General features: G+C 40.7%; 4 protein-coding genes across 9 annotated transcripts; 2 read left to right on the top strand and 2 right to left on the bottom strand.

The window, feature by feature from the left end:
* The first annotated feature begins 179,421 nt into the window (after positions 1-179,421).
* On the top strand, positions 179,422-703,085 carry NFIA (nuclear factor I A). Of its 5 annotated transcripts, none has more exons than XM_063138134.1 (11): positions 179,422-179,736; positions 346,965-347,496; positions 550,920-550,985; positions 580,219-580,293; positions 597,451-597,568; positions 603,046-603,173; positions 630,755-630,883; positions 653,271-653,449; positions 660,261-660,426; positions 667,119-667,210; positions 701,021-703,085. In XM_063138134.1, the coding sequence occupies exons 1-11, from the start codon at positions 179,641-179,643 to the stop codon at positions 701,036-701,038; spliced, it is 1,599 nt and encodes a 532-aa protein (XP_062994204.1). In that variant the 5' UTR covers positions 179,422-179,640; the 3' UTR covers positions 701,039-703,085. The 5 variants fall into 5 exon arrangements, with proteins under 5 accessions (XP_062994204.1, XP_062994221.1, XP_062994214.1 ...); XM_063138144.1 differs by lacking the exon at positions 179,422-179,736 and adding an exon at positions 340,733-341,361; XM_063138151.1 differs by lacking the exon at positions 630,755-630,883.
* A 71,492-nt stretch (positions 703,086-774,577) lies between these two features.
* TM2D1 (TM2 domain containing 1) lies at positions 774,578-797,418 on the bottom strand. The gene is made up of 7 exons (XM_063138111.1): positions 797,238-797,418; positions 795,626-795,699; positions 794,449-794,557; positions 790,895-790,986; positions 785,649-785,722; positions 782,444-782,562; positions 774,578-777,479 (listed from the first exon to the last, which is right to left on the bottom strand). The coding sequence occupies exons 1-6, from the start codon at positions 797,396-797,398 to the stop codon at positions 782,452-782,454; spliced, it is 621 nt and encodes a 206-aa protein (XP_062994181.1). The 5' UTR covers positions 797,399-797,418; the 3' UTR covers positions 774,578-777,479; positions 782,444-782,451.
* A 3,289-nt stretch (positions 797,419-800,707) lies between these two features.
* On the top strand, positions 800,708-987,769 carry PATJ (PATJ crumbs cell polarity complex component). The gene is made up of 44 exons (XM_063138122.1): positions 800,708-800,778; positions 804,259-804,311; positions 804,398-804,564; positions 807,799-807,993; positions 810,655-810,794; positions 812,296-812,491; positions 814,240-814,368; positions 816,950-817,171; positions 820,966-821,056; positions 824,614-824,705; positions 826,220-826,361; positions 828,252-828,386; positions 834,622-834,698; positions 835,147-835,203; positions 836,843-836,977; positions 837,658-837,825; positions 845,520-845,648; positions 865,954-866,163; positions 867,979-868,098; positions 870,680-871,027; positions 871,398-871,476; positions 872,793-872,925; positions 874,375-874,446; positions 877,826-878,003; positions 880,737-880,847; positions 881,896-881,967; positions 891,479-891,620; positions 924,214-924,410; positions 929,214-929,305; positions 936,490-936,562; positions 941,577-941,648; positions 942,091-942,205; positions 944,959-945,089; positions 953,745-953,828; positions 956,610-956,803; positions 957,879-958,026; positions 960,120-960,206; positions 961,854-961,962; positions 963,324-963,364; positions 963,874-963,996; positions 966,905-967,009; positions 979,011-979,114; positions 983,693-983,816; positions 986,280-987,769. The coding sequence occupies exons 2-44, from the start codon at positions 804,290-804,292 to the stop codon at positions 986,424-986,426; spliced, it is 5,508 nt and encodes a 1,835-aa protein (XP_062994192.1). The 5' UTR covers positions 800,708-800,778; positions 804,259-804,289; the 3' UTR covers positions 986,427-987,769.
* A 23,636-nt stretch (positions 987,770-1,011,405) lies between these two features.
* Positions 1,011,406-1,044,544, bottom strand: KANK4 (KN motif and ankyrin repeat domains 4). Of its 2 annotated transcripts, none has more exons than XM_063138091.1 (10): positions 1,044,454-1,044,544; positions 1,039,294-1,039,380; positions 1,034,239-1,036,245; positions 1,028,754-1,028,865; positions 1,024,942-1,025,172; positions 1,023,091-1,023,178; positions 1,021,955-1,022,174; positions 1,017,607-1,017,749; positions 1,016,012-1,016,212; positions 1,011,406-1,012,258 (listed from the first exon to the last, which is right to left on the bottom strand). In XM_063138091.1, the coding sequence occupies exons 2-10, from the start codon at positions 1,039,307-1,039,309 to the stop codon at positions 1,012,157-1,012,159; spliced, it is 3,120 nt and encodes a 1,039-aa protein (XP_062994161.1). In that variant the 5' UTR covers positions 1,039,310-1,039,380; positions 1,044,454-1,044,544; the 3' UTR covers positions 1,011,406-1,012,156. The 2 variants fall into 2 exon arrangements, with proteins under 2 accessions (XP_062994161.1, XP_062994169.1); XM_063138099.1 differs by having other exon boundaries at positions 1,034,239-1,036,242.
* Positions 1,044,545-1,105,359: the final 60,815 nt, after the last annotated feature.

Here is a 1,105,359-nt window from a genome sequence, read left to right as displayed (position 1 = left end):
ACAAATGCAAAAGTAGCTTATAACATTAAAAATCATTTTTTAAATATTTCGGCTGCATAGAACATAACATATATTATGAGAGGAAGTTACTGTGAACAGTATTATACTTGAAAGAAGAGATAAAAACTTAAAACTTGCAAAACCACTCCATAGCCAAAGCTCTTTGGGCGGTTTACAAAACTTTCTGGGTGGTTTACATATGACAAACCATGTGACAAAACTATTTTGACAACACTATTTTAAAACATTAGATGAATGTTCAGGTGCACTGTATATGTGGGGTGCTCAGACTCAAAAAGATGGGAAATTGTTCTCTGGGAGACTCATATAGCGTCTGTGCAGTCTATCCAGAACTTGCAGTTTGATTGCTGGGAAAATGCAATTTCCCCTTTCGATTAAAGAACAAACTAGGGAAAAGATATTTAGAATACAAGTTCATTCATCTGAAGAATGTGACCTGTGTGCAACATAACCACTGCACTTGCACAGTATGTTCCTGAACCAGTCTTGCCAAACTGGTACCCTCTCAATGTTTGGGACTACAACTCCCAGTATTCCTAACCTTTGGCCATGTTGGCTGGGGCTGGTAGGAGTTGAAGTCCAAAACAACTGGAGGGTTCAAGGATAGGAAAGTCTGCCCTAAATCTATCTTGAAAGAGGCTACAACAGAGCCTTAAGCAACTTGGGGCCAGTTATCTGAAGGATGGTTTCCTCCCACATGTACCTGCCTGCATCTTTAGATCATATTCAGGGATACTCCTCTGGAAGCCTCTGCCAAAAAAAGGGAGGCGGATGCCTACCAGGAAGAGAGCCCTTTCTGCTGTGACACCTTTCTGTGACACCTTTCTGCTGTGACACCATGGCTGTGGAATGAGCACACAAGAGGTTTGCTTGATGCCTACGTTGAACTCCTTTTGGTGCCAGGTGAAGACCTTTTTATTTTCTCAGCAATGTTTGCATTTCAGTGCTCTAGTTTTTTAACTCTGTTATTTTAAATTTCTGCATTACTGCTAGGTTTCATTCTGGTTCTACTTTTATATTGTAGTTTTAAGCATTTATATTTTATATTGTTTCATACTGTACTTTGAGGTTTTAATTTTTGTGAACTGCTGCTATGGGGTGGTATAGAAATGTAATAAATAAACAAATAAACTACAGGTAGCTCCTCCCCTTTCAATGTGTGGCTAATTTGTGATGGAACAGAACAGGCACAATATGAATGTCATTACATTCTCATTAAATGAGTTTTAACACTTGCTGATAAGTTGAAACAGCAGCAGCAGTTGAATACCTTTCAAAAATAAGTTCACATTTATTATGACTGACAATTTGAAATCTGCAAGTGCTTTGCTTTGAGTTTGGGACCAAACTCAACTAATTGTGCTTTTTAATTTTTCTTTCTTGTATGGTTTTTTAATTAAGTTTTTGGTTGAATCTTGGCCTTACTTTCCTCCCATTTTCTGGGAGGAAAGGCAAGATGCTGATGCTGCCACCACCACCATCACCACCACAGTTCTTCCCTCTCAACTTCTGCTGGACATACTGCCACTCCCTGCAGGACCAGGACCACAAGTACTGAGCCTATCGGAACTCCATCCCCCTCTGCAGGCTCCCTGTCCATATGACTACTGGTCTGAAGTGTTTGCACCTTGTTGGGCCAATGAGACAGATTATGGATTCTGTTGGTGTACCACCCACCCCGCTGCTCAACAGACTCCCTAGGTGAGCTGACAGAGGTGGTCTTGGGTGCACTGCTGAGTTCCCCCAGACTATTGGTTCTGCAGGATGTCAACATCCACGCCAAGGGCACCTTATTTGGGGTGGTTTCAATGACAACCATAGGACTGTCCAAACATGCTACTGGCCCAACACATGTAGCAGAGCATACTCTAGACCTGTTTTTTTCAACTGGACATGGAGATGGTGATCTGAAAGTGGGGGGCTTTACATCTACCCCTTTGTCATGGTCAGATCATCACCTGCTGAGGTTTAGACTTACAGCAGTCGTTCCCCTCTACAAGGGTGGGGGACCCATTATGATGGCCCATCCCCAGAGACTAATAGATCTGGATGGTTTTCAGAGGGCTCTGGGGAGTTTTCCAGCTGATAGAGCTGGTACTCCTGTCGAAACCTGGTTGATCTGTGGAATGTAGAAATGACCTGGGCAGTTGACACAATTGCTAAGGAGTGCCCTCTGCTGTGTAGAGCTTGTGGGGCTCTGTGGTACACCCGAGCTGAGAGTGATGAAACAAAATAGGAGACGGCTTGCGTGCAGATGGAGACAAACTCCTAGTGGATGCAATCAAACACTGGTAAGGGCCTATGGTAAGCTGTATTCAGGGGCAGTAAGGGCAGCAAAAAAAAAAAATACTCTGCTGGCACTATCAAATCATCCATCTGCTGCCCAGCAGAGCTTTTCAAAGTTGTCTGGGGGCTTTTACAAGTTGGCCCCAAGGACATGGCAGAACCATCTGAGGCCCACTGTAATGTATTTGCTAGGCACTTCCAGAATAAAATCATTGGCATCCGCCAGGACTTAGACTCCAGTGTTATAGCAGGTGAATCAAGTGAGGTATCCAGGGCACATCCTTGTCTTGTTTTCTTGGCCTGGTTTTGGCACGGAAACAGCCTTGGTCACCCTGCATGATGACCGATGTCAGGAAAAAGACTGGGGAAGTGTGTATCAAGTGTATACTGTGTATATTCTTCTTGATCTCTCAGCAGCTTTCGATACCATCAACCATGGTATCCTTCTGGGATGACTGTCTGAATTGGGAGTGGGAGGCACTGCATTGCAGTGGTTCCACTCCTACTTCGCAGGTCTGTTCCAGAAGGTGGTGCTTGGGGTACATTGCTCAGCTCTGTGGATTCTCCAGTACAGGGTTCCACAGGGGTCAGTCTTGTCCCCCATGCTGTTTAATATTTACATGAAACCGTTGGGTGCGGTCATCCGGAGTTTTCGAGTGCGTTGTCATGAGTATGCTGATGGCACTCAGCTCTCCTTCTCCTTCTCCTTCTCATCTTCATCAGATCAGGCTATGGATTTGCTGGACCAGTGCTTGACTGCAACAATGGACTGGATGAGAGCTAATAAAATGAAACTTTCCTTTTCTCCCAGGCATTTAACAGCATATGTTGAGTTTTAATTGACTCCAAAACAAGCTTTTGCCTGGCTGAGTGTTTAAAAATTGTTTTAAATATTAGCTATTCTTATGCTTTTGTTTTTAAATTTTGTATATTGATTTTTAATGTTCAGTCTTTTTAATCTAATCTTTTTAATCTTTGTAGACCACCCAGAGAGCTTCGGCTATGGGGCGGTATATAATAATAATAATAATAATAATAATAATAATAATAATAATAATAATAATAATATACCCATGTACTTCAGAGTAAGCTCCATTGAGTCAAATGGGACTTCTGAACAGACATGTATAGGATTGCAGTGTCAAGGAGCCTTAACCACTTCGAATGGAAGTGAATTCCATGTAACAAAATAGGACTTCAAAATAAGTATGCATAGGATTGGGTTGGGTTGGAATGGCGATTTGACACATTCCAATAAATGCTGAAACGTGAAACTCTTCCTGTTTCTTCTATAATGTTTTCTTTTATTTTCTTTCTAAATAGAGCTCTGTATCTTCCCCATGGATGTGGTACGTTCATGTCCACATGGAGCAGAACTCCCAAGTTTCCTTTTTGATTTTTACAGAATAATCACAAAAAACAGGAAGTACAACTCTTACATTTTGAATTGCAGTACAAATGGGATCAGATAATCCTTGTTCGATTATATTCATTAAGACCTCCTGTTGATAGTTATAATTCCTAACTGCTGTAAACTCTTGCTGCTAGACAAGAACATAACAAATTATCCATCTTTATCTTAATGTTACTTTCATTCATTGTCATACATAGCAAACTCATTCAGCTTTCAGTTCTCATTTTGCAACCTCCAATATATATATATATATATATATATATATATATATATATATATATGTTACATTTCTTTCACAAATTTGGATAACAAAATCTTTCTCTTACTCAAAATATCCATTTCCTGCAGCACTACAAAACGCGGAGCTTTCTTGTAACCCTTCCTTTGTTACTAGCTACAGTGCTCACTTCCCCCCCCCCACTGAAAAACATGATGGCAGTACGAATATAATCAGTCCTTTCATTGTACACAGTTCTCCGTTCCAGCAGCAGCTTCTTTTACTAGACAATTTGCTGACAGACTTCATTAAAAAAAATCTAACACACACACACACACACAGAGTTACTCTCAACTACAGGTTGGGCGAGGTATACAGACTGGAAACATTCTAAAGCTTCACTCTCCTGTAAAAGCAGAATGAAAATGCACCTGCATCTTTTAAGTTTAAAATTAATAAGCCAAGTTATTGGTTCCCCAATGTTAATTAGCAGAATCCCATTGGATTCCCCCTTTCCCCTCATGCTAATTAGTTTGAGCGAGGGGAATTCACAGGCAAGTATGGATGAAAAGACAAAGTATCCACAGGACTCCTTTGATAAGCAACTCACTTGAGGAGGGGTGGGGGGAAGGCTGAGCAGAACAGCCCATCTGTGAGTTTAACACCTGATTGCCTGAAGCGTGCAGGTGTGTAAGAAACATCTATTTAAATGGTGGGAGCCTAAACAAAACCAAACAAAAAAATATCCACCACTGCAATTCACATGAAAATCCAGAGTCCTAGTTAGTGGCATGAATAATTTATCAACAGCCATCGAGAATGGGAGAGTGACACTTTTGTTGTCAGCGGAACCAGCAACGAGGAGATCCCTTGCCTTAACAAACAGGAAAAGTTTTCAGAATACAGAAGCTGCAGTTCCAATAGCATAAACACAACCTTCTTTAACCTGCACAGATGCAATTCTTTAATATACCAAAAAAAGAAGTTATCTTACCACAGGACATTCCCACAGCACAGAGAGAAGGCTGCTCAGTGCATTAGGAGTGTTACTAAATAATACTTCCCCTTCCATGTACACTTGGTAAACACCATGTACCACATAAACTTTCAAAATACGGTTACTTCAAACCTATTTTCTGGTGGGCATTTTATATAAACATGCCTGTTTATTCTGAGCATGAAGCTGTAGCACCATTGCTCTCTGTTCTAGTCTAACATAAAAGGTGGTGGTGGTGGTTGTTTTAAAAAAGGCCTGTTCTTTAGGCACCCAGTAATGTTTTTGAAAGGGAATGGAAACTAGCAAGCCTGCCAAGAAAGGAAAATCAAAGCCATACCTGCAAGCTGCAATACAGCTTTAGGAATCCCTCTCAAACTTTTCTTTTCATGTGTTTTGAAAATGGAACTTTTCAAAACGATGGTAATGTTCCTTAAAGTCACTTTAAAATCCTTCAAGCCAAGCTACCTAAGGAAAGGGGGGAAAAAATAAGAGGCATTAAATGTAATTGTCCCAGAGCAATCTCCTCAGAGGAAAGAATAAGAGCCTTAAAATGCAGGAAATCTGCCTAACTCAAGCTAGCCCTGTACTCACAGATGTTACTGATTCAAGTGAGATAGCAATTCCAAGCTCCAAAACAGATTCCAAGTGAGAAAATAGGAAAAGTCATTGGTTGCTATTAGATACGCATTCTGAAGTTTAAAAAAAAGGAAGACGGACAGACAGAGAATGGGCAGTGAGGAATTTGTGGTCTGGATTAGAGGTTCCATGGTAATTAAGGAAGAGTGACAAATAGGAATTGAATTGACCTCTCTTGCAGAAAAGATGCAAGAAGTTAGAGTTGAAATCCAGACCATGTTTATTGGTGAGGAAGCCCAATTAAACTCAGTGGGACTTCCTTCTTAGTAAACATGGTTAGGACTACACTGCACAAATTCTGCTTTAGTACTAAAATATGGGGAACTGATGTCAGAAAGTTTTGAAGACTGAATAGGCATTGAGCCATTAACAAAACAAAACCATCAAGCGGACTGGGGAGAAATGTACGATATTATTAAACTATCTTTTTGTTCCTCTTCCGCCACAATAGACTGGTGTAGCAGAGCTTGAATTTAAGAGTTAAGCTTGCAGTTTATTAAGGACATAATTTAAAGTGTCTTTCTGTAAATACACAAATGTAGCTCCCAGTCTAAAAATACTTACGGATTCCTTCCCCGCTTCTGGTAGCAGGAACTTTAACTACCTTGGAGGCCAATTCTTAGGTTCCTTTTGGAGGCAACTTGTCAGGCAGTAAGAACAGAGCCGCTTTTAGAAGACATGAGGTCACAAGGGATCAGAGCCTAATTCTGCAAGAGTCTGTAACCCTGAGCCCACCCATTTTTTAAAAGCTTTTGACCACCACTCAAAGATTAAGAATTGCCTAACCGCCCTACAGAGGGCTTGAATGGGATGAACCAGACCCTGTCATCCTCTTCATCAGGCTCCTTCTCCCTTGATTGCCTCTCAGAAGTGATCAGAACTACTTATACAAAACAGCCATTAAAAAAACTATTCCTGTCTCCTCACTTAGGGTGCATGTCCACACATAAACATTCTCAGTTTCATGACTCAGCCAGAAGCATAGGAAAAGACATAGGAAAAGACAGGAGGGATTTCACTGCACACTGAAACAACTCTTTTCTATGGAAAATAGGGTACCAGTGGACCTTAAAGCCTCTTTGCATAGACTATGGAAGAGAGGGATGGGTGGATCTGTCAACTTAGGTACCACTGTCAATTTCTCACTATTTCAATCTTAAATTTAGATCATCCCTAACTTTAAGGGGAAAAGTTTGCATAAACATTTGTACAGATTTTTGCGCACAATTCTACAAACGCATGCACTTTTGTATTCAACTTTGCTTAATATACAGATTTTTTTGCAAGCCATTTTTAACCTAATCATTTGCGAATGTTAGTTTCATAAAATATGTGCATTTTTGTGTGCATTTCCTCCTAATATACCATTTTCGTGTGCATTGTTTGATTGGAGAACTCCATTGCAAAATTCAAAGAGTGCAAATTTTGAAGGTCAGCTGAGTTTTGTTTCACATATTGGTTCAAAAGTGCAAAATTAGGTAAATTTGCATTAAATGTGAACTGAATGATTGTTTTCCCTCTACCCCTAATTGCATTCTGATGTACACTGATATTATGAGGTCAAATAGAAATGGAGCTTAAACCAAATCCAGAACACACTGGAACCTTTTTTTCCCCCTTGAACTGGAAGTTAACCTGAACCATTACCTAAAAGACTCTGTTGAAACAGAACCAAGAAAAAGTGAAGTTCCCAGTTCAGAAGAACAACAAAACACACCTCATGTAGTACATTCACTGGCTCACTGGATCCACCAAAACTAGAATCAGAATCACTACATAAAATATAACCAATATCCAGGAGGATTTATATGTTTGGGGTTTGTACAAGCTTCTATACTTTTCCTTCTTCAAGGGCTGGGCCTGGGAAGCATTAGATAGGGACTGGACTGGAGGCCTGCCTCTCTGTTGTGACATAGGCTTGGGCCATTGCTAGACCAGGCGTTAGCGCGGTGTGAGGCCCGGTTTCCCTCCTGTGCATCCAGATGACACACAGGGGATTCTGGGGTCAGGCCGTGCTAAAACCTGCCTTAAACTGGGATCAGTGGATTCGCTTATGGCCCGTTTTTTCCGCAGTCCCGGCCTGAGGCCGGGGCTGCGGAACGTCTAGCAGGGTCCGTGGCTTTTTCCGGCTGCTCGCTTACTCACGAGTAGCCGGGATAATCCATGGACTGGGCACAGCGCTCATAGGAGTGCTGTGCCCATCTGGCCAGGGGGAGATAGGGGCCGCGGGGGAAGGCCTGACCCGGCAGGAGAGAGGGGGGGAGAAGAGCGGGCATTGGGAATGGCAGACGGGGGCGAGGGAAGAACAGCGGGCATCGGGAATGGCAAGGGGAAGAACAGCAAGCATCGGGAATGGCAAGGGGGGAAGAACAGCGGGCATCGGGGATGGCAAGGGGGAAGAACAGCGGGCATCGGGGATAGCAAGGGGGAAGAACAGTGGGCATCGGGGATAGCAAGGGGGAAGAACAGCGGGCATCAGGGATGGCAAGGGGGGAAGAACAGCAGGCATCGGGGATGGCAAGGGGGGAAGAACAGCGGGCATCGGGATGGCAAGGGGGCGGGCGGGGGAAGAAGGACGGGGGACAAGGCATCAGGCATGGGGTGAGGACGGGCGAGCGAGCAGGCAGGGGGGCATCAGGAATTGTGGGGAGATCAGGGGCAGGGGGAGCGGGGGCGGCCTTTATTTTTTTAAAAAAAACCCACTTACCTTTTCCGGCGGTGCTCCAGCACACATGGCGCCTTTAAGCTCCCAACCAAAATGGCCAATGCGACGGGGCTTCCCCTTGCCCCGTCACGTGTTACGTCTGGAAGAGGGCGACAGCATGCGCTAGCTGTAGCGTGCCGTCGCCCCGACTCCCAGACGGATTATAAGGTAGGTCTAGCAAGGCCCTTGGTCTCCATTTGCATCACTGCAGTGTAAATGATCACTATAAATTCTGTGCCTTGTTTTTGAACGTTATCATGTGAACTGAAATTAAACCGGTTGTTTAGGTGTACCAAACCAGTTGCTGAACCTTTACTGGTCTGAGCCAGAACCAAACTAGAACCATTTCAGTTGCAGCTGAATCTGACCCCCAAAATGTAATGGTTAGACTCCCTGATTGATATGTATATCTCCAGTCCCTTTTCAACACATATGTGAATGTTCCCTAGGGTCATTTATTTCTAGCACTTTATTTCTAATAAAAATAATAGAGAGTCACCTCCCTGCTACATAGCTTTCTGTGGGGAAAGGTGCTTAAAGACCAACAATTTATTGTTATTCTACCATTAAAGACAGATCCTTGAATTAATGGGAAGAGTTGTAGCTTAGTGGCAGAGCAACTACTTTGCATGTAGAAGTTCCTAGGTTTAATCACCAACGTCTTCAGGTAGGGAAGGAAAAAACCTGCCTGAAACTTGGGAGAGCTATTGCCAGTAAGTGAAAACAATACTGGGATAAGATGAACCAATGGTGTGACACAGAATACGGCAGCTACCTAAGTTCTTAATCATCAATTCCTAGCAAAACCCATAAAAGCAAGATGGTGGAACTTTAGAATTCTGAGTGATCCATGTGACTGAACTATGCCCCTATAACATGCGCTATAGGATCAGGGCTAAATAAAACACACAGTATGCATGATACATTCATGAAACTAATCATAATACTTACATAGAGTGACTTACTTGCAGATAATGAAATGAACAGTCTTCTAGACGACTGTACTGGAAGCTACTCTCCAGAAGGCACCAGATAAGCAACCAATTTATACACTTCTCTGACTGTTGTGTGCTGAACTGGAGTGTCAGCATGTCACGACTCATAATAAAAAACTTCAGTAATGCTGACACTCCCCCTACTACAGAGAATTCCTGTGACAGATAAAGAATTAACTTTGCCAGAGGAAACAAGCAAGGCAGATGAGGAGGGAGACCAGCTGGATCACAGATAGGTAGCTAAACTACCTGAAGAATTAGAGTAAGCTAGTTCTAACCACACTTAACACAATAATGAATGAATAACTGTTTACATTGTTAGGCTTGTTGTTTTATGGCAAAGCTCTCTAATTCCATTTCCTTTTCATACAGAGAAATAAAACTAATTTCTTGATTCATAGAAGATGTGGTTTCATGCAGCAGATATAGTAACTGTGCACCATCCCTCTCCCTAGGTTTCCAGTTCTGGATTTCATCCGATATTCAGACATGAACATAAATATTTGAAATATTGGGAAATGTTAAGTAAGAAACTCTTGCAAGAACATGAGCAATTTCTATTGAGTTTTGGGAAAAATAACTATATTTTTTTACCATCCGTGCATCTTCCTGGCAGGAAAAGACTATGTGGCACCCATGTTTAAGGGCCATGCCAGCTGATCTTCACTGAAAATATTCCACCAGGAAGTATCTTGCAATATTCCACAGTCTTTGTCTCTTTTAAATTTAGAATTTATTGAATGTTACAGTTAACAATAAATCCAAATCTACCAATACCTTTTCCTTACTCTTCCTCATTACCCCCATCTGCCTTCCTTCGAAAGATATGAAGGCCTAGGGAAAAAAATCCATAAAAATCAGTAAAAAAATACTTTTTTCTGATTTTTTCCTGAAGACATTTTATCATTTTTTTCAAGGAATTTTGGGGAATACTAGAAAAATACTATGAAATATTTTATCTTTTGAAACAAGTAATACATTTCTAAAACAAGGTTTTACTTACTCAAAATATAATACTGGCTTACAAAAATTAGTAATATGACTGCCCTCATACTTATTAGTTCAAAGACTCAACACAAAAGGAAGAGGGATTGGGAAGGAGGAAGGGGGGGAGCAAAACTCAGGCACCAGGAGCAGGGACCCTGCTTTTGGTACGATTCCCAGTCGTATGCACACTTTATCTGTTCACAAAGCATACGGAATGAGCATAAGTTGGAAGCAGACCCTGCTGCCACAATGCCTTCACCTAACCATGGATATGTATTCAAAACTGAGACCCATTGAGTTGAGTGGTTTTACTCCCAAGTAAGCATGCATGGAATTGCAGCCTTCATGCAGTATAAAGCTTGTATTCATACCTTATTATGAGTAGAGTACTCAGGGCTTTGCTAGACCTGCCGGGATAAGCTGGCAGGGAGGCGGGGCGACGGCGCACGCTGCCTGGGCTTCCAGATGCGGGACGCGCAGGGACGTCGGGATCCCTGCAGCGTCCGCCATTTTTTTTAAGTTTAAAGGGGCCACGTGCGGCCCGAAGACTGCGGAGAAGGTAAGTCCGTTTTTTTTAAAAAAAAAACGAAGCCCCCCCTCCCTGTCCCCGGCCTTGCCTTGGCAGCGCCGCTCGCCTGCTTGCTCGGGTGGCGGCGCTTGCCCTGGCGATGCCCCCCCATGTCAGGCCTTGCCCTGGCAGCGCCGCTCACCTGCTTGTTCGGGCGGCGGCACCCGGCGCTTGCCCGGGCAAAGCCCCCCCATGCCAGGCCTTGCCCTGGCAGCGCCGCTCGTCTGCTTGCTCGGGCGGTGGTGCCCGGTGCTTGCCCGGGCAAAGCCCCCCCCATGCCAGGCCTTGCCCTGGCAATGCCGCTCGCCTGCTTGCTCAGTCGGCGGTGCCCGGCACTCACTTGCTCCCCTGCCCTCCCCCCCTTGCCATCCCCGATGCCTGCTCTCCCCCTCCCATCCTGCCGGGTCCGGCCTTCCCCCTGCCCCTCTCTTCCCCCCCCCCCCCAGCCGATGGGCACAGCGCTCGTATGAGCGCTATGCCAGGTCCGTGGCTTTTCGCGGCTACTCGCAAGTAAGCGAGTAGCCGCAAAAAGCCACGGACCTTCCTAGACGTTTCGCAGCCCCGGCCTGAGGCCAGGGCTGCGAAAAAGTCATGCCATAAGCCACTTCGCTAATGGCGCATTAGAGGAGGCCTCAGTGCAGCCTGGGCCCGGATTCCCCTGTGCGTCATCTGGACGCACAGCAGGGAAACCGGGTCTCAAAGGCCTCGTCTAGGAAGGCCCTCAGTCTCAAAGAAACCAATACTCGTAACAGATACAGGACACATCACAGCAAAAATGAAACTGTTTTTGAGCCAAAGAGAAGCATCCACTCAACTTTTCCATTCAAACAATGGTGCATAAAGTGTTTAACTTTGGCTGGATCCTGCACATAACCCATAATAAGTAATCCTCAATCCTTCTTTTAATTCTAATTTAAAAAATAATTAAAAGGAAACACATTTAAGTTTTAAGTTGTATACCCAGAGGCCGGAATATACACTTGAAGGAAATGCTATGCTGAGGAAAATGTCATTTCCTTAAAACATCTCTTAGAACAGAGAGCACTGTACCGTTATTTTTTCAGGTGGTTTCTTGTCGTTGCCCTCTGACAAAGATAGTCACCTTTGGTTCCTTGAACTCCGAGGCAATGGCTTTCTTGTGAGAGCTGAATCACTACTTTCATCTGTTGATGCAATGGAGTGGATCCATGTCTGAAGGATTAAAAACAGTCTCTCTCTGAAAGAGCTACACAAAGGAGGGAGTCTGATTTCTGGGTAAGTAACAGCTGCCAAAATAATTGGTGTGAATCTTATTAATTAAGAAGAATTCAGAAGTCAGACTGAGGTAAGCCAAGCTGGACAGCACACAGCCAATGTCTATTTGTTGAAGTAGGATTTGAACCCACATCTTTCTGTTCCAACTCTAACATCCTATCCACTACAGCACACTGGATAATCAGGTAAATGTCATGAATGACAGTTTTGCTAGCACTGTTTTTGAGAGAAAGATGCCTATTTCCTCCTTTGAAAGTGGCAACAGCATAGCCTTCAAAGGGTGGACTTATGCTGCGTCACAAGCAGGTAGCCTTTCAAAATTGATAAAGACACATAAATGCATTTGTGTACATATGTCCTCCTTCTTGATTTTTAGAGTACCACCCAGAGAGCTCCAGCTATTGGGCGGTATAGAAATGTAATAAATAAATAAATAAATAAATAAATAAATAGAGTATTTCAAAAAATATTTTTTAAAAAACAGTTACAAAACTGACCTGGGAGCAGGAAAAAAACAGCACCAGTGATGTCACTATTTGCCTTGGGTTGGACTCTAAACAAAAAAAAGTGTAGCAGCCTTACCACTTAGTGAAAATGTGGCAGAAGTTGAGTTTGATATGTGTGAGCAGGGTGGTGATGACTGAATGATGAATGACTAATACAATCTGAGGTGATGTGTTGTACAATTCCACTGGACTAGCTGGTTCTTATATCAGTGGGTTCAAGGATTTTATTTGTTTATTACATTTTATCCTGTCTTTCTTTCAAGGAAATTCAAAGTGAAAATCAATATGGTTCTCCCTCTCCCTCATTTTATCTTCACAACAGCCCTGTGAGGTAGGTAAGACTGGGAGACTTAAGGTCAGCCACTGAGTTTCATGGTTGAATGGGGATCTGAATTTGAGTCTCTCAGTCCTCATCCAGCACTCTAACCACTACACCACAGCTGTCAATTCCACCTGTTTATTAATTATGCAACTCTATTATGTAAGAGTATGAAATTGATTGAACTGAAGTTGCTTTTTTTCCTTCCTTCCTTCACATCCCTCTTTCCTTTTGGAACCCTGAATGTTAAATGATAAACAATCCTTTTAAACTGTGAGTTCCTGGCAGCAAGATGACATTCAAATGTAGAATCATAGAGTTGGATGAGGCCTGTAAGTACTCTAGTCCAAACCGCTGCTCAATACCAGCAAATCCTGGGCTAGAGCATCCCCAGTGGATGGCTTGAAGCCCATCAGTCCTCTAGGGCACTGTGGTGGGGAACAAAAGGAAGCACAAAATACATAAAATACTAATTAAAAACATGATATGCACTGTTTAAAAAAAATCCTAAAAGTATCATAAAAACATATTAAAAGTATCCTAAAATTCTACTGGATAGGCCTGACGGAAGAGATCAGTCTTGACGGCTTTCTTGAATGCTGCAGACGTAGCTTTGCAGCCGCTGTGGTACTTTCCCACAAAGCTTCGGAATGAAATAGTCGGGGATTTTCCCTGATTTTTTCAATTGGAGCAACGTCAGTATGGCTCTTCTGCCATCTTACATCACTCCAGGGCCAATCCGGACCCATCCGAGGGGGTTCCTGGTGGAAAGTGATTGACCAGGAAGAGGCCAGGGGGCGGCTCCAGTAACTGGATAGCTGCAGGAACCCTCACAGTCCCTCCGTGACATCAGAATTAACCTATGCCACCTCGGGAGAGGGAAACTGTGGGGTTTCGGAGGGAGGCAGCACCAACGTGGTGCTGTGAAGGCAGCCCCCAGGTAATTGGTTCTATTGTTGAACTGCTCTTACCATCAAGAGGCTTTTTCTAGTGTTCAAGCAAATCTATCCTTCTGTAAGTTAAGTCTATTAGATCTAGTCCTACCCTCTAGAATTTTGCATACTGCATCTTTGTTACCCGATTCTCAACCTATTTCAATTTGTCTACATGCTTCTTAAAATGAAGCATTGAGAACTACGATTCTGCTAATGCAACCTAAAGTCACATTAGCCTTTTTTGAGGGGGAGCTCCATCACACTGCTGACACATGTTCAGCTTGTTTGTTTTTTAAAATTATATTTATTTTGAATTTTATAACACATACAATAATCACACTACATCAACTCAATATACCACAATAATGAAATTAGAAAACTTATTAAAATAATATAATAATATCTCATGCACGCACACACACACAGGACCCTTATTCTCCTTTCCAAAATGGTAATGTATCCTGCGACGGTTTACTCCCTTTCCCTAGTACAAATTTAACATGTTCAGCTTGTGTTCACCTATAAAACTGAGATCCATAGTTTCACAAGAACTATGCCAAGCTGTCTTCTACAGTGTTAGCTGTCCTTTCCAGTTTTGTGTGATCTGCAAATTTTATAAGGATTCCCTCCATTCCTTCATCTAAGTCATTGATAAAAAATGTTGAAGAGTACAACATGCAGGAAAAATACCTCCATTCAAAACCTCCCTCCATCTTCACCAATGAGCAGTCTACGTTTTGCCAGTTTGCTAACAAAATATTGTGGGTGATTTTAGGATAAACTACAGCTACAGCATTCGGACAATCTATTAAACTAGCAACCTGATCAATACGTGATAAGATTAATCTGGGAGGATTTATTCTTGACACATCCATTCAGGCCACAACTAACCACAACATTGTAATCAAGTGGCTTACAAATCAACTTCCTTAACATCTGTCCTAGTATCTTCCACAATGCAATAGAGCCAAGCTACATGTTAGGCTAATCATGCATTGTGTAGCTGAGGTGTATCCTTTTATTTAAGTGTGCATGAACCCAATTCAGTTTGGGACTGCTGTGCTCTGAGAGAGGAAGATTAAACCTTCCATGATTTACTTTGCCAAATCCTCCCATGGAGGATAGGGTTAAACAAAAGAAAATGTCTCTATTGACATCAATGGAGGGTATTTTTTCTTCTCTTTTGTTACTCTCCACCACCTTGAAGGTTAACTAGGGTGACCATATGAAAAGGAGGACAGGGCTCCTGTATCTTTAACAGTAGCATAGAAAAGGGAAGTTCAGCAGGTGTCATTTGTATATATGGAGAACCTGATAAAATTTCCTCTTCATCACAACAGTTAAAGCTGCAGATGCCCTGCCCTCTTTTAAATCTGGCCACTCTAGTATAGCTCCTGCAGCTTTAACTGTTGTGATGAAGAGGGAATTTCACCAGGATCTCCAAATATACAAATGACACCTGCTGAAACTCCATTTTCTATGCAACTGTTAAAGATACAGGAGCCCTGTCCTCCTTTTCATATGGTCACCCTAGTTAAACCTATTGTGGTGGTGGTGGGATATTTCAAGAAGCAAAGAGCAAGATTTAATCTTCCTCTCCTGCAGTAGAGCGAGCTGAATACAATTTAGGGCCACAGCAGTTACAGTAGAGTAAATAAAATATATGCTTCAGCTACACACAATGCAATCAGTAAAACGTGTAGTTTTGATCTTACCGTATACTTAATCTGATAGTCAAGTCTGATGGCTGAAAAACTAACAGCACATTTATTTTAATCTAACATGCTAGATCAGAAGAAAGTCCCAGTGATATGTTCAGTTGTATGAGACTTAGGGCTTCTCTACATTGAAGCAAAAATCTTGCACCCTTACCGGAGGTACTTCTTCCAGAGTCTTTGCAGGATTAACATCACCACAATACACGCACTTTCCCCCATTTTTGGTGGCTTGCATGTTGGGCAAGTTCCATATGCTGTGATATTATGTAATTCTGGAGATATTGCTGCTGTTTCAGTGAGTTAAAAAAAATGGCGGAATAAAGCTTAAAAATGCAGTGAAGGTCCCAGAAGTTGATGACGTTGTGAAAAGGACCCACAAACTTCTTTGCGTGACCAACCATGACTCATGTGAAGAGGGCCTTGTTCCCAAGTAAATGTGTATAGGAATGCAGACTTGAGTTGTAACCCACTCCAAATAGGTTTACTTAGAAGTCCAACTGAGTTCACTGGAAGAACTTCCAAGTAAGTGCACATAGAATTATGGCCTTGGTAAATGTTGGTATTTTTATGGCATGAGAACATTTTGGAAGCCCTGTAATCATCAATGGGGAAACTAAGATGGTTTCAGTTCTCCCCAAAAGATAGAATACCATATGGAAAGGATCCAAGTAATCAGTTTTATCTAGAAATACCCAGAGTTGGGCTATCACAATATGCTCAAATGTCTTACCTAAGTATGGTAAACTGGATACAGGTCGAACGTTATTTAGTAGGATCAACTGTAGGTATCTCACCAAGAAAAATGTACTGTAGACATAAAAAACACAAGTCTTATTAAGCACCTCATTCTGTCCACACATACCTATTTATTATAATGCTTAGCTATTAGCTGATTTCAAGGCAGTGACAAGTCATCTCAGAAATATTTAAACATTCCATGATTAATAGCCTCTTAGAATAACAAAATAATTGTTTGTACTCCTCAAAATTTCTGTGTGCATGATTCTGCTATCTGGTGTAATCTTTACTGCTGAGCTTCAGGTTTTGTATACCGTATGATCTTAGGGGGGAAATGCCATGTTCTCCATTTCTGCCTCATTCTTAATGCAACGGGCAGCAGCGCAGAAAGGGGAGGGGCTGCTCTTACTAATATTATTACTGAAGGTTGATCACATTTCAAGCCTGACCAAAAAAGAAAAAAGAAACATCCAGTGGTTCGCTTGGTGATTTATGACTACCCCTTCTGAACAATAACTATTTATGCATTCATTTATTGTGTCACTTAGTGTCATATTTTTGGCAAAGTCACCCAATGCTGTGTAGTGCGTCCCATTACTTCTTCCGTCAGAAGTTGTTTAGCAGAACTGCCTTTTAATAATGATTCTGCCTTTTAATTTGCTTGAATAAGACTACCGCTTGTACCACTTTACTCAGCTTTTCTTTTGATTAATGGGAATGCATTTCTGTACATGGTGAGAAAGGCTATAAGCAAGCTTTCGGGATTGTGAGAATTCCAGTATAAGGTTTCAAAGGTAAGAATCCAAAGGGCTTAGAATGTATTGTTTGGAGGGTAATCCTTAATGAATTGAAGGATAAAAATATGGTGGAAAAGACTCCTTGAAAAGTTTCTTTAAGAAATGGTGCTGGCAATGCAAACTGACTTCCTCTTTTCTGAAGTTCTTCCTAACAGTTAAATTCATTTATTAATAATGATAACAAATTACCTTGTTCCCATTATAAACAAAAAGTATAGGCAGTTACATGTCCTGTTTCAATAAGAATTTCAAAAACTAATAAATTTGGTAAAACTGGAAGGGATGAGGAGGCTGGAAATCTGATCTACTAATCTTTAATATCAAAAATGTGTTTTAGAGACAGTGCTCCTGAATTCTAAATACCCCATGTAATAAAAGACAAGCACGTAGATAGAAAGCTAGCATACAATTCTAACATAATTTATCAGATCAGTCTTACAGTGATGCAGGCAATACAAACGTTAGCTTCCATGGAGTGTGCAGGCACTTATCAAAATAGATGTCACAGCAGGATGGAAGCCATGCAAGATAATTTGGGGCTTTTCCAAATTATTTGTCTCAAAAATTATTTGCCTTAAGATACAATGATAACATACATTCCCCTCCAATTCAACCATGGAGACAGCTCAAGATGTGTCACAATTACTCTTTAAAACTTTATTTCTAAACATTCTAACCATTTGCTCTCTCTTTCCCTGGCTGGAATGAAAACTTGAGGAAACTCAAAATTAGGGTGACCATGTGAAAAGGAGGACAGGGCTCCTGTATCTTTAACAGTTGTATTGAAAAGGGAATTTCAGCAGGTGTCATTTGTATATATGGAGAACCTGGTGAAATTACCTCTTCATCACAACAGCTAAAGCTGCAGGTGCCCTGCCCTCTTTTAAATCTGGTCACTCTAGTATAGCTCCTGCAGCTTTAACTGTTGTAATGAAGAGGAGCGCAAGTGCGGAGTTGCCGCCTCTTTGCACCGGGAAGTGGGGAGGAAGACAGAGAGGCAAACAAGCTCTCCTCCCTCTGACCTCCCTCTTGTTGCCCTGTTCCTCCCCTGCCACCCCCTTTTTTATCTATAGATTAAAAAAAAAGGTGTGTGGATTGAATGGGGCAGCAAGAGGGAGGTGAGCCAGTTCACCTCCCTGTCTTCCTTCCCCTTTTGCTGCCCCATTCCTCTCCCCACTTTTTATCTATAGAGGTGATCCTTTTAAGGATCACCTCTATAGATAAGAAATTTTAAAAACAGGGGTGGGAGAAGAATGGGGCAACAAGAGAGGAAGTCAGAGAGAGGGTCCCTCTCTTCCTCCCCCTCTGGCTGTCCTGTTTCTCTCCCCCCCCTTATTTATTTTATCTATAGATGAGAAGGATCGCATCTATAGATAACAAAAATTAAAAGGGAAGGAATGGGGCAGCCAGAGGGGGAGGAAGAAAGGGACGCACTGTGCCTGAACCTGCCCTCCTCCAGCCAATGGCGACCAATCAGCAGTCACCATCAGCTGTGGCACGCCTCCTTGTCCAAAAAAGTCAGGGTAAGTGCCCACTTTTTTGGAGTGGAGTTTAGGAGCTTTGCCCCTAGATGGCTTCGGGATGGCTGCTTCATCATATAGACGACCTGCCGCCACTCCAAATCCACCCCTTGACGAGGGGTTCCACTCTGAACCCCTCATCAAGATGGGTCCAATGAGTCTTGTCTTATTTGATTGCCTATGTTTGTTGTATTTTGATTTTATGACTAGCTTGAGTTTCCTTTTGGAAAGAAAGACAAGATAGAAACCCTAGAACAAAACTGAAAAAACTAAAAGTGGTAACTGCTTTTCTCCAGTAGTCCCCATGCTTATTAGTGTATGAACCACTATGATTAATGATTCTATTTAGAAAACATTGATTTCCTTTGCTTTTTGCTGAATGAGTTTGCTAGACTAATCACCACATATTTAACCAACTCATAGTTTGCTGCAGAGAGCAAAACTGCACTGAATAGTTTCCTAAACTCTAAAGTGGTGTCTCAGATGTACTTGGTTCTCATTCTTGCAAGACATGATGGCTTGAGTATCTTCACTGATTATCCCCCTAACTACAACCTTAGAATATTTCTACTTTTAAAAAAGGCTACAGTTGAATCCTAAAGCCTCTTTCAAAACCAATGAAAGTTTTCCCAGAGAATCAAGTCTTTAATCCAGAATGGAGCTTTTCACTTCTGTCCCATATAATGTAACTCTAATATCAGCAAAACCTTATTGCCACAACTTGGATTTTTCATGTACTTCCACTGGGGCCCACAATAAGCTGATTGCCAAATAACAATGAACTCATCTCAAATGCAAATGCAGCCTGAGCCAGGTGAATAAATTGTCTATTATTAGGCTTTTTCATGCAGTAAATGCTTTTGTTTCCTGCTCCTCTGTCTTAACACCTGCTGTTGCAATGGATACCAACTTTCAGAGCATCACTCCCCATTAACAACAGAATATAAACTAGTATGGAATTGCTTGTACAGAATGTGATTAACTTTTGTAAAGGGAGCTTTGTTGAAGCAATAAGGCACACAGGAGTAGAACTGGGGCAACGTTGAATATAAATCATCAATCTCCACCGAGTCAATGCAACGAAGGAAAGGCATTCAAATGCATAGGATGCAATGAGAGCTATTAAAGAAAACACTAGGTGGGTTTCAGGAATGAATTTTTTATGAGTAGTAGTAATTGAGAGTATTTTTATTTTATTTTTTAAGCGTTCCCTCCAATGAGTTTCGCACTAACAGAGATTGTATGGGCCAGGAATATGGAATTGTGAGGACCAGGAATATGGAAAAGGTGTACCCAAAATTAAGCTGCATTAAAAATGCATCTATTTAAAAAAAGGGGGGAGAAGTATTAAAGTGAGGCAGAAGGACATTCAAATCTATTGACCAATGCTATGGCTGAGATAAAATGGCTGCTGCTATGTTAGGGCTTAAAGCTGTGAAAGACGGGGGAAATTCAATGCTTCCCTTGGAAAAAATATCAGCCAAAAATGCTTAAACCAAAGTGTAAGCAGGATGAAATCAGCACCACAGTATCCCCAACAATGATACAGGCAAAGCAATGGCAAAAAACAACAACAAAAAAACAACAACAACACCCATGGCAATTGGAGTAAAATGGCAGCCTTTCAGATTAGTAGTGTCTGGAGTGGCATTGGTTGTGTCGTCCTGTGTTATCCCGCTACAATGGGTAGAACAACACTCTGCAACTTTATGCAGAAAGGTAAGAGGAGAGCCAAAGATTGACCAAAAGAGTCTGAGGAAGCAGCAACATGAGGAAAGCAACATTTCTGGGGGGATATCAGGTAATTAATTGGGGGGAGGAAAAATAAATTCTGATAGGTGCAATATTGAGAAAAGAGGAATTAATTGATTTGGAATTGGTAAGAAATGACAAATAATTCTAGGGAGTGGGGAAAGGAGTAATCTTTTTGGGAAGGGTAGAGGTAAAAAGAAGAAGCAATGAATTTGGAGCATTTCTGTATGTTATGAAGAGCAAAGGAACAATGAATTTCAAAGCAAGGAATTGGGAAAAGAAGCAATGCCTCTCCCCCTCCACATTTTCCACCATGAGAATGTAAATCTCTCTCTCTCTCTCTCTCTCTCTCTCTCTCTCTCTCTATCTATCTATCTCTTTCTCTCTCGTGTGTCTGAATATAGTTCATCACCAGACTCAACATGAGGAATTCCATCTGCAGCCTAATATTGTATGTGTTTAGCTGAAATAAATCATACTGTGTTCAGTGGGGCATTTTCCCAGGTAAGTATGTACAGTCTTAATCATTATGAAGCATTTTTCTTCTTTGGAATAAATTGATAAACGGGAGTAGGGGAAACCCAAGTCTCAAACTCATTTAAATGAAGTGACAGGGATTACAAGCAAGGAATTGCCATTTTGAATTTGCCATTAATGGTTGTTTTTATTGTTGTTGCTTGTTTTCTTCATGATTAATTTCTAAAAAGAGAGGTGAGAAGGCTAGTCTGCCTGGGGGTTATGCCATCTCTCTGGAAAAACAACAACAACTCTCATCCCCTTAATATGAAGAACAGGAACAGGAAGGTGTTGCTTAGCTGAATGGGAAAGGCCTCTGCATAACCTATGGGGCACTGTTATTTTTCTCCACAGAATCTGAAACTCAGCTTTAGTCTGTTTTTCCCTTTATTTTTGTTACTTTCTCCTGCATGGGAGCAGGTATTTGGCTTGAGTTTCGTAAAGTATATTACTCATCCATAGGCAAGGGTACCCGAAGTTTGACTGCTTTTGAAGGCTGAACTGTGATGTCAGATTTCCTTCTCATCCATAATCATTTAGTGCATTGTAACTCAGTAGTATGAGATACGTTTTTCTTATCAATTTTGTTTTATTCTGAAATCAACATACAAGCAATGAAAAAGAAATGTACATAACAATATAACATTCACTAAAGGAATAAAGAAACTCAATAATTACTGTCCTTGCATCTGTACTTGTTTGGAATGTGATCAGAGGCTTGAAGGGCTTCCACATAAGAAATAAATTAAAACTGTGTTGCCATTTTTATTGTTTTTTTTAAAAAGGACTCCTTGCTTGCTGCACTTATCTGAGTAAGTTTGTACATACTCACAGTCTCCCACATGTCATCAATCCTCCGCTGTTTAGATCTTTTCTTGACTGTCCATATTTTGTATGATCTGACTGGGGTTGGGTGGGTTTACTTCGGAAATGTAGATTTGCTCACAGCCTGGGAGGCAAGAATAGGCATATGGAAGAGATTTGGAAGGCATAGATAGGTGGGCAGAGCTGGAAGTAGGGCTTTGTTTACCAAAACTACATTTTGTGAGGCACCAACCGGCAAAGAGAAAGAAATGCCTGTCAAGAGACAGAGAGGGGGAAAGAAAGAGATCATGCATAGGAAAGAGACATGGAGGTACCATGTGAAACTGACAGGAAAGAGAGAAGTTGGGAAAGGAAATGCAATTTTCAGTGTCAGCCATGCATGGAAAGAGAAGACAGAGAGAAAGATTCTCCCACCATCCACTTAGTAGGTAGTTGGGGGATGGTGAAGTTTGGGTGCTTTGGGAAATATCCAATGGGTCGCTTACCTTCTTGCCGATTCTCCTGCACCCACCAATTCTGGTCTGTAACCACCAGCCACTATTTGTGGAACAGAGATTTAGTGCTTCCAGGGTCACCTGGAAACAAGCAAAAACACAGAAAGGAGCTCTGCTGACCTGTCCTAAGCAAGAAACAAGCATTTCTCCTCATCTCTGGGCTTCCACTAAGGCCATAGCTAGATGGGGCTTTATCCCAGGGCGATCCCCGGGATCGTCCCTGTGCATTCACATGATGCACAGGGGATCCTGGGATCAGGGAGGGATGATCCCTCCCTTGCCCCGGGATCTCACCCTACACTTTAGGCCTGCTTTTTCCATGGTGTCGTGATGATCCTGAGACTGCGGAAAGTGTGGCCCACCATCACGGTTTGTCCCGGCTCCTTGTGGTTACTCGCGAAGAGCCAGGACCCGCGCACGGGGTGCATAGCTCCTCAGAAACTCTGTGCCCATTGGGGGGGGGAGTGGGAAAATTGGAAAAAAAAACATTTACCTTTTGCGCACGAGCACTCATGTGCTCCTTCCACTTTAAAAAAAAATGGTGGATGCAACGTCCTCTCCCTCTGAGGCCATCGTGCGCCACGTGTAAAAATGTTGTGAGATCTTCACACCTCTGTCACGCTAGACCTGTAGGTCTAGCTGAGGCCTAAATCTCTGTTGCACAAGCCATGGGTCCCACTTGAGCAACAGAATTGGTGGGACCCACGGCTTGTGCAAGAGAATCAGATCCGTTCGATATTGCCCATAGGAATTGACTGGCCAAAATGCTCGTTGCAATATACCCTCATATACTGATCCCTCGTTTTAAGAGATTAACACCTGACTCCGCTGTTCTCCAATACCAGCACATGACCTCTACACAGAGGGGTCAGGGGGCTTGTGAATCTGCCTGAGCCACCAAGGATAAACAAACCTGGAATTCATTAGTCTCGGGGCAGCAGCATTTTGGCACATGCTAGAAAAAGAGTTTTCAAGATTGAATTCAGAAAGGTTGATGTATGTCTTTCCATCTCCAAATGTCTGTTAAACTGCCAACAGACTTCACATGGTCCCAGAGAGGTCTGAATTTTCTGTTCTCCTGCATTGTTTAAACTGTCAAACGGTGATGTGTTCCTGGCTAATTTATTACAGTGATATGACAAGTTATGAGTAAATGGACTTTTGTTTATGGCTGCTAATAACTGGGTTTGCATTCATTAAGAGCATTCCAAAGATTGGTCTTTTCATTTTGCAGACTTGAAAAAAATAAGACCAACATTCTTTAAGTAGTTAAATGAAATTCTGTATGGTTAACTAATTTACGTTAGTTGCTACAGTGACTTCCATTCCAAGTCAACAACTGCTCTGCCAATTCATAGCATCAACAAAGATCAGAGTGAATCATAATGAAGAAGATACTCATAACTGGATTCATATTTGAAATGTAATAGTCTTATACAATAGATAAATATGTGCAGTGACAGACAACCCATTATTTTGTGTGAACATTTTGGTTTGTGCATGACTATGAATTAAATATCCTTAAAACTCACAATGATCTGTTAAGCTAAAGTCCCAAATGTCCATACCTTAGGAAAGGGATCTCACCTTTTTTCAGTTGTGTATACTTTGTTAGATGGACATAAGTAAATTTTAAAGCAGATGAACTACATTAATATTAAACTAAAAACAAAGCATATGCCAAAACCCAGTCTCAGGGACACCATTTCAGTGGGCGACCGTAAATAGATTTGGGGATAGGGAAAGAAATTTAAAGGAAGGTCTGCTGTGGCCCAATCTAAATCAGGCCAAACAGATGCTTTTAAATTAAAAATGGTAACTACTGGAGATCCTGTTCACTGTAGCATAGAATCAAAGAATAGTAGAGCTGGAAGGGGTTGTTAAAGCCATCTAGTCCAACCCCCTGCTCAATGCAGGAATCCGCCCTAAAGCATCCCTGACAGATGGTTGTCCAGCTGCCTCTTGAAGGCCTCTAGTGTGGGAGAGTCCACAACCTCCGTAGGTAACTAATTCCACCGTCGCACTGCTCTAACAGTCAGGAAGTTTTTCCTGATGTCCAGCTGGAATCTGGCTTCCTTTAACTTGAGCCCGTTATTCCGTGTCCTGCACTCTGGGAGGATTGAGAAGAGATCCTGGCCCTCCTCTGTGTGACAACCTTTTAAGTATTTGAAGAATGCTATCATGTCTCCCCTCAATCTTCTCTTCTCCAGGCTAAACATGCCCAGTTCTTTCAGTCTCTCTTCATAGGGCTTTGTTTCTAGACCTCTGATCATCCTGGTTGCCCTCTTCTGAACACGCTCCAGCTTGTCTGCATCCTTCTTGAATTGTGGAGCCCAGAACTGGACACAATACTCTAGATGAGGCCTAACCAGGGCCGAATAGAGAGGAACCAGTACCTCACATGATTTGGAAGCTATACTTCTATTAATGCAGCCCAAAATAGCGTTGGCCTTTCTTGCAGCCATATCGCACTGTTGGCTGATGTTCAGCTTGCAATCTACAACAATTCCAAGATCTTTCTCGTTTGTAGTATTGCTGAGCCAAGTGTCCCCCATCTTGTAACTGTGCATTTGGTTTCTATTCCCTAAATGTAGAACTTGGCATTTATCCCTACTAAATTTCATTCTGTTGTTTTCAGCCCAGCACTCCAGCCTATCAAGATCACTTTGAAGTTTGTTTCTGTCTTCCAGGGTATTAGCTATCCCACCCAATTTTGTGTCATCTGCAAATTTGATCAGCGTTCCCTGCACCTCCTCATCCAAATCATTAATAAAAATGTTGAAGAGCACTGGGCCCAGGACTGAGCCCTGCGGCACCCCACTCATTGCCTCTCCCCAGTTTGAGAAGGTTCCATTGATAAGTACTCTTTGAGTCCGATTCTGTAGCCAGCTGTGGATCCACCTAATAGTTGTTCCATCTAGCCCACTTTTAGCTAGTTTGTTAATCAGAATGTCATGTGGTACTTTGTCAAAAGCTTTGCTGAAGTCAAGATATATGACATCCACAGCATTCCCACAGTCCACAAGGGAGGTTATCCTATCAAAAAATGAGATCAAATTAGTCTGACAGGATTTGTTCCTGACAAATCCATGTTGGCTTCTAGTAATCACTGCATTGATTTCAAGGTGTTTACAGATTGACTTCTTTATAATCTGCTCCAGAATTTTCCCAGGGATGGATGTCAGACTGACTGGTCTGTAGTTCCCAGGTTCCTCCTTTTTGCCCTTTTTGAAGATAGGGACAACGTTAGCCCTCCTCCAGTCGTCCGGCACCTCACCCGTCATCCATGATTTTGCAAAGATAATAGACAAAGGTTCTGAGAGTTCTTCCGCTAGCTCCTTCATTACTCTTGGATGCAGTTCATCGGGCCCTGGAGATTTGAACTCATTCAAGGAAATTAGGTGTTCTTTGACCATTTGTTTATCAATCTCAAACTGCAATCCTGCCCCCTCAACTTCTGCTTCACTTTTTCCAGGGGGGTAATAGACCCGCTTTTGGGAGAAGACCAAGGCAAAGTAGGAATTGAGCACTTCAGCCTTTTCTTTGTCGTCTGTTATCAATTTGCCATCCTCGTTAAGCAGTTGAACCACCATTTCTTTCCTCTGTCTTTCCTCTGTCACATCTAGTAGCAAATTTAGGAGTACAGCGCTGGGAGAAGATAACTATTTCCCACTACACCACTTTGTCATATGGGAGATGCGTACAGGTACCATATTCTGTTCACCGATTCCACAAATTATGTCTAGTTTGGATCTTAGTAACATAGCTCAGTGAGTCATCTTTCTTTTTAAGCAAATTCAACTTTGCTCTTGGCATGAATTGCTCTTGGCATAAATTTGCTCTTGGCATAAATTGGCTCTTGGCCAATTTATTGTGTATAAACGTAGTCACAATCAGTGTGAAGAATTTGTGAACTGTCTGGAAATATAGGTGTATTGATATTGTCACTAGATTGCAGTGGACTTTAGTCATATCTATGTGGGGGTGGTGCACATGGAGGGTTCAGGAGTTTCCCATTGCTGTTCTCTCTGTCGTCTTTAGGACAAGAAATAAAATAATGTTCTTGCCTAGTTTCCATGTGTTCTCTAGCTTTCCATGACATGGTGTCATAAGGCAAGTTTTAAACCCCACCCCCAAAATTCCTAACAAGACAAAGTTAATGGCATACTTTCCTGCACAGACACCTTCAGCTTTAGTAATCTCACAGCATGGCCAGAAAGGAAAACAAAAAGACTTGCTTGCTTTTGCCTGGACACAAAATTCCACAAAGAAGAAGGAATTGTGCAAAAAAGTTCTTTTATGCTATTGGAAAATAGCCAGCAAAGTTTTAAAATCCTTTACCTTTGCTGAAGAGGATCATAAACACAACAATGAGACTGTTCTGGCCATGTTTGATACCAATTTCATCCCCAAGAGTAAATTTGAGAGTAACTTGAAGGAGGTAACCTCCATTCCACAAATCATTAAAAGCAGCCATTTTGAAAAGGGCAAACTCACTAATTATGTAAAAGCAGCAGCAACAACAGCAAACAAGAACAGCCAGAAAAGGAAGTTCACCTTAATTGAAGGCCCTGGCAAGATGCAGGTAATTGTAATGAACAAGTTCCATGAATTCAGATGCAAGCAAACAAGAAGAAATGTAGTTTTTGCCAGAGTAAAATAGTGTTCTTGGAACAAGCTAGCACACAACATGGAAGAAACCCATGGCCAGAAAAAGCTGAAAGCACCAAGTAACACTACAGAAATGAGACTCTCTCTGCGAATCTTGCCATGGCAAGACCTAGTAGTGTAGCCTGATGGAGGGGGAAGGATTTGACAATCTGTGAAACACAAATGGAACAGATTTTTCAAAAATGTATTTCCCTATTATATTTTATTGTTATATTTATTTGTATCCCACCTTTTCCCCAATATTGCATACTGGGCTCCTTGCAAAATGTATTTATTTTAGTGCTGGGCTGAAAATTTCAACTATTCCCTTTTTGGCATTTTGTGAGGGGGGGGATGAAAACTTGGGCAAAATAGGCTGGGAAAGGTGAGAATTTCGGAGAATTTTCTCCTTGGGGAAGGGACAGGGTTTCCACATGTAGCCAGCTGTTGAGGGGTCTTCTTTCTTTGTTTTTATTTTTTCAAAACACCCCTGGCATTTTCAGGAGCCCAGGAGCTCTTTCTGAATGCTAATTAGAGAGGGCAAGGTCACATGGTCTCCAATAGGCATTCACTAAGAACTGCTGGGCTTTTCCAAATGCTGAAGGAAGAGGGGTTGTTGTTGTTTTTCGAAAAACTGAAAAAAAAGAAGCCCCCTCAGCAACCAGATACATATAAAAAAGATATGTGGAAACTGTTTCCCCATCCCTAAGAAGAAAATATTCCCAGTTTCCCCCATTCTCTGTAAGAGGCAGGGGAAAAACACCTCTTTCACAGGGAGAGAGAAAGTTCCTGAAAATAGGGGTCAGGATTTGGCCCAGCACTAATTTATTTATTCTATCTGTATCCCACTTTTGTACCAAAAATGGCACCCAAGGCTTACAAAATCAATTAAAATTGATTAAAACAATAAAATAAAATAATTAAAATTCAATAAAAACAACAATTACCGGGGAAAATTGACACTCAACCTATCAGACCCGCTTCCAGGCTAAAGTCCTTCTTAAATAAAGCAGTCCTTGCTTGCCAGTGGAAGGACAGCAGAGAGGGAACAAACCTAGACTCCCTTGGGAGGGAGTTCCATAGTCTAGGAGTGGCTATGAAGAGGACCTCTCTTGGACCACCACCGAGAATGCAGCAATCTCGAATGATGAGCCTGTTCAAAAGATCTTAGGAATAAGTCAGGCTCATATCAGAGTAGGTGGTCTTTCAGTTACCCTAGTCACAAGCCATATAGGGCTTTATACGTCATAACTAGCATTTTGAATTCTGCCTGGAAACAGACCAGTAACCAGTGATGCTCTTGTAACAAAGGAGTTGCATACTCCCTTTAACCATTCCTGAAGCATTCAGGATCAGCTGAAGTTTCTGAACAGATTTCAAAAGCAGCCCAATGTAGAGCACATTAGTCAAAATGAAATACAATTCAAGCATATGCGACTATAACCAGATCAGACGTCTCTAGGGACAGGCGCAGTTGGCATACTAGCTCAGCTGTGTCAATGCATTCCTGGTTCATGCCTTAGTCCAAGAGTGCACCCAAACTGCAAGCCTGAGCCTTCGGGGGGGAATGAACCCATCCAGCACAGCTTGAATCCATATTCTCTGATCTACCTTTCAACTGACCCAATACACTTCTGTCTTGTCTGGATTAAGGTCTCAGCTAGACCTACCTGGTCTAGCGTGACGGAGGGGTGAGGATTTTGCGATATTTTTATCGCGAGATCTCCCCCTCTGTTTACACACAGCATGCAATGACCTTGGAGGGAAATGCCCGCCATTTTATTTTAAAAACAACAACAACAGAAGAAGAAGAAGCACACAAGCGCTCATGCGCTCAAATGTAGGGTTTTTATTTTTTAAAAAAATCCCAGCTACCCCACCCCACCCCCGATGGGCGCAGAGCTCCTGAGGAGCTCTGCAGCCTGTGTGCAGTTCCTGGCTCCTTGTGAGTAACCGCGAGGAGCCGGGACAAACCGTGATGCCCGGCCAGATGTTCCGCAGTCTCGGGATCAGGCCAGGACTGTGGAAAAGCCAGGCTGCAAGGGTAGGACAAAATTCCAGGGAAATTCCAGGGATCATCCCTCCCTGCTTTTGGGATCCCGTGTGTCATGTGGGTGCATAGGGATGATCCCAGGGCAATCCCCAGGATAATTAGAATGTAAGCCTATGCGGCAGGGTCTTGCTATTTACTGTTTTACTCTGTACAGCACCATGTACATTGATGGTGCTATATAAATAAATAATAATAATAATAATAATAATAATAATAATAATAATAATAATAAAGCCCTTGTCTAGCTATGGCCTAAGCTTCCATTTGTTTGCCCTCATCCAGCCCATTACCAACACCAGTCACTGATTTAGAACCAGAAGAGCTTCTTTGAATTTATTATTATTATTTATTTATATAGCACCATCAATGTACATGGTGCTGTACAGATAACACAGTACATAGCAAGACCCTGCCGCGTAGGCTTACAATCTAATAAGTTGTAGTAAACAATAAAGAGGGAAGGAGAATGCAAACAGGCAGGAGAGAGAGAAAGAGAGATTCCATGAATGAGGCAGGGCAATTGCACAATGAAAGCCTCATCTGGATGCACCCCAAGAGCAATCATGTTTAGTAGTGGCACTAGTTTAGATTGCCCATGCATTAGCCATTTCTCCTTTTCTTGGCTCTTACAAACCTATATCATTTATATACATGAATGAATGAGTCTCTGGATTACACATTTAGAATCCAGACATACCTTATCTGCCCTGAACTGTACTATTCTTCTCTGAATAACGTTCTGTATATCATTATTCTGGTCTCTCTATTAAATTTCACTATGCCAAATTACTACTGATTCCAAAATCATGATAATCTTTCTATCTACTTCTCCCAATCCATTTCTTCATGAATCCCTGTTATTTATTTTCACTTGGGCCTCTTGATATTATGATTATGATTCAATTATGTATGTCTCCAAAAGCGTATTTTCTGAGAACAATTCCTTCCCGACCCCCTCCCCATGCTGCATAAAAATCCTTTAACATATACTTGCTTAATTTTCAAGGCTATGATGCATGTGCAACATAGAAGTGCATTGTTTCAGCAGGGGTTGATTCTGCCCATCCTGACGGAGTGCCACTTTAGCACGTTGTCAATCTCAATTAAGACATCAGCATGTCAAACTAACAGGTACGGCAGGCAGTGCCGTCTATTGTTGAACTGTGTGTCAGGTGAAACAAGTACTAATTATACACTTAGCCAAATACGTCTGTTCAGAATTGCTTCAAAACTAAGGTCGGCGCTGAGTTATTATGAAATGGTAGTTTACCCTATTTTGGCTTCTGCCAAGTGGCAGGTGGCCTTACAAATATGCAACTCAGCATGTTTTGTTTGGTCCCCACAGCTGTTCTGCCAATCAGTTAAGGATGGCTCTGACTAAATGCTAATTAGCTTCTGTTGATCTGCATACTCAAGCCGCTTCCCTGGATTCCTACTTTGATATGTAAGATTGCCAGTTGGATGCATGATTGAATTAAGAACCGGGAGAGATTTCCTTTTCAGCGCTGGGAAAAGTGAGGTCGAAAAATCCTTAGGAAGGGCTTTTACCGCTCTTGATTTCTGCTTGACAGTTGCTGTCACCAGAGTGGTAGCAAAGTCTCAGTGCTAGAGGGTGCTGCCTCCTTTCTTTTGGGAACAAGCGAGCCTCCTCCTAGCCCTATTAAAACCAGGCATTTTTACCATCTGGTCTGTGAACTGACACTGGCAAATACATTGACAATCATTCTGCAAGTCTGTTGCCTCACTTAGGACCCAGATGATGCCTGCACGGTGGTTGAAACGGGGGGTTGAAAATAAAGTATGACCAGTTTTGTTTTGCTTTGTTTTGAAAATTATATGGGACAGGAAGATTTCTATATTTTTGCAGGGGGTGGTGGTTCTCTCTCTTCTTCTTGCAATAGTTGGATGACTGAGTTTCCTATTGCTGCAGAGTCTGCTGTGAGGGGAAATGGTGGGAAAATAGTACCACTGGGACCACTGTGTTTAGTCTTTGCACCTGTATTTCATCAGGACCAAAAAAAATGATCTCACTGAGTAAACATTACAAAAACAATTTTCAGAAATTTTCCTTGGCTTTAGTATTAACAAGTTCAAGGCCATGATGAAACAATATTTCTTGGAGAGCACTTGGAGCATCTAATAGCAAAACAGAATTTCTCCTATCTTTTTTTTTGGGGGGGGGATACTTTTTTATGTTATATGACCTGATCAGATGTTGCTGGACAAATGATTATCTACATATAGTGCCAGGTCTCTATAAGCATTTACCAGATTGTTTCTGATTTTTTATTTTTTATTTTAAAAAAAAAAGCATAAATCAACCAAAGTTGGCTTCATCCTGATGGAACAATGTATGATGCTTTGGTAAAGGTGGGGAGTGTTTCCTCCTTAGGGAGTCAGCATTGTGTGTGTGTGTGTGTGTGAGAGAGAGAGAGAGAGAGAGAGAGATTTTAAATGATGCCATTCTCCCACTCATAAACTTCTCTGTTCAAAGTGAGAACTAAGTAATTTACCATTAGCTCTGTTTATAGAGTTCATAGAGGAAATTAATATGTGACTTTATTTTACTTTCAGTAGTACATTTAATAGACATGATGTAGTAACAAATACTATTTTAAAGGGCACCTGGAGGAGGACTTTCTGTACTCCCCCATTCTATTCCTTTTGTAGTTGAAAGCCACTGAAAACTTCACCTAGTTTTCAAAGGAAATTAAATAGCACTCAAGACACACTACCCTATTATGTAATAAAATATTTGTCCTGCTGACAATAAAATAAGGCATAATGGACTCTATTCATGGACCCTTAATGAATAATACAATCATGTCAAGTGTGCAGTTAAACTAAAAGATGTCTGCTCATGAATCACAACTCCAAATGAGATGTGGGAACTGTGCTTTTCTCAGACATTTTTTTTTTTAAAAAAAAAGACATGAAACCTTAGGGTCAATTCATTTCAACACAAGCTAACATATTATTGGGATGGGGCAAGGATAGAGAGAAACCATACCAGGATCATTTCTTAGCATAGAAGATATTTAATGAAAATAAATAACTTAATTTCATAGTGCCAAAAAATGAAATTGTTAGACAACTTGAGAGACGATACCAATACATTAAGCCCAAGATTGGGAGAAGTCCAAAAATTTTACAAACCAACATTTATTAGAAAATCCCAAAATTCCTCATGTGTATCAAGCTTGAATCTCTTCCTTGGTTGAGTCACTTTTGAAAACAAATCTACATCCATAGTGAGAGCGCTCTCAAGTAGCACTTTGGAGATTTTTCAATAAATACTTGTTCGTGCCATTGTAGGTACTTCCATTTTTCTCTTGTGCTCAAATATAAAGTTTTAAAAAGGAAATCTTGGGAGATGTGTAACAACCTTTAGCTCTTCAGCACTGGCGAGAGAAATTCTTTCAGCAAACGACCGGCTGGCCAAATTCGGTGTCCGGGTAAGAAGAGTCTTTAAAACTACTCTACAAACGCCACTGATTAGGCAGGTGCTCAGAAGGAAACTTTCCATACAACCATCCACAATTCAAACTAGTCATTGCAAAGTTTCAGACCGATCTAACTCAGAGATGCTCATTGACTTAACGTCTCAGGTTTTGGATTATCCATCCACCAACATAGGAGGTGCTGAGCAGGCTTCATCGGGAGCAGTGCTCAAGCCTCTTGCCCCTTACAGCCTCTCACTCAAAGGTAATGATATTCTGGATCCCATAACCTCTTTAGGCACTACCAAGACCTTTCCTAACGATAAAAATGTCCAACAGATACCACAAAGTAATCAGAAAATAGTAGTAGCCGAAATCAATATTCCAGCGATTCTAGTGTCAGAATTCCAACATAAGGCAAACCCGCCACAAAAAGTTCACCTTTCTTCAAATGGCTCTGTACAAATGGACCCCTTGATAGAGCGGATAACACCTGATTACCCCTCCTGACAAAATAAAGTTGGCCGAACCCCAATAAATTGTGTCTCATGGAATATCTCAGGATGGGCCAACAAAAAAACCGATCCCACCTTCAGCAACTACCTCAGATCCTTTGATATAATACTCCTACAAGAGACTTGGTGTGTTGGGGATATTTGCCTGAGCAATTATAAAACTTATGCAATTCCTGCAACTCCTGGTAAAGTCACATGGCGACCATGGGGGGGGGGTCTAGCCTGTTGTATTTCATCAGTTCTGAACTGTGAAAGTTACCTTATCAATAAGTTACAATCTCTGGCATTGGCCATATTTTTAAAAATTAACTCTACATCATATATTATGGTAAATGTTTATATCCCCTCCTGGAAATCGGCCCACTATAGCGAGGACACTTGGGAGAATCTCCCTGAGTATTTACTGTCCCTGCAAATTCAGTTTCCTGAAGCTCTTCTGATTTTAGCAGGTGACTTCAATACTCGGATAGGTACGGACTGGTCTGCAATAAAACAACTATTCTACTTTATACCGGACGACCTTCCATTTATAGAGGATAGACATTCTAAGGACTCAACAATAAATATACAAGGGCAGAGGTTTGTTCAAATGATTCTTCAAACTGGACTTATTGTCCTTAATGGCTCCTGCCCCGAGGACAGGAAAGGCGAGTTCACGTTCATTAACCACCTAGGCGCCAGTGTTATTGACTACGTTGCAGCCTCGCCAGCAGCATTAGGAGAGATAATGTCCTTTAAGGTTGACACCTACCCATGTAATGACCATCAGCCTTTGATCGTACAGTTGGGATACGTAAAAAAAGCTTTGGAAAACAATGGAGATAAAACTGCAATCCGAAGTTCAGGCAGCTATGTATGCCGTCGAAGATGGGCAAACGTGGACTTAAGAGCCTTGGAAGACCTATGGCACTCTGCGAATCTTCAGGTTCTGAGAAACATGCTGCTCAGTTCTAATGACCTAGAGATAGTAATAGATTCCTACGCCCAGATCACAGTGGCAACTGAGCCACTGCTACTACGGAAAGTCTACCCAAAAAAACAGAGGCTAAAGGCGGGTAACCCATGGTTTGACGGGGCCTGCAGACAACTCAAAAGGGAAATTAACAAACAACATAAACTTCTAAGAGATATGGATATAGTCCCGCTACCCCTTCCTACCTGGCACTGCGTAAGAACTACAAAATGCTAATCAGAGATAAGAAGCGGGAATATATTAGTACAAAATGGGCAGAACTGTCTTCAGCACTTGAGAGCAACGACAGCTCCAGATTCTGGCACCTTATCTCAACTATAAGACATTCTGAGACCCCCACTATTACCACTCAGGAATGGGAACTCCACTTCCGATCGCTCCTTTATGACGAGTCTGCCCGCTTACCCCCTCTGCAGGAGGAAGATCTGCTGTCGAATAGCTGGGCCCCCGTCACCTGTGAAGAAGTAGCCGCCCTGATAAGAAAGCTAAAGAGGGGTAAGGCCCCGGGGAGGAACAGTATCCCACCAGACTTCCTGTTGGACTACCCTCACTGGTGGATACCAGTGTTGGCAGCCCTATTTACTACAATCGACAGATCTGGCAAATTTCCCAAAGATTGGTCAGTGGCAATAGTGGTGCCCATTTATAAAAAAGGGAGCAGGTCAGAGCCTAAAAATTATCGCCCCATTAGCCTGCTGGATATTTCCAGCAAACTATACGCAAGACATCTTCTTGATAAGTTGGAATTGTGGGTGGCAGATGAAAACCTCCTGGCCGAAGAACAAGCAGGTTTTCAAAGTGGCAGATCTACAATAGACCACTGCTTCTTACTAAAACATCTAGTTGGGAAATATACAGCCCCTCCTTATCACTCACTTTTCGCAGCATTTGTAGATTTCAAAGTGGCTTTTGACTCTATACACCGTCCCCGCCTTTGGCAGAGGCTATCACTCTTAAACATTGACCAGAGGCTACTCAGGAGAATACAGGGGCTGCACCAAAACTCTAGCTTATGCATGAGATCCTCCGCGGACGGTGATCTATCAGACCCCATCCCTACCAATAAAGGAGTTCGCCAGGGATGCCTGCTAGCTCCCCTTTTATTCAATCTATATTTAAATAATATTGTCCCTACCCTAACTAGTCATAACTTATTCCCACCCCGCCTAAAGGATAGGAACATTTCAGTGCTATTGTATGCAGACGACGCTGTTCTCCTATCACATACGCAAGTGGGGATGCGCAGGATGTTGAGAGCGCTAAGCGTATATTGTAAGAATGAAGCCCTTCAGGTTAATCATGATAAAACCAAAATTTTAGTTTTTGGGAAAAGGAGGAAAGTATATCATTGGCAGTTAGACAGTCACCCTCTTGATCAGGTGAATAAATATAAATACTTAGGTGTAACTTTTCAAAGCTCCGGATCCTGGTCTGAGCATTTGGGTGCAGCAGCCTCAGCGGCCAATGTAACAGCTAATGCCGTTTTTCGCTTCGCAGCTGGAGCAGGAGGACAGTGGATAGCACCACTGTTACAACTGCTTAAAAGCAAACTACTCCCTCAGATTCTGTATGGAGCTCCCATTTGGGCCCATGGAGATATCACACCATTAGCAGTAGTACAGCACAAATTTCTATCCAGGACCCTTGGAGTTCCTAGATCTACATCTAAGGATATTGTCCGACTGGAAACTGCATGTCTCTCAATCTATACATTGATTCTAAAAGCAGCTATATCCTTCTGGTTAAAGATAGTGTTTCACCTGGCCCCTCCATTGGTGCTGTCCACATATGACGATATGGGGAAGGATTCATGGGCAGACAGGATGAGACACTCCATCTCCAAATTGGGTTTCTCACAAGCATTCCTCCTTATGAGGGGGTTTGACGGGGCCAAGGATGAGATTGCTAGAAGGCTGTATGACTGTGATATTCAGTCATCTATGGCAGCGGTCGAAGTGAGCCGCTCAAATGGGCTCTATAAGAGTATCATTACTGCTCCGGGAAAGGCTCCCCTATATTTAACTTCTGGAATGCCACAAGAGCTGAGATGGCTATTTACTCGGTGCAGGCTAAATTCCCTCCTGCTGATGGAGGTGAAGGCACGCTTTAAAAGCACCCTAGCACCAATGTAGATTGCCCAGCAGGTTGCCCTAAAGCCGAGGATATAATTCATTTCCTAGCTGAGTGCCCAAGGTATGCGGAGCTGAGGAAATAATACCTTGAGCCTTTAATTCCCAGGTTTAATTTCATGACTTCTAAAGGTGTAGTCCTTACTCTTTTGGCTGGTACAGACTATTATATATCTTTTAGGACTGCGAAATTTGTACACCGGGCGATGGAGGCCCGGGAACCACTGATTGTCTCAAACGATTAATTTTAATATCCAATATTATATGTTGGTTAACATTGTAAATATAACCTGGACGATTGTTATCCTAGTTACTCTTATTTGTAGCACTTCCGCTGGCTTGTGGCAAGCTCGCGGTGGGTATGTAATTGTTTTACCTGTTTGCAAATGGCCCAGGTGGCTAATATGCAATAAAGTTATATATATATAAAAAGGAAAGTTAAAGAAATTGCATTGTTCCATAAAGTAGGTGGTTGAGATAGAAAACTGGCAGATTCAGTAAGGTAAAATTGTTCTGGTGGAAATATTGTTATTGATTAACAATAAATATTCATATTTTTTGGCATAATTGTTCGCTGTTGTGGTAGATACAACTTTAGCACTCTTCCTTCGTCCCTTGCCAGTGGCTGCTTGTTTTTCTTTTTTGGATTAATTGCATGGGTGATTCCAGGCAATCAGAACTCACCATGGACTTAGCTAGACCTACCTTTTATCACACGACGGAGGAGGGAAGATCTCACGTTGTGTTTAACGCAATATCCCTCCTCTGTTTACACGTGAGGTGCAACAACCTCAGGAGGAGAGGCATCATGCCCGCCTTTTTTTTTTTTAAAAAAAAAAAGCAACAGGAGCGCATGAGTGCTCGGGCGCCGAAAAGTAAGTGTTTTTTTTTAAATAATTTAATTTCCCTACTCCCCCCACCCAACCCGCGATGGGCGCAGCTCCCAGCTCCGCAGCAACGGGCCACATGTTCTGCGGCCTTGAGCTCAGCCCGAGACTGCAGAAAAACCAGGCTCAAAGTGTAGGACTCTATCCCAGGGCAAGGGAGGGATGATCCTTCCCTGATCCCAGGATCCCCTGTGCATCATGTGGACACAAAGAGATGATCCCGGGGTTCACCCCGGGATAAAGCCCCATCTACCTAAGGCCCATGTCACTGAAGGAAATGTAGATGAATAAGCAAACATTTTCACAAGGAATGAAAAACAATAATGGAAAGAGAAAGAACTGCCAACATATTTAAGAAAACCTGTGAGTAGCTTCAGCTCAGCTTTGATTTAAAACATTTTTATTTTATTCCTTTTAAAATAACTTGAGTCAATGGAATTCAAAATAATGTGTGACGTTGCTTTAAACACCAATTAAATTATTGTTAAAAATCCTTGAAGCTTTCTTGCACATGTCCATTAGTGTGTAATTCACCATGTTTGTGAATAATTATGTTCTTATTTACATGTGGGTTCAGGAGTCATACATTCTCATGTTGCTCAGCTTCCAGAAAGTAAGGGCTCATCTACACCAAGCAGGATAGTCCACTATGAAAGCTGTATATAAAAGGCAGGAGCCACACTAAGCAGGATATCGTGGTATGAAAGTGGCACATGGTATGTGCCAATCGGCCCCAGCAGTTGTCACTGCACTTCAATACCACTATAAAGCAGTAGTGTGGCTCCAGCCTTTTATATTTCGCTTTCATACCACTTTCATAGTGGAATATCCTGCATGGTGTAGATGAGCCCTAAGAGCCAGGAATCGACAAAAAGGCTTAACAAAACAGAAACCTTTATTCTAACTACAACATGGCTGACAGTGATGGGGGTGCTGAGGAAGCTGACTTCTTAAACATGCACTCCCATATACCATGTGGATATTTGAACCTATTAAGACACTTTGCTATATATATATTCACATAGCATCCATAGTTTATCCTCCTAATATTCTTCTATTTCCCCTCAGCCCCAATTCCAAGGGTATCTATAGACCAAGAATAAGAATTGGATTTTTTTTATCTCTAATGAAAAGTGGCTTTAAAATTCCATAAGTAAACAAATAAGAAGGATCATCCCAAGTATAGAAATATTCTCCTCGCATACGAAGAGTAGGGAAATGTTTATCATGAAACATATTTCCCCTTACTGTATTGCAGAATGCAAACAAGTTCCCAGGACATATGGGGCCATGTGTTTCCTTAAAGAGGTGTTATATATGTCAGAAGCAGCATATGTACCGTGTGATGCAGCTTTCACTGTGGTAAGCATTTGTTATTGCCTAGAGAACAGGTGCACAAAACCCCATGCAAATAGAACTCTTTGAAGGACTGGGATTCTCTACCTTATGTATCTTCCATTAGGAACATGAGCCTGTGCTTTGTTGTGCATGTGAAAGAGACTTTTTCATCCCAGAATTGAAAATGTATTTCATATTTATATCAACTTGCAACTTTATCTATTAGATTTACACATCATTTGATTGCATAACAGGTGTTAACAGGGAAAGCCGTATCAAGCATGTCAGCTGGCTGAACCAATTCTCAGTTGTATAAGGAGCTGAGAGACTGTGATCGTGAGATTTCTATAAATCCCTGTAGAGCTTGCTATATTTATGAGGCTTGGGAACTGAGAAGCAAAGCAATACAATGCAGGGAAAAACCTTTAAAACTGAAATACAATATAAGTCCACAATTAAATGGTTTTAAAATCCCTCCTTCTAAAACTACAAACAAAACACAAAATGTTTTGTGGTACCCTAATAGCTGCAGTTTATTACCATTTTATTCCCATTTTCTAAACTCCTTTAGGAGTTTCTAAGCTCAGCCCTGGTCACTAGGCTTCCCATGATGCTCAGGGAGAAAAGGAGGGAAACAAGGGGAATTATAAGTTTTGTGTAGGGTGTTTCAGGTGAGAATATGGAGTTCTAAGCTGGCATCCCACATGTCCAGGCTCTAAATATACCTATATTGGCTTCCTTGGCCTACTTTTAATAATGATATTTAATCAGGAGAAGAAACACACACACACACACACACACACACACACACTGTTCTGAGCCAAGGTTGTAGCTTGCTTTGCTGATGTTACATTTTGTTGCTTCTGTCATGTACATATTATTATTATTATTATTATTATTATTATTATTATTATTATTATTATTATTATTATTATTATCTTTCTTCTCCTCCTGCCAGAAGAGGAAGTACATTTTCCTCAGCCTATTAAATTTTTAATGTATTTTCATTTCAGATCCCTTCACCATGTGGATAATGCATCTATGCTCTTCTCCTTCACCCTTCCAAACCTATCACTGGAACTTGCTTTCCCTGTACTCCTCCATTTCAGGTTTAACCTAGGAAACATATCATGAGAACTTACTTCGTTCTATTGGTCCAAACTAAAAATAAACGGCATTGTACAAATCGGACTGGAGTAGGCATTCACTAGGTGTCATATGGTGTGGAAAAAAATGGTAGGAGTCTAAATTGCTTGCATTCTGACATCTTTCAAGTCTAATGGAAGTCTTTCATTTGGCTTCCCAAGGCTTTTGATTTAAAAAACAAAAACAAAAAAACTCTTCCTGGTCCATTGTACACCAGGTCATTTGAGATTATTTCAGGGCCTTTGAAAAGCGATAATCATTGACACCTACCTTGCTAGCAGTTACCATGTTCCTCCCCATAATGTAGCTCCTCAGGATGTGTTCCCAATAAGAATAACCATTTTGACTCTCCTTTCCTACTTCTACTGAACTAGGGGCATGGCTAGACAAGGAGGGTGGAGGGCGATGATCTTGTGGTTTTATGATCGTGAGATGTCGCCCTCATCTACACGCAGGGCATGACATCGTAGCCACCTTTTTGGAATTGTATTTTAAAGGAAAAGGAGCCCATGAGCACTTCAATGCCAGGTAAGTTTTTTTTAAAAAAACACAAAACCTTGCCCTCCCCCACCCCACTCCTGATGGGCACAGAACTCCTGAGGAGCTCCATGCCCCGTGCCCGGTTACTCGCGAGGAGCCAGGACATACCAGCGATGATGGGCTACACATTCTGCAGTCTCGGGATCATCCCGAGACCATGGAAAAATAGGAATTAATCTGTAGGGCGATATCCCGAGCCAAGGGAGGGATCTTTCCTCCCTGCGCCCAGGATACCCTCTGCACTATGTGGATGCACAGGGATGATCCCGGAGCAATAACTGGGATATTGTCCCATCTAGCCATGCCCTAGATAACATGGCTTAGTTCTACATAGCTGTAGTGGCAAGCAAAAGGAATCCTTTCCAATACTCTCAAGAGGTCTAACTGACAACATCATACTGAGAAGGAATGCTTGAAAGAATTGATATTTGCAAATTCCTATATGAAATGACAAGACTAATGTGCAGATGAGAACTTAGATGAGAAATTTCATCCTTCTCTGAATATTGCAATGCAGTTGTCAGCAGTTTAAACATATGCATTTGGAGAGAGAAAATATACACAAATACAACTGGTAACTTTTTTCTATTGAACTCAGTTTTTATAAATTGTATTAAAAATGTTTTACATATCCACTTTAGGTGGTTTTTATCTTGTATGCTTCCTTGAAAGGATTCCACCCTTAAGGGTAGCCTAAATCAAAATACACATTTCTCAGTACAATCCTAACCCCTGATGTTGAAAACAAATGTGAAGGAAAATGTTAAAAACAACAACAACAACAACGAAACCTCCATCAGAGGAAAAAAGAAGAACTCTCTCTCTCTCTCTCTCTCACACACACACACACACACACACACGCACACACATACACACTAACCAACACCACCAACACCTTCTGCTCTGGCCAGTGCAAGCTGTGTACAAAGTGGCATTTCAACTTTACCACTCGTCCTTCTCCCCCATTTAGCATTATTCTGACCTACAAAAGGGTCACTGACTGGAAACTGACATTTCCCATTCTGAGACTTCTCCCTAATTGCATGGCACATATCCAGGCCAATTCAGAAGACTTGTAAAGAGCGGCTGTAAGGCTGACTTACCGGACCCAACTGGGAATGGTATAACAAGAATAAAAGGGAAATTAGGCCTAGAAATTTCCAGACAGCTCAACAGGCTTTAAGGGGAGAGTGCCCCTTAGATATGGTAAAGGCCAATCTTTTTTGCTGGTGCTTAAAAAGTCTCTCCTAACACATTTGGAGACTGCAGAAGCCGAGCAGTTGGGGCAGAAAGGAAAAACTCCAGCCCTGCAGTGTCAATGTGGAGGAGATAGCGACCTCCGGACAATCTGCTAATGATTTGTCCACTCAGAACTGAGGCAGAGGGAATAAAAATGTTTGAATTCTGAAGAATATCCCTAATTTTTCAATGGGAAGCGGTATATAAATATTCTAAATAAATAAATAATTCTTTTATTTGAAATAAAATGTTGCATTATTTGTCTGATTTAATTTAATCCTCCGTTAATCTAAGGAGGAACTCAGCATCTATACCTTGATCTTCATTCTTACCCTCTATCCCAGTTTAGTATTCCTAAAGATTACTAGGATTACAGTGAGTATCCAAGTAATTTGATGTGTAGTCTAATGCATGTTTGCTCAGATAGAAGTCCCATTGTATTGTAGGGCTCTTACTCCCAGGTAAGTGATCACAGGATTGCAACCCGCCATCCCCTGCTTGGCAATTAAGCTTAGAATGCGTAAAATATCTTCACAATGTTTTGCACCATTCTCAGTTTGTAGTGTTAAAGAACTAATCCCCGTACTTCCTTACCTGGGAGTAAATCCCATTGAACTAAATGAAGCTTATTTTTAATTTGCACAGTTAGGATACCAATGATGGTGTAAGCAGCTTAGTCACCAATACTTCGGTGGATGAGAATGGACTAGGACAGCATTAAAACCGCTTTCCAATACCCAAATCCTATAACATTCACATTTTCCATGGACATCTCTTATGCAGGTCCTGATCTAACTCAACAATATGTGAATTAAGATCAGCAGACATCTCAGCATACAGTGAATGATATGGCTTTAGGCCATAACAGAATCAGTTGAGTGTCCTGGGACCACAAACATGGTTTCTTTGCTCCATATTTTTTAGTTCATTTCTAAACATGCTAACCATTGGTGCAGCAAAGGAAAAACACAGTTCCCTGAGTTCAAGTGATATTTAAACCTCAATTATTTAAATACTACAGCACCTCTCTGAAACATCCATTTCTGAATGGCTACATTTTAAAAAAAAACCGCTACCTACACATACATACTAGGGATGGAGGGGAAAATCATTTGGTTCACATTGTAATGCAAACTCATTGCTCACTTTTGAACCAATATACATACTGAAATTCACACTTCTCCAAATTTTGCATCTGCTGTTCCTCCATTGTTTGGACTCTTCACCTGCTGAATTGCTCCCTATGATAAGTTTTGAAAACTCCTGATCTACAAAAAAAAAAAAAAAAAAAAGTGGGGGGAATCTATTCTCTTTACCATCTAATCACCAATTTTTAAGTATCCTTATTTGTGAAGAGCATTTTGCCCTTTCCATTTTAGGATTTAGCACCTCCTGTGGTAGGTATGAGCACAAATCAAAGACATTTGTACTCTGTGTTCCGATTTCCCATCCCTTGCTAAATTTTAATAAAGCATTGTTTTTCTGACTGAAGTGCCTTTCCAAAATCAATTAATTATATACCCATGATTTGCAGCATCAAAGTACATACTCATAATGCACCACATCTTCAGATGGCATAAACTAGCAAGGTTCTATTAACATCAGTTTGCTAGACTAATTTACATTGGAATGCCTAGCCCTATAACTCCAACTCAGCATTTTATTTTACTAGAGTGATTGCTAGCATTGTGCGATAATTAGGCTCAATTCATTTTTGATAGTTGATTTACAGAGCATTGTGATGAGGTGCTACAATTTGCTACTTAGCAAATTGACATAAAAGGAGAAAAAAATGGATAAACCAGGAGGAAGAAATACACCGGACTTAGCAGAGAAGCGGCTTTATTCTTATCTCTACACTTCATTGCTTAGGGCTAGCTCAACTATTAGATTTCTTAGATGTCTTGTTTGCTTCCATCAGATGGAAGTAATATAAAATTATGTAAATCAACTTTACATGAAGTAAAGAATCATGGACCAGTCAATAATGTTTATGCATTAAGAAAGGGCATCTCCTCCTGGAAGAAATAACACAGGGAGCTGATCATAAGCAAACATTTCTAAACAGACAAAGGGCTGGTCCCTGCAGCACAATATATTATCATATTTCCACATAATTAGTTTGTTTTCCACTTGAAATCAGAAAACGATTCGACATTGCAGCCTGTGCCTCAGGATGGTACATACAGTAGAATCCTCGCGTGCAGGTTCATATGTTGAATAATTAGCAAGAATTAATCTGTTGAAATTAAAGTTTGGAATATTATGGAACTCATGAATAGTGTATGGGACAATCAAGTAAATTAAACCAGAAACAGAATTTAAGAAGCCAGACAATAGCAGATGACTGCTGGCAATCTGTTTTTTAATCAGTGAGTTTACAAGCCAGAGGGTTTAAATATGGTTATTGGCTTTGGAAAAAAATATTATATAGAACTCTTTGCAGGCACAATAAAGGGAGACTGTGCAAGGTAAGCATCATTTCCTTTTAATTTTTGGAAAGAGATTCAAGAAAATATTCCTTCAGTGGGGAGCTTTCACCTTTTTCCCAGCTCATAGTAAGCAGAAAAGCACAGTTTTGAAAATGAATTTGTTCCAACTGAACTGCAATATGGATTGATGGCAATTCAACTCTTCCATTTAAAATTACAGTTATTTTCCTAAAGCCACATGTGCAATGTATATATTCGGTTATTTGCATAAACCTTTCCAATCCCCCCCCAACCCAAAACCAGACTGATTTCACATGACAAGCAACTAATCAACATAAAGATCTAGTATTTATGTCTTGTATTTATTGAACAGAATGTTTCAAAAAGCAAACCAAATATCTCTGTGTTCATAAATCCTTCAGCTAATGATATATTGGATGGAAAAATAATATTTCGCTTTGGAAGAAATGGCTTTGAGTCGGAACGCACATTTGACTTCCAGTAATCTGAATGATGCTGTTAAATTTGAAGTAGTTTCCAAATTTTTTTTTTTTAAAATGGCCATTGCAGTTAACTGAAACCTCACTCTTGAAAATTAATGAATGGAGCTGGTCCAGTACATTGGCTGTAGACCAGTCTTTAAAATAGAGCAGAACAATGAACACCCGAATTCACAGCCAGCTGGTATCATGCTTGGGCAGCGAAGGTGTCAAAATATTAGTGACTTTTTTCATTTGTCAAACTCATTGCCAATATGGGAAAAGCATGGGCAGCTTGCAAATGTGAATTTTACACTGATGTCATTTGGAAATCTTGCTTTTAGAAAGTGCGTTCAGTGTCTTTATTTTACACCGCACCCTAAGTCAGGGAACAGGGGAGGCAACATAAAATATCTTTTACTTAGAAGATAAAAGTGGTTATTGATTTATTGTCAAACATCAAGAGTTAATTTATTATAGTGGTTCTGTTTGCCCTGCAGTAAAAATGGATCCATCAGCATTCTTGTTCTTAATTTTCTGGGGTCTAGTAAGTCAACCGTTCAATCCATCCTAGAACTTAGTGTGCGAGGTCACAGGGTGTGAGTAAATATATCTATATAAAATGTAGATGGAGGAGAGGGAGCAGAGCGCGTACAGAAATGTTTGCCTATCTTTTCAGTTACAAGAGGGGAAATAAACATATGTTAGTGGTGTCTGACGCTCTTTCTGCTCCAATAATTTTTCAAAAAATGTATGCTTTTTTCTTTAAACAAAAAATGTCGTTGGCATTTGGAGCATGTTGCAGGATTTTTTTCTCTCTCCTAGTTTCAAAATAAAAAGGCCAATGACTATTATTTCACCATGATAAAGTTAGGATTTGAAAACATTAATAAGATCAGACATTATATTATCTGATTAATAGATTAATCCCTGCTTCAAATTTGTCATTTGATTTGATTCATCCGCTATGAATGCACTGTTTTGGTACTGGTATGGGTCAATGTGTATCTACTACAATTCAGAGTGTTTCAAGAATTCAGATCATTTTCAAAATAATCAATAATTTGCCTCTGATCCCCCTCTATGGGCATCATATCGAAGAGTTTGTTTCCTCCACCACTACACACTTTGGTGTAAGAGTGTTTTGGGAAGGAAAGTTGACACAAACTTCTCAATGGACAGACAAGGACATTGTAGAACTCTCTGAGGACCGCTGTAATGAATTTGCCAGGCACTTCCAGGACAAAATCTTTGACATCCATCAGGACATAGACTCCAGTGTTATAGCAGTTGAATCTAGTGAGGTATCCAAAGTGCAGGCTTGTCCTGTTTTCTTGGATGAGTTTCAGTTGGTACAGCTCGAGGATGTTGACAAGGTGCTTGGACAGGTCCACGCAACCACCTCTGTACTGGATCCTTGCCCCTCTTGGCTAATAAAAGCTAGTAGGGATGGAACAGCTGGCTGGGCCAAGGAAGTGATTCTGTGAGAGGGAGTGGTCCCAGACCATCTGAAAGAGGCGGTAGTGAGACCACTCCTGAAGAAAACTTCCTTGGACCCGGAAAATCTTAGTAATTACAGGCTGGTAGCAAATGTTATATTCCTGGGCAAGGTCCTTGAGCGGGTGGTGGCAGGATAGCCCCAGACACTCTTGGATGAGACTGATTATCTGGATCCATTTCAGTCAGGCTTCAAGCCTGGTTTTGGCATGGAAACAGCCTTGGTCGCCCTGTATGATGACCTATGTTGGGAGAAAGACAGGAGAGGGAGTGTGACTCTGTTGATTCTCCTCCACCTCTCAGCGGCTTTCGATACCATTGACCATGGTATCCTTCTGGGACGACTTGCTGAGCTGGGAGTGGGAGGTACTGCTTTGCAGTGGTTCCGCTCCTATTTGGTGGGTTGGATACAGAAGATGGTGCTTGGAGAACATTACTCGGCCCCATGGACTCTCAAGTATGGGGTCCCACAGGGGTCGGTTTTGTCTTCCATGTTGTTTAACATTTACATGAAGCCGCTGGGCGTGGTCAGCTCTATTTATCCTTTTCATCTTCAGCTGGAGAGGCTGTGGATGTGTTGAACTGGTGCCTGGCTGCGACAATGGACTGGATGAGGGCTAATAAACTGAAACTCAATCCAGGTAAGACTGAGATGCTGTTAGTAGGTGATTCTGCTGACAGGATGGAGGGATGTTCTACCAGTTCTGGATGGGATTGCACTCTCCCTGAAGGAGCAGGTTCGTAGCTTGGGGGTTCTTTTAGATCCATCATTGTCACTTGAGGCTCAGGTGACCTCAGTGGCACGGAGTGCCTTTTACAAACTCTGGTTGGTGGCCCAGCTATGCTCCTATCTGGACAGGGATATGTAGTCACCCTATGCAAGCCAAACAGAGGTGGGATCTACACTACTGCTTTTAAAGCACTTTAAAGCACTTTGAAAACATTTTGAAAACTGTATATGCAGTGTGTCCTGGCCCCAAATAGTTCTCAAAATTGTTACTGGAGCAATGGGGTAGCTTTGTTTTAGATCATACCTTTATAACTTATTTATTTATTTATTACACTTATATATCGCCCTCATAGCCAGGGCTCTCTGGGCGGTTTACAGAAATTCTAAAATTAAAATAAAAACAAGTATACAAAATTTAAAATTCTAAAACACAGAACATACACACATAAAGCATTAAAAGCTGTTAAAAAACTAAACATATGGGTAATTAAGATGTGCCACTTTATAACAAAACTGTTATAAAGTACTTTAAAGCAGTAGTGTAGATCCCCCCAGTGATTGCACTACTTCCCTTATTGATACCTATTAGTACAAAGAATATACCACTAGGAGGAGGACATAACAGGATCAGGGTGACACAGTATAAACAACAACCACAACCCTGTTTTAGTTTTTGTGATATCCTCTTCCTTCCCTAGCCTGATTCTTATTTCCAGTTTATTACACTGGCAGTGATTTAGCTGAGGGGTTAGCTGCCATATAGAACAACTCTGAAGGGATGTACTACATAAATTAAATATACTTATTTATTTAAGGTAGTGGGCTCTATGTTTAGGCAATGATTTGAACCTGGATCATCCACATCCAAGCTGAATAAAGAAAGAGGTTGAAATACAGTTTCTCAATGAAACAAAAATATCATGCAAAATGCAATAGAGGCAAGCATAACAATTAAAAACAAAAGTCTTAGCTAAAACAAGATCTACTGGCAAGTCTTCACTAACCCATGGGAGATGGCTGCAAGGGCAATACACATCACACAGCTATGCAAAGGAGGAGGAATGGAGAGTCTTGATTTGGGATGATAAAGCCATACATTATATTAAAACTGCTGTACCTTTTCCAAATATGCCTTACTTAAAGAAAAGAGGGATGTGTGTGGAGAAATCAAATGCTCTTGGGCACAAAATGTATACAAAGAGGGTAAGCTATGTACTGGCTAAACATGTTTCCCTTACTAAACAGGTAGTACCCATATCCCACACGTAGGTAGTACCAATATCCCACACATAGATAAGTAACCCTATTGGTCACAACCTGTCATGTGCAGTTGAGCTAATGCATGTAATGGGAAACACGGGATCAAGCTACACATTATGTTAATTGTGTAGCTGAGCCTATTCATTTATTTTAAAATTGAGAGTAAATGGGCATAGCCCCAATTTGGATCAGGACCCACACACACCATGAGTGATAATTAAACCTTCCCCTCCCCATTTGCTCCCCCCAAATCTCCCACACACTCACACATATGAAGATTAAAAATGAAAAAGAAGCATCCATGAGTCACTTAATGCGTGAAGAGGTACGGACAAGGTAGAACAATGTCATCATGTTGTTTCAGCCATCACTGTGTGCTGATTGGTGTCTTCTCTTCATGGCTAATATGGGAGTGTTGCAATGCCATGATTGGTGAGTGTGGGGTGAGTGTCTAGAGATCACATGGGAGTGGCTGTTCGCTTTTGTACCTACAACTATCGTTCTACTATTGAACTTGCTATCTGCAGTTCATGAGATTGTGACTACATTATACCAATCTTTGACCTGGCATAATGTGACCATAGGATTCCTGTGAATATTCAACTGGGATGTAATATTTCCCTGCTTTTTTGCGAACACTTTCAAAATTGCAATGCTCAACAATGACCCTTTTGAGACAACACGCTAAGCCACAGTGGTTAGCCATTTTGAGCTAAGCGGTATGACTTAGTATGTGATGAGAACCATGACTTAGCATGTTGCGTGAACCATTCCTAACCATGGTGGCTAAGATAAGCAGTTTAAACATGCTCACTAACTATTTGCTACACAAGGGTTAGCAGCCTAACCATGGTTTAGCGTGTTGTCTGAGCAGGCCCAATGTTCCTTTTCCCAGTTTCATTTCCCCATACCCAGAACCATATTTCCTGCTCCATGAAAGGAGATCTTCTCTTCCTAAGCCATATAGTTTCATTCCTAACATTGTTTTCAAAAATGCCTTTCATTTCATATCTTGCCTGATGGAAAAGGAAGAGTATGCCAAGTGCCACTGACCTTAACTTTCCTGAATCAAAAATATCTGATGTGATATATAGAAATCTTTGATGTGTAGATATGCTAATCAGTTAAGAAATGTCAAATTTGCATATATTTCAAGTGACCCAACAATATTTACCTTAGAGCAAAGTTTCATATTTTTCTGACAATTGCAACATTGAATGAGTGACTCATTTAGCATATTTAAGTAACATGATGTCGCAGGGATTTACCAAAGAGTTGTTTGAAAGCATCAAAAAGATGAACATCACTGTCTAAAATTAATAACAAGCCTAATTTGATTTGACAAATGATGTTGATTTCAATAGGGTCACTAACTATTGAAGAGGCTGAGGACAAATAGTGCCTCGAAGCCCTGATAAAACTGAATATTTAAACAGTACATTATGCAAATTTGCCCTCTACCTGTCAGAAGTGACTAAACTATAGGGTTAGAATGCTGGATAAGCATGGAGTAGTATACTGATACCTGGTAGTGATGGGTATTTTTTAAGTTACATCATTTTTTATTATATTAGACTGTGTTTTCCCCAACAATGCCAATGATAAAATAAGTATAATAGGACTTGATTCTTTCCTATAGCTAAAGTACAGAAAATATAACATTATCAAGCCAATAAGCTGGTACCTATAGTGGGCTATAGAGGAACATCTACAACCTGTACTTACAATATATATATATATATATATATATATATATATATATATATATATGTCTGAGAATTGAACTTGGATGGCTTCCATTGAGTTATATGCATAGTGAAGTAAAACTCTGCACTTGTACAAATACCTGAGCTAGACCTCACATAAAAGAGGTCTATGTGGTTTTTGATAAAGTATAGGTGTTTGACAAAAAGTAATGTGAAGCAGCAGCATACCAACAAAAGTACCACAGGAAAGAAGATGTGGATGAGGTAGATACTCTATCCTTCAGTAAGTCCTTTGTTATTTTATCAAAGGTTGTCTTTATATCAACAAGTATACCTGGGCCTTAGCTAGATGGGCTGAAATACTGGGGCGATCCCTGGGATCGTCCCTGTGCGTTCACATGATGCACAGGGGATCCCAGGATCAGGGAGGGATGATCCCTCCCTTGCCCCAGGAACTCGCCCTATCCTTCGAGCCCAGTTTTTACGCAGTCCCGGACTGAGCCCGAGACCATGGAATGTGTAGCGGGGTGTTGCGGTTACTCACGAGGAGCTGGGAGCCGCGCAGAGCTCCTCAGGAGCACTGCGCCCATTGGGAGTGGGGGGAGCAGGGATTTTTTTTAAAAAAAAAAAGCTTAACTTTTGCGCACAATCATTTGTGTGCAAAACTAAAAACAAAATGGCTGTGTGATGCCTCCCTCTCTGAGGTTGTCACGCGCCGCTTGTGAACAGAGGGGGAGATCTCACGATAAAAATATCACAAGATCTTCACCTCTCTGTTCTGCTAGACCAGTAGGTCTAACTAAGGCCCTGGAGAGCATCTGGACTGGGATGCATTATACCACCACTGCAGGTTCTTTATTCAGGATGTGACTCAAACTGCTGTTTCCAATCTTAAATACCTTGTTTCCTGCATACCCAAGAATTCACCTGCATTCCCTCAAAATCTCTAAATTGATTGATCCCTTTTCTTGAAATGTGAACTTTTTGGTTCAGGTCCTACCCTCTAAAGCTACAGAACACGAATTTGTTCCATTATACATGTGACAACCCTTCAAACATTTGAAGATGGCTATTACTTCATCTCTTAATTGTCCCTTTACCTTGCTAAGCATATCTCCAACCTTTCCTCATGGTCTCCAGCCTCATTGCCATCTTTGTTGCTCTCCTCTGGAAGATAACCTTCTTAAACTTTTAAAACTTGATTTTGATCTGACTTTTATACTATTAGTTTTACTCTACCCTGTGCCTGTTTGGTGCATTCTCTTCCCCTTCTTATTGTTTTATTATGATTTTATTAGAATGTAAGCCTATGCGGCAGGGTTTTGCTATTTTATTGTTTTACTCTGTACAGCACCATGTACACTGATGGTGCTATAAATAATAATAATAATAATAATAATAATAATAATAATAATAATCTGCCCAGAAGTGGACACAGTACTGGGTTAGGTCTGATCATGAAGAATAGTGTGGCATCATTGCTTAGTGACCTGGACACTATACTTCTGTTGATGCAGCCCAGAATTGCATTGGCCTTTTTAACCCCCACACTGAAGCACTGGCTCTTGTTTAGCTTGTGGTCTACTATAGCCCCTACATGCACTGCTATCAAGCCAGAAGTCACCCTTCCCATACTTGTGCCTAATTCTCCATCCTGTCAAGATGATCCTGTTTCTGTCTTCTGATCATGTCTTCTGTTCATTCAGCTGCAGGACACCTACCCACCTGGCAAGAAGAGGGTTAAAGAGAGAACTGTGGTTCATTATGATGCCATAGTTAGATATGGATAGATGAATGTCAGGACATCACTTACATTCTGTTTCTGCATTAATCTTTTTTCAAAATATTTGCATGCGAATTTATGTTGAAATATATATTTTCTCTTAAAATACAAATTTCTAGGCATACTTCCTCTCAAAATAAGCATTTATAGAGTCATGCCAATACTTTTTTGAACAATGTCCAAAGGGCAAAAACTGATGCATAACTAAAGGTTCTGATCCACATATTAGATTGGATTTCGTTTCAGAATTCATAAACATTCTGATGGAAAAATTAAAAGAACCTTATTAACAGTTGTATAGCCTCAAGTGAAAGCAGTCTGTAAAGTGTATGTTTATGAAAGTGTACCCTTTCTATCCTCTGAATAAAACTTTGGCATCCACACTGTTATGAAGGTTCTGAATTAGGAATTAATATATGTACAAAGAGAAATTATGCCTCGGTTGAGATGGCTGAAGCCGCCTGCCTCCCATTGATTTCAGTGGGGCTGAAGGATGATTTAAGGCACAATCCTATAGGACAGTTATCAGCCTCCAAAATGGGGGGCTGCCAACTATCCTATTCAGGGTGGCTGGAGCACAGTTAGGGATCTTCTCCTCCATGTTCCAGCTGCCCTGCGTTTTGCCAAGACAGGCAATTTCACCTGTCTAGTCACAGCTTCGGGGAGAGAAGGTGCCTGGAGACCCTATAGGAAGCTGCATAAAGCAGCTTCTGTGGTCTCCTCCACTCCCCAACCCCAGGACTGCCCCCTTTCTGTCTTCCATTTCCAAGCGCAGAGATATAGCTGGTGCAGAAAGAATGGCACTGGGTACGAGGGGTGGGGCAGGGGATAGGGAGAGCAGTTTTTGGGCTCTGAGGTTGGACCCCTGGTTCTGACTTGGATTCCCAGAAACTAGAGAAACCAGGGTGGATGGGTGAGTGTCCCCTGACAGTGTTTAGGGGACATAGGATTGCTCTCTATATCTCAATTTTGATGATGAAGAAGAACTGAGGACTCTTGGATAAACACGAGAACCACCAGTACTGATTGTTATTTAAAAAAATATGCATTAAATGAATATCATTTTAGGGGCTGGATGACAGCCAGTGCTTTTTATTTGGAGTTTTTAAAAATGCATAGACTGTGAGAACTCCCCCCTCCCCCCTCTGGAATATGTTGGAACAAAACCTAGATGTGATTAGTGTTTGACACGGGCATTTATCATGTCCCAAACTGAATTGGCTATTAATTTTGAAAGCGTATCAAAAACAGAATGAGCTGAGTGTTTAACAAAATTGCAAATATTATTCAATTATGACAAAATATTAGATTGGCAGCCCTCAAAAACCTGATGTAACACTGTATCACATGTAACCCTGAAACAGAAGGGGAATGTCTGAGTGAAGTAGATTCTAAGGACAGTGACCTGACTGAAGGCCAAACCACATGTGATGCAGGAGAGCTATTATTATTATTATTATTATTATTATTATTATTATTATTTATATAGCACCATCAATGTACATGGTGCTGTACAGAGTAAAACAGTAAATAGCAAGACCCTGCCGCATAGGCTTACATTCAATATATAAAGAAATAGTTGCAGCTTGAAATATAATTACTTAACTAAAGCATGTTTTATTTTACCTTTAGCATAAGGGATTCCGGCGCTTCCAGTGGAGTGGTTGCATCTGGCGAACCCACAAGTTCCGCCCCATGTACAACTATCTTTTGGCCTACCATCAGCCTCTGTCTATTCAACAGCGATTGAAGACGAGGGTCCAAGACAGCCCTAATCCCATACCAACCATCTGTAACTTCAACCACTGCCACATCTTTTTTGCTTTCCCCAGCAGTGCTTTTATTACCACAGATTTGAGACATATTTGCACTTAATTATATGATTTTAGAGATGCACAATATGATTGTTTTAGCAGCAACATCATCTCTCTCTGTTATTCTTTTGATGGCTGATCAATGACTTTTGTCAACCTCCAAATCATACCTGTACTTTAGATGTCTTGGTGTGTGCATGTGTGGATTTCACAGAGAAAGAGAGAGAGAGAGAGAGAGAGAGAGAGAGAGAGATGGAATAGAGGGTGTCAGCTTGGGCCCTTATTTCTAAGCCTTAGGTGGGTCCTGGGAGTCCCCTGGCTCTGGCTGAGCTGTAGCTAGGGTGACCATATGCAAAGGAAGACAGGTCTCCTGTATCATTAACAGTTGCATAGAAAAAGGAATTTCAGCAGGTGTCATTTGTATATATGGAGAACCTGATGAAATTCCTTCTTCATCAAAACAGTTAAAGGTGCAGGAGCTATACTAGAGTGACCAGATTTAAAAGAGGGCAGGGCACCTGCAGCTTTAACTGGTGTGTTGAAGAGGAAATTTCACCAAGTTCTCCATATATACAAATGACACCTGCTGAACTTCCCTTTTCTATGCTACTGTAAAAGATACAGGAGCCCTGTCCTCCTTTTCATATGGTCACCCTAGTGTAGCAGTCTGCCTGGGTAATTCTTTGCCCCCTACGTGCACTGCAGGGAGTTTGAGTAGCCCCCCCTCCCTTCACTAGCACCAACTTGCATTGTTTTACAGTGGTCTTTTCTTTATCCACATTAGGATAGATATTCCTTGAATCGAGATTAAATAAAATTCCTGCCCTCTCCAAAGCCATGGTGGAGTCAAACCATACTCTGTTTTCAGTCATCAGGGCCATCAGTACATTTAAAAAGTGCTTTTGTTTATTCAAACCCTTGGTTATCTGAATGTTGAAATACACTCCACTGCAGCTTTGCCTAAGGAGGAGGTTGTGCTTGATCCTTTGATGTGATGTATTTCAAGAACTCCACTCTTGGATTCAATCAGACTTCGTAAGATTATATTGTCTCAACTTTCTGAAATTCTGAGCATTTTCCAAACCAGGTCTTGGAAAACAAAGCACAAGGATGATACAGGGCATAACTACCAGTTGGTCCTGGCTGACCCCATCAAACTTGCTGAAACCTGAGATAGGAAAGCATTGCTATCTAACTCTTCATATTTGTCTCTTTGTGGTATATAGCCTGAAAAATATACACACTTGGGTCCAGGATCTATATGTGGCCATGAATTCACAATTCAGTGGAATTTGCTAAATATGCCTTATGAATGTGTCATGCCCAGACTGCTGCTTTTCCTATCCAAGGTCATTTTCTAATGAATTTAGGACATTTGAAGCATTCGCAAAACATGCCAATATCATGTGGGGGAATATGCATTCATGTTGACTTCACAATGCTAAAATGTAGCAAAGCTACATATGTCTAAAGTTGTGAAGTATGGGCTGGCTTTAAAAGGATGTGTGTGGATAAATTCCTGAAGGAGAAGGCTATCTACGGCAACTAATCCTGATGGCTAAGTGCAGCCTCCAGTATCAGAGGCAATAAGCCTGTATACAATAGTTGCTGGGGAACATGGATGGGAGGGTGCTGTTGCACCGTGTCCTGCTTGTGGGTGCCTGGTCGACAGCTGGTTGGCCACTGTGTGAACAGAGTGTTGGACTAGCTGGACTTTGATCTGATCCAGCATGTGTCTCCTTATGTTCTTATGATCTTAGAAAAGAGAATTCTGCATATAAGTGATATGAAGTAGAAGCACTTTTGTCTGAGTACACAGAGAACACAGAAGGCTTAAAATGCACACTTCCGCTTATACTAGGCATATCATCTCAAAGAAGCAGAGAGCTATAACTTGGCTTTCTGTCTATAGCTGTTGTGGACGTCTTTTCATATATTGTCTTGTTACATTTCAAATACCAGTGAACACCTCTGTCCATGAACAATTCTGAAGTATGGAATCCACCTTTGTGCCTTAGCAGTGAGATAGATTAACATAAAAAGCAGGGAGCATGTGCAATGCTATTGCTTACATCCAGTTTCTCAGATTCACACTGCAAAACAAAAACAAAAATTCTTCCAGTGGTTTTGAAGTTGGTCAAGCATGACCTAAATCTACAGGCAAAGCTCCACTGAGTGTTTACTGCAGCAGAAGCAATGCCAGTTGCTTTTCCTCTTTGTCTGACATTGGAAAGCAGATCAGCCAAGACAACATTGGCCTGCCAATACGTTGAATATGCCACTGGTGGTGTCTCTGGTGTTTGGCCTCCCTCACATAAACACAGACCTTAGGTGACTTTCTCAAGAATTGTCATGGTCATCCACACTTTGGAAGTCCTTTAAAAAAAATCTTACCCTCCTGCCTAATAATGTCTATTGATTCTTATATATATAAAAAAAAGCCCTAAACTTTGATATTCAATGCAACAATCTCCAATATTTTACTATAAAACCCCATCGAAGAGGTTTTCATTCAAGGCCTGCACATTAGTTCAAACCGCAATAGCCAGAAGTTGCACATTTTCATATGTGGCTTTATTTTTTAACCTGCCTCATAGGGTTGACTTCCTACATAGCTTGCAAGTCAGTGTCCTGCATGCAAGACTCCCAACAATGGTCCCTATTTGGGAATTCATAGACCATAGATTACTGCCTGCGAAGTTGCATATACACGTAGGAGATAACGTGGTGAATCAATTCCTATAGTACCTTATATTTTGGTTCATTTAATGGAGATTCACATTGGGATCATGATATTATAAGTTTAAGAATTAGTAAGTACCTATTGCTTAACATCAGGAGTACACAACCTCTTTCAGTCAGAGAGGGAAGTTCCGTTTCAACGCTCGGGGGGTGCATTCCAGTGGGTGCAGCCAAAAACAAATACTAGCATATTTTAACTTAAAGTTATTACTGTCAGAAACTAAGCCTTAGAAGACGCATTCCAAAATTTCAGAATGGGGGAAAACTGCACAAAACCAGGGAAATCACAAAATGATAAGTGGGTTGGGGGTAATGGTGGCAAGGCCTTCTGGAGAATCTCAGAAGGCCAGTTTTGTCCTCCAGCCCTGATGATTTGCACTCCTACTTTAGATGTATACTTGTTGTTCTTCAACCTCAAAATGATAGGCTGTCTCCAAATTTGTTGTGAATTTCCCAGTTCCAGCCACTGCTGATATAGATGTCTATTGTTTCCTCCTTGTGGAAAGCATGAAACAAGCATGAAATTGTTGTATTGTTTTCTTTAAAAAGTCTGTTGAAAGCAATGTGTTTCAGTTGCGAAAAGCTTGCATTTGGACAGGAGAGATCTGGATTCAAGTCACACCTCTGCAGTAAACTCACAGTCAGTTTGGGCTTCTCATTATCTCTCAGTTTTAGTGCTCATCTATAAGATGGGAATCATAGCAACCTACCTCATACGTTTATTGCAAGGATATTGTAAAGCAAATTAAAGAATGGTATATAAAATTTATAAACTATAAAATAATTAAACTGGACGATTTTGGAGTGGTTAAATTTGAGAAATGTTGGGTGCCTATCCTTACCCTTTGTTTGCATACCATTGGAGAAAATGTTGATAATGTTAGACACAGATCTTACTGACAGGCTATACTGGCAGACGTGAGTGTTGTCTCCAAAGAAGATGCACATCAATAGACAAAAAATCTACAAGTTGTCACTGTGCCCAGACTTATTACTTGTCATAGTAAGGAAATTATTTTGACTTCATTTCTCAAGGTCAGTGCCAAGGTTACTTTATTTGTTTTTGTGCCATCAGTCGTGGGTGGACAATTGCTGGAAGAGTTGCCTTCTTCGCCAAATATCTTGTGTATGGTGCCATCTTTTATATCCTATTCTTTAATTGGTGGCCTCTGGGCTACAGTAGGCCTGTCAGACGTTTCTAACTAGCTAGTTAAGTCTAACTCTTCCCCTTCTCAGTGCCACCCTCTCCCTCTCTGTGTTTTGTCAGTGGCCACTTATGTCCCAGTCCCAAAAACTGTGTTCCTGTATAATATAATGCATGCACAAAGTAAAAACTTCTGCCACACATAATCAAATATGGCCGATGGAGGGAAGATGGTAATTCTAGTCCAACTGTTGAGAAGGTAGAACTGGCTCTGATCAATCATAAAACTGCTTTATCACAAACTAGTCTCGATTCTACACTTACGTAGACATCTTCTCTACAGGACACTAAAGTGGTTGAAAAGGTTATCACACAGGTCACTTTTCATTTTGATTATTTTCAGTATTATTTGTTTTGTTTTTGAATACTGTGAATGGGCAATATCACAGGACAACTAATTGGTAGCCATGGACTGGACAAAAAATGTTTCATGACTGGAACTTCCCTGGTTTTGGAGAGTGACACCTTTTTCTCTAGCAGGGGAGACCAGGGCCAGATCTACACCAAGCAGGATATGACACTTTGAAAACGTTTTGAAAACTGTATATGTAGTGTGTCTTGGGCCTAAACAGTTGTCTCTACTGTTATAAACCATTTAAAGCAGTTGTGCAGAAAGAGTTTAAATCTGGACACAAATTGAGACAGAGTTTAATGTTTTTAGCTGGAGTTGGCTAAAACTGAAGTATCTTCAGATGAAGTTCCTCTTTGGGAAACTCATGAGGGATTAAGATTTCTGAGACCTGTTTTTAGGAATTTCATTGGTTCCAATATGCTTCTTGATTATTTGTAAATAAATAGATATTACAAATACACTAAGGGTGCAATCCATTGCATTTTTAGAAGTCCAACAACTCCCAGCATGTTCCAGCCAGCAACTCCTAGCATGCTTTCTTTCTCTCCTACAAAGGAAGCTTGATATTGTAGCTCTGCTCTGGACTGCTTAGGAAAATGGGACTGTGAAAAATATATAAGGTTATATTTGCTACAAGTTAACTCACACCTAAATGTGGCATTTAGAGGAGATAAGCATAGGAGCTAAAGATACAACCTAGACTCAAATACATGGTATAGCATCTTCTTTTTCTGTTTTCCAAGACGCCATTAAACATGAGGCTTAAATACAAAGGTTAGAATCTATCAAGGCCCAAGTGCAATGAGAATGAACAAGACCTTTTCTAATATCTGTTGACTGTGCCTGATAAAGTTCTCCCACGAAGTATGTATTCACACCAGGTTTCTCTCCATTCCCAGTTCACTATTTTAAGACCAGACCTGAAGGATGACAAGCTCACAACTTCCTCATATTATTTATGATATGGCGTGGTAGCATACTATGACATCATCACACTTTGGATTGTAGGGAAAATACATACCATGATGCTTGGTCTACCTTTGTCATGCAGGATGGAGGACCAATATCAACTTAATTTAGAAAGGAAGGCTTCCAGGAGTTGATGCATTGACTGAGCTTTTCAAGACCAACCTTCCAACTACACAAAGAATTAACTTTCCATTCATTATTCTGCAATCATTGCTTTAATCAAATGCTGCCCAAAGAAAGAAAGAAATGATCCAGGTATATATTGTAATGAAGAGTAACTTGATTCGGTAGGCCTAGGGAGCAGGTTTTGTGCAAATGTAGTACAATGGAGTCTTCAACCAGGAGAACTCTGGATTTCTAGCACTGGATTACTTCATGCTATTGTTAATGTTAAACCATCGTAGCATATAACGGGGGACCTCAATGTTAAATAAATCTATCAGCCTTACAGCCTTATAGAAAAGGTTGTTATTACAACATGATTGTATAACCGTATACAGCAGCAAAAGCATGTGTATTTCACATGCCTCGCTATAATTGCATTCCCATTATAATTTTGCAGTTAGTTGCTATGAGCTCTGGTCATGAAAACATGCCAATTTTTATACAGGATTGAAGCCTGTCTAATTTTAGCAAATTGAGAGCTGTACAAAAGAAAAGAGATAACTGCTATGTTGTTATTTTTCATTAGAGAATTGCTATATTAAGAGGATGTGATCCAGCTGTGTTTGTTTAAATAAAAGTGTGATTTGAATACCTCCTACAGCTATGCTCCTGCCAATGAATAAAAGATAAAATGCAGTTCTCCTTGGATACTAGGCTCCCAAGTTCTAGCTGACTCAGAGATTTATTGTTTAACATAAGGAAGTGAAAAGCATGTCGAGTAGACCACACACAGGGCTCTTTTGTGTATTGTTTCAAGCCATACCGCTAATAGATTTGTTCCACTAAGGCTCACAGCAATTCAGCTGTGCTAAAATGCTCCACTTAACTGTGAAAAAAATAAAAATAAAATAAGTAATTATCTCTAAATAGTAAATGTAGCTTAGATCAAGGCCATGAGTAAGATCAACAGGAAGCAATGCAGTTCAAAGCTGAATATAATCATACTTATGATAATGAAATCAAGCTTTTATTTCCTCAAAGCAAACCCTTTAACTTGGTACTGAGAGCCTGGGACTTCCACAGCTACCATGATACAATCTATAGCATTGTTTGAATTGCATCCTGTTTATGAGCCATAGCTTCCATTAGGCAGTGAAAGAACCATGTTGACTATAGGACTGGTACAGATGAAACCTTCCTGATTACTTAATCATAGGCAAGCACCTGGGACTGAGTACTGCCTCCCCCATCACTCACCTTCTACAGCCTTCCATTGGCTCTAACTGTGATTAATCATTATGCACTGGATCCAGACAAAGTTAATTGAACTCAGGACACATTGATTTCAATGCTGTCTGTAACATTAACCACAATTTGCACTAACAGTCCAGGCCAGAGGAATGGGAGCAAGAATGGTGTTATTTTGTGGCACGTTCCCAATTGTTTAACCACAGTTAACCTAAGGAAATATGTTGTATAAATTTGAGATTTACATAGACCTGGATGGGATTTCTTCTAGATTATTAAGGATTAGTGGCCTACCCAGTTGAATTTTAAGATGCCTTTTTAATAATGTGCTGCTTTTAATAATGTGTTAGTTTTAAATGTTTTAATTAGTTATATGTATTTTATGGTGTTTGTATTTGTGTTGTACCCTGCCTCGATCCAGAGGGAGAGGCAGGTAACAAATAAATAAATAAATATAGGGTGACCATATGAAAAGGAGGACAGGGCTCCTGTATCTTTAACAGTTGCATAGAAAAGGAAATTTCAGCAGGTGTTATTTGTATATATGGAAAACCTGGTGAAATCCCCTCTTCATCACCACAGTTAAATAAATAAAGATTTAAAAAGAGGGCAGGGCACCTGCAGCTTTAACTATTGTGTTGAAGAGGAAATTTCACCAGGTTCCCCATATATACAAATGGCACCTGCTGAAATTTCCTTTTCAATACAACTGTTAAAGATACAGGAGCCCTGTCATCCTTTTCATATGGTCACCATCATTATTATTATTATTATTGTAAGTGAGAGAAAGGTTGGCAACTCAAGAATATCATCATATAGTTAGTAACCAGAGTGTCTTCATGGTAGCACAACATTCAGCTACGAGGAGCTGAATACATGTAGTTCTGTGTCCAAATGCAAAAGTGAATGGCAGCAAGCCAGCAAACATTTACTGTCAAGGGGCCTGGAATGTAAATGGACTGACTTGGACTCATTGAGTTCATCTAAATAACACAAATTTGCCAGTGAGTTAAAACAAATCTTTTTAAACAGTAACCTTTTTCTGCTGTAATTAAAACAATATGGATTCCTAATTTGTTGTTGTGGGGATCCATTCAATACTGTGCTGTAGCAGACTAGTAAATCAAACATCCCATGGTCTAAGATGGAGCAAACAAGAAGAAAAATCTTTCCTGAATTTATAGATACATGGCAGATTACATCACTCTCATGAGTGGAAATGAATCTACATGGCCCATTTTATGGGTCTCAGATGTGCATCCAATATATTAAACCTAGTCCACATATTCAGCATATGCTGATTCTGCATTTGCACCTGTCTAAAGATGGAACCAGATAACTCCATTAGTCTTCACAACCAATGAAGAGGTTCAATGTGTGGGTTTCTCTAACAAGTCTTGCCTACTTTGAGATGAAGGGTTAGTTTCCCACATTTGAAGGACCATTACCGGATAAAAATGCAGCATATCTTTGGCTACAGCAAAAACACCTTGAAAAACACCTTGAATTTAAATTAAACATTCCCCAGCCTCCCCCTGTCCTCATCCTGGCCTCCAGCAACCAATCAGAGGTCGCATTCTGCCAGGGAATGCCTCTGCAGCAAAGCTGGAGTGAGGTTAGACAGCAGAAGGGCCGTATTTGCCTCGCTCCAACCCCAAAAAGTTGGGGTTAAGTTCCTTTTATTCGCAGCTTGGCAGGAAAGCCCTGTGGTGGCTGCTGCATTGTATAACCACCGCAGTGCCACTTCAGGGCTTCAGACCCCTGGACTTTATAGCATTCCATAACATAACCTGCACTGCCCATTTCCTTTGCACTAGGGGCACCTGAATGGTCTTCCTTAAGGTATACTCAGACAGGGTAATTCTTCCCCTCCACCTCTCCCAGATTTAGAACAGCTGCCTATTCAAGGTTTTAAGAATTGATCTCTGTTTTAGGACATCTGATTTGTCTTGCCCAAGAGGTGGATGAATGTCAGTGGCAGCTCCTCTAACAGCCTAAAATTGAATAAATGTGTACCATGTAAATTAAAGAGTTTATGAGTGTTTTAGAGTATTTACCGTATAGTTTTCATCAAGGTCATGTGCCTAAATGGTTCTGCTTTCCCAGATAAGCCAGGCTCTCTCAGATTCCAAAGCAACAAAAACAGGTTCAAGAAGGAGCCTGGCTGGGTATATGGATATCGGATAGGGCTTTATTATGCCTGACTTCAGCAGAATATCCAAGGCAACGAGGGCGGGAGCAGGGGGAGGAAATGTGAAACCATTGAAGGTACTGGCTGAATTATAGTGCCAGAGAGAGGGGGGGATAGAGAGAGGGAGGGAGCAGACTACAGAGGAGAGAAAAATGCTTGAAATGTCTGCAAAATGTAACTCAATTATCGGAGATCAGCCATAACAAGGGAAAAAATCACATAAGACTGTAAGAGCTATAAGTATCAAATAGTTACATTTACTGCATTTATAAACAGATATCTTTTGGCAGGAGTATCAAAGAGGCCTCCACAAGGCATGAGATTCTGGGCTCGAATCCATTCACTCTGTGAATTAATTGACTTGGTTTGAACTCTGCTGTTTTCAGTTGGAGAATTCACTGTGAACATGTTGTACGTATCTCAGATATCAAATAGCAAATGTTCTGAAGCCAGACACTGAAAGGAAGCCAGAAAATTTTTCATTAATCGGGACTGTAGGCTTTCTGAGAAAAGGAAATGGGACAACACCAAACATAATAAGGAAAACAACCCTCCTATTTCTGTTTCCACTACTTTTCCAATGACTGTTATTAGTACATGTTTGTATGCTGTAGCAGATTTTTTTTAAACACTAACAGCTCAACTGTGACTGGAATGTCTTTGTGGAAACCAAAGCAATGGGTATTTCATGTCTATATTTAAAATCACACTGGGATTAGAAGTGATAATGGGGGAAGGGAACATTGTACAACCAAAAGCAACTTTTGCAAATTCATGCTAATTTTGATGAACGCTGCTTGACTTAACACTTCTACTAACAGCACCTTTCCTAAGCAAGTTTACTCAGAAGAAATTTCCCTTGAATTCAATGGGACATATTCTCCAGTAGTTCATCCCAAAGCTATGCAGAAGTAAACAAGGCAGTGGTTTTTGGAACAGAAGCAAAGTCTTGGTTGGTTCATATGATGAAAGGGGGTTGGATAAGTTCCTGGAAGAGAAGGCTATCAATGGCTACTAGCCCTGATGGTTGTGTGCTATCTCCAGTATTTGAGGCAGTAAGCCTGTGTGCACCACTTGCTGGGGATCATGGGTGGGAGGGTGCTGTTGCATCATGTCCTGCTTGTTCATCCCTGGCAAATGGCTGTTTAGCCACTGTGTGAGCAGAGTGCTGGACTAGATGGACCCTTGGTCTGATCCAGCATCAGGGCACTTCTTAGGTTCTTATGATAGTACAATGGGAGAGCACCTGCTTTCCACACAGAAGATCCCAGTTTCAGTCTTCGGCATATCCAGGTGGGGCCAAGAAAGAATCCTGCTGGAAACCCTGGAGAGCTGTTTCCAGTCAGTGTTGATAATACTGGGCTAGATAGGGCAGTGTCCTATGTTCCTAAGCGCAGTAAACAGTGAATTAGGTAGTCACGTAGCTCCAGGTGAGATAAATATTGGGACTCAGTGCATTTACTAAGCGACTTGCTGGCTCTATCAAATCTCAATAAAATTGTGGTGAAAAAATGGTCATTGTTTCACTTACAGGGAAAAGAAGAATACTGTTCCCAAAAGCTGTGAGAAGTAGTGATGTGCTCCACTTTAATGCTATATTCATTTCCCTGTTTCATATGTAACTTCCTGACGATGTTGGAGTCCATGTAAATATCTAGTTTGGTGAAGATTGATTAGTATTTGGTACCAACATGTAATTTTTTTTCTAGAGCCTGACCATCAGTGAGAGATTTGAGCTGTATGGAAAAATAAACTTCTAGCCCTCAGAACGCTTTCTGGAGGACAGAATACGCCAAGCCCTGAAAATGCAAAGATGACCATCTGTTCCCAGTGGAAATCTGTATTCCTTTGATCAGGTTCATGTCAGCATCTGGTTCTAAGAAAGGATCAGTTCTATAGCTTATGTTCAAGGACTTTAGAACATCTCACAGAATAAGATCTTGTCCTTCATTCGCCCTTAGAATGAACAAAATTTAATTGCTGTATTAGGTAGGGGAGTGGGGAACTCTAGGAACCCATGCCTTAAGACTGCAACTAGCCCAGTGAGTTACTGTAAGCTGCATGCACACATGCCTCAGACATGGTAGATGCACCTTAGGACAGACATGGTACATGCAGCTTCAGGCATAAAAGCATTCCACAGGGAAGATAACCAAGAACTATTTGCTATTGCCACAGAAATTAGTACCCAAAATAATGTGTATAAGCTACAGCTACCTAGATTTCAATTAAAGCGAAGAAAAAACTTCCTGACAGTAAGAGCTGTACAACAATGGACCAGTCTACCTATGGAGGGTGTGGGTTCTCCATCTCTGGAGATTTTTAGAAGAGGCTGGACAGCACCATTCATGGATAGTTTAATTCATTTTCTTACATTCTGCAGAAGGTTGGATTGCATTATCCTCATGGTCCCTTCCAACTCCACAGTTCTATGATTCTATGAATCAGGGTATGCAACATCGACCCTTGTGATTGGCATTTCTGTATTGGTCAGGCTTGGTACAGATTATTTATTTTTAAAAATGCCTCAATCAATTCCAGTTATGCTTACAATTAAAACAATAAAATACAGTAACTGGAATATGTCAAACAACACTAAAACAATATTAAAGGAGCAGAGTGCAGGATTCACAAAGTATTTTAAAACTATGGAAGATACTAGAAACTGCTAAAATTCCTGGAAGAATCAAATAGGAAGTATTTGCTTAATTACAAAGTAGGTGCCAGGCAACCTTCCTTAGGGAAGGATTTCCATAAACACCACAGCCATGAACACCCTCTCCCTGAGTAGGAGTAGGTGTCTGGGCATAGGCGTGTGCAAGGGGTGTGCTGGGTGTGCCCAGGCAATCCCTAATGTCTCAAGCAATAAGCACTGAATTGAGGGGGCCATTGAGGGTGGATCCAGACACAGTAAGCGCTTTGCTGGGAACCTCTTTGCCTGAAGCTGCACTTCAAAGAGACCAGGAGGAGGGTCCCCAAAGGGTAATATCGCCTCAAAAGCCCTTCCTCTGGCCAATGTCACCGCAAAGTTCCACCAATTCTGGAGCTTGAGAAATGTCTCCTCATTCCACTCCCCTCACCTGCAACAGCCCTCTCGTGGTCAGGCAACCTGAATACGGAGTAGGGCAACAGTATCTACAGTGTTTAATAAATAAATTTGTAAAAATATCCTTTATGACTGAGTATTCAAATAAATGTTCACCTTTGAAAAAAATACAAAAACCTCTGGGTGCACACCCTAACAAAATGTGCTATACATGCCTATATGTCTTGGTAGGTATCCTTTAGGTATCTGGGGCCCAATTCATAAAGAAATAATAAAAGTGTGCCCTTCTGACTTTTCCCCCTCAACAGAGCAATGGCTGCTCTTCGATGCACCGTGGCTTCTAGCTGAAGTCAGTAGTCCTAATCTGTGAAAAGTGTGAAAAAAAGCTGCTCAACCTGGCCCTGACATGTTGCTTTGCAGGTAGAAATCTTCTAATGACAAAGCAATACATAAATATCTTTCATATAAGTTACTGGTATACTATAAGTTCAGACATTCTTGATAACAACCATCAGTTGTGAATGGATCCAACAGCATCCACATACCCGGTAGTGAATCCACTTCCACTATTTCATATTTAATACTGTAGTTAAACCCGTTGTTTAGAAAATGTGAGCACAGTCTGCATGATTTTCTTTTAATCTTGAGTCATATCAAGGGCCCTCTAGAAATCTATGGTGACATTTAGGCTTCATCCTCTACTGAGTGTTTGAGTGGCTTATTTGCAATACAAATTTACACATAAAAAAAATCTTATACAGCTGCCAAAGGTAAGTATGTACACACATACACAAAGGGGTGTGTGGGTGTGGGTGTATATATGTGTGTGTGTATGTGTGTGGGTGTATATATATATATATATATATATATATATATATATATATAAAGAGAAGGAGCTGCAGAAGGAAACACAATCTAGCAAATGAAAAAGGAAAAGGGGGGGGGAAACAAATCAGAGGAAACCAAGATAAATTTATGGCTGCAATTTAAGTGGCTCACATATACATTTCCTCTGGTGAAAATGCATGAGAAGGAAATTAGTGGTCTTGGGCCCTGAATTTAATGATTATGCGAGCAACAAAATGCCCAACTCCTAATGAAAGAAACTAAATGCTATATTTGTACATTATTGCATTTTAACTCACTTTGAATAGGCTCTTGAAAAGTGACAATGTCTTCATAAAACAAGTTTGGAACAATTCAAGAACTGTGTCAACTGTTTATCCCACAGACGAATTTACATGCAATGTAGATTCAAAAATCCCATTCTTGGATGTTCTCCTCACCATGGGGATATCTATACGGCTCCTTTACCCTGACCTAAATGCACAGATTCACATTTCAGGACACATGACGCAGCTGCCCATTCGCCACAGTGCGGTTTTTTTAATCCAATAATGTGCATATTCGTAGTTGCGATTTACAGCGGCTTTTGGATCAACCTTCGAGTTTGCACTGCATTATAGTTATGAGTCCTTGGGGGAGTTAAATCACATTTTGAAATGTGGGCGTAACTTTGAGGGCAGGACAAAATGATTGGCCGATTTCCCGCCTTCCCACCTATCGTGTCCTCTGGCGGCCTCATTCCTTCCCGCCATTTTCATGTTGAATATATGAATCTGTAGAAGTCCATAGAGAGAGCTTTTAAAATTAAAACAAAGAAGGCAGCGAGAAGGAGGAGATGTGTTCAGTCCCCCACTTGCATTCTCATCTGCTGCCTCATTCCTTTCCCCACTCAGTTTTCCTCTTATATGAATCTGCAGAGCTCCACAGATAAAGCTTTAGTGTTCCATAGCCTCGTATGTGCATATGTGCACATTAATAACTGCTGCAGTGTGACGCTCTTTGCATAGTTTTGAATCTACGAAAATTCAGGTTTATATTCAATGAGGAGCAATTCCATTGTCATATAGATGGGGGCCATCAAGCAAAGCAAGATAATCATGGATCAGTACAATAAACGCATTCATGCTCACTTTTTCTTAAAGTGGAATTCCATGTCATCTATAGGAGAATCAACTTTAACTTCAACAACTAGGGAAAATATTTCAAAAGGACCTACAAAGGTAAAGAATACATATAACGTTTCCCCCATATCATTAAATTATCCCATTCTGAGAATTCCCTGTCCACAAAGATGGGGAAGTTACTAACAAGGAACACTGTGTCCTTTTGTGACAGACATTTATCAATCACCTGTTTGATAACCTTGAAGTTAAGTCCAGCTACCCCTTAGTAGTCAATTCACAATGCCTTGAGAAAAGCTATCAGGAAGTTTCTTTTCATTGTTTTCCACCAGCCTCCTAGCCTAGACAAATTATCTCATCATGATAAATCCAATAATTGTATCACTTGTACTTATCTGAGGGAAATTCAGCTTCAAAAGCAGAATGGCGAACAAAATAGCACTTGCAAGTTTAGTAATGTAAGATATGTTTCTGAATCCAAATGTCCTGAATGCCACATCCAGCATATTGGGAAAACCACTACAGATCTTTGTATCTAGGGTTTTATAAGCTAGGCCAGCAACCACCCTGCGAATGTGCGTGGTCCTTCCCAAAGAGCCGGGCCGCACAAGCATCTGCTGAGTGCTTACAAGCCCCTGTGAGCCCTTGACAACCCTCTTTCCCCCCTCTGCACTAATGGTGGTAACTGCTCACTTTTGCAAAAGAGTGTGAATCCCCAGGCAAAATTCATATATCCACCCCAAATGTGCATGTTCATGTTTAGGTCTTCACTGCCATGCCCAGCTTGCCTGGGCATGGGGAGGAAATTGTGAGGGAGGGGAATGGGATGCGTGGTGATTTTTTTATTGGCCCCTTGGCTGTGGCACGACCACTTCTGGGAGGGGCATGTACACCTATTTAGGGCATGCCCTCCCCCTATTCTTCACCACTTACGGTTTTGCAGCTCCCTCCCTTCCTGTAAACAGTGTGGGTTTGCCAGTTGCCCTAGGGGACCAATTAGGAATTTTTTACTCTCAAATCATTTAATTTTTGGAGTGTTTTCACCTACTTCACACTGTAAGACAGCAGGGGAGTATTAACTAAGTTAATTTGGTTCTATTTGGTCACATTTTGAAAGGGCAGGTGTGCAGGCATCAGGAACAAGAACAAGGTTGGTGAGCATTCATAAGGCACCGTTGAGGTGATTGGAAACACCCGAGGCCCTCTTCTGGGAGTCCTGTGGCACCAGTTGATTGGATAAAGTTTACCTCTTGGACCAACCTTACTCACTCACTCAGAGTTTTGCAACCTGAGGGGGATGACATCGTAAGGCCTTCCTACCCCAAAAGGGGAATCCTGACGGGTGGCGATAAACACACATCACCTGTCAGGATATGAATGGATCACCCAAACCCAATTATGGCCAAGACAGGATGGCCAAGTAGGTGTTTTCACCTACTTCACACTGTAAGACAGCAGGGAGTATTAACTCGGTTAATTTGGTTCTATTTGGCATAGGTCTCCATCTTTCCTTGCAGGAAATTCATAAATAAATGTGGCCCTGTTAAACCCTATTTACTTGTCTCGTCTCGTTATTTCACCTTCCCTTCACAATAGCTTATGGGGGAAATCCGTATTTTTGTGGGTGTTTTTTTTTTAAAAAAAAATATCTATGACTAAATTTGTGTAAAATTCTGGAAAGTTTTTTAGAAATGGTCTTCAAGTCTGTGGAATCTGTGTGACTCAGGAAAAGCTGGTCTGCTTCAGAACGCGTGAGTCGGATTGACAGAAATCAGAACTCATTGGTGGATTTCTCCAACATCCCTAAGCTTTAAGGCTATAAATTAAAGACTGTTGGTCTAAATAAAGCCAAAATGTTTATTATTATTATTAATGTCATAATCTGTTAAAATCCTATATTTGGCATGAGGAGAATGCCAGCTGTTGAATCTAAGGTTGTTTAATTTATACTAGAAAACTACTGCTTCATTAAAATGAAATCTGAATGTTTTTAAATTACTCAATGTGTAAAATTTGTATTAGCTATGAAAAGAGTTGCAGTAATTTATTTATTTATTTATTACATTTTATACCACCCAATAGCTGAAGCTCTCTGGGTGGTTCACAAAAATTAAAATCATGAAAAGCATAAAAACAATCAAAAAATTAAAAACATGAAAATACAATATAAAAAGCACAACCAGGATTAAAACCACAGAGCAAAAATTGATATAGATTAAAATATAGAATTAAAACAGCAAAGTTTAAATTTAAGTTAAATTAAGTGTTAAAATGCTGAGAAAATAAAAAGGTCTTTAGCTGGTGACGAAAGGAGTACACTGTAGGCGCCAAGCGAACATCTCTAGGGAGCTCATTCCACAGCCGGGGTGCCACAGCAGAGAAAGCCCTTCTCCTAGTAGTCACCTTGAAATCAACGATGACAGCAATGCAGGTTTTTACTATTAAAACATATCCAATATATTTTGTTTACAGGCTTTGCATACTATTTGAAGGTGTCTTCATCATGGCGCCACGTTGCTACTCCTTCCTGGTAAAACCCGTGGTATGACAGCTGCAGGGTGGGGACAGGAAATCCCCATGGCAGGAAGGAGCATGGGCTTTCCAACAACCATCTGGCTTGTCAAGCCCATCCCCTACCCTTTGCCCGGCATCCCCGGACTTCCAGCAATGAATCAGTGGTCACAATCCACCCCCTGGCATAAACCCAAAGCAAGGTCACATGGAAGAAGGATGGTGGTAACCTCATAACGAATGGAAAAGTTGCAGTAAGTCTGCAACTTTTTTAAACTACAGCTTCGGGGAAATGCCCCATGATGGGTGCAAGTTTGCAGCTGTGATGTATAATCAACACAGCGCAACTGCGCAGCCACCATGGGGTAGATAGGGTGCATAGACAAGCCTTTGGTTGTACACTGAACATCTCCACAACATATGAACACTGTGAAATATATCAACAAACTATGTGTCAGGGTGTTAGGATTGCACCTTTATTATTATTATTATTATTATTATTATTATTATTATTATTATTATTATTTATTTATTTATATAGCACCATCGATGTACATGGTGCTGTACAGATAACACAGTAAATAGCAAGACCCTGCCGCATAGGCTTACAATCTAATAAAGTTGTAGTAAACAATAAGGAGGGAAAGAGAATGCAAACAGGCACAGGGAAGTGTAAACAGGCACCGGGAAGGGTGAAGCTAACAGTATAGAGTCAGAACAAACTCAAAGTTTAAAAGCTATAGGGAAAAGAAAAGTTTTTAGCTGTGTTTTAAAAGCTGTGATTGAGTTGGTAGTTCTCAGGTGTTCTGGAAGAGCATTCCAGGCATGAGGGGCAGCAGAGGAAAATGGGCGAAGCCGAGCAAGGGAAGTAGAGACCCTTGGGCAGGCAAGAAGCATGGCATCAGAGGAGCGAAGAGCACGAGCGGGGCAATAGTGTGAGATGAGAGAGGAGAGATAGGCAGGAGCTAGACCGTGAAAAGCTTTGAAGGTCAACAGGAGAAGTTTATATTGGATTCTGGAATGAATTGGGAGCCAATGAAGAGATTTCAGAAGCGGAGTGACATGGTCAGAGCGGCGGGCCAGGAAGATGATCTTAGCGGCAGAGTGGTGGACAGAGACCAGCGGACTGATGTGAGATGAGGGGAGGCCAGAGAGGAGGAGGTTGCAGTAGTCCAACCGAGAGATAACCAGTGCGTGAACGAGAGTCTTGGCAGAAGAGACAGACAAAAATGGTCGAATCCTGGCAATATTATACAGGAAGAAACGACAAGATTTAGCTACTGCCTCGATATGAGGAATAAAGGAGAGCGAGGAGTCAAATATAAAGCCAAGGCTACGAGTTTCCTTGACCGGAGTAAGCATAACATCGTTGACAGTAAGAGAGAATGAGAGATGAGGAGAAGGTTTAGGAGGAAAAACAAGCAGTTCAGTTTTTGCCATATTGAGTTTCAAACGGCGATGAAGCAGCCAGGCTGAGATATCTGAAAGACATGCTGAGATACGATCGTGAACATCAGGAGAAAGTTCCGGAGATGAGAGGTATAGTTGTGTGTCATCGGCATACAGGTGATATTGGAGGCCATGAGATTGAATAAGTTTACCCAAGGGCAGCATGTATAGAGAAAACAGCAGCGGGCCAAGCACCGAGCCTTGCGGAACCCCTACTGAAAGGGGAAAGGAGGAGGACGAGCTGCCGTTAGCCGACACGCTGAAAGAGCGACCCTCTAGATAGGAGGCGAACCAGTTATAGACAGAGCCACAGAGTCCAAGGTCATGGAGGGAATCTAAGAGAAGATCGTGATCAACCGTGTCGAAGGCTGCAGTTAGATCAAGGAGAATAAGGACGGAATAATGGCCCTTAGACTTGGCAGTGAGAAGATCATTGGTGATCTTGGTAAGGGCTGTTTCAGTGGAATGCAAAGGACGGAATCCAGATTGAAGCCTCCTCAGATGAGGAGGAGGCAAACTTACAAGAAGTAGAGGCTGTTTCCTCCCCCACAGCCGGACCAGAGACCAGTGCGCAGTTGGTAGGGAATCATTCCATGGAGGAGAATGCAGGTCCCGTGGAGGAGCCACGGGCCAGTCAGTTGCTTCCTCTGCCTGTCGCTCCTGAGGCTGAGTCAGAGACGGAGGTGGTTCGACTGCCCAGCCCCCGTGAAAGGAGACGAAGGAGAAGGGCAGAACAAATGCAGGTGGTGAGGCGAAGTATGCGCCTGCAGAACAGGCAGGGAAAAGACGCTGAACTGTAGGAGGGGTTTGGGTCAAAAGGTGGAGGAATGAGGCACAGCTGGGATCTGGGTGGGGTCATGCTGGCAGGGTTTGAAAAGGGAGAATCTGACCGCTGGTCTGGTGTAGCAAACACCTTTCGTTCTTCCGGTTGCTACTGTGCCCCGACGCCTTGCCTTGTGACTGTGACTCTGGATTGCTGACCTGGACCAGCTTGATTGACTCCTCTTGAACGTGTATCCCTGGGACTCTTGACGACTGACTCGGCTATTGGTTTAGGACTGGACTGGACCTTCGCTTACTCCTGGCTCCTTGAAGCCCACACCCTCTGTTTTGGTGCTTCGACCCGGACCGGTAGGCTTACGCTGCAGAACGTGCCTCTGGCTAAGAACTCTTGGACTCCATTTAAAAGACTGGGCTGTTCTTAAAACAGCAGCAGCTCCCTCCTGCATTCTTGGCCAGAGATTTATGGCCGAGTAATTGACCATAAAACCCTAAAGCAATAAAACCATTTAGAGGAACGCTTGACTCGCGGCTGGTCACTGAAACAGGGATGAGGAATGTGTGGCCCTCCAGGTGTTGTTGGACTGAAACTCCCATCCAAGGCTGGCATTGTCAGGTACTTGCCGAGGGCCCCCAACCCAGCAGAGGGCCCACTGACAAGGTACCCCTGGGGTTGCATATCATCTTCACTATTGCAACCTGCTTGTTCAACTGCCTCTCACTCTGGCCCAGACAACAGTGATGGTGAGGAGGAGGAGGAGGAATAGATGTTGCTTCCTACGTGCTCACAAGTTTACCTGTCTGTCAAGCAAGCAAGTGGTAGCAAAGATAAGAAAATAAGGAGCAATAGCAACAGGTGACAATGGTGGTGAGATGGACGACCCATTGACGGAAGGAGCCCATTGAGGGTGTTTTGCCCAAGTGCCCTCCAAAACCTGGAGCTGGCACTGCTCCTATCATTCCTCACCATTGGCTGTGCTGGCTATGCTGCACCACTGCTATTTGTCATAGACTCCCTCTTTCTTTCTTCCTCCATAGTTTGACCATCAGAATGCTGAGAGTATTATGCAGCTAATATTTTTCAAGCCTTCCTTCTTTTCCATAATTTGACTGAAAAGCCTTCCCTGTTGTATCAATAATCTCCACAAGCTAAGCACTGGTTGTGTGATAGAGGAAATATCTTACGTGACGTCTTCTATGAGCATATCCCACACTTCCATTTGTCCACTGCAGTGCTCATCAAGTATGGGCAGCTGCAATAATACATGCCTATAGAAGCAATTAGCCAATTAGAGCATAGCTGTAGGTTTTATATCCCTTGACTATATAATAAAGGAAAAAGGACCCTCTTGTAAATTTTGTCAGTGCATCAGCGACATCTTTTCTGATATACTCTGAACCTACATTCAAGGAAAATAAACACATTTTTATTGTTTATTTTAATAATACTTAAATACTGCTTAACATATGACATGTCTAAGCAATTTACATATAAACATTAAAAATCACATTCAAAACGCACTGTTAAAAACAGTTAAAAACATACTACTAAGCATGGACTACTGGAGTATTAGAGTATCTATGGCTATGTATTACCTCCAACATTACAGGTCTCTCAATGCCAGTTGCTGGGGAATACGATCAGGGAGATACTATTGGACCCATATTCTACTTATGGGCTTCCCATAGGCATCTTGTTGGCCACTGTGGCAACACAGTACTGGACTAGGCCTTTAGTCTGTTATTCAGCATACATCTTATTTTCTTAGTAAATTCATCGGAATAAATCACGTTCCTTTATTTTAGGCCTACTTTGACATATTTTCATCCCAGTTCATGATTGCCATGGTCAAAATATACCAAATTAAAAGGTGTCCTGTTAAGTTACACTTCTTCAATTACTATATATTCATGCAACAAATAAAATCTGTTGGAAGCAGGACCTTTACAACCCTGGCCAAGATACTTTAGAACAACCTTCATCTAGCAGGGAGGGTACCCCCAGTAATGGAACAGCCTTCCCAAAGAATCTCTCCTGGTGCCATCTTTATGGACTTTCTGTTGCTAGATGAAGTCCTTTTTATTTAGCCAGCCTAGTGACATTTAGAATCATGTAGCAGATATTTGATTTAATGGCTAATAGCTCTCTTTCTCATTTGTGTTCAATATTTCATTTGTCAATAATATGTAAGACAGATAAATGGATTTTATGTGTCTGTGCAGTTTTATTCATAACAATTGCATCAAAGAAGTATTTTTCACCTATGATACCAACATAATGGAATAATGGAATGCTAGATCAATAGCTTATTTTTCAGCTTAATTACACTCCCTTGCATTTCTTTTTCTTAATGAATTACAGTAAGTCGTTGTGTAGAAACAGCAAAAAGAAAAGGATGAAACTTTGCAGAACGAACTTGCTCATCATTGTGAGCTAATTCATGTATAATGTCAATCACTTTTTATTTTATGAAAGGCATTCATTTTTCTTTAACAAAACTATCATATTATGGATGGGGAACAAGAAGTTTCATCTAAATAGTGTCCACATAGAAAACAAATAAGTTCCATAATCAATTTTACTAGCCTGTTACTCCTTGACAGCATTAAGTAGTGACAGGCTACATGACAAAAAGAGAACCAGAAATGGTTTTTCAATATATTTTTCCAAGAATAGGATCATCATTCTCAAGGGTGAATATTCTTATACCTGTGTCTAAACTGTAAAAATGGCTTCAGTGAAATTGAATCCTAAATATTTTCTATCATTCTTCCATAACTTTCCAAAGAATTCCAGTCTTCTTGTTCCAAAGTCCACCATCTGTTTCTATGTTCTTTTCCTCAAATATCTCTTAGGGCAGATGCAGCCAGTATTTTTTTTTCTGTTACAGAATCAGCAACCTACAGACAGACAGTTGTATCAGGTACAACAGGCAAGCAGGCAAGCAGACAGCTGTCTCTGCACTGCTGTTGGGCACAAAATGACTGTCAGGAGATGGCAAACTAGTGAGACTACAAGACAAGAAATGTGCCCCAAACCCTGAGTACAAGGCAGAGGTGGGGTCTGAGCCTTTGAACCCATTTTATAATCCACAGGTTCCTTTTTGAACCAGGGACATGTCTGGGAATTTGAGAAACTGCTATAGACACCACCACAGTTGATATGGTTAGTCACATCATGGCTGCCTTGGGTGTTGCTCGAGACTGAGTGGAGAGAGAGAGAGAGAGAGAGCAAAGGAGAAAGGTCTGTATGGGCAGAAGAAGACAGGGCCAGCAGATCTTCCTTTATCTCCCTGCCTGTCAATAGCTGATTTGCAGTGGGTGCATGAATAGGAAGAATCTAATATTTTTCAAGATTTTTATTAATAGTAATTTTGAAGGGGGCAAGGATTAATGGGCCCCATTGGAGGTCCCAGCAAGCACTGCATTGCGCCCCACCCCATTATAATCCTATGGAGCACCTATTTTATAGAAGGAGTTCTCTCTCCTTCGAAATGCACACACACAGGCCCAGACCAGGAAGGAGAGAAAAACACAAACACACACATACACACACACAGAGAGAGAGAGAGAGACAGAGAGAATGAGAATGGGGGAGAACCCCAGAGACTCAGGCCTTAGTTAGACAGGGTGATATCCCGGGGATTGTCCTGTGATTGTTCCTGTGCATCCACATGACGCACAGGTCTGGGCAGGTACATATGGGAGGAGGCGTTCCTTCAAATAACCTGGCCTCAAACCGTTTAGGGCTTTAAATGTCAATACCAGCACTTTGAATTGGGCCCGGACCTGGACTGGCAGCCAATGAAGCTGGAAAAGGACTGGCGTAATGTGATCTCGCCGGCCAGTCCCTGTTAGTAAACGGGCTGCCCTATTTTGTACCAGCTGAAGCTTCCGGACCGTTTTCAAAGGCAGCCCCACGTATAACACATTGCAGTAATCCAAGCGAGAGGTTATCAGAGCATGGATAACTGTGGCTAGGCTATCTCTGTCCAGATAAGGGCGTAGTTGGTATATCAACCTAAGCTGATAAAAGGTGCTCTTTGCCACTGAGTTCACCTGTGCCTCAAGTGACAGTTCTGGATGCAAGAGCACCCCCAAACTATGGACCCAATCCTTCAGGGGGAGTGCAACCCCGTCCGGGACAGGGCAAACATCACCTCGCCAGACAGATGAACCACCCACTAACAGTACCTCCGTCTTGTCTGGATTGAGTCTTTTAACCTTTTCATGTTAATGAGGGCCCTTATCCGAATTCTGAGCTGACTAGTGAATGCTGCGGACAAAGAGTGACTGGTTGGCTTTTAGATAAATAGATAGATAGGTAGAATGTGATGTTTGTTTGTTGCGGAATGTGGAGTGTGGAAATAATGAGGCAACACAAAATAGCTGGGCTCGCGGACCCCTAGAAGCAAGGCGAAGAGAAGCGCCCATTTTCGGAGTGATCCTCTTTCCGCGGACCGATCCGATCGCCATTTTGAAACATTTCGCCCATAGGATTGCATTGCGGAAAAGAAAAGGGGATAACTGTGTTGTTTTTGAAGCTATCTTTCTGAAACTTCTTGTGCTTAGAGAGTCATGGCTGGGGGTCATTTTGAGCCTACTCTCAGCTCTCTGCGTGGTGCGGTTCGCTTGCTAGAATTTTTTAAAAAGTAGGGTAAAAGCGGGAAAAAGATTACCTTTTCGATTGCTGAGGGGCAGAGTCAACTCCCGGTCATGATCACATGATCCCAAAGTTGGAGGAGGGGATAGGCAAAATGGGTAACTTGGGATTCTGGGAACTTCTCTTTCTTAGTCTGAACGGAGTTTTCCCAGTGTTTTTTTTAAAACAGTAGCTCCACCAAATGCACAAACACAACCTGAAATCATACTAACAGATAGGAAACACACAGCAGTGCTACCCACCCTAACTTTGGGGAACAACTGAATACATGTGGTGCAAGGGGATGAGCTCCCCTAGGGCATGTGGACATGCCCTCACTCTCCTGTACTTGGAGGGCCATCAGAGCCCTCCAAAGAGTAACCCAGTGAAGCAATGCCTATCATGAGTTGAAGTGAGTGTTTGCTCCTTAAAGACTTGTACCTAGACAGGACCAGTCAAATTGGCAGATGCTTCCCCCTTTGGGCATGTCCACCCACCCACCCTTACTGGTAAAAGACAGATATAGCTTTTCTAAAAAAGTTCTTCTTGTTGTTTATTCAGCAACACTGCTGCTTTTAATTCCACCCCTCCTTTGTTTATTTGTTTATTTTTTTATTCCATTTTATATGCATTACTGGCTTATCCTTGGCTCACTTCCTTATGCCCCCAGAAATGTCTGCTGCCTGCCTGCCTTCCCTCCCTCCTCCCCTGCCCGCCTTGTAGGGATGGTTTGTGTCTGGCTTTGACTCAGGGGAGAAGTCCCTCCTGTGCTCAATTAGACTTTTGGAAGTTCCAAATCCATTTTTCAAGTGTGGAAGAAGATTCATATTTAGGTTGATCTCTACCCACCAATTCATGGCATCTTGGGATTTCCTTTGAAATGGCCCCATTGAGCTGTCTGCAGGTTTAAGCTCCGCCAAAAATCAGGGGATGATGGGATTGCCTTGTACCTTGGCATGATTGTGGGTCTAGATGGCATCTGTGAGTGTGCCCACTTCCCTTTTTTTATCTGTCCAAATGTCAGAGAACAGTCCACGTCTGCAAATGGGGTGCCCGATTTTCATAAACTCCCCAAAAATCAGGGGATGATGGGACTGCCTTGAGTCTTGGCGTGCATGTGTATCCCTGGATAAGCTATCATGGTGGTGAGTTTGAGGTTTCTAACGTGCAAATTGACGGAGCTATCGAAAGGGGTATGAATGGGGTGCCCGATTTTCATAAATTCCCCAAAAATCAGGGGATGATGGGATTGCCTTGAGTCTTGGCATGCGTGTGTATACATCCATGAGGTGTCATGGTGCCAAACTTGAGGTTTCTAACTTTAACAGAAAAAAGTTGTATACTTTTTTAGCTTAATGCAAGCCTATGGGGGGGGGGAACGGAGCTCCGATCCGGATCCGGAGCTCCGCAGCATAGCGGAGCGGACATAGGCGGAGCGGAGGTGGAGCGAAGCGGCCCGATCTGCAAATCGTGGATCTGGAAGAAAAGCGGAGCAGGGGGGTCCGTGCACACCCCTAATATATTAGGGGTGTGCACGGACCCCCTGCTCCGCTTCACTTGCAGATCCGCCATTTTCCGGATCGGGCCGCTCCGCCCCGCCCCCGCTCCGCCCACTTCCGCTCCGCTCCGCTCGGAGCTCCGGATCCGGATCCGGAGCTCCGTTTCCCCCCCCATAGGCTTGCATTGAAAGCTAAAAAATTATACAACTTTTTTTCTGTTCAAGTTAGAAACCTCACGTTTGGCACCATGACACCTCATGGGGGTATACACACGCACGCCAAGTTTCAAAGCAATCCCATCATCCCCTGATTTTTGGGGAATTTATGAAAATCGGGCACCCCATTCACACCCCTTTCCATAGCTCCGTCAATTTGCACGTTAGAAACCTCAAACACGCCACCATGAAAGCTTATCAAGGGATACATACGCACGCCGAGACTCAAGGCAGTCCCATCATCCCCTGTTTTTTGGCGGGGCTTAAACCTGCAAAATTTTGAACTTCCAAAACTCCAAGTGAGCGCAGGAAGGACTTCTCCCCTGAATCAAAGCCACACACACACAACATCCCTGCGAGGTGGGCAGGGGAGGAGGGAGGGAAGGCAGGCAGGCATGCAGCTGGCATTTCTGGGGGCATAAGGAAGTGAGCCAAGGATAAGCCAGTAATGCATATAAAATGGAATAAATAAATAAATAAACAAAGGAGGGGTGGAATTGAAAGCAGCAGTGTTGCTCAATAAACAGCAAGAAGAATTTTTTTAAAAAGGCTATATCTGTCTTTTACCAGCAATAGGGGGACGTGCCCGGGGGAGGGGGAAGTAGCTGCCAGTTCAACTCAAGACAGCCATTGCTTCACCACGAGAGCTCTAAGAAGCAAACGCTCACTTCAACTCATAACAGGCATCGCTCCACCACTAAGAAATGAACGCTCACTTCGACTCATGATAGGCATTGCTCCACCGTTTTACTCTCTTTGGAAGGCTCTAATGGCCTTCCAGTGCAGGAGAGAGTGGGGGCACGTCCACGATGAGATGCCCTAGGGGAGCTCATCCCCTTGCACCACATCTTTTCAGTTGTTCCCCAAAGTTAGGGTGGGTAGCAGTGCTGTGTTTCTATCTCTTATTCTTGGCTTAGTATATGATTTCAGGTTGTGTTTGTGCATTTGGTGGGGCTACTGTTTTAAAAAACACTGGGAAAAGCCCGTTCAGATGAAGAAAGAGAAGTTTCCCAGAATCCCAAGTTACCTGTTTTGCCTATGCCCTCCTCTAACTTTGAGATCATCATGACCGGGAGCTGACTCTGCCCCTCAGCCCTTTGAAAAAGGTATTTTTCCCGCCGATTTTTTAAAAACTTCTAGCGCGCGACCCGCACGACGCAGAAAGTTGAGAGTAGTCACAAAATGACCCCCATCCACGACTCTCTGTGCACAAGAATTTTCGGAATGATAGCTTAAAAACCAACCCAGTTATGCCCGAGTCTTTCCCTCAATGCAATCCTATGGGCGAAAAGCCGAAAACGCCGTTTGAGCCGCGCGGTTGACCCGATTTTCAAACAAATATAGCACGCGACCCGCACGACGCAGAGAGGTGAGAGTGGTCTCAAAATGACCCCCATCCACGACTCTCTGTGCACAAGAATTTCCAGAACGATAGCTTCAAAAACAACGTAGTTATGCGCGATTATTTGCCGCAATGCAATCCTATGGCGAAATGTTTTCAAGATGGCGACCGGAGCGCTCCGCCTGAACTAGGAGCTCCGAAAAATGGTCGCTTCTCTTCGCCTTGCTTCTAGGGGTCCGCGGTCCGCTCCTACTCCGCCTCTGGGTAAGGCGGAGCAGGCCAATCCGCTACTGCTTCTACGCTCCTAATCGGAGCGGATCACACCCCTAATATATATGCAGAGGGATGAACCTAAGCGGACATCAGAACATCAGCGGCCAACAGCCGCTAACAGCTAGGGCGAGCTATTCCTGGCCTTAGGGTGGCGGCAGTCATGTTGCCACCCCCTAGCTCCCCCTTTTGGGGTGGGAGACCTTTCCGGTGTCACTCCTCCCTGTGACGCTAGCCTCCGGGTGAGTGAGAAAGGTCGGCCTCAAAGGTAACCCTTATCTCGCCAGCTGGGCTGCTAGGTTTGCAGCTGGTGATCCTCAGGTGTTTACCCCTCACCGTTAGGTGCCTTGGAATGCTCACCAATCCTCGTGATGTGAAGATGTCTGCTTCCCTGCCCACAAATGTGACCGAATTAGATAATTAAATTGAAATAACCAATCAACTTATTTAATACTGCCCGCCTGTCTTGCAGTGTGAAGTAGGCGAAAAAACTCACTACCTTAACAGTAGGCTTTGAGTAAAAAATTCCTACTTGGTCTCCTAAGGACGACCAGATAACCCACACTGCCTACAGGGAAGGGAGGGGGGGAACCACTTTTCGAAGAAGGTCGAGGGAGGGGGTGAGCGCTCTTATATAGGCTCCCCCTCTTCTCACCCCAGTGGCACCACACGAGTCCCACCAATTGGCGGCCTCCACACCTCTCTACCACCCCCACCTGCAACAGCCCTACCACGCCCAAGCTTTGCTGGGCGTTGGTTTAAGGCACTTTGCAGAAATGGGCCTTGAAAGTCCAAACACAAAAGGAAACAATTCAGAAATTATTATTATTATTATTATTATTATTATTATTATTATTATTATTTCTTACCCGCCTCTCCCTTTGGATTGAGGCAGGGAACAACATTAGTACAACAATACAATATAAATCAAATGCATAAAATTAATTAAAAGAGCATATAAAACCAAAGGTGTAGAAGAATACTTACATGGAATTTATACCTACTTTTGCAGTGCCATTAAGGCACCATGTACAAGATGCTTTCTAATATACTTAAACGAGCCCAACCATATCCAACTGAATGGTTGGATATACATTTGATCTACTCAGCAACATACAGAAGAAAATCTTTACAGTAGATATATGCATTCTTCTGTACTTTATCACTACCAGATGACATGGCCATTTACTTTGGTTTGACTTTGTCCTTTTAGAAATGATTTATGGGTGCAATCACGTACTGATTCAATAACAATTAATGCAGGGAAATCTCTCAGTAAAGTAAATTTGTGCATGTAAGCACTGTACAGCATTTCAGTAAATTGGTCCTGAATTACTTAAGAGTTTGGTTGTCTAAAAATGTAAAAGGGGAAAAAAACACCTAACTTAAACTGTGTAATGTTAATTAATCAGAAAAAGTCATTATCATGTAACATTAAGCAAATAACTTTATTAATTTAAAGAAAACTGTGTTTACTATTGCTGTTGATATTTAAGGGAATTGACTTTTTAGCATTCCATCATTATAAAAGCTGAACATTGCATTCAACAGAAAATCACACAACATGTCATTTGGCATCTGAGGAAGAGCATGAAAAAAGACTGAGGTATAGCTGTTCAAAGCATTTTGTATTGAAGGGTGGATATCCCATGTTTGTGCCCACCCAAAAATTAAAGAATATTGCAAGACTTTGGTGTAATAACTGGTTTGATGAAAATCCAGTAAATATACCTAATGTTGTAAGATTTTAATGTCCCCATTTTAAATCAATCATTTACCCAACAGCAAGTAACGCAACTCCTATCTGTTTGGGCATATACAAGCTTCACTCTGGAACTTGCTTCCAAAAGAAAAATAGCTGTCACAAAAATTAGAAAGATAAAGCAAATTATTATTATTATTATTATTATTATTATTATTATTATTATTATTATTATTTTCTGCCTTTTTCCCAGTACTGGGACTCAAGGTGGTTTACAAGATTAAAACATGTACAATTAAAACATACAAATATAAATTACAAAAGTTAAAATAGAATTAAACCTACAGTAAAATTAAAAACAAGTTAAAAAAATTAAAAACTGTAACAGGTTAAAAGGAAGGGGATTCAACACAGTCCAGTATAGTTCCAAAAGCCTGCTGAAACAAAAAAGTTTTTGCCTGCCTGTGAAACTGTAGCACAGAGGGAGCCAGCCTGGGAAGGACGTTCCACAGCCTTGGAGCAGCCACCGAGAAGGCCCTCTCCCGCATACCCATCAGGTGTGCCTGGGATGTTGGTGGGACTGAGAGAAAGGAAAATTTGTATTTGTAAGAGTTGCATCTTTATCTATTTTTGTATGGTTGTGTGATGTGCTGCCATCTTTTTTTCATATATCATGTTGCTTTATGACATGAATACTATAGGGTTGATAATAAAAATAGCTTCAGCTATTGGGCGGTATAAAAAAATGTAATAAATAAATAAATAAAATAAATAAAATGGCCTCTCTAAGGGGGTTGGTGAAAAGATTACTTAGGTATGTACCTCAATATCGTAAAAAGCAATGTGATGTGAGTGTAAAATCCAGTGTGAGTGGACTTTGGATTGTGTGTATTTATACCTGATGTGCTGCTCTAAATCTCTTTTAATATCTTTGCTATATTCACTTGATATGCCGTTTGTGATAGCAACAATGGACTAAATTGGAAGCCATTCTGGAAGCTACTCTGTCTCAGGTATAGCCCCTACCCACAACCTATAGAACAATGGACTACACTGAACACCTACTGCACTTTTTGACTATAGACAATAAAGATAATAATAAAAACATGAATACTATAGGGTTAATAATAAAATGGCCTCTCTAAGGGGGTTAGTGAAAAGATTACTTTGATAATATGTATCCTTAATATTTTAAAGAGCAATGTGAGTGTGAAATCCAGTGTCATGTGATTGGAGTTCTGCGTGTGCAATGAGACTATCCCTCTTCTCTCTACCCCCTCCAGTTGTGCTCTGGACAGGCCCCCAACCCACCCAAGCAGATTTGAGGGCATGCAGGTAACTGCAGGGAGTGGAAAGGGAATTGTCCTCCTCCCTATTCTGCTGACAGAAGACATTATTTGTGGGAAGGGTTAATTAGATCCCAACCTCAGTGCTAAATATTATAGAATTAAATATCTTTGTTAAGGGGCCCCATTGTAACTTAGTGAGAGGGCTCATTGGAATTCATGTAATCCTCCATCTATCAACTGTGTCCCTGTCCTCTCATATAAACTTTGTCACTAATGCAGGTCATTCTCCCTAATCAAAGTGAAAGCATATAGGTCACTGTGCCCATAGTGTTCTAAGCTTTAGCCTTTCCTCGATTTGCAGTGTGGGGAGGGGGAGGGGAGGGGGAATACTGAAAGATCAAGTGAAAAGTGTGGAGACTAGAATATGTTTACTGTTCACATGGCATCCTAGACAGGATCTACACTACTGGTTTAAAACAGTTTCTAACAGTAGTGACAACTGTTGAGGTCCAGGACACGCTCCATATACAGTTTTCAAATGGTTTTCAAAGTGTCTTATCCTGCTTGGTGTAGATCTGGCCCAATTTCGTTTCATTTTGTTGCATGAATGAACTTGTAAGCACCATAATTCTTCCCTTAAAATGACAGGTTTTGTTTTGTTTTAAAGTTGGAATATTTCTCTTCTTCTCAGCATCACTGTATACCCATAGGCCAACTGGCTGACCGGCCGGATCTACACTATTGCTTTAAAGCGCTTTATAAAAGTTTTATAGCGCTTTAAAGCAGTTAAAGCGCTTTATAACTGTTATAAAGCACTTTAAAGCAGTAGTGTAGATCCGGTGCAGTTCACTGAGTTGGGAACTATGGAGCAGGAGGTGAGACTCCAACATGGGTGAGCATGTCATAGGGAATTTGAGTAGCTAAGAAAGATGCACCTAAGTTTCAGGGTGGAGGTCTAGAAGAGAAGGACAGAATTTTCAAATGATAAACATGTGCAAGCCTATAAGCAATTGCTGGTGACAGGTTCACAAGAGCTGAGAGGAAAAGCTAGGTACTGCTGAGTGGAAGAGCAAACAGAGGGCAACAGCTGAGATGGTAGGGATAGAGGCTGAAAGTCTGTCAACATTATGTTCTTCTCTACTCTACAGCATGGTGCTACCTATCAGAAGCTGACAGATTTTTCTTCCTTCCTTCCAGAATTTTGAAACTTCTATCCTACTCAGCTTCTATGTTCCCCACACCAGAAAACCTAACTGTTCCCCACACACCACACAAAAAATCAAGTTATACATCTTTTCTGACTGCTCCTGCATCCAGTGACACCCTAGCTCTCCTCAGCTCCTCTGAAGTTTTCTGCTCTCCTTTCTACTATGAGTTGTCATTTAGATGCGTTCACTAGCTCCTTCAGTTTTGTTTGTTGAGCACAGTGCATGACAGAGGTGAGTGCCAGGAAACCTTAAAACGCCAGCACTGCACAAAATCAAGTTATTCTGGTGAAGATGGGAATAAGAGGGTAAAATACAACAGCTCACCACTGTCTTTTAGGCCCCCTTCCCTGAATAGCTGCTGCTAGTCAATGTAGACAATACTGGGCTAAGTGGACCAATGGTGTGATTACATGTTTCTGCTTAACTGAAGAAAATGATTGTCACTAAGAGTTGCCGGCTGTTGTCCTTTAAGACAGAAGCATCAAAACTCTTCCAGCCCAAGGGCCAAATTAAATTGTGGAGAAGTTCTCAGGGGCTACATTTTAGCTGTGGTAGCAAAGCTAAGGTAAAGGGGGACAGGGCAAAAGGTGCCAGACCAAAACAGCAGCATATTTTAGCTTACAGCTCTTACTGCCAGTAAATTAAAACCAAACTACATGTTATCCCAATCACTTAGTCAATGCTAAGATGGCCCATTAAGCAGGGCCTGTATCCACTTATGGGAGGAGAGATCAAATCTTGAACAGTTACAAACCCTCCCTTATGAGACAATTTGCAATTATTCCTTCTTTGGGCTGCAAGCCGTACATGCTTACCCGGAGGTATATCCCATTAAACTCAGTGATGCTTACTTCTGAGTAGCAATGTATAAGATTGGTAGTCACAAAGACAGCTAGTATTTAATGGAAGCTTTCACAACCATTTTAAATGTTTATCATTAACAAAACCACCACATGTGAGAATCTGATGGCAATGAATTCTCCTTTCCTTCCTCAGCTCATGTATATGACTTTACATTTGATGGTTGTGTGTGGATTTTTAAGTCCTTACTGTAGTTTTCCTCTTATAATACTGGGGGGGGGGGGGGTGTCGTCACATCAGAGAAGGCAGCAAAGCTTATCTACTCAAGCTTGTTTAAATCAAATCTTAGCCAACTCAATCATAGACAATTTTAGCCTGTCTATTGTAAAGGTACCTTTTGAAAAACTGTAATTTCTTATTGACTTTAAAGAGGAGTGTTGTTGTTGTTTAAGGAAAAACACTTTTTAAAAGTTATAATACAGACAAATAATAATAATACTAGCTTCTGTTGTTTGTTTACAGATTTTTATCTCTTTTCCTTCTTTGGGGGTTTCTTCCCTCCCCCCCTTAACCCTCCAATTTTCACTGCCAAAAATCAAATGTTCCACCCAGCAGCAAAATAAACACAAGACGTTGGTCTTGGCTTTGAATCAGGACCGCTTCCTTTCCCCAGCAGGGGTCACTCTTGGGCAACCCATTCCAAGCTCATTTGGGCCTTTTCACTCGCATTGCTCGCCTCTGGCTATTCTGAAGAATTTATAACCTCTCAGAGCTCAACTCCAGTACCATTTTTGCGGGATAATACGCATGTGCCCTCAAGATCATCCACTAAAGAAGGTGAACATTGCTGTTGCAGCCTCCTGTAGCTAAATGTATGCGAGGGGATTGCTGTCAGAGCTACAACCACTGAAGAACTCCTTTCAAAGCTTCGTTGCAAGGCTTGCATTAGAGCAAAGTGCTTCTCTAAGCTAGCCTGGTGATGTGCACATTCCTAAATTATGGGGCAGCATGAGATCCAAGTGTGAGGGAACAGGTTGATAGTGACAGCAATGCCAAAAAGGTCACTTATGAATTGTTCTCCAGATGAAACTGAAACAGAAGGTTGCTGTTGCTGCCTTCTCATTGTAGGTTCAGACGTTACACATCCCTTAGTACCTGAAGGAGGCTCCACAGCTGAACACATATAACGGATTAGGTTCTTGCCTTAAGGCCATGAGGTTCATGGTTCAGTCCCTTCAGTCCTTGACATCACTATAGGTGCCATCCAATGCAGGGGGGATCCTACAACTCCTAGTATGTCCCAGTTGGCTGGCTGAGGCATGCTGAGAGTTGTGGCATGTTTTTCTGTCTAAACATGCTTAAGTTTGTGCCCTAAACTTTAAGGATCAAAGCCAGAGTGCTTCTGGATTCCAGTTACTGGAGAACTACAGCGGGAGAGGGCTATTCCCCTTCCATCCTGCTTGCGGCTTTTTCATAGGCATCTGAGGCCATAGCTAGACCTAAGGTTTATCCCTGGATCGTCCAGGGGTAAAACCTGTTCATCTAGGTGACACACAGGGGATCCAGTGCTCAGGCAGGGGTGAACCCTGGATGATCCCAGGATAAACCTTAGGTCAAGCTGTGGCCTGATTGGCTACTATGTGAAACAAGATGCTGGAGCAGATAAGTCCAAGGTCTGATCCAGCAGGGTTGTTGTCGTTGTTGTTAATTATTATTATTTGTATTACAGCTTTGGCCCAATTCTTCTTATGTTCTTAAACCTGCAACCCTAAACACGTATTGAACACTCACGTTTGAGTAAAAGTGCCTAGGATTCGATGGCAAAAGGAGGGATTTTGTGGTCTTTCAGCAATATGGTGTGAAGCACATTGGCATTCCCCATAGCAGACCCATAGCCACAGCATGCATATTGAGTGTTATGGCTAGTGTTACGATGTGCAGAGAATGGCTACCCATCTAACACTCAACATTATTTCCCAAGACCTAAGAAATTCAGTTAACTATGTTATCAATGGAAGGGGTTCGTAATATGTACAAATTTCCCTAAAAAAAAAAAAAAAAAAAAAAAAAACTATAAATATATGCCAGGCAAACATGCTCCAATGCCATGTGGCTGTTTTCACAAGGATCCTACAGAGCACGGCTTGTGTTTTGAATAATATTTTTCTTACGTTCTTTTTTTCTCATTCCCATTCCAGAGCCTCAAGATTTACAACAGAGATTGTTTTTAAAGGGTTGTCCTATGGCTGCTACATTAAACAGGCACTTCAGTTGTTTTTTAAAGTAGTCAGTAAATCACTCAGAGCTCTGCCTATCAATCCCCTCTGGGTTACCGCAGGGTTTTTTTTTTAAAGCTGGGCTTTAAAACAGAAAATGGTCTGACATGGAGTAATTATGGTCCCTATTCATGGGGACTGGGATGGTTCATACATAAGGAGGAGTTATTTCCCCTTAAGGGATCGGGTTTGTAGTTTGGGGGTGTCCTTCAATCCACCACTATCATTGGAGGCACGGTTGGCCTTGGTGGCAAGGAGCACCTTTTATCAGTTTAGACTGATATACGATTGATTGCATTTATATCCCACCTTTTTTCCTCCAACAAACCCAAGGCAGCATACATAATCTTCATCCTCCTCTCCATTTTATCCTCATAACAACCCTGTGAAGTACGTGAGACTGTGACTGGCCCAAAGTCACCCAGTGAGCTTCCATGGCTGGGCGGAGACTAGAACCCAGATCTCATGACTCCCATCTAAGGCCAGATCTACACCAAGCAGGACACTTTGAAAACTGTATATTCTTGCTTGCTCTTATGAAATTCGGACCTGGTAAACTAGAAATATGACACTTGCTGTCTGACACGAAGATCGCTTTAAATGGAATATAGCCTTATGCATTTGTGACCATTTTAGTAGTTGTTTATGTTGTGATGTAGTTTGTATAGTTTGTATTGTTCTTTTACCTTTCCTTATGTGTTCTGTTTATGTTGAAAATTAATAAAAGTATTAATGGGGAAAACTGTATATGGAGTGTGTTCTGGGCCCCAACAGTTGTCACTACTGTTATAGTGTAGGTCCTGCCCAACAGTCTAGCCACTACACCACACTGGCTCACTCTAGACCGAGATAGCTTTGGTAAGCTGTCATTTGGATTTCTGTAATATGTTATATGTGAGGATGCCTTTGGAAATGCCCTGTGAATTTCTGCTGGTCCCAAATAGGGCAGCAAGGTTATTTGATCATATAATGCCACTGGCTTCCAGTCCATTTCCAAGCCCAGTTCAAACTGCTTGTATTCACTTTTAAAGCATTCAGCTCTTGGGATCAACTTACCCAAAGGATCATTTCCTCCCATATTTACCTACCCAGACCCTAAGATCATCTTCAGAGGCCGTCCTCTGGATGCCCCTGCCATATGAAGTGAAGAGGAACCTCTTTACATGCTGCAGTTGTAGAATACACAGCAAGGTTCACTACATTGTGGTCATTTTGGCACCAGGTAAAACACTTTTTTTATATTCTCAGTCTTTTGAGCTCTTGTGTTTTTAGCCCTTTCCCTGTCGTTGGTTTTTACTCTTCTTTATTTTATTTATTTATTATTTATATCCCACCTTTTCCCCAATACTGGGACTCAAGGCAGCTTTACAAATTAAAATATGTACAGTAAAGACAGATAGAGATATACAAAAAATTAAAAATTATTAAACATACTACAATATTAAAACATTTTAAAAACATTTAAAATACAAATAACAATTAAAAAATCCAACGCATAAATAACATATAAGCAGAGGTCCAGATTACTCCCCAAAAGCCAGCTGGAACAAGAAAGTTTTAGCCTGCCTCTAGAAACACACCAGGGAGGGAACCAGTCTAGCTTTCCTGAGAAGGGAGTTGCAGAGCCCCTGGGCAGCCACTGAAATGGCCCTCTCCTGCATTCCCATCAGGTGTGCCTGTGATGGTGGTGGGATCAAGAGAAGGGCTTCTCCAGAAGATCTCAAAGCACGGGCAGGCTCATAAGGGAGAATGTGGTCTTTCAGATAACCTGGACCCAAACCATATAGGGCTTTATAGGTCATAACCAGCACTTTGAATTGTGCCCGGAAACAGACTGGAAGCCAGTGAAGCTGTTTTAACAGGGGAGTTCCATGCTCCCTGTAGTCAGTCCCGGTCAACAATTTGGCTGCAGCTCTTTGAATCAGTTGAAGTTTCTGAACACTCTTCAAAGGCAGACCCACTTAGAGCGCATTACAGTAATCCAAACGGGATGTAACTAAGGCATGTGTCACTTTGATCATGTCAGGCATCTCTAGAAACGGGTGCAGCTGGCGCACTAGCTTTTAACTGTGCAAATGCACTCCTGTCCACCACTGAAACCTAGGCATCCAGACTCAGGTCTGATTCCAGGAGTATGCCCAAGCTGCGAACCTGTGTCTTCAGGGGGAGTGTGACCGCATCCAGCACATCCCTATTCCCTGATCTGTCTTCCGACTGACCAGGAGTACCTCTGACTTGTCTGGATTAAACTTTTTATTCTGTTTTAAATTTTTAAAGTTTCTAGATTATGTTTTATCATGTTCTGTTTTACAGTTTTAATTTTTGTGAACCACTCAGAGAGCTTTGCCTATTGGGTGGTATAGAAATATAATTAACGACAGCAACAATAACAACAACAACAACAACAACAACAACAACATTCATTCAAGGGATCATCCTTGAATGAACAAACATGTGGAATGTAAGTACATTCAAGTACATTTACAATCAATTGCTATGATTTGCTGTGATCATGGTAACTCTGAAAAGACATTTCATGAATAAACAAAAGATGTATTCAACAGTGCCCCAGCACTCACACTAATGTCATTGCTAGTTCAACGAGGGAGTTGGAAGTAGTGATTTGCTGCCAAAATTTGGAAGTGCAACATCAAAAAAAACCCCACTGCTTTATGCTGCTGCACTGCTGATTTTGGCGGCAAATTGCCACTTTTCCTTGTTGCACTAGCAAGCACTGGTTACACGGCACAAGTGTTGGTTTAAAGTTAGCACAGTGTCATCAGCACTAGGGCCAGATCTCCACCAAACAGGATATCACACTTTGAAAGGTTTTTGAAAATAGTATATGGAGTGTGTTCTGGGCCCCAACAGTTGTCAATACCATTATAAATGGTTACAAAGCAGTAGTGTAGATCCTGCCTAGAACACTGTTGGATGCTACCTAATTAAAAGGGGTTTTTAGTTGGCAGCAATAAAAGTGATCATAGGAAAGTTCCTGTACATGAATTTGAGTAAGCATGAGCCTCTTGATGTTTCTGTATGAAACATTTTTATTTGGGGTGGGGGAGCATGTCTATATGTGTGCACTTGCCCAGGAACTAATGGCAAATCTCTTGGAGTTGTGTCTATTCTAGAGTCCTGGAGGGGATCTACACTAGTATATGAAACATTGTTTTTACAGTCATTGAACGTTTTGTTTTTGAACGATTTAAAACACAGCGGTTTTTAAAACGTTTACTTGCGTTTTCTCTTTCCGTGGGAATGCATTCTTTTTGGCCACACTAAGAAAATAAATCCATTTGTTCTATTTCCCCATCTGCCCATTTCCCCTCTCACTTCCTCTTCTTTCTGCTTCAGTTACCCCTCCACCTACAAACAATCCACCAAGAAGCCTCCCAAAAGTGAAACTGGAAGTGGCTGCAAAAAAGAGGCTTGAAAGAAAAAAAAACAGCTCCAACTTTGGGCGCGGAAATTACATAAACATGCCCCCCCCCAGGAATGTGATTGGCTAAAGAAATACAGGAAACCCATTTAATACGATGAAATCGGCCACATCATACCAAATAGAAAAACTTATTTCAGAGATGTTCAAAATAAAAACCAGAGAACAGACAACAATAAAATGTCACAAACTATACATCATGTGGCGTAATACTATGAAATGCACACTTAAAAACGGTAAGACACGTTCTAACTTGACTAATGTAGATCTCCAGATCAACACAATCAATGAATGTAGAAAGCGCTAGAAGGAAACATTTGGATCACACAGAAGTCTCCTTCAGATCAGATTTTTCTTTTAAAAAAAACATATGATGCTATATATCTACCCAGCTATTGTCCCAGCAAAGTGGTATGCTTTTTAGAATCAAGGTAGGTTTAAGCAGAGACCATGTACATTAGTTTATGAAGCATCTGGTTTTGCTGGATAGATCAGGTTTTACACTACACATACACACAGCCTTAGACAAGGTAGCAAAAACTTCCAACAAGACATTGCAGCTAAGAAATATAAAGTGGATTGCCAACATAGAAAGTACATTGCCAAGTTGTCTGTGCAAGTAAATTGAAACAGTACAATCTAATTTCTTTTCAATCCATTTTCTTAGGCTGTGTCTGTATTCAAAGCCTCTGTACCCAAATAGGGCTAGAGATGTATCTCCAGAAAGATCACTTAATGTGCGTTCGAAGTTCAGAAATGTAATGGCTGCTAGAGCAGTCACTAGGTAGCACATGCGCTGGGGTTTCTGAGGTACAGTACAGGTCAGTTATGTCATCTGCTCTTGTCACCATACAAAATCCAGAGGCCTCTGCATATGCAAGGAAGTTTCCATCCTGTTTGTCACTTCCATATTTATTTATTTATTTATTTATTGTGATAACGTGCAGTACACAGTGCTGTATTTTGAGATCCACCTATATATGGAGAGGGAAATATTTGATCAAATGGCTCTGGGCCATATATAAAACATCTCTACAAATGCTATCCACAATTGCCCAGGCACATGATCCTAGACAGGCGCATAATCCTAGACAGATGTGTGGGTAGTGGGAAGAAGTGCTTGTGCAGCCAGAGGTGTTTGAAATATGTTTTATTGCAGCCAAACATCTCATGGAATGAGCAAGTCACTTTATTTGCTTATAATTCGCTTGGTAGGTGATTGGATGCTGTTAAAAAAAACAACCCTCCAAAAAACTTCCAATATGTCTCAAGATATGAGCACACTTCTTGCTGTCCATGCTTTGGCTATCTAGAATTGTGGCCGAGGTCTATATAGTTTGATTGTTGTCAATCTTTTCGATGCAGAGTCTTTTACGTGGAAGAAATATTTAATGCTCTGTCTTGACATGCAGCTACGAAGATTTTCTGCGATTTCCAAGAGCGACCATACTGTAGCTACAACCTCTGCAATGTTTCCCCCCCTGTTAGACTACTTAGCTATAGCAGCATAAATTCCCTTTCCTCCCCTCACTCCCCACCCCCTCTACTTTAAGCTAGCACGCTTTTGGAGTGTGATTTTAATTTCTTACTTGGAAAGGAGATGGCAACTGGTTCTTAATGGTTACAGAACAGTGACTCACAGCACTGTCCCAGATGCTGTCATTGTCGCTACCAGAGCAGATTCGCAACATCTTGTCATAGGCACACATCAATGGCTGTGCCTCCTGCCTTCTTCCCAGAGGACAGCCTAACACCTGCTACTGGCAGCGTGCCGGGCCTTCAGGGAACAAATGTTCTATTGCTGCTGGGTGATAGGATGGGACAGACTCTAAATTTCAAGTGAACTGGCTAAAGGCACCCTAGGGCTCATTGCACCCAGGCCTGCACCCATATGGTTCCAAGTTCTGGGGGTGGGGGAGGAAAGAAAGCAGGAGTAGTGTACATTCTACAGCATCTTACAAGAATTTGAGGATAGAAATCAAATAAAACCAGGCATTAAATTTTAAGCATTAGTTCCATGGAGAAAAAAGGTTTTTGTGGCCACCCTGACATTGCTGAGGGAAGGGGAAGGCGTTGTTCCTCCTTGGTGCTTCTTTTGGCTTGATAAGCTTATGGTGGTATCTTTTTATTTTTTATATATTTTAATATTTTTTCGACAACTGAAGCATAAACACAGTGACAGTTATTGCAGGATATAATGTGCATCTCATGCGCTGAACACCCTTGCCCTTGACAGTTTATAGCACTAGAGAAGATAAACAGTTTCTTTGGGGGGTTGCTTGGCCCCCAACCCTTATCCTTGTAATATTAAATAAGCTATTAAGGTATTATGGATAAAGACAGGTAAGGAACAAATAAAAGGAAGGTAAATATATTTAGAAGGTATGTCCTTGCTATAAAACGGATAAACGTGTGTTGAACACTATAACTGTATTTATAAAGCATTAAAGTCCCACAGAACTTTGGTAAAGTGGTTTTTAAAAAATCTGTGCGCACACAGCAGAGAGAAAGCGTCCCCCTACTTTAGCTGGTCCCCGTTCATCTTTCTGTAATTGTATATAATTAAGGCTGTGACGGTATTCCTTCTGATACAGGTATCTGCCTATTTCCTGTCTCCACAAATGCTACCTCCACCCCTGCTGGCAACCCACCTTAGAATCATGTGATTTGCCCTCAGGAAGTGTAGTGCTGTGCCGTCAGAGGGAGTCGTGTTGCTCGTTGAAGCCTTTCTCAAGTCCAGACACAGTCAGGGCTGGGCAGAGGGGGGGACAGTGGGGGCAGTTGGCATGGGCCTACAATTTTGTGGGGGCCTACTCTGAGTCCCCCTGGTAGAGGCAAAGGGGGACCCTTTGGTAAAGATGTGTTACAAAATAGCTCTACTGTGAGTGAGCAGTACTGACTCCATTTTGATGTGAATTTCAAACTCAATGCTGTTTCACCGAAGGAAATTTATGGTCAAATATTGAACTTCAGATTGGGCAATATTTTCCCAAATGTCCTCATCGTGTTGCACATTTTTCTGTCATTGCCAGTAACAGTGGCCTCTAATGAGAGGTGGTTCAGTGTCCTAAAATGAATCAAGTCATACTTTCAGTCCGCAATGGTGCAAGAACGTTTGAATGGATTCGCAGTTTTGAACATTAACATTGACAAGGCAAAGTTGCTTGATTTTTCTGTTGTTGATGATGAATTTGCCCAAAGAAAAGCATGTAAAGCATTTCTGAATAAAAAGTGGTGTCTTATATACGTCTTGAATAAAAGTGCTTGCCATTACCTTTTTTTATAAATTGTTCTAGTTCATATGTATTTAGAACTGATTAAAAAATACTTAATGAGCAGTTTGAAATGGGGCCTACAATTCCCATCTGGCCTGGGCCTATTACCAGCTTTGCCCAGCCCTGGTCACAGTTATCACAAGACAAGCGCAGCAGGAAGTACCACGAGGGCCTTAAACGCAGCCGTATTATGAGGCTTGAGGCGAGACTTGGAGTGAACCTTCAAAAAGCCTCACTCCTCCCAGCATCCTTTGGCAGCCAGCAAGTCACAGGTGACATAGGAAGCTGCCTTATACTGAGTCAGTATAGATGGCCCTTGGTCCATCTAGCCCAGTATTGTAGACACTGGCAGCAACTCTCCAGGGTTTCAGGCAAGTGTTTTCCTAGCCCTACCTGGAGAAGCGAGGAACTGAACCTGTGACATTCTGCATCCAAAGCATGTGCTCTACCTCTGAGCTACATCCATTGCTATGTTTGCTGATCATTCTTCTCAGGGCCTGAGAAGGATGTTTTCATGCCATCCCAATTGCAGTGGAGAGACATGTTTTTGCCTTTTTTTGGGGGGGGGGATAATCTCTAGATCGTTAACCAGATTTTTCATAGCATACTTTGTTGTAATTTCTGACACAACCATGTAGGTGGGACAGAAAATGGGGTAGTAAGTCCCAGAAGTGGGATGCATGCTCCTGTCCCACAGCATTTCTACAGGAGGCTGTTAATCTGCTGTTAATCCATTGTATCTACTTTCATTTTTGTTACAGAATTGAGATCTGAGTGCTATACAAGGAGCTTTTCCTTTCTGCTTTTCTGCTACATAACCTCTAGGTGGCACTGCAGTATAGCAGAATAGTACAAATGCACAGGAGGAAAATGTGTTTTCTTTAACTTCCACAATTAAATGTCACATTTTCCCTGCTCTAAAAAAAATAGCTGAAAGTTAGACAGTGAAAATTAAGGGTCATGATGTGGGCCAAAGATCCCCTAAAAAATAATGAGTAGGGAATGATGAGGGCATGATAAATGCCTAATGTAGAAAAGCCCTTAATTACACAGGAACATCTGAGGCTCCCCTAGGAATGGGATGATGAGGTACCTGTACTTCGCTACAGCATGAAACAGCAGAATGGGGGAGAAGATACCTGCTCACAGCTTAACCATCACACAATGCTTGAGGCTTTAGTACAGGCAGTGAGCTTCAAACATAGGGTAACTCTATACTAGAGTGACCAGATACAAAAGAGGGCAGGGCTCCTGCAGCTTTAACTGTTGTGATGAAGAGGGGATTTCACCAGGTACTGCATGCATATAAATGACATCTGCTGAAACCCTGTTTTTGCTAAGGTTGCAAGGTATGAAACTCAGAAAGAAGAACCAAGTTCAACCATAAGAGTTACGCTGCTGTATTTGGCAGGAAAATGTGCTCTAGATCTTTTGGTTACAGCCATGTTGGAAAAGCATGTCAGAGCCAAGATATATTACCTCAGGTAAAGACAACAAACAATGTTACAATTTTTTAATTACATTTTTAAATGGCAAATGTACTAAAAATAGGGAAAAAATAAACCTATGCTTTTCTCTCTCTATTGAAAATAAGTTATCTATAAAGTAACTTTTTGTAAAATATTTGGACTTTGGAACTTTCTTTAAGGAAACAAATTATATTTGGTTATAAAAATAATCAAGATCTCAACTACCATGTTCTGGGTTACCATTACCAGATGTCCAATTTTAAGTTGACATGGGAAATCGAAGGGAAAAGAAGGCAGGCATCTGCATTTTCTAGGTGTTTATTTTTAAATATTAGCTCAGTACCTCTGACCTATATAATCTACAAAATTAATAGGAAGAAATGAGACTCTTGAAAGCTTAAAGCACATGAGAGTCTTTTTATTATTAGTCTCTAAATATTATTTGCATTCATAATGCTATTAATAAAAATTTCAAGAGGCCCAGACAGTTGACGGGTTGATTGTGAGATAAAAGGGCTCCTCGTTCTAGATCCCTGGTTTAAATTTATCTCAGGAAGATAATCACTGAGCGATGTTCACATCTGATGATTATTTGCGGTCCTGTATGACATCAGCTTGTTATTCTGACAGCCCACTCACTTGAAACGTTCCCCCCACCTTCCCTGTAAATGGGTTTAACTATATAATCACCATCATTATGTAAAGATGGCAGCCTTAAAACCCTAATTGCTGAGGGCCAAACTACACATTATGCAGAGGGATAAATGATTGATACCCTGCTGTTTGGAGGCTGTTCGTTTGTTTTATTAAATGAAGCCATTTAGTAAAACACATAATTTCTTCACAGAGCCTGAAATAAAGTGTAACACTTACTTTCTTTACCTGGGGTACTAAAGTCTGGTGCCAAGCAGCAGGTTTTAGGGAAACTGGCATGGGCAGAATGGGTTTAAAGTGCCCCTTATATATTCATGTCACTACCTTGATCAAGTTAGCAGCCTCCCAAAATTCAGCATGGATCACCCAGCGTAACGGACCCACCATAAATTATGTCACAATTTGAAAGGCTTTTAAACTCCTGTTCTCCTTGTTTCATGCTGCCTCGTTTTTACTAGTGCTGTGCCAAAAATGTCTCCCATGAAAATTTTGACCATTCTCATTCGACTTGTTAGAAAAGAAATTGCTTTGGAAAAGAAATTCAAAGGAGAAGTAATTTCAGAGAAATTCTCCTAGCTTTGGTTCAGCGCTCTTGTGCTTACCTTACTTATGAGATAGCTGAGGAGCATGTGTGTGTGTCCTGTCTTTCATTGTGCAGTCATCTCTCTGACAGCCTATAGCCCCCTTGGTTTCCCACACTTCCTGCCCAGGGGAAGACAGCATGAATTTATTCCTTCCACAGGGCCTTTTCAGATCAGAAAGTACAGGCAGACTGGGAAGACTGCAGAGCAATGGTGAGATTTGTAATAGAAGAAAAATATAGACGGTACCTTCAGCTACCTCACAGTGATTAGTTAAGGTCAAAAACACCACCCACACAAAATGCCCTGAGAATGAGGCAGAAAAATAGAAGTCCCTTTCGTGGGGAAAGAAAACTTTCAAGAAATTCCTGAGGTTTTTCTTGTCCTGGCCCCTAGAAATAAAAGGAGACTTTTCAGAATTTTCTCCACATTTTCTTCACCATTATTTTTTGTGGTGGCTACATTTCATCCCCTCAATGCCCTGGAGTGATGCTAGGTATATGGGGTACCATGCCAATGGTGATACCTACCTGTGAGAAATTGTTGGATAATTTGTCCTCCTCTTGGAGAAATTTGGTGAAATTTTCCTCCCAATTTCTCTATCCACAAAAACGGTGGAGAATTTTGAGAGGCCACTTGTGCACAGCTCTAGTTTTTACCAATGACCACTCCATCCTTTATTACATCTTTGTTGTTCTTCCTCTCATCTATCCATAAACTTCATGGGCAAGCTACTATACAAACTTTGTCCTGAATAGGCCAGGGATCCTCTTTTACTGAGGATAGTCCTCTATTTGAATGGATGTCCTGTTCTATTCTGCTTTAAAGAAGAAGAAAAAGTCATAAGAACTGTTGTCCATCAATATTTAGTAACTGAACAACAGACTGAACAGGAAGGCCCACAACTCACCTGGTCACACTCTTCCATGTGATGATGAAGTGCACTGTAGTTCTTTTTAAACTTCTAGTTTGCATCTATACATAAAAATTAGCATGAGCAAAGATTATGCAGATTGCTGTCCTCTTGGTGATGTATCTACGCTTTGATTCATAAGGAGCCAGAAGGATGGTCAACAAATTATATTTTTAATCTCTCTCTTTTTAAAATATCTTAAACATTTTGATTGCTATTGCATTTTTATTCTCCACTACTCTTTACTATGTTGTATTTTGAATGGTTTTTTTTCTTCAATTTTAATCTTTTTTAAAAAATATTATTGTTAAATTTATAATTTCTGTTGTGAGCTGCCTTGAGCTTCCAGAAAGAAAGGTTGGGTATAAAATGTTTTAAAATACATAAAAAATAATCATTTTGGTTGGTATAGTTGCACTTTTCCTTACTATTTCCAGACACTTCAGTACTATGGACTCACAATACTTACTTATTTAGGATATTTATAAATCAGTTTTGAAACTGCTAAAAGAAATTCAAGTTTGCGTTCAAGAAATATAACCCTTCTCAACAGTAAAATAATTAACAAAATAAATAACAAAAGCAAGAACAAACAAGAATAAACTACTATAGCAGTGAAATAATATCATTATTCCATAACAGCTAAAACAGAACCAAAACAATAACATAAAACCCTAAACCTGCACTCATAAGGCCAAAACAGACATTACTTTAAATCTGTGTCTAGCAGAATCGTGTTTTCTTTTTCCATTTTTATTCTAGAGTAGGCATAAGGGGCCCAATTCCGATTTAAAAGCACCACCACCACCCAAATTTGGATCCTGATCCAGACTAGGGGCCTTGCTAGACCTACCTGAAAATCTGGCTGGGAGTCGGGGCGACGGCATGCTAGAGGTAGTGCAAGCCGTCGCCAGTTTCTACACGCACGACGCGAGGGGGCAATGGGAAGCCCCGTAGCGTCGGCCATTTTTTTAAAAAAGAGCCATGTGCGCCGGAGCCCTGCCAGAGAAGGTAAGGAGTTTTTTTTTCAAAAATAAAGCCCCCCCCCGCTCTCCCTGCCCCTGATTCTCCCCCTGTCTGCTCACTCGTCCTCCCCCCATCCCCGATCCCGTCCCCGATCTTCCCCCCCATGACAGGCCCGATCCCCGTCTTCCCCCCCCTTGCCAGGGCCGATCCCCGTCTTTCCCCCCCTTGCCATCGCCGATGTCCAGCTCCCCCCCCTCTCCTGGCGGGTCCGGCCTTCCCCCTGCCCCTCTCTCCCCCCCGGGATCCCCCCCCAGCCTGATGGGCACAGCGCTTGTATGAGCGCTGTGCCTAGTCCGTGGCTTTTCCCAGCTACTCGTGAGTAAGCGAGTAGCCGCAAAAAGCCACAGACCCTGCTAGACGCTCTGCAGCCCCGGGGCTGCGGAAAAGCACGGCCATAAGTGACTTCGCTTATGCCGGCTTAAGGCGGGCTTCAGCGCGGCCTGACCCCGGATTCCCCTGTGCATCATCTGGATGCACAGGAGGGAAACCGGGCCTCACACCGCACTAACGCCTGGTCTAGCAAGGCCCTAGGCCTACTCTTGATTAAAATGGGTGGGGAGATGTAGCTACTAGACACAGATTTAACGTAATGTCTGTTTTGTCCCTCAGTTAAAATCAGACTGACACAAAAATGTTTTCAGAACCCCTCTAAAAGTTTGGTGCATTCCCTTCCCTTTCTTATTGATTTATTATGATTTTATTAGAATGTAAGCCTATGCAGCAGGGTTTTGCTATTTTTTTGTTTTACTCTGTACAGCACCATGTACACCGATGGTGCTATTAATAATAATAATAATAATAATAATAATAATAATGATGATGATGATGATGATGAGAGGGCTAAATGTAGTTTCCAAGGGAGGGAGTTCCATAACTTTGGTGGCCATTGTCATGAAGACCCCATCTCTGGTGAGCACTTGAGCAAAGTCTCCATACTCAACTAATCTTAATATAGTTACTCTGACTATAGCTTGTGTGGCATCTCAACACATGGGAAGGTTTGTGAGGGTGCAGGAAGGGGGGAATGATAATGTCTTGGCCTGTGGACAGGGATGGGTGGCTGCTGGAGGCTTTAGTCCTATGCACACTTAAATGGAAGCAAGTCCCAATGAAAAAGCTGGGTCTTATTTCTGCATAAACATGCCTAGGACTGGACTGTGTGCCTGGCTGGGGAATTCTGGAAGTTGTAGGATTATTATATCTTACTTTCTAAACATGCATGGGATTGCACCCTCACTGCAGAAGCACCATTACAAACACCCACGATATTTATCATGTTTAATATCATGATATTGATGATATTGAATATCATGACAGCCACTGTCCATATAAAACATAATACTGTATGATGCTTGTATATTTGTATAACTTTGAAGGGGAACTATTTCTTTGCTTCTGAAATTCGTAACCAAGGACTGAAATAAGATTCTTTCATTCACTCTGACAGTATGGGGGCTATGTGTTGATCCTTTTGTTAAAGAAATGCGCACAACACATCCCATTTTGCCTTGACTTCTTAGAGAAAGTGATTTCAGACAAATTAATTAAGCAATAAGACATGACAGTGTGTGAATCACCCTGTAATGATTTACGCTTTATTGTGGTGTTAGGCACAAGGCCAAAGGGCCGAACGCTGTCAAAGCATCTAGGTGTAAATTATTTGATTATCCGAGCCCTAGAGTGTCTTCCAGTAATTAGAAATGCTTCACTATAAAACTTTGCTTTAAGAATTCAGTGGAACACACTTCATAGTTGTTTATCAAATTTCAAGACAGGCTGTGTTACTTTCAACTTTGGCCCAAACAGAGTTTGAACGAACAGCATTATTTTTCCCAAGTGGTTCTACATTTTCTGAGCTCTGTCCGTGATTGAACTCCTTGGAGTATGTTCTGTTTTGTGCCTCCTGTTCCTTTTTTGACATTATATCCTGTATTTTTTATCCTGATGGTAGGCCTAATAAAGGTATTGTCCTAATATGGAGGTGGGGTGGAAATTAGGGTTCCTTATGGCCAACACTGCTACCTTTTGCTTTTTGTGTGACTTGAAAATAGCTAATTTAGCTGTTCAACTGCAGGATCCTATACTGGGAGATGAGGATTTATACTACTTGAAGATGGGATTTTATACCCCTCCAACTACTACATCAAGCTACACCAATTTAGCCTCTATTGACTTTTTGTACCTAGTATACCATCGAAAATTATCTCCAGGGCAGGATCTACACTACTGCTTTAAAGTGGTTTATAAGAGTAGTGACAACTGTTGGGGCCCAGCACACACTCCAGATACAGTTTTCAAACCGTTTTCAAAGTATCATATCCTGCTTGGTGTAGGTCTGGCCCAGCACACATTCCATATACCATTTTCAAACCGCTTTCAAAGTGTTATATCATGCTTGGTGTAGATGTGGCCCAGCTTTCCTAACATAAAAACTGTTCTGCTTCTCCCTACTTCTGTTTTCCAGCTACCAAGTAACCTGTGTGTTTATCCTTAGGATAGCAACAGATTCACTGAACACCTAGATTTTTTTTCTTTTAAAAAATGGGGAATCAACCATTGGTTGCTTCTTCATCCCAGACATCTTGGGTTCAATCTGGAACCTATAGAGCCCAGTTTGAATAATGCTACTTCCCACTGCATTCTATCTTAAGACTGTGACTAAGACCCAAAGCACACATTACTTGTACAACAGGTTGCATGAAAATAAATTTCCTAGCTCTGCTTCCAAGTTCTTGAGCTTCTTTAAATGGGTGTTTTATAGCATGCTCGTTACTGGCCACTCATGGATGTTCGCGGGACATTCTGACAATGCTGTCGGTGTCCTGTGCATCTCCCACTCCATGTTCCTATTCTAAAAATAAAACCTCAGAAAAAAATGACTCTTCTGGGATTAATCAATATTTGTCAGGTTTTCCTGCTGTGTGCAGGCAAGGTTGCGCTATAAAATGCCCACTAGAGGGTGCTGTCCCATTCAACTGCATTGAGGTTGTACAAGCCATGTGGTCGTTGTAATCGTCATGTTCTTTTCCTCATGTAATTACAGCTCATTGCAGAAATGGAAGAGATGCAGGAAGCAGAGCCACAGTAAGGGAATGTGATCCCCCCCATCTGAAGGAGCTCCTTGGTTTGTTGGATTTTCAGCCAGCATTGTTGATTTCCAGTAGGAGGGTCAAAGCAGAGTGCTCTTAGTGCTCTAAGGGCCTACAAAGACACCAGAAAGGCCAGCATGGTCTGACCTAGATCTAAGGCATACCAAATCATACAGTATGCTATAATATTCTAATTAGAGAGTTGATGCCAATTCTTGCAACAGACGAACATCCTCTTACGAAGAAAATTCAGATAAAGAAAAATTGACACACCATCACAAAAACATAAGCACAGCTTGTGGTCGAAATTGTGAATATATGAAAGAAAAAAAGTGGGGAAAGCAACTAGTTAAACCTATTCTAACATAATCCTGTCAAGGAAACATAGAATTTATTTTTCATTCTTGCTTTGGTTGTGTTGCTGGCACATGACATGTTTTTGTTCTTTTTCTATCCAGTGTTTTTCTCATCATTTCAGGCTGTCAGAAAAGATACAACATGTCCCACAGTGCATCCTACTCAGTCAAAAAAGAGATGATTCTACAATCAGCCCATCATGTTCTTAGATAGTTTTGGAGAACATGACAAAGGAACAGGTGTCGGAATTATTTTATGTAGGATGGGTGTTACAACAGAGCACAGATATCAGGATATTGGTCTGGTCTTTTTTTATTTTTAAAAAGGTTTAAGCAGGTGGGAGAGAAAGCGAAAGAAAAGTAAGAGATGTAAAGAAGGGATAATTAATATTTTTGTCTGTGTCCATAAAAATTGACACACCATCACAACACCATCATAAAAATTACGCTGTTAATGGGAATAATTATAATACTGTTAACTATTCTCAAATGTCATATCTTCCAAGCCTGACAAATATTGATGTATATTAGTGGTTGGCAACTGGCAGCTCTCAGGTCAGATTTGGCTCACCGAACTGGAGGGCAAGAACCAAAATAAGAGGTGAATAGTCTTCACTGCTTTGTTCCAGAAATCAGCGAGTTAGAGAGTAGCTTTTCATTTTATGACAAAGCTGTGAAAGAGGTGGCAAGCGAATTACTCCTCCTTTGAACTTTTAAGAGAACTTGTGTAACTCTACCTACCATCATCTGCCCCCACCACTTTGGTGAAAAATGTGAAAAGAGATCTCAACATCCAAAGAGCATCCAAAAGTTTCACTACAAGGAAAAACATGAAGTCTACCTGCACAAAGAAATGGAGGAAGATCACACCTTGTTTCTGCCTTTTCTTTCAGTGCTTCTTTGTCACAGAGCTGCCCTTGTGTTTTTGTATTCATGTGCTAACTTCCTTTCAGGCTTGTGAGCATTTGGATTGGGCCCCATCCTTTTGGAAGACTCATACTTAAATAATGTATAGGGTAGGTCTAGGTATTGCTTTGTTATAAAGTGCTTTAAAGCAGTAGTGTAGATCTGGCAAAGATAGGTTCAAGAATAAATCCAGAGTAATCCCACACATGCAGAGATTTTGATGGCCAGAGCTTTAACTTTGGTATCTGTACACTAGATTAGTCCAAATTGATAGCAAACAAGAATTCAAGATCTATGAAAAAAACAGCAATACTTCTAATGACAGGTTCTTAACAATACAAAGCTCGAACAGACAATAGTCCCAATTGGATGGAGGGTCGATATGAATAGTGCCTCAAGAGGCTTAGATAGTAATAAATCCAAAGAGAGAGGGTTTGAGTCAATAAAGATGAGAATGTTCCTAGCAAAGGCTCCAAGCTTGGGCATCTGCTTAAAAGCGAAGGGGCACCTGTGATAGCCCTTCTCCTGAATAACTAACTGACAAGGGATTTTAGCCTATCAACAAAGCTCCTGCCCAAACAGGGCATCTCCATTCTGCCCTTTTGAAGTGTGACACCTTTGAAGAGGTGTCACACTTCAACCTGTGTGACACCTCTGAAAACCCTCCTCTCTTCTGTTAGGTTCTCACAGAAAGGTTGCCAATTTCCTTCCCGGTCAAGGCAAAGCTAACAGCTGGTAGGGAGTAAATTAACTCCCTATTAACTCTCATGCCAATTAACATTGACAGAGATAAGTTCTACTGATTCTGACATTCCACAGGCTGAATAGGCCCAAATCCTTCCAGACCATCTCAGAAGAGATTCTGGCTATAAACTATAAGGTATACTGTGGTGCTGAAGCTTGGACACAACAACCATGAAGGGAATAGTTGGCCTGGCCCTAACTTTAGGCAATCTGATCAGTCCCCTCATGCAGTGAAGTGGGGCATTAAGAAGGAGATGGGATTTCATTTATATATGACTTTCCTTGATTTCAATGGGGGTGTTTTAACTTAGGCAGGAACAGGACCAACCTCTGACAAGCATAGCATGCCAATTAAACATTGTCTGCTGTCCCAAACCAGCTCCCCACATTTTTGCCTCTTCTATTTGTGGTTTCTGCCAGCAGCATAGTGGTTATGCCAATATTGCATGCTACCAGCACAATAGTAATGTTGTCCCAGAGTAAACTCACTATGCTGGTGCAATATTGTGTTCCACCAATACAACCAAATTTAGTCATGGATTTGGTTGAATCTAGTTGCGCAATCAGGTTTATGATTGTCCAGTGGGACTTCCCTTTGCTCTCCTCCTCCCTGCAGCCCCCACATGTTCCCCAAATCTGTTCCAGGGAGTCCCCAAACCTTCCAGATCAGATCTGGGAGGCACAGAGAGGGCTGCAAGGCAAGGGGGCATCTGTTCTGCCAGCAGTTTCTGTTCCACTGATGGACAGTCAGTATTGGATCCAACTCTCTATTCCCACTCAATGGTCTTAATTCAAGGACTGGGTAAACCATAAGGCTAAACTACTAAGCACTAAAGAAGAGTATGTTGTTCCATGGAAGTTAGTAGGATGTAGTTATGTGTGGACATATTCTGTACTGTATTGCAGAATGGATCTGCCTATAGGGAAATCTAAAAAAAAAAACCACACACACAAAATAACACCCCCACCTGAAATAAAAATAAAAGATGCAACAAAGCAAGGCAAACTTCCACCCTTGCAAATATTACAAGAATATTGATCATTAATAGTAATAAAGTAATACATTTTAATGGTAAAAAGTGTGGTCCAACCTTCCAGATTTATATTGTTACCAGTGGATTAGATCTTTACAGATGCCTCCTGATAATCCAATAGACCATAAAAACTACGAATATATTACATCAATAGGCAGTGGGCACACATTTGAATTTAGACGACTCTTTTCTTTAATTATAACACACAGCTTGGAATTACATAGGGTAGCCTGCAGATATTAATAAGGAATTCCTCCATTTGATTTATTGCCTGGCCATTGGTTCCAGCCAGGGTTTCAAAGGCAATCGGTAAAGTATAACACATTAGACTTCTCTTAAGAAGTGCAAAGGCTAACGTTTGTGTTCTGCACAGTAGCATATATCCCTCAGTTTAAAAAATATATATGAAATAGCACTATCTAAAAATGAGTTAATTTATATTAGTTCCCCCCATTTATTCTTTTACAAATCTAAATGCAAGTATTAGCAGTCCCCAGGTAGAATGCTGATGGCAGCATCTCATTTTGTCAAGGAAGTCCTGAGTGTTTAAATGAGATTCTCTAACTTCTTCCAAACTGGATTATAAGAAGAAAAATCTAGCACCTTGTAAATGATATATGTATAGTTTTGGATTTTTATATTTTAATTTTTGGAAATGTTTGTATCAGCAGTCCATACGATGCAGACTAATATTCTGCATGGAGTATAACTTTATGACCTTTGGGAAAAACTACCAAAAGGTACTTGCCAATGTGTGCTGCCATCTTGCACTATCATGTTAACATGAGACCTGTAATCCTAACTGTGCAACTTACATTCCCAGGTTAAACCAAGCTTGTTTCACAAGTTGTTTTATAGGCCGTATGGCTATGGTTGGTTACAAAACATCACAGGGAGCAACTTAACCTACTGTATCCAGACACTATGCAATGCAACTAGAGCATTTCAACAGAGCTCAGCATTTCCCTTGGGTGTTCTGTGGTGAATATAACAACTATTAACAACTTTTCCTCGAAGCCATGACTGCCTCAGTTACTCAAAATATTTTGCAAGCATTTAGGAGACTTCAGATGGTGAGGTTTCTACAAACTTGCCATTTATTTTTTTAAAAAGGCAACCCTTTTTCTTAATTTACGCTGAGAGAAAAACAAATATGAAGCATGGGTCACTTTTTCCTTTGCACTGTTCCTTAATAAAACAGAGGAGAGCAGCATCTCCCAGTGGAAGGATAATGTGAAGATGACCTACAAACGTAAGGTGCAGTGGGAATGAGGGTCCCTATATGTGTAATAGGTCTTTGGTATGTATAGTGCTTGTATAGTGATTGTGAGCAGAGTGTAATGAGGAATGGAAGCCCTAATGCATAATTTTGAAATGGGATAGTTTTATGAATGATGGCTATCCTACTCGGTGTGTAATTTTATTGTTTGTTTGTTTAATAATAATAATAGTGCGCATTAACAAATTCTCTGGGCAGTTTATGGAGAATTGCTTCATGAGTGAAGATCATGAGGTGGACCCAAGGGATTACTGCTGAGAGAATTTTGATAGCATAGTTATTGTGCTCAGTTGAACCAACTATGCTTGGCTCTTCCATAAGAGCTCTGTTTCTTACTAAGGTCATATAGGAAGTCTTTTACTTCACTTGCTTCCTCTATGCTGCAGAGGATTGTCCTGGGATTTCAGTCAGCCTCTGAGGCCCTTCTTGGGATCCTGCAACTGACAAATGTTCTGTTGGTAGTAAGAAGAGAGGTTGACTTTTTAATTGTGGTACCCAGATTATGGAACAAACTTTCCAGAGTGGTGGATTTGGATCCCCATTTTCCCACTTTTTAGTGGGAGCTTGAGAAGGTGCTGTATTTGTGAGGTTTTATTTCTAGTGAACGCCTATCAGGATTGGTTATTTCATTGCAAATGTACTCTGATTTTATTTTATACTTCTTATTGTTATGATATTTTGTTTTGCTGTTGTAAACCATCAGGTGTCTGCTTTGCACAAAAAGGTAGTGTACACAATGTATTATTAAACAAATGCTTTATTTGTGGTGACATTACAACTATGAAACATCCGTCTCACACCTGCACATCTTGCTCAGTCTTTAGGAATGCAGGAAGCTGCCTAATACAGACGCTGACCATTGGTCCATTTTGCTCAGTATAAAGTGACTGGCAACAGTTCCCAAGGACTTAAGAGAGGAGTCTTTCTCAACTCTACCTGGAGAGGAGGGTCTTGAACCTGGGAGCTTCTGTATGCAAAGCATGTGTTCATGCACTGAATTAATCCCTTTCTTTAGGGACCTTCTTGATACTTCTGAAGACTTTGACTCACCAGGCATTTAGGCAGAGCAGAAGGGGTAGAATGTTGAAGATCACCCTTGATCTTCAAGACATAGAAAATACTTGTTCAGCATTCCGACCGAGTTTAGCTAGACTCCAGTTTAATAAAGGGCTGTCATTGTTTCAACAAGGATTGTGCAATGAACAGAAAACACAGAGTAGGAATAAATGGGAAATTCTCATCCTGAGAGAATGTAAACAGTGGGGTACCTCAAAAATCAGTGTTTTTTAACTTGACCACTAATGATCTGGAGTTAGTGTGAGCAATGAGGTGGCCCAAGTCTTTGGATGACACTAAATTATTTAAGGAGATTAGAGCAAAAACAAAAGGAATGTGAAGAGCTCCAAAAGATTATCTCCAAACTGAGGAAATGAACATTAAAATGCCAGATGTGATACAATGTAAGCAAGTGTAAAATGATGAACATTGTGGGAGGAGTGTAACTTCACAGCTCTGCATGCATGGACCTCTCTTCTACAGATATTGATGCCATACACACAAATGCTGTGGCAAGGCCTACATAATTTGTGCAATATATGGCTAGGCGATTTGGCATGGCCTCTTCCCCATTTGCATGTTTAGGCAAGAAAAAAATCCATGCACAAGTAGGGCAATTTTAGAAGGTCCAGGGGGCTCCTGTCAGACACACACACATCTGGAATTGAGTTGTTTGCCTGTTCTGGATGAGGTTGCACTCCCTCTGAAGGAGCTGTACAGCACTATGTACATTGATGGTGCTATATAAAATAATAATAATAATAATAATAATAATAATAATAATAATAATAATAATAATAATAGTTTGGAGGTCCACTGGAGGCCCAGGTGACCTTGGTGGCATGGAGCGACCATTATCAACTTCGGTTGGTACACCAACTATGCCCATTCCTGGATGGGGATAGCCTACCAATGGTCATTCATGCACTGGCAACCTCATGATTAGACTACTGGAATGTGCTCCATGTGTGCATGGTTCAGAAGCTGCAGCTAGTGAAGAATACAGCAGCTAGAGTGCTCAGCTAGCTATGCTCAGATAAAACCTATTCTAAACAAACCGCACTGGCTTCCTGTTAGCTACCAAGCCACATACAAGATTATATAAAGCCCTAAACAACTTGGGACCAGGATACTTAGCAGACCGACTTCCCTTATATACACCCAGATGACAGTTACAATCTTCAGAGGAGGTCTTGCTGGTAATTCTGAAATGAACTGAATATCATCATGAAGACCTTCAACAGTGGGCCTTCTCAGCAGCAGCACCCACAATTTGAAAAACCCTCCCTCGTGCAGTTTGGGAGGCGTAAAATTTCACATCCTTTAAACGCCTCCTAAAAACATATTTTCACACAGGCTTTCCCTGGGCTGTAACTTATTTTGGTTTTATATGGCATTTTTAACTTTTAAAGTTTTACATTTATTCTGAGTTGTTGCATTTTATGGAGAGCCTTGGCTATTGGCAATAAAGAAATAAAGAAATGCCAAAAATGGAGGGGGGAATAGTTTCTGTAGTTGCTACGGAGGGTCAAAATCAGTTTGCAATATGCTAATTTGACCCTTTAAGTATTCTGCAGCAGTTATGGGTGCCGTTTTGCCCTCCAAAGAAAAGGCCGCCTCCAAATTTCAGTGGGGAGCAAGTTCCTCATTGGAGGGCTGTGGGGGCTGCATGCAGCACACGAGCCGCGTGTTGCTCACTTTCTGCCCTAAATCCTGGAATGCTGGCCATTGGTTTTAATTCCATGACACGGGTTATTCTACTGCCAGAGTGTGCATTCATCCATCCTCTCTCCTCCCATCACAAAGCTGCTATTGTTCTACTTTGGATTCACTTTGGAATCTGTGATTTCAATCACAAATATAATCCCTGTTCATCAGGACAAGAGATTTTTAATCTCACGAGTGTTTAATTACTTTCAATGATAAGTCATCAAATTTTCTCTGATTTTGTATTGGTGCTGTTCATGGTTTCTTTTAGTGATTTTGGATTATTGTCTAATGGCATAATAAAAAATCAAACCATAATACAAATTGAGCCACTTCATTTTTCCTTATGCTGCATCTGTGGTTTATGCTCTACTCTCTGGCTCTCATCTGCCATCTGACTCATCCACAAAATCACAACGTCATAAGGTTTGACTACCAGTGTGGAAGTTTCAACAATACAATTTTGAATCTGATTGTTCTCGACTAACATGCTGCTTGGATGCATTTCAGTACTTCCATAAACTGCTCCATTTTGTTCTGTCCATCTGCCAGAACTCCAGGACATGCGCCTGTTCTTTCAGACACTTTGTTGCCTCTCTTCACTTTCCAGTGCCATTTCCCAAAGCATGTACTCTTGCAAGATAACATGAGTACATGTTTTAGCTTCTGCCATAGTAAATATATTTGTCTTTGATTTGTTGTTGGTTTTGCCGCAACAGACTAATACAGTCACCACTCAGAAAATGATGTTATTCCTGCATGGATTTGATCTGTATGAAGGGTTGTGAGTATCTTGATTTAGTAAATTATTTTATACCTTTATGCTTAATAGAATAAACATAAACATAAAATAAGCTAAACGTAAAATAATGAAGCCAAACTTTGCTCCTCCATAGTCCAGCACAATGAGAATAACACTGAATAGCCCAAGATCTGTTGGAAATGAAATCAGTGTCAAAATAATGTACACTTAGAATGAAAGTTTAGGTTACTTATATAGTATAGTCATAGTGTCTACTGTCCAGTATACTTGTATTGTTCCAAAATCTTTTCTACAACAAATAAAATAAAATAAACATTGTTATCAGTATCTAGACAGAATATCAAACTCAATAGCTGTCAAGAACTTCATTTTGTGTGTGTGCTCTAACTGTTTGGTAACTCCATGTGACCAAGTTGACATGGACCCTGTCAACAGACCACCTGTGGGTCTGTTATCTCAAGATAGTTCTAGCCTTCAAAGCCAGAGTAAGTCCCAGTTAATTGGGATCGAATTATCTCAGTTGTATTTCTGTGGGAAATTCTACCCATGCCCACCCCCGCCCCTTACAGGGTTAGGGAATGCTGCTGTAGTCAACCTGTGATCGGCTCAATGAAATCTTATTTGAGTTGTCAGGGGTGTGAGCATAAAAGGGGGAGGCTTGGAGCTGCCCTTGTGTTTTTGTTTTCATGTGCTGGCTTCTTTTAGGGCTTGTGAGCATTTGGATTGGTATCTAGGTATTGCTTTGCTATTTTTGCTTGGAGCATTGTTCCAAAGGTTGCTCTGATTTCCCTTTCCCCCCATGTAAGTAAACTCAATTTCTGTCTCTTCCAGATAAACCTCCATACTAATTCCAGGGCCTTTATCTTGGTTACCTGTTGCTATTTAATTGTGTCAGGCTCAAGGTTTGGGAATAGAGTGGGGTGCAGGTACACTATATTCCCTAACCCTCAAGAGTGCCCTGTAAGGTCTGAGAGACCCTCAGCTGAGATGGGCGTACGGGGCAATGGCAGTCTACCCTTTGTAATGGAGTGTCCCTGACTATACTCTGGGGGGGGGTTGCCCCCCTCCCTTCACTATAGTTAAGGTTGCTACTTGACCCCACAACTAATAGGAGTCAGGCTGTAGCTCAGTAGTAGAACACATGCTTTGCTTGCAAAGGGTACCAGTTTCATTCCCTGGCAACTCCAGGATGCAGTGGGAAAGTCCCATTTAAAATATCAAAGGGCTGCCAGTCAGTGTAGATAGTATTGAACTAAATCAGGGATTGGCAACCTTTCAGGGCATGGACACATTAGGCAATTTAAGAAAATGTCCTGGGCACCACCACAAAATGGCTTCCATGAGAGGGATGGCAAAGGACAAGTAACCTGCCCAAAAGACTGAGATCAAACACACTAACAACTTTTTTGAACGTATGTTTTTCAGCACCAACAAAAACCTATTTCACACAACTGCCCCACAATTATTGGGGGGGGTTAAAAAAAGTGGGAGGGGTAGGGAACCTTGGTGGGTAACAAGTTGCCTACACCTGAGTTAAATGGACCGATAGTTTGACTGAGTATAATGTACTTATCTTCATAACTGTGTGTTTACAGTAATTTTGCCCCATGGAATCCACCCAAACAAAATTCCTGAGAACTATTCTCGTCTTTTTTTACCTGCAATCTACTTGACTATTTTAACAATCCCAAAATATAGGAAAGCATTTACACTAGCCAAGTTTAATGTGTAACCTTCTGCACTTCTGGAAGGAAGATACAACAGTACCTCATATTGTGAGTGCCTACGTCCCTGTGAAGCTGGTGTGGTGGAGACTGTGGGCCATGTACTGCTGTACTGTTCCTTCTATCATGATTTTTGGTATATTTTTATTACTCCTATTTTACAAGGAATACCTGGGGATCTAATGTGTTTTATATAGATTATCTCTTGTCTGACCAGAATCCACAGGTAACTACCAAGATGACTAGATTCTGTGCTGCTGCAGTTTATTTTGCTCGTCTTGTGACTAATAAACTACTTAGACTTGGACTATCTTCGTAACTAAGCTGAGATGAAGTATTATGTTGAAACAATATTTGAAAAATCATACTTTTGATGAGAGGCATTTCCATTTTATTTCCTACTCTTCTCCTTTCAGATTGTAAATTTGCAGGTAAAGACTTCTCCTTTTTTTCTCTTTTGATTTTATTTTGTACAGAGCAGAGATGTATGAGATATACAAATGACAATTAAGATTATGCCTAACCCTATAAAACTTATGCATGCTAAGAAAGAAGTGCATTGGAATGTGTAGCTGGCCTTATTGCGTGGGGTTTGTGTGATGGATTTGTAGATGGCCCTATTGTGTGGGTTTCTTTTTTAAAGCAATATATAACTTTAAACAAAATATGGTAGAGTTCTGGGTGATAAAATATTTCAATTCTAAGAAAATAACATTTAAAAACATCTTTTTATTCTGCAAAAACAGGGTTATGCTGGCAACACATGTCAAAACTAAGCAACTCTCGCCTAATTTAAATGCATTGTCGTTTTATGCAACATATGTTCATTTTTTAAATACTTGCCTTGCCAGAAGCTAAGGAACCAGCCATAAAAATAAATTAAACCAGACATTGTCTGGTAAAGTTTAGAGGGAGAAGGAACAGCTCTACAATGTATTGCATTGCTGTAGTCACCTCGACTATATCCTATAAAGTGATATAGTTGTATTGAGATGATTAGGTTACTGCTGGATACATGGCTTGATAGAAATTAATAAGTGAACTGCAAATGACTTTTGATTGTATTAGAAGACAACACTGGAAGGCATTTGTTTAATATCTCCACATTTGGAGAGGGAATGTCTGGAATGGATTCATTAGCATCTAATGGGGTAAATAGATTCCTCACTTTGCTTTAGTTTCTGAAAAGGGAAATACCAGAACTCAATAATTGCTGGAAAACATATATTTCATGTTGAAAACTCTTCTCTCTAGACCAATTATTTCTGTTAAATATCTAGGGAACAATCTGCTCCTCACCTCATTCGGGTTTAAAACAAGCTTCCTTCATCCAAAGACTCCTCTGTGACATGGATGACCAAAAATATTATAATGAAATAAAGAGCACATGAGGTCTGTGGGTAGAAACATGCTGTTGATAAGAGGGCATGGCCATGCTATGATCTTGCGTTCTTACCATATTCTTGATCAGAAATTTGTAAACTTTTCAAAGGTATTTTGCATCGGCAAGGGATGTAGGTTTAACAGGAGGTAGAAAAGGATGCAGTTTAAGCAATATGAAGCAATAAGAAAAGAGTGTCAGTGAACCTATGCAGAATGCCTTTTCAAAATGTTCCTGGAGTTAGTAAAATGGGCTTCCAGGCCAGATTGTGTGACTTCTTAAACATGTACAAGAAATTAGTATAGAGGGACTATGGATAGTCTATAGTAGGCTATTGTTAAATACATGCATTGCAAAGATCAAAAGAATTCATCCAAAAGAAAGAAAGATGTTTTCACTAAAGTACTTTGCTGCTTCTTTTTCAAACAGGATTCCATTGCACCTCTAAACCATGATACACAGGGGTCTTGTCTAATAGTAGCAGGCTCATAAAAATAATAAGACCAAATCATCAACCGTCGCCTGACCCATCGATATGCTTAAAGTAGAAGCATTTTTAATATAGATAGCTGCATCCTCTAGATCCCCAGACCTTTCTTTGAACTCTTGGCTGCAGTATAATTGGCATGCAGAATTACAGTAGAAATAAAGACCTGGAACTGAACTTCTTCAAGAGACCTCGCTAAATTTGTAAAGCTCACAGAATTATAGAAGAAGCTTCTATGAACATAATAGAAGGATGCCATCCTGGCACAGATTAACAGAATCTGCAATTATATTTAAATGCCATAATTTGAACATGATGTTCAGTTCCTACTGTTGGACTCAGATTCCCCTTAAGGCGACTAAGCCATTTCTTCCCTTTCTCTATAAATTTAATGCCACATTCTCCATGCTGGTATTTTGTTGAAGATGCTTTGTTTATTTCAATTAGCCATAAAACATTTGGGAAGAGCAGTAGCTACTATGTGAAACCACTGAGCAAAGAAATGTTTGTCACATTTGTACCCCAGGTTTTCAAATGTTGCTCAAGGTGGCTAACAGTGATAACACAAATAATAATAATAATAATTCATATCCTGCCTTTTCCTCAAAACTGGGATACAAGGTGGCTTTACAAATTAAATCATGTACAGTTAAAACAGAGATACACAAAAATTAAAACAATAATTAAACAAGCTACAATATTAAAATATTTAAAAATATTTAAAATATGAATAATTTTTTAAAAATCCAATATATAAACAGTGCAAAAACAGACGTACAGACTACTCCCCAAAGGTTAGCCAGAACAAAAAAGTTTTAGCCTGCCTCTGGAAATGCACCAGGGAGGGAGCCAGTCTAGCTTCCCTGGGAAGGGGGTTCCAGAGCCCCAGGGGCAGCCACCAAAAAGGCCCTCTCCCATGTTCCCACCAGGCATGCCTCAGATGGTAGTGGGACCGAGAGAAGGGCCTCCCCTGAAGGTCTCAGAGGATGGGCAGGCTCGTAAGGGAGAATACAATAAAAATAATAACAAAATGTGATGAAACAGAAGTAAAATATGAAGTTTCTTTTTAAAAAAACTCATAAAAACAAGGTAAGTTAAAAAAGAATAATAAAAATAATCACATCTTTACAAGTCACCTTATGGGCCAAATAAGCATACTATAAAACATCAATAAAATACAAAGTAAAAAATCATTAAAACAAGGCAGGCAAAATGTCGATAAAAATGACCACTTATATCCAATAACAACTTATTTACAAGTCCAAGTCCTCTCTAAATAAAAATGTTTTTTTCATGCCATCAGGAGCTCATCCGGGATGGAACTAGATGGGCCTTCCTTCTTAAGGAGTTCCAGACCCTGGGGGCAGCCACTAAGAAGGCCTTTTCTCAAGTTCCGACCAAATGTTCCTCAGGTGTTGGTGAGACAAACAAAAAGACTTTCCCTGAGGATCTTAAAACCCAGGCAGACTTGTATCGTAGAAAGCGAAAATATGCTCATTCAGATAACCTAGTCCCACATTGTGGAGTCTTTTGTAGATCATAACCAGTAATTTGAATTATGCTTCATGTACATGGTGTTGCAATTGAAAAACTGATTTCATGTCAAAGTTAACCTTCGAAAATGATGAGAGTAGGATCGATGGTCTTTCACAGATCTCTCATTATGTCTGCGATCCCACGCTAGATTTAGCTATGCATCAATTCTCCTAATTTTCACATCATCCCAGCTATGTGTCTCAATGAGGGCAACCATTAAGCAATTAATAGGAATTATTTTATCAATGAATGCATGAACCCATAGGTTAAACATGAAGAAAACCAGCTGTCTTTGCATGGTGTATTAATAAGCAATGGTTTACTCTGAGGGATTTCTGATTTTCAAATTAGTAATACTGAAATAGGCACATTTTCAGGTCTAATGAAGACCTTTTAATTAGAGGTGTGCTCCGCTCCAATTAGAATCAGAGAATCAGAAGCGAATTGGCCTGCTCCGCCTTGCCCAGAGGCGGAGTAGAAGCGGACCGCGGACCCTTAGAAGCACAGCGAAGAGAAGCGCCCATAGGCAGAGCGCTTCTCTTTTCGCGGAGCGCTCTGATCACCATTTTGGAAAATTTCGCCCATTGGATTGCATTGCAGAAAAGAATAGGGGATAACTGTATTGTTTTTTAAGCTATCTTTCTGAAACTTCTTGTGCTTAGAGAGTCGTGGCTGGGGGTCATTTTGAGCCTACTCTCAGCTCTCTGTGTGGTACGGTTTGCTTGCTATAATTTTTGGAAAAATCGGGTAAAAAACCCGGGAGAGGTACCTTTTCGAAGTGCTGAGAGGCAGAGTCATGATCACATGATCCCAAAGTTGGAGGAGGGGATAGGCAAAACAGGATACTAGTAACTTGAGATACTGGGAAACTTCTCTTTCTTAGTCTGAACGGACTTTTCCCAGTGTTTTTTAAAACAGTAGCCCCACCAAATGCACAAACACAACCTGAAATCATATACTAAGCAAATAAATAACAGATAGGAAACACAGCACTGCTACCCATCCTAACCTTGGTGAACAACTGAATAGATGTGGTGCAAGGGGATGAGGTCCCCTAGGGCATGTGGACATGCCCAGTGCACACACTCTCCCACCCTGGAGGGTCATCAGAGCCCTCCAAAGAGTAATCCAGTGGAGAGAGACTAATGCCTATCATGAGTTGAAGTGTTAGTTTGCTTCTTAAAGACTGGTCCCCAGACAGGGCCAGTCAAAATTGGCATAATTCCCCCTCCCCCTGGGCACGTCCACTTCCCTCTTACTGGTAAAAGACAGATATAGCCTTTAAAAAAAATTCTTCCTGTTGTTTATTCAGCAACACTGCTGCTTTTAATTCTACCCCTCCTTTGTTTATTTATTTATTTATTTATTTATTCCATTTTATATTTACACCCCATAGCCCAAGCTCTCCTGGCTTTTCCTCTTCAGTGAAGTCAGGCAGGCTTTCATTGTGGTTCAACTCCTTATTGTTGTTGTTGTTGTTGTTATTGTTGCTATTAATATTAATTAGTACTGCTATTAACATTATTGTTGTTTAGTAATGGCTGTGATCACAGTGCAGTCAATCAACTCTGAAGCAAGGATCACAAAGCTTTACTCTTATCCTCCTAGCCTCCTAGTTATGGGATGCAAAAGAAAAGGCATCTCTCTGTGCTGCTCCCACCTCACAGGGATGGTTTGCATTACTGGCTTTGAAACTATCCTTGGCTCACTTCCTTATGCCCCCAGAAATGTCTGCTGCCTGCCTGCCTGCCTTCCCTCCCTCCTCCCCTGCCCGCCTCGCAGGGATGGTTTGTGTGTGTCTTGCTTTGACTCAGGGGATAAGTCCTTCCTGCGCTCACTTAGACTTTTGGAAGTTCCAAATCAATTTTTCAAGTGTGGAAGAAGATTCATATAGGTTTATCTCTACTCCCCAATTCATGGCATGTTGGGATTTCCTTTGAAATGGCCCCATTGAGCTGTCTGCAGCTTTAAATCCTTGAGATACTGGGGTGTCCGATTTTCAAAAATTCCCCAAAAATCGGGATGCTTGGATTGGCTTGAGTCTTGGCATGTGTGTGTATACATCCATGAGGTGTCATGGTGCCGAACTTGAGGTTTCTAACACAAAAATTGATGTAGTTCTAGCATGGGACTTGATTTGGGGTGAGTTAAAAGGTTAAAGCCCCACCAAAAATCAGGGGATGATGGGATTTGCTTGAGGCTTAGCATGCATGTGTATACAAGAATAAACTATCATGGTGCCGAGTTTGAGGTTTCTAACGTGAAAATCGACGGAGATATCGAAAGGGGTGTGAATTGGGGTTATGGCTGGTGCATTAGAGGTTAAAGCCCCACCAAAAATCAGGGGATGATGGGATTTGCTTGAAACTTGGCATGATTGTGGATCTAGATGGCATCTGTGAGGGTGCCCACTTCAATTTTTTTTATCTGTCAAAATGTCGGAGAACAGTCCATGACTGAAAATGGGGTGTCCGATTTTCATAAATTCCCAAAAAATCAGGGGATGATGGGATTTGCTTGAGGCTTGGCATGCATGTGTATCCATGGATAAGCTATCATGGTGCCAAGTTTGAGGTTTCTAACTTGAAAATTGACATAGTTCTAGCATGGGACTTGATTTGGGTGAGTTAAAAGGTTAAAACCCCGCCAAAAATCAGGGGATGATGGGATTTGCTTGAAACTTGGCATGAATGTGGATCTAGATGGCATCTGTGAGGGTGCCCACTTCAAAAAAAAATATCTGTCAAAATGTCGGAGAACAGTCCATGTCTAAAAATGGGGTGTCCGATTTTCAAAAATTCCCCAAAAATCAGGGGACGCTTGGATTGGCTTGAGGCTTGGCATGCATGTGTATATGTCCATGAGGTGTCATGGTGCCAAACTTGAGGTTTCTAACTTTAACAAAAAAAAGTTGTAGACTTTTTTGGATTTCAATGCAAGCCTATGGGGGGGAAAGCGGAGCTCCGATACGGATCCGGAGCTCTGCAGCGGAGCAGAGCGGACTATAGGCGGAGCGGAGTGGAGCGAAGTGGCCCGATCCGCAAATTGTGGATCCTGAAGAGAAGCGGATCGGGGGGTCCGTGCACACCCCTACTTTTAATCGATGAAAGCCCAGTGAACGGGTGGGACACGGGTGGGATTTTTGTTCCATGCCTTAGTATATAAGATATTGGTGCCAATGGGAGCTTCAGTATCCAATGCTTTCCTTCTGCAAACTCAAATAGCATAGCATAGCATAGCATAGCATAGCTCCCTCCAAAACTTTCCACTGCACAAGCAGTTGGACAACAGGTTGTGTAAGCATACTGTGCAACCAGTTGCACAGCCAATTGCACAGACATACTTACGCAAACTTAACTTTAGCTGGATTCTTCTCTTGCACATTGTTCAGAACCGAGTTTCCACCAGCACAACATCATTTACACCAGAGGTGTGGTACCGTTGGATACTGCCATTCTTTACTAGGGCTCCTATCCATGCTATGTGGAACAGTTTCTATTCCAGTCATGGCTGGGGAGGGAGGGAATCAATTTTGCAAATCTCCCATGAATTCTGAGAACCTGCACCTAGTTTTAGCTGTGATGTAGATAATGTTGCAATATCAATAAGACTGCAATCTGGGCAACAATTGTGCCTGCATTTCTAATTAATTAAAGAAAAACAAAAGACATGACTGCAGGCTACTCATTAAGAGTAATGTGTAGTTTGACCCTCAAATTGCTCACCACTATGCATAAATGTGTAGGCTTCCTCCGTGCCCATATCCACACTCAACATGTGGTTGTCAGAGGTGTGGCTGGTGAAGCTGAGCTATCTGTGACTGGAAATGGAAATCCCCTGTGTGCCCTTTGCCCTCTATAAATCAGAGAGAACAAGGGTTTCCTAGCCTCATCTCCTGACACGGCTCACCTCCAGGCCAGAAGTGGAGTTTAATGAGAGGGCACAGGAGCTTGGTGAGGTGAAGGAGCCAGGTGGGCCCATGGAGGCAAAACGGGCAATTTCCACAGACCAGATTAGCCCCACTGGCTGGAGGTTGCCCTCCCTTATGCTGAAGACTTATTTTTGGGTGTCCCTGTTTCACTTCCAAACAGACAGGCCCTCCACTCATCTGAGTTTGCTATTAGAGGGAAAGATACTTACATTTTCATTCATGCGGTTGAAAGAGGAGTCTGCTTTGTCTGTTATAAATGCCTGCATTTCTCAAAACAATTCCATTTTCTATTTCACATAAACATGTAATCCTCTGGGAATGGGCACCACCAGCAAACCTGAGAAGGCCCATAGCATTTTAGTGATATCATATCTTAAATAGCATATTTGTTACAATGTGTGGAGAATTCCAGACCTTCTGTGGAAATCATCGTAGCACTAAATCATGAATTCAACACTTCCTGAAGAGCAAGAGCCTCAGGAACACCAATATGGCTGTGGCAAGATGGAGTTTTTAAGCATGACTGTTTCATGAGATGCCCAACAGGGACAACTCAATTTATAAGTCCACGTTTCTAACAAAGCATAAGTTTCTATTTAGAGAGCCCATATGCAGCCATGTTTGCTTGTGTCACCATTCTTTAACCTCACCCTGCATATCTTAACCATCTGGATTTCCTCAGTAGCAATGTATTTGTTAAAAACAACAACAACCTTGGTTCTATATAATTTAAATTAGAAAATTATATAATACTTGGTCAAACATTAAAAAGCCCTTCTTTTATATTAGCTGAGGACAAGGGCAATACCAGCTCTCTTGCTGCCTTAAGCAAGAGTAAATGCCGGTGCCGCATTGCACCATCCCATGCCCCCTTACCCATGTCACCACACCAGCTCTATGGAGAGCCATGTGGCAGGAAGCAGCAGCCTCCCAGGTCTTGCGGGATGGGAGTTCTCGGCTGAGTTCTCCAAGCTCTGGGGCTTCAGAGAGCCTTGGCAAATGACATGATGGGAGAGCAGCTGGTGGGCCTCTCTAGAGCACCCACTAGAGGCAGTAGGGAAGCAGCATTGACAGGTCTTCCTGGCTGGGACAGGGAAAGGGAAAGGTACAATTCACCACTCTTCCAGCTCTACCACCTCATGTGGGTGCCTCACCCTGGTTAATGGGTGGGTTGGCCCTGAACTAGGAACTAATAGAAAAATTGTGTGCTTGTATGATTTTAGTTTTGGATACTTATAAGACTAGTTTGAGAGGATACTGTTTTGGGGGTTACTGGTTTGAGATGATGCTGTTCCAGTGCAGTGTTGAACAGTGGACCTTTTTTTTTAATCATTGGGGCTTTATTACATCTAAACCCCTCAGATGGGGAGAAGATCCTCAGAGGCTCTCTGCGACCACTTTGACAAAGTATTTCGTTGACAAAGTCAGTCTTATCTGATCCAACTCTACATTTAGAGTAGGATCAGTTGTTGTGCCATGGCATCTGCTTGTCTCATTTTGATGGATACATTCCAGTTTATTCAGCCTCAGGATGTGGACAAGTTGCTTGGAAGCTTGAGACCAACCACATGTCTGCACAACCCTTGCTTACCTTGATTGGTGAAAACTGCTAGAGGAAGCTTGTCTGATTGTGGTAGGGATTGTCTGCACAGAGATGTGATACCATCTAGTCTAAAGGAAGCAGTACTGAGACTTCTGTTACAGAAGTCTTCATTGGTCTCTGCCATCCTAGATAATTATTAGCTGGTCTCTAATAAGCCATTTCTCAGCACACACACACAAAATCAAATGGATTGTTGCATCTGAAATCCAAGCTTTCAGTTGAATGAGTTTGGTTGGAATCTATCTAATCTTAATTCTGGCCTGGCTTTGGAACAGACTGGTTTGGTCACCTTGATGTAAATGGACAGAGGGAGATCTGCATCCCTGTTGGTGCTGCTGGACTCTCAGAAGCTTTCTATACTATCACCCATGGTATTCTTCTGGGATGTCTTTCTGGGTTGGGAATTGGGGGCATTGCCTTGCAATAGTTCTGGTCCCACCTGACTTACAGATCCCTTATCTGAGGGCTGAAGATTCCTGTTTTATCCCTTGACCACTGGCCTATGGGATCCCTCTAGGTTCGATTCTGCCCCCTATTCTATTTCATATCTACATGAAACTGCTAGGAGAAGACATCGGGAGATTTGGGGCTGGGTGACATAATATGCAGATGAAAGCCAACTCTCTCTTCCTCTCTTTTTAATCTGATGCTGAGGAAGCACTGGAAGTTTTAAACCATTGCTTGAGTGCAGTAATGGATTGGATACGGGCAAATAAGTTGAAGGTTATTTCAAAGAAGACAGAGGTGTTGGTGTCGGTCAGTATGTGAGCTGAAGTGGGAGTGGGAATATGGCCTGTTCGGAATGGGGTTATTCTCCCCTTGAAAGATAGATTACATAGCCTGCTTCTGCATCCAGACCTGACCTTGGTCGTGAAAGCTCAAATAACAGTTGTGGCCTGGAGAACTTTTGCACAGCTTCAGCTGGTACACCATCTATATCCTTTCCTACATAAAGCTAAGCTAACCCATGCCTTAGTCACATCCAGATTGGATTACTGTAATACACTCTATGTGGAAATGCCTCTGAAAAGCATTCCAAAACTTCAGCTGGTGAAAAATGCAGTAGCCAGATTGTTTTCCAGAGCTTGCATTACAAATCAAATTGTTCCATTTTTGCTCCGTCTCATTCCAGTTCATTTCTAGGTGCAATTCAAAGTAGGGATGGGGGGGAATTTGTTCAGTTTGCATTTTAATGTGAATCTAATTTTGCACTTTTGAACCACCACAAGCACTGAAACTCAGTAATCACCACGCACACCAAACTTCGGGAATTTTCAATTTGAGATGAACCAAATTTAAGATTGGAAAAATGAGAGAAATTGAAATTGACAGATTTATCCATCCCTATTTTAAAGTGCTGAATCTTTCCTAAAAAAGCCCAAAATGGTTTTGCACCAGGATATCTGAAGGGCAGCCTCCTCAGATTTATTTGTTTGCTTGCTTTATATTTATTAAAATACTTCTATAACATTTAATATATTAAAATCCCTAAGAGGTTCATACTAAAATACAACATAACAATATAACACCACAGATAAAATAATAAATAATTGCAACACTAAAAGCATTTCAGTATTATAACAATAATAAAAGGGCAATAACAAAGTCCCTCCTCATAGGTCAGGGAAAGCTTGTGTATTCTCAAATTAAATTTTATTTATTTATTTATTGCATTTTTATACCACCCAATAGCCATTTCTACTTCTCAAGCCACGCATGGGACAGGGTTCCAATGGTGGGTGCCATCACTGAGAAGGACCACCTGGTGACATTCCGTTGGCCATGGAACAACTAGTAAGGCCTCCTCAGAAGATCTCTGGAGTCAACTATGTATATATAAGGGAAGTTGGTTGGCTAGATATCTGGTCCCGAGTTGCTTAGAGCTTTGATGTCAACAAGAAAACCTTAACCATGACTCAGTAACTAATAGGCAGCCAATGCAGTTCTTTTAATACAGGTGTAATATGTGTATAGCTAGGTGCTCCACTGACCCTCTAGTGACAATGATGGATCCAAGAGCACCCACAGACTATGGAACTATTCCTTCAAAGGGAGTGAAACCCCATCCAGAACAGATAAACAACCCAGTTCATGGATCTGGGTACCAACCACCTGTTCTGTCCAGATAAACCAGGCTATATCCCAGGGCGAACCCCGGGATCATCCCTGTGCACAGGGGATCCCGGGATCAGGGAGGGATCATCCCTCCCTTGCCCTGGGATAGAGCCCTCCCCTTTGGGCCCTCTTTTTCCGCGGTCTGTGGCCTGTTTCCGCAGCTTGACCCCACTCCATGAGATTACTCACGTGGAGCTGTGAGCTGTGCACAGGGCACAGCGATCCTAAGGAGTGCTGCACCCATTGGGGGTAGGGTGGAAGGAGCAGGGAAATAAATTTAAATTTAAAAAAACACTTACCTTTACACACAACCACTCATGTGCTGCCGTTGCTTTAAGAAAAATTTTTAAATGGCAGGCGCGACGGCTCTCTTCCTGAGGTCGTTGCGCCTTATGTGTAAACAGAGGAGAGATCTCGCGTTAATCCCAATGCAAGGTTTCCCCTCCTCTCTCCGGGAACAAAAGGTAGGTCTAGCTAAGGCCTCTGTTTTGTCAGGATTCAGCTCTAATTCACCCCTCATCCAGCCCATAACTACATCCAGACACCAATTCAGAAAGTGCACAGCCTCTCACAATTCAGATTTTAAAATCCAGGTGTCACTTTGCCCCAAATTTCTTAATGACTGCTTCCAATGGCTTCATATAAGCACCTGAAATTTAATGAAACATATATGCTACAGGATGTGAAAAATGGCGGAGGAGATATACACATTGCACAACTGAAGTCTGCATTTTCACAAACATAGTAATTGTTATATAATATTATGAAACCAAAGAACTGAGTGGATGAAAGAAAACTGGGTTACCAGCCAAGTCAGGTAAAATGTGATTTTATGCATGATAGTGATCATATCACCACTGCACCACCACACATTCTTTATCTGAGTAAACAAGGGCCAAAGGAATCAAATTGTTCCAGCATTAAAGAAAGAAGCCTTCTTTTCACCGGACTGATCAAATTAATTATGCTAAATAGCTGAAAATGGAGAGAAATGAAACTGAATTAGCCCTTCAAATAATGCTTGAGGCAAAGCCAGAAATGAGAGTACTTCAGAGTGATCCAGTGATATTTACAAATCGGAACCCTGTGTCGTGTTCCCTCTGGCTCCTGCTGACACTGATTTCCATTATCATTATGGACTTGTGTAGAAGAATCGCAGCATATGGGAACACAGGGTGCAAATGTAGAACTCTGGGATAGTGTTGTCACTGGAAATGGATTTCTTTCAAAAGAGTTTTAGCAATTATTACTGCGGATTTTTTGATCCAGCAGTTTGATGTCATTTTAAATGTTATTTACATAATATGATTTTTTTTTCTCATACAGGGTGTTTGGGGAGAAGTCTGTTTTTGAGATCTCAGCTCAGCATGTGATAGATATGTATGGACAGATTTCATCATTTTTAATGCAAATGAAGTCAGTATGGTTTTCAACAGGTAAAAATAATGAAAGAGCTTTGATCCTGGTTGATTTATGTTGTGTTTAATCAGGAAATCAGTATATTCTGTCGCTTGAGTGAGCCTTTCATGCTACTCTAGAGAGTCCCCGTGAAATCCCTCTACATCAGCTTTTCAGGAGGCGCAGGGTCTGGACTGGGAAGGATATCGCAAAGATTAACTCCCCACCTTCTTTCTCCAGCATAGGTGGAACTCCACTAAGTGCTACTCTAGATCCAACCCAATACAGAAATGCCTGGCATATGGTCCTGAATTTAATAGCAAAAATCCCTTTCGTTTTCGTTATGATTCTTCTTGCAGCATACCAAAGGGATTAGAGCAGGCTGAGCCATTTCATATGAGAAACTGAATTATAAGTAAGTACAGTTGAGATAATATTGCTGCCAAGCAAAGCTATGAATGTGGACTCAGAAGTACGTCTTACTGTTTTTATTGGAGCTTTCTCCCAGGTAAGTCTGTACAGGATTATAACCTTAGTGCAGATGTGGTAAAGTTACAGATAAACTATAAAGCATTTAGTAGCTTGGGTCCAGGATATGTAAAGGTTCAATTCCTCCCATACCATCCTGCCTGCACCCTAAGATCTCGGCTTCGTCCTTTTTCTTCTGCTGCCCCTTACGCCTGGAACGCTCTTCCAGAACACTTGAGAACTACCAACTCAATCACAGCTTTTAAAACTCAGCTAAAAACTTTTCTTTTCCCTATAGCTTTTAAATATTGAGTTTGTTCTGACTCTATACTGTTGCTTCACCCTACCCGGTGCCTGTTTACACTTCCCTGTGCCTGTTTGCATTCTCTTTCCCTCCTTATTGTTTACTACAACTTTATTAGATTGTAAGCCTATGCGGCAGGGTCTTGCTATTTACTGTGTAATCTGTACAGCACCATGTACATTGATGGTGCTATATAAATAAATAAATAAATAAATAAATAAATAAAAATAATAATAATAATAATAATAATAATAATAATAATAATGGAAAGGCCTTTGCTACATTCTGACATGGGTCAGGAAAAGGCCTTTTCTTTTGCTGCCCTCCAGTTATGGGAGGTTCATTTGGGAGGTACATTTTGAGAAGTTTGTTTGGGTAAGTTCATTTTCTGAGGCTCATTTGGCCCCTTCTCTTTATCACTTCCATTGCCAGGTGAAGACAATTTTGTACAAATTGACTTTTAAAACTAGTTCTGATGTTTTAAATTTTCTGCCGTGATGTTTCTGATTATTACTATTTTAAAAAGTTTTAACTATTGATGACATTTTTCTTTGAATGCATTTTTAGATACTGTATTTTCCGGCGTATAAGACGACTGGGCGTATAAGACGACCCCCAACTTTTCCAGTTAAAATATAGAGTTTGGGATATACTCACCGTATAAGACTACCCCTCTTCCAACGCACACCAAATAAACATTAAAAAGACATCAGATTTGATTTCAATCCTATTACCTCCTTCTCTGCCTCTCAGATCTCACACACACACGCACGCGCACGCACACACAGAACACAGACCTCCGTCAGGAGTTGCTCGCCCCCCTCGCTCTCCTCCTTCCTTCCCTCCCTCACGCTCTCTCGCTCACTCGCTTTCTCTCTCTCTCTCTCACACACACACACACACATACGCACACACCCACACCCACACAGAACTCAGGAGCTCGCGCTCCCTTTGCCTGCCTCAACCCCGACACCCTCAGAACCCAAACAGTAAGTTTGGAAGTTACAGCACCCGCCCTAGACACCTGGCGTATAAGACGACCCCCGACTTTTGAGAAGATTTTCCTGGGTTAAAAAGTCGTCTTATACGCCGGAAAATACAGTACCTCAAGCACTACTCTAATAAGTGGAAATGGTAGATATAAATTATGATACATATGTCATCAGACATCTAGATAAACAGAAGTAGAAACTATATAGGTAATAGATACATGGAGCAACATGAAGGAACACAGTGGATTCAGATAAACTATAGCTATGGAGTCGGTTCACACATAGCCCAAGAATGTACATCCTACACACTCACTGTTTGTCCCGAACATGAGTAGGTCCTGCCATTCCAACCTGTCATAGCAGGTTGTGGTGTACTTCAGGTTTTGAGTTCATATTAAACAACTACACTCAAGAGAATAGCATGCAAGCCTATGGCAGTATGTGAACCAGGTGTCCTATGATAAAGAGTCAAATAAAAGTGTTCCCACAGAAAAATAAACAAGACATGGCTTTATTTCACCCCTCCCCCTCAGTTTATTCCCAATTTATCATTCTCAGTCACATAGTATATTCTAAAAAGAGTAAGCATGCTATCTGGACATAAGCCAATAGGCTAATAAAAAAGGGAAAGACACACTAATTAAACCCAAGAGTAGGAAGAAGGTGTGAAAAATACTGAACATAAGTTTCATGACACATTAAAATGTGTAACTGAAAAGGAAACAAGAATGAACACAAAGAAAGATTCAATGGTGGATGGGATATTGCATTAGTAGAATTCAGAAAAGGTAAGCCACATGAAACTGTTTTAAAACATTTCTTTTACTGTTTCTATAAACTCTTGTCCTCTATTGCAACAATGGGGGTGCTCAGTCACATGTGAATGCAAACTCACATCTCTCCATGTGTACTTGACAGAAATATCAGCATCTTGGATAGAGGTGTGGCATGCACACAGTGGATTATGCATTACGTTAGCTCACAGTGGGAAGGATAGCTCAAGAATCTTAACAAAGATTAAGTTTGAAACATGTAATATTTCTTTTACCACAAATGTTTGCTATTTTATTGTTTTACTCAGTACAGCACCATGTACACTAATGGTGCTAAATAAATAAATAAATAATGTTTAAAGAAAGAAAGCTTTATTCACATAGTAGAAGACTATGGGCCTTGCTAGACCTACCTGGTAATCCAGCCTTCAGGCGCGGCGAGCCCGTGCTACAATTAGCACAGGCCATTGCGCCTATCCAGACGTCAGAAGCGATGGGGAAAGGAAAGCTCCATTGCGTCCTGCATTTTTTTTTGTATAAGTTAAAGGGGCCATGTGCGCAGGAGAGCACCAACAAAAAGGTAGGTGTTTTTTTTAAAGGGTTCCCCACTCCCCCTTGTACCCGATTTCGCCCCCACAATGTCTGATGTCCCCCGCTTGCCCCCTGCTCGCTCACCCGCTCACCTCCTCGCTCGCTCACTTGCCCTCTCGCTCGCTCGCCCATCCACTCCCCCCCGCTCGCCATGTCCACCCCCCACTCGCCTGTCCACCCCCCTGCTCGTTCGCCTGCTTGCCATGTCCGATGCCCCCTCAGCCCCACCATCTGTGATCTCCCCATCCTGGCTCCGCTCTTCCCCCCATCTCTCCCGCTGGGTCCGCTCTTTACCCCACGGCCCCCATCTCCCCCCCCATGATTCCCCCCCAGCCCGATGGGCACAGCACTCCATAGGAGCGCTGTGCCCAGTGTGCGGCTTCTCCCAGCTACTCACGAGTAAGCGAGCAGCCGGGAAAAGCCACGGAACTAGCTAGACCTTCTGCAGCCCCAGGCTCAGCCCAGGGCTGTGGAAAAACCAGGCCACAAGCAGATCCGGTTATCCTGGGTCAAGGGAGGGTTTAGCCCGGCCTGACCCCGGGATCCCCTGTGCGTCATCTGCATGCACAGCAGGGAGCCCAGGCCTCGCACCGGGCTAAACCCTTGTCTAGGAAGGCCCTATTTCTAACAAGAGGGATAGAAAGAGAAAAGACAGGGTTGCCAAATAAGGCACAATGGCTGTGCTACGGAAATGGTGAGGTGATACTTAAGCCCATTGGGGAAAAGCTGGGTTTCATTGCTCCCCAGAGAAATGAAAGGCTGAGTTTTTGAGTGCTCCCTGGAGAAATAAAAAGAGAAATAATCAGAATGGGGTGATTTACGTAATTCAGAGGGCTTCATCAGGTGTGTGGGGGGGGGGGGGGAATCACAGTTCCCTACTGTCACTTCTCTGTCCCCGCTTCTGTTGCACAATACTTCTTCATGGAGAAGAAAGAGGAAGTAAACAAAGACCATGTGGCCCATTCAGTGGGTGTTTCTATTGTGCCACTTTTCCTGCACACATCAGGAGATCATGGCAAGTTTCACTTCTAAAAATGAGTTTGTAATGGGAAGAAAGCCAGAAGGAGTAGGAGATGAATGGGAGGTGGATGTCGTCATCAAAAGGACCCCCAAAAAACTGTGAGTGGGCAGTAACGATCATGCAATAAGATGCTTTTCTGATGATGCTCAGAGGAAGAATAACACAGAGGGCTTCACTTCCTGGTTAGTCACATCCAGTTGGATTCAGATTAGCCATTCCATGAATGAAAGAGCTCTTTCCATTTATAGAAGGGTCCTTCTGTTCACAGCAGGCATGGGGATTCAGCAGAGGTTCCCGACTGGAGGAAGGGATTGAGGAGACCATCTTTGTGATTTCCTCTTCTCCCTTCAGCCCCTTATATTGCCTATGATGCTACTATGGATGGTTCTCCAGCTTTCCAGAGCAAGTTTTCAGGAGACACAGGAAATTGCAAGGGGAGGAAGGAAACACAAAGATCAACTTCCTGCCCCCTTCCTCTAGCATGAGTGGAACTCTGGTAAGTGCTGCTCTGGATCCAATCCACTGCCTTTTTCATTTCCCAACAGTGATCATAGTCAGATCTTTGATGACTTGCATGACTTTGATGACTTTTGTCTTTTATTCACCCCTAGTCTCATGCTCAGGGATAGAATCACGTGATCCTAGGAACAAACTTTTTTTTGTTTCCCATAGAAGAATTTTAGTCAGCAGAGCTGGAGAAACCCTCTCCCGGAGACACTGGAAAATCACTGCTGGATGGCATAGACAAAACTGGGATAACTAATTGGCCCTACAGCCCAGCCTTCCCCAACCTGGCACCCTCCAGATAGATTACAACTCCCAGCATCCCCCAGCCAGCATGGAAAAAGCCACTATAGTTTAATTTAGGGAATGGCAGCTTGAAAGAATAAAAGAATAAAAACACATGACCAGGATCATCTGAATATCTCATAATGCTCTCCTCTGGTCCAGAAGGCACTTTGCTCTCCTTCATGGTGCTACCTGTGATCAAATCACATCATTTTGTTATTTAATGAAGAATGAGCATCATCATTCATGTTGTCTGTAGCTCATAGACCTTTGCCAACCTTGACTATGTATGATTCAGCTGTTTCTGTAGTTATATCCAAATTCCACACGGGGCACAAGAAGATTATAAATGAGCTGGGCTAAATTAAGGACTGGTTTGACTCTTTGCCAAGGTTGCCATTTACAATCATTCAAACATAATGATCTGAATCCTTCAGAAATGGCTGAAAATTAATGAATGAGAGTTGCGCCATCCATTATAAAAAGTGGTAGAAAGCAGATGTACAAATGACATGCACTACCAGGTTGAGTGTAAAGGCAGAACTTGTGTGTGTGTCTCCCATGGCAAGATGTATAAGCTCCAAATGGATATGAGAGGAGATGCAAAAGCTCCCCACATCATACATTTTCCCATTATTGTGGAAGGAAGTCTGAAAGAAATGATCAAGATGTAAGAGCACTGGGTGGTCTTCAGAGTTACATACATACACACACACAATCTGCAGCAAAATACTGCAGTCTGCAGAGCACGCCTGTATGCCAGCCAGCCACCTAGTCAGCCATTGCCTTTTCCAATATATTTCATTTCCCCACTTTCCCAACACCCATTTCCCATTCCAAACAATCAGCCAGCTTCTATGGCCACTGAACATGCTCAGTCCTTACCTTGTTTCTCCCCCTAAACCTGTCTTCTACTTTCCCCACGCATGCTGATACCTCTGCCTTATTTCTCAAGATTCTCATTTTGGCTACATAGCCATGGTAACTCAGTACCTGAGTTCTCTGTTACTATCTATGTTTGATTATTATCCACTTATGAATTGGAACGACTGAACAGAGGGAGTGAATAAATGACATATACTAACCTGTTACACCTGCGCATGCATCATCCATACTCTTTAAAACCACCCAACAACCAATGCTCTCTAGCCTAATGTGCAATATTGCACATTAAGAGAAGTCTTAATGTGTAAGAGAAGTCCTGCTGGATCAAATCAAAGGTCTCTATAGTTTTCAAGGGTGGCTGACAGACATCTTCAAGAAACCCCAAATCAAGCCATGAAGCCAACAGTGTTCTGCTGTTGTTCATCCCCAGAATCTGGTATTTTAGAGTATGTAATAGGTCCCCTTAGTTTTAGAGAGAGAAGCATTTCAGCAGTTATGTTTTCAAGTTCTTCGCTCACAATGGAAATCATGGACTAGAAAAGTTTTAATCATGGGTTACAGGAATTACATCTCCATGATTAGGAAAAACGTCAGTATGAAATTTGGAATGCATGCATAATGTCAGCGCCCAGTATTTCAGCCAAAGCTTAAGCAGCAATTAGAGCAGCCTCCCTCAACCTGTTGCACTCCAGATGTGTTGGACTACAACTCCCAGCATTCCTTGTGGTCTAACACATCTGGGAGACACTGGGTTGGGGGAGGCTGAGATAGAGAAATATCAGTAACCCTATTCAGGTATGCAAATTACTCAAGCGATGAGGGAAAGCAGGAATGAGTATGTTAGCTCCCCCATCACCATCCTCATCACCTTTCATGACTTGGAGGTGAGCATCCTGTGGCAGAGCAAATTCTCTATTTGAAGAGGTTCCCCACATCATTCAGTGCCCAAAAAGTGAGCTTGTCCATGTAAATGCCAAGCTATGCATTTGGGGGAGGGGGGTCTCTAGGGCAGGGGGTTCACTCAAACCCTGTCCCATCTTGAAAGATCACATGAAGGGACTGTGAAGTCACACTGGCTCCGTTCTCCACTGGCTGCATTTGGCAGGCACGTGATGGGGCTGAATGTGTGTACAGATGGGTCTGCTTACAGCTCTTTGCTTACAGCAAAGAAGGATCCTGGGCTATCCGGATCTTTGCCCCGTTCCCCTGCCCACCCCTGGCCTTACCACATGATCCTATGTCTTGCATGCAGAACCTCTTTATTAGTGCAACCTGCCACTACCATCCTCATGACATGCTGTGCTACATGTTACAGCCTTTGTAGAGAGGTGTGTGCTCTTTGCAGCAGCTTTCGCATGGGCAGCTTATCAGATCAAACAGCTCGAAGTGTAACCGTGCATCCTAGGAAAGTACTTTTGTTGTTTTAATCTGATAAATTTAGCTTATGATCAAGCTCAGATGGTGCCAGTGGAGCACTTTGAGGCATGGTTTGTTAATCATTTATGACCCTCTTGTACAATATGCCAGTAATTGTTGAGTACAGAACAATAATAATTTAAGTTCTTTGAAAAAAATGTCCCTTTGTGTATAAATTTGGTGAGGTTGTTTGTTTGTTTGTTTTTCAAGGGTGGGCTCTCCACCCCCACACTATTACGAAAACAGTTTTGCAAAGTGAGTCTGGGATTCTGATTGTTGCTCCATTGATAGCTTTCCATTAAGATTTCAAGCAGACAGGTGTTGGCTTGCTTAGCCAGTGGAAAATCCTTTAGTGTGTTATGTATGGTTCTCCTCACCTATTTAGTGTGGTGCCATTGGACATATTAATCAGGCCTGCTAAGGATGCTTCCCTGCACACCGCTTGATAAATAATATCCACTTCAGAGCTGAGTATGTACGAGCAAAGGTTAATGGTCTGGCTGATGCATTGTTTCATTTACACTGGCTGCGATTCAGTTTGCTGGCACTGAAATGGGACAAGAGACCATATGCTGTATGACACATGTTATAGAGTATTGGCGGCCAAGAGTTTTAACTTTGCTCCCCAAAGAACTGTACAAGAGCATAAAGAGAAACACAGTCTCTCGTCCTGCAAGGAAGTATAGTTTCTGTTAACTGCTGGCCAAGTACACATCACTCCCTAAACGTTCTTTCTTTCTTTCCTGTCAAGTCTTTCAGAGAAATGGTGCCTCTCTCTTCCCGTTCAGCTAATGTGAGCTTTGGAGGACAGCAGAAATTTAAATGAATCAATCAGTGAGGAAATTAACAGAAGTAGCAGCCACTAAGCCACTGAATTTAAGAAGAATTAAACTCAAATTAATATATGGTTATGGTTAGTGTAGTGATATCAGTGACAGAACCTAGAATTTCTCAAAGGCTTGGGGTAATAGTTTAGCTTTTACTATTATTAGTATTAATTAATACTAGTATTGGGAGTATTTACTATTATTTGAAGTGAATCCATTGAACATGCTATAACAACTTTGCTATCTTTTACAGGGGCAATGGAGTAAAACAGGGTCATTAAACTTAATGCCCTCCAGATGTTTTGGCCTATAACTCCCATAATCCCTCAGCACTAGTATGTTGGGTAGAGATGATGGGAGTTGTGGCCCTCCAAATGTTTTGGGCTACAATTTACCCCTACCTAGTGTAAAGGAACAACAGATGGGCCTGTTTCGGGTGTGGTTGCCACTTCTGAGTCAAGTCAAAGTGAGAACCCTAGGTTAGGTGTGCACAAATCCATGCTCTGCTGTTTTTCATTCTGGAAAATGCACCATGATTTACTTGTCTGCTTGCTGCTGTAAGTCAGCACAACATATATACTGATCTTAAAAGGAGCACTTGCACGGATTTGTTTTCCATTATCTAGATTTGCCAGATCTAAACTAAATTTTATAGTAATTTCTGGTCCTCTGATTTAGCAAAATTGACTGGCTCATGTGAATGAATTGATTGGCTCTAATGAAAACAACCCCCTGAAGCAACATCAGCGGAGGAGGATTTTTGCTGAATATTACCAGGAGGTGAATTCACCAATAGTTCGAAAAAGAAAAATTCTCAAATAATTTATCAGAAAGTTGTCTTCTGAGAAATGTCTGCTGAGTTAATACTGAATGTTGGTTCACGTCCTGGTGGGTGAAGGAAGCTATGAGCAGAGGCACAAAGGAGGCACCTGATTCATCTGACCCTCGGAAGAGCCACTCCTCCAAGTGCCAGCTGACTTCCTTCCCTTGGCGCCTTGCTAGACCTGCCGGATAAGCCGGCAGGGAGGAGGGGCAATGCCGTGCGAGAGTTAGCGCGCGCCGTCGCCGGCTTCTAGATGCACAACGCGACGGGGCAACGGGAAGCCCCGTAGCGTCGGCCATTTTTTTTTTTTTTAAAGGAGCCATGTGTGTCGGAGAGCCGCCGGAGAAGGTAAGTGGGTTTTTTTAAAAAAAATTAAGCCCCCCCCCGCTCTCCCTGCCCCTGATCCCCCCACAATTCCTGATGCCCTGCCCACTCCTCCCCCCATCCCCGATGATAATGTTAGCCTCCTGTGTATCTCCTGTTCCTTTTCTCAGTTTTAGAGTTACACAATAAACCTCAGAAAACTTGACTCTTCTGAGATACATCAGGTTTGTCATGATTTCCTGCCATGTGCAGGGCAGGTTGCAGTACAAAATGCCCACTAGAAGGCCCTGTCCATTGAAATGTACAGGTCACATGGTCACTGCTCTCCTGTACATGTAATTCTTCTCATTTCAAATATGGAAAAGAACCAGGAAGAGAGCCATAGTAAGGAAATGTGATCCATCCCATCTGAAAGTCCTTGACATCTCTCTCACACACACATACGCACACGACTGTGTATGTGTTTTGAAACTCTGAGGATAACTTTGTTTATGGAAAATCAGCCTTGGAAAATGATGGTTTAGAGCAATGGTGTGTGTGTGTGTGTGTGTGTGTGTGTGAGAGAGAGAGAGAGAGAGAGAGAGAGAGAGAGAGAGAGAGAGAGAGAGCTTTTGCCTGTATTTTACCTTTATCAGCAGTTTCTCTACTCTAAATCACCCCCCAAAGCCACTCCACCCTTCCACCACCACCACCACCACACACAGTGTTCCAGACATATGCCTGCAGTTGTGTGTGTGCATGTGTGTTTTAATACTTTTACATGTAAGTCCTAGATTGACTCTAATGATATTTTCCAATATCGTACAACAAAAAACGGGTGTAAACTTTGCAGTGAAATCTGGAACACAATTCCCACATATTGTGTATGAGCTTGTGCTTGCAACATTTTTTTTCTCGTGTACAGGCATCTGCCACACCAATTGGAAGGAAAAGGAGAAGCAGTGGAACTGTTGGATTTCAGCAACCTAGTTCAAAATGTGCAAAAGGTACCCTTTAAAAATTACACATAAAGAGCAAACAAATATTAAGGTCATGGATATTTACAAAGCAGGTAGGATTTAGTTTAGACATGGTGGCCTTCATCTGTCACTACAATCTCGATTCCAACTTGATGCTCAAAATGGTGGGGTTTTCAAATAGTGAGGACAGCTCTTTAAATTAGGTTAAAAGACAGCCTATTATGGTGCCAACAAAGTGAAGATAATCACACATGCCAATCTGAAACTATGCATCCTTCTATATTGAATCACTGTCAGTTTCAGGCATACTCTGAAAATCTCCAACACCGCACATGTCACTCACTAGCCCATGGGCCCAACTTTGTCAAAGTCATTTTGTCCTTCAGTTCAGAGTGCTAATTGCTCAGACGTTTCTCTGGACAAATTATACAGAAGTAGAATGGTAGCCCTCTCTGTTTAGTTTTGTCCTCTGCAAAAGTATAAAGTCATAAAAGTACCTCATAGAGATTGCCTATTTCTGTACTGCGGATGTGGAGAAGCTGCGACTCCCCTTTCTATCTAAGCCATAATGGATGGCCCTCATAACTTACATATTCTTTGAGGTGAGCATTACAAGCCTCCCACAGCTCGTATCTCTGATTACAACACCTGGAAAGCTTTCCTGACACCTCTAATTCTTATCTTAACTAACATTTTTACCTCACAGATGCTAGAGCTCTGATAAAATATCTTCATGGTAATTTATCCCCATCTGGTGGCCTATGATGTTCTGTAGCAATCAAAGCCTCTGAAAAATCTTCAAGGGCAGTGCCATGTTGAATGTTTTGTAGCAGTCAAATCTTAAATAAATTAAGTATGAATCTGAAATAAAGCATCATAGGCTTATTCAACATATGCAAGTTAAATATGGAGATTTGTTTGCCATTTCAGTAAAAATATTAAATGTTTATAGAACAAATGTGGGTTTTTGTCCTCGGGGAAAGATTTTTGAAGAACAAGTACCTTCTTGTCCATTAATCTTAGAGAAGAATTTAGACCACTGAATACTTCCAATAATCTCACTCATTATAAACATAGTATAATATGCTATGAGATTGTGGAAAATTACACATCAAAGCAACTGTGTCATCTTACTCTGAGAATCAACTGTGTAAAACAGTGTTCATATTCAGGGGCAATCTTACAGGTGATTTAGCCAAGCAAATGCACCATTAACAGTCTTTCACTTAGATCTAAACAATGGGACTATTCTAATACAAAAATGTTCCTTATTAGCTTAACTTATTAGAAGGACATCTTCCAGTGTACCAATTTAGTCTTTCTTTTAATGAAAGTGTTCTAATCACACACAAGAAAAAGTGAAATATTTTCATGATCATAGAAGGACTTCAGAAAATCAATTTGGGAATATTTTTCAACATGTCAATGTTGTTCTTTCTGTTCCATTTGAGAGAATGAAAATAATTTAGTTATGGTGATATTTATTGTGGACAGTAATTCACAAGCTATTCAATATTAAATACTCGTTATGATGTAAGTGGTGTAGGTATTGCAACCATTGATTCTTTGATGATTTCCTTCTAGTGTTTAGAAATGCAGAGGTGAGCAGTTAGCTGGGCATTATCCAAATATTAGCTAAATCTACTGAAGTATACATTTGTGAAAATGACTACAGTTGTGCTTTCTACATAGTCTTTAAGACATTTATTTATTAAATTTATATCCTGCCTATATGCAAAATGCTCTGGGTAGCATTTATAGCATTTTTAGTCTGGCCAAGGCCTCAAAACACCCTTTCCATGAAGTCCATTCACATAGAAGGGATTCATAGGTGGCGAAGGTAACATCCATTTAGTAATCTTTACACCACAATTTTGGGCTATACTGAGCTCTAGATTCTGGCTGGACATTAAGAAAAACTTTGTGACTGTTAGAGCTGTATGACAATGGAACCAATTACCTAGGGAGGTCGTGGGCTGTCCCACACAGGAGGCATTCAAGAGACAGCTGGACAGCCATCTGTCAGGTATGCTTTAAGGTAGATTCCTGCAATGAGCAGGGGGTTGAACTCAGTGGCCTAATAGGCCCCTTCCAGCTCTACTATTCTATGATTCTATGTTTATAATCAACAACAACAATGGCAAGAATTCCAATTCAATGGGAAGAAATGGAAATCCCAATGTATGTGCATATGGGTCCTTATAGTGTCAGGGGCCCCATTATCATCTACCCATGCATGACAAAAAAACCCTCTGGGCAGCAATGCTTCTAAGGGAGAATCCTATGGACCCTAGATTGCCTTCAAGAGGGATAGGATGCTTGAGATTCCTGGTTGGAAACAAAGCTGCAACCTCATTCCCAGGAATCCCCCCTCCCCCATGTAGCTGGCATGGAAAGAATCTGAGGTTGCAAAAGCGACCTCAGAAAGGAAATAAAGGGGGTGTTCTAGTGGGCAGGGAGGGAGGAGACTGGAGAGGCCCAAGGCCTCTCTGCCCTCCTTCCCTCCCCATCTGAGAAGCCTTAGCAAGTTCAGCAAAAAAAGCCTGTCTATCTGAAATGTAGAGCAGGAAGCATTGCAGACGTGAGGATTACCTCCGCTGCGCTTCCCACTCTGTATTGGATACTCGTAAGCCTCCAAGTTCAGGGGCTTATGAACATCAAAGGCACAATCAATAGGATTGTGCCCTAAGTAAACATACATAGGATTGCACTGTACATTTATTACATCATCATCATCATTATCATCATCATCATCATCATAATAATAATAATAATAGAAAATGTGTGTCTGTCTGCCCATCTGTTAGCACAGTAGTGCTAAGGTTGTGAAACTAGAAACCCAAAACTTGGCATGCATACTAGAGGGACCCTAACAGTGTGCACCTTGGGGTTGTTTTGTTTTTAAACATTACTAAATAATTTTAATTGGCTTAAATGTGTCCATGTAATTGAATCCTGAAGTAACACCTTCAGCCACTAGGGACAGACTTATAGAATCATAGAATCATAGAATAGCAGAGTTGGAAAGGGCCTACAAGGCCATCGAGTCCAACCCCCTGCTCAATGCAGGAATCCACCCTAAAGCATCCCTGACAGATGGTAGTCCAGCTGCCTCTTGAATGCTTCTAGTGTGGGAAAGCCCACAACCTCCCTAGGTAACTGATTCCATTGTCGTACTGCTCTAACAGTCAGGAAGTTTTTCCTGATGTCCAGCTGGAATCTGGCTTCCTTTAACTTGAGCCCGTTATTCCGTCTCCTGCACTCTGGGAGGATCGAGAAGAGATCCTGGCCCTCCTCTGTGTGACAACCTTTTAAGTATTTGAAGAGTGCTATCATGTCTCCCCTCAATCTTCTCTTCTCCAGGCTAAACGTGCCCAGTTCTTTCAGTCTCTCTTCATAGGGCTTTGTTTCCAGACCCCTGATCATCCTGATTATTTCCGTAACCAGTCTATACAGTTTGAAGCCAGAAGAGTTTAGTAGATCAAGGGTCAGAATTAAATGCCTGCCCGCTCCTCTCCCTATCTGCTGTGAGGCAACCCCCTCAGGGAAATGGATTGAACAGAACTCTCCCTCAGGGGGCTATGGGGGTACATCATGGCAGGGGGGCAAACCTATGGGTGCCAGCAGTCATAGTGGGCATAATGTGTCCAACTCTGACAGCTGTGTAAGGTTGCTTGAAGGCTTCCATGTTTCAGTGTAAAGGCTATTCCAACCTGTGCAAAGCTGGGTGTGTTTGCTGGTGCTGGGATACCGTTAGAAGGTTAGCAACTGAAAGAATGTTGTAGACATTGGTTTTTATTTAATACATTCTGGAAAGACGAGTTTCAAGATACATCTGAAAATGACTTTGAGGGCAGGACAAAGTGATAGGAAGCACTCCAGAAGTCATCCCAATCTGCTCTTGAAAACAAAAAAACAAGTATAGATAAGAGGCCCCTCATGCTACATCCATAGTCAAGGGGGCTAATGAAGTAGTTTTCTTTGAGCATTCTCACCCATGATCACTTGTTGCATATTCCGCAAAAGGATACAATTTCAATGGGTACTGCAAAGAATCACTGAGGCCTTAACACGTGTAGTTGTTTAGTAGAATCATAGAATAGTAGAGCTGGAAGGGGCCTACAAGGCCATCAAGTCCAAGCCCCTGCCCATTGCAGGAATCTACCTTAAAGCATACCTGACAGATGGTTGTCCAGCTACCTCTTTGAATGCCTCTAGTGTGGGAGAGCCCACAACCTCCCTAGGTAATTAATTCCATTGTCATGCTGCTCTAACAGTCAGGAAGTTTTTCCTGATATCCGGCTGGAATCTGGCTTCCTGTAACTTGAGCCCGTTATTTATTTATTTATTTATTTATTTAGAATATTTATATACTGCTCCTCATTGAAAAAAATTCGGAGCGGTGTACAAGGTAAAATGAAAATAAAAACAGAATAAAACAGTTAAAACAAAATTTAAAAAGAAGCAAAAAAACCAACAACACAGAAATCCAAGGCTGCATGTTAAAGAAAGGCTTCTTGGAATAAAGATGTTTTCAGGAGGCGCTGAAAAGAGTACAAGGTTGGCGCCTGTCTGACCTCCAGAGGCAGGGAATTCCACAGGAGGGGCGCCACCACGCTGAAGGCTCTTCCCCTGGTGGATTCCAATCGGAGGATGGATCTAGGTGGAACCACCAGGAGCAGGCCCTCGGGAACCACTCACCCACAGGGCTTCCGTCTTCCCAGGATTTAGTCTCAGTTTATTGGCCCTCATCCAGCCCATTACTGAGTCTAGGCACTGGTCCAGGACCTGCACAGCCTCACCTGATTCAGTTGTCACAGGGAGATAGAGCTGCGAGTCATCAGCGTATTGATGGCATTTAGCTCCAAATCCCCTAATGACCGCTCCCAACGGCTTCATATAGATATTAAATAACATTGGGGACAAGATGGTGCCCTGCGGCACTCCATAGCTCAATTGCCAGGAGGCCGAGGACTGGTCACCCAATGCTACTCTCTGAAAAAGACCCCGTAGGTAGGACCGGAACCACTGTAAAACAGTGCCTCTGATGCCCATCCCACAGAGTCGATCTAGGAGGATACTATGGTCAATGGTATCAAAAGCCGCCGAGAGATCGAGCAGGATTAACAGGGTTGCATTCCCCCTGTCCCTCTCTCGATAAAGGTTATTCCATGTCCTGCACTCTGGGACGTCGAGAAGAGATCCTGGCCCTCTTCAGTGTGACAACCTTTTAATAATAATAATAATAACAACAATTTATTTCTTACCCACCTCTCTGATTGTATTTTAAATACTTAAAATACTTCTAAGTATTTGAAGAGTGCTATCATGTCTCACCTCAATCTTCTCTTCTCCAGACTAAACATGCCCAGTTCTTTCAGTAATGATGCACTTAGGCCTTGATCTTTCAAGATGTTTCTGGATGATTTTATACACTATATTGTGAAAAGCTCTGCTTGCAAGAGTCAACGAAAGAATCCATATAAAGCTTTGAAAAATTGTGGCCACAAGACGCAAGGAGGTTGTGCGGGGTTTTATGCACTGCAAGCTAACTAACTCGTGTTTTTAGCGAGGGGAGGGGGGCGATTGCCAACTTTCAGCCACAAGTGAATTTCTATCACCAAGTTAATCTATTATGCCTGGAAATAAGAGCTCACAGCAGAAATGCTGACACAATCTTCGCAATGGCAGCAGAACTGTTTGCGCTGTTGCAGCACAGATTCGATTGTGCTTCAGCCAAGAACACCTTGACAATCTTGTTTGGGTCTTGTGATTAGTTTTTTGCTCCTGTATGCTGGAGCTCAATAGAACTAATAGAACAGGGTTTTTTTTTTGCAAAGGTTTGGTGATTACACTGCACTGTGGAATGCTTCTGAAGCAGAATCAGCCTGGGTGCAAATAACAAATGAATTGTCAGTGCTGCTCCGTGAAGTCAGTACAATGTTGTTCATACAGATGCTTATTTATATTCAGGCAGCTCCTTCTTCCTTGCTCCCTTTGTTAACATTATTGAAGAAAACTGACTCCAGCTGCCAACGCTATAGAAGTCAGTGCCAACAATTTAAAGGCACAGTATAGTGGAACAGAAGATAAACATATAGTCGCCAGCCTAAGAGGAAGAAACATGTGCACCGCTGCTAGTGTTTTGCAATTCTATTTCTGGCCATGTGAAATTAATGAGGCACTTCTTAGAGAAAGATTAATTAACACCTGGGAAATAGAAAGATTTATGGGGCCAAATTCTGCTCGACAGGATCCCAGAACAAATCCATTTGTAGCTATTTCAAAAGAAAGCGTTCTTTTTTATTTTTCAAAAAAAGAAAGAAAAGAAAACATGATGCCATTGAGACTAAAGTTGTGTTCATACCATCATTACTGATTCATTTTTCCAATCAAACCGGGCAGTGTTAATACAGAAGGAAATTACTATAAGGTAGGGTGACCATATGAAAAGGAGGACAGGGCTCCTGTATCTTTAACAGTTGCGTAGAAAATGGAGTTTCAGCAGATGTCATTTGTATATTTGGAGAACCTGGTGAAATTCCCTCTTTATCACAACAGTTAAAAGTGCAGGAGCTATACTAGAGTGATCAGATTTAAAAGAGGCAAGGGCACCTGCAGCTTTAACTGTTGTGATAAAGAGGGAATCTCACTATGTTCTCCATATATACAAATGACACCTGCTGAACTTCCCTTTTCTATGCAACTGTTAAAGATACAGGAGCCCTGTCCTCCTTTTCATATGGTCACCCTATAAAAGGGGCTGTTACTGGCATTTTTAGTATTGAAGAATCCAAGTTCAGGCATGGGATTTAACTTGGTAGAGAAGACCACGCAGAGACCCTGACCACGGGCCCATGGAGGTGGTACCTTTATTCCAATGACTTGGGACAGGAGGAGATATGGCAGGAGGAGGGGGTCGCGATATCAGATTAGAATGGGATACAGATCTTCATACACTATTTCTCTTCTACCTCCCTCCCCTAGCTCTCACGTAACTTGTAGTTCATCCGCTGAGCCCTCCTATCTTGCTGTGCTGCTATTTAACGCCAGATCGGTCCGCATAAGATCACACTCATTGATGATTTAATCATGAATGAAAAGGCCGCTGTATTGCTGAGGCTTGGGTGAGGCTAAACTGACTCAGCTCTGAGCACCTGGGTACTTGGTGCAGCATCAACATAGCCTGCAGGGCTGGGGAGGGGGAGTCACCATTGGTTACAAAACTTCCATCTTTCCCACCAAAAAAAAATCCACTTTAGAGGGGCCTTGAGGGGTTGGGCCATAGAGACAGATCTGGATGCTCTTGGTGTAGTGCCTACCCTGCTGCCCAGTAACCTCCCTGACAGAGCTGGTTTCAAGTGTTGTGTTGTAGGAACCCAGGATGGTGGTATTGAGTGACTTTAATATCCATTTTGATACTGCTTCTGGAGCTCAGGCTTGGGACTTCATGGCCTCCATGATAATTATGAAGTGATCTCAGTTTGTCATTAGCCCAACACATACCCTTGATTTGGTTTTTGCTCCAAGCTGAGATGAATAGTCTGAAAATGGGGTGGGGGTAGAAATTAATCCCATTGTCATGATCAGACCATTACCTGGTGAGATTTGAACTCACAATGTTACTTACTTCCTGCAGGATTGGGACCCTGTATAGTTCGCCTCGGTAGACTGATATAATCCAATAGATTTATGCAAGGCCATAGACTCACTCTCTTTATTCTTTATGCTTTTTATCTTTATTGTTCACTGCTCCTGAATCAATTTAGATGTGGAGCAGTATATAAATACTGTAAATAAATAAGTAAAATAAGAACACCAAGTGAGAATAATTGCTCCGTAGAAATTAGAAAGGAGCAGGCCTGGCCCTACCATTAGACAGAAGTGCTTGCCTCAGCAGATGCTGAGGGGCCAAGAATGGTGTTGACATATTGGAGGACAGAGCTACGTGTGCTACTCAGCATGTCCTGAGTCCCCTAAGCTAGCTTGCTTCCTTCAGATGCAATGAAAGATGCTGTCCCATTGCCAGTCCTGAAGTAAGATTCAACTGACAGTCCAGTCAGCCTCAGTACATGGAATGGGAGGAACCATCTTGTCCTTCACCTCAAACAGCAAAACATCTTGGGCCGACACAAAGGGAGCATGAATGCTAGTTCTTCTACCTCTATTTTGTCTTGGTCTTGCCTCTTTTTTTCAACTTCCTTAGTTTCCTTCCCCGTTGTGCATTGGACCCAGAGATATGATATTGGCTCTACTCTGGTGTCATCATTCAACACTAACACAAGCCCTATTCAGATGTTATTAAATTGAACCTGTGGTAAGGGAGTGGGGTCATGCACACCACTTCTGCCCACACACACACACACACACACACACACACAATGTTCCACCACCCAATCTCCCCATGTCAAGCAGGAAAATCAGACCTTCCCAGAGGTCCACCCTTCCCCCTCACCCCAATTTATTGTTTTATGATGTCTATTTTATAACTTGTTTTAATGTCATTCTCAGCCTTTGCCAAAAACAGAATTTAGAATTCCCAGGAGCAAAATCCACACAGATGTTGGGCCTACCTTATATATATAATTGTATATAATATCTACATAACATTTACCATGCACGTATTTATATTTGTAGTAGTTTATAGTAAACTATAAACTATGTACCTGCCCGGACCTTAAGATCATCTACAGGGGTCCTTCTCCATGAGCCCCTGCCAAAGGAAGTGAGGCAGGTGGCTACTAGGAGGAGGGCTTTCTCTGCTGTGGCACCCCGGTTGTGGAATGAGCTCCCCAGAGAGGTCCGCCTGGCGCCTACACTGTACTGCTTTCGTCGCCAGCTGAAGACCTTTTTATTCTCTCAGTATTTTAACACTTAATTTTAACTTAAATTTAAATTTTACTGTTCTAACTCTGTATTTTAATCTTATATCAATTTTGCTGCATGGTTTTATCCTGGTTGTGCTTTTTATACTGTATTTTGTATTTGTGCTTTTAACCTGTTGGTTGTTTTATTATGGTTTTAATTTCTGTGAACCGCCCAGAGAGCTTCGGCTATTGGGCGGTATAAAAATCTAATAAATAAATAAATACTAAATAGAGAGCAATAAATGCACTTTGAAAATTGAGAGGACTGAGGAGCACATTTTAAATATTCATTTATTTAAAATATTTATAAGCCATCTTTTAGGGCAAATGCTCTCCCAAGGTGGCTTCCCTAAAAGAGTTAAATACAATTGCATACAAAAAAAATATTATACCTGTGTTATAAAGCAGGATACAAACATAGAAATGATCCAGAGAGCTTTGGATATTGAGTGGTATAGAAATGTGATGATTACGATGATAATGATGACAAAGACGATGCCATAAAAACAGCAATATTAACCAGCATAAAATCATTTGAAACAGGGGTGTTGAACCTCTTTCAGCCCAAGGGCTTGAGTTTGTTGAGGTTCTCCAAGTTTCACCTTGGAGCTTGGTCTACCTCATTTTTGTTCCCAGATGCACATTTTTGAATTATTATTATTATTATTATTTTATTATATTTACATTACACCTTTTCCCCAAAACTGGGACTCAAGGCGGCTTTACAAATTAAAACAAGTACAATTAAAACAAATAGAGATATACAAAAATTAAAACAATAATTAAACAAGCAACAATATTAAAACATTTAAAAATATTTAATATATGAATAATTAAAACAAAAATCCAATATATAAACAGTGAATTAACAGAGGTCCAGACTACTCCCCAAAGGCCAGCTGGAAGAAGAAAGTTTTAGCCTGCCTCCAGAAACATACTGGGGAGGGGGCCAGTCTAGCTTCCCTGGGAAGGGAGTTCCAGAGCCCTGGGGCAGCCACCAAGGAGGCCCTCTCCTGCATTCTCAGCAGGTGTGCCAGTGGTGGTGGTAGGACCGAAAAAAAGACTCCCCTGAAGATCTCAGAGGACAGGCAGGCTTGTAAGGGAGAATACAGTCTTTCATATAATTGCACATGCTTAAACAGGAAAAGTGTTGTGTCCCCCCCCCCTGCATAAATGTACCAAAATCTTCAAAACCATTTGAATTCCATATGCTTATTTGTTTGTTGCTCCATCTTAACTTTACAGAGATGTCTTCTGCATATTTCATGTCACGAGGCCAGAATTGAGGACTGAATTTGGCTACTAGGACAGAGAGATAGCAGTATCTCTACATTTATTGAGCTGGAACTAGACTTAGTCATCCTTAGAGTAGTAGACCCATTGGACTTAAGTTAGGCATGACTAACATATTTCAACGGGTGTACTCTAAAGATGACTTAATTATTTAGTCTGACACATGCTTTTGACTGTGGAGTTAGAATTATAAAACTAAGAATCTTGATGACAATTTGTCACTGAAAGCAAATGTTAGTAAATAGTGAACTACGTTGAATGTTTTTCTGCTTCATACTCTTTATTTTGAACTGGAGATTATGAAGGAAAGTTGGGGCCCATCCAACTTCCCTGCAAGGTAGGCTCTGGACCAATCGTCCAATTACCCAGGCTTCCACCTCCCTAATCCCGTACCAAGATGATATTAGCTAGCCTCTCAGAGAGTAATCACACACAACAAGCTAGGGATTGAAGCAGTTTATTACGAAACACTAAACCTAACACGTAAGGCTTCAATCAGTCACACTTAGCATGCAGACAAGGGAATACATGGGGAAGAAAAGGGGGGTTAAGGAAAGAAGCTTGAGGTAGTTTAGCAGCAATTAAAACATTAGCCCACCATAAATCATGCCTCAAAGGCGGCTGGTCATCCCTGGAGTGTCCAGGCACTAAAACACAAAAAACCTCTCTAAAACTGAGCAGTGACCTGGCTTGCCAGGGATCTCCCGCTCCACATGCTTGTAGTTCCAGGGAAGACGGCTGGCCCTTGGTTTCCCACTCCTTTATCCCTTTTCGGACCTGTCGGTACCATGACCCATCCTAGCCCATCCCAAGCGGCCTTGGGCCTCCAGCTGCCCCTCCCTTTCAGACAGGGTGCCTTCCCACCAGGCTGTTTTTCCCACAGCTGAAACAAGTCAACACCCAGTTAGCAAGCCCTTGGGCTAGGCTGATAACTCCCCAGGTGTTGTTTTCGGGGAAGAGTGCTAAGCTCAGCTCAGCAAACTTGAGAGCTGTTCTCATGAACAAAACCACAGCCATATTGTCTGGTCTTCTGTCAGGATCAGGTACTAGGGATGAGTACTTTCAGGATCAAGGCCCAAGCTCAAAGGGCTGCTCTGCTGTAGAGTGCTGGCAGAACTCAGGCCCTGGCCAGTAGCAGTTCATGACAGTGTAATTTGGTGCAGCTGGGAGCAGCTAGAGTCAGGGCTATTTAAGACCCACATTGTGACTCCAGCATTTGCCACAGCAACATCATTCCTGTGGTGCTTGGCTCCTGTTTTCCTGATACCTTGTTTGTGCCTGACCTTGGACTATGCTCTTGCCACTGCCATGCCTTGTTCATTCCTGACCTTGGGCTGCTCTTTGGACTATGCTATTGTCTCCACCATGCCTTGTCTGTTCCTGACCTTGGACTGTTCTTTGGATTACACCACTTTGTGGTTATACCAGTAAACTGCTCTATCCTAAACAGCTTTTGTGTGGGTTAGTCTTTGTACACCTTCGCTCTCCCGGGACCCGGCACTCAGTCTGTGCTCCCAGCTGCCCATGTCCCAGACTATTACATCTTCACAGAGATTACAAGGAAAAACCTCTTCTATTGAATTAGTCATCAATAACATAGGGATAAGACTGTTGTGGTAGTAGTATCCTGCCTTTTTCCCAATACTGGGCCTCAAGTTTCCCAATATTTGTGAAAGTTATGGCAGCTAACTCCATGTTGATACACACACACACACACTTGCCTGAGGTCATATCAAACAGCTGCCTGCCTGCATCATATTCAACGCCAAATGAATATTATTATTTATTTATATAGCACCATCAATGTACATGGTGCTGATATGTGATCCATTAGCTAGGTTGAGGAAGTCAAGGTTATTCAGGTGGCCATATCATACCTTAACTTGTGCAAGTTGAATGAGATAAGTAAAATATGTACAAATTAGTCTACACTGAATGTTCTTTGTTACCACATTAGTCTCTCCTATAATCTCACTCAAAAGCTGATAAAACACAATTATGCTTTTCTTCTAGTAGTCACTACCGCAGTTTCCAACATTTAATTTCTAAGTCTGTGTAAACACAGTTTTCCTGTGTGCCCAGCATTAGTTATGTCAGCATACCACATCCACTCATTGTGGTTTGCAATTTCTGACACCATAAGCAGACTCTCATTTTCCTTTCTAAACTCTGATTGCTACATAAAGCAAACCATATAAAGTGTGCACTGCTTCCTTTAAAGAAAAATCTCTAGAACACTATTAACCACATTATAAGACTCCAAGTACAAATAAAACCCCAATAAGCATATGAACATTATACTTTATTATACTTTATATTATACTTTATTTATTAACTGTTTAGCATTTCATGTGGCTTATCTACCAAAAGCACCACACAAATGGTGAACAACAAACAAGAATGATTTTAAAAAATCACAACAGGACAATTAAAAACTCCAAAATATGAGATCCCAAATCCAATTTATCTCAGGTCAATTGAAGGATTGATGGTCAATTGAACCAAAAGCCACTGAAGGGTCCAGAAGAAAGTTACACTGTGATATTCAGCTGCCTTAACATGCATTAAAAGTAAATATTAGGGATGTGCTCCGCTCCGATTAGGAGCGTAGAAGCAGTAGCGGATTGGCCTGCTCCGCCTTACCCAGAGGCGGAGTAGGAGCGGACCGCGGACCCCCTAGAAGCAAGGCGAAGAGAAGCGCCCATTTTTCGGAGCTCCGAGTTCAGGCGGAGCGCTCCGGTCGCCATCTTGAAAACATTTCGCCATAGGATTGCATTGCGGCAAATAATCGCGCATAACTACGTTGTTTTTGAAGCTATCATTCTGAAAATTCTTGTGCACAGAGAGTCGTGGATGGGGGTCATTTTGAGACCACTCTCACCTCTCTGCATTGTCTGGGTCGCGTGCTATATTTTTGTGAAAATCGGGTCAACCGTGCGGCTCAAACTGCGTTTTCGGCTTTTCGCCCATAGGATTGCATTGAGGGAAAGAATCGGGGATAACTGGGGGGGGTTTAAGGTATCATTCTGAAAATTCTTGTGCACAGAGAGTCGTGGATGGGGGTCATTTTGAGACCACTCTCACCTCTCTGCGTTGTCTGGGTCGCGTGCTATATTTTTGTGAAAATCGGGTCAACCGCGCGGCTCAAACTGCGTTTTCGGCTTTTCGCCCATAGGATTGCATTGAGGGAAAGAATCGGGGATAACTGGGGGGGGGGTTAAGCTATCATTCTGAAAATTCTTGTGCACAGAGAGTCGTGGATGGGGGTCATTTTGAGACCACTCTCAACTTTCTGCATCGTACGGGTCGCGGGCTAGAAGTTTTTTAAAAATCGGCGGGAAAAATACCTTTTTCAAAGGGCTGAGGGGCAGAGTCAGCTCCCGGTCATGATGATCCCAAAGTTGGAGGAGGGCATAGGCAAAACAGGTAACTTGGGATTCTGGGAAACTTCTCTTTCTTCATCTGAACGGGCTTTTCCCCGTGTTTTTTAACACAGTAGCCCCACCAAATGCACAAACACAACCTGAAATCATATACTAAGCCAAGAATAAGAGATAGAAACACAGCACTGCTCCCCACCCTAACCTTGGTGAACAACTGAATCGATGTGGTGCAAGGGGATGAGCTCCCCTAGGGCATCTCATCGTGGATGTGCCCCCACTCTCTCCTGCACTGGAAGGCCATTAGAGCCTTCCAAAGAGAGTAAAACGGTGGAGCAATGCCTATCATGAGTTGAAGTGAATGGTCACTTTTCAGTGGTGGAGCAATGCCTGTTATGAGTCGAAGTGAGCGTTTTACTTCTTCTCAGAGCTGTTGGTGGCTGTCAGTGTCTTGAACTGGCAGCTACTTCCCCCTCCCCCGGGCACGTCCCCCTATTGCTGGTAAAAGACAGATATAGCCTTTTAAAAAAAGTTCTTCTTGTTGTTTATTGAGCAACACTGCTGCTTTTAATTCCACCCCTCCTTTGTTTATTGATTGATTTATTCCATTTTATATGCATTACTGGCTTATCCTTGGCTCACTTCCTTATGCCCCCAGAAATGCCAGCTGCATGCCTTCCTGCCTTCCCTCCCTCCTCCCCTGCCCACCTCGCAGGGATGTTGTGTGTGGGGTGCCCGATTTTCAAAAATTCGCCAAAAATCAGGGGATGATGGGATTGCTTTGAAACTTGGCGTGCGTGTGTATATCCCCATGAGGTGTCATGGTGCAAAACATGAGGTTTCTAACTTGAACAGAAAAAAAGTTGTATAATTTTTTAGCTTTCAATGCAAGCCTATGGGGGGGGAAACGGAGATCCGGATCCGGATCCGGATCCGGAGCTCCGGGCGGAGCGGAACGGAAGTGGGCGGAGCGGGGGCGGATCGGCCCAATCCGGAAAATGGCGGATCTGCAAGTGAAGCGGAGCGGGGGGTCCGTGCACACCCCTAGTAAATATATGCAAAGTTAATGGTTTATATTATGCATAAAGTTCCAGGAAGTAAGTAGGCCTCAATGTACTTAAAATTTCTATGCACAGTTTGGGTTCATAAGGGGGCGGGGGGGATTGAATGCCTGAGTGCTGATTGGATAGTGGGGGGAGTGCTTGGATTGGCTGTGTGAGAGTGGGAGGAATGTAGCTTTATATACAGACAGTTAAGTAAAGGGAGGAGAAGAGAGTGGGAGTTATGATTCTGTGAAGTGAAGGATAGAAGTGATTGATTATAAGAGAGTTAAAGTGTATGATTCTGGGGGAGGCAGATACTGAATAAAAAGGTTTGGTGTGGGTTATTGTGCTTTAGAATAGATGGTAGTATTCTATAGTGGAACTTGTAAGAGAAGGAACTGACAGAAACCAAAATGCTTAGAACTTTGTAACTGTATTTATTTATTTATTTATTTTTATTTATTTATTACATTTTTATACCGCCCAATAGCCGAAGCTCTCTGGGCGGTTCACAAAAATTAAAACCATCATAAAACAACCAACAAGTTAAAAATACAAATACAAAATACAATATAAAAAGCACAACCAGGATAAAATCACGCAGCAAAATTGATATAAGGTTAAAATACAGAGTTAAAACAGTATAATTTAAATTTAAGTTAAAATTAAGTGTTAAAATACTGAGTGAATAAAAAGGTCTTCAGCTGGCGACGAAAGGAGTACAGTGTAGGCGCCAGGCGGACCTCTCTGGGGAGCTCATTCCACAACCGGGGTGCCACAGCGGAGAAAGCCCTCCTCCTAGTAGCCACCTGCCTCACTTCCTTTGGCAGGGGCTCACGGAGAAGGGCCCCTGTAGATGATCTTAAGGTCCGGGTAGGTACATATGGGAGGAGGCGTTCCTTCAAATAACCTGGCCCCAAACCGTTTAGGGCTTTAAATGTCAATACCAGCACTTTGAATCGGGCCCGGACCTGGACTGGCAGCCAATGAAGTTGTAAAAGGACTGGCGTAATGTGATCTCGCCAGCCAGTCCCTGTTAGTAAACGGGCTGCCCTGTTTTGTACCAGCTGAAGCTTCCGGACCGTTTTCAAAGGCAGCCCCACGTATAACGCATTGCAGTAATCCAAACGAGAGGTTATCAGAGCATGGATAACTGTAGCTAGGCTATCACTGTCCAGATAAGGGCGCAGTTGGTATATCAGCCTAAGCTGATAAAAGGTGCTCTTTGCCACTGAGTTCACCTGTGCCTCAAGTGACAGTTCTGGATCGAAGAGCACCCCCAAACTACGGACCCGATCCTTTAGGGAGAGTGCAACCCTGTCCAGGACAGGGCAAACATCACCTCGCCGGACAAATGAACCACCCGCTAACAGTACCTCCGTCTTGTCTGGATTGAGTCTCAGTTTGTTAGCCCTCATCCAGTCCATTACCGTGCCCAGGCACTGGTTCAGAACAGTCACTGCCTCACCTGGGTTTGATGAAAAGGAAAGGTAGAGCTGGGTGTCATCCGCATATTGATGACACCTCAGTCCACATCTCCGGATAACCTCCCCCAGCGGCTTCATGTATATGTTAAACCGCATAGGGGATAAAATAGAGCCCTGCGGAACCCCATGGCTTAGGAGCCACGGCACAGAGCAATAATCCCCCAGCACCACCTTCTGGAATCGGCCATCCAAGTAGGAGCGGAACCACTGCAACGCAGTACCTCCAACTCCCAGTTCAGACAACCTATCCAGAAGGATACCATGGTCGATGGTATCGAAGGCCACTGAGAGGTCCAGGAGAACCAACAGGGTCGCACTCCCCCTGTCTCTCTCCCGACAGAGGTCATCCCACAGGGCGACCAAGGCAGTTTCCGTTCCAAAACCAGGCCTGAAACCCGATTGAAATGGATCTAGATAATCCGTTTCATTCAAGAGTGCCTGGAGTTGTCCTGCAACCACCCGCTCAAGCACCTTGCCCAGGAAAGGGATATTTGCCACCGGCCTGTAGTTGTTAACATCTTCCGGGTCCAGATTAGGCTTCTTCAGGAGTGGTCTAATTACCGCCTCTTTTAAAGAGGCCGGCACCACTCCCTCTCTCAAGGAGGCATTTACAACCTCCTGGACCCAGCCGGCGATCCCCTCCTTATTTAATGTAATGAGCCACGAGGGGCAAGGGTCAAGCACACAGGTGGTCGACCGGACTTGGCCAAGCACCTTGTCCACATCCTCGGGCCTCAATAACTGAAACTCATCCAATAAAACTGAACCGGACGGCGCTCTGAACGCCTCTACTAGTGGTGCTGCATTAAGTGTGGTGTCCAATTCCTGACGAATCTGAGCGACTTTATCTTCAAAGTGCCGTGCAAACTCGTCACAGCGTGCTACCGAGGGTTCAACTATCGCATGCCCTGGCCCAGAGTGTAACAGGCCACGAACCACTCGGAAAAGCTCCGCCGGACGACACCGAGAAGACGCAATGCTGGTGGAAAAGAACTGCCTCTTTGCCACCCTCACCGCCACAGAGTAGGCTCGATAGTGAGCTCTAGCCCGTGTTCGATCAGACCCAGCACGAGTTTTCCTCCACCTGCGTTCTAGCCGTCTCCCCTCTTGCTTCATCGCCCTCAGCTCAGATGTATACCAAGGAGCTGACCGGGCTCTGCTCAGAGGGAGAGGACGCTTGGGCGTGATCGTGTCAACCGCCCGAGTCATCTCTGCATTCCACAGAGCGACCTGGGCTTCGACAGGAGAACCGGCCATATCAGCAGGAAAATCCCCCAGAGCCCTCTGGAATCCATCGGAGTCTATTAGCCTCCGGGGGCGGACCATTTTAATAGGCCCCCCACCCTTGCAGAGGGGAAAGGCTGCCGAGAGTCTAAACCTCAGTAGGAAGTGATCCGACCATGACAAGGGGGTAGATGTTAGTTCCCCCACTTCCAGATCACCATCCTCCTGTCCAGTTGAGAAAACCAGATCAAGCGTGTGTCCCTTTGCATGTGTTGGGCCGATGACATGTTGAGACAGCCCCATGGTTGTCATGGCAGCCATGAAGTCCTGAGCCGCTCCGGATACAGCAGCCTCGGCATGGAAGTTGAGATCCCCCAGAACCACCATCCTGGGGGTCCTCAACACCAGGTCCGAGACAACCTCCGTCAGCTCAGGCAGGGAGACTGTTGGGCAGCGGGGTGGACGGTACACCAGCAGAATCCCTAATCTGTCTCGAGTACCCAACACACAGTACAAACACTCCAGACCAGCACTCGACTGAACAGGAAGCCTAGAGAGGGAGATTGTATTCCTATAGACCACGGCAACCCCCCCTCCCCGGCCCTCGAGTCTGTGCTGGTGCTGCACCGAGTACCCAGGAGGGCAGAGCTGGGTGAGAGCAACCCCACCCAGTTCACCCACCCAGGTCTCAGTGATGCATACCAGGTCAGCCCCCTCATCCACAATCAAATCATGGATAAGGGAGATTTTATTCTGGACTGACCTGGCATTCAGCAGCAGCAGCACCAGACCCGAGAGCAAGCTGATATGGCCACCAGGAACTATCCGGTTGGGGTAGGAACCAGAAGAGGGAATAGCTGTAAGGAATCTATCCCCTCTTCTCCTCATCTGGCCTGTTCCTCCCTTAGCACCATACCTCCCCCTACCTGTGACCACAGTTATGTGGGCATCCCCGTATCCCCCAGAGCTCCCCAGGCACATATTAAAAAGTAATTAAAATGTATTTTACATTTTGCTGCTGGTTGGCTGGTTGGAGATCTTGCAGGTACAGTAGTATGGTATCTCCTATGTGCGACGCAAAGTGCGACGCACTCTGCGCGTCGCCGAGGCGCGCGCCGAGGCGCAGCCTCTGGCAGGCTGCAGATGTACCTGTTAGGGAGAGGTGGAGCACTCAGTCAGCTGACGCCCAGCAGGTGAGGGGAGAGACTGCAGAGGGAAGCCCCAGCAGTCCCTGTTCTTCTTTCCCCCCCACCAGCCAAACACACCCCACCTTCCCAGCCTCTGGCAGGCTGCAGATGTACCTGTTAGGGAGAGGTGGAGCACTCAGTCAGCTGACGCCCAGCAGGTGAGGGGAGAGACTGCAGAGGGAAGCCCCAGCAGTCCCTGTTCTTCTTTCCCCCCCACCAGCCAAACACACCCCCATCCAAACACACCCACTGTATCCATTTCAACTGAGGAAATCAATAAGCTTATGTACATGCACTTACTTATGTTAATAAATACTAATTACTTTTAAACAACTGGTGTGGTCTGTGGAGGAGTGACAGAGGAGAGAACAACTAATGGTGGTAGTGGAATAGGAAACTCAGGGCTGGGTTGCTGGGCTGTGAAGCTGTGTGGCCTAAAGAATAAAGGTGAAACGGGGCAGCAGCAGTAAGCCAAAACCCTCACACATGTCATCAGCACAGAGGAGATTGAAGTGGTCCTGGGTGCTAGTGACGTGGATAGTCCTGTCAGGTAGCTCATGGGCATCTCAGGAGAAGCCAAAATGACACAGGTGAGCAGGACATCACACACTCCCCCACCTCTCTCTCCACCTCTAGATTCAGATTGTCAATCAGCACAACCAGAGCAGTCCTTTTCGAAAGCCTGTTCTGAAACCAGATGGCCATAGGTCCAGAAAATCCAAAGATGTCTGGAGTTTTTCCACCACTTCCTGATTTCTCCTGGCAAACTAGAGCTCCATTTCCCATTCTAATCTGGACTGGGACCTCATTTCCTCCTTCAATGAAGTGATAACCATATTAGCATGAAGCAGGAAAAGTGAAACTAAGTTATGCAGAAATGCAGGGAAGAACTATTCCTATGGAATCTTAACATATCTGCTGGCAAATACAGACACTACATAGTCAATATTTTCTGCAGCTTTGGGTTATGTGAAGTGACTCTCAGCAAATGAGTCAACTTTTAACAATTAATACAGTAAATCAGTAAATCTTCGTCTTTGAGGTAGGGATGTCATAAAAATCCATTTGAGGGATGACTTTTGACATGTTTTCCTAAGTTTGCCCCTCCTCCCCGAGACTTAATTCTATGAATCGGTGCCAGGTCATGGATTTTCCAGGCATTTTTATTATTTGTATTATTTATTTACAATATTTATATACTGCTCCCCATTCAGAATGTTGGAGTGGTGGACAAAATAAAATAGAATAAAAACAGATTAAAATAATTAAAAGTACATTTAAAAGAAACAAGGTGCAATAAAACCACGGCTGGTCATTAAGGGAAGGCTTCCTGGAACAATGACGTTTTCAGGAGGTGCTGGACGGAATACAAAGTTGGCGCCTGCCTGACCTCCAAAGTCAGGGAATTCCATAGGAATGACCACCACACTTTTTCCACAGGTTCTTTAATTTGCCCAAATTTCTGAGCAATTTGAGCAGATTTTGGCTGAATCTCCACAAATTTGGGCATAATTTGTACAAATTGCTCAGAAAATTGCACAAATTGTGGAACCTACAAAACACACCCAAAATGTTCCAGAGTTTGGGGGAAAGCCTGCAGCACATCGGAACGCCCTCAAGTCAAAAAAGAACTGGACTTCCCAGCGACGGACAACCTTTTTTGAGATTGGTGTTGTCTGTCCAGATGGGCAGTGATGCAGCTAGAGATGGGCCTTGGACCCAAAGTCCAGGGTCCTGCAGCCCAGAAAGCTCCTAAATGACCACTCAGAAAGCCAAAAGGTATGGTGGCAACAGCAAACAGGCCCAGCAACATCCCACTGGAGCTGATATTGCTCATCGCTACACCCTTCCTTCCTTGTTATTTTTTAAAAACATTTTATAGTCATGGTGGCCAATCAGGCATGCACATGGTTACAGATGCTCCGTTTCTTATAGATTTTTTTCAAAAAATATATTATTCTTTCCCACAACAAAATGGTACACATTCCTAAGAACATGTTCAGCTGCATTTTATTCTTGCACTCGTGATGGTGTTGTGATTTAAATGACTTTTAAAATGCAAAGCTGTAGGTGCTCAGAGTTTCTTTTTTCTCTCTTGTAAAGCATGGAATGGCAGAGGGTGGAAGTATCAAGAAGAAAAACATTTGCGATGTGCTTCACAAGTGGAATAATACACATGAGCCATCTAAAGGTTGCCCCCATAATACCAATAAGTCCTGGGCTTAAAATTACCTACTTTCACCAATGCAGATGTGGAGAAATCGTGGTATGTTAAAGATGTGCTTACAGCTCTAATAGCTCCAGTTGCATAGATCTTAAGCTTTAACTAAACATACATCCATTCAATGTAAGTGAACAGAAGAGCTACATTAATTGAGGGGAAACCTGGTTTCTCTTCCAATTTAGGGCAACTTCCCAACTGGTTTTTCTAATCTTGCTTTAAAATGATACCAAAGCAAGGTGTGTGCTCTTTGGGAAAGGGTGGTTGTGTTCACTTCCCTGCTGGAGAGCAAAGGACAAAATTGATTGAGAAAGGAATTTTATTTTTCAGGCTCCAGAGGGCAAGGGCATTGCAAACAATGGAGATGAGAAAAGAAAATGAAACTATAAAGAAGTACCTGACAGTGTGTTTTCAGTACCAATCATAAGATGCTGTACAAGCAAAAAAAAAAGTGTGAAAGAGAAAGAGAGGAGGTAATCTTTGCCCTACTGTTTCCTTTTAATATGATCATATTTCTGCCTTTCTGCTGAATAAATGCTACATGTCTCGTGCAGAAGCACACCTCATTATCTGTGGCTAAATGTTGACCTCCCAGATAGCTTGCATTAGAAGTATCTATAACTGTATAGATACAGTTAAAAACCCAAATTTATCTAAATCAATACCAGCCCAATCTGCTAATCTATTAGCAGAATAGTCTTGTTTTCAGCTATAAATATAAATATTTTGTTACTCAAAAAAGCTTGGGATGCATTTCTACAAATAATTTTGCTATTATTGCAGGGTGTATCCTCCTTCCCCCACCCCATCCACCCCACAGCTCTGATATGGTAATTTCTTGGGTAGAAAAGACCAGTGCATTTTTAAAAGTTTTCTTCATGTGGGAAGATGCTAATTTAAAAACTGTTTAGCCTAAGATAGAGGAGGGGAGGAAAAAAGCAGTTTTCATTTTCTGAGCTTGCTTTCAGGAACTTTAAAGAAAAAAGGAGTGGGGGGGGGAGGCTGAAACCAGGTTCACTGCATCATTCCGGAGGCTCCAAACAAAATAATTCTTTGTTCTTCAGTGAAACATATCTGCAGAGAAGCTGAGTGGCTTCCTGTGAAATACAGCCCCACAGATGTGCATTGCTAGGAGTCACCCTGTTTTTGCTTCCTTTGGTCAAGTCATTAAGAATAGGCACTTTGTGCTCCAGTGAAAATGAAGCTGGTGGACTCTCCTGATCACTGCTGAGATTACGCTGTTCTTGCAAACAGGCCCAACTTCCTGGTGAAGTTTCTCTAGTGGTGCTTTTTGTTTAAATTTGCAGTGTAAGATGGAATGACTCTAACAAAAATTAAAATGAGACATTCTCCGTCACATACGAACTTTCCGATCTAGGATTAAAAAAATGTGAAGAGTTGACCAATGGAAGACTGTCGCTGTATGAATTTTCAACAGAATAATAATTAGTGTTTTGAACTAAATAAGCCAGATTTGGGGAAACAATAGACAAGTGGTAAAGTTTCAGTCTTTCACACCTGGGACCAGTTTCCACTCAATTGGTTTGTATTTTCTGCATTTGCCTGTACTCTACATTTAAATCCATATCTCCATCAATTTTCTAATTTAGGGCAAGTTCACATTTGCCTGTTCATCACTCATTGACATCATGAACCACCATAGATAGAACTTCCTTGGTCTTGTCTATACGGCTTCTTTACCCCGACCTAAATCCGCATATTCGCGTGTTAGGTAACATGACGCAGCCATCTATTTGCCTCAGTGCTGGGTTTTAACTGCAATAATGTGCATATTTGCATTTATGATTTACCGTGACTTTTAGATCGGGTCCAAGTTTGCACCGCATTATGGCTGTGTGTCTTTGGGGGAGTTATGTTGGATTTTGACATGTGGGCGGAGCTTTGAGGGTAGGATAATGTGATTGGCCCATTTCCCAATTTTACACCAATCCACTGCCTCCTTCATTTGTGCCAATTTTAGTTTGAAGTCTGTCTCCGGAGCTCCGCAGAGAAAGTTTCTTAATACAAATTCACTCATATATATCATTTTTGTCCACCCCCATGCCCCCTGCAGACTAAGACCCACAGTTTGTAATTTGGGACATTTAAGGCACACTCCTATGCAAGTTTTGATGGGAAGAAAAGTACTACATCTCTCAGCCAGCATGGCTGGCTGCAGAATGCTGACAATTTGAAGACTTTTCCCATCTAAACATGCATAGGAGTGCACTCTGATTGGCTGAGAGAGCAATCTGCATGTGGAACTTGTAAAGGTATCCCGAAGGGAGCTGGCAGCCTGCCCCTTCGCCGCCGCCACCTTCCCAGAGGCTCCCTGACACCCAGAATCTCTGGGGAAGGACACCAGGAATCTAGCCCAATATCTCTGGATTTACTGCTGACCCAAGTTGCAAGAAACTAGCACAAATTATAATTTATTGATAAGTAAGGGTAGGGGCAAATGGGAAGAACTACAAGTAAAACACCCATACAAACATGCATAGCATTAAAACCCAGTAACCTTAAAAATAATAAAACCTAGCTGAACTACTTACTCCCACATAGGACCCTGCCACCACTACAAACACCTCCACACACACCATGAGGAGTGGCAAGACACAGACCGGGGGAGAAGCCCTTACTTTATACCCTCCAACTCCCCATTCCATCTCAGGCTCCCTCCTCCCCTTGGCACAGCCCAAATGCCTGGTTTCACACCTTCCCAGCTGCAAAATCCTCCTTCCTGCCAGCTGTGCTGGTTTATGGTTTTGAGACACTTCTTCCTGGTGCCAAGGACTTTCTATCTCATCCGCCTCCCTTCCCCAGGTGTCCTGTTGTAAATCTGCAAGCTAGTGCCCTTCTTGGCTTAAAAGAACATGCATTAAAAGTATCATGCTAAAACTACCCCAACTACTTAACCCATAACACATCACTACCCAGTGCAGTCTATCTGATCTCCTTCACACTATTCACTTTGACGTGCGCTGTTGTGTATATTAAGAACAAAGATTGTCCTAATGAACCCTTTAATTAGAAAGCCCGTCTTCTAATTTATCTGCTCAGATTGAAAGTGAGGATAGGTACTTAAAATATGTCTTTACAATGTCATGCTAAAATAATACAGGACTTTTTAAAAGAAAAAGAAAAAAAAGAAAGAAAGATTGTCAACTGCTGCTACTCAGCTTACATTTTCTGTTGTGGCATCAAAGCAGCCTGCTGGTAACCTAGATATATACATTCCAGCCATTCCTACAATACAAGCTTCAAAGCCCATCGGGAATGATTTCAGGACCATTTTCAGCACAGAGAACATCTAATCCCAGCCACGGAGGCCAGTTCAGTTTACATGATTGGTCTGCCGAGAAGATAAAAGGGTAGGCCCTAGATTCTCTCTAGGGGTCACCAAACAGACACTGTTTAAAAGACCGCTGAGCAGCTGAGTGCAAAGGGAGCCATTGCTGCCTTCGAACTGCAGGGAGCCTGCAAAATCACAGGGCAGTTGAAAGAGGATTCAGCACTGGGCAAAGTGGAAGCCGTGGTCGGAGTGACTGGCGAGAGCCCAGGCCAAGCAGTTCCTGCTGGCAGAGGTCCTGTGGAACTCGGGGGCAGATTAAGAATGCTCTCATCCCAGGCAGCCACCCAAAGGTTTGAGTGGCAACATAAATTCCAATTGCTCTCCCTGACGCGGTGGATCCCTCAGGTAATTAGAGGGTCCAACTGGCACCAGCTTGTGTAATTTAAACCTTCTTCTGCCAGGCTCTTTGAAGCTAGCCCAATCAAAACCGACTATGAAGAAGCCTATCCATTGCAATTGCAGCATTTCTTGTGTTCGTATTAAGGCAGAATTGTAGAGAAGAAATGGAGCGTTCAGTATGCAAGAAATGCGGCGCTGCTGTTGAATGCATATCCTTAACTCTGTCCCTTGAGGGTTTTTGGGGGGGGGAGGAGAGGGGGGAAATAAAGAGACGAAACAAGTATATATGGTATAAAATTTGGGCCACTTTTATTGATGATCTGCAAAGGGAGAGTGGGCGGGCCCTATACTACGCCAGCTACTAAGCTAGGCATTCAATTGGGCGAAAACATTATATGTCTGATGAGTGGCATCTTCTGATCGCCAGCCCCAGGCCATACCCCTTTTGGGGAGGATAGACTTCCTCTTGTCACTCCCACCCCCCGGGCTGCCCAGCACCGGGTAGAGTGAGTTCAGTTGGCCTCACAGGTAAGCCCTATTCACCCACTGGGGCCGCATGGCCCTTAGTGGAAGGCCTCAGGCATCACCTGTCACCTGAGCAGTGCCACAGAATGTTCACCATCCCTTTTATCTAATCGTGCCCATTTCTTGTAATGTTTAGAAGTTCACTCCATGTTTTTTAGTCATTCTCACATAACAGAATCTGGAGACTTTAGTCTCAGACTAGGCTAAAGGAAATGGATCTTATATAAGTAAGTGAGCTTACTTCTTTCTTAGCTATTTGAGAGCACTGAAGCTTTTTACTAAAAGACAAAATGAGTTCCCTTACTCAGAATTGTGATGGAATCACTCCGTTTGACTCAGTGATTCCCCAGCCAGAGAAGGGGGGTCTGACTCAGCCAGCCCAGACACACACCCCTTCACTGCCGCTTGTTAACCCTTTGTAGTCTAGGTTCTCAAGGAAACACGCCACACTCCAGAAATAGGGACCAAACACTTTTATTCTTCAAACTACACACTTTCATAAGGGTCCACACATTAAGGTAAACACTTAAGAGGTTTGGGGGGGAACACGGACAAAGGAATGACACACTTAGGACAGCAGAGACTAATACCTTATTCTCCCCCTTTACATGCTCAAGCCTAATAGAATTCACACTCACTCCCCATTTTTACCACCCACCAACCGTAACTCTGGCAAGGTCCCTTGCCCAATTGTACCCAAACCTGGACTTAAAACAAAACAAACATATAACTCTGCGATTCAACCTCTTGTTGCTCACTCCAACTTGACTTTACATCACTTGAATTAAGACTCCTTCCTTCAGTGGCCGCATGGAGCCTCCACTAGCCAGCCAGCCCGGCCTGGATGCTCTGACTCACCACACACACGCTGGACTCCTGACACCCACAGGAAAGAGACTGGACCCTTAGGTACCTAAGCCTTTTATCCCTTTCTGGGACCCCCTTGTCACCAGACCTACCCTGACCAATAAAAACCCCATATCAACCCACACCTTTCCTGAAGGGAGGGGGAATGCTCCCAGACATTGCACAGCTGCAACTTGTTACTCTCCCTGGGAGAGGCATTATCAGATGCCAGGCGCTGATAACGGGGAGGCGTTATCAGATGCCAGGTGCTTCTCGTCCAGCGCGACCTTGGCATTTCACTTGCTACTCCCTTTTCAGACACAAAGAAACCCCACTCCCTCTCCCTAGGATGAAGCAAAAGATGTTCTCTTAAAGGAACCATGGGCTCAGCCCATGACAAGAATCTCCTACAGGTTGTTCTCCCTGTGAAATTTAGGTATGATGGCAGTAACAAAAAGTCTCCAAGTAGCCTTCCATCTAAGTTTAATGGCATCTAAGGACTGGGACACAACTATTGCTGGAGGAGCTATGTAGTTGATGGCGCTATGCAATAATGTTACCATTTCTGCATGTATCATTTTTACAACGCTGTTGTTGTATGTTCATGTTGCTGCTGAATGAGTGGGTACTGCCTTGCTTAGGGTGGTGCAACCAGCACCTGCCATCTTGTCAGGACCGTAGAATCAGGTTGCATATGTGTTCTGCCTGCTTTCCATTGTTAAAATGATTGATTGGTTGATTGATTTAAATAGAAACACCAGTGCACATAGCACTTTACAGAGGATTGGTCCTGGCCCCAAAGAGCTTACAATGTAATATACATGGGGAAAAACACAGAGGAAAGAGAAGATAATTATAAGCACGGATAAACAGGGAAGCAATATGCAGTTGTTCCAGTTGTATGGGCTTTGTTACAGGCTGAATTACAGTAGGTTGTGTTACTATGTCTGGAAAGCGTCATGATGACAGTTGCCATTTTGCAGCACTGGGCCATGTAGTAGGATACATTTACTGATTATCGTGTGTGGTCTTGGCATAAAAGGACAGTGAATCTTTGTGGATTCAAAGAGTTATTGGATCAATGATCATTTTAAAAAAGATCCCATTTCTATAACGTGTGACCCAGACTTATTAGCTCAAAGGAAAGCCATTTGCTGAATGTTTGATATCCTAAACATTATTTTTCACAAAGGTTAGTCAATTTTTTTAAAAAAAAATCATTTACAATGGTGCAGTTGTTTATGACATTGGCCCAATGCTTTAATGCCCACATAATGTTATCTTTATAATATTGTGTTGAGGCAGAGGTGGCTCTAAGGTAGAGATGGACAACTGCAAGTGGACCAGGGGATATTTTTGCACATGGAAATTCTCCCCATATGGATAGCACTAGGGTAAAAAAATGTTTTCAAATTATTTTAAAATAAATTGTCAGTTTGCCACTGAAATTCAGTGGCAAATTACTCCATATTGCTCCATAATACTAAAATGGTTAAATTTAGCTTGTTTGCAAGTTACATTTGACCCTTTTAGCGCTCCACGGGGCACTTGAATTGACCAAGTTAGCTTGCAAACAAGTTAAATCTGACCCTCTTAGCGCTCCATAGCTGCTACAGAGCAGCAATTTATTTGTTACTATTTTTTTTTCTTTCAGGGGCAGTGGGGGGCTGCATGCGGTACATGAGCTGTATGTTTCTTACCCTTGCTCTAGGGAGTGTTGTGCCACAATATCACGTCTTGACAGCTAGCCGTTAATATCTCAGCCAATCACAAGCTAGTTTTTGCTGATATGTATAATGCTGCAAAATTAAATAAAAATGTGAATAAGCTAATTCCTAATTGGCTGACCCACAATACAAGGCTATTCCTGTGGTTGCCAGTTTGCCCAACAACAACAAAAAAAAAAGCTGTCCAATAATAGTAAAGAGAGCAACTGTTCCACAATTTTGCCAGTGTTTATCTAACACAATGACAGTTACCACATCATTAATCAGACAGTACATTGGAAGTAAAGTCACAGGAATGGAATGGTATCAAAGGATACATGTTTTTAAATGAGAAAACACATTTTTTGTTAGTTAAACATGCCATTTTTATTTCTCTTAAATGTTATTGCTCTTAAAAATATATATTTTACCAAGCACATATATCAGAAAATTGATATCATAAAATAAGGGGGGCTCCTTTTCTGTTCCTTTAAATCCATAACTACTCAGAGATTTAAATCGAACCCATAAATAAACAGCATGTAATTAATGTTCATTTATTTTAAGACATACCTATGCATTTTGTCACGCTTTTTGAGCCATGTAATGTACAGCAGCTCCATCCTCTGTTCATCATTTCCTTTTAAAAAAATTAATCGCAAACACAATTCAAAACTTCCTTGGACTGGGTTATTCAACACCTACCTTTCTTGCCTCAAAGGTTATTGTGCTTAGTAAAACATATATTTTACATTATAAACCCCATGAAGGTTGTAATTAAATGTGCAAGCAAGCTGCCTTTCCCTTCAACTTTAACAAAAGAGATCTGAATCTTTTAAGTCTCTTTCCATAAGGATTATGGCTCCCCTGCTGTTTGGAAAAGATAATTTCACTTGTAACCCTAATAACTTGAGCATGGCAAAGGCAGGCTTTGCAAATGGCATGCACTTCACTGCACATCTTGGCTCGGTTAGAAATCGGAAACAGATGGTCCTCGCGGCTGCCTTCCCACTCAGGTCCACTCCGTGCCAGCCCACGGTTGCTGGCTGGTTGCTGCTGGCACTGTGTGACTTGAACATAGTAGGACAGTGGCAAAAGAAATAAAATCTTTTTCATTGAGCAGCACACCCTAATGCAGTTTGACAGATCTGACATTCTATACCCAACATCTAGTTAGAATATATTAACCTTTTAGTTTTCTTAAGCGCCTCTCGTACGATTTATGAAGCCACACGGATTAAGAGTTCTGCCGACGAGGGGGCAAAAAGCTCCCGTGGCAAAAGAGATCCCATCCGGGTGCCCCCTGAAGTTGTAAGAAAAAAAAATATTGTGGTCAGAAAAATGGAACCCCTGCACTTACATTGGCCAAACCTATGCTGGCAGTGTCAGCATCTCCCATATTTCAATGCAGGAGGAAACGGAGCCACAAGCGGTAACAACTGCAAACGCTTCTCTACATGTACAGTGTGATCCTATACATGACTACTCAGAATTAAGCACCATCGACTTGAATGGGACTTACTCCCAGCTAAGTGGGTATAGTTGAATGGGACTTACTCCCATTTGATCATTTCCTTAATCAACTGTACTACAAATAGGATTCTTTTTTTTAATTGACTTAAGGGCATGTTCCTGTGCTTGCTCTACCTAGGCTTCCGGATTATAAATTTGCTTGCTTTTATTGGCAAGTTGTCTCAACTTGGCCAGTCTTTCTGGAACAGAGCCTTGGCCAGTGATGAAGCCCTGATCCCATGCCCAGTTCATACACTATCAGAGTGGCATAGTTGCTGTTTTCCTGTAGCTGGATCCAATGGCACTTTTGCAATGTCCAAATAATGGGATCCATGCCACGTGCATCAGTACCCCCAGAGTAGAGAGAATGAAGTGATCATGCATGTAATACTAGCTTCATGACTGTGGCATCCAAATGTTACCTGAATGGCATGAAATGCCATTACTGGGAGAAAACCACAGCCAAGATCTGCTCCCATGAGGTTCTGCTCCTGAAAAGCCTTCTGCCTCCTCTTGCATACCTTCTGGGATGAAACATTGTGAGAAGCCTGGAGCATAACAGAAGCATGAAAAGTTCATTTGTGTAGACATGTACTCTCCACACCAATTCTGTGGTTATTTGAGTCTGCTGTTTGTGCCCAGTAGGGATCTACCCGGGGATTAGCAAAAGCTCTTGAAGTATGCCTCGCAGAGATAAGATACACTGAGAATAGGGTGGCTGGATGCAAAATTGGATAGGGATCCTTTCATAAGTTTTGTCGAAGAGGGACTTGTCATGCAATTCCCTCTTTTATACAACTATTAAATGTGCAGGAGCTCTCTATTGCACCCTAACTGAGAACTCTCCCATGCAGTCATACACTAATAATAAATCTGCACTGCAGGATGTCCTGGGGGCTGTCTTCATGGTGCCAAGTTGGAGCCACTCGGCACCAAACCCCATGTTATTGCTGGTGCAGGGTGGCAGGACATAGTCTTGATGCAGGAAGGCGGTGCAGGCTTTCTGGCAGCCATTAGGCTCACCGTGCCCGCCTGCTGCCCTCTGCCCGGGTGGACCGTGACCAATCATGGGTCGCCATCAGCCCCACCACGCCTCCACTGTGACTCTAGAGGAGGCTAGGCAGCGCAGATGGCGTATTAGCCTCGCTCCAGAGAAAAAAGTCAGGTTAAGTCCAGAAAGCCCCTGGGTGGGTGCGCAGTATCTGCTGTGTCATATAATCAACGCAGTGCCACTGCACACCCTCCCAGGGCCTTTCTGTGCAATTAGAACGTCCCCTGGTTATATTTCACGCTGCTTGGATTCACTTTGTACATGTATATGTAGTACATTTATCTTTTCCGCATCCCTGGGTCTTGCACTTCTTTTTTCTTTCCTTTTTCTTCTTATAGGTGCAATGTTTGTTTGTTTTCTGACATATTCAGATATGACCAGTTCCACTGTCAAATGTAAAAAATGTTTACATTTTTTAGCAAAAACAAATTCTGATAAAATATAAGCCTGTTGATCTTAATAGTTTTTTTTAAAGCAGCAACAACAGGGATAAAGTAAGCAAGGTATGCACTAGAGACATAAATGTACAACAGGACATTCATTGAACATTTCTGTACCTTTAATAGATAAAAGGCAGGCAGAAATTCAACAGGTGAAGACTTTTGCATCACAGCATTAGCATCCTGAGAAGGATACACCTGTTGAATATGCCTGACATACATACTGGCCAATTGAAAAGGATAGACCTGTTGAATGTGCATTTGTTAGCGAAACAAAACCTCTAGGAACAAGCCTAAATTTTAGGCTTCAATCTCTTTTAATTATACCTCAATCCAACATTTATGTAGAGGTTGATTCTACGAGCACATTCCATGTAGTTGATTTAATACCACTAAGTATTCAAACCAATGAAAGGAGAGCTACTCACATTCTGCCTGAAAAAGATTGGGCCCTAAGGCATTAGAAGTAGCACTTTGCTTGTAATTGTGTTGGCTGTCACTTAGGGTTTTGGTTACTTAGAGCCCTTCTTAAAACACCATTGTAATCAAGCATTTGCTTAGAGGTAATTGCATATGTGCTCTGTTGAATTGGGACCTTGCTGAGATGTGGGGCGGGGGGTGAGAAGAGAGAGAAGAAGTAGAATGCTAAAGAACTGGTCATTTAATTATAGAGCCATCTAAAGATGTAATTAAATTCCCTTTTAATTTAAAAGAGAGCTTTGGCTATCTGGCGGTATATAAATAAAATAAATAAATAAATATATAAATAAATTTTACAGTAAGGTGAACTCTACTATACCGGTGCAAGCAAGCAAGTCTTGAGCCTCCTATAGCCAGGTCAATCTAGTAAGCCTTTGAGCCTCCAAAGAAAGCATTTTAAGCATGAACTCAAGTGGCATAGAAAAAAATAGCTCTTGTAGTAGCTTGCAGACAGAATTAGCATGTGTGTGTGTAGGCAATACTCCTGCACCTTTAAATGCAACCTGACACATAGAAATTAAGCAGATGGAACCTTTCCTATCACTTTGGGGTCATGCCAGGAAAAAAATGCAAGTGAGATTTCAGTTAAAAATTATAAGCTCAGTACCCTACTTGCATGGTAATTACTACTAGGACTGGGCCCAAATAGTTGCTGCCCTTTTGGATTCCCCCCAAGCACAACCAGTTTTTATGTTTGTTTGCTCATTAGAGAACTGTGGTGATTTCTTCTTCTCTCATGTTAGATTCCTGCATCTTTTTTTAAAAGACTCTTTAGCCAGCCTGTGTGCTGATGCAGGGCCATTAAGCTAGGGTGACCATATGAAAAGGAGGACAGGGCTCTTGTATCTTTAACAGTTGTATTGAAAAGGGAATTTCAGCAGGTGCCATTTGTACATATGGAGAACCTGGTGGAATTCCCTCTTCATCACAACAGTTAAAGTGCAGGAGCTATACTAGAGTGACCAGATTTAAAAGAAGTCAGGGCACCTGCAGCTTTAACTGGTGTGATGAAGAGGAAATTTCACCAGGTTCTCCATATGTACAAATGGCACCTGCTGAAATTCTTTTCAATACAACTGTTAAGATACAGGAGCCCTGTCCTCCTTTTCATATGGTCACCCTAATTAAGATGGACTCCCAATCTCCAATACCTTGTTATCAGGGCTACCAACGCCCTTTTTCTTCAGCAAAGTTGCTTTTCTTTTAACGACTGCATGAGAAGCAGAAACCAACAGGTGACATTTCTTCACCACAATATCTGCATGCTGGGGGAAAGCTTTACTTGTTGAATTTCAGCTTGCTATGCAACTATTAAAGGCCAAGCATTCCTGCTGTGCATTAAATGGATGCAGTGATCTACATTTCACTAATCCTCCTTCCATACTTTAATAGGACCCTGATACAAGAGAGCCAGGAAGTGATGCATATCCTGGCAGAGAAATAAAGTGAATGGGAATGTTTTAGCTTCTTAATTTTTGTGTGCCAGGATGCTATTAAAGGCAGGGAGGGACAGGACAAATTTTAAAAGGTGGCAATCCTACGTGCAAGTACAACATGTTCATTTTTCTTTGTCTCCTTCCAGCTTCATCTTAGCTCTGTCAGAATCCCCTCATACCCCACTCTTTGGCAATCCTCTGCTGGACAAGGAAATTCCCCCAAACTCATGTGTGCTGCTTCACTTACAGTGGTGTTTCCACACTGAGATTTGGGAAACTTCTTTCTGCTGAGGAGCACTTCCCATGCAAGCCCAGTAGGTGGCAGTAGCTATACTATGTGCCATAGAGAAAGATGCAAGTGAAAACAAAGGGCTCACTAGGGCTATTGACCCTGTGTGGAAAATCCTACTTTTAGTATAGAGACTTAGAAAAATCCAATTAAAAAAATCACCCTTAGTGCTAACACCGGCAGGATCTACACTATTCCTTTATAATGGTTTATAGCGGTATTGACAACTGTTGGGGCCCATGACACACTCCACATACAATTTTCAAACCGCTTTCAAAGTGTTACATCCTGCTGGGTGTAGATCTGGCCACCATAAAATTTGGTACTTTATACAAAAGGGATCCTGAGAAGCTCAAATACGTTAGCATTGCTAAGACGTTCAAAATGGCAGCCAGTTTTGTAGCTGTTTGGGGGGATGATTATAAATAATGTGAGATAACCACTGCACAACTAGTTACAAAAACAAAACAAAACAAAAAGCGGGAGAGCCGTTGTGTACAAATAAGTTCACAACATGCAAGATTTTCAGTTAGGAAAAAGGCTAGAAAGCTTGTTTTCTAAGATCCAATGCAGATTGTTACTGTAGCCAGCTAAACCTAACATGGGGCATGTCTACACCAGGCCTATATCCCAGGATCGTCCCTGTGCATGCAAAAGACACACAGGGGATCCTGGGAGCACTCAGGGATGATCTCTCCATTTTCCTGAAATAACCCTTAGGTGTAGAAAGGGCCATGGAGGATTGTGGTTCATTCACAGAATGTAATCTTGAGAGGCTATAGTTTAAAAAACAAAACAAAAAACAGGAGGAGGGCTTTCTCCGCAGTGGCACCCCGGTTGTGGAATGAGCTCCCCAGAGAGGTCCGCCTGGCGCCTACACTGTACTCCTTTCGTCGCCAGCTGAAGACCTTTTTATTCACTCAGTATTTTAACACTTAATTTTAACTTAAATTTAAATTATACTGTTTTAACTCTGTATTTTAACCTTATATCAATTTTGCTGCGTGGTTTTATCCTGGTTGTGCTTTTTATATTGTATTTTGTATTTGTGTTTTTAACCTGTTGGTTGTTTTATGATGGTTTTAATTTTTGTGAACCGCCCAGAGAGCTTCGGCTATTGGGCGGTATAAAAATGTAACAAATAAATAAACAAATAAATAAATCCCAAACTTCTCCTCTCTACCACATTGCTCCTTTCTCTACCCAACACTTATCATCAGCACGTTCTCTGCATGGCTGATAGAAAGTAGGATGTGCACAGTCCCTCTGCTTGCTTCATGTGAAATACCTTTCCTCCATTCCCTATTCACATTTTTAGTTGCAAGTAGGAAAACTAATGGCAGAAGCAGTTTTAGTACACTTCCACCTGTCTGCTTTTCCCGGTGATGATTGTAGCACTTATGAGCAATTCATTTTGCTGCAAAGAGCAAGCCAGTAGTTAAAAGTCCTCTCAGGGAACAGGCCAATTCATAGATGTCAGCAACCCAAGTGAACGGGAAGAAAACTAATCAAAGTGGCAGAAGCTGCTTGTTAAGAAAGGGTTAAGGAATAAAATAAAAGGTGCTTTAAATCAATCATGTTTATCCAGGGAACTCAAGATAGTCTCTTATTGCAAGTGCATTTCAGTTTTTAAAAATCACCCGAAACAAGATCTGGAGAAATAAAGATGGAGGGGAGCAACATGCAAACACTGAAACTAGGGTAACCATATGAAAAGGAGGACAGGGCTCCTTTATCTTTAACAGTTGCATTGAAAAGGGAATTTCTGCAGGTGTCATTTGTATATATGGAAAACCTGGTGAAATTTCCTCTTCATCTCAACAGTTAAAGCTGCAGGTGCCCTGCCCTCTTTTAAATCTGGTCAGTCTAGTATAGCTCCTGCACCTTTAACTGTGGTGATGAAGAGGGAATTTCACCAGGTTCTCCTTATATACAAATAGCATCTGCTGAAATTCCATTTTCTATGCAACTGTTAAAGATACAGGAGCCCTGTCCTCCTTTTCATATGGTCACCCTACTGGAATGCAATGTCATCTGGGTTCCCAGTAAAATAAATTCTGTCTGTTTCAGACTAAATGGCTAGTGTGGATGCAACCCCTGTTTAAACCCTTACTTGTTGTTCCACTATCACCCAAAGAATTGCATTCTTTAGGAATCTTGATTACTGAGAGGTCAAGTTTGGAGCAGCCATTGCTTTATTTCAATTATTTCTTAGTAAAAAAATGCAGGGGTTAATAAAGGGGTTGTAAATGCAGGGGTTGTATATTGGTTAATAAAGAAAGTAGTTGGTTGCTACTGGTTTAAGCTGCTTTCTTATGCTGTTATATCAGAAGATAATATTTTCCAATTTCTCCCAATTAGTTTACTCCCCCCATCCTGGAAACCCACTTCTAAAGGATACGTTGCACAGTATGCCATTGTGCAGAGGCGGATAATTCCCAAATTGAGAACCCCAGGGGAGGAAAAGAGAGATGCCCAAGTTGAAGCGGGGATCCTCTGACGTGAACCAAACTGCGAGCTTTATCACACCAGCGTTATACTTTGCAATCACTGTGAATTGCGTGCAAAGGACTCTGAAGTTTTCCACCTTATGATCTGCTTTTATTGTGAAGTACTCTGAAATAATCTGCTTTGACTGTGAATTACTCCCATGCATCCTGCTTTAATTGTGCTATAAAGGCAAAAGACCCACCCTATTTTGCTACTAGCGTATCATTTGTTGTTTTCCGAGCGGCCACTGGGGCGCAGGAGCAAGATTTGAAGAAAAATTAAACAAATGCTTACATCTGCATAAGCTTTAAAATAAAGACATCAAAATTAGCACAGTAATAGATATTAAGGAGAGCTTTGAGCATACCAAATTTGAATCAGATTGGGTCATCCGTTGATTCTTTATGATTTTTTTACATTTCCTCCCTTAAACCCTTTGCAAAGAATCTTAGGAGCGCTGCCGCACGGGGTGTAATTTAGCAACAACAACGCCAACAGCTTAGCGCTGTAGGGGATAATTCGAAGGAAACAGGTACGTGGGATGAAGCTCTGAATCTGGGCCTTCCTAACATTTTTTTAGTGATTCAGAAGTAAACAGAAAAGCAGACTGTACGTCTGTGACAACTGAAACATTTGTCCGCAAGACAATGCCAGGGTGAGGGAATGAGGGGGCATAATTTGTGTCCAGCAGGTCTAGCTTCCATCCAGGGAATAACTCTACCTGGGCTCCCTTTTTCTACTAACACAGTACTTTTGGAAGGATGTAAAAGGAACCTATCAGCAGTAGCTCCTGTATTTTTACTGCATTTTGTGACTCTGGGCATGTCTAGTTGGTGCAATATCCCGGGGATTGTCCCAGGATCATCCCTGTGCATCCACATGATGCACATGGGATTCCGGGAGCAGGGAGGGATGATCCCTCCTTTCCCCAAGATATTGCCCTACCCTTTAATCCCAACTTTTCACATGGCATTGGGATGATCCCGAGACTGTGGGATGTGTGCCCGGCTGACCCAGTTTCGTTCTGGCTCCTCACGAGTAAATGTGAGGAGTTGGGAACCAGGCACGGGGTGCGGAGATCCTCAGGAGCTCTGTGTCCATCGGGGGGGGGGGGAGTTTGGTTTTTTTCTAAAGTCACTTTTTCATAGGAGTGCTCCTGTTCTCTTTTTCACTTAAAAACAAAAACAAATGGCGGGCGTGACGTCCTCTTCCTCCCAGGACATCGTGTGCCACATGTAGACTGAGGGGGAGGATCTTGCGATCATCATATCGTAAGATCATCCCCCTCCACCCCCCTTATCTAGCCATGCCCTCTATCTCTAAGGCAGGGATGTAGCCCAATGGCCAAATTCTGTTTTAGAGTAGTTCTCAGGACCGGCATCCCAGTGGTGGGTGGGGCCAAAATACAGTCATACTTTAACTTGAATCTCTCACTGCCACTAACTAAGGCCAGATCAACACCTTGTGTCAAACCATTACAATCCCATCATGGTAATGCTATATCCCTCTTGCACGTTTATACCTTGTAGTACACACAATGACATTTGTTGCAGTATTTGGGATAATGTGGAATAAAAAGCAGGAAATAACACTATGAAAGTGGTATATGGAATCCATGATGTGCCCCAACAGTTATCAGTGCATTTCAATACCACTATAAAGCAGTAGGATAGGTCAGAATCTACACTACTGCTTCAAAATGGTTTATAACAGTAGTGACAACTGTTGGGGACTAGGACACACTCCATATACCAGTTTTCAAAACGTTTTCAAAGTGTCATATCCTGCTTGGTGTAGATCTGGCCTAAGCTTTAAGGCATGAGGCATTTCAAACTTTGAAATTGGGAAACTGCACAAAGTCCAGGAAACCAACAAACAGCTGGAAGCTGAAGGAAAGTGAGGTTGCCAGGGGAAGGGCATGGCCTTCTGGGAAACCATGGGAGGGGCAGAGAGGGACCTCCAGAAGGATGGATTTGACCTTCAGGCCTGAGCTGCTGAACCCTTCATCTAAGGCCACAGAGGCAGTTACAGCGCTCAGGGCTTCTAGGAATTGCCTTTATTAAGAGCCAGCACTAACTGGTACCTGTTCAATAGGAGGCTGCTTTGCTGCCAGGAACTCCTCAACCTGATAGGGTGACCATTTACACCAGAAAAGTCCAGAGTCCTCAGGGAAAACTTAATGTTCGGGCATGCCCAGGCATAGCCCTGTCCAGTTGACGAAGGCGACTGTAAGCTGGCTGCTTGGTGGGAGATGATGGTGGTGGTGGTGATGATGATAATGGATGATGATGATGATGATGATGATAAATAATGATTGATAATAGATGATGATAATAATGATGATATTAACGATTGTGATAATGGGTGATGATGGTGATAAGGGATGATGATGATTGATAATGGATGATAATGGTCATAATAATAATGGATAATGATAATGATGATATTGCTAATGGTGTTAATGGTAATGGATGATGATGATTGATAATGGATGGGGAGACTGTATCACACAGATTATAGCAAAAGCTTCAAAGTACAGCAAAAACTACAAAAGTAGGAGTGAGTGAAGTTAATTTCAGATACATTGAATGTCTCACTTCTTTATTCCAGTGATTTTAACATTAAGATGTTATGTGGAACAGGTTTGTCTTAATTGTGTGCTGTGAAATCAGACATGTGACCAAGGCCATGTTTGGGTGGCCATGCCCCCTTGGGGGCTGGACATGTGTGTGGGCCCGCCCCCTTGGAGGTGGCCATGTTGTCCTCCTTTTCGGTTTCCAAAATATGGTTACACTACTCAACCAAGTTTGTGAAATGTGTGGCTTATGAGGTACATAGGAAGCTGCCCTATACTGAGTCAGACCCTTAGTCCATTTAGCCCAGTATTGGTGACACTGACTGGCAGCTATGGGGTTTCAGGCAGGATTCCTTCCTAGCAGAACCTGGAGATGCTGGGGATTGAACCTGGGACCTTCTCCATGCGAAGCATGTGTTCCACCACTGAGCCATGGCACTGACTATCCTCTCTGAGACACTTATTTTGCCCTGGGCTCCAGCTGACGAACCTCTGGGTTTTAATAAAAAACAACATAGATCCCATAAGTTTCAAGTTTATCCATGCTGGAATTCATCAATTTATAATTGCATATGTGTACTTTGTGTATGTGTGTGTGGAGGGGGGAGTTACAGGCCTATGACACCTGCTGAAATTCCCTTTTCAATACAACTGTTAGATACAGGAGCCCTGCCCTCCTTTTCATATGGTCACCCTACTAAAGTAAATAAAAAGTTAACCCTGGGCTATAGGTTTAGGGTGACCATATGAAAAAGAGGACAGGGCTCAGTTGTATTGGAAAGGGAATTTCAACAGCTGTCGTCATCTGTATATATGGAGAACCTGGTGAAATTTCCTATTCATCACACCAGTTAAAGCTGCAGGTGCCCTGCCCTCTTTTATATCTGATCACTCTAGTATAGCTCCTACAGATTTAACTGTTGTGGTGAAGAGGGAATTTCACCTGGTTCTCCATGTATACAAATGACACCTGCTGAAATTCCCTTTTCTATGCAACTGTTAAAGATAGAGGAGCCCTGTCTTCTTTTTCATATGGTCATCCTATATAGGTTATGCAATTATTACAACATCTTATGTTTAGCTCTCAGCTTCTAAGATGTATGGGATATTGATGTGTCAGTTGCGAAGAGGAAAAAAGAAAAGAAAACAGGAGTGGAGTCAAGAGAAGAAAATTGAATTAGCCTACTCAGGCTCTTAAGAACTTACAGTAAGTGCCAGGCCGGGCGGGTGACAGGGTGGGGTTGAGGCTGTGGGAATGTGTGCTTTGAGCCTAGTTACAGTTATCCATACTCTGGCAACCTCTCATGTGGATTACTGCAATGCATTATACGTGGGTCTGCCTTTGAAAACAGCCCCGAAAATTCAGTGGTCCAATATAGGACGGTAAGATTGTTAACAGAGACTGGCCAACATGATCATATTATGCCATTTCTGGGCCAAATTCACAGTGCTAGTATTAACTTACAAAGCCCTAAATGGCTTGCGGCTTACTTACCTAGTTACCTGAAGGATTATCTCCTACCCACCCAGACTCTAAGATCATCATCTTCTACCCTTCTCCAGGTGCCCCTGGAGAATGAGGTGAGGTGGATGGCTACTAAGGCAAAGACTTTTTCAGTGGTGGCAACCCAGATGTGGAATGGCCTTCTCAGAGAGGCTCGCCTGGAGCCTACATTTGTGTCCTTTGGGCACCAGGTGAAGATGTTTTTATTCTCCCAGGCCTTTTAGCCTGTCATTTTAGAAAAGTGCTGCTGGCTTTTATCATGGTTACTTCTTTGGTTTCATTCTGTTTTAAACATACGGTTTTATAATTATATTTTTCTATGTTATTGTATTTTATGTTTTTAAGCCTTGTCTTGTGAACTGCCCAGAGAACTTTGGCTAATGGGTGATATGCAATAAATGAATAAAATATGCTGGGATGACCTGCATATACAAGTACTAATCTGCATCTGACTTACTACAGTACAAAAATATAAAAAGCCTAATTCAGCCTTCCCAGCTTCATGGCCTCCAGATGTTTTGGACTTCACCTCCCATCAGCCCCAGCCAGCATGGCCAATGGTCAGGAATGCTGGGAGTTATGGTCCAAAACATCTGGAGGACACCAGGTTGAGGAAGGCTGACCTAAGTGTTCAAAGGAGGGGGGCGGGAGTTATCTATACGGCCTATTTGTCCACTGCGCCAGTTATATGATGCAGCTGCCATCCCTCAGCCACTGCAAGGCCAATTGTCGAAGTTGTTCTGTAAAAACATCGGGAACTTATCCCAATTTTTCCCTTTGGAGTGAGATCACCCTTCCGCCATGTGACCTCACCACACGGTCTCCAGGTGCCTGGAAAACCCCACACTCCATACTGGCATTGGGATTTCCCGTCTCTACCCCCGCAGTAGCAAAACCGCAGGGTTTAGAGGGAAGGAGCAGCAAAATGGTGCCGTGAAGACGGGCCCATTGTTAAACAATTGTGAATTAGAAACCTCTGCTAATCTATGATGAATCGTCCAGAGATCCTGCAAATACACCGCAGTCTACCGTCTGCCTGCCTTGTCCTACTCCTCTGATAGGTTGCATTGCATTCATTTACTCAATAAATGCTTTTCATCCACCAATGTAAAAGCCATAGGGAGGTTTGTTCTTTTGGTTCAAGATGTGCTAGAAAAAGAGAATTATCTTAGCATACTTATTAACAGCTTGGGTGTAAAATGGCAGGCTGTGCATGGCATAGCTCAGGGGTGGGAACTGCTTTCAGCTTAGGGGACAAATTCAATTTTAGGGCTGCTGTCAGGTCATCTCGTTGCAGGGGTTGGTGGGGCTGAAGAGAAAGTCAGCAGGGCCAAAGGCAAAGGGGGTAAGGGCAATTATAAAAAAAACCCAGCAGCATATTGCAGCTTAAAGCCCTTACTGCCAGTAACTAAGCCTTTGGAGAGGCATTTCTTTGTTTTAGGATAGGGGAAAACTGCAGAAAAGCCTGAAAACCAGCAAAGGATTGTGGGTTAGATGAAAGTGGTGAGGTAAGGGAAAGGGGAGGGGCCAGGGAGAGAGCAAGACCATGTCAGGAATACCAGAGAACTGGATTGGGACCGCAGGCTTGGGATAGGGATCCTGGTTTGTGATAGGGAAATTGGATGTTTTTGAGCTACCAAAAGTCCCAGAGTGCAGGACATGGAATAATGGTCTCAAGTTACAGGAAGCCAGATTCCAGCTGGATATCAGGAAAAACTTCCTGACTGTTAGAGCAGTACAACAATGGAACCAATTAGCTAGGGAGGTTGTGGGCTCTCCCACACTAGAGGCATTTAAGAGGCAGCTGGACAACCATCTGTCAGGGATGCTTTAGGGTGGATTCCTGCATTGAGCAGGGGGTTGGACTCGATGGCCTTGTAGGCCCCTTCCAACTCTGCTATTCTATGATTCTATGAGTCTATAAGTCTGCCCCTAGTGGCTGAAGGTGTTACTTCAGGATTCAATTACATGGACACATTTAAGCCAATTAAAATTATTTAGTAATGTTTAAAAACAAAACAACCCCAAGGTGCACACCGTTAGGGTCCCTCTAGTATGCATTCCTGCATTGAGCAAGGGGTTGGATTCGATGGCCTCATGGACCCCATCTAACTCTACTATTCTGTGATTCTATAAGTCTCTATTTTGGCTTGCTCCTATTTTCATTTTCATCCAGCTTTTTGGCTTACTCAAACTGTAAACGTGTGCATTTTGAATGTGAAAAGCACACATTTCTATGCATAGTTTTCAAAGTGTGCACTTTCCCCACCGTTGACCAAAGTGAGTGTGCGTGTTTTAAAATGCACATTTCAGAGTGCACATTTTTCAAACGTGATTGCAAATTTACAAATTTGCGTACGTTTCTTCAAAGAAAAAGCACTTCTGCTCGCATTCGTGTTTGAGATTGAAAATGAAACATTCCACATAATTTGCGAACGGATAAAATTCTCATACAACCATGCGCCTGGCATAGATCCGTGTTGTTCATCTGCATGCATTGATACTGGAGATTATACATCCACTACCTACTCCAAGTTTTTATTTATAGAGTATCAAGGGAGGGACCTAAATCCTGAAGTACAACGCTAGGAACTCACACTAAAAAATGTAACAAATCATCCCCAAAGGCCAAAATAGGGATCATAATTTATTAAAAATAGATAGTAAACAATAGGGACTCTCCCTGATAAATATGGACAGTTTGAGTGACTCTCCTCTGCTCATTCATGAAGGATAATCCACAAATAGTAGTTGTGAGGTCTATATGCTACCTTCACATTCAGAGGCCCTAAATACCAGTTGATCAAAAGCAACAAAGAGAGAAGTCTATTGCCCATGTCTGGCTTCTGTGCTGCCCAAGAAGAATTTGGTTGGCCACTTTGGGAAAACAGGATGCTACACTAGGTCCAGCATGGATCTTCTTATATGCTTAATGGGACTGCTTACATTTCTTTTGGTTCTAGATGTTTCTATGTTGTCACTGTTACTGGAACCCAATGTTAGGGCAATTTCTCAATGCATATTCCATAATTCTGTTAATGTCTCTAGGGTGCTTAATTCTTACCAGTACTATACTTCTACTACTATATGCCAAGTACATGTTTACTTGAATGTAAGCTCATTGAGTTCAATGGTCTTACTGCCATGTAAGTGGTAGGATTACAGCCTAAGTTTAATTTAAAACATGTAAGTGACACACTCTCTGGACATACAGCTTACAACTGAAATAAGCCCATAGATCAGGGCTTGGTAGAAAAGTAACAGAAAAGGGCCTGGGAAAACCCTTTACAGCAAAGTGTAAACGTAAGAAAGCCAATTTTATTATTGATAGGCTTTGCAGATGTTGTCTTTTGGCTTTACCATTAGAAGTTGGTAAACGAAATACCATAGTAATTCTCTTCATTTCTTCGGTATTGGACACATTGTGCCCTATAAAGGAAGAAGTCCACATACATAATAACCACTGTAGTAAATACGTTCTGATTTTCATCCGGCAAGTATCTGAGTAAACGTGCATGGTACAATTATCATACATTTATAATCCTGCACTAATCAGAAAGACAAAAAGGGACCAAAGGCAGCTACCTTTTAAAAACAATTTTGGAATTGCTGATTGTGGCTTACAGCAACTCAGTCCTAAGTACTTTTTCCTACCTTAAACAAAAAGCAAGAAAATGAGGAAATATGTTTTGTGGTTTATTAGATTTCTAATGGTATTATTTTTCATGGATGCCATACGCATGTCATGTTTTGCAGAACAGTGATTGACAAGAGTTAAATTCAAAACATGTAGTCATTTTCTAGTGTGTGGGGCTTATTATTTCCTTTTTCCCCTTTTCTGTGATTGAAGGAAAACTGTTTAGATGTTTGTTTCCAAAACGGCATCTGTCAGCAATCAAAGGGGAAAAAATTGCATAAAACAAATGCAATTGTTTAGAGTAGCATTTCCTGGATCATGTTAAATGCTTGATTTGCTCCCCATTATGTTCACTAAATAATTTTGTTTTCCACAATAATTGTAATATTTAACATGTTGCATTTAATCTTCTTTCAAGGCTATTAGTAACAGCTCACTTAGAAAAGGAGCCGTTGCTCGACAAGAAAAGATCCGCTGCCACCCACATCATAAAGAAAAATGGTAAAGTTAACTGCACCCTAATTGTTCTGGATCGAAAACATAGTTATTTAAAAGCATTGATTCTTTACTTTGCATCGGACTACTGTACTATATCAAGAATAAAGAGATTTCATGCTCCTTCCACTGGTAAGCTGAAATCTATATTCTTCTCTAGTCATCACTGTGGCTGTTTGGTATGTTTTTCATGGCTAATTTAAAGACAGGTCTAATAGTATGAACCTTGAATCCAAAAGCCCATGAGCTACCAAAACAGTAGAATACAAAGGCATACCTGAAGAAGTTGCGGGTTGATATATAAACATATGAGACCATATCAACTTAGAGACATAGTGGGAGGGGGTGGGGCAGAGTTGAGCCTTTATTTGCCTACATTTTTAATAAGAGGCAGAAAGCAGCGTGGCTCAATGCTATTCAATTAATAATCACAAGTGCTGGCTAGTTGTTTCCTGTGAAAGACAGAGAAGCAAGAAAGGATGAAATCTGATCTCATGTTGGATAGATGCTGATTGTTGCTTAATCGTCTTACTGTATATTTTCTATGATGGGTAGTCTTTAAGATCACCAAGCAGCCTATAGAAGAAAGAACAGATACCTTTAATGAAGCTGAAGTGAACACATGTGGTGATTTTGGGCTTCCTGTCACAAGGGCCACTGCTGACAATGACCGTTTTCTTCCTGAACTTTTTTTTTTTTAATATTCTCTATGCTAGCAAGAGTTAGTCCTCTAAATGGAGTTGATACTAAATCTACAATGCCCAATGAGATTTCAAACACCTGCACCATTAACATGCTGTTTTCATGATATATACATGTATATACATCTACATTTATGACATACATAGACATATTCCTGTGTATGCATGCCTCATACAGAAAGAATTTTTAAAATCTCACTCAGAATTGAATATACACATATATTGTTTTATTCTGTCCGCACATAATCATAAGAATCACATAAGAAGAAATAAGATTATGGTTTGCACTTGCTTTTTAGAAATAACTTCTGAATTTGAAAGCAAAATAAAACAAAAACCCTCAGTATTGTCAACGTAGAGTCAAAATTACTTCTAACCCATAATGAATGACTGCTGTATTTTGTAAAGAAGTATATTTTGAGGAAGCTAAAATGTGAAATTCTTACTAATAGGCTGAATATTTCTATGTCACTTCAAAATCACAGTTTTGCAGTTATGAAGTGCATTTTCAGGAAGCTAACATGTGAAAGACTTATTATTCCATAAAATATCTTATTATTACTCCAAAATCTCACATTTGTGGTGTATTCCTCCTTTTAGGGGGAGGGGCAAAGGGAAGAAATTAAAATCCTCTAAAACGTGATCACCAAATTTCTTGAAATGAAATATTTGCATGAAGTCCTACTGCTGATAAGCCTACAAAATAGAGCGCTCACTGTTTTTGTTGGTTCGTATGTTCATACAAATGACATTGAAAAAATACCTTCGTTTACCTATTCTATTGTGTCTGTTCTACAAGAGTATGGCTAACAACACAACAGTATACATGTCTACTCAGAAGTAAGTTCAATTGATTTCGGCAAGGTTTACTCCCAGGTAAGTGGACATATTATATTAACATGACATCATTCAGCTGAAATCCTATGATAATTTACCAGGGAGTACATCCCAGTAAACATGGATTGCTACTCAAATAAAAATATAAAAGACGCACATTATATGGCTGGGTTTTTTTTGGGGGGGGGTTACATTCCATAGAAGGTGTCACTTGGTGCCTATGTGTGTTATGGTATGCATTTGTAGCACACGAGATGCACATCAGTGGAATGTATTGCAAATATAAGTTAAAAACATTTGTCAACTGCAATAGACATGGCAAAAAAAATTAAAATAATGAAGTTGTGATCTCCTTTATAGGGATAGCTGGGAAAAAAGAGTATTCGACACATTGTAAAATTGGGTCAAAGGCATGCCATTTTTATGTGGCGTAGCCTGGTGTACAAATATGTGGAGGGCATGTGGTGAATCTGGATAACCTAGTGCTTTGGATTGTCAAGATTCGGAAGCAAGGCTCTCCTAGATTATATTCAAAACCATACAGGAGGGGGAAAACTAATTCAGAACTGAATTGCTATTTGAAGGCCAACAGATTTTTTTTTTTTAAAAAAAAAAACATGCTCTACTCTCTAGTAAATAAATAAATAAATCAGCATGATGGAGTCAAATTTTACAGTTTCGTTTTACATGAGAGTATTTCTGAAATTTTATGAAAGATAAAACTCTTTCAATTACTAAGGAGAAACAAAACCCTTAAGCTATTGAGACTTGCATTTTGCTTTTATTTCCTAAAATGATTATGTACAAACTTGTACATATGTGATGCAAAAAAAAAAGAAAAAAAATGAAATTGAAACCTTCATTCCAGTGTGTGTGTTTTTCCCTTGGTCACATTCATGGGAAAACTAGCAGTGATAAACAGATACTGAATCAGACTGGAAATTCTTTTTTGGGGGGGTGGGGAAACCCAAAACATTGCATGATAGTCTCTAAGCAGTTCCATCTGTCAAGCAGAAATTTTAGGCTAATAGCCTGTGGCGATCTCCCTCCGCAGTCCACTACCTGCCTTTGTCCTACTAAGTCTCTATTCATTTTTTTTATCTGGTGGGGGGGGGGGGGAGAAAAGGAAAGGGGAAAACCTTGCAGACCAGAATCATCTGAGTGATGAAGCCCTAATTTTATCCGCCTCTCTTTGATGTTAAGCGGTGGGTTCTTACTTTAAAAAAAGAGGGGGAGAGGGAGAGAGAGAGGGAGAGAGAGAGAGAGGAGAAGACAGTGCTAGGAGCAGATGACTTTTCATCCCCACTTCACCTTGCCACTGGGTCTGTGAGAGATTGGTTCACTGTCAAGGAGATTTTTTTTACCCATGATTCCATATGGTATGGACCGGGCTACATGTTGCCCAACATGCCAGTGCAAATGTTTTCTCAATTAGGTGTCTTATCTCCCGTGAGTTAGCATCAGATGAAGCTTGCTGACAGCATAATGGCAGGGAAAACCTCCGACGGATCCATCAAATGGCAGCTCTGCTATGACATCTCGGCCAGAACTTGGTGGATGGTGAGTTGGCAGCACGGCTGCTTTTTTTTTTCCCCTTCCCATTTCTACTTTCCCTCCCTCTTTGACAAAACGTCCCAGACCTCACATTTATCAAATTAACATTTGAATTTTTTTTTCACACTCTTCACTGGAGCAGCCTTGCACTTGTGCTACTTGTGTGTTTTTCCTCTGTAATAAGAGACTGTTCATGTGCCCTACAGTAAAGACAGTGGCAGCTCTCTCTGTCCCCCCCCCCCCCGGTTTCTTTTCAGTTCTCTTTATAAATGTATGTAGATACGTAGTTTGAAAAGCTTTCTTTGCAAAGAATAACTTTTTCTTCAACTCCTTTGGGTGCTTACTTGTATTTTACTTTGTTTCATATGGTGGCATTGCAGATTCGTGTTGTGTGTGTCTCTGTGGGCATGTGGTTGCATGTGTAGGGTTATTAAAGGTGCCGATTATATAATATTTGCCAGGCAATATTAACCACTCACAAGGAAAAGAAGTTCCAGCTATTTCAGGGTATATCAATTCTACTAAAACTCTCTGATGTTTTGTTTTGCTGTTTTCTTTGTGGCACTCTATCAATTCATGACATGTATGTGCCTCATCAGAGGACCTGGTCTAACTTTTGCCTTCATTTGTTTTTGTTAAAAAAAGATCCCTGTCCTGCAATGATCCAAAGCTGGGTGTTATAGATCCCACTTGAATGTCTTTTGGGTTCAATTAAAAGTTTTAATAAAGTTCCAACAGGCACTCTCAGAATGAGTTAACTCGCATGTCATGGTCACTCGGGCCAGACAACCTTTGACATCTTGAATCTATCAGAGGTACAGTGAGTTAGGAGGATGCACAATAGCCCATTGTGGCAGAAGATGCAAACCCCGTTGTGTCGAAGAGAGCCCTCAAATCATTACTGACCTCGTTAGCGTGCTGTCCGTTAGGGATTAATTTGTTAGCAGGGCTTCTTCTTTTCATTTCTTTTCTTTTCTTAGTTTTCTGTAATTATAATTCTTGTGGCAGGGCGTGATTTTTATTTTTATTTTTTTTTAAGGGAGAGAAATTTTGCTGCCAGGACAAGACATGTGTTATTTGCTTCTAACTGGACCGTGAACCTCTCCATTCTTTTACATAGATATCGCGGTTTGTTTTTGTTTTTGTTTTTAAAAAGAACTGGTGAGCGGAATTACAATGAAACTGATCATTGACATTGTTTTGTATGATGTGCTGGAAAAAAGTAAGTGGGAGCGAGACGCTTACAACACACACACGCACGCACGCACAAGCAAACACAGACACTCAGGAAGCATCTCCCACATCAATTCTGATGACTTTCAGAGAAGTTTAGGACGCCTGTGGACTTGGAAGACATGGAAATGTGAAATATGGAAGGATTTCATTCTCCAGCTTGGCGGTATTGGTTGTTTGCATCCAAAGGTGTTTGAGCTGTTAGATTTGTTTGAACTTTTATTCATTAGAAAAGTTTAACTGGTGGTTGCCAGCTAAATGTTACATGCCGATTTTGGTTAATTAGGAGAGAGGAAGTCTAACCGCTTTATTCGTACTACTTATTTTCCAATTAGAATTTCTGCCAGCAGAAAATGTAGAAAGGATGGTCTTGATGCCATGGAACTGTCTGACTATTCATTTGACTTGTTAAATACTGAAATGTGGCTATTGATTCAAAGCTGTTTGCAGGAGAAAGCCCTAAACTGCACTTCTTCAGTACATATATTTGATGCAACACAGTGATTTAAAACCCTTATAATATTCCTATTTTATTGTCTTGTTCCTATGATATGGTGAAACACTGTTTATAATTTCCTCAGTCATCTTAAATTATTGTCTCTCTTTTTAAAGTATATGAAAAGATTGCATCTTTTAAAAATATATCTATATCCCATTTTCTTTGCAGATGTCTTACCATTGTGAATATAACATGTATTTAAAAAATGCTGGAAACATTTAGCAATTCACTTGACAAGAAAATAAACAAGCTTCAATACCAGACAGGCTGTTGTTTAGATGAAACCTTACAGAAAGTTCTTCTTAAACTTTTAACATGCCACATAACTTATTTCCTAAAAGTACAGACTCAAAAATTACATTGCTAAAAGTTTGTACACTAAAAGAGGAAGAGATTTTTTAAAAAAAAAAATCCCTGAAATGAACCATGCAAGGATTTGTATAATAGACATGTCCATTTTCAAACAAGGATTCAATTATTGATACAAAAGTAAGCAGTTTTGATGCAAACTCTGTAATACAAAGCATATTTTACCCCCAAACCTCATCACATCTGTTAAGTTCTTTTAATCAAAACTCAGCTACACAATGCATTTTAACATACAAAGACAAAAAGGAAGCTTTGAAAGTTACCTCATGCAACGTCTGTCTGCACAAAAAAATCTCGGCTACTGCCTACTGCTAAACTTCGATTTGGTACTGCCAGCATACAAAGAGATGAGTGAATGCCCCCTTTCCACCCGCATGGACTCAGCTGCCAACAGTGTGATGTGCAATTTTGCTTTTTAATGAGTCGTAAACAATTTATGTGTGTCAATGGAGCGAGTTTGTTTTATTTCGGGGAGCAGGTTGGGATCGGTTTGAAGTGGCTGCTGTCTACTGTATAGGAGTATGCTGTCCAAATTTAAAGGTTCTGCGTCATTTTGATGAAAAGACCCATTATAGTGAAAGAAATAGCTGTATGAAAGAGTGGGCACAGTAATCTCTTAGGCTTGGACTCTCTCTCTCTCTCTGGCATGATTTCACTCTAGTCTACGGTGTGTTTGTAGCTAGATAGTTGCTTGGTTGGATGTCTAGTAAAACTGAAAAGGTTCTTTTACCTTGGGGCTAAACAGTGTGTGTGTATGTGTGTGTACTTGCGTGTGTGTTTAAAAAGAAAGATTTGGCAGAGAGGCGGATTGCATAATACAGACTTCTCATCTTTATCTCCATTCTTCTAAATGGTCCTTCCTACATACATCTGATCCAGAATTTATATATTTGGTCTGTACTGGAGTGAAAAACTTAAAAAATTAAACTTAAAAACAAACAAAATGAAGGCAGTTTTATTATTTTGGTGGGTCCTACTACCAAGTAATATGTTAAGTATCAGCAGACACTTCATAGTACTGTAAGCAAGACTCAGTACATGTGTACATTTTAACAATAATTACATTTGTTGTAATGACTTGCAAGAAATCTTTTGAAATCTAAACCACTCTCCCTCATGCTTTAATCATGCCATTCTTGAAACAGATATTAATTTAGGCTAACACTCATATGACATCTTTGCTTTAAAACTTCTGGACATGCAGCAAATGTAGGTGAAATTAATTTGTACCTCAAAGGTTAATAAACTGTAAAATTGATCACTGTTTTAAATACATTTTGGTTTTTTAGAAAATAAAATGTAATATCCAATTGGTAACATATTGGAAAAAAAAGTATTCAGAAGTTATGTACCGATGCATATGTGCCATTTCTGATGGGCTTATCAACATTTGCTTCTGTTATCTCACCTTTGCATTTCTTATATGTTTGATACCTTATAAAAGGCTTGTTATATTGGTAGAAGTGATAAAGATTAGGATACAATACCTCACTGATTTTAGACAACATAACTGAGATGAGAGAGTGCTATAAAGATGGAGCTGCTGACAGAAGTGAATAGAGTGAATCTTAATCATAGCTGGTTACACCTGAGATCAGAAAAAAATTGTTGGATCCAGGTTTTTTACTTAGAGTAGACACTTTGCAGTCAATCCAGATTTAATCATACTTAGAGTAGGCCCATACGTAAGTCCCATTGCAATCAATGGGACTTAAGTTAATTATCACTAATTTAGATCCCATTGATTTCAATGGGTCTACTCTTGTGGATCCAACCCCATATTTCTTACCAATTGTTTATGCAAGTGTCCTGATAATAACTTTTCATCTTCAATAATAAAAGAAACCTTTAACGGAAGCTCCTCATTTGCAAGCATAAGCATACTCACAGGTGTTTATGAGTTAAAATAAATTTGTCAGGGTATCAAATGTTGTAACAGATACACCTTTTTAATGTATTCCTACAAAGTACTCAGATTTTCAATTATCTGGCTTTACAACAGTTATTTGGGGACCAAATCTGCCAATTGGATTGCACCAAAGTAAACACTCACTATATACCATCATTATGCTGCATAATCCATATTTCAGTGTGGTACGCTTTTTCCTATAACTACTAAGTTAAACCCTGGAAGCAGTTTCTATAAAAAATACATATAACATTAAGCACGTCAAGTTATTCCATCATGTAATTCCTGAACGATTTTTTTGTTGAGTTCATTCTTTGCTGTCAATTGTGGGGGGGGGGGATTAAAATCGTCCAGGCAATCCCTAAAGCACCTAAAAGCAGGGGGGGGAAGGTGAAAATTGTTTACTTTTGTCTTAAGAATGCAAAAATCCTCAAAGAAAAGTACTACCAACAAAGGGGAAATCTGAATAATAACATGTTTCATGCGTACTGCATTTTGCAACTTAGTCTGAAAAGATCCCATTAAGTACCATAAGTTTTTGTTTGATGTACCACTGTCTGAAAAGATTGGCAAGTTGTACTTCTATACAATTTTTATTTCTGAAGGAAATACGCTAACCACCATAAGATTTTTTTATGGCATACCTTTGGGAATATACTAAACATATACAAATATAAATAAATATAAAATATAAATAAATAATACACTAAAGAGATTTTATTACACAATCATAGCAAAATAATTGTCAGTATACTTCCAAAACTGTACAGCATCCATGAAAGCAATTTCTGAATCTTCTTTAAGGAATATTGTTTTTCACCAATTGATTGGCAACCCTTTGTTTATGCAATACTATATCTGCTAACTTGTATACAGTGCCTACTTTCTGTCCCACTAAGGCCGCAAATCCTATACCCACTTTTCTGAGAGTGAGGCCCGTTGAACTGAATGGCACTTCTGAGGTATAGGATTGCACTGTAAATATCTTGTTCTTTCTGTGTTATTTTTCCCTCCATGTATATGCTCTATCTCCATTTTATTTCTGTCCTGTTCCTTCACCTGTCCTGAATATTGTTAGGAATGTTTCTAATTTAAAGACGAAAGAGCCAGTGGCTGATTAGAAGACAGGAAATTGGAGGATTAAACTGTCTGGTTGAACTTCCTTTACTTATCAGCACTCGGTAACTTACACTGGATTATAAACTCAACAACAGTTACAATGTTATTTTCCCTGTTGTGCTTAATTTTTCTTCCTTTCGAAAATCTGAACATTAGGCAGTTGATGACTCTGAGCCAAGATTGCTTGTTTCCAGCATTTGGTAAAAGAGCCTTGAATAATTATGGACATTATAAAGATCTCTTCATCTTTACATTTCAGGATTTCTCTCTCTCTCTCTCTCTCTCTCTCTCTCTCTCTCTCTCTCTCTCTCTCTGTGTGTGTGTGTGTGTGTGTGTGTGTGTGTCTGTCTGTCTCTCTCTGTGTGTGTATGATATGTATATGTAATATGAACATATAAACAATTGACATTGAACCAAGCATCAGATAATGTAATACTTTCTAAGGGAAATTACATTATTTGATAAGGGGAAAATGCATCACGATAATCCTTATTAAAACCTTTTTCCCTCAGAAAAACGTCACAGTACAACTGTGAAATATGCTAGGGAAGGAATTCCAAGTGTACCTGACTGAGACATCACTAGCCTAGTTGCAGGTCATAGCCTGGTAGCAGAAGGAGTTGGCTTTTTCCCAGTTGCCCAACTGGAAAAATATTAATGAAATATTAGGAAGCACTTACTAGAGTTACTCACCCTCCACCCCTACCAAAGAATTTACCCTCTTCCAGTTATAATATCTTATTTACATGTGCTAGCTTCTAATGGTGAGAAGTAAGATGGTAGCAGAAGGTGGGATGCTGCTTTAGTTATTAATGAGTTATTCTATCTGGTATTATTTCTATAGTACTTCTACTTTTTGGTTTTCCAGAAATATTTAATTGTCTTCTGAATTCCAGGGAAAAGACAAGATACAAATATAGCTAAGTAAATAATGAGCAGCCAAGAGGATGCCACATTTCCCTGGGGTTTGATACATGGAAACCAGAGAGAAAGTGTTCTTGATACAGGTGTCCCAAATGTGGAACTCTATTCCCCCTCATATATGGTGGCTGCCAAGTCTTACAAGCTTTCAGCACCAACTAAAGACCTAAACTAAAGACCATGCTTTTGAGGGAAACTATCTTGCTGCATCTTGTAAACTTATTTATCTGTGTTTCTGTTCTCCCCTGTTTTACTGTTTATCAGTTGATGTCCTGTGATTTGATTGTGTTTCTTTGGTTTTATGCCATGCTTTGGGATTATTTTATCATAAAAAGTAGATAATAACTTCTATACATAAATCTATAAATGAATAACATGGGCTTTGCTTTGAAGCTGCCAACAGTATATCTACTGAATATCTAGAACTTTTACTGGAAACTATAGAAAACCTAAGATCCTGTTCTCCTAATAGAACTTAGTTACAGTAGTTATTAACAGGCAATATTATCCCATCAGCAGTTACTGCATAAAACATATTGGTCAGGAGATCCATACCATACCATATCCACATCAAAGAAAGTGGATAGGGAGACATTTTTCTCCTTCTCTCATAATGCTAGAACCCAGAGTCACCCCATGAAGCTGGTTTGATAGGAGATTCTGGATACATAGTAAAAGGAAGTATTTGTTTACATAGCTCATAGTTAAGTTCTGTAATTTGCTACCACAAGATGGAGTGATAACCACCAATTTGGATGGCTTTAAAAGGGGGTTGGACAAATTCATGGAAGAGGAGGCTATTAATGACTGCTAGTCCTGATGGCTATATGCTACCTCTAGTATCAGAGGCAGTATGCCAATGTACATTAGTTTCTGGGGAACATGACCAGAAGGGTGCTATTGCACTCATGTCCTAATGATGGGTTTCCCACAGGTAGCTGGTTGGCCTCTGTGTGAACAGAATGCTGGACTAGATAAACCTTTGGTCTGATCCAGCATGGTTCTTCCTATGTTCTTATGTCATTGAACATCTGGAAGCTTAACATTGACAATGGGGAATTCATCATTGTAGCAGTGCATTCTGTTCTCCTATATTTGTAAACCATCAGTATTTGTCACAGCCTGATGTCAGAAGAATGCCGCATAGAAAGGACCATTGAAAGACCCCATTCAGACTGTTAGTATTATTTGAAAGGTGATCTGACAACTGTGTACTTAAGCACAGACCTACCTTTGCCATTTCAGACCTAACACCTTGATACTGGCTGTGATTGGCAAATGCAGCTGCACAAGTGCTCAGGATGATCCTTTCCTCTTTCATAGCTAGCGGTGGAAAGGCACAAGACATTTAATTGTGTTTTAGATGGCTTCTCTGGTAAGATTGTAAGAATAATTCAATATGCAGGGAAATTATGAATATGACTAAGCATGTTGGGCGGAGCAGGTGGAAACAGAAGTGGGAAACTTCTTTAATGGCTTCTGATAAATTGCAGTGATAGTATATTGTTTTGAAATAGAAACAGAAATATATTCTGTTGCATATGTGCAGAATGCAGCAGCTCAGCTGTTGTCAGGAGCTGCCCCTTTTCAGCATGTAACTCCTTGGCTGCGGGAACTGTATTGGCTACCTACTGGCTACCAGGCCAGGTTAAGGCTTTGGTACTAGTGTACAAAGCCCTAAACAACTTGAGAGAGTGCCTTCTCCCTTACTAACCTGCTTGGTCACTGAGGTCGTTAGAGGATATGCTCCTGGAGATTCCTCATGGACTTATGGCCCGCTTGGAGTCCACTAGGCGAAGAGCCTTTAGTGTGGTGGCCCCTTCGCTTTGGAACTCCCTGCCCCCGGAGGTCAGGCAGGTGCCAACACTGCACTGCTTCCAGCGCCTCCTGAAAATAGCTCTTTTCCAGGAAGCATTCCTCAATTCACCAGCCACCATTTTTATTGGTATTCTGTTTCGAATTGAACAATTTTAATATGCTGTTTTAATGTTTTTTATCTTTTTACTGTTTTATTTCTATGTTCACCACTCCAGAATCCCTTTTCGATATGGAGTGGTATATAAATATTGAAAATAAATAAATATGTGTATAATGTACATGCCAACCCAATGGAATTTCATTGCTTTGAATAGACATATTAAAGAAAAGGGGGTCAGCCTCTAGTAAAAAGTGTTTATTATTAACGATTAAAATCCACATCAAGACTGTGCTTAAGGACCAACCAGGCAGAGGGGCAAGGAGTGTTAACATATTGCAAATAATTGTGCCTGTCCCAAAGAGCCTTGAATTTATGGCCACTATAATAAAAGCTCTGGACTATTTCCCATATACCAGATTGCTGAGACATGGTTATGGGTAATCTATGCATTCCTTGAAGAGACGAAACAGATATATTAACTAATGGAGCTGAATTCAAACCATTTGCTGCATGTAAACATAGATTTTCCAAGGGACTGTTGAGTATAAACTTCACCACCATCCAACTGCAGGCATGTCATAGAGTGGTATAATGCAGACACCACAGGCTTCATAGACTTTTACTTCCAAATATTGCAGTGCCCTTGCTTTCAAAGGACCACGTGCCATCCTCAGTCTGTCTGAATCACACAGATTAATTTCAGCATTCCGTTGGAATTCTGCAAAATGGGACCAAATAGCTATTCTGAAGTGATAATGAGATCAATATAACTACATAAAATATACACAAGTAGTGCCAGACAATAGAAATACAGTCAGATGGATTGTAAAAAATCTTGTAGAACTCATGTAAGAAGGCTTTATGTTTTCTACCGATTTAAAATTTTGTCCAATTAAATGCGCCATTTTTGTTTTGTTGCCATAGACACAATATCTCATGACAACCAGACTTGATCACTCTGGCAGGACCTCAAAGGAGTTGAAACCACTACGGAGCAGTTTCTTTTCTGAAATTCAAACATCCAACTATTTTAGAGGGCAGTGGTGTAAGGTGTATCCAGATGGCACTGTTGTGTTGGGATGGTGCCAAATTGACTTTGGAACTCCTACAACCAACCTGCATCATGGCTTTGAGCCCCTAATGCAATAGGGTAGTCAGATGGCAAACCAACACACACTATGAGTTGCTACCTTCACAGAGACACAATGGTGTTGGTGTGGGGAGTCCTAATCACATCTTTCCTTTAACTATGGTACCTCCTGTCTTACTTCTCTATTTGTTTTTCTGCATAATAAAGCAGTAGACCTGAAGGGTTACAGCTTATTCTTGATATGTTTGGCAGAACTTTGTTGAGTTTATTTGCTTCAGATTTATAGTCTGCTTCACCCGCAGTGCTCAGGTGCATTCAATAATAAGGGATCATGTATGTTTTTAGAAAACCAGCAGGCTTTAAAAATATATATTAGAAAGTTCTAGGAACTGTAGTGATGACATATACTTTAAAGGAGTAGAGGTGTGCTGCTCTTCATAGGGCAATTTCACACATGTCTCATCATATGTCTGTGAGACTCCCTTGTGCTATTTGGGCACTGGTGTGTGCAAATGTTATTAATGCAGGATAAAAGCACAAGAGAGCTATCTTGAACTCAAATGTACATTTCACCTAATTCTACATTCAAATCACAGGCAAACATACAAAATAGGACTGGATCCAAAATTCTGTGAATAGAGTTCCTCTCACAGAACTGCCGGTGTTGTGTTGGTATTGCAGGGGAAAGAGTTATCAGCAAAAATAAACTCTCTCTCACACACAAACACTTCCAATTGCAGAAGAGGTTCTTTGTTGAATGGAAAGACTCCTTCCACCCATGGGGCCAAACCCTACTCTTTCTATGACTGCTTCTCTGCATAAACGGTCTTGTAGTTAGGTGAGCAGTTCCAGTCAATGCAATTGATTGAGCATACTTGGGTGTGGAACCAGTTATTACATTGATCAGCTGTGCAGCAGGAAGTAGAAGAGTTAAGCCCCTGTACTCCCATCTCCCAATAACTGATAGGTGTGCTTACTGTGTTTTGAAGTGAATCAAGTGAGCTCCAGAAGTTGGGTCTGTGCATACAGTTTCACATCTAGCTGGGAAACATTCAAAGATGCCCTCTTTTGTGGTTTTATGGTTTGTAACTGAATTAGAGTTGAAGAGGCCCTGACAGCACTCTCTTTCCCCTAGGGTGACTATATGGAAAGGAGGACAGGGCTCCTACATCTTTAACAGTTATGTAGGAAAGGGAATTTCAGCAGGTGTCATTTGTATGCATGCAGCACCTGGTGAAATTCCCTCTTTATCACAACAGATAAATTTCCATGTGGTTACCCTACCCTACCTCCACTCCCCATCTCCAGCCTGGACTTACTAGAGGTGGTACCAATAGGAGCCACCACTTTAATTATCCACACTTCCCTTGTGTGGTGCTATTGATGGAAATTAAAATGGCAACTCACTGACTGGGTCTGCTAGTGATGACACTGAATTTTGTAATTCGATGGCTAATTGGTTGAAACTCATCCAATCATAATCCTCACCTTTGTAGCAAGCCTACAATGCATTACGAATTCACTTTTAAGTTTGGAATTGATTATGTGCTTCAGAGCACGCCCAGTAAAATACACAGATTTCCACTGTACCCCCACATTTTCAGTTGTTCTATCACCTAGATCAGAACAGTCCTTGAACCAGTCTTGTTAGCTTCTTCTCTTGCCTCTGCCCCTACCACAGTTCTGGTTCCAAGGAGGAGAAGGATGATTCTGCAGATCCATCTTCATACGAACAATTGGTGACAGTGAATAAACATTGCATGACACCATCATGCAGGCAGGTCATCTAAAAACAACCAATTGAAAGAGGCATATAACATGGAGATGCAAGATTCCAAACAACAGCTCCCAAGATGCACTTTAATACTGCACATGTGCAAGAAACTGAGATTTCATATTAAAAGAGAGCTGTCATCCAAGCTCTAGTGGTAGAATTGGTTACTTTCTGAGTAATTCCTCTCTCCTCTCATCTCTTCTTGATCATCCCAGAGTGCAGGACATAGAATAATGGGCTCAAGTTACAGGAAGCCTGATTCTGGCTAGACATCAGGAAAAACTTCCTGACTGTTAGAGCAGTACGACAATGGAACGAGTTACCTATGGAGGTTGTGGGCTTTCCCACACTGGAGGTCTTCAAGAGGCAGCTGGACAACCATCTGTCAGGGATGCTTTCAGGTGGATTCCTGCATTGAGCAGGGGGTTGGACTCGATGGCCTTGTAGGCCCCTTCCTGCTCTGCTATTCTCTGATTCTAATTCATGAATTCACTTGGTGTAAGTTCACCCATCGCTAGTTCTGACCAGAGCATGAAGCACTAGGGGAAATTGTTTAAAGGATGGGCCAGAACAGGCATTGCTGGTAGGCCTTGTCAGTCAGCTAGGGCCCTGACAGCTGCCCAGGAATGCTGTGTGCCACTTGTTTTGGTCTTGAGCTCTTTTGCCCTGCTCTTCAGTTGAAAAGAGCTCCCAGAGTGGTTTATAATGATCAATAACGTGACAGTTAGGGCCTTCAGGCTTCTAATCTAAAGACAGTGTGAAAAGGTAAAGGACTGGGAGTGTAGGAGGAAAAAACAAACTTGGGTACCAGTTCTTAGTGACAAAATTCTTCTACGTCTTCTTATTGGCAGGGAGGAGGGAAGTCAGGTCCCTGCCACTGCTTCTTCCCTGGCTGATGGATGTGGGAAGGCTGGTCTCCCCCCTGCCACGATATTCTTCCTGGGAGGCAGCAGGGACCAGCCTCACAGTGTCTTTTGATCCCATGGCCAATGGCAGAGGCCTGCGTGTGCATTTGGCTGGGCAACCAAGGGCCTCTGGAGGCTGCTCCCCACTGCCTCCTAGGAAGACCATCATGGCCCAGGGCCAAAAAATCTTTACATGAAATCCATATCTGGCAACTATGTCTTCTTCTTCTTTTTTAATTACTCTAGAGTAGATGCAGGAGACCTGAATCAGATCAGGACTCTAGCATGGGGGTAGGAGGGCTTTTTGGTTCTTTGACTTTAAACCAAACTTGGACAGGACAGTCCATCAAATGGAGGACATTTTCAGATAGAAGACTGTCCTCTGTAAAGTTGGGCACCTGGGCACCCTACATAATGTACTATCATGGGCAGGAGAAAGATGGCTCATAACATAGGGTGACCATATGGAAAGGAGGACAGGGCTCCTGTATCTTTAACAGTTGTATAGAAAAGGGAATTTCAGCAGGTGCCATTTGTATATATGGAGAACCTGGTGAAATTCCCTTTTCATCACAGCAGTTAAAGCTGCAGGCGCTATACTAGAGTGACCAGATTTAAAAGAGGGCAGGGCACCTGCAGCTTTAACTGTTGTGATGAAGAGGAAATTTCACCAGGTTCCCCATATATACAAATGACACCTGCTGAAATTCCCTTTTCAACACAACTGTTAAAGATACAGGAACCCTGTTCTCCTTTTCATATGGTCACCCTATAATAACAACAATTAGGTTTGAAAGGGTATATTCCTCAGTCACTTAATATTTCCCCTCTCTGTTTCACTTTTCTGTGTCATGCCATTATTTTCACATTTAACTTTTAAGAAAGGTATGTTGAGTTGAGAGATACTTTACCCAGGTTTCTTGAATGAGCCTTATAGGTGAGTGCAGATTAGAACATGGGTTTACTAGGGTGACCATATTTGGGAAACCAAAAAAGAGGACACCTAGTGTGTGGGGGGGAAGCAGCTTTCTGAGTCCTGCAGAAAGTATGTTATTCCCCCGCCACCTTAAAGAACCCGATTGGGAAAGGATTTCATTCTGCACCACCACCATCCACTCCAATTGGGGCCTTTTCTATAATGTCCATGAATGACCCACTTTCCCCTTTAAGACCTCAATTGGAGCTCGGGGTGGGGGAATGATGTGCCTCAAGAAAGCATGTCATTCCCTCCTGCCATGCTTAAAGGGGAAGGTGTGTCATTCCAGGACATTATTGAAAATTATAGAAAATCCCCCCTGACACCATGGGAAGAACAAAAACCAGGACAAATCCGGGGAAATCCTGACAGTTGGTCACCCTAGGTTTACCATATCCAAACCTAAAGTTGCATTCACTAATAGGATGGTGGTGGGAAGCTAAAGAGGATGGTAAAGAACATCCATCAAATCCAGAGCTGAATTTTTATTTGAGTCATTGGAGCTCTGTTGAGTTCCAGTTTAGAACAACATCATTGACACTGGCACATGAGCATATTCCGTGACCATCATGACCCATTAACATTCATGTCAATGACACAAGCAATATTAAATGAATAAGAAGTTGAAGTATAAGGAGTTAAATGGATTTATACAGAGAAAGAGATGGGAGTAGAAAACCAAGTGACTTTAGAACTTGGAATTAATGTTTCATATGTTTATTGAGGAGAACTGAAAGTTTCTAATCTCAGTGAACGCTGGTGGCTACGATGTCAGTGGGGTCATGAAGCCACTCCGGGTTTCAGTCAGAACCAGTCAGAACTCTAAAAAAAAAAAAAAAAGGCTATCAAAGGTGAGGAAGCACAACCTTCTTGAGAACAGGCAAACCTCCCAATTCTTGTATCAGGAAATCACCCAGCCATAGAGTTCTGATTCAGTCTCAGTTTGTTGGCCCTCAACCAGTCCATCCCTGCATTGGATCAGAACATGCACAGCCTCTCCTGAGTCAGATCTTACAGAGAAATAGTAGTGTTGTGCTGAATCCTGCCCCCTATTTTTAGGAGCATTTTTTTTCTCCCTACGAAAGAGGCATTGTTTTTTCTACCTCTTTTGCAGGGAGGGAGAGAATTTTGGAGAAATTCTTGGGGAGAGGGACAGCATTTCCACATACCTTTTAAAAGTGTAGCCAGTTGTTGAGGGGTCTTCTTTCTGTTATTATTATTATTATTATTATTATTATTATTATTATTATTATTATTCACCCCTGGCACTTGGAGGAGCTTGGCAGTTCTTCATGAATACCTATTGGAGACCATGTGACCTTGCCTGCTCCAGTAGGCATTCAAGAAGAACTTCTGGGCTTTGCAAGTGCTGGTTCTTTAAAATAAAAAATAAAAATGAAAAAAATGAAAAGAAGACCCTTCAAAACATTTTAAAAAGTATGTGGAAACCCTGTTCCGCTCCCCAAGGAGAAAATTCTCCAAAATCCTCACCTCTCCCAGCCTCTTTCACCAGAGTTTTCAATTTTCCCCCATGAAATGCTGAAAATGAAATAATCAATTTTTTTTGACACAGCACTAAGAAATTGCCCCCAAACTCCTAACAACTACCCCAGCGACTTCATATAGATGTTAAATAGCATGGGGGACAAGATGGTACCCTGCAGCAATTCACAGATAACTGTTAGGGAGTCGAGGCACAGACCCCCAAGAGTACCTTCTGGAACCATTCCCATAGAACCACTGTAGTGCAGTGCCTCCAATTCCCAAATCACGGAGACGATGGCTCCTCCTTTGCCACAAGTGGAGAGCAAGTGCAATGTAAGATGTTGGTACAGCAATAGCTGCAGATGATTCAAACCAGTCAATTGAACTACATACAAGAAGAGAAGTTTGTAAGCAGAATTACTAGTGTATCCTGCATTTCACTGCAGAGTTTGTACAGTTTATATTTTTATATTTATGTTGTAATTGTACATGTTTTAATTTTGTAAACCACCTTGAGTCCCAGTACTGGGAGAAAGGCGGGATATAAATAAATATAATAATAATAATAATAATAATAATAATAATAATAATAATAATAATAATAATAATATAATTGTGTGTGTGTGTGTGTGTGTGTGTGTGTGTGTACATGCACACACATGCAAAAAGTCACAACTTTTTCTGGTGTTAATGAAGAATATTTACTTGTAAGTGAATCACTCAGCCAGTTAGTTCCCATCATTGATTTCAATGGGATGTGGATTGGAGAGGCCGTTGGGGCTTTAGAAGTTGAATGCCATAGCTTTTTCCAGTTGTCAATATGCCACATTTAGAAATAGTACAATCAAGTGTATATAAAGTAGGAAATGTTATAACCAAATGCAGTTGCAGAACAAGAAATCTGTTTCCCTGCTATATTTTGTCATGTCATTGGCTTCAATCCAACACAGATTTAGATATGCTTAAACCCATTGGTTTCAATGGGCTTAAGTGTGTCTAACTCTGTGTTAAACTGAGGCCATTATTTCCTCTAAGGCTTCTTCATTCTCCAGCATTCATATTGTTGACTCCCATTATGCATCTATGACATTTAGATCTATCTTGGATTTTTACCTTTGCACCATTGTACTTGTTGCTGTCTTACTCAGTTAAGAAATACAAGTTGTGGTGGCATTGCCAGCTGCAATCCCGGCCTGGATCATTATTCAAGATCTGAGGTTAATCAACTGCAAATTCCATTAGCTTCATATGGAGTGAAAATCAAGAACAGACGGTCTCACATGCAAGCCAGAAGTCAGGTGCAGTACAATGAAGCTAGCCTTCAGGTATAAGGCTTTTTTTCATTCCTCAAAGGAACATTCTTTATGATAAGAGAGGAAACATCAAATGGACATCCGGGGTTGTGGGTGGAGGGAGAAAGAAGGCAAGGGGGCAGGATTTTCAGAGAAACATCTGTAGAAATTTTACTAAAACAACTCTCCACTTCCAATAAGAAATACATCTCAATTCTTCCTCAAACATTTTTTCCATATGCATGTATACACATTTTTCTTTATGCTGAGATAGATTTCAGATATGTTCCCAGTTTTCTGATATTTTTTATTTGAGCGCAAATTAGGAGAAATGCAGCTGTTTCAGATTTCACAGACAGGTTCTTTTTTTCACTGTTACTCACAAGCATCCCCAGTCGAACAAAGACACATTTTATAAATGCTTTCAGAATCAATAGCTGAATCCATAGTTTAATCCATTAGTTTGAATTGTTTGTGTACTATTTCCTAATAACTTTTGTGTTCTCTCTCACTACACATGTATATAAATACACACACACACTAGATGTCCCAAGAGCAGTTTCACTGTAAGATTAATCTGTTCCAATTTGTATTAACACTGCTTCCTTATTAATACATGTAAGTAAAATCATCCATGTCAAAAATTAACAAATGAAAAATTAAAGTTGTAGTTAAAAGCAATGCATATGACATCAGCTACTAAAATAAATGTTTTCCTATTAAAAACCACATAATGCAAGAAGGTTCTAATAGTTCACACTTAAAACTGATTTATTTCTTGGATACAGATACTATAGCTATAGTTTTTTCCTCTCCCACAATCAGCAATTCACATGAAAAGGGCTAATTGGGGATCATGTTTTAAGAATATGATTTTGATTTATCTCTATCTTGTAATAAATGTATTTAGAAATAATAATAATAACAATAATAAAAACATAATTTCGAATAATAATTTGCTAAGTGATTGTTTGGATCCTGTAAATAAGGAATCAATGGAAATAAGCAAAAGGCTAAATAATCCAGATTCTGGGAACTGTAAACTAACAATTGCCAACACAAATGGTCCCTTTCTGATCATAGTTTGTGGAGGAATGAAAGATGCAATTGTCTGGAAGTGATGAATATGGGATCCATGCTGGTGGAAGGGTCAAAGGTCACTTTATGCAAAGGTCGTTTTCTCTCTGGCACTGCTTCTTTTGTATAGCATAGTTTGGCAGCTATCTTCTTGCACTTCGGCTACCTGCCAATGCAGCTGGTACTGTGCAACTATCTGGTACAGACTACAAAGCATCACTCAGCAACCAGCAGCTTCACATGGGGCCCCATTTGCAGGATGACAAAGAAAGATGGGCTATACATTCTACCATCGATGCCCATTAAAAGGACTCTTAAATTGCATTACTGCGAGTTATTGTTAATTATGTAGAAGTTATTGGATCTGTATGATCTGTTGTGAGGGCAAGGATAATCTTTGCTGTGTGTGTAAAGGGTAGAAACAATTAATGGGGAATCAGTGGACAATTTTTTGTTTTGCTGTGTATGCCTGAGTGTGTGTGTGTATGAGAGAGAGAGAGAGAGAGAGAGAGAGAGAGAGAGAGAGAGAGAGAGAGAGAGAGAACGTTAAATCATTCAAGTATTCCCAAGAGTGAAATAATGCCTTTTTTCAGATGATCTTCACTAGTGAACACTAGCACAATCAACAGTAATATAAAAGGAAGCTCAACCTAGCAGATAATTTCTGAGCTTGCACCCATAAAGTCACACCTATCACACTACATTTAAGTGTGTCAAGTATCTTTAAAACTTTGTTTCTTCATTTCACCAGGAACAAACAACGCAGAAGGTAACTTGCCCAGTTATCATCAAAACTTTATTTTAAGATGAAAAAGAAAAATCAAGAGAAATTTCAAGGCTGTTTTTGCTCTCCTATTCAACAGCCCCCTTCTCTTACTTCTTCAGATCTGTTGTGATTTATTGTGCAAATGAAAGGAGTATCTCGGCTATAGCGACCCCCAGTAGTAGAGTTGCAATTGCTGTTCATAGATAGTTAATTCCCTGAAACCAAAAGCAATCATTCATTTGTTTTAAAACGAGTTGCACAAGAGTTACAATGTTATTTTTAAAGAGTTCTGATTGTGGTTCTTGTGCAATAAAAATGACATTGATTTACTCTCTTTCTGTTGGCCATTTTAACTTGATTCAGCTATGGATTTTATATATCTAATTTTCATTTCTGTATCAATTTTCTGCAATGCATAACTGTATTAAAGATATTGGGGCAAATCTGCATCAGTCATAGTTTGGGAATATTTCCACAACCTTTAGTGGATCATATCAAAGTGGCATACCTTACACTGAATCCAGTTTCTATCTACCTTAACTTTCAATCATTTGGGATGGCGGCAATTGGGGAAAAAAATGAAAAAGCATAGGTATTAGAACTCTACATAGATTTTGCTTTTAAATTTGCATGACAACCACTGTGTCTATTTCACTGCCCTCCTTATGTAGCAGGCCAGGTTCTTTAAATATTATGCACCCACTTTTAAGTGGAAATAGGCAATGGCAATTTATTACAGGGCTGCCATTGAAGAACCACTTCAGTTTCTTCTTTTCTTTTCTTTTTTCTTTTTACAAATTGCTATAAAATCTTACAGAGACAAGACGCAGTAAGCGAGGTGAAAAACCCGAGTCTTTGGTTTCTGTCTTTTTCCACTTGTCCCTGATATTCCGTTTCTCTGCTTGTTCCGATATCAGCTACTTGAAATTGTTATATATAATTTAACATTATACAGAAGCATTGTCATATCAAACATAGTGAAATGGAGTCCAAAAACACCATCTGGTATTTGGGAATGCACTGTGAGTTGGGAACGTGAGAAGAGATATTCTTTGCCACTTTGCTTGGGACCCAGCCATTAGCAGTGTAATTGCCAAGGAAAGGTGACAGGCTTCAGGCAAGTGGGTATTTTTCCTTCCCCAGCCTATTAACTCTATCAGGCCTAAACCGAGCACAAGAGACATTCTCAGGACATCATTTTTATTTTTATTTTTTATTTTATTTTTTTAAAAAAACAGCAAACCCTCCCAAATTAAAAAAGGGAAAAAAGACATTGAACTTTTGAGCTTCTTTAAGTCAAAGAGAGAGAGAAAAATGAAAGAATCAGCTTGTTGGGATAAGAGATAAAATTGAGACACGTCTGCTTTTAAAGCTGCAGTGCGCATAATGGGATAGTCCACGTAAGAAGTGGATTTGCAATGATTAGATTTTTACAAGCTTTATCCATTTACAAGCCGTCATTGGTTTCTTTTAATCCACCCCAAATTGCAAAGTCCATATTGTGAAGGTCATCTGCGACCATTCCAAACTGCATTTATTTGATGCAGTCTGTGGCCAAAATCCAAAGCACTGTGGAGGCTGCGGGGGGGGGGGGGGGCAGGGTCTGCCTCAAACAGCACTCCCTCCCAGCCCATGCCTCATGGCAAACTGCTTTTAAAACCGAACGAACATGCAAAAGGAGTTTGTGATATTGCATAGGAGTCAGCTATTCAAAGGAAAATGAAGTTACACATTCTGTACTGGCCCAGTACAAACCTATATGAGCCCAAGTAGTTCTTTGGATCCTGTCTTGTATTCTCAGTCTCTTCCTTCTTTTCTGCCCATTCTGTATTTAGGAACCAATCACTGAAAATCACTTCTGAGATTATATGTATCTTCATCATGGGTTAGAATGAATCCTAAGTCCACTGTACTGTTTTTATGATTTTGACTTCACTTTGATATTACACTCTAGGGTGACCATGTGGAAAGGAGGACAGGGCTTCTTTAACAGTTACATAGAAAAGGGAATTTCAGCAGGTGTTATTTGTATGCATGCAGCACCTGGTGACATTCCCTCTTCATCACAACAGTTAAAACTGCAGGAGTCCTGCCCTGTCCTCCTTTCCATATGGTCACCCTATTCTAGAATCTCCTGTAGTGGGGAGAAAGTGCAACTGAGGCCAAATCTTCACCAAGCAGGATATGACACTTTGAAAATGGTTTGAAAACTGTATATGGCTCCAACAGTTGTCACTACTGTTATAAACCATTTTAAAGCACTAGTGTAGATCCTGCCCAAGAATCTAAGATTGTAAGAGAGCACTGTAACAGAATGAGATCAGTTTATGATCAATTGCAATCTAAGTCACTGACTTGCATATAGCTGTGCAGATCTGAGTCATGATTTACCTAAAATTAACACCTGGGTTCAGCATTTTAAAATAAACACTACATGGTTTGGATCTGTCTGTCTTGGAAATCATCCCTTCTCCTCTTCCTCCTCTTCTATCACAGCATCTAGTCTGGGAGGAGCAACTTTTTGATTGGGCCTTCCATGCATCACGTATGAATGAGGAAGTTTCATAGGGACCCATTTTCAGAGGACCCATTCTTAAAGAGAACTCGCTTCAGAATTAGATTCACCAAAGCCTGAACCTGACTGAGATTGTTCGGGAAGAACACTTGCCATATTAACATTTTTGTATGTTTTGTTTTTTTCTAGAATATAACACTTTAAAAAAAATCTGTTATCCTAATTCTTGCAGATAATGCCAAAAGAACTGAAATGTACAACAGAAATAAGCCCTTCAGAAATAAACCTTTATGTATAAAATGCATGCAGGTTGCATCAAATATGAAATGTGCGTGCTGTGCTCATTGCAGCTGCTGCTATGCACTTGGAAAGACAAAACTGTGCATAACGAATGTATGTGCTATGGGAAATGTACCATGGAGTTCAGGGTGGCACTTCACAGGGAGATGAAACGAAAGGCTTTGATTTGCATCGCACAGCTGTATACATTGTCCCAGAAACCTATCTAGGTAGTGATGACCTTTTCTGTGGTGCTGGGCCATGTCTTGATGGTGGCGCATCAGTGGCGCAAGCCCTGGATCCCCCACATTTGCATTCCTTCCCTCTATCCGCATGGCGAGGAGTGCAAGTGTAGGGTTTGCTGGAAGGAGCCGCCACTGCTGCCGCACTCATGCACCCGCACACCTCTGCGCATCATTGCAGGGTGTCAGGGCACATCCACACACCACTTTTTAAAGTGCACCCTGTTCCTCCCTGCATTTTCACCTCCTCCTGCTCCCTGCAGTGGTGGAGGGGGAGAATCAGGGAGCCCGGATGGCCCTGGCATTGTCCCCTCCCCGCACTCTGCTTTGCCTGTCAGGGGGAAGCAGCCTTGCCCATCCCTCCCTCCCTCCCTTGCCCTGTTGTGCCTCTGAAGGCACATGGTGTGCAGTGCTGGAGCAGCCCCTCGTTGCCACCTCCCCCACCCCAGGATGTTTCCCCTGTCCTGGACTCAGCTGCCTGACCAACATCAGTCTCGGAGGGTGGAGAAACTCATCTGCTCTGTCCTATTTGTATTTTTTATGTTTAACCATAGTTGCATGGTTCTGCTGGGCCGTGGGAGCTCCCCTATATGTGTTATATAAAGCAAAAGGGCTCAGATTCAGTCTAGTTGCCAACATCAAGCCAGAATATTCATTTATGTTATGTTTATTGCTTTATTTTTTTGCTGTTTCTTTAATTCCACTGTCCAGCGGAGGCGGTCCACTGGCCTTTCAGGTTGCTATACTGCCCTCCCTTTGTCTGGCTGGGCGACCAATCAGGGTTAGGCATTGGCCAGGACATGCCTCTGGCACTAAGCTGGAGGATGGCACCAGTCGGCAAATGCAAGTCTGTGCCTTGCTGATAGGAAAAAATCATGGTAAGTGCCCAACTTTTTTAAAGCAGAGCTTCAGGAGTTTGCCCCTGGATGGTTTCATGATGGCAGCTGCATCATATAAATGACCTGCCGCTACTGTGGATCCATCCCAGGGCAAACCACTCATCAAGACAAGCCCCTGGAGAATAGTGCTTCAGACAAAACAGAAGGGATGGAGGGAAGGAGGAATAATAACTAAAATGCTGTAGGGTAGTTCCATCACTCCATGCCTGAGAAAGTGCACCCACACAGAGTCTCAGGCAGGCAGGGAGAGCCTTGGAGTTCAGTTCCCTCTACCAACCTGGTTAAGGACTGTCTTGGTTGCTTCCAAAAAGCTGCAATGGTGAGAGAGCCACCAGATCTGTGCTGTTTGTTGCCAGCAAGCATCCACTTTCCCCTGTTCTTCTCTGCTTCCTACCTTTGCCTCCAACAGGATTCAAGTTTTATTCTTCAAGGTGAAGGCCCACCACCGCCTCTCCCAGCCTGTTTGATGAGTCACCATCAGATGCTCCACATTGTTTCTTACTTGCAGTGCAGGTTCAGACACCACTGGAGAAGCTTATTCAGGGACAGCGAGGACTTAAACACAACCACATCTTCCTTCAACCAGGGAGGAATGAGCAGTGTGTGTGTGTGTGTGTGTGTGTGTGTGTGAGAGAGAGAGAGAGAGAGAGAGAGAGAGAGAGAGAGAGAGAGAGAGAGAGAGATGCTACTGGTCAGCTACAATATGGCACTCACATTTAAAGATGTTGGAGAAATCCATTTTGTCAGGTGGATGTTGAAAGGTTTTCCTTGGTTCACACACATGGGTTTTGTTCCAATTCCTGCTGCCACACCCAGCTCAGTCTGCAGCAACTCAGGCCAGTTTGTGGATTTTCCGGGCATTTTGCACATTTTTTTTCCATGGGTTCCACAGTTTTGCTCCGAAATCTGCAGAAATTGCTCAGAAATGTGCACAAATTGGTCAGAAATGTGTGCAAATTGAGGAACATGCAGGGGGGAAATGCACCAAAAAAGTTCCCAGAGTTCAGGGGAAAGTCTGCAACTCAGCTCGCAAATGCAAATTGAGTCATACATGATGCAGAACTCCATCAAGTCAATAAAGAACAGGATTTCCCAGCAACAGACATCCCTGCTCACCATTGAGATGATCCATGTGTATTTTACATTGTGAGCATAGGAATGTGGACCCAAGTACAAGAAATAGCACAGGAGGTGTCTCTAAGTGTCTGTTCATATACTTACTGAACTCAACATGTGCACTTCCACGTTTGAATTTGTCTTCTTGGATCAAATACCACAGGCAGAACTTTCCTGTCCATTTTTAATTACATACAACAATGCTTTTCCATGAAGTCAGTTCACACATTAATAAATTCCTTTTCTATTCATTCCTGTTCCCTTCCCATGGTAGAGGTGCAGGTGTGCTCTCTTCCTGTCCAGCATGCTAGCCATACATGTAATGCCAAGATTGGTCTGGATATTATGCATATCAGCCCATGAACGTGAAGCTGTTATGTCAAATTAGTGGTGTGCTCTATTTGGGGATAGAAGAGCCCATAGACAAGTAGACATGCAGGAAGTCCAATCACAAATCTGGGGTGCCAGGGAGAACCATGATCAGACATAAGAAAAGCAATGTTGAATCAGACCTAGGTCCATCTAGTCCAGCTTTCTGTTAAAAGTTGCCAACCAGCTGTCTCTGGAATCCACAAGAGTGCACTAGCACTCTCTTGGTGGCCTTCCCAAGCAACTTGGGAATGCCAGTTGTACATAAGGAAAATGCCTCATACTTCAGGAAGCATATAGCTATCAGGATCAGCTTTCTGCATTGAGCAGGGGATTGGACTCATTGACTATATAGGCCCCTTCCAATTCTACGTTTCTATGATTGCATTCATTGATGGCCTTATCCTCCATGACTGAGGAGGCAGACAGTCCAGCACAGTGAGCATGACCCTGGAGGACAAGGTTACATGGAGGTTGCAGAGAGACAGGGAAACCAAGGCAGGCCCAGAGTTCGGTAAAGGAGGGTGGGTGGACACAAGTTTGCAGGACCATGGACAGATCACTGGGAGCTTATTCTATATCAGCCTTCCACAACCTGTTGACACTCAGGTAGTTAGGACTAAAACTCCAAGCACACCTGACCATTGGCCATGCTGCCAAAGGCTGATGGGAGTTGAAGTCCAAAACATTTGGAAGGCACCAGGTTGGGGAAGGCTCCCTATAAAATCCTAGCTCCAGGGTCCCTTCAGTTCCAGATTCCAGACCCTCTTCTTGAGAACTGGAAATCCTTAAAGGCAGTCTTGAGGCCTGGAGCCAAACACACCATTGCTTCTCCCTTACTTCCAACATGATGCAGGTGGCTGAAGAACAGGAGGTGCTTCGTATGGTGGGCACAATCCCTCTGGGCAAGCCCAAGAGGAGCTGCTTCTGGGATTTCTGGTTTGGAAGTTTTGGCTTCCAGGGATTAGGTATCAGAGACTGGGTCTTGCTCCTCTGCTGGTGATACAAGCAACCCAGCTTAGACTGGCTCCTCCCTCTCTGTGCCTAAATCCTCGTGTGAGGCTGAGCTAGATGGACCATTGGTCTTATTCAGCATGGCTTCCCTTATCTTCTTGTGTTCTTAAGATTTCTGTGTTTAGTGCACCTCTATGTGATCCATACAGCGTTTTCTAGGGGACACCAAATGCCTAGACAGTCATGGGAATAAGCCCCGTGTCCTCTCCCTTCCTCAATATTCACCATAGAGTGCTTTGAACTGAAAATTAAAAAATCAGTAATCATCTCCCTGCTCTTCATACCCCAATTCCTGTTCTTCGTTTTGATGGCAGTCAGACCGTGCAGATACTCAGCTGTGGAAGATATTTTTAAAATAGCAGCATCTGGCTGCTTGGCAGAGACTCAACAGGCAGTTGGTTTGGTTGCTTTGGAGTTGCTTCTGGATCTGTCACGTGTTTTGGCTCTGGGGAGGGGGAAGCATCTGGGCAGCCTTGCTTCTTTGGACATATTTCTTCTTTGACTCACCTTTTGGTTCTGAATTGTGTATTTCCGTTCTTTTGCCAAAGAACGATGACTTCAGCAGATCCCTGGCTTTGTTTATAGGGAGGAGGGGACATTCTTGTGCCCTCTATTTTTTCTCCACAATGATTCATGTGCAGATCCCTGCTCACATTACAGCTGCCCAAACCTTGCCAACAGAGGTGGACTAGATTGTGAAGAGAGCGTTGGCAGAGCCTGTGAATCTTACCTCCCTCTGAGAAGTAAATTATTATCTTCAGAGAAGCCAAGCATTCCTACAGGTCTCTTTCTCCCTCCCGCTCCCTGAATCAAACTAACACATCCAATGCCCCCAAAACACTTTTCTTGAGTGTCAGTGGCTTATTTCAGTTTTGCGTTTTCATGGCAAACTAGCTGGCTGGATATTTTCACACATTTGCAGATCCAAACAACTCTTACATACGCACAGGGCTTCCACAGCACGAATAGGAGTGCAGCAGTAGTTCCACACTGAAACCAAGGTTTCAATCGGCAATTTCTCTTCATATTTACCCTGCAGTTCGTCAGCCTTTCAGGGTGATGGGTCACACATGTGTGTGAAATATATTGTGATTCCAGCCATTACTGGGACAAATCTGTCAGTTAGGAAAGGAGAAAGCCTTTTTCAGAGCATCAGTTATGAGCAAGGCCACCATCAAATGTAGGCATGGTTGGGCACTTCTGAGTGCCCACACCCCAGCAGGGTCCTGGTGACTAGATGCCCCTGGAGTTACAGCTTCTGTTCACCACTGCCATCTCCTTATTCAGCAACCTCTCACCCTGGTCCAGACAATGGTGGTGGTGGTGGTAGTGGTGGTGAGAGCAGTCATTGTCACTGGGTACTTCTTCACCTGCTCTCTGCCTATTCAAAAAGGCAAGTGGTAATTAGGAGGAGGAGAAGGAGCAATAGCTGTGGGTGACAATGCATAGACTCAGCCAGAGGATAGACTCAGTGAGGCAGGGAGCCCATGGGAGGTATCTTGCCAAGGGCCCTCCAACCCTTGAGGCTGGCACTGGCCATGAGCCACTCAATAGTTTATGCGGCAATAAATTATTATTATTATTATTATTATTATTATTATTATTATTATTACTATTTATATAACACACCATAGACAAAGCTCTCTGGGTGGTTTACAAAGATTAAAACACTAAACATTAAAAACCAATATACAAAATTTAAACCATTAAAATTAGTCAATCACTTTATTTATTTATTAAATGTATATCCTGCCTTACCCACAAAAGTAGTGCAAAAAGTCTGTTTGACTTCCTTTCAGCAACACAGTCATTCTGTAGCATTCACATCACATAGGAGGGATGAGGGGGGAGGGAATTCCAGACTATACTCCTTTGGACTGCAGTCAGGGTTGTCTTTCTCATTTAAAAAAAAATCTGTTGCAATCTTCATTTAAAAACTTCTCAGAGTAGCTAACATGATAAAAGCTCAAAAGTAACAATATTCATGTGGGATCTGCAACAAAATATTGCAGCGTAGAGAGCTACTGCTCCGTGTTCCAACCAGCCAGACATGCTCTCTCTTGGGATGCTCTGTTCTGTTTTTCCTCTACTCCGCTCCAGTTTTCCAGTCTTCCTATTCCCAACAGCCACTCAGCCTTCTACTCAGTTACTAGTGGGTTGTGTTTTTGTTGGTTTTGTCCCCCTTTGGCATTTTTCTTTTTAATTTGTTTGCATTTCTGCAAAATGTGGCTTGCTGATAACTTTCCTTAGTTTCTCAGTGACCCCATTTTTGGCTACAGTCCTGTTAACACATCACTACATAAGTTTGCTATTATAAAGAGAGATAAATATATAGTGTAAAGCAGAAGTATCTAAAAAGAACAATACGGCAGAATGCTCCCCTGTGTAAAAAGTGCCTAGCATGTACAGTAGTAGAACAGCGAGATGGGCTATGTTAAATCTTTTTCTCTAAAGTACTTGTTCACTAAATGATGCCTGATGTGCTAGCTTACTACATGCAGGGAGCGATGTTTTAACATAAGGGATATTCAGTCCTATAAACATGAGAAAGTTCAGCAGTAGCAAGCAACCAGCTTGCAAGAAAATGGCCATGTTCAGAAGATACCTTAAACCACAGCTTTAACCATAGTGAATAAGGCTTTTTGCTTTATTCACCATGGTTCAAGCCGTGGTTTAAGGTGTCTTCTGAATGGGGCCAATCTGAGAATCCACCAAAACAAATCAGGAGGCATAACAAGAGCTTTTATTTTTGTACACAACCTTGAGAAGGTTCTACCCTTAAACGCGACATAAAAATCATTTCATTTAATTTCTAAATGAATTAATTCATGTATGTTTTCAGTGCCAAGCACTTTGCAGTGAAGTGAACATGACATTAGAAACATCAGGAATTTCAACTATAGACTGATATAGCCACCTTTGAGTTTATTCTTTGTAAAACATGGGTTGTTAATCTAGAAACTCAGATATAGGGTAACGGCTACATATTTGGCATGACTTCTATTGCTTCCAATATCTGCTACAATAACACCAATTATGAAATTTAAAATATGGGTTTTAAAGCTGTCTATGGATTCACTTAGCAAGTGTTAGCTTCACAAGCATTTATCCCTTTGACCTGCTCTAGCAAGCCAAGATAACGTAGAATTTTTACAACTACTAAGGCACTAAAGCTGACAGAAACAGGTGGATTCACAGCAGGGAACAGAAACAAATTCTTCAGCCTAAGTTCTGCTTTTGTTTCTAAAAGGCATAGGATGCAATTCTATACACACTTACCTGGGAGTAAGCCTCACTGAGTTTAAAGAGACTTACGTCTGAGTAGGCATGCATAGGATTGCACTGTAAACTTAGTATAATTCAACCGAGGCAAAACTGAAGTACTTTGGCCACATAATGAGAAGACAGGGCACCATGGAGAAGAGGCTGATGCTAGGAAAAGTGGAAGGCAAAAGGAAGAGGGGCCGACCAAGGGCAAGATGGATGGATGATATTCTGGAGGTGACAGACTTGACCTTGGGGGAGCTAGGGGTGGCGACAGCCGACAGAAAGCTCTGGCATGGGCTGGTCCATGAAGTCACGAAGAGTCGGAAGCGACTGAACGAATAAACAACAAGCAACAAGCTTAATTTAACATGCATTGTGCAGGGTTTCTGTATTAATCATTTCGCCTCTATTTTTCTTATTGATTTCACTTCTTTGCTCTGCTCTTCAAAGCAGATTAATTTATCATCAGGATGTAGAGAGCAATCCTATCTTTGTTTATGAGTTCTAATAAAGCTTCCTTTACAGTCCTTTGGAGGTACCTTACTTTACCTCTACATATTTGAAAAGTGTTCAGTAGTGGCATGTTTAAAATAGACACAACCTTTGTTTTATTTTTAAATAGCCTAAATAAACCCAAAATGTTATTTCACATCTAACAGCTACTTACATCTGTCTGCCCAAAGGCAGGGAACATCCTACACCAATGGCAAACTTCCTGTTGGGCCACTGGTACTCCTGAGCAGGTGGATTTGGGCAGTAAGATGGCTTGTAGATGTTTCTGCTTCCATGTGAAGCCCTCCTATGAGAAAGAGAGTTTTACTGGCACTCCAAAGGTGGTGTGGCAATGCTGAACCAGCCCAGCTAATCTTCTCAAAGAGGAGAAGGGTTTCTGTCACCTCTCATCCATTAGCCTCCAGACAATGCAGAGACTTTTTTTTGTATTCACCACATTGTATTTTGGCTGAAATTTATAGACTGAATATGAGGTTGAGGTGAACTTTACTAAACGAAGGGAATATATTCACACAAAAAATGCTTCCCTCAGGCCTGGGCAGGATCTATACTACTGCTTATAACGGTTTATAATGGTTTTGACAACTTTTCAGGCCCAGGACACATTACTTATACCGTTTTCAAACCATTTTCAAAGTGTTGTATCCTGCTTGGTGTAGATCTGGCCCAGGTCCAAAGGTGCTAGCTAAACAGCGACGACCATCTAATAAACTAACATATTTATCAATACAGTTGACATCAATAAAGTTTGGCATACAAAGATAAGTGTCATGGACCATCTGGCTACCATTGGTTTACCTGCTCTGTTGTCACAAAGGGAGCGGGCAGCCTCGGGCAAGGCAGCGAAATACTGTTCTATTTTTATGTGTTATATGTCGCTTTGTGCACTACCTATAGAAAAAGGGCTACAAATAATGATGATAGTGGTGGTGATGATGATAAAGGGGATGTGAGAGTCCTAAACATTGAGATTCTGTTGTAAAGTAGTATCATCTGTTATATAACAAGACAAACCGTGAACTTTCAAATGAAAAATTGGAACAAGTAAACTGCCTAGTTTAGGAACCCTTTAATAGCAAATCATTGGATACAGACAGACAGACAGACGTTGCTTATGGTATGGGATGACATAATTTCCTGTTTTTACTCAGATACTTGGTCATACTATGTTGCATGGCAATATCAGGGGACTAGCATACAATCTCATTCTTTCACTTTTCCCTTCATAAAATCCCAGCCGAAGTGTCACAAGCTGGAAACAAGTGCAAATCACACGGCACTTTAAAGCTTTTCTTTTCACATGAGGGCTACCTAGATTTAGTTTGCTGACTTACTCCAATGAAAGACAGTGGAGGGTGCTGGCAGAGCAAACTGACAGAGAGATGCATGTCTCATTGCCAGAGATGAAAAAAATATATAAAAGAATTTCTCTTTTGCCAAGCACTAAGACTCAAATTGAGACTCATCCAAAACTGACTGAAATCCTGAGGCCGGGCTTCCTTTTGGCACAGTTAGTTAACTGAACTGAAGCCAAAACATCAGTCAACTTTACTAATTTCAACTCTGGTCTGTGGTCCCAGCTTGGTGAGTTTACATTTAATCTATGCCTAATTATGGATTTGGTCTGTGGTTTAGCATATGTGTCCAAAGTGTAGAGTTCAGACTTCTATTACAGTTTCTCCTACAAGCTTTCACATACCAATTTCTAGCTGGATGAGAGACCATGCACTCAAGCAGGTGCAGCATGATGGTTCTGCCCCAGAGATACCTGTGAGGGCTGCATAAGTGTAGGCCTATTAGAATACGACTGGCAGTGTCAATAAGCTTTTTAAGGAGGAGCATGGAGGAGGTGGAATCTATCTGCTTGGCAGATTGCTAAACAATATAATTTTGGGGAATATGACATATCTAAAGTTTAACATAATGTCTAATATCTAATATTTTGGTTGTTTGATATATCACGTTGGATTTGGGCCTCAGTCTGTAGTATAGATAGGGGAGAGAAGCATGGAAATTTAAAATGTGTGTTTGTTATTAAAAAAAAAAAAAAAAAACCAAAGCCATCCCAAATTTCCCTGACTTCTGGAATTTAAAGGATTCAGGCATCTGAAGGAAAAGAAGGCATTAAGAAGGATGCAGACCACCAATATACACATTGCTTTTCAAGATAGTGTTCAAAGTCCTTCAGATGTTCTGCGCTACAAGAAGATACAGCCAGATTATCAATGCAGTAGCCACTTGAACATGCAAACTGATGTTTTTTTTATTCATAGATGAGAGAGCTTTACAGCACTAACAGCCCTGAATGACAAGATGTGGGCAGGATAGTGCTTTGATAGGAACAGTCCAGTGATTGGATAAGCATGACAGGATTGATAACCCCTGAAAGAGATAAAGAAGTTATGTGCTGCAATGGCATGATGGTAGTTGTTTTCCTTTTTATAACCGTTTAACCAATTAGCAAAATGATTACATGGGCACGGTCCAGCAAGACCAACTATTTAAGCCACCTTATTGAGGTAGGATATTTCTGGCTTGTTTTTGTTTAATGGCATGGGAATTAAGGTCACATTTAGCCTCACCTCAAGCGGCAAGATGCTGTCAGTGCTGCAGATACCGGTGGCTGCTGCTAAAATTGGCTATGACCTTTCTGCTTATGTCAGTAGGTTATTCTGGAGTGAGACCCTGAAAGCATTTTCGAGCATGAGCATATGCCAGCATATTACTAAGTGGCAAGTCATCCTGTTGCTTCTAAGGCCCTTTCTACACCTGCCTTTTTCCCAGGACCGTCCCTGTGCATCCAAGTGACCCACACGGAATCCTGGGGGCAGGCAGAGACGATCCCTCCATTGCCCCGGGATATCCCTTAGGTGTAGAAAGGGCCTGAGTCTCTACTAGTTCGCTTTAATTCAGAGGCCTGACATGGCAGCATCAGACACCAAGCAGTGACTATTGTTAGGAGTTGCACAGTCAAAATACAATTAATCTAATATAAGAAGCTAGGGTGACCATATGAAAAGGAGGACAGGGCTCCTGTATCTTTAACAGTTGCATAGAAAAGGGAATTTCAGCAGGTGTCATTTGTGTATATGGAGAACCTAGTGAAATTCCCTCTGCATCACCACAGTTAAAGCTGCAGGAGCTATACTAGAGTGGCCAGATTTAAAAGAGGGCAGGGCTCCCAGATGTTATTTTAATGTTATATTGTTTTTATATGCTCTTTTAACTAATTTGATGTATTGTATTGTATTTAGTGTTGTTGCCTGCCTTGATCCAGAGGGAGAGGCGGGTAATACATTATTATTATTATTATTATTGTTGTTGTTGTTGTTGTTGTTATTATTATTATTATTTTATTGAATTTGGCTGGTGCAGAATTTCATTCAGTTCATTTTTTGATAACAGTTTACCAAAATTCACATTCTTCATAAAAAGGACCCAAAAATGATTTAAAAACAAAACAAAACCTGAATACATGTTTTATCTATCCCAAGAGTTATGCAATTTATCTGACAAGTAGATGGTTCTTTGCAATCGGAGGATGTTACTTCCAATTGTACTGTGATTTCATGGACTTGCAGCCAATTGGAGAGAAGCAAAGAAGGAGCAATGATGAGCACTGATGGAGATAAAAGGTCACCGGATATTGTCTTCCACAAGACTGGACTACCTCTTAATTCCCTTGGAAATGGGGTGGGATAGTTTGCCCTCATGTCAAAAATGTCAGTTACTACAGAAAACTTTCATTTGGTGTGCTCTGTAGAAAGTTCTAACCTAGCATTCTTCCTGGTATGGCTGCTTTTCGCAGGTAGGATGGTTTTGACATCGGTGTGCTACCTTTCAGAAACACTTCCTTGCATACATTCTGAAATGAAACAATCCTCTCAAAGGACTGTAGCACTCCAGGGCAAAAGTATGTTTGAATTGGCCCTGAAACACAGTTTCTGACTTATATTGGCACACAAGCCACACTTTTCCAAGTTCTCTCTCTGTGCAACTTTCAGAGCTACAGGCTCACATCATCATCATCAGGGCCAGTGCCAGACCAAATTGCGCCCTAGGCAGGTGCGTTCTGAAGCCGTCCCCCCACCCACCCGCTCGCTCACTCACTGCTCCCCCCGCCCGCTCGCCCGCCCACTCTCTCCTGCTCCCGGCTTTGAAGCCAGGACACTGGGGTTGGGGGGCCGGAGCGCGTCGTGGGCAAGAGCCAGGCCGGGGCAAGGTGAGGCGTGGCGATGATGACGACGCAGGGTGGGGCCGCCGCTGCTGTGGGCCGGTCCACTGACCCCCTCACAGCCGCCGCCACCGCCTCCGGGACGTGAGGAGCCGCCGCCACCGCTGCTGAGGGGCCGCCGAGGCCGCCCCCCGCCCGGCTGCCCCTGCTGCTGCTGCCCAAAGCATATCACCTCGACCAGGTCTCCGTTCTTGAGGGCCCACATGAACTCCTTGTCGAACATAGCAGCTGCCGCCCTGACGGGGGACACGGCGAGAGGGCCCGCCAGCGCTCACGCAAGGAAAGGCGGCGGCAGGAGCAGCAGCGGCGGCGAGGAGGTGGTGGGTGGGGCTCGGCTGCATCGGAAAGGGGTGCGGTGGCGGTTAGGCTGCTGCCTCTCGTGGCGGGAAAGGGTGGCAGTTACGGCGGTTACCGCTCCAACAGCCATCAGCGCACGCCCGAAGCAGGAAGAGAACCAAGAACCCAGCGCCAATGTTGGCCGGTCAGCTCCAACCCCAGCATCCTGGCTTCAAAGGAACCAGGACGCTGGGGTTGGGTGGAGGCTGGGGCAGCGGCTTTAGAACAGCACACCCGGAAGCCGCTCTAGGAGAGAAGCTTCCAGGTATGCTGTTCGGCGCCCCCGTTTGGTTGGCGCTCTAGGCGGCCGCCTGAGTTGCCTCTATGGCAGCACCGGGCCTGATCATCATCATCATCATCATCATCATCATCATCATCATCATCATGGCATATCAGAGATGGAGAAAGGAAGGAGCTAAGCTGATGGCAACTCTGGATGTTTTCTCAGCAAGTTCAGCCCTGGCCTCAGTAATGGAGGAAAACAAAAGAGAATATGGTCATATCCATCCAGAAGTCAGAAGGCATGATCTAAGATTTTTTGAGCTTATTCTTTGAAATTAATGAGCTTGAATATACTTTAGCACTGGAACACAGGAAGCTGTCTTATATTGAGTCAGACCATTGATTCATCTAGCCCAGTATTGTTGACACTGACTGGCAGTGGTTCTCCGGGGTTTCGGGAAGGATTCTTTCCTAGTCCTACCTGGAGATGTTGGGGATTGAACCTGCGACCTTCTGCATGCAATGCAGGTGCCATGTCACTGAGCTACTGCCCCTGGATTGTGGTCAGACATGTCGTGATGCCTCATGCTTTCTATGCATTAGGAACAGTGCTTGAATTACAGAGGGTGAGAAGGGGGCCTGGGATATGATGCTTTTGGGACAGCCCCGTGAGGTACTGGTTTAAGAAGGCTATGGAGTAGCGGGCATGATTTCGCTAAAGCCAAAGGATCCAACAGTGGGACTTGTAGATTTCATTAAGGACCTCCTACACTTTTCCATATAATTTGAGCACTGCCAAAGAGACTGTAGAGCGTGCCACAGATTCAATAAGACTATAGGAAAGAGAAAATCTTGTATTATTTGGTCCTTTAAGAACTTTAAGGGGAGCACCCTATGCCGCCCACATACCAGCAGGACTACCACTAGCGCAACAGGGAGATAGGGTTTCTTGAAACAACTGGAAACCAGTGGAAATGGCCCTTTCTGGAATGGGTAGCTTCCAGTGGAGCATGCAGAAAGGAGCTCTGTTGACCTGGCCAAATCTAGAAATAAGCTGTTCTTTCGACTATTTTTTACAAATCTCCCCATACTGACTATCTTTGTGGCTGCTCGTGGCTCTCATATGCTGAGCTGACAGGAACTGGTTAAAACCACTTAGATGTAGTTTAGATTAAACTCTTATGTCTGAACAGAATGTGTTTTTTATGGACAGTTTAAGTGTTAATTCTGAATTTCCTATCTTTTGGTGGTTAAAAACAGACTCCTGACATCATTATGTTTCTTGTTTTCACTTGGACTGCTGTCTGTTTTTGTTAGCCAAAGGGGGAAATATTTAATGTGGAAATATTTTTTTTCATGGAAGTGTTGACATGACAGGAGTTTTGTGTGTGTGTGTGTGTACATACTTAAAACACACACACACACACATATATGAAAATGTCAAATCCACAGACACTTCTTAAAATCTGATTTTTTAAAATGTCTTTGGCTACATTAAAATTAATAGTTCCAAATACTATTTTCAGCTAACAAGTAGGGAGTTTGCCAGCAGATCGGTGCATGCCTTTGAGTGCCATTTTTGGTAGAAAGGCAGGGTATAAGTCAAATAAATAAATAATAGGCACTCTTATGTGTTAATATACTTAACACCACTTTAATACAGAATAGGAATTGAAACTTGGTCTGTGTACATTGGATGTATAAGCTGCTGGAACTGGAATTAAATCTGTATACATTATAACAAAATTATTAATTATAATTTGTAAGGATATGTCTTTCAGAATGATACTACAGCATTCATAATTACATCAGACTATGTATAAATAAATGCATGGAAAATGTCCAACTCTATTTGCTTATCAAGGCAGCCTAGAACAGTATCACATTTAGTAGAGAGCTGGCTAACTTAGGCTATTGTTCTGACATCCCCTGTATCTAATATGTGGGAAATATCCTTAGACAAGAAATTCAGTACAAGGGGAAATGTAAAGGTGCTTAGGATTTGTTTGTTTGTTTTTAATAAAGATCCAACTAAAGATTGGCTAAGTTGCTTCAATGGATAATAAGAGCCTTCCCACACTAATGGAAAGATTTAGGGTTGATGAAAAACACTATTATTATTATTATTATTATTATTATTATTATTATTATTATTATTATTATTTAAAGTAGATGTTGTTGCCTCCAAAGAAAAGTAATGAAGGGAACAATCCTATGCATGTTTAGACAGAAAAAAGTTCAATTCCCAGCATTCCCCAGCCAGCCATGCTGGTAGGTGTGGGACATTTTTCTGCCTAATCTTCCAAAGGAAGATCTCAAGTTAGCAATAACTCTCCAGAGCAGATATGAGCAGAGACTGGGAGGCGAAGAGAACTTCCATTGTGTGAGTGGAAGTCTGCTTGCGCAATATTGGATGTAAACCATAACTAACTATCACTATGGAATTATGCAGAATTAGGAAGATGAGGGTATTTATTTATTTATTGCATTTCTATGCCACCCAAGACCCGAAGCTCCCTGGGCAGTTCACAAAAGTTAAAACCATTCAAAGTATAAAACAACAGTATAAAACCATGATATAGTGAACCACCCAGAGAGCTTCAGCTCTTGGGCGGTATAAAAATGTAATAAATAAATAAATAAATAAAAATACCATATAAAAAGCACAACCAGGATAAAATCAGCAGCAGTGCAGAAATACAAATTTAAAATACAAAGTTAAAACAGCCAAGTTAAAATTAATTTATAGACTGTTAAAATGCTGAGAGGATAAAAAGGTCTTCACCTGGCGTCTGAAAGAATATAGTGCAGGTGCCAGGCGAACCTCCCTAGGGAGCTCATTCCACAGCCGGGGTGCCACAGCAGAGAAGGCCCTTCTCCTGTTAGCTACCTGTCTCACTTCCTTTTGCAGGGGCTCACGGAGAAAGACCCCTGAGGATGACCTTAGGGTCTGGGCAGGTACATATGGGAGGAGGCATTCCTTCAGATAGCCTGGCCCCAAGCCATTTAGGGCTTTAAATGTTAATACCAGCACTTTGAATTGGGCCCGGACCTGGACTGGCAACCAATGAAGCTGGAAGATTTCAGATATTTGCTACTGTGAATAAACAATTTGCTACAACCAGCCTGCTTTTACATTAATGAGATCATTTTGAAGTTATTGATTTTACAGGTTTCCCGTGCCTTGCTTTAAACTGTGGTTTTATTATATTGTGTGGGTGGAGTGGTTCACAGGAGCAAGAAAATCATTCTCAGATCATTGCAGGGTACTGCTAACTACTGATTCTGTTAAGGCTGAGTTTCAAATTAGTTATTTACCGTGTATCTGTAAAAAGTTTTACAAATCATTTTCTCTAAAATTGTGTATTGTAATTTAGTACTGGAGGTGATAATAATAACTATAATCCTTAAATAAAAGCCTCTGGCAATTGCGTCAGATCTTTGAGAGAAGCAGTGCTTTTCTGTAATGCTCCTGAAGTACAGTCACTAACTTTATGGGATATCTCGTAAATCAGGGTGAGGAAGATTATCATAAAATTACTTGTATTATTACCAGTTTGAATAGCTGTCCAAATAACCACACCAAGAACCCACACTCTCTGGGTTCAGATAACATGACAACCCATGGTCATGCCTTGAATATTCAAAATGGCTGCCCACACCCACTGCAACCCATCATGGCTTAAATAAGCCGCAGTGAGCTGCTTCATCATGCAGACCAGCCCATAGAGATAAAGAGAGCAGTGGGAAATGGTGTCCTGTCTTGAATGTCCTCTACAAACCGCTACATGCACATCACTTCATGGTATGGCCGAACCTGGAACTCCCTTCATTTCTTAGCATCCCACACTTTAATGTACCCACTTTTCTTTTTTCACATGGTTTCCTGTTAGTGCGCTTAACTAGGAAACATTCAAACATTCTTGACATATTTATGTACTAAGTCAAAATCTTGTCTTGCATCTTTCAAGCTCTCATCTCTACGGTAACTGTCCCTCCCCTGTGGAAATGACACTATTAATAAAGCTGCTCTTAGTAAAGACTCTCCCTGCCCAAGGAACTGTTTTTCCATGAGTGATGACACTTAGAGTTTTGAAACTATCACTTGCTTAATAACTTTCCATCCATTATTTTTGGATCAAATCCATGGAAACAGAATGTGAGAAATGAAATCTAACGAGTGTCTTGGAGAAAGGATAGAGAGCTTCTGTTATTTCATTTCAGTCCTAGGAGTTTCAACTTCTGGCACTTCCATCACATTTCCAAAGGGTAACAAAAGGTTTGTGCAGAGTTTTTTTTCCCCTTCTTCAATTTTGTCATACTGTATAGCACATTTCATCAATTAAAACACAACTTCGGCCTAATGATTACAACAGGGGCATGGATAAAGGCTGTTGCCGTGAAATTTCTCCTTGATAAATGGTATTTGGTTGTTTGGAATTAGGATTTATTCAATAGCACATGAATAGCAACAGCCTTGCAAATTACCACTTACACAATGCAACTTGGGTACATCATATAACAACTTTGCAGTCATGCGACCATAGGTTTTAGCAAGTGGCATTGAAGATTAATGATACATTCCTCCAGTCACGTACTCTGGTGCTGCCTTAGTGAAGTAAACGAAACATGAACAGATTGAAATAAGACTTCAGCATGCCGTCTTAAGAGTGTGACTCTTAATTTGTATAAATGAGGGCCAAACTGGACATGATGGCAACATAGAGTAGGGTGACCAACTGTCAGGATTTCCCCGGATTTGTCCTGGTTTTTGTCCTTTCCATAGTGTCAGGGGGGATTTTCAATAATTTTCAATAATGTCCTGGAATGACACACTTTCCCCTTTAAGGCTGCTATTAGCATGGCAGGAGGGAATGACATGCTTTCTTGAGGCACATCATTCTCCCACCCCGAGCTCCAATTGAGGTCTTAAAGGGGAAAGTGGGTCATTCGTGGACATTATAGAAAAGGCCCCAATTGGAGTGGATGGTGGTGGTGCAGAACGAAATCCTTTCCCCTCCTCCACTCCAATCGGGTTCTTTAAGGTGGCGGGGGAATAACGTACTTTCTGCAGGACTCAGAAAGCTGCTTCCCCACACACACACTAGGTGTCCTCTTTTTTGGTTTCCCAAATATGGTCACCCTAACATAGAGCTTCAGCTGTAGTGCAGTATAGAAATGTAATAAATAAATAAACAGAACCATCCCTTTAAATATAATTCAGGACTTTAATATACTGCCAATGGGCGTCCCTCCTGATGCCTGCCAAGCTCCCTGCGCCTCCTGATTTTTATTTTATTTATGATTTTTGAAAATTAAAACTGGGATGTTGGTATGCGTCAAAGCAAAATGCTGCCTTTCAGAGCCAATTTTTTTATTTTGATTCAAAAGTGTTGTTCTTGTTGTTTTGGAGCTCCAACTTCACCGCTGCCTTTTTCCTTTTTTTTAGTTTTACCAGTTTACATTCTGAGAAATGAGTGTTCTGTGTCCAGCCATTTTATGAATGTGCATCCCACATGGTAGTCATTTTGTGAGAGCATCCATTAGTATTATTTATTTATATAGCGCCATCAACTTTCATGGTGCTGTACAGAACATTGACATTCTCTCAAAATTCCAAATGTGCCCACTGACCCAAGAGGTTTGAGGGCCCTGACATGGGGGAAGTCCAATTTTAAAAGCAGAAGGAGCAGGCAGGTGAGGGATGATGAACTCTACCCTAAACACACACACACACACACACACCTATCTTCCTGCAGGCAGTTCATCCAGACACCAGCTGCGCTCAGTTCCAGTATGAGAGGCAAGTTGAGAGAACAGCAACACTGGTGAACAGGATGTGGAGAGGTACGTCTGGAGTTCAGCATTCCTCCACCTACCCCATCCACATTTTAGATATGATTGGGGGTGGGGACTGATTTTTTTTAAGAAATAGCATCCAGAACATCTATAGAGTGCCCAAAAGGCCTAAATTTGCATTGTCTGCAAACTATTTTTGGCCAATTTAGTGCTTAATAGCAGCTACAGTAAAAGGGTCAAAATTAACTTGCAAACAGGCTAATTTTGACTCCTTGAGCATTGCATAACTGCTTTTGATGCCTTTTCCCCAAATTGTCGGGGGGATGGGACATGTGGCCCAGAGGCTATGTGCCGCCCAAACCTGGTATATAGGACTGCAGCCTTACTTCATTTTATTAATGATAAAGAAGTATAGCTAAGGCAAACAAAATCAACAAACCAAATAAACAAAACATGGGGTTGTCTTCACAGCGTTGGGCTGGTACCGCTTCCCTCCTCAACCTCACACTTTCCCTCTCCCAGAGAGGCATCAGGTAATCCTGACACCAAGGAGGGATCATGGGGTTTCTGGGTGGCCCTCTGAGAGCCCACAACAACCAATGGTGCTGCTTCAGCTGGTCAGAGCACTTTCAAGGCTTCCTAGACTGGCACTGCAAGCATACAGAGTCCCCGCCCCTTCATTTCATGACTACATATAGGCCAACTTTTACCACTTGCATCACTATGAGTGGTCCAAAGGCATGGTCTGAAGGCACATGAGGCAGCCACCTTATTTATTTATTTATTTATTGCATTTATATACCGCCCCATAGCCGAAGCTCTCTGGGCGGTTTACCTTGCTGAAGCTAAGCAGGCCTAGGCCTGGTCAGTGCTTGGAAGGGAGACCACCTGAGAACCACATGTAGCTGCCTTGAGTTCCACAATGGAAGCAAGGTGGGATATAAATGTAGTAAATAAATAACATGATATCCTTGCTCCCAAATATGCCAGAAGTTAACAGGGCTTGGCTACATGCATAACCGCTAAGAGGGAGGAAAGTTGGGGGCAACAGTGATTGCTTCAGCAAAGTTGCGGCAATTCAGGGAGAAGGGTGGTTGTAGAAATGACAAATTAAAAGGCCAGGTGCGTGCCCTTAGCCTCCATACACACAGCCTTGGAGATCATAGATAATAAGCTCAATTTCGTATTGTTTCTGAAACATCCGTTTTCCATCACTGAATGGAAATGCTTTATGCAATATTGTAGTGCTTTGTTTTTTGTTGTTTTTTGTTTATGAGTTTAGCTGTTGTAAATAGAGCTGTATGCCACTTTACTTACTTGTGATTTCTCCGTCTCCTGTAGACAAGGCCAAGATTGCAAAGGAATGGCATATTGGCAAGCAACTCAGTGAAATTTGAACAAAATGCAAATAATATACAATTAGTTCATTTATCTGAATGCCCTGGTTCTTTTAGTACTCAGACATTTTAGTGAAGAGTGTGCTATTCATACATGATTTCTTTAAGATTAGGGTGACCATATGAAAAGGAGGACAGGGCTCCTGTATCTTTAACAGTTGCATAGAAAAGGGAATTTCAGCAGGTGCCATTTGTATATATGGAGAACCTGGTGGAATTCCCTCTTCATCACAGCAGTTAAAGCTGCAGGAGCTATACTAGAGTGACCAGATTTAAAAGAGGGCAGGGCACCTGCAGCTTTAACTGTTGTGATGAAGAGGAAATTTCACCAGGTTCCCCATATATACAAATGACACCTGCTGAAATTTCCTTTTCAATACAACTGTTAAAGATACAGGAGCCCTGTCCTCCTTTTCATATGGTCACCCTATTTAAGATAGGCCTACATGGGAGGGACACTTCAAAATGGGTTTTGAAATGAAGGCTGAACCCCATTTTGGGGTTTAACTTCTGTTTGCCACACAATATTAGATAATGGATTGTTAGAAGTATGCATGTGTTATCAAAACTATGCCAAATCATCTATAAGTACTTCTTTCTAATTAAATGTCTTAATCTGTCCTTTATGGAATTCTGACTTTGACCCATCCACAAAACCAGTGAGTTTTCACAAGGCACAAAAGTACGCAGCAAATTCTAGCCATTCTTGTACACATACAAAATATGAGTTGCTCTTTGTTCCAGAATAGGAATGGCTTTCCAAAGTTAATTTGAATGAAGCTATAAAGCTAAAACGTAGCTGAAGACCCACCCATGACATTCAGAATTTTGAATACACCTCAAGGATCTTTCAAAAATAAAAGAAATTATATTTAAACATGGTGAAGCCTGGCTCATTCTCTTTTATAAATCAGGCAACGAAGCATCATCTTAATGGTATTGACTGCAAAGTGGATCAATAGAAAAGCTGGGCAGCAGCCAGTTAAAAAGCCAGCCACCTATTTTGCTGACCTGAAGAAGGTTTCTCCTAGAATACCTCACTGTTACTATGGGTCTCCTCCCTAGTCTTGCCTAGAGGTATCACCATTCACCATAACTTAGGGCTTGTCTACACAGGTGCTTTTCCCTACGGTAGCTTCGGAGTAGCAGCAGGTGACCTACGTGATGCAGCCACCACTCCGAAGTAATCCGGGGCAAAGCCCAAAAGCTCCGCACTAAAATTCAGGTACTTACCCCAACTTTTTTAGTTTGGACCAAGGCTCCGCACCTCTACGGAGCCTTGTTAAGAAAAAAAATATTAAAACTCGTGTTTGGAAATCCCACCAGGGAGGGAGCACCCCATTCCTTCCCCCTTGCCCCCCCCCATTTAGCTGTAAATGTGATCCTTTGCATTTACAGCTTAAAAAACAAAACACAAGTCAGTCCAATTATTTTTTTTAAAAAAACACTAACCCTAGAAGAGGGGACGTGGATGCTCCCAGGTGCCCCGGACCTGCCGCGTGAGTGTTCGGATGGGTGGGCGCAGTGGTGACAGTGGCAGTGCCAGCACCCGAAAAGCATGCAACTGCACTCCTTCTGATGTAGATGGCTGGAAGGAGTGCCAATGCAGCATGCAGCATTCCCAACATCGTCAAGACAAGGGCTTAGAAAGATTTGGAAAGGGTAAGAGGTTATTGTGTTCCGACAACTTCTTGTCCCCTATCTAGAAGGATCACCTTGAAGCAAGGCTTCTTTGCCAACTTAATTTGTAGGCATGAATTCATAGCATTTTGTACAAAACATATATTTTTATTTTAGAAATACACATTTACATTATGATTCTTACCATCCATTTAAGTTAGAGACTATTATAACTGAAAAATAAACAAAATATTATATATAAATGAAATATTAAACATATTAAAATACAGTGGATCTCTCTCTCTCTCTCGCATTGAAAAATTACAAACAGGTCTCCAAAAATATAAAATAGTCTCCCTTTTTAAAATTCAGTAAGCTTAAACCAGTAATCTTACTTTTCCCTAACATTGCAGGTACCGAGGTCTCAGCTAACAGTCCTAACAATAACCACTCATCTTCTTCTGAAAAAAAAGGAGGGGACCTCCTCTGCCTTCTTATCCATTCTCTGTAGCAAGCAAGGTTACACAATACTTTTCCATGTCAACTCAAATGTTTATCTCACTGGGAGCAAGGAATATGAATGTGTTCCTGTCCTTGGAGAACTGGAGAATGCTCAGCATCCTGTCTGTACACAGGGTCTGTGAACTTCCACCCTTCAGGCCTGACAGGAGGTGTGGAAGATTCAGGGCCGGTGCCAGACTATTTTGCGCCCTAGGCAAGACGAGCTATTTGCACACACCCCTCAAATTGCATGGAAGTCCGAAAATGTGCGCAGAGTGGAGAGCTGGGACTGGCTTGTCACATCGCGGCATGTTTGAGGGGAGAGGCAAGGTGACCCGGTGCCCTTTCCTCGGGAGTAAGGCAGAGGCTGGCTTGGGCCATGGTCGGGCTCGCCACGTGCTTTTTCTTCTTCTTCTGGCGGCGGCCTCCCAGCAGCTAGAGCGGCTCTGGGAATGCAGCTTCTGGGTGGAACTCTGAATGTGGCGCCACCCTCCCACCCCAGCGTCCCTGGCTTTGCTTCAGCTGGTTGGGCGCAGGGCGCCATCTCGCCCGCCCAGGCCCAGCTGAATCCTCGGGCCAGGCCGGCCCAGCTCACAGCCAACAATGCGCATGAGTGCTGTGCTGCACAGCGCCCAGCGCCCCTCTTAGCTTGGCTAGGGTGACCATATGAAAAGGAGGACAGGGCTCCTGTATCTTTAACAGTTGCATAGAAAAGGGAATTTCAGCAGGTGTCATTTGTATATATGGGGAACCTGGTGAAATTATCTCTTCATCACAACAGTTAAAGCTGCAGGAGCTATACTAGAGTGACCAGATTTAAAAGAGGGCAGGGCACCTGCAGCTTTAACTGTTGTGATATAGAGGAAATTTCACCAGGTTCTCCATATATATAAATGATACCTGCTGAAATTCCCTTTTCTATGCAACTGTTAAAGATGCAGGAGCCCTGTCCTCCTTTTCATATGGTCACCCTAAGCTTGGCGCTCTAGGTGGCCGCCTGAGTGACCTCTATGGTAGCGCTGGCTCTGGGAAGATTCAAAGCTGCCAACACTACAGTAAATGAAATAAAGGCTCAAAGAACATCCTGGAGCACAAATGAAAGTCAGGCCAACACTGTTTCCCACTCTCATTCCAATCAAAAGTCAAGAGAATTATGAAAGGGACTCAGCCCTTGCAGACCTTATCACTTCCTAAATCACCAGCCCATTATCAGTTGTCCTCCTCTGACAATCCTTTGACTATTGTCCTCTCCCCTGTATAGAAAATGTCCACTCACATGGGGCTCAACTAATCTAGACTTAGTCATTGGGCCACACCCTGCCTTTCTTTTTAAATGAGGCCATTTAATGATTGCAGCAGCAGCTGGGGCAAGCTAGCTAGAGTTATACAAGGATGCAGATATCCAAGGGAGCCAGGCTCCAAGCACTAGAGATGAAGTGTATCAGCCTAATGACAAAGCATCAGCTGAAAAATCCTTTGTTAGACTGTGTAATTGACCAGTTTTAAGCATCCTTTTAAAAAGCAAGCTTTTTAAGGGTGTGGCTGAGGATCAACTCCAGGTTTTCTTGGATGAAACTGATTATCTGGCTATATTTCAATCTAGCAACCAACTTGGTTTTGGCATTGAGACTGCCATAGTTACCCTGGTTGATAATCTACAACCAGAAACTAGACTGGGGGAAGTGAGTTTCTTCAGCTTTCTGGACCCCCATCCTGGCACACTGATGTGCTGGTTCTGGTCCTACATGAAAAGCAGATTCCAAAAGGTGATGCTGGGAAGCTATGGTTCTTTTCTTTAGCGACTGTCTCATTGTGCTGTCTTGACACCCATGTTGTTTTCAAACTATGAAAAACCGCTGTGAGAAATCTTTCAGAGATTTCAAGTGTGGTGTCACCAATATGTAGTTGACTCTACCTCTGTTTCCTACCTGATTTCAGGGAGGCGTTGGAGGTTCTGAAGCAGTGTTTGGAGTCAGCAATGGGCTGGATGTGGGCTAACCAACTAATCCAGACAAGATTTATCCAAATTTAATCCAGAGAAGATGGAAGCACTGTGGGCCACTAGGATTAGAGAATGTAGCTTGTTTCAAATTATATAACACTTCCTCTGAAGAACAAGGTTCATAGTCTGGAGGTGCTTCTGGAAATAGCATTGTGACAGCATGGTGAGGTGATGGCTGTGGCTAGGAGCTCTTCCACGGGCAGTGAATTCCTTACCCTAGGTGTTGTTCCTGAGAAGGGCCAATCCTGCATGCCTACTTTCTGCAGCTCTGGAACATAAAACATAGAAAGCTGTCTTATACTGAGCCAGACAATTGGTTCATCTTGCCTAGTATTATCAACACTGACTGACAACTGCTCTCCAGGGTTTCAGGCAAGATTCTTTCCTATCCCTACCTGGAGATGCTGGGGATCGAACCTGGGACTTTCTGCATGCAAAGCATGTGCTCTATGGCACTGAGCTATGGCCCCTCCCACTGAAGGCAGTGGAACACACAGCAGGACTTTCTGAAAAGAACACAGGGTGCAGGTAGGTCCATGTGGAAGGAGACAGTCCTTCAGCTAACATGGTCTCAGACCATTTGTTTACTTCCAATTGCATTTGGAAGCAAATTGGAAGCCATTGTAGTTAATATAAAACTGGTGCAAATATGATCAAAAGACTGAACTCCTTTCAAGCAGAGTTGCTGCTGCATTCTATTCCAACTGAAACTTCCAAGCACCTTAACATTATTTACGGAAGGCATTATATGTAAATCAGTTTCAGAGTAATATAAAGCTGTAGTGTGGGGTTGGACTCGATGGCTTTATAGGCCCCTTCCAACTCAACTATTCTATGACCACCAGGTCACTGTGAATTTACTGTGAAGTAAACACAGTGACCAATTCTTCATAATACTTATTGTACCAGTTATCTGTAGCTAATAGAAGTGAGAGGGATAGGGCCAGCAATTACCTGCAGTGCATGTCTTAAATTAATTACACAATTAATTATACTTGAAATTACACATTTGTGAGTTAAGTGGCTGATATGTCAATGTAACTGATTTATTTTGTGTAAACAAGGCCTTCACAATTACATCTGACACATCTTATGTCCATGAGGTGGAAGCCTCTTTCAATTGTTCTATTTCACTACAGTTGCCACCATGTGAATGATGTGATCTTCTCCATACCACTACAAACGGTCCCAAAAATATCTCAACACAACTTGCCACATGGAGGATCCTGTGGAAATTTTCCATGCCAGCCAAATGTGTTTGAAATAACTTCTGATATTAGCATGGACAGTTCCTCCATAATCAAAGGATCCGTATAGCGAGCATCATTTAAAATAACAGGGAACTAATGACATTGAAGTTTCCAGCCACAGGGATAAAACATTATGTAGACCAGCCTTGTATTGTCATAAGCAGCCAAAATGAGTTTAGGAAGGTGCATAAGACAGGTGTTTCTAGAATTGTTCCTACCATATTCTGACTCCACGCATTTCCATGCTACCTAACCCTTCTCAGGCAGGATCTACACTACTGTTTTAAAATGGTTTATAACAGTAGTGACAACTGTCGAGGACCAGGACACTCTCCATATACAGTTTTCAAAACATTTTCAAAGTGGTATATCCTGCTTTGTGTAGATCACTTTCCAGTGACCTTTCTGGTGGTGAGAGCAGTTCAAAGTATGGTAACACCAACCAATGCAACCTGCTGTACTAGCACAACACCCCATTAGGAGTTCCTAGCTATTGAGGAGTTAAAAATGGCATCTGTGTCCAGAACAATGTCAAAGTTCTATTAACAGGCTCCTTTAATTTAATATTTAAAAGACATGAGAACCACTGAACAAGATTATCTTGTCTATACGTGAACTTTAAAACTTGTTATCTTTGGCTGAAAATTTGATTTTAGGCTTTAAAAACAGTTTGGTATTATGTTCCATTCATTTGTTGTGGTGGTTGTCTCAGTATAAACTGAATGCAAATGCAGATGGATGTAACCAGAATAGGAAATATGAGCAAAGTGGTTACATCCTTTTGCAATCAACTGTTAGAAAACCTGGCCATCATCTGTTCAATTAGATGGCTTTCCCAGTTTCCACTGAACGGAGTTTTTAATTTACTTAATTGCAACCATCTCGGCCTGGCAATTAAAATAGAATGTTACCTGTGGGATGGGATCAATTAAAGGTTTGAAAATTCAATTTAGGATCATGATTAGCCCGCTTTACATGGGTTGAGTTTTTCCTAAATCATATAATTGTATAATTCAACTATGTTTGATACATAATGTAAATGCACCCTTTATTTCATTTTTTAACTGAAAACAGATTTTAGAGTCCTACTGGTAAGGGATGGCGGGGGGGAGGGGCTGAGAGACAACCATCAGGGAAGGTTTCCTATTTTGATTAGAAATATCCAAAGCCCTAATACATAAAGAAAATGGTAGATTTTGTGTTTGGTAGCTGCATACGTTCCAATCACAAATCATTACCTTGTTGAGTTCGTCATATATTTTATATATCTTTTAACTTACAGGCTGAAAGAAAACAGGCTGTAGCATTATATATTTCATGCCATGTCCCTGGAACTAGCTTCTGAAAATAGACAAAGGAACTTCATGTTCTGAAGTGGAAAATTGATAGCAGCACAAAGCTATTACTGGGGTTTTGTGCTTCTTCCAAATTTGTGCTGACTCAAGTACTTTTGTGGCTGGGGGAAGAAAAAGTTGGTCTGGTGGGGGCTGGTACTTGAAATAAATGCAGCATGGAGGGGGCATAGTCCCCTGAATAGGATTCTGCAAATTTATGTGGGGGTTGCTAAATATCAAATAATGGCTTTAGTGCTTTCCTCCAAAACATGAATGGTAGGGGAAATATGCAAAGTGACATATACATTCCATTTTGGGGGACGACGAGACACAAAAAGAATAAACCTGTAAAAAGAAGCATTCAAAAGTGCTTCCCTCATATTGACCCACCCTAGTTTGGACTTATTGCCAGGTTTGTATATGCCACAGTCTATTCATGTATTATTGAGAGATGGGAACCCAAGATGCTGTTGGAATGCAAATTAAGCATGTGCTCGCTTTCCCAAAGCCTTTTGTAAACACAAGTGTAGCCATGAAGGCCTCCCCCCACCCCCGTGTGCTGTTCCTTTGTGGTTATAAAACTAACCAAGAGTGTCCCTACCCATTCCACTGTCAGAAAAGATAGAGCTATTTTGAAATGAGTGCACCAGTTAGAATAATCTCAGTAAGCTCCTATTGCAATGCACTGTAAGTGGGGCTGCCTTCCTGGGTGGTTTGGAAACTGCACATGGTCCAGAATAGGGCCACAAGGTTGTTAACAGAGACTGGGCAATTTCATGGCAGTACACCTATGCAGTGTCAGCTGCACTCTCTCTCAATCCACTTCTGGGCTCAGTTTAAAGTGCTGGTTTTAACCTTTAAAGCACCAATATTTGCCTGGTATGTACCTAGGGTGACCATATGGAAAGGAGGGCAGGGCTCCTATATCTTTAACAGTTGCTTAGAAAAGGGAATTTCAGCAGGTATCATTTGTATGCATGCAGTACCTGGTGAAATTATCTTTTCATCACAACAACTGCTCCTGCAGCTTTCACTGTTGTGATGAAGAGGGAATTTCACCAGGTGCTGCATGCATACAAATGACACCTGCTGATATTTCCCTATTCTACACAACTGTTAAAGATACAGGAGCCCTGTCCTCCTTTCTATACGGACACCGTATATGTACCAATATGTACTTATATAGGTATCTCTCGTATGTACCTACATGAACCTTAAGATCACCTTCAGAGGCCCTGCTCTGAATAGCCCTGACAAATGAAGAGCAGAGTAGAACCAGCAGGGAGAGGGCCTTTTCAGAAGCCGAACCATAATTACAGAACAGCCTTTGTGGTTTTTCTGGCATCAGGTGAAGACTGTTTGTTCACCCAGGCCTTTTCAAGTCATGCTTTATGGTCTGCTCCCCTTCTTTTAAACCTGAGTTTTAATTCTGCTGTTAGCTCTGAATCGGTTTTTTATCATTATATATTTTAATTGTTGCATATGGTTTGTGACCTGCCCAGAAACAATATTTATTTATTTCTAATTTTATATAGCAAATGTGTTATGAGTCAGCAAGCCAGCCATACAAAGAGGTCAGTAAATCAATAAATAAAAATGTAGGATCTGCTGGTATGCCTAGGGCAGAAGGTTTCATGGTTTATGGTTTGGTTTGTTGCAGTTGGTGGAACGTTTTGATACACTGATGTCTGCAGGGTAGGCAGGTGTGCAAGCTAACAGCTTAATAATGCTTGGCATAGTACTAATAATACTAACAATATTTCATTTGTGTGCCCTCTTGTCCCTAATTATTCAAGGTGCTTCCCATACCTTACCTCAGTAATGCTTACCACAATCTGTAAGGTAAGCCAGTGTTGACATCCTTGTGTTACAGATAGTGGGTGGCAACGGAGACTTGCTTAAGGGCATCCTTTTAGTTTGGGAATGAAGTTAGATTTTAAATGAAAGGTTCCAGCTTAAACAATGTGCTCTTAACTGCTGTGCCCACAGACACCTCTCTTGGCAGCTGCCAGTCTCCCTGCCCGTCCTGATTTTTATTTTATTAAAGTTTTTTTTAATTTAAAAAATTTACAGGGAGGCTGGCATACTGCAAAACAAAGTTCTGCCCTCCAACACCATCTTTGAGTTTACAAAACTGGTTTTGTGCTTAGGAGCTCAGACCCAGGTTCTGCCTGGTATTTAGGTTCTTCGGCAAATTACTTTTCTTTTAGTCTCACCAGTTTTTTGTTCTGGGAAATATGTGTTTTGTGACTGGCCATGCCCATGACAGCGGCCATTTTATAAATGGGCAAAAAACCAACCATGGCAGCCATTTTTTGAGAAGGCCCATGATACTCCCTCATAGGTCTAAAAGACCCTTTCCTATTAATTTGTCTGTGGGATTAATTTAACTGCCAATCTTTCCACCTTCAGAAGCCAAAGACAATGGAGCAGAAGCCATAATACCAAAAATACCAGCATTAATCCTTAAGTGAGGGAATTCCACCTTTTAGAAAGGGGGGGATGGGAAAGCTGTGAAACCATCAAATGATGGTTGGTTGAGGAGAAAGGGGTAGAACCAAGGGAAGGGGGCATAGTTATCTGGGGAAACCCCGAGGGCTGGACTGGGACTCCAGATGAGCTAGATTTGGCCCATAAGCTTGAGGTTTAACACCCCAGGCCTAAATGAACCATGATTTTGCTTTGACGAGGAACTGCCCTAATGCCTCACCCTTATATTATTATTTTATTATGTGATAGCCAGCATTCCAAGAATAGTCTTCATGTTCTCTTTGAGAAACCCACACTGCAGCAAATGTACCCATTCATGTATAAGGATCCTTCAGTGGGGACAGTTTGGACTTTACTGTTCTCAAACATACAAGCTCCAGTGTCTTGCTCACATACTTATAAAAATGCAATAAATAAATAAACTGCCCTTTAGTGGGGGTGGGGGCACCTGGTTAAACCTGTGCCTGATACTTTTTTTTCCCCACTGTGAAGGAATATGTATATCACTTTTTTCTTTGGGTGCTTTTTCTTCATTTGTAAAATGTACCAAAACGTTGAAATAAAAATAAGGATACAACGGTGACAGTCCGAGAACCCTTACCTCCAGCAAGAGCATAAATCACAAATCCCAGCCAAACCTTTGGTGGTCATTTCTAGCTTGGTTGCTCCACTGTCAGCAATAAAGACAAACAGCTGCATTCGCTCCAAGCCACGTTCTCTTTCCCCCTTTCACTCTACTTGGCTGCAGTTCCAGCACATTTCCTCTAGCCAGAGGCTAATGAAGCAGTTTCCTCCTCAGCTGATAGCCTGCTGTCTCTGCGCCAGCCTTAGGTGCTAATACCTAAGACAACCCGTCCTGCTTCCCTGTATTTCCTCTCTTTTTTACTTTTAAGTAACCTGGTTTCTATTATTTTAAGCTTTATCTAGCACAGCATCTATTTCTTCTCCTATCAATCACCACTCATTACCGTGTTGAGTTTTCATGTATGCTTGCACTAACTCTGTTTTGGAAAATCCTGAGGTCCCTTGGAAGTTTACCAGATGTTTCTCGATGAGAAGCTCGGTAACAGCAGACAATCTTCCTGGAAAGTCGAGATGTCTGCAATTACTAATCTTCTCTTGCAATGGGCAGCTCTAGGGGAGTTCGGGATGTGTTCTAGGTTGCATTTTCATTTCAGGAAATGCAACCATGAGTTCCTACAGGCCTGATTAGTGCTCCATATGAACTGAGGGTGTGCTGTAAAACAGAGGTCAATAATAAACAGAGCCAGAAGGCCCTCAACTGCATACACATAATAACAACAACAGGTAACCTTAAGATGTCTATGTGTACTCCTACCCATTTAAATCATTATACCAACCAGAGGTTTTTGAACATAAGACAAGAGAATTTTTAAGGCAAAATAGCCAGTTATATTGACAAGATTATATATCATGAAAGTTACAAGACTTGACAAGAATTACAACAAAATACATAACAAATATGTTTTTATACAACAAAATGATAAGAAATTAGTTATGTTCTTATAACAGGAATCAGGTAATTCATCCCATTTCATCTTACAGGACTTCCACAGATAAGCAGTCTTATTATCTGTGGAGCGAATACACAAGTACTTAAATGAAATAGCATACAGGGTGATATAAAACATTCAGAGGTCAGCAGAAGGAAGATCCCAGATGTTTTGGGAATTCCCAGAATTCCCTGCCAGCATGGCCAATCATCAGGAATGCTGGGAGTTGACATCCAAAACATCTGGAGATTTATTTTCTGCCCACCCCTGCTGTAGAACAACTTGCAGAAAGTTCTGCAACATGCCAGAGTTCCGTGACAAATGTATCCATGAAGAAACAGTTCCCAACAGGCAGAAGGTTTGAAAACTCCTGTTCTATGTTATCAAACCCAGAGGTTCAGTCCTGGGGTGGGGATGGGGGAATAGGAGCCATTTTGCTGTGCCAAAAGCATGAATCCTAATGGAGAGTCACTAGTGCATGTGAATTGTGGGAATCAGGTGTACACATTTGAACTTGCTGCCATGCCTGTCTGCAGTGCAGTTCATGCACTTAAGCTGTCCATCAGAGCACATCTGATATGCATATCCAATCCATGTATTTGGTGTACAGTAGATACAGTCTACATGCAAAAAGAGTAGCAATAGCAGAGATAAGCCCAAAAATTAGGACCAAAGTTCCCTGTTGTGGCACTTATTGTGGCACATCTACAACAGGAAGGGTAGTGAGCTGGGATCATGTCATGGGTATACACGTGGGAAAGCATGGTCCAGTTCCAAATGTTTTCTCTATATTTGTAAAAACACTTCAGGTATCAATCATGCAAACTTGTGAATTAGAAAACAGTGCCCCCTCTATCTTGGACAACATTATTACAGATCAAAAATGTGGCTCACTGGAAGAATGTGATACAAAACGGACATGGCAATTAATCAAATATTTCCCTCCCCCAAGTATAGAAAACTAGAATCATGTAGCTCTGATTGACATCAGCCAAGGGTCTTCATGTCCAGTTGTTCACTTGGTGGAAATTTTGCCTCTTTCCTGATCTGAGCAGTGAAACCATCTAAATCTTTTGCATGGAAATGTAGTTTAAGTTGCATCTTTGCTGGCAGAAATCCACATCATCCATAGCACATTGACTCTGCATAGATGCACAACTGACCAATGTGATCTGCAGTGTGATTGGCAGGTTCACCAGAAAGCCATGCCCCTTTTTCCCTGGATCGCCCATTTCCCCTGACTGTCGATAGTTTAATGGCTTTTCCACAGTTCTTTTGTTTTCCATTTTTAAAATTATTATTATTATTATTTATTTATTTATATAGCACCATCTATGTACATGGTGCTGTACAGAGTAAAACAGTAAATAGCAAGACCCTGCCGCATAGGCTTACATTCTATTAAAATCATAGTAAAGCGATAAGGAGGGGAAGAGAATGCAAACAGGCACTGGGTAGGGTAAACAGGCACAGGGTAGGGTAAAACTAACAGTATAAAGTCCAAACAGCATCAAGTTTTAAAAGCTTTAGGAAAAAGAAAAGTTTTTAGCTGAGCTTTAAAAGCTGTGATTGAACTTGTGGATCTCAGATGTTCTGGAAGAGCGTTCCAGGCGTAAGGGGCAGCAGAAGAAAATGGACGAAGCCGAGCAAGGGAAGTAGAGACCCTTGGGCAGGCGAGAAACATGGCATCAGAGGAGCGAAGAGCACGAGCGGGGCAATAGTGTGAGATGAGAGAGGAGAGATAGGAAGGAGCTAGACCGTGAAAAGCTTTGAAGGTCAACAGGAGAAGTTTATATTGGATTCTGAAGTGAATTGGAAGCCAGTGAAGAGATTTCAGAAGTGGAGTAACATGGTCAGAGCGGCGAGCCAAGAAGATGATCTTAGCGGCAGAGTGGTGGACAGAAACCAACGGACTGATGTGAGAAGAAGGAAGGCCAGAGAGAAGAAGGTTGCAGTAGTCCAACCGAGAAATAACCAGTGCATGAACAAGCATCTTGGCAGAAGAGACAGACAAAAATGATCGAATCCTGGCAATATTATACAGGAAAAAACAACAGGATTTAGCTACTGCCTTAATATGAGGAATAAAGGAGAGCGAGGAATCAAATATAAAGCCAAGACTACGAGCTTCCTTGACCGGAGTAAGCGTAACATCATTGACAGTAAGAGAGAATGAGAGATGAGGAGAAGGTTTAGGAGGAAAAACAAGCAGTTCAGTCTTTGCCATATTAAGTTTCAAACGACGATGAAGCAGCCAAGCTGAGATATCTGAAAGACATGCCGAGATACAATCGTGAACATCAGGAGAAAGTTCCGGAGATGAGAGATATAATTGTGTATCATCGGCATACAGATGGTATTGGAGGCCATGAGATTGAATAAACTTACCCAAGGGCAACATGTATAAAGAAAACAACAACGGGCCAAGCACCGAGCCTTGCGGAACCCCTACTGAAAGGGGAAAGGAGGAAGACGAGCTGCCATTAGCCAACACGCTGAAAGAGCGACCCACTAGATAGGAGGCAAACCAGTTAGAGCCACAAAGTCCAAGGTCATGAAGGGAATCTAAGAGAAGATCATGATCAACCGTGTCAAAGGCTGCAGTTAGATCAAGGCTTAGCAGTAAGAGCTTTAAGCAAAAATAAACTGGTAACTAGGCCCTACTGCATTTTGCCTTTGCCCTGCCTACTACTGGAGTGTAGTGCTTCCCCCCCACCCCGAAACGCTCCAAAATTGAATTTGCCCCTCAGGCTGAAATAGGTTCAACGCCCTTCTTCTAAATTAACATCACCACATGCTGATAGGGTGGGTGTGGGGTATAAAACTTCCTCTCCAGCAATTTGTTTTCTGAAATTTGCTCCCCTCCCTCCCACATACATGGGAGGGGGGGTTAAAAGGGGGTAAATTCTTTATTTGCTACATTCTTTCAATCTGTCTAGTTGATTTTATATTTTGCTTGTCAGTTGATGAAATATATTTTGTCATATATCTTTTAGTAGTAGTAGTAATAAAGCTTTATTGTTTCAACCAATGGTTACAACAAGCGTAATAAAATCAATGCTAAAACAAATCATACATGCAAGGTCAGAAATTTTGCTCTATACATTTGGGCTGTAAGAGCGAAGTTGGCCAATGCCAATATGACAGTCTTGTTATTTCATGTAAACAAAAAGTATATTCTTTCTGAACCAGACCAACCGGACTTATTCACAAAAAAAGACCTAAATATTTAGAACAAATCTGAGAATAAATTTTAAATAGTGGTATTTAATTTTCACCTATATTAATTGATCCTGTTCAGATTTCATGCTAAGCCACAGTGGTTAAGCATTTTGAGCTAAACATTATGGCTTAGCATGTCATGTGAACCATGCCTTAGCATGTCACTTGAACCATTCCTAACCATGATGGCTACATAACTACAGTTTAAACACGATCATTAACCATTTGCTGCAAAAAGCGTAATAAAAGGTCAAGACTTTTCTCTTCTCCCAGGCATTTTAACAGCATTTTAACAGCATTTAACAATGTTAAGTTTGTTTTTAATGGACCCCAGAATTGTTGTTTTTAAATGGATACTGTTGTTTTTATACTGTTTTTTATGTTTTTGATGGTTTTTAAATTTTGTATACTTTTAATGTTTACTATTTTTAATTGTTGTAAAGTGCCCAGAGAGCTTCGGCTGTGGGGTGATATATAAATGTAATAAAATAAATAAATAAATAAATAAATAAATAAATAAATAAATAGGATTAGCAGTTTAACCATGGCTTAGCATGTTATCTGAGCAGGTCCATTGTCAGTTGTGCTTCATATGTGTTATATTTCAAGGAGGACTGTTCCTTGAAATATTCAGGGCACTGATAATATTTAAGAAGCCCATTTCCAGGGCACTTGATAATCAAATAGTTTTTTTCAAAAATACTTTCCTGTACAGCTGGTTGCTTCTATTTCTTGCTATTATTTCACCTTAGTGCTTCTCTGCTGACTTTTATTGGAGTATCCCACAAGGAGACAGCCTGTTCTGAGGACACGGCTTAGCATCCAGTTGAACTGAACAATGCTGAAATAGGAGCATGGTCACGTGCCATGATGATGTCCATTTGTGGTTTTGGGTGAAAATAATTTTAATGCGCTTTCTATTTTCCAACACACACACAGGTAACAGAAAAGATTCTTGGAGAATCAATCAAATTTTTTTTAAAAAACCTCCATCTCCAAATTTGACACCTCCTGGGCTCTCTTGTCCCTTTTGGGTTGAAGAAGGTGATGAACGGTTCTGATAAGCTAACAAGTTCTGATAAGTTAACCAGAAGCCTGTTAACTTCTTTCAATGTTCATCTTCTCTACCCTCTGGCAGACTGGGCAAAGAAATGCCTTTCCTTTAAAACAGGGTTTGACTAATTAATTTATTCCATCTGTTCTTTCCACCACCAGTGCAACCATGACATAGAAATTTCCGAAACAGATTTGGTTCTTATATTGATAACCAGGTCATAGAAGACCAAAAGGGTATGGAGAGGGAGAGGGGGAGGGGGGAGAGGGAGAGTCTGAAGAGGGAAGAAGTGGATAATTATTTTCATTCTGAGTGCCTTTAATCCAGAATGCTGATATGCACAGTATGGTGAATGCATTAGATCAGTCAGTATGCCTGATATCATTCATATAAAATAAAGAAGTAGAGAAACTTAGTATGCCCTAGAAAGGGGTCTGAAATATATAGTACTATTTAAAATAATTAGAGTTTTGTTTTGCATATGCCATAAGATTTGTGCTTTTGCGTTAAAATTAAGAGCTAACACTCAGCAAGGCTCAAACATGAATTCGGACATCATTGTTTATCTCATAGAGATGACAGTCAATCACAGAATACATGTCATATTTGCATCTCTTTGGCTACTACTATGTATATTCTAACATCAACTGTACATTAATCTTTCTTGAGAGCCAGTGTGGTGTAGTGTTGGATTGGTACTCAGCAACTCCAGTTTCTAGTCCCCACTTGGCTATGAAGCTCACTAGGTGACTTTGGGTCAATCACTGGGCCCGTTCAGACAACACGCTAAACTATGCTGCTTAACCACAAAATGATTAATAGAATGCATTGCATTCTATTAACTATTTTGTGGTTAAGCAGCATAGTTAATGTGTTGTCTGAATGGGGCCACTGACTCTTAGCTTAACCTACCTCACAGGGTTGTTGTGGGGATGAAGTGGAGAGGAGGAAGACCATGTAGCCACCCTGGGTTCCTTGCAAGAGGAAAAAGGTGGGATATAAATGTAATAAATGATGGTGTTGATAAGAATTCCCATAATAATGGAATGCCCTTAATAATGGGAATTGGATCTGGAGTAGGGAGATCTGGAATGAAATTCCCACGCAAACATATAGCTCACTCTACTACCTAGTCGAAGTCACAACCTATCAGCCTAGCCAACCTATCCAAACAAATTAGGATACTAGCCTCATCTGCTGCCATCCCCTGCCATCCTTGGAGGAAAGGTGCTGTACAGATAAGGGAAATTGATTAATTGTTTCCATCACCGTATTTATACTATGGTATTCCAGTGATTTGATCTATTTACTCACATAAATTATCCAGACATTAGATATAACAGAAGTAACATCATGATCTGTAATCTTGAGCACAGTACCACATTAACACCTTAAAGATATTACTAAGTATGGACAGTGGTATATAAATCTATTACATAAATAAATAAACAAATAAATATCCCATTGAACTATGGGGTTTAACTAATGCCTCAGAATACAGATAGACAAAATCTGATCCAGTCTATTTTTGGTCCATGTCACTTTCACTCATAAATCCATTCTGTCCATTTCCATGTTAATCTGTAGATTTCTTAACCTGCTTGAAATTTTGCATTTAGATATGCATGTTATTTTCTCAAAAAATGCATTTCTAAGCATATTTTCAGTCAAAATATGGAGGGGGTTTTTTTTAAGTACATTTTGTTGAAATTGAGTTTTGAATTACATTGGGACATTTGGGAAGTGCAAAATTGGTAGTTTACTAAATTCTGTTTACTAAATAATCTGTGCAGGTGTCACTTAGTATTGAAACTCAAGAAGACTGATGTGTTGTGTGGTTCCACCAAAACCAGTGATTGGGGGAAACTCTGATATATATTTTTATATGTCTATAGAATGGACATCTGTTTCATGATCACTAGAGAAGCCAATTTAAAACAGAAATGAAACAACAACAACAAAACCACTGTATGCACACAGTGTTCCAGTCCACATGACCACAGTGGCATATTCCACCCCTGTGGACATACGTGTGCACATGCCAATCACATTCTGGAAAGATTTGCATAATTACCCTCAGCAGCACGACTTATTATGGCATGCTGAACCATGGGTTCTGGCAACAAGCCACCCTGGCCAGGTTTGCACAACACAAAAAGCCCTCCTGTTGAGGATAATCCCCTTGGGATTTGTGGAAATGGAATAAGCCAGGGTTGGAATAAGCCATCATGGCTTATTTTCCCTACCATAATCATACAAACCCGGTCATTAACGGTTTACCATTACGTAGAAGAGCAAAGAATCAGAGATATTTGGAGGTGTATATAATACTCAGTAAAATGAGAACAGATATAAGCTTTAACCTAGTGTGGCTGCCAAAACTACATCATAAATGTGTTATCCAAGGACTAATACATACTGCTGTCCTACTCTTTGTTGTGTTTCATTTCTGTGGTGGCCATGGGAAATTTCTCTTGTTGACCCAGTGGGTCATCTTACATGCTCATTAACCAAAGCTACCCTTTTGGGAACCACTGTAATCCTCCACATTGGCGGAGTAGCAGCATGCAAAATGGCCTGTGACAAACAAGTCAGATGTTCTTGTTCATTACCAATAAGGCAGCCCTGTCCATTGGCCCTGAAATCACTCTTGAATATCTGCCTTCATTGCATTATACTCTTAACTGACATGAATTGGACTCAGTTTCTGCAATGCTCATAGGAAGCAAAGTGCAGTTACAGCCCACCTGTCTCCAAGCTGTGCATGAAATGCAACCAGAGAGATTGTGTACATTGTGCTGTAGGCCAGGTCAGTCTTACACTAACTGCAGCTAAACTGATCGGATAGACCCAAAAGACATGGCAATAACAAAAGGTTTTTGATACCTGTGATTTTGGAACAATGAACTTAGCCAAAACAAAATATTTTGGCAGGTATAATTCACAACAGGTATACCTCACAGACTCAGAAGTATGCCCTCAAGATCCTATGCAGTGTCACAGAGAATCCCAAAGTACAAATTTTGGATTTTACACAGCTGCACATCATCTAAAACTTGTGTCCCAGCATTCCCTACAACATCACAAGGTATCCTAACGTGCACTTCTTCTTTTTTCTTCTTTTTTCTTCTTTTAAACATCACCAACACAGGCATCATATATAATACATATGAACAAAGGTATACATAATACAACTACACTTGCAGTAAAAACATTTAAGGGTAAGGTTAAAGTACATTTTTTTGGCCCTCTTCATGCCAGAAATGCTAACTAATTTCTTAATTACCATTTATATGTCAATCAAATTCAGTTCTTTCTTATGACATCTGAATCTCATACATTGGATTCACAGAATCATACTTCATTTCTCTCTAATTCTTTAATTACAATTAATACTTCCATCACGTTTATTTCTTCTCTTTCTCTCCTCTTTTCCCATCTTAATACTAAAATCCACAAACAAATACATCATTTTTCTCTATCTCTTTCAGATGTTCTATCAAAGGTTTCCATTCCAGCATAAACATAGTTGTTGACCCTTCTCTCATTATCGCTGTGAGTTTTGCCATCTCTGCAAGTTCCAACATCTTCAACATCCATTCATCCATTGTTGGTATTGCTTCACTCTTCCAGTTTTGTGCGTATAACAATCTTGCTGCCGCTATCAAATACAAAAATAAATTCCCCCTTCTCTTTTAGTTGTTTGTCCATTACTCCAAGTAAGAAAGCTTCCGGTTTCATTTCTATATTTGTCAACATGCAGTTCTTGGGTGCATGATACCTTATTCCTTACTCATTGTTTCATTGTCCCACCTAAAAATATTGCTACTCTAAGTAACCACTTGTGTTTACTTGTGTAGTTTGATTGGCCCTGATGAGGGAGTTGTTCCTGTGTTTCACAGAACTAACCAGCATGAATTTGATGCTGAAAAATGTTGTCAGTTTACGTTTAGGTTCCGTTCATCGGAACTGACAGCAGGTAACTGATCAAATATTACTGAGTTTGCCTTTAGATTTGAGAGGAGGGGATTTTTCAGTGTATATCGTGTGATGCTGTGTGGCTGAACCAAGCAGTATGGCAGAGCATAATGCAACATGACAGATAAAATTCCACTTGCCTTAAAACAATTAACCACCTTGCAGCTACAGCAGAGCAATACCGTCCAGTTCTTAAGGAACCTTTGAAACTAAACTAGGCAGTCACTACAGCAAAAATCTAAACTTTAATGTCATTTATGAAAACAGGTCTGTTATTGGTACAGTCTCTGTACACAATCCCACTAAAGTTAGTAAAAACAATCTGCATTTGGAATGATTTGAACGATACACGTGAGCACAGATTGATCAAATTCTCAAGTAGCGTGAAAAATTCATCAATTTTTCATGGTGTGAGGGGGAGAAACAGTAGTTGCGGTGCGGAGGAGGGGAATGAAGGCTTCACGTGTTGTGCACATCAGCCATGTGAGGCAGGGGTGGGGCCAAGCCTTTAAAGGCTGGTCCTGCCTCTTACTCGGCCTCTCTGTCTTTTTGGCTCCCACCTTCTTCTAGTATGGGACTAAGCCAGTCACTTCCTTTGGGGGGAGGGCTGAGTAGGAATTTTTCCTTTCCACAAGTTGTGTGAAGGTTTTTGCCTACTCCATACTTGAGGTTTTACATGGAGGATGGATAAATAGGTTGACTTGTCAGCGGGATGTGTGGGAATTTGCTATGCCAGAATAGGAACAGTGACCACTCTGGCACCTTTCAGGTGATTGGCATAGCCAGAGCTCCTGTTCCTCGTGAGTTTCATGGCTCACATGCCTGGATATGGTATGCCTTTGGAGATCCTCCTGCCTCATCTACTCAGGGTTTTACAGCTCTGCGTGGGGAAGATGTGGGGCAGTCTCCCCACACTCTCAAAGTGTCGAATAAGAAAGGGGATGGGTTACCCGACTCCCGGCTTAGGAGAGTGGCTCGCCCTTAAACCAGGCAAGTAGCCTGAGATGAGTACATATTGATTCCCATACTTTTCACATGCAGTTTCAGGGAGAGGTTGAATCTCCCTTGTTGTTAAATAAATAGGACCTAGTTAATCCCAAGCTCTGGTGTCTATGTCTTTATTCCATGCTTCCTTATCCACTTGCAATGGTTAAACCTAGAAACCAATGTAGTTTTTATTTTCTGCTGATAGCCTTTGCTATCAGTTTAATATTGATAGATTTTTTAATATTGTGATTGCAGAACTGCTTTTATAATTGTGATTAAAGTGATTGGTTTCTTATGTGGTGTTCTACATCAGATACCACATTAGTGGCAGGCAGTGTGATACAGAAATGTTGAAAGAAAGAAATACATTTGTCTGCAAAAAGCATCCATTACTCTTGGAGCTCCATCAAACCTACTTTTTTCCCCCTGGTATGCATCTGCGATTTCCACCTCTGTTACGTTAGCGCGTCAAGCACTGGTCACTTCCATGTGCCTGCATTCTTGTGCCATTTCGCTTTGTTTGCCTTTTCACCTGCGATGGCTCACGCTTCCTGGTATCATCCCTGCACTTGCCCCACCCCGCTCCTTTTCCCTCCCCCTCCAGTTCATTGTTTCTTGTGGTTGATGGACATTGTAATGGATGTGGGCACCTTCCCACCTCACTCTGGTTCTGTTGTCTACTGTTTTAATGATTTAGCATTTGATAGTTTTGGTGCCATTACTGCCTTTTGAGAGAGAGCAATAGCAATGAGAGAGCAATGCAACTGGGGTTGGAGCAGTGGAAGTACGTTCAAGTGACTCAGCACAAGCCCGGTCATTCAAACAACTCAGCACACCCTCCTCTTTCGTCAGCAAAACTGCCCTTCAACGCAGGCGCCCCCAAGAAGGGAGGTTCTGCGAGATAGCATGAGGATGGCAATACATGGGGACAGAAGGGCAGTTCTATCCTGCATGGATAAAAAATGCCACTTTCCCTGCGTGGATAAAAAATGCCACTTTCCCTACCCTAGAAAAACACAGAAAATGGAGGGCAAGAGGTGAGGTGACTTCAGGACAGGGACGATGGTGTGTGAGTGTCGAGGGGCAAAATATAAACAAGGCAGGATGACAGTGTGATAAAACACTGGTGTGATGGAGCTCGTAGTCTCAAATTACGTCATCTGCCATTATTAATGTCACCATGTAACCAATTTGGTTTGGTTATGTAGCATTGTGATGCCATCAGGATAACTATGTGGTCCCAGGCTGGCTAGGATTACCAACTTTTCCAGGAAGCACTGTAGTCACTCTCAGTTTCCATCAGTTACATAATTCAGATCTGAATGGCTATATAGTATCGTGATGGCATTGCATTTATTACATGATTGGCTGGGATCATCCCTGTGAGTATCACAGAAAGGAACTGTGTGACAGTCTCAAAAAGAAGAAGCAGTCAAGGAAACAGTGGCAACGAACAAGAGTGAAAAAAAGGGAATAATTGCATGATCAAACTGTTCTTTGGGAAACATTTCTACCCTTTCAAAACCACTATTTTTAAAGTCAACATTTAAGAATGTTCGGCACAGTCCTAGTTAAGCCATGGTTTATTTTCCTCCTTGATGCACAGCAGTTTATATCTCAGCCTGTCAGTTCTGTGATACATATTTTCTCCTTGTAGAAAAGCATGGCTCTTCACACACGTATGACAAGGATCAAGCCTGCAACTACAGCCAGATACTAAAAAAAACCCAACCCCTGAACCAGGGATCAAATCATGACTGGCCTTGCTGGAAAATGTGGCACCAATATGTTGCAGCCTCTTGTGTGATTTTCCCATCAACTGCTGAATTCCGCTTACAGTATCAAATCACTCTATTCTCTGCTGGCTTCTATGCTATTGATTCTAACAAGCAGCAAAAGGGATGGAAGGTAGATAATAGCAGAACAGCTCTAGCTGAATTTAAGGAAGGCCATAAATTGAGGTGGGGTTTTGTTTTGGACTTTTTTTCCTTGTGGTTCTCCATCCCACACTCTCATCCCATGCAAAATGTATTTCTGAAGTTTATAGAATCTGGAAAACCTAATACAGATCTAATAAATGTTCTTGTGTGGATCACAGTATACATGAAGAAGAGATCCCTTACAATTTGCAGATTAGACTGAGCCATCATTTTAAAGTGAAGATGAGCTAGCTTGCAAAAACAAAACAAAAAAATCTTCCAAATCTAATGCAAGTGCCAAGATTTCCAGGTGTTCCATTGTGTTATCATAGAGAACTAACTTTTTTTTTTCTCCCCTTCATTTCTGAAGAGATGGTCCAAAATGTTTCAACTACATTTTGTTGCAACATGTCAGGCTGGGAATTTATTATCTCAGCCCCAATAGGTCTTAATAAGCCTTACACAACTGTTTAGGCGTTTATTCTATTAACGGCTGTTCATTCCAGTCGCTACACCTGAATATTCATGATCTTACTATTCCCAGTGCTTCGGTGTAGCAGCTGTTTGAAATCCACAGCAAATGTTCAAGAGAGTTCCACAAATATAAACACCCTCACAGCTAAATGTTTGGGGCCCGCACGTCACCAAGAAGAGCCATGAAACATTTATGTGGAATGATTTTTAAAAAATAAAAAATAGAGGACAGCATCTATAAAGCTTAAATAGTGCTTGCCCTTTGGGGAGCACTTCAACGTGATTTGAGAACACTTTGCCATGGAGGAGAAAGAGTCTGGGAAAGCTGACATCTCACTAAGATGTTCCTCATTCATCTAAACTATAATTCAGTGTAATAATGGAAGAATTCAGGTTTAATTACATATTGAATTGGTGGTATCCATTGCTAGAGGTTATTTCAGAGTTAATTGAAGTGGGCTGATGGAGGGAAAGGGCTGAAATATGTGAGCTTACCCAAGAGAAATGTTCTTATTTCTTTAAAGTGGATTTTCCTTATCCCATTGAGCATATACTTAATTTGGACGTGATTAGGGCAGCCCCACACTTAACATAGCCATGTGGTTGCTACATATTCCTCAATGTTGCATGTATATTGCCAGCATGTCACACAAAACAAGGACAACATGTCTGATGACTCAGGTTTCCTGTGCACATGTCTTGGGACAGAGTCTCTAACCTGTAGAGGAGAGGGGCTGTGGCTCAGTGGTAGAGCACTTGCTTCCCATGCAGAAGGTCCCAAGTTTAATCCCCAGCATCTCCAGGTAGGGCTAGGGAAAAAATCCCTCCTGAAACCCTGGAGAACCGCTGCCAGTCAGTGTTGACAATATCAGGCTAGATGGACAAATGGTTTGACTCCGTATAGGGCAGACACGAGTAAGTACTAGCTCTGGACTTTTTCCAATTTTGTTCTGACAGTCCACTCAAACCCCAAACAATATACTGGGTTAATATATGTTGAATATGTTTTGAAATTTTTTACTTCAAGGCTGAAGGAAATAGTTTAAAGGGTAGTTGTTTTTCCTCTCACCTTAGGCTGTTTTTTCTTCCATCAACATACAGTGAGTCCCACCAGTGCAAACCATGCTTTTTTTATTACATTATTTTTGCTGCAGCAGTCTAATATAACTACCCCTCTAAAAGTACTGAGTCCCAGTATTGGGGAAAAGGCGGGATGATTAATAATAATAATAATAATAATAATAATAATAATAATAATAATAATAATAATCCCATGTTCAAAATGCCTTTCAAACCAGTCTTATTTACTTGATGTTGGCCCATGATCATAATATACCCTGGATTAGACAGAGATCAACTTCAGCACAAGACTATTCTTTTTCCAGTCCTAGAATGTGTTGTCCGATAGGTTTCTCTTTAAATTGAATTTTCTGTTTCTTCATAGGATGCAGATTACTTCTCGCCTGTCCCCATGCAGCCTTACCAGCTCCCAGCTGTGTAACTGTGTTTACTTTCTGACAATTCCTCCCATCCCCACTTCTTCTTTTCTTTGGGCTTAGAATCTGATTCTTGATTGGGGGCTCTATGTTCATTCCACTTGAAATCATAGAATCATAGAATAGTAGAGTTGGAAGGGACCTATAAGGCCATCAAGTTCAACCCCCGGCTCAATGCAGGAATCCACCCTAAAGCACACCTGACAGACAGTTGTCCAGCTGCTTCTTGAATGCCTCTAGTGTGGGAGAGCCCACAACCTCCCTAGGTAACTGGTTCCATTGTCGTACTGATCTAACACTCAGGAACAGTCAACTATCACCACTACAACTTAGGTTGCTATCTCTGCCATTTCCTCCACACAAGTGAATTTTTATACAACTTTTCAGAGCCTTCCAAACTATTGGGTGGGAGGGGGGATTCTTTTTTTTAACAATCTACATAGGTGAAAAATTCCTATCACTGCCACATCCACCCCTATCATCAATTTCCTTTCTTCTCCCCACCCCTCCCACCAGATGTGTAATAATGTCAGACACATGAAGATGGGTCCTTTAAACTTTGGAATGTTCAGACTTCCAGAAATCTACAAAGTAGCCATTTCTATATTCCTGGTCATTCAAACTGAGGGATTTTTGTTAGTGCAAAGAGCCATTTGGAAAAGTTTGCTGCCATACTGATCTCCCAATAGCAAGATTTCAGTGTTTGGAGCAAAGCTTATAGAAACCCTGGGATTTTTAGTAATACACCAGGGAAGGAATTGTTCATACACAGACCTGATCTCTGTGAACAGTAACGGTTCCAGGCTAATAATGAAATAATCCATTTTTACCAGATGAAAGAAGGGGGATCAGAAATGTAACTTGAGCTGGTGCTCATAATGGTGCCAAAAGCTTATAATGGAAAATATCTAAAGAATCCGAGACTCTCTTTGTTGGATATGAATGATTTCTTTTTTCTTGTGAAAAGTGTATGAAGAACTTGAGAAGAAGGGCCTGAGTGGATTTTATGAGAAAAACCTCTGTTTGGGAAAGAACGGCTGGTGTCAGGTTGCAGGCCTAAGTAAACACATCTCACTGTTACGTAACTAGAGGCACAGATGAAAGATGTTCAAAGAATGATGCCCTGCGAGTTTGAACTTTTTCATCTTTTGTCTCTTTTATGGCCAAAAAAAGAGAGGGGAGTTAGAAAATTGGATCATTCAACATTCAATAAGAAGTGCTCATCAAATCTAAGTTTTCCTCTGAAGACAGCAGAATGTAGTCGCTCATAATACAATTTTCCACAGAATACATGACTTCAGCATCTGGGCTTAAGCCTGCAATTCTCACTCATGTGAGTCATTCGTATTCTAGCATGTGTCTCACTGAAATTATTGAAACTACTCACTTTCAGTTTATGAAGTGTTGCAGTCGTAGTTCATATGGTTGCTTCATTTTGTTCATTTTCCCAGAATATTTCTCATAATATGAACAAGAAACAGGATGAAGACAAGGAGGCAAAATATTTCTCTTTCAATCTTTAGCTATCTTTTGTTGCCAGCATCAGTAATGGATAGAGATGTTGGAGAAGCACACAACGGATTCAGATCAGTTTGGATTTCTACAATTCCAACCTGCGGGTTCTGCAGTGGCTTCTTCTGAGTCACAGATTCCATGGACTTGCAGACTGGTTTTTCATGGTGGGGTGTGTGGAATTTGTGCTAATTCACATTAATTAATGCTCATTTTCACAAGTGCACTTGTACAAGAAGGATGCAGACAAGCTGGGGGTGTTCAGAGGAGGGCAACGAGGATGTTCAGGGGTCTGGAAACAAAGCCCTGTGAGAAGAGACTGAAAGAACTGGGCATGTTTAGCCTTGAGAAGAGAAGATTGAGGGGAGACATGATAGCACTCTTCAAATACTTGAAAGATTGTCACACAGAGGAGGGCCAGGATCTCTTCTCAATCATCCCAGAGTGCAGGACACAGAATAATGGGCTGAAGTTACAGGAAACCAGAATCTGTCTGAACATCAGGAAAAATTTCCTGACTGTTAGAGAGGTACGACAATAAAACCAATTACCTAGGGAGATCACATAGAATCATAGAATCATAGAATCATAGAATAGCAGAGTTGGAAGGGGCCTACAAGGCCATCGAGTCCAACCCCCTGCTCAATGCAGGAATCCACCCTAAAGCATCCCTGACAGATGGTTGTCCAGCTGCCTCTTGAAGGCCTCTAGTGTGGGAGAGCCCACAACCTCCCAAAGTAGCTGGGCTCTCCCGCACCAGAGGGCTCTCCCACACCAGAGGCATTCAAGAGGCAGCTGCACAGCCATCTGTGAGGGATGCTTTAAGGTGGATTCCTGCATTCAGCAGGGGGTTGGACTCAATGGCCCTAGCGACCTCTTCCAACTCTACTATTCTATGATTCTATGAAATGCACCAGTGCAAATTAGTGCAAATAGAACAAAATTCTGGTTAATGAGGGATTGATTGATTGATTGATTGATTGAACGACCCCTGACCATCCATGAAACAGAGACAGAGCAGAATAAACAAATTCTGTACATCTCTAGCAGTGGGTAGTCAAGGATCCAGCATTGCCTTTCCACCAACATTGCCTTACCCACCCCCCAACAGCAAGGAGATAGAGGGGTGTGTGTCTATTTGGAAGTAATTTCTCCATTTCACGTTATAAGCATGCAAGAAAGGGGCTGTTGATTCAAAAATTCACAACTACAAAGGAGCACAGCTGAGAGAAGGTGGGTGCCTGTAGATTTAGAGTCGCATAAGTGTAGGCTGACCATATAAAAAGGAGGACCGGGCTCCTGTATCTTTAACAGTTGTATAGAAAAGGGAATTTCAGCAGGTGTCATTTGTATGCTTGCAGCCCCTGGTGAAATTCCCTCTTCATCACAACAGTTAAAGCTGCAGCAGCCCTGCCCTCTTTTGGGCTCCTGTGGCTTTAACTGTTGTGATGAAGAGGAAATTTCACCAGGTGCTGCATACATAGAAATGACACTTGCCGAAATTCCCTTTTTCTATACAACTGTTAAAGATACAGGAGCCCTGTCCTCCTTTTCATATGGCCACTCTACAAAAATGTTCAGGGGCATCCTGTCACTGTTATGAAGATGAGCAGAAGAAAAATTATTTTCAAAGCTCCATCATTAGTCGCACATTACGGCTGTGTAACTGATCCTGCAAAGTTTCGGGACAAGATATTCCACATTGGCCGTGTTCAGAAGACACCTTAAGCTACAGCTTTAACCACAATGAATAAGGCAAAAAGCTTTATTCACTGTGGTTTAAGGTGTCTTCTGAACAGGGCTATTTAATCCTCCCCATGTATCGTGGTGGTGGTTGCTTTGCAACTGTGATGCTGTGGGCTGGAAAGAAGGATCAGCAGTGAATGCAGCACCACGTAGATGGCCCCAAAGAGAACATTTCACATTTCACCTCTGAGATCTCTTGAGTGTATTACAACTTTTAGCTAATCTTTACACACAGACAAATCTGTATCCGTATATTTGCTTGTGCACACACATTTGTGAGTACAAATCTGCACAATTTATATGTACACAGAGGCAGATAAATCTTTTTATTTCAGTGACTACTGCAGAGAGAATGAAATAAGAAATAGCCTGTTGATTAGTAAGGTGATTAAAAGGATCATCTTATTGATTCCCAACCAGCTAGGCCCAGACCTCAATAATGAACACTGACTGGTTTAATAAGAAGGAAGGCAAGATTTACTAGACACATGTGCTTTTCATTAGAGAGAGCAGAAAGGAAATAAAAAATGCTGACCTATCCAGTCATGGGCCACTGTGCCTCTTATTCCACTAAGGAGCTGGCGGATGAGTACTGGAAAGAAGGCCTTAGCAGCAAAGGAGTGTTGTTTGTTGGAAATCATTGAAGTAAAGTAGCTTTAAACAGTGTTGTTTTGCTTCCAATTTTTTCTCTTGTATTTTACATTATTCTTTCCACACTTCATGCTTGACAATCACATGCCTGTTAGGAAGGACAAGTATGCAGCTATATGAGAACATATTTATCCCCCTTCACAATTTTTGTGATTCACTGTGAAGAACCATATTCAGGTTTTCACTTAAGAAGTAATAGGAAAAGGTCTTCGGATGAGCAGAGCAGAAAACTATTGGAAGGAGAAGATACTGCGTTGTGGCTTCGCTTAGATCAATTGTCAGCAGGTCTAGGGAACGTATAGAAGGATTTTCCATGTTATCTTTCCTTTCTCAAAACACGCATAGTAAGATAATTTATTCATTTATTTTAATTTATTTATGAATTGTTTATAGTACAGAAAAGCCTAATCAATGTACCAAAGACAAGATTCCTGGGGATGCCTATTGGAAAAGGCATGTTTCCAGTAGGTGCTGAAAACCCAGAAGGGCACCTGCCTAACTTCTACTGGTAGGGAGTTCTAAGAGTGAATGCCATGGCATTAAAGACCTTATTCTGACTCCTGGTAGACCAAGCTTCTGAAAAGTTGGGTAACACCAGGAGTTGAGTAACACAACAACTGAGCAGGCCAGGAAGGGATCAAGGATCTGTTATGTATCCTGGTAGTGAGTTACTTAGGGCTTTGTAAACCAGTACCAAAACTTCAAACCAGGCATGGCAGCATATAAACAGCCAATACAGTCCCCTCAGCATACGTGTACTATGCTAGTGATAAGCCGCTCACATCATGAAGCTGTCAGTGATATTCTGCACCAACTGCAGCTTCCTGACCAACATTAAGGCAGCCCCACATAAAGTACATTGCACCAATCTAATTTTGAGGTTATCAGTGTATGGACCACAGTGGTCAATTTATGCTACAAGTTAGCAGATAGATCTATAATCTTCAAGCTTTTCAGATGCAGGACATAATTTAGGGCATCTTTACATTAAGGGAAATCGTGTTGCCTAGCCAGGGCTTCCTGCTTTTTGGTGTGATTGTCATGGGCTAAATTATACGGATGGAGAGGGGTGACCACGTGGTTTGAATTGAATACTTCCCCTCTAAGTGTGCTCTGTTAACTTCCATTGTGACAGCACCATCTAGTGGCAGAAGATCCTACTTTTTTCTGATATTACCACCTTAAAAGTGGTTATTTTCATGATCGAATTTTCAACAGATGCCACAGGAGACATCCTGGTTGTTCACAATGTCATTTAAAAGACCCACAAACTTTTGTGAGTGGCCAATCACGAGCATGCAATGAATCACTCATTTAGAGGAGCCCTTAATCCTAACATGCATTTGTAGGAACACATCTTCACTTCTCTAACACTGAGCATATAATCTGTACAATCAGTTCTTATTCTACTGCTGCATCATTATCATCTCAATTCAGTTTTGCAACTGTACTCTTTTGGCTTCTTCAATCATTGTACTTGTATAAACTAGATTTTATATACTAGTATCCTTTCAGTTTGTTCAGTACCAAGGAGGATTTTGTTCCAATTCCTTAGAATCTTTCCAAATAGATTCCTGAAAGAATGGGATGACTGAATGTATAGGACAGGTACTAATGACTTAATATTTGAGCCATTTTCTTTGTATTTCTTAGTGGGTTCAGCTTTGCATTTTTCATGTTATTATATGAGCATCATGCCAGTAGGTGTCATTATAAAGCTGGTGAACTCTGATTAAAGTTGCAAAATATGCTGATGCTTCTCTCTGAAAAAATAAACGGAGTATTCTATGATTGTGAAAGCTGTTTGATGCATCTCTTAGCAAATGCCATCTTATCCATCACATGGTATTTTTAAATCTTGCAGAAGTTTGATTAACAACAAAAGCACTAGAGAAAAAAATATGTAATACCATTTAACTGTACTATATGATATTGCACTGTGTACTGCTGGACTTTAAAGTGGCTTGGTTTTAATTATCAACTAATTTCCTAAATGATTGTACTAATAGATCAAACCATTAAAATTTTGAAATTGTGTGTTTGTTTGTTTTTAAGAACTCAGCCTATCCTAGAAGTCATCTGCTAAACTTGAATAGTTAAACCAGCTTAAGTCTAACATTAGTCCATATCCAAGAATTCAAGTTAGCTAGATTGTAGATAAGACTGAATTGAAAAGGGTGTGGGGAGGATTACCTTTTCACCAAAGCTGTCTGTGGCTGCACAGTGTTCTCCTTTCAGTGACATTTCAAAGCAACAATGAACAGGAGAAAAATAAAAGTATGGGAGCATTGCCTCCATCATTCAATGGGCTTCGTGATGTTAAGTCAGATTGGCAAAATGATGAAACCATGGTATTGTGACATCATCATGGTGGCTACATAATCTCTGATGAGCTGAGATCTTATAACCGGAAAGAAGAGGCCAGGTTTAAAGAAGAAAAAACTAATGCAGAAGGAGCTGTGAATTGGGGCAGTTAACAGCTCTTGAACAATACCTTTAAAAGGTGGGTTTAAGGTTCCTTCATCACCAAAAGTGAACATGCATTTTTTTAAAAAATACATGTGAACATTCAGGCCAGTTATAATTTCTTAAAGAAAATTGGATTTTGGTTATGTCTTTCCACTTGCCTTAACAAGAAAGCTGCAATGAATACAGCATCATTATTTTATCTTTTGAGATGATGAGCGTCTCTGCATTAAGGGAATTCACATTGTTTACTCAGAACTTTTGTCATTCCTGGTTTTTTTGGTGTGATTGTTATGGCCTGCATTACATGGGAGGAGAGGGGCAACAAGGTATTTGAATTGAATCCTTCCCCTCTGCCAGGTTCCATTGGCAATGGTTCTTCTTATCTTGAGATTTCTAGAGGATTCTGTGGGCCACGGCTAGACCAGGCCTATATGCCAGGATCATCCCGGGATTATCCCTGTACATCCAAATGACACACAAGGGATCCCGGGAGCAGGCAGGGACAATCCCTCCATTTTCCTGGGATAATCCTTAGGTCTAGCTAAGGCCTAAGAGATGTCCTGGTTGTTGACAACATCATGAGGTCAACCTCAAAACGTCCACAAGTGGCCAATCATGAGTGTGCAATAAATTGCCCATGTAGGGATCAAAGGTTCTTCAATCAAAGTAAAAGTCTCTGTGGTATCTCTCAACTGTGTGTGAGAAAGAAAGAAGTTGAGGTGGAACAGAGTTGAAAGGGAGTGCCAAATCCTTTGTCAGCTGCAAAAAGTGATGCCTTTCAGTGATTTCATGGGGGGCTGCAAACCCTGTCAAAACTGTTCATCCAGAAAACGTTGCCCTCACTCCAAATTGGCTTGTGACATCTCCATCAGCCACATCTATAGCTCCCAGCAGTTGTCTCTCTCCACACAATTGAAATCATGTACACAGAGCTCGAGAATGGTCCTGCTCACCAATCCCATCCCACCATTGTAAAGCCTGCCAGCCCTGGCCCCCCATCCACATGTTAGGGCTTAAGGTCAGAAGCAGGGACCCTGGTTCTATGCGCATAAGCTCCCCACATGATTTAGAACTCTGATTGAGCTAACAGCAGCTTAAAATTGGTATAATGTAGTCAGGATCTACTCTCAGAAACAAAGTAGATAGAATATTAAATAAAACACAACAAAGCAACACTGAGATACACAGCCCCACCCACCCCCTCAGTTTCCATGTCAACACCACTGCCGCCCGACAATCGTGACATTGTGCTTAGTGGTGTCATGAAAAGTTGAATACATGGCGCTCACATAGGCAAACTTCGCACATCAATTTCTGTGAGATGAATCAGGACAGGCAGCACAACCTACTCCAGTGCACCACCCACCACTACTCTGCTTGTCCATGCACAACCGCCAGTCTGCCCCTCCAAGGAGAAAGGTTTGCCTGTCCTTGGGTGCCAAGCAGGTGGCAGAGGTTCCGGGAGACTGGTGGCTACCAGTTGGGAGAGCTAGCATGGCTTCTCCCTCCTTTCTCCATGTGCTTATTAGACCGTCCGTACTGATACAGTGCTTAGTTTTTTTGTTTTGTTTTGGAGGACACATTTGGTTATAAATGATAGTTTTCCTGCTATTTCTGCAAGGGGAACGCTTCTTCCTTAAACACAAAATAGCAGCAAAATGTTTCCCACTTTAACACAAACCTCAACCTAGATTTGCCTTTTGGGGTTTGGGTGGGGTGGACAAATGCATGGTTTGCCTAAGGTGCCAGTTGCCACCCCTGCCTGAGGAATTCCCTACAATTTTCACCTATTGCTTCTAGTCCTGCCTCTGAGGTAACAGAGAACATTCTGTTCCCTCTTCCATATATTTGCAGACCACAATATTTATTATTTATTTATTTTATTGCATTTATATCCCGCCTTTTTTCCTCTAAGGAACCCATAATCATCCTCCTCTCCATTTTATCCTCACAATAACAACCCTGTGAGGTGGGTTGGGCTGAGAGTCTGTGACTGGCCCAAAGTCACCCAGTGGGTTTCCATGGCTGAGTGGGGACTAGAACCCGTGTCTCCTGACTCCCAGTCCAACACTTTAACCATTACACCACACTGGCTCAAAAATATCTTCCCTTAATTTCCCTACTCCCTACCCAGCTCTTTCAACCACTCCTCATAGGACTGAGTTTCCAGACCACTCACCATCCTGGTTGCTCTTCTCTGGATGTGCTCCAATTTGTCAATGACCTCATTAAAATGTGGTGCCCACAACTGGACACGGTACTCCAGAGGCGACTTGATTAATGCAGGATAAGAGTATAATCATAGCGCTATTCAGGCATTCACCTGAATACGTGAGGGTTTAAAGTGAGTAAAGTGTGCACTGGGCCTTCCCCTTATGTCTCCAGGCATGCAAGCCCTGCCCACCTCAGTTCAGACCTTTCCATGCTGAATCATCAAAGTCTGAAAGAGTATCCTACTTGCATTCCCTTGGCCAGCCACAGGCCCTGCTTATGGGCCCCCCAATAAGAGCTGTCAGGTTGGTGTGCACAACGGACAGGGCTTTTTATGTGGTGGCCCCACTATAGTAGAATAGCCTTTTGTAAGAGCTGGGCTTGGCTTCCTCCCTGACTATTTTTAAATGCCCTCTAAAGACCTGGATGATATTTCAGTCTGCTTTTAATTGATATTGGTTTATATTCTATATTTTTACATTTGTGGTTTTAAATGTTGGAGATACTTTATTTTTATTTTGTATTGCTGCTTTTAATTATTCTGTAAACCACCTAAGAAAATTTGTTGTGTACTTTTACTAGTGCTTTAAAAAAATGTTACATTTAACATTTTTAGTTACTAATTATTGGGAATAACAATGATAACAGTAATCCCAATTGCTTGTCTCTGATATGCCTCAGAATGCCTTTCATTTTGCCCATCCTTCTTCACTCCATCCAACCGTGTTGATTGTCAGTGGATGCTGGCTTTTGGCCCTCCAGGGCTGCACCAGCAGCAGCACCTTGGCCCCTCTCCCCCACCTGCCTGCCCTGCTTCCCCACTATGCCACTGCTGCTTTGCCACCGCATGGCTGGAGGAAAAGTCTGCTTAGAGCAAGCAGTATGGAGCAGAGAGGTGGCTGCGAGGGGAGAGGGAGGGGAGCAGAGCTGGCATGCTGCCTACTTTAACTTTGTGGTCCTTCCCGGCTCTTTGGCTCTATCGTTCTATTGGAAGTGTTCCACACAAGCACATTAAAGCCACCTTGCAGCACATGGGTTGGCCTGGCAAATGGGGACTCCAAGTGATCCCATGCCAGCACAGCTGTCTTCATAGGCTCACAGTTTCTCTGTGGGGTTTTTTTTCTCCTCTTCCCACTTACCCAATGGTTTCTTTTTCTTTAATTTTGAAAAAAACATGTTTACAGGACAGACAGACAGACAGATAGGCGGATTGCAAAGCAGCAGCCAAGGCACAGAGGCATTCTTGGGAAATGAGCATGGCGGGTGGCTGAAGCCTCGGACAGTGGTGATGTGTTGCAGTGTTCCAGCTGGCCACTCTGTAAAATTGTTTTAAGGAAGGAAGGAAGGAAGTCTGGCCCTCATGCTGGTGTATCCAACATGGTGCCCATGAGCACCAATGTGGTTGTAGACAGCTCTCTTGACACCCACCAGGCCCCCTGTCCTTCATTATTATAATTACATTTTATTAAAGATGATGATGATGATGATGATGATGATGATGATGATGATGATGATGATTAGAGGCTCTTATGCTGCAAAGCAAAGTCCTGGAATCCAAGACTATCTTTATTTCCAAGAATGTCTCTAGACCTTTCAGAAGCATTCTTAGAAAAGAAAAATGGTGGGTGGCTGCAGTCCAGCAGGCCCAGTTACCCAGGAAAAGAAAAGGGAAAGTGAAAGCTCGTGATGGGAAGAAGAGTCCTGGGAGGGTTGAAGGTGTGGAGAGTGAAGGGAGTGTTTTCCAGGTGTTCTGCGTGAATTTTGCCTTTGGGTGTGCATTACCAAGTTTGTTTGGTGTGGGGGTGTTTTGCCTGGTTTTTATGTGGTGTGTATATAACATAGAATCATAGAATAGTAGAGTTGGAAGGGGCCTATAAGGCCATCGAGTCCAACCCCCTGCTCAATGCAGGAATCCACCCTAAAGCATCCCTGACAGATGCTTGTCCAGCTGCCTCTTGAATGCCTCTAGTGTGGGAGAACCCACAACCTCCCTAGGTCATTGGTTCCATTGTCGTACTGCTCAGGAGGTTTTTCCTGATGTCCAGATGGAATCTGGCTTCCTGTAACTTGAGCTCGTTTTTCCGTGTCTTGCACTCTGGGATGATTGAGAAGAGATCCTGGCCCTCCTCTATGTGACAACCTTTTAAGTATTTGAAGAGTGCTATCAAGGCACCACAGTACAGAGAACAGCTCCAATAGTGCCCCAAAATAGTGTCCGCAACAATGTAGGAACAAAGCCAGACTATAAAATGCATGGTCTTCGATGTCTATATACTAATGCCCATAGCATGGGAAACAAACAGAACGAACTTGAACTCTTATTACATGAAGGCAAATACGACTTGATAGGTATAACTGAAACTTGGTGGGATGACTCCCATGACTGGAATATAGCAATTGAAGGATATAACTTGTTCAAAAAGAACAGAAGAAATAGAAAGGGAGGTGGAGTTGCACTATATGTTAAAAATACCTATCCCTGCACAGAAATACAGGCGGATCAGACTGGGAGCCCCGTCGAGAACGTCTGGATTAAAATAAATGGGGCAAGGAATAAAAAGAACATGATAATCGGAGTCTACTACCAACCACCCAATCAAGGAGAAGACGAGGACGAAACTTTTGAGAAACAAATTGCTAGTGTTTCAAGGAAGTGTGATGTAGTAGTGATGGGGGACTTCAATTACCCTGATATCTGTTGGGAGACCAATACTGCCGAAAGCGGCCCTTCCAAGAAATTCCTGACATGTGTGGGTGATAACTTTCTCCTACAGAAAGTGGAGGAAGGAACTAGAGGATCGGCAATCCTTGACTTGATATTGACCAACAGGGATGACTTAGTGGATAAAGTGGCAGTTACGGGAACTCTGGAGGAAAGTGACCACGTCATACTTGAATTCTTGATTATGCAGGAGACAAAAGTTGAGTGTAAGCATACACGTACTCTGGATTTTAGGAAAGCTGATTTTAATAAACTCAGAACTATGATAAGTAAGGTCCCATGGCAAATGAGCCTAATGAGAAAAGGAGTGCAGGATGGGTGGGAGTATTTAAAAAAGGAAATTTTAAAGGCACAGTTACAAACAATTCCAACAAGGAGAAAAGATAGAAGACAACAGAGGAAACCAATGTGACTCCACAAAAAGCTTATTGATGACCTGAAAACAAAAAGGGATACATATAGGAAGTGGAAGGAAGGCCAGGCTACAAAAGAAGAGTACAGACAAGTGGCGCAGAAGTGCCAAAATGGGGTCAGGAAGGCTAAAGCTCAGAATGAGCTGAGATTAGCGAGGGATGCTAAAAGCAATAAAAAGGCTTTCTTCAGATATGTGAGTAGTAAAAGACAGAGGAAAGAAATGGTGGTTCAACTGCTTAATGAGGATGGCAAATTGATAACAGATGACAAAGAAAAGGCTGAAGTGCTCAATTCCTACTTTGCCTCAGTCTTCTCCCAAAAGCGGGTCTATGACCCCCCTGGAAAAAGTGAAGCAGAAGTTGAGGGGGCAGGATTACAGTTTGAGATTGATAAACAAATGATCAAAATCATGGAAGACGGGTGAGGTGCCGGACGACTGGAGGAGGGCTAACGTTGTCCCTAGCTTCAAAAAGGGCAAAAAGGAGGAACCTGGGAACTACAGACCAGTCAGTCTGACATCCATCCCTGGGGAAATTCTGCAGCAGATTATAAAGAAGTCAATCTGTAAACACCTTGAAATCAATGTGGTGATCACTAGAAGCCAACATGGATTTGTCAAGAACAAGTCCTGTCAGACAAATTTGATTTCATTTTTTGATAAGGTAACCTCCCTTGTGGACCGTGGGAACGCTGCGGACGTCATATATCTTGACTTCAGCAAAGCTTTTGACAAAGTGCCCCATGATATTCTGATTAACAAACTAGCTAAAAGTGAGCTAGATGGAACAACTATTAGGTGGATTCACAGTTGGCTACAGAATCGGACTCAAAGAGTACTTATCAATGGAACCTTCTCAAACTGGGGAGAGGCAACGAGTGGGGTACCGCAGGGCTCAGTCCTGGGCCCAGTGCTCTTCAACATTTTTATTAATGATTTGGATGAGGAGGTGCAGGGAACGCTGATCAAATTTGCAGATGACACAAAATTGGGTGGGATAGCTAATACCCTGGAAGACAGAAACAAACTTCAAAGTGATCTTGATAGGCTGGAGTGCTGGGCTGAAAACAACAGAATGAAATTTAATAGGGATAAATGCCAAGTTCTACATTTAGGAAATAGAAACCAAACGCACAGTTACAAGGTGGGGGATACTTGGCTCAGCAATACTACAAACGAGAAGGATCTTGGAATTGTTGTAGACTGCAAGCTGAATATGAGCCAACAGTGCGATATGGCTGCAAGAAAGGCAAATGCTATTTTGGGCTGCATTAATAGAAGTATAGTTTCCAAATCACGTGAGGTATTGATTCCTCTCTATTAGGCCCTGGTTAGGCCTCATCTAGAGTATTGCGTCCAGTTTTGGGCTCCACAATTCAAGAAGGACGCAGACAAGCTGGAGCGGGTTCAGAGGAGGGCAACCAGGATGATCAGGGGTCTGGAAACAAAGCCATATGAAGAGAGACTGAAAGAACTGGGCATGTTTAGCCTGGAGAAGAGAAGGTTGAGGGGAGACATGATAGCACTCTTCAAATACTTAAAAGGTTGTCACACAGAGGAGGGCCAGGATCTCTTCTCGATCCTCCCAGAGTGCAGGACACGGAATAACGGGCTCAAGTTAAAGGAAGCCAGATTCCAGCTGGACATCAGGAAAAACTTCCTGACTGTTAGAGCAGTACAACAATGGAATTAGTTACCTAGGGAGGTTGTGGGCTCTCCCACACTAGAGGCCTTCAAGAGGCAGCTGGACAAGCATCTGTCAGGGATGCTTTAGGGTGGATTCCTGCATTGAGCAGGGGGTTGGACTCGATGGCCTTGTAGGCCCCTTCCAACTCTGCTATTCTATGATTCTATGTCTCCCCTCAGTCTTCTCTTCTCCAGGCTAAACATGCCCAGGTGTTTCAGTCTCTCTTCATAGGGCTTGGATTTGTTTGCTTTTTAGTGGGACTGGGTGTTTTGCATCTGGGTGTATGTGTTTCTCAGAGCATCACCAGATTGTCTTCAGTGGAATGACTGTTAAAGCAGAAAACTATGGGTTCAAAAGAGTGGTTTTGTGCATTAGAATTCAGAACCCCCCACTGCCTTCAACTTGTACTTGGGAACCCTTGCTCTAATGGCACCACTATGGGAAGTTTCCCTATTTACCGGCTTAACCCTCATTACTACAGAAATACAGCTGAGGGCTTTTCTATCAGAATCATTTATCATGCACTCATCACCCTCCGATTTCACTTCTGTTTCTAACGAGCTAATTTTTGGCTAATTTTTTTAGATTGTAAGTGTGAAAAAACTACTGTTTCAACTTATGTATTTGTACTATTCTGCTATAACACAGTGCCACCTAGAGGTTGTGTAGTGGAAAAGCATGAAAGGAAACACTCTTCATGTAATGCTTGCATCTCTGTGACAAAACCAAAAGTAGATACAGTAAATTAATAGCTGATTAACAGCCTTGGGTAGAAAAGCTCTTAAAGTCAACCTTTTATTCAACAACATCAATTATAGAGTCTTTAAGGCAGTACAGATTAATAGGATTGCTAATGTTCTTTTTCTAGCTGGGTCCCTGTAACTTTGAAAGATCATTAAAAGTATTTTGACTAGCAGGGCTCCTTGAATTCTGTTTTGGTAGTTGTGCCATCTTGGAACTTGAAATGTGTAGTTTTAACTATTTTTGCTGGTGCCTATGATTCCCCACCCCCACCCACCCCATTTCCTGAGATGTGCCTTGCCTAACAGTACAGCAGGGGAAGATGTCTCCTTGGGTTTTAGGAAGTCCATCTCTCACACCAGACATCCAGCTCAGCAGAGCCTGGATCTGGAGCAGAGGTGCACAACTTTTTTCAGCCTAAGGGCTGGATTCTCAGGGGCCACATTCCAGTGGTGAGTGGGGCCAAAGCAAAGGCAAAAGGGAGTGGAGCCAAAACACCACATATACCAGCATAGTTTAGCTTAAGGCTCTTGATACCAGGAACTTAGTATCATTGATGGTACATTGATGTATCAATTGATGTACATTGATGGTGCTATATAAAATAATAATAATAATAATAATAATAATAATAATAATAATAATAATAATAATAGCTTTTAGGGAGGCATTTTATCCTTTTAGAAAGTGGAGGCGGGACCCAAGCAAAAGCAGGGAAAACACAAAATGATGGACAGGGCAGGGGGGATATGAGAAACCACCTAATGAGGTGGGGAAGGAGCCACAGTCATCTGAGGAAGCCCTGGGGTTAGATTTGGCCTTAAGGCAAGCTGGATTTGATCCCTGGCCCTGAGGTTCAACACACATGACCTAGAGTGATTGTTCCTGGTGGTGGACGTGTGTGAGAGAATTGGAATTCCGTTGATGTATTGTTCGCCCATCAGTCCAATCATCTGCCCACATAAGCTGGTGGAGAATTTTGGAGGAGGAAAAAAACCATGCTTTTGGTCCTGGGGGACTTCAGCATTGAATAGCTGAGGCTGCCTTGTCAGGACTGGCTTAAGATTTCATGGCTGCCGTGACAACCAGTACGTCATCAGCTCAACCTATGTGGCAGGTCACACTTTGGATGTGGTTTTAGTGCCAAACAGCTGGATGGTGGTCTGTGGATAGACAAATTCACTATGCTCCCTTTGTCCTGCCCTTTCTGGTGAGGTGTCGAGAACTGACAAAGGACTGAATATGAGAAACAAGAAACCTAGGTGTCAAAGAGAAATCCAAGACTTCCTGCCTAGTTAACAATGGATAAGAGGGATGAACAAGGATTCTTACTCAGCCCTCTATCACCCACTATCTCAAGGAGGGAATTATTGTTAAACTTCTTTTAAAAATACAGTATAAATATGCCCTGAGTAGTGTACAGATTGCAGTTTAAGCATTACATAAGAATATAAGAACGTAAGAAGTGCCCTGATGCTGGATCAGACCAAGGGTCCATCTAGTCCAGCACTCTGTTCACACAGTGGCCAAACAGCCATCAGCCAGGGATGAACAAGCAGGACATGGTGCAACAGCACCCTCCCACCCATGTTCCCCAGCAACTGGTGCACACAGGCTTACTGCCTCGAATACTGGCAGCTTTCTCCCTATCAACTGGTGCTAGTTTATACATTCCGAAGTTACCATCGTAACCCTGCTTCCTAAGGAGTATGCTCTGCTGAGCACCATAAATTTACAGCTCGTACCATTCTGTCTCCCATTCTAAATGGTGGCCAGCAGGACTGGAATCTGCAACCGGCTGGCCTAGCTATTGTTAAACCACTCTGGAAACGTTGAATTGAAGAATGGTAAAGAAATGTTTTATGAAGAAATAAAGAAAGATCTCTGCTACGCCAAACTGGTGGAGGAAGCACCTGCAAAACTTCCAGATGGCAGGCAGGCAGGATGGAGGAACCAACTCTTTTTCGGCTGTCATACAAGCTTATAGATCATTACTGGCATGTATGCGGAGGTGGTGAACAAATAGACAAGAGGCCACTTACCATTTTTCTTGCAATACCTTTCAAATCTTTACACCAATCATCCAAGGCAGGAGGCCACATTTGTCTGAAATGCAGTGAGAAGTGTGACAGGAAAGGGTTATTTTGTGACACATTCCAGTGAGGAGAAAACAGCCATAGGTTTGCTATTGTCTGCAGGTTTGTCTCCGCGAGAACAGAAGGTTGAGCCCAAGGTGAACTGTCAGGAGGAAAAATTGAGGGAATCATAGAGAAGATGGGCCTTGTACATAATTGATCTGACAAGAGTGCTGCCCACTCTATCATCATGGCTGAAGTATGGCTGGCCCCCTGTGCAATAATGCATGTGCATTTGACAGCACAAGACTCCGCGTATTAGGGACTTTGTTTAATCAGGAAGGCGACTCCGCCTGTCAGTCCCACAGCGTAGTTGCAAACACCGGAAAACTGGCTTCAGACCAGCAGGAAAAGCTCTGACACCTTAAAAGAAAAGGCAAACTGAAGCAGAGGAAAGCATGTCTCTTCCAGAGGAGTTGCCATTTTATTCCTTCTTATTTGCCATATTGCTTTTCCTGGCTTATTTCTTCTTTATACTGGGGATGGAAGTGTAATTGCATTAGAACGTATTTTAATAACCTTAGCAATGTGGAACTCAGAGTATTAAGGTCCTTTTGAGCCAGTTGTGGTTTCCTAATGGAAACAGAACTGGCATAACTATTACTTGAAATAACCTCACTGTTACTGTGGTGGAAGGGTGGTATAAAATCTCTATAATAAATTGTTGAATATTCATAATTTAATCACACAACATCACTAATGGGTGAGGAGATTAAAGAAGTAAGAATGAATTAGAGTGGGGGTTTTAAGGACCTGACCTCATGCTTTACTCAGTTCAGATGATTATTGATTACCTAACTGTAGAAGCATTCACATTAACAGCAAGTTGACATGCTACCCCAAGGTAAATTATCAGATTAGCATCTGTGGAGATGACGCACACATGTTTTCAGCAATTTCCAGAGCTAATCCAACTGTGTACAGAGAATCGAGTAAGTCACTAGAACAGGGAAGTTAAGGAAAGAAGGTTTATTATTATTACTATTATTATTTATTCTAAACATCACAAACACAAAATCTTTACAGCACATATAATACATATGAACAAAGGTATACACAAAACAAGTACACTTCTAGAAAAATACAATAAAAAACGTTTAAGGATAAGGTTAAAGTATATTTTTGGCCCTCTTTATGCAAGGAAGGAAGGTCTCAGTGCTAAATCAAGCCACTCCAGGACTTTTATTGTCTACTCTAAAGTACGTCTATTCAGGGTGTGTGGTGAGTTGTTCAAATTAAGGACAAGAACTTAAGAGTAGAAGAACTTACATAGAAGGTAGTTATTTGTGCATAGAAAGTAGCCAATAGTGTCCTGTTTTATTCTAGACCCTGAATGGGCCAGACTGACAGTGCAATTCTATTTGTGTCTATTCAGAAATAGAATCATAGAATCATAGAATCATAGAATAGCAGAGTTGGAAGGGGCCTACAAGGCCATCGAGTCCAACCCCCTGCTCAATGCAGGAATCCACCCTAAAGCATCCCTGACAGATGCTTGTCCAGCTGCCTCTTGAAGGCCTCTAGTGTGGGAGAGCCCACAACCTCCCTAGGTAACTGATTCCACCGTCGCACTGCTCTAACAGTCAGGAAATTTTTCCTGATGTCCAGCTGGAATCTGGCTTCCTTTAACTTGAGCCCATTATTCCGTGTCCTGCACTCTGGGAGGATCGAGAAGAGATCCTGGCCCTCCTCTGTGTGACAACCTTTTAAGTATTTGAAGAGTGCTATCATGTCTCCCCTCAATCTTCTCTTCTCCAGGCTAAACATGCCCAGTTCTTTCAGTCTCTCTTCATAGGGCTTTGTTTCTAGACCCCTGATCATCCTGGTTGCCCTCTTCTGAACACGCTCCAGCTTGTCTACATCCTTCTTGAATTGTGGAGCCCAGAACTGGACACAATACTCTAGATGAGGCCTAACCAGGGCCGAATAGAGAGGAACCAGTACCTCACGTGATTTGGAAGCTATACTTCTATTAATGCAGCCCAAAATAGCATTTGCCTTTCTTGCAGCCATATCGCACTGTTGGCTCATATTCAGCTTGCGATCTACAACAATTCCAAGATCCTTCTCGTTTGTAGTATTGCTGAGCCAAGTATCCCCCATCTTGTAACTGTGCCTTTGGTTTCTATTTCCTAAATGTAGAACTTGGGATTTATCCCTATTAAATTTCATTCTGTTGTTTTCAGCCCAGCACTCTAGCCTATCAAGATCACTTTGAAGTTTGTTTCTGTCTTCCAGGGTATTAGCTATCCCACCCAACTTTGTGTCATCTGCAGTTCAATGGGGCTTATTTCTGAATGGACACGGTCTGCTGATTCAGTAATATAGCAACACAGTTCCAGAGAATGGTATCTCTCCAAGGTCCAGAGTTAAAGATGTATGGCAAACCCACTTCCATGACTAGGTCTGGATCATAGGCATGCACAAGGGATGTGCTGGGTGTGCCCATGCAAACCCTAATGTCTCAAGCAATAAGCCAAATTAAGGGGACCATTGTGTATGAATCCAGAGGAGGATCCAGACGCAGCGGAAATGTCCCTCTGGCTGTCCTATGGCTGCTCCCCACCATGCTGAAGAACCGCTAGCTCCAAGAGAGCACCACTGTTCCCAGCAGCAGGAGCAAAAAAGAAGTGCTCTGCTGGGAGCCTCTCTGCTGAGAACCACACTTCAAAAAGGCCAAGAGGAGGGGCCCTGAAGGCTAATATCACCTTGTCAGCCCCTCCTCTGGCCAGTATCACCACAAAGCCCCACCAATGCTGGGGCTTGAGCATCTCCCCATTCCCCCTCCCACCTGCAACAGCCCTCCCATGATCTGGCAAGCCATATATTCAGTAAATGTTTGCCTGTTAAAAAGAAAGAAATCCCTAGGTGCACACGCTAATGAAATGTGCTGCGCACGCCTATGGTCTCGATGTTCTACCTTCGGTGCATATCCATGCATGATTATGGCAATGGTTGAACATCAGCAGAAGATAAATGCTGAGCTAACTCATTGACAAAGGCAACACTGGATGAATGAGAAATGCATTCTATACACATTTGCTGCATCTGAAGACATCCTAACAATTTCTACTATTCTTTAGAGTATCTGGCTTCTTCCACTTAGAACACATCTACGTTACAGAAGTACATTAATTTAATAATTATTCCTTGACCCCAGAAAACTATGGAAATTATCAAGGTGTGAAGGTGGCTAATGATCTCTAACAGAGAAATCTTTGCAAGATTATCAAACTACAATTCCCAGGATTCCCTGTGGTAATAAAACTGGCTTGTAGTGTAGTTAGGTTTATAGTATAGATCGTCTCTCTATAGCTAACTATAAACAAATAGTTATAATAATGTTCCTTGATGTTTAACATGAGATATCTAAAAGAACCAGGTTTACATGGGTAGTCATTTCCCTTTAAAATTAAGACTTGTTTGAGATACCTGAATTGCTCAAAACTTATTTTTAAAAATTACACACACTGATCTTCCACTAATATTTACAAGCTTCAGGTGTTACAAGTCTCAAGCCCTGATCCACCCTCAAATAACCCATGATGCTTGGGTTCATACCACATGACAAGTCACAGCTTGCATATTCAAAATGGCAGCTGGCATATGTTTCAGAGCCCTACAGGTGAATTAACCCATGATGGCTTATCATGACATGTGAACTGGCTCATTGTTTGAGCCTTCCATAGACTGGCCTTTCATGGACAAGAAATATTAGAAGAACATTACCCAGTCATACAGAGCAATGTATATATTTTGCCATGGCAAACCTACTTTCTGGTGAAATGAGAGAATATTTTGAACTAACCACTTTCATTCCCAAACTTATTTTTGATGGTAAAGATCAATTGCATCAGTATTATAGTGCTGATTATCAGTATTAATTCATTAAAGTGTATGCGCAAATCTATTTACCCCACAGAGTAAAATGCTATTAAAGTACAAACAAAATAATGTGTATGAAATTGCATTAATGTCTTCCCATGCACTGGATAAGACCAGACAAATAACAGAGCAAATCAATTAATGGCTTTTTTAATTTAATTGGTTAAGATATGGTTGATGCATTAACATTTTCTTCCATCCCAAGATAAACTGGATGACTTTCATTCATGATCTAGTGGAGCTTGTCAGAGGGGCAGAGGAAGCTGTGATCACAGATTATCATATTTATAAAGGTTCGTTTCTCTGTATTAGCAAGTAAACATTGGACCTGAATGAAAATTGTGGAGAAAAAGCTATTAAATGCAATGTGCTTTCAAGCAGGAGGGTGGATTTATAATTTTACACAACATCCCATCTTTCATTAGATTAAAGTTAGAGATGAGCAAACACTTCTCCATCTTGATTCAGAATGGGCCAATCATTCTGAGCTTTTCCAGGGAACTTTTTGAAAGTGTGATCTTTTCCTGAAAATTCTCTGAACACTCAGAAAGACAAGGCCTATTCAAGAATTCACCACCAGCCCTCTATCATATCCAACTTCGCATGCTGTCAGTTCCTCTACCCCCCACCCCTATTTTCTAAAACTTATCTTGCAGGAGCAGGGGGGAGACCAATGGCAGGGAAGTCTTGGGACAGAGAAGGTTGAATTTTGAATTTCCTGTTCTCAGCTAAACAACGGAGTCTTCCAAATATGTCCAGAAGCTGTCGTTTCTGCTAGAAATATTATGATTTGTAGTTTTAATTCCTCCTGGCTCAATCTGTGCAATCAGGAGAAATTAAAACTACGAGCTTCAACACACTACCGTTATAGCCTGCTATCATGGTGCAATCCATGCAAAGTGGTTGTTGTTGTTGTTGTTGTCAACGAGCTCCATCACACGAGCCTCTGCACCTCCATCCTGCTCCGGTGCGTGCCCCGGGAGGGCTGGGCCAGGCTCCGCGGTACTTGCTTAGGGCTGGTGAGGGAGATGGTCAGGTGGCCCTGCCCCTCATCTTGCTGCTTTGTGCATGCCCCGGGAGGGCTGGGCCTGCTCCAGGCTCCACAGCGCTCATTTGGGGACTGGCAAAGGTGCCGGCCGAGCAGCTCTGCACCTTGTCATTCTTCTGCACCCTCAGTGGCCGCTCAAGAAGAATCGCACTTAATGAGCTTCAAAATACTTCACTACAAGGGGAGGAAGAACTACAATCAGGGCAGGACATAGTCGACATCATCCGAATCCTTCGCCATAATAGCAAACAATAACGTGAGTGTCATGGGAGTCCTTTGCATGGATTGTGCCATGATAGCAGGCTATAACGGCAGTGTGATGAAGCCCTATGGATCCCAGAGTTCCCTGTAGCAATGGAGGCTTCTGAGAATTCAAGTTAAAGATGGACTCAACGATCTCTCCAGCTTTCCCTGCTGCCACTTTCCCTGCTCACAAGTTAACGGCCAAATGAGCTGTGATGTTATTGATGCAATTGATAGTTACATGGATTTTAAAAAATAAATAGAAGCCACAGGAACAGGATCCAGATTGAGAACATGGCATGGGGGAGGGAGCTTTAATGCTTGACTCCTCTGGCCACAGCTATTTGTAGTCAGTGGGACCCCTCCCCTTCCAATGAAAACAGCAGCCTTGCTCGCTCCCAATCAGGAGCAGGATCACTGCAGGGGGGAAAGGATATAGCCCCACTACCCTCATGCCACTACTCAATCCAGATCAGTGGTCCATTCCAGTTGCTATTTACTTTTATGAAAATATTCATACAGTTTCTAATTGCACAAATAATGCAACATTTAATTTGGCCCTAATTTGGGGGGATTTAAAATACAAGATATAAATCATTGGTTGTGATGTGAAAATTTTCAACTTTAGTTTATTCTGTGTTATCCAAAAGACAGCAACAGATGTCATTGTATACACCATGAAGTATAAATGTGCAAGGGTCATGTCGATACTGACACAAGGTGTACATGTGGCCCTAATTTCCTTACGTTCAATAACAAAGTTAATTTTTTCACTTGTTTTGAATGTGTACCTCAATATTGAATTTCAAGATGAAAACACAACTGAATTTCATATCGTGCAGTCTTTTAATCTACGCTGCAATTCTATACACAATTTCCTGGAGGGAGGTCCTATAAAACTCAATGGAAGTAACTTCTGAGTAACTGTGTAAAGGATTGCACTGTTAATTGCATTCCAGTCAATGTTGTTTTACTGGAAAAAAGCAAATAACTTTTATCAGGAAGCAAAAAAAAAAAATCTCAACAAGTAGTGAAGAAAATTGTGAGTGAAACCGATACATCAAGAATAACAAGAGGGATTTTTCCTGTATCTTTACATCCTTTGATTATCATGCTATCTATCAACTAAGAATTATTCTTAATGTAAATAGTTGCCTGTTCGTTCTACAGCAGTCTAGAAATTATCCCAAAGCATTTGCTATAAAGGGGTTAACAATCTCGGTCTCCCCTCTTTATGCAGACATGAATAAATTAGCATCCTGAGTGTAGAACATTCACTTTTACAGTAGGTGGTGTTCTTGTTACATTTTCATACATGCCAGGCTAATTAACTATCTTAAAGAGAACATCATTAAATTATTTTCCCTGCCCCTGCTTAAAATATTTCAGCATTTAATGTACCCCAGCAATTCAATTATATTTGTAATGAATGGCTTAACCACAGCTTTCTTCCATAATGGCGTTCTGAATAGATTTTATATTTTACTATGGATGAAATTTGAGAACAAAAAGGAAAGGTTCCATTCCATTCATGATATTTAAACTTACATATTTCTAAGGAAACTCACAGATTGGTCTTTTGCCTGACCTAAAGTGTTTTATTATTTGCAAAAATGTTATTTCACATTTATGTGGGTTTTTTATTTAATTAGAAAGGTATTTGGAGTTACATGTCTGTGTTTTCCCTTTCTGAAGGTGTAATTGCAAGCATTCTGAGTGAATGCTTTGAGAAGAATAAACGCACAAAGGCTCCTTGTTTCCTGCCTAGTCCCAAAGTTAAAGAATCAGAGAGACTTAAGCAACTAGGACATTATAGCTTGTCTATATTACAACATGGTTTTCATTTTAATTATGCATCTGAAACAAAAAGGAAATACTTGCTCTATCTCTCACTCTTACTCTGTCTCATACACCCAGAACAAGAACTGAGAAGCTGCTAACAAAATTAATCGGGGGGAAAGTCTGAAACAAGTTAAGCTGATGTGTATTCATTTACCTGTGGAACTCATTGCCAATGCATGCCATAAAAGGCTACATAACTACTTTCAAAGCCAGGCTATCCAATAGGAGCTTTTACATGTCCACAAAAACTTGTGCCAATCCCCCTAGAAGAAAAGCAGAAGCGGCTGATTTTTAAACATGTGTCTTTGCTAATTTGGTATTGGTGATGGTATATCAGCTGTGTGATTGACTTCAAAATTCTGGAGAAGGTCATCAGTAGCCTTGTGTTTATATATACATGTTTTAAATAATTTTTTATTTTCTACAATACTTAAACATACACATTACATTCACATAAAAAAAACAGCAACAACAACATACTACATAATGTTCAATTTTGAATACAAAATATCTTATCTTAATAACATAATCAAATAAAACCTACAAGTGCACCCCCCACCCGGGATCTCATTCCTGATTCCAGAATCTCATACTTTCTTCTGCTGGTGGTTTCCCACTTCCCTTAGAAAACACAAACACTAGGAACTGTTTCCAAATTCCTTCAAAATCATTTGATTTAGCTATACCTCTTCTCCATTTAATATTACTTGTTAATTTATCATTAATAGCTATATCCCATACTTCTTTATACCATTCTTCAATAAAATATTCCCCTTGAATCTTCCAGTTCCTAGCTACAATTAATCTTGCTGCAATCAACAAATTCGTTATCAGTTCCTTAATTTCCTTTTTACATTTAAAATCTTCTTCAAATAGTGATAGCAATGCAACTTTTGGTGTTCTTTCTATCTTCATTTCCACAATTTCTTCAATCTCCAAAAACACCATCTTCCACAATTTCTGAACATAATTACATTCCCACCACATATGCAAATACGTTCCTTTAACTCCACAACCTCTCCAACAATTTTCTGATTGCTGATTGTTTATCTTATTCAATCTAACCGGAGTTAGGTACCACCTCCATACAATTTTATAATAATTCTCTTTTATTCTTACTGACATATTTCTCAACGCTCTTTGTTTCCATAATCCCTCCCAACCCTGTTGTCCTATTTGTACCTTCAAATCTGTCTCCCAAACCATTTTACCCGAATTATCCACCGTCTCTTCCTCCACCAATATTCTATATATTTCACTCATCAACCCTTTTAACACTGTTCTTTTCTCCCTTTCCTTATCTTTTTTAACTATTAATTCTTCAAACTTTGTTAATTCTCTACACTCTCCATTATCTCTAACCCACTTTTTAGTCCATTGTTCTAATTGCCTATAATTTAACCAAGTTAACTTTTTATCCTTCAGAACCTCTTCCATATCCTCTCTTGTACTCATTCCCCTAAACCAATCCCTTAATTTCATTTTATTTTTTTCTATTAAAACTTTACTTAATCTACTCTTTAGTTCCTCCGGGAAATTCTTCAACAATATTACCGGTGACAAAGGAGAGCTGCTGTGTTTATATATACATACAATGAAAGCCGATCTAAGCAGCTATGCATTGCACAAGTCTGAGACCACTTCCAAAACATTGATACTTCTTTTTTTTTTTAAAAAAAAAAAAAAGATGGCTGTACCGATTTACTTGTGAAATTGATATGGGAGTAAAAGAAAACCCTACTATCGAGATCTTGCACATTTACTGAAAGCATCTGGTCCTTCATATACATTCATGTGTGTCCTTGTACAATAAAGCTATGCTCCAAATGTTTCCATAAGTAAGGAAAGAGTCTCTCCTAAGTCTCTCCTAAGGTAGGATTTGCCACCTTTCTTCTAGGCACAAGCGTTGTGCCTTTAAGAGCTGTAGGTCTTGCAATAATTCAACAGTAGCTGTTTTTCCTGCCATGGAAATGCAGTAATGGGATGTTGCACCTGTTGAATTTCTGACTGTCACACAGCTGGTAAAGCACAGCACTCTGTCAGGAAAAAAGATGTAACTTCTAACAGTAAGTCAAAAACACATTGTCTTTGTTAAGATTGTAGATTCCATATGTTAAATATGATCAGACATATAGGTCAGAACAAGAGTGGCAACTGTAGGACAAACACACAAACCATTTCTGATGTCTTAAACATTAATTACAGAATATGAGTGTCCCTACACCAGGGAAATCCTGTAACTTTACCACAGCTTTCTGCTTCCATTTTAATCCCATGAGCACAACAGGCTCCCCATGTGCTTCCCTTCCCTCTCCCTTCTTTTTCCCCTTTATCCATGAGTTCTGTATGTTTCATTCATACAGCCACAGGATGGCGCTGTGGTCTGCCTCATCTTATAGCGGGATTTTGTTACTGGTTTATTTCCGTTTGCAATTAAGGCATGGAAATCTTTGGGAAGTACGAGAGAGGCGCTGGAGGTTGGCGGCATTATGGAAAGGACTTGCAAACTTTCATGAGAGGCCAATCACAAGTGTGCAATAAGTCATTTATGTAGAGACACTCTGCATTTCAGCCGTGTGTACAATTCTATCGTACTCTTTTCCACAGAGGTGCTTGTTATTTCCTGCACATCTGTCTTCTACGCCTGTTGTTAGAACCAAAATATCTGTGACAGTTTGACAAAGTAGGATGTACACGATATCAGGCCAATCAAAACTGCACATGATAAACACTGCATTGGCAACACCACATGGAACCTATATAACGATAGCATGCTATGTATGTCATTATCCAAGCAGTTTTCAGGACCAAGGTGAGTGTCAGAACGTTTTCTTCATCCTAGGATTATACAAGGATCCAGAACAAAATATGTTGTACATGTTGAGATCTGAGAAGCAAAACAAATTAAACAGAAAAATAAATGAAACATGCCTTCTGGTTCCTAAAAAACATATTCTTCTCCCCTTTGAAATTATCATTCCTGCAATCAGCATAGTGCCAAAGAAGAGGTTACTTATTTAAGTGGCAGCACATGGATGTCCAAACGGCAAATTTATTTTCTTTGCCAGTGCATCAACTTTCTTAAGAAATTGTGCATCTGCATACTTAGATAACATAGAATCAGCTAGACGAAGGTACACACCAGGACGTGAAGTGATAATTAATGACAACAGTATTAAAAATTGCATATGAACAAATTCATGAAGGATGGGAATCTCTAACCACGAGAGTCTGTATTGAACACTGTGTATTTACATATCAATTCAGTTTTTAAATTGATTTTTTTAACATCATTGGATGTTAAAAACTGTACTGGTTCTGTACAACTTTATTGACTCACTTGAATAGGCTTGGCAGATGCATAGGGCATGGATCAGATCCCGTAATCGGCCAGCCCACCTGCTGACCGTTTTCGCTTCCTGGCCTTCATGCCAGGGGCACTGGTGTTGGATGGTAGGGCCAGGGACATACCATGGCATGGACCGTTACTGTGAACTCCTTTCTTCCGCCCCGGGGCACATCACAGCATGGACCGCTAATGTGAACTCCTTTCCACCTTCCCAGAGGTGGCCAGCTCACAACCCCCATGTTGGTCTGGTCTTGGCGCCACGTCCCTGAGATCCCTTATGGGAATCCTCACCACAAGGGAAGACTGATTTTGGAGCCTCTGGCTGAACTGGAGGCTGAACAAAGGAGAGATCTCACTCTGCCGGGTCTGCTTCTTTGACCCCACCCCATCATTGTGATGATTGGCTCAGTAGTCCCCTCCTGGGAAGGAGAAGCTGCGGTGCCTGTACCACTGCACCTCTCTCCACCAGCCTTTCTCCCTTCGCTGCCAGCCAGCACGCCTCACAATTCACTGCTCCCCATTAAGAGGGGAGCTCGACTTATCATGCAAGAAGAAATACCATCAACCATTTAAAATCGAAGAAACAGAAACTTCCTTCTACAGGAAATCCCTTATTTCTTTTTCTCTCCTTAACACTGGGAAGAACCAAAACCAAGAACATTCCACAGAGATAGGGAAAGGCTAGAATGGCAATCCAATTACTTGGAATTTCCTGGTTCCTTTTGAGGATTGTCAAGTAGCTATAATTTTCCCTCACAAAACAAAAGGTAGCAGCTAAGGCAGGAGTTCAGGATCAGGAACTTATGCTCAGTAGCTAAGACAGGAGTGTATGTTCTTACTCAGATACATCATGTGGGGAAAATGTGTTGTTCTTTTTAATTCTGAAACATTTATAAAATTGCCCTGCCAATTCCATGGCTAATGCAGTCCATTAGTTCCATATCACAGTTTGGAAGAGGGGGAAGCTGAGAGTGGCTTGTGAAAGACCTGTAATATATAGCTTCATCCCATGCACCAGTTTCCCCTACAGCACTGAGCTGTCATTGTTGTTGTTGTTGCTAGCTAAATCACACCCTGGGTGGCAGCGCTCCTAAGATCCTTTGCATACCAGGAAATGGGTTTAAGGGGGGAAATGTAAAAAAATCATTAAAAAAATCAACGGATGACCCAATCTGATTCAAATTTGGTATGCTTAAAGCTCTCCTTAATATCTATTACTGTGCCAATTTTGATGGCTTTATCTTTAAAATTTATGCAGATGTAAGCATTTGTTTAATTTGAAGCTTAAGAGTATCAGATCCTGCTCCTGCGCCCCCAGTGGCTGCTCAGAAAACAACAAATGATTCGCTCCAAAACTAGTAGCAAAATAGGTCGGGTCTTTTGGCTTTATAGCACAATTAAAGCAGGATGCATGGGAGTACTTCACAGTCAAAGCAGATTATAAACTGGAAAAATTCAGAGTACTTCACAATAAAAGCAGATTATAAGCTGGAAAACTTCGGAGTCCTTTGCACGCAATTCACAGTGATTGCACAGTATAACGCTGGTGTGATAAAGGTCATAGTCGACTATTAACATTGGAGGTCAAAGGTGTGGCCAGTAGAGGGTGGTGGCTCCGATGTTAGTGGGGCAGTAAATCCGCTCCAGGTTTCAGTCAAAACCAGTCAGAACTCTGTGCACCTTGGATAACTCTTTTAGAGTTCTAACTGGAACCTGGAGTGGATTCACCACCCCACTGACACTGGAGCCACCAGCCTCCACTGGGTGAGGCTAAGCATGATTTGGATTTCCAGACAAATATCTCTTACGCAGAGCACTCACTCAGATTGCAGAAAAGGTCAATCTACTTAAATTTCTCCCTTAGACCTCCTCCCAACCCACATCCGCTGTTCAATTGCATGTAAAAGCCTTCTGATTTGTTCAGGGCTAGTGCCAGGTTTGACAGAAACCTGGGCCCTGGTGGACCCCTCAATGCCTCCTGGTAGGCCATTCCCCAATGCTTGTTAAGGATGGATGGGGACCAGCAGCATTAAGAAGAAAGCAGAGCTCAAATGACCCAGTACACCCCCAACCCAGTCGTGGACAGAAGGGGGTACAAGCACACCTAGCTTCCTCACCTCATGTCTCTATGACTACAGTAGTCTCACCTTTGAAAAATCTTTAAAACAGACTGCTAAAGGAAACTGCCTTAGACTATAAGAGCTCATCAACATGCACAAATATTGCATAATCATCTTAAGTGTGGGTGTACAGAAGCTGTACGGAGTGTGCAGAATTTAATAACAAATGATACCAGAGCCCAGTGGTAAAGGGGCAGAGATGAGACAAAACACGTACTAATCCAGTGTGTACAGCTGGAACTTGAAGTCTCCTGTCATTAAGCTGTATGCACAATGTATCAGGCAAACACAGATTGTGACTGACAGATACACAAAGGAAGAACCTCTGGCTATTTACAAAATGAATACACTTTTTTATTGAAATAGATGGGCTCAGCTGAAATACAATCAGAGATGTCTATAGAGAGGTCTGAGAACCCATGCAAGGCAGATGACTCAGAGAAGGTAGCCAAGCCACAAATCAAATAACTTTCTTTCTCCTCTCTCTCTTTCCTTCTCTCACATATATATATAATAATCATGTGCAGTGTGATTTAAGGCCCATGTTCATCCTAGATATTGGTTTATTTCAGTTCCAGTTTCAATATGTGTGGCATAGTTGATGAAAATTACTATGGGTTGAATCCAGACCTGTTGTTCCACCAACAGCAGGGCTCCTTCCATTCACAAAAGGAACCTGGATCCAGTGGAAGCTCCCACTGGAGGAAGGGAGGGATGTAAGTATCTCCTTCTCCCTGTTGCCCCCAACATCATCCCACCTCCCATGCTGTTCCAGAAAGTCCCTCAACCACACAGAGAAGGTTTTCTGAGAAGTGCACATGGGAGAGAGAATTGGTGACATTCACTTCTTCCTCTTTTTAACTGAAGGAGTATCCAGTTAATGGAGTTCTGCTTTGGGCAAAACTGAATGTTACCATGAGCGTGTGTCGAGGCTGTTAATTGGCTGTTAGTCCATGGTATCTACTTTCCACAAGGACAGATTCCTTTCCTGCTTTTCCACAACATAACCCTAGGTGGCACTGTGCTATAGGAGAGTATTTGAGAGTATTCAAATCCTGTGTATTTGAGAGTAGCACAAATACACAAGAGGAAATTGTGCTTTCTTTCACTTTCACCCCTAAATAACCGTGAGTAGGGAATGATGAGCGCACGATAAATCCCTCACAGAAAAGTTTTGTGTTACATCATTATTCTTGGTTTACCTTGGGCAAAAATAAAAAGGACATAAAACTGTATAATAAATGCAATCTGGTCAAATTAGCAGTGACTAATACTTCTAAATTAAGGCTACTAACTAATTGAAAAATCAAAGTCCAGATACCACAGTAAATAGGCCCTGAAAGAAATGTAGCCAGACTGACAGCAAGTCCTGTACTTCTTGAGTTTCCTTTTCTGTACATAAGGTTAATTAATAACATATAAAAGTTTATAGTTTATGCAAGTTAATCTCGTAAACATTTATTAGCATGCTAATAGAGAGCTTCTATCATAAAATTAAACTGTAGGCTGCAGTGACAGGATAGGACAACTTCTCAGGATAGCGAAGTTAACATTTATCCACTGACAGGCAGATTTTGTAAAGTATACACATTTGCATTTCTAGTTCTTGAAGTTGCCTGAAAAAAATGCCCTGTTTCTATACCTACCCATTATTATCTTTCAGTTTCACCCAGGGCCAGTGCTACCATAGAGGCCACTCAGGCGGCCGCCTAGAGCGCTAAGCTAAGAGGGGCGCCGGGCGCAGCAGCACTCACGCGCGTTGTTGGCTATGAGCCGGCCCGGCCCGGCCCGAGGATTCAGCTGGGCCTAAGTGGACAAGATGGCGCCCCGTGCCCGCCCAGCCAAAGCAAAGCCAGGGACGCAGGGGTGGGGGGACAACTCCACATTCGAACTTCCACCCAGAAGCCGCCCTTCCAGAGCTGGGAGGCCGCCACCACCAGAAGAAGAAAAAGCACGTGGCGAGCTCGACCATAGCCCAAGCCAGCCTCTCCCTTACTCCCAAGGAAAAGACACCGGGTCGCCTCACCTCTCTCCTCAAACAGGCTGCGATTGTCCAGGCAGGTGGGCAAGCGGGACTCCCTCTCCCTTCCCCCAGGAAAGCTAGGGACTTGTGGACTCCTCACAAGGCAAACTCTCCTGCTTCCCGATCCTGTGTGCGTGGATCAACGGGACTTGCATCCAAGAAAGTGTTGCACCGCGAGGCACCAGTGCAGCCCGATCCGCCTATGCCTCCTTACTCTGAAGCCTTATTCCCCCGAGTAAACGTGTGGAGGGGATCGGGACGCCAGGCTGCATAGCAGGTTGCGTTCGCACGGAAGTAAGTCCCGGTGAATTCCAGATGGCTCGGTCCCAAATCGAAGTGAGCCAGTCCCAGCTCTCCACTCGGCACACATGTTCGGATTTCCGCACAATTGGGGAGGGGGGTGCAAGTAGCTCGCCTTGCCTAGGGCACAAAATAGTCTGGCACCGGCCCTGGTTTCACCTCATTCAGCCACAGGACAGCAATCCTTTGCAGTGGCAACAAACGGAAAATTTGAGTTGTGTGTGTGTGTGTGTACTCATACTTCAGAGCCCACATTCATTCATATTCATGCATGTTTCAGAAACAGCAGTGGAAGACAGGGTGCTTCTATTTGATGCTTTTATTTTACTGGAGTCCCTTCCATGTTTTCCTACTGTTTCATCTGTCTTTTTTCCCCTTACCAGAAAAAAAACAAATTAAGGAGACGGAAACAGAATAGTAGCACAATGCCTTTGATTGGCAGCACCAAGAGCCCCTTGTTTGCAAGCATCCAATATGAGAGGGCTTGATGACATAGGGCAATAATGAAGGGTTAGGCAAAAGGGGAGAGGTCTGGAGGATGGGATGGAGACAGATAACATAAGAAAGCCAGTGTGATGTAGTGGTGAGAGTGTTGGACTGGGGCTCCAGAGATCTGGGTTCTATTCCCCACTTGGCCATGAAGGTCACTGGGTGACTTTGGGCCAGTCACAGACTCTCAGCCTAACCCACCTCACAGGGTTGTTGTGAGAATAAAATGGAAAAGACGAAGTCCATTTATTTATTTATTTACATTTATATACCGCCCCACAGCCGAAGCTCTCTGGGCGGTTTACAACAATTAAAAATGTCCTTGGCTTCCTTGCAAGAGGCAAAAAGGTGGGATATAAATGTGATAAAAACATGGAATCCCTGCTGGATCAGACTCTAGTGAATCCTTTAAAGAGCCCCTGGGGTGTGTGGTTTACGAGCTACAATTAGCTGAACAGTGCAGCGAATCCCTAAAGTCCTAGAAAATAACCATCATCACCCTACAAACTGGGAGAGCCCTAGAGGGTTTTTTAATTCTTTAGCCTCAATTTAGGAATGCAAGATTTAAAAATCAAAATGATATTTGAGAGCAGCTTCGCACCTTATTTGACAAGAGTGACAACACTTCTGGTAACATTATCCCGAAACTTAGAAAGGGTGTGTGCGTCCCATGTGTATGTTTTGAATAGTAAGACATGATGTGTGACTTCTGAGACAAGTTTGAGCCCCCAAATCTTCTTGTTGTTTTTAATTTAGTATTCATAACATTCAGGCCCCACCCAAATTTGCATCATGTCCTATGACTACTCCCCTCCTTCAATGGCTGGGTGAGAGAAGACAAAAGCTAGTTTCCCTGGCTCTGCATGATTCTCTATTTAGTGTGTGCATGCATAGGTGTCTGTGCATGCATGGAGTGAGGCAGGAAAAAATGAAAAGTGGCCTGCCACACCAGCCATTCTATGACTCACCAGACATTGCCATTGCTGGATGCCATGACTGGCCAATAGGCTATTACCACCAGAATTAGTTTTGTTTGTATATATTGCTTGGTGGCATGGGAAAACTGGGACCCTTGGAACAAGTTAATTCAGCTAACGTGCCTCATGCAAGGTTACTCTGCTATACTGGGTTACTCTGCTATACTAAGAAAGAACAGTGCTAGTCTGCTAGTTACTTGTTAGACCTGAGCTGGAATAAAATATGGAAGTTTTAGTATGATCAAACGTTTATATTTATGCTTGTGGGCATCAGAATTTCCAAGGCATAAAACTGGGGTGGTTTCTCAAGAGGTATTTATAGTAAAATGAACTTTGTAATTCTTTCTATTCAATATTTCACTTAAGGATCATTGAAAATATCTAAAGATGCACACTAATTATCTCAGACTCTGGTACAGTTCTTTAGTGGTCTTTTTTTCCATAATGTGCTCTTTTGTTACTGAGATGTGAGCCTTTGCTTTATTATCAGTTTTGTAGGGTTGCATTACACCCTTTGGGTATGTCAAGTTCACACATTTTCCTCTTACTGTAATCCCCAGAGGTCACAGTTAAGGTCAGGTTAGAACATAAATGAAACGTTGTGGTTTAACATTCATACAATTATCAACTCATAAATCCTAGCCATTCTGTAATGAGAGAGTAAGAGATAAGAGAATGGGGGAAATGCTGAAAAGATAAGCAAGCAATTAATGTTCTTGTTAAATGTACAGCAAGTTGGGGAAAACATTCTTATTTTTCCATGTGTTAGTCCCTCATCTTGAATGAATATTAATATGAGCATATTAATTTTATTTATTTATTTATTTATTTATTTATTTATTTATTGCACTTATATACCGCTCCCATACTTGAAACATTTAATTTGTTTTGAAAATAGCATTTTAAGAATGGTTTACTGTGAACAAGCACGCAATGAGCCCTATCTGACCATTATGCATAAAGTTCTCCATTAAAATAGATGTATTGCTGGATAGAATGAAATGGAAACAACCATCTTGCAGGAGAATTTTCAGGGAAACCTGTGTAAAATGACATTTAAACATACAAACATCAAAATGTGTATTTTATTTGAAGTGTCCACACTATCTTCTCTCCAAACAATACCTCATTTTAACAGATTGAGTTTATCTCAAATGTTTGCTCACCTCATCTTTAAGATCGTTAGAATTAGCCCCATAACATAGTAAGGGTACATATCCTCAGGTACCACGCGACGCCATGTCCTTGAAAGTCAACCTGTTTTCAACCTTGAGCATATTTTTTTCATCTTTTTATTTGCGCTAAACCAGAGTCAGCCAGTAGAGTGTGGTAAATTTTAAACAGTTTTGTGTTTTTCACTGCTTTAATAGATTTTAATTGCAATTTAAAAGGACACTTACGTTCACATTTATCTAGCATTACCTGCCTAAGTTTAATTCATCTATGTTTTATATTATAGGAAAGACAAGTTCTCATTTGTGTACTTCACTTTATGAAGCCATAGTATATTCATATATATGTAAACATATAGTACAGTCTAAAAATGGATTGTAGGAAAATATTTGCCATATGTTTTTACCATTAAGAAATGTGATAGACTAACAAGAACTATAGAGAAGGGATGGAGAAACTCCAGCCCACAGGCTGAATCCAACTGATGGTGTTCCCCATCTGGCCTGCAAGCTTCTTCCATATGCCCTGCCTCTTCTCCCTCCAGCCCTGTTCAGGATACCCCACTCTTATTTTCTATCACTGGTAAGAGATAGGAGCTGGATTTTCCTGCTGAGCACAGTTCATGGAAACCCCTACCACAGTGCAAGGAAATTCCCTCTTATCTCTGAACAGTAATCAGAGATAAGAGGGGATTGAATGGTAGGGCATTTAAATGCCCTACTCTTTAAATACCTTTACAGTTTAAAGTTATTAAAAAGTTAAAGGTAGTTAAACCAGTTCTATAAGGAGAAGATGTGGAAACCAGAGGCTTATGTTTTAAAAGTCCATTTCTGTGGCTTACATGTGAGTTGAGATGCATAGAAGTGAGCTGTGCTTTGTATCCCTGAACTGTGTTGTATCCCTGAAAGTTATTGCACTGGTGCTTACTCCTGAGTAAGTATAGCATCTATAATGCCACTCTGATCTCCTTGGAAGAAAAGTGTAATACATATATGATAGACAGATAAGCAAATTCTTTTCATCTATAAAGGAGTGTTTGTTGTCTATGGCTCTGACCAATCAACTTATGTGCAGGTAATTATTAGCCATGTAAAAACAGAAGAAGTTAGCATGTTTTACCACAATACAGGTATTCATAAAATACTTTAGGAACAGATTTACTAACAGATGTTCAAAAGTCTATCCAAACTGTTTTTCTCCTTTTTCTCCTTATTTACACTTGGCTTAGGGCACAGTAAATAAAAACACCAGTCATAAAGAAAGTGTCTTGAATATTCTAGAATTCAAAGCAATCAGAACGAAAAGAGGGGGGAAAAACACCTGTTGGGGTGGAAGGAAAACCTCCTAATTGTTTGATTCTTGGAAAGTGAACATATGAACCTGGCACTATAGTTTCACAGAGAGATCTTATGAGATATGGTAGTTGTAACACAACATGAAACATTATCATTTTACCCTTCCTCTCTGAATTGTCCCAGAAGATTTGCCAATAGCCTTTATATGACTTCTTTAACTTGCTGTACTTTGTGTGGGTGAAAACTACTGTTTTTTAGCAGAAACATAGCTGAATTAAAGCCATAGAAAAAGTAATCTGAAACAATTCCCACCCTACTTAGAGAATCCTGTATAGTGTATTGTGAAGAGACTATTGTTACTGACACCTTTTAGTGGGTAATGACATCTCACACTTTTTTTTCACTAGGCATAAACAGACTCTGAGGTGATTTAATGAACAATTGTTACAGCTTCTACAACTGCTGTGAAGCTTGTTCTCTCCCCAACCCCATTTCCTCCAACATTCTTTGAGTAATCCACATACCAAATGTATGTTTATGCTTGTGCCATAGGCAGACGCTACTTTTTCACTATGACCCCTAGTGTAAAATGCAATATGTCTGGTCTCAGTTATGTTATTCTGTCAACATGTTTCAGTTGGGTCTAAGCTTGAAGCCGCTCTCTGTACAGCTGTCTCAGGAAAAGTGGACATCTGTGCAGCTGGTCCAGTAAACTGAAAGAAATTCAATGGAATATTGTTCTAGTCCTGGGGAATGAAAAGAATTTCTTGCTTTGCAAAGCACAACAAATGCTGGCATTTCTTTTTCACATATCTCCAGAAATACTAGGTTGTAAGTAAATCAGCACCACAGTAAGGTGAAAGGGAGTTTAATATGGCTTTCATTCCAAATGTAAACATGCTCCGTCATATGCCAAATAATGGGGATTAATTTAAAGAGTTAAGGTAATTTATCTTGCATTAGTGATCATTTATACTTCGTTGTGTGATTTTCTCCCCCTTTAAAATACACTGCCATCTGTTTAACAATAATAACAATAATAACAACAACAACAACAACAACAACTCAGCCAAGGAAGTTTAATATGTATTTATCTCTCCCTTAATATCGCAAAGTGATAGCAAACCCATAGTGATAATCCTACCTGCAATAGCAAAAGGTAGATTACATATTTTGCCAGAACTCCTATATATGTCCGATCTCCATGCAGGAAACGGGAAATATTTACTTTTCTCAGTGGGGGGATTCACCTTTCTGTCATAACACAGGTACCTTTCTTGATTTACCTTAGAATCATAGATGTAGCTATAGAAGGCTAGTCATAACCAAAACCTGTAATTATTTTGTCCATACTTTGAAACTAGGCTGTTCATAGCTCCTGTATGTAGAATGAGCCCTGACTATCATAGGCTGGATCTGTAAGGAAATGTCAGTGGATGGTGGAGAAGGAGAGTAAGAGAAGAAAAAACTCCACCCTTTTCTGTCCTGAGCCAAAACTGTAATAGGTTCATAATTAAAAATGAAATTTACTACTCATTAATTTCTTTCTTTCTCTTTTCTGCACCTGTGCAATCTGCAGGGTTGGCATGACTAAGCAGCCAAAGTCTGCCAGGCTGCCTGGGTCTGCCTGGGTCTCCTAAATGATGGGGACTAGGAGGAGCTGCAGTGTGCTGAGTCCTCTGACGAACAGGCCACTACTTTGGCTGATGGCTCTTTCACAGCTGCCTCCACCACCTGTGTCTCCAAGTCAATATACTCAGTTTGTAAACCAAAGACAGGCAATAATGTCCAAACGAAGAATGATGTGCTTCGGGATGCATGGCATCACATATAGGGATAGGAAAAAGAATGTCACACTAAGTTGCCATGTTCCCAAGATGCACTTCAGTGATGTGCATGTGCTAAATTTCTGTAATATTTAAAAACCTTGGAATATATGAGACTTCTGTCCCTAAAACAGCTGCCGAATTCCTAATTGCAATGGAGTCAGTTTGTCCATCACTAGTCATGACAAATCCAGCTACCAATCCTATAGAATCCGCATCCTTTGGGTGCATCTAATATCATATGATCTAAAGCCGTTTTATGTACACAACAACCAGGTTTATTATCAGGTTTATTATCAAGCGGTTTATTTGCATTATAAAGATTAAATATGACAAAAAGATGGGTGGTAGAAACTGCTTCCTTACTTGCAGAGGGAATGGTCCATCTAGGTAACCTTCAGGTTCCTTTCTATCATCAGGGACAATCTATAAATTCAAAATAAGCACATTGTATAAATTTTGTGACATTGACCACTACAGAATGCAAATGAGAAATTACATGTTTGAATGCTTTTCCAGGCAAAAGCCATGGCTTTAAGCTACTAGCTTTCTCCAGACATGCTGGCTTTCTATGCAGAGTGGACACAGACACACAGACACACAGACACACACACACACACACACACACACACACACACACACACAGAGAGAGAGAGAGAGAGAGAGAGAGAGAGAGAGAGAGAGAGAGAGATGTCATAGTATCTTGTTTATCAGATATTATAGCTCAGTCTTTCTCAACTTGGTGCCCTGTGGATCCCATCAGCAGAAGCCAGCATGACAAAAGATGAGTGCCAGGTTGGGGAAGGCTGTGGTTACACATGCTTTGAATTTAGTACTAAAACAAAACCTCTAACTTTGAGGGCTTCTGGTGGGTAAAAGGCTAAAAGGCAGGCTTCAAATGCATAAATAATCAGTGCATCAAACCCAGCAACATGGAAAAGCCCTGAACAAATGATTGCTAAGAAAGCAACCCCGTGATAGTTGCTCACATGCACCAGCTTCCTCTGTCAGTTCTGGGTTGTTGTTTTTCTTTAAGTGCAATAATGTAAAGACTGGGAGAGTTTTAATAAGTGAAAATTGCAAAGTTCTCTTCTAGGAGTGAGGTTAGATTCATGCTGAAGTTGAGAGCTTCAGGCATTTCTCTGAAAAGCCTCAGGTGAGCTTAGCTCACACAACAAAACTGCACCAACTGCCCCTAACTATCCCTGGTATATGCCCTGGTAAATCAGTATCCCCATTTTGCTTTTGCATGGATAGCTTTTACATTTCTTTTGTTAGTGTGCACATGTGCACTACAGCCTCCATTGCTGAGGTCTAAGCACTCCCCCTCTTCAGTCAAATCTCTAAGAAGAGGATGGATGCATCTTGGCTGTAGTGCACATATGCATGTAATTACATGTGCATGAGCACTAAAGATGCAATTCTAAGCATACTTCCCAAGGAATATGTTTCCTTGCCCTCCATTGGACTTGCTTCTGACTGAACCCTACTAAACATGCTTGGGTTGCACAGTAAGACACCATCTCTTCCAGAACTTGCCATTTCACACATAAGCAAGAGTGGCCCTATTATCATCATCATCATCATCTGTGAAACATGGAAGACATGAAACTATGAGATCTATTCCAACTGAAGCAACAGCTGAGGATTGTTGTTTTTCCGGGGGGGGGGGGGACATTATATGTCAATGTTTGATTGAATTACAGTTCCTAAAAAGATGCCATTCTAAATGTCAGGTATGATAATATTGGCAGGATAATAAATAAGATATCTTCAGCTGTACATTCCAGAGCTTCTGTAGTCTTTAACAGATGGCTATGAACAATTTAGGTAGCTATGCCACATAATTCAATGCAAAATATTCTGTGTTCTGCATCAAAGATTGCCATTATCCTTGTTTTCCTCCTTTTTCATTACAGTATTTATACAGCAAAGCTATTAGAACCAATTTATTTTCCATGTTGACAGAAGTTGGTGCATATCTTCTTAATCCTTTCAAGTTCTCCATTTACGAAATTCAGTGGAGACTGTTTCAATTAGGGTCATCTGGTCACGTATCTCTTGATCCTTTGATCACTACCACAGCAATACTGTGTCAGTAATCTGTAGGCCACCATTTGGGTTAATGAATCGGCTTGGCTTTAATTCTTGCCCAGATGTAATCTTTTATAGTTTTAATGATTTGGTCTAACATGAGCCCCAATTGACTGTAAACAGCTTCTTGGGTATATGTGAAAAAGTTCTCTTTTTAACATTTTGTCTCTGTTTCTAATTAATTGTAGAGCAATTAAATCGAACCCTGATCTGTTGGGATCAAGATTAAATCATAGAATGGGCTATGCTGCTTATATCTTTGGTGAGATCATTATTGTCAAGACTAATAGTAATCAGGAAAAGAGGAAGGAACCAATGTAGCTGCAGGGGGGGGGGAACCATTCAATCCTATTTTATTCTGAATATTCTCGTCTCATTAGACATCTGGTTGGCTTAATACACAATCATAGTTTCTCTTATATAACAGCTTTAAAAAGAGATCTCAAAGCATGTATCTGCCAAAATAAATGTGAACTAGGTTACAGATACTTCCAATATAGAGACAATCACAGAAATACAAAGTATATTAAACATTTTATATTACCTTATTCTTAAGCCTTACCTTATTCTGTTGCCACCTTAGAACTTTATTTCCCTTGCTTTGCTCTTTCTTCTTGTGCAGTCCTTTACACAAATTATTATTATTATTATTATTATTATTATTATTATTATTATTCACTTATATACTGCCCCATAGCTGAAGCTCTCTGGGCGGTTTACAAAAGTTAAAAACAGTGAACATTAAAAAGAAATATACAAAATTTAAAACCATAAAAAGCATAAAATACAAACAAAAACAGACAATATCCATTTATGTACATGCTTGCTTTCTGTAATCTTATCAACACTTATCTGGAAACAAATCCCACTGAATTCAATGTGATTGATGTCTAAACAGACCTATATAGGTTCCCACTATTAAAAAAAACTTAAAACTTTTGATAAATGCTCCTGGCTAAACTTAGTAGTCATGGAATAATAGCACTCCTGTAAAGGGTTAAAGAACAGGAAGGAGAGGGGAGAAATAATTGTCAGTTCTTACAATAGAGGGATATAAGAGGTTGAGTCCCCAACCATCTGAATTGGGAGGAGTGCTTTTTAACTTGTTCATAAATTATCTGGAGTTAGGAAGCTGCCTTATACTAAGTCAGAACATTGACCATCTAGCGCAGTGTTGTCAACCCTGATTGGCAACAGCTCTCCAGGGTTTCAGGCAGGAGTTTTGGAGATGCCAAAGATCGAACCTGGGAGTTCCTAAATGCAAACCAAGTGCACTACCACTGAATTGTGGCCCCTTCAGGTGGATGAAACCAAAGAGTGCTAAAAACAATCATGTATGGTAAAAAGTTCCCCAAAAACCCAGTTTGGAGAGATCCTTCTGGAACTCTTTGCAATCCATATTTATGTTCACCACCATTTGGTATCTTAGTCACCTCACTGCTCCCAAGTTAAAAAGCAGATTGTATGCAGGTGCATGCATCCAGAAACTGCATCCTAGCATCTTCTGCATCACTATAAGGGATCTTGACATAGCTCTCATGTTACATGGAGAGGCAAAATCTTTAGGGCTGGTCTTGCTGCTACCTATTAGGGCTAGGAACCTGGGCACCAGCACGGGATGATGGAACCAGTTACCTAGGGAGGTAGTGGGCTCTCCCACACTAGAGGCATTCAAGAGGCAGCTGGACAACCATCTGTCAGGAATGCTTGCATTGGATTCCTGCATTGAGCAGGGGGTTGGACTTGATGGCCTTATAGGCCCCTTCCAAATCATAGAATCATACTATTCTATGATTCTATAATCAAGGTTGTAAGTGTGGAAAGGCAGCACAAAAGCATCTCTGCCTGTGTAACAAGCTGTTCAGAGTAAGAAGTCCAAGTCAGAGTGAGAGGCTTTATAGGCTTACCTTCTCCCACGTGAACTTGCCTGAATACTAAGATTGTCCCTAAAGGTGATCAGTGGTATGATGGGTGATGATCAGTGATAGGGCTTTTTATTATGGTTCGGCCCATCCTTGGACCTCCCTCCCCAGAAAGGCTCACCTAGTACTGAGTTTATTTTCCTTTTTGTGCCAGACAAATTATTTGTCCAGGCCTTTTATATCCACTTGATTTATTCAATTTAACACTGGGATTTTTATCTGCTTTGCTGCTTATTGTCTTACATTACTGTTGCGGGGGGGGTGTTATTGTGTATTTATTGTGTTGTTGTATTTGAAATATTTTTAAGTAAGCCACTCTGGCAGCCTTGCTGGCTAGACAGCAAGGGAACAAGTATGTAAAATAAAATAAATAGGTGGAATCCTATTGGCTTCTTGTGTCAACTGATCCCACTTGACCTGGCAGCTACAGTAACCATTTTTTGATTACATGAACCTCTGAGTTCCATGGCCAGAATCCCTGGTTTGACCCCTCCGGTACCTCACAGGCCTCATCTTTGGAAGGTGGAACTATTCCAAAACTGATCCATTCAAAGCAGCAGAACCAATTAACATAATCTCTTCCCATTCTACAGCCAATTAACTCCAGGCAAGCAGGAAATGTCAAATCCAGGTGGGACATCTGGATGTTTTGGGGATGCCAGAAATACTGCAGCAGAAATTAAGCTTGATTCCGAATAAAGAAAAATTATTTAAGCTCTACAGTGTCATTTTATACTTCAGCTCCCCATTAGCTTGCAAGGGGAAATAAAACTGTGCCATCTCCAATCGAATATTATGCTAGAAAAGGTGGCAAATTAATTAGAATTATGTCATTTTTGTGCCAAGTGATAATTTACTGCAATTAATTATTATTATTATTTTAAATATCTATTTCTATCAATTATAGTACTTGCTCTTTGATAGGAAGGAGCTATATCAGTCTCGCTGAAATTGTGTTAACAGAGTTCCTCTATTTTACCTCTTAAGGTTTTCAATTACACTGTTATAATTTGCTTTTCTTCTGCCAAACACAATAAAGACTTATTAGGCACTAACAATGTTAGTGTAACCTTTTCTTCTTCTTCTTCTTTTTAAGATCTGAACAAATTCTAATCACAATCCAGGCTTCAAATGAATCAACACCCCTATTGTTACACCTGCAAATTGTACATAGAGAGAAGCATACTTCAGAATTAATGAGCACAGCTGCAGTCTCTTACATTCAACACTTGTAAAATAGACCTCTTTAAAGTGCCATTATCACAATATTGATAGAGTTATTTATAGTACTGCAAACGTTCCCAGTCATAACAGAGTCCTTGTTATTCCACACACACCCAAATCTCCCCCATAGCAGTACATGCCGTTGCCATCTTCTGGCATCTTTCCAGAGCCCACGATAAGGCAGCAGGTGGACGATCCTTCACAGATGAGCTCAAAAAGACATTGGGGGGGGGGGGTAACTTGTCAGCAGCAAATTTTATAGGGGGAACAGGCCAAAGTGTCAGGCTCCTGCCTGCAGTGGACCTGCTATGTGTATTTCCAGTATATCTTTCCTCACATTTCCAGGATGGGATGTGGAAGGCAATAAGAGAAGCTGTTTCCGGCTTAGAAGCGACCCAGCCAATTTTGTCCAAGTAAGAGAGAGCTTCCATTTTTTGCAGGGCCTGAACTTGTTTTACCATCACTCAATAAAGCAGATGCAAGTTCAAACTTTCAGCAGTGGTTGTTGCAACAAACATCTCAGGTGCCAGCTTCTGTTGCGATGAGAATAAAAGAAGTGTTTGTGCTATATTAGATGACTGCAGAGCTAAATGTTGCATGAGGTAGCACCATTGTTGTCACTAACGTTCCTTGGCTTTTAGGAATGTGTGAGAACAAAATAAATCCAGCTACTAAACTTAGTAGATGCTTTACCTAATGCTTTAGAAATCACAGTGTAGAAACTACTTGTGGAACCAGCACAACTGAGATAGTGAAATGGATCTGGATGGAGCCACTCTGGTAGAGATTGTGTTTTTAGGATGCTGTCATATGTGGCCTTAGCTGAACACACATCAATATATACATACTCTTGTGGGTTACTGGGGTGGGGGGGTGAACGATATTGAAATCAGGGCCCTTTCATGAACTATGTCAGTTTTAAAGGCCTTTCTACAATCACCACCACCATCAGTGGGCCAATTCGTCCCCAATTTAGCTCATAACCAATCTATACTTTATCATTTCTTTTTAACCCATCCTGATATGTGACATATTTTATGACAGACCCTCAATAGTCTTGTACTCTGAACATTATGTAAATAATAATATGCACCTGTTTTCTTGCTAAAGATCTGTTAGCAAGGCAGTGTTGACAAATGTTTCTAAATTATAGTCAATAGTTGGTTTATTGATTTATATTCTTTATTAGGTCACAACAATTCACCTGGAAATTTTCCTTTGCAAGCTCCATTGAAATGAGTATGAGTTGTGCAGGAACAATGAAAGGCTTGGGATAGGTAGCAAAATAGAGAAGTCACACGTCTTTAAAAAAAACTCTAGCAGGGCTTCATTCAGCTCCTGGCAGGGTTCTAAACACAGGCCTTCAGCAGAATTTTTCCTATTCTAAAATGGGGAGAGAGTCAGGAAGCTAGGCTTTATATAAAGAACATAAAAATATAAGGAGAGCCATGCTGGATCAGACCAAGCGTCCATGTATTCCAGCATTCTGTTCACTTGGTGCCCAACCAGCTGCCCATGGGAAACCCACAAGCAAGGCATGAGTGCAACCCTGCTGCCCATGTTCCCCAGCAACTGGTATACATAAGCATACTGCCTCTGATACTGGTAGCCATTGATATCTTTATCTGCCATGAACAGTGCACAGTTAATTCAACAAACAACATACTAGCTATGTTCAGAGAGGCTGTATGAACCAGCCCTCAGTCAAAGTTAAAGGACCTGCATAGGGAAATTAGAATTCACACACTGTCTATTCTTTGGGGGAAATCAGTTTCTCTTTTTCTGTTTTGTTTCATCAGTTTCACTCTAGTACAGTTAAGCCCAGCAGTACCACCGCTGATACTAACTGGGCTACCCAGCATGCTCTTAAACAAGTGGGGGTCCATGAAATTAATAGGGTGAGATGAAATGCGTTCAAGATGGGATGAATCCTCTGAGCCCAATTTCCCCTAGTGCCATAATCCTTTCAACAGGGTTTCCACCCCTCCTGCTGCTGAAAGGATATTAAGGGAGAGTAATTGGAGTCAGAGTGCATTTCCACTGAAGTCAGTTCTCCCTCCCAAGTTCTTATGGTGGCAAAGGAACCACTCTCCCATTGCTTCCTCAAGTGCAATTCTTCCTCCCCTACCAATCCTTTCAGCAGAGAAATAGCAGTGCTGGTGAAAGAAGGACTCCTATCACCCAGCAGCTCCACATAACTCGCATACAAGAGGATCCTTCTTCACACAGCACATAGTTAAACTATGGAATTCGCTACCGCAAGGTATAGTGAAGGCCACCAATTTGGATGGCTGTAAAAGGGGTTTAGACAAATTCCTGGGTGAGAAGGCTATCAATGGCCACTGGTCCTGTGTACACCAGTTGCTGGGGAACATGAGCGGGAGGGTGTCCTGCTTGTGGGTTCATGGTCAACAGCTGTTTGGCCACTGTATATACAGAATGCTGGACTAGACGGACCCTTGGTATGATCCAGTATGGCTCTTATGTTCTTAACCAGCACAGTATAGTGGGAGAGCTGACCCACCTAACAATTCCCTTTGTTGTGGGATGGAACAAGCATCCATTAATTTAAGGGTCTGTGTGCTACTTTCTAGTCCCAGTAACATTCCCCAAGAGCATAACAGAAGTGAGGGAAATGTGCATTTGGAGGAGGCTCTGGGGAAAGAGGGGATTGTTTTGAGCCAACTACTATATTTATGCAAGGCCAGCAGGTCACTAACTGTGGATACCCTGCAGAAAGCTAAATGTTTATTCCTCATACTGACACTTAGAGCATTATCAGATGAGTGCTTTATCACATTCTCGTTACTGGCCACTCACGGTTTTTCACAGGTCCTTTTGACGATGACATCCGCCTTCCACGCATCTTCCACTCCTTCTGGTCTTCTTTCCATCATAGAATAAGGCAGAAAAACCCTGAATTTGGACTATAGCAAAACTTGTTGCCATTTCCTGCTGTGTGCAGGAGAAGGAGCGCGATAAAAACGTCCATTAAATGGGCCACATGGTCATTGCTTGCTTCCTCTTTCTTCCCCATGTGAAGAAAGAGGAAGCTGTTTGTCACTATTGTGGGACATCAGCAGGAAGCAAAGTGACGCTCTTTGGCTTAACAATATATATGGAGGGAGATAGATTGTAAATTAGCTGCATAAGCATTCTTATTACCCTATTTATCTACTGTATTTATTATTAACATTTATGTACTGCCTTATCTTCTTTAAAAAAACATCAAGGTGCTGTACAATGATTTAAAACAACAAATCTCTTTCAACAATAAAAACAGGATAAACATTAAAACATTAAAAACTACATATTTTAAAAGGCTAAATTGAAAGGATGTATCTTCACACCCTTTCTAAAGGCCAAGAGAGTGGGGACCAATCACAGTTCTTGGGAGAGTGTATTCCATAGTTTGGGGGCAACACAAGTCAAAGTCCTTCCGTGCATGCCTAACAAATGGGCCTCTGATGCCCTCAAAAGGGCAGCTTCATAGTGGGACCCCTTAGATATCTTGTAAAATCAAGTGTGTTGTGCATTGCAGTATTGCCAGTGAAGCTTAAAAGGTTTTCCTTGGTTTACAGAGGTTTGAGGCTTTCTGACTGATCAAATTCTTGGTTTTCCATACCACCTGTGTGGAGAACGAATAAATCCTGAGGAGAAAGTTAGTTTAAATGTTTTTAAAAAACAAACAAGTAATGCATATTTTAATAGTTAAACAGCTAAATAAGTTAACGTATAAAGAAGTTTTAAAGTTCACTTCAACTTTTACATAAATCTCCTTGGCTGTTCATCCTATGCCTATGGCCTAAACCCTACTACTGATTGTGTATTCAAGGGAATAAGGGCTAAGAATTGTGGCAGCAGAAATTCATGACTTAGTATTATTTGTGGAATCGTCCATAGGCGGTGAAGTAGATCTTCCACATTTGGCGGTCCAGCAGAGTCATAAAGGGAATATTTCCACAACTTCATTTTTGCCAGTGGTGGAAACAGAAGGATTTCACATAAATCCTCATTAGTTTCATATGTATGTATCCTGCCCTTCCTCCACAGTGCTAGGAGTGATGTACCTCAACAGTCTGCCATTCATATACCCTATTTCTTCGATTCTAAGACACACTTTTTTCCCCGTATAAACATCTCTAAAAATGGGGTGCGTCTTAGAATCGCAGGTGTGTCTTAGGGGTTTTTTTCTGTTGGTGGTACTGAAATTAGTGTGCGTCTTATAATCGATTGCATCTTACAATCGAAGAAATATGGTAGTAGCTGCTCCAGGCCTTCTTACCTTCAAAACTGCAATGTGTGAGTGCTTCACAGTTGTTCTAATCCTATCAAAATATTACTTTCAAATAGCACATAGCTTTCTGCATATGCGTTGCAAAATTAATACACTTAAAATCAGAGTGGGAGTCCTCATAATTCATTTGGAGCTGTTTTTAAATTTTGGACATTGGTCAAGGACAACTTATTGATTGAATTTAACTGCATATATTTTCCTGCCCATTTTATTGAAGCCTATTTTTCACGTCACTTGAGAAGGCTGCTAACGTTTCAGTAAGGGAATATGCCAAAGCACTGCTTTAATTCATTATCTTTTGGAGACACAGTAGTTGTGGCTTGGCCTGAATTAAACCCTATGGAGAATGTGATAGTGTAATTACTTACAGGTATCCAAAACTGCTTTTAATTGAATTCTCTGGGAGATTATTCTTATGATTTGTTCTGTACTCATATCAGAGGTAAAGTCTGGTATTTCAATTATATATAAATATTTCAGCAACTAAGGAGAGGTTTCTCTTGGTACCTCATGAATCTGAAAGGTCAACGATTTGGTGAAACCACACTCAATTAAACATGACTAATTACAAAAATAAAATGGCCACTGATGAGCTTGGCCCCCTCTGTCTCAATGTATAACCATGTTGATTTCTGAGGGAACAATCTGTGATTTGTTTGTCTCTTTTCTCTCAGCCGTTCTAAATCCCTTGCGATTTTTGTAGACAAAACTGCGCATTAGCTAGATTGCCTCAATAAAGTAAAGCCTCAAGCACATCCAAAAGTTTATGTCATCCTGCTACAAACTGTAGTTAAGATCTAGATGTTCCCAGATTAGAATGAGCTATGGACTGTAAAGAAAAGTGAGGTAATGTTGACAATTACTGTGAGTGTGTAATGGAGCAACCTCTGAAAACTTACAGTCCCAATCAAGAGCTACTTGTAAAATATTCCACATTACATGGAACAATGGTACCCACTGAATCAGCTTTCCACTTCAAATGTGGGGGGAAGATCCACAACAGGATTTGAAGGCACTTTTTAAAGAACCTTTCTAATGTACCTGCAGCAGGGCCTATGTGTAGGGTGACCATATGAAAAGGAAGACAGGGCTCCTGCATCTTTAGCAGTTGTATTGAAAAGGGAATTTCAGCAGGTGTCATTTGTATATATGGAGAACCTGGTGAAATTTCCTCTTCATCACCACAGTTAAAGCTGCAGGTGCCCTGCCCTCTTTTAAATCTGGTCACTCTAGTATAGCTGCTGCACTAACTGTTGTGATGAAGAAGGAATTTCACCAGGTTCTCCATACATACAAATGACACCTGCTGAAATTCCCTTTTCTATGCAACTGTTAAAAATACAGGAGCCCTGTCCTCCTTTTAATATGGTCACCCTAGCTAAGTGTTTGCATATATGTGAGTTTCATTGTGGCTATGTAACCAAAGTTTTTACCGCAGGCCTTCTACTAAGTAAGTCCTAAGACTTATCTACAGTAGACATACATGGTCCAGCTATCCAAGCCACCTCAAATATGTATATTTGGTAAGATGTACTATTATTATTATTATTATTATTATTATTATTATTATTATTATTATTATTTGTATTAATATAAATGTGCAGCACATTGCAGTGTACTTCTGTATGGTGGCTTCAGCACCCTGCTGGTGACAGAAGCAATTGGGGGGGGGGGAGTACTACTGAGGCTTAAGATCACCACACTAGAAGATTTCCTTGCTTATAAGCCTTATGTTCTCACTTGACTGCTATGCAGCAAAGAGCCTCAGAATGGAGCCATTTGCTACACTGGCATCTCTGTCCGAGGCTAATTGAAGCCTTAATTAATCAGCCTTCCTAACCCAATTCAGCTATATGAAAAGTTGTAGTTCTGTGGTTTAGTCATTAAATGGCACTGTCATGAGATGTTAAGGCTTGGACTGAGCTGGAGTTTCTTCTTATTCCATGAGCGTCTCTACATTAAGGGAAATTGTGTTTGCTTACCGTAGCTTTGCTTCTTCCGCCTTTGAAATGCGCTGAATTACATGGGAGGAGAACAGTGACCTCATGGTCTGTAATTTAAAACTTCACAGCTCATATAGTTGAATGGGACAGCACCCTCTAGTGGGTGTTTTCTAGTGCAATTTTGACTGTAGTACAACTTTGAATGCACATGGTAGGAAGAATTGGGATATTTTAGAAGAACCGGGTTTTCCAAGGTTTATTTTAAAGCGGAATAACTGAAGGAATGAGCAAGAGACATGCAGGAGGATCACGATATCATCAAAATGACTCACAAACTTCTGTGAAATATGGGGCTTCTTTAAATTGCTCATTTAAAGAAGCCCCATATTTCCTCTTTTTATCAATGTGCCCTTAAACGTTCTCCAAGCCACATAAAACTGTTTCTCTGTGAGCAGGACTAACACACCTTTGGTCTTTAAATGTGTCTCAAACAACTTTGTCTTTTTTTCATTTTTACTCAAGAGTAGGTGCAAGGGGGGCAATCTGTATTGAGGTCATAGCAAGGGGGATGGGGGTTTAAGATCCAGATAACCCTCCTGCACCTACTCTAAAGTAAAAATGGAAAAAAGATGTAGTTGCTAAATAGATTTAAAGTAATATCTGTTTTAGCCCTACATGATTTACCACATGGGCAGGGCGAAACACATAGATCTATCCCCCCCCCAAACTAACACCCTGAAATTCAGTTCTGTGGAAAAGATTTACACCATTGTCTTTGTAATAATAATAATAAATTTATTTCTTGCCCACCTCTCCATTTTGATCGAGGCGGGGAACAACATTAAATGATAAAATAAATACTACTCAATTAAAACACACGTGGTTTGATAATTTAGAATCTAAATTATTTTAGCTACAGACCCCCATGGGTGTGAGATCTGCTTGTGAATAAATAGCTATCATGCAGCCGGGAGAATATTTAAAGGGCACCAAAGGCAACAAAGAACATGGCTGACATTCATACTGGTAGTTGCTAATTCCAGCTTTCACAAAATAATGACCTCTTATCAAACTTTACAAAAGAGAATGAGTCCCCATGCAAATTATTATTATTATTATTATTATTATTATTATTAATAATAATAATAATAATAATAATATAGCACCATCTATGTACATGGTGCTGTACAGAGTAAAACAGTAAATAGCAAGACCCTGCCACATAGGCTTACATTCTATTAAAATCATAGTAAAGCGATGAGGAGGGGAAGAGAATGCAAACAGGCACTGGGTAGGGTAAACAAGCACAGGGTAGGGTAAAACTAACAATATAAAGTCCAAACAGCATCAGGTTTTAAAAGCTTTAGGAAAAAGAAAAGTTTTAGCTGAGCTTTAAAAGCTGCGATTGAACTTGTGGATCTCAGATGTTCTGGAAGAGCGTTCCAGGCGTAAGGGGCAGCAGAAGAAAATGGACGAAGCCGAGCAAGGGAAGTAGAGACCCTTGGGCAGGTGAGAAACATGGCATCAGAGGAGCGAAGAGCACGAGCGGGGCAATAGTGTGAGATGAGAGAGGAGAGATAGGAAGGAGCTAGACCGTGAAAAGCTTTGAAAGTCAACAGGAGAAGTTTATATTGGATTCTGAAGTGAACTGGAAGCCAATGAAGAGATTTCAGAAGTGGAGTAACATGGTCAGAGCGGCGAGCCAAGAAGATGATCTTAGAGGCAGAGTGGTGGACAGAAACCAACGGACTGATGTGAGAAGAAGGAAGGCCAGAGAGAAGAAGGTTGCAGTAGTCCAACCGAGAAATAACCAGTGCATGAACAAGCATCTTGGCAGAAGAGACAGACAAAAATGATCGAATCCTGGCAATATTATACAGGAAAAAACAACAGGATTTAGCTACTGCCTCAATATGAGGAATAAAGGAGAGCGAGGAATCAAATATAAAGCCAAGACTACGAGCTTCCTTGACCGGAGTAAGCGTAACATCATTGACAGTAAGAGAGAATGAGAGATGAGGAGAAGGTTTAGGAGGAAAAACAAGCAGTTCAGTCTTTGCCATATTAAGTTTCAAACGACGATGAAGCAGCCAAGCTGAGATATCTGAAAGACATGCCAAGATACGATCGTGAACATCAGGAGAAAGTTCCGGAGATGAGAGATATAATTGTGTATCATCGGCATACAGATGGTATTGGAGGCCATGAGATTGAATAAGCTTACCCAAGGGCAACATGTATAAAGAAAACAACAACGGGCCAAGCACCGAGCCTTGCGGAACCCCTACTGAAAGGGGAAAGGAGGAAGACGAGCTGCCATTAGCCAACACGCTGAAAGAGTGACCCGCAAGATAGGAGGCAAACCAGTTATAGACAGAGCCACAAAGTCCAAGGTCATGAAGGGAATCTAAGAGAAGATCATGATCAACCGTGTCAAAGGCTGCAGTTAGATCAAGGAGAATAAGAACGAAATAAAGGCCTTTAGACTTGGCAGTAAGGAGATCATTGGTGATCTTAGTAAGGGCTGTTTCAGTGGAATTAAATGTGCTTGGCCCACAGAGATGTAGAGATAGACGCGCAGCCATGTTTCAGTCCATAAATAGTCACAGCAAATGATAGTTATCCATGCAGTAATGATAATGTAGGTCAGCTGACCAGAGGCTTCTCTAAGTCAGCTACCCACATAACCGTATCACAGGGGATGAGGGGCAGGGTGTATTTTGCTTCAGATTGCTGATATCTGTACTGATTCTTTGGGTAGCAGAAGTTTCATGAATTTAAATCAGGCGTGGAAAGTTATAAATATAATCCTACATATAAAAAAATACATCACCCATAATGGACAATTTCTTTACATTTGCATAAAAAATATAGCTGTTTTCTCTGGAATACAACTATTAAGCCTGGTGCTCATTATTAGTCTCTTAAGTGTGCAAAATGTTTTGCACTGTGACACATTACAGGAGGAATGTATAGAGACTACACCAGGCATCCTTGGTTATAAAGTGTTCTGACCACCTTGTTGTTATGCAAGCCACCTGTATTATATTAAGGGCCAAGTAGATATAAGGGACTATGTCAGACAGCCCCTGTTAATTCTCTGGTTTCTAACGATAAGTGATCTGGATCCATATTATAGCCATTTAGTAAAGAGCACAGCAAGGGGCCTATTCTCCTGTCTGTACTCATGCGTTAACTCTTATTGACAGGCATTAATGGGAGTCACTTGCACATATGGAGAAGTGAATAGTCCCTATGGGAGTTGCATAAACTAGCCTGTGCCTATAGAGAGGCTGCTTCAATGGCCAGGATTAATACAAGTGTTAAGGAATGTTGTGGTGAAACAGAGACCTTTCTGCTTTTAGGGATCAGGTGCAAAAGGAAAAAGCAATGTCGGAATTTGTTATTCACTCACTCTTCCCCTTCCCTTAAGAATTCTAGTTTCTCAAAAAAACAAAATAAAAAAGACAAGCAAATGTCAGATAAGATTTCTGAAAGTAATTAGTGATTTGAGGTCAATGTTACCATACCATGGTCTGGGAAATAAAAATTACCTCAAGAAATTTGCTGTGGCTGACGGAAGTGCTCCATAAGCATGCTTAAATCCCAGTTTACTTATTTCATTGCAGGTGTCGCTGCTAAGGCAATCCAAACCATATTAGCTCTTCTCTGCTTGGATAGCCGTTTGTATGCGCAGGTACTTGGTTTCACCCACAAATTTTGGACTGATTATAACCATGCCTTCTCACCCCTTCGCTTTTGAAGATTTTCCCAGGCATGGTGAAACTCAGCATGAATCATTTGGGCGTCTTTTCATATAAGCAGCTAATCATGCAGAGAAATGTGGGATTGTGGTAGCAGCCAGACCACTAACATAACATGTAATTTGGGCCTAAGTCCCATTGAAATCAAAGGGATTTAAATACATGGAACTGGGCACATCTACAGCCTTAATTCCATATGTCTGCCACAAACTATATTACCATGGCCTGGGTAACAAAAATCAGTTCAGGAGACTTACTCACACCTTGAGCCAGCAGCATTCACATTTTAGTCACATGGGCTCCTGCCTCTTATATGCTGAACACTGCAATTTCCCATAAAATGAATGGGGGAGCTGTTATGACTAGGGGATCAGAACATCTGTATCCAGCAAATAATTAAAGGGTTGTGAGGTGGATCTTTTTGAAAATCACAAGTATTGTACAAGCCTCTCTTTTTCCCCCTTTCAACCTGTTTAAACCAAGTGTAGGAAACAAAGCTAAGCATGGGAAGTTGGACTAGAACTCCCAATATGCCTGACCATTGGCTGTGATTCCAATGGACTCCAGGGAAGGCATCTAAACAAGAGTGGCAAGCTAACTTGCATGCCAATTACTGGTGTGCAATCTGCAATTCTATTATCACACTGTGCACATTCATTTGACATTCTGAGAATCTCTTTAAAAAAGCAAACAGGGAAAAAAGCAATCTGCTAGTCCTTATGGCTCTAAATTTTCTAAACCTCAAAATGGGTGAATGGCACTTGTTTATTTATTTATTGCATTTATATCCTGCCTTTTTTCCTCCAAGGAATCCAAAGTGGTGTACGTAATCCTCCTCCTCTCTATTTTATCCTCACAACAACAACCCTGTGAGGTAGGTTGGGCTGAGAGTTTGTGACTGGCCCAAAGTCACCCAGTGGGTTTCCATGGCCGAGTGAGGACTAGAACCTGGATCTCCCGACTCCCAGTCCAACACCTTAGCCACTACACCACACTGGCTCTCATAAGTCCGTTGGGCTGTGCAAGAGCTCCAGAGTTCAGGGGCCAGGACTTCCCTGCTCTGCCCTGGTCCTTGTCATTCCCTATGACTACCAGAAGCACAATAAATTACGTAAAATAAGCAAATATGTGCATACTTGATTGATTTGCATCATTTATATAGGTTGCATAATTCATCTTTTTTCTAACCACAAAATTTGGATTACTAGGGCGTAGAACTATAATTTCTTTTTAGAAAATATTATCTTTTTAGCACAGATTATACATAGCCTTGACTGTGTACAGGGTCAGTAGCAGGTGATATATAAGGTTCTCTCAGGAACTAATTAGAAGCCTGATTCCACAAAGACACATAAAGTTTTCATGAATGCTGTTGGTGTTATTGATTCAAACCGGTGAGGTGCTTGCTCTCTGCAGGGTTTCATTCCCTTCTCACACCTGTGGTTCTACAGTGTTAGTTTTATGTATACTATATACCCTCTCAATGCACCTAGTGTTAAGGCAACACCAACACTGAGGCCTTTTCCCTACACTATCACTTATGTGCCCCAGTGCATTGTGGTTGTTTTCAGCTTTCACCACTCCAGATAGCTATTTTTCACTCGCTGTTTCACCAATGAAGTTGACTCCTTGTGGGTCTGTTGCTGTCACAGGCAGCATGTTATCATGCCATCCAACTTAGCGCCTATGTGTTCCCCAAGGGCAGGAAAGGGCTACACTCAGCACAAATTGTGGTGCCAAGATTGTACAAAATGCCTTGTGAAAAAGCTCGATGGCAGTGCATGATGTGATGCAAGTCTGGTATGCAGTAAAAAAAAGAACCTCGCCGCTCACTACCACAGACTGTTCTATTAACTCTGATAGTGTTTCTGGAATATAATACATGCAAAATGATGCTGGTGTTCCTTTGGCAGGTTTCCCAGACTGACCTGGAGATGACAGAGGTTGAACCTGGGGCCTTTTCCATGCAGATTTGTGCTCTACCAAAGCTTGGGAAGAAAGGCATGATATAAATGTAATTAATTAATAAAAAATGATAATTATCTCAGGTAACCAGCAAGAGAACGGTGGTGTACCTCAGTCAGCCACTATTCTCATGTGGGAGAACCCACTGTTCACAATCCAGCAACAAACGTTTGTGGGTTTTTCATGGTTAACAAACCATGGTTTGTTAGCACAACTGGGTTCACACAATACAACAACCCACAATCAACAATAACCCATAATTCAATGCCAAACCATACTCAGGCTAGACCCAACCCATACTCAGGGTTGTTGTGTTGTGTAAATGACTTCAAAGTCTAATAAAGCAGCAAGGCTAGTAAAAGCTTCTTGGGACCAGTATGCTATTTTCATGAAGTTTGTAGGTCCAGAATATGATTCAGCCCAAAGCCTCCACTGTACTTCAATCCAATCCTGTGTATTCTTTTGAACAACATCATAGACTCAAACTATTTTTCAAAAGAGAAGATGACAAAACATTGGCCACCATGTCTGCATTTCTGAAAAGTGAGTCTGCCGAGTCATAATTGAAGGTTTGAAAGGCAAATTATTTGAGTGCTAGTTTTAATTACCGCTTGGTGAACTTTAGCGTATGAGGATTGTCACAACTTTCCTTGAGGATTAATTTCAAGCCAGGCATTACAGTGGGAAATTATTAACTTGTACTTTGGTTCAGCAATTATCTGCATTACAAGGTTTATGCAATTAGCTGTTTAAGATGTCATTATATTTTGCCATCTGGTACACAGGAGTTTATGCATATGAACAGGCACGTGTTGAAGTGATTCTGACTATATGACTCTTGTTCTCACCCAAATCATCACTATAATGAATTGGAGACACTGTGTACAATACATTAATGGCAGGTGCATACCATCAAGCTTAATTTTAATAGAAGATGTTCTTTCTCTCCCCTCTCCGCCGCCAGTTTTAAAGTATGCTGAACGAGTGCTGGAAAATTAATTGCTAATTTGCAATTTAGCAAAAAGGCTGAGGACAAAATGTTAAAGGAACATCCGTTTTCAAACAGAGTTCTGCAGGATTTAACGTTTGCTCCTTTCTACTCTAGCGTAGGCCCATATTCTGCTTCTGGAGAGCAGCAGGCGTGATCCATGGAAAGTGATGGGTGCCAGGAGCTCCGTGATTTATATGAGCAATATTCAAAAGAGTAGCGGAGAGTAAATATCTGGAAACTTGACTTTAAGATTAAACCACTCAGCCGGGTCATTCCGTGTTAGCTCGTGTTGCATTTGTACAAGCATAATAAAACATTTTGCATTCTAAACATGGTTGCGTCTTCTTCTTTTCTGGCATCCCCAATTCCTGTAGTAGCTGCATGAAATAAAGTCAACATCTGAAGCTTTTTCCATTACATCGGCTCCATTTGCAATGATATGGGACAAGTAGGTCCTTGCAGCAAAGCATTGTGGTGTATCCCTTTGCGCTTGCATTACCTGAGCCTGCAACTGAGGGGGATTGGGAAAACAAAACAAAAGGCAGCAGCAAAGAGACATCCATGCTTTACTTGCATGCAAACATTATTTAGTTAGTTTTTGAACATTTAACATTGCAACCTGTCTGCCTGCAAGTCAATGGAGCATTAGCAATTCTAAATGCTACTGAGTGCTTGATTTCGCCTAGGAGGAGATCTGAGGCGAAAATGTAAGTAGATTGATTTTTGCTGCAACCTGAGCGGTGTAGAGAGGTGGGAGTTTTGACTGGCAATCCAAACCAGCCTCAGCCGCCGCTTCTGACCAGTAATGTTAACAATGAACTACTTTGAAGGGCTGCTTTAGCATCTCTCTATCAGCACAATCCTCCAACTTGCAGTAGGGATATAACACTGAACTACACTGCAGGGTTGTTTTCTACTGCTCTCTCTCAGACCAACCACCAATGTGGGGATAAAAGCAATGGATAACAGTTTCAGCTCAATACCCAGCCTGCAATAAGGGATCTTATACTACTAGACAACACAACAGGGTTGTTGGAAATCACTCAGAGCCTGACCTGCAGTATTCTGTATGAAGGTTCAGTGTAGGATTGTCATAAGCCGCGCTCTCCTAGTCACAGACCCTTCCAACCTGCAATATGGAGAATAAACTGCATTTGTTTGGGAATGTGCACTTACAGGATTTTAGAAACATGTTCCACAGTAAATAAGAACTGAGTTAGAAAGAGCTTTTTTCTGATGCGTTTGTGTGCATGTGTTGGACAAACTGCTGCCCAATTCCTGCTACATAAAAATCTTGGATTTTTGCATTGATTTCCATGGATAGCCAAGAGATTTTAAAATAGCTTCTCAAGGTGAATGCATCAATAACCTATCCAGACAAAAAGACTGTTATCTGCACCCATTATATATCCATGTGTCCCCTCCTCCCACCTCCCTCTCCAGCTCTCCATTCCATTCCACCCAGGTGACAGTTCCCTCCCCACCCCTGCTGTCTCTCAACATTCAGTTTTATTGGGGATGTTCAGACGATCAGCAAGGGAAACAATGCAGCCTTGGTTGTTTCCCCTGCCTCGTGCATGCCGGTCACAACACTGGTGATCTGAACCTGGTGCAGCTGTAGTGACCTTTTGCCCACCTTGCAACCACTACTGCAAGCCATGGTTTTGGGTGGGTGAAAAGTCACTATGCCCGTGCCATGCACTGGGTGCCAATGACAGGGCAACCTGCATAATTATGGTAATCACAGTTGTGTGACCAGCATTCACGGGGGGGGGGGGGGGACAACCAATGCTGTTTTGTTTTGCACACTGGTCATCCAAACCCATACATTAAGTCTTTATGGAACTGTTTTGGGATTTCACCCCGATTCGGGTTTTTCTCCTAAATATTCTTTTGTACTTCTGCAAACCTCAGAAGTTGCTCCAAGTCCACTGATCTCTCCTCCTTGCGCAAGTGTGCTGCTACATTATGGCACTTTCCCCTGAAGTTCAGAAATAGAATAGAAAATGGTTAATTAAATATTGCTAACCTAAACCATTATGACAGCGTGAGATATAAATCCTAAATCTATAAAACATTTTGTCTGTCAGGGAGCTGTTAGAGGCATAGGAGACCAGCCAGAAAAAAATTAGCAACCCTTATTCTAAAGTGTTTATACTTTTCTTTTGAAGTCAGAAAAATCAATGTACATTTTTTAACCTAAAATGAAATCTAGAATGATTTGTTCTGAAACAACCTCTGTTTTTATTTGAGAGCCAGTGTAGTGTAATGGTTTGAGTGTTGGACTGGGATTCTGGAGATCCAGGTTAAATAATAATAATAATAATAATAATAATAATAATAATAACACAGCCGTGAAGTACACCGGATGATTCTGGGCCAGTCACTGACTCTCTGCCTGACCTGCCTCACAGGGCTGTTGTGGGGATAATATGAAGGAGAGAAGGATATATAAGCTGCCTTGGATTCCTTGCAAGAGGAAGAATGATGAGATATAAACGTAGTAGTAATAATAATAATACAACCTTTACAAGTTCAGGATGAAACTTATTTTGATACCTCAAACAATAGGCTCTCGGTTTAATATAGTTGAACCAGTTGCTGGGGGACATGGACAGGAGAGTGCTGTTGTATCGATGTCATGTGTGTGGATTCCTGGTAGATAGCTGGTTGGCCACTGTGTAAACACAGTGCTGGACTAGATGGACCCTTGGTCTGATCCAGCAGGGCTCTTCTTAGGTTCTAATGCATTTCATCTATATTTCACTCCAGTGGTGTTCTAGGTGCTAAACGACAGCTCTGTGTTAAGCCATTATGTTTACATGATTTAGGATGCATAAGTCAACAATTATTATCTCTTAAAGTGGACACTTCTTGAAGAAGTAATTATTGTAGTTGTATATACCCAAATTCCTTAGTCCAGTCTTCTCCAACATGCTACCCACTAGATGTTTTCGACTACAACTCCTGTAATTCAAATCCAGTTCTAACTCTAGTTTACTATTTTGGTTCTAGGCAAACATAAATTGAATGTGCAATTCAGAAGTAATAACAAATGACAGTTACTGCAAACCTGGAATTAGAGAGGGCACTGGAGTATGTAAGGAGAAAGGGGAGGCAGCATGTGAGCACAAGGCATGGTCCTGATGGCCATCAATGAATGGGGGCAGTTTGTGACTCCAATAGAGTCAATGAAAGTCATCTAAACTAGAGTGGCAGGTGAACTGGCACACCAATAACTAGTGTGCAATCTGCAATTCTATTATCACATTGTGCACGCTCATAATTCTCTGCTGGATAAAGAATTTGACGTTTTGAGAATCTCAGTTTTCATAAAGAAAAAAGAAAAGAAAAAACCAACCACTAGCACTTGCAGTATAGATGAACTTGAAAATGTCTGGATAATGCTTAATGAAATCGCAAATGTCTGTTCGGTTTCTAAAGTAGACGTAATCTTGACAAGATGAAAGTAAACAACCTGTACTGTTTCCCATGTTAGGTGCACATCTTCAAGTGTACTTTAATACATTACTGAACTCAAATCTCTATAGATCCATTGCTGACATATCTTCAGCTATCTGCTGGAAAATGCCATTTGCCAAATATTAGATGAGGAGTGAGGAAATATTCCGTTCAGGATGCCAGAGCAGAGGTTATTCACAGCGGGAGGTGTCCCTGGGCTTCCCTCTGACTACTACAAATCAATCGCAGTTACGCGTCCCTCATCCAGTAACACTTTTATATAAATGGCCTGCCTTCCATCATTCTACATATCCCAGAATTTGAAATATACTGCTCAAATATTTAACACGTCCCCCTAATATACATTTGTTAGGTACACAGCTACTTTTAATACATTCCTTTCATTTTAGGGCCCATAGTACAATACTCTCAGTTGCTTAGAGCAATGAATTATACTTTAGATCCTGTGAGGGGTTGTGGAAAAGGCATCCCAGCAAGGTGTGTTTCCAATTAGAATCCTTGATAGCCGCAGCAGGAGAATAACATTCTGTGTATCTGTGTCCAAACATGAGTCTGGAACTTTACTACTGAATTACATTAAAAGGGCGCCCTCTACTGTCACATTATATTAAGTGAGTAAAGGGAGAGAAACTGTCCAGTTCGAGTAAGTGGTTATTTATAATCGGCATTCCCAGCCCCCATGAGCTGTACAGTTCCATCAATATAATATTCCTATGGAATATGTTTAAAGCCTTTTGTTAGATTAGACCATTAGAAGCAAAGCCCCTTTTTTCTCCTAAGACTGAGGGATATACTCTCTAGGGAATCAGGGAAATATTACATAAAATCTTTAAAGAGACAAGCTTATGCACCTTATCTCTTCTGAAAAGCTCTATGGGATTTATTTTTCAGGATATATGGATAGATCGGTGTACGTGTGTGTGTGTGTGTGTGTGTGTGTGTGTGTAATGTTTCCTACAATCATGCATTAACTAAGCCTCAGTAAATATATGCTATTTTTCACACATAGGCCAAACACACATGCACACAGATGCTAGGAAAGAAACTCAGGCCTTAGCTAGACCTAAGGTTTATCCCAGGATCGTCCCGGGGTCATCCCTGTTCATGTAAATGACACACAAGGGATCCCGGGAGCAGGCAGGGACGACCCCAGGACGATCCCGGGATAAACCATAGGTCTAGCTTAGGCCGCACTTTAATGGTGCAAACTGCATGGATAAAGATTGGCCCTATGAGTAAGGAGCATCTAGTTCAGCCTTAAATTTCCAAGGCAACACAATAGCAGTTAGGCTACTACTACAAATAGAGCTGCTTGGACACAGTTGCAACTATTGTTGAAGCGAAGCAGGAATTGGTCTGATGGGTTCCTGAATTGGAGACTGGGAGCTTCATATAAACTTCTAAGTGTTTTCTAAAGTAAGAGTATGATACAGTTTAATAAAAAGGACAGGGTTTCTCACATCTGCTTTCCCATGTTAGATCAAAACCGCTGCCTGTTTTGTTAACCTTTTTACTTTTCTCTTGTTCATGCCATAAAATTTACTCCTTTTCTTTATCTGAAAAAAACGTTTAATATTAGTTGAATTTGCTACTTCTTATCATTATATATCCATCCCAAACTAAGCAGCTAATAAAATGTGATATTGATAAATGAACAGTGGGGAACTTCCTTGGAAAGGTTGGGTGCTAATTGCCAGTATTTTATTTTATTTAAAGAAAAAAGTCTCTCTTTCTCTCACACATTCTTTTCTTTCTTTACTTCTTTCTATTCTTTTCTTGTTTTCTTTCTATTTTCCCCGTTGGAGAATATTGCTTCCCTGGCTTTCCCCCCACTCTTCTTTTGACAAATGTATATTTTTAAAAGTTAGGCTAGAGAAAGCAAAGTGAGATATAACTTAATATAATGCTGGGGGGAAATCCTCTAATTGAAGGTATGCCTGAGTTGAAAGGCACAGTAGCCCTGGCACAAAACATTATTTTTAAAGCATGTTTATATGTCCAAAAGAACTGATAATCAACAGGATTTGGGACATAGCACTTGGTGCTATGTCAAATAACACCACTTGGTGCTATTCTGACTAAGCACTTGGTGTTTAGTCAGAATTCGCACATGCCACTTAGGAGCTGGTTTACATTTATTTCTGTTGATTCCTCCACATGGCCACTATTGTGCATCCTATATACTAATAGTGAACTCATTCTGAGTATGAATCCTCATGTTTCTAAAACAGGGCCACCCAAACACAACGGGGGTATCAGCAGGCTTGAGGCACCCCAAGGTTTTCAGAAATACCCCCCCAAAACAAAACTTTAGTAAAAGTGCTGGGGGGTCCTTTAAGGGAACATAGGAAGCTGCCAGTATTGTCAACCCTGACTGGCAGCAGCTCTCCAGGGATTCAGGCAGGTGCTTTTCCATCCCTATCTGGAGATGCCAGGGATCAAACCTGCAGCCTTCCACGTGCAAAGCAAGTGCTCTACCACTGTGCAATGGTCCTTCCCTTTGGCCCGTAGACAACACTTGAGGGGCGATAGAATATTTCAGATTCCCTGATCTGAGGTCAGAGACTGCTCTATCCTCCGAGGGGGGAATCTGAACTCCGACCCCCCCCCCCCCCACAGCTAGTGCTGAAAGAACAACACTGGCTGCTCTCCAAGGTTGGGAACCCGACCTCCGAGAAGGGGGCATTTTGGTGAGACTGGAGAGGCCAGATTACGAGTTATCTTGAGGCCTCTCCAGCCCCTTTCCTCACCCCTCTGAAGCACCCCAGCTAGATGGGCAAAAAAGTCCATCTATCAACAAATGCAGGATGGGAAGTTGGGGAGCTGAAGATCACTTCCACTCCTCCTCCTGCCCTGCAGTTTGGAGGCTCATGAACATCAATGGCACAGCCCATGATATGGTGTCCTACAGGGGTGACCCCAAATGAAGACTAAGGGCTTCTCCACTTTTAGCAAAAACATCTCACAGCCTTACTGGGGCTTTGACTTCCAAAGTCTTCATGGGTTTAAGGATTGGCACAATATCCCTCTCTCTCCGTCCCCCTTGATTTGTTGGTTCCTTCGCATATGTTTCGATTTTACTTCCAGCAGATGGCACTGTTTTATAGCACATTTTTCATTTATTATTGCATTTTCAGGGTTTTATAAAATGATGGATTCCCACTTGAAAACAGCAGGAGAGGCTTCAGATGTTGACAATGTCATGAAAAGGACCCGCAAGCTTCCATGAATGAACAATCATGAGTGTGTAATAAATCACTCATGTGGAGAAGCTCCAAGCAGGCTCAGTGACTGTGAAATACTGACACACTGTAAAAAAAACAATTTAAGGGAAATTAGGTACAGGGGATGTAATAGAGTATCCTAGAAGAGGGTGTGTCTTTGCTGGCTGGAATTCTGAACAAGAGCTCTCACACTGCAGCATTAAGTTGCAGGTACTACTTATCATCATTGTGTGATACAAGCCATTCTCATAGGAACTTAGGGTGGTATACATGGTTCTTCCTCAACAAACTTTAGCCTCATAACAAATCTGTGTAGGAGCTTCTCTTGAGAGACAGTGGCCATGGCTAGACCAGGCCTATATCCTAGGATTGTCCCGGGATCATCCCTGTGCATCTAAATGACACACAAAGGATCCCGGGAGCAGGTAGGGACGACCCCTCCATTTGCCTGGGATAATCCTTAGGTCTAGCTAAGGCCAGTGACTGTCATGTATCTGCCTGCTGTTATACAGAGAAAGTACAGTGTGTATGTTTGCCATTGAACCTTGACTACGGAATTCAGGCTCCACATAGATGTTGGTAACTGAGTTGCTTTCCATACAGACCTATCCCAAGGAAAGACTGGGAGAGAGAAGCCTAAAAGCTGGCCTTGTCCTTAAGAGGACAGTGCAGAGTTACATTATGGTAATTCAACACCGTGTAAGCTAACACACACAGATGTGCACACAGATGCGTGCACTCCTGCAATGAGTTCACTGATTTCTTTCTTTATTTATTGCATTTATATCCCACCTTTTTTCCCTCCAAGGAACCCAAAGCGGCATACATAATCCTCCTCCTGTACATTTTATCCTCACAACAACCACCCTGTAAGGTAGGCTGGGCTGAGAGTCTGTGACTGGCCCAAAGTCACCCAGTGGGTTTCCATGGCCAAGTGGGGACTAGAACCCGGATCTCCCGACTCCCAGTCTGACATTCTAACCAGTACACCACACTGATGATGGCAAGGCACTGTCACATGACAATGGGAACATACAGAGAAGACACAGCCAGAAGTGACTGTGTGAACCATAGGGTCTTGTGCAGCATTAGCACACCCACACACACAGCCAGATCCACAAGCTCTAGGCCTGCTATTCTGGAAATCACTACCCAGAACTGGTAGGTACAAACTCCAAAATTCTTCTCCAGGAACTTTCATTTCAGTCGCTTAGCTTTTGTGTGCTCTTTCCCTGTTACTATGCAAAAAAGGGAAGGGTGGAACTTGCTCATATGCTCTAGCCAAAATACACATCTATTCAGCTAAGTAGCAGTTGACGTTACATGGACATTCTGTCCTCTGGACCTGCCCTTTCCCTCAGTTATGTTTATATAAATTAAACAGAAGGCAGCCTGATATCTCTGACTCCACAGGACCACATATATTTCCGCATTGCTTTTGTATGTGCAGGTGGACATTTTTAAGATTACACTGGGGTGGAGAAGCCGGGTAGGGTGGAAAGGGATGGTTCTTCATAAATGAGGAATAAAGAGTTTCTTGGACAGAGTTTGCATTTTATTACTTGTATGTTTATTTTTAAAAAAAGTAAGCCTGGGAATGGTTATTTTAATAATATATGCACCAATCAAGTCTGTCTCTGCTGACACTGCAGTAAGTTTTAATATTCACTTTTGAAATCAGTTTGCCTTTTTCATTTAAAATGCTTTTAGTATTACTGATTCATATTTTAAGATGTGCTGCTGTTTTTATTTTGATTCGGTTTTCAATGGATGAGGCTGCGAATTTAATACATTTGCTTAGAGCTGTTCCCATGTACTGTTTTAGGGAAATTATGCTGCAGCCTTTGAAGAGATGCTACCTTGGGTTCACCTCTAGGTGGCGCGCTAATCGTCTCACTCAAATTTTCAAATGATAGATAACTCAAAGCATTCCTTTGACTGTCCTGCAAACAAGACTCCAGAAATGCTTAGCTGTTTCCCTTAGCTTCCACTATTGATTTTTGTTGTTTTTGTTGTTTAAATATATAGATACATCCCAGCCCTTTGGGCCTAGAGCTGCTCTTGATGAAGAAGAATGTTTTCACTTCAAAACACATTTATTTCTAAAGTGGAGTGACACCCTGACTGCTAAAAGCCACATTAATATGCAAGCAAGCTAGCTTCTGCATACCATTCACCATCCCAGACAGATTTCCTGCTTAGAGCTAGAAGGGGGGGAGAGGGGGGGGAGAGATTGCCCAAAATCAAATGAACAAGATCTCGTGCTTTAGAAGTCAACTTTATATGAGATAGTAGGGGCAAAAAGATTAATTAATAACTCTCAACAATGTTTGAACATCTCAAAATTGTACATATTCTCTTCTTGTCTATATAATTGCATTGAGTATACTGAGATTGCTGTTTATAGTAGTAGCATAGAATCACTGTCTGTAGTGCTTACGCTGAAACATTTGTAGAGTTATACCATTTACTACAACTACTACTACTACATTTGGGTGTTCTAGTTGCCTTTCACTTTCTTTCTCTCCTTCCTTTTCTTTTTATCACAGAATCTCTCAAACACATTATTTTTGGATAGACTACCTTACTTAACAGATACATACACCCCTCCCCGTTCCATACAGGGTTGAGACGGCATTTCATAAGCCTTAAGAAACCTCACATGAACACACACAATATCAACTTTAAAACAAACACACCAAAACCAAGAGTCCGAATTCATACCTATACAGAGACATGCCTTATTTCACTTTATGGAGAGCAGAGAAAGTTTTTTGGCACAAGTCAAACTTAACACAGAGAGACATAAGCACACATGCTTCTTTTCAATCTTTGGAACATAGAATTTTATCCCTAACAGTTTAGTGATATTCATCATCCAGAGGCAAGCAGAGATAATTCGAACTGGTCTTTCTTTAAAACTGTGAGCTATATTACCTCTAGTTCATGTAGGCTGCTAAACAGGTACTCCTCCTTGCTTTTCTGTTAGTTGACTAATTATTACAGGCATTTATGTGAAGCAATCAGTCAGATGGGGAACTAGCCGTATAAAGGAGGTAATGAGTGTTTCTTGCTGGAAATCTAACTTCAGAATTGCTTTTCCAGCTTTAGTGTGTGTACCTGTTCATGACTCTATTCTGTGTATTTTTGGTGGTGATGGTTATATTTATTTCCAAATTAATTTCACAAGCCCAACTAATGGACACTCCCAATGGATTTGCCATTCATTTTTTGTATTACATATAAAACACTTCAATAAATAATAGAATGGGGAGCTTATTTTCCAGTGCTGTGCTCTGAATATGTAACCTTCTCTTTTTTAAGATCATCATTGGCATAAGTTTCAGTTTATATTACACTGTTTTTGTACATGCAAGCAGTCCCCACCATAACTGATGTGCACACTCAAGTATATTGTTATAATGTGTAAATTGGACGTTCACTGATACAATCACCAGCAATTCCTGTTGGTATGTAGATAAAGCTCTTCACTTTTTCCTTCTTTCTTACAAATATGATTGAGACAGCAACTAATTCACACTTACTAGAGAGTAAGCCCCATTGAACATAGGAGTGCACTACACAGCAATGGAAGTTGTTTTTGCCTAATTCATAAAGACCGTTCTTAGAGTATTAAAAAATATAGCAATTACATGTTTCCATCTGTTAAACAGTGTGTTAAAAATATCCTTTTGTACAATATATTTAATGCCTTAAATTAGAGATGAATTTCTGAACTGTGCTCTTTAGACTATGCCATTGTCAATCCTAATTTACCTCAACAATGTTAGATGTATTTTTACACAAGTGTCTGAAATGATGACTTTAAAATAGTAGCATAAAGGTTTACTATTTTTAGAACAGATGAAAGACTAGCTGAAAAAAGATTCCCTAGTTTAAAATATTTATATTATAGTATATAAAGTTGTTAAACTGCTTGAAAAATATTTTATCTCAAATTTGCAGACTCCAAATTACTTTTTTTTAAAAAAACTTCAGTATTTAATAATTAAGTTCTTTACTTCATTGTTTTGGTACTATTAATTAAATTATATTAATTCAGAATTAATTTTTGAATTTTAAAGGATGATATAATCTAAACATTAGAGTACATTATATTTTGTGCAATATAGCATTTTGTACAATCTATTTCTCAACACTTTCACTTCTGATACAGACATTTGTGTGCATTCAGATTTGCTCATATAGATTGTGTCTGCGTATTTCTGATTGATTTTCACTGAAATTAGTAAGGAAGTCATTCTTGGACGATGACTTCTGAATGGTCATGAAGTTCCTGTGCCCAGAACATACTTCAGTTCAGGACACTTAAGTCAAACAAATCCAAATTATTCTCACTTCCTTATAGGACTTTTCAGTTACTGTTCCTCTCAAAAAGAAAACTGATAGTATTGGAATATTCCCTGCAATGATCTCCATGTGAAGCAGTCTTCTGCTGCTCATACCAAAGAAGAGAGAGAGAGGAATATCCTAACCCTAAACATACTTGCACAGAAATCCCATTGGACATTAGACAGATCCTTTTTGGTTGTGGCACTGAGGTTGTGGAACTCCCTTCCCATAGAAACCTGGTTAGCCCCCTCTCTGGTAAAGTTTAGGTAAACTATTAATAAGAACTTCTTTTTTACTTTGCTAAGCCCTTGATCTAATCTACTTTGCTCTCTGTTGGTTGATGATGATTTTGTTTTTAGTGTTCTCTATCTTTATTGATTGGGGATTTCTTTGTGTGTATGTGTATTTAATGATTGCAAGACTCCTTAGGGACCCTTTGAAGGGACAAAAGGTAGGATAGAAATGGTTTAATGAGTTAATCAATAGTTTTCAGTCCAAGTTTGTGTCAGAACATTGTGGTTCGGCTTCCAATGGCACATTGCACTGAAGTTTACTACACTTCCTATCTCATACTTTAGAGCAAGAGAGATGGGGTGGGAAGTAGTACTATTAAGTTAGAACCTTAGGATGCTGCCTTATGCTGACTCAAACCATTGGTCCATCTAGCCCGGCATTGTACTGTCAGCTGCTCTCCAAGGTTTCAGGCAGGGGTTTTCTCGCCCTACCTGGAGCTGCTGTCTATCCAACCTGGGACTTTCTGCATGTGCTGTATCACTGAGCTACAGCCTGTGGAAATAGGAGCATCATCTGACCTGTGATTTCTCCAATCTGCCATAAAGACCAATCGACAATCAATGTAACTTATATGCCATCCTGTTTCGCTTCTGGATACTAGGATCACTGAAGAAATGCAAGTAAACCGAAATAACAAACAAATATGCAGACACATCCCTAGGCTTTAAAATTTCCTTTTGGCAACGTATATCAAGAACAGTAACAGAAGACAATGGTAGGAGGCCATCGGCAGTGATACACAGATATAGATATATACAGTCTCACAGTGATGGGTTAATGCAAGCAGCCAATAAAACCAAAGAACATTCCAATTATTTTTTAGGCGCAATGAATGATCAGGAACTAACAATGGAGACAATGGACTGAACACTTTATTTATACCTTTCAATAATCCTTTGGACAAAACCCAAATGCTAATTAGAATTAACTGTGGCTAGCTTTTTTCTTTCTTTCTTTCTTTCTTACCAGTCTGCTTTGGAAGTCATTCGGGGCTTCCTATGTTTTGAAATGAGGGGCGATTGTATGGGCCTTGGGGGAACTTTAAGATTACTACCCTTTACAAAAGTGTGGTTTTGTGAACACTTCAGAAAAATGATGCACCTCTAACAGGCAAGATGCATGTAATGTGTGCATGTAATGTGTGCATGTGCATGAGAAAATACATATTATATGTACACTCAAGTTTTCTATTCTGAATAGGCAGTGTGTGTGTGTGTGTCCACTTTTCTGCTTAAACAAAAACTTCCTACCAGCCATTAAGATAAATAAAAGGCCCACAGTCCTAGAAGCAATGAAATAATAATTGCGGATGCAAACATTTTTAAATGAAAAAAATCCCCCCTAATGCATCACAATAAATGTGGTCTGTGGACACAACTGAATTCAGGATTGATATAAATGACCAAAATAAACCATTAAAAAAGCATACTACTATTTTTCAGCCGTTATGCACAAGGTAATTGGCATGACATTAAGAGTTGTTTGGGCTTATGAACAGAAAAATAAATCCAGGATCCAGCACTGTACTTCCCCAATAATACTTTCTTCCTCTGTGTGCACTAACATAGACATCATGCATGTTTGTAAAAGTTACATACCTTAGGTCTACTGTGCTCTTAGAGAATTTGCCCTCCATATTTGGGTGGAAGTAGAGAATCTTTCTTTCAGTATAAACTGATTATTAGAGTGAGTAGCATATCTTCATACTTTTAGGCTGCAATCCAATCATGTTTATTCAGAAATAAGTCCCACTGTGTTCAATGGGACTTCTCCCTTGGTAGGTAGATACAGGTTTGCAGCATAAAGGTAATTTTTTCCCTAAGATGAATTAAGTTATATCACACCCTAAGGGTGAATTTCCCCCTAAGGCATATTCATATCTGTCAGGGTAGAATATGGGTAGAATGATATGTATGTATGGTGGGTGTGGGTGTGGGGGGGTGGGAGAGAGAGAAAGAGAAAGAGAGAGAGAGAGAGAGAGAGAGAGAGAGAGAGAGAGAGAGAGGGTATATATATATATATATATATATATATATATATACACACACACACACACACACACACACACACACACATATTCTGCTTGCTCCCCAGTGTCTATGTTCCTTCTGCCTCTGCTCTTTTTTTTTTTTAGTCCGCTAAGGCATTTTTAATTGCATCCACACAGTGTTCCAATCTTGACTTGTGCGTTGAGTTTGGCAAGCATAACCGAAGCCAGTTGAGAGACTGGAATGAAGCCTTCACATATGTTCTAGCTGAAGGCTCCATGATAATGCTCAACATACACATAATGTTGAGAAGCCAGCTGGAAGCTCCCCATCGTCAATGAGTTTGAGCAGGGTTCTTTATTCCCGTCTTTTTGAAATGATTTCCATCTGCCCTGCGTTCTCTGAATCTTGTGATAGTTTGTAATAGCAGAATCTTTGGTTTAGGCCCAGATTTTCACGCTGTGCTGTCTGTCTATAGAGTGCTGTGGAGATGTGAAATTTCCATGAGACTTGGGGGCTCACTTTTCAGCATGCTTTTTAAATGATGATCCTTAAGCTAGCAGTTCAATATAAAGCTGGGAATCCCTTGCCACGTCCACAGACTCACTGGGTGATGTTAGGAAAGAGATCTCAGCCCCAGCCCTCTGAACTGCATTACAGGGGCAATAACTTTTCCTAACCTTAGAGGGCTACTTTAAGGATTACTGAGAAAACATGTGTGAAGTACTTTGAATATTCCAAAATGCTACATATATGCCAAGCAGTTTTAAATTCCTCCTGGTAGAGTAGCAACTGCGCAGTCAAAAGTGCTGTAGAGAGGTGGAGTTGTAACGCAACCTTCTCTGACCTGGTGCCCTCCATATGTGTTGGACTACAAGGCCTATCTTCCCTAACCATGCTGGCTTGGGATGTTGGGAGTTGTAGTCCAGTACATTTGGAGGGCACCAGGTTGGAGAGGATTCTGCTGTAACACAATGGCTTGGATTTAGTAAAGGTCTTCCACAAAGCAGCGAGTTTCACCAACTTCCACACCAATCCTGAGGCTCCTTCAACTATCTGGAGCAGCTTTTTGGTGTGGAGAACAATGGGTTCAATAGAGAAGGGGGGCAAGAACCACTTTCCCTAACCTGGTCCCCCAGATGTGTTGGGCAGCAACATCAGATTCCAGAAACTCCACTCATGGGACTTCAGATTCAATCAAACCAGATTCAGATTCGATCAAACCAGAAGTATGCAGAGGTTAGCCATGATGATCCTGGAGGGGAGATGGAGTGGGAATTTGCAGCATGGGTGCTATACTATGCAAGCACCCTTCCTTTAATTGATGCAAGCAGAATCAAGCCAGACCCAGTCTACCTTGACAAAGCTTCCTGCCTTGATTATGCTCAAAAACCCAGGATGGGGCAGCCTATCAAAGCAGCCCTTGTGTAAAGTACAAACTAAAGAATATGATGTAGTGAAGGGCTCCTTGTGAGATAACTGCTGATAGGGGTGGGTAGTGAAAGCCCACCCCACACAGGGTACCTTTAGAGCGAGAGTGTCCCCTGTGAGGGGATAGGCCTCACATTAGCAATTTCCCCCAAAGATTGGGGTTTTGTAGCCTTCTTTGTAATCCTTGATATTTTGCAAGTTCCTGAAGGGAATGCTCATGAAAATCCAAGCGTTCCTGAGACCAACAGGAGGATGGCCACCCGTCCCCTAACTAGAGGTCCTATTTTGCCATTAAAGGCTTTCGATGCCGATTTCAGAAATGCAAATTGGAATACCATAAAGCAACATGAAACAGCCTTCATAGGAAAGCAGATTCTAGAGGGGGCATCGTTTTCCTGCCTCTAATTCTTATATGGATGTATCTTTCTAAAAATTAGCTCCAGATGAGTGGTGGGCTAGGGGAGAAAAATGTGAACATTCTCCAATAGCTGGGTAATGCTGTATTCCTACTACATATGTCTTTAATTGCCCATTAAAAACCCTGTATTATTTTCTGGAACCACATTTGGATTCATTATATAAGAACATAAGAAGTGCCCTGATGCTGAATCAGACCGAGAGTCCATCTAGTCCAGCACTCTGTTCACACAGTGGCCAACCAGTAGTCGACCAGGGACCAACAAAGCAGGACATGGTGCAACAACACCCTCCCACACATGTTCCCCAGCAACTGACACACACAGGCTTACTGCCTCAGATATTGGAGGTAGCACATAACCTTCAGGGCTAGTTGCCATTGATAGCCTTCTCCTCCAGGAATTTATCCAACCCCCTTTTAAAGCCATCCAAATTGGTGGCATCACTTATATCTTCTGGTAGTAAATTTCATAATTTAACTATAACATAGAAGTTATGTGCTGCTCATGGGTCATACATATTACATGACCCTTCCATATATGTTATCAGCATCTTTAACGCTTTGGGACACTATCAATCATTACCCATTTCTCATTAATTTTAATAGAGCTTGTGCAGGAAAAGAGCCCAGCTGATTATCTCATTCATGTATGGCTGAAATTAAACTCGGGTCCATTTGATCCATGTACAATGTTGCTTCATCATTGGGGATGAAGAGAAAATGGTCTTTATAGCATATCCATCACTATGTATAAAGACTTTCTGCTGGCTTCCATTACTTGAATGTTATGTTTCTCTGGAATTATTCCCTCTTCTGAAGAAAGCTTGTCATTAAAAATGGTAATGATGTATTTAATGCTGATGATGATCCAGGTTAACAGAGTTTTGAAACTTCCCTACGCCAGTTTTATATTAGTACTTATAATTCTTAAGTGTAAGTAGTAAGAACTGTGCACCTGTTTGCAATCAATGCAGAATGGCAGTTTTTAGCTGCAGGTTCCACTTGTGGCCATTCATTGCCATTAAAAACTAGTAGGGCCCTTAGTTATCCCTTTAAAAAAGCCCACAGCACTTTAACATAGCCAAGATATAGTAAAAGCACATATGCGTATGTAAATAATACTCTCAAGACTGTATCTGGAAATCAATGGCTGGATTCTCTAGGGCTAAAATAATGGTGCAAGTCAAGAACTGATAGTGCATGGTTTATATGGGGTGGGATTTGGAAGACATTTGGTGGCTCAGAAGGTCAACCTGTATTGATTACTATTTTGTCCACAGCTAAGAGTGCAATCCTATGCATGTTTAGGAGGAGGCGGGGGAGTCTTTAAAAGCCTATGCACACTTAGGGTGCTTAGGATTGCATCCTAAGTGCTTAATATCTAAATCCTATGTATGCCTTTTCTGAAGTAAGTCCCACTTCATTGAATGAGGCTTGCCTTCAAGTAAGTGTGCATGGAAGAACAGCCATATAGAATATGTAAGTACTGCTTGAGTTCAGTCTAGAATTGCATCTGATGTGCTAACTTTCGACATATAGGAGTTTCCAAAGTGGGGAAATAGCCCAACATCTCTGACTTATCCATCTACCTTATCTGTATGTCACCTTTGCCCCCAAGTTTGGAAAGCTTTTTTGTGGGGGGTTGAGAGATCATGCTAGGTTAAGAGATCATGATTTGATCAAGGCCATCCAGTTTGCTTAATAGCGTTGGCTATTGGGCGGTATAGAAATGCAATAAATAAATAAATAAATAATAAAAATAAATAACTGGTTAAGAAGGAAATGCTCATCTAGACTTATAATGAATTGGCCACTTACCTACTTCTCCAGGATGAGTAACAATTACTCCCAGGCAAGCAGCTGTGCACAGGTTCCTCCAGTGAACTTCTTTGCAAGGCTCTACCCATGAAACTGATGGCCCTGTTCAGACAACACGCTAAGCCATAATGATTAAGTGTTTTAAGCTAAACATTATGGCTTAGCGTGTCATGTGAACAATTCCCAACCGCGGTGGTTACATAACCACAGTTTAAACATGCTCACTAACCACTTGCTGCAAAAGGGTTATGGTTTAGTGTGTTGTCTGAACTGGCCCACGGTAACTAATAACAGATTTCGCAAGATATTCAGGGATTTAGGAATCCTGTAAAGACATTATGTGCAATATTTTAAAGTATTACAAAGGGCACTTAATGGCACATATTTTAATCCCTTTCATTACCTCTGTTCCCTTTCCTGTGAATGGCCTGTCCCTTGTCCAGAACAGAAGGTCAATCGCTTACTGATTGGACTGCCTCTTAGCTTGTGTGGTGAAGCCAGAAATACATTTTAAAGTGTGATGGATGTGATTTCAACACGCGTTCTATTTTCAGGGCAGAGAATGTGTGTGAAAACCACTTCCACCACCCTGATTGTGCAGTACCAGGCCCCAATGCAATTGATAGTGGTGGTGATGATGGTGGTGGTGAAGATAGGTTTGACCCAGCCAAAGTTAATCCCATTAAAGACTCCTGTATTTCCATAAGAGTTATGCCTCTTTGGAACATCCTCTGCCATTGAAACCAATAGATCTTCAAAAGTACTTAATTTGGGCCAGAGGATGCCTGTTACTTAAGAGTAATAAAGTAATTTTACCGAACAAGTCTTTGTATATATGGCTCAGATACACAGTATGCCTGTCAGTAACGTGCTTATCCTTTTCATGCCTGGTGTGGGCTCTTTTTCTCTGTGTGCTCGTCTGATTGAAAGCACACACGCATGCTCCCTTTTCGTGCCTGCCTCCATCGTCTCTACTTTCGTGTGCCCGTGTCTGCGTCCGGAGCCCTCTCATCCCAAGGCATTTGGATCACAGTCCGGTTGTTGCTGCTTTGTTTTTGAGATAGATAGATAGATAGATAGATAGATAGATAGATAGATAGATAGATAGATAGATTTCTTGTTCTCGTCGTTTTAAACCCGGGGAAAGGGTCTAGCGCTTGCCTCCGAGTCAGAGCAGGAGGAAGCTGGGCGAAGCGTGACTTGTAGATCCCCCCGCTGCCAGAGATTTTTCCACCAGCGTTCAGCGGCTGCTTACCTTTTCCAAACCGCGTAGATCGCAGGTTCTGAGATTTCTTTTGCCACTGGTGTGTGTATGTGTGTGTGTGAGGGGGGGGGGAGAGGGAGGCTGGAGCTAAATCGTGTTTTGCCTGCAACTGACCAGATTCCGATAGTTAACGTCCCCTTCGCCCTCCTACGTGCTTGTCTCTCTGTCTAGACGTGTGTGTGCGCGCCCCACCTCTTGTTCCCCAACCTGCATTCCAAGGCGCTTTCCCACAGTAAGGAAAAGGTCTCTTCCCTTGTTTTTCTCCCTACGGTTAAGCTACCTGGATTCCTTTTCTGGACCATTTCCCCAGAGGAAGAACGCGGGTGGGGGTGGGGGTGGGTGGGTCGGGGTGAAGACATAACTTGTTCTACCCCCCCCCCCCACAGCCGCCACCCCACCCCCTGCCAACTCCACCGTCCTATATCTTGCCTCTTCTATATGTGCGCTTTTTAAAGTGACCAAGCGTGGAGCTACGACTGGAGCGGTGCGTGACTCGCTGCTATAAATCACCTTGGGCTACTCTCCTCCGTGTTTAAACTTCCATTATTCAGCTGAATGTTTGTGGGTGGGTTTCCTTTTTTTTTTTTTTCCTTTCCTTTTTATAATATACGATGGACTGCGGCAAAAAAAGGGGGGGCACTTGATCGAGCCGCTACACCCGAGCAGCAGGAGCGGCTGGCCACGCAGGGGGAAGCAGCCCGGACTGGATTCTTCTTGCTGGGTTTCCCTCGGCTCTGACTGCAGAACAACCGCTGGATGTACACGAGGATTCGGTTCTGTACCTGAAGCTCCGTTTATGTGTTTTGCAATTGGTGTACGTGGGTGCGTGTCTGTGTGTTGCTTCTTGCCTTTTGATTTCATTTCTGTGTTCTCTGTCTCGCCTTCTCAAAACATTTTGGGGAGGCAAACGTTTCAGATCGTGCAAATTACATGTAAACTTGGTTTCTCTCTCCCCCCTCCCCTTCTCTGGGGAGTGGGTTGGAGGAGGAGGGGGGTGTCCGCGTTACACCTGGGACTATGTGGCGTGCGCAATTGTTGAGGGATTGGTGGGCTGTAAGGCATATTTCGGGGGGGGGAGGGCGTACCCTACCCACTTCCATCCTAAAGGCACACCCCCCACACACTTGGAAGGAAACGCCATCTGAAACGGTGTGTGTTAAGGATCGAGGTCTTTCGTTATTCATTTTTTATTTTGCTGGGACTGCATCGCGATCGATTCGAAATGCCCTTGCTGCAAATGCAGTGACCGGGTCATAAAATGAAATCATGATCATAAAAATACCGTGACCTCTGGCACTCCCTTGTCAATATCCCTCTGGTGCTGAGCATACTAGGCAGAAGCACAAAGATTCAGGCCGAGAATGCTGACCCGGCGATAACGCTGACGCCCCGCCACCACCACCGCCCCTCCTCTGCTGGGGCACTAAAGAACGGGTCATTTGGGAACCCACTTTCTTCATATGGCCTGTATGGGTGGGTGTGGAAAGAAAAGGGGTGTTGGAAATGATCACACCCCATTCTGTAGAGCTGCTTTAAAGTGACAGGTCAACCCAGTCTGGCCGATAGCTTTCGATGGGTGGAAAGAAACCAATAGAACGTCTTCCATTCACAGAACTGCCAGCTTCAAGAGCTAATTGGGGTGTCAGTAAAACCTAATAACACACTGGCATATATAATTTTAAACCCCACCTCGTTGTTTACTTCTATACCCACTTCCGATATATAGTTTTATTGTAAGGCAAATTGGAAAGGAATATCTGCCAATTCCATCCATCTGGAGGCTCGGAGGCTTGTAGAGTTGGTTCCTTGAGCAGCAATCCAAACCGAGAAGGATTATAATTAAAGGCGATGGAGGCAGGGAAAGAGTCCTGCGGAATATTTTTCTTCCTGTTGGAAATCCAAAATCTGTACTTGTTGCACTTTCTTTCTTCATAAGATCCTCCCCCCACCCCCAAAAAAGTTGTATTCAAAAGTTGGAGAATGCCTTTTCAAAGTTAATAAAAAAATAATAATTACAGAACCGAAAATATTAATTTTGTTTTATTTTTTAAATTGTCAGTTTCATCATTTATAAGGTACTGCACAGCATTCTTGGGGTGCATGTGGGTATCAGTATGTCAAATTCAAACAACATGTACAAATTGAGTAAATTTATCCCAGTTTCAGGATAAATTCCCAGTTTCCCAATCCTAAAATTTGCTGCATCAGAGGTTCAGTGTATAGGATTGGCATTGTGCCAGTGACGCAAGGATGTTACACAAGTATGGCCAGAATTAGCAGTGATATAAAGTTTAGGATCAGGATGCCTACTATTTTGCGTATTTGTTTGGTTGTTGGTTGTTGTTGGTTGTTGTTATTGTTGTTGTTATATAATGCTTAAACTGGAATGATCCATTTTGAAATGAAAGCTAACCCCTAATTAAGGCTAGTGTTGTTATTTTAAAATAGAATTTCTGTCCGTTTCTAGACATCAGTACATAGATTAACAAAAAATAGCTTTGCAATTGGCTAAAACTATTTTCCATTACTTAATATTCTGCCACAACGGCTGCTTTTAGATGATTTTTTTTATTATGCCATCATCTTCCCTCATTCCACAGAATTTTATGGGGGATCCAGACGATAACATCTTCCATTTGTAACCCTGCCATGTTTTCCCATTGTTTCTTCTGCCTTTTTTATTTTCTTATCAAAGAAAATATTTCAAGGAAAGATGGAATAGCTGCATATTGTCTTTTAATTGGAGCCGTCCATCTGGAAAACCCAAAATGCAACACTGCATATAACACAATGGTTCCATTTGTAGGCCAACCAAGTTTATGCCAGTCATTTAAACGCAGCACTTCAAAGTAATGTGCGGCTTGATCCTATGCATGTTGCTCTGGAAGTAAATTCTGAGGAATTTAATGGGGTTGACTCCAAAGCAGGTGTGCAGACTAAGACAAACATCTCATACTCAGAATATGGCATGCATTGGTTTAGGAAGCAAATCCAACAGATTTTGAAGGAAGTTACTTCTAAGTTACTGTTCTCGGGATCATGACCTTAAATAATTTATTTATACTTTTTATTAACTACCTTTAAAAAAACCCACAGAAGACATATCTATTTAAAATAAAATATCTTTAAAATATAAAAATACAAAATATACGGTAACATTTATTTAGAAATTTTGCAAAGGCTCTAACCAGATCAAGAGATGGTAGAAGCATTTGTTCCTGAGCTGATGAGAATATTATTTTAAAATACATTTAAAATGTGGACATTTCTTAGTCTCTGCCTGACTCAGTCTCTTTAGTTAAAGTTTAGAATTTTTAATTCTACAGAAGACTATACGTACCATTATTGTGCGTTCACAACATTTAGTACCTTTCAAGTCTTATAACCCTGGGTTCGAAAATCTTTTTCCTTCCCATGCAGTGAAATCTGTAGTGGCGGTTTATATTCATGTTTTTTTTTAATTTCTGGGTTCAGGAATATATGTTGTGTATCATAGAAAAATATGACCATAAAAAATAAGACAGTTCCCCATTTCTGTAATTTTGTTTAAAAATGGCTCTTATGTACACCATGTACTTTCACACTTCATTCATGTTGAACGTTACAATATATTTTAAGAAGGCATTGTGATACTCACCCAGTAGTAATTAAATGGCTGCTGAAACTATTAATAATCCCTAGACCTTTCCGGAATATACAGTTACATTGGGCAGGAGCTGAAAAGTTTTGCCCTATGCAGTTATGAAACATACATTGCATACAATGTGTTTTTAATGAAGTTGAACATAGGAGAAGAAAATAATTATCATTGGGAAAAATACTTTGTCATTTTCCAGATTTGAAATTTTTAGAGTGCAGTCTTGTACAGGATCTGGCAGTAAGTCCTATTGAACTCAGTGGGGCTTATTCCTGAATAATCATGTGTAGGATTCAGGTTTTGAAAATGTAGTAAAGGGATAGGACAGCATGCTGGATTTGTCATTGCTTTGTTATTGGCCAGGCATATCATAATTAGTGTTGTAAGTTAGCTTTCTAGATATTTCCTGGTTTTTACATAACTATATTGCTCTCTCATTTTGTTCTCGTGCATGAAATTATCTTGCTCAATTCAATTATCTTATTACAAACCACATTTTCACCTCAATTACTGAATTTCAGCTTCCACAGAATATAAAGTAGCAAGTGAATACAAAAGGCAGACAAAACTATTCAGTTCACTCTTCTGACGCTGTAGCCTAATAATCACATAAATCACTCAATTAACTATCAGAGTAGGAAATAAACTATATAGCCATTATTCCTTCTTGCAAACTTTGACAACAAACTGTATTTTTATTTTATTTTTTGTACCCATATTTGACTAAAGTTTTCCTGTTTGTTTGTGCTCAGGATGGCAGTGAATTCATGCAGGACTAGGCCTCATGTTATCTGACATATTATTTATAAGTTCGTCAACCAATTTGAATTGTAACTTGCTTTTGACTAATTAATGGATAAATGTAACATTTACAATAAAGACATTTATAATAAATTCCATGATATTTAGACACAATTTTGTCAAGAGGCTGTAATGTCTCTTGGTGTACTAATGCAGATGAATTCTATGCTTGCACAATATTCAAATCCATTGGCAGAGTCAAGAGATTTATAACCATGCTATCAGCATCGATCTCCTTTTAACGGGGACAGCCCTGATTAAATACCCACATTTTTAAATGTGCAATGAAAGGTTTCATTGATTATTTGTACCAATAATTGATAAATGCTCTTAGTATAGTAATAATTAGCTTTTAGTGCTAATTATTTATAACTTGACACAATATAAAATTATTGATTTGGAAAGCAAGGCCTATTGGTAGTACTAAAATATGAGGATACAAATTTCTAAGTGCAGATAAATAATAAATTGTAATCATTGACATGGTAGATGTTTTGTTTTGTCTTTTGTGAGGTAGTGTGTAGTCTTTGGCTGGCTGGCTGGTTCACTAATACACAGCAGCTTGGATCCAGACTTAGTCATGTTTAGATGAGACCCAATGAAATCAGTGAGACTTAATTTAGTGAGGACTAACTTGAGTCTCATTGATTTCAGTGGGCCTAGTCTAAGAATGACTATATCTGGACTGATTATGATTATGACTATTAAAGTCTTTCCAAAGAAAGATGGCTTCAGTGTTATTTATTGATGGCGTGGTTTAATGAAGAATCCTTATATGCACCATACATTACAGTTTTGTTCAATCTTTAATTGCACTGGTTTTTTTCCTTCTGGCTATACATTTCAATTTATAGTCTTCAAGCTGGATACTAATTTCAAAATACAACCTTAGGGGCTGCAAACTGAGGTCAGACTCTGGGTCCATGTAGCCCAGTATTGTTGACACTGGGTCTGTTCAGACAACACGCTAAGCCATAGTTAGGCCACTAACCCTTTTGCAGCAAATGGTTAGTGGCCATGAACTACATAACCATAAGCTATGGTTATGTAGCCACCATGGCACGCTAAGCCATAATGTTTAGTTCAAAATGCTTAACCACTGTGGCTTAGTGTGTCATCTGAACAGGGTCAATGACTTGCAGCTATGGCTCCCCAGGATTTCAGGCAGGAATATTTCTGCTCTACCCAGAGATGTTGAGGATTAAACCTGGGACCTTCTATATGCAAAGCAGATGCTCTACCTCCCGCTTACTTTCCCCCTGAAATTCTTCTGCTCAGCTGCTTTTAACTTTGTACCATTTCAGACCTATGCTTTTGTAAAACACAGATTTGGAGTCCCACAAGCTTAACAGGAGTTGGAGGGAGAAGAGAGTTTCAATGGAATGGTTAGCTAGCCACTTTTATCTCGTAACCCGCTATTCTCTGATGCAAATCAGCCCTTGCTGGCAAAGCTTTGTAACAGAGAAGCAACAGTCAGGGCTTACTTACATAAAGTTGCAGTGTAACATGTAGTTTGCCCTTCAACAATGCAACAATTCTTCTAGGGCAGCTGCTTCAAAGATTTGCTGCCTAAGTAATCAATGTTGCCTTGATTTGTCTTCTAAGAAAAGCTTTCCACTTGCTCTCTATTTTTGGTGTGGATAAGGTTGATCAGCTGCGGATGACAGATTTTGATCAGGACCTGATATGGCCAATTTTCTTTATAAGACTTTAGTGAAGTTATGAATGAGATAGTTCCCCTCCTATTACTACTAAGACATAGTGGCTCCCTTCTCATTCCTTGCCCAACTTGGTTATTTAAGGCTAGAGATCAATGGGACCTTTATTGACTGAAATAGTTCATTTGGCAAGGAACGGTGCCAGTTGTTTAGACCCAGCTACCAATCCCACACTCAGTCAGGCCTTGAAAAACCTGCTGGAAGATGGTTAGGCTAAAGCTTTGGAGCATCTCCAGAAGGTAGAGTCTGAAAACTTTGCAGATGTATTTTTATTCTGTGTGTGTGTTACTGTCAAAAGGGACTCTCAACCCAAGAAGGGACAGTCAGAGTTTCCTTACATGTAGCTGCAGTGTAACATGTAGTTTCCCCTTGAACAATGGAGAAAGAGAAAGAATGCCACTCGTTAAGTATATAGGGCTCAAGTCACATGAGGGTGTGGGCAAATGCCCATTCCTTTAATTGCGCAGAGAGTTAAATTCTGGTGTAATCTAAGTCCAGAGAAGCATCCAGAACGATATTCACAGGCAGCATCAGGAAAGCATGAATGATTCCCAGAATGAAGAATCTGAACTAATAAGATGCAGCAGACTGAGTGATAAAACAGGTTCCTAGGCACAATTTCAGGGTGCATCGAATAATCAGGGCTGACCCTTTAATTATTTATTTATTTATTTTATTTGTTGCATTTAGATCCCACCTTTTTTCCTCCAAATAACCCAAGGTGGCGTACATAATCCTCCTCCTCTCCATATTATCCTCATAACAACAACCCTGTGAGGTAGGTTGGGCTGAGAGTCTGTGACTGGCCCAAAGTCACCCAGTGGGTTTCCATGGCCAAGTGGGGACTAGAACCTGGATCTCCTGACTCCCAGTCCAACATTTTAGCCACTACACCACACTGGCGGAGTGAGGCAGCCACCTCATACAGCTGATGCTGGGGCAGGGAATGACAGTAAGGTATTAAAGGACAGAACTGTGTGTACCATATGCCCTGCACCACCTAAACTAGTCTTTGGCCTAATCTACACCAAGCAGGATATTGCACTATGAAAGCAGTACATAAAAAGCAGGTGCCACACTGCTGCTTTATAGTGGTATTGAAGTGCACTGACACCTGTTGGGGCTTATTGACACATACCATATACCACTTTCATACCGCTATATCCTGCTTGGTGTGGCTCCTGCCTTTTATATACCACTTTCATAATGCTTTCATAGTGCAATATCCTGCTTGGTGTAGATTAGGCCTTCTGCTTCAGATGTGGAAGAATATGCATCCCCATGCCATTTTGAAGATTCAACTGCCAATCTAGTCAGTTTCTGTACATGGACTGGGAGGGGTGGGTATGTTGCCCTTTCCTCTCAGGCAGCAAAATGTCTTGAGCTGGCCCTGGGTGCATTTCTTTATGTATCTCTCCTGCCCTGTGAATGCTGCAAGCTTGTTATATGCCCTATATGTACTACCAAACAGTTGGATGTGTCAGTATGGAGCAGTAGTGAGATGCAAATGAGGGAGTCTTGGGTTCAAATACCAGCATAGCATGATGCTCACGGGGAGATCTTGGGAGAGGCACGGTTGCTCAGCTTAACATACCTACCTCACAGGGTTGTTGTGAGGATAGAAAAATGGGATAATATCCACATAACCTTCATGAACTCTTAAAGGAAAGGTGGAATACAACTTTAAACTAAGGTGCAAAACTTGGAAATAAAAATATTGTTTGAGTAGGGAGGGATGGTTGTTATGAAGTGCTCTTTTCTCTTTAACATGGAATTTTATTTTGAAATAAACTTGAAAATACAGGTAACCAAAAGGAAGAACACCACATAACAATTCAAGAAGATAAGTAACATACGGTGCAATGCTATACATGTCTAGTCAGAAGTAGGTCCCACTGAAGTCAATGGGACTTACTCCAAGGTAAATGGTCATAGGGTTGCAGCCTAAGAGAAAAAGGGGGCGCGAAATCACACTATTTCTTAGTAAATCATGGGTGGTCTTATGGGACAGTTAGAGTAAAACAGCCCTTTCTTTCTTTCCTGCCTTTCTTGTTCTTTCCACTTTACTGAGGGAGTTCATTTGGAGGTAGCGCCCAGCATGCTCTAAAACCCTTAACTTAAAACAATTAAGTTAAAAGTACATTTATATTTGGGTTGGGTAAAGCCCATGTAGTTTGGTTTCAATCAAGTCTTTTCCCCCCTATGAAATACCACATATAAAATGTGATTGCAACTGTTCTTTTTCAACTTTGCAACTTGCATTAGCTACATCCTTATTTTATCCAATAGGCACTGTGCCATAGCAGACCATGCCTTTATGACTACGATACTTTTTATTCTTTTCAGCATGGAGACAAGGTAGTGCTTTCCATTGTCTGCAATTTGTACAGAACGCAGCAGCATGACTGCTTATTAGCCTGAGAGGTAGCGGCCATATTAGTCCTGCTTTGCACTCTTTCCATTGGCTCCCTAAAGAGTGGCAGATTGAATTTACAATGGCATAGTTGATAATAATAAAGGCTGTGAATGGTTTGGGCCCTGGCCATATCTGAGATTTGCTTTTAAGCCTCTCTGTGCTGAATATATGTGCCACCCAATGTTAGAGATATTCAGCATCACATCTGATGCCAGTTAAGTCTTTGTGACAGCAGGCTCCACAAAATAAAACACTGATGTCTGACTCTGTCACCCTTCTATCTCCCACAAATATTTTTAAATGCAATTCATATTTTTAGTTTGTTAATTAAAACCTTCCTTGTTAGAATTATAAATACATGAGCAGTCTGAGATGTGAATCTGTGTTATTCTCTTTACTTACTGTTAGTAATGTTCACTATGGACACACAATGAAGAACACTGCACTGATTTGGGGGTTCCACGGTTTCACTTGATAGTGTGCTGCTGGGATCAACCTTGAAATACTACAAAACCAGCTTGTCTAGAGAACATCCTTGGATAGAAAAAGATCAGTAAGTTTACAAAAGATCAGTAAGTTTACAAGTTTACAACAGTAAGTTTACTTATAACACTTCAATTTTCTGAAAATACATACTTCCTGTGCAACCATAAATGGGAGCAATACTTCAGTTTCATTAGGGCAGAAAGTACAATATAAAAGGAAGTTGTGGGTGGGTGTTTTTACAATGGTTGCTGACCCTGTTGGTTTCATCAATTCAGTTGTTAGTGCCTCCATTTTGTGCCCATTGAATAACAGATGTAATATTATCTAACACATTTTATTAGAACAACTTAGGTTAGTCTAAGAGTGTGCAAGCTTTGGAATGTTACAGAGCTCTTCAATTGGAAAATGAAAAAATAAGAGAATCCCAGGAATATATAGTGATCAATGCATATTATCAGTTTTGTAAACAGACCATTATCAACAATAGATATTTTTTCAGTCATGGAAAAATTTTTTTGTTTATATATCTGAGATCTTGATACCATTCTATTCATGTTGCATCAACCTAAATTAGTTCAATACAATGAATCCACTTTGTATCTTCTAATTTGATCAGAAGTATCAAGAGGTTTTTTTAAAAAAAAACAACCTCAAAGTGTTCATACATGAAAAACTATTTCTTTCAGGATGAAAAAATGTCCTGGATTTGTTTTCTTAGGGCTCATCTACACCAAGCAGGATATTCCACTATGAAAGCAGTATGAAAGCAGTATATAAAAGGCAAGAGCCACACTACTGCTTTATAGTGATATTGAAGTGCACTGACAACTGTTGGGACCCATGACACATCTACACCAAGCAGGATATAACACTATGAAAGTGGTATATGGTTTGTGTCATGGATCCCAACAGTCGTCGGTGCACTTCAGTACCACTATAAAGCAGTAATGTGGCTCCTGCCTTTTATATTCTGCTTTCATACCACTTTCGTAGTGCAATATCTGCTTGGTGTAGATGAGCCCTTAGAGAAGGTGAAAATTACAATGACTTTTTATCTCAGGCTACAGCAGCTGAAACAGACTACTACAGCCCATGGATCTGGAAAATATTCCACATCTGCTCTTCAGCTATTTCTGAATCTTTCGATGCCACTTTCCTTGAGTTGTTTTAGCATTACCATATCCTGACTCGCCACCCACATACGCATGCCATCCTCATGTTCCTGCTCAGCAGTAGATGCCGTTGTCTGATTGTGGGGAGAGAGACTTAACAGGAGCCCAGCACGCTCCTCGGTCAAGCCTTAGCAAAATGCATGTCTGGACAAAGTTGAAACAATTGCTTTGCTAAGAATCAGTATTGGAGAAGAATAACTACTGAAATCTCTTCAGAGCCAGTACTCAGGATTAATATTATATATGTCCAATGGAAACATACAACCTCTGGACTGTAGATGGTGCATTCTTTATTGTTCATGAATCTGTTGTTCTCCAGAGTCGGATGGTATAGATGGTTTCTAATCTTTCTGGGAAATTAGATTACAAAATAAAAAGTAATTTTGATTTGTTTGAGACAATACATTTATGAATCACATATTTTGCCTACCAAACACTCTTGGACAATATACAATAAAACTACCATAAAAATTAAGCAAAATTGCTTATATTAAAAACATTCAATACAATAAAGTTAGAAAGTGACAGTAAATAGCAACATCAAACATTCAACTCCATTATTAAAAACTTGATGGAACAAGATAGTCTTCATTGCCCACCTAAATCATAATAGAGAAGGAGCCAAACTAACTCTCTAGGCAGGAATTTCCATAATTGGGGTGGTGCTGTCTTCAATATCCACACCAACCTACCTTCTGTAAGTGGTGGCATATATAACAGGGCCTCTGATGAAGTTCACAAATTATGGGCAGGTTCATATGGGAGAAGGAAAATCCTTCAGATATCCCGAACTGTTTAGGACTTTGTAGCTCAAAACCAGCACCCTGAATTATGCCCAGAAATAAAGAGGAAACCAATAAAGTTGGTCCAGACCACGAATATATGGTCTATAAAGCACATTACTGACAAAGGTCTGGCCACCACATTTTGCACTAGCTGTTTCAAACACGTTTCCAGGGCAGCCCTACATATAATGTGTTATAATAATCTAAACATGAGGTATGGATCACTATATTCAGATTCTCCTTCGAAAAGAAGGGCATTGCTGGCACATCAGACTAAGATGGGCAAAGACACGCCTTCCCACTGCCATCACCTGACTTTCCAGGAGCAGCAATGAATCCAAGAGCACCCCAAGCTTTCAAAATGAGTGCTACCCCATTGAAACAGGTTGTACCTCTCATCTCCTGTAAAACAGTGTCCCCCAAGTCCCATATTAGCCAAATGTCCCAGAAAGATAGCATGGTTGATGGTTTTGAATGCCACTGAGAGATCCAGCAGAATCAACATGGATGCATTCCCCCAGTCCAGTTCCTGGTCTGGTCATCTGTCAATGTGACACTACCACCCACTCCAGGATCTTAATCAAGAAAGGTAATTTGAAACCAGCTTGTAATTATCTAGGGTGGTGGGAGCTAGTGATGACAAATTTAACAAAGGTTTTACTACACCTCTTGTAAAGGAACTGGAACATATTCCTCTTTCAAGGAAACAGATCACCTACTTGGTCCATCACCTACTTGGCCAGCTCTGCTCTAGTGGCTTTTATAAACTAAGCTAGACACAGATCCAAGGAACAAGTGATCGGGATCACCTGCTCTACTGGCCATAAAATGCCCCATAGCATTGAGGAATTCTTTAAGATCCATCAGTCTTGAAGATGAATCATTTTCATAGGTTCCCCACCACTGCAAAGGTGAAAAATCTAAACCCTATTAGGTAGCGATACGCCCATGACAACAGAAACGAGTTCTTTTGTATGCCCCCCATTCACAGATCACATTCATCCTATACTAGTAAATACAAAGTCAAGTGTGTGCCCTGCCACACAGGCCCACTGTTGTCATGGAGATATGAAAGCCGGAGCTGTTTCAAATGAGGATTTCAAAAAAAAAAAAAAAGTTTTGGGGGAAAGCAACACCACCTCTGAGACAACTTCTAACTGCTCAGGCAGGCAGATGGTTTTGTGAACCGCCCAGAGAGCTCTGGCTATTGGGCGGTATAGAAATGTAATAAATAAATAAATAAATAAATAAATAAATAAATAAATAAATGGTTTTGCAGTGGGGTGGGTGGTACACCAACAGAATCCCATTTTGTTTCACAGCAGTATCACCATATACACTCACTTGAATCTTGAGGCCTGCCAGACAGGGTAGCTCAACCGGAAGATGGATTCACAATAGATCACTACGACTACACATTGGATCTTGCCTGCTGCAGCACTCAAAAGGCTGGTGGACATAGTTGAGTTAAACTGACCAGCTCTCCATCTTTTCCCAACCAGGTTTCAGTTATATATGCTTGGTCATCAAATCTTGGATGCTCTTTCCCTTCACTGACCTGGCCTTCAGCAGCCACATTGTATAACCCACTAGTTCTCCACAAATGCATCTAATATGTGGATTGGATGGTGAACCAGAAGGAAAACCAGTCACAAGGTGACTTCTCTCCCATCTCCTCCACTGGCCTGTTCCACCTTCACTGCCATACCTCCCCACTGATTCTCTGGCTATTATTTTGGATGCCTCTACTAGAGCTATGAATTAAATAATTTTTAAAAATGAGAGTCAGGATGCAAGGAAGGGATGTGAGAACGCAAGGCCTGCCAGCAAATGTTCTGTCTGAGTAGGTAGGGGAAATGTGAGCATGGAATCTTAAAAGCGGGAGTTGGGACTGTCAGTTGGGGAAAACGGACTGAATTGGTGAGGAAGAGAAGAGAAGAGAGTCTGGCTGAAGCGATCAGGCAAGTGCTTCCATTGGCAGGAACAGAGGAAAGAGCTGTTGGGTTCCAGTGGCCTGGTCAATTCCTTTGCTTTGAGGATTTATCGTTTATGGATTTGTATGTGTGACTTTTCATTTATTTTTCATCTACACATATTTTAATACTGGTCATTTAATTGACTGATTATAAAATGATTCCAAAGTTCATGTTGTGTTGTGTCAGTTTAAGTGGGAGTGTAAAATCTGGCCCAATATTGATATGAAACTGCGAGCAACACATCAAGTGGGTTACAAGAATATAAGACGAGCTTCACTGGATCAGACCAAAGGTCCATCTAGTCCAGCATCCTTGTTTGATATTGGCCAATCAGATGAAGGAAATTGTCTTCCCATACTGTTTCACTCAGAAAATGTTTTTGGTGGCATTCTGCCCCTGAATCTGGAGATGAATTACTCTAATACCCATTTAAAGCCATCTAAGGCAGTGGACATCACATACTGTGGCAGCAAAGTTCATAAACGTACATATTGTGCAAAGAAGTACTTTCTTTTGTCTGTTCTGAATCTGAATTTGTCATTCAAATTTACTGGCTGGCCTAGAGTTCTACTATTATTATGAGAGGAGGAGAAAAACTTTGATATACTTTTTCTCCGCACCATGCATAATTCCTGATTAGTCACCACCAGTTCAAATCCCATCTATATATAAGTGAAGTTAGAATTTTTAGCCCCAATGCGTTTCACCTTACACTTCCATGTTCCACTTGAATCTCATATTGTTACCACCCATTCACCCAATTTAGCAAAGATCCTTTTGGAGCCCTTTGCAGTCTGTGTGGACTAAATAATTTGGTGTCATCTGCAAACGTGGTCACTTCACTGCTCATCCCTAACTCCCGAACATTTATGAACAAGTTAAATAGAACCAGTGCTAATACAGATCCTTCAGGGTAATATATACCTATTCTGTGTCCTGTTCCTTAACCAGTTGGCAGTCCGTGTTATACCCCTGCTGAAGGAATTTTCTGAGGAGCTGGAGCTAGAGCTCCCAGAGACAGACAATGCCAAGGAACCACCCATGTCAGAAGATCTGAGGGAGAAGCCTGTGCTATCAGACGAGATTACCTCCAGTCCATCCCTGCAGGAGGAGGAGAGTTCCATCTCTGAAGCAGAGGCTGAACCACCACCTAGCCCCAGAGAGTGCTGCTGACTCAAAAGACAAGTCAATAGGGCTCCTCTAAGGATTGCTTGATTACAAAGGACAATTCCTCAGGAGCAAGGTCTTCCTCCTTAGTAGTACTTTTGCAAGTGGGCCTGTAACATACCCAGCTGAGCCCCGGATGGGGCTCAGAAAGCTCTGGCTATATAAGCCTTTAGTTTTAACCTTGCCAATGCTGGAACAACATTGTTCATTAGCTCATGTGTCTTGTACCTTACTTTCTGGACACTGCCTTGTGATGGATCTTCTACTCCTGCTTGACTCTGCTTCTGGACTGTGTCTAGTAACTTACTGCTTAATTGTGCTTTGACCTTTGCTTGTATCTGGACAACTCCTGCCTTTGCCTGATCCCATACTGGACTGGAACTTTTATGAATGACCATTTGCCTGCTTTGTTGCCTTGCCTATTGGATTGCCCCATAATTTGCTCTTAATACTGAGTCTGATTCAGTCATAGTAGGACAGCCTGTAAGAGAGCCTGTTCTTTTATCCCATGCCTGCAAAACAATAGCCTAGAATGAAACCAATTACCTAAGGGAATGGTGGACTCTCCCTCACTGAAGGTCTTCAAGCAGAAGCTAAACAGCCATCTGTTGAGGATGCTCTAACTCTTCATTTCCTGCCTTGAGCAGGAGGTTGGACTAGATAGCTGGGAGAGTCCCTCCAATTTTATTATTCCAAATTAACTCAAGAGCCTTTGGCATAAGACTTTATTAAAATATTCCTAAAAGTCCAAATACACAATGTGTACTGGATCACCCTTATCTGCAGGCTTATTGACACTCAAAGAACCTAAAAAGGATGGTGAGACAGGACTTTGCCAATTCTTTCTCTTGTTTTTCTATATACTTAATAATTTTGTTTTTAATAAAGTTTTAACAATGTTGTCCACCAATTTATCTAGAATAGACATTAAGCTACCTGCTTTGTAATTAACTTGTCCACTGATCCACCCCAAACCCTTTTCAAAAATCAGCATTACATTGTCTTCTTTCAAATAGAGATCCATTTCAGGAATAAGCTGGATAATTTTTTTAGAAGATCATCAATTTCACAGGCATGTGGGCAAGAGAACTGCATCCATAGCTACTTTTAAAAATTCATGATGGATTATCTCTTAAGTGATGGGAACCCCTGCAACAAAATCAAAAAGCGAAACTCTGGCTGTGGAATTATGTCCTCCATTTTGGATTGTGGTCTGTATTAAGCTGTTCACCAGTACTTGCCACTGATCCTAGTATCTAGTGACTGACAACTGTCTTAGGCTGCAGTCCTATGAACATTTATTTGCCAGATTCACTGAACACAGTGAAACTTAAATTCTGAGTAAACATGCATGGAATTGGGCTGTACGAGTTCAACCACCTTTCACCAAGAAGTCCTAAATTAGCCAAATGAAAATATATTAGCTCTTCATTTGAGAGGTTAAGAGTTCCGTAGCCTTTTTGGGTCGGTGGAATTTGGAATTTGTGTTATGGGTGCTGTCACAAAATGGCTACCATGGGGTGCTTACCCATTCACAAAATAGCTGCTGTGATCAGTATCGCCAGTCACAAAACATGTGTTTCCCAGAAGGAAAACTGGTGAGGCTGTAAGAAAAGTAACTTGCCCAAGAACCTAAATAAAGGCAGAGGGGGAGTCTGGGCTCCAAAACAAACAACAACAACACTCTTTTGAACTCACAGTTTTGCTCCCATTTCACAGAAGGCAAATTGATGAGGCTCAAAGACAACTAACTCGGACAAGAAACTGAGTACAAGGTAGAAGTGGGATCAAATGTGAAATCACATATTGACTCCACAAAACACACAAAAAAAATACCCATTTCTCAAAAGGCAAAGTAAAACTAGTGATGTTGAGAGAAACACACACACACACACACACACACACACACAAAGCAACCTCCCATCCTATACACAGAACAGCCCAAATACCCCCCTCACTCCCCACCATGCTGTCTAGAACACTGCCTACCACCCTTTTCTCTTTTCTGGGAAGCCGGGAAACTTCAAAACGAAGGGCTGGGCTGCAGCCACCCACCATTTTTATTTTCTAAGGATGTTGCTGGGGCTGTGGGGCCTAAAGGTGTTCTTGGAAATAAAGGTGGAACCAGTGTTTCATTTTGCAGCATGCCATTTCCCAGGTTTTAAATAAATAAATAAACAAATAAACAAATAAATAAATAAATATCAGCAGGTCAGAGAGTCTGATGGGTACCAAGTCAGGTGTCGGTGGGCAGAATGGTGCCCATGGACCAAGGTGGAGACCCCAAATTAAGCATAGCTTAACATATTTATGTAAACCAAAACCGTCAGCCAGCCTTCTGCGGCCATTGAGCATGCTCAGTCCTCATTGGGCTGTTTTTTGGGAGAGGCGGGTTGGCGATTTCTTCTTTGGGGTTTTCTAAAGCTTTGGGGTTCAGCCAAGCCTGCTGATATCTCCCCCTTTTGCATGCATGGCGCTGACTTGGCTACTGAAGGATCCAAACAGAGAATACGTTAACTATCATTATAAAAGATCAATATGTTTAGGCTTTTATACCTGTTTTCTGGAAAACGCCATAAGCATGTGTATAGTGCTGAGATACAAGACACTGCATATGCTTTTTAAAGTCTAATCTTGATCATAACAGTGATTCCCCATCTCTGATCTAACACATTAAGGGCACAACCCTATGGCTGGCTGGGGCATGCTGGGAGTTGTAGGACTTTCCCCCCCTCTCTAAACATCCATAGGATTGCACCCTAAGCATCCCTAGTGTTAAATGAAAACACACACAAAACAAACATATATAGATTAGGAAGCGGGTAAATTCTCTCCCTCTCCTACATTAATCCTTCATAATGTATACATAACAAGTCCAAACAATGCCTTAATTGCATTGTTTCTCATAAGAAGCTGCCTAATACCAGGAAGACAATTTATCCATCAAGCCCAGCATTATCTTCTCTGGCAGCAGTCATTCCCAATGAACTGTTTCAGGAATGAAGAACCTGTGGCCACCCAGATGTTGTTGGATGACAATTCCCATCATCCTTGACTGTTGGCCATGCTGGCTAGAGCTGATGGAACTTGTAGTCCAAAGCATCTGATAGGCACCAGGATGGGGAAGGCTAATCTGAACGGACACAAGTTCCCTACCCCAAAGCTACCTAATTCATTTAATTGGAGATGTCGGGGGGGGGGGGGGCTAAATCTGGCTGGCACCTTCTACATGCAAGGCATGTGCTCTACCACTAAGATCCCCTACTGACAGAAGCATAAGATTTGGCCAGGACTAAAAAGGTAAAAGAGAGGAAAAAGAGAGGGAAAATGCTAATCTAGAAACAAAAGGGAGGGCCCAGAATCATTTGCAAATGAGTATTTGGAGAGACAAGAGTATAGTGTTTCACAGTTCCCTTTAAGCAATTTGGCCAAATATAATGCCCCCCCCCCATTAAATTGCTTCATTTTGCTGCAGAAATTCCTCCTGTTCAAGAGACAAGCTGTGGCACATTTTTAAAAGCATCTATATTTGCATCTTCTCCCCCACGTGCTTACTTCACGCCTTAAATATGGGTGATTGGTCAGTCCTGGGAATAAACAAAACATCTCCAACAAGGAAGTTGCCTTCCTGACCAGAACAGGCCAGAATGGCAGTATCACAGAAGTTATTCCACGAGCAATATTATGAATTTTTAAAAAGAAATTCATAATTACTTTGCACAGACCGAATCCTTCATTGGCCCGATTTTACCATTACCGTAGATGCTGGGCAGTTTGCTATTATTTCTGTGGCTGAGTAACTTTGTTAAAGACCTCCCAAAGTAATTACACTAGGGAAACACATGGGTCTTTTCATGGAACAAAGACCCATTGGCTTTAACGGTACTTACTCTCAAGTAAGTATGCATTAAATGTAAACATTAACTGTATTCTCCACAGTTATACGCCAATACTAATCCCGTTTACTTGGAAGTAAATCCATTTATTTATTTATTTTAAAAATGTACTCCAAGAAACTGGATGAGAGATGGGACGAGGGACCTGGTAGTTTACACCTGCAGAATGGTACCCTGCGGTTGCGTCTATATGCAAGAGGGGTCGCAAGGCTATGCACATTTACCTGGGAGTAAGCCCCACTGAATTCAGCGGGAGTTCCGAGTAAATGTGCCCAGGATTGCAATTGCACAACGACTCCTTAGCTAAGGAAATTGGTGACAAACGGATACGTTTCGGGAAACCCCGTCCCGTGGCATGCAGCAGATCCGTACTCGCCCATTTGCTTCTCGCCGCTCCCTCCCTCCCCTTTCATTCATCGCAATGTCCGCCTGCAGAAGGGACTCGCACTGCGCATAGAGAGAAATTCTCCTTTTCTCCTTCCTTCCTGCTGCCGCTGCGGTGCTTGGAACGGGGCCTAGTCTATTGGCAACGTTGTCCGGGCCGGAGCGCGCGCTGAAAGGAATTCCTGATGCTGCGATTGGCCCGGCGCTGGCCTCTGCGAGAATGGACCTCCTCCTCCTCCCTGTGTGTGGTTCCTATGCAAATTGCAGCGATTGCGGAAACCAACGGGCTGGGAAGGGGGGGAAGGGAGTCTGTCGAATCGATTGCAACTTCTGCAAAGTCTAACACAATCCAAAGCACACAAGGCAAAGCCGGGGGGGGGGGGGGGAGCCTGAGAAGCCAGCCAGCCAGCCCTGCTTGGTTCACTTTCAAAGAACAGAGAGGCTAGAAAGAGTGCATCAGTAATCGTTTTGATTTGGGAGGTGTTATTTTTAAAATTTTAAATCCTTACCCAGCAGCTTGTTAATCAGTTTTAAAAACAACACCTCTTCTTTCCAAGTTTTGTTTTAATTTTTTTTAAAAAAATAGAAACACGTGACAACTAACGAAGCCAATCTTCTCGACATCTTAAAGTTTCTCACGTAGTCTTTTATATACATTGCAATGCTACGTGATGCATCTTCAGTTTTCTCTTTCCATAATTTTTAAAAGAAAGGGAGAATATGCATGACGCAAGGTTTTAATGTCTATTGTATTGCAGATGTTTGCTTTGTAACCTGTTTTAATTGCTGCAAAATAATGTTTACGGTGTGTTAGCCTGTACGTGCACTATGCAGAAGATAGCAGCACGGTGGGTGGGTTTGTGTGTGCAGTAGAGTTTCCTTCTTTTTTCCCCCCAGCGATTTGAGAAAACCGCTGAGCTTGACAGATTTTTCTTCTTCTTCACAGCGCTTGCTCGGTTCCAAAAAAAAAAAAATAATGTACGTGCTCAGCTCTGTAAAAAAGACGTCTGGAATCGGCAGCCAGCCCAGCACAAAAGGAAGTGTCTAGACTCGGGATGTAATTGACAAGCCTATTCTCTAATCAATGTAGAGGAACTCTATGATGGACAAGAGCGCCATCCAATAAGGGAACAGGCTGGATGTTGTAATGTTCGAAGTATCCCAAGTGGGAGGAGGGGAAAAGAAGAGTAAGTTGTATTTATCCCGCCCTCCTCGCTAAAGTTGTCTGTGAGCTCAGCGCTCGGAGCGAGAGTTGGAAAGTGTCAAATCCGTATATTCAAATATTTGGATATTTAAGAAAGGAGAACAACAAAAGGGGAGGGAGGGTTCTTCGTCGTAGCGAAATGTTTAGCTCGGTCAGCCTTGTTTAACATTGCGTTCGTATTTGTACTTTTATACTTCAAACACTGGGAGCGTTATTGCAGGAGCCTTGTCCCATGTTTATACTCTGTTGTCAGTATGTCCTATGAGGGTGGGAGGAGACATCATCGGCCCTCGCTGCAACGTTTCACCGGTTTATTCTCTTATTCTGGGATGTTTCGTCTGTATCTGTGTGCGCTTCTTTTGTTTCTAATGATGGGGGCGTCCCAAGATTTAGACGTGCCTTTGGAGGAACCGAGCACGCAATCTTATTTGCCTCTTCCACCACCCCATCTGCACGTTGACGCGGAAGGATGTCCCGCTGATTTCAGTGGGACTTACTTCCAAATCAACACGATTAGGATCGCAGCCTTAAAAGTGTTTTGGAGGAAATGCCTTGCTCAAGTCTTCATAATTTCGGCTAGGAACGTTTTCTTTGCTGAACTAGATTATTAGTTATTTGCTAGTATGTATGTATCCGGAAAACATGTTTCGAGTTTCCCAACCACGCCTTTTTAAATTTACTCACTAGGGGCATGAGCTAGCTAAAGTTTGACGCTTTTAAGCCCTGTTAATTTCAACGGTGGTATTAAACTCATAGTTGAATGTGTCCCATTTAAATCAATGGGACTGGAAAGTGTTTAATTTTGGCTGTATCATACCCATGGGATGATATCTCCGTCCGCAGGGGAAGGAAAGTTGGGAGACTGCGTGTAAAGGATGGTGAGGAAAGAGAGACATGAGGGATTTGAAGTTGTGTGTGTGGTGTGCGCGCGTTTATGTATGCTATATCCCTTCTTCTTTTTCCTCCTTCCTGTACGGAACTTGAGAAAATGTAAGAAGATCTGTAACTCTCTGGTTGAAAGTCTGGCCCACATTTCTCTGGATCGGAGCGCCCAGTAGAAACCAAGTCCAACTCCAGCGCTTGCTCTGCAGGCAGCATCTGTCTGGCAGCCCTTAACGGTGCTGTAAACCTTCACCTTCACCCTTGTCGGAGGTCCTTTAGTCTGTTTTGGAAGATAACTGGCCAGTGGCAATGGTGTGGGCTTTCCCAAACGCTTCGGAAGGACTTTGCCGCCAAGTCCTTCTGCTCGCTTGTTTGGACCAGAGATTTGGAAGTCTTCGTGCTGGGTATTGCATGTAAACAGTGTCTTGAGTCAGCCTGTAACCCAAATTCACCTTAGAGACACGATAGCGAAGCTCCTACTCCGCAAGAAACTGGAAAGAAAATATTGTACTGGGAGGGGGGGGTTGGAAAAGAAACAAGTTACTTTCAAGTTAAAGTAGTGACTGGTGCTGAGAAGGGGAGAAGGAGGGCGAATTAATGATTAGTTCCGACTTCGTTTGCCCACCGCCCGAGCGATCCCCCAAAGCGATTCTACTCTGGAGTAGCCTCATTTTCGACCGACGGAACGAATCCAGAGGAAGTGGTTTAAAGAGCCCAGCCTAAAAAGTTTTTAAATCATATTAATGCGATTTCCCGTTAAAGTCTCTTCCTAATATATATTCAAGATGGTCCGTATAAATGAACCCTTCGCGACGTAATTTATATATCTAAGAGGATTTCACTGAGGCTGGCGAGGTAAAAGTTTCTGCAAATAAAACATTGCAAATGCAATGCCGGGCAGCGTGCCAGGTAGAATATGGATAGGAGGGATCATGGCAGAAAGTCTTTTCACAGAGACATATACTATTTCACGGTAGCAGCCTATAGCACTTTTCGAAGTTCCCATTTTCAATAGACATGTTGGCTTGAGTCAGATCTTTGTCTGCTGTGTTTTTAATGAAGCGATCTCCTTTAGGTGTATTTTACCCTTCCGGGCTTTTTATAATCTCCTTCTCCCTACACACACACACACACACACACACCCCGACCAATGTACTTAGGAGACTTCCCCCTCCACTTCATCACTCTCTGTGGTGGAATCTTCCCGGAGAAACATTTCCATGAACTCGAAGCAAGATTTGTGCCTCCTTTTACGGGGGACTGGTGTGTGTGTTAAAGTTTTGTTTATTATGTTCATGCCTTCTCCCCCTCCGAATTTCCTCTAGCTAGTGTGTGTGTGAGGGGGGGGGCGCGCCTGTGAGAACATTTTTGTGTGTTGGTTTTGCGGGAGGGGGAGGGGAAGCCGAGGAGTGAGCGGATGTGAAAGGCTCGGTGCTGAACTTGGACGCAACGTCTGCCTAGAGGGCGCAAACAATCATCCCACGTCCAAAAGTCTTACGAAGGGCGCCAAAAGTTACTTAAGATAATATTGCTAACCACAAAGAGCTGGAAATCGTAGAGCAAAGCTGTCTGCCAACAAGGAGAACGAAGCCAAGGGCCCAATCCTGCTTCACTGGCAAATCCTTCCTCCCTCTATCCTTTTCCTCTATTAAGGGAAATCAGAAAATAATCTCCCTAGTCTCGTGTGTGTGTGTGTGTGTGTGTGTGTATGAATGAAAGAGTTTACAAAATGGGCATCCACCATGGAAAAAATTAGTGTTAACGTGTTTTATTTAAAATGTATTAAAACAAATAAACAAAAAACCATGTCATTTTTGTTGCTAAAATATATTCCACCAAGGTATTGGCCTTATAAAATGCCATTCCTATTTAACTTGTCTGCCTATTCACACAACCACTAGAGCACTAAGGGGAAAGCTCTTGAAAAACATACCAATCTGTCAGTCTGTGGCTAACCAGTTGTGTGCATTCACTGCCATGTGCAGTATTCCTCTTTCTGTTCGCCACCACAAACACCACTCTTCGAGTATTTGTGGCAGCAGTACCAAAGATGCCAAGTTCTGCCTATGGTGGCAAATGCAGTGACAGTCTGGACTGAGAGCAAGCACATGCTATGCACTGAATTGGTTGTGGGACTATGCCTATATATACAATAAGCAGGTAAAGGGATATCATTCCATGAGTGACCAGCAGCTACTGTTGGGGTTGAGTAAAAGGAAAACACAACTTGCTTGGGAACAAATGGAAAATCATAAATAATGATGATTTTAAAAACTTGGTCAGTTGGTTTTCCTCAGTGTTTCAGCTCTTTGTGAGACTGTCAGCCAGAAAATTCTGTCCAGGAAACTTGGAAAGCTGAGGGATCCCAGCAAATGTTTAGTTGGGTGTATTTCCATGTCATTATGTCACTGACAGGTACTGGGCCATTCTTTTTACACTTATTTTTTAAAATGTTCTGAATGAAAACTTAGGCTAATTTTGCACTTGAATGAGACATCTGCAATCCACAAATGATAATAATTTTAGTGAAGCACTCAATTTAGGAAAAGGAAGGGCCTCCAGAGTACAAAGATAAAAGTAACATAGCAAGTTAGGCCTCCTCCCTGAATAGCCATGGGCAACCTATTTTCTTCTAAAAGTCCTTAAAAGTCTTTTAAAAGGGCTCATAAGATTCTTAACTTTGAAACACCTAAATCTCTGTTCCACAAAAGAAGATTTGCATGAAGTATGTGGTATGTCTTGTGGTCTCCTCTTCCTCTTTGGGGGTTTTTTGGGGGGGGTTAATGGTTTTTGATATACAGTATACGTGTCTGAAGGTTGCAGCTTGTTGGGAAATAGAAGGAAGATCAGAAAGGACTCCACTTAGGAGATTTAGAAAGACTGGAGAGAAAATATAAGACTCAATACAAGAAAAAGTTGGCTGACTGGCAACTTTCCAAACCCCAAAAACCAAAGCTTTTCTTGTGCCAAAACAATGCATTATAAGATAAATAAAGGACAGAAGGCTCCGTTCTAAGTCAAAGCACTTTTAAGTAGTAACTACTTTATTGCTTGAGGGTTGCAATGCAGTCATGAAGCTGTGTGTTATTAGTAAAATAAGCATCCTTGGCTATAAAGAATCCTAAGATCAGGATGATGATAATAATAACAACAACAACATTCATATGCCAAGTGTTCAAGATAGCTGGAATGTTCTGAACAAATGTATTTGGCTCTGCCCTCAGTTACGAATCCTGTAAAGCCATCCATATAAATATATACATTAATAGGAGTTGTAGATTAATGCATTATTAGTCTTAGTATTTAAATAAAATACCATAGGAAGCCCCTCCCCATAGATTTTTACTTGGATGTAATTCCTGGCTTGTGGGGGGGGGGATAAATTTAACAATTTCGCGTTTACAGTACATAAAGACGTCTCTTAGAAGTCCTTAGAAGAGTGTGTTCAGGGCAATCTCTCTGTATAAAGAATATAAACTTTTTCTACGTATAGGTGAGCTGAATCGATATGCATTATATGGCTACTGCTACTGTCATACTTTGGAAAGCTTTTGGTCGAGATTAGATCTTCCTGCAAGAGATGAATGATGGAAGTTTAGTCAGAAGTCCTTAAGGCGAACTCGTTGAAGGTCTTTTGAAGAAGGAGGGGGGAAAGAAAGGTGGGGAGACGCGCGCGCGCGCGCGCGCGTGTGTGTGGTGGAGTTCGTGGGGGAGGGGAAAGCGGGAGAGATAGAAATGTGGAAAAGTAGTTTTGTTTGCTTAAGCACATCCTGTATAGCCTATAGCCGGCCGGGAACCCTGCATGCAAACGGCTCCTGACTGCGTTACCCAGTAATGCACTGAGAGAGCGAGTGAGAGAGCGAGCGAGAGCAGGGATCGGGGATAGGGAGGGCTGGCCGAGCAGTAGCACTGCAGCCCCCCTCCCCCGGGCAAGGCAGCGAGCGAGCTGCTGCTGCTGCTGCTGCTGCTTCTGGCGGAGCGGTGCAGAGCAGAGCAGAAGCAGGCTGGAAGCACTCTGGCAGGTTCCCGGAGAAGCTCGAGCCCGGGGCTTTCTGCCGCTGTAGCTGGAAGCGCAGGGGGTGGGGGGGGTGGAAGTGTGCACTATGCCTTTAACGCCCGGGTACAGTAGATATGTATAGTGTGTAGTGTAGGGAAACTCTAGGCGGGGTTAAAGTTCAGCTCATGGAGCTGATCAGCGCTGGCTGCAGTTTAGCAGAGTTGGAAATGTGAAAGCAAGAAGCAGACTCGATTCTCCCCCCTCTTTCTCTTCTCTCTCTCTCTCTCTCTTTCTCTCTCCTCTCTCCCTCCCTCCCTCCCTTTCTCTCTCTCCCTCTCACTCACACACCTCCAAGCCACAAAACCCCCCACAGCAATCATGTATTCTCCTCTCTGTCTTACTCAGGTAAGAAGCTCTTTGGATTCATTTTGGGGGAGGGGAAGGGGGGTTGTGTGTGCGTTGCGCTGGTGGGAGGGGGGCGCGCTGGAGGGTGGGAGGGTGAAATCCAGCTTGCGGAAAGTAACTTTCTTTCCTATTAGGTTACATTCCTGCTCTTGCACGGCCATTTGTATAGACACATGGCTAATGGCGTCTAGTTATTAAGGATTTAATTAATATTGGGGTGTGGGAGAGTTTGTGTTGGAGAAACGGGGTGTCTGGCGTTAGGGGGGGATTCGTGCCGAAATGCAGTGTGCGTGTGTGTGTTTTAGGACGATCTGCACGTGTTTAGCAGTCTTGCAACCCATTACATGCTTGGTCATCTGAAATCAATACTCACTGTTTGTGCTTCCGAGGCGATGAATGCAATGGAAATTGAAGAACACAACACAGATACAGTCAGATGCTTTGTGTTTTGTTTTTAAAGTATAGCATTAAGTAACTGCGCGCTGCATGCATCTCCCCCACCACCACCACGCGCCGCCCCGATTGCTAGGGCTGCATTGCTTTACCTCCCTAAACTCCTCGCACACTTTTTTGTTCAGCAGCGTTGGGTTTGTGTGGCTTCAGCTTTTGCCTGTGAGCGGCTCGCTCTCTGTGTTTTAGTCCCAGGCGGAGACGTATAGCTATAGAGATGCATTGCACCTCTGCCTAGATCTTGCCCTTCTATACATTTCACCGGGCTTTGACGAATAGCTAGAGCTTTAAGTAATCCACATTACGCTCTTGGCTGGAGCCCCGGGCTGCTCTTGCTGTTGCAGCAGCTCCTGCATTACCGTCCTTTCCGTTACTCTCGAGCACAACACGGTTCGGGATCCTTGGAGTGCACTGCAGCCACCGCACCTCCTGCCCAGCTCCTGGAGGTGGCTCAGAAGGGCAATCCCAACCCAGATCTGCCTTCCTGGCTGCCTTTAACGCGCCTTGTCACTTGCTCGGGTGTCACATTCGCCTGGGGTTGTTTCCTTTGGGAAGTTGGGTTTGCAACGTCCTGCCTGGGAAAGAGGAGGCGGGAGAGGGAGTTGCTTTTTGCAGAAAGTTGCTCGATCCCTTTTGTTTGCACCACAGCCAAGTTCCCCCGTGGTTGAAAATAATTTCAAATGTGATCCTAACCCCCCAGCCCCAACCTCGCGCCTCCCCAGATCGCCTTCTGATTGCTGTACTCTGAATCTGAAGAGTTATGTGCCGGACGCCTGTACTGCACATGCCGGGAAACTGCGATTTAAGAGTTAGAGCAACTTTTCTTTGTAACTTCGAACTCAACCCCCCGCCCCCGCCAAAGAAAACTCTTCTTCAGCACCAGATCTTCAGATAACATTCCCACCCCGCTCTTTCTCAAAATATATTTCCACCATTTAAAAGCCTAACGCTTACCTTGAGATGTATTCTTCTTACTTATTTATCTTAAGAACTGCATCCATTTCCGCCCTCTTTCTATAATTCAGTAACTTCTGTGTTGCCTCCCAATCTTAACTATGAAGACAAAAGTTTCTAGTGAATTCGAATAAAGTTCTTCCCTTACCATCTACATCCTTGGGACTGGCACGGAGTGCAGTTAGGCACCTTCTCTTAGGATGTGATGATGGTTTGGAGATGAAACTCTTTGAGGTTTTAATTGTATCTGAATGTCTTTTAAAAGAGAGAAAGGGGATTAACAGTACATTTTCCAGGTGACTGAGGAGAAGCTTAGGTATGGATAACTTTTAGAAGTTGTGTTCAGTAATTGACAAAGCTTCACCACCCTTAACCTATAATCAATGAACTTGTTATTGCAACCAAAATTGCTACACAATGCAGCTTAACTGTGTTAACAATCACAAAGTTGATAATAGGTAGAAGATACCTCTAGGGTATACTTTGGAATGTGTTTGGAGCTTCTGTAAAATGTCTTTCAAGGACTAGCTATAGTGAAAAGTTTTGTCTTGCTTTTGGAGAGCTCAAGCCATTTTCTGTTGATCTACTTATCTGGAATAGCAAGTCTTTTTCTTTCTTTTTTTAAAGCTCACCCCACTCTCACCCAATTATCTGCTCTCCCCCCCCCTCCCGGCACACTGCATGTGGATACTCTGGTTTTTAGCAGGCCCAGCTGTACATTATGAAGATTTCTGCTATATTTCCTTTTTTATATCTGCTATAACTAACGTAAGAGTCATTCTGCTGCAAAGCGCTTTGCATTATCATTGCACATTTGGAAATTGTATTTAGGCATTCAAAAGCATCTTTATAGAACGTACAAAGAGAGTTGCATATGCGAAGCCACCATACATAGGAATCATAGATTTCACCGTTAAGAAAACCATGTTGAGTAGTTGTATGAACATTTCAAAACTCATGTCTTCTTTAAATTTGTCCAGTGTGATTTAAAACTTGATCATGAAACATATGTACTCAGCTAATGGAACTGGATGACCAGGACAAAGTACCTGTTAAGGGTTATCTACTCCCTGCCACCGTCCACCATAGGTGATTTACCTACTTGCTGTTTATCAAATATTGCCTTAACTTTGTATTAAGAGCTCATCATAGATGTACAGCAAAGTATAAATAGGCTTATGGTTTGTAGAAATATTAAAGCTGTGCGAGTTTATAAAGCTGGCTAACTTTCAAGCAGAGCAGCATAAATGTATTGTTTCCGAAGATTGTTAGAACATTGTATGCTTTTATTTAAAGTTGTGGAACCTTTGATTCACCCCCCTTTTTTTTGGTAGCTTTTTCTCATTTACAAATAAACATTAACAAGTTTTTTTTGTTTTTTTAGTTCTGTGATCCAAAATTTAGCTGCATGGCTATGGCAAGGTGCTGTTTGGAGCACAATACTCATGAACTGCGGGAAGGATTGTAAACTGGTATTATTTTACCCTCCCGCAAATGCTGGAAGACACATATGTGAAGGCTGTGATATTGAATGCATTTTTTTCATTGTTCAAAAGGATATTAATTAAACTTTTGGAGAACTTTTGGTTCTAATCCTAAATTAGGAAAAGGAAACCATGCCTCCTTTCCGTAGTGATGGCTACGAAAAGTACATACCTGAATGTACTTTAATTCACCAGGAAAACCTTGGTAATTGAAAAACTTTGATACAAATAACATAGTTAATTCAAAATATAAAACAGAATTTGACTCAATTGTGAGAATATATTGTTTTGTAATAAAGTCATAGTGAAATTTTGGAGCCTTGGCTTTTAAGAGAATGTATTTGAAAGTCATTTGAGAGTTTGTTCTTTTTGAGCAATTAACCCTTATATACCATTTTTAGAAATCTATTTGAATAGCAGTCCTTTCATTAAGCATGATGAACCTCTCAACTATATCATCACTGGAAGGCCATTCAATGGTTTTGGAAGCTTTTGGATAGATGTTTTTGCTACCTACCCCTTTTTCAAGCATGTCCCAGACAAGATAGATGTGCTTTTCAAGTTTTGTCTTTGTAAGAGTGTAAAAGAAGTATAGTTTGGAAAGAATTGAGGTTAGATCTAAAAAGGTTGTGAGTGAATGCAGCATTAGTTAATAAATTGTAAAAATTATAGGATAAAAGCAGTATGTATTTAAGAAAGCATAAAGATTTAAAGTGATCATATATTTATTTATTTTTTGGAATGAATAATTTTAGCAACTGTTTCTTCTTCCATAGGAGATAAGCATTCCGAAAGGTCCCCTTGTTGGTGCTATTGGCTATTCTAAAGTGTGTCTCCTTGTGCATGTGGAAAAGGCCTCAAAATGTGTTGTGTCATGCATAAGAGTTTAGTTTGCCCTTGGCGACAGCCTGTATTAGTGATCGGTTTGGGGATTTTTAGTTCATTTTTGAAAATGCAAACACGTGTGATTATTTCTGCCTTTTCTCATTCCCCTGCCCATTTGGTCGACTTATTGAAACCATTATTATCGTAATATTTCTTTTGTACTTCTGTGAAATATAAATAAGTGATTGTAGGGAATGGACAGAAATGGTCATTTTGTTAAATGTTTGTTTTATATGTTAACGTTATCTAAACATTCATAGGGATACCCATTCTTCAAGTGACTAGCAATATATTTATCCAGCTTTCTGTTCTACATTTTTTTCTATACAAATATATAATGTAACCTCATTTGTCCATCATATTTTAGATACAATATATAGCAATTAACCATTTGTGAGACAGAGAAGAAGATAAGATGAGGTCCAAATTGTGTCAGTTTTTCACATACTGTAGTTTGGGATTCCAACCCACCCCTTTCACATCAGTATTTGCCTGAGCAGATAAGTCAATTTAGAGACCTAGTAAAGCATTACGTGCGGATGTTCATTTAAAAGATATCTGAAATTATTTTGATAATTATACATCAAAATGAATCCAGAAATTTACTTAAACTAGAACATGTTTTCTTTCAATATGCCCAAATGTATGCAGACAGTGATAGCACCTCTCACAAAGACAAGCCAGTTTCATCAAGAAAAATAGTAATGTTTCACAGCCGTATGTTTGCAGGATTAGACATTTAAATTCCACTACCTTTTTCTGTAGGTAGTTTCATAAGTAATTGGATGCATAAATAATAGGCACACCCACTATAATACATTTCCAGTGACCCGTGTGGCTTTTTCAGCATTTGCAATGTATATGTCTTTATTTAAAAGTTTACTCTATGGCCTTTCTTCAGTATGTTTACTTACATAGTGAAACTTTCAAATGTCTTTTTCTATTTTTATAAAAGACCAAATTAATGTAATATGTGCTTGAAATAACAATGATTTATTTTCCCACCGTAAAACTTTTTGAATAATTGTAGCAAACTTAGTTTTTTCTTTTTAAAAAGTTTTTTCCTGCATACAAACATTCTAGCCTTCCAAGTTCTTTTATTCATTTTTTTACTTAAATGAAAAATAATGGTAAGTCATAGTATATTCAAGCCACATTATACTTTATAGTAATTTCATACATATCATCAAAGAACCTCTGCAAAAATCCATATTTCTAATTTATTTTACTGCATAAGTTTGAAAAATGTGGCAAATTATATTTTTCTTTGTCATTACAATGATCCCATATTAGATTGCATTTACTGTATGTAGTGACTTTTAATTGAAATTGTATTACTTTACAGACTGATACTTACAAATATGTCTTAGGAAAAGTTTTTACTATACACCAATCTTTCACTTACCAATACTGATTGGCATCCAAATTGGTGGGCATAGGTATATTCATAGAAGGGTCAAGAAAAGAGCAAAGAAATATATCTGTTCTTTGGAACTGGATTAACATCACACCAATCTTATTTGAGACCTCAAATCACTGATTCTGGAGTCACCCTGTTGTGTTTCATCCATTTTGTTTTATTTATTTATTTATTTTAAGTACAAGGCCTATTGACTGCAGAAAATTGGGTGCCTGGATATGTTTTAGAGATTTTCTACCTTTTGCATCAAAGATGCATCAATGCTTATGTTTCTATATAGTGTAGGCACTACTATGATTTGGTCCTCCCTCTGTTTTAATAACATTTTGTTGTCTGCTTGTGTCATATTAAGGAAACGAACATGGTGCCAGTTATTCTTTCTTGTAATTCTTCATTTTAATTCTTTCCAGGATGAATTTCATCCCTTCATTGAAGCACTTCTTCCCCACGTCCGAGCATTTGCGTACACATGGTTCAACCTACAAGCTCGAAAGCGAAAATACTTTAAAAAACATGAGAAACGCATGTCAAAAGAAGAAGAGAGAGCTGTGAAGGATGAATTGCTAAGCGAAAAACCTGAGGTCAAACAAAAATGGGCATCCAGACTTCTGGCAAAGCTACGGAAAGACATCAGGCCTGAATACCGGGAGGATTTTGTTCTAACTGTCACAGGGAAAAAACCTCCATGTTGTGTTCTTTCCAATCCAGACCAGAAGGGCAAGATGAGAAGAATTGACTGCTTACGCCAGGCAGATAAGGTCTGGAGGTTGGACCTTGTTATGGTGATTTTATTTAAAGGTATTCCGCTTGAAAGTACTGATGGCGAACGCCTTGTAAAGTCCCCACAGTGCTCAAACCCAGGGCTGTGCGTACAGCCGCATCATATAGGGGTTTCTGTTAAGGAACTCGATTTATATTTGGCATACTTTGTGCACGCAGCAGGTAAGTGCCTTTATACTAAGTTGTCCAACTTTGAATAACTTTCAAGTTTGTGAACCAAATAACCTCATGGTTATGCCAATGAGTCTGTCTTTGCACTTGAGCAAGTAGCACATACACATTGCATGCTGGTTGGCAGCATGGCTGTGATGGTGATTGAGTGTAACTGGTAGTGAAAAGGATGTAGAGATACAGTGTAGTATTGCAACATTGTTCATAAAAGGTGATTTGTGAAAGAATGGTGTCTTTACATTGTAACCTAATGTTCTACATATGTGAAGCGTTTTCAAAAGAGCGTATTTCGAAATATTTGGAAGCCTGGTACCATACTGGGAATCAAGATGTGATGTATTTCATAGAAATTATTTTTCTAGACATGTTCATGCTTGGCCATTTAGGGAAGAAATTAATGAACAATATTTCTGCTATAAGGCCAGTCCTTAAAAGGATTGAGTGCCAAAACTTAGCCATAGTGAAAAGAACTAGACAAGAATTGATGACTTATCACAGATACATTGTTGATTTTGATAGCCATGAATAAAGGAAACACCTGCTTATTTAAAGAGGAAAAATCAAAAGACAGTTCCTCATAATAGCTGCCTGCAAATAGAATATGATGGATTTAAAATGTTTGGTTGCTAATTTACCAATGTGGCATTCAGGAAAACAAAGATGCATTACTGAAACTCCTCATACAAAATAATTCATTCTGTGAATATCAGGATAGCTGTGGCTAGTAACAGAGAAGCACTGCTACTGAACATAATATAATTTACAGTGTGCATTTTTCTGTAATATTTTATTTTAAGCAAAGTTGTAGTTTCTGAGTTATTAGCACTGGCTAACAGCGCAACCACTTGATCTTTCAGAGCGGAAACTGGTCTTTTAGTAATTCGGCCATAACAAGTTTTCCATTTGGGGTAGAATTGTAGAAAAAACTAAGCTTAATAATTTCCATTTTCTTAAAATCATGTGACTGTATTTGTGATCTAGCATTTTTAAGTGCTAGGTATGTTGGTGAGCCGATGGTCTTACGCAAAAACTGGGCATCAGTTTTTGTTGTGTTATGCCTTCTTGCGTAGTAATGTTGTTGGATTATTGGCACTTATGATTATTAAGAGAAGCATCACTTTTTGCGCTGTTGTACTAGAAACGATGGTGTGGTTTGACTTTGCAATTGGATATGATGTTATTATTTGCATTGTGTACTTCTAGTGAATGAAACATCCAAAATATTGGTGAAGATATGATCTTTTTCTGAAATACTATGATCTGAAGGTGTTCATATCTATATATCTCGTGCTATCTTTCATTAGTTAAGTGCAAATATCTTCAATAGATAGTAGTCCCCAATAGATAGTAGTCCCCAATTTCATTGTTGGGTTTTCTGTGAGACCTCATAGGTGTATATACTGTGCTGGACTAAAAGTATAGAAAATGGATGAATCAATGAAAAGGTGTTTCGCTGTTCCTTCTAAAATGTTTGGTTCTAATGGTATGTTGCACACTATCTTTGTACACCTGTTGACTCCGAATGTGCATTTTAAATATCCATGATATTGAATTGAAAGTAATTTTATATTCATGATAGTCACTCAAAGTATCATCCTTAAAAAGTTACTCTTACAGAATTTTTTTGCAGTTACATCAAAGCAGCCAATTGGTTATAAAACCTTTACTAAAATTATACCTGTAATATAATATAGTTAGGGGGAAAGCAATAAGATTCAAAGCAGAAAAATATATTAATTGATGCAAGAAGGGCTAATGTAATCAATTGCTTCCATTACAGAAATCCTATGTTACATGTATTTTAAAATCAGCAATATTTTAATCAAGGCTCTTCTGCCTTGGTAACAGTGGAGACTATTAATTCTAGTAATGAGCACCTTTTAAGTTTTGAGTTGTTTTTTAAAGTAAGCTTATATTATTATTATTATTATTATTATTATTATTATTATTATTATTATTATTATTGTATAGAGGTACAATGTTTTTAGCAGGTATTTACTTTTGTATCTCTCTTCAAAATGTAGAATATTTATCTTCTAACTCTTCTCCCTACCACCCCATGTACATAATGTATGATACTGTTTCAGTTATCTGTGTTGTAGAAAATATTTCAATAGTACTATGTATAGAATAAGATAGCTACTGTTTGTGTGTACAAATATCAGTGATCAGGCAACCTTCATTGATTGCGTATAGAGTAGAATGGCTGTCATTTCTTTCTGTTTTGTTCTGATGTATCCCAAAATCCTTTGTTACACCTGAACCTTGGCCAAATTGATAGTGATTGGTTCTTGCAGAGCCGCAGTAATGGCAACTTATACTGTATGCGCAACAAAAGCATTATAAAACAAAGTCTTTGGGGCCCTTTGACTTTAGATATTCTCGATTTGCTTTAAGATACCTGTTAGTTACTTGCCAGTATAAATGTATAAATAATAGGTAAATTGGTCAACTTTAGCTGAGTTGGAGAGCATATGCTATAACCCCAAATGTCTGTAAACAGAAAGGCACATTTTTATCTACTTAAAAGTTTTGAGAAGTTGCCATTATTGGCAGAAGGTTCAGACTCTAAAACGTGCTTTCAGTTATGTGCCAAAACCATTGTGGCCTTTTCACCCAGAGTGCTATTATTTCGCACTGTTCCAAGATGCTTTCATTCTCAATGATTTCTGCACTAAGATGTCCCTTTTCTTCTTAAATACATATTCATATGTATTGCTTAAGAGACACCCCCTTTTTTTGGTAATCTGTTCATGGTAATCTGCAAGTTACTAAATAATGCTGCTGCTTCTGAAGCTGGCTGAGCTGCAGAAACAATTCTTCTAAGGAAATTGTATAAAAGTGGGGATCTAAAATTTGGTGATTATGTGAGTTAGCATGCATAATGAAGGAAAACTAGGAATATCAGCACTTGAGGAGCAAGGAGGCGTCTAAAGAGTAGTGAAATTCAAACTGAAAGCAATTTTTAAAGTTTTAACTTAAATATATATATATATCAAGCTGAGCAGTGGTACCCTTAACTTTGGGGTTGCGTTTTCCCTCTCAGTTCTCTAGCCCATGTATCAAATGACAAATTGGAAACTATTGTGGCAAACATCATTCTTTGTGGGAGTATAACACTGAAGTAAATTTATGACCAGTCCTTTACCAGATGATCTGTATCAGAATCTGCAATATACTAGGCACGTGGCAGGGTCACCATTTAAGTTGTTAGGGTCATAACCTTCGCCACCAGGCATTTGACCTTTGAGATAAAGTTAACCTTTGTTCATTAGTAGGCACTCAAGCGAGAACTTCCTTGTTTTTTACTGCAGCGCACCAACTTCAGCTAACATGATCACATTGTAAAAAGGGATTCTCAGCTCAAGTGGTGGGTTCTGTGAGAGGTTAAAGACTTTTCTGTTGTTGTTTTTTCCTTTTTCTTGAGGCCTTCTCTGTCAGACAAAGCTAGCTTGTGTTTTGTGGGCCACACCATAGCTGATGTTTTTGACCGTTATATGTTTTAGGTATGACTTTAACAGTGCAAGCCTATCCATATTTACTCAGAAGTCAAGCTCATTGTTTTTAGTGTGGTTTACTCCTTAGAAAGTGTGTTTAGGATTGCAGCTGAAGTTTAGGAAATGCTTGGAACCAAATTTCTCTAAACAAAAAAAACAAAAAAAAAAAAAAAACCTGCAGAAGGATTTTTAAAACGTTGAATTATTTTTTTAAAAAAAGCCTGACCTTGATATATTATTTGAATTAGGCTGCTTCCTACAGATCTTAATGCTATTAAGAACTGAGGCCAGAATAGTGATAAGGCCAATTTAATTTGGGTTAACTGTGAAAATGTATTTAGTTCTGGGCATAAGTGACTGTGTAATAGAAAATACACCTTGTCTTCAACCTGAAATAAGCCAACACTGTGTATTATTTTGGAATAGGGTGATATTTCCCCCCTAGGCTAATAAAGACACACTTTATGAAATAGATCAAATATTCACAGTAATAAAGCGTAGTTGGATACCTTTGAAATATCTATGTCTGTTTTCTTTTGTTCTGAATCAGAAAAATACCTATAGTTTCACACTGTATATTTCTAGTACAATATATCATTATTGCAATCATCTGTAATAATTGCAGACCATTTGGTATTTAGCAGTTATGTGAAAGCTGTTGTAACAATACTGTGCACTTTAAGTAGAGCTGTCACCGCATTTTCCAATCAGTGTCTGTCTGTAAAAAGTGTATCATTTTACCGTATAAAGTATTATTTCTGTAATTTTGTGGCAGCGCCTTTTTTCCTAGTAATTTAACCTTTTAAAATTGTTTTTAATGCATTGTTTATTATTTAGTTTAAATCAAAGGAAAACAAATGCCCTTTCTTAGGTATGATGCATTTTCATTAAATTGTGACCACTGTTGCCATTCTATCATATGGTAGTACAGTTAACCATGATTTGCTGATTGACCAGATGGCTATGATAACAGATTGAAAACCTGCTCCCTATTGCTTAAAAGCAGGTGTAAGGTCACTAAGGTTTTTAGTTTCTCCTGAATGAGTTAGAAATTCCTTTTAGGAATGTATCTGTTGGATAAAACAAAACCCATTATAAAGATATTCAAATTGATCTAAATTTAATCTATAGCATTAATTATGCTGTATTCTCAATATTCGAACCATATCCCACATTAAATGTAACCTAAAGCATTAAGTACATTAAGGTTGTAATCCTATATCCACTTCCCTGAGAGTAAGCCCCATTGAACTCAGTGGGACTTACTTTTGCATAGACATGTGTGGGATTGCACTGTAAAGCTGTAACCCTATACCCACTTACCTGGGAGCATTCCCCAATGAACTCAGCATCAAGTTGATCATTAGTCAATGGTGTGCTTGATTGACACATCCCCCATCCTCTCTACCCCCTCAGTTCTCATGCTAGGATCCCATCAGCCATTGTTGCCGAAAAACTATCCTGCTGGCTGGACTAGAGCGGCAGCTGCCACTTTGGCTGCTCTTGCCAGGGAAGTTCTATAATCACTAAAAATAACCAACAGTGTGTAACCAAATAGTCAGTGGTGCCTGTCGCATAACACGATAACCAACGGTGGTTCAAATAGTCAACTCTGCACAGCATTGGTGATTTATGTTGGGTATTTTGGCAAAATAACCAACTGTGGTGTGAAAAACTCCCAACAGATGACACAAAACCCTACCGTTGACTATTTAACCCACCATTCCTTATTTAAACCATTGTTGGTCATTGTGTCATCTGAACCCAGTCAGAAAAGCAGACCTTGTTGATGTGTGCCACACTGAGGCCCTGCATGTGTGCTAGAAGTATTGGATCAGGGTATATGGGAGCCGTACAGAAACAGCTAGTTGTGCTTAAGCCTCATTTGATTTTAATAGGATTGCAGTGGACCCAGTTATCTCTGGTTTATTCCAGACTTGTATGTATGTTCTACAGCATAGGTATGTGTGTGTGTTCTAATATGTGGATGTATATCCCGTTTATAAAGCTTTTCCAACTTACAAACGTTTGACTTTCCCAGACTCCTTGCCTGCTTTGAGAGGTATAATTTCAGCTTCATATTGTTGTTGATGGGGAAGTGGAAGGAAATTCGGACTTCAGTAGCAGAGCAGTTCAGGAAAGTAGAGAGTAAGAGATACATTGACTGTTTGATACTGGAGGGTTTTCCCTCCACAGAGATTCTATCTTATCCCTTCCTAAATTGATATCTGCCAACCTGAGATCTGGAAACAGCTGTAGGGGCAAGATTGTAGAAGAATTGTCCAGTGTACTAATATTTTGATCACTCTTGATTATTATACTTATCTCTCCTCCCAAGTTCTTTATGCTGTATCCTCTGTTTTTCAGCTGGGATGTGTGTGCCAAACTCTCTCTGGTTGTACTATTGAGGCTCATGCTGGGCCCCATTTGGGACCCTTTTTGGGAATTGCTATTTTATGATTCTCTGTAGCAAAGGATCCCTATTTGAACCTTTCTCCCATTTCTAATACATTCAGAACCCACTTGCCAGGCCAGCTTTCAAGTAACCTATTAGATGTGCAATGCTTTATGTCTTAACAGAAAAAAAGTTTTTAGATCCCAGCACTGCATCTGAAAACCACAACTTTACTGTATATTGTAGAAAGAGCTCTGTAGTCATCAGTATTTTCTGTTGTGAAAAGTAGAAGAGCCCGTTTCTGCTGCTAGCTGTAGCAGACTGCAGTTGACAGAAGCAGGATTTAGATGGGGACAACTGCATTCCCCCTGCTGCTGTAATTGAGATGGTAAGCATCCATGCTAATTTGAACCCTAACGGTAGTGGAACTTATGAGTGTTTGCTATATCATGAACTGCTGGCACCAGTTCAGTCATGTGGCTAAGCTTTCTCCAAAACAGAAACAAATAAAGCTTGAGAAGTATGTAGGCTTTTAATATTTCTTAGAATACTTCCAGGTGTTTTCAGGAAAGAAGTATTGCATGATTTAAATGCTGTTTCCTGTGTCCTGAAATAGCAGATGTACCCAATCAGGAAGAAAAGAGAGCTCCCTAGTGTAAATGTTGAGAGAAACCTTTGAGTGGAGTCCATTGCATTTATAGTCATGAGGCTAGCTCAATAGTATGAAAATTGCCCAATGCTGCTAGCCAGGCCTGGCTTGTCTTAAGTTACTGTACTTTTTATATTTCCCTTTTTTCCACCCAGTGATGAATAGCATTAATTTAAATCTATTTAAGGCAAATGTGGGAGAAACCACAATCTTTGTTGTGGTCAGTGGTGTACACAGCAGGGCTGGATGTTTCACTTGATTGAGGCCTAAAAGCTGCCTCTAGAAGATCTAAAACACCCTGTCAGCTTTCTCCCCACCCCCACCCTGGAGTCTTGCAAAAGAAGCAGTGTAAACTCTAATACTTTGTGATGTCGATACTCATTATTGTGACGGCTGCTTTTTTGTTCCCCCGATTTAACTGTAAAAAATGGCGACGACAACAACAAAAAACAGCCCATGCAAGTTTCTGTGAAAACAACCACCCCACAGCTTACTAGAGCCCACAGTGTCACCAAATTAAATTAATGAAACCAGTCAGTAATTTGAAGCAGCAATATACCACCAATTTACACATGATTTCCCCTTCCTTCAGGGCCTACGAGTGATGTGCTTCTTGTAGCATGTTGTAATGATGAACTGATTTTAGTTGTTCTGACCAAAGTTTAGGACTAGGTCTGTCTTGGAAGTATGCCTTGCTGATGAGATTTCTACTGTACACATGGGGTTGTAGAGAAGAATGGGCTACAATGGAGGGTCCATTGGATTATTAAATATGGATTTGTGAACTGGAGTAGGAGAGTAATAGCCTGATCTCATAAAGCTGTTTCAAATACTGTGGTACAAACAGATGGATGTGTGGCATGGAGCCATCCAGGCTTCTCTAAAAGTGTTTTACAGCTCAATTAAGGAGGCTCAAGTCTGTGCCTATGTTCTGGTTCCTGTTCTTGCAAATAGGTTTTCAGATACTACGAATGAAGTCTGCATTGTCTTTACACCATTGTACTCCAAGCAGTGCAATACAACCTTCAGCCATCACTGCAGCAAGAGGGAATGTAATGCCAGTTGCTGCTCATCTGGTATTGCTGAAGCCTTTTAAGTTTGATCCCAGTGCTGCTGTGCTCAGCCAGTGGTTCAGGCTGCCATCTTTAAATCACCCTCTCAAAGCATTTTCATTAGCAGTGCTCTAGTGACACAATGGGTTTTGGTAGACCAAAACAACACAAGCTTTCTAGTTGCCATTACTTGGAGCAACTGAATGAAGATGGAGCTAGGAGACAAAAAGCAAGTTTTCTTAAATTAAAGTCCATCACTATTATCTACCATTAAATTTGAATACACATAGGGCTCATCTACACCAAGCAGGATATTCCACTATGAAAGCGGTATATAAAAGGCAGGAGCCACAGTACTGCTTTATAGCAGTATTGAGGGCTCTGACAACTCTTGGGGCCCATTGAGACATACCATATACTGCTTTCATAGTGTTATATCCTGCTTGGGGTAGATGTTTCATGGGCCCCAACAGTTGTCAGTGCACTTCAGCACCACTATAAAGCAGTCGTGTAGATCCTGCAGTGCACTTCAGTAACGCTATAAAGCAGTAGTGTGGCTCTTGCCTTTTATATACTGCTTTCATAGTGGAATATCCTGCCTGGTGTAGATGAGCCCATAGTATGTAGGCCCTACATGATACGTGTATTCAATTGTGCTTGTCTGGTGCAAATTATTTGAGTGGTTTTAGATGGATCACCTTTGGCCACAGGCATACAGCATTTGTTGCTTATAGTATGCAATTGATCAGAAGCCTAGACACTGGCCTTAGCTAAACCTAAGGTTTATCCTGGGATCGTCCCAGGGTCATCCCTGTGCATCTAAATGACACACAGGGGATCCCGGGAGTAGGCAGGGATGACCCCGTGATGATCCCGTGATAAACCTTAGGTCTAGCTATGGCCTATTATCTGTGCGGTATGTAGATTCACCACATTTTTTAAAAAAGAATGGATTAAGTGTCAGGGAACACTCTGTAGTATCACCACCTCCTAACTTAATTCTTGTTGTTCTCAGTTATGATTGTCTTAAGTTGTAGTTTTGCACATTCAGGAGATCAAGATGTAACTGCATTCATGATATGAATTATCTAATGTGTCAACTTGCACTGAATCGCAGAGGAAAGCTTGAACTGTATGGAAAAGCTGCTATGGATAACGAATTAGAAGTAAATTAAAAGAGGACTTCTGTAACCCACAAGCTTTCTTGTCCTTTATCAAAGTCCTCCCCACTTTTGCTATTTTAATGAAATATTATGTCAAATAATAATGTGACCATCCCATATAGTTGGATTATTTAATTATTCTAGTGGAATTAGGATATTAGCTCTAGTGCTCCATAACTAGTCAGTGTCAGATGGTGGTGACCAGGGATTTTTTATCTGGTGGTTGGGAACTTGCTTGTGCGGTTCTATAGTTTTCTATTTCCTCACTTAATAAAGGCATTTTCTGACTGTGGGTTTTAGATTTGGATTGTGATGTCAACAGTATATCAGTTACACATCTACCTCCATATTTCACTTTTCATCTAATCTGTTGAACAATGTTCTTTTGTCTTGAGCTAGAGGGTGGTGGGGGTAGCCAAGGAGATTAGGAATCGGTGTACTCTAATGGGATTTTGTGTCACCAATAAAGCACGTTATAGTTTAAGAATACGCTTGGATCTAACTTTGATCCTGAAGGCACGGGTGGCAGTCTTGGTCAGGAAAGCATTTGAGAAGAAACTAAATTTAATCCTTTTAGAGCTGTAGAGTGCTAAGGAGCATTTTGCCACTGAATTTGGCAGGGATTTTTTCTGAGTGCCTCATAGATTGTGTGGCACTCCATGGAATGCAGCCCATGGTGGGGCTGGGAGGAAATGGCCCCTTGACCTCCTGAAATTGCCCATCTTTGCTGTAGAGAATGTAGCTGTACAAGCCCTTCTATCTGGACCTGTAGAACAGATTACTTACTTCCATTCACTTATGGATAGGAAAGTGATTGATAATAATAGTACCGGTATTTATAATAGTTTTTCTCAATTGTTTGCCATTATTAAAAACACACACCACCTTTTAAACTATTTATGGAATAAATATCACCTTTTCATAGTCGAGAAAAGTCTTCACAGAACATAGTTTCCAGCTGATGCTAACTGCTTATTTGGAAGTCAGGTGCCATCAAATTCCTATCAGGGATAGATTATGTTTCTGTGGAGATGGATGCATGGAGGACTTAGCCCATGATTTATTGTTTTGTACATAACATGACTCTACCAGAACAAAATTTCTATCTTATTATGTGTCTCAGGTATTGGTAGTTAATAAATGAGATAGATTATTGCAATGGTGCTCTACGTGGAGCGCCTTTGAAGATTATTGGGAAACTGCAGTTTATACAAAAATGCAGCAGTCACGTTCTGAGTGGTGATCATAAGGTCTGTGCATATAACACCAGTTCTGGCCTGCTTCTGTACACTTCTGAGCCCAATTCAAGATGTTGATTTAACATACATTTTTGTATGTTTTAATCTCTGTTGTACAACAGGCATCTATAACTTTACATTATCATCATCATCATAATCAAATAATGATGATGGTGTGATTCATTTTAGATATATATGAATATATAGAATATGAAGTTGCATTATTTGCAATAATAGTTAGAAATCCCTTGAAGAAAGTCGGTGGATTGCAAAGGTGATTCTCCAAGTAAGCGAAGTAAAAAAAAATACAGAAAGTTTTTATGAAGGATTTGTTTTAGTTATGTTTTAATGTTAAGTTAGAATTGAGAAAGCCCAGTTACTCTTTTTCTAATGTCCTTTATGTCCACTGCTAGCATGTTAAGAACACATGGACTCCATAGAACGATTATATTTTTCTTTCCCCAGTAGAGTATGGATATATTAACTAACTTGGGACAATATGGATTTATTTTACCCAAAGCATTCCTAAGTTCTGTCATCACTACTGACTTGGTGCTACCATGATCCTTCCTGCTTTCTTCTTCCACCATATGCTGTAATATCGTTGTTCATAGGATATATTTATCCCATATTGCATGGCATTCTAAAGGAAATAGAGCCTACCCTTCAGTCACTTAATAAACTACACTCAAGCATGGTTGACCAATTGTGTTCTGAGGTAGGTTTAAAAGGACCAGCCACTGCAATCCAATGATAGTTTGCCTAATGGCTGCCAGATGGGGGCATTTAAAAATAGTGCTGCATCATCTGATTTGCCCAACAAATTCCCTTTCCTTCCTCAACCCCTGCACCGAAAAAGCCATTTGTTCCATGCAACTGATATCTTGCCTATTTTTTGTTTAATGCATAACAATGGTAAATTGAAAACTTTGGGTGGACTTAATTTTGATCATTTTGAGTTGAAAAAAGGTTGCTTATGATATTTAAAAGTATGCACAGGAGTGTGTAAGTTTTACTTTGAAAATAATTAGCATATCTGATAAGAATATTGTGTGGCCCACAGTCCTTTATAATATAGTCATGATAACTTAATCATGTTTGGAGAAAGCAGATTTGAGGATATAGTACAAAATACATTATCTATTACCCCAATATGCTAATCTTATTAACCTTGCTTTCTGTTTATTAATGTTATTGTACGTTCTGTATAGCTCTTATAGCATAAACAATTATGTGCAGAATACATTATTTCAGAGGTCTGCTATGAAATTTATATTTGAAGTGGGGAGACTGAAAACTTGTGACTTATATAACTGCAAGTGAGGGATCAATTTATCCAAGGGATGGAGATTAGAGAAGGGAAGATATAAACATTAACACTTTTTTCTTTACAGATATGTTAAGAGAAAGTTAGTGTTTAAGAAACTACTTAAATTGCATTCTTCATATTCACTTTTTTATTACTTTAAAATGCTTTAAAACTGGATTTAAAACTTGTTGGATACATCTGTTGAGTGGAAAAGACTATACCTGGAGAGGAAAGAACAGAAGAAAAATGTTATTGTAATTGCAAAGTGCCTTGATGGCTTGTAATGTCACATAGAATAGTATGAAATGTTAGTCCTAGGTAGAGTAGACCCATTTATGTCAATGTGAATTAAGTTAGTCATGCCCAATCTATATACCATTCATTTCAATCTATATACTCTAGGTAGGACTAATATTGGATACTACTCATTTTTATGCAGGACTGTGCAGTACTTGATAACTGCAGCATCAAGTGATCAGTTATAAATTTGAACAAGCTGACGTAGATCAAACAATATATAAAGAACGATATGTTATACTGGTAGCATGGGGAGCACTGCAACATTTTGCATTTCTGTGCTTCTGGGGTAACTTGAGAAGACCTGGGCCTTGAAAGAAGACCTCACATTGTATCTCCTTCCAGTGTTGGCACTTCTCCGGGTGTTTTTTTTTTGGAGCAGTGCCAACATTGAGCTGTGAATCAACAAGGGATATATTTAAAGATGTGCATGTATGTGTTAATTTTCTAGAATTACTCTTTCTAGAGCAGGAGTAGGGAACCTTTTAAAGCCAGAGGGCTGAATTCTAATCCAAGAAAGTCTTGGAGGCTGTATTCTGTCTATGGGTGGGACCAAAGGAAAAGTGGGTGTGGTAAAAGACAGAGTAGGCAAGGCCGAAGTGTTACTGCTACCAATTTTAATCCTACATACAAGTAAGAAGGATAAGCCTCTGTACATCTACTCATAATTAAGCAGGACTGAATAATTCAACAGCACTTTCAAATAGCATCCAAATACTAAGCTTCTGCATGTCTAGTCAGAAGTAAGCATGAGCAGTATGTCTACTCACAAGTAAGCAGGACAAGCCTCTACATGTCTGCTCACAAGTAACCAGGACAAGTCTCTGCAGAACAAATTTCAGAAGTAAGTACGGCTAATTAATCAGCAGCTTCCTTTTCCAAGCCTCCATCTACCCTGCAGGGATTTTTATTATTATTTCTGACCATTCGCTGATAAGAGCTTTTTTCCTTCCAAGAGAGGGCACAGGGCTTGAGGAAGAAGCTGGAGGGCCAATGGGAACCACCACCACCCATCCCTTTTCTAGAAAGGCATACCTTCCTGCAGAGTTTCACATGTCATGGTGCTGTGCCAAGATACAGTAGTAGTCAACTTTTTCAGACCCAGGACCCAGCTTTAACTTCTAATTTTTTAACCATACACTGTATTTGTATGGTGCTGCTGTTGTTGTGACCCACCTCAGAACATCCTGCAGCACATTAGAATATCCAGCAACATAAATACCATTGGAAGATCAGTGCTTAGTGTGCAACTAGAAAAATGGGAATACTAGCAATAAAAAGGTACCATGGAGTTTTGTTTATTTTTCTACCATGGCAACTCTACTGGGAAATGTAGATGTTATTTTATGAATTGTTGAGAGAGAGAGAGCTTTGGTTACTGGGTGGTATAGAGATGATGATGATGATGATGATGATGATGATGATGATAATAATAATAATAATAATAATAATAATAATAATAATAATACCTCATTGACATAGCAATACCTGATGACAAAAATGTTGTCGAAGAGGAAGAGGAAAACATAGAGAAATATAGACTACTGGCTATGGAAGTTAAAGAACTATGGAAACAGGAAAAGGTCACAATTATTCTGTTAGTCACATCAATCACTGGTAACATCAAAAAACTATACAGAAAACCTTCAGAAACGTGGCCTATCAAAATACATCCACACCAACATCCAGAAAGCTGTCATACTTAAAACATGCTCAATTGTCAGGAAATTCCTGAATCCATAAAAGACAGCATGACTTGGCAAAGCCCGTCCATTTAGAAAAAACACCATGAGTGAGAAAAGAGATGATGAATCATAGAATCATAGAATAGTAGAGTTGGAAGGGGCCTGTAAGATGATGATGATGATGATGATGATGATGATGATAAAGTATGGCATAAACACAATCCTGTATGTGTATGTCCATCCTTTCCTTAGCAAGAGCTGAAGTCTCTTCTTCAAAATAACCTTTTAGGTTTCTGGGCCTGCATCCTAAGAGTTCCATGTGTTAGTCTGCTTTGGATCTTAGCGCTGCTATTTCCCAGTGTCTAGTTACAGATCTGTCTGTAATACTTATCTGTTCCTTTATTGTCTGTGTTGCTTAGCTCCCCTTAATCTCTGTCAGAATGCAAAAAATCTGTGTGTCCGGTTTCAGTGTCGCTCACAGGACTTTTAATAACTTGATGTTCCCTTTGATTTCAGTTAGCAGAAACTGCACGGCTGGGTTTTCCTGTATCATACTCAGTGGCAGGCCCATAATGGATTGTCCCCACAAAGAGATGGTGCAGTAGCTGAATTTGTCTCCTTCTTCAATGCCACTTCTTCCTAAAGATTCTTTTCATATATTTTCTTGTTCTGTTTTTGGGTCTTACTGCTTCAGGAGATAAATTTCTTTCTCTCGCATATAGTTGGGACATGGCTTTTTTGGTAGCTAAAAATCTAAATTCCTTTACTAGGAAAGCAGAATTATGCAAATTAACGATATGCAGGATAAATAAATCTTAAAAGTTATACAAAGATTATTGGATTCTTCAATTGTGAATGCAAATCAGCAGATATGGAACTTATTTGAGAGCTTGTTCAACACATTAGGTTATCCTGATGTGTGTGGTTTTTTTTAAACCCCATCAGCAAAATATAGAGCAAAGAAAGGATATTGGTTGGCTGTAGGTAAAGATCTATAGGCACTAGTAGGCCATGCTTTCCCTCATGGTTGTAGGATCCCATATCAAGAAACCTTCTGTTCCAAAAATTGTAAGCAGATTTTGCCTTCAGTATTTAAAACTTTTCTCTGAAACATTTTTTAAGTCAAAGCCAGAGTTTTTAGGAATCTGAAAAACAACACCTGATTCTCTGCTGGAAGTTTGCAGCAATACAATAAACCATTGTCTTTGAACATAACAGTGGCCTGTTGGTTTAGTGTTGAGGTCTCGAGAGCCCATGGAATTCAAGTTTGAATCAAGTAGTTTCCCTATTTTTAACATATTATGCACGTGCCTCATCCCTGATTGGCATCGCTACACAAAAAGGCCATTTGTAGTTGTTTGCATGAGCATATTTAAAACTAGTACTGTGGCATTTTTTTGCAAGTGTAAACACTAGGCCTGCTGCATTGGATCCAGATTCAAATACATTTGTTTCACAGGGTACTGTACACTAGGGAAGCAGTCCATGGTGTACAGCTGCTGATGGGCTGCATTCCAGATGTTTATAGTCTTCTTTTTATGTGTTTTCCTTACACTAGAGTTTGTCTAGCATGTTTGGTTTTCTGCATTGACAGACACTGTGGCCTCCATCCCAAAGCCATATATTCTGGAACAGTTGTGGATGATAACATAAACTTTAAAGGAGATTATTCCAGAGTACAACATTTGTGGATTATGGTATATATCTCTGTAATATTTAATAGAAAGATTCAATTTAGTTCAGTTGTTATAACAAGTAGCTGAAGTTTGTTGGTTTTGGATGATGGAGTGCATTCTTGTTTGCTTCTTCTTAAAACAGGTATGGCAGTAACTTGCAGTTGTTGATTGATTAATTCACTTGGTCACATTCCTTAATGCTGTGGGTTTGAGTTTTGAAAGTTTCTCCACATAGGTCTTACCTTGAGATTATGCATCTGTTATTGAATTAATTGGTTTCAGGAACTTTGATATGTTTGGCTATGGTTACATAGAACTTTCTTATACATAGAAATTTTTACTAGAAAAAAATATGTTCTGTAATATGAGAACACAAGAAGAACCATGTGGGAACCTTTTCACATAGTTGCCCAAGCAGGTTATAAATGGAACAGCACCCTCCCACCCTTGCTCTCCAGGACTGGTGTACATAGCATACTGCCTCTGATACTGGAGGTAGCATATAGCCACCAGAACTAGTAGCCACCTGACCTTCCATACATTTTTCCAGTCCCCTTTTAAAACCATCCAAATTGGTGTCCATCACTACGTCTTCTGGAAGTGAATCCCATAGTTTAACTATGTGCTGTGTTAGCTATGCTGCTAAGGTATCAGGATACATGTCTTCTGAAAATGTAATTGCACTTTGCAAAGAAAATTCTGAGAGAAATACAAAGTAGTATAATGCAACTTTAAAAAATCTGAATCAAGTTACCTGATGCAACTAGTTGCTCAAATGCACTGTGTGTCATCTCTGTATATAGCTCCTTTTAGCCCCATTTCAATGTAACAAATTATAGCTCTCATTTAGCAGAGTATATGTAAGAAACTTTCATATACCACATTGGACCAAAAGTCCATTGTGAAAGAAGCCATTCTATCTACCCTTCATTGTGGGCCATGCTGGAATGTGCTCCTTTTACTTACTTTCTCCCAGTTATCTATTGGCCATTGGGCAGATCATAGAATCATAGAATAGTAGAGTTGGAAGGGGCCTATAAGGCCATCGAGTCCAACCCCCTGCTTCATAATTAAAGGGTCCAGCTTCACTCTCTGGTTGTCCAGGGGGGCAAAGGGTGAACATTTTCTGGAGTTGGTTTATCGTAATTGTTCAAGAAGGTACGGTTTGTCCAGTCCTTCTCTGGCCTCTGTGCTGCTCCCTGCTGACCTCCGTGCTGCTCCAAGTTTCACAGGTTTCATCCCTCTCTTGATCTAGTTTGTGAGGGAGGAAATGTCACAGTCCCACACCCTCTTGCTTCTTTGTTCATGTTTGCTCCTTCGAAGGGTGCTAATTCTATTCTTAACAACATCATTTCCTCTTCATGCTGTCTCTGTCTTTCATGGTCTTCATACACAGCTCTCTCTCTTTCTGAGAGAGTGTCCGTTGCTGCTTGTCTGCTTCATATCATTGTGCTTTGCTCACTTAATACTTCATGTGACACAGAGGGTTTGTATGTCCTCTCAAAAATAAAAACATGTATCACTTTATATTGCCACTTTCAATACAACTGGGAAGGGGAGGTAACTTACGCAGCTCAAATGAACTTTCCAAAATCTGATCCCAATGTTGTCAAATCATGTGAAGCAAGCTCGATCACAACTTGGCTTGAATTATGGGTGGCTGCCATCACTCACTTAAACTTGAATCTGGGGTAAATTGGTTTATTTACTTGAGAGGATGGCAAGAAGTCTTAGGCCGTAGCTAGACCTAAGGTTTATCCCAGGATTGTCTTGGGGTCAAACCTGTTCATCTAAGTGCCACACAGGGCATCCAGCGCTCAGGCAGGGACGAACCCAGGATGATCCTGGGATAAACCTTAGGTATAGCTACGGCCTTAGTAATGTCTTGTGGTCTGTGCCTAGCAGAGCCCAATGTATTCTTCCCATGCCATTCCCAAGCCTGTAATCTGGCATGCAGGTGAGATAGATTTGTGGTCTATATAAAATCTAGTAAACTCCTGGTTCCAGATTTTATTAAATCTTAAGATGAGGAAGTGAGAGAAATAAAAAGTAGTATTTTAAAAAGAAATAAACTATTCTAAATAGCCCTGTCTTAGACAGATGTACAATATTTCCCTCCTGTTATTGATAAACAAAACCCATGAGGCAAGTCTTATACTGTGAATTTAGGGAATGGTGGGATTTCCATGACACAACTGCTTCCTTGCTATGGAGTAGTTAGTTTCTGAAGAAAGATAGGAGATTCTTAAAGGGACAGGTGTTTTATGATCAGCCTCTCTTCATATCTATCTTAGGCTAGTTAGGGTTACATTTACTGGCAGCTGCTCTTCATCATCCCAGGCAAAGATTTCCCCCAATTCTGCTTCTGATTCTTTAGCTAGGATGTTAGGAATTGAGTTGAAGGCACTACACATGCAGCTACTGAACATCCAAGCCTATGAATATCGAAAAGCATTTGGTTGCTTAATAGAGTACTTCAAAGAGAATGTATTAATGTTTTGAGGCATTCTCCAAATGCATGGAAAAAATCAGCCTAGTAATCTTGCTTCTCCAGTGGGAGAAGCAACAACCATAGATGGATTGCATTTTATGCCTTGACAGTGTGAATGGAGGGATGGTGGTGATGAAGATGACATTGCCTGTAGGATTGAGCTGATCCTATTCTAGAGCTTCATCATATCTGATAGGTACTTCCAGGGTCTCTGTTTCTGACTTCTGACCAAGGGCCCAGGATTTGGGTGCTACAACAATAAGAACTTAAGAACTATCATTAATCTCCCCTGAGATCACACTCCTCCGTTCCCTTTTCCCAGTAGCAGAGCTATGTTATTGATACAACTTCTATAAGGATTACACAGGTGGGTCTGGCTCTCTACTTCTTTCCTCCATTCTTGGTAACGGTCTGGGCCTCTAACCAGATGTATATTAGAGTATCCCTAAAAGAGCAGTGTGATAGCAATGTGGAGGACAAACTGATTCTGGGGAGGGCATCTGAGCAGTCAGCTAGAAGTAGTATTAGATAATTTTAGTAACCGTTCTTTACAAAAGTCAAGGAGAGCAAAGTAGTGACTTTGGCATTGTTTTACTGACTTTTCTCGAAGTATCCAATTCTTTGTGAAATTGTTTTCTTAACTCTTTGTTTTCTAGACTAGCCACTGGAGTCTAAGATATTTGGAGTCTTTGGAAAGATCAATACTGTAATGTTCTTATTGCTCGCTCGCTCTTTGATAAAAAAAGCTTTTTGCTGTGATAACCTGTTTGTTGGGATAATATCTTTTCATATTTGTGAAGAAGACAAAGGAAGTACAGTGCTAAGCACAGAACAGTTATTAAAAACAGTTGGAAAGCATATAAAAGGTTCCGTGTGTGTGAAAAACAGGACAGCTGTGATGGTCTATTGGGAAAGTATGTACAGATGGTGGTAGGGAGGAGAATGATGACTGCATGGCTGATAAATGAAATACCAAAAGAGAGAGAGAGAGAGAGAATGCATTATGTTGGTGATCATTGTAAATAATATATTTTTGGGGTACATCATTAGAATTCCTAGTTGGTAGTTATTCAGTCAGGAAGTGCAACTATCAGTGCATATTTTCAGGTCTGATTTTGTTTACAAAATTAAGGAAATGTTTAATAAATTATATGTCATGTAATTATTAGAGGAGATAATTAAACATATGGTTTTCTTCACATTTAGAATGTCATGAGATTGTCATAATGGTGTCCTTAATACCCCAAATAAAATCGCGCCTGAATTAGTCACAGTTAACATGTGGGATTTTTGTAAAACAGATTTGTTTTGTGTTGTAAGTTATGGAAAAGATGCAATAACCCTGGATTTGGATAATAGTGGTGTCAGAATTTTATAAAAGTAAAAAGGAAATTACTTAAAATTGCATTTTAAATACCTGGAATATCCAAACCTAATTTATTTTAAAGTATTTATTTCCTAGCTTTCTACCAAATGTACACAGCCATATATTAAAAAAATAACTACATAAGAAATGTATTCATTTGCTACTATTTAAAGTTACGGTTGGCATTTTAAATGAGATGCAATCTCTAGAACTGAGTGAGGATGAAAGGGAAGTTGGCCTGGGTTCAAATGCCTTATATTTTTTTACAAATACAGCATCTGATATTCAGCATATTCCTTCATTATTTCTTTTTATGTAAAGAAGAACCATAATTCCTTCCCTTGTTGAGCTGTTGAGAGGAATGTATCATTCGGGTGCTTAGTAAATACGATTAAATTGATGCAAAGTGATGTTTCAGGTACAGGGAGGTATAGAAACTAAGGCCTAATCTACACCAAGCAGGATATTGCACTATGAAAGCAGTATATAAAAGGCAGGAACCACACCAAGCAGGAGATAGCGGTATGGGCCCCCAACAGTTGTCAGTGCACTTCAATACTACTATAAAGGCTCCTGCCTTTTATATACCACTTTCATAGTGCAATATCCTGCTTGGTGTAGATTAGAGCTAAGAGTGTTGTTACAGCAAGCACTGAACAGGAAGGGTGAAAGAGTTCCCTGTGTTCACACTTTTGTAACATTTCAAATGTTACATCTCCTGAAAAGAGAATACTTACTCGTGTAACTCACTCATGTATATTGTGCTTCATGTTTTAGTAGTTGATAGTTATAGCATGCAAAAGGGTTCTCGGGCTGTGTAGAGGCATACCTTGAAATCAGAGCTCACTGTTCTTTTTTCTTTTACAGTTCAAGCCAAACTTTCCCTCTGGCTTGGCAACCCATTTGACAGATGTACCAATCAGTGGATAGAACGCTGATTCAGTAGTCTGAGTTGCCCTTCACCCCCTGCTTCAGAGAGCCTTTCCTTAAACACACACACACACACACCCACACACACCAAACTTTTAAAAGCATAGCATTCCCCTGAATATTTGTCTCATGTGTTATTTGTAAACCCCCCTCAAATACAACAATTTTTTTTTAAAAAAAGTGTTGTTTTAAGAAACTGCTTTAAGGGGAGTAATCTTTCATGCATACAGTGCCAGAGATGCTCTCATCATTTATTTACTGACTGCCCTCTTTTAATGGAAATAATTCAGAGAATCCCAGGAAGAGGGTGGCCATTTTAAATAAAATCAGGGTTTCCATTTGCAATGTCCTGTTGGAATCAATCCAGCATAAAATTTCCCCAACTTTTTTGTATTTTTGTCAAAGTAAATTGTAAACTACTGGCAGCTATCTATTGTATAATACCTAGTATAATTTTACACACATTATGAAATAGGAATAAGTGCAAATAGCCATTTTTCAGAAATGAAAAATGCCCCATACCTTATTTGTAAACACACACATACTCACCTCTGAAATACAACCAACTTTTAAAAGGTGTTTCCATTAAAAAAAAAGGGGGGGACGGAGAACTGCTTTAAGGGGAGTAATTTGTCATGCATACAGTGCCAGACTCTCTCTCAACTTGCCAATAGACATTAGAGAATCAAGCAGGTTGAGAAAGGGAAAACGCTGCCCCTTGACTTCAATGGAAACTTTTTTCATTTTTTAAATCCTTCTTCCTAGGGAGTGGAATTTGGGGATGAAAACAGGTAGGCGGAAGATTTAACTACCCCCTTCCTGGAGTGCTGCAGTCCTGATTCAAATCTGGCTGTCCATGTGTACACTGGGGTAAAGAAACCTATCATGAATAGCTTCACTGTACGTGATTAGAAGAATATTTAATTTGGAGACTGGGGCTTCAACTAGACCTACGGGTCTAGCACGATGGAGGGGTGAGGATCTTGAGATGTTGTTATCGCAAGATCTCCCCCTCTGTTTACATGTGGCGCACGACGGCCTCGGAGGAACAGAACATTGTGCCCGCCTTTTTGTTTTCTATTTTCTTAAAGGAGAAGAGTGCTCGTGCGCAAAAGGTTAGGTTTTAAAATATATATATATTTAAAACTATTTTTTCCGCTCCCCCCACCCCACCGCGATGTGTGCAGTTCCTGGCTCCTCGCGAGTAACTATGAGAAGCCAGGACAAACTGCAACGCCCACCCACATGTTCTGCGGTCTCGGGATCAACCTGAGACAGTGGAAAAAGCAGGCTACAACTGTAGGGCAAGATCCCGGGGAAAAGGGAGGGATCATCCCTCCCTGCTCCCAGGATCCCCATGTAGACACGCTGGGACGATCCCCGGGATATTGCCCCGTCTAGCCATGGCCTATGAGGGATTTCCTCTCCCCAGTACTATTACTACTATGGGGAAACTGCTCCTTCACTGGGCAGTCCCACCTGTGGGGCTTCTTATTTATAGCAAATGCTTATATTTCAAGGCATATGGAACTCCCCTCCCTCTATAACTCAGGATTCTCTGATTTACTGCCTGCTTGTTTAACCTCTTTCTGGCAAGATCTTAGGACACTTGCCTGGCATAACTCAGCCCCCTGCTCCCTACTCCTGTTCTTCACCAGCCACGTAGGGTTATCTCACAGAGAAGGAATAGCTTAATATTCAGGCCTTAGCTATTCACTTTCTCCTCAGCATTCTCTTAACCCTTCTGTAACACAACACACCAAACCAACAGACCTTTTCCTTCACAAACTACAGACAGACTAACTTTCTCAAATGCCAATTGTAATTTAAAATGGTTGTTTAAAATGGATATTGTTTTATACTGTTGTTTTTATTTTTTTGTTGGTTTTAAATTTTGTATACTTTTTTCATGTTCACTGTTTTTAACTTTTGTAAACGGCCCAGAGAGCTTTGGCTATGGGGCAGTATATAAATTTAATAAATAAAATAAATAAATATCCCAACCACTCTTTTCCATCTAGCTAGAATCCCAATCAGAATTCAGTTTACCTGATCCAGGTCCCATCTGACAGTATTCAAAGTGATTCTCTCCCCCTCTTCAAAATGTCATTAAGCAACTACTGCACAGGCTTTTGACAGTAAAAAAGCAAGACCTCAGGGCTAGTCAGACACATTGTTGCCTCAAAGAAGCCACACAAAGTAAATACATAATAACAACAACAACAACAACAACAACAACAGTTATATACAGGACATTTTTTCACAGAGACACAATAGGAGTGTTCTTGTGGTCCTCTTCACATGGTCAGTCAATATATGAAAGGAGACTGGGACCCTAGACCCTCCCCAACATTTAAGCACTTTGGCCACACTGATACAGATGCTTACACAAATAGCATTAATTGGAAAGGGTCCAATACGTTTGTACAACTATATATGTGTCGGTTGCCCAATTGTGAGGAAGAGCCTGATGCACATACAGTTGTACACACAATGGGCCTTGTTGAATGTGCAGCTGTTGGGTGGTGAGGGGCATGGCTAGCAAGCGCACCATGGCTAGTGGGTGTGGTACAACTTTGCCCCAGGAGTTCAGTCTATGCATTAGAAGAATATCTGTGCATCCCAAATATGATTAGACTTTTTTGAATCAGACCCATAAGTTATATAACACTGTGTGTGTGTGTGTGTGTGTGAGAGAGAGAGAGAGAGAGAGAGAAGGAGAGAGAGAGGTTTTTGCTTCTTCTTTTTTACAATAGATTGATAGATACCAGATTTAACAATCTCAATGTTATGTATCATTTATTTAATTAATTAAAGGATTTTTATTACACACTTTAGCCCGAGAGGCTTCCAGAGTGCCTTTCAAATCAATACGTATAGTCCCTGACCTTAGCACAAAAGGGAAAAAATGTTGGGGAGGGAAGAGAAAAAACAAGAAAACTCAGACACCAATTCTTAATGTTATCATGACCAGCTGTAATGGCAGCTGGACATTCTTGGTCTTCTTATCATGAGGAGCAGGAATGGAAACCCTTCAAAAAGAGAAGGAGCCAGAAATTGTTGATCTCTCTGCTTAGCCAATGGAGTGGCCCTGACCTCATCTATAGCATCATGGAATGGCTGCTGGTGGACATTTGGAGAGAGGCAAAACCTCCTGAAGCTGGCTTTTTAGAAGGGCTTGTGGTGGTCCTGCTTTCGTTCTCTGCCTCTGCTGTAGCCTGATGGAATAACTTCAGGATGACTTATTTCAGTTGTCTCAATGATCTATGGGTGACCAACCTGTGACAAAAGTGTCACAGGCAACTGTAGTTTGTGGATACCTGGACAAGAGCAGAGGGCCTAGGTATTGCGAAGACTCTTACATGCCTCTTCCAAACTGCATTGTTGCTTTCTTTCTGACTCATTAGAACTGATATCTATCTATCTATCTATCTATCTATCTATCTATCTATCTATCTATCTCAAAACAAGGCTGCACATATTATCCTATTCATTTTGCTGGATATAACTTGTGGCATGCTTGCCAAAAAGAATGACCACCATCACCACAGTAACTTTTACTCATGCTCTAGTGGGTTTAAGATTGGGTCCCAATGGTTTCTTGCTTTTGTCTTAGATGGATTCTGACGATACTCTTGCTTTTCTAGCCTGTGGTATTTACAGTGCAATCCTATGCATATCTACCTAGAAGTCTTCAATGATTTCAGCTGGCCTTACTTCCAAGTAATTGTGAATAGGATTTCAGCCTTTGTGTTTGGTGAATGAATTCATGGTCAATCCTATCTTTATCCTAATGTATTTTGAATTAGACAGGCAGAACAGATTTTTTCTAATACTTTTCAAATAAAATCACTGCAGACTGCCTTTCTTCAGTTCTCCCTGTTGATCCATTACTTGGTGCCTCTGTGCACAGTTTCAGATACGATCAGTAGATGAAAGCATTTTCCTTAATAATAAATAGGCTCTAGTAATGCTGCACCTTTCTACAAACAAACATGCTGTCCAGCCGCATTATGAGCCGTAGTGATGTCATCTTCTTCGTCTCCTGTTTCCTCTCTGTGTTTTGCTTCAGAGTGAGTTGCTCCACAATAGCATATTTCCAGCCCCCTGCCTTACACCTGGAAATTGATTGCTTTTGTTTTAGATTGGAATCTATCCAGAATTGCACAGTCTTGCCTGCCAACATGGCAGTTCAATATACTAATGCATCAGCTTTAGTGCTTTGACTTTCTGATCTCTGGTACTCTGAGTTCAAATCAGAAATAAGAATTAAATGGGTGAGTTTGGAGCAAGATGCTGAGTTTCAATTACGGATGGCTCAAGTTTTCTTGTTAACTGTGTAGTTCGTATGTTCATAATTTGAACACAGGATGGAAGTTGGGTCTTTGGCAAATGGAAGTTAGGTTTTAAAATGCCAGTCTGGTAGGCAGGATAAAAATGGGATAGACAAAGCAAATGGCCTACATGTCATGTAACAGTTCTGGTCATTTTTTGTCAGGAAGTCAATACTAGTTGCATCAATGAAAAATAGGAAAGTCTTAAACAATAATTTGTCCATAGGAGTTTCCATTACCATAATTGACCTTAAGCATAAAAGAACATAAACACTTACATGATTTCCAGTAATGTTGTCCTGATAAACAGTACACTGAACACAGGCTCCATGAGGCCCTCATTGAAACGAGGTTGCATGATAGTAGTGCATGATCCTTTGGTTATTTATAAATTAAGATTCCTCATTAATCTTGTATACATTTAATGGGAAATTCAAATGTGTCTTTTCATACAGCTGGAAAAAAATTGCCACTTTATTTGTAATCATTGTTGTCCTGAAGGAAATTTAATTTTGCGTGGCAGACATAAAATGCTTTGGAACATGTAATGATAATAGGAGTATTTTGTTACTAGTTCAAATTAGTTTCTGGCCCTATACTATATTGCTAGTAGCCATCATTTCAAAATGTTGCTAATTAGCAGTGCAATCATAACTCCCAGATTCGCTGGCTGAAGGAGGGTAGGATGCCACAGAGATCCCCCAATGCTAGCAGACAAGAGATCTACCATTGGACAAGGGCCCATCTTTCCTAAGGCTCTGCAGAAAGCTTCAAGTGTGTAAGGCTACTCCCAGGAGGGGAGTAATTTTTCAGGATTAAAAGACCCTCTATTCCCCAATGTGGTGCCAGAATGGTGCCCCAACCTATGGCAGCCTGGCTGGAATAGATATTTTACCTTCCATTCTAATCAGTGGGAGGGACACCATGACCACTTCTGTTCAACCAGGGCTATTGATGCAGCGGTAACTCCACAGCAAATCTCTCTGTCAGTCCACTTCAGGATTGCTCTGTAAATCTGAGCTACTATGCAATAGAAATCAGTTGATGGTATCATTACATGCAGCATGGATTCTTCTATTTCAGACTACAGGTGTAAGATACTATGGTTGAATGCTCTCACACCTCATTATGCTTGTATATCGGTAATGTGAATTCTTTGCAGTTAGAATATTGGCATAGTAATGACTGGACCAGGACAGAATATTTCTCCTTGAGATGCTAGCTATTTTCTTGCCAGCAATTATGAACACAGAGAAATAATAAAAAAATCCATCCTTCAACTGTGTACTTTACCAGCTAAGGATTTTCTGCTGAATGGGTAGGCCAGGCTTTTTAACCATACACATGCAGAACAAATAATAGGTTGATGTAAGTTTCTTTTGTAACAGAAAGCCAAGACTCACTGTATTAGCTTAGCCTACATCTTGACCTTCAAATTGTTTCAGATTAAGAACATACTGTATACCCGTCTCTTCATAGGTATGAAGCTATGACTATGAACAATTATGCATAGAAGAAATTTGGGTGTGAAAAAAAGATGTAGTTCCCAAGTACTTGTTTAGTTCCTTAGAGCAGTTTCTGCCAATTCCCTGAAGGGATGATAGCTATCTAATACCTTTTATGAGGCAGCTGGACAACCATCTGTCAGGGATGCTTTAAGGTGGATTCCTGCATTGAGCAGAGGGTTGGCCCCTTTCAACTCTACTATTCCATGATTCTATGACTGGCTAGTGATGGTTGTATAGTTGTAAGTTCTATACGCCTGGTCTGAATCCTGTTTGTTCTGGATCTATATCACAATGAGCAGTCAAGGGGCTAGTTATAGTGGTGGTAGTTGGGATGGCCTGCACAATTACTGAGTTTAATTTTCTCTTAGAAAGGATTTGATATGATTGACTTCAAGCAGGATCCAAAGAACTGCAAAACTTATTCTAAAAGCTTGAGGGGCTTTAGACTTTTTTTTCTTAAATAGCAGCCCCGCTTTTCCCAGTGCCACAGTTGCAGAGAGTTTTGAAAACCGCTTATAATATGCCATGGAGGTCAGCTGTGCAAAGACAAAAATGTTTTAGCATAAGCCAATTACATGACCCTTTGAGCAATTGTCATCCAAGCCAGGATTTCTCAATTGGTCAACATTTTGGAAAATAGGATCTTTCTAGCCATATCCTAACATTATTTACTCAAAAATTCCCTTGTTTTCAATCGGATTCCAAGTAATATGCTTAGAATTGCTGATGATCTTTCTTTTTTTTCTTGCACTTTAATGTGAACTAAGTTGCATTTTTCTCTTTCATCTCTACATATGGCAAATGGTAGGTCCTGGTGCCATGGGCCCAAATTCAAAGACTTCCTTCCAGAGGAGGAATATTGGGGGGGGGGTATTTTTGCTGATTCCACCTTCCCCCTGCAGTTCTTTATGCCCCCCCAATCTGTTTTGGAGGTTTGGGGGACTCTCTGGAACATGATGGAAGGTGGTGCAGAGACTGTAGAGGCATGTGCGGAATCAGTGAAGATTAACTTCTCATTGGTGGGAATGTCTGTTAACGAAGTGCTCCTGCTGGTAGGGAAAAGCTGGACCCAACCCATAGTTTGGAGGGAGAAAAGGTTATGCTTCAGAATCAAAGATGAAAAGATTCTGCAATAATTAATAATAGAGACTTATGCCTAGACAATCAAAAACTGTACCTAGGAATAAAGTTTCTATACATCTATTTGAAAAATCTATAATTTTTCACACTATTTAACAATAGTCATGTTCAGTCATAATTTTGTTTTGTTTTTTAAATTAAGTAAAGCTAAGCCGAGTGTGTATAATTTGTGCTCTTGTATTCTGAAGGTTTTTTGTTTTTACTGATCATGGTGGGAAATTCCATTTACTGTTGACTGAGGTCTTGCCTTCCTAGGATCTTGACAATGGAATGGGGTGCTTTTGCTATTCTATATATTTGGATAGTCAGAAGTTTATGCAAACCTGAAGTTTTCTTTGTGAAGACACATAGTGGGAAATCCGTTGTGAATTCAAATAATGTAAGAATTGGGGCAAACACATTTCTGATGGCAGATGCCTTTACTACAGTTAAATAGCTTGTGCAGGGAAGGGGAAATCATGTGGATGTTACATGGCTGCAGTCTCTGAACAACATTTCTTCATCCTGTCTGCCAAGGATAAAAGCAAGCAATGGTTGTAAATCAAAGAAAAGCTATACTTAGGCCTTAGCTAGACCTAGCGGGATGGAGGGGTGAAGATCTTGTGATTTTTTTATCACGAGATCTCCCCCTCTGTTCACACACGGCGCACAATGACCTCAGAGGAAGAGGTGTCGTGCCTGCCATTTTTATTTTTAAAGAGACCAGAGCGCACGAGTGCTCGTGCACAGAAAGTAAGTATTTTTTTAAAAAATATATATTTTCCCCACTTCCCCCACCCCCGATGGGTGCAGAGCTCCTGAGGAACTCTGTGCCCTGTGCGCGGGTCCTGGGGAGCCGGGACAATCTGCCCAAGACCGTGGAAAAACCGGGCCTAAAGGGTAGGGCGAGATCCCGAGGCAAGAGAGGGATCATCCCTTCCTGATCGTGGGATCCCCTGTGCGTCATGTGGACACACAGGGACGATCCTGGGGATTGCCCCGGGATTTTGCACTGTCTAGCTAAGGCCTTAGTTTTAAAATTAAGAGGACCTTCCTAAATATTCTAGCAATTGAATAAGCTGCTGCTGAAGGAAATCCTTAATTTGAACCTCATTTGAGGCTGTCAAAGAAAAAAAAGGGCATTCAACTCTCAGTGGAACAGGTATCCTGCAAGAGTTGGATGACTCCATTGGGGTCTTTACAGCCTCACAAAATAGGAAATTACTTCACAATTACTTGATGATGTAATTCTGCTTTACCTGTAGGTGCTCAGCAAGCCTGAAAAAGTGGGCTTCTTGAACTCATGATGCAAGGATGCTCAGTTCTTGTAAGATCCAAGCATGATACATTATGGTGATTGCAAAAATCTCATGGTGACAGGAAAAATATTGTATGAATGTATTTGTTCAAGTACAATGCAAATTAAACATCATTGCACACACATAAGACATACACAGCATTTTTGAGAGAACTATATGAAGACAATTTATTAAGGCTCATTTCCTTTCAGGATGAAGCATGGAACTATATTTTAGGTATTGATCCACAAAAAGGATTTTCATTTTATTCACACTATAAAACTGTTTCTAATGGAGCCAATGTATTAATTGAATATAAACTTTTTAAAACCTAAAGTTTTTAGATTCAAAACTACATTTAGCAATCAAAGTATTTTTTTAAAAATATTTTGTTATGTGATACAATAAATTAAAATCTCTTGAAAATAAGATGAAACATTATGTCTTTAAGCATAATATATATAGCATTTAATATTCTAACAGTGGAATGCAGTTTAAGGACATTCTTTAGTTGAACAAAGAGAGAGAGAGAGAGAGGAAGATTTCATTACATTCAGCACAGTATGAGACTAAGTCAAAGTAGTTTTGCTAATTAAATTCAATTGCCATCCATTAGACCAATGGAATGAGATGAATCTACTATACAGCTGACACAGCACAGGTATGCAATTTGGCTAAATGGCTATTTCTAAACTGCAGCACACATTTCTCTGCTTGTTCCCTTTTTTGAGAGTTAGAATTTCTGCACGCACTCTGCCCCTGATTAAAAAAAAAAAGTGGGGGGGGAAGAGCCCGTTGAAGGGCAAAGATATCAGTTTAAATAATCAGCCCCTAAGGACTATATGATAGTGGTGAATCAGCCTGAAAGTGTGTACAAATTTAAGGTTAAAAGGTATGGAGTCAGTGAAAGAGAGACCTAGAGTTTTTTGTCCCATTGTCTTGTTTCCCTTTTGATCATTAATTGATATATGATTTATTTATCCAAGGGTCTGAAAGAACATTTGAATCTGCTGGGACTAAGTTCTGTTTCATTTAATAACCCAACATCAATAGCTGGGTGTCTGCATAATCATACGAGAAATAAATTTAAATTTAGATAGTAGACTGAAGTTTTTGGCTTAACTTGCTTTCATGATGCATGCCAAGACGAGAAGTTTCTTACCCTGTTGAAATGACAGGGATACCACTCAGGCACTGGCCAAGTCAAAATTTTGACAGCCAATGAGCCTATAATGTTTCTGAGTGCACAGATTTACACATCGTCCTGCCAAGATGAAAATTGGCTAAAACTAAAAAGGATATTGGGGATTGACACTTTAGAAAAAAAATAACGCAGCAGTATTTTGCATTGGTTGAAGAAATGTGATGATCCCTTAAACTGTTTTACTTCCTGGAATCCATGGTTCTATTGTGAATGCTAACTACTGCAACATAGTGTAGTGGAGAGAAAGTCAACATAGTACTTTCATGAAACAATTAGCTGTCCCAAGCTGGAAACTATGAAGCCCAAATGTGTATGCATGGGCATGGCCCTAACTCTTCTGGGCATTTGCTGGAATGTACAATTGCTCTACAAAATATGAATGTAATTTAAAGTTATATTAGATTTTTGTGTTAGGTATTTTTTGAAGTCAGCAAAAGTAACACTATACAGCTGAAAAAGAGAAGGGACGAACTGAAAATTATTCGTTGAAGGGTGCCATTATTTTACACTTCTTTTTCTTGGATATTTTTCATTGACACAATTTATTGTGCTGATTTCCCCTACCCCAATCATTGAGTTTTACATTGGTTGTTTGTGTCACATAACTTGTAGGAATGCTTCATATGAACAAGAAACGCTTGCAAAAGATGCAATGAATAAAAAGCTCCTTATACTTCGTTGCTTACTGTAGCCACCCAGCCCCCTCCTCCCTTTCTGAACATTTGTAAAAGTTCAAATAAAAACAAGCAACAGTGTTAGGCATGAAAGACTGCAATACAAGAGGGTGAAATTCTTTGGCTTTATGGCCATCAGAAAGGAGATTTCGCGTTCTATTAAATACTGCTACTATGATTAATTTAAAGAGCTACATTTTACCAAACACTGGTGTAGGTGGTGGTTGTTAACCCATATTCACTGGTAGTTAAGAGTGTGTACAGCATTTATCAAAACTTTCTCTAGCCTCTTTCATCTCATTAGCATCTCAATCTCTATTCAGTAGCTAATGTCCGTTACAGCAAGAGTGCTCAGTTCTTGTTTTCAATAAGCCAGTTGTAAAATGTCAGACTGTCACTTGTAATATAAAAAAGCAAAAATGATGGTATTTGAAAAAATGTTACACCTCATAAAAACAAACTGTAAAGACATGAAAGTGATCTTGGTATGTTTTACTTTTCAGGACAGTTAGTACAGCTGTTTTAAATACCAGTTGCCTAGTTTCCCACACTTTCCTACCAATGGAGAGATTTACACAAGCATAATTTAAGTTACAATTACCCTAATTAACATCTTATTTGCATAAATACTTGAAAGCAAAGCAACAAAGAATTGCCTAAGATGTTGAATCCCAGTACAGAAATGTGTTTTTTCAATATATTTTGGGAAATATGGGCATATAGTTTAACGTTTTAGGTATAATTCTAGAAAACCTGAATTGATATTGTTAATATTTTTATTACAATTTGGACATGCCTCCTTTTACTGAGCTCTTAAATTTAGTGTGTGTGTGTGGGATATTTTCCTGAAATTAAGGACATATAAAATTTGAACTTTTCTCCCCAGAACCCATTATTCAGAGATGATAGAAGCCATCATGTTGGTAAAAAAATAATGGGCTTCAGTTTTCTTTTTCTGAGTGAACTAAATTAAACTAAACTAAACTAAATGTCTTGTTGCCAGTCTAATTTCAATCAGATAAAATGTCTGGACTATGAGAATCATGTTTGAAATCTCTTCCTTCTATAAAACATTCATAGGAACTGAAGTTTAGCATTTTAAATTATAGTACAATGGAGTTATTTTCTCCTTTCCCAACACTCATTCAAACTGACATGTTTACAGTATTGTGGACTAGAGCCCACTTTTGATTCTCCAAGTATTTTCAGATTTCCCGAGGTTGTTGCAAATATTGAATCCCACCTATCATATATCCTTACTCAGAAAAATCTTTTCCAAAAACAAAGCATCACAGGGTTTGGGTTGTAGAAATGAAACAGTTTGCTGCCTCTGGGGCCAAAAAGATTAACTTATAGATGACTGTTTAAACTTACTAAATTGAAATATGATATTCTTGAGGGGTACAATTAGAAGTGGATACAGATGAAAAATGTTAAATATTTTGATATTTAATGGAACTTAGATCTCTCTTTTGTCCCTACATTTATTGTTTGTGATAGTAGGACCTGAAATATTTTGTTTCAGAGCTTCAGCATGATAGAAATACTATTCTGATCATTAATACAAACTGATCATAGGATTTGGGAAGAAAAGCTGGGTACAACATACATTACCAGGATGAAATGACAGTTTGACCAAAAGCTACTAAAATCATGCATAGTGTTTCCTGCACATTTTTATTTAATTTTAAACCAGGACTTCAATAACTTTTATCAGAAAAAAGTCTTCCTCAAAAGAAGAAGGGGCTGTGCACAACCTAGTGTGAGCCTTCCTATACGTAACAGGCAACTTTGCCCTGTAGAGATAAAGCAACTTGTGCTTCCACATCTAATGCAACATTCTAACAGGCAGGCTAGGAGATTAGCACTCCATTGCAATGACTCATCGGATTAAGCCTAAACAAAGGCCCAATTCACACATGCAGACATCTGTTTGAATGGCTGCTTGTGGCATGCCTCCACATGGGTATGCCACTTGTATGAAGTGGTTCCCCATACCACTCAGGACTTGCATTGGGTGGCATGATTCAAACTGCCAGAACCATGTGGAGAGCAGCTTCACACAAATGGCATACTACGTTTTGATGGCTGCTTTTGTGAACTGGGTAAAAGCCCACCCCATCCACACCAAAACACAATGCAGTTGGCAGAGTTTAGTCTTGTCCTCCAATCATGGGACAAAATAAGAAAGAGCCCAGGGAAGTTAACAAATCTTCATCACCATCATTCTCATTCTATTACCCCTAAGCATACACAAAAATGTGGTTGGGCATAGAGCAACCTGCACTTTCCCAAGCATGTATTAGCACTTCTTTACAGTGGCCCACTTAATATTTGCTGATTCTAAAAGGTATTTTTTGATGAGATCTGTTGAAGAGCTCATGAAATGCTGGAACATTTTTTTAAAAAATTGAATATCAAGGTTCAATTGTTTTTATCTTCTCAAGAGTGATAAAATGGTTTTACTGGATAGATAGGACAATTGCCTTCTCTCTATTTTCCTCCCTCCCCCTGGATCGCTCTCTCTCTCTCTCACACACACACACACACATATATGTTAATGAAGTATTGATTATTTCGCTAACTGATTATAGCATCTATGCAATCATTGACCTGGTTAGACTGGTTTTTCAAAACTCTTCTTGCCAAGTGAACTGTCCTAAATAATCCAATCACATATATTTGTGTGATTAATTCTTTTCAAGATACTACTAAAAATGGATGGATTAAGAATTGGAGCCTTAGTATATTAAAATCAAAACCTATTCACAGGGCTTGTTTTTTTTTAATGTTTAGTTCTAAAGCATAGTTTGTGTTGTATCAGCAGTTAATGTTGATTCCTTATGTAGAAAATGTTTTTTTGGAAGGTTATCTGTTCATGATGGCATGCATTTTTTATAAGCTGCTTCTTAGCAGTGTTATAGTTACACTGGACTATAATAGTACTAAATGTTTAAGTCCTGTATTACCTAGCTAGAACGTAATTATTTAATTTGAAATGAATTTATAGTTTACCCGGAGAACATTGTTTTGCACTGGGATAATTTAACACCCCTCTAGACATTGGTTCGTAGTGAAAATTACAAACTACTGTCTCTGCGTGCACCTGGACAATTAGTTCTTAAGAGACAATGACTTAGTGCAACCAGTCATGTACTGCCCTCCATTTTTTACTCTTTTGATCATAATTTTGGATAAGCTTAGTAAAGTTTATAGTGAATTCATAATTATGAAACCTTTAAACTCAGTTGAGTTGTAGTCTTGTTACTATTATTTTTGATTTAAAACTCATAATTGATCTTACATGCTAATGTATGCAGTGTGTTAATTTAGAATATTCTCTTGTTTACATGGCAGTAGTATGCTGGTCATATTATCCATCCTGCCACTGAGGCATATCACATTGGATTAAATCTTCATTTCCATAGTCATAGTGGTTGGACATAGAATTACAGTACAATTTTAAAAGAGAGAAATCTTTAATAGAATAATATTCATTCAAACTATTTCCCCATCTTTTTGAAGGACTGGATGAAAAATTACCATATATGTCAAGCTACTGTTAATACTAATGGGAGCAGTGTATATAAATTCCAGGTACTTTGAAGACCAAATGCTTGTAGTAGATAAATCCAAAGTATGAATCCAATGGTCACCAAAGCATCTATTTCAGAAATTTTCCATTTTATATTTAGAATGAGTCTACAACCAATTATGTCCCTAAAAGAAGAAAACAATTGCCGAGGTTGTTACCTAAAACAAGCAAAGACAGGAAATAATTTGATTGGTTTTTCTATTATATTCTGTGTAGGAAGACGATTCACAAGCTCTCTGCACCTCTAGTTCTTACACAACATTATCATGTCTCAAATACAGACTTCGTGCACCAATCTGTCCATATTTCAGGAGTTTGCACATCTTCCAGGTAGGGAGATGTGAATTTTGGATGTGACATTGTTACAGATGAAGAGGAAACATGGGAAATGTCTGCATCCTGTCTTGCATAGCAAGGTAATACCCAAAGCAGCTCTTGGCCTTGAGATAAAACATATCAAAGGGAAAATGAAGAAGACCAGGCATATTGGAAGCTGAATCAGTTGAAAACATCTGGAGGTGTACCTTCTGCCCACCTCTCATCTACATCAGCCTTCTCTCACCTGGTGCACTCAAGAAGTGTTAGACAGTAGCTACCATAATTCCCACCAAGCATGGGAATTGCAGGAGTTGCAGTCCAACACATCTGGAGGACACCTAGCTGAAGAAGGCTGATCTCTGCAGCCTCTTTATTCAGTGCTTTCAGGACCTTCTTGTTTCTGATATTGCTAGGTGCACATGCATGTGGGTTGTGGGTACCATCATATTTGTTTATACAGGCCCATGGTTTTAGAAAACAGACTTATAAGTCAGAGTTGGTCTGTCTAGCTCAGAATTGTCAACGTTGACTGGCAGCAGCTCTCCAGGGTTTCAGACAAGAATTTTTCCAGCCCTTTGTGGAAATGCTGGGAATCACACAATTCTGTGAAACCTTTTACTGGTCTCAGCAACACGCTAGGTGTAACAGAAGTCCCAGAGAGCTCCTGGAGGAAAGGAAAGGCAGGAAGCAATATTGTGGAGGTAGTTCAAAACCAATTCAAATACATCCAGTCTTAACTAAAGGTGCATGCCTAGGTCTACTGAAAGTAGTTTGCATAAACTCAGGAAAATGTATTTATTTATCTTATTTATTTATCTCATTTGTGTCCCACCCGTCTTGCAAAGCCCTAAGGGCAGCATAACTGGTATTTATCATCGCAAGTTTATCATCACAACAACCCATTTAAATAGTTTTAGGCTGGGTGACATGTCCAAGGCAGTCCAGCCAGCCTCATGGCTGATGTGAAATGTGAATCCAGATCTCTGTTATAACACCCTGTGTGCTCTATTACAGTGGCACACTGTAAAGTGTATGTTATGGCTTAATGATTTGAGCAATCCAAAAAGTGTGTCTGTGGTGTGTTCCATAGGTATGCACAGCATGTTTCATTAGGGGATGCACCCAGGGATATTTTTTTAAAGGCGAACATTTATTGAATACTCAGTCATAAAGGACCTTATTTTTATTCATTCATTTATCAAACACTGTAGACATTGATGTTCTACTCCACGTTTGGGTTGCCTGATCGCAGGAGGGCCGTTGCAGGTGAGGGGTGGAATTAGGAGATGCTCCTCAACCTTTGTGGTGACAATGGCTAGAGGAGGGGCTTACAATGTGATATTAGCCTTCAGGGGCCCCCTCCTGGCTACTTTGAAGCATGGCTCCCACCAGAAAGGCTCCCAGCAGAGCGATTCCTTTTCGCTCCTGCTACCAGGCCAATGGTTCTCTCCTGGAGGCAGCAGTTCTGCGGTGTGGCAAAAGAGAGCTGGAGGGTCATTGCCACTGTGTTTGGATCCCCCTCTGGATCCCTACTTAATGCAACCTCAAGTTTACTGCTTGAGACATTAGGGTGTGCCTGGGCATACCTGGCACACACCCTTGTGCATGCCTATGATGTGTTCTTACAAGTTTGTTCTCCAAATTCTTCAAATTCTATATGAAAAGATAATGTTTATTCTGACTTGTTCTCTGTGAGTAGTCCTAATTATTCATATTGGTTCTTCTGCATTGCAGTGCAAAGCACTGTCATGCTGCCATTAGGGTTGGTAATTAAGTACTGGTTAATAGAAGTGGGTATCATTGATCAGCAAAATGAATTATAGACACTACAAGGAAGGCACTAGAAAGTTAAGTGAAGTGTTTAGGTGGGAAACATTTCAGTTTATTCTTTATTAGGAACAACTGTAAAAGAATGCAACTTATGATCATATTAATCAAAGAAGTTGTCATTACAGTGCATTTCTTACTTTTATTTGGCATGAGTAGTATGACATTTGTTAATTTAAGTAATTAATATACCTGAAATAGCGCTCTTTGATATTTAATTAATAGCATGTCTTTTTAAAAAAAGAAAACATTCACTCAAAATTATAACGTCAAGGACCAAACTTCAATATTCTGACTCACAGTGCTTTATCAGAAACGTTGCCAGTTTTTTACTTTAGATTTGATTATGCATAAAAATATCTCTACGCAGGAACATTTTTATTACCTCATTTGGTTTTAGAGAGCTCTGCTTGCAAGCATTAATAGTTGTGCATGATAACTGGAGTTACAAATAGCACAAAAATGGAGGTTAGCTTTAAATTGGACATACCTAGTATTACCAGAATACTCTAGATCCTTGATACCCACATATAATCTCTACCAGCTCCTAATATTTATTGACCAACTTGCTAAACCACAAAGAACCTATTTATTACAGCCCCCAATAATCAATTTCTGTTGTCAGTTGCTTCCCACCATTCTCCTGGTAGCGGTTCTGGGCTGACAGACTGAAGAAGGCCTGCTCATATTCTCCCTCAAAGTAGGTTTGTACATTTTCCCAAGTTCAGCTCCTGGATCCACAAGTTCCTGCAGTGCTGGCCTAAGACATTTTGCTGTCTGAGGCAAAGACCAAATGCCTCCTCCCTCCACCCCCGTCAGTAAGCACCTTAAAATCCAATTCTTGCGTTCATTTGTCCCTTTCCCACTAGAGCTGTGTTTCAGATTCAGCCAATCCTGAACAAAATAAGGCTAATTTAGAAGAAATCTGGAGATGTGTGAATTGAAATGGGGCTCTTCTGAAGTGGACTGAATCCAAATCTGAACCCTCCCAAAATTGTGTTAGTGAGGGACATGGAGACCCAGACAGTGTGTTGGCGTAAGTTGATACATTTCTCCCCAAGCTGCCCATATAGAGAAAATACTAATGTGAGGAAAGGAAGCAGATAGAGGAGAGAATGTGGTTTTGTGACTGACAGATCTAGCTTCTAATCACAGGGGATAGTTTTATCAGGGCTGCTAATCCCAGAGCTTTAGGGCAGGGATGTTGAACTGTCATATCACAGAACTGTTTAAGTGCTCTTTGCTAGTTCTCCTTCCCAGGAGCAGGCATGTTTAAAGAGCCTGTATGACTTGCGGGATGTAGCATTGGTTGCTTGTTTGAAAAATGCTGGCTGTTCAAGTCTTTCTGTCTCTGTCACTGTGTGCCCCATACCCATCATCCACCCCTGCCCTATTGCACTTTCTGTGGCTTTGGTGCCAAGTGAGTGAAAAACAAAAAAGGCCTTGAACTGTTTTTCATTCATCATAACTCCCTATCCCCTGCACCTATCCTTCTGAAATTGCACTGTTTTCCTTCATACAAATTGACCGATAAAACACAGAAGGCAAAAGCGAAAACAATTCTCTCTCCCCTTCCCCTCCCCCTCAATTTGAAGACTCACTTCCATCAAAAAAATATATATCAATGCTTCTGAAATTTTTCAAGTTTTTTTAGGTAGGGCCATCTCTTTGCTGTATGCCATTTTTATAACAATTACCCACAAAGAATATTGGTGAAGATGCACATCCTGTTTTGGAAACTCCCAAACTGCAAAGCAAAAGAGGGAAAGCACTTTTGTTCCAGGGGCTGGATTACCCCCCTCAGACCAAGCTAATGAGCTGGATTATGTCAAAGGGGTGGAGCCTCACCACCCTAAGCCCTGCCCTCCTGCATGACATATGCCCCAACCACTCCCCCCCCCAAATGTTTATACAGAGAGAGACATGGAACTCTGTGCCTCTCTCTGCATGGAGAAAGGGACATCTCCACCCAAGAGGCTACAATGCCTGTGAATTTAAAAAAGCTATAATAATTAATTGATATTCAGCAATAGTCAGTGGGAGGCACAAAGCTTTGGATTTCCAAATCTAGATTCAGATAGAGCCCTAAGTCAAATTGGCCAGCCTCCAAATCAATCTTAGGTGAATCTGGCTGTTTTCTGAATTATGAAATAAGATTCCAAACTGAAACTCATGGTCAATGCACACCTCTCTGCCTCTCTAAGGCCGCAGTCCTAAGCATATTACCCTAGGAGTAAATCCCATTGAACTTGCTTATATTGGGATTACTTTTCAGCAACCCTGCACAGGATTGTACTGCTTCCTCCAGTTCTCTCCCTTTCTAACCTGGATAGGCCTGCTGTGGTGGTGGGCAGGGGAAGCTAAGGGCATGGCTAGATGAGGTGATATCCCGGTGATCACCCCGGGATCATCCCTGTGCATCCACATGACACAGGGCATCCTGGGAGCAGGGAGGGACAATCCCTCCCTTGGCCCGGGATATTGCCCTGCAGTTTAGTTCTGATTTTTCCGTGTTCTTGGGATGATCCCGAGACCATGGAAAGTGTGGCCCACCATCGAGGTGGGGCGAGCAGGAGGGATGTGTTTTTTTTTTTAAAAAAAGAAACCCACTTACCTTTTGCGTAGCAGCACTCCTGCGCTCTTTTCTGATTTAAAAATAATGGCTGGTGCGATATCCTCTTCCTCCTGGGTCGTTGCAGGCTGCGTGTAGACGAGGGTGATGATCTTGCAAGCATAAAATTGCGAGATCATTGCCCTCCACCCCCCTCATCTAGCCATGCCCTAAGAGTTGGTGCTGTGAAGAAAAATGAAGAAGAAAAATACCAGAAGTAAGAGAGGGGGGAAAGAGAAGAAGAAGAAAAAAAGTGTGTGTGTGTGTGTGTGTGTGTGTGCATGCAAACGGTGGGGGAGGAGAAAGCCTAATGGAAGAGAAAGTGGAAGAGAGAGAAAACAAAAGCCAGAAGCAGAAGGAAAATAAAGAGATAAATAGAAAGTAAAAGAAAGGGAAAGAACCGAGGAAATCCCCAGCTGAAAGAGTGGACAGACCTGAAAATGGGCAGGGAAACCACATGAAACAAAGGCTTTCTGCTGCACAGATGAACAGCTGCTAAGCCTCCATTCAAATGAAAGGGTTTTTCCCAGGCACTGAGAAGCATCTCAAGGGGCTGGCCTTCTCATGGAGGAAAGTTCATGAAGAAGGAAGAAGAACTGTGTCTCATCATCTTCTCCTGACAGCTGTACTATTTTCCAGGGTGTTGCAACAAGCTGGAGCACAAGTAGGAAGGAATAGGGTGGCATAAGGAGGGCAAAGGTGTTGTTGCCACTACCATCCTGTGTTGCATGAGCAAACTGGCTCAGACCCAAACTACACATTGGGCCTGTTCAGAGATGACACTTCAGGCTCCGTGGTTAGCGAAACTGTGGTTCTCTAGAGTTAGCACTAACCACAAGCCGTGCTGTTGTACACAACACTTTAAGCCATGGCTAGAGCTGCTAACTCTGCTGCAGGTGGTCCGACTGTGGTTAGTGAGTGAGCAGGGTTTAGCAAAATGCATTGCAGGGTTTAAGGTGTTTCCTGAACAGGGCTATTAGCTCTGATACATAGCATTCAGCTATTTCTCCTCCCCACCACCCTTAATAAAAGTAAGCATGGATCTGGTTCAGGCCATAGTGTTGAGAAATAAGAGCACCACTATGGCCCTGATCCAGATCTGGAGCTCTATGGCTGTGATTTGCGTAAGAAGAAAGTGTCCTTTGGTAAAATGAATGTGTGTTTTCCCCTCCTATTCAAATTGCAGATGTGGGCCTGCAAATCTGGATCAGGACCACAATAGAGAGCAAGCGATTAAAGCCTTCCTATGTCCCAACCTATGGGTCCCAGTTTGAGTAAAGAAAAAGCAGTGACATAGCTGCATGCTATGTATGAAAGATAACATTTAACTTTACCGTCACTTTCCCCTGCTAAAAGGCCCAGCAAAACTTACTTTGGGGCAAGGGGCAGCCAGAGGTGGCTTTGGGCACTCCTCAGCCCTGGTGAGCTTATTTTATTGCCAGGAGCTAGACAGGACTACTTGCTGAGGAACCACACACACACACACGGATTGTGTGGCAGGGACATGGACATGGCATGTACAGTGTGGTTTTCCTGCTCTGGGTCCTGGGACTACAAGCTCTAGGCCCAAGCTCAGGCTGCCTCCACTGCCATGTCAGCTACCTTGAGTCCCCAATATTGGGGAAAAGGCAGGATACAAATAAATATAATAAATAAGATACTTTTCTAGTAGAGTTTAGGGCAGGGGAAAAGAGGAAGTGGTCATGGAGGTAGGCCCTTTACAAACATCTGCTTGAAATGTTCACAAATGTTTCTGGATGTTTGCTTGGCTCGACCACTTTCAGGTTGAGCAGAAGATGTAATGAATCCTGTTCAGTAGATGACATTTCGGTTTTGGAGAGTATGTATAGCAGATACCCTATGGAATATCAGACTTGGCCAAATATAATGCAAAAAATACATAAATAATTGGTGTGAAAGGAAAAAAGGCAATTCTACTGCTCTCTCATCTCATGGAAAGAAAGTGGTAATAGTGCTGCTTTGTGTCCTATGTCTTGATTTCATTTCCTCAGTTCATACTGTTTGAGTGAGAAAAAATATTGTGTGGAAAACGTGATGTTTGCAGACACCATGTATTCATGGACCTTTTTGTTTATGTGTAGTATCTTTGTACAGAATGCTGTCAAGGATGGGTCCCCCCCCCCACTCTTCATTAGTAAATGGGAACATTCTGTTCCATAGCTTATTCTTTTGTTGTTGGTCTATTCATATACTTTCCTGTTCTACTTCTATATAGCCACATGTGCAAAAAAATACTCAAGTTACAGAAAAAAATGTCAACCATATGTAACATACAAGAAGATTAGTGGCAATAAGACTGAATTAATTGTGGTTTTGGCAGTCAAGACACCACAAGGGCCATATTTTAGATTTTTAGACAAATCCACATGTTTCTCAGAGTTTGCTATAGATATACAGTACATGTGGCTAATTAAATGCACAGCCTGCTTGGTAGTCTGGTCTGTCATACAAAATGGATGGAAGCAAACTGGCATCCCAGAAGTGTTGGTAGCACTGCAGATTTTAATATTGATTCCAGTCATTGTATATTATGAACTTTTTCTACTGGTTGAGGTATGTCTTAAAAGATGAAAAATCCTAATTTCAAACATTCTTCATTTTCATAATGAAATTCCAAGGTGCATTCCACAGCAGATCTGACATTTGTATCTTAAATATGTGCTCTTAAAAATGTGTTTGTGTGTTTGTGTGTGTGTGTCCGGGGTCAACTTCAAAGATGGGTTCCGCAGCTGAGTGGTAAGAAAGAGAACATCCTTTGCATGCAGAAGGTCCCAGGTTTGATCTCCAGGTAGGCCCAGGAAAGAATCCTGCTTGAATCCCTGTAGGCATCCTTATGTTGTATAATTTCAGAAGTAAGGACTATGCCCATACCCAAGAACTGGATGTTTCCTGTCCTTGTCTGTTGGGAAGGAAAACTTTGCTCTTATATGAAGTATATGGGGAGACTTTCCTTTTGCATAGGTAAACCTTTGGGGATTATGGTCTGATATCCTGCTAACTTCTTTTAAACTGTAAGTGCTAAAGAGCTAGTAGTTTCACACTTATATTTTGTTATTATAGATAAAGATTGTGTCCTTTCATTTCAAGAATTAACCTTTTTTTCCCTTTCAAACATGACCAATCAAACCAATGCAGTTCTTCCTTCTCCAGGGTAAATAAATGGTTGCTTCTAAATCCTTGCAGATAGATAGGTCAGATGATAGAGAGCTGAGAGCTAGTATCAAATATGCAGTCTAAAGAAAAGAAATCTTAGATATCCGTTGGAAATTTAAATCGAAGAACCAAATTCTTGCTTGAACTTGTCTGAGTTCAAATGAGGCAACTTTCAATGCTTCACCAAACACTTAAATATAGGTGACGGAAATGCTACTTTGCTAATTTGAGCGGAATGTTTAAAACAAAGTGTTACTGTTTAATCTGGGCACATGACGTGCGAATGAATGTTTGAATGAAATGACATAATTGTTGGTTAGTCTGTATAATTTAGAGAGGGAGCCTGGTTCAGCACAAGCTTCAGTTCACGAGTGCTGGGAAAGATTCTCATTTCAGAGTAAGAACATGAAGTACAGCTTTCTTCCTTTCTCCTAATTGTCAACTTTTTTTTTTTAAATACATTTCTCAGATTTGCTCACCCATGCTTTATAGCTATAGAGCATTTTTCTTAACCGATTTCCTCACATTGCATGTGATATTTAGGTTACCATCCTTATTCTCACTTACCTAGGAGTAAGCCTTATTGAATTCATTGGGATTTACTTTTGAGTAGATATGTATAGGAGTGTACAGTTAATCCCTCATCTTTGTTTTAAACAATAATACACAAGCTGTTGCTGGCAGAAGCATAAAGCTGATGGTCCATCTGGAAAGCAAGAACACAGACCAGGAAAATAAGAGAATTTAAAACTGTTTTGGGGGCGTATTTCGGGGGTGTATTTGTATGAATAAAAAAATAAAATGATAGCATCATATTTAATAGTTTTTAAGAGGCAGTTTGCTAATGAGGGAGAAATTGTTTTGTCTTCTTGCTGAGAGGAACTCGTAACAAGAAGTCTAATAACAATAGATACTTCTACCTGCCAACCCACGTTTACACAAATATGATTTTTTTAAAAAAAGGAATAGTGTAAACAGTAAATTAAACAGGTTTTGCAATGATACCAGTGGAATGGCTAACATAAAACAGAGTTGTTTTTCCGTTGCCCATTATTCTTGGAGAAGTATATAAAAAAATAGCCAGAAAAAGAACATTGCTTAAAAACCACTGTCAAGAGAGTTATCTTAGCTCATATAATACACACAGTCAAGGACTCTGTACAACATGGTGCCATTTGAATGGTTTTTCATGTTTCCTAAGAAATAGTGGACACATGTTCCATCAACCAGATTTGATTCTAAAGGTTATAATAGGTGCTTACAAGGTTTTTCTTTAAATAAATAAATAAATAAATACCAGCAGTAACATGTCAAATGCCATACTGAATAGTATTTTTAACAAAACAAGAAGTTGAGTACCACTCTTTAAACAATGAAGAGACTTTTCTTCACCATCCATAGTGACCCTGTTCAGATGACACACTAAGCCACGGTGATTAAACATTTTGAGCTAAACATTGACTTAGCATGTAGTGTGAACCATTCCTAACCGTGGTGACTACATAACTATGGTTTAAACATGCTCACTAACCATTTGCTGCACAAGGGTTAGCAGCCTGACCATGGCTTAGCATGTTGTCTGAACAAGCCCAATGATTCTTAATCCTACCTATGCAGTGTTCATCAGGAGTACATCCAACTTTTGAATTAAATTTTATGTCAGATTAATGTTGGAACGAATTCAGCCAAGTGTAAGCATTTCTACGTCCCATGAGTTTTAGTTGTTATAAATTAGTCTGAATAATTCTGAAACCAATGGAAGTTAAAAAGTTTAATTTAGGCTAGTTCATGACTCATGCTTTTGAGGTTGTTAGCTAATAAAGAGTCAGTGTTCCCATTTTCAGGAAGGACATTTTTCACTAGATTTCAAGTTTCTGGTTCAGTGCATTTTCTGAGAAGTGTTTAGACAATCACATTGTTCATTTTAAGAGCATGTAGACACCAGCATTTTGTCAGTAAAAGGTTCGTTGATTTTTTTTTGTAGAGGATATATTGAGCATGTATTTGTGAAACCCAATTTCCCCCCCCCCAAATAAAATCTATAATCACCATTTAAGGAAAGTACATATTTGACTTATGAAGACAGCAAAAAGGAAGTAAAATGATTTACAGTGCAATCTTATAAATTATCATTGATTTCATTGAAACGTACTCCCAGGTAAGTTTATTTGGGATTCCAGGCTTAGTTAAGGAAGTTTTAAAAAATAGTGGAACTCACAAAACATATATAAAGTTTGTATTCAGGTGTTTGTGTGTGTCCATGTATGTATAAAATACACACACATACCCCCCTACACACAGCACTCTATGTTTGGTCACTAAAGCAAAAAGTGTGTGTGTATGCTATATTTTGCTTTAATGACCATATGTAGAGTACTGTTGAGATAGTGGAAAATTTTACACTGAGTTTTGCTAGAGGAATGGCAGTAACTCAAGTTACCTGTAGGGTTCATACGGAAACACTTAAGGAGCAGTGGAAAACTTTTTGAAATATACTGAAATGAACTAAGAGTATTATTCAAAACAAGAAAGAATATGGATTGCACAAGTTCCAGTAAGACAAAGATGTATTTCCTTTGTATACCCTTTGAGGCGTATACCCTGTATACCTTTAAGACATATAATGATTTCCCTCCAATTTTTCGTTCATATTTTACAGGCAGCAAGACGTTTTGATATGTATGGCTTTTGTGCTGATGGGGCACTAGAAGATTAGTATATACAATATAATATAATAAAAATTCATTTATTTAACTCCTAAATGTTTATGGTGCTGGCTGCCAGAGCATCTGGCCTCTTCACAATAATTAAAACTGACTTATCCATAAACAATAAATAACAGGCTACCCACTCAGGCAGCCAGAAACTCACTGGCTGTACCCATCTGCCAAATAAAATCCTCCTCACTGCCTTCTATTGTCAAAAAAGGCCTGGCTAAATAAGCATGCCCTGGGCTGACAATGGTGTTTTCAGCATTTCAGCAGGTTATTCTTCAAAAATGGAACCTTGGTTATCTGAGGGCTACCACGAGCCTCTCTGCTTGCCAGCCATCTGCAGGCCCCAAAGTATAAAATCTAAATTTTGTTTCATCATGATAAAACAATTTGACTTCTTTTCTTTTCTTTTGACCAACTACCCCCTTTTGAAACACAGGAGGGGGAACCTACCTCTTGCACCCTAGGGAAGAAGCGAGTTAATGACTAGAAAATAAAAGAGAATTTACTTGGGAAAACTGTGGAATTAAAGTTCCAGATGAAACATGCACCAATGATGCATAACATTTTTGTTAATTGGGTCTTAACAGGTTTCTGACTCAAGCTGCAATCATTTTAGAAATGGGTCACACTAGGCAGCGCCGGCAGGGTATCCCTGCAGCTTACAGAACATTTGCCTTGCAGTAAAACAACATCTAAATTTGGGCTTATCTGATTGCGTGGTGAATATGCCTGACTTCAGGGGAGCTGCACCAATTTGTACCCATTTGATGAGCTTGTTGTCTCTTTATAGCTGGAAAACCCAATCCTCGGTGTGCTTGGCTTTAAAAGTCCCATTATTGTGTGTGGAGTTGGCATCTGTGCAAAGCGGCTGGTGAGGTTTTTTGTTTTTGTTTTTAAATGGCAATGCCTTTAGAAACAGTACAGTCTGGGTACATCCAAACCATTTGGATAATAAGACTGGATAAATGAGAATCCTGAATACATGGCTAGGAGCTATCCTCAAGAGTAAAAAACAGAAAGCGTAGCTCCTGCTCCAGTCTTAAGTGGTCTAAACTACAAGCGGGAAGGCTTGGAATTCTGCATCGCATTAGACAAATTCAGGTATTCGTAATGTGTTTAATGTTTACCTATGGGGAGGGAAAGTGGCGACAATAGCGGTAGCACCATCCTCTCCATTCTCCTCCTCCTCCATGTTTAGAGGATAACCATCTGCAGCCAGGAACCTTCTCTGTCCATACAATTTAGGACCCTAGAAAGTCAGGGCCTTAACTCTCAGAGAGAGCCTCCTTGTATAGAAAAGCTTTCTGCCGCAGATGGCTGCTATCTACAGGCAGAGGGTGGTGAGGATGGCGATGGAAGGGTGGAGCTGGCACTCTAGTTTCCACTCTTCCTCCTCATGTGTAGAGGTTGCATGCATGCATTAAGAAACACCTGAATAGGGCTAATGTCTCAATTCCACATATCAAAGTGAATTCAGATGCGCAGGCAGGCATGTAGAACAATCCTTGGTCCAAACATGCCACCTCATTATGCATGTGGGAGATAGGTTTGCTTGTCCACAAAATAATTTCACTCTGTTGGAAAACAAGTATGCCAGAGAGAACTCTTTGCATGTGCAGGAAGGCATTGGTGTGAAGATATGTTTTAAAACTCCCCTTAGACATTCTGAGATGCTAGAGTTCCACAGGGGACTGTAGTACTTGCATGCTTGAACATCTGAATCGGCTCACTTGCTACAGCCAGTATGAAACAGGGCAGGAAATGCCATTCCCGCAGTAGGCATCTTATTTTATTATCCCAGTCTTTTTCCCTTGTGTGCTCTGAGTTTCTAGGGTAAACTCCAAATTTGTACTCACAGGGGTTCAGATGTTTCTGGCTTCTGCAACCACTGGGTTATTTCTTATTTAGAATGTTACACTTGGTACAATAATTCACTTTTTTGCATGGTTAAAATGCCAACTCCACATCTCTTTTATTTCTACAACCAGCCAACTCCTGCTTTAAATAAACCAAAGGAAAAAATGGGATGATCCCAGTTATATTAGGGACATATATTGAAGTTAGATAATTGAAGTCTAATAGTCTCATCTGTGCTAGCATGTACTCTGCCATAGAAGAAAATGGTATTCTAGTCACTCAGTAGGTGACATCAGTGAGAACTATTTCTCACTGGCTGGCTTTACTGGTTAGATCTAGTTCTTACTAACATGATAAACTTGTGTCTGAAGTACACCAATTCAAACTGCAGAGGTGCCATATGCTTCTTCTGTAAACGCACACATTGAAAAACAGATTTCATGGAGAAGCATTCTAAGCTAGCTTTCTTCTTGACATTCAGTTTTCTGTGTGCAGGGAATGTTACTTTTGATTGAGGAACTTTCAGTGATGCTGAAAGTTGATGTGAACCGCACAGAGAGCTTCGGCTATTGGGCGGTATAGAAATGAAATAAATAAATAAATAAATAAATGATGCGAGAACCCACCTGCAATCTGAAGTGGTATAGCCCTGACACAGGTTTACCATATCACAGCTAGGCCTTAATCCCATTGATTTCAGTGGAGTTGCACTGTTTTAAGTGACTAGTGAATTTTTCTCTGTTGGGAATGAAAATTTGGTAGAGAAAATGGTACCACTTGCAGGGTGGTGGAAGATTGTGATGGCCTGGAGGCCAAGTCTTTGGGTGGTTCAGTGTTAGAACCAACCATCACATGTTTTAGATTGAAAAGCAAGTAGGAGAGATATAAGCTCCTTTCCTATTCTCAGTGGAGCCATTTGGGCACAGTTGGTTGAAGGTAGGCAGTGTGGAGACTGGTCAGGACTTTAGGGAATCAGCAGGATTTTTTGAGCATGCCCATTTTCTTGCTTCTTTGCCAGATCCTTGGTCAGTCAGGCTTCTCTGTGTCCTCAGGTAAATGTAGTTTTGGATGGGAAGTTGTAATATTTTTGGAGGATCCTGATGGGGCTGGAGTGTTAGTTTTGGCTTTTGGGGACAGTGTTTGGGGCATGTGTTTGGTGAGTCTTCAGTGCAAGGACTCAACTGGAAGATATGTGTAACATACTGTGTTTGGTTTCAAGGGTATGCATGGGATGCCCTGTCTGCCCTGTCTCATTGAACTCTCCAGTATGGAGGTTCCCCCTCTGCAGGTGATGGTTCTTCACCTGAGGACAAATGGCCTTTTAAAGATCCCAGTGCTGAAGTTTGTTAGCAAAGTGATTGAGTGATCTGGAGAACAATGAGGAGTTCATTGTTTCCTCTTCTTTCCTTATCCCTACTTTGTATTGTTTTATATAATGGTGTATCTTCTTGTTTTATATTGGTCTGTTGACTGTAAATAAAGAAATAAATGGAAAAAAATGAGGAGTTTATTCTGCAGGTTCAGGAAGCCTGGCTGGAAATGCTGCCTTGGAGGGTATGGGCAGCATCCAGAGACCCTTCGGCAATTGAGCAGGCTCGCAAAAACAAACAATCTGCAATATGGAATTTGTCTGATGATGAGACATTATGGTTACTTGGCAGCCAATGTGAGGTGTCACTCAGGTCTACTGGAGTGACAGAATGCATCTTTCTCTGGAGGGATATTTATTTAAGGGCACTGAAATGTTTTTTCTGATGTTGTGGAAGAAGAATGGGCCTTCTTATTGCAAGAGGGCCAATAGAAGGAAGAGGTTCTCCTTAGCTGAGGAAGCAGGAAAATGGGGCCTAAAATTGGCATCCAATGAGGGTAGTACAGGATTCCAGGATTTCTGCAGTGATCTCCTAATAGGATGGGTTGTGCTGGACACCAGTCCTCACACCAGAGCTGCTAGTAGGAAAAACTCCATGTATCTCTATAATGTAGGGCAGGATTCCTAATAAGGACTCAGGACTGAGCCAGAGGCCTTGGGGATGATTGCAGCAGGGGAGCCATGTCTGATCCATGGCCATGGTATTAGGACGGTTTAAGCAGGCCCCATCCACACTCATCCTGCTTATGTTACACTAGTAATGCTTGAAAGGTAAATAAAGTTGTGGCCTATTTTATCCAAGTTATGATGTCTGTCTGCAAGTCATCATGGGTGATGCAATTTTTCCTTTAAGGCAGCAGTGTGGATGCAATGAATTAGAACCATGCAGGATGAGATCTTAAAAATCATCTAGTCCCACTACATGAGAAAAGTATAAAACCTTGCAGTTTAACCATATTCCCGGGCTTGCTGGTCTAGCCCTTGCTTAGATGTAGCGGCATCTTCAGAAACTCTTTCTTACCATTTTAAAAAGAGAACAAATTCTCAAAAGATGCGGGCATCATTATCTTATTTTTGTTTGCTTGTCCCCAGGCTTGCAATGCCAATGAACTCCAGGTAACATCAGCCCCAAACCCAGTAACATATTAGAGATAACCTGCCACATCACTACAATAGGATTAGAGCATTAATTGAAGTATTAAAAATCACTCAACTGTGGTAATTCTTTTCTTTTTAAAGGGAAGCAATCTGTATTTCACTAACTGCCCCTCTATTTTTTCAGAAGTATCTGCACATAGAAGCAACATCGTTCTAATGCTCCTAAAGTAACCATGATGTTATCTTGCTAATTAGCAGTGTGTGGGGGAAAAGATCAATTAATGTTGTAATTAAAAACAGTGTGTTTAGATCTGTTGTTTGTGGCAAATAAATGTGACAACTACTTTGGTGGTGATGTGTTGTGCTTCCCTGACAAACTATGCAGGTCTTCATTCTCATTAGTTTCTTTAAAAAAACTTACTCACAGCTGAGACTGCAGTTTTCTATTGGTGTTGAAAACTATGGGTTCAATGGAATTGTTCAGCACCTTGGCGCTCAGAGCCCACCTCAGTCTTTTGGGAAGGTTACATGTTCTTTGCCATGCCTTCCATGGCAGCCATTTTCTGTTGATCTCAAATTGCCAAATATATATGCTCATAAGCCAAAAAGGTTGCTTACCCCTGCTTTAAACCAGTTCTGAGACCAAAACCTTCCAAAGATTGGATAGACATCCAGCAATCCATAAAGCCCCCCCAAAGGAAAGCAATTTCCTATACATACGGTTAATAACTTGGCCTCCTCAGCTCAAGACAATTCAAAATTCTTCAGTATTTCAGCATTTACCACTAATACTGTGAGGATATCTATGGGAGAGGAGAATCTGCCGAGGCAGTTAATAAATTCCATAAGCCCCACCCATTACTCTAACCTACTTTTAGCCAAATCATGGCTTCCATAGCCTTCTAAAAGCAATAGCTAAGGGGACTGACAGAAAGGGCAAAGGGGCTGGCTTCCATCTAGCCCCTGCCATGAAGTGAGGACTGCCTGGGGATGTTCAGTATTCCGTCATTTCTCATTTTGTGTGTGCATTCCCTTTGAGTTCACCAGCAGCCACCCCACGGAAAGCTTGGAATCACCAGCCAGTCCTTTGGAAGACCACGGCTTTCTTAAACTTCAACTACCTCAAGTTACCACACGATTCTCAGAGGTTTCCCCAGTGAATGTAGAGCAAGATAATAGGGGGCAAGGTTAATTTGAATCAATAAGTCTGTGTTTTTACTACATCTAAACTATGGCCCTGGCCAAAATGTTGTCAAGCCAACTAGCTCCTATTGAAAGGAAATAGGAGCTTCCTTTCAGAAGTTTTTTTAAAGACCCATATCCCATGCAGTGAATACCAGTTGTCCATGGGAAAACGTATTTATGGAGCAAGGTAGCTTGTCTTAAAGAAATTTTACTTTTGCTCAAGTCCTTAGTGTGTATTTGAAGCAGGATCATACATCTCTGTTTATTGCTACAAAGAGCAAATGGGAGCTACACATTTGCAGAAGCTGGAACAAGGGGTTCCTCAGACCTGTTCCAGAATATTTTACTGCATTAGACACTTTTAACTGGGACATAATTATACCTCAGCAGTGTGTATGCTGCAACCATAGCACCACAATGTCAGTATTTTGAATCTAATTTGGAAAATGCTTCTTAATTCATAGTTGTCCCATTGACTTCAGTGGTGTTTCTTTGAGGTAATTTACTGCAGGATAGCAGTTATCTTTAATTAATTTATGCTTTCAGAATTTTTCATGGTGTATGGTTGTTGAACCTATGCCATTTTATGTGAGAGTGATGCTTATTGTAGTGAAAGAGAATAGTATGTATTTTTGCAATGCTGTTTGTCTCTTTACAGGAATAGAGCAAGCCGTTCTTCATATACCCTAGCCTGGGAAAGCTCTGTTACAGTTAAAAGTGCAACAGTATCTCCATAGGAGCTGTTGCCAAGCAGATACATGGTTTGGAATGTTCCCTGCAAACTTCCACAGCTAATAGTTTAGCAACTAACTCTCTTTTCTTCGCCTTACAACTTCTTAAACAGCCAAATGATAGAATTTTGCATTGGGCTATAACCCTAAATCTCCCCTCAATAACTATAATTCATGGAGGATGCTCTATATTCATTCCACTGTGATAACCACAATTAATTATATATGTATATATATATATTTAAAAGCTGAAAAAAGAACTGTCCTTTTTGTGAGAAATGGTTTTCCTTGCAAATCTAATAGCACAATTCTGTGAGTCACTGCACTGAAACATTAGGATACTAGCTGCTGTGTGCTGGCATTGTGAACCAATCTATACCAAGCTCTGGTAGCAGCCATTAGCACTACCTCATAATAAGTGCAAGCCCTGCCTAGCTCAATAGTGCTCCCCTGGATGGAGGCAATAGATATCCCATACACAGGTTAGAAAAGAGCTGTTGAACCACTTCTGGGTCTGCATTGTGGTGGTCCCAGCACATCAACGATTTGCTGTTAGTAGGACATTTTCAGTGACAAATTGGACCGACCTCCAGGTCTCTGCCCTTCTCTAGTTTCAGTAGCACAAATACTGCAGCATCTGAAGGAGACATGTAAGATCAAGCTTTCACTGGATTTTGCTTTAGATTAACTAGGTTTATCTAAAGAAGGGTTTTTTTTACTTATTGATTTATTAATTTCATTTTTATACTTCCCAACAGCCAAAGCTCTCTGGATGGTTCACCATAAAATTAAAATAATAAAGTACAGCACAATAAATTCCAATACAAAAGTTTAAAAGTTTAAAACAGCGACTTAAATGTAGCTGCAGTGCAAAGTTTTAAAATACAGTAATAGATTTGAAACAACAGAAACTGAAATACTAAAATGCCTGGGGAAACAAGGTGAGCTTCACCTGGTGCCAAAAATGCCACAATTTACCAGACGAGCTTCTCTGGGAAACTCATTCCACAATCGGGATGCCACAAGAGGAAAAGCTGTCATCTTAGTAGCCACCCATCTCACTTCCTTTGGTGGGGGCTTCCAGAGAAAGACTGCTGAAGATGATCCTTTCAGGGAGGAGACAACTGTTCAGGTAACATAGCCCTAAGCATATTGGACATTGAATGTTGAATCAGTTCCAGAAATGGACTGGCATCCAGTGTAGGCGGAAAAGGATAGCCAGTCCTGTCCATAATCTTGCTGCCCTGTTTTGGACAAGCTGAAATTTCTGAACTGTTTTCAAAGGCAATCCCAAATATAATGCATTGCAGTAATCCAGATGAGAAGTTACCAGAGCGTGGATAACTTTAGCTAGGCTATCTCTGTTCAGATAAGGATGTAGTTGGAATATCAGCACAAGCTGATAAAAGGTGCTCTGTGCCACCAGATTCATCTGTGCCTCTAGTGATGATGCTGGATCCAAGAGCACCCCAAAACTATGAACCTGTTCCTTTATGGGCAGTGCAGCCCCCTCCAGAACAGGTTGAACATTACTTAGCCAGGCACCCACTAACCATCCTCCATCTTGTCTGGATTGAGTCTCAGTTTATTGGCCCTCATCCAGTCAATTACTGTGCCAAGGCACTGATGCCATACAGATTCACTTCACAATGGCCAAACGTGGCAATTGGGTAGTAGACAATGTAGGCAATGATACAGCATGAATTTAGAGCAAATGCCCATTACAACCACCATGCAGAGGCATATTTGCCTCATTGTCAGAGTTGGGTGACACAATGACCTGTTGTTCTTGTTGTTGCTGCTGCTGTTTTATTTTATTTTATTTTATTTTATTTATTACATTTCTATACCCCCCAATAGCCGGAGCTCTCTGGGTGGTTTTGGAATATATTGATCAAGGCCACAGTCCAGAGCACGTTTAAATGACTGGGGAATGCTGAGAGTTGTAGGATTTTTTTCTGTCTAAGCATGCATAGGATTGCACCCTAATTGAACTAGTGTACAGGTGATAACATTCCTCTGATGCACTACCACATTCATGCATTATAGGACTCTGTCAGTGATAGTGAATCTCTCATAGCCATTTCACACAATCAGGCTGTCATGTAATAGGTGTGATTCTCCTGCAATATTATATAGCCACAGTAAAACATGCAAGGTATTGATGTTTATTGTTATTTTTTATTATTGTCATTATGCTTTTGGCCACCATGGAGAATCTTTATTAAAGTTGGATAGAAATAATATAGACTGGAATCCCAAACATATTTACTAGGGAATAAGCCTCATTGAACACAATAGACTTATTTCTGAATAAACATGTATAGGATTGTCCAGAGAAATAATAAAGAAAGCATTGGCCCTTGACTGTTTGGTTCAGTGAAGAGTCTATTTTATATGTCAAAAAGCACTGGTATGCTCCTGTCAATTGATCACCATCGAAGTCCCATACAGATTACTTACAGTGCAATCCTCTATGTGTTTGCTCAAAAGTAAGTACCATTGAGTTCAGTGGGGCTTACTCCCAGGTAAGTGGATAGAGCATGTAGTTTTAACCTTGTATAGGATTAACCTTGTATTTGAAGGATGTAGCATGTATATTGTCCAAGTAAGACAATAATATAGTTTTAGTGGTGAGGGAGGGGGTGACGATGGCACATAATACAAGAACCTATGGGTGGAAAAGCTGAAAGTGCATTTTGCCTTTGATGATCTTGAAAACAGAACTCTCAAGTACTGACTTATTTATGTATTTATTTATTTATTATAGCACAATTTAGCCAAAAAAAAAAAAAAAAAAAGGCTCTCAGGGTGGCTTACAAAAATATTATTTAAGACAGTCCCTGCTCAGAGCCTTACAATATAAAAAAAAATCAAACCTTGAAACAAAAGGAAAAGGGATTGGGAGGGAGGAGGAAAAGAAGCAGCAGCAAATTAAGGCATTAGATTCTTAGGCCTTAGCTAGACAGGGCTTTATTCCCGGGTGAACTCCGGGATTGTCCCACATGAGGCACAGGGGATTCCGGGATCAGGGAGGGATGATCCCTCCCTTGCCCCGGGATAGAGCCCTACACTTTGGCCCAGTTTTCCTGCGGTCTCGGGTTGAGCCCGAAACTGCGGAATGTGTGCCCTTTGCTGTGGAGCTGTGAGCTGTGCACAGGGTGCAGCACTCCTCAGGAGAGCTGCGCCCATCGGGGGTGGGGTGGGGGGAGCGGGGAAATTAAATTATTTTTTTAAAAAACTTACCTTTTGGCGCTTGAGCACTCTTGTTACTTAAAAAAAAATGGCGGGCCCAACACCTCTCCTCTTGAGGTCATTGTGCCTCACGTGTAAACGGAGGAGGGATCTCGCGATAATCACATCGCAGGATCTTCCCTCCTCCATTGTGGAATAAAAGGTAGGTCTAGCTAAGGCCTTAGTTGCAAAGTTCAGCAGCTGCTTCCTTTCCCTCTCCCTCTAATAGCCTCATTTAGATGGAAGGATCTATATGAAAGGATGCTTGACTGCCACTTCCTTTCTCTCTGACGGCTTCAGTAGTGACAGTTGGTAGTAGGAGGGAGGGGATTTTCAGCTGGAGCTGGATCCAGGCATGGTGGAGATGGGCCTGACTGCTGTTTTACGCTCATATTTATTATTGGAACACATTTTTAAATGTATCTAGCACTACATAATTCAGGGCACTAGATGCCACTTGTATGCATTCTTGTGAAACCAAAGGACACTGAATGTACATCAAAACTCAGATGCCTTTTTGATTATTCTAAATATCTTGTGAGCCACCTTGAGTATTATTTTTAAGATGAAAAGGTTGGATGTAAATACTTGTAATACATTTTTTCTTCTTTACCAGTGTTTATTAAGAAGAGATAAGTAAAAGCGGAGCACTAAGTGTAGAAATACCTAATGAAGACAAAAAGATTACAGGAGCTTTAGGATATAGCTAAAGGTATGGATGTGAAGCCTCTCTCCACAATAGAGGTTTTTTGTTTTTGTTTTTTTTATTTCAGAGCGTTCTCTTGGCAAAAGTTTCTACACTACTGTTGTTAATTTCCTATTTTTCATGGGATACAGACCTAGAACAAGGAAGCAATTTTTTATTTTTATTTTTATTTGTTTAGGCTCTGTTTTTATTTACACACACACACACACACACACACACACACACACACACACACACATTTTTCAAGCCCAGTCCCTAGCAGGATATCCTTGTATATGCCTCAAGTTCCGGGACTTTTTTCTTTTCTTTTTTAGAAAGTTAACCTTAAAAAGCCTCACCCATAATGGATTCATTTATTTTTGACGTCCATTTTCTATTCATAAATGCATGCAAATGATCCTATTAGTTTTCTTGTTTAAAAGCAACCATAGCATAGGAATTTGATTTAGACTGACTCTTCTGTGACATGCACATAGTAATTAAGAATGTCATAAGAATTGCAACCACACTCTGTTTCCATTGGAAAAAGATTTATATAGTAAAACAAAAAAGGAAGATGCTCAAACCTTAGAAATTGCTAGCAATCCTTCCCCCCACCCACCCACCCATTCCTGATGAATCTTTTTAGATCTGTATAAGGTTTGAATGGACAGCTAGAATTAACAAGTATATCTAGCCCTTCACTGGGATATAAACCCAACAAGGGAGGTGCATTATTACAATATACAGCTCTACTTATTTTTCTCCCCTTTTTTATGCACTTGTAAAAAAAATTCAGCTCTCGAGATTCAGTACAGTAGTTTGATATGCTGGATGCAGGGGGAAGATGTTCATATCTTCACAGGGCCTCTAATGCAATTCCACCATAGATCTCAGAATCACCAGGCATAATGATGTGCATGTAAATGTTATGTTGTTTTATTGGCTAGTCTTGTTTATAAAATTGTAGCTGAAAATTACATTGAATTTTGTAAGCTGCATTGTAGCCCTGATGGTGGAAACGCAAAATATACATCTAAAACAAATAAAACCAATCCCTGTTCAACATGTAAACCTTTGTTTTTGTAAAGTATTGTTTTCAACAAGCTGTTGTTCAACATTAACTCTGTTATGAGGGATTTTTTTCTTGTTAATTATGCCTATTTCATTGTGTTCTCAAATGTGTATCTCAGTGTATTGTGTATGCTGATGGAATTTTAGCCAGAGTCACTGATTTTTATTTATCTTTATAGAATGTAAATGCTGCAGTTTTAAACACCACCCTTTCCCAACCTGGTGTCTTCTCAATATGTTGAATTGCAACTCCCATAATTCCCAGCCAGTATGGCCAATGCCCATGCAGGCTGGGAACTATGGGAGCTGGAGTCCAATACATCTGGAGGGCATCAGGTTGGGGAAGGGTTCTATACAGACTGACCTTGGATCCCATTGAACCCACTTCTAGGGCATACTTCTGTGTAGACATGTATAGGATTGCACTATGAGCCACAATTGCTTTGTCAGTAATTAGTAGATTCACTCCTCCTGGAAGTTCATAAGGCCACACATTATGGTCCTCCCAAGCTACCAAGGCTGTTCATTTTTCCTGGAGGTTTGGGCCCCTGGTTCTTTATTCTTGGTTTTTAATGTGGAACTATATTTACTATTTTGGTGTGCTGTGTTTCGTAGTTTTTTTATTTATGATGTTTCTCCCTGCCCCCATTCTTTTAAGAGCTTCAGATGGAAAAGTGGCCATATATAGCCTCCAATATAAGGAAGTGATGTGACCAGCAGTGGCTTTCTTTCACACCTTTATACATTGACATTCTGTTTACAACTTGTTGAGCTGGAGCTGGCTATCGGGTGTGAGCAACGGTGCAAAAATCTAGGCAGCTAGTAGATAATGATGTTGTTGTTTTTTAAAAAGGGTGGCAAGTTGCTACAGCAAGTTGCTGCCCCTTATGCCTGGAACGCTCTTCCAGAACATTTGAGAACTACAAGTTCAACCTCAGCTTTTAAAGCTCAGCTAAAAACTTTTCTTTTTCCTAAAGCTTTTAAAACCTGATTTTGTTCTGACTTTATACTATTAGTTTTACCCTACCCAGTGCCTGTTTACCCTACCCTGTGCCTGTTTGCATTCTCTTCCCCCCCTTATTGTTTTATTATGATTTTATTAGAATGTAAGCCTATGCGGCAGGGTCTTGCTATTTACTGTTTTACTCTGTACAGCACCATGTACATTGATGGTGCTATATAAATAAATAATAATAATAATATAATAATAATAATACAGAGGTCAGGAAGGAGGTTTCTCATCCTATCTGGCTCCTCGAATATTTCACTGGCTCCTCCAATTTTTATCCTTGTGTATGACTGCAACCCTACTTAGTAGAATGTAAACATCTCACTGGAATCAGTTGGTTAAATAAATATCCTTAGATTGGACTAAAATTCAGTTCTAATCAACACCTTTTACAAATGTAATGGAATAGTTTTGCCATCTTGACTGCTCAGTCTCAACTACTGGAATTTAAGGGTAAGCTGAAGTGGTTTCCCATGCAAGATCAGACTGTAAACAACAAAAATATTGAACCTACTATTCCTGGCTTTCATCTGGTTTAATGTTTTCTCTCTAACTTAAATGAGTTCTTCAAACATTGCAAATGGATTTTAAAATAGGCACATCCTTGGTACATTGTTAGACTACTTTTATATTAGTTTAGTAGCTGTACTTTTCTGGTGACTACAAAGCCCATAATCAGTATTTTCCTTGTGTGTAAATGTGTTAAAACGCAGAAATAGAACACTGGGATTTTTCATTTCTACAACTTACCCATATAGATATCTCTTTCACAGCAGTGCTGGTATGCAACTTGTACCCATAATTGAAACACTAGCTAATAATGAAGGATAGCTGAATAATTATGTCCTGCTCATCGAAAGGTTCCTCTGGTTTTGGAACCTTGCTTTGTTAATCCAGAATCACCTTTCAAAAATTGTGTGGGGAAAAAGATCTCCAAAGGGCACAGTAAAATGGTGTGAATACCACTTGCTTGACATTAAATCAGACAGGAATGTGATATTCACAGTAATCCGTTTTTATTTAGATTTTAAAACCCCTTCAGATTAACAAGTCAGTGATATGTGCATGCTGTGAGGCTGATTACCACTTGCATACTTCCAGATACCAGGCATATCGATGGGTTCCCTGTGAATTGATTAGCCTGGCCTGGAGAAACAGAATATGCCACAGTACCTTCTTTGGTTGTAAAAAACCAATCAGACAGGGAGGCATCGGTTTGGTCAGGTATATAAAAGAGTTGTTTGAGACAAAGTGAAACATTACAACAAGCAAAAAAAATTATACACAAGTTAGTCAAGATCATATTCCTGTCCCCCTTTCCCAGATAGATGAGGCCGAGGCCTTTGCTAGATCTACCGGTAAATGTGTGACGGAGGAGGGGAGAGCCCGCGATGCAACTATCGCAAGGTGTCGCGCTAGTCTATACGTCAGGCGTGACGAGGCCAAGAACAGACCCGTCACACCTGGCATTTTGTTTTTTCCCCTTAAAGGGCTGGCTGAGCACGAGCCCATGAGCAAAAAGGTAAGTTTATTTTAAAAAAACAAAAACAGATACCCCTGCTCCCCCCACCCTGCCCCTGATGGGCGCAGCGCTCCTGGGGAGTGCTGTACCCCATGCGTGGGTCCCAGCTATGCGCAAGTAATTGCGCAGAGCCAGGAAAAGCCACAAAAACGGGCTCTGTGGGAAAAACCGGGTTTGAAGGGTTAGGCTTTATCCCGGTGCCAGGGAGTGTTGATCCCTGCCTGAGCCCGGGATCCCCTGTGTGTCATCTGGACGCAAAGGGGTGATCCCGGGTATCAGCCTGGGATAACCCCTGGTCTAGCAAAGGCCTAAGTTATTTTAAACATGTTGCACTACCACTTGATTTGCTATTCTTTTCTTTCTTGATTAGCCTTAAATGCTCAGAGTTCCATGACCTTAATACAGCTATTTTTCTTGACAAGTAAAAAAAACCTGCCTTAACAAGCAAAGCTCATCTGGGCTGAAATTAAAGCAAAGTTAAGTTGGTATTTTTTAAGTCCTCATTAAAGTCCACAGCATGAAGCCCAAGGTGTGTGCATGTGTTTCTGAGATCAACTGGTGCACCACAAAACATCTTGTCTTTACATTTAATTAGACAAATTATATGCAACCCACTAGATGCCATGGGAATGTAATCAACATTAGGGTTAATAAGGAGACTGCAGTAGAAGAAAACACACACTCCATAACCCTTCACTGAGAAGGAAATTAACACCAAGAACCAGACATAAAAGCTAACGTGAATCTCAATATTGATTTGGCATAATAATCATATTGCATTCCTACAGAGAAGAAAAGAATTACTGTGACCTCCCTCCACTCTGTTTGAGGTTTGCATTACCCACAAAGTGATTACCCTGAAATATGTTGTAAAGGAAAGTTGTAGAGATTGCGTTTTATTCTCTGTTCAGTCCTTGCCTTCAGTTAATGCTGACTCATGCAGGTTCAGTGAAATACTGACTGCTTTGGACAAGCAAATGGAGAGGGGGAAACGATGAAGGAAAGGCCCTCAGAGTAAACGTTACCACTGGTTTGGCAACGTGCTAGGAAATGCAGACAAAATGCGGACAAACAGTCTCCCATTTGGAAGATGTCCCTCATGTTCATTAGCATTGTGACTCTTACCAGCCTTATCAACTAAACAGCCAACAGATATAATCTGTGGTTTATAATTTTTTCTAGTTCTTTTTTTTTCCTAGGGGGCTGCTGATAGGACATAATCCACTGTTTTTTTATTGCATCGCCTCTGGATGTGTTCTAGCTCAAACCAACAGATAATTCAGGGATTCGAAGCTTCTTCCCTGTAGGGCTGGAGTGGTGGGGTTCGGCTGCCTTCTCAAAAACTCCAAGGCTGTTTAAAGTAAACAAATGATTTGTTCATGTTGGAAGCATCTTATTAACTAGCCAGACATAGGAACTGCGACAGAGTAAAATTTGATCTCAAGTTATGATGAATACCCCTTATAAGCAGTTGATCAGTAAATTATAATTAATTATATTTTCTTTGTGTGTTTTTTTAATTAATTTATATAAGATGTTCTTTTGTGTGTATTCATGTGTGTTAATGTAAGGTTGCTAATCACACTTCTTTCTTTATGCCTAGAATAGAATCACAACTTTTTTTGTTGTGTTGTTGTCAGAGTAACTGTACCCTTTTATACAACTGTATAAAAGGATAAAATTCAACAGATGAAGCATTTCCTGGCATAGATTTTCACCTACTGAATTTCTGCCTGTCATATAGCTGCTAGTGGGAACGGTACCCAAAAAGTTGGCAATCCTAACCTGGAGACTTTGGATTCTGGACGCAGATAGATAGAAATCAAAGACTCATGTTAGGTAGTGGTTATGAAGAACCTAGTTATTTTTCTGAGTACACAGAGCAGCATCCCATTTGGTCACTTTTGATTTGGCTAGCACAGTGGATAGGATCCTAGTCAACTGATTTGGTAACTGAAGCCATAGTTAGATGAGGGCTTATCCCGGGGATCGCCCCGGGACCATCCCTGTGCGTCCACATGACGCGCAGGGGATCCCGGGAGCAGGGAGGAATGATCCCTCCATTTCCCCTGGATTTTGCCCTACCCTTGCAGCTCGTTTTTTCTGTGGTCCCGGGCTGATCCTGAGACCATGGAACGTGTGGCCAGGCGTCGTGGTTTGTCCGGGCTCCTCGCAGTTACTCTTGAGGAACCAGGAACCATGCATGGACTGCAGAGCTCCTCAGGAGCTCTGCACCCATCAAGGGTGGGGTGGGGGGAGTGGGGAAATTATTATTATTATTATTATTTTTAAAAAGCCTGCCTTTGAGCACATGAGCACTTGTGCGATTCTTCTGTTTTTTAAAAAAAACCAAAATGGTGGGCGCAACGTCCTCTCCCTCCGAGGTTGTCGTGTGCTACACGTAAACAAAAATATTGCGAGATGAAGGTCTATCTGAGGCCTGAAAGTGCCCCTGCTGGGTGAAAATAAGTAAGATCTTCAGATAAGCTTTAGTACCTGAGTATGCATCACCTAGAACTGTTTCACATGCAACAATTTCCCACATGTATATTCTTTTGTGTTGGAAAACTGCATCTAGACTCATAATGTGCAATCAGTTCATATTGAAGTGGTATGTGTGTGCATCTTGAAAAACAAGCACATGTGCATTTGTTGAAGTGATGGCATGCATATAATCTAAATTTGATTTTCCTACAGAAATGATATCTATGTAGAAAATCATTATATGGGCAGAAACTCTGAGATACTATTGTTACCCTAAAAGCTCCTCCCACCAGAGTTCACTGTGCTACATATTGTATGATCACAGGATAGCTTTAGTTGAGCTTCTTCTGTAAATAAAACTATAATCCGTGAAAGTTATGAGCTTGTTCCAGGAAAATTAGTGAAAACAGGATTAATCTGTACTAAAAAAAATCAATCACATCTATTGTTGTATCTTAGGATCCAGTTATACATTTCCTTTATCATATCAAAGGTAGCTGCTATGTGTGAGACAAGACTAGCATTCAAACTAGAGATGTTCCTTATACTGTTGTTGATAGACAGTCAAGAGGAGCTATTTTATTCCTGCAGAACTTTTCAATATGTGCTCCATACTGGAAAGTTGCTTCTATTTCTACAATTACAGAATGGCTGAGCAAGGCCCTGGAAATAGCAGACTTGTACAAATTGACTGTTATGCTGCGTCAAAGAAATGGACTGTGCGTTGAAGTTAGTATAGTTGGAAAAAGGCATTGGCCATTTGTTAGCTATTGGAATAATCATTGTGAACACAAATGGTTGGAAATTTATTTTTTGTCTATTCTGATTTATTTTATTCAATAAAAACAGGGGAAAGGGGGCAGATGTGGGAGTAGTAAGTGTAAGCCAAGTCTCTTGTAAACTAGGCCCTGACAAGGGGTGAAGATGAAGCTGTCTAGGGACAGGCAGAGACTGCTGGAACATCTACGGCAGACAGAGAGTGGGAAACTGGATTTGCTGCCTTTTCCCACTCCTTGTTTACTTCTGCTTATCTCCCCTTTAGTGGCTAATTCCTCTGCTCCTCCCCCTCACAGACTCTAGGGGCAATCAGCTACTACAAGATGGATAAGATAAGCAGTGATAAACAAGGGATAGAGAAAGGTGGTCAACAGCTCCAGTTTTGTTTGCTTATGTTCCTTTCCAGCTTTCTCTGCAGCATTTATCAACAGAGCCTAGCTCACATACGGATACTTCTTAAGTGAAAACTGGAGCTAGGCTCTTCCTTTCCCGAATCGGATGCAAGTGAATTCCTCCATGTGGAGCAGCTGGGCTATTTCTGGCAACATAGCCACATAGAAGAAGTAATGGCCTCCCCATCATGGCTTCCTGAAGTAATTTCTGTGGATGCACCAGCACATATTTCAAACATCAGATTCCCACATTTTCACATGCAGATCCAGGGAAGGGTGAATCTACGTTATTGTTAAATAAAGAGGCCCTAGTTTATTCCCAAGCTCTGGTGTCTGTGTCTTTATTCTATGCTTCCTTCTCCACTCGCAACATCAGGGTCAGAAATTGCCACTAAAAAGACATTGCCACTCTATCACGAGCCACCTATTTGTTATATCTCTTTGTGACTGCACCCCAAATGACACATTCCAAACTGATGACTAACTTATATTCAGACAACTAGCTATTTTAAGAACATGTGTTGTCATTTGCAATGGTCATGCATTCATTCAGAGCTGAGGGGAAGTACTTTTTTTTTTTTTTTTGCCTGAAGGGCCCAGTGAGTGTTGGCAGTGCTTGTTGGTTTTGTCTAGGAAATGTTAGTTGTGGAGCACATCATTTTTTTGGACTTCATCAGACAAAGCGGTTCCACTTGAGGCCCAACATAATGACACTTGCATAACTTAAGACATGGCAGGAGGAAAACGCATGTCTGTCTGAGGCGGAACGTCAGTCACCCATCCCACTTTGGATGATTTTTCCTGGGAAATGGAATGCAGCTTCTGCCGCTTGCAACTTGTGGCTTATTTCTTGTGGTCTCAGATCAGAGAGAGAGAGACGGAGGTCTAGCTGTTGAAGGAGAACTGGCTTTGTGCTCCCTTGAGCAGAATGAGTTTTGGAGCTTCCACCCCCACAAAGCGGGAGTGTGCCTTCAAGGCACAACTGAGGCCCTTAATTTGTCAACATTCATGTTCTTTTTATGATTGTTCTCACAGCACCAAAACCAAACATACGCTTGCTTACAGTCTTTCATTATGCTTCTGTGCTGTCAGGGTCAGAAATGATGTAATTTATTTAACAGGAGGCCTTCCCACTAGCAGCAAGCTCAGAAATGCCAATTTTAATTAAAAACTTTTATTTTTCCAGCACACGGTTTTTATTCCGTCTTACCTTTTGAACTTTAGGACGTCTGAGCTGAACAGGAATGGGGGGGGGGGCAGGAAGAGAGTGTTGTTTTTCCCTTTCAACAAATGCCTGCCACTACTTCATCTTAAACAAGGGCTCCTCCCCTCCCTTCGCCCTACAAGAGGAACAAAGCAATTATGCAACACAATGAAAAAAAATCAAGCTGGTAAACTAGGTGTTGGTTTTTGTTTGGTTTTTAAATCAAGCAGCTAAAAAAAACAACCTTTGAATTGTTTAGGAATTTGCTATCTTTTGCTATGGAAGTAATTTACATGTCACGATCATGTGTCATTATAAAGTTAGCCACTATCTTAGCTATTCCGTTTTTTTATTGGTTCAAGTATGACTAAGCGGGATTCGTGCATCAGAACCTTATGAAAAATAGAAGTAATAAAAGCAGTTTAACATTCAGTACATTAGCGTTGTGGTTTTGCTGTGTGTAACATTATTGCCTGGCAATAGAATGGCCAATTGAAGATGTTTTGCAATGGAGGATTCTTGAGTTCTTAGAAGGGAAAATGACTACAGATCATAGAAAGTAAAAGTATATTTAAGGTTACACAATGAAAAGTAGCAGCTATGTTGTCTGTCTCTTGTGTGGGATACGTGTGTGTGTGCACAGGGAATAGAAATGGGAGATCAAAACTATTATAGAAGGTTTGTTCCCACTTTGAACTTGTGGTCATCCACAGTAAAGTTTATGGCTTAAAGTTCTTACAGTGAAACTGTTTGCGGTTTTAGTCATTGAAAAAGCCATCCTGTATCCAGCTGCATGGAGTTCAGTCTCAAAGATTTCAGTGTGCATACTTGAGTATAAGATTATACATTCTTAATGAAGGAGGTCATGGTCTTGTGTAAACTGTAGACATTTTAGGGAGGTGATTAGAACCATGGCTTGGAGGTGCCCTTCCTGTTCTCCTCTCATGTTAGTTTCTTCTCCCTCCATTGTTTGTGATAACCATTGTTTGGACATTCAAATTGACAAACTCTAGTTAGTGTTATGTGAATGACGACATGCATCTGTAGGAATTTACCCAGGCCTTAAGATTGGCATCAGAGGCCCTGCTCTCTGGCCTATAGCTAGTGAAGATTAGCTTGGTGCGTACCAGGGACAGGACCTTTTTAGTGTTGGCCCCCACCTCATGAAATTCTCTTCCCTGAAAGCTTTGTCAGTTTTTAGATGTGGTATTACTTTTTCTTTTATTCCTCAGAGCACTTATTACATTCTAATAAGTTTCAAGTCATATGTATTTTTAATTTAATTTTTAATGATACCCTGGAAGAATGTTTATTGTTGAGGTGAAACACAGGGAAGCAAACAAATCAGGAGTTTCCTCCACATCATGATTTGAAACGATGGTTTGAAGTTGGGTTGCAAACCTTGGTTTGGACATGGGAGGCAGTCCTTGATAGCATTAGCCATAGTTTGCCTAATTTGGACCTCATGTCAAAAGGTGGTTATTGGAAACCTTGAAAGAGAGGAGAAATCCATGCATGAGAAAAGAGGAAGGGGAGAAGCATGTGTTTAGTTTTTGTGGTGACTGAGTTGTCAATGTTAACGTCATAAATCAGTGTTAACTTCAATTTCATCTGCTGGTTTTGGATGTAGTAACAGTTGAAAATCCTGTTATTCATTTCCAGCAGTAGCAGTGAAGGTTTGTTCCATACTAAACTTTTCTTTAAAATGTCTTTACTACTATTTTTTAAAAATGTTCTGAGTGTGAAAACCGTATTATCATTTCTTAAATGTAACTAAAATATTGTTGCTGTGTTACAAATGTATTTAAGTCTATCCATATATCACTTTCTATGGTGGCTAATAGGATTGATGGAATGACTCTTAATACTTAGGAGTCTCCAGTGACCACTTTAAGTGACATTTTCTGCCTCTGCTCCTGAGTGCCCTAGCAACTTGGGAATGCATCATTCAGTTTTTAGAGGTAAAGCTCTTAAGCAGTGATCTGTGTTAGACGATTGCTTTCATGTCTATTGATTTCAACAGAATGCAAGCATCTAGGTAAAGTCAACCATGTATTTAAGCACCGGAATGGTTCAGTCTTATGGCCACTAAAATCAAAGACTCCTAGAAGTGCGCATTTGGACTTCTGCTAAGCTGGTCTCTGAATGGAGGATTATGTATGCCGCCTTGGGTTCCTTGCAGGAAAAAAGGCGGGATATAAATGCAAAACTTTTTTACTCCAATGACAGATCATCTATTTATGTGTAGTTTTAGGGACTGGTACCAATCCCCTCCCTTTGTTTTCTCAAGTGGCAGTAGTAATGCCACACATTTTCACGCAACCACCAACTCGTAGGTTAAAGTGACATTTGCTGCTGGAGAAAGGAGAGCTTCTTTCAGTAGCACAGCCAGACCACTTGCCACAGGTTAATTGGGAGTAGTTGGCAGTCCCTGTCCCGTAGACTAGTGTTTAAAATTTACTGACCTCTTACTTATAATCCTCATTTGCTTGGTTTTGCTGAACATAATGCCTATTAGCATACCTACTGCTCTATATAATCCTTTTATTCAGTTGGACTCAATGGCTGAGCATTTAACTGAGTCCCATTCCTTTAAATTAGACTCTGTACAGATCTAACTACTTGCAGACATCTTGATCTATTCCATTTTGCACAGTGAAGTGTTTTCATTAGCACAGCATTCATGCATGTGTGATAGTCGCTAACTGATGTAATTAACCAGCATGTCAAAGGCTATTTATTTCTTGCACATGCAACCATCTTTCTGTGGTAAGGAAACGTTTCTGCTGACACTGTGTGTATGTAAACATGCTAAAACTACAAGCCATTGCCCTTACAATCTGCACTGTACTTTCACATTACACACACTGATTCCACTTAGAACAAGGTTAAAATAGTGAGTTTTGCCTTAAATTTTCCAGGACATTTTTAAACTATAGATGCAAAGGCTGATGCAAAGAGAAAAGTGCAAAATAAAGGGATCCAAAGGATGCCATGGGTAAAGGATATGGAGAACAAATCACAGGTCAACCGAGTGCAGAAAATGTATTGTACTTCTCTGCCCCATGTGCCTTCTTGCCTGTTGCTTTTTAATCTTAATTCTTTGAGTTTGTCCTCTGCTGAAGCCTGAGGGACTTCTCACATAACTAAAGTTATGCATATGTGTCAATACTTGCAGGATCAAGATTGCTGATTGCAAATACCCCGGGAACAAAAGTTTCTGTGCCAAAGTGCTAGAACACTTTGGCACTAATAACTTTTGGAATCAAGGGATCAAGCTCCCATATAAATAAAGTACTTAGAGAAATACCCAAACCCAAAAATGAATTTGCTGTTGGAGGTGGTGTTTCAGGCAGATTTTGCATAGTAAAGTATGTTATGTAAATTATTCCTGCAGGGAGGGAAAAGGAACCACCTGGAATCAGACATTACATCAACAGAAGCCCCACATAGCAGGATGCTTTCAGGATTTTTTTTATTTTTAAGAAAATCCAAACCTCTGGTTGTTTTTTTGGGGTGGGTGGGTTATATGGTTGTCTCAACAACTGCATGGCTCTGATCAGTGTGTGAACAGTGAGGTGTTATTATCTAGCTGAGAATAAAGTTCCACATTTTGTACAACATGTCTGTGTCTTAAGAACTTCAGTTGAGACTCTTCTCCAAGTGCCCCTCCAGGGGGAAAACGTATTGAGAAGGGAGAGGGCCTTTTCTGAGGTTGCACCCTGACTTTGCCATCGCCACAGAGGTGAGACTAGCTTGGTGCTATGTTTGCCTTGGCACTTTAAACTGATTGCGTTGTTTAGTCTGCTCTATTGTTTTAGCTGCCTCGTAATTGTTTATTTGTTATGAAGGTTCTTTTAAAAATTGTTTTAAGTTATTTTTATTTGGTGCTATTCGTTTTATTCATGCCAATACTAGGAAGGCTTAGAAATATTTTAAATAACTAAATAAATAACATTATAAATTATACATTCTAAATAAGATAGTTCAATTACATTGCCAAAATAACCCCAAAACTTTTATTTTGTTAATAGTTGAGGATAAAAATGAATACTTTGTTTACATTGGGCTCCAAATTTCACCCATGCTGTTTTGTAGATATGCCATACTTGACAGAAATATGCAAATTTCCAGAATGAACATACTAGATGTGTTCATGCTCAGGCTCTAATTTTACACTTTACAAATTGAAATAGCTTCCTTTAACTTGACACATATTGTCAGTCAGTGATGCAAAGTGGACTTGAAACACAGTGCAGTATTCAATAAACATGTGCAAGTTCTTTACATCTTGACAAAATGTAGGGAAGATTGGTTATCAAGGTTTTCTTTTCTCCTCTAGAAGAGATTGTGCCCTGACAACAGCTGCTGGCATATTGATCATGGAAAGCTGTATCCCAAGCATTGTTTCCCACACAACATACGCGCGCGCACACACACACACACTTCATTCTCCAGTAGAGCTTCCAGATAAGGCCATTGGCACTGCTCTAGCCTCAACCAGCCACACAATTTGTCTTAATTTTGCGGTACTGTCTAAGCAAGGCTTAGTTTACAGGAGGCCACCGCACAGGGTCTCATGAAGCCCGGCGAGCTTCTTCATGTGGTCTGCCTGGCAATAAGATGATTTAATAATCTGTGTGCCCATTCTAAAGAGGTTTGGCTGCTTACCATGCAGCCTGCCCTCAGGCGTGATTTACTTAACCATATGCTGCCATAGAAGCAGCTGCATTTGATTGCATCCACCAAACTCTGAGGTTTATCCTCCACACAGCTGAAGCCTTTCTCCTTTATCTGCCACTTTGCTTGGCTGCATGCCCCTGAAATCATTTGTGCCTAAAAGGAGGACAGAGAAAACTTTTAGCATGTAGTTGGGTGTTGACAATCTGAAATGATGAATTGATCCTCTGAGGATCTATAGGCAATTTGCTGAAGCATCAGTAATAAAAAATCTTGACATTACCCACTGCTTACTTGCTGATACTGTCTGTTGGAGAATCTGCACTGCATGTGCTATAATCAACACTGAAAATTCAACCCGCCTCAGTGACTCTCAAGTTGCAATTGATTTGGCTATTGTTGTAGGCAGGTTGCCAATTGCTTTTCATTCATTCAGGCTGCAATCCTATACACAGTTACATGAGAGTAAGTGTTGTTGAACTCAGTGGGACTTAAGTCTGAGTTGACATGCATAGGTTTGTGATGTTAGTAATTTGCATTGCGCTTTAATCTGTCCCAACATAGACTGGGTAACAATGCCTTCTCTAAAGCAGAAGGTTAATTTAATCAGCCTTCCCTAGCCCTCTCTCCCCCCCCCACACACATGCCCTCTGTTCCCTCTCCCCTCTGCCAACCTACTTTTGCCTGATGAAGAGATATGGAGGTTGTGAAAGTTTGCCCATTTTTTGTGAACTTTGATTTGGCCTAAACAAGGCATTACACTATATGGATTTTCCAGTTTTTCATATGGCCAATATGAAACAAAATTCGTATTGAAGAAGTATAAAATAAATGAGCTTCAACATAGTGACTACATTTGGACAACACGATAATTAACGGTGGGGTAATAATCAACTCGACAGTTGTTTACCTTGGGGGTACTCCCCACTCGTCACGGTAATAATCAACCATGGTGTAGATTAGGATCAGAGTTGAGCTGACAGTTAGTCCATGCTGACTCACTCTCTCCCCTTCAGTCCTTCTGCTAGTATCCCATCAGCCATTGCTGATCAATCCTGCTGGCTGGACTAGAGCGGCAGCCACCACTTTGACCGCTTTTGCCTTGCGACTCTCTGGCTGATGAAATAACCAACAGTCATGAGGAAATAACCAACGGTGCCCTCCACACAACACGATAACCAACAGTGGTTCAAATAGCCAACTCTGCACAATGTTGGTTATTTGCATTGGTTATTTCAGCCAAATAACCAACCGTTGGTTAGAAATAATCCACCACACAACGCGATAACCCACAGTGGGTTAAATAACCAACTGTCAACTATTTAAACCATGATTGGTTATTGTGTTGTCTGAACCCCGTCAGTGTAAGATTCAACATGCTGAGTCAGACCAATGGCTTATCTAGCTACTGTTGCCTACTAGACAGCTACCATTGTCTAATGTCTATAGAGCAGGGTTTCTTAACCTGGGGTCCATGGACCCCCAAAAGGTCCATGGATGGGCTTCAGGGGGTCCGTGAAAGTCAAATAAATTTATTCATACTTTGTGTATGTCATACACTGTATGAGGCAATCAATTTTCAATAAAATAAAGTATATTCATTGCATGCAAAGTTGTGTTTATGTGCTTATTTGCATTTTTCTAGGGAGGGGATCCATAGCTTTCACCAGATTTTCAAAGGGGTCCGTGACTCAAACAAGGTTAAGAACCACTGCTATAGAGTAATAGCTCTATAGGGTTTTAAGCAAAGAAGTTTCTAGCTAAATTTATTTAGCCACCCATGCCAAGGAATGAACCAGGGATCTTACATATTCAATGGATGTTCTCTGCCACTTTCCCCAATTTACTTAGTATAACAGTGTTTATGTTTAATATTAATACCAATGTTACCCCATTAAATAAATGGTTAATGTTAATACTAATATTAATAGATCTAATCGTCTTGTATGAATCTGGCAGGATTTTCCCATTACTATAGTAATTGTAATTTTATAGGCCATGCACCTATGATTTGGGTGGGTGGAGAGAGAGAGAGAACTGTTTTATATATTGTTCATCAGCAATAGTGATAGAGAAGTTGAACTGATGCTTGCTACAGTCTAGATTTGTGACCTTTTGCCCTCCTGATCTCTTCTTATCCTGTCCAGATGGAATTTCTAGATGTCAACTGGCCTATTTTTGGATGTGAGATTGGCACACTTCTTCCTCTTTCTCCTTTGCCATTCAGCACCTTTAAAGACACAAAGATGTATGATGATTTTTATAGTTAATTAGTCTAACCTAGACTCTAGCCATTCAGGTGGACTTGCTATATTATAACACCCATGTGACCCAAAGTGTGTGTGTGTGTGAGAGAGAGAGAGAATCTGTACAGTCCTACAAATGGCATAGTGAACATCCAGAGCTTTGGCTAAACTTTTGTAAACCGCCCAGAGAGCTTTGGCTATGGGGTGGTATATAAAGGTAACGAATAAATAAATAAAGAAGGATGCTATTTTTATAAGCTTGTGATAAAATAGACAATTCTGGGGACATACACTATATATCAATAACATGAGAATTTTAGATAGCTATAACCTAGATAATAGGGGGTCCTATTATACTTAATCATTTAAAATAATGCATCAAGATCATAATAGTCAGCTCATGAGTTAATGACAAAATATACTCTAGGTAAGGAAACAACTGTAGCACAGTTGCATGAATTTCATACAGTCATAAAATTTGGAAGGGACTTCAAAGCTATCCAATTTCAACTTCCTGGCAGTATGATACCTAAAGCATCCTTGACCTATGTTGTTCTGACAATTTTGAGTGCTTTTGAGGAACAAAATCCCATAGTTCTTGGGAGTTGGTAACTATTGGCCATTCTAGCTGGGGCTTGTGGGATTTGTAGTCCAAACTATCTAGAGGGCACTTGGTTGGCTGCTCCTGCCATAGTTGTTGTAAGCAGGGCTCTTTTCCTCCACCATTGACTATATTTAAGATTTAGGAAGACCTTTAAACTTATGTTCATAAAATTTAAAGCTATTGCTTCTTGCCCTTTTGCTGACACTGAACATCATCTTCCAAATTATGTCTTACCAGTGTTCAGTGCAATAATGTTAGAATTTCCTGTAATTCATACTAAAATGGCACAAGAAGCAGCTGGTATATCACAGTCTCTTATCCCCTTTTCTTACCTTTCCATAATTCCTGTTACAAGCGCAGGCAGTGTACACTAGATAACTGTTTGGGAAACTTGCTGTTCAAAACAATATAGAAATTGATCCTAAAAGGGAACACATAGTCTCATTAACCTTAATGAGAGCTGAAAATGTTTATATCTTGTTTAGAAGCACTTAGACCTTGATGGATCAGGGTTCATCCCCTGCTGATTTTTAATTTATTTTATTTCCTTCACCTGCAGCTGAAAACACTGACCTGTAAGCCATGATGTTAAAGGATACGCAGTATTAATCCAGTCATGAATGCTTGGAACGCCTAACTGGCCCGTTAAAAATGTCTACTAGCCCACACCTAATCAAGTATCATGGAAGACAGCAGTGTGGGGAAAATACCCTGCTAGTGTAAAGTAACAAGGTTTTCTTAATTGTTGTGAGGAGAGGTGGAAATAAATTTTCAAAAGTGTCAGTAGCATTGCCCTTTTGGTGGGATGAATTGCACCAAATGTGAACAGGGCTATATCACCTGAAGTCATGTTGCTTAGTGCTATTTCAGGGATGACCCCCCACTTCTCTCAAGCCTGGAATTCAGATGAAGAACAAGGACTTGTTCCTGACCTTGCACAAAACATCAGAGGTACTCAGAGCAGAGGAAAGCCTAGGTACTTCCAAGTGCCTCTAAAGTTTAGTGGAACATCAGAGAACCTGCATGAGTCATGAAAGGGTCAGTAGTAACCACAAACATTTGCTGGCTATCAAAGCCTGCCATCATTTGTGGAGCCCTTTCTTTTTGCGTGGTGTCTGTTGGTAGTAACAGAGTGCCATTCTGACAGCCAATGATGATTCCCTAGGGACATCTATGGAGCTCATGATATTGCATTGTGATAGATCTTTTACCTTTTATTAAACAGGCCATCAGGATATGGATTGGGAAGAAATACATTTCAGTTCTTGATAAAAGGACCTTTTGCACTTGGGTTGAGTGTTGGGGTTGTGCATTTAGCATTTAGGGGGGTCTTCAAAGTGCATTTCCTTCACCTACAGGAGGAGAAGGAGATGAGGCATGTTCTCTGCTGCTTCTGGTCTATTGTGATTCTACCATGATGTGACATAATGATATCAATTAAATGAAAGTGTTATATTTTATATGAGCTGTACATATGTTACACAGCTGCCCTTCTTATTTTTCATTTATTCTGGATGTTGTGCTTCATCTGGAACACTTGAATTGACAGCCCTTCTTATGGTAAAGAGCGGGTGTTTCTTTGGATGAGAGGTGGGAGGTCTTAATTTCGCAAAGTGCTCCCTTCTTGGACCAACACAAAGCTGAGTTTGCAGGCATTCATGGCTCTCTGCGAGGACTATCTAGCCCTGTGTTTGCCCCTGGCTTCTCTGAGGGGGTGAACAGAGTATTGAGGGAGGTCTTGGTTTTAGAAGGTTGGAAGGTTTATTAGTGTTGACAGTGTGTGAACTTGACATCTTTGTAATAATGAGGTTTTAAAATCTGAATTATTCATGCTTTGCTTTGAATACAGGCTTATTGTGTTAGTTGGAGCTGGAAGAGAGGAAAGATATTAATTAAATAAACGTCACTGTTCTAGAAGTTCATGTGAGGGATTTTTTTTCATGCCTTCAGTATAATCGCAGGGAACTAGATGTACTACATATTTTACTCACAAATACATTTCTCATCAGCTGAGAAGACAAGTCAGCTGAAGCTTTATTCAAATAAACCTTATGCATTTTCTCTGTTAATACTGGATGAATTTTGACCACCTATATGTAGTGAAAACTCAGAGGTGTGCAACTGAAATGGTACAAATTTAACCGAGGGCATGTCTACACCAGCTCTATATCCTGGGATCATCTCGGGGTCATTCCTGTGCATCTAAATGCCACATAGGGGATCCCGGGAGCAGGCAGGGACGTTCCCTCCATTTTCCTGGGATAACTTTTAGGTGTAGAAAGGGCCTGAGTTAACATATGCAATATCAATCTCTTAAGACTGTGTTCCCATTTACGAGTCAGGCTAAATATGGTTTAGTGTGATGTGAACGAGCAAGAATGAGCTACAGTGAGCATTGGGTTTCCTGTTCTCTGTCTTCCTACATGGTCAAGAGGATGAGTTTGGAAAGTTTCACTTCCTCTTTCAGTTAACCACAGCTTCCCACATTATCTGAAATGCGAATCATAGTGTGGAGATCTGCCAGAGGTTGTTGTTTCATTGATACTCTCTGTGGCTGGGGCCTGGGCTGGCTGTGAACACCGGCACAGAGGAAGGATGCTACCGGTCGGCGCTTCTCACTCACTGGCTTCTCTGAAGCCTGGCTGGAGCCACAGGTGCAGATTTCTTACAGTGGAAGAACACATGTGTGTGGGCAGGGGTGGAAGTGATGCCATCAGGAGAGAGAACTGAAGGATGAGGAACAAAGGCATCGGGCAGGAGGGAGAGGGAGGGCAGGTGACAAGGTGTGGGAAAACCCATATGGAAGGAATAGGGAGAGACAAAGAAAGCAGTTTGGAGGAGGCAGAGAAAGTGGGTTGGAGAAATCATTAAAGAAGGAACCCAAGACTGGAGAGCCAAATGAGGGAGAGCAACCTATTGGGATGAAGAAAGTGGTGAGGATAGAAGGATGTTAGAGAAAAAGCCCTAATCATGAAACTAGCTGGCCTCTAGAAAGTAAAATGAGTATAAGGAAGCTTCAGGAATAGCAAGTCAAACTTTCTCTATTTACATCCTGAAGTAAAACTCTTCCCTGAACCTCCAGAAAAATACAAAAGAGAGTTGGCAGAGAAGGTGTTATGACCTAGGCTGCTGATCCAAGAAAGGAATTCCGTTCTGAACCTTGTCAGTGCAGACAGAGATCTGCTCCCTAGATGAGCCTGTGAATTAACATGTAACCTACCTTAGCCTCTGGTATTATATGGATAACAGTTTTTTTGGATGTGCCCTTCTCTATGGAGGCAGCGGTCCCCACAGCACATAGTTAACAGTACTTCTTCACAAAGCACATAGTTAAAGTATGGAATTCACTACCACAAGATGTAGTGATGGCCACCAATTTGGATTGCTTTAAAAGATGCCTTTAAGATGTTTTTAAAATGTTTTTAGGATGTGTTTTAGGATGTTTTAAACAATGTATATTATGTTTTAATTGAGTATTATGTATTTTATTGTTTATTTTTGTTCCCCGCGTCGATCAAAATGGAGAGATGGGCAAGAAATATATTATTATTATTATTATTATTATTATTATTATTATTATTATTATTATGGGTTGGTTAAATTCCTGGAGGAGAAAGCTATCAATGGCTACTAGCCCTGATGGCTATGTGTTACCTCCAGTATCAGAGGTAGTAAGCCTATATACACCAGTTGCTGGGGAACATGGGTGGGAGGGTGCTATTGCACTGTGTCCTGCTTTGTTGGTCCCTGGCCAACAGCTGGTTGGCCACTGTGTGAACAGAGTGCTGGTCTAGATGGTCCCTCGGTCTGATCCAGCATGGCCCTTCTTATGTTCTTACATTCTTATGTTCTTAACATTATCTATGGTTAGTTTAAACAAGCCAGCTTCAGAAATCACGATTTAGGTATGGAATTAAATTTTAGAATGCTACTTGGATGTTGAATTGTTGATTATAAAGAGGAAATTTATGTTGCTGCTTGTTTAGTTATTGTTTAGTTACTGAAACCCATGCCATGTATCTGGGAGTTTACAATAGAAATAGCTGAACAAATGTTAAGGTAGCCAAGAACATAATCAAAATATATTTAATTTAATGTTTATGGAGGAATAGCTATTTTGCAGCTCAGCTCAGCTGAGTCACATATATGGAATGCTTCGAATAAGTATTTGGAGAGGAGACATCTGAGGGCAAGTCATTTTCTACAGGAAAAAAATGATGGTTTTTTTCTAGCTGGTGTCTTTCTCTGCTTTAGCATCAAATCAGATGTTCTGCCACATCGCTGATGGTGTGTTAGGATAAAAGATCTTGACCACTTGCTTATTGAAATCTTACTAAGCAATTTTTGCAAGAAGTTACATTAGAAAGAAACATCCAAGAGGATAGCTTCCCACCTGCCTCTTCAAATGTCCCCTGGACAATTCCACTAAATGTCATGGAAGTTTTTGTTTCCTATTTAGCACTGCTTTGTCCTTCCCCCAAAGCAGTCGCCTTACAGATTTGCTTGAAGTGACTCTTGTCTGAGTGTGCACAAAGTTAATGCCATTTGTCTAGCTTTGACACACCGTTTACTGTGACTTGTATCAGAGATGGAATTAACACCATTACCAGGGAGGTCTGTGCTACAAAGGTCACTGAGAGGGCAGTGCAGAGAGTTCTGTACTAAAAATATACAGCACAAAATATTGTTCTTGTTATTTCCAAAGCTCATGATAAGGCCATTAAGGAGAAGGCATCAAAGATGGCTATGCAGTTAAGGCATCCGGCTGCATTCCTAAAGCTTATGGGTTTGAACTGTAGTATGTATATTTATATCAGATGGTTTCTTCCATTCTACACATGCACACGCACACACATGCACTCACAAGAACACACACATACACACACACACACACACACACACAGAGGTTGGATCACTGAAAAGTAGCTGATATTCTGCTGATTGTATGGTGCTCTCCTCTATAGGTAATGGTGTACTGCAACCACATAAAATGTATCTTGTAATACATTGTGAGTCATCTTGGGAGGGATAACCCAGTAAATAAATATAATAAACTAAACTAAATTAAGACCTTTGGTTTTAGGGCTTTGTCTCATACAGGAAATAAATGTGAGTTGATCCTGATTTTGACCTGGTTGTGCTTTTATATTGTATTTAAACACAAACGAAATTGTGTTTTTAACCTGTTGGGTTTTATTGTGGTTTTAATTTTTGTGAACCGCCCAGAGAGCTTCGGCTATTGGGCGGTATAAAAATGTAATAAATTAAATAAATAAATAAATATTTTCCATCATGTTTTTATACTGTTTGTTTTATACTTTGAATTGTTTTAATTTTTGTGAACCACCCAGGGAGCTTCGGCTGTTGGGCGGTATAAAAATGCAATAAATAAATAAATATGACGTTCATGTGCTGGGCTAGCCGTAACTCATCTTACATTTCAGCATGTGTACATAGAGTGATAGTCACACATGAGTGATATTCACACTCCTCTAGGAGTCACGATACCTTGTAGTGTATAAACTTGAAAAGGCGGTAAAAGTAGATTTTTGGCTCTTGTACTATTGGATTGAGGAAACTGCATTGATTTTGTCTTGCATAGTGCTACCTGCTGTGCCAGCTGATGCTTCCCTTCTATTCCTTCTCAGCCTGTAAGGATGCTTCCGGATGTGGCTTTTATCGCAACATCACTTGGCCTCATTCAAAGAATTTTTACTGGATAGTCTAGATATCATCATCATCCACTTGTAACCCTCCCATCACTTCTTCCACCTTTGAATGGAAAATACATGAAGTGAGAAAACACAGGATAGCTGCACAATTCCTTTGGATTGTTACCACCAGAGCTCTTCTGTCTGGAAGCACCTAAGTGTTGTATGAAATTGGGGCATTCATGGGAGGGCTGTAATGTTAAGTTCCATTTAGAACAGCCTCTCCCTACTGAATCTGGTACCCTCCAGATCTGTGGGACTGTAACCCCCTTTATTCCCTTGCTCTTGCTGGCTGGGGATGATGGAAGTTGTACTCCACTACATCTATTGGGAAAGACTGCATTAGAGGATAGCCTGTATTCAGTGGACCTTTTTATTTTGCTCTTTGAAATATAAGATCTCCAAACTATGTTACAAAATGCTTTTAAATACCCCAAGCATTGGAGTAGTTTATCCTATTGCACATCGGTGAGCTACTGCTCAAGAAATTCAAGTCCAAAGTCCTGTTGGCAGTGTGAAACTATTCACATGGTTTCCTAGGCTGTGTCCTGTGTCTCTTTAAAGCAAGAAATGTGGAGAAGTAATAAGCCAAATTGCAGAGCAAAAGAAACAGAGCATTTTGCCTGCAGAAGTATCAAAATAAAGATTTATCAGGTGTTGAACATCTGTTATTGAACAGATTAAAATATAATACACTTTGTTCTGTATGGCTTCTGAAGTGGGGAGCTTGCTGCAGTCGTGACAAGTCCTCTGCAGTTACCCCAGTTATGCAGGATTCTAAATCGCACAGGCACCTCAAGTGCAGGAGGTGCTTCACTTCTGAAATTATGCAGAACACGGCAGCGGCTGAGGTGGAAGGAGCGGTACAACTTTGCAGGTGGGAATGGGGGGTCAATGTGCGGCCCCTACTGCCTCTTTCATCAGTAACATCATACAGATGAGGTGACTTGCGTAGTGTTGCCAGCTCCTGCCTCTGAGATGCCTTTGGTACTGTTAAGAGAATTTCACAGTACAGAGGGTTTCACTAGCTTGTGGCTTTTTCTACTACAGTACTGCAGTTGTGGGAATAGCCACACCTGACAGAGTGTTTCTTTCTATACAGCTTTTTAAAAGTAGCTGCATCAGCCCTCTTAAGTGTCCAAACCTGGCAATGCCCCCAATGTGGTTAGTGGGTGGTGGGCATGTGGTGAAATTCATTCAGCAAAAAGGTGAAATGTATTTCCTACAGAAAGTCGCCATCTCTTTCAGCACATTGACTGAGGGCCTTGCTAGACCAGGCGTTAGCGCGGTGTGAGGCCCGGTTTCCCTCCTGTGCATCCAGATGACACACAGGGGAATCCGGGGTTAGGCTGCGCTGAAGCCTGCCTTAAGCTGGCATAAGCGAAGTTGCTTATGGCCTGGCTTTTCCGCAGACCTGGCCTGAGGCCGGGTCTGTGGAACATCTAGCAGGGTCCGTGGCTTTTTGCGGCTACTCGCTTAGTAGCCGGGAAAAGCCACAGACTGGGCACAGCGCTCATAGGAGCGCTGTGCCCATCGGGCCGGGGGGGGATCCAGGGGGGAAGAGGGGCAGGGGGAAGGCCAGACATTGGCGATGGCAAGGGGGGGGGAAGACGGGGATCGGCCTGGCAAGGGGGGGGGGGAGACGGGGATCGGCCTGGCAAGGGGGGGAAGACAGGGATCAGCCTGGCAAGGGGGGGGGAAGATGGGGATCGGGCCTGGCAAGGGGGGAAGATGGGGATCGGCCTGGCAAGGGGGGGAAGACAGGGATCGGCCTGGCAAGGGGGGGAGAAGATCGGGGACGGGATTGGGGATGGCAGATGGGGGGAGGACGAGCGAGCAGGCAGGGGGGGAATCAGGGGCAGGGAGAGCGGGGGGGGCTTTATTTTTGCAAAAAAAACCCACTTACCTTCTCCGGCAGGGCTCCGGCGCACATGGTCCTTTAACAAAAAAAAAAAAAAAATGGCCGTCGCTACGGGGCTTCCCGTTGCCACGTCGTGTCGGGAGTGTAGAAGCCGGCGACGGCGCGCGCTAACTCTAGAGCGCCGTCACCCCTCCTCCCTGCTGGCTTATCCGGCAGGCCTAGCAAGGCCCTGAATGTAGGCAACAAAATAAATAAATAAATAAATAAATAGGCCACAAGGAAGCCAACTTGGGTCTAACTTTCTCACTGTACATTTCCCTTGACTTATGAAAGAGGTGCATTTATGTATTTCCTATGCCAAAGGATAGCAAGGTCTAGAAGTAGTTAACTGGACAGTTGGAGCAAGTAGTGTCTTCCACAGACCTAGAGCTGCAATGTTCACGAATGGGTTTTTGAATCTCACTGTAATAAACGACCCCCCTTTTTATTGTTGTTGTTGCTTCGATTTGATCGTTGACAGAGTTTGTTGATATGTTGCTTTTGTGCTGCTTGGAGGGGATATGAAGCCCCTTTCATTCTTTTATGTTTTAGACAGCTAGTAGACAAAGAATGCATTTACTGTAAACCTGGTTTGAATTTTATTCAGGCCATTCTTGTTTAATCAAAGGGAGGAATAGGAGGGAAAGGAAAGCCTTAGAAAAGAAGCCTACTGATCAGGTGTCAGGAGAGGGGTGAAGGACTGAGATTTATACCCAACTGAAATCAAGCTTTTATTCAAAACATCCAGGCTTTATTTTTGGAGTTTGTGGTACCCTTAGAAACAGCAGCAGACTTCCTGGTAATATAAAGAAGAAACTGAACAGTTCATCTAATTCCATCTAATGGTTTGCCTGCTGGAGAATAGCTGGAGAAAAACAACAACCAGAATAGTGAATGCCTTAAGGTTAAAGTGGCAATCCTAAATACACTTATTATGGATTAAACACTATTAAACATAGTGGAATTTACTTTTGAATAGGCATGCATAGGATTCTACTCTAAAGTGATTTCCCTTTGTATTCCATTCCTAAACAAGTATTTGTGCTGATCTGTTGAAATGAATGGATCTTATTTCATGGAAACCATGAGTGGTATAGCTTGGAACATTTTCACAACCTGATGAGCTACGCAAGGTTACTTAAATTATTGAAATTATAATGTAAAGCTTGATTGATGCTGGTGTTTAATACAATATTTACTGCTCCCTAAATCTTTTCCAGATGTTTGTATTTTTATATAGGTCTAATTAGGGGAAGTACAGAAACCTGTGAAAACTTTCTTTGCAATGATGAAGGAGTCAGCATCCCATCAGTAATTACATATTTTTGAAAATGTATGTATCTCCTGTCTGTCCTATATGGGCTCCTTAGGCAACATGACCTTATGTGACCATTATCTGACCTCTCTTATTCTCGGATTGCAGGGCATGAAGTAAATTTATAGCTGTTTATTCTCTCCTCCTATCAGCTATTAATGCCTAATCATATGGTCTATTGATCATGTGATTAATCACCTGCCTAAAGAGGTAGCAGATCTTGTGGAATTCTGCACTGTACCGCACTGAACTTCAACCTTTTATACAAACTTGAAGAGTAAAAGCATTAGTCAGTGCCCAAAACTCTGGTTTGTATGCTGCTAGAACACCAGGAGGTAAATCTTTTTGGTTAACAAAACACACTAGGCTATCAATTTTTCCTTTAAAACTGTTTAACCCTCCCATACCTGATTTGCAGATGCATATATTTGCCTAGAAGTTGACTATACACTATAAATACTGATCAAGGAGAAAATACTTAGGCTCTGTTATACTGTCCAGTATTTTACCATAAAGCTCTGATGCCATTTCAGTTGCAATCCCATATTTTAAAGGGTTTATAATGCCCATAACATTTTGCTGGTATAAATAAATACTAGTCCCATACTCTTGATATAGGACTATTTCTCCCCCTCCCATTTTTTTTTATAAATTGGTTAGCCGTACATAAGTTGCAACAGCACACATGTTCATTTGTGCTACAAAATAGTGTGTTTGTGTGTGTTTAACTCTTGCTCTTAAAACAAGCAGACCACTATTTAAAATTAAGTATAAAATAAAACCAGGACTTTTAAATAGAAAAAGAAAGAAATTAACCTGCAGAGTATGTGGAAACTGTTTCCCACATAGACCTGTTAAATGTTATTGTCATGATGGAAATGCAATACAGACTTGATCAGAGGCTTTCTTTCTGACTTTTAAAGATGCAGGAACAAGATTTCCGTGTTAATCCAGCCCTTTCCTAACCTGGGGTCACCAGATGCTGGACTGCAATCCCAACATCCCCAGCCAAGCAGGTTCTATGGTCAGGGATGATGGGTGTTGTGGCCTAACAACATTTGAAAACCGTACTTTTACACCTTCTCAACCACCTCTGAGAAAGTAATATGTGAACTGGGACTCGTAAGATCCAGGTTCTAGTCCCCACTCGACCATGGAAGCTCACCGGGTGCCTTTGGGCCAGTCACAGACTCTCAGCCCAACCTACCTCACAGGGTTGTTGTGAGGATAAAGTGGAGAGGAGGAGGGTTGTGTATGCTGCCTTGGGCTTCTTACAGGGAAAAAGCTGAAATAGAAATGTGATAAAATAAATAAACAAACTGGGCTGTACTCTAGTATTTAATGCCACCAGCCCTGGAGACAGTCCTTAGATTGAAAGGAGAGATGTATTTGCAAGATCAGGAATATCCTGAATTCAAATAAATGAAGGGTAGCCCAATTTACTTGTTACCTTCTGGCAAGAGGGCAGGAGTGGGAGCCTGAGACATAGAAATCCTTAATGGACTGAAGTTTCTGTCTGGAAAATTACAAGTGACCAGGGTCCCAACTGCATACCAAGGCTTCACATCTCCCACTAATCACATTGCAAGAATCTTTAAGCAATGGACATTGCAAAGAGGATTTGTTTTCAGCGTATGGGGACATCTCTGAGTCATGTTGCTCACTGTGCAGGCGTTGGATTACAGTCCATTTCATTACTATGCTCCAAAAGGATCCAGGATTCAATCTGTATGGATATTCATCATGTGCCATACATTGTATATGGGTGGATGGCGGAGGGGTGGGGAGGACAGTCAGCACACGAAGAAGATTTCTCTCAAACACAATGTGCTGTGCACTCCACATGCCTTTTCTGATCTGTTTGGTGTTTGTTTAAATATGTAAGCAATTTCTCCCCACAAAAATGGAAAGGACCTAGAGTTTTAAATGGTTCTGGATAAATAATAATAATAATAATAATAATAATAATAATTTATTTATTTATTTATTTATTTATTTCTTACCTGCCTCTTCCTTTGGATCGAGGCGAGGAACAATATTAAGTACAACAATACAATATAAATCAAATGCATAAAACTGATTATTTATGATAATATATGATAGGGATGGACACTGCTTGTTGTATTGTTTGGAGAGCTGCCAACTCTTTCTTCGGAACAGTTTGTTGGATACTGCCCCATTTTGTTTGGATTTCTCCAATATTTTTGTTGGGAGGCAGGCAACTTTCCCATAGATAAGCCCCACAGTGACCCATAGGGTACATATGCAGTAAGCAACACTTTAGCTTCTTTACTCCCTGCTTTCTACTTGGTGAGTAAGGGTTAGTAATGATAACTGGCAAGGTTTCTTCCAAAGGTTTCTTCAACAAATTGGAATGGGGTGCTCTCTCTGAGAAGGTCAAGCCTTCCTCCCTCAGTGCCATATTTGTTAGGTCTTGATATTTTAGCAGTCCTTTTGTCTAAAACTTCAAATTCACATCAGACTGTTGGTTTCCAGTCCTAGGGGGAGGCAGAGTATTTCCTATTATTGCTATTAAGCAGCAGTGTCCTTTGTCAATGTATTCTAAAAGATTTTGAAATGCGAGAAACCAGCTAGAGCAAAAATTCCCACTCATTTGACCAAAGTGTTTTATTCTCTCTCCTATCTTAGACCACGAACAACCTCTAATAGTGTTTGCATAGACTCTGTTTTATTATGCAAGGGGATAGATCCCAAAGGTGGCCTAAAAATGCCAGCTGACATGGCATACTACTAAAGTGATCTTGATGAGGCCCATCAAGATTTATCCTAGCCATTGGAGAAACCTATAGTTAATTGCATTTTTGTCAGGGCGTTTGTTCTCTGGACAAGGGAGTTATTGGGAGAGGTTTCCCTTGTGCATACACACCTATGAGAAACTCAATAATTTTACCAAAGAAGCTGAATTTATGACTTCAGTGATCTAGATTCAGAATTCAGTAGTACTTCAGCATCTATGATTAAATTACAATATGTAGACCATATTGAAGTTTTTGTAAAATTGTGGATTTTCTATTCAGAAATGGTGGTTGTGCATATGAATCCATCCTATGTTCCTAAAGTAAACTCTTTGGTGTTGCATAGGAACTTCTAAACCCTCTCACTCTAGGGAACTCCTAAGCCCTGTCACATCAGGACTAAGACTGCTCACTCTAAGAAAAGTAGGGTGACCATATGAAAAGGGGGACAGGGCTCCTGTATCTTTAACAGTAATATAGAAAAGGAAATTTCAGCAGGTGTCAATTGAAGAAGGTGAAATTCTCTCTTCATCACAATAGTTAAAGCTGCAGAAGCCCTGCCCTCTTTTGTCTCTGGCCACTCTACTATAGCTAGTGTAGCTTTAACTGTTGTGATGAAGAGGGAAGTTCACCCACTTCAATTGACACCTGCTGCAATTCCCTTTTCTACATTACTGTTAAAGATACAGGAGCCCTGTCCTCCTTTTCATATGGTTACCCTAAAGAAAAGTGGCCCATGTTTAAAATCTGTAGAGCCTTCAGGTTACATAAACAGAATAGTGTTTGTTAGACTATTAGACTGTCAGTTCATTTATTGTGTAATGTAATGGACTCTAATTTAACTAAGGTCACTATAACGTGTTGGATTAGTCTTGCTTGTTGACCCAAGAATTCTGCAGTTCCAGAGCACATTATAGTACATTTACTGCACAGGCTTACCTTGAAGACATCGGTAGGGCAGCCACATGGGTCTCTTTTACACCTATGCAGAAATAAAGTGCTCAACCTTTCTTCACCACCACCACCACCACCACCACCACCAAGCAATGACCATTGGAGACGTGATTTCCTTTGCAGTTCACACACATGCACTTCACAGGGTTCCCCACATTAGTCTGTAGTTAATTATAACAAGTGTAGAGTCAAACTATGGAATTCACTACATTTGGATGGCTTTAAAAGAGGGTTCGATAAATTTCTGGAGGAGAAGGCTATCAATGGCTACTAGTCCTGATGGCTATGTGCTTCCTCCAGTATCCGAGGCAATAAGCCTATGTACACCAGCTGCTGGGAACATGGGTGGTAGGGTGCTGCTGCACTTGTGCCCTGCTTTATTGGTCCCTGGCCAACAGCTGGTTGGCCACTGTGTGAACAGAGTGCTGGACTAGATGGACCCTCGGTCTGATCCAGCAAGGCTCTTCCTATGTTCTTAAAATGAGATGTCACATTTTGGTATGCCACTTTTACTTCTCACTTCAGGTGCAAAGAGGTCTCATGCTGGAACACCTGACCAGCTCTGTTGTACGCCTAATCTTAAGTTAGTGAGTGCTAACTTCTACTTACCTTAGGGCAAACATGCATCTCAAGGCAGATCTACACCAAGCAGGATGTAGCACTATGGGAGCGGTATGAAAGCAGTATATAAAAGGCAGGAGCCACACTACTGTTTTATGGCGGTATTGAAGTGCACTGAAAACTTCTGGGGCCCATTGACACATCCTATATACCGCTTTCATACCACTTTCATAGTGCTATACCCTGCTTGGTGTAAATCTGGCCTCAGACATCCTATCCATTTTTCTAAATGTAGTTATATTTAATGACAATTATTGGTCTTCTGACAAAAACAGGCCTAAGTTTCTTGGTTTTTATAGTACATCATACTCTCCTCTTAAAAGAAGATGTATGGAAATTTAATATGTTGCAGTATATAAAAAAGCATGCCCAGAAAAAACAATATGTACAATTCACAAACACTACTATTTATAGAAATGGGACAGTGTGGGAGAAGTGTTCATTGCACCCAGTCTCAGAATCCTACACCAATATATGTCCTTGAAGTCTTAGCAAAGGACATTAAGTTGGCTCAGAAAGAAATGCAGCCACTTAAAAGCATTAATTCTCTTGGAACACACAGAAAAACAAAAATAAATTTAATGTACCACCTTTAATTTTTTGGCTTTGTTAAAACATTATGAGAACTACCTGTTAGACAAATTATGATAAATGACATCAACTGAGACATGGTAACTTGTTTGAAATTCTTTTGGGTGCAGTCATAAGATGCAGGTTTTAGACTACTACCAAATCTAACTTGTCTGTATCTTACTATTTTAAAAGTCATTGTTAAACAGTAGTAATTATGGTAACCTGTATTCCAACCCCAGTTGATATGAAGTAGAAAATACCTCCTGGAAACTTATTGAAAAGACTCAAAGTTTTAACACACTCTTGTAAAGTCTGACCTTAAAATGACATTGGGCCTAAATGTTTCGATAAAATGCATACTAAGATTACCATGTCTACTAGGCTAATATGGGCAACCTGAATTGCCATTTTTATATAATGAAACCCACTGGTGTCAAACTAATGGTTCTGCTGGCATGAGAGACTTTTCATCCTGTGGGACAGCTTCTTGAGTTTAGAAGAATGGAGTTATTCCTGGAAACTTTTGTCTCCTGTAACAAAATGAAGATCCAGACCATTCAGTGAAATGGTTTTGGTTTCTTGTTCAAAATAAATGGTGATTGTGATGGTACACTGTAGGACTTTGGAGAGCCTTGTTGGTGAAGGCAATCTATGATGATGATGATGATGATGATGATGATGATGATGATGATGATGATGATATGGATTTTAGAATGAGAAGAACCTTTGCTGGGTACCAGTGTAAAGGAATGTAAAGAGCTCAGTTGGGGATAGAACTTTCAGAGTTACAAACAACTTTCTTTCCCACAGTGTAAAACACTTGTTATAATTCACTAAAGAATTTTGTGAAGACTCTATGGTCATGGGCTGGTGGTGGTGATGAAGAGAGGTTGAATACTATCTTTCTCTCCAAAGTGACAAGAGGAAGGGAAACAGCTTTAGGTTCACATCCCCTCCCCCCACCCCCACCCACATTGCTGTAGGAGATAAGGAAGGCTCAGACTCACATCACAGCTGAGACAACCAGTTGGGGAGAGATTTTCAGCTCCTCGTGTTGGCTGAAAGAAATGACTTAAATCTGCTTATGTCAACGAAAACAATCCCTGCCGCTTCAACCACCCCAGATATTTCCCAGTAACAGAGAAAACTGGAGACAATTTGGGGGAGGCAGGGTGTCAGCTTCTCCTACTCTGCTTTCCTTTAATATTTCCCCCCATATATTCATATGTGGTGGACCCAGTTTATAGATAGATGGGAAGGCCTGGTGGCAAAATTTTCATCTGGCCACCAGCATAGTCCCTGGTCTCAAAGACCCACTCATCCAACACAGTCTTATGTACCACAAGCCATTTTTTCTAAGCTGAGGCACAGATAAAGGAATGCTTTCACTTGATGTGTGTATTCCAGCTGTTTATTGCCATGTGCAAGTCAAGCCACAGGCAAATGAAAGTAACCTAATAAGGTAGCTAAAGGAGGGTCTCTGTAAAAGTCCTTTGTGTTATTCCCACTGGGAGAAAAGGGGGTTAAAGAGCCTCTTGGCTTCTGTAGGCCAATGGGCGAAACAATTTTGGTGGCCCTCCAACTAGTTCAAAATATGGCTTCTGTTAAAAAATATAGTTAGCAAGTTCTGTTTGTTAAATAAAATATTTATCCTTGCCCCCTTCCCCACAATACCAAGAGACCGCATAATCTTTGGTGAGGGTTAGAACATTTTTTTTATCATTATTATTGAATCAAAATAGTTGATTAGCACACTAATTTATTCACTGGCTGGAGGCCAAAGAGCTGCTTAGCTTCATGAAGAAGGCTTCTTCTCTAGCCCACTGGAATTCTTGGCTCTTTTTCGGGTGGTGAACAGCTGATTCCCATAACATTTCATAAACCACTTTTACAGCATTCTTCAGTTTCCAAAGGAGTTTACTAGATGTCAGGGAGAAAGGTTCTAACCTATCCTTCTTCTAGACACGCTAATTTTCTATGTACCGGGATTTGTTTATTTTTGGGGAAACCCCACCTGCCGTCTGAAGTGGTAGATCCTTGACACAGGTTCACCCCTTCAGTGAGAACTAGGACCCTAGTTTCACAGTTCTTTGGATACTGGCCATTGCATTTTGTTTGGCTATCAGTGGAAACGGAATCTGTCAGTTTTGAAGAGCACAGATTAGGAAGGAATGTGCAGTTTGGAAACGTGGCAGCTCACAGTGTTTTGCATGGTTTAAATTAAACCTCTTTTTTTTCTTGAAAGCAGAATAGCTGCAGGCCACATTTTGAGGGAGAGAAACAGCAGAACAGGCTGGCTGTGGTTTTTCTTTCGCTGTGTAACAGACCAACTTTCTCTGGTTTTAACACAGAGTGGGGGGGGGGAAGACTGGACTCCTTCAGATCAACCACACAGCTTCTCAACTGACCACAAAAAGGAAGCTAGGCATGGCAAGGCTAGGATTAATACCCACTGTCTCTTAAGCCAACAGGGTGTGAGAACTTTTTATATGGATTTTTTTCCTCCCTGACTTTTGCCAGATTGACAGTGTGGTCAGAGTTTAGACATCTTGAAACAAGCACAAGTTTGCATTACATTGTGTTCCAGGCTTTTCTAAATTGCATCTTAAATTCGTTTACGCCCACTGCTGAGCTTTTAGCAGGGCAAACCACTAATAGCTTTGTGCTACTTGCTGGAGGGATAGGAAACATTAAAAATATGCCTTGAACACTCTAGGCAATTGGCAGATCCTGACTGGCTGATAGACTACGGCTATGTTTAATGAAACAGGCCAAACCTGCTCTTAATAGATCAGACTCTTTATCCTCTGCAAATAATGATTATGATTATTGGACTCAATTATTGAATTGAATTATTGGATCTACTAGTCATTTGACCAACTTTTCTTATTCATTTTCTCTTTTAAAAAAATCTACTATGCACATGGTTTTATATTTAAGCGTGATGTCACATATTTTCACACTGCAAGATAACTTGATTTGATATAGATAAAGGTCTGTTTGGATTTTGTTTGTTTGTTTACGATGTTTATACACCACCTTAGAACAAAATTTCTTTAGGGTGGCTTGTACAATAAAACAGGTTAAACAGCTAGCTATTTCAATGTGTTAACTAATAACTTGATTATCTTGAGCCCTATTCAGACATTTTCTTACTGTATTTAGCTAAGACACGAGGAAAGGGAGCACTGATTTTCCAGAGTTCTGGCTCATGTAGACAGCCACCATGGATAGAGGACTAGACAGTCACCCTCCCTGAGTAGAGGATGACAGATGCGATGAAGGAGAGGGGTGGGGTTGAAGCACCCCCTTTCCTCGCATCTCAGTTAAACCTAGTAAGACAATGCCTGAAAAGGGCTTGGTTCTCGATTTCCAGCTTTCTCATTGGTCCCCCATCTTGCCCAGATTCATACAACTGCCATTGACTGTTATGCATGGACCTTCCAATTTCTGTGATGTAGTAATGGGAGAAAATATCGGTATTAACTTATGCTACAAAGGTTGATCACTGGTACACCTGGGGGTGACCACATTACACCAGTCTTAAAATCTCTTCACTGGCTGCCAATTAGTTTCCGGGCAAAGTATAAAGTGTTAGTTATCACCTTTAAAGCCCTACATGGTTTGGAGGAGGCTACCTGCGGGATCACCTTCTCCTGTACAATCCGCCCCTCACACTCAGGTCCTCTGGGAAGAATTTACTCTAGCCAACAAAAACAAGGCTGACAACTATTACCCAGAGGACCTTTTCTTCTGCTGCTCCCAGTTTGTGTAATGGCTTGCCGGGAGAGATTCGTCAACTTAACAGTCCTCCAGAATTTAAGAAAGCCATAAAGACTGATCTCTTCTGGCAGGCCTATCCAGTTGAATTTTAAGATGCCTTTTTTAATGGTGTGTTGCTTTTAATGATGCACTGGTTTTAAATGTTTGAATTAGTTGTATGTATTTTATGGTGTTTTTATTTGTGTTGTACCCAACCTTGATCCGGAGGGAGAGGCGGTTAACAAATAAATTATTATTATTATTATTATTATTATTATTATTATTATTATTATCCCGAATCCAAGGATAGTGTTCATATTATTGCTTAATACAGATTAGTTCACCGTGTGAAGCAGAGAAACCTTGGGCTGGGGAGCTTTTTACCATGCACAGAGAGGCTCGAGGGTGTATGTGAGGGGTGGGTGTGGGTGTGTCTGCATGGGGTGTGTGAAAGAGAGGGGAGCGGCTCTGCTGATGTTGGTGCTGTGCAACCCTCCGGAGAGGCGTGCCACAAAGCCGTTCGAGTTTTGGGCTAAAAAATGTTTCCCACTTCTGATGAAAAGATATATTTAGATCTTTAAGCCCCATACAATTACTGTCATGTGAGGGGGACGCTGGAGCCCTGCTTGCTGTCCTGCCCCCTCTGTTGTGTTGACAACCTGGCCCCTCCGTGCATTGAAGGAGAAGGCTTGGAGCGAGGAGCCCACTATATGTGTATGGACTCCCTACACAATTTAGAAGCCTGATCATGCAGGCTTCTGAATCATGTGTGGAGGGCAGTGAGACTGGGGCACTAGGGATTTGTTTGTTTTTGTTATGTGACAAAAGAGGCGAGGTCAGTTGATGCAGACCTGCTGCCCCTGTCACATGACTGGAATCATGTGGAATTGAACACTCAAATAGGGCTTAAGATATTCTGGCTTATGAGGCCTTATCCTTTTGGGCAATAAAAGCCATAAAAGCAGAGTGGTAAAATTATGACAAATGGTTAATAAAGTGTGATAAACTTCTCACATTTTTTTCTGAAAGGCACATGAACAATAGAAGAGTGATACTCATTGAAATGGGTAGAAGGAGAACACAACACAGGGCTGTCATTTTCTGCGACAGTCGGGTGTTTATAATAACATGCCATTCCACCCTGCAAATGTGTTAAGAGTACAGAAGTAAGTCATGCTCTTTTGAATAAACCCTTCTTAAGTCCTAGTGGCACAATCCTATGTATGTTTAGATAGAAAAAAGACCTACACCAGGGCTGGCTGGGGCATGCTGGGAGTTATAGTCCTCTTTTTCTGTCTAAACATGCATAGGATTACGCCTTAAGACTGTTTTCTTATGTCCACATGAACACAGGCTTAATTCCCTTGCTGTGCAAAATTTTAGATTTTTCTTGCACAGGTGGGCTTAACTAAATGTATTTTACATATACTTCTGTTTTATCATTCTGTGAAGAACTTATGGATTTCGAACAGCTGAACATTAACTTTTTTTTATCCAAGAATCACAGGGCAGTATCCAATTTGGTACTAGCATTGATGTAAATTATGTTGTGCCGGCATAAGTGACTTCTAGAAACCCCCAACATACACTATTTGCATTTCACTAGAGGTCACTTATGTTAGAATAATGTCATTTACTTTAGCCCTAGAACCGAATTGGATACTGCCTATAGTACCCTATTTCTTCAATTCTAAGACGCACTTTTTCCCATATAAACATCTCTAAAAACGGGGTGCGTCTTAGAATCGCGGGTGTGTCTTAGGGTTTTTTTTTCTGTTGGTGGTACTGAAATTAGTGTGTGTCTTACAATCGATGGCGACTTTCAATCGAAGAAATACGGTATGTACTTGAGTGTCACATGATCTTTGTAATCATGGGGTTACATGAATAACCACTTCAGATATCTAGCTATTTTATTATCTGATGTTGTAAACTGCCCAGAGAGCTTTGCCTATTGGCCGGTATAGAGATAAATAAATAAATAAATAAATAATCAAAACACACATTCTAAAAACATTGCAATAGAGTAATGAATGTTTATAAATTGAAACCAGTTGTCTATTTGATAGAGATAGTGAAGTTAATTCCTGCTTGGACATGACATGTGAAGGGTTTTTATGTTGTTTTCATAAAAAAATTCTAAAGATATAATGCTTAAAGTGATACAGGAATATTATTTTTCTAGTTAATTAAGGAATATTTAAATGTCTCCACTTGTTGAACAGATTTTTTTTGATATGGTGAATTTCCAAGATAATCATTTTTGTATATAATTTGATATTAGCACAGGAAGTAGAAAAAAAGGGGGAAAGCTTTATGTTCATTTATTTTTGCTGCACTGGAAGACCTCCATTGCATCTTGATGTTTTTTCACTGTTGAAGTATTATACCATAACAAATTGAAGCCATTGATCACTGTCGTCTTTAAATCTTCTCTGAGGTTTCAGTTATAGGGTTCTGTAAAGTCCAGTAGACTTTGATAGAATTACCAAGAGCAATAAGCAAGGCAATTAAGGCCAGGCCAAATTATTTATTTTATGTGTGTAAGGAGGAAAATATAAAGGAATTCTCTCATATCCAGTAATAAAACACCTGTGAAAATGTTGGTGTTTTTATGAAAGGACTATTGTTGCAAACTGCCCAGAAAGCTTTGGCTATTGGGCGGTATAGAAATGAAATAAATAATAAGAATAAGAATACTATTAGATGCTATGATATACAATCTTTGCTTTAGATTCTCTAGCAGGCTGGCCTTAAATGTGTTTGGACTGATTTAGATGACCGTTTTTGAGGCGGAAGAGTTATTGTAAGGTGACTTTTGCTCTCAAGATCCCCATGATTAGGAGTCTCCTAAACTGTGAAATGTCAAGTTATCCTGTCCTGAAAGATACCAGAGAATCAGCTTTTCTTCAGTGTGCAGTAACTTGTGAACTTACCACCTGGGGGTGCTTTCACAGAACTATATCAGAAAGCATTTGGGGAGACAAATGGGAAAGTATAACACACACACCTTGCTGCTGCTGTGCAGGCTTTGTTGTACAGCTCAGGCTGTTCTCAAAACTGTAAAGAGGCAAGAAGTCACTTAGCAGGAACAGATGTATTGTCTTTAGTAAACTCTTTCAGGCTATTATTTCCCAGCCATTAAAATCTGCCATCTTGATACTTGGTTATTCACTATATACCATCAAATATTTATTAAGGTCATAGAACTGTAGTGCAGTATGTGGGGGGGAAACACATGTGGAGCAATATGCGTGCTGCACTTTTGGATAAGAACATTTCTGCTGGGTTGCATCACTGTCTGTAAATTTTATTGATTATAATTAAGTCCGTCTGTATCATCTCTGAGAATGTACATAGGTTTAAAAATCAATATTTCTTATATTCATTAGGAAAACCAGCTTGGAAAGGATTTTAGTGGAAATAAGCAGCAAAACTATAGCTCTCTGATTACATTTATAAAGCATTAGAGACTCACAATTTCTCTTGTTCTTTATGAGGGAGTTGGAATCTTATTTTGTAAATTTCTTTCCATATTTAGCTGCTTTACCCATTATCCTTATCCTTTATATCAAGCTTCCATTAAGAGCAGCAATGTACTAGTTTACTGCAGGTCAGCTGTGATTTGAGATATTTGTAACGTCCATCTGACCGGTTTCACCTGCACTAATTTCCATGATGACATGTCCTACATCTGTATAGCACCTGCTTTGGCAACATATGGAACCATTATAGATATAGAACAACATACTGTCAGCTTACTAAAATTTGTGCTGAGTTAAACCAGGGTGATAGCCCACTGCAGTAGTATACAAAGGAATATAATCTACCCAAGGTACTCCCTCCAGTTCAATAAGTGATAATTGCAGTGTGTGTGTGTGTGTGTTTAAAAAAATTGCTTTATTTATGCATAGTGTAGTAACTTGAGTTTGATCTCATTATTCTCTGTGCAGAAGCAGGTTCCATGAATGCACAATGACTCCATTTTCCACATTTATTTACGTACCTCTTCCTTCAAAGTGGTGGACAAAGCACCAAAAGTACCAAAAAGTCCAAGCTCTCAAAAAGCTAAAATTCAAACGATTTCAAGAAAACACATAGTACATCCAAAAGCGGCAACTATAAAACTTTAACAAGATTTGAAATCACACACTGAATGTCTGTTGAAACAGAAACAACATTTAAACATGAAAATGAGGCAGCTCATCCTTGACAAGCAGGACCTCTGAACTTGTTCTTAATTGTCATACAGATTCAAATCTGATCAGATGAACATTGCAGGTACCACAAATCAGAGTTAACCAGCACAAGCAATTGTGCAACTCTCTGTCTCTCAGCCTGGTGAGGATGTGTCCTCAGTGCAGTTAGGACAAAGCAGGTCTGGCAGTGGTCCAGACTGGGTAGCACAAGCAGGAAACCAATAGGCAGGAACTGTGTAGTACTTGAATCAGAAGGTAGTATTGGAATCAGAAGTAAGGCTGGTGAGACACTGGTTGCAGGGGAGAGATTAGTGCTAGGTCCTATCTGAGACCTTATATCAAGAGTGGGTCCCTCTAGAATTTTTGGACTCCTCCCATTAGTACCAGCCAGCAATGCCAATGGTCAGAGATGATGGAGCCCAACATTTGGAGGGCCACAGGTTCAAAACCCCAATTTTATGTAGTTCCTGAGCCTGACTTGTCAAGCCTTGACCCTTGCTGGGGAATGGGCATCCTTAACAGGGCAGCTCCTGGACTGGGGCTTGGCACTCCAGTGCCTATCCATCACCTCTCCCCAGCATGCTGCCTGGGGTGGTGAGTGCTGGTTAACTCCATTCACTAGAATGGAGAAGATGGTCTACCAAGCCAAATGTAGTTAGGAACAAACCAAAGTGAGTTAATTAACAGTGCTGATATATCTTTAGGAAAGAAAGGAAAGGAACTTCTCGTGCAAGCACTGAGCATTACTGACTCTTGGAGGGACGCCAGCTTTCGTTGACGTTTTCTTGGCAGGCCTTATAGCGGGGTGGTTTGCCGTTGCCTTCCCTGGCTGTTATTACCTTTCCCCCAGCTAACTAGGTACTCATTTTACCGACCTCGGGAGGATAGAAGGCTGAGTCGACCCGAGGCAGACTTTTATAAGTTGTAATGAAGATGGTGAATGATTTTGTAGTGATGGATCATATAGGGTGCTGTTTTTCTTTGTGCTTGACTTAACATACAAAGACCAGTGTAATTATAATTCATTCATCTAGGACATTATTTATCAGCATGGTATATTGCAGCTAGGTCTCTTTTTGACAATATCCATACCATGCATTATTACCCATTGTGAATTTTTGCTAGTTATTGATCCAGCCTTTTGTATCAGTTATTTAGGTATTGCAATCTCTGAAATAAAACACTTAAGGAATGCTTATAGTCCATCAGCAAATCCTGCATGAATAATTAATGAAAACAAACTTGCTATTTGGTAATGCAATGTTTAGTGTCAGTTGGAAAGAACCAAATGCCAGATAGGTCCAGATGGGCCTCAGATACTGCTTGGGCCAACTTCTGGAAGAATTTTACATAACGTTGGTCAACTGAATCTCACAAGGACTTCAGGGCTCAAGGTGGCCTTTCTCTTTGTCATGAAAATTGTGAGGTAGTCAAGTGGAGAATAAGTGAAACTTGGTATTTTGAGATGTAAATCTAAACACCCATCACTGGCTCTCGGCATTACTTTATTGAAAAAGAAGCCTATGAAATGGGGCTGCTCCGAATATAATTGTTCACAAAAAATAAGAGTGGTTTTGTTATCACTAGGGTGCTCCTTCACTCACACACTGACCTGGTTCATATATCATAACAACCCTCAATTTTTTAAAAGTGTGGGTTATCATGAATGAGACACCCTGCTGGTGCACACTGTTTGATTTCTCCCCATGCAAGAAGTTTGTTCTTGGGTTATTTCTCTAGTTTTTCAGGGGAGAGACAAGCTGGAACACTTGGTTTGGACATAGTACTAAGCAGGCCATGGGCAGAAGGCCTGTGTTTGTTTAGCTGCTCCTGCTTTTAATGGGAGAGTTTGGGCATCTGCCTCATTCACGATAACCATTTTTTTTTAAGTGTCTAATTGTGATGTGTGAACTCAACCAGTTTCTCACTCATATATATCATAAATACATGAAAGTACAAAAGGAACAACTATATCATAACGTCTAATAGAGTCTGTGTAAACCATGCTAAGTATTCAAATTTAGTCCATATTCATTTATTGGAGTTAGGCTTCTGCACAGAGATAACCAGCAATGGAAAAACCTGCAGGTTAGGTTTTGCTAAGAGAACAGAGAGAAAGAAACAGCATCACCAACAGCAACAAATACTGGAAGGGACATCATTCTTGCTAGTTTTCTTTGGAGGCAGTCTGTTAAATAGTAGTCATTGCCCAGGAGCATGGAAACCTCAGGCATACTGTATTTCCTAGATAGATTAGAAGAGGCCTGGTTTACCAGTTTAACTCTAGGCAACAATATACCAGAAGGCCTGGTGGCATCTGCCACAGCAACATCTCCTTTGTGTGTGCATTTTCGGTTCATTAAAAGAGATGTTAATTGTGGCCGGTAGTGGAGAATCTTTCTTGTAAAGTCACTTATCAGCGGTTTCCTTTTGCATGGCTGGCTGGCTTGCTGATGGGGAGCTGTCTGTTTATTTAAAAAAACAATGCCTCAGTTATCATATTCTTTAGTGTGGGGCAAGGAAATGAAGCATTCAAATGTGAACATATAACCAAAGCAGGAGAAACAGCAGCAGCGAAAACAATTTTTTCCAGGTCAGATTTTACAATGTGAATAAATCAGTTTAATGAAAGGGGTTCCATTGCCTCACTCAGACTGAGGGGCCTTGGCCCTTCATTCTTATCTAGCACATCTGTTTGTTAAGTGTTTTTAATTACATGTTTAGAATTTTATTCAAAAGCAAATTTTATTAATTTGCTGCTCATCTATGAACCCATGTCAATAAAGCACTGACTCCGTTGTTAGTATGTAGAAGCAAGGATTGTGGGAAAGTAATATATCTTCTCTTAAGGATACTCTTAGTACATAAAAGGCACGGGAGGTACAGTCTTAGATCTTTCTGCTGTACACCATTTACAATACATTCTATAAATCCAATAAACTATGACTGTTCTGTCATATAACATCTCCCAAACCATCCCAAATTTGTCCATTAAAATACATCAGTTTAACCTGCATGAGAGTGTTTCTGTTAAAATAATACTTTTCTTTCCTACAAAACTTGTGGTTCCTTTTTTCAACTTTTATTTTTTCCTACTTCTCAAATGTATTCTGAGTGATATATAGCAAGCTATTGTTTTGGATGCAGGAAGATGGTCTATATTATTCTAGACACTTTTGAACTGTTTTCCTATTTTTAGTGCATATTTGGAAATGTAAATCAAAATTCATCACATGCTTGTTCTAGAGTTCACAGGCAAATTCCATGTCCAGTGTAATTCTATAGCTCCAAGGTAATATGCATGCTTTTCAGGTAGTAAATCCCAGGTTCATTCCTTTAGAACTGGTAAGGATGAACAAGAAGTAGCAGGCTTGGGAAATACCTTGGCTTGACACACTGAAGAATGGGCTGGGTTGACAATACTGGCATTGATGAACCAATAGGGTAATGCCATCTTCTTTATAGCCTTTACAGTTTGCTTGTATTCTACATTCTGTTTCATCTTAATAGCATCATCTCCAGGACTCCACATGCACATGATTTCCCCATGTTGCCTAGGAGAAGGGACATTTTAGTTTGTCCTGAAAGATGCCTCTGCATGAATGAAATGTAACTTCTTGGGCAGGAGATTGGAAAACTATGAGCCAGTGGCTCATTTTTTATTGTTTTAATCTTCATTTTCTTCCTGTCTGTTTCTCTGTTTTGTGACAGCATGGAAAGCAGTGTTTTCCAATTGGTTAAGTATGTTCCAGGCATTATTTACAATGTTCCCATAAAGTATCGAAAACCAGACAAAGCATAAATGGAATGCATTAAATTGCTTATTAATCCTTTCAAAAGGTTACAACGTTTTGAGTGCCGTAATTAATTTATCTGAAAAGATCATTAAGGAACTGGGAAAATAGATATGTATATGTCTTTAAATAAATTTACTTCTGTATAATAAGCCTTGGCTTAATTGAGGTTTTGTTTTAATGCTTAATCAGAAATATGCAAAGGAACTTGAATTAAGAAGAACCTTTGTGTTACTTGTGATCTGAAGCAAATAAGCCATGACACTGAAAAGGGGTTAGCATTGATTCTTCCTATTCTTTTAGAAATTGTTTTCCATAGCAATTCATTGCAGATCTACTCTGTATGCTCTGTGAGTGTTGATTTTCTACTAGTGTGTGACAAGATTCTGGCCTGTGATTCTAGTTGCTCAACCATATTTAAGACCATTGAAAAATATAGTTCAAGCATCACATAAAACAGGACTATATTATTTGCAGCCCTCCCCCTAGTCCTAGGCTCAGTGAATGAATTTGAAGAGCAGTGATTATGTCAACAGAACTATGCTATCAAACCACAGTGGAATCAGGGTGAGGTGCAAAATTTAGCCCATGTACTTTGTTTGCAAGTAGTGATGTTCTATGTGGTGTTTTTGAGTAACTCTCCTATCCTGATGCCAAAAATGTTTTTGGTTTCAGTCCTGAAAGAAAACCTCCAGGTGTGAAAGAGAAAATGTTACTGAACCAAACGCGTTTCGAACTGTGTTCTTCCTCAGGGGCACTCTTAAACAGTACCGGTCTTTTCACATTGTTGCAAAATAATTCTGCTTGCATTGTGTAAAAGAGAGGAGTGATAAATAAGTAAAAAGTGATGGAGCCGCTGAGCATCAGGAGCTTCGTCTTGAATAAGAGAATGAAACAAATTTATCAATGTCTAGATATCGCAGTGGAATTTTTTATTTTTTAATGAAAAGTTTAGCTTTCCGAAGTCAAACAAAGCAGTTCAATTATCAGCGTCATAAATATTCTTATGAACAAAAAGGCAATGTGTCGGAAATGGCTTTTTTTGTTCTTAGAAATTTTATTTAGAAGTTATATTAGAAACAACATTCTGCCATTCTTTAATCTTGTTAAAGAGAAGCATGTTTTTAGATTTGTCAGGTACAAGATGTTAGTGATTGGTTTTAAGATTAATATATTTTAAAAATCCATTATTTAAGTATGCAGTATTTAGAACCTTTCTTATACTGTTTTTGGAAGGAAGAAAAATTACTGAAGTATGCTTTGCTGTAAATAGCTTCCATATAGTATGGAGCAAAGATGCATCTTCAGATTTTGTCTATGAACAGGTTAGTTGTTGGGAGGTGCCATAGCTTACTTGTAGAGCACAGGTTTTACATCCAAAAAAATCCCATGTCTAATCCCTGGTAGCTTCAGACAGGGCTGGCAACGATGCCTGTCGAAAACCTTGAGCGCACTGCTACTAAGAGAGGACAATATTGAGCTATAATGACAAAACAATGGTCTAACTTTGTATAAGGCTGCTTCCTATGTTCCTAGTAAAATGTCACTGCTACATTTAACTTGCCTAACTTTAACCAGGCCTATACAAATTGGGACTGAGCTAAATGCATCCCACCATCCTACTAGCACTTCAAATACTTTTATTTAAACAATAATCCCAGCAGTTTACAAATAACAATAAAACAACAGTAAAATAGCAATTCAATCATCTGAAACATAAATTGCCACAGTTTCGAAGTAGCAGAAGTCCTTATGAAGAACAATATTCTGAAAAAGCTCTCTGAAATAGACCTGGCTTTGCTGCTTGGCTAAAGGCATCTAGGGGCCATGTGTCCCTCTCTTGGGAGGTTATTCCATGTCTTCAGCACTGCAACACAAACGGCCCTATCTCTCTCTCAACACACCATACCTCCAAGGGTGAAGGTTCTCAGAAGATTTTCAGTGGTAGAAGTAGTTCGCACTTGAATTGAGTCCAGGAACTAGTATAGCTGGTTGAAGTTTATGATATGATCCATTCCTCTGGCTCTGGTCAAAATCCTGGCAGCTGCATTTGCTTCTGCACTGTGCCATATTAGAGTAATCTAACCTGAAGGTTACCAGGCCAGGGCATGAATGACAGAGGCCAGATCTGTTTTTTCAGGGAAAGGGTGCCACTAGCATATCAAATGAAGCATTCCTAACCATTGTTGCCATCTGGACATCCAAAACAAGGTCAGTTCCGAGACTAACCCCAATGTTTGAATTGTTGTTTCAAGGGAAGTGCAACCCCACCATTACTTGTTGGATATGTACTCTAATATTACCAGAATCCACAACCAAAAGTACCTTGTCTGGATTAAGCTTTAGTTTGTTATCCTTCATCCAATCCCCAAACGGATGCCAGACATCACTTCAGAACTTCCACTGCCTTCCCAGGATCATAGTATTGAAATGAAAGATAGAACCAGGGGGTCATCCACATACTAGTGATACCCAAGCCCAAATCTCCAGATTAGCTCCCCAGCACAGAACCCCATATGGCAAAGGCTACAGAGTAGAGTAGAAGTTTCCCACCACTAACATCTGGACCTATTTATGAGACAGACTGGAGCCATCTCAAAATGATACCTTCCAGCTACATCTAAGAAAAATACCATGATTGATGATCCAACAGAATCAACAGGATCATACTTTCTCCATCCATTCTTGGCGCAGATCATCCACCTGGAGGCCCAGGGCAGTTCCAATCCAAAACCAGGTGAAAAACAAGACTGAAGATGATCCAGTTAATCTGGTTTATCCAAGAAAAGCCTAAAACTGGATCACCGCCATGAGCTAAAGCTCAAAGACGATTGGTGGGTACGAAAACCAAGGTGACATAAAGTTGCTGGGCCTTAATAGGACTTCTGTCCTTTTAAGACAGGGATGTCTTGTAAATATATCCTTCCAGATGTTGTTGAACTATGATTTGCATCATCTCTGACCATTAACCATCCTGGCTGGTGCTGATGGATAGTGGAGTCCAATGACATCTGGAGGCACAGCCCATCTCTGCTTTAAGAGATACATTAAAGAGGAATTCTGTCGATTTTGGCTTCTGTTAACATTGCAGAATTGTGACCTGGCAAATCTGATGGTGGGGTTGGGAACCAAGAGCCAAGATGTATTGGTCAACTTGACATTCCAATATTAGACAAATCTGAAAATGGGAGATTAGTATACTTCAGTATGAAGCGTTCCATGTGTACTGTAATGGTTACTGTAATTCCAAGCCACCACTAAAACTGAAATTTGCATGCATGTAGCCCAAAACATACTGAGTACTTGAAAGGTCTGAAAGTTAAACATTTGTTTGTCGCTCACTAAAGCTGCAGAGATATCCCAAACTGTTTAAGGTACTTGTAGTCATCAAAAAGTTGAGGTTTGGTACACACATAGCCCCAGGAAAGTTTGAAAATGGAACATTGTTGCACCTAACAGTCAAAATGTGGAATATGTGGTGGACCTCATATTAAAAGCCTGTACACAGCAAACACAAGGATGGAATATCGGGGCATAGAAGTTCTGTTGATTATTTTAACCTGGAAAATGGGGAATGGAATTCTTCCAATTGCAGCCAAAAACATAGATTATATCTTTAGAACTCTGTATTTCAAGATGATTCATCAAAATTGTTACTGTTTTTTAATCCTCTGTAAACTGGAACTTTATTATTCCTTCATTGGAAATTTAAAGTATAGTTCCACATTTTCAGAATCACAAGACACTTCCAAGAATTCCCAGAGCATGAGTTGTTGGGTTCTGATCTCTCATTGTAATAGGTTTGAGGTGTAAGATGCACTGGGCCTGGAAAACTGTATTTCAAAATATGTGTATTAGATTTTTGTCCCATTTTGAGTCCAACTACACATGCCAGATCCCCGTCGTCGTCCTACCCATCGCCACCCATTTCATAAAGTTGTATTCAACTGGTGAATCTTCAGATACTTTGGAATAAGTAAGAGCAGGGTTGTTTCTTTAAATAAATAAAATATGGAACACCTGAGTTCTTTAAAGTTGTCCTCCACCCTCTTGTTTTTGTTATGCAGATGTCCTTAGAAATTTCAGTGAATAAGAGAGGAGGGGGGGAAATGGAAGAAATTTCTCTAGATAGAATTATTTCTATAAATAGAATGAATCTTCAGAATGTTTCAGAATGGAAAAGTGGGTATTTAGAAACCTTACACAATGTATAAGAGAATCCTAAAGCTGCTCACAGCATATTGCAGTCATGCATAAAGTATAGTTAAAAATTCAGTATGCATCCCGATTCCATTAACACACTTTAGTGTGAAGCAGATGTACAATATACTTTACCTCTGATTTGGGGGGTTGTTTAGGTCACCCTTCTCCAACTGGGTGCTCTCCAGATGTGTGAGACTGCAACCCCCATAATTCCCAGCTACATGGCTGAGGATAATGGGATCTATAGTCCAACACGTCTGGAGAGTACCAGATTGGGGAAGACTGATTTCGGCTATCAATAAAATTTGCTTTATTTCCAAACTGTGAAAGTATACAATGCAGTATTCTTCTTTTTCTGGAAAAGTAGAATCTGGTTTTGGTAGCCTATAGATTCGTCACCATTTAGGCTGCAATCCTATGCCCAGTTATCAATGGCAAAACCTACGGAGGTTATGGTTGAATTGAACACACAAAAACTAGTAAACTTTTTCAATCATAACACCAGCCCCCTTGAAACCCGCAACACATCTTGGGCAAAGGGACCAGCAGATATGTGGCTAGTGACAAGGGACATGAGCCCATTTGGATGCACACATGACTTTTGAACCACAGGGCTCTGGAACCTATCTGTCAACATCCTGAGCAGTTGGACCTGTGAGATATTATGCATGCCAAGTCAGAGTTTCCCCCTCATTTTATGTTGAATAAGCATCTCTGGGTGTCTGCTTCTGTAGCCTTTTCTGTATCTGTAAATACCATTGAAGTCAGTGGAGTTTACATCTGAGCAGACATATAAAGGATTGTGCTGTCTGCAAAATGAATGGTGTGATCTTGAAGAATGCGGCAAACTAAGTAGTAGAAATAAGTACAAAAAAGCATTGAGCCCATGCTGTATCTGCCCAAGTAGCTTTGTTAAATATTCCCTCTTAATCTCAGTTTGCAGGTGACCTCAGTTTGAGATGTTCTATTCTTTGACAAGGGTTCACTTGTCAGTTCTTTTGGATTTCTTAAAGTCCTTTATATAAGACAACATAAGAGGCTGATTTAATTATTCTTATACACTTAACTAACAATCCTCCCTGCCTCTGTTCAGTAGCTGTAGAATTCACCCCCCTTTCTTAAGAGGACTGGTTAGAGAGTTGAGAAGGTTACTTGAGGTATTGAAACAGGTCATGGAGGTAAAAGTCGCTGATCTTATGTAGTGTTAACATAGATTACACTGAAGAAATTAGTTTTTCCTCTTGTTTTTTATTTTCCTAGATAGACACTTTTATTTTAAAACAATCATGTCCTGGCATGTCAAGTATTTCTATTCGACAATAGTCAAGAATGAGCAAATGTGAACATTTGAATGTCTTCATAAATAAAAGGTAATGCTCAGCAATGAACAACTGGAAGTAAAATTAATATGCATTACTGTGGTCTTTATTCAGGGAAAACGTAAAATACAATGATGAACCTGAAACTTCACAAGAATTTTTTGGCTTTCTGAAATTTTTTGCTTTGTTGTTGTTTTAAAATCGAAAATACAAGTTTCTAGCTCTCATGGTTGTAGAATCATCCAAAATTTGTGAAATCTTGGTGAATCTTTACTCAGATTGCAATTCATTCTTGTTTCTTTTTGCCCAAGTATCCTTGTGTCCCAAAAATATTATAGATGCTAAAGGTAATACGCACAGTATTGATTTTGCAAGCTGAATAATGTAGGCAGACTGGGATAGCTTCTGAGTGTAGAATAGGTTTCATTGGCAAAGAGTTTAGGCTTTTATTTAGTTTGGAGAAAATGATTTTTTTTTTAATGCAGAAAGAGCCCATTCCTCTCTCTATTTCAATTTCTGTATCTGAAGAAAGTAAAAGTGGTGAATGCCCAACTAGCCATTGCTCTAGTGGGAGGTAAAGAAAATCAAACATAGAATTATGCTTCCGATCCACATTTTTGCTTTGCTGGCTGAAGAAAGGCCAGGTGGGTTACTGCCACTGGAACTCACAGAAGCTAATAGGGGCAGTGGTCTCCTACTCAAAGAATGCCACAGCTGTTAATTTGATAGAATGCCTCTTCCACACGAAGCATCCATTCTAGGGCAGCTGATCTTTTGTTCTGTAGAGCAAAGTGCACTTTCCAGTGGGGATTCACAGAAGCATCCGCATCACGGGACGCTGAGGGAGAACGCCTGCACTTTCTCTCAATGGCCACCAGAACAAGACTGAACTGTACTTTCAAACTCACCCTTAATTAATGAGCACACACATGCATTCAAGGCATGTTATCCGGGAAGATGGCAAAATGTTGACCTGCAGCCACCCCTAGTAGAAAAAACTATTTAAACCCATTTGTTTCTAAAGCCTGCCTTTAATTGATAATGGAAAAGATCTTAATTGATTAATTTGCTGCCAGTTTCCTTTTCATATTGTATTCTACAGTACAGTGCTTATGCTGCACATTGAATGTATTAAGTGGACTATGTGAAAGTTCTTTAATATCCTCATATAGCCATGGAAATTAGAGACAGAGAAGACCTAACAGGTCATTGTGTCCTGCTATTATGTGATTGCTCCCTAAAGTACATTTACTTTATGTATTGACTGTCCAGCTTTGTTTTCAGCCACTTCCCTTGGGAGATTCTTCTACAGGCCAGTCTATCTTGTTGCAAGGACAATTTTCTTAATCTCCATAATAATTTTTCCTTTCTTAATTTAATCACTTTGTTCTTAGTTTTATCATCCTGTATTACTCTTCTTGATGTTTATAGTATTAAATATTTAGAGCCTTCTCTGATGTTATTGCATAATCAAGCTGTAAATGTTTCACTCTCTGAAGTGTTCATCATTTAATCCATTTCTTTAGTCCCATAATTAGTTTGGTGATTGTTCTTTGATACTTTGCATAGTGGGCTACAACAGTGAGCCTTAACTGAAGGATTAGGAATTTTCAGCAGGTCATCATGGATGGGTTGATTCATTGATAGTGGAAGTTGGGGAAGAAAGCATCACATAAGCTAAATATCTTCCATGAAGTAGACATGTGTATTTTAAGCACCTGATGAATCTCCTTAGATGGTGTACACCACCCACATGCTTATGTCTGAATAGATCCATAGAACTCACTCTTAAGTTACTTTTCTCCTGAAATTTATACTGGGAGGGATAAGGAGTGGGCTTCATGCTTGCACTTTGCTCCTTTGCCCCTAACTAAAACATGGGCTTTATCTCCCAGGTTCAAATAAATGTAGGGTCATTCTCTTCTGCCCAAGAGGAGGAGAGTAAGAGTGGAGTACAAGAAGGAGCTGATGAGCATGAGGACTACTTCCAAGTACAATTGTTTAGGGACATTAATGTCAGATTAGCTTGAAGAAAAATGTTTTAGAAAACAGTCTAGATTAAATGTTGATCTTTCTGTTCCATTTTTGCATGGCTGAAATTTCATTGGCTTTTGACACTGTATTGCATTATAAGCCTATATCATATTTTTTCAGTGGTATTACATAGAAAAGAAGTTTGTTTGGGCCGTGTTGTTTTCTTGGTTTTCCATCTTATCCTAAATTTGCTTTTCAAGTGTTCCCTCACCTTATTTAAAAATAACATGCATTTTTGATACATTTATTCACATTTCTCTTGCCTGGCATATATGCATTTTTCTCTGTACCTGTTGCTCATTTAATGCCCAGTTTAATGTTGCCCAGTTTAATGCCATGACAGAGTTTCCATTCTTGTGTCACATAAGTAATGAGGAGGAGGAAGAAGAAGAAAAAGAAGAAAGGTCTTCACCACATTCTTCTTTGTCATTCAACATTAGTTGTGCCTGTCCAACTCATTATACTGCTATTTACCATTTGGTAAATAATGTGCTACCAGATGCAATCTGCTGGATCCTGTACAGCAGGGGTGGGGGACCTCCTTCGGCCTGAGGATGGAATTCAGTTTCAGAGAAGCTCTCAGGACGGGAAGAACATTCCAGTTATGGGTGGGGCTGAAGATAAAAGGAATGGAGCCAAAAATTCACACACTTCCAACATATTGTATCTTAAAGCTCTTACTGCCAGTGTCTAAGGCTTAAGAGAGGTATTTCAACCTTTCAGAATAGGGGGAAACTGCAGACAAGCCAGGAAAGCATCACACAATTGGTAGTAGGGGAGAAGGGGGCAGGGCTAGGGTGTACTTGCAACATCTTCAAAGTTATTTGAATTATGAGTGAAACCTTATCTATTCAGAAGTAAGCCCCACTGAGTTCAATGGGGCTTACTCCTAGGAAAGTGTGTTTAGGATTGCAGCCTTATGCTTGCACTGGCAGAGCACTTTCTAGCCAAGAGCTACAGCTGTTGCAATGTTTGTTCTAGTGGATGGATGTGATACAGTCTCTGACGTTACACCATCTATTGTACTGGTAAGAGTAAACAAGATTTCAAGGTTTGTAGAAGTCTCAGTCAAACATAAATGATAGATCTAAAGCAGACCTAGAATTGATCAAGTTGAAGGTACCTAGAAGCTATGCATTGTGGTCCACAAGGACCTCAATAAATTTTCTCTGCCTACCTGGAACTGTGGATTGTCAAGCACCTGACAAGCCCACAATACATTGTTGGAGGTTTATGTTCAGCATGGTAGGTCTCACATTACATGGAATACTTTTCAAATAGGTCTTTGTTACATGGAAATACTTTTCAAATAGGAAGGACATATTGCGCGTGAAGGAGGCAAGAAAATAAAGAGATAACACAACTGTATGGATTGAAAATCAGGCCACATGTATTGAATTAGATCTGCAAAGGGGGAACTCTGGGCATCTACTCCCCTATGCTGGCACAAACCAGTCAATGTAATCAGACAAAACATTCTTTGCCTGCTGGATGTCGCTTATAGAATTGGCATCCCTCAGGATTTCCCTATTCGGGGAAAGCGAGGACAACCCTGTCACATCTCCCCAGGCCACAGAACACCAGGAGTGTTAGTGGTAATCCCCACAGGTAATCCTTTCTGCCCCCCACCGGGGCCACAAAACCTTCAGTGGGAGGCCTCAGGCATCACCTGTCACCACCACCGATGCTTCAGAATGATTACCATCCCTCTCCATACAAACATAGGCTACCCAAACCAGCCTACCTAGGGGAATGTGAACAACTGAACCAAAAGAAAACCCACCAATCAACCTAAGATGCTCCCATCCCACTTACAGTGGGAAGCAGGCTAATCAGGCTGTTTACCAAAAATTCCTGCTTGGCTCTCAAATGAGCAGCCAGTTAAGTACTTGGTACAGGGAGCTTCACTTCACTTCGAAGTGGCCAGGAGGAGGGCCCTGTAAGCCCTTCCCCCAGCAACTCCGAGCCCCATCAATGCTGGGGCTTGCCTGCTTGTCCCTTGGTTCCCACCCTCACTCACAGTGCACACACACACCATGGTCAGGCAAGCCAAACGCATGTGTGGCGCATATGCATGATGTGGCTCTAATGGGGGATTTATTGTGCCATGGTTCATAATGCTAGACGTTTTGTTATTGACTTCTGTAGGCCTCTCCTATTGAATGGTGGTGTTAATTAAGACTGGTAACAATGTTTGGAAAATTTAACCCATCCTCCCCCACCCACCCCAACCACTGCAGTTCTGATGAAAATCTCTCCTCCTGAAATTCTATTTGCCACAGGAGGAAACCTTCCATTAGTGCCTAAGGAAGCTCCCCTCTGGAGTAAACAGCAGCTTCAGAGGACAATTTTCATTGGGATTATAATGGGGGGGGGAGAAAGGGAGTAAACCCCCTCCATGCCACCAATTATGATCAAACCCTGATTCCCCCATCCCCCACAACCTGGATGCTATTTACATTTAAAAAATCAACTAGTTTGCTCCTCAAAGTGACTTAAGTGCAAGCATGCTTAGGATCTGGCTGCTATTTTCAAAGTTTTGTGTTGGCAAAGGCCCATTAAAATGAATGGAACTTGCCGATATGAAATAAAAACAATGAAGAGTCTTGTGCGACCTTAAAGATTATCAGGTTTATTGTGGTGTAAGCTTTTCCAGGCGAGAGTCCACTTTACCAGATGTATCTGCTGAGGTGGACTCCAGTCCATAAAAGCTTAAGCCACAATAAATCTGTTAAGTGTTTAAGGTGCCACAGGACTGTGTTGTTTTTGCTGCCATAGATTATCGTGACAGACTTTCTGAAAGGTATTAAATAGTTTGAGAAATAGGAAGATGTGGCTTTGTTTCCTTGCCCTTTTTCATGTGATGCCACCTTGGTGTCGTTTAACCTTTGTGCTGTTTCCTCATCCATAAAGACGAGCCGCCCGCGACGAGTTTGTATCTCCAAAGGGCTTTTTTGCAAGGTTTTGTTCATTGTTGTTTGTAAAGTGCTTTGGGGAATGTGCTGAGAGACATGCAAGGAATCATTATAGTTAATAATCCATTATTTAAAATATTTGGGGCCATTGAGAAAAATAATGGCATGTATGTAGTGAAGTGGTTAATGCGATTGCATCTCTTACAGGTTTCACCAGATACACTCACTGTACAATGGATAATTGTTAGCTCTTGTTGCGCAGATGCTGTTGCAGATGGAGCCCTGTACCTGCATGCATAGCAAATGAATTAGACTGGCAATCCCCTTTATAAAGCATAAATATGTAATTTGTTCAGCTGTTGTAATTAAATATGTATGTGTGAAACAGCCACCATTCAGGTCATTAATGATGCGCTATGCCAAATTAGAGCTTACAGACAGTAATGTACATTGTTGTGCAGTGAGGGAATTGCAAATAACATAGCTAAGCCTTTTCCTAGTAAAATGATGGATTCAGTGGCATTAAAGGGAATATTTATATTTCTGGCATTTTTATTACTTCAGTCTATATTTACACTAATGTACAATGAAGAAAAACACAATTGGATGGAATATTGATGTTGTTAGTTTTATTTGATTATTGTTTGAACACTTTCGAGTACCCTTTAGGTGCATATGTTGTAGGTTTTTATGGAGTATAGCATTTTGTATCAATTTGGTACATATGCTGATTCAGTAATTAACTAAATATAAAAGCCCAAATCCATAGAATTCATGTACGTGCAGAAACCCAGATGCACACAAGGGATTCCTGAACATACAAAGGCTTTGCCATGTACAGCAAATGCTACCATCACCCCTGTGTGTGTATGATGCTGTCACATCACTTTGTCCCTAACATCACAATGAATGGGAAAGTCCTTGCTATTCTACATGTACCTTGAAATATACTGAAGCATGTCTTAAGCTTTGGATTGATAGACTGGTAGGGTTCAGTCCACTAATTGCTGCTGAGCAACTTTCTACCTCCCCACCCACCCCATCCATACACTTATTTGTTTTATTTATTTGAAGATTTTTATTAAATGATCTTTAGGTTGGCTTACAACAGACTGCAGCAAAGAGCAAGCTGAGAGGAGTGAGTCTTTCTTTTAAGTCTTCTTAGTCCCCTCCCAGTCTCGTGGCACAGATGTGCCCAGCCAATGGCAAGCGGGCACGTCTCATCCTTTCCCACATCCACAAAGGCCTCCCCATGCCCAGGCTATGCCAGGCATGGCAGAATGGCACTACTGTACACACAACCCTTTGTTCTCTTGCTGATGATTTGGCCCGCAGAGTGTTTCCCTTCGGGACTGCAGTCCCAGGGCAATTGGCAGCTGGAGTGGAGAGTTCTTTCTGGAGTGATTGGAAAAGCAAGCTCCTTGCAGCTGGTCTGGTCTTCTCCTTGCTCTGATATTCTTCATGGGAGGCAGGAGATGCAACATCCCAATAATCTGCTGGAGGCCAGAGTTGGCTTCCCTTCTGTTTTGCAGTCCCAGAACTTCCCAGGAACTTTCCATTATTTTTTCTAATCCAGATGTGCTTGGTGGATTGACTGTAGAAAGGGGGGGGGAATCCCACGTATCTGTTTATTTTGGAACCTAATGGATGCTGGCACTTAAGAATTTAAAATGTGTGGGTTTTGTTTTTGTTTTTTGAGATCTGATCACAAATTTCCAGTTAAGATTTATGAAACACTTCACTGGTTATTTTTCAATATCTTCTCTACCAATGCTTTGAAAAGTTTTTATTTGGTGTGCTTTTAAACTATATACTTATTTGTTATGCAAATTCTATCATTCTAAGACTAATTTTAAGCAAACGTACTAGGGAGTAACTCATTTTTAAAAACCTGATGGGGCTTACTTCCCAGTACATATGCTTAGTATTTCAATGCCCATGATATTGCAGATTAAAATAAGAAATGGGCTCAGATTCTCCTTTTATTAAAATGAACTACAACAAAATTGGGATGCGCAAAATTGGGATGCTTAACACAAAATATGCACAAGATGATGATGATGATGATGATGATGATGATTTGTTTGAAATTATGAGAGTTTAACATCTTTTTGATCTTATAGGCCATCTATTAAATAAAAGACTTTTCATTTTAAGGCCACATAACTTAGGTTACCTTTCTCAGTGCTCATCCCAGGTCTGTTTAAAATAGATTAGGGTTTTACATATATTTTGTTTTGATGTCTGGTACTGAGTATACAAGAGCTAATCATCTTGACCTTTCTGACAAACAGAGCAACAGAAGGAAGCATCTCTCAGAGTTAATTCTGTCTTGTTCTCAGTGGGAACAGAACATTCCTCTGTGATCCTCTTTCATATGATTCACTCAGGCCTCCTGCAAGCCAGTCTTGATACTATTAGTGCTGGGATACTTAGGTCTAAAGTAGATCGACAGTAGTGACATCACAGACCATTTGTGGTTTAGAGACAGATTGGACCAGGCAAGTGGAGTTGTTAAGACTCATATTAAGGAAACAGAGTAGAAAATGAGATTAGATAGCAGAGCATTTGTGCACTTTTACAGTGAATTTGAATTTGCAGCTATTTAAGACCAGATTTAAGAAAGGAACAAGGATGTTAGAAGTAACAACTTGATTTAAGTATCCTAATAGTAGAAATTCTGTATTGGCCTGAATCTGGTACAAGTTAATTAATGTTAGCGTATAAAAGAACTATCATTGTAACAGTATATACAGATTTTATTTAAACCATTTCATCATACATTTGAGGGGCTACATTTATTTATAAAACATTCTGCCTTTTTTCCAATATGAGAAAACTTGGAAGTTTTTTGTTTTTTAAAAAGTTAAATTAGTTGAATCTATTTTAGTTAGAATGTGAACATACTTGGAAGTGTAGACTGTTTCATTGTGATGGAGCAAATGCATGTTTAAGTATCCAAACTGGAAACTAGGAAATACAAAGAAATTGCTGAGACTCCATAGGATTTGGCTGCATTTAGCTGGAAAGACTCTACAATTTACACTCATCCTGCCTATAAGTATGTGTTTCATTCCTGCTTTGATCCACTGCTGTACTCCAAAAGTTTAATAAAAACACTTTAATTTATTTTCTTGCTTTTTCTTAAGCCTCACAATTAGTTATCTTAATGACAATGAAGCAGGAAAAGCCGTCTCTGATTTGTTTAAGGTGCATTGGGTAATGAAGAGCTCTTGCCTTTCCCGTGGTTCATCTTGGAGTACCTAGCCTCATCAGCAGTACCACAATTATGATCATGTCAGTGCAATGATCAGGTTTGGTTTTGTTTTAAAATAAATTGCTGCATGCACATATTGGCCCAAGAGTGGCCTAAATTGTGAACAAGGGAGTGTAGACAAAAGGGAGGTGAAAGATCTCCCCTGATACCAGCTCTAAATCAATAACTTCCATTATATCTCTCTGATAATTTTACACTTGTGTGCCTGCCTGAGGTACGTAGTAACTGCCTGTAGGCAGCACCCTGTCCTTTCTTTTCTGTCCTCCCTATCTTCTCTATGGCTTATTACTGTTGATGCTACTTCCTGTTCCTCTTCTAGCTGTGACACCCATCTTCCTTTTTCTTTGGATGCAACTGCTACCTCTGTTGCTATTTCTGGTCAGAGAAATGGAACACTGTGCTACCGAATAATTTGATTGATTAATTATTTAATAGATCAATCAAATCGATTAATTAATCAAATGAATCAATTAATTAATCAATCATATCTGTAGACCACCTCTCAGCCATAACAGCTTTAAAGGCAATTGACAATAAAAACAAATTAAAACAATACACTGTCTAAAAGTAAATCTTAGAAACCAAAAGGCAAAAAGCTAAAACCAAGATTTGTAACCGTAGGACAATCAATATGGAATATTGAAACATGTTGGCACCCTGAAAGAGTTTTCATTACTACATGAGAGGACTAGAACTTGGTGACACCATCCTTCTAAGATGCCCTATCATAGGATGTGTGTACGGCTCTTCTGACAGTTTTTTTTAAAAATGGGTCTTAAAAACCTGGGTATTCTAGTTCACTTCTAAATGAATGGATGCCCTTTTTTATTTTATACATTTTACTGTTGCTGTTATTTTTATTGTCTTATGCTAGTATTTTATTTAGTTGTATTTTATATTTTATTATTTAAAATGTTTCCTTGTAAACTGCTTTGAAGAGGCTTTTTCTCTAAAGGCAGTATAAAAATATTTTAAATAAATAAATATCTATTACTGTTGATGTTGACGTCAAGAGAGGATTCCAAAAAACAAAAACAAACAAAACTCAGGGGCCACGACATAAAAAGCCCTGTTACTTATTGAGGAAAACCTAGCATCCACAATGAATGGCACAGGGCTTTGCTTGTTTGCCTCAGTGTGCAAGTGGTACATGCTCTCACTCCAGGCTTTAAAGAGGTGTTGGTCCTTAAATTTCTATAATTAAATTCTATAGTGAGAGAGAAAGCAAGGGGGCATAAATACTGTAGCACTATGTAGTAATGACAAGGGGAAGTGAAACAGGTGCTTGGGCAGCAGGGAGGGGAGCAGAGGAGAGCCTGGATAACCAAAGCAGAGAATATGTCAATGTAAAATGTTATTTCCATCATTGTCTTAGAATAATACTGATGGCTAAGAGAGATTGAAAAGGAAAACAAGTGCTGCATTATTTATTCAACTATTATGTTACTAGTGAGTAGAGGATGTGCTAAAAAAATACAGTGGAAAATACATAGCAACCACTGACCGAGCCTTGGTTGTGTGAAACATCTAGGTACTCACCAGTGTATAACTTCCTCACAGCTCCAGACAACTGCAACAATATGTACAAAGTGCTTCAACCGAACCAGGTATTTGATTAGCCAAACATTTTACATGTTCGGATATGCAAAGTTGTACTGTATGGATATTGAACAAATTCTTCTGAGGCTTGAGCCATGCTTGCCCTCTGAGTGGTTCTGGAGTTAGAGGAGGCAGAATCTATTAGGATTTCTCTATGCAATAGACACAATCTAGAGAAATCTAAGCATGCTAAGTCTAGACTTTTAAATAGACTCTTGCCTTCAGGCAACCATGCAAGGAAACAGCACATCAAGCTTTTCTTCTTCTTTTAAGTCACAAATTGTAGACGGGGTGGGGGGTGGGGGGAGCTGACAAATGACATTTTTGCAAGGCTGCTTAAATCCTATTTGAACTCAATGTATTCTGGGAGAAGAGCTAAATGTAGCTGGTCCTGTTCCCCCATCCCACCTTATGGAATGTCTATTGCTAGATGACAGAGGGAAGAGCCAAATGGAGCTGGTCTCTCAGTTGAGGCAATGAGGTGGTCCTGCTTCTTCTCATAATTAGCCTCCTTGAATTGGCTCATAATTAGTTTACTTTATGTGATTAGTTGAGTTCTTAAGTAATATTGGGTTGGATCCATTTACAACAGTGAAAGCTCCTCGTGCAAGAAAAGAGAATTGAAATCCACTGGCATGTTGCCATTAACATGTTTCAGGCTCTGTGGTTGCACTAACTATGTGTCATGAGAAGTCTTCTGCTATCTCTTACAGAACATCTCCAGAGACATAATTTCTAACTCTTTTGCATCTCTGGAAAAAAACCCATTGATTTCAATGGGACTTAAACACACTTAGCAAATATATTGAAAAGGTTAATTTGGAACTGGTACCAATGATCATCTTTTTAAAAAAGAAATCTAGCAGAAGGTTTTAGCCATTATGGTTTCTGCCTGCTAATATATTTTCTATTTATAATTTATTTTATATTTGTGGTTTGTAATTTTGGGACAGTATAGAAATGAATTAAATACATAAATATATAATAAAATAATCTGTATACTACTAATCAGGTATCAGACACTCCTAAACATAAGAAGGAATGAGAAATGTATCAGTGTTTCAGAGATCCTTTTAGTCCTCTTAGCTTCTTTCTCAAATTTAGATTACCAATTAATCAGGTAAGCAAATGCAAGGGTCAAGCAAGTTAAAGTGATTATCTTGATACAAGTAATGTCACCAGGGCAACGTGTTATCATTCTATGTATTGCTAGTACTGTTAGTCTTCTATTAATATGATGATATCTATTTGCTGAAGCATTATTTGTGGCTGAATTGAAATGCATAAGCAAAGGGTTAAGTTCAAAAAGTGTACCGAAGGTGAGGAGGAAGGACAGATGTTTAATGTGACTCACCGTACCTTCCAGAACTGACAAGATTTGTAAATGGATTGGCATGAGTTATAAACATATTAACTGTGGCAACACCGTGTTAGATAAATCAACCATTAATAAAAGGGGTGGGAGTCCAGAAGTGGCAGTTGGCCAGGTACTTTATGATAAGCGCTTCCAGGACTGGGCCAATCAGACTTGATTGTTTGCTGGCAGTGACTTCTTTGGCCAACGCTGCAGTAAACACTTTCCCTTGGAAGTTGGTTTTCTGTTGTGTCTGGCAGCCACACTGGACTGCTTGAACTTTAGCCAGAGGCAAATATTTATACATCAGAGCATGCAGTGTTCAACTGGTCAGGCCTGCGAGAATGAGGGAGAGAACTGTGGGCTTTTTAACCAAAGAGGATGTGTGTCCTTTTTAATTGCATTCATGACACGGCAAAGTGGAACCACATTTGAGTCGATTTCAGTGTTAACTGTATATTCTGTAGCATAAACTTTACACATTTGTGTAAACGTTAGGCATTAAAAGGGGACATCCTGATGTGAGCTCTGTTCCTTTAATTCCTGTTGGAAAGTTTACAGTTAATATTTTCCCTGGAACGCTGTCAGGCTTTTGACAGAGCCTGAGTGTATGCTGAACTGTGAAACTGAGAAGCAGAGCAAGTTGTGAGAAATCTGTTTCTACTCAAATCTGTAAGGTTTATAAAAACTTCAGCAGAGAGGCAGAAAGAGGGGGAGAAAAATCTGAGACTGGCTCTCGTTTTGCTTCTCATGGAGCGCAGTGAGTCCGCCATTTTAAGAATTCAGTAAAGGGCGAAGCTTTCAGACTCCTTACATGGCGGCTGTATTTACTTCAATTCCGGCCAATCGAACAGTCTGTGCCAAATCATGTGACATGCCACGAATGCACTTACAGTCATTTCCTTGTTTCTAAAAACTTTGTTACCTCTACAGATTACTTTACCTTGTTTTTGATGCCAAATGTTCTTCGCCGAACGTGTCTAGCAGGCTGGCGTTTGTCCACAAAGTTATTTTAGTAGGTAAAAAGTCTCCGAGCACTTGAATGCTGTGTGCATTCTTTATGTAAAATGGATTTCCCCTCCTGGCCTCAATCCAAGAGCACAGAACACTCGCTGGGTGAGAAGAGAGCTTCTCTGCAGAGGAACTGGTGGACTGACACACTCTAATTTTTTGGCTCTTGACCAGACAAGTGAGATAGATGCCAGAATTCAACAAAATAACACATTATTGTGTAATAGGAACAGTACTCAAAGTGAGCAAAAGCTCACAGGAACTGAACGCCAGTGCGTCTTTTCTTTTTCTTTTTTATAACAGAAGCTTGAACAGGCACTTTTAAAATGTTATTTCAGAGGAACAAGGGATGAAATATAACTGTGATGTACAGAATGAATAAAATCATACAGTTTAGAACATAAAGCAGGAAGAAAGGGGAGAGGGAGGGAGGAAGGAAGAGTGGAGCTGAAATTACTTTTTTTTTTCAACCTTGCTCTGTGCTGTTCAACATTAACCCCATGCATTCTGATTCAGAGTTCTGAATTTGTACTGAAGCATTTCAAATTGAGCATTTATTCCACATTTAATTCAACATTAAGAGCTAAATATTAAGCTTGTATTCTTTTAAATCGGAGCTGCATCAGTGAAAAAAAGTTAGAATGGCTAACCAGAACAGACATGTTGTGATATCTTTGCACACATTGACTCACAGCACAATCTTATCCTGAAGTTAGATATGAAGATAGAAGCCAAGTTGCACACAGTGGTGAATCATAAAGAGATGCCACTGTAGATTACCAACACTGACATTGCACTGTGGTTATACTGTAACAATTGTGAAAAATTTATGGTACAAAGTTTTAACATCAATGGGGGTTTGCTCAGAGGTCAGCATTGCCTTAGGCCTTAGCTAGACAAGAGGTTATCCCGGGCTGATACCCGGGATCGCCCCTGTGCGTCCAGATGATGCACAGGGGATCACGGGCTCAGGCAGGGATCAACCCTCCCTGGCTCTGGGATAATGGGCACCACTTTGGGCCCAGTTTTTCCCGCGGTCTCAGGCTGAGCCCAAGACCGCGAGCGTGTGGCCTGATGAAGCTACTTCTCCCCGGCTTCATACGATTACTCGCTCGTAGCCGGGAGCCACACATGGGATGCAGCACTCCCCAGGAGCACTGCGCCCATCGAGGGCAGGGTGGGGGGAGCGGGGAAAGTATTTTTTTTTTAAAAAAAAGAACACCTCACCCTTCAGTTGCTGGAGTGCTCCTTTAAAAATTTAAAGAAAAATGGCGGGTGCGACGGCTCTCCTCCAGAGCTCGTCGCGCCTCATGTGTAAACGAGGGCAAGATCCCGCGATAGTTGTATCGTGGGCTCTCCCCTCGTCCATCCCGGAACAACAGGTAGGTCTAGCAAAGGCCTTAGTGATAGTATAAATTTATGCCTTCCAAACAGGGGGTGCAAGTTAAAACATTGGCACTGAAGTCAATGGAGAGTCCCAGACAATACACTTCTCTTTCTGCATCCCCCACCCCCAGCCACAATTGAGGATAGGTTTTGACTAATCCTGAAACCATTCATGGCACACCAGCAGCAATTTTTTTTTAAAAAAAGCTGTAGCCAGAAAACACATGTCTCACACATCAAAGTGCACTGAACAATACTAGATTGCTCTGCCCATGTTTCTAGAGAATGCAGAGAGCACACAAGTGGGGACTTTGGTTATAAGAGCAGTGGTGAAAGATCAAACAGCCAAAACTAACAGCAAACTAGAGAGGCCATAATGTTGACACTTGGTTTCTCAGAACGCTTAGAGGTGCTCCACTTCAGGATGACAGATGCAACCACTGAACTGGAACTTCAACTGTAAACCTGCAACTGTACTGTAACAATAAAGTACCCAACACGGTAAGTCAGTGAGGGGGGAACATCAAGAAAAGTGAGACTATGCTTCAGAGCAAGACTCCTGCATATTCCACCCACAGCAGATGTCTTTCACACCATACAATATGGGGAACTGTACTAGCTAAACAACCCTTGCTCATCATTTAGTATCCCACACAGGAGAAAGTGCCCTGTGCAGAAGGTGGAGGCTTCTTGGCCACCAAGCTCCAAATGAAGTAACCTTCACCATCCAATGGTGAAGGCAATCTGGAGCAGAGGCACCTTTATGGGTGAACATCAGCCACTCAGCTTCAGCTATTGCTGCTGTTGGCCACACATGAGTTCTTTTCCTTTTCAGAATCAGAAGTTTGGCACATGGAGCAGAACAAGCAGCAATTGCAGTCACAGTTACACTGCAACATCCTACATGAGATGGGTGAGTATTGCCTCAGTTACTCCATTATCTGCCACCAATAGATGAACCACCAAATGTGGATAACAGGGGGACTGGGGCTGATTCATAAGATCTGGAAGCATAGCACTGCCTCTGAATCACTTGCCCACCCACTTCTAATGAGCATCTAGACACAAGAACTATCGACTTCTGACCATTACTCAATCCTCTTCCTGTGCACCTCCTTTTTCTACAGGCCATTGGGAGCAATCCAACAAGTGCAGAGGCAAGGCACAGAGCGAAACATGAAGCCGCAGCCAATGGAATCTCTCTGTTTACCTTTGAAGTCACCACTTGTTATATCCTCCCAGGGATCCTTGCCCGGATGACTAGACTGCAATGCAAGAGGGGCATCTTTACCCAGCATGGCGATACTTGTCATACAGGTTTCAAAACTACAGGTTGTCAGCCCCACTTCTTTGTAAGGCTGTCAGGATGTCCTCTCCAATTGGTGCTGTTCAATAAAACTTATAACTACTCCAACTATATCTCTGTTGTCATGATTGTTAGTAGATGTCTTCCTTCCAGCTATTTATCTCATCAGTTTTGAGGACGGTTTCTATAGACTGCATACTGCACCTGGGCTGAGGGCCTGCAGATTGCTATAGAAAGCACCTAAAGAGCTCAATATATTTTCCCATCACTCTGTTTACGGTTGACCAAGCATGTGTGCGCAGGGCGGGGGGAGGGTAAGGGATAGTGAGCAAGATCAGCTCAGAAAGTAAGTGGCGGGCACTGGCAGTGAACTCCCTTTTTGAACTATGACATCTCTGAGAATAGCTAAATAGGCTCAAGACTGCTGTGGCTGCATTAATGAAAGGCAACAGCAGCAGGAAGATCTGTGGCATGAGACGGAGAGAACTAAGGGAGGACGGTATAAAAGCAGTGCTTCTGTGTGGCCACCGCCAGCCTGAGAAACCTGTTGTCACCAATATAAGGAACTGGATAGGATTTGAGTCAAAGGTCTCTCCCTGTTTGAACTGACCTCTTTAGGAGGGGCTATATAGGTCCAGGCTTGCCATGGGCAGTAAAGAGACATGGCCAAAGGGAGATGCTCATGCAAAGTATAGTAAATGGATCTTAATTGCCAATTCAAGATCAAGCCCACCCCCACAGGAAACAATATATCATTGCTGGGAAAATTCATTTTCCCCCAAACCTCCGTGAGAATTGCAGCTAAACTCAGAGGGAACCTGGAATTCTTAGGGTGGTGGGGTGGCAGATGGCATTAGTCTCCCTGCTAATATAAACGTGCCAGTGCTGCGTCCCGGTGAGCCCTGGTCCCACTACATCACTGTACCTAGCCTTCCAGTAGATAGGAAGCCAAGCTACCATTCTGAGAGAATGCAGAAATATGGGAATTCCCCCTTTACGCACTTCAGTAATAACTGGATTAGGGTACATTTACAGTGGCATCCAGGGACTTACTACTTGTGGCAAAATGTCGTTGTATGAGTGTTTCTGCTTCAAAATCTTGAACTATCATTTTTCATGATTTAAGATTTCCAGGATTGAAGTTTTTCAAATCCAGGAATGTATGTGTATTAAAATCACTTTGACAGATAACATTGCTGTCTTTGCTTATCACACAATGCTTGCATCTTGCCTTGAAGGCACAGTTACTAATGATCTAATGATGCTTTTGGTATTATTTTGTCCTAATACACCCCATCCTCCCAATTTAAAGAGAATAGAGTTGTGACAGTTTGCAGCTGTCATGGGAGCATAGTCATGTGAAGCAATATATTAATTATGGCTTGACTTTTCACAGTATTTCTCATTTCCCCCCTTATTACAAGTTCTTCATTATTCTGGAATCAGAATACTTGAGGGATTTCTAGTCTCATTGACTGTGCACATCCCCCACTCCTGTGCACATTAAGGTTAATCTTAATGCCAATTTCATAAAACCAGAAAGAGATTTTGACACCATGTTTAAATATAAAATATGGCAGACAGAACAGGGCCAGCTAGAGTAAAAGCATTTGGAATATAGCTATATGGTTCTAAAGTGTATAATCTTAGCATTACTGTTTATAGTACCCTAGAAATATTTTCAGATCTATCAAGCTGTCCATATTCAATATAGAAATTTAAGCTGGAAATATATGATATCAACAGGCAATTAGAACAATACAGAGTCATAGATGAACTGCCATGGTGCAACCTCAGCTGTTGCTGCTTCCAACCTTCCCTTTTCATATTTTTCAAAGTTCAAACAGTGAACCAAAAAGCAAAAAACTGAACACCTTTCTGTTCTTGAGTAGTAAGATGGAGATTTCCTTTAACTTTATTAATTCTGCCGTGCTTTTCTGGTAGAATCTGGTCCTACAGGCACTTTGGTGACCAGAACGCAAAGGCAGGTAGAACTCTTTTACTTTTTGTGTGAAAGAGAGAACTTCGTGCCTTTCAGTCTGGAAATTGGACAGATGGGACTGTGAGGCCAGGGTTCAGAATTGTTCTATGTATGGTTAGGATTGGGGGAAGCATGCTCTTCTTTTTACCTCTTTGGCTTTCTCGCATAAAATGCATGTCTGAATTGGCCCAGAAAATGATAGCATAGTGACGAAGTCTATTAATAATGTTTAGCAATGTATTTCCTTCTACTGCGTGCCAACCTGTAACAGCGTTTTCATTTTTGTTTTTGGATACAGTTAAGTAGATGATTCACAGTTTGTTCTTTAAAACAGCTTCTCTTCGAAAACACTGGAATTTCAGTAACAACCTCAAAAGGGCTAGCTGTGTTAGGGTCCTATGGCACCTAAAGATTGACAGATTTATTATGGCATACACTTTTGCAGCTCACAATCCAGGAACACTCTAAAAAATCTGTTTGTCTTCAGGTACCGTAAGACTCTGGTGTAGAATGTCAGTGGGATAGGTTCATTATTTGAATCATATTTTAGCCACCATTGGCCTTAATGACTTCCTGCAATGCTAGGACTTGCCATTCCCCAACCCTATAAACTAGGATTCTCACTTCCATACATCGTCTTATCATATAACCTCCACTGACTGACTGAAGAATACTGGTCAGCATCTCTCACTCATTAAGGGTTTTACAGCAGCAGCATGTTTGGGAATTATACATTCTCTTTGGGTAGAGACTTTTCAGTTTACACCTCTACTGATTGAGAATAAAAGAATCCATCAGAAATAACTCCAAGAATAATGATAGTATTTTCTATTAGTCAGGGAAAGGAAGTAGGTTTGTATGTGCCTATGTATTATTACCCTGTAGCTCACACTGGTGTGATAGAAGGATGAGAGTAGACCTTTTATTATTCCTCTTTTATATGTATATGTTAATGTGCCTTGGTAATTTTGTTTTATTTTAAGGATTGAAAATGAGACCAGGTGCAGTTAAGAATAGCTGATACCAAACAAACAGTAATTCACGTTTAACATACGGGAAGGATAAAGAAATGTCATGTACATAAGCAAAAGACAACTGACATTAACGCAGCAGGCAAGGTGATTACATAGCAATCTAGTAACTATATGTGATCATTATTGCTGGTTGGTGGGTTGCTTAAATGAGTACCTGAAGGTTAAGTAATAGCTGTAGGAGGGAGGAGAGAGGAACAGGGGGAGAGGGAAAGAAAAGGAGGTGATAGAAAGGTAGACAGAAGGTTAGGAAAGAGCAGTGGATAAGAAGCAGTGTGAATAACTGGGGAGAGAGGTGATTTGTCTGTGTTTTAGTAAGTGATACTTATGGGCTTTGATTGTATTTGTTGGAAGCTCCTGGGGAATAATAATAGGTTTTTGAGAGGATTCTTTTATTTCTGTAAACCACCTACTATGAGATAAATGTTTTCATAAAATATCAGCAGCTCTGAGCTGCTTCCAGCCCAGTGGGTCAATGTGGTTAAAGCACCAAGTTTCCTTGGCCTGGTATGATAAATAGTGGAGTAATGCGGCTCACAAGGCTTTGATTTGTCCAACATAGTGGTTCAGAGTCTCATTTTATGATGAGCAACATGGGGAGAGCCATCCAGGGATAACAACAGGTGAGGATAAACACTTGTAGTTTTCCAGAATGTATTCAAGTGGTTTGGGGTGCCATGTACCATTTCAAAGATGCATCCTGCATTTTAATCTGGAGGTTTTAATCTGGTAACCACAATCCACAAGACAGAAAAACAGAGTTCTTAAAGTTATGGGTAGGATCCGCACTACAGCCACTACTGAGCTGGTAGTTTTTTGAAAGACAATTGGTGCTCTGGGTGCACACATGAAAGAATACATTGCAGTATTAGTCAGGTTTATCACACGTTCAAGTGCCACACATCAATGCATAGTGTTGCAATTGCAGGAGAAGTTCAAGCAATTTGAAATGTGTCTTATTCTTTGTGTTTATAGTGCTTGCACGTACCACAGAATAATGCTAAAGTTATGGGAGAAATGGAAGGGTATGCTGCTGTTTCAGTTCGTTTTTTTGGTTTTGGTTTTGTTTGTGCACCTTTGCAGATGAGTAGGAATGCAAGAAAGCAGATGTGCAGGTTTCAGAATTAATTGTGCAGTTTTCACAACTGTGGAGCTGTATAGGTACATAGTGAAAAATAGCCTAGTATTTATTTATTTATTTTTACAAATGTCATGTCCACAAATCACATTGAAATCGTTGTGAGAAAAAGAGCAGGGACAGGAGAACAAGGAGGTGTAGAAAGAAGGGGGCAGGTGAAGAAGGGAGATCATGATGTCATTTATGTTTTGTTTTGTTTTTAAAGTTTGTAAAGTTTTTACAGCTGTGTGAAAATGAGTTAAAAATAAATCAGAGTGGTGTGCAGAAAAAATAAATAAAAAATAGCTGCACATACAAATAAATCACAAATTTCTTGCCCACAGATCCCCCATCATAATCAGTGTGAGAAAAGCTCAGGAAAGAAAAGGAGGAGGAGAGAGATGTGGGAGGGGAGAAGAAGGTGTGCAAAAATATTTCAAAACAGGCTCTGCAGCTTTAAAGCCTCTCCAACAGATAAGACTTATACCTGTGATCCAGCTAGATTGCAACACATGTGACTTTGTAGTACACAGAAACTGCAATCACCAAAGAGTCATCGACCATGTTCAGAAGATACCTTAAACCATGGCTTTAACCATGGTGGTTAAACCAGAACACTAGGCTGTGTTCAGAAGACACCTTAAACCATGGCTTCAGCCATGGTGAATAAAGCAAAAAAGCCTTATTCACCATGGTTAAAGCCATGGTTTAAGGTGCCTTCTGAACATGGCCTGGCTTTCTGGCTTAACCACCATGGTTAAAGCCATAGTTTAAGGTGTCTTCTGAATGGGCCCATTGTTCTGATGCTATTTCTCATATAGGCCCATGGGCCCATATGAGAAATAGCATCAGGACAATGGCTTGGGGAGTGTGATATGTGCACTACTCATGAACCAGAACTTACAGTACCAGCATGAAAAACTAGTGTACATTGTCCCATTATCCCAGTTATTGAAACATGTATTTACTATGACTGGGATCTGAATAATTCTGAAATAAGGGAATCAATTTACTCTATGGTGCTGTGATATTCTAAAGCAGGGGTGCTGAATCTCCAGCCCATGGGCCTAATCTGGCCCAAAGGGCACCCCAATCACATACAGCTTCATGGGATTCCTCAGGGGAGTGGCTAAGTCTACGAGCTATGATCTATGGAGGAAACAGCCTGGAGGGCGTCCCCACTGCTATCTCTGATTGGAGATTGGAGATAACAGCAGGGATTCCCCTGCTGGCACATGGTAGCAAGGGAATCTCTGCTGTTAACTCCGATCAGAGGTAACAGTGGGGATCGCATGTGTGCAGGGCCAAGTAGCCACTATTCCCCCCCCCCTTCCCCGGGCGAGTTTCTATCACGGATCCCTGCTGCTATCTCTGATCTCAGAGGTAGCAGCAGGTACAAGAGGCAGTGGGGGTTGGGATTCGGCCACTCATCCTATCACATGGACAAGTCCCAACTAGAGTTGCCCATTTTGGGGAAGTCCAGCCCTTTTTGAGCCCAATGGATCCCGCGACAGGCCTGACTTGGTTTGCAGTGGCGAGCCGAGCTGCAGGACAGTTCCTGAAATCCGGTTACTTTACCTTCTGTATGTTTTTGTGTGCAAATCACAGACCAATTTGCACAAAATAACAGCCATAAATAGCGGGCTGCACAGGGCCAACCCGCGCGTGATCGAGCCGGAGTCCAGGGGGCCGAGCTGGTGAAAATGCTCTGAGGTCCACCCCACAATTATTATTATTATTATTATTATTATTATTATTATTATTATTAATTTATTTATTTATATAGCACCATCAATGTACATGGTGCTGTACAGAGTAAAACAGTAAATAGCAAGGCCCTGCCGCATAGGCTTACAATCTAATAAAATCATAGTAAAACAATAAGGAGGGGAAGAGAATGCCAACAGGCACAGGGAAGGGTAAGCAGGCACAGGGTAGGGTAAAACTAACAGTATAAAGTCCGCACAACATCAAGTTTTAAAAGCTTTAGGAAAAAGAAAAGTTTTTAGTTGAGCTTTAAAAGCTGCGATTGAACTTGTAGTTCTCAAATGTTCTGGAAGAGCGTTCCAGGTGTAAGGGGCAGCAGAAGAAAATGGACGAAGCCGAGCAAGAGAAGTAGAGGCCCTTGGGCAGGCGAGAAACATGGCATCAGAGGAGCGAAGAGCACGAGCGGGGCAATAGTGTGAGATGAGAGAGGAGAGATAGGAAGGAGCTAGACCGTGAAAAGCTTTGAAGGTTAACAGGAGAAGTTTATATTGGATTCTGAAGTGAATTGGAAGCCAATGAAGAGATTTCAGAAGCGGAGTAACATGGTCAGAGCGGCGAGCCAAGAAGATGATCTTTGCGGCAGAGTGGTGAACAGAAACCAACGGACTGATGTGAGAAGAAGGAAGGCCAGAGAGAAGAAGGTTGCAGTAGTCCAACCGTGAAATAACCAGTGCATGAACAAGTGTCTTGGCAGAAGAGACAGACAAAAATGATCGAATCCTGGCAATATTATACAGGAGAAAACGACAAGATTTAGCTACTGCCTCAATATGAGGAATAAAGGAGAGCGAGGAGTCAAATATAAAGCCAAGGCTACGAGCTTCCTTGACCGGAGTAAGCGTAACATCATTGACAGTAAGAGAGAATGAGAGATGAGGAGAAGGTTTAGGAGGAAAAACAAGCAATTCAGTCTTTGCCATATTAAGTTTCAAACGACGATGAAGCAGCCAAGCTGAGATATCTGAAAGACATGCCGAGATACGATCAGGAGAAAGTTCCGGAGATGACAGATATAGTTGTGCATCATCGGCGTACAGATGATATTGGAGGCCATGAGATTGAATAAGCTTACCCAAGGGCAACATGTATAAGGAAAACAACAACGGGCCAAGCACTGAGCCTTGCGGAACCCCTACTGAAAGGGGAAAGGAGGACGAGCTGTCTTCCACAAGTGGATTCCTCCAACATCCCTAGTCCCAACCCCCTATGCCAACAAAGAAAAAAGAGGGTGACATCAGGATGCGGGGTCCTGACCCCCACAGAGTCCACCTCACCCCGAAACAGTTCTGCACATCTAAAGCATAAAACAATACTTTGAAATAAGAGATAGAAGAATATCCTTTTGTAGCTTGGCAGTGATACCCATGTGGTGCTGTTGTCACTTATTTAGGTGACAAATATATGTGGTTGTCCTATTAATATAGAAACGATTAATGTAATCACTAATAGTATGTGCCAGGAACATGGATTCTACTTCATATTGTGTTGCATTAAGATAACAAATAAATGTTTCTTTTTTCTTGGATAAGTGTGTGTTGCTGTGATGGAAATGCTGATTTACTATCTAATTGTCTTAGCAATAGTGTTCACTAACTTATTTATATTAATGTCTAATAGAGATGCACTTGAGATTTTATATAGGCATACTTATAACGGATGGTTCATTCAGGAAGTGTTTGCTGCAAATAAGTGTTTGCTATCCACCAAGCTAATGGCTTTGCAACTGTTGAACATAAAACTCTAATATCTATATTTCCCAGCTTGCAGCAGTGGTTTCTGAAGTCTGGGATAACTGATGCTAATCTCCAGTTTGTTTTGTGGCTTTCCAAAAATTAACTTGAAGCAAAATAAAATGTGATGTAAATCCATTCATTTTTATATGTGTAATAGAAAGCAATAGGCTGAATCTACTCTATATAATAAGCTGTTCAATGCAACTTAAAAAGCTGAGCAAGATCCTGGGTATGAAAGAAGATGGAACATTCAAATATATCAGCTGTTAATTGCATTCTTGGTCTCAGAGTTTCCCACTTTGGTGTTTCTTGTAACTTCAGCTTATCCTCTTGAACTGACTGTAGAGTATATGAAAAACATTCGAAATAGGACTGCAAGCTTTAATCAATGCGATTAATCAACTGAAGCTTTAACAGCAGATTAAAATTTGGCATCTGATTAATTGGTAGGATTGACAATAAGCAAAGACTCTGGAAGTTAGATCCTTTAAAGGACCCGTCACTGTGTAAGGCATATAAATCTACTGTCTTCCCTTTCCTCTGCACCAGATACTGATGAAACAGAAATTCTGGCCTTAGCTAGAGGGGGCTTTATCCTGCGGCGAACCCCAGGATCGTCCCTGTACGTCCACATGTCGCACAGGGGATCCCGGGATCAGGGAGGGATGATCCCTCCCTTGCCCCAGGAAATCGCCCTCCGCTTTGGCCCCTGTGTTTCCACGGTCCTGGGCTGAACCCGAGACCACGGAAAATGGGGCCCGTTGCCGCGGGTTGACCGGGCTCTGTGCGATTCCTCACGCGGAGCCAGGAGCCGCTGCGCCCATTGTGGGTAGGGTGGGGAGAGCAGGAATTTAAAAAATTTTTTTTTAAAAAAATGCTTACCTTTAGCGCACGAGCGTTTGTGCGCTCCTTCTTTAAAAAAATTTTTTTAAAAAAATGGCTGATGCAATGCCTCTCCTGCTGAAGTCGTCGCGTGACATGTGTAGACAGAGGAGGGATCTCACAACACATCATGGGATCTTCCCTCCATCATGGGATAAAAGGTAGGTCTAGCTAAGGCCATAAACAGGGCGTTTCTTCCAATTCCTTTCCAAAGTTAGCAGCAACATATATAAGGAGAGGACACCAGCATGCACCTTTTGCAAGATTTAGAAATGGAACAGCTATTTCAGACTTTTGTAAAATTTTAGGCAAAGTTTATAAGACAAAAATATTGCCTGAAAAATGGAATTTGACGCATTAGTACATACAAAATTTGGTTGCTTAGCATTGTCTGTCTCCTCTAGATGAATATTATAGGTGGTCAAGAAATGGAATATTTTGCTTTTGTAAAAGAAAAAAAGTGTTTCTTCTCTACTTTTTGCCTTGTTTCATTTGGGGGAAACAGTTTGGCTTTCTTCCCCACTGCTTGTGAGCTGGAATGTTCACAGTACCCTCCCTTCCTGCCCGATCTGCTCCATAACAAGTAAAGATGAGGGAGTCAGGAATATGCATTCTGACCCCTGCAGCCTCCCAGTACGGGAGGGAAGTCATAAATGGTTCCTTGCTGTCTCTCAAAACTTCAATGTTCAATGTAAATCTGAATTCAACTGTATGGTTCTAGGAGTACAAGTACAAATTAGCTCAGATGATCTTTCATAAGATAAGTATATTGTGATATTTTCATTGCCCAGATATGTGGCAGTTCGCAGTGATTTGTGTATTCGTCTGCTGAAAGATGATTTCTCTTAGGGTTTCTTCACAGAAGCAAAATAAAGCATGCCCATAACTGGCCACTTAAAAGGAAGTTTGCGGCTCCTTTTGATGATGTTGGCAACAGCCAGGACATCTCCCGTGGTCCCCCCAACCATTATTCTAAAATAGATCAGAGATGGGCTGGAATAAACTCTAATGTTGTGAAATCAGCCGTGTGTAAAGCTGGCATTGTGCTATGATCTTGCTGAGGAAGGACTTTCCATGTCTGCGATCAAGAGAGAAGAGGATAAAATGCCTCCTTGCAACAAAAGGGTGCAGATTTGACCCACCCCACCCCCAACAAGAGCATTCCTTTTAAGTACAATGGGGCTTACTCCCAAGTAAGTGTGCCAAGGGTCACAAACTTACAGTGCAATCTAATATCTAATTAGAAGTAAGTCCCATTGTGTTCATTAGGGCTTACTCCCCAGTAAGTGTGCCTAGTTGCAGATTTATAGCAATCTTACATTTACTCAGAAGTAAGTCTTGGCTTTCCAGGGGTCTGCGAGGAAACAGTACAGCACAAGTTAACCTATGTAAACAAGATTTCCCCATGCCAGGGAGGAAGGGAGGTGCTGCCTTGATTCAAACTTTTAGGGGAGCCCCGTGGAAACAGCAGGATCTTCTGCCTTGTCACCCCTCTCCTCTGGTGTAATCAGCTTATATCAATTGCGCCAAATAACCAGGAAGCACAACAGCCCTGGGTAAACAACTCGGCTTCTCTTAATGTAGAGATGCTCTTAGAGAAACAGTACCTTATGCATTTAAATTACAGTGGCAGTGAAGTTGTTAAACACCTAGATGCAGATGCTTTGGATGTTAGCATCTACTTTTGAAAAGCGCCCTCACCAATCACTTTTGCTGAACAGACCAAGGTAGCCAACGAAAGATATATAAAATTCAAATTGATCAAAGCAGGCCAGTAGAAAGTACCTTGTTTTCCAGCTCTGTCAAGGTAACTGGAGGCCTAGAGAGGAGGGGCCAAGTAATAGGTAGACTGATCAATGGAAGGAAAGGCTGCTGGTTTTCCTCCATCTCCTGCTGTACAAGGTGTTGCTTTCTGTAACTTATTGAGTGTATATTTGTAAAGACAAGTCTGGAAGATAATTGGTTGTTTCAGCTTAACGGTGTTTTGATTTTGTTCTACGCCGTTCCCTTTGTCTTGCACAGGCCTTCACCTTGGAGGGCAGGCGGGCAGCCTGCTTTAATGAAGGCAGCCATGCATCTAGGGGAATTTTTTGTGTGTGTGTTTTTGTTTTGGCAGAACCCTGCCCAGCCAGGCTGACCTAGCACCTAGCAATGTTCTTGGCTTTGGCCAGCAACAGCTTGGGAACCCAGGTCTGCCTGTGAATCCAGATGGCAGAGCGTTGCCATATGTCAACAACATATGCTGTCTTATTTTTAAAAAAAATATAAAAAAAATAACCACATCCATTGTGCCATCCACACAAATGGATCTTAACCCGTTGTTCAGCAAGAAACCTCTTCATTGCTAATACTGTTCCTTCTTTACAGACATGTTGAAGCAATATAACTGAGAGTGCAATTATTGACATTGTAGCAAAGTTTTTAGCAAGCTTTCCATTTCAAAACTATTGTCAGGCTTCTGTTGGCCTTGATCTTGCTGAAAGAAAGGAAAGTTTCATTTTCATCATTAACAAATTTGACAATGTGGTCGTAATTTTGAGTACTTGATGAGGAGAGGAATAAAGGCTTTCATTTCCTCCTGGAATCTGTTTGCTTGCATAATCAGCTGAACTGCGTCTCTTGTATGTAAGTGAACCTTTTCAGATGTACTGCTGTAGGAATTGCTTTTTTATCCTCTTCTTTATTAATTGCTTTAGCCAATTGGCCACAGCAGCATTGCCCATGACAAACACAAATAGAATAATAAAATAAATACAACTCTTCTACATAAATCAATATTTCCATAGTGGGTATTCTAACTACAATAATCAAAACCAGTTTCCATGAATATGGGTACAATTTCATGGTTAAATTGCAAGATCCTTTGCAAACAGGGAATCTAATTTTGGATTAAGCAAAGGCAAAGAAGCTACTATAAGATGTGTTATTCCTACCACTGTCCAAAAATTCAGGTTTTTTGAATTGCAACAGGATAGTCCTGTCCAATATAGAGTGCAACATATTCTAGACTCGTATGTTATTTTACCATTTCATTTGCAATTTATTTTATCATTTTATTTGCATGTGAGAGAATTTGGAGAACATGGAGAGATCCATATGTAACTGGAGCCCTATTCAAGCATTGTTATAAGTGGGCAAACTTACTTTGCGAGCTGGAACAAGTACCAAGGATGGAACCTGTTGGAACCAAGTACCCCTACCCCGCAATGTTACATTGCAATGTCGCACTGCCCATAGACATCCAAGTAGACAGTGTAAACGCCTGCAGCAGGGATACTCTCTCTCATACAGCGGCATTACCTGGGTTCCGAATTGCATGTAAGCCTACACACATACAGGTGCACATGCTAAGGCTTTTCTGCTGCAGGTGTCACCGCTGTATGCATGGATGCCTGTGGGCAGAGTTATGTTGTGATGTGAAATCAGGGACATGGTTACTTGACATGGCCACATCCCTGCTTGCATGGTGAGTTTCCCCAGTTATTCACAATTGCTGAATAGGGTCAAGCACAATCCTTAGAAGCAATCTGATGTCTGATGGGGCATGTCTACACCTGCCCGATATTCCGGGGTCATCTCTAGGTCATCCCTGTGCATCCATATGACACACAGGGATCTCGCGGACAACCAGGGACTTTCCCTGGGATATGTGGGACTGCAGATTTCCTGATATTTCTGGGGTCCTGGGACCATCCCGAGGAGTGCAGGCGGTGTGGCCACTGCTTCCAGGTCATCCCTTCCCTGAGAATAGTGGGGCCAGGCATGGAGCTGTGCAGGGAGGCTCCATGCCCATGGGGGTGGGGCAGCAATTTCACCATTCCTGGGATGGTGGGAGGCGTTGGGCATGGGGTGTTTTTTTTTACTTATCTTTTTCCATGCAACCGGCTCCCCTTCTCAAAAAAAAAAAAAAAAAAAAGTGGCTGCGATGTCCCTCTGCCCTTCCAGGATATTGCATGGCCATCAAGATGCTGGGGGAGGATTGTGGAAGTAGATAAGTCTGTGACCTCCCCCTTCCCTCCCTCTACACCCTCAGGTGTAGACATGCCCATGGATTCTAGCACACTTCTGCTAAGATCGATTTTTTTAAAAAAATAATAATAGTCTGGTTCTTTTGCGGGCCTACTGCATAGTGAAAGCAAAAATAACCATGAAATCAAGAAAAAGAGTAGTCACTTTAAATCTACCTCTTTGTTGTTTAATAGGACGTTCTGTGGCAGCAGGGAATGTAGGTGGTGAAAGAGTGTTTTCAGATCCTGTTGGTTGATGGTTCTGGCCTTCGTGACAAACCATTAACTTGTGATATTTGACCCTTATCTATGCCTGTATATCTTTTTTATTTACTAAGGGCAGCCTTTGTCAACCTGCTGATTTCCAGATATTTTGGACTTCAACTCTCATCAGCCCCAGACACCATGGTTAAAGGTTAAGAATATTGGGACTTGTCCTCCAAAACATCTGGAGGGTACTAGGTTGGGAAAGGTTGACCTAGGACATCAATTTAGCCCTTGTTAAACTGAAACACTTTGGCCTAATCTACACCAGTCGTTTATTCCAGAATAATATCGAGGTCGTCCCTACTGGGCCACATGACATTCACCAACTCCCACGGTGATCTAGGGATGACTCCTCAGTTATTCAGGAATATCGCAGACTGTTTTTGCCACATTTTTTCGGCTCTCCCGCTATGATCCCGAAGTCCACGGCTGGTGTGCCCCCCCCTTTCCCGAAGCTATTGCTGTTCAGGGTGAGCTTCTGGCGCACCGAACAGCCAACACACTGTCAGGGGCATGTTCAGTGGTTTCAGATGTGGGCAGGAGTGGGCGGCTTCCATCTTTAGCACATTTTTGATTGGTCACTGGCATGGTTTGGCCCCAACTGTGGGTTGTTGTTGTTTTAACACAACCATATCAATGTGCAGGAGCACATCTTTGACACAGTACCTATCCCCCCTATGTTTCTGTGTATTTGCACTGGTGTGCATCTTGGAGGAGGTATTAAAAAAAAATTCTGCACCCGTCTCTCCAGTCCTGCCCACTTCTCCTGATACACATCCAAAAGTGCCATCATGGAGCGCACGTCCTCCCACAATGGCTCTCCTTTACTCCCAGGAAACTTTCCTCATGTGTGCGCCGTGAGGGATGATCGCGGAACTGGAAACCCCACGATCATCCCTTCCCCTCTCAAAAGGGCTCTAGGTGTAGATGATCCCTTAGATGCCTTTGGTAACAAAATTGGAATCAAAAATAGGTTGGTGCTGTGACCTTTTAATTTCTCATTTTGGGAAGAAGTGTAGCCCTATTCAGGCATTTTCCACCCCTAAAGAGATAACCATTGCATGAGGGGCAGAGCGGGGTGAGCCTCCTGGCTCTACCCCTTCTTGCATGTCTCAGTCACTGTTCCTGCAGTGTCTCACATGTTGAGGGCTGAATTCGGCTGTGGGGAGCTTACTCTACTTGTATAGGCTCTGAACACGATATAGACCCTTGGAAGATCAAGGTTCTAACTGGTGGCAGGAAGCTACTATAATATATAATAATATAATACATTTATTTGTTACCCGCCTCATCCCTGCTATCCTACTCACACAACAGTAATACTCCTGGGATGTAATGCCTAAATAGGGATAAGCCCCCTGCTTTTATTGCAAGGATAGGAGTGAATTGGTATTATAACATTAGTCAGTTGGCCTAATATAAAGTTAGACTAAAATCCTATAGTGCAGCTGTATTAAAGATTTATATACATAATCCAATACAGAATAACCCTTCTCTTAACCTGCACTTTTAGAGAGCTCCATTGGGTCTCTGTGGCTGGAATTCTGGCTCCACTGAAATCAATGGCTGTGCTGCCATTGACTTCAGTAGAGGCAATATTTCATTCTTTAGCACATAGGTGTGAAAGAAAAATTGCAGACGACTCAAAACAAATAACAGAGTGAATCGGAAAACAAAAGATCTCCCTTATCCACTCTACACAAATATGCACACAACAAAAGAAACATTTAGATTAATTTTGTTGTCAGTTTTGAAGTATCTTCAAGCCTATACTAAAATGGCAGGCTTGTAAATTTGACTCTCAGAGACCGATAATCTTTGGACGATGCTGCCAAAGTGATTCCATTTTTTTTTTAATAAAAAAATGATAATACCACTTACTTTTATTTGTATTAATTGTGGAACCAAAGTTTGGCTGTCCAAAGTGGACATTGCCTCATTGAGTTCCCTGAGAAATCAAGCCTGACACAACATTGTTTTATTTGCATTGGTATTGATTTGTCCTGCAATATTAAAAACCTTGTCACAGATGACCAATGATATCCAATGTACTGCCTTCTTATTTGTAGTACATCTATTAATTACAAAGTGGTAATAGAAGAAATAAATGTATAATACCTAGTGTGAACCTTATTAGATTGATGTTTAGAAAGTCTACTTTGATTTGGCGGTTCTACTATTAAAAAAAAAGATGTTTGTTGGTTTGGTTTTAAATGAATGAGAACAAGAAACTGACAATTCTTTTGATTGCTTAAGTTCTTGTTTTCCCTCCACTATAGCTTTTTTCTAAGTAACCGATTGAAGACTGATGTGACAAAAGTGGTTGTAATGGGTTCTTTTAATTGTTGATTCAGGTCCGAGTTTAGTGCACCAATGCAATCAATAACTGGAATCCAAAGAGCAACTTCAGGCATGGCCAGGTGTTTGGCATTCCCATTTCCTTCCTTTGATCACTAGACCTACATGCATATCACAAACTAGTTTTAGGAGTTCCCTCAGTTTCAAAAGAGGCTTTCCATATGGCATGGTGGATGAAAGGGCCAATGCCCTTAAGAAACATGGAATGAGTTTCATGTTTCTTTGGACCCCAACCAAAGACTTTGACACCTGTGTATTCAATACATGATTATCAAAAAACGCACTGCTGATGGAAAATTAAAGTCAAGGAGTAGTGACCAAAGTCCAATATTATGGGTAGAATTTTCAACTCAATAACGTTTTCTTGGGTTTGTTTGCATGACTGCTTGTATATTGCAACTATTGCTATTGCTGTTAGATCCCCATTTTTCCTATTAATAAGGAATAAATATTGAAACAAAGGTTGCACTGCATTTACAAGAAGTGCCTTACCACCACGCCTGGCTTGCCTGGGCATGGGGAGGCTGTTGCCTGTGGGGGTGGAATGGCAGGATGCGTGGGCTCACCATTGGTGGGCTGGCATATGGTGCCATGAAGCTGGGAGGGGACTCACTCACATAAAAGCTGTCTTTGCCCCTTCCAGCCTCCTCTTTACTGCGCCCCTCCCTCCCTCCCTGTAGGCAGTGTGAGTTTGCTGGTTGCCATTAGGAAGCCGAGTAGGAGGTTTTTTTTTTGCTTATGATCTAATTTGGTCATGAGTTTTTTTCGCTCCACACTGTAAGACAGGGTCGAAGTGTTAATTAGGTTAATCCAGTTCACGTTCAATAATTTGGTCACATTTGTGTTAGGCTGGTAGGTGCAGGCATCCAGAGCAGGGATTTGGGTTGGTGAGCATTCATGGGCACTATTGCGGTGATTGGTAATACCTGAAGCTCCCAGCTCTGAGCCTTATGGCCTAGCTGGCGAGATAAGGTTTACCTTTGAGGTCAACCCTCCTCACCTACTTGGAGCCCTGCAGCTCAAGGGGGGTGACACCGGAAGGTCTCCCTACCCCAAAAGGGGCAAGCCCATGGAATAGTGAAATGCCAGGCTGTGAATGGCTTGCCTGATTCAGACATTGGCCTGGAAGGATGCCCACTAGGCCTTCACCCCCTTTGTAGATCTTAAATAAATGTGGCCCTATTTAATCCCAGTCTTGTGTCTCGCCTTGTTATTTCTCACCCTCCACTTCCCACAAAAGAACGTGGGGATATATTCTATCTTGGTAAAGCTTACATTACCAACATAACATTAAAGGTTGTACAATATATCTACAGGGTGCATCTGAATTACAGCACTTCCTAATGAGGTTAGGGATTAAAGCTATAAACCTATACCTCATTGAAGTCAGTAGGCTTTAATTTTTGAGTAGACATGTGTAGGATTGTACTGTCACTTGCATAATACACTTTGCTATCATGCATTGATATGAGGCTTAGGGAAAACAGTTGTCCATTTCATAGCTGGCTTGATTACTGTTGACCTTCCAAAACATGTACAATACAATTTATGTGCATATTTGCACATGCACCTTTGATCTTTTTTTCTTTCTGTTGTGGTGTGGAACTAATATCTTGGGGAGCCCTCCCTGCTTAACTTTCCACATTTTGTTGTGATGAAGCAATTTTTAGTTCTATATTTTTGGCCTGGGATCTGTAAAATTCTCCCGTATTAACTGGTTTGGTTTTCCCATTCCAATATTTTCCTTTTTCTGTCTAGTAATATAAACACCTACAGTTTCTATGATTAAATGCCTGAGTCATAGGAGTGCTATAAAGTTATATTCATATTTTTTCCTGCCCTGAAATTATTGCTGTTGAAGTACTTGTGTATTAATACAGTGTTTCCCTGCCAAAGAAAAAATACAAGACTTCTCTCGGAAGTTTTAGCCCACAGTTGTTAGTGTTGGACTATCTCTGGTGAGGGTGCAGAGAAAGAGTCCCTGTTCTGCTTTCTTGCAACTCAGTTTTGGAGGATCCTCTTCATATTGAGATAACGTTCAGGCCTGATGGAAACTAATGTTCCCCCATGACGGGGACACAAGGCTAATGCAGCAATCCACACATATCCAGTATATAACCTGAAAGGGTTAAATTCTAAATGCCAGCTAGGGAACAGATACCCTATTATTTGCTTAACAAAGTTTTTTGTGTGTGCATATTTCTTTCACAGTGTGTTCTGAGTTCACTGCAAATAATTCTTTCAGCTGCTTCCTAGACATCCTGTCACGCAAATGGATAAAACAATATGGCTAGCTCAGTGGAAAAAAAACACCCTTCCAATAAATTATACAGTAAAGTTATATATGCTGTACTTTGGGCATATGACCTGGTGCAGCATTGTGCTAATCCCAGTGTAACTCCTATAGGCTTGAAAAAGTAGAAGATGGGTGAATGCAGTAGAATCCTATACTAAAGTGCATTTGGACATCTTATAGTAATTGATAATTAGACTTCTCTAACCATAATAGCTTTAAAAAGAAATAAGTCTTCACATATTCTTAAATGGGCACATTTTCTCTAGACTCGGGGTGGGTGGGTGGGTGGATAAACCTAAATGAAAAATGTAAGGTTGGAGAACATGTTGAAAATTGAGAAGATATATAAACACCTTATTTCTCTGCAAGCAACCATATTCGATTTAATTATAGCCTTGGACTCTGTATGTAAAGAAAAGCATCCTACATTTCAGGCAAAGGGCAAATATGGTTATAAATGGTTCTAATAGAAAAGTGGGCTTGCAGTTTGGGTTATTTACCTATTAACTTTAGAAAAATGTGGGATGGGTAAATGGGGATGGAACTGCCATTTCCTGTAAAGACATAATGTTCTTGTGAATTCTTTCCTTTTCCTTTTCCAAATGCAAGCATATTGTCACATATGGAAGTTGGAAGATACAATGGATGTAATGCCATGTAATCAAATGCTCACAGAATACAAAAATATTGTGAAGGGACTTATAGTAAAGAGAAGGAACATATGGAAAATATTTAGACTAAGCATCTTCTAAAGCCCGATTAATGTGTTACACATATATAAAACCTCACATTGAAGTAAGATTGGGGCATACTACTGATCCCACTCCAACACTGAGCACATTGAGCATTGATTGTACCACGACATGGTACACTCATGTCATGTGAGTGTACTACTTTTTTTATGCATTGCAAGGCTCTCTAGTAGTAATAAATAACTAATTATACCCAAAGTCTGCTTGGGTAGTATCACAGACACTGCTTCCTGTTTGCCATATTTCCAACTAGGTCAAGTTCATCCTTGATCTTCATAAATCTGGACATGGTAGGCAAGGTCAAGGACAAGACATTGTTTGGGAGGTCTGCAAGGAGGGATTCCTTAAAAGTTCAAAATGGGGTCTATTTATTTATAGGCAAAAAAGTGAGTTGGAAAAAAAGGATCTTGAAACAAACTTGCCCACACTAGCTTTAACTACGGGTCATTTAAAGGACAGTACAACTACATATGTGTGGGACTCCAGCCCTCTTCAGGTGTTCTTCTTACCATGTTGAAAGAACATGTGAGGAGAGGAGCACTCCAGCTCCACCTCTCTTTGGCATTGCAATGGTTGCCCTGAATGCCTGGAAGTCCAGATAAAGGAGAGTCTCCTGTATCTGTGGAGGCTCTCCACTCAATTAAGAAGCCTGAATAAAGGGAGCTCTTATGTTCAAACCATCACCCTGACATAGATGTGAAGTGCTTTAGATAGCTCCTCCTTCAGCGATCTGACTGGTTCTGACTGAAACCCCGGGGGGATTCAACACCCCACTGACATCAGAGCCACCAGTTTCCACTGCATTTGAAGATTATCCTACCTGTAGGGTGACCATATGAAAAGGAGTAGAGGGCTCCTGTATCTTTAAGAGTAGTATTGAAAAGGAAATTTCAGCAGGTGTCATTTGTATATATGGGGAACCTGGTGAAATTTCCTCTTCATCACAACAGTTAAAGCTGCAGGTGCCCTGCCCTCTTTTAAATCTGGTCACTCTTGTATAGCTCCTGCACTTTAACTGTTGTGATGAAAAGGGAATTTCACCAGGTTCTCCATATATACAAATGACACCTGCTGAAATTCCCTTTTCTATGCAACTTGTTAAAGATACAGGAGCCCTGTCCTCCTTTTCATATGGTCACCCTACCTACCTGTGTGACTAAACTTATGTCATCCAGGGTCTACTCTAATACCTCTGTTTACTGCCCAGTGGTAGCACAGTACCTGATTTCTCTAGAAACTCTTGCTTCCTGTTCCATTCAGGTTATATACATGGGCAACAGATCAGCCTTGCGCACCCTCACAGCAGTCCAGGTACAACAACAAAAATGGATGCCTGGAAGTACACACATTTCCTCGTCTTCAGATATAACAAACTGACATAGCTATCTATCTTTAGCTATTAGATAGGAATCGTTAGGGTTAACGATACAAGGTTAAACTGGAAGAATAAAACCTGACCTTATATGAACTGTCCGTCTGTACTGTATAAACAGCAATATTACTGTATGTGGTTTTGGTTTGGGAAGTGTTCACATGCCAACAGCAACTTATATCTGTTCACATAATGGCTTTTTCTGCCCTTTGTCCTCAGTACATCTGTGACTCTTCCAAGACAATTGGCAAAGTGTTGTGAAGAACAGATGTTAAGGAATTGTTCATCTGTTATCTGTAAAGCCCCCACTAGTCAGTGACTTGTAATTGCATAATGCTTTCAGGAGTGTTTCATCTAGAGGTTTGAACTATTTGCTGGGAACAGAGATGCACATAATTTAAAACAATGAGCCTTCTTTGATTGATTATGAAATACGCTTTAAAAATTAGACATGGCAAGGAGTCGGGCACACAGTCATTTCTACAACATTCCTGAAAACAAATCGTATGTTTGCGGAGGGGAGAGATAGAAGGAAAAGATAAATAAGTGGTAGAACTTGTTGGGTGCTTATTGGGAACAGAGGAGCAGCATTAGAGAAACTCTACTTTGTGGCTATTAGCCATAAGAAGATTTTGGTATGCTTTTCCTAGAATTAAAAATCTTACCCATCATTAATCACTAATTTTACACTACTGCAGAACATAATGCAAGATATCATATATTCTGAGGAAATGTGGCTTGTATAAGAGTGTTAAGCGTATCTAGCAATAAGTTACCACAAATCACTTTATCCTTTTAATGTGGTGTTTTTCTCCACCTTTTTTTTCCTGTTGAAAATGTATTTGGTTACACTTTATTGTCACTGAATAAATTCATATTCCATCCAATCCTAATATTCCATTTTGGCTCATGCCTGGTATTGGGCCTGACAATGTAAACGTTGGAGTGATCCATTCCCAGTCTTGCATACCCATCTTCCAGAAAAAACTGAATTGTGTTGCTTTAACAGTTTGGTTAGTAGTCAATTCTTCTCTTCCATAATAAATCCTATAGTTCTCACAGCATCCTACAGTATTTATGGTGTGTATGTCGGGGTGGGTGCCATTCATATGATTTCATAAGCAGCTCCATAGTTCTTTTATTTTGAGAAGGGGGGAGCAATTTGTTCACTGCTTGCTATGCCAAAAGCTTCAATACGCACTTTCAGTACTGTCAGCCTCGCAGTGGCTGACCTAATATTCTCTGCCTGCCAGTAGCCTCAAGGGACTGTTCTATCAGCCCAGGAATGCCAGGGCAGTGGGATCTTCCTCCTGGCCTAGACGCCTTGTGCTCTCTAGCCAGAGAGACAGTGGCTGCGTGCCACAGGGATTTCCCTTTTACTTGGAACTGCAAAGTAGGGAAGCTGCAGCAGGTCGTAAAAGAACTGAAATTCAACTGATAAGCCGCAGCTACTCTTATGGCAATGGAGACAATCCAATAGAAGGCAAGGCATTACCAATAGACTACTGATATTGTACTAGTGGAACCATTTAAAGGATTTATTATTCTAATTCTCACTGGAGGAAACTAGCATCATTTCATTATAGAAATTCAAATCACTTTGTTGCATATCATTTGGTACACACGCACACACACACACACACACACACACAATCTGCACACTACTTTATATTTCTTATCTTACTCATCCCCAGAGCAACCCAGTATGCTCATCATTATGCATCCCATTTTACAGATGAGACGCTGGAATCAAGAGTCAAACACTCAAATGTGAAGATAGTTGGAATTCAAGTTGTTGTTGTTGATGGTGTTGGTGGTGAGAATTTGGAGAATGAAAGGAGTATGGGTGGGGAAAGAACCTGTCTCATACTGCTTTTCCATTATAAATTCCGCACTCTGGAAGAGGTTCTACTTTAAAAATAATAATTTGTTTTTCACATGTTAGTATATAACTTTCACTTAGCTCCACATTAGTGCTGGAACCAAAACCAGCCAATGAGTTCTTGAACAGAGGTGAGCAAAAGAACAAAAAACAACCCCTCACATATGGCAAACATAAACTGGGTTTTGTTTTTTGTTGTTTTTTGGCCGTTTCCCCCCATTTTTGTTAATTTATTTGCAGCTATGAACAAGCCTAGAATAGGGTGACCATATGAAAAGGAGGACAGGGCTCCTCTATCTTTAACAGTTGTATAGAAAAGGGAATTTCAGCAGGTATCATTTGTATGCATGCAGCACCTGGTGAAATTCCCTCTTCACAACAGTTAAAGCTGCAGGAGCCCTGCCCTCTTGACCAGATACAAAAGTAGGCAGGGCTCCTGCAGCTTTAACTGTTGTGAAGAAGAGGGAATTTCATCAGATGGTGCATGAATACAAATGACACCTCCTGAAATTCCCTTTTCTATACAACTGTTAAAGATACAAGAGCCCTGTCCTCCTTTTCATATGGTCACCCGACTAGAACATGCATAAGCAGAAACGAGCACTATATGCTCCCCCTCCCTTCCCTCCTCCCACATAGCCAGAAACAGAAATAAACCAGTATACGGATTTTGCCCAATTCCTGACTTGTTATATGCGAACCAGGTATTATGCTCTAGAATAAACTCTACTCAATTGCTAACCAAACCAACTTGAAAGCATGAGATTATGAAGCTGGCTTATTAACAAAAAGTGTTTGTTTTAGTCCGTGATTTCTGGCTCCAACATTGGCTAAAGCAAAACAAATCCTGGTTTATTCCTCCTGCTGACTGCACACAGGAAGGAAAGGAGAGGGGAGGGAAACACACAAGTCCAGTTAGTCCTTCATGTGGATTCCTTTATGCTCAACTATGTAGTGCTAAACTATGATTTAGCATTACATGTGAACCCAGTCCATATATACTTGAGGATGAAACCAAAATCGTATGCAGACAGAAGCCTGCTAATTATTGACTACAGGATATTATTGAGATTACAGCTATTACAATGCATAATCTCTTCAAAGTTCTGTCTGGCTGCACAGAAAAACTAAAATGCTAAACACCATACTAAAAGTCAACTTTTTTGTTGCCAAAGTGTAGCTTATTCAGGAGAAAGAAAAACAATAAATATGCAATCAATTTACTCAAGTTAAGGTTCCCCAGTGGGGCCCATTCACAGAAGCATTTAATACACAGTATTAACAAACTTTAAATGGGTTTTTGAACACACAATCTGAATAAAGACTATGCCACCACCACCACCACTACCTCACACACACACACACACACACACTTCTAGAGCATGTTAATGTGAACAGTAATTACTGGAAATTTGCAGATTCCTTTCCAGAGCAAATAACATTTTTATGTAGCAGGAGATTTTTATCTTGCCTGCAGGACAGGAGAAAGGGTTAAATTTTACACACTACTACCAAACCCTGATTGGGCCCTCTAGGTCTATTATTTTTTAAAGTGAAAACAGGACACTTTAAATGCACACTCATATTTAATGTATCATCTATTTTCTGTGAGTACAGATTAAGGTGATGGTTAACCCCAATGTGTAAATCCAGAAAGACAGCACTTGATGTACTGATGTCTTGATTTTGGAGCCAATTTGACCATGGTATGCTGTAACACTATGAACCTGGATTAACATCTGTGGGTGTGGCAGACATCGACTGTAAGGCAGAAAGGCCTAAATTAGTAGGCAATAGGGGAAGGAAGGTTCTACCCTTTCCATTTTGTTTTACTGTCTTACTATAGTTACTTCTTATGTTCACCAGTCCAGAATCTCTTTCAGATATGTAGTGGTATACAAATTTTGTAAATGAATAAATAAATAAATATTATATGCAAGTGTAATCACGCCAGTCCTTTTCCACCTTCATTGGCTGCCAGTCCAGGTCCGGGCCCGATTCAAAGTTCTGGTATTAACATTTAAAGCCCTAAACGGCTTGGGGCCAGGCTATCTGAAGGAACGCCTCCTCCTATATGTACCCGCCTGGATCCTAAGGTCATCCTCAGGGTTCCTTCTCCACGAGCCCCTGCCAAAGGAAGTGAGGCAGGTGGCTACCAGGAGGAGGGCCTTCTCTGCTGTGGCACCCCGGCTGTGGAATGAGCTCCCTAAGGAGGTTCGCTTGGCACCTACATTATATGCTTTTTGACGCCACGTGAAGACCTTTTTATTCTCCCAGCATTTTAACAGTCTATAAATAAATTTTAACTTGGTGTTTTAAATTTGTAAGTTTGCATTGCTGCTGTTTTTATCTGGTTGAGCTTTTATATTGTATTTTATATTATGGTTTTATACTGTTGTTTTATACTTTGAATGTTTTTAATTTTTGTGAACCGCCCAGCTATTGGCGGTATAGAAATGTAATAAATAAATAAACAAATAAAGTGTGTGTGAAAAGGGGAGTGTGCTGTAAGATTTTACAATATTTCTCTATATAGTCCTTTTCTGGTTTGCCATGACAACAAATTTTACTCTCAGTCTAAATTCTGATCATCTGTATAGGGGGAAAAATTACTTCCTCCACCTGGAAGAAGAATTATCATCGCCAAGGGGGCACTGTTGTGCTACTTCTTATTTTAGGGGCCAGTTGCTGTAATTCAGCACAGTTCCATTGGGCCTGTTCATACGTCACGTTAACCCATGGTGGCCTATAAGCTATGAAGCTGTGTTCTCTATCCTGCTCACTTAATTTCAGGATTCCCCTGCTTTTCTCTGTAAATGCAAATTGTCAGATTATACTGTTTAGTACTTCAAACCCTAAAACTACAGTACCCACAGATAATTATGGAGCTTCTTGTGGCCACATGGTGTCAGGCATCTTGCCAACGTCAGCTAAGAGCCTGTGCATTTTCCTTTAAACAAATTCCACAGGAGCCATCTACTGTGTACAGGGATTGGGATTGATACCACCAACAGTACATCTGAAAAAGTATTTCCCAATTTGGTGTCCTTCAGATATGTTAGACTACATCTCCCAACTTCCCCAGCTAACAGCTGGGAGTTGTCATACAATACATCTTGAAGGCACCAGGTTGAAGAAAGCTGATTTAAAACATGTTCTTTTGAGGTTTGATTAAAAAGCCCAAACGATATCTTAGTTTTAATTTCTACATCTGAAGCTAACTATATTTTTGTTCTTAACACTTTCACTAAGACTGAAGTGTTATGCACACTTACGTGGGAGTAAGCCCCATTGATCACAATGGGACTTAATTTTGGAGTAATCATGAATAAGATTATACGCCATGAGTCCTACACAGAGAAGTGAATTTGTCCATTCAAACACAGATTCTAAGTCCTATTTTGCTGATTTCCCCCTCTTTCATTTGGCCATTCTGTCTCAGATCAGGAACCAGAAGGGCAGGAATTATTTTTGCTGTGCTCATGAATGATGTAATGTACATTTAACATAATCTTTATAATTCTAATCTTATTGATGTTAGTTATGGACAGGACTTATCACATGAACACTGATATGATGGAAAGCTCCCTCCCCCAGTATTTAGTGATTTCATGCCTCGAATCTCTTGGGCTTAAGAGAGAGAAAGAATGATCAATAAGCTATCTTTATTGCCATATAGCTTGCCTTAGAGAATTTATGATCGGTAGAATATTCATTGGAGGTACATATTCAATATTTTGTATGCACGGCTTCTTGTCACAGACACCATATGCTTATCGACAAACATGGCAACTCTGTAAACTGCTATCTTATTAAATCCCAGTGGAATTAGAACATTTCTGACTTGCGCTTTGAAAAAAGTTTTCAAACAGCAGTATTGCCTACTTCTTCAATGTAGATGAGAAAATATCCTCCAAGAGGCACCATTAAATAAAAACAAGTAGCAGAAGGTGGTTTGTCAAGAAACACATTTTCTAATCAGCATAGGATGTATTTTGATTCTCAATTCCACCGCTTAAAAATATACTTACAGCACAATGCTATGCATGTTTAGATAGAAAAGAAGTCCTCAACCACCCAGTATTCCCCAGCCAGCCTGGCTGGAGAATGTTGGGACTTATATGCCTTTTTGGTCTAAACATGCCTAGGATTGTGCCCTTAAAGGTTATAAATAGAAAGCAGTATTTAGAGTGGTCATCCATCAGGTAACTTTATAAGACATTGGAATTTGGACTATGGAAGGTTTATCTCTACTTGAATCCTTCATAAGGCCTGTTCAGATGACAAGCTAAGCCACAGTTAGGCCACTAACCCTTTTGCAGCAAAGTGTTAGTGGGTGTATTTAAATCTTGGTTATGTAACGACATGGTTAGAAATGGTTCACATGACACGCTAAGCCATAATGTTTAGCTCAAAATGTTTAACCACCGTGGCTTAGAAATTTCTTCAAAAAGATTTTTAGACTGCTGATCAGTTTCCCCTAACAGTTTGGGACTAGAGTAATTAAAGGACCATCTCTTCTTATATGATCCTGTCTATCTTTTAAGTTAAACCAAAAATCCTGTTTGGGTACTGATTCTATCAAATGTATGTTTGGTAAAATAATCTTTCCCATTGAGGGGTGGGATCACATAAAAAGATTTTCCCATTGTGGTGCCAAGTACAGAGCTCCGGGTTGTAGCTGTTTACTCTGGTCTCATTTAAGTCATTTCTTCACCTCACTAAGGTAGTTTTATTCTGACAGGCATTTTGATTATCTCTGGCTTTCCTTTACATTATATTTTTATCTGCCACCCTACTTGTTTTTAATTTATTTATTTATTTATTTATTACATTTCTATACCGCCCAATAGCCAAAGCTCTCTGGGCGGTTCACAAAAATTAAAACCATCATAAAACAACCAACAAGTTAAAAAACACAAATACAAAATACAATATAAAAAGCACAACCAGGATAAAACCACGCAGCAAAATTGATATAAGGTTAAAATACAGAGTTAAAACAGTATAATTTAAGTTAAAATTAAGTGTTAAAATACTGAGTGAATAAAAAGGTCTTCAGCTGACGACGAAAGGAGTACAGTGTAGGCACCAGGCGGACCTCTCTGGGGAGCTCATTCCACAACCGGGGTGCCACAGCGGAGAAAGCCCTCCTCCTAGTAGCCACCTGCCTCACTTCCTTTGGCAGGGGCTCACGGAGAAGGGCCCCTGTAGATGATCTTAAGGTCCGGGTAGGTACATATGGGAGGAGGCGTTCCTTCAAATAACCTGGCCCCAAACCGTTTAGGGCTTTAAATGTCAATACCAGCACTTTGAATCGGGCCCGGACCTGGACTGGCAGCCAATGAAGCTGTAAAAGGACTGGCGTAATGTGATCTCGCCAGCCAGTCCCTGTTAGTAAATGGGCTGCCCTGTTTTGTACCAGCTGAAGCTTCCGGACCGTTTTCAAAGGCAGCCCCACATATAACGCATTGCAGTAATCCAAACGAGAGGTTATCAGAGCATGGATAACTGTAGCTAGGCTATCACTGTCCAGATAAGGGCGCAGTTGGTATATCAGCCTAAGCTGATAAAAGGTGCTCTTTTAGGGAGAGTGCAACCCCGTCCAGGACAGGGCAAACATCACCTCGCCGGACAAATGAACCACCCACTAACAGTACCTCCGTCTTGTCTGGATTGAGTCTCAGTTTGTTAGCCCTCATCCAGTCCATTACCGTGCCCAGGCACTGGTTCAGAACAGTCACTGCCTCACCTGGGTTTGATGAAAAGGAAAGGTAGAGCTGGGTATCATCCGCATATTGATGACACCTCAGTCCACATCTCCGGATAACCTCCCCCAGCGGCTTCATGTATATGTTAAACAGCATAGGGGATAAAATAGAGCCCTGCGGAACCCCATGGCTTAGGAGCCACGGCACAGAGCAATAATCCCCCAGCACCACCTTCTGGAATCGGCCATCCAAGTAGGAGCGGAACCACTGCAACGCAGTACCTCCAACTCCCAGCTCAGACAACCTATCCAGAAGGATACCGTGGTCGATGGTATCGAAGGCCGCTGAGAGGTCTAGGAGAACCAACAGGGTCGCACTCCCCCTGTCTCTCTCCCGACAGAGGTCATCCCACAGGGTGACCAAGGCAGTTTCCGTTCCAAAACCAGGCCTGAAACCCGATTGAAATGGATCTAGATAATCCGTTTCATTCAAGAGTGCCTGGAGTTGTCCTGCAACCACCCGCTCAAGCACCTTGCCCAGGAATTTAAATTTAAATTTAAATTTAAAAAAATTTAAATTCATTTTTTTTTAAGATTTGCATTTAATGCTTTTTAATTTGAAATGCTACATTAAAAGAATGCATAATTTCTAATTTAATATGGGCCTCCAATACAATTCTTAATACTTGACATATTTTTGTGTTTACATAACTGTGCTTGTATATCAGGAATTGGCAGACTTCAGACTTGCAGGATCTACTTGGTTTTGTGGTTGAACTTGAGATTCATCAGCTGGAGCTTGGTGCAAAAGGCATATAGAGAATTAAAGAATTCTGAACCCATTAATTGTGCTGAGTACTAGAACTGAATGGTGCTCACAGTCTTTCCAGACACAAATCCATTTCTGGTTACCTCCCTTTCCCCAACTTTCTCCATTTCTTGTTGCTGTCATTAAGCAGTTCAGAATCAGGAATACTTGCTGATCTATTGCAAATATACCTTTGTAATCCTTGTCAATCTACCTTCCTTTCATCCTTACAGTACGATAGGTATAAAATAATGCTGCCACATTATATGAGTACTCATAAGAAAAGCTAGTGCTTACTATGCATTTGGAATCATCAATTGTTTTCTTCTAGCCTCATATGATACCTGTTTTTAAGCTATCTTTGTAAGCAATAGTGTAGCAAACTTTAAAATCACACAGAGTTCTTCAAGCAAGGAAAATATACAGTTGCATCTACACATTTGTGAAAATTTGCAGCAATGAAAAACAGTGAACCAACAAGGCTGTTAATTGGCTGTTAATCCACTATATCTGCTTTCAGTTTCCTTGCAGAATTGAGACCCAAGAACTTCACAAGGAGTGTTTCCTTTCCTGCTTTTCCACTACATAACTTCTAGATGGTGCTGTGGCATAGCAGAATAACACAAATACCAAAGAGGAAGTTGTACTTTATTTCGCTTTCATAATTAAATGTAATTATTTAAATTACATTTTCTGTAATTTTTTTTAAAAAAAAACTTAGCCAGATGTGTTGGTTAGACACAGAAGCAGAACTGGGGAGTCACAATATTGTCTAAAGAACATGTAAACAACCATGAGTAGGGAATGACGAACACACGATAAATGTCTCATGTACAAAAGCCCCTAATCACATTGTCATAATTTTAACTTATCTGAAGATGTTTGTAGTCCTCTTGGGCTAGATCTACACTATCACTTTATAATGGTATTGAAGTGCACTGATAATTGTTGGGGCACATTACACATTCCATATACCGCTTTCATACTGTTAGTTCCTGCTTTTTATTCCACATGAACCAAAATACCACAACAAATGTCATTGTGTGTTCTACGAGGTTGAAATGTGCAAGATGGATATAGTGTTACTATGATGGGATCATATTGATTTGACACAAGGTGTAGAACCGTCCTTCATTACCCAGAATGAATACATACTCATATTTTTCACAGTACATACTGAATAGTAACTAACACTTATATCATGGTTATTTAAGCTTAACAGGAATGCTAATAATGCTAGATTATTAACCAATTTATTGTGGCAGCATGGTATTTATACCACCGATTAAGTGAAGTCTGCCAGTACATTTAAAAGAAATTAGGGACACCACCATTGTTAAATCACTTTACCATTCAAAGACAAACTGTAAACATATGCATTCATTTAATTATAGTAGTGCCAATTATAAAAGAAAATGTAACACTGAGAACAGTGGCTTTTATGTCATCATCATAATGGCAAGTATTTATCTTGGTTTGGCAAGTTAGGCCTCTGTTTAATAGTTGGCTTTGCCTAAATAGAATGTGGTTTGCTAAAACCCACAATAACCTCTGCCCCCTCCTCTTTGTTATTGCTGAGCAATAATCATGTGGTATAAATGATTAATGTAGGCATGAGTTAGCAAGTATCTTTGAGGTTTAAAGAATGCTTTTATTTTCATTCTTTTTTTAGCCAAAGCACGTATTGCGCTTAAATAGTAACCTTTGGATATCCTGAAGAAATTTCAGTAAAAGTCACTGACACTTATGGCCTGACCCTAATCTCCTGAAATCAAATGTGGTTCCCCCATCCCATGCCTCAGAACCAGTGCCTTCATTTGTATGCTTTGAAAACATGCTGATGGTGTTTTTTATTTATGTGTATCAACCAAATTACACAATCAGTGCTGCAGCTAGGTAATTTTAGACTCTGGACTTAATGGTCTTACAGGGCCATATGTATTCCTTAAGTTGTGAACCACACAACTAACATTTATCCCCCCACTTCACCACATCCCACCACCACTCTATGCTGTACAAGTGCTTCTACATTCTTGATATGTTTGATGGGGATGGATGGATTTACCTGCGTCTGCCTCTGTCAGGGGCCCACTAAGCTGCCGCTGCCGCCATCTAAACCCACTCACAGTACTACACAAGCTTCTTTGAGGCTTGGCGTGCCCCCAACAGAGCTGTGAGGCTGCCCCCTCTCATCCAGAGCTTCCACTGTTGTGCACAGTAGAGGCTCCGGAAATTGCGTATTTCCTACGTTGCATAAATGGCGCCTTTAATATTGCATAAATGGGGCCTTTACAACTGCTATTTACACAATGTAGGAAATACACAGTTTCTGGAGCCTCCATTGTGCACGTCAATGAAGGCTGCAGATGAAGGCAGGTGGCTGCTGGTTGAAAAAACAGACCCAGACTGGCCCCCGCAACATCCTTAATGTTAGAGCAAAACAAAACAAAACAAAACAAAGCTATATTCCCAAAGAAATACTCTGAGCATGTGCAATTTCACCTTTTAAGCTCACTTAAATCATACCACCATCAGGACTACAGGAATAAAAATGGAGTTTATATACTGTATGTTTCCCTGATGGTAAACACATTATCTTAGGAATAAGCATAAAAGGATAATATATTTTAAAAGTTAAAATAATCAAATGAGTCCTTCTCCGCATCCCACCAATGCAACACATGCGCTATGATGAGACATGGGAGAGGGCTTTCTCTGTTGTGGCACCCAGACTGTGGAATGCCCTCCCCTTGGAGGCCCGACTGATGCCAACACTGATTTCATTTCGATGCCAAGTAAAAACATGGCTTTTTAACAAAACCTTTGATGGTTAAATTCACTAAGATGGCACATTGTTTTAACTACTTTTACTGCTTTTAAATTATATATTGTTTTAACTTGGTTCATGGTTTAATTTGTTTTTAACTGTGCATATTTATTGTTTTATACTGTATGCTTTTATCTGCATGCCATCCTGAGATCTTAATGATATTATAGGGCGGGATACAAATGTTTTAAATAAATAAATAAATAAATAAATTGTAGGCCAGTCTCAATTGTGTTTGGTATCTCAAGATGCTAAGTATTTCAGAAGTCCCTTTTGTAGATTTTCTTAGCTTTAATTCACAGGGCTATCCCCCAATTTGTAAGTCAGCATTGTTGCTCAACATATTAGCCCTGCAATAATAAAATAGTTATGACAAATACAAAAACAATTCTCCTTCCCTTTGAATTTCTACTGTACACAAATATCAGTTCACTTTACCTTACACAAGGTGATAAGAGCCTTGTATAAGGTAAAGTGTTTCTTCTTTTTGCCCTCCCTCTGAGTATTGTTTACATGTCCCAAGGGACTAAAAATCTAGTCTATAGGGGTTACATGTGCATGCATTGTGGGGGATGAATCTTTGTGTTTCAGAGCTGATGTATTGAAACTTAGGCCCTCAGCTTAGAACAAAACTACATGAGAGACTGTGACACGTAGACAGGCAAGTTCCAGTGCTACTATGGTAAATATTAGCAAGTTTCAGACTTCGAAAGAGTTAAATGCATTACTTGGAACTTGATATAGAAATTATGGCTAAAGCAGGATATGGGCTGGGGCATTTGATTATTCTTTTATCGATAAATACGAGTGGCATACAGTTAATTTCAGCACTGTAATTGAGCAATGCATTATGGGAAGCTGAAAAGCACTGTAAGATGAGGAAATGTTTTAGAGACTAATCATGAGAAGAAAGAAGTCTTTCATAGCCCATATGATGCTGTTGTCAGAGCTAAAGGCAGATAATGATTCCATAATAATGGCACATTGTGAATATTTAAGCTGGAAAGACCAGGACAAAATGAGTCGACATTGCTGGTTTGAAAACCTGAACAGTTGGTCTTTGGGTTTCAGGAACTTGCAAAACTTAGACAAAAACATTTTGCTCTCCAACGTTTAAGTATCAAGATGGCAGGCAATATTTCTCTGAAACTGACATATAAAGTTTGGACATGGACTCTTTGATTGTATTTTTCCATGCTGCTTATGATAGTTGTGATTTTTAAACATTGCACACTGAACTGGCAAATTGCAATATTCCCCATACTGTGTATTTGTTTTCCATTTAGGAGCTTGAAGAAATAGTCTAAAAACCAGTGTTAGTCATGATCTAAAATGTTGAATATAAAATGTAGAATGTCATATTTCAAATAAGTTGGATGTGTTTCCATGTTCCCCAAGGACATAATGAGTCCTATCAAGAGCCTACAGCTGGAGTTTAATTGTTTTTGTTTTTTATTAGTATGGTTTAGCTTTCTTCCTTTAAACATCTCTTAAATAGAGTTATCAAGAATCTAGAGCCTGGGCCCTTCAGCATGTCTTGATTTCACAACCAGCAGTGAAAAGTTGGGGGATATAGGCCCTTTTCCCTGAAAAAAATGGTAATAACCTTAGTTTCAATTAGCATTGAATTTGCCAAGATCCAATCCAGGTTCACAGATACCACAACATGAATTGTCTCAGATAATTTGTTCTAGTTTAGAAATCAGGTAAAAGCACAACCTGAACATGTGAGTCAACCATTCCTGTTACCTATTCCCAGTTAATTTAATGTTGCTAATTGTGTAGCAATAATTGGCTCCCTGGGTACAATACATTTATCTTTGCTCAAACATATTTAAATTTATCTTCGTTTGTCCAATACTATAAACCATTTAAGATCTTATTTTTCTTTTATAGGTACATTTATTGGGGGGGATGCTTCTGTGCTTTTGTAATTTGTTCATAACAAATAGGTCCAGAATATAACTAGTTTTTGTTTTGTTTTTAAAGAAAGGGCTTTCCCTCATTTTGAATGTGTTTTCTTGTTTTAAAGTGCCAAATTAGTTTATGGTAACATTCCTTTGGGTGCACATGGTTTTGAGGTCTATGTTCCTTGAACTCGATCTCATAGATTGTTACTGTTTTTATATTAATAATCAAAGAATCATAGAATAGTAGAGTTGGAAGGGTCCCATAAGGCCATCGAGTCCAACCCCCTGCTCAATGCAGATATCCACCTTAAAGCATACCTGACAGATGGCTGTCCAGCTGTATCTTGGATGCCTCTAGTGTGGGAGAACCCACAACCTCCCTAGGTAATTGGTTCCACTGTCGTCCTGCTCTAACTGGCAGGAAGATTTTCCTGGCGTCCAGCTGGCTTCCTGTAACTTGAGCCCATTAACAGAATAAATACATTAATATAAACTTTTAAAAATTCATTGCATTTAGTTAATCAGCTGGTATAAATATGGCATAAGATTTACTGAAATAGCTTCTCCAGGAGCACATAAAGCAGGAAGCCTCACTCTGGTCATGTTAAACCTCTTGAACTAATGTATCTAATGGTTGGAACTTCACCAAGTGCAATTAAAGAAGAGGAAAAGACCGTTCAACTTTCTCTGGCTCCAGGCATGAGCTGGGCTAGGTCTGCACAATTTATGACTCACCAGGCAAATGCAGCTTATTGAGCAGATACACCAGTCAATGAGGCTCTCTGTAGAGCTCCAGTTTTTGACACCTGCCTGGGATTACAACAATGGGCAGGTGACGAAGCACCTAGCAGGCCAGCATACATGGCTTAGTGGGTCACAAGTACTGCAGTTTTGGACTAGGCAGCTCATTGGGGAAGAGAAGGGAGCATAACTTGATTTAAAAAGAGTGTATAGGTAGCAACTATTACCTCTTGAAAATGATTTGTTCTTCTGAACATGACATAAGGGAAGGCACTGTGCTCCATAACATAATTCACTGATGATAAAATGGGGAGCAGAGGGCAGATCTGCTTCTATTCAATTCTTTCAATTTGAGAAAGAAACATTTTATAAAATGTATAGCTAGTTTTAACAATTATTATTAAGATCAGCAGGAAGAGGCCCTTCTGAAGACACCCTTACTTGCAGAGGCCTGTTTATTGGGCAAGCGGAAAGGGGCTTTCTCCTTTGTTGCAACTGCCTTCTCCAAGCCGATGCCTACCAGACGTGTTAGACTACAACTCAGCGTGTTGGCTGGGGGTGCTGGAAGTTGTTTTTCTACCACAGGTGGAGGGCCCCAGTCAGGAAAGGCTGCCCTGTGGAACTGCAGCTCTCTCTGTATTCAGGAAGGGGGGCAGGACATGTCTTTTAAACATGGTTTTTAAAATCGTTGTTCTGGTTTTTAAAGTTTTCTTTATTGTTTTGTCTTTTGGTAAACCGCCTAGCTTGGTCTCACAAAATGCAAATAATAATAATAATAGTAATAATAATAATGCACAAAATGAGAGAGCAGGGGATAGTGAGTCAGAATGGAGCTTTCTTCTCCTTAGCAACCATATATACCTCAGTACACAAGCAGCCCATTCGAACTAGTCTCAGTTGTGCCCACACCATGGAGAATGTGTGCAGAGCACCACTCAGCAGGTGAGGTGGTCAGGCCTTGAACAAAATTCATCAATCCTGACTACCGCCCTCTTCCACCCCATGCATGGTATTGATTTTTCAGTTTCCTAAATATGCTGCCAATTATCTGGGCTGCTGGATGTCACTGAAGATTTATAATTCAGAGATTTTATCAGATCAAAGCTGCAGTTTTATGTATATTTACTAGGAACTATATACCAATGGAATTTACTTCTGAGTAAATATATTTACGATTGGGGTGGTAAAATTTCACAGAGCTTCTTTAAATGTGTTATTTGACAGAAACAGGCCCACTATTTTCTGAGTGCACATTAATTTTAAGCCATAGCAATTCAAGCCTGTCCAAAGGAAATTAATTTTATAGGTTTAGCTTAGATCAGGATGTTCAGATATTCCAGCGCTCTGCTTTTGGCACAAATACCATCTTTTCTTTAATTGAAAAGGCTGTGCAAGCGCTGATCAGGAAAAATAAATCCATTGAGGAATATTTCCCAGGATATGGCTGGGGAGGCATCGAGTCCAAAAAGCAACAGCGCTGCAGTGCCCCTTTAGAACACACACACATACACACACTTCAGCAGTGCAGTTCACTAGAACAGAAGCTGCCTTGCTGTTGTATCCTGTGGTAGGTGGGAGTCCTCCTGACCAGTTGATTTACCAGCCCCACCTGTCATGCGATTGAGGCACCTTCTCACACATAATTCCCGTGTTTTCTTGCAAACCCAGAAACAACATACTGGCCTGGTTCAGACAACACACTCAACCATGCTGCTTAACCACAAAATGGTTAATGGAATGCATTAAGGTCAATGCATTCTGTTAACCATTTTGTGATTAAGCAGCATGGTTTAGCATGTTGTCTGAACCAGGCCATTGCGATAAAGAAGGATTGAACAGAGAAGAGGAAGAAAAACATCCTGTGGGCAATGCTTGAAGGCTTCAATCAGTTCATGCCACAATATTCCTTTCTTACTCCTGTCTATACTAGTTGGTGAAAAAGAGCTGAGAAAAGTTGGTGGGGTTTTTGGTTGCCTGTCATTATCTCATGTTTGACTTAAAAGCTTTATACCATTTAGTTTAAAAGAGCCAATTTTTAAAGACAACTATTAAAGAAGACCTTCCTGGATCTTCATGAAATGGGTGTGTAGCCAGTCCTGCTTTCCTTGCCAAAGTGGCCAAGTAGGCTTTGTTTGAGCAACTCCAGATATTCCTGGACAGTATATTATCTAGACCAATTTCAATCTAGCTTCCAAATGGAGTTCTGGATAGAGACAGTGATGATAGCCCTGGCTGATGACGTTCACCAGGAAAGAAAAAAGGAAGTGTGATGCTGTTGATCCCCTGGATCTCTCAGCTGCTTTCAATAGAATCACTAATGGCATTCTTCTGGATTGAATGAGTGTCTCCTCATACCGAAATTTTCTGCTTCAATCTCATTGGAAGATTTAGAAGGTGGAGCTGTGGAATTATTGTTTCGCTTCTTGGAAGTGCCCTTATGTAATTCTGTAGGGTTAATCCTCCCTCCCCACCCAAGCCTTTTAATATCTACATGAAACCACTAAAAGATAATTTTGTAATAAGTTGTCCTTATGCGGATAACACCCAATTCCGTTTGTCTTTCCCATTGGAACAGGTGTGAGTTTGAATGACTGTCAGAGTTAAATAATGGCCTAGATAAGGGTGAATAAAATGAAACTCAAATCCAGAAAAAGTTGCCCATTGTGGGTGTTCCTAAACATGGAAAAGTGATAGAAATGCCCATTTTGTATAATTTCACATTCCACATGAAAGAGTAGGTTTGCAGTTTGATAGTGCTTTTGGAACTATGCCTTTTCCTCAATTCATAAGTGGAGATTGTGGCCAGGAGTGTGTTTTACCTGCTTCGTTTGAATGGCCAGTTGCTGTTTATGAATACCTTGACTTGACTACTGAAATGTCCTTCACATGAGAATGCATTTGGAAGCTCCAGAAATTAGCAGCCAGATTTGTGTCTGGATTAAGCTGTAATTTGTTCACCATCATCCAATCTATTATGATATTAGACACTGATTTAGAACTGGAACAGCTTCCTTGGTACCAGATGGAAAGGAGAAATAAGTTCTATTCAGATGTTCGGTACCTGAACAGAGCATTTGTGTGAGGAGAAGCACTCCAGCCCCATCCCTCTCCATCATTGTATTCGTCGCCCTCTGTTTGAGGAAGGCAACTGTCTGAAGAGCAAAGCTTCTTGTATTATCTCTTCATGCAAACCAGAACACTAATTTTCCACTTTGAGTGAGCAAAATCTTCTCTCAAAAAGCATTTCACACATTATAAAGGAAAATATATTCATATGACTTTCATTCAGTTACCCCCAAATTACAGTGTTTTCCATTGGAAAAATTGGGGAAAAGGCCTTAGAAAAAACTCCGCCCCTTACTTCTTCTTGGGCTATCATATATCTAGCCTTGAGATACTTCTTAATTGGCTGATGTCGTATTGTATTGTTCTATTCTAGTCTATTGTTTTTATCTGCCAGTTTATTGTATGTAGTGATTTGTACTAGGTTTTTTAATACTATGTTTTTATGTTGTTGCGAGCAACCATCAGTTGGAAAGGTGACATACAAATTTAAGACTCAATAAACATTTTAAAGCCACATTCAAGATACTGATTCTTACCTTTTAAAGGTAAGAGCAGTGCGACGGTGGAATCAGCTACCTAGGGAGGTTGTGGGCTCTCCCACACTAGAGGCATTCAAGAGGCAGCTGGACAACCATCTGTCAGGGATGCTTTAGGGTGGATTCCTGCATTGAGCAGGGGGTTGGTATCGATGGCCTTGTAGGCCCCTTCCAACTCTGCTATTCTATGATTCTATGATTCTATGAAAGCTGGCTGTCCCAACCTGGATCCCTCTAGACATTTTGGACTATAACTCCCATCAGTCCTAGTCAACCTAGTCAATGGTGAGGTATGATGAGTTGATGAATGGTGGAAGTTGTAGGCTAAAACATGTGGAAGGCCACACATCACTCACACATGCTGAAAAGCCTTATGCAGGGTTTGTCTGTGTTACTCAAGTGAATACGTTTTACCACTTCTGTTTCATGTGGCGAGGTCCTGGAATGAGATTCTGTTGCAAGTGGCTCCACGGTCCGGAGGCAAAGTTGTGTCATTGGTTAGTAGAGCTTTATTGACTCTGACCCCATGCCTCTGGAATCTCCTTGCCCCAGAGATTCCCTGAATCCAAAAGTTTTCCTCTATTCAGGTGTGCCATCCAGACTTTCTTTTTTAGTGAGGATTTAAATCTTTGAATATGCTTTGTCGTTTGTAGTGTCATATATCAAATGTTCCCACTGGACAATTGTTGTTTTATTGATAAGTTGTTCTTGCTTTTGTTTTATTGTTTTCTACTTTTAGAATTTTAAATTAAATGTGGGTTATAAATCCTCCAAACAAACAAATAATAAAAAGTGCTTGTGTTGGTGTGGACGCAGCCTAAGTATCTTCAGCAGTGGGGAGCAGTTGTTTTGCTTTTAGCTTTAAAGTAAAACTCCAGTTTCGAAGCTTAAGGTGTTGAATACTAATAAAGTGAGCGTACTCAAGGGAGGGTGGTCGCCTAGAGAGGAAAGCTGTGATCAAAATAAAATAAAAAAATAAAAAATCGGGCACATATTTTAACCTTTCTTATTGTGGAAAAATAAAAGACCGGAGCCCTGCATATTTTAGGGGGAAAGTTCCTTTTAAAACCTGTATGCCTATTGCTCTGAATTAAATGGCTGCTCAAGAGTCTAGGAAAGCTTCCTGGGAAGAGCAAAACAATCCAAGCCATATGTATCGGGCAGTTTGCCAATATGCCTAAGCCACCTGGCTATATACGCAGCCAAGTATGCCATTCTGAGTAGCCAGCTTTAACCTTCAGGCAGCTTCTCTTTTTTTTAAAGCTCTTAGAAAGCTCTAAAGACCTTCACACGGCATCCCACGTCTCCTCTGCCAGTAGTTTGTGCACATTCAGACAGACTCTGTAGTTTGTGTGGGCCAGACAGCTCTCAGCACCCATTCTGAATGTGTTTCTTTTGTCTGGAGAGCAGTTCAGTCGTGTTGAACCAGGGCCATAACATGAGTCTGGAGATGGCAGACTGAAACCTTTACCCATATGCTGCAGTTAGACACATTGACTGACAAGCCACTGTTTTATTCCCAGGGCTGTAGAGATACTATTTTGCAACTAAATTCTACCAAAGATCTTTTTTGTTTGTCACTTTCATTACAGAATATTTGCATTCCTATTATGCAAGTACCAAACCGCCTAAATGTAACTTAGGCATTTATGCCATATGGATTCCTTATTGATGTTAACTTATTAACATTTTCCAATTTAATGTTGACTTACACCGTGGGTTGCTTTTAAGGACAAAGCCAGGAATTGGGATGAAAATCCAGTTCAGCAAGTATTTGATAAAATACTGCAGTGATAAATGCTGAAACAAGTGGGAATAATAGTTCATCACTTTATACAAGGTTATATGCTGTAACACTGCAAAATGCTTTGTAGACCTTATCTTTTTCATCCTAACAGCAATGCTTTGAAATAAGATCACTGTTTCCCTCATTTTATTGATAGGAAATGGAGGGTGAACATTGATAAGCGTAGTTATATATACTCAAGTAGTAAGTTTTTACCTCAGGTGGAATTTTGCCCCATATCTTGAGTCATATCCGTTCTTTACCGAGCAAGAAACAAACCTTGGATGGATTTCTCTTTCTAGAGTATTCTATGAGGCTTTATTGTGGGACAAGCAGAAATCCAGTCCATGAAATTTCCCCAATAGCAGTAAGCATTGTACACACCTACCTATTTAAGTGTGGTGCAAGCTGTCACCGGTTGTGCTTCCTTTGGCTAGCTACAATTGCTTTTGCTATGTACTGAAGTTTAAGATGAACAAATGACCACAAAAAGCAGGCCTGACCTGTTCTTGTGCCTTTAACAGCAGCTTGATATGCAGAAATCATGAGGTGAAGCTTTTCACCTCACGGGGATAAATATTATTACCTGCTATTGATAATGCATGGATGAATCTGTTGTTAAAGGAACAACTTCAGAGGGTGGTTGAAAAGTTAGCAAGCTTGCTGAAATGTTTGGTTTTAAGATGAAAGCACCCGTTGCTTTTTCTGTAGCACAAAAGAGATCTGTAAGCCCATTACCCTCCTATGCCTTGCCTCGCTCCAGCACCCCCACAATCATACTGAAGTAATATGTTCTTTTTGCTCTCTTCTCTGTCCTTGTAAGAACTTCAACTTTTTTAAAGGCCCAAGCCTCTTAAAAGTTTTACATATGTGCATAGATGGAAGTAAAGTCTGCACCTTTTTAATGGGCAGCAGCTCGGTGCCTTGTAATGTCAGGCAGAATGCAACAGAATGCAACATTTCCTTCGTCACTGGCTTGCTGGTGTGGAAAAAACCCTCCATTGGTTGATTTCTGCCTCTTACGCAGCTATTCAAGGAGCCTCTCCCCATAAAAAAGTTACAACCCACAGTGTATTTTCAAGCCCTTCCTCAGGATTAATAAAATATTTTGTAAGTGGATCCTACCAAGGATTTTTGTTTTGGCTCTTTCATTTCATAATATTTGCATACAGGTGTGATAGACCGATCACCTTAACATCTTTCCTCACAAATAAAAGCAAATCATATTTTATACGTTAATGTATGGTGGTACTAGCATATGCTAATATATACTGATGTTTTCCTTGTTAAAATTAAAATTACTGTATATTTTGTTATTAGCCTTTTATAACTTTCAGTATTTTGTTCACTGAAGGGAACATTTTCCAGTCAACGCCTGTTTCACTCTAGACAGTGAACAGTGCACTGAGAATATATTTCATGCAGAGTGCCACCAACTGAGTCCCTCTGTTAAAGTGATCAATAATGTCTCTCTCTCTTGAGCGTAAACAGGAACAAGGGATGATCCTTGCCTTTTTCAGAATCCTAACAATTGGGTCAAATAGCAGAAGGTGCTATAGCAGTGTGTGTGTAAGTATAAGCAGGTGTGATATTCAGGTTGTTAACATCAGGAAATTTCTGAAAGTGAAGCTGGGTAGCTGTGTTCCAGACATATGGTAGTATATCTCTTGACATAAAACAGACTAAGAAAGAATCTAATTCTGATCTTAGTTTGGGTGTAAATTCACCAGCAAGTATTAAGTAATGCAGTTGAAAATAATTTGTTCTGCTTTAACCCCAGGATGACTTATTTGTATGTTATTGTGTAATAAAGTATATTGTATATTTAAAATATACTTGATTGAGATGGTAAGTTAAAGTTGTGCCTCTTTTGTGGTTCTAACTGCATTAGGTTCTGGTTTCAGGAATGCTTTCATCTGTACTGTGGATTATTTAGATCCCACTTTTACATATATCTCAAGCTGTAGATCAGTATTGGTTTTAGGTCTTAATAACAGATTTGCAGATTCGCAAACTAGATAAACGCTAATCAAGACATTTAAGTTTGCTTCAGTTCACTTTGAAGCAGTTCAGAAAGTTGGTAATTTGAACTGTTAGGGTCTAACAAAGGTTACACGTAGGCACATATCATTAAACTCTGATGGAAGTTCTATGGAAGAAAAAGCAGCTTCAGAAAGGGGGAAATTTAGAACACAGAAGTGGAAGAGAAAAGGTTGGTTAACCCTTCTGATAGTCACCATTCATTCCAAATCTGCCTCTGACCTTGCTTTTTCCTTCTACAGGTTTGAAATGTGCATTTTCTAAAGATGTGATTGTGGTACTAGTAGAGACAGAAAAATCTGTCAGTTACGATTTCTCCCATATTCTGTTTGTGTTTTTTTTGAAACTCATTATTTCTTTCTGTCTCAGATATGAAGACCTTTATGAATTTTGGGGAATTCTTTCCCCAAAATGAACTGAAATGAAATTATCACCCATCTTAAACAGCCAAATTCAATAGGTATAGCTATTCCCAGATGTCCTGCTTTCCAGATAACTGTTAAAGGTGAGAAGCCTGTAAGGAAAAAAAAGGGTGAGAATCCTTATGAAGAGCTAACTTGGTTGAATGTATAAGGATTCAAACTCAAACTTCTAAGAGCAAATCACTCAAAGCCCTGAGTTTCTCCCACATTTGCATTTTTTTTAAAAAAATATATATATCTAAGGTTTCTTTCCCCAGATATGGACAACTTTGCAAATTTTGATGAATTTTTGTCAATCCAAACTGAAACTAGATTGTCACTCATCCTTGGTTTCTACATTTTGGCTTGGATAAAAATACTTCATGAGTGAAGAGCTAAGGATGTCCTGGGAAGCCAGGCAGAGCTAATCACCCCTGTATTGCTTCTCATACTTCAACAGCACTCTTCAGCAACTGCCGATATGATCACAAACTTCTATGCATGCCATTTTATATATTTTATCACTTATTGTTGTTCCCCACCTCAATCAAAATGGAGAGGCGGGTAAGAAATAAATTATTATTATTATTATTATTATTATTATTATTATTATTATTATTAAAAAGTACCAATGACTGAGGTACTAGGGCCATTCTAGAAAATTTGCATCTGCCTGATACATAGAACACAGATATACATGGCTCTGAAAATAAACTTCCACCCCTGAAAAGTAGTAGCATAAAGCTAGAGGATTAAAACGTAGAACAGGACAGATCTGAAAGATGAAAGATATATGACACATTGTAGCTGTTGAAAGAGATTTAAGCATAAGGGAGAACAAAGTAAGATTCAAAAACAACATTAATGGTTCCAGAACTAATGCTTCAACCTACTTTTGTCATAGTTTAAAAAAAAAAAAAAGATTGGATTTGTTAAAGGTTACCTACTGAAGTTTCCTTCAAGTACTGTGCTTACACTGTGCAAAATATGCAAAGGGATTTACACCCTTACCATACCTTGTAGAAGTGAGGAAATATTGTTTTTCTAGTGGTGGAACACGGAATTCTCAGTCTTTCCTGGTTTGTGAACGTTGGCTATTTCAGAATTGGATATCAAAAGATAATGATAGAAATGTATTTGCGTTTCTTGTTAAATTGTGAAGAAAATGAAGATCAGTAGTATTTTCTTTCTCAGTATCTCTCTGATCTTTGTATGGAAAGAGCTCTTACTTAAGCTTTAATAAATATTTGTATATAATTATTAGCCCCATCTGCCTCATTTTCCATTAAAAACCTATTCAGAGCCATTTGCTGTTATAAAGAAGAGGCAGGGACAACAGCTATAGCAATGAAATGTACCTTTGTAGGGATTACTGGATATGCTTCCACCCCACCATATCCAAGCCTACCATGTGGTAATTATTGTGTGTCAGTGTTGGAGCTGGGCCATTCCCAGAACTATAGGCCTGAGCTGTCCTTTCGTGTAGGGGCTGTTAGTCTACCATTCAATTCCATAATTAGAGCTCGTCTGACTTTGAGTCACTCGTACAATGGCACTATTGCATAAGTTCATCACACACACCTCCCTCCTAAAATATGTCAACAATTTGATATAAGCAAATCATTAAACCCTTCTTGAAGACTTGGGTTAGCATTTGCTTAGTAGAAATAGCTTGATTCATTCAAAGACACCAGGAACAAAATAAGTTTATGAGCACATCCATCTTTTATTGTAAAGAGGATTCTTTTGTAGACTCGACAGCCACAGTGGAATTCAATGGCAAATCAGCCCTCACTACAGAATATCTAGATTCAGCTTGTATTATCTTGTGCAGACATCCTGGCTAGCTGCAGTGCAAACTTCTGATGGCTTCAACCTGAGAAGACCCAAGTTTGGGAGCCAGTAAGTTAGAGACAAGGGTGGGGGGAAGAAACCCTATCTTTTCTGGGGCCTTTTCCTTCTAAGTTTCCCTTGTAAAAATCAATATATATGATCGATGGTTGGTTTTGAGTTGTTCGCTACATGCTGAAGTTTTTCAGATGTAAACCGTGAGTGTCTGGGTTTCAGACATTATAATGTGTCAAATGAGGTTTGATAGCAGCTACAGTCATCCCAAGTTACATTTTATTTCCAGTGACAGACCTTGTAAGATGAGAAGAGAAGAAATGCAACATTTCTAAGTACAGATCAATCTGACACTATTGCAGTAGCTGAGGAGCAGAATTTTTGAGAGACCAATTCTGTTTAAAGAGTTGAACATTAATTCAAAGATGATATAACTGCTTCTCAAACATCGTGTGTAAATTTAGGGCCAAATCTGCATCAAGCAGTATGTCTTTTTTCTTTTTACTCTAGAGTAGGTGCAGGCCCCCCCGATCCAGTTCTTAAAAGCCCCATTCCCTGTCCCCATACTAGTGGCCTGACCCTGTACAGTAAGAATGAAAACAATATATAGCTGCTAGATACAGAAATGGAGGAGAGAAGAAGGTATATTCATTTTGAAGGGGTCCTGAACTCCGTGATCCATGGCTTGGGAAGTTTCCACTGTTGTCTGTTTGGTCCTTTGAAATTGTAGAGCAGAAGCAGCTGAGATAATGGATCCACTGTGGGTCTGGTAAGTGGAAAGTTGTTCTGCCCTGGCAAATGCTTCTTCCCATGTTCCTTGTGTAAAAGCAGCCATGCACAGCTGTTACGTTTCTTGGGGGTGGGTGGGTTTGAGGGCTTTGCCCCCTTCAGCAAACTCTGCTTCCTCTATACCAATACCTCCCTCTTGTTTCTCAGTGGACATGTTTTGGTTCCAGTCCTGTCAGCACAGGGGCACTGATTTTAGTTTTAGAAGACGAACGAATATAATTCCTGACTTCTTTGTGAAAGTTACTCAGAATATGGTTTTGCGCTCCGTAGAATAAATACCACAACTCAGAAACTACTTATAATCGTTCTGTATCTTTATTAACCTAGTTTATTCATGGCAGACTCTTTTTCATTAAAATGATCGAATGACAAAACAGGAGAAAGTTAGTAATACACATATATGGGAGTTATTGCCTATAGTGTTCCCCATTTAGAAGAAACATGGGAATAGTTAGGTTAAGGCATACATATTAATAACCAGGATTCTAGCAGATTAATTAAAAATTAATCATCATTCTTTGAGCTCTACCAGCAGCATACACACTTTTCCTATTTACATCTATTGTGCACTTATTCCAATTGGTGCAAATTCTAAGTGGTATTAAAAAACTCTTACCCCCCTCTTGGAAGATCTGGCTGGGTATGACTATCAACAGTGAGGATTTTCCCAAGCATATCTGAAATTTCTGCCATTTTCCAAGTTTTCTTTTTCACATACATTATACTATTCTGAACAGACAACTGGTTTGGAAATCAAAGTTTTGTGCATTTTTTCAGTATTACAGTTCTCAATTATTTATTTATTTATTTATTTATATAGCACCATCAGTGTACATGGTGCTGTACACAGTAAAACAGTAAAATAGCAAAACCCTGCCACATAGGCTTACATTATAATAAAATCATAATAAAACAATAAGAAAGGGAAGGGAATGCACCAAACAGGCACAGGGGAGAATAAAACTAACAGTATAAAAGTAAGGTCAAAATCAAGTTCTAAAAGCTTTAGAAAAAAGAAAAGTTTTCAGCTGAGCTTTAAAAACTGTGATTGAACATGAAATCCCCATCATTACCACCCATGGGTTATGACTGGGATGGTGCTGCTGAGAAGCTGTGCTTTTGCTTTCTCTCTCTCTCTCTCTCTCACTCACACACACACACACACACACACACATACACACACTAAAAACAAGATTATACCCATTATGTTACGTTGGCAAAGCACTGGTCAAGCAAGTACAGAGGACTGGATCTAGATTTAGCCATGCTTAGAATAGATCTGCTGAAATCAATGAGATTCAATGTAGTAATAACTCACTTAAGTCTCATTGATTTCAGAGGGTCTCTTCTAAGAATGACAAAGCCTGGATCCCCAGTGCATTGTGAATCCAGATGTTCAGGTTTTCCAGGTAAACAGGTGTATTTAATTTTTAAAATGTGAGCCTCATAATCAGATATTTCTGGTTGTGTGCACAAAATTACAACATATTACCAAAACTCCAAATTAGGCTGACTTCATTTTTTGGTGGGCAACCTTGTTTTATTTATTTTTTACTACAATTCCTGTGGACCATCATTGTATTCAAGAGTTCATACCAAACTTCTCATAACAGTTAAGGCATAGCTAATCTCTGGTAAATTTTGTAATTCCAGAAGCCAATAAACACTAGGTGGTCCACTACTGGACTGCAGATAACTTTCTGCCTTTCACAGAAGAAATTGAACATGTATAACATATTTATCAAGGCACTACATATTATTGATGGTAATGGTACTATTTCCCAAGTGGCCAAAAACCATAGTAGAATGATAGTCTCAAATGCATGAGCTTCCCATGGTATGCCTAAATATGCAAACAACATTCTGACAATAATTGTAAAAGCAAGTTTTGGATATAAGCTGAAAGAGAGACTGGGGAATCGTCACAGTGTCGCTTTTCTTTTTTTAAATGAACATTGCATATCAGCAAGTGATTTAGTTGCTGAATAAGCTTCAAGTGTGCACACTTAAAGCAAGTATCTTAACTCACTACACTTTCAGATATCAATCATTTTGTATTAATTGAAAGGATTTGGTCTAATCTCATAAAGAAACAGGCAAACTCTTGGCTTTCCTCTAAAGTAAGAATATATCACTCATGCCATCCATTACTGTGCTATAATTATGGTAAGTGAAGCAGAACAGAATCGATGGAGCAATTCATCAATGCATTCCAAACTTGTATAGCACAGTTGACGTCATGCAATTGCAGATACTGTCCATCAGTCTATAAATATCCAGCAGCCCGGATGTTATTCCTATCTATTTCACTTTAATATTTTCATATGTAATGTAATGTAATTATTCTCCAGTATTACATTGTACTTAATTAGCTGGTTTATTTTCAAATTTCTAAAGTTTCTTTTTAATATAAAGAAGAAGCTTAAAATGCCAAAGCATTCATGCTTCCAAGTTAAAGAACACACAATACCAGTAGCTTATGTTTTGTATCTTAATCTAATGCAGCCATTGGAAATTTTGTTGTCAACATCAATTGCAGTCTAACATTTTATGAAGCCTCAAAGGTTGCTTCTTTGATATTTCTTTGTCACTGTAAAATATTTGAAAATAAAATATGTCAAGGGGAGTAGTCTATGGTAGATATCCTTTCTGTTCCAGTTCAGTTTCAATCCTATCATACCATTACATGTAAATGACAGGTGACCCTTTGGTTTGTTTTTGTTTTAGGATTGAAATATTGTGATTTGTTGTTGTTGTTTTTAAGCCAAGATAGGATCATCTGAACCAGGCCATAATATGCCTTCTAGCAAAATTAGATGTCAGCCACAAGAACCGGCTCATGCAATGCACCATAACATGCTGCCTATCTCAGAAATCTTCTGTTTCCATATTTAAGTACAGTCTGCATATTTGCTTTATGCTTACTGATTAGACTAGATAAAATCTAGCCTTATGGCTTGGTCATCCACTGCTAAATAAGTTATGTTACAATAGTAAGGGTGCAGTATTATCAGACTGATGTCTACTAGATGGAAACCCTCCAAGTATCTAATGTCCCATTGGGCTTTTGGCATCGGGGCAAGATGTCCTGGGCAAGCTTCTCCATCCTCCTTTTCTGTATGTTCTGCTAGATGAGCCTCCTGTCTAGCTGATTGACAGATAGGGGCTGAATTGTTTGTGAATTCAAAAGATCCATGGCTTCTCCCCTCTTTGTACACCCCCATTTCTCCCTTCTCAAATTTGTGACATTGACCTCAGAAGAGGAAGCAGCTCCAGAGTTTTCAGAGACAGCTGGAAGGGGATAGGGTGTGGCAGGGAAATCCCAGCTCAAATTTCTCTCTGCTCTGAAATTGTAGCATTGTCTTTAGGTATGGGAGGGGGGAAATCCCCCATATGCCTGCTTCCTGAAGATCCTTTAGACATCAGGCTTATGGTACCTGGCTGAGGCACTGAGGTCCCACTGAGGCCATGAGTGAGGTATATGCCCATTTGCACTTTGGCCCTGTATCACCCTATGGGGGAAGGGACATGGTTTGCTATTTATCACTGGATGGGGCTGCTTTTTATCTGGTACCAGTTAGGTGGTAGCCGAGAAGCCCCTTCAGACAGCAGGCCTATGGAATTATTCAGTTGGACACCCATTCAGAATTGGGCCGCTGCTGCAGCAGCAGGGCTTGGAGACGCCATGATCAGGCCATAGAGAAATGCGGTCTTGGGCATACATAAGAGTACATTCAAAAAGGAAAATGGGTACAGTTACTGTTGATACAATGTTGATAATTCTGTTCCATTGACAGACTGGTGGAGGAGACCACAGCCTGTGAGGGTAATCTGCAGACATGACATGGCATCTGGGCTAGCCATAAGGTGATGTGGGCAACTGTTGGCACACAGTTGGGGCTCAGTCATTTGGCCTCCATCCGGTGGGGTGGCAGGTGAAGCATGCTGTGGTGCCATCTCCTCCATAAATGATCCAGTCTGGTTTATTTTTCCTGCCACAGGTATGGTGCCCATCTGGGGGGGAATGAGTTTCCTAGAGCAGAAGTCTCCAACTTTACAGGCTAGGGCAGACCTGGAGGATATCTGGATTGTCAGATATTGTACTGCATGATCAAACTTGTTCCCTCAGCGCTATAAGGCATGAGGGTGGGGGAATCCATAGCTTAAATAGGGCAATGACGAAAAGTCAATAGGTAAATTCGTATGTCTCCAAGGATTGGCAGGCATGTGTGATCCACCATCCAATTTTTTTTTCCACCACAGGGGAACCTTATAGGGCAGATGGGTTCATCTGTCCAATGCAGGCAATGATATTTTCCTGCAGGATCTGCATGTGGGCCTGCGGGATTTTCCCTGGGCTGGTGGGGGTAGGCACCGAAGAAGAGACTTGGCATCTTCCTGTGGCGGGGTTTGCATGATATTACAACAGGGATGGTGAGCACTCGGGAGCTGTGCAGCTCTTGTGTCAGAATATGGTTTGCCTTTGGGGACCTTCCTGCCTCACCTGTTCGGAGCTGTGCAGCACTGGGTGGGGGTGATGCAGGGCTGTCTCACCACACTTTCAAAATGTCTCATAAGAGAGAGGCTGGAGGGGAATCCGCACGTCGTTCCCAGGGCACTTCTAAGCGACCACAGTGCGGCCCCAAAGCGATAATGTAACTTACCTGGAGAAGAGCCGAGGAAGAGACGTCCTTGCCGCCGCCACCCAACTCCCTCCACGCCGGCCGGCGAGGAGAGCTCGGGGGAAGAAGGCGGAGTGGAGAGGTTTACCTGACTCCTGGCTTTGGAGACTGGCTCGCCCATAATGGCAGCCTAGTTGCCTGAAAATAATGGCATATATTTGCATGTCATTATTTCAGCAAACCGAGTATTTGGTTTGGATGTATAATTTTCAGCTCAAGATTCAGCATTGGGCAAACAGCTGTTTCTCAGCCTAACCTATCTTCCAAATCTGTGATGATAACTGTGAATAGTGAATAGCTCTATGAAGAAGCTTAATCGATATATATGCCCTGAGGGCCTAGAAAACCTGTGAACCTTTAGCACCTATGAAATTTTGATGGCACAGTAATAAGAAAATGTTTGAGTAATTCATTCAATTATTTCAAAAGGAAACTTTTTGGTTCACACTGAATGCTAAATAAAGAAATTCCTGTCTTTACTGCTGCAATATACTTCAGGTGTGGACCACATGTTGCTGCTCAATCATAGCTCCACTGATGTTCTAGATTTCTCAGTTGTTTTCTATGGGCAATTCTCATTTCTTTTCTTGGCAGCTGGTTGCATGGGTGAGAAGGAAGGGGTTACAAGAATCAGAAGCCATGCAGTCTGAGTGACTATAGAAATTGAGTCTGAGCTTGAGGTAGATGCTCAGTTTCCAGTTTCTTTCTATTATTTTTCTTCTTTTGTCTTTCTACTAGAACAAAACTAATATGCTAAATTGGGGGAAAAGAAGAACAAAAGAAATGCAATTAATAGAGTAATTTCATGTGCTCCCACCCCTGCTGGGGGCAAAAGCTGACTAAATTAGGGGCAATTCAGCATTAGAACATACCTTTGCTGAATGAAATTTTCTTCTGTCTATACATTATATACCACTGATGATTAATATTGCAATATGATGTGATCTATGCAAGCTAATTCCACTTGGGGGAAAAGCAATGCCTAGAGTAGTGGTAAATGGGGCCAGTGTGGAAACAACACACTATGACCTGGTTCACATGTCACATTGACATTCGCCAACAAATCATGGGCTAACTATCCCACAACTTGTGGGTATGATTTGTTGTTAGGTGAACTTTGGCTTGTTTAGCCCACAAACAGCCCAAAGTGTCTGGGTTTGGATGTCATGCTAGCAACCTGCAAATGAGTTGTGCATACATTGTTAAAGCAAACTGGAAGCAGCTCATGCAGGGCGCACATCCCAGAAAACACTTATCTCTTTCTCTGTGATGAGCCATACAATACTTTTCATTTATGAATTAAAAAAGGAAATGGGAGGGTCTTATTTATGACTGACAAGAACATTTGAGGCTTAATAAAACATAGTGATTTAAAATAATTAACTGATGGAAATATTTTCCTTTCAGTGTTTCTGTAGAAATGTCTGAAATAGCTCATTAAAAACCAGAAGCAATTTACTCTTTGAAGGAAGTGCATTTTATATAATAGTTAACTTTTACTTGCTCACTCCCTATAACCCAGTTAAAATCTTCCTTGATATAACCCAGTTAAAATCTTCCCCTCTCTCCATACAAACTTTCCTTTACCAAATGAAGAAAGATCCTGTACTTTGACTCCAGCTAGAGTTTCAGTGTCCTCATTAAACATTAACAAAAGGGAAAGTGCGTTCTGTATTTTTTAGTTCTTGATCTGTCACTTTTAAATTGTGCATCCATAATAGCTACATTACATAGTGTAGGTATAATAGTTCTTGGACACTATGGCTTGATTTGTGTAGCTTATATGAGAGTGTGGCCAGCCAGTGCCATTTTTATTTTCTTTGGGTTAAGGATCGTGCAGCTCGAACTTCCTTAATAAAATGTGTGCCCTTCTAGGAAATTGGAATGACCGCTGTTATTTTAAAATATCTATAAGCTGTTTGTTGAATGTCTTTGTGAAGAAGCATTTTACCTGATATCACATTATATTGTTTAATTTGGAATATATTTAACCGCCATTCTGTTTAAACAGTGTCAGCCACTTCTGAGTGCATGCCAGACAAATTCTCAAAATGGTTGCCAAGCTATAAGATGGCTGCCAGGGTCTGAATATACAAAACAAGTCCAAAATGGTGACCAACTTTACAAAATTTTGCTGGCAATTTCCCCCTACTCAAAGCAAGGAAGATGCTGAACTTGGCGTCAGTATCTTGGCACTACAATTTATAGAGTCATCCAGAGATCCGAGGAGTAACTGTGTTCTTGTTTCACAGTACTTGGCAGAAAGCTCTTTAAAGGATGACGTGAGGTGAACTAGCTAGTGTAAAATAATGCTAAGAGTTTTCTTTCCTTGGCTACGGTATACCAAACATGAACTGGAAGGATATATTATTTTCAAAAAACTCTGAAGTAAGCAGCTGTCAACAATATTTCAGACTATTTTCTTTTGTTACATGCATCTAAACAAATGCAAACTTTATATATTCTGCAAGCTTCAACTGTATTTTAGTTTCTGCGTTTGTTTACTTACATTTATAGCAAGTTGCATTCTGGCAGTAGAGCTACTTAGCAGATTGAAATAAAATCATAAGGTTGAATTAAAACACACTGCTGTTAGTGCTGATTAGAATTTTAGCTTAGTGTAAATACCGGATGTCGTGTCCAACTTTTCAGGGACTTGGCAAAGACTCAACAGGGATCTCTGGGCTATAGAGAAGACAGTGTGCACTTGAATGCTTTTTAAATACTTGGAGAGGTAGAACCTAGCTTCTTCTGCTTAGTGTGCTGGTTAATTATGTAGTTGAATAATTTGCTATATGGTTCCAAGGTAGCTGTAAAAAAAGGAAGAAAAGGAATAAGATAATGCAAAATGTTGCTCCCTAAGAACACTGAAAAGCTGGAATGTATTTAAATGCTAAGCATTGTTGGCTAAATGCTTGTTTGAAAAGACAAGCTTTAAATACACCGTTGGGTAGAATATTTGAAGTATATTTAGTAAAGTGCAGAATTCCTTCTAAAGAAATGCCTATTTTATGAGAGCAATGCTAGTCTGGCTTTGTTCAGTGATCCCACTGGCAACCTACAGGCTTTACATTTTCTTCCTAGAGTTTTCTCTCAAGTAGCTTTGTTGAATATATCTGCACCCACACAAAAGCCCCTGAAAACCAAAAAAATATTCAGAGGAAAGTATTGCATCAACAAAGACAAAGATTGTAAGCATTACCCCTGATTCCATATATCTTGGGCTAGCAGTTACCTTAGGGACAATAGGCCATCTAGTTTCTACTGTACATATTGTAAAATACCTGATACGCTGTTTGCCCTCTGGCTGATCCAGTTGAATAAAAGGTCTGGCATAGTTGCAGATGTGGTTTTCGGCTGCTATTTTTTAAGCCAAAGCAGGTTCCTTATCGTTCCCTCTTTCAGACCCATAAACATTTATGTTTCCAAGGCAGTTGCTAAATATTATCCATCTCTCTATATCTACATCTATGCCTTTATCTACACACAAGGGACCAGAACTTAGAATACAGATGATACTTAAAGGCACAATCCTATGCATGTTTAGACAGAAGTAAATCCCTCAACTCCTAGCATTTCCGAGCTAGTTGTGCTGGCTAGTTGTAGGATTTATTTCTGTCTAAAGATTGCACCCTTAGTGGAATAGAACTTGTGGGGGAAGTGTTGGCCATAACACTTTTAACTTTTCCTAAGTTCCTTCATACTTAAACCAAGTTGAAGAACATCCAGATCAACTAAATAGCATTCCTAACCTCTGAATCTTCCCAATTGCCTTTCTCCTACTTTGCCACTCTACAAAGGGATTTCCCAGTTTCCTTGCTCACTTACTACTTTCAATGAAAGCAGTCCCCTATTTCATTTAGCCTTGCATTATGCTGGCTGTTTCACTCTTGGGATTTTTTGTCATCTCTGCTCCTGCCCTGAGTTTAGCTGTCTGGCCATCATTCTCCAGCTTTGCGTGGACTGGATTTGCAATTAACTTGCTTATGCTTGCTAAGTTACTGCCATGTCTCTTTGATTAATACAATTGGGCTTGGCTTTCTGGCTCCTAGCCCACTGGCTATGATGTTGTCAGCCCTTACCACATCTTTTAGTGACCAGAAGTGACCAAATGCAATGGAGAACAGGGCTCCTCTACCTCTGATAGTTGTGTAGGATAAGGAATTTTAATAGGGACACCTTGTAATTTAGGTCTATGAAAAATTCATTCTCCTACACAACTATTTTATTATTTATTTATTTGTTATTGCATTTATATCCTGCCTTTTTTCCTGCAAGGAACCCAAGGTGGCGTACATAATCCTCCTCCTCTCCATTTTATCCTCACAACAAAAACCCTGTGAGGTGTGTTGGGCTGAGAGTCTGTGACTGGCCCAAAGTCACCCAGTGGGTTTCCACCGAGTGGGGACTAGAACCCGGATCTTCTGACTTCCAGTCCAACACTTAGCCATTTGAGGTGAAGGAGGCCTATTCTCCTTTCCATTACCCCAGCCTGTAGTCACTTCAAAATCTAGCCTGTAAGAACAGACTTGCCAGTTTGTCTTTGTAAGTAAACTATTTATAAACTGTAGCAGCAGTTAACACTATGCTTTCAAGAGTTCTCCTTTTCTGTTTTAAACTAGTTTGATGTTTGCATGTATGCATTTATTGCATCTACATACATGTATGGTCATGTCACATGACTCTCTAGAGTGAGTTTCAGTGCAGGGTAACCCAAACAGCTGTTATTCCTTTTTATAGCTTCTTTAATCTATGTGCCAGCAAGTCAGTTTACAAAAATCTGTTTTGTTGATGTCTGCTGCGATAATAATTGTGGTGTTTTGTGGCTTGGCAAAAGCCGAGGGTCTCCTCCAAGGACTCTTGCCAAAACCTTTGAAGGGGTTGAGGTGGATTCCCTGCCAGAATGAGTCACCGCTCTCTATTTTATTTAGTGTCCTTCTGCCAAGGCCTTAGACACTTTCTGTTTTCATTCTTTTGCAGGCTTTCCTTCCCACATTGTGGTTTTCTTCACAGCCAGCGCTATGTGTTAGCCAGCATAGGTGAGAGAGTGTGACGAACTCCCCAAATGCCAAAGCTAGACCGAGCTTCAATCCTAGTGATTTTTAACCATTGTGCTTGCTCAAATGATTTTTTTAAAATCCAGATTGTTTAAAACTTTTAAAGACAGATTCAAACAGTGCAGAGCAGTTTCTCAAAGTTATGTGAAACAATTTCAAAGGCCCGAAGATAGCAGTGTTTGTCTACTGCTGCAAAACCAACCAAGATTCTTGTGGCACAATACTGTTTTGTGTTAGTGTTTAAGGTGCCACAAGACCCTTTGTTGTTTGTAATTTCAAAGGCATCACCCATCACCACATTATCTTTTCAGTAACAGTACATGTTTATGTTTAGTACATTAATACCTTACTGTGTATTATGACAAATGTGTTGGGAACTCTGAAATAGAGAGGAGGTCACAGGTTAAAGATTTTTTTAATACAATTAGCACCTAGTGGAAGATCTTACTTAAGATCTCGCTTTACATACATCGCAGTATTTGATTAACTTCTTACTGGGGGATGGATTGCACCAGGTTTCTGAAAAGGTGGCCCAGTTTGTCTTCAGAGCAGCAATTTTAAGGAGAGAAATTTGCGATAAGCTGATCTGTATTGATGAATAAGCCATTACAGTTGGGTTTTAACATTATTTTAAACTGATGTGTATTTTACTTTTGTTTCCTTGTGTCCTGTTTTTTTTTTTTTTTTTGTAATGGCTTTTGCTACACAAAATATCACTATTTTTTTTTTAATGTTCACTGTTTTTAACTTTTGTAAACTGCCCAGAGAGCTTTGGCATATAAATTTAATAAATAAATACAGCATATAAATTTAATAAATAAATAAATATAAGAGGCATCATTTTAAAAACAAATTAAAACCAAGTGTGTGTGTGTGTGTGTGTGTGTGTGTGTGTGTGTGTGTGATCTGGATTGGGACTGAAGTGTACAGGAAAGTGGGTGTCATGGCAGGATGTGAGGCATTCCAAACGTTTATTGCTCAATCCACAGATCATTGCAACACATACAAACTTAAAAATTCACGATATTGTTATACAATATCAAAAGTTACACATAAGGTTAAAACAACAGAACTATGAAATACATAACAATTCTTAGCTGAAATGATGGTAAGGTAGGTGAACGACAAACATACGTAAACCTTTAATAACCTGTCAGTCAAATTGTATTGATACCTGTGAATCTTTATAACACTTCACACCAATAGTATCCAAGAACTTTGTTCTATATCTAGTAGCTTTCACTGAAAATAGTGCAACCCTCTGTATCACGTATGGGTTGGTTGTGGTTGAATGTAATAAATATCTCAGTATCTCCTTAACACCCCTATATTTCACTTTCTTTAAAAGAGGCTCTAAATAACTTTTTCTTATATCTGTATATAATGGACAGTCAAATACGTAATGTGCCATGTCCTCTACAACTGGATCGCCACAAATACACAACCTGTCTTCTCCTGGTATGCCATGAAATCTCCAGGAAGGGAAGGTTTAACCATTTTCTCTTCCACTGTGGCTCTGTATAAAGTTTCCCTTCCCCTTGTGCATCAAATAGTAATAATTAAAAAAAGAAGAAGTTTAATATTGCTACTTTCTGTGGGGGATTTTTTCCCAAGATTGTGCTGGGGGAGGGAAGGGTTAAACCTCCCCTTCCTCCATACCAGATCACAGCTGTCCCCCAAGCTTCATTTGGAAATTTGGTATCCTTAGTTTTGTGCTTCAGAATCCACCTACTAATCTGTTTTATTTTTTATGCATAACATTATCCTTTAGCATTAGGCTTCCTGGAAACTTGTAGATGATTTAAATTACAGACACTTCAATGGCTCACACATTCTGTTTCTATTCAATCTTCTTTATGGTCTCTGTGCAGCCACACATGGGAACTGCACCAGCTCAGTATTCTATTAATTTAGTTTAGTTTTAGGAATATTTGTCTTAAGGCACGGTTGTATGCATGTTTAGACAGAACAAAGCCCTACAACTCCCAGCATTCTCCAGCTGCTGGGGGATGCTGGGAGTTGTAGGTCTTTGTTCTAATTATGCTAGGATAGCAGCCTTAATCTTTGCATCCTTCATCTTTTATCAACTTGTTTTTTGGCCCCATTCTATGCAGGACAACTCTCTCTCTCTCTCTTTCTCTAATGAACAAGTCAGCTGATATCTTAGTGTTGACCATTTTGACCGTTCTGCTGGTGATTACTGTTGCTGTTGCTTTTCTTTTTTGCAACACAGAGATAGGGCGAAAAGGCAAACGCCACTAGTGTGTTATAAACTATGTTATAAAGTCTGTTAGTTTATTCTTCAGTGTTTCCCACCAAACCAATGTAAACATAGGCCTTAGCTAGACCTACAGGTTAGCCCACAATGGAGGAGGGAAGATCTCGTGATGTGTTTATTGCGAGATCCCTTCTCTGTTTACATGTGATGCGCAACGACCTCAGAAGGAGAGGCATCGCACCTGCCATTTTTTTTAACTTAAAGGGACAGCAGTGCATGAATGCTCGTGCACAAATAGTAAGTAATTTTTTAAATTACTTTCCCTCCTCCCCCCACCCTACCCCCAATGGGCGAAGCTCCTGGCTCCTCACGAGGAATTGCACGAAGCCAGGTCAACCCACGGCGCCCGACCACATGTTCTGCGGTCTCGGGCTCAGCCTGGAATCGCGGAAAAACCAGGCCAAAGTGGAGGGCGAGATCCTGGGGAAAGGGAGGGATCATCCCTCCCTGGTCCCAGGATCCCCTGTGCATCATGTGGATGCACAGGGACAATCTGGGGGATCACCCCGGGATAAAGCCCTGTCTAGCTATGGCCATAGAGTAGCTTTAAAAGAAGCTGGATAATGTTACGTTCATCATTTTATTCAATTATTCAATTAAAAGGAGCACTTACAATATTTCAGTGAAGGAGTTCAAAACCTTGAAGAATTTTATTGGATGCCACATTCTATAAAAGCTCTCCTTTATAAAAGGGTTGAATTTCTTGGAAGTTACTCTCATTCATTTGATGTGAGATAAATACAGTAGAGCTACCTTTTTTTAAAAAAACCCAACACCCAACACTATTGAAAATAGAAACACTGAAAGAAAAAATAGAGGGTTTTCCCCTTATGTGCCAAGCCATAGAATATAAAAGAGTACAACAGGCTCAGTGAATGGCTGTTCAGAAAGTTTCTTTCTGTTCGCCAGAAGGCTGATTATCCAGATAATAGAGCCATTCACAAATATATTTTTCCACCATAACAAATAATAAAATAATTGTACAATGAAATCCTCATATAAACGCATAGTGGATAAAGGAATTAACTTAAGAAATGGAAAGGAAAGGAAATTTCATCAAGATCATGCATCTGATTAATTAGAACATATTTGTAAAATCTCTTCCTTTGTCTGTAAATCATGGCCCATTAAAGCCTGTTCAAGTTCACAGGATACATTTTTTGATCCCACTGTGCTCTTAAAGAAGCTGCTTTCTTCACTTAGAAACCTTGTGGATTTCATATCTACTTTTCTAGTATTCTCTCCAGTGGCTTATCACTAAGTGGAATACCACTAAAGCCTTCAATACCCTGTTTCTGGAGAAGAGAGAGAGAATAAAATGTTTATGATTTAGGCTGCAATCCTATACACTTCTACTTGGGAGAAAGTCCATTGCACAGTGTGCATTAACATTCACAAACTGAAAGCTCAATTGAACTACTCCGGCATAATACAAATATTCTGATTTGAACACTGAAGGCTAATTTTGTCCAATTCCAGCATAAAGCTGTGCACCAACAATGCGGCTCTAGGGATTATTCTTGTTGCCGTAGAAATGATAAAATGTTTAAATGTCTAGATTGATCATGCTGTTTGGTGGTTGATAATTGCATGGATTACAACAGTTCAGGAAATGTAACGATAGCTGATGGGAATGTCTTTGGCAACAAGGTAGAGGGCCTTATCAGTTGTGGCCCCCCAACTCCCTACTGAAGTTTGCCTCTCACCTACATTGGCATCCTTTCAGCACCAGGTTAAGACTTCCCTTTACTTCCAAGCATTTGGTAGTGTGTGATAAGGTTCCTAACCAGTCTCGGGGTGGTTATTGTTGAGTGTTTTAAATTGTTTTGTATATAAATGGTTTATATTTTATTTTTAAGGTTTTGAACTTTTGTAAACTGTTTAGAGACCTTTGGCTATTGTGAATAATAATAATATAATTTGAGCATGTTGTGTGGATGAGCTTTGGGATGAAGTTGTGGATTACCTTGAATGAGGCAGCGTGCTGGTACATGCTGTCCAATTGCTCCAAAAGCAAGCAGAAAAGACTAAACAAACCACAGACTTTCTGCCCATAGTTTGCTTAGTGTCAGGCCATCCCAAGGCAGGTTGCCGCCTAAAACAGGGACCTGCAACCACCGCTGCCCTCCCGAACTTCCTGTCTGCCTGCTCACCAGACAGCTGGCTTACTGTTGTTTACACCCGTGTGCTGCAAATAAAGTGTTTCCGCCTTCAAGAGCCACACGGCACCTGTGCATCAGGCAAAGTATTGTGAGAGATGCTAGAACTCAGGACCTTCCAATACTTTGCCTGACCTCGTACAGGTGCCGTGCAGCTCCTAAAGATGGAAACACCATGTGGGCAGCATGCTGGGGAGGCACACACACATCCACTCACAAAGAACAGTAAGTCGGCTGACTGGCCAGCAGCCAAGTGGTCGGGGCCAATGAGTGGAGTGGAGGTGCGGTGCCCAAGGAAATGAGCAGCTGCTTCGTGATCCTGTTAGCTGCCTGCATGGCCGGCTGGCTAGCCTGCTATGCAGGTGGCAGGCAGTTTGGTGGGGGAGAGCGCCATTATCCCCATACTCCGCCATGTGCTGCACCAGCTTCCTGTCGTTTCATGGTAGGGCCAGCCCCAGTTAGTGTTATGTGCAAACCAGGACTTCGGGTTATGTCTTTCTACTGTTGGGATAGAGCTAAACTAAACAACAAATCTGGGTTATTTCTCTGGCTTGTCCAGGAAGAGACGAGGCAGAGTTCCTGGTTCACATTTAACTCTAACAAAATCATGAGAGGAAGGTCTGTAGTTTGTTTAGCTGGCAATGGTAGTGATTGGTTAGTGTGTACCAGCATGACTTGTTCGCAATGACCCAGAATTGTTAAAAAAATGCAGATTCTTGTAATGTGTGAACCCAGTCATTATGTTTTAGAGGGAAGGTATAGGTCACTAGGTGGTGGTGGTTCTTCTTCTTCTTCTTCTTCTTCTTCTTCTTCTTCTTCTTCTTCTTCTTCTTCTTCTTCGGAAGAACTCTGCACATTAGCGATTTTTTTTCTTTGTATCTATTCCTATATTGGTAGATTCTGGACAAGATTCTGAATAAGAAGCATGTTTTAAAATATTGAAGGGAAACTCTTATCAAAATGTAAAATTCATAGAAAAGAAATGAAATGGTTGTATGGATATATTCCCCTTTCTTCTTTCATTTTCTCCTCCCTCCTTTACTTTGTTGGACTGAAATAAATGTGCAGCCCATCCATTGCAGATTTTATTATTGCTCTGTTGAATGGTTTTTTAAAAAATGCATGAAAACAGAATGGTACAAGGCTTCCTAAAGCTTTACTTGTCATGGCCATATACAACTAATTGTGTATCATCCACCAGGACTGATAAATTTGGTAGACACATTTCTAAATTTATTGAAGAAGGAGTCTGGGATGTTGATATGGAGAACTTGAAAAAGGTATTTGGGATCTGGATAAAATATTCATAGATATAAGAATTTCTAGTACCAAGAAAGGGCTGCTGGGTGCCATGATGACTGTGCCTCTGATTTCCTAATTCCTGTTTTCCCCTGCTTTCTCAGCTCTGTGTTTAAATAAACTCTTCTGGTTATGCCTTTCACACATCACTGCTTTTGGCTTCAAAGACTCCTTTTAATAACTTATTCTTTGGTTTCATTTCCTTTTGAACATGAAATGGTTCTAACCAAACACGCTGTGTACTGTACACCCCCATTAACACTGACAGAGAGTGGGAGAGAGAGTTTATATGTAACAGTGAGTTTGTGTTCTTTTTGCTTATACAGCCTGCTGTCATTAAGTTTTCAAAATAGTTTCTTTTTAATTATCACTATGTCAGAATATTCCCAGAAATATTATATCTGTGCCATGGTAATCACTGCTTTACTGGCAATCTAAGAGCCAAAAGATACATGATGCCGGCCTCAGTTAAAGCGCCTACCTCTGTAACTGTTTCATGCAGGCCCAATACATTTAAACATATTTAGCATGAGCACTGGCCCACTTGCGCGACCCGTTAGCATGCTCGTGATTCGTGGCCTAAGCAGGTTTGCCATCGATACAGTAACACTATTAAGTATTTGTAAATGAGATGGGTCCCAGACGGAATGTTTGCATGGATAAAGTGCTTTACTGTTCCCTTCATTACTGTCTGTTTTGGACCTTAGGCCTTGAAAGTTTGAGTAGATAATTTATTCTCATGAAAACTTAAGGATCATATGAAAGATTTACAGTTTTATAGTGTTCTTGAGTTTCAAGTGTAAATATGTTTGTGCGCATATACAAATCTAGAGGACTGCGGGAACAGGAGAAGCCTGTGTGAATGTTGTTGTGCAAGCACACAGGATACTAAATGAGCTGAAACATGCAGTGAATAGCACATTGTGGATTTAAGGCCAGTTCCTAACTGACAACAGCCCCCATCCAACTGTCTCAGGAGCGTTCATGGCCACCAGCTGGCCTGTGACCTGTGTGGACAATGATGTCATCAGCCTCTGGCCTTGCTGAGAGGAGAACTATTAGATAGGATGGACCCCCATGATTGGCCCTACCCCTGTTGTTGTGGGCTTCTAAAGTTCAGAACGTAAACAAATATGGTTATGTTCGTAGACTTCTAAATATTACTATGGAAAAAGCTTTGTGGAAGTGGATCCTGCACTTCTTTGATAATGCATAAAGGGGACCTCAGTCCTGTGACAGGGTTACCAAGACTTAAAGAAGGTTTTTTTTTTAAGGCCTCTCTTTCCCAATGGAAGCAGAAATAAAAGCTTCCACAAAGAGTTCCCTTCATTCACTTCACCTGTTCATCGCCAAGAACAGGTATATGAGAGGGGCTAGCTGAGAGCTACAAGGGCAGAGCTGTAGTTGTTTATACAGGGGTGGGGAAGTGTTATAGAGTCCTTCCCCTGAACTTGGCTTGTAAGAGAGGCAGCCGCTCAAATGCCTGTTTAGATCACAGGTTGCTTATATCTACTTTTAGCTTGTGTGGTTGAAAGAAAAAGAAAAGAAAGGCACCAAGCTATATTCTTAGTCCTACATACAAGCCATTTTGTAGCCTTGCTAAAGTCTGTTGCCTTGAGTACTTTGATGAATTATGCTGTAGCTCATATGCTTCATTCTATAACAATACCATGTCTTGAATACGTAAGAAGTGCAATGCTGGACCAGACGAAGGGTCCATCCAGTCCAGCACTCTGTTCACACAGTGGCCAACCTTCTGTCAACCAGGGACCAACAAAGCAAGACATCATGCAACAGCACCCACCCACCCATGTTCCCCAGCAGCCTTAGATATTGGAGGTAGCACATAACCATCAGGGCTAGTAACCATTTATAGACTTCTCCTCCAGGAATTTATCCAACCCCCTTTTAAAGCCATCCAAATTATGGTAGTGAATTCCATAATTTAACTATGTGCTGTGTGAGGTAAACTTTCATGAATTACTCATGCAAAATTAAGGCAAAGGTTAAATTAAATAATTATCCTTAGGTTATTTATGCCACTTTATTTATGCCTGAGGTTATTTAACCACAGTTATGAGAGAAACATATTTTTAACACAGCATGCAATTTCATTCTGCTACAAGTTAACACATATTTTTCTCCGGTACCAACATATGGGAATTTAAGTTTTACCACACTAGCTGACTAGATACTCTGGTTTTATAGATAGCGGATGCAATGGAAGTTTTCCTTCCTGTCCTCCTCTCCACTCTTCATCCAAAAATTGGTCTGGATGGTCCCCCAACACTTCTGGAGCAGATTTCAGGGGGCAGAGGGATCCTCCATCCCTAGGTTGGTCTGCGTTTGGGTTTCACGATAGCTTGTCTTTCCCCAGCAAGCCAGAGTTGGAACTCAGGGCTTATTCTTGGGAAGAGCTAAACAGGATTGTTTGAGCTGCATGAACTGGCATGCTGGCTTATTCATGATAACCCAGGATTTAAAAATCACCTGGTTTATCATTGCATGCAATGTGAACTGGGCCAATATTAATAGTAAGAATATATCTATATTATGAAGACGTTTACTTCATATTAACTTCTTCTGTTCTTGCTCGCACATCTTATTTCCCCCCTCTTTGATTTCAAGGGTTGGTTTCTTTTGGAATAACTAGCCAGTGCCTAGGCTTTGTCCAAAGACAAAAATGGGAAGAGTGAAAAATGGGTTCTCCTGGGTTTGCAGTTCTCATTTTGTCCTAAATGAGGAGCAGGTGTTCAAGTTACCAGGATACAATGAGATACAAATGTGATAGCAGTTGGCTAGGGATAATGTAAGGTACCTGCTTACAATGTTTTGTTGTGATTAAAATGGAAGAAGTATAATTTGGCTACATTTCAATGTAGGATTGCCTTTACTGCAATAATTCAGAAGTTGTACTGATCCTCATCTGTGTCTGCACTCAGTAAGATGCATATTAAATGTACAGGGAATGTACAATGTGGACAACGCTTAAATAATTCCAGTGGAAGCAGCTTTCCCGGGTCCATCAGCCAGGTTGCAACAAAATAGAGTGGACTTGGGCCAGCTGCTGTGTGTAAACTCCTAAGCAAGTGGTTTGAGATTTAGCTGCACAGGGAGTGCGCAGGGACTTGGGACTAAATACTGATGTCACTTGAGCCCCAGCTGCATGTATACCTGCAGCTGACTGCAACTGTGATATCAGAAAGAAGCTCTTCTGAAAGGTGAGAAGAGGTCAACATCAAGGAACTATAGTATGGAGACACTGACGGCACTAACAAATATGTTAGAACGTTTATTTTCAGGCATACTTAATAATTCGTTGTCCAGTTTGTTACATACTCAGCTGAGAAATGCAATTAAATAGTGATCCCCCCAAATTAAATTGGAATAGTGTTAATCAGTATCAGCCATAATAGCAACAGTAGCATTAAAGGCTGCCTTTATGACAGTTATTCATAGAAACAGTGTTCACAAATGTTACCTCAGTGACCACAGTTGACCTGGCACAAGAGGATACGCAAACATTTACTTCCCCCTCCCCCCTGAGATCAGCGTTCCACTACCATGTGGTTTTGCCATATCCCACCATGCCTTATACTCAGCTCATGCAACAAGCTCTCAATAGGACATTTTTGAGGCTACTTAGATGTTCCAGTGCTCCACCATTTGGTTTTCCATGTCACTGTGATATGTGCTGAATGGTAATACTGGAACAGGAATTCATAGAACAATGTGGATGAGGAAAAGAATCGTTGCTCTTAGGTGTGTTGAATTCTGGGAGTAAATGCTTGACTTCTGGCTGTAATAGGAACACCTCCACAATAGTTTTGTATGCTGAAGGATGAAACGGTGGGATTTAGGTTGAAGCTGAGCTAACTGAAACTGAGGAAACAGCTCAGTATAGCCTGATAGAGTTTGGTAGCTTCTGAGGTTTTTTTCAAAATAGTGAACTCAGGTTTTTCTTCTTCTTTCTAATTGGCTTTAAATTTCCCCTTCTATGTTTGTTTTCAAAATGCATTTACTATGCCTGTCTTGGTGTCCCCATTTTACTGTAGTAGAATTCAAATCCCACCTCCACCCTTGCTCCTGTCAACCCATTCAATTAATATGTCAGGGGATCACAGGGCTGTACAGGCTAGCCCCCTCTCCCACAGCAAGGCATAGTGGTTTTAGGCAGTATGGTTGTTGGATATGAGCTCATTTCTCCATGCTACAATTGAGGGATGTCTGTCTAACATGCCGTGTGTCCGAGTCAAAAAGAGACAAGTATTGAGACTGTTGGAAGAACATGCCAGGGGAGAGAAAGCTTGGGACGAGCCCATTTGATGGAAAATAATAAGCCTGCCTTGCTTCTGACTCCTTATTCCTTCCTTCCACTCCGGGCTTGAGGAGGGCGCTAATATCCTTAAAATCCAAGTTAAGCCCATTAAGGTACTACCCTTAAAGGCAACCTAAAAATCATTTAAAATAAAAGAGAACCCTAGTGGGGCATTAGCTTCCAGCAGACATTGAATGGATTCTAGCTAGAAGGGTGGATGCTGAGTAGAACCCCCCTTCTTGGCCACCAGAGATCTGAAGGTGCTATATCTACTTTGTGATAGACTAGGAGGCAAGTGTGGGAAGAAGGAGCCAGAGAAGCTGAACAGGAGAGTGAACCACCATTTCCTACATGACAATGTGCGCATTACACTTACAACCAAGGAAAGCTGCCCTATCTTGCAACTTATTCCAACAGTTTCTAACTGTTTGGTAGCCATGAGCACACAAACATGCAGTAAACACAGAGCGACCTTTGTTTCGAATTGAGAAGAGGACTTGAGAAGTTTTCTTGTGAGAGTCACTCATCATAGCATCCACCCAATAAAAACTCTCCATTCATTTGGTGTTGTCAAAAGGGTTATGAGGGCTTGAGATTCTGATCTAGTTCAGATTCTGTATTATTACAGACAACGCCGTTGCAATTGTACAATTTAGATATTGCTTATTCTTCCACAGGAGTCCACATATCTAAATGCATTTCGCTTGCAGTCCTATGTCCACTTACGTAAGAGCAAGTCTGTTTGAACTCAGGGGTCTTTCTTATGAGTAGACATGGATAGGATTGCGCTGTTATTCGAGTTAGCGAGACATGCAGCCCATTTGTGAGCTAACAGTAGTAGAGGCTAGTTGTTGTTTTGTTTTGTTTTTTAAAAAACAACAGTTGGCCTTAAAAAAAACAGATTGCCGAGTTTGTATACTGTGAATTGTAATTAAAGTAAAAGGGGTGCTTATTATATCAACAACTGGCATGAGAACCTCTGAGCAGCAGGTGACCCCAAACATGTGATGTCCCTAACAGCTAGGATCCTTCTTTCACTGGTTTAGCAATCTGAAAGACCAAATTGAAAGAAGCCCAGAGGCTGTATATTTCATTGGGTCCCAGGGGAAGTGTGGAATACAGCTTCCTTCTGCTTTGCTGGGATATAGCCAAAAACTTTCTAGAGGCTCTGTTTCTGACAGAGGCTTGTTGAAGGAGGGAAAAACAACCTCCTACCCATCACCCATAGGACCATAAATCTGACATTTCCCACAGTTTCTTTGAGTCAGTGATGTTGCTGTGTCAGCAATATGTCCTGAATGTTTTGCTTTGTATTGTTTGCAAAGGAGCAGTCAAACTTTCAAGGGACCTTGAATGCTTTTCTTCACTGTTCAGAAGATCCTGTGGTACAGAGCTCCAGAGGGTTATGAAATAAACAGGATTTAGCCAGATCCAGAATCTGTACATGCATGTACAATGTAATATGTACATTTTTTTTTACTTTGGGAGAAGGAAAATTGAATGTGCCATTTCCCCTAATAAAGCAGGCTGATACTATAGTGTGTGTGTGTGTGTGTGAGAGAGAGAGAGAGAGAGAGAGAGAAAGAACGAGGAGAAATATAATACAACATTATTTCTCCAAACAAAGCACACCAAATTAAAAACAGATTGATGTGTATTTGTGTGTGTGTGTGTAAAGTCTAGAAAATTCTAAGACTGACAGATTTTTTGTTTTAGGCATATTGATAGAAGGCATAATTAAGAAAATGCTAAAACTCACATTAATGCTTTTGTTAGGCAAACTCAAGGGTCACCAAACTTCTGTGAAAGCTTTTGAGTTGTTCAGAACTCGTTATCAGGAAACCTGGAAAATAAAGCAAAATGGTGGGTGGGTGGGTATTTGGGTGAAAAACAGGTTAGCTTAGAACATTTCTGCCAAATCAGCAGTACTTCTTTCACTACCCCAGTGAGCTGTATCCCTTGACTTCATCACATATCTTCCTCCATCAGAGGAGTGCCTCACAATCCTTATTATGGTGGGTCGCTGTTTCCACTGAATGTACCTGATTAAACCTGGTCCTGCCCCCTGCTGTGAGGATCTCTCTGACGGAGGATGGTGTCAGCTTCCTGGCTATCATGCCTGACCCAGGCCACAATGACTGATCAAATGTTGATTTGAAAAATGCAGATTCCAACAATCCTGTGCATCATCCTGACACTGGCACTCTTAGCACTTCCAGGGAAGCTACACCATGTCCTCCACTTCTGGTGGACGTTGATGAACCCCTGGACGAGGCCACTGAGAGACATATACTCCCACAGAATCTGAGAAAGACAAGCATCTGCTTAGCCCTAGAACATACCGCAACCAGAAGATAGAGGCAAAGGCCGCTACCTGGAGGAGAAACACATGCCTCAAGAACCACAGCAACTGGACTCCTCATAAATAGGACCTTTCTAATGAGGAAAACTGTTTTACACAAGTCTGGTGGGGCTCTGGAAGCTCTGGTTTGGAACATGAGAGCTGTTGGAAAGAACACCTTACGTCAGCTTCTGGTATTTTTGTTTCCTTGACCCAGCCTTGTTATTGGACCTCCATGTTACTGACTTCTGGATTCTTGTTTGACTCTGCTTTTGGGGCTACATTTCTATTGGACTGCTCTCCTGTTTTAAATTTGGCCGCAACCGTCTTCTGGAAACCACCTACTTGCCTGATTAAAACTATACCCTTGACTTTTGCTTGTTTATTGACCTGCCTTTGGATTTGCCCCTCAATTACCTTAATGCTGAGTCTGACCCAGCCTAAACAGGACAAGCACCAAGTCCGTAGTTTGTGTGTGGGGGGGGGAGCATTCTAGATTTGTTGCCAATGGTAGACAGAAAGGTGATGACAGTAGCCAGAATGCCTTATGTCATCTACCACCCATCTAGACAAAGAGGACTTGATATCAGTTATGCATGCCCTAATTACATCCACAGTAGACATCTGCAATGTGTTCTATGTAGGACTGCCTTATGATTCATAAACTTCAGCTGCTTGCATCCTTGTTTGGGCTAGACGATCTGAACCTATTACATCAATGTCTACCTGCTGCACTAGTATCTCCAGGCCCAAATCAAAAGTGCTTTAAACCAGCCTTTCCCAACCTGGTGCCCTCAGACATTTTGGTCTTCAAGACCTACTAGCCCCACCCAACATAGCCAATGGTCTACAGGGTGCCATGGCGGGAAGTCTGCCTTAAATGGTTTGGTTCCATGTTATTTGAAGGACTGTCTACACCAGTATGAACATGCCTGCTTTAAGAACATCTTCAGAGGCCCTGCTTAGTTGCCCATGATTAAGATTGGTGGACAGTGACAGGGCCTTCTCAGTGATGCAATTCCCTCCCAAGGGAGATACAGCTGGCTCTTTCTGTGGCTGCTTTCAAGAAGCCTTTAAAAATATACCTGTTCTCTCTGTCTTTTGACTAAAAGCAGCTAGGCATAATATCTAGAAATGCAGCCATTGGATTCAGTGGAAGTATTTCTCAGCTCTGTTATGTGGGGTCTAATGCAATTTATTTATTTATTTATTTATTTATTTATTTATTTATTTCATTTCATTTCATTTCATTTCTATACTGCCCAATAGCCAAAGCTCTCTGGGCAGTTTACAAAAATTAAAACCATGAAGAGCATAATAAAACAACCAACAATTTAAAAACACAAATACAATATAAAAAGCACGACCAGGATAAAACCACACAGCAAAAATTGATATAGGTTAAAATATGAGATTAAAACAGCAGAGTTTAAATTTAAGTTAAATTAGGTGTTAAAATACTGAGAAAATAAAAAAGGTCTTCAGCTGGCGATGAAAGGAAAACAATGTAGGCACCAAGCGAACCTCTCTGGGGAGCTCTTTCCACAGCCGGGGTGCCACAGCAGAGAAATCCCTCCTCCTAGTAGCCACCTGCCTCACTTCCTTTGGCAATATAGGTTTCACTGTCTTGCATGTGATTTCCCATAGGCATCCACATAGCTGCAGATAAAGACAAAATACTGACTTCGGTGGATCATAATTCTGACATTTTATTTATTTATTTATTGCATTTCTATACTGCCCAATAGCCGATGCTCTCTGGGTGGTTCACAAAAGTTAAAAGTATCAAATACAATTCAAAGTTAAAATCAAACAACAGTATAAAAACACAATACAAAAGTACCATATAAAAGCACAACCAGGATAAAACCAAACAGTAATGCAGATATTTATACAGATTTAAAATACAGATTTAAAATACAGATTTAAAACAGCGAAGTTAAAAGACTAAGCCAATAAACTGTTAAAATACTGGGAAAATATAAAGGCATCTAAATGAGTATAGTGTTGTTGCCAGGTGAACCTCTTTAGGGAACTTATTCCACAGCTGGGGTGCCACAGCAGAGAAGGCCCTCCTCCTGGTAGCCACCTACCTCTGTTGGTGGTACTGAAATTAGTATGCGTCTTACAATCAATGGCGTCTTACAATCGAAGAAATACGGTAGTTCTTCGGGTGCTCTGCTGAGGTGAATATCTCTTTCGCTGCGGCAAATGTTGATGCAAGTAATTAAGTTTGATCACTTTCCTTCTTTTAATGCACAGACAGTGGGAATTGTTGGTAGTACAGTAATAGTTGGATGTAGTTAAAATTTGCTCTGCTATTAGAAAATAAAACGTACAAAACTGTTATCATGTTTAAGATCAAGAAAGCATGTCACTAATTTTTAAACTATGTGGTATTTTGAAAGACATTTTGGAAATAAATACGTTTATTAATGCATCATTGTTAAGTGCATAGACCTTTTGCCATCACATCACACATAATTTTGAAAATTGGACATTTATCACCCAGTCAGCAATCTGCCTACAATAATTCTTAGACTCCTTCAGATAAAATAAGAATAGTTATATCTGCACAACATATGGCTATAGAAGCGTTGGGAAAAAAATCCCCTAAAATACCTGAAGCTTATGTAAAATACTAATAATGAAAGTATTTCACTTATGATTACTGTATTTTGATTACTGTGTGCTCATTAGCACATTTGTTTGAGCAATAAATATTAAATCTAAAGGTTACTTCGTAATAAAGCAAACCTGAATTTGATGTAGGGGGTAGCAATAGTATGTACGTATACAATATCTTTTCGAAGATATTTAAACCTGAATTTACTTAGTTTATCCACCTGTGTAAATTGATACTAAAAAGCACATTTTTCAGGAGGGCAGGAAAAGGATTGTCCACAATGTTTCTTTATAGGCTTTCATTGACCTTCGTTTTTGACATAAATCATGTTAGTCTTCTTTTCCATAGGCACAATATCCAGAATTAGTTTTAGGCATATAACTAATAACTAGAGTTGCATTCTTTATCATTCTTTTACATTCATTAGTTGCTCTGTAATGTGTTTTAACACATTAAACACTCATAGAATTCAAAGGAATACAGAGTTTAGCCAAAACGCCTTCAACATTATCTTCCTTCCTTTGGGTTTTTCAGTGATTTCTAACACTTAATTTGTGATCTTTTTTCTCCCTCTCTTTAGTCTCAGCATGACATAGGATTTGCAGATTTTGAATGCATTAAAGATATGGAATTGAAGGGGAACAATATAAGGACAACTTAACCTCCTATGAAAATGTTTATCAGGAGTGTTATAAAATAATAAAACCAGACATACAAGTTGGCTATTTGCCTTCAGTGGAAGAGTAATATTTAAATAACAAAAATCAATAACAAAAATCAACACAACTAATTTGTGCCTTTTCTAATATTAGCATGTAGTTCTGTTATGAAAGTTTCCTACAGTGGTTGGAAAGTGGACAATTGGATGGAGGTTTCCTTTTGCAATTCTGCTCATTTTTCAAGCCTACAGAAGCATTTGGTAGTTGCAGCTTTTGATGCTACTTGATCTTTAATCCTGAAATAGAAAGTGATGCCCACTGCCAGTATCAGGACCCGTCTTCAAGCTAGTTGCATAAAGCTTTGCAATCATCTTTAATTTCCCTCCCAGATTGCAATTGCCAAGTGCTATGTCAAGTTAAAAAGAAGAAGCTTCTATTTAATATTTTGAGTGCAACATTTTAAAGCTATTTTTTAAATTCCATATGCTTTAAATTAAAAAGAAAGTAAGATAGCTTTCTCTAACACACACACATTAGTAAGCATCTGCTGCCCTTCCAATGAGGTTATTTTTAAAATGGTGAATTTCTTCACATATAACCTAGTACTTTGAGCTTTGGCACAAACTACCACGACATATTGGATCTGCGGGATACTGTTTTCTTTCCAAGTTTTAACTCCATCTTCTTCATGAGCAACTTACCGGCAGGCTCTAAAAAAAGAAGACCCCCTGACACACACACCTCTCAGGGCAGACTGAAGCTGTCTTATAAATGCCAATATGATTCAATACCAAAAAAAAAGTAGCAATTGGGTTTTCTTCTTAAGTTCATTTTAATTTTCTTGTAAGCAACCTCTGAAATAAGGATCTGTGTGTTCTGTGGAAATGTAATGTTTTACCTACATGACTGTAGAAGGTGTAGAGGGTGGGAATGTATACCTGCATGAACACTGTACAGACATGACATAAATGTCTATTTTATTCTATACCAAGTTTCTGGAACCTGCAGCAGCCCTAGGAAGGGGGGAAAAACTGATGAAAAATGTTGGCTTGAGTACAACATTATAGAAATTAGACACGTATAAACTTTAGAAAACTGGCAGAATTTTGAGCTCAGAAATAGTGCACAAATTTGTTTTTATTGCTTAATAGTTTCTTCATATAGTTAGTTCAACAAAAAAATTTTTTTAAAGAACCTTGAAACTGATTCCCCCCCCCTCCCCACACCGCTTGCTGCTCATACAAAGAAGAAGGAATGGTGGCTTACCAGGAAAAAGAAAAGGCTGTCGGCTACGAAAACAAATACAAATTTAACAGAGTTGAGGTAAAAGCTGTATCAAAAAGTGTCATGTATATGCTCAGGCAAATATAAAGTAATTCAGTCACCACATGAATCTATAATTTATTTTTTGCTAGAGTCTAATTTTTTCTATTGCTGTCAAATTGATTAAATACTGGCAAAAATACCAAAAATATAGCCATGTATTTTTCATTGATATCTGGCATATTAGATTGTAAGCCTATGCGGCAGAGTCTTGCTATTTACTGTTTTACTCTGTACAGCACCATGTACATTGATGGTGCTATATAAATAAATAAATAATAATAATAATAATAATAATAATAATAATAATAATAATTGATAGGGTTTTAAAATACGTTGTGGTTGTGGTTGTTGTTAAAACTGGAGTTTTAAATCTATAATTAACCATACTCACTGCAGATACTTGATTGGAAGTAACTTTGGTCCATTTTAAGAATCTGATGTGATTATTTCCTCTAAGGTTGTACTGCTATAGCCACATACAAGTAAGTAGGCTCTATTGAACCTCAATGGGACACTGGATAAAAATGTGTAGAATTACACCATAAGAGGCATTGTAATTTTGTTGATTTTTTAATGAGATAGTGAAGAAGCACATGTATTATTCATTTTTCCATACACAGTTACATAGCTATTCTATGATTGTAGAACAAATGGCATAAGCAATCTTTGTTTTTCATCTGATAAACCTTTTTATATTTATTGTATTTTAGGTTTTCCATTGTCTTTATTAAATATTTTATTTATTATATATTAGTTACTTTAAGATACCATGCTTTGTCAGCAAATTCATGTTTAATCCTACTGATTTCATGGCTTCTAAGAACTGCAGCATATAAACTAAATCTGTGTTCTCAGAAATGGCTACATATAAGTGATTTTCAGAGTTCTAATGTCTGACTGGGTACTAGCCCAGTACAGTACAGTCCAATATTAAAAATAATTCTGATAACAGGTCTGTGATCAGTTCTGTTACTCTGTTGTGGCAAGGATCTGGGGAGGCTTGGGTTACAGGTTTCCACTATGGATCTGGTTTTTATCAAGATTTTGTGAAGTCAGGTTTCCCAAGGAAGTAGCACCATGGGGCTGGAAGCCAGACAAGCTTGTCTGCTCCAACAAGCAGCAGATGGTGACTGAGCCTTAAATAGAGTTTTGACTTCCTTTAGATTGATTAGCTCCATCTCCACATTGATTAAGGACTTTTCTCTTAAAGGAGCTTAGTCTGTTTTAGCTTGGTCTGTTTTAGGTGTGGTTGTTGTGTGCTGGTATCTTCTTGGCTGGAGTCCTCTGAGTTTGAGGATAACAATGCATTTTTTTCTAAATTCAGGGGTTTGGGTTCATGGGGCCTTCCTGAAGAAATGGGTCCAGAGAAGGTGGAAGTCTGTACCCAGTTCTGTGATACCTCCTGTAACCAATTTTCTCCCAGAACCATTATCTCAGGAGCCTCGTCTTCTGAGGATGAGGGGTCAAGTTTCTCTGAAGACAAGGGGTCAGGGTCCTGCTCCAGGACCTCTTATGAAGGGATGCTACAGTTGCTAACCAAGAATTAAGTGGCAACACTAATGAAATGATGGCCTTGTCTTTAATCATTCACCTTACTCTCACCTGCAAAGTGGCCCTTCAACAAAGCTTGTTGCCAATAAGGATCTGGTAAAAGAAAGACTAAAGAGGCTATTGTAAAAATTAATGATGTACAAATCAACTATGGTATACTTGGCATATAGCATAGTATATAGCATAACTGTCATGGCTGAGTGTAACAATTTCATGATAGAGATTAGTGTGCTTGCCATCATCTCAGTATAAAGTAATTTCATTGATTTCAATGAACTTGAGTTCTAAGTAATTATATGTAGGAGCATAACCAAAAAGAATCTTTAAATTATCTCCATGCCCAGAGCTCAAAATAGAGCAGTCTAGTACCATAGGAGAAAGATGATGCCTGAAAGAGCTCTGCATCTTCCTGCAAGTAAGCCTATATACACCAGTTGCTGGGAAACATGGGCAGAAGGGTGCTGTTGCAACCATGTCCTGCTTGTGGATTCCTGGTTGACAGCTGGATGGCCACCATATGAAGGGCGTGCTAGACTAGATGAACGCTTGGTCTGATCCAGCATGGATCAGCTTATGCATTGACCACGTTGTCTTCTAGCTGAACAATATGACTGAGAACTGTTTTTTCAGCAAATGTTTTATCTTCCTCTTCAAGACCCCATGGGACCTTTTTTTACAAAATTAGACAACCAGCCCATGTATGTCCAGACAAATCAAGAGGCTGCTGCACACAGAGAACTATCCCTTGAAAGTCTTGGACCTTTGGAGTAGTATTTTACAGATTTTTATGACTGACATTTGTCTTCACCCATGACACACACTTCCCCTACTCCATTTATACTAGTGTGCCAGTGGCCCAATCTATGGTCAGGACAGAGTGAGTGATAGAAAGATAAGAGAAAATGTGCAAGCACAAATGCCTACAAGATATGGCTTGCCTGATCTGGGGGAAAACTCACAGGTCAGAGCAAGAAATTCTTGGCTGATTTACTTGTGAATAAGAGCAGATCTGGTTTCCATTTCAATAGTTCTGATGTCTCTTCAACTGCATGGGGACACAAGAGCCAGGGGTACGGGTCAAACACGCTTCCAGTCCATCACATTCTCCTTCAGTAAGAGATTGTCATAAGTGTAAAACCCTGCTCAGAAAGGAGGATGGAAGGTTATCTAGTTCAGTCCACCCTGTGTAGCTGAAGAGCTTCAAGTAGGATTTTGTTCTGGATGGGCATTGCTCAGTCATTCACATCAGGAATCTTCTAAACTCTTAAGCATGGATAGGATACTGTCTCTGGAAAAGGCAGAGTTTGATGAGGCAACAACTGTATATTCCCTCAAGCAAGTTGAGTTATCCCACCATTCTACTGCTCACCCATAATTTTTGCATAATTTCTCTGTACTGTGAACAAAGCTGAACACTCTCATCTGCAAAGGCTGTGTTTGGTCAAAGGGTACTTCAAGTTATCCTGTACTAACTTGTCAGTTCTTAACACATCCATAAGTATGGAGTGACAGCAGAGACAACCAACTGGCTTCTTACCTTTGAGTTGTCCTTTTTAACTCTGCTGTCACTCTAGTTCAGCCATCTGAAATGGAGAATTCTGGGTGTGTTTTTAATGCTGAAGTGTATGCTGCCTTGAGAAAACCTGGTACCTTGGAGGGAAATGACTCTGCCTTCTCCATATTGGTTGACAATGCAGCTTTGGTTTATCACTTTGAGATCTTTGAAATTATCTTAGGGCTTTGCTAGACCTGCCGGGATAAGCCGGCAGGGAGGCGGGGTGACGGCGCGCTGATGTTAGCGCGCGCTGCCCGGGCTTCCAGACGTGGGACACGCAGGGACGTTGGGATCCCTGCAGCGTCCGGCATTTTTTTAAAAAAAAGTTTAAAGGGGCCACGTGCGGCCCAAAGACTGCGGAGAAGGTAAGGGTTTTTTTTTAGTTAACCCCCCATCCGCTCCTGATCTCTTCCTGATCTTTCTCTCCCTCCATGTCCCGTGTGTTGTCTCTCCTCCTTCTCCCTCCGTGTGTGTGTGTGTGTTCTGTGTTGTCTGTGCTCCCTTCTCTCCCCCCCCCCAGGATCTCCCCCCCCCAGCCGATGGGCAAAGCGCTCAGCTTACTCGCGAGTAGCCGCAAAAAGCCACGGAAGTCTCTAGACATTCCGCAGCTCCGGCCTGAGACCGGAGCTGTGGAAAAGGCACGCCATAAGCGACTTCGCTTATGGCGCGTTAGAGGAGGCTTCAATGCGGCCTGGAGCCGGATTCCCCTGTGCGTCATGTGGAAGCACAGCAGGGAAACCGGCTCTCAAGGCGCGCTAAGGCCTCGTCTAGGAACGCCCTTAGTGATGCTTTTTTCTTCCTGTTTGGGAAATTATCAACTGTGAAACTACAACAAGGAGTGAGGCAGTCCTTGAAGCAGTATGTTTTTTGCTACTAGTCTGCTTCCTCTTCTGAGCTGTGGAGCATAACCTATACTCATGAAGTAGCAGCAAAGATTGTACAAGGACAACTCACAGGTAATAATCATGCGGGCCCTTTTTCTCACATTGGCCAACTATTTTAAGGTTTTTTTAATCTCTTTTAGGTTAATGATTTTTAACTGTGGTTATTTTGCAGCTACTTTTTAGGTTGTATAAAGACGATAAGTTTAACGAAAAGGTCTGGAGAATATATAATCATTCTTACATTCTGGATACAATAGCTAACCATAAGCCCACCGTGACTGTCTACTTGTTGGCATAAATCATTACAGGTCCAATCAGCATTTTAAACTGCTCTATGGTGCACATATGCAGCAGAACTTTGATGGCTTCTAAATAGAGCAGTTCAGATATTTCAAAGCACTTGAGATTAGTACAGTGTGAAGTAATTTAAAATTATTGTACTGCAATTAATTTTAAATAACTGAGCTCTGCATATGTCTAGAAAGCCATATAGATCCAATTGGAAGCTCTCTAAAATTTTAAATGACCCAATAAATTTAAATCACGTTAGAATTCATGGAAGTGAATAATGTAAATCAGTTGTGAGGGCAGGTTAGGAAATGGGTAAGAGGACAGAAACTCTAATTTGAATATACTGTATACAATGTGGAGTTTATAGTGATGAAATGCAAGCTTATGGTAAGAGGCAGCAATTGTTGATCCATATGGTTTGCCCTGGCAATTAAGTATCATTATTATTATTTTATTTTCCATATTTTTAATACTTCAGAATACAAGTTTCTATTAATAATATATTTTTATTTTATGAAGTCCCCGACCCCCTTCCCAGCATAATACATATGGTATGGCTGGGGAAATAATGGCTTTTGACTGACTGTGAAACATATTTCACCACAGAGAAGAAGCAGTCTAGAAATTTTGCATTTTGGTGGTAATTTGCTACAGTTGATAAAGAATACCAAGATTATTGGAAACCAAATAAAAAAATAAACCAGATCAATTATTATGATCCAGGAAAGAAGAAATGCAATACTACTACTGAATGTTTTGTTACTGCCTAATGATGGTTCAATGGCCTACAAGAAATGTGGTTAATTCCAGCTCTTTTGACATAAAATGCAAATTTTCCCAAAAAGGGGGGTGGACTGACTCTCAAGTTTCAGCAGGAATTCATCCTCTTACCTGTGTTACAACCAAAACTTTGTTCTGAGGGAATTTGCTTCCTCTTTTACCGTCCTTTTTTATATCACCAGCCACTGAATCGTATACTGTTGGAGACATTGTCTTTGCAAACACTTAGAAAGTGACTCCAAGTCCAGGAGTTAGGCGATAAATAAAAAGGGGTCTATGGCAATATTAAATGCTTTAAGGTGCAGGATTAACACTGGTTGCTTGTGAGCGGGTTTTTTTAAAAATATTTTCCCCCATCTTGACCCACTTCTTGTAAACAAATCAAGAGTGGTGGAACTGCAGGAGGCTGTAGAGATGTGTGGGGCAGGGTGGGGGTGCTCAAGAGCTCCTTCCTTGAAGCTGTACCTTTCTTTTAGACAGTTGTCATTATCTTTGTCTAAAGGTCATGGCTAAATTGAATAAAAGGAAAGCTGTGTGTTCCTGTCGATGCACAAAGGCAGTATTGACTTTCCTAATCCAGTTTGCTGAGGGGTGAGAGAATTAAATTAGATATCTAAGCACAGAAATTGAGAGCCTTTGAAAACAAAGATAAGGAGACAGGCTGTATTCCCCCCCTCTTTTTTTTTTTTCCCTGGGAGCTGTAGGCTCACAATTTTGCAGGTGTGTCATCTGATCCATGGCTTGCATCGATCAAAACTGTGCCAATGCATATTTAATTAGCAAGGGGACCCTGGATGCATTATGGCCATCAGCCGTATATTGAATGGACTGTCAGACTTTTTGAATGCTTCCCAACCCCCGTTTCTTTGTCGTTTGGGGAGCTTCTGCATTTTGTCTGAGCAGCTAAAAGTTTCTTTGTTTTTAGTTGCTGATGCATACAACACCACTGAGGAGAATACAAACAAGTAAAGTCCTAAAGTGTTTATTTTGTCTAATAGGGAGGGGAAGCCTGAAAATTTGGGTTTTAATTCCTTTGGGTAGCAGATTTTCCCTCCTTTGGATATTTTTTTTTAAAAAAAAAACCCATAGATGAATACTGTTTAAACATATTTTCTTAAAGAAGAAGCCTTTCATGATAGTTTCAATTAAGTCAAAAATTAATGTATGCTGCTACAAAAGAAATGTGGTTTAGTGATGAAAAAAAGGGAACAAACTTTTTTTTTTAAAAAAAAAAAGCAAACATTTAAAAGTGTATTAAAAGCTGGTAACAAATCTCTCCCCCGAAAAGTTGTCGCCTATCAGTCAGAACCAGTACATTGCTCATGTAAAAAATGTTGAATAAGTTAAGTGAAGCTCAATTTTATACAGATTTGGGGGTCCTGTTAATTATCATAATCATATTCTCTGTAGTTTCATATGTTATGGCTTGTAATAAGGAACCTTTTGTGCCTAAAAGTTACCTTGGAGTTTCTGGGAACTCCTATTTACAAAGCCTGGCAACTCAGACAAAGTATTGCTTGCTAAACAGATGTAATACACAAAGTCTGCTTAGAATAAAAGGCAGCAGACTGTGCGCATGTTTTGGTTTCATTCATGCTCATCAGCATAGTCTAGCTGGTTGTTTTTGCCCATTTACTTATGGGCTGGCTTAGTACAATTTTACTGGTAAAGTAACAAGGAGTGGGTGATTGGGGGGGATTGGCCACAAAAGTTTGCTGCAAGGGCTCCTGGGAAATATATTTGCATACATCTTCTCACAAAGGCTGACTGCTTCCTGGCTTAGACAGAGTGTTGCCTGATAAACAGACTTAACGCACAAATGTCTGTCTGGAATAAACAACAGCAAGCTTTGATTTACATTTCCATTATCAAAGATAATCTCTTTCCCAGTGTATGGGAATTAAAAGTCCTCTCACAAAAATGAGGCTGTGATTGCTGTGATTTTACCACTGGGTAGAACTTTTTGTCAGGAGCTCATGGAATACAATTTAGTTGCTAAAATAAGAACAGACTTAGAAGTTAAGAGTTAGTATAGTGTAATAAAGAATATTGGAGCAAATAGCTGAATATACCTGTATCTGTACTACTGAGAGAAAAAATTGAACCTAGCCAGAAGCAAGGGAAGCCCTCATTCACTCAACAGTTTTCAAATGCTGTATTTCTAAAGTTTTCCCAAGAAAGCACGGACTCATCCCATATATTATTTCTGGTTGCCACAACTTTACATGAACATAAAACTAGCAGTATTTGTGTCCATCTCCTGGCTTATTTCCCTTCCAAATCCCTGGATTATATAATTAGCCAGGGATCACCCCTACGTTCTGGAAAATGTTCAAGCTTTGTCCAAACAGCAGGAACATAAGAACATAAAAAGTGCCATGCTGGATCAGACTGAGGGTCCAGCACTCTGTTCACACAGTGGCCAACCAGCTGAAAGGCATCCTGTTAAACTTGGACTTCTCAGCCTTCCCCGTCCTAGTACTGACCAAATATTTTGGACTGCAACTTCCAGGATTCCTGACCATTTGCCATGTAGACTGGAACTGATGGATATTGAAGTCCAAAACATCTAGAGGACACCAAGTTGAGGAAGGCTATTGCACTTTTATTTTCTGTATTATATGTCTTTGATTTCTTTAATATAAAACTTCTCAGGGTGACTCATACCCAGAGGAGTGGGTGATAGTGGTGGCATCCCAGATGAGAGTCTCTGACTATCATGTCAGTACACAGGCAAGCTGATATGTTCCTTCAGCTACACTAATCCAAAACCATGTAGAGCTTTAAAGGTAATCACCAGCATTTTGAATAGTGCTTAGAAATGGACCAATAACCAGTGGGGATGTTTCAGAAGCTGTGAGGTACATTCTTGCCAACTGTTTCCACTCCTTGCAGCCATATTTTTCATTAGTTGAAGTTTCCAAACAGTTTTCCAAGGCAGTCCCATTTCATTAGTTTAATGTAGATGTTACCAGTGCATGGATAACCAAAGCTAGGGTATAACTGTCTAGGTGATCACCATTGCATGTTCTGTTAGTCATATCGACTCCCAAATGACACCACCACTGAATACTCTACAAACTATACTTACTGGATTGTAGATGTCATGAGGCATGAGCCTTTCCCTATAGCATCAGTCTTTGGCCTAATCTACACCAAGCAGGATGAAAGTGGTATACGACATCTAGGCCTTAGCAAGACCTACCGGTAAGTCCGCAATGGAGTAGGGGAGATTCCGCGATGTGAGTATCGTGGGATGTCACCCTCGTTTACATGTCAGGCACGGCGACCTCTGGAGGAGAGGCGTTGTGCCCGCCATTTTTTAATTTTTTAAAGGAACAGAGCACACGAACGATAGTGCGCAAAGGTAAGGTTTTCTTTTTTAAAAATTAACTTCATTTTCCCTCTCCCCCACGCTAGCCCCGATGGGTGCAGCTCTCGGCTCCATGTGAGTAATCGCATGGAGCCGGAAAAAGCTGCGGAAACAGGCCACATGCTCGCGGTCTCAGGCTCAGACTGAGACCGCTGGAAAAAGCGGGCCCAAAGTGTAGGGCTTTATCCTGGGGCCAGGGAGGGATGATCCCTCCCTGAGCCCGAGATCCCCTGTGCATCATCTGGATGCACAGGGGCGATCCCAAGTATCAGCCCAGGATAACTGCTGGTCTAGCAAAGGCCCTACATGATATCATGTATGAAAGCGGTATAAAAAAAGCAGGAGCCACACCAAGCAGGATATAGTACTATGAAAGCGGTATATGGTATGTGTCAATGGGCCCCAACAGTTGTCGGAGCACTTCAATACCTCTATGAAGCAGGAGTGTGGCTCCTGCCATTTATATACTGCTTTCATACTGCAATATCTTGCTTGATGTAGATTAGGCCTTTGTCTCCACGAGAAGAAAAAATGCCTACATCTCAGTCCCAAGCATGTTTCCTTATACCCCTCTGGGTTCACTGAGGGATTTTTTCAAAGTATGTTCAAGATTGTACCTTCATGGCCAGTATTCAAGAAGGCATTTATGCCCCCACAGATTCTCCTGCGCAAGCAATCCCCACAGCCCCCTCAATGGCGATTTAGCACTTCCAGGGGCACCCTGAAACAAGCCAAAACAAGCATAAGCAGTGGGTCCCACTTACTGAAGAGAATCGGTGGGGTGCAGGACAATTGTTGGGGGCATAAATGTCCCATTGGATACTGCCCCATGACCACCACATCAAATGACAATTTCCATGTATGAAAGAGTAATCACTTATCAAATGTTTAATATTAACCACAACCCAAATAATTTCAATGGATGTATTTCACATATCTTGCTCAGTGATAAAATACTCTACATCCATGGGTGTATTGTTATGTTTCAGTCTTCAAGCCATAGTCCACTATAAATATTTCATTGTTAATTTCATTCTTATTACCTTACAATGAGTGAATTTTCTTGCGGGGAACCACCATGACTCTGTTTCACAATTCCAAGTGTGAACAGATTTATAGGCTTATATGCACAGATCTCCAAGTCATGAGTGGAAAAATAGAGAGTAGAACTATTTGAATAAAAAAGGTCAAGAGGTTTCCATGTTAGCAAAACGGCTGCAGCTTTCTGTGGTTTTTAGAGACTGATAAAGTTTCAGGATCAGAGTTAGGAATTTGATATAATATTACTGTGCTGGTGAAAGTCAAGAAAACCTTTCTAAAGGCTAAAAAGACTCAGAAATCCTGAGCACGAAATCAGATGCTTCATCAAAAGGAGGATGTTTGGCTTGTCTGTCAGACTTTCTCTCTCACCAGAAACAGTTTATTAATCAAGTAGAGATTTTTTTTTAGCAATTATGTATTGCCAGTAACCCCACCAGTGATCCCACAATACAGTCCATCGGGAGAATTGTCATATAATTGTAGCCGATTTGTGCCCTAAAAGCCCCACTCTTCACCTTTTCAGCCTTCTGAAAAAGTCTGACATTTAAAATTTCTTGGAATCTACCAGCAAAAGTTTGCTAAAACTAGATTCCTGGATAAAAATATGTCCGTGACGGTCATAATTTTTCTTCATTATAATGCCTCTAGCTCCATCTGTAGTAAATTAGACTCTCATTTTAATAGTGGGTACAATCCACTTTTAAATACCATTGATTTTAGTGCCAGAGTTATGTATCTGCTTAACGTTCTCCAATTGAAATTAATCAGATTTATACATTATTATGTTTGGTTGGATTGTGCCTCGACCCTGTTTTTGTAATAATTTTGTAATAATTTATCTTCTTGTCTGCTCTTGCTGCAATAAAACCTGGTATATGGAAGACTTCAAATTAGTATGTGTACGATTATGTATTTCTGCAGTTTGCTTAACTTTTTTAGTTGGTAAAATATGATTTCCCCACCTCCTCTTTGTCTTCATGAATGTATGTGTATAGAGAGGGAAGAAAATTAAATGAATAGCTAACCTGAAAAGTGATAATTTAATTCATATGCAGATGAAAGTTTCTTTCCTTTATATCAATTAAATGTTATCTGCTCACTACATTGATTTAGCTGGATATGTTTTGTGTACAGCACAATGGCAAATGTGTAATACATGGGTAAACTGGATCTTGAGCTGTCTTTTTAGGGATGCAAAAGAATGGAAGTTACAGTCAACTTACTATTGAACAGGACTGTGGTGTGTGAAATGAAATATATCATCTGCTGTGAAGTGTTTTAGGAACTTTGCATTTTTAGACCCATTATGCCATTTTCCTTCTTAATAACTGGGTGTTGAAGTACTTGGACCCATCATATTATCTTCAGCATCTGAATAAAATCAAGAAAACAAAATTTTGTTTTGAAACATCTTGGTAGTCTGCGTTCTTCAGAGCCATGGTTTCCACATCTTAACCATAGGATTTGCTATAATTAAAATTCCATGTAGATATTATTTGGTTCATATTGGCAGTAGCCTCAGTTATCTTTTTTTTTAAATCTTGTAAAACAAGTTATCATAGATTCTTTTAATATTTAGAGGATAGAGGATTTAGAGGCTGTCTAACAAACTTCAATGGGAGGCGTCTTTTTTCCTAAGCAAAAAATCTCCTTGATCCAGATTGGGACTACAGTGGGGGTTAAACATTTTTTTTTAAAAAAAAAAACCATATCCTATGATAGGGTCCCCATCTTGATCAGCCCCCCCCCCCCAGTTTACATTTAAGTAACAAAACAGCACTGACATAGCTTCATATATTAAAGGTAATATGTAGGGCATGGCTAGACGACGGGGGTGGAGGGGGATGATCTCACGATATGATGATCACGAGAGCCTCCCCCTCAGTCTACATGCAGTGTGCAATGTCCCAGGAGGAAAAGGACGTTGCACCCACCATTTTTTAAATCGAAAAAGAGCACAGGAGCACTCCTGAAGAGCTCTGTGCCCCATGCCCAATTCCTGGCTCCTCGTGGTTACCCGTGAGGAGCTGGGACAAAAACTGGACACCTGGCCACATGTCCCGTGGTCTCGGGATGAGCCCAAGATCGCGGGAAAAGTCAGGATTAAAGGGTATGCCAATATCCTGGGGAAAGGGAGGGATCATCCCTCCCAGGATCCCCTGTGCGTCATGTGGACGCACAGGGATGATCCCAGGGCAATCCCCAGGATATCGGCAGGTTTATACATGTCCTCAGTTTGGATTTTGAGTTTTATCTGGGTGGAGTCGGGAATTTCGTATTGCTATCCTGTTATTGACTAAGAGTGATAATGAAGTTCTTGTGTAACTTCCTCACTGATGTGTACTGGTGTTAGAAGTCAAGTTTTAAACCCAACATTCCCAACAAGACAAAAAAGCCTTTCATTTTTAATAATCCTGCAGCTTTTGTCTAGCCATAAAACTTCAGAATTAGGAAGGAATTGTGTAAGTAGGTTATGCTATGGGGAGAGTAGCCAGAAATGTTTAAACACCCTTTACTTTTACTAAAGAGGGCCATAAATACAACAGCAGGATTGCTCTGGCCATGTTTGATGCCCATTTCATCCCCAGGAATGTGGTTTATGAGAAGGTCTATTTCTATAAAGCCTGGAGAAACAGTTGAATCACTTGTTAGGGCCTTGTATGAACATCCTTCACACTGTGAATTTCCCGGTTAGTTTTTGTTTGTTTGTTTGTTTGTTTGCTTGTATTTTTGAAGAGGAGTACCTAAGAGCAGATATGGTGCTTGGAATTTTAGACAAAGGTCTTTCTGAAAGAATGCAGCTAAGGGAGGACTTAACTGTTCGCAAAATCATAGTCACAAAGCTAGGGCAATCAGAGTTTATCAACACCCAGAACAGGGAGCAAAGATATCTTAGGGGTTGACTTAGAGGAGGTTATCTCTATAGAAACAGCAGCTGACACCATTTTGAAAAGGGCAAATTCATTCTCATGTTTGCAAAAGCAGCACAAAATAATGTCTAAGGGAGTGGGAAACATGTTGCACCCATTTTAAAAGCATTCTGCAGCAAAAATGTCCACTCTCTTCAGATAGCATTCACAAGAGTTGGAAAAGTTCAAACATGATAGGATTGTACCAGCTACTGAAGCACAGTGCAATCCATAGGGTTGTCATTATCATGAATTATACCAAAAGATGTAAGACATTATCCCAGCAGTGGATAGCCATTTTCCTTAGGCTTCATATTTTGTAAAGAAGTATCAATCAGATGTTTTGGACTTCTACTTCTATCAGCCCCAGCCAGTATTGGTAATGGTCAGAAATTCTGGAGTTGTAGTCCAAAACATCTGTAGGGCACCAAGTTGGGAAAGGTGATTGTAAAGACAAAGACACTCCCTGGAGAATAAATGTAACTATTTGTGGGAAACCATTAGTTTCAACATAGATTCAGGAGCTGATGTCACAGTTACTTCAGAAAAGACATATGCAGCACTCCAGAATCCCATTCCCCCAGGTCTGCATACATTTTACACAACCCAAGGGGTATCCTATACTTTCTTGAATTCTTTACCACACAAACTACAAAGAGGAGAAATTTGTGTTCACTACATATCTGATGCAAGGTTGTAACCTAAATAATTTCCTCAGTAGTTGCCAAAATGGGACTACTGAAAACAGTTGAAGAAAATGAAGGAGTGTTTGGGGACAAATGGCCTACTAAAAGGAGATCTGTGGACATTTTTTTAAGACCAGATGACAAAACATATAGTGTGCAACACCTCTCAGTATCCTCATTGCCTTATGCCACAAGGTGGAAACAAAGCTCTCAAGGATTAACTAAGGCTATTCAAGGAAATTTCTGAGCCTCCCTTGTAGTGTTCACCAGTGGCCCTAGTCATCAAGAAAATGGAAAAATATGCATCTATGTAAATATTTAAATGCTTAATAAAGCTGTAGTCAAAGAAAAATATGTTCTACTAACATAGAAGGATCTTATCCCAAAACCGACAGAAGCCAAAGTATTTTCCATATTGGATGACTCATGCAGTTTTTGACAAATACCTTTGACAAACCAGACTGCTAAACTGACAACATTTATCACACCCTTTGGGAGATTTTGTTTTCAATGCTTGCTATTTGGAATCATAGGAGCTTCAGAGATTTTTCAAAGGAAGTTGACATAACTCTTTATAGAAATAGAAGGGGCCATTGTCTTTATGGATGATATCCTAATACATGGCACATCAGTTGAAGACCATGAAAAAATGCTGGCCTTCGTCTTAATAGGATCCATGAATCCAGACTCAAGCTAAATAAGCAAAAGTGCACTTTTTGTCAAGATGAAATAGAATTTGGGGACAAGTAATCGAACAGCATGGGACAAACCCCTGCTCGGAGTAGTTAAATGCCATCAGAGACATGGACGCAATGACTAATACTTCAGAACTGAGATACTTTCTAGGAATTGTGGGCTATCTTCTTTGATATTTGCAGGAAATCTCCACAGAGGCATAACCACTAAATCTATTGCTGAAATACACTACGTTCTGGTTTTGGTATCAAATTTGGAGGCTTTCTTTGCAATCATATTCTTTATATGGTTTGTAATCCATCAATCTTAAAAGTTTGATGATACCAACAACTCCACAATATCCTAGAACCTATCCACCAAGGAAATCAACATCTAATTAAATGCCACAAGTAAGCTAAGCAAACAGTGTGATGGCCTGGTACTGGAAATTACTTAAAGAACTGAATCCTGTGACTACTGTAGAAAAAAATAGATCAACACATTGAAAAGATCATTAAATCACTATACCCTTTACTAAATAGACCTTAGAAAAGACTAGTAGCAAACCTGTGTGAGTTGGGAGGTTGACAGTATTTGGTTGTTGTGGACTACTATACAAAGCGTATGAAGATACTGCTCTTGCCTGACATTTCCTGCTACAGCATTGTTGCAGAGATGAAGAATACATTGTGTTCCTTTTGGTATTTCAGATAAACTGATGACCAACCATGCATAAGATCTTACAATATTACTATATTACTACACTATTCTTAAACAAACAGGAGAGACAAGTGAAGAGAGTGGTACAGACTGCAAAGAAAATCTTGTAATAGAAGATCTACATATTATTGCTTTTTTAAACTACAGGTCAACACCACCAATCACAACTGGACATAGGCTACTAGAATTGTGAATGGAAAGATAAATAAGAACACCCGCTCTAACCCTAGAGAAGAATTTAATTGCAAAGTGTCTACCCTTGAAGGAGTTGCTTCTTCAGTTTACCAAGCTAAGCAAAGTTATGAGCATTGCTATAACTGTTGGAATTCAGTGCACAAGAGCGACAAAATTTAGAGATAAGAGAATTTATATTGAACGTGATGAAGAAAAGACATAGCAGACTCCATGTAAAAGGAACTGTACTATACATGGAAAAATAAAATACTTGGATCATATTTTGTTGAAAAGTACCAAATGTTTTAACAGTGCCGATTATGTAATAATTGTTTCTTAAAACAAAAGGGAGATGTGTAGACAGTGTCAATATATGGTATAGTCACTAGAGGGCACTGGACTTAGTTGTAAGGAGTTCCATGTTGCTAATCTGTTCTTGTTAACTAATAACCAAGTTAGTGGGTATGTTCAGACGACACACTAAGCTATAGTTAGGCTGCTAACCCTTTTGCAGCAAATGGTTAGTGAGTGTGTTTAAACCTTGATGTTGTAGCCACCATGGTTAGGAATGGTTCACATGACATGCTAAGTCATAATGTTTAGCTTTGTCTGAACAAAGTCAATAACGCAGAACGTGCAGATTCTTCCGTCTTGTTTCTGCTCCTGCTTTGGTTCCAATCCTCTTGGCATTTGCAACCTGAGTTCACTATTAGAGAGAGTGAGGGGCAATTTTCTCGAGCATTCTGAACCCTTGCCCCCATGCCTGCAATTTATACTGTGAAATAGTGATCTATTTGCTTTTACTGATCACTATTTTGAGAAATAAATTGTATGTGTGTGGGCCCAATCATGGACTAGGGCACATTTTGAACTGTTGGTCAGGCTGTGTATACATTAGTACATTGGTCCTATGCATTTTTGCTTGGAAGTAAGTCTCATATTCTTCAATGAGACCTTACTACCAGGTAAATCTGGATAGGATCGCAACCTGAGGTTTTCATTTTACTCTGAATTTATATTGTGCTCATATGGATGTGTTGATCGCAAAAGCTTTTTGTATTGTTTTATTACTTTTATACTGCCAGTTAGAAGATATTTAGTAGAGACAACTATTGTTGTAGCTATCTTAGACATACTAGAACAGCCCGACCTGGTACCTGCCAGATATTTTTGCCTACAATATCTATCAGCAACAGCCAGTGTGGCCAATCGCCATGGATGATGGGAGTTGTTGTCTAAAATATTGTGAGGGCACCAGTCGGAGGCAGGGCAGCATGGAGAATGAGACTACTCATGCAGGAAAGAATTGGCTTCTTGGAGTGGGAAAGAAGTGCTAATTATCAATCCCCATAGCTCTTTGTTCCAGATGAAATTCATTCAGAAGGTTCTGTGAATTAAATTAGATTAATAAATCTGTGCTTTCATACAGACAAAGGTAGTTAATAATACAAACATGAAAAGGTTAATGTCTCAACAGCAAGCGGTTAGCATACTGAAAAATGATGACGATGTTACAATATTAGGGAATCTTACATGCTCTAACACAATAGTGGACTACAAAGCCAACATCTTTGGCTGAGGGCGTAGTTCTTGAAACCTCACACAATTATGAAATTTGATTTTGGATTTTATAGTATTTGTTACTCAACAAAGTGAGAAATCAGAAACGATATAATGACTAGAATCTGAGAATTCCACAAAAATTCTAATATGAAAAGATATTACCTGATCTAATTTCTGTTGTTTGGTTTAAAGAAAATACAGGTGTTAATCTAATTCATTTGAAGTCTCAAATTTGAAAATCTGTCACCTTTCCACAGTTGATTTCTATAATTTTTGGCCATCTTTCTGCTTTTTAGATTCAAGTCAGTCTGAAAGTCCAAGCCAGCCAAGCGAAGCTGATATTAAGGACCAGCCGGAAAATGGTGAGTCTGTATCTGTTGCTGTCTTTGACTCCATATTTGTTTGGTGTTTCCCTGTTAAACCACAAATCCCAGGCCGAATTAAATATATGTAGTCTCCTAAAGGCAAGTGCCCATGTTGGGCTGCATTGGCCTTGTCATTTGCAGCCACAGACCAGAAGGGCTTGCAGATATCCACATTTCTCCAGCTACAAATGGCACACATGCTCTTCCATACCTGTTACTCACACTTCCCCAAATTAATGTATTTTTCCCCCTGGGGAAGAACTGGCGGGGTGGGTGGGGTGGAGGAGACAGGGAGAAACTGGGCTGCTTGAGTGTTCACTACAATAAGGTTTTTCAGATGTTTGACTTAAGCCATGAGTGTGGCCCCCAGTGTCACTGTGCCAGTGGTAGCAAAAAGAAAGGGGGAATTATCCCCCAAACATTGTGCTTTTAGTTCTACAGATTACAAAAAGGAACAAATTTAGTTTGTCCTGAAGCTAAATTTGACCATTTGACCATTTTCATGCTCCATTGCCACTATAGAACAAGGACAAGCTAAATTTAACCCTCTGAGCACTGCTGAGTACTATGGAGTATTTCCTCCCTCCACATTGTTTTTCAAGGCACCCAGGGCCAGGTGTCGCTCTCTCTCTCTCTCTCTCTCTCTCTCTCTCTCTCTCTCTGTGTGTGTGTGTGTGTGTGTGTGTGTGTGTATGTGTAAATGGTCCTCAGACCTCCTGCAGTTTTCCATCTTGACTTAAAGTTGATTTTGAGGCTGGTCTACTGGGTGGTCAAATATTCTTATTTTCTGCACTGATTTCAAGACCAGATCTGGTGGCTACAAGTGGATGTTATGGTGGGAACAGAACTTCAGGCTTCCATGTGGAACATAGACCTTCCCAAGCAGCAGATCTGCTTCAACACTTCATTGACAGTAGATTCAGCATTCCTCACATTGTCTGTTCAAACATTATGTAGAAGAGAGCATCTCCTGAAACTCAAAGCAGTGGAGTACTCATTATTGATGCCATGTAAGATATGGCCCAAGCTGCATCAGGTGTTCCTAGGACAATACCTTGGGGGTATAAAGGCAGTAGGGACACACCTTAATATTTGCAGAGTTAGACACCATTTCATGTTGGAGGAACTCAAATAATTTTTTAAAATGCTTAGAATTCTGATTTCCTCTAATGTTTAGATTAAAAAGCATAAGCAGACCAAAGTAGAAATTATTTTGATAAGGAATTCATTAACACATACTCAGTCTAGTAAGTCAACCTACTCTTTCTTTCTTTCTTTCTTTCTTTCTTTCTTTCTTGTGAATTTATGCCATTGCATCCGTTACCTAAACACTTTGTTTACACTGTCTAATTGCATTTATCAGAAGTTAAACTTGGCTATTCATAAAACACCCCCCCCCAATCTCTATCCCATTGATTTCCCCAGCAAACTGCATCAAATTTATTGGAATGTGTATGGGGACATTATGTGATTTTTCAAATGGAGCATTTTATAAAGAAAAAATAATAATCCCAAAACTGTATTTATAGAACTGTGTATACTGGGGAAGTGAGAGACGAAAGTTAAATTACATGTAACAAGAATTCAAGTCCAGCAACACTCTTAATCATTATGTGTTATTGTAATTTGACCAGCAGAAGTTGATAGTCCATGAGTTTTAATTGTAAATTTACAAACAGGACAGTATTCATTACTGCAATTGTTTATTTTTTAGAAAGTAGAGATTTTAGGGGGTGGTTAAAAAAGAAAAGCATCCATTTCAAACATTTTTGTAATTCCAATGCATTCTTTGTGCTTTGAGCTGCAACACCTTAACTGTACCTCCAAAAAGGAAAGGTACCTTGTTTTTCCTAACAGTAAAAAATACCACACAATGACATGCAGCTACTCACAGAACTAGTTTGCCAACCTTTATGGTAATTACACTAGCTTGTAAACGTAATCTAAGAATCCATTCATTCGTTCTCTTATTTATATATATATTTGGATAGGGCTGGGCATGTGTTACTTTCATGATTCAAGGCATGTTTGGGGGGAAAAACCCCAAAAGCAAATTTAAATCAATGGGATGGAATTTATTTCAATGGAATTTAAGCATGGACTTTAATCTCTCCCACTGAAAACATTTTAACTTAACTCTGGCTGAATGAGGCGCAAAAAAGATCCATATGGATGTAAAATAAATTGTACTTGGAGGTAATTTTGTGATCATAGTGGAAGACGCAAAGAGACTGCACCCCACCCCTAAGAAGTTCAAGACGGAGATTATGATCGATGGACAAGATTTCTCAGAAATGTGAAGCCTGTTGCACCTCATGAACAAGTTCTTTCTCGCACACTTTGTTTTTTACCTTGTAAAATGATTACATATTGCTCTGTAGGGGTGTGCAAAGTGGGTCTTCTCTGCCTAGAAATCTGATCTGGAGCTCCATAGAGGTGATTCTTTGCCTTGATTTCAGGGTCCCTCCCCTCTCTCCACCTCGTCGAATTACCCTCGAAGAACCGTTCAATGTTCGGGTAACTGGTATTAACAGAAATGCTTACACCTCCTTCACTTTTAAAGATTTAAAAAATGTGGGAGGTGTAAGCATTTCTGTTAATACCAGTTACCTGAATATTGAAAGGTTCTTTGAGGGTAATTCGAAAGATAAAGAGATCAAGATTTGGTGGGGCTAAAGAGTGCTTTAGCCCCACCAAATTTGGATCACATCGGTTCATGCTTTGATTTTTTAGGAATTTTTAAATGGAAATTAACAAAATGCTTACATCTGTGTAATTTTTATAGATAAAGAGATAAAACATGGAGAAGTGATAGCTCTTAAGGAGGGCTTTAGCTCTACCAAATTTGAATTAGATTGGTATATGCCTTGATTATTTAGGGTTTTTTTAATTCCCCACTCCAGCGTTCTATAACCTGGTACCTTCCAGATCTATTGGGCAGACCCCCCCTTACACCCAACCACTGAAATAAAGAGCCTGCCTGTGCCTTACGCAGGTGTAGAAGCTTTCTCACTCAAGATGCCAGCCATCCCAGCAGCACTTTCACACTTTGAGTCCGAGCAGAAACGGGCTCCCTCTCAGCAGCCACCAGTTAGTGTTTCCTACTTCCCTGAACACTGTGATTGGAGGAGAATACCACTGGGGCTATTCCTGTTGGTTAGCCACAGGAGTCAATATGAAAGCTACCCCTCACCCCACTCAGCATCTTCCAAATATGGAGATACACACACACACACACACACACACACACACACCAGGTTAATTCTGGAGACTTCAGAAGCTCCAATTGGGCACATCTCCGCTCTGAGAGTATTCGATGGGTTTGGAAGCGGCCAATCTCTGCTCTGGAAGATCAAATGCTCTGCGGATTTTCGGGGTTGTCAGATAATTCCAGGGTGGAGTGCGCACCCCTATTGCTGTGTATTTATAACAGTATTCTATTTTGTCATAGCAGTCCATGACTTTTACATGTTACACAGGACGAAACAGAACAGGACTGGTTTTCAGTTGGTTGATTATCTTTTCATTGTATCATCTTTAAGTGTCATCTGTGATCATGTTTGAAGAGCTCAACTATTTGCATAATGGTTATGGAAATGTTTTTGTGGTTGCCCTGCCTCTTCTAACACTTGTTAAAATATTCTCTTTTTCTAACTATGACTATGCCAAATTACATGTCACTTAATATGCTGTTATATGTAACTTTGTCCCAACATCTTTTAAAAAGTGAAAAGCAGCTACTAGTAAGAGGCTAGTAAGAGGCTACTAGTGCTGAATGGAAAACAAGTTGGTGGGAAACAGGTGCTTAAGCCTTTACCCTTAAATATTTCCCCCCTTCTAAAAATCATCCCCAACCTTCTTTTCCCCCTGTTCAGCAATACATTGGGGAGGGCATTTTGAGCAGAAAAAATAGCTCAAGCAGGAAGGAAGTACCTCTTTCCCTAACCTCAATTCCCATTTTAGCTTTCCAGTCTTAAAGGAAAAAATGGGACACAGTTACATCCAACTGCACATCACGTGTAAATTGGCCTTAATCTTAGAATAATGTCATTGGTATGCATGGCTGTCTTTTTTTCAAACATAGATCAATATCAGAAAGAGACTTTGATGAAATCAGAAAGTGACTCTTCTGCCATTTGCATGTTGAACCCAGTCTCATACTGCATTGCTGTAATTCAATTGAATGCATGTTGAAATGATTACTAATGTAGTTAAAAAGTATTTCATGTCATCTTGCTAACATTCTTAAAGAGTTTTATCTGAGTATCCATGCTTGGAAAATGCAGAGAGAGTTTCTGCCAGCAGTTACCATATTTATCATAAGACAGTTAGATATGTAGTATCATTTAAATTACAATTCCAAGAGTACCAATAACGGCGTTTCTCTTGCTTTGGATGGAAGTAACAGAAGAAGTTCATACTTTAAAGTTAGGGAGGTTGGCAGGTAGGCAGAAAGGCCCAATTCACCTGATTCAGAAGGAGGGTTGAAATATGGATTGAGAGACCGGCCCAGTTCTGATGCAGCAGCAAACTATGGCTTCCCTATACAAGAATGTGACGCTCTAGGCCTTGAACTCATTTGCTCTCTTTTCCTCTCCTCTACACACTAGGAGAGGTCAAATGCTTTGGGCTTTGCATAAACCACATTTCTTGTTATACAATAATGAAACTTTCCAAAACTCAGTAAACTGTGGTTTATTCCAAATGTAGCGAGTCTCTACCTATAAAGCGGAAAGTATGTGTGTGTCACGTATGTCTGGAAATGTTTACCCACTTCCACATATGGCACTGCCTTAATACTGTTCACCCAGACAGATCTTCATGTATATGGATCAGAAAAAAACTAAAAACATGAATTTTGGGGGTTTAAGGATTTTTAAAAGAATTTAATGAAAACTTAGGTTTACACCTACAACTCCCAGCATGCCTTGGGTGGGAAGCCAGACCTACTGGACTTTGGCAGCCATTGTGGTTCCTAAGGTCAGTCTCGAGCAGTCAACCCAATTCCACATAAAAGAAAACAATCCACATAAATGGGTTGCATCTATTGGCGGTGCCTCTTCTAAACAAGCCCAACCAACCTAAAGATGAATAAGTTGCAGAGAAAATTATTATTTATCAAATAAATGTTATCAACATTATTCATGGACCCAAGCAACGCGGGTTATAACAGCTGGTTCAAAATAAACCAGGTTCAAATCAGGAGGGAAGGGAGAGCACGTCAGCCTGAGGCTTCCCTGGCACATCCCTGTAACAAGAAATCGGGGATTCCTGTATGAATCATAGAATCATAGAATAGCAGAGTTGGAAGGGGCCTACAAGGCCATCGAGTCCAACCCCCTGCTCAACGCAGGAATCCACCCTAAAGCATCCCTGACTGATGCTTTAGGGTGGATTATGCATGAAAAGGCCCACTGTGGGTGAATTTCTATGGCATGAGGAAGTGCTCCTGATTATGCACCTCAATGTTTTCATAGTGTGACAATATTTTACACTAGCAAATGTACCCTGCTTAGCATGGGTTGAAATAGCCTTTTGTTTGATATAGCAAAGACTTCAAGCAAAGTAACACAGATCTCAGAGTTGGACACTTTGTGCCCGCCTTGTCTGAGTGAAGCCACAGCTGCTAGCACCCCTAGGCATGCCCCCCCCCCTGAGGGAAGGGTTTGCTCATTCCATTCCCCCTGAGTGGGGGCTGCCCAACACCAGGGGGAGAAAGCTCTGTCCCTCAGACTACTCCCCACTGGCATCAACTATAAAACTAAGTGCCAGTTAGGGAACTCTGCCCCCTGTTGACTGAAGATAGTACTGTTTATTTATTTATTACATTTATATACCGCCCCATAGCCGAAGCTCTCTGGGCGGTTTATATTAAATTAATAAATAAATAAATAAATATAAATAAGATAGTACTGTGGGCTTCAAACACAAGGAAACATTTAAATGAATTAAATGAATCCATGTGCTTTAAGAAAAAAAATAACCCTGAGATGCACACCTCTAGGGTCCTCTTAGGCCATGTCTAGACCTGCCAATATCCCGGGGATTGCCCAGGGATCATCCCTGTATGTTCACATGACGCACAGGGATCATGGGATCAGGGAGGGATGATCCCTCCCTTGCCCCGGGATATCGGCATATCCTTTTACCCCGCTTTTTTCGCTGTCTTGGGATGATCCCGAGACCATGGAACGTATGGGTGAGTGTTGCACTTTGTCCCAGCTCCTCATGAGTAACCATGAGGAGCTGGGCACGGGGCACAGAGCTCCTCAGGAGCTCTGTGCCCATCAGGGGTGGGGTGGGGTGGGGTGGGGTGAGTGGGGGAATTTATTTATTTTTTAAAAAAATTACCCTTTTCCACACGAGCACTCGTGCGCTCCGTCTCCTTTAAAAAACAAAACAAAATGGCAAGCATGACGTCCTGTTCCTCCTAGGACGTCGCATGCCGCATATAGACAGAGGGGAGATCTCGCGATAACCACATCACAAGATCCTCACCCCTTCATCACGCTAGACCAGGGAGGTCTAGCCATGGCCATAGTATACATGCCAAGGTTCCAGTGTCTAGGTTTGGAGCTGTGTTGCTACCAGAAAGACACATATTCTAGTTTATTATTATTATAGATTGTACACCATTGCCTCCAGTGTAATAACTTGTGTGTGCCTACTGGTACAACACACAGGAGTGGTTGTGTAACACCAGTCATACACACAGAGAGAAAGAAAAAGAACTTTGTGTGCCTTGGCTTTTTTGCACTTTTGTATGATTGAGGCTTTGATGAGTCATCGCAGGCTTTGATTGAGGCTTTGATGAGTCATCGATGAGTCATCATTGAGGCTTTGATGAGTCATCGCAGTATTGTGTGGAGAAGCAACCTACACATATTTTTCCAAATGGAATGAGCAGTCACCCAACCATCTCCTTGGTCCAAGCTACTTAATGTGTAACCTGCAGCGACAGCTTCATTTTCCCTTTAATTACAGGTACAGGTGAGTAACCCTTACCGGGAAACAATGCACAGGGCACGATGCCCTTCCCTCCCTTCTCATCAGAATGCGAATCCATCACTTCCCACCACCACCTTCTCCAACATGGCTAGAACACTTAGAGAAAACGTTCCTATTGTTTTCACAAAGACTCCTAGCACATGTGGGATAGGTGTGTGACTTTCGTTCCAGTCATGCTGGCGAAGAAACATCTAGTTGCCCCTAAATATCAACAGTTGCAACTCTAAACTTGATTATATTATTCATGCCTTACAACTCTGGAAATGATTGTGCAATTCATCTCTAAAAGTGCCCTTAGTTGGATTTCTGACTTTCCTATGCTGAAGTTTCAAGTGGCTTTTCATGATTAAATTAAAAAAAACCTGAGCATATATGAAATGCTGAGAAAAGTGCATTGTTGAGATAAATCTGCTAGGTAGCGATCATTTCTAACATTAATCATAAAATCATCTCTGTGAAAAGACCACATTCCCCATAGATTTACATCTTCTATAAACCCCAACCAATTCAAGTTTGGGCATTGGTCATTAATGTACACTGCCACGAGCTGGTTACCTATGGCAGCATTCAACATGAAGACAGCGAACATTCCATTTTATTACATAATACAGTGATTTCGTGCCTTTATTTCATCCAATCCCAAGCTCTGAAGTAGGCTGTCCAGGTGAAAAGGAGGGCAGGGCTCCTGCACCTTTAATAGTGGTGTTGAAGAGAGAATTTCAGCAGGTATGTCTTTCATGACATGATACAGTTGCTGAAATTCCCTCTTCTACACAACTGTTAAAAAAGCAGAAGCCCTGTCCTGTCTTCATGAGGCCACCCTACTCTGAAAGACATCCTATTTCTAAAATTTTAAGGAACAGATAGAGACATGAGATGGCTACACAGAAAGCTGTTGAAAAACTATTGAGCAGCTTTTCTTTCCTGCTCCAAAAATAATATTTTGTATATATTAGCTATTTTTGAAAATTACCATATGGGCTTGCTTGTATTGCTTCAATGAATTTTCTTATTAAGTTGAAAAGTATGTGGTCTTATTTGCAACAGATACAGCTTACTTTCAGGCTTATGGAGATACTCTTCCTAATCACAATTTACAGCAAATCCGATGCAGGTTTATTCAGAATGAATAAACCTGTGTTCCGGCTGTCCTGCATTTTTTTCTAGATGGGCTTCAGGGAGGGGCAGAGAAGAGGCCTGGAGACCTAATAAGAAGCTGTGTAAAGCAGCTTCTGTGGTCTCCTCCCCTGGGACCACCCCTTTTTGCCTTCTCCATGCTCCTTTTCCAAGCGCAGTAGTTTTAGATTTTATCAGAAGATGTATACCTCTCAGCAACAATTCCAAGGACGAGTATGTAGTGCATAAGAAGATGGATGTAGTATGTTTACTGTGCTTGTATTTAGAAATGATTGTGCAAAGCCAAGAGACAGTTTCGAAGCTGCAAGTTGCACTCTTTCATAGTCCTGTATTTAATTCTGCAACAACAGAAGCCAGTTAGGCCCAAAATTTTGTTCCTGGATTAGTATATTTTTTTGCTAACCTGGCCAGCCCTTGTCACCAATTTGCATACCCTAGCTTCCACTGTTGAACTCTCTCACTTAACAGGCCCAATGAAATATCTGTGGCTTACAGTGAAATATGATAATTAGCTGTTGAATTCCTGTTTCGTGTTATTAATTGAAAGAGCTTGCATTGTAGATAAAAGTGCACTCTAAAAATCAGCACTTTAACAGAAGCGTTCTTAACTTGATCGCAATTTAGGAAGAGTTCTGAAACAAAGCTGTATGTACATTTTTTTATAGGCTTCTTCCTTCCTCATCCATTTATATACTTCCTCTTTTAAAAAGCCTAGCCATTGACTTCAGAAGTGCTGTACAGTGATTGTCCCATGAGCAAGCTTGTCAACTTGTGAGCAATTTTACATTAGCCATTATATATCATTCTTTTGATATATAAACTGGAGAAAGAAACAGAAGGAAAGGGAAAAGCAGGTGGCCTGAGGTAAAATTTCTGTTCAGATTTAGAGTCGATTTAGGGCCTGCTCACACGCCTATTTTAGCAAATCACAGGAAAACTCTGATGCTACTTCAGCCTGTGCCAGGTAGTTGGGTTAGGTCAGGGGGTGTTGGCATTCCTCCACAAATTACCATAGATGTGGGTTAGTGGTAGCATGCCAGAAGTGAATTGGAAGCATGGCAGAGATACAACCTGGTCAGCCCATACTGAAATATCTGGAAATTAGCACTTCCTAGGCTTTTCCCAAGGTAAATGGTCCAGTGAATAGGTCTTTAAACAACCCTAAAAGTGAACTGAAATGTGAATGAGAGCTCAATTAGGGGATACAGTGAGGATAGTGATTAGTAGATTTGCTCTGCTCCAAATTGCCTCATTTAAAACCAGACATTTTTCTTTCCAGTTCCCACCACTCCTAATATGGATTCTGGAATTCATTGCAACTTCTAAAATAGATCCTATCATGCAGGGGGTAGAGAACCAGTTTGGCTATAAGGGCTGGATTGCTGCCTCGAGACAGATGAGGTCAGGAAGTAAGGCCATGTCTGTGAATTCAGAGGCAGAGCCCTACTCCCTGATGACATTGTTCCCCAGCTAAACTGAGGGTGAGGGACAAGTACAATGCATTGGACTAGTGCTGCCTGAGGCTCCTGAAAGCCCAGCTGAGTGTGCCACCAGCCTCGCTCATATGCCCTCTTCCCTGCTCGGGGTGAGTGAAAGATGTGTGGAATGCACTGGGAGTGGGGCGGCATGCAGGAAATGCCCTTGTGATCTCCAATTACAGAGTGGAGATAACAAAGGAATTCCCCTACCTGTCTCCTCCTCAGACCCCTGGTGGGTAACGTTAGACCAGAGGTTTCCTATCCTTGCTATCATGGCTGCTAGACCTCCAAGACATGTGCAGCAGGCTTCTACACTCATTATGCCATATCAGTGCAGATGCTTTCCAAGGTGGAAGCTGAGTCCATGCCCAAATGACCCAGAAATAATTCCTCTCCAACTAGAATGCAGATATCACAGTTGACATCCCTACATAGAGTTTTACAAAACCTCCTCCATATATTGAAAAATATATATGCATGTGGAGTATACTGGCTAGCCCTGCCCACTACCAGAACATGCAATGGCTCCCCTTCCCCTAAAAATTGTCAAGAGAGCTTTGGCGATTGGGCAGTATAGAAATGCAATAAATAAATAAATAAAGACATTCGTGAGAATGAGTTTTCCTCACATTCCACATGTTTTCCGATGTATTCTTTGAGAGTTCCTACATTCAATGAGGCTCTCTGCCCAATCAGGGTGTCTCCTTGAGCGTAGGACCTCTGTGTGTACAGTACACCTAAAGAATTCATTCTCACAAGCATCACTGGTCAGGGGAGCTGGCATGCAGTTTCTGCGTTCAGTGGGACTGGCCTGCATAGCTTTGAGAACAGTCCTGCAATTTCATTAACTTTGCAAAGGAGTTCATGTGACTCCTCCCCCCCCCCGCCCTTATGTGAGAATTTATGGGATGGCTTCACTACAGTATATGCCTTGCTGTTTTACCATACAACCCAATGTTTTCTGAGAGTTAGTTACTAATAGCATCGCAAAATGTCAGCCTCTATTGAAATGGAAGAATTTAGATATCGATGAATATCTAAATTCATCGATTTAGATATCGCACAATCCCTTTACCATGTACCCAACCTCAGCTCATTTTCACTCCACCCACATTTAGTCAGATCCCAGGGTCACTTGGAGCAGTTTTTTTTACAGAAGGTGTTTGTGATCACTCAAACTCCTTAGTGCAGTAAAAGGCCTCTTGGAGTGGGCCATGGGGCCCTTACTGATGGCACCGATTAATGTTGAGCATATTGGTACACAAGGGGCTATGGATGATAGTAACTTCTTAGGGCAGCCTTTCTCAACCTGGTGCCCCCCAGATGTTTTGGACTACAGCTCCCAGCATTCCTGACTGTTGGTCATGCCAGTTAGGGGCTGATGGGAGTTGAAGTCCAAAACATTTGGAGAGCACCACATTGGGGGTGGCTGTTTTAAGGTAAACCTTGAGTCAGTTATCCTAAAGAGGTAGTGAATGTAGTTACAGACCTTTTTCTCATTCTCCTTTTTAACTCTCAGAAACCTGTCATTGCATTTTCTTGTGAAACTGTAGCTTGATTTGAAGTTTCTGATTCACTGTTTTATTAGTCCTTTATTTCCCTACTACCTGATAATGGCAGATGTGCACAGGAAGCCCCTCCTGCTCCTGATTTGTGTTTTGTAACATGCGAAGCAGAACTGGTAGAAAAATATGGTATATTGTAGTACAGGGTCATAGGGATATCAAAAAGTCCTGCTGGATCAAAGCAAAAGTCTTTCTAGTCCATCACTCTATTTTTCATAGAGGTCAATCAGATGCTCCATGAAAAGCCCACAAGCAGGACATGAGTGCAAAAGCCCCCTTCTGCTATTTCCCCCCAGCAACTGCTATTCATAGGCATAATGGCCATGATTCTGGAGCTGGCATGTAATCATCATGCCTAGTAGCCCTTGATAGACTTATCCACCATTAATTTGTTGGCTCCTCTTTTAAAGTAATCTAAGCTAGTGGCCATCACCACATTTTGTGACAGCAAATTCCATAAATTAATTATGTGGTTTATGAAGGAGAACTTCCTTTTGTCTGTCCTTAATCTTCTGCCCATTCGTTTCACAGACTTTTAATCTATGCTTTTGAGTGGCTAAAGAAACCACTTTGGATAAAACCTATGGAATGCCTGCCAGAATTGAATTTTTGACAGTAGCCAGACTCCCCTTTGCATGATCTGGAAATATTTACTGACAAACAGTACAGCCACAAAGGATCACAACAGAAGTAGTCTGAGATCTGTCTTCCATATGACTGGTTTCAAATATACATGGAGGAATACATGTGAAAAATACATTGGGTTGGATCTATGCTAAATCATAGTTAGAGTAGACCCACTGAAATCAGTGAGATTTGATTTAGTCATGGCTAAATTAAGTCTTGTTGATTGAGTGAATATACTCTAATCATGACTGTTATGCATGAGTCTACTCTGAGCATGACCAACCCATCTTATATAAGAATACAATAGTGTAATGTTTATTATTTGAAATCTACCAGACCGATTTTGCTCATTTTTGTTTTAAACTAAAGTTTGAGCAGTGTAGATGCGCAGAAAATTTTGAAAGTTTTAAAAAGTTCAAATCTTGGGCTTTAATAGCAATTAATTTCCTCTGTGCCAAACAGGCAGGGAGTCCTTCCGCCAAGCGAGATGACAGACAGCTCTACTTGGCATGAAGGTGGTTTCTAGGCGCAGCTGCGTAGTAAGGCCATCGCTGCTAGTGGGGAGGGGGAAGGAGGTGGCCAATCATTTGTGTGAGGGAGGGAAGGGGTGGCACTGCATGCAAATTTCAGAGAGGGATTCACAATGCAGAAGCCACATTAGTATTATTCATCAACCCCTCTGTGGGCAAAAAAGTGGGAGAACAGCAGGACTATTAGCGACAACGGCTCATGGGCTTTACTCTAGTTAGGTCAGAATGCAAAACATGAATTTTGCCCCCTGAATAATTGGCAAACAGCAGCAATACAGGAATTTAGGAGACTACTTACAGACTATTGCTGTAAAATACAGGTAGACCTACCTTCCTAGATGATTCCGGATACTGTTATGATGTATGAACCTAAGTGGCCTGACTTTAGGAATGGACTAATCTGTCAATTTTGTCTTCTCATTTTTTTTAAATCTTAAATTTGTTTTGGCCAGTTTCTACATCAGTATGCAGTGTTTTAAAATGTCCACATGAATATTTGTGCAGCTTTTTTGTGTATTTCTCCTAACATACACATTTTTGTACACAATTTTGTCTAATATACACATTTTTTGTGAGCAATTTCCCCTAATATAGAGCATTTACCAACGTCAGTTTTATTTATGATTCCAATTCCAAAAGGTAGCTCCTTTTGGTCATGTAGTGATTCAGGTGATAATGCCCTATTACGATTAATATGTATGTGTTAAGGGACTGCCAGTTGGGCATAATACAAATATTATTAGTAGTAGTATTAGGCCTTGTTAGCTGCCCTTCAACTGTAATAATGACTGGAATCAGAATTGACGTACAATACAATCCTATACATCCCTTCTCAGAAATCCCATTGAATTTAATGTGGCTGACCTGGACTAAGCCACACTGAAAATAATGTGGCTTACTTCTGAGTGGATATGTATAGAACTGTCTTGTAAGACTTTTTAAATGAATATTTCAGTTGGGTTTTTATAACCAAAGATAAGCTAGTCCACGGCTTTTGTTATATTCCGGGCTTTATATTTGTAACGTATTGTTACCTATCTTGAGACTTTGGAATAGGGCAAGCGACAAATCAGATCTGCAGATAATTAGCTGGATCCAAAAGTTCCCTTCCTCCAGTGCATCATATTAAGAAAGTGTTACATCAGAATTGGATCTCTGAAGATTCTTTTCTTCAAGCCAGCAGCTTGAATCACCAATCTATTCCCACCTCACTTCATTCAATTTGCAGCCTTTTTGACCCAGGCTCATAAAGAAAATCTAGGGGAAATGTGGTCTGTTGGTCACTTGGTCCTGAGAGCAGAACAGCATCTCCTCCTGGTGTGTCATGATGCTGATTGATGAATCCGCAGTGGAATTGCGAACAAGCTAGGAGCAGAAATGTAGAGCATGCCTTGAACCACATAAATGTAAATTGTTGTTATTAGTACTATTCTGCCAACGATAGACTGCTCCCTTGAGAACAGAATATGCAGCATCATGCTGAAAGAAATCCTTGCTGTGAATGGGCAGCAGAAGTAGCACACTATTCTCTCCTGGGTAATGAATTTACCTAGTTGACAGGTCATTAGCCCTTTCCGTGTCTGAACAGGATGATGGACAGGAACACAAGGGTAGCATGGCAGTACAGTACATGACTTTTACAACCTTTTATGTCTTAGGTTAAAACTGTGCCAGGAATAAAGGTAAGAATTCAAATGAGCACTTAAGGGACGATAAAGACAGCAAGCTTTAATAGGAAAGGACAAATTTTCCTTCTTTGTCCAGAGGGAACTGGTGCTCACTAAGGTGGGGCTATTTGAGAAGCAATCATGAACACTAACATTGGGTTTTAAGGCTTCTGCCCTTAAAACACTGAGTTCAAACTAAATGTGGAGTGCCATTTAGGGAGGGCAAAGCGGGCTCTCACTCCACCCCACCCCACCCCAGTTTCAGTCCATGTGTGAATATTTTGAAGAGCAGCCATACCTACTGTACCTACTGGTAGAAATAATAACAGGCATGCTAAAGGCATAAATTCCTGTGCTTCCCCCCCCAAAAAGTGGAGAGACTTGACTTTTTTGTTCCAGGTTGATAATCCTGTTTTTATAAGGTATATTTTTTAAAATATGAGTGAATAAAGTGCTCTTTAAATATTTAGCAGCAGTAGCATTGTTTTGGTTGAATGTCCCTAACTAAGTGAAAGGAATATGGAAGAGTGAGAGGAGGCAATGTAGGAAGGAAAGGTGAACCCTGTCAACTACAGCCATGAGTTTGTTGTCAATTAATGGCAAAGTATTCAAAGCATTAATTTATAGAATTGTACAAAATGGAGGTATTTATGCCAATTACAAAAATTATATATTGTGACTTGTTAAAATAAAACAACAATGCAATATTTGGTCAGTGGGCAATCCTGACTCTCTCTCTCCCTCTCTCTCTCTCTCTGTCTCATACTTGCATACCACTTAATATAATAAAATCTCTATTTTGCCCCTGAGCACAGAGTAGGTCATTAAGCCCCTAACAGAACTGAATGTGTAATTAAGGGCAGAATGGGGGATGTGTGAACTAATTGTGTCCTTCTCTGGACTTTTGAAGTAGGCCAAATTGAAATGTCCTTTTCACTTTGTAAAAGCTATGACAACAGGTTGAATCCAAGAAACTTCTTCCTTCAAACACTTAACATTTTTGAACTAGCTGCACCACAGGAAATTATGCATTCTAGGCCCAGTGATCTTCATGGATGAGTAGGCATTTGAACCCGTGTCTCTCATGTCCAGGTCTTACACGTTAACCACTAAACCCCACTGATTCTCTTATTTCTTTGGTTATTCTGTGAAAGTAATTAATAAATGCTGAAAGGACTTCTCTGGAATAAAAGATTTTACTGCTCCCCTACTGACTTCCTAAAAGTTGCCAGCAGATATTCCTGAATAGATCAGATTAAAAGGGTAGCTGTGTGTTGCTCAACACAGCCTCTTGGGCCTGGTGGATGAAGCAATTCTTGTTATGTGTGAAATCTTTATTCGAATAATATATAGATGTTATTTTTTAAATATTATTTCTCTTTATCCTGGGAGCCAGTGTGGTGTAGTGGTTAGAGTGTTGGACTGGGACAACAGGAGATCAGAGTTCTAGTCCCCACTCGGCCATGAAGCTCACTGGGTGACTTTGGGCCTGTCACAGTCTTTCAGCCTAAACTACCTCACGGGGTTGTTGTGTGGATAAAATAGAGAGAAGGAGGGTCATGTATGCCCCTTGGGTTCCTTGGAGGAAAAAAGGTGGAAAATAAATGTAATAATAAAATATCCTGTAGAGGAGGCCCTAATGCTGAAAAGAGGTGATGTTGTGAGACTGTGGATTCTATGCCCACACACTCACACTGTCCTCAGCTTTTAATATTCTTGGCCCACTATTTCCCCCCCCCCTTTTTTAGAACGGCTACGACTTACCAATTTTTAAATTCTCTTTCTTGTCCACAAAAATATGGAAGTCCATTTCTACACACACACACACACACACACACACACACACACACACACACCTTCAAGCCCAAGTGTCACTATTAAAACAAAATGTAAATGGGTCTTCCGATTGCTGGCGTGGGGTTTTCTGTACAGCATGCATGTCACAAATCATGTCATTTTTTGGTAACTGGGCTGCTGCCAGTGGGAGGCTCAGAAACGTTCATGTTAATCAAAAATTTTTAATTTCAAATCAAAGTGACAGTTTGCACATGGTGAGGAATGCTGCTCACCATGTGGTCTCCCCCCTCCCTTCAAGAGTGTGCTACAGTGGGCAACATGGCTGCCACTTACTGTTCAGAATGCTCACTGCAGCACTTGCAAATTTATAGGTCTCCTTGTATTGGGCATGGGAAGCAGCTGATGCAAGGAAGCCCCTTAGAGAATAGGAAACAGAAGGGGTTTCAGTAAGACTGGCACTGGTAAGCTGCTCTTGGCACAAGCTGCTGGAGAAATGACAGGTATTCCATAAACATCGATATGGCTAAGAGGAGGATTTAAAGGAGGGAGGGGCCAGGCAGCCATAAACAAGGCGCTGAAACAAATGTGATTATTTCAGTTCTTGATTGGTTTGAATACATAAATAGTGCAAAATATAACACGGCTTTAAATTTATTTTTATGTGAACCAAATGAGAAATGAGCAAACCACCTCTTCTCACAGATTTATATAGAAGTAGGAACTATCTACAAATATTGAGCAGACTAACATTAGTCCTGAAGGGAGATGTTACATTTACAGCAGTGAAGTTTTTAAAAATTGTTGCTGATTGTTGACACATACACTGCCTTATCATCAGTAGGGTAGTTTCTGGGTGCAGCATTACTGCTGATTGAGAGAAATCTAAAAATTCACCGTTGACAAGCAAGACTGACAACTAGTAATGATGGAACACTGAAATGGATACATGTTGGCTACATCTAGCCAAGTTGAAAAAATATTAGAATCTTCTGAGCAACTGAAATGTATTGATTTGCAAGGCCATTTTGGTTGGTTGGTTTTTACGTTGAGTTGTTTTAAAGTATACACCAAAAATGCAGTATGTGAATGAGACAACGTGTATTTGAGGACATGTGTATCATACAGATATACTCCGGAGAGAAACAAGATCTCTTTTTGATCATCCCAGAGTGCAGGACACAGAATAATGGGCTCAAGTTACAGGAAGCCAGATTCTGGCAGGACATCAGGAAAAACTTCCTGACCATTAGAGCAGTATGACAGTGGAACCAATTACCTAGGGAGGTAGTGGGCTCTCCCACACTAGCGGCATTCAAGATGCAGCTAGACAGCCATCTGTCAGGTGGATTCCTGCATTGAGCAGGGGGTTGGATTTGATGGCCTTATAGGCCCCTTTCAGCTCTACTATTATATGATGCTTTAAGATTAGCTGTAACTCCTGGTTAAGCCTCCACTCAGTTGCAAACCCATGTTTGAGTGATCTCATTCAGACATAATGCTAAACTGTCTTTCAGCATTATGTGAATGAACCTGGATGAGCTTTAGGCTTATGTGCTTCCCCTTCCCCCTCCTCCAATACAGCCATGAGGGGGAGATCAGAAGCTTTTAATTCAGTTTTCAATTAACCACCGTTTAGCATTACATCCAAACCTTAAACTGTGGTTATTCTTAACTATGGTTTCCTGAAACAAGCCAGCTTCATAAAACAAGATTGAAACCATACTTGAGACTAATCACAGTCTGTCCAAGTTTGAACATAACACTAGATTGTAGTTAGTTAAAAATGGAAGAAAAGGTTCCGAATTTCCTAGTGGCTGCTGCACCGGAAGGGGAGGGAGGAGTACTCAACCCCTAGATTTGCTCAGGCTTGTTCCTGTAATGATAAATCATTGTTTCTCATTATGTCTAAACCAGCTGCACTACTAAGAAGTCACTATCCTCCTCAGTGTGCCTAGAGTTATCTCACTGTTCATTTATTTATTGACCTGATCACAGAACTGGTGTGAAGTCTCTAAAGCTAAATTTAAAAAGTTACAACAGCAATTCCGGAGATTACAGTGAAGTGATTTTTGTTGCAATAAGCCAATGAAATTATGGCAGCTGTGATACGAAAAAGAAGATAAATAACTCCCTTTTATTATTTTCTTCGGGTGGATTTTCTTTTTATTACTATCTTTTCAGAGGCCATAAATACTCCAAAATGATTAACCTTCTGTAGATTTCATCTCATTTATTTTGGAAAGGGTTTTGAAGAATGTGTTCTAATCTAATCTGCCAAATGAATATGACTATTTATAATGATGTTTCTTCTTTTAACACTTCCTTTTGGATTAGAAATGTGAAAAAGTTAAAAGTGCTAACTTAAGACATCTGTTGTTTTCAGAGATGCGGATCCCTAAACTATGTCTATGCTGTTGATTTTTTTTCTAATGAAAAGGTGATTAATTTTTACTTCACCAAAAATACTGCAATGGAAGCTTACTTAATCTATTTGTCTTTGTATGAACCTTTTAATTAAGCTGAAAGCCTGGCGCAGAATCCAACAGGATACTTGTGCCCCAACAATTCCTTCTGCCCCATTGATTCCCTTCCACAAGCGGTGGGTCCCACCAATTCTGACGGGCAAGCAGGACCCATTGCTTTTGCAAGGGAGATTTAGCACTTTCTAAGGGAAGCCCTGAAATGAGCAGAAATTGTCATTTCTGGAAGAAGATAGGTTGGTTGAGCTTCTCTGAACAAGCCCCATCAACCTGCTCCCTTCCGGAAATGACCATTTCCACGCATTTCGGTTTGTCGCAGAAGCACTAAATCACCATTGCACAAGCAGTGGGGGCCACCTGCACAACAGAATTCTTTATTTATTTTATTTACAATATTTATTTACTGCTCCCCATTCAAAAGTTTGGAGCAGTGAACAAGATAAAATAGAATAAAAACAGAATTGGCAGGATGGAAGAGAATTGGTGGGGGTGTAAACACCCCACTGGATTCTGCCCATGATTTGCAGTGTTAGCCTTCCATGTGCAAAGTATTGGCTTCATCCAAAATATCAGATTCTTCCTCCCATTTATTTGTTATCATTGTAGGTATTATTTGTCCATCTGTTTCCCAAAGCATTCCTCCCTGTGGCCCTTCTGTCCTGGCTGATTGGCACATTGGTTGCATCTCAAGAAGCACTTCTTGGCCTGCTTCAAAGTAGGCATGTGCTCCGCTCCTATTAGAAGCGCAGAAGCAGGAGCGAATTGGCCTGCTCCGCCTTGCCCAGAGGCGGAGTAGAAGCGGACCGCGGACCCCTAGAAGCAAGGCGAAGAGAAGCGACCATTTTCGGAGCGCTTCTCTTTCCGCGGAGCGCTCCGATCGCCATCTTGAAACATTTCGCCCATAGATAACTGGGTTGTTTTTGAAGCTATCGTTCTGAAAATTCTTGTGCTTAGACAGTCGTGGATGGGGGTCATTTTGAGACTACTCTCACCTCTCTGCGTCGTGCGGGTCGCGTGCTATATTTTTTAAAAAATCAGGTCAACAAACGGACAGCGCGGGTCAAACGGCGGTTTTTGCCCATAGGATTGCATTGCGGAAAAGAATCGGGGATAACTGGGTTGTTTTTTAAGCTATCGTTCTGAAAATTCTTGTGCTTAGACAGTCGTGGATGGGGGTCATTTTGAGACTACTCTCACCTCTCTGCGTGGTGCGGGTGGCGCACTAGAATTTTTTAAAAAGTAGGGTAAAGGCGGGAAAAAGATTACCTTTTCGATTGCTGAGGGGCAGAGTCAACTCCCGGTCATGATCACATGATCCCAAAGTTGGAGGAGGGGATAGGCAAAACGGGTAACTTGGGATTCTGGGAAACTTCTCTTTCTTAGTCTGAACGGACTTTTCCCAGTGTTTTTTAAAACAGTAGCCCCACCAAATGTACAAACACAACCTGTGAAATCATATACTAAGCCAATAATAAGAGATAGAAACACAGCACTGCTACCCACCCTAACTTTGGGGAACAACTGAAAAGATGTGGTGCAAGGGGATGAACTCCCCTAGGGCATCTCATTGTGGATGTGCCCCCACTCTCTCCTGTACTTGGAAGGCCATCAGAGCCTTCCAAAGAGAGTAACCCGGTGGAGCAATGCCTATCATGAGTTGAAGTGAGCAGTCTACTTCTCTTAGTGGTGGAGCGATGCCTATCATGAGTTGAAGTGACAGTTCTACTTCTTAGCGGTGGAGCAATGGCTTTCATGAGTTGAACTGACAGCCTTGCTTCTTAAAAGACTGGTTGACCACCAGTCAAATTGGCAGCTGCTGCTTCCCCCTCCCCTGGGCACGTCCCCCTATTGCTGGTAAAAGACAGATATAGCCTTTTTAAAAAAGTTCTTCTTGCTGTTTATTCAGCAACACTGCTGCTTTTAATTCCACCCCTCCTTCGTTTATTTATTTATTTATTCCATTTTATATGCATTACTGGCTTATCCTTGGCTCACTTCCTTATGCCCCCAGAAATGTCTGCTGCCTGCCTGCCTGCCTTCCCTCTCTCCTCCCCTGCCCGCCTTGCAGGGATGTTGTTTGTGTCTGGCTTTGACTCAGGGGAGAAGTCCTTCCTGCGCTCACTTGGAGTTTTGGAAGTTCCAAATCCATTTTTCAAGTGTGGAAGAAGATTCATATAGGTTGATCTCTACTCCCCAATTCATGGCATGTTGGGATTTCCTTTGAAATGGCCCCATTGAGAGGTCTGCAGGTTTAAGCCCCGCCAAAAAACAGGGGATGATGGAACTGCCTTGAGTCTCGGCGTGTGGCGTATGTATCCCTGGATAAGCTGTCATGGTGGTGAGTTTGAGGTTTTTTTTTAACGTGCAAATTGACGGAGCTATTGGAAAGGGGTGTGAATGGGTGTTGGATTTTCATAAATTCCCCAAAAATCAGGGGATGATGGGACTGCCTTGAGTCTCAGCATGCATATGTATCCCTGGATAAGCTTTCATGGTGGCGAGTTTGAGGTTTCTAACGTGCAAATTGACGGAGCTATGGAAAGGGGTGTGAATGGGGTGCCCGATTTTCAAAAATTCCCCAAAAATCAGGGGATGATGGGATTGCCTTGAAACTTGGCGTCCGTGTGGACACATGGATAAGCTATTATGGTGCTGAGTTTGAGGTTTCTAACATGCAAATTGACGGAGCTATCGAAAGGGGTGTGACTTAGGGTTATGGGTGGTGCGTTAGGGGTTAGAGCCCCGCTAAAAATCAGGGGATGATGGGACTGCCTTGAGTCTGGGCGTCCATGTGGACACATGGATAAGCTGTCATGGTGGCAAGTTTGAGGTTTCTAACGTGCAAATTGACGGAGCTATCCCAAGGGGTCTGAATGGGGTGCCCGATTTTCATAAATTCCCCAAAAATCAGGGGATGATGGGATTGCCTTGAAACTTGGCGTGCATGTGTATACGTCCATGAGGTGTCATGGTGCCAAATGTGAGGTTTCTAACTTGAACCGAAAAAAAGTTGTTTACTTTTTTAGCTTTCAATGCAACCCTATGGGGGGGAAAAACAGCTCCGATCTGGATCCGGAGCTCCGAGCGGAGCGGAGCGGAAATGGGCGGAGCGGGGGCGGGGCGAAGCGGCCCGATCCAAAAATCGCAGATCTGCAAGTGAAGCGGAGCGGGGGGTCCATGCACACCCCTACTTCAAAGCACTTCAAAGCTCAGTGGTAGAAGGCATCTTTGCATACAGAAAATCTCCAATTCAGTCCCTGACATCGCTAGTTAAAGCAGTGGTGGGGAAACCTATGGCCCTCCAGATGTTGTTGGACTTCAATGCGCATCATCCCTGATTATTGATTATGCAAGCTGCCTGCCACCAAGGGTGATTAGGCAGATATCCACAAAGTGGAGAACCTTTTCAGTGGTAGTCCTGCACCAATGGAATCAGCTTCCATCAAGGGATTCTTTGCAGGTGTTCTGGAAGGCTCTGAAGACCACCTGTTTTTGCTAGATTTCCAGTAATCTGTGAGCTGCAGGTTGTATTTTTTTATATAGTTTTATGGTATTTTATTGTATATTTATTACTTGTTCGTATATTTTTTGTCTGGTTTTCATTCTGTAGGCTGCCTTGAAGAAGTTTTACCATTAAGGGTGCCCTAAAAATAATGTTAAATAAAATAGAGAACCAACATCTGTAAGGACAGATGTTTCCTATCCCTGAGTTAAATAATCTCAGGTGGCTGGGTAGGAGAGACCTGTGCCATAAATGTTGGACAGAGCCCTCTTCAAGCATTTTTCTCTCCATGCAAGTAACATAATGTGGAGACATAGGCCTTAGCTAGACCTAAGGTTTATCCTGGGATCGTCCCGGGGTCATCCCTGTTCATGTAAATGACACACAGGAGATCCCGGGAGCAGGCAGGGACAACCCGGGACGATCCCGGGATAAACCTTAGGTCTAGCTAAGGCCATAGTTAGGATGGCCACTTACGTATTGCCAAAAAAGAGGAAATGCATCACCAAAAAGAGAGGACCAAAGAGGACACTGGTTTGCATAAAATTTGCATATGTTCATTGACACGTATATATGCAAATGTAGAAATAGTTACTATAATTTAAATAGAAATATAGTTTCATAGCAGGGAAGATTGGACCATATGGCTGACAGTCCGCTCTTCTGTCCAGGTGCTACTTGTTCATAGGCAAATTCAAAGTCCCTGGGCCCTCCCTTCTTATGGTTCTTTATCTTTAAACTGGTCATAGACAGAACAGCCCTTCAAATAGAGGAAACCTTCAAATAGAGGGCAATCCCCTGTAAAAGGAGACACATGGCCACTCTAGAGATAGTGGGGCCATGCGCACTAGCCCCAGAAGGCTGCAACTCATGGGGGCAGCCCTACAAAGGCTTCTCCCCCTCCCCTTCAGACCTTCCTAGCACATGGACAGTGTTGAGGTTGGACCAGCAAAGGAAGTGATGGTGGGACTAGTGTGTTACCTCTCCAAACGATGTTACTTGTGCAGAAAGAAAATTGCCTGAATATGGTTTGGTACTGGGCTGGATGATCTGAGTGAGCACTGATTCCTCACATTGGACTCCTCCTTCACCTTTTTATCTCACATTTATAAACTAGTTCTCACAGAGGCCGTAGCTAGACCTAAGGTTTATCCCAGGATTGTCCTGGGGTCAGACTTGTTCATCTAAGTGCCACACAGGGCATCCAGCGCTCAGGCAGGGACGAACCTGGGATGATCCTGGGATAAACCTTATCTACAGACTAAGATGTCAACCCTTTTCCTGGGCTATGCCATTTCAGACTATGATGAACTCATTCTCCATACAAAATAGAATCCCTGCAAATAGAAAAGGAGCATGTTATGGAGAAGGCTGGGTAGAATATTTTCCCTTGATGTCTAGTTTTCTACACAGAGGGATTTATTTTATTTTGGTTTTTGTATGGAAGATCATACAAAGACCTCTGCCTGCAATCACAAGTGGTAGCCCAGCTTTATTCCTGTGAGAACTAAGCTATGTCATTACAAAGCCCTGTTGCTACCACTTCCCTTCTTCTTGGTCCCCTATGTCTTATTTCCCCAAAACTATTGCAATATTTTGGCTACCAATATTAACTAGTCTCCCATGATCGACTTATGAATCTTAAGCCTATAATATCACAAAATAAATCAGTACCCAAGAAATATGGTTCAGGTTTTGAATTGCTATTATCTCATGTTATGTATTGAAAAAACAAAGTAGAGAAATAGGAATATTCCCAGTTTTTTCATTTTCGCATATTTATATTTATTCCATATGTAGAATTTGACTTTGTCTTCACTCCTATACCCACTCTCCCTGAAGTAAGTCCCACTCAATGGGACATATTTCTAAGTAGTCATGTATAGATAGAGTAGACCTGCTCCATTACTGCGCTTTGAAGCCAAGATATATTTTGCAGTGTTGTCACTGTTGTTGTAAACTTGAAGTCTAAGCATACTTATAAATCCCATTAAATTCATTGGGTCATAAATATGTTTAGAATCAGGCTGTTGGTCTGACTAAACCATGCACATAGTTACATACTATTCTGTAGAAGAGTTGCCATATTTGCCATTGTTCTGAAAATAACTTCATTAGGGGATGGATTTGTGAAATTTATAAACAGACTACAAAGAACAAGTTCCTTCATATTTTGGATGCTGTGAAGAGTTAACAAAACTTTCATTATTACACTCTATTAAGCTGGGACCAGGAAACAATTTCTAATCAATGCTCTGATCTGAGCAGGCTTTTGTATTAGGCCTAAGATCTTGTGTTCTCTATTCACACATGCTCACTTCCAGCTGTTGTCATTGAAATCCCACATAATCTCTCCAGGTCAAAGGGCAGTCATCCATGACTGCTGCAGTTAAAAGGTTATGCTGATTTGTGTTGTCAAATATTGGCTCTTTTCTCTCTCAGCCACTTGTATTCTGCCTTTTTCAACAAGAAAGATCCAGCCTAGGGTTGTATTACATGACTTTAAAGTCTTTAAGGGTGTCCCTCCATTGTACTAACATAATTTACCCCATATAGTCTAATTCTTTCTGTTATATTCCTCAAAGAATTTCCTGGTTGTTCTTAAAACCTGTTCTAAAGCTGCGTGTGCAAGCAAACCTCAGATTATATGGGCACGCAGACTTAGTGTGGTCTAGTGGTTATGTGAAAGGGAATACTTCATTTGAATGGCTGATAAAGTGGCCATAGTTAACTACTGATGTGATGCTGAACTGAAATGAAAAGTAACTGGTAGTGAAGGATGGTAGCAACAACAATAAGAGGAAAAGAACGTGAAGCCCTGTACTTCAATTAAAGTGATTGTTAATTGTGGAAAAGAAATAGGCCAGTTATTTTAAAATCTTAATTCCAACCCAACTTTAAACAAATTTTGATATATGGTTCATAAGTCAGTCCTATACATGTCTACTCAAAAGTAAGTCCAGCTGAGTTCAGTGGGGCTTATTCCACAGTAATTGGGTATACAATTACAGCCTAAAAGCCTTGGTAAACACCATGTGGAACTTCCTAATATGTTGTCATGGCCCAAATAGAGTATAATCCACAGGATGCTGATTGTCACCTTCATATAAGAGTATATGAATGAGTAGCAGGAATTCCATGTGGGAGATGCAGTTTTCACAGCTGTCACTTTTTATTAAGTGATGGTTGAAATCTTTTCTACCTTGCCCCAAATTAAATTTAAGTACAGTGAATCACATGGCTAGGGGCTTCTGGAACATGTGGCAGTACTGTTTTGAGTGTAGGTAGTGGTTGATTTGTATCTTGCTTCCCAGATTTGATGGCAATTGTCATGCAAGCTTAAAATCTGAGGAGGTAGTCTGAAGCACAAGATGCTGGTTGGGGTTTTGTCCATGTCTGGCTGGAAGACTGCCTGGAACCTCTATGTACACCACCTTGACCATCCCAAGAGGAAGCAGGATGTGTCATAGAGGCGAGCAAAAGTGCCCCTCTCAAATTCACCAACCAGTGATTTTGGTAATTTCAGAGTGTGGCCAAACTTTATCCCAAGGTGTACAGGGCTACTTAGCAGTTTCTTTATTTCTGGTGATGTTTTTGTACCACAGTGGCCAAACTTTATCCTGACGTTCAGGGTGGCAGCAGTTTCTTTCTTTCTGATTATTTTTATAGTTAGTTCAAATTTTCATTCATTTAGAGAGCAGCCCTATAGTCCCTGGGAGGGCATCCCATGGACCATAGGATGGTGCAGGTTTCCTTCCCCAAGGTCGTAGACACAGCTACAACATCAGGGAGGGAAATCCAAATATGGACTTTGCCCCAGTGGCCCTTGGTGTGGCTAAAGAAAGCTCTACAGTGGCTTCTCTTCCGAAGACTGGAGAGTCCAGGGTGGCACAACAGCAACGTTAGAAGAGAGTCCGGGAGGGAGAAGAGTGGGATAGTGAGCGGGGAGGGGAGGAGGAACGGAAGCATTGCTGAATCCATGACCCTCTCCATTCTCCTTTCTGCCCACCAAGTAGTAGGTCATCTAGATGGAGTGAGAAATTTGCCTAGCTAAAAATGTCTTGAAAAACAGGAATGGGATGCAAAAACGGCTCCATCATTCCACCTGCCCTGCCTCTGTGAGCCTTCCATGTACAGAGTGTCAATCTGTTAGGATTGCGCACTTAGCCTCATGTTTAGATGCACTTGTAATAAAAATCCTAATGGTCTCATCCATATCACATGACTGATGTAGCAATTTATATCTGTATCATAATTGAGTGATACACCGAACCAAGAAAACCTATCCAATAAATAGCAAGCATCCTGCATACATATAGCAGAGAGCCAAACATTGAAATAAGATATATGACCATTGAAGATTTTGTAAGATTTCAAACGCCAAAGTACATGATCCAAATTAAATTCATGAGTGCAGTGTGCCCAGCGCATTTCAGATCTATTCCAGATTCATTGCCACATCAAAGCTTATAACTGATACTTGACCTGCTAGGCATACTGCTAGGTAGATCAGAAACATTTTCCCAAGATGTAACCAGTGTCATAGACACTTATTTTGTAAGTATTATTAGAAGTTACTTGCTTGACATAGTTTGTGAAACAGAGGATTATCTAGGTAGGGGATAAAACTAAGAGGAATCACATTGCCGTTCGAGTAGGGAAGGCTTTTCCTTCTAATCAGGCATTTGGTTAAGATAATAGGCTTGAGGTTCTAATTGATCATTACTATTTTAAGGTTTTAAGATGTCTCCGTCTAGTGAGATACTTTTATATGGCAAAAGTGCTGGCATTACCTTGCGATACGGGAAAGCAGTCGTTCAATAATAATAATAATAATAATAATAATAATAATAATAATAATAATAATAATAATTTATTTATATAGCACCATCAATGTACATGGTGCTGTACAGAGTAAAACAGTAAATAGCAAGACCCTGCCGCATAGGCTTACATTCTAATAAAACCATAATAATAAGGAGGGGAAGAGAATGCAAACAGGCACAGGGTAGGGTAAACAGGCACTGGGTAGGGTAAAACTAACAGTATAAAGTCAGAACAAAATCAAGTTTTAAAAGCTTTAGGAAAAAGAAAAGTTTTTAGCTGAGCTTTAAAAGCTGCGGTTGAACTTGTAGTTCTCAAATGTTCTGGAAGAGCGTTCCAGGCATAAGGGGCAGCAGAAGAAAATGGACGAAGCCGGGCAAGGGAAGTAGAGACCCTTGGGCAGGCGAGAAACATGGCATCAGAGGAGCGAAGAGCACGAGCGGGGCAATAGTGCAATACATGTTAAAAGTATCACTTTATAATAATGACTATAAAGTCATTTATTTATTCATAAATATTGTGTGTGTTTGTGTGTGTAAACAGTATAAAAATGTACATAACTAAAAAAATATGTGCATGTTCCCTTGCTTTTGTAATGATGTTTCTAGTCCAGAGCTTCTGTTATTGTTATATATTTACTTGTTTTTAATGGCTAGATTATCGTTATCCTGTTTTCTAAGTTTTGTTAGCTGTTTTGAGCATTTCCATTGGATAGGGAAAGCACACTATAAATTATAGTTTTTACTCATAAATAAATGAACAAACTGTAGAGAATGTGCAGAATGATGAATGTGCATATTTTCTGGTTGTTCTGCATATTTTCCACAGTATTTCTATATCATCTTCAATTATGCTCATTGACCAGAATATATCAAAGGCTTACATTCAATAATGCCTGGGGAAGTAATCCTTTCTCAAGATTGTGAGCACACACATGACTTGCACTGAGGTAATTTATGATTTGATGATGCAGTTCACAATAATAAAGCCTCCAATGATTTCCGAGGATAAGTATTATATACTAAATTTATTCAAGAGCTTGATATGCTGACCTTCAGGTTACCTGGGTATCTATCTAGGGGAAGCATTAGCTAATAGGCTGGCTGGGCCCAAGCCTTTCACGTGGCTTTTAGTGTTTGCTGCAAACTCTGCAACCCTGGGTGGTAGAAATCAAAACAATGCTGGCAGATTCTGGATCCTAACTGGTGCCTGTGGGTTGCAGAAATGTGCTTTCAGCATTACATTATTTATTGGGAAATCAGCTTGAATGTGTTGGCTGAATGAAGAAGGAATGTAGGCTGCTTCCAATAATGCTATTGATACTGAAATCCTTTCACAGTAATGGACCTGCAATTTTAATTTTTGATAAATCAAATCATTCCTAAATCTTTACAGGCCACCAGATACATATAAAGTGGTGTGCATAGTGTGTGTGTGTGTGTGTGTGTGTGTGTGTATTATGCAAGAACTTAAGTAAGCAGTTGAAACATTTTCTGCAGTTTGGAAATAAATACAATGACGTCGAGCTGAATCTTAACAATTTACAATATCTGGACATATGGAACTGTTATTATACTGCATTCAGTAATATATGTAGGTGTGTTAGAATGGGTAACCTTAATTAGAACCACTTTAAAAGATATGCTACTTATCCTACGGACAAGAATGACTTTACCATTCTTTTAATAATCCCTTTATCCTCAGATTTCTGTGACCCTGATTTCAAAAGCAATAGGTCATGCTGGCCTATCAGCTACAAACGTCTAATTGAAGTCCTAATATGTAGTGTGTGAGCTATAGAATCTGGTTCAACAGAATCCCTTGTACCCAGTTTGCAGTGTGGAGGCTTCTTGTTTTGTAACTGATTATACCCAGAAAATTAAATTAACATTTGGTGATAGACATGTTTTCTTAGAAAAAGGGAAATACTGTTATGGGAAGTGTAATAACATTTTGATATAAAATATCCTTTACACAAATGAAACCGGCAAGCAACCATACGCCTTGTCTCTTAAAGAAATTCAGAGGATTAGAGTTAAAGCTTTCTTATGCAAAGATTTGGTTTCCCTTTTGAAAAGCTCATTTTAAAGAGATTTTTTCCCTTTCCTTTTTGAAAAGCATTCATTTTCAAGATTTTTTTTAAACAGCTGCTATTTTCAGATTTCTCTAATGTAACCTCAGAAAATGAAGAGTACATCTTTAAATCTTGTTTTGTTTGAATGAACGAGTGGATAATCCTGATCAGATGTTTCTTTAGAGAATAATGTTTAAAACGATTATAGAACTTAGCTGTCCCGTCTGATTCCTAGGTACAGTATTTTAATTTCAGTTGGTAAGTCGCTAGGGTCATCAGAGGTAACTGTTTATTAAAACAAGCTTCTTTTGTTTCAGATTTCCAGCTGTGATGCTTTAATACATACAATTCTCCCTGTTAATGTGTCATGTTAACTTCTCTAAACTCTAACCATATATCTGCCTACCTAAACAGCAATTAGTGATAATTGGAAAATTAAATATTCAATTTCTTTCACATTAAACAGATACCGAAGTATTTGAGAATACTGTCATTAAGTGCTTAAACCTAATCACGTCTATAATTTTCTTGTGTTTTGTAGGACATTTGGGCTTCCAAGACAGTTTTGTCACATCAGGCGTCTTCAGTGTGACTGAGCTAGTAAGGGTCTCACAAAGTAAGTATAATTTCTTGTTGTATTCAAATATTTTAACTTGACGTACTTCTTTCTTTGAGTTTTCCACCCCACACAATTACTATGCAAGACGTTTTCTGAATCTTTTTCCACTTTGCCAATCCTTGCATGAGTAAATGTTGTTGTATTTCTCATTAGGTAGAGAAAATAGACATTAATTAGCATGAACCATGTTAAAGTGTTAAGGTCCTGATTATACAAAACTGGGGGGGGGGCAGCATCTTGCTGTGCCTCCACTTGTTCTCCTGTGGAACCAGAACCAACTGACTGCACAACAGGAATAGTGGTTCTGAAAACAACCCTGGAAACAGGCAGCAATGTTTGTTTATGGAAGAGAGCAGGTTGGTGGAACTCCTTTCTGCAAGGTCCACTGATCTACGACCTTTAGGGAACAAGCACTTCCACGCATTTCAGATTGCTTTGGGAATCACTGGTTCCCATTGCACTAAAGGTAAGTCTTGCTAGTGCACGGGCAGTGTCGGACACACTTACCTGGGGCTACCTTCCATTGAACTCAATGGGATTTACTTCTAAGTAGTCACGTACAGGATTGCACTGTAACTTCTACGCTCTGCTGTCCTACAATTTGTTACACTGGAAAAGCAAAGCGTGCATTGAGGCGTTAGCCTCTGCCATAAAGATACAATTTGTGATATTGCACTGGTGGTAGCAGTACATCAAGGACTGGATTCTGACAGAGAGCAGTGGCCATCAGCACTATTGCTCCAGCAAGTCCTATAGTGGCAGCTTTGATGCTCTGACCAACATGGGTTGAAACAGGTTGGAATTGGATCACCCACTAGCCAACTGTGAAGAATCCTGAGGGCTGGAAAGAAAGCTGGCATAACTTTGCATTTGGTTTTCTCTGCAAAAAGTGTTTGGGGGATGGTAAGAAGACTTAAATGGTTTGCTCTTAGCCATTTGCCCCAGATTTAAAGTACCTCATCGTGTAACACACCCATACAACACAAACCACCTGTGGGTAGGAACACACAGTTTAAGAAACATTGTTCTATAGGATTGGGCTTCCATCATGACTAGTATATACTTTCTGAAACAATTTCTGTGGTTTCAAAATTAAAACACTGATTTTCACAAGACCTATAAAAAATAATTTTATGTGCAAAGGCACATGTTTTGCCATTTTTGCCACATATGTACATGTATTTTGCAGCATCTACAGTATATAGTGTAGCACTGATTATTTATACAGATACACATGTTTTGAACCTACAAGTATTGGTTCATACACAAGTACAAGATCTCTCACAATTTTTATATACTCCATAGATATACCTTCAGTATTCCAAGGTCTGAATGGAATTCTGCCTTTTTTAAGGTCTTTGCTTTTGACCTTTAAAGAATGCTAATATCCTTAGTCTGAATGACATGCTGCAGTGTGATCATTACCAGTTTGTCAATATTCACTAACAACAGTGAATTAGGAGTACCTGTCACCACCCTGTTCCATTGATCAAAGGCTCCTTGATTGTATTTTACTATGACATAATCCAGACAGTCCAAGGAGATGTGGACACCATTGTCTCACTGCTGTGCGTCTCCTTTGATGACAGCTAACCTGGAGCCCAAGTTAGTGCTATGATGATTTTCATGTCTAGTGAAAAAACAAGTCGAAATTCTAATGTAGCTCCAGTAAGTAATGTTACTACGTTGCCATAAAATGTAATTGATGTCTGGTGTGTGTGCGTGTTTGTGTGTGTGTGTGTGTGTGTGTGTGTGTGTGTGTGTGTGTGTGATGGGGAGGGGGGAGACTTAACAACCTTCCTTTGATCCAACACACATTCAGAGCAACTTTCCCATTAATTTCAGTGTTGATCTACATTGAATTGAACAGGGATCTTTGTGTGCATAAGAGATCCATATGCCCCTCTAATCACACTTAGATTTCAAGATCAGTGCAATATTTTTACAGTAATGACAGAGCAATCCTCTCCCCTCCCTCTATAGATATTAAATCTATAGTCAACATTTTACTTTATAAATCAGGTCCATTAAAATAGTAAAACCAAAATCAGTGGGGGTGATACCATTTTATGGCATCTTGAAAATCCAGAAATGGGTGGATCTTGTAGTAGTGCTGCCTTGGATTGCACTAACTGCATGTGCTGTCTGTGGTTAGAAGCTTCAGCTAAAACAAACAATAGGAATCTGCTGTCCTTACAGCACAAACAGTTGTAGTGTATATAAAGTACCTGGCCATCATAAACTAGAATGAAATGTAAGAAGACTTAGATTGGCATAAGGTGGCACCCTAGTGTTTGAAATTTGCAATAATTCTCCTGCTGTACAGCATGAATCATTGTGGCTTTAAAGCAATAAAGAAGGTAGTGATCTCTCATGTACAGCATGACTCCCCACAATCACCTTGGGAGGTTAACCCTCCTCCTTTATGACCTTCTGACATGGAGATGTTTGTAAGACTAGGGCGAGACAGCAGTTTCTCTCATGGCTGATTTAGAGCTGTAGCACTAAAGCAGAAGGTACAGTGGGAAGGAAAAAGTACCAACAAGGAGAGTATGGTGGTTTACCAAGCTATCATTGCTGCTTTCAGCTAGGGTGACCAAATGGAAAGGAAGACAGGGCTCCTGTATCTTTAATAGTTGTATTGAAAAGGGGATTTCAGCAGGTGTCATTTGAATGCATGCCGCACCTGGCCAAATTCACTCTTCATCACAACAGTTAAAGCTGAAGGAGCCCTGCCCTCTTTTGTATCTGTATCCTGCAGCTTTAACTGTTGTGATGAACAGAGAATTTCACCAGGTGCTGCCGGCATACAAATGACACCTGCTGAAATTCCCTTTTCAATACAACTGTTAAAGATACAGGAGCCCTGTCCTCCTTTTCATATGGTCTTCCTATTTCAGCTGGCATTAATGCTTCTCCTGATGCTACTAGATCCCAGCTTGCCTTTTGGTCTTAAAATGGTCAGAACGGAAATTGGCATGGTCTTTATTTGGCTTGGGAATATTTGGCTTGGGAAACTTTTCAAATACTTAAAAGGTTGTCACACAGAGGAAGGCCAGGATCTCTTCTTGATCCTCCCAGAGTGCAGGACACGGAATAATGGGCTCAAGTTAAAGGAAGCCAGATTCCATCTGGACATCAGGAAAAACTTCCTGACTGTTAGAGCAGTACGACAATGGAATCAGTTACCTAGGGAGGTTGTGGGCCCTCCCACACTAGAGGCATTCAAAAGGCAGCTGGACAACCATCTGTCAGGGATGCTTTGAGGTGGATTCCTGCATTGAGCAAGGGGTTGGACTCGATGGCCTTGTAGGCCCCTTCCAACTCTGCTATTCTATGATTCTATGTACATATTGAATCAAGATGTCTGATGGTCCTAAAAGCTGCAACTCTGGTTTGAAGCACCTAAGCCCACTGATTAGAATATAATTCTGATAGGGAATCAGCCTAGATAAAGATTTTAACTCAATAATTTCTATAGCATCTCTCTGATCTAAGCAGGCAGTAGGGCACAATTTAGTCTTCTGTTGCCATAATGCACTCTGTATACATCTCGGGATCCTGCAGTCATTTGCAAGATCCCTCTGTACATGACAGTTTTCTCAATAGCTATCATTTGAAGATGCAGTTTGAATTTTTCTCAGTAGCTAAAGTTTGAAGCGTTCCAGAGCAGCTTTAAGTAGAAATAGCAAGCAGAATGTTATCTCAGCCATGACTGTCTAGGTTTAGGTCTGAAACCTGTTTCAGTGTTTAGAACAGGGGTGGGGAAACGCTTTCAGCCAAATTCCATTTCAGAGAAGTTCTTGGGGGTCACATTCCAGTGGTAGGTGAGGCTGAAGGCAAAGGCAGTGGAGCCAAAAATACAAAACAAAACAAAACCCAGCAAATTGTAGGTTAAAGCTCTTACTGCCAGTTATTAATAATAAACGCTAACTTTGTTTTTTAACGGACCCCAGAACTGTTGTTTTTAAATGGATACTGTTGTTTTTATGTTTCTGATGGTTTTTAAATTTTGTATAGTTTTTTAATGTTACTGTTTTTAACTTTTGTAAACCGCCCAGAGAGCTTCAGCTATGGGGCGGTATATAAATGTAATAAGTAAATAAATAAATAAATAAATAAATAAATATTAGGGCTTAGGAGAGACAGTTCAATGTTTTAGAAGGTGCAGGAACTGGCACAAAAGGCAGGAAACCACCAGAGCATAGATAGTTTGGGAAAAAGGGGCAGGGCCAGGGGAAAGGGGACATGGCCCTCTGGAGAAATTGGATGGCCAGATTGGAGCCCCAGAAGAGCAGGATTTGGCCCCTGGGCCTGAGATTCCCCATCCCTGGTTTAGAATATATGAAATGATGAGAGTGTGCATGTGGGTATGTGGAGATTATGTAATTGCAACTTACCTTCACACTTTGAAGGTTAAGCATCCGGGCTTTCAAGGTAAGGGCCAAGTCTTCCAAACAGGCTTGAGACATGGCTGCATGTCTTCCCCCCTCACTTTATTTTTAATTAGTTAAACATGGGCAGAAAGGTTCCACTATTAATTATATTCAAGATTCTTGCTGCAATCATACACACAGCCTACTCAACTGTGATTGGCTCTAGTTCAATTTAAGCAGCCTGCATGCAGGATTGTTCATCCAAATGCAATCTCAGCCAGGAACTGTTTTTGTACAAGAAGGTGCATTGAATGAGAGATGACTGACCAGCTAATATATTTGCAGGGGTTGTATGTCTTACGTTCTGCTGCAATATAACTACACTCTTTCTCTATGTACACGCCTGCGAGCTTTCTGCTGTACTAATCAATATTGTAGGAGAGGTGGTTAGAAATCAGCAGCGTGAAAAATAAACACGGAAGAAGCTAACTTCATGTTCTGTAGCAGAGCCTGGTTGTCCAAAGCTTGCAATTTGAGTCAGGGTATGAAAGGACAGGATGGAGGGGGTACAGAGAGGGGGGTATAGAAGAAGAATTATAATACAAAATAGACTTGTGGGCTTAGAATGAACTGTTGCAGTGACCTTGCCTTTTGTATGCCATCACACAATTCAATGGCAGCCCACTCAAACCTTGCTTTCAATCAATATCCTATTAAAGCAGCACAAAAAGTCTCCATAAACTTAGTGGTTAGCTATGTTTATAAATGGAATTCAGCATAATTAGATGGTCAATAACATGCTGTACTAGTAATGTTAAAATGAATACCACACATTTCATATCTGTGATATTCTACAAAGCTTTCGTACAAAAGCAAACACAACAGCCTGTAGGAGACAAAGGCCTAGCCACAAATTTCAGCCACATTTTCCACATCTCTCTCTCTCTCTCTCTCTCTCTCTCTCCTGCTTATTAACCATTTAATGAAAAGGCTTGCTGGTTAAAAGGCATTCTTTTTTTTTTTTTTTTTAATAATTTTTATTCATTTTCAACACTATATAAACATAAATGAACATTTCCAAAATATAATTGAAACAAACACAATAAGAAAAAGAAATACATCAAATATCTGCTTCATACATATTGAATAATTGTTGAGTACAAATATCAAAAACTATTACATATGCCTTATCACACTACAACATTTTCATTCTTAACATAAAAGTGCACCCCCCACCTCGGGATCATTCTTGAGTCCAAAATCTAATCGTTTCTTCTGATGGTGGTTTCCCATTTCCCTTAGTAAACACGAACACTAGGAACTGTTTCCAAATTCCTTCAAACTCATTTATTTTAGTTACGCCTTTTCTCCACTTAATATTACATGTCAGTTTATCATTAATGGCTATATCCCATACTACTTTATACCACTCCTCAATAGAATATTCCCCTTGGATCTTCCAGTTCCTAGCTATCATCAATCGTGCTGCAACCAACAAACTCGATATCAGCTCTATAGTTCCTTTTCCACACTTTATATCTTCAAATAGTGACAGCAATGCTATTTTTGGTGTTTGTTCTATTTTCATTCCCACTATTTCTTCAATTTCTGAGAACACCATCTTCCATAATCTTTGTACATATTTGCATTGCCACCACATATGTAAATACGTTCCTTTTTCCCCACATCCTCTCCAACAATTTGCTGAATGTTGATCACTTATCTTGTTCAATCTAACCGGGGTTAGGTACCACCTCCATAAAATTTTAAAATAATTCTCCTTTATTCTTACTGATAAACTTCTCAACACTCTTTGTTTCCATAGTCCCTCCCAGCTCTGTCGCCCTATTTGTATCTTCAAATCTGATTCCCAAATCACTTTCTCTGTATTCTCTCTAAACTCCTTCTCTAACAATATTTTATATATTTCACTCATTAATCCTTTTGAAACTATACTACCTCCTTTTCCTTTCTCCTTACTTACTACTAATTCTTCAAACCTCGTCATCTTTCTGCACATTCTATTATCTTTAATCCACTTTTTATTCCATTGTTCTAATTGACCATATTCTAGCCAAGATAGCTTCCTCTCCTTTAACAAATTTTCCATATCTTCTCTTGTTTTAATATCTCTTACCCAATCCTTTAATTTTATTTTATTTTTCTCTTTTAATATTTTACATAATCTACCCTTTAGATCCTCTGGGAAATTCTTTAACATTATTATCGGTGCTAAGGGAGAGTTGCTCGGAAGCAGCTTCCCTTTAAATTTGCTCCAAATTTCCCATTGAGTCCTCAGGAGTGGATTATCTATACTTCCAACCCATTTTCTTCCTCCATCTTTAAAAAAAACATTCTCCAGATTCATCTCTACCTTACTTATGATTTTTTCTTCCATCCAGTATAAATCTCCCACTCCCATAATTGCTTCTACAACATGTCTTAATCTATTTGCTACGTAGTATAATTTTATGTTTGGGAGACCCATTCCCCCCTTTTTTTGGCTTAGGTACCAATTATTTTTATTCACTCTTGCTCTCTTTTCTCCATTACAATATTTATTAATAATATTTTGCCAACTTTTTATCTCGGTTTCTGATATTTTTATAGGTAGCATCCTAAATACGAAATTAATTTTAGCTAGTATCTTCATTTTTATCAAAGCTATTCTCCCAAACCAAGATAAATTTAATCTTTTATATTTCTCCAATTTCTCTAATACCTCCTTCTTTAACCTCGTTAAATTTTCCCTTTCTAAATTCTCTAGATTTTTTGTAATTTTAATTCCCAAGTATTTAATCTCATTCTTAACTTTCAATTCCATCCCCTTAAATTCCCAATCCTTTTCTTCCTTCTTAGTATAGTTAAACAACATCATCTCTGATTTAGACCAATTTATTTTTAACCCTGTAATTTCCTCAAATTCCCTCAACTGATATTTAATTCTTTCTAATTTTCTTAATGGATTCTTAATGGTCAATAAAGTATCATCCGCAAACATGTTTAGTTTTATCTCCCTTACCTCTCCAATTCCTTCTAATTCTTTATCCTCCCTTAGTGCCTTCGCCAAAACTTCCATAACCATTACAAAAAGGACCGGCGAGAGCGGACATCCTTGTCTTGTTCCTCTGGCTAGTCGTATCTTTTCAGTAAGTCCGTCATTTACCACCACTACCGCCGTATTTTGGGAATATAACTGTTCTATTACATTTTTAAATTTATTTCCAAATCCCAATTTATCTATAATACTCTTTAGTGCCTGCCAGCTCACACAATCAAAAGCTTTAAAAATATCTAATGCCATAATACCTGCCTTAATATTTGCTTTTTTTATTACATTTATTACATTTAAAACTCTACCCACTAAATTATGCATATGTCTTCCTACCACAAACCCACATTGATCTGCTCCTATATATTCTGCCAAAAATTTATTTAATCGTTTGGCCATAATAGATGTAAAAATTTTAGCATCCTGATTTATTAAAGAAATAGGTCTATAAGAATCAGGATTAGTCAAATCTTTATCTGGTTTTGGGATCAGAATTATCACTGAATGTTCCCATGATTCAGGTATCTTCTCTCCTGATAATATCCTATTATAAAGTTCCATTAATTTTGGAACTAAACAATCTTTGAAGACCTTATAATATTCTGGACCCAAACCATCTGCTCCTGGTGATTTACCCACTTTTAACTTATCAATAACTTCTTCAACTTCTCTTTGAGTTATTACTGACTCCATTAACTCCTTATATTCTGATTTTATTTCCTTCTTTATAAACCTTCCAATATACTCCTCCACCTTTTCTTGTTGAATTTCTTTACCCTTGTACAATTCCTGATAAAATTCCTGAAAAATTTTTATTTTAGCTTTCATTGCATGACAATAATTCCCTCGACTATCTTTCAACGTTTCTATCCCATTCCTCCCTTTTTCTTTTTGTGTGAGCTTGGCAAGCAACCTCGAGTTCTTATCACTGTTTTCAAAATATTCCCTTTTCATATACATTAAATTCTTTTGAATCTCTTCTATATTTAAGTTTTCTAATTGTTTCTTCTTAGCTTGTATTTCCACTAATTTATATTTATCTTTACTTCGCCAATATCTTTCCTCCAAGTTTTTAATTTCTATCTCTAACTTTTCCTGTTCTGCACGTTGTTGTCTTTTTAAACTACATGTTTCTCTAATACAGATTCCTCTTGCTACAGCCTTCATGGTGTCCCAAATGACTGACCCAGCTGTTCCTCCTTTTTCATTAATTTCCCATGCCTCCGACAGTTCCTTCCAAATTTTATCTACTATTTTATTGTATTTCAATATCTTTGTGTTCATCTTCCATCTATATGCCTCTTTATAATCTTTCTTAACTGTAAATTCTAAACTTAACAAGGCATGATCGGTTACTTTTATTACCCCCATTTCCATTTTACAAATCCTCGTTGCAAAGTCTTTTGAAACAAATATATAATCTATCCTGGAGTATGTATGATGAACTGGGGAAAAGTATGAAAATCCAGGCCTATTCCCGTAAAGTAAGCGCCACGAATCTAAATAATCATTTTCTTTTACTAATTTATTCAATATAGTCATATTGTTCCTCTTTTCAGCATTAGTGGGATTTGACCTGTCCCTTTTATTATCCATAACCATATTAAAATCCCCAGCTAATAATGCACACCCCTCCTTAAATTCTTCTATTTCTTTGAACAGCTTTATAAAAAATTCTCTATGCCTCTCATTTGGGGCATAAACATTAATCAAAGTATAAACCTTTCCCTCAATTTTACCTTTTAACATAAGATATCTACCCTTATCATCCTTTCTTGGATTCTTGTTCATGGGGTTTACCCCCATTTAACCCTGGATACGCCATCATATTGCTGCTGGAGCAATAAAAGTATCTATATATCTATTTGTGAAGTCAAAGCCAGCTTTGGATAATCTTCTAGGGTTTTATTATAGTTGTAAAGAGATTAACCAAGTACCTAAATAAAGCACAAAGTGTGTCGATTTGCAGAAAAATAGATTGGCCAATTTGCCACAATAAAATCAGATAAATGCAACAAAAGGGGGGAAAGTGATGTAAATGCAGCCTGCTTTTACTATCTGCAAGAACTCTGGCTTCAGTTGATTCAAATGAGCCCTCCCAAGCCATTGGCTCAGCTGCCAAAGTCTTAAAGAATGTTTATGAACATTTGAATTAGTCAAATGCTATCCCATGAAGGCTAGGGAAATATAAGGCTGGCTGCTATTTGTGAGAATGATTCAGCAGAAGTGTGTATGTGACTATTGAAACTTTGGTCAACAATTAGAGAGTAGTGTGAGACATGTGAATATTGTTTGTGAATAATGCAAGTGCAGTTGTATGTGAATCGGAAAGTGAGTGAATAGGAAAAGATAATGAGAAAATCCCAAAGTGCAGGACACGGAATAATGGGCTCAAGTTACAGGAAGCCAGATTTCGGCTGGACATCAGGAAAAACTTCCTGACTATTAGAGCAGTACAACAATGGAACCAATTACCTAGGGAGGTTGTGGGCTCTCCCACACTTGAGGCATTCAAGAGGCAGCTGGACAGCCATCTGTCAGGTATTCTTTAATGTAGATTCCTGCAATGAGCAGGAGGTTGGACTCGATGGCCTTGTAGGTCCCTTCCAACTCTACTATTCTATGATTCTAAATCTTACACACACATAAACACATCAGTTAAAAAATGTCAATTATAAGAAAATCACCTGTAAGAGTCGCTACTCCAATATTAACCTGCTTGTGGAGGCCTGTCTCCATGTGCCTCCTCCACTGGAGGTACATTATTCACTAGAAGGGAAGGAACTTTTTCAGCAGTTAATAAAGAGGTTCAACACTCCGTTTTGCGTTTAGGCAAAAGCAGTTTTATACCCAGACATTTTAACTTCTTAAAACCTCTGTCTTTTCAAAGGATTTTTGCTTCCATTTTTATTGTATCGGTTTTACCTTGCAACACTCAGAAATCCAAACTGGATGAAAGGCAGTATATAAATGTTTTAATAAATAATTATGTTCTCGTTAGTATCCAAATGCTAATTATATAACAGAGATGTGGATTTAGAATAGGAAATGAGGGCAGAGTGAACAGGAGCCAGACACAGATTATTAGCATTCCAAAGCCAATGTGACACTCCAAGGAAGATAAATAACCACATGGCTGAATATTTTTAAATTGATTACATTTGTATTGCACCTTTCGTCTAAGAAGCTCAATGTGGTATACATAGCTCTCCTCACACATATCACTTTCATCCTCACAACATCCCTCTGTGGTAGGTTAGGCTATGCTAGGCTATGAAATAAGCCTAGCCTACCGTAGAGAGCCGAATGGCTGAGTGGGCATTTTGAACCTGGTCCTCCCTGGTCCTAGTCCAACACTCTAGTACTCTGTCTTTCCCAGCTTGGGACTGTCCAGATTGCAATGCCCATCAGACTGGGAATGATTGGCATTGAAATCCATATTGTCCTTTCTGGATGAGAATGATGGGAGTTGCAGTCCAACACATCTGGAGGGCACCAAGTTGGGAAAGGGTGCTCTAACTGCACAACAACAAAAATACAAATTCTCACATTATATAAAATCCCAGCAGTTTTGTTAATTTTATCATTATTTGTTTCTAGGGATACCTGGGTGTTTTTGAAATTAATACACATGCAAAGATAGAAGTGGACTAGTACTGGAATACTTTCTATTACTGTTAGTATGGCAACTTTGAACTGGGGTGACTCTCTCAGGCCAATTCATTGAAATGTATCCCATGTGTACGCAAGGGTTTGTGACCAGACCACCCAGTCAGCTGAAACAGGATCCCAAAGCAGCATTAGTTCAATTTGACAAGCTTCACATACATCAATCAGAGGAGAGGTTGAAGGATAAGCTAGTTCTTCATCTAGTAAAGCCCAGATATCTATTTCAAATGGGATCTTTATGCAGGTGGAATTGATGCACAGAGTTGGAATTGATGCAAAACACATACCACCCCAGATTTCAGTTTTTCATATGAATCACAATGCTTTCTTTGAGTCATGATTACTTTTTTGAATCATGATGCCTTATGTACTGATATGATGTTTGTGTGTAATTTCCCATGTATTTACTACTTTTTAGTAAAAAGGGTAGATTTTAATAATAGAATTGAACAGTTTTCTTTCCTTATAATGAGAGCATCACTAAAGCTCCTTCAATGGCTATATCATCAGGCAAGCAGTAGGTTCATTGACCCAAGTGAGTCCTTGCAGCCATGAGGATAGTGCAGGTAATAATTATACATGTCACAGAAGGTTCATCCCTCTGCTGGAGTTTTTTGTAGACTCTGGTTTCATGCTTTAAAACATAGAAAACAACAACTTCTTCTTCTTCTTCTTCTTCTTCTTCTTCTTCTTCTTCTTCTTCTTCTTCTTCTTCTTCTTCTTCTTCTTCTGTGAAACATTGATGCTTAGCTATGAAATACTGTTGCCAATTTCTATGCTGGCTACAAAATTCCACATGTGTGGAATTACTGAAGACTATAATCCCTGCCTATTCAATAGATATTTTCAGTTCATCTTTCCATCTGTTTCCAATATTCAGGCATACATACCATTGCTTATGTAGCCAACACAGCAGCACCTATGTACAAATGGAAATATCAGCAGGTTTGAGTAAACCCCAAAGTTTGCAGATGTTGAAGAAAAAAAACCCTAACAGGGAAAAACCCAAAAAGAGTCCAGTGAAGACTAAACTGTGATCCATGGCCTTGGGATGCTGAATAACTGGTGGGAAGAAAAAAATAGAAAACTGAGTGGGATGGAATATGGAATGGAGTATCCTGGAGGAGGACACGGAAGAGAAACACTCAGCGTTACAACATTTTGTTGCAAGGTCCCACTTGTCATATACCTATTTGTACTCACCACACCAAACATGTGGATAGCTTTCTCGTGCTTGTCTTCTGTCTGGCCACTGTGGTCAAACAATGCTGATCTAGATAGGCCTCTGGTCTGATTCAGCAGGGCTCTTCTTCTGCTGCTCTTCATGTAGAGCAGAGGTCGGTAATTATTGCTTGGCTTCATTGGCCAAGCCAAAATGTTACCATCCCCCTCTGGCATTTCCTGAGAAGGGCCGGGGGGGACAGGACACACACAGAGTATGCTGTTGGGAACCACTGCCCAGGGCTTCCCCTCTCAAGGGAAAGACTAGGCAGTACAGAGATTCTGAGCTGTTGTGGGCGGCTGCTGTATGGTGCAAAGAGCGCTTTCAGGCAGCGGCAGCCTCTGCCCCCCCCACCTGCATTTCTTGCTCCAGAGCGAAAAAGGCATGTCAATTTGGCCCTGTAATGGCCAAGGCTGTTAGGTGCCTTGGCCACACAGCTGCAAAGCAATCTGCCACCTTCTCAACTTTGGAGTTGATGAAGTGGTAGAGATCGCAGCTCAGATGATCTTGCCCACCTCCACAAGTTCAAAGTTGGAAGAAAGGCTGGTTGCTTGTCTCACAAGTGAGGTGATCATATTTGTTGAAGCTTGGACTGGGGCCAGGTTGTTGCCTTCTGAACATTCATCACCACAGGCAACTCCTATAGACTCCGTAGACCAACTGAACCTAGCATGAAACATCACTTGCTCTTGCTGTAGCTACTACCACCATTTCCTCCTCCTCCTCCTCCTCCTCCTCCTCCTCCTTTTTCTCCTCTGATATAAAGTGGTTAAGTTCCAAATTATGCTGCCTATCTAAAAAAGATGGATTGCTATTTCCTGTCATGTCCTTCTTCTCACTTTATACTTAGCTTGAATTGTCTATTCGCAGAATATTTCACATAGTCCTACCCCCTCTCACACCGATAATATCTGCACATATCAAAAGGTAATTGCTTAATAACATAGAATTAAATTTCAAGAGTGCAGTCCAATGCATGTTTAGATCAAGAAAAGTCCTACAATTCATAGCATGCTAGGAGTTATAGGACTTTCTCTCTCTGAACATACATAGGATTGTACCCTAAAAGATTTAAGCTTACTAAAATGAGAACACAGTATTGGAGTAAATTAAAAAAAACACCTAGTCATCCTGTATATAATTATCTGGGAGTAAGTCTTGTCAAACTAGTGGGGCTTATATCTGAAGAGACATGCCTATGATAGTGCTGGAAATCTGTAGCCGTATGTCCTCTTGCCTGAAAATGAGTCCCATTGAAAATAGTATGACTTACCTCTGAGTATACATGCATAGATTTGGGCTGCATATCAGTTATTTCACTTTCAGGTCTTCACTTTCTCTCTCAAATAAACCTGTTTAATAAACATTATAATAGCTGGGACATGAAATTGCTATGTTCTTCCTTGGGAGACACTTTATTAACCTTTCAAGCTAGGTCTTCCACTGTTCTTCTGTGAAAAGCAAAGGCTTTTTAAAGCACAAATGTGTTTGGCCAAGAAGTTGCTAAAACTGTAGAGTGGATGCTGCAGAGTGTACCTTTATGATTGATTTCCATTCAAGTCAGACTGACTGCAGTGTGGTCATTTTTCTAACCCATAACTGCTCACACTGCAGCAGTTTGCTAACCGCAGGGTGTCTGAGTTATAGCAGTCTATGTCCGTGTTACCTTTTACACAAATTACTTACACTGGTTTCTTTTTCCATGCAAATTCATCAGTTTTACAGCCCCTTGTCTCTGCTGTCAGGAAACTCTAGCAGACAGCACAAATTGATAAAATGAGTTAATTTTACAATGCCCCCCCTTTTTTTTAGTTTCATTCACCCATTGCACAGGAAGCATATTGTAGTTAAAGTAAGATAGCAAATGAGTTTAGAGTGTTATTGTAAATTATTTCCCAAGTTAATTCCTTTTAAAGATCATTACAGGCTGGCTCCTGTTTTAATATTGTTATGTTCTTTCCATCCTGTGCTTTTAAAAATGCATTGCTATCAATGCATATCAATTCACTGGCTGTCCTTAAACCACTGCTTGGAGTACTCCATAGATTACATGAGACTACTGTATGAGCATTTTGTTCTTCCTATCACCCATTATTTTCAGACTTCAGCTGCAGTCTGTTAACCACTTAGTATATTGTAGCTCCTCAGCTAAGAACTGCAGTTTAGCAGCCTGACCTTAATGGGCTCAGTGATAGAGTATGCAGCATATTCGCTCCATGGCATCTCTGGTGAACAGGACCTCAGGTACTAAATGCTAGGAAAAACTGCCTGAGAGCTGCTGTCAGCCAGAATAGACAAAACAGAGTCAGATGGACCCATGCTCTGAGTTGCTAGAAGGCAGAGTTATATGTTTTATATATTGCCACTTCAGTTGTCACATTGCAGCAAGAAATTTGTGCCCATACAGTTAAAGTGGCACTGCATGAAAGGAAAATTGGACAGGAGGCTTTTCCGGCTTTTCCCACTCCACAGAGAAGCCCTTGATGGCACTTGCTGTCACAAAACACACACACACACACACACACACACACACTGTAATTGTACTGTACTGTAATGTATTGTGCTGTAATGGCACTTGGAAACCATCTAAAGGAAGTTTTGGTGGCCTAGTCTTCACTAAGGCCACAGCTAGACCTAAGGTTTATCTTGGGATCATCCAGGGTTCACCCTGGCCTGAGCACTGGATCCACTGTGTGTCACCTAGTTGAACAGGTTTGACCCCTGGATGATCCAGGGATAAACCTTAGGTCTAGCTATGGCCCATGCCTCTTCTATACCACAGCAGTGGTACAGCTGCACTCCATGTGGTTGCCCTTCACATAACCTGACAACCTAACCTCCTGCTGCACCAGGATTGGCCAATGGAATGCAAAATTAAACTTTTTTCATGTATCTTTTCTGACTAGTCTATGCTGAATTATAAGATCTTTCCAGAAAATAAAACTAGGAGTTGCCTTGCTACTGACTATTTGTTTCATCTTAAAGGATTTCAGGAATGCTCCCCTTATTGAGTAGAACAATACCATTGTTCTCAGCCACTAAAATCATGGTGTTAATGATGATAATGATTATGTTAGTGAAGGTCACAAAAGGCATATGCATAAGGGAAGGAGTTGTGCCACTTGTTAGCAATGATGTCATGATCACAATAGTACCTAAGCACTGATTCACATTTATACATAATCTGGTTGCTCAGTTGATTACTCTCTTTTGAATATATGAAATGGTTCCACTGGGTGTTCTGAACATGGTGTTTAATCTGTAAAACCTCATTCACACACGCAAGTCATAAGTTTTGCTAGTTCATATGTAACACCGAAGCATGGTTTGGCTGCCACTGGGTATTGCATGCTTCCTCTTCCCACCTTCCCTCATGTACTCTGACTCCCACCCTTCCTTGTTTGGCAAACCATACTTCATCATTAAATCCAAATTTGCAAACTATTGTTCAAGGATGAAGTGCACGATCCCATGGGTGAGACCCAATGTCCAAACCATGGTTTTGCTTAGGGATGGGTGAATGAGTAACATTCAAGATTGCTAGGATTCTCCAGACATCATCCCACTGCTCGTCTCGTGCCCAATTCCCTTTCACATTTGCAATCGCTACCTGCTTTGCGTAAATGGGAGATTTACACAAATCAAGCAGCAATCAAATGGGAGATTTGTGCAAACCTCCCCGAATTTGCACAGATTTCCTCAGTAGACTGAAATGGGTCTCCATGAAGTAAAACGAGGAAATATGCACAGCCTGAACTGGGAATCGGGATGAGGTGAGCATGTGTTTAAAAATTTGTGAATATTTTTAGTGGACACGTATTCACGCTTGGATCTGGATTTGGGGCTTCAAATGGATCATGCTCATATATTTTGTGAGCAAAAATGAAATTCTCATACATCCCTAGTTTGCGTAGTTTGGCTATTATATCCAAACCACTAAGTCATGAACATGCAAATATATATGATTAGTTGCACCTGGATATATGACTTAACTTGTTTCCACTGAAGTGGAGTAGCAGTATCTCTCTCTGTACTGTTTAATCTGTGATCTACAGTCATAGGATGATAAATCTGCATGTGTGAATAATTCCTACTATGTGCCTATGACATTTGAACAAACACAATTCACACAATATTCACTGTTGCAATAGGTGGTCATATACTCCCAGCATCCAAATATTGTGGCTTAAATGCTGAAAAAGTACAGAGAGAGAGAGAGAGAGGGGGGGGGGGCCTTTGGATCTCAAGCAACAGCTGAATAACAGCTACACATTTATTCTGTAATAAAATGTTTATCTGGAAAGGCCTTTAGTGGCTTCTTATGTGGATGGTGGCAGATCCATATTATTGATGGCAGGAGATTCATGACCTTCAATCTTTACACTGTGGAGAAAGGCGTTAGTAATATCTTTGTGAAAAGCTAGTTCATTACACACATTTGTAACAGTCAAGAGAAAATGTAACGAAGGGAGACCTTACCATACACACAGGACAGCAAATGGTGAGAACTGGTTGAGAGAACATTGCTAACTTATCCAATAACAGTGGTTATGGGAAAACAATCAAAGAAGAAACAATATTCCTACATTTCTAAGAGTGAAGCCATTGACATATACTTCTACAAAATAAGACTTTGCCATCAGGAAAAGACCTTCAAAGAAGACCTTAATCATAAAGTTGCATAATGATCTTTTAATCTTGCTGATTACAGTGCCAATTAACTCATACCTTTCTACCTACATGCTGGGTAAAGTCATTAAGGTGAAAGTGAATATTTGAAATGTAATTATTCCTTTTCCACATGGCTTACTGACTTTCTTTTCTTTGTTTTCTAGCGCCAATAGCTGCAGGAACAGGTCCTAATTTCTCACTCTCAGATTTGGAAAGTTCCTCATACTATAGCATGAGCCCAGGAGCAATGAGGAGATCTTTACCAAGCACCTCCTCTACCAGGTAATTTGATCTGTGCATGATATTGGGTTATGGCTGAATCCCCCTGGCTATGTGGACATTTCAAAATGAGCAATACTGTCATTTAGTGCTCATGTTGCTTGACATATTCTGTTTGAGACCTGAACATTTTTAAGAATAGAGTGAAGCACCCACTTTAAACTGTCTTATAGCTCTTTATTTATAATTTGGACTTTTGCAAAGCTACAAAATAGGGTTCCCCCCTCCCTTCTCTTCCTTAATGTTGATATAAATGAGTCATTTCATCTAGGTCAGTGGAATAAAATTTATAAAAAGGACAGATTTAGGATTATGGATTGAAGCAGCCATCACACTGCTATTTACAGATCTAAATTAAACTGGAATACTCAGTATACTCAGTATCCAGGAATACGAACAACTACTTAGGTGGTCAGTTAAGTGCAAACATGTCTGGGGAACTGATCAGGTCACACAGATGAACAGCAGGCAGCCATTCAACACTAAAGATTTTGGAAGGATCTGTTAGGTCCTTTATCAATGCTAGATAAAGAAGAACCAAACAGAGTAGCCAAACAGAAGGTTATTCCAATTCATGCAAACAGTTTGCCTTTGCAGTATCCCTTTGGCCATGCAATAACATCATGTGATATATCACTCTACTGCCTGCCCCCTTAGGGACACTTGTAAGTAATAACCCAGTATAGTGTTAATTTTGTGTTTAGTCCTCTGAAGGTCACAGTACCATGATGCCATTGCAGCAAGAGGGCTCTGTCCAAGTACACTTGTTGAAGATTAGTTAACCTTCAGGTTAGGACCATAGCTCAGTGGTAGGTCACATGCTTTCATGTGGAGGATTTGAGGGTTCAGTCCCTGGCCTGTCCAGTTGAAAGGCTCAAGTAGCCAAGAACTTTACCTGAGACTGTGGAAAGATGCTGCCAGTCAGAGTAGCCAATACTGGGATAAATAGACAAACACTAACCTAAGAAGTAGGCCACATCTCTAACCCAGTTAAGATGTAACAGGAAATAAGTGGTTTCTTACTATGACATAGTGGCCAGGTTTGCACTGTCACTGGGGGAAAGTACACAGTATGGTTATTTCCCCCTTCCATGAGTGTATGGGTAGTTCCTCCCCTCATAATTACCCATGCCGCAGGTTGCCATGTCATCTGAACCCAGTACATGTTGCAGTGGGGTTGGCTTCTTACCCACCCTACAACCTATGGCTTGTAGTAGGGATTCTGGAGTGTGTGAGAAACCATTCCCCCCCCCACTCCACACATCGAGTTTGAATGAGATGATAGCCCATGACATGGGTAATTAGGGAAATGCCAGTGGCACAAATAGCATATAAAGGGGCAAGGGAAACTACCCATACTGCACACTTTCCCTTGGTCATTATGCAAATGTGTCTAGGTACAATGAGAATAGGTCTCGATAAGCATCAGGCTTGTGTGCTCCTGCCCTTTAGAAATCAATATATACATACAGCTTTACAAATTCAGGGTGCAATCCTATGCATGTATAGTCAAAATAAGCCCTACAATTCCCATGTTACCCAGCCAGCATAGAATTGAAGGACATTTCTGTATCAAATATCCATAGGATTGTGCCCTTAATGACTTACAGCACAATTCTATGCATGTCTACTCAGTAAGTCCCATTGAGATCAGGGGAGCTTACTCGCTGAGAAGTGAGTATAGGCTTGCAGGTTTAACCAAGTAGGGAAAAATTTTATTCTGGACACCTATGAATGTTGGTTTTATGCTTTAGATGATAATTTGAAGACAAGGATGTTTTAATATCCATGCAGTTGGACTTACAAGTGAGCCCAAAGTCTGTTGTCTTCTTCAATGACCCAAATTAATCCCCCACCCTTCCAGTTAAAATGGATCAGTTATTTAACCAGCATGACAAGTAATGCTAATTTCAGCATGTAGTTCTTACTACTTTTGGTCTTAAGGGGGCTTCACACACTGCATATTCCCTACAGAGGTATCACTTAACTGGAGGATAAATTGTGTCTAGCATGTGCAAAACTATTAAGTTTGATGAATACAGACATGCATATGTAGCTGTATTAACAGAGGTCCTCATATTCAGATTAGGTGCACTCAGCAAAATAAATACATGTGAGATGTTTACAAATGGCAGAGTACACATGTATCCCTACATGAAAGTTATATATATCAGTAACATATGAAGAAGCCCTGGTTCTGCACAGCTAAATACATTGAAGCCTATAGGTGATACAAATGTTTCATTCTTACATTCTACAAATGCACGAGGACAGTCTCTGTTTGGCTAATAGATTGTGATGACTGAGAGAATATCCAATTCATTTATACTCAGTCAACATTCTGAACTTTGACAAATAAACTAATCATTATGTGTGGCCCTAATCAGTATACTCATTTGCACTGTTTGGCTTTATTGTGAGCACACTGAATCCTGGATGGCCAATTCTCATTCACTGTGAGTTAGGCTGTGTTTGTTTCCATTTCAGGACTGGTAGAATAGACAGATTATTAATGGTACTTAAAAGTAAAGCTCAGCTGTCACTCTTGTATGCTTCTACAAACACCTGACACAGATAAGAAGCTAATTATAAACAGCATCAGTAGTTAATAACTGCACAATATGTTTGTTTTTTCCTGTGCATTACATTATTCCTTGTTCAACAAAAAAGTTCTTAAATTACAGGGTTATAGCTCACCCCTAAACATGTTTACTTGGAAATATGTTCCTATTGATTTCCATAACATTTACTCCAAACACATCTTAGCATTGTAGCCTATCAAGGCAGTATTTGCAAGCCAAGAAGGTAGGAGGGTGGAGGACTGAGATGCTCATTTGCTCGTCCTACTAAAGAGTAATTTAATGATCACGCAGATTCTCTGAACATTACTTTGGCTCATTTCATTTCCTGCGTTGCACTCTCCCCCCCCCTTTTTTTTTTGAATGGGAAAAGTGTACATTTCGAAAAGTAAAAATGCATATATATATATATATATATATATATATATATATATATGCAGCAATATGTGCACTCCCCCCATAGAGTAAAGTATGATAATGTACATTTTTTGAAACTACTGCAGGTTTGGGAATTTACGAACATTTTTGGAGAATTTGCTCTCCTGCTTGCATTCCGAGTTGTGAATGGGACATGTTGACACGATTTGTAAACATAAATTAAATTCTTGTACCTCCCTACCTTTTAGCATTCTTGGGCTATGGCATGAATGCCAAGAATCTCAGTTGTAGTTATTTGAAAAGTAAGTGCCTAGCCCTTATGAGCGCAAATGAAAATTTAGGAATAAAACACAGTGAGATCAAAGGCTAAGAATGCCACATTTATGTGCACATAGCAGTGTATTCTCAGAATAGCATACTGTATTCACTTTCCCCCATAAATTTGAATTACTTCCATTAATTTAAGTACATTAGGGGGAAAGGGCCAAAAACAGGGGGCACTGTGGAGAAGGCAATTTTTCCCCCTGTTCCCAGACACTAGTGATTAGTTGTATTTTCCAATACTGCAAACAATGTCAACAAACAAAACCTTTACTATGGCAAAGTTTCACAAAGAGCCAGTGTAAATGATCTCTGTATAAAGACTTAAATATGATGGGAATTATGGCAGCTAATTGCTATTTCTTTTACCCCCACCCCCACCTCCATGCAATAGATCTCTGATATAGAAAACTGTCTCACTCAATAGGATATTTAGCCAGGTAGATTGCCCTTGGGAGCTTCTGCTTCCTTTGTACATCGAAATGTGCAATGGACTCCATAACGCTGACCGTAGATGTAATATTTGCTGAACCTTGTATTGGAAAGTGAATTCAATAGGACACTGCCCACCCCCGCCAGTGCAGTCAGTTCCTCTTACTATAGCTCAAGAAACAGAGGGCTTCTAGCTCTGCAATTCCCCACAATACACTGTCAGAGTCGGAGTCGATTGACCTTGGGAGCTCACCACAAGGGTTATCTTTCTTTTCAGGCTTTGCCGAAACGTTACAGGAGGGAGGAATGTATGCGGCAAGTGATGAGTAACAGTCTTTCTAAGATTCATCTCACAATTGCACAAGTTAAAATGTTTTTAGTTTTCAGGAGTGAATTTAGGATTAGTGCTTTAAAAAATATCTTCTAAGGATAGCTCTCTTTGGCTAGCTACACTGGTTAGTATTATTTTCACAGCACTTCTGTGCCTCCTTATGTCAGATTTGTTCTTTCAGACTTTTTCCTTGCCTTGCTTATCTAGATCTATTCTACAATGGCTTGTTAAACTGAAAGTATTATATGTAAAAGACATTCCCACATTAAAATGGAATGGAAAATCTTACCTGTAACTATTTCTGCTATTATCCTGCACTAATAGCAAACTCATGCTCCAAGTGTGAGTCCTTGTGCAGCCAAAACTTTGCCAACAATGTACAAAAGGGAGGTATTGGTAGGGTAGGGAAAACCCTAAGGTTTGCAGAACAACCCCCCCCCCTCCAAAATTTAGGGAGGAAAAAAAAGCTTAGGGGGTGAAACCTACCTTAACCCCAAACCACTCAATGAGGATTGAGCGGCCATCAAAAGCTTTTGCCAGGATGAAGAAATGGAAAATGGAGATGGGTGAAAGTAATGAAATGGGCATGACTGCCTGGCTGGAACCCTGAACAGAAGCTGGTGTTATTGTTGTTTGTGCTTTTAATGTAGACCATGTACACAGCATTTCACAGAATAGCTATAAAAACATAGTTAATCTGCCTCAGCAAATAAATGTTAGAATAAGCTGTTGTGAATACAAATCCTCCTCATTCCATGCCATTGAATGCTTGGTTAAAACAAAAACAAAAAACCTCAAAACAAACGAACAAAAACCAAATGGACACATAGTGCAACCAGCTAATTCTTCTTTGTGGTCTCTGTGCATCACACATATGGACCCTGCACCTGCGCGGAGCATCGAATCAGAAAACTTCTATAGGTAAATGCGTTTGGGCGGGAACCCTCCCCCACCGTCTCACTGAGCATGCTCCGAGGGTTCCCGCCCATTCCCTCAGTATCTAAGGTTAACTTCTTGGGAAGTATGGAAATGGTCAGACTATGGAAACAATTCAAAGCTGCTTTACCTCAGTGGTCAGAAGTGGCATAAGGAGTGGGACTGCTAGTTGTCACCTCAGAGGTGCTCCATAGCAATAAAAAAGCAAAGCAAAAGCAAAAACAAAGAATCTGCAAACATCATACGTTCCAACCTATTGCATTACAGGCCTCTTTATTCATCGTCCTCTCTGACATGCTGTAGAAAGTAGGACTTGCCTCGCAGAAGGTGGGTAGAGGTCACAGTCAAAGGAGCCAGAAGAGTAACAGAGTCAAGGAGGCACCGTGGATGCATCGCCTTTGCTTTAGCACAAGCAGGTTTTCCAGGATTGCAGCCATAAGTGGTGGCCTGACATTTCATCTCACTTTAGTTTATTCAATAATGTGTGTATTCTTCAATTCCAGTTCTACAAAGCGCCTCAAATCTGTAGAGGATGAAATGGACAGTCCTGGTGAAGAGCCATTTTATACAAGCCAAGGGCGGTCTCCAGGAAGTGGCAGTCAGTCAAGTGGATGGCATGAAGTGGAGCCAGGTAAATATGGTCACTCAAGTGGCTTTTTAGGAGTCCTAGTTGATGCTCAGTGTGTTGACTTTTAAGTTTGAGAAACAGCTTTAACATATGAATTAGTATGTGAAAGGCTATAGACGCTGAATGCTTCTGCAGCTGTAAATGTTTTGGATATTCATTTCTGTATTTTAGGCAAGCATTTGCAGTGTTGGATAATGGTTTCCATGGTTGTCAAGGTTTCCTTATCCCAAAATATTACTATGAATTAGTTTGGCTTGCCCCCAAAAGGATTGCATAGTGCAATTATATGGTAAAATGACAGTACTTTAGATCACTCTAAAAGAAAAAAGAAAAAACCTCTCAAACGATTGTTAACTTGAATTGATTTTATTCTGCAGTGGACTTTTAATGGCACTGTAGGAAGGTTGTTTTGTAATTTTAAAATGTTGGAATGTTTGAAATATTTCAATGTACCATTGATACTGTTGTGTCTCTGCTGGATTAGTGACTTCATTTTCAAGTCTCTCTCTTTTGGTTTAACTTTTCTTATGTTATTCCTTATGTATGATATGTGCATAAGTATCTTACCATTGTCATACTGTCCCAGAAGGTAGTGCTGAATAATGTCTGTTCTACCTTATGGCCTTTGGTTTCAGTCTTATCTTCCATGCTCTTCAATGTTTATATGAAGCCACTGGGCAAAGTCATCCAGAGGTTGGGCTGTTTTGACAGCTTTGTCTTTTCCCCCCACCTACAAATCCCAGGAAAGCTGTGGGACTCTTGAACAGGTGTGTAGATGCAGTATTGGGATGATAAATGAGAACAAACTGAAACTTAATCCAGATAAGACAGACATTTTGTGGATGTTGGCCATTCTGGGTGGACGCATGAAAAACCAGTCATGGATAAGATTGCACTCCCTTTGAAGGGACAGGAGCACAACTTGCGGGATGCTCCTGGATTCATAGCTGTCTAGAGAGGGACTGGTAATGGCAATGCCCAGGAGTTCCTTCTCCCAGCTCAGATTTGGACACCAGTTGTGTCCCTCTCTAAAACAGCTGGGCATGACCTTGATTAACCATGCAATACCTAGTAGTTGGTTACTGCAATATGTTTTACTTTGGGCTGCCTTTGAAGATGGTTCAGAAACTTATGTTTATGCAAAGTGTAGCCTCCCAGATGCTGGTGCAGGACCAAAAGTTCAAAAACATTACACTGTTTTTGTGCCAGTTACATTGCTTACCAGTACATTTCTGGCCCCAATTTAAAGTGCTGGTATTAACCTTTAAAGTCGTAAATGGCTTGGAAGTTATTTTAAACACTACCTTTACCAGTATGATCGTTTTCTTCAGAGGATTTGCTTGTGAGCCTTCTGGTAAGATGAGTTAGTTTGGTGAGCATGAGATACAGGGCCTTCTTGGTGGTGGCCCCACAGATGTGGAACTCTCTTCTTTTCAATTCTTTGAAGGAATGAAAGAATAGATAACACCTTTTGAATTTCCCCTTGTGAGCAAACATGCTAAAAGGTATTTAATGTATAAGCATAACTTATTTAAGCAGGCTAGGGCATGGCTGGCCAGGAAATGCTGGGAGTTGTATGACTTTTTTCTGACTAAACATACATAGGATTGTGCCCTTATCGTATGAAATAATAAATAGGTATCAGTCCTAGTGCAACTACACTTTGGCCTCAGCTAGACGAGGGGGTGAAAGGGTGACAGTCTCGCAATTTTATGATTGCGAGATCGTCGTCCTTGTTTACACACGGCGTGTGACATCATGGCCACCATTTTGTTTTAATTTTTAAAGAAGAAGGAGCGCACAAGCGCTCGTCTGCAAAACAGTAAGTTTTTTTAAAAAAAGAATTTCCCCACTCCACCCACCCCTCCCCTGATGGACACAAAGCTCCTCCTGAGGAGCTCTGTGCTCTGTGCCCGGCTCCTTGCAGTTACTTGCGAGGAGCTGGGACAAACCGCGATGCCCGGCCACATGTTCCGTGGTCTCAGGATCAGCCTGGAACTGTGGAAAAACTGGGCTAGAAGGGTAGGGCAAAATCCTGGGGAAATGGAGGGATCATCCCTCCCTGCCTCCGGGATCCCCTGTGTGTCATCTGGATGCACAGGGATGATCCCAGGGCGATCCCCAGGATAAGCCCTCGTCTAGCCATGGCCTTTGTTTCTGTATTGTCACAAAGCAAGTATAATCTTCTCAGACAAACAGAAGAATGAAAGGTCTAAGAATGTGCCATATGTTTAAGAGTAGAAGGTAGGGGGAGGTATAGAAGAGTGGTTGAGGCTAAGAAAGAATGCTGGTAAATTTCCAGATATGCCAATGTAGAAGAATGGGTGAAATGAAGTCTTTAGTATTTTGCTCATACTGCAATAGGAAAAGGAAAGAATCGTCTGAAATAGGCAAAGAAAGTAATTTGGCAGATTTCTAGTCATGAAAGGGAAGAAGTATAGGGGGAAAGGGGGAAAAGAGGGGAGGAGTAAGGGGGCAAAAGAGACAACAGAAAGGAGGAGTAACAGGAGTTCCAGGATGTAGTCAAGTTAGGATAAGTTAAAGAAGAGTGCTGAAATCTAGACTATTGATTCATCACCCAGTTTGGCAGGGTGACTTGGCAATTTCAACCCCATCTCCACCTTGGCCAATGTGACAGTTATGTGCAGCTGTTTTGGAGCCACAAGGTACAAAAAAGGGGATACTTACTTTTACAGAACCATACTGAACATCAGATAAGCTAATCTTCTTTTTCCAGTTTCTCTTATAAAGGAAGCTACAAATCCCATTCATTCTCAGATAGCTTATGATTTTACACTGAAATATTATAGCTCTTAAATTCATTTTACTTTAAAATTCTAAAACATCATATCTTTACTCTCTCTTAATTTTACTTTTTTCCATTATTTCTGTACACAAAATATATTTTGATTTGAACCTCCCAGGTTTTAAAAATGCTTCTTTAACTTGTAATGCAAGCAGCCATTAGATTTTGTCAGAATTGACCATATCAGAGAATTACATTTTCATAATAACATACCATGTTGCATTTAGAAAGCGATATTAGGATTTTGTATCAAACAGATGCTTTATTGTTATAGGTATAGGAAAAAACATTTGGGAATATAATTTCCTAGAGAATACGGTCCACAGAGAAGGATACTCTTTCAGTTGGAAATGTTACTTTTCACATTTCTAAGGGGATATATAGAACACTGCCTTATTTGTCCATCTCTAAGCCCTTAAATCTTATTCAATCCCAAAACTGCATTTAATGTAAAAAGTGTTTTTAATGCAATTTGAAATAAAATCCAAATTATATAAGACATACAACAATATTTCCCATCGATCTATTCAAGCACAAACACAGCTGATATCTAAGGTCTCTCAGATTGATCCCAAGATGTGCTAGTGGAAGAAATTCTGGCAGTGGCACTATTCCATGAACTGTTGTACAAGACCTATCAGAAGACATTGTGTGAGGTTGTGCAAGACCTTACACAAGAACGTGTGCAAGAGATTGCACAAACAGAAGCACAACGATGGATTTCAGTTTTCTCACACAAAGATCCTTCTGCATACAGAGGAAGGGCCTTCTGGATCCAACCCTCTATTTATTTATTTCTATTGTGTTAGATTATGCTTAATTTGATATGGAACCTTTGTATTAGCAGAAAAGTGATTTGTGGAGATTGTCATGCTATAGGGCAAAAAAAAAAAAAAAACGAAATGAAATGTGACTTTCATATACTTCTCCTGAGGTTTATTTTTTCCCTTTGTGGCCAGCATTAACTTCATAAAGAAGCAAGCCTATGGGGGCTCCTTTGCCTCCCAGGGTATGGATTGACCCTTGCGTAAACCATCTTATTTCTTGCTGTATAGGAGAAGGTAATGCTCCCATTGCCTTGTTTGACAACACTGGAATAAAAGCATTTTTTTCTAGCTTCAGGAGTAAATATCCCCATACATCTATAGATGATAAACTCATGAGACAGATCATTTACCTGTAGCCTGCAGCAAAGAAATGCATTATATTGGGGAGCTGGGCACCATAGATATAGATGGCACCGTCTTCAAAGATCATTGTGACCACCAACCATGCCTGTTCCATAGTTAAAAATCCCCCTAGTTTGCCATATTGCTCTCTAAAGCAAAGTCTGACACTTGAATCAGTATGCTGTTTCTGTAAAATTCCAGACAGATGTCCATAGGGAAGGATTTCATTTTATGGCTATCACTACATCTGGAGTAAGTCTTGCACACACACAAAAATGCTTACTATAGTTGTAAAATTCTTGCAGTGAGCAGGAGGTTGGACTAGATGACCTCTGGTCCCTTCCAACTCTAGAATTCTATGTGCCTGTGATTTGTAGTTCAAGCATGATGTACCAAGCAAAACATAGCATTAAATCCTTCCTCTGAATACTGTACTCATGGAGATTCACATCCATTTACCTGCACTCCAGTGTGCTTGGGGAGCTCTCAGGCCTAAAAAGGCTGGAGTCTGCCAGAAAAGATGAATTTCCTTTCACCACAGGAAGACTTGGGGAAGTAAAACAAAGCAGACAAGTAGTAAATTATTCCTGCTTTTCAAATACCTCTTGTGGTATCCTCCTTACCATTACTTTATCTCAACGCTTTCATCGCATAACTCTTGCTAAAGGGGAACGCAAGCAAGAGGAGATAATGAGGATACTTGGTAAGAAAATCAAGCGGTGTCAGACTTGAGTTTGCACTCTGGTGCAATTCTGCATTGGCTCCATTTTTAAACTAGTATAAACTGTTATACAGCCATAAATACACCTAAAAGCTCTTGGCTTCAGGATTTTGTTTTATTTCAATCTTCCATGATCAAATGCACTCCATGAAGTGGAAAGATATAAAATGTTTCCATTTCCTTTTTTCTTCTCCTCTCTCCCTTTTTTAATGGCATTCTTTAATCCAGCACAGATGTAATGTCCTCTTTAACTTATGTGGTCCTTTTGAAGACAGACATATAGTTTAAGGTACTGGCCTCTCTTGCAGATTTCCTAGGTTTGATAGCTAGATGGATCAACCTGACTGATATATATATATATATATATATATATATATCAATCTTAAAATTATCTATTTCCTCTCACTCTTTTCCACTGCACATTAATACCCTTGTGTGCCTTTATGGCCACAAAACAGTGAGCTGACAATGCTGATCAAAATTCTTTTTAAAATCTGAGACTTCACAATATATCTATAAGCTCATCTAGCTTCAGAACAAAGATGCTTCCCTGCTGGTATGGCCAAGATTCCTGCAATTCCTATCTTTGGCCAGTCTTGAGTGGTGGCTCACAGGCTGACTTCTAGCCTTACATCCTCTAGCTTGCCCACTGGAGATGTGAATACTAAAGTGACAACCCAAGCTTATATCAGTGAAGTTTAGTGGCTTTAATGTCACTCTTCAAATACTTGAAAGGTTGTCACACAGAGGAGGGCCAGTATTTCTTCTTGATCATCCTAGAGTGCAGGACACGGAATAATGGGCTCAAGTGACAGGAAGCCAGATTCCGGCTGGTCATCAGGAAAAACTTCCTCACTGTTAGAGCAGTACGATAATGGAACCAGTTACCTAGGGAGGTTGTGGGCTCTCCCACACTAGAGGCCTTCAAGAGGCAGCAGGACAACCACCTGTCCGGTATGCTTCAAGGTGGATTCCTGCATTGAGCAGGGGGTTGGACTCGATGGCCTTATAGGCCCCTTCCAACTCTACTATTCTATGATTCTATGAACCTTAGATAGCTCTCTTAGAGTTCTGACTGAAATCTGCAGTGGATTCACCACCCTACTGATATCAGAACCTTCACTGGCTTCTATAAAAACATTAACTCCTTTAAAAGGCAGGCCCTCATCCAGTGTAACATCAAGGCTTAAAATATTTGCTAGGCCTTCCTCGGGGGTTGTAGGAAGTAGTCTGCAGAGTTCTTCCTAACAACAAAATGTATGTCACTGATTTATTAGTGGTGACTCATTGGAATACATTTTGTTGTTAGCAAGAACTCTGCAGACTACTTCCTACAACCTCCTGAGGAAGGCCTAGCAAAAATACAGGCTGAAACACATTAGGCTTCTCAACCTCATATATATATATATCAGTGGTTCCCAATTAGCTAAGTACTGCGGACCCCTCATTTTTCAAATGCCAAGCCATGGACCCCCTACTTTTTGAAAAATTTGTTATCTCTATGGTAGTTACCTGTGTGAAGCAATTTTTCGGAGAAAAAAAGGGGTAGCCCCTCATAAGCAAAGGATTTTAGGTATACTAAAAAACAGACAATAAAATTTGTGACATCACCATGCAAAAATGACAATGATTTAGTTAGGAATATAACGACGAATTTAATTTTACTAAAGTCTCATTTACAATTGAACAAATTATGACATGTCTAGCAGCAACTAAACCTAAATGTGATGGGAGAAATCATGCCTCTTTTTGTCCCAAACAATCTCTTCCACATCCGGTTCAATATTTCCTACTTTTAATCTCAAATCTGGATCAACATTGGGCTGATTTCTATGCTTGTTCTTCATATAACAAAATGTCGAAAACGTTTGTTCACAAAGATATGTGGAACAAAAGGTGACTAGATGTTTCAAAGCTTTTTCACCTAACTTCTTATAATCAGGAAAAACCCTCACCCACAGTTGGTCCAGTCTATATTCTTTGAAAAATGATTTCAGTGAACTATCACAAGTCATGTCAACAAGTGCATCTTGCTCTTCCGCAGATAGATTTGTTAGTTATACGTCACCACATTCAAAAGGATTCCTTATCCATGAGTTTTCAGGATTAGGTGCAGGGAAGTAATCTCTGAAGCTAGTCGCTAAATCACTCAGGTGCTCAATGATGTTATATATGGGACAATGATGTCCCACTTCTGGTAGGAATTCGTCGTCAGTGGACTCCAGAAATGAATAGTGAATACATGAATGGTACTGCGGACTCCCTGGGTGGGTTACGCGGACCACCAATTGGGAACCACTGATAAAGTTTAGCATCTTGAGAACTCGTTTCTCCCCTTTTTGCACCTTTCTTGGATACTTCTCTCATCCCGCTTTTGCTTAAAATATTTGCACCTGAATAAAATACCCAGTTTATATAATTATGGTTTTTGTCATTATGACAAAAAACCCATAACAAAACTACACCACTGTGATTCCCCAATCAAATTTCCTTTCAAAGTCATTTCTTGTCCAATATATATTGTTAGGTGTTTGTCTACTTCCCCAGTCAGTGCAAAGGGCCAGGGGGCAATGTGACAATGCTTAGTTTCCTTTAGATGAAGGCAGACTCAACAGAGCCTTTGTAATATTTGCTTTATTTACAAATATACGTTCAGAACACTAATGGAACCTACTACAGATCTCAAAGACTTAATTGTGCTGTTCTTCCAAGACTATTCTGGTTGCACCTAATGCTGGCTAGAAATTTTCATCCGTCTCTTCCTCTCATGGGCTTCCATCCAAAAGCTGTTTCTATCATGCCCACATGGCCAGCAGAGCTCTGATCTGTGATCCCACCCCTGCAGGTAAAATGCCTGTTCAGAGGATCATCTACCCACAGGGATGGTCAACCTCTGGCCCTCCAGGTGTTTTGGCCTGCAGCTAGCCAATGCTGAGGGAGGAAGGGATTCATAGGCCAAAACATCTGGAGAGTCACAAGTTACGCTAGGGTGACCATATGAAAAGGAGGACAGGGCTCCTGTGTCTTTAACAGTAATGTAGAAAAGGGAATTTCAGCAGGTGTCAATTGAAGTGGGTGAAATTCCCTCTTCATCACAACAGTTAAAGCTGCAGAAGCCTTGCCCTCTTTTGTATCTGGCCACTCTACTATAGCTAGTGTAGTTTTAACTGTTGCGATGAAGAGGGAATTTCACCCACTTCAATTGACACCTGCTGAAATTCCCTTTCCTACATTACTGTTAAAGATACAGGAGCCCTGTCCTCCTTTTCATATGGTCACCCTAAAGTTACCCAACTCTTGATCTGGAGTTATTAAATAGTTTGAACATTCTTTTGTCAGGCCTAGATACACAGCAAGCCATCCCAATCCACAACAACACTAGACTTTATCTAAATAAAGGCTACCAACTGAAAATGCTTTTGTTGGCTTACAGTACAATGTGAATAGTATTTATCATCATCGTCATCATCAACAACAACAACATACACGTGTTCTACTTGGCTCATTGGTATTGGCAATCTTGCTATTTTTGCCACTAAATATCTAGTGCATTTTCAGGAGCAAGCACACCAGGACCTTGGGATCACAATGCATTAGTCTCAGCTGTTGCCATATGAAAGAGGATAGCTGTGTTAGCACATTACAGATCTCTTTCTCACACCCTGAGTTATTGACTTCTTATCTACACTTGCAGTTCAAATGCTGCACTGCTATTGGATTTGTCATCAACACAGCACAAACTTCTTTGTTTTGCTTTTAATTGCAAGAACTAGGAAGCAAGCAATGATAAAAGTACCCAGCATGTCGAAAAACAACCCACAGAGGTTACATTTGTTCTGGGGAACTCATCGCCATAAGATCTTTCATTCTTGCAATTAAAATAAGTGGGTTTTGAAAACATCTAGAATAATTTGTAGAAGATGTCTACATCAATCACTGTATAGAAAAGTAGTTAGGAAAAGTATTCTTAGTGTCAGGATACTCCCAAATCTTAACTCATATGCAGAAGATCAGATGCTTGTAAATGGTCATTAATCTGCAGCTAGAAAAACTACCTCCACAAGACCCTTGTTCATTAAAGTATATTAAATTCACCACTTCTAAATTACAGGTGGGGAATGTGTTGCATGGAAGATTGGGTGCAAAACTTATACAAATCTGATATTGTCAAGTCATATGAGACAAGAACTGCATGGCAGAAAGGAATTGTAATTGCTCTAGTGGCAGCTGTTTTGCTTTCACCAGCTACTCTGTTTTCACAAATTAATGTGCAATGTTGATGCTAGATTCCGCCATCTCAAATTATACTTTAGAACTTCAGGGAATTTCCAAGCCTTTAGCAGGGCAAGTGAAATGCCTCTGCAGAAGCATCCTTAATCTATAACTAGTATCCCTATAGTCTGATGGAGCTGCTTGCACTTTGGATATGCACTGATGTGCAACAATCTCTGGATATCTTTTCTCACCAACTATTGGATCTGCATTGTCATGGGAGGAGCTACAGAGTTCTCATGCCCCACATATTCTTGATTAAAATAGGCCAGTCCGTCCTGCAGTAGTTTCTTCTGTTTCTGTCTGTCCTACAGTTATTGGAAGCACCTCTTAAACTGGCTTTTGTCAGATACATTATAAAGAGCTTAATGAATCATTGTTGAGAAGCCTCATAACTGTAGGTCCTTTTGTATTTTGTCACGTTTTACATAGTCTTATTTCTGTTATGTCCATCTGACTGTAGCCAACAAAGATCTATTAATGAATATGATAGTACAAAAAAAGAAAAGAAAAAAGGAGCAGGTCAATAGTGGTACTTTGGAGCACAATCATGAGTTTTCCGTTGTAGCCATTAAGTAAAATAATTAAATACCCTTCATTTGCTCTAATAGACATAGACACGATGACAGAAAGTTACTGTTGGATCAATATGTCTCTCTTTCTTCTGCAATTTATGGAACATCTGGTGACCATTATCTGTGACAATAATCTGTCTCATTGACATTATTGCCTTAGAACCATAGAAGTTACAGAAAGACTGCCAGAAAATTGCATCTTTTCCCCCTTGGGCAATATAGTATATTTCTTAGGCATTCCTCAGTCTATGGGTCTCTTCCAATGTTACCGTATCAGTGCTGTACTTGTGTCATTCCCACACCATCCCAGGCCTTGTGGGAGGATTCTATACAGAGGCTCCTTCCTACGCCAGCATTGTCCAAGCTCCCAGGAGAGGGGTGAGAAATAGCCTTTATCAGAGTGGTGCTGCAGCAACTTGCTTTCCATCATGGCAATGATGGAAAGGTTTCTGAGTTTATTTGTAAGAATCCATAAGTACATGCAGGACCAATTGTGAATTATGTATATGTGACCAAGGAGTCCATAGAACAGAGAAATAATGAGCACATTAACAAACCCGGGAGACGGGATTCAGGCCAGATCTACACCAAGCAGGATATTCCACTATGAAAGCGGTATGAAAGCAGTATATAAAAGGCAGGAGCCACACTACTGCTTTATAGCAGTATTGAAGTGCACTGAAAAGTGTTGGGGCCAATTGACTCATACTATATACCTCTTCCATACTGCTTTCATAGTGCTATATCCTGCTTGTTGTGGCTCCTGCCTTTTATATACCTCTTTCATAATACTATATCCTGCTTGGTGCAGATCTGGCCTTATTATTCCAAAATAATTCTTTGGATTAGTACTTAACTATTTTAACCAGAGGAAATTAATATGAGTGTGCCGAGAATCTGAAACCGGGTTGGAAAAGAAGCAGATGGGTTTGGGCAGTCTTTGTCCTTGCCTAGATCTCCTCTTCTGTTCCTTTATTCACCCCCCTGCAGGGTGAGTGGTCAAGCTCATCAGCTCTGCTTGGCAGCCATGGGAAGAAGAGAGACACAGATAGCTATGTAAGGAAGGAGGCTGTTGGTTAAGGCAGTGTTTCCCCATCCTTTACCCCCACTACTTCCACTGTATGTTGGTCCACCAGGCCTAATTGCTCATGCTTTCTCATGTGGATTCTGGGGCTTGTGGACAGAGAGAAACAGATGAAACATTTAGGGCACAGTCCTATGAATGTACAGTCCTACAATTCCCAGCATGCTCCAGCCAGCCATGCTGGGAATTGTGGGGCCTTTTTCTGTCTAAACATGCAGAAGATTGCACCTGTATCTATTTACATGTACTTATTAAATTTATATCCCACCTTTCCATGACAAATAGTGCTCAAGACAGCTAACAGCAATCAAATACAATCTATCTATCTATCTATCTATCTATCTATCTATCTATAGAGAGAGAATTAAAACATAAAAGCAATTAAATTGAAAACATACCAGTAAAAGAGTAACAAACAACACCAACCAATTAAAACCTTAACAAATAAGTCGGCTGAAAATCCAAAGGCCTGTATGAATAAAAACATCATTGCCTGCTGGCAGAAGTATAACAAGCAGGGCTGGGAGCCACCACCGAGAAGGCCTCTCTGGCATTACTACCAGATGTGCTTCCGATGGTGGCAAGTTGAAGAGAAAGGTATCTCCTGATGATCTGGCAGGCTGCTATGGGAGAATATGGTCTTTAAATAGCCTGGTCCCAAGTCGCAAATGACATTTTCAGTCATAACCAGTACCTTGGATTAGTCCCGGAAACATCCTGGTAGCCAGTGAAGCTGTTGTAACAAGAGAGTTAAAAGCATCATATGACTCGCCCTGGTCAGTAGTCTGGCTGTAACATTCAAAAGGCAGCCCCATGTAGAGCACATTACAGTAGTCTAAACCGGAAGCCACTAAGGCAGGGGTGTCAAAGCTCTTTCAGCCAAAAGGCCAAATTCAGTTTTGTTGAAGCTTTTGTCAGCTGCATTTCAGTGGTGGGCAGAGGACCTAAAATACCAGCACATTTTAGCTTAGGGCTCTTACTGCCAGTCACTAAGTTTTAGGGAAAGCATCCTACCTTTTAGAAGAGGGAAAACTGGTGTAAAAGCTGAGAAACCAGCAAATGGCCAGTGCTCCTAGAGAAGAGGGATTTGGCTGCGGGACTGAAGTTCAATACCCTTCAACCAAAGCATGTGTGACTGTAGCTGGATATGACATCGTCACTCTGAGCTCTGGATGAGTCAAGTGACCGAGGCAGAAGACATTGGAGCAGAAGGGGAAACACTGCCAAGACTAATTCGCTCCCTTTGATGTGGAGATCGCTGGAGGAAGCTACCATTTGAGAAAGGTGGAACTGATGCTACATTAAGCCTTTGCAAAGTTTTACAGTATGTAAAGTAAATGCCGGCAATAACTGTATGCAGGAAATTCTCTCTTTGGCCCTGCTTGACGCAGTCGCTCATTCCAGAGCTCATGCTCATACTTCCCACCTGCTGTTGATCTGCATGACTCCTCCACTCAGGTAGGTGGAGGATGACATTTCCCATGTAAGATAGTCCCTTTCCTTTCCCTCAAATTCCACCACATCCTCACTCCTTAATCACTATCATTGGCACTTTCACACTCTCTACAGAGTGGGGTGGGGGATGCACTTTGCGTTTGCTCATCATTTTTTAATTGCCCTGATCTAGTTTTAGTAAAATGGTATTTACACATGAATAGTTGCAGCAGAATCTGGATTCATGTTGAAATGTCCATGCTACTAATAGCAATGCAGTTGAGATAGACAGCACACTACCATCCACACTCAGATACACATTTAATGAAATTTATTCTCATCCAGTTTCAGACCTGGTTTTGGAGCAGAAACAGCCTTGGTCACTCTGGTGGTTGATTTGTGTTGGGGAATTAATGTGGAAGAGTCCAATCTTGTTGGTTCTCCTGGATCTCTTGGTACCTGTCTATACCACCACCCATGATATCCTCCTGGGCTGTCTTTCCAGGCTGGCCTTGAGTGACATGATGTTATGGTGGTTTAAGTCCTTACTTGGAGGATCAGTCTCACAAGGTGGTGCTGGGGGAGTATTGCTATACCCCGTGGCCTTTGGTTTATGCAGACTTCCCCAGCCAGCAGGTTGGGAAAAGATGGGCTTATGGCAGGGATATGCAACTTAGTGCCTTTCAGAGGTTTGGACTACAGCTTCAATAAGCCCCAGTCAGCATGAGCAATCATCAGGGATTGTGAGATATGTAGATTGCATGCTGCAGGGTTCTATCATATTTCCTATGCTTTTCAACATTTATATGCAATATGGAGGGAAGTTATCTGGAAGTTTGGGCTGAGGTGTCATCAATGTTCAGACAACACTCAGGTCTACTTTTTATTTCTATCAACTCAGCCCAGGACAGTTTTGGAATTCTTGAAACCATGTCTGGAGACATTTTGGGTATGATAAGGATGAACAAGCTGAAATTTAGGCCTGACAAGAGGTACTATGGGTAGGGAAGCTGAGTACTCTGGATGGAGTTTTGCAATGCCTCCTAGATGGGGTTGTATCCCCCCTAAGATACCAAGTACTCAGTTTGGGAGTTCTCTGGAAACAGCACAAACTGAGGCAATGTCCAGGAATGCTTTTACCAGGATAGGCTGATATGCCAACTGTGACCGTATGTGGAGAGGATGGACCTTCTTTCAGTTATGGAACCAATTACCTAGGGAGGTTATGGGATCTCCCACAGTAGAGGCATACAAGAGGCATCTGGACAACCAACTGTGAGGTATGCTTTAAGGTGGATTCCTGCATTGAGCAGGGGTTTGGATTCAATGGCCGTATAGGTCCCTTCCAACTATACTATTCTATGATTCTATGATCCATGCTCTAGTGACATCCAGGCTGTAATATGTTGTATGTGAAGCTGCCTTTTAAAATGGTTTGGAAACTCAAACTGGTATAAAATGCAGCCACTCAAATACTGGTAGTGCTAGATGATTGGATCATTTGACACTGGTTACCAATTTAAAGGGCTGGTATAGGCCTTTAAAACAGTTTGGGTCCACGTTACTTGAAGGCCTCCTTCACCCATACCAATCTGCTTGCACAGTGGATTTATCATCAGAGATCTTACTTGTGTGCCAACCTGTAAGAGCAATTAGTTGCTTCCTGCTTCTAGAATTCTATTCTAGTTTATGTTTGCCACGTCCGATCATTGCAGGTCTCCAAGCAGGCCTTAAAGACCCACCTGTATACCTTGACATGGTATTATCAGATTTTAACTGATAGTTTTTACTTTATTATTGTTCTTTTCATTATTTTATTATTTTGTATGGTTTTAAGTTTAGTTGTACACCACCTTGGAAAGGTTTACCGTAAAAGGCACCCTATAAATCATTTAAATAAAATTTAGATGTGATGCCTGAAAAAAGAAGTGTTGAAAGCAGAATTTTCCTTACATCGTGGATCTCTTTAAGTGAATTGGGAAAGATTTTTGGAAAAGGTTGGAGCCAAAGTTGGCAACCCTAATAATGGTACAATTGCAGTAGTATTAAATGGCAGAAGCAGTTTGTCTAAAAAAAGAAGAAGGGGAAACACTGAGGAAATTATTCTTTCTTTCTTTTTTAATATACGTACACAGATTTGTATATATCTATAGCTATATATGAAATACATATATATGAAAATACATCTTACTAGCAGTTGAAATAAGCTTTAACGAAGTGGATCAAATATCCATTCAAAATTGGTGTCTATATGCCACCCATTCAAATATTGAAAGTGCTGTAAAGTCATCAATCTATTGCACTATAGGAGGTGAGTGTTTATTTTTCCAGTGTTGTAATATCAGCCTTTTAGCTATCATAAAGGGGTGAAGAATCCATTCATGCTGACCAATAAATTAAAAGTGTGTACATCAGCAAATGTTAAAGACTGTTCCAGTACAAAGTTTATTCATATAATAAATCAATTTTATTAATCAATTTATTCAAATTAAGCTTAATCATATATGTCTCTGGGAATAAGAATTGCAAGATAAGTAATAACTTCCGAGACCTTCAAAACTGAGGAAGGTATCATGAAGAATCTGGGTTCCAGAATTGTCAATTAGCCACAAAACTAAATTTCAGAAAATAATTTAATGGATTCACAGTTACAATAGTTTCAATTCAGCAGAAAAAAGAAAAATGATGTAATAATGTAGGAAGGGTGAGATAATGGGTGAGAAATGACTTCCCACTAAAATTCTGTTTTGTGACCAAACACAAATGATTATGGTTTTAAGTTTTATTATGGTTTTAATTTTTGTGAACCGCCCAGAGAGCTTCGGCTATTGGACGGTATAAAAATGTAATAAATAAATAAATAAATAAATAAATAAATAAATAAATAAAATAAAAAAAAATTGAAAGATTTTCTACAAGAAAACAGAAGTGTTTTCTTTTTCTTTGAGACTTTTATGAGACAGTGATACTAATATTACATGTAACTTTAACATTCACTTCCATGGCACATGTTCACACACACATTCATGGTTGCATGGTTTCTTACCTGCTTTTTTCCCCTTAAAAAACCAATGGATTTTTGAGGGAGGGAAATTTAGGTAGTCCAGCATGTATTTCATTCATTTTAAATTATAATCCTTCATGAGTTTTATTGCCACAGAATGCATCTATTAAGCATAATAGACTAAGTGTTCCATAAACTCATTAACCTATAGCTATCAATATGGTTGAACCCAAGAAATGCCATTTTGTAAACTATTTTTATTCAGGCTGTGAAAGAGGTAGAAAAAGTTATTGTTTGTGAGTAAAACCTCTTCTATGTAAGTTCAAATTTAGCTGAATGTCAATTACCCTTTTTTGCTGATGTCTTATGTCACAATTATTGCTGCCTTTGTGGACTCCACATTGGAATACTGCAATACAGCTACCCTTGAAAACTATTTGAAATGTTTACAGGCAAGTACCTTCTTATTTTAAGATAGTAAAAATATCTGAAATAGCTTATTGCTTGTCCATCATTACACTTCAAGATGCTGAATTTGTTCTCCCAAAGTTCAGGTTACTAGTCATTCTGGTTTTTTTTTTTACTGAGACAGCTAGTTTTAAATACAATCCTAAATTTCATTTTGAGGCTGGTATTTAAACAAGATTCCCTCTTAATTGGCAACAGGTGATGTACAAAAGAAGTCCAGTGATCTGACTCTACAGATCAACTACATATGTCATGTGTTCCTCCAAGCAGCACTGTGGCATTATAAAACTATGACAACAGAATTCTCATATAGCTACATTTCTGTTTTACCCTATGACATTTTGATCGTTATTTGCAATATTTTTGGTTTGTTTGTTTAAGAATGTTTGTGGAAAAACTTTTATCCCACTTTCCTGAGCCAATGGAATAGACCCTCAAGGGCAACAATCATAAAAATAAGAACTAAATGACATTATAATGTAAAATCCTGCATCACAATAAACACCCAAGAATTCAGTACCCTGGATCCCCTTTCATAGCTTTGCCAAACACAGGGGACAGAACTAGTGAGATGTTAACTTTGGGAAGGGGCGCTGTTCCTTCCATGCATTTTCTGAATGCGTGGAGCAAAATTCAAAACTTTCTCCATTCTTTTGGGGTGGCAGGGAGAAGGCTACGTCTTTGGCCTGAAAAAGCACCACTTTTTGTTTCGATACTTTTTGTTAGTGTGATTCTTACGCTTGAGGACATGTCTAGCTGTTGTTAATAGACAGGAGGAATTCAGAAGCCTGGTTTCCCCGTTTTTCTGTTTGGAATTCCTTATTTTAAGATCATAGATATATATTTTTTGATGGAGAGAACCATTATCAAAATACACAGCCTCAATTTCATTGGACTTCGGTGAAAGTGGAATGTGAGGGTGTTGCAAGATTACTGCAAGCTGTAGTCATGCTCCTTTGAAGAAAGAGCAAAAAGTATGTGGGATATTTTGTTCCCAGTGTAAGATAAGCTAGAGTGTGCTAATCAAATATTTTCATGATACGAAGGCAGTTAAGAAAACAGTTTTAAGAAATTACTAATTGCTCTTTTAAGTAAACAGATCTATCATTAGGTTGTCAGGAAGAGTGACATTGAGCAGAAACACCCTGCTAATCCCCTGAAGATAAGTATTTAACGTAATTAGGCAGACAGTGTCTCTTTTGTTGAATGTAGCATTAATCAGTAGGAAAAGCCCAACTTTACAGAAAAGAGCTTTTCCTGATATGCCTTTGTATTAGAAAGCTTCTTACACTTCTTTTGTCAAGACACCATACATGAAGTAATGACAGCTACAGTTTTATGGGGTTGTGTGATGAAGTTCCTTCCCATATGGTATGCAAAAATAATTCTTATTTTTCATATTCTTACTTTATTATGTGGCCTATTTATAATATAGTTGTTGTTGTTTTAAACCTTCTGGACTATGTCCCATGGATAGTTCCTTACATATTCATCCTTCTGCTAGGTACAAGTGGGAGCTGTGGTTTTTCCCTTTCCAAAACAAAAAACAAAACCCCACCCAGTTGAGTGGGCTCCTATTAAGCTTAGGGCCATGAAGGAAGAGGGGGATTTGCATGAATTTCCCAGTGGAAATCTCCCCAAAAGCTTCTATTTGCCATGATATTTAAAAATTACATTGGGTTGAATCCAGAGAACTATGTTCATGGAAGAAGAGAGGCAGTTTTGGCCAATTCCCCCTCCCCCATCCTCTGCATCCCTTTCCAAAAATCTTTTTCAGAGTGTTGGAGGACCCACCCCCCTCCCGAAGCAGTATGGGAGATGGTACAGGAGGCTGTAGAGGCAAGCTGAGAATGATCCTCCCCTTCTCCTTCCAAAAGGAGCAATTCTGTTCAAATGGCTACTCTGGATATAAGTCACAATTGTAACAATTGTAACAAATAACTCTGGGAGTGACCATTTTCAGTTGGAAAATGTCATGGGAGAAAGGGTTAACACACACTCACACCAGCGGCACAGTCTCATTCCAGATCAGAGGGCCTTGTACCTGCATTTTGTAAAGAAAGCACGGGATTCAAGCATGAGATTCACAAATATGATTAACGTCAGTTCTAGTTCGACATCTCCCTGCCTTCTCGTTGGCTCAGAAGGCTTTGATGGGAAAGAATTGAGTTAAAAGATGACAGGCAGACTTCAAAAAGTAACAGGTAGAGGTCAAGTTGGTTTAGTTGTTGGGCAGAACTGAGGGCAGAGATGAAAAATCAAATGCTTCACTGTAATAAGGGTTTAGGTGAAAATGCTGACTGGCCTAAGCTTTGATTCCAGCTGACAGAACCTTTTCTAGTGTTCATTATTTGGTTTCACAGTTCAGGCAATTTTAAGAGGCTTAGCATTATAGTCTTGTTCTTCTCTATAAAGCGTTTTGATCACCTTCTAATTTTTTTCTTGAAATAAAGTTATTGGAGTCCACTATGACATGTAGTTACATTTTTAAGCTCCTGTAAAGGCAATATAGCATCAGTGTTCAAGAAACTGAACTTAGCTATTAGAAAGCTGGCATTTGAAACCTATTTGGGTCTAGAGGCTACACAGTTTAAAAAGAAGAGAGTGGCTTAGGGAGCAAAGCTTGGGTACAAGAATTTTGTATCTGGCAACCTCTGAAAGCTTGTAGGCATCTTTAAGGTATGTATGTATGTATGTATGTATGTATGTATGTATATGTATGTGTGTTTGTTCCAAGACACATGCCAGAAAGAATCATAGAGTAGTAGAGTTGGAAGGGCCCTATAAGGCCATCGAGTGCAACCCCCTGCTCATTGCAGGAATCCACCTTAAAGAACACGTTCTCTTGTGCACATCTATTACTTGACCAAACTCATAATTTCAGTATACATTCAAAGCTGCATTTTAATTCAATTGTGCATCCTGCAAACATGTAAAACATTTTTTTATCCACATTCAGTAACTGGACACAATCCTGTCCAAATTGCTTAAGAAGCATCATTGTGCAGAACAAACAACTTCCCAACTCTTCCTATGCTAACTTATCATGCCTTTCTCTTTCTGGCCTAACTAGGCAAGACAATTTATTTATTTATTTATTTATTTATTACACTTATATACCGCTCCCATAGCCAGGGCTCTCTGGGCGGTTTACAGAAATTCTAAAATTGAGATAAAAACAAGTATACAAAATTTAAAATTCTAAAACACAGAACATACACACATAAAGCATTAAAAACCGTTAAAAAACTAAACATGTGGGTGATTAAGATGCGCCGCCATATGCCTGGGCAAAGAGGAAAGTCTTAACCTGGCGCCGGAAAGATAGCAGCGTTGGTGCCAGGCGAGCCTCATCAGGGAGATCATTCCATAGTCTGGGGGCCACCACCAAAAAGGCCCTATCCCTCGTTGCCACACTCCGAGCCTCTCTCGGAGTAGGCAGCCAGAGGAGGACCTTAGATGTTGAAGGTAGTGACTGGGTATATTCACATCGGGAGAGGCGTTCCGTCAGGTATTGTGGTCCCAAGCCGTGCAAGGCTTTATAGGTCAAAACCAGCACCTTGAATTGGGCTCGGAAACGTACAGGCAGCCAGTGCAAGTGGACCAGAGCAGGTGTTATATGGTCAAACCTTCTGGTTCCCGAAATCAATTTGGGCGCTGCATTTGCATGAGCTGCAGCTTCTGAACCGTCTTCAAAGGCAGCCCTACGTAGAGCGCATTGCAGTAATCTAACTTGGAGGTTACCAGAGCATGGACAACTGAAGCCAGGTTATCCCTGTCTAGATAGGGGTGTAGCTGGGCCACCAACCAGAGTTTGTAGAAGGCACTCCGTGCCACTGAGGTCACCTGAGCCTCAAGTGACAATGATGGATCTAAAAGAACCCCCAAGCTACGATGGTGCTTGGGGGTTCTTTTAGATTGTCCCCAAAGGTGATCTACAATTGGATCAGAATCATGGCACTAGAAAACTAGGGATTAAATCCTTTCTCTCACACAGTTTTCCTAATGAAAATCACTGGCAGGTAATTTCTGGGGAAATTATCCTAATTCAAAATTGGAACTCTCAGTAGTAGCTGCTACCTGCAAAAATGTAAGGAGACCAAAGATCTGATCACTGATTTCTGTCATCACTTATGCAATTTAGTGCAGCTAGATAAAAATTAATTTGCTTTACATGTTTTGGATCTACAATGTGGGTCAAAGTTCTGCTTTAATTTTTTCTTGGCCTTTGGAATAGCGAGATATATTTATGGGTCTTCTTAGCTTAATCATTTTACTTTGCTAACCCTTCTCCACGAAAAAACCACAGATGTCTGTGCTAAAATATCCTTTCTCAATATGTATTGAAATTTTCAGAATTTTTGCAGCCCTATTGAATTGGTCGGTAATATATTGTGTTTCCTCTTTTTTTGTTTAATGTGATACAACATGACTGCGACAATCTATTTGTCAGTTGTGGAAGGGGACTTTCTAGTATATGCACTTTAAATGGCTTCTTCTTCTAACCTGTTGTTTTCGGTGTTACATCACATAACATTTCTGAAGTTATACTCTTGACCCTGTAGGGTTTTTAATACATTTTCAAAAACTAGTATATTCACCTGGTCATAATTTAGCTGTTTCATACAAAATAACCTTGAGGTGATCCACGTAACTGAAAGCCTTCCAGATCCCCAAAAACAAATTGTCCCAGGTTAAAGAACTCCAAACTACACACAATAAGAAGAAATATTTATATAGGTTTTTTTCTTGCTAAAGTGTATTTGAAATATTGCAGTAACCAAAGCTGTAGATCTATTTTTTAAAATTTATTTTAGAACCTTATACTTGTGTCAGTTACTTGTAGACATTGCAGTAATATTGCAAGATCTCTTAAGTTCAGTCTCTGAAAGTAGAATGATGTTCAAAATTCCTTCATTCACTTGAAGTGCACTTGCATCATGAGGATGTAGCAGAAGCATATATTGTTGATCACTGACTTGCAGAAGTTTCATGCTGTAATAATAGACAACAGCTTTGTAAATGCTATTTGAATTTATGATTGTATCTTTTGCCTGTCATGATTTTTTCCCATCTGCAATACCTCCATAAAACAGTGTACTCTGAAAAGCAATGATTTGTTCCTACTACTATATCTAATCTACCCAACAGAGTACAATATCAGTTGCAAAAATAGCATTGGGCAACACCCAGAAATTTAACAATAAGGCATCTGAAGAAAAGGAACACTTCAGTATCATGGCATAAGCTATTAAGGTATTAAGTACTATGGCATTTGAAGAAAACTGTTAATGACATAAAGTTATATGTGGGATGCACCATGAATAACAGAAAACTGATGTTCAATCAGCCTTGTGTGGTCTAATGTTAATAAAAAGGAAACAATATGGTTTTAAATGCAGGAGTTCAGCCTTCGGTAAATGAAAGATATTTCATTTCTTATGATAATACATCTTATTAAGTGTCCAGTTTTATTTCTCTCAGTATATGAAGAATTCATAACTTATATGCCATTTTTATGTCTGAACTAATTATTGACTGAATTCACAAAAGACAACCCTCACTCAAGGTTGTATATGGGTTGAGTGTGGGTTGTTGTTAAAACATGGGTTGTTGTTGTTGTTGAAATATGGGTTGTGTTATTGTGTGATCCCAGCCATGCTAACAAAGTATGGTTTGTTAACCATGAAGAACCCAAGAAGAGAATCCAAGATTTGTTGTTGGGTTGTGAACTGTGAGTTGCTCATGTTTACACTGAACCCATACTCATCCTTGAATGTGGCTTGCGATTTGTGAACTCCGTCAGAATGTTTTTATTGGATTTAAGTGCAATATAATATTGGAGTTAAGGTAACTAGCGTGAGAGCCTGGAGAAATAGATGGGACATTGGCTGGGTTCGCACAACAAGACAACATATATCTTAAGTTGAATATGGGTTGAGCATGGGTTGTCGCTGAACTGTGAGTTGTTTTGTAAACCAGCTGTGCTAACAAACCATGTTTTGTTAAACATGAACAACCCACAGTTCACAATACCACAACAAACCATGAGTTCTCTTTATGGGTTGTTTTCTTTCTTCTTCTTTTTAACAGTATTTAATATTTTTGGTACAAATTAGTTTTGTTCTGAATTATTTAAGAGGGAATCATTATAACAATAGTCTAGGATACATTGCTATTTTCTTTTAAGGGTATTCGTCCTGTGAAAAGACACATCTATTAGTACTGTCCATATTTATGCTGACATTAGTAGTCACAAACTAAATTGCATTCAGATGACAATCATACAACTGTGTTTTAAGATGGAGATTAGAAATGTATATTACAGTGGTTATGTAATTCTAGAGTGAGAACTACTCAGCAGCACACAAGAGTGAAATTATTATTTTTCCTGTATTTACACTCAGAAAGAGAATGTTATTACTGTTGGCTTCAGTTAGTGATGGATGGCTTATACTTACAAAAATGTTTTTCAGTTTGTGAAAACCTGATATATTATGTAGACAGACATTGAGTAGACAGATATTGTGAATGGAATTCATACACATCTTCCTCTCATTTATCTGGCAAATTCCAATCTTAAGGGGTTTTGTCTATGCAGTAAGAAAAAATATTTCTTGACTAGCAAATACAAGAAGGTCCAAGACCATTATATTGCTTTACTGACCTATAGAAGATGATGAATATGAAATGTTCCTGCACATTCATTAACTTGGGTTGGAGGTTTGCGAACTGCAGAGTTTTAGAAGGCCTTCCTGGGAGACTTCACCATCTACATCATGGCTCCACTAACCAGAAGCATCCAAAGACTAAAGTTTCCATTTATGCTTGCATTTGTGCATTGGGTAGATGGATCTGATGCATGATTTGGAATGTACAAAACAGCTTTATTAACTAGGAAAATGACACATTAGTAAAAATCCAGATAACTTTAATTAGAAAAAATAGAAATAGTTATTATAATATAGTTGGATCTGTGCACACTTATCAGGATCACTATTGTCTGAATTTTCTGTTTGTTGTATACTATATTTAAACTCCTATTAACTGAAAATAGAGAAAGGAATCATTTTCTTGAAATACACATATTTGTTCTGTTTAGCACCATGATGAACCTGATCCTGCTTCCACAGGCCAGAGAAAGATATCTATTTTAGTTTAGTGACAGCAGATATAGACAAATAGTTACACATTTCAGTAAAATAAAAAGAATGAATATGTACAAAATTAAAACATACTTTATGTGTGTTTTTAAAATTCTCAAATCCCTATTTGCATTTAGTGTTTCTTTTACCACTAAAAATTGTCAGAAGATGAGAATATGACAGTCCAATTGCTGCTAGGGTATATTCCTATTAGGGCTGTTAAAACATGCTAAAAGCTCAATCCTATAGATGTCTACTCAAAAGTAGACATCTATAGGAGTTCAGTGTGACATATTCCCAGTTAAGTGGCTAGCGAATTGCAGCCTATGTGACTTAAGGCACATACTGTACTTATGTAAGTTTAGACAGGAAAAAGCCCTACAACTTCCAGCAAGCTCCATAGAAACTATCCAGAGGCCTGCCTGCATCATTGCTGATCAAATAACATATATTGCAAGGCAAAAGGGGCAGAGTACTTCTGTACTTTTTGAGCAGCATCCAGTATGACACTACCACTAATGTAAGTTATGTTGCACTAATGTGAACTGCCTCTAGCTCAAATGCTAGTAGTGCTTGCTTACACAAAAGTATTTTATACAAACTCACTGCGCTGGCAGACTTTATTGTCGTTTTGCCAGAGGTTGTTTACACCTGCACAATATAATTTACATTAGCAGTAGTGCTGCATTGGATACTGTTCTTTTATTAGCAAACTGCACAGGTAACATATATATTCAGAACAATACTAGAGCAATACTAGACAGTTTCTTAACCCTTAGTATCCAGTACTTGGTGCCATGTCCTTTCCATCCCATTCAGCCTTCAGAAGTCCCTTATGAATCCAGTTTAGATGACAGAATGGATTCAAGGACCAGAACAAGGGGGCAAACTGCCTCCCTGTATCTGAGCTACACCATAATCGAATGCTCTGCTGTATGGACAAGACTAGAATATGGTTTATTAGTCATTTATATATGATTCTCTAAGCTCCCCACCAGCACAGATGTTCATTTCAATAGGACATGCATTCTGGCAGCACGTGAAAGTGCCAGATTTCCAAGCAGCCTGATATTCAGCCAGATATTCAAAATACTAATCCCATTTGTGAGTTCTACATCTAGCAGTTGTCCCAAACACTGATAACTGCTTAAGTTGATGTAGGCTTAACAAATCAGATGCATTTACAAATTGCCAATATGATTAAGTGAAAGAAAATTTGCTAAGAAATATGCAGGATATATCAGGACCATTAACAAAACATGTGGTGCTAAATTAGAGTTTAAAATTGTTTTTTAATTGCAAATACGGGCATTACATGTAATCTTAAGGACAATGTCACCTGGCTATAATTAGTTAAGAAGAAATAGATTTATTCTGGCTTGTTCTTTGAGCTTTCATTCTTGCATGCAGGCTTTATTCCACTTTTTATTAACCCATTCAGAGAACCTTTCAGTTCTGTTGCTTAGACAGAGCACCACACTAATGCACCATAAAATGTGAATGATGCTTTTTGCTTTGCACCATCTAACTTGTCCATCATTCCTTTCCTATCTTAAAGGACAAAATATGCTCTATTTTATTGTTGTTGTTGTTATCTATATACCACGCCTACGTGGTACTCCCAATGGTCTCCCATACAGACAAATTATCAAGGCCACACCTCCTTAGCTTGCTCCTAGACTATTCACTGGGCCCTGAAATATACTTTTAGCTATTTGCTGTTCTAGTTCAGTTATAATCTATCAAAACAATTAAGCTGCAATCCTGTGCACAGTTACCCAGGGGTAAATCTCATTCCAGTCAACAGGACTGACATCTGAGTAGACATGCAGGGGATTGCACTGGTAAATACTCAAATTCCAGTCTATATATTCTTCAGGAGAAGTTGTTATGGTTTTGGATCTAATGGGTGCAGCTTCTTGAATATAATACATACTTAATGTAAAGTAAAGATTACAAATTGCATTATATATATACACACACACACTGTTTAAAATAGCCTTGTTATTATATATATATATATATATATATATATATATATTAGAAGATTTAAGATTGTTGTGAGAAGTTGCTATATCTAACAAATTATACATTAAAATGCAATCCTATACATGTCCACTCATAAATAAATAAATAAATAAATAATAATAATAATAATAATAATAATAATAATAATATATCATATACAAGGGCTGAGGTCACCCATTGAAATGTTGTGATATTTGGCCCAGGGACTTCCTGGTTCATAATCATGCAGAGCCATCCTATACATGATTCCCCCCCCCCCAAAAGCAAGTCACCCTGTAAACTCTAGAGCTTATTCCCAGCCCAATGTACATAGATTAGCCACTATTCTACACCAGCTATCAGTATTTACAACACAAACCTTCAACCTCATGTTTCTATAATTCAGTCATCTGAGTTTTTATTGGAGTCAATTGAATTGAATTCAGCTGAAATGAAATATGGCCATGCTCTTTTTGACCATATTGAGGCTGCACATACTAGGAAATAAGCATCATTGAACGTAGTTGGTCTTCCTTGTGAGTAAAAATTTATAGAATTACACTGATACCCTAGGTATGTCCACTCAGAAGTAAACTCCATTGTGTTCAGCAGGACTTTTAATAGCTTATTTCATCTAAGATTAATACTCATAGAATAGTAGAGTTGGAAGGGGCCTATCAGGCCATTAAGTCCAGCAGTTGATTCATGTTCTCACCACATGAGTTAATGGTGCATTGGATCTGCCTTGTGTGATGCTGGACAACTGTGCTCTGTCCCACCCTGCTCACATCTGTCCTAAACCTGATTAAATCTGAACCCTGCAACTTTCCAGGGTATGTGGTGATCTCTGCATATGTCTATTGTAAAGATAATATTGCCTAACTATAATTAGGGTGACCGTATGAAAAGGAGGACAGGGCTCTTGTATCTTTAACAGTTGTATTGAAAAGGGAATTTCAGCAGGTGTCATTTGTATATATGGAGAACCTGGTGAAATTTCCTCTTCATCACAACAGTTAAATCTGCAGGTGCCCTGCCCTCTTTTAAATCTGGTCACTCTAGTATAGCTCCTGCAGCTTTAACTGTTCATGGAAAGCACCAAGAACCAGCAGAGACACCTTGTTGGAAGAAAGGGTCATGAGGTGACCTTCACTGTTTCCTTCTTCCCCTTGCAGCCCCCTCTGTGTTGCCTTTCATGCTGCTCTGGAAACCTCCCCCGCCGCCCACTATAGCAGCTTTTCAAGAGTCACCATGCTGCAGGGGAAGGAGGAAACATGAAGATTGCATCCCTGCTCCTCTCTCTAGCACAAACAGAACTTCACTAAGTGCTAGTCTGGATCCAACCCAATTTCCATTTTATTTATTTATTTATTTTAATTTTTTTACACAATGAAATCCAACAACACATCAGTTCATAGATGAATTAAAGTATCTGAACATTTTGAAAGAAAAACTAAATGGTTAAGGCTGCAATGCTATACACGCTTACATGGGAGTAAGTCTCATTGAAATCATTGGAGCTTACTTCTGAGTAGACATGTATAATATTGCACTGTAAATGAATTATAAAGGATACTCTAATAAGAAGGGAGACAAAATTCTCACTGCTGAGAGGACTTCAGTATTTGTATTACCTCACAAATTCACTCTTCTGATAATATCTCTCTTTTGTATATATCAATATCTATATGTGTGTGTGTGTTCATATCTATATAGATACACATATACACACACATACCAAATTTTATATGTGCATTGTCTGTAGCCTCTGTTGTATGTATGTACATCTGGTCACAGACTTGATGTCAAACCGATGTAAGTGAGTATATCTGATCATTTATAAGGGAAGAGACCATATCACAGTGGTAGAGTGCATATAGAGGTCCCAGCTTCAGTTCCTGATATTTCCAGACACAGGTTACAGGCGATGCCTAAGAGCTGTGCCTGAGAATCCTGAAGCCTCTGCTAATCAGTTTCCTATGTTCCTGTTACCACCAATGCTGAGGTGCAGTCAGAAGAAGATTTTCACTGTTGTGGAAGATCTGTTTTGAACCAAAAACCTCACTTAGTGATATTTTTTTTAATAAAATACAAATAAGCACAAAGTTGAGTAATACATATAAATTTATTCATATGAAATACTATTCAAGTTGGGCTGCACTAAAAGACCCTTTAAAATCCCATTTTTCTCCCACACAGTAGAACCTCAGAAATGAACACTGCTTGTAATTGAAAATATTTGTTACTGCAGAAACATCTGGAACTCTTCAAGCCATTCATTCAGTCCACCCACCCAGTTTCCAAAACACATTCTCAGCTTTGTGCATATTCCCTCCGTCCCCTGCTGCCTGAATGTTTGTATACTGTTCCTCAGTCTCACTCAGAGGCTTTGACAGAAGCAGCAATCTGAGGGGAAGAGAGTTATCTATTCTTGTGGTCCAACCTCTGGGGTTTCAGAACTTTGAGCTCTGTTTACTCTATGGGACATATTTAACGGCTGTTCATAAACTAGAGAGAGTATAAGGCTGAACAATTTCTTAAATATGTTTTTTTTTTAAAAAAAAACAATCTAAATGCTGCATCTATGGTAAGCTATTAGAATGTAAAGAACAGGACTTAATAAGAATGATAATTGATAATATGTCAGTGAGTTGCCCACAGAGATATTAAAAGAAAAATACGGCTGCATTTTAATATGTATTTCTTTACGCCAATGACGGCCACCCTTTGCCCCCAAAGACAATCATAAATAAAAGTGAGCCTTCAAACTTGCTGTTGTATGCAATTTAATTTGTCCTTTAAGTTTATCTATCTGCTTTCGCACCCACTTTCACAATGCATAGGCTGTTTTTCCATGACCTAGCATTATTAAATTGCACTTATCAATCATTCTTGCCAGGAATGCCATCGCCAACTACATTAAAGAAGTCAGAGAAGTCTGGTTTCAGCAGTCCCTCGCCTTCGCAGACCTCCTCCCTTGGAACGGCATTCACACAGCATCATCGACCTGTCATTACAGGACCCAGAGGTGAGGCATTACCAGAGTGCACCAGTGGTACGCCAACCATGGTGCTCCTTGCCCCATCAGGTTGTGATATATAAGTGAGTTGCTGTTTCAGGTGCCTGAGGGTTTTGGACAGAAAGTAGGTGAAGGTTTCTTACTTTGGTCCGATCTTTTAAAGATGGTTGTAATTGCCTAGAGGCGATCTCAGGAAGGAGAGTGGTTATGTTTCAAGTCAAAAGTGAATGAAATTTCGGGCACCATAAATATGTATCGTATGCCTTATTGTATCGGGTTCAACAACCAGGCCACCATTGTATAACTACATCATTTTAATCCTTCAATGATCTGCTTTTACATAACATGCCATTTTCATTCAGTGTGTAGGATTCATTGTGCTAGACCACGTGACCTCATTAGCATCCTCTGTTGAAGTTTTAGATGACTTATGGTAGCCTAGTTGGTTTTGAACCAACACAGTGTTTTTGTGGGTGACTTGAAATAATGACTGCTCAGTTTCCAATGGTCAATTAATTGGTTTGAAAGGGATCATCAGATGGTAACCGAAAAATAAAAATGTGACTTGGTTAACTTCTAAAAGGCAGGCTTGTAAAGATGACATGTAAGCTTAGTAACAAGGCTAGAAAAAGGAATACACACTTGGTTTTCCAGGCATCTAAAATTGTGGGTTTTGCATCTTGGAATTTTAAATATATATATTTTTCCTGCATAGGGGCATACGTAAGAGGTCCTTTAATCTTTTTTTAAAAAAACTTTCTCTGAGAAAATTATGAAATAAAGTGAACATATGTGACAGAAATATGTTTCTTCCTTTTAGCATTTTGATTTATTAGACCCTTAGCCAATTGGCTAAGCATTAAAAACATGCTAGGAATTCATATTTGTATAAAAGATGTTCATATTTTATTTTCCTTATAGCACAATGTCTACTGTTCTATTGAGTTCAGTGGGACTTACTCCTAAGTAAATGGGTATATGATTGCAGCTTTCAAAGCAGGGGTTGGCAACTTCTGGGGGCTGTACCCCTCCCCACCAAAATTACCACTGCTGAAATTGCTTCTGGATTTGCTGCAGTGGCAAGAAGAAAGTGGTGATTTTCCAAGCAAACAAGGTGCATGGGGGCAAACAGATTTATGCTCCCAAGAGGCTTTCTGAAATAGCTGCTTTTTTGCCACCACCATGGCAAATTCAGTAGTGGGGTATGGGCCCCTCAAAAACAGTCATAGGCCTTAGCTAGACCGGGTGAAAACCCAGGGTGAACCCCGGGATCGTCCCTGTGCATCCACATGAAACAGGATCCCAGGATCAGGGAGGGATCATCCCTCCGTTGCCCCGGGATCTCGCCCTCCCCTTTGAGCCCGTTTTTTCCATGGTCTCAGGCTAAGCCCGAGACTGCGGAACATGTGGCCTGTTGCCACAGTCTGACCCGGCTCCGCACAATTCCTAGCACGCAGCCGGGAGCGCTACGTCCATCAGGGGTAGGGTGATTTTTTTAAAAAAAAAACAAAGCACCTACCTTTGCACACAACTATTCGTGCACACCTCTTTCTTTAAAAATAAAAGAAAATGCCAGGCGCAACGCCTCTCTTCCTGACGTCATTGCACCTCACGTGTAAATGGAGGAGGGATCTCGTGTTAATTGCAATGCGAGATCTTCCCTCCTCCGTTGAGGACTATCAGGTAGGTCTAGCTAAGGCCATAGTGTACCACATGCTGATCAGTTGTTGTCCTCCCCTCCGTTAAAGTCTTATTAGCCTCTAAATTGCACTAGTCTAAACCTGAAGCCCACCAGTAGCTTGATGTCACCACTATGAAACTTTGCTGAGTGGTCCTGCGTAGTTTTTCAAATAAAATCACTCTGGAATTATTCAGCTGGCAAGCAGGATGGGATTATTTGCTGTTAATCATGTAGCCAGTTGCTGGGAGGCACACATGCATTTTAAAAACAGTCTTGATAATTGGTGCTAATAGCAAAGTATTCAGAGTATCAAAGTTACATTAGCAGTATATTCAGCTGTACACTGGCTGACTCTTTAAAGTCATCCCCTGAAACACAAGAACAGCCTCATCCTACCTCAGGTTTTGCTTACTGCAGCCCCACCGGAGGATTCCACTTCATAGCTGAAGTGGTATCATATGCAGGCTAAATAGGATGAGGGTTGTCCAACTGAGTTCCATTGGTCTCTGTTTCCCGAAGGGTAGGTGTGTTATTCTGTTGCAGTACTTTGTGGCACCTTAAAGACTAATACTTTTTTTCTGTAACAGGGCCTTTGTGGCCTAGAGTCCGTTTCATCGGATCTGATGGATTCTAGTCCAGGGATTCTAGTTCAGCTAGCAAAAACTAGATTAACTGTTACCCAGAGGACTTTCTCTTCTGCTGCTCCCAGACTGTGGAATGGCCTGCCGGAGGAAACTCGTCAACTTAACATTCTATTAACATTCAAGAAAGCTATAAAGACTGAACTCTTCCAGCAGGCCTATCCAGTGGAATTTTAAGATGTTTTTAAAATGTTTTTAGGATGTTTTTAATAATGTATATTATGTTTTAATTGAGTATTATATATTTTATCATATATTGTTGTTCCCCGCCTTGATCAAAATGGAGAGGCAGGCAAGAAATAAATTATTATTATTATTATTATTATTATTATTATTATTATTACTATTATTGTAGAATATTTCATAATAAATTTGTTAGCATTTAAGGTGACAAAAAAGTTATATGCTGTAATGGTGAATTGGTACAGTGAACTGACATTGCAAGTATACATAGTGCTAAAGGATAGGTCTGATTTGAGGTGCCTTAGAATGCAATGTTATGTGTGGCCTCACTTTACTCTTGCTTACAACTTGCCCCAATGAAGGAGGGCTGCTACTGCCTTAATTCAGAAGGAAAGGTTTCCTGATTTGAGGCAAGGGGATAGGATGTCCCTAAAGGAAGTCTAGTTCCTGATCCTCTGCAGCAAAGTATAGCATTGGGATGTTTCAGACATTTTATTTTTCAGACACATGATTATAAGTGCTTGCTTAACCCTTCCAATTCAGTAGAATATCCAGGTAGTTCCTTTTTCTTTCAGTCATTTGATTTCAGACATGCCAGAACTCTAAGCATCTTTATGTCTTCCTATAATAAACTCCAAGGTTACATTACAAGGTAAACAATTATTCAGAACGTTCTGTCAGTCATATACCCCTTAATCAAGACTGTTTGAAGGAAACTCTTGACCAGATAAATAAGGAATTTTTTGATGTATTTTTCCAGAGAACATTGACCTGAAAAAGTTATTTATTTCAATTAACCACATCTCTAGATAAAACACAAACTAATTTCAGTGAGATCTATGTCAAACTATATGTGACGGCAGATTGACCTTCTCTAGAAAATGACCTAACACCTTATTTATTTATTTTTATTATGCAAAATTATATACTGCTTTCCAGTGAACTACCAAAGCGCTTAACATAATAACAACAATATAACCATATAAATATAGCAATAAAAATTAAGAGTGAAACAATCACTGATCAACAATAAAATTGCAACTACCTGGTGGATCACACCTCAGGGAAAGCCTGCATGAAGAGGTGGGTCTTACGCAGCCATCTGAAGATCAAGCCTGCCTGATGCCCAGAGGTCAGGTGCTGCAACGCTAAACAGGTTCTCCTGAGGCAAACCTCAGATGCATGTGGCTCCATTGGAAGTGCTCATTCTGAGGACCACAAGGACTAGGCAGGGATACAAGAAGTGAGGCAGTCCTTAAGGAAACCTGGTCCCAAGTTGTTTTAACATAAAGCAAAATAGAACCTTAAATTTGTCCCAATGGCTTAGTAGCTGCCAGTGCAAGTTTTTGCTTCTTCTTTTTTTTAGCAGAGGTATAATATGCTAATCAGTCTCTCTCCCTATGAAGAGAGACTGAAACAACTGGGCATGATTAGCCTGGGGAAGAGAAGACTGAGGGGAGACATGATAGCACTCTTCAAATACTTAAAAGGTCATCACACAGAGGAGGGCCAAGATCTCTTCTCGATCATCCCAGAGTGCAGGACACGGAATAATGGGCTCAAGTTACAGGAAGCCAAATTCTGGCTGGACAACAGGAAAAATTTCCTGACTGTTAGAGCAGTATAACAATGGAACCAGTTACCTAGGGAGGTTGTGGGCTCTCCCACACTAGAGGCATTCAAGAGGCAGCTGGATAGCCATCTGTCAGGTATGTTTTGGGTGGATTCCTGCATTGAGCAGGGGGTTGGACTCGATGGCCTTATAGGCCCCTTCCAACTCTACTATTCTATGATTCTATGTTGTCAGATAGAGCCCCTTAGTATCCTTGCAGCTGCATTCTGCACCAGCTATAGCTTCCGGACAAAGCCTAAGGCAGATTACAAATCCAGTCTTGAGGTCACCAATTCCTAAACCATCTTCTGGCCAAACATGAGGCTAATTGGAAGAGGGCTAGTTGGAAAGACTCAGGAAAGACAAATGGGAAGACAAGCGTTGCAGGGAAAAGAAAGGACAAAACCTCCAGGTGTATGAGAAAATAAGTTTTTATTTAAGCCCTACATGTTTTGAACTTTCTTCCTCAGAGGCACGCTCAACCTAGTAGCAAGCTCTCTCACTCTCTCTCTCTCCTTTTCTTGTTCACTTGGAGGTTTCTTCCTTTCTTTTTCCTGGGAAATGCTTTGTCTGATAGGTTTTCGAGCAAGATATGCTATTATGGAGTTAAGGAGCCTTCTGATGCTAAAAAAACCCCTGAGAATCTCTGTTTTATTGCTGCCAATTTCTGATGGTCTGCTAAATAAGGCCTAAGGAAGCATGTGGAGAACCAGAGTTCAGCTTGGGAAGGAGAAATCTTTAGGTTTGTTGTGTAATAAATGATTGAAATTGCAAGTTCCCTGTATCATTGGTTAGATTTGTTATATTTGGGGTATTTTCATAAAGAATATAATACACCATATCTTTGCTAGTAACAGAAAAAGTGAATTTAGGAGGTTTTCTCCAACTAAAATAAATCCTAAGCACTCTCATTTGTCCCTGTTTCCCTTTATCTCACCCATTCATCTCTTTATGGCTAGATCTACTCCAAGGAGGAGATAGTATTATGAAAGCAGTATATAAGAGGCAGGAGCCACACCAAGCAGGATATAGCACTGTGAAAGCGATATGAAAGTGGTATATATGGTATGTGTCGTGGGCCCCAACAGTTGTCAGTACACTTCAATACTGCTATAAAGCAGTAGTGTGGCTCCTGCCTCTTATATGCTCCTTTCATACCGCTTTCATAGTGCTATATCCTGCTTGGTGTAGATCTGGCCTCTGTGGCCATGGCTAGACCAGGCCGATATCCCAGGATCGTCCCTGTGCATCCAAATGACACATGGGATCCTGGGAGCAGGCAGAGACAACCCCTCTATTTGCCTGGGATAATCCTTAGGTCTAACTAAGGCCTGTGTTACCCTTGCTCTGTCTCCCTCCCTACCCCCTTTTAACTTTCTTTTCTTCTAAAGTGTTGATATTTAGAGTATAAGTCCGCTGAGGTGGGGGATTGTCTTTTATTTCTGTTACTCCATAAAGCACCATGTATGATGGTGATGCCGCTGCCATGATTAACCTGCAAATTTTGCCTAAAAGGCTGCAAATGGGACAAAATTCCAGTGTTTTCAGATTTCTCAATTTAGTTATCCATTTCTAAAAGCACAATCTTATGCATGTTTAGATAGGGAAAAAGTCTTATAACTCCCAGCATGGCTAGTTGGGAAATGCTTGGAGTTGCAGGACCTTTTGCTGTCTAAACATTCATAGGATTGCACCTTAAAGCTCTTTTATTTGCAAAGCACCAGATGCTTGGACGTGGCTCCGTAACAGGATCTTGCTGCTACAAAGAGTTCTGCTCATTAAAATAGCTGAAAAGCTGTGGTTCTTGCAGAAAGGAATAAGGCAAAGACTCAAGTGAATACCTGTGCTATAGAGAGCTACATGTGGAAAACCCGAGTCCCTAGACAATGCTGCTCTCAATAATCCTCACAGTTTTGATGCGTCCATGGGAGTGGTTTGTACAATTGGCAGGCAGTTAACAAGCCATGGTGCATGTGCCAGTCATGTGCCAGGAGGGTTTACATAATTACCCTTGGCAGCACAGCTTAATATGTTGTATGAACCCGGCCATGGATTGTTGGTGGCTTGTTACGGGTTCACACAACACGACAACCCTTGGCATGCAGCCTGCACTCGTAGTGCAGTTAGCGAGTCACCATGACTTGTTAACTGCCTGCCAGTTATGCGAACTGAGCCATGTGAGTTTTGCTAATAAAAGCATCAGATGTGCTAGTCTTGGTATTTAGGGACTGTTTTGTCTGTATTAATCCCAGGCAGATGAGGCATGGTACAAGTGTTTGATCTGAGGATGAAATGGATATTTGTGTGTTTGTTAGTCTATTTGTTGGATTTATTAAATTTTCTGCTTTCACAGCAGATGTATCATACATTCGCACATGAAAGATAGAGATAGTTTCTAATAGTCAAAGGGAGAACCATGGGCAGTTAAGCCAGATCTTTGTGCTTATAGCTGGGGTGGATTGGCTGATAATTACCATAAAGTCCCTTCGAGGAATTTTAATCCTTTTGTGTTTCACTTGGAGGGGAAAAATCCACTAGTCTTCTCTATTTTATTTATTACATTTTTAAACCGCCCAATAGACAAAGCTTTCTGGGCAACTCATAACAATTTAAACCATAAAATACATCAAACATATTAAAACATAATATAAAACTTTTAAAAGATTACAACTACAGTATAAAACTAGAGTAAAATCCAGCAGCAGTGTAAAGTTTTAAAATGCAATAATAGATTTTAAAATAACAAAACTGAAGTACAAAAATGCCTGGGAGAATAGAAAGCTCTGTACCTGGGGCCGAAAGGTTCACAATGTAGGCACCAGGCAAGCCTCTCTTGTGAGGGCATTCCTCAACCAGTGTGCTATGACGGAAAAGGCCCTCTCCTTAGAGCCCCCTGCCTCATTTTATTTGATGGGGCACTCGGAGGAGGGCATCTGAAGACAATCTTAGAGTCCAGGCAGATATATATGGAAGGAGATACATATTTCAGGTAATTGGCCCCAAGTCATTAGGGCTTTGGAAGTTAATAGCAGTACCATTACATACATTTCTGACTTACCTTTTTCATAATTGGATGATATCTTAAAGCATAGCAGCCCTTAAGAGGAGATTATCCCTGGCCAATGTCAGAACGACACTATATGCGATCAGGGCCAGCTGCTATCTTTCAGTCTAAGATACCCTTCAGGATTGTGAGGATAAAATGGGGGTGGGCAAGACCACTGCCCTGACTTCCTTGGAAGAAGGACAAGCTGAGCATGTTTCTAAACAAACAAATCATAAGCATATATTTTTTGTCAGATGAGTTGCTGAACTGACAACTTGTGATGGGCGCCCTGCCCAACTTTCTGCATCTTTGCCTCCCTTCCTCAACTCCAGCCCAGTTAAAGTTATTTTTAGGCTTCCTTTAAAGAGAAGAACCCTCTCAAGGCATTACTCTTCAGCTGGTGAGTCCAGAGCCATAACTGGGAAGAGACTCAACCTATAGTTGTTCCCCACCATTATTTTATCTTCTTTTGAAGAGTTTCTGTTGAAAAGAAAAGGAGAAAGAGAAAGATGAAAATATGGAATTGGGGGAGGCATGAATGGGAGAGAGAAAAAGAAAAGTGTACAGACAAGAAGAAACACTGAGGGGAAAGCCTGACATATAAGACAAACAATTAGAAGTTCAGCACACTCCAAAGGCCAAGCAGAGCACTGACACCTGCCCTAGTCTCTCAACATCAGGTGTTTCCAATGCCAATTTAAATTTCCACACTGCCCCAGAGTGCCAGGCCATTAGGGGAATTTTTAAATGGTGTTTCATAGCTGCTATCAGATAACCATAATGTAATGCAGGAGTCCTACCAACATAGGAGGCGGTCCAAAGGTACTTTGTCAAGCCAGCCCTCAAAGATGTGTCTCAATATATAGATTGGTTTTAAGATGTGTCTGTGGTGTGAAAAGTCTGCAGCCCACTGAAATGGGTATTATGAAAGATATTGGACCAGATGTTTATTAATGGTACAATTTGATTCCCTTCTTCACACAGCGCATAGTTAAATTATGGAAATTGTTACCACACGATGTAGTGATGGCCTCCAATTTAGATGGCTTTAAAAGGGGGGTTGGTTAAATTCCTGGAGGAGAAGGCTATCAATGGCAACTAGTCCTGATGGCTGTATGCTTCCTCCAGTATCAGAGACAGCAAGCCTATATACACCAGTTACTGGGAAACACGGGCATGAGGGTGCTGTTGCACCATGTCCTGCTTGTGGTCCCTGATCGACTGCTAGTTGGCCACTGTGTGAACAGAATGCTGGACCTGATGGTCCCTTGGTCTGCTCCAGCATGACACTTCTTATGTTCTTATCATTGGATAATAGTTAAGTACCTATTCAGACTGACAGTACTCTTGCTCTTGCATCATACCCTGTAAGCAAGAAGCTTGCAAATAGTTAAAATTAGAAATAAACAAAAGTCAGGAACCGTGTAATTAAAACTCTACCTTTATTGGATTTTAAAGAGTTGCCCTGTGACATAGGAAATATTTAAAGGAGTAGCTTATTTAGCTAATTTGTATGGGAGCGAACAGCTTAGAGGACTACTAGCCGAAATTAACTATAAGGCCACCCACTGAGATTGCCTCGTAAAGGATCCTGATTGCTCTGCTTCTGTTATGTGCAACCATTCAATAACTCTAGATAAATGCATAACTAAAAGCTCTATTACACTAATAATTTGCACAAAGATAGATGTGTGGGACACCATGCTGGGTTAATTTGTCATCCCTGCTGCAAACTTCTAGAAAGGGCCTTTTTAGTGAGGAATTGTGTTAATATGTTGTTCCACTGAGGACATGTTAGAGCAACAAGATGACTTGGCCGCTTAATCTCTTAAAGAGGCAAAAATACCCTGAGGGAAAAGTGCCAGCGAGAAGAATGGGGGTGATTAACAAAGTGGACGTAGATTTAAAGTTGCCCTGACAAAAGAGGCTTGATATAGCCTATATAAAAGTAAGGGACAGGAAGAGCAGAAGAGGCAATTTTGAACACGCTAATAGGATTTCATGCATATCTAAAATAATAACATAAAAATTGAATACTCTTAGACCATGATATTTAGCCTGCTCTCTTGCTGATTACATATTCAGTTTCATTGCTTTTCTTTGATGTGTCCATGGAGTTAAACTATATGCTTTGAACAGGGTATTGAACTGTAGTATTTTATGCTAAATTTCCCTTTATGCTAAATTTTCTATCCTCCTCAGACATTCACACACCAAAGTACATTATTACGTTTAAATCCAGAACCCATGTTTAAGCATCGGAGCTCAGGATTTCCAACCTCTCATATTGACAGAACCATAAATCACATTAAAGTTAAGTGAATTACTGTACCATGCAACTATGGCTTTAACAATGTTTATGTAGTATCAGCTTACCATCTACAGAATGGAAGCGAGGAAAAACATTGATAGTCAAAATGGGAATGTGCAGTCCTAATAACTTAACAGCAATATATCACTCTAGACTTATTGGTTCCATTAACATGCCATTTTTAGTATCAAGGCAGTATTATATCATTGCACACATAAAAGAAAAACAGGATTTATTTTTGTTTTTCAGATACATCATCTGCATTTAATTATGGGAGTAATCTTGTTTTTGCTTAATTTTCTGTTGAAACCACAAATTAAAATTATGTATACAACATGGCTCAGGCAGTCAAAATAAAATTCCATATATTTTTAGTTTAAATGTGAGGCTGCCATAATTAAAATTATAAGTAGAAAGGTATATTTTTTCCACATGAATCAAATTAAATAATTTTTAACTGCAGAAGGCCTTAATCTATCAGGACAGTTTAAACGTGCTAGTTTGGGCTCAAAGGTTGCCAAGAGTCCATTGAGCTCACCTAAATATCAGAACGTATTGAACTGCTTTTTCATGTCTGCTTTTTTCAGTGCAGGGTGCAATTTAATCCCACCTTTCCTTCAGGAGACTTGGGTCATACAATGTGTGGTTCTTCCCCCACTCATTTTATCCTCATAACAATTCTGTGGGGTGGGCTTGGCTGAAAGATAGTGACTGGTGCAAGGATACCCAGTGAATTTCCTGGCAGAATAGGGCTTTAAACCTGGGCTTCCCTCTCCTAGTCTGAACATCCAACACTCTTAATCATTATACCACACTGGCTCTCCATTTATTACATTTACATCCATCCTTTCTTTCATCATGGAAAGATATACATAGGGTTCCCAGACAGTCTCCCACTGGGATTACCAGATTCAGACCTCCTTAACCTTAGCAAAGTTGCTAGATCATATTCCTTCTTGGGTGACCATATGAAAAGGAGGACAGGGCTCCTGTATCTTTAACAGTTGCATAGAAAAGGGAATTTCAGGAGGTGTTATTTGTATATATGGAGAACCTGATGAAATCCCGTCTTCATCACCACAGTTAAAGCTGCAGGAGCTATACTAGAGTGTCCAGATTTAAAAGAGGGCAGGGCACCTGCAGCTTTAACTGTGGTGATGAAGAGGAAATTTCCCCAGGTTCCCCATATATACAAATGACACCTGCTGAAATTCCCTTTTCTATGCAACTGTTAAAGATAAAGGAGCTCTGTCCTCCTTTTCATATGGTCACCCTAATTCCTTCATACCCTGCCTTGATATAGAGCTTATGCTACACACCGGTATCCGTGAACTCTCATGTCTGTTATTTCCAGTTATCTGCACATCTGAATTACACATATGGGAAATTTCATTCAATGAAGTTAAATGCTGAGGCTGCAATTTTTAAAAATGCAGAAAGAATTAGCTACAAAAGTTTTATTTCAATCTCTAAGAATAAGAATAAACTACTCAGAACAATCTTTCAAACACCAGTTAATGAATGCTTTCTTGTTGCAGTTTAAATGTAGGTCGGGAGAATGTAGGGGGAGTAGGGAGACTGCTTTTTGTCTTACAGGTTGTGATCCACTCGCTTTGCAGTCAGTGGCAAAACTCCTGTTGGTTTTAATGGAACTGGATTGCACCCAGAACCTTTAATTTTTTTTAAAGCTGTGCCTTCAAGAGGTAGAGATTTTTCTTCTCTACCTCATGAATTGTATTATATATATAGAAGTTTAAGTTCCCTTCAAAAATCCTGGCCTTTTGCCAGCTTTCCTTATTAAAAAGTCACTCTTCTTATTTCTGATCAACACAGCTGTTGCATAGCATTTGAAAGCATTTCACATCAGCCAGCATGGTGGCTTAGCCAATTAGTACTCTAATACGGTCATTTTTGAAAATAAGTACTTTTGGGATACAAAGGGTGGGATACATCTTGCATAATTTGAACTGGCACTTGCATTGCTTTAATGTTATGAGAGAGAGTGCAGATCACAGTGAGCTAAAGCGTCTTAAAGAGATTGAAAGGGAAGCATCTAACATAATGAACTACAACAATGTTTCCACCTAAATGCCTTTCCACAAATACTTTCTCAATTGTAATGAGGCCAATTAGGTCTTTAAGAATTAGAGCTGATAGAACATTCTCTTGATTTTTTGTGTGTGACTAAACTGTTGCTATTTCTAGGAAGTTGAATGTGTGTTTAATTAGTTTGTTAGTAAAAATTAGAGATATTTCTCTGTGTAGTTGTATTCTTGTACCTATAAGCCAAGACAAACTCATGGATAGTTCTTTTGCCATGGCAGCATCATGATGGCTGCTCCCCTTGGTTCTATCCAGTCTCATCTCCTCCCATCCCAACCTGTTCTCATAGATTTTGAATAGAGATCATGTTTCAAGGGTCAACAACATGGTTACCTTCCTTTGGGAATCTGTGATTCAGCTCTCACAACCTGAGAGCTGGTGCTCTGTGAAATGACAAAGTGTGTGAGCTGGGAAGTCCTTGGTTGAAATCTCACCTCTACCATGAAGACACCAGATACTGTAAGGATGAAATTAGACCTGATGACAAAGGGCTCATCTATACCAAGCAGGATATTCCACTATGAAAGCAGTATGAAAGCAGTATATAAAAGGCAGGTGCCACACTACTGCTTTATAGCGGTATTGAAGTGCACTGCAGGATGTACACTACTGCTTTATAGTGGAACTGAAGTGCACTGGCACTGTTGGGGCCCATGACACCTCTACACCAAGCAGGATATAACACTATGAAAGCGGTATGTGGTATGTGTCATGGGCCCCAATAGTTGTCAGTGCACTTCAATACTGCTATAAAGCAGTGGTTTGGCTCCTGCTTTTTATATACTGCTTCCATACTGCTTTCATAGTGGAATATCCTGCTTGGTGTAGATGACCCCAAAGATGCATATTTAAATCCAGATCTTCCCCAATCTTGTAGAACGAATGGGTGGGAGGGCAATTTTATCAGCAAAAGGGCTATTTAGGTGATGGATGCCAAAACAACCTCTTTGTGGAGTGGAGAACCACTCCATCCCTCCATCCACTCCATCCCTCCAGGGATAATTTCCTCCCTAAGGCATCTTTCTCCTTTGTGAAGCTGCAGTTCCAGAAGTGAGTACAGGTGGTAGAAACAGTGCTTGACAAAGGAGGTTCTCAAAGATATGCAGTAGGTGATGAGGTTTCTGCACTCCTTACCCATGTATCCCTCTTCTGGCTAAAACTGGATCCCCGCCACTCCCTTCTTTCTATGTGACTAGAGTAGATCCAGGTTTAAACACATGCAGATCTGCTTCTGTTACCTCTAGTTTGGAGCTTAGGCAAGCCATTAGCTCTCAGCTTTAGCCGCCATCTGCAATATTGGAATAATAACAATATGGACCTACCTTAAATAGTTTTTGTAAGAATTATAAAGCTAAAGCATAGCGTTTCTAAAGTTTATTGTCCAGTAGCAATTAGCAAAGAAACACTTTGTCGTTTTAGGGACATAAAATGTATTATATATAACTTGGTTTGCTCATAAAATTATCATTAAAACATTCAAAAGTAAATGCAGTAAATTTGTAATTATTGTCTGAATAAACTATTCTTTTAAACTTAATACACCAAGCAAAATAATTTTATGAGCAAACAAAGTTATACATAATACATTTTATGTCTGACCAGATGGAACTTCAGCAAGTAGTCCCTGAAACAACTGAATAATTCTAGAAGCCAGAAGTAGCAGGAAGAGCTGGAGGCAGAGAAAGGCTAGCGTACAGAATCTGTTCTTAATTGTGAGGAAGTTTAGGGAATTTCCTAAACCTGTAGAGAACTTCCTAAACCTGTTGCTGTTTGTGGGGTGGAGTTTAGGGAAATCTGCTCTGAAAGAAAAGCTACTGAGTTAGCTGGGGGAAACTCTCTTGCCTAATAGGAATGGTAATCAAGCAGATTTAATTTGAAAACCTTAAAGCAATCTCAGCCTCTTATTTGAAGAGTGGCATCTTATTCCCTTTTGTAAATAATTCCCATTAATAAACATGTAAGTTTCGTTCATTTTGAAAGGTCACCTCTAGTGGTGGGGTCAGTCTCCTGCCTATGCCATAAAAAACAGACTATGTTTTTTAGGTAGAGAGGGTTTATTTTGGTGGCAGCAGTTAAAGGTTTTATAACTGGCATGCAGGAAAGGTTATTAAATAGTAGGGAGCTACAGGGTGGTGCTTAGACCTGGAAGAGAAAGGGTAAGGGAAGGGATGGTTCCAGTAAAGGGCTTTTAGCAGGAAAAATGTGGGAGGGTGGGGTTTTATTTATTTATTAAGACATTTGTATCCTGCCCTATATCATGTGGATCTCAGGGTAGCGTACAGATAAAATCATACAACCAATATAAAACAATAAATATACACAGCTAAAAACAAATTAAACCATTAATAAGCTAAAACCAGTAAAAACAAACAAACAGTAAAACCAATTTAAACAATTAAAACTATGTATAGGCTTGGTGAATATTAGCCACCAAAGGCTTTGTTAGAAAGCTATGTCTTAACTTGGCGCCAGAATAAAATCAGCGTTGGTGCCAATCGGTGCTTCGTGGGGGAAATTTATGATTTGACATTTGGGGCAAAGACTCCACCTCCATTTGTTCTTAGTTTCTCTCCTGTTATATGTCTCTGAGCCTCATCAGCTTGCTTCCTATTAAAATAAGTGTAGGAGCAGAAAGCTGTGAGTTCAAAAGGGGTGTTGTGTTTTTGAACTCTCTCTCTTGGACTTAGGTTCTGGGGCAAGTGAGTTTTCTTTTAGCCTCACCAGTTTGCCTTCTAGGAAATGGGTGTATTGCAATTGGCTATACCAAATTTTGTGAATGGTTAGCCCCTCCCAATCCCATGGCAGCCATTTTGTGAGAGCACCCATGATACTCTCAGAATTCCAAATCTGCTGTCTGGTCCAAAAAGGTTGCAGTAACATGTTGCAGTGCAGTTCAGTATTGTGGTTCCACCATTTACCAGAATAAATAGGTTTGCAATTATGAAGTGTTTGACTTCTGTTTTGTTGAAAGGTTAGCTTGAAATTCTCTTAATGAACAGATGAAAAAGCATCACTGGTTGGATCATTGCTCTAGGTAAGACTGGAACTATGGTCTCCTGTATGTTTTTCCTACAAGTCAGTATCTAGTCAATGATGATGCCTAGAGCAGGTGGGGAGGTTTCATAAATGTTTGACCTGTAATAGCCTTCCTTGTAAATGTCACTTCCTGAAGGTTCATATGCAGCTGTTCACTTCATGTGCCATTTAACAGGATGCTGTGCACAAGCGAATGTCACTTTTTGTTAGATGCACTAATATAGCTGTTCAAACTCCAGCTGTTGTTGCTAGATCATTTCTGACATATTAGAATATTTTGCAATATGTAGGTTAAACAGTGCTATTTTCTACTTGTAATAGATTAGTTGTAGATTACATAGGCTACTAATGTGTAAGAGAGAAAACACCTTCCTATGTTATATCCTTCTGAGCCTTGATGGTGGAAGGGTTTTCAGTTCTTGAGCAAAGTTTGGGTCTCAGTAAGGGAACAAGTTAGATGTCTACAAAAACCTGGAATCTGATCACCATTTGCAGCATTGTTACAGGATGAAACATAGCTCAAATTATTCCCAGAGATTGGGCATAGTAGGCCAGTCTAAGAAAGTCATATCAGTAGACTTTGTTAGGCACAGTTAAAGCAGTGAACAAGAGGAAAATGCTAAGAAGAAAACATTATTATGCACCTTTTTCATCTACTATATTTCATAGTTGATGTTAGGTTTGTTTTGGCACTAAATAGTCCCAAAGCAACTTTAAGCTTATTTTGAAATGATAATGTGCAGATTTTAGCTTGTACAAATCTTTAAATTTTAATTTGGATATATTACAGCACATATTTTATTCCTTGATGTCACTTACAATATGTTGTTAGAATGTCTGTAGCCTGCAGCAATCTATTTGTAATCCTATACTCACTTACCTGGGAATAACCCCATTGAACTCAATGGAACTTACTTCTAAATAGACATGTATTGGATGTCACTGTTAGGGTTCAATCCTATGCATGTTTAGACGAAATAAAGTCCTACAATTCCCAGCATGCCCCAGTCACCATGGCTGGCTGGAGGGATACTTGGAACCGTAGGACATTTTTCTGTCTAATTGCACCCTTAGTGACTTAAATCCCAGCTGCCCTTGTGACATAAAATATTAAACTACTACTGTTATTTCACATAATATGCATTATTTTTATAATGAAAAATATAAATCATAGTGTTTATTCACCAGGATATATTCCTGTTCAAACTCCATAAAATAGATTGGATCTATGGAAGAACAGAGTAATTTATATATTTATTTTAAATTCTGTGTCATAGCATCAGATGTTAAATTGGACACACGTATGTAATTTTGTGATTGTCTGCAGTTTACATATGTATTTGTACCTACGTTTCTAGTTGTTACTCTTTTATTATGTTTTTGTTGGTTTTGTTGAGAAATTTTTGACAAACAAATCACAAAAATAATCCAACTGCACCCACCCAATATATTCCCACTTCCCTTTAAAGAGAATTGCAGAAAACTAAGAGAGTGCAAACAAGTAGCCAGTAGTCAGAAGAAAGGTAAGTTGAAAACTGAGAGGAAAGGAGAAAAGAATGAAAATGGATAGAAGTAAGACTTGGGAACAGAAGAGACTCAGTGGGAATCCGCACGTCGTACCGAGATCGCTTCTAAGCGACTCCAGTGCGGCGTGAAAGCGATCATGTAACTTGCCTTTGGAAGAGCCGACAAAGAGACGTCTTTGCCGCCGCCGCCGCCACAAAGAGACCTCCTCGCCGACAGGCGAGGAGAGCTCGGTTGAAGAAGGCGGGGTTGAGATCGGAAGAAGCTCTCCACCCTGCCTTCTTCCCCCGAGCTCTCCGTCCCAGCCGGCGAGGAGGTCTGTGGGTGGCGGCATCATGCATAATGTCTGAATCCAATCAACTTCACTGTACTCAACATTCGTAACCATGTTATGTCTCATTTCTTCTACTCTGCCCCTTAACTAAAATTCAGAACTAATGCTCCTAGTAATTAAGTCACAGTATTTTTAACATGTACAGGTAGAAGCTAAATTCTGTTCAGAAAGTGGCTTGGATGCACTGCACTGAGATCTAAATCTATGACCAAGGCAGTGGTCATTGTTAGAATTATTCACCTACATAATTTCAAGACAAAAGGGATGAGGCAAAGTCATGCCCCAGTCCTTTTGCTTGTAACTGTGTGGACTGTTGAACAGACCCAGTTCTAGTTTGGGAACTATGGGGTCATGATGGAATTACAGACGGAAAAAAGAAGTGCATATAATTTGGTGGGCTTGTTATAGAGCAGGGGTATACAACCATTTTGCCTTCAAGGGCTGCATCGGCTCTATGTTTCTTTCTATAGAAGTCCTGTTTCCAGAGCATCCCTGGAAATAAGCATTCTCAGAACCCCTGAAGACATTCAGCTCCCAAAATGAACTAAGGGTAGGATTATTGGCAGTGGGGGGTTCTTGGGGGGCTGCCTTATATGATTTCATGAGGCCCAGGGGCTGCGCTTTTTGTATTCCTATTATAGCAGATGTGCAGGATGAGGGCTGGAGTGAATGTATGATCTGAATAAGAGCAAGAAGCATCATTTTCAGGAAGGGAGTCAGAGAAACTGAAGCAAATAGTGGTGACAAAAGATGAAGTTCTCAACTTCATTGATAAATTAAAAGCAAATAAATCACCAGGCCCAGATGGTATCCATCCTAGAGTTCTCAAAGAACTCAGATATGAAATTGCAGATCTTCTAACCAAAGTATGTAACAACATGTCCCCAAGATCAGTTTTTTGTTTTTGTTTTTAAAAGGGGGCGTAACTCCTGTCTAACTCACTTTTTATTTTATTAATTTATTACATTTATATCCCATCTTTTTTCTTACAAGGAACCCAAGGTGGCATGCATAAACCACCTCCTTTCCATTGTATCCTGATGTGTCATGGGCCCCAACAGTTGTCAGTGCATTTCAATACCACTATAAAGCAGTAGTGTGGCTCCTGCCTTTTATATACCGCTTTCATAGTGGAATAACCTGCTTCATGTAGATGAACCCATAGTCAGACACACTAGCCACTATACCACACTGGCTTTAGAGTTCTTTAAGATGAGATTGTCAATAAACATGTAGATACGGGTGACCCATTAGACATTGTTTAATTGGACTTCCAAAAGTCTTCTGACAAAGTCCCTCACCAACGGAGTCCCTCACTCACGAACAAACTTAACAGTCATGGAATAAGAGGATCAGTAAGTGGTTAAAGAATAGAAAGTAGAAAGTATGAATAAATGGTAAATTCTCCCAATGGAGAGAAGTAAATAGTGGGGTCCCACAGGGATCTGTATTGGAACCAATGCTTTTCAACTTGTTCATAAATGAACTGGAATTTGGAGTGAGCAGTGAAATGGCCAAATTATTTAAGGCGGTTAAAACAAAAAGGGATTGTAAGGAGCTCCAAAAGATCTCTCTCCAAACTAGAAGAATGGGCCTCAAAGTGGCAAATGCGGTTCATTGTAAGCAAGTGTTAAGTACTGCACATTGGCACAAAAAATAGCAACCAAGTATAACCTGATGGGATTTAGCTAGTGGTGACCAACCAAAAAAGAGATCTTGGGGCTGTGGTGGAGAGCTCAGTGAAATGTTAACCCAGTGTACAGCCACTGTAAAAAGGAAAAGAAAAGGCAAACTCTATGTTATGCATTATTAGAAAAGGACTTGAGAATAAAACTGCCAATACCATACTGCCTTTATACAAATCTGTGGTGCGACCGCACTATGGCCTTAGCTAGACCTAAAGTTTATCCCGGGATCGTCCCGGGGTCATCCCTGCCTGCTCCCAGGATTCCCTGTGTGTCATTTACATGAACAGGGATGACCCCGGGACGATCCCGGGATAAACCTTAGGTCTAGCGAAGGCCTTAGAATACTGTGTGCAGTTCTGATCACTATACCTAAAAAAGATATTGTAGAGCTGGAAAAGGTGAAGAAAGGGGCAACTAAAATGATCAAGGGGCTGGAGCATCTCCCCTATGAGGGAAGGTTACAACAGCTGGGATTGTTTAGCTTGGAAAAAAGGAGGATAAGGGGAGATGTGATAGAGGTGTACAAAATTATGCATGGCATGGAGAATTGGATAGGGAGACATTTTTCTTCTTCTCTCATAATACCAGAACCTGAGTTTATCCCATGAAGCTGATTGGTGGGAGATTCAGAACAGAGGAAAGAAAGCATTTCTTCATCCAACACATAGTAAAACAATGGAATTCTCTATCACAAGCCATAGTGATGGACACCAAGTTGGAAGGCTTTAACAGGGGGTTAGATAAATTTCTGGAGGAAAAGAGTATCAATGGCTATTAGTTCTGAAGGCTATGTGCTACAGTGCTGCCTCCAGTATCAGAGGCAGTAAGCCTATGTACACAAGTTGATGGGAAACATAGACAGGAGGGTGCTATTGCACTCATGTCCTCATTGCAGATTCCTGGTTGACAGCTGGTTGAAGGTGTGCTGGACTAGATGGCCCTTCGTCTGATTCAGCATGGATCTTCTTATGGTCATGTTCAGCACTGGATAGTTCTGTGCTAGAGAAGGTATATGCCTGAGCTTTTACAAGTCAACCTATAGGTCTACTTGAATAATAACGGTTCTAGAGATGCAGCTGGCTTTCTGTTGCTACTAGCTATGTGCTAGCTGTGTGTTTTTATATCAAACTATTTATTAATGGAGAAATATTCATAATACACCTAACTTGGAACAAAGAGTAAGAAACGGAACTTTTGCATTTGTTTCATTAAGCTTCCCTTATAATGGCATTGAGATACAAATGCATATTTTTACCTCTTTGTTTGATTTTGACTTAATCTTTATTCAGGTTTTGCTGCATACTGCCAAGTTGTGTACTGCCAAGTTGTCTATACATTCAGTTTCTCCATTATATTAAGCATACTTCAAGACTAATGTAATATATTCCCCTGTACACATAGTGACTTTCGTAACTTTTATCGAAGCAATTCTTTGTGGTTTATAAATGCAGTGCATGGGCGTAGATAGCCATAAAATTTTAATAGAGCTGGGCAAGAGAGGATGACTATATACTTTGGTTAGAAATAAATCCAATATGAGAAAGAGCTGTTTTGTACAAATTCAATAGGCTTCTGTGATGCAGTGTGTGAAAATGAAAGGAAACCAGGAAATCAGAGAGTTTCTAGACACCATCAACTTGTACTGCAACAAATGTGAATTTGTTGTGTGGGATTCTTTATCAAGTGATTGCTTTCCTTACATTTCCCCAGACTTGAAACAGTAATATTATTATTGCTGGGAAAATAATGTTGTTGTCGTCATCCGTCTGTCCCCCACCCAGCATTTACACAGCTGTATTGGGATTTAGAGTGCTGTCTTGTATATGGTTGTGCAAATTGCTTGAAAAATGTTGGTCAGGCCGTTGCTAGACCAGGCGTTAGCACGGTGTGAGGCCCGGTTTCCCTCCTGTGCATCCAGATGACGCACAGGGGAATCTGGGGTCAGGCCGTGCTAACACCTCCCTTAAGCCGGGATAAGCTGTGCCCATCGGGCGGGGGGGATCCTGGGGGGGAGATAGGGGCCACGGGGGAAGGCCGGACCCTGCAGGAGGGGGGGAGAAGGACAGGCATTGGGCAAGGGAAGAAGGACGGGCATGGGGCGAGGGAAGAAGGACGGGCATCGGGGGAGGATGGGCGAGCGAGCGGGAAGGGGGTCATCAAGCATTGGGGGAATCAGGGGCAGGGGGAGCGGGGGGCTTTATTTTTTAAAAAAAACTACTTACCTTCTCCGGCGGCTCTCCAGCGCACATGGCCCCTTTAACTGAAAAAAAATAGCTGATGCGACGGGAATTCCCCTTGCCCCGTCGCGTGTTACGTGTGGAAGACGGCGATGGCGCGTGCTAGCTGTAGCGTGCCATCACCCCTCCTCCCTGCCAGATTATCCGGCAGGTCTAGCATGGCCCCCAGTGTCCAAGCGAAAAGAAGACAAATCATCTAACGACAAATTAGACCTTTTATGTTTACCATAGTGTTTCATTACTCCATGATACCACTGTCTCTATATATATTGTCAGTGTCACTACCACTGTCACCTGGATCTGCCATTGATTAATAAGACTTGACAAGATGGAAAACTGATTGCTGTTCAGTTTGAAGGTACATACTGAGGTGGAGACTGAGATATTACTGGCCTCAAGCAAGCTACTACCTCTTAGCCTCACCGCCTTCCTCTTCCTAATAGTGGGGCAATTCACATGATCAAAATAAGCCACCATGGCCTATTTAAATTATGGCGCATGCTGGGCATGTTGTCTGAACCTGGGTGTCATGGCTTATTGGAGGGAGAAACAACCCTCCAATAACCCTTCAACAGCCCATGGGTTATTGGAGGGTTTGGACGACACGACAAGCCATGCCCAGATGGTGATGTTAGAAATCATGCCTGGCAGACACCATGTTTTAAATAAGTGACCATGGCTTAAATAAAAATTTAAATAAGTAACTGTGGCTTATTTGATCGTGCAAACAAGGTCTATTGCTGGCCTACTTAAAGTGTTGTTGTAGAGATTACTGAACAGCAGCCCACATATTACTTTCATGACATTAAAGAAACTGAATTGACTTCTGCATGATGGGCTTCTCCATACTTCCACTGTAATGGCAAGTATGATGTGTCATGTCATTCTTCCACATCTTGTGGTGAATTTCTAGACTAGTGCCAGCTATTGCCAGAAATAATTGTGTAGAAATTCTACAAACCAGAATGAAAAACAACACAGTGAGCCATGCTAGAAGTTACAATGGAAGCTTAATGAAACGTTCATGAAGAGGCTGTTTCTAGCTTCCTCCACATGATGAAGGTGACATGTAGGTTGGTAACTTAGAAAAAGCACATCAGTCATTTAGTAAACTGAAATGTAAACCCAAATTTTTATTATGATCAAATGCTTGAGGGACATATGTGGCCTTCAGGTTAAGCCATTCCATTGCACTATTAAGGCTTTAAAAACATTTAACTGTTTGCTCCAAATGAATAGATGACAACACTGGTACACATCAAACTACTTTGCCTTTCATTGCCTTGGGATATCTAAAATAGCATTGCCTTCCTATTGCAGTCTTCACTTGTGACTTCTTGGCATGTAAATTCACTACCCTAGACCCCTTGAAGCAGTATATTCCTAAAACTGATCTGGGGGGCATGTTTGAATTTTCATTTCTCACTTATGAAAGACAAAATGTAAATGTTGGTTTACGTGAAAGCAAATTACTTCAAAATAAAATTCCTCCACTGAACTGAAAAAGAGACATAAACAAAGGCTGCAAGACCAGCAGCATTATGTTATTGCCCATTTATAGCTCAAAATAAAACTGGTCCCTACGTGCAACCAGAATTATGCAGAATGTCAATTAAATCAACCGTAATCTCCCAAATACATTTTTTATTGCTGGATTCATTAGAAAGGCTCTTAAGGTAATGAATAGTCGTCACTTTTACCAAGGACTGCTGGCTCCTTTATAAATGATGACCACTAAAAATGCAGAAAAGACATTTTAAAATCTGGCTGCGTTTAAGCTCTGCTTTTATACTTGAAGTGCTATAGAATTCAATATGACCTGATGTATTATGAAGAACAGTACATTAGTTACAAAGTTTGGGATGTATACATTTGGAAAGCTTTTTTCTTTTTTTTAAGAGGGTACATTTAAAATAATTAGAGGTGCAATAAATTTGAACTGTTTTTATCCAAGTCCAAAAATCTATTCCTTATAATGTCTTCTGTTTTCTTTCCTATAGCAAGTCCACATGCAACACCATCGACTCTTCATTTTCCAACATCACCCATTATTCAACAGCCTGGGCCATACTTCTCACACCCAGCAATCCGCTATCATCCTCAGGAGACTCTGAAAGAGTTTGTCCAACTTGTCTGTCCCGACGCTGGTCAGCAGGCTGGACAGGTGGGGTTCCTAAATGTAAGGAAGCCGTTTCTATTTCTTTAGATGTTTTGCTTCTGTGTCAAATAACCATGGAGTTTTTTAACGCATATGAAAACAAGGCCTTAATTATTGACTATTGCAAGAAACAAACTGTCTATGGGGCATGATCCATCCAAAATTAATTAAGCCCAACTAATTGTGAGTGGAGTTAAGTTAATGCGATTTAAAGCTGCTTTATTGTGGCTAGCTTGTACTGTTCGTTTTACATGATAAAATATAGAGAACTTTCAGCCAGATGTAAAAGCAGCTGTATCACCATGTAAGTAAATAGTGCAACCGTAGTTTCTAGGCACAATATCATATCATATATAACGTTGTGAGTCAGCTCAGGATATTATGTGGCAACAGTCACCAGATGCAATGCTGGTCCAAGCTATTTTACAGCCTAGAATTGTGTAAAGAAGGGCATGGCTGGAATGGAGAAGGGACATGAATGAACATGGGATAAACATGAGATGAACACCCTACAAAAGATTTTGAAGACGTTTACTGTGCCAGAGAGCTGGTCAGTCTGTTATAACCCTTAATGGCTAACATATGGTATTCACATTTTATAAAGGGGAAGATCCTACTTGTAAAGTACAGAATGCCACTATAAGTCCCTCAAGCCACTTTATAGAGGTTCACTTTGTGCACTGTGACAGATAGACACAATGCATCATTATAGTGTCCAGCTATCATAAACTGAGTTAATTCATACACGGCTGTAGTGTGAAGGATGTACAAGCAATGGAGTATAAAAGCATGCCTCACGTTTATGCACACTACATTTCCTGTGTCTCATGGCAGAACCTTTAATTCTGTCTAGAGCTTACAGGCATATATTCCTATACCAGCAAGCCCCTTTCAACAAAGAGTAAATGGATCACATGAGTTGGGCCTACTGATGTGTAGGCCACAGGTCACAAAAGCGACTCTGTGATGGGAAACAGTTTGCAAATCTACAGCTTACTACTATGCCCCCACCTTGTGTATATCTTACTAGAGTTGGCATTTAACCAGTCAAAAGGGAGGGATGGGAATTTGGTCAATTGATCGGTCAAATATCGGTCATGTGTTGTTAAATATTGATCAAGTATATATAAAGCATTAATTTGTTAGTAGATTAACAGCAGGCAGAATTCTACAATTTACAAAAATGACTGTCTTTAGTCTGGAAGGTTTCAGAGTTTCTCCCAGAAGATTTATAGAACACTAGGGCCTCATTCAGCTATAATACCGAGCTATGGTTTAATGTTACCTGAATGAGACTCAGTTTTGTTTGTGCATTTCCTTCTGAACCAACACAGCCATAAGGAGAGCAGGAGCTTTTGCTTTCATTTCAGTTTAGAGTTACGTTGGGATTAGGATTGATCACAGGTTATTTATTTATTTATGTGAAAGAGTTTTAACCAGCCTTTCAGGGCACCTTACTCTCACAAGGCAGCTTCCAATATTACAAAAATATTGGAAAATAAATTACAGTTAAACACACACACACACCAGCTAATGGTTTTTAAACCTCAAATGCAGATTGGAATAAATGTGTCCTCGGGTGTTTTTGTTTCAAAAGCCAGCAGTAATGAGATCATATGTATCTCTTTGGGAAAGGAGTTCCAAAGCTGTGAGGCCATTGCTGAGAATGCCCTGTCCCTGTTACTTGCCAGCCAAATGACTCTTGCTGGTAGGCTGGAGAGTAGGACCTTTGATTCTGATGTTAATGCTGGGTACCATTTTTGGCCAAAGGCTGGGACATGGGGGCCCAAAGTGGGTGGAGCCAATGCTAGTATGTGCCCCACTCACATTTCATACAGATACAGTCGGTTGGTTTGCATGATCACTGCAACCCACCATGACTTATTTAAGCCATGGTGGGTTTGGCACATACTGATGGCCATTTTGAATATACAAATCCTCACAGGAGTTCCATGGTTTGTTGTGTCATCTGAACTTGGTTGTTTGAGAGTTAGTGCATTAGCACGTTTCTATATTTTTATTCAAAACCATACTTCAGTATTGCATCTGAATGAGGCCTGTTATGTCACATGGAGGCCTCTCTTGCCACACAACAAATGAAATGGACACAGTGTTAACTAACCCCCTACAGTAATCAAGTGTTGCCTTGATTTTCAATCTGAAAGTTGCCTTTCCATCCAATTTAGAGATGCCAGCAGTTACAGTACATGTCCAGTAGGAAAAGATAGGCATGTGGCTTAAATGAGCAGGGCTGGAAATCAAAAGCACTCACAGTTTCAGGACAGTGTTCTGAAATGAGGGATATATGCTTTTATGACCCTAATGTTTTCAGGGATGGAAAATAATGTCCTTTGCTTAAGGTCCCATTGCCAACAGAAGTAGTAACTTTAAAGTCATTCTTAACTTCATGGAAAATTTGATCATGGTCAAATCAAAAGCAGTCAGCTGGTAGCAAACTGATATCTGACAGTTGATTGAATGGGATTCTAACCCTGCAGCCAGTATAATAATAATGTGTGTGATCTTAACTTTTAATTCATCCTTAGGAAGACTATTACCTGCCTTGATCCCAAAAGTTATTATTCAGCTTTATGCTTTCTGACCGCAGTACTTCCAAGGTTAACAAAATGGAGGGAATTTATAATTTGTATTAATTATTTCTTTAGACAGGCAAGTAAGAAACAGCTGTTTCAGATTACCAACATTCACTTTATTTTTTGAAAAAATGATTTCTTATAGCACTTTAGATTAAGTTGACCGGTACTTGAACTCAAAAAGATAAAAGTACAGTTTCTTTTAGTTTGTTATTCCTAAGAGCTGTTATCTCTCTTTCCTTATCTCTGAAAAATTAAAGAGTGTTCCAAGATTTTGGTTGGGCAATCGCAGGTTGTTGTTCTTCTTAAACAAACTTAACAATTATCTTCAGGTTATTGGAATAACATTCCATTTGTATGCAGAAATGATTAACTCTATATGCAACCTTATCTAAAATAATGCTTGGGTGTCTTGCAAACAGTAAAGCACTTAACTGAACAATAATGATTGCTGTAGTTGTTTTACTCTTTACATTTCTGTTATGCATAATTCAGACAGTATAAATGGTAGCTTTTAGGACCCAATTTGTTGCCTATATCTGTTAAAAACCACACTACTGTCAGTGCTTTACATCGAAACTTTAGGGTTGGATCCAAAGAATCATGAGTAGGAAAATAGCAACTAGCACTGTGCTGCCAGAGTTTAAGAGTGCATACAGTACAATAATAGGTAGTTTCTAGAGCAGTTCTCATCCTTCTGCTTGTGCAAAGATTGTGCAAGGTGTGATGAAAGATACCTGGAATTAGGCTGCACACATATTAAAGACTAAGGCCAGATCTGCAACAAGCAAGATACAATACTTTGAAAGCAGTTTGAAAATGGAATATCGAATGTGTCAAGGGCCCCAACAGTTGCCAGTGCACTTCAGTACCATTATAAAACAGTAGTGTAGCTCCTGCCTAAGTCCGATTGGACTTAGTAGAACTTAACGTCTGCGTAGACATGCTTAGAATTGCACCATTAGTTTCCCAGTTCTCACACAGCTCTCTAGTGCAAAGCAAAACAGCCTGGTTCTGTACATCCAGCCATTACAAATTTTAAATAGTATTCCTACTAGGCTAAGAAATGTATTTGCAGTCTAGACATTCATGAAGAGGTGTGGGTTTTTTCTTCAAGAGAAGTTTATCCTGAATTATTATAAGCTGATAAACATAAATACTGTAAGAACAACGCAGAGGCCTAATTATTGGAAGAGACATATAAGAAAAATTAGACATCTATCTTATATTTTATTCCAGGTTCAAAGTTATTATTGCATCAATGCATTTGTTTAATAGATTTGTATACTGCTTTTCAACCCAAATCTCCACGGTGGCTCATAACATTCATCAATCATAATGGATCCATTAATAACTGTTCATTTAACAAACAAGAATTGTTTAGCTGAAATAGGAACAAACATACGCTGAAGTAGCACTACATTCTAAAGATTTATATATGATAACTGTTTTCAGTCTACTGAATGATAAAAAGAGATTTCAGCCACTGGATTCAGGTAGTCAAAAGTGATCTTGTATGATGCTGGCTGAACTTAAGACTTACAATTTCATATGAGTTACATCTGAACAGTACAACAGACTTGCAAACTCATCTGTAACTTGATTCATTGAAGTCAAAAAGACTTGTCAAATTAATTGAAAGCATGTAACCTAAGTGTTTTTTCCCAATATTAGTCCCATTGAAAAGTACTTTCTGCAAAAACCTGAACCTAAACATCTTCACCATGTATATTTTCTACATTTGAAAATAAGTGTTTAACTGTTGTGCCTTTAATTTTTATCCATTGCCAAAATACTATGTCAACACTTGCCATAAAATCAAAGCACCTGACTCACTCACAGATTGTTCTGTGTTCAGCTGTGTCATAATGCAGATGGTGATCACCCTGATCAGCTAAATGTTTGTACCATCAAGTAGTGTTAAATATTTAAAACAGAACAGATAGAAGTTTCTAACAGAATTCTAAAAACATTGGGACTCTTGAGTTATACAGCTCTTATGAGAATGAACACTGGGAGATTATTAAAGAGAAATACTGGTACTTGCTTCCTTTTGAAAATGTCAAGTACCTGGTTGATTTTTCCAGCTGTCTTAGTAATGAACAGGGTATAACTGAAGGTGCACTCTTCAGCCCAATTTTGATCTCTGTGATTTCAAAATGGTGCCCTAAGGGCACATTTCTCTGTATGTTTATTATTATTATTATTATTTATTTATATAGCACCATCAATGTACATGGTGCTGTACAGATAACACAGTACATAGCAAGACCCTGCCGCATAGGCTTACAATCTAATAAGTTGTAGTTAACAATAAAGAGGGAAGGAGAATGCAAACAGGCACAGGGAAGTGTAAACAGGCACCGGGTAGGGTAAAGCTAATAGTATAGAGTCAGAACAAACTCAATATTTGAAGGCTATAGGGAAAAGAAAAGTTTTTAGCTGAGTTTTAAAAGCAGTGATTGAGTTTGTAGTTCTCAAGTGTTCTGGAAGAGCGTTCCAGGCGTAAGGGGCAGCAGAAGAAAAAGGACGAAGCCGAGTAAGGGAAGTGGAGGTCCTTGGGCAGGCGAGAAGCATGGCATCAGAGGAGCGGAGAGCCCGGGCGGGGCGATAGTGTGAGATGAGAGAGGAGAGATAGGGAGGAGCTAGACCGTGAAGAGCCTTGAAGGTCAGCAGGAGAAGTTTATATTGGATTCTGGAGTGAATTGGAAGCCAATGAAGAGATTTCAGAAGTGGAGTGACATGGTCAGAGCGGCGGGCCAGGAAGATGATCTTAGCGGCAGAGTGGTGGACAGAGACCAGCGGACTGATGTGAGACGAAGGAAGGCCAGAGAGAAGAAGGTTGCAGTAGTCCAGCCGAGAGATAACCAGTGCGTGAACGAGAGTCTTGGCAGAAGAGACAGACAAAAATGGTCGAATCCTGGCAATATTATATAGGAAGAAACGACAGGATTTAGCTACAGCCTCGATGTGAGGAGTAAAGGAGAGCGAGGAGTCAAATATAAAGCCAAGACTACGAGCTTCCTTGACCGGAGTAAGCGTGACATCGTTGACAGTAAGAGAGAATGAGAGGTGAGGAGAAGGTTTAGGAGGAAAAACAAGCAATTCAGTCTTTGCCATGTTAAGTTTCAAACGACGATGAAGCAGCCAGGCTGAGATATCTGAAAGACATGCTGAGATACGATCGTGAACATCTGGAGAAAGTTCCGGAGATGAAAGATATAATTGTGTATCATCGGCATACAGGTGATATTGGAGGCCGTGAGATTGAATAAGCTTGCCCAAGGGCAGCAGAAAGACCCTACAACTCCCAGCATCCATTCAGACAGCCATACTGGCTGGAATATGCCAGGAACTTTGGACTGTTTTCTGTCTAAGCATGCATAGGATTGCATCCTAAGTGATTTAGGCCTGATCTATTTTTGTGTGTTGGCTGCTACAGCCCTTATAGGTAAATCCAAGGTCCTAGTGAAGCTATAAGATTAACAACTGGGCTTTGAACCTTGTACCGCAAAGATGCTGGAGTTCTGTATTGAACATTTCTTCAGTTTGGCCAGGATGGAAAAACAAAGCTAGAAACTGAGAATTTCTCAGCTGAATCATAGAGTTTCTACAATCATGTTGTTATGCTACATGTATGCTACATTTATTTGTTATGCTTTAAAAATGGATTTTTTATTGTAGTACTTTTAGTTTCTGCATGTGATACAAACTATATGGAAAGCAATACAAGAGTATATCTTAGTATACTTTAATATGGACTGTGATATGTGCTACATTTTATAGGATGATTTATGTTTTAGTATGGGAGCCATCTTGGGGGAGTTAGCCTTCAACACTGGCATACAAATATTTAAATAAATAAATTTCTGCCATTTTTGAATCCTAACTTACTCCTCCAATCAAGTAACAGATGGGGTGATTTCCACCAACTATCCCCTCCATCTGCAGCTCCCCACACTATATCCTGCACCATTCTCCATGGGTCTCCCAACTTCCAGGAGCAGATTTTCAAAGAGCTGCAGAAGGAAGGAAGAGACAGGAACCCCATGTTCTATGAACTCTGTTCTGTTCACAGGAGGAAATTTAGGATCCCTATATGGCTTTAATTTAATTTCAGCTCTGTGTTTATATTTTTCTTTAGCATTGAGCAATTACAGGTTTATACCATAAGTATTTAAACTGCTCTCTTATTACCAGAGGCATCTAACAGTTAACTTTTCTTATGTATTTGGCAGCCCAATGGTAGCAGCCAAGGCAAGGTGCACAATCCATTCCTTCCTACCCCAATGTTGCCACCACCACCTCCGCCACCAATGGCTAGGCCTGTGCCTCTGCCAGTGCCAGACACAAAGCCTCCAACCACGTCGACAGATGGAGGTGCCAGCTCTCCCACTTCACCAAGTAAGTACAGCTACAAAAGGGAAACAGGGCCAATGTGTATTTGCAGCTTTATCCACTATTTCTTCATAGTTCTGTTACATGAAACAAAAATGCAACAAGAACATCCTTGCCAATAAACTCCCCTAGTTTGTGTTTCACAAATCTACAATTGATTCTTTGTGGATAGATCAGGAAAGATTCCTAAAACTGCTTTTTGCCTGAGTAACTTACCTCACAGTGGCATGAACAATGCCTGTGGGAATTCATAAACCCATCAAAACTTAAGAGGATCAGGAGTGAGCAACTAATATTGACCCCATATCCCAAAAGGTTATTGAGCCTTTCTCATCACATGTAAAGCAGAACCTGACAGGGTCACCCTTTTAAATACATTTCGTAGCATAATCAGCTACTGCCTGCTGCAGTTTCCTGCTACTCACCTTTCTTTGCCCACAGCTGCCACTGTAAGTGAGCTCTTTTTGCTCTGCTAGACATGTGTGTGTGTGTGTGTGAGAGAGAGAGAGAGAGAAAGAGAGATCATGCAGCAGCCAGAGCTCCAAACTAGGAGGACATGGTAGATTGCTAAGGTTATTCACTTGAAAGAGAGGGGAACCGTCTAGGCTGGAAGCATACACTGCTTCTGTCACTTACACAGGTAGCAGCAGTTGTGTGCTGCTGTGTTTCCCCAGCAATTCATTGGGGTGCTATTGCTGTCCATAGGGTAAGTAGTCTTTTTATTATTCTGCAAGTAAACACAGAGGGAAAAGAAGAAAGCAGTAGTGTGACATTCACTTTCTGTTGATAACAACAACATTACTGCAACAGCGACCATAAGTCACCTAGAGGTGGTTGGGACTCATCACATATGATCAGTGCTTAATTGGAAAGGTATCATATTAGGAAAAAAAAATATCCTATAACAGGCTATCCCACCTTGCTTCAATCCATCACTGCATCTGATTAAGTAGGTTTTATCCACTCATGTAAAGAACTTAATCTATTACTTAATCTAAAAAATGCTGTTTGGAATTTGCAATTTTCTTTCAACTTACAATATAATTTCTTGTTTTAAAAATTACTATTCCAATTTGCTCGATCCATTTTCTTACCTTTCTTACCTCAAAAGTCAGAGGGCACTTGCCTAAATGGTTCCTACACTGAACCTGGTTTTGTCCATTTTACCCTACTCAAGATACTTGTATGCAGGAAATGTACTCCTCCAGACCCTGTTAAAGATGCTTCTCACTTTGGAACCTTCTGTTGTTTATTTGCCAAATTTATGAAAAATAATTCCCCAAATATTTGTGCTTTTCATACACAGAATAGAGTATAGGTTATGTTTTCTTATAGTATAATTTGCCCAGATCCATATGCAAAGCATCATTCTTTTATATATCATTGGAATTTCTCACTTGGCAATTTAGTTTAAATCAGTATTATCTGATTCGTGTATTTAAGCAAAAAGTTGAGGAAATCCATTGCTTTTTTAAAGTTAACTTTGGCATTCATTTTGTTTTTCATCACAATCACATAGAGAAACTATCTGAATGTATAGCTTCCTTTACAATCTTTATCATAGGTCATTATTGTTCCAGTTTTTCAGATGGAAACAAAGGCTAAGGGTAATTCCATACTAGGTATTTTACTTTGGAATGGCCATTCTTTATTCACTCATTTTTTACAGGGCATCTACCTGACGTAGTCATCCAATCATCCTTCTGTGTTTCTGATATGAACCACAATCTCATTTTTGAAGCCTGATGTTCAGTGCTCTTGTGCTACACTGGGGTCTCAAATGTGTTTAGAGCCAAATGTATGATTTATGATATTTCACAGTCTTTATTTTGATTTTCCTTCATAAGTGGTGCAAATAATATACTTAAAGAAGGTAGGTTTAAAGAGAACTGTTTAAATTAAGATAAGCACCAAGAGGATGAGAGTCATGTTTTTCTAGGATTACTACAGAAGTTTATCTAGCTGGAAGATTTTGTCATACTGGGTCAATGTGGGCGAATTCTGGCTTCACGATATCTGGTTTAAATAGGATTGTACCTGCCCATGCCCAACTATATGTGTAAAGAAGCGGCTTGCAAAACTAACAGGATTATCCTGCTAAGTGGTTTGTGAATTTGGTACATTGTGCTAAAAAAGAGAGAGAGAGAGAGAGTAATGGCATCCACACTTTTACATAAAAAATGTGAAACAAAATAAAAATACCGAATCAAAATCCAAATTATACATGAAGAAAAGTTATATTCTGTGACCTGCATAATTAAGCATATTTTCGCATTGTTCATAATTTTGTTCTACTGGTCCTGACCAGTGAAGGAAGAAGCTATGCAAAGCCCTGAAATCCCACTGCAAAGCCCTGAAACCACTAGCTTCCCTTCTGGCTTTAAAATTTCATCAAGGAAATTTCCAGAGTGTCATGCAGAGCTCTTATAGGCTAGAAGCTTTAATAAATAAGTAAGCCTGGGTTTCTCAGAATAGCGAATTCTTTAGTCCATACCAAATGCCATACTTGGGCAGCTCTTGCAATTCAAAGCAAGAGTACAAGCAGCTTTTTCCTGGAATCTGAAAGTAGGAACTGTCCATCACCACAAACCAGTAGTAAATTAATATTTGACAAAGTGAATTGTGTGCCACAGTAGGTGTATCACTTGGAAGAGAAAAAAATTAAATCAGGTGAGCAGATAGATCTCCTGGCTTTAGTGGTAGATTCTGAGACCAGAGTTTCTACAAGAGACAGGCTGCTTGTCTCTTGGAACAATATGGTTCTCTTCCACATCTGTAAAATGCTGCTGATCTTTCATTTCCTTTATGTAGGCTTTGGTTCTTAAAGCATTTTGCTGGCACAAGCCCAATTTTGAATGTTTGCAGCATGGTTTATGGTAGAAAGTGTTGCTCCAGTCCAAAATTATTGTATTTCAGATGTGTTATGTCAAGTTTTCTTGTTTGCATTTTAGTAAAAGTGTTTGAAGGGGTTGAAACGTTAGCACCAGTCCTATAAGAATAGTGTAGCTATTCATATTATGCATTTGTACATATCTTCCTTTTTGTGAGGAAAAAAAACTGCACAGTGTATTATATTACTACTGCCCGGAATTCTGCTTTGCCAGCAGTCATCCTTGTTGACTCTACATTTCTTTGAGAGTAATAACTCTTGCAGGAAAGTAAGGAATTTTAAGACTACCCTTCACACCACAGAATTTTTTGTAAAAAAATAATTCACACTGAAGGAGTTTCATGTGGCCCTCGCCTTTCTTTATATCAAGTAAGAATTTCTAGTTTTGTATTGTTAACTCTGATAGGTAGCAGCTCTAGAAGGCGTTGAGAGGGGATCCTCTCTAGCTATTTCGGTATACCTGTTGAACATCTTGTACAGCTTAGAAAGGAAAATATACCTGGTCTCTATAACTTAAATAATAATGTTAAAAATCTTACTTCAAACCAATATTCACTGGGGGTACTCTGAAATAAGTAATTACTTACTGTGGCAATGGTGACTTGCCATGAAATTCTCCAGTAGGATACTTGACTGTCTGACTTTTCCTTCTGTATGTTGTTTCTGTTTCTGTTGGTCTAATCACCATGAGCTAGTTAGCATTCAGCAAGTATGTGGTTTTGCTGTCCTAGTGCAGTTTTAAATATCTGTTCGGTTCAGACTGAACGTCTGTTCAGGTAAATTGCTGCTAAACAAGTTACTTTATTAGAAGTGAATTATTTGAAACTGCTTTCTCTTCATTTACATTTTCTTGGTGATGGGTTGTTGTTTTATTGTTGTTGTTTTATTACGGTTTAATTTTTGTGAACCACCCAGAGAGCTTCGGCTATTGGGCGGTATAAAAATGTAATAAATAAATAAATTGAATGTGACTGAGGAGAGAGAGAGAGAGAGAATATGCTGCTGACTACACTAGGAAATAGATGGATTAAGGATTAGCTAAAAAGAAAAAAGTTGAGTAGATTTTGAAATTAGCTATATGAACTTATTCCAATATGTGAAGCTAGACAGTAAATAATTGTTAACATATATTAAAACATAGCTTACAGATCCTGTGGTTAGGTGTTAACAAAGCCCATTGCTAACTATGAATAGTGAAGAGCATTTGAGCACCGCAAGTATGAAAGCTCCCATGTTATAGAAATGTAATAAATAAATGAATAAGTAAATAATAAATAAATTTGGAGAGGGTTGCCTATCCCATCTCCAACTGTACTAACTGTTGTGTGTCATTGCAAGAGGCCACTTTGCAGTGGTAGTGGACCAATGAGCTCCAGCAGATCTGTATAGGGAATACCATAGTACTGTATTCCACTAGTATGTAGTAGTGGATTCTACTCTGCCATCTCCCACTCCAGCAGCCATGGGAAGGAAGGTTGCTTTTCAATTGCTGGGCAGATTCACACAGACCTCCTTGCATGTAGACTAGCATTGGAGAACCTGTGGATCTCCAGATGTTCTTGGACTCAAACTTGCTTCGGACAGCATGACCAGTGGTCAGGAATGATGGGAGTTTGATCCAACAGCATCTGGAGAGCTATAATTTCCCAAGCCCTGCTTGTAGACATAAGAATAGAGGAAGTTGTATTATACTAGCTCAGACTATTTGTCTATCTAACTTTGTGTTATGCTCTGCAGAGACAGAGCCTCGTGTGGCACAGAGTGGTAAAGCGGCAGTTACTGCAGCCGAAACTCTCCCCACGGCCTGAGTTCGATCCCAGCAGAAGCTGGTTCTCAGGCAGCCGGCTCAGGTCGACTCAGCCTTCCATCCTCCCGAGGTCGGTAAAATGAGTACCCAGCTAGCTGGGGGAAAAGTAACTGCAATTGGGGAAGGCAATGGCAAACCACCCCGCTGCAAAGTCTGCCAAGAAAATGTCAGCGAAAGCAGGCATCCCTCTAGGAGTCAGTAATGACTCAAGTGCTTGCACGAGAGGTTCCTTTCCTTTCCTTTCCTTTCCTGCTTGGCAGTGGGGCTCTGCGCTCTTAGCAGAAGACTTTTGTATCACCTGTAATGAGGTGTGGGAGCTAGTATTGGTACCATGCACATACCACACCTTGTGTAGAATATCATGTGTGTCTTAATTCTTGTGCTCGTGCTTTTTAAAATTGTAATTCTAATGAAATCTATTGTTTAATGGGACATTCACAGTTGGCCATCTGTCTAGTAGTACTCTGATGAAAACCTCACACAAATTCATGGCACTTCCCCAACTAGTGTATATTGGCAGCTTAACCACACTGCATCTTCGTATTACTTAACTAGCTGCCTGTGAGGCTTAGTCCGCCGCTTTGGGGAGAGTAGGGATCATCTCACTGATATCAGTAATTCTATTAGTAAGAAACTGGCACAACAACTAAGGCTCTAATCTTCATAGAGTGGGTGATTTTTCTTCTTTTAAAGTCATTTCTACTTCTTTGGGAGTTAGCAATGTCTGCTTGTTTTTTCACAGTTTATGAATTTGTTGTGCAAATCACATTACCACTTTAATTACACTGAGCAATACTATACACAAACTTATTTCTAGTTGAATTCTTCATGTTTGGTGAACTGATATGTGTAGAAAATGTTCAGTAGAGGTTTACTTAAAAATGCATTGAACATTTGAATGTGAAGGTCTGAAAAACAGCACTGAAGAAATGCTGATCAAAGATAAAAACATCACTTACAGAGCATGTCTAACCCCTAGATCCACTGGCTGAAGGGTTAGCACGGGGCGGAAATGTCTCTCCAACGGTGTATATCTATTGGTGGTGAGTCCAGAGTGGAAGGTTCCAGGAATGAGGCCGGGGTGGCCCAGAGGCAGCCTTAGATCCCCTGGCCCCACCATTCCCCTGAGAGGCCCTCAAAATCATGTTCCCTCCAGTACACCAGCCTGGAACTAAAGTAGTAATTTTCCCTCTTGTTGAAACAGATAGGAGAGAAAACAAAAAGAATTGAACAGGATTTACTCTGCCTAGTGCAATGAATCCAGTTTAGAAGGAATCTGGTTTGTTTTATTGTACAGCGCTTTTATGATCACACTCCAGATCTCCTGCTAAGTCAAATGGAGCTTGTGGAACATGTGTGGCTTCCTCCTCCTCAGTCATCTGCAACGGAGAAGCCACAAGTCACTGCGTTGTGGTCAATAGTGTTATATAAATGCTAGCAGATTTATATAAATTTTCACCTACCACATGCACCTGCACTTCCTTACATTCTATTCGTTGATCATTTTTCCATATCAATCAGTAATAAAAATGATTCAGAATTTGTTCAATCCTGCAACATGGGGCTTGAATTCTGATATGGAATAAAGAACTGATAGAACTAAAATGCATGTGAATCAATTTAAAGCACCACTGAAGATAGTATGTTTGTTCTTGAGAATGTGTGGGATGCACGATTGCAGGCCCAGGGTTTATTGCATGTGAATTGTTGTACTAAATGACCTGTCTCAAAGACAAAAAGTATGAACTTGGAGTGCCTTATTCCAGAAATATGACATCATCTCAGAAAAGAAAGAGTTTCCTATTGCCTAATTATGTCCATATTTATATCTCCATCATTCAAATTCCAGTTGTCCCAAATCATATTCTTGACCCTTCCAACATGACCTCATTTCTGTGTTCAACATTTGTTTAGGTGGCTCTGAGATCAGTGTTGTTTTTGGTGTCGTTTGTCTGTGATCTAGTGCTGCTTCCTGAACGCATGTGTCCCTTCCCTTCACAGCCTACTCGACACCCAGCACCTCCCCTGCAAACCGATTCGTCAGTGTTGGACCACGGGATCCAAGCTTTGTAAATATCCCTCAACAGACACAGGTGGGAAGCTTTCAACTTCTGCTCTGTATGCCATGCTGCTTGTGTTAACTCTTTGGTGTACTTTAGTGTTGCTTTGGCAAGTGACCTGCGTCTCTCCACCAGTCAGTTCATCCTCATGGTCTGAGTAACAACAGTGAACTGTCAGTTCCAATATTTGTCTGTTTGTTGTTGTTTGGGGAAGCTCTTGTGACAGCAATGCTTCATCTGTAATTGCGATAAAAATATCTCTCATCAACTTTAATGCTGTTTTCTCTCTCTCTCTCTTTCTCTTTCTCTCTCTCTCCCTCTCTCTCTCTCTGTCACACACACACAGACACACAATTATTTTCTCTACAGCAGGGTTATGCAGTGTAGTGCCTGCAGGCACTAAGGAACCCTCAGACACTTTTCTCAATGCCCACTAAGGTGTCCTACCCCCCCCCCACTTTTTCCCAATTAACACATTTTTTTTATCTGCAGCGGGGATTGATGCAAAACAGGTGCTGAAAACTTTGGGTTCAAAGGAATTGTTTAATGTGTTGGGGGCTCAGCCCCACCTCTACCTTGTACTCAGCCTTTTGGAAAGGTTACTTGTCCTTTGTGACTAGCCATGCCTCCCACAGCAGCTATTTGCTTGATTGGGTCAGTTTCACAAATTGCCAAATATACCCATGGCTCAAAAAGATTCTCTGCTGTTTTTTCAAAGTCTTCTATTGCAAGTTAAGATAATGTGCACTTTAACAAGGGAAATTCATTCTTTACACTCTCATCACATGGGCACAGCATTATGCATGTTTAAACACTGACTGTAAGAAATATAGTGCCCATTGCTTTATGCCCAGATGTACCTTCAGGAGGAGAGCCCTGGTCCCATTCTTCTCTTTGGTAGACATTGCAACTGGAAACTGAATTTCACATGATCACAAAGATGCACTCTTACCAGATCATTTAAATGAATAGCCACATTTCTTTATGATGGCGTTAAGAAATAGCTGCTTCCTGCATGATATGCTATTTTAGCCATATTTACATTTTTAAAATAACCCTCATAATTAGAGAAAAAACATTATTAAGACTTGTGAAAAATAGTTTAAAGGTTTATCATTAAACCTACTTGCTTTAGAAATAAGTCCAAATCAATACAACTTACTTTTGATTAAATATGCTTAAGATTGAAGTGCAAAGTTGTTCCAGCACCTCCAGTCAGTTAGGGCAGGTAATACACAGACTGATTGCTGAAGGCTTCATTAAATAAGAGAGTGATGTTGACGTTGACAATCCTCACCCAGTGGATCAAGAATTCATGAGAGGAAATAGTGCAAAGGGTCTAGGGTGAGACAGAAGTTCTACAGTGCTTCCCCTAAATTCATGATTTCTCCATTGCAGAGAAAACCATAAATTATCAGACCAAGCATCTATGTTACTACTGCTGTTAAACACCTCTACAAACAGCTTTGTATAAGCACATCCCTCCTGAAGAGTAGTTTGTGATATTTTCTAATCTTGCCTGTATAAGAATGATGTTTGGCCACTGCATGGAATCAGAGAAGTCACATTATAAAGCACCTACACGTTCCAATGTGCCTATTTGTTTAGTAGGTTATGGGTAAGCCATTCTGATAGCACTGTTGGCTGGGGAGTGGCATGCATTTTTTAAAAATAAATAAATAATAAATGTCTTACAAGGTGGGACATGGTGTCAGACTTCCTTTCCATTTTGAATACAACTAGTTTCATACAAGTGTTTGGCCATACTGAAATTCAGTCCTTATAAATAGTAAAGTAAAAGTTTCACAGAAACCTAAAGTTTATGAAGTTTTCTTTCATCTACACAATTCATGCTGTTAATATATTTCTATATTCCCTTAGCAGGGAATATAGAAATATATTTCTATATTCCCTTAGCAGTTTCTTTTGTGAGCTAAAGTATCTGAAGTTGCAATCTTAAACATATCATTTTTAGGGTATAATTCTATACATTTTAAGACAGAAAAAGATGCATGCTGGGAATTGTAGGACTTTTTTTCTGTCTAAACATGCATAGGATTGCACCCTTAAGCGTTTTTCAAATATATATTTAAGCATATACCTGAGAATACCGTATTGTGTGAAGTATGTTTAGCTTCTACTCTGATTCTCATTTAGGCAGTGTTTAGGGCAAGAACAGTATCATTATGTCATGTGTTTTTGGACTATACTCTGAGCCATTTCCTGCAACTTTCAATGTCCCATTATTCCTTGTCTGAGGTAGGGCAACTACAACTGTACATAATTTTCACGTGATGGATGTGTCATTGATTCATATATGGTTCTTTTCTGTATTTTGTCTTCCTTTGCTAAAAAGAGAGAGATAGACCTTTATTTTTCATAATGGAAAGAGTACTAATATCTTTTAAAAGAGCTATCTGGAGTTATTCCATAATGTCCTTCTTGAGTGATGGAACTCAGGGCCAAACTATGTTTAACATTTGTCACATAGTTAGTCCTAACATTCAGGCTTTTTTAAAATAATGATAATATCCCAGCCCAGGGAACCCAATCAAAGACAACTACAACTGCTTTTTGCACTTGGAAAAAGCTCCCATTGGAGCTAGTGGAGCTACACACACACACACACACACACACCAGCTGCATAGTGCCCATTACAAATCTGGACCATAATGGGAGTCAAAGGATTAAAACTTCCTTAACACCCTCTACCCATGCCAGGGTTCGGATCTGGTTCAAGCCCCCTAGACTTCCTTCTATCTTTCTTTCTTTTTAAGTTTGCATGTTTGGGCTAACTACATGATAAATGTCAAATTCAGAGCTCAGTGGTTAATAAAGTTTGAGATCATTCCTCCTCTCCACCATCTCCTGAGATTATTTTGGCATAAACACCATTTGAATGTTCATTTCCCCTTCTAAAACTTGCTTGGTATAACAAATTAATGTGTATACAGAACATCAAGTGATTCAGAAACACTGGAAATAACTTTGATAAGGAACTGAAGGGAAAATTTGGAACATATATTTCTACAGGTGGGAGAAAAGAAATTTATGGGATATGAATGATGTCTCTGCTTGGCTAACAGAACACAAACTTGCCTCAAAGATACTGAGAAGGTTAAGGAAATGCTTTTAAGGATTTTGTTTCTAGTGTTAAATGGAACATAAAAGTGAAAAACCTCCAAGAGCATCCTGAATTCAGCCAACACTAATTTGACCTCAGTGATGTTGGGATAACCTAACCCTACCCAGACATTTTTTATACTTGAATCAGAAGCTTGACCAAAAATAAGTTTTATCCCTCTTAGTCCAGGACACTTTTTGAATGTGCTTTTTCAGGGCGATTTCAAATGTTAATTAAAAAAATAGTTGTTTGCAGTTTAGTTACAACCTAATTTAAGCCAGATGTTGGAACAAAATATTAAAGCTCTACTAAATAACTCATAATCATGAGGAAGGGGGAAATTAACAAGAGAAACGTATGCGTAGGACTATAGCTTTTATTTGGAATATTTTCATGGTTACAATACACTGTTTTAAAGGTCAAGAACAAGAAGCATAATTTGGTTTAATCTAGTAATTATATTTTTTTAAAAAAATAGCATGAAGGTTTATGACAGAATTTCACTGTGTTCTTCTCTCCATGCCCTGTTAATCACATGGAAAAACAATCACCTGAATATAATGTATGTCAAAGGCTTTGATAAACATTCACTTACCATTTGAAGTGTTGCTTTGCTCTATGTGTAAAGTTTGTGAAAACAGATCATAGTTCAGTTGTGATTACTTTCACCACATCACTGCAGGACATCCCTGCCTACTTTCCCTGCCCCAGTTTATAGGTCTGGTGAAGATTATCAGAACCATAATAGAAACTGCGCCGCATAAACGAAGTGAAATATGGAGTGGAGCAAGATCCATATTTGCAGCTGCCTGTGGCAACCTGCCACTGTTTGCTTGCAGGGAAATGGCTCTAATTGTGGACTTACTGTGCATTCTCAAATCAGTTAATATGACTCTGAATCTATCAATTTATAACACTTTCTGTGTTATAAATTGTAGCCATTAGAGCCAGGAGTATATAACCTTCTCAGCTCCAAGAGCTGCATCCAGTAGTGGATGGTAGGCCAGGGAAAGACACACAGTGGACACATGCACATATATATGCAGTTTATGCACACACGCACACATACTTCTCACCCACATGCACATGTATATGCACACATATATCGAGCAAGGGAAATGTCACTCTAATTTCAGATTATCTGAGTTAAAAGCAAGGTTTCCCTTGCCAGCACTAGGGCTTAGAAGGGAACACAGTCTATTTCCAGTCTCTGGATGGTCCCCATGATTCCATGGGCTGCACTAGGAGGGTTGTGCACCCTTGCATTAGGGATAGCTTGGTTGTGTGAAGGTGTTATCCCTGATCTGCTTTCACAGATGGGTTCTTCCTTATTTTGCTCTCAGCTTGTGGTCAGCTGATGCAATAGGTAAGAATGCCCAGTTTGAGAAAAGGCTTTTCACAAGCAAGCAAGCATTGACACAGTAGCTGCAGTTCATCACACACAAAATGACATGTTGTATCATGTTCACAAATCGTGTGAACTTCCCCTCAGTAATGAAATTGATACTTTCCTGTCTCTGCTTTCTTACTGACTTCTCCATTTGCATACTTCTGTCAGGGCTCTCCTTTATAGCTACACAAATAGAACTGGTTAAACTGTGTTGGATTTCAAGCCATTGAACAAGGTAACAGAAAGTACACCAGCAAAGCAGAGTATATTTTAACTCTTTGGTGAATGTTTCTATTGGTTAAGCAGCAGAAAGCAGCTGCATGTCTGTTTTTTTACAGTTCAGCCTTCCTTAAAGTACCTCTTATTTAACAAGAAACATTTTCATGTGCTTTCACATTTAAATCATAATATTTCTTTTGTGGCCTCAGGAACTGCCCAGAGAGCTTCGGCTATGGGGCAGTATATAAAATGAAATAAATAAAATACATAAATAAATAAATTATATTAACATAGAGAGGTATTTTTTTAAAAGCCATTGAAAACCACAGTCCTTTACACAGTTATACTATACTTCAGCAATCCTGTGCATGCTTACTTAGAAGTAAGTCCCATTGAATTCAGTTCTGTTTATGCAGAAATAACTCCCATTGATTTCCCAAATGATTTAATTCCAGGTAAGTTTGCTTAGGACAGTATTATTTATCAATAGTGCACATTTCTGTTGATTGAATGGCTTTGGCATACTTTATTTCAAACTTTCAAAAATGAATACAATTGGGGAAATGCTGCAATTTATTGTTTATTAATTTATTAATAAATGGCAACTACAAAAGGATTTTGTAGAAAACAACAGAATGAAATTTAATAGGGATAAATGCCAAGTTCTACATTTAGGGAATAGAAACCAAATGCACAGTTACAAGATGGGGGACACTTGGCTCAGCAATACTACAAACGAGAAAGATCTTGGAATTGTTGTAGATCGCAAGCTGAATATGAGCCAACAGTGCAATATGGCTGCAAGAAAGGCAAATGCTATTTTGGGCTGCATTAATAGAAGTATAGCTTCCAAATCACGTGAGGTACTGGTTCCTCTCTATTCGGCCCTGGTTAGGCCTCATCTAGAGTATTGCGTCCAGTTCTGGGCTCCACAATTCAAGAAGGAAGCAGACAAGCTGGAGCGTGTTCAGAAGAGGGCAACCAGGATGATCAGGGGTCTGGAAACAGAGCCCTATGAAGAGAGACTGAAAGAACTGGGCATGTTTAGCCTGGAGAAGAGAAGATTGAGGGGAGACATGATAGCACTCTTCAAATACTTAAAAGGTTGTCACACAGAGGAGGGCCAGGATCTCTTCTCGATCCTCCCAGAGTGCAGGACACGGAATAACGGGCTCAAGTTAAAGGAAGCCAGATTCCAGCTGGACATCAGGAAAAACTTCCTGACTGTTAGAGCAGTGCGACAATGGAATCAGTTACCTAGGGAGGTTGTGGGCTCTCCCATACTGGAGGCCTTCAAGAGGCAGCTGGACAACCATCTGTCAGGAATGCTTTAGGGTAGATTCCTGCGTTGAGCAGGGGGTTGGACTCGATGGCCTTGTAGGCCCCTTCCAACTCGGCTATTCTATGATTCTATGATTTAAAGATGGTTATAATTGGAAATTTAGCAGTTAATCTTTGTGTTCATGTCTTGTATTCCCTAGAACAAAACTCTAATCTTGCATGGTTGCAGAATGTTTAGAGCTCTGAATACATTGTTATTAAAATGCTGAGTTTCTGACATTTTGAGTTAGAAGAAAACCTGCAAAGAATATTAGTTTTGAACTGATGTGATCTTATTCATTCATTACATTTCTATCCCACCTTTTCCTCCAAGGTGGTGTAGATGATCCTTCTCCTCCCCATTTTATTCCCTCAACAACCTTGTGAGGAAGGTTAGGTTGAGAGTCAGTTACTGGCCCCAAAACGCCCAGTGAGCTTCATGGCTTAGTGGGGACTTGAACGCAGGTATCCCCCCATCACAGTCCAACAACTATGCCACACTGGGTTCTCATGGGTTTTGAACAAACCTGATATTTCTTTTTTTGCCCAATGTTCTACGATATATCAAATATAAATGTGGTATTTGCTCTATTTGAAGATTTTAAAAATTCCAACGTAACAATTCAAAATTGAACTGTCCTCTTTCTTCCAAACATCATAAAATATTGCTTTTTTTGCTGCCAGACTCCTCAAGCAACAGTATATAAAAAGACATGAGCCTTGACCATTAGTAGAGATATATGAGTGCTGTCTTATCTGTAGAGGAAATAATATCCTATGTGGATAGTCATCCACTGAAAATATCCAGTCCTCTTCCCCTGACATCTAATACTAAGGAATGTACCTCCTGTGACCCAAGTGATATTGGCTGGGTTGCAACTCCTTTATGGCAACTCCGACTGAAACAGCAGGCTCTCAAGTTACTAGATCCCATAGTTTCTGATCCATGGTTCTCCATAGGGCAGGAGCTCTGCCTTGGCCCCCTTCTCCATGCCAGCTTTCATATGGAATACTGTTTTGCATATTCCAACTTCCTGCTTGTCTAAGTTCTGCTGGCAGAATGACACCATTGGCTAGAAATCTATGTTAAGTTTGCATATAGAAGGCATGGTGGGTGGGAATACTTGCCATAAACATCTTTGAAAATACTAACCTTTGGAATTTCGTGGAGACATGCCCTTTTACTTCTTTCAGGGCAACACTCTTCCAGTTTTCTCTTGCTTTGGTTCAGATAGATTGGAGCTAGCTTAATTACTGGCAGTTAAAATATTCATGTTGTCCTTTCTTTATTATCACACCATTCACTCATTCATTTGCTACCCTATTGGTAGTGTGCATGTATTCATATGTTAGAGTAGGCCAATTGATTCTGAAGCTGGATTCGGTTTGTCTGCCTTTATCTCCTATGTAATTAAACTCATAGGAGCCCCCCACCCTTCAAGCTGTCTTTGTCTTTTTTCAAGCTATCTTTCCACAGAAGCAGGGAATGGAATGTCGCTTGCCAGGATAAATCCATAACAAACAGCCTAGAACAGTGTGCTTCTGACAGAGAGACCATGCCCACCAAAAGGATCAAGATTCATAGGAGACTTGGTATTACCATCATGTGGCCTTATCTTCAAAGTGGCTATGAGCCAAACAATCCTGAAATGTGTGGGTAACTCCCAAATGTTACTCCCATGGGTAACATTTCAATCTCCCCTTCACATGCCTGGCTGGGAATTTGACTCATTGTAGAATTCACTGGTGTGCATGCCACTTTCAGATGTCACCAGAGTGAAAGATCATTATTTACAGCAGACATGGATGAATTTCTGAATCCCGTTGCACTAAAAGTTTTTTTTCCTGCTTATAAAAAGGAGGGAAAAGACACTCCTTTTTCTTTTTGGGTTGCTACAAGCATTTGCAGCAAATACTTCAGAATGAGAGTGGTAAACTTGTGTCTGATTGGGAAAGTTGGAAATGAGCAGATAGGATAAATAGACTATAGAGACCTTGTGTTCTTACTAAATAACTCTCCATAGGCTTCCTTTAACCTTCCTTTAACTAATTATTTTACAAAACAAAAATTCTGCATTATCTCTTTCAAGTTTTTATCATGAATGTATGCCAAATGCTCATCTTCTCCAAAGCCTTTACATATAGTTAAGACTTTGATTTAATTGCACATAGAAGCAGTTATCACTGGTATCCCAAAAACCAAATCAGTAAAACTACCATTGTGACTGCTTCTAGAGCCAGTTCTTCCCAATGTCAGCTTCAAATCCCCACAGTAACACAGAACCACAGTAACACAAGAAAGTCAGATTGTAATCAAGTAACCATGCCATAGTTCAGTTGCCAGAGGAGACTCAAGGAGGACCAGAGACCTGGAATAAAGCTCAATAGCAGTGATACAGGGTATGAAGAATGATTGTAATGGAAGATGAAGCTAATGGAAGATGAAGTATAGGAGCTTCTCTACACACAGGAAAAAACAGGAAAAATCCTGCAGCCTTACCGTGACTTTCATCCTCGCAGTATTCCCACCATCACAATGCATTTCTTCACATGCAACCATGTGATTTGGAATTGAAAACTTTCCTTCTTGGAAAGGCTCCATTAAACAGTTCCATGTAGTGGTGGAGAAATTGCACGATATCCCAGATAATACCACATTATCTCTGGGTTTTAAAATGCATGATTTCCAGGGGATACCACATGAGACATCTTGGATGTTGACTACGTTGAGTAATGGACCCACAAACTTCCGAGAATCACCAGTGCATCACCAGTGAGCAATAAATCACTCATTTAGATAAGCTCTATAAAGGAGGTAAATAAGGGATCAGATACAGATGGAGAAATATAGGATAGCATTGAGGTCAGATTCATAAGGAAGTAAGGAAAATTTCATAAGGAAGGAAGGTAGGCTCAGGTTTACTGTTTGTCTTCTTGCACTCTGGTATTAGTAGCTAATATAGTTAGTTGTTTCGGGTGTGGGGAAAAACCTGAGTGACAGTTCTGTGGAAACTTGGTGTTCAGGTTCTAGCCCAATGGGTCTCAGAATTATCCCATTAACATTGTAAAGAATCCCTATTTGAGGCAGCATCTGATGGAAAGGACAAGATTAAGGTCAAGGCATTTTTCTTTTGAGAATGATTCCTAGTGGCACAATCTATAGGAAGGTCTCGCGTATGCACTCATTCATTGCAAGGGAAAACTTCCCAGTGGATTTATACCCTTGGATTGTTAGAAATAGTGATTCATTTTCAAGCCAATAAAAGTGCTGTTGTTTTTTAAATCAAATATGCTGAACAGAAGATCAAAGGACTTTTTGAAAAAATGTTAGAAAGAAAGTTCTAAACGTCACAGCATGTCCTTTATGAAAGCTTTTGTTTTGTTTTGTCAGTCATGCAGGTTACGTGATTAATGTGGACAGTGATCCACCCTGAACTGTGGATTGTTGTCGTTGCCTAAAGTACTATACCCTTTATAGATACCTATTTCTGTTTAAAATCTTCTGTTATGCAATAGCAAGTTTTTTAAGCACACACCTCCATACACATACCAAACATACCAGTTTGAGCCTAAAAACATAATGTGTTCTTTGCTACCCCTTTTCTGATTTCCTGCTCTCCACTTTCACCTCCCCCAGTAACCTCCGCTGCAGATAATGGTGTATTGGATTAGCCTGCCTTGCAGCTGCATCAGATCCCAATCGATTTATTGACTCTGTCAGAGAGGCTAGTACAGTAATTGTTACAAGAGCAGAATAGAAAGCAAGAACATGTCCACATTAAAAAAAAAAATCAAATGATGTTTTTGTTCTTTCTTTACCTTTCCTTTACCTTTCCCCCTAATCTTTTGATCTTGCTATGTTTATGCAGAAGAGAGCACTATACCGAAGTTAATCAGTTCTTTTCTACATTATTAATTACAACAGTTAGGGTGCCACATGATGACAAGCATGTTTTTGAAAGCATTGATTGCACCCTACTGGGGTAGATTTGTGTATATATTTTTTCTGTCTTGCCCTTCTTTCATGACTAGTTAAGGGTATCATTAAATCAGATTTCCTTGATTTACAGTAAGCTATCAATATGAATCAATCTTGGCAGTGGAAAAAATGTTGAACCCAAAGAAAACAGCACTGATGAGACTGGGCCCCATTTCATAGACTAGCGTCCCAGTCCTTCGCATGCATAATTGTAATGGGGCACACAATACCTTGCACCTATGTTGGTACAATAATAATAATTTGTTACCAGATCTCTAGACTGATTCCTGAAGAGCCTTCACAGTTTAGCATGGATCAGTCATCCATAATCATGTCTTCTTTTTACCTAATCCTCTGACAAACAAGTTTGTATAATTGTGCTATAACAATGTTATTGTTATTATTATTATTATTATTTATTTATATAGCACCATCAATGTACATGGTGCTGTACAGATAACACAGTAAATAGCAAGATCCTGCCGCATAGGCTTACAATCTAATAAGTTGTAGTAAACAATAAAGAGGGAAGGAGAATGCAAACAGGCACAGGGAAGTGTAAACAGGCACCGGGTAGGGTGAAGCTAACAGTATAGAGTCAGAACAAACTCAATATTTGAAGGCTATAGGGAAAAGAAAAGTTTTTAGCTGAGTTTTAAAAGCAGTGATTGAGTTTGTAGTTCTCAAGTGTTCTGGAAGAGCATTCCAGGCGTAAGGGGCAGCAGAAGAAAAAGGACGAAGCCGAGTAAGGGAAGTGGAGGTCCTTGGGCAGGCGAGAAGCATGGCATCAGAGGAGCGGAGAGCACGAGCGGGGCGATAGTGTGAGATGAGAGAGGAGAGATAGGCAGGAGCTAGACCGTGAAGAGCTTTGAAGGTCAGCAGGAGAAGTTTATATTGGATTCTGGAGTGAATTGGAAGCCAATGAAGAGATTTCAGAAGTGGAGTGACATGGTCAGAGCGGCGGGCCAAGAAGATGATCTTAGCGGCAGAGTGGTGGACAGAGACCAGCGGACTGATGTGAGACGAAGGAAGGCCAGAGAGAAGAAGGTTGCAGTAGTCCAACCGAGAGATAACCAGTGCGTGAACGAGAGTCTTGGCAGAAGAGACAGACAAAAATGGTCGAATCCTGGCAATATTATACAGGAAGAAACGACAGGATTTAGCTACTGCCTCGATGTGAGGAGTAAAGGAGAGCGAGGAGTCAAATATAAAGCCAAGACTACGAGCTTCCTTGACCGGAGTAAGTGTGACATCGTTGACAGTAAGAGAGAATGAGAGGTGAGGAGAAGGTTTAGGAGGAAAAACAAGCAATTCAGTCTTTGCCATGTTAAGTTTCAAACGACGATGAAGCAGCCAGGCTGAGATATATGAAAGACATGCCGAGATACGATCGTGAACATCAGGAGAAAGTTCCGGAGATGAGAGATATAATTGTGTATGTTCTGGGATCAGCCATACATCATAAGGTTATCCTGGTGCAGCAGTCATTGCACTGCATTCTATTTTTATAATTTCTTAATTTGAAGATATAAATGCAACTTCCATTATAAATAAGAACAGATACCAAGTTTAATTCTGAAGTCTCCTAAAAACGTATTTGTTATTATTACAACCTGTAAGAGCAGCTACAAACTGACCCTATGCATGATTTTTAGAATGTTTATTTCCAAGTTATGAACAATAAAATTGTAGCATAAATAATTTAAAAAGTAGTCATAGAAACAATGATAAAACACCTTACTTTTTCTAACATACATTTGCTAGAACTAGATGTTTGAGGCGCAAACTAGACATATTAATTGCAGGAATACAATTAATGCGATTAGTTTTTAAAGTTCAAATAGCAGCAGTGGGTGGACCTGCTCAACCCTGAGACCGCAGGAAAGAGATATTAACCTGTTTTCTCCATGTTGTGATCCGAATGACACACACACACTTCAAAGATGCTGTTCACATCAGGACAGAGCCGTTTCTCTGCATGCCACTGACACCAATGGAAGCTTCCCTCCTGGAATGAATAATACCTTTAGGGGAGGGTTTTAATTAAGACCATGTTTGTCAGGGAAAGGATTTGTATGGCCAGCAGATAGTTAGGTCTGGGTGCCAAAGGGAAGGGAATAAACTAGACACACAGATTTAGCTGGGATAATCAATTGGCCACAATTTGATTGATTTTCACTTTAATAGGCTTGGTGCTGGCCGGCCTGCTCTCCAATTCCGCCTTCCTGGACCACGTGCTAGGAGCACTGGTGGTAGGTGGCAGGAACAGGGACTCACCATGGCACAGACTGTTAATGTGAACCTCCTTGAACCACTCCAGATGGGGCCAGCTCTCAGTTTCCATGCTAGTTTGGTCTTGGTGCCACATCCCCAAGATCCCATAGCAATCCCCATTGTGTGTGTGGGGGAGCTCACTCCCACTCCCCAATGGATCCAGCCCAATGCTTTTTATACCTACATAGTTGTGAAATGAAGCATCCACAAAGAATGTTCTGACAGTCCAGATCAACTTACGTACAGTGGAATTAATCTTGCAACAGAGAAGGCAAAACACCAAAAACAACAACCCTGCACTGTCTTGCCAATAGGTATGCAGGTAAAATTCCTTCCCAGCCTCATTAACCCACTGCAAGATATATTGCTACTCAGAGTGGGTGGGTGGGGAACTCGGTGACTGCAATGCTGCAGCCATGTCAGCGGCCTGCTTGTAGGGACTTCATGTTGAACGTGAGTGAGAACAAAGGAGAGATATCTCACTCTGGTTGTCCCGCCCCTTTGTCCCCACCCACGTCAAGCCCATCAGAGTGCTGAATGGCTCAGTAGGCCTCTCCCTGGGAAGATGGCAGCATAGTGGATGAGCAGCTGTTCTTGCCCGCCTTTCCTTCCTTCACTGCCGGCCTGTACATTCCCATAAATCACGACTCCCTGGTAACTGCGGGAATCTGGCTTGCCCCCTTCCCATGTGTCATATCCCTGATTTACCACATGTGCACATGCAGCTATTTCAACTTGAAAAAATCTAACTGCATTTTAGTATTACATTCATATAATTATTGTCCTGAATTCTATTAAATAGCTGAATTTAGAAAAAATTGAAAGAACTGAACTGAGGCTTTAAACTGCATGTATTGAAAGTATATATGGATGGTTTGTGGTTTATGAAAAAACTTTTATATATCACCTTTTGGTGATTTACAATTTAAAATCTTATAATTAAAATCTGAGCAATCATAATCATAATAATAGAATTACTGATTAAAAAAACAGTATTATGAGCAAATGTACAAGGTTGGTGGCTATAACTCAAAGAACTTTCAGGAAAGTTCAGATGCCACCATTTTAGTTTTATCTATTGCATAACCTGAGCAATCCTCATGAAGGTTGCCTATAGCCTGGAAAAGGAGAGGGATATTATGAACAAAAACTACATTTACTTTTTACTGGAATATGAGGATCACCAACTACAAGCTACATCTTTTAGTCACCAGAGGACAATTAGAACAATTGGTATATTCTGAATTGTCTTGAGAATATCTCTACTATATGCCATCTGTTCCCATCTATAAAATGGGAATGATAACAATCAACAGAACAAAGCTGTTTTAATTTAATAAAAGTTATTTGTAAATATATATATATATATATATATATATATGAATTATTATCTATTATTATGCAGTCTATGCAAAAAAAATACAGCTGTCTGCGTTCTAAAAATATACTAATCAGTCCCATATTTTAAACACATTTATAAGGATCTCTAAGGAATTTAAGAGATGAAAATGGCTGTAAAATGTAGGTTCCACTGTGAAGTCGGTTCTATTAACTTCTATAAAAACAGTTCATTTTTGAAATGAATTCTTTCTCTTTTAAGGAAAAAAATCAATGCTTATATTCTGCTTGAAAATAAATGTGCAAAGCAAACTGAGTAACTTTCATCTTTCACAGTGCAGTAAGGACAAAGGTCAAAATACCCATTTTCCTGGCAAGCAATAACCGCAAGTGTAGTTATAGTCTAAAAACCAGCCTTGTAAAAATAGTATTGTGGCACACCATATTTATTATATTTCAAGGATTCCAGAACACTTTTCCTCTGTTAACAACACGCAGGGTGTCTTGCCTCCCCCCCCCCCTCAAAGTTCTGGCAACTGTATTGGGACCAAAAATAACTTTGGAAATGTCTAGTAAGCCAGCTGATTACAAGTTCTGTTTGCCGAAATGAGGTTTGTGGTCACAATCTAGAGGAAATTCTGTGTGCCTAAATTCCATTTAACTGCACAGTTAAGTGCTTAAGCTGCATGATTTTGATTTTAATGGGACTTAGGTTTGTCTGATTTCTCTGTTTAGTCCTCAATACTTACAATACAGCATACACACTTAACATTCAGTGGGATTTACTTGTGACCAAACATACATTGATTGATTGATTGATTGATTGGATTGTATGGCCACCCTTCAACAATATTATCCTGGTTGCTTACATATAAAGACAAAATAAAAAGAAATGCAAAACTTAAAAATAAAAAAACCATCGATAAAAATGTAACAAAACCTCTTCCTTCTAATAAAGAAGACTGACCTGGCCACAGTGACACATGCCTTAGTTACATCCCATTTGGATTACTGTAACGCGCTCTACGTGGGGCTGCCTTTGAAGAGTGTTTGGAAACTTCAGCTGGTTCAAACAGCTGCAGCCAGATTGTTGACCGGGGCTGGCTACAGGGAGCATGCAACTCTCCTGTTAAAACAGCTTCATTGGCTTCCTGTCTGTTTCCGGGCACAATTCAAAGTGCTGGTTATGACCTATAAAGCCCTATACAGCTCTGGTCCAGGTTATCTGAAGGGACCATATTCTCCCTTACGAGCCTGCCCATACTCTGAGATGATGATGATGATGGTGATGATGATTAACCTGCCCATCCCTCTGGATCGAGGTGGGGAACAACATAAAATACAAAATATTACATATAATATTACATATTATAATAAAACATATAAAAACTAATACATTATTATTTTAACATTATTAAAATAACAGCCAGACATCCTAAAATTTGACTGGGTCAGCCTGTCGGAAGAGATGCCCGGCCAACGCCCAGCCCAAGTTTGGGCGGGAAGGCCGGCAGTTGCGTTTGGGGAGGAGCAATAAAACGCTCCCCGAACGCTAGGGCTGGTCACGTGGGCATGCAGGCCGGGCCGCTATATAAGCGGCTGGACGCGGGCTTCGGCCTCTTTCGGCGCGCTGACCCACCCGCCCTCCCTCCCCTAGTATGGGATTAGCCAGTCGCCCTCTTTGGAGGGGGGGCTGAGTAGGAATTTTTCCCCATGGGGTTTTTGCCTACTTCATACTGGGGGCATAACGAGGACGGGGGAACAAATAGGTTGATTAGTGGCAGGGTTGTGCGGGAATTGGATCGCTTTAATAGGGACAGCAAGCACACTGGCACCCATTTGGGGTGACTGGCATAACCCGATGGCCTGCTCCATGGGGCTGCGCGGTCCATGTGTCAGGATAAGGTATGCCTTTGGAGTCCCTCAGGCTTCACCTACTTGCTGCCATTATGGCAGCAAGCGGGGGTGAAGCTGAGAGCGCTCCCCACACTTTGAAAGTGACGGACAAGGCAGGAGGCGGATAACCGCCTTCTGCCTTGGAGTGTGGCTTGCCCTTTGGAGGCCAAGGGGCCTCAGTTAGGATTGAATTCCCTTACAGGCACATGGAGATCAGGGAGGGATGTTACTGCCAAGTTACAATAAAGAGGCCCAAGTTGAATCCATACAATGTGTCTGTGTTTTATTTCTGCTTCCTCTTCCAACACGCAACCGTCAGAGGAGGCCCTTCTCTCTGTCCCGCCACCATCACAGTCACACCTGGTGGGAACATGGGAGAGGGCCTTCTCAGTGGCTGCCCTGGGGCTCTGGAAACTCCCTTCACAGGGAAGCTAAATTGGTTCCCTCCCTGGTGTGTTTCCAGAGGCAGGCTAACTTTCTTACTCCAGCTAGCCTTTGAGGAGTAGTCTGGTCCTCTGTGTATATGTTGTTTATGTATTGGCATTGTTTTTTTTTAATTGTTTGTATTTTAAATGTTTTAATATTGTAGTATGTTTAATCATTTTAATTTTTTTGTATATCTTTATCTGTTTTAACTGTTCATGTTTTAATTTGTAAAGCCGGGATGATGATGATGATACAGTTAAAAGCCCTACTAAAATAACAAAGTATCTTGAGTAACGTATTTGATATCTCTTGCTCACAGAGACCAGCCTGACGGTGATTATTTGAAAAGCTTATGATAAGACCCATTTCACACATTATACAGAGGTTTGTTACTGACTGTACACTCATGTAGGAGTTGGTGTCGAACTTGGTACCCTGATAAAAGTATCTGCAGGGATTCATGAACACATTCACACCTTACAGGTTTACATCTAAAACATCTTAGGTGATATACCTAAGAAAGAAATGTGTGAAATGGCCTTATGTAATTCAGTCAATGTTACCAACATCAAAACACTCAGTGTCAGTCAATGAGAAGCCACTGTATACCACAGTATTTACTCAACTAAGCCTGAGGTGTGTGTGTGTATGTGTGTGTATATATGTTTGTATATATGTGTGTATTTACTATCACTTCCAATTAACTACATTGCTGCACATCAATATCGTCTTGGGAATAACAGCATCCCTTTCCTTCAGTGAAGGTGATAACCCTCATTCTGCAACTACAGCAAAACTGCTGATTCCAACTAAATACTAGATTTTCACAGCAATGTGTATTTTGAGAACTGTTGTCTGTTTTCTCTAATGCTTTCAACTCTCCCTTAGTTCCAAAAAAAGTGGGTCTGGGTTGTGGGTCTCCTCATGGATAGAGAGCTAAAGAAAAAGAGGCAACTTTATGATATGTCTGACTATGTCTACCTAATGTGCATTTAGCAATTATTTAGAAAATAACAATTCCTGTATTTTACATATTTAAACACTTGCCTCAGGAGTCCAGCCTGTGGTTCAAACTGAATTAAACTGCAAGTACAGTCTTGAGAGCTTGCTAACAAAGGATTTTGCAAAAGCAACAAAAGTAGAAAGTGAAATGAAGAACAAAGAGAGTTAGTCCATTGTGAAAGTACATGCTGGCTGTTATAATACTGGGACTGTTAGAATAAATTATGTTCCTTTTAAAAATAATAATAACACTTCAACTGTAATTCTATACAAATATTGAAGAATATATTGTTCTTCCTCATTCCCTCCTTTTTTCTCTGCCTTAGTTATGTGGAAAGTTTTAATACTGCAGCTTGAAACTTGTGCTCCTGGGTCTCAAATGCCTGAGAAAGCACTGCAGGCTGTGACTGCAGAACATTCCTTTGGTGGGCCCTGGAAACAGAGCAAGCTAGCACAAGAGAAGTTCAGAGAGATCACATGTAAATGAATACTGGCTCTAGGCTCCCAAGGAGCATTTTATTTAGTTTATATCTGAACTTGAACTTTTAAAAGCATTCCAGTAGACCTGGACATAAAGCATTGCGGAGTACAGCGGGAAACCATTTTGCTCTACGTACTGTCCTGTTGCAAAAGCAGTGCTAACAGAGCAAAGAAAGAGGTGTCCTTTTATATCCCAGTCTTCCACACAACACTTTAAGTGTGATGGGGAGACACACATTTCCTAACACTTGGAAACAGGTGACGGATATGTGTCGGAAACTGCATTTGGCCAGGTTTTCCGGGCGTATGTCTAGAGATGCATATTTCCCCTTAATTTGAACTCTTAGTTTGAAGGAATGTGTTGTGCACTGTACACAATTAGTGCTTTTATTCTCTTCAGATCAAGGCTTGGTTCCTAAGAAATATATAATATTAGAAATGAGTTTAATTGCAAGCTTTGAGTTGTGTAAAACGGACTGGGCAAAGTCTTAAATTATTCTTAATTGCATGCTTAGGAGTTGATCTAGGCCCTTTCTACACCTAAGGATTCTCCCAGGAAAATGGAGGGATCATCCCTGCCTGCTCCCAGGATCCCCTGTTTGTCATTTGGGTGCACAGGGATGATCCCAGGAAGATCCCGGGGCGGGGGCGAGGCATATGTAGAAACGGCCCTAGTCTCCCTACTGTATCCTCCATACACAGGAGTTCCAGTCCTTTATTTATTTATTTGTTTATTTGTTTATTTAACCATTTGTATCCCACCCTATATCATTAGGATCTCAGAATGGTGTATTGATAAAATTATACAACAATATAAAACAATAAATATACACAGCGAAAAACAAATTAAACCATTAATCAAGCTAAACCAGTATAAAATTTAAAAGCAGCAAAAACCAATTAAAACAGTTAAAACAATGTGCAAGCTTGGTGAATTTAGCCATCAAAGGCTTTGTTAAAAAGCCATGTCTTAACCTGGCATTGAAATGAAGTCAGTGCCAGCGCCAGGCAGGACTCCAGGGGGAAGGCATTCCACAGTCGGGGTGCTACAACAACGAAAGCCCTCTCCCATGTCCCACCATAGTGTATGTCTCACATTCTTCCCATTCCCTTTCATGAGGTTTGGTACTCACAGAAGGGCTGTTCACATCCAGGGGCATACATAGAAGTTGAACTTCTATCTCCTTCCAAATAATACTGCATATCCAGCTCTTCATCAGGCAAGAACTTGCCGTTAAACTTTCAGCCTAATAGATCAACAAAAATGCTCAGTCCTGGCAAGTTCTTCCCCTTGTCAGTGTGAAGGCAAGCCTGTGCAGTCTGTTATGCACCTGCACCAAATCCCTGTATAGTTTGCCAATTAAGAAACCAATGCAGACGTTGAAAAGATACACTCTGGCATTCTGTAGTTTAAATGAAGGATATATGAGGTCAATTTTTAATACATTTCTAGGTCTAATATTTTAAAAGTGAGGTGAACCCACATTTTTATGTGTTTTAGAGTGGCCAGCAAGTAGGTGGAGGCGAAGTGTTTGTATTCCAGTAAGAAAATCCTATGTCTAACAACAAAATAGGAAGCAACATTTTGGAAGTCTATGAAAGATTTCATCTTGCTTTGCACTTAATCCCTTTGCTGTACTTCAGTTCTCAAGTAACTTTCATTCTGCGGGCTTACTTTAATGGGTACAATCTATTTTTCATGAAAAAGCAGGAAATAAGCTGTCTTTCGTGGAGGGGAAAAAAGATTTACAAAATGTAATCATTGTTGAAATATTCCCTTTGAACTAGCTTGTCCGCAGGGGTGTCTGGCTCCCAATATCCCCATTTCTTTAGAACACCCTTACTAGTTCTTGGAGTAGATCAGGTACACTGGTGGTTCACTTCTTTGATGTCTTGAATGAATGAAAGAAAAGCATAATAAAAGGGAGCTGTTGATCAAGCATAAAATACTCTTTAAGCTGACAGAATGGCAGAGTTAACACATCCTAAGCTGCTTTTAGTTTTTCCCTTTTCCCTCACATTTTCCTGTGCTTTGTGTACAGTGGGGGTTGTATTTTTTAGAAGCCTCTGATCTATGTAGTATGCCGTTGTATAACAAAACCAGAATGGGATTGTTCCTTTCTCTTGTTTGCTTGACTACTTTTTCTTTTCTTTTCCCCGCCCAGCCCCCACTCCCAAACTCTGTCCACTAGAAAAACCTGAGCTTTACTATTACTGCGGCTGGCTTTGAATGTGTGACATGAAAGTTTAGGACATTGATTCAAAATAAACTTAATAATAAATACAACTATTAATTGCATTCTTTAAAATCGTGATTTTTTTTTTAAGGACATTACAAAAATATAGAGATTAATCGGGTCTCTTAAAAATATAGTCACATTATTTTCTTTGTAGTGAGAGAAAGGTGAAAGTTTTCTTCATGTAGATCTAATTTAGATCATATGTTCCTATACATAATTTATACATCATATTCAAAGTGGCAATCTGTCTTTCTCGCTTGGATTACATTTCAAGGTTTTCCCACTGATGATTCTATAGTATATTATTTTCAGACTAAATGTGACTATGTTATAGCTCAACCAACCTTTAAACTCATTCTTCAGGTTTCAAGCACAAGGGATTTGGAATTATGCTTTGTACCTAGGAAACCTCTTGGATTAGTCGGTAGATTTGCTTAGCATTTAAAAGTCTGAAACCAGCAACAAGAATGGCCCCATGAGAATTTTTGTGCAAGGTTTTTGAAGAACATTTGTTGAGCATAAGAGATGGAAAGAATGAGTCAAAGAGAAACCTTGGGTTTTTTCAGCCCTGAGATTCAATCTAAGCTGTTTGTAACTGAAACAAGTTTTTTTTACTCCCAGGAGAGCAGTGGTATAAATAACTATTCAATAGTAGGTTGAAGATATATTTAATATATTGAATGTGCTATGAGCTGAGTGAATTGAGTGCTGTTATGCCAGGCTTGTCCCTCTCTGCTTGCTTACCTGCTCTGTTGCTATTGTTGCCACTTTCTCCTCCTCCTTTGGGTGAGAAACAAAGCGCCCCACTGGCGAGTGCCTGAGACAGGAATAGGTTACACTGCTTCTATCTCAGGCACACAGCTGTGGGGCTCCTTGTTTCTCAGTCAAAGGAGGAGGAGTGGGGAAGGCAGCATCAGCAACTGGGAGGACAATCAAGCAGGAAGGAGCAAAACTATCAGTCAGTTCAGTGGTATGCTAAAACCAGACATTAATATAATAACAGACCTCACTTTGCATTCCCACTGCAGTGCACTCTTTTATATCACATGTATCTTCATCCTTAATAGGTAGCAAACAGAAGTCCTGTGGTAAGTTATGACATGTAATTCAACATAATTCACTATGATTGATATGAGACTTTTTTAAAAAAACACCGCTTAAATAACGCCACTTGCAGTACAGTCCTACATTACAATGACTACTTAAAAGTGAGCCCCATTAAGTTCAAAGAAGCTTGCTCCCAGGTAAGTGGTATAAGATTACAGCATTTTTAAGGCTGAAATCCTACTGAAAATCTTGAACATATGCAAGAGCAGTCCTTTGAATTTTGCTGTGAATTTCTACTCCCCCCTGAAAACTGAAATATTGCCCCTATTATTTATTAAATTATTATTACTATCATTAAACAATAATAAATATAGTGGGAATAACTTTGAGTTATTAACATATGACACAGTCAAATTGGCAGTCCCCCCGTCCAAACCATAACGATGAAATAATGAAAAGGCAAGACTGAAACTATGAAAGCTGAACTCATAACTGAAGAGGGAGGCTTGCATCACTTCCTAAAGGTCTTAAACTAGTCTTTAAAAAAATCAACAAGTAATTCCTATGAAAACACTTGGATTTGACTCCATTATGTTGAACTTTCATACATTTTCTTGATTATTTGTAGGTAGGCAGGAAAACCAGGATACATCTCCTGTGTGAACTTTATTGAAATGTATGAAAGATACCCTATTGCTATGTCTTCATCAGTGAGCTTGAGACCTTCACTGCAAGGTCACTACAGTCCCTTTGTAGTTGTGGTGATGATGCCATACGATTGTGGAATTTGGTAGCTCTGAGTTTTTATTAAATAGGAAGAGCAGGTTTCCTGCTTTATGATTATGTAGATGTGTCTAAAATTTGTGTGAGATTCTTCTGCTTGATATTTTGAAACCACATGGAATTTGAATGTGGGTCGTGTCATTTTGAAAGTATAAAAGGCCTCCATGCATCAGGGTTTTCTTAACTACCTCCAGTCATCTGCTTAGACATACCTGTTGCATCCAATATCCTTGACTATTGGCCATGCTGGATGGAAATTATGGAAATCATAGCCTAAAATATCTGGAGGGCACCAGCCTGCCTACCCTTGTAACAGGAGATTCAACTGTTCTTCATTAGTCTCTGATAGAACCAAAAAAGCCTCCAGGTGAGGGGAACAGAATTTAGTATGAAACTAAAGCAAATATATGCAAGATTGTGCAGTTCATTCTAAATATAGGATTTAGACTTGTGGGTATTTTTAATACAATGGCATGAATTCAACTGGTTATTTTATCTAATGGCATTTTCATATTATTTTAAAGATTACAATGCATAGTTCTTATTTTTGGAGAGACCCCAAGCATATATGAATCTATGTATATGTATTATGTATATATTCAAGAATTTCTATCTTTCCTTCCTAGCCAAGTTATAGTGTTCAATGAGGCTTATTCCTAGGGAAGTGTGCATGGTCTTGTAGCCTTAGTCTCTTGGGGCAGATTTTGAAACAAAATAATAATACCATAAAATAATACCATCAACCATCGTATCCTCTTGGATCAGCTCCAGGGGATGGTATCAGGGGCACTATATTTCAGTGGTTCCATTCATAGAATCATAGAATAGTAGAGTTGGAAGGGGCCTATAAGGCCATCGAGTCCTAAAGCATCCCTGACAGATGGCTGTCCAGCTGCCGCTTGAATGCCTCTAGTGTGGGAGAGCCCACATCCTCCCTAGGTAACTGGTTCCATTGTCATACTGCTCTAATAGTCAGGAAGTTTTTCCTGATATCCAGTGGAATCTGGCTTCCTGTAACTTGAGCCCATTATTCCGTGTCCTGCAATCTGGGATGATCACGATGATCCTATCTGTGGGGTTGGTCTCAGAGAGTGGGGCTGGGAGAGTGCACCTCAGCCCCTAGCATTTGTGCTGTGGGGTGCCACAGGGCACTATTCTATCCCCAGTGCCATTCAATAACTATAAGAAGCCATTGGGAGCAGCCACCCAGGGAATTGGAATGAAGAGTCATCTGAATGCAGTTGACATCCAGCTCTATTACATCTGAATCAGATGTTGTGCACTGATGTTTGGACATGGTGGCGGGCTGGATGAGGGCAAATAAACTGAATTTGAATCCTGGCAAGACAGAAGGACTATTAGTAGGTGGGTCACAGGGAAACAGGTCATTTGCCTGTTCTTATGGGATTGCACTCCCTCTTAAGGAACAGGTGTGTTGTTTGTGGGTATTCCTAGATCTATCTTTGTCCCTGGAGGCTCAAGTAGCCGCAGTAGCTAAGAGTTCCGTTGGTTAGTATGCTAGCTACAGTCATTCCTGGACCATAATAACTTAGTCATAGTGGTTCAGGCATTGGTAACTTGAAGACTGGATTACTGTAATGCGGTCTATGTGGGGCTGTCCTTGAGCTTGATCCAGAAGCTGTAGAATTCAGCTGCAAGACTGCTAACAGGAGCCTCTTTCCGACCTTTGCTAAAAGAACTGCACTGGCTCCCAATAAGCTACTGTGACAATTTATTGTGTTGTTGTTAACATATACAGCTATAAACAACTTGGGACCAAGATACCATAGGGATCAGCTCATCCCTTATGTCCCTGCCTGATCTTTGTGATCAGAGGGAGCACTTCTGATGGTGCCAGATGGTTCTGATGTTCACTTGCAGCACAGCATTTAGGATCATCCATCAGGGATTGTGCTCCATCAGGTATTGTGGTCCTGAATCGTATAAGGCTTTATAGGTTAAAACCAGCACTTTGAATTAGGCAGTCAGTGCAAGCAGGCCAGAATTGGTGTCTTATACTCAGACCTTCTGATCCCTACTATCAATCTGGCTGCCACGTTTTGCACAAGCTGAAGTTTGTGAACTGCCTTCAAAGGCAGTCCCACATGAGTGTATTGGAGTAATCTAATCTGGAAGTTAGCCATCTAAATATAAGTGAAACTACTGCAATGCATTACCCTGCACTCCCAGCTTAGGCAGTCGGCTTAGGAGGTTACCATGGTACAATGTTATCAAAAGCCACTGAGAGATCAAAGAGAATCCAAAGCATCACATTTCCCCATTGTCTCTCCCAACATAGGTCATCGTACAGGGTGCATAAGGTTATTTCTGTGCAAAACCCTGGCCTGATCCTTGACTGAAATGGATTTAGATAATTGGTCTCATTCAGGAGTGGCTGGTCGGCAACCACCCACTCAAGGAACTTGCCCAGAAAAGGAACAAATGTATAGGCTTGGGTGGGGATAGATAGACATGCATTCTACCTATTATGTTCCTTCATGATGAAGAACCTTTTTTCACTTCTATGGCCAGAGCAACTCTTTCAAGGAAGGCCTTTTATGACCCATGATCTATGTGTCATGAGTGTGTCATGATGATGGCTCATCCTTCCTGGGGAAGACATTTTTCACATGATTTTATATCAAGGCTGGGCAGCCTTTTGTCTATCAAAGATCGCTTTCCCTAGTTGGTAGTCTCTCAGGGGCTGCATGTCAGCGGAGGGGGGAACGGAAGCCAGTGATGGGCTGGGCCAGGGCCAAAAATGCATGGGTCACTCTTTCTGTGTTGCCACTACTCTCTTTTCTTTCCCTCTCTGCCACCCCTTTTTCTCTCTCGTCTGCCTCCCACCCCACCTCTGAGTGGGCTGCTAGGAAAGGGGTAGAATGCTCTTGCCACAGATCACATCCAGAAGACTACTGAAATTAGGCTGAGGGACACTTGAAATTAGACCAAGGTTCCCCACCATTATATTATAATAACAACAACAACAACAACAACAACAACAACAAACTTGCCTGTACCTCCGGATCGAGGCGGGGTACAACACAAATGCCATAAAATACATATAATTAAAACATTTAAAACTAATACATTATTAAAAGCAGCACATTATAAAAGCGGTATCTTAAAATTCAACTGGGTAGGCCTGCCGGAAGAGATCAGTCTTTATAGCTTTCTTAAAAGACTGCTAAGTTGACGAATCTCTCCAGGCAGGTCATTCCATAATCTGGGAGCGGTAGCGGAAAAGGTCCTCTGGGTAATAGTTGTCAGCTTTGTTTTTGTTGACTGGAGTAAATTCTTCCCAGAGGACCTGAGTGTAGGTAGCCTTGACCAATCCTGCAGGTAGCCTTGACTCAAACCATGTAGGGCTTCAAAGGTGATAACCAACACTTTACACTTTGCCCAGAAACTGATTGGCAGCCAATGAAGAAATTTTAAAACTGGTGTAATGTGGTCACCCCTAGGTGTACTGGTGACCAGCCTGGCTGCCAGAGAGCTTCGGCTATGGGGCGGTAAACAAATAATAATAATAATAATAATAATAATAATAATAAGAAGAAGAAGAAGAAGAAGAAGAAGAAGAAGAAGAAGAAGAAGAAGAAGAAGAAGAAGAAGAAGAAGAAGTTGAAGTTTCCAGACTAGGCACAAAGGTAGCCCTATGTAGAGCGCATTGCAGAAGTTGAGCCTCAACGTTACCAGTGCGTGCACTACCATCTTTAGGTTTTCCGACTTTAGGAAGGGGCGCAGCTGGCGTATCAGCCGAAGCTGATAGTAGGCACTCCTGGCCGTCGCATCTATCTGGGCTGTCATTTCGAGCGACGGGTCCAGAAGCACCCCCAAGCTGCGAATGCAGTCTTTCAGAGGGAGTGTAACTCCATCCAGAAGTGGTTGACACAGCTCTAAACCAGGGTTAGGGCCTTTGACAGCAAGCACCTCCATTTTGTCTGGATTCAGCTTCAGTTTGTTTTTCCTCATCCAGCCCATTTCTGCCTCTAAGCATTCATTCAGAGAAGACACACTAACCTTAGCTGACGCTGTTGTCAAAGGCATAGAGAAATATATTTGGGTGTCATCAGCATACTGACAGTTCCCCGCCCCATGCCTTCGGAAGATGTCTCCCAGCGGTTTTATGTAATTATTAAATAGCATTGGGGAAAGGATGGCACCTTCTTTGAGGAGCCGCTATCCCCAAGCATCACCATCTGGAACCTGCCCGAGAGGTAGGACCAGAACCACTGAAGCACGGTGCCCCTGATTCCCAGTCCCCTCAGGCGTTCCAGAAGGATACCATGGTCAATGGTATCGAAAGCCGCTGAGAGGTCCAAAAGTATCAGCAGGGACACACTCCCCCTGTCAATACATATGACTGTGTATCTAAGGTAAATATGTGCCAATATGTTCGGTACCATGTTAGAGAATAATGTATGTAGTGTGTTTCTTTTTATGCTTTCAAGGAGTAAAGAGGAACCAGTTGCCACATTCAGCCAGTACATACAACCCCACCCTCCAAATTTTCTCTACCTGCTTAGTTTTTTTTTGTTTACTAATAATTATAAACAGTTTTCAATTTTGCCTTTTAAAAAACTGCAAACCAGTTGAACTGCCTCCTCTACTTTTTTGGTACCCCCCTCCCCCCCCCCCGAACTTTTAGGCTGGCTACAGGCCTGCAGGGCAGTGTTTATTATTTATTTATATCCCACCTTTTTTCCTCCAAGGAACCCAAGGCAGCGTACATAATCTTCCTCCTCTCCATTTTATCCTCACAACAACAACTCTGTGAGGTAGGTTGGGCTGAGAATCTGTGACTGGCCCGAAGTCACCCAGTGGGTTTCCATGGCTGAGTAGGGATTAGAACCTGGATCTCCCGACTCCCAGTCTGACACTTTAGCCACTACACCACACTTGCTGCAGTAGTTGTTGGCTATACACCAGGGATGCATAAGCATCCCATAGTTCAATCTGAAAGGCTTCCTTGGCCCTTCCCAAGCCCAAAGTACCTTTGGGTTCATCAAAGGAGAAAGTAGTGGCAGCTAGAGGGCCTTACCCACCCACTCCACACACACACCTGACCTCAGTGGAAATTATGCCCATATCATCAATTTCTCACCAAGGATTCAAGGAATGGTCATTTTCCTGCTGCTGCCACTTTCCCCTGCAGCTAACCTAAAGGTAAATGCTAGGCCTTTGCAACTGGGAATTGCGAGGAGGGGAGAGGGGAGCTTGCAAGATCAAGGTAAATACAGCTCTGCTCACTGAACAGGGCAAACAGTGCTGTGCTTGCCTTAATCTTGCTGTCAAGGTTTCAAGCAGCATTGCTCATTACTCACAACGTCTCTACTACATTTACAGGAATATCCTTACTCACAAGTTTAGCTGGACTAGAGACAATTCTTTCATGCCACTAATGACCAGATAAGGGGCTTAATGAAAGCCCTCATTCGACATCTGGAAGTCAGAGGTGGTTCTGTTTCCTACAAAGCGTTTTACTTTCTTATTTACCCCTTTACAATACTATTTGACTTCCTCAAATTTCTCAGTAATATAACTGCAGCAGCAGTAGGTATACAATGTGAGTTGGCAGAAAGTGTCTCTGAATCTATTCGGAGATCTGAGTGATTTGTAGCTGATGGGCAAGGATTTCTGACTCTCCAGTGTTTAACAATAGCTGCAACAAAATGTCTCTCCTCACCCTATTGAAATGAAGAAAACTTGGGGTAACCAGAAGTGGGTATTTGTTTGGAAGGACAGTGGGCGCCATTCAGTTCTGACATGCAAAACATATTGCTGGACTCAGACTCTCTTAGTTGGAAGTATATGTCTTTTGCACCAGGCTCCATTTGGTGGATCACAGAGTTCTAGTCAAAAAACAAAGTAGACCCCGTAAGCCTGCCCACTTCTGTACACAAGACCTACACTGCCTACTTAGGTACTTGGTCTAGTGGCTAGAAGTGTCTTACTTGCACTGGGGAAATCTGGATTCAACAGGAAGCTCTCTGGGTAATCATGAGCTGGTTCCTACCTGTCAGTCTAGCATGCATCACAAAGTTGTTGTGAGGGGGAAAATAGGGTGACAGGGATGATCAAAGCTCTGTATGCCACCCAAATGCCTTGAAGGCAGGGCAGGACACAGATTAAGTAAATGAACAAAAGGCCTTAGTTATAAATGTATTGGAAATAAATAAAATCTATCGTATGAAGATTGTCAGAGGACAGTTAAAGTGAATTAATGTCCTTAAATAACCCATTTTCCTTTGAGAAGCAAGCCAATTTGTCACACCCAGTTCTGGATTCCACATTAACCACCTCCTTCCGCAGTATTAAACTTTGCCCGTGAGGACTTTGTTTAACTTTTCTGTATTTGGAAAGGGGAAAAAAATAGATTCTTACATCCTACAGTTACCATTTGTGTTTATTTTGTTTAATATGTCTTTATTAGGGTGGGGGATGCACAGATAGAAATCTTTTGAACTGAGCTGGGTTGGGTTTGCAGATATAAGGTTTCAGAGCCAAATATAAAAAGACAGATATTTTAAAGGCGATTTTAATTACTATTTCGCCTATTTGGCGAAACAATAAATATTTCTGTTCTCTTTGAAATATTATGAACTCTGGGATTGGTGATTTTTAAATTTCGTTTGAATTACCAGAAGTTTTTTTAAGCCCCCCTCACCAGCTAGCATTAGATATAGGCTGACATTCTCAAAGCAATGTAATTGCCATTTCAGGCATCCTGTTTAGGATGCAGTCAAGTAGATATTGTTTATGGTTCATAAAACCTTACTACTGTGAGGATTTTAGGATACTGGCGGTATAGAGTCTCAACTTTCATTGTGCTGTAAATTAGGGAGGGGGAGGGGGATAATATTCCTCCGAGAACATTAAAACAGAGCTCAGCAATGGTTAAATGGAATTTTATAAGCACATTCAGTGTGGAACTGTTTTGCATTACATGAGTTGAATACCTTAGAGATGACACACATCTGCAGGCACTTTATTAAATCCTTAGTCAGCACTTTTCAACCTGATGAGATTACTTCTTCATTTGACTGGAGAAAGGAAAGCGAAGATCTTGTACTGGACTGCAGAATTCTTTTTGATGTTTCACCTTGAGCACCAGGGAAAGGACAATGAAATCCATTTTAGGACAATACAGAATTGTAATAGCCCTGGGTGCGGACAAACAAAATGTTTGCTTGCTGATTCAGTAAGTGATCTTTTGAGTATCTGGTGCTGAAGAAGTTCTGAGGCAAGACAAATGTGGACCTTATCAGTTCCTTACATGGAAGACTGCTGGAACCCTATATAGGAACAGAATATAAGAAATAATAAACAGCCTTCTGGTTGGAAATATCTAATATGCCAAGAAGTTCTACCAGCACAGATGCTTGAGAGATCTGTGAATCACAGATGAAACAAGCACATATTTGTAGCTGCACACGCAAGCATATCTACACATTTTATGTAATTTTTTCTTACATATTTTGAAGCTTAAAATGTAACAGCAAGTTCATCAAAAGGACAATTTGACTGCCATTCAAACATAATCCAAAAATAAAAAGGACAGGAGAGAAATGGATGGGGAAGTGGTTATTTTGAAATAATTGATATCATAATAGTATCATTACATATGAAGTTTTTTCTTCCTGTGAGGCATTGCAAATTTTAAAATATATAGGCTGTATCCATCAAATACATGCACTCTTAACCATGAGTAGTTACGTGTGTGTGTGTGTGCGCGCGCGCGCGCTCTCTCCAAGCATTGCAACATTTATACAATACTGTAGTCAGACATCATATTACGAAAAACATAATATGGTAGTCAGTCAACTTATATGATCAAGGGTTCACTGTTCAGTTAAAGTGTTCAGTTTGGGGAAGGGTTAACTCAGTTTTCCATTGAGTCAGGCATGATTGGTGCCTGCAGGAGTCATATTGACACCCCCAGTGCAGGGTAACTCTACTCCTTTATTGACATGTTGCTGGTGAAGAACACAATAGCACTCTGTCTGCAAATCATTGCTAAAATCATCTTTAAAAAAAAAGAAGAAAAGTTTTAAAGCCTTAAGGCTTAGACAAAGGCACAAGCGCTGCAGTGCGCAGTTCAAAACTCCAGAGTCAGCAACTTCTATTGATTAAAAACTAACCTTTAAAGTAACTCTCAGAGTGTGTGGTTAGCATTTAAATTTAAACATGTCATGAGTTGATTTGTGTTACCGAATACCAACTCTGAAGGAGTTACATTCACATCAGATTTTTTTTTCTAATTCCCTTAAGCAGCTAAAGTATTTCATGAAATGTCAGTAGGGCAGGAGGGTGGGAGAAAAGGTGTTTATGGGGAGAGGGTGCGACTGGCGTGAGGCTTGTAAGTTTTCTTTCCCATGCAAATACCCGCCCCAAAGTTTTTTTAAAAAAAGTGTGGGGATAGCAACACAATAATTAGCCCTTTGTCTAACTTTCCCAAGTGCCAGAGAGAGGCTGATTAATTAAATATACAACAGCATTGGGTTTTTGGAGTGGGGGTCTCGCTTGCTGGGTAGGTCATAAATTAGGCTGAATAAATACTTCAATGTGTTTGCAGTGGGCCTGCTACGTCAGAGCCACTGGAAGGTTGGTGGGAGGAGAGCAGAGTGTTTCTTGCTAATGATAGTCACGTCTGGGTCTGTCTGGTTGCTCGTAGCAACCAGACATGATGTAACACCAGGATGAACTTGAACTTGGGGGACTTGAAAAGGGAACAATAGACCAGAGCAATCAATAAAGCCTATTTCAGTGAAGGATTACAGAGCTGCTCTGGGGTAACCTTGTCTGCAAAGCACACACTGAATAGTAAGATGGGTTGAAGAAACTCCCCCCCCCTTCTTCTTTTTCTTTTTGGAGAAGAGTGCAGAAGCACTGCAGATTTTTTTAAAAAAACAACTATGCAGTGAGTCGCACAAGAATAAAAGTGGCATGGGAAAGTACACCCCCTGCTGTCTAAAATGTGTACTAAATATTATTAAAAGAAATACTGAAGACAAGCTGCTTTCTGAAAGAATGCAAATAATTTCACACTTTTTACTACAAGTCCCTAAGTGACACAGGCCACCTTGGTTTCCAAGCAGTCTGAATCAAATCCCTGCACTACGTTTGAGGCAACTATATATCACTGTAAATTATTTAAGGTTTCTAAAATAATCATATTAGAAGCAAAATCAAGTTGGATTGGCAGTATTTAGCAACTTGTTGGCAGGTACTGGCTATAGCTCGTCTAACAAACAGAAAAAGATTATTTTCTCTCAGTTAAAACCTTTGGCTCTCCGCTAGTCATTCTTTGGTCTTTGATTTTAAATGTGCTATGCTGCATTACAAGAATCATGTTTTGCACTGACATGAGCGTTAGTGCGCTCCATCCAAGCACTTATAAATTGGTGCAACAAGCCTTAGGCTGCTTCGTAAGAACACTGACTTGACGGTAAATTTAACTGAAATGTATATAACTTAAGTTATCAAATGTATTTAGAGTTGAAGAGTTAGAATCAGTTCATTCAGGATCAGTAAACGCTTACCTGATGGAAACAGTTTATTCAGTAGAGCGAATTTGCAATACTATACCTTGCTTTACTTAAAATCAATCCTTAATAATCTGGTGAGTAGCACTTGTGCTAAAATAATGAGCCCAGTTATTAAAGTTACATAATAAAACTATTTAATTGTAGCCAGCCTAGATCTGACTCATAAAATCTGCAGTGAAAAAATGGCAGATACATCCTCTCTCTCTCTCTCTCTCTCTCTCTCTCTCTCTCTCTCTCTCTCTCACACACACACACACACACACACACACACACACACACACACACACACACACTCCGTTTGTAAAAAGCCAAAGAACTAGCCAGTGGGATGGAAAAGGAAATTAGGAGTCTGAATTATGTTTCTCCTGCCAACTTATTTTTAAATAAAGCGATATTTATTAAACTAGTATCCATGACATACTGCTAAAGCTAAAAATCATGTAATCCTCAAACCTGCAAGAATTTTGCTTTCCTTTATAACATGCAATTTAAATATTAATAATACTGGTGTTTTGATGTCAGCACATTTTTGTCTGGAGATGATGGGGAGTACCAGTTTCCATCATTGTCACCTACTAGAAACTATTTTCTGTTTTGATCAGTATCAGCCACTTTTCTTCATCAAGCGCAGCAGTGTAAGTGCAATGTATTTTGTCACTGTTGTGTACCACTGTTCACAAAATGGAAGAAAGGGGTTGGTGACAATAGTTACTGGTGAAAATTATCAAAGCTGGATAGCTTGAGATACTTTGTGTATAGAGCGTTAGATTTTGTGTCCTTCATAGCCTAGCCTACCTCACACGGTTATGGATTAAATGTGAAGATCTTGGGCTGACTACAGTCTGGAGGGTGATCACAAGAGAAAGGGCCTTTTTGGCAGTAACCCATTACTAGAATATTTTCCTGGGAGAGGTTTACATGATGCCCAATTTAATGTCTTTTCAATGCCAGGCTAAGACATTTTTAACATCACTGTATTATCAGCCTCTGTTAAGGATAAGTGTGTGTGTGTGTGTGTGTGTGTGTGTGTGTGTGTGTGTGTGTGTATGCATGTTAGATCTTTAGCTCTTTTATGTGATTAATTGATTTTAATTGGTACTTGCATTTGTTTTAGCTCTTTTATGCTGAACTTGGATTTTAATGTTAGTTGGATTCTTATTGTTTTAATTTTGTTTTATATGTGATCTTGTCTGTTGCTTAGAGAATTGCATTTCATGAAACTAATAAATATAGCACATAAATAAATACAATGCAATGCAAATGTGCAATCATACGTAACCATTTGGAGAGCGTTTGTATAGGAGGGGATTGTTTGAATCATGACGTTTGAAAGGTAATGGAGGAATGCCTTAAACTTCTTTTTTAAAAAATTGTATATAATTAATCTCATTACCATATTTAGCATTATGTCTGCTCATTAACTGGAAAATAGCATGGCCTTATCTAGTTATTTTATAGTATCAATATTCAAATTTTATGTTGGGCATTGATTCTGCTCTCACATTCATGGATTCAGTGGTTTTTCAATATCAGTTTAAAAAACAAACCAGCAGGACTTATTTTGAACCTATAGAGAATAAAACTTATTCTGAACTGTTAAGAATCAAACAATTGACTTTCAGTGGAGCACCTCAGTCTGTCATGATAGACACCTGTACCCATTGTATTGCATTGAATGGTGTGGTGTGGTGTGATTTATTTATTTATTTTTCATTTAATTGCTGAACGAACTTTAGGGCTGATCCGCTATATTTTTAACAGTAGAGTGGTTCACAACCCAACTATCCTATGCATTAATATAACACACAAGGAGCGTCATGACACCATAGGGTCAGCCCTGCCCCCTGCTGTTGTACACCATGGGGGCTAACCTGTCAGGACCCATCATGTGAACCACTTTAGTGACATAGAAACTTTTAATATGATGGGGGTTGTCTATTCTACAAGAAGACATAGAACAGCCAGCCCACAGAAGTTGTTATAGACAGCTTTGATGTGGCAATGTAGACCAGATATTGTCATTTTGTCACATTAGCAACCTAGGCTTATTTTTATATGTATATTTTGGTGGGAAATACATCTTGAAGCCGACTAGATGAAAGCAAATTGTGCATCCTTTTCCAGGCCTTGGTAAAGCTCTCCAGACAATCCAGCTGTCTTTGGATACATATGAATGGGATCCAGGGGTGTAGTTTAGTTGTGGGAAATGTTATAGGTAAACTTTGTTTAACCACAACCTTCTAATTACTACATCTGGAATGGTCATAATGGTTTTACTGAATGTGCAGCTTATTATACCCATTGCAGGATTTGCCAACATTTCTGAAGTCCTGAGCAGTTACTGAAATCTTCACGTGGCAGAGAGCCACAAGACGTGGCTTCTTGTACTTCTGTTTTACCCTATGTCCTCAACAGCCTACACCACTTTTGGGAATTTCCTAGGGGATTATTATTTAAGTGACTCTTCATACACAGTGCAGAAGACATGACCATCTGAATGACTGTTTGTACATACAGAATTTCATATCACCTCCGTGTATTGTTTTGCACATTTCCTCTTTAGCTTTCAGTCAGGTAAAAGGAGGGGGTGGGGAGACACAATGTGATGTGACTTGATTGGTCTAGCACATTGGCAGAAGAAATATTGAAATGATTCACAACCTATGAATAGATTTCTTTATACATAGCTTCCACATAGGTATGAAGGTTTCTGTTAGCATTGCCTCACATACTTAAAGGTTTTTTTCCTTTCTTTTTTTATTTCCTTCTTGCAGTCCTGGTACCTGGGATAAAATTCACAGCTTCCTACCATCCACCAGACAGACCACCTGACTCCTTCCCAACTCTGTAACATGGAAGCAGCAGCAACACAGTGCAGTTACTTCGCGTACGTGGAAGGGGAGATGAACAGATATTGACAGCAAACAACTGCTCATATTCGGAAACAGCAAACGTTATGGTTGATTGACAAAGGCCGTAACATTGTTGGGGGGAGGGGGATTTTTTTTAAAAAAAAGAGAGAACACCTTAGTGACCGATGTAATTTCTCATATGGTGCTGGAAATGTTTGGGCTTCATACTTTTTGAAGTGTTTCAATTGGTAGTGTAAGCATAGGGACACTGGGTAGTACAGCTAGCCTGCTGGCTGCTTACTGACTTGCTGTTATAACACTTTCCATACAGCGCCTAACAGTTTTACAATATTTTCACTGATTTATTTTCCATACAGGTGTGAAACTTCTTGAGAGATCATTGAAGAACACACACAAATGATAACTTTTGTAGTAGCTGAATTCTGCAATATAGAACTTACAGGACAGACATGAGGCATGTTTTTCTGTAACATATCAGGATTTTTTTTTTAATTTTACAGTTAGCAGTTATATATGTCACATGAATCATAAGAGTATTATCAACAGGTTGATTTCCACTCAAGTTGCAGAGAAATATAAAACATCAACCTACTGTTGTTCACGCAAAAAAGAAAAAAAGGGTTTAAATGCTGCACTTACATAAAACATTTTTGACGATTTTCAACAATGACATAAAATTCACATGGAAATGGGGAAGTTGGTCTGTTTTGATAGAAACTGACAGGAATCAATCAAAACAATCAAATTTTGAATTGAGAAAAGTGCAATTTCATTGGATAGCTAAATATCTTTGTAAGATAGAGATTGTTGAAAATTCTATTTTTGTTTTCCAAGTCCTATCACCCCAGGACTCTAAATTATTGGGGTAAAAAACAGCCTTGCAAGAAAAAAAGGGGGAGCTATTTTTGCTTTTTATGTTTTTTATTGTTAAACTTGTATCCCTTTAAAACTGAAGGAAATTTTAAAAAAAACAACTAAATTTAATGGTGCTTTTACCACAATATGTTATCTACATTAAATGCTAATTAATCATTTTCTGTTATCAAAGCACATAATTAAAATTAAATCATAATATCTGTTAATTTTATAAGCTAAAAGTCACTATAATAGATTATGCCAATTCTGACAAATCGTATGTGTTTCCGGCAATATAGGGTATATCACTTCTCAAGATACCTTGGCCACAACCCAACACAGAGGTAGGTGTGCCTAAGCCCACTGAAGCAAACGGCTTTAAGCATGCCTCACCTAGGATTGGATCGTGGCCCTCAAGATAATAAGAGACAGCTGTCCAGAAAGTAAAACGCCTTTGTGTCCCTGAACTGGCTTTTTTTTTTCTGGACTTCAGAGGTAACAATACAGTAGCAAAATGTTGATTCTACATCTTATGCCAGTTCAAAGCAAGGGCACTTGCTGAAAAAAGAAAGTTTGGACCCCAAATGTCCTGTATCTTATGTACAAAAAAAAGAAAATGCAAAAAAAAAAAAGCAAAAAAATGCAAGTGATTTTTTTCTATCAGACAGCGGAGCACCCCTTTGCTTCCCATGCAACTTTAAGAAGGTTTCCTATATTATACATATATATACGTTCTGGTTGGTGGTCTAGCTAATCAGAGAAAGTCTCTGCATGTTCTAGTGTTAGTAACTAATTTTTATATAGTTAATGTAGGGTAAAGTAGAGTGCATTAAGACACAATATTGTAATCCCTAATCCAGGCACTTGCCTTTAAACTATGTTTGTTCGGCCCTTCAGAAGGGTTTCTACTACTGTCCTATACAATCAAGTAAACTGAATTTCTTGGGAAGACACTTTGCTCCTCATCTTTTCCCTAAAACTACTTTTTTTTTGTTTTGTTTTCTTGATTTGCACGAAACAAAAAAAAAATTCCATATCAATGTGCCTTGCCCTGGATAGCGATTATTTGTGGAATTGTTGCACATGTTCCTATATTGAAAGGGGTTTTTTTCCCTAGTCAAGCATTTGGAGACACTTTTTTGTAAATGTGACTTTTATGTCAGCCATTGTCAGTTTCAGCATCTTAGAATTCAGTAGGATGTTAGTTGTTCCACAGATAGAGGTAGTGTTTTCTTGTCCTGTACGGTCAGTGGCAGTGCTATTCTAAGATCTGTAGATGCTAGATTATCAGTATTTTTGATGTTGCTGCATTTTACATTTTATTTGGAGTCTTCCTTTTGTTTTTGTTTTTTTCCCAGATATATGAAAATATGCAATACCTGCTTATATCATGTAGAAGAAAAGCTTAGCAATTCTTAATTTTTCTTTGACTTTTTTTTTTTAATTTGACCAAAGTCGGTGCTGCACTTGACGCAGTGTGTTTTAGGTGTTTGTCTTCGTACTTTTTTTCTTTCTTTCTTTTTTTTTCTTTTTTTGGTGATTTTGAATGCACACGCAGGAAGGGCTCTTCTTAGAGAAGCAGTCAAACTGTGAAGCACTAAGCTGAACCCTGCTTCAAGCAATTTTTGTTTTACAACTGTTCCTTTCACAAGCAAGCCTTAAAAAAAAACCCTTCCTTTTTCTTCAGATCCCACACCCATTTTTATTAGCAGATTGCAATCAATCCACATTCAATAAAAAGTATATAATGCCCATTTTTATATGCACGTTTTTAAACTTCCAAGTTCTGAAAATTGTTTACTGGTTATTCTCTATTTAAGGAAAAAATGTTTTGGATTTTCATATATGTCAAATAAGTGGTTGAGTAGTCATTTGCTCTGTTGTATTGTGTGATTGTTAGTATTATGGTATCACTTCCACTAGCCAGCATCCTTTGCCTTCCCTATAGCACTTAGCAGGGCATTACCTTATTAAGACATATGTGCACTAAAAAATAAAAATAAAAAAATTAGCAGCTTTCAGTGCTTCACAGTGAAGGGAAAAAAAAGCCTAGACAAACATTTTGTCAGAACCTTGCTATAAGCCAAGGTATTACCAGTAAATTGGTTGTATATACAACGAAATTGCACCCTTTTTTTAAAAAAAACAAAACAAAGCAAACTAAGCAATAGTTTGGGCAGTTAGTTGTTTTTAGTGAGCATGTCGTAGTCATGGCCGCAAAGAGAGAGAGAATCAAAGCTGCCCATTCAGAAGCGATGTAATTTGTATGTTGTATAGTTTTATTGATTACACTGATTTATTCTACCCTATTTTATAATGCAGGACTTTTGTAATGTTGTTTAAATGAGGAAAATTTTCTGTCAAATTAGCTTAGTGGAATTTCTGATTGTTCGTTATAAAGGCAGCATTCATAGAATTGCTTTTTTTTTTTCCTTTGGGAACTGGATTTAAGTTAAAAACTTTCCTGTTTCCTTTTTTGTATGTATTTAAATACAATTATTATTTTTTTCTTCTCTCAATAGTATAGCATATTCCTATGCTTGAGAAGTATAGGCTACTGAAGAACCATTGTAAATGGACATTACAGATATGCTGTATTTTTGAAGGTGTTTTATCATATTAAGTTTGAAGATGATAAAGTTAGGGAATTCTGATCGGAATCGCATAAAACAAATTGTTTTAAAGGCTTTAAACGTTAGGTAGGCGGTCAAGGGTGTTTACCAACAGGGGTTGTAAAGTATTAAAGACACTAAATTAAATTTTGGTTCGTCGTATTATCATGCAGAAACACAGCAGTTCAGATCTGTTCAGGTGTGGAGAACAAACCGAGCTTTATTCCTCAAAGTAGAGCAGAGAATGGAGGCCTGAGGGGAGACAACTGCATGGGGTGTGCAGTCTACAATAGAGAAATAATCCTGGGTCACACTTCAGAATCAGATTCACATGTGCATTGCCCATTTCAGAATTGCTTTTTATTCTTTGTGCAAACAACTTTTCTTTCTGATCCTTTCTTCCAAAAACACCAGACGCACAACGTCGACTTCTGCTACCTTCCCTCCTCTTCAATAGAAGTACTCCTCTTGAATTGACTCCACTAGTAAATGTTTATACTCTTGACCCCTTTTCAAAATAGGACTTTAGCATGTTGTCAGTCTGCACACCCCTGCAATACTGTATTTATTCATCTTATTTTATATATTTTTTCAAAACGTCAACCATGACTATATCTTGTCTGTATTGCAATCTCTCCCCCTTCTCCTTAAAGTTTAACAGAAAAGGAATAGAACATATTTTTTTCAGCTCCACATTATTCAGTTAGCCCACAGGAATATGCAAAATCCCTCTACCTAGTTTTCTTTCACTATTTCCTTTTCGTCCCATATATTTTGCAGCTTTGTAGTAACCGTGTTAAAATTTACTGTACACACATTTTAAAACAAAAGACAAAAAAAACAGATACATGGCATAAAACAGTTCTTTTTTCCTTGTATGTTTAAAAGAATGTCACTTAATATTATACTTTGCATTGTGTCTCTGGAAATATCTTTTTTTTTCCCCATGACTTTACTTTGGTAGAAGGCCTCCATAGAACAAACATTGCAAACCACAACCGGCATAAAAATGTAAGGAAAGCTTCAATGGCACCTAAAAGAAACTCATCTTTCATGAGTTCTGTTGGGGGAGATCTCATGAAGTGAACTCTGCCTACCAGGCAAAGTTTCCATTAAATCAAGCTTACAAAGCCAATTTTGTCTTGAAGTCAATGCATGTATTACTGTTTGACAGTAAAACCCGGCTATGCCACCATCAAGTCCAAGGCTGTGCAATAGTCTAATTAGTATCGAGTACATTTTCCTTTTATTTTTTCCAATAAAAAAGCCGTGGGATGAAAATTGCTTTGATATATAGCAGGTAACATTGAAGCTATTCCATAGCACTTAACTGTAGTGAATACTGTGTCACCAATTCTGAAATCAATTTAATGTTTAATGCAAATCCATTACATGGTGCTATTACAGGCTGGCAAAATGATTTACAAAAATGTGACAACTTGGGCTCAATTCACTCTGCTTTCCAACAATGTAAATGCATAGCAGTGTTTATCTGCATGAGAACTATGCACTAATATAAATCTGAAAAAAAGAAATATATCAACTTTGGTATCTAGTTTCCGTTTACTTCAATCCTTGCCTTTTTGGTCATTATTATAAATGCCAGCTTTAGGACAGAAAGAAATATAAGAAAACCAGCATAATACCTGATATATTAAAAATGTAGTGCCTGTGAAATCTGTATTATATTGCTCTTCTGAAGTAAGATTTTTCTACACCAGTAGCCTTCGCTGTCTGTCAGAACCTTCTGATATAGGTGATGTAAAATAACCGTACAATATTAATGCATGCTATTCCATAATGCTTAGTGAGCTGTATGAATATTACTCAAAGTTATGTTAGTCTTTTTTTTCTGACTTGGTTCTTGTCAGATAGGTTTAAAGATATTTCACTGAGAACACAATTTCTGTTTTTTCTTGATTTGGGGTGTTTTCAGTATTTTGGAGATATACATTTAACTTAAAATTCAGTATTATTTGTGGGGGGCATTCTTTATTCTTGAGGGCAGGCATGGGGTTTGAAATCAGAAATCCATGCCTGGTGGTATTATATTTTCATTTTTTATTTTTTATTTTTTTATTTTTGCTTAAAGCATCCATAAGAACTCTAAGAGCTTATCTCAGAAGAAGAAGAAAAAGACAAAGTTTCAATGTAAAGGACAATTCTCAGACTTGGAACTGACATTGAAAGTGGTTTCTTAATGGACAGTGTTTAAACCAGGTACCCATGCTTGGCCCTTCTTCACACCAGACCTCCTCATATTAAAACAAACTTTTAAGAACCTTTAAAAACCCAACCTCATATGGCTATTTAGTTTCATGCACCATTGCAATTTTTTTTTCTTCGAAACTCTGTATAAACTTTGGGCCCGATTCATGAATGGTCACTAGGCATTAACAGAGGATTTTGGTTTATGTTTTTTATCCAAATTAGAAAACTTACCTTTTCTTTCCAAGATTTCAGTTTATTAACAAGAATTCACCTGATTTCTTGTCCACCACAGCAGTACAAGGAGGCTGAGCAAGCCTTGGCCCCACACACTCAATAATATGCATAATTCAGTATAAACAAGGCAAAAGGGCCCCAGTTGATGATAATTGGGTGAGAGTATTCTTATTCTTCACTGCTGAGCAAACCTTGCCATAGCTAAATCTGCTAGATTTTGTGCAGAGGTTTTTGCAATTCCCTTCATGATCTTTCCTAGCGCAAAGCAGCATGAGAGACAGCATTTGCAATCTTAAGATTTCACTAGATATTTCATTTACTCAATCAATGAGTGGTGGTTGTTTTTCTTTCAAAGAAAAAGGTAGAAACCTGGAATATCTAGGTGATCTAGATGAGGAGAGCAGCACACATGCAAGAGCTGGAGGGAAAGTTTGGCAGTTCGGTGTAGAGGAGGCATTCCATCTTACTGTGGACTGGCGGGGTGGGGGAGCACAAAAACTGAAGAGAGCAATGTGGCTGAGTGAAAGTCCCTCACCTGTGCATTCACTTTTGTTGCTGTTGTAAGAAGGCAGGAAACTCTGGTTTTGCAGTTATTTTGCAGGCTTGCAAAATACGTTTGTGCGAACATTCTGCAATAAGAATACCCACAATATACCTGCTGATGGCTTCTTTGCACAATTAGGTATTCACCAGCGCACTTGCTCAATTCTAAGATATTTTGATTTCATTTTTCAATTTGGTGTAACAAAGCACTTCCAGTGGACATATGAAATCTGCTGCAACATCACCTAACCCCTTTGTTAATACCCTTGTGTCTCCAGTTTTTGAATTATTTTTATGAATCGGGTCCCTTGTGCCTCTAGTATCCTTGTATTGACTCTCATGATTACCATTTTAGTTTTACTGTGTTCTGTGAAAATTTGCAATTGGTTGAGAATCACTGTGGGCATCCATTCTTTTTCAACTAAATCTCTGCAGGTTTTTTGAGCTGGTGTGGATTAGTTTAACTCTTGTATTCAACCATTAGTGCTACCACCCTCTCACATTACAATACGATTACTGGAAGCAAGTACTGCATTTCCTATGCAACAAAAAAGGAAAATAAAAAATTGCTAATGCTAACAGGTTTCCTTGTTCTTTAGTCTATGCTGTGTATACAAGTATTTTTGTGTATTTACGGAACTGCGGCCTGCTGAGGCTTTAACAGCTTGATCCCTAAAACCTGCTGTAGCAGGAACACAGTGCCTTTTCCCAACCTGGAGCCCTCCAGATGTTTTGGAGGGTACCAGCGTTCCTGACCACTTGCCATGCTGGCTGGGGCTGGTGGGAATCAAAGTGCAAAGCATCTGTAGGGCACCAAGTTGGGGAAGACTGGTGTAGTATACCATGGTGAAATGGGACATGACGCAAGTTTTGTGGGATCACTACTCTGCCTTCACAAGAAGATACAACTATACACATGTTTTTGTGTTTCAAGGTAACCTAGGTTTTCAATGGAACATCCTGGGTCGCTCTTATCTGAATTTTCAATCTAGGGTAGAGTTCCCTAGTTCAAGCCCAAGGATCTTGCCAACAGCATTAAAAGCCATAAATCAACTAAATGTAATGCAACACAGGCCAGTATTTAAACCATCAATTCACCCACATGCTATTAGATTGAACAGGCCAGTTTGTACAACACAACAGCCCATGGGCTGTTAGGGGTTCAGCAAACCACAACAAACTACGGGTTAACCACTGGGTTGTTTAACAGGCCAGGTTCAGACCACATGCTAAGCAGCCTATGAAGGAATGAAGTACAGGTTGCTAAGTAAAGGCAGAAGTGGTAGGCAGTGGAAGTGGTGCTGCAGGCTGCATATCCACTCTCTCCCACTTGTCCCCAACAGCCCATGGAGTTGTTTAACCTATGGGCTGTTGTGTCGAATCAGCCAGGTAAACTAGAACCCTTCTTTTCTATAGCTGCCAGGCAAATGTTCAAGCACTGGGAGTGGGACACACTATCATCTCAATGTCCAATCTTTAATGCTACAGATTCTTTGATTCTGACAGCCCAAAGCTAGCTGGATACAGAAGGTGGAAGCTTCCTGTTAAGCAGCACTTCTCAGATAACTACGTTTTTAATCAGATGACCTCACAAAGAGGGCATACTTGTGTGTGTGTGTGTGTGTGTGTGTGTGTTTATGTGACCTGTGACTTTTTACAGGACTTTGTTTAACTGTATAAAGTGGGTTGCGCTCCACAACTTTGCAAGATACAATTTAACAATCACAGACCTTAGTCCAGCAAGTTCCTTTGCAAGGATTGTGCATGCACAAAAGCCCTTCTTTTGGGGCGGGGGTGGTGGTGGTTCCTCAACAGCAGTTGTTCCACATTGCATTGCAGGTATGTGTGCTCTTTAATTTGAAGGAGAACTGAAATCCTATTGTGATGTGCTGTGGAAACATAAGAACACAGCAGAACACAGTCCTGCTGGATCAAACCAAAGGTCCATTTGGTTCAACATCCTATTTCCCACCACAACCAGATGCCTCTGGGAACCCTACAAGTAGGACGTAAAAGCATAGACTTTCTTCTCTTTAGCAGCTGATATTCAGTGGTGTACTACCTCTGAAGCTGGTGATTCCATCCCTCTCACAACAATAGAAGAAAGGAAAAGGAAGCAGGGTCCCTGATTGTGCTGGAGAGGTCTACTCACATCCAGGTGGACATGAGTAGAAATCCCATTCAGTCCTTGCCACTCAACACAGCAACTTCTGAACTGAACGGGAGGGGCAAGTACGCACAGTGATTTATTTTATTTATTTATTTATTTATTTATTTATTACATTTTTATACCGCCCAATAGCCGAAGCTCTCTGGGCGGTTCACAAAAATTAAAACCATCATAAAACAACCAACAAGTTAAAAAGCACAAATACAAAATACAATATAAAAAGCACAACCAGGATAAAACCACGCAGCAAAATTGATATAAGGTTAAAATACAGAGTTAAAACAGTATAATTTAAGTTAAAATTAAGTGTTAAAATACTGAGTGAATAAAAAGGTCTTCAGCTGGTGACGAAAGGAGTACAGTGTAGGCGCCAGGCGGACCTCTCTGGGGAGCTCATTCCACAACCAGGGTGCCACAGCGGAGAAAGTGATGGACAAAGCGGAGCCTGCATCCACTGCCTCACACACTACTCATGTCTTTAGCCTACCCTGGCTGGGAGGAAGGAGTGGATCTTTTCCCCTGTCCTAAGATCATATATTTCTTGCCGCATCTGTATTGATGAGATAGGATACACTTATCACATAAAGGAAACGACATCTTCCTAGGAGATCTGCAGCAGAGCCTGCAGGAATATCCTAAGCAAGGGCTTGACCTTAGGAACATAGGAAACTGCCTTATATTGAGTCTGACCATCTAGCCCAGTATTGTCAGCAATGGGTGGTGGCTCTCCACAGTTTCAGGCAGGAATGTTTCGAGGCCTAACTGGAGATATTGGGATTTAACACGAGAACTTACGCATGCAAAGTATGTTCTCTACCACTGAGCCATGGCCCTCCTTGTGACAGAGCAGTGCAGAAAAAAGTTGTAGAAGTAGGACATCATTATTATTATTATTATTATTATTATTATTATTATTATTATTATTATTATATTTCTATACTGCCCAATAGCAGAAGCTCTCTGGGAAGTTCACCACAGTTCACACATAGAAAAAATATCCAAACTACAACATTACAACATTATACAGTGTTACAACACTATAATAAAATATAGCGTAAAAATTGTTGATCATACAAAATTTAAAAACCGTTTCAACAGCTCTTACAGTCTTAACTTGGCTCCGAAAAGATGGCAGTGCCGGCACCAGGCGGGCTCATTCCACAGTCAGGGAGCCACCACTTGCAAGTCTCCGTTGTTGCCACCTCCGAAGCTTTCCTTGGAGCAGGCACTCTGAGCAAGGCCTTAGTTTTTTTATCATTGTGTCCAGATAGATTCATGTTGGAAGGGGCTTTGGCCAGGTATTGCAATCCCAAGCATAGTAATTGGTGAGCACCTAGAGGAACCGAGAAAGTGAAAGTGAATTCCTAAGAATTATTATTTATTGTTAAAAACGTAAAACCACCCTTCATCCTTACAGATAACAAGGTGATATACAAAGGGCATGACCATACTAATCATACCAAAACGAAATACAATTTTTCACCAAACAAATTTCAAAACAATACAGCAGCTAACAAACCAATACTTAAAAACATCTGGGCAAATAAGGTTTTAACCTGGCACTGAAAAGATGGTTGTGTACATGCCAATCATATCTCTACAAGGCGCATATTCCATAATCAGGGTGCCACCACAGAAAAGATTCTCCCTTATCATATAATGCACCTCTTCTGGGAAAAGTACTCAGAGAAGCACCTCGACTGCAAATATTAAGGCATGGACATTGGACAGTTTGGTATGGGTTGATGGTACCTCTAAGTATTTGGGTCCCAAGCCACACCTGGCCTGCTATTCAGACCTGTGGGACTATAGGGCAGGGAAAGTAAACACTTTAGGCAATGACTGGGTCAAATGCTCAGAGTCTTTGGGCCCATGAAGGTTGTAACTCAGAAGGGCCTCTCTCAACAGCAAGATGTTATAGCCAAAGGAATGAAGGCAGGCAGTTCACTGTGTCTGATTTAGGGCCAGGTCAGGTTCACCCTCATTTTGTCAGAAAGAGGAGGCGGTTTACTCCTACCTTATCAAATGGCCACACAATTTGATCCATTGCAGATCTCCAGAGGTAAATTTAACAAAGTTGTGGCTCTAAGTGACCCAAAACTATGCATTTCACCTTTTTATTTCCAGATGTGGATGCAGATAATATATTGAAAACTAATGCTTTACAGTTTAAAATATTAAATTTCCATTTTATTCTAAGAATTAATATTTTGTCCTGGTCCAAAGATCTATCTATGCATCACCTCTCATCCTCATGGAGAGAACATATCTGTGTTGGCAAAGCGATGTGTTCACAGATCTACTCCCACAGTAATGAACGATAAAACTATTGTGCCTGGGATCGCTTTTACATATACCTTGGAGCTCCTGAACTAATATGTGTTCCCTATATTGGGTTATATTGGGTTCAGTTTTTTAATAAGATGTATATTTCAAGGGGGTGTTCCCTGTCTTCTAGAAGCATATGTTATGTGGGGACTGTTAGTCTCCACTGAGCAAACAGACTGCTCTCTGCTCCCCACCCCCACCCCATGGAAGAATATAATCCCAGTGGGTGGTATCTGCTCTAACAAGAGCTTTCACATCCCTTAACATTCAGCTTATTTGTCTTTCAATGGCTCCTCTCCTACCACTTTCTGCACTTTGCATTTTCTCCAACCTCACTACACATATACAGTAATCCTCCCCTCGCAGCAAATACTGATAAAATACACATTGTTGTAGTTAGAATAAATCATGTAAATCAGGTAACCCTCATCAATTTTCATGCTCTGTTTTGAGCACAGAATTTGGACAACATGGCATAGGAGGCACATAGCCATACGCATAAGACAGAGCAGAATGATAAGGCTTCTCTTAATTGGCTATTTTTAATCAGCATCTGAGTGCCTTCCAGATTCTACCATTGGCATAGTTCAGCTGGGATAGCCTACCTTTCATTTCACTTTTTCTATGGTAGGAAATTGTGAGCCACTGGGGAGCACAAACAAATGCCACAGAAATAAACATTAATATCTCCAACACAAGGAATGCTCAAGATTTTAGTAATCTAGTTACAGCATTGAAAGCATGGGTTAAATGCTTTTGCACACCCTTTTGCACACTTGTAGTTAAAAAATACAGAAGGACATAAGTTTCATTTTATTTCTAGTTACCGTCAGGAACAAATCATCTCCCACTCCCCATTGCAGACAACCATGGCTCAAATTGCAATGGCCCAACCAGATAAGATTGAAACCAGCAACTTGCTCAGCATCTTGCTCTATGATGAATGACCCTGGCTGGTGAGTCAGACAAAACTGTGCATTTTCACCTCTTCCCTATCAGGTAGCTTCATCCAGGCCCATATCTCTGGAAACAGAAATATGGTAACCGAAGTCCTCAAATTGGCTGTCCATCGAGAATTGCTTCCTTTTGAACTACAAACACCTCTGGAGCTTTCATATACAATAACCCAGTCATCGTGATGCCCTGTGTGAGTAAAATTGCTATTTGATAAATAGGAACCATTGCAGAGTTATGCACTCAAGATGGTACTTTAAGGGAAAATACAGTAGATTAGCTGCCGTTTCATGTCAAATGTACACTGGGATTCTTTTTACCTGTTCAAGTGGCTGGCTATACATGATACAACTGGGAGCTACTGGTAGTGGCCTTGGCTATAATCCCAGGTCACTAACATTGCAGAATGGGAGAGACAGTGTTCCGCTCTGCACTGTCCCAAGCAAGATAAGAGTTAAGTACACACTCCATTTCTGCAAAAGAAGAGGAAAGTGCTCAACATTCCCTGCTCTTCTTCTTTCTCCAGCAGAAGTGTTTTTGCAGCAATATTCTGTTGGTGGAGAAGGACAGGAAGGGCACCTCTGCCAAATATAGTAGAAGGTTAATAAGCCTCTATTGAGCTTCGTTCACCTAACAGTTTTAGCTGTGACCATTGTGACCGTGCTCCTCCTCATTTCTGTGTATGTCTTCCCACCAACACTATCTAACCCTGTCTATTTCTAGGCCCTTTCTGCTGAAAGTTTTAAGTTCTTAAGAATTAGAAGACCTGGTAACCGGTGCTGTGTGTGAATGATCCTGTGTTGTTTTTGTTTGGGGTTGTCTTGAAATCATACACAGGACACAGATACCCATTATTCTCTAATGTCTTCCCCAACTTGGTTCCCTCGAGGTGTTTTGAACTACAATTTCCATTGTATATACTATTTATTTATTTATTTAAGACATTTGTATCCCGCCCTATATCACTAGCATCTCAGGGCAGTGTACAGATACTAGTGGGGGGTTCATGGGAGTTATGGTCCACAACATTTGGAGTGACCCAGGGTTAGGGATGGCTGCTCCAGTGGTGGGGCAGTCTTTAATTTTGGGAAATGCCCTCTTATATTTTTGACAATCAAGGATCTATATCAAGAATGACACCAAGGGCAGCAGTTTCTCCTCAGCTCCCAGATCAACCCTGCCTGCAGCAGGGTTCTAGCAATATCTGAACTATTGCGACACTATTTGAATGTTACCTCAGCAGCTGATTTAAACAGGAACTTCTGAAAATGGTTTTGTTGTATCCTGACCCCAAAGCCAGATGAAAAGGAGCATTCCTGTGGAAGGACAGAGTTTCCTGTGCTCAGCTTCTCCCCATTCTTTAACCAGAGTGGGAGAGCAAAGGAGACTGGCAGCCACCACTATTTTTCCTCCATGTCTTCTCTCACCTCCACTCCTTCAGGACAGCAAAAGAAAAAAGAAAAGTGGCTGCTTCAGAGCCCAAGTATCATTTTGGGGGTCTGGTAGAAATGTGTAACACACACACACACACACACACACGCACACACACACACACACCCCAATCCCATCTCATACATATGATCCCATAAGTCATGAAACTATTTTCTTGTATTTTTATTCTGAAATTACATTGTCTACGTTTTTGAACTTATACCACAGCCCATCCTGCGGCATTTCTGCCATGCCCACGAACAGCCCCATTTTTCCTATATTTGTTTAACATAACATTCAGCCTGACAAAAAGTCCTACAAAGCTAACTGACTATGTGATAATGATTTGTTTGGTCCTAATGAAGGTATAATCCTGATAATATTTTGATGTTTATTATTTGTTTTATTCTAATGGGCCAACGGCAAACATTTTATAAATAACCCAATTTATTTTAAAACTTTATTTTTCTGAGCTTTTTCATTGCAAAATCATGAATTATTTCCTTAAGTCAATTTCTCTTGCAAGTTCACACTCAATAGATGCATTAGCTATCTTGCACCAAAGTAGAACTCCTGCAATTTTTGAGGAGTCCCAGCTTAGTGAAATGTCTTTCTGCTTCTACCACAGCCAGTGGCAATGTGGGGGGTGGGGGGAGCCATAGGGCTGTGCACGCTTCACTGAAAATCAGTTGCAGTTGTTGCTTTTTGTAAATATTCATACAATACATGAGGGCACTTCATACTCCTTTCCAGAAGTAGACTTTTCCTGATGAAACATTTCATAAGGTCAATTTTCACAAGAATCAGTAGGATATTTGTGAAGTAGCCATTTACTCACACATATTTTGGGTCTGTAAATCCTACCAGCAGCACTGGTCTGCATTGTCCCTGGGATCAGTGTTCATGATTATTATGTAGATTGTCCTTCCTATGAGGCCATGGCAGTTAAGAAAAAAGCAAATAAGGAATACCAAAACAGACAGGTAACATGAAAAAACAATGGCTAAATGAGAAAGAAGTCTTTATTATAGTCCCAACTCATTTTGGTCCTTCATGGTCCTTCCATGGGGGAATTTCAGAAAGAATAACTTTTATATCTGAATATGCTAACTCTTCAATATCCTGTGTGACATCACTCAACAGGACCTCCCCCCGCATGGTGTTCTGCAGTGCCTCACAACACATGATAACATTTTAGGGAAGTGATGTTTATCACTTTCAATCACAATTCAGGCACCTGGGCCAGATCTACACTAAGCAGGATATAGCACTATGAAAGTGGTCTGAAAATGGTATATGGAATGTGTCATGGGCCTCAACAGTTGTCAGTTCACTTCAATACCATTATAAAGCAGTAGTGTAGATCCTGCTTTGGTGTGCAGTCCTGGTTCATCAGCTTTACATTTCTTCAGCAGCTACAAAATTGTATCCAACTAGATTCCACAAAAGCCAAGGAAGCAGTAAAGACACCTTCCTCTTCTGTCTCCTTCCTCTTCTGAAAAAACCCCACAATGCTCCCCATCTTCATTCACTTATGATGTGGCCAAGTGTTCCCCTTTTACAGAGGACAATCCTCTATTTGAAGGGCTGTCAGAGGACTGTCTCTGTTTGAAGCTGTTGTCTATAGAAAGGGCTTTCTGGTCCATGTCTGGCTTAGAGATAAGGAACCATAAGAACAGTTGATGATGAATAGTTTGTTCCTGGACAGCAGACTGAACAGGCAGCCACTGAGATCAATTGATCTCAATCTTTTGCACTATAGTGAAATGCACTGTATTTTTCTTCATTTTTTAAAAAAAATAAGATAAGTATTTCTAGATTTGCATATATACGTACAAATTAGCACATTATGCAAATTCCTATCCTTTTTTTTTTGGCAATTCATAAATGGCCACCCTATATGAGGTGCGACAAGAGTAAGTACTGAAGGCCAGTAGTTCAGGTAAAAAAAAGAAAATAAAGGCACTGTCCCCCAGTCTCCTTCTTTTCCCTTATGAGACACAGGGTTGGACTGTGACAAGAGCCAAATAGTAGCAATGAGTCCCAGCAGTTCAGTTATGACCAACATGAAGAGTGGCAGTACACAGTTTCTCTCTTCTCCAGAACAGCTGCACTGCTGGCCCAAGATATTTTGCTGCCTGATGCCCTTCTTAGATTGTAAGCTCCATCACACCGGGGGTTAACACGCTCCCTACCTTCACTTCTCTGCCCATGTTTTCGTTCCTCAGTTACTTCCTCTTTTCAAAAGAGGAAGTACAGAATGAACACGAGGCCCATTGAGTCGGCTGGTCTAATGGCGCTGCTTCTTCTGCACACAGCAGGAGAGAGCAGCGATTCCGTCTTTAAAAATACATCGGACTTAACTAGGGTTTTTTTTTGTCGTGCAAGGAAGGCCAGAAGGGGCGGAAGAGGTGCGTGAGGCAGACGTCATGTGAGGGACCTGAGCAAACTCCGTGAGTGCCCAGTAACAAGTGTGCAATAAAACACTCATCGGATGGAGCTCTGTGTCTCCCTGCCCTTGCACCTGGCTAGAGCCAATATTATGCTAAGTTATCCAGACAACAATTCGTTCCTTCAACTACCATTTATTGTCATGGTGCCACAGGAAGTAGGTCTCTCTACCCTGCTGCATGGAAAGGCTAGTCCTGAACACCTTTTCATGTCTTCCCTCTGAGAGACAAGCAGTAGCTCTGCTGCCCAGGAACTAAGCCACACAATGGAAACAGAGCCAAGAGCTTTAGGGACATGACAGAAACAATTCATGCGCAAATAATTCCCACAGGCTCAAGAGTTTCCTCTCTTTTCCTGTGTATGTGGATTTTGTTTTTGTTAGTAAGTATCCCTTTCTAGAAGATATTTCTGTGCAAATAACCTCCCAACAAGATTGGGCATCATCTCTTTCGTTCTCTAACAACTGGACCTTAGGCTCTGTAGATGAATAGGGAGTCCGGAACTTTAGACTGAACACAGATCTGATAAGAGGCAGACTTTGCCCTTCAAAAATGTTCAAAGTAAAGCTGATTCAGAGGGCCCTTATGTTCATTCCTTCAGAAAATTTAGAGTATAGGATGTTCCCGAGAAAGATTTTAGAGGACAAGAATTGCAGGGACCAAAAAACATGTCCAGCTTTCATAGAATCATAGAATAGTAGAGTTGGAAGGGGCCTATAAAGCCATCGAGTCCAACCCCCTGCTCAATGCAGGAATTCACCCTAAAGCATACCTGACAGATGAATTACTCCCTAGGTAATTGGTTCCATTGTTGTACTGCTTTAACAGTCAGGAAGTTTTTTCTGATATCCAGACGGAATCTGGCTTCCTGTAACTTGAGCCCATTATTTCTTGTCCTGCACTCTGGAAGGATCGAGAAGAGATCCTGGCCCTCCTCTGTGTGACAACCTTTTAAGTATTTGAAGAGTGCTATCATGTCTCCCCTCAGTCTTCTCTTCTCCAGGCTAAACATGCCCAGTTCTTTCAGTCTCTCCTCATAAGGCTTTGTTTCAAGAGCAATTTTCTAGCAATTTTCCTTTAAAAAGAAAAAAAAGTGCCTTCTGGTACAGCATCAATTTGAGAAACTGTTTTTTCACTGACTATACTTCTAAATGGCAAGTATACCCTGATACAGCATCTTTACAGAGAGCCAGCATGATTTGGTAGATAGTACATTGCACTTTTACTGGGAAAGTGGATACATCTCTCTCAGCCTAACTGACCTCTGCATTGCAGGGATACCAATAAGTTAAATAATACAATCCCCCAAATAATAGTAGCTTTGGTCTTCAAAGTGGACCTTGTATATGGCTATCCCTGTGGGAAAGAGGCTTTCAGAAAAGCTGGATATTTCCCTTAAGGGCCTTTGAGTCTTTGACTGGATCATTTCAGTTTTCTTGGATACCTGATATTTACGATGATACATTTCCTTGTGGAAACAGGGGAAGAAAAGCATTTCCTATTGATAGAGAGCTGACTTGACATAACACTACTCATACATTAGCAAATTTGTCCTCATCCCTCTGCCTCTGTGCTAGGTTTAGAAACCATCCAACATTCAAACAGCACTTACATTCTCTTTTGCATGTTGACAGCCTCTCAGGGAAAACCCTAAAAGCCAGAAGAGGTTCCCCGGTTCTGTTGCTTCAACATGGTGTTGTATTCTGGCAAACGGTAGCTTGCTTCACCTACTGAACAACTTCACAGCGAATGCCATAACCTCCTGTAGTGCAACGGGGTGAATATCTCTCGTATAATACTTGCGCTCTTGCTGCTGTCCAAACCTTTCTGGTTTGGGTTGCCCTTGTGATCCTGAATGGATTCATAGCCAAATAAACTGAATGTTGCCAGAGAGGATAATTTTTTCATTCTGTTAGCAAAACCTTTCCTCAGTATATTTTAGTTCCCTGTAAATTAACAGGTAGCGACATTGACATTGTCTACTGTACTATTCAAGACAATGCAAGTCCCTTGCCTGAATTAAATTTCTTTTGTGTTAATGATGTATGGTCTTCAGAATTTTGTATAATCTTTCCAGCTTATTGATATTGCAGTGATATCCTGAAGGGATCTCTTGGATGTCCTGGAGGGAGGGGGGAACCCAGCCTTTTAAATTCATGTTATGAGCTTATTGGGCTATTTAATCTCTTCCTTAAAGTGTCAATGTTTCTGGTGATATGGGAAGAAAGGGAATGGGAAAGCATTATTAAGGGAGTGGGTTAGTCTAATGCCTTTTATCTGCCAAAGAGAAGCCAGTGCTGGAGATATTTATTGGTTCAGTACTTCTGCAACACAGTATTAATTGCCTCTGAGTGTTTTGATAGGTAGTTAGCACAAGGGTATTAATGAAAATAGCACCACTTCATTTTAAAATTAACTACTTGGCCATTCAGCAACATGAGCTGATAAATTATGGCAATAAATTTGAAATGGAGATTTATGTAATCATAACTCAATTCTGCTCTGTAGGCACACTAAGATAAGGCTGTGTGATAACTTCAATGCAATCTTCCTTTTCACTTACTTAGAACAAAAGCCATATTTTTAAGGATTCATTCACACAAGGGATAAAGCACTAACCATTCCCTTCCCTTCTCCCCTTTTCTGGGTTGCTACCTCCATGGTAAACCTAATTTTCAATTACAGGGATTGTGTCTTTTTCCAAACCAAGCAATTTTGCATTGAAGACATTCAGTTAACAAGTAAGAAGAAGCCACCATGAGTAAATTTCCCCTTAGAGATTCTTGTTGTGATGGTGCCTGCCGTAGCTTGTCCTCCTTGGCGGACCCTGTGAGTGTGGGTTGCCGGGGTGGTTGACAAGCCATCCAGAACCTATGGGCTGTCTTAGGGTTGCAGCTGGCATGCTAACCACCCCAACAACCCACCCTCGCTGGGTTTACATGTAACAACAAGCTACGGCATACCCATACCATGTCTTCAATATTCAAATTGGAGGCCACCATCCTAATGAAAAGCCCCATGGGGAAATTCACCCATGGTGGCATCTCATTACATGCAAAGCAGGTCCCTAATGAGCCAATCTACCCATGTGATTCACTGCGGAGGGAAAGCACTTCAGAGTCATTTGGGACACATGACATTATGGCCACCCCACAGCTTCCCCTTTAAATGCATATTTTCTGAAAGTTGTTTTAGCACATACTTTACCTTAAATGCAGCTTTTGCATGCTTCAGCTGTAGCATGCCCCTTTCACCTGAATTAAATCCTGTGTGCTGGGCATGTCTAGGGCTATGTCTGTACCTGGCTGTGCCTGGTCAGGAAAAAGGGGTTGGTAGAACAGCCTACTAGATCTACTCAGAAGTAAGGAGCAAAGGCGAGAAACAAGCTGAAACAGTGGTGAGGGAGCACCATAAGAAGCTACTGTTCAGCTGCCGCTTGCCCTCCCCACAGCCTCTGCAGCATCTTTTTCCCACTGAGATAATCATAGCCCCTTCCTTCCCGCACCCCCGGTAGGGCTGGTTCGCGGCTTTCTCCCTTCTTAAAGACACAGTCCCACAATTCCAATGTGTCAGGATAGCAGCTGACTCATTCATATATTGCACCCTCTTTTCTCCATTCATAACAGTGCGATTTTGATCTTTAATCTTTCACAATAATAACCCAATGGTGAATGAGAGGGGAGAGGTGTGGGGTCTAATTATGGGGGTTTAATTCAATGCTTCTAAACTTCCCTGAACAGGGGAGCATGGACAGCAGCAGGGGAACACACCTCTCCTTTGCTCAGCAGCAACTACAAGCTCCATCACACCTACTTTTTTCCCCCTGGTATGCATCCATGATTTCCCCCTCTGTTTCATTAGTACATCAAGCGCTGGTCACTTTCACGTGCATGCATTGTGGCACTATTTTGCCTTGTTTACCTTTTCACCTGCACCAGCTCACGGTTCCTGGAATCACCGCCCCACACTGCCCCTTCTCCTTCCTCCTCCAGTTCATTGGTTCTTGTGGTTGATAGACATTCTGATGGATGTGGGCGCCTCCCCCCGCCCCCCATTCTGGTTTTGTTGTCTAAAGTTTAGCGATTTAGCAGTTTATCGGCTGGGCACCTGGTACAGCGGGCAAAAAAAAGAGGGAAGTTGGAACAGATGGATGATAGAGCAATGAGAGTGGGGTTGGAGCATCAACCGACTTGGCGTGCTGGAGGAGGACCGCCCCGGCCCTCCTCTTTCATTAGCAAGACCAGCCTTGAAAGCACACGCTCCCAAGAAGTTCTATTCTGTGACATAGCATGATGATGGAAATACATGGGGATGGAAAGGCAGTTTAAGAAAAAAATGGAGAAAAAAATACCACACTTTCCCCACCCCAGAAAAACACAGAAAATGGAGGGGAAAAGGCGAGATGACTGCAGGACAGGGATGACGTCATGTGAGGGTTGCAGGGCAAAACAGTAAACAAGGCAAGATGAAAGTGCAATAAAACACAAGTGTGATGGAGCTCTATGGCTAGAATTACACTACTGCTTTATAGAGGTACTGAAGTGCACTGATAACTATTGGGACACAATCCACATTCCATATACTGCTTTCATGGTGCCATTTTCTGCTTTTTATTCCACATTGGTAATGATTTAACACAAAGTGTATATCTGGCCCACGTGTTTCATGACATTCAGTGCAAGTAGCAGGACTCCACCCACACGACCCAAAAGTAAGGAGAATTGTCATACAGTGTGACCTATGAAAGTGCATTTTAAGGTGTTGTATGCCCTGCTTTTCTGGTTACGTATGTCCCTAACAGACTAAAGCTAATTTCATGAAAATCTGCATTAAACATGAAAGCACTTCACATTCCATTGCCGTGTAGATAAAAGCTTTGTACCGCCACAGACAACATAAAGATCAGACAGGAAGACATTTCTCTCTCTCTCTCTCCCATAATACTAGAACCCAGGGTAATCCCATGAAGTTGATTGGTGAGAGATTCAAGACGAATAAAAGGAAGTACTTATTCACACCACACATAGTCACTACCACAAGATGTAGGGATGGCCACCAATTTAGATGGCTTTAAAAAGGAATTGGATAAATTCCTGGAGAAGACGATCAATGGCTACTAGTCTTGATGGCTATGTGCTACCTGCAGTATCAGAGGCAGTAAGCCTATGTACATCAGTAGCTGGGGGAAATGGGTGGAAGAGTGCTTGTGGGTTCCTGTACAACAGATGGTTGGCTACAACAGAGTGTTGGACTAGATGGACAGTTGGTCTGTTCCAGCATGGCACGTCTTATGTTTTCATGTTCTCATGAAAGAACAAGGTGGACAAATAGGAGTTCTACCTCTACATTGATGATACAGGAGCACCCAGAGAATAATCCAAACGTGCCCAAAGCAGTTCAATCTCTCGAGGTAGGCCTAGCTTCTACTTCAATTAGAAGTTGCTTAGGAAGTTTGTATAGGATGCTCTAAACTTCCTAAAGGATGGGCAGAAAACTAAAGTAACCAAAAAAAAAAAATACAAATTCAGAAACTTGTATCAGGGCAGGATCTACACTACTGCTTTAAAACAGTTTATAACAGTAGTGACAACTCTTGAGGCCCAGGACACACTCCACATACAGTCTTCAAAATGTTTTCAAAGCGTTATATCCTGCTTAGTGTAGATCGCTGATGTCTAAGAACTGTACCAGGTGTTGCAAGGGTACCAGGTACAAGGTGTTAATTTAGTTCCTTAATTATGTGATAAGTTTTGGGGATTGCATTTCCCATGCACAGCTGTGTTCCTGCTTCTTCTAAGACTGAGTAGCAGACTCACTGCTGAGGAGTACAACAGGAGTGTGAATAAGCAGACTGAAGACTGCAGTCTTTCACTGCAGACTGAAAGCTGTATTTGGTACACATTTAAAGAGAGCAGCTTAACAAAAATGCCCCCCCCCCTCCGAGTTTCCAGGTTGATTGTCTTTTCTGTAACATTTGAAGGGCAATGTGCATGTCTGAAAATAAGTAGTAACCACACCCTGGTAGCTGCTATTGGTGCTGTCATTCCACATGCCAGAGGTGGGGGAGAAATTTCACTGAAAGGTTCAAAGGTTTTACACTAGTGAACCACAAGTTCCTTTTTAGCTCAGCTAAAAACCTTTCTTTTTCCTAAAGCTTTTAAATCTTGATTTTGTTCTGACTTTATACTGTTAGTTTTACCCTACCCAGTGCCTGTTTACCCTACCCTGTGCCTGTTTGCATTCTCTTCCCCTCCTTATTGTTTTATTATGATTTTATTAGAATGTAAGCCTATGCGGCAGGGTCTTGCTATTTACTGTTTTACTCTGTACAGCACCATGTACATTGATGGTGCTATATAAATAAATAAATAAATAAATAATAATGTCTGGGCCAGCTTATGCACCAATATGAATGCAGGTACTTATAGCAAGCATGCAATCCTTTGTACTTCCATGGTTCTGTGGGTCGGGGTGCCTGCAGCCTCACAACTGAGGCAGGCGCTAACCCTACATGTGATAAGACTCTTGTGGGCAGGCAGAGATGAGGGGTCAGAGTTCCACACATTCCACCCTAAACTTTCAAATGAGAGAGATTTGCTTCCCCGCACAAACGTCACACTAGCAAAGACTTTAAAGGCCTTCATGAATAAGTTCCCTTAATCAACCTTTTACTGAAGAACAATTCATCTCTGGAAAGAAATGAATGGCAGCTAAGAGCCCTAGGCAGCAACAAAATTGGAAAAGTAGTCCTATAAATGTAATTCATATTATAGTACCTGCCCACATATTGCATTATCATGCCCTATTGGAAAGAAAAATACTCCTTCAGTGACCCTGTTACATAGGACTTAATTCACAGAATGTTTTCTCCCTTGTTGCAGAAATGCAAGTCAAATCAAGGTAGCAGACAAGTCACATCTGCTGAGGGATTGAATGCATGTTTTACTGTACATTGCAGCAGATGTGTAGTGCAGTGACTAAGAACACGAGCTACAAACTGCAAGATAATAAAGAAGACAGTTTGACTGATTTAGGGGGCTTCCCCCCCCCACACACATCATATCTCAACCCCTTCAGCAGGGTCCCTGTGACGGTCCCCCTTGGCCCTAGGACCTTTCTTAATCTACTTGCTGCCATGGGAGAGACGTCCCCCCTCCACTGGGTATCCTCCTGGATCATTTCACTACTTTTGCGACTCAAAAGGACCCAGCTCAGGTGCACAAGTTAGGGCTATAGATGCCAAGTCTGTCTCTGTGGCGGCTGCTTCAGCTTAGGCCCCACAGCAGCTCAGATCAACACCTTTACTCAAACGTTCTCCCTTCCGCTGCCAGATTTCACCTGTACCCTTTCCCAGGTACTTCACTGTCCACACCAGTATTAATTAAATGATATTTATTTAACAAGAAGATTGTTCAGGTTCAAAGTGTATTGGTTTCCTTCGGTTACAAGCACAGAGCATAATGGTATCTTTGGTTCATTCACTTAAACGTTTCACAATATAACTTTCAGTAGTCCTCCTGCCTACTCTACTCATTCTAACTACACTATCCTCTTCCCACACTCTGATCTCTTAAAACAACAAAACACGCAGACTCTTCTTAACTCTACCTCAAAGCTTTCTCTCTCCACACTTTATTTCAGAAGCAGTTCTCTTTTATTCAGCTCAGTCTTCCGACTCCTCCCCCTCTCACACACAGCCAATCCAGGCACTCCTCACCAACATCTAATCAACACTCACCTTCATCCAGCACTCATTAACCCTTTCATGACTCATATTTACCAACCTGCAACATACACACTGTAAGGCCAGATCTACACGTCGTTGCGAAGGCGCCTTTTTAAAAGACATACCTAAAAGAAGCGCCTCTTTCTTTCCTGTGTGTACTGTGAGCTAGGCAGCGCCGCCTGCGGAAGAATCTCTACCCCATTCAAAGATGCTGCTCTGCTCTGGCTGCTTCCCCCTCGCATGTTCTTCCATTCGAATAATCCCCCTCCCACCCGGCGGCTCTTCTGGCGCGTCCCGGTGGCGGCGGCTCCTCCTGCAAAACACTTTTCTCCCTCGGTGTGTTTGTATTTGCGTTTGCGTGCGCATGTGCGAGCACACACCGAAGAGAGTCCCGGGGAGATGACTCGTCCACGCGCACACAAACGCAAATACAAACACACCGAGGGAGAAAAGTGTTTTGCAGGAGGAGCCGTGCCGCCGGGACGCGCCAGAAGAGCCGCCGGGTGGGAGGGGGGATTATTCGAATGGAAGAACACGTGAGGGAAAAGCGGCCAGAGCAGAGCAGCGTCTTTGAATGGGGTAGAGATTCTTCCACAGACGGCGCTGCCTAGCTCACAGTACACACAGTAAAGAAAGAGGCGCTTCTTTTAGGTTACGTCTTTAAAAAAGGCGCCTTCGCAACGACGTGTAGATCTGGCCTTAGTACTACCTTTTAAACTCCACAATTCTTAATACTTTATACTTTACAACTTAACTCTAAACAGTAAAACATCACAGTCCCCTTTCAGCATTTTCAGGGGGAAGGGGTGACTGCTGTGTGGAGAGTGAGGTGGGAGGTTCACAGAGTGTAATCCATTTAAGGTTATCTAAATGTATTTATTTATTGAAGAATTTATGCCACACTGAAAAAGAGGTGACTCAAATATAAAAACACATTAAAAACAATCATCATTAAAACGTATTCTTTGTCAAGCAAACTTTCAAATGAAAAGCAGCTCAATGGCACACCTCGTAATCAATGAATTGCATTAAGCAATGACAGAACCAAAGAGAAATGTCTTTCGTTACAAGCAGGTAATGTAATAAATAAATACAAATAAAGAGGATGAGGCAAATTCATGGAATAGGGAATACTACATATGGGGCACTGCCACCAAGAAAACCCTCTGGTGCATTGTTACCAGCAGTGCCTCAGAAGGCCATGGCACGCAGCACATACAAGAGGAGAGATCTTACACTTAAAAGGGTGGGCAGGTTCACATGGGAGGAGGAGACAATCCTTCAAGAAGCCTGGCCCCAAGCCATTTAGGACAGGGGAGGGCAACCTCCAACCTGTGTGCCTAACCTGGCTCATGATGAGGCCCAATCCAGCCTGCAAAATGTTAAGCAACCTCTGCGGGCCAAGTCCCCTATGTTCCCAAAGGTCAGGCCCAGGGCCCAAATATAGCCTTCCTCTGGGGGCCCAATCTGGCCCTCAGGGTTCCTAACCCCCCCTCCCCCAACCACCAGTTGTTGGGTAGTTTTCCTGTTTGGGTACCACTTTTTGCCCCTTCTAAAAAGTTGCAAAGTCTCTTCTATGGCTTTTTTACTAGCAGTAAGAGCTTTAAGCTAAAATAGGCTGGCATTTTGGGCCCATCTCTTTTGCCTTCAGCCCAGCCCACCATTCATTGCAGCCCTCCAAGGGCTCCTTCAAAATGGAATTCAGCCCTCGCACTGAAAGAGGTACAACACCCATATTCTTAATGTTAACTGCATTGCAATTCAATTGGCTGTATTTGGTTTGACTTCGTCCCTCTCTTTGGTTAAATAAATATAATTCCCTTAGGGTGCAATCCTATGCATGTTTATACAAGGAAAAATTCTACAGCTCCTAGCATTCGCCAGCCAGCCATACTGGCTGGGGAATGCTGGGAGTTGTAGGAATTCTTTTCTTTTCTGTCTAAGCATACATGGGATTGCACCCTTAGCTGTGTGTTTAAGTATAACTGGACTGAAAACCTCTGAGTTGTGTGTGGATGAGGTGAATTGTTTTAGAACTATACAATATTTGCTCACTGGTTTCTCTCACCCCATTATTTAGGAAACACCTCATCTACTAATTCAGTCAGACTCCACTAACTCAAGTTAATAGAGTTACATGTCACAAAAATGTACAGTTATGTTTAGGGTAGCCAAATGTTATAGCAAAATTAAGAGCCATGCCTTTCTGGAGGAACTTATTCATGCCTTTGGCTTCATTCAGTAGTGAAAACATGTAAAAACTAAGAGAATGTAAAGAGCTTTTGAACTAGAACAATTACCGGGCAATGTTCACCTTTAGATTTTGAGGCTGTCAGTTTAGAAGATTATTGGAAAGAGCAAATACTAAATTATGAATGGACAACTGATCACAGTGATCGTCTTCATCCACAAAACAAAAAATGCTCTACAGAAAGAATCCAATAAGTGGAAGTCTCTGACTTTCCCAATGGTCAATCTATTTGGGGGCTTTGCACAAACGGACAACTCTGATTATCTTTATACACTTTACAAAGTCAAATAATCAAAAGATGAAGGCAGAAGCTAAATCAAATAATTGGGGAGAGGGAATCAATCACAGTTCACCATTATTACTTTCTTTTGTGTGTGTATTTAATTAAAATGGTTAAATTCCAATAGTAATATTCTTAATGTGTAATGAAACACCAAAAAAGGAGCCTTCCAAAGGCCAATGGCCAGGGATAGCTTCCATGTACTTCTTTTCTCACAGGGGGAAAAAGAGCTTGAATAACAATGAGAGACGTGATCTTGCTGAGTGGCACAAAGAGCTACAGAACTCAGTGTAAATAATTCACAGTTTCATTCAATATTGTGTTCGATTTCATCTGCCCAACTGCCAATCTGGTTTTGATAAACTCTAGGTATCTTTAGGCTTAAGTGTGCTTACTGTACATTAAAAGAGATTAGTTTGGGGTAGATTTGCATGTCAGCTATATAGGGGGAAATGATATGAAGTATTTTCAATAAGCAGCCTTGATTTGTGTGTTTTCTCCCCAGAATACTAAGTATGGTGTTGCTTGTTTTCAGCCAAAAAAAAATCTCCTTTAAAAAAAAGCATACTTTGGTTACTGAATGAAGTATATGAGAGTTTTATGTAGAAGTCAGCTAAATATTGTATTTATTTATAAACGTGACAAATTTAATAGGTTAGGATCCGTATTTGAATTATTGATTGTGAAATATTTAAGCATAGAGTAACCATCTATCAGTATACGTGAGAGGACTGAGGACAGATTTATGATGTTTGAGTTTTTCTGCTTTAGCTGGCACTTGGCGTTTCTATTAATTATAGCCCCGCACATTCATTTCTGCAAAACTCGTCACAAATATTTATAAAAGATGTCTCTATCATAGCATTTAAATATTGTTTGTGCAACTGAAACATGTTTTCTATTGAGGATTAATACACTGCTTGATTTAGGGGGCAAATTAAACTTGGAGGTGTAACTCACAAGAGACAAAAGCTTTCTTTACAAGGTGTCGATCTTTTCAACATGAGTAATACCATCCTGATGCCAATGCACAGTATCATCATTGCTATGTACTTTGCACACACAAACATCTGCACATAGAAGAGCTGATTTCTCGTTCTGCAACCAGCATAATGCATGGACGTTTACATATATTTGATTCTGTGCCTGTTAATTATAGAGAAGGGCAAAAAGGTATGTAGGATAGTGAGGTCATAACCATTAGAAGTCCTGCTTAGCTTCCCCTCCACCTTCCGAGAATTCATGACACCTATTTTCACTGCTTTAAGGACTAGAAACTTACTATTTAAAAAGAATATGAGGCTCTGAAGATGCTGAATTCTTCAACTAGTACACAAATCTGCATTTACACATTTATTTATTTATTTATTTATTACATTTCTATACCGCCCAATAGCCGGAGCTCTCTGGGCGGTTCACAAAAATTAAAAACATTCAAAGTATAAAACAACAGTATAAAACCATACTATAAAATGCAATATAAAAGCTCAACCAGCTAAAAACAGCAGCAATGCAAAATTACAAATTTAAAACACCAAGTTAAAATTTATTTATAGACTGTTAAAATGCTGGGAGAATTAAAAGCACAAATACAAAATACAATATAAAAAGCACAACCAGAATAAAAACCACACAGCAAAATTGATATAAAATTAAAATACAGAGTTAAAACAGTAAAATTTAAATTTAAGTTAAAACTAAGTGTTAAAATACTGAGAGAATAAAAAGGTCTTCAACTGGCGACGAAAGGAGTACAGTGTGGGCACCAGGTGGACCTCTCTGGGGAGCTCATTGCACAACCGGGGTTCCACAGCGGAGAAAGCCCTCCTCCTGGTAGCCACCTGCCTCACATCATGGCCTCAGCTAGACCTACTGGGTCTAGCATGACAGAGGGGTGAGAATCTCGCAATATTTTATCGTGAGATCTCCCCCTCTGTTTCCACGTGGTGTGCAACGCCCTCAGAGGGAGAGGTCGTCGCGCCCACCATTTTGTTTATTTTTTACTTAAATGGGACGAGCGCACGAGCGCTCATGCGCAAAAGGTAAGTTTTTTATTTTTAACAATTTTCTCTGCTCCCTCCACCCCACCAATGGGCATGGGTCCCAGCTCCTCGCGAGTAACCGCAAACTGTGATGCCCGCACAAACATTCTGCAGCCTCGGAATCAGCCCGAGACCACGGAAAAAGCAGGCTCGAAGGGCAGGGCGAGATCCCGAGGAAAGGGAGGGATCATCCCTCCCTGCTCCTGGGATCCCCTGTGCATCATGTGGACACACAGGGATGATCCCAGGGAGCACCCCGGGATATCACCCCAACTAGCTATGGCCCATGACTGCAATACAATGGAATGCACGCACCCTGACCATGATATGAAGTTTATAAAATGGTGGCTGTGTGGGGAGAATGGAAAGAGAGATGTTTTTTCTATCACTTTCTTAATCCTGTGAAAGTGATTGGCAGTAGATGCGGAAGAGACAAAAGAAAGCATTCCTTCACTTAATGCATAAGCAATATATGGGAGTTGAGGCTGCAAGATGTGGTGATGGCCACAGGCTTGCATAACTTTAAAATGGGGTTAGACAAATTCATAAAAACAGATGTATCGATGGTACTAGCCAGGACCACTAAGTGGAAACTCCAGATTCCAAGGCACTATCATTTCCCCTTATTTCCGATGTTTGGGCTGTGAGTTCAGTTGCTTCTGTAGCCAAAACAGCATCACCCATGCACAAGAGGAAGGGATCAGCAGGCTTCAGGGAAGCCCCAAGACTTGCAGAAGTACAAAAGAAAAAAAAATAGGAAAGAAACAAAAAACCAATGAGGGCTGAAGATACTTAGGGGTCATGGAATGCTGACTGAATGTTGGGGCGGGTGAGGGAGGGGGACCGAAATCCGGGGGGATGGAATGAAGGAGGTGTCTGAAGTAGCAAATAACGGTCACCACATGACACATGCCTCACTTTTTCCTGTGAGTAACAGCTGTTTGAGAGTGGGGAGTATATAGAGCAGGAAAGGGCTGTTGCTTTCATGCCCTGTCATGGGCTTTTTGGACCCATCCTCTCAGAAACAGGCTGTTCAACTAGATAGATATCTCATCTGACTTGCCATCGCAGTTCTTATGGCTATGATCTGTTCAGTAAAATAGATTTTCTCCATTGGCTGTGTAGTGCTTGTTCAGTGTCGAAATGATGGCAGAAAAGAGTGGTTTTGGCAGTAAAACGTGTGTCAATGAAACATAAACAAAGTACCTCAATCTCCCTTAGGGAAATATAAAGTCATTTTATAAGGCTGGTGCAGCAGTTACTCCATCCTGTAAGGAGCTCCTGTGAAAGACTAGGGCAGTTGTGGCAACCTCTAGTTGAACTCTTGGGTCATGAGATACAGAAAAGATGTTTTTTGCACAGTTCCCACTGTGTTAGAAAATACTCATTTCACAGAGGTTAATTCTGTAACAAGCCATCAGCCAATGGCATTACATCCGAATATGAAGCAACCAGAAAAGAAGAGTGATGTTTCCTAAAAGTGGTTTTATAGATAATTCCCTTAAGGAAGTGTACTAAACTTGCTGGTGCCTGTCATGGCCTCTGGTTCCAACAGCTAACACAGGTACCATTGCTGGAAAACTGTGAATCAAATTCCAGTGGCCTAATCCTCACAGCGCACTATACTCATGTGACGGCTTTAATCCTGTCCCACAGGACAATAATTTCCAAACTTTTAAATGAAAGGAGCTCTCATTATTTAGCTCCTCAGGAACAAAGAAGGGTTTGAACTAGCAAGCTAAAGCTAACACTATTTCCCAAGATACATCCTTATTGTGGTGGTAATTGCACTCATCGGGGCTTAACTTGCAATGACGCCCATCAGACTTCACCTGTAGACCTGTTTTGAGGTTCTGGATTCAGCACTGGAATCCATTCAACAATGGTTAAGAGTGGAAAAAGAATTACAGGTGGCCTTCACACACTTGGGATGAAAACGCACTTCACAAAATGTAACCTTACTAAAATCTCTGAATTGTGCATGCAATGTTTGTTAAAATTCAAGTCATAGATACTGCGGGATATTTCCTGGCATATCTTCAAGATTATTGCAGCCTCCCCCAACCTGGTGTCCTCCAGATGTTTTGGATGACAACTCCCAACATTGCTGACCATTGGCCAAGCTGATTGGGGCTGATGGGAGTTGAAGTCCAAAACATTTGGAGGGCACCAGGTTTGGAAGGTTCATATATTGCTCTTCGCTGGGTTTAATTTAAATTGGTATAGAATAAACAACAATAGGGCAAGCCCATATTTGCCCAAACCTCAGTACATGTTAGTGCTTGCAGTTTTTAACGGAAATAAGTCATGACCCCAAGTTTGCCCATCCAAATGAAGTAAATCCAGGATGGAAATTAAATCAGCATATTAAAAGTCAATGACTAGTTCACTTCCACGACTGTTTATAGACTTTGGGTACCTCTGTGAAATTGGAGGCAAATTGCAATGTGGAAACCAGACACTAGAAACATGGACAACTTTGATTTGTATAGACTTTAAGGCCTCCATACCAATCTGAGAAAAAAGTGGTTAGATTACTTTTGTCATTGTTCAACAAAAGATAATAATGCTGATGGGATCTGAACTGTGGTGACTAATCAAGAAAGAGATCTTGGGGTTGTTGTGGATAGCTCAGTGAAAATGTTGGCCCAGTGTGCAGTTCCCGAGAAGAAGCAGCTGCATACTGGGCCATCAGTATTGGGCATAATTAGAAAAGAGGTTTAAAATAAAACTCTGGTCTCCAAGTACCATACTGCCCTTATATAAATCTATGTTGGGACCATTCATTGAATCTTATCTACAATTCTGGTCAGCACACCTCAAAAAGGATATTTTAGAGTTGGAAAAGTGCAGAAAAGGACAACCAAAATAATCAAGTGGCCAGAGAAACTTCCCTATGAAGAAAGGTTAAGAACACAGGAACATAAGAAGAGCCATGCTGGATCAGACCAAGAGTCCATCTACACAGTGGCCATCCAGCTATTGACCAGGAATGCACAAGCAGGACACAGGTACAAAAGCACCCTCCCACTCCTGTTCCTCAGCACCTGGTGTATATAGGCATACTGCCTATGGGATACAACATAGAAAAAAGGTAAGTTTGGGGAAGAAATGACAAGAGTGTACAATGGTATGCATAGTGTGGAGAAAATAGATTGGTGTGTGTGTTTTCTCTCTCTAGAGCTCAATATCATCCCATGAAACTGAATGGTGGGAGATTCAGGCCAGAAGGTACTTCTTCACACAGCACATAGTTAAACTATGGAATTCACTACACTACACAAGATGTAGTGATTGCTGCCAACTTGGATAGCTTTAAAAACGGGTTAAACCAATTAATGGTGAATAAGGTAATTAATGGCTATTAGCCATCTTGTCCCCCATGTGGATTGGGAAAGCAACTACTCTGGATGGAGGTTTATGACTGGTCCTAGATGGGGTTGCATTCCCCCTAGAAGACCCAGCGCATAGTCTGGAAGTCATCCAGGAGTGGACTCTGCACTAACTGGAGACGCCCAGGTGGGTGTGGTGTCTAGGAGTGTGGTTTATCAGCTTAGGCTGGTATGCCAGCTGTGGCCCTATGTGGGGAAGTTAGACCTTACCTCGGTTATCCACACACTATGACATTCAGGCTAGATTACTGTAATGTGCTGTATGTGGAGCAGCCTTTGAAGATGGTCTGGGAACTTTAAGTGGTGCAACTTTAGGTGTGTCCACCTGAGGGGAGAGCTGTTCAGATCATATAATGCCTATACTGCCCAGCTGCATTGTTTGCCGGTGTGTTTCTGAGCCCAGTTTAAAGTGCTGTTTTTTACCTTTAAAGCTTTAAATGGTTTGGGACCAAATTATAGGAATGACGGCCTTCGCCTTTATCAGCCTGTCCACATGTTAAGATCATCCCTCATTTGTTCACCTGTGAGGGCAGTTAGGTGGGGAACTATACAAGTGAGGGCCTTTTTGAGAGTGGCCCACACCTCTGGAATAAGTTGCCATTGGGGGTCCACTAGACCCCATCACTGCAGGCTTTTAAGAAGGCCCTGAAATTATATTATTATTTTACTCTGGCATTCCCCTGATTATGTTTAATTGAACTGAATTGTACCTGCAATTGTGTGGTAGGTTTTGTCTTACACTTGTGTTTGTTGTTTTGGGGAGTGTTTGCTGTTTTTATTACTGTATCATTTTTTGTTATATGAATTTTATTGATGTATGCTGCTTTGGGAGGGCTTCCAAAACCATATATCTCAACATTTACATCTCTACACATCTTTCCATGACTCAACATATGTAAATGAGGTACTGTAGAGATCACCTGGAGGATGCGTGGTCCTCCCAGGCTATTGATTGGTCAGTTTGAATTTTCCCTGTCTGGAAGGTGCCCACTTCCCATAGAAATATCTATACTGTGAAATCATGTCTTTGACTTTTGGCTGATGGTTGAAGAGCCAAGATAAAACTCTTCATACTTTAGAGGCCCAGCAGGGCACCCCCTGTAAGCTGCTGTGGTAAGTTACTCTTACAGTTCTGTTAAGTAAGATTTAGTGGGGTAATTAAATGATTCATATATATTTTTAAAGCAGTGGACTATTTCTCAAGTTCTCTCTTCTTAGTTCTTTAATAAATATATTGTATTGGAAATTTGATTTGATTTGATTCTTTTGTCTAGCCTGGATATTGGCCTACTGATGCACTAGATTACTTGCAAACATGCTAACCAGGTTGTTAAAGAGTTTTAAAGGAAGCTCTGAAAAAGGAACCTAACCTCTGCCATGGATAACATTAATAAGCTTGCCCTCTGGACATTTATAACCCTGTCTTCTCCTGTGGATATTAAAAAGACAAGAATGGTGAAGGTGCTCCTCTAAGCAATCTAGACAAACTGGTGTCTTATAGCTGTCCTACCTTGTAGGGTAGAGGTGACGTATCGCAGGAGTCATCAATGTTCAACTCAACAGACCTTATGAAAGGACAATATTTGGTGGATTTCACCCTCAATGTTTGGAGTCAATCATGAAAACCAGTTTACTAGAAAAGGTATTTGGTAGGGTGACCATATTTGGGAAACCAAAACAGAGGACACCAGTGGGGAGGGGAAGGAAAGCAGATTTCTGGAGCTCCAGAAAGTGTGTCATTACCACCACCTCCGCCAACTTAAAGGCTCTAATAGGAGTGGAGGAAGGGAAACTGTGTCATCCGCAGCTCCCCACCCCCACTGCTCCAATTGGGGGCTTTTCTATAATGTCCTGGAATGACACGCTTTCCCTTTAAGGCCCCGATTGGAGCAGTGGGGGAGAATGATGTTCTTCCATCATTCCCCCCTGCCACGCTAATGGCGTCCTTAAAGTGGAAAGCATGTCATTCCAGGACATTATAGAAAATTACAGAGAATCCCCCCTGACACCCAGGATAGAAACCCCCCCCCCCGAAAAAAAACAACAGAACAAATCCGGGGAAATCCTGAATGTCACCCAGGATCTGAGAAATGACTACCATGCAAAAGAAATACAAAGAATTAATAATTTCAGATATAATTGAACCACGGTTAGCTACTTTTTGACCCCAATGGATTTTATTGGAAAACTTAAGCATATGTATAACATTCTCATGTTGAATTAAATAGAACTTAAAAGTGCCAAAGTTGGTACTTTAGTTTTTGTTGTTGTTGTTGTTTTCTAAACCTCATTGTGGGCAAAGTAGTAATTTTACCTTTCGCCTGGTGATTTATTGCTAGGGATTTGGTTACATGTGGGTATACTTTTGATCTCAGATTTTTGAATCTGGCATTCTATTGACTAGTGCCTATTTGCAAGTGCATGCAAAGTAGATATATGCCACAAAAGCGGTAAAGTATAATGAAAAAGTGCAAGCCTGGAAGAATGCATAAATAACGCACATTCAGCAGTAATAATTGAAATGGGGTGGACGAGTTATAGCAGCCCTGGGACATAAGTAAGTTACATGCCCTTGACTTTTTCAGGTTGTAGTTGCGATTGTTATCCCATGATTCATTGATCATGAATAATAGCCAAGCCACATCAACTCCTCTGTCATATTCTTCTCCTACTCTGACAGACTTCCATGTCTCAGGAGGGAACCTACAATCTTTGTTTTCTCTCCTTACCTTCATTGCATGGTGCTTTGAAGCCTGGATAAATTCAGCATCTAGTTTCCTAATAACCTATAATGATATTTCTCCCTCTCCCCATTCTAGCCAGTTGCCTCTTGAAGAACCATCCCCTCTAAGTCTGAAATCATTTTAAAAAACCAAAAACAACAACAACCATGAACTTTAGAATTAAAAGAGAGACACTTCCTCGATTCAAACAGAGGAGAGAGAGTTTCATTAATAGCTAAGTGCTCTTCCTGAAGTAGAACATGATCTATTAATCTCCTTCTGTACATAATCCCATCAAGTCTGCATGGTATACCATGCAGGGTCATTTTAGAAAAAGATGCCTCCCAATTTCATTGCAGCTCATGTTTCCTTTCAACGTCCGCTATTATTACTCCTCACTTCAAACTGAAGCCCCTAATCACAGGCAGAACAAAAATAAAAGTTGCAAAGGAAACTTGTATTCATTTTTGTTTACTTACGTAGTGCCAGTGCTTGATTCTTCGACAGAATTTTAAAATGAAATAATAAACAGAAGATTAGAAGGAATTTTATACTTCTGGAAAGTTTTCCAGATAACGGGTACAATCCTGCCAAAGTTACACCCATTGAAGTCCCATTTATTTCAAGGGGATAATTAATATCCACATTTTAATATATATCCAGATTAGAAAATGTGTTGCAGGGATTGAAGCTCAGGTCTCTCACAGATCTCTCCTACATTCAGTAACTTGGGGCAGCTCCAGAAAGATCCATTAAATTAACCCCTATAGTATAGGGTCTATACTCAGGAATTGCAACAGCTGCCCCATGAGGCTCTCAATTCAGGAGAAAAAGTCCAGATGTGCATATATGGTTGTTTTCCCCCACTCATTATTTAATTGGCTGTAGGCATAATACGTGATCTGGATTCAATTTAAGCATTTCTAGATTTTCTTTACTCATTGAAAAACAGCAGAATTTGGTTGCTAGTGTGGAAAACAACTAAACTTTGTAGTAGCACTGAAAAAGTGTTTATTAGTACCTGTGTCAGCATAAACACATAGACTATGTGCTCCTCGGCCCAGCCAGTGCCTGGGCCATAGAACACTGGCGTGCAAATGCTGAATACCTAGAGACTGGTTCATAGACTAAAAACCTTCTAAATATTACAACAGACATATGAAGCTTCCACATGGCGTGGAGGTATTCACATGACAGCTGCCATTTTTTCATTTGGCCCAATTCAGTGAGGCCCAAGTACAGGAGTTGAGTATTTGCTATAATAACCATTGTTACCTCCCCCCACACTTAATAATATTTCAGTTCCTAACTGATAAGAGAACTTTCAATCCAGAAAAGTGCTCTTAATTCACTTTGTATGAATGACAAGGTACAACTGACAGAGTCCATTTGGCTGTATAAAAGATTTGGTTTGATTCAACAAAACCACTAATATTACACTCAGGTTTAAGATATTAGCAGTGTCTCCTGTTGAAATACGAGCCCCCTATGGTACTGAGTGGGCCTGAGCCAATGGTATAACATTACCTTAAGTGGTTGAGTCTTACATATAAGCAGAAAAATACACAGCAATACACATGTTCTTTCATTGCAACGGAAGGAGTTGTATTTCAAAACACGTGAACTACAAAGTTCATAAATAGGCGGACTAAGAAGTACATTTATATACCCAAGTAGTTCCATGTATAAACGTAAATGGAAGGAAGCTTAGTTTCCATCTTTCCCATTCACTTTGCCTAGGCCTTGAGGCAGTCTTTGAGGCTCTGGTTCAGCTAGATTCCTACAGACTCGATTAACTTTTAAAGGCTGTGAATAACCCATTGAAACCACTGTGGCTACTCATGTGCTTAAATTTAATCACTTGCTTAAGTGCTATGCTGGATCAGAGCCAGAATAAACTCAAAAACTAAAATGAGGGGAATGAGACATATCACTGGCACATAAATAGTAAAGTTCTAGAAACAGGACAGAAGTTAAAAGGGGAAAATCATAGCTTGGACTAAACTATTGAGATGACTTACCTATTTGAAATTAATTAACTGAATCAGGGCATTCATCTGCTTCAGTGAAAACCTGAATCATATTAATTACCTTTGTGAACTTTGTTACTTCAGATACTAATTAACAGCCCCAAATCCATAAACTCATTCAGTCGATTTAATCTCATGGAAATAATTGGGAGTCAATTGGCTTAACTCCAATTGTATGTTGACTTCATGTATAGATTATGCTTTGGTTTTTGTCATCAAGTAATGTGTGCTAATCATTTATTCAATTATCAGTTTCAAAAGGTGTCCTAATCTGGGATCTTTAAATCCTATATCTTAATTGGGACCAACTACATTTCCCTCATTTTTTGCAAGTCCATTCTCAAAAGTGGCAGCAACATTTTCAATTTTGAAACTCCTTTTTTTTTGTCAATTCCATGATTGTATTTTCACATACCTATCCCATCTGCCATATTCAGTGAACAGAGCCAGCCTGGAGGAGAAGAAGGGTTTGACCATTCTAGTTGAAAGATCCTACAGTCCTGCCTCTATCTCCACTAACTTAGCCTCTTCATAAGATGGGAAGCGTCATGGTAATTAGAAGCAGGAAGAAGTATTGACATAATGATGACAGAAGAGGAATTTGTGTGAAGAATTTCCAAATAAATGCATGCGGAGGGAGGATGATTACAAAGAAGAATGGGGAAGAAGTACATTCAGTTTGATATTTCAGATTATTTCCCAAATGTTGAGAATAAGGATTCTTGTTTCTGAAAAATGAAGGGCCAAGAGTTGTGATTATTTAAATAATACTAAATGACTTCTGCAGAAAAAAGGTAGTAAAAATCCCTGAACTTGATTGGTTTGTGGATCAGGCCATAAAAATCCAAATATGACAAATGTTTATCAGAATATAATTTAACATTCATTTGCCGCTCATTTAAAGTTTGATAATATTCTATTCATTATATGAAGTAAGTAAAGCTCAGACAAGGTGATTTGCACAAACCCCAATAGGCTTAAGGCTCTCATATCTAAACCCAACACAATGGCTGAGTTCAGCTGACACACTAATCAACTGGGGGTGGATAATAGGAACAGTGTGGGAAACAACTGTTGATTAGCGTGTTGTCCAAACTCAGCCCCTGCCTCTCTAAACCCAATACTGATGCCCAACATTGATGACTATCAATGTGCTTATTTGGACTGCAAAATGTATTCCCAACATTGGCGTGATGACCCACTGAGCTAGAACATGGCGGGAAGTCTTTCTCTACTTGCGGAATCTTCTTTTTGTATCAGGGTTCCCCAAAGCAGAATTATGATAGGTTGCCATGAGGAGGTCTGAACCTCTTGATGCACCCTAGTTTCTCCAGATGCTGGGAGCGGGGGGCATTCTAAGCCTTACAGACAAGGACCTCTCTGTCCAGTCTAGCTCTAGGAAATAAATTAGAAGAAAGGACTGTTTCTTTTATTTTTCTAAAACCCAGAGGATGCCAAATCTTGAAGGACCTTGTGAACTATCCTTATAACAGAAGGGCTAGCTTAATAATCATGTGGTCTTATTACACGGGGAAGATTTCAGAAGAAATTCCAGAGAAATGCCTTTTTAAACCAAGGAAGCCAAATGTCAAAATATATAAAGGAAGTATATTTGGAGAAAAAGAAAGAAGGGAACAACTCAAAGACAAGAGTCTTTTGAATGGATTCTGAATGTCAATGTAATAGCTAGTTACATTTTACCTGCTTGAGTTGCTTCATGGGTTTCAGAGAGTTTTCCTAGTAGGAAAAAAAGGTTCTAAGAGAATTACATCCATACAGAGTTATGTCCTTCTTTGGTTATCTATCATAGAATCATTTAGAATCATAGAATAGTAGAGTTGGAAAGGTTCCTATAAGGCCATCGAGTCCAACCCCCTGCTCAGTGCAGGAATCCACCTTAAAGCATCCCTGAAAGGTGGTTGTCCAGCTGCCTTTTGAAGGCCTCTATTGTGGGAGAGCCCACAACCTTTCTAGGTAACTGGTTCCATTGTCGTACTGCTCTAACAGTCAGGAAGTTTTTCCTGATGTCCTAGTTGAATAGCTTCAATAAAACAAAGGATCTGAGGGGATGCCATACATATTTATGGGGATTTGAGGCAGAACACATTGACCCTTTAATGGATAAATATTATAGTTTGGACCAATGGCAGGAGAAGCTCCCTCTTTGTAGCCTATCAGAAAAAATAGAGGCTGGTCCCACCTTCTTAATAGTCTTGGACATCCATTTCTGAAGGGCAAGTCAGTTTAGATCAGTTGGCCTATTCTTTTCTCTTTTCTCTTTTCTTCTTTTTAACAATTTAATTGGGTAAGTGTACTGGAAATAAAACCCCGGATATTTGCTTAGTCAAGAGATCTCTGCAGAGGTGTCTAGATGCTGTAGATGGCGCTGTTCATCTACATCAGAATGTTGGGGTTTGTCAGTCACACACCCCAACTCCACTAATGGATCTTAACTGTTGCATTTTGGCCTGTTGTGTGAGTAACAGCTGATGTATTAAGCCCATCCCCTGCCCCGAGAAAGGTCTGTATAAAGCAACCAGAAGGCAATACTGAAAGTTTGCCCTTGGGAAAATAAAATGGCTACATCAGATCAAAGTTATTTCAATCAGTTATGTCAGTGATCCGGGAAACAAGAAGGATCTGCACAATAGGCAGGAAAAGCTATGCAGATACCCGTTCAGCTCCATCAGGCCAATAATGCATATTACAGAAAAAAATAACTCGGTAAATGTATATCTCAGTGATAGATAGTAATTGCTCCAACAGAGCCATTATAGCCTATTAGGTCAATATTCTGCATTGCTAAAGTGCTTTAATTAATACACATTTACATAAGATATCGGGAGTTTCTCTCTGAGCCATGACGCACTGGGGGGGGGGGAATGTGGAGCACAGCACCTAGCTTGCATTGCAATACACAGCACGATTTGACGTTCAGTTATTTGTTTTAATTTATTAAAAGTGCCTGTCAGAGACTCAAGGCACCAATTACGTTACTAACAGCATGCCCATCTCCATATTCATCAGCCAGGGTGTTCTCATGCTTCAGGAAATGGAGGGAATTATATGTTTATGGGATGTACAAGAGAGGATGATGTTCTTAAAACTCTGCCAACTTGGCCTCCATCGCCCGTTGCTTTCTCGCTTTCTGGTGTTCTTTTGGAGTCGTTAAAAAAAACGTAGCTGTGAACTATGTGGATGTCACTTCATTTCTTTATATATGAAGTACCCACATTGTTTCTATATTGAATACAAAAGAACAAAATGTTCTTGCTTGTGAATTCGTGCTTCACAAGTTAAGGGTCAGTTCAGATGTCTGAAACCCTTCAGCATGAACAGTCATATGAAAGCAGTCATGTGGGGGAAGTAACACTCATGCGTTGCTTCCCAGTACATAAGAACATAAGAGCATAAGAAGTGTCATGCTGGATCAGACCAAGGGTCCATCTACTCCAGCACTCTGTTCACACAGTGGCTACCAGCCATCGGCCAGGGATCCCCAGCAACTGGTGCACACAGGCTTATTGCCTCGAATACTGGAGATAGCACACAACTATCAGGGCTAGGCTTCGCCTCCAGGAATTTATCCAACCCCCTTTTGAAGCCATCCAGATTGGTGGCCATCACTACATCTTGTGGTAGTGAGTTCCATAATTTATGGTGGCCATCACTACATCTTGTGGTAGTGAGTTCCATAATTTATGGTGGCCATCACTACATGCTTAGCCAAACATTACATCCTCTCTTGCCTCTAGGAAGCTGCTCTGCATGGAATAATTTCAAACATTTAAACCAGCCAGCCCCATAATACCACTGAGAGTCAACTATGTAGCATTATCTAACTTACAGAACTATTGCAATCTTCATTTCTGAAGTCTTAGAGATGAACTTGAGTGGTTGAGGATATTGTGCACTGGACAATTTCACCACTAGTATCTTTTCATAGATGAGGAACTTCTGGGGGTCAACTATTCTGTCATATACTTCTCCCCCACCACCACCCAGCAGTTAAAAAATGTTACATATTTCCAAGTCAGAATTAGGATTCTTATCGAACCCAAGCAGACAGAGATAAGGCCTTCATAATATTTCAGGATGAGTTTTTAAATCTTTCATCAAAAAAACTTTTGAATCTTTCTATGTTGTAACAATATTTTGACATTACACATACCAGAGTATCTTTAATTTCTTTAAATTGTTGGTCCCTTGTTATCTTGCTGAGTTGATAATCATGTTATATTTTTAAGTGCATATACAGAAATTGAGGTCCAATCTATCATTGTGCTGTAAAGACTTTGCCAAAAAGTACTACCATTCTTAGACTAGTCCTCCTATATGACCCTTGTTGGGCCTTGGAATCCACCAGAAAAGTTTGATTTGATTGATTGATTTCGTTTTCATACTTCCCAATAGCCAATGATCTCTGGGCAGCTCACAATTAAAACCACAAAATACAACAAATCAAAAGATAATATAATGTTTGAAAAGTTTAAAAATACCATGAAAAATCAAAAGAAAACCCAGCAGCAGTTACAGCCCAGGGAAAGCCTATGTGAAAAGATGTGCTTTCAAGAAACATTTAAAGGATTTTACATTTTCTCCCTCCTGAACTGCACAAGGGAGAGTTTTCCAGATGATAGGTGCCACTACAAAGAAGGCTGTAGATTCTGAGTCTTTCATTTCTGAGAAAGTTTATGGTATAATCCTCAAATTGCTATTGTGTCCTGGTCCCAAGGATCAGCCCATGAGGCTCTGGGCAGCAAGGCAAGCCAGACATCACAGCACCAAGGAGAGTTCCCAAGGTGCAATTTGCTCCAACAGATTCTGAGACAGGACTGAAGCCAGAGTCCCCTCTCACACTTTACCCATTCCTTGGGAAGTGAAAAGCCTTAAAGGGGCAGTCCTCTGGCCAGGAGCCCAGCACTCCTTTGTCTCTCCAAAAGTCCATGCCACACATTGGCTCTGTCCAGAAGACACCATAAGCCATTGCTTTTGTTTTATTCACTGTGGCTTAAGCCGTGATTTAAGGTGTCTTCTGAACAGGGCCACTGTCTGTTTTGGTGCATTGGCTCCATGGATTGTGGAGCTCTCGAGGGTGGATGCATTGGCCTGTGGCTGGAAGTGGCCTGTGTGGTGTGGGAGTAGGTTTTGGCCCACTCTTGAGGTTCTCAGGTTCAGGGGTCTCTGGCACCTCAGGGGAATCCAGAACCTTGGGCTCAGGAATCTCTGTTTCAGCAATAGGGCTTGGTGCATCCTCCATTGGCATCATTGGTTCCTCAGCCTCTGGGTCTTTATCTATTTCATTGCCGGACTCCAAGGTCATAACAAGGAAAGGGAATTCAGGAGGAGAAAGTTGGGAGGGTAGCAGTGCATCCTGGGCAGCTGGTGAACTAAGTGGAGATCTGAACTTTGGCAGATGGTCACACCTCTTTTGCAGCTCCTATTCATGACACTGAGGCCATGGCCACTTGCACTGGCTACAGAGACTCCATACCAACCATTTTCATGTGCCCTAGTAAACAGTAGAGCACATGAAAATAAACACTTGGAGAGGGGACCATGACATAGTGATGCATGACATAAGATTTGTCACCACCCAAACTAGAGATGTGAAGTAGTTGCATCTGTTTAACTAGAGACACAGAAAGAAAACCAATCAAGGAAAGAAAGTACATGGATTGTGATTTGTCAGGGGAAATATCCTAGTGCTTATGTATGTTATACTGTGAAGTAGGAATAGCCGTTTGGAGAGAGCAAAGGCCTCAGGTCAGTTTAGTAAATTTAAAAATGCATAACTCTACTTGCCCTTTACACTGAATCCTTTTAAATAAAGATCTACTCCAGCTGTTATATTTTAGAGAGGAAGGAGTGTTTATCAGAGAATCCTATCTCAAGCCTTTACTTTCTGTGAAAACAGAATGCTCATCTCCCTCCCTCTCTAGGATGATGATTCTGACAGAGTTATAAATCATCTGAGGAAACTTTACGCAATACAAATGGAGGTTTGGGATGCATGTGACAAGCTTCTTCAGCTAACATATCTCACGCACATGTGGAAAATAAACAACTACAAGAGAGTTAACAAGCAAGAAGAACTACACAAGGGTTGAAGCCTTCACTCTTGAAGGTCAGGGGAATTTTATTTCAGCAATGTTCTTCACTTTCAAGGTCTTAGATCACAGGAGAGTCACCATTAGCTGCACCTGTGTTATGTGGATTTCCTGATTATTCAAATTTGCTTTGAATTCCTGTGTAGGTCTAGGTACATCTGAACTACAGGTTTAAATTGGTTTAAAGCTGCAATCCTATGCAAGTTTAGACAGAAAAAAGCCTACAATTCTCAGCGTGCCCCAGCCAGCTATGCTGGGAGTTAGAGGCCTTAAGATTGAGTCCTAAGTCATTCTTTCTCCTGCTGCCCCCAGAAACCCTGAAAATTGTGGTGGGGGTGGTGGGACTAGCAATCTCTAGGAATAGGAAAGAAATATGTTCGGTTTACATTTTAATAAGAATTTACTAATTTTGCACTTTCAAACCACTATGAAAACTGAAACTTTCAAAATTTCCACTTTTCTGAATTTGGAATTCTCCAGTCAGAAAAGCCATGTAAAAATGGGTCTATTAGAGAAAATAATGTTCAGATATGCATTATATTAGGAAAACTGCTTGCAAAAAGTGTGTATATTAGGCAAAAAAAATGCATACAAAACTGCATCTGTTAGGAGGAATGTGCACAAAAATATTTTTGAATGTTCATACAAACTTTAAAAACAATTCTTGAAGTTTGAGATGAACTGAATTTAAGGTTGGAAAAATATGAAACTAAGGGAAATTAAAACTGACAGATTCATCCATCCGTAGTAATTTCTAACAGTCATCACCATCACTGAACTAAAATTGCCAGGGAAAAGCTCAAGTGGTTCAAAAACCCCTTCCCTATTCCACTGTGTGGCAAGAGGCAAAAGTACAGCTTTGCCCTCAACTCCTGAAGGAAGCAACAGGTAAGGGGAACAAAGCATTGCTTACACTCCCTTGCCTCATTCGGACTATTTGGCTGGGTACTTAAGCCAGATGTCCCTCTTCACAACCAGAGGGTCCCCCCAGACCTTGGATGCCTTTTCAGGGGCCAAGTAGGAATTTGTTGCCCTTTGGCCCAAGTTCGTCTTGGGCCCATGGGCTTCTTTGCCCACTTTGCATTATAATGTTAAAGGACCACTCTTTGCATAGGTCCATCAGTCACATAGGTCAGAGTTACCGAATTTGGTCACAATGCACAGAGTCATTAAGGGATGGAGATTTGAATATGGAACATCAGAAAATGCCTAAAACATATTTTTTGTAGTGAAAGGAACTTACTCAGAGCTATGGAGCTTGGAGAGACACGTTCAGGAACTCCCTATGAGGCATGGCTGCCTCACCTACCCAAGGCTACCAAGGCATACCCAAGGCCTCACCTACCCAAGGCCTCACCTGCCCAAGGGTAATGTGGTTACACCTCTCTTGACAATTTAAGCTGTTGGATGGAGGAACAAAGGAAACATGGCTCAGAGTCAGGGTAGAAGTGCTCAGAGGTGGACTGGAGACAGGCAAAGCTGGTTTATCTCTACCTCATCGTTTGTACTGAGCTACTCTCACTGAAAGGGAAACTCTAGTTTTTCTGGTTGCAGATCCTTTAAGCAGTTTTGCAAGGCTTTAACAAAAAGTTGGCCTTTTATTTACCCAACATTGTGTGTGTGAGTGTGTGTGTGTGTGTGTGTGTGTGTGTGTGTGTGTGTGTGTGAAATATACATTTGTAGGACAGATACACTATGTTTGTGTAATTCAATAAAACAGTGGTGTCCAAACAATTTTGATTTGGTTACTACTCACACTATCCAAAGTAAATGCACAGTTATAGGGAAATTAGAATTGTCACTAGAGTGACGAGATACAAAAGATGGCAGAGCTCCTGCAGCTTTAACTGTTGTGATGAAGAGGGAATTTCACCAGGTGCTGCATGTATACAAATAACACCTGCAGAAATTCCCTTTTCTGTATACAACTGTTAAAGACACAGGAGCCCTGTTCTCCTTTTCATATGGCCACCCTACCTTACATGCACACACACTTTAGTGCACTTATTTTGTTTGCATTTTTTTTCAGTGCTTCCTAATTGTGCAAATGGGTTTCTCTTTTCTCTTACTATTATTTAACTTATCTGCAGTCTCACCTTGCCAATTTCCTTGTATGTTATATACTCCCCTTTGGCACTCCTGTGGCAGCTGGAACATACAAGAAAATTGATGAGGCAAGACTACCCATGTCAGACAGCCAAATCTGTGCACTTGTGATAGACCAAGAAATAATAATAATAATAATAATAATAATAATAATAATAATAATAATAATAATAATAATAAAAATTCTGAGAGACTGACAAAGAAAAAAGTGGCAAATGAAGTAAGTACTCCGAAAAGGGGTAGCGAACGGATTGGGGAAGGGGCAAAGATGATGAGACAAGACAGGCTATGGCACAAGAGGACACGGGGATACATGCAGGGAGCAGGCTGAAGGACTGAGAGGGATTGAAGGGGAAACAAACCACACCAAGCCGTCCATTGCCCAATTGTCTGTTGGGAGCAATGTGGGTTAGTGAGTGAACAGCCAACCCACAGTGGCTTATTGACCAGGGTGGTTTATCTTTAGGTATGACCCCACCATTGATTTGGGTTAGGGGCACCATTGGCTATTCACCTCAGGCAGAAAATTGTCTTGGGATGGCCCTAGGTTCTAGTTTACGTTGAAGTCACATGTATTGATCTGCTAACTCAGGAGTGGGCAACTTGAAGCCCACAAGATGTTTTGGCTACAATTCTGATCATCCTTCAGCATTGACTATGCTGATGGGAGTTGCAGACCAAAACAGCTGGAGGGCCACAAGTTGCCAAACCTTGCAAGTCTAAACCTGCAGCCCTCTTCCTTAATCATCACAGATGGGAGCTGGCTGCCATTAGTCAGTGGTGATGGAAAGATACTCTGCACATGCCTCATGGCACTTCCAAGGAAGGGCTTTGTACCTGAAACCAGATTCTTAGGTTAAGTTCTGGTGAGGTCAGATTTAATACATCATCATCGTCATCATCATCATCTGGAAAGCAGAAATTAAATATATCCTTTTTGAAAAGTACAAAAATATCTATGGCCAAAAACAGATACAATAACAGGCACCTCATTCAAATGCTAAACAAACTTTATTGTTTCTTGCAATTCTGTTAACACTTCTTCACGAAACATGCAGTCTTCCTAGCGGATACACGTGCCTTATTAGTTCACCAAACTGAGGCTTTTTAAAGAGTAGGTAAAAAAGAAGTTTTCAATACCTCTAAATCACAACTTTCATGTTCAATGCACCACTGCCCTACAAATTGGGCCATAGCTTGCCATAGGAAATATTTGAACATTCCTGTCCATTTCACAGTCTCGTCTTGCTTCTTCTTTTTTTATGGAGAGTCTTTATGAAGTGAGTGTTTAACTGTGTATACAATTAAATATATTGACACCACCCACTTCTACTCATAATTTATGAGCTTTTTCTGAATGAAATACATTCTTTTCCTATAAAAACTTAATATTTTGCATTACACCCCTGTCCCCCTGCTAAAGACCCTGTGGGTTACATATTCAGATCAGCATAGTATATGTCAAAGGAAGGGGAGTGGTAATCAATGAGCTTAAATTATTAAAATTCTAAGCATCTGTTAAGGATTCAGTCAGGTGCTGTAAAACTTACAGTACATCAATTTATTTGCTATATTAATTTTAGTCATCCACCTTGACAAGAGGAGGGGAGGTGTTACATCTCTCTCTCTCCCCCCCCCTCTTTCTTTACTCAAACTGAATGGAAGTGACTTAGAAATATAGAGCCTCTCCTCCCTGCCCTTTTAAGATTTATACAGAGTGGGTAGCTGTTCTCCAAGTTAAAATGCAGGTGAATGGCAGGTCTGCATTACAAATGCCTGAGGCCACTATAAAAATATAAATGGTATAAGGTTATTGATTTTTTTCCCTCCTTGAGGCCACAAATAAGAAATGGCATGCTAAAAAAAAAAAAAAAATCACGGGTCTATTCACCAAATTTTAATTAAAACATAAATAAATCATTGTAGTCTCAGCACTTGCATATAAACAATGGGAAAGATGGCATACTTACAACAACGTGTCAGTGTTTTGTGACTAACAAGTCACTGCAAAAATACAACCCAAATTGAAACCAGATTCCCAAACTAAATAATATCACATGCAACCCATTTCAATCCATTACAGCAGAAGCCACTGAAACCACACATTGGGCTTTGGAAGAAGTAGGGAAGACAGAGAACAATTTTGCAAAGTACAACAATACGTGCTGCTTTTTAAAAAAATAATAATAATAAAATAAAGTTAAGCACTGTTCTGATATTACATATTAAAAAAAAAATTTTCCCCACATGCTATGGAGTAATGGGTTTCCACGTCTTTTTAGCAAACAATAACCATATGTTGAATTGGGTACAGAATGTTTGTTTGCTTCATTGGTACAGAACAACAAGTCTGAAAAGAAAGATATTTTGTTGTCACAAGCACTCTGTAAGGGCTTTTAATCAAACCTGCAGGGAACAAAATATTTAATATGGACAGCGACAGCAACAGTGTTGCATTTTAGTACTTTCAAATGGTTCACCTGCACTCTGGTAGCAGGAAAGACCTGGATACATTTTATCTTCCATTGGGATCTAGGAAATGTTAAAAAAAAATACTAATAGATTCTTCCACTTTAAACAGAGATTCTGAAGAATGTAAAACAACACCCTAGAATTAGAAAAAGTGCAGAAAAGGGCAACCAAAATGATCAGGGGACTGGAAGAGGTTCAAACCCAAGTGACTCCAGTCAACCAATGGTCATGTGGTGGAACAGCAGTCTCCTAGCACCACCTTCTAGATCCTTCTTCCTTCAGGAAGGTCTAGAGCCACTGAAACACAATGCCTCATAGTCTCATCCCTGTAAGACATACAAGAATGACACTGTGGTTGACATTCAGCCACGGAAAGATCCCGGAAAATCACAGTCTTCCTCTCCATCAGAATGATCCATCAGAATGATCAAGTCAGTTTCAATCCCAATGATGGGTCAGAAGCCAGAGTGATACAGATAATTGGTTTCCTCCAGGAATGCCAGGAGCTGAAACCCTACCATACACTCCAATACTTTGTCCAGATAAGACAGATTGAAGACAGGCCAATAATTATTTCGGTTGGTGGGGCTTGGGAGGCCTCTTACATGGCATGAAATAGAGGAAATATGTAACCAGAAAAGAGAACAAAAGATTATATCAATTTCCATACCATGTACATATGGTGATTTATATGTATAACTGCATAGTTAGAAACAATTCCTGTAATATAAATAGAAATACAGTACATCTCACTATAGTAAGGATGACTAACCAAGTGGTCTACTGTCCAGGTGGGCAACACGAAGATTCACTACTCTCCCTTCAACTTTGAACCAGACAGGGACTGGGCAGCCAATCAAACAGAAGATGCCTTCAGATAAAGGACTTCCCTCTGTAAAGTAGGACACCTAGCCATCCTAGATAGGGAACTGTGGTGTTCCTGCCTTCTCCTAGTGAGAATTCCCCTTCTCTAAGGCCTTTCTTACCTCAGCAGGAACCGCCTTCTCTCTCACACACAGGGTTTCACTGCCACCAGGACCTTTAAGGCTCGGGCCCAACCCTTCTTACCCTATGACCTTGTACTGATCCCTTTATTATCTCCCGCTTACATAGCCAAGAGTAGACGTCGTAGGATTTTATAAGCAAAGAAAACGTTATTAATTACAGCAATAAGTTGTTGAATAATAAATAAATAACTCTTAATGGCTCTATCAATATTTGTTCTCTGATACACAGTACTCTAGATCACACGCTCAAATAATCACTTCACAAATCACCACAGACTTCCCTCTCTCAGTTCTCAATCCTAAAATCCTATCTATATTCCTTTCTCTGATCTAAACACTATCTCAGTCAGTTTATATAGCACACACTTCACTCCTTTCATACACTCAGCCAATCATCACACATCTGCAAATCCATCATTATTTCTCTCAATAATAATAATAATAATAATAATAATAATAATAATTTTATTTCTTACCCGCCTCTCTATTTTGATCGAGGGGGGAGGACACAACAGTAAGTATAAAATACACTCACTCATCTCCCTCTCTTTCTACAGAAATAATCACCACAACATACAGAGATATAACAGGAATATATAACTATGACCATAGACTCATTATATACACAGCAACCATAATATTCATGTAGCAACATTTGTAATTCATGGGGTTAATAAATGCCAGTGTGTGGAATCCTGTGATGAACAACAGAATCTATAGTAGTGGGTTCCTTCATTCCAGATCACTACATACACACACACACACACACACACACACACACACTTACTTTCTGTGGCTGAGAGCAAATAGACCTATGGCAGCAACAGCAGAGTTTTAGAGCTCATCTACACCAAGCAGAATAATCCACTATGAAAGCAGTATATAAAAGGCAGGAGTCACACTACTGCTTTATAGTGGTATCGAACTGCACTGACAACTGTTGGGGCCCATGACATATACCACATGCCGCTTTCATGCCACTTTCATAGTGTTATGTCCTGCTTGGTGTAGAGGAGTCATAGGCCCCAACAGTTGTCAGTGCACTTCAGTACCACTATAAAGCAGAAGTTTAGATCCTGCAGCACACTTTAATACTGCTATAAATCAGTAGTGTGGCTCCTGCCTTTTATACACCACTTTCATAGTGGAATATCCTGCTTGGTGTAGATGAGCCCTTAGGTAGCCTTTACTCAGTCATTTATGAATAATTATTTTTGCCGTTAAATGCCTCAACTAAGATATTGCAGAGATGGGAGATTTTGTATATAGGTTTCTATGCTTATATAGCTCCATAGTTGCTATGCTGTTGCTATCCCACTATCACAATAAAGCTCTCCACACCTACAGCCATCGGTTCTGACCTTGTCTTCTTGAGCTTTCAAATTCTTTGGATAGGATATTTTGCAAAGTTGGGGGGAAATCATACTGTAGACTGCCAGCTGGCAGGGAGTATTTATTGAGCTGTTTTTGTCATCCTCTTCAGTTCTCTAGTGCAGAAAAGGACCTGCATTTATTCAAAGATTACACACGAAGGTGAAGCTGGCAGTTTTATGCTTTGTTCCATGTGAAGTTGTCTCAGTCATGAAATTATACCACATGAATGTGAGGAGGGACACAAACCTCAGTGCCAAAGATCCATCAACAACCCCCACCAAACCCTGTGTCACCATTCAAATCATTTAAAAATCCCAAGAACGATCTGTTTCCAAGCCGGAATTTTCCTTCGGAGCAGATCCATACAATAAGGCTGTCTTTACATCAAGTTTTAAACTATTCATTCCACGGGAGTCTCCCATCCAATTCATGTACGTCCATGAGTGCCCCCTTTCTGTTCTTCGCAGCGAGGCTATTTTCTAATCATTGTAGTGGCTTGCTTCCAAATATAAATGCACAATGCAGCATCGATGCACCTGGTTCTCCATTTGCCCCAAATGTTGTTAGGCTGCTGAGTAAGGAAAGCTGCTCCTAATCCTGCCCCTATCATGGTTTACCAGCTGACTTATGTGAAGTCAACTGTATTTGTCAACCAAATCCAGGATTGTCTGCTGTGATTCTGAGGTCTTTTCCATCTTCTGTTTTTTAAATCAGATGCCAGGGACTGAACCTGGAGCTTCTTCAATAAATCTACATGCACAGCATGTGTTTTGCTACTGAGATCTGATTTATCCCCACCACCACCACCTCATCCTATTGGTTTATTTCTCCCTCACCCTACTGGCAGCAGTTCCATGAGGAATTGAACTGGCAAACCCAGTACGAGAAAGAATAAGGAAGGGCTTGCCAAGTGCCATTGAAGAGGCAACTCAGAAGCCTTTGTTCTGTGCTGCACCATCATTTTGTGCATCACATTTTATAGCATTGGTGGCTCCTGCTCAGACATGATGACCTGCATTGGTTCAGAACCTTCGCTGGGGCACCAGCTGCTCCACCCCATTCTAAACATGTATTTGCCAGCTCAGCAGCTCCTAGAATCATGCCTCCTGTTATTTAAATCGATTTTAAAACAACAAAAAGAAATATTAATTGCAATCTCAGAGTATATGACTTGCAGATTATCCTATTCATATTCATTGATTACAAGCCATGGTTTACCAAATTATAAATGTGAATTATAAATTAATATACAAAGGTTTAATAGTGCCTTTGCCAAGTTTTCAAATGTGATAATTGGAATTCAAATACAACAGAACTGCAAATTCATGACACATATTAAATTGATCTCTGTGTAGTATTCTTAACCAGTAGGTACATCTACCTTCAGCGTCTCCTCCCTATTTTTGCCATGGATACCTTCAACAGAGACAGTATCAATCAGTGGCCTTGAAGGGCTCACACATGCAGGGCAGAACGTGGAGGACCATTTTCCATGTTTGTTTCATTTCTCAAATGGGAAATCGGCAATGTTTTTCTTTTTTTAATCTTTCCCTCCCATTGCTCCCAATAGAAAGAAAGTAAATTATACCATCTCCAGGACCAGTATAATCAGGGCCGGTGCTACCATAGAGGCCACTCAGGCAGCCACCTAGAGCGCCAAGGTAAGGGGGGCGCTGAACGCCACACCCGGAAGCTGCTCTCCCATAGCGGCTCTGAGAGGGCGGCTTCCGGGTGCGCCGTTCCATAGCTGCCTGCCTGCCCCAGCGTCCTGGCTTCGCTTCGGCTGGGTGCCCACCCAGCCGAAGCAAAGCCATGCCCGCCCGCCCCACTCCAGCATCCTGGCTTCGCTTCACCTGGGTGGGCGCTGAAGCGAAGCCAGAACGCTGGGGTAGGGTGGGTGGGGGTGGGGCGGCTTCAGAACAGAGCGGCGTCCGGCTGGGCGTGCCGTTCCAAAGCCGCCGCCCCAACCCAGTGTCCTGGCTTCACTTTGGCTGGGTGGGCGAGATGGCATCCCGTGCCCAGGTACGCTGGGGTAGGGGTGGGTGGGTGAAAGCAGCTCACCTGCCTAGGGCACAAAATAGTCTGGCACCAGCCCTGAGTATAATTTTACCCCCATTCCATATGTGTTTTGGGGGAATGGGAGGAATGCAGTTCTTGTGAATGCTGCAGATCCAAAGTCTCCTCCAGTCGGTCCCTAACTTCGTTTTTGCCCTCTCTGCAATCGGAGTTACAATATCAGAGATGCAATCGGTGGTGAACTTTCTTCCCACCACACAAAGAAAGCTTCCAAGGGTGGACCCCCTTCTCCACTTGAAGGGCTCCCTCTTTGAAGACTCCAGTAAATCCTTTGGCCTCTAGGACAACCTTCCAGCGAAAGCGGGATTGCAGCCTTAACTGCACAAAGGCCATATTGATTTCAAGGAGATTTATGTGCACCTTTCTCTCTACTGCTGCTCCCCGTGTGTAAAATGTGAATAATAGTACTTATCTGATGGGGGAGTTGCATGCACAAGCAAAATGAAAATAGCAAAGCTTTATAAATGATAGATTACTCATTCTTCATCAGCAGGTGTCTTTGAATCCTGCAATTGCATCTTCTATTGCTGGGGTAGGCAACCTGGTGCCTCTAGGTGTTTTGGATGACAATTTCCATGACCACTGGCCATTGGGTATGCTGGGTGGGGCTTAGGGGAGACGTAAAGCTTCATCTGACGAGCGTTTTACTGCACGCTCGTTACTGGGCACTCGTGAATTACTCACATGACGTCGTCTGCCTCTCGCCCATCTTCTGCCCCTTCTGGCCATTATCGCAAAGCAAAAACCACCTCATTAAGTCCGGTTGCTGCTCTGTCCTACCGGACTGAATGACGCTAATGACTTCCTGTTTTCAGGAAGCGACGTGGGAGTGGCGACAGAAGAAGTGATGAGAGCCGTGCATTTGACTAGGTGTGATAAAGCTTGTAGTCTAAAATATCTGCACAATACCAGCCTGCCTCCCTCCCTCTGTGAACAAGAAAGCAATATTGGTTCTTCAAAAATGCCTGCATGGATTTATTCCTCTTTTTCCTTCTGGTGACACCTGAAAAGGAAATCTGCTAAGAACTGTGAAGATGATCTTGTAAAGCTGGTTTTACAACTTTGAACTCACCTCCTATCTATTAATGTGTGAAATTTCATGCCCAAACTACTGTGACTATATCATATAACTTTATTCACCCAAATGCCTTGGGGACATTCAAAACATTTGGACTATCACAAAAATATGGCTAGGATTGTTTATATTATATAGGATGGAACACGGGTTACACAAAGGACACTCGGTAATTGTGCTTATTTTACAAAATGGATGTTAGTTAATTAAAAATGTATTGGGCATATTGCACTTGCATCTTCTATTGGCTTTTCTGTGAACTGGGAACTGATAGTGGTTCTTCCAAATTGCCTGTATTGGTTTTTTTTAACTTAGGCAGGATCTACACTACTGCTTTAAAGCGCTTTATAACAAATTTGACAACTGTTGGGGCCTGGGACACACTTCATATATAGTTTTCAAAATGTTTTCAAAGTGCTTTAAAGCAGTAGTGTAGATCCCCCCCCCTTAGAAAGGTATGGACAGTCCAGCCATTTAGTGAGACAAAATAAAAAGGGCATTCAAGGGGTTGTTCACAGAATAATCATGGATATCTACTCACTTTATTCTACGTATTAAAGATAGAGGGGAATTTCCATATATGGCAAGATCACAATGAAATGACAGGTGGTTGATGGCAAATTGGTTACACTGTATCAATAGAAGACATATTGATTAGGTAGCAAATGCATGATTTGTAATGTGTCATTAATGTGAACTGTACACTTGTTTGGGGAGGATTTACTTTCTTATCAGAAATAATTCATGACAATGAAAATAGAAACAAATTCTAAACACATCTTTTAGTTATTGTGGAAAATGATGCCAACATATGGAGAGAGGGAGAGATAACAAAACATAAGAATTGTCAACCGATGGCAACCCTAACAGGACATAGAAATTCTCCTGAATCATTCCTAGCTCTGAAATCTTACAATGTGATACATGAAAGGTTCCAAGATGTTTCTTTTACAGAAGAAGACATATATAATGCAAAGTGCTTCTGGACACTTGATATAAAAGGCATGCTCAAAGAAGACTAGCCCCCAAATTATGATGGGAATCCACAACCTCTCTTCGCATGTAGCCTTTTAAAAATAATAGCTAAGGAAAGATGGCCGGGGGGCCTTTCACCCGCTGCAGCTCAAGAACTGGGGAGGCCGTGTGTCTAAGCCTTCTTCACACGTTAACATTTTAAGATAATTTAGATATGGGAATTGCCTGGAGAAACTGTATTGAAATTTTGGAAAGCAAGATGACAAATTATTTTTAAATTATCATGTATATTGCATCCTGTCCTGAAAGCTTAGGATAATACCTATTGTCTCAACACAGATAGAAAGTAAAACAACATATAGAACATAGAAAACGACCTACAATTCAAATAGTGATTAAAAAACAGTTACTTTTACAAGTTTTTTGCCCAAATAGGGTTTAGAAAAATGCTTAGCTTTGGGCTCATGTAAGTTGCCAACAGAGTAGAGTTCTATATTGTTGGGAGGGAAACTGCCCATCAAGGGCTTTTGCTTTTTTAAAAACACACACACACCATTATTTTCATGTGTCTCAGCTTGCTTCATGTAAAATGAAATAGGAAGGAGCTGCTTCATCAACAATGTTTCACCAGGGAGGTCTTTTTCCCTACCCCAACTGCCGGTTAGGAAGTATTCAATAAACAAAGCACCCTCTGGCATTTGAAGAGTTAACTTGCTGCCATCTAGCGCCCACTAGCAATTTTGCAACCTGCCCTTCTAACTTCTATGCAGGCAGGCTGTTGAACAGAGAGCAGCCTGCAAAAAGGTGCAATATACTGTGACATCGTCAGTGTGAAATTGCTAAGGGGAGAGGGAACGGGCATGTTGTATCTGCAAAGTAAGATGGAATTATTTTCCTAAGGAAATCACATTATTTAATGTGAATGGAGTATGTTTCTCAGGCAGCATTCAGAGAAAACACAGTCTTTTGTCTGGAGGGAAAGGGAAATCATATCATTCACTTGTCGTTTTCCTGTTTTGTCTAGGGGGACATTTAAAATCAAATAAAAATAGGAAGCACGGACTGAGATGCAGAGATATATGAAGGCAGGATCCCTGTGCACTTCTCTCCGCTGTGTTAATGGCAGCCACCATTCACACAATGGGGGAAGTGTGCAATTTCTGGGGCCTCCAGAAATCATGCATGTTGCCGTGCTGTGTGAGTGGCATCTGTAAAGATCCCATTAACTCAAGGGTAAAGTGGACCCTTGTGTTAATGGGGCCTTTATGGCCACCATTGACACAGTGGGGTGAAGAGCTCTTCCATTGCATTAATGATGACAGCGATTAACACGGGGTGGGTGGGGAGTGTGCGATGTTGGCAGCCGGGGTGGCTGTGTGCTGAATGCTTGCTGGGGTCTGACAAGCACTTGGCCTTGGGTCTGTGCTCACACCTAGTGCTCCCAACTGGGTCCAGAGAATTGGATGGGGATGGTCCATCAGCCTCCCGGACCCAGTCAGACACTCGCGACAACCCTATAATCAGTATCTCAGTTTTCAGGATCTCCTATCCCTCTTGAACTCTTTTTTTCCTCAGAACCTCTAGCTATAGGATTCTACCCAACTTTTCTCTGGAATTTTTTTAATTAGCTTTCCTAAAGTCCAAGGTACATGTTTGATTAAACTCTGTTTTCCCAGCCCTGACTGTTACAAATTCCAAGATGACGCGGTCACTTTCTCCCAAGATTCCCGTCTACATTTTCTTCATCAACAGTTATTCTTTATGGGTTATGGTTAAGTCTAGGGTAGCAGGGGTAGTATCCAGTGGTACTCCTAAACAGAGTAGACTCATTGAAGTGAATGGGCCTAATCTAAGTAAGATTACCATTGGATACTGCCCCAGTTCCCCATGGTTTTTCTATCTTCTCAAAGATGAATCTGCCAGTAAGATAAGTCAAACATTTATTGGATATTCCAATATCTTATAGAATTAAACTTCCAGTAGATGTCATGATACTTGAAATCTGCCATTGCTGTTATGGCTTGCCTGTAAAAGTTTTGACATCCAGGGAAGTGCCATCCATGTTTTCCAGCCAGCCGGACAATCTGAGTAGATTGCCACAACACCATCACTCTTCTTTCTTACTCTGTCTTTACTGAAATGCTTTCAACAGGGCTTCTGCCTGATAATCATGGCTTTCCATACAGGGGTATATTTACTTTGCATATAATGCTACACCCCTTCCTTCCTGTTGGGCCTGTAAGTAGCTTACAAACCACCATGGTTTATCATGACATGCAAACCCGGTCACAATATACCAACTTGGAAATTGTTAGCTGCCATAACTAGCATGTTCCATTTTCTGAATGTTCATTATCAAAACATTTTTAAATGGCCTCCGGGGCATTTACAAGTCAAGTTGCGTGTTTGCCTTATTTTAGTCATCTTTATTTCCCCAAATATTGCAGCTTTATTTTCCTGCAGTGCGGAGAGAAGCAATCTGAAGGGAGTGAATTGTGTGCTGCAGCAAATAGGCTTCTTTTTAAAAAACATTTCAATTGATTTTCAGTTAATAACTTTTAACCTTTTGAACCAAAGAGACTGTTCTGTGGTATGTGCATCAAAGACTGGAGCAGCTATGATAAGGCTGGAAACTGCATTTGTTACATGTGTACAGATTACACCACGGTAACCAACGAAGAACTAACTGAAGATTTTAAAAAAGAATTAACTGTTTCTATTTCACTCCACATACACTGGATAGAATTATAAAATGCTTAAATTCTGTCTGTAAAGGTAGCCGTTTAAAGTGAACTCCATCATTGTTCATCTCTGTGAGTCACAATAAAAAGAGAAAGCACAATGAATTCTAGCCCTGATCCACTTCTGTATGGATATATAACATTACTGCTTCTTATGTTATTTAGAATTCCGTTCACAGACTGGCAGAAAAAGTACACTGAGGCTAACAGGGCACCCATATGTAATAAACACATCTCTCAAAAAATCTACAAAACAAGCCAGAACAGCAGCTTTTTCCTTAAAGTTAATTGCTGTGCCTGGAAGAGAGAAGCAAACCATGGCCAGGAAGGGAAGGGTTAACTATCCTCCCTCCCTGTGGTCCCCTGCACCCATATTAAAAACTTTAAAAGCCCAGATGTGGTTGCTAACCATACAATAAAAGTAACATCTAGTTTAATCCTGAGACTCCGCAGAATGAAATTCATACCTTATGAAAGAGGGACCATTACGACAGTTTACTAGACCTGCATGCTGACCATTGTGGTCCCATGATTTTCCTTCTTCCTATCTTGCCAAAACTAATTGACTCTTTGTCATTTATCCCATATACAGTCATTTCCTGTGGGTGCTCCACTAGGAAATGCAAGCCTTCATGTTTTGTGCTACCTAAGAGAAAATGACCAGTAGGTCAGGAATGGGGAAACCTCTGGCTGGTTGGGTTGATAAGAGCCACAGGATCTGGCAGCTTTTTCCATATGGCCTGGCAGGTTTTCTCCCTGGTCCTGCTGACCCTGCTCCTTCGGCCATGGGAAGGAAAGTTCACATGTCCGATCAGCTGTGGAGATGAGCGCTTTCCCCTGCTCAGTCCTGAAAAGGTTCCCCTTGGGGGAGGGGGGGAGAACTTATCTTCAATCAGCTGCTGATCAGAGGTAAGTGCTTCTCTCTGGGGAAGAGGGGGTGGGGTCAGGGGAGGAAGATGCTGAGTGACTCAGCCCTGCTGCCTTCTGAGCCTTGTCCTGCAGAGGCTTCCCTGCTGAGTAGACATGCAGAGACTTGGTGTGATAGACTGGTATTCATTTGAAATACTTCTGAATGTTCAGACCTGCTTACTTCTGAGTAGACATGCAGAGGCTATGTAACTGGGAGGAATGGTGTAAAAGCCAGAATGGCTGCTATATTTAAGAAAACCATGCCAAAAATAGTGTTAGAGACACCTGAACAATATTTTAGGATTAAAACCATTGCAATATTATATTATTCTTAACCCCATAATGCCCAGAACACATCTGAAACAGAAAGGAATGGCCAGGATTGGCCAAATCACCAAAATTCACCACACATAACGGCATGGCAGGGATGCAAGAAACCACAAAACACCCACAGAAACCACATTCCGATACCCGTTCCGGGCAATAGTCCATATTCAAGAAAAATGGCTTGGAACAGCAACTTCCAAGTGAGCCAAATCAACCAAACTCACCAGTCACACATAACTTTAAGTGATTGATGAAAGAAGCCACAAACTGTCCGCAGAAACCACGTTTCAGTAGCCATTCCAGCCAATAATCCATATTCCACAAAACAACTTCCATGTGAGCCAACTCAACCAAACTCACCAGTCACATGACTAGATGGGGATAATTTAATAAGCTACAAAACATCCACAGGAACCACATTTCAGTAGCCATTCTGGCGATAGTCCATATTCCGCAAAGCAGCAAGTTATAAGCAAACCAAACCAACCAAATTTACAAGTTTCACATAACTACATGGGAGGGATGTAATTACAAGAAAACATCCAGAGTAACCAAGTTTTAGTAGCCCCCAGCATAGTAGCCGCTGTCTAAGGTCTTCCCCCCTGCCATATCACCTAAATGAAAGTTCCTTCTGTATCAGCCCCATGTGTTCTATTCAGTAAGCTACAGTCTTTCCCCTATATTCCTATCCTAAAGACTTAATAGTAGGGTTACCGTATGGTAACAGTTGTATTGAAAAGGGTATTTCAGCAGCTGGTGAAATTCCATCTTCATCGCAACAGTTAAAGGAGCCCTGCCCCTCCCCCCAAATTTTGTTATTGGACAAAATTTAGGATAACCCACTGGAAGAAAAGCAGTGGTGGTGAGACTTCTTTGCAGTGTATATTTGCATGTCCATGTCAGTAAAGGAGAGCTGTGTAATGGTACGTGCCATTGTCAGAGGGAGAGTTGGTAATGGTACATCCCATTGTGAGCTGTGCTGTGTTGGTCACAATGGAATTTTCTGGGACTAAACAGGGCTGGTGAAGAATCAGTTGAAGACTGGGACTGCTGATAGATGCTGTTTTCTTGTGGGCTTGCTCTAAATTTAAAACACCCTTTTGATTCTACAGAAGCGATCAAATGAGATCTATAGGCAACATAGGAAAGTGTAGAATTCCTGCCTCTCTCCTTACATCTGGGAAACATTTCTCAGTAGAACACTTTTGACTCTACGGCTTGGAACTGCTATACCTCACATCCTTTTTGGACAAGGCAAACAACTTGGAGGGGCTCAAATGCAGCCTGCCCTCTGGTCCTGGAGGGCTGTGTTCAAATGTTGCCTGTCTCTGTTGGAAGAAGAGAAGGAACTCCTCCCATTGATGGAGAGGGGTCTCCAGGAAGAAGGAAGAAACAGAGGGATGGATTGAGAGAGAGAGAGAGAGAGAGAGAGAGAGAGAGAGAGAGAGAGAGAGAGAGAGAGAGAGAGAGACTTTCACCTTCTGTTTCTGGGGACTCATGACTGATCTTTTGACACATTCTATGTTGGCATGAACATGGCAGCTAAATCCTAGGAACAGGCCATGGGAAGTCTCTCTCAACTCTCCATGGAATGGAAGCAGTGCCAGGCATCTCCCTTTGAAAAAGATGGGGACAGCAGGAGCCATGGTCAGGACCTCAATCCACCACATATGGTCAAATGAGGTCAGCCATATCGCTGAAAGTCTACAACAGATGTGGCACAATTCCTTCATTATTCAGGCTGGCTGAGAGTTTGAAGCTCCTACTCACCAGATCTTTCATGACATGTATTCAGGGGGACAGTGGTCGTTCTTCACGCACTTCGTAACACACTTCCACAGGAATCTCTGTAGGCCTCTAGGCCTGTACTAACAATAGACCCGTTCAGTGATATGCAGAATCCTAGTTCCTGCATGTATCAGCTCAGCATCATGAAACTGAGTCATCTGTTGAAGCCCTGAGTGTACAAGAGATCTAAGCTGAGCCAGCCAGTGACATAACAACCTGGATTTGTTTTATTTTTGTTTGTTTGTTTTTGCATAATTTGTGCAAATAATAACTATAATCTGTGCAAATTTGCACAATTCACAGTCCAAATTTGTGCAAATGAGTTGTTTTGTGCAAATGTTTATTGTTACAGAAATTCCACCAAATGTCCTGTCTCATTGCTCAATGAATCCAGCCAGCTGATGGAAGACGGAACAGAGTCCAGGGGCCGGGCTGACAAAAACTTGTTCAGCTCCATCCCCACCCACCACAGATTCCTCCGACATCCCTAAAAGGGTTCAGGCTAAGGCAAGAGTGGCTGACATAGCAGTCGAAGGACAAAACACAGGCAGTCACACACATTACACAATCCAGAAGCAGAGTCACAAAGAATTCCAAGGGTTGGTAGAATGGAGCATTGATCATAGGATAAGGACTGGGAGGCAAAGTAGCAGCACACACTGGATCATTTCCAACCCCATCCCAAGAAGTCTCAGGGCCTTGCTAGAATCCAGGCGTATGGAGGGGCCAGCCCGTGCTAGAAGTAGCCCGGGCTGTCGCTCGTATCCACGTCAGATGTGACAGGGTAAAGGAAAGCCCAGTCGCATCGGCCATTTTGTTTAATGTCTTAAAGGGGCCGGGTGCGCAGGAGCACACCAGCGACTAAGGTAGGCGTTTGTTTTTTTAAAAGGGTTCCCCACTCCCCCTGCCCCCGATTTCCCCACCTTGGCTGCGATTCCCCCCGCGATCTCCGATTCCACCCCCCACCCACGATCTTCAATCCCCCCAACTGCGATCTCTGATCCCTGGCTCCGTTTCCCCCCCATCCCCCCTGGTTCCATTTTCTCCCCCATCCCCCCTGGCTCCGATTCCCCCCCATCCCCCCTGGCACTGTTTTTCCCCATCCTGCTGGCTCCGATTCCCCCCCCCATCTCCCCACCCTGCCTTGATGGCCACAGCACTCCTATGGAGTGCTGCGCACTGTTCACTGCTTTTCCCGGCTACTTGCGAGTAAATGCGGTAGCTGGGGAAAGCGGCGGACTGGTCTACATGCCCGCAGTCTGGGGCTCAGCCCGAGACCATGGGAAATACCGGGCCACAAGCAGTGCCAGTTACCCCGAGGCCAGGGAGGTTTGACCCCTGCCTGAGCCCAGGATCCCCTGTGCGTCATCTGGATCCACAGGGATGAGCCCGGGCCCCGCACCAGGCTAACTCATCATCTAGCAAGGCCTTCAGTCTCAAAAGTCCTGTCCTGGATGGAGGGTTTACCTGATGGGATCATGTGGTCCCTCTATGAGCTCCTTATGCTATTGTGTCTGAATAGGAAAAGGTGGCATGATGAGTTTGTAGACAGGTCACATGACCTCATCTGGTGCTACTTCCTTCCAGGGCAGGACTTCTGGGTGTGGGATTGGAAATTATCCCTACATGGTCTCTTCCAGTCCCCCACATGTACAGCAGGGGTGTACACCATCATCTTACTGCTCCATGCGGGCATGATGAGTTTGTAGAGGAGTCACATCACCCCATGTCTAGTGATCCCTCTTTCCAGGGCAGGACTCTGTAAGTGGGTGTTCTGGGGATGGTGACGGACTTCTGGCAGGGGCAGAGTTAACCACTTGTCACATTAGAGTAAAGAACAGGGAATCCAGTTTGATGTGACATAGCCTTCCTAACTTCTCCTGTGTATGTTGTGCCCAGTGCATGAGTGGTGGATAAGACTACCTCTACCTCTTTGAAGGTTGAACTGGCCACAGAGATGCTGTCCTTATGAGGCAGATCAACGGGGCACAGGGAAGAAGGGGGTGCACCTCCAGAAGACACGATGGGAGAGCACCTACTGGGATGCCCAAGAAGTCTGAGCCATCTCTTCCAGGACTCGAAGGAGGTTTTGGGCTTGGCATAGCAGCCATTGCTGTGAAAAATTGAAGATTATTTTTATTTTATTTATTTATTTATTTATTTATTTATTTTATTACATTTTTATATCGCCCAATAGCCAAAGCTCTCTGGGCCGTTCACAAAAATTAAAACCATAATAAAACAACAGGTTAAAAACACAAATACAAAATACAGTATAAAAAGCACAACCAGGATAAAACCACGCAGCAAAATTGATATAAGATTAAAATACAGAGTTAGAACAGTAAAATTTAAATTTAAGTTAAAAATTAAGTGTTAAAATACTGAGAGAATAAAAAGGTCTTCAGCTGACGATGAAAAGAGTACAGTGTAGGCGCCAGGCAGACCTCTCTGGGGAGCTCATTCCACAATCGGGGTGCCACAGCGGAGAAAGCCCTCCTTCTAGTAGCCACCTGCCTCACTTCCTTTGGCAGGGGCTCACGGAGAAGATTCCTCAGAATTCTTATGTTCAAGAGCAGGCGAGAGAGAGGTTTTGACAATCTAGGAGTATCTAATGCTCTGTGACAAGGGGAAAGCAATTTTAGGTTGTATCAGTTGAAGTATATTTTCAAAATCATGCAAAGGGATAGTTCCGCTCTACACTGTGCTAGCCAGTCTTCACCTTGGATCCTGTATCCAGGTTTGGACACCACATTTGAAGAAGGATTCAGATATATTGGAATGAAGGACAATAAAAGTGATCAGGGGACTAGAAACTAAGTCCTACAAGGAAAGATGGAAAGAAGAGGACTTGAGAAGAGAAGACTGAGAGGGTATATGATAGGACTTTCCAAGCGCCTAAAAGGTTGTCCTGTAGAAGAAGATTGTGACCTGTCCATTTGTCACCCAAGGCATGAAATAACAGGCTTAAGTTAGGGGGAAGCAGCTTTTGGTTGAACCTCAGGGGGGCGGGGAACTTCCTAATGATCACAGCAGTCAGATAATGGAACCAACTGCCTATGGAGGAGCTGGGCTCTCCAATACTGAAATTATTCAAGCAGAGACTGGACAGCCTTTAAACGGGATTTCTTCACTGAACGGGGTTGGCCTCAATGCCCCATTCCAAATCTAGTGTTCTATGATCCCCCTGATTCTATGATAAAGGCTTCAAAGATGCAGGGGTGGTAATTATACCTGTCCCAGTTCCCAAGACCCACTAGAGGGTGGTACCACTGGCATGCAGACACCCATCTTGTCCTGGGAGGAGAAGAAACAAGCAAGGTCATCATTTCCAAGACAAAAAGTTGTGTGTTTGTTTTTTATTTTGTTTTTTCTTGCATAATTATATTAGTTTTGTTGTTTTAATAATTGCATGTAAAGTGCTTTGTGAGGTCAGGCTATAAAGCAATATATAAATTTATTTATTTGATTTATTTATTGCATTTATATCCCACCATTTTTCCTCCAAGGAACCCAAGGCAGCATACATAATCCTCCTCCTCTCCATTTCTATCCTCACAACAACAACCCTGTGAGGTAGGTTGGGCTGAGAGTCTGTGACTGGCCCAAAGTCACCCAGTGGGTTCCATGGCTGAGTGGGAACTAGAACCCAGATCTCCCAACTCCCAGTCCAACACTTTAGCCACTACACCAAACTGGCTCTCACAATACTTAATAAATCAATATCCAGTTGCACACTTTGTGAATGATGTCACAGCTAGTTTCTGGAAGACTAGAGTGACCAGATTCAAAAGAGGGCATGGCTCCTGCAGCTTTAACTCTTGTGATGAAGACGGGATTTCACCAGGTGCTGCAGGCATACAAATAACACCTGCTGAAATTCTCCTATACAACTGTTAAAAATACAGGAGCCCTATCCTGCTCCTACTTTGCTCCTTGAATGGACTGGGGTGTGGGGAGGGGCAATTTACTGCTCTGCCTCATGCAGAAAATGATCTTTTCGCCAGCCCATTGGCTGGGAAAAGGTAGCTGAGAAGTTACACAAAGTTATATGGGGTAGGGAAACAACTGGGTGTAAAGAGAGATCTGTGGATGGGAAAATATGTTCAGGATTACATCAAACTTACTGTGTAATCATAAACATGTTTACTTAGAAGTAAGTGTATGTAGGATTGGAGATTTACTCTTTGAAGAGCTGCAGGCTACTGTATCCACCCTGAAGATAATTCCAGTATATGCATCTAGAGAGAAACTTGGGATTTATAACTTTGATAATTGAAAAACAATTGTAGCCATGCCTGTCTAGGAGAAATAAAAAAACCCAAAAGCTGCAAAATGATGCATTGTGGCACTTTAAGCATTGTATAATGCCAAAGTTGCTAGAAAGTTATTATTTATTTTTATTTACACAATTTGTTTATCGCTTCATATCTGAATCAAATTCTGGAGTGGTGAACATAAGAATTAAAACAGTAAAAATACAAAAAATTAAAACACCGTTATTATACTAAACATCCACAAACACACACACACACACACACACAGAGAGAGAGAGAGAGAGAGAGAGAGAGAGAGAGAGAGAGAGAGAGAGAGAGAGAGAATACCAATAAAAACCTGGCTGTCAGTCAAGGAACGATTCCTGGAACGCAGCTTTTTTCAGGAGGCGCCGGAAACAACTTAGTTTTGGCGCCTGCCTGACCTCCAGGGGCAGGGAGTTCCACAGAAAAGGAACATTTGAGACATTTGGTTTGGATTTTCAGATTTCAAGAAATTGGAACCCAAAAACTGAAAGAACCAGGGGGAAGGATTGCCAGAAAGAAAATAAGAAAAGTATTTGAAATAAATGGAGGAGGCTTCTTTGGCAGCGTCTCTCTCTGTCTCTTTGCCTGGTTTGGAGACCAGGAATGGCAAAGCACCATTCTCCTGCCCTGAGGTCTCTGTTTGGGGCTGGGGCTGCTGCGCCGCTTCATGGTTGGACAGGGGATTTAATCTGAAGTAAATCCCACTATGTTTAATGGGGGTTACTTCCTATGAATTGTGGAAGGAAAAAGTGAATGATCATGTTGTCCCCCAAAGGGACAGGAGGGCCCATGCCCAGTGCCCTAGGTCCAATAAAACACACAGGGATGGAGGATCCAACGTAATCTTCATTTTCTCAATCTGTGCGGAAAGGGGTGCTTGGCGATCGTTCGCAAAGCAAGCACACATGACTCAGTGCCCACTACCCTTATATAGTCTTGGAAACTTGCCAGTGTGTATGCTTCCCATAGGTTACAGATTACACATGCAACTAAGCTGTTAGGCAAACAATCTTTGCCAGATGCCATGTTGACCATTCTATCTCACAAGTAGCAAACGTAAATAGCACAGCAGGACATGTCAGCAAGTTAGGAATTTCCGCAATACACATCAATCATATAGCATCAATTTAAAGTTAAACCCAGTCATCATCCTTTGCGGGGGTGGGGGTGCGGGGATTGAGTCTGCAGTTATACTCTATGCATGATGCGCAGGTCCTGCTGAAGGTTGAACGGCCAGATTTCTTCCTCCTCCTCCTCCTCCTGTCCACCCTTGACACCAACAAAGGTTAACAGTACAATCCTAGACACGTCCCCTCAAAGGTACGTTCCCTTGAGTTCAATGGGGCTTATTCCCAGGAAACTGTGTTTAGGGTTGCAGCCTTAGCAAAGGAAGCCCTGTGATGTGACAATGCCTTTCCCTGCCCCTACCCACCCACCTAGGAATGGCAGCCCACCAAGCTCAGAGAGGGCATGGATACTCCGCCAATCAATGCATGAGACTCCATCCACCTCACAGTCCAGGTGTCATAGGTATGAGGACTGCTTCCTCCTCCTCCTCTCAAATTTGACGAAAGAGAAATCTGAGGCAGGACAAGGCCAGCACAAGACACAAACACAGAAATAATGGCTCATTTGCTGCCCTAAGCATACTTCAGAGTGAGTGGTGTTCACAGCAGCAGTGAAGCAAGTCCCAGCTGGTTCTCCAAGAGAACTACAAGATGGATAAGTGGGAGCTACTAGGAGGAGGGCTTTCTCCGCTGTGGCACCCCGGTTGTGGAATGAGCTCCCCAGAGAGGTCCGCCTGGCGCCTACACTGTACTGCTTTCGTCGCCAGCTGAAGACCTTTTTATTCTCTCAGTAATTTAACACTTAATTTTAACTTAAATTTAAATTATACTGTTTTAACTCTGTATTTTAATCTTATATCAACTTTGCTGTGTGGTTTTATCCTGGTTGTGCTTTTTATACTGTATTTTGTAATTGTGCTTTTAACCTGCCTGGTTGTTTTATTGTGGTTTTAATTTTTGTGAACCGCCCAGAGAGCTTCGGCTATTGGGCGGTATAAAAATGTAATAAATAAATAAATAAATAGATCCAAGAGCAACCCCAAACTACAACCTAATCTTTTGGGGGAGTTCAACACCCTCCAAAACAAGCTAGACATCATTTAGCCAAGTAGACAAACCACCAAGTAATAATATCTCTGTCTTGTCGTCACTGAGTTTCAGTTCATTGGCCATCATCCAGTCCATTATTGTGCCCAGGCACTGATTCATAACAGTGACTTCTTCACTTGGATTTGATGAAAAGGAGAGATAGCTGGTTGCCAGTTAAACTCCCTCAGTGGTTTCGTGTAGATGTTAACTCGTGTAGAGTGACTTCCGGGCGTGCTGTTCCGAAGCCGCCGCCCCCCCCAGCGTTCTGGCTTCGCTTCAGCGCCCACCCAGCCGAAGCGAAGCCAGGATGCTGGAGTGGGGGGGCGCATGCATGGCTTTGCTTCGGCTGGGGGGGCATCCAGCCGAAGCAAAGCCAGGACACTGGGGTGGGCAGGCGGCTTCTGGGTGTGGCATTCAGCAGCACCCCTTACCTTGGCACTCTAGGCAGCTGCCTGAGTGGCCTCTATGGCCACTACGCCCTGGGCGTTCCTTCAAATAACCTGGCCCCAAGCCGTTTAGGGCTTTGTTTGTTAGTACCAGCACTTTGATTTGGGCCCCGACCTGGACTGGCAGCCAATTTATTTATTTATTTTATTTATTATATTTATATACCACCCCACAGCCGAAGCTCTCTGGGCGGTTTACAACAATTAAAAATGGTAAACATTAAAAGTATGCAAAATTTTAAAAAATCATCAAAACATAAAAAACAGTATAAAAACAACAGTATCCATTTAAAAACAACAATTCTGGGGTCCATTAAAAACAAACTTAACGTTGTTAAATGCTGTTAAAATGCCTGGGAGAAGAGAAAAGTCTTGACCTGGCGCTGAAAAGATAACAATGTTGGCACCAGGCAAGCCTCATCGGGGAGATCATTCCACAGTTGGGGGGCAACCACTTAAAAGGCCCTCTCCCTTGTTGCCATCCTCCGAGCTTCCCTCGGAGTAGGCGCTTGGAGGAGGACCTTAGATGTTGAGCGCAGTGTACAGGTAGGTTCATGTTACAATGAAGTTGTAAAAGTACTGGCGTGATGTGATCTCGCCAGCCAGTCCCTGTTAGTAAACGGGCTGCCCTGTTTTGTACCAGCTGAAGTTTCCGGACCGTTTTCAAAGAACGCATTGCAGTAATCCAAACGAGAGGTTATCAGAGCATGGATAACTGTAGCTAAGCTATCTCTGTCCAGATAAGGGCGCAGCTGGTATATCAACCTGAGCTGATAAAAGGTGCTCTTTGCCACTGAGTTCACCTGTGCCTCAAGTGACAGTTCTGGATCCAAGAGCACCCCCAAACTATGGACCCGATCCTTTAGGGAGAGTACAACCCCGTCCAGGACAGGGCAAACATCACCTTGCTGGACAAATGAACCACCCGCTAACAGTACCTCCGTCTTGTCTGGATTGAGTCTCAGTTTGTTAGCCCTCATCCAGTCCATTACCGTGTCCAAGCACTGGTTCAGAACAGCCACTGCCTCACCTGGGTTTGATGAAAAGGAGAGGTAGATCTGGGTATCATCTGCATATTGATGACACCTCAGTCCACAACTCCGGATAACCTCCCCCAGCAGTTTCATGTATATGTTGAACAGCATAGGGGATAAAATAGAGCCCTGTGGAACCCCATGACTTAGGAGCCACGGCACAGAGCAATAATCCCCCAGCACCACCTTCTGGAATTGGCCATCCAAGTAGGAGTGGAACCACTGCAACACAGTACCTCCAACTCCCAGCTCAGACAACCTATCCAGAAGGATACCATGGTTGATGGTATCGAAAGCCAGTGAGAGGTCCAGGAGAATCAACAGGGTCGCACTCCCCTGCCTCTCTCCCGACAGAGGTCATCCCACAGGGCAACCAAGGCAGTTTCCATTCCAAAACCAGGCCTAAAACCAGATTGAAATGGATCTAGATAATCTGTTTCATTCAAGAGTGCCTGGAGTTGTCCTGCAACCACCCGCTCAAGCACCTTGCCAAGGAAGGGGACGTTAGCCACCAGCCTATAGTTTTTAGCATCTTCCCGGTCCAGGTTTGGCTTTTAAAACGGAGGGGCTAAATATGATTAATCTTTTTGCTTTATCGCACAATTAAGGCAGGATGCATGGAAGTACTTCACAATCAAAGCAGATTATTAGGTGGAAAACTTCAGAGTCCTTTGCATGCAGTTCGCAGTGATTGCACAGTATAACGCTGGTGTGATAAAGCTCATAGTCAGGCCCAGTTCAATCCAGATGTTCCATATATGTCCATGGCCTAGTCTTCCTTGTATATCACTGCCTTTGGTTTAGCCACCAAGCAGACTTTTAAAATAATTTCATTATCCATTCTGTCTTGTGCGTTTGTAATATGTCTTAGAGGTGTGCTCCGCTCCAATTAGAATCGGAGAATCAGAAGCGAATTGGCCTGCTCCGCCTTGCCCAGAGGCGGAGTAAAAGTGGACCACGGACCCTTAGAAGCATGGCGAAGAGAAGCGCCCATAGGCAGAGCGCTTCTCTTTTCGCGGAGCACTCCGATCGCCATTTTGGAAAATTTCGCCCATAGGATTGCATTGCGGAAAAGAATAGGGGATAACTGTGTTGTTTTTTAAGCTATCTTTCTGAAACTTCTTGTGCTTAGAGAGTCGTGGCTGGGGGTCATTTTGAGCCTACTCTCAGCTCTCTGAGTGGTGCGGTTCACTTGCTATAATTTTTGGAAAAATCAGGTAAAAAAAGCAGGAGAGGTACCTTTTTGAAGTGCTGAGAGGCAGAGTCATGATCACATGATCCCAAAGTTGGAGGAGGGGATAGGCAAAATGGGTAACTTGGGATTCTGGGAACTTCTTTTTCTTAGTCTGAATGGACTTTTCCCAGTGTTTTTTAAAACAGTAGCCCCACCAAATGCACAAACACAACCTGAAATCATAAACTAAGCAAGTAAATAACAGATAGGAAACACAGCACTGCTACCCACCCTAACCTTGGTGAACAACTGAATAGATGTGGTGCAAGGGGATGAGGTCCCCTAGGGCATGTGGACGTGCCCAGTGCACACACTCCTGTCCTTGGAGGGTCATCAGAGCCCTCCAAAGAGTAACCCAGTGGAGAGAGACTAATGCTTATCATGAGTTGAAGTGTTAGTTTGCTTCTTAAAGACTGGTCCCTAGACAGGGCCAGTCAAAATTGGCATAATTCCCCCTCCCCCTGGGCACATCCACTTCCCTCTTACTGGTAAAAGACAGATATAGCCTTTTTAAAAAAATTCTTCCTGTTGTTTATTCAGCAACACTGCTGCTTTTAATTCTACCCCTCCTTTGTTTATTTATTTATTTATTTATTCCATTTTATATTTACACCCCATAGCCCAAGCTCTCCTGGCTTTTCCTCTTCAGTGAAATCAGGCAGGCTTTCATTGTGGTTCAACTCCTTATTGTTGTTGTTGTTATTGTTGCTATTAATATTAATTAGTACTGCTATTAACATTATTATTTTGTTGTTTAGTAATGGCTGTGATCACAGTGCAGTCAATCAACTCTGAAGCAAGGATCACAAAGCTTTACTCTTATCCTCCTATCCTCCTAGTTATGGGATGCAAAAGAAAAGGCATCTCTCTGTGCTGCTCCCACCTCACAGGGATGGTTTGCATTACTGGCTTTGAAACTATCCTTGGCTCACTTCCTTATGCCCCCAGAAATGTCTGCTGCCTGCCTGCCTTCCCTCCCTCCTCCCTTGCCTGCCTCGCAGGGATGGTTTGTGTGTGTCTTGCTTTGACTCAGGGGATAAGTCCTTCCTGCGCTCACTTAGACTTTTGGAAGTTCCAAATCAATTTTTCAAGTGTGGAAGAAGATTCATATAGGTTTATCTCTACTCCCCAATTCATGGCATGTTGGGATTTCCTTTGAAATGGCCCCATTGAGCTGTCTGCAGCTTTAAATCCCTGAGATACTGGGGTGTCCGATTTTCAAAAATTCCCCAAAAATCAGGGGATGCTTGGATTGGCTTGAGTCTTGGCATGCGTCATGGTGTCATGGTGCCGAACTTGAGGTTTCTAACATGAAAATTGACGTAGTTCTAGCATGGGACTTGATTTGGGGTGAGTTAAAAGGTTAAAGCCCCGCCAAAAATCAGGGGATGATGGGATTTGCTGAGGCTTAGCATGCATGTGTATACAAGAATAAACTATCATGGTGCCAAGTTTGAGGTTTCTAACGTGAAAATCGATGGAGATATCGAAAGGGGTGTGAATTGAGGTTATGGGTGGTGCGTTAGAGGTTTAAGCCCCGCCAAAAATCAGGGGATGATGGGATTTGCTTGAAACTTGCCATGAATGCAGATGTGCCTGCTTCCAAGTTTTCATATGTCAAAATGTCAGAGTAAATCCTATGTCTGAAAATGGGGTGTCTGATTTTCATAAATTCCCCAAAAATCAGGGGATGATGGGATTGGCTTGAGTCTTGGCATGCATGTGTATATGTCCATGAGGTGCCATGGTGCCAAACTTGAGGTTTCTAACTTTAACAGAAAAAAAGTTGTAGACTTTTTTGGATTTCAATGCAAGCCTATGGGGGGGGAAAGCGGAGCTCCGATCCGGATCTGGAGCTCCGTAGCGGAGCGGACTATAGGCGGAGCAGAGTGAAGCGGCCCGATCCACAAATTGCAGATCTGGAAGAGAAGTGGATCAGGGGGTCCGTGCACACCCCTAATATGTCTGTTTATAATCTATGAACTGAGTCCATTTTTAGAGTCTATATATGTGCCTTTTTGGCAACCAGTAAATTCCCCAGGATAATCATTGTGTATATTTTGATTCTTGTGTGTCAAAATAAAAAATCCTATTTTGAAGAGACATGTGTGTATGCATCATTGGGTCACCTATGACCAAGGTCCTTTAACAGGTCTATCTCAGAACATATACATTATTGTACATGGATCTGGAGAGGATATTCAGTAACACATCCCACACTGCTAACATTTTTTCCTAGGCTCAACCTCATTGTGTGGAATGCAGGGGTGTGTGTGTGTTAACCCTCCTCTCTCCCCATGGTTTTTACTTCTATGCTGATCTGCTGATAAGCACTCTTCTTTCCCTCTTCAGCAGGAAAGGCTTTTCTCTCCCTGCTCATATGGACGAGGGACAAACTTCTTCTTGACCAGATACAGAAGGCTTGGCCAAAGCCTGGCAGACACGTGTGGGTCACAGGTTACCTACTCCTATACTACACAACTGAAATCAATGCAAAACATGGTCATCTGTACTTTTTGCTGAGGCTTCTTAGCTTGCCCTACAAACACCTTTCTTTTCACTTTAATGTAGAAGGGGTTGTAATAGTGGTGAAGGAAAGTCGGGGTGGGGGGAGTTGTTTTTATCTAAAAGCCAAATTCTGCCTCAAATTAAGCTTTTCTCGATAGCTTCAGTTACCCTCTGGCCTACAAAAGAACTGCAGCAATTTGAGTGAGCCATTTGTGTTTGATAACTCAAAATAAACAACAGAGTCCAGTTTACTTTTTGTGTGTCTTACATATGGTCCGTGGCATTTGCTATGGGCAGGGGAACCATATAAGGAATAAAGTCCTGCATGTCTGAAAAGTCGTGCAACTGTGTATGTTTAGACTTACAGTACAGTCATTATTTTAACAGCACTTATTGTCACTTGAGGTCAACATTCTTCTTCCAGAATTTCCTTTATTGAGGGAATGAGGCCTTATGCTACAACCTCATGTCTCTTCTAATTGGATGAGTGTTTCCTTTGTCCTTGAAGCAACAAAGAAATATGTGCACCTAGTATCTGTACAATGGAAAGCATCTGCTTTCAGATTTGGCATGTCTCTACTTTAAAACCCACTGCTTGTGCTATAATTTTTTTTTTTTTTAAAAAAGAAATTGGATCAACACACTCCTGCTTCAATTGCAACGTACAGTACTGAAGGTCATTATGGTGGCTTTCTAGAATGAAGAATTGGCAACCATCAGAGCTCAAACATCCACATAAGTTCTTATGTGTTTCAGCCACTAATGCAGTCACTTGGAAGACTGTTGTCCTTAAGCTTTTCCTTAGCTCAACTACAGAACTCTATGAAGTTTTGACGGCACTGCAAAAATTTAAGTCTGCAAAGAACTTGTCCGATAATTGTACGGGAATGAAAAAGGCTTTGAATATTGCTTACGGGCCCAACCTATTGCTGTTACCATCTGCTGTTTCCCCTTTGTATAACGGAAGTAGAGAATTGTTTCAATGTGTGATACAGAGGAAATACAGCAACGGTTAAGGGCATATTCTCACTACCACTTTACCAACATGGCAAATACAGGGGGGATGACGACATGCTGAGCTGAGACCCCTCCATAACTGTCTGTGTGTAATAAACAAGCTCATGTACGATTGCCAAAATGCACTGGAAGTGTCCTTTGATACACCACCAACGTAATTTAGAAGGGGGTTGGAAATTATGCAGCAATAGCTAAGGCTAGCACAGGGCAATGGAGTATAAGCAATTCTACAGAATTGTTTCACCAGCAGTGTTTTTCTTAGCGCAGTATATTCTGTAGCAGCTGTGGGGGTGGGGAACACTAACTATAGCCATATCATAATATAAATTGTCTGGCTGGGTTAGATCCTTCACTACAAGCTGCTTTTAAAAGTTTCGCTTCATTAAGGAATGCACATTTCTAAGGGCAAACTGCTGCCACGTGGAACGTCTTCTGAGCACACAGCCCAAAGCAGATCAATGCGTAGGAATTACTAGGTTTAGAAATCATCCACTCTGCCATCTATTAGCAAAATAGGTATGATGCCATTTAGTGTTATTTGCAAACAGAGGAAACATCAACAGGTAAATGACACAAAAAAGAAAACAGTTGAGTCTTGTTTCTGGGAATTGAGCTGGGCCCTCTGTAACTCATCTCCATGGAAGAGAGAGATGGGTTACCAGCAGCCTTACTATTGGGGGGTAAGTACTATGCGCTCCTAGCTGGACTTTGAGGTTAACCACCTGTTGGACAAGTGCCAACAACCTTCTCTTCTAGGGAACCACAAAAGGCTGCAATCAAATGATGGAATAATACCTATTCTGAACCATTTGCCTGCAGCAACTGAACTGGTCTACAGTGCCAGAAGCAACCCTATTGCTCTCATTTTTACATTTTTTTTGGTCAATTTTTTTTGGGTCTCTGGTAGCACTTCACCTCCTCTCCTTTCCCCCCATCATGACAGGAATTCTTTCTTGCCCTTTCTGTCCAGCCCTATGGAGGAATCTTCCTGCTTCTCCCCTTCCAGCTCCCCTCGCTCTGCTGTCACCTTCATCTAGCAGGTTTACTTGTGTTGGGTGTATTAGGCAGGTATACCTGGGCTACTGCATTGGACCAAAGGGGTATGATCCCAGTGCGTCCTAGGTTGCCTGAGTATTGGGCAAACCAGTGGTGGATCATAGGAAAACTATTACAGGGTATATTGTTCCGTCACTCTTGCTAGTCTACTAAACTAGGGCTCACGTCACGGTCGTATTTTGTTATAGGTAACTTACCTGATTAAATTGTTCTTTACCTCAGTTCCTTTGCCATTGTACTCTAGAAAATGTTTCACGGTGCACTGTTCCATTAGGACAAACCCTTGCTCTGCTCCCTAACCTGCTGAATGACCACTTTCGTAACGCATGTCAGCTTGGCAGCCGTGCCTCCTAGATGCAACCTTCAGCACAGTTTTTATGCCATTGCCACCTCAAAAAACCGCTAGCTCAAATCTATTTTTAAAGGTATAGCCAAAGATCACTTTCAGCCAGTTTACATGAGTCCTAGTTACTCACCCAAGCTTTCTTGGGAGAAATAATGACATATATCTTCATTTCTGAAAATCACGCACTACTGGTTTTAATCTCCTTGGTTCAGACTGCAATGCCAATGATATTATCTGCTAGTAGTATCTTCATGATGATGACTGACAAGTACAGGCTTTCAGGGTAAGTTCTTCATTAGTTTGTATGCTAAATACAAAAATCACATATAACTATCATGGTGGCAGAAAACATTTGATATGCAAAAACTACCCTAGACGAAAACCACATTTTGAATCATAATTGATATCAGCTTCACATGTTCATGCAATATCCTTAAGATTTAAATCGGAGACATTAATTCTCTAGAATATGGTAGATTAAATATCACCCTACAAGCCAGTTTGACAAAATTCAAGTTGTACAACTTGCAAATACACATGAAAATATAAAAGAGCACATAGTATACTTTGAAGAGCCATAAGAGCAAGGAACACAAATGAGTTCTGAGCCTCTCAATTTTTAGAGATGGAAGTTTAAAATATGCTTCCGTAGCTCTAAATCAAGAGATTAATCATTTAATGTTATCTAATTATATGTTTTATAAATCTACATTCACATTGTGTTCAGTGGGCATACTTTCCTATCACCAATAATTCTCCACTGCATTGTTCCACTGCATTTCAGAAGTAACCACACTCCAGTAGCTGCACTTTATTTAAAGAGATTTCTTTATCATTTAACTTTATTACAGCAGGCACAGCCTGGACGCTGTTCGAGTGACAAGGACTATTTCCTTAATTACTGTACATTGATAATAGCATTTACTCTGGCAGCTCCAGTGCTATTCAATCAAGCGAGATTCAATACAAAAAAAAAGCTGATTTGCCAAAAGGAAGATTAGCATAAGTGCCTACAGTCACATTCTATTTTTAAAGGTAAAGTTACTACTTGAAGGAACTTTATTAAAAGCCATAACATGATTACTGTCATCTACCTGCTATTGTTTTAAAAGAACCCCAAACCCCCAAAACCTACACAGTGCAATATTCAGGCTAAGGACATTTTACATTATATACTCCCTCCCCACATCCTAAACTATTTGATCACATCCTACTTACAAAAGCAATGGCAAGATTTATTTCTCATCTGACTCAGATACGGATGCCTACATTTATTGTACCAAGTTTCCCTCCCCCTAATTTTGTATTGCTGCACTTAGTCATTGCTTGATTAAGTGATGACTAAGGAGATTGCTTTTTAAAATTGAGAGGTTTTTTTTTTTTTGCAGTAGATCTAGTACAAGCTGGAAATGCCGACTTCAGCATTACGCACATCTTTCAGCAGAAGGTTAAACAGGACATTTAAATATAATGGCAAGCTATGATGGGATCAAAGTTCAGAAAACAAATGGTACCTGCGTAACAGCATTAGTATGTTTTCATCATTAGATTATGACCTACTCATATAACTAATTTGAGTCCAGCCAGTCAAACTATTAAAGACACTAAAAAGGTCCATATTTTCCCTAGCTACCCCTTAACAAAAATGGCAGACACAAAAAATATCTGACATCCTCCTTCTAAAGTGGTTTGAGACTATGAGATAACCATTCTGACACACCAGTGAATGGTGTCGTCTACCATACACATACAGTAGCCAGAGATTGTTCTGTGCTCTATCCTTCACTGCTGGCTATTACTGTGACACAAGGATAACAGAACAAAACTACTTTCAGTACATAAGCCTCCTAAAATTATGAAGTGAGTATTCTTATCTATGGAACTGAGCTCACTTTCAGTCATCTGTTTAACAACTGCAGATCTAGGTTTATGGCCACAATGCATTCTCCCTCTTATTTTAACTCTCATAAAGCAGGCTCAACTTTGAACAACAGTTCCAATTTCCCAAGTGGCAACATAGCCAACAAAAGAGGAATTGCCAATAACAGTAGTTGTGTTGAAATATTAAAATACTCTTTATATCACTGCATACACGGGACTCAAAGTACTTTGATTGAAAGGAGACGTGACAGAATGGAAGACAAGGGAAATGACAGATATGGCCATTGTTTAAATTCTTCTAGAATAGCTAGATGAAATTGCTACAAACGTTTGATTCTGAATTGGGAAGAGGGACAGTGATGTAAGCGTTTCTGGGGAACAATATTCTTATTCTGTTGAAGGAGGTGAGCCAAGACACTTAAGCTCCAGAGAACCTTTAACACAGGAAGCTATTTATCATAACAAGCTTGGTTGAGACTGCTCCCCATACTGAACCAATTAGAGTAGCTTATTTCGTCATACTTCATAACTTGCAATGATAGGTTTCCAAGCCTGGCACAGCACAGTAATTGAATTTTGATCAAACACACATGGCCCATAACCCACTATGTGAAACTTTCAGAGCAGTTCGCAGCTTTTAAATATCCAGTCAACTTGTTGCCAAAAGTACAGGATGTACTAGATGCAAGGGAGGGAGTGAATGAGCTGGAACTTGGTACATCTGTAAAACAACATTTTTTTTTGTTTGAATTCTCTTCTTGCTTTTAAAGAGCAATAGGGAAAGGGATGCTGAATGTGAGGTCATTTCTTCCCGCCTTTCCCTGTACGTCCACACACAAACTTTTCAGTTTTTATACAACTTGTATTTAGTTCACTGTACAGTACTTGATGTATATTTCATAAATTATGTCCACTCTTTATTCTTATTTAACAAAATAACTTAAAAGGCAAGTCATTGTCCTCTTCTCAACAAGGCTAGTTATTATTAAAAACCATGGCACAAGATCCTAACTCCTTTTGTGTAACCAGTAGTTTATGTGATGAAGTAGGCTGCTACTTTTAGCTTGTGCAGAGAGTGTTGATGATCCAGATGTTTCAATCAAAACATGTGCTTTGAAGACAGTCTCCTTGCATCATTTATTATTCAGGCATGTTCTTCACACCAGTATGGAGGGAGTAGAGTTGAACTCTGAAAGAAATAACACATTAATAAATTCCTGCCTAATTATCAATTGGAAAGCACATTCATAGTCTCCACTGCAAAGTATGAAAGAATACAGTTTGTATAGCATTCTCGTGCCTCCTAGGAATCCAGAGCGTAGCCAAAGAACCAATGACTGTAGCCTCTTTATTTCCCCAGGCAGGAACAGGATCAAACATTCTGCTTCCTCAATGCCTAAACAACAATGGCTCCATATTAACATCAAGGAAGCTTAGATTGTCCTCACCTTTTCTCTCTCCTCCATCTTCCTCCTCCCATTTGGAGGATCATGAGTTCGGAAGGCTGGTTATATGAAGGGCATACACTGCAGCTTCCCTTGTAGGGTCACATACCCATCCCAAACACAGTTTTCCCCCCCTACATGCTTAAAAGATTATTTTGTCAACGGGGTGCTTCCAGACGAGGCTTTCATTGTAAAATTACCTTGCCTAATCATGAGATTTTACAGGAGGCCCTCCTGTCATCTTCCATTTGTAACCCTCCTGTGTTTTCCCACTGCCTTTTTCCTTACGACAGAAAATCCATTAAGAGAGAAAGACAGAATAGTTGCACAATGTCTTTTGATTGGTAGTGTTAGAAGCAACCTGGTTGCTTGTAATGCACAGTCCCATGGTTTGACAGTGGGTTAGCTAAACTCAATTTCCTTCTCCTTGCCCTTTGTCACAGTCTAAAACTCAAAGCAGGGCTAAGCAACCCAGCACCCTCAAGGTGTTTTGGACCAGAACTCACATAATCCCTGACTACTGGTAATGCTAGCCAGGGCTGATGATAGCTGTCGTACTAAACATCTGGAGGGCACCAGGTTGCCTACCCAGAGTCTAGGAACATTTATACAGTTATTGCATAAGCTTATTGTGCCTACAGAAAAATACCAGTAGCAGTAAAATGAACATGTGAGCCATTGCAAGGCAACTGGTCCTACCTGCCTTTGGCACAGTTAAGAAGTGTAGTAGTTCTAAAAGTGTACTTTGAAAAAGAATTAAATTGAATGGAATGGAATGCCTTTGTACAGATGGCAGTTGTAGCTTAAAAAATTAAGCCTACTTCATTCACCAAGCAAAGATTGCTTGAAGTTACACATTTGCCTGTCGGCATACGTGTCAGACGGAGTAGCCACTGCTATTTAATATGATCCTAGCAGAATATTTTGTTGTCTATTTGCAACAAAATGTATGGAGAAACCACAGGGCACCAACTGATCCACACCATCCATTGTGTGGTGTAGCATCTGTCTAAATGCATTTTCAATCCTTTCCTCCTGTTTTACACAAAAGGTATCCATGGCCTAATCTATACCAAACAGGATATTGCACAATGAAAGCGGTATATAAAAGGCAGGAGCTACACTACTGCTTTATTTATTTTATTTATTTATTTAAAACATTTATATCACGCCCTATATCATTAAGATCTCAGAGCGGCGTACAGATAAAACCATACAGTATAAAACAATAAATATGCAGTTAAAAACAAATTAAACCACTTTATAGCATTACTGAAGTGCCCTGACAACTGTTGGGGACCATTGACACATACCATATACCGCTTTCATAGTGCAATATCCTGCTTGGTGTAGATTAGGCCTTTGTCTCCTGTTTCTCAATGTATAAAATACAACCCTGTCACATCTTCCAAAGAACATAGGATGTTACATGCTACTCAGAAACCTAGCATTTCCATGGATCATTTACTTCAGTTGTCTCATATACCACTTTTGGAGCAAAAGTGAACAAACAGAAGTACAAGGATTCATGGATAGTAGTACCAGCATCTCCAACCAAAGAATCTCAAGCAACAGGGCTGAGGAAGATCACTGGATGAGACCTTCAACTGACACAAGACTTCCTTGATACCGGTTGCCAGACTTGACAATACTGGGGAAGCCATAGCAAAAATCTTGAATCCCCCTATAAGGCAGCTTCGCATATATGGTGAGCTTCATTTGTGCTTGGAGAAAATATACTTAGGTTTGAAAAGGAAAAGCAGAGTTATTCCAGCTGTCAAACATGGGCATGTTCTGAGATTAACGCCAGTGGATTGGCAGAATTATGAAACCAAACATAATCAAATTCAGAGCTCAGCCTTTTCCCATGCTGCTTTTTATTTAAAAAAAGACTCAATCACTATATTTTTTTCTAGTGGAGAAGCCTGAAAAAGAGCATAATTCTAATTGGATGCTGTGATACATAAAAATTCAGATATAAAGTAGGATTAAAGTATCTGTTCTTTTGTAAACCTTTTCAAAAACAAATTTATATGGTACTAATAGAACCTGATCTTTAATATTGTCAAATACAGTCTAGAAATTTGATGCATTTTACACAACCACTGAGTCTATGATTCTTCAAGATTTAAACGTCTGATAATAAATGATGGAGAACCAGCTGGCAGCAGAGAATTCAGAATGTATCACTGGGTTAAAAAGTGTTCCCTTTGCTTCCTACCATAAACACCTGAGGTTGAAGGAGAATTTAGCGTAAGTAGAAGTTCCCTTGGTCTCACTAATCAGTATGGGATAAGACAGACGCAGTATCCATGCCGAGCTTTGCAATACACTAAGCTTCAACTGGCCTAAGGTTATTCAGCTATGGCGTTTGGCTCCACCTACAGGAAACAAGAGGCAAATGGGTCAAAGCTTTGTAATCTTTTCAAACAGGGGTCCACAAATCTTGGCTTGATTCACTACAGAGAAGATAATTAAAAGCATCTCTGCCACTGCCCAGAAGAGAGAGACACTTTTTCTAACTTTTGCCAAACCACAGCACAAAAAGGGCTTGGGGTAGGGGCATGTGTGTACAGTGTGTGTTCTGTTCATCATAGGTATGGGGCAGAAGGCCCTAATGAGTGGATTTGTGTCCTTCAATGAGGACTTTGCCTTATTCATAGAATGGCTGCCTAGACTTGTAGACATTTTATTATAGAATGACTATATACATATGACCCCATGTAATCCAATATTGCCCTTTGACTATGTGCGATTCCGGTTTACTTTTACAAGCCAGGAAACTGGCCCTACAAAAATCCAGTGCAAAAGTTATATTCTATCACATATTCTGCCCTAGACTGTGCTGTCTTGGCTAAATCAAGCCAGATTACTAGTGTTAAAAAATATTACCAAAGTAGTAGTTCAATTCGGTTAGGAAAGGACAGATGGTCTACCCAAATTGGGCTTTGGGAAATAAGAGACCACCATAAACCACAACCTGATTTGTGGAAGGTGTCCGGAACATTTCATTGAGGCCATTGCCTTATTTGCAGAATGGCTCCCTAAAGCTAAAGCCTAAGCACATACTTCCAGTGCAATCTTATGCATGTTTAGACAGCTAGCTGGGGCATGGTGGGAGTTCTTTAGACAGAAAAAAATTCTACATGCATAAGATTGCATCCTAAATGAGTTGAAGTATTTTCTTTTGGGAAGTGAGATAACTTTGATTATCTCATGAGGGCCATCTAGGTGCAGATTGTCTTCTTGATGAAAATATTTCATCACAGAGGGTTATATGCAAGAAGGTGTCCTTCCACCAATGGAATGGACATTGCTGGTGGATCAAATTTCCCATCTCAGCTGCAACCACCCACACGAACCCCAAATTGGAGGAGCCTCTGGAGATTTGGAGGCAAGCGGAGGACTGCAGGGGAAAAGAGGGAAAGGGAAACTCCCATTACATGATTGGAAATCCGCTTGCATAACATTAGATTTAGTCCATATAAAAACATTTTAAGACTTTAATACATATTGGAAGTTACACAACAACTAGATATGTTTATTGTAATTGCCTTACCGAGGCAGGATAATAAGCAAATTTACTTTGAGACTAAGACTGAATACTTAACTTCCTAACCTCAACAATGACATCTTTTTATGCAATGGAAAATTAGGGGGATTATATGGAAATTCTGTTAATACAGACAAGGGCTGAACCCCTAAGGAAACTAATCAAGAAACTAAAAAATCATAATAGACCATGCAAATATGCAGAAGTACAGTCCATGGAATAAGCGCTCTAACAACACTATTACGGTATCACCACTCTTAGCTGTAAAACAGCTTATGCACATAATTCTTTGCTGCCTATAGCTGATAGCGGGTCCAAGCTGTGCATGCAGTTCACTGGATCATAGTCTGAGATTTGTGTTGAAATAAGCAGCCCTCCTCAGGAACCAAGAAAATACTAGTTAACTGGCAGACAACTGATCTTGCAAAAGAGCTAAGAAAAAACATTTGGAAGAACAAGATCATCCTATGGAGCAGAAGATTGCACTAGCTTTTCAACCGCATATCATGGTAGACCAAATAAAAAACGTAAAGCATCAGATTTCATAGGTACTGACCAAGAAGTTAAAGTGTTGTAGAATATGCATGACATAGAGAGTCATCACAGTTGTGTAATTAAACTCTAAACTACAAAGCTGTTTCTTCTAATGTTCCTTGACAAATATCGTTTGGATAGTTTAATCTTACTCATACAAGGATTCTACATTTCATAAAAAAGTAAAATGGACAATTGCACCGTACAAATATTCCCAGAAGAATATTTAGGTGAGTATCCAGGGGTTGATTCTACAAAAAGGCACATATATGCAAGTAGAAGGGCTTTTCTTATTCCCTTTTTATCTTGTCATGAACTGCTGTATAAATTTACCCAAGTTTAAAAAGCAGCTGGGGGCTGATTATGACAAAAGAAGCAAGACACACACCCCCACATTACGTACATGCAATAAGGATAATTGGTTTACAACCAATTTGTTAAACTATGAGGTTTTCCAGGTAATTCTAGCAACCCTCACTGAAAGGAAGGAAAGAAGCACAGCCTGGCATGTTCCATTTTTTTGCCCAACATGTTTAATTTTATACAAATAAGTTACAATTATAATGGAATAATAAGTTCCAACAATGGAATCCTTCATTTACCCAGATCAAGGGGACTTACTGGAAGGTTTAAGGGTATACTTGAGGTTTTCTGAATGTCTCATTGGTAATACTCAGTCTGGTAAGTCTTGCTCCATAATAATCTATGATGTAACTAGAGCCATCTGAAGGTCCCACGATCTAAAAAAGAAAGTATTACAAGTTTACAGTTTCTAAAGTTTATCATTTTTAAAAAATCTATTTTGAACAGTGCATATCACAATGAACTCCTGAAAACCATCACCCCACCCTCAGCAAGACATAACATTTCTTATTAGAGCTACAAAAAACATAAAACAGATTAAAATTAATATGACTGGAATTCTGTTTTAAACATTTGTGAAGTGACTCACTAGCAGATAAGTTATACTTAGATTGTCCTAGGGCTCATTTGGTGATGTCACCAAGAGAATATGCAGTACTATCTGTCAAAGAAAAGTATACAAGTACTCATTTACACGTGATTGTTATACCCCTTCTAGCAATTTCTGGAGAGCCCAGTGGATGCAACTCGATGGGTGAACCAACTCTTAAAAAATCAAGTACAAGTCAAATGGTTTTACTAGGCAGCAGTTTCACCATTTAGCAAATAAATACAGAGTGCCAAGTTCATCTCGACACCTTCCCTTTTATAAACCCTCTTCTCATCTTCAATACTCTGTCCTTTAATTAAAAAAAAAGCCTAACCAAAAAGATTATCTCTGCTTCTTTTAAAAATGTTAACATTAAAACATTTGTATAATCTATGATTTAAGAAGTGTTTAAGCCATCCCTGAAATCTCACAAACTCATTTACCTAAAATGGCAAGACAAAATTTCAAACACAGTATTATATGGGATTACTGAATTCAGCTTTTGGGGGTATGTATTCTATAACTATGGCCAGGTGAAATAACATTGCTGTGAAATAACATTCCAATAGTTTAATGTCTATTTCCTGTATTGCCTGTCTTTGATTGTTGTAGTCGAGGTTGTTGTTTTATTGTATTTATTTATATTAAGATTTTTTTATTATTACATGTTGCATGCCACCCAATTATCTTAAAATGAAGGGGAATATAAAAATAGGCAGCATCCAATACTGCTACTGCAGTTCCTGAAGTTTCTGCTCTGCTGGCGAGACACACCAGTAATGCTACAGGAAGACGGCACTTCCTAAACCATCCCTAGAAACGAGCAGGACAGTAGATCCTGGAAAGCGACAGATTAGCGCAAGCTTCACGGATCTGCCTCATTCTGGAAACAAGCATTCCCTGCTTTCTTCAGAATCTACTAGTTTCCCATTGTGCTAGCTCGCAGGCAACATTAGCTGCTGCCCATAGTTACTAAATACAGTTTTTTAACGTTGCATCAGTTTTTCCTGAATACTAACATACAGTAGCTATATACAGATGCTGAGAGCAGCTTGGACATGTAATTTAAATCAAAGGGATCAAATGTCTGGAGTTCTAAATTGTATACAACATCTATATACTTCTTGTGCAGGGTCAAACTGAGCAACGTCTCAAAACATTAAATTATTTTCACACAAACCCTCTGGAGTCTAAGACAAGAGTAGCATCTTTCTGGCCTACAATAGTTTTAAAACTTGTTCTTAAATCCTCTGTCCTAGAACCCATCATGAGCTGGTGGATGCAAAATTCATATGTTGCAAGTTCCACTACTCAAAACGTCCTACCATATTTTCAGCCAAGGTAGTGTGAACATTAGCAGATGACGTGTATTAATTACCAACATGCAACATACCAGCAAGTGCCAAGAGCAAAATTGTTTGGCCCTAAAGTTCTATCTGCCAGCCCAGAAATCCTTACAAAAATGGTGAACCTACAAGTATTAAGACTTTCTGCCACATTTCTGTATTGGTAACACTGGTTACTGGTTCAGGGAGAATATATTTAGAAGCCATGAGGTGTGGAATTTGAAGCTAAAGTGAATCCTTTCAGGTGAATAGAAATTGTTTTGTCTTTAATATTTTAAATACATGAGTTGACTGGCAATTACAGTTCATCCAATAAGACCTACTGGATACCAGTCAGACTGGTGAAGGTTAACCCATTGTTGAAGGTATGAGTCACTGAAGGCACCTTTAACAGATATGATTTGACAGTGCTTGGTCATCTCAGCCATATGGAAGGGAATGGCAAGGCATATATTTCCAGATTGGCATACACTGTGGATTTAATGTTGGGTTTCTCAGCTAGATCTCTGTGATATGGGCCCTAAATAAGAGTCAAGAGGTATGGATCTCTGGGCCTTTAGTAGTGGCAAATGCCTCATACTACAGGCCCAGAAGGCAAAATTCCCAGAAGTATTGAGGGGATAGGATTGAGAACATACTGGATCAAAATATGTTGTCTTGGAGAGAGAAAGAGAAAAAGAAATTTGAAATACAGGAACATCTCACATACTCTTCCGGGCCACCAAGGCTCTTAGGTTTTATCTGTCATTCCCTCCCCCCTTTGCCACTCCCCTTTTCTCAATCCTATTTATTCACTTTCCCCAGTAATGACAGAGGCATGGGGAAACAGGGAGAGAAGAAATAACACAAATATTATATGGTTATGTAACTACTATTGTTCAGAAATCAGTAATACATTGGATGGCTTTGGATGATCTGCAGTGTTGTTTTCCCTGCCTCTATGCATGCTGGTCACATGAATGGGATCACCATAATTACTTGCACTGAATCACAGGGTTGCTGTATTGTCTGAACCCAGTACGCAGGACCTGCGTAATTACTTTTCACCCACTCTACAACCCCTATTGCAAGCCATAGCTTGTAGGGTGGGTGAGAAGTTAGTATGCCAGCACCGCACACAGGTTTGAACCACACAGCAAGCCATGGCACAGGTAATTACAGTAATCCTGGTGGTGTGACCGGCATGCACGGGGGAAATTACCAACGCTGCATTATTCCCCCTGATCATCCATACCCAGCTATTGATTAAAAAAAAGGTGGTAGGAATTCCCCTCAACCCTCCTCCCACAAGAAGTGAAACTTGTTATACTTAAAAAAAAAAAAAAAAAAAAACCAAAAACAACCCAACAGCAATCCCACAGACCTTATGGCAAATTGTTCTTGAAACTGAAGGGACTTTAAAAGGCAGTTTGTAATATGGAATGGGAGTCCACTGTTCAAACAAAAGAAGTCAACAATTCTACCGGGTTAGCATAAGATCCTTGTGGAATTCTGTCCAATGCCTTTTATCCTGATGCTGTGAACTTACTTGCATTGAAATCAGAATGAAGTCAATCAAACTACCAATTCCGCAAAACCCTACTGTGCAGAACTTTAACAAACCTGTGAATAAAGTGACAATTACACATTTGAGCATTTGTGTTTTAGATTATTACAGTTTCCAGACTGGAATGAATGAATGAATGAATATTATACTATATTATAGTTTATTCAAATAGCTTTCATTCCTTAAAAGCACTTTGATGTTATCCTGAAGGAGTATATAAACAGCAAAATAGTCATTTTCAGTACTTTGCTATCAGTAACTGCCCATTATCAACATACACACATTGCATAAACAAAATGCTAAACAGAGTATTTGAACTCCCCTAAAAGTAAAGAACAGTTTGGAGGAAGAGCTGCAGGAAAACAGGCCAATGTATGCACCAGGGACAGTTTTCCAGTTAGTTTCATACAAGACCTGCAACTCTTTAACTCCATTTCGCAAGGAGAGTCTCTGTTGGGGCTACCAATAGCAAAATACTGTAGGTAACTGGCATATACACTGCATATACACTGACCCAGACTATAAATTTACACCTCAACCCATAAAGGACTTCCATACAAAAGAAACATGAGCAGGCATGCAAACATTTTTGCACATCTTAGGGGCAAAGCCAGGATGCTCCTTCCAAGGAGCCTTCTTACTCCTGGTTCTCTTTAGAGCAGGACATTGGATTAATGGACCCTGAGGTCCTACAATGCTATTATTCCATAATCTGCAATTACAGAATCAATCCATCTGGGTCTCTTCAGAATTAAACTATTAATGAACTAAAAGATCAATTCATTCATCCTTCGCCACAAAATCTATCTTCAAAACCATTTATTTATTTATTTATTAGATTTGTATACCACCCAACTGGCAAATGCCTTTGTGTTTACAATCACAAAACCAATGATTTATAGATTACAATCATAAAACCAAACTGTAATAACACGATAAACAAAAGATAAATAAAATATAGTACAAATATCATGATAAACATTAAAAACACTGAGAAAACAGCAGCAAAATTAATAAAGGAACAGATTATTAAATTCCTGCTTAAAGAAGATGGTCTTAACCTGACATCTAAATATATTCTATTGAGGACACCAGGTGGATCTCCCTGGGAATGTAATTCCATAGATGGGGGGGTCACTACAGAGAAGGCTCTACCCCTGGTAGACACCCAATGTACCATTGTGGGCAACAGCACCCAGAGAAGAGCTTACAAAGACTATCTTAGCAACTGAGCAGGAACATTAACTTTTGTAAACCGCCCAGAGAGCTTCAGCTATGGGGCAGTATATAAATGTAAATAAATAAATAAATAAATAAATAAGGGATTCATCATGGGATTCACTTATAATGAAATAGATACAATAAACTCAAGTCACTATCTCTAGAAACCATGCAACAGAAAGTCAAAGTAGACATGCTGCCATTCCAGCAATTAGCAATTTTAATTGCCTTTTAAAAAATAAACAGCAGGTGTGTGGTGGACCCAGTATGATTTAAGACCTTGGCAGGGGGGCTTTTATTCTTTTCCACTGCTGTAGTCCCAATCTGGTTCCCCACTCTTACTGTGCCTGCTATTTTCATTGGAAGGAAAAGTTCCCAATCATGCCAATGGAAGATTTGTGCAAATAGCAGCTTTGCAGATTAGGACAACCATAAATGAGCTCCCCAAAATGACCTTTTCTTTAAAGAAAATAATCCAGAAATTGCTAATTTTGTGAAGTTCATCATGGGGGGATCTACACGACAGCTTTTAAAGCGCTTTAAAGCACTTTGAAAACGTTTTGAAACCTGTATATGCAGTGTGTCCTGGGCCCCAACAGTTGTCAGAACTGTTATAAAGCGCTTTAAAGCAGTAGTGTAGATCCCCCCATGTCTAATTTGGCCTAGAGAAGCAGAACATATTTGAAAATAAAGCACTTTATCATTCAGATCCCTGAAAGTCCACTTATTAGATAAGAACTCTTCACATGCGTTGTCTGAACACAGTTGATATTGTTTGCAGTTTTAAAATCTTTTAAAAGTTCCCAACAACCAAGATACCAGCAAACCACACTAAATGTAGCGTATGACAAATCATAACTCAAGTTATTTAAGTGTCATATATAGTCCTGGTTCTTATATAACCTTTAATAACTGTGTTTAGTTTTGAGACTGTATATACATAATGGAGCAGTGACATCAATGAAGCTATGTTGGAGAAAGCCCTTTCAGAATTTGTAGCAGCACTGGTTATTCACCTAGGCAAAAACTACATCTCATCCTGGAAAGGGATAAGCTATCCATGGTTTAGAAATATCCACTCTTAATTACCGTAATGCATATGTGGGACTGCCTTTAATGTCCTCAGAAACGTCAACGGATTTAGAACATTGGGCTGTTGATAAGGAATCACTAGGGTGACCATATTATACATTAGGAGTTTCAGTGGCTCCCAGTTTTTTTTTCTAGGCACAATTCAAAGTGGTACTTTGATCTATAAAACTCTTATGCAGCAATCCTATACCCATTTACCTGAGGGCAAGTCCCACTGAATTCAATGAGATTTACTCCTGAGTAGACATGCATAGGATTGCACTATAAGTGTCCTAAAAAGAGCACCTGCTCCCATATGAACCTGTCTAGCAAAAGAGATACTCATCTGAAGCCCTTCTCCAGGTGCCATCAGGTGTGGAAATTAGACAGGTCATCTTTTCTGTGGTTGAAGCCAACTGTGGACCCCACTCCCAAGGAAAGGCAGCCTGACACCTTCACTACTATCCTTTACATACCAGGCAAAGGATATTCTATTTACTCAGACCTATGGAAGTTTTTCTCTGGTAGTCCAGTACAATTAATTGTAGTGTATGGTTGATTTCACAAAGCTCATCTCCCTGGTTTGATCTGTAGATGGTTTACTAGCTGATAAATTAGTTAATTGCTGATTTGGTCTTCTTTTTTTGTATAAGGGCACATTATTATCTTTGCTGTTTTTCCTTTTATGCTGGCTGGCATTTGCATGGAATCTTGTTAAGCCACCTTCAATGTCATTTTTCATAAAGGCAGCGTTCAAATTGTTTGTATAAATAAAACTGGAAAGCAATAAAAAGCGTTCACTGCTACCTTAAGACCTGTGTTATGGTGCGCTTTAATGTATTTGACAAACAACTCTGTCCTTATAAACTGCTTACATCCAAAGACTAATAACAGAGATGCATGTACTAGCAATTCCAGTAGTATTTTAGATTTATTTAATTCTAACAGACTGCCTGGTGTTGTGTAGAACTCAGAAATGACATTGTCCCTGTCCAGAGAGCAGATAAGACAAAAGTGATGAAAGGGAAGTGTTAACATAGCACTGAATAGCTGTAAAAAGCAAGGTTATGACAATTTAGGAAAGGCTTTGGAACAAGCTGTTTGCTTATGCTGGAGAGTTCTATGTTTGTAAGTGCTATAATAATACACTAGAGTCCCAGAACTGACTATTTGTCTAACATGCAGAGGAGTGACAGACTTAATGGGTTGGTAGTCCACTGGGAAATACCAACATGACACTCTATAATCTGAAAGGGTTCCAGCCCAAATGACACAAGGCTTGCTACACTTATAAAAATATGGGCAAATAAATAATTAAAACAGGTTTAGCCAAGCATATAAAAGCATAGGCACTACTGCTGCCAGTAATATCTCAAGCCAGAAGGGGCAGTTACCATCAAAATACTTACTGGAGACACAGAAAAAGAATTCAGAAATCAGAAAAAAGCAACATGTGCCAATTCTTTAATAAATACGGGGATACATAGAATCATAGAATAGCAGAGTGGGAAGGGACCTACAAGGCCATCGAGTCCAACCCCCTGCTCAATGCAGGCATAATTTAGACCAGGTTTTCCACCACTATAACATTTATGCTGAAGTATCAAATCAATGAATTCCTAAAAATATTTTCTGCATAGTAGCTTGCATTTTAGGAACCCAACAGGTGTCTTAGATGCCCAGTGCTGACACCTGGTAATATATTTCCTGTTGGATCAGCTGACAGGTGAAATCGATCAGGATCATAGTATTCTGCTCACCTCCACCACTCATGTGCTATATACTGTAAAGCAGGGGTGGGCAGAAAGATGATCTCCAGATGTTTTGCTTCCAGGCACCCCTAGAAGTTGGCTAGCAGTCAGGAATGCTGAGAGTCAAAGTCCAAAGCAACTGAAGATCTAACTTCTGCCCACCCCTGTTGTAAAGGATTTTCTAAAATAGGGTCCTTTCTGTGAAGGAAAAGACAAAGAAAAAATGGCACCAGGAGATCCCCTTTGCTGTTTCATGCAACATAATATGACTGAAGGATCCATTAACCCTATCTTGTAAGCACATGGTTCTTCAAATGTCAGTGAGTACTCTCTGACGAAAGTTCAGAGTATTTCCTGGGACTAGTAGATGCTTTTCCACAATCTTCTCAATTTCTCTTATGTCTGAAAGGATGCTACCCACCAGCAAGTTCAACTGAATTGGCGGCACAAGAACAGACCTTTTTACTGGTGTGGCCCTGTTATTGCAGAACTCCCCTGCTTGGGAGGTTTGTCTGGCTACCTCATTAAGTGCTTTAAACAGGACTAAGAACTGGTTGTTTGAATCTTCTTTTAATTAAACAATTTTTAAGTGACTGATGACTGGTCTGGAGTTGAAGAATTCTAATGGTTTCTGCTATTTTATTATTTGGTATTGAATGTATTATTGGTATTTTATTTTTGCAATAGTTCTGGTTTTTAATTTCATATATCACCTTGAGGGAGCTCTCTCCCTGTAAATAAATACAATAAAAATAAACAAACCATCTTGATGTGTTAACACTGCTTATGTCTATCAGTTTTTAATGTGCATTTTATATCATGTTTTTATACTGTTTGTTTTATACTTTGAATGGTTTTAGCTTTTGTGAACTGCCCAGGGAGCTTTGGCTGTTGGGCGGTATAAAAATGCAATAATAATAATAATAATGATGGACTTTATAATATTATTTATTTATATAGCACCAACAATGTACTTGGTGCTGTACAGAATATGCTGCATACAAAATCTAATATTTCCTCTTAACTGCTTGGTCAAATACACACACATATATCATAATCTTTCGGTGATCTCCTTATTTGCTATGTGGATGATACTTGTAGTCCCTGGGCTATTAATATATTAGCTTAATAAATATGCCATAGATCTGGACTGCAGACTAGTATTTAAAAGAAAAAGACACTCACCTAATGCAGGATATCCTAGATAAAATCTATCTGCTCCCAACCATCCAAGAAATAAGGACAGAGCTACTGCTACTTTATAGGAGTAACCATTTCTAAAAACAGAAATAAGAGAAAAATGTGGCTGAACCAATTTGTTAAATCATTCTTATTAAATGAATTTGAAACAGTGTTCAGTTGCCTATTTAACTAGAAATTTAACATCAGAATCTAACAGCTTCAAAGGTTGATGAAATGGAAATTCAGCCAAACTTCAAGGCCAACAACATATGACCAGAAATACATATGGAAGTAAACATTTTCAGAATTAAAATTTGCAGTATTACCATATTTGTAATAATTTAATTCAACACAAACAAGGGAACATCTCAGGATTTGAACAAAATTTCACATTAAGCCATTCTTCTGGTTCAAATATAGGTTCAGTAATATCTGTTTTGCTTAATATGAACATTTTTATAGAATGGAGTCAATGAGTTGACACTGTCAGCTGATTTCTACATCCTACACCAGTACTAGGAATAGGTTAGTTGTGACTATATTAGGGATGCATACCTATCCTGGTTCGATCTACTTTTAAAAAGTATTTCAAAATGCATCATACCACTTTTTGGACACATGTTATACCTTTCCTATGTGTAACCATAAGAGTTATGGGTGACAACAAGCTCCGATTCAACATGCTTCTCAAAGAGTTGACAGACAAGAGCGCTTACGAAGAACTCCAAGCCTAATTTTAGCTCAGTACTTCTGTGCTCCTTACTGCTCACTAGGCCTACAGCGTAGAACAGCGGCAGTTGAAAAGATACACAACAGAGCTTTCTGCCATCTCCTGTTGTGGCCTATTCCCAAACTAAATCCAGCCAATATCAAATGGTCAAGGCAAAGTGGTGGAGCCCAGCAAATGAGGTCCACTTCCCAGACAGTAGCAAAGCTAAAGTTCAGTTTCCAGCATTCCATGATTTATTCTCCATATACCAAATAATAAGGGACCCTCTACAATTTCATCATACTTGAATTGTTCATACGTGGCTTGTGCGTATCAACTGAAAAAGACAAATAATTAACTTCGATGGGTAAAAAGTGGCTGTAATTGTGCCATGGTTTATTTCCAAATGTATCACCTACTGACTTGTGCATTCTAGTGGTAATATCTATGCAGGAAGTTCTCTTGATCCATATTCAGTACTTTAGCATAAAAGCAGAAGTGCAGGAAGCAGTACTTGTATAAGATACCAGGGACACTGGTCCATGTATCTTTGTCTAATGTAGGTTTCAAAAAATCCAAAGTCTGTTGTGCAGGTTTCTAGTTGATAAGTGCTGACCATGCATAGATATAGCTCATTAAGACTGCTGTGTTGAATCAGTACGTCAAAAGTCAGAGATCAGACTCCATCGAACCACCAATACCCTGAACTGAGTCCAGAAATAAACTGTTGGCAAATTAAGGTGGAATAATCCCAGAGTTAAATATTAGCTCTTTTAGAAGTCTGCTTGTTGCATATTGGACCATTTTCAGTTTCTAAGCACTTTTCAAAGGCAGCCCCACACAGAGTCCAATCTGGATGTTGTTGCAGCATGAACAACAGTAGACAAGTCTGCTTTCTCCAGGTAAGTGCACAGCTGACCTACCAGCACTAGTAAAATGCATACTTGGACTTTGTCACAATCTGGACATCCAGAAGCAGCAGTACCAACCCAGAAACACCTCCAAGCTGCTAACCAGATATTTAAGGATGATGCAACTCCATCCAGAAACCTACTTCTGGATAAGCTTTCCCACTTTTCTGCCAACTGTACTTCTGTCTTATCTTGATTAAGTTTCAGTGTTCAATAATAGTCTCCATCAAATCTCCCATTCAGTCCATTAGCAGTCTTCACTTTCGTAGGATTTGATGAAATTGAGCTGGATATAATCAGTACACTGAAAAGTGATGACACCTAAGCCCAGATTTCTAGACAGTTTCCCTCAAGGGCTTCATGTCGATGTTGAAAAATATGAGATACAAAAATGAATTTTTGTGGCACCCTGTAAGTCACTGGCCAAGGGTTTGAGCAGTGATCTCCAACCATCTTGTGAGACCTCCTTTCCAAGAACAGGAGCCATTTTAATACTGTGTACTGAAGTCCCCTCCTGGCAGGGTACCCCAGAAGGATCAACAGGATCAAAAGCTGCTTAAGACATCCTGGAAAATAAATAAGGATGCATTCCCCTTGTCCATCTCCTAATTCAGTTCATCTATTAAGGTGACCTGGGTGGTTTCAGTTCCAAAAGCAGAATATGGAACATATACAACGCTATCAGTGTATTTATATATTCAGCTTTTTAGGCAAACAAAGAAGTTTACATGAAAACAACAAATAAATAATTAACCAAAACAGTCAGACACTGTTGCAAAAAAGCCCAAACCCAGAATAAAACCATATTTTGCAATGCTTCACCCCACACATTTGACTACTGCTGCAGTGACTGGAGCGTAGAAATACTACTGTTTTAATCTGGATACCTTTCAATTGGCTGCACTCTAAAACCTAGTGTTCTGTGAACAATGGTAAACAATGTATAAAGTATAACAAAAATATTATATATTTATTTATTTATTTTATTTATTTAGAGTATTTTTATCCCGCACCTCAGCCAAAAGGCTCTCGGAGCGGCTTACAATGTATCAATAAAGAAGACAGCCCCTACCCTCAGGCTTACAATCATCCTTAAAAAGTGGAAAAAATAAAGAAGGCTTACTCAGGAAGCTCTGGGATATTTGCTTATAGCCAAGACTGAATTTAAAGAAGTTTGTCTACTCTGTTAAAAGACACTTATCCAAAGGAATAAGTCATTATGGCTGCAGTCTATATCACTCATGGGAGCAAACCCCAATGAACTCAATGAGACTTACTTCTCACTAGAAATGTACAGAATTGTTTTATAAACCGCCCATAGAGCTTCGGCTATGAGGCGGTATATAAATGTAATAAATAATAATAATAATAATAATAATAATAATAATAATAAATAATAACAACAATAATATAGTCAAACCAGAAAATCTTTTGCTTTTAGTCACTACAGGTAACACTGACCACTTAATAATGAGGTTGCCTCAGACGGTTGATGTGCAGTTTTGTATCTTGTTTCCTATATTGAAATCTAATAAAGATTTAAACAGCTAGATTATGGCAAATAAGATTAAATTAGAAAGAAATAGCAAGCAGAAAAAAACTTAGCAACTGTTTCATAACTCTGCACAGGATTAAACTGTTAAACAAGTAACCCATAAGATCCATGTAGTCTAAAGTGTCCAGAGCCAAATTTATTGGGGGTAGGGTGAGGAAAGATTCTGTTCTGACCCCAAATATGTGATGCAGTTTTATTACAGTTAATTAAAATAGATGTGCTATCAGTTAGTCCTCCATTCTCATCTATGGCAGAACCAAGAGGAAAAGAACTAAAGCACACTTCAAATAAGAAGGTGACAACAATTTTCTAATGAATCTAATAGAGCCAAAGTTTACTACATGTGCAGGCGTTACGTTACTGAGCATAATTATTCACTTACACATTTCGACACTCTATGGGCTTGTAAAATCCAATTTCTTTTCCAGTAAACTGAGTTTCATTCCCATTGAAATCCTTACAAGTAGTATTTGGTGCTGGAAGACAGGCAACTGAGGACATAAAAACAAGAACATTCTATGTTGAACTCTACAGAAAGGCCCTAAAATACAGAAACCACAAAACAAGTATTTGTATGCTTCTATCAAGATGCTACCACAACACAGAGAAGAATATGACAGATAATTATTCTAGCACAGATTAAATTTAAAACCTTTGTTGAAAAATCGCAATATATTTTAATGTCAAATTTTACAAATTAAGATTAAAAGGTACTGGCAGGTATAGTAAAACATTTACAAATTAACTTTGCATATGTGTTATTAGTTTATGCTAAAAGTATATACATGGCCAAGCATTACTAGAGTTATTACCAATTACTATCAAGGTGCATAGAAGACAGTTTGTGACCAAAGGTGATGACATAATACCCTAAGGGTGCAATCCTATGGATTGCTTCCTCAATGGACATGAGTTCCCGAAGTCAGAAGTTTACAAGCATCTTATGCAGGGCATGTGGAGCAATGGAAGCAGTCTTCACCTCCCTGTCCTCCTGCATTTTTGCTAGACAGGCTTTTTTGCCCATCTAGCAAAAGAGTTTTGGAGAGGGAATGAAGGCACCTTGAGAGGCTCCAAGTAAGTTAATATCCTGGCCTCTCCCGTCTCCTTCCCTCCCACTGAAACACCCCTTTCCCTGAGGTTGCATTCGTGATTTTACAGAGGCAGCCGACATGATACTTTCTGCTCTGTGCTGTGAGTGGGGTGGCTGGGGAGAGGGAGTCAGAGATCCAGTTTTCAGCTCCAAAATCCAATTACATGTTTTCAGATTTCTGCTGGAGCTGGAAATCTGAAATACCCTATGGCCCCACAGACACTGTCTAGGATACATAGGATTGCTCCCTAAGTAAATAAAGAGCATCAAACATGTAACCAATACAAATGATGTTAGGCCACCTTTTGCAGAGGAGAGTCCCCGTATGCAGTGTTTCTGATCATCACTAAAACAACATATCTGATCAATGAAGCGGGGGCTTAGTGTATATACCCTGACAATTAGTAGCATTTTGTCAAATAATAAGCAGCATTAAGCACAGCAAAAATCTTACTGCTATAATCCTTACCGTATGCAGTGTGATTTGTACACTTCAATGGTTCTTGTGTCTCATTGTCTATTTTAGGATCTTCACAAAGATATGTTTGAACAGTTAAAGGTAACAAATGTAAGCTGAGCTTCCACACAAGAGTTCAACAATAGCACCACAATAAATGCTTTATCTACTAAAAAATGTACAGGAAGCTGTGGCCAGTTTTCCTTCTCATTTTACTCACTAAAAATAAGAGTACAGAAGCACACAAGATGTAATGTCTCTTCAAATAGATAGATGTACAACTACCATCTTAACTAGACATTATAAGGCACGCAGAGCTGCCCCTGCTCCAGATCTCTGTCCTCTTCCTCATACCATCTACAGCAAGACAAATACAAGATGTGACAGGATGCTGCTATGCTATGCACTGTCCTGCCCTCCACTTCACATCAGAGGGGTGGGCACACACCACAATAACATTTACCTAGACACTATAAAGGAGAGTAGGAAGGAAAATAGAAAGTCAGAAGCTCTGTATTTTGTAACGTTTAGTTATGCTCAAACTCTTACATGTTTACTGAGAAGTCTAACTGTGTTTAATGTTGCTTACTTCCAGGAAAGTGTACATAGGATTTCTGAATGCACACTTTGCTAGGAGTAAACCTAATTGAACACAGCGAGATTTACTTCTAATAAACACACATAGGGCTGCGTGTTGAGGAGTTACATCTGCACTGAAATAATTAATACTAGAATTAACCACTTCAATCACATTTTACTACTTTCTTTGCCATTCAGGATTTGCAAAACATTTGCTTCCAGTAGCTGTAATGTTTTTTTTCTTTCATGGTCTATATGAGCTTAAATGATATTCTTGCAGAAATTGTGTGCGCTTCATTATTTCCTTTGTCAATGGCCCCTTGCAATCTTCTCTACAAATCAAGTGCTTTGTAATCCCCAAACATTGTACTGGCAACATATTTATAAACATTGACTTGTTAATGATTCTCTTCACAGATTTTTATCTTGCAACAGAAGAGTAGTTGATTTATTTTGTACTATTTTAATTTTATTATTTTTATCAGTGTTCCTTTCTTCCAGAACACCACAGCCCCGAATAATGTAGCAAATGCTCCAAGTTATTTCAAAATATCAAAGTGCAACCACAACAGTGTATCCCATATTTCAATATTTATTTATTTATTATCTGACAACTCCACATCAAAGACATTTTGGTCTGTGTGTGCAAGAAGTCACTATTTATTCCTTCGCCTGCTTGGCCTAAAGATTTTTTTTCCACACATCTGAACTACTGCATGGTTTCAGATAGTCTTGCTTGATGCCTTCACCATGCATCAAATAGCTTTCCCCCATGCCTTGCCTCTTTGTAGCTACCATCTTTTTTCAGGCAAGGGCACTGTGTCTTTTCCAGCAGCACGACAGAGATTCAACAGGTGCAGCTTCTCCCTAGCATACCGTTGAAGTGGCACGAAAGACTGGCAAATTTGCCACCTATGCTGCCTTTAAATCACAGGAGCTCTACCAGGAAAAGTGGCGGCAACCCCTTTGTCCCTCGTCACCCCATTGCAGGGCCCATCACCATGGTAACCAGGTACCACTTCGCATCCTCACAACTTCAGGATATTGTCCGATTCGCAGGTCTTCGCACTTCAGTGGAGGATCGCCACCCGCCACACCCCGTGCCGTGAAACAAGCCAGCCACAAGGTTCCCACAGACCAGAAAGCTGTCGCGCTACTTTTCTTCCTCTTGCTCTCTGACCACAGCTTCTCCTGCCAGGCGGCCATGTTGGTATACACGCTTGCTCGTCAGCTGATTTCCTTGTCCTATCAAGGAAGGTTGACGCCAGCAGCGAGCGTGAAGGGGGGGGGGGGTAGAAAAGGCGGTGCCATTCTTTCGGGCAAATTGCCCTTAACAAAGATGGCGATCGATTCTTATACTTTAGATAGGGCTGAAGGCAGAGACCGCCCGCGTTTTTCCGCCAATGGCTTAGAGAGGCAGCGCAATGGGAAGCCGGGCGCCCTTAATAAAGATGGCCGTCCTTATGCAAGGCAGCGAGAGGAAGCTCGACGGCCCTTCCCTTAAGATGGAACTTTTGGGGGCGGGGAAACGTCACTCACCTATGCCTGCTCTTCCTGCCTCGCCTCCCCAGTCTCAAAATAAAGCGTCGTAAATAAAAGACTGACAAGAAAACCATAAAATAAATACAAGGGGTGGGGTTGAGGCGTGTATGTAGAGGGCATGAACAAAGGGTAAGGCGAAATTGAAACATCCTCACATCTACAATCCCTTGTGATCGCGTCGATTACACTCATAAACTTTCTCCTGTTCCATCCATAGAGTCAAGACATTGCCATTTATTTGTGTGTGTTTTTAAAGGGCTCCTGTGCAGTTAGCAATTGTGACGAGCAACAATTCAGAGATTCCAGCTAACCCCGGACATTACACGAGGGAAAGCTTTAACTAGTGAATTTCTGCTTCTCTTGAGAGGCAATACCTAATTTCCTGGGAGGAAGCCCAATCGAACCCAATGGGACGTACTTCTGGGTAGACATATATAGATTGCATGGTTAGATACGAAGCATTTGCCACAAGAACCACAGCTGACTTGCAACCCTAATTAGAATCCTCGCTTGAATAAGCGTGCTTGGAAAGGGTGAGGAAAAGACGTTTACTGCTTTGAAGCGCACCCAGCCACCAAGAAAAAAAAAAAGGGGGGGGATAAAAAAAAAAGAGCTCCTGTCAGGGCTTTCTCAGAAGTGGAGGGGCTAAAGAGAGCACTGGGCAGGGGAAGTTGGGGTGTCAGGAAAGCCAGTAGTGGCCAGACAGGAGGAAGAGCAGCAGGAAACCAGTGGGGAGCTGGGGTAAACAGCTGGGAGCAAACGTGTGTTTGGTCTGAATGAATGAAGGCTACATGTGTGTGAGAGAACAGAGAAATGGTTTAGGAAGGATTTTGAAAGGATATTGAAAAAGTGAGTGTAGCTTTTCATTTGCTTGCAGTGAGGAGGCGAAAGGTATGTGTGTATGGATGCCTATAATGTATGCATGATTGATACATGGGGTGCTTGTGTGTGAATGGATGGAGGACAGATGTCAAGGGATGAGGTATGTTTGAGAGAGGGAGAGAAAGAGAGCAGGGGAAGGGAAAGGAGGGAGCATGCAGGAGAACATAAGAAGTGCCGTGCTGGATCAGACCAAGGGTTCATCTAGTTCAGCACTCTGTTCACACAGTGGTGAACGAACCAACCATCAGCCAGGAATGAACAACCAGGACATGGAGAGAGCACATGTATTGGTGAAGATCCAGAGAGTGAGGGAAAAGAGATGGGGAAGAAAAGGAGTTTGTCTTCTGTGAAATAGGTTTCTGTTGGTGCTGAAAACTGTAGGTTCAAAGGAAATGTTTAGTGTGGAGACTCAAATTCCACCTCTGCTTTATACCATATTTCTTCGATTGTAAGACGTCATTGATTGTAAGACGCACACTAATTTCAGTACCACCAACAGAAAAAAAACACCCTAAGACACACCCCATTTTTAGAGATGTTTATATGGGGAAAAAAGTGTGTCTTAGAATCGAAGAAATAGGGTACTTAGTCTTTTGGATAGGTTACTTGTGCTTTGTCACTAGCCACACCTGCTACAGCAGCCACTTCTTGGTGGTGCCTAGGAGAGCTTATCAAATTGCCAAAAATGCTTCCAGGCTCAGAAAGGTTGCCTCCCCCTGTTTTAGTCTCACTTTCTAATAAGATTCCCCTTCTCTCTACCTATGCCTTCTTCCCTCAGTATAATATCTTCAGCTAAGGATAATATTCATCCATCTGACGCGGTGGGCTCTGCCAAGTATGAGGCACAAAAAAAAAGCTTATGTCACAACACATTTGTCAGCCTTTAAAGTGATATAAGATTCCTGTTTTTTGCTGCACTAGATTAACAGGACCAACCCTATGGAATTTTCCAGAATTATTATTCCAGTTCTAGTAAAATAATATGTGGCAACGCCTGCAATCCAATGGGACCAGATATGAGTGCATAGAACTCAATAGGGCTTATTTCTCAGATGTGCATAGGATTGCACTGTTAGAAGATTTTTTTTTAATACCAAGAGTGCAATTCTATATATGTTTAGACAGAAAAAAGCCATACAACTCTGCATTGCTGAGGAATCCTGTGAGTTGTAGGACTTTCTTTTCTGTCTAAACATGCATGAGAATGTGCTCTAACTTTAAAATGTGTAGTGGTTTCTTGGAGACAAGAACTCATGAGAGAATCTGGTAAACAACTTTCTGATTGTTGATAAAAAGAAATTCTACTTTTTTTTTCTTTTGGTACTACTTAGCCTAAAGAAGAATTAAGGAGAACTCAAAAGCTTGCACAATTTTGTGGAAGTTTGGCTGGTTTTAATAAAGTTATTGCCCAACTGTGGTATATCCCAAGTTGTAATACTAAGTAAAAGCTAAATTTATTTTTGTTTGTTTTGTTAAAAACGTATTTTTTTAAAAAACACCCACTGACTCATAATTACAGAATGTTTTCCTTTGGCATACTGCTTTTTTTCATAAATAAAGTTACTAATCTAATCAGGCCTCTCTCTTCACCAGAGTATGCATGTATGTTTGTCGGGAATGCAAGGGCGTCTTTTCCTTGATTCACCCCCTCCTTTTCTCCCGTCTTCTTGGAATGTTTTTTTTTCCCCTTTCACTTTTTTGGTCGCAACCCGCTCCCCCTCCCTTTCACACAGACACTTTCCCTAATACTTTCTTTGGCCGCGATCCTCCAAGCACTTTTTTACGAGTCTCCCCTTCCCCTCGTCCTTATGAAAGGCAAGTGAAAGATAAGTGTTTTCAGGATCGGGGCCCTTGAATCAAAAAGCAAAACCCCGAGCGTGACTACACCGCACGGGAATCAACAGGGACAAGAACACACACAGACAGCCCACCCTGCTTCTGGGCCACTGATTTTTATTCCCTTCCACCGCGATTCCGTCTGCACCCGGTTCCCTTTAGTCCGGAGCAGCTCCCCCTTGCCGCCGGCTTCCTGTGTTGCAGGTGAGGTGCGGTCAAAATCCCAACTCTCGTTTCCGCCCAGGTAAGAGCAAGGGAAGAGCCGAGCAAGGAAAGAACCGAGCGAGGCAGCCGGCCCAGGTTTCTCCTCCTCCCCCGCCGACCAGGTAAGAGGGTGTCCAGAGGAAAAGGCGACCCTCCCGCTTCCTGTACTTTACAGTGCCCCTGTAAGGCGAGGGAGAAGCCGCTGCGCAGTCCACGAGCAGGGCATTTCCAGTGCGCGCGCCGCCTACTTCCTGAATGTTTGAAGTTTCGTCGAGAACACTTCGGGGAATCAGTTGCAGCCCTTGGGCCGGGCTGAGTTGCAAAGCCGCCTGGTATAGGGTTTAAGCCTTTGCGGCGTTTCTTCCCAGCGTGCGTGCTTTTCCTTTGAGAGACCCAAGGCGAGGAGTACTTCGATTTGGATCCTAATTTTGACAACACATTTCCTTACTTTGTCGACTTCCTCGTTCAGACTCAGATCGGACAAGGTGGCGGCTGGTTTTTGAAACTTTCCTGTTTAAAGTCTAACATAAACAGTTTAAAGCAGGGGAGAGGGTAAAGTTGAAGCAGTGGCAGGATATTTTCTGCTTGGCCGTAAGCACTCGCGCTGGCATCACGGTTGACGCAGCTGGGCAGCTGCTAGGACCCCAGAAAGTTGGAAGGGTCCACCAGTGCTGACCCCTGACTAACCACTGCACTTTGCACCAGTAATTTATTTATTACATTTATATCCTGCCCTTTTTCCTCCAAGGAACCCAAGGCGGTGTACATAATCTTCCTCCTCTCTATGTTATGTTGGGCTGATAGTCTGTGACTGGCCCAAAGTCAACCAGCTGGTTGGGGCCACCCATGCTGAATGCACCTATTCTGACACATGGCCATCTGCTTCCAAGGATTACTAGCTGCTGCCACTGGCAGAATGGCACCTGGGAGCTTGGTGCCTCCTGGAATGGGTGGTGCCATCCCTCTGTGCTGTGCTGTACAACAGCACCAACGTGTCTTCCTCCCACCCAGATGTGGTGGGCAGGTAGCAGGGCAGTTGCCAACTCACCTGTCAAAGTGAACAGTAGTTGCAAGGAGAAGGCACCTCCTTTTCTGCCTTTTCCCACTCATGTACCCTTTTGCTATGGATGGTGTGGCAGGGAGGATTGGACTGGTAGGGCTGCCCAGAGTTAGTGCATGAGCAAGGATAGCACATGAGCAAGTGCATTAGTGATAGTGCAACGAGCAGCCTCTTCCTCTTCTCACTTGATTGTGCGGTCTCTTTGGGCAAAATTGCACCCAGAAGTTGTTTAATACATAGTTTTCAAAGTTCTGTTTAAATATGGATACATTTACTCACCTAAATTTATCCAAGGCTCTTGTGTTGGCACTTGTGTGTGACTGTTTACAAAGATCTGAGGTAATTCAAAGGACAGTCTAAATGACAACTTAAAAAATTCCACAATATCTTAGCAATCTTATTTAACCTGCACAGAGATGCAAGTCTTATTTGCATGTAAGTTTCCCCACCCGCCTCTAATCGTGAAATCATGGCTAGAAATAACTCTTCCTTTTGTAATTTAATTATCACCGTAGTATCTAAGGAATTCCAGTGAGAGGGTGTTGTGGCACCTTATTTTCAAATTGTCAGCAGGATGAAGTCCAGTTCTGACATGCTTAGCATACAAGCATGGTATGAAAAACTGTGGGATCTATTAATATAAATGCAGTGGGCCCAATCCAGATAAGGGAAGTTGAAGTTAGAGCTGCAATAATGCACACTTACCTAGGCGGTAAACTCAGAGAGGGTTCTGAATAAACATGATGTGGTGAGTACTATTAAAAGCTGTCTGTGGGGTAGTTTTGCTTACTCTTGGATGGTCCTGATTTGGATTAAGTCCATGGGATTCTGGGAGGAGGGGGTTAAATCTTCCCCCCACCTGTTCCACCCCCCTGAAAATTCCACCCCTTGCAAGGACAGGGATTTAAAAAACAACAACAACGTTTGGGGGGGGAGGGGAGGTTTAACTCCCCTCCTACAGTGCCATGGTCCCTATCCAATCATGGGTGCATCCACTTACACAATAAGCAAAGCTATTATACAAAGTTTCACTATGGTGATGAGCAGAATGCTTAGTCTGGCCCTAAGTTAGTTGTGATGAATCCTGTTCTGTTGTCTTCTGTGACGTCACCACCATCTGTGGTGCTACCAACACTCTCTTCCTTATTAAGAGTGAATCTGAAACATGTGTGTGTCTTTTCCAACCTTTGGTTTAATTCCTTTGCGGTTTCATGTGGCCCTTTATTGATAACAAACAAGACCAAGATAGGCATGGTTTAATAGAACAAAACAAAATTTAAAACTTTATTTACCAGGATTAAGATGTTTCAGTACAGCTTGGTTTCATGATATTAAAAGAATGTTTTACATTTTTATAATTTCTTATAATCAGATTTTAAAATAAATATACTAACACTTCCCTCTACCTCCCAGGGTAATTTAACCACCCATTCAATCTAGTGCCCAGTTTCCCTGATTCTCTGAAAGCCAAAGAAAACCAAGTGACGGTTATTCGCTATCTCCACCCCCCAACTGAAAATGGAACAGCCAACCAGGAGACACCTCAACAGCTCAACTTTCTAACTCCCCCCCTCCCATCAACTTTCTATTCCCCAAAGTAGGAGAAGTGTTAAAGTAAATCAAACTTGCAACCAAACATTCAAATATACATGTAAACAATAAAATAAAGGTTGTTTGAAGATACCAAAGATGCAATCTTTAACATGCTTACTTGAAAGGAAATTCCATTGAGCATAGGATCACATTCTGAAATCTGTATAGGATTGCAACTTAAGCATTCTCATTCAGTTGGGCTTATTTCCAAATACACAGGATTGTGATGTTTTCAATGTACTCATAAAAGAAGCCCTTGCTAACTAGGGAAAATTAATAATTTTAGCATCCCAGGCTTATCGGTAATTAGGGCTGCAATTCTAAACAGACCTACTAAAAGAATAAATGTCACTGAATTCAGTGGGACTTGCACTCCTACACTGCAATCCTAAACATGTTTACTCAGATGTATTTGGAGCTGAAGCAGAACTTGTCTTCAAGGTAGGCAGAGCAAAGTACAATTTCTGTTAATGTGGCGGTTGTTCGCCTTAGTTCAATTGTATTGGCAGCGGTGCAAAGCACATTGAAAGGAGCTAGCAATATTTGTGTGTGTTCGTTGTAGCAATGTAAGGTGAAAGAACTGAACAGGAAAATATGATTGGGGATATATACTTTTTTGTATTTGTTAGATCCTCCTTGTGTCCACTATTTAAATAGCCATGAGGATAATTCTTTCACACAGCGTTGTTCAATTTGAGGTGAAATAGTTTTGGGGAAGAATGTTTGTGATGGAAAATCTCCTTTTGCATGCGCTATGCCTTCCTTTTGCACACATTAGGCTAGAGTCTAAGGGAAGCAGTATATACCACAATAGTCTTAAACCTGCACAGACACACACACACTTATGTAGCAATTGTAGACCTAGAAAGTTGTGTGTTTGTCAGCTCTGGTTTTCAGAGTATCATGTTGAAATGCTAAACTTAACTTCCACTTTTATTTTAAAATGCAGATTTTGACTACTGCAACACAGATAAACCAATATGCCAGAAAATCCTGTTGGAGGTAGGTGTATTTGAAAAAAATCACTTGTTCCAAATAATCAAATATTTAACAGCTTTTTAACATAGAATGTTTTGGGGATCCAACAGATAAACAGCAGGTGCTGCGGATTCTGGAACGTCTGCTAATGAAACTTCATGACAGAGGAGACACTTCACAGACTGATAATCTCGCTTTTCTATACAATACAATCAAGAATCCCTTATTCAATCACATCTTGACTCTTCAGCAGTCAGTCAAGCAGCTGAAGGAACAAGTAAGTTACAAAACATAAAGTTTTACTGCGTGCCAATAATTATGTTTGAAGGATGTATCAGTGAAGTATATATTGCCAGCAATGTTGGCTCAGGGTGAGTTTGCATCTTTTGTCAATCCTGTGATAATTGTAGCAGTCAGTTAGTAATGTTAGTTATTGCATCACTAACTATTTTGGATGATTGTTGCTTATGTTATGCAATGTCTTAACAATAGAAGCCAAACTGAAAAGTTTGTAAGGGTGCCCACCCTTAGACAGAAAAAAGTCCAACAACTCCCAGCATTCCCCAGCCTTAGGAAACATCACTCATGCTATGACTGGGTTCGCATGATTGGCTGTTTTCTGGAACAGCCCATGATGAGTTAGAGTGTCATCTGTGTGCTGTTTTTTCCACCCAAGGTGACTTGTTTCCCTCAAACAACTCACCCTGAGAACCAGGGGCTGTAGTAAGGGTTGTTTTACCTATGGTGGGTTAGTGTGTTATCTGTTGCATTAGCATGGGTTATGGAGATCACCTACATTGCCTGTCAGAGAAAACAAAACCATAGAACACACAAAAAGAGGCAAAAAAATAGCACCAAGAAAATTACGTAAAATATTACAAAAATATCTTAATTTTTCATGTAACTTCTCATAATTGGGCACAGAATTTGTGTTCTTCAGTGTGACTGCAAAATCCCCTGGGATGCCAAGCGGAGCCAGCTGAAGGATTGAGGGGGAAGCAGGTTGGAAACAAGCTGTACACTGTGGGTGGTGTGCCTGATTGACTGTTGGGCACATGAACCAGGCAGTGCGGATTTTTTGAAAAGCAATACACATTGCATAGTTAGTTACCCACAATGGGTTGGCATCTCGTGCAAATGTGCCTTATGTCTGACACAGTAAGTCAGAGCAAAGTGACATTTCTCCATTCTTTTAAGGTGAAAAAATATTTTTGGGATATTGCCCAATATGGCAAAACCACATTATTCTGACAGTATCAAAGAATGACTTTGATATTGTGATTACTTTATTGTGGGGGGAGAAACAGCTGCGAGAATTAGGCCAGAGTTTTATTATATTTATACCTTGCCTTTCCTCTAAGGAGTTCAGGGGAGTGTGCTTGGTTCCCCTCCCAATCTTATCTGTACAAGCAACTACGTGAGTTAGGTTAGGTGGCCTGGTCATATGGAGCACTATGTCTTAGATTCTGAACAGAGATTTATCAGGAAACTGATTGAAGTGACTCCCCAAATTTGGAGGGGCTGCACCCTCTGGAATCTGAGAGTGAAAAAGCCTCAGTCAAAATGAACCACCTTTATATAAAGTGTCATTGTTCAATTATTTAAGGAAGAGGTGTGACTCCTATTCTTTACTTAAGCTCTTTTATTGCTTACAAAATAGAGTAAATCTCTATGAAAAATAATATAAATATTAAAAGAATTTAAATGAACCACACAGTGAACCCTCATGTCCTTCATTCTCTATTGTAAGTCTCACTAGCTTTAAAACGTAGGTTCAAGCAGTCCATTCCAGACAGCAGGCAGCTTTCAAATAATGGCTCCCATTCTTCTTAGCCATGTTGCCTTATTAATATTTTCCTTAACCAGAGGTTATTTTGCCCTTAGGTTTAGAGTCTCTAAGCAACCAGCATATCTCAATACTCTGAGCAAGAAGATATGTATTATTACTTCATTTCACTTTGCCGAGCTTCTCAGACACCAATTAGGGAAAACATGGCCTTGTTGTCTTCCAGTTTCTACGAGTTTTCCAACAAATTTAGACAAAACCAGAGAATAGGGCAAATGTTAAAATAGAACTTTTGGTTCGGCATGGCATCAATTTCACTTCCACATAAACCAATTTCTGCTTGTACGGACACAGTGATCAACCATGTTAAATGAAATCAATGTGGCCTTGACATAGGCTGAAGTCGCCCAGTGAGCTTCATGGCTTAATGGGGATTTGAACCTGATTAATTAGTCCTTATCTGACATGTTGTAACCACTACACCACACTAGATGTGGTGGCTTTCATAAGGTTGGTTGAAGGCAATGTATAGCAATGGCCTGGCTGAAGACTGGATCTCTGTGACTGCAGGCACAACCTCTTGTGACAGGGTGGTTGTTAAATTTAATTTTATGCATTTTATTTTCAACAAAATTACATGAACCCTTTTATTTATATTCGGGATGCTCTAGGGAGTAATAAATATGTCATTACAATTTAACCCCTTAATAGCATCACATTTCACTAACAATCATGATACACAATAACAAATATTGCTTCAAAAAGAATCTAATAAGATCAATATTTATTTGTTTGTTACATTTGTATCCTGCCTTTTCCTCCAAGGAACCTCTTTCTCTCCATTTTATCTTCACAACAGTCCTGGGAGGTTGGTTAGGCTGAGAGTTAGTGACTGGCCCAAGGTCACCCAGTGAGCTTCATGGCTATGTGAAGACTTGAATCTGGGTCTCCCTAGTCCCAGTCCAACACTCTAGCCACTATGCTAGACGACCAACTCCCAGTCTGACACTCTAGCCACTATACCACACTGGCTCATGTTGTTTTTTTGTGCAAGGACTGACTAACTGCTGTTTTTGAGACTGCCCAGCATCTTTTCCTTTCAAAAGGCAGATGCTGATCAATTTAGCCAGCAAAGGCTTTTTTTGGGTGTGTATTCAGCTGATCTATTCCTCTGTTTTCCCTTTCCCATGAGTACTTTGCCTGGTGATACTAATTCAGAGAAATCTGTATCAAACGTAATTTGACTGAATTACACAAAAACTATCAGGGAAAAGTGACACATAAAATATTCTGAAGTGCTCTCTTCGTTCTTGTGTGTAAAACATACCTGATGTAGGAAAATGAAGAGTGCAAAATAAAAATAGGGGGAGTAAGGAAAGAGACTGGAAAAATACAGAAGGAAGAATGTGTATCAGTTTGTTTTTAAAGATTAAAGTCAGTAATATGATTATTTCTCCCTCTTGCTTCCAACTGCCTAAGACTACTTTCTTTCTTTTTTAATATTCATACATTTGGCTACTCCTGAAGTAAATAATAAGCCCTTGATGTAATTATTTGTTCTGCTGCTAAATTACACCACTATTCTGGAAAAGTAATGGCAGCTTTCAACATGCAACACAACCTGCCATTTCCCCATTGCTTCCTGAAACATTTATATCCTTTGATATTTTAGTTGTTTGCATAGTAACATAGTTCTGTGTGAATGTCTTGTCTTGCTATTCACAGCTCACATACGTGCCTTCAGATCGTTCCGTGGATTTCGATTTTACCAAAAGAGGTTTGCTGGTGTTTGATGCAGATCCCCATTCACTTCCTAATGGAAACTTCTACATGACTTGCAGCAATAATGATCAGATGGCTCCTCTGCTTCCAAAACCTGGAGCAGATGAGTTTAATTTGGCAATCCAAAGGATGGCAAAGGTAAAGGCATAGCACCGTTAATGTACTAAATATATTTTTTTCCACCTTGATTCTAAACTTCCCTGGTTACTAAATATACATTTCTGTACCAAAGTATGGGAGTATACTTCTTGGTAGTGAGTTCTAAAAAGTTAAGTAATGGAATATTTATGTTCTTAGTGTCTGATGGAAAGGTGGTCACCATATCTTGGAATCATGACATCCTATGTAATCAATGTTATTTTTGTAAAAATGCAGAAAGGGTGCAGCTAGTTCAGTAGCGGATTTCACTCTTACTGTATGTAACATCCTGATGTGACTATATGAATGTAAATTAGAAATCTGCAGTTAAGGTTCAAATCATATATGACACTCGATACCCTAATTTTGCCCGTATTGCCTTTTTAAGATTACAGGTCACAATGCTGCAGTGATGGCAAAAGCAACATATAGTAGAATTCTGCTTTCTGTGCAAGTCTTAAATAAAAGCACAGGTATCCTCTTGGACAACCTTTGACTCCCTAGACTACAGTTCCTCAGACTTTTCCGCAGACTTTTGTCATTCCTCCCTGCATTCCCTCCTCTGTAACACTCTACTGGTTGCTCTGACTCTTACCTTCAGCCATCATTGGTCCTTAGGTTTTTACTTTCTGGGATCTTTTCAGCTTTCCAGGTTGTAGCCCACCCCACATAGCTCCTTATGCAAGGTTTGTAAGAGGGTCAATCTGAAAGCTATCTCTTGTCAGAGAAGCTGGACTGTGAATCTTCTGTTGCTGTTGACTTTGTTCCCTGGATAATTGGAATGTTTCATGCCATCAGCCCAGCTCAGCTAATTGGTGTCATAAATTGTATCCATGGAGGGGCCATGTGTCCCCTTCACCCTGACCTTCCTGCATTGAGTGGGGAGGTCTGAAGAGAAATTGTAACCCCATTTGGCTGAACAAGGTTACAGTCCTCTCCAAGATCAGGAACCCTGTGTATTATAATCTCTCTTCAGGCTTTCCCACTTGACGCAGGAAGGTTGGTAGTGGAGGAGGCAGGGTGGCACTTGTGACCCCTCCATGGATACAATTTATGGAAGACTGAATGGGGTTACAGATCAGGAAACCCAGTGTGATCAGGCAAGTGAGAAGTTTGCTTTAGAGTGGTGCTCAAGGCAGCTAACAGCAATAAAATACATGTTAAAAACAAAATCTTAATTAAAATTTAAGAAACACAGATCCATAAAAACACAATTAAAAATGCAACAATAAAAGAAATAGACGGCACCCAACCAATTAGACCCTTTCAGTTAGCTGCAATCTGGGTATAGCATGCATAGCAATGTGTGCAATAAGAGACCCTAGGCTGTCATTAATAAAGTATGTGGTAACCAGGCACCTAAACCACAGCGCAACGCTGTTCCTGTGTCTGCACAGAATTCCTGTAGCTTTCCAGGCACAAATAAAGTTGCTCGTCTTAAGCTACATAAAATCTTAATTTTCGTGTATTCCTCATATTTAAGAGGCCTTCTTCTCACTTCATTCTTCTGTGTTTTTCTGAATGGTTATGTTGCCCAGACTGTGTCCACAATCTGTTCAACTCTGCATAGCAAATGCTTTCAGAGCAGAGGCAGGCAATCTTTTGGGGCCATCGGCACATTTGGCAGTTTGATAAACTGTTGTGGTCATTGCCACAAAATGGCTACCATGGGAGATGTGACAAATGACAAGTATCCTGCCAAAGGACTGAGTACCAGGCAGAGGTGGGGTCTGAACCCCAACCCAGTAAACAACTCTTTTGATTTCACAATCTTCAGCATCAACATAAACCTATTTCAGAATAATCCCAGTAAGAAAATGTTTTTTTTCCGTGTATGTGTGTGGTTTCAAGTGGGAGAGGTAGACCACCTTGGCATGTGTCAAGAATGGTCACCATGTTGCTTACCCTTGCTTAAGAGATTCTGCGCTTTTGTGTGGCATGGCACGCACCCTAGGGGTGTCTGATGGATGTCACACTCCGTTACATGAGTTTAACGTACATTGTGAGGTTTTAAAAACTGTAAGATGTATTTGTGAAGAAATAGAAAAAAAATATTACTTCAATTCTGACAAACTGGAATGAGATGGGTCATGTTTGCATTTGTGATACAGTTTGGATTCTTTCCTCTTATATGTAAACTTGAATCCCACCAAATGATTCAGACAAACCCGCAAAGTGGTTTACAGGATTGAAACAATAATACCAAAATATAGCATGGGAATTATAAATAAAATGGAAGAGCAACTAAAACCAAGTACCTACATCAGTGCCCTCAATTCATCATCCACTCTGTGGATGAGATTAATAGTTAGAATTTTATTTATCTGGATTGAAATTAATCTTTCTGTTTTGTCCACTTTTCTGGTCATAACACCTATCCACTTTTTCTCCCTTGAGGAGATGACACCCGTGTCCTATATTGCTGTTTTTTGCTTTGTTTTTAAAAGCTCCTTTCTCTAAGAAGAGTAATAGGCACATGGCACAAGTCCTATGTCTGAAAGTAGCTTTTAAATTCTGTGAGATTTGGGGATTTTCACTTCATTGTATTTAAATGCAAGTCCTGTTCTTGTTTAGTTTCAACAAGGGAAGAATTGTATTTTGCAATTGAATTCTAAGAGAATAGAAACAGCTTAGTTATAATATTCTTTTCCCCCTTATTAGGGCAGGCAAATCAACTATATTGATATAGAGAAGCCATTTAATGGAGGCCTTGGATTTAGTGTGGTTGCTCTTAAAAATCAAATTGCTGGAGAAGCTGGTATCTTTGTCAAGGAAATTCAGCCAGGAAGTATAGCAGCCAGGTAGGTTTTTTGGTTTATACTGTCAAGATTTATAAACATATCACCAGCAGAATGAAAGATATGAGATTCTTCTTGTTGTTCTTAAATACTGTTAGAATTGCCAAATGATGAATCTTGGAACTATAGGGTTAGTTCCAGATTAAGAGTGTAATGCTATACATGTTTACTCAGAAGTAAGCATTGTTGAGTTCAATGGGACTTACTCTTAGGAAGGTGGGTAGAGGATTGTACTGGTAGTTATACTTGGAATAGTCTCACTGAAATCAATGGAATTTATTTCAGTCATAGGTGTGTATGACTAAATCTGGAACCAACCCATTGAGTTGCAAGATACAAAAACCTGCTGTGTTGAGTTCTCTTGTTGTAAGGCAGGACCATTCACCCACAGATCAGCTGATGTAAACTGGAGTCTACAGTGTGCTACGATTCATTATGGAAAGTTTCCTGCACAACATGTAGCTCGATAGGATGAACACAAACGAGACAGTAATAATAATACTTAACATTTATATTGCCCTTGAACACTTAAAGAGCCCCATATGCATGATAATACAATAACAATGACCTGGTTTGCATGTAACGATAATCCATGGTTTAAACATGGGGCGTCATGCATGAATGGGAGAGAGCGGGAGGCTGCCTTTCACGTGCATGCCACTTCTGCTTTCAGTTGGCTCATTTGTAGGTTGTTAGCGTGATGTCCAACCCAGACACTTTAGGTTGTTCATGGGTTAAACAACCTAAAGTTAACACATCGTTTGTTCTTAGGTTAACTTTGGATTGTTTGACCCACATATAACCCAAAGTGCCTGGGTTCAGACACTACACTAACTACATGCCTGCGAGCCAATTGTGAGGTTGTTTACATAAACTGGAAGTGGCTTGCGCACTGTTACATGCAGACAGTTCCACTGTAACATGTTATTTCCGTATTTCATATGGTGTAGATGCTGAGAGATACCGGCTTCTCTAAGATCACTTTAGTGAGTTTACGGCCAGGGTGAGATGTAAACTAGTGACACTGGGTCACACTTTTATCCACTATGAGCTTTTCTTCATAAGGCATTTATTGTGCGTTCATGATTCTCACTGTTGTTTATAGATTCTTCAGATGACATCATGAGTCTCCATTTTCACTTCTGTTTTTCCAGAACACTTTCCTGTCTTTGTTTTTAGAATGCGGAAAATGGTGTATTATTTCTGAAAGTGCTGTTTCTACTTGTATATTTGTGATATTCTGCTATACCACAGTGCCATGTAGCCGAAAAGCACAGATCTCAATTCTGCGACCAAACCAAAAGTAGATACAGCAAATAAAAGCCTTATGTAGAAAACCTCTATATAACACCAGCTAGCACCACATGGTACACAAAAAGGCAATCCCAATATCCCCATGCCACATACAAACATACTTGTGGGAGTGTTTGCTTCATCTTTTCTTTGGGAACTTGTTATGGGTTTTCTGCAGCCCTTCTTAAACATCTTCTATGCTTTATCCAAGGGATCAAAGATTAAAGGAAAACGACCAAATATTGGCCATTGATCATACCCTGTTGGATCAGAGCATTTCCCATCAACAGGCAATTGTACTTCTCCAACAGTCCACAGGTTCCTTACATTTGATTGTGGCCAAAGAGCCAACCCGAAGGAGCAGTAGGAACTCAACTGCTTTAAGTGATGTTACTTTACCTGAAATGGTAAGTTATAGTTCTATTAGAATCAGCTTTTAAATGATAAAAGTTTCAAACACATTGAAGGGGCCAAGGTCCCTCCCTGTGCTTTTGATGTGTGGGCAAACAGAGGAATACTCTTTGGCCTTGTGTCTTGCATGAAAGCTTTATAGAGGAATTTGCCTGGCCATTGGTGGAAACAGAGCTGGAATAGACAGAGAGAAGGGACTTATGCAAAACCACAGACCAGAGTACAAAACAGAGATGGCATTTGTGAACCCACCCATGCCCCCAATAACCCCCTTCAACAAATTTTACACTCAGACAGTCTAGTCCTGCTTAGATCCTTCCCAGAACCTCCCCAAATGGTTCATAGTTTTTTTCTGTCTGACCCAACAAAGAAAGAACATATCTATTTCTCCCCTCACTCATGGCTTGACCATCTGTAACTTCACCTGCGTTCTCCGTGCTTCCTGGCTCCCTCTTAATGAGGGGTAGAACAAAGCCACAGAAATGATAAAGATGGGCAGCAGGCCAATCTGCGGCCACTCATCCACCAGTGTCACTATGAGTCAGTGAATCCTCCCTGCTCCATTATCCATGTCGTAAAGTGCAGGTGAAAGGGCCATGTTCCCCTCTCATCTGTGGGGAAAGGCAGGGAACATGGCCTGAAAACCTTATTTGTGCACTAAACCTGATGCCACCACAAGAGCCTTGTGTCTTACCCACTATCTTAAAGCAAACCAGCAACATGCACACAGTAAATCAATGTACATTGATTTTCTGTGGGGAATGTGTGTGTGTGGTTCTAAGATGGTGGTTTGGGATACTATGTGCAGTGATGTTCAAAGTCACTGTGGCCCTATTCAGAAGACACCTTAAACCATTGCTTTAACCATGGTGGTTAAGCCAGAAAGCCAGGCCATGTTCAGAAGACACCTTAAACTATGGCTTTAACCATGGTGAAAAAGGCAAAAACCATTTTTCACTGTGGTTAAAGCCATGGTTTAAGATGTCTTCTGAACACAGCCCTGTTTTCTGGCTTAACCACCATGGTTAAAGCAATGGTTTAAGGTGTCCTCTGAATGGGGCCAACGTCTTTTCTCAAGCAATGATTCCAGTGTAAATCTTGTATGTACTCACTTTATTTGAAACTCTGATTTTCCTAAATGTTGCAATACAACATGTTGAATTTCAGAGATCAGTAAATGTATGATTTGCACACTAATATACCATTCCCTTCTTTGTAACCCTTAGGACATGGATGGGAAACCATTGACTATGCTTACTAGGGTTGATGGGAATAATAATAATAATAATAATTAATAATAATAATAATAATAATTTTCTTACCCACCTCTCCCTTTGGATCGAGACGCCAAAATATAGGCCAAAATATCTGGAGGGCCACCTGTGCCTTAGGAGATGATATTGGGGTTTTTTTTAGTTATGTGTGCTGTTATCTTATGGAGCTCTTCAGAGGACATTTGGAATCTAAATGTAATAAAATGATTATCTTAAACGTGGTATTTTCACCTGTAGTTCATTCATTTTACCAGCCACTTTGCTTATTGTAAATCTGTGATGCATCTTATCTCATATGTATGCCAGATGATGGGGTCTCTAAAAAGTAGCTTTAGAATGGCCTGATGAATGTATAAGATGCCAAGTGCATTGTAGAGACTGGGAATTCTATGATGTGTTGTGGGGAAAGTGATTCTTTATACTTACAATAGTATCATAGTAAACAGACTTTCATTTTCTACCTTTCCCAGATCAGTTGGGGCCACATTGAAGAAGTTGAGCTTATTAACGACGGCTCAGGATTAGGGTTTGGAATTGTGGGAGGAAAATCAATTGGCGTAGTGGTAAGGACTATTGTTCCAGGAGGACTAGCTGATAAGGTAATTTGTTCATACCATATATATTTTTAAATCAATGAATATTTGTTAGCAATTCTACAACAAGTTAAGGTACTATCTTTTAAGGGTTGCAGCCAGTGGAGAGGGAAAATAAACACAGAAAATAAACACGTTGGAGACCGGTGGCCTACTTCTCCAGGCCTTGCCTGGCCCTGTCTTCCAAGATTATGGAAGTAGCAACATGGAAGGAAGATGGGCAATGACCTCTGCCTACATCTTTTCATCCTTCTCCCCAACTGCTGTTGACAAGTGAATGGCAAGGCCAGCCACAGCAATGTCACTCATACCATTGTGGCAAGGATGGCAGAAACTGGACTAAGTGTTCTCCACACTGCTCACAGCCCTTATTGATACATGCCACCTCCATTTTTGCTGTGAACATGTCATGCCTGGACTAGTCATGCTTACAAGTCCAGAATTAAAGGTAGCAGTTGGGATGAAACATTGTGGGTAGGGCAGAAGTGGGGAGTTTCTACTAAAACTCTCTCCTCACACGCACATCCTAATTCATCTTTTCCAATTCCCTGATAACCTACCCTGTACCCCTCTACCTCCCGTGGCCTCTCAGAAGGCATGTACATGTTCTGAATGACCAGATAGTTATGGCAGAAGCATGATGTTGCTTATAATGATAAAAAAAGACTGATACTATCCTAGACTGAGTGCCAGTATGTATAAAAGTAGACTAAAGGTAGGGCAAAGATCACTAATTAAATGTCAACACAGGCTATGTTTTAGGTCGGATAAATGACTTCTTAAGCATGCCTTGGCTCTTGGTAGAAAGGGAAGTATTTTTTTAAAAAAATACCATTTGGAGCAAAACTTCAGTCATGTTTTAACCATTAGACTTAAGTGTCGGAAAGTGGCATCACAAAAGCTGCATTCATACGTAATGCCAAGCCGTGGTTTGCTATTATATGTATGAACAGTAGTGAGCCTGCTCTCATGGTCCCTCTTTCTCTATTCAATTTGCCATCTGCCATGCACAGCAATTTCCTAACTGATCAGAGTTTGATCTAGATTTGAGGCAAACTATGCTTTTAAGTATGCCCTGTGAAGCTCCCAGGCCCTATGTACACCTATGGCCTGATTATGCCAAGACAGCATTTATATCATCATAGAGTTGCGGGTCTTCATGCAAGGATCAAGTTGCTGGATAGTCTGTGAGATATAGTTTCTTGACTGAAATGATTGACTCTGTAGTCTTGATGAAAATGACACTTCACCCTGAGTTTTTGGGGAAACTTCTCATGAGAAATTACGAACCACTTTGCTTCCATATACCTCAGCTGGCGCTAAAGGATGCTATAGCTTTCAGGATTGGCAAGTTTGACACAACAAACCCTTGTTAAATAAAACTGCTGCCTCTAACCTTGTGAATACAAAGAGAGCTCTGTTTCATTTTATTAATATTAATGTACAGAAAAGAGACTATAGGATGTGTTCCAATTCATAATAAAAATGAAAGTTGGAGACTCAGAGCTGAAATGCTCAAGTTGGCTCTTCTGCTTCCTCTACAAAACTGTCTGGTATAATGAATGCTTCTTTCTCTTGTGTCTTTGGAACACCTGTTTTGCTGTAAGGAACAAAATGTTTTGGCATCCAACCACCTACGTGTCACTGTCTGAATTTACAACAGTCTTGAGTGACCAAGAAGGGGGTGTAGCACAAAACGGATGTTAATGGTGATAATTTTGCTCAGAAAATATTAAGAGATAATGACTACAAGAGCCAGTTGTAGATATTGTTTTTTGAAGAGCTTACTTGCACAAAGAACTGTTGACACAAACGGTCTCTTCACGTGGGCAGTGTAATATCAAAGCAGAGGAGGCTCCTCATAAAAGTGTGGCTACTTCAGTAACAACATCTTCTGACTGTTTTGCACACCCAGCTTGAAGAAGTAGCTGCTGTTGCAATCTTGTCTGAGAAGCTTTTCTGGTGTTATAGAGCTTACGTGTGAATAAACTTGTGGGAGCAGTTGTTTGTACAAATATGTTCTGAAAGATAACATAGGTTTGAATTATGATCCTGAAAGAAACCAGAAAGTTACATTTGAGGGGAAAACATGTCTGGTTGTGTGTCAAATTCTCAATTCAGGTCAAGGATCTTGGTTACACATTTGTGGGTTTGTGTTTGTAGGTATGTCTCCATGCATGTCTGAGATGTTGCGCTCACATAAAAATTGTAATCTTGTAACTATTTTCCCCAAGAGTAATCCTGCTTGTAAATATAGAGCAGTTTCCAATAGACCACTGGCACGAATGTAAGTTATGTTGCACTTGCATAAGGGAGTTCTAGTGCAGCACCAATTCCCTGGAAAACTCATTGACTCTGCTAATACTATTGACATTGAACTGGAGGTAATTATGTCAGTGCTAGATTCTGATTTTATACTGCCCATTGTCTGGTGAAAATCTACAGAGTTCCTTAAACTTGATGGTATTTTGAATGGTCTGAATGCCTTGTGAAAAATAATTTAAATACGCAGTTAAAATTGGGCAAAATATAAATTCTATTTCAGTGGTTAATTTTAAGTTTGTTAACCCACATTTCATATTTGCAGGATGGCAGACTCAGAACTGGTGATCACATCTTAGAAATTGGTGGGACTAACGTACAAGGAATGAGTAGTGATCAGGTTGCTCAAGTGTTGAGAAACTGTGGAAACCATGTTAAGATGGTAGTTGCAAGAGATCCCATGTGTGACATAACTGTGACACCACCAACTCCTGTGAACCAACCTGTAGGTGCTTTGGCTTTTTTTCAGGACAGAGCACTTGACACAGTGAGTACATTAATATTTTGCAAGTCTGCCATGAATTGCATCTTACAGCAAGTAACACCATTGAAAATGTAATATTCATTGCAAGTTTATAAGGTTAATGGGCATCCAAGTTGCATCTCGATAAAAATTCCAAAAATACTTTCCACCTCCATTGCTTATCTCCACCATAAAAATTCAAACTTGGTATCTTAAGTTTGACTTTTATAAGGTAAAATATTCTTTTTTACTTCCCAACAGCTGATTTCCTTCATTCTCTATATCTTTTTCATGACCAACTGCCTTATCTAAGGAAATGGCTAATTTGGTTGTGGCACGTCTGTTATGGAATGCATTCCTCTGGGGGAGTCACCTAGCGACAATGTTTTAGATGTTGATCTTGTTGGGGGGAAATGTTATTAGCTGAAGTTTTTAAAATACGTGTTGAATGCTCTTTTATCTGCTAGTTTTATCTTGCATCTGTCAGTTTACACACTTGTATTTTTGTTAACCTTAAACTCTACCCTAGAATTGATTTTTATGAAGGACGGTATAAAAATGTTTCAAATAAATATATATTTTATGCCGTCAGGAGTGGATGGAATAGTTTCACTTGATCAGCCACAGTGTACTAGGAAAATCGTTAGAGCTATCTTTTGCGAGCAGAGGCGGCTCCCATGAAATAGAGACACGCACACCAGAGCTTTGGGATAAACTAGGGCCTCTTTATTAATATGGGAAATTCACCCATCCCCTGGATCTACGCGTGAAAGTGCGGGAATCTATTACATCGTTTCCTCAGGCATCTAGCCTGCCATTAAGGGTGAGCTACTCTGCTAAGCCAGGAGCCAGGTCAAACCCGCCTCCCCCTCTTAGGTGAGACCTACCTGCTCGGGGCCATGGAACCACAAGTAGATGAGACAAGAAGGTCCCCAAAGGCAAGCCATATCCTGGCACAAGGGTCACAAAACCCTTGAGGAGCAGCCCTCCGGATTTGCCAATCACCATAAAGGTGCCAGAGTGCTCACCCATGCCCCATACCGCACTTGTGTCAGGTCTGCCTACCTGCGGCTTAGATGCGGGTCCTTCCCACCCGCAAATCCGCCTCCACCCTCAGCTGCCCTGAGTGGGGGGTGAATGGGCTCTTCTAATATGCTTAGATCCTTTTTTGTCAATTTTAAAGGTTTGGAGAAGCTAGCAAAATGCTAACTTCGATATAAAAATAAATCCAGTCTAATTGTTACTAACACTAGGCATTCAGAATTTTTTAATCCCTTTTACGAGACAGCCCCAAAGAAAAAGTCTGCCAATGTTCAACTTTTTGTTTAGAAATCTATCCAGCAATACATTTTAGAACTTGGGGCAGTATCCAATAGCGTCATTTCGCAAACTCAAGTAACACTAGTGGAGCTCCGCCAAATCTTTCTGTTGTGCAAGAGGTTGCATAACGCACAATGGGTTGCACAGCATAATGCACAACCACTTCCACAATGACTTGGGCAAGCATAACTTTATTTGGATTATTATTATTATTATTATTATTATTATTATTATTATTATTATTTATTTATAAAGCACCATCAATTTTCATGGCGCTGTACAGAACAAAACAAGACAATCTGCCATATGGCTTACAATCTAAAATTACAGTAACAGACAGGGGACCCGCATTCTCCTCTTGCACATAGTTCGGATCCCAGAGAGCTTCGGCTATTGGGCGGTATAAAAATGTAATAAATAAATAAATAAATAAAAATAATCCCGGTTTCTGTAGTGCAACGTCACTTGCGTTAGCAGAATGACACAGTTGGATATGACACACAGTACAGATCGCTCTGTCTCTTTTAAAGTCTTTGTTCTAAAGTCTTTGTTTTCTATACTAATATCTTTGCAGCTAAAAATGTATCTTAAAATCTTATTTTAACCAATTTAATTTTGGTCATATTTAAGTGTTTTTGTTTAGTCAAGAGCTTTTCTCAGTTTAGAATAATTAAAATCAACAAATGTTACTCAAAGTATGCAGGAGGTCTTGAAATGTAAGCAAAGCTGTGCTTGTATTCCATCTGTTTCTACTGTGCTTTTTTTAGATTTAGGTATGGAATATCTTCGGAGAGATGTCTCATGTCCTGTGGTGTAGTTTTTCTGCTTTATTTCTTTTCCTCCTTAGCTACCACAGTGAGGTGTTGGAACTTGGGTCTTTGAAACATGACTTTTGCATTGTAGGTAGGGCCAGGTTCTCTCATTAAGTGGAATGAGGTGGCTACCTCAGGCGGCTGCTTTTGAGTGTCGTGAAAAGGCAGCAGACTTTTAGTTATTCATATTCACAATCATAGTTTTACTGCCATGGAGGTGGAGAGGTGTTTGTGGGATTAGATGCCAAGATGACCATCCTTGAATACTCTGCACCTTGACTTGGGGTGGGTACCAAATTGTCTTGGCTGGGGTGAGGGGTGTTTTTATAATTTTATTCAAAGTGTATATAGGAATGATAGTGACTCAAAGGCTTCTGGATACTAAGGTCAACAACTCCATGGCCTCTTCGTCCAAGCTACTTCAGCTGTGCTGTGAAACAGGCTTACCATAGTCTTCTGGACCTTTCCTAGTGCCAGACTGGTCACTTTTAGCCAACAACTTTATTAGCTAGAAAATATTTTATTATTTATTTATTTATTTATTTATTGCATTTCTATACCGCCCAATAGCCGGAGCTCTCTGGGCGGTTCACAAAAATTAAAACCATTCAAAGTATAAAGCAACAGTATAAAACCATAATATAAAATACAATATAAAGCTCAACCAGATAAAAACAGCAGCAATGCAAAATTACAAATTTAAAATACCAAGTTAAAATTTATTTATAGACTGTTAAAATGCTGGGAGAATAAAAAGGTCTTCACCTAAGGTCTCTTTACCCTACTGCTTTAAAGCACTTTATAACAGTTTTGACAACTGTATATGGAGTGTGTCCTGGGCCCCAACAGTTGTCAAAACTGTTATAAAGTGCTTTAAAGCAGTAGTGTAGATCCTGCCCTGGCATCTAAAGGCATATAATGTAGGTGCCAAGCGAACCTCCTTAGGGAGCTCATTCCACAGCCGGGGTGCCACAGCAGAGAAGGCCCTCCTCCTGGTAGCCACCTGCCTCACTTCCTTTGGCAGGGGCTCACGCAGAAGGACCCCTGAGGATGACCTTAGGTTCTGGGCAGGTACATATGGGAGGAGGCGTTCCTTCAGATAGCCTGGCCCCAAGCCATTTAACTACTTGAATTGCATTTGTGCTATTCTAAACTGTTACTGTGGCAGTGTGGCCTGTCAATTAAAATGGATATTTTCTCTTATTTTTGACTTCTGTTCATTCTGTTGATCGAGTGCATTGATATATGCTTCCCTGATCCACATAAAGCTTGTTGCTAATTTCACCTTTGTATCTTGTTGTGGGCCAGCTTATGAGTGTGTCTCTGAGGTGACAAAAGGCTTGTTACATTTGCCACCTCAATTTCATGAGGGGAATTATGTATCTGAAGTGACTTCTGGCATAGCATCAGATCACCTGATTGCTGTCTACCCCTTCTCTGATAACCTGCTGCAGCCACTAATAGGTAATGGACTTTAGAACAATCCTTTTCAATGCTGAAGGCACTGAAACTAGAAGAAAACATATTTCTTGTGGGCTGATGTTGAAATACCATTTTACCCTTGGATTTTAGGGCTGAAGCAGTCAGATAGGTAATGAGTTCTTTGCAGAAGCTGAAGAAATGCTTAATACAAATGTTTATAATCGTAAACATTAAGTTGAGTAAAAATGTAATTTTATTTCCTAGGAAAATGAAATTCATGAAGTTCAGCTGACTAAAAAAAATGGACAGAGCCTTGGTATCACAATTGTTGGCTATACAGGAGTTTCTGATACAGGTGAGCTGTCTGCTGTCTGTTCAGCAAAGGAAACAATATATTTGTGAAACATTCCTTGGTTGAAGTAGACAACTAAATTGTTTTTAAAAAGGGAGGCACTTTTCTCTCTTGGTCCATGATTTTAGACATAATCTAGTATTTGCAGCCAGTCCCCCTAATTATATTTTGAAACAAGATTCCTTACTGCAAATCAAATCACCTTATTACGGTCTGAGACCAGCACACTTATTGCAATTATTTGTCCTTTTATTAAACTAAAATATGAATCTATGCTTTTTTGTTGTATGAAATGCAACTTTTGCCCCAGAGCCTTTGTTCTGTTGACAGAGAATGATCAGTGATTTTCTGTCATGGTGAGGTGGTTGTGGTTTTAGATTTTCAGTTTTGATTTAATGTTTTCCATGCGTATATTTACACACATGTCCAAAACTACTCCCATGGGGAAAAAGCCTTGTGATAGAAGCTGTGAACACAGAAACTCTGTTCTGGTGTTATGGCTAAACAAGGGATATGCGTGTGTAAGAAGCACTGGGTGGCCCTCCCCACAATGTCCCCAGCCCCACCCTCCCTGTTCCTGACCTTGCCAGGTTGAACAGCAATATCTGAAGTGGAGGACTGTGGGGAGCATTCTACTTGTATTTACTTGAATGCAAGTAGAACTCCGTGCATGATCAGGGCCCTTGGTTTATCGGGTCTCCAATCATACAGGGAGTTGAAGCTCTCCTCAGACTTATCTGCTCACAGCAGGGGAGGGTGGCAACTCAGAAAGTTGGGCCAGGGTACATGACTCCATGCCCCTTACACACACTATATAACCTGTTTGGGCACAGCACCTGAGTTTTAACTACTTGTTAATGTCTATTTGTGATTAACAGTGTGCAAAATCAACCGAGCCCTGTGGCATCTTAAAATCTAAGGTCACAACTCTAGATGGCCATATGTGTGCAGAGGCAAAGTGTATGCTCATTCGAAAGTGTTTTTTTAATTTTTTTTTTACTGCAATTGTGAGTAACTGGCAAGCTGCTTTAAAAAACCTTTTTAAACCTCTTAAGTTTGTAAAAAAACCAAACCCTACACTTTCCTAATAATATTGATTATTTCTTGAAGGTCTAAAAGAAAGCAAGGTACTACACAATATAAATATAGAATTAATAGGAACAACAACAAAATCTGCCTATATATATATATATGTAACCTAAAAGAGAAGTGGATAAGGGAAGACAAAGGAGGAAGAGAGACTAAATTTAAAATCTTAGTTGGAAAAGGCCTGTTAAAATAGATGTCATCAGGTGGTTCTTAACAAGAAGGAGGGATTTAATCATATAAATATTTGGCAAGTTCCAAAGAAAATGGGCCGAGCCATGAGGCAACTGATGTAATTGCTACCAGGGGAATGTTGACTGTAGAAAGAGTGTAAAGAAAAATTAAAGAGGAAAGCTAAGCAGAAATTGCAAAGTGCAAACATTTCAAAGTAAGGTATGAAAATGAATATAATAAGGGAAGAGAAGCTGGAAAGGTCAGGGGTGAGGGGGAAAAGGAGAAATATGATCACATTTACCAGCAGGAAAGCTAAGATGAACTGCGAAGTGAAGAATAGATAATGCAGGCTAACAAAAAGGGCATTACACTGATCAGCCCTCAACAAGGCAAGAGATGCTTTAGACATATGTTAATAAAAAGATTTACTACTTTAACTCAGAACAAAGGCACAATTCAGCAATGAAAAAGATATGTGTGTGTATATATATATAACTAAGCCCCTAGAGTGTAAAGTATGACACATTTAAACACAACACCAAGAGTTAAAGTAGTAGACAAAACCATAGAAAAGAAAAGCAGCAATTGGGAGAAGAAGCTAAGTTTTAGAGAAATTCAATTTAAGAAAGTGAGAAATCCAAAAAGAAGCAGAAGCATGATAGGCAGAAAAAAATAGCAATTAATGATGCGTAAGACCTGGGATGGAAACATAGAACTGTAAATCATCAGCATAAATATGATTAAAACTAAGAGAATATATAGGAGGTCCAAGTGGGAACAGCAAAGGAGCTACCAGTACAGAACTCTAGGGTCTTGTCTATATGCCCTGTTTAGCTCATTCCGGCTGGGCAGTGGCGCTGTGTTGTTTATATGATGCAGCCGGCACTGCACAGCCACATCAGGCTTCTCCCCCTGAAACTGCACTTTTTTGCAGTGTCAATTTACTGCGATTTTTAAGTTGCTCCGAGGTCACCACATTCTTTCGTCCGTCTGTCGGTGGTGGCCTCGCTCCAGGTTGAGCCAATGGGCGTTCCTGGGGACAGACTAAAGCCCAGGGTAGGTCCGGGTAGGCATGAGAAGGCAGGGCAGGGGATGGGCTGAACGAGCAGAATAGTTGTTGACGTTGTGGCTTTTCCGGCCGGATAGGCCGCATTCCATCCTGCCATCAAGATTTATTGTCCCACCCCACAGCTGTGATGCTGCGGGGTTCTGTGGGAACCAAGCAACAAAGCATCACCCCCTAGGGGACCCTTACAGATTGAGGAAATGAAGCAAAGAAAACCATTAATAGATACATGTTGAGGAATTAAACGCTCAGAAGAAATGTAGAGAAGCAGCAGTAACCTAAAGTGGGGATCGATTATCAGATAGTAGAGTCCAATACAAATTATACTAATTTAGTCAGTATAAAAACACACAGTGTGCTGTATTTGGCATTGATCCAGTTTATTGTATGAAAATCGGAAATTGTATTAAGGTTCATTGTTTATTGTAGTTACCACTAGAAAGCGGTAGTATATGCAGTCTGTAACAAATCCTGTGGAACCCCTGATACCATGCAATTCTTTTTTCAGCCCAACATTTTATGGATATATGACTTAAAACACACACTATAGCATCCTATCTTAATTCCTATGGCATCAACATAAACTAGTTGTGTTAATAAATGGGTCTTCACTATGTTAGGCTAATTGACATCCCCCAATATCTTGGACTTGTGCTTAATTTCTCTCCACTTACTGTAACTGATTCCAATGCCATTTTAGAAGCGTTATAATAATGTAAGACTAGTTGAAACTGCATAGAATAATTGATCACTTTATTACAGGAGAATACAAGGTATATGAAATGGCATAGGTTAGAATTTCTCTTAACAGACTTTTAAAGATCCATTTGAGATCCGGTGATCTCCAATGCATCTAAAGTACATAACTGCAGTTTATGTTCAAGTTGAATGATGAGTAGCAATAAGAATTTTCAAAGTATCTCAAGATATGTGCATTTCTTCGCTGTTATGTGGGATTTATGATTTCAACACAATTGCAGTATAAGCTTTATTGAAGAGGTGCCATAAGACTCTTCTTCTTTTTTCTTTTTTCTTTTGCTACAATTGATCCTCTTCCCTTCCCAAGCCTGCAATCCTATACACACACTGGTATTAAGCACCATTGAACTCAATGGGGCATACTTCTGAGTAGAAATGTGTAGGATTGCACTGTAAATTGTTTACTCTAACTATGTGGGTTCTAAATGTATGGTAACTATAGATTAATAGTGTTCTTGTTTTTTCCCTCTTAAAGTGGACTCTTCGGGGATTTTTGTTAAAAACGTAATACCTGGCAGTGCTGCGGAACACAGTGGTCAGATAAAAATCCATGACAAAATTATTGCTGTAAGTTGAATCTTATTTAGAGTATTTAACATGGCAAAATATTAATGGTGTATATCTGAAAGTGTCAGTATAAAATAATCTATTCCAGATTATCCACTAGTTGAGGCACCTTTCATTCACATACGGTCATGTGGGAATAACTTCTCCATGATGTAGATCCTCTTTTCCTTCAGGATGCTTTGTTCAAGACCTATGCAATTAGTCCATCCATGTGATTTCATCATTCTATGGTGCAATTTCACTCACATAAAATTGCACCATAGAAAAGTGACTTGTAGATGGTTGTAGCTGTGTCTTAAGGGCATGCCCATTAACAACAAGCAGTGTGACAGATTCTTAAAAAGGGACTTTATTGTTTCTCTCTGTAGTCCCCCATATCCCCACCACCATATATAATCCTGAGGGCGGGGGGCTCTTGAGATTAGTGTGAGGTATGGTGTTGTGTGTTGCAATTGGAGGGGGGTAGTTAACAGATATCTTCACCACCACCACCACCTTGAAGAACAGAAGAGCAATTTAGGATTCATACCGCTGGCATAGTTCGCACACCACAGCTACCCAGGGCTTAAACAAATCCTAGGTAGCTATGAGCGAGCCAGGGCAGGCTAGTGTGCAGAGTCTGCTGAGTTAAACCACACTCCATCCCTGGGGTTGTTTATCGTGATGTCCGAACATGGAATTGGAGGTTGTTGGGGGAAGAACAACCCAGACATATAGCCCACACATGTAACCCAGTTTGTTCTTGGGTTACAAATCTGGGTTGTTCCTTCCCCAATAACCTTCAATTAGAGGTTTGTATGTCATGATAAACAACTCAGGGATGGAGCGATTGTAGGCTGTTTAACTCACTCTCAGTGATTTGCATGATTGGTAAGGTTTGCATGATCATCAGGCAGTTAACAAGCCACTGTGGCTTGTTATCTACGCTGGACATGCTGAGAGAATTTTCATAATTACCCTCGCTAGTGCAGCTTGTTGTATCATGCAAACCCAAGACAGAATGGCTTGCCACATGTAACAAGCCACCAAGAACACTACAACAGCCCTGTGGCTTGTTAACTGCCTGCTGATCATGGAAAGTGGGCCATTAACAGCAACCGTGGGTTTTTGACATGCGAACCAGTTCATTGTCTCTTTCTCTTCATTTAGAATTCCTGAACTCTTGATTGCAGGTATCCCATCCCATACATCTGCATGCCCCCTCCTGCAACTGAACAATATTTGGGTTTGTCTCAACATTAAATCCATCTTCTTTTTTTAGTTTGATCGTCTTTTCATGGCTGAGAAAAGACAGGAAGCCATATTCTTGCTCAAGTAATATTTTCCTTATATTGAGCGATGTGGTGATCATATAGACTTAATCCAAGTTTCATCTGGATATTCAAAGGTTCATGGATGCATTTTTGATTATGCATAATAAGCCATACAAATTGGGGTTCCCATTTTGTGTGATCGATCAGGTTTGTCACTCAGGTTACTATTTAAAACCACTTGTACACTTTTATGTATGTTAGGTTGATGGGATTAACATTCAGAATTATACGAATCAAGAAGTTGTGGAAGCCTTGCGCAATACAGGACCAATTGTGCATCTGGCGTTGCTTCGGAAGAAACCCCTGCATGCTGCTGTCTCTTCAGAACGCGATCTAGACAGAGGTAAAGCACTTCTTTCACTATACCAGTGTATGCTGGTAGCTCCGATATCAAAGTGTGAGGATATCTCCTTTATCATCCTGACTAAAACCCGGAGCGGATTCACCGCTCCATTGACATCAGATCCACCAGCTTCCCCTCACTATACCTACATTCTCTTCTGGCGAAGGCATGCAGTCTGAGGTTCATTTTACTGAGCACCTTGATATTTTCTATTAAACGTTGGTGTGCAGTCTTAATTATTTACAAGACTGGTTAATTCTGCAGTACCTGATCATTATTATTATCATGTTCTGAAAATTGCAAATATACGTCATTGTTCTCTCCCTACCACTTTGCCCTGCCACTCTTCTGAGTACATGATAAAAGGTTGCTTTAGAAAAACTGTGGTCAGTACAGATAATGGCAGTAAAGTAATATAACCACTTTGAGCCATGTAGAGAGCTTCTTTGGTTATCTGTGCATTTCGGAAAGCTCCAAAACAAAACACATAAACAATGAAGTTCTCAAGATGCTGTGTGACCTTAAAAGCCCTAAGCTTTCTTGGGCCAAAGTAGCTTAATTGGTGTAATCCTGTACACCTCTACTCAGAAGTAAGCCCCATTGAATTGAGTGAGAATTGCAGCACAAGCGTAATGGGGGGGTTGAAGGAGCGTGAGAAGTGGCAGATGGCCACACCTCAAAAGAGGTATTATAGAACTGGAAAAGATGCAGAAGAGGGTGACCCAAGAGACTAGAACAATTCCCCTATGCTGAAAACATACAGCATAGGAAAAAAAGGTGAGCAAGGGAGAAGATGATAGAGAGATATAAAATTGTGTGTAGTGAGGAGCATGACTGTTCTTAAAGTCCTGTTTGTGTGTGGAGTGGGAAAGAGACTTACCCTTTTTCTTGTCTCATGTTCCCACCCCCCGCTCTTTATTTCCCCTGGTTGACTCCAATGGGAGTTAGGGAATTCAGTTACAACAGGTCCTGACTAGTGTCAAGCCAGCCAGACAAAAGATGCTTGGATCCAGTGGATCCAAGGCCATCTCCATGCCACTTCTCCTAGCCCTAGAAAAATTCATTTTGGGAACTTCCACTGGCAGGAATGCTGCCTGCAATAGATGTTGCCTGCAGAGTTTTCTATGGGCGTAACTGGGGTCTTCGAGGTGGACTTCCCCAGAATAAGATCTCTGTCAGAATGAGATCGCTCTCTTCTTCCAAGGGGTTAGGATTGCTCTACCCCTTTCCAAGTTAGTGTGTATAAGAAGGGTAGACAGCACATGGCCCAAAGGCCACATGTGCAGCCTCAACTGCGTCCCCTTCAACTGCTGCTGCACCACTGAATTAGGTGAGGTGGGTGGAAAACTGGGAGTTTTAGCATGATGGAATGCTAAAAAGGTAAAATTCAGCTTGTTCTCAAGCTAAATGTGACTCTTTTAGTGCTCCATAGGAGCTCTGTGGTGCTAAAAGGAATCAAATTTTGCTTACAAATGAGCTAAATTTGCCCTTTTAGCATGCCATAGCCATTTGCTGCTGAATTTTAGAGGCAAACCACCATTTTGTTTTCTCTGATGCCCCACAGAGTATGACCCATGGGGGTGAAGGTTGTCTGGGGCTGAGGAGGGCATGAAAATGGAATAAAAACTTTGGAAAATTGCTTCCCCTACCTGGGCCTACCTTTTATGCTGATGTAACCCATTCCATCAGCGGGAGGGATAAATTCTGCAACTCTTCTAGTATATTCCAATTTCTAATATTTTCTTGAATTGTCATTTTTAAGAACTTCTTGGAGAAGTATATAAGCCAGTCTTCGTACTTGATGTGCTGACTGAGGACAAAGGGCTTGTTAAGTGTTGTATACTATTCTCTGATTGTGTAAGTGATGGAAAGCTTTTGGGACACTTACAGGGCAGCCCAAAGTGCCAACTTTAAACTTGACTGGTGTTGTGGTGACTGAAACTAACTTAGATAGTGAGGATGAGGAGCCTCAACAGCATAAAGGCCATTCCGAAAACAAATGGAAGCAAATACTACAAGCAGTTGGTAAGTCAGACGTTATTAGAAGAGACAAGTTTTTAATTATAATTTTGCTACATTGTTAAAGTATGTTGACTTTCTTCCTAGAGATTTTTCTACTTAGTTTAGAACCCTTTTGATTTCTAACTGAATCACATGAGTAAAATTTCAGTACCATCTCTCTTAAATAGTAGTAAAATGAAAGTAAAATGAATTTTTTCAGGGGTCCTGAACATGGCACCCATGGGAGCCATAGAGCCTGTAAAGTCCTCCAATGGTACCCACAAAGCTCCCTGCCTGCTTGATAAACTTTGGAAAATGTTATGGTAGTCTTTCTCTTCCTTTCTAGCCTCCAGTCTTGCTCTTTCCCTCCCTCTACCCCCCGTTCTCTCCCATTCTACTCTTTCCCCTCACAGCCTCTAGCTTTGCTACTTCTTCCACCCCCACCTCTTTGCCTTGCTGTTTCTCCCCCATCCCAGTCTCTAGCCTCACTATTTCTTTCCCTCTGCCTCTTTAGCTTACTTTTGACTAGCCAGGCACCCACACCAGCGTTTATGTGACTAGCCACATCCTCCATGGGAGCCAATGTGTGTTGGTGCTACAACAGTTTTTTAAATTCCCAAATGTGCCCATGGGTCCAAAAAGGTTGGGGACCCCTGGGCTAATCTGTTAGGAATATTTGGGCATGATGAATCCTGCTGTGATGAAGTAACTTTTGATTGTTTGTTTTTGTTTGTATTTTATGCTTTTTATGGTTTAAATTTTGCATATTTCTTTTTAACGTTCACTGTTTTTAACGTTTGTAAACCGCCCAGAGAGCTTCGGCTATAGGGCGGTATATAAATGTAATTAATAATAATAATGATGATGATGATGTTCTGGAATGGTTTTGCTTCAACAACTTCTCCTTCAAAAGGCTTAATTGGAAAGATTTTGTCTGGAAAGGCAGCCTCAAGTGCTTTAAACTAATAAAAAAAATCCATTTGAATAGATCATAGAATCATAGAGTTGGAAGGGACCTTAAAAAGCATCTAGTCCAGCTCAATGCAGGCTCTGCAGCATTGAGGTTGCAGAGGTGCAACCACAGCATCCGTGATAGATGGTCATCCAAGCTCTGCTTAAATACCTCCAGCGAAGGAGAACCCACCACCTCCCAAGGCAGTCTGTTCCACTGCCAAACGTTTCTCCTAATGTTTTGTCGACATCTGCTTCCCTGCAACTTCCAGCCATTGGTTCCAGTCCTCCCCTCTGGAGCAACAGAGAACAGGTCTGCCCCCCATTTTTTGAATGACAGCCCTTCATGTATTTGAAGGCAGCTGTCATGTCTTTCCTTCATCTTCCCCAGGCTAAACATATCCAGATCTTTCAACCATTCCTCATAGGACTTGATTTCCCAAACCCTCACCATCCTGGTTGCTATTCTTTGAAAGCTCTTCAGTGCCAAGTGGCATCTGTTGCCTTTTTAGTTCATGAGACACATAGTTGAGCTGGAAGGGGCCTATAAGGCCTTTGAGTCCAACCCCCTGCGCAATGCAGGAATCCACCTTAAAGCATACCTGACAGATGGCTGTCCAGCTGCATCTTAAATGCCTCTACTGTGGGAGAGCCCACTACCTCCCTAGGTAATTGGTTCCATTGACCCTGTTCAGACAACATGCTAAGCCACGGTGGTTAAGAATTTTGAGCTAAACATTATGGCTTAGCATGTCATGTGAACCATGTCTTAGCATGTTGTATGAACCATTCCTAACCATGGTGGCTACATAAGCACAGTTTAAACACACTCACCATTTCCTACAAGAGGGTTAGCGGCCTAACTATGGCTTAGCATGTTGTCTGAACAGACCCGTCATCATACTGTTCTAACAGTCTAACATTATGCTGCAGTCTTAGAAATATAAGCATTCTTATTCCATAATCCATGTTGTTGTTGGCAGGTTGTGATGACTTTGAATTATATCGGTTTTCACCGTATCTGGCTATTCACAGTCTAATGAGAAAGATTTTAAAACAAAATAAGTGGTCTGTGTTATAAAGTTCTACATCCATAGGCTTGTCATTTTGTAAAATTCGGTTTTATTACAGAAAGATAAAAATGCATTTAAGATACGGGAATGCAGAGGAATGTTTTCACACTGGTAAATACATTGATCTACCTTTCTTGCTTGAGAGCTAAAAGCAGTCATTTCATTTCAAACATGGCTGATACTAAAACACTGTCTATAAAAGTTCAACCCTGGAGCAGAATTTAATGGCCAAATTAAATTTCAAAAATAGGTACTTATATTGGAAATGCTGACAGGCACTAAATTATAATAGCACTGAAGTAAAACACCACTAATTTAATGCCCTGTCTAAACTCTGGAAACGCCTTTCAAACTTAATGTAAAAGCGTGTTTTATAAAATGTATTATTTCTCTAGGTCTAATGGTGCTAAACTTTTATTCAAATTACTATTTCCTGAAGAGATTTGGAATAATGTTGTGGGATGGCAGCTACAACCATGTTTCAGTAGTGATGCAGTCATTGAATTCTATTTGAACATGATGTGTGCATGGGACCCTTAAGCCAATGAGCCAGTGTGGTGTAGTGGCTAGAGTGTAAGACTAGGCTAAAGTGTTCGACTGGAAGTCGGGAGATTCGGGTTCTAGTCCCCGCTCGGCCATGGAAGCTCACTGGGTGACTTTGGGCCAGTCACAGACTCTCAGCCCAACCTACCTCACAGGTTTGTTGTTGTGAGGATAAAATGGGGAGGAGGAGGATTATGTATGCTGCCTTGTGTTTCTTGGAGGAAAAAAGGTGGGATAATAATGCAAAAAAAGAAAAGAAAAGTGTCCTAGCAGATTAGCGAGACCTGAGCACTAATATGATTCATTGGCCACAGTGTTGGGTTCATCTGAAGGAAAACTCAGGTTCAGTTCTCCAGGGCCAATTCATACTTTATGGCAGTGGGTGCATTTGCAGGATTTCATGGTTCCCACGGAAAACAATTGTGTAAACTCAGTTGCCAAGAAACGTTATTGATTGTTGGCAGGATGCAACCTATATTAAGAAGTTTGAAAATTTACCCACTCCTCAAGCTATACCAAGGGAAAAAAACTAGGCCAACTGTAGAATGTGAGGGTCAAAGCAAACATTACTTTAAAGTAGGTAGGTAATTTGTTCTTTTTTACTCTAGTGTAAGTGCATGGGAGGCAATCTGAATCAGCATGGGGGTATAGTGTTTTTTTTAAAAACTCTTCCCCCGCTGAGGTCCTGATGTGTTCCCCTGAAACTGGTATTGAGAGGCATAATGCCTCCAATACTGGAAGTAATAACAGCTGAAAGACTGATATTACAATATTGGAAGGATTAAACAATCACCTGTATTGTAATGATTGAGGACCTTACAGCACTTTCAATATTTGAATAATACTTATTTGGTTACTTGGTCCACTTTTATTGAAGTCTATGTATAATTGCGTGAAAGTTACATGCATTTCATATGTGTTCATTGCTATGAATATATACAAATCCATATATGAGGGAGGGATTATGGGAGCCACATTGGGGACCTCTTCACCGGCACAATTGGAGGTGCCTGTGGTTGTTCGCATTGGGGATCCTTGTATTCATGTTCAGAATTCAGAAGTAAATCCCACTGTCCAATGTGGCTTATTTGCACATAAGTGTGCATATAGTCGTGGCCTTGGGAGATTTTGTAATTTTATAACTTCATTTTGGTGATTCCAAGTTTCAGGACAGTCTACAGAAAACTGTAATGGTAGATAGCTTATATCTCATTCAGTAAAACTATGCCATGTTCTTTCAAATGTTACGTAGTACCAGTGGTGCAGCTAGGGCTGGACCTTAGGGGAAAAGTCCAGGGCTCCCCACAGTCCAGGGGTCTCCCAAATAACTACCCAGAGAATGGCAGGTGATGAGGGCATCAGGGCAGCAGAAACAAACTGCTTGTTGTTCTATCATATCAGGAATGTAGAAGCAGTTTTAAAGCATGGGATGGTGGTTGTAGAGGGAGTGAAAGACAAATGTTAGTTGTGTGTTTCATAATTGAAATAATACTCATGGCCATTAAAAGCCCTCCTCCCAAGATCATTAAGGCCAGAATTTAAAATTATCTAGCTGCACCACTGTATAGGACTGTAGGAAAGGTAATACTATCTGCAAAGAAACCAGCTTTAATGAAAATGAATCCAGTGCAAGATTCTTGATATAGTTGAGTAAAAGAAATAATTACCTTAGTTTCGTCATGATCGTGTGGAATCCTTTTGTGTTTATATCTTGGATATTCAAGATCATACAAAAGACACAATGGACTCTTCGAATCTCAAGAAGAAATTCTGACCACATAGCTGAGGTAAAATCAGCTACCTGGTTTGAAAGAAAGTGATCATGAGTAGTTCAAAATGGCACTAGGCTGAAACGTTTGAAGGAACATCAATGAACGTGAAAGAGGTGCAACCTAATCCTATGCACGTTTGCCTGAAAATCAGTCTTGCTAAGTTCAGTGTGACTTGTTCTTTAGTTAGCATGTTTGTTCTTCTGCAACTTGGGAAGGATACCTGAGAGAGCACCTTCTCCCCTACCCTCCTCCCCAGTCACTGAGGTCATCATAGGGCATGCCGCTGGTGGTTCCACATAGACCCATCCTCCGATTGGAGTCCACCAGGGGAAGAGCCTTCAGCATGGTAGCCCCCCTCCTATGGAATTCTCTGCCTCTGGAGGTCAGGCAGGCGCCAACTTTGTATTCCTTTCGGCGCCTCCTGAAAACGTCATTGTTCCAGGAAGCCTTTCCTTAATTACCAGCCATGATTCACAGTTCACCTTTCATTTTGCTTTTAAAAATCTATTTTAAGGTGTTTTATTCTGTTTTTATTGTATTTTATCTTGTACACCGCTCCGAAATTTTGAATGGGGAGCACTATATAAATATTGTAAATAAAGAGTGCTGCTTTGATCTATTAGGATGTGATTCAACTGCATGTTAGCAGGTTTGATGGGTCTTATATTTACACTTAGTTATAAAATTCAATGAACCTCGTTTACTTGGTTTCAAGACAATACATCTACTTTTCTGTGTAAACTGACCTACAAAGTGGGTTCTTGCGTGTGTGTTTTTAAGTCCTCCGACCAGAGGACTACTTACAGTCATTTTATTTAACGTGATGTTCGATATGCTTTTAATATAAACATATAACAAAACGGTGCATGTGGTTTAAGATGGGGGGGGGAATCAAACAACTGCAGTGTGCATTAGGATTTCACCATCATGAAAAGCTGCTCCTAGGAAATGTCCTGTGACTTGTCCAAAGTTGTAACAAAATAGGCTATAAAACAAAACAGCTTGTGGTAAACCTATCCTCCAGTTGCCGCCACTGTGCGTTTATTTATTTATTTTTTATTATTTTTTAAAATTGTCTGCATGTGGGAGCTTTTGACTGCTGCAAGTTAAATATTACTTAGGCGAAGAACTTTTTATAAGTACGCTGAGCTTCTGGCTGGGGTCAAATGCAGGGCAGCCAGTCATTTTATGCTGTCTAGCCATGTCAAATTGTCTTACATGGCTGTAATGCCGCTCTGGTTGCATAAGTAAGAAAGCTGAAAAGATATAAATGTCAAGATAGCCAAGTTCCCACAGAAGACTGCTTTAGAACTGGAGCTTATGCTAAAGTTCATGTTACTCACTGGCCTAATTAAGGCAAACAGGATTTTATATCTGCCAAATGTATCAATAAAGTCTATGGGTTCATGCTGGTAATGTAGCCCTTCGACGGGTGTTACTGCAAGTGGGAGATGGCACAATTCTTGGGGAGTCAGCTTTTATAAATGCCAACTAGTAATAGTCATCTGAAATGAAGCCAGATTTATACCATGCTTCCCCAAGCTGGTGCACTCCTGATGTGTTGGGCTACAAACCCCACCATCCACAGATTTCAGGCCATTGGCCATGCTGGCGGGATGATGGGGTTGTAGTTCAACACATCTGGAGGGCACCAAGTTGCAGAAGGCTAATTTGCTCTATTAAACAGTACAGGCCTCAGGCCTCATCCATGGCGCCATCACCTTTCATACTTCTCAAACTAAATAGCATTAGCCCATGCTTGATTTGTTCTTCCACAGAACTCTGTTCAGAGACTCAAGTTAGCATATTTCTCTTCTACTCGGGTGTTATTTTTTTTAGGATGACTGTGTTTTATCAAAGTGTAATTAAATAAATGCACTTTTGCAAGAGTTGGTTTGAAATGTTCACTCTTGTATTTAGGGAAAACCCCAAAGCCGCCAGAAGATAAATTGAAATCCAAATGGGAAAAAGTGCTAGGACCTGATTTTGAAGTTACGGTATGCTATCCTAATGCTTGTTTATATCCTTTAATTACCAATGCTTGTTTATTTCCTTTAAACAGTTATACACTGTTTATGATTAAAGAAAAGTTTTAGGCTTAGGGTTTGGGGGTAAAGTTAAGCTATCAACCAAATCTGCACAAAAGGTATACTTATGTTATGTTTCCTTGACTGTCTTACATTAAATTATGGAACTGTTATAATTAAGAAATGTTCAGTCTGCTTCACACGTCACAGTAACCCAGAATTTTGTTTAAACTCTGGATTATTGTGAATGTGGCTGGTGGATTGTTTCACATTACATGTGAACCAGGAACTGGCTCCCCCACCCCTCCCCCAACAAGCCAAGGAAATAATACCTGGTTATTTTAGTCGAATGACTTCAAAGTAAAGATAATTCTTTTAATGAGTACCCATGTAAGATTTTTCTGCTGTCGATGTTTAGGTTGTCACTGTGGACATGCCAGTTGCAGATGATACTGAGCTACAGAAATATTCAAAGGTATTGGATCTTCATTTTTCTCATCTCTTTCTGCAACACGTTAAGAATGGATATGGGTGTGAACCAACCTCTTAGATGTGAATGTTTTTGAAAACTGGGGCAAATTCCAGAGTTGTTGCAGCTTTTATGCTGGGCATGATTTCATCCAAGAAGTCTGTCTGTAATTTTCCACAACTGCATTCTGTGCTGACTTAAACATATGGGTTAGATGTCAAATATTTTGCAGCTCTGCTTCTTAAAATACTTTGTGCTGATGTCTGGAATATTCATTGTTAGGGCAGGAGTTGAAGCGTAATGCAGCTAATTCGTCTAAGCCAGAAACATTTTGAGGAATTCCCCCCCCCAATAAATCAACCCATCACCTTGACTACCAGCTGGAAGCAACACTAACTTGCCATGTGCACATACAGTGTTAAACTAGAATTCCACAGAATCCCGGCATACTGTTTATGAGCAGTGTGATACTGCATGCATCCTATTTGCTCCCTCTTGGCAATACCTGCAGGAGTGATTAAACTAACCGAAAAATGAAAGCATAGAATGTCCTAACTGGGGATCGTTAGCCAGTTTTCTCTTGGTTTACAATTCCTGGCTTGTTTGAGAGCGACAAGCTATGAGCCCCTGATTTGGCTAATATGCTAAGCTTGCCTTTCCTGGTTAGTTTAGCTGCTCCCACTGTGGGGAGAAGCTGAGCAGGTCATGTTCATTATCACATAGCTCACAGATTGGAAGCCAGGTTTCTTTGGATGGCCACTGTGTCACAAACCATTTTAAAACTGCATGAAATAAGCCTGCATTGTATTAAATGAAGAACCAATGCAAATCTTGACTGCCTACATCTTGGCAGCTAAACAGATGTATTACAGAGGTTTCCAGATGATGAACACTGACATATCCAGCAATAAATCGACTGAAGGTGACAAAGCTATGGATAACTATGCAGGCCTTCTGTCTATACTTACCTGTGTTCTATAGCCTATATTTTCGGCTGGAAAAATCCCCCAAATCTGCCAACTTTACTGTAATCTTCTAGTGTGACCCTAAGAGGCCTTCTACTTGAGATTATTAGACACTGTTTGTAACCTTACAGCTTGGGTTACGATGCACCTAATGAAGAATAGGAAAGCTTTATATTATCACATGAACACATTCCAATAGAAGTTGGTCACACCTCAAATTTTGGTATCCACTGGCAAACAGTTTTGAGTGTTGCTGTTTGTGGGTGGAGGGAGATGGTTGTTACTTTTCCGCCCTCTGACATATTTAAACTTCTCTTGTAAACCTTTAAGAACTCACTTTCTGAGCTAATCACAATGCAAGGTATACTGTATAACATCTTTCCCAACCTGGTACCAGATGTTTTGGACTTTAACTCTTCTGGAGAAGGCTGCTGTACATAGATAGATCCACAAGATCAATGAGGTGTTTGTTGTGGTTTTTTATCAGTTGCCATCCACATATCCGAGCCCTTCTGTGCTTTTCTCGTTGCTATTTTCTTATCCTTATCAAATAAAAATGTTTGAGCAAAGCAGCACAATTACTAAACTGGAGTAATATTCACTTGATAAAATTTGAAAAAAGAAAATACACATTAAAACTTCACATTTGATCACTATTTTTTCTGATTTGTATTTAACAGTTGCTTCCTATTCATACATTGAGGTTAGGAGTTGAGCTGGATACGTTTGAAGGACATCATTACATATCTTCGATTGCTGCAGATGGCCCAATTGCTAAACTTGGTTTACTGCAATTGGAGGATGAACTTCTAGAGGTACAATTCATAGGGGATATGTGACCATATTATTTGTTTTGTAATGTTCCAATGTTCTATTAAGGAAGGGTGGGCAATTTCTTGCCATCCAGACATTTTGGCCTAGTATTGACATCAACCCTAGCCAGTATAGCCAATGCTGAGGCATGATGGGAGTTCTAGTTAGGGCTGCACCAGCTTCCAGTCAGCTGTCGGCATAGTGGCCCCTCACTTACACACCACCCACACCACAGCCAGCCTGCCCACCCGCCCGCCCTCCTTTCTATTTTTTACTAGGTGGTGATAGTGGCGGCTCATCTTCCTCCTTTTATTGCAGTTGATGCCTTATTTGTAGCCTGATTTTCCCCACTGGCAAAAGAAAGGGCTGCAGCAGCCAGCCAGATGGGCCGGCAGGGCCCAAACTGATTAAAAACACACATACTTTTTTAAAAACCCTGTGCGTTGAGTACCACTGATCTGAACCTATCATATGCTGCCTTGGAGGGGGGTGTTGACCAATGAAGGCAAAGTGGAGCAAAAAGAACACCCATTTGCCATTCCTTGGGATGAAATTGTTGAGGCTCTGGAGAGATTTCTCTACAGATGGCATAGGTGGAGCACATCACAGAGAACTCTTTGGGTACCTGTCTGTACTGAAAGGGAATCTGAATGCCTACGTATGTTCTAATTTCTCTGCATAGGTAAACGGAGTTCAGCTTTATGGAAAATCCCGCCGTGAAGCAGTTTCTTTTCTTAAGGAGGTGCCACCTCCATTTACCCTGGTTTGTTGTCGGCACCTCATTGATGATGGCACAGAGTCCTTTGTGGATGAGCCTACCGCCATTATTACTTGCTCTCCAGAACCAAAGGTAAAAGATAGTATGTTTTAGTTAAACAGGAGTCCCAACAGATATTCCTTGACTTCGTAAATATCATACTTGGTTTTGATCCTGCCTTTGGTATCAGTTTACTTTGCCATTACTTTTCATTATAAATGACATTTGTGGATGATTCATGGGCCATTGTTCAGCTTCTCAGAATTCCGTTTTGCGAAACATGATAGAAAATGCACCCTTTTGCCCTTTGGAATATCTGTATAGTATGTGTATGTTTGCACATGCATGCATATGTGTTAGCATGTTATTGCTTTTCCTTTCTCCGCATCAATAGATTGCACAAAAGTGACAATCCCTCTTAGTGTTAGGAGTATAACTTCTTAATTTGCAGACATTTTGCCATGTCATATCACATTGTTAAATGGCCTCTTAGTATATTTGACGAATATATTTAGCAATATCACTTGCAGTAGTTCTTGAATCTCAAGGCAGCTGTATAATGCATTTTAACATGGGTACATGCAGGAAGGGTCTAGCCACCATGAATAAAAATTAGACACTATGTTAGTAGTTCAACAGGTAGAGCTGATAAATTGGTGTGTACCCCACTGAAGTTGAGGGAATGTAAATCCTTGTAAACGTACTTGAGTGGCACTCTAGTCACCTAAGTGTAGACAACCAAGAAACTGGATTCATTGTTGGTCTACTATTACAAATGCTACTTAGCAGTTTTCTAGAGATAGCTATGTACGGGCAACTTTACAGAATATAGAATTCTGCCCTTTAGGATTTTGGTCATAAAGAAACTAGGAATTTGGTCCATCCAAGAGTGAGGAGATCGTCCAGAGGAGTATTTCCAGATGTGCAGGAGGTTGTTGCTAGAAGGTAAAATCCCCTATGGAAGCACTTTGTACATATACTTCAGCTTTCTCAAGGGCAGACAGGTTGGGGAGTGATGAATAGTGGGAATGGGGTTGAAGGGAGGAAAAGGAAATACAGAATAATTGAGACTAGAGTGGCTCATCAAGGAAAATCCAGATAATATATCCTTAAAGAGGTTGAAAGAGAAAGTAGTCTAGGCCTAAATCCCATAATTCACTTGTTCTGGAGTAATCTCACTGAAGGATATTCCCAAATGCGTTGTCTGAAGATTTTAGCTTTCTGTTAACTTCCCTTTATATCCATTCTACACTGATTTTAAGGTCTCTCATGGCTCCCCATCCCGAAGAGCTCTGTCAATAGTAGTGTTGCTTAAAGGGTGGAAAACCTGAGCCGAAACCAAAGACAGCTAAACCAATGCTTGTAGTTCCCAAGGCATTTGGAGATTCTTCTCTTTATCAAGGGTAACTGAAACATAAAATACAAAAGAATCTTTAAAAACCAATTTACACATCTTAAGAAAACAACAATTTAAATACATAGTACAATTTAAAAACATGACAACAATTCTAAACAATTATGAGCAATGATAAAATATTGCTCTTACAAACTGATACAAAACACCAATGTTTCAATTGTCAAAAAAACAATTCAAAACTCAAACCTTACTTGATTTCTTCAGAACGTCCAAACAGTGGTTAAAACTCTTGGCTTCCAACTCACTGATGGAAGACTAAGTACAACACAGTTGCCTGTGATAAAGAGAACAATCTCTAAATGCGTCAGGAACTATAAATATTGGTGCAGCCTTTACAGCTGGGTTTTTTAAAATCCTCTTTGGGAAAACTCTGAGCTCTTCTGCTACAATCCAAAGTGCAGATGAAATATGACCTTCAGCCAGCAGCCCCATCCAAAAGTGAGGGGATCCTCCAGAAAAATATTTCCAGATGTGCAGAGAGCTGCTGCTAGAGAGGAAAACGTGAAGCACTTTGTGCATGCACATAGGCTTTGTTGGATTGCAGCTCGTAATTCCAAGTGTTCCATCAGGGAACTTACGATGTTTAAACATGTCTTATTTGTATTGTGCAGAAATGACTGTAGTGACCTATCTTCTATATTCACTTAAAACCAAGGAAAAATTAGAAACAAAAGCTGCAGTAGCTTGAGGCAGCAGTCATATAGACACTTACCTGGGAGTTAGTCCCGTTGAACTCAGTTGGGCTTACTTCTGCGCAGGCATGTATAGGATTACACTGTAAATGTGTGATTTTGGGCCAAAGCTGCAATGGTACTTTAGCAAACGTATCAGAGATATTTCATGTTTGTGACTTTACTACTTTTACTGTAATTGGAAGCTCCTGGTCGCTTATCTGGGCAGGTAGCTAGAAACATCATTGTACTAATGATACAAGGTATGTAAATCAATGGGCTGACATGCTGACGGTGTACATCCCATTCATCATGCTTCACTTTAATAACGGAGAAAAAGCTTTGAATTATACCTAGTCTCAGCTTCTCCATTAGCTGATTGCTTCCATCTTTTCAACAAAGGACTTGATGCAAACTAGAACATTATAGTTTTAGCTATTAAAATGTCTAAAGATCCCAGATCTCGGCTTTCAGTGTTTCCATAATAAAATAAACATTTGCTACTGGGCTTCCTTGCTCCATGATTAGGTATCCACTTGATATATGGGTGTTCCGGTTTGGCCGGCTTATGTATAAACAAAATATTCTATTTAGCTTATAGTGCAGTGCAAGGATACTCCTGTGTGTTTAGGAGTTATCAGGAGCAGAGCAATGTTATGGTCCCTGAATAGCATTGCAACGACCATAGGATTCTTTGGATTCCCCTTCCCAAAACTAGAGAAACTGTTATGTTTTGGGGAGCCCTCTCTCCTCCCCACCCCCTCGCAGCTGACATGGAAAGAAACGCAGTGCCTGCTTTCCAAGATCGCAAAAGTGGCCTTGGAGGACCTAGTAGAGGTCAAAAAGGGGACTTCCAGTGGGTGGGGAGAGGAGAGGCTGAAATACAAAAAATCCTATGGTCTCTCCAACCCTGATCCTTCCCCCTACCAGTCTGCTTCCTCTAGACAGGCTCCAAGGACCATTTAGAGGGGGGAAATTAAAAGGAGATGAAAATCGTCTCAGTTGCTCCCCCTGCCATGCCAGAAATAACCTGGCAGGGTAGAGGATCCTCCAAAATTAGAGGCTTCCATCTAGTAGGTGTCAAATTGATACGTCTGCACCCTTAAAGATATCTTTTTTAAAAAATTATGGTTTCTATTGAGAATACACATCCATTTATCTTTAGATGATACCATTTAATACTGCTTCTGAATCTATATTGTAAAAACAAAACAACACACTGCTAAATTTCTTTCCTTCCCAAACACACCATTCTATGGCATATCTGACCCAAGGACTACACTCACTGCATTTATTTGATAAAATATTTTAAAAGCTTTCTGCCAAAAAGGCCCCCCAAAGCCAGCCTCTTTGCTGTCCGCCTAAAGCAAGGCAGAGATGGGAGCAATCTTACTGCTTAGGTGCTGTCCCAGAAAAGGCTCTGCCCTGTGTCCCCATGAACATTTCGAAAATTTCTTGGTGGTGGGACATACCCTATTTCTTTGATTCTAAGACACACTTTTTTTCCCATATAAACATCTCTAAAAATGGGGTGCGTCTTAGAATCGTGGGTGTTTCTTAGGGTTTTTTTTTTCCTGTTGGTGGTACTGAAATTAGTGTGCGTCTTACAGTCGATGGCGTCTTACAATCGAAGAAATACGTTATTACGGGCCCTCTGAAAAAGATAGCAGATTATGAGCAGGCTCGTACAGGAGGAGGTGGTCTCAGATATCCTGGCCACAAACCATTATGATTTAAGAATCAGTACCTTGTACTGTGGCTGAAACAAATTGGGAGCTAGTGTAGTGGCATAAGACTGGTGTAATATGGTCTACAATGCACATACCAGACAGCAAACTGGCTGCTGTATTTTACACTGGCTGTAGTTTCTGAACACTCTTCAAGGACCGCCCCATGTAAAGCACATTGTAGCAATCCAAATGTGAGATAAATAAGAGAATGCCCATATCCACTTTCTCCAGGAAGGGGTGGAGTTGGCACACTAGGGCCCTATTCAGAAGACACCTTTAACCACAGTGGTTAAGCCAGAAAGCCTTATTCACCTTGGTAAAAGCCATGGTTTAAGGTGTCTTCTGAACACGGCCTGGCTTTCTGGCCGAACCACTGTGGTTAAAGCCATAGTTTAAGGTGTCTTCTGAATGGCGCCTAGGTGAGGCTGGGGGAAGCACACCTGACCACTGCAACCACCTGATTCCCCAGGAGCAATGCTGGTTTCAAAAACACTCCCCAGGTTGCAAACCTGACCCTTTAGAGGGAATGAAATCCAATCCAGAATGAGCTGCACCTTGTCTGTTGACCACCAGAACCTCTGTCTTTTAGAGGTTCCACTTAGACTGAGTGTCCACTTAGCCCACACCCAGTCTATCAGTGCTCTCAGACAACAGCTATGAGCTGATACCAAATGGAAAATAATATTTATTTTTATTTAAGGAAGGTATATCTCACTTTTGTCTTCCAAAAAGGAGTTGCTCAAAATACAATAACTAATCATTTTTGCATCACACTAAGAGTAAATGCAAAAATACAAAGAACCAGAACTAAAATAGGAGAGAACATCAAAATAAACCAGAAATGAAGTGACACAATGCAAACATATATTGTTATATATGAAACGAATAATGTCTTGGATCGTAAGACCCACGTGGCAGAGTTCTGCTTGTGGAACACAGTTTTCTTCTTCATGGCCTCTGTGCATCACAGGTATGTTTTTTAAAAAACAAACAAGAAAAATGAGTAATGAAGAAAGTAGAAAATCTCAGCTAAGTCATTGTTGTTACGCTCGTGGTCTATAGACCTAGTTCCCAACGAGGCAACCACAAAGGCGGTTGAAGAAGAACTGAGGAGATCAGCGGGAACCCCAGTACACATGTGTACTGGGATGGTGGGGGAGGGGTTCCTGCCAGAATTCTCAGCTTTAGAATGTGCCCAAATTGAGGCTCCGCACAGGCACAGAACCCATATGTGTGGTGCACAGATGACCACTTGAAGAAACACAGTTACAGGTAAGCAACCTGTCCTTATGGCAACCCTTCCCCTCCACCCGCTCAAAAGCCGTTCTGGAGAGTTAGAACTTATAAGGACTTCTGGAGTGCTGGAGAGCTAACAAAGGAGCAGCTGCAGGGAGAAATGGCTGGAGTTAGGAACCTTCTCCTTTTCCCATATACTCTCTTCCTGGTGCAACAACTACTGGAACCAAGCCAATTCACAGAACTGTATCTAGGTGTTCAATGGGAAAGTCCAGCCCATTGATGATAGTTTGTTGCAGTTTCAAACAATTGAGAAGAATTAAAATACAGTTTTGGTGCCACTTCTCCATTCTTGGTATTGTCACTTTTGCATATATAATTACTGTCTTTTGATTCACTAATACGAAACATGGCCTGTTTTGTCTTTAAATATATACGTGTATCTCCCTCCCTGCCACCCACCCATCCCTGCCAAAGATAGTCTATAAATTGTAGATAGTTGTAGGAAATGGGCACTGCTATTTTGAGTTGAACATGGGGAAAGAATCTTATAAACCTGTTTGGACCCTGTGCATGTGAAGATACTTATACTTTTGTAACTAAATATCTGTGAATTCTCGAATGTCAAGTGTTATAATTTTGCCTTTCAAGTCTCAAATTAGCAACACTCCAGTGTTTTTGCTCTTGTTTTTCACACCTTTTAAAGAATTGTGAGATCATGCGACTTAATATTTTATGACCTTGTGTTTCTTCATCAATTTGTTTAGCATGTCAGAGTGTTCAAAGCATTTTATAGACATTATCTCAAATGGTAATCCTTGCAGTAATCCTATAATTTAGTTCAGTATAGTCACCCCCATATTGAAGACAATGTGCCCACCTACTAAGTTCCTGGCGGAGAAGAGAGTTGGGCCTGGAACATCCAGGGGTGAGAGGTTATACTTTTAGCTTTTCAGTTTTGTATTTACTTTATCATTTGAGTCCTCTAGTTTTATGCACCTAATGAGAAGCCCATTGAAGACTTAGAACAGCCTTTCCCAATCTGGTGCTCTCTAGATATTTTGGACTACAATTCCCATCATTCCTGATCATTGGCCATCTTGGCTAGGGTGAGTAGAAGTTATCCAAAACTTCTGAAGGGCACCAGGTATGGAGAAGAGTGACTTAAGTTAGTGACTTTATTTTAAGTTAAAATGAAAAGAAGTAAAGAACAAACCAATATTTATTTTTATGCAGTCATTTAAATTCCAGCATAGGTGACTTCTTCACTGTTACTGGGTTCACATGACATGAACAACCCATCATGGGTAACAAGCCATAGTGGGTTGTTGTGTTATCCAAACCCAGACCAATTCCTGCAGGGTGACTTGTGTGTAGGCAACACGCCATCCTAACAACCCTCTTGTTCTAGGGGTTGTTTTACCAGGCACTGCCAACCCATAATGGGTAGCAAGCATCAGCCAGCGAACCACTCTTCAAGACCAGCAGAAATCCCTGCTACTCCTCCCGAGCATGGCCATGATCAGTCTTCATGATTGTAGCCCAGCTGCTTCTAGTGCCCCTTGCCAGTGACGGCCCTTCCAACTGTGCCCCAACAGCACTTTGGAGAGGCTGTTACTGACTCTCCCTGGCTCCTGCCAACCCTCCGGTCCCCGCTCCAATTGTGAACCAGGTCATGGGCAAAGCCTTTTTAAAAAGTATTTCCCCCCTGGATTATGGGGCTGGATGGTGATGGTGGTGGTGGTGGTGGTGGTGGTGGTGGTGGTGGCATTTTCTTGGCCCTGGCAGATGTGCACAGAAGTCCTCTTTAAAAAAAAAAAGTGGGTGAATGGATAGATCCCATATGTAAAAAGATACTTCAGAATCTATTGATTGCAGCTAGGATTTTGGTTGCCAGAAACTGGAGAGTAATGTCATCCCCATGTTGAAAGAATGGTTGTGTAAAGTTTGGAAGGTCACAAAGATGACTAAGGTAACTGAATATGTCTGTTTAAGAGATGGTAGACGAAAGACTGCCTGTTTTTCCCATAGCTGGCACCCTTTTATGGCAGGCGAAATACTGACAGATATAAATGTTTTTCCTTGTTATAGTCTGACCAAGAGGTGGCGTTTACCAATTTTTGACAAACTGTTTAAGTGTTTTGCTTTCTCTGATGTTTAATAATATACTAGCTATCTGTTTCTAATGATGCCTTGCAGTAATGTTGAGTAATATGGATGTTTGGCTTTTATATGAATGTTATATTGTTTATTTGTATTATATATATATAAATATATATATATATATATATATATATATACACACACACACACACACACACACACACACACATATATATATATATATATATATATATATATATATATCAAATAAAATAAGTAAAAGGGGCCTTTGTGCACATTCCACGGCACCAGGAAAATGTGGGGAAAATGTTTTCCAGCCCTATTTTTTCACAAAAAAGAAAAGAGAAATTTAAAAATTGGCCGGGATGGGTGGGGGTTGGTGGCCGGTAAGATGGGTACTGCTGCCAAGTCCCCTGGAATATTGGAGGGACCCAGTTGGAGAATTGAGGTGGAAGGAGGGAGAATTGAGGTGGAAAGAGGGGCAGAACAAACCACAGTTGTTCGGACAACACCCACACTGCATAGCTTATTTCACAGGCTGGGTTGTTGTGTCATGCAAATTCAGTCTGTCTCAGTCAATAGTAACATCATTGATACCTTATTCCTCAGGTGAAACCCAGAGCCCCAGAGGAAGAAGAAGAAGATGTGGAGCTAACACTGTGGTCTTCTGAAGTCAAAATTGTTGAACTTGTAAAAGACATGAAAGCGGGTTTAGGATTCAGCATTTTGGACTATCAGGTATGCTCTACATGCATGATGAGCAAATGCCTATGATCCCAATTGCATTTGTGTTACGCCATACACATTTTGTTGGCATGATGAGTACAAACAGAATAGATCAAGAATAGATCAAGGATGGGTTAAAAGTACTTTAGACATTTTTGTTTTTGATCTCAGTGTCAAAAATGTTTCTTACTAGAGGTGCTGGAGAAGTCCTCAAGGAATTTAAATTTCAGACCTGGTCTGCTCCGAAATCTACCTGCTGGCCTTAGGACTGGCAGGGACAGTGAGAGGGTTGAGTGCTGCTTCCAGATTTTGTGTAAATTTTTCTCTTTAAATGACAAGTTATGTAAATTGCGTAACCTGCAATTTACACGTAACTAAGCACGTTATGACTATAATTTGCATAAAATACGCTAAGTACGCAATTTCTGTATCTTGCCATTTTTAAAGGAACTTTTTATATGAAATGTGCAAGCTGGGCCTAGAGCTCAGGGGTAATCTGTTGAGCCCCAAGAGGGCTGGAATTCCTGCCACAAACGACCCCCAGACTGGACCCAGGTGGTTTTGCACGTACTATCTGTGACGTTCGCGTATGTGCATTTTTTAAAAAAAGTTTTTTTTAATGTACTTATGAAATCTTGCAGTGAAGTCTCATGAAGTGCTGAGTCTGAGGAATATTTTGTAGAGAGCACTGAAACAAACTATAACAAAAGCTATCTTTTGGATTTTACATGAAAACGAGGGAGAAGTGTTATGGGAATGATAGTTTGCGGCAAGTATTATGACCAGAGTAGAAAATTGTACCAAATCACTCACATTAAAATTCTGGGATTTCAGAAACACTAAATGGAATGAGAATTGTGGAATGGAACTTAAAACACACATCCTTTGAGTAGAATTCCATCTAACTTCAGACTCTATAGAGATTGAATGTGGGGGGGAAAAGATATCTTAGATGCAGTAAACCATTAAGCTTTTTCATACAAATGGAGGCTGTATGAGTGTGGGTGGCTGGATTGGATTGGATTGCACACACTGTCCCACAGGGCTGTCTCACATGATCCCCAATCATTTGCAGAAATCCTATGTGCATAAAACTAGTACATTTTCAGTTCTGTGTAGAGAGAATTGCTTCACACATTGAGGTCAGAGACAAGGACTAGAGGCATAATCCCCCTCCCTGCATTCACTTTTCTCAAATGTGCAAAAAACGGGTTTGTAAGGGATTTATGTAAGTATTTTTATTCCGCCTTTTGGCCATGAAGCAGGCCTTTGGATGACAATAATAAATGACAGGCAAGTTCATTTGGAAGTATGCGTTCTTTCTAAACATGAAATTATAAATCTGTGTTAGCAAGAGTCTGAGAATAGTACCGGGTTCAAAGCAAACATTGCTATTCAGTGATTAGACTTGGTTTATGATTGCTGGTTGTAACAAAAATTAAATGGGACAATTGTTTTAGTCTTTTTGACCAATGACTTGGGTTTGGCGATATTACCTATTCTCTGATTTCAGAACTAAGCATTGAAATCACCCCAACGTGGAGCTGGCCTTCTTACGCAGCAACTGCTAGGCAAGAGACTTTATATGGCTGCTACGCTACTCTGCCCTATGATGACTTTTAAGTTGATGTGAATTCACTGGAAATATGTAGCTAGTTGGAAAGCAAGCTTAGATTAAATCTAGCTTAATATCTTTAGCAACCCATGTAGAGTGACCAAGAAACAGAGGTTAGGATGGGACTGTGTACAGGGAATACATTTTGCCACTAGTGTAATGTCTCTGAATGCACTTTTCCCCCTACCTATATAAATGAATGTCTGTTATGTGGTCTCATGGAAAAAGTAAACCACTATGCTTGTGAACACTATTATGAAGAAGGCAAAACCTGTTATCTACCCTGATGCTGGGACTGCCCCCCTCCCCTGGATTTCTGCAGGGTGGTGTAATACACTCCCTCCTTTTTCAATTAGAAGCATAAGAAGTTCCCTTATACTGAGTCAGACCCTTGGTCCATCTAGTTCAGTATTGTCAACGTTAATAGACAGTGACTCTCCAAGGTTCCAGGGAGGATTTTTTCCTGCCCCACCTGAAGATGCGGGGGATTGAATTTAAGACCTTCTACATGCAATGCAGGTGCTCCATCAATAAGCCACGGCCCCTCTCTCTTCTCTCACCTGTCATAATGATGGGCATTTTTCTAGTTTTTCTTTGTGGTCTCTATGCATCACACATATGGGCTTTTCATAAGAACATAAGAAGTGCCCTGATGCTGGATGAGACCAAGGGTCCATCTAGTCCAGCACTCTGTTGACACAGTGGCCCACCAGCCACCCGCCAGGGATGAACAAGCAGGACATGGTGCAACAGCACCCTCCCACCCATGTTCCCCAACAACTGGTGCACACAGGCTCATTGCGTCAAATCCTGGAGATGGCACACAACCATCAGGGCTAGTAGCCATTGATAGCCTTCGCCTCCAGGAATTTATCCAACCCGCTTTTGAAGCCATCCAGATTGGTGGCCATCACTACATCTTGTAGTGATGGCCATTCCATAATTTAACTATGGGCTGTGTGAAGAAGTACTTCCTTTTATTTTTCCTGGATCTCCTACCAATCAGCTTCATGGGATGACCCCGGGTTCTAGCATTTTGAGAGAGGGAGAAAAATGTCTCCCTATCCACATTCTCCATGCCATGCATGATTTTGTACATCTCTATCATGTCTCCCCTTAGCCTCCTTTTTTCCAAGCTAAACAATCCCAGTTGATGTAACCTTCCCTCATAGGGGAGATGCTCCAGTCCCTTAATCATTTTAGTTGCCCTTGTCTGCTCCTGCGTAGAGACCTATTTTGGGAGAAATCTTCTATAGCTAATGAAGTTTTGGCAGGAACCCTCCCCCACCATTCTACTGCGCATGTTCCAGTGGGTTCCCGCCTATTCCCTCAGTTCTTTGTCAACTGCCATTGTGGCAGGCTGCGTTCAAGGAGTCTCTTCTAAAAATTGTAGCTGAGACGTTTTTTCTCTTTTATTCCTCTTTTCTTCTAACTTGTTTCTATTTTTACTGCGTTGTTTTTTTTTATTTGCCACATGGTTAGTGTGACCTTTAGATTGCTGAACGCCTTTGGCTGTATGGCCATTAAGGCCCCATTTAGCACATGGTGAATTCAACTTTGTGATGGCTCAGTGAGCTAATAGGAGTCATAATCTTGGTTATCACAGGGTGTGGAAGGCTTATTTCTGCTGTTTTATAAATGATCTGATTTTGGGAATAAGCATTTGTAAAGTTTGTATCTCCTTGCTACTCAGGAACTAATCAAAACCCTATTAGTAGAAGGACGTCTTTCCCTGCCTTACTCCCATTTTGGACCAGTGCCATTAAATTTGTTTTGGTGGTACTTGTTTTTGTTCATTGATGTCCTGTTTCACATCCAGGTAGGGAAGTACTGATTTTTAAAAATCTGTTCCATCTGTGTTTCATGGATTGTCATGCGTCTTTTATTCCGTTGTCCGCTCATTGACAGAATCAGATTTTTTTCAGGGATGTACAGGAATTTTGTTCCGCTTGTGCTAAAAACAAACCAAACAAAACAAAACCGTGCCACTGCAAAATTCATGGGTTAGATTCATAGAAATCCAAATTCATTTGAATTCTTTACGGATTTCTCTAACATCCCTTCATCTCCTTCTATAATGAGATGACTTGGACTATTTGGAATAATTTATGAACCAATCTGAAAACTTTCTATATTGATCATTTAACGATTTGGATGTACTGATTGGCATTAGTTCTCCAAGTTTTCAGTCAGAGCAAATAATGTTGGGTTAGATAGATGGATTCTCTTTCTCAATAGAAGGCAATTGCATACGATCATTGCAAACCATACACATTCTAGTAGTTACATAAATTGGATGCATAATCTTCCCAAAGGCTACATTTTGTCAATATGTTTTCAGAACACCTTTTTTTTTTGGCAATATTACAATTATGCTCCATTAAATTTTAGCTACCAGGAATAAAAAATAGTATTTATTTATTTATTTATTTATTTATTTATTTTTATTTATTTATTACATTTTTATGCCGCCCAATAGCTGAAGCTCTCTGGGCAGTTCACAATAATTAAAATCACGAAGAGCATAAAACAACCATATGCATTTAATGTTGCCAGTCAGTGGCTCAGTTCACGTTTCTCAATGGTGGTTTTAGAACTCCACAGTGAAGTTTTTACACCACCATTGAGAAATGGTGGAGTTGGTTTAAAAACAAAACAAACAAAAAAACACTCCATGGAGAATATCCACACTGTGAAGAGGAGAGTTCCTGCACAATCATTGTGTTGCATGTTGTGTGTCAGGCTCCGTGGAGTTTTCCGTTGAGTTGACTTTTACCACTTGGTACAGAGACCCCTGACAAGAGCAGTGAAAGGAGCGAATGCTGCTCTAGGAGAGCCTCTGGGATTTTTTTTTTTTTTGCAGCAATGGCTGATGGGATACCATCAGGGGAGGAGAGAGGGTGGAGAAACCATCAATCAAACATCACAATGGATTTTACTCAACTCCACAATAGCCCACAGTCATACAATGGTGAAGTTAGAACATGTTGTGAGGGGAGTACCCCATAAATACTCAGCCGTTGAGTGGAGACACTTTAGTCACTGTGTTGACTAAAGTGTTGTCCGAACTGAGACAATGTGATACAGTTAAGGCTTTAAGTAAAGAATTTAGCTAGCTGTTTACTATGACACACACGTATCTGAGTGCTGTCTAAACACTGTAGTTTAATAAAACAAGTATGTTCTATTGGTGTACACAAATGTCAGAGTATATAAAAATCAATTATACTTTTCCAAAATAAGATCTGCATTGGGGACAGATTAAAGATAAATACTTGGAGTGTGCTTGTGTGACTTTGAGATGACTCAAAGTTATATTTTTTCATGATGTTTTGTGTTGGGGGTCCGAACTTTTACCATATAGTACCTAGTGCCTACTATCCTTTGTAGAGAGCAATAATTTTGCAGATTTACTTTTATTTTCTTGTATGATCAGAATTAATGGAGGCTTTAATACCGGTGTTATTTACTTACAGATGCAAATGCATTGGCAAAGTTGGGCCGCAGCTATATTTGAAATGGGCTGTAAGCCATTTAATCTTAGTTCTTCTATCATTTTAAGATATTGTTTTATAAAGTGCTGTATGTCCTTTGTGAGGTCCAAAGCTTTTAATGAGGTGTATTCAGTCAAAGTAGCTGTTTTGACAGCCCGTTTGAAACAATGAAAACAAATTAAAATACAGTATGTGACCAGAATTGACCCTTCTGTGACAGACTAACTGGCCAATAGAAATTTTCACCGTAGCCCCTAAGCCACTATCATACCACACTTACTGGACTTGTGAAACATGTTCTACTTGCTTCATCACTCAATCAGTCTGAGCACTAACCTGTCCTCTATACCCAAGAAGACTGGTGGGCACATTATTTAGTAACATCTCTCACAGAGTCCCTCTATTTTTTCTCTGCAGTCACTCCCTATTTGTCTATCTATTATTTAGCCATACTTTGTGCAAAATCCTTTTCATGTGGTCTTAGGGAGGGAGGTTTAACCGCTTCCTTGCCTCCCCATCTTGGAGCCCTTCTGCAGTCAGCTGGAAGCTTGCCCATAGGCCATGCTGATGACAGTTGTAATCTAAAGCATCTAGAAGATATTAGGAGAGGCTGTGGAACAGTGTTGCTTCATTAAAATCAGGATGGTTAGAGTGTGGGGTTTCCCTGAGACAAGGCTCTGAAAAATGTGGCTGACAAAGTTCTGTGGGAACCTTGCAGGATATGCTGTGTGTGAATGTACAGTAGCTATGGTTATTTTCTTGACTTCAGTGCTGAAATAAGTATGGCTAGTGGCAAAACAATAAAAACTAGGAATGGCCAAACGAGCGATGTTCAAAATTACCAGGATTCTCCAAACATTGTCGGGCTGCTCATGTTGTGCCCAATTCCAGTTCATGTTTGTGCTCTGTGTGAACATGGGAAACTTGTGCAAATTGAGCAGCGATTGGACAAGAGATTTGCACAGATTTCCTCTATAGACTAAAGCAGGTCTGACTCAAGTCTACTGAAGACATTTGCACAAATTAAGAAATTTGCACAAATTGAACTGGGAACCAGGAACAAAATGGATGTGAGCAATTCATGAATATTTTAGTTGAACACACGCCCGCGCTTTCATTCATGCCTTTGGGGGCATGCTTGTATTTTTTTGAGCAAAACCGAAATTCTCATACATCCCTAAAGAAAACTTCTGGAAAAAAGTTCTGCCGTTGTGGGCACTGCTTCTCCTGATAGCTGCATCCTAGCTACTGGCATCCATGTCAATGTTATCATTGGAACACTGCAATGGGAAAAATGTGTAGGGCTGAAATTGGAAACTGTTTGTAAATGGCAGCAGCATAGCTCTTGACTTGTACTAGCTAGTAGGAGCATATGACACCAATATTAAGGGAGCTTCTCTGGTTGCCAGTCAATTTCCAAACTTAATTCAAATGGTTGTGTTATCATTTTAGTACTCTGTGAAGCCAGGAGTGTTACATTTTCATATGAAATAACCAACCTATATTCTAAGCCATCTGATGAGGCTTTACTTTATATCCCTTGGCCTTCAGAGGTCAGATTGATATTCACTAGAAGCAGGGCATTTTCTGGTTGTTGTTGTTTTACTCCCATTCAACTTTAGTTATCTTCCCTTCAAGGTCCATCTAGCAAGCTCCACCACATTATTTAGAGATTGGGCTAAGATGTTCTTGTTCTGTTAGTCCTTTGAGGTTTGAGCGACTATGAAGTATTCTTTTCTGTTTTTAGTGGCTTTTGCAGTTTTGGTGTTTTGGATACTGCTATGACTCAAATGTTTTTAATATTTTATGTATTATGGTGTATTTCTAATATTTTTCGGATGTTAGTTACCTTGGGGCCTTCTGGAAAGCTGAAAGGTGGGATACAAATACAGTCTGGCTTACATTAGCTTGCTGCCATCCATGCTGTCGAGCACAACTCTGGGGTTGCTTGCATGTTGAGAGTAGAAGAGGTTTGTCAACTAGGCCTTGGTATTAGGCAAGTTTAGATAAAGAAGCTGTCCAACTGCAAGGGGCAGGGGGTGGGGACATGTTTTGCTTCTAAAACTTACTGGAAAAAACACCCCTTTTCCAGCAGCATTTACAATATATCATTATATATTAAAGTGAGTAAATGGCATCCATTGTGACATTTGTATGGCCGATAACTTAATTTAAAAGTTTTATACTGTGTGAGATAATTAATGAGCTCTAATATCTCTTTGCTGTAATTACATAATAAATCACACACAGTAAAACTCACTTTTGCAAAGCAGGACAGAGGTTTATTGCTGGAAGAACAAAGGCCATATCTGAGGCTTTCTGTATTTCTGGAATTCTTAGCCGTTCCTCACTTGTCTGTCTATTCCAGTATTCCATTCCTAACAATGAGCAATACCAGATGCTTTTGGAAGGTGAAGGGAATAAAAAAAATGGGTGTTTGGGGAATAATTTGCTTGTAGGCTTTAGTTTTATAGGGATGTCAAAAAGGATCTGCAAAAATGTGCATCCTGCAAACTTTTTAAATGTTCTTTAGGTTTAGGATATAATTTTAGTTTTTGGACAGTTTGACTGTGACGCCAAGGTTTGCAAAATATTCAACATTTATTTCATCCACATGAAAATGGGGACATACTTGCAATGTGTCTATTCTCACACCAAGGCCTCACATGCTCCACTATTACACATTGCTGAAGGCCCTTCACTCACTTGGCTGCATTCATTTACCCAGCAAATCTATTGATTCTAAAGCTGAGAGGGTGATGGTGGATTTTTCGGCTCAATAAATACTACAAAACCATAATTGTCCTATAACATGTTATCTGCAGTTCAAAATATACTTCTGTACTTGCAGTGTGTGAACTGGCGGTCTGTGTGTGAACCGCATTGTGCCTTAGTGTTCATGCACATGCATTCATATGCATGTAATTATCCAGAAACAAGATGCATTCAATGACCCATTTAGAGATATTCACTTTGAGAAACTCTGGGGAGGGAGCTGATCCCTGAAGAATGAAGTGCTAGCATCTCACTTTATAAAAAACATTTTCTTTAAAGGGAACAGCAAATGAATAAAGTTCCCCATAAACAGGACAGTTGGAGTGTGTGTGTGTATGTAGTGTGTTTGTCTCCTCTGTATTAGATTATTTTTCAGAGCTCTCTTATGACATCAGTCAATAACCCAGTTAAGAACCTAAGAAGTGCCCTGATGCTGGATCAGACCAAGGGTCCATCTAGTCCAGCACTCTGTTCACACAGTGGCCAACCAGCCCTCGGCCAGGGACCAACAAGCAGGACATGGTGCAAGAGCACCCTCCCACCCATGTTCCCCAGCAACTGGTGCAGTTGATAACTAAAGATCATGTAGTGTTACAAGATGTAACACAAACCTGTCTGCCAATTCTTCAATGTCTGGTAATTAAATGTTGGATGGTGTTACTTAAATCTTATATACTGGCCAAATTCAAGAGTGACTAATACTCTTTGACTCTCTTATTTGTTCCTTACCATTCTATTTGGATGAGTTGCTCACCTCCTAACTAACTTTTATGTAGTGTTGCTGGCGTGTTTAGAGATGACTTCATTTCACTTGATCTGTAGATTTAAACATTATTTTTCATATGAAGTTGATGAAGGGCTTTGGACAGAAAGAAGGTGATGTAGAAATGTCTGCTGTCTGCCAGCATTATGCAAATATTTTGCTTTTTAGTAATTTCTGCAAAAATCAATTATCTAGCATGCTTGTATACATTTCCCAAAATGGAATAAATGAAAAGAAAGAAGCCCAAAGGGCAAATATCCAAAATCAGAAATGGGAGATCTTGGGAAGTAAAAATTGATCCAGACTGGAATTTCAAATTCCCATCAAAAGTAATGTCATAGAATTGGAAAGATGAATGAGCATGTGGTGCTTGCACTTCTATGTTTATATCTTTTGTTTTTAATTTTTTAAATTGGTATTTTTGCTTGTTTGCCATTTGCCTGTTAGCTAAGCTCATATGAAGAAAGAATTTTTTCTATCTATTTACTCTTATCACTTCTAGACTACTAGATTAGCATCAAGACAGCTATTTCTGCCTCTTACCCTATTTCTTCGATTCTAAGATGCACTTTTTCCCCCCATATAAGCATCTCTAAAAATGGGGTGCGTCTTAGAATCGCTGGTGTGTCTTAGGTTTTTTTTCCTGTTGGTGGTACTGAAATTAGTGTGCGTCTTACAATCGATGGCGTCTTACAATCGAAGAAATACAGTAGTTAATTTGGGTAGTACTCTTTCTTTGGAGGGCTCATCATTATCCTTCCATCAGTGAAGAATATCTAGAAGTACCTGAAACCCAGAACCAAATTTGCCTGCTAACTAGTTAGTAGATGCAACAAGCTGACTACTATCTCCCCAAGATTGAGGCCAGATCTACACAAGCAGGATATGACACTTTGAAAACTGTATATGGAGTGTGTCCTGGGCCCCAACAGTTGTCACTACTATTATAAAACCTTTTAAAGCTATGGTGTAGATCCTGCCTCAGTTTCTTGCTTGTACTCACTAATACAGCCTATATCCAGATACTCTTCTTTCTTCTGCTAGCCTTCTCGGTTTTGTAACAAATCCTGCTGGCTTTAGGCTTGCAACTTTTAAAACATTGTCCCACTAGTCTCTTGATCTTATAAAATTCTACGAGGACAGCTGGCCTGAGTCAAGCAGAGAATTTCATCTCGGCTGAAAGAGACCCAGCAAAGGACATGGAATATCACCAAAGGAAAGGGTGGCCTGAGGGGAGCACATAGCTTGGATAGAGGAAAGGAGCAGCTGGTTAGACAAGCCTGTTTGAAGGGATGGCTGGAAAGGATTCAGGAACTGGCTCCAAACAGAGGGATGAAACGGGTAGATAGCTATTTTATTCTTGAGGTGTATATATATAGCCCTGAAGTGCCTTAAGTAGCTTGCTTTTCATCATAGCGGCCAGTGGGTGGTAAACCAAATCCACTTCTTGAATCTTATGTCCCAACTTGATTTGTTCATACTTATCTCCTTAGATAATTGAGTCTTTTCCCACACAGAAATAACATGTTTAAGTTCCAATAAATAAATACCTGAGAGCTACTTCAAGCATTATGTCCCCTGTGTAAAGAGGCTGTTGAAAATCATTTGTGTTGGGTGTTTTTCCATGCAGCTATTGCATGCTTTTTATCTTGGCAAGCTTTGCAGAATAAACTGCGGACACTGTACAACATTATCATGAATATGCCCCTGCTTTATATTTCATCTTCATGATACTCGAACCATTGATGGCCTGTGCAGCAGTTTAAACCATACATTTCTGGCTTTCCTAAATGATTGTGGAGGGATGGGTTTTCATGCTCTTAAAATATGCAGATCTTTCTGAAGAAACAAACGTAGCGATTTCATTTCTGAATGTACATGCTTGGCAATCTCTCTAGGACAAATTATTACTGGATTAAAATAGCATCTGAACGTCTGCCACAGAACACCAATAACTCTATTGTTGCTACTTTGTCACCGTTAAACATGACATTTGAGAACACCTGTAGTTGGGCAGTCTTGGCAAGTATTAGGTTCATGTCCCTGAGGAGCTGCTTTGAAGTACAGTATGATCCTGTTCAGATGACCCGCTAAGCCATGGTGGTTAAGCATTTTGAGCTAAACATTATGGCTTAGCATGTTGTGTGAACCATTCCTAACTATGGTGGCTACATAGGAAAGGAAAGGAACCTCTCGTGCAAGCACTTGAGTCATTGCTGACTCCTAGAGGGACGCCTGCTTTCGCTGAAGTTTTCATGGCAGACTTTGTAACGGGGTGGTTTGCCATTGCCTTCCCCAGTCGTAGTTACCTTTCCCCCAGCTAGCTGGGTACTCATTTTACCAACCTCAGAAGGATGGAAGGCTGAGTCGACCTGAGCCGGCTGCCTGAGAACCAGCTTCTGCTGGGATCGAGCTCAGGCCGTGGGGAGAGTTTTGGCTGCAGTAACTGCCGCTTACCACGCGACATGAGGCTCTGGTAGCTACATAACCACGGTTTAAACATGCTCACTAACCATTTGCTGCAAAAGTGTTAGTGGCATGACCATGGCTTAGTGTGTTGTCTCCTTCAGATATCCTTATTTCTTTAGTACATAGATATTTTCCGGTTAGAAGTTCTTTAGTTTATAGTGGGTGATCTTTTTTAGAAATGGAAATTTCATTTCATTTCTGTAAGTGAAACTCTATTTTCAGACCAGTGTGTTAAAAAGAAAGAAAAGGGGGGAGTTGGAGCTAGGCACCGATTTTGCCAATTCTCCCTGCAGTTATTTTTCTTCCTCTTTGTGTAGTTTCTTTCTCTGGATCTTTGCTGACATTTTCTACAACAGAAGTCTTGATTAATGCCAGATGTATAGCAGAGCTTATGAAATTCATTGCTATACACCTCACTGCAGATCAATAAATACCCATGTTTTATTTTCCAAACTCTGCCTTCCACTGCTCCAAAAACACCCTTTAGTTTAACAACTTGAATGCATTTATGCATTTTAGGGTTGTATCAAAGGCACCGTGGTAAATCAACAATATTACGTTCTTATCTAGACAGGTTGCGTTCTCTTCACAACCCTGGAGGGGGGGATTCATTCTAGTGGGGTGTGTGGGTATGTGTACACCTACACAAGCACCGACACACTCCCAACTTGCAAATGGAATAGTCTCAGTTGGAATTAGCTAGTATTCAACTCTTGTTATGAGGCTTCCTCCACTCCACTGATAGATAGCAGGGTAGAGCCATTTTGTAGATTTGTATCAGATTGAAATTGTTCCTGCAAGGTATCTTCCATAAAGCTATCTGTTTGAAGGGTATGTTCAAGACCTGTACTACTTCAGAATGGACCCAGTCCTGATAACTTCCATGCATTCCTCTTTGGAAGAGGGACAGAGCATAAGAAGAACCATGCTGGATCCTACCAAAGTCTTACCTTGACTATAGGGGGTAGGGAGATTTAACCTGCTGTCTTGGAATGCCACGATCCTGATGCAAATTGGGGTTGTGTGTGCTAATACAAAGGTAAATAAAGCAATCATGCACTATGCGAGATCAGGCGAATGTTTAATTTGGCCCTGAGAAACAAGAGCATCAGCATGCTTAGGGAAACTCCAAGGATGGCAGAAGTTCAGCGCATCTAAAAACAAACACACATGCACCTAAGGGGAGCCCTTCCCCATCAAGCCCAATCAGGATTGAGCATGCTTAGTAGCCACAGAGTGATAAGTGTAGGTTGTAAAGAAAAACGGGAAAAGGTGGTGGGGAAAAGGCCTGCTTTAACCTCTTACAGCTTTACTATCTTGGAGAAAGACCTGTTTGTCTGGCTGGAACCCTGAATATGAGCCTTCCTGTCAATGTTAGGGCTGAGGCTGTACTGGAAATTCTGTTGCAGTCCCACTTGTTTAGATCTTCCTTCCTAAAGACCTTTTTCTATAGTGAGAGGGTGGTGGGACTCAAGATGGTTTGCATTTTTTTGACCCCCTCTGTCCTTTAGTCCTATAGAATGCGGTACTTTTATTTCTGTAGAGATGTTCTGGGATTTAAGCTGAGCATTATGCCTTCTTTAGTTACATAGCTTTTCTCACAGATATTCAAGGAAGTCAAAGCAATGACTGGTTGCTTGTCAATCATTGATGAGTGAAAGGTATTCTGCACATGCTCATAAATGCACTTTCTCACAAATCCTATTAGTTCAAACTTGCTGCAAGCAAAGCCCTCTTCAGGGGTTTGGTAATGAACATATGAAGGGGCTCTCAAGAACTGATGCATAAGTAGGCAATGTCCCTGCCAATATATGCATATGGATCTGAGTCTAGGGAATGGGACTAGCTGATGTGTTTTTGAGAGAGCCCCTTCTTGTCTTCGTATCCACAGGCACCAAACGCATGAGCAGAGCTCAAGTAGAAAGAAGTTAGGATTTTGTTTGGTTCATTTCTTTAAATACAAGAATTTACCAACACGTGCGGATTTCTTCATGAATAAGGTGGAAAGAACTTGAGAGGGGGGGAAATGTGGAAGGAAGTAAAACTGACAGATTTATCCATCCGGATAGAAGCTTTGAGAGCTTAGCTCGTAAAAGTCTGGGTTTAAATCCTGTGTATTCAACCATGCTTGCCAAGGAACTCAAGGGAGCATATAGGGGTCTCTCTTCCAACAACCCTATGAGGTAGATTTGGCTGAGAGGTAATGACTGGCCCAAGATCAGAGGTGCAGTTGGTGAAGGCCTTTTTGGTTGCCGTTTGCAGGCTGTGGAATTTCCTCCCAAGAGAGATTTAGTTAGCCATCTCTTTCATGATTTTTAAGACATTCTGTTAAAATAGAAGCTACAAAACAGAGTTTGAAGAAATCTCTTCATATGTTAGTTATATGTTAAGTGACCTAAATGATCCCTTGCAAAACGTAATTCAGCCTCTGAGCTCTAATGTGTGTTTCTCTTGGCTCTGCAGTACAAAATGTGGCATATACAAATTGACACTAGCAAAAGTGTTCTGATGGTAACTTAAAATGGTACAGACAAATGACTGAAATGTATTTGTTTTGGGATCTGTTTAACTGTTCTGTTCAGTGTTATTTCTGATGTGTGTACATTTGGGTATTTTTGTGGCAGTGGGTACTTTGTGACTTGACTGTGCCAACTTTCTTCAGGAAACGTACTGGTCTGAACTAAGAGCACTAATAGTGCCAAAGCTAATATTCTCAGAAAGAAAACGGCCAGAGCTGATTAATCAGCGGCATTTTTGAACGTGTGCTTCTTAAAATGAAATGGGTACCTGTTCTCAGTAAGGCTGTCGTTCCAGAATAATTTAGATGCAGGTGAATGTTCCATGTCTTTGTCATTGTGTCAGGGTGTGCCGGGTGTGCCAGGGGCAGTCTGACAACTTAAGGATCCATGCTGACAGCTCCTTCTCACCAACAAAGAATGAAGGACAAAGTTGCTATGAATCCAACACTGTTTATTCCCAACACAACATGCATGCATGCATCCATAAATAAATAAAGCAAGGGCCAGTTTAATATTTCTCCCCTCCAACTTTTGTGTTTCATTGTTCCAAATTGCCTCTTCTCCAGAGGCTTTAGCTATTAAAAGCTGGATTTGTTGCCACTCTTGCTGCTTTTGTGTCATCTGAGTTTCCCAGTTGGGATACTGCAGCAGTCTTGGCTCTCCCAGTCTTCGTCAGCTGGTGGAGACCTTGGCATTACGTTGCCAATCATGCTATTTGTTACATAGCACACATACTGCTGTAACTTTCCTTCTCATCTGCATCTGGCACTATTTCATCATCTTCCCTCTCTTCTGCTCCTTCCTCTTCTCTCCATCCTGCCTTATATAAGAAGAGCCATACTACATCAGACTGAGGGTCCATCTAGTTCAAAATTCTGTTAACACAGTGGCCAACTAGCAGTCAATCAGGGACCCACAAGCAGGACATGGTGCAACAACACCCTCATGCCCGTGTTTCCCAGCAACTGGTGTATATAGGCTTGCTGTCTCTGATACTGGAGGAAGCATATAGGCATCAGGACCAGTGCCATTGATAGCCTTCTCCTCCAGGAATTTATCCAACCCCCTTTTAAAGCCATCTAAATTGGAGGCCATCGCTACATCTTGTGGTAGCAAATTCAATAGTTTAACTGTGCACTGTGTGAAGAAGTACTTCCTTTTATCTGTCCTGAATCTCTCACCAATCAGCTCCATGGGATGACCCCGGGTTCTAGTATTATGGGAGAAGAAGAAAAACGTTTCCCTATCCACATTCTCCACACCATGCATAAATTTGTACACCTCTATCATGTCTCCCCTTAGCCTCTTTTTCCCCCCAAGTTAAACGATCCCAGCTGTTGTAACCTTACCTCATAGGGTAGATGCTCCCTTGATCATTTTAGTTGCCCTTTTCTGCACTTTTCCCATCTCTAAAATATGTTATTAAATGCGGTACTCACAAACCCCAACCCTTATCCTGGATTCTGTCAATGTTTAACCCCTTCCTAGTGCCTTTACCAGCCCATGGCTGAGCCTCCAGGTTCCCATTCCTCTTTTCTTGGAGCTCCATCACACCTGCTTTTTTTTCCTTGTATGCACCTGTGATTTGGACGTCCGTTTCATTAGCGTGGCAAGTGCTGGTCCCTTTCACAATTACTGCTATACTGGTGAACTCTCTTTTCACTTGTTTGCTGGCCCACTGTTGTGCCCGCCCCACCCCACCCCTTTTCCTTCCCCCTCCAGAACATTGGTTCTTGTCGGGTGATGGATGTGGGCGGCTTTCCCCCCTCGCTCTGGTTTTGTTGTCTGGTGTTTTACCGATTCAGCGCTTAATCAGCTGGGTGCTGTTTCTGCGGGCAGTGAGGGTAGAGTTGGCGAAGCAAAAGTCCTTTGACCAGTTCAGCACAAGTCCATTCGTTCGACTGACAGACTCAGCAAGCTGGAGGAGAACCTCCCCACCCTCCACTTTCGTCAGCAGGAGCACCCCCAAGAAAAGCAACATAGCGCAAGGACAGCAATACGCAGGGACGAAAGGGTGCTTTTATTTCATGTTGAGAAAATAAATTGCACTTTCCCTGCCCTAGAAAAAGACTGAAAATGGAGGGGAAGAGGCGAAGTGACTGCAGGACAGGCACGTCATGTTAGTATTGCATTTCAAAACAGCAAACCAGGCAGGACAAGAATGTGATAAAGCGCTGGTGTGATGGAGCTCTTGATTTCTCCTGCTGTATCTTGCTGATTGTCTCAGCTTATGGTCCACAGTCCTTTTGGGGGGGATAGGATGGGGAATGTTAATCTGATGACTGAATAAAATAATATTTTACGTAGCTATCAACATCAAATACTTTCAGCAATATATTGGTCTATTAGTGCCCTCTGTTGGCTAATGCTGAAATACCTACTTTGTTTCCGAGAAATCCATCATTTTAGTGTTATGGCTCTCTGAGAAAGTTCAGAGAGAGAGAGAGAGAATAAAATCTGGTAGAAAATATACACTTAATCGCAGTTTATGCCACTGCACTCCCAACCCCTTTCTTTTTTTCTAGAAACTATTTGGGAATAATAAGTGAGAAGTAGCCATGAAGGAAATGAAATACCAAAGTCTCTAAATTGAGGAAAGATTTAGATTGTGATCTGATTGCAAATTTCTGCATTTTAAATGCCGTCATTTTCTTCTTTTATATATTGTTTATATCCTACTTTTTGAATTTATCCACACACACAAAAGTCACAATGTGCCGTACAAAAATTTAAAATATCAAAGAGAAAATCACAAAACAATGAAACCCAACAGCATAACATACATTCTTTGCTGTTCATGAAAGATGAAAATAATTGCTTTAACCTGATGTACCAAGAAAGCTTTTCTAAGGAGGATATTTGTTAAATGGTGTGCCATTTGCCGGTCACCACAGGAGCATCCAGAGAGGTACTCCTGCTGATCCAAACAGGTTAACTTGTTGGAGCAAGTGGTCCTTTATTTAGGATTATGCAACCTTGGTGCTTTATGGACATGGTTCTTGAAAAGTTTTGTTTCATTTTAATGAAGATAGGGGTTGAGTAGCTTCATACCATCGACAATGCTGAACTCCCAATGGGAACTGAGCAGAGACCACTCCCTAAGGTCTTGCTGAGCAAGAAGCCCCAGAACATATTGTGCTCTAGTACAGAGATGTAGCCGATAAGGATGGGACCCCAAATAATGAAGGAACAAAAAAGCCAAAGGGCAAGGGGTGGAACCTGGAGTACGTCCAAAATGATTTATTATAGCCTACGTGTTTCGGACTGTTGCTCAGGAGAGAAGTGAGCTCATATTGTTGTATGAAGTGCCCTGATGAAGGACTCTACACAGTCCGAAACACATAGGCTATAATAAATCTTTTTGGACATGCTCCAGGTTCCACCCCTTGCCCTTTGGCTTTTTTGTTCCCTAGTACAGAGATGGTCAGAAAGTAGGTGTCCCAATTTTTTGGACTTCAATTCCCACATTCTTGATAATTGGTCATGCTGGCAGGGGCAAAAGAAATCACCTGTCATCAGAGAGAAAGCTGTTTGGTGAGGTGGCTCCCCAAGAAGTTTTAACCATTATAATTGTACCCCCTTCACACACACAGTCTTGTTCAAACAGCCGTGCATGTGTACTACCCACAAAATTCTGTTTTTCAGTTGCTGTATCACCTCAGAGGTAATATAGCAGCCATTTACTTTGTCATCCTGAATCCAGATTTAGGCTGGAGTCCAGTGCATCTAAGTATGGATAGAAAAGAACTGCACACATAATCAGAGCTTTTTTCCACTGCTGAAGGTGCAAGGCACTATTTTAAAAGCGGCTTGATTTGTCAACTGTGGGAGCCAACAGAGTGAAAACTATGAATTTTTTGGTTCCGAGTATGGCTCTTCTATATCAGCAGAAATATTGTAGCTTCTTTGGATCACAGCAAATGTCATCAGCTGTAAAATACAGCAAAGCACCAGTTAATAGATGGTTGTTATAAATTGTTGAGAAACCCCAGCTTCACAATTCTTAGACCAGATCTACACCTAGTGCCATATTGATACGATCCCAACATGGTGGCTCAATATCCCGCTTACACATTTATACCTTGTAGAACACACAATGACATCTGTTGTGTGATTTTGCATAATATGGAATAAAGCATGGGAAATAACACTAGAAAAGGAGTATATGGAATGCCTAATGTGCCCCAGCAGTTATCAGGGCACTTCAATACTGATAAAAAGCACGAGTGTAGATCTAGCATTAGTCTTGATGGGAAGAGAAACTAAAGTTGACAAAACACCACCATCACAACCTTAATATGATACTGCTAGTTTGTTTTATGTGATCTAGTAATCTGTCTTGAAATTCCTCAGATAAATTGGTGGCATTTGAGAAGAGCCAAACAATTCTCCCCAAACTTGGTACTTCTGTAAATATGTTTGTCGTTGACTTTTTAGGATCTTGCCTAAATCATTTTCAGTGTAATAAAAGCTGGGAATTTCCAAGTCTTTGAACAAAACCTGGGTTCTGAAGCTCATATTGCTTGATTTATAAAATAAAATAGCTTTGTGGGTTTTCCCCCTTCAACAAAGTTTTATATTGCCATTCAAATCTTTGGGGTGACAGACCACTTCTTCTGTGCAGCAGTATGTACGTTCCTAGCTGATTGATCTTTCCCTTTATGTAGCTTCTCTTCTCTTGTCCAAGAGCTCCCTCTGCTTGAAAATTGTAGTGTCGTTATAACCTATATTAAATGGATTATTTACTTTATCCACTGAGTATTTGTATACTATCTTTTCTCTGTGTTAATTAGATTTGGTCAATTACTTTTGTTTGTTTTGTAATATTCAACTGACCTCAGAATTTGCCTTCTAAATTCCTCGGCTGTCTCTTTAACCTGAAATAATAACTCTTAAATGGCAGCATTTGGTTCAAATGAGGCTCTAGGAAAACTATACTAAAGAATAATGTGTTATTACATATTATGCCTTAATCCATCTCCCTATAAAAGAACCAGGCCTTTTTTTTCCCAATTGGCAACATGGGCAGGGCATGTAACAAGCCAGAACACTAAAACGTGGCAGTTGTCACTCATTCATCTGGAATCAAAGCCTAAATCTCTGTGCCTTGTGATGGAGACTAGTTCTTTAGCTACAGGTGCTTATACCTGTCCAAACGTCAGGTGGTTCAAAGAGCTGTGGCTAGATTGTTGACTGGGGCTGGTTACAGGGAGCATGCAACTCCCCTGTTACAACAGCTCCTCTGACTTACGGTCTGTTTCAGGGCACAATTCAAAGTGCTGGTTATGACCTATAAAACTCTATACAGCTTGGGTCCAGGTTATCTGAAAGACTGTATTCTCTCATATGAGCCTGCCTGTGCTCTGAGATCTTCTCTGTGTGTATGTGGGGCTTTCTCTCAGTCCCACCAGCATCACAGGCATGCCTGATGGGTACGCAGGAGACGGCCTTCTCAGTGGCTGCTCCAAGGCTCTGGAATTCCCTTCTCAGGGAGGCTAGACTGGCTCCCTCTGTGTTATGCTTTTGGAGGCAGGCAAAAACTTTTTTTTGTTTCTGTAGTCTTTTGGAAATACTCTGGACCTGTGTTAATGTATTGGATTGTTTTAAATTGTTACTGCTTTTTTAAAAACTTTTAAATGTTTTTAATTTTACTGTTTAACTTTTGTAAATTGATATTTATATGTTTTAATTGTATATATTTTAATCTTGTAAACCGCCTTGAGTTCCAGTATTGGAAAAATGGCAGAATAATAATAATAACAATAATATTCCAGTTATGTGCAGTTATGGAAACTTTTCCATATCAAATAGTTCGAATAGTGCTTTCTTTGCATAGGCCATGCTTTTTGCAATCACAAGGAATTTGTTATATTGACCTTCATTGAATGGATTGTATCCAATGCTAGTCTAGCTTAAGTCCCATTCATTTCAATGGGTCTACTCTAAGTATGTCTAACATTGGATGCAACTCAAGGTCTTCTATGACAGTCAAACTTTTAATCCGCAAGCTATTCAGTGGCAGGCAGTGCTTCAGTGGATGGGTTCAACAAAGTGGTATTCAAACCTACAGAAATATTGATCAGCAGACCAAGGAGGTTATGTGTTTCTCTCAGTGGCCTTGGTGTGAGAGATTTTTAATCAATCAGAAGTATGACATTTTTGTCAGAGCTTTGCAACCATTATGTAGTGATGGCTTATTTTGTGAAGTTTGTTCATTTTTTTATTAACAGTATTTACAGACCAATCTATAATAAAGCTGTTAGGGTGGCTTGCAAGAAGAAATAATAATTCAAATAACAATAAAAGCAACAGCATTATTAAAAATAAAGTATAAAAATGATCACTGAGAAGTAAAAACTGCTGAAAGCTACGATAGATTTAAAAGGCCCGGCAAAATGAAGAGGTCTTCACTTGATTCCAAAACAGCTCCAAAATAGGCACCAGGCAGCAAGCCTCTCTGGGCCTTTGCATAGATTTATTGGTTATGCATAGCTAATTTGGTTTACATCTGTGAAAGTAAAGAGATGTACACTGAGCCAACACACATTTCTGTGACTCATTGTATGCTAGGGTGAGTGGGTACATGCCAAAGTGGGTGTGAAGGTCTCATGCGATTGACTGAAAGCAGCATTTCCTTAGAAGGATTTTTAAAAGGTAACACTTCTTTTTCTTTATTTTCTAGGATCCCTTAGATCCAACAAAGGCAGCATTTGTGGTCAGCTCACTGGTGCCAAATGGAGTGGCTGAATGTGGTGGGGAACTCTTCCCCGGTGACCGTCTGGTCTTTGTGAATGACATATGTTTGCACAATACATCTCTAGGAGAAGCTGTAGAAGTATTGAAATCTGTACCACCAGGGAACGTTCACCTTGGAATCTGCAAACCTTTGATGGTAAGGCCTGTTGGGTAACTTACTTTTTTTCCTGTTCAGCAGAGTTAGTGCTTAATTTGGGTGGAGTTGGGTGGAGTTTTGAAAGCAATTCTCCCTAAATGCTTGTGGTGTTTCCCCCTTCCTTCTGGAATATCTGAGTTTCTCTGTGGTTAATCTCCGAGTTCTCTCGGAGATTAGATCAAATTTATGCTGATGGGCCAAGAAAAAATTGTCTTTGAGATACTTGTGGATTACCTGGATTTTTGTTTCCCATTTATCTTACATTTATATCCAACTATGAGCCCTACAGGGCTCTTGAGGATGGCTTCAATACAGTTTAAAGGTACAATATAAAAATAGAGCCACATTAAAACAATATGAATAATTTTAAAACAGCAGCAACCATCCAAGATAAAATCAGTGAAATCATTCAAGGACCTGTCTAAATGGGAAGGTCTTAACCAGCTGCATTAGATAATGGATGCTGCTGCTATTGAGAAGGTTCTGTTCAGTATAGCCACGTTATTTGGAATCAAATCCTATATTTCTTCAGGCAAGAATCCCTGACAAACCTGGGTCTATTTATTATTTTATTTATGGCATTTATTTCCTGCCCTTTTTCCCCTCCAAGGAACCCAAGATGGTGTACATAACCCCCCTCCATTTTATCTGCACAGCAATAACCCTCTGAGTTAGGCAGGGCTGAGAGTCTGTGACTGGCCCAAGGTCATCCACCCAGTGAGCTTTCATGGCTCACTGTGGGGACTTCAGTGGGGACTAGGATCTCCTGAGTCCCCATCCAGTACTCTAACCACTATAGCACACTGGCTTTCTATTGTTTCTATTGTTATTGTTTAAGAGGCCTTTCCCTGTCCTAGTTTTCCTGAATCTACATAGTGCAAATACTTCTTGTGTGGGTTATTTCATATATTTCCATTCTTCTCTTGTGATGCATAGTAGCTTTGGCTAATCTGTTCAAGACTTGGATGTGCATTGCTGCATAGAGGCTCCTACAGGTTAATCATATAATGTCAATATATAGATGCTTTTCAGTTTCACCTTTATGGTTTTCAGTATATTCTTTATCAGCACGGCTGCTTATAGCATACATAAATGATTAAAGTATGATTGGTTGACTCTGGAGTTGGTTGCATTTAACATGCTACATTTTTTTCATTCTTCGATGAGTGAGTGGGGAACTGTTCAGCTTTATGTATAAGAATTCATATGTTATTCAACTTTTTATTATAAAATTTTAAAAATATTTTTGAATGTTCTGTTCTTTCTTGGCCCTCTCAATGGTTTCCCTATCCAACGGGTTTCCTGCCCATTTAGCTTTAGCAATGCTGCAGCACCAGGTCTTACTGCATTACTTACTGGGCCCCAAACTTATAAGACATTTAATTAAAAAGCTAAAGTTATGTTGAAATATTCTGCTTAGGCCAGTGGAAAGTATAGATGATAATGAGCTTGGAAACTGCCCTGCTGTTTTTGTTAACTTTATTTATATAGGAACTTATCGAAAGAAGTAAACCAAAGTGGAGGAAATAAAATTAGAGTAACATAAGGGTTTGAGCATAATTTTTATCTTGCCCATATGTTTGGCTTATTGTTTCTTGCCATTCTCTACATATTTCACTATATTTTCTGTATTCTGTACTTCTTTTTTATGATTTCACTCATAACTTTCTAGTTTACCTTCCACATTCATTTTGGTTTTCTCACCAGCTGTGCTCTCCAGAAGATAGTTTCTTGCCATTCTTTTCTGCTTCAAAAAATTAAATAAAATTGGGCTTAGGTATTTCCTGATTAGTGGTATTTTGTTTTGTTTTAAAGGTAGAAAATAAACAGAATGGAACCTCTTCTACTATGGATCCCAAGAGTATTGGCAGAAATTCAGTATCTCAAGAACCAATCAATATTATTGAGTCATCAATACTGCCTGAAGCGCCAAAGGTTTCTATTCGTTTTTATTTTCATAAAAATGGTGGTGCATAGAGATTGGTCTGTGTGTGTGTGTGTCTGTGTGTGTGTTGGGGGGACGGACATCTGCTTCAGTTGGGTCAAACTAAATCTTTTCCTTAGATCAATTGTACCTGTCATGGGCTGAACCCATGGTTCCTTTAAGAGAATATCTTTTGCTTCATCCTAGGGAGAGGGAGTGGGGTTTCTTTGTGTCCGAAAAGGGAGTAGCAAGTAAAATGCCAAGGCCGCGCTGGACGAGAAGTGCCTGGCATCTGATAATGCCTCCCCGGGCTGGTACCGGGGAGAGTAACAAGTTGCAGCTGTGCAATGTCTGGGAGCATTCCAACCTCCCTTTGGGTGAGGTGTGGGTTGCTATGGCGTTTCTATTGGTCAAGGTGGGTCTGGTGACAAGGGGGTCCCAGAAAGGGATAGAAAGCTTGGGCAACCAAGGGTCCGGTCTCTTTCCTGTGGGTGTCAGGAGACCAGCGTGTGCATGGTGAGTCAGAGCATCCAGGTCGGGCTGGCTGGATGGCGGAGGCTCCACGTGGTCGCTGAGGGAAGGAGTCTAGTTTGAGTGGCGTGAAGCCAAGTCGAAGTGAGTAACAAAGAGGTTGAGTCACAGAGTTAAATGTTTGTTATGTTTTAGTTTAGGTTTGGGTGCAAGTGGGCAAGGGACCTTGCCAGAGTTACGGCTGATGGGTGGTTAAGTAGGGAGAGAGTGTGAATTTAATTGGCTTGAGCGTGTAAAGGGGGAGGGGGAGGTATTAGTCCCTGCTGTCCTGAGTGTGTCATTCCTGTTACGTGTTTACCTTAATGTGTGGACCCTTACGGAAGTGTGTTGTGTGAAGAATAAAAGTGTTTTGGTTCCTATCTCCCGTGAGGTGTTCCTTCCTTGAGAACCTAGATGTTAAAGGGTTAACAAGCGGCAGTGAAGGGGCATGTGTCTGGGATGGCTGAGTCAGACCCCCCTTCTCTGGCCGGGGAATCGCTGAGTCAAACCGAGCGGTTCCACCACAGTACCCATCCTTAAGTTGCATGGGCCTGGGGGGAAGTGTGTAATGTTTCCATTGCGTGGGAAACATGAAACAAGCAAACTCAACTAGCAAGCACTTATCTCACACGGTTCCTTTGAAACATGTGAAGCTGATCTTTTGCTGCTGATGACTGCACACACTGTCTTTCATTGATATGGTTTGGAGAGTTTATTATTATACTCCTTCAGTCAATTGAGGCATGCCCAAAACAGGAGCTTAGAATAGACCCTGCCATTCCAAGCAGCACACAGTTTATAAAGCTCTGTGTTGTTCACAAGGACTGTGCAGATATTACAATATTGAATGTGTGGAGAGGATATGGGGACAGCCCTCCTCCATTCCTGACCTCCCCATGTTGATTGGGAAGGTCTAAAGCAGGGGTGGGCAACATTCTGGTGGCATGTGGCTTTCCCATCCTATTTTTGCTGCTGAAAAGGCTCAGAGCAAATTATTGTAGTTGCTGCAATAAGAGCTTTACTGAAACCTGAGCCACAGTTTCGGAAAGTCAAGATTTGACAGACCCTCTGTGCAAGGGAATCACAAGCACAGTTACAGTCTTTTAAAACCTTCCCGGTCAACATGGGAGGGAGTAGGGCCAGCACATTCATCCCCTCCATGCTTTCAGTTTTGTAATAACAGAGCTATTGAGGATATTGAAACAAAGGGTTTAAGTTGCAATCCTGTGGTTGCTTACTTGGGAATAACATCCATTGAACACAGTGGAGCTCAGTTTTGAGTAAATATGCTTGGAAGTGTGCTGTAGGTTTCAGCGAATTCCATATCCCTAGAGTTAGGGCAAATTTGCTTTATAAACAGTTCAATCAGTAGAGGTGCTGCTATGAACTTCTGTGTTTATACAAACAAAGTAATATCTTCTGATTTACTGGGCAGTTTCACTTCTTTAATATTTTGGAATTGTTTTATAAAATTAATAATGAAAGAAAAAAGAAAAAGGGGGTGAGAGAGAGAAACAATATTCCGCAGTAATTCAAACAACATATGGAGATTTAGTACAGAACATGGTCAAGAAAGATAAAATAAAAATCGTAGGGGGTATTACACATGCCAGTATAAACATGGGCACTGTATTTAAAGGAATGATTATATCTTAAGCGAACCAAATATTTCCGAAGGCTTTTGGTACTAGATGTGTATTACTATCTTTATTCATATATGTACTAAAAGTCCCCCACTCAGCAGCAAACATATCTGATTTTTTTTGTCATTTTGCTATATGTAACTTTTGAGTCCGTTTTTCTATTAGCGCTACTTCCCATACCTTATTGTACCATTTAGTTATTGAAATTCCTTGTAAATCTTTATAAATGTTTAATATCTTCTGAGCTTGAGTTACTGGGCAGTTTCACTTCTTTAATATTTTGGAATTGTTTTATAAAATTAATAATGGAAAAAAGAGTGACAGAGAGCTGTTTGTAAAATCTAAAACGTTGCCAAATGTCAGGAAGTGTGGATCTCTTTCCATACCTCCCACCTGTTTAAAGGACTGTGACAAAGCTCTGCTTTGTTGTTTTATGCAGGACTTCAGAGATGGATCTTTTTCTAAGGAAGATCTCGTTGATGAACCAATCCTGGATTTGGGCAGACAATTTCAACATGCTCAGAGTGAAATAGACGTTGATAAGGAGTCGTGGGAAATGCATGAGTTTTTGAAGCCTGTGGCGGAGTATGTTGGTGAAGAGCGGGAGATGCTAGTGGATGAAGAGTATGATGTAGATCAAGAGTACTATAGATATATCCCATTGGATGAGAAAGAACTTGCTCCATCAACTGAGATGGACTTTACAACTGCAAAGCAATGGGTAAAAGAACTGGAACCTACTCAAATGGATGAATTGAGTTCTACAATGGGCCTCAGTGCTGAAGAGGTACATAGTTGCATGTCCAATAAGTAGAAAAGGATAAACTTAATTTAATGTGAAGTATGATGGAGTGGTGTCACCTATGCATTGGAGATATTGCTGCTGTTCTATTAATTCTGGTGTAAACTCCAATATCTAAATAGTTGAAAATTCACTGAGAATATTCCAATGAAGGGGTTTGCACTCTATTCCTCTAGCATAGTGCTCAAAGCATAAATAAATTCAGTAGCAATAACTGGTTTTGGAGAGCAGAGTTCAATTAATGGTCATGTCTTCTGTCCATAAGAGTGTGCTATTGAATTAGTTTAAAAGTCAGGTTTCCAGCAGTGTCAGTGATCTTCAAATTTGAATTGCCATTTCTTTCTTTTCACTGAAGACTGAAGAAAACACTAGTAACAGTTCAGTGTTTCCTGGAGCTTCAATGGAAAGCAGCCAACAAAAGACTCTATTGGATGGTAAGTGAAACGAGCTTGATTAGGTTTGTGCGTTTGTTGCATTCATTTAATACATGATATTGAAACATAAAAGCTAGAATACTTTTGTTAGCTTCTATGAACTCAAGATTATATCCTTGTTTCCTGGTCCTTCCCTTATTTTTCCTTTTATTTTCTCCTTCCTTTTCTTTGTGCTTTCGTTTTTTACCCCATCCACCTTTACTATTGGCTCTTCTTTTCTTCAATATTGGGTTTTTGTGTGTGTGTTTCGCTTTCTCCAGTTGTGATGGTGATAACTTAAAAGAAAGAAATACAAAAATGCATGGCCCCAATCCAGAGAAGACAATAACATTGTAGACAATTAGTTGGTGACTTGTTTTTGATGCTACTAATTTGTCATAAATTTGTAAATCTGGTTGTACATGTACACTTTATTCTGCATAGGCTATTCAAATTCATTTTTAAAAATTTGAAATTCTTAGCAGGAATTGGTGTAATGTGAGAAGATCTGGAATTTAGGGATATACAAGCAATGTTTAGATAGGGCTAGTAGTTAAAATGTTTTGGGGAAGGGCCAAGTAGTTTAACCAACGCATAAATTCCTGTCTCTTCACCACACAAATTGGACTTCCATGGTCTTGAGGGAGGCATTATTTATACTTTTCTCCTCAGTTCAAAGAGCTACAACAACAACAACAACAACAATAATAATAATAATAATAATAATAATAATAATAATAATAATAATAATTCTTTCAGGATACCAAATTAGAAATGAGTAAAATCAAACTTGTTATGTGGTCTTTCGAAATCTGAGGGCATTTGAGCTGAATGTTGATGTATTAAATTTGGATTTGTTTATTATAATATTATTCGGGAAGCAACTGTAGATCCAAAATAATATCACTCTTCCATATCTTTGGACAAAAATAGACATTAAACTGGGCAATGGTCTGCCAAAACCCTTCATTTTCTGTTAGTTCCCCTCCTCTACCTATAACATTGTGTTGTGATGTTGTGTGTTTTGCCTTCCTTTTTCCACCTATGAGTAATATAAGTTTCCCAAAATATAAGGAGGAGGAAGAGAACACGACTGCCATTTTCAGTGGCATCACTGAACCCAAATATTATGCTTTCAGAAATAGTTGACTAATATGAGTCTTTATTTCTATTTGAAGTTAGTGTGTCTAAAATGTGTGTTGTTGTTTTTCCTATTGAACTCACATTTACCACTCATAAAACTGTGTTCTCTGCATGGCTTGAACTCCCCCTTCCTAGACATTTATTTACAGCACAATCTCAGCATCATGGAGCAATAACCAATCTCTTATTTTAAGGTGCTAAGATGCAAAATGACCCTAAAGATCTTCTATGCATTGATGATGATCTTAAAAGAAATAGACTGAAGACTGAAGATTACGATCTTTCCAGCACCCAAGATCCTGCTCTACTTAGACTAGGGCTGTCTAGGTATGAAAGAAATGTTCAGCTAAAAATGTGTGGTTATCTTTCTTGAACTAATTTAGGATATGAGGCAGAACTGTCTCCTCAGATAGCTTTAGGTTTATTGAACAAACAATGGCCCTGCTTTGCCTCTTATCTCCTGGTGGGGGCATGCACTGATGTCCCCTCGGCCTGATCCCATCCCCCTCATTCCTTCTTCCCCACAAGGCAGTTCATGTCAGTTAGCCCTGGGTGCGGATGGGAGTCCAAATGGACCAAAGCCCTATTGTTTCCAGGCTGCACGTGTCTCCCTCACTCCTCCTCCTTCCTCATAGGGCAATAGATGATGATTAGCCCTGGGGATGGAGGGGTGGTGGTGGAGACCAAATAGAGCAAAGCCTTGATGATGTTACCTCAGGTAAAAGCTTACTCTTTTGTGCAAAGCCAGAGTACACACATTACCGACAGCATGAAAATCATAACTATTAATTTATAAAGATTATCTACTTTATCAACAATTTCTGTTGGAGGCAAAGGTAGGTGGTGGAGAGGGCAAATCTAGGTGTCAAGAGTAAATGTAGTGCAATAAATATAAACTGTGGGCCAAGCAGTTTTGCCTCAGTCATCCGTTCAGTGGCTTGCATAAGACCTAGTATCTTTTGCTTCTCTTCCCTTGAATAATATGGGGTTAATAGTATTCGCTGCCTCACAGAATTGTTTTAAGGTTTACCGAGATAATGTATATGAAGTACTGTGAATATTCTGAAGCTATACCTTTGCCAGTCATATAACTTTAGGAAATCTAGTGGTGTTCACTGCAGACCTTACACTGATTACCATTTTAACACATAGCTGCACCTGATGTGTGGTAAAATCCCCCTTACCTTTTGGAGAATTGATGCAGGCAACCATGCTTTCTCAGTATAGCCCCTCTTACCCTGTAGCCACCCAAATCCTCTCCACAGTATAGCTTGCTCATCTGTATTATGCAGGAAGGAAGATTTTTCAACACATCAAATGCAGATGTGTAATAAAATGTGTGGTAGATGATACAGATGATCAAAACTACTTTGCTGTGAGAGGGCTTGCTGTGGGATTGTTTGATCATTTATATGGCTCTGAATTCTACTGCCTTTTGTGGACAGAGAACAGCCAAGAAGAAACAATGGCCTGTTATGCTATATACTCAAACATACCAGCTTGACTTTGCAAAATCAATATTTTTCTTTTTATATTTGTATGGTTAGATCATCTTAATGTCTTAATTACCAGAAGCTCCAATGGTTGCAGGACATTCTTTGTTTTATATGTGTTTCAGCTTCATTAGCATGTGTCTTCAAAGAGGCAAATAAACATATATGACTTTGGATTATGAGAAATATGCAGATTTGTCTTATATGCATTAAATACTGCATTATGTAGATAAATGCTGCATAGCCTTGGTGGGCAGCTGAAATTTATTTCCATTTTATTTAGTGAATTGCCTGAGAGAGAAGAAGGAGAAGGAGAAGAAACTCCAGTTTTCAGTCACTGGGGACCACCCCAAACGTATGTTGATAAATATTTCAATATTTCTTCTGCCTTAGAAATTATTCAAGGTCCTTAGGCATGAAGTGTATATTTGCCTTGGCTTTTCAGCTTTTGCTGGAGGCTGTTTGCTTGACCATGTATTTTATCCCATTCTGGAATAGCATTGAAGTGATCCATGCTTCCCGAAATACTGCAGATATAATGAATGTTTAGAATATATCCTGTTGAAAGGGCTTATATCAATTCTGTTGATTCTTAATACTTTCCAGTTTTCCATTGCAATTGATGTACGCAGTTGAAGGTTGGTTCAACTGTGAATTCCTGCAGAGATGTTCTCCAATCTCAGGGGAGGTCAATTTCATTTAATAAAAATTTTTTTGGCAGGGTTGTGGGGGCCAATGAGGGGGAAGTTTCCTATCCCTGTACTATCTGGAACATAGGAATTATACTGAGTCAGACCACTGGTCCATCTAGCTCAGTACTGTCAACATGGACTGGCAGCAGATTGAGGAAGGGATTTTCCTCACCTTACCTGTAGATGCTGGGAACTGAACCTGGGATCTTCTCCATGTAAAGCATGTGCTCTGCTACTGAGCTTTGGCCTTTCTGCTTGTACCTAATCTTACTAGCAGCTCTCTCAATTAGGCTATCTTCACATATTTTATTTTTTAGGTGTATGCTTAAGATTTGCGTACGTAAAACATATATTGTAGAAGTGCACTCATCAGGGACATGCTTTAGCTCTAGCTGCTTGCTTGAGCATATATTTGGTGGCAAACTCAATTTGTTTTCTCTGTAATGTATAAAATGCTGGGAGGAGCTGCTGAAAGAGAAATGGGCAGAACAATTACAATATGCATGAGGCTCTGTATCAGAACCATTTTATTTTACTGGCAAAAATGGATTTCTTATTTTCTTATTTTCATTTGCCTCTCAGTCTGTGTTGATTGCAAATGTTCCTCACTCCCACCCAGCCAGCTATGCCGCACACAAAAAGCACTTGGCGTCAACTGATGAGAGTTGATTTCATTTGAATGTTGAATGACAAGTTCTAGAAAAGGAGGCAGGGAACATATATAAAAAACGTTAACGTATTTCACAATGCTGACTGGATAGGTTTTTCGTGCCTCACATATGGCCTCCATGCTTGATGCAGCTGGCAAACATGACTTTTTTGCTTGTGGTGACCGGCTTCAAGTCTATCAATTACAACCACATGTGCTTGGACACAACTCACTCTCCGATCAGAAATAACAGCAGTATGGACCAGTGGAACAATTGTAATCTAACTGCTTATGTCAATACTTAGTTCTGCCATCAGATTCCATTTTAGGCAAGATTTCTTACTGAAAACATAAGCATATGTTCAGAGCTGGGCAGAGTATAAAACAATTAAAAATGTAAGATGAGCTGTGCAGGATCAGACTAAACACCAACTTAGTTCATCATTCATTTCCCTTAGCAGCCAACCAGATGACCCAATGGGAAGCCCACAAGCAAGACATAAGCACAATATAGCACCTTCCGACACGTGTTGCCTAGCAACGTGTATTGAGAGATAATATATAGCTATCACAGCTAATAGCCATGGACAGCCTTATCCTTCATGAATTTGTCTAAATTGATCTTGGGTCCAAAATGTGGACAAGGGATGAACAAATAGGTCAACAAACATAAGGGATCTCAAAGCATGGATAAGAGCATAGTGTCAGGAGGATGGGTTTTGTTAGGCTTTGTCAAGATTTGTTAGGCAATGTGGAATATTTTAGGAAAACCTAAGTGAGTGCAAAACAGGCGTGCTGCACTTGGAGTTCAATGGAACCAGACTGCTAGTGTCTTAATATGCAAAAGGTCACAGAGCAACTTTTAAACTGATCCCTGAGGTAAAAGCCAGCATGCACTTTGGAAACATTTTTATTCCAGACTGTATATAAACTAGTTGTGGGTGAGGGTGGAATTAACTGCTGTGGGATTTTAATTTAGAATTGTGTATTTTTTTTCTGGTCTGTGGTTAATTAGTTTGCAGTACTGAGAAATTTTAACTGCTGTGGGGTTTCTACTTTGAAACTGTATTTTATAATGCTGTGGTATGTTGATGTTTTATGTTTTCCTCTCCCTCTTTCTTTCTTTCTTTCTTTCTTTCTTTCTTTCTGTAAGCCACTTTGAGAGGGCAATGTGTTTTGAAAAGCAGGATAGAAATTAATCAGATACATAAATAAGCAATGAGGGAGTAAATGTTACTAAATGTAATCTAAATGAGGACAGGGCTGAACTTTCCAATGAAAGTTGGAAAAGTTACCTTATTACAAAAGGTAATAACTGCTGATTAAAGAGGCATAAGGGCAAGAGGGGAAACTTGTGCCAAAGAAATTTGGAGAGCATGGTGCGTAGGTGTTTATATGTTGATGCTAGAACCTTCCAAGCCAAAATGGGGGAACTGGAGTCTTTGTCCTAAGTGAGAACATAGATATAGTGGGATTATTAGAAATCCTGTGGAATGGAGAAAATCAATGGGACATGGTAATGCCTGGGACAAGCAAAGGGGTCATCCCCTGAAGCTGACTGGTGGGAGATTCCGCACAAATAAAAGAAAGTACTTCTTCATACAGTGCATAGTTAAATTATGGAACTCATTATCACAGGATGTAGTGATGGCCACCAATTTGGATGGCTTTAAAAGGGGGTTGGATAAATTCCTGGAGGTGAAGGCTATCAATGGCTACTAGCCCTGATGGTTGTGTGCTATCTCCAGTATTCGAGGCAGTAAGCCTATGTGCATCAGTTGCTGGGGAACGTGGGTGGGAGGGTGCTGTTGCACCATGTCCTGCTTGTTCATCTCTGGCCGATGGCTGGTTGGCCACTGTGTGAACAGAGTCCTGGACTAGATGGACCCTTGGTCTGATCCAGCATGGCACGTATTGGGGGTGGGGCATGTGTAGGCCCTATTTCACAACCCTACTTCACAATCCTAAATTGATTGCTGGACCTCCTGGGCTGATCCAACAGGACTGCTCTCATATCATTTTCTCATGTTAAAATGCATTAATATTTAAATAGTTGCCTGTAGGCAAATTCAGTTGTTTTCATCTGTCTTTCTTAGTGCACATAGGACTGATGGTGTGCATATCATATAACATCAGATATAGGCCTTTGGGATGCATTAAGTGTGTGAATGCCCTGCTTTGCATGTTTCATCAGAAGAAGGAGATAAGCGTTAGTGATTTCCTCTCTGCAGTTCCCACTGGATTGTAACATACAAATTGCTCCTCATTTTAAAAGGTGTATGTTACACCTTACAAAGAGAAATATGTTTAGATTCACATCAGGGTGATGGAGTTAAACAAAAATCACATAACTGAAGCTTTTCATATTTAAAGCATTGTGTTTCTTTCTGTAGTGTTGAAATTTTTCGAGACCCCCATGTGCCTCTTGGCATCAGTATTGTTGGTGGACATACAGTTATAAAGCGCTTAAAGAATGGAGAAGAGCTTAAAGGTATCTTTATCAAGCAAGTCTTGGAAGACAGCCCAGCAGGAAGAACAAAAGCTCTCAAAACTGGAGATAAAATACTTGAGGTAAGTTCAGACATACATTTGCCTTTTCAAAATAACGTAGCTGTCTGCACTTGCCTGTCAGCATGGGGTCAAGCATGATATTTCAAGGGGGAAATAAAATCGATTTTAAATTTAAATAACAAACTCAATAAACATTCATAGACTGGCTTCACAGACTGCCAGTAAAAGCGGTGCAAAGCTGTGCATCTTGTATTTGCACAGAGTGTTCATGTTTTTTGTGTGGCCCTATGGGGAGATGTGGTGTTCTGCTTAGTCATATGAGAGAAGATGCCCATGGGAGGTTTTATTCATATGCGTAAGACAGGAAGTACAACTTAAGTGTCCTTCCTGTGTTCATACTTCCTGCATTTGTGCACATTTTTCATTACCGGTACTATTCAGAGAATCATCGGGCCCAATCTCTGATATCGAAACAGATTCTCTAATATGCATGTCCCCCTCCCCACAATTAACCTTATGAAACAGGGGTTGGGTTTTTTTGGTCACTAGCAGAAATCAGCTGTAAACAAAGTATGCTGTACTAAAGCAGCTGCAGAGCAGATCACTCTGAATGAGCAAATGAGCCTAATGTTACCAAGCACTTGTCCAGTACCTATTTCTATGTTTTGTTTTTGTCTAAATGGCTAATAAAAGTATTTGTTAATGTGAATGCATTTTTGTGTCATGGATTGGATGCTGCCTTGATGAACATTGTGTTGCACAAAGTTTGCACAAAGGAGATGCCAGTAGACAGCAAGAGGTGCAAAATAAGCATTTTGAGGAGCATATCACTAATAATATCAAGACCAAAAATAAAGAGTTCTTTAAATATATCAGAAACAGAAACATCAACAACTAGGAGATAGTTGGACCATCAGATGACAACAGAGTTAAAGGTGTACTAAAGAAAGTTAATGAGACTGCAGAGAAGCTGAACGAATACTTCTCATTTGTTCTCACTGCAGAGGTTATAGGGCACATACCTGTATCTGAACTGATTTCAGGAAGGGAGTCTGAGGAACTGAGGCAAACAGACAAAAGATGAAGTTCTCAACCTTATTGACAAACTGAAAGTTAATAAAATCACCCAATCAAGATGGTATCCGTGCTAGAGTTCTTAAAGAACTCAAATGTGAAATTGCAGATCTTCCAACAACAAAAATTAAATGTCACTAAGATCAGCCACTGACCGAGAAGACTGGAGAATGGCCAATGTAACACCAGTTTTTGAAAAGGAATTTGGGAGGATCTGGGAAAGTACAGTTAGTTTAATGTCTGCTCTGGGTAAACTGGTTGAAAACATTATTAAAGATAAAATTAATAGGCATAAAAAAGGACTGGCCCTGCCGAAAAAGAATCAACATAGCTTCTGCAAAGATAAGTCATGTCTCATTAACCTTTTAGAGTTCTTTAAAAGTGTCAAAAAACATGTGGGAAGGGGTGAACCAGCAGACATTGTTTACTTGGACTGTCAATAAAGTCCCTCACCAAAGATTCCTGAGCAAACTTAGCAGTCATGGAATAAGAGGAGATGTCCTCTTATGGATGAGTAGAAAGAACAGAAAGCAGAGAATAGGAATAAATGATAAATTCTGCCAATGGGAATTCTCCCACAGGGATCTATAGTGGTGTCAATGCTTTTCAGCTTGTTCATAAATGATCTGGAATTAGGAGTAAACAGTGAACTGGCCACATTTGCTGATGACACCAAATTAATAAAGGTGGTTAAAACTAAAAGGGACTGCAAAAAGCTCCAAAGGATCCCGCCAACAGGGAAAATGGGCATCAAACTGGCAAACATGGTTCAGTGTAAGGAAGTGTAAAGTGATGCACATTGGGGCAAAAAATCCCGACTCCCCTTATATTTTGATGAGCTCTGACCTAGCAGTGAATGACCAAGAAATAGATCTTAGGGTAGTGAATAGCTTGATGAAAATGTCGACTCAGACTTCAGTTGCTGTGAAAAAGGCAGATTCCATGTTAGGCATAATTACAAAGGAAATGAAAATAAAACTGCCAAGTTCATACTGTCCATATACAAATCTATGGTGTGACCACACTTGGAATATTGTGTACAATTCTGATTACCATATCTCAAAAAATATATTATAGAGTTAGAAAAAGTGCAGAAAAGAGCAACTAAAATGATCAAGGCGGTGGAGGAACTCGACTACAATGAAAAGTTACAACATCTGGGACTGTTTAGCTTAGATAAGAGGTGAGTAAGGAGAGACATAATAGAGGTATACAAAATTATGCAGTGTAGAGAAAGTGGATAGAGAAATATTTTTCTGCCTCCCTCATAACCTTAAGTGTATCCCATGAAGCTGTTTGGTACAACATTCAGGACAGATAAAAGGAACCACTTCTTCATCCAGTACATAGTTAAACTATGGAATTCACTACCACAGGATGTAGTGATGGCCACCAATTTAGATGGCTTTTAAGAGAGATTGGACAAATTCAAGGAGGAGAAGGCTATCAATGGCTACTAGTCCTGATGGCTATATATTACCTCTAGTATCAGAGGCATTATGCCTGTGTACACCATTTACTGGGGAACATGGGCAGGAGAGTGCTGTTGCACTCATGTCCTGCTTGTGGGTTTTCCATGAGCGACTGGTCGGCCACTGCTGGAGTAGATGGACCTTGGTTTGATCAACAATGGCTCTTCTTATGTTCTTACCAAATTGTAATGTCAACATCTTGTACTATGAGAAGTGCAGAATATCTAAAAAGATTGTTGCTCTCCAGGTGTCTGGAACAGACCTGCAAAATTCTACTCACAAAGAAGCTGTGGAAGCTATCAAAAATGCAGGCAACCCCATTGTTTTTGTTATTCAAAGCTTGTCCACACTTCCAAGGGTAAGTTATTTGTTTGGTTTCCAAATCCACCTATACATATTTTAGAGTGTGTTTCTAAGAATGTCTTTCTTTTTGTGACTTCGGTGCATAGATTGTATGGTCAAAAGAGGGTTCCTATATGATCTTAAAGAAATCAAGCTGCCAAATAACCAGTGTAAGGTCTTCTTAACCATTGTCAGCAGTATTTAGAATAATTGATCTGCACCTCCAGACTAACAACCTCAATCCTGAGTTGCTTTTCCACAAACAGAAAGGCTCTTTTTATTCATGAAGAAGTCCTTTCGTCCAGCAGAGGCTCCTGCTGGTGGAAGGTGGAAAGGGTGTTTTTGTTGATTTCCCCTACTGCCACCCATGCTTCCTATCACACTGTTCGTTGAAGGAACCTCAACCCTCCAAAGCAGATTTCCAGGGGGCATGAGGAATTTGCAAGAATCACCATCTCCTTCCTTCCATCAGGGCTGCGTCCCATGAGCAGAGTTGTAGTCACAGAATGTCAGGACACAAACCAATGTGTTTTCTTAATACATTCTGTAAAGTGCTTTACTGCTGACACTTTGCCTAAGCCTTTTGAGTTTAAATTGTTGTAAAACTGAACAACACTATATTCTAGCAGGCAGTATAGTGACAAAGTCCTAGTAATAAAAAAACAAAACATAATGGCCTTGAGGTAGAAAAAAAAGTTTGTCCTTGCACGTTAATTAGGACTATTAGTAACATAGAAGTAGTATCCTAAATACTAAGAGCAAAGTTGTTCTCCATGTAACGATCTGTATCTAGTCAAAATGGCACCACAATGCAAACAGGGACGTATTAACAGGCTTGGAAAATTCCCAAGTTTTGTAGAAGTTAAAAAAATAAGGCCATTCCAGTGGCCATGAAATGCTGGCTGATAGAGAGAGAATGGAAACCCAGAGTGGGGGAATGGAATGGAGTATTCTGGAAGGTTGGCTTGCTGGGAACCTGAACAGGAACGCTTGTTCCACCTGTATATAATGAATTACGCTTTGGATATATAATGTATTTTTAAAAATACTTTTGTATTCTGCAGATAGTTTCCATAGGAAACCCCAAGAAAAATAAAGACCACGAAGATCAAGAAACAGAAGGGGAAGCTGAAGAGGTATTATAGATGTAATAGCTCACTTTCCAAAATTAGGTTTATGTAGCAATGTATAGTAGAGAAGACACTATGAATGTCATCACACAAGGGAAAATCTCATTTGCTTTCTGTCGCTTCTCCGCCCACGCATTTGTCCCTTATTACTTCCTCTTTGATAGTGGAAGTATACAACGTGCACATGACCCATTCAGTGGACTCTTTTGATCCCTCTGCTTCTCCTGCATACAGCCGGAGATAGCAGCAACTTCCATCTTTAAAAATAAGTTGGACTTACTGGGGTGTGGTTTTTTTGTGGCGCAAAGAAGGCTAGAATTTATTTATTTATTTATTTATTTATTTATTTATTTATTACATTTTTATACCGCCCAATAGCCAAAGCTAAGAAGGTGCGGGAGGTGTGCAGGAGGCAGATGATGTTGTGAGAGGGACCTGTGAAAATCCATGAGTGCCCAATAACGAGTGTGCAATAAAATGATGGAGGTCTATATCACTATAAAATAAAACACGAAATTCTTTTAAAAGGAACAGCATGGATGATATCTGGGACTATAAGTGGATAACATCTAGTTAATTTGCTGGTTTGATTTGGAAAGGCAAAAAAATCCCCAATTACAGTTGTACTTGATCTTTACTGCTGTTTATGATGCTAGATGCATAAAAGTGGAATAAAAGTAAAAGAAATAACTCAATGGCTGCTTAATTAAAGAAAAAATGTGGATTAGTGCTTGTCTTTGAGTGAGTCACAAATAGCTGATTTTTCTGGGAAAGGCAGGAGTCTAATCAAGCCATTTATAGCTCAGTCCTATGCATGTCTACTCAGATGCAAACTCAATAAGACTTACTTCTAGGCAAGTAGGGATAGGTTTATAATCTTAAAGAAATGTGTTCCTTTAGTTGTATTTTTTAATTGAACCAAAATATGTGTAGGTTTGGGAAGATCATGCTTTTAATTTTACTTTAATGTAAATCAGTGTGCAGTTTTAGCTCTAGCTCCTTTTTTAAAAAATAAAATCTGAAAGCTTATAGGCATGTTTCTCAGTGAAAATAGGGAAATCTAAATCAGACTCAAGCACTTCATATACTGAATTATATCAGTGCCCGGTGTTTTTAACTCTCCTGTCACTCTTTGAACCTAATACATAGATAGTATCCTTGTAAGAAACCACAGTGAACATAGGGAGCTGCCTTATACTGAGTCTGACCATTGATCTATCAAGCCCAGTATTGTCAGCACTGACTGGCAGCGGTTCTCCAGGGTTTCAGGTGGGATTCTTTTCTTTGCCCTACCTGGAGAAGCTAGGGATCAAACCTGGGACCTTCTGCATGAAAAGCATGTGCTTTATAATACTGAGCTATGGCTTCAGTACTAGTGGTTCAATCTGAAACTGCCATTTATTTATTTTTGTTTCTCAGTTTTTCTGGAGAATCCAATGTTTTCTGTGTTGCCTTCCTTTTCCCACCAGTTCTAATTTGTGTTGATGTTACCATTTTAAAATGCCGTTACTCCTGTGTCTTTAACTGAAACCTTCCTGCTTGACAGTTCTGACTCCTATATTGCTCCTTTTGCTTGGACTATTCTGCTGAAAGAAAAATGAATGAAAGGAAATTGGGAATTGAAGCAAACTCCCACAGAAATAGGCAAATAGATATTTAAATGGCAGTTAATAGACTTGTCAACACTGATGCACCAACAAGAAACAATAGAAGGGGAAGAACCAGCAATGAGGAAGGATTTAATTAACATAGGAAAGGCTCTTTTGCTTAATAGGACTTGCATTATAGAAGAATCTCGCTTATGACGGAGGGAATTGCTGGATAATATAGTGTTCTGTGGAAATGTGTATTGATTCATTTTCCAGTTGCTTATGGAAAATTAATGATACACCTGTGCTAAAAGGTTGTAGTGTAGAAACAATCATAGTCTCACCTCACTTACCTTTCTGTTTTTCTTTCCTATTTATATACCCTCCTTTTGTTTCTTACCTAATCATTCTTAGTATAATGTTTCCCAGTCTTTTATAATGTGTTCTTAAAGTGTTCCCTTTCTGAGTGGATGAAAGCCTCTCCTCTCCTGAGTTTATATCTGTGCAATGTCTCTTGATTCTGCTTTGAGAGCTGCTTTCAGTTTTGCTTTCCACTAACCTTTCCCCACAAATTATACAGCTCTGCAGAATCCTTTGTTGTAATTATAAAAACAGCATTAATCTGTCTCACCTGGTGTTCATTCCTTTGTGTGCCTTCTCCTATCTCTAATATATAGTGTGAGCTTCTTTCACACAGGGATCTGCTTTAAACACTGTACAGTGCCTGCCAAGTCTGCTGTTGGCACTTATTCTTTAGAATACTACTAATCTAATGTTCCTTCTCTTGAGGAACTTCAGTGGGGGAAACAGCAGCATGTCAGGCTTGGATCTTTCTAGATCTGTCACTTATAGACCTGTCATTTCCTATTATTTACAACAATTTTACTTGATCATTGCCATGGAAATATGTATGAAAAATTGGCCTTACAGAGAAGTTATACCTGAGAGAGACCGATGGCATGAAGAGGAGCCGGAGGCTGAGAATAGTAGCGCATATGGTGGTCAAGAATGATGACGAAAATAAGCTAAGAATGGATAAAATTAAGAGAACCCGAGATGGGTCCACCTGTGGAATGCTAGGAATGGAGTTAGATGTAGTAGTAGGGAAAGGAGGATTAGAGGTATGCATGGTCTCAGACAGGATGGGCTAAGTTGGAAGCTAAAGAGCATGACTGGGAGAAGTGGAGAGTAAGGTAAGGGTCCTTTATTTTTGAAAATGTATGCTGTGGTTGAGTGGATACTGCTGTGTGGTGTCTACTTTTTGTTTTGTTTTTATAAAGCTTGGCTGCTGGTTTTATTTATTTGTGTATGTGAGTGTGTGTGCCATGGCTCTTTCAGTTGCTGAATATTGGTTTGGGTATCCATGGCATTAAATGTGATTAATAAATATAGCAAAGAAATAAATATACTTTTCTTAACAGGGTTGGTGAGCTTGGGAAGGATGGGCAATCTGTTTTCTGCTTGATGAAATGTGAGAGGATGGGGGTGGAGGAGATAAGGATGACCAGGAAGCTAACATAGATTTTCCCCCTTTGCTTTCTGTGGTACTGGACACTTGCTTGGTGGGGAGGGGAAATACAAAGAGAATAATGACAAAAAGAAGAGTTCTATGTGTAGGACTGCAGAACTATAGAACAAAGGTTTAGCATTCATGAAAAAATAAGCTAGTGGGTATAAGTCTCCTTTCCACATCCCCAGCATGCATTTCTGGGTTACTGCTGAAGGGAAGTAAGGCTGAAATCAGAAGACTTTTTCCTCTGACAGGGGAAATAAGCTCAGGTAAGGACCTTTATTTGTGTTTACTTTGCTGCCTCTTCTAAACAAGGCAGGAACAGAGGTAAAGTACCTCCTGGAAATTAGATAAATTATGTAGAAATAGCAAGTCTGATTTGCATAATTTGCAATCTTATTTGCATAATATGAAGTTTATAGTGCTGAGATTGGGACCTTGAATACAGGAGCCCCAATAATAAGTAGTTAGAGCACTGGGCTCATTTTCAGCTTCTGTAGTTTCTCATCTCATCTTAAACAAGGTATCCACTTAAAGCCTCTCAGCCTTTTAACCTTCTGGATTCTCTGCATTTTATAGTTCAAGAACTGAGTTCCTAATCCTTCTGAAAGCTGTGAAAAGGTATGCCTTTCATGGCTGCTATAACACTGTAAAATGACTGGCTGTAGTCAGCAGGCACATCTTTCCATATAGGCCATCAAGACATAAAAGATAACATAACATTTTAAGGAATACTATGCATACACATCAACAATATTTTCCCCCCCACTTTACTAAATCAGAGCTGCATCAGAATGGTGAAGTGCTTATGGGCGTTTTTGGTTTCACTCAGGAAGATTACCACTGCTAATTAGTCAGACACTAAGTGATTTGCTTCCCTTGCCCATTCAAAACATGAGAACAAATTCTATAGGATGTACTTGCTGTATTTGAGACCTCTTTTGTAAGCAAAAGGCCTAAATATCATAGGAGCCAAGAGTGTCCACACACACTCAAAACATCCTTGTGGGTTTTTTTTTTTTTTTATGGGTTAGGAAGTTAGTGGGAGATGTAGTGGTTACATAGGGCACTAACCAGTGCTGCTTGTGTGGTAGCAAGACCCACTGCTATAGCTAAGGAAAGCTAGTGGATCAAATGGAAACGAGCAAAAAATAGCAGAGCTCACAGATGGTGAGCTCCATTGATCTGTCTTATTCTGGTAACAAGCATTTCCATTTGTTTCCAAAGTTACTTTGGGTCCACTGTCACAACATGTAGTAGTATAGGATATTGCTCATTCATCCCAGTAGATGGCCTAGCAGTATCAACTGGTCTTAAATGAAGATAATGTGTGCATGCAATTCTGATATATCTGCCCCTAGAGTTTATAACCGAGATATTTTCCTGGAATGGTGACTCAGGGTTTTGTTTTGTTTTGCTTTCAATTCTTAAATCTGAAAATTGACTAAAACTTGTAGATAAACCATTCCACCATTCACAATGGACTGATAAGCATGTAGCAGGAACCAAGCTTAATTCTGGGATTGCTCCCCATGCAAATAACAGCCCTGATTTAAAATCAGTGTACACCAGTGGATGACCATAAATAAAACATTTGAAATTACTAGTAGCCAGCATCTTATATAAAGGAGCCAGTCTGCAGCAGAGATGTGAACATTTTTCATATTCATAGGCACTAGTCTAGGCATCAATGAAAATCAACCAAATTAATGATTTCGCCCTTTGCGTCTGGGCTTTGATTGTTGCCAGCAGAGTGGATAATGCCAGATATTTTGTTTAAAATGCTATTAGCAGCCAAAGATAAGCACAGATTCATTATATCTATATATTTTCACTCTCAATGAACTATAAAAGGTCAATGTGACAGAATGTACCTCTGCAGAAGCCATGTTGATTCTTTTTAAACAGGACTAGTCTTTCTATATGCTCAATAATGTTATCTTCAATAACACTTTTTACCAGATGTAAAAACTAATTGGCCTGCAAGTTCCTGGACTCCCCCTGGATTCTATTGTAAAATAGGTATTTCACTGGCAACTCTGCAGTCCTCTGGTATAAAAGCCAATCTTAGGATCATGCTGCATATTTTTGTTAGAAGGTCAGCAATTTCACACTTGTGTTCTTTAAGAACTCTCAGGCAGATACTATATGGAACCAATGATTTGTTTGTTCTTAGGGTCTAGAACTTAATCTCTTGCCACCACTATTTTACATCAGTTCTTTAGATTACATTCCTGAAAATGTCATTTCAGTCATGGGTAACTGCTGGATATCTTCTGCAGTGAAGTCAAATATAAAGCTGCTCTGCAGTGTCCTTATCCTTCTTTTGTACTCCTTTAATTCCCTTGTCATTGAACAGTCTGACCACATCTCTAGCAAATTTCCTACTTCTGATATATTTAAAGAATGTAAATACTATGCATGCACGTTCTTAATATATTGTGATAATTATTTATAATTAATAGTTCATTTCTCCCTTCAGTAGTAGACATAAGTTTTTTTATTTAACAGTAACTATCAGTAGAATTGCATTTTCTTGGTTTTACATATTGGATCTGAAGACATGAGAAAACAGCCCTGATTTGGGAAACTAGATGCATTATTTGAGCATAAGATCATTACACTCACCCCCAGGAGAGATGATAAAGTACAGCTAAATAAGGTGATATTTTCCCCATCCTATCCAGCCCATAATATAGAGGGAAACATGCGTGATTTTGCCCAGCTGGTATACCAACCTTATCTGGGGGTAGCACATCTAAATGTAGCCTATGTGATTAGTTCAAAACTATGTGATCCCAGTAATTGACCACACAATTGTGGTATCCTGAAGCAAGGGAGACTCCCAAGTCTGAGACTGACAGCTGAGAATGTCTCCGATTCACACATGTATGTTCATCACTTGATAGTACAATGGACATATATGTATGAACTGTCTCTTAGAGCTCTGCCAGTGAGACTGGGTACACAGAGGTCTCTATGAAGAAGCTATTTTCTTACTTAGCCACTGAAGTTCAGTTCTTGTCTATATCATAGATACATCAAATGCATGTCTATATAGTAATCAAACGTCCTTACAATGTTGAAGTATTCCCTAGCTGCCAGTTTAAAAAGCAATTTCATTGTGAAGATACTACTCAATTTTCTGTGTTTTTATTTAAGAAATAAAGTTTAAAATGGTCTTGTATGAGCCTGCGGGTAGAAGTTGTACTGTTGAATTATGCAGCATTCCTGGCTGTTCATAACATGAACAAAATGTGGTTGTTCTGCTAATGGTTTTTAAAAATTATTATTAGCAGTAAGCATTCCTGTTCATCACTTAGACTACTGATAGTAGATGTGCATACATAGGATGTGATCAAAGGCTAATGGAATACATGAGTTCTGGAGCTGGCATATAATTAGGGATCAGCTGAAGTGTCTCACTGACAAAATCCCAGTGTTCAGAGTCCTGTGCAGTAAAACAAAAGTCAGAGTCTATCGGGGCATGCTCTGATAGACTCTTAGTCATAGTCCTGTGATATCCTTCAGTTGTGCACTAAAGAGTATATAAACCTAGCAGAGCCTCTTTATTATAGACCCTCTTTATTAGGTTTATATCCTTGGTACCCTTAAGGTGATAAGCAAATCATCACGCACAAAACAGTTATTTATTTGAAGAGCATGTTGCTCTCTTGCCCGCTCTGTGTTGGATAGAAAACTGTTTCCGAATTCAAATGCATCGTTTGTGGTATGGTTTAGGCTGCTGCTTGGGAAGGAGAAACCTCATTGAACATATGGAGTTAGTCACAGGCTCTAGATTGTGGATCTAGTTTTTAAAATTCAGCATTAAAAAAAACACTACAAATGTCAATTGAGCTAGCCTGAATCCAGTTGATCAACTCATTAATCCATGGATTCTCATATGGAGATCTTTAAGAAATTACTGGTTGAAGCCTCCCCCAATATAGCTTCATTTAGAAGAGAATGTTGTAATCTAACAAATGAAGTGAAGCAAACAGATGTAAGGTGAAGAAGGTGGGATGGTAATGAAGATACTTAAGAAGCTGCTTTTCACCAGGTCGGACTATTTGTTTATCTAGCCTAGTATTGTTTACTCTGACTGGCAGCAGCTTTCCAAGGTCTCAGGCTGAAAGAAGTTCCCCACCCCCATCAGCTGCTATACTACCTGATCCTTTTGGAGATGTTGGGGATTGAACCTGGCACCCTCAGTATATAAAGTTCTTTCACTAAGCTATGGTCCAAAAATGGGGGATGCTCCTGTGAGTCAAAGTTGAACCATTGACCTAAAGATACCAAGGAACATGCAGTACAGTCCTCCATTCTACCAAGTGAAGGGCACATTCACTTAAGCAAGGGTTGACCTCTGAGCTAAATTTTGGGAACAAAGAATGTTGTCATCTTGGCATCCATAGAAATCTGAACAGCTGAAATGGAAGATCACACCATTGAGTAAACATTTCACTCTCTTCCAAAGGAGCTTCCAGAAACACTCACAATATTGGGAGGAAAGCTAATATACTCTGTTTACTTCTGAATTTCGAAGGGTGCATCGAGGTTGTTTCTCCATAACACCCATGGCTTTAAGATCTTTTAAGGGAGAGACAAGAAAGGAAGAACCCTAAAGTTTGGAAGTTACTCCATTGGGTACAGATCCATAAAGAAACACAAATAGGGAAGACAGCTGACACAGACCATCATTCAGACAGGTGTGTTGTCCAGTGAAATGATAAGGAGTAAGCACTGGTATGTAGTAGTATGTGTAATAATTTGACTATCTACATGAAGATCAGAGATAGCTGATAGTACTGATAGGGATTTTGATTCAGTCAAGTTATATGCAAAACTAGTTGAGGACAATTAGTAAAGAAAGGAATCCATTTCTCCTTCAAACTCTCCAAACCTTTGGAAGGCATGCTGGGATGCAGAACCATACAGTATAACCCAATAGGTCCCAGGTCATGGCTTTGAAGGCACATGAGGCAACCATCTTGCTGAAGCTAAGCAGTTCTAGGTCTGTTGAGTGCTTGGAGGGGAGACCACCTGGGAATCCCATGGTAGCCACCTTGAATTCCATGATGGAAAAAAGGTGGGATATAAATGTAGTAAATAAAATAAAGTATTATAACTTGAGACTTTAAGAAATGTTTCATTTTAAGAGATGAATTATCTTTGATTCTTAAAGTTCTAGTGGTCTTTTGGTAGCAGCCATTCCTCCAAATAATCTGTTCTCTTTAAACTCCTAGGCCTCTCTCCAGTACTTCTGTGATTGAAAAGTTTTCATTTAGGTATAACACAACCTTGGTGTGATTTTGTTCTCGTTACAAAGCCTTTTATTAAATAGATGACTTTCTGTGTGTGTGTGTGTGCATGTGCATGCTTTTACTGTAGACAGCATGAATTAAATTTATTTTATACACTTGTGAACATCATAATTCTGGAAATCATTTTCCAATGAGGTGCTGCTACCTTTTTATTACCCTCTCCAATTTTGCGTTTGGCTTCTACCCCTTATCATTGGTTATTAGAATAATGTGTATTTACAATAAATGTGAGTTGTTGAAACAAGGTTGTAAAAACATACATCAAGATGTTGCTTTTACTACAGGTATTGGAGAAAACTCTCTGTAAAGATGGTCTGTGGACCCTTGGGTAATAATTCTGTATTGCATAAAAAGGATTTTTCCGGACGTTTATGTTGATCACATCACATCTGGTACTCACCATTTGTTTACTAAAGTGCATTGTGCTATTAGCACTTTGATTGCATGCGATACAATTGAACATTATGATTCAGTTACTTTGAGCCAGAGAAACAGACTTCTTGGATGGGTCTGCTGCTGCAGAACTCCTGAGCTGCTTTCTTTAAGTCTGCTATGTTCTACTTCATGCGTTATCGAAAATGCCTTTATTTATGTGAGGTAATGGAGTTTTATTGAAAGTTGTATAATATATAACCTATGTTAATTGGAGCTAAGATTTAAATAAAATACTGTAGTGTTTAATATCTATGGCGCTTTTATGCAGAAAGCATTTGTCTGTAAAGTGCTCCAGAAATAATAGATTTATTTTTAAAAGCATTAACCCCTTGTTAAAAAATGGGATCTTAATTTATGCTGTCAGTTAAGTACCATGCTATTATCATTTTGGTATATATATTTACAATGAAATACTCCCAACCAATCCCTCATCCCAGAAACCTAACATGAAATGAATGTTATATGTTTTCTGCTCTTATGTGCTAGTTCAAACAAAGTATTGTGCGAGGTTTTGGGGTTTGTGGGTTTGTTTCATTAAACCAAAGCATTTAAATTGGAAATAAGTTTACCTCAATAATTCCTTGTGTAAAAAAATGAAAACGAATGTGATAGTCTTGTGTGTAATCAGCAGGGCTCACCCACCTTTTTTTCCTTTTTAGAAGAAAAGTGGAGCTCCACCACCCATGAAATTGCCACCACCTTACAAAGGACCAAAAAAGTCAAGCTCTGAAGAGACAGAGGAGGAGGAGGAGGAGGAGGAGGAGGAGGAGAAGGAGGAGGAAGATGACATGTATACAGAGGGTAAATTTATTAGATCTATTGAATTTCTGCATTAAGGATTGCTCTTAATCTGCAATACTATATTAAAGGAGTGGTTGCGCATGCCACCCATAATTGTAGGATTAGAATTAAATGTTTGCCAAAGAACTGAAATTCTGAATTCTGATGGAAAAAATATTTAATGTTTTCACTGAAATCAAAATTGAACTGGGCGTTCCTTGAGGCCAATTTTTAAAAACTTCTCTCCTGAGTGATAGGGAGAACTTCCTTCTGTAGTGCATAATAAGGGTCATGTGTTCATTACCTTGGCTGTGTGTTTACTCTTCAGTCTGTTGAGAGTTCTCCACTTTTATGAGCCATTACCACGCCTTGGTTATATTTTCTTCTTGGAATCAGCATTGTTCAAATGTGTTCTCTTCTTGTTCAGTTTAATGAGTGATGTATTTGGTGTGTGTTTTTATTTGTATTATGCTAAATATTGTGCTTGCAGAAATGAGATTCAAAAGCAATTTAATGCTGTTTTTGTATTGTGGTGTGGATCTTTTTGGTGCTAACAATAAAGTGCACTGCACATAATTCCTCCTGTGTAGCTCATACATCCTCTCCGTTCACTTTAAATGCCAATGCTGCCTTTTTGCATGAAGAGAAATAGACAGCCCAAAAGAGAAAAAAGTGCAGTAGAGAGCACGGCTATAGGGGAACCCTTGTAATGGTCCAAAACTGAATAACATGTAATGAAGAGATAGGTAGGTGGGAGTGAGAGAGTACAGATGAACTGGAAGTGAGGGAGTTAAATTTCAGATGAAAATGGCAAACTCTGTAGAGAGGGGAAGGGGAAGTCCACCTGTGGTGGGAAATATGATGGCGCCTCGGTACACTGGCCCTCATCTTCTGTCTGAGCATTCTTTTTCCTCCCTGTTGCATGGTAGTTCCTAGTGCTTCTCCATTTTGCCTTCCTGCTATGAGAATCAGAAGCACATGCAGTGTAGTAGTAATAATAGGAGTGGATGCTAGTGGCTTTGATGTCAGTGGGGCAGTGTGTCTGCTCCAGGTTTCAGTCAGGTGCTTTACGCCTTGGGTAGTTCCTTTAGAGTTCTGGCTGGTTCCTATTAAAACCCGGTGCCGATTCACTGACCCACTGATATTGGAGCCACCAGCCTCCACTGGTAGGTAGTAATAGTAGTAGTGATACTAGTAGTGTAGTAGAAGTAACATGTTGGATCAATTTATGGAGGAAATGAGGTGAGGCAGTGATCTATGAAGCCTGGTCTATGAGAGGAAACACAGCAGCAGAAACCCATTGTTATTCAGATCAGCCTAAACTGGTTGCTTTTAGAGGGATGAGGGAGCTTGCTGCAGCCTGTTACAGTTAAGAGTCTTCCATGTTGATCAGCTTGGTTTCCCTTTAGCTACCTCCTTTAGCCGGTGGTGCTGAGGTACACAGTTAGGGGAAAGGATAGTCAATTATGGCTGTTTTTGCTAAAACCTAAGGATGCCTGATAGTAAGGCCAACCTTAGACGTGCCTTATTTATTTATTTAAGCATTTTTATCCCGCCGTTCAGCCAAAAAAGGCTCTCACGGCAGCTTACAAAAGTATTTCTTGACAGTCCCTGCCCACAGGCTTGCAATCTAAAAGACATGACACAAAAGGAAAGGGGATTGGAAGGGAGGAGGAGTGCCTTGCATTGCAGAAGAAATGTATTAAACCTTAGATAGTATCCAGTGGGACTGTTGTGTTCCCGGTGATTGCATTGCATCAATGGGACCAACCACTTGCGTAATGGGGAGTTAGTGTTTCATAAAGAAACTTATGCAAGCTCCATGGACTTGTTCCATTCCAGAAATGAGCATTTCAGTTTGTTTCAGGCTGCTTTACGAACTGCTGGCTCCCTGTTGCACCAGTAATGAGTCCCACTTGCGTGTTGTCAGTATAAGATACTGCACCATATTATTCTGTATGTGATATAATATATTTTTTCTTAATCTTTGTATGTCTTTGACAAAGGGCCACATCAACGCTTGGGTTGCATTGACTGCCCCATGAAGCTATTGACAAGTGTCTCCCCAGGACCTTTTGCTTGGGAGAGGTAGGACTTCCCGTAGGGGAAGAGAAAAAAAATTTGACTGTTAGAACAGAATAGAAAAGAAAAGAAAAAGAGCAATGTATACTGCTACCTTGAGGTGAACAGGAGTAAAAATGCTACCTCTCCAATAGATGTCACTGCAGCCACCAAGAAATGTTGCTGAACTTCATGTGAAAAAGGCAAAATGACTTTAGAAACCTTTCAGGAAAATACAGTCTTTTGATGTTAATATCTAATTGTTGTTAGATTTTCTTAATGTACTAAAAAGTGCTTTAGCCTTTCAAAGGTGACACACAAACAGGTGACAAGTATTGTAGGCAGTGACCTTAGATTTTAATTTGGTACTATACATTGGGATGTTTTCGACTGCAACTCCCATTGTTGTATTCCAAAACATCTAGAGAGTGCCAGGTCTGTTTATTTATTTATTATAGTAGTTTTATCCTGCCCTTTAGCCAAAAAGGCCCTCAAGGTGGCTTACAAAAATATTTCTTAAGACAATCCCTGCCCACAGGCTTACAATCTCAAAAACATGACACAAAAGGAAAGGGGATTGGGATGGGGGGGGAAAGCAAATTCAGGCACTAGATTCTTAGTTGCAAAATTCAGCAGCTGCTTCCTTTTCCTCCGATGGCCTCAGCAGCAACAGTTGGTAGCAGGAGGGAGGGGGCTCTCAGCTGGAGCTGGAGCCAGGTAGCCAATCCCTGCTATACATAAATCCTTATTTAATGTGTAAGCATTTTTTGTTCTTATTCTTTCTTTGAATTTGCTTTCTCACCTTTTCTTAAAGGACAGTGGAACATTTTGACATTGTAAATTTTCATAAGTTTTCATAATGTGCTCCTGGACTGGCCCTGGCATTAGGCAAAGTGAGGTGGCCACCTTAGGCTGCTGATGGTAGGTTACAGGGAATGGCAGCAAGATGTTGAGAGGACAAAGTTGTGTGTGCCACACAGTTTGTTCTGTACCCCTAACCCAGTTTGTGGCCTCCAGGGCTGGTGGAGGACACTGACCTTTTGCCAGTGTTGAAGTAAGATTCAATTGCCAGCCCAGTTAGCTTCTGTATATAGAATGGAGATGGGGTGCCATCTTGTCCTTTGCCTCAGGCAGCAAAATTCCTTGAGTCAGTCCTGATGCACCCCCTCATGCGACTGTGTCTGTCTGTCTCTCTGGTTTATATATGTAAAATAGAGGTTTTTACAGCTGTTGGTGCAGTGTTGTAACACTGAAAAAAGCCTTCTCTGAGAACTATTTGGAGAATTCTAACAGATAATAAAACTTTGGTTCTTTCCCTGTTAATCCACTGAGCAGATGGTATTTCTATGGATGTGTGCATGTCCATGTAGATCATACGGGATGCTCTTCAGATGGAAAGAAAAACCCTCATTTAGACTAAATAATGACTATGGAGTTGCTAAGGTTAAATTCCTATTATGCGTACTTGTGACTTTATTTAATTGCTATATGAAAAAGGAAAGTTTAATGTTTTAATTTTCCTACTTTTTAACTGGAAAGGCGTTAAATGCCTTAAAATCTGCATGGAAACAATAATGATTTAGATTAGTTGAATTTTAAGAGTGGATAGTGTTTTTTTGTTTCAGAATATGCACATGATCCTTTGCTGCATGTCTGATAATGTGAAAACTGAAACATAATATGTAAGCAAATCTCCAGAGCTGACAGGCATTCATTGATGACTGGAACCAGAAACGTGCGTCTGTAAATATATGTGACCGGATGTGATAAACCATTTCTCTGCAATTAAGAGCAGGCCATTAAAAATCATATGAGCTGTAGCTAGCTTACTGGAGAGGGACAGTGTTGTGTTAAATTGACCTGTGTTTCGGGACGGGGATGCTGTTCGAATATTAGTGATTTCCAGCAATGCAACAGCAGCAGCAGTAGCAGCAGCAGCAGCACTAGCAGCAGCAGTAGAGCGTCAGTGGGTCAGATGTGGGAAACCAGGGATTTGCTTTTCCCTGCATAGTTGTACCGGCAGTTTTGCTGACAGATGTAACTGTTTGCTTGTTGGCAAGCTTGAAATTAAGTGTAATTGATCACCTCTCCTAATAGAAAGAGAACTGTCTGCTTGCCCTGAAGGCGAGGGAAATCTCTCAGTCAGGCCCAAGGTCGTCAGAAGAAAGACGAGCTCTGAGTCTCTTTCTGTGTGTTGTGTGGTGAGGATTTGAGCTGCTCACAGCATTTGAATGTTTGTCAGGAATGCAGATACCTTGAAGTGCATACTGATACAGCAATGGTACAAGGGGGTTTCCCAGGTACGTATTAAAGTATCTACGTATATTGTACTTATTTTCACAGTGCCTTTTCAGCATTTAATAGTGAGTGAACATGGAAAGCTTAAATGGGAATAGCATTTTGTTTCGTTCTGAGTTATTTGTATGCAGGAAGGATTGATGGTTAGATGGAATTCTGCTGCTTTTAAAAATGCATTGGCTAAGTTTTAAGTTTGAAATCATTGATGTAATCCATTTGAATCAGCCTGTCAAGCTGACAGCATGAGATACTGCTGTGGCTCCTTAAAATGATCAAACTTAATTTATTTTTAATATCAAAATATGGAAACAGATGGGGGCTCTTTTATGTTTTGCCTTGGAAGACTGTAGGAAATGTTTAGAATACAATAAAAAGCTTCTGCTGAGATTGAAATGTTTAACATTTTCATTGTGAAAGGGCGACAGAATGTGTGTAAACAAGCTATTTCCCACAAAGTATGGAATATTACAATATTACTTGCTATGAGGTCTGAGGGGCTGTCTCTCTCCATGTATGTAGTAAATAGAATTAAGATATTTAGTGTGAGCTCCATGTGTGCACATGTGTGTCTGTGTTTGTTTATGAAAAACCCCTCCCCCTTCATGTCTAAATATTTAACTCTATAAAAGACACGGTGACAATAGTTTGGTATGTTTTGACATCCCTCTTTTTTACTTCCCCCTTTGTCAAACATCGCGAACATAGAACTTCGTGAAGCACTCGATTCTGTATACAAAGATGTGGCTCTAGAGAACCTCAAAGGAGGAATTCTCTTAGGGAAGCACTTGTATCACTGAGGAACACTTAGCATCACTGCAGTGACTTGCAATTAGAGATATGACATAACAGGTTGTGAGAGAGGGTGCGTGGGCATTTGCCAGATCGGGAATACATTATAATTTCCCATTAATGCATGCTAGAGGCTGCTTTTATACATAAGCTGAATATATGGCTCCAAACCGCATCTTTTAGCAGTGCAAGTAATACGATGGTACTGCAAAGGCAGTGAGCGACGAACCCCAGTGCTAGCCAAGCAGCACAGCTCTATGAGAATACAAAGCATGCTGCTTGCTTGCTTACTTTTGCATGTCTAAAATACATCTTTGGTGTGTACTTGTTTTTAAAACTGGGAGTTTTGAGAATGTGAAATGTAACTAATTTGCTCCAGGAAGGAAAACGTAAAATGCCTGTCAGCACTGGTGCTCTTATTGGTTTCAGAATATTATCTGAAATTGCAGAAATTAATTCCTCACCTGTCCATTCAAGCTTATTTATTCAGAAGCATTTTCTTTAACAATTCCCTGTCTTGGATCCCCAGTATGGCTATTGCCTTTGGTATCTTTCTTCTTTGAAATGGCATCATTTCAATAACATGTTCCCCCTAGAAGTGTAAGTATCTGCTGCATATTGCAGGTAATCAGATAAATTTGCAAACAGTACATAGGCAAAGACTCTTTGAAATCTTCTCTTCTCTTTTATAGTTCTGAGCAAATTGAAAATAGGTCCATCTTTTTGTTTATTATAATGGTGAGGCAATAGTCCCACTGCACTGTTGACCTGCAACTGTTGATCTGTCCTGTTGCTGTATCATACAGTACGTAGAACTTTTTGGCTTCGATCCACAGATACCTTGCATAAGAAGAAAATGAGTGGGCTAACCAAATTTCTCCAATTTCCCCCATCCTCCTGCAGGATTTCAGGGTATTCTAGAAGGTATCTTGATCCTCACAGATGGCTTTTGGGGAAGCACAGCGGTTGTCATGTTGGAGGGAGGAGCCAGGAAAGTTGTATTGTGTGAACGGAATTCTGTTCAATCTCATCTGGTTCCAACCCAATATTTTATGCAAATGAATCTCAAAACCGAGATAGAAATTTTACTAGAGATAATAGGCTTGGGAGGGGGCAATTTGGAGCAGAGAAGTAGGAGAACAAAAGGTTATTTAACCTTTACCTCTCTTGCCTTTTTTTCTGCTACACCTCCCTGCCCCATCCGAGTTGCTTCCCTATGGGGCTCTAGATGTGAGGTGGGAGGGGAGGCAAAAGGAGCCGGAAACAAGGATTGCAGCAGAAAAGTTGTAGGTAGTGAAAGGGTTAAACACTTGTCCCAAATTGTCCCAATCAAAGTTTTACTTGAAGCAAAGTAACTGTCATATGTTGTGGCTAAACTTGGGCTTGCATGTTCTTCTTTAGCTAGACCTAAGCTTTATCACGGGATCGTCCCGGGGTCATACCTGCCTGATCTCTGGATCCACTGTGCGTCATTTTCATGAACAGGGATGACCCCGGGACGATCCCAGGATAATCCTTAGGTCTAGCTAAGGCCTTCATCTTATTTATTTTTATACTTGTGTATTGTTTGCTGCCTTGGATGGACTTTATCCAATAAGGCAGCTTATAAAGTAAATAAATAAATAAATAAATAAATATGAATATTTAGGTAAAATGTTACCAACTGAGTCTTCCAATTCCTTCTCCTCTTGCACAACAAAGTGGGTGGGGGGAGTGGCACTTTTCACGTAGGAACAACCATGATTTCTTTTACTTCTGAACACAGGCATTGTTTAATTTTATGCCTTTTAAACACTGCTAACTGTTCGTGTATTATTGTGGTGGGAAAGAACCATGTTTACGGAATAACCTGGCTTCAGTTCTCCATGCTTTGGTAACCTCCAAGTTAGATTATAGGCATGGCTGTATAAGGGGCTGCCTTTGAAGATAGTTCAGAAGTTGCAGCTTATGCAAAATGCAGCAGCCAGATTGATAGTGGGAACGAAAAGGTCTGAATATATGACACCAATTTCCACCTGCTTGCACTGCCTGCCTGCATGTATCCAAGCACAATTCAAGTTTTTTACTTATAAAGCCTTACATGGCTCAGGAGCACAATATCTGACAGAGTGCCTCTTCCAATGCAAATCTGCCCATAAACTATGATCTTCACCTGAGACCCTCCTCCACGTGCCTTCTCCAAAGGAGATTCAGAGGATGGCAACAAGGAAGAGAGCCTTCTCAGTGTCACCCTGATTATAGATCACTGTCTCCAGTGAAATTTGCTTGGCACCAACTTTGTAGTCTTTGCAGTGCTGGGTTAAGACTTTCTTTTATTCCCAGGTGTTTGACACCATATGACAAGGTTTTTAACAAGTCCTGGGGGTTTGGTTGTTGAATGTGAAATTGTTTTATATTTTTGTATAAAAATGGTTTCATATTATGTTATTATATTGTAAATTATTGTATGTTTTTATTTTTGTAAATAATCCAGAGAATTTTGGCTATTGGGTGGTATAGAGATGTAATGAATGAATGATGTGTGTCAGGTATTTTTGTTTTGTGGTTGGATACTAGGCACATCCACAGAAAAGGAAGCTGCTATTTACCTCTTGGGTGCTTACAGCAGGAATCTGGCTATGTATATTGTAGAAGCCTGTGTTGGTCCTCCAGTCATAACTATCAGCCATAGAAATGATCAGTGGAACTCCTGCAGTCATCACAATGGCACATGTGTGTGGGCTGGAATGACCAGAAGTATTGCACATCCCCCAAAATAAGCTTTGTGTGGTCATGCACCAAAAGCTGGTTACATAAACCCATTTTTTTTAAAAAAAGATAAATGCAGATGCTATGAGGTTTTGTAGCTTACCTCTCAGTCTATGGATTTTAATATGAGGAGCAAAATGTAACTGAAAGGTATTAAAGTTTTAATAAACATGAAACAGAACAAAAATAATTCATTTATAGAGTTCTCCTTCATCAAAATAAAGATAGTCTTCAGAAGAACTTTAGTCACAAAAGTTAAGGCATGTTTCGTTTTTTTAACAGTTCATGTGATATCTGTTCCATGAAACTGGTGTGTTCTCCCTACGAAGGATAGGATAGTTTGAAGTACCTGAAGAAATGTTCACAGCTAGGTCTGATAGATGCCAGGACAACTCCAGGCACTCTTGAATGAAACGGATTATCTAGATCCATTTCAGTTGGGTTTCAGGCCTGGTTTTGGAATGGAAACTGCCTTGGTCGCCCTGTGGGATGACCTCTGCCAGGAGAGAGACAGGGGGAGTGTGACCCTGTTGGTTCTCCTGGACCTCTCAGCGGCCTTTGATACCATCGACCATGGTATCCTTCTGGATAGGTTGTCTGAGCTGGGAGTGAGGGTACTGCATTACAGTGGTTCTGCTCCTACTTGGATGGCCGATTCCAGAAGGTGGTGCTGGGGGATTATTGCTCTATGCCGTGGCTCCTAAGCCTATCCCCTATGCTATTTAACATATACATGAAGCCACTGGGGGAGGTTATCCGGAGATGTGGACTGAGGTGTCATCAATATGCGGCTGATACCCAGCTCTACCTTTCCTTTTCATCAAACCCAGGTGAGGCAGTGACTGTTCTGAACCAGTGCCTGGGCATGGTAATGGACTGGATGAGGGCTAACAAACTGAGACTCAATCCAGACAAGACGGAGGTACTGTTAGCGGGCGGTTCATCTGTCCGGCGAGGTGATGTTTGCCCTGTCCTGGACGGGGTTGCACTCTCCCTAAAGGATCAGGTCCGTAGTTTGGGGGTGCACTTGGATCCAGAACTGTCACTTGAGGCACAGGTGAACTTAGTGGCAAAGAGCACCTTTTATCAGCTTAGGTTGATATACCAACTGCGCCCTTATCTGGACAGAGATAGCCTAGCTACAGTTATCCATGCTCTGATGCGTTATACGTGGGGCTGCCTTTGAAAATGGTCCAGAAGCTTCAGCTGGTACAAAACAGGGCAGCACGGTTACTAACAGGGACTGGCCGCGAGTTCACATTACACCAGTCCTTTTACGACTTCATTGGCTGCCAGTCCAAGTCCGGGCCCGATTCAGAGTGCTGGTATTGACATTTTAAGCCCTAAACGGTTTGGGGCCAGGTTATTTGAAAGAACGCCTTCTCCTATATGTACCTGCCCGGACCTTAAGATCATCTACAGGGGCCCTTCTCCGTGAGCCCCTGCCAAAGGAAGTGAGGCAGGTGGCTACTAGAATGAGGACTTTCTCCGCTGTGGCACCCCGGTTGTGGAATGAGCTCCCCAGAGAGGTCCGCCTGGCGCCTACACTGTATTCCTTTCGTCGCCAGCTGAAGACCTTTTTATTCTCTTAATATTTTAACACTTAATTTTAACTTAAATTTAAATTTTACTGTTCTAACTCTGTATTTTAATCTTATATCAATTTTGCTGCGTGGTTTTATCCTGGTTGTGCTTTTTATACTGTATTTTGTATTTGTGCTTTTAACATGTTGGTTGTTTTACTATGGTTTTAATTTTTGTGAACTGCCCAGAGAGCTTCGGCTATTGGGCAGTATAAAAATGTAATAAATAAATAAATAAATAAATAAATTATGGTTGGAAGCCATTATATTGTTAAAGGTAGTTTCTAGGTAACAGGGCTGTTGCAGCGAGCCTAGGGACCCTCAAGAAGCTGGAAGAGGGACATTCTTGACAATCAGGGACACTTGAGAACTATACTGTAGTTTAGGACCATACCTTTCTAATGGATGGCTCTGCATATATATAAAATAATTATCACATAGCACTTCTTATTTTGGCTATACTGCACAGTGTCTGTGCTATGTCTGCTTTTACCTATATGTCTTTGGATTTCTGATCAGGAAAAAATGTGTGGTATTAAAAACTGTAGATGAATCTGAACAGCAAACTGAGGAATGTATAAAGCAATCTCTTCCTGTGGTGGAAGTTCCTTTTGATGATTATTTTTTAAAATTTTGAAAGGTTGTATAAAAGGTTTTTTAAAACTCTATAGGTGATGCTACTCATGACTTTCCACGTGGATGTGTGCCCTCTTGGTAAATGGTTGTCCAAATTTGCTAAAGAATTGAGTTATTTGGAAGTGTTGGGTAGGAATTTATGCTACTCCTAGGGCTGCGTGGAATTATCTTCTTAAAATGTTTATGGTGTGTTTTAATAGCTTTGATCATCAATACCCTTACCCATACACTGCCCATTTTTTTGTACTGTTTGCATCCCAACTCTCCTGCTGTGGCGCCATTTTTTTAAAGTTCAAATGGACTGCGTTTTATACCATTAAATCAACCCAGCCAATCAGCGATTGCTTAGTAAACATTATGATGTCAAAGAGTTAGGCAGCCAATTACTTTTGGCTGTGTATGTCAGTGAAGGCACATTAACCATTCCCCTTACTCAGAAGCTCAAACCAGCTCTTGTTGCACCAAAATGCTGTTTGAAATACATATTCCAGTGTGCATCCAGTCAGCTGCTCCCTGTTCCGCCATACAACAGCGATCTTCATTGTCACAGTGCAGCTCAGTTGCTGTGGCAATGGGGATGTGTTCCTTCTCAGTCTCCCATCCTCTTTTGAATGCCAAATTGATAAAAATAGGGGAACATTTTTTTTTAATCATATGAAAATGTTTGAAAAATGCATTTCTTTCAACCCAACACTTGGGCCCAGTTCTAATCACTTCTAATAATTTCCTGGCCAGTTTTATATTTGGGCGATTGTGATTCTGTATTTGGTAATCCTATAGTAATTTAATAGCGCTTTTTGGGAAGGATAGGTTCCCACATGCAGCTGAACTGACTCAACCTAAAGACAGTATCTAAACAGCTTCATTTTAAGGGCAAAATTCACTTACAGTACAATCATGTGCATGTTTAATCAGAAGTAAACAGACAGAGCTCAATGTGTATAAAGACTGCAACATTATATTGATAAAAGAGAACAAGCCAGAATCTAAAAAGAATTACAATAGAATAACGCAATCTAGTGTGTTAAATATTTTTCTTGTGTTCCCTAGAGGACTTTGTATGCACCTTGCACTCTAACAGCTTACTTTCCCTCCTGCAGTCAAATCTAACTAGTAGGCCTATTTCATGTGGCTGTTATTCTTACAACCTTTCCTTCTTTCATCAATCTCTTGATGTTGTATCTTGTTTGCCAATAGGAACAGGGAGTTCTAAAGATTTGACATGGTGCACTTCTTGTCCAATTTGTTGATCAGAACTGAAGTTAAACAGAACTATAATGTGCCTAAAGCTAAAACCTTATCATCTCTCCTTCTTAATAAAACACATTAATAAGGAGAAACCATTAGACACCTCCTTACATGTTTAGAAAATATGTAACATTTTTTCACTGCTGCTTATAAGACAATAGATTTATGTTTCACATTTTACCCTGAAGAGAAAAGCTTTGCAAGTGAACATATCTGACCTACAGTGTTTCATAATGGGCTGTTTACAGAGCTTTGGGGCTTACTATCTTCAAAGATGGATTTTGTTGCAACTGTGCCAGCGTTTAGTTCATGTTTACCAAGCTGATGTGAAGAATAGGGAGGTGTAGTTTATGACTGTGTTCTTTGTGTGTGTATGTGTGTGTTTGTTCTTGAGAGAGAAATTTTATCAGTCAAGTGCTTTGGTTTAGAAAAGACAATAATAACTGTTGGCCACCATCTTGTTCTTTCTCATTCTGTAGTGAAGAGTGGTGGGGAGACAGGAGGGGGTTAAGGTTATACTAATATCTGATGCACATCAAATGTGCATCAAAATATGCCATTCTTTTTCAGTGATCAGACCAAGCACCATCTAGTCTAGTGCACTATTTCCTACAGAGCCCAGCAAGGTGGCTTATGGGAAGCACACAAGTAGGAAAAAAGGCAATAGCTCTCTACTGTCACTGTTCTGCAGTAACTAGAGCTATCCTAGAGATATAGCACATAGCCATCAGGATTAGTAGAGATTGATATGATAGCTTCATTGTCCATGGATTTGTATAATCTCCTTTTAAAGCAAGTTAATTTGGTGGCTCTCACCACATCTTTGTTGAAGCAAATTCCATAGTTTAACTGGGTATTGTGTGAAAAAGTACTTCCTTTTATCTGTCCTGAATCTCCCATCATTCAAGTTCATTGGATGACCCCAGATTGAAGTATTAGAAGAGATGGAGGGGGGTGAATTCTCCATCCGTTTTCTCCACACCATGAATAATTTGACATGTCTTATGTTTTCCTCCTACTTTTTAAAAAACAAACAACAAAAACCAAATATCTCCACATGTTGTAGACTTTCCGTGTAGGGTAGATGCACCAGTCCCTAGACCAACTTCATTGTCCTTTTCTGCTCCCTTTCCAGCTGTTCAATGTCCTTTTTTGAGACGTAGTGACAAAAACTATACATAGTATTTCAAGTGTGGTTGTACCATATATTTGCACAAAGGTATTATGATGTTGTGAGTTTTATTTTCAATCCCTTTCCTAATGATCATGGTAGTTACTTTTTTCACACCTGCCACATGAGGTTGACAGTTTGATGGAACTATCCACCACAATTCCAAGATTCCTTTCTTAGTAAGTCCTTGCCAGTTCATATCCCATCAATGTATATGTGAAGTTAGGATTTTTTGTTTGTTTACACTGCTTACATTGAACTGCATTTGCCACTTTATTGTCCTTTCCTCCAATTTTCAGAGAAAAAGCACCAGTACCTAATACAGATCCACTTCTTTCATCCCACCAATGGGATTCCTGCTGTCTGCTTGCTGTTTCTTAACTGGTTACCAACCCTCTTTTCCCATGACTGCTAAGTTTATTCAGCAGCCTTTAGAAAGGGACTTTGTCAAAACTTTTTGAAAGTACAAGTACACGGTGTCAACTGGGATCATTCCTATTCACGTACTTGTTGACACTCTCAGAGAATTCTGAAGAGTGAGACAAGGATTACTTTTTTAGAAGTCATGTTGCTTCTTCGTCAGCAAGACTTGTCCTTATGTATGTTTGATAATTTCACTCTAGTTTCCAGCAATTTACCTAGAATGATGTTAGGCTAAATAGATTGTAATATCCTGTATCCCCTCAGATCCCTTATAAAAAATTGCTGTTACATTGGCCAAGTGCCAGTCCTTGGGTATGGAGGCTGATCTTAAGGCAATGTTACATATGTAGTACAATGTTTTCAATTCTTCTGTTTATAATTAGTGACTGAAATAACTAGAAATCTGACAGGTGAAGAACTTTTATGCCAAAACTGATCACTGACCCCATCATACCACTTTGCATAATTTAATAAGCAATCTTTGGTTTTCCATCTGCATGCTGTCATTTGGAATCAAAGCATTAATCAGAAATAGAAAGTTCAATATACAAGTCAATTTTAATTTCAACTGCATAGTAACTGTTTTATTTTCAAATAAGTTTCCTTTTGTTTAAAAATTAAATCTGGCTTAGATCCAGACGTAGACCTCCACAAATTGAAAAACTCCTTCTGTTTGCAGGGGGTACTTGCATCCAGCAGAGGCTTTGCACTGGAGAAAGGGATATTCAATATTCTCCAATTCCCCCTTTTCCCTTCAACATAATCATTCATGATGTTCTAGAGGGTACTCTAACTCTCCTGAACAGCATGAGAGGTGGCACTGAGTGCTAAGGGGAAATCAGAAAATAGCTACCCTCTACCCCTTTTCTCCAGCACCAATAAAACTCTGCTGAGAATACATTTGTACTCAGCTCATTCTTGGATGTGTCCAGCAAATGTGTTAAACTCGTAAGGTTAAAAGGTGTAGTTCACCCTGAGCCTTAGGAATGGAATGAATCCATTGGAATTTATTTATTTATTTATTGCATATTTATACCTCCCAATAGCCAAAGCTCTCTGGGTGGTTTACAAAAATTAAAACCATAAAAAACATTCAAAATATAAAACAAATAGTATAGAAGCATAATATAAAATACAATAAAAATACAATTAAAAAAAGCTATTTTCTCCAAGTTTAATCAATTTAGATCAAAGTTTGATTGAAATAGCTAGATGAGAACTTGTGAAGAGAGAGTCCCCTTTCCTCTGCTGGGGAAGGAATGGTTTGTGGGGCACAAAGGAAGGACAGGGGAGCTCTGACATCTCATGGAATCTAATAGAACATGACATCACCCACAATTTTATGAAAGCAGGAAAGCAGTTGGGTACAGGAAGGCAGACATTTTCCTCACCCTATATTTTTTTTCTGTGGGACACTATAGGCTGCACTGGTTGTCATTCATGTGGGTTAAGGACCAATTTTTCATGCCGAGTTAAGTTGACTGAAATTTGTCATATTTTCCACCTTTGTTATGATAACTTATCTAGTTTGATTGACTTGATCCAGCTTTTCTCATCTGTTACAGTTGATTATTTTACTGATTAAACAAAACCTGTTTAAGTCAATGGCTTCTAAAAGAACAAAACTCCTAGTAGTCTATTTTGGGGGGGAGTCTAGTAACTGTACTGTTTTTCTTGAGGAAACTATTTCTGCTTCTAGCCGTTTCCTTTGCTGCTTTCTTCTCTTTTTCAAAGCAAGCTGAAATCTGGGAATCTAAATCAAGAGAACCCACAATGCCAAAGACTTAAGGGTTGATTGACATGTTAGCTTTTTGGTCACATGTATGAATATTGGGAGAAGACATATATGATATAATATAATCAATGATGTTGCATAAGAAGACTCAACCTAAAGACAGATGTTGTGTTCCACTACGACATTTTTTTTAAAACCATGAGACAAGTACACCCAAATGAACTTGTTCTGGTTTTTAAACTTACCTAGTGATAAAAATGCAGATTTAAGGATAAGAAAAAATAAATGTCAAGAACCAAGGAAATTGAGAATTTTACAGCTCATGTCCTCAGTTGTCTAGTAAGAAAATCTAGATATACTAACCATTAGGTTTCTAGCTTTCTACCATGGCCTTTTGAACTTGACGCCCTTTCTATTATGCATTTGACAGACAGAATTTTCAGAATTCAAGATAAATGCAACTTGGCCTTAGCTATTAAGACAGAGACAGAGAACTCTACTGTTCTGCCTTAAACTGTGGAAATTTAAGTATCTTGAGCTTTTTTCTTCAGCTCAAGAAGAAAAAAGGAAGGCAAATATTAAAATGTACTGCCTAACTTTTATTAGTTGTCCCCTTGACATTGTTGAGGGATGTGTATCTCTGTTGCAATGCAAAATGTTGGCAGATATCTGCAGGCTAGCCTCAGCCATCAGTCATCAGAATGAAATTCAAAAACACATTAAGCACAGGGCATGGTCTGCCATTTAAATAGGTTCCTCAGTTCTTTTGCACATTTAATTAGAAACTGAACCATTCATCATGCAGTTCAGCACATTCTCGAGTTTATTTCCCCCCAAAAGCAACTGGAAATAAGGATGTAACTGTACAAGAATTTAGTTCCTGATTGGGACTTATTATGTACTGTGATAAGAGCCATGTTACTTTTTAAAGCTATTTTGGTTTAAGATAGAACTTTCTGCTACAGCTCAACCCTTGGAACTCAATACAGCAGAATTAAAGAGCAGCATCAATGCAATAAACTTAACTTTGATACAAGATTGCAAGAGCTTTGTTGGATCGAAGCACAAGGGTCCATCTAATCCAGCATTCTGTTTCTGAGAAGCCCCCAAGCAGAGCATAAAAGAAGGCAACAGCCATTCTGGCTGTTGGTATCCCAGCACAGGTATACAGAGGTGTGCTGCTTCTAAACCTATATGTTACACAGTTAGCTATCATTGCCAATAGTTGTTAAAAAATCTGTTCTCTGTGGATTTGTTGAATCCCCTTTTAAAACCATCTAAACCAGTAGTTCTCTCTGCAGTTTAAAGACTCCTTTGTAGGTTGTAACTAAGTGGCTCAGAGAGCATGTGCCTGAAGGCATGCGTTCTCTGAGCATAATTTCCAGGCTCTAAGCAGAAAGGAAGCAAGTCTTAGAAAGTTGCTTGCTTGCTTGCTCCCCTTCAGACTAACTCCCAACTCTGGTGGATGCCTGCCTGCAAGCTGTTCGCTGCTGCCAGTTGTGATTGAGGTTTTGGGGTGGAGTGGGAGGCCAGACTTTATTGAATAACTCGGAGTTCTCTCTCATATGTAAGTATGCCTGACCCATCCATTCCTTTGTTTGGAGGCATCAACTTTACAAACAATGATACTTGCTTTTTTAAACCCAGATCCTGCTTGTCCTCTGTGGTATTGGACAAACAGGATAGAAGGCATTGTATAAAAGACTTACCATGCAATATCAATACTATTAGATCTATGAGTTCTTCTGTGCTTTCCCAAATTTTGCTTTTGGATACGTGTATACTAAGATGATTCCTGCTAATAGAAGGTGAATTGCCATTGCCTTGAATCCAAAATTGTCCTAGAATACGCTTGCTGATGTTCTGTGAGAATGAAAAAAATAATGATTCAGAATCCATGCTGTTCAGTATTTGTTATGCAGTATTGCTATGACTTTGTAAAGACTTATCTTGGACCATCTCAAACATTTTGGGGAGAGATGGTGCTAATTGCCCTGCGTTAGCTGAATGATGCAAAACAGTCTTTATCATAAGGAGCACTGTACTATGTCACATCATCCAGACAATCCTCATGAGTTTTCATTACTCTATGCTACTTTCATCCATGCATTCCCCCCTCCCCCACCACTAGGAACATTGCAGAATGTGCAGCTTGATACAATAAGGGATTGACCCATTTATTTGTGGTGAAGTAATCCTGTTGTTGTTATTGTGGTAGCTTGGTACTGTGGACACCATGACGTACATAGGGGTTCTTAAGGGATATCCCAGAATGTACCCCCAGAATTCTCAAGGATGACAAACATGGACTATTAGAGGTTGTACTTCTTGGTAGATGAATGTGTCTACCTCAGGGATGGTCAACATGCGCCCCTCCAGATAATTTGGGTTACAACTTCCATCATCCCTCACCATTGGCTATGCTGGTTAGGGTTGACGGGAGTTATAGGTCAAAATGTCTGGAGGACCACAAGTTGTCCACCCCTGGTCTATCTTATTGCTCTATTTTGTCTTGCTTTACCCATAGTACAGAAATATGTACTATGGGTAAAGTGCTCAACATATTTTCTCTGTAAGGAGCATTAACTATGACCACAAAATGGCAATTATACTTTTTATGGTTGTGCTGGTCTCTTATAGTATGGACATAGACTCAAGTTATTTTTGGTTTACGATCAACTAAACTGAAATGGGTAAGATAAAGCCTGTTGTATTCATTAGTAGCTTTTTGATAATGCAAGCTTTTTGAATTACACAGAATCCTTCATTTTATTTAATAAATTATTTATATCCCACCTCTTGACCTGTCACTTGGCCTCCAGGGTTACTCACAACATCAGTTAAAGCAATATATTGTCTTCATGCTCTGGATAGGTAATCTTACATGATTTTTTTTTCTTTGTGTCAGACACTTACTTTATCCTGAAACTACTGCTTGCTACAATAAAACATCTTACTGACTCTCTACAAAGTGCTGATGAATTGTAGAAATCACATGCAGGCTTTCATCATTTTATTTTGCGGGGCCTTTTGCATTCATAGCTTTTAAGAGTGTATTTGAACCCTGTTCCAGTCTTTGTTCAAAATGTCCCTGCATTCTGTGTGTGTGTGAGAGAGAGAGAGCTTAGCTGTGCCTTTGAAACTGTTTATGCAGCTGCTTTTAATATTAATGCAGGATTCTATCAAGGAAAAATGTCTTCATCATTCTTTGCTTATTTAATCAGCTCTGTCAAGATGGTAATCAACTATCAGTCTGTTCTGTTTCCTTCCTAATCTACCTAAAACATTTGTGGCTTTATCAGAAGTGAAGCATTGGGAAAGAGTCACATGGGCAACTCCTCGCCATATTGCTGCACTTCCCCCGGTCTCTTGCAACTTCAGCACTTAGCACTGCAGAATTCCCGGATGATGTGGAGGGTCCCTAAACTCAGCAGTTAGTTGCTGTGTTACATGAATAACATTTGTAGCTCCGAGTACCCAAAGTAGATCACTCTCATGTTGCGGCAATTGTCTTGATGCTGACAAACAGGCAATTTTAAAAGGCAAATAACTCTAAGTAGTGGGCTGTTTCAGACATAACACCAAGCCATATTTTAGTGTCATGAGAATTGACTCCAGTGAGAGTGCTCTCCACAAAATGGTTGACTGCTGTCAACGCTACAATCTTTCTGGTGCCAGGTTGAGAACTAGTCTATAATGACTGGGTTATTTGACCAGACATTTTAGAGAAAATTTTGTTCTGTTGAATTTTATGTCTAAGTCTATTCTGTTTGTTTTTGTTTTGCTTAATTGGTTGTTGCATTTTATTATGTTGGTTTGCTTGTTGTTGTTTTGTATTTATATGTTTGTGTAAATAGTGCTCTGGAGTCTTTTTTCAATGATGGACAATTAAGAAATATTTTAAATAAATTATTGACTGAAATTATTGACACCTTTTCACATACTCAGAGATATACTCCAAGCAAGAGGTTCTCTCAGCCAATCTGCACATATATTTTATTTATTTAGAAAATCTCTACCCCACCCTTCAAATATTTTTTTCCTCAGGATAGCTTAAAGACCACTAAAACAACACAATTAGAACAAATACAACAATATGAAACAGCAGATACAAACAGCATAACACAAATTATTTCAGCAGTTAATTCTTATTAAAAAGGCACAGGGAAACATCTTTTTAAAAGTCTTCAACTGGCACCCAAAAGATAGAAATGTGGGTGGCAGGTATATATTCTAGGGAGAGTTTTCCACATACAGGGTGTCACTACTGAGAAGGCCATGTCTGCAGTCACCATCTCAGCTAGCTGAGGCGCCCAGGAAGAGGGCCTCTGAAGATTATTTCATTATATAGGCAGGCTGATGTGGATGTAGGCAATCCTTTATGTACTGTGTTTCCAAGTGATGTAGGGCTTTAAATGTAAGCACCACCAGCACTTGATTGTGCCTGGAAATGGACTGGGAGCCAGTGCCGCTGTTTAAGCACTAGAAAGAGATGTTTCCAGTTCCCTGCCCCAGTTAACAGTCTAGCAGCTGAATTTAGAACTAATATGGTATCATTTGACAACTCAGGCTATCAATGCATTTCAATGATATTTAGCTCATGCCTACACAACGTTCAACCCAAATGCAATTCACCAAAAGGGATGTAATAAACTTTCTTTCTGCGGTCTTCCTGGATCTCCAAAGACAGAGGGGTTGTCGGGAAGACACAATAAATGACTGGTAGGCTGCTTTTGGCTTGGTGCATTACAAATCATGTGGGTGTGACTTAGATATGGCTTTCAAGACTCTGAATAATAACTGACCCAATATCAGCTAGTGGCAGGGGAGGGGTCATGATGCTGGAGGCCGGTATTTAGGCCCCTGATGTCAGAAAAGGCTGGTGCCAAGTAAGGATGCTTGAGGAATTCACTCTTTGCTAACTCTGCTCTGTACCTTGTGGATGAATGTGTGATCAGAATATAATTAGCCATCGTATTTCACAGTTCTCCCCCATTTTGAGACATAGTTCTTGGCTCCAAAATGTATCAAAATGCATATAAAAAAGCATCTTTTAAAGAGAAAATAGTTTTAGAAATGCATGTTTTGTGAAAGAATATGTTTGAAACTCCATATTCAAATAGCATTTAAACATCAGTTTTTGTGCTTTTTTAAAAAAATCTGCAGATTGAGAGGAAAAGGGAACGAACTGAGTTACGAATTAATATGTACTAAAGTGACCTGGACAGGAAATACATCTGTCCATCCCTTGTGCCAGGCAGCTGACACATATGCAAAAGCAGCATTGTTATTGAGCAGATCAGACAGTGGCATTGAGGAGGAGGGGAAAGCGGAAGGAAGGACTTTTAGATATGAGACAGGATGACATTCACAGCCCCATTGTACAGACAAGTCCTACATTTTAACTGAGAATGCAGAGCCACCTCAGTCTCTAGGTGGTATTATACAAAAGAGGTATAATGATTCTTCCCACCCACCCCCATCCTGCTTCTTCTGGCTGAAAGGCTGGGGGGCTACATGGTATAACCATGTCTTGAGATTGGCAGTCCTAGGCCATTTCTACATAAGGCATTTATCGTGCGCTCCTGATTGGTCACTCAGAGATGTTTGCAGGGCCAATACATGATGTCATCATCTGCTAGGATACCTTCTGCTCTTTACATCCTTTCATCATAATAAATGTCTGGCATTTTCCCTCCCACCATAAATCTATGGTGTACTGACAAAACGCTGGTTTATCACAGATAATAGTACAGCACCATGTAGTGGCTTTATAATAAAATATATGGAAATGAAAAAAAAGGGGGAAATCACATGGTAAGGAGCTAATCTAATCCCACAAGGAAACTGGAAGCAGAAGCCCTGTAAAGTTGCTGGATTTTAACCTGGTGTAGAAATGCTCATAAAAACCTACGAAGTTGTTGGATATAATAATTAAATTCTGTGCTGCTTCTCCTCCAACTCACAGTACATTGTACAATCCTACAGAGAGGTGCTATCCCAGGTAGAACTATCCCAGATATTAAATGTTTAAGGTAGACTGCAATTAAAGTCCTACCTAGAGTAGAGCCACTGAAATGACTGAGTTGTTAGTTATAACTGACAAGTCCCATTAATTTCAATGGGTCTACTCTAAGTAGGACTTTAGTTGGATTCTACCATTATTGTGAGTTGGCTTTTTTTTTTTTAACAGGCTCTGTTCTTCGTCTTTTCCTAGCTGGAAGGAGTTGTTTTCATATTGGGAACAAACCATGAGCATATGAGGGGGGTAAAGTAGTTACATTATATAATATGGTCTGATTTTTTAAACGCTTTGCATGTTCCTGTTGCAGGCTAAATCATATTTTAACTGAGAAGTAGAAATATTTTTGTAAAGATATAAATCCATAAGTTGCCTTTTTGTTGGTCAATAGTTGCCCAAAAAAATTTAAATTCAAGATCTGCATTATTCTAAAATAAGAATCTTGGAGCTATTGGGAAAGATTAATAGCATAATTGCTAATTGTTTTAATGACAAGAGAATTCTAAACCCCAATTTGTTAAATTGCAGCTTTTTAGTATGCTCCATTTAGGGTCTTGTAAGCTATAATCAGTAAATTAGATGCACTAACTTTAGAGCCCTGTGATTAGCTTTCAAGGGACTCTGCTTATTTCGAAGAAGTGAAACTAAAAATTGTTTGATATGCAAGGTTGGTCCTGTAATTGTGTATGCACAAAGTGTATGCAAGCCACACAGAGGTGGATAAATATTGAATGATGAGCATGAAGTAACAAGGCTCTAGTGGTGCTGCCAGATCAAATGGATTCCTTGCCTCTCTTTCTCTCTCTCTCTCCCTCTCCCTCTCTCTCTGCATGAATGGTTATTGAGGCAGGCAGACTTTTTAAACCACTTACTCTCATCAAGATAAGACAGAACATTTTATATACAGTATAGCTATTTGTGCAATTCATTGTGATTTCACAGGCCTCTTTCAGTTCTCTATGGATCAGAAAGCCTATATATTTTCCTTCAAATGCAAATTACGATAAGCTAAATCAGTTTATAATAATAATAATAATAATAATAATAATAATAATAATAATTAATATCGGCAGGGGGGTACATTAGCAACTAGATACTGCACCAAGAGACCATGTGTGCTTTCGTAGTCTTTAATTAGGGTGACCATATTTGGGAAACCAAAAAAGAGGACACCTAGTGTGTGTGGGGGGAAGCAGCTTTCTGAGTCCTGCAGAAAGTATGTTATTCCCCCGCCACCTTAAAGAACCCGATTGGAGTGGAGGAGGGGAAAGGATTTCATTCTGCACCACCACCATCCACTCCAATTGGGGCCTTTTCTATAATGTCCACGAATGACCCACTTTCCCCTTTAAGACCTCAATTGGAGCTCGGGATGGGGGAATGATGTGCCTCAAGAAAGCATGTCATTCCCTCCTGCCATGCTTAAAGGGGAAGGTGTGTCATTCCAGGACATTATTGAAAATTATAGAAAATCCCCCCTGACACCATGGGAAGAACAAAAACCAGGACAAATCTGGGGAAATCCTGACAGTTGGTCACCCTACTTTAATATCCACTAAGAATGCCATCTAGACCGTCTCTGGTCCTGACAAGAGGTGTTTTTCATCCTTCAGGAGCTTGGGAAGGGAAGCAAATAGGAATATTTTGGAGCAGCCTGACTTTTAGTCATATCCCTGATCCCAAATGGAACCTTCCACGCTCAAACGTTCCACTGTTTTAAAGACTACATACAAACATACTACTGGACACAAGTTGTTCTTTAAATATTGCTGAAGCCTGTCCAGCTCCCACAAGAGCTTTATTATATGAGCAGCTCAGCAGTTTTCAAGAATTTTCAACCTTACCATTGCAGTGTCTAAAATCATGCGACTTAGATGCCTATATCACAGGCATACTAAACATATGTACTTGGGAGTAAACTCAGTAGCTTTCTGTCAGGCTGCAAAAGTCCTGGTGGTGACTCTGCTAAGCATTCCAAAAGTACAAGTCAGGCTCAATTTCAGGGATTAATTGGTTTTCTACACCTGACCTTTTAAGACCCATGCTGTTATATATAATACAAACACACATCCAAGGACCAGACATAGTAGTCTGTAGATTAAGCATTTCAATTAGGTCAGAAAGTATTAGAGCAACAGAGCAACGTTTTTTATTTGTCTTCCAGCTTTCCTCTTCAGAAATGTAATGACCTGCCAATAAAATTGATAGGTGTTAATGTACAAATGAAAGAGAACACCTTTGTTAATCTTTATCTTTTGTTTATATTTATGGGCAAAATCCATTGAGAAGACATACACTCACACACTCCTTCCCCTGCAGCTCGCTGTGCTTCTAAATCTACTCCCAAGTGTCCCTCAATCCTCCAGAACAGATTTTGAGGGGGGGGGGGGCGCTGCAGGGGAAGGACAAATCATTCCCATACGTGGTCCACTGATGGAAAACGTTCCATTAGTAGGAGGAGCTGGATATCGCCCCAAATATTTCAATATCTTATGGATACCACCCAAAATATTTCAAAAAGTATTCTGACAAAATATGTTTTGGAAGACTTGTCAACTGATGTTCATGTAAAGTATACTATTGACTGGATATTAAATGGCTCCATTAGCTCTAAACAAAATAAAACATTCAATATCCTTTTCGTAATTAAATTAACAGAATTACATTTTCATGTATGAAGTATCTGGTAATGAAAGCAGAATAATAAAATTCTTTGCAAAGACAAACTAAATTGATCTCCATTACTTAAGCAAAGCTCTGAAAATTGTATCAACCTGGAGAGACACTGGAAGGAAAGCAAAAATGGCAGGGGTGCAGTTGAAAAGATGTCTAAAATGAATTTGCTTAGGCAATGCATTCTTATACAAAATAAGCACCTAAGATTCATAATAAGATGCAAAATCTACCCAAGTGTAGACAAAATCTTTTGTAAACCGCCCAGAGAGTTTTGGCTATGGGGCGGTATATTATTATTATTATTATTATTATTATTATTATTATTTTATATAGCACCATCAATGTACATGGTGCTGTACAGAGTAAAACAGTAAATAGCAAGACCCTGCCGCATCGGCTTACATTCTAATAAAATCATAATAAAACAATAAGGAGGGGAAGAGAATGCAAACAGGCACAGGGTAGGGTAAACAGGCACAGGGTAGGGTAAAACTAACAGTATAAAGTCAGAACAAAATCAAGTTTTAAAAGCTTGAAAGAAAAGTTTTTAGCTGAGCTTTAAAAGCTGCGGTTGAACTTGTAGTTCTCAAATGTTCTGGAAGAGCGTTCCAGGCATAAGGGGCAGCAGAAGAAAATGGATGAAGCCGAGCAAGGGAAGTAGAGACCCTTGGGCAGGCGAGAAACATGGCATCAGAGGAGCGAAGAGCACGAGCGGGGCAATAGTGTGAGATGAGAGAGGAGAGATAGGAAGGAGCTAGACCTTGAAAAATTTAATAAATTTAATAAATAAAATAAATAAAAATCAGCAAGAAAATCTAGAAAATACTTGTATGGTAGTTGCATAACGAAACCATGACAGCACTGAGATTCATTTCCACTCTGATCCTGTAACTTAGAGGACAAACTTTTCTTGCAAAAAGTCTAAGCACTGGTAAGAGGTGGAGCTTGCTCCAGTCCACAACTCCCATTACTCTGAATTGATGGCGTTCAGCTGGATCAGAAAATGTACTTAAAAAGAGAACAGGGGTGTGGCATTTTAGCCTGCGCATGTGCGAGTTCCATTTAATTCAGCAATATGTCATGGATGGGCCTCTTGGAAGCAGACAATATTGGAATTCAGAACTGAGGCATTCTATGTTTTTTCATTCATCTGAAAAATGCTGCAGCTTTTGATCAACTGCTGGGCCCCAAACGCAGAATGAGGGAGGCAGATTCATTGCTTCAGAGGTGCAATGGCCTCTGCTGCTAACTGGTTGATTGGATTTGAATGACACGATAACCAACGGAGGGTTATTTAACCCACTGGTCTTCAACTGGTAGGTCACAACCCAAAGGTGGGTCACAAGATCAGTCCAGCAAAGCTGTTGCTGCCATGTTGTGCGTGGAAAAAATTGTGAAAGTGGGTCCCATGTTGCAGCTTGGGAGTCTGGGGTGGGTCTGGACTAGTTGAAGACCACTGATTTAACCCATCATGGGTTATTGCATCATGTGGGGGATTTTTTTTTAACCCACAGTCAATTATTTTGCTGAAATAACCCATGCAAATAACTATGTGTAGAGGGGGTTATTTAAATCATTGTTGGTTATCGTGTTGTGTTATTTCCTGCTGGTTATTTCCGTCGACTACAGAGGACTGGGAGGGGGGACAAGCTAGCCAACACACTATTACTTAATAATCCACTCATAGCTGCTTCTAACTCACTCACAGTTGATTCTTTTTCTGATCGTGTGGAGAGTATCTGCAAAATAACCTATTGTGATTTGATTATTAACCTACTGTTGACTATTATGGCTTCTGCGTTCAGCTTTGCTGGGAAGTAGCAGCCTGTTCCCCACCCCTCACCACACAAAGCTGACATTCATCTTGGAGCTATGCAACTCTTCCCCACTGAATAACTTCCTTGGGAAGCCTGGCAGGAGAACTTAGTTCTGCTGGATCTGGTTTAAAACTAATAAAGAGGACACAGACACAGGAAATCTTTTAACAAACTATATTTTGTATTTGAAGTATAATATCATTGGGGGCAACTAAGACATTGTTGATTCCGTCAAAATCAGCATATTTGTAATGAAATATCTAAAAACACACTTCAGAGAGCTTACCAGCCTGTTACAATAAGAATGTATGGTTCTCTCCCCCCCGCCGCCGCCCCCCGGCCCCGTTTTCATGTTTTCTGTTCTGTTTGTTGATATTCACAGTAAAAAAAGAAAAAAAGAAAACAGTAAGTGTCAACATTTACTTGTAAATCACAAAAATAAATAATTTGCTGAACAAACTTGGTATTTCGTAAGTTGCAACTGTGACTATCAGAAATGGCCCTGTGTAGCAGATTTACAACTGGGACACAATATCTTATGGAAATGAAGATGAATTATGTAGCACTACTGCTATCACTTCATGACATGTGACCACAATCTAATATTATAGCTTCATTTTCTTGATGAATTAGGGGGACCCACTCCACTGCTATATAAATTCAACTCAGAACAGAAACAGAAGTACTATAATGGCTAGAGAGGAAGAATCGCATATAAAATTCCTCGGTTTAGAAGGACTGAAAAGTGTGTGTGCGTGCGCACGCATATCTTCTCTTTCTCTTTATGTACCTATCTGATATTACACGAAATGCTAAGCTCAGAACAGGACTTTAAAAAGCTATTGAGAAATATCAGACAATTCTGACATTTAGCATTTAGTGGTGACTGTATAGATGTAGCCCGATGACAATCTCTCTTCAAAACAGAATGAACACACTGTGGTGGAACTGTGACTCAGCTAGATTTAGCTTCTGCTAAAAGTAGTTGCTACGTAAAATACCTATGTGAAAGGTGGCTGTGGTGAATGGATGCCATGGTATAAATTCAATGAGCAGTGGGAGAAGAAATGCAAGGGAATGTGCAGGAATGAGACCTCTACCCGGAGAAATATTTAAAGCAAAATTGGAAGTACTAACATTTAGCAAATAGAAGTTGATGTAATGTCCCCACTGGAGGAATCCTCCTTCAAAGAGGAACTAGAGCTCTTAGAGATGGAAAACACCAAGGAAACAGTCATGTTAGGAGATCTGGGAGAGCTTGGGCCCTTAGAGGAGACGAACACAGATCCCTGCAGAAGGAAGGGAGCTCCATCTCTTGAGGCAGGGGGTGAGCAACCACTTAGCCCCCAAGTACATTGTCATGTCAAGAGGCAGACCAATGTGCTTTGATAGGAGGTTAAGTGCCATCAAGAAAGCACTTTGAAAGTTAATTCCCTTGCTCTTACGCTTGCTGCCTTTATGGAGCCAGAAATCAAACACTTGAGTATTGGTTATCCAAAATACGCTTTTAATGCTTCAGATGACCCACAAAATAATTCAATTAACCATTTGTACATACACAGGTGCATATTAATGTATTTTTAAGTATGTTCCCAGAGCGTTTTTTTTTAAGTAAAAGATTCCATTTCATCACATTCCATACTCAGTCAGTACACAAAATCTGAGTGAGGAGTTGTCGTGAAGCTTGTTTTTGGTTTTTATCCCACCCTAGGAGCTGCCTATATGGCCTGAAAGCCCTGCAGGGGGCGCGCAGTAGTTCTGCATAGGTTATGCAATGCAGCAGCCACCTCGCAGCCATTGCAGGGCTTTCCCGTCAAGCTATGTCTTTAAAAAGTTGATGACTTACCCCGACTTTTCCCCCCAGAGTGAGGCAAGTATGACAAATCAGCTGACTATCCCCACTCTGGAATTGAGGCGGAGGCTTTCTCAGGTAGATGGCAAGCCCTGATAGGTTGCCATCCGCTCAGGCACAGGACAGGGGGCTGGCCCAGCGAGCCAATGGCCTCTGGAAACCCCACACCTTCCCTCTGTGCCAGGATTAACCACTGCCACCCCACTGCAGAGAAAGCGTGGGTAAGCAGAGTGTCAGCAGCTTTTCCTGGTTTTCTTGCTCATTCTGTTTGCATTTTCATTCTTGTGACTGCAGATTAGAATGCCAATACCTGCGACTTACAACTCTACATTCCTATATTACTTTGTAAAGAGCAAATCCCATCCTCTTTGCCTGTTCTCTCTTACACTGGCAAATGAGGCAAAAAAAAAAACCCTTCAGGGCTGGATACAGGGACACTATGCCATACAGTTATTTTCTGGTACTGGGCAAAGTACTTTAATTTTTCCTATCTGTGCCTTGCTTCTTTCAGGTGCAAAAATCTAATAGTCTCTCTCTCTCTCTCTCTCTCTCTCTCTCTCTCTCTCTCTCTCTCTCTCAACCCCTCTCTTTCTCTCCCCCTCTCTCTCCCTCCCTCTCTCCTTTCTTTTTCTCTTTTCATCGCTGTTCTTAGGTCTCACATTAGGCTTGAATGCCTGTCATTTTTACATATGTTCCAAGTTCAATAATCAAGACTGAACAGACATTATTATTATTTATTTATATAGCACCATCGATGTACATGGTGCTGCACAGACCACACAGTAAATAGCAAGACCCTGCCGCATAGGCTTACAATCTAATAAAGTTGTAGTAAACAATAAGGAGGGAAAGAGAATGCAAACAGGCACAGGGAAGTGTAAACAGGCACCGGGTAGGGTGAAGCTAACAGTATAGAGTCAGAACAAACTCAAAGTTTAAAAGCTATAGGGAAAAGAAAAGTTTTTAGCTGAGTTTTAAAAGCTGTGATTGAGTTGGTAGTTCTCAAGTGTTCTGGAAGAGCGTTCCAGGCATGAGGGGCAGCCGAGGAGAAAGGACGAAGCCGAGTAAGGGAAGTGGAGGTCCTTGGGCAGGCGAGAAGCATGGCATCAGAGGAGCGAAGAGCACGAGCGGGGCAATAGTGTGAGATGAGAGAGGAGAGATAGGCAGGAGCTAGACCGTGAAAAGCTTTGAAGGTCAGCAGGAGAAGTTTATATTGGATTCTGGAGTGAATTGGAAGCCAATGAAGAGATTTCAGAGGCGGAGTGACATGGTCAGAAAAAGTTTATAATATCTAGGTCCCTAGTAGGGCTTTTAATGGAGGCTTTCAGCGTTTCTCTTACTCCAAGGGAAGAGAGGAAGAAAAGGATCTGGCAACTGAATTGTATTTAAGGGAGCATTGCACAGTTAATTCACAGTGCCTGAATTCCACAAACATATAGCACAACAAACATATTTCCCATAATTTAGATGAAAGGGTTATAACAACAGGCCAGTTTAGACATTGGTGTGCCCAGTAATTTCCTTCATATGGTGCTGAGTAGGCCTGGATCTACTGTGCGAAGGAAGTCTCATGTGAGCAGGGTCTATGTGCAGTTCTGCAATCTATTCTTATTTATTTATTCAAGCATTTTTATATTCTTCCTAATGGTATGAAAGGAAAGTGGAAATGGGGTGATTTGGGAGCACTTCAGATATTCCACTGAGCATTAAAGAATTTACATCAGTGTGAGAATATGTTGTCTTGTTGAAATGTGAATACATTCATATTTCCATGTTTATTAGATGATGACTTGCAATGTGAAGTGATGATTTGCATATATGAATTGGCTGTTACAAATTAAATGCTAGAGAAGATCCCCCACATAACTTTGCCTTGATTAAGAAGTTCTAGGGCTTTTGTTAGAGTAGAATTCCAGTATGCCATAAAGGAGTAACAAAATAAGAAAAGGATAAGTTCTAGTGCTAAGAACTCTGAGTCATTGTCAGCGATATATAAACTACTCAGCCTAGCCCCACTAGGCTGAGCATTTTATATATCGCTGATAATGACTCAGAGTTCTTAGCGCGGGTCTCCCGTGACTGCTGCACAATCACATTCTACGTTGGCAATAGATATTGTAGCTCAAGGGGAAGACTTTCATTTAGCCCAGGTACAAAATAGTGTGATGTACACATTGTCTGGATTCTGTTGAACAAATGACCAACAACCTTTCTCAGAAATTGGCAGCCTGTGCAGGTTGCATGCACGTTATACTGTGTATCAAAAGGCAGGTGACAAGAATAAATGAGGAGAAGGCGTTCTCTCAGCTATATAAACTAACTATGTTTAGGTCCCCTGAGCAGCCCTCCAGATCTCTGATATAGATGAGCCCAGAGCACTCTGGTTACTTCATCCTGCTTCCTATCCCAGAGTTCAGTAAACCAGCCTTCCCCAACCTGGTGCCCTGGAGTTGTGTTGGACTACAACTCCCATCCTCCCCAACCATCATGGCCAGAGGCTTGCTGGCTGGGGCTTATGGGGGCTATATTCCTACACATCTGGAAGGCAGCAGTTTCAGGAAGTCTGCAATAGACTAAACTGTGAGGAACAGGAGGAGAAAGAAATCAGTTTTCCACTGGGAAAGGGTCCTTGATTTCGGCTGTTTCACATCTGAATGTGCAATATATCCATTCGCTGGTTAAAATCAGATTACTGCTTCCAAGTTATATATTGTGTATGAATTACTTGCTCATCCATTTTTTAAAAAATGTGGTGAAATCTTAAAATTGGTAGCAAGCTTTAGAGCTACCTTGAGTCCATACAGCATCCTAACTAAGTTCAAGCTACAAGCCTGAAAATCCTGTTTCAAACTCCACAATTTCATTGGGTGGCATTCAGTAAGCCGCTATCTAACTGGCACTGTGCCTGCTTTTTGCAATATGCATTTAACAGCTATATCCAACACAAACAAAAAATACACACTTGCACTTCACTCCATACATAAGGGCTATAAACCACAAATACTAGCTCCTGCGTATCATTTTGTAGTAGGCAAATTCTCATTCTTTTTTTAAAGGTCACATTTTGCTTGATCTTGGCATAAATAGATACCAACGAGCTGGTGAGTTGCTTTCAGGTTGTAAACGTAGATTTCGTTTTGGACCTTCTGTGTCCTGTGTTGTGACAGCATTATCTCTTCTTCTCTTTAATTTGATAGTTTGTCAAGCTGCTCTTCAGTCTACTGTTGCTATAGAAACATTCACTATTCACAGATATCGTTGTACTGCTAACACAGTCTCCCAGTGGAATGGTAGTTGTAAGAGCAATGCTGGTGTAGTGTGTAGTTGTTCTATATGGTTTTATTTCATCTCTTTTAACGGATTAATTGCTTTCACCTTGTACTGTTCATGAATGCTCCTCTCAAGCACTACTTTGAAAGCAGTTCTGGTTGCTTAAAAAAGAAAAGTAAACTAGAACCTGCAACGAAATGTTGCAGTGTAGACTGTACCTGTTCAGGTTGCCAGCCAGCCAGCCTTGACTTCAATTACGATACTCCATTGCATTCTCCTTCCTCCTCTGTTGTCCTTTAGTCCAACAGAGTTCTGTGGTCACTGAGCATAATCAGTCCTCCTTGGGCTGTTTTGTGGTTCCTCTGTTTAGTTTATTTTTCTAAAGGATTTTTTTTTGTACTTCTTTGAAACTTGGGGTTCCCCAAGCCTCCTAATACCACCCTTTTGGTGGTTCATACCATTTTGCTGAGTTTGCTATTGGCATGCCCCATCCTTCCCCAACCTGGATCGCTCCAGTTGTTGTTGCCCACTTCTTCCCTCATCTCCATCCAGCATGGTGATGGGATTTGATGGCGACAACGTCTGGAGCACGGGTGGACAACTTGTGGCCCTCCAAAAGCATTATTTTCCTGCATATGACAGGTGTATTTTCTTAGGTTGTGCCTTTGGAATTCTTCTGAACATGGCTGAGCAGGTAGAAGACATGGAAAGTTAGCATTTATCCCCCACTTTTTGATCAGCATAATATTTATAAACTTCATCAAAAATGATGGAGATCAAACATCCAAGGGTAAATGGACATGACTACTTTTTCCACCATGCACAAATCATTGCTGCTCCATTATGCTGAAGATCTTTATAGAATTTGGTGTATACAAATTTAAGGATCATTTGGCTGCTCTTCAACCAGTCTTGCCACTTCACAGTACCGTAGCAATCCATTATTATTGGGTTTTTTTTTAACTGTTTCTTTAATATATGCACATGGATTTCTATGAAATGCATACAACTTTCTAGCAATTGCACATAGGCTTCAACAAAAGCAGACCACATATCCAAATAAGTATCCATTTGAATACAGGATGGTACCCGTTCAAATATTGAAAGCATTGTAAGGTCCACAATCCATTACATAATAGGAAGTGATGTAATATCAGTCGTTTAGCTATCAACAGGGTGCTGAGAATCCATTTACGCTGGCCAGATAAATACTTTAAAAGAGTGTGTACTGTACATCAGTGAATATTAAAGACTGTCCTAGTACAAAATTTATCTGTGTAATAACCTCTTCACAAAAAGAAGTAACTACTGGACATTGCCAAAACATATGTTTAAAATAAGTATTAGCTGTATTGTACCACCAGAAATTAGCTTAATTAGACAATCCCTTAATAAATGGATTGTGAAGTGTCCAATAGACGCAAAACATGTTTTTGCTGAATAGGACGCAGCCTTTGGTAGACGCCAAAGTGGCAATCCATTTTGTGGTTGTGTCTACAGTAGTTCCTCAACTTCCCAAATGTGGCCATGGATCCAAAAAGATTGCCTATCCCTGCACTACTATAAGTTCTTTGCCAATGACCACTTTTGGTGGTAAAAGTGTGTGAAATCACTCTTTGGGTAACATGACAGATTTCTGCTAGTGCTGTATAGCAGGCATGGAAAGACTTATCGGATCTACTTAGTTTTTATTAAAACCCCAAGATCGACCAAATATTTCCAGGTGTAAAAGACATACACTTAGAATGAAAGACAGTGTGCCTCTGAGTATATACTGATTTTAGAAATTTGTTTTCAGCACCTGAATTGAACTGAACTGAGCTTAGAATCCTTTCACAGAAAAGTTCACTTCTGGTTGTCCCAAGCAGTCTAAATTAGGTGGGGAAAATAATTTTGTTGCTATTGTTAAACAATTGGAAGTCAAAACTACTTGTTGAGCTGTTGCAAATCACCCAGATACCTACCAGTAGATCCAGATATAGTCTACTGTATAGTCTACAAGGCAGATTGGGGTTGGTATGGGTGTGGATGGTTCCTTTATGGTTAGATGAGGATTGGCACTTGGCAGTATGAGTGTGCTGTAATTATATAGGAACCTACTACATTGATGGGAATCAGTACAATGGAATTAACTTTAAAGTACCTTTTGAACACTGGTTTGAATTAAACTGGGAAAAACAGAAGCTCAAGAAGGAAGTGCAGCAAACTGGTATGTTGCATGGAAAATATTTCCCTAAGTGTGTGTATTACTTTATTATACATTTCTTTCACTTTATTTTTTTTAGAGAAAATCAGACAAAGGTATGCAGATTTGCCCGGGGAGCTGCACATTCTTGAGCTTGAGAAGGATAAGAATGGACTTGGACTCAGCCTTGCTGGCAACAAGGATAGGTCTCGCATGAGCATCTTTGTTGTGGGCATAAGTCCAGATGGCCCTGCAGGGAAAGATGGAAGAATGCACACTGGAGATGAACTTTTAGAGGTAAATTTTCTTTTTTAAAAACATGTAGCATTAAAACTAATAAAGAACCTTTATTTTGTTCGATGCAAAATAATGGTATAGTGGAACTGCCAACACAAAGACTTTAGCAGCAGATGCAGCTAAGCTGCAGGGACATAATAAAACAAGTGACCTTCTGTCTTTCTCCTCCACCCCAAGAAAGTAGCTTAGATGTTATGACTTACCCCAGACCATCATCAAAATTATTAAGATGCACATCCAGAGAAACTGGGTGTTTCCAGATGAGGCTTTTCTCAAGCAATCATCCCATCTCATTCACAGAATGTTATAGGAGGCCCAGTCAGCTTTCTTTTGAACCTCTTTTCTCTACACACACACACACACAGAGAGAGAGAGAGAGAGGTCAGTCCATCTAGCCCAATACTATCTAGTCTGGCAGTGGCTCTCCAGGGTTTTAGGTGTCAGAGAGGTCTTTTGCAGCCGTGCTATTGGATCCTTCCAACTGGAAATGCCCGAGTCTTCCACATACAAAGCATGCATGCTTCCACAAACACAAGCCATTATTCTCTCAGCTGCAGTCCCTTTATTTGCCATATGGGGATCATAACACTGGCCTGCCTCACAGGGCTATTGTGAGCATTACTCAGGTAATATATGTGACACACTTTGAACACTTAAAAGTGCTGCATAAATAGTAAGTCAAAGTTGGAAAAGATGAAAATGCTTTTTTTTTTTCTTACAACATTCTGTCTCACAGAGCAGAATCTCAGAGTAACACTTAGATTTGCAAAAGTTTCTTACCATGGTATTTTCTACCTGGTGACTTTGTAGCTTTAGGAAAAGCTAAATTGTCTAAACATTCTTTAGTGCCTAGGGATTTTCTAATTACTGTCTTTTGACATACTGTGTAGGTTTGTTTTGATGTAAAATGTTGTTTCCTTTTTCTCTGTTGGAGTGACAAATTATCTTAAAAGTCTTTTGCACTCATAAAAACGTGACAGGCAAATTTGGCATTTTCTTGAGTTTTTGCGATGTTTCATATTTCAGTAGAATGAGATTCTCAAACGATAAGGATTAAAACTCTAGGCATGTGGTATTGCCTTCACTCCCAGAGCAGGGAAGATGGCTAATGCTGACATGTACATTTAAGAAGGACCCTTGAGGGTTCAGACCAAAGGACCATCTAGTCCAGCTAGCCATGTCAGATACTGGCCAGGATACTGGCATGTCACTGTGGGCCATGTAGCCTTGAATTCCATCTGAATAATCCAGGTGTTCTGTCCTACAAGGTGGGAGGAACCTTAATGCTGTATGTCATCATTTCCTTTTTCTTCATTTTGAACATTCTATTTAGACCTAGAGCAATTTTTAAATGACATCTCCTGTGCTGAAAGTGAGCAAGGAGAAACTGGCTTATCATCCTGACAAAACATTTCATCCACATCGATTTCCGAATTTGGAGTTCTGGCGGCTATATTCTGAGAGCTCCAGTGTATATAATCCACTTTCACCACTGAACTTCTCTGACATTTTAGCTGATGCTGTGCATTTATATATTGTCTGGATTTTAGTATATCTGTTATCATAATTCTTTCTGAACACACTAATTCAGCATAAACCGTTTTGAAAAACAAAATGAATATATTCTCTTGTAGGAGAAGAACTACTCAGGATGATCAAAAACCAAGGGGAAAATAATTTTGAACACCCTTCCATTTTTACATAACTGAGGGCAGAATCCTTTACATGTTTAGACAGAAATAAGTCCTACAACTCCCAGCATCCTCCAGCCTGCATACTCTTTCTGTCTAAACATGCATAGAATTATGCTCTAAGTAATTAAAATACAGTGCTTTAAAACCAGTTAATTATATTTAGCTTATCTGTTGAGCTTGAATATGATTAATTTTACCAGGCAGAAATATTAACTGTTAGTTGAGCAATTTAATGCATAGTTGTGATGTATGTTCTTGGAAAAATAAGGACAAGAAAATCACCACATGTCAAGAGTTAACTTTGAGTCCCCGGCCTAAAATAAGTGTTTTAAAAAGGAAGAAAAAACAAACATTTTCCGCTGGAGTCAATTCCCCAGACTAATCACTCTCCAGACCATGATACATGGCCATAATTTCCTCTTTCTTAAATTTCACCTATTAGTTTTTGTTACCTTACGCACCACATCCGACTTCTGTGAAATATTTATGATGTCACCTCCGCTCCAAAATTGTTGCTTGCTACAGCTTTCCTTGTGTTAAATTTTATTTTAATCTTTGTCCATAATTTAGCCACTCTATTCCCTAACTGGTAATTCCGTTTATTTATCTTACTCTCCCTTGAGCACTGCTGTGCCTCTCTCCCATTTCTTTGTATGTTTCTCATAATGAGCCTAGATCAGCAGATTTTAGCACTACAGTAAGCAGTGGTTCTTTCCTCCCTGAAGACTGCCTTTTATTAGTTTAGAAAACGAGGTAAAGGGGAAGTTTTGGGTTTGTAAAATTCCTAGCAAAAGATTGAATCTGTAAATGCAGATCTATGATTTTTGGCTTTTACTGGAAGTGTCCCCACCATCAAATCCAAGCTTGAGGTTCTTTGCAGCTGCCCAGTGGTACCAACCTGTGATTCCAGGTCTGTCTCCTGGAACTGGAATAAATTGTGTATTGATGTGACCCAGCAAACAGTTCCTGATGTTGCTGTTGCTGATGCCCTTGGAATGGGTCATTGGCACCATCTTGCAGAAAGGATTGTAGCTTGTTGAAAAAATAACAACACTGTAGTGTAAAACTGAAGATAAGGGAGTAGTCTTGAAAAAGACTCCCACACTACATCTCCCACACTGAAAAAATAATGAGCTGCACCTCCAATGGAGCACTGTCAGTCAAGTCAAGTGAACAGGTATGATAATAGTGCAAGCTGAAGCACCTTACCTAGTGTAACCAGTCCCTTTAATTAGAGCTGTGTGGTCATCACATCCATACATTTTCATGCCATTTGCTAATGTGATCTGTACACCATGCTGGGTTTGGACCATGAGAATCCAACTTACACACCTTACTCTGTATCCTCCCCGGGTTAAATGAGGCAAGGACGCTGCAAGCTGTCCAACCATTGGTTTAACACAATGCATATCTCCCAAAAAGTATTTAATTTTAGTTCTACAAGTAGAATTACCCTTAAAGAAATGTGTGCCATAAATCTAAAGAGTATGCTTAACATAAATATATGGTACCATGCAATACCCAAAGGTTCATGAATAATTTGTATTTAAAATTTTAGCTAAATTGATTAACTGTTTTCTCTGTTTTATAACCTGATACGTTGCATAAATGCTACTTTATTTCTTTTGGTGCATTTACCAATGCTGTCTGGTGTATATTCTAAAGGCCTACCTTTAAAATCCTTGCTGCTCTAAGTTCTATTAATTGATGGTTACTTTCCCACTCCTGTGTATAGAAGGTTCTTGCACTTTCCTCCCAACATGATATTGGCCAACTGTCTAAATTGGCTACTCTGATCCACTTTCTGACATTTAATTTGTTGTCACTGAAAAATTATGTTTTCATTTCTTAGGCTTATCGTTTTCTGTGTATCTCATATTATTATTATTATTATTATGATTATTATTATTATTTATCATACTTATACCCCGCTCCTCAGCCAAAAAAGGCTCTCTCATAAAGGGCCCCACTAACCCTTATGCCACAATAAATGTCAAATTTGTTATAGTGCCCTAAGATTTATTGCGTTTGCTGCAACAGAATAAGGATGCAATCTTATATGCACATATGTGGGATTAAGTTCCACTAAACTCAGTGGGCTCGTTCGCACAATCCTGGAGGAAAAAATAGGCCACAGTGGCTTAATTTCTTTCCCCATGCATGCCAGTTGCAAGATGCCTAATCAGCATAACTGTCCTCGTCAGCCCAGTTGTTGTGACATCAGAACCAGGTGAGGGTGGCTGGCTGGGGTGGTTTACAAACCACTCTGAAACTCTCGAACAAACCACCCTTACTGGTGAGGGTAATGATGCTAATTAGGTAGCTCATGGCCGGCACACGCAAGGAGTGAAAATAAGCCGTCACGGCTTATTTGCCTCCTACTATCGTGCAAATTCAGTCATAGGGACTTACCTTTGAGGGGGGAAATGCATAGGATTGCACCTCAGCATGACTATACCTCTGGAATGTTTTATTACCTATTCCTAAAATGTTTGTTTAATTTGCTTGCATGCACAAGCTTTGTAAGGAAAAAGACATCAAAGTTAAATCTTGGCAGATTTCTGAGAAGAGGTTGGCACTGAAATGTTTTGCCCTTCACACATTTTTTGCACACTATCTCACTAAAAATTCAGTAAGCTCAAAACAAGGCTGTTGTAGAATACTGATCCGTACTTCTGAAAGGACAGGAGTAATATAAGGTAAAGCTCAGATATACTTTGACACTGTAATAGGTTCTCAGGAAATGGGATTTATATCTCCTGCATTCTACACTATTTGTATTTTTATCTCTCTCTCATTTGCTCTGTAGTTTTATTTGAAGTGCTAGATGACACAAACTGTGTTTATTTAATCGATCTTACTCCCAAGGTTGTTATCACGACATAAATATTCCAACCGTTAGCCAACATTATTTACATGAGGAAACCAAACCAAAACAGAAAATATAACAATCCTCTTCATATCTTTTTGCTTCTTGCTGAAAATAAGATTAAAAAAAAGATGATGGGGAACTTTCAAGTTAGTGATAGTTTAATAAAATTACAAAGCAATACTTAACCATTTGTTACTCTTTAATTTGTAATTGTGTTAAATGTTCTTTATAAAACAGATAAATAACCAGATCTTGTATGGGAGAAGTCACCAGAATGCTTCTGCAATAATCAAAACTGCACCATCAAAGGTCAAACTGGTATTTATACGGTAAGAATGGCATAGTCATTAACACTTTGGGTCACCAGGTCAGTAATTACTGACCTGAGCTGGGAGTTGCAAATTAAGAGAAATTCAATGTCAAAATAAAATTGAAGACTCCTAAAAATGTTCAGACAAGGGCAAGCCATTTAAATGCTTTCCAATTTGTTACACACTTTACTTTCTTTTTATTACATAATTTTTCATTATGATCTTGCCCTCAACTGAGTCACCTGAAAACTGGTACATTAATGCAAAGTGGTTTTGAATCATAACTCTGAATTAAATTACTTTTGCATTTTAGTGGTTACGAAACGCTTGTCTGGTAGTTCAGAGAGTGAGCTGGTATTGAACATGTGAATCTCGGTAAAGTTGGGCAAGACACTCTGCTTCAGTCTAATGGAAGATAGGATCATATCAGATAAAGTGATAGGCAGTTGTCAATCAACTAAATGGATGGCTTCCCACCATGCTCAACCATGTTCTCCTCCTTCAGGAAAGGTTCTCATAATGCAACTTCTGGTGAGCAGCTAATCTGGGGCACCACCTTCCACCATCTGTCAACTTTGCCCGAGCCTCATCCTGACAATATCTATGACTTTAAGCTGGAGTTAGAGATTTCCTCTTCCTCAGTCTCAGAGCTGGGTTAATATATTCCAGTGATCAAGAAGGAAAATGTTCCACACCTTTGGCTTCTTGTCTAGTGTAGCTTGGGAGGAAAGCAATGGAAGGGGAATACTGTAGAGTCTACTTTTGGTATCCATGCCTTGATACTGATCACTGAATAATATAAGCAGGGAGTGCATCTGTACTCCATGTACTTGTGTCTGTAAGTGAAAATACAGTATATCTTAGAGTGTATGTCTGGATCTTAAAGTTTAAGATAGGCCCCATGTGACTGTGGTGGAAGAGCGGAGCTAGTAAAATGAAGAATTAGTTGCTACCCTTGGCAATGCAAGGCAACCAAGATTAATGATCTTGCTTCCAGCTTCCTCATACTTTACCTAGCTACTGAAAATTAACTGTCATGTATAACAGCTCACTCTCCATTACTTAATTGCATTGGAAAATGTGTCTGGGGAAAGCTGCTCAGACTATAGCATATATATATATATATATATATATATATATATATATATATATATATATATATCTCCAAAAGGGATTTGTTTTATTCCTACGCTGCAAAGGACTGGATTCTGTCTCATTGCATCTGTAGAATGTTTGTGTTTCTGATTTATTTGAATAAAATATAATGTATCTCATGATAAAAAAGTTATTATGAGATACATTATCAATCCCATTTCTTTTGCCAGTGCCAGCAGATAAAAGCTGATATGTGTCTACCAAAAGTGGTTAAACCTAATCTGGGAGGCTGCTTGGCTTCTAGCACCCAACATCCCATTTTTATTTCCTATGGACAGACTGCATTAGACTCCAGAATGCATTGGAAATATTTAGCATTCTCAAGAATCTGGTGATTTAATGAAAAGAGTTGAAGCCATATGTTTTCTTAGCATGACTAATCAGCATCTGCCCGTATACATTTCCTAAACAGAAATCACTTCTGTGAGGGAAAAGCTTGAAAGCTCCCTAAAGATAATGATGTGGTGATTGCACACACATCTATTACAGTCTGTGTACTTGTCTACCATATTAAAATCGTGTGCATACAGTTGGCCCTACATTGTTGTTTTACAGACTTCCATAGGAACACTGTTTCTAGTAACCTCAGTACCATATGTCAAAGCATATGGGATGCTCATATTAAACTGTGAGCATCCCATATAAAAGGGGCCCTTTATAAGGGAATAAAGTTCTTTATAAAATGGATAAAGGCACTTGTAACTACTGTCATGATTGATTGATTGCATTTTTATACTGCCCAATAGCTGAAGCTCTCTGGGCGGTTTACAAAAATTAAAACCATAAAAACCATTCAAAACATAAAACAAACAATATAAAATCATAATATAAAATACAATATAAAATCACAACCAGGATGAAATCGACAGCAATGCAGAAATTAATACAGATTTAAAATACAAATTTAAAACAGCAAAGTTAAAATTAAGTTGCTAGACTGTTAAAATGATGAGAAAATAAAAAGGTGTTCACCTGATATTTAAAGGAGTACAGTGTAGGTGCCAGGCGAACCTCTTTAGGGAGCTCATTCTACAGCTGGGGTGCTACAGCAGAGAAGGCCCTCCTCCTGGTAGCCACCTGCCTCACTTCTTTTGGCAGGGGCTCATGGAGAAGGACCCTGAAAGATGTGCTTAGGGACCAGGCAGGTACATATGGAAGGAGGCATTCCTTCAGATAGCCTGGTCCCAAGATGTTTAGGGCTTTGAATGTTAATACCAGCACTTTGAATTGGGCCCAGACCTGGACTGGCAGCCAATGAAGCTGGAAAAGGACTGGTGTGATGTGGTCTCGTTGGCCAGTCCCTATTAGTAAACATGTTGCCCTGTTCTGTACCAGGTGAAGCTTCCGGACCATTTTCAAAGGCAGCCCCATGTATAACACATTGCAGTAATCCAGACAAGAGGTTATGAGAGCATGGATAATCATTAGAACTGTCAGACAGGGCGTGGGGGTGGACTCTCCATTGCTACATGTATTCAAGAAGAGACTGGACAGACTTTAAACTGGATTCCTGCATTGAGCAGAGGGTTGGACTTGATGGCCTAAATGGTCCCTTCTGACTATGATTCACCCAACTCATGCATAAATCACAAAATGATTATGAAGTCAAGTGATTAACTTGTGTGTGTGTGAATTCACCTTTTGATACAGTACTTCTAGGAATAGAAAGATATGGAAACTGGTTGCATGTGTGGGTTGAATTTTTATTGGCATTCACTGTAATTCAAACATTGTGTTCAGACCCCTCATTTGCCTGTTTTATCATCAAAAGGAGGTTGTCATTATTCTAGTTAAAATAGATTGTTTTAGAGTTGCTGAGGGGGTAGTAGAAAAAGCAATTTATTATTTTCGATGCCATTTAAAACATGCCTTTCTCTTGAAACAACCTCCTTTGAAGCAGGGTTAAAGTCATTTGAATATGTATAGTCACAGCAGGAGTAGATTATGAGCTGCAACCTCTTTTTACCTAGATTTTTTCTTTTTCTTTTTATCTTGAAGAGATTTGCTTTGTATGATTTAAAAATCACTGTCTCTTTAAAATGACATACAGGGCAGATGTAATAGCGATGGGAAAAGACAGATGGCAAAAGTGCATGAAACATTGCTCAAAATAATGGCAGGGATCCAAAGAGTGCCTTAGGGTGGAATTAAACATCATGCCTGACACGGGTCTGCTGCCGAAAATGGCAACCCTGTGTTGAATTGTTTATCATGTTATGATATCACGTCCCGCTCTCACTCCATATCATTGACTGCTTTGGTGGGTATTTTAGGGAATCTTGAAAGGGCACTAATATCATGTCTAGTTTTTCGTTAGACACACGTAGTTTTTTCTGCATATATCCGGAAGTCCTCTGCTCCCCGCTCCCTGCTGCTCTTCACATGTGCTGAAGGGAGACTCCTGCCACATTTCCCCAGAGTATTATGAGAGTGTGAGAGAGAAGTGTTTCACATAGTCTGCTGCACATGCAAACCTCGCACTACACAGTCCTTTTGCTGCTAAAATCACAACAGATAATGTGTTTAAATTATAAGATTCTGGAGATATTTTATTGCTATCAGATCTTCTCATTACAGGCTGCATCAAGCGCTGCAAATACTTTATGCTGATTTCCTTACTACTTGTGCTGATTAGATGTTTTATTAATTTTTTTTTAAAGCCCGGCAACCAACAACTGACAGAACTTAAATTGGCACCAGACAAGAATTACTAGGGGGTTTGTGGAGCTTTTAGATATGATGATTAATTCTCATCAGCAAGAGCTACATCATAATTGGTTTGTATGCTTGAGAAAACAAAAGGAGATAGAAAACGGCTGTTAACACGTTGTACTGTTTTGGGAGGAAGATGCGTGGAAAGCGAAGTACAACTGAATATCACGTACCCTTTGATATTGTACAGCTCTTTTAGTTAACTGTTGTGCACTTCTGCATGCATGGCTTGATGGCCATGGCCGTTGCAGTTCAAAGACTGTAATTTCTGCTTGCTGGCCCACAAAGCTTTGACGGGATGAAGAGAAGGAGGGGGTATAATAATGAAGAGTCTAATCAGAAACTGGCTTTATGAACTTCATTAGTGCATCACTATTTATTTGAAGTTAATGTGTTCCCTAGCTTGAAATTTTGGGCATACAATCAGTAGTATAACTAGCATGAAAAAATGGGACTCACAGAGCATCTGCGCTCAGACTGTTCCACTTAGTTTAGCTGTAGCTTGGGTATCTAGGGCAAATCAAGATAGAGTTTCCTGCCCCAAACCCTCTATTTACATGGACAAGAGTGTGGCCCCCACCTGCTATTAAGTTAGTGTGGGGCATCCTCAGACTGTATGCACCCAACCTGCTCCTGTGCTTAATGTAATCATGTTTCACTGCAGACTTACTTATTGCCTAGTCAGAGGCCTTAGCAATTAAGGACACTGTACAGGAGGCACTGTAAAGATAACATGAAAATCTGCCCCCTTTTTAAATCAAACACAGAACAGTAGTTTTCTTTTTGTATACCTTTGTATCTCCTTGGCTCCTAGTACTCCAGGAATTTTAAGTTCAACTTCCTTCTTTCCCTGAGTCCAGTTTGTGTCTACCGTTGCATTCCTGCCTCCTTAAGTCCATGAGCTTCTTGTTGATGCCTGCTTACAGGCTGTAAATAATTGCCCCTTTCAGACTGAGCAATAAGGAAGGCCCCATTATGTTCTACTACATCTTCCCACCTCTACACTTCTTTCTCCTGCCTTTTTTCCTGAGTTTTATTGCAACTTTTGTCTTCCCTCCACCTCAAAGCCATATTATGAAACTATGCCACTTATCCCATCACCTCTTTCTCTCTCTGTTCCTCCCTCCCTCCCTCTTTCCATTTTTCTGGGAAGCCTCATAATTAAGGATTTAATTGCTGTTTATTATATAGTTTCAATAAGCACATCATTTTCTGGGAAAGCTCTGACTGGTATCTATTGCTTGCCAGGAACCTTGCAAAGGCACTCCTGTACCCAGATGAAATAATTGTAATATTAGTTTGCTTGGCTCCATGTTCTTTTGGCTAATGTGCTAGTTGGACCAAACTCTGCTAGACTGACAGTTGCCTGTTCTCTAGTAGCATAGAGCCAATGTCACATTGGGAAGCCATTCCCCTAACATGACATATGAGCTACATTTCCCCCAAGCATTTGTATTCTGGAAGGGCTTATTCCTTGAACATAAGGAAGTAGTTGTAGACTTGTTTACAAGTGGCTCTCCAAAGGCTCAGGCAAAGATCTTCCACATTGCCTGCTACCTGAGATTCTTTAGCTAGATAAGCTAGTTATGACATTGCATAACATTATGTTTTCCCCTCCCATTTGATATAATGAGGCATGTTTTCAAAACAATATATGAAGAACTAGCTATCAGCTCCTTTAGAGGCTAAGTGAAAGAAGCAGGTGCGTCAGATTGGCACCTCTGCATTTTCTCTTTGGCTCTGTGCCCACAGCCTAAGAGGAAAGTGCATGGTGCTGGACAGGTTTTTAGCTCAAAAGCTGCTGAGCTGCAGCAATCTAATCTGCCAGCATTTGGAATTTCAGAAGCAGAACTCTTAAAGATCCACAACCATTCCTAATTTTCTCTGGTGCCAGTTCTGAGACAGAGCACACTGTCTATCCAAAGCATACAGGTGACTGGTGTAGTGTTACTGGCTATTTATTAGTGTGAATACCTTTTCTACAAGGTCTTCCCCATGGCCGGCAACACTTTCCACCACACACACAGTAATGCTGCCACCAGGACCTTTACCTCAGGTCTAACATCTTTACTTCTTGAGATATGAAGACACACTGGCTCTTTACTCTGACATATATTACTCTCCTTATCACTTTTACCCTTTGGTAGTCATGAGCCATAGGCATCGGATTTCGAAAAGCAGAAATATTCAAGTTCAGGACAAGAGAGACGTTTCTGGAGAATGGGAAAGTGAAATGGTGTCTCCCCCCCCCTTTAATCCCTTGTGAAACCTCATTCTATAGCATGGAGAGGAAAGAGGGTGTGGAGGAGGAGGAGGAGGAGGAGGAGGAGAATTAGATCAATTCATATACTACGTAACATATCTCAAGATAGCTCTAAATGGTTTTAACCTCAGAACTTGCATCTGTCCAACCCTAATCCCTTCAGGACACCATAAGCTGTTAGGGGCCGTTTTCATTTTCAACTGACACCCTCAACTTTCCATGGCTCAGCAAACCTCAACATTGTATATGGTCTGGGAAGCCACTGAGCATCAATCTTTCCATTTAGAGGATTTAAAAATAGTATTTTTCTTGGAATATACAATTGATTCTTTTTCTTGGAATTTATGACCAATAGACTTCTGCATACCTGCATTGTTTCAACTATGCAAAAACACTACCTTATTTTGTAGAGGCCTCACTTCTAAACTAATAAAAACAGGATCACCCAAGTTTGGTATTAGAATGATGATGTAGTCATATAAAAGAAAGAGAGAGAGAACATTTAATACAGTATTAATATTGAAGTACTAATTATTATACAAAAAGTGACCATAGTCAGCAGAGAGTAATTCTGAGAGCACAATTGAAGTTGTCATCCGCAATAATGTAAACAGGAGATTGGGGCACATCCAGGAAGGCTTGTTGAAACAGGAAGGAATAGTAGTATTTTGGCAGCGTCCTCGAGGAAATAGCCCTAGACCTACCATAAGTGTGTTATGTTAATTGCATGCAATATATGGAAATGGGCTGCAGCTCACCAAATAATGGCACATTTCCAATGTGGGCCTCAGTGCTAAGCATTTTGCCCATTTCCTACTCTAAGCAAAAATGAAGGGACAAAACATTCTTCAGTTCGGTTTCTAAATGTCTCTATTTTTTTTTATAGAGGTTAGGTCCTTGGTTGTGCTAACAGCACACGATCCAGCAACAACAGGTCTAGATCTGGTTAGTGCATTGGATGGGGCACCACCTGGGACCCCTATGTGCAATAAAAGAAAAAAATATGAAAATTTCAGTAGGTATTTTGTAGTTTGTCTAATGTATCGTTCCTCCCTTCTCTCTTGTTTCTCAGCAACGATGATGCAGTTAACCAGATGGCTGTGGCTCCTTTCCCATTACCCTCTAGCTCCCAGTCTTCCATTGAGGTAAGATGCATTTTGATGTTTCTTAAATGAAAGCAATTAATCATAATTAGTGGGTTAATATAAACCCAGACATTCATCTAATAAAACTCTGAGCCATAAAAAAGTGTTGAGCAGAGATTCAACTGAAAATGAATTTCCCCTCATAATAAAATAGCTGGTATGGTGCAGTTAAACGTATCCCTTTCCTTCAAGAAAGACAGTTTGCTAAATAAGTCAGAGCCTTAATTAACATTTGCACAATTTAAATTAGAACCATTGAACAAAGAGATGAACAGGACTGAAAACCTGGCATCAGGAGAACATTTTCATTTCCCAGGATTCACAGAGGGCATTCATAACTCTTTGAGATAGTCCCTCCTCTTCCATCAATAGGCAGGGCCAATGTCTTGCCATCTTCTCCAGTGGGAGGAATATCCCTGTTCCCCAAACCAGGCCTGTCTGCTGGCAGTACAACAGGGCCTCTGGTGAGCTCTGTGCTCGCCACGTCTTTTTAACTTTCATTTTTGTTGAAAAGTCTTCTCTGCTCTCTCTTGCCCACTTCCTTCCTGACACAGACTACTTAGGGCTGGAGGCCCTTCCATTAGGCATGAAGGAGGAGGCATTACCTTCACCGTGACTATACCCGCCCCCCTTGGACTTGCTTCTCTTCTTTATCATTGCTTGTTCACCTTTCTCTTGCTGTGGCTCAGATAATGGTGGTGGTGAAAAGGAAGAGCATTGCTCACTGGCTCTCTGCCAGTCACGCGTGCAAGTGATAGCAATGATGACAAAGAGGATGAGGAGCAATGGTGACAATGCCAGTGAGAAGGCAGACTCACTGAGGGATGGAGCCCACTGAGGATGCCTTACCCAAGGCCCCTCAAAATTCTGGAGCTGACATTGAGCCCAGTAAACAATTTACTGGGGAAACCCAACATCTAAAATGACAGGGAAATTATTAAAAAGTAATGGGGGAAAAGGCTACTAAAAGGCCTAGGGGGGGGAGCTCTTAAAGCCCTTAAAAAACTAAAATGAATATTTCACCAAAAATATACCATTCTCCACTGTAGGTGGCCAACCTGGAAGAGAGTTCCAGAGCTAACTGAAAAGGTCCTATCCTTGTTTCCCAGTTGGGAATGAGAAGGGCCTTGGATGAGAAGGATTAGGCCAATAGATATAGAACAAATGCCTGGAAATGTTGCAGCGAGGGAAGCCTTTTGCAGCGTTCCTCTGTGGGAAGCCTTTTTTGCATTAAGTTTTGAAATGATTCCTTCTTCTTCACTGTGCCTGGGCATAATAATGAACTATGGTTTATATAGTTGCAAGAACAAGCTGAAGAGAGCCTCAGGCTCATGTTCTTCTCCCACCCACCCTTTCACCAAGAACACTTCTGTCTTTTCTGGATTACACTTCAGTTTGCTAGCCCTCATTCATAAACAGAAAACAGATTTTTCTGTTACAGATGTCTCTTACAGATTTTTACCCGTCACAAAGCTGGGCTTTTGCTGTCTGGGCAGTGACCATGGCTTTGGGGATTAGAAATGTATGCAAAGCTTGAAGTTTCCCATTGCCTCTTTTGGAAACTAAAAGAAGGGGGCAACGAAAACTCCATGCTCATAAATCCTTGAGGATGCTGCAGTTATCTCTAATCATGTGGTGACCATTCTAACAGGTCTGTCATTTCCCTTCTCTCTCTGTACTTGGGTGCTTTGCACTGCAAGTAATCACCTTCAAAGGGGCCCTGAAACTGTGTGAGTAGAGAATACAAAGGTGGTTTTACTTCACCATGCATATGATATTCAGAGGGTTGTTGTGTATGCATTAAAGGTGACCTGGGAAGATGTTCATTTGAAAGGCAGGCCTTTTGATGCATTACACTAAAAGCAGATGGAAGGTTCCCACCTTTCCAACAAGCAAGTAATTTAAAATCTTCAGTGTTGACTTACCAGGAAAATCACTTGAGTGACAGCTCTAGTGTGCTTTTTAGCTCTGTGCTTTTGCTTTGCTGCATCATGCATTCAGGATAATCAAATTTTGTGTTTAGCTGGAGGCTTTTTCAGCTTGAACGCTATTATAGCTGCAAGATGTCTGTCCTTGAGTCAGTCTTGCCTTCAAGCACCAGCTGAATTTGTTGGTTTGCTGGCTTTAAAGAAGGACTTCATAATCATATTTACCAATATTTCTGCGGTAAATAAAATACTGCTGGGTTTTAAATTTTCATCAGCATATTCTATCTCTTAAAATTGTGCAGCATTATAGCAGAGGAAACAACTGGCAGTGTGTGGGAAACTAACATCTGAAGGACATTTCGTTATGGCAACCTTTTAATATTTCAGCTCATCCATTCGTCGTAATAAATTGCAAAACCACAATTTAATTGAGCTTTTTAAAACAACATGATCGTATCTGAAAAATCAATGCTTTTCTTTTCAGGTCTCTGTATACAATGTGCTTAACAAATTAACAAATACACACAAAAAGGTCCAAGGACAAGTTTTACCTCAGAAATGAAGCAAAACTTGCATGTCATTTGCTAATGTTGTGTAATTCTGCTAATCATAGGGGCAATTTACCTGGAGACACTTTCCAATGCGATTCAGATTAAAACCAGATTTGCTCCTCCAGTGGCACATGCAGCTAACTAAAGTGGTGTATAAAAAAAAAGAAAAAGGGGTGGGGTGGGAGGGAAGAACTGCTTTTGAGCAGACTGCATGAGAAATGGCATTAAGTTTGGGCATATGTGGGTGGAGTCTCGCAGCATCAACAGCCTTCCTTTAAAAAAAACATTAACCTTATGTGAAGGTGCACTCCTCTGGTTAAGCGCAGATTTATCACAAAACGCTTCCTCATCCCTTTCTCCAATCCGTGCTGTGCTAAGAAAGTGCAGTGGAAGTCAATAGGAATTATGTCACAATAGACATGTTTAGTGGGCTGTTAGTTGAGGTCACACAAAGGCCCTTTCTACACCTAAGGATTATCCCAGGAAAATGGAGGGATCGTCCATTTTCATGCACAGGGACGATCCCGGGGGGAAAGGCAGGTGTAGAAACGGCCAAACTCTCAAACCATACTGAAGCGAATGTGATGGGAAAATCCATCACAAAATGGCTTTACAAAATTGCAGCATGAAAACCCATGGTTGCTGCATAGAGGAGGGAATGTCATGCGCCCTGACAGTGTATGAAGTAGCACCAGAGTAAATCCCATGTATAGATTGGGCCATAGACGGAGAGGGGCAAAAGCTAGACAGATAACACTGAGGTCCGGTCCCCTTGAACATTGGAAGTCTACATTAGGTTAGTCTCCTCTGGTTTTCAATATTTTCCCCAAGCATTTCCAACAAGCCTAAGTTCTGAACCATTAGAAACATGAGGGTTTGGGGGATTAATACTAAAGCTAAAGTCTTGGAATGCTGAAAATTAAAATTCACATTTGCAAGGTGTGATTTCAGAAGCACCAAATGTGCAGCAAACATATCAAACAAATTAATTATATGTAGGTTTTAAGAAAGAAAGTTAACATTTTGCAATTTGAGTATTTTTAAATGTGGCACCCTAATTCTTATTCAGGAAACTCATAAGCACACACTACTTTGAAGGTAGTTTTCCTACATTCACACTAACCAGCTCAGCTAATTAGCGCAGTTGCTGTATTCCCAAAGGGTGGAATTGGGTCTTGGTTAGTCTCACATTAAATGGCTTTTTTCCCAATCAGTCTTGCTATAACTAGATGTATAATCCATTGACTTGAAGTGAGTCAGAAAGCAATCAGATTTGCCTGGCTATTTCCCTCATGTACAGAGTTCTACAATGAGCTGACTGAATTATACTATTAGACCAGGAACTTGGGCCTTTGGAATTGATATACCTTTTTAGCCTGTCTAATGATGATGGGCTTTGTGATGGAACTGAAAGGGAAACTGTAATTTTAATGATCAATGTGAGAAAATGTTAGTCAGCTGCCTAATGTTTCCTAAGAGGAACCAGAGAATATTCTTTTGCATCTGAAAATACTTCATACACACACACACACACACACACACACACACACACACACACATAAATGAGAAAGTTATATGGCAGCAAATGACAGGATTTATCTCCCCTATATAACTTTTTATCTGGGATTTGCAGTGTAGATCAATTTTAATTTCTTCCCATGTTTTCCTGGTGCTTCAGTATGGTGAGCTCACTCCTTGTTTAGTAATTAGTGGAATAGTTTTTGTTCCTGATAACTCATAGTAAGCACATTTTTTCATCCCTTGTAAATTAACACAAAGTTGTGTACCTTAAACTGCAAGGAAATGGAGACGTTCCACTGAAATGAAGAGGAGGAGGACAACATTAATCATTTCTCTCAATATGTTTACCTAGACATCCCTTTCTAATTTAAAGAAATCTATCAGTATTGTCTTTAAAATGGGGTTTGAACCCTGTAAATAATTCTTAATAGTGCAATCCTGCATTGTTTTCTCCAGCCTTTTGTAATGTTTCCTACACACACATATAAAACAATGTGGAATGAGATATTAATGTGGGATGAGAAGTGTGGTAGAATCCCCCCCAAATCAGAACATATGAGTTTACTTAACGAGTGAGTTAGGTTTATTATTTAATATACTCAACAGAGAGATTTGCAGAAAATAAATGAAAAGCGAAATGGACTGGATCCAGGCTATGTTAGCCATGCTTTTAGTCCCATTTAAAGCAACTGGATTTAAGTTGGTCATGACTAAATTATCCCATTGATTTCAATGGGACTAATGCATGACTGATTTAACATGGCTCAAATCTAAAGTTTTAAATTTCCTAATTTACACGATACTTTGCTTGAAGAACTTTAGCAGCATGTAGCAGTGAGCTGCAGAGTCTACATGTCAGTTGAATTGTGAATTGAGTATCTTGGTTTGGGGCAATTTTTAAAGTGAATTAAAAATAAAGGCTGTGTTAAAATCAGTTGGATTTGAGCATGTCATCCATATCTTTGCATTGGTCTGCATTGTAACTTTTTAATTTTTTTTATTTGTTTTTATTAGGATGTCAGTAACAAGATTGACAAACAGGTGGTAGAGAGCCAGCAAGTTATGGCAGAACAACCTCCAGAAAACGTATGTATTTCTATCCCCTTTTGTCTTCTTTAATGTGAAACAAATGGATTTATTGGGCCTCTTTTAACTCAGAAAAATGTATTAAGTTTTGAATAGCAGCATTTTCAAAATTTTCAGAAAAGAGCAAGAAATAATAATAGACAAGTATATAAAAATAGTTTGGGGCGGTGTTTTGTACATCATAGTCAGGATTTTATCAAGGCTCTTAAATCTTATGCTATATAATGATTCACCAGTGCATTTTAAACAAAGATTTCTGCTATCACAACATCAAAGGTAGGTGGATCATTACTTCTAAAGTTGTTAAATGCTGTATTACACATCCATCTTCTGATCCATTTAAAGATCTCTGTACTATGGTTTAAGCTGCTTGTTTGGATTTCAGAAGAAGGCTTAGCAGTTCAACTACTTTTGTTTCTTTTTATTTTTTCTCCTTTCCCAGTTTCGTAACCAATTAAAGCAATCAAAGACTTCAACAGTAATCCCCATCAGTTTACATGATATCTCTTTGGCACCTGCACCGTCTTATTCTCCAGAGACCGAGTTCACCAGCAGAAGTATGAGCTAATTATCTCCATCTGAAGAGTACATACATACCTTGCATTCATTACTATGTTTTTTTGCGATGATGGTAGCTAGCTTATTATTAGTATTAATATTTAGATTAACAGATTTAATTCTTTGGATATCATTCTTTTAAAAATCTTTTAAAAGTAATTATCTTTAACATATTGCAAACTAGGGATGCTTCAATGTAGGTAAAATGTATTTAATTTCTTTCTCTTTCACTTGGCCCACAGCAGCTTTTACCTGCTGTGTATTTATTGAAGCATTTGCTACCTTCAGATTGAAGTGGCATTAATTCCTTTCAGTGTCTTGGATCCTAAGATAAGTTAACTTAAGAAAGTTCATGGAAGGAAACAATTTCTAGAGGGCAGCCCTGTTTTTTCTGCAATAGTCTTGGGACTCCTTAAAGGCTTAATAAATTTCTCTGGCATATGCTTTTGTGGACAATAGTCATGGAAGGAAATTTTCTTGGTCCACTCTTTCCTCCCTGCCACCCCTGCAGCTTCCCTATGATGCTCAAAAAGCCTCTTTGGACAGTTGAGGGGGCCTCTCCTTCATGCGGGACAAGGCGTGAGGTATGCTGGGGTTGAGGAAAATGCCCCAAATGGGGCTTGAATCCTAAGATAACTTTACGGAAGGAAAGTTCCCCCCAGCCCGTGACCCCTTGCATGCCATACCACATTGCTCAGGAGGGGCTCCAAATCCTCTAGATAGACTTTGTGTGTGAGGGGGGAGTGTGTCCACCAGCAACTGTAGAGGGAAGTTGGTGTATGAAAATTTTCTTCTGTTAAGTTTCATCAGTTAACTTCATCTCTGGTTTGGATCCTGTGATATTATTTGTATAAAAACTACTGTGGCTTCTGGAGAGTTGCAAGGTACAAGGCATTCATAAGTTAGCTGATCACCTGCAGCATGTTAATAGCTCTAGGACCAGGAAGGAGGTTCCTAAACCCACCCACCCTTCACTGTTTGTAGAATTGAAGTCCTGCTCATCAGGTTAAAAACAAACAAACATAGAAATTGTATGGCCACAACACCTCTGGGTCAGCCTGGGCTGAGCTGCCTAAGCTTTTCTTGGACATGGAACTTTTTGGCCTGATCTGTACATGGCAACACATGCCCATATCATTTAGGTGGTGGAATGAACTGTACCACTTCTGATGTGGGTATCTCATTTTTAATTACCATCTAAATTATACAACTGCTTTGCTAGTAGAATAAACAAGCACAGCAGGGAGAAGAGAAGGCTAGAAACTTTCCTGCCTGCTGGTACTAATTTTTTACTTCCAGGGAAAATGTTTTGTTTTACATGATGGCGCATAAGAAATGCCTCAAGTACCATCTCCATATTCTACCACTACATTCTGCTGCATATTAAAGACCAGGCCTTGTTGTCAGTCCTTATGTTTAAATTGTGCAGTGCCCTGAAACCTGAATGGGATGGATGGATTATAATTATATTATTATTATTATTATTATTATTATTATTATTATTATTATTATTATTATTATTTCTTCCTTCTATACTCACAGAAATGATGTATGAGCACTGTATGTTATGAATTAGGAGCTCAGAAATCTCAGCCATGGTAATGTTGTAATCACAAAAACTGTAAAGCATACTTTAAAGATTACAGAACTTGCCACAGCTGACATTGCATGGCTCATGTGAATAAACCAATCTTGTGAGTAAAGAAACGTGCTAATAAAAATTAAAAGCAAAATCTTGATTGGACCTTAAGTAATAGAAGATCCAGATTATTATTTTTTTCAATTTTGGCAGCTATAATTAATTTGTGACATAGTTTATCAGAATGATATGTCACCTTTTCTATCTGGAATGAGACATGAAAATGCATTGCAAGGCAGCATTTAAACAGCGTGGCTGCAGCCTTTGAAGTATTTACTTTAAAATACTTTGAAGTGACTCACTTTAAGTTATTATTCTTGACCTCAGTGGATCCACATTTTAAGAAAGCAATCTTTGAAGACTTTATCCTACTTCAAAATAGGTCCCTACAAAAATTAGATTTGTTGTACGTTAGTGGCTTTTATTTCTATCTGAATTGCAATGATCCAGAAACAAAGGCTGCTTTGCCACTCCTTCCTTCTGAAGCCCCACGGTATCACTGCTGCAGGATGGGGGGGGGGAATCCCGACACCAGGAGGGAGCATGGGGTTTTCAAGCAGTCATCCCGCCCCCTGCCCTCTTCCTGGTGACCAGTCATCTGCCACCATTCTCCCGGAATGCCCCCTGGATCGATGACAGAGTGAGATCACATGGCGGAAGGGCCATGGTGACCTTGCTTTGAAGAAAAAAGTCAGGGTAAGTCCCCAACTTTTTAAAGCACAACTTCGGAGAAAAGCCCTGCAGTGGCTGTGAATCGGTGGCTGCACCGTATAACTGATGCAGTGCTGATTCGCAGCCACCACAGGGCTTTGCAGCTGTATAGAGACACACACTCCCAGTGAGTTTCCCCCCACATATTCCTCAAATCGAATTAATTTAATGAGGGTGTGCTGACAGAATATAACATTCAATGTGTTCCTCTTCAGCATCTTTGTATAGTGCAAGGCCCTCCAAAGTTGTTAAACCACAACTCCCATCATTCTTCACCACTGGTCATGCTAGCTGGGGTTGATAGGAGTTGGAGTCCACCAACATTTATAGGGCTGCAGTTTCCCCACACCTGGTGTAGTGCTTGTTATTTCATTGACTAGTACATTTTATCTTTGTTTACAGGCAACTTTCCACCTCCTTTTGTGGATCCAGCAACATGCTCAATAGTTCCTGGTCAAGAAATGATCATAGAAATATCCAAGGGCCGATCAGGGCTTGGTCTCAGTATTGTAGGAGGGAAGGATACGCCACTTGTAAGTTGTCAGCTGGCTGGGTTTTTTTCTTTAATACATTGAAAGCTTTCATGAATCTCAAAATACTTTAAATTTTGATACAGTGAATGAAATAAATGTAGAAACAGCGTTTGCAGGCAGAAGAGAACTCTTGGGAAGGTGAGGAAACTATTTTTGTAATTTAAATAGTCAGCAGGGCTGGCCCATGACATTTTAGCCTGGGGTGAAGGGCAAGATGTCGCCTGCACCGCCCATTCCACATATAAAATCTTACTGAACTGGCAGCTGAATCTTACTTCAGAACTGGTGATAAGGCAAATCTTACACTGTACCTGAGGGAAGGAAAGTAGATTAGGGGGCACAGAGCAGCCTAACTTGGGGGATTCAGGGGGAGTGAAGGGGGCTCCTGGCATCCCCCATCCCCTGGTATTTGCCACCTGAGGGAGCTTCCTCGCTCTGTCTAGGGCCGGCCATGGCAGGCAGGAAAAAGGAAGAGGTATCTTTTTATTCCCGCCCATGGAGCTCTAGACTAAGGAAGTATATGGTGGAGATTATATACCGTTTGAAATGAGATTTGACATATATTTTGATCTTCTGTAAGAATGCTTGTGGATAACTGTGTGGATACCAATTCCATTTAAACATGTCATCAGCAATATGTATAATTAGGAGGTTAAGCGTTCTTTTCATAGTTGTTCCCTATTAGAATAGAAGGGGCTGCCTTCTCTTGAATTATACCAGCTGTTCATACTATCTAGTTTTGAAAGACTTGAGGGTCAAGCTACACATTTTGTTAAATATGTAGTGTGCCGCTAACCGTCTTTATGTTTTTTGCTCATAAGAAAGCGTGTGGGGCCAAAAAGGTTAAAACATCTCCAAGGATGTTTTAACCTCCTTGGAGAGGAGCTAAAAAAAGGGAAACCTCCATTTGGTGTCATTTGCCCCTATGTGGGGATGACAAATTTTAGAAAACAGGCGGCTGAAATGAAGGTCTCCCCTACGTCTGTGCAATGGTCCTAATCCGGATCAGGGCCCTGCATGCTTGCTTGAGCAAAAAACAAACAAAGAGAAGGCCAGCTGTATGCTATCGATTTAACAACCTGTGTAGGCTCTGTTTGAGATCCTTTTCTCTGCAGCTGCCTAGGATTTGACACTTCTACATGCAAACCATGTACTCTACCATGAAGCTGCAGTTTCTCTGTTTTACAATTGGCAGCTGTGGTAGTCTGCAGTTTAACAGGGCATCCCCTCTCAATATCTCAGTGCTTCACATCGTAATTCTGTTGTATCATCGAAGGGATGCCTGTAAGCCTGCTACCACCAAGAAGTTAAGAAGGTGGCAAGATTATTCCAGATCACCATGTATCCAATTATTAAGCAGCTAGTTGTAAGCTTGCAAGAGTTAATGGAAATATGCGTTCCATTTTCTTGGGCAAAAATACAAATTAGAAAAATAAAAGGGGAAACCTTTTGGGGGATTAATAAAGAACAGAAAAATAGAGAATTATCAGTAGCAGTGACAGTATTCCATATGGGTTGCTGTAGTGTCCACCCTTGTAACTGGGACACCCTTGAAAATAGAGAAGAATGGAAAAATACTGTGCCTTTGTCTTAGGTTTATCAGCCCTGCTACCAAGCACACAATAGGGATAAGAACACAGCACCTATAATAAACATGTATGTGAGAGGAAAGAGCAGTCAGCATTCCAAATTACAAACCTTTCCCTGCTGCCGTCTTCCCTTCTTGCACAAAAAATCCCTGAGCTAAACACCGTGTAGCTTTGCCATCTCATACATACTAGACAGCTCCTTTGATCTACAATGACAGATTTCTTGTTTCCTTTTAATAGTACATTGGCATTCATCATGCTGAGAACCAAAAATGTGTGCTTATTTGCTTTTTGTAACTTCCAAGTATGTGATTCAAAGGCAGGAACAAAATAGTAAATATGGTAGCTTTTTGCAAAAATAAAAAATAAAAAAAATCACACCAAATATAGAAATCTAATGATTTGAAAGGCATAAACTTACAATATCAATTTGAAAATATCCTTGACATTATAAGAATGCAGGTGGCTCTTGCAAAGGTTATCCCTGGCTTCCAGCGATTAACAAATCCCTCCACTGAAAAATATTTTTAATGTTCAACCTTTATTGTCAATTTTCCATTATTTTGCAAACTCCAGTCAACAACAGGTAGGCACTCAAAGAAGACAAAAACAACAATAGCAATGAGTGTCAGTTTATTTTGTACCATTTCCCAATGTTTCGGAGATAACCTTTTTCCTCAGCTGCTCTCTAGAATACATAACCTATTAGTTTTATACACATATATGCACAAGATATAAAGCATAAAAAACCATGGACTAATCAGCTATATGCATTCACTATATTACAAATTTTCAGCACAAATGAAACATTTACATGGTTAGTGGTTTGTAGCTTTTTAACCAACCATAATTTGTTTGCAGGAATGGGTTCAGACACAGTGACCAGATTCGCACAACACGACAATCCACCATAGGTGATCAGCCATAGTGGGTTGTCGTGTCATGCAAACCCGCATGTTTTTTGCAGGTTGGCTTATTTTTCATGAACAAGCCACCCTGAGAATCCACGTTTTTTGATTGCCATGGTGGTCATCTAAAGCCGGCAGGCCGCTTCATGGTGGGTTGTCAGGAATGGCTATAGAGCTGCCCAGCAGGAACAGCAAACCACCCTGCCACTCCTCATGATCTCTCTAGTGCCGTTTCCATCCTCCTTCATCCCTTCTCAGCGCCCTCACGATGGTTAGGAATGGTTCACACAATATGCTAAGTTGTAGTTCACAATATTTAAGCCATAATGTTTATCTCAAAATACTTAACCACTGTGACTTAGCGTTATCATCTGAACAAGGTCTCAGAGTAGTAGCTCAGCAAATCCAGAATATGCTTGGAAGCACCGTCTGGGATTACGAAATGCAACTTATTCTTCAGTACTTTAGTAAAAAGATAATTCCACTTGAGTTATTCTGCCCTTTTTATTCTTTGAGCTATTCTGCCCTATATTCTTTGCAAGTAGTTTTCCCAGCTTCTATTGCTGGCTCTTAAGAAATGGATTGTCATCTCACTAAGAAAGAAAGAACTTAAGAAGATCTCTGCTAACTCAGACCAAAGACCTTCTTAGTACAACATTCTTTTCTTGTAGCAGCTAATTTCCTATTTATTCCTACTCTCTGCTTCCTGTTATTCAACCAGTTACCAGTTAATAAGACAGCCTTCCTTTTACCTCCATGACTGCTATGTTTGTTCAAGGGCCTTTTGTTTGGTACTTCGTCAAAACCTTTTTGAAAATCCAAGTATATAATGTCCACTGAATCATCATTATCCATATGTATGTTGTCACTCCCAAAGAACCATACCGACTACGAGGGGGCGGGGAGAGCAATTTCTGGGCTCTGGGGTCAGAGCCTGGTTCTGACCTCAGTTTCCAGAAACGGAAGAGTCTTATGGCCCTCCAGACAGTCTCAGAATGCCTGTGTATGGCAGACCCAAATTTCTGGCACATTCTAGCAACAGGACACAGGACACAAATAACAGTGAAACTCTTTATTGCAGCTGCTCAGGTTAGGTGGACCAGCTGTCCAGAGCTCACAACAAAGCTTACAGTGTTTATAGACCCCAGTAAATCAGATAGTCTAGGCAAAGGCTATTGGCACATTTCTTTATTCAAGAGGAAGTGTGAAGGCAAGAATTCACACAGACTCAAATTCAGAGTTCAAATCCAGCAATAGATTCCAAGACAGAGTCTTAACAATAAAGGATTCAAGGCAGAAAAGTGCAGGCATGTAATTATTCCAGGCAATTAATACATTGTTCTCAGCAAAAGCTCTGCGGACTCTGCACCATCTTTAATACAGGAGAAGGGCTGCCAAAGCTCCCCTTCTGATGATCTTTCCTGACAGAGAAATCTGGCCCTTAAGCAAGCACTACATCTAAGAGGCCATCTTTGTTCAGCCCTCTTTAGTGGATGCCATAACTTGGGAGGCATTCTGAGGCCCTATCTCCTGTGGAGTCATCCTCCTCCTCAGTTCTTACAATCCTAGGCTGTAAATCGGAGGCCTAATTCAGGACTGAATCTTGCAGCTGTGGTTGATAGGGAGTATCACCCTCCTTTGGCCTGCAATTAGATGGGAGAGCTGCACTCCCAGGCTTCCCATGACTGGACCGAGTTATAAATAATCATGATCTAACGTTGAATCAAACTCAGGCTCCAAAGCCATAGGGCCGACAGAGTTTGGACGAGGCCTAACAGTGTATCATATAAGAAAACTCATGGGAAACCGGCATGGCCTCAGAAGACTGGAAGATAAAGTTTCATTTGCAAAGTCCACCCATATCTGTCTCTGCTCAGTGCTGTGTCATAAAGCTATGCTGTGTATAACAGCAAATCTACACATTTATTATTAGGCATGGGACCAGATCTTATGACTTTGATATAACCGGGTTGCATCCTGAAAAGTTGGTGGCTGTATTGTAGGGAAGTTTATTCACCTGTCTAGCGTCCGTTCTGGATGCATTTTTCCACTGTTCCTGTGAAATTGGTCAGTTACAGGAGCTTGTTAATTATTATTTAAATTGCCCTTTTCCTAATTGTATCAGTAATTTGATTGTGCAACAGATTAAGATCTCTTTTTTATCAACTATATTTAAATCTGAAGTCATTTGTGATATAAAGTGCTCCAGCTTTCTGTAAGTAAATGTTTAGTAATTCCACCCACCCACCGCCACACACAAACCAGAGCTTTGGCATAGATTTTGCAATAGCAGAGTGGTTGTAAATACTCAGAGCCTTGGGACTGCAAAAGAAGGAGCTTCTAAACAATCTCTTGATCACAAAGTTTGCTCCAGGGCAAGGATGTTATTATTTCCTTCCTCTTCATGTCTCTCTCATTTTGTGTCACCTTGCCCTGAGTGATGTAGTGCTGCTTCACTAAAAATATTTTTTAAACTCAACAAGTTCTATAACCTCCCACTGACTATCCTTTCCATTATGAATGACTTTATATAGAAAGCAAGTTCTAAATGGTTTAATTTGTTTTTAGCTGAGTACATTATTTATTGGTTTATACTGTTTGATTTTATCTGTATGCCACCCTGAGATCCCAGTGATATACGGTGGGATACAAATGTTTTAATAAATTAATAAATGTTAGCTAAAAGACTGAATTATTAAAACCTGTTCATTTCCATTAGGATTAGCCACTGAAAACACTCGGGAGCTTTATTTTTGGATATTTTACTTTGGCTAGCACTCACATGGGTGTTTTAAGGTTTGGTATCTCTGCTAAGAACTTACAGTGTTTAGTTTTTCTGTAGGTCGAAGTTTATGGAGAAAGCCATATTTCAGATGGAATGTATATGAATGCTTAGGCAAATAAAACAGAATATACCAGAATACAAGTATTTAGAAGTAGACAAATTCATAGATGTAGTGTAACAACCAACCATGTTTCTTGTTATTTACATGAGACTCCCCTTTCTTCATTCATGTGGAGAGGAGATTTAAAGCTTCCATTTATGATTTCAAGGAATATGTGATTCCTTGTTGCTTCTAAACATAGCAAATGGTTTGATCAAACCACAATTTAACAAGCCAGGATATCAAAAAGATGAAATGTGTTTTGGCTTGATAATAAACTACCATTTGCCAAGTATTGATTCAACAACAAACCACGGATTCTTCTGAAGAACGCTTTAAATCTTTGCTAGTAATGTGTGGGAGGGAGGGGAGGTAGCATACAGACTCACGCCAACTCATAAACACAACACAGTGTTACAGCTGAAGGGAAATAAAGCCAAAATGGTTTAGTGGATAGAGTGTTGAACTTTGACTGCAGAAACCCTGGTTTAATCCCTACTCTCAGTTATTAAGCTCACTGGATATCTGTAAGTCTTTCCAGAACATGGTCAGGATGCTTGCATCTGTACGACCCACCACATTCTTTCTTGACCCTTTCTCTTCTTGGCTTCTTCAAGCTAGCCAGATGGATCAGGGTAATGGTGAATAAATCATTGTGGAATGGTGTGGTCCCCACTGCGTTTAAGTAGGCAGTAGTGCAGCCCCTCCTGAAAAAAAACCCTCCTTGGAATCAAATTCAAGCTAACTATCTGGTCACATATACTTGCTTCTTGGGCAACTTACTCAAGAGAATGGGGGTATCTCTGCTGCAGGAGCTCTTGAATGAAACTGATTATCTGGATCTATTCCAGTCTGAGTTCAGACCCAGTTTGGGGACAGAATAAGTCTTGGACATTCTGACGGATAACCTTTTTCAGGAGTGCATCGATGTTACTTCTCTCCTCTCAGTATGTAGAATAAATGACTGGTGATTAAGACCATGAGCTGGATCTGGAAAAGTCCCTAATCCAATCTGGTCTCCTTTGTGATGTTATTGTATGACCTTAGGCAAGCCACTGTCTCTCAGCTCCATCTGTAATAACTCTGGTGTATCTTACAGCATTGTTATAATGTTTATTGAAATTATGTATTTAAAGCATTTTGAGCACTTAGGTAAAACAATGATATAAAATACTAAATAGTAGTATTAGTGCTGAACCACCATTATACTGCGGCATGCTGCTGAAGATAGCCTCTTTCTGTGAAGAAAGACTCCTGCCCCAACCATAACATATAGAAATGCTTACCATATGGATTACTGTCAACAGGTTGCGCATCTTCACACTTCACTCCTGGGTTGGCTCAGCCCTGGGGCAAACTAGGGGCAAATCTATTTAGGGAAATCAGTAAGCAAACAAAAGGTTAAAGCAGGGCATTACCAGTCTTGGGGATGGGAGCCGAGGCAGTCCATAAGCAGGGACTTATCAGGAGTCCAGGGCACAGCAGCATGAGAGACCAGTCCAAAGCAAGGTTTCAAGGTACTGAGAACTGAAATAAGGTGGTTTTCCAGCAAGCAGCATGTCTCAACTGAGAGCTTATAAGCTGGAGTTTTCAGAGCCATACCCAGGACTCAACTGCAGCACTTCAGATGCATCTGGAAGATGTCCTCCTTATGAGGAGGGCCCTGTTTACAAGGAGACCTATACTCAAGAAGCACCTTCCTTTGCAAACAGGCACTCCTTCTTGCAGGGCCTCTTCTGACCTTCTTGAGATGTTGCCTCTGTTGGGGCTAGGGACTCACTCGACCTCTGTCTCAGAGGTAAATTTCTCTTCCCCTTGTGGGCTCATCTCTCCTGAGGGCTCAGGCTCCTCCATTTCTTCTGGCATGAACTTCTCCTTGGTGTTGTTCATCTCTGGGAGATCTAGTATGTCCTCTGAAGAGGATTCCCCTAGCAAGGGCATGATAGGTTGCTGCTGAAGCATTCACAACTTGTGAACATTCTTTTTTCTCTCGGTACCATCAGGAACAGGACCTAGTACTCTTAACTGTGGTCTTACTCTATGCTATTACTCCTCTAGTCTTGGAAACCATGCTCTAGTTGATGCAACCAAAAACTATGTTAACCTTATCATGCCCACAGCAGCATCAGAGCAGCATGTTGTGGATTTTAATTGTTATTTCATTATAACTCCTAAATCATTCTCTGAAATGCAGCTGCCTAGTCCCTAGTCTCTCCGCCATCTTATACTTGTTTTGTGTATCCATTATACCTATCTTCTTCTAAAGTTTAATTTATGCTCTTCTTAGCATAGCTCTTCTGTTTATTAATATCACTTTTGAATTTTTAGCATGAATTGTTCTCCCCTTTTATATAGCTGGTCATTAAAACTGAAAGATAGGAAGCATTCCATGGGGGCAGTCAGCATTCTGTTTCATAGCCAATGGTATCGCTGATGAAATGGTAAACATATGCTGTTTAAACCCCGCTTCCCCCCCCCCCCGCCCCTTATCAGGGACTCTGCTCCTGACAATAGGTGTATATCATTGAAATATTCCCTAGAGAAACATCTGATGCTGCAGTAATAAAACTAATAAACTTCTGGATTTCATTTCCTTTTGTGGAGGAAATTGCAGCCACTCAACACAAGGCATCAGTTTCCTAATTAATGCTGACCATCCCCATGAAGGTCTTAAAACAGTCATTATTCATAACAGTATCATTTAAAACTATCATAAAAGTTAAACTGGAGTAAAGCACAAGTTGACCTAGAGTTCATATGTAGTTAATGTCAGTCTGTATAAAACAGCTAAAAGGCTAGCAAGAATTACTGGATAGTATCAAACTTTAGGATCATACTTGTAGCCAAAAATCTAGATTTGTAGCAATGGAAAAAGGAAGATACTTTCTGTGACCCTAATAACTGAAGCTGATGTAACACTGCTAATCTAATCACGCTTAAGAGATTTCAAGTAGGCTACAGAACTGCATTTTCCCTCTGCTTGTTCTCAGATGTGAATTCCACCCTCTTTCAATCATCTTAACTATGATCAAGCATTAGGTTAGGACGATTAACTAGGCTTTCTTCTTAACAAGGCTTTGAAACTGGTTAGAATTAACACTGGTCAGTATTAGTCCCAAGGAGCACTTGGTCCACTCAAAATCTTGTGGCCATGGTTAGGTGATCTCCAATGTTTGCCTTGTTTAGAAACTGTAGTACAATTATTATTATTTTCATACTTGGAACTTTCTTTTAACTTACAAACGTTAATACGTAATTGATGTGTTCCATTAGGATGCTATTGTAATACATGAAGTTTATGAAGAAGGGGCAGCTGCTAGAGATGGTCGACTTTGGGCTGGTGATCAAATACTTGAGGTGAGATTCATGCTTAATTCCTTCGATGGCTGGGTTCGGACAACACAGTAATCAACCAGGGGTGGGCGGATAGGAACAAAATGGAAACCAACCGTTGATTAGCATGTTGTCCAAACCTGGCCGATGTTTCTATCTTCCATACATGGGCGGGGGCGGGGTGTTGGAGGGAGGAATAGGCACTGTACTGGAGTTACAACAAACACAGAGTTGAAATAATGGATTTATTACTATAAATATTATGCATAGAAACGATGGAATTTAACTAGTTCTGATTCTGTTTAGAATAATTTGGTGTACTGCACACATCTCTTGATTTAAGAATTGAAAAGTATTTCCAAATTAAGAAAACCTTGCATATATTTACTTCAACCCAGAATCAGTTATATTCTTTAACTTATGGTCAAAGGGTAGAATCCAGTGTAAATCCTACTTAGAGTAGATCCATTAAAATGAATGGGACTTAAATTAGTCATAACTAAAGCCCCATTCATTTAAATGGCTTTACTCTAAGTAGGACATATGTTGGATTCTGCGCAAAGTATCAACTGAAGCTATGCTTGCTCAAGCCACTCTATGGATCTTGCTGCCTTTCATACATTTTGTACTGGAATGCTACATAGAAATGGTTAAGAAATAAGTATGTATTTGATTGCAACTTAGAAAAGGAATAAAATTCACTGTAGCTGCAGAGCAACTGGAAACATCTCAGTGGCAGGTATACACAAATTCCCAACACACCTGTAATGACTTCTATGTACAGAGGTTAGGAAAACATTGAGGACTGCTCAGGAATTGCTCTTAACAACTCTTTCACAAAATGTTTCTTATGCTAGCTGCTATTCTTATGCTTTAACAAACTGATACCCTAACAAACTGATAGCGATACGAGTCACAGAAAAGGTTCAACAACAAAAAAAGCTTGTCAGGCATCTACTGCATATTCTTCACTGTTTCCAGAAGGAATATTTGGAATCAATGGCATAGGAGATATGGAATGAAGCTGAGGCATCAGAGTGCTGGAGAATAATTGGCGGCGTTTCAATGAAATCCTTGGGCCTAGAGCAGTTGCCTTCAAGTGCAAATACTTTCTGGCATCTACACATTTATCGGAACCCTAGACCCCAATGTGCTCATGTACCCCCCAGTGCAAAATTACCCACCAGTTGATCAGCAACAGGAGTAAGGACCAAGTACTACACCTGCCTTTAGTTATACGCCTTGGTTCCACAAATGTTTATATTTGCTACCGTTATCCATCTCCATGGCACCATTCTCCAAATTTGCTAAATTTGATCCTAAAATGAAAACTTTTAAAAAAGAAAAGACAGGCGTATTTATTCAGTTCTCCCCTAAATTAAAAGATAGTCTCTTACATCGTAAAAACTGCTTTGGGGGAGGTTAGGCCTGCATCTTCTAGGAATTATAGTACAGTATGTGGTTCATATTTCTTTATTTCAACCAAAACAGGTTTTCTATTTTGTCAGGAATATTATACAATCAGTGTCCTGGCTCCATTTATGAAATAATAATGTTTTAAGTGTAATTTAACTGCAATTTAAAAGTGCAGTACTGGTCTTGTGTGCCATCTATTGGAATCTGCAAAAAATATTTTCTTGCATTTCGAATTATAAAATTGTCTACATTTTGAAAGAAAAGAACAATGGTTGCTCATTTTTAATTAATTTGTTATATTTCTATACTGCCCCATAGCCGAAGCTTTCTGGGCAGTTTACAAAGATTAAGAGCGAACCAACTAGAAATGCATGAGAACGTTGGAGTTAGCACCATTGAACTTAGTAAAAGTTGCTTCTCAGTAGGCATGAATTGGATTGCAGCGTTAGTCCTTCACCCTGTTTACAGTTCTTGAGTTTTAGAATCTTGTGCTTTGGTGTAAAGAATTCTGGGAAATCTACATTTTCAAATTATTTAATTAGAAATTAAGAATGAATGCTACATAGATTCATATACATTCATAAAAAGGAATATTTAATAATGCTTCATACAAGGTATCAAACATGAAGTTGACTTACTGACACATTTCAGGGTATTGGCATAAAAGACTTCTAGGTTAAAATGATGGCAATCTAAAATGAAATATGAAATAATGTCATGGTTTATACTGATCAATGCATTGGAAAAAGTGACTAGCACAGAATGGACTGGTTTGGATAAGAAGCTAAACTATAATTTAGGGTTAGAAAAACAAGCCTAGGCTCTCCCCCTTGTTCCTTCAGCACAGCTGTACGGAAGGTTCTGAAAGCTTTTGTTTCTGTTTTTTATTAACTGTGACTTGTTTTATCAATCAAATCCTTCAAGTTCTGGTTAGTGGAAACAAGCCAACTTTATAAACAAGCTAATCGTTTATAAAGCTGGCTTGTTACCACTAACCATAGTTAAGATGTTTTAATGACATGCTAAACTGGGGTTAATCTAGAACACAAGTAGAAGCTTCTGATCTCATGGCTGCACCTGATAAGGAAGGGGAGGGGTGTTATGAGCCCAAAACTCATTGCAGTTTGCCTTTGGGAAAAGCAGCTTATAGAGTTGACGTTCTAGAATTCTACACTGAGACTCTCACAGATTTTCCATCTACATAATTTAGGTTATGAAATGCCATGTGAAAATGTTATATAGTTATCACTGCCTTTTATCAGCTGAAAGCTTTCCTACTGTATGTGACTTCTTTAACAATAAATTGATTTATTTTGATGTACTGCTTTAACTGATTAATTAAAATCCAGTAAAAAAGAGTCCTGTGAGTATAATATGTTCTTATTCCAGGTTAATGGCATAGACTTGAGGAATGCTGGTCATGAAGATGCTATCACAGCATTGAGGCAGACACCTCAGAAAGTGCAACTGGTTGTATATAGAGATGAAGCTCACTATAAAGATGAAGAGAATTTGGAAATTTTTGATGTAGACCTCCAAAGGAAAATGGGCAGAGGGTTGGGGCTGAGTATTGTCGGAAAACGGTAAGGACTACACTCAATCATAGCTCAGTTTAGAATAGTCTTGTAGTGAAAACAAAACAGCATTATAGAGGCATGACATCCTTTATAAAAATTTATTCAGTTTGTCCTAGAGCTGAGGTGAAATGCCTTCCCCGCAATTCACCATCCTATTTGCAGGAACTGAGTTGTGGGAGAGCATTTCACCAACTTGGAGATGCTGAATATGATTGCTGTGGTTTGATAATGCTTTAGGTAGCGTGTCAGTGACTTCCCATTCAATTTCCCCATTCCTGGTTTGTGTGTGTGTGAGAGAGAGAGAGGGTGGGGTGATGGTGGAGGTGTAGCATGGCGAAGAGTGCCACCTTCTTATTTTCTCCCTCGGTCTTATCTGGGGATGCATGGGAACAATATATGTAACTAGCCAGTGGTCAGCTGTTACCCAATTCTACAAAAGAGCAGTGTTCTGTGGGAGCAGGAATTAGAGCCTAGCCACTGGCTGGTTAGCAGTAGCTTCATACTGTAGCTTGACCCTCAGTCAGTGTTCTGTGGCCACTGCGCACATTCAGTCCTCATTGGGCTGTAGGAGGGAGGGGTTCTCCTCGTAAGGCTTTTTTTCTAATTATTTTTTCTGAACTTCTGCAAACCTTGGGGTTCTCCCAAGATTGCTGATACATTCCACCTGTTCATGGGTGGTGCTGTTCTGGTTCAACAGCATTCACAGCCTGACTATCGAAAATAGAAGGAATGATAATGATGGAATATTCCTGCAGGGCTATTGTAAGGATTACTCAGATAGTTCTGTTTGTGATTATAATTTAAACTCTTAGCAGAATGTGTTGGTATTTCATTTTAAGACCAGTCTAGGCTCTAGTTTAGTTGCTCCTTAGAACTCAAATCAGGATTTCCCTCAGTTGATGTGGATATATTCCAACTTCCATTTAAAAATAAGATTAGAACTGGAGTTTGTTGTATTGCTTGTCCTGGGCTAGGAACATTTAAATGTATTTCTAGGGTTTGCAGTAACCTTTTATGTGCATATAGCATTTAGAACATATGTTTGGTTGTGTAGTAATACATCTGCTTCTTGCACTGTTAGAAATGGAAGTGGAGTATTTATCTCTGACATTGTCAAAGGAGGAGCTGCAGACCTTGATGGAAGGTTAATTCAAGGGGATCAGATCTTATCTGTCAATGGAGAGGATGTAAGACATGCGTCACAAGAGGTGGTTGCCACCATTCTTAAGGTGAGTGCACGGTATATTCTTGAGTGCTTAACAGCAGTTACAAGCATTCTGCAAGCTAAGATTATGATATTGCTCAAGATGAACTAAGGCTATTATCAACTGACTTTGACCCATATAATCCTTCCCAAATGCTAAGATCTGTTCCGGTAGTCTTGCTATGTGCCCATGAGTAAGATCAGTGAAGTTGGGGAACATGAGGGCCTTCTCGGTAGTAGCCCCCAAATTATGGAACTCTTTTCTGATTGACTTACAATTGGCCCCTTCAGTATAGCCACTTAAGCAGGCCTTGAAAATGTGTTTCTTCAATGCTGCCTTTCCATAAGAGTGTAAGTGCCTTGCATAATTCAGAGCACGTTTCTCATAATTGTAGACCTGTCTGATGTGCCTAATGTATCTCTGTATCACTCCTTTGGAAATTCTTGGAAATAAATAATTTCCTAAAGAGCTGGAGAGCTATTAATCCTGGCCATTCCTAAAACAGGTGCACTGACCAATTTCAGATTTGGGCATTTATTTGAATACTTGTTAATGCAACAAAAGCTGGGGAAACTGTTAGCTGTGGTACTTCTACCATAGAGTCACAGACACAACACTGTCTGCATATTTCTTCTTTACCTACGATGAAGACATTGCCGGCACCAAAGAATAGTAGCAGAACATCTAATAGCTTAATTAGCCAAGATTTTTAACATAGCCATTAATGCTGGAGGCAGAGAGAGATTTGATTAATATACAATAATGAAAGTTGTACTTGTGTGAATTAATCTCAGTGGCAGGTAAAGTTTTCAAACAAGTATTAAAAGAAAGAATTATGCACTTGCTTATTTAGTAAAAGAGACACATAATTTTTTTAAAAAGAATTCTGTGGCATAATCCTACCAGGAAGGCACCACTTCGAAATATCTGGGTTGGGAAAACACATTTTAATGGCGCCTCGAATAAAAACACTGTGAGCACAGAAAACTTAGCTAATAGAAATGCCTCTCCTAAGACTTAGTTACTGGCAGTTAGAGTGTTGAAGTAAAACATACTGGCATTTTTGTCCCTGCCCCTTTTACTTTGTGGTCCCCAGGAGCATCTCTGAAATGGAATTCGGCTAAAAGAGGTTCTACACCTCCATTTTAAATACTGTATTTGCAATTGATTGTTGTGTCGTTAAGCATTACTTTGGGCAGGGCAGGTGGGGATAAGCTTGATCAAGCTGTGAGCTTGATTTTGCCTAGATCTTCCTCCTCCTCTTCTTCTCTTCCTCCTCCTCCTCCTCCTTTTTCTTCTTCTTCAATAATGAATGGGTTATCTGGAAAAAGGCCTTACAACCACGCCCGGCTTGCCTGGGTGTGGGGAGGCAGTTGCAGGTAGCAGCGAGAGCAACATGTGGTTGCTTGCCATTGGCGGTCACCCACGTGGTGCCACTGAGGCTAGGAGGGGACTGTAAGCCTATTTAGGGAGCTGTCACCCCTCCCACTTTGTTTCGAAGCTCCCTCCCTGTAGACAGTGTGGGCTTGCCAGTCACTCCTAGGGGGGCCAAGTAGATTTTTTTTGCTCCCAGTTTTTTTCAGTTGTTTTTTTCCCCTCGCCTACTTCGCATTGTAAGACAATGGGAGAGTATTAAATAGGCTAATTGGTTGAATCTGGTCACATTTTATCGGGGCAGGTGTACCGGCATCGGGAGCAAGGATAAGGTTGGTAAGCAATCTTAGGCACTGTTGTGGTGATTGGTAACACCTAAGACCCTCAGCTGGGAGTCCTGCAGCACCAGATTACAGGATAAGGGTTACCTCTGAGGCCAACCTTACTCACTCAGAGTTTTGCAACCTGGGGGGAGTGACATTGGAAGGCCTACCTTACCCCAAAAGGGGAATCTTGACGGGTAGTGATATACATGCGTCACCTATCAGGATATGAATGGCTCACCAGATCCCAATTATGGCCAAGACATTGACCAAGATAGGATGCCCGCCTAGGCCTCCATCTTCCTTTGCAGAAATATACAAATAAATGTGGCCCGATTTAAATCTACCTTCTTGTCTCATCTCGTCATTTCGCCTTCCATTCCCGCAAGTGAAAACTTTGTATTTCTTCCATATCCTAAGTGTGCTCAAGGGCTTGTGCAGCTAGAGATTGGACGACTGAAGGCTGGATCTTGGCTCTCATCACGAAAAACATCTCAGAACAGCCAGGTTAGTGGCACATGGTAGTGCATTAATAAAAAACGTGAGATTAGTGATACAAAAAACAGTTTGTGATGACTTTGCCTTATAGGTATAATTCAGAGAGTCAAAGTTGATCCTATATTATTGGTGACCAAAAAGTCTCTCTCAACTCTTGAGACAATGCATTTTGTCCATTGATACAACATAGCAACAGAAAAGGGGCTAAGAATCCTATCTTAGAAGTAAATACGTTTTTTTTTTACAATTTACGAGCAATTTTACCATGCACTGAATAATTGTATAGTCTTGCCTTGCAGTCCACTTGGAGCAACCTTGGTGGCGAACAAGCTTTACAGCAATAAAATGCATTTAAAACTATTAAAGTAAGGCACTGCATATCAATATTATGTAAGAATGTATGGCAACACTAAGGAAAAGGATTCTGACTGTAGAAATCTGCCAAGTAATCACTAAGATCTCACAGGAAGGCAGCGAGATTGTTAACAAAACCATTTTTCACCCTTTCTCATTTCCATTTGCTGTCATTCTCCAGTTTTTATGGCCTTTCATTACAGATGCCCAGGTGCCAAGCTTTGATGCACATCTGGTATTTTGCTGCACCTGAACTATTGCACTGCAGCTTTCACATGTGTATTATTTCGTCTCCTTCTTCCCTGCTAGTCTGAAGAGTACTCTAGAGAGCAGAAAGCTACTGCTAATGAATTCTCCATGCACCCTGAGGAGCACTAATCCAGATTCTGCAGACATTTCATTAGCACTCTGTGGTCTGAAAATCTATTTAGCTAGAGGAGATTTGGGTTGTTGTTTTTCTTTCCAGACACAAGCCTTGCACAGCTGCAGCTTGGCACCAGGGCTTCTGATATGGATGAATGTTTTGGGGAAATGCTCACATGGTCTAGAACACATATAAGTAAAAAGGAGGAGGTGTGTTAAATAAAGTCTCAAGCACATGGTCTTTCTGTCCCTGCATGCTTCTGGCCAGTCTCTTAGAACATGTTTCAAACACAGATATTTGGAGATCCATATATAAAAGAGGGAAAACACTCCCACATGATCATTATGCATCTCTGTTTAGTATTAGTGTTGTGACTATCCGGGAGAATTCTTAATTGTCACTGCTTTTGGAAATGTCATCAACTGATGTAATGAGGAGACCGGGTTGTAGGTATTTTTGGTTTATCGATACCATGGATATATAATGGATAAGAGACACTGGTCCCATTCAGAAGACACCATGGTGGTTAAGCCAGAAAGCAGGGCTGTGTTCAGAAGTTACCTTAAACCATGGCTTTAACCATTTATTAGAATGTAAGCCTATGCGGCAGGGTCTTGCTATTTACTGTTTTACTCTGTTCAGCACCATGTACATTGATGGTGCTATATAAATAAATAATAATAATAATAATATAACCATGGTGAATAAGGCTCTTTTGCCTTTTTCACTGTGGTTAAAGCCATGGTTTAAGGTGTCTTCTGAACACGGCCTGGCTTTCTGGCTTAACTGCCATGGTTAAAGACGTGGTTTAAGGTATCTTCTGAACAGGCCCACTGTAATACATGGTACATGGGCCTGCCTTTGAATGTATTTTAGTTGGTATAAAATACATTTTTGTTTCTTTCTTGAGCCTTATCAGTTTTGTCTTTGATTTTCAGTTAAGCCAGCATAGTCACTTTCACCCTACATTTGCTCCAGTTATCTCCACTTTGCAGAATTTTGTCAGCACTAAGAGGTCATCTTCTGATTCCTCTCACAGAAACTCAGGTATGGAAAAGAACGTGCAAATCCTACTCTAATTCAGTGCTAATTCTGGCAGGCCTACCCAGTTGAATTTTACGATGCCTTTTTAAATGGTGTTCTGCTTTTAATGATGCACTGGTTTTAAACGTTTGAATTAGTTGTATGTATTTAATGGTGTTTTAATTTGTGTTGTATCCTGCCTCGATCTAGAGGGAGCGGCGGGTAACAAATAAAATTATTATTATTATTATTATTATTATTATTATTATTATTATTATTATTATTTAATGTCTTGGCCCATAAACCTCACCTCAAGGAAGCAATGCTTAGCAGTAATGCCTGCATGTGGGGAAAGCTCCAGGAAAGCCCAGCAGAAGAGCATTTGCTCCAAAGAAAGAGGCTATCGCAGAGCTAGTCAGAGATTTTGAGCTTTAAAGTGATCAGCATAATGGTCTGTATTAAGGAAGTGATTAACTCATGGTGGAATCTGGAGTTTTTGATTAGGAAGTTCTAATATGCTGACCACTAGCCTAACCTAATACTCTGGGGCTGTTTGTACAACATGACATTCCACCATGGGTATTCAAAATGGTGCCACACATGTCCTGCGTGCATCCCACACATGCAGGAGCCACACCGTGGGTTATTTAAGACTGGGGCACATGCGTATTTTGAATATGCAACCCCCACTCGGGGATTGTCATGTTGTGCAAACCCAGCAAGCATGAATTATGCAAGGGTTAAACCCACCCTTGCCAGCTTTGCAGGAAACGACAAGCCCAATTTGACGCCTATGGGTGCCACGTCGCACCATAGGTTAAGTAACTCATGACGAGCTACAGTGTGTCATCCGAACCCAGTCTCTATCTGAAATGGCCCAAATACTTTTTCAATCCACACATGCAGTTGTTACCTACTAACGTTCAAGCCACAATAAAATACTTACTGGCACATTGGTCTTTTATCTTCCGTCCCCATTACTTCCATCCAATGCTGAAAAAGAATCAGGACAGGAGCTTAATTTTCAAATATATGATGTTTTTGTATATATTAGCTGTCATTTCTAATTATGTACATTTCATTGTAACATAAATAGTGAAGTATCATGGGGTATTTATGCATGATTAACTTAGTAAAGTAAACTTTTAACAAAGGAAATTGTTATTATATCATCATCAAGGGATGAAGTCACCGTGTGTTTGTGTGTGCTTTAAATTATGTGTTAACTTTAATGGAGGGGTGAACATTTGAACACTCCCCAGTGGATAATGGGTTCATCACCTCCATGTTTAGCAAGTGATAATTTTGAAAGGCAAGTGGGGACCATAATCTCCTGTTGGCATTACCTATTCATTACAGAAAGTAATTGTTCATTTCTGTTTTAGTTGGAGCAGACATGAGCCCAAGGACCGTAGAGATAATAAGGGTCAGTGCATTCTTCCTTTCACCTTTTCAATGTTTTTTCTCACCTTTTCCCAAGGATACTGTGCTACAGTTCTTCCAGTGTGTAAATATATATATTAACACTTAATGGGTCTATACCACTCATGTTTTAACTTATAGTTCTAATCGTTATGTGTTTGAGTGAAATATCATCCAAAGCAAGCCTTACTAGTTGCACACAATCCTGCCATTATCTTACCTCAACTTTACATATGTCCATATTGGAAACCAAATGTACAGTGTGTAGTTTTAATAATTTTAGCAATGGGGCAATATGAGTCCCTTGCAAAGGAACCACTGACATATTGTATGATTCCTTTTCTTCTGCAAATAAACATGCTTTCATTGCACACGTATTTAGTTCTTCCTAAAACAATATTAAAAGAAATAGTGATGGAATGCTTGAATAGAGGGAATGCTTTGCTGGTGCATATGATATAGTTTTTAAATTATGGCAATACGAATGGTTATGACAATGCTCTCTCTATTAAGGGTCCAAATGATGCTCTTGGTATCAGTATAGCTGGTGGCAAAGGAAGCCCTTTGGGAGACATTCCAATCTTCATTGCCATGATTCAAGCCAGTGGAGTAGCAGCTCGTACACAGAAACTCAAAGTAAGTGAAAGGGAGAGTGTTATTTCCATTTCTTTTATTTCTTTTTATGCCACTGCTTTTTCTCTCTCCAAAAAGGATTTTATCTTGTTGGAGATATACTTATATACACTTCCACTTCCAACTGTTGGGAGTGTTTCTTTCTTGTTACTGATTAACAACATTGCCGTCATCAGCTATTGTGAGTGGCTCTACAATAGCAGTAATGGAAAACTGTGTTGTAATGTGCTCTAGTGTCTGCAAATGAGCCTTGAGCTCATGTCATATAATCTGCCATTTCAGAGAGAAATGGAAAGAACTTGAACAACTTCTGTGAATTTACTTAAAACCAATATGGGATGCCTAATAATTAAACAGATAATTAAACTTTTGGAATCTTGATTCCCTGTAACCTCATCAAGTGTGTCCCAAGAAATGCTTCTGCCTGAGGCGAAGCAGCAAATGGTGCCCCACAAATCGAGGTGCACAGCCAGTTGAACCCAAGGCCAGTCAAGTTATTCTGCATATGAGGCAGAATATGCCAGAAGTGTGTTTCGTCCTCCCTGGTAGTAAAAATACAATATTAAGAAATTAAATACCTAACCATTGCCTCCCGTTTCAATAACACCTACAATTACCTGCCTGAAGAAGCCCCAATGGAAGAGCTGGCCCCGACCCTCATGTTGGCAGAACACTAAGAAATATGCTTTCTTTTTATCTGAACATTCAGCAATCTAGAAGCCAGCTCAGACATTCCAAATGTTCTCAAAGCACCATTCTTTAACTTTCCCTGGGAAGCAGTCATATGGAGAATGTAAATTGTGACCTAGAACATCCACATATATAGCTATCGCTTCAGGGCAGCAATTTCTGTCATCACACTCGTATTATATTCAACCTATGCAATCGTGGGGATTGTTTCCAAGTGCCTGCAGCTATTTCTGCAAACAGTCAAAGCTTGTGCTTTCCATGTGGATGTCTCCCCAAGGACGCTCAGGATACATTGTGTGGCAAAGTTCCTGAATGTTTCATTTATCCTTAAATGTTTTGGACATTCAGCAAAGGTATTCAGAAAAATAACCGTACCTACTCCAAAACCTAAAAGAAATGCTAATAAATATTCACAGCTTCATTTCCTATAACCTTTAATGCTCTGGTTGTCCCAGTTCTCAATTTGGATTCTCTACATAAATGCTTCTCAGTGGAATGTTGTGGTACATCTTGCATATATCCACGTAGGAGATTTCCCCCCAGTTCGCAAATCACTCTAAAATGCCTTGTTTGCAATCCTGAATACAAATGAGAGCCCATTTTCTCAGAAATATTTGTAAATTCTCAAACTTCCTTTCATGTTCACAAAATGTGTATTTGAAAAATGCTTAACCTTCTCAAAATGTGCACCTTTTAAACCATTCACGCTTTAATCTATGGAGGCAATTGGCAAGTTTCATATTCGATAGTTGTTCATTTTGTGTAATTTTCCTGTTTGCGCCAAAACGAACAGCAATCGCAAAAGCGAGCACAAATCGAGGAGATATGAGCAGCAAGCTGATGTTTGGAGGATCACCCATCCCTACTTGCATGAAGAAAATTTTAAATGTCTGAACTGGCCACTAGATTCAGAGCTTATTATTTGGTGAATTGGAAGGCTAAATTGGAAGGTAGAATATCTTTATGACTTGTAATGCTAACCATATCTCAATATATTTAACTGGACTGATGGTGGGTAAAGTCTACGTGTAAATAAATATTATCTGCTAGAAAAATAAGAAACACTGAAAGTGCCCTTTTAACGCAACCGTTCAAGAAGGACTTGCAAGGAGACGTTTTCACTGGCTACCACACAATTATGGAATTCTTGCGGGGTTGTTTTTTTTTAAAAGCTTGTTTGTCTACTTGCTTCTGCCCCTGTGAACATATCTTACATAGATAACCATTTTGTGTATACCATTCATATATGCATGTATTCTGCAGCACTTTCCATGATAGTAATTTTATTTATACAAAAAGTCATGTGTCACTTTCCCGTTCCAAAAAAGGAGTTGCTCAAAGCAGCTAACAAAGGATAAAACAAACACAAGAATAAAATAGTAATAATCCATCATTAAAACAAAATTACCAGACTAAAAGCAGCAACCAGAGCCAAAGCTAACAATAAATACATTAAATTAAGCAACAACAGAATCAAAAATGTGATTTCAAATCAATGTTTTCAATAATTGGTGGAACACACTGAGAGGTAAATGACCTAACATCTTGGAGAGCAGAGCTCCATATACATAGAAAGCCCTCAGTATGTTGCCACAAGCCATACCTCAGAAGGCAGTGCCAAATGTAAGAAGGCGGCACCAGCTGATCTTAAAAGGCTGGGCAGATTCAGATGAGAGATGATCTTCAAGTAGCTCAGTCCCAAACTGTTTATATCATTAAACATTTTAGCAGCACCTTGAATTGCACTTGGAAATAAACTGGCAGCCAGTGCAACAGATAAGTAAATTGGACACATGATTCCAACACTTTGACCCAGTCAAGTTTTATTAGCATTATTCTGCACGAATTGAAATTTCTGGGTGGTTTTCAAGGACAGTTCCACGTAGAGCATGTTACAGTAGTCTAAATGGGAGGTGCATGGCCAGGTCTGATTGTGCCAGGAACTGATGCAGCTGGCACACTAACCAAATCTGGGGGGAAATCACTCCTGGCTCTTTGTTTGTGGTAGGTAGGGGCTGTTACTTTTCGGAAGGGTGTTTTATCCTCACTATGAAGAACACTCTATGATCAGTAGAAATACAGCAAATCTGTATTGCCTTTCTGTAACTGAGAAATGTGGATATACAGTGCCAAACTTGCACGAAATGTTGAGCACTCTTCCAATTTTCCTTAATGCTAGTAATTTTTTTGGTTGCTATTGTGCTCCCCTCCCCCCTTTTAGGTTGGCGATCGGATTGTCAGTATTAATGGAGAACCTTTGGATGGGCTGTCTCATGCTGATGCAGTTAATCTACTGAAGAATGCTTTTGGGAGCATTATCCTGCAGGTATGATGATAAGTTGAACATGCAGCTGCACAACGATAGATAAATGGTGTTTTTTTAAGAAAAGACTGAGCTTCACTGGCACAAGACATCACAGCGCAGCAGGGTGCTTGCTGGAGTGAATTATGCAAGATGAAAGCAAGAAATTATTTCATTCAAGAGTGCTTTATTCTTGCCCATACAAACTGTGAGCATGATTCTACAAAAATCATAACAAGGGGGAGAAATGACTACTCACGACACATGAAAAATCATCAGTGCTTTTAGTTTTTTGTCACTTTTAAAACAAAAATGATTTCCTTTCTTTTGCTACGTAGCTTTGATTGAGCTGCCGATCATGTTAACTTTCTTTTTCTTCAAAGAGAGAGGGTCAGAGAAATGGCGCTGCTGGGTTTGTAGAGTTACATGTGACTGGTTATCAACCAAGTTGCAGTGCTTGGGTTGTCCAATTGATCTATCATTTAATTTGGGAGGACGAAAGGGAAGGTGTGTTACTGAGTAAGGTGGTCTCCCTTTTTGTCTGTAACTTGCAAGGCATTTGTTTTATTAGCTGACCTAAAGGAAATGCTAACCGCTTGCCTGAAAAGAATGAGCATGATACACCTTGACCTGCCTGCAGTATTGTAATGATCATGCACATTGCTCTGAGCTTTTTGGAAGAAGCGTAGGATGAAAAATTAATTAATACAATAAGTCCCACTCATTTCAGTAGGGGAGAGGTAGGTGTGTGCTTAACTCTCCTCTATTAAAAATCAGTGAGATTTAAAAGTACTTAACATAATACTGGAATGTACCTAATATACTCAACTGTTGATATCTTTAGGCTGCAACCAGCTGAAAAATAAAAGCCAATATCTGGCATGCCATATAAATCATCATCACCACCATCATTGTGTATTGATCAATTATCCACAATACAAAAAACAAAACCGAAAGGTGTATTTGTACTTTTATATTGTGTTTTTACATTGTGCTTTAAGTTTTAGACTTTAAATTGTACTTTATGGTTTTGATTTTTGTGACCCGTCCAGAGAGTTTCGGCTATTGGGTGGTATAGAAATACAATAAATAAATAAATAAAATTTTAGAGTGTGAGTACAGCTAAGTTTGCCACCATTAGAGATCAGGTGTTAATAGCAAAAACTCACAAACATAGCAACTGTTAATTTTACCTTGGCCTTAGAGCCATCCAACCAAAGGCAAGCAGAAATCCATCAGAACGTCCAGGAAATAACACTAAACAGGAGATGCAACAGTTATTCCCTAGATCCTTTATAGAAACTACAATAGAACAACACATAAAAAATTAGTCTCAGTCTCACCAGAATTGCCATAAGACAGCCTTCCAAATTTTCCTTGCCTGGAAAAAGGCTCTTCCATATGAATCCTGGTTTTAGCAGGCAAAATACTAGTTAGGTGACTGTAAGTTTAGGGCTTGTTGTTGCTGGTAGGTTCCCCCCCGCCGCCGCCCCATTGCTTAGCTCCTCTGATAAGGAGGTGAAGTACTTGTACAGTTGGGTTGTCACAGATCTTGATCCTGATTTTCACTGTATACTTAGATTTTATATATATGATGGTACCGAACCCACTTTACAAGGCTCTGTGGTGGGTTGATGTATCTGAATCTGAGCACATGATGAAGAAATTCTATGAACGTGTCACAGTGCATCTAGAAGAGGGGAGGGAAAAGCTAACTTACATTCTCTCAACCCACATTTCTCTGTCTAAAAGCAGTTATAGGACTATGCTCTGTGAGTGCAAATGAGTGCATACGCGCATTTATTAAAATACCACATGAAACGCAATGTTGATTCAATTGCAAGATCACATAAAGATTGCTTTCTTCTCTGTGATTAAATCAATGCATGTGTGTGCTTGTGCTCAGCAATAACCCTGGGGGCGTGCGCGTGTGTGTGTGTACGGAAAGTGCAGTAAATGCAAATACATAACAATTTGAACAAAGCCCAGAATATAATTGAACTGAAATAATCAGTGGAGGCTGGTGGCTTTGATGTCAATTGGGTGATGAATCTGCTCCAGGTTTCAGTCAGAACTCTAAAGGAGCTATCAAAAGTGCTTCACTCCTTTAGAGTTCTGTCTGGTCCTGACTGAAACCCGGAGAGAATCCACTGCCCTGCTGACATCGGAGCCACCAGCCCTCACTGGAAATAATAAACAGTAGAATTGCGGATGACTAATGCCTTGGTGATGCTCCACAAAAAGATAATTCAAAACCGCAAATTCAGGAGGAAATTTGAATGAAGAGAATTTCGTAAACGTCCTTCAAATGCCCCTAGTTTACCTCTAATGCATGAATGACTTTGCACAGCAATGAACCGTAAACTGTCTGAATGAAATCTGCTATCAGAGTGTATAGTCAAGTATCAATTGTGAATACCATCATGAGGGTAGCAAAATGGGACCACTGAGAAACAAGAGGAAAGTATCTGCATCCTTGGAGATCTATAGAAATAACTGTTTTATTTTAAAAGAAACCTAAGAGGGCAACTTCCCCCCACCACAAAAAAAAAACACCCAACGCAATGAAGTATGAAGATGCTCAGTAGCCATGAAATGTACAGTAACACTTGGAAAAGAAAAATGTGGTGTAAGGAGGGGAGAATGTTCGGCTTGTAGGGAATGGCTTGCTGGAACCCTGAGCAGGGCACCCTTTGGGGGAGGGAGGGTACACTGCAACATTTTGTTGCAAACCCCACTCAAACATTTCTTTTTCCTATATTTAGAATAGTCGTTTCGATAGAGATAGAAGAAAATGCTTTCCACAGAGATGTTATCTACTGGACATGGTGACTCAGAACCTGTGTGCTGGAGTCTCAGCACTTATGAGTCTGCAGCACAAATGTTTATGTACATTTTGTGGATTTTAGTCTAAAAATGTAGGGACATAGGATTGCTTTCCAAGAATGGCAGGAAACCAAATTCTGCTGGCATGCAAGTAGGGATGTCAGAGAAATCCACAACAGAACCAAATGACTTCAGATATTTATGAGTCAGACTGGTGGATTCCACAGCAGACTGGAATCCAAAAATGCATATTTCCATCATAGGCTAAAGTGTGAAAAAGTGCATTTTGGGGGGATTTGTGCAATTTTGCAAGTGCAAATTTGCCCTCATTCAGACATTCAATTTTTTTAAGAAAAAGAAAAAGAAAAATCCGATTTTGGCGATGAGTGGACAACAGATTGATAGGCCCCTAACAATCTGTGAAACAGAACAGTATTTACATAATCCAACTGTAAATCCCTATATGCAAGGTACAGATGCTTGCTCAGTACATGCTCTGTTAGATTAACGCTTCCAGAGAAGCAGTTTGTAGAATATTTCCATTTAAAAGGCTATTTCTTTCACACACACACACACACACACACACACACACTGCCCAGCAATATGATTCTTATTTAAGAACCATATTGGTTCACCAAAAAAAAGTAAATGGATTTTATTCTCACATACTTTAATTGCTATTAGAATGTTCATAATCCACTTTTAAATTTTGCATTGAATATATTCTTTATTTTAAATATTGGTGAGAGTGTCAGTTTACAACTTATTTATACCCCTGTATCAATATCCAAATACATCAGCAAATAATATGGACATGATGTAGAGAGAATAACTTTTATTTCATTTTAAGTAAGTATACTTGCCCAGTCATGAATTCACACAATAGAAATGAACTCATTCTATCAATCTGATACTCATGAGTGACACATCATTAACTAATTCTATTATCAGTTAAACTACCTCATGGTAACTGGCTATGAAAGGTCAGATAATTGTATCCACTGGTGTGGAAAGGCTTATTGTCGATATGTCCTGGGCAAGATGGCAAAAGAGTTTGTTAATGCAGTTTGCAAATGGGAGATTAGGATCCCAGGGGAACATTTCATCCCTCCCGGCTGTTTGGATGTTGCTGTTTAATTTAATCTGCTGTCTGCAGGTGTAATAATGAGATAAGGATAAGCTTTTTGCAAGGTTATTGAACTTTGATGTGTTCTTACTGCCAAACACAGATTGGTGAATATTGATATGCTCTCCTGCCAGGTTTTGTTATTAAAAAACAACAACAGGGAACAAGGGCTGTTTTACAGATTTTCTGTCCCACTTGAAAATCACAGTATTCTTTGCATTCTGCCTTATGAGTAATGTACGATATTTGTGCTGGAACAAGCACATTGCAAACACTGTGATTCTGAAATCTAGACCATGCCATTTATTTTGAATTAACACATTGAGCGGTTAGGAGATCAATCTTGAAACCCAGCATTGGGTTTCTGATTCTTTCCTAAGCAATCCAACTCATGTCATAGGCTCTTCACCCAGAGTAAATGGGCAAAGAGCTCTTATTTAATAGTTGAGCAAGTTGAGTGGGAAGACACATTAGAGATGGATGCGCTTTGCCTGGCTCACATCGATCGGCTCAGAAATGAGCCAGCCTATTACCCCCAAATCAGCAAACAGCTCAGATAATTGATGAACCAATCCAAATTTTCCTGGGGGCTGCTCTTCAGAGCAATGGATAAACATCTGTGTTGCTCTACTAGAGGCTGCTTTGAAGACTAGGGGACAAAAGACCACCCTTGCAGAGGAACTTTGGGCTAAGAGGGTCTCCTAGAGGGGTAAGCTATTTCCCTGAAGTGTCATTTTCCTCAGAGTAAGGTCCTCAAACCGGGAGTAGATTAGGAAGTCTTCTCCAGGTCAGTTTTTAATCCGAGCTGGAGAATTTGACAGATTGAAATTCCACCACTCGTCCTATGTTGTGGGGTTCACTGGGACAGAGACCTCGAGTAGCTATGGAATGGAATGCAGAAAAGCTTTGGTCCAGAGAAAAGTCTGGTTCATAGGTTGATTCACAAAACAGTCCTATGTCTCTTGAGAGCAGACATTTGCTTAGATATGGAATGAGAGACAGAACAGTAGAAATGCTGTTAAAGCTGAAAGCTGGGCAAAGACAATGGACCAGTATGGAAGATAATACAAAGTGCAGTGCTCCCTATATTCAGCCATTCTGGGTGACCGTAATGAGCATTGCATATACCCTGGTACCCCGATAAGCCTTGAAAACTTCACTCTTTTACTTTTAAAAACTTTTTCTCAATCCCCACCTGGGTCAATCTTTCTCAGTTCTATATGTGTCCACATGAGCCTCTTTCCTCTGTTTGGTATAGGTAGCTATATGTCTTCCCTTCCTTACATTAAACTACTGTATGGTTGGGAAAGTAGTAAACTTTCATTAGTTTGCAGCGATGGAAGTTTTAGGTGAATGTAATTTGGACTTAGTAATATATCCTATTGCTGGCAAGGGATGGGCGAATGCCCTACCACCTGGTTGGGGTGGGTGGGTGTCCGCCACAGGGAAATCTGGGCCACTTGGGGTCCCACGGATTTCCCTGGAGGCCTGCAACAGCCACCGGAATTCACAGAGAGGCAGCTGCCATTAGCCTATCGCAGGGAAGTACAACCATAATTGCCTTTTTTACACCATTTGCGGCTATAAAGCACTTACTTTTATGTAAATCTCATCCATTTATGGCTACAAATGGTGTAAAATATCCCATTTACAGCTGTAATTTTCCCGTGATAGGCTAACGGCAGCCTATTGTTATTGTTATTTTATATCATTTCCATTGTACTGTGTGGTCACTTAGATTAATTTTCTATTGATTCTGTAAATACGCTTTCACATATTTTTCCAGTCAGCCATTGCCTGTGTCTCCTTTTCCATTTAAACAGTGCTCTCATATTTCACTGCTGAGTCTGCATGTTTTTATAATTCATTTGAAATTTATATTCTGGCTCTAGTTGTTTATGGTGATCACCACTAACTTACTGGAGCAAGCTCAAGAGAGCTAAAATTTGAACACATTTTCAGTAATGCTCTCCTTTCCTTTGAGGCAAGCATTACCAAGCCCTTAAAGTTATTTCTAGGGTTCTGAAATAACCCAGTTAAATTTGCCAGGATTTCTATTTTCTTCTGTATCCCAGAGCAATGGTTTTGGTATAAGTATGGTCAACAGCAGTAGCAATTCGTACTGAAAGTGGTCAGTTAAAATAAGATCATTTTAAAGAATAATTATTTGAATTTTATGAACTAAATCACCAATTATTTTATTTTCTCCAAATTTTTCACAAAGAACCAAATTTGTACTAGTTCTTTTCTCTGCACATTTTCAGATAAAAATACAAAATGATCATAGAATCATAGAATAGCAGAGTTGGAAGGGGCCTACAAGGCCATCGAGTCCAACCCCCTGCTCAGTGCAGGAATCCACCCTAAAGCATCCCTGACAGATGGTTGTCCAGCTGCCTCTTGAAGGCCTCTAGTGTGGGAGAGGCCACAACCTCACCAGGCAACTGATTCCATTGTCGTACTGCTCTAACAGTCAGGAAGTTTTTCCTGATGTCCAGCTGGAATCTGGCTTCCTTTAACTTGAGCCAGTTATTCCGTGTCCTGCACTCTGGGAAGATCGAGAAGAGATCCTGGCCCTCCTCTGTGTGACAACCTTTTAAGTATTTGAAGAGTGCTATCATGTCTCCCCTCAATCTTCTCTTCTCCAGGCTAAACATGCCCAGTTCTTTCAGTCTCTCTTCATAGGGCTTTGTTTCCAGACCCCTGACCATCCTGGTTGCCCCTCCTCTGAACACGCTCCAGCTTGTCTGCGTCCTTCTTGAATTGTGGAGCCCAGAACTGGACGCAATACTCTAGATGAGGCCTAACCAGGGCCGAATAGAGAGGAACCAGTACCTCACGTGATTTGGAAGCTATACTTCTATTAATGCAGCCCAAAATAGCATTTGCCTTTCTTGCAGCCATATCGCACTGTTGGCTCATATTCAGCTTGCGATCTACAACAATTCCAAGATCCTTCTCGTTTGTAGTATTGCTGAGCCAAGTATCCCCCATCTTGTAACTGTGCCTTTGGTTTCTATTTTCTAAATGTAGAACTTGGCATTTATCCCTATTAAATTTCATTCTGTTGTTTTCAGCCCAGCACTCCAGCCTATCAAGGTCACTTTGAAGTTTGTTTCTGTCTTCCAGGGTATTAGCTATCCCACCCAATTTTGTGTCATCTGCAAATTTGATCAGCGTTCCCCGCACCTCCTCGTCCAAATCATTAATAAAAATGTTGAAGAGCACTGGGCCCAGGACTGAGCCCTGTGGCACCCCACTCGTTGCCTCTCCCCAGTTTGAGAAGGTTCCATTGATTAGTACTCTTTGAGTTCGATTCTGTAGCCAACTGTGAATCCATCTAATAGTTGTTCCATCTAGCCCACTTTTAGCTAGTTTGTTAATCAGAATATCATGGGGCACTTTGTCAAAAGCTTTGCTGAAGTCAAGATATATGACATCCACAGCATTCCCACAGTCCACAAGGGAGGTAACCCGATCAAAAAATGAGATCAAATTAGTCTGACAGGACTTGTTCCTGACAAATCCATGTTGGCTTCTAGTGATCACCACATTGATTTCAAGGTGTTTACAGATTGACTTCTTTATAATCTGCTCCAGAATTTTCCCAGGGATGGATGTCAGACAGACTGGTCTGTAGTTCCCAGGTTCCTCCTTTTTGCCCTTTTTGAAGATAGGGACAACGTTAGCCCTCCTCCAGTCGTCCGGCACCTCACCCGTCTTCCATGATTTTGCAAAGATAATAGACAAAGGTTCTGAGGGTTCTTCCGCTAGCTCCTTCATTACTCTAGGATGCAGTTCATCGGGCCCTGGAGATTTGAACTCATTCAAGGAAATTAGGTGTTCTTTGACCATTTGTTTATCAATCTCAAATTGCAATCCTGCCCCCTCAACTTCTGCTTCACTTTCTCCAGGGGGGTCATAGACCCACTTTTGGGAGAAGACTGAGGCAAAGTAGGAATTGAACACTTCAGCCTTTTCTTTGTCATCTATTATCAATTTGCCATCCTCATTAAGCAGTTGAACCACCATTTCTTTCCTCTGTCTTTTACCTCACGTATCTGAAGAAAGCCTTTTTATTTCTTTTAGCATCACTCACTAACTTCAGCTCATTCTCAGCTTTAGCCTTCCTGACGCCATTTCAGCACTTCTGTGCCACCTGTCTGTACTCTTCTTTTGCAGCCTGGCCTTCCTTCCACTTCCTATATGTATCCCTTTTTGTTTTCAGGTCATCTCTAAGCTTTTTGTGGAGCCACATTGGTTTCCTTTGTTGTCTTCTATCTTTTCTCCTTGTTGGAATTGTTTGTAACTGTGCCTTTAAAATTTCCTTTTTTAAATACTCCCACCTTTTCTCATTAGGCTCAAATGCCACGGGACCTTACTTATTATAGTTCTGAGTTTATTAAAATCAGCTTTCCTAAAATCCAGAGTACGTGTATGGCTACACTCAACTTTTGTCTCCTTCATCATCAAGAATTCAAGTATGACGTGGTCACTTTCCCCCAGAGTTCCCGTAACTGCCACTTTATCCACTAAGTCATCCCTGTTGGTCAATATCAAGTCAAGGATTGCCGATCCTCTAGTTCCTTCCTCCACTTTCTGTAGGAGAAAGTTATCACCCACACATGTCAGGAATTTCTTGGAAGGGCCGCTTTTGGCAGTATTGGTCTCCCAACAGATATCAGGGTAATTGAAGTCCCCCATCACTACTACATCACACTTCCTTGAGACACTGGCAATTTGTTTCTCAAAAGTTTCGTCCTCGTCTTCTCATTGATTGGGTGGTCGGTAGTAGACTCCGATTATCATGTTCTTTTTATTCCTTGCCCCATTTATTTTAATCCAGACGCTCTCGACGGGGCTCCCAGTCTGATCCGCCTGTATTTCTGTGCAGGGATAGGTATTTTTAACATATAGTGCAACTCCACCTCCCTTTCTATTTCTTCTGTTCTTTTTGAACAAGTTATATCCTTCAGTTGCTATATTCCAGTCATGGGAGTCATCCCACCAAGTTTCAGTTATACCTATCAAGTCGTATTTGCCTTCATGTAATAAGAGTTCAAGTTCATTCTGTTTGTTTCCCATGCTCTGGACATTAGTATATAGACATCGAATACCATGTGTTTTATAGTCTGGCTTTGTTCCTACATTGTTGCGGACACTATTTTGGGGCACTATTGGAGCTGTTCTCTGTACTGTGGTGCATTGGCCTTCATCCATTGTTGCCTCGAAGTTTACGTCTCCCGCCCCCGTAAGATTCAGTTTAAAGCCCTCCTGATCAACTTCTTCACGCTGTGGCCAAACACATTCTTTCCAGCCCTTGTGAGGTGCAACCCATCCCTTTCCAGCAGTCCATGTTCCAAGTAGCGTAGCCCGTGGTCCCAGAATCCAAAACTCTCATGACGGCACCACCTTCGAAGCCAGTCGTTCATCCGGAGTATTTTTCTTTCCCTTTCTAATCCTCTTCCAAGAACCGGGAGGATGGATGAGAAAACTACCTGGGCCCCAAAGTTCTTCAGTTTCCTTCCCAGAACTTCAAAGTCTGAAATGATTTCTTCGTAGCTCTGCATGGTGACATCATTTGTTCCCACATGGATGAGAGGAAAGGGGTATGTGTCCGTGGGCTTTATGAGCTTCGGTAACCCTTCAGTCACATCTCTAATCTGTGCTCCAGGAAGACAGCACACCTGGCGAGTCCTTGGGTCTTCACGACATACTTGGGTTTCAATCCCACACAGCAGGGAGTCTCCCACAATGACTACTCTTCTCTTCTTCTTGGTTGACCTACCTACTGCCTCTTGTTCACTGTTGCACAGTGTCTCCTGTACTTCTTCCTCTGCAAACTGTCCTTCAGTCTCATCCTCCAGAAGCTGAAAGTGGTTACTTAACTCTAATGGTTCCACCGGTGCAGAATGCCTTCTAGTTCTTCTGCTCCTAACTGTCACTCTTTTCCAGAGAGTTTCCTCTTCATTGGCTTTCCTCCCCTCAGCATACTCCACTTCTGCTTCAGCTGGCTGTTGCTCTTCAATCTCATGTGCTTCTTGTTGCTGTTGCAGTTCCACCGTTCAGTCTAAGAACTCCTCGTCTTCTCTTATTCTTTGGAGGGTGGACACTCGCCGCTCAAGTCCTCTCACTTTTTCTTCCAAAAGTGGCACCAGCTTGCACTTGTTGCAGGTATACGCCATGTTGAGCTCAGGCAGAAACACGAACATTGCACACCCTTTGCAGGTCACCACCTCTAGGGACTCCTTTCCATCTATATTGTCTATTTCTGCTTTGTTTTTTTCCTTTCTGATTTTAGTGGAATTGCCTTTGCTTTGTCCTGTCCTCTCTGAAGGTACACAATTATATGAGTATGTCTTAAGGGAAAATAAGATTTTTTGGTTAGGTTTTTTTGTGTGGTTTTGTGTGTGGGGGGGTTCTCTTTATGTTTTTCTTTGGGGTTTTTCCCCTTTTTTTCTTTTCTTTTTTTTTCTCTCTTAGAGACCTCCCCTGCCGAACTCCCCCTGTCAAACTACTCTTTGCTCTTCCTGTTTGCTCACTCTCTGGGAACTGGCTTACTTTTCTGGCTTCTACTTGAGCTGGGCCAGCTGCTCTTGCCTGCTTCTGCTCAGATCCAAGCCAGGAAGCAGAATGAGGTCACTGGGAGGCCAACAACAATCAACAGCAATCAGGCCACTGATTGCTGAGTACAAAGTACAATCAGCAATCAGGCCACACCCCCTTCAGGTCCTGCAGCAACTCTCCACACCCACCCCTTTCCTCCTTCACTCAGCACTCAGGAGCACATGGCAAGCACATGGCTTCTTTGAATTGGCAGCCTCCTGGATTTCCTTGAGGTTTCTCTTCTCCCCCTTACCTTGGTCTCCTCTTCCCCTACACTCCCCCTGTCAAACTCCTGTTTGCTCTTCCTGTTCGCTCGCTCTCTGGGAGCTGGCTTACTTTTCTAGCTTCTACTTGAGCTGGGCCAGCTGCTCTTCCCTGCTTCTGCTCAGCTCCAAGCTAGGAAGCAGAATGCAAGAGCTCTTAGTTTTGGATAAAGATGTTGATTTTTAATATAGTGGTTTGTAGTTCCCTTGCCTGACTTTGGAAGATAGTACAAGCATGTAGAAACAAAGGTGTTTCACATCATGAATAAAAAGCTGAAAATCAAAAGGGAAAGATTTAGCTTGGGAAGGACATGTTTGAAGACTAAATCACTGGTAACATTTTGGAACTTGTGAGGCAGGTACTAAAATCAGATACCATCAATAAAATATTGGACCAAGAAAAACTTCCAAAACAAAACAAAAAGTTTGGCTTTAAAATATAAAATTAGATTCAAACAACTTCAATTATTCCTACTGTTAAATGTCTCTCAAGTGGAAATCTAATGTATCTGATGCAGCATGAAAAAACTGATTGATGCACAGTGAATTTCTTCACAAGATAATGTGAATTAGCTGGTCAGATTAAATTCAAGGTAAATATTAAAGATCCAAAAATGTTGTTGTACATTTTTAGAATTTAGCCTTTGTGTATTTGTGCCTTCCTATTAATGGAGAATATCATATCTTTTCCTTGGTAGCAAGAATTACAAACAGAAAGATTTGTGTTTGTTTATCTTTGTGCTAAACGATAGCAGGTGTGAAAACTTAATACATTCTTGCATTGATTTCCAAGGGACTAGGTAAGGTGTAGGTTCAAGAGCTTGATGAATTCCTCCATCTGGCAGTCCATCTAGAAGAGAGAGGACATTGTTAATCCATGCATTTATATGGGCTGCAATCCTATGGACACTCAGGACATTTACTCCTGAATAAACATGCTCAGGAATATGCTGTTGAGTCATTTATTCTCCTCTTCCTTCGAAAAACTGAGCAGGTTATTTGGGACTTCCAATAGATTTCTATCTGGGAAGTAATAACGTCTATATCCACTTAACTTTAACACAACTACAGTATTGGGTGGTTCTGCCTTTTCATCCATCCATCAATCCATCCATCCATTTAAGCCCCCTTTCTAATTAGGATGAAGTTGCTGCTTGTTCATATCCTAGATAATATATATATTTCATTTTACACTGACTTGTAGGTTGTAGCTGACACCAACATCAGTGCCATAGCAAGCCAGCTAGAGAGCATGACTGCCAGCACTAATTTCAGCCCACCTACCGAGCACCATCCTGAAGACACAGAGTAAGTATGCATGTTGTATTGGTGCTTGCAATATTCTGGAAGTTGCAAAATACTGCTCAAAAGTGTTGAGAACGCTCTCGGTTAATAACACAGTTCACTGAACTTGTGATCAATTTTAATAATTTCCCTTCAGATTTTGAATGTGCATCATGTTTTATGTCTTGTTTTGAATAGCAAGAGGTGTGGACCTTTAAGTTGCCTGACAATTTGAGTTTCTACATTTTCCCAACTGAAATTTTGAATCCCATAAACTCTGGTCAAAATTTGTGTTTAGTTAAATTGGGTTGCTAGTGGTATGGGGCACATAGTATAGTGATGGTGTTTGGTAGTGTTGCATGTTGAGATCAGAAAAGCACTGACTTAAAGCTCCATCACACTGGGGTTAACACGCTCCCTACTTTCGCTTCTCCGCCTGTGTTTTCGTTCCTCAGTTACTTCCTTTTTTCAAAAGAGGAAATGCCCAACGAGTACGAGGCCCATTGAGTCTGCTGTTCTAATGGTGCTGCTTCTCCTGCACACAGCAGGAGAGAGCAGCAATTCCGAGTTTAAAAAAACATCGGACTTAATAAGGGTTTTTTTTTTGTCGCACGGAAGGGCCGGAAGGCGCATTGGAGGCAGACGACGTCATGTAGGGACTTGAGCAAACTCTGTGAGTGCCTAGTAACGAGTGTGCAATAAAACACTCGTGGGATGGAGCTTCAAGTGTTGCCTAAGTCTTGGTTCCTTCCCATGTTTGAAATAATGGAGATGCATCCAAAAGGGGATCAAATAGAGTGAGGGATTTAATACACAGTGCGTATTTTCCTACTTTAATGGAATAAAAGGTTTAGTCTTCATGCATAGACCTAATAGTGCAAATGATTATTTTCTTCCAGGTCAGGCTAGATAAACAAATACATTTGAGTTTTCCTCATAACAAAAGCCCTTGAACAGCCTTGTAACATACTTAATGAGTCTTATTCCTCCTTGTACTTCTGGCAGGCAACACATTTATAATTAAACTTCTAAGGCTGTCTTTATCTAACAGTCCTTCATAAACAATATACAGTGCAGAACTTCAGAACATAGGATCCCAGTATTTGTGTAAAAAAAAAACAACCCACAAGTTTTCTAGACCTGTTCAATGAGGCAGGTGGAAGGGAAATATATGGCCTTGGCTGATGAAGTCTCAGAAAGGAGAGGGAGAGGGACAGCACTGGTACAAGCTCACCTACCACCACTGCCCCCCCATTGCTACCGCATCTCACTCCCCACCCACCCAGAAGGCAAGTGGTTGCTATGGAGTGTCCAGCTGCCCACTCATTGTGGCTGGCACTTGCTGCAGTGGACAGCAGGTCTTAGTGGGGGAGTGCACATCTCATCACTCCACCCACTCTGCCACCTAAAGCAATGGATTAACCCTGCCTCATGGCAGGGCCTGGAGACAGAGAAGAAAGAAGAGGACTTCCTATGGTCATGGGATGGGACTTCCCTTGCTTAGCGGCTTCCTCTTGCTCATGCCTAAAAGAAGCAAAATAAATGTTATGCAAATAAGCAACTATTTGGACATTTTAATCATTTCCTACAGAATATGGGTTGCACAGTTCTGCTTTTCTTAGTGCAAATTTGGGATAAATTTGGCAGCTCGTTCTTTTCTTCTCCTTTTTTTCATTTTCTTTTCACATTTGAATGTGAAACATCCTGCCTGAGTATGAGAAGGCAAAATGATCTTCCAGATACATGCCAGCCCTATTATTTCATGAATAGGAATCAGGCTTGCTCTCATTAATCTTATTCGTCCCTCCCATTGCACACAGTTTCATAGCACTTGTTGATATGCTTTATTGTCCTCCCCCAGTGGATAACGTAAATATTTCTGATTTCAGCTGCTAATCTTGGACAGAATTGCTAATAGCAGACAATATGCTATCCCAGGCTGTTGGAAGATTTTTGTTTAGGTTCTTTTGATTGATTTGTGACAAGCTGTCCTCCTTCGTTTTCCCCACTGATGTGTTGTCATGTTAATTGTGCTCCTGTCTGGCTGGGTTTTCACTTGAGATGAGTTATGACAACTGCAATTCCAGATGATCTGCCCTTAGAACAAATAAATGAGGAATTGCTTTCACCACTCTTCCTGAGAAAGTTTTCAAGATACGTGCAGCATGAAGTTGCTTTTTGTTTTTAATTTTAACTTTTTCTCCGTTTGTTTCATGAATCAGAGTTCTGGACACACATTATTATAAAACCAGTTACCAAAATTCAAATATCTCTCGATCTATTGTGTTGTATAATAATAACATATTTCTCATGGTGCTGGGCAATTTCTTATCAAATGCTTTCCTATCTTGCTGGAACAATTTCCACCCAGAAATGTGTGTGCTATCTGTTTTTCCAAAGAGAGAGAGGCCTCATTTCCACTGTGGGTTTCCTGCAAGTCAGATGCACATCAGAGCTTCTGAATCAGCCATTGACTACACAGGGGATTCACTCCAGTGGTACTGCGCCTCATACACCATCGTGACACATGACATTCCCCCCTCTCTGCAGCAACCACAGATTTTCATGCCGTAAAACCTACATTTTTGCAATCATTTTGAGATGGACTTTCCCATCGTGCCGGCAGTTTGGGAGTCTGTGTGACCTCAACTTGTGATACTGGCTTCAGTGGTGGTGGCTAGGGGAAGGTTGCATCAGCAAAGGGCAGATCTGAGGAGTGGAGTTGACTTCATTCTCCGCTGATTGTGCTTTGTTTTTTCCAAAATGAGCCGTACTCCCAAGAAAGTTAGCATGTGGGCTTTGGGATTTATTTATTTTTTAAATAACTTCCATGCAGGTACACATAGTCATATAAGATTAATGAACTCAACTAGCTGTAAAAAGCCCAGATAAACACATCTACTCAGAAGTAAATTACATTGACCCCATTCTGAAGACACCTAAAATCACAGCTTTAACCACGGTGGTTAAGCCAGAATGTCGGGCCGTGTTCAGAAGACACCTTAAACCATGGTGAATAAGGTGTTTTGCTTTAGCCACTATGGTTAAAGCTGTGGTTTAAGGTGTCTTCTGAACACAGCCCAGTTTTCTGGCTTAACCACCATGGTTAAAGCCGTGGTTTAAGGCGTCTTCTGAATTGAGCCACTGTCTTATTTATTTTATTTTATATATTTCTTTATTGCATTTCTATACCGGCCAATAGCTGGAGCTGTCTGAGCGGTTCACAAAAATTAAAAACATTCAAAGTATAAAACAACAGTATAAAATATTATAACCATATAAAAGCTCAACCAGATAAAAACAGCAGCAGTTGCCTATACTCAGCATGGGAGGGGAGAGAGGCATGGAGAGTTGGAAGTTGTTTTGCCTTTTGTTTTTAATCTCCCCTGATCTGGTGCAGCAGATCTCCACATGTTTAATCGTTTTAAAGAAGGAAGTGTGTTGATGTCTTTTGTTTACATTCTTTCTTCATCCGTGGCAGTGGACCTGTGCGTAAGTTTAATGTCTTATTGATGCTGTGATGCTCCACCCACATGTACCCAAACAAATGCAGTTTTTCGAGCAGCTTGCCATGCGAAATTGTTTTCTTTCTCAAGTATAAGCCGCTTTAACTGGCTGTGTGTGCCATGGGAGGAGCAAATTCGAATGGATGAAAATGCAGTTTTAAACTAAATCACATTTGATAGTGTGTCCATGTAGATGAGGCCATGCTCAGTTCCCGTCCTTACTGCTGTTGGGATTGGGCAATTGTCCTCTGGCACAATATTCCTGGTTAGGCAAACGTTAGGGCTCTCATCTCACATACGATCTATGGAAACCTATGAATATAGACATGACTCTATAGTCACAGTAGCTGCCATTATCTATTGGCATCACTTTTCAGGTGAACATCATCTCCCCATCCCCAACCAATTGAAATGTAGAATTACAGGGCTGGAGGGCCATGAGCATATTTCAGACAAATACTTTTCTTCCAGGCTGGATTTTCTGAGTAGTAACCTACCTCAGTAGCACTCAATAAGCTATAGATCAGTCCTTGCCTGCTGCAAGCTGAGCAAGCAAAGTGCACTATGCTAGAGGTTTCTACCAGAAATAATTGTTTTGCGAAATAAATGGTCTAAGCGAATTTATGTGGTCCTGCTATCTAGTGTTGAGAACTTTTGGTGAACTTCTTTCCATGCCAGAGTCCTCAGGCTATTAGCTGTAGAGATCACTAGTTAAACTTTTCCTAGCTTCAAGATTTCAGTGATGCGAAAAGCTCCACTTGTTGATTTCTGTAGGTGATCAAGGCATAGGAGCCCCAGCACGGGGAAGACCTGGCAGTTCTCTTAGAGAAGTACACAGCTAATTCATAGGGAAGCCCAATAGCTCAATTGCAGGGCATAGTCTTTACATGCACAAGGTCCAAAGTTCAGGCCTTGGCATCTTCAATTAAAAGGATGCCAGATACCATTGCTGGGAAAAACCAGCCTGAAACCTTGGAGAGCCATTGCCAGTCAGAACTGGACTAATAGCTCTGTGGGTACGGATCAACTTTAACTAGATTATTTTCCCACTTATTAAATAAGCATTGTTATAAGTGGCATTTGCTGTATTTTTCAGAACACCTCAACCTAAGGTTATTGTGTTGGAGAAAGGCTCAGATGGATTGGGATTTAGCATTGTAGGAGGCTACGGAAGTCCCCACGGAGACCTCCCTATTTATGTCAAGACCATTTTTGCAAAGGTAATTTTTTTAAAAACCAGCAAACCTAACCATGTATCATATAACTGCTACAAAATACATTTGAAATGGCTAAGATGATCAAACCCACTCTTTGTATGAAGAAATGGGGAAAGGATCCATGTCTGAGTTTTCGTATCTCATGGCCTCTAGAAAACTGGAATGACTGTCCTTGTAGGTTGAATTTTATAAAGGACGAGTCTGGTGGCCTAAATGAAGGTTGCCCTTAAATGATCAGCTGCTGTAGCATTTTGAAAGGGTTAGGCTCCCATTTAGGAATGAAGACAGAGAGCACCTTCCTAAATTGGAAGCTGAGGGCCGTTGCCCTTTTAAAAGCACTACTCTGAGGGTCAAGTTAAATCTGATAGGAAATGCATAGTGGCAATTGATTTTAAATATCTGCTGAGAAGGGCCAATAAGGATTGGGACCACAGCAGAATAACCCTGTCCCCTGTACCAGGGATGTGATGAAAATCTGCCCCTCCCCAGCTTCTTTTTCCATTAGTTGCTATTTTACATTTTTATGATTAGGCATACTTATTTATTAATTTATTTATTTATTGCATTTTTAAACTGCCTAATAGCCAAAGCTCTTTGGGCGGTTCACAAAAATGTTATTTGCAATCGGGGAGTTTTAATTTGCTCTGATAGACTGGCACACAGTTCTATTCTTTGTGTGTGTGTTCTCTCTTAAAGATGTGAAGTGCATCTGCATTTTGTTATTTGTTGGTTTTGTAAGCTTTCATAAATTTTGTTCATTGCACCTTGTTTTCAGTATATGCATGTTTCTTCTTCCCAGATGACTTGTTCTTTGCATTACATTGCAACGGTGCAGTTGGGGGTAATGATTTTTTATATATATGCACAGTCAGCTGGGCATCTCTCATTGACATTTCCAGCTTTGCTGAGATATGCTAAATCTGAAATGGAAGGCAGGACCATTTCCTGTACATATGTTTCTATGTAGAGGTTATAAAAGAGTAGGCATGTGCAAAATTGGGGACAGGATGAGTTGAGAATCAGATTTATTTTTTAAAAGGTTGAAAGGGGGAAAAGATGGAGAAAGGGAGTGGGGACTGGCTACAGGCAGGTTTGCACGTCCTCCATGATGTATTTATTTTAAATCTTAAAAAACCAAAAAAACAACCGAGATCAGATACAGAATTCCACATGCAACAGTAGACTGGATGCCAGCCTGGAAAGGGAGAGCACCTGCCATAGGTTATCTACTCACCTATTAACAGCTGAAACGAAGAGTACAAACAGTTCACCTTTACTTTTAAAACTGGCAATGCTGACCTCTGTAGCCAACATTTGTGTTATTTAAGGTGGGGGGAGGTGCAGAAATTTTCACCATTCCAATGCTTAGCCAACAGAGAAAATCTGCAAGTGACCAGATCTACCTATGCAAATTTATCATCATGTGTAATGGGGATCAGTCATGATCAGAATAGTTAATTAGGCTAATTAACCCAACCTGGTGCCCTACAGATGTTTCCCCAACCTGGTGCCCTACAGATTTTTTTACTTCAATTCCCATCAGCCCCAACCATCATGACTAATCATCTGAAGGGCACCATTGTTGGCGAAGGCTGGGGTAGAAATACTTTTTAAAAACTCTATTCAAAAGTTGAGCAAATGACGGGGGGGCAGCAAAGATGTGCCTAATCTGAGGCGCCTTTTGCTCTATGGCCAGCCCTCCAGAAGGGCAACAGAGCAGAATCATATTCCCTGGACTTTTCTCTATGAGGTTTTTTACCCACACCTTTACAAAGGCTTTTGCTTTCGGATTCTTTACAGGATTAAGATTAGCTCCTTTACACATTTTTCTTTTCTGGGCTTTCCTTTCTCTGCCTTTCTATATATTTCATTTCATAAACATTAGATGGTGCTGTGGTTTAGTGAAATTGCAAAAATACATGAGTCTCATTCCGCCATTTCTTAACAATACCACACTTCTCCCAATCTAAAAAAAAAGCCAGGGACTTGTTGAAAAGAACAGGAGAGGCACTGGGGGATGATGACACTGGCCTAATCTATACCAAGCAGGGTATTGCACTATGAAAGCGGTATATGGTATGTGTCAGTGGGCCCCAACAGCTATCAGTGCACTTCAATAGTGTGGCTCGTGCCTTTTATATACTGCTTTCATACCGCTTTCATAGTGCAATATCCTGCTTGGTGTAGATGAGGGCACTGTGTAAAGTACCCACAAACTACCATGAGTGAGCAATCACAATGAAAGCATTGTTTAGAAAGCCCCCCCCCCCCAGTTTTCTTTATCCTCAGTGAAGCCTTTGGAGCATTAACTGCCACAAATACTCCACGAAGTAGTAATAATTCCCGTGGAACATCCCTATCCAGAGTGGTTTGTGTGTGAATGCCATCATCGTCGTCTTCTTTTAATTAAGCCCTATAAAATTGCTTGACCTCTCATATACGGTTTCTGTTTGTTTTTCTTTTCAGGGAGCAGCTGCAGATGATGGCAGACTGAAGCGTGGTGATCAGATTTTAGCTGTTAATGGAGAAACTCTGGAGGGCGTGACTCACGAGCAAGCTGTAGCTATTCTGAAGCGCCAAAAAGGGACTGTAACACTAATTGTGTTGTCATGATCTTTGCTGCAAATGCAATCGGGGCTGGATGCAATTATTTCTGAGCATCACTAGAGCTACTATAAAACAGTATAAATCCTATATGAGATGAAAACCCAACTCCAGCTAAAGTTAGCACACATTAATCATGTTCTCTGTGTGGTTACACTCATTATAGAGGTTCATTTTGTCTAGTCATTGAAATCCTTAACACACACACACACACATATGCCTTGGTTTCCTTGAATGTATTTCCTATTTCCTGCTTTCCCCATAACTATCATCTATTAGTAGAAAGTATAATAACCGAAACTAGAATTAGCATAGACATAAGAGAGGAATTTAGCTTATTGTTGGATGCCATCTGATGAACAGGAAGTAAATGCTAAGTGACTTTTCGTCTCATTCATGGTTTGCTTATGTTAATTTTCTTTTCAACTGTGCCAGAAAACATTAAAATGTAATTCAATTACTGCTGTTCCAAATGATAAAATATCAAATTCTCCTATGGGAAATTAATTGTATATGGAGTTCTAATGATGAAATGCCAACCTCCCTGTCTAATCTCTCTGGGTAGATATATGTATGTTAGTTATAATTATGATGAGTCAATTTTCAGCCTCTCCTCAGTTTGCACACTGGTCATCTTTAAATTGGTTTGGCTCCTGAAAATCCTTCTGATCGATTGACAAGAACCTTCTTGAAGGATCTGTCTCAAGGGAGCTGGTAAAGTGGAAGAAATGGTTTGTACAGTTTAAAGCTTAACTCTGTGGAGGTGGAAGAAAGCACTTTAATTTGGAACAGGGCTACTCCTTATTATTTATAATTATAATACAATAGTGAAAAGTAAAGGAAACCTGGTAGTGCTAGTAACTCATAATCAATTCTGTGGTCCGATGTTTTCTCAATAAACAAAGTGATAATTTTATGTCTTAAGCTTGCAACATCTGTAGAATGTATCTTTACTGTATGATCCAATTAGAATGCAATAACATTCATCTTGATTGTTCATAATAAATATATATGTGCTAAATTGGTCAAAGGGGAGGAAGCAGTAGTCCAAGAAAAAGCAATTTGTCCTGTTAAGAATAATGTCTTTGTTTTATGTGCCATGTTTGGATTTAGCTAATCACAAAGTGCATTAAGCTACTGGAATACATTGAGGGTATTCCACGAATAGTGCCTGAAAGCAGATTTAAAAGATTTTAAGGGATTTCTACCCAGTCTTCAGTGTGCGGATTAATGTTACTGATATTTATGAGAAATGCAAAAAAAAGGCTGATGAAGAAAATTGAAAAACACTTTTCTGTTTGTCAAATTGTGCTGAAGTTCCATTGCACATCCATATTAAACTTGAACAAACAGCTTGCTTTAAACTGTTCTATGGATTGTGACCAAAACCCAATGATAATTATGTTTAGTCCTGACCAAATACCCATAATTTAAACTGATGCAACCATCCTTTTAAATTTGATGAAAGCAGTTGTCCTTTTTACACACATGATTCTGATACAAAGAATGCAGAGCTTATGTGCTTGGGATACTTGGCTTTTTTTGTAGCTCAAACGGGAGATCATATGATTGCTGCTTGTAATTTGCACTTTGTGTCACGTACTGCTTTACTGCCAAAAGCTGCATTGCAACCTACAGATAAACTGGTGATGATGTGGGGAAGTTAAGTGCTCTCTACGTAAAGGATGAAAAGTGCACAATCTAATGGGATGACCTCCTGCACTGAGATGAAGGCTGCTCCATAAGAGCATGATGGGACTTGCATGGGGAAATTGCCCTATGGATTGTGCCCTGATCCTTTAATTAAGCCTGCATTCATGCTTTTTGGGGGTTTATGGGCTTTGGGTTTGTTTAATAATGCTGCTGTTTTCTGTAAAAGGAAAAAAGGGAGCGAACTGTATTGTATGTTTATGTATATTAGTAAAATAAGATGATTTATGACTTCCAAAGATTCTAAATAAATTGCATAAGTATGCATAACAATGGTGATATAAGTATTGTGCATAACTATGGCAGTATGTTGAAGAAGAGTTAATATTGTAGCTACGCACAGAAACCTAGCTCTCATGGAAGGCTTAGAAAACGTAACAGTCCAGAAGTTAGACAAGAACTTTATTATATCACTCAAACAAGAACAGAACAGCAGTAGGAAACTGACTCTACCCTCATATAACTATATCCAGTATTAGGTAGTGGGCCTGTTCATACAGCATATTAAGCTGGCCACTAACCCTTTTGCAGCAAGTGGTTGTTAAGCTTGTTTAAACCATGGTTATATAGCCACCATGGTTAGGAATAGTTCACACAACACACTAAAACATGATTCACACAGAATGCTTAACCATCATGGTTTAGTGTGTTGTCTGAACAAGGCCATTGACTACACCTTAAACCACAGCTTTAACCATGGTGAATAAGACTTTTTTGCCTTATTTACTGTGGTTAAGGCCATGGTTTAAGGTATCTTCTGAACAGGGCCGATGACTTTATCCAGATACTAACATAGAATTAGAATGGAACAGATAACCCCAGATAATTACATATCCATTACATTTGCACTTAAAGGCATTATAAGCTCTAGCAACAATCTTAAAACCAAGTACCATTGGGGAGCCTGGAAAGAATGAATGTTCTTCTAGTGCATAAACTTGTTCAATGTTACTATTGGAAACTTTGATGATGCAAGTGAAATTATCATGATGTTAGTGCACATTTGATAGCATAATGCTAGGAAGCATGGGTAGTGTCGATGAAGATTAGAGAATTAATGAAAGATTTAAGTGGATTGGCCAATAATTCCCCCTTAGTCTGGCCCATTGTGTAGAAGAGAGCAAGGATGCACCTGTCCTTGCACGTCTATGCAGGGACGTAATGCTTGAAAGCAGCTTATGGCATGAAATACAATGCAAATTGGCCAAAACTGCATGGTCAGTTAATGGATTTCATCTGGGGAATTAATCACATAGTTTTTGGTCTTCGTATATCTGTGCAGAAGCCACATTTGGCCATTCCAATATGAAGATAGGGCAAATAAACCAGGTAGGAGGAGAAGACAGGAATGTTCCTGCTCCCCTCCATTTGATAGGCCAGATTAGGGGAGAAGTATTATTGTGGATTGATTAGTAGGAGGAGCCACACTTTTTGAAGGTCTTGGTTGCTCATTCAGTAGCTATGAGCCATCAATACTGATGCAAGTGGTTAGGGAGGAAGATGGGAGTAGCAGGGTGCAATAGGAAACACAATTCTAAAGTGTTAGATGCAGAGTTTGCAGTAGAAATAATATGGTAAACATTTCTGTGTACATAGGACATAGCTATGCCATGTCAAATAGGACTTTCATACATGAAGACAAGAAAATATAATTAAACTTTTCAGAGGCAGCCAATTTTAAAACTGGGTTTAGGGAAAGTGGGGGGGGGGAAGTGCATATTTCTGTTTCTTGTGTGTATATGAGGTGTGTGTGTATGTAGGAAAAACTGGCCATGTTTCTGGGTGTGCAAAAGCTGCATTTTAAAACATCTACATTACTTGTGTTTTTTTCTAAATCGTGCACAATGTTTAAAATACATTCACATAACCAGGATGTGATTAATTTAGATAATGCTATTTTCTAGCAACTTCAATAATGCTATTTAACTAAAACTAATAATAAGACCATTCTGTCAAATTTAATTTCAATTGTAATGCCACAAAATTCTTTGTAGTTAATTAAATCATGATTACCACCAGGGAAGTGTGGCATATAGAAACAAATGAAGTAATATGATTACGGAGTTTAAATAATCTCTGAGAGGAAGGACTGGGTCAGTTTGATTAATCCCGTACATGTATAAATTCTTAATTTTTTCTTACAGTGATGTTGTTCACTCATAGATAATACTATTTTTTCCACGCTACTATGTTTTCTTGCCAATATTCATTTAAAAACAGCCTCAATAATATTTTCCATTCACCGCTATTAGGGATGTATATGATTTGCTCACATCCCTGGCTACTTCTGTGATATTTGAATCCCTTTAAGAGGAAGACAAATTTTCAATGTGCTGCCCTAGAAAGGAAAAGATTGGACATGAAGGTAGCTGGAAATGTTCAAGGTTTTCTGTCAGTTACATTTACTTTCTCATACATGATGTATTAGATAAAAAATGAAGTGTTATGCACATATGTCATAAGAACCTAAGAAGTGCCCTGATGCTGGATCAGACCAAGGGTCCATCTAGTCCAGCACTCTGTTCACACAGCAGCCAACCAGCCATCAGCTAGGGATGAACAAGCAGGACATGGTGCAACAGCACCATCCCACTCATGTTCCCCAGCAGCTGATGCACACAGGCTTACTGCCTCGGATACTGGAGATAGCACACAACCATCAGGGCTAGTAACCATTCATAGCTTCCGCCTCCAGGAATTTATCCAACCCCCTTTTGAAGCCATCCAGATTGGTGGCCATCACTACATCTTCTGGTAGTGAGTTCCAAAATCTAACTATCCAACTAATGTGCTGGATTCTCATAGGAACAGTGTTCTCGTCATACAGAAAAAAATGATCATGCAGTTATTTCCTAAACTGCCTTCTGCCAGATGGAGAAAAGAAGCATGGGAAAGCCAGGAGGTTTCAGCAATGCACAGTAACACTCCTATTATTAAAAATACTGGTTCTACAAAACTTCCCTGAACAGCCTCATTAATAGGTCAAACTAAAGCAGCTTTTATCCACAAGCCAATTATAATCTCCTTTCAGAGTAGTTTCCTGGAGCAAGGGGAGTATAAACATTTTATGGCAGAACAGATTAACCCCACCGCCAGCTCCCATAGCTCTCTTGGCAATTTTAAAGTCACCAACATGACACCTTTCTAGCTAGCCAGCATTCTCCTACAAGGAATATCTACAGGGTACTCTTTTGGTAGCTTTCGGAATGATAGGACTCATCAATGCCTGTTTTAGAATTAATTCTTTGATGTGAAAAGCCTGGGTGCTGGTCTAGCACATGCTCCAGTTGTCCCTATCATGCAGGACCCTCGTGATATTGTGGTATCCTTCCTTGGTAGATCACAGATCCATTTTGACTTTTGGAGATGCAATGGAGGCTGGTGGCTCTGATGTCAGTGGGGCTGTAAATCTGCCCTGGATTTCAGTTAGAACCAATCGGAACTCTAAAGGAGCCATCTAAGGTGCTGAACCCATAGGGTTCACCATCTTAGATAGCTCCTTTAGAGTTCTGATTGAAACCAGAGCAGATTCACAGCCTACTGAATTCGGAACCACCAGCATCCACTGAGATGTATGTATGTATGTATGTATGTATGTATGTATGTATGTATGTATTTATAAATGGTACAAGCTAGTAGGGCTGACATTAGTTAGGTTTCACCACTCTTCCCCAGACCTCTAGAAGTTAAATCACTTGTTGGGGGGCAGCGTAGATGCAGCTTATCTTCATGCGCATTAACACTGTCCCTAACTCTTGTGTAATGCACTGCCTGCCATTTTGTATTCTAGACCTAGTGAGGTTCATTTCCCACAGTTGATAACATGTAAATATTTTTTTCTCCCAAGTATACCCTTAACCAAAACTATAAACCTTATATTTGCTTTTGCTGTGCATGAGTGTCTACTTCAGCATAAATAAATTAATATAGTATCCAGAAGGTAGAAAGGAGACTAAAGCTTTGGACCCACAGTGTTGGAAGTCCTTCTAGGTCCAGCTTTGGCATTAAACTTCTGAAGGCCCGAGTGGCATCAGTGGCATAAATCCCCCTTCATGTGCTAAGGCTGGTGTGCCCACTGGAGTGCCTCCTGAACAGAGGAGACTTTCTGGTGGGAAGATATATAAGACGGCACTGAATATCTATGTATGGTAGTCTCTTCTGAGGTGGAGCTTCTGCTTAAATCTGGGCTTTTTTTAACAATGGTTGGATGATCAGGCTGATGTGATGTGGCTTCTAAATCAGGGGTGAGTAGTGAACATAGTTTCAGTGCAGAAATGGGAGCCCCCAAAACATGATGTGGTATATAGTTTCCCATGCCAACCTTATTGCTTCCTCTGTGCACATGTGCCACTAACGTACAGCCCTTGATTCACAGTGCCTGTTGTGTGGAACAGGGAGATTGTGTCTAAATGCAAAGGCCACTCATTGTGCCAGGGCTGTCCGAAGACATTTTGCTGCCCCAGGACAAGATGGCCATTTCCCATTCCGTGTACAAAAAACTATTGGACTGGAAGTTGAATCTTTCTTCAATGCTGGTGATGGGACAGCAGTCTCCACTGTATCTGAAAGCAGCAGGCTAGTTTAAGGAGCATAGGCCAGACTACTTGGCAAATAACTCTCTAATAATTTCTTGTTGCATCCCAGCATGTGCTGCCTGAGGCAACCACGTCACTCTGCCTAATGGTAGGGCTGGCCCTGCTTTGTACTATCATTTTTAAATGGTTTTCTGCAAAAACTGAACATAAAAAAGATTGTTGGGAAAGACTCCCTGTGCAACCAGTCCTATAAGCTGCAGGACTGGTTGCAGCCAGTCAACCAGCTCCTTTAGAGTTCTGATTGAAACCAGAGCAGATTCACAGCCTACTGACCTGTGAATCAGTAGGTTACACTCTCTGTGCCAGTCCAGAACAGAGTGCCAGTCCAGAACAGCTCTCTGCAACTGGTGCCCTCCACAATTCCCAGAATTCCCAACCATTGGCCATCCTGGGGCTGATGGAAATTTTGTAAAACATGTGGAAGGCATAGGTTGGGAAAGGCCTGTTCAGAAGAAGGCTGTGATTTGGAAGGGAAGGATCTTGCTGTGGTTAGGTTAAACATGCAGGGATGCATGACTACTGGATTTCTGGATATATATTTTAGCTAAGAGAAAAGAAGAAGTTGCTGGCTAGAGCTGAGGTCTCTGGGGACTTGTTGTGATGACTGAATTGGGGTGCTCAGTGTGTTCCTACTTCCTTCCTCCCCTCCTGGCCCATAAATTCAATTGATCTGCTAAAGAAGGAGGAACAATTGAAATGAAAGAACAAATCAGAAGAAAGGCAAGTATTTCAGAAGTAGGTACTTCCAGTGTTAGCTTCATATACAGAAACTTGGAAAGATAGAGTCTCATCGATGTTTGATGGACATTTCATAGGTCCTTCGGGCTGTGTTCATGTTTTAAGAATATGCTCTTAAAGATATTTTCTACATTGACCTTCCTTGCCCCTGAAACAACACAGTGCAGCTTCTTTTCTATTACCTCCGACTTTGTATTGTAAAGCAATTTTATTCTATGAAATCAAACTGCAAGATCATTTTCAGCTGAGACAATTTTATCTGACTTTATAGCTCTGTGTTTCAACATTCCTGCCAGATAAGCAGGAAATCTATCCATAACTCTCCTGTTATGAGCCATTAAGACTCTCCGAGGTCTATCATCTTTGTTCATTTTGGGAAGCAGGTAAAAATTGAATAAATTATTATTGCAGGGCAAAATGGACTTTGGAAGATATATTTCTTAATTGGCAAATAAAAAGAAAAGAAAAACCTTGCTGCCAGGAATCCTGTGAATAAGCCTACCACTTTACATTAAATTGTTCAGAGTCTGCAGGTTCTGTGTGAAGAGACACACTGCTAAATTACTTTAGCATTATATTCAAGAGCAGCATGTCTTGCCTAGAGTGGGTATCTGGGTAATCCCTCTAAAGTAAATTGAGGGAAGGAGGGATTATTTCACTCTTGTTATACAAAGAGGCATATCCACTCAACTGATACGCGCCTTGTTTACTTGGTGCCCTCTAGTGCCAGGTATCCAGTATGAAAATGGCATATCAAATTTATTCAGTAGAGAGCAGAGACTCTTAGGCTTCACTGATAAAGAAATTCAGTGTTCTAGTTTTCAATTACATGAGACCTGATTGGCCTAATAGGGGACAGACAAGTGTAGTGTGACCAGTGCACAACCTTAGATTAGCATAAATGTAGAGTCCCCATATTCCTTATAAATGGTGACTCGCATGGAGGATGGGCAGTTGCTGGGCGCAAGTGGATGGGTCCAGTAAGTCCTGGCCGCTTGGGTGGCTTGGTGGGGTGGGGGAGGGCTCGCTGGGTTCAGGGGGGGGCTTTCCCAGGCACCCACAAAGCAGCTGCTTGGTACCCACCCAGAAAACAGCAACATCCGACCCCACTTCGGATGCGAAATCTTGCTTCGAATATGGATCTAAAGCACATTGGACTAGTTCCAAAACTGGCTGAGGCAGATTGGGGCTGATACAGAAGCTCCAAAATCAGCCTCCAAATTATTTATTTATTTATTTATATCCTGACTTTTGCCCAATGCTGGCCCTCAAGGCGCCTTTATAAAATTAAAACATATACAGTTAAAACCTATAAATATAAATATTTGGACTAGTTCCAGAGCAGGTTGGTTGGGGGGGGGAGCTTGAGCAGCCCTAGTAACTATGCATCTGCATCTGTAATTAACCAGCTGCCCCCTCTGCCCCCCAAACACACTCTCCCTCTTTGCCCGGGGTCTGAGCTCTCCAAAACTGTGAAGGTTCCCTTCCCATTCCATTCCTTCATTCATTTCAGCTTTCTCCCCACTCCTTTCCCACTTTCTGCTGTCCTTCTGTACAGGCCTGTTTTTCTATCCTTCTACAGGCTGCTTTTCTATCCTTCAGGAAATGTATTTTGGCTCCTGAACTGGGGGTGGGGGTGGGGGGGTTCACTGAGAGTTGGTTGGATCAGTATGGGTAGCAAGTTTTTTTAAAAGCAAATTTTCCAACTGCACAAATGCCGTGTCAGACATCTCACTCCACCCACCGAACACATTATTTCTCTTTCATGACTGCACAGATTATCACCAACACTAGTAGCACCTTAAACTTAAAGACAAATTGACAGGGCCATACGGATACCCAGGAAGGATGACAGACCAAGAGAAGTACAACGCTGGTTTTCACCTACAGCCCCCAATTGAAACCACTGCAACGGATCATCAGTGAACTCCAACCCATCATCAGCACAGACACTTCTCTCACACAAGCCTTGGGAGGCAGACCAGTCCTGGCCTACAAACAACCTCCCAACCTGAAGCGGATGCTAACCAGCAACAGTACACAGGACAGAGACACAGACAGAGGGACCAGACCATGCAATAGACCCAAGTGTCGGCTCTGCCCCCACATCTATTTTGGCAACACTGTCACAGGACCCAACACCTTTCACCTGCATCCGTATATAATTTGTGTTACATGCCATTCCTGGCTTAATCTATTCTAAGTTCTTAACAAACACATACACATAATATGTGTCTTATTTTTTTCACCACTTTTTTTCAACTGCACATTATCAGATTTCCAACTGCACATTTTTTTCCCAACTGCTCATTTTGTGTCCAACTGCGCACTAAAAAAAACCCTGATGGGTAGAAATTATGAAAATTTAGTATCTTTGGAATATATATATATATATATATATATATATTTGGATTTCTTAGTGTTTTCTTTCTACTGATTTTGTACAGTGTTGCAAGAACAACCCGAGATCATAAATAAAATGAATCTGCTGGATTGAAAACTGCAGAAGAAGTTTTAAGGGCACAATCCTATGCATGTTTAGAGAGAGAAATGGCCTACAACTTCCAGCATTCCTCAACCAGCATAGCTGGCTGGAGGGATGCTGGGAGTTGTAGGACTTCTTTCTGTCTACACATACATAGCGTTGTGCCTTAAATAATCCCTAAATCAGATCATTAGTGACTGAGAGGGTCAAATGGATGCTTTTGGGTGTGTCAAATTTCTTCATACTTCCACATAATTTCACAAGTGTGCATAGCTGGTTTCTCTGAATGTGAATAAGGTTTTATATAACTTTTTAATCAATTTTAAAATGCTATTTAACCAAATGTGTAGCTTGAAAAGAATTCTGTTGAATTTAGCAGTGTTCTGAAAAAAATTAAATGAGCCCTTTTAAAATAAAGTCTCTAGTAAGAAAGAGACAAGCTTTCAAAGTTTTCTGTTGTCAGATATTGATTGCTGTTTCGTTTTCTATTGTTTCTTCACTGGATTCCTCACGTAGTAAATGTCTGATCAAATGAGAAATAATTGCATTTGTGTAAAACACAGAATAAAACATTGACGTATTGTATGTGTACATCCATTCAATATTGCCTTTTTAGTTCTGTGCCGCATTCTCCTAAAATTTCAGTAGGTGGAGCAGTTGACAACATTTTACGCTGCACTCCTAGTTTAGAACAGACAGTTTTAAAAAAATAATCACCACCATCTGCCCCTCTGCCCAGAGAATTAAAAAGATAACAGGACTGTTTTTTCTGGACTCGTATTTGCTGGTGAAATTGTACAAAGATTGCATATTCTTACCAAAATAAATGCATTGACTCACTTCTTTTGTCTGGCTAATTCTGTTGACAGAACCTGAAGTACTACACGTTATCTTACTTTCAATCTGTGTCAATAACTAGTAATGAAGTGCGCGTGTACATGAGACATTTTGTGCAGATTGACTGCTCCCTTTCAGGGACCTTCTTCCCACTTCTTCCGTGACCTTGGAAGAAACAGAGCAACAAGTTGTTAAAGAGTAGGATAGGGTTCTGAATGACACCATCAACTCTCGACTCTAGTGGTGGCCCATATGGAAAGAGGCAAGACCCTCTGGAAGCAGTAGTATACTGGGATGTGGGCGGGGGGGGGGGGGAATAGGGTGTATGGATCAGTTGAGATGATGCTATGGATAGCCAGGTTGGAACCATACCTCACAACTATGTTTGTGACTGTAAGAAAACATTTTACTCAGAACCAGATTTTTAAGCAGTCCCGCTGTCAATTAACCTTGCAATATGCTTCTTCTTTTTTTAAAGTGGATTCTGCTTATAAAAGATTTTTTGGCAACCAAATCTGATAGCTGCTGAAAATTACCATGGTGCCCATCAATGCTTTCAGATACTTCAACCTATCCTATTTTTGCAAGGTGAAAAGACCAGAATTGTTTTATGAATGCCCAGTTCATTCTTCCAAAGATGATATATTGTTTTAATTGCTTAATAGAAAGATTCCCTCATGGGGGGAAAGGTCTATCTATGGCTAGTAGCTAAACATAGGCAGAATACCTCTGAATACTAGAACTGATAATAAAGAATGAGGGTGGGATGGAGCTGTTGTCTTTACACCCGTCTTTTGGGGAGTGACTAGAGTCTTTTGGGTTTGGACTTTGCAATTCCTTCATCATGGAAATACTGTGCAAATTATCAATCTAATGTGAGATCAATTAAACTTGATCATGCTTCACATTTTCTGTTGTTCCTGTAGAGAACACCAGGCACCTGTGATGATGTAGGTTCTCTAAATTTTTATGGATAGACTTAATTCTTGGTTACAAGAAGCAACTCATAACTCCACTATATGATCAGGCTTCCCCACAATAGTTATTTTTATGCCCTGAATCAGTATTTATATTAAATGGACAACCGTTGGGAATGTGATTTAGCTGTATGATGTTCTGACAACGTGCATGTTCAACCCTCACTTTCCAGGGGCCCCCTTTTCTTCCTCATATTAGACAGCTTAATTTCTTCTTTTATCAATTTAGATGATGTTGTCAGCTGCAGAGTTCGAGATTTTTTAAAAAATGTATCCTGCTGACTAAATGTATTTCTGCACTATAAGCCAATAAGCATTGATTTCTGCAGATGCGGGAAGTCAAGAGAAATTAAATGATCACATTTTGTTCATGGTTGTGTGATAGGCCCTGAAGATATTTATAATAATTGCCCTTCCATCTCACCGTGCCCTTGTCTTATTTAAGACTCTCAAGTGTTGCAAGGTTGCCAGGCAGTTGACACCATCCTGAGATATGTGAAGGTCATTTGTGTCTTTTCCATTGATCTCTTGAGATCTTGAAAAACATTACTACTACCATTTTTCAAGCTCATCATGGATGATCTTATGACCTTGGCATATACCCTATGCATTCAGATGCTGATTAGAGTTAGGAGTTGCTTGTCTTTTTATTAAAAGATGGGATGGTTCCCACATGCATATAAATTATTTAACATGTGCATACAGGAAGTAGCAAGTCACATCTTTTCTTTCTCTGGTTCTGGTGTCTAGTTAACGGTGGGCAAGTTCTTTGCTGGAAAACGTGGAGAGCTGCTTTGTATAGGTGTAGATCATGCTGGACTTGATGAACCAATGATGTGATATAAAATATGGGAGCTCCATATGGGCATGTGAATTTGCACCGCATGATTACTCAACACTTGACTTCCTGGTGGAGGTACAAATTGATTCCAGCGAAAGACACTGTGTTTGCCATGATGTGAACTGATTTGAAAGGTCTCTTTGTGGTGTTGTCTCTAGTTGTGTTTTGCTCACACATGGAATTTTCCACTTGCTGCTGTAGTCATCAAATGATGAGCATGCCTGTGTGAACCAGCCCTTAGACATCTTATTAAACTGGAATGTTGTTTACTTCTATCACCTGCCCCTCTTTCAAATACCAAGGCTCTCATCTACAAAACGCAACACTACAAAAGAGCTTAAATTATCAAGGGAAGTCACACAAAAATTAGACTGCACTTCATCCTCTTATATTGATGGGCCTTGCCAGACAGTATCTCAACAAGAATTGCAGTCTGGATAGTGCAGTTGTTTACAGTGGTTTTAGAAAATTATTTCTCCTCCCCTGTCATTCTGTTGTTCTTTCTTGAGAGGAAAGAATGTTGTTTTATGCTTTAAAATACACTGGGAAGAAAGGGGCCAGTTTCTGTTGTTTATTTTTAAGTCAGAGGCCCTGCCATTCTTGCCTTTTCCTTGGAGTCTTGACTCAGGGAGACCGCACATTAAGCCATGGATTGGACGTTTGCATTCTTCACATATCTTTGAGCTTATATCACGACAGCTTGCAGGAGGAGAGTTCTTCCATTTCAGTCTGACCCCCAACAATCCTGTCTGCTTTTAAAAAGGGTGTATGGTGCTTCTGCCCTACCCCTTTAAAGTACATTAGCAACCCAGATACGGAGATCTGTCGGTCACAGGGGGTGCTGCCTCTCACGAGACATTTAGTACACAGTTACTGATATTCAAGTCCAAAAACAAATGCGTATTCTGTCAGGTATAAAGTGTGCATCTATACAGCTTTTCTCTTCAAAATGCTGGCAAGTATTTTGTGTCGTTGGCTGCCTGTGAGTATTTTGAAGGGAAATAAAGCAGCGCCTTATCAAAATAAATATTAACATGTGTCTGCCTTCCAAAAAGATTTTTTTTAAAAAAAGGCCACACACACACACACACACACACACACACACACACATAAAGAACATAATGGGTTGAATACAGATATCCATGGGCAGAGTTCTGTCCATGGTCCTCTCCTGCTGGAGAACAAGTGAAAGTTATTTTTTCACTGATTCTCCTTTCCCTTGGCAGTTTGGTGTATGTCTCCCAAAAAGCTGCTCTGGGAGGTGTGGGAGGTGGTGCTTGGGGGTGCAGCAGGAAGGGGAATTGACAAAAATTGCCTTCTTATTTTATTTATTTATTTATTTATTTATTTATTTATTTATTTATTACATTTTTATACCGCCCAATAGCCGAAGCTCTCTGGGCAGTTCACAAAAAATAAAACCATAATAAAACAACCAACAGGTTAAAAACACAAATACAAAATACAGTATAAAAAGCACAACCAGGATAAAACCACGCAGCAAAATTGATATACGAGTAAAATACAGAGTTAAAACAGTAAAATTTAAATTTAAGTTAAAATTAAGTGTTAAAATACTGAGTGAATAAAAAGGTCTAAAGCTGGCGACGAAAGGAGTACAGTGTAGGCACCAGGCGGACCTTTCTAGGGAGCTCATTCCATAACCGGGGTGCCACAGCGGAGAAAGCCCTCCTCCTAGTAGCCACCTGCCTCACTTCCTTTGGCAGGGGCTCACGGAGAAGGGCCCCTGTAGATGATCTTAAGGTCCGGGCAGGTACATATGGGAGGAGGCGTTCCTTCCAATAACCTGGCCCCAAACCGTTTAGGGCTTTAAATGTCAATACCAGCACTTTGAATTGGGCCCGGACCTGGATTGGCAGCCAATGAAGTTGTAAAAGGACTGGCGTAATGTGATCTCGCCAGCCAGTCCCTGTTAGCAAACGGGCTGCCCTGTTTTGTACCAGCTGAAGCTTCCGAACTGTTTTCAAAGGCAGCCCCACGTATAACGCATTGCAGTAATCCAAACGAGAGGTTATCAGAGCATGGATAACTGTAGCTAGGCTATCTCCGTCCAGATAAGGGCGTAGTTGGTATATCAACCTAAGCTGATAAAAGGTGCTCTTTGCCACTGAGTTCACCTGTGCCTCACACTTCCCCCTTTCTCTGTTGGACCGAGGTCTCTTCTGGAAGTGGCTAGAAATGGCTACAAGTCCTGATAGCTATCAGAGGCAGTAAATCTGTATATATACCAGTTCCTGGGGAACATGGGTGGGAAGTTGCTGTTTCACCCATGTCCAGCTTGTGGGTTCCTGGTTGACAGCTGGCTGGCCCCTGTGCGAACAGAGTGCTGGATTAAGTGGGCCCTTGGTCTGACCCAGCATGGCTCTTCTTATGTTCTTGCTAGTGTAAAGCCCATATTGCCATAGGCTCTAGTAGTCCTGCTCCTTTCCTGCTATTTTGCCCCTTAATCCCCTGACCAGAGGGGCTCATGAATAATGCAAATGTGGCTCATGCATAGTGGATCCCACCTCTGAAATTTGCATGTGCTGTGGCCCTGCCCCTCCCTCACATGTCCTGATTGGTCACCTCTGTCCCCTTCCTCCTCCCTGCTGGTAGGAACAGTTTAGCCATGCACTGCACCTTCGCACCGCACTGATTGGCCAAGCAGGGCTGTCAGTTATCCCACTAGCAGAAGGGCTTGCCTGTTTGGCATGGAGTAAATGAATTGCTATTAAAGCTCAAGCTTTGGACTTTTTCAAACTTGCAAAATTCTCTGCATCCCTACACTGTTCAAACTTCAGTTTAAAACAAAAATGAACAAAATTACTTTGGTAGATCTTGAGTAATCTTTCACTGCCGTGTTCCTATATTGATATTGATGTTCATAAGTGGAAAGAGCCCTTCCATTCAAAGAAAGACAAGTAGGTCCAACCCACTAAAAGTATACATTGTACCATTTTAAAAGTCTAAGAAAATAATAATAAAAAATAACTAATGAAAGACTGCATGTGATGAGATGTCAACTTTATGAGCTTTTGGGTTTTTCCCCCAGTAAAGACACGAGTAATTTTTTTTAAAGTATCTTGTGACTAATGTCCCCATACAGCGATAGATATTTGCACACATAAAGAAGCTTGTATCTGCATTTTACTTGCTGGTTTTGGAACTGCGAGCATCTAACATGAATCTGAGTGAAGATGTAATCTTGCCTCATTCCATTGTTTTCAATGGGATACTCTTTTGGATATGCAACTAGTCATAACATGTTATCAGCCTCTTTATACATGTCTATAATTGGATTGGGTTCTTTGTTTTCTGCCTCAGTAATGATTCTGTAATATTTAGATTCATGTTTATTCAGGGCAATGTGATTATTATTATTAACCCATAGAATTTCATGCCCTTGCCAAGCCAGTGAGGGCTATATGGTGAGCAAGTCACCGTAAAGATACCTTATGAACTGCTAAATTACTTCTGCCCGTCATTGCTCAGAGAACTTAATCTCTAGTACTGCTAAATTACTTCTGCCCTTCATTGCTCAGAGAACTTAATCTCTAGTACTGCTTAGATGTGTTCCTTCCCCTTCAGTGCCTAAAAACTATCGGTGCTATATACTATGATGTTAAAGTTGCAGTGCGTTACTGGTTATCTTTTCATTTAACAATCTACAATCTGATTCTGAACTTATCGGTTTAAATGTGGATATGGCATTATGGCACTAACTGTGGTCTTACGTACTCTGTTCAGAGATTATATAAAAGTGAATATTCAATTGATGGGCAGAAAAATGTGTTGGGTGATCACTTATACCAATCTACAAAAGAATACATTTTATCCCTATGTGGCATCCATTCAATGAAATACTTCTGGGCATGTTCAGTTGAAGCCTGGAGAGTTTCAAGTTAGCATAGATATTTGATAGAATATGAGTTAACAACTTAAATCAGTTGGCATGCAGTATTGAGGAGTGGGAAATGGAGTTTAAAAGAGCATAAATATCTGAAAGAAGTTCCTTTGATTTCAAGGCAATGGTCACGAAGGGTGGGGGTTGGAAGGAGAACTGTAGCCTACTGGTCTTTTGTCCTTACCACCCAATATTTTGTGTAAAGTAGAAGCAGAAAAACAAGGATAAGAACCAATGTCCTGTCAAAGAAAGTATATTTGCATGACATATATTCATATAAGCAAGCCATCATATTTGCAAAATATGAGTAGAGTGGCAAGTGAAGAAGATCTCTGGGCCTGCCCCACCTGGACCCTACTCTCTGCAGGGCCTTCTACCATCAACTGCCCTGTGGGAGGTTTTCCAGGAGAGGGTGAGAGGCAGGTGATATTCGATTCCCCACCCCCACATGGCCATCTACCATCAACTGTCCTGTGAGAAGGATTCCAGGAGTGACGGAGGTAGATGAGGATACCACCAGACACATATCTTGTTCCAACTGGACTTTCTGTGCCTGCAGGGCCATCTTCCAGCACCTTTCAACTGCCCTGTGGGAATGATCCTCATGAAGTACTTATTTTTATTTTTACTATTTAATTTGTTAATATTTTATTTATATATTTATTTCATTTATATCCTGCTTTTTTCCCCCTCCAAGCAAAGTGCCATACATAATCCTCCTCCTGTTCATTTTATCCTCACCACAACAACCCTGTGAGGTAGGATGCGCTGAGAGTCTGTGACCTGTCCAAAGTCACCCAGTAAGCTTTCATGCTGAGTGGGGACTAGAACTCGGATCTCCCGACTCCCACTCCAACTCTCTAGCCACTACACTGGTTCTCATTGTTTATTGTGAGAGGAGGAGGAGGAGGAGGTGGTTACATGAAAGCTTCCTTGATAGGATTTGTGTCCTGAAAGGTAACATATAATTTAATTAATAAGAAACAGAATGAAGAAAAAACATAAGAACTATGATATACATGATGTAAAAATAAAAGACAAAAAAGCAAATTAAAGTATATGACAGCTACTTAAGAAACTAAACCTATGTCTCCTCAGTTCTTTGGTTTTAATTTTTAATAATAATTTTCCATTGCCATTGCATTTTCCACATATATACACTCTGCCTCTTTTCAAGATGTTCTTCTGATGTTTTTAGTCATAGTGAGAACTTTTAGTATTTTTGTGTTGTTTTACTATCACACATCATTGTAGTAATTATTGAAAATGGTACCATAAAGCAGCTGCCAGTGATATTGCTAGCACTTTATTTATTTATTTATTTATTTATTTAAAACGTATGTTTACTGCTCCACATCTAGACAAATTCTGGAGCGGTGAACAACAAGAGATAAAATGAACTCACGTTCCCATGTGGCTGCGGTAGTGTCAAGGTCTTGTGATGCGACACTGAGGGAATATCTACAGCAAATTGCTGAGTCACAGGAGTGGAGAAAATTCAAGATCTTCATTTAGGCCACTTGGGTTCAGAGTTTTTAGTTTAATAATCCCTTCTATTTCCCACCTTAGTAGTTGTTTGTCGCGATGTGCATTAAGCTTGTCCAGTGCCCAAAATGTTATGTCTGCACAGCAGTGGTGTGGTTCTGTGAAGGGATTGACTAGTGGAACACCTGACCTGTGATTTTTAATGTTGCTGAGGTGTCCTCCAATGTGTCTTTTTAAACGTCTGATTGTTTTGCTTACATAGATTTTAGGGTATTTTCACTGGATAGCATAGATGACAAAAATGCTACTACAGGTGGTGAAATGTCTCAGAAAATATGTCTGCTGATCAAAGGGATTTGTAAATCCTGTGATTTTGGTGGTTTATTTGCAATAGCAGCAGTGACCACATGGATGGTGTCCCTTAGGCATGGTGGCACCAGCTAAAACACTAGGTGTGCTTCTGTAATGTTCTTTAAATTCACTCCTGATCAGTAAGTTTCTTACATTCCTGGTCCTTTTGAAGGAGACCATTGGGGGTTTCCTGGCACCCTGGAATATGTTGCACTATGTGCCAGTGTCTCCTTATGCTTCCTTGTAGATAACATAATCATATGTTAAATTACGGTTGATTCATTCAGAAGGAAGCCTTAAGGGCAGTCCCCACATAGAGTGCATTGCAGTAATCCAGTCTTGAAGATACTAGTGCCAGTACCACTGTGGCCAATGTAACCCTGTCCAGGGGAGGCCGTTGCTGGCGAACCAACTGGAGCTGGTAAAAGGAACTCTGAGCCACCATAGCCACGTGGGTCTCCAGAAACAGTGATGGATCTGGAAGAGACCCCAGACTATGAACCTGAACTTTCAGAGGGAGTGCAACCCCATCCAGAATAAGCAATGAGCCTATCACCCAGACCCAGGAACCACTCACCCACAAAGCTTCCATCTTACCAGGATTCAGTTTCAGTTTACTGGCCCCCATCCAGCTCATTACTTTGTATTGCATAGAAATTAGGGGTGTGCACGGACCCCCCAATCCGCTTCGTGGCCCGATCCAGAAAATCCGGATCGGGCCCAATCCTCTTCGCGCCGCTCCGCCCGTCTCCCGCTCCGCTCCGCGGAGCGAGATCCTGCTTCGCCACCGTAGCTACATGGACAGCAGCAGCAGCAGCAGCGGCACAAGATAAGCCACCCCTCCACCCCCTTACCTATGTCTGTCATCGCGGGCTTCAATTGAGGCCCCGACTTGAAGCTGGAAGAGGCCTAGGCCTTCACTTCCAGCTTCAACCGGAGCCTCAATTGAAGCCCGCGGCGGATGCAGGTAAGTGTCCCTCCTCCCTGCTCCCTTACCTGGTGCTGCCGCATGAATGGCGGCGCCAGCAGCGCCAGATGAGTCCCCCTCCCCCCCCACTTACCTGCAGGTGAAGCTCCGGATTGAGGCAATCCTCTTCACCTCAATCCGCAGCCCCCCCCCCGACTCTCTTCACCTTTTCCTTTTCCGGAGGCGAATTAGGCTGCCTCGCTCCTGCTTCTCTGAACCGAAGAGAAGCGGAGCACATCCCTAATAGGAATACAGCAGCATTTCTTACTCAAGTGCATCTTCCTTTTCTTATTCTTACTGTTGTAAGTTGTAATGGCCTCCCAAGCGGTCCTTTTTTTAAAAAAAAAATGAATTCAGCATGTTTCAGCCTTACATTGAACTATTCACGAGTTGGCAAGATATATGGAAGATTGGAGCATTTACTTCCATGGTAAAAAGTTATGCTTTTAAAAGTGGGAAGCAGGTGAGTGAAATAAACGCATGGGGAAATAATATGAGCTGTCTGAATGTACAACCCAGCTTTGCTCATCTGGGAGGGGTGCACCCCAGTCCAACTACTGAGCTAAACAACAAGATTCTGCCCCCCCCCTGCCCCCAGTTCTACACTTTCCAGTGTTGTTGATCTATCATGTGTGAATTCACTGTGATCTTTTATTTACTCTCTCCTCGGCTTATTCATATTAAATCTTTTGGACCTCTTTTCCCTTTGGGTAAGTGGACCACCACATATGGCTTGTGGACTTCCTCTAGTTTTGAGGGGCACAAGTTGTATGTGAGGCAGAATTACCTTCAGTAATTCTGAAGGTAATTACTAAAGACTATTAAGGAAGCTCTGGGGTTTACTTGAGTGCAGAGGATGAAATGGGGCGTTTTCTTTCATGGAGGATAGTAATGAAAGGAATGCTTAGTTCAAGCCTCTGGGGAAAAGCCAAGGCCTGAGATGCTGTTTCTTGAGCACACTTGTGAGTTGTGCAACTGATGTCTTATCTGAAGAGTCAATTACTTTTGCCCCTGAGAAACAGAATTAGCCATAATCATGGCTTCATAGTTAGTGCTGAAACACATATGTTGTGTGGGGGATCAATTCCAACATAGAAAGAGGTGGAAGAAACTGAGAAGAAAAGGAAGGGCAAAAAAGTGGAGACAGTGTAGAGAAGATTAAAATGCTTCTGAAATTGAATGGTCTTTTTTATTATTTTGTTTCAAGTTCAGTTTAGCGGTTGAGGGATGAATGGAAGCCCATTGTTTTATTTTAAACAAAGAGAGCTCAATAAGAGCCTTAATTTTTTAAAAAGTAATAAAGAATCTTGTGGTACCTTAAAGGCTATCAAATGTATCTATTCTGGCATAAGCTTTTGTGGACCCTGCCATTTCATCAGATTATTTATCTATTTGTTTGTTTATTAAAACATTTGTATCCCACCTTCTATTAGTAAGAACTCAGGATGGTGTACAGTTAAAATCAATTCAACAGTATAAAACAATAAATAATGTACACCTTATTATTATTATTTTTATACTGTTGAAGAATAAAAAAATGTTCTCTTTAAGGTAGTACAAGTGTCTTTGTTGTTTGCTGCTATAGACTAATATGGCTACTTCTCTTGAAATTAAAAATTTAAAGCATCCCTTCACTCTGCTTTGGTCACCATTATTTTACCTCAGAATGCATAACTTAGAAGCTTGTTTCAACTGCTCAGCTGGTTTCTCAAATTGATTTTTGGCTTGTTTGAACCCTACAGAGCTGGAGTATTCATTGATTACCTTTCAAAGACTGTGACTATTTTTATCAATCCTGGCATTGTTTAAACATTTTATAAAGTTTCCCATCAATGCAATTATGGAAGACTTATTAAAATTTAAATAGAGATTTTTGTCAGCTTGTTTAGCTGGCTAATTTGAAGAGCAACTTACACCAAAGTTCACACAGGCTCCATTCCATTCCCCCCCACCCCCCGGAAGGTTACTATTAATTATAATGTCAGTTCGTTATACCGTAGAAACCCAGAAGGGATGCAGGTTTAATATTTCAAATTGCTTTAGTTTTATATTTAGGCTGGAAGTTTCTTTAGTCTGTATGTGAGACACATTCACCCACTCAAATGTGATGGATCTCATTGAGCAGTGTCCCCACATTTCCATCTGATAACTATTGAGATGAAATTGCTGCCCTTTCCTTGACAGGTGCATGCATGCATGAAATTAACAAGTGTAGCTTTGTTGTATGTATGATGGCTATCCAGGTATTATGCATAAAGAGCTTGTGTCCTGTGGGAGGACAGGTGGGGAAACGGAGACCATATTGTGGTGGTATCTATAAAATTACTGAGGATACGTATCAATTGATATGATCAATTGAGAATGTACATATTCCCAACAGAAGTAATTTAATATTAGTTGGGTTCACAAGTAGATGGAAGCCACCCCAGGCTCATGGGCTCCTTCCTTCTTCCTCTTTTGCTTGCCAGAGGAGGAGCCACTTCAGATTTTAACCCAAAGATGGTTCCCCGTGATGTCCAAACTTGGTGAACTATGGTTTGAGAAAAGTCAGAATTTGAAATTACTGCTTGATCCTGACTTGTTTTCATCTGATCCTGACTTGTGAACTGCCCAGAGAGCTTCAGTTATTGGGCAGTATAGAAATGCAATAAATAAATAGTCGCTGTTAAAATAAGCCAGTTTCCCTATTTTGAATATCATGGGGAACCATAGTTGAAAATTAACTCCCCCTCTGGTGTGTGAAAGAGGACATGTGAGGGTGGGGTGAAGAAGTACATGAGCCTGAGGTTTGCTGCAGCTTGTGCACAAAATGGGAAACCATGGTTTCCCATTACATCTGAACCTAGATACGGAGTACTATTAAAGGCTCGGGTGCAGGACGTTGAGCCCATAAATCTGGCCCTCTGGGATTCCCCAGATAATTGCATGCCCTTCCCCTGGCCTACCATTTTCCCCAACTGCCAATTCTTCAGTGGTTTCCTGGCTTTTGCCCGTCCCCCCTCGCCATTCAAAACATTTGAACTGCTTCTCCTAAGGCTTAGTTCCAGGCAGTAATAGCTTTAAGCTAAGATATACCAGTAGTTTAGGTATTTTGGCCCTGCCTAGGGTGACCATATGAAAAGGCGGACAGGGCTCCTGCAGCTTTAACTGTTGTGATGAAGAGGAAGTTTCACCAGGTGCTGCATGCATACAAATGACACCTGCTGAAATTCCCTTTTCTATGCAACTGTTAAAGATACAGGAGCCCTGTCCTCCTTTCCTTATGGTCACCCTAGCCCCCCCCCCTTTTGCCTTTGGCCTTACCTCCTTTTCCCTCAGTCCCACCCAGCACTGGACTGTGGTCCCCAAGAGCTTCTCTGAAGCTGAATGTGGCCCTCAGATGGAAAATGTCACCCCCCTGCCCTAAAGGAAACCTGATATTCCTCCTCTTTGCTGTGGCCCCAGTCTTCAGGCCTCCTGTAGCTGGGTCCGACAGAACCGTGTGTTTGTTCAGAGGGATATCTAACCTTTCCCTTTGACTAGTAGTATCCCAATCTCTCTCCCACACTGATTATGAAACACACCTGAGTTGTTTGTCGTGTAGCCCAGTTGGCTGCTTTTATTTTCTTAAGACGATAGATCATTGCAAAACATTGCTCGCAGCAAACATATCCAAAAGGTTAAGCAAGAGGGATCTGACATGCAAACGCCCCAAATGAACTAGTTTCAAGCATTACATTTACAGGCCAGAATTGAGACAGAGCCGCTAAGAATATACATAGTATACCAAGTTCCTTATAATGAACTTTAAATTGGCTGATCAGCTTGATAAAGCTGCTGTTTATTTTTTAAAAAAATCAAGGAGGGAATGAGTTGGTTGCACAGTTCCTGCACGATGGAATGTATGCTTGCAATTCATTGTGCTTGAACAATGGGGATTCAAGAAAAGTCTGTCTCATGTGTGCATTGTAGTCAGTTCTGGAAGGCTGCCAGAGCTCACGGAAGAACCCCAGGTACCCTGTGGATAGGAGGTTACTGAGTAAACGGAACAATATGGCAGCTAAATTACTACAACAGATTTCAATCTACCAAGTTTGGGATTTCCAACAGTTTAGCCTGATGAAACCATAGAACAGATGTTTGCCCAAAAGGCACCTTCCATATGAAGCCATAATCAGAAATAGCTCTACAGAACCTAATTATGAAAATATCTCAAGCAATAATAATCCTCATGAGGAAGTTTATGATCAAATGATTTTGTTCTTTGTGCTTGGCTTTGGTTTTTTGGTGTTGTTTTTTTTAAAAAAGGCAGCTCACTGTATCAAAATTGTGCCCAAACTTCCAGTGAGAAATAAACTTCAAAGCTTCCTCTTTACTGGTTAATTCCAATTCAATTAGAAAACATAAGAGAGCCATATATATGATAATTTCAAAGGGACAGAAAATAGGATTTTTGTGCTTTCTGAATATACAGGAAGAAAAGTGAGTGTGTTTCGATCTGATATATTCAACTAGATTTTAGGATCTTGGGACTATTTTGTTTTTCACTAAAAACTACCAGGTCCACCAGCCATGAGGGAGCCAGGTGCAAAATAGTAGCTCAAGAAACTGGACATAGAGTTGCAGAACAAGGGCACCTCTAAGCACATATTCTTCCTAGGAATTTGTTTTCAGTACCAGAAGTGGACACAAATGTTCCCACACTCAAATCTACCTGTGTTTATTAACTCCAGTAACCTTCCTTAGGAGGAAAAACAGCCTTTTTGTTGTTACTATTGTTAAATGATGGGTTGGAAACCTTTGCTAATCTATTGCAAATCTCTTGGATATTTAGGGACCAATCTTATGTCCCCTAAATAACATCTTGGGGAGGGGGCATAGGATTGTTCAGTTTCCTGGCTCTGAGCTCCCTGCCTCTCCCCCTCTCCGTGCTCGCAAAATGGAAATGGGGAAAAGGAGGCGTTCCTAGGGACAGGGAGGGAGGATACTGGGGCGGCTGCGTTATACTGTTTCCAGTGGTCGTCCGGGCCTCCTCCCCTTCCACTTCAAGATGCCACTGCTAGATGGGCGAAATAGCCTGTCTAGCAAAAATGTAAGCTGGGCTGGAGTGCAGAGGTGAAGGTCGACTCTGCAATACTCACACTCTGAATTTGGAGGCTGAAAGGAATCACGGTAAGATTGAACCCTTACTGTTAGATCCTGATCTACCTTCTGCCTGCCTCTGCCCTAAACAATTAGTTCTGAATTCTTACATCAGAGCCTTATAAACCAAACACAGTTAAGACATGATATTTTTATATAACCTATGCAACCTATATTTGTTGCTGTATGCTGAGCAATAGCTGGCTAGCTGCTGGTACGTATAGAAATCGATAGTAATAAATAGCACGGTATAACTTACAAGTGAATGGAGACATGCTTTGAGACAGCTGATAACAAATAACACTGATTATCTAAAGTTAGTCCAAAAACACACAATGCTTAAGTATTGCTTTACTACTGTGCTTGTAGCCAAACTGGAAACATCATGTGCTATAAGAGTTATATGCTGGGCTTTCAGTTTAAAAGCAAGAACACCTTTCACAGCCTAATCCATTGACAGAGCAACTAGTACAACTCTATGACTCATTGCCTTCGTTCCTGGTTACATCTAGTTTTACACAGTGTATGCTGCGATATCATCATGCTGTGCATTTTGTCACCCTTACTTCAGGGTGATATCATGTTACATCTTTCTTAAAATTAGATGACCACCACCAGGAACAGTGAAGACATGGAGAACCAGCAACTTCATGGATGGATCGAGAGTCCTAGGAGTAGAGTTTTGTTTATGGAACGGGGTGCTCTCAGGTCTCCTTTTCCGCTGTGCCCTCAAAATCTGTGTCACAGAATTGAGAGAACCTCTGGAACAGTGTGGGAGGTGATATAGGGGGCTGCAGCAGAGGTGGGTGGGTTGCTGAATACAAGCCCCTTCTGCAAACAGATCCAACCCAAAGTCTTGTGTAATATCGAGGGAAGCATTCAGGTATGAGACTCAGTGCAACTGGTACTAATGAAGGCCCTAATTAGTCCCTTAGTCCATCAGCAGCCCATCAGTGCTACTCCACTGTTAGTTGCCCTTGTCCCCGATATGATGCACTGTTTTGCTGTCATTTTCTGTATTCCCTTAAACACCATCAATGGGTTTTCACGACTGAGTTCAACCCACCAATATGGCGCTCCATAAGAAATAAGATAATCAAATGGCAGTTTACCTGGGAGGGAGGCAACTGGGTTCTTTGCCAAGTACGGTGTACCCTGGTAGTTGGTACAAAGTGACATAGTACCAGGCTACCTAAATACTTTTTAAAAATCTCCAAAGCATCCCATGTTAGCTATACCTCTGCTGAACCAGGAACAGCTTGGGTGTTTGATATCATATCTGAAAGCACTTGATCCTTAAGTACTTAATGGGTGCTTATCCATCACTCTTGGAAAATGTAGAATTATGCCCACCAAGTAGATTCCCTAACAAAGAATACTGCTTTGAGAAATCAAAAATAAGCTCAAAGCAGCTACAGTTGAAGAAGAGACAAGACAACTTGACTTCTGAAAGTATAATGACTATTAATAAAAGTCAATGCAATAATCTAACCATCGTTTGTGCCAATGGGAATTGGTTAAGACTACAAAAAAAGCAGGCTTAGGGGAGTGACTCATCTATTAGGAATGTATGCAAATAGCTGACATAGTTCCTTCTTTCCTTAAGTAGATAAATCAGCAGTTATCAGCTATGATCATTGGAATATAAATTGGTTACAGAGTTGGCTAAAAGAATGAGAGTTTTGTTATCGATTTCTCATTCCAGCAGATACTGTTCTCCATTTCTCTTTATGTATTCAGAGACCGACTGTGCTGTATGTGGGTCCGGAGGAACTCTGCAATTTCCACGTGGGCAGATTTCAAAGCCATGGACAAAGCAGAATTACCAGCCTACATAAAAAAGAAAAAAAGAGAGAAAGAAAGACTATTATTATTATGCCAGCATTCTTAGTCTATCTACTTTTCTAGGACAGTGGACTCATATCTAAAGCTGTACAGGCTACTTAAATTCACACAACATTCTAACCCACCCAGTGTGGGTTGTTTTATCGTGAGTTATTATGTTGTCTGAATACTGCACATTTTCCACAGGGTGGGTTATCTTGTCTGAATGCAACGCGTTTTCCACAAGTTAACCATGCAGTGTGGCTTGTTCACCACCCTGAACAACCCAAGAACAAGCCATGGAATCTCAAGGTGGTTTATTTAAGAAAAATAAACCACACTGCATGGTTAGCATGCTACCCTGTGGAAAACACGCTGCATTCAGCAAACAAGCTAACTGTTTAGGGTGACCATATGAAAAGGAGGACAGGGCTCCTGTATCTTTAACAGTTGTACTGAAAAGGGAATTTCAGCAGGTGTCATTTATATGAACCTGGGGAAATTTCCTCTTCATCACAACAGTTAAAGCTGCAGGTGCCCTGCCCTCTTTTAAATCTGCTCACTCTACTATAGCTCCTGCAGCTTTAACTGTGGTGATGAAGAGGGAATATCACCAGGTTCTCCATTTATACAAACAACACCAGCTGAAATTCCCTTTTCTATGCAACTGTTAAAGATACAGGAGCCCTGTCCTCCTTTTCATATGGTCACCCTAGCTAACCCAGCCTGAGGAAAATGTGCTGTGTTCAGACAACACAATAGCCCATGGTAGGTTAACCCACATGTTATCTCATTGTCAATGAGAACTAGCACCTGCTATAAAGAAACAAGCACATTAATCCTTCTAAGTGCAGACAGATATGGATATGGGGACATTCTGCCCATTTGGTGAAATTGGGAGGAATTCTAAATGAGCATCTATCAGTGGTAGCATTCCAGATTACATATTTAAAGTACTGCAAATAATCGCTTTTCATTTTATTGGCCCCATTTTTCTGCAGATCAGTCCACAGAACACAGGATACAGAATGCAGAACACACGCACTGGTCTTCTGCTAATAATGGATGGCTCATTAATGGAGCAGGCGCTACATTTCATGTAGAATAAACATGGGCTGTTTGTTGAAGGAGATGTTGATGGTTTCCAGCTGCATCTGTGGGCATACAATTAAAGGCACATGACAAGTCATGGCCCTGTCTCAGACTTGTTTGGCTTGGAAATTCTGCTTAAAATGCCAGCAGTTTCACTACAAGACGAAGCTTAATAAGGCTCGTCTGGATCTAATTAATTATAGCATTTTCTCTTGTTTCTGTCAGCATACGTAAACCTTCCGTCCAATGATGTAAACTAAACTTGAAAGGGGATAAACTGCTGTGTATTTAGTCTACCTGGGGTATGTTTCCTATGACTGAAACTGACCACACATTAAACCAACTCAGGGTTAATTAATTATAAGGATATCATTCTGGCTGACACTTCCTAGAGTGACATCCTACAAATGGCTATGTAGACTAATTGGTTTTTACGACTGTGAGGAAAGAAAAGGGAGTTATCCCATATAATAATGGAAGAATGTGAGAGCCCAAGTGATCTCATAGATGGCATGTTGGGCCTAGACCCTAATTCAAATCTATGCTAAAACACAGGATTTCAGAGATATGTGTTAAATAAGGGGACCATATGAAAAGCAGGACAGGGCTCCTTATCTTTAACAGTTGAATAGGAAAGGGAATTTCAGCAGGTGTCATTTGTATTCATGCAGCACCTGGTGAAGTTCCCTCTTCATCACAACAGTTAAAACAGCAGGAGCCCTGCCCTCTTTTGTATCTGGTCAGTCTAGTATAGCTCCTGCAGCTTTAACTGTTGTGATGAAGAGGGAACTTCACCAGGTGGTGCATCCATACAAATGACACCTGCTGAAATTCCATTTTCTATGCAACTGTTAAAGATAAAGGAGCCCTGTCCTCCTTTTCATATGGTTACTCTAAACAGTTTTAGACAAAAGACTTCAAAACTTCCAAAACAGATGGAAATATATCACGCATATATCAATTTTGTGAACCGCCCAGAGAGCTTTGGCTATTGGGCGGTATAGAAATGCAATAAATAAACAAACAAACAAGCACTTCTTCAAATTAGCAAAGTGCTCTACAGGCTTGATCTTTTTTAAATCCATAAAGCACTTCATGATTTTAAAGAGGTGCTTAACAAATAATAACAACAAGAGCATTGTGTAGGTGGTTAAGCTCTGCTCAAATTATAAGGAAAATGAAACAGATACTTCCTTTTGCCTTTTAAGTAGCAATATATGAAATCCCTTTTCCCAGACCACCTTGAAATCTCTTCCCAGACCAAAGCATGTACTTCAGGATTGCTATATCATGGGTTTTGTAGTCTATTTCTTTTCAAGCATTCTTATTTTGATCACTGTTGCACAGCACCATGAGTTCTGTATTCTTATCGATGCACAGATAGCGGCACATGTATGCTTGTTAAATCTACAAAACTTAAAATGCTGCGTGACTGCAAGCAAAGTAAGTGCATGAAAGACCTACATGGTTTATGCAGCAGTTGCCTGCACAAGGTCCTATGTAGCAGATATGTTAGGGTGACCATATGGAAAGGAGGACAGGGATCCTGTATCTTTAACAGTTGCTTAGAAAAGGGAATTTCTGCAAGTGTCATTTATATGCACGCAGAAGCTGGTGAAATTCCCTCTTTTTCACAACAGTTAAAGCTGCAGAGGCCCTGCCCTCTTTTGCATCTGGTCACTCTGGACAGGGCTCCTGCATCTTTAACTGTTGTGATGAAGAGGGAATTTCACCAGGTGCTGCGTGCATGCAAATGACACCTGCAGAAATCTTTTCTATGTAACTGTTAAAGATACAGGAGCCCTGTCCTCCTTTCCATATAGTCATCCTAAGATATGTAGCAGATCTGACAGTCAAGTCAACAGCACATCTGTTAGAAGTAACATGGATTGCTGGTCGCCATTTGGTTGGCCACTGTGTGAACGGAGTGCTGGACCAGATGGATCCTTGGTCTGATCCAATATGGCTCTTCTTATGAGATTGCACACAGTTCAGGGGAAAAACCACTTTTTCACATGAGTGGTTCCCAAACTTTATGCAGAATCCCATTTGAGGTAGTACAGTACCTGACAGCAAGCTTAGTGTTAATGTTGACTAAAGTTACAGACCTCTCAATTTGGCAAGTATCCATTTATTTATTTTTTACTTTATAAACTTGCATCCCGCCTAGTTTCCAGAAAAAATAAACTCAAGGTGGCTAACGAAGAAAAACATAATGCAATATTTTAAAACATACATCACATCCACCCTCTGCACAACCACAAACAGTGACAAGATGCCAACAAAAACAGTATCTGGGAACAGCAGTTAAAAACTGGGACAGCCTCCAAATAAACTCAAACGGTATTCAACCAAAAGCTTTTCTAAATTGTCACTTTTTGCTGGATGCCTACGGTAGCAATCTTTACCCAGGAGTAAGTCCCATTAACCTATGGGGACTTACTTTTGCGTAGACATATATAGGATTGGAGCTAAACAATAACTTGTCAACACCTGGTGAATTTCAGTTGGCTGGGCATTATAGAGAGTTGGTGACACAATAGAACAAGTCCTGCTTCTCGTAACCACCTGTTGTTCTTTATGGATCGAGGAAACTAAAGTGATGTCTCAGGGGATGAATGGAGCACATGGAAGAAAGTCGTCCTTCAGGGACCTTGTTTCTCTCACCTTGTCAATTAAAGTAGTATCGCAGCCCGGATGGGTCAAGAGAAGCTTCACAATCTCGATGTTACCATACTGACAAGCAACCATGAGTGGTGACAAGCCAGTATCATCCTGAAGGTTTATATCAGCACCACATGACAGCAAGGATTTCACCATATCTTCTCTATCATGGCTCACCCCCAGAATTAAGGCAGTCTGACCTCCCTAGAAACCCCCAGAAACAAAGTTAGGTAGTCAGTTTTTGTGGACCAGTTCTAGTACTCTTTAGAAAATCACCAATAATGGCAAATATCTTAAAAGATGACAATGGCCCAAAATGGTGATGGATGCAGGGAAGACGGTGAAGAGATTGCGTATTCTGGTTCCTTAATGAATATACACTCCCATCTCATGGTTTGCTCAACCCAATTTCTGTGTTGCTTAAACATGCAGCATTGGACTGGTGGCAGCCATTTTGTTGATCTACAGGAAAGTAGACTAAGCTCTTATTCTGCCTTCTGATGATTATATCTAGCCATTTTAAGACAGAATGGAAGTTAAGCTGAATGGATTTGGTTGTGTTTTTTTAGATAGAGCTAAATATCTAAAATACCTAGAGAGCTTCAGCTATTGGGTGGTATAGAAATGCAATAAATAAATAAATAAATAAATAAAATCTTTTACCTTAACCCCATATAGCGTGCCAGTAGGCATTAAACTATTACCTGATATGGAATGAAGCTGTATGATCCACAATACTGCTCAATACAGTTACTATGTATTGCTGTCTGTATGACTTCATTATGGTGTCAATGCTGCCCTGGCTCATACCATATCCTCTATATACCAAATCTCTCCTAACCTTCCCTCTAACTTCTGCCTTTGTTGCTCTGCAAAAGCAAGAAGATAGCAGGTCGTATCCAACATTACACTAGTGTAGTGGAGGCTGGTGGCGGGCTGTGAATCTGTTCTGGGTTTCAGTCAGAACTAGCCACAACTCTAAAGGAGCTATCCAATGTAATGAACCCATGTAGGATCTTGGGTTAAGCACCTTGGACAGTTCCTTTAGAGTTCTGATTGGTTCTGACAGAAACCCAGGACAAACTCACAGCCACACTGAAGTCGGAGCCACCAGTCTTCACTGCACTAGCAGAAAAAGTACAAGAGGTGCGTTGTTCTACTAGCACTTGCACAACCAGCACAAGTACCGGGTTGCCCACTAAAGTTGTAATGAGTTGTTCAACAGCTTGTGCAGTATCATGTGCAATGACATGTGGAACGGCTTGCTCAAGCGGACAGTTCTGAGAGGATAAAAACAGGTTATTCCCAAGTAGTAGAACCTTTGCACTAGTAGAAAGACGTTGTTGGATACAGCCGACTGATCTAGTTTTTCGGTAGCATGGACAGTACAGTTCGCAATTTATTAGAAATAAAACAGAATCAGTTGAGGATAATTAATAAAGGAGTCGTTACTAAAAACATTCGGGGAAAGATTACTATTTCAGGATGATGCAGAATTAACAACTTATGAAATGATATGGAATAACCACAATCATATTAAAACAGCTCTTCAGTGCATGTAATTGAAAAATAAAATGTAGTGACAGGCTTTAATATACCTGACTTGCCCTTATGTTAACATTGCCTTCTTTCAACAGTTTTGTCACTACTTCCATTTCTTCCTCGGTCTCTGCTGATGCTAGTGGTGTGATCATTACTGCTGTATACCCAGCTTTATTTTGGTGGTCCACGTCACAGAAACCTAAGGAAGAGGCAAGATTTTTCATACGTATATATCTACTGAGACTTAGAGAAACACAGTACCTTTCCTTGATTTCCTTGTGTCTCATAGATAGCTCCTAACACAGTAAACCAACAGTCACAGATCTAGCTTGCAGGAGAAGGTTAAGATTCAGCAGAGGTGTCTGCTGCTGGTCTCCACTGATGAAGAGGAGCTCCACTGGTGGTGCTGGTGGTAGTGGCTCTGCCCCTTCAAAAGACCCTGCAGAAGCCCCCACTATGCCCAAGCAGAGCTCTGTGGGTATGAGTCTGCTGCTAGCAGGCTTTCCACAAGTAGTAGCCAATGTAGACCCCTACAATAGGGTGTTCTGGGGGAGGGTAGCCATGGATCCATCAGATCCAAAGTATTTCTACTCTCCTGATAGGCTCAGATTGGGCCCCTCACCTGTGCCAGCCCTGGAGCTGGCGTAGGAATTTTCCGTCATGTTGTAACAAAGAGACAGAAACATTGTAAAACTCCTCAGCACCAGGAAACAAAACAAACACAAACCCCACCTTTTGTTCTGGCTGGCATGAGCCAGCCCAGTTAATCACTGGAATGCTTAGAGTGGATTGATTCCAGAGCAGGATCTACACTACGGCTTTAAAATGCTTTATAACAGTAGTGACAACTGTTGGGGCCCAGGACACAGTCCATGTACAGTTTCCAAACCGTTTTAAAAGTGTCATATTCTGCTTGGTGTAGATCTGGCCCAGATATAGGCATGTGCAACTGGAGAGGTTGAAGCAAACTTCACCACCCCATTCCCTCTCCAGTCCCCAGAAAAGGCTATACAAAAGGTCGAGGAATCTGGTTGACTGGGATGAGCAATGATGTGGGGCAATTCCTAAAATCCTGTTTAGTGGGATCGCCTGTGGTGTGGGGCAATCTGAAAAATCAGGTGGGGGCACTTTCTATGAGTCCAGCTCTTCCATTCCTGGCAGTCAGGTCTTGTATCCAACCCCATAAATAAAATTTAACAGTAGATTATACAACAGGACATACAAATAGGTGTGATCACCAAGGCTTCAATCTATGTTTCTTAAGGTGCAGCATGGTGATTTTAATTCATAGGGACGCAATTTACAGAGGATATTCATGTTCCCATTTAGGGCAAGGGCTCTAGATACAAGACACGGACAAGTCATGATGACAGAAGTTAACGCATCCCTTTTATTTCATGGAGCTTCTCAAAATATGGTCAGAACTGCTCATGCCTTATGTAAGCGCTACATCCTGTTTTCACAACCCACTATCCTAGAATAATCCCCTTTCAACTCACTACAGCTTTTGATTTTTTTGGACAGTTGAATTGAGAAGAATCAAAAGCTCAAATGGGATGGATGGCAAAATTAGGGACCCTTGATTCACCTCACAATCCCATTTATTAGCAACATCATTCATGGGAGAGGAGGACAGGGATCACTGAGTCCACCTTTGAAACTCTTTTATGAAGAGTTTATTGGTATGGCATGGGAAGAACCTCCTAGGCCACACTTCTGGCAATGGTGGCCTGGCCGAAAGTGAACTGAAAACAGTAACAACAAATCTACTCTAAGAATGACTAAATCTAGATCAAGACACTTGTCTGTGAGAAAGTAAGATTTCATTCCATATGCGTTATAATACATTTGTATGTGCAATTCTAGGAGGAAGAGACACAGAAAATATGAGCTACCTTATTTGGGGAAAATAAATAAATTACATATTAAGTTGGATCCAGACTTCTCATACATAGGGTGGTCCAGACAGAGGAGTCCTAACACTGACAATCAGAAGGCATTTTGCAGCATTTTTCTTTTTCTTCCTTACTGGATTTTCCTCAGTAAGAAAAAATATAGAAGCAGCGTTGGAAAAACAAGGGGAAAATTACAAGTGGATGACAACAGCATCTGGACCCACTGTAAAATTCCATGAATGAGGGAGAACTATTGCACATTGAAGCCTTGGGTTGTAGCCAATGGATCCTATCCAGTGTAAGGCTAACTTAAGTTCCATTCATTGAAATGGGTCTATTCTAACTAGGACCAACACTGGAAATAAGAGTCTAGACATAGTATTAGAGTAGACCCATTGAAATCAATGGGACTTGTTAGTCTGGATTTGACCCATTGGGAGATTTTATTCTACTCCCTGGTGTATCATGCATTGGCTGTCCTAACTTCAGATAAAGATGTAGCCACACAAAAGTAGGAGTGCAAAAGAAAACCGGTGAAAAAAGCAAAGCTAGAAGAAAGCAGTTCAGTGTTACAGCACATGCTTTGCATGCATAAAAGCCCCAGGATCAATTCTGGGCTTCTCCAAACACCAGATCTCAAGAAGCAGAGCTGGGAAGACCTGTGCTTGGAGAACTGTGGCTAGTCACAGCTGATAGTATAGGGTTTTCTTAAGGTTTGCATCATTGCTAGCACTCCAGAGCATGCTATTATTTTCCTTCTTTCATAGACCTGAAATGAGTTAGTATTTAAACTCAATGTGTAGTTTTGAATATAGTTGCCTGGGGGCATTTACCAGGAGAACAAAGCAACCTTGTTTTACTATTCTGGAGTGGTTTTGACGTCTTAGCGCAACAATTGATTTACAGACACATATGATAATATGCCATTTTCTGAACATTTTATAGGTTCTCATGCCAACCATGAAGTCAAAGAGCTTCTTTCTTCTTGCTGGGAAATACATGCGTGTTTACTGGATAAAAATCTTCCAGGACATTTTACTCTTTCACATCTGACCTAACAGGTCAATCATTTAGAATGAAATTCTTAGAATGCTGAAGTTTAGTTTCCTATTAAAGTCTTGAAGGCTTGTAAGTCACAATTCTTGATTATGAAATATAACGCCTACTGTGAAGATCACAAGTTTGTAATCAGCCAGATCTGTATTTGAGGGTCCATGTTCACTGGTTGCCAATTGTTTTCTGGGCTCCATTCAAGGTGCTGGAGTTAATCTTTAAAGCTGCAATCCTATGCATGTTTAGACAGACAAACTCCTACAATTCCCAGCATGTCCAAGCCAGCTGTGCTGGCTGGGGAACGCTGGAAATTGTAGGAGTGTATCTCTGTCTAAACATGCATAGGATTGCAGCTTTAAAGCTCTAAGAGGCTTGGCTATCTGAGGGACTGCCTGTTTCGGTGTAAAGCTGCTTGGATATTAAAATCACCAGGAGAGGAACTTTAGAAGATACTCTCACTTACAGAGGCTCATTGCCAGGCACACAGGAGAGGGCTTTCTCCTCTATTAATCCCAAACTCTGAAACACACTCTTTGGAGTTGCCACTAGTCCTCACTCTCTCTATGTTCAGATGTATCAAAACACACCTTTTAAACTTGATTATTTAAATCCCTGTTATGATTTTAATGGTTTTTTTAAAAATATTTTACTACGTCTTTATTTGATTATGATTTTTACGTTCTGATTTTTTTTGTGAACTGCTTTGGTTGGTCTCAGAAAAGTGGTACAGAAATAACAACAAAATAAAACAAACAAACACATAAACAAATATAGCAAGTATGCCTGCTCCATGCAGAGACGGATATTTGTAGTGCTAAATGCTATAGAATGTGAAAGAGAGGCATGTACCTCCAAAATGTCAGGAACCTGCACCAGAGTTGAGTTTGACTTACAGGCCCTGTTCAGACAATGCGCTAAACCATGCTGCTTAACCACAACATGGTTAGTGGAATGCTTTAAGGTTAATGCATTCCATTAACCATTTTGTGGTTAAGCAGCATGGCTTAGCGCGTTGTCTGAACGGGGCCACAGTGTGAATCAACCTTCCATACGATATAACGACTTCACCTTACAACTGCTTGATCGCATGAGTTGTCTTTCAGACAGGGATAGAGAGTGGATAGCATATGGCAAATCAATAGAAAGTTTAAAAGTCAAGACAAAATGTTTGTATTGAATGAGAAGTGGAGGGTAAGGTAAGAGAAACAAGCCCTAATGTGGTCCATTGTAGCAGGCAAGGCAGAAAGCATAGGAGATGAGTGTTGTGTATTGTAGACAAGATCAAAGCATGATGCAGGAAGGTGACAGAAAAGACTGCTTTAATCAAGACATAAGAAAACAAGTCCCAGGTTTGGCCGCAAGAATGGAGATAAAGAGGCAGTTTCAGGGAAAGTGTGGAAAACACAACAAGTGGAAATAATGTTCAACTCCCAAAAAGCAATGTAGGGATTCTTACCTGTCTCTAGAAGAAGCTTCACAATCCGAAAGTTGGAATGAGAAACACTATAGTGAAGTGCAGTATTGCCATTACCATCAGCTAAGTTTACAATTATATTCTGTAACTGCGGGTGAACTGCCTCAACCTCGCGGAGATAAGCTGCAACAATTTCCGGGCTGGAGGATTTCCTGCTTGAGATTCGGAACCACTCCTGGCAGATGGTGCTTAAAACGTGCCTCTAAAAAGACCAAAATTTGACTTAGTCCAACAATGAGGTTCTTCTAAGCTGTTTTAACTATATGTTTCTATGCCTTTTACTCCCAACCCAAATTGCTCCACCTTCCATTGACCCAAACCAGCCCTCTGGGCTTCCACAGAAGGCTTAGAGACTGACAGTAAGAGGTTTAAGCTAAGATATGCTGACATTCTTGGTATTTCTTGTATTTCTGGCGCTGACCCCTTTCCCCACCCACCTTCAGCTCTGCCCACCACTGAAAAGCAGATGAGAGCTTCAGTGAAACCAAGTTTGGCCTTTGAGCTGAAAGAGGTTCGACCCCTCCCCCTGCTCTAGGGACAAAGTTAGCTCTGAAAGATCCGCTATTTTGTTTGCAAACTACCTCCACTAAACAACAGTGTCTGAAATGATATGATACTTCATCTCTTATATTTGATCTGATCTGTGATTTAATTCATTCATTCATTTATTCATTCATTACATTTATATCCCCCCTTTATTCTAGTGTGGAACTCAAGGTGGCTACATGGGGTTCCGACAGGTGAACTCCCCTCCAAGCACTGACGAGACTCCGACACCTTAGCCACTACACCACACTGGCTCTTATTCATTCTTACTATACCTCATCCCTGTATCTAGGACAAAATTTAATTAATTTACAGCGCAATCCTATATGTATCTGCTCAGAAGCAAGACCCATTGAGTTCAATGCTGCTTACTCCCAGTTATGTGGGTATTGGATTGTGTTGCTAGATTTTGAAAAGTGTCCTTGAAGTTAACCAATAGCATGCCTACGAACAGTTTGTGCTACAATAACAGTAACTTAAAATAATGGTTAATAATCCTTAATATATGATCAGTTTCTTAAATGAAGTTCAAAGAGGGAGTTGGTTAAAATGCAACTGAAGAATACCAGTACCAGTAATTTGTCTTTTGTAATCCGTATTTCTGACAGGTGTTTGCTTAAGATCTGGCAACCTTTTAGAAAATCTGCAGAGGGTTTAAATCTGAAAATGAAAGAAACATCTTTTTTATTTTCTGTTGAAGATATGTAACAACTGGCAAACTGAAGACTGGGAAGAGTAAGGAAACTGTAATTGAGAAGGAGATCTTATTGTGAAACTCTAAACAGCCAACTACTATAAAATAATTCTTTTTTAGTCATGTAAACTCCATAACCGAATTCACTTGAAAGGTTAAATGGAGAAAGTAAAGAACAAGCACAACCATTTGTAATTAGGGGCTAATGGTTGCAGATTCATGGATTAAGCTAGGCCAGGCATAGGCAACATGGTGGCCAGGGAATACTGTTCTTGATGCCTGCAAAGATTCTCTACCCTTCTCACTTACTTTTTTAAATTAACACATTTTCTGAATGGCAGCTGGGATTGCTATGAAATATGTTTTGGTTGGTTTTGTAAACTGTGGGCTCAAAGGAATAGTTTACTGCTTTGGGGCTCAGCCTCCTCCTCCTGTCTTGTACTCAGTCTTTTGGACAGATTACTTGTCCCTTGCCTCCCATGAGAGCCATTTTGTGGTGGTGCCCAGAACAGTTTTTAAAATTGCCAAATGTGGCCACAGCACAAAAAGGTTGCTTATCCTAAGAGCGTCACCACACGGGAGAAAATTGTGTTTCCTTCCCGTCGCTTTTCCACCCCTGCTTTTGTCCCTCATTACTTCCTCTCTCTTCCCTGCTGGGAAAGAGGAAGTAAACAAAGAACACGTGGTCCATTCAGGGGATGTTTTGATCGTGCCACTTTTCCTGCACATTAAAAAAAGCCTGATTTTGGGTTGTCTATTTTGAGATGGAAAAATTAGCGGAAGGAGTGGGAAGCACGCAGGAGGTGGAGGCAGATCCCTAAGTGGGCAGTAGCAAGCATGGGATAAAACGCTTGTCTGATGAACCTCAACGTTAAGACTTAATTGTGCTTAATTTAATATTGGGTTGTAGTCATTATTTCTGATATGTGAGGTGGGCAGTCTTAGTTTTCAGCAGGGCATGGGCCACTGGGCACATCCATCTCACCAAGCCCTTTCCTCCAGAGTAAGCCTTTCACCACAGATTGATGCGCCTACCCAGTGAGTTGCCATATGATGGGACTGCCTAAGCTGGATGAAGGCTTTGACAGGGCAGATGCAATCCAATGGCTGTACACTGTCTCCCTCCACTGGGTTTTATTGCTAACTAGTGAATGGACCCAGCTTCACATAGGCTGAAATAGTCCTTAGTTTGGTACAGAGAAACCTTCAAACAATGTTACACAGCTGTCACAGTTCGACACATTGTGAGCTGCTGGCACCTTAAGCATGGCCCCTGCCATAGTATATTCTTGAGGGAGGGGTCTGTCCACTCCGTGCCCCTTTGGAAGAGGTGCCCCACAGAAGGGGAAGGGAGCAGATATATAACGTTGTCCCTTGGGCTACTCTCCCCCTCCCTGCTCCCAGCTTCAGACTGTATCAACTACAAAGTTATCCACTGTTTATGAAATTTTGCCCGGCTTGGGGTTGCATATTCAAAATGCTGCCTGCATGAACCATGGCTCATTGTTGGTTAAACAACTTCCACTGAGCCACAATGTGTTGTGTGAACTGCCCATTATCTTCATTGTTACAACATTTCCACAGAGATGCCTTATAACTCATAACCGCTGCAATTACTATTCTTCCTCTCAACAAACATTTTACACCTGCTGATAGCAGAGTGGAACAGAAAGAAACCAGTATTGGTTTCCTGGAAATAATTGTACATTTCATATAAAACCTTAGATACCTCTCTGCCTTGTGCTGTATGCTTGCTCTTGTGGAGCTCTCTAGTTCTTCTGAACGGGTAACTTCTTTCCTTGCACCCTGGGACGGTCCAGATGCTGGCTGTTCACCGTCATTGCCATCTTCCCCCCATCTTTGCTCTTCACGGTCACATACTCTCTCAGTCTCACTATCTGAATTCCCATCCGAGGAGCTTTCGTCACAACTTGAATCTTCACTGGATGTTGTTTCGTAGCTGAGTGAGGACATCAGGCATTATTCAGCTTTCCCTCTGTTCAACAACTCAAAAGCTATAAGCAAAACCAGTGGGCTCAAAACATACTTAACTTTGAAGTCCCATGCTCTGCAATCCCTAGAGTTTTAATTTTTTAAAAAAAAATCTGCAGGATACAAGCAATCTTAGATACATGTAACTTTTGCTAATCTGAAAGGTACTGGTCTCTTGTAGAAGCCTCAATGACTTCTTATATGTATATGATGCTCACCTTTGGACTACCAAAGTTTGGCTGGAGTTTGTTCAGAGTAGTAGTTTCCAATATTCCGCCAAACTCAAAGGCTTCCAACATTCCTATGCCCTGCGGGGCTAAAGCCAGAACGACAGGAGGAACAGCGGAGGCAATCTTTGCCTCTCCATCTTCCAAATTTTGTGTTTGTTTTTTTGCAGGATGGGCTTTTCAGCCTGTCTAGCAAAGGCACTTTGGAAGGGGACGGAAGGAGGCTAGAAGAGGTTCAAGATAAATCACATCTTGGCCTCTCCAACCTCTTCCCCTCCCCTGCCCCCCAGAACACCCCCTTCCCCCACTCCATGAGGTTGATTTTCTGACCTTGTAGAAGCAGCCAGTGCGACTCTCTCCACACTGGCTGTGAGGGGTCATGGTTGGGGAAGGGTGGATCTCCCAACACCCCCGTTTGAGGTTGGAGCACTGTCTCCAGCGTCAGAGGAGGAGATTCAAGCCATCCCATGATCCCTAGGACTATAAGATTACTCTCCCCGTGACTATTGATGGCATATAGCAATTTCAAGGAAGGAGATCCTCCAGACACCATTGATGCCAAGAGGAAAATGTGAAACGCAATGATACCAAAGCAACACTGCTATCTTATCCCGCACCGCTATAGCTTTCTATGACACACATTTTTAGTGCCCCCATTTCAATCAAGAATTCAGTTAGACAGCATAAATTTGAATACAAGCTGACATTGCTTTAGAAAACATGGCCCATCATTCAGGGAAGGATCCACTAACTTGCTGTGCTGAAGTTTCCCTAGTCGCTTCAACCCCAGCTAAGTTCAAGCACACTTGAAGTCCAAATGTCATATCAGCTAAGACCTGTGCAATTACTGGCAACACTGTTGTGATCAGTCGGAGCAGCCACAACTACTCCCAGACAGAACTGGAAGCACAGGGCATCCACCCCCAGCCAGGACGCTTTTGGACACATATATGCGGGGTTGGAAGTTATTGCATGGATTTTTATTGTGCCTTGGATGGTTCGGACTCCCAAAGCCTGCCATGTTTTGCTCATGCTCAGATGGCTATCTTATTAAGTACAGTAGAGTTGGGGATTGTGCCCTTGATTATTAATATCAGCAATTAATGTCATTGCTTTCAATGATTAATATCTGCAATTACATTGATTTTACAATTGCCCCAATTTTCTACCATTAGGAACTTAAAAGTTGTGGTAATATTAATGCATTTTGAAAGCAAAATGACAGTGGTTATTGAAGCACATTGAAGCCAAAGGCACCTGCATGATAAATCAACTTTTAAAGGATTATGTTTTTAAACTTATACTTGAAGTAAGCAGGACTTGATCGATTCTCTAGAAGACTTTTCTTGGAATTGTTTTTGCACACCAGTATAGCTGAAAATGTTACACAGATTAATTTACCAGTAATTCTAACTTTGTAAATTAACTTTATTAGCAGGATGGTCTTGACAATGCCTTTCCAAGTTGCAATAATGGATTTTAAATTCAGGTGATCAGGATTTTATTTGCTGTTTGATTGTAATTATTTATATTCAACCTTCTAAGATACAAATCCTACCAAGGCGACTTACATAAAGAAAGTTACTTGAAGATAATTTCCATTAAATGCTTCATGCAGTCATGGATGCTTGCTTATGCCTTCCACTCCACCCCTCACTCTTCCGCTTACTGTTACTATGAGGATTAAAATATCTGAAGCTAGAGACAGAGACACATTAAGCTATAGGACTGGTGGAAGAGAAAGACTACATTCTCTTCCAATACCCAAACTACTTTGTTTTGTGCATGGCTCAGAAGGACAAATTGTAGTGTACAAAATGAGCCATGGTGCTAAGAAAAATAATGAAGGTTACTGTACACTTTCAAAAATGTAAACCAAAGATTTCAGCTAACTTCACCAGTCTAGAACTGACTAATGGGCAGATCTGGTCTAGGTATCTAGCTTACATGAATGTGAAACTAAGGAATAATTCAACAGTTTACTGGGTCACTTACTTGAGTTTGCATATGGTAGGAACCATATGAAATAATTGGAAAACATTTCCATAGCCATCAGAAATAATCAGGTTATTATTCTTGTAAGTACAAAAGAGATTGGCCTGGTACAGACAACACGCTAAACCGTGCACGGTTTAGCATGTTGTCTGAACCAGGCCATACTGGGCTTAGGGCACAATCCAATGCATATTTAGACAGAAAAAAGTCGTACAACTCCCAGCATTCCCATTGCTAGCTGGGGAATGCTGGAAATTGTAGGGCTTTTTTCTGTCTAAACTTGCAGCCACATGGTAATTGGTAACATTTGATCCTGCTGCTCCAACTTTTAAGCCAGTTTTAAACTGTAGTAAAATTCACGTATCCACATGGACAATGCTACAGATGTCTGGCTACCCACAAGGTTTCTGTCATTTCTCTGTGAGTTTACAAACAACCACAATATGGCAAATACTCAGTCTATTTGGATTTTTTGGTTGGCATATTTGGATTTAGAGCCAGTAGAATAGATGAAAATGACAAAGATTTGGTTTATAGGGGAGACAGGTAAAGTTAATTATTCCTACTTAAGACTAGCTTGGCTTTTGCCCTGGAAGCCAAGTGCCATTGGGTTGGTTTTTTTTAACGGTTTTTAATGCTTTATGTGTGTATGTTCTGAGTTTTAGAATTTTAAATTTTGTATACTCGTTTTTATCTTAATTTTAGAATTTCTGTAAACCGCCCAGAGAGCCCTGGCTAAGGGGGCAGTATATAAGTGTAATAAATAAATAAAATAAAGAAATAAGCCAATGAGTCTAAATGAGCACAATATTTGTGTTTACCCTAAAGCCAACCTCAGCAGTAGCAGTTGTTCAATATTGTGTGCTACACAAAATTTCAGTCCCAGGAAATTCCAGTCTTTTCAGTAAAAGTTTCAGGAACCACTGCCTTAAAAATAAGTCTGTTCGCAAGTGTGATAAAACATCTATATTCCAATTGTTTGAGTCTCTTCACAGAATTCCAAAGGAAGGGAACTCCAAATTGCACGCTAGACCCAGGGACTACTACTCATTCAGAGAAAATGTTACCATTTCTTTTGTGAAATTTGCGCTGATTTCTGTTCTCTATGCAAAGAATTTCAATCTGCATTGATTTTCATGTACTATTCAATGTTTCTATTTACATGCGCCCTTTTGCTACCCACCGGGCTTTTACAATAATCTCACAAACATTAGAATAGAGGAGAGATAAATGAGGCTTTGATGGCCTTTTCTAATCCCCTTTGGCATGCATATAATGGTAGCATTACAAATGAAAAGGCAGTTTTGACTCTTTAATTGATGCTTACCCACCATTTACCCCAACAAATTGAAGATTCTTTTTGGTGCCGTTACCTCCTGCATGGAAGCCAGTGTCTTTCTTTTTCATGATAGATTTAAGACTTGTGCTTGGAGAGATTTCTAATAAAATATGAAAGACACAGAATATCAAGAGTATTACAATGCTTTTTCTTCATTAATTTTATCATATATTCTTAACAAGCTGCAAACGGTAAACACAGTCTTCTTGCATTAATAATAATAATAATAATAATAATAATAATAATAATAATAATTTTATTATTATTTCTTACCCGCCTCTCCATTTTGATTGAGGCAGGGAACAACAGTAAATATAAAATACATAAAACTGAATTAAAACATAATATACATTGTTAAAACATCCTACAATTGTTTTTGACTCCCTCATTCCCAACTCCCCATTTTTGCATTGGATCAGAAGTGATGCTAGTGGAAAATACTTCTGGGTAGGCAGGAGTTTCATGCATCTTCCTTAAGTACAGGCCAGCATCAAGGGTAGGCATGATTGGGTCTTTGCTGAGGGCCCAAATCCCAGCTGAGACCCACTGACAAATCTCCTTGGAATTGCTCCACCTTTTTACCATTGTTCACCTGCCTCCCACTCTGGCCCGGAAAATGGAGGTGTGGTGTGAGAAGGAGTATGTGCCACAGCCCGCTCACCATGTTTCTGACTATCAAGCTAGCTAGTGGGAGCAATGATGAAAAAGAAGATGAGGAGCAATTGCAGCAGGTTATCATGGCGGTGAGAAAGTAGCTTTCTGAGGGAGGAGGCCCACTGAGGGCACGTTGATAGGTTCCTCTGAAACCTGCATAAGTACCTTCCCACACAGATGACATTTTCATCTGGAAATGGGAGATGCGGCATTCACATTGAGCCTTTTCATGTTGGTCCATATTGTGAGCTGCACATATAAAGGCAGCTATGTGTTGTTACCACCATATTTAAGCTTTTTTATTTTTCCTAGAGCAACCACACCATTGCAGTAACATGAGAACAGGACCCAAGTTTCCTTATACCAGAGAATAAACCCTTCAGAATCAGTCAGGGTCGGCCTTAACTTTCAGTAGATTGAGGCAGCATCCTCAGATGGTGAATGCTTGGGGGCGGAGGGCAGAAGATGCCCCCTGGTTGTTCCCATCCTCCTGAACTGGCCATGGCAATGTTTGCTTGTTGCTGTCCTGGGTTGGCCGACTTCTCACGTATTTGCCTACTCTGGGTGGGTTGAGAAAGAAAGGGCCCTGACTGAGTGAACAGGAAGAGAAGCAGCCAGCTCAGGCCACCTACTCCAGCAGACATTGCTCTGGCCACATGATGCCCGCTGGGACTGCTGCTACTGCCACACTACAGCATTTATTTGAGTGATCAATGAGCAGGCACCAGGCAAAGCAGTGAATAAGCAGCTGTGTGTGAGGTGGTGGAAGACAAATCTCTCTCTCCCTGTGTGTGTGCCATTTGTATTGCCCTGCACCTCCAAATTAGCCTGTTGCCTTCAGGTGTAGTGAAGGACACTGTCTCATGACAACTGTTGAAGAAAGATTCAGCTGCCAGTCTGATCAGCTTCTGTATGTTGAATGGGGCAGCCATCTTGTCCCTTACCTCTGGCTGGAAAATGACTTGGGCTGATTCTGGCTGACATAAGAGAACTATCAACCAAGACACTGGTGCACAATCTATGATAATACTCTGTGGCATTCCAGATATACCATGTTGGCACTGCAAAGTCCACCACAGCTCATGCCTATTACTAAGATGCTAGTAAAAATGAATGAATGAATAGTAGTATTAACTTCTGTTAAAATAAACATGTGAGTATTTTTAAGAACAATTTGGGGGTAATTTTGTCTTATACGTTTCTACTTCGAAGCTCCACATGAGCCTATCTATCCTAGCCTGGTCATGGGAAACGCTGATATGATACTTAGTAGAGGTTTGGGTATGGAAGTGGGAAATTCATATTTAAATCCTCACTCAGATATTAAGACTTTGACAAATTCTTATCTCTCAGCCAAGCCTACTTTGTAGAAGTCAAGAGCTAAAACAACAATCTCTGTTTCTTGGAGAGAGGATTGGAGGTAATTAAGAGCAGTAAAACCATGTGACAAAAGTTTAAAAGAAAGGCCAAACTACCCCAAAGAGCAGAAGCAGTTCCAGCTTGTTTGACGGTAAGATATTGAGAGAGGAAGCAGTCACAACAGTACAGATGAGCTTGTGTGACTGCAGTATGTACTTCCTGTTGAGGCTTATATATGTATAATAATTGAATACACACACACACATTCATCTAAACCATTGTATAGTATTCACAATTAATGATCCTGCTGGCCAAAAGAGCATTGAATATGGCCAGTTAGTACTGATTTTAAAACTATTGACAAGAATTAAGACTATGTTTTTGTTTTAAAATGTGCCCCTCAAATTTTTAATTCTAAAACTTCAATTTTTTGATTCAAGTTCCTGATTATTGACCAAATGTTTGTCTTGTGAAACATTTTGTTTCAGTAATTTTGGGTGCTGGAAAGACAAGGGGCAAATCTCAGACCTGTTCCATCTCATGTTGCTCCCTGTCAAATAGATAAACAGCTACTGGTGCTGGTTAGCCTTTAAGGTATCATACTGGGAAACATCATATGAGTTACTGTGGAAACTCTGGATTACATGTATTTACATATTCACCACCATGAAGACCTTTCCCAAGCTACCCTCATTTTTAAAAAAATGCTTCCATTTTGTTGCGTGTCAAGATATAGAATAGGATTGGTAGTAAATTAGGTTCAGCATCTTAGACTTGCAGCCAAATATTGCAGCGTGAAGTGCTGCTGTTCAGGGGCTGGATCTAGGATCTGCCTTTTGCAAGTGGAAGGGCTCCGCTTGTGGAAGGTCCTTCTGCTTGATTTTTGGGTATCCCCACCACCACACCATTCAGCAGGGTCTCATCTCTCTCTCCAGATTTGCACATAACAACAATCCAGAGTATGGGTTGTGTATAGGTTTTCATTGAATTGTTGAATCATGCATTGTCATTATGTGCAAACACTGCTGCACTATGGTTTAACTGTGAGTTGTTAACCACAAACCACGTAGGAAGAGAACCCAGTTTGTTGATGGGTTGTGAATTCTGGGTTGTTTGGGATTAACAATCTGTAGTTAAACCAGAGTGCTGTGTTTGCACATAATGACAGCCAATGAGTCAACAACAACCCCTGATTAAATGACAAACATACGCAAGCTGATGTTAATTGAGAACGAGGCGTCTGTGTAGCATTTGAGGGAAGGAGTTGCGCAGAAGTCCACTTTCACTAGCGAGGTTGATTCAGCATAAATCTGGATCCAATTCCAGGATTCCAAACTCTCCATTCCATTAGGATGCTCTAGTTCTTTTATTTCCTGTATTAAACAGGAAGTTGTACTGAATGGTCCAGTGTCCCTTGCAACTCCCCCCTGCCAGTTTTCCATCTTCCTCACACATCAGGCAGCATTCTGTGCCCACTGAGAACACTTTTTAGTGGTTCTGTAAACATTGTGGTTTCCCCAAGCCTGATGATACCTTTGTCTTGTGAGTGGTGCTGTTTTGGCTACAAAAGTAATGGCACACACAGTTTGAATGTTGGAGACATTGAGGATGTTGTCTAAGACTGGCAACGGAGCTAGCTAGGGAATAAGACAGAGGAATGTGAAAGATGCGTGTGACCTCTCTAGTAAGGTAGATAGGTAGGGATTGTCTTGCACGGTGCAAGTGATGGAAGCAGGAGTTGGAGAAAGTGGCTAAGGCTTCGTCTCAGCCACTTTTGGGTCCCTGATGCTCCTTGGGATATCTGACACTGTCTAGATTTAGGTTATTTGTGAGTAAGGCTGAACTGGCATGTGCAAGCTGACCTCGTTATGAACTAAACCAGAAAGTTGGAAAGACTATAGAGTTCAGAAAGAGAAAAGAAAAACATGGCACAGGGAAGATGAATATGGCATGGAGGAAGGGGAGTACAGACAGTACCAGTTCTGTTGTCTCAGGAGGTCTAAAGTGGATATCAGTGGTGTTTGTGGTCTGCCACTGCTGCTGCTGTTTTAAATATAAGTCTTGTAGTATTTGAAACATCAACTATCCTTGATTTAACTCAAGATGAGGCATTAATATCAGTGTTTGCCCAGCTGGTCTACACATCTGCTTTGCACTCTGACTGGGTGGATATTGGCAATATTGGCACTCTACTATATCAGATAGCTTATCAGAACTAACATGTGCCTATTTTGTGCAATATGGAATTCATAGATCTGACTGGTACACTGTCCAGACTCATACTTCAAACGGTCCAGACTGAAGATCAGACTGATCATCTTCAGTAACTTGGGACTTCATGGGCTCAATGTCAAGTACAAACCTTTTCAAGATGAGAACTATAATCCAGCACAAAAAAGATAGGATATATGATGGATTAATGATTTCCATTTGCATAGAAACAAGTGCTGAGCATTTGAGAGAAGTTACATTTGTCATGGTGATTTCATTACACTGAGAGTTTAGATCACTATCTCTTTTACTTCCCATGAGCCCTAGGTTGATCTGCCCCTAAAAACTGATTGGATTCCATATCATTCTGGACAATATACCCACTGAACTCAATAGTTATTCTTGTGATGGGACGTTGAACTGTGAAATAGCCCTTTGACCTCAGGCATTGAAACAGTGGTACCCAAGTCTTCTCTATGCCTACCATGGGAATTAAAGTCTCCATAGTAGGAGGAAGGACCGTGATTACTGAAACATGTGATAGGTGATGTGAGTAGCACTGACCTTATGCTAGAACCGAGCAATTCCAGCTATGTAATACTAGGGCCAAATTTTTCCACCCACCCTAAATTCCACAAAGATGCTCTTCCCTAGTCTTTCTTCCATCCCACCCTCAATAAGGCCAATGAGTGGCAGAGAGATGAAAAGGAAGGAGACCTTTGTTGACACAGCAATGTCCATGCATTTGCTGTACCGAGGCTAGGCTAGAAGCAGGGGCTGGCATCCAGAACTCTGTGCAAAATCCTACATGGAACTAGCCTTTAGGATTGTTTTTCACCAGCTTATTTTGCAAGATGATGCCATCCCATTTAGTCAGATCCAGAAGTTGTCACCCATCCTAGTTTATACCTAGTATCTCTCGAGAGCTACAATAAATGCAATGAATTATATTGAACTGATGTCATACATTTAAGTGATATTAGATCCTATTTCTTTTATGAGACATAACAAAGCATTTGGCTTGTAAATGTTCATGTTTGCTGAAATGTTAAATTTTGTTTCATTGAAAAATACTTTTCAATGATATGAAATTTCAACAAGCTTTTCTTTTTTTAGTTTCCCTTAAAAACATGTTTTTATTTTGAAGCAGCAAACATATTTATTTCATTCAAAAATTCCCAAGAAGTTGCAATTCCTGACTAACATCAGTGTATGGGAAAGGAAGGCTGGCTTTGCCAATACTATTTACCCAACTGTTGATACTGTGTGTTGGAATTCTCCTTGTCTGTGGGTGTTTGGGTCGAGTAGGCAGAAAGCAGCAAGTTCAAGGAATTAACAAGTTGATTCTGGATGGAGCTGAGCTTCGAGGCAGGTTGCTTAATTGCGCTGGCTAGTTCTGGGTACCCGTGTTCTAGGCACATCCACTGCTCTTGTAAAAGGTCTTGGATTTTTTTAACATATTGGCCAACAGTGGGATCTGCAGCTGAATCCTTTGATTCTGGGTGGCTTTTCTGCTCATTCAGGTCTTGCTTAAAATCTTCTTGAAAAATACCTTTGTTTCCTCCTGCCTTTGAGTCAGCAGTGTCAACACCCAAGCCGCTTTCACCACTAGCAGCACTGAACTGCATTGCGTAGTTGTAGACGTCTTTCGGATTGTTGCCATTATTAATATGTTCATCAATCTTCAACTCATCGTAGCTTAGCTCAAGAGTGGAGCGATTATTATGCTGTTCCATTTCTTTCTGTCTCTGAAAAGATGGACTATCTTTCTCTCGAACACTAACAGGAACGCTTGATATGTCGTGGTGTCCGTGAGACACCTTTCTATGTACTTCCTTAACCTGCAGATTCTTATTATCAACTTCACAGGCAACACACCCCATAGATTCCACAGGCATAGTAATGCTTACATTAACCCCTTTGTCATATGCCTCCTTAGCTCCTTTTTCATGCACACGTTCAGTATTCACAGCAGCATCATGGTACTGGAGGGCATCCTTTGCATGCATGTGTGGTTCAATTTCTTTGACGCTCTCCCCACAAAGCTTCTCTTCCAGTTGAGCTTTGGAGCTGGCCAGCATTTCAATACTTCTTTCCTTTGCTTTGATTTCCTTATCCTGCTGCTTCAAAACTACGCGGATCTGCTCAAGTTCTTCTGTTTTGTTATTCAGCTGCTCCTCCAGAATGGCAATATGCTGCTTTAAGGCTATTATATTGCTAGGTTCTTCAAAGGGCAAAGGTTCAAAGTTGAAGCTTCCTTCCACCTCCGTAGTACCAGGACTTGTAACCTCATCCTCTTCTAGTACCTCTTTAACCGTCTCACATATGTTGAGTTCTATTTCTTGCTGGGTCTGGTTTTCAAGCTTATAGTCCAAGGCCCTGGAGGAAGTCAACCCACTATGGACACATGGTGGGCAGGTACTTGCCTCTGTTACATCGCATTCCTCTTCTCCACTCTCTGCAACCACAAGCAATTCTTGAGATATTGGATGTTGGCTTTGCCATGGAGCATCGAGTTGTGTTCTCTCCTTAGGAAGCTGTGGCTGCTCTAAGACAAGTTGAGTTTCTTCCTGTTGTCCTGTAGGCCTCTCACTACTCTGGACCACCTTACTGATTTGCTGATTCACATTTCTTAGATTTTCAGGGGCTGTGGATGAAGTTCCTTTGGTGCTATCTAATCCCAAGCATTCCTTTACAGGGGTAAAATCAAACTCTAAGCCCTTTCCATCAGAAGATTTTAGAAACGCTGGCTGAGTTTCTTCTTCCGAGCTTTGGCTTGGTGGAAGTGTGGCAGGCATACTGGATGTCCTCAAAAGCTGAGGCCTCCCTCTACAGTTGCCGGTCTCCTCATCAAGGAGTACCGGATCTTGTTTGAGAGTTTCTATTAACAGGGCCTTTCTTCTGTAGCTTGGTTCATTTGGGAGGGCTGAAAATAGTGATGAGTCAGTGGGTGTGAGTAGAGGGGTGCTTTCTTCTGCCCCTAAAGAGGCCTTTCTTTGTGCAAGGAAGCTCTTATTTGGGGAGCATGAGTAGGCCTTGGCTCCATTTTCCGGAAGGCTGAAATTCCGAGGCAGTGTGCTGAATTTTGGATGCTTTGCCTTCCTGTGAATTGGAATCCTCTTGATGGTATTTCCTTTTTCAATGTCATCTACATACTTCAGGAAGTCAAGGTCCAAGTGGAAGCCATAGGGTGTTTCAACAGAATATGGGCTCTGGGGTGGATCTTTATCCTCTGTTTTAGATGCCAATTCATCTGCTGACAAAGAAAGATTAAAAATTAATGAAGGCATAATTATAATCTAGAAGCAGCTACAGTAAATGAAGCCTGAAAAGTCTGATATCATTAATGTATACCATCCTTCTACACCCTGTGCTGGATTACCATTGCTGGCTGAGAGATTATGGGAGTTGTAGTCCAATACACCTGGAGGGCACCAGGTTGGGGGAGATTGATGTCTACACTTCCTAGATGTCCCTTAGAGCAGTCTTCAGACACTATCTATGTTCTCGTAGTGGAGAACATAGTTTCCCTACATGGAAACTATTGAGATCCAACTGAAAACCTAGAGATTCTTCATTTTTTGAATCTTGAATAGCTGAAAGCCTAAGAGAATGAGACATCCCTGCAATGATTTTATTTATTTATTTATTACTTGCATTTTTATACCACCCAATAGCCAAAGCTCCCTGATGCAGCCAAGTGGTTGGGGGTAGATCAGCATAGTCTCCATACAGTCTTCCTTCTTTCCTTCACCCTTTCTGGATGGGCGTTAGGCCAAATGGAAGGGCATTGCTTCTGATATACTTGTTCACTCATCAGCTCCCAATGCACTAATCATACGAGCATAAAATTCTGTGCAACGGCACATGCACTGCACTGCACACAGAATACGGGCAGGACAGGAAGGGAGGGACAGGGCTTCTCTTAGCCCAGGGGTGGGAAAGCTTTTCTGGTCTGAGAATCAGGTTACCACCTGGGAAACCTTCTGAGGGCTGCATGCCAGCAGTGACGTGGGCAAGCTCTCACCATTCCCATGCCCGTGCAGGGCTCTTTTACATACTGTTCACACAGATATATACAGCATTCATACACACAGAGACGCACAGACCCATTCATTTCTACCCACACAGACGCAAATACTTCCCACCCCACCACCTCCTCAGGTGATCCATGCAGCTCAGCTGAGCGGGGAGCATGTTCCCTGCCCAGGGCTGAGAGAGCCTCCCGTTCTCAGCCTTGAGCAGAGAAAGATCTGATCTCCAATCAGTTGCTGATCAGAGATTGTCTGCGGAGAGGAAGTGGGCCTCAGGAGAGAGTGCTGGGCCTGGGAAGGAAGCCGAGAGGCCAGATAGAGAACCCCCATCGGCCGTATTCAAAACCAGACATTTCCCATGCTTTTTTAAGACTTATGCAGCCCCCTTTCCACATGCGTCAGCTTCAGGATGAAACAACTGTGCTGCTTAAATTTATTGGCCACACCGCTGTAGCTTTATGTCATTAGGAGGAGTTGTTCTGAAGCTAAAATGTTTCTCTTTGTCCCTGGGAAGAAAAGCAGGATATAAAAGGAAGTATTAAATGCCAGGCAAGGAGAGTCCAATATGCTATGCGGAGGTGTCTCTCCTGCCTCCTGGGCTATCACTGAAGCAACAACAGCACAGAGCCACGGCAGCATTGCTGAAAAATCAGCCTACATCAGCATGCATATATTTTTTTATTGAAATGCTGTCTGTAGCTCCAAGCACAACTGCAAGGCAGTTTCACTAAATCACTGTGCAGTTCGCCTCCATCCACAAGGCAGAAGGGGGAAAGCACAGTCGGCAATTTGTCATCTGAGACATCTCTGTAGAGTCTGCTTAGAGATACAGTCCCAAAGAGGCATATGAAAATGTATAACCTTGTTTTCTGGGACTGAATCATAGAATTATAGCACTGAAAGTAGTCAGGAATTTGCCAAATCATCATTCAAATTGGTAATTACGTAACGACAGCTTTTGCACTCTGCACTACTCATTTGCTTTAAAAGCTGCATGCTGCTACTGTACTATATCTTTACCATTACAGGCAATGTCACAAATATATTGCTCTGGACTGGCTTTCTAAGCATGTCAAGTTCTTAAAGGCATATAAACAAGGTTGGTCCAGAGAAAAGAATACGGAAGAAATTGCTTTCTAGGTGTCAGCATTGCTCTCTTAATTTTTTTTTAAAAGGCCTCTGCAATCACACAAGATGGCATGTTCCCAGGCCCATAATCTGTACAAAACCAGATAAAAGGATCTCAGGACATCATGGATACCATCGTTTTGAATGGACCTCGAAGTGCAAATCTTGAACACAAATATATGAATGTACGAAGAAGCCAAATTAGATGTGATATTACTCATGTTACTTGGCCATTATTATTTAAAAAAAAACAAAAAAAAATCACCAGTACAGTGAGGTGGGGGTAAGCCTGGCATAGGGTAAATGGGTTTTAACACTTACACTCTGTCCAGTCCCAATCTGAACTGGGATGCCACACAACTGCTATTCACAATGGTAGAAAAGCTCCTATTGGGTTGCCTCCAATGTTAGTCTAACTTATGCCCCATTCAATGGGTTTACTCTAAGTAGGACTAGCACGGGATAAAACCCACAAGCACCAAACAATATGAATATCATCATGTATCGTTTAACCAGTTCGCTGTACTCTAAACCTGGACCCCTGGGTTGTTTAGCCCCTAAACAACTCAGTGGTTCGGGTTTGCACATAATGCTCACAACCCCAATCGGGTGTTTGCAGGTTGTTTACAGAAAGCGGAAGTGGCTTGCCTGCAGTGTCTGTCCTGGCATGGCTAACCCACAATTTGCCCCTGCGACATGCGAACTGCCTCATCTCAAGTGCTTCTACTGGCTATCTTCTTGGCTAAAAATGCCTACAAAACAAGTTCTCTACCACTGAGCTATGGCTTCTCTCCAAGGATTTAGAAGCTGAAAACCATTAAGAAGAAGCTACTAACTCCAGAGTCCCATCAGAATCCTCCTAATGTCTAAATATTTAATAACAGGAGCCACCATCAGTTTCCCATTTTTGCCACAAGGTTCGGAAATATATCCTTTCAACAGCAACTATCAGTTTCTGCCTTTGCACAGGCAGATTCTGAACAGAGAATGGGTGATGATTTGAAATGTGTCTCATGAAGATTTTTTAAAAGACTAACTCAAAGCACACGAGTTCTATGGACTGTTTTCAATCAAAGATTTTTACATTTTTGCTTAACAATTCTAAGTTGCCTCTCAATTAAGATGAAGTACTATATCCATACCATCTGTATTCTCCATAATGCAGAATTTTGTCTGATCCGCAGATGTCAAGCCATCAGTGAAACATCACCTGAAGAAACGCGGTCCACCTTAAAAGAAATTAAAGAAGAGGTACTGTTAAAAGATATAATTTCAAGACCCAAGTGCAACACTTCTTTATCTCTCTCCTTTATGTATAACATACTCACTTCACCAGAGGAATCTATTTGTAAAACCAGCGCTATTAGACAGGTTCTGCCTGCATGGAATGAAATTATTAACCTTCGAGCCCTTATGCAGTAAGCACTACCCGGCAAGTTTTAAATCAATGTTTTCTCTCCTGACTGTAACAGTTCCTGCTCTGAGGACACAATTCTCTGTTAGATCATTTTTCACTGCGAAGGAAGAATTCACAGTAGTGCAGGAAGTTCAGAATGAAACGGGAGCGGGTGAAAAAGAAAGAAATGCTCAGGAGAGGTGTGTTAAATAGAAGCAGAGGTGATGAGTAGTCTCTCATCTTATAATATATTAGAAACATTGATTACTCTGAGATACAGCTGCAACTGATGTATTGTGTAAGAGTGCTTTCCTAGTTTTTAATAAAGAGGAGGGAATTATGGGCATGACCAGTTATTGTCAGGGCCTTTCCTTTAGGTAGACTGAGGGTTCCGCTTTAGCAGCAGCTCAAAAGCACCTTTAAAGGGCCAATAACAAACATTTGATCTGAATTATTCCCATTTATAGATGAGATGGACATATTTTTGTTAGCTGAACTGAAAGCCTTCAGGTTGAAAAAGAGGACAGAAATCTTTAAAATAAATTAATATGTAGGTAGGGTTTATAGAAGAACCTGCCCTAAGTTGTGAGTTTTTTAAAAAATTAATGGGTAGATTTGGATGCATGTAGAAGCCAGTGGTGTCTCGTTATTCTGATACTATTAAAGAGACAAAACCCAATACCTGTCTTTGAGATGACTACATATTACTGTCCAGTACAGAAATTCAAGTACGTTCAAGGGTGCACAGAAATACCTTGTGTATACAGGTGGTCCATTCTAATGAGCATATGTGTATGCTGCCTTTATTGGAATTAATGAGAAATTTCTTGAAAACACTGGAGCTTCTTAATCCAGGGCCCTGCAGAAGCAGGACAGCAGAAGCAAACCCCATTTCATTCCTGCAATCATGATATGGCTAGCCTATGCGGCAGGGTCTTGCTATTTACTGTGTAATCTGTACAGCACCATGTACATTGATGGTGCTATATAAATAAATAATAATAATAATAATAATAATACTGAAGCGAGTTTAAAATGCAAAAATGCACATGTTCAGAGTATTTCTATTTATTTATTTATTGTTATATTCTCTTGCTGCCATCAATAAGTTGAGAGGTGATTTTGTTGTTTGAACATATCAGAACATCCGAGAACTACAAGAGGAGTCTTTCCTTTACTGCTTTTCTGTTACATAACCTCTAGGTGGCAATGTTGTATAATAGAATACCACAAATACATAAGAGGAAATCACACTTTCTTTCTCTTTCACAATTAAATGCCGCGTTTCCTTGCTCTAAAACAACTCGCCAAAAGTGCTGGTTAGATAGAGAAGTGAAACTAGAGTGTTACATCATTGTCTAAAGAAACTGTAAACAATTGTGAGTAAACAATGATGAGTGTGTGATAAATGCCTTGTGTAGTAAAGTAGAAACAGTTGTCTAGTATGTAATAGTGCAGGGGTGTGTGTGTGGAGGAACTGTTAATTATGTGCTTCACAATGGAAGTAATACACATGGCTGTTTAAAAGGCTCCCCACCCTGTAAGTCCAGGGTATAAAATGACTTAGTTGCACCACTGACAGAAGTTGCTTTCCAATTAACACCCTTAAGGTTTCAGGGAAGCATTTGATGACTCCACATGTACAACTGCTTATAAAAATGCTTCTATGTTGTCAGACCAGGTCAAACAATTCCTGCTTTGGGGATATAGGGCCATCCTTCCAAACACCACATTTCAAATTCCTGATGGCACCAAGAGAATATAAGTAACAAATCCAAGCCACATTGCCTACATTTGATGGTATCTTCTCTCATACCTCTTCATTTTAGCATCCCTACAGATTTGCTTAGAAGCACAACACACTAGCCCTCTGAAATGATTCCGAGAAAAACAGGAGACACAGGTAATCAATAATGCTGATTTTTAAGCGTAGTTCAGTCATGGTCTGGCCCCTCTCAGGAAGTTATAGAATCTCCCTATGACAAACCCATGGCATATGTTAGTAGCTCTCTCTGGCTTGGTTCAGACGACACTCTGGGCTTTGTGGTTAGCTTAACCATGTTCAGCTGTGGTTAATGCTAACCACATGCAGAATGCTTGCAGACAACACTTTTAACCCTTTTGTGGTTAAAGTTTTCCTTAACCACATTCTAACCACAATGTGGTTAGTGGAGCACCTGATTCCTCCAACTGATCCATCTGGTATCCCAGCAGCCCTAGCGCTCGGAGCCCTGGCAGTTACGGCCATCATTTTAGTGCAGGCACCAATGAAATCAGCAATTACATACATGCATCGCCCCGTTTAGTGAGCGGTTCTTTTGCTTTCTGCATTGCCATGCCTGCTATACCTCTACAATCATCACAGGAGAGGTGGAAGCCTTCCAGGACAGCTGCGCTAGCCACAATAATCAGAACCTGTGGGGTGTATTGTAGGGTGACCAACTGTCAGGATTTCCCCGGATTTGTCCTGGTTTTTGTTCTTTCCATGGTGTCAGGGGGGATTTTCTATAATTTTCAATAATGTCCTGGAATGACACACCTTCCTCTTTAAGGCTGTCATTAGCATGGCAGGAGGGAATGACATGCTTTCTTGAGGCACATCGTTCCCCCACCCCGAGCTCCAATTGAGGTCTTGAAGGGGAAAGTGGGTCATTCGTGGACATTATAGAAAAGGCCCCAATTGGAGTGGATGGTGGTGGTGCAGAATGAAATCCTTTCCCCTCCTCCACTCCAATCGAGTTCTTTAAGGTGGCGGGGGAATAACGTACTTTCTGCAGGACTCAGAAAGCTGCTTCTCCCCCACACACACTAGGTGTCCTCTTTTTTGATTTCCCAAATATGGTCACCCTAGTGTATTGGCACTTCAACGAGGTAGGAGAAACGGATGCTTCGTATAGGGAAACCGCAAGCGGGGATTTAAAAAGCTCTACTGTAAGCATGCTCTGCTAAGAAGAGCAGAAAACGCTCCAAAGAACTAATGCAAAACACGAAATGGCAGCCGCAGAGCGTATCAATCAGCAGTCCAGAGCAGCCATAGAGCCCGCTGGCTAGAGCAGCCCTGCCTAGTTAGGCAACTCTGTACTGGAAGCTCTATGCCTTAATCCCTTAACCACAGACAACACTTTCAGTGAGCCTAACCATAATGTGGTTAACGGGGCAGATGGTTAGGGAAAACGTGTGTCAGATGACACCGTTAATCACAGTTAAGCATTCCGTTTACCATTTTGTGGTTAAGCAGCATGGTTTAGCGTGTCGTCTGAACGGGGCCTCTGAGAGACTTTTCCTGTGTTGTAATCTTTAAAAGGGAAATGCTACCAGTTTTAACCTAGGCACAGTTGGTCCTTACACTTAAGGATCAGATGATGAACATTTTGGAATACATGCGCTAAAAAGAATTCAAATAAACAGGGGTGGTTCAGTTTTGTTTTGGTGTAGTGACTACTTATGTGAATACACTGACTAAGGCAAGTTTACTCTAGTTTCCAATCAACAGATCTCAGTCCTGGATATTCTTGTGGACTCAGCCCTGGAATTTCTTTTCAAGGCCATAGCCCAATGCTGGAACATATCAGGAGATAAGAAAGGAGTCAATGCCTCTCACCAAGAATACATGCATGTTGCTCACCACTGATTAACCAGCAATAACCATGCACTTAGGATGAGGGGGCAAGTCACAGGTTTTGGTTAAATACCCCAATTATTTTCTTCTAAACAGCTGCTATCTGCCTAAGTAAAACTTGTAACTGCTCTGGAAACAAACCACACATAGCTAAGCATTCATATGCTGAATGGTACAGTATACTCTACTATCTTTGCCTTTGCCATAATATGTGAATAAGTTCCCATACTAGTCAATGATTACTCAAAGATTTACAAAGCCTCCCATGGTGTTCTCTTCCCTTAGCAGTCACTTTTCCAGCAGTGTTATTAAAATCCATAAATATACATCAGCAGAAAGAACTTTCTGTGCAGAGTTGCTGAACAATACTTCAGTAGAACAATATTAGGAAAGTCCTAGTTTAATCTCTAGGCAAACATCCCCTGAGCACAGCACCTTTGGATTTTAATGGGTGAATTTGTATAAATGTGGAAATGCTTTTTATAAAATAAGAACATATACAAAAATGAAAATAATAAAGATATGGAATATGTATAACTGTTAAATATGAAACTCAGCAACCCCAATGGTTAATCACTTCCCTCAGTTCCCAATGGTGCAATGATGATGCAATAATATTGTTTAAAAAATAGCTCTAAGGAACCCAATCTTTATAGACCAATGTATGACTTCCCCTCACTTTGTATTGACTGCAAGACATCAGGTAAACTGAATCTAAAGATAACCCTACTGGGGTCATTCATTTCAACATCATCCTGTGCATGTTTACTCAGAGATAAGTCTCTAAGTACTCAAGCAAGTCTGGAAAAGATTGCAAATGATTTCTTCCCATTAAACTTATTTCAATGACAGGCTGCATTCCTATACATGCGTGACAGGATTTAAGTCCCATTGGACTCAATGGGGCTTACTTCTGAGCAGACATATATAAGGTTGCACCGGAAGGCAGCAAACTTATACCTGTTTACTTGGAAGTAAGCCCCATTGAATTCAATGGCACTTACGTTTAAGTACACATGCATTGGATTGCGCTGTTACTTCTGAGTAGACATGCATAGGATCACTAAGATCAATGCCTATAACATTCACTGGAGCTTTAAAAATGGCATTATGAAACTAAGATAATTTCTCTCCAAATGAACGGCTAGTTATTGCCTTCTCATTAAGGGCTATTGCAACAGCTTTCTGATACTGCCTGTCATTTCCAACTGCATTGCAGCAATTTAATCTAGCATTTCATTACAGGCATGAAAACCCGGAGTTAAGAGAAGCACTTTGCCAGGTTACCTTCACATCCTCTGAGCTGCCAAATCGAAAGGAAGAAAAGAAACCAAGAGAAATCCTTTTCTTTCTAGGAAGCTTTCAGAAGACTCCTGAAAAGTCCAAGAGCTATACTGGCGAAGCATGTATTTCCCAGCTGCTAAAGAGTTGGTCAGCTGACTAATGACCTTGCTTTAAAAGCAAATACAACTTTTACTGAGATAACAGAGAAGGATGCAAGTATAGTTCATGTACAGGCTTGCTAAAAACATTACATTTCTAAGAATCCTTCTAAAGAAAGGAGCCAGTTCTGCTTTCTCTAGAGAGTATATATTAATTTTGAACCACCAATAGAGAAACAAAGAACCCTGATCAACTCTCAGGAGGAATCTCTGAACAAACTACAAACATATGCATCTTATAAACACAGCAGGAGTACTTAAAAGCTTGTCAATAATTAACTAAACGTCAGTGGATGCACTATAAAAAAATATTTGGGGAAAGAACAAAGAAGGAGTGAAGCAGATTCTTAGAAGGTTAATTCTGCCTCACATAATGAACCTTACCGAAGACAGAACTCTCTCTATTGCACATTGATACTCGGATTCTAAACAAATTTCATCAGAATTAGGTCACATAGGTTCCAATAAACCAATTGTTTATTGGAATAAACAAGGTGCTGTTTTAACCTATAGAGCCTTACACGGTTGGCGACCACAATACCTGACGCAGTGCCTCTCTTGGCATGAACCTACCCATACACTATGCTTGTCGCCTAAGGCCCTTCTCTAGACGCCTCCCCCGAAGGAGCCAAGAAGGTTGAGGGCCTTCTAGGTGGTGGCCACACAATTATGTAATGAACTCCTCAGCAAGACCAGCCTGGCACCAATGTTATTATCTTTTCAGCGCCAGGTTAAGACCTTTTTCTATTCCCAGGCATTTGGCAGCATATAATAGGTTTTTAATCAGGTCACGGGATATTGTTTGGATATGTGTGAATGTGTGTCTGCTTTGTTCATGTTTGTAGATAAACTGTATTTTATATTTGCATAATATTGTATTTTTAAGGTTATCAATCTTTGTAAACCACCCACAGAGCTTTGGCTATTGGGCAGTAGAAAAATGCAAGAAATGAAGTGAAATGTAATTTAAATCCCAATAAGTATGTTTAGGATTGCAACCTTAATAAAAATCCAGATTTAAGATTGCAATTAGTTTTTTATGTAATTGTAATCTCTAGGTACGGGTAAAAAGGCAAGTCTTTTTTTCCTGAATTGACAACAATGAGAAGTCCTCTTGATTTGTCTTGTCTTTAACAGCTACATGCTGGATGTTCAACAGGAGCAGCTTTCCACAGCATTGAGGTGCAGTAATGGAAAACATCACCTGCTGAATTTCTCCCTAGAATGCAGTTGCCAGCAGCCCCAGCAAGAAAAAGGGAGCAACCACAAACAACAGGTGATGTCTTGAGAAAAGGGTGTGTGAGGGAGGATAAACTACCTATTCAAAAATCTACACATTTTAGCCTGTATCCAATGTGCAACAAACTAACTAAGGGCTCAATCCTATGCATGTTTATACAGAAAGAAGTCCTACAATTCCCAGCATTGGAATTGTAGGACTTGTTTCTGTATAAACATGCATAGGATTGAGCCCTAAATGTTTTAGTGAGGTACATTTACCTCTCTGTCTTTCTCCGTTCAAACCTTTGGACACCTCAAATTGCCCTTGTGAGTTAGAAGCTCCAGAATATGCCAGGCTGAAAGCCAGGTTATAAGGATAGTAAGTTTAAGCAACATGAGAGAACTCTGAACCACAGCCACTTTGGAGAACATTCTTATAATTTCTGTTTTGGATACTGTTATCTTGGCAAGTTGTTTCCCTCCACTTCTTCCCAATTATCTGAGCCCCATCCATATTTCTTACTTTCCCTCCTCAGCAGAATACATAGATGTCTGTCTCCTTCATTGGTACACCACTGCACACACAAGCTTCAACATATACATTTACCATAATGAGTGTGTCACCACTCTGGGGCACGTGGAACTTCCTCCTAACTTTGAAGCTGCAAACGTGGGTGGGATTGTCTGCGTAGTTGCAGTGATCCCTGCAACCTCCCCAGCTCTGAAGCTATGTGACAGGAAAGCCCAGAGGGAAGGAGTGTTGGGCACCACTGCCTGAAAGTAGTCTGTGCACCTCTGGGAAGCGGAGCTCAAGAGTGCATGCTCCACCTGAGGTTTGTTTCCCCTGCAGTACATGCGCATTTTAGGACACACAACACAGCTGTCCATCCGCCACTACGTTGGTTTTTTGCCCAGAAAATGCGAAGCTTTGTGGTGCCGATTTCCTGCTACTTGGACTTATCTTGGAGTTTGCACTGCATTAGTTATCTGTCATTGGGGTGTGTATGAATTCAGGTTTTTCAATGTGGGTGTACCTTTGAAGGCAGGACAAAGTGATGTCACATCTTTGGCTTGCCGATTTCCCGCCCTATACCTTCCCACCTGTATCATCCCCACCCGTTTCTCGAAGCAAGATTCTCATTTGAGATTTTCTCCTCCTGCGCAGCTACAGAGCTACAAACAGCCGTTTCCCCTAAGATATGGCACAGTCTCTTGCAAAGGGATGTGGTATTTCATGGGGAAAGGAAGAGATTCTTGACCTTCTCGATATCTGGGGGGAACAGATGATACAGGAACAGCTGCGGAGTAGCCATAGGAACATTGAATCCTATGAGCTTATTTCCCAGGAAATGAGGTGCAGGGAGCACAACAGATGTGTAACTGACTGGTCTTTCTCTTGGGAAATACCAGAGGGGAATTTGGACAGCAAAGCCAGCTAATCATGTTTGGCCCCTCCTTCTGCCTTAATATTGGGAGTGCCTCAAGGAAATGTCTGGGAGTAAGCAGAATGTACTAGTCGATAATCAGCCAAGGGATGAACCGCTTACTCATAAACCATTTCATACATTCTACCTGTGTCCTGCCTTCTAGCCAGCAGCAAAGATAAGTAGCAGGATTGGGAACTGCACACTGCCATAGTCTTCAACAGGTTTGAACAGGCAAAGGATATGCAAGGCAGGTTTTTGGCTTGAGTCCTGTTGCAGCGGAGGCTGGTAGCTCCAAATTCAGTGGGGCTCTGAATCTATTGAGAACCTGCTTGAACTCTAAAGAGCTATCCAATAAAGAGCAAGTTTGTCCCCCAAATGGGGGACAAACTTGCTCTTTATTGGATAGCTCTTTAGAGTTCAAGCAGGTTCTCAATAGATTCAGCATCTTGGATAGCTTCTTTACAGTTCTGACTGAAACCTGGAATGTATATGCAGCTCCGCCGAAATAGGAGCCACCAGCCTCCAATGACCTATTTGCATTTGACTCCCTGTGGCATTACGTAGCCTTACCATCGTTCAGTATGTGTGGTGTTACTTATTTCAGATGTCCTGCTGACACAACATAGGTCCTCAAAGGGTCATAGCTGAATGGCAGAGTACATGCCATGTCAGAAATCCCGGAGAGTCACAGTGAGTCAGTGCAGACATTGACCTACCATATTTCTTTGATTGTAAGATGCCATCGATTGTAAGATGCACACTAATTTCAGTACCACCAACAGAAAAAAAGCTTTGAGTCTAAGAATAATAATCACACTCGCGATTCTAAGATGCACCCTGCTTTTAGAAATGTTTATATGGGAAAAAAGTGTGTCTTAGAATCGAAGAAATACGGTAAAATACACCAGTGGTCTTACTCTGCATAACACAGCTCCCTGTGTTCCTCGACGTTTCAGAACAATTTTACATTGCAAAGCTGAAACATTTCAGGTGCATCACATGTGCAGTTTGCCTGTGTATGGGCCCTTTACATTATAGCTGGAAGAACACATTGAGCTGTACAAGTGCCGTAAAGTTTTTCCTCCTTGGACAGCTTCCTGTTTGTCTTTACTTTGCCTTGGATTTTATAAATGCAGAAATGGAGGATCAACAATGGTCAGATAGTTTCTTGTTCCCAGGCAGAGCCCAATTTGAAGGTCTGCAACCCTGCCCCACCCTCCACCATATCATTTTAGGACTCTAATCCTATTCAGTTGTTTATATTCTTCAAATACAGACCATGCGAGGAGAGAGCGTGCACTAACCCCTACCGGCGCCTTTGTCTCTTTCATTGCCATTTATTCATGGAGGGCGACTTTCTGAAGAGAAGAGTCTCCTGTATCCATGGCGGCTCTCTATGTGATCTAGACCGCTGGAAAAAAAATGAAAAAAAAGAAGCCTCCACAGGAAGGCTTCTCCATGCAATTTTGGCTTCAGGACGTTGTCCTTCACAAGTAGGGCTTTATCACACCAGCATTATACTGTGCAATCACTGCGAATTGCGTGCAAAGGACTCTGAAGTTTTCCAGCTTATAATCTGCTTTTATTGTGAAGCACTCCCATGCATCCTGCTTTAATTGTGCTATAAAGGCAAAAGACTTGCTGTATTTTGCTACTAGTTTTCGAGCGTATCATCCGAGTGGCCACTGGGGCGCAGGAGCAGGATCTGAAGAAAAATTAAACAAATGCTTACATCTGTGTAAGCTTTAAAGATAAAGACATCAAAATTGGCACAGTAATAGATACTAAGGGGAGCTTTAAGCATACCAAATTTGAATTGGATTGAGTTATCTGTTGATTTTTTTAAAAAAATTACATTTCCCCCCTTAAACCCATTTCCTGGTATGCAAAGGATCTTTCCACCCAGTAGCAACAACAACAACGCCGACAGTTTAGCACTGTAGGGATAATTCAAGGGAAACAGGTACGTGGGATGAAGCTCGTAGAGGGTGACTAAAGCAACGATGGAGGAGGGCAGAGCTTGAGCACTCCTTCTCTTCATGTGTTTACTTTCCTCAGATCTAGAGCGCCTGAATAAGCCTTCTGAATATGCAGATATTCTGACTGCAAAATCCTGTCAGCCTCCCCTACTGCATCCTGCTTTTTGCAATGTCTTGTCTGATGAAGAGATCTGGAGATCTCAAAAGCTTGCACATTTTTAAAAAATCTTTGAGTTCGCCTAATAAAGGTATTACACTATATGGATTTTGGAATTTCCCTTTGCCTTGGTTTCTGCGTTGGTTCAGGCTTAGCGAAGAAGTATTTACAAATTATCTTTGAATCCTGAACAGCTTGGCTCTGGATTTCTAATACATGCATATCTACCCTTTTTGCAGTTCGCCTTGTGGGAAAGAATTATCTACATCCTAGCGTTGTAAGAGCAGAAGATATGGATGGGGAGTGGTTCCCATCTGGACAAGGATTTCATGGACATTAATTAGTTTTGCTGTTGATCTCTGCAGCTAGAGTAATATTTTGAATTTCTGTGCTGTGTCTCTATAGGAGATTTTGACTTCAAACATGACATTACTGATAACATAAAATGTTCATATCTATTTCTTTTAATTATCTCAGAGGGTGAATACAGGCAACCAGCTTGCCACTTACTAATGTGGGGCAATCTAGTCACTTCGTAGCATACACTTAAGAAGCGGGCAGAGTGTGGCAGTACAGATGACCATGACTGACTTGTTCTGTTGCTAAGGCGTAAAGGCCTGTCCTTCCATGCAGTGCTGCAGTGTTTTGTCACCATTTCCTGGTTCTTTGTTTAGGGAAGTAGGTGGTTATTCTGTTCTCATAATCTTACAAGTTTAGTCATACTGATAATTGCTGCCATTTCAAAGAGGGCAATAAAACATTCACTCCACTATTTGGAGCTGCTCTCTCTCTCTCTCTCTCTCTCTCTCTCTCTCTCTCTCTCTCTCTCTCTTAGGAAGCATTTCAAGCTTTTAAAAAATACTGAGCTCCATCACACCTACTTTTTCCTCCTGGTTTGCCTCCGCGATATCCACCTCCATTTCATTAGCATGTCAAGCGCTAGTCACTCTTATGTGTGCGCACTGTTACACTATTTCATCTTGATTACCTTTTCACCTGCACCAGCTCACGCGCCTTATGCTGGCGAAATCTCATTTCACTTGTTTTCGCTCCTGCTATTGCGCCCACCCGTCCCCAACGTTCTCCTTCCTTCTGCAGTTAATTGGCTGTTTTGGCTGTGATGGACGTGGGCGCCCCACATTCTGGTTTTCTGGTCTAACATTTAAGCATCTAAGGGTCTTCTGGCACAGCTTACATTCTGAATGATTTGTACAGTGCCAATGATGCCACCTCAAAAGGAATATAAAAGGACTTGCGAAAGTGCAGAAGCGGTGGGGCTTGGTGGCTCCATGGCAACCTGAGGAGAGGTGTTGTTGTTAACATATAAAGTCATAAACAACTTGGGACTAGGATACCATCGGGATCAGCTCACCCCACATGTCCCTGCCCGGTTTTTGTGATCTTCAGAGGGAGCGCTTCTGAGGGTGCCGAGTGGTCCTTAGATTCACCACAGGAGCATTTACGGCACAGTGTTTAAGGTCACAGCTCCCACCCTCTGAAATGCATTGCCCCGTCATTAGAGCAGAGTCCTAGGTAGCGCTAGGAATAGAATTCACCTTACATGGCTAGATTCAACATGGCTAGGTTGGGGATCTGAGGGGGTGGGACCAGCACACATGTGGACATTGGAGGAAGGGCCAGCATGCATGGTCCTGTCTCTAGTTTTAGCTTTCATGTGTTCAGAAGAATGCATGAATAGGGCTTAGGAGACTTGGTCATCTGCATTGGGTCAGAGTCTGGTTCTATCAGTCCTTATAACAATATTGTATTATTGAATGGGCAGCCTTAGTTGGGTCCAGGTGGCGATGGGAAGAAAATAAATTAGATACACAGGCTTAACTGGGATAATAAATTGGCCACAACATTTCACGGAGGCATAGGGTGTGGAGCCTATCATCAACCAGCCCACCTGATGTTGGACTCCCCCTTCCTGGCCCACATGCCAGGAACTCTGGTGGTGGATGGCATGGCCAGGGGCACACCACAGTGCAGAATGCTAATGCGAACCCCATATGTGGCCAGCTTGCAGCCCCCACACTGGTCCGGTCTTCGTGCCACATCCTCGAGATCCCTTATGTGAATCCCCACTGTGGGAGAGCGGGGGGACCAATCCCACTTCCCCTCACCAATGGATTCAGCCCAATGCCTATAAGAGGCAGGGGTGTGGGTCTGCATCTTTGGCCCCACCCCTGTCAAACCCATCAGAGTGCTGATTGGCTTAGCAGGTCTCCTTTTGAAGCAGGCCTCAGCAGCTGCTCCTTGACAGCCTTTCCTCCCTTTGCTGCCAGTCTGTGTGCCTGGAAATATCGTGGCTCCCGATAAGGGGGGAACTTGGCCTGTTTTGTTCATTGATTTTAGGGTGTTTTATCATGTTTTTATCTTGTGATCCTCTTTGGAATTTTAAAAATGAAAAGCTGTATAGAAATTTTTTGAAATAAATAAAATACATCCTGGTAGAAAACAAGATATTACATCTCCACAAGAAAGGAAGCTTTACTAGATAGCCCGGAATGATTTGGGATCAACGGTGAACTCATCAGGAATTGTAGCACAGCTAACAAATAATAACAGAAACAACCATCCCATTTGAAATGGATCATTTTGTCTGCAGCTCCAACATTCTTCCCACCCCACGTCTTGTTCTACCCACCACTCTGCAAAGTAGCAGCGAAAATAATCTGTACAAGAAAAACCAGCAGAACTTCTGCTGTCATTACTGAACCTTCAACACATTATACTTTAGCTGTAGGTCAGGAAGAAGCAGCTATCAGAGCAGGCAGAGAACTTCTGGGGGAGTGGCCATGGCTCTCTTTGGGATGATCTCACGATTGAAAGCAGGTCCACGTAAAAGGCCATGGCTAGACCTACCGGGACTAGCGCGACGGAGGGGGGAGGATCTCATGATATGGTTATCGTGAGATCTCCCCCTCTGACTACACACGGCACGCGACATCCCAGGAGTAAGAGGTTGTCGCGCCCGCCATTTTTTTTTTAAAGAAGAAGCACATGAGCACTCAAACACAAGACGTACGTATTTATTTTTTGAAAAAATCCCCCAGTCCCTGCACGCCACCCCCGATGCCCGGCTCCTGGCTCCTCATGGTTACTCGCAAAGAGCCAGGACAACCCACGACGCCCGGCCACACATTTCGCGAGACCGCGGAAAAAGCAGGCTAAAAGGGTCGGGTGATATCCCGGGCAAAGAGAGGGATCATCCCTCCCTGCTCCTGGGATCCCCTGTGCATCATGTGAATGCACAGGGACGATCCCAGGGCAATCCCCAGGATATCGCCCCGTCTAGCCATGCCCAAACTCTGCAGTTCCCTTGACAGCAGGAGGAAAAGAGGAATGTGCTACCACTGAGGGACAATGGGCTGGACTGAAACCCCAAGGCATACTATCACTAGATCAGTAAAAACAACGGAAACATAAACGCTCCTTGTTTGAGGCACAAGTACGACAGAAGGCTTTAATATTGGCAATTGGGCTTTTGTGTCAGGAAATTAAACAAAGAAAGTCAAAGCATAACTAAACCGTTCCAGGTTGAAAAGGACACTCAAGCCAGCTGCCAGTTTTGAGGCTGGTTGTTGTCAAGGTGGGGGAGGAGGAGAGATCTCATTAAAAAGAAGAGATTTTGTAATAGCTGAAAAAAATGCCCAAGGTGTACATAAAGCTTGGATTGTGACCTGACAGAATATTGCAGTTGGAAATATGCCAGGTTTCTGTCAAGGGGCTTTTGAGGTGAAACTGAAGCCACAACATGTCCATTAAACTAGTCAGTCATGTCTTCGAGTCACTTCACTTTTTGCATATTTTAAATGTGCACCTTATTTGGATCAGGAAAGCGTTATGGGGGAAAGGGTTGAACCCCCCTTCCTTTGGTGCTGCTGCTCTGATCAAATTTGAAACCCTTAGTTTACAGTACAACAACAAAGAAAAATCAGAAGTTCTGACGGGGGCATCTCCCGTGTCTCATGTAATTTTAGACTGAAATGCTAGACAACTTAAAAAGCATTAATGATTAACAGTACAGTCCTGGACATGCCTACTCAGAAGTAAAACCCATTGGGTTCAATGAGGCATACGCCTATGAAAATGGTTACAGAATTTCATCCTGACCGTGCAATCATACGTGTACTTTGTTCTCTCTGCTGGTTCCACTAAAGATTCCTTGGCCGTCTCTCTCTATTGTGCACTCTGCAGGGAGTTGATCAATGTCTAACCATAGCCCCAAATGTTGATGTACGCTTACAACTGATCACTGCCTGTTACTGTGGATGATTAAAAATAAATAAAAAGCCAGCTGCCAAAACACAATATTTAAAACCAAGCTTGGAAACCATGTTCCGACCCAAAAGACAGATTGAACATTAGGGCTGGGCCAGGCATTCCCAGGTCCTGCAAGATTCAGATGCTGATGCAACAAATTCCCTTCAGGAACAGGGTCCAAAAATATCCACAGGAGCCAATTAAAAAAAACCTCTCCTGTGCAGAACAACTGATGAGTACATCAACAGTCATGGTCTCCTCTATGCTAACCCAGCAGTTTGCCATAAGATAGCATTTGCGCCCTCCTCCTCTTATGCCAACTAGCCATGTGTGATCAAGCATTTCCTGTCTAAAGAGTCTCCAAAGAGCACTTCTGGGTAGGTGGTCGAAATGATCACACAGAGCAGCAAAGCAGAACTGCCAGCAAAAGAAACCTATCAAATGTAAATATGTGGACTCTTGGGGAATATTTGTTGTACATACTTGAAAAATCTGTTTGGCTATCCAGAAGCACATATAATGAGTTTTCAATCTGTCAGGTGAAGTACAAGGAAGAGAATTAGTTATGGAGGAATGAACTCAAATGATACAAGACTCAGAAAATTCACACACTGGGACTAAAGATGGGCTTTCATCTCAGAAGAAGCACAGTTCTTTGAGCTTGATTGTATAGAAAACAGCCTGAGAACTTAAAAATCCTGGACCAAGCCATGTACATTGGCTTCAGTGACTATGGGCAGCATTGTATGTTGCCAGTGTGCTAGTGGAACTCATGACTAGTGTAATGGGAAGTGAGCGTCTCCTGATGCATCTGGAAAGCATGGAAGCTCTGCTGACTTGTCCCAATCTCAAAACAAGTATTTCTGTTTGGCTCTGGGATTGCTTTCAGAAGTGCTAGTTCCTGTTGCGCCAGCATGACTCCTGCAGATGCAATAGAACTAGCAGAGGTGCAGGGGCAACATAGGATACTGCCCAAAAGGATTTGCTTGTGTTTTCTTCGTATTATCATCTCAGGTTGAGGACATACAACAGCCATCATTCATTATCACCAGTCAGGCTCGACAGCTTTAGTCAATATTTTCTTTAAAAGAAAATGACTGAATGTGTGGCTTAGTATAAACTATCAGCTACAGCAGCAGCTACAGTTCACACAGAGGACTGTGGTGAAACATCATATTGTCCCAAGCAAGTGGGACAGAGGCCATGCAGCTCTCACCGATTACCACTTTTAAATCTTATATTTTCAACCAACCACCTCCTTAATCAACAGTGTTTTGCTGGTGAAATGTTGAGTTTGTGCTAGACAAAGATGGGCTTCCAGCAGGCTGTGAGGTACAGAATGGGAGGCTGAGGATTCCTTCTACTCCATCTCTTTCCTGCAAAGGCCCTTGCATGGCTAATACAACTCAATACAAAGACCAGGGTCAATGATCAGCTGTGGAGCACAATGTACTGGAAGCCTACTGCCGAATCCTACATCTACCAGTATCAGCCTGTTAAAATAAAAAGGCCAAACAATGCCTCTGGTCCAAACAATGCTTCAAGGGCCAGCATCTTGGGTTGGGGCCATGCTGAGGGCCCACACCTCAGCAGGGGGTACAGTCACTTAGGGTGACCATATGAAAAGGAGGACAGGGCTCCTGCATCTTCAACAGTTGTATTGAAAAGGGAATTTCAGCAGGTGTCATTTGTATACATGGAGAACCTGGTGAAATGTCCTCTTCCTCACAACAGTTAAAGCTGCAGGTGCCCTGCCCACTTTTAAATCTGGTCACCCTAGTATAGCTCCTGCACTTTAAATGTTGTGATGAAGAGGGAATTTCACCAGGTTCTCCATATATACAAATGACACCTGTTGAAATTCCCTTTTCTATGCAACTATTAAAGATACAGGAGCCCTGTCCTCCTTTTCACATGGTCACCCTACTACAGTAGTCTTCTCTTCAATTTGCAACTTGCTTGTTTTGCTGCTTCACTCTCTGGTCCAGACAACAGTAGAAGTGAGAAGGAGAAGCAGCAGATGCTACTGCCTACTTGCTCACTGGGTCTGGCTGTCAAGCAAGGAAGCGGTAGCAATGATGAGAAAGAGGAGGAGGAGCAAGAGCAGCTGATGACAATGCTGGTGGGGAGGTAGACTCACTGGGCCCGTTCAGAAGACACCTTAAATCATGGCTTTAACCATGGTGGTTAAGCCAGAAAGCCAGGCTGTGTTCAGAAGACACCTTAAACCTTGGCTTTAACCATGGTGAATAAGGCTTTTTGCTTTATTCACCATGGTTAAAGCCGTGGTTTAAGGTGTCTCCTGAACCCAACTTGGCTTTCTGGCTTAACCAACATGATTAAAGCCATGGTTTAAGGTGTCTTGTGAATGGGGACACTGAAGGAAAAAGGTGATTTCTTGATGAAAATATCATTTGTGGGGGGAAAGTAATTATGCAGTGCTGGCTCCAGGTTTTGGAGGGACCTCGGGCAAGACCCCCTCTCCTCTGTGAGTCTAGCTCCTTAATACCATTGTCACCAGCTGGTTTTGCTTCTCATGTGTGTAAAAGACAGTGTTTATATTCTTCCTGCAGATACGTCCAGAGCTCTATTAGAACATCTGAGAGGTACACAGCGCCAACTCCAGGTCTTGCCCAAGCACTGACCAAACCTGAAGCGGGATTGTATACCTCTCCAGTGTTTTAATAGCGCAGTGCAGGAAGAATATATACATTACCTTGTAAATTAGATACCTCTGTTTCAGTCAAGTGGAACCATGACATTGTTGGGAGAATCACCAGTATGATGACATGAGCTCTTTTTTAAAGGCAGCACCATCTCCAGCCGCTGCTCTTTGATTTTCAGGAAGATGAAGAAAACCCTTTGGTGCAGAAGAATGCTCACTAGCACTCATCATTCAATGCAAAATTTAAATTGATCTTAACGGATCTATTTCTTTCTCCTAAATCTAAGTGTTATTCATATGAGGAGGTTTTAATAAATCCTGAACTGTGAAGAAGTGTACAAACTATGAAGAGGTAAAGGAGGTGTGACTGATATTTGCAGTAAATACTGAAGATCACAATAAGCAAAAGCGACATCCGATTTCAGATGCTACTTAATCCACTATCTGATGGCGCATCAAATGGACGTACTTACTAAGAAACAAGAAATGTTTGGTGTTTTGTCAACATGAGTTAATATAGGGTGACCATATTTTGGAAACCAAAAAGGAGGACAACATGGTCGCCCCCAGGGGGGCATGTCCAGAACCAAGGGGGCGTGCCCACCCGAACATAGCCTTGATCACATGTCTGATTTTACAGCACACATTTAAGACAAATCTGTTCTACATAACATCTTAACGCTAAAATCACTGAAATAAAGAACAAGTGAGAGATTCAATGTATCTGAAATTAACTTCACTCACTCCTACTTTTGTAGGTTTTGCTGTACTTTGAAGCTTTTGCTATACTCTGTGTGTTACATTCTCCCCTTCCCTCAAATATCTTTTCTGACTGTATCTTCACTCATTGCAAGCTGTTGTTGTTGTTAACAGGGTTTGCTACTGGCCCCAGATCTGTTTCAAATTTGGTATGGCTAAAGCTCTACCTAAAAGCTATCATGGTGGCAACTTTCAGCACTTTATCTTCAAAAATGACAGTTTAAAAATAATAATTTTAAAACCTCATTTTTTAAAAAATTCCTAAAAAATCAATGGATGAACGGATCTGTTTCAAATTTGGTGTGGCTAAAGCTCTACCTAAATCCTTTCATGGTGCAAAGTTTCATCTCTTTATCTTTAAAAATGATGATTTTAAAAATAATAATTTTAAAACCTCAATTTTTAAAAAAATCCTAAAAAATCAATGGATGAATGGATCTGTTTCAAACTTGGTATGACTAAAGCCCTTCCTAAGAGCTACCATTGTGCCAAGTTTCATGTCTTTATCTTAAAAAATGACGGAGTTATAAGCATTTTTGTTAATTCCCATTAGAGCTGCTCTTTGAAAAAAAATCCGGATTTCCCCTCCCCTCCCGGATTTGCCATCAAAAAACTCAGACAATTCCGGTCAAATCCGGTCATATGGTCACCCTAGAATATGCCTCAAGTCAAGCCTATGAAATCAGGATAATGAAAACTGAAATCGGTTCATTTTTAATCTCTTTAACATAATGTGAGAGTCAGATTCTTTGCAAAACATCCTATTTATATATTTTGGCTGCTATCTTAAACACACTTACTAAGGAGTCATAGGATACAGTGGGCCTTACTTCTAAGTAAACATGCATAGGATTGTGTTGTCACAGAACAAACCTATGCATATTTACCTAGAAATAAGTCCCACTGTGTTCAATTGGACATACTCCCTTGTAAGAGTATTTAGAAATGCAGCCTTAGATCTAGAGATTCATAGGCAAGTCTGCCTCAAAACGAATCACCTTGATGTTTTATTGTTAACATTTAGTTAGTCACTTGGCCAAATCCATGGATTATGCAAGCTGTAAAAAGATATTTGCTGTTTTATTTTTCCTACATATATCATTTTCCCTACATTTCTTACCTATTTCTTTGCTTATACTTATTTTCTCTTTGAGATATTGTGACTGATGCTGGAAGTTGAGTAGTCATTAGAAAGTACACCATAAACCTGCTAGAATAGCCAAAAAGCTGATTGTCACAGTAAAATAAATACATTATACTGAGCCACAAATTATTCCTTTCTTCTGTTACCTAAGATTAAATTCACCACCTCTAATTTCACAGCAAAACTCTTTGAGTTGTAGGAAGGTTCCTAAATTTGAAAATGTCCCATGAGACATGAACTCCATGCTCTGCCAGACACAGCATGAAATCCTGATCGAAAGCAATAGGAGGGATGATAAAATGATGCAAAGGAAAATTTAGACTCAATTAAAAAAACAGAGACTTTGGGCCTATTTAACCTATGAAACAGCCCTCCTTGGGTGAAGATGCCCTTTGATTTGCATCAATAAAAAGAGATTAGGCAAAGATACTAGAGAATCTGTAAGGAATATATACATATGGACGTCTTGGCATTGGTTAAAATTCCATTAACCAATGCCAAGGGCACACGATCATTGACTAATGTTATTCTGAAGTTCTCAACTCTGGAGCAAGAGTTGCTCAAAACTTCTCTCTTGTGGTCTTATAGAATAAAATGTAGCGATACTAAAGGAGTGAAGTTCTAGGATGAAGCCCTTATATGAGAGACAGCTCATATAAGTAGTTTTTACATGGCTATGGGAAAACAAACGTTTGCATCATATACTATTTCGAGCACTAACCTGGGGCATGGAATATCCCTCGACTGACAGTCACTTGTGGGGTGGGAAGACTTGGATCTCGTTTGCTCAGTCTGATAGTGATAGGATGGCCTCTGAACAAGACACACAGGTAAACTGCTCAAAACCTTCCACGCTATGGTGAGATGGACTGTATTTCTATTTAAATTATAGTTATCATTTCTAAACTTGCCTCCATTTTATGCAAATTCCCAGTGTCCTCTTTTGTCCCTTCTGGTGATATGTAAGTGGCCACTCTAGATAGTGAGTGGCACCGGAAAAGGGGCAGACAGATTTTCAGAGAATGAGACTTGTGTTGCCGGGATCTGCTACTGCCAATGTGCTTGCTTTCGTATCCCGAATTCAGTCTGTACATTTTAAATACATACAAAAGGCACCATAGTAATCCTACCCTTGGGATTAGTCAACATAATTCCATGTGCCAAGCCAGTGAGATGAATCAGCCCATAGTGGGCCTTAAATCCCAAATCATTGCTTTTTTGCTTTGCGAATGGGACCTTCCAGCCCTGGATATATGTGAACTAATTCACGCAAACAAATGTGGCTGTTGTGAAATACATTAAAAACTACTTAATACGCACTCAGTTACTTTCAAGAGAATTAGTAACATTTCCAATGAGTCTGATTCTATAGACATTTAAATAGCCATTTAACAAGATGGCAGAAATGGATATATGTAGCCATCTATTTTGGCTAAAAATGCTAAGTATCTCTTATAGATAACGCTTTGAATTTTTCTGAGCATATTAGAACTCTGACATATAGGTCTCTTAGATTTTATGGAGAAAGTCTTCATTAATGTTTTGTAATTTAAAAAAACCCTCTCCTTTAAACATGTCTCACTATTACCATACCGTCTGTATAATAATTCTTCTGTCCCATTTTGTTGCAGGCAGATGGCAAGAGCAAGTCATTTACTAAATAGTAAATCATTAACCCACTGAAGTCAACGACAAAGATCCCATTGACTTCTTTGGGATAAGAACTTGGGCATCAGTCAAAAGGCAAGCCTGCCTTCTTCATACGGCTTACAGTTTTAGTAGTATGCAGCCTACGGTGAAGGTCAACACCACTCATTGAACATCCACACACCAAAGACTTAGCAAATTACATTTTTGCAAAGCTAGACAAATGCTATTTTTGAACTGATGGTGTCACAGAAATTGTGTATTACAGACAACAGGGAAATCATGGTTACAATAAATATGCAACTCTGAGTGGTTTCTAATGAATGTGTTCTGTGTGGGGAGTACTTAGGAAAATTATGCCAAATGGAGAGCAGAGCATATGTAGTCCTCAGCCACATAGTGATGCAGCTATCACAACGTTCCTACAACTGCCCGGCAATCCAGCAAAGCCAGGAGCCACAAGGTAATAGGCAATGTGCAGAGTCGTTGTTTGAAATGACCCTCTGATACAACTTTGAGAGACAGCTCTCTGCCCCCATCAACCTTAGGTTTCTGAATTCCTTCTTAGAAGGGGGCTCCTGCTTTTTGTGGAAATAAATGATTTGGTGGATATGATTTCTCTTCGTGCTTCTCCTGTTGCTATTGTGCCTAAGGCAGCCACTTATGAATGAGCAAGAAAGAGGAGATGCATCACGAAAAAAAGAGGACAAAAGAGAATAACGATTAGCATAAAATGTGCTTATGCTTATTTAGAATCAAATGTAAAAATAACCATTATAATTTTAATAGAAATATAGTACATGTCAGCACAGTATGGAAGATGTTAACCACGTGACCTGTGTTCCTTCTTATTCACTCTGCTGCCCAGGTACTAACTGTAGTTGGACAACTTCAACACCCCTGGGCTCCCCCTTTATATGGGTATCTTTAAACCAGAATGGAACTCTTTCAAATAGAGGACACTGTCATGACTAGGCCTGCTCCCCTTAGGCTGGGGGAAGGAGTTTCAGGCGATCAGTCAGAATCAGATTCTGAAGCAGAAGAGACAGTGGCCCATTCAGACAACACGCTAAACCATGCTGCTTAACAACAAAATGCATGCATTCCGTTAACCATTTTTTGGTTAAGCAGCATGGTTTAGCATGTTGTCTGAACGGGGCGATAGCCAGAAACATGCCAGCCTATATGGGGAGTGGAGGAGGCAACTCTCACGGGCTCTTCAGCAGATGGGAATAAACTTTCACCAGACCATATCTCTGAAGGTGTAACCAAAACGCAGTCTGTGGGAAATCAGTATTCCTCCGAGGGGGAGGGCACAGAAAAGCTAGCTGATCCTAGAGTATGCTGCAGACTCAAGCAGGCGGAGCTAAAGGAAGGTGAGAGAAGGTCGGCCTGGCTAGCTTCTTGCCAAAGGCTTCTTCAGAACCAGTCTCCCTGAAGTCAAAGCATTCTGGGAAAAGGTTTCCTGTTCTTCTTGAAAGGACAATTGTCTCGCTTAGTTTGCATAGTTTTGCCTAGAGGAAAGTTCCTAGAGGGTGGACTCTCTTCAGGTGGGAAGAGATGTTTATGGCCTAAATAAAACTTCGTGGATTATGTGGCAAACTCCCTTTATTATCTCCCAATAAGGCAGGAGGTTTGGGGGAAACACGTCAGACACCTTCAAATAGAGGACAATCTAGAGTGACCATATGAAAAGGAGGACAGGGCTCCTGTATCTTTAACAGTTGTATTGAAAAGGGAATTTCAGCAGGTGTCATTTGTATATATGGGGAACCTGGGGAAATTTCCTCTTCCTCACAACAGTTAAAGCTGCAGGTGCCCTGCCCTCTTTTAAATCTGGTCACTCTAGTATAGTTCCTGCAGCTTTTACTGTTGTGATGAAGAAGAAATTTCACCAGGTTCTCCATATATACAAATGACACCTGTTGAAATCCCCTTTTCAATGCAACTGTTAAAGATACAGGAGCCCTGTCCTCCTTTTCATATGGTCACCCTAGGACAATCCCATGAACAGCCCATCAAATAGAAGTCTGGTCTCTGTAAAAGAGGATACCCTGCAACCCTACATACAACTAGAAGGGGAAGATTTCACAGCACCTGTAAGACTGCAGGATGGTGTTGGTTATAAGAGAGAAACCAAGTCTGCCAATCTTCTTCCTTCTAGTTAGCAGCTATTAAAACCATAGAAGCTACTTGACCTGTGGCTGGGAACAAGCTTCATAGGCAAATAAGCCTAAATTGTGAAATTATCAAAAGCAAAAACAAGTTTTGTGTTTGATTTAACACTGACATATTTCATTTAAGTCTTCAGAACCCAAACACTTTTTCCTACTATCAGCATTTTAACATGAGGATTACCCCATTTAAGTCAGTGGCAATGCACAGGTTTTAGACTAATTTGTGACCAGAATTAAGTGCCTGGTCTGTAGCTTGTCCTACATGTTTCATGATGATTAATGGCCCAATTGGTTTGGAATGGAAGCTGCGTTATATTCTACTCTGCCAAGTGCAGATTACCACTTAAGAAGTCTGTGATTTGCTTAGTCTCTGTCTGTATTCAACTCATCATCAGACATTTTCCTGTCCTGTAAGCAAAGTAGTGATAAATAAACATCCTCAAGAGATAAAGGGTAAAAACACACACACAACAAAAACCAAAAATAACAAAACAATGCCTATTATGGCTCCCAAAAACATAAGGTGAAACATTACTTTTTATTGTATTTTGCAATATGTTATGTTGCAATACGAAGAATATATTTGCTTTTGTAGAACAATGAAGCATCATTTCATTAACAAGCAGAGAATCATGAACGATGTACAGGAAAATATCTTGGTAAGTTTTTAAGTAATTTTTTTGTATTCCTTAACAAGAAGCATTGTCAGTTATTGAGAGCTCTTAACATGATGGAGAATGTAAAACTAGTTAGTTTCAGGCTCAGAAGTATAAGTTTCTATATAATTGAAAACCTATGTTCAGAGGCAGTTACTGGCATACAACAGCGGGGGAGGGTTATTGCCTTCTGGACTTCCCAGAGGTATTTCGTTGGCTAGGATAATGGACTAGACTAACTTTAGTCTGATCCAATGGGGCTTCTTATGTTCTTAGATGAATAGCCACAGGCTTCAGCATGGCATAAAACTTTGTGGATTATGCCATTTGCTCAATGGCACCTGAACTGTTACATTTTTGGGTTTGTTTGTTTTTATATTATTTATATACCATCCTATAATCAGGGTTAACTGGGCAGTTTGCAACAAACATTTAGAACCATAAAAAGCACCAAGGCACAACCATAAAATCAAAAACAAACATAAAACCAGCAAAAGAATTCTAAAATAAAAGCAACAACAGCAAATACCATTAGTGCAACCAATCTGAAAAGCACAAAGTGTTATTAGGATTTTAAAGCCTGAGGTGGGTGGGTGGGTGGGTGGGGAATCCTCACTGGGTGCCAAAAAGATCACAGGGCTTTTTCTACATGAAACTTTTAACCTACCACTTTAGAGAGACTTCTGTTTCTGCATTCTTTGTGAGGTAAAGATCTGCTCTCTAGACATGTTTTTGCCTAGTGTTTTTCCTTCTCTGCCTTTCTATATATTGCATTACATAACCTCTAGGTAGCAGTGTAGTCTAGCAGAATTGCTCAATTACATTAGGGTTTCATTCTGCTTTTCCTGGATATACCACGAGCACACAATAAATGCCTCTTGTAGAAAGGGTCATAATGTGGGAGATAAAGAGGATATTCCAAAGATGCAGTACCACTACTGAAAAGGCCATGTCTAGCAACTACCTGTCACATTTCATTTGGTGGGGACACCCAGAGAAGGGTCTCTGAAAACAATGTTAAGGTCTGGGTAGGTATATATAAGAAACAGCAACCCTTCAGGTAACTTGGCTCCAAGCCATTAAGACATTTAAGGGTTAAGGCCACATTGAAAGAATTAAAAATAATTAAATTTGTTGTTCTGATAACATACCAAAATGTCCTAGTCTTGGTGATGGCATGCAGACAGACAATGTATGTTTTGTAGTGGAGAAATATAGCAAATTTGAGAGATACAGAGAAGAACATAGAGATGACAACACATTCTTTGAAATTAATGATGTTTAAGAAAATAGAACTATCCGTAAGTTCTTGTTGGGGGGGGGGGGGAAAGATCACAGACTTCCTACAACTCTGTATAGAAAACCTACTGACAGAAACACAGACCGAAGATAGGACTATTCAGATCATACGCAGATACTTTAAAGGTCTATTTTTATTTTTCATGAGTAACTATTGTAACAATTCTGAATTTAGGTTGAAGGCCTCTAAATTACAGGATAATCTAGTAGGCATGGGGAGTCAACAAACAATAGTGCCTCATATCAGGTCAGAAAGATTTGCTTAAGCTTAAGAGAAAATTTCACCCAATAATGTGATCAGCGCTCTGACTTTTGACCAAGTCATCACTTGGTTTTAAGGAAAGATTTTAACCAATATTAGTTTTTTCTTTTAGAATATTGGCTTTCCTTACCACGTTGTAAGGAACAACAATTACTGAGCAATCCTGTACCCACTTATCTGAGAGTAAGTCCCATTGAACTCAGTGGGATTTGCTTCTCAACAGACATGCAAAGGATTGCACTGTTAATTATTAATAAAAGGTCCAAGAGTATTAAGGAGATGTTGAGAGGAACTACTTCAGACTTCTTTGTTTTGGTGTTATCGTTCTCTTTCCCATCACCTACTCTTGGTAGAGAGTTCAGATTCTGAGCAGAGTATTAGTTCACCATCCAAAGAAATGTAGCTTTCCAGTATTGTTGAGTTAATGTGTATATCTGAGATACACTTTTCTTTCTTAGCTTTCTTGGATGAACTTTAGAAGGATTAGTGGGGAATATGAGCAGGAAGGTGCTATTGAACTTATGTCCTGCTTGTGGACTTCCCATGGACATTTTGTTGTCCACTGTGGGAATGGAATCCTGGTCTAGATAGGCCTTTGGTATGATCCAGGAAGAGAAGGGAAACCCCGGGAGGGAGTGAAAAAACAGGCCAAAAGCAGGGGCGGAACCAAGGATAATCTTGCAAAATATTATTTGTAGAAAAGGGTATAATGAAGGTGCCTATGCGTTTCGGACAAAAAACATCCTTCCTCAGGGCTTATTCAGAAAGGTTTTTACAGTTGTCTGCTCAATGAAATCATAGGCACAGCTCTTATGTTCTTATTATTCAAGAGCAGAGAAAACAAATGTGATTTTATAAAGGGTTCTTGTATAATTATTTCTTGTTTGTTTTTCCTCATCCAGCCCATTACCACCTCCAAGCATCCATTCAGAAGAGACACACTATCCTTAGCTGACGCTGTTAATGAAGGCATAGAGAAATATATTTGGGTGTCATCAGCATACTGATAGAACCCCGCCCCATGCCTTCGGATGATCTCTCCCAGCGGTCTCATATAGATGGGGATATGATGGTGCCTTGTGGTACGCTATACAACAGCTCCTTCTTTGAGGAGCAGCTATCCCCAAGCATCACCATCTGGAAACTATCTCCACCTAAGCCCAACTTGTATATTTGTAAATAAATTCAAATATTACATAAATGCCTGAAATCTCCAGTAATAAAATACTATGGCATTTAAATTTTTTAAAATTTTTGTAATCTGCCCAGGGAACATTAGTTATTTGGCATATTATAAATGTGATAAATAAATAATCTCTCTTTCCAAAGGAAATCAAAGCCATGAAAATACTATCCCTAGAACTGCTCAGCTCCAAGAGAAGGGTACACCAGTAACACTATGTTCCCATTGTGAGTTCCCATTGAGTCTTTAAAAATATTTTAAACAGTATGATGTGGCTGTGTATAATCTTAGTTCATTATAACTTATCATCTCTATTCTTTCTGAATTCGTTTTAGTTGCCTCTGATGAAGAGTATGCTCTTCTTCACTGCCTTTTCGGGTTTGCCTCATTTTCTTGAGTTGAAAGAAACCAGTAGCACACAATATTGCTTTTTAATGTTCCACTATAGTGCAATTTTAAGGAAGCCCCCCTTCCCCTGAATTATGTTGGTCATAATACTTTAAAGTTGCTATTAAAGGTTCCCTCATTCAGTAGACAACCACACCTAAGTATTTTGGCTGAACTGGCTCTCAGAGGCCTGAGAGTGTGGGAGGTAAAACTTTCATAGGAATTAGAGATTCCCCATTATGAACTCTTTGCAATGTACTGACCCAATTCAGGCTTCATATGCTTCAGTTCGCGCCCCTCCATTTGTTACGCCCCCACACTCACTTGTACAAACAAGCCTATAAATCTAACCACACTACTTCTCTCATATACAAGGAACGGAAAGCAGACAAATGTAATGCAGTTATTCAGCTTAAAAATATTATTTTCTAAATATTATATTATTTGAAATATTATAGCAAGACAAAATCGTGAAAATAGTACTCATTATTCATAAGTATTCATTTAGGCTTCAGGCTAAATATTATTTGTCCACTATGAGTTGGATCTAGTCTTAGTCATGCTCAGAGTTGACCCACTGAAATCAATGGGACTTAAATCGGTCATGGTTAAATCAAGTCCCATTCATTTCAGCAGGTCTATTTGAAGCATGATCCAGACTGGATCCAATCATATATTTTTAAGAAATGGCATAGAACAATAGGCATAGATACAGGTTTAGATTTTAGTAACTCTACATGTCATTCTTACGTTGTTTCTTCCAAATACTTCCCCTTCACCTTCAAGCCTAGCTTCGCATTGGGTTCAGTGAAGACTTCATCATAACACTTTTCAAACCAGGCCATTGTCATTCCAGCCCAAGGGCTGGAGCATAAAGTACAGCCAATGCATTGCTGCTTTCAAAACCAATAGCACCGCATGCCCTTTCCTTTCTCCTGAAGTATCTTGTATTGCAAAACATATTATGTAATGACATTGTGAGTCCCCACCTATGAATTTATTGGCTGTCATTTTCTAGGGAAATTGACAATGTGATGTCATATCACAGTTATGCATCACTAAATGTTACTGAAAGGCTGGAGGATGAAATGACACAGAGATGCTGCTGTGGGGCCCAACCATACATAAGCCATATTGGCTATGTTATTATGTCACTTTAAGTTAGGAATCCTGGCTTATTAAACCACAATATCCATGGTCTACGTGCTGGTACCTGCAGACCATTCACCACCACTTAGCTCCTCCTGTGCATGTGAATGGAAAAACAAACCAGGCATGGATATTTTAACATTACATCTGAACCTCGGATTATGGTTTATTGTGCCCAAACAAGACAGGATCATAAACTAGTTTTCAAGCAGATTATGAATCCTGGCTTATCTGGGTGCAAGAACACATAATCCTGGGTTTACACGTAATACTTGGCTACCGATGCTTGATTTGTTTATCTGTTCACGTAAGTGGGAGAAACTGATGAAAAAGAATTTTATTCTCCTTTTAGAACCACCATTCTTTTTGAACTGTTGTGTGACTGTTATGGGCACCTGAACAGTTCCTGTGATGTCGCCAACAATAAAACTTGGAAACATATCATGCCCACACATCCCACACACACACACACAACTTTCAAGGATAAGCAGTTTGATGCTCATCTACGTGATTATTCAAGTAGCCCTTTAAAAGAAAAAGTGGGGAATTAGGTCAAAGTTATCCTCCTATGCTGGAGCACTCTATTTCAGAATACCCTTTTTCCTTATGTTATTTTATTCTTTAAAGTTGAGTGCACTTTCCTTATCTAACCTAGAGCTGAGCTGAAATTTATCAGAAGGCATTTCAGTGGCATCAAAACCAACCAACAACCTTAGCAGGGTGGGGTAGAGAATTTTGAGAGGCTATAAATGCACAATTCTAATCATGCCCCACTTCTTAGCGCACTTTTTCAATCCAGTTTAAGCAAACCAACAACGGACAAGCAAAAATTCCTGGAGGAGTAAACAGGCTTCCATATAGTAATAGTAGTAATAAGAGAAAATGTGTTACAATCACTTCTAGTAACGAAGATCTGAAGAAGATATTCGATTAAAGCACGGGTAGGCAACCTGGTGCCCTCCAGATATTTGGGACTACAACTCCCATAAACTCGAACAAGCAGGGCCAATTATGAGAGTTATAGTCCAAAATACCTGGAGTGTGCCAGATTGCTTTTGTCTGGTTTTGGACAGAGGAGTCAAAATGAGCAGGAAGAGAATTATGAGTGGTCCCGTGGCATCTGTCTGCTCTTTGTAGGAAGATCAAGTACATAACTTGCCCTCTGCCACTGGAATGAGTGAACTATATATTCCAATAAATCAATGCCAGCAAACCACCAAGTGGGTTGAACTGAAGACTCCAGGGGTGTGTCTGACCTTCAACTGAAGGTTTTCATAGGAGTTTACTGTCTAGAATTGAGACCAATCATCTAAAACCATTACTGTTTATTAAAATGGATTGCTAATGGAGGAAACGCAGCAGTGTCAGTAAGGGAACTCCGGCTATACATTGTTTCTGAGATGTCAAAAATGATGCCACGCATTGTAAATTTAACTCCCTAGAAATTATCCGAATCAAATATTCTTCCAGGTCATTTCCACAACTATTTCCCAACACCGAATTGCTTCTACTTAAAAATACAGCAGAACCTGCCCTCCCCTGCTGCCTTTCTTCCACAATCAGGCACTTTTAAGATACAAATCTTAAATGGAGAGAGGGGCTCGCTGAGGGTAAAGGCACTTTGCACTAGGTCTGGGGCACTATCATCCTTCTTACCATTTCACATGTCACCGGTCTGAGTCCCTGCCTCTCTCAAATTAAAGACCTGAACAAAGCAGCGGGGAAGAGGGAGGAGAATTCGAGTAGCCGTTTGAGTGGACCACCGAAGAGGGCTTGACAACGAGAGATCTGCTGCACCCGGCAAATGGCAAGAACGACCAGCTCCCGCCGCAGAGACAGTGAACTGCGTTTGGAAAGGCTTCCTCCTGTCCTTAGTTTTTTTTTTTCAGGAGGGCAGGAACGGATCCCCTTTGTATATGATCCTGCAGGGGGCAGCCGCTCTGTGCATGCAAGCAAGCAAGCAAGCAGCTAAGAAGGAGCAAACTGTTCTGGGAGAACCGACAGAAGCATCATCATTATCGTTATTATCATGATCGTCCTTTTAATAGAACGGCTGCCTAGTTTGCATTTCCCCCTGCACAGATTCCGTCCCGCCGTCGGATGTACTTCCGTCCACCTCCAGCCCTATTCCTGCCGCTTCCACCACCCCCTTTTGAATCTTCAGCTCCCTTCTTCTTCCCCGTCCTTGGAATACTCTGAGATGATCAAAGACCCCCCTCCCCCCCCCCCGATCCCCGAGAGATCCAGCCCGGGGAATGGCGATCAAGGTCCCATCGATTTGCCATAGATCGAGCTCGCCTCTGAAGGCAGCGCAGATCGTGTCTGGCTTCAAGCTCCACCGGCGGCGGCGGCGGGGAAGGCGACACAAAGAAGCAGGCAAGTTTCTTTACCTGGGGCCCGTGGCGGTGGCTGCAGCTTGAGCGAGCCCATCAGCCGCCCCGAGGCAGCCGTCCGCCCCCGGCTCCCCGGTCCAGCACCTGGTGGTGGTGGTGGTGGTGGTGGTGGTGGGCTGCCTTCCGCTGCGGCTCCCCTCTCTCGGCCGGCAAGACAGCGCTCTCTGGAGTCCAGCGAGGGGTTTGAGAAGCGGGGCGTCGCTCAGCAGAGTTCAGGAACCTCCTCGCTTGCTCGTTGCAGGGGGAAAATCTGCCCACAATGCTCTGGCGTTGCAAAAAAGAAAGGAAAAAAAAAAACCATACACCAGAGCCTCCCCCCACCCCCACCCCCCACACATCCCTTTCCCTTGCTCCGGCTGGTGGGCAGAGAGCCATGATCTCTAGCGATTACGTGGAACACAAACATTCACGAGTAATGTATGCATCTCATTCATGTGCGTTGGGACTATGTGCACTTATTGGGCGGTAAGCTTTGCCCACGGAAAACAATGGGACTTGTTACTTCCGAGTAAAGGTAGGAGTTAGGGTCGAGTCATTTCTGAAAAACTGCCCCCTCTTAGTCGAATTTATTAACTCCTGTTATTGCACTTCTATCTCACTCTTCCTCCAAAGGCGCCCAGGTTAGGCTGCATGGTCGTCCAGTGGCCTTCATGGCTAAGTGGGGATTTGAACCACTGCCGTCCTTTCACCCTCCTTCTGTGTGTGCTGTAGGAAAATATAGTCTAGATCAAAGGTGCAGAGCTTCAGCCCCAGGGGTCAAATCTGGCCTTCCAGGGGGGTGGGGGGCAAATCCAGCCCTTGGTCCCAACCCATTTCTCACAACCACTGATCATCTGGTGCAGTTTCCGGCTTTTGTGCAGTTTTTTCTCCCATTCGAAACGGTTGAAATGCCTTTCCTAAGTAGGTTGACCGTATGAAAAGGAGGACAGGGCGTCTGTATCTTTTAACAGTTGCATAGAAAAGGGAATTTCAGAAGGCGTCATTTGTATGCCTGCAGCACCTGGTGAAATTCCCTATTCATCACAACAGGGAAAGCTGCAGGAGACCTGCCCTCTTTTGTATCTGGGGCATGTCTACACCTACGGGTGTAGAGGGCCAGAGAGGGGGTGATCCCTGACTTACCTACTTTCGGGATTGGCACCCTGTGTCTACACCCGGCATGTGATGTCCCAGAAGGAAGAGGACATCGTGCCCGCTAGTTTTTTTGTTTTTTTATCAGAAAATAGCGCAGGAGTGCTCGAGTGACAAAGGTAAGGTGAGTTTTTTTAAACCTCCCCCTCCCCCCACCCCACCCCCGATGAGCATGGAGCTCCTAAGGAGCTCCACGCCCCGTGCCCGGTTCCTTGCAAGGAGCCAGGACGAAGCCAGGACAGCCGGGCACAAGTCCCACAGTCTTGAGGCCATGGGAAAAGTCGGGATTAAAGGGTAGGGCGCTATCCCGGGAAAAGGGAGGGATCATCCCTTCCTGCTCCCAGGATCCCCTGTGCGTAATGTACAGGCACAGGGACGATCCCTGGCATATCGCCCCATCTAGAGATGCCCCTGGTCACTCTAGTACAGCTCCTGCAGCTTTCACTGTTGTAATGAAGAGGGAATTCACCAGGTGCTGCATGCATACAAATAACGCCTGCTGAAATTCTCTTTTCTATACAGCCGTTAAAGATACAGGAGCCCTGTCCTCCTTTCCATATGGTCACACTACTCCTAAGGCTTAGTTACCGGCAGTAGGAGCTTTAAGCTAAAATGTGTTGGTATTTTAGCCACACCTCTATTGCCCTTGGCTCCGCCCACCACTGGAATGCACCCCCAAGAACTTCTCCAAAATGGAACTTGGCCCCTGGGTTAAAAGATCTAGATAATGCAATTTGCATATAACAATAAACCATTTAAACTATTTAAAACATACTCCATATAGAGAGCTTAATACCACCGGGGACTCACCTCTGGAATATGTTTTGAATGCTGGGATTCTGCTTTGGAACATACGAGCTCATAGCAGTGCTCTTGAACATGTGCAGACTGCTTATAACTAGCTCCCTTTCATGTGGAATTAGAAAAAAAGAGCTTCCAGTTCAGAAGAAGGCATGATTTGCAGACACACTTCTCACATTTTTAGGTCCCAATGAACTCAGCAGAATTGTTTCCAAGTATCAATGCCAGATCCTCCACAAATACCAATGGTCTTAGAAACTGGCGGGCTGCTGATCCCTGCTAAAATGTGTGAACCACTTCATTTCCCACCAGCTAAAGTTTTCTAAAGCACTATGAAGTGTGTTATTGTTGAAATGTATGCAGACATCGGCTATTTTACTACCACATGTTATGTATGATGAGAGAACATTGCCAGCTTCACAGTTCTGGAATTAGGCCTGGAAGAGCTGGGCTTGGTTCTCAGTTTGTAGAAGAGAGAAGAGATGGATCCCCAGAGTTGTGTCTTTTCTGTGCACTGTATATGAACCTGTGGGGAACATTCACTCCCAGGTTTCGGCAATGGGCATAACCAGAACCAAAAATGGCCAGGATTTGCAGGTCAGCATGAAACTAGGTGTAGATTTTCCTGTGGTTCTCTGGCCATAGGTGCCCCAACCCTATACTATAGCATAGCATTATTTTCTAGGGGTGATATTCTTCTCAAAGTACATGGTAGAACACCCAAATGTAGCAAAGACACCAGTTGGAAGAATTACTTTTTTAGGCCACAGTGGAACAAAGGTAGCACCAATCTGAGCACAATCTCTGTCCAGGAACAGTCTCTTGCCATCTTTCAAAGAATGTGGATCACAATGTTATCATTTCGTAAGTGTTATTATATGTTACAAAAGGTACAAAAGCATAATGCAAGAACTCAGCACATCTTTTATGGTGCCATTGCAGAAGTTCATTTGCATGCTATGATTACACGAAGCTTAAAGCCTGTGCACACAACTGCTATTGTGGTGAACAAAGAGCCATCTGATTCATTTGCTATGCACAGAACTGGGATTTTGAAAGCCACTAGAAGCTATGGGCTGAGTCCAGATTCTGCTCAGTAATGTTCTTTTTCAATGAGCACGAACCCATTGAGTTCATAGGAACAGAGGAAGCTGCCTTATACTGAATCAGACCATTGGTCCATCTAGTATTGTCAACACTGATGAGGGGGTTACACTACTGCTTTAAAGCGCTTTATAACAGTTTTGACTAGGGATGAGCTACGCTTCTAATCGGACCGGAGAATTAGAAGCGGAGCGGGGTGCTTTGCCTCCCCTTAAGGCGGAGGCGAAGAGGATTGGGGGGCTGGCGGAGCGTGGCGAAGAGGATCGAGGTGAAGGCAGATCCTTCGCCTCGATCCGGAGCTCCGCCGGAAAGGTAAGTGGGGTTTACCGGGCCCTGTCACTGTCGCCCATGCGGCGACAGCGGCAGGGCACAATAAAAACCTCCTCCTCTCCCTTACCTGCCTCCGTCCGCGGTCCCTCAGCTTCTTCAATTGAGCCCGCGGTTCAACCAGGAAGTCTAGGCCGCACTTGCAGCCCAGACTTCCTGACTGAACCGCGGGCTCAATTGAAGAAGCCGACGGACCACGGACGGAGGCAGGTAAGGCCCCCCTCCCCCTTGGTCCCTTACCGGGCTCTTACCGGTAAGGCCCCCTCCCCCTTGGTCCCTTTACCCGGTAACTCCCCCCCACCCTCCTCTCCTGGCCTTACCTGGCACCACTCCCCTCCACTGCGGAGCTCCGATTCGGAGCCGGAGCTCCGCGGCGAAGAGGAGCGGAGTATGGGCGGCGCGGCGCGGAGCGGAGTGGACTGATCCGAAATTTTCGGATCGGGGCAGAGCGGGCGGTCCGTGCACACCCCTAGTTTTGACAACTGTTGGGGCCCAGGACACACTGCATATACAGGTTTCAAAACGTTTTCAAAGAGCTTTAAAGCGCTTTAAAAGCAGTAGTGTAGATCCCCCCTGGCAGGGTTTTAGCCAGGACACCAGGGTTTTAGGAAGGAAGATTTTTTTCAGCCCTATCTGGAGATGCCTAAATGGAACCTGGGACCTTCTGCATGCAAAGCATGTGCTCTACCACTGAACTACGCCGTTCTCTATTTTATTTTATTTTTTAAAAAAAATACCTAACACAAATGTTGTCGGTGTCATGTCTCTCATGCAGTGGATTTTACAGACATTTATAGATCCCCTCTCCTCCACCCTGACACTAGCCAAGGTGCATTAATAGAACATCACTCACAGTCGAATGATCATTGCCAAACGATGACATGTGGCAAGTCTGGATGGGCTGTCCTTATTATGAATGGTGGGGGGGGGGGATGTTTCACAGCACATGGCATTGAAAAGTTCTGCCTTGATACTTGTAGGCAATTAAGAACCTCAGAAGTGCCCTGATGCTGGATCAGACCAAGGGTCCATCTAGTCCAGCACTCTGTTCACACAGAGACCAACCAGCCATCAGCCAGGGATGAACAAGCAGGACATGGTGCAACAGCACCCTCCAGCCCATGTTCCCCAGCAACTGGTGCACACAGGCTTATTGCCTCAAATACCAGAGATAGCACACAACCATTGATAGCCTTTACCTCCAGGAATTTATCCAACCCCCTTTTTAAAGCCATCCAGATTGGTGGCCATCACTACATCTTGTAGTAGTGAGTTCCATAATTTAACTATGCGCTGTGTGAAGAAGTACTTCCTTTTATTTGTCCAGGATCTCCCACCAATCAGTTTCATGTGATGACCCCGGGTTCTAGTATTTTGAGAGGGAGAAAAATGTCTCCCTATCCACATTCTCCATACCATGCATAATTTTGTACACCTCTACCATATCTCCCCTTAGCCCCTTTTTTTCCAAACTAAACAATCCCAGTTGATGTAACCTTCCCTCGTAGGGGAGATGCTCCAGCCCCTTAACCATTTTAGTTGTCCTTTTCTGCACTTTTTCCAACTCTATAATCTCCTTTTTTAGGTGTGATTACCAGAACTCTACACAGTATTCTAAGCGTGGTTGCACCATAGGTTTGTATAAGGACAGTATGATTCTGGCCGTTTTATTCTCATGTCCTTTTCTTATAATGCCTAACATGGAGTTAGCCTTCTTTATTTGTATAAAACACACACACACATATATATTTTGGACATGAAAACAATCACTTGGCCAAACCATTCCGTCTTTACTCACATGGAAGCAACAGCCTCAGCCTGACAAGACATGGGCCTGTTCATGTTTGTATTGTTCTAACAATGCAAATTAGCCAGTTCGGTATGCGCTCTGCTCTGCTGCCTTATGTCTACTCTTAGACAGGAGGCACTTAGCAGTTGCACAGCAGTGCTCTTATTAATGCGAGATCAGGTTCCCAGGTACGACACGTCCCGCTCATCAATCTTTCCCCTTGTACTGGAACAGGCAATGTGCTGCTCCGGCACTAAAAGCAAGATGCCCTGCGAGGGGGAAACTGATCCCTCCTGCCTTGTTTCTGAGCAATAAACTATTTATGGCTAAAAAGATGTTTTCTTTTCTGTTCTAGAAATGTGCTCTTCCGCCACTGCACCTATTTGGTGTCACTAGATATACAGTGTGGCTTGGCTCAGTTATGCAACAAAAGTCATTTTCTAAAATGATGTGTTGCTGTTAGAGGAGCAGCAGCAGCAGCAGCTCTTCTTCTTCTTCTTCTTCTTCTTCTTCTTCTTCTTCTTCTTCTTCTTCTTCTATTATTTATTTATTTATTTATTACATTTTTATACCACCCAATAGCCGAAGCTCTCTGGGCGGTTCACAAAAATTAAAACCATGATAAAACAACCAACAGGTTAAAAGCACAAATACAAAATACAATATAAAAAGCACAACCAGGATAAAACCACGCAGCAAAACTGATATAAGATTAAAATACAGAGTTAAAACAGTAAAATTTAAAAAGTTAAAATTAAGTGTTAAAATACTGAGTGAATAAAAAGGTCTTCAACTGGCGACGAAAGCAGTACAGTGTAGGCGCCAGGCGGACATCTCTGGAGAGCTCATTCCACAACCAGGGTGCCACAGCGGAGAAAGCCCTCCTCCTAGTAGCCACCTGCCTCACTTCCTTTGGCAGGGGCTCACGGAGAAGGGCCCCTGTAGATGATCTTAAGGTCCGGGTAGGTACATATGGGAGGAGGCGTTCCTTCAGATAACCTGGCCCCAAACCGTTTAGGGCTTTAAATGTCAATACCAGCACTTTGAATTGGGCCCGGACCTGGACTGGCAGCCAATGAAGTTGTAAAAGGACTGGCGTAATGTGATCTCGCCAGCCAGTCCCTGTTAGTAAACGGGCTGCCCTGTTTTGTACCAGCTGAAGCTTCCGGACTTCTTCTTCTTCTTCTTCTTCTTCTTCTTCTTCTTCTTCTTCTTCTTCTTCTTCTTCTTCTTCTTCTTCTTCTTTAAATTAACCAGTGAGGCTAGATTCTAGCAATTTGCTTTAAAAAGGGAAGAAAGATTTTGAAAGGAGACAACAGGCGTGATTGTCATTATTTAAGTAGAAACCCCAAACAGTAGAAACTGTGAACCTTAGTGGGGAAAAAACACTTAGGGCTAAACCCCAAAGTGTGTGTAGATAGTGCACTTCCCAAATATATATCCTGGAATTTGCCAGAAGTACCAGGGCATTATGTGTCTGAGATAATATAACATGAAAGAAAGTGAAGAATGAACATTCTTTCAGGTTACATATTCCCGGGTGCATCCCAGTATATAGATCCTAAAAAGTTATTAATGTCAACTGTAAATTCTAAGAGTTTCCTATCAAAAAAAATGTATCAACTAAAGATCTAAGTAAAGAATACTGTGAGAAGTTGATTGGTACAACAATGAGTGAGAAGTGAACATTAGCTTATCGGGGGAAGCTCTGTGTGGTATTTTGAAGGAAAACTTTTACAAATTCATATTGTTCGTATTTTGATACCGAAGAAAATGAACAGCTTTTATGAAGTGCATATAGGTGTTGAAATGTAGAGTAGTAGCAGCATGTGGCATTTTTGTCTTAGTATTCAAGGGTTTTAGATCCAAATTAAAAGAGTTATCCAAAGGATTGCTGAATATGATTTATCACTGGAACATAAAATAATGCCACTAGAACTTAAATATTTAACATCCCTAAACTGCATCGTGCAGCAGACCCTAATTCCTTAAGAACTGTTGAGCTTCTAATTGCTAAGAATTGCAAAAATCCTAAGATTCCAACTTGTAATGCATGGATAAATAAAGTTAGGCAGATAGCACAGTAAACTAAGTGAAGTGTTATTGTAAAGCTGTCAGATGGAAAACAACAGAAATCAAAGTTTGATTAAATGGCAGCATTTTATTGAATTATGGAAAGTTGGATACAGTATTTATATTAATATTGGTATGAATAAAATGTGTTTATGACATTATATGCCCAAATCTATAGAACATAATAGGAGTACTTACAGGAGAAGGAAAATCAAAAGACATTGTGCAGCCGTTCTGTCATTTCTTTCTTGATGGTTGTTTTCTGCTAAGAAAAAACCTAGTTTTCCTAGCTGTGGGAAAACACTGGAGAGTTGCAAATGGAAAACAACAATTATTTATTTATTTATTACATTTTTATACCGCCCAATAGCCGAAGCTCTATTGGACGCCCTGTAAATTCCACGAATGAGGCAGTCTGATCAGATAATAAAAGCTTTGTCTGGAAGCACCCTAATTTAAAGAATGAAAAATGGTGAGAGGTGAATAGGATTGAGGAGGTTTTAAAAAAGCCTTCCGTATTAAATAAGGAGGAAGTGAGTGGCTGCTTATAACTTATCACTGGCCTTTCATTACGATTTTTACATAGAAAAATATATCAGACATTATTATGCCTGGCTCAAGCCATCCGTATTCCTTCCTCTTCCTTCCTTTATTCTTCATCATAAAAAACACCAAATCCACATTCTAGGTAGCTATATATTATATATTATTGTTCCAAACACTAGATGTATATTGGTTAATACTTAATATAATTTAAGGATATAAGGATGAGTGACACAAATGAAGTAAAAAAATAAATTAAAATGATGTATTTCTTCCCATAAGTTGCTAAGGGTGCAATCCTATGCATGTTTAGATAAGGGGAAAGGACTACAACTCTGGCTGGGTAATGTTGGGAGTTTTAGGCCTTTTTTTCGGTCTAAATAATGTTTAGGATTACACCATAAGTCACTGAATGGACTCCTTGTGGCTTGTCACTTCATATTATTATTATTATTATTATTATTATTATTATTTATTTATTTATTTATTTATATAGCACCATCAATGTACATGGCGCTGTACAGAGTAAAACAGTAAATAGCAAGGCCCTGCCGCATATACCTTCTAGAACAGTGGTTCCCAAAGTGGGCAGTACCTATGCAATCCCATGCAAAGTGGGATTGCATAGGGGCGTTAAGAGGCAAGGGGGCGGCAGGGGGGTGCTTGAGGTGGTCTTTTCTGAGAAGTGCCTCTCCAGAAGGTCTTAAAACCCAGGGACATTTTCATGGGAGTAGGTAGTTTGGTTCCAAGCCATAGAGGGGAAGAATCCACACATGTATTAATACCATTTAAGAAGAGTCCTTTTAACGGTGAATTGAAATGTTTCAAAAGCACCAAAACGCTAATGAAGAGACATACCCTGCTTGGTGTGCCCCGCCACGCTGGCTGCAAAACAGAGGCGTTCGCTCTCTTTTCCCTCCCTCCCTCGGCAAGCCTGCGGCGGGTGCTTCCCATTTAAAGGGGCCAATTGAGCTACAAAATGGCATTGAGCTGGAGCCAAAGTTTAAGAAATCGTACCAGGAGTTCTGGTTACAGAAGGAAATTTCTGATCGCTATCCTGCACTATGGAGAGTGGTTCAGAAGCTCCTGGTTGCATTTCTAACATCATATTTGGTTGAATGTAGTTTTAGTGTGGTCTGCCTACTTCTCTCCAAGCAAAGAAATCGACTCCAGATTACTAAACCTGGTGATATAAGACTCATGTTAAGTGACTTTAAACCAGACATTGGGAAACTGGTATCACTTCATCAAGCCCATCCATCACATTAAGAATTTACAGACTAGTGAGGTACTCTACCCTAGTTACGAAATGTGATATATAATATTCATGCTAAATGACTATCAGACTTTGAAAAGATGACATCACTGGATCAAGTTCATCAATTATGTTTAATTGAATAAACTAAAAAAATGTAATTGGGTTTTGAATAAAATTAAATTAATTGTTACTGTTTTGAATTTTATTGTTATTATCTTCCTTAGTGGGTCGTTGAAAACCACTATTCTGAATAATGATTTTTATAGGGAAGGGTAAGGGTAGGGGGCACTGGGCATGAGTTTGTGGAACCAAGGGGGTGGTTACCTGAAAAAGTTTGGGAGCCACTGTTCTAGAAGGTCACATCTTTAGCCAGTCTATCTTTCTAATTCCCTCACTGTTCTGGGAAGGTGTGCAAGAGCAAATAGATTATTATTATTATTATTATTAATAATAATAATAATAATAATAATAATAATAATAATAATAATACAAGCAGGGCAGAAATTGTGTGTGGAGCAGGTGCTTCTCCATCTCATGTCTCTTAAGAATAGCCAAGACAAAACCGGCAAATATATAGGTTCCTTAGAAAAATCTGATCTAATTCAGGAAATATTTACAGTAGGGCACAGGTCTTTACATGCGGCTGATGTTTAAACATAATTTCTCAAGGATTGTTTATACAGCAAATATACAGAAACGCTTCTCTGCCTCACATCAATGTCTACTATTTTCTAAAAAAAAACAAAACCCCAAAAAACATTTTACTAAACAGTTGCACTGATATATTACAAAAAGAATAGTTGAATGTACAATAAATGAATAAATATGTCCCCAGAGTTCCCTCAGGCCTCTTTTGAGGCCAAAATACTTTAATTATAGCACTAGAAAGTGTCACCCTCCCGCTTTAAACCAACGGACGGAAAAACCTGAAAGCTCTCCATGATTGAAAATAGGAACACAGGAAGCACCCTTTTAAAAAAAATAATATATTTTTTTTCATTTTCAACACAACAAACAAGCTGCCTTATACTGAGTCAGACCATCAGTCCATCTAGCCCAGTGCCGGTCCATTGTTGTCATGGACTGGCAGCGGCTGTTCATGGTTTCAGGCAGATCTCCCCCCCCCCCCCCGCCGCACCTGGAAATGCTGAGGATTGAACCTGGGACCTTCTGTGTGCAAATGCTCTACTACTGAGCCATGGACCATATTGGAAACACATATTTAAACTAGGGCTGTGCTGGGGGGTGGGGGAAACCTAATCTGCTTTGGAGCTTCCAAATTGCCCTGATCCACCTTGGAGCTGGATCCGAAGTGAGATCCGGACATCTGAAGGGCATTGAATGGTATGGGTTTGGGCACAAGGCTGACTAGGAGTCCACCGGACTCCCTGCTTGCTGCCCCAGACTCAGTGAGCTGCTGCCCCCACCCGCTCACGGGACTTACCTGACCTGTCCACTGCCCATACTTGATGAAAGCTGCCATTATTAATGAAGATGGCAGCTCTGTCATTTCCTAAATGTAATGTTCAAACTATGGCAGCCATGAAGCCATTTCCAGGCCCAGCGTAATTCAGATTTGGCCCGAGGTGGGCCGAATCAGCCCATAGCCAACCAAATCGTTCCACTTCAGTTCAGGATCTGGATTTGGACTCAAAACAGTGCACAACCCTAATTTAAAGATGTGGTCAGCCTATGCACAAACCTTTACTTGAGAACCTTGTTATCTAGCTTGAACTCTTATTATTTTTTTATGTATGTCTACCTGTGCATCCCTCTGAATACAAAATGACAATTTGCTAGTTTTCTTCTTTACTAATGTACCCAACCCAACCCCTTATTCCTCCTCATCTTCCTGTTTTATTTATTTATTATATTTATTTGTATTATTCAGATTTATTTATCGCTTTCCACAAAAGTATCAGAATGGTGAACATAAAATCCAATGGCTTAAAAGAACCATGAGTATAACAATAAAAACAACACAGCAATAAATTTAATCAGCAATAAAGCTGCACACTTTACTATATGCTACAAACCTTAGCTGGTGGGGTCACATTTCATGGAAAGCCTCTGTGAGATGAGTTTTAAGAAGACATCTGAAGATCAGTACTGTGGAAACCTGTCTAATATCAATTTATGATGTAGCCTGTTTAGTATTGCAATGTTTCTAACTGAAAATACAATTGACATTGTATTGTGCTAATAGTGGTAAAATTTCTGGCACAAATTGTCTGAGCTGGTCTAATGTCTTGAGATATTCAGTTGCTCAGAACAGCAAGCAGTTTGCAGCCTAGCTTCTGTGGAGGAAGAGGGAATTGACAGTATGCCCGGGATTAAAACATCCTACAGAGGATGGCTGAGGACCGGGAAGAGGTCTTGGGAGAGACTACTCCTCTCTTAGCCATTCCTCTTCATTCTCTCTTCTCCGGCTAGGCATGCTTGCCCACCACGCCCCTTCCTGCTCTGAGCCATCTTTCATTCCACATGTTCCTTCCCAGATCTATCACCGAACAATACATTGATGATGACCAATAGCTATTATTCAATTAAATAGGAAGAAGCCAATCCCAGAAATCCAGGTGCTTTGGAGGAAGTATGCAAGATAAGGACTGAGTTTGGACGACACGCTAATCAACGGGGTGGTGGTAATAGGAACAAAATGGAAAACAACCGTTGATTAGCATGTTGTCCAAACTCAGCCAATGTGTATGTGTTGTTTCTCTCCAGCTTTAGGCATTCAGAGATTTAAATTTATTCAGGAATAAGCTTGGAGTTTCCTCCTCTGCAGACTGGAAATAAGTGGGGCAGTTTTAGCATTGATTTTGGCTAGCATACCTGGTGCTTACATGGTGATGTAGAGCAGCAGATATGTATACATTCAAACTGCTAAAAATTGAAAATATTTGACATACAGCTGTGGTTACTAAGGATTAACTGATCTAACTTTCCTTCTCTTTCAACTTCCACACATGCCTTAAGGCTGATTCTCAGGTGATTTTTCCCAATATGGAATTAAGATGAGAGTGGCCATGTATGAATATCTTCCTTCCAATATATGTGTTGGGGACTTATTGAGTTGAGTGGAGGTGGGGGTATTATCATGAAGTCATTCTTACAATATATATTTTAGGTGCTGTTTCTGAAATGAGTATTAATCCTTGTGTCAGATAAAAGCAATGCTCAACTGAACAGTGCAAGGAGACAATGCAATGTGAGTTGAAGGTTAAGGCTGAATCTCATGTCTGCGTTTAGGTAGTATTTCACCTTAATGAGATTACCTTTCAAACCTCCTAAGGCCTAAAGAAATTAGTAGCATTTAGTGATCTTCTGCAGTGATAGCTCTGTCTTTTGAAAATTAAAATTGATTCTTATTGTCTTGACATGTGAAGATCCAGAATGTGCCCTTTGACCTTGTGTGTCTAGCAGAAACGACAGCAGATGTGAAGGCAGCAGGAACTGTATCATTGTGAATGTGTTGTATGGATCAGGACCTATCATGGAGGAGGATGGGTAGGGAATGGGTACATTTTGCCAGTTTCTAGGGGAGCCTGGCCTGGCCTGGCCTGGCCTGGCCTGCAAACCCATTCCCATGAGGAGAAAATTAAAGCTAAATTGTAAACCTTGTTTGAATTTTTTTAATGTAAACTTATTTTACTTTATCCAGTACCTGAAGTAAAAGAAAAGAGGACCTGAGACGTTTTCGGAGGAACTGGGGTGGTTTCAAAATGGGGGTGGGGGTGGGATGCTTAAGCCAGACTCATTTGTGTCTGTATGAAAACAAGTGAGATGGTCATGGGATAGCATCCCACCTCCTTTTGAGCACTGCCTGTATCTATGTATTTATATGGCATGTCCAGCTCTTAGAAAATCTCAAGAGATAACAATCAGAAGCAAGATTAGAACAGAACAAGCAACATTCTGAACAGGGTAGTACTGGCCCAGGCCTTCCTTTAGAACGGAGTGAAAGGTACCTTGTACAAGAAACTATTAGGACTTGGAGAGAGAGAGAGAGAGAGAGAGAGAGAGAGAGAGAGATGGACAGCACATCAAGCAGATCACTTTCATGTGTGTGTGTTGTTGCGTCATTTCAGTGCTATTTCAGTGTGTGCATTTTTTCACCTGTATGGGCTCGCATTGCTAACATACCGCCCTGTTTCCTCCCATCTCCTTGCATTTCATTGGTTGTTGTAGCTGGGAGGGACTTTGAGATGGATGTGGGTTCCTTCCCCCACCTTAGTTCTTATTTTCCCATTTTTTTTATTATTATTATTTCTGCGCAAATGCAATTGAATGCAATTCTGGTAGACTGAAATAGTGTAATGATGCAATGGTGTATTTAAGGGATTAAGGGATTAGGAAAAGTCAACCCCTTGCATGTCCACGTACTGGTCTACCTATCTTCATTTCAATGAAGTATTGTTGCACTGTAAAACTTAGGAGAAGGGGTGGGGGGAGAAAAAGAACACACAATGCTTTCCCTAGGAACTTTATAAACTGAGTTGGAGGACCAAAAGTACGATGGACCGACTCAGCGAACTCCGTACCAATCATCCAGCAGGCATTCCCAAGGAGAATGGTGAGGAAAGGAAATTGAAATGGCACACTGGAGGAAAATCACCCGCATTCTGCTTTTGTCAGCAACACCACCCTACACATATGCCCTTCCACAGACACACACCCAGCAGAAAAATCGGGATGATCTGAAATAGCATTGAAAAGGAAATTGCACTAGAATGTAACAGTGATGTTATTGCGCATGATGAAAAGAACCGGACTTTCCCCTTACAAAAATAAAATGGAAGAGGAGGGGGAAACAGCGTGATCATAGCAGGAAGGGTATGACGTCATGTGAGTACCGTGCTGCAAAACCGGACACCTTAGCTCCTGATGGCATTTTTTTTCATATAAATTCATGAAAACATGTTTATTAGATCTAACTTTTGCTTGCTTTTACATCCAGTGAATTTCTCTTTCTTTCTGTGCACATTTGAAAACCTTTGCTTTCCATGGAACAATTTTTATTTTAGGGGCTTTGGTGCCTGACTACTACTTCCTAGATTTTGCAAACACCTTGCTTGCTGAGTGTCATCTACACATCATTCCAGAGGTAAATTAGCTTTTAAAAAACATGGTAGCTTTGCAAACATAAGCAGTAAGGAACATACAAATTATACAATGGACTCAGAGGAATGACGTATAGGTAACTCTGGAATTCAAGTGTTCTTTTCTAGATCTGAATATTCTTTCCCCAAACACTTGCATTGACTTCAGCTGGATTATCTTAGTCTAAATAGTTCACAATTAGATTTATAAATGCTTCTTTTAGGGCAAAGGGGTTTGTTTTACTCTTGAAGTCCTTTTAATTGCCTTTGTTTATGTTCCATTTTCCATCTCACTATTTATTTTCACTCTAGAATCCTGTGCTCTGTGTGGCCAGTTTTATTGAGACTGTGCATATTTCCACCCTAAAAATAGAATGAAAAATTAACTGATACATTGTAAGCAGACATTGCTATTGATGGAAGCCTCCAAGAAATTAGAAACTCTCATTTTACACTCAGATAGACTGGATGTTATTTATATTTGTAATAAACGGCTAGTTTTTGCGGAGCATGGCTTGAAATTAGCACATGCCTATGCCATTCAAAATTGGCACAAGGATTCTAAATGTATTTATTTGGATATACATCCTATTGATTTCAGAAGAAGCTACTTCCAAGTAAAAGCAATTATGATTACACATTTAAGATTGCAATCAAACATTCTTACATGGGAATAAATTCCATAGAAGACAGTGGGCCTTCCTTAAGAGTAAAATTCTTTAGGATTACACTCCACAACCTTTCTGCACTGTGCAATATTGGAGGATGTTGTACTGATGCCCCACGCACTCAGCCATTGCAGACTCTAGGTATGCCTGATGTTGAGAGGCTGCATGACTCAGCAGCCATGTTAACTACTGGCAATAGAATAGAGAATTCAAGTGCCCTATCTTTCCTAACCAATGGACGGTTGCTCTAGCATCTGTATCTGAAGCTTCTATGGATCTCAGGTTACGACTTATTCAGCAAAAAAAAAAAATGTTTCTGGTCTATTGGACTCCACAATGCCTTTTCAATAAGGGTTTGTCTAACTTGCATAATTGTTGGAGATGTAATGCATCTAATGCTTCTTTAAGTCACATGTTTTGGCAATGTCCCATAGTTGCCCCTTTTTGGGAGGCGGTTATAATAAGGATGAACTTTGTACTGAAACAATCTATAATATGGAATAATGTGTATCTCTTCCTAAATTACCTACCGGCTTTTTGGACGTTAACACCTGATCAGCGCAGATGGATTTTCAGAGCTCTTATGACAGCCAAAAGATTTATACTATGACATTGGAAGGACAAATTCACACCTCCCATAATACAATGGATTGAGGACCTAATAACACTATCAATTTTTGAACGAGTGTTATACAGACACAACTTGCAAGTGGATAAACTTATGGATATTTGGTCTGCTTTTCTTGAAATCTTTGTATAACTCCCTTTCTTTCTTTCTTTCTTTTTTTGAATGGTACATATGATGGGAAATTATGATAATTTTATATACACAATGTATGGGGTTTCTCTCTTTCCCCCCACCCTTCATTTTCACAATGTATTTTCTGTTCTGTTTGTTGATATTCACAATAAAAAAAGGTTTAAAAAAACAAACAAAAACTTCTTCCGGCAATGCTAATGTCATGGGAGCATTGGCAAAATCAGCTGGCTAGGAACTTCAAGCCTTTTGGACCCTGTTCCCTGGATGCAGATTATTGCGATAGCAGCTCCTTTAAGTTGAAGCCGCGACAGCTGCATACTTGTTTGCCCAAGTGTTCTGCCAACAAACTCCAAATATGCCACACATTTTTGGCTGCCAAATTCCAAGTATGCCATGCATTTTTGACTGCCTTTGTTAGCAGCAAGCAACCCAACAGAGATGTATGTGCAGGTCATGTCCTAAGATTGGAGGCTTCAAGTTGACTCACTCAGGGCAAGCTCCATTCATGTGAATGAGATCTGTAATATAATTACTTGGGTGGAAAATAATTCAAAACTTCAGAATATAAAGGTCACTCAATCAGAACAAACCTACCCCAAAGTTTCCCCCCCCCTCCGTAATGTGCCTATTTTTTTTAAAAAAAACAACCTTATAAAATTAAGATGGAAAGTCTAATTGATATTCATATGAACCACAGTTTGAAATGTTTACATATTTGCAGTTTTATCCATTTCTATAAGATTCCTGTTGGAAGCTATAGTTTAAAAGTTATGGCTAGCCATCACTAGAATGCTCAATGGAACATTACCTTTCCCACCTTTGTTCATTGAATTTTTTTAAAAAATGCTTTGGCAGTAAACTGCAGTGCAATCGAATAAATACAAACCTATAAAACTAACAGCTGATAAAATATATGGGGAACATCAGTAGCAGATACAAACCTATGTCGGATAATACAAACTATAGGAGGAAAAATAGTGGTCACTTACTCATTCTACTTCCTTGAGCAGCCAGAAATGCCTGGGTCAGTGGTTCGGGGTTCAGTTGCCTTTGGATGAGTGACCACTGGAGACAAATGGTGCTTTTGTAATATTTGTTCCACTTATGAATATACAAACAGAACACAGTGATGGCAAACAGGTGCTCCTTCACCAGGCAACGCAGCTGCTAATCCTGCATGATTCCTAGAGAGCAGCAGCTGCCACTGCCCCCTCCAATCCTGCACCTCTGTTTAGCCAACTCCAGCTGTCTCTTCTCAAAATTCAAAATGCAAACCGCTTGCTTTGCCCTCACATACACATAGCACTGGTGTCAGATGCCAAACTCTGCAAGGGAACTGCCTATTCAGGGAACCATTTGCGCACAGCTTTCGTGTGTGTGTGTGTGTGTGTGTGTGTGTGTGTGTGTGTGTGTGTGTGACATCTCCAACTTGTCACGTGACATTTTCAGAAATCAGTACATTCAAAACCCATGCCACATCATTGAGAGGAAAGGCAGCATACAACCGTTTTAAATGAATAAATAAAGATGGATGGATGGAGTTTCACTAAAACATAGGACAAGGATTCAGAGAGAACTACCCTGCCTTTGTAAATATGCATTCAACAGGCAAACTGTTTTTCTTCTCCTTTCTATGCTGCTCCTAAATACACAAAGGTTTGGCAGCTAAAAGCTGCAAGACATTTCTTCCTAAGTATGACAGTCTAAACCCAACCACCTCTGCCTCCATGGTACACAAGGTGTAAAACAAACTATGACCAAAACACCTTTCCCCATTCGAGGCAGTAAGCCTGTGTGCACCAGTTCCTGGGGAACATAGGTGGGAGAGTGCTGTTGCACCATGTCCTGCTTGTTGGTCTCTGGCCAGTGGCTGGTTGGCCGCTGTGTGAACAGAGTGCTGGACTAGATGGACCCTTGGTCTGATCCAGCATCAGGGCACTTCTTAGGTTCTTAAGACAAGTTACTTTCTAGGCATGCCTAGACCAGTCGATACCCCGGGGATTGTCCCGGGATCATCCCTGGGCATCCACATGATGCACAGGGGATCCTGGGAGCAGGGAGGGATGATCCCTCCATTTCCCCGGGATATCTTGGGACACTTTTAGCCTGGTTTTTCCCGCGGTCTGGGGACGACAAACAGTATTCTATAATACCACTTGGAAAACTGCTTTTCAAAATGAGAAACTTGCATTTTGTGATATGACAGGGGCATAAGCTGTCCAGGATGCTCCTGGATCTGTCACTCCAAATGACAGCTCAGATAGATGTGACGGCCAGGAGTGCCTACTATCAGCTTCGACTGATACGCCAGCTGCACCCCTTCCTAGAGTTGGAAGACCTAATGATGGTAGTGCACACACTGGTAACTTCAAGGCTCGACTTCTGCAATGCGCTCTACATAGGGCTTCCTTTGTGCCTAGTCTGGAAACTTCAACTAGTACACAATATGACAGCCATTTTTGGTCACCGGTACATCTAGGAATTACAGCAGCTTTAAAATCACTTCACCGGCTGCCAATTAGTTTCCAGGTGAAGTATAAAGTGTTGGTTATCACCTTTAAAGCCCTACATGGTTTCGGTCCAAGTTACCTATGGGATCGCTTTCTCCTGTACAATCTGCCCCGCACACTCAGGTGCTCTAGGAAGAATTTACTCCAGTCGACAGAAACAAGGCTGACAACCATTACCCAAAGGACCTTTTCTTCTGCTGATCCCAGATTGTGGAATGGCCTGCCGGGAGAGATTCGTCAACTTAAAAGTCTTCCGTAATTTAAGAAAGCCATAAAGACTGATCTCTTCCTAGGGAAGATCTGTTCCTAGGGAACAGGCCTACCCAGTTTAATTTTAAGATGCCTTTTAATAATGTGCTGCTTTTTAATAATGTATTAGTTTTATATGTTTTAATCAATTATATATATTTTATGGTGTTTTGCATTTGTGTTGTACCCCGCCTTGATCCAGGGGAAGAGGCGGGTTGTTGTTGTTATTATTGGAGGAAATCTACTGGACTAGTGCAGGCCCCTTCTGTAAGAGTCTGTTTGGATAATGGCTATCATTACTAGAGCAATCCTATATGCATCTACCCAGAACTTAGACCCACTGAGTTCAATGGGATTCACTCCCATGGAAGAGTGTGTAGGATTGTAGCTTAAATGAGTTATCATGCCCTTTGCAAGGAGGATGCCTGGCCATAGTCTGAGATATGAGAAAATGAATGTCTGCATTTGGTGGTGGTGGTGGGAATTCGAATATGCCTCTAATTTAATTTGAATAAAACAAACAAGCAAAAATGTGGCTCAGGTATAAAGTTTGGTGAATGTTCTATGGGATTTTTATTATCCCAAATTAGACAAGCACTCTTATTCCTATGCACACTGCTTTACATCTGGCTCTATAAATTTTAACCCATTTGTTGAACAAAACCTCCTGCATCAGCAAAGCTCTAGGAACAATATCAGAGGGCATTTGACCAACAATTATCTTACTCTGCCAGAGACAAATGGATTTTGTCACTCCAGACAGTTCAAGAAAATCAGAGCATTTTGCAGTCTTTCCAGCTGTGAGGACTCTCTGGGGCCTCAGAAGGGAGGTTAATAAAGGCACAACATATGGTATGTGTACAATTTGCACAATGTCCACAAAACTCACACCATAATTTTGACAATGCAGGAAGCCTATTAGATTTATAGGTTTAATGCTGAAATACCCTGGGGCTGAGGCAGGGTTTTAAATTGGCTTGAGTTTCCATGGTTTATGTAGCACAGAAAACAACTAAAGGTTGTAGGAGACTTTCCTGCAGGGGTAATGCTTTGTAATGGAGACTCCCTTGAGGTCCTTGCAAATTTTGCCTCCCGGAAAGCTGTGCTTTTCAAGTGCTGCATGTGGTTATTTTTGGCAAGGCATATTGGGAGCTTTTGGTTTTCTAAGTGCAGTTATTTTTGCAGACCACAGTTATGAAGTTTATAGAATTAGGACCGGTTTAATCTTATCCATCTAAACATTTTTTCACGGCACACACCATAGGAAGGTTTGCCCCCTCTACCAGCTCCCTGCTAAAAATAATGCCGTCTGCACACTTCATGGGAAATCCAAGACTTGAAGATGTTTGTAGCTGATTCTCAAAATTATGCTGCTTAATATCTCATATATACTCAATCAGGAATAATTTAGCACCTGATAATCTTAAATAGTGTTTTCCTTACATTTTAAATGGAACCTCTGTCCTGCAGCTTCTGGGGTTGACATAAAACCAATCTACACCCTTGATTTAAAGTGGAGGGACAGCACATCAGGGACATTCTCGACAGATGATGGGCATGGCTAGATGGGGCGATATCCCGGGCATTGTCCTGGGATCATCCCTGTGCGTCCACATGATGCACAGGGGATCCCTGGAGCAGGGAGGGATGATTCCTCCCCTTCTATCATGTTCTTTCCCATGGTCTCGGGATGATCCCGAGACCGCAGGAGGTGTGGCCTGCCGTCCCAGTTTGTCCTGGCTCCTTGTGAGTAAACGCAAGGAGCCAGGAACTGGGCATGGGGCACGAAGCACCATGCCCATCGGGGGTGGGATGGGGTGGGGGAGTGCGAGGTTGTTGTTGTTGTTGTTGTTTTAAAAAAACACCCTACAGTTACATTTGAGCACACGTGACCTCATTTTTCTTTAAAAAATAAAAACCCAAAATGGCGGCTGCAACGTCCTCCATCCTCCCGGGATGTTGTGCGCCGCATGTAGACTGAGGGGGAAGATCTCACCATCATCATATCACGAGATCATCCTCCTCCACCCCCCTCATCTAGCCACTTCCCTCTTGAAAAGGCTCATTTTCTGAAAGTTTTTACTCCACTGTTTTTTCTTAAACGCACCTCCAGAGCAGTTCCACAGCACGGTGTTCTGTCCCCCTGCATTAAATCCTGGATGGGCCTCTGTGACCTGCAAGTGATGTGGTCCAGGGGTAGGGTCAACCCCTGCCCACCCCATTCCCTCTCCCCCCCCCCCATTTGCTGTAGGACTGCTTTCACAATCAGTAGCCTCCTTTTCCCATTCATAATAGCAGTAACGCTATTTCATTCACAATAGTGGAGTAGCTGGGTTATATGTAGTGCACAATAGAGAATACGCAGAGCAGAAGGAGAAAAGGCAGCCAGTAGCAGGAGCCTGCAGCCACAGTATTTCGCAGTCGCAGTACTGCAATAACCTCTAACTTTGCAGTTGCACAAGACACCTCTGCAATGTTGTCCAGAGGTATTGGAACTCTACTGAAGGTTGGGCAGAAGCTGAGACAGTAGATTCTGCCATACCCACATATTATCCTTTGCTTTTATTGCCACATAGAGATTGTGGTGAGAGAATAGTAGGCAACCTGAAAAGAGCACCTTTATGTGCCTTTTCAGGTTGGAGGGCTGTGCTGAGAGAGGGTAGCATACAGTGGTCCTGCAGAGTGGTCCATTCTTAATATTGCAAGTTGGGAAGGGTGAGGCTGGTTTGGATTCTCAGTCAAAAAAACACCCCATACCAGTCAGGTGATAGCAAAGTTCACTCTACTGTAATTGTCCCCCACAGACACCCTTCAAAGCCGATTCCAGCATTCAGTTCCATTCAGAAGCTTCATGCATTCCGACTGGATGCAATTTAAATTCTTTTTTTAAAAAATTAAATTACTTTTGCACATGAAGTAAGACCCTAATTAGAGCCAGGTTTCCTGTTGTTTGGTACTAAACTTTGCATTTTCAGTCACCTCAGCTACAGGCTCAGGCAACACACGTTCATTAGGGATATGCTGCAACATTTTGTTACAGGGCCTCACTTGTTCCGTCTTTTTCCAATGGTCAGGTTGTGAGTGTCATAGTTTATGTAGCCAAAACAGCATCACACCTACAGAGAGAGTAGGCTCGGGGGGGGGGGGGATCTCTAAGGTTTGCAAAACAACAACAACAAAAACCCTATGGGGAGGAAGTTCCAAAACACCCCAGGGAGGACTGAGTGTATTCAGTGGCATGAAATGATAGTTGACTCTTTGGAAGGGGTTGGGGAAATGGAAAACCAAGTGGGAATAAAATGGAGTGTTGTAGAGGAAGGCATTGCTGGTGGTCAAAATCCTGAACGAAAAGCCACCACATTGCAACATCAACACAAAAAAATGTCCAAATATGCTCTGAAACTAAATACATAATGTGTGAAACACGACACAATATACTATTATAAATATTCATGGAAGATAGTTAGATTTTCTTAATCCCTGCTTCTCCATTAAGCAAAAACAAAAAGGCAGAGAATAAAATGATTTTACATAATTTGTTTGTATAATTCCCATGAAAGACCAAATAATTGAAATAAAGTCATTATTGTATTTTGCACCTCTAGAAATGAATGCCACCTTTCCCATAGCAATCAGCCAGCTGAGAAGCATGGGAGGAAAGACAGATTTTCAACCAAGATGGGATGCATTTTCATCAAGTAAGAGATGCTCATGCAAACCCACTTTAGGGCCTGATTCAATCATGGATACCCCAAAATGCCCCAATGATCCAAAGGCTTTGTGAAGCTCAAAAGCCTACATTCTGACTCTGTAGACTCTTTGTAAAAGTGGATATTTCATACATTTTAAGAATTGCATTGGACAGGCTAACATTAAAGCTGTTGCATCACCTATGTTTTGCTAGGAAGAAAAAATCCAGTTTTATGTAAAATAATCAGTAATACCTATTTATACATTTTTTCTTAAACAGTGTAAAAGCAAAAGGCTGTATTTTTATGAGTATTGTGCCATGTTTTGTCTCGGAAATCAGAAAATAGAGATATTAGCTCTTTCATTTCTCTTTTATTCATATATCAGATTGTCAGTAGCATAAATCAAAGGGGTAAAGTGTTATGTATTACTCATGAATGCTTCATAGTATGTACCTTGAGTGCTGTGATATTCATGGCCTGCTAGTTGTTTTCAGACTTTTCCAAAATTTAAAGTGGAAGCTTATAAACAGACTATCCTATATGGATTGGAGTTAGCAATTATTCTGAAGATATGCAAGAGAGGCTAATTAATATTTATGGATACCATGGCCTTTAGCCATAAATACTAATGAGCTCTTTTGCATATCTTCAGAATAATTGCAAAATGAGGTTTGGGTTTGTGAAAAAAATCAAACCATGGATCCACATTGACATGGAAAAGCAGTTGACAAATTCTGGAGATGTGAGTATTCCAGCAGAGACCACTACCAGACATTTTTTTAAAAGCTGGACATTTTTTTAAAAAATGCATAGAGGTAAATCTATCACTTGCATTGCAAGTGGCATCCCCCCTCCCCTTTCAGTGCATAACAGCAGTAAATGGGGAGAAATAACTTCAACTGAAACAATTACAGAATTGTGAGCCTACTCCAACCCCCTATGCTGAAGCAGGATCTATAAAACAAAACGCTGTTGCAGCAAGAGTTTCACTGGTGGCATTCCCTGCCACCACCACCACCTCTTGCCAGTCTACTTTCTGCTTTCACAAATTGTATCAACCACACAAACATTAATATTTATTATTCATTTGCATCCTGTCCTTCCATGGAGCTCAGAGCCATAGCTGTTGTTAGGCTAATAGATTATGACTTGCCCAAAGCCATCCAGTGAGGTTTGCGATGGAAGTGAGGTTTTGAACCCAGGGCTCCCCTCTCTCCCAGAGTCCAATATTCTATACACTTCACCACACTGGCTCTAACAGAAGTTACTATAATTAGTAATTTTATAGTAATTAAGCCTTGTGATGCATACAAGATTTCTCATCTTCCCATGCTGTTCTATCTCTACATAATCGCATATGGAGCGTCCTCAGATGAGCAGTTTATTGCACGCTCGTTACTGGCCATTCACGATTTTTCACGGGTCCTTTTGACGACACCGCCTCTCCCGCGCCTTCTGGTCTTTTTTCTGTCATAAAATAAGACCAAAAAAAAAATCTATTTTGGGGGGCTATAGCAAAACCTGCTGCCATTTCCTGTTGTGTGCAGTAGAAACAGAGCAATAAAAATGCCCACTGAATGGGCCACGTGGTCATTGTTTACTTCCTCTTTCTTCCACGTGTGAAGAAAGAAGAAGCTGTTCGTCACTATTGTGGAACAGCAGCAAGAGGCCAAATTGCGTAGGGAGACTCAATTTTCCTCCCGTCTCATGACACTCATATTTTCATGGATACTATCTTCCATAGTATTTGCTTTGTAGTATAAAAACCAAGCCACCCTATTTCACCAAGTGTATCGCACTGAAGCATTTTTTTTTCAGAATTTACTCTGATTTATACCCAACTGAACTGCAAATACAAGGTCAACAAATCCCTGATGCCGCGTTACATTTTACACTTTACATTTTGAAAGCATATTTACCTTTTCCTCAAACCGCACCCAAGGCAAGCATTTTCACTTCTTAGCTTCTATACATTTTTTTTACATAAAAAGTTGACATTCAGGATCAGTTTAAAATTATGTAGCCTGATGGTACACGAATCTAATGTATCTGTTTCATATTTCATGTGAAATATTTACAAAGTTACATCCTCATCATATGGGGGATTTCATCTTTCCTTATATACATCCTGTCAGTGAAAATGAGTTGCAAGAAACAGAAGCCCTTATAAAGAACAATGTACAGAGCCAGAGGAATTGGTGCAATATGGCAGCCATCTTAGGAGTTAAGGGGGGGGGACATAATTCATGGTCACTGAGACTGAGTCCGCTGCTAGACGAGGACTTAGCCTGGTGTGAGGCCCAGGCTCCCTGCTGTGCATCCAGATGACGCACAGGGGATCCCGGGGTCAGGCTGGACTAAGTCCTCCCTTGACCCGGGATAAGCGGATCCGCTTATGGCCCAGCTTTTCCGCAGCCCTGGTCTGAGGCCGGGGCTGCGGAAAGTCTAGCGACTTCCGTGGATTTTCCCGGCTGCTCGCTTACTTGCGAGTAGCTGGGAGAAGCCACGCACTGGGCGCAGCATTCCATAGGAGCGCTGTGCCCATCGGGCCGGGGGGGGGAATCACGGGGGGGGAGATGGGGGCCGGGGGAAAGAGCAGACCCGGCAGGAGAGATGGGGTGTGGAAGAAGAAGGGGGCGGGCATGGCGGATGGGGACAGGGCATGGCTGACGGGGGGGGAAGAAGAACGGGGACAGGCATGGCGGATGGGGACAGGGCATGGCTGACGGGGGGAAGAAGAACGGGGACGGGCATGGCGGACGGGGACAGGGCATGGTGGACGGGGACGGGCATGGCGGACAGTAACAGGGCATGGCGAGCCCTGTATCTGGTAGGTCTAGCAAGGCCCTAAGTGAGGTTGCATGCTTCATCTTAAATGGAACAAGCCTGAGTCTCCCAAATATTTTCTTTGTCTTTGTTTCCCCCCCCCCCCCTTTGGACAGATTTACAACACTTCATTCTTTTTGTATTAAAATGACACCTTTCTATTTATTTATTCCATTATGATGTGCAGAACTCTTTAAAAGCATAGAAAGTGAGTTGGGGAATCTACGGAGCTCCTTCCGCAAACTTCATTTTGAAAGGGATAATTGACATCTTCCAGAACTCCTTAGGTTCAATATATTATTTACATGGGAGACATGATTGCTGTGCTTCTCCCAATAAACTCTGTACATTTTGAAGGGAAGATGCACCTCTGTAAACATCCTGGGAGTCATGTGTGTTGGGGAACCATGATTGGTTCTGAGTTCCACCCGTATTTGTGGCCACTGCATTTGTGGTGTTCACCATGGCAAGCTCTGGTCTGCACAAAGCAACAGAATCTGATATGTAAAGTGTGAACCAATTAGTCTTTGTTACAGCTTTTCCATTAACAACTAGCATAGAGTCTGTCAATTAGATAGGTCTTAAATGTACACACACACCCCGCCCAGCTTTTGGGGCTTATCCAGGACATTATAAATGAAGGGAGAACCAAAGGAGAGCTTTGAGCAGACAGGACTTTTCCCCTCAGTCACCTGCTGTATTCTCAGTTCCTCAGGTCATCAACAAGTCCCATTTTATGCGGCCAATGTCAAATATCCCATGGAGTAGAGTAGCAGAACCTTCAGCCGGGGAGGAAACAACAGGAGCAAGAAGCACCCAATGAATCTGTAGGCTCCTGCTGACGTGTATTTGGGTTAGGTCATAGCATCCCCTCGCAGGATACTATGGAGCTGCTCAAAATAGGGGCAGGTATCTGCACTCTGTTGCCTGAGTGGGAGTTGTGGTTAATGATCCGCCTATACTCCTGCCGAAGGGCTTTAGCCTTTGTCCTGCCCCCTATGCCTTATCTCCTGGGCGAACACCCCTTTTTTAGGGAAGGTACTTGAGAGGGTTGTGGCAGAGCAACTGCAGCCACTCTCAGAGGACTTATCTAGACCCATTCCAGTCTGGGCTTTGATCTGAATATGGGGCTGAATCAGCCTTGGTCAGCTTAATGGATGACCTTTATCAAGAGAGGGACGGGGGAGTACAACCCTGTTAATTCTGCTCAATCTCTCATTGGCTTTTGGTACCATTGACCATGGTATCCTCCTGGATTTACTCTATGGGATGAGCATTGGAAGCATTGTCCCACCTACAGGGTCGTTTTCAGAGAGTAGCATTGGGTGACCATCCCTCAGCCCCTTGGTAATTGAGCTTGTCCCCAATGTTGTTTAACATATATGAAGCCACTGCGAGCGGTCATTAGGGGATTTGGAGCTAAATGCCATCAATATGCTCATGACACACAGTTCTATATCCTTGTGACAACTGAATCAGATGAGGCTGTGCAAGTCCTGGACTGGAGCCTAGACTCAGTAATAGGCTGGATGAGGGGCAATAAACTGAAACTGAATCCTGGCAAGATGGAAGCCCTGTGGGTGAGTGGTTCCCAAGTCCGGGAGATAGGCTCATTGCCTGTTCTGGATGGGGTTGCACTGCCTCTGAAAGATCAGGTTTGTAGTTTGGGGGTACTATTGGATCCATTTCTGTTGCTGGAGGCTCCGCAACTCAGAGCCTTTTACCAGCTTTGCCTGGTTCACCAGCTATGGCCTCTCCTGGACAGGAACAGCTTGGCCACGGTGGTACAGGTATTAGTAACCTCAAGATTGGATTACTGCAATGCGTTCTATGTGGGGCTGCCCTTAAAGCTGCTCTGGAAGCTGGAACTAGTGTAGAATGCTGCAGCTTGGCTGTTGTCTGGAGAAGGAACACTGTTGTCCCTTTCTAGCATGTAACTCCTTTGCTGAGGGAACTGAACTGGCTGCCTATTCGCTACCGGGCCAGGTTTAAGGTTCTTGTGCTTGTGTACAAAGCCCTAAACAACTTGGGACCAGGATACCTGAGAGAGTGCCTTCTATCAATCTTCCTGGTGACTGAGGTCATCTAAGGGCATGCTCCTGGTGGTTCCGCATAGCCCTATCGTCTGATTAGACTCCATGAGGGGAAGAACCATCAGCATGGTGCCCCCCTCCTATGGAACTCCCTGCCTCTGTAGGTCAGTAGGCGCCAACTTTGAATTCCTTCTGGTGCCTCCTCAAAACATCATTGTTCCAGGAAGTCTTCCCTTAATCACCAGCTGTGGTTTATTATTTTGCACTTTGTTTCTTTTAAAAATGTACTTTTAATATGTTTATTCTATTTTATTTTGTCCACCGCTCCAAAACTCTGAATGGGGAGCGGTATATAAATATTGTAAATAAAATACATACACATAAATAATCTCATATAAATCAATGTTCCTATGGCTGGACCTCAGCTGCTCTTGGATATTCTGTTCCCCTGAGATATCAAGGAGGTCCAAGATCTCTTCCAGTCTCCAAGACACCCTACGGCCTCTGGCTAGTGACTCTGCCATCGCTCCTATGAAACTGCAGAACTAAACATGCCTGGGCTGAAACTGCACAGTCGTTAATGCCTCACAAATGCGCATCTGTGGAGAAACAATGCGTGTGTTGGTGGGCGGTGTTTGCAAGTGGAAAGGGGCCAACCCATGTTGCTGATGATATCTGGAGCTGCTCCCAATGTACACCCACTATATTCAATCCCAAATCGACTCCCACCACAACCATTGACACACAGGGTGAAAACCAAGGTGTCCTCGGAACAAAGGAAAAACTTGCAGTAAAACAGCATCACGAAAATGCGTGGTTTCACAGAAAAATCTCTGAAGTGGCTGCAGGTTTGCAGCTGCATTGTATGAAAACCACAACGCCACTGCACAGCTACTGTGGGGTAAACAAGATGCCCCCTGGGATGTGTGTGTATGTGTGTGTTCAGAAGAGAACAGTTTAAATTTCTAGTAAGGTGTGTGTTTAAAAGAGTTTTGACAGAAGTGCAGCAGCTCAAAGAGCAGTTTTAATTTCTAGCAAAGGTGTGTGTGTGTAACTGACCATGGAAGAAGAGGGAAGAAATAGGGGGAAAGAAAAGTTTTAGTTTGGGATAATTTGAATTGGGAGAAACAGACTCTTGGGGTGGGGGGATTGTAAGAGAATTTTGGAGGAGAAGCTTAAATGCAAGGTTTTGGGAAGAAAGTAGCTGGAGAGGTGTAAAAGACAACAGGGGCAACAGAGAATGGAATATTAGGAAAAAGGGAGGAAAAGACTAAATGCAGTATTAGAATTAAAATAGAAGATTAATTACTATTTTTATTTACAATATTTATATACCGCTCCCCATTGAAAATTTCAGAGCGGTGTACAAGATAAAATGAAAATAAAACCAGAATAAAACACTTAAAACAGATTTTAAAAGAAGCAAATACAGTGACTCGTGGCTGGACATTAAGGAAAGGCTTCCTGGAATAATGATGTTTTCAGGAGGCGCCGAAAGGAGAACAAAGTTGGTGTCTACCTAACCTCCAGAGGCAGGGAATTCCATAGGAGAGGAGGCATCATGCTGAAGGCTCTTCCCCTGGTGGACTCCAATCAGAGGATGGATCTATGTGGAACCACCAGGAGCAGACCCTCAGATGACCTCAGTGACCGGGCAGGTTGGTAGGGGAGATGGCGCTCTCTCAGGTATCCTGGTCCCAAGTTGTTTAGGGCTTTGTACACAAGCACAAGAACCTTAAACCTGGCCCGGTAGCGAATAGGCAGCCAGTGCAGTTCCCTCAGCAGAGGAGTTACATGCTGGAAAGGGGCAGTTCCAGACAACAGCCGAGCTGCGGCATTCTGCACTAGCTCCAGCTTCCGGAGCAGCTTCAAGGGATACAAAGATTAGCCGCTCTATATCTGCTCACTTGTGAAGGGTTGGGAAGCTCTGTTGAGTTCCTTCTCAGGAACAGACGGGGAAACAGAGAGGAGGGGGAAAGGGGGAGGATTGCTCTTCTGAGCAGAAAGGGTGAGGGGTCCTTCCTGAAAGGAAGGAACCATATTCCCTCTCTCCATCTCTGTGTAATGCATGAATCTGGATTGCTGTTTTTATCCCTCTCATCTCAAGATTTAGTAATCAAGATAAAATGAAACAAGTCCTTCCTTCAAGTTTGCTCAAGGATATTGGGAACTGGATTTTTAGGTGTCAGACATTAAGCGATGAAAGAAGACAGTGGGCTCCTTTTCCCTTCCTGATGTGAGGAAATGATAAGAATTAATGGGTGTGTATCTCTGACTATCATAGATCCGGATGAGTAAGACAGCCAGCGAGATTTTGGTGATTGTCTTAAACAAACGTGACAAACAGAGTCTTGTAGGCCAGTATTGGGTTTTTATTGGATTACTTAGTTTTCCTTCCATTTAAACAAAGTTAGAAATCAGTGTAAAATATTTCAAAGTCAAGGCTTCTGTGGTTGTCCTGAGGTAAGATGTGAAATTTGCAAGTGTTAATACTGAGGGAATTAAGACAATCAGAGCTCTTCCACAAGACCAAACCCCCTAGTCTCCTCCCAGATACAGGCCCTAAGTAACAGCAGATTTGGGTGTGTGCTTTGTAACACTCAAAGACCCTGTCTTCATGGCGCTGAGTTGGCACCCCCTCTCTCCAAAACCCTGTGGTTTTCCTCACCTGCGGCAGCAGGTAATTCCAACACCAAGGAGGGAGTGCGGGGTTTCTGGCAGCCATGCAGGTACTGGAGCCACCACCCAGGGCAGGGTTCCACCACCTTCCTGGTGGAAGGCAACCAATCACTGGTCACTTTCCACCAGGACCACTTTCCGGATTGGCCCCGGAGTTAAGTCAGATGGCAGAAGAGCCGTACTGACCTTGCTCCCAATGAAAAAGTTGGGGTAAGTCCCCTATTTTTTCAGTGCACAGCTTTGTTGGAAAGCCTCATGGTGGCTGCGTAGCTGCGACTACATCATATAACTGATGCAGCACAGATCTGCAGCCACCACAGGGCTTTCCCCACATATAGACAGACCCAAAGCAAGGGTTTTAAGATCAGGATAGCTATCAAATTCTTTTTGGAAGCAGAGGAACTTTCTCTACTGTCCCTTTAATTCTGGTATCCCTATGATAAAGAAGTATTGCAGCAGTATTCCGCAGTAAATAAAGCTGCAACCCTAACCATATCTATATCGTGCAAGTTCTGTTGAAATCTTCCAAAAGGAGTGTTTAGAATCAGGATATACGCTTCAAGGTGCAGCATAAAAAAAGTAAGCACAACACAAAGTGTGATGACGATGGGCAATTTTCTTTCTGTTGCTATATTTGAAATACAGTCTCGGCACCATCTAGTGGTGACAGTGGGGATCAGTTTAATCCCACCAACACTCATTTTCAACTTTTTTGTCGTTTGTATACAGATCTTTCCAGGTCTTTGGCTATTGGGCTATTCGAAAAATGAAATGAAATCAGTGATGTGGGGTGGATTTTTTTTTCCATTTTGTAAGTTCATAAGTACCAGTGAATGTGTGCTGATTGCAAATACATTATTAGGCAAGCTTGTCTGTTTCAAATTTGTAATGAATGTTTTTCAGGTGGATATCCCTAACAACTATGTGAGAGAATACATAGGTTCCAGTGTGAAATGGAATTAAGTAGTGCCCCCAACAACCTCAGTGGAAGAGAGCTGAACTCTTGAAATAGATGAGTGGTTATCATCATATCCATGCACACTTGTGTTGATAAAATAAATTAGTGCAACCTTCCCCATCCTGGGGCCCTCCAGATGTGTTGGGCTACCACACGCTGCAGTCCGAGTGAGCCATATTGTCTGAAGGATGCTGGGAGTTGCAATCCAAAATATCTGGAGGGTTCCAGGTTGGGGGAACGCTGAATTAGTGTGTCAACAGTTTTCAGTACCTGTTTCTTTCTTACATTTAAAGAATCGAAAGGAAATATGTGTATTGTCTTTACATTATTACAAACATTCCAGTAAAAATGTTTACATAATATATTTAAGGGCACAATCCTATCCATGTTTAGACACACAAATATCCTGTAACTCCTAGCATTCCCTAGTTAGCCTTGCTGGCTGGGGAATGCTGGGAGTTGTAGGACTTTGTTCTGCCTAAACATGCATAGGATTGTGCCCTAAGCCACTTTAAGTGTGCTTCTTCAAATATTTCAGGTCAAAAAATGAGCATAGGATGCTTTCTTATCTTTGTTGTTTGTTTTACTTATACTTAGTAAACATACTAAAATTAAATCATTTTCTAGTAATTTTCCAATACAAACTGATTTCCCCCCGATGCAAATGACCTTAGTCACTGCAAAGTTTTCCAGTTCAAAATTTTCTGGAAAACCCACGCCATTACTTCCTATACAAGGAACCCACCATCTAGGAAATAATGTTTCCGTGATGGATTGCCTTGGAGTGAAAGCTTTATGACAGAAATGACTGGGAAATAAAACAAAAGCCCTTTCAAAATTAAAATACAGGTACACCGATTTCATTTTGTAGAGTTGCTATGCCACTTAATTTGGAACAACAAAACAGTTATGACTACACTTACACACCATCTGAGTACCAAGCTCCACTCATTATAACACAGGCATTTTTAACCAGTGCTATTGTGCTCTACTGTTATCAAACTCCCCTTTCTTTCCCTGACTTGGCATGGAATGAGTCCAAGTCAATATGGGAATTACCTGATAATCCTGCCCTGCATAGGTTTCTCCTTCATACTCCCTTATCTTTTGCACTTTCCTATCCAATGCCGATATCAATCCCCACCCCCACCCTGTAAATACTGACTAACATATCTGTTTTGTTGATCTTCCCACCTTTATCCTCATCGTAGCACCTATCCTTCCCAAAGTTGGAGTTGCCAACTCCTTTCCTCATGAAAGCCTGTGTGACACAAAAACACTCAGCAGGACCTTTCCCACAACAAAACTGGAAAAGCTTTTCATGAGTCTACGCCTTTTGAGCAACCGATAAAATTATAATATGCTATCCTAGGACATGTCCTGAAAACACACAATGCAGCAACTTTGCTGAAACAGAGTAGGTATGCCTGGGTCTGTTCAATGTCTGGATGGAAGTCGATTGAAACTCCAAGCATGCTGCCTTGAGTCCATTGGGACAAAAATGGGATAAAAATGTAATGTAATAAACAAAATCAGGAAAAAAACTCTGACAATTCTATTTTAGTTCTGTGTCCTTTCTCCTCCTAAATTCTCTCTCTAGCTTCAATGGTGGACTATTCTCTATTTTATTCTGTGATAAATCCTGCCAATAAGTCATGTGTCTTACTTACACATCCTTGGTGGGTTACACGTACCTTCCAACTCACAGATGAAAATAAGGATGCTTGTGTACTATTCTCATTTCTGCATTATCTTTCAACAGTAAAAATAGTGTGTGTAGTTTAGGGATGGGCAGAAAATAGATTGGGATCAATGGTAAATCTTTGGGTGATTTGCAGTAGTTCACCAAGGGGTTCTGAGCCTCACCTGTTCAGCAACAGCAGCGACAAAAAAGCTTCTCCTCTCCAAATTTGTCTGAGATGAAAGAAAGCTTGGGCAGGTGTGTGGAACCATGAGATGTACAGTATATGTGACTGGATTGTGAACTAAGTTCTGGTGCTGAAAACAAGTTCATGGGCTGATCATGTGCTCAGAGACATCCTTGTTCCATAATTCTAAGAGAATGTCGTCATCCCCCACTCTCCTGAGAGGGTGCACTATTTTGCACCTGGCTCCAGTGTATGCACTTTGGGGTTCTAGTAAAGCAGTACTTTCTTTTATCTGTCCTGAATCTCCCATCAATCAGCATCATGGGATGATTCTGGGTTCTAGCATGAGAGAGGGAGAAAAATGTCTACCTATCCACATTTTTTTACACCATGCATAATTTTGTACATCTGTATCACGTCTCCTCTTAGTCACCTTTTTTTTCCAGGCTAAACAATCCCAGCTGTTGTAGTCATCCCTCATCAGGGATTTGCCCCAGCCCCTTTATAATTTTAGTTCCACTTTTCTACACTTTCCCCAGCATTACGATATCTCTTTGTAGAATACACAGTATTCTAAGTGTGGTCAAATCATCATTTTGTATAAGGGCAGTATAATATGGGCAGTTTTCTTCTCAATTCCTTTCCTAATTATGCCATTGCCTAGCATGGAGTTCATCATTTTACAGCAGCTACATACTGGGTTGACAGTTTCATTGATCTCTTTCTTGGTCAGCCAACACTGGTTGCCTCACAGCTCCTGTCAGCTTTCTCCCAGGGTTTAGGTTTAAAGCTGCTCTACCACCTTTTTCATGTTTAGCCTGGCTTGTCCCAAATGTTTCAGTGCCTAACAAATCTGAACCCCTCCTCCCTACCCCACTGTCTTATCCATGCATTGAGTCAGCGCCAAGTTCAGTGTTTTATTCTCACTTAATATTAAGTATTAGCTCAAACTCGCATCCAGGAAACCATGGGACCCCAATTTGGATGTCTGGGTAGCAGTTCTCCCCCAAATCTCCACAAGATATAGGCAAGCAACAATATTTGTTCAAATTAACAAACACTGCATTAACAAGAGATTAGCAATGTAGACAACTAGAAAGATATCCCTAAATCCAAAACTTCCCACTTCCTCCTAAGGTCTGGATGTGTCAATGGAAGTCTATGTCCTTTCGTCTTACTCATAATTAATTCAAGGACGCATTTGTTTAGTAGAGGTCCCTTGTGAGATTTACAAAGATGAAGAAATTTGAGAAAGTTGCTATGTATTCTGCTATAGCAAAGGGAGGAAGTAAATTGGATGTTGCAATATTGACTCCAACCAGGAGGTGGCAGCTGCTGTGGCTCCTTTTGGTTTTTGCCATTCCAAGTCAACTGGAATCACTAAGCCAGGTTCAAGCTGCTAGTGTAGCTCAAAACCTCCAATTCTAGCAGCATTTTCATCCAGGAAAGGTAAGCATTTAGTAATTTCCACCAATAGCAATTGCAGCATAGGATCTCTATGGCAATTATCTATTTCAAATATTCAGCATGAGAATAAAACCTGCAGCCAGCAGCCAGTCACCTCTTTAATCTTCACTCCATAAAGGAAAGAGTGGATACCAGTCTCAAACTCTTTTCCTGACCCATCTGAAATTCACTTCAGTCACTCCTACTTTTGTAGCTTCTGCTGTACTTTGAAGCTTTTGCTATACTCTGTGTGATACATTCTCCCCTTCCCTCAAATATCTTTTCTGACTGTATCCTCACTCATTGCAAGCTGCTGCTGTTGTTAACAGGGTTTGCTATTGGCCGGCCAGATGGCTGGCTTTTTTATTTTTTTATTTCAATTTTTTAAAAAAGCTTGTGTATAATTGTCACAAGTTTCTCTACTCTAACATTAGGGTGGGTGTTGTGGCAGTGAACACTACTTGGCCCATTCACACTTCTCACTTATATACATTAGCTTCTCAAGGCTTGTGTGTTGGCACCACTTTGCACATCCAGACTTTGGACTCCTGTCTACTTCCTGCACAAACATGCAGCTCTGAGACCCTCTTCCTAATGCCCTGCATTGCATGCCAGCACCATGGGGCTAAGTTACAATAGATGTCTCTGGGTTGTCTCTGCAGCCTCTGTTGTCTCTCACTCTAAGTCATTGCAGACAAACCAAAACCTCCAGCCTCAAACAATCTCTCTCACGCTTTCTCTCTCCCCCAAAGTCTCCCAATGGTCCAGCTAGACTGCACACTTGTGGCTTGGGATATTGCTTATTGCAGGTTATTGCTTGGTCATGTCTGGTGACTCTTACATTTATTATTATTATTATTATTATTATTATTATTATTATTTCCTGCCTTTTGCCCAATACTTTAAAAACCTCTGCCACCAGCCGCCTCCACCTCCTCTCCTCCTGCACAACCACTCAACTCTGCTGTACTCTTAAAACACTGTGTGCCAAGCCAGCCTCAGGGCCAAGCTACAGGTGCATCTGGGTTGCCTTCAGCCTCTATCTGCCTTATGCCAGCCAGCCAACATCTCCAGCCTCAAATAATCCCCCACCCCCCCCCTCTCTCTGCCAAAGTCTCCCAACGGTCCAGCCAGGCTTTGCACTTGTACCTTGTGGCTGGGGGTAGGGCAACAGCTTGGTAGCATCCGATGACTCTTGTTCTTTTTTTAAAAAAAACTCCACTGCCAGCCGCCTCTGCCTGCACCAAAACTGGACTTTGAGTCACTCTTAAAAAGGCTCTGTGTGGCACAGCAGCCTCTCAAGACTCAGCTACAGCCATCTCTGAATTGTGTCTTCAGTCTAACTCTGCCTCTAAGAGATATGCCAGCCAGCCAAAGCCACAAACCTATCTATTTTTGTCTGACATGCACTTCAAATGTTCTGCATTGCATCCCAGAAGTGCAGAGCCTAGCTCACAAGTGTACAAAGTGAAGTTTAAGCGAAATGGTAGCGAAGCAAAGCAATGATATACCAACATTCGCAGCAATAGGGCATCCGCAAAGAAGAGTGCCTCTCTCTCAACTGGCACCTCACTGTTGGTCGTGAAAGTTTTTCTCTAAGGATGACCCTTCATTGCCCATGATGTGGAACTTTGAGAAAAAGACCTTTGTCCCATTCTATTTTGCCCTGTGGGCTGCTTTGACTGACCTCTCCTTTCCCACATTTTGATTTGTGGATGCCTTGCCTCTGCTGAGCTCCAGGTACCCGACTGCCCACCAAATCTGCAACAGGAAAGGTGCCCTGCTTGCCCAGCACTTCTTACCTAAAGACTGGAGATCCCCTTAATGCTAAAGGCTGAAACTGCTCAATGTGCAAGACCCCAAAGAGGAGGTTTGACAACCTGAATTTGAAGGATATGGCTCCAGCAGTTTTTAAAAACAATAATTTTAAAACTTTGAACTTTTTAAAAAAAGTCTAAAAAAACAATGGATGAGCGGATCTGATTCAAACTTGGCATGGCTAAATCTCTCCTTAAGAGCAATCATGGTGCCAAGTTTCATCTCTTTATCTTTAAAAAATAACATTCATTTTAGAGTACAGTAGCAGGCTTTTTTAAAGGGAGATTGTTATTTATTATTGCATTTATATCCCACCTTTTTCACACCAAAGAACCCAAGTCA

Source organism: Elgaria multicarinata, chromosome 1, assembly GCF_023053635.1.
Source record: "Elgaria multicarinata webbii isolate HBS135686 ecotype San Diego chromosome 1, rElgMul1.1.pri, whole genome shotgun sequence".
In the NCBI taxonomy this organism is placed as follows: Eukaryota; Metazoa; Chordata; class Lepidosauria; order Squamata; family Anguidae; genus Elgaria; species Elgaria multicarinata.
This window is presented reverse-complemented; position numbering and strand designations above follow the sequence as displayed.

What these genes read in the sequence shown, in the direction of transcription:
- TM2D1 (XM_063138111.1), bottom strand. Translation starts at nt 797,398, where the DNA reads ATGGCCGCCTGGCAGGAGAAGCTGTGGTCAGAGAGCAAGAGGAAGAAA. An exon ending in TACAAATCACACTGCATACG is followed by an intron (nt 794,558 to 795,625) that starts GTAAGGATTATA and finishes TTATGTCCTCAG; the next exon opens with TTGCCTGTCTTCCAGCACCA. An exon ending in CCCATAGAGTGTCGAAATGT is followed by an intron (nt 790,987 to 794,448) that starts GTAAGTGAATAA and finishes TTCTGTTTTTAG; the next exon opens with AAATGGTTACTCCTATAAAG.
- NFIA (XM_063138134.1), top strand. Translation starts at nt 179,641, where the DNA reads ATGAAGCTTGCTGACAGCATAATGGCAGGGAAAACCTCCGACGGATCC. An exon ending in CCAAGCACCTCCTCTACCAG is followed by an intron (nt 597,569 to 603,045) that starts GTAATTTGATCT and finishes CTTCAATTCCAG; the next exon opens with TTCTACAAAGCGCCTCAAAT. An exon ending in TGTCATTACAGGACCCAGAG is followed by an intron (nt 630,884 to 653,270) that starts GTGAGGCATTAC and finishes TCTTTCCTATAG; the next exon opens with CAAGTCCACATGCAACACCA.
- PATJ (XM_063138122.1), top strand. Translation starts at nt 804,290, where the DNA reads ATGCCAGAAAATCCTGTTGGAG. An exon ending in CAGAAGGGGAAGCTGAAGAG is followed by an intron (nt 881,968 to 891,478) that starts GTATTATAGATG and finishes TTTCCTTTTTAG; the next exon opens with AAGAAAAGTGGAGCTCCACC. An exon ending in GACCGAGTTCACCAGCAGAA is followed by an intron (nt 942,206 to 944,958) that starts GTATGAGCTAAT and finishes CTTTGTTTACAG; the next exon opens with GCAACTTTCCACCTCCTTTT.
- KANK4 (XM_063138091.1), bottom strand. An exon ending in TTTGTTGGGGTAAATGGTGG is followed by an intron (nt 1,025,173 to 1,028,753) that starts GTAAGCATCAAT and finishes GTCCTCACTCAG; the next exon opens with CTACGAAACAACATCCAGTG. An exon ending in ATACTACTTTAATTGACAAG is followed by an intron (nt 1,012,259 to 1,016,011) that starts GTGAGAGAAACA and finishes TTTTTTATGTAG; the next exon opens with GCTGGTAATTCTGCTTTGTC.